This window comes from Pinus tabuliformis, chromosome 8 (genome assembly GCF_031772625.1).
Source record: "Pinus tabuliformis cultivar Carrire ecotype Pingquan chromosome 8, CPIR1, whole genome shotgun sequence".
In the NCBI taxonomy this organism is placed as follows: Eukaryota; Viridiplantae; Streptophyta; class Pinopsida; order Pinales; family Pinaceae; genus Pinus; species Pinus tabuliformis.
Window position 1 is genome coordinate 1,912,551,819 of NC_142294.1, and position 1,100,289 is coordinate 1,913,652,107.

The following is a 1,100,289-nucleotide window of genomic DNA, read 5'->3' on the forward strand; positions in this document are numbered from 1 at the left end:
GGGAAAATCTCAGTGTATATATGTTTTATTTTTTATGCTCTCATTCATTTTTTGTTTCTAGGATTTGTATGCAAGTAATTTATGTACGGGGTTAAAACCTACATCCTTAAGTACCCTAATGAGTTCTTCTTCCAAAATGTCATAAAATCTTGGATAGAACTCTACCATCTAACCAGTAGGACCTAAACTTTTTGACTTTTAAAAGGAATTTAAAACATCTTTTGGCTTCTCCTTGGTGACTTCCATTTCAAAATCAGTATTCATATTCTCCATGATCAACCTCGAGGACAACCTTTCCCTTCATCAAATCATTAATATTTAATTTTGAAATATCCTTAAAAGCTCCTTGAAAGTGATGATTCCCTACATCTAATAGTTTAATTAAAAGGCTTAAGCCTTCTCATTGGATGTCAATGCTAACTCCCAAATAGAAGTGTGAGATTTCCTATAGTTAGCATATCTCTAAAAGAAATTTGTATAGTTATCACCTTTTACAAGCCATATGGCATGAATCTCGAGCTTCCATTTAGTTTCTTCTTTCTCTAACTGAGCATTTTTCTTCCCCCTTGAAGACTTTGATGGTTTGAGCCTCATCATTCAAAAATACCCCAAAAGGAATTTGGATAAATAACTCTTAGTTGCCTCCTCCACCTCCTTGAATTCTAATTTATCCTCTTTTGTTTTTTTATAGCCCATTTTGTTACCACTTTCTTAACCATTTTAAGGTTATCCACAATATGCTTCATAGACAAGACACCCAAGGCTTCATTGTATTTTATCCAATTATTTATAACTAAGGATTGAAACCCCTCTTTTGCTAGCTAGTGGTGATTGAATTTAGAGGGAGCTAATGGTTCCATTTCATTCCCTTCAAACTATAACAAGATGGTAAGGTGGTCAAATCCCTCCACTGCCCTACCCCGAATCTGCGATTTGACTAACAGAATATGGCCTGCAATGCGATGAAAGTTTCACTCGGTTAGCGGATTTGAGAGCAGAATTGTAGTTTTCTGTCAGATTTTGAGCATTTTGTGCAATGAATAGTGGGGGAACTGGGAGAAGTCATAACTCCTTCAGTTCTTAACCAAATTTGATGCAAAATAGTGAATTCTAGTAGTTTTGGGTACTCTGAACTCATTGGGACGGGGTTCAGAGGTATATGAGCATTGTAAACACACTTTTGATGTATTTTGAGCATAATAGGGAGGCCCAAGCCACTGGAAGCTGGACCAAGGAGACGCAACCCATGAGAGGTGAACTCCTTTATCATGTGCTCGTTGTGTGTTGTATTTTGATGTTCTTTGTTGTTATATTGCTACTATTCAACATATGCTTTTATGTTAAAACTGTTTATAACATTTACATAATAAACTCTCATGGGAATTTGTTAATTATGCAAAAGTTTTGAATCCTTAAGCACTTGCAAAAGCAAATGATAAGCATCTTGGGTTTATTTCTGAATGGGGAATTAACACAACATTACTAATATGCTCCAATTCAGATCAAATTTCCTTAGCCATAAACAACCAAATGAACACCCCCTAGGATGTCTTGTCCAACATTCAACTTGGAATAAGTGTCCCATCATCCGTGGTTATTATTTTTGCCTTTTATTAACTTTTATTACATGGAATTTTCACCAGGGCTATTACATAACCCTCCCCCTTGGTCGACACCGTCCTCAGTGTTCAATCACACATATACCTCAACAACCTATTGAAAGAAGACATACTGCTCATGGAGCTTTATAACACAACTTGATGCAGTGTTTACAATGAAAGATTTGCTCAAGGGAAAAGCATCATGACAACATACCGCATAGTGGAGCTTTATAACACAACTCGTTACGGTATTTACGATGATCATAGTACTTAGTGCCAATCCACATGACATCATAACATCATGATAACATAACCATATGATAACATAGTAACATGACAACATAATCATAATAACGTGACATCCATACTGCATAATGGAGCTTTATAACACAGCTTGTTATGGTATTTACATCCAGTCATACATGTACATATAGTAACATCATAAAAATATATGTATACCAGAACATATGCCAAATCATATATCAAAACATATACTAAACACCATGTTTAAGAATATATCAAAACATCATATAGCATATACTAAACCATAATAAAGCATATATCAACCACCATAAAGCATATATCAAACCACCATAAAGAAAATACCAAACCATCATAAGCAAATACTAAAGCAACATAAGCAAATACTAAACCACCATAAGGCATATACCACACCACCATATCAAGCTGCTTCGCCTCAACTGGCAAACAAGGATGGATACATAGCCTGCATCTGATCCACCATCTTCCATGTAACTTCATCGGGCCCAAAGTGCTTCCATTGCACTTTAACTTGCTCTATTGCTCGATTCCGAAGCATGGGCACCTTTTCCTGTAATATACACTGAGGCTTCGGCTGTAATTCTCCATCTGGTTCCACCTGCATTACAGACAAGTCAATTACATTATCAACATCTTAGACTTTCATTTTTAGAGGCAGTGCAAGTTGATAGGCTACTGACCCAATCCTCTCAATAATGTTGAAGATTCCACAAAGTCGTGGTGCCATCTTAGCACATGATCCAATCCACAAGGAGCTCTTCTTCGGTTTGATACGCAAGTACACCTGTTCCCCAACCTGGAACTCCTTAAACAACCTGTTCCTATCTGCATAACTCTTATGCCTATCCTATGCTTCCTTTATATTCTTCTTGATTACCTGCATTTCATGTTCCATGTCTACCAATATATCTGGTCCAATCAATACTCTACTAACCGGATCACTCCAACTGATAGAAGTGTTACAAATCCGCCCATACAGTGCCTCAAAAGGACTCATCCTCAATGATTCTTGATAACTGTTGTTGTATGCGAACTCTACCAAGGGGAGATACTCTTCCCACTTCCACTACTGATGCATCACATACATCCTCAACATGTCCTCTAATATCCTGTTGACCCTCTCTATCTGTCCATATGTCTGCAGACAATAAGTTGTGTTAAAGGCAAACTCTATGCCCAAACCTGCAAATAACTCCTTCAAAAATATGGAAGTGAACTTCGCATCCCTGTATGACACAATCTTCTTCGGGACACCGTGTAGTCTAACCACATCTGTGATGAACACCTGTTCCACATCACTAGCTAAGAATGTAGACTTCACTGGAATGAAGTGTGCAACCTTTGTTAACCTGTCCACAATGACCATGATCGAATCATGTTGTCTCATTGTCTTTGGCAACCCTGTGATGAAGTCCATGGAAATGACCTCCCATTTCCATTTTGGAATCGCAATCAGCTGTAGTAGTCCACCTGAATGTTTACATTACACTTTCACTCGCTGACAGTCGAAACATCTAGCCACAAACTCTGCTACATCCCTCTTCAAGTTCGGGAAATAGTAAGATCTCTTCACTATTGTCAATGTCTTCTAGTAACCTGGGTGACTTGAATATGGTTTTGCATGAAACTCCCTCAAGATCACCTTCTTGAGGTCACTGTCATCTGGCACATATATCCCGTCTTAGAACCTGACCAATCCATCTCTTGCAAGACAATAGTCCAAATCTTGTGCACCTACACTTGTACCTGTACCTACACATGTACCACCACTTGTACTTGTACTACCACCTGTACCTGTACCTACACATGTACCACCACTTGTACTTGTACTACCACCTGTACCTGTACATGTGCCTGTATTTTGTTGCAACCTGTGCACAATCTTCATATGTCTGACATCTTGTTGTCATGCCTGCAAGATCTTGTCCTATAAATCTATCCCATAAGAGCTCATAGCTGCTAAGTGATTAATCTGCACCCACCTGCTAAGAGCATCTGCCACTCTGTTCTCTTTACCTTTGATGTATCTGATTTCAAATTTGAACTCACTGATCGTGGCCAACCACCAAGTCTGCCTACCATTCAAATTCGATTGATCAAATAGATACCGCAAACCACTGTGATCACTCATCAATGTGAACCTCCTGCCTAGAAGATAGTGTCTCCACATCTTCAATGCATGTATAATCGCTTCCAACTCGAGATCATGCGTGGGATAGTTCTGCTCTGTTAGGTTATTCCGACACATAGGATATAGTTAAGTTCAACTTGGTCTAGTATAGAGTTAGGTATAGAGTTAGGTAAAGTGTCTTTCTTTACCGTTGTACATTTTGTAACTTACAATCCGACGGTCACGATATGTAGTGATCCGACGGTTCACTCTCACCTCGGTATTACCGACACTTGATCCGTGGCTTGACACCCGATTGGTCCATGAGTTCTATTTAAAGCGCATGGAGGGTCATTGTTCGGGTAATCCGTGCATGAGAGAAGCTTATGTAAATTTTCATTCTTTGATTAATAAATTGCCTGTAGTACCCACGTTGGGACAGGCCGTGGACTGTTTCCCTCCTTGCACTTTGAGGGTTTTAACCACGTCAAAAATACTGGTGTATTGATTTGAGATCTGGTTGTGAGCGGTGTCCTTTTGGTGTTCTTTCTGAGGAACTTACCCTGTAAATTCCTACATGGTATCAGAGCTATTTGAGGGCCGCGTCTGTTGGTGATCCAAATCTGAAGCCGGTAGAACTGCATGCGGCTGTCGTTTCCTAGATCTGTTGTTTCTGACTGCTTTCGGGCCGAGAGGACTGCTCTGTTGCGTTTGGAGCATCTGTTCCAGTGAGGAACCCCTTTCGTTTCACGCGAAAAGGTTTCCGGTAGCCCTAGCTGCGTCATTTTTCAGATCGGGAGGTATACAGTGTTTTTTGCAGTTTACTGTTATTTTCTCTCTGCTTATTTCGGTTTCGGTTTATTTAGCCCTTTTTTTTAACCGGATCTATACCTTTCATTTCTGTGTATGCTCTTTGCCCTGCGACTCTGTGCGATCTGGGCAAATCAGAAACAGAAAGGAAGGATTTTTCTCATGCGTATGCTCTTTTCCCTGCACCTTAGTGTGATCTCGGAAAATCAGAAACATTGAGAAAAATACTTAGTTTTTCGGCTAAAGCTAACTTTGAGATTTTTTAAAAAAATTCTAGTTTTTTGGCTAAAGCTAACTTCGAGCCGCAAGGTTCGTTTTTCTTTGCATATTCGTGTTGGGTTTTGTGTTTTGTGTTTTGTAGGGAAAAAGAGCTTTCTCAAGGCAAGCACGCAAACCAAGGCCCCCCCCCCCCCCCCCCCCCCCCCTCTCTCTCTCTCTCTCTCTCTCTCTCTCTCAAATTTTTTGTATAGATCAATTGGTTCAAAGCTATTTTTAGAGAGTAGAGGTCTTGGGTTCAAGTCTCCATTTTGTGGGGGCGGATTTTTTCATTCTCGCACATTCGCGCACTTTGCCGGCAACATCAACAATTTTTTTTCAAAAAGCCATAACTTCTTCATCCGGAAGCCTTTTTCAGAGCCGTTTTTTTTAAAACCGCCTATTTTTTCGAGATCTATCCATTGGAACACTTACTTTCAGCATCTTCAGCTTCAGTTTTTTTAAAAAAATGGAAAGTCCATGCCAAGTCATTCTTGACAGCACTAACTACTTCCAATGGGTAGCCTACATGGAAGATTTACTTAGAAGTAAAGGTCTCTTCAGAATAGCCACAGACCAAGAGAAGAAACCAAAAGATGAAGACAAGGCTGCAAAATGGGAAAATAGACAAGATCAAGCACATGGTTTGATAGGGATGTCTATTTCTCCTGATCTTAGATTCCACATTGCAGAACTTGAGACTCCTCATGAAGCATTAGAAAAACTCGCTAAAGTTTTTGGGATTAAAAATGAAATTAGAGCCCATCAACTTGAAAATGAGTTGCTTACTTTGGATCCTAATAATTTTTCTTGCATTGAAGATTTCTTGTCCAAATTCAAGACCCTTAGATATCTCTTGGAAGGTGTTAAAGTTAAGAAAGAAGATGGTAACCTTATTTATTCCATCCTTACTAAGTTGGGACCAGCCTACTCTGTATTTGTTTCCACTTTCCATTCTACAAGGGAAGCTTTCATTTGTCAAGGAAAAGACTACAAGGCCCCTTCCTTTGACTCCTTTTGTGATTCCTTAATAAGAGAACAAGAAAAACTCTTACACCTTGGTCTTCTTAATCTTGGAAACTCTTCCACGAAAGCGTTAGCCGCCCAGCAGCAACCAAATTCAAAGAATCCTAAGAAGTCATATCCTCAAAAGAATGGTCCTAAACCAACTCAGCCTCAAAATGAAAGATCATTTCAGCAAAATGATAAGACCAATAAAAACAAATGGAAGAAGACTGATAGACATTGTAACTTTTGTAATCGAGATGGCCACTTAGAATCTAAATGCTTTAAGAAGATGGAAGCCTTGGAAGCCGCAATGAAGAAACATAACATCCATGTGGAGCCTACTTCAATTTCAACTTCCGGAATGGCACTGTTTGCATGTCGTTGTCAATCATCTCAGTCTGGTTTTGCATTAAATGTATCTTCTTCTTCTTCTCATTCTCATGAGTGGCTCATTGATTCTGGAGCCTCTTATCACATGGCCAAAAACCAAGCCATGTTTTCTTCTTTAAATGATTGTAACACCAAAAATATATATGTTGGTGATGATAGATCTCTTAATGTTGTAGGGACTGGAACTGTTCATCTAGACAATGGTCAGTTTAATGATGTATTATGTGTTCCAACCTTATCCTGCAACCTTCTATCTGTCTATCAGATAACTCATTCAGGTGAAGGTAAAATTGTTGAATTTTCACCTCATGATGTTGTAATCAAGGATCTAAAAGATCCTAAATAGATTCTAGCTACTGGTCTTGCTGATGATTCCACAAGGTTGTATAAGTTTCACAACTTTGGGTCATCAAATCTTCCCTCAGTATTTGTTGCTCATAATGATGAAGTGAGCAAACTTTGGCATGAGCGATTTGGTCACTTAAACTATCGCTCCCTTCAGCATCTATGTAAAGAAAATATGGTGACAAGTCTTCCTATGGTATCTTGCAGAGATGGTGTTTGTTCCGGATGTGTACTCGGAAAACATCATCGGGACAGTTTTGACAAACGTGCCTCTTGGCACGCCTCAGCCCCTTTACAGCTTGTGCACAGTGATTTATGTGGTCCTCTTCCTGTTGCTTCATTCTCTGGCTGCAAGTACTTCTTAACTTTCATTGATGATTTCTCCAGACGCACTTGGGTATACTTCTTAAAACTCAAGAGCGAAGTATTTAACACATTTTTGGCCTTCAAAGCCTTTGTTGAAAAACAATCTGGACATCAAATTCTTAAGCTAAGAACTGATAATGGTGGAGAATATGTTAAAAACACATTCATCAACTTTTGCACCGAAAATGGAATTCAAATGCAACATACTGTTCCATACACTCCACAACAAAATGGTGTAGCTGAAAGGAAAAATCGCACCTTAAAGGAAATGGCTAATTGTATGCTGCAATCTAAAGGACTCAGTCTTAGTTTTTGGGCCGAAGCAATTAATTGTGCAAATTATATAATCAATCGCACTCCTACTAAGGTTCTAGAGAATATCACTCCAGAAGAAGCTTGGAGTTCCATTAAACCAGATGTAAGTCACTTTCGTGTGTTTGGAAGTGAAGCATGGGCCCATATTCCAGATGAAAAGCATAAAGCTTTAGAACCTAAGAGTGAGAAATGTACTTTTGTTGGATATTCTGAAGATGTAAAAGGTTATAGACTTATTCCATTTAAGTCCAAAAATGTTATCATTAGAAGAGATGTAAAATTTGATGAAAATAAATCGGCCTGCGAGCCTAGTCCGGCGGATGTGCCACCTCTTCCTATCTCTTCTACTTTTGGCAACATTTCTTCTTCAGATGATGAAAGTGAGGATGATAATCCTCCCCCACCTTCTCAGGATCCTCAACTTCCAAGATGGGTCCGTGCTACTCGGGATGCAGCAGGTGATCTTGCCGGTGATCCTACAGATCAGCGACGTACACGTTCTCAGTTTGAAAGAGCCTCTTCTTTACTGGCTCAAGCTCCAGTAAATCATGATCCTGACACTTTTGCAGAAGCTTCAGGCCATCCACATTGGGAAGCAGCTATGAATGAAGAATATCATTCATTGTTGACAAATGATACATGGGATCTTGTTCCTCTACCAAAGGGACGCAAACTTGTAAGATGTAAATGGGTTTACAGAACCAAGTATGGACCAGATGGGAAAATTGATAAACATAAAGCTCATCTTGTTGCTAAGGGCTTTTCACAGGTTGAAGGCATTGACTACACTGAAACCTTCTCCCCTGTTGCCAAAATGAACTCTATCCGCCTTGTTCTTTCCCTTGCTGCCTCTTTAAAATGGGAAGTCCATCAGATGGATGTTAAATCTGCCTTCTTGCATGGGGACTTGCAGGAAGAAATCTATATGGAACAACCCATTGGCTTCATACAAACAGACTCCAGCCTTGTTTGTCGACTCAAGAAATCCCTTTATGGTCTCAAGCAAGCTCCTCGGCCTTGGTATGCCAAAATGGATAGCTTTCTTTTAGAATCTGGCTTTTCTAGGTGTCATTCTGACAATACTGTCTACACCAAGAAAGTGGGCAACTCTCTTATCATCCTTGTTCTTTATGTTGATGATCTTATCCTTACTGGTAGTGATCCCAACCTTATAAACCATGTGAAGTCTAGCCTCAAAAAGAAATTTGAAATGACAGACTTAGGACACTTACACTATTTTCTCGGTCTTCAAGTCTTGCAATCCAAGGAGGGTATTTCCCTTTCCCAGTCCAAGTATGCTTGTGATATTCTTCGTCATTTTCACATGGAAGACTTTAAGCCAGCCCCTTCTCCCTTTCAGTCTGGCGTCAAACTTTCAGTCTCTTATACTTCTCCTGAAGTTGATGCTACCTTATATCGTCAACTTGTAGGAAAACTCTTGTACTTAACCCATACTCGTCCTGATCTTTCCTTTGCTGTTGGCCTTGTTGCTCGTTTTATGCAAAACCCCCGTGAAAGTCATTGGAAAGCAGCTAAAAGAATACTTCGTTATGTTCGAGGTACAGTACAGTTTGGGATTCATTACAGTGCCAAAGCAGCTCCTCTATTAGTTGGTTTCACTGATTCTGATTGGGCTGGTGACCCTGATGATTGGAAGTCTACTGCCGGTTATGTCTTCACTCTTGGTTCAGGACCTATTACATGGGCTTGTAAGAAACAGGCTGCCATTTCTCTTTCGTCAGCAGAAGCAGAGTATCGTGGTGCCGTGGAAGCTAGTAAGGAAGCCTTGTGGCTTCGTCAGATCCTATCAGAGTTTGGCTTTGAGCAGCAGCATCCTACCACACTTTGGTGTGATAATCAAAGTGCCATTCAGCTATGCAAAGATCCAGTCCAGCATCAGCGCAGCAAACACATTGAACTACACATGCACTTCATCAGAAAGCTCATTCATGACCATGTTCTTGAAATGCAATATTGTTCAACATATGATCAGGTTGCAGACATCTTCACAAAGGCTCTCACAGAGGCGAAGTTCACTAAACTTCGATATATGCTTGGAGTTCAGGAAGTTGTCACTAAGGGGGGATAGGCTCTAGTGCCTCCTTCCTTCTCCTATTGTGTCATATTTGTAAATCCTTCAATCCTATCCCAAGTTGTTCTTAAGGGGGGATGTTAGGATATTCCGACACATAGGATATAGTTAAGTTCAACTTGGTCTAGTATAGAGTTAGGTAAAGTGTCTTTCTTTACCGTTGTACATTTTGTAACTTACAATCCGACGGTCACGATATGTAGTGATCCGACGGTTCACTCTCACCTCGGTATTACCGACACTTGATCCGTGGCTTGACACCCGATTGGTCCATGAGTTCTATTTAAAGCGCATGGAGGGTCATTGTTCGGGTAATCCGTGCATGAGAGAAGCTTATGTAAATTTTCATTCTTTGATTAATAAATTGCCTGTAGTACCCACGTTGGGACAGGCCGTGGACTGTTTCCCTCCTTGCACTTTGAGGGTTTTAACCACGTCAAAAATATTGGTGTATTGATTTGAGATCTGGTTGTGAGCGGTGTCCTTTTGGTGTTCTTTCTAAGGAACTTACCCTGTAAATTCCTACATGCTCGTGCTCATTTAGTTTCCGCGACTCATAGCATAATATCGGTCCATCCTGCATAAGGACTCCACCAAGTCCTCTCTTGGATGCATCTGTGCACACAACAAACTCTCTATTTGGACCTGCAATCTTTAATACTGGTGCATGTGTCAACAACTGCTTGAGCTTCTCAAAACTAGCCTCACACTTCTCTGTCCATTCAAACTTCTTACCTTTTCTTTGCAAAGATGTGATAGGATAAGCAATCTGTGAGAAGTTCCTATTGAACCTCCTTTAGTAGCCTGTGAAACCTATGAAGGATCTCACCTCTTCCACATTCTTAGGAGCTACCCACTCCATGGTGGCTCTTATATTTTATAGATCTACTGCAATGCCCTCCTTGGAGACAACATGCCCCAAGTAGTGTACCTCAGTCTAAAAGAAACTTCACTTGCTAAGCTTAGCATACAACTGATGCTCTCTCAACAATTTCAACACTACTGCTAAATGCTCGACATGCTCTTTTTTGTTTTTAGAATATACCAATATATCATCAATGAACACAATGACGGACTTATCCAAATATGGACACAATACAATATTCATCAAGCACATGATTGTTGTTGGAGCATTAGTTAAGCCAAATGGAACTACAACAAACTCATAATGCCCATACTTGGTCCTGAACGCAGTCATGTAAATGTCTTGTTCCTTGATGCGTACTTGATGATATTCAGATCTCAAGTCAATATTTAAGAACATTGATGCTCCCTTCAGCTGATCTAACAAGTCACCAATCCTCAGCAACGGATACTTATTCTTGATGATCACTTTGTTCAACTGCCTGTAGTCAATGCATAAGTTGAGAGTGTTATATTTCTTCCTTACAAACAAGACAGGTGCACCCCACGGTGATACACTTGGACTAATGTATCCTTTTTCCAACATTTCCTTCAATTGTAGCTTTAACTCAACCAACTCATGTGTGCTCATCCTGTAAGGCGCTTTCGATGTTGGAGTTGTCCCTCGTACCAACTCAATAGAAAGGTCTACTTCCCTGTGAGGTGGAAAGTCTGTAATGTCCTCAGTAAATACATCCCTGAATTGCTGTAAAACCAAGTACTTGATCAACACATCTACATCCTCAGCCTTGTTACCCTTATCACTAGAAATGTGTACTACAAATATCTTGCACCCTTTCCTGCAGCTACGCTTTGCTTGCATAGTTGTCACCATCCTAACTGATGTAGCTTTCTTCTTACCCTGTAATACTCTTGGTTCTCCATTGTCATCAACACACTCAATAGCTTTATCATAGCAATCTACCTTAGTTCTATGTTGATACAACCAATCGATGCCCAATAACATACTGTATGAACCCAACGGTAATACATTTAAATGTGTTGCAGTAGGCATACCATTCAAATCAAATGCACAAGATTTTACCCAATGATGAACTCACTTCTTTGTACCTGTATCCAACTACACTAACCAGGATTTTGCGTGCAATTCCTTACTCAAATCGCACTTATCCACCAAGTCAGGACTAACATAGCTATAACTAGATCCAGGGTCAATCAAAAAAGAAATAAATTGATCACAAATCTTACCATCCATCTCAATGATAGATGTCTAGTGTTCTTCTTGTTGGTTGTCCACTGCTGCATAGATATGTGGAATACTCTGACCGACTTCCCAACGGTTTGTGCCTCTTGTGCACTATATATCTTGGGTCTACCACTCTAAAACTATGGAAAATATTTCCTACGATGGTCCCCTCCACAAGTCCAACACCATACAAGTTCCTTACTCTGCTCCTCAGGCCAATGTCCCTGCCCTCTCTCTGATGCATTGAACCGCTTAGGTGGTGCAACATTTTCCTTGTTACCTGTGTCCTATGGTCTTGCTCACTTCTTGTCCCATTTTCCTTTGTTCTTAGCATTACCTCTCCAGTCTAGCTTAGTCTCAGTTCGGTGCTTCGATTTTTCATAGCAATGCTTTAACTTCTGAATGGCCTCCTCCAAATATCTAGGCTCATCGAACTCAATCTTGTCCTTGAATGCAACCGGTAACCAACTAATGAACCTCTCAATCCGAGCCTTCTCCTCCTTGAGGTTTGGCACATACCTCAATAGTTCCAAGAACTTACTAGTGTACTCATCATCTGTCATAGAACCCATATTTAGCTCATAGAATTCTTTTGCCCTGTCATCAAAGTATCTCTCCGATATATACTTCTTCTTGAATATCCGCTCAAATTCACTCCAAGTCAGACATTCCTCATTTATGTCCTTGACATTCTTGACATCTTCCCACTAGTTGTCTGCTTTACCTTTAGGACTGAAAGTAACCACTCTAGCTTTCATGTTCTCTTAGTAGTCATGCAACCTCAAGAACTTATTCATATTGAGTAACCAAACCTCCGCATCATGTGATCTCTTTACCTCTCCATCAAAAGTAGGTGGCTTTGCTTTCTTAAACTCATCTGACAAGTATCCCGTATCACTCCTCTTGTAAGGATGATAACAGTGACAATCATAGTGCTTATCTAAATCAAAACTAGAGTCATACCTATGTCTATCCCTTCTCCTCTCTAGAGTGTCCAACAACCTACCATCTCGAATTGTGCCCTCTCTATCTGATTGGTGACCGCCATGAGATCTACTACCATATGCCCCATTAGTTTTGTCCTCCTGCTCATGACTGATCTGAAGTGGTCCTTGCCGCTGCAAATCTGACAATTACCTAATGGTACGTTAGATTTTCTTGAAGGTACCTTCAAGCAAATCTGATGTAGTTGCTGATGCCGATACCTTCTTGCGCTTTCCTGCTTTTCTCTTTGCCTTCTTGCTCCAAGAATCTAAGTATGCCACACCCTCCAAGAGTGCTCCAAAAAAACTCTAAGTATCCAAGAGTATGAGAGAGAGAGAATAATGATAGAGTGCTCCAACACTGAACTGACAAAAGGTTACCAACTGATCCTTAGAAGCCTTTTTATGAATGAGGCCTCTATTTTCTTTATTTTCCATTATTTCCCTTCATTTTCCTCCTCACATGCAACCTGTGACCTTTCACATCCTTTTTCTCCTAATTTCCATTATTTTCATAAATAAATGTGCCAAAAATGTCATTTTGTCTTCCCAAAGCTTTAGTCAATGCCTTTACCAGTTTCCTTAGTCATAAATAACCAAATGAACACCCCCTAGGATGTCTTGCCCAACATTCAACTTGTAATAAATGTCCCATCTTCCATGGTTATTATTTTTGCCTTTTATTAACTTTTATTACATGGAATTTTCACCAGGGCTGTTACAGTTTTCTCTCTATCTATCTACTCTCAACTACTTTCCTCATTTATGGAACCAAATGCGCTCGAATAGAATGAAACTCATTTTCCTCATAGTGGTTCGATTATAACACAACCCATTAGACTACTAGTGGTTAAGTTTGAATCTTTCAACTCTTCACTATAGTTAAAATATAGATTCTTATAGAGTATTTTTCATTGTGATCACGTGTCTAGCCCCTTTTCTATGAATAATGGGGCTAACGTGGTATCCTCTCAAATCATGGTGGTCAAAACAGGAAAGCAACTTTTAGGTGGCATAGATTTTGCATATGAATTCTGATTGAGGTGACTCTTGCGCGGTTGGAAAGGTATTTCTGTGTAGAGTATCCCTAGGGGGTGGGGTGCTTAAGCAACAAAGTTTTACCTCCCAATAAACATTGTTTGATGCCTCAAACTACTTCTGAAATGTTTCAAACCCTAATTTTCCAAACTAGGACTTGCCGGTAAAAATGGTCCTATGAGTTGATTCTTCCACTTTTTCCACTCTGAAAGCATCAAGATGGATAATAAATAATATAATTATCCAATCGAGATCACATCCAATGTCCACATTTTTTATAGATCTAAGAAATAAACTGTAGTTATTCAACCAATGGATAGTTGTAGTAATAATGAAAGAGTTAACGATTAATCCTAAGGAGCTTTATAACACCTTTCCACCATTAATGATATCCAATACCACAATGTAAAAGTTTTTTTCCATTCAACTAAGCACCCCACTCTCTAGATTTTGGGCAAGGGTAAGATATTCTTCAAGGCTTAATGTTAAATGGTGTTGTCATTGATGCCAACATTTGTTAATGAACGCTCTTAATATTTTTCTAGATTTCATTAGTTGGAATCTCCAATGGAGTGATGGATGGAAACCCTAGCTCTAAGGTTTGGATTCCTTGGACGATGGACATACCCCGCACTTATTGAATTTTTTTGAAGAAGCATATCATTGAATTTACCTCGGAAACCCTTGCCATTAGATTCTCCTCATTAAACCTATTACAGGATTATGTGGTATCCCGAGAGTCCTCACAATTGAGGAGATGCACCACTTTAAAGATCTACGTCCCACTTTTGGTTTGGAAGCCCTAAAGGAGATTAGTTTAATCATATTTTAATTAAATTAAATTATAATGGGCCAATACACCCAATGCTAAGTACATTTTAAAATTATGTTCCTCAACCAAGACGTGACTCTCCAATAACATAAAAAAATTAAAATGCAAAGGAGGTCCATGGTGCCACTAAGACATGTCAAACTAACCTATTCCAATGACTTGGTTTATCAAAGAACATATTGATAATGTGAAATCAAAAATCTTGTTCAAGGCATGTCAAACCCTCAAAACAATTAAAACCAAATAATAATAACTTTATCAGTTAGTTTTGTTGTCGGCTCTGGTTTTATAAAAATTGCATCCTCTGCGTTTCACGATCTTATGATCCGGTTGGGTACATAAAAAAATCTATATATACTAAACCACCAGGAGCTCAAGAAATATGATTGTTGAATTAATTAGCATCTTGTCTCTGTGATATACTTAATGTCTCACCTTTGTGACATGATCGAAAAATTTATTAACGTCTCGTCTCTGCAATATGATTGAAGAATGACTTAGCATCTTGTCTTTGAAACATGATCAAAGAATTACTTAGCATCTTGCCTCTGCGATAAAAGCCATTATTTAGTTTCGTTCTGTGCTGAAGAGTTTTTTCTTTTTGTTAATGAATTCCAATTTCAGTTCCGTTGAAATAATATGTTGATACAAACAACATGAGATCTGGTGTTAACTCCAATGTGCAATTTGATACATCAAAATATTATATCTCCAATCTAATGTATGGGTAACGTAGTGCAGAGAAGTTTGTGTTGGCATTATGATTCTGGTATGGCTTTATGATACATATGTTGTACTTGATGGCAACCCACTCATCTCAGATGATAAATTATAGTGCAGAAAAGTTCACGCACTTATATGCAGAGAAAAGCTTATTCTATGTAGAGAAAAGTTCACGCACTTATATGCAGAGAAAAGTTTATTTCATGTAGAGAAAAGTTCACGCACTTTTATGCAGAGAAAAGTTTATTTCATGTAGAGAAAAGTTTATTTCATGTAGAGAAAAAGTTCACGCACTTTCATGTTGGAGAACTTACCTTTGGTCCATGGTAGTTAGTCCTTGGTATTTGAACCTATGGTTTTGGACCATGGTACCTCGTCAAAAGTGTGTATATGTTGGAGAACTTACCTTTGGTCCATGGTGGTTAGTCCTTGGTATTATTGAGCCCCATGTTTTTGGGCCCCTTGTATTGGTTATTTATGGTATTGATCCATGATTTTAGGAAGAAGCTTGCCTATATAAAGCAAAGGAGATCGCTTGGCTAATTCATCCTTGCAATTGAATATCTTAAGATCTGAAATATTAGGTTATTGTTTTGAAAGTTTGATCTATGAAAGTGAAGTTGAAAGCAAATCTGTGAAGGGTGATCTCTCGAGCGCTGCAGCTGCGGAAGTGCGAAGGCGCCACAGAAGGCGCAGTGCGGAGACGCCACAGAAGGCGCAGTGCGGAGGCGCCACAGAAGGCGCAGTGCGGAGACGCCACAGAAGGCGCAGTGCACAGAAGGCGCAGTGCGAAGACGCCACAGAGGCGCCATAGAAGGCGCAGTGCGGAGGCGCCACAGAAGGCGCAGTGCGGAGGCGCCACAGAAGACGCAGTGCGGAGACGCCACAGAGGTGCCACAGAAGACGCAGTGCGGAGACGCCACGGAGGCGCCACAGAAGGCGCAGTGCGGAGACGCCACAGAGGCGCCACAGAAGGCGCAGTGCGGAGGCGCCACAGAAGGCGCAGTGCGGAGGCGCCACAGAAGGCGCAGTGCAGAGGCGCCACAGAAGGCGCAATGCGAAGGCGCCACAGAAGGCGCAGGTGCGGTGGTCGCGGCGCCACAGGAGGCGCAGGTGCGGAGGTAGTACAGATATCCACAGATCTATACCAGTGAAGTTGCGAGCCCTGCTTAAAATTTGTTTTAACTGCCTTTGACTATTCTGCAGGGTTTTGGGTGCATAACTGATGTTTGGTTACTGGTATTGAGTTCAGATAACAGCATGTTTAATGACTTATCTTTATGTACTAGATCTGGTTGATAACTCTCATAATATCATTATGGATCTGGTGATTGGGTGATTCAGAAGGTTGTTTGATTACGAGCTTCAATGTTGTTGTTGGATCCAGTTTGAAAAGTAGTACTTGAAAGAAAAAAATAGGGGGTTGTAGCTCCCTTCCAGGAGAGACTGGAAAACGAGAGAGAGTTGTAGCTCTCTGCAGGTTGCAGCCTGCGTACTGGTAAAGGACTGCACCAGTACAAAATCATTGTAACAGGAGTTTCTAATTTGAAAGAAGATAGAGACATATTGCAGCAGGTGGTTTTCACCCACATTGGGTTTCCACCTTATATCTGGTGTTCTTTGGTGTGACTATCTGTTTTTCTTGTTCATGCTCATTATTTTATGGTACTGATATGCAAAAATAATTCAAAGTGTAAATAAGGAAGATTTGTTAAAAGAACTTGATAATACTGATTCACCCCCCCTCTCAGTATTATTTTCAACAGTTTGTGTGCTACTGAAGATATGATATAATATGGTGTTGATTAATGTTTCTCTGCGATTGATTTGTTTTTTGACTTGGATGATTGTATTTGCGTTCACCGTCAAATATACTTGCAATCTTAATAAACTGAGAGGTACTGACGTTTGCACTGATCTAACCAAGGAACTCACTAGAATTAAAAGTATACCTGTAAGTATAGGTCACTCAAATTGTTGACTATATATGTATGTATGTATTGTTGAAAATGCAACAAGATGATGGAACTTAGTGGAAAGGAGTCGCCTTCACTAAGTGGGCCCGCAGGCTATTTTTGGCGCAATGTCTATTTTTAGACATATGGATCATGGTCTATGAGTTGCAGGACGCTATTTATGGATGATTGGTCATATTGGGAAAAATAGATGGATTTCTATTTTTGGTTCACAGTGGAGTGATCAGAGTCTATTTTTAGACTGCCAGGCTAAAAATAGAAACAATCAAATATTATTAGCCCTTAGTAATATTTGGACTCTAAACATTATCTTATTCTCTTGGAGCACTTCAGTTCGAGCTACGGATGTGGCACATGCAGCTGACAGAAGGAATCACGTGGTTTCTTATGTGTTAGTTGAGCTATTGCATGGAGGACTTCAGTTATAACTCATGCATGTGAGTTCTGTGGAGTTGGATGTGTAGTTGATGGAGTTGTGTTCAGTTTGACTTAGTTGAACTAGTTGTATTTAATCTAACTAAAGAATACACTAGTGATGAGTTGTGTGAATTAATTATTAATTAATTCACTAATTATTAACTCATAAAGAAACTAAAGAATACATTAGTTAACTCAGTGCATGGACAGTTCAACGGAGACAGGTGTTAGAGGTAAGTGAAAGGGTGAGTTGTGACTATCAGTTGTGCATGAGATTTGCACATGCATGGATTGAGTTATGCCAATGAGGACTGCGCAGTGTGGGCCAATATCAAGGCAATTGTAGCTTGTGCTCACATGATTCTATTGCAGGATTGTGCAGTGGAGGCAGGCAAAGCAGCGGAGGAAATTTGAACCTGTGACTTGTTCGGATCTGAGCTAGTTTTGTGTGTAACAGGTGGAGATAGTACTGAGTACTTGTGAGGAGTATTGTACTATGTATTGTTACATGTTCTCAATCATTATAATATACAGATAGTGTGGGGTTTTCAGCTGTATGCTTTCCTCGGGTTACATACTGTGTTAATGTGTGCATGCGATTGATGTTTCATTGTTTTTGATGCTGCTAAATTGATGATCAACATAGAGGAGATTATGTATTGTGCATGTATTCCGCAATAGTGTATAATCGGGATAATCTTTGTGAATAAGTGTTTATTATTCAAAATTTCTACATGGTATCAGAGCTGTTGATCATCAAATCTATTATTCAGAAAGTGTTTACATCTTATTTCTTCAGGTAGAGTCCGTAATCGGGCCAGGTAGCCTCTGGATTCATCCTTCCTTTGGAAGGTGAGATATCCGGTAAAAGCCCATACAGTCAATCTCTGTACGAGAAATACTTTGTTCTCACGAATTTTAGATCAGAAGCGGTTGAGTTTTGAGTTGGTGGAATTCGAATTTGCAGCAGTGTTTTCTTGGTGTCAAAGTTGAAATGTCTTTCAACGGATTGTGATTGGAGTATGCTCTTGAAGGCAGCTCGAATTATATTGCATGGAAAGACAGGATGGAGGCGGTGTTAGATGACAATGGGTTGAAGGATTTCATAGAGGCTGAAGTCACAAAACCTACTGATGTTGCTGAAGCTGTGGTTTGGAAAAAGAAGACAGCAAAGTGTCGAAGGATTCTGTTGGAGGGCGTGAAGGATCACATTGTATCCAGCCTGCATGGAAAGGCTTCTCCATACTTGATGTGGAAAGCGTTGACAGATTTATTCCAAAGCAAGAGCGACCAGAAGAAGTTGGCACTCAAGGATAAACTCAGAAACATTAAATGTGAGAATGGAGACAATATGCCCAGGTATCTCATGAATTTCACCCAATGCCAGGATGAGCTGGGAAGTGTGGGGGTGATTGTCAATGATGAGGACTTGGTGAGCTTGGCTCTCCTTGGTCTTCCGAAGAGTTGGCATTCCTATCAGGACTCTGTCAATGGTCGGGAGAAATTTCCAGGATGGGAGAGACTTTGGTCGGATCTTGTACAAGAGGAGATCAGACGGAGCACCAGAGACAGTTCTTCATCCATGCATGATGAGGAGAACTGTGCCTTAGCAAGGCGAAGAAGGGGAAGGAGAAGGGTTCTCTTTCCGAATCCAGTTCTTCCAATAATGGGAAGAAGGTTGACAAGTCGAAGGTGAGATGCTTTCGTTATCATGAGTTGGGCCATTATGCTACTAATTGCCCAAAGAAGAAATCCAAGAAGGGATCTGGGGAAGGATCTGAAGGTGAGGCACTTGCTTCACAGTTTGAGTTGGATTTCACACTCTTCGCATGCATGGTTTCATCCATGGTGGGAAGTGGTTGGTTTCTTGACAGTGGAGCTTCTTTCCACATGACCGGTGACAAAAGTTTGTTCAGTACTTTGGAGGAGAAAGATCTCCAGATACTCATAGGGATGGGTAATGATGAGAAGTATAGTGTCTTAGGTGTAGGCATGGTTATTTTTCAGAGGGAGCATGGAGCTCGCCTTACCTTGACCGATGTCAAGTATGTACCAGGACTGAAGAGAAACTTGGTGTCGATCGCAATGCTGGAAGACATAGGCTATGATGTAGTCTTCAGTAAGGGAAAGGTTTTCCTTAGACACATCATCACTAGACAGGTGAAGCAGATTGGTTCACGGGTCAAGAACCTGTATACTCTTGAGGTTCAAGATGCATGCAAAGCCTTGAGCAGCGAGGCAACTGATGGAGACTTGGTGGTTGAGAGGGAGCGTATATTACCGCTCAACATGCAGAGCCAGAAGAAGTCTCAGACGATTGTGGAGGAGCCACGACTGGTGCAACAGCTTTAGGAGGTTGTGGAGCAACCACAACAAGGGAAGCTGAGAGGAGATCTAGTAGAGACATCTACTCATGCAGAGACCTCCAGTAGGGGGAAACTTCGAGCCAGGTGGTCTGAGGGATCACATGCAGCCATACCTCCAGGTAGAAGGTGGGGTGATGTGGATTGATTGTCCCAAGGAGGAGGGGCAGGATCCTTGAGGTACCCAACCTCTTGGATGAGACCTTGCTATAGGAGCCCCAATGTGGAGTAGCAGGAACTAATTGATTGGGTAGAGACAGATGCAGATGGAGTGGCAGAGAGAGCGACAGTGTAGGGAATCCCAGGACAACACATAGCTAGCAGGCTGCAGCAATGCGAGAGGCACAAGTGTTTTGCACAGTGCTAGGTGGCACAGAGAAGTGTGCAATGGTGCGAGATGCATGGAGATGTTGCAGTAGCGCAGATGTCATAGAGGGAGCACTTGTCAGCAACAGGTAGAGCTTCAGCATCAGAGTATGTTCCTAGCCCAACAAAGTGGTCAGTTGGGAGTGTTTTTGTTCCAAGTGTTGTTGGAGCAAGTGGACCGGGCAAATGTGTTGCATGCAGAACATTCCAGAGTTTCAAGATAGGGGTTGCACATAATCCATATCTTGTTGAGAGGGAGCGTTGAAAATGCAACAAGATGATGGAGCTTAGTGGAAAGGAGTCGCCTTCACTAAGTGGGCCGCATGCTATGTTTGGCGCAATGTCTATTTTTAGACATATGGATCATGGTCTATGAGTTGCAGGACGCTATTTATGGATGATTGGTCATGTTGGGAAAAATAGATGGATTTCTATTTTTGGTTCACAGCGGAGTGATCAGAGTCTATTTTTAGACTGCCAGGCTAAAAATAGAAACAGTCAAATATTATTAGCCCTTAGTAATATTTGGACTCTAAACATTATCTTATTCTCTTGGAGCACTTCAGTTCGAGCTACGGATGTGGCACATGCAGCTGACAGAAGGAATCACATGGTTTCTTATGTGTTAGTTGAGCTATTGCATGGAGGACTTCAGTTAGAACTCATGCATGTGAGTTTTGTGGAGTTGGATGTGGAGTTGATGGAGTTGTGTTCAGTTTGACTTAGTTGAACTAGTTGTATTTAGTCTAACTAAAGAATGCACTAGTGATGAGTTATGTAAATTAATTATTAATTAATTCACTAATTATTAATTCATAAAGAAACTAAAGAATACATCAGTTAACTCAGTGCATGGACAGTTCAACAGAGACAGGTGTTAGAGGTAAGTGAAAGGGTGAGTTGTGACTATCAGTTGTGCATGAGATTTGCACATGCATGGATTGAGTTATGCCAATGAGGACTGCGCAGTGTGGGCCAATATCAAGGCAATTGTAGCTTGTGCTCATGTGATTCTCTTGCAGGATTGTGCAGTGGAGGCAGGCAAAGCAGCGGAGGAGATTTGAACCTGTGACTTGTTCGGATCTGAGCTAGTTTTGTGTGTAACAGGTGGAGATAGTACTGAGTACTTGTGAGGAGTATTGTACTATGTATTGTTACATGTTCTCAAATATTATAATATACAGATAGTGTGGGGTTTTCAACTGTATGCTTTCCCCGGGTTACATACTGTGTTAATGTGTGCATGCGATTGATGTTTCATTGTTTTTGATGCTGCTAAATTGATGATCAACGTAGAGGAGATTATGTATTGTGCATGTATTCCGCAATAGTGTATAATCGGGATAATCTCTGTGAATAAGTGTTTATTATTCAAAATTTCTACATGTATGCTACCCTAATAAATTATATCTCCCCAATTAGGTGTGTTCACTGTGATACAAATTTGAGCTACTTCCATGTATACATGAAGTCTATTGAGCCTAAGAGTGAGGGGTTTGTATTGATTATGAAATTCTCATCATTTTTTGAGTATTCTAGAGCATTGGTTAGATTGAAAAAATCAATAGTTGAATTTGGCCTGCATTATCAGCCTTGACATTATCAAAGATACATGTCTTGAACCAAGCATCTGAGCATCTTCATCATGCATAATTAAGTCATATATTTGTTCATAATCATTCTATTCTCTACAAGGAATTTGGTAGGTAAAATTTCAATATTGAAGTTTTCCATAGAAAGGGACTTTGTTACCATCTTCAGTAAGAGTGTCATCATCAAATGCTTCAATGAAAAAGTTGGCTTATCTGACTATACTTCTGAAGCAGGGTTTCATCTTTCAAGTACAATTGTAGTAGGGTTTTGTTCTTAAGGGAACATCTGAAATTTATCAATCTTGTTGTCATTATTGAAGAAGTCACCAGTAAGGAATTAGTGATGCATTTTGCAATAGTCTCTTCACTGTCAGTAGCCCCGAGGGTTTTATGTTTGCAGCAGATAAGATCAAGGTTCATCATCATTGTCTTATAGCAGCAGAGTTTTCAAGAATTATCTGGTTATTGTTCTGTTGAAGAAGTTTTGCATCAATCTACAACACTTGAAGAAGTCTAGCAATAGAAGGGTTTCGTTATTGTTTTGCTTTAAGGATTAATTGTCAAGATGTTTTCATTGTCATATAATTAGCAACAATTTGTTTTAGATTCATATGAATGTTTGATGACATTTTCATGTTGACAACAAGCTCTAGGGTTGATGGTTGATATGTGTTTGGTCAATTTAGTGATGTCTAAATTGCAACTTTTAAATGTCAACCCGGGGCTCGTAAGCTGATGAAGTGAAGTGTACTATATGTACTCAGGCAACTGTTTTCTTAATCTTTTGTCGTTTTTAGCTTTTTAAGTTTGTTTTCAAATGTATCTTTCCTACTGTGATGTGATGGAAATGAAATAAAGCAAGTGAAATGTGGGTGATTGTGGTGAGCTCTAAATGATTTCTCAAAACTTAAAAAGTATTCTACAAGAAAGCTTGAACAACAACTGCAATAAAATCAAAGCTTAAAATCAAATAAAGGACTAATGGCATCGGCCCAGTATCTCTGTTGCTGATGAAAATGAAAATGAAATCTATATTAACTCAATTAAAAGCAAGAACAACTACTTTACACTACTATACACTATTTTAACTCTTCATTTAAATCTAATCAATGTGAAATTTAAGTGAGACAAATCACACTATTTTAACCTTTTCTTAATCATGTGAGAACAATTATGAACATGTCAGTAATGTGAGTCTTAAAGCAAAATAAACCAAGCTGCACTAAGTGATATTTTGGCTCCAATAAAGTTAGTTGATTATAGAAAAAGAACCATCAATAAATGAACAACTTGATAACTACTGAGCAGAAAGTAAAGTGCAAGTTAAAGAAATGATACTAATGAAAATCAAACTGCAGAAAAATAAAGGTCAGCAGCCTAGACAAGATGATCACACATGCCACTAGTTATGAAAAGAAAAGAAAGAAAACTGCCCCGGGCTTGCCTAAGAAACCTGCATAACACACTGATCAGTCATGAACAAAAGTGCAGAAATGTAAATCAGCAGAATTCAAAGTTTATGTACAGCTAATATACATATTGAAAAGAAATAAAAATACAGCAATTAAAAGACATCTGTACAGCTATTATACATGAAACAAGAAAGAGAAATGCAGGAAATTAAAGATTACTATACAGGGCTTCAGGAAACAGGGGCCCTCTACCTACTTCAGCCGGTTCAAGGAGCAGTTATACGCTTAAGTGTAAAACAGTCTTCTCATGTATTGACAGCAAATGTAAAAGTACAGTGGGGAGTTCAAACAAAATGATTACAACAACGACTAACTATCCAGCGCTCAAAGACGCTTTATTTATAACAGAGGAAAGCAAACTAACTTAACGAAAACTAAGTTATTCAAGCAGCTGTGTAAAAACACGTAATCTTGCTGCGTCCTCGGATTTAGGCAACGGTCGTTGTGGGCATTCAATCTGCTGTTGGATTCATGTTTCCCACTGTCTTCGTGGCTAAGGAAGATGCCACCTATTCTTCACGTGCTCCAAAACAGAACACGCAGAGCCGTGCCACCGCCAATGACTTCTGTTGACCGTATTTGCCTCCTCGTTGACCACGGGTTTTTATGACCGGTTTGGGTGAGCTGGAAGGACACACACCATGTCCTTGGTTCCACGAACTTGCCCATGTGGCTCTTCTTCCCGGAGGACACCTGGAACATATCATTTAATAAAACAGCTGCGGAATCCGGGGTTGGCTGCGGAAACCGGGATCAGCTGCGGAAACGCAGCACTTTGAACCAAAATTCTAAACCAACAACAGTCATTAGCATAATTAGCAAACCATGTAAAAAGTCCTAAAATACAATGATTTGAGCAATTTGATGGAGGGAATGAGTGGCAAAAGAAGGAAATGAATAGGAAAAGGAGGCTGAGAGGATGTGTAAAGAAGTGCAGGTTTGAGGCTCAACATACCCCCACTGTGAAGGTGTTGCATGTCCTCATGCAACCAAAAATTTGTCATTGTTTTTCAATCCATGTGTTCAGATGCTTCTGCCAAAACATCTAGCCTTCTTCTCTTTCTCCTTGCTGCCAAAATTGTCCTTGGTTTTCTGATTAAACACCTGAATTTCAAATTGATCAATGCCCTGCTCAGCTTCTTACATTTTCTCTTCAATTTTCTGTTCTTCTTCTGCCAGAGTCCTAAGTGAAGCATGGTATTGTCATGGACAATTTTGTCCACCTTGCTTTGTTCTTTCAATGCTTCGTTTTCTTGTTTAATATGCCGGTTCAGGACTTCTAGCTCAAACACCTCTTGTTTTAAAGATTGGACCTGTTCATCAAGAGGCAATATAGTGCTTGGACCTGCAACTGATTGCTCCAAGGTCTCCAAATAATTGTATACCTCCTGCTGGTCAGGGTTAATTTCAGGTGTTCTTCTTGGGCTATGTTCAAAATCAAATTCTGTTTGAGGTTCTGGCTGAAAGGGACTCTCTTCACATGGAGGAGTGGACTCAACACGTGGAGGACTCGACTCAAGGTCAAGCTGAGTTGGAGCCTTTTCAGGTGTACCTTCTCCCAAATCAATGAAATGTGATTGTTTTTCTTTAGTCACACTCATTTTTTCTTTAAGTCTATTGCTTCTTCTCACTTGTGCACTAGTGCTTTTTTGCTGGGCACTCTGTTTTTCTTTCTGTTTCTTCTTTGAGAGGGCAGTAGCTTGAAGTTGTGCTAGTCTATCAGCCAAGGTTTGAGAGTCTTCTTCTACTGAAGGTTCAGGTGATGGATATGATTCTTGAACAATTGTTTTCCCTTTATCCTTTTTCTGTTTCTTGGTTTTATCTCCCTCTTCCTCTTCTTCTTGAGCAATTTCTTGAGTTTCTACTGTAGGAGGATCTTGGGCTGCAACATCTCTTTCTCTTCTCCTACTTCTTTTTGGGATTCTAGGGGAACTGCTAGAGGCTTCAGTCACCTCTTGGAAATGGTTTCTGATTAGAAACTTTTCCCATGTATCCTTGTTATTCTTCAATTGCTCTTCTATGAGAATTCTAATGAACCCGTGATGACACAAGTGGGATTCAATATGGCCTACATGATTTTGGACAGTGGAACTCATTTTCTTTAGGCTTGCTAACAGAAAGTAGGGTAAATTGAGGGCATGGCCTTCCATGAAATTCATCATAATCCTTGCATGGTACATATACATAGTGCCAAAGCGGCCCTCACATGTGATAAACTTTTGAACAAGTAATAACAATGCAGTCCATTCTTCCTTAATTACATGCACAGGAATCCCTTTAGTGAATATTGAAGTGTCCATACCTGGGTTCTTAAGCATGTCTTTCCATCCTGATCTTCTAGCCCTCTGTTCTTAAACCATCTTTCTCCCTCCTGAGGTAGACTGGTTGCTGTTGCTATGGTGTTCTCTGTTATTGTGAATTTCAGGTCCCCTACTTCCACGGTGTGTCCATTGAAGGATCGAGAAAATGCTTTCGTTACCTCCTTATTATACCCTCTGAATTTTTGAATAAACTTCAACCACTTTGCTTTCTTTAATGCTTCCTTCGTCTGTGGATACCCTTCTAAATACTTCGGACCCTCAGGTTCAGCTCTAAGCAGCTTCCCCATCTTCGGCTCTCAACTTCGGCTGAAGCTTTGACTGTGTGTGGATGCTCAAGGAGGATGCTCACGGGAAAAAAACAGGTGGATTACGGCTGTAAGTGGAGTAGCCGTAACGTAATGCAAGGCGTATTGCAGAACTGTAATCGGGGTTTGAAACAGAATTGTAGAGTTTGCAGCGGAAATGAGAGTGGAAATGGTGTGAGTACGAGGGAGTAGAAGACAAACACGAGAAATGAGTTCAATGCATGCGGAAATGGAGTGATAAGTGGATGGAATAACGGCCGAATCCTTTAGAGTCGGGTGGCTTACGCACACGTTTCAGCGTTGGCTGCGGAAGTTATGGTGGAGGAGAGCCGTAGTACAGTAGGTCACTTCTTCTACGTACGGCCAATAAATGAAAGAGCAGCCCCATTTCGAGTTTGAATTAATAGTGATTATGGAACCGTTAGAAAGGGATGAGGTGGATGGAGCATTATCGTGGAGGAGGAGTGGGATGATCTTGCCGAATCATTGCATTTAGTGGCTCTTTCCACGATTTAATAACTATGCATAAAATGACATTAAATTGTTGTTTGGAAAAGATTTTGATCATACCTTCATAAGTTTGCCATTTGTTGATTAAGGTTGTTGATCCATTATTGCTTTCTGATCTTGTAGATGCCTCATATCCTTGCTGCCCTTGGTGATGATGATACCTCTGACTGTGATTTTTGAAAACAGAGTAATCCTGGTTGTAGAGACAGAGTGTGCTGGCTGCGGAATCATTTCGAGCTGCGGAAACTGGTGCGAGCTGCGGAAACGGTTCCCATCTGCGGAAACTGAAACAACACCCCTTTAACTGCACAAATATAGTTAGAAAAATAACTAACTGAATGAAATAGTCCTAAGAAGGACTTTTATTGATGGAATGGAGTGAAGTGGAATGGAGATGAAGATGAGATGGAGGTGAGGATGGAAATGACAAGTGAGGTGGAGTGAAGATGGAAAGGAAGAGAGATTTTTTTTTTTTGGAAAATATAGAGTGTCAGGTGTCCCTGATTTTCACTCCATATTTTTTGTATAAGACCGCCAATCTGAGATTGGATTTCAGGCTTATACACATTTTTTTTTTTTTTTTTTTTTAACTGAAAGAAACAAAGATTAGGCTGATGGAGGAGAAGAATTCTTCTCCACCAGCCTCATTGCAGAATTTTCTTGAAACATTTTGACAAAGTCCTCTTTTGAGAGTGGCTTATGATAAATTTTCAATTGGTGGCCATTCACAATGAGAGGAGTTTGAAACTCGTCAATAGTCTTGATTCAAACTGCTCCATTGCTAAAGACTTCATCAATCTCATATGGTCCAAGCCAATGAGTCTAAAATTTTCCTTTGAAGTCTTTAAACTTGGAATCAAATAGTAACGCCCAATCTCCCTTTTGAAACTTTCTCTCTTTGATATATCTGTCATGCCATTTAGTTCTTTGGTGTTGAACTAGATCAGTCCTTAAAATTGCATCTTGTCTTATTTCATCTAGCTCATTCAACTGCTCCATTCTGTGCTTTTGGGCTTCTGATAGACTCATCCCCAACTGAACTGCCATCTTGAAGGTCTTGACTTGGAACTCAATGGGGAGCAAGACTTCTTTCCCATAAACAAGTTCATAGGGAGAATGTCCTGTTGTGTTCCTCCATGTAGTTCTATAGGCCCATAAGGCTTCAGGAAGCCTTTCTGCCCAATCTCTTCTGTGGAGATGAACAGTTTTGGTTATGATGCTCTCAAGAACTTTGTTTGTAGATTCCACTTGACCATTTGCTTGCGGATGGTATGGAGTAGATTTTCTGTGCTTGATTTTGTATTCTTCCATCAGCTTCTCCATCAAGTTAGATGTAAATTGACTTCCCTGATCTGTCACAATTTCTCTTGGGACACCAAAACGAGTAAAAATATCCTCAAAAAGAAATTGAACAACTGAATTTTCAGTGGCAGAAGGCAATGCCTTGGCTTCTACCCATTTAGTAACATAATCAGTGCAAACCAATATATACTTCTTTTGCTTAGATGGTGGATTAATAGGTCCAACGAAATCTAAAGCCCATTTTTCAAAGGGTTCGATGAGTACCTGTGGTTGTAATGGCATTTCATTTGAAAGAGTTGGTCTCCCAACTCTTTGGCAGCTGTCACACCTTCTAACATATTGTTTTGCATCTTTGAAGAGAGAAGGCCAATAATATCCTAAAGAAAGGATTTTATAGGCAGTCCTCTTGTCAGCAAAGTGTCCACCGCATGGTTCATCATGACATGCCTTAAGGATGTCAAGCATTTCATCTTCCCGAACACATCTTCTAATCACACAATCTAGCCCTGTTTTGAACAATTCATTAGAAATCCATGAATACTTTGAACTCTCCTGAATGATTTTCCTTTTCTCATTAGGAAATAAGTGTGGAGGTAGCTTCCCTGTAACCAAATAGTTAGCAATATCTGCATACCAAGGAGTTTTAGTAGTTACTGCAAACAGATATTCATCTGGAAACTTATCCTCTACGGGAGAATCTTCGTTAGTATTTTGGATTCTAGACAAGAAATCAGCTACTGTATTTTGTTTTCCTGGTCTATCTAACATAGTAATATTGAATTATTGTAAAAGTAAAAGCCATCTTGTAACTCTGCCATTAGTAACAGGTTTGTTCATGAGATATCTAATTGCAGAAGGATCAGTATGGACAAAAGTTTCATAGCCTGTTATATAGTGTCTAAACTTGTTAATTGCATGAACAACGGCTAAGAACTCTTTTTCAGTCACAGTATAATTTAACTCAGTGGGAGTCAAATTTTTACTGGTGTAATAAATGGCATAAGGAACTAAATCCTTTTGACCCAATACAACTCCTAAAGCTGTATTTGAAGCATCTGTAGAAATATGGAAAGGAAGTTTCCAATTTGGCCCTCTCAAAATGGGTGCTTCAGAAATTCTTGTTTTTAAAGTTTCAAATGCAGATTGACAGTCAGGATCCCAATTGAATTCACAGTCTTTTGTAAGTAATTTGAAGAGCGGAGATGCTATCTTGGTGAAGTTTTCAATAAATCCCCTATAATATCCAGTAAACCCAAGAAAACTTCTAACATCTTTTTGACAATTTGGAATAGGTAACTTGGAGATGACTTCAACTTTTGATCTATCAACTTTAATTCCATCTCCTGAAATATGATGTCCTAAAACAATCCCCTCAGTAAACATCATAAAACATTTTTCATGACTTAATGAAAGATTTGTTTCTTTACATCTTGTAAGGACTTTTTCCAAATTTTCTAATGCCTCTTCAAATGAATTACCATAAACTGTAAAATCATCCATATAGACCTCTACACAATCATGAATTAGATCAGAAAAGATTCCTAGTACTGCCCTTTGAAATGTTGCGGGTGCATTACATAATCCAAAAGGAAGTACTCGGTAAGCAAAAGTTCCCCAAGGACAGGTAAATGTGGTCTTGTCCTGGTCTTCAGGTGCTACCTGAATTTGATTGTAACCACTAAAACCATCCAAAAATGAGAAATACTTTTTGCCTGCTAAAGTATCTAATACTTGATCAATAAAGGGTAAAGGAAAGTGATCCTTCAAAGTTGCTTTGTTCAATTCCCTGTAATCAATGCAAACCCTCCATTTACCATTCTTTTTAGGTACTATAACCAAAGGGGAAACCCACCGGCTATCTGAAATGGGGTAAATGAAGTTTACATTAAGTAACTTTTGGAGCTCTTCTTTCACTATCTCCCTAAGGTTTGGATTCATCCTTCTTTGAGGTTTTCTGATTGGTCTACTGTTTTCCTCAATGTAGATGTGATGAATGCAAGTCTTAGGATCAATACCTTTCATATCAGTATACTCCCATGCAAATGCAGTAGAATGTTTTTGCAAGATTTTGGTTAGCTCTTCCTGTTGTGATTTTTCCAAGTTTTTGTTGATATTCAATGTTTTTCCTGGAAAAATCTCAATGGCAGAACTACCAAACTCTTCCATAGAGAAAAGAGACATTTGTCTAGATGATAGACACTCAATGTCAGAATCCAAATGAAATTGTGTGTGGTCATATTCTGAAGATGGTTCAAAATTTTCTAATGTGTTCAGAATTTGACTATCTTCACTAATCTCAGAAATGGTAAAGACAGGTTGTATAGTATCTTCATCATCAACCCACTCATTATCTCCTATTTCTGTAATTGCTTTTGCTGGAGGATACAGATTGAACTTCTTTGTCGAATTACCATCAGAAATATACATATCCCCAGACCTACAACTTATGAAAGCATCAGCTGTGGCTAGCCAAGGTCTTCCTAAAATAAGAGGATGTCCTCCTAGATTACTCTTGGGAGTTAAAATCATGAAATCCACTGGATATTCCCAAGAGTCTAGGGAGACTGGAATGTCTTCTAATACACCATCTGGTTTAATAATTGATCGATCTGCCAGTTGCAATAAAGTAGGTGTAAAAAGAAGATTAGGAAGTTTTAGCTGTTCCATAGTCTGTCTACTCATGATGTTGATAGCAGCCCCTAAATCAATCAAAGTATTTGGTATTTCTACCCCATTGATATGTGTTTTGACAATTGGACTACCGGGATCTACATATTTCTGCATAGTAATTTTTCCCATCGTGATATCTGCAATTTTCCCTACCAGGTGGATCCTTCTGGTATCTCTTGGTTTCCTTCCTGGTCTTTTAAAGCTCAACTCCTTTATTGTTTTTGCTAGAATAGGAATCTCTTTAATGGCTTGTAACAAGGGAATCTTGATACAGACATTTTTCAATTCATCTAGAAAATTATAGTCAGGCAACCAAATTTGTTTTTCCACTCCTTTGTCAATTTGTAATCTTTCAGGAAAAGGAGGTGTGGATAAAGATGCAGGTTGCTCAGCTATGGGAGTTGTGGGGGTTAATTCTTTTTCTTTTTCTTTTTGAGTGTTTGGGTTTTGAAGAGATGCTTCAGAACCCTTATTGGCTTCAAGAGACTCTTCCTCAAAAATGCTTTGCTTTTGAGTATTTATAGAAGGTTTATCTAGAATTCTACCTGATCTGAGTTGTACTTCATTGAGAGGAACAATCATATAGGTAGGAAATTGTTGACCTTCCATCATGTAAGCATTTTGAGGGTTTTTATTATTGGGGTTTGGCAATGGCTGAGAAGGAAGTTGATTTGACTTTTGTTGGAATGGAAGCAAGAGTTGAGAGTTTGGATTCTGTTGGGAAGGTTGTTGTTGTTGTTGAAATGGCAATGATAGTTGTGGATTTTGATTTGGAAGTTGTGGAGCTTGTTGGTTTTGAAAAGATGGAGGATATTGGTAAAATTGAGCAAATCTTCCATAAGGATTTTGCATACCTTGTACCCATGATTGAAAAGGATTTTGAGGTTGGGACCAAGGTTGTTGCCAAGGATTCCAATTTGGTTGGGGTTGAAAATTCATAGAGTTGTTAAACCCTTGATTTTGTTGCCCCTGCCAAGGTCTCCTTGCGACAAAACAGAGAGATTCGAGTGTATTTGGATCTTCTTGAAAGACAGCTTTGAGCCCAGGGATTGAAGGACAATCCTTGGTCTCATGATTCTCTGAACAAATTACACATGTCTCTACAACTTTTGCATCCAAGGGACATTCCCTTAGAGCATGTTTCTTCCTACACTTTGGGCAAAAGATGGCCAAAGCCTCAGCTTCTGCTTTCTGCTTATTGTGAATCTTAAGGGTGTCTAGTTGCTCACTAAGACTCCCTAAGATATCAGTTTTGAATTCATCAAGCATGTTGCCAATCTCAGCCCTACTTACCGATCCAATTGCAGATTTGTTTGCTCTGATGAGAGAAGGATCTCTAGGCCCTTTTTGAGTTTTAGATTTCCCCCTTGAGAGATGGACACATAGTTCTGCTATATCATTGAGTGAAAGTTGAGATATATCTCCCTTCCCCATCATGTTCAAAATATCTATCCATTCATCTCTAATGGCTTTCAATAGAAGGGCTTTTAAGGTCTCCTCATCTAAGTTGTTCATTTTTGCTCTTTTCAAGTTGTATTGAAATCTTTCAAGCATATCCTCCAAATTTTCATCTTCTTTTTGCATCATTTTGAATACCTCATCCTTGTGATTGGTGGGCATACAATAGTCCAGGTACCTATCCAAAAATGCTTGTTTCATATCATTCCAAGACCTAATGGATTGAGTGAGTAATCCCATGAACCATTTCAAGGCTGCTCCTTTCAATGTTGAAGGAAACAGTTTGAGTTTTTGAGAGTCATCCAGATAATCATAAGTTCGACACACTACCTCAAACTCAAATAGAAATGTTTCAGGGTCCTCATTCCTCATCCCATGGAAGTTTGGGAGGACAGATGGTGAGATGTTTTTCATGGTGGCTCGGGAGTCCTCATCGACTATAGGAAATCCGAATGAGTTATCTCCATCCCTATTTCCCCCAATGTTACCTCGACCTCCTCCATTGTTTCCTCCTCCTCCTCCTCCTCTACCCCTACCTCTACCAAATCCAGGTGCTCCTTCCTCTATCATGGTAGTCTCCCCGGAGACTTCAGAGTTTTCCGGTTCCTCTACTAAGGGTGAACGAGAAGGAATTTCTCCCTCTTCTTCAGATGATTCTACTTCTTCAATTACAATTTGTCCTCCTATGGAAGGAAGAAAAGGGTCCCTTTCTGATTCAGATTCGATGGATGGTGTGGGAGAGTCAACTATTACCTCTTGAATTCCAGGAATCCTAGGGCTAGGAGTGTAAGTTGGAGATGATGGAGGTGTCTCTTGTCTATTCCTTGAAGTAGATGGACTTGTAAAAATCGAACTCTTGGCTCTAGCTAAAAACCTTCCCCTAGAATCTCTTGCTCTATGCATGTCATTTTTTATTTTCCTTCAAGTCGGGCTAATAATTCCCTTTCTGATCTTCCAGGTCACTCTAGGTGCAAGAAGAGAGCATACTCAAGAAACTATTAAACCAATAACTCTCTCTTTTCTGATCCTCCAGATCACATTAAGTGTAAGAGGAGAGCATACTTTGAGATGTTATCAATTTTCCTTCCTTGAAATTTTCTTGTTTTTTTTTTTAAGAATTGGCTACCTAATTTCACTTCCCCGGCAACAGCGCCAAAATGTTTGGTCAATTTAGTGATGTCTAAATTGCAACTTTTAAATGTCAACCCGGGGCTCGTAAGCTGATGAAGTGAAGTGTACTATATGTACTCAGGCAACTGTTTTCTTAATCTTTTGTCGTTTTTAGCTTTTTAAGTTTGTTTTCAAATGTATCTTTCATACTGTGATGTGATGGAAATGAAATAAAGCAAGTGAAATGTGGGTGATTGTGGTGAGCTCTAAATGATTTCTCAAAACTTAAAAAGTATTCTACAAGAAAGCTTGAACAACAACTGCAATAAAATCAAAGCTTAAAATCAAATAAAGGACTAATGGCATCGGCCCAGTATCTCTGCTGCTGATGAAAATGAAAATGAAATCTATATTAACTCAATTAAAAGCAAGAACAACTACTTTACACTACTTTACACTATTTTAACTCTTCATTTAAATCTAATCAATGTGAAATTTAAGTGAGACAAATCACACTATTTTAACCTTTTCTTAATCATGTGAGAACAATTATGAACAGGTCAGTAATGTGAGTCTTAAAGCAAAATAAACCAAGCTGCACTAAGTGATATTTTGGCTCCAATAAAGTTAGTTGATTATAGAAAAAGAACCATCAATAAATGAACAACTTGATAACTACTGAGCAGAAAGTAAAGTGCAAGTTAAAGAAATGATACTAATGAAAATCAAACTGCAGAAAAATAACGGTCAGCAGCCTAGACAAGATGATCACACATGCCACTAGTTATGAAAAGAAAAGAAAGAAAACTGCCCCGGGCTTGCCTAAGAAACCTGCATAACACACTGATCAGTCATGAACAAAAGTGCAGAAATGTAAATCAGCAGAATTCAAAGTTTATGTACAGCTAATATACATATTGAAAAGAAATAAAAACGCAGCAATTAAAAGACATCTGTACAGCTATTATACATGAAACAAGAAAGAGAAATGCAGGAAATTAAAGATTACTATACAGGGCTTCAGCAAACAGGGGCCCTCTGCCTACTTTAGCCGGTTCAAGGAGCAGTTATACGCTTAAGTGTAAAACAGTCTTCTCATGTATTGACAGCAAATGTAAAAGTACAGTGGGGAGTTCAAACAAAATGATTACAACAACGACTAACTATCCAGCGCTCAAAGACGCTTTATTTATAACAGAGGAAAGCAAACTAACTTAACGAAAACTAAGCTATTCAAGCAGCTGTGTAAAAACACGTAATCTTGCTGCGTCCTCGGATTTAGGCAACGGTCGTTGTGGGCATTCAATCTGTTGTTGGATTCATGTTTCCCACTATCTTCGTGGCTGAGGAAGATGCCACCTGTTCTTCATGTGCTCCAAAACAGAACACGCAGAGCCGTGCCACCGCCAATGACTTCTGTTGACCGTATTTGCCTCCTCGTTGACCACGGGTTTTTATGACCGGTTTGGGTGAGCTGGAAGGACACACACCATGTCCTTGGTTCCACGAACTTGCCCATGTGGCTCTTCTTCCCGGAGGACACCTGGAACATATCATTTAATAAAACAGCTGCGGAATCCGGGGTTGGCTGCGGAAACCGGGATCAGCTGCGGAAACCCTGTGTGAGTTGCGGAAACGCAGCACTTTGAACCAAAATTCTAAACCAACAACAGTCATTAGCATAATTAGCAAACCATGTAAAAAGTCCTAAAATACAATGATTTGAGCAATTTGATGGAGGGAATGAGTGGCAAAAGAAGGAAATGAATAGGAAAAGGAGGCTGAGAGGATGTGTAAAGAAGTGCAGGTTTGAGGCTCAACAATATGTTAACATGAAACAATACATTACTACTTGGCTACAAAGCACATCTCAAAAGTTGATGATTGTATAAGCAGTTAAGTTTCTGTTGTAGCTTAGTGGTTCACCATCCTATGATCCCAAGCTCATCAAGGACACAATCTACAATTTGGCCTAGGTCTGATTGGTGGCATCTAGGGTTGTGCTCGTGGGCATAAGTTAACAATGTTGGCAGTGGTTTTATTACATGATTGTGATGCTAGAGCAGATATAGTCCAGGTCATTGTGTTAGTGGATTTGACATACTTTTGCAAGAGTTATTGATAGATATATATATACAACAAGTAGATTTGGTTACATTTGTGAAGCTAGGGTTTCAACCATAGATTTTGAAGTATTGTATTAACATTGACAACAAAGGTTTGATGTGCATATTGAGCAGAGGTAGGATTGATTGACAATTTCTTGTATTACAGTATTGATATTGAGCACAAGCGGATCCAGTCTGAAAAATTGTGAAATGTGGTCCTCTGCCTGATTAGGGTGGCAAGGTGGTGCAAGGCAAGAGAGTGGAGTCTCCTTTAAGTTGGATCTTGAGAACACTTTAGGGCGACAGGGTGGTGCTAGGGTAGGTTGGAGCCTGCACAGGTCATTGGAGCGTTCGTCCAGTTGCAGTTAGTAAACAAGGCGTTGGAGCATACTCTAGGTTGGAGCTTGTAAACCAAGGCAACATAGCGTCCTCACAGTTGCAGTTGGTAAACATGGCGTTGGAGTGTCCTACAGGTTGGAGCCTATAAATAAGGGGGTTGGGGCCTCCTTCAGTTGGATATGAAAACTTGATGTAAATCTTTTAAAGACAGACATTAAGAAGTGTTTGGTGGTTTTTGTCCCAGAGGGGTTTCCACCTAAAATTCTCTATGTTTACTATCTCTATTATTATGCATTGTTTAACGGTGTTTATGAATGTTTATGTTTATCTGTTGCTAATAATAATTAATTCTCTGTGAAGTTAAAAATATACTGATTCATAAGAACTGAGATTCACCCACAATGTTATAATGAATTCTACCTTAAAGCTAGCTAGTTCAAATTGATTGGGCTAATAGTCTAGATTAAATATTCAATTGTATTACTTGATATTGTATTTTTTGTTTTAATTAGATCATTCAAATTTGGTTTTAAGAAACTTTTATCTCTCTCTCTCTACACACACACACACACATATAATTAATATAATATATATTTAATTTTACCTCATATAGTATAAATTTATTTTTATCTCATTTTTATTAAGCATGCTGAAGAATTAAATTTTTCAAAATTATTTTTACATTTTCAAAGAACATTTTATCACATTGACATTTGTATTATGAGATTTGTTTCCCTTTATGCTTAATAAATTGGTAATTAAAAAATTTTATACCATAAATGTCATTTCTGTATGACTATGTTAAAATTAATTTGACAATATATATTAAATTATATTTATGTTTAGATTGTTAAGAAATAACATGGCACTAACTATTTGATTGATTGCCATCTCTCGTAATTTCTTTTTTCTTGTATATTACAATTTTTTTTATTCATATTTGTTTTTTTTATTTGTTAGGTAATGTGAATCCTAAGATGACTTACACGCCTAATTTGTGGCTTGGGTAGTCATCACTCAGGGGCATCTAAGCCATTAAAATCACTTGGGGATCGCATCCGGCTTGGGCCACACCAACCCTTAGCATGAATGGATTTTTACCCATAGGGTTTCGAACTGGTGACCTTTTCACCACAAGGTACCTTAACATAACACCACTGGCAATCTATTCTACACCCCGTGGGATTTTTTATCAACATTATTATCAAGGTGAATTCAACATGTACTTTTACAGTTCAAACTTATATCACATCTTAAAAGTACAAAATTGCTTTTTTATTTTACACATACTTTATTGTGTATTGGATTTTATTTGAATAGAAGATTATCCTATCATTAATTGTAATAAAACTATTAATTTTTATGGGAGGGTTAAAAAGTTCAAATCTCTCTGCTTATGCTTATATTAAAGTTGGTATTTATACTATGTTAATATGAATTTGATTGGTTTACTGTTGGGACAAGATTGGTTTATTGTGTATTTAGTCTTTTTGTTGAAGTGTGGTTTCCTTTGTATAGAATATGTATGTAACCTTTGATTACCAAAGGTTATCAAAGGTGTATTGAGGTGCACATCGTGGTTGGCTATTGAGGAGATTGTTATTGTTGGAGACTCTAATTCAGTCATTCAGTGGGCATAAGATCTATTCACATTTGGGATTCCTTCTCTTTTCCATTGGATGCAATAGATATGATCCTTGTGAGAGTCCTTCAAGCACATCTCTTTCACCCATATTTACAGAGAACATAATTTAGTGGCAGATCTCCTTTCAAAAAGTGGTAGATATGGTCTGTCGGGCGGAATCTCTTTCAAATCTTTCGTTAATGATACCTTATGTAGTTCTAGATGATTCTAGAGGTTGGGTTGGAATCTTTACATTCACAGTTTCAACCACCTCTTAATCAAAATATCTTCGCTTCAGGTCCTTTAAGAGTTTGTTTTTGGGCTCACAGCGTGCTCTTCTAGAACGCTAATAGTTCGTTAAATTTTTGGTTTTGACAAATTGACAGTTGGCATTTCATTTTTTTTATTAGCAATGTAATTTAGTGTCTCAAGTCATATTCAATAACATCTCCAGCAGATATTTAACATCACTCTATTTTTTCTTACATTACAAGTTCTCTATCTCCTCTGAGAGTTTTTGTGTTGATTTCAGGATATTGGGGACAACACAAAGTCACATACGTAACTACTTTTGTTTTCTTAATGAAAGTTGTTTTTTTCTCTTGAAAAAAATATATGTAACCTTTGATTCTCTCTCAATGAATAACAAGGTACACCAATCTTCAAATGAAAAAAATATGAGGTTGATTCATATCTCCTTGCTATTCAAACAAAAAACATTCACACATTTTAAAAGGGAGTTATAAATACGCAATACAAATTTAGCCACATATTTTTGTTTGTTTTTTTCAAATGCACATAGTACAATTTAGTATACTATTTAAAATTTTGGGTTAATCCTTTCTCCCTACCTCCCTTAACAACACACAAAAGTGAGTTTATGGAATTTTAACATCTATCACACACACTCTCTATTTGATCATGTTATATGGAATTCTTCTCGAAAGTGTACGAAAAGAAATCACTTTAGACTGTGGATGACAAACATCCCTAACAATAAAAATGGTTATTAAATAGTGTGGATCTGCAGCAAATGATAGAAACAAAACCTGCCAAAGACCTGATCTATGCAACATAAGTACTTAAACAACAAAAAGAAATAAGCGCAAGTAACTCCAATAATCCAATGGAAACCAGATATATAAAGAATATATTTTATTAAACAATACCTGTGAAGGGAACAAATATTGTTACCAGTCCCCCTCTATGGGATGGGTTCTTGGATATCCTCAATATCTTCAGCTTTTGTAGAGCCTCTCTCCTCTATAATGTGTAAAACCCAACAAACAAAATGTTTGAGGTCAATGAGAACTCAAATGGAAAAGAAAAATGGTGTGCGATAATGATAATAATCAAAATTACGACAGTGAGTGCAACAATGAAAATAATCGAAAGTGAATAATGAATGTAAAACCCTCCTATTTATAACAAAATATTAGGTTATTCTCGAATAATGGGAAATAATAAAATATTATTAACCAAATTCTAGAATTAACCACTTGGAATATTTTATTATATTTGGTTGGAGGGAAAAAGTATTTGAATTGGTCAAATACGTTTATTTAGAAATAATAAATAAATAAATGATTTATTTATCATCTCAAGGATTATGGTTAAGGAATAATAAACAAATAATGATTTATTTAATTATTCCTAGGGGATTTAGTCAAACTTGACAAGGAATAGTAATTAATTAATTGTTCCTAGAGAAAATAAGATAATTAATGATTTATCTATTTATTTCTCATATCTAAGTTAAATATGACAAGGAATATTAGTTAAAAAATGGTTTAATTAATTATTCCTAGAATATAATTAAATAAATAGGGATTTATTTAATTATTCTTCATGGGTTTAATGAGAAATAACTTAACAAATGTGGTTTATTAAGTAATTTCTTACAGTGAAAACAATTTTACTATGGTAAAATTGGCCCTGCATGGTGTACTCCAATCCATATAGTAAATTATGGCTAGATGATCAATTTTTGGTGATAACATATCATATTCTAAGAAATATTGTTATTTGGAGCTTGATACAATAAAGTGGTCTTCGTATATCAAGGTGAAAACATGGATGCCTAATAAGCATTTGGTTATACTAAGACTTAAACCTATGCATCCAAAAGAAAAAAATGTGATCACAAATATCATTATTTGAAACTACATATTAATACATTTATGTATTTGGCTTATATATGGATTGGTAAAAAAATGAGTCAAGGATATGTTTAATCTCTTTTTTGTAATTCCAAATGTTAGTGTAATTTAGAGATCTAAACTAGGACATAATTTTTATATCAATCAGGTGTTTGTAAACTTTGAAGCACACTACAATATGTAATGAGTTAAGTTAGATTGGTTGTCACTTCTAAGTCAAAACTAAGAACTAAGTTAAGGAAGCATGAAACAAAACTTTTAATCTAATCACACAAGCTTGGAATGGAAAATACACTGACTTGACTTATGAACACTTTGAATTAGGCATATACTAAGATTTCTCACACAAATCAAAGTTCTCTACACAATCATGTTCAAAATATCAAACTTTCACTCAAATGTTGGGAAATGAAAATGGTCAAGGGGTTTTTAATCCAAAGGGTTGATTAATACACTAGGGCCTTTCTTGTCGATGGAGGCAAGTAGACACTCCAATAGTATTTTTGTCAATGCAATCAATTTTGACCCAATGCTAGTTAAAAGGTTGAGAATGCACTACGACCTTCCCCATTTGTTTGAGTGAAAATGGGTGGTCATTCATAGTCTTCTACTCATCCATTTTAGCTAATATGTTCTCAAACCATAAATCTATCCTAAGAAAAGCAATAGATAGAAAGTAGGGAACTATGGTGTTTGATAAATTCAAGGCTAAATGGAAAAAGTTCTCAAGAAGTTGGGGCCTTCTTCACCTAGAATGTTGGCAAATGACACTCTATGTGTCTTGGTTACTTTTTCCAATATGATTGATCCTTTAAGCAACGATTAATCTATGATAAATAAGACTTGTAAACACACTTAAACCTACAACAAAAGATGTATTCTATTAATGTTGTATGGAATGAATATGACTGCTATGCAATATAGCGATATGTAGCTTATAATGGCTAGTTAACTTATACTAAGAATCAACTGATATAGCTACACTAAAACAACATTGAAAGCTTTAGAAAATAGATAATACAACCATGAAATAATCAGTAAAGAACACATACGAACAAAGGTTTTAAAACTAACTTTAAAACACATATACACAATGACCAAGAAACTAGTTTCATAAACAACTTTAAATCTGGATGTATAAGATGCAGTCAAAGCATATAAACACAAAAAATGTGATAATAAACAACATGGAAAAGTAAATATTTACCAAGTTAATGCGCAACAATGAAAGAGTGTACTGGCTTGAGAGGTGGAGGCCCTTCCATTGCTCAACATGTACATTTAACTCAAAATCATAGGTTGAAACTTCAAAATAACTCTATAATTTGATCAAAATGACTAAGAACAAGTTTGCAACTTAAATCTAAGCTTTCAAGTTGAAATTTCTATTTTAAAAAACAATAACACCCTTTGTCAAGCTACACTTTCTTACATTTATAAGCAAAATTTCAATAAGATACCAAAAAATATTGTTCTAAATTAATTACAACTATTATAGGGATGAGATTAGATCCAATTGACCTTGTTGGGCACTCAAATCATGGATCTAATCTCTAAAAATCAGATCTGGGTGAATTTAGCAATTTGTTATGCGTTTTAGCTGCCAGAGTGCCAACGTTGACCAAGGGTCTCATAACTGTTTTGGGATAGGTGAGCAATAAACTCACCATCTCTGGATACCCACGATAAAATTGCAAGTTCTAGATTTTACCTAGACATCCTCCAAATATAACAACGAAGGATACTTTACGAAATCTACTAAAATATGCAATTTTCTTTTACAGTGCAATTAATTACATGAAATTTTAGCCCTGAGGGTTAGCTCAATTAGTTGAGTTTTTGTTGCTAAGTACCTCACCAAATTGGGAGGTCATGGGGTCAATTTTCCTCAATGCCCTCGGGGTTAGGCGCTACTAGTTTCCCTGACAACATGTGATCCCTTCGGGTTGATCTGCCTGATTTTCCACATGAAAAAAAATACGTGAAATTTTAAAAATAAAAAATTCAATAAAAATACCCGAGGAAAGTGTTAATATAGGCAAAATATGGGAAATATCATCATGAATGACTAAAAAAGGTATTTTTAGAGCTAAAGAAGTAAAAAACAATAGCAAAATTCTTGATAAAAAAGAGGACTGACACAAACCATTGAGTCCCAAGGGTTAGCTTGATTAATAGATGTTCACGTGGCAAAACTCATATAGGTCTTATGAACAAATTTCGTCAAATCACTTATAGTTACCCACAAAAGGTACATGGCAGGGTTTAATAGAATTTCCATCCGCAAATGTGGGGAAGAATACCTCATTTCCATACGAAGTTTTGCTTGAAAAAATATCCAACTACTCATTCGTATATAAATGAATTAAAAATTGATAAATAACTTGACATGATATTTTATTGTTGCACTATGACTTCATTAACCTTAGGTTACATTTTCATAAAATTAATAAATTAATGAGAACAATTATTTTCTTGTAATTTTTCACATTTTATGCAGAGCATTTCCCTTTCAAATAACTTCTCACATGAGATACCAATAAACTTTTTTGTGTTAAATAAGACAAAAATAATAAAATCGATTATATAATTAAAGCTCGATAAACTATTGTGAATAAAATTTAGAAGCTTCATTTCTTAAACAACCTAATCTAACTGAGGTAAAATTCACAACCTAGCCAAATATAAAACTGTGCATGAGATCCCCTTGTCTATAAGAGTAAGACCCAACCATTACAACATCGTCCCTGGGATGACATGGGCGTTTATAAAAATGGAATAAACATGAGCGTTTATAAAAATGGAATAATTTGTTTCAACATAATAATAAATTGGTTAAAATATATGTTGATATACCACTAAGTTTAAGGTGGTTACAATTATTTTAAAACTTATAAATTACGTGCTTCTTATGAAAATATGATACAAGTCTTTTAAGGTGTGGATAATAATAATTCAAGTTTCAACATTGACTTCGTGATAATAAGTCTCTAAAAGAGAGGTGTAAAATTGGTAAAAGCTTATCCTATAAAGATGTGCAAAGTTTAAATCTCTTCATGTTAAAGTGGCTTTGTATTGTGTTAAGATAACACGTTTCATCATTACATCTAAAATTTCATTATTAAAAACTATTTTTTTTTCAAAAAAAAAATCACATCTCAATACAACTTATTATTTACTAAAAATAATGAACTATAATAAAATAATATATATTTATTTGAATGTACTATTTTTTAAAATAGATTAACATGAATATTAAGATGAAACAAATTCTCTGGGATATATTTTAGGAATCTCCCATGAATATGCTATTGCATAATAATAGCTATATAAATGTAGGGTAAAATAGAAGAGAGTGAATATTAATATGAGACAAATTATCATTTGAAAATATGTCATTTTAGAAATTTATCATGAATATGCTATTATGTAATAGCCATGTTAGTATGAGAAATTTGATGGGAAGCAAGCGGATTATTGATCTCAAAGAGAATTTGGGTATATATTAGTAAAATAAGATGATATGTTTTTGTAATCTATTAAATAGATAGAAAATCAACTATAGTTAAGAGAGCTCTCATAATATAAGATATTGAGATTGTTTATAATGTTTTTGTTTTTTTAAGTGAGCATCAATTAAAAAAAAACTTGCACTTTTAGAGTTGGAAAAACTTTTGCTACAAGTCATGTTTCATAAACTATTAGATTTTTTTTTTCTACAAGCTTGCACTTTTAGAGTTGGAAAAACTTTTGCTACAAGTCATGTTTCATAAACTATTAGATTTTTTTTTTCTACAAGTCATGTTTCATAAACTATTTTTATATTGCATGGATTAGATATGACCATTTTGAATGAAATTATAAGAAAAAATAAATTTGACAAAATGGACACAACTTGATTGGTGCTATAATAATGAGATAGAATCATTGACTTTAGGATTGGGAAAATTTTACAAGCAAGTCAACTTTAGTGTTGGGACAATTTTTTTTCCAAGTAATGTTTCATAAACCAGTTTTATCTTGCATGGAATACTTATAACAACTTTGAATTAAGTTTAACAAATAAATAAATTTGGCATCATAAACCACTTTTATCTTATATGGAATAGATATCACAACTTTAAATTAAGCTACAAAAATAAATAAATTTAACAAAATAAACACACCTTCACAAATTTTGAAATATTTTTTTCCACGGTTTATAATGTTTATAAAAAAATACCCCGGATGCGGGTGACCTGTAGAGCAATAACCACGATGGGACGGAGGAAGGCGGAGCATGGCTGGCACCTGTCCAGCATGCTCGCCGGATAGAACTTCAGTTGGGAAGACATAAATGCGAGGTTGATTAACACTACGGGAGTTCGGATGTTTGGTCTTGGAATTACAACACTGTCCATTCACGCCTGCTCAGGAGGATATCGGTCTGCAACGAACTTAATTGCCATAGTAATGGCGGGTGAGGATCGAGGGAATGGCACTTGCGTTTTAAGTGACCTCACTGCCAGTAATCTGCATCTATGCTTCATTCAGTTTGGTAAGATTCGGAGCTGTGAGAATGAATGGGTCTGGGGAAGGTCTGACGTTGGAGGCTGGTTTCGATTTGAGCCTGAGGCTACGCTCTGGCGGTGTAATTCTCTCACAGAGACAAGCAACAACCCCTGTGGTGTCACTACTGGTCAAGGCAGCTCAGCTTTTGGAGACTTTCTTGCTGCTGTTCGTGTTCGTCATTGCGTGATGCCGAGACCCCGCCAGCGTATGCTGAGTCGCAGAGGCTCTGGAAGAGGAACCCCCTCACGGCCCCCTGCTGATTCAGGTTCCTTGGGGATTCCTTCTCATCATCGGGGAATAGAGCGCATTCTGACCCCTAGCAACTACCTGGACCCAAATTCTCCAGACTCAGCCAATTCGTCTTCATTTGGTTTAGCCACTTTCTCGTTCAACTGCTCTCTAACGCGCCCTCGAATAACGGCTCATGTCTCTGTTCTCTTCATCGAGGAAGCTCAACACGAGGGAGAATCCAACACTCCAATTCCTCATTCTGAGGAAGTCCATAATCCCAGCTCTCCAAAGCCCACCTCAGAAATGAAAAAGGAGCAGCCCCAGCTAGCCAGCGCCATCAGCTCCATGATGGAGGCCCATGCGCAGCCAGACATGCAGGAACCGGAAATGGGTTGGTGTAGGATCGTAGAGGAGGAGCGCGATGAGTAATCCAGGTTCCAGCTCTCACCTTTTTTGGATGCCCAACGAAAAGGAGGACAGGTTATCTATGGTTCTGTCTGTCAATCTTTCTTCATGTTTTCTGTACCGTTTTCTACTGTCGAGTGTCTGATGTGGCGATGTTACTTGTGCCTGTATACCCTTCACAGGGAATGTCTAGTGTCGGTTATGTGTATCACTCTGTGTCCCCTGAGCGGGAAGTAAGGTTCAGTCTCTCTGTTTCTGAAACTGTCATGAACAAACGGCCTAATCCACAGACTTGATGGCTCTCTGTTATCCAAGGATGTAATTGTTCTCTTTTTTGTATATAATAGATTAAATTTACTTAGCAAAAAAAAATGTTTATAAAAAAATAATCTAACAAAATAATTTTTTTAACTTTTTTCTAAAAATTAATCACACACTTTAAAACACGATCATAATATTTTGTTATTTAAATTATATTTATAAATGCAAAATTAAATTTAACACCCTAAAAATCTCATACAATACTCCAATACTTAATTATTTTACCCAACAACTTAAAATTGCCATATTCCTAAATTTGAAGAAAAAACATCTGGTTAAAATATATCTCACCAAAGTTGTCAAAACACTAAGTCATACGCACCAAATAACATTTTCGTAAAAGTACAACGACAAAAGCGCAAACGTATCACTCCGCATATCCAAACCTCGTTGGGTGAAAACCTTCCTAGGGTTTTTGCTAAATACTACCTACATAGTTATATATATGAGCGAAAAAAACCCAACAAGAAATCTGGCATATATCTACATCTATATATTTACTCCACACTCTGAGTTTTCCTGTCCACATTCTTGTTCTGTGATTGAACGTTGTTCAAGCGTTACTAATTTCTCCCTCGTCGTTGTACTTGCAATCATGGCTCGTCGCGGTGGAGGTTCGAACTCCCTACCTACTGAATATTTGATTATTTGGTTACCAAAATTTCTCTGTTTTTGTTCTTTTATGTTTTTCTTTTCTTTCGTCCGATATGCTTTGGGATAGGCTCTGAAACGTCGATTCTCTTACTATGCGTTTTACAGTAAACCATACAAGCATCTGATTTCTTTTGGAATAAATTCTGAAAATTTGAGCTGCTTGGTCGTCAATAACAATGCTTTCCTTGTAACACAATCGAGAAATGTTCAGCGGCATGGGGTTTGGCCCTATCTTGCAAATCTAGAGCCGAGTCCATTGTTTTTTTGGTCTAAGTCTCTCTAAACCCCTTATTTTCAGGAGATCCCAAAAATATCAAAACCCTAGAAACCCTCAGTGTCCCGTTGACCATAGCATTCAGCAAAAGGGAGTATCTCCAAAACTAGAGACATACTTCTTTGATAAGTCGCAGGTTCATAAATATGTTTATGATTATTATTATTAATTTTAAATCTTGTTTGTCAAAGTTGCTTTGAGAAACATGATCCTGGTTGGGGGATTCAGTGCAGCCTACCTTTGGTTCCAGGTCGGAGGGGGTACCTATTCTACCAATACTCCCTAGCACTTATATATGACATTCTCCTTTTTTGACATGTTATTCAGTAGAGCAAACCACGGTAAAAATGGAAATCTGGTGGACACCTTAGCGCTCTCGCGTTAGTAGGTAAAGAGGAACCTCTTTATTTGGCGGGTAAAGAGAACTTATATGTTGCCTTAGAAAAGAATTTACAGCACTGAGCCCTCATAGGCTTATGCTATGGACCTTTTCAGTCTAGTTCTGAGATCTCAGATCTACAAGAAAGGATTTACAGTCATATGCTTCGCTGGACTTTCGAATAAATTGTGGCTGTTCAACATTAAAGTTCTAGCTAGATAAGTGCTATATATCCCTGATTGGCAATAATCACTGTATAATGGTTAGACTTTTTGGCCCATCTTAAGAAAAACATGGGGTATGCTTGGATTCACATACCTGTGTGCGTAGATGGTTTGCTATATGTGCCATATGTTTATCTGCTAGCTCTGGATGCCCCCCATGGCCACCTTAAAATGCCAAAGAAACCATCAAAATCACGTTTTCCATTTAGCCTGTTTCAAAGTAAGGCCAATTAGGTGTTTGTTTGGTTCAGCGGTGAGATTGATGATTAATGGCTTGCTACACTTGCATCAGGGCTTCAAACTAGGGATGGTCCCTCCACTACTAATGGTGTTACTTCAGGTCTTGAGTGATTTTATAAATTAGATACATGTATATACCATAAATAATATCTATTTTTCTTTAACAATTTATCGATTTGTTATTGACAAATATTATTAGTATTTATTCCCCCCTTCAATACGATATCCTAATGATCTTTCAAGTTCTTTCAAGTATTGGAATTGGGAAATGGCAGGAAATGTTGTTCGAGTAAGGGGAAGCTGGGTCCATGGTGTATGCTTTTAGTATTTAGGACAACATAGAAATGGAGGAAACACCAGGAAACAGTTTATAGCTATGTTGTACTAGTTTTCGGGATGGGGGATGCATCCCTAGGATGGCTAGAGCACATCTCCAAATTTTTCAGGGGACGACAATATGTGTGTGCATGTGAAAAGAATTCACTATAAACATTTGCAGTTGCTTAAAGCTTGTAAACATAACAAGCTATACTATATGGTATTATGCATGCTAGTTCCAAAAAAGCTTGAGCAATTCAAAAAAGAGTTGAGTGGCATTCTATTATTGGCCATTAGACATGAGCAAACGAAGCCCAGCTTTAGGAAACTTAAGTGTAACTATTTTCAATTTGCATTAAGGTCCTTGAAGGGTCTATGAAACAGAAATTTCTATATTGTTGCTATTCTTCCTCATATTTCTTGTTATTGATGATTATGTTAAAACACAAAAGGAATTCCCTTCTCAATAGGTTTTGTAGACATTTACAGCTGTGTTGAAAACCACTATAAAATTCTTTGGTTCTGTGAAGAGGTTAAATTCATATATCAAAATAAGAAGACAATGAATAGGAATTTATTCAAACATTGACATGTTGTACATGGTTTTCCAGGAGTCATTCAAAGTCTAGTGCTCCCACCATCCCAACCTCAAGCATTGAGAAAACAATCAGATAGTAGTGACTTGGATTGGGTACTAAACGAAGCTTAGCTTTGGGAAACTCAGTAACTATTTTCAATCTGCAATAAGGTCCATGAAGGGTCTATGAGACAGAGACTAGTCTCTATTGTAGCTATTCTTCTTCGTATTTCTTGTTATTGATGATTATGTCAAAACACAAAGGAATTTCCTTCTCAATAGGTTTTGTAGACTTTTACAGCTGTGCTGAAAACCTCTATAAAATACTTTGGTTCTGTAAAGAGATTAAATTCATATATCAGTTTAAGAAGACACTTGAATAGGAATTTATTCAAACGTTTAGTACCACTACCCAATCCAAGTCACTACTATTTGATTGTTTTCTCAATGCTTGATGTTGGGATGGTGGAAGCACCGGACTTTGAATGAATCTTGGAAACCCATGTACAACATGGAAAAGCTGAAAAGACTCCAAAAAGTGAAAAACAAGAGCAATGACACAAGGATCATCCCTTTGAAATGTTGCATTTTCTGTCTTCTTAATACGGAGGCTTTGTTTGTTGTGAAGTTGTTGCTGAAAAATATAATATTTAAATCACCAGAAACTCAAATTGAAACCCATCACACAAAACTCATCTTTTGTGCTGTAACTTGTACAACAAATTTAGATTCACTGCAATACAAAAATACTTAATGGGAAAAATGATCATATTGTCCAATCATCAATGTCTCTTGATTATTAAAATGGAAGATATATGCTCAAAAGATTCCTGAAATCTGCCAGAAACATCCCCGAAATCTGTCTAGAATGCTGCTGAAATCTGCTTGGAATGTTTTGGGGATGGCCAGCAAGTACCCTAGCCCCCGATGAAGTCCCCAACAGTTTGGGGACGTTTCCCAAGGGTCCCTAAGTCCCCAAAACGTGGGAATGCAAGGATATGTGGGCTTTTTTTTGTTGGGGGGGGGGGGAAGGGTTCCTGTGCAGCATTGGTTTATAGAGACATGAAGAATATTTCGAAGAAAAACAGGCGGATTGAGTTTTTTTACGCATTGGAAATGTTGCCTTAGGGTTAATGGATTTGCTTTAGGGTTAATGGATTTGTTTTAGGGTTAGGGAACTCTTTCTTTCACGTTTTAATATTTTTGCTACCTGTAAATATTATTAGCGTTTACTGTTTACTTCACACTGCTTAGGAAAACACAAATAAAGGAAACACCAGAAAATAGTTTCCTTTCCAGGGATGTGAATAATATTTTAACGTAAGAATTGAGTAGACTGTTCTGAAAGTTGCTTTAGGGTTGGCGAGGGTTAGGAAAGTCCTCTTTCACTGTTCTTTTAGATTTTATCTCAAAAAATAGCAAAAATTGAAAATCCTATATTTTGCTTTCTGGAAACTTCTGGTTCCTGAAATTGCTGAGAATAGGCCTCAATAGTTTACAGAAATGGTTTCTGACATTGCAGAAATGTATCGTAACGAAATCTGTATACTTTCCGGACATGAATCTGGAACTAATTCATCAATAGTGGTTTGTGGAGTTAGTCCATTCATAGTAGTTACAAAAGAGTGCCCGAAAAGCTATGTTGCACAGGGACCTGCTCCCCCAAAAAACCCATGTACCTGGGTTCTTGCGTTTTGGAGTCTTAGGAAACGTCCCCAACTTGATGGGGATTTCATTGGGGACTCAAGGACTTGCTGGCCATTCCCAAGACGTTCCAGATAGATTTGAGGGACATTCAGAACAGATTTTGGGGATGTTTTGGGCATATTTCAGGGATCTTTTGTGCAGATTTCAAGGATATTCTGGGCATATATTCAGTTTTGACAATCATGGACATTGATTAGAATATTTGTATTTTGCTGAATCTAAAGTATTTGTATTTGTACATGTTGCAACTTAAAGCATGGGTATTGTATGATAGGTTTTAAATTGGGTTTTTGGTGATTAAATATTGTATTTTTTGCAACAACATTATAACAAGCAAAGCCTCCATGTCAAGAAAAAAGGAAATGCAACATTCCAAAGGGCTGATCTTTGTGGTTATTGCTCTTGTACTTCTCATTTTTTGGGTCATCTCAGCTTTTACATGTTTCCGGGAGTCATTCAAGTCCAGTGCTTCCACCATCCCAACCTTAAGAATTGTGAAAACAATTACACAGTAGTGATTTGGATCAGGTACTAAATATTTGAATAAGTTACTGTTCAATTACCTGCTATTCTGAAATGTGATAGTGATCTCTTTATAGAACCAACGTGTTTTATAGTGTTTTTTAACCTATTGAGAAGTGATATGTTTTAACATAATCATTATTAACAAGAAAGAATAGATGCTATAGAGGCAGTTCTTTGTCTCATAAATGCTTCATGGATCTTATTGCAAATTGCAAACAATTGCACTTAAGTTTCCTTAAGCTAAACTACATTTTGCTCATGTCTAGTGATCAATAGTGAAATGTTGCTATGACTTTTTTTAAATAGTTCATTCTTTTTTAGAATTGACAAGTGTAAGGACTTTGCATAGTAATATATACTATAGCTTCTTGAAGCAACTGCAAATATTTATGGTGAATTCGAAATTTTTAATATTTTTTACTTTTATTATTGTCATAATTGCTGTCCCCAGCCCGTTGTCCCCCGAAAAAATTAGGGTGCACTCTGGCCATGCCAGGGACGTGTCCCCTTGTCCCTGCTGTTCCCTCTCCTTTAAACCAAGGCCTGAAGAATGCATTTGGAATATGAACTTATTGAAGCGGCATTTGCAGCATGAATGTAAAAAAGGACCTCAATAGTTTACAGAAACAGTTTATGAGTACACGTAAGTTTCCTAAAGCTAAACTGCATTTTGCTCATGTCTAGTGACCACTAACTGAATGTTTCTTGGCCCTTTTTTAAGTTGTTCAATCTTTTTAAGAATTGGCAAGTGCAAGGGCTGTGCATAATATTATATGCTATATCAAGCTTGAAGCAACTGCAAATGTTTATGGTGAATTCTATTTTTTTAATATTTTTGTAATATTATTATTATCATAATTGCTGTCCCCAACCCGTCGTCCCCTTAAAGATTTAGGGGTGCACTCTAGTTGTCCTGGGGATGTGCCCCCTGTCCTTGTGGTCCCTGTCTTGAAAAACAGTGCAACATAGCTGAAAAGTGGCATTTGCAGCATGAATGTAAAAATGGACCTCAATAGTTTACGGAAACAGTTTCTATCTACACTTGAGTTTTCTAAAGCTAAACTACATTTTGCTCGTGTCTAGCAACCAATAATGGAATGTTACTATGCAACCAATAATGGAATGTTACTATGCCTTTTTTAAAATTGTTAATACTTTTTAACAATTGGCAAGTGTAAGGGATGTGCATAATAATATATAATATATCTCTTTATGATTACAAGCTTGAAGCAACTGCAAATGTTTATGATGAATTCTAAATTTTTAATATTATTTTATCATAATTGCTGTCCGCAACTTGTCGTTCCGTCTTGAAAACCAGTGCAATGTAGCTGAAATGTAATGTTCGAGGAATGCATTTGGAATCTGGACTTATTGAAGTGGCATTTGCAGCATGAATGTAAAAAATGACCTCAATAGTTTACAGAAACAGTTTCCTACCTTCCAAAATGTCTTGGAAGTAGTTTCCAGCACTTGGCATGTTAAATTTCCATAAAACTCTGCAACTACTTAGATGAATAACTGAATACTGAACCTAGTTAACTTTCATCAAGATGCAGAGTTTCTTAACAATTCATATGCAGCAGAATTAAAACACAGATAAAGACACATGCACAAATTGACACACTTTTCTCAGGAACCCAACAGGGAAAACATGCTTGCTTGATGTGCTATTTTATTGATTGTTCTTAGAGCAATTGAATCTATTCCAAAGCAATCTGTCTCTCTTGAGAAAGCGTTATGCTTCTCACACCAAATCTCAGCTGATACAATTGATCTTGGCCTGCCTTGATCACTACTTGATCTCGGTTCCTACACGCAATTCTTCCTCTGTTGCCTCCTTGACTTGCTCTGCAAACCTTGCTGTCTTGCTTCAATTCTGCACCTCATTCCTTTCGCACTTGGCCTCCTTATTCCTTTCGCTGATCTCCTATTTCCTAGCGCACTTCTAGCCCTGTTTCTTAGTGCACTTGAGCTCCTATTATTTTAGGACCCCCAAATCCACACAACTTGTGCACAACCAATTCTCCTAAATTTTAGTGCACTTGTGCTCCTATTCTTTAGAACACAATTCTTGCGCTCCACAATCAAGGCTCTCTCACACTAGCTCATGAGCTCTATCTTGTCACAATATTTCATGCACAAAACAATGTAATTTACTTGTGCCTTCATCCTTACTTTATAGATTTGATCCATGCTAAATTAGGCTAGTTCAAATATAGAACTTGAGCTCTGATAGCGAGTTAATTAAGAGTGTTATATGCTCTCCTTCCAGTCATCATTGGAGTTGCTAATTTGTGCTTTCTCCAATAAACACTGGAGATATAACTCGCTCTTCTTTCAATCCAAACTGGAGACCCAACTCATTCTAACTGAACTCGATCTGCCAACCAATCTTGTAGTCAAACTGATGAAGACTTCCATTTAACTGAAGCTCCAACTCTATGCATGAACTCGTGATGATTATTCTAGTGTTCCATGGGGGCGCGTCCCCCAGGGTCAGGTGCACGCACCCCATGCCCCCGGGACAGGGGGACGTCTAGGGAAATGTTTCCCTAGTGTGGGGGACGCGACTCCCCAAAAGGGGCTATGCATTCCCTCTCAAAATGGGCTATGAATCCCCCCTAAATATACTTGTAAACAATGATTTATGACAGGGGAAATCTAGTATTAGACCATATTGCTCTACTAATGCTATGCAATTCATGGTAATGTTAAGTTCTTAATGTAAAAGGATGAAAAAAGAGTGACATTCTCCTTTATCTTTCATTTTCATTCTTTTACTTAAATTTTTAACGTTACCATGAAATCACTCAGGATGCTTGAGAATGGTTTCAACCTCATATGGAGAAATTAGAATTTTAGATCTCACTCAAAATCCAGCAGACTTAACAGTTTTCCATGAATTCAGGATTCTATGGATTGCAGTGTTCCCATTGCATTTTGTCGTGTACAAGGGTATGGAATTAGTATTTAACCAAGAGCACCAAGCCCTTTGTGTACTTTAGAGTGACTTTTAGACTCATCACTCCACTGTTTTTGAGTCTTAGTTATATCAATTTACTATTTCAGTCTTCAGATTTCAGTATCTATTATAGTCTATTTTGCTTGGTACTAATTAGATTCTAGAATGATGAATGATGAATTTTAATTTTAAATCAATTTAGAATCTAGAATGATGAATGATGAATTTAATTTTTAAATCAATGTAGATTCTAGAATGGTGAATAATGAATGATGAATATGGATCAGAGTATGGATGAATCTTGTATGTATTAGTAAGGATGATGAGTATGGATCAATGTATTTCATTATTTAATTCAATTATGTATGTATCATTGTATTTATGCTTTCATTATTGAATATGAATTTGAAATATATATATATATATATATATATAAAAAAAGAAAAAAAATTATATACCCCGACGCCCCCCTAAATTTCCCTAAAATTTGAGGGTACTCCCACACGTCCCCCTTGTGCGTCTCCCCGCACCCGTGTATCCCCATCCTGGAGTCTTGGTGGAACATTGGATTATTCCCATAAACTGGAAATTAACTCACCACAACTGAATTCTATCTTCTGAGGACATCTCAAAGTCTTCACTGGCTAAGGCACAAGCCAGAAGACCTTTCTCGCTACTTTTTCAAGATGCAGTGTTTTAAAAGGTGAAATGATTCCTTGGATGTTAATAGAAATGGTTTCTGGAAATGTTTCGCGATTCATCAACTATGGTTTCTGGAATTAATCCTGTCACAGTAGCTCCATATCAATGCCTGAGAAGAAATGTCTGAGAAAAAAATAGATAATTGTGTGGTTGGATTCTGAATTTTTATTGAATAGAAATTTCTATGAATCTAAAGTAGGTTAAGTTGCTAACAAATTTGTGTTAGCTATTAGTTTAAGCTTTAGACAACTGAAGAGTCTATCTTGTCACTGTTAATATTTTGTTAAATTTCTCTGGACTCATTTTTCAAAACATGGGTCTTTTAGATAGCAATTTTGTTGGTACTGCATAAAAGGTTGTCTTGAAACAAATATTATAAGAGGATTTGAAAAGAGAACATTTTTTCAGAGTACTTGAAAAAACAATTGATAATTGCCATATTTGTTTGAATTGTATGAGACCATTTAAAAAAAATAAATATATACAGAAAACTGTCCTTTTATGGAAACCTGGAAATAAGTTTGATCCAATCTGACTACACTTTAGTGTAGAATAATAGGGTTTGCTGTTACCTTGCCAGTGCCATAATAATATGTCTGAAGGCTATATTAACAGTATTCATATAATCATTAGCCACATCTGGAGAACCCCATGCAAGGAAGTAGCATGCTCAACAGGATTTGAAATTGGGTCATTGTCACAACAACAATCCCGACTTGCTGCTAGACCATAGCCAGGTGGAATTATTAAAGGAGAAACATAGGGGCAGGCTTTGATCAACTTATGTGTGTAGGGTTCGCAAGATCATTTATATGACCAAAATATTTGCTACCCCTTGAGAGTGATGAGTTCTGCTGATTGGATGACTTATTTTTTTAATTATTTTGAAGGGTTTGTAGAAGTACGTAATGTATGTAGAATACGACATGTAAAAGACAAGTTTATATATTCCAGACTAAAGATATCATACATGGTGAAAATGTTATATGCCACTTTGACCATGTAATATGTTATTTGATTACTTGTTCTTCTGCCTAAATTTTAAAATTTTGGTTGCAGGAGGAAGGCCCGCTCCTCGTGCAGCACCTCGTGCACCAGTTCGTAGTCCTCCTCAGCCAGGTAAGTATTTGTGTTTTATAGTCTACTAAATGCTGAATCGGAATGAGACTGTTTAAAATTAGAATATGCTTCAAACTGATACCAGATGTGTACTCCACTGCCTTTCAGATGCAATTATTTATTTCTATATTTTTTCTTTTATATCTTTTTTTTGAAACCTTGTAATTTTTTCTGTTTCTTTCATTCACCTTTTTGTTTTGTTTTGTTTTTGAAACTCAATTAACTTGAGATTCCGTCTTTTCTAGAAAAGGAGGAATTTTATATCTATATAATAGATCCAAAGATGTTACAAATGCTGGGCTGTCAAGAAAACCGAAATCAAAATTCAAAATGAAACCTCGAATCTCTAATAACATGGAAAAAATTAATCAAAGATATATTTAAAGTTTGCGCTCAAATTAAAATATATTAGAAGCTGGCAATTGAGTTTTTCAGGATTTGAAGAAGAAATCCATGCTTTGTAAACTATTGTCATCCTTTTTAAATCCATTAAACAGCAGCTTTACACTGGGATGCATTCTGCAGGGTCAAGGGTGGGCCCCTCTTGCTTGCACTCCCTGGAACAATGAAGGCACTTGGTGAAATGTTTCACCACCCCACCGTTTTGTAAAACTCCACAAAACACATCCCAAAGTGTTCTGCTGAGTTGCAGGACAGTTTTTTGTCCCATTTTTCCCTTTTCAGAATGCATAAGAATTTAAAAAAAAAACTTAGTAAATTAATAAACTTTAATTCACCTTTACCTATACTGAGCCATGATTTGCCTTGGTTACTGATGAGAGTGGCTCTGACTCGGATAGTGACACTCCCATTGTTGATGGTCCTGATGCTTTTGTACAACAGATGGATGTAAACGACCAATCAAAGATATTGGCTTCTTGATGCTAATTTGATGTTCATTTCCTTTAGCTCCTTTTTAGTTCTCCCATTGTTAATTTTCAGTTGCAATTTTTGACTTTAGATTTTGATGCATCTTTGAATTGCCACGTGTGTTTTCTCAGTAATTTTAATTTACTACGCCAGACTTGAGTATGTAATATTTAGTATATACTTACTACTATTTGGAATTTCAATGAGTGTATTTCATTTTGTTATAAATTTTAACTTGAACTTGTGATTTGCATGCATCGTTGATTTACCATGAAATTTGATAATGACAATGGTGATTGATGAATCATGTTTCTATCATTTACAAATTTGAATTTAGTATTTACATTGCACAATTATAAATTTACATGGGATGAATTGTTATTGTTGGGATTTTTTGTTTTAACTATAAACAATTTTAGAGATGGCCCCCGTATTACATGGGACCCCAATGTACCTCCATCTCCCATGAATTTCCTTCAAATTTGGGGGGTGTCTCCACATGTGCCTAATGTGTGTTTTCCCACTTCTGTGCTTTGGAAACTTGTGGGGACATTGTTAAAAAGCATTGACCAAAGTTCTTGTGTTTTGTTCAGTTCAAACTGATCTTCACTAAAATTTCTTATACAGTGAACTTGCTCATACAGCGATGCTGTTTGTCACTGAACTTGCCCATACAGTGATGCTTTTTTTGTCATGTCCTAAACAACTGGTTCTGAAATTATCTTCCTGTTTGGATGAAATTTTCATAAGCCTCCCTTTGTGTTATTTAAGCAGTACAATTTTTTTTTCCTCTTCAAGGATCCCTTTTTTTCGTCTCAAACTGCTTAGGTTTGCTGGGTTTTGCCCCAGAGATATTTTTTCTCTTCAAGGATACCATTTTTTTAGTCTTAAACTGCTTACTTTTGTGGGGTTCCCCCCACCATTCTGCCACATTTAGTCTTGTCTAATTCAAAGGTCTATGGCTTTCCATTGATCTTTTCATCCTATGTAAATCATCAACATGATATCCTTCAAATCGGAATTCATAATCATCAATGCGTATACTTTAATGATTTATATTCTTTCTCTGTCCACTTTGCTCCTCGGTACTAATTACCCTCTATCACTTTCTTTGCTTCGTTGGTGAAAAGAGATCATTCCAACAATAATTGAGCCAAGTTGATTCCTTTGTTTGGCCATTCATCACCCCAGCTGCTGAAATCTATTCTTACATGAATAAATCGATTCTTAAGGCCAATTTGTAACAATTCAGCTAATTTTCAATTCCTACTTGAACATCTTGTATTGGTTAGCGGTATGTCCCTGAAAGTTGATATACTGCTGGGTCCAGATAATGTGGCTAGGGCATGCTCATGATATGTGCTGTATGTGTCTGCATGTATCTTGATCTTTGTCTCCAAAAAACATAACACAATGAAAAACTCAAATTATAAAAAAAGCTTTACTTTGGATTCAAACTCTATTTGGTGGATCCACCTCTTCTTTTTGTGTGGTGTCTCAGCCCCTCTATATATACACGCACAACATACTATACCCATTTCACTTCCAAAAAAATCTCATTTACACACACTATACCCATTTCCCCTGAAAAAAATCTCATAATAGATGTTTTTCAATCTCTACCTATTTTCAGAAGCCTTCTTATTTCAAGAAACTTATATTTTAACAGAACAAAGATGGATACGGCTGGGCCAACTAGCTGCTTCTCAACCTTAACTGGTTGTGTGTTTTTGTGCAAGAATATCCGGTAATGGATGTGACTGAACATGGAACCTGATTATCTATCATTCCAGGGATGTTAAAACAATTCCAATATGGGATATTAATGATGTAGGGCTGTAGTACTTTGGACTTTGAAGACATTATTGGGGAGATGTAATTTGTAATTGGTCGAACTTTATTTCTGATATTTTTTATTGTCTCGTTTATTTATATATAAATTAGTACTGTGTTGTAGCTGTATCGTATCCAAATGTTTTATAAATTTATTTTATCATTACTGGATACTGTACGCATATCCATGCCTATGTATGTATTTCTGCAACATAGGCTCTCAACATAGTGCTGCTGGTTGACTGCCTGTTGCCACCCAAATAGCCCAGCAGTATATTTCCATTACTGTTCATCACCACATCTCTGCCAACCTTTTTAAGGTTTTGTACAAGGTGTTTTAGTATTTACGAAATATTTTAATCCAGGCACAGATAACAATATAGGAGTTCTCACCTGTCAAGTGGATTTACGTGTTATATATTTGAAATCGTAACAGATGTGATCAGTTCCATTTTTTCTATTGCTATATAGTAAAGTTTGTTTTAATATTTGATAGAAGTTTTTCTCTAATCATTTTACTAATTTTCGGATTCCAGTTGCCCATGCTCCTCCTCCAGCACCTGTTCAACCTAGTGGTGGTGGGTCTATGCTTAGTGGCATCGGTTCTACCATAGCTCAAGGTATTTTCTGAAAATTTAAAATTGGTTGAAGCATAAACATATGCATGCATTTGTATCATCTGCTATGGAGCAGAAGCTTCAGTAACTTCATTGATGAATGGTTACAGGTGTGGCCTTTGGAACTGGAAGTGCTATAGCACACAGAGCTGTTGATGCAGTTGTTGGACCACGGACAGTGCAACATGAGTATGCCCCTGCTGAAACTCCTGCTGCACAAAATGGCTCCCTTTCTGTCGCAAATATGGGTGGAATGGATACCTGTGCAAATCAAGCCAAGGCATTCCAAGACGTATGCTTCTCAATCTTTCAATACAAATTTAAATGGTCATCAGCTGGTACTATTAGATGGTAGTTACATTTATTGACTGGACGTGTTGCAATAAATTTTGCAGTGCATTAGCAATTATGGGAGTGACATTAGCAAATGCCAGTTCTATGTTGACATGCTTAATGAATGCCGCAGAGGCCCTGCACCAGGTATTAGTTAACGTAGAAGCAGTATATTAAAATGACAAATCATGTATGTTCGTTAAATTAGTTTTGCCTAAATTTTTCATCTAATCAATTATATTTCTCTGTTTTATGCAGGGAACTTTTAAGTGTATGGCGGGAGCTAGTGATATGTAGCTTCACCGTAATAATAATCAATATAAAGAAACTTTATTTGGATTTTATTTAAATGCTTTTAGAATTTCATGTCGTGAACAGTGAATAATGATTTCTAATTCATGATCTTTTGATTCTTTTAACACTTTCCATATTGTAAGTGTATCTTGGTGCTTTTAAGACATTCATAATAGTAAATCTTATGAAAGATGTCTCGCATGTGATATTTGTATGGTTCTCATTACTTTCAGCCTTCATTCTTCTGCAAAAATATTTTTATTGGTTGAAAGATGTCTCGCACGTGATATTTGTGTGGTTTTCATTACTTTCAGTCTCCAAAAATATTTTTATTGGTTGAAAGATGTCTCGCATGCCATATTTGTATGGTTCTCATTACTTTCAGCCTGCATTCTTCTGCAAAAATATTTTTATTGGTTTAGTTGTTTTGTATGCCACATCAATGTACATGGAAAGGATTTCATAATGATGAATCCGAAAGATGAAATATTGGTATTATTTTAAATTGTTGATAAGTAGCATTTCTTTCTCCTTATATGTTTGATTCAATTGGAATGTACACTGGATACTTGCTGCATTTCCAAACAACAACAAATCAGAGTTAGTTTTCACCTTCTGCAGTATTTTTATGTTTATTATATAGCATGTTGATCACACCTGGTGTTTATGTTTTTCGCTATCAAACTTCTGATATATAGCATGGTCATCACAGCTAGTGCTGTAGTAATCAAACTTTATTGCAGCGCAGTTTTGGTGTATTTAGTCCTTTTCTTAAAGTTATGCAATCAGCTTCGTAGATTGTAAGGAGCCATTTTTTAGAGAACATACGTGGGAGCTTGTCGATGTGCTGAGCTCTTTGGACTTTTTAGACTCAATTTCTGATCTTTAAAAGCATTGCTAAATGAGAGTGCCTTGATAAAATTGATTTTATTGAGTGTTCATTAATGGGTGACGGATGTGTTTGCTTCCTTCAGGGAGATTCTGAAGGGTGGTGGTTAGTGGATATTTGCTATTATATGCCAAAATAAGTGGGTTTTAAGTCATTATGTGTTAAGTTGTGCTTTTCAAAGGCCTGCCAGGCATGTTTGTAAAGATTGTGTGGTATATGTCAGTTTAAAAAATAATACCCTTAACAAATAAATTGAATAGGCTAAATTAGTAAAGGACGAATTTCCTTCCTTTAAGGAGATTCTGAAGGGTGGTTATTATATGCCAAAAATAAATTGTGGGTTTTAGATCATTGTCTTGAGTTGTGCTTTTCACGGGCCAGCCAGGTGGATGCGTTATATTTGTAATAGTTGTGGTATATGTCCATTTCAAAAAAGAAATTGTTAAAAAAAACTAAATATATTAAACTAGTAGAGGATAGCAACATGATTTATCAACATGGATGAAATCCCTGAAAGCATAAATCTTTTTTCAAAAAGGTAGGAAAAGTTTGCACTTTCAGGGGTTTGGTTTCATTTCTACTTTTAGAGATTCGGTCACCTGTTTCCACTTTTAGGATTTGGTGCATTCGTAAATATGGGATTAAGTTAAATCTAAAAAAATCTAAATTGATATAAAAAGTAGTTTATTATAATACTATTCTACTTTAGTCTCTTTTTGAATTTTTGAATGTGCACGTGATCCTTTGCTCAGTGATGTCTGGATGAATAAGAGTACTTTGCACACTAATTGAATTCGGTGTTTATGTAGCTTCCTATCGTTTTTTTCGATTGACGTATATCATTACACCTTTGGGTAATGTTCAAATTGGTGTATACGTGGGATGATTCAAATGTTACCAGCTTCGGATCTATTTAATTTCTTATTTATCAAGTGTTGATGCTTTGCATTTCCATGGATTTGGCCCGTGATGGTGTTTGATTAAGTTTAGGGTTATAGTGAAGCTAAGCTGATATAAAAAGGTGGTCTGTTTATGAATAGATGACTATCATCCTATATTTGGTGTTCTTTGTATGAGATTATGAATAATTTGTACACTAATTGAATTGGGTGTGTATGTGTAGTAGTTTCTTAAGATATCTGTTTTGGTTGATGCTTTCCACTTGGTATACATGTTTGGAAGCCCTGGAATAACTCTTGAATTCATTATTAAATGCAACAGTATTTCCTTTCATTCAAACATCTATTGAATCACAACATTAGAGATGTCTGAGAGAATAAATCCCAACCTTGCTCAAATGAATTTAAAAAACACCTCTATTGGTCCTCTAATATTAAAATTCTCTAAGTAGAGCATATTAAAATTCTCTAAGTAGAGCATTTGTAGGGGGATTGTCATCAAAATTTTGAGTTATTCTGCAATCCTGACAGAATATGCTATGACAACAATAATCTCTTCCATATTGTCACATGCTAGCTTAAAATAGATATGTTTATAGTGATCTCTTGTTGAGTTGTTGATATCCATGTAGTTTGTATATATGTTTTCTTCCCTGTATTCCCTGTCTAATAACCATTTAGTATTTTGACATTTTTCTGTTTCCATTTACTTCTTTCCAGGTTAGGATTTCACAATTGTCTTCCTCTTCAATTACTTATTCAGAGGTTTTGTAATATACCTCTTTTAACCTCTTAATATTTCCTTTCCAAAGATTCTAGTTCTCTTTACCTCTGTTATATTTCCTTTCCAGAGGTTCTAGTTTCCTTTACCCCTGTTATATTTCCTTTTTCAGGTTTTCTTGGAACATTGCATGTTCATCATCAAAACTCTCACATTGTGGCCACGAGTTTTCTAGTGCTTTGTAATTCTCATAATTTCATTAGTGAAGATAGTACTTGAGGGGGGTTGGTGTTGGGGCCTTGGGGCCTTTGAGTACTCTTCATCTATCCAGGGTAAATGGTTTTAAAAATTACGAACAATGACCCAAGTGCAATTTTTTTTTTTTTGCCTTGCTGAAGCAAGAGTGGGTCCTTCTTTACCATTAATAAAATACAGAATTTACAAAAAGCCACCCCGAAAAGTGGCGAAGGAGAACTGCCCCCCAAAGGAGCCAAGAACGGGCCGAGGCAAAGACTCGGCACAAAGACCTTACCTTTCAAAACATCAAAGCTGAACCGGAAAAATCCAAAATGTACCTAAAAAGTGGATGGACCTGAGCAAAAGGAAAAAAGGCCCTACCAGTCTACCAAGATCAGAAGAGCAACATGCCCCAACGAAACCTGACAACAAGGAGGGGCCCGTACAAACCTCGCTGAAAAACCGAATCTCTTACTAGAAACTGCAGTGAAGATCTATCGGGTCCTAATCAACGGCTCAGAACTAAATCACCAAGGAGAGAAGCACGCCTCTTAACTGGCAATGCCTCCAAGCTGCTCGACCCATCGCCACCGTTGCTTAAACAGAAAAGGATCCAACGGTAAAGGACCAAACACCCCCACCAAGAAAGCCGGCACATAGCGTGCGATGAGGGCCCCACTAACTCGCACGATCGATCCCGATCGTTGATTATCCTCGCACCATCGGACGGCTGAGCTGCATATCGTGCGTCCGAGGTGATCGGTTTATAAGCAGCGGGGAAAGTGGTATTACGAGCGGGCCCAACACCACGTGTCACGCTCTCAGTGGTATCGCTGCCAAACATGGAAAACCACTTATGACTTATAAGCGGTGTGACGCTATGAACCCGCTCCGGAGGCGGTATTACCTTCAGCCAATGAAAAAGGAGGTTGATGCGAACGGTCAGGAAACTCTGACGCTGGTCGCGGGGAATAATCTTGATCGTGGTCGTCTCTGCTGCAAACCTTGTCATACCTTTCACCATGAACCTTTTTGACCTACCTTGAGAAGCCCTCTGACCGCTAACCATTAGTGGTTGGATTCTATTCTTTTGCTTCTATACACTTCTTTGTCTTCCTCCGCCTGGTTATGACAGAGCTTTTGCAGATTGCTCCGCTCCATAGTGCTCCACTTCCTTGAAATTGACCTATCCTCGCAGCTGACACCTTGATTGGCTAGAATGTCCGCCAATTTGTTGGCCTTTCTCCTCACATGGATAAATTTGAGAGTACGAAGTTCTTGAAGATGTGCTTGGATCTTGTGAAGAACCTAAGTTAACCTCCAGTGTTTTGTGACCTTCTCCGGCCTTGTACCATTACAGATTCTCTTGGTTGCGTTTATGACCAACTTTGAATCCGTTTCTATTATGACATATTGACAATTGTTCTGAATAAAAAATTCTAAGCATTGTTCCAAGGCCATTAGTTCGGGCATATTGTTAGTAGCTTTTCCTAAGTGACCATGGAAGAGGGAGATTATGCTTCCTGTATCATCCCTTAGAACTCCCCCAAAGCCAGCCATCCCGGGGTTACCTTTGGAAGCTCCATCGATGTTGTACTTTAAGAAACCTTCAAGGGGAGGATGCCAGTATTCCTCCTCCTTTTCTCTCGTGCTTGCTTCCTTGTCTAGACCTTGTGGGATGAGCTCCTGCATGTCTACAGCGGAAGGATTTTTAACTTTTCTGCTGTGGGAGGATTTTTGGGGAGATTCCTGACTGTGGTGCTAATTGTCTCTTTAAGTTGTTTTACTATTAGCTTCACCAGGCTAAGAGAGTCAGTCTTTACCTCTTTGAATATTCTTTTGTTCCTTTCTTTCCACACATTCCATATAATGAAACTCGGCAAGAGATCCCAGGCTGAATTGAGAATGTCATTATTAGAATAATTATTCCTCCAATTGTTGAGAGTGTTAGCAATACTTTCTTTGTTTCTATCAGACTGTTTGAAAATGTTGGTAAAAAAATCCCATATCTTGTTGGTGTAGATACAGCTGCTGAGAAGATGCTCAATAGTCTCCTCATGGTTCTCACAGAGATGACATCTGGAGGGTCCCAGCATGCCCCTCTTTTTAAGGTTCTACTAGGTTAATATTTTCCTGTGGTGAACTAACCACATGAAGAGTTTGATTTTCATCTACCTTTTGTGTCTCCAAAGCTTCTGCCAAGTTTTATCCGGAGCTTGTGGTTCCTGATCTAGGAGAAAACCTTTAACTTCCTTAATATTAAAGTTGCCCTCTTTGTTGTTACCCCATCTTCGCTGGTCCTGCCCTTCTGTGACTAAAATTATTCTTTGATCCAGCATTTTTTTAAGGGACTCTGCTTGACTGTTGAGGGTCCTATCCTCTCTGCCCTCAATTTTTTTCCAAATTCTCCATTTGCCAGCATTTTGTGGATGCTCCCAAAAGTCTTTCACCTTTACTAAACCTTGAATGTCAGTGTCATGTTTGAGGCTTAGAAATTCTTCCTTCAGTAGATTAAGTTCTTGTTGCCATTTGTCCTCCCAGAAAAGTGCCAGATCTCCCTCTCTGATTTCCCAGAAACTATTTTTTTGAACCACTTCTTTGTTCTCCCAGGCCTTGTTCCATATGGGGGAGCCTTTCATTGTACCTGTCATACGTATGATATCAGACGCCGGCCAATCATTGGCATATTTTTCCTTCCATACGCTTGCCCATTGAGCTTTAGGATCTTTAACCTGCCTCCACCAGAGTTTGGCTCCAAGAGCCTTGTTGAGAATATCAGGATCGTCCTAACTCAGTCCTATTTGGTTCTTGGGTTTGCAGATCTTTTTCCACGAGGCTAAGGCCCATTTTTTCCTTGTATCTTCTTTGCCCCAAAGAAAATCTCGTTGAATATTCCGAAATCGCTGCAAGACTCCAATGGGAGCTGGGAGGGCTGATAGCATAAAGCTTGGGATCGCATGGAGAACTGCTTTAGTAAGAACCAGTCTACCAGCTAAATTTAAAGATCTGTTTGTCCATTTCCTGACCTTGTCTTGCATTTTAGTTACTAGAGGATCCCATATACTCTTGTGACAGGGTTTAGCTGTGAGAGGAACTCCCAAATACTTAGAGGGAAGGGATTTTCTTTGAAAGCCTAAGATTCTGGAGACATTTTTCTGTATGGCAATATGTGTGTTAAAGAAAAAGACTTTTGATTTAGAAAGGTTTACTTCCATGCCTGTGGGAATTCTCTGTAACATGGTGTCATCTACAAACTGCTGATGAGTCAGAACTTGCCCATTCTCCGAAAGTTGGAGTCCTTGAATTTTTCCCATTACTCTTGCATTCTTGATGGACTGCTCCAGCCCTTCCATCATGAGGATGAAGAGAAAAGGAGAAAGCGGATCTCCTTGTCTAAGACCTTTGGAAGGGAGAAAAAGTTCAGAAGGAGAGCGCCATTCACTAAAATTGAAAAGCTGGACGTAGTCACAAGGGCCATGACCCATCTGACCTAATTATGATCAAAACCAAATGCAGCGAGCACTTTTTTGATGTAAAGCCAGTTTACTTTGTCATAAGCTTTCGCTATGTCCAGTTGCATGATCATGCCCGCTCTCTTGTTGCAAGTTAACGAGTGAACCACCTCGTGAGCTTGAATGATGTTGTCCAGAATCTGTCTTCCTTCTACATACCCAGTTTGTTCCCCAGAGATGAGCGTGGGCAGCAAGGGTTTAAGTCTGTTAGCCACAACCTTGGAAATTATCTTGTAGACCACATTGCATAAGGCAATGGGCCTGTATCTTTCAGGAGTTTGAGCATTTTCCTGTTTTGGAATAAGGGCAATGAAGGAGGTATTGAGAGCTTTCAAAATGGTCTTGTTCCGCCTGGAGTCTTCGACAATCTCCACAATATCCCTTTTAACAATATTCCAACAGGCTTTGAAGAAACCCACATTAAATCCGTCTGGACCTGGTGCCTTGCTGTTTTGCATTTCCTTAAGGACCTCACTAATCTCCTTTGCAGTTACCGGTCTGTTGAGATTACAATTATCCTCTCTGGATACTAGTTTACGTATATGTTCAATTAAGTTCTTAATGAAAGGTTCTCTTCCTGAAAAGTTTTCCTTGGCAATGTCCCGAAAATGCTTTACTAACACTGCATCTATCTCCTCATGGGATTGAAGAATTTGGCCATTCTCGTCCTTGATCGAAGAGATTTTGTTGTGAGTTCTGTTTGAAATGGTAGATCTGTGAAAAAATTTAGTGTTTCGTTCTCATTCTTTTAGCCACAGAACCCTAGATTTTTGTTTCCAAAAATTTTCTTCTTGATTACACAGCCTTTCCCATTCTTGGTGATATTTCTCCGCTTGTTCATTTTTGTCTTTATCAAAGCCGTTCTTGATAAGAGCTTGGTTGAGTTCTAGGATTTTGAGTTCTACAATTTCTTTTCTTGTGAAAATATTGCCAAATTCCTTTTGGTTCCATTCCTTTAGCTTTTTCTTAATGTGTTTTAATCTCTTATGTAGCAGGAACATGGATGATCCCTGAATCTGAAGATCTTCAGCCCACCATTTTTCAATGTTGCTGACAAAGTCCGGGTGTGAAAGCCAAATGTTTTCAAACCTAAATGGTTTGTTTCTTGGGGTCCCAATGCCCTTGATCTCCATTTGAATCGGCCAGTGATCTGAGCCTCCAAAAGGAAGGATATTTGCTGTTATTTCCTTGTCTAGAAGCATGAGGTCTTCAGAGATCATGAATCTGTCAAGCTTGGAAGCTACTTGAGAATCCCCTCCTCTTTTGTTGTTCCAAGTGCAAAGACCATTATTTGTCTCAATATCCACCAGCTTCATGTTTTCTGAAAAACCTTGGAAAGCTGAGGAATCTTTGTTTAGTACTCTTGTGCCCCCTTTTTTCTCCGAGAGAGATCTAATCATGTTGAAATCTCTTCCTATAACCCACGGTAGCCTTGAAAATCTGTTTAGAAGGTCTACTAAGGACTCAATAAACTTGATTTTGTCATCTAATCTTTGTGGGCCGTAGACATTCGTTACTAGATAAGTATCCCTATCTCCTACAGGCTGTATGACAACTGATAAATAATTCCTTGATGCTTCCGCATCAATGATCCCTATTTTTTGGGGATTCCATAAGATGAGGATACCCCCTGTTGTATTTTTTGCTTTAACTTCTATAAACTCATATTTGCTGAGCCACTTGCTATGGATTTGTCTTATTTTTTGGACTGAGATTTTCGTTTCTTGGACAAAAATTATATCCGGAGCTACCTGTTTCATTCTATTATTGAGAATTCTCTGTTTTCTTTTACTACCTAGACCTCTGATGTTCCAAGTTGTAAACTTCATAATTACAGATTGGTAAAGGAGTAACTGGTTAGGTCTTTCATCTTACCTGAGTCTATCATAAGCTTTCCACATTCCATTAATAGCTCGTTCTGCTTTTTCCTGCCCCTTTTTTTCCCCGGGTTTCTTGGAGCTAATCCTGGAGTTGATTTTACCGCTTTCACTCCCTGCTTCCCCTGTCTTTCACTGTTGTGATCTTCTGCCAAGCCTTTTGTTTGAGATTTCCATAAGAATAGTTGCTTTATTCGATTGCATTCTTCTTGTGGTAGAGATTCTACTCCATTTGTTGTTCCCTTACTCAAGAACCCTTCTAGGTCTAGGTTTTCTCTGTCGAGAATCTCTTGTAACTCATTGTCTTCCATTTCCATCTCGCTCTGGGTCATTTCCTGATCCATATCCATCTCTGGTTCATTCATCATGATCTCTTTCTGTTTTCCTTTTACCTGTTCCTGAACTTGTACTTCTTCCTTTTCCTGTTTATCATCTTCATCCTCCATAACTTGATTTTCAACTGTTGCATCTTCCTCCTCTTCAAGAACCTGGAACTGATTTGGCCTCATTTTTTGGTCTCCACTTTGGTGCTGTTTCAACCCTTTTTTGCCCTTTTTACCTTTGTGAGCTACTTTGTGAAAGCCATCTGTTTCTTTCATTGTGTTAGGTTTGCCTTTGTGTTCTGCCTTACTGAGAGGACAGTCTCTCAGAAGGTGTCCATGTTCATGACATTTTCGACATCTAAATGGAATATGCTCGTAGTCAACCGTCTGCACCCATTCCTCATCATGAACCTCCAGTATGACCTCGTCCGGAAGAGCTCCAGATATGTCCATTTCTACACAAATCCTAGCAAAGGAGGTATATTTTCCTTTTCTTGTGGCTTCAGAAGATTTAACATATCTCCCTAATTTATTTCCTATGGCTGTTAGTGATTTTATTTGCCAATAATCCAGAGGTAGCGAATAGAGTCTTACCCAAACCGGCACTGAGGTAAAGGTTCCTCGCTCCGGCACGAAGTTCATCATCCACCGCCGCATGTAGAGTCGTGCTGCTGCATAGAAGTAGGGCCCACCTTCAAACACTCTTTGTCCTCAATGTTTGTGAACAACACAATGAAAAAACCCTTGGATCCTAAATGAAGATCAATGGTTCCTTTAGGCTTCCAGTGGTATTTGATCCATGATTGTAAAGCCTTTTCGGTGGGCCATAGTCCCATGAATTTGCATATGATTGCATAAGTTTGCATGTGCTCCCTGTGGGCCTGCAGCTTAGGGTTATTTAAGATTACTCTGGGAGTGACTTTAGCTTTGGGCTTACATGGTCCTTTTTGTTCCCTGTCTTTTGTATCATTTTTTTTTGTCATTCTCCTCTTTGTCTTTTGTGCCAACATTCGCCTTCTCCTTGTTGCTTTTTGTTTCCTATTCCCTGTTTTTTCCTCCATCCATTGTTTTACTTTTGCTTGAATCTGGAGGGGCCTTGCTCTTGTTAACCACTACCTCGCTGTAAGAGGGAGTGGAGCTCCCTCCTCTGCCCCCGTCCATGGCGGAAATCCCGCGGAGAAACCCTTAGCCTTACTCTTCCGCTCTTCCCGCTTCCTCGCCGTTCGATCCTTGATAGTTTGAATGCGTATATCCCAAGTGCAATTATTTTAACAATAGCTTCTCAAGTTCAATTATTTTAACAATAGCTTCTCTTCTAGTTCTATTAATTTGACAAGTAGCCATGGTTTATATGGGTTCCAAGGGAATTAGATATATTTTGTCTAAACGATGAATTGGAAGAGGTTCTCTTCTAATTCTATTTGTTTTCCAAGTAGCCATGGTTTGTGTGGGATTCATGTGAATTAGATCTTCTCTTAAAGTGTCCACCTTGTTTGATTAACCTGATATATTATCTGATAGGATTTTGTTTAGTTTTAAAATCATCATCCTGAAAAAAAGGCTTCTCTAGTGCCGATAAATATTTTGTTCCACTTTTATTCCACATTTTTCATGTACATGTAAGTCACACAAGGGTGAAAGTTGAGATTTTTTTTTTAACCACCTTGGGTCCACTTTACACATGCTGAGAGAGGTGGTGAAGTGTTTCATTTTCTGTGAGATCTTCAATGCTAATTTTGGAAAGGGAGTTTATGAGACGATCACTCATTGAAGATTTTGTTGGACACCTAATCCTCTAGGAGTTATGGTGTGGAAGATAAACAGTGAAAGGGAGTCCAAGAGTCCAAGAGACCTTGGAATATGGAATCCAATGGGCATTCCCATATATTATATATGTGTATCATTGTTAATAATAAATGCATTCACGCTTTACCTTATTTGGTTGTCCACATTTCATGTGCATTTGACATGGTATCAGAGCGCAGGCCATGCTTGGGCATTTTCAGATTCTGTTAGCTTTGCATCATTTTCAAAATTTGTTTGTGATTTCTCCATTTGTAGATATTCTAATATTGCTCCGCTGCACCTAGACGCTCTAGCAGACAATTTCATTACTCTTTGTGAATGTGTATGCATTGAGTGTCGGTTGGAATCTTGAAAATTGTGCATTGAGATTGTTACACTGGAAGTCGCTGGAGGTTGCGTTAATTATTTTATCGAGTGATTGTGTGTTTTCTGCACATCAAGAGCTTGCTTATAACAAGTTTTACGGGGATGGCTGCGTCTATATTGCTGCTTGTTGAAATTTGGTATCGGAGGACAGGTGGTTCCTTAAGGCTTTGATTTTTGGCCTAGGGAAAAGTGTCCAAAATAATTTAATTTTTCTCCTAAAGTAACTTTATAATTTTTATAAAGTTAAATCTAATTTAAAAGTGACTTTAAGTGATAAAGTTATTAAGTCTAATTTTAAAGTGACTTTTATAAAGTCAATGAAAAAATTAGAAAGGAAAAGTGACTTTGGAAATAAATGACTAAGTAGGCTTTATTAAAGTGGGGTGAATTAAAAAATAAAAAGTGAGATTTAAACGAACATTTAATTTCAGCCTTAGATCTCAATCTATTTCAGCCATTGGATTTAGGGATCACCCAAAAGTCACTTGGGGTTAGATTAAAGGAGGAAAAGGAGGAAAAGGTCATTCATTCTTTTATGAACAGATTGGGAGAAGGAGAGCAAGAGAGCAAGAGAGATTTCCGAGCAGGGAGGAGAAGGAGACAACAGCTTGGCACACATTCCAAGGCAGCGTTTGAGCAGATTTGTACAGCTGATTCAGCACAGTGAAAGACAGATTTTGACACGATTTTCGAGGAGTGGTTTGCACAAAAATCAAGGAGAAGTTTGCTGATTTTTCTGCACGCAAAACGAGGGCCATACAACACATTTATTGCAGTCTGTACAATGCATTTAATGCTGGCCGTACAACAACATTTAATGCTGAAAGTGGGCACGAAAATCGAGGAGTCTGTACAACATTTATTGCTGTCCTGTTTGCTGTAATTTCCAGTTTGCTGTGAGGCATGGGAAAAGAGATAAATTGTATATTTGCTTGCTGATTTTTTTGCTGAATATTTCTCACTGTGAAAAAGACATTTTCAGAAATAAAGAAGAGCTCTCGGACTGGTTTTCCCTAAGAGTTGTAGGGGGTTTTTCCAGATTCACATTGACCAAAAATCTCAGTGTTTAAATGTGTTTTAATGGTTGTTTATTACTGCTGATTTTTATTTCTGCAATTTCCAGCGTTCTGTAAAATTTCCAGAATTTGTGTTTTCAGCAAATTTATTTTTTCCAGCTTGTTAAATGTATGGTTATGGGAAAGGGCATTTAACTATATGAGAGAAATAAGGAGAAACTGAAAACCGGGGTGGAAAACAAAAATTTCTACATGGTATCGGAGCTTGAGTGCTAAAGGACAGTTTGGGACAACAAAAGGGAAAATTACAGCTGCTGATTTTTCACTCAGAAAATTCCAGCAAGCTGATTTTTTCATAAACAACAGCTTTATCTTTACTACAACAGTGCTATTTTTCAGTTTTAGGACAGCAGGATGTCATTGGGATTGAGGGTGGAGGATAGGCTGGATGGGCATACAAATTACAGCGTTTGGAAGGAGAGAATGCAGAGTATCTTTGAGGAGGCAGAAGTCTGGGATATCATGGTGCATACCACACAGAACCCTGTTGTTGTGCCTACTGATGCGACTCAATTGACAGCTTATAATAAAAAGAACAACAAGGGTAAGAGGTTGATTCTAGACGGAATCAAAGACCATTGCATTCCTCATGTGAGAGGAAAGAGCAATGCCCATGAGATGTTGACAACATTGTCCAATCTCTACCAGAGTACCAATGAGAACCGGAAGATGGTCTTGAAGGAGAAGCTGAAGAACATTAAGATGGGTAATGATAGTGTAGCTGGATATCTCACAAAGATTACTAATGTGAGAGATGAGTTGGCAGCGATTGGAGAGGCCATTCCACCCACTGAGTTGGTGCGGATTGCAGTGAATGGCCTCCCCCGTTCATGGTTGAACTTTGCTGATGGGGTTTGTGCACGTGAGACCCTTCCCACATGGGAGAGGTTTTGGGATGATTGCATTCAGACAGAGATCAGGAAAGGTCAGCTTGGGGCAGCCAAGCCAGTTGAGCAGGATGAGGATGTAGCACTGGTGGCAGGAGGCAAGAAAGGCAAAGTGAAGAAGCAGGCTTCCACAAGCAGTGGTGGGGGCAAAGGCAAAGGTAAAAGTAAATAGGGGAACACATAGAAGGACTATTCCAAGGTGAAGTGTTGGAATTGTCAAAAGATGGGACACTATGCAGTTGTGTGTCCGGAGAAGAAGAAGAATGGGAAGAACCAGGACGTGGCAGCTTCAGCAGAGATTGAGGACTTTGCAGGTTGTTTTGACCGGGAGTTTGCGTTCATTACGTGTGAGTCCTCTAGTGCAGGATCACCTACCACACAGGTTCAAAGGGAGCATGCTTTTCCCTCGATTAGCGGAGCATCTTCAGGTATTTGGTATGTGGACAGTGGGGCTTCACGTCACATGACGGGAGTCTGTGAGTACTTTTCAGAGCTTTCAGAGAGTGGCACTGATATAGAGGTAGTACTCGCTGATGACAGAGTTGTTAGAGCAGTCGGGGTGGGGACACTGATATTTCAGAGGGAGTCCAAACCTCCCTTGAAAGTGTCAGATGTTCTTTATGTCCCAGGGATGAGGAAGAACCTCATATCCGTCTCAGCGTTGGAGGACAGAGGATATGAGGTACGGTTCAGGGGAGGACAGGTGTTGATGTATCCCAGGGGCACTCCAGCTGATTCAGTTAGAGTGATAGGTGTACACCATGCAAATGTGTACAAGTTTGCATTCCAGCCCCTTTTGGCATTGAGCAGTAGTACCGACAACAGAGCTAGCAGTTCTGAGCTGTGTGAGATTTGGCACCGCAGGATGGGACATATGTATCATGGAGCCTTGAGGACATTGCGGGAGATCACTACAGTGTGCCAGATTTCAGTACTGATCACTTTGATACTTGCAGAGGTTGTGCGATGGGCAAGTTTGCCAAATCCCCTTTTCCCAGCAGTGACAGCAGAGCGACTGGGATACTTGATTTGATTCATTCTGATGTGAGCAGTCAGATGTCTCATGTTTCTTTGAGTGGATATGAGTACTATGTTTTATTCATTGATGATCACTCCAGGAGGACCTGGATTTATTTCTTGAAGACCAAGAGTGAGGTCTTCAAGCGGTTTCAGGAGTTCAGAGCTCTTGTGGAGACACAGACAGGTCAGAAGATCAAGTCCCTGAGGTCGGACAATGGAGGAGAGTACACCCTTGGAGAATTTGTTGATTATTGTGCGGAGGCAGGCATTAGGAGGGAGTTCACTGTTCCTTACAACCCCCTGCAGAACGGAGTTGTGGAGAGGAAGAACAGATCCATCATAGGGGATGTCAAAGCCATGTTACATGATCAGGGGTTGCCATTGTTATTGTGGGCAGAGGCCTGCAACACAACTGTTTACTTGCAGAACAGGAGTCCACATCGTGCCTTGGGGCACATGACTCCGGAGGAGGCTTTCTCTGGGAAGAAGCCTGATATTGGTCATCTTCATATCTTTGGATGCATTACATAATCCTATATACCCAAGGAGAAGAGGACCAAACTAGAGCCCACCACAGAGAAGGGTATCTTTGTGGGCTACAGTGAGACCTCAAAGGCCTTTCGGATTTACATTCCTGCACAGAGGAGAGTTGTTGTCAGACGGGATGTGAAGTTCGAGGAGGACAGGGCCTTTAGGAGGTCACGGGAGTTAGAGTATCTGGATCAGCCAGACCCTCAGCAGCAGTTGAGTTAGTCGCAGGGATCCAGAGGTACATCTATGAGGATGTCAGGTCCGTCAGTGAGCAGTGGCTCACTGAGCCAGAGGGGTGGTGCTTCGGGCAGCGTGCAGAGCAGTTCACAAAGCAGTTCACTAGGGAGTCCACTGATGGACAGTTCACACGGTACCTCAGCTTCTACAGGTTCAGGTGCAGGTAGGAGGACAACAGACAGACAGTCAGGAGTTCAGGCTACTGATGGTGATGAGGAGGAGGAGTTTCATTCTCCTATGGGAGAAGCATGCTCAGGGAAGAGAAAGCCCAAGTGGCTTCAGGACACCTTGAGAGATGCCACAACTGTTGCTGAGCCGAAGAGGCCGGTAAGAGAGAGTAGACCACCTGAGAGGTTTTGTAGCTATATGGCGATGGTTACCAACATCCTTGACTCTGAGCCTTCTAGCTATGAGGAGGCAGCTAGCCAGCAGGCCTGGAGAGAGGCCATGCAGGAGGAATATTCTTCTATCATGAAGAATGATGTTTGGGAGGTGGTTCCGAGGCCTGAGGGCAAATCCGTGGTTACATCCAGATGGCTTTACAAGGTAAAGCATGTTGCAGATGGTAGCATTGAGAAATTCAAAGCGAGGTTTGTGGCTAGAGGGTTCTCCCAGGTAGAGGGAGTTGATTATGAGGAGACCTTCGCTCCCGTGGCTCGATATACTTCGATCCACTCCATTATATCGATAACAGCAGAGATGGGTTGGAAGATCCACCAGATGGATGTGAAGACTGCATGTCTCAATGGCTTCATACAGGAGGAGGTGTACATTGAGCAGCCACAGGGCTTTGAGGTGCGTGGGAAGGAGTCCCATGTGTGCAGACTGAAGAAGGCCCTTTATGGCCTGAAGCAAGCTCCCAGAGCTTGGTACTCCAGGATAGATACATATTTGCAGGGGATGGGTTTCACAAAGAGTGAGGCAGATCCAAACCTTTACTTTATTTTGATTGGTGAGGAGCCTCTCATTCTGGTGCTGTATGTGGATGACTTGGTCATTACAGGTGCAGAGAGACTCATAGAGCACTGCAAGAGAGATCTTGCGACGGAGTTTGAGATGAAGGACATCGGCTTGATGCATTACTTTTTGGGTTTGGAGGTGTGGCAAGAGGAGGGGCATTTCTTCTTGAGGCAGGGGAAGTATATTGTGGACATCCTCAGTAGATTCCACATGGAGGATTGTAGATCCATGTCGACACCGATGATCACCAACTGGAAGAAGCTTCATGCTTCGGATTCCGAGTTGGTGGATCCCACATTGTACAGGCAGCTGATTGGTTCCTTGATGTATTTGGTCAACACTAGACCAGATATCTGTTTTGCAGTCAACAAGATGAGTCAGTTTATGTGTGAGCCTAGGAAGGTTCACTGGGTGGCTGCAAAACACATTTTGCGATACTTGCAGGGGACAGTGGATTATGGTCTGGACTACAAGCAGGGAGATGGAGTGAGATTGGCAGGATACACTGATTCTGATTGGGCAGGTTGTGCTTCTGATAGGAAGAGCACTTCAGAGTGTTGTTTTGGGTTGGGTTCAGCAGTAGTGTCATGGTTCAGCCGAAAGCAGCAGTCAGTAGCACTGAGTTCAACGGAAGCAGAGTATATGGCAGCCAGTCTAGCTAGTTGTGAGGCTATCTGGCTTCGCAAGATGTTGTTTGGATTATTTGGTCAGCCGTTGAGACTTTCAGTGATTTACTGTGATAATCAGAGTTGCATTAAACTCACGGAGAATCCAGTTTTTCATGACAGGTCAAAGCATATCGGGATCAGATATCATTTCATCAGAGACTATGTTCAGAAGGGAGCTGTGAAGCTTGAGTATATTTCCACTGATGAGCAGGTTGCAGATCTTCTTACCAAAGCCTTACCACGGGGCAAGCATGTCTACTTCAGAGACAAGATGGGTGTGGTGAGGAACACCTTCTTCGGTAAGAGGGAGTGTTGAAATTTGGTACCGGAGGACAGGGGGTTCCTTAAGGCTTTGATCTTTGGCCTAGGGAAAAGTGTTCAAAAGAATTTAATTTTTCTCATAAAGTAACTTTATAATTTTTATAAAGTTAAATCTAATTTAAAAGTGACATTAAGTGATAAAGTTATTAATTCTAATTTTAAAGTGACTTTTATAAAGTCAATGAAAAAATTAGAAATGAAAAGTGACTTTGGAAATAAATGAGTAAGTGGGTCTTTATTAAAGTGGGGTGAATTAAAAAATAAAAAGTGAGATTTAAATGAGCATTTAATCTCAGGCTTAGATCTTAATCTATTTCAGCCATTGGATTTAGGGATCACCCAAAAGTCACTTGGGGTTAGATTAAAGGAGGAAAATGTCATTCATTCTTTCATGAGCAGATTGGGAGAAGGAGAGCAAGAGAGCAAGAGAGCAAGAGAGATTTCTGAGCAGGGAGGAGAAGGAGATAGCAGCTTGGCACACATTCCAAGGCAGCAGTTGAGCATATTTGTACAGCTGATTCAACACACAGTGAAAGGCAGATTTTGGCATGATTTTCGAGGAGTGGTTTACACAAAAATCGAGGAGCAGTTTGCTGATTTTTCTGCACGCAAAATGAAGGCCGTAAAACGCATTTATTGCAGTCCATACAGAGCATTTAATGCTGGCCGTACAACAGCATTTAATGCTGAAAGTGGGCACGAAAATCGAGGAGGCCGTACAACATTTATTGCTGTCATGTTTGCTGTAATTTCCAGTTTGCTGTGAGGCATGGGAAAAGAGATAAGTTGTAAATTTGCTCGCTGATTTTTTTGCTGAATATTTCTCACTGTGAAAAAGACATTTTCAGAAATAAAGAAGAGCTCTCGAACTGGTTTTCCCCAAGAGTTGTAGGGGGTTTTTCTAGGGTCACATTGACCAAAAATCTCAGTGTTTAAATATGCTTTAATGGCTGTTTATTACTGCTGATTTTTATTTCTGCAATTTCCAGCATTCTGTAAAATTTCCAGAATTTGTGTTTTCAACAAATTTATTTTTTCTAGCTTGTTAAATGTATGGTTATGGGAAAGGGCATTTAACTATATGGAAGAAATAAGGAGAAACTGAAAACCGGGGTGGAAAATGAGAAATTTCTACACTGCTTTCTCTGTCTCTTTCCTGGAAGGCATTGTCACAATACTCAGACATTCTCTCTGTTCTTGGGACTATCTTGTACATTGTTTCATTTTTCTTTGGAGCTGGCCCTATACCAGCTTTACTTCTACGTGAGATTTTTGCGTCACGCATTCGTGCCAAGGCCGTTTCTCTATCTCTTGGAATGCACTAGGTTTCAAACTTCATTATTGGTATTATTTCCTCAGTGTTTGTAATAAGTTTGGAATCAACAAAGTTTATTTAGGATTTGCTATCTCTGTCTAACCCCGAAATGAGCGGCGTGCATGCCTTTGCCATGCCTTGCTAACACTGTGAACTAGAATTGTTCTGCAATGCAACAATATGCTGCATCTGAGAAGCAACTAGTGAATTTGTGTTCAATCCACAATTATAACCCTTCTGCTCCACATTTTCGTCTCTATATTCCTCAACCTATTCAGTGCATTTGTTGAAACCTATAGATTTTGACGTGTTATAATATGCCTCACGCCCTCCGCTAGGATGACTTATATGTTCAAACTGATTTGTAGTATCCTTCTCAAAATAACAGGTCCAGAAACATGTGCTTTGAACATTTTATCCCTTGAAGGGCTTCTTTTAGCAACTACACATGACCATAATTCACTCCCAGTGTTGTTGGACACCCCTTCAATATGAACTATTTGAGGTCATTCACATTACTCAGATTTGAATGTGTGATCTTCCGCCACTTGCCCAAGGGCCTGCTATCCACACAACATTTCCTCCCAACTCCTCATAACTTATTACATATACCGCTTTGGCATCGCTCCTCCCTCACATACCGTCAGTCCTCCAAACTGCCATACTACATTATATTCCCAACTCCGTCTTCACTCCCATGGAAACATTTGAATGAACTTCAAACTTTAAGGCTCCCACATTATTGAGTGTTTGAGAGCCCATCCATTACGGTAATCACAAAGGGAGAGCCCTAATACTTTAGGGTACAAACCAATCGAATCTTGACCCAAGTTTTTGCCACTGGGGTCCAACTCAAGAAGAGGAGAGCCGCAACGAGCTACAATTAAGGCGTGGGAATGATACTCACTGTGTACTGAGACTATCAGATGGACGAGATCATGGGAGTATGCCTTCGACATGCAATCTGTTCATAAGTTATTAGACACATGTTTTTGCAGGTTATCAGACTTGGTGCAGATTGGAACTGGATCAAACTCTAATTTAAGTTAAATAGATTGGAGGACAAAAACTCCATAACTCCATTAGTATCTTCTATAGGAATTAACATAAAAAATAATAGTGACAAGGTTCGAAGGTGCCTTCACACAGGAATTAATATTTTGTGTACTACTTAAAGTGGAATTGATAGCTTGCATGCTTTCCTCGCTCGATACGTTGTGTGCTTTCACAAGTAAGTTAATGGTACAATGATTGTTGCTGAAATCATTTCAATTTGGTAAAGAATTCATGAATTCAAGTACTTAAATTTACTTAAAAGAATTAGTTTTTCTACTCAGCGAAATTTCAGAGAGCAGTAAGGCAGACACCCTCCATTGGCTACACCGTATTTCCTATTCCACTGCCATTGGCTTATATGCTCAGATTGAAGTATTGACATGGTATAGTGAAGTTGGTATTGAAGTTTTTTATCTAATCAAGAAGGTAGAAAGTTGAAAATTAAAAGCAATGTTTTATGGAGGAGAGTTCAGTGATTTCTTGCCATTATAACTATTACACGTTGATTGTAATATTGGTGCACTTGTTATGGCTCTAATTGGTGGTGTATTAGAGTTTCTCAAAACTCTGATACAATCTACAGTCAAAGGCAGTTAAAATCAACAACAACACTCTTTGTGATATTAAAACATGTCTGCAGAATACACAGGAAAAAATAGACTTTTTGGAGCTTGAATCTCAGCTTCAGCGAGCAAAATTACAGCAGTGGAGTCATCATTCTCAACTTGTCTCTTTTCAGAGCATTGAAACAGACTCCCTTAAGCAGCGAATCAATAATTTTGCAGTTGATTTAGATCCAATGCCCAATGAAACAACAAAGTTGCATGTAGATGCAGAAACTCAACATATGCTTCACAAGCTCATCATCAGAACTTGGGAAAAGCTTGTCCATAATAAGCACAAAATAGGTCTTGGATATGACAAGGATGTGTCCTTTCATATTCCAGATTACTCAAAGCCCATGCAGTTTCAGAGTGCTGGATTCCTTCATGATAGTTCACCTTCCCCAGTTCCAGATTCTGCTCCACATTCGCAGCCAAAAGTTGTTAAATGCCAACACATGACCGAGTTGGTCATATGAAAGATCACTATTTTGATCTTCATCCATGTGAGCACTGTCATAAAACCACTCATCCTTCAAACAAATGCTTCAAAAACAAGCCTCCTGCAAGAACAAATATTCATCATGGATGGATCGCTTCTTGGCAATGGGCTTCAACAACCAAGAAGATATTTCAGTCATATGTCAGAACTTGTTCTAGAGTATTGAACAATCTTGCAGTGGAGTTTTCTCCATCATCTCACCTTGTATCTAACAGGGGGGAAGTGATGGTCATCTACAAGCTTCAAAGCCACAACAAGCGAGCTTGAGCCATAACCTGTCATATCAGATCCAGAGTTGTAGCCAGAGACAAAGAAGCCCCTGGGCATGCCTTCGGTTGAGATCAACCTTAAACCATCTATGCGGGGTTGAGGCATCTCTTCAAAGAATTGGGGACACTTCCTCTAGCAGAAGACTTCAACTTCTTGCGAGTTGGAATTGCATTAAGCATTCTAGAGTTGGTGGTAATCCTTAAACCACCACAGGTTGAGACCTCCCTTTTTAGGTTGAGGTTCTCCTTTTTTATGCGGGGTGAGACCTCCCTTTCAAGGTTGAAGGTTTCCCTCTTCAAAACATCAAAAGCATTTCCTCTAGCAGAAGACCTCAATTTCATGTCAGACTTGGAATAGTTCTAGGAATTGCACTAAGCGTTCTAGTGTTGGTGGTCATCCTTAAACCACCTCCCTTATACCAACATTTTAGAGAGCACATTCAACCTAGTGGTGCCATGCATTTTCGCACATTTTGTATTACAACTCTATTCTTGGATTCACACATACCCCTTCGGATTAAGGGGGGGGGGGAATGTTGGACACCTAATCTTCTAAGGTTATGGTGTGGAAGATAAACAATAAAAGGGAGTCCAAAAGACCTTGGAATATGGAATCCAATGATCACGTATTATAAATGTGTATCATTGTTAATAATAAATGCATTCACTCTTTACCTTATTTGGCTCTCCACATTCCATGTGCATTTGACAAATTTATTAGTATTTTATGAATGAAGATCTTGTCAAAGTGGTCCTAGGATTTCGTACACCTCTCATTGCATCAAATGAGCAATGATAGAAGGGTTTATTGATATTAATGTACCCTTATTGTGCAAATATCGGGGGCACACTATCTCGAAGGGTTTTAATACATGTGATGTGGGATGTTGTATAGTTTATTGCCATTAGTTGAGGAATCGAGCTATTTCACGAGGGTGTCTTATGTATAGGGTTACATGAACATTTTCCAAGGTCACTGCATTTTGTAAAACACTTCGCCAATAATTTAATTGGTGGTTAATGATGGAAAATGATTGTTGATGTTGGCATTAAACTTGTACTTGTAGACTAGACTATTTTTCCAAGGTCACATTATTTGGTAAAGCACTTCATTAAAATATTAATGGGTGGTTAATGATGGAAAACACTGTTGATCTTGGTATGAAACTTGTAGTTGTAGACTCTTTTAACATGTGGCACAAAAGGAGAAGTTGGTTTAGATGATGACATCTTTGAAATTGATATTGATTGTTGCTATTCTCTTTGCTCTATTGTTTATTGGTTGCATCATGTGTTGGTTGGTTTTAACATAGTTAAATTGTAATGTTCCCAAATTTCGAATTACTAGGCAAGGAGGTTAGGAGGATTTTCTAGAGTTTGTGTTAACCTAGTCATAGTAGTAGGATTACTCCTTTGGTGGGCCCAGAGGGTTTTCGAGGAGTTTTATGGGTTCGACTGGGATTGCTTACCATATTTCATCATTGAGATCAATTCCGCATGGTTTGCTCTTGGTTTTGTTGCATTCCGACGATTTTCGTAAAATGGCATTAATAATAGCGATTTTAATTATTTATGCTTAAGGGGTTGTTCCAAGTAATTACTTGGAGTAATAGCTCATTGGAATCAGGGTGAAAAGATCTACAAGGCAGAATGATAAAAATGGGCTTTGGGTGGCTAGTGTGACCATAAAGGTGAATTAAGCATTTTCCAACTTTAATAACTTAGATTTCACCGCGGAGCTTCAATGGAGAACAAGATTTTCAAGGGATATTGAGGTATCTTTGTGATATTAGTTGATTTTATGATCTTAGGTTGAAGAAGGCTCACTAGCACAACGATTTCCCTAGTCATTGAGGAATCAATTCGCTGGAGGAAAGGGTGCAAAAAGGGATTGAGCTACACTCCATACTGTTACTGGTCCCATGGGTTGAATTTTTGAAGAATGGTGGACAAGATTTGAAGGGTGAGCTGAGCCGTGTTTCCCTTTACAATTGTTGGACATTTCCACACTGCTAACATGAGATTCCTTGAAGGCAAAGGAGACAAGTTTGGTTGCTAGTCAAGTTATCATCATTCTGGGTCGAGTTTAAATTCTTTGGTAGTAGAGTTTGAGTGTTGACTGAGAGGACGAGATTTTGGTTACACTCACTGTATGGGCATATATATAAATCAAAGGCTCAGTTTTGAGTTGATTGTGACCAGATCTGCTCCCAAAGAGACTGATTCCTCATCCCTGTGTTAATTACGAGTATTGGAAGAGACACAAAGGAAGAAAATTCCTCCCTAGGCATATTCAAGATGCTATAAACTTACTCTAGACAGTGTGTGGCATTTCAAGACCAAGTCTTGGTGATATTGCTGGTATATAAAGGCTGCATTTATAAAAGGAAGCATTGAAGAACTGAGCTAATAGACCAAGTTCCAATTTTCTATTTTCCTTGTATCTTTGTCTGCTATTAAATAATAAGGGACTGTATTTCCCAAAACTTATTTTCTGTAGTGTTGTGTGGTAATTATGGCAAAAATTATATGTATATCAGTTGTATGCAAATTTCTAGGTATTAAAATATCAGATTGAATTCCTTGGAGGCTTCACTTGGGTGCATTTTACTTACTGTGTGTATTTATTGAGGTGGCAATTGTGAGAAATCATCAACAATAGTGTGTAGTTTAACTGTTTGACAAAAGACACCACTGAAAACTTTAGTACAAACTCAGAAAGTTATCAAACTTTTTGAATATTTTCCAAAAAGGAATCTTACAGTGATATCAGAGCATTGATTTTGGCTCAACCGTGGGTTATCTTTGAAAAGCCAAGTTCGAAGACTTTATTTTGAAGGTGTCAAGATACAATTGTTGGGTTTAAAGGGTAGATTATAACAAGGGAACAATGCTTTTAAGTTGAGAAGAATTATTTGCCAAAATTTTGAAAATTATAACAAAACCTTTGCAAAGCCAATAGTTTACATGGAAGCATGGGTGTCATCAATTGGAGTAAATAGAAAAAAGAATAGCAAATCCAAAGATGAAAATGTAATCAAGGACTAGGAAACAAGGATTGAAGGTGAAAACCATGACCAAACCTTCCAGGACAAATTGGGAAAAGTCACACCTGTTGAAAATGAAACTATCACAGATTCACTCCAATAGGTTGGAATGAGAGTTTGGGATGGAGGGGAATAAAAAGTTGCTATAGACTGCTTATCGTCACTTGGTGAGATTGTTGAATTAGACTTTCGGTACAAAGAAAATCATGAGGCTACAACAGTTGATGAGGATTCCCAAGAGGTGTGCAAAGATGATAACACACAACTGGTTGACGGTGCAAACTCAATCCCATCAGTTGATGAGGTAAATGTTGCTCACAAGCCTACTTATGCCTATAACTTAGAAACTCAATTGAAGATTAATGAAGACAAGATTAGGGCAACCACGAGGCAATATGATGATGCACTGGTATTGGTGACATATTATTGTTGTAGTGCAGTGACACATGACACTTTGGGAGAGAGTTTCATGACACACCTTCTGTAGGAAATTCGAGGCATTGTACGAGCATGGGGCATAGTGGATGGCAGGGCTCTTTTACAGGAAGGCATGTGGGCTCCAGGGAATAATTGGGTACATCATCAAGAGACATGATAACATAGTCTGATGTTTAGTTAGTTATGATCAGAGTGGCACAACAACAACATGGCAGTTTCCTTTTTGGATTAGCGTGGGATCCTGGCATTACAACACTTGACAGCTCAACCACCATTATGGGTGAGTTGGTCTTTACAGGGGAAGATCACTTAGATCTTCCATTGGACTTCAATTTGGAGGAGGGTGTTTCACTTCCTAGTGATTCATTAAGGGTATCAGAGGTGATAGTAGCAGGTTTTGGAAGCTACATTCAGGAATTCACTCGTGAGGTGCACAAGATTGGTTTTCTAGTAGAGCAACTTCTTGAGGAGTTGGTTAGACTTTCACATTATCAAGACGCTCTACTTATTGACAGTGTGCAAAGGGCTTCTAGTGTCTATTCCTTGTTGGCGAGTGAGTGGAGCGAGAGATGCTTCACGATGACTAGGATGGTTTGGGACCTTGTTATTCACTTGGATCAACATGTGGAACGACAACATGTGATGGCATTGTTTGAGGGCAAACAATTTTGGGGAGAGGAGATTGTAATGTCCCCAATTTTTGGATTAATAGGTGAGGTGGTTAGGAGGGTTTTCCAAAGCTTGTGTCACCCTGGTCATAGGAGCAAGATTACTCCATTGGTGGGCCCAAAGGGTTTTAGAGGGGTTTTATGGGTCCAACTGAAATCGCTTATCATATTTCATCATTGAGATCAATTCCTCAATGGTTTGCTCTTGGTTCCGTTGCATTCTGATGATTTTTGTTAAATGGCGTTAATAACAAACATATTTTAATTATTTATGCATAAGGTGTTGTTCCACGCTGATTACTTGGAATAACACCTTAGTGAATAGCTCGTTGGAATCAGGGTGAAAAGATCTACAGGGTAAAATGATAAAAAATGGGTTTTGGGTGGCCAATGTGACCATGGAGGTGATTTAAGCATTTTCCAACATTAAAAGTGACTTTAATTAGTTTATAAAAGTCATTTTATTAAATAAAGAAAGGAAAAACGCTTCAAATATTTAATTGGAGGGAAAAGGTAAGTGAGTTATATAAAAACAAAAAGAAAAGAGAAACTGGGAAGGTGAAAGTGAAAAGACAACCCTAAACTCATTAATAAGGAAAATGAGGAGACTCTTATTTGTGCATTATGTAAGAATTTGGAGAAAGAGTTCTTGGAGAGAGTTTGAAGAAGTTGAGGGTTTAAAACCTTAGCTGCCATAACAAACTTCGATGTTGCAACGAGACACTTAGTTTAGGATTTTTGAGTGAAATTTCTTAGATTTCACCTATGAGCTTCAATGGAGAACAATATTTCTAAGAGATATTAATGTATCTTTGTGTTATAAGTTGATTTTATCTTCTTATTTATCTTATTTTTGCAGGTTGAAGATTTTTTTTTTTTTCAGAAGGAAAAGCTGTATGTATTATATTATGATGATATAAAGATCGTGGATACATAGGGCAAGATGCCGCAGGCAAGATGAAGTATTGATCCAGATATACAATGGAGGCAAAGCCTCAGCCAGGAACCAAAGCATTTTGGACAAAACCAAAATATGAAAATTGGAAGCATATATAGTCGACCAAAACTGTTGAACCAAAGGTGCAAGCAGAGGAAAATAGTGCCCCGAAGAGGTCCGATAGCACTAATAGAACTGCCCAGGATGAGGCAGAGAAAATTCAAAAACAAACAGATATATATATAGAAAAGGCTGTATGAGAAATATAGCAGAAAAGGACGCCAAATAGAGCCATCCTAGGACGGATCAGGCAAAGACCCCCGAATAATAGGAAGAATGGAGAAAAGTGGAAGGGGGCAGTCCTGAAAGATGCGCCGGCATCGCCACTTCCAGATATTCCAACAAGTTGTAATGTAAAGAGCCTGCCAGATTGGGCATTGTGTGCCCCACCAGGAGAAAGCATCCTGTACAGAAGAAAACAGCTTGTGAGGAAAACCGAAGATGCAGGAGAGTTCATACCAGAGAGCTGTGGATGCTGAGCACTGAAAGAACATGTGGAAGTTTGATTCCAAAGCCACTTGACAAAGATGACATCTACCGGGCCCAGACCATCCTTTATTTTGTAGAACATCCTAGGAGAGATTCTTGTTGGAGAAGAGGAGCCAAGAAAAGAGAATGGATTTGAGAGGGCAGGGGGCTTTCCAGAGAATGATAGGAAAGACAGAAGGAAGAGAAGGTAAAGCAGCAGAAAAAACAGAGTAAATGTTCCGGACAGTGATGGGGTGAATAGAGTTGCTGGTGGACCAGATTAGTTCATCCTTGGTGCCAATTTGGAGAACCCCCCGGTGAGTGAATCTGGATATGAAGGAGAGCCATAATTGACGGAGGGGGGGGGGGAATGTCAAGCTGAAGGTCAGATTTCCAGATTGGCTCAAGAGAGGACCAAGAGTGAATGAGATGGTTCTAGGTAAAGAGGCACCTAGAGTGAAAAAAGGAGAGTAAAGGTGGAGGGATCATAGACTCAAGGTTGTGTAGGGTAGGATCGATACCAATGAAGACAGCCGAGCCAGAAGAAAGAGTCCATTTTAAGTTGGAAAGGAAGAAGGGAAGGATCTTTTTGAAGCTATGCCAGATAGGGGAACCACTCCTGATTCCGAGAGAGGACCTTCTGTGCCAGAACGCCAGATTCCTTCCTTTCAGGTACTTTTTGTTGATCAAGGTACTCCACGGGCTGTTCCCAAAAATGCCCCTGTGCAGAGATTTGCAGATGAGCGCTTCTCTAAAAAGATACAAATTTAGAAGTCCCCAGCCGCCCTTTTCTTTTGGACGAGTAATGGTGTCCATCCTGACAAGGTGTAGCTTTGAGTGGAAGGATCGTCCACCCCACAGAAAATTTGAAGCTATGGTTTTCATTTTCTTGATAACAGAAGCAGGGAGGATAAAAAGGTGGCACCAATATACCGCAAGTTGGGAGAGAACCGCTCGGACCAAAATATAACGACCAGCAAGGGACAAAAAGCGAAATTCCCATGATGAGATCTTGCTATAGAAGCGGTCAACTAACCAGGCCCAGTCCTGGCATCTATATCTCGTGGGTTTTAATCGGAACCCCAGATAAGAGAAACCTTGCTTTATCTGACGAAGATTGACCTGGAAACGTTCAACGATCCAGAGAGCCAAAGCCGGGTTTGAGTCGTTGTGGTATAAAACAGATTTGCCACAGTTGATCTTGAGTCCAGTAGCGCCTTGAAACCTCTTGAAAAGCATATAGAGGCAGATCCAAGAAGATTTACACAGAATTGCAAAAATTAAGATGTCATCGACGAAGAGGTTGTGGGAGAGGAGGACTTCTCTGCAGATTTTAACAGGCTTACATCTACCGTCCGCTACAGCAAGGTTGATGTGAGCGCTGAGACAGTTCATCACCAAAATAAAAAGGAGGGGAGAGAGAGGGCATCCCTGACGGAGCCCTCTCTCTGCTTGAAAGAAAGAGGATGGGATCCCATTTATAATCACTGAGAAGTGGGCAGATTCGACGCATGACATGATCCAGCTGACAGCCAAGGGCCTCAATCCAATTTTGGCAAGGAGAATTCTGAGGAAGCTCCAGTCGACGCAATCAAAAGCCTTTTTAAGATCAATTTTAAGTGCTGCAGCGTCGATGTTCTTCGAGTATATGGAGTAGAGGCATTCCTGAGCAATGACGACTGCATCCATAATGAGTCGGTCCTTTAGAAAAGCATGTTGATCCTTTGTAATGAAGGAGTTGAGAACTTTCTTCAGTCTTTCAGCAATAATTTTAGTAATGATCTTGTATAGCGAGTTGCACAAAGCAATTGGCCTGTAGTCACCAAAGGATGTGGACTTTGATTGTTTCGGGATCAGTGCAATGAACGTGGCCGAGAGAGCACTATTAATACTTCCGGAGAGGCGAGAGGCATCGACCATATCCAGCGGACCGATTTTAAATAGATCATAAAAGTGGGAAAAAAATTCCACCGGCAGACCATCAGGACCGGGGCTCTTTTCTTTTTTAAAACCCCTGATGGTTTCAGATAGCTCCTCCTCCGTAACCGGTTTGAAGAAGTCGACGTTGGCAGCATCGTCGAACATGATCGGCAGAGGGTCTACAGCCCATAGCGAGTCAGATATATCACTGTGTTGCCTCTGGTATTGCTCCTTGAAGAATCTAGTTGCTTCTGCTGAAATTTCCTGGTGGGAGAAGATACATTCTCCGTCATCCTTCTGTATTTTCCATATGGCGTTTTTTGATCTACGGCCATTTGCATAATTATGGAAAAATCTGGTATTCCTGTCCCCCTCCCTGAGCCAAGTAGCGCGACTTTTTAACCTCCAAGTAGCTTCCTCTTTTAATAGAAGTTGTCTTTTCTTTCTTTCGAGGGTACAGATGAGGGAGGCCATATCTAGAGACCTGCCATTTTGCTGGATGGATGATGCAAGCCGGCTAAGTTGAAGGTTGGTGTCGAGCAGGTCCTGTGAGTCTCTGCGCTTTTTTTCAATCTGCCATACTTTTGTTTTATCCTTGAGCAGCTGAATTTTGTCGCGAAAGGTGAGAAGAAATGCATCGGCGGCCTGATTGATATCCTTCCAGCTGGATTTTATGAATTCATTGAAAGATGCGTCCAGTAAATGAATAGAATTGAACTTGAAGGAATAACCCATTCGTCGATCAGTAAGTCCCAAGTCGAGGAGGATAGGCTTGTGGTCAGATGTGAAAGCCCCTCCCGTGTTTGCGGACGGCATTCCCCATTGCCGGATTAGACTGGAGTGTAGAAGAAAGCGATCAATTCTCTTTCCAATGTAGGCAGAGCCTAGCCGGCCATTTTCCCATGTAGGAGACATATTTTCTGGGATGATATCGACTAGGTCCCGTTTTAAAAACTCAGATCTCATCCTGTCTGCCAATCTGTCAACAGGTCGACATTGACCCCAGCATTCATCCGATGAGAGAGTGAGATTTAAGTCACCTGCAATGAGCAAGGAATTAATGTCTAAAATGTGTGAATTAAACAAAGAATCCCAGAATGAGATTCTGTGACTGTAAGGCGCATATATATTCAACATATTGAGAGTGTTTGGACGTCCTCTGATTGAAGCCGTGATGAGAATGCCAGCCGAACACTTGAAAGCTTTTGCTTTGATCATGTGAGGATCCCACAATGTGACCAGGCCCCCTGATTGCCCATTTGCATTGGTGGCAGCCATATGCCATTGTGGAAACATTTTCCTGAAAAAAGCCAAAGACACCGAACTGGGATGCATAGTTTCCTGGATGAAGATAATGTGGGCCCGAGCAGAAAGAAGGGTATCCCTTAGAGCCAAAAATTTTGGGCCAGCTCCAAGGCCCCTGATATTGTAGGAAATGAGGAAGGTCATTTAGAAGGCTGACCAGCCAAGTATGCTCTAAGGGGCTGTGGAGAGGAAGACTCGAAAATAGGAACATCTATCAGCGGGAGGTTTGTGATTCCCAAATCGGTGGCAATGGAACGGCCTCTGAAGTGTCGGCTCCCCCCTCTTTGTTTCTTCCTGACAGTGATGTTCTTTGCAGAGTTAGGGCTGATGGAGGGGAAGGACGGCTTGTGAATGGTTAGGGGTTCCAGGATCGAGGGGTGGCAATTTAGAAGCTGTTCAATATCACTGTCACATTTGTTGATCGGGGAATCCGATGGAGAGTAAGGCTCACTAGAGAAACGATTTCCCTAGTCATTGAGAAATCGATTTGCTGGAGGAAAGGGTAAAAAAGGGACTGAGCTACACTCCATACTGTTACTGGTTCCATGGGTCGAATTTATGAAGAATGGTGGACAAGATTTGAAGGGTGAGCTGAGCCGTGTTTCCCTTTACAATCGCTGGACATTTCCACACTGCTAACACGAGTTTCCCTGAAGGCAAAGGAGACGAATCTGGTTGCTGGTCAAGTTATCATCATTCTGGGTCGAGTTTCCTTGTTGAAAGAAGGTCGTGCCATCACTCATTCACCTTGGGCAAGTTCTGTGGCAGTGGAGTTGAGTGTTGACTGAGAGGACGAGATTCTGGTTACACTTGCTGTGTGGGCATGTATATAAATCAAAGGCTGAGTTCTGAGTTGAATGTGACCAGATATGTTCCCAAAGAGACTGATTCCTCATCCCTGTGTTAATTACGAGTATTGGAAGAGACATAAAGGAAGTAGATTCCTCCTGGGCATATTCAAGTTGCTGTAAACTTACTCTAGACAATGTGCCATTTCAAGACCAAGTATGGGTGATATTGCTGGTGTATAAAGGCTGCATTTGTAAAAGGAAGCATTGAAGAACTGGGCTAATAGACCAGGTTCCAATTTTATATTTTCCTTGTACCTTTGTCTACTATTAAATAGTAAGGGACTGTGTATTTCGCAGAACTTGTTTTCTGTAGTGTTGTGTGGTCATTGTGGTAAAAATTATATGTATATCAACTGTATACAAATTTCTGGGTATTAAAATATTAGATTGAATTCCTTGGAGGCTTCATTTGGGTGCATTTTATTCACTGTGTGTATTTATTGAGGTGGCAATTATGAGACTCATCAACAACAATGTGTAGTTTAACTGTTTGACAAAAGACACCTCTAAAAACTCTAGCACAAACTCAGAAATTTATTGAACTTTTTGAATATTTTTCGAAAAGAAATCCGACATAAAGGATTTGATGGGAATTGTGATCTCAATGAGCTCTCTATTCTTCAAAAGTTGTATTTTTTGCGTCAAAAACACCAAAACCATCTCCCAAAGTGTTACCAATTTTTTTTTTTTTTTTTTTTTTCTAAGTTAAAATTGTAATCTTTTGCCACCATCGTTTAAATCCTTGTAAGTTCGCAATAAAAAAACTTCAAATTCAACTTTAGAATGGAAATGAATCATTATTTTATTATTATTTAATTTTTGGGTTAAAACTACATCTTGTTTGAAAATATGGCTTTCACTAGTATGGTTGATAACCTTAAAAATTGATCTTTAAAATAGGGGGTGTTATGATAACATCTCTTTTTTTGGGGGTTAAATTACAATTTGTTTGAAATTGTGGCTTTGACATTGCAAACAAAAATATTAAAATTGTCTGTGAATTAAAAAGTGACATGCTAGTACACTGTTTAATTCACTTAACATAGTTGAATCCCAAAATGATATCTAATATAATGCACTGCGTAAACCCCCTAATACTTAAATGTTGTACACCGTTTTTTGTTTTTGTTTTTGTATGTTTCTTTTGTGGCAAATTTTAAAGTTTAAATGATAACATTTTTGATATATTGCCCCTGAAATTGTGACCCTCGAATCAAAACATAGTGTTACCTTCAACATAAGTTTCTGTTGTGGACAGAATTGCAAAGCAAAAAGAATAAATTTTAAAAGTAAATTGAAAAACATGACATGGATTAGATTCCGACTACCATCACTATAGCCTCTAATTGAATCCATATGTGATCCCATGCCCGTCCACATGGTAAATCAAGGAATTTGAACTTCGAAAAAAATCATTAACAATCAAACATTAAAATATCATTTTACGAAACCTAAAAAATCAAACAACATTATTAAAACACACACTGACACATAGTTATAAAAAAATGAACCTTTTTGTATTTTGGGAGGGGAGTGTGGGAGTAGGGTGGTTGATTCTTGGAATCGACCTTTCCCAACTCCTGACCCCCACACATCTCCTACACCCCCACATCACCCACTTCCTCTACCTTGTCCCTTCCACCCATGAACAACCTTTCAAGCAATGGGTTAGCCCTTCCCTCCACTCATGCACAACTTTCAATTAGTGGGTTAGCCCCTCCCCTCTGCCCATGCGTGATCGTCAAGCGGTTATGTATTGCCACATTTTCATTCAATTGTTGAATTTGATATTTTGGTTTATAGTGGTATCAATTGTTAATGCTACCATATCAAATAGGTTGTAATTTTCAATCTTGAATTACAAAGCATGTGTTACTTGCAACACCACATTTTGGTTTGGGAATTGATTTCAAGGTTTTATTTTGCAATGGTATCATTCTTTAAGGTCACAATTTCAAAAGAGTTGTAATTTTAACATCGAAAAAATGGGGTGCTATTGAAACACATTTTATTCTACAAGGCGATTTTAAGTTTTTGTAATTTTAATTTTAATTTTTTTTTTGGAAATTGGGGTAAAAACAACCACTAAATGCAATTTTAAAAAATAAAAAGAAAATTCTATAGAGTGATTGTATAACTATGTTTCTTGAGTTATAAATAAAATGCTATCTTGATGAGCTTATCATACAATCCCATGTATCAATATGGTTGATTTGATTGATCTTGTTCATATACGAGATAACTTATAGATTTCGCCTTTGCATTACAAGCTTCTTCATCAAGTATGCTTTACTCAATTTCCCTAAAAGGCCAGGAACTTAGTCTTGAGTGCCTTCTTATCCTCATAGCTAAAAATGATTAAAACACATCAAATCATGAATATGAATTTCAAATGTGTTGATAGGATATATTAGTGATTTGATTTAGGAAATTCCACCTTGTGCCAAAGGATAATTACCTTAAATTGAGGAGGATGACCATCAAGGTGAAAGTGGGTGGTGTCCCCAAGGTCTTCTAAGGTTTGTACTTAGACAATTGGACTTATATTTTGTGTAGATCTTGGAGGTAAAAGGTATGATCAATTTTTAATCTCCTATTTGATGCATTTCTTGTTTGAAGGGCCCATTTTATGGTTAGTTTCTCACCACTTCCAACCTCATTATCTCCTTGTTCTTTCACTTTTTGAATGCTTTAATTTCTCCCTCCAGTCTTTATAATTGTAGTACTCATTTCAATATGTATCCTATGTAACAAACAAGAAAATAAAATAAAATTTATTATTGTTAATGCATGGGTTTCATGCTCATTATTGATGGTCTTCTAGGTAAAAGCACGTTCTTCGTGCTTCTAGGGTTTGTTAGGTCTTAGGATTTATTGTCATGAGTCAAAGGAATCAGCATCATGTTTATAAGACAATTCCAGACAAAACTATATTTGTAAAAAGTATTATTTTTGAGTCGAGAAAGTCCTGGAAGCTCTAGAAGTACAAGTTGGCCCTAGGATCATCAAGTTGGCCTAAAGGAGGGAATTCGACCACTTGAGAAGGCTATATAAGGAAGCAATTCGACCTCATTTGGATATACACACTCACAAGTTATATCTATCAAGAAAGAGTTCAATTTGAAGTTGGGAGGAGCAAAAAAGAAGAGCGAAGGTCTTGGAGAAGGAAGGACACATTTTCTTGTTTTTCAGATTTATCTCTCACACGAGCAAAGATCTAGGGTTCCTGGTGTTGCAGAAGGAGGCTGAAATTGCAGGCCCGAGTTGTAGTAGGACGAAGTGAAAAATCTTGTAGATGAAAGGAAGAAAACCCTATATTGTTCTCGTTGACCTTGGGAAAGCTGTCTTGCTCTAGGAAGGTGTAAGGAGGAGGATGGATTAGGGTTTCCAGAGAATCCCAGTAAACATCTTTCAAAGGCATTAGTGAAGACTCTTCAAGGATCTTGAAGGCATCAAGAAGATTGAAGACATCATCAAGGGGAATCTTGATCTCAAATAAGTAATCATATTATTACATCATGTATGAATCTTCAAGTCATATGGGTTCTGTCTACAAGGAGAGAAATAAGCTCATTGGGGCATTAAATTATGTAGCATGGAAGAAAAAAATTTACTTGATACTCACAAACAGGAAGTAATGGAATATGTTACTCGGGAAATTGTTGAATTAGAGAAAGATAAGACACAAGAACTAGAAAAATACAAGAAAGGGGAAGTAAGGGCACATAGGATCTTAGTGGAATCCATTAAATATTCTCTTGTTCCATTTGTTGCAAACTTCCAAGGCTATGTATGAAAAGCTAGTGAATCTATACTCAGTAAGTACAATAGGACAAAAGATGTCTTTGAGGAACACGTTGTATACAATGAAGAAATCAAAGAATGAGGATGTAGCATCCTTTCTCGTGAGAGTCTCTCAACTAAGAGACCATATGCAAGGACTTGGGGAACCAATCATTGATTCTGAAGTAACCATCTGTGTACTAAATGCATTGTCACCAGAATGGAGCATCTTTGCAATAAGCATCTAGTCCAAGAAGGATTCAACTCCCTTTGATGAGTTTTGGGCGCAATGCATATTGGAAGAATCAATGATCAAAGTCAAGGATGACATTGGATTAGATGAGCAATCTCAAGCCTTTCTAGCTCGAGTCAAGAAGCTGAAAAGGAAAATTTTGGTAAGTCCAAGAATAAAGACATGTCCAAGGTTCAATGCTTCAAGTGCAATGAATTTGGACACTTTAAAAGGGACTGTCCAAATCAACAAAATAACAAGAAAAAAGAAAGGAGTGAAGCTCATGTAGCCGAAGCAGTAGGAGAACCTGAGAAGAAGGAAAAGAAGGAAGAAGTGAAGGATCTTTACTACTAAAGAAGGTTCACTGACTCTCAGGTTCTTTATAAAGATTAATCTTTCTTTGAATAGTATGTTTTTTTTTTAAGCTGTGGTTCACGGTCACTGAGTGGCCGCTACATCCACGGTAAATATCGGGGCAGTTCCACCTGAAGGGATCTGCCCGTTGGCTAATCTTAACAGGCCTAACCCCGAGGGCATCGAGGAGATTTGACCCCGTGACCTCCCAACTCGGAAAGTGCTTAGCAACGGGAACTCGACCATTTGAGCTATCCCTTGGGGCTAAAATTTTTGGGAGTTCCGTGGTTTGAACCTAAGACCTCTGGTCTAACACTACAGCGCCTTACCAATGCACCAAGTGGATCAGACTTTTTTTGAATAGTATGTTTTACATAACATCATAAGAAAGAATATGATAGGATCATGTCTAGAACTTACATGATTAATTTTTTTTCATAGAGATCATTTAGATAGATGGATAGCTAGACCATTTTTCATGTTGATCATCCAAGCATTATTCAACATTATGTTATAAGAAGTCATCTTGCTTAGGTGGATCATCTTGATCCTAGAGGAACCATAATTATGAAAGGTTCTTAGGAGAAGCACTACGACAAAGGTTAGTAGACATTCCATGTAAGGTTGAATGAATACTAGTAAAATGATGGAAGAATGCAATGGGTTAGAATGTAGGCTCTTTGTAAGATATATGAATAACGAGATGATCAGATGAAAGCATAAGAATGCATGTTGAATATAAAACTTTCGATAAGATTGATATGTATAATCTTGTGGAAAATAGTGGGTCATAAAGTATGCTTAGGTATATGGATATATGATTCTTGAAAGGAATAGGATTTGACTTACTTAAGGATGTATAAAAGATTAAGACTTTCTCTAGAATATATCTAATAATTATTAACATCCACTACAGTCTCCAAAAGTTGTAACTTGGCAATCAAGTTCGACCTTTGGGCACTTCGATGCATGAAGGAAGATTCATATGGAGATGGACCAAGAGGATGTTACGAGAAGGTCACCATGGTAAGGTAATTCTTTTTTTCATTATTGTTGGTTATCTGGTTAACATATTATTTTGCCACCTAGAAGATTGTTGCAGGAATATATGATGGTAATTGAGTCTAGTTCAATTGTATGGATGAAGAATATTGAGGGAAGCTCAATATCTGGTACTTGACAACTCTAAAGTAAAGATGTGGACATATTGGGATTAAAAGGCAGCAGTTCGAGAAGATAACCTGAATGTCAAAGGAAGATCACTTTCAAGAAGAAGCTATGATCAACTTGAAGTTTTGAAATACTCAATGTAATCTAAAAATAAAGTGATGAGCAAGCAGATTGGCTTGGAGCTTGTCACAAGATTGAAGAGAGGTGATGGCTCCATGATACCTTGAAATAAATAAAGCTTGATGATGTAGAAGAAAGAAGGAGCCAACAACTATGAAGAATTGGTAGCTGATACTCTTGTGAAAACAAGTTGTAAGTCTTGTGATTATGACTTCCCATATAGAAAGGAAGTCTAGATCTCCTCTGATTTTGAGAGGGAGTAATGAGCCTGCTTGTATAGGAGAAAGTTTCTATTCTCAAGATTAAAGGAGAATATGGATGTCCTCTTTGGTTGAGAGGGAGTGATGTTGGACATCACATGTGCATTCTCCTATTCAGGCGATGAAGAGAGAATGACAGAGGATTGGATAAGCATTTGTGGTTTCCTTGAGGATGAAACATCCAAGAAAGGAAATGTATCAATACTCTTTGAAGATGTGACAAATATCCAAGAGAATAATGGTCAAAGAGGACCAATATTCTTCAAGGACTTAGGTATGGAGATCCAAGATAAGAATAGTCCTAAAAATACATACCTTGTGGGGTATGTACCTTGTAGAGGTAGTGCAATATCACACGTAAAACCTCCCAACATAATGCTCTTGATTACAGAAGAGTTTGCCTAGTTAGGCCTCAGAGACAGTGCTGGTCACGATGAAGATGCTTATAGTATGGCTTATCAATCCAACTCTATTTGCGAGAACTCTTTAGTTTGAGATATGATGTTGTACTAGTTGTGCAATTATGAATACCTCCCTAGTTAAGAGGGAGTGCTGAGATATGTAACTAGTTTCGATCTTCATAATTGTTGTACTCATTTCAATATGTATTCTATGTAACAAACAAGAAAATAAAAGAAAAGTTATTATTGTTGAAGCATGGGTTTCATGCTCATTATTGATGGTCTTCTAGGTAAAAGCATGTTCTTTGTGCTTCTAGGGTTTGTTAGGTATTAGGATTTATTGTCATGAGCCAAAGGAGTCAACATCATGTTTATAAGACCTTTCGGGAAAAAAAATTATTTGTAAAAAGAATTATTTTTGAGTCTAGAAAGTCCTGGAATCTCCAAAACTGCAAGTTCGCCTTGGGATCATCAAGTCAGTCTAAAGGAGGGAATTCGACCCCTTGAGAAGGATATATAAAGAAGCAATTTGATCTCATTTGGATATTTATGCTCACAAGTTCGATCTATCAAGAAATAGTTAAATCTGAAGCTGGGAGGAGTAGAAAAGAAGAACAAAGGTATTGGAGAAGGAAGAAGGACAAAGTTTCTTGTTTTTGGGCTCTATTTCTCTCACACGAGCGAAGATCTAGGGTTTCTGGGGCTATAGAAGGAGGTCGAAATTGCAGGTCCAAGTTGCAGTAGGACGAAGCACAAAATCTTGTAGATGAAAGGAATAAAACCCTATATTGGCCTTGTTGATGTTGGGAGAGTTGTGTTTCTCTATTAAGGTCTAAGGAGGAGGCTAGATTAGGGTTTCCAGAGAAGCTGCAAAACCGAAATTGCAAGGTTGAAGTTGCTGGACAAATTACAGTATTGAAGCTGGCATGTCGAAGTTGCAGTATTGAAGCTGGTTGGTGCATAATCAAGGAAGGACTTGAGGAAGTGCTAACTTGGTACTAGGAGAAGGACTTGGTCTAGGGTTTGGATCCTTGTATCTCTTTTGAAGTAGATTCTAAGAAGAGAAGACTTTACAACTTTTCCCCTTGGAGGGATTTTTCCCTAGCTGAGAGCCTAATATATGTGTCCTCTATTATTTTTATTACTATTTTTTATATTGTTTGATGAAAAGATCTAACTAAATAACATAAAGAACATGAATAAGATTCACAAACAAATATCAAGGTTAAGGTAAATAAGATTAATAACTGCCACTATCCATTTTCCAACACCACTTAGGTGATTTTTTGTTTATCTTGATCTAAAGTTGTTACAATTTTTCTCCTTTCCCCTACCTTCATTTGTTAGAGATTTTACCTTTGCAAGTGTTCTTATCTAAGGTGCACTTTCTAGTTAAGCAAGTATCTCTTAAGTTGTCAAAGACTAGGGTGCACAAAAATGTAGGGTGGTATAATAATAGGTTTGTACAACGCTCTTCCTAGGTTCTTGGCCCAACAGTGTGAGGGAGGTTCAATTAAGTAGGGAAGTAGAATATGCATGCAAGTTTAAGGCTTGCATGCACTAGCTTTAGTTTATTTTCAGTTTTGGTCACCTTCAATGCATTGTTGTTCCAAATTTATAAATTTCTATGCAGTTTAGTTTGCTGTTATTTTTGAGTTTCTTTTGCATTTACAATTTATTTTTAGTTTTAGGATAACATCCTAAGATAGGTTTTAGAGAGAGAGAGTACTAATCCCAAGGATAGGGTGAACATGAGGTGCATGTGTAGTGTACTCCAATATAGGCATTGTTCCCTAGAAGGCCAATCAATGCATGTATGCATTCATGCTAAGCACTTTAACTTAAGTGCTTAAGGTTGTGTCAATTTGTTTTTAAACCCTAGCCTTCTCTATAAAAAGAGGTAGGGTCTCTATTATTCTTAATTTGATTTAGTCAAGAGCAATGAGTGAATATATTTTGGATTTGGAGCTTTCAATGTTTCATGTTTTTCGTATAATAAAACAATGAAGTAAGTTAAGTTTCATATTTGTTGTCCTCGTTATTATAAATTTCAATTTGATGCGTTTCACTTTCTGATAAAAAATATCGTAGTTTTCATAGTACTTTTAATTCTATGTTGATCTAAATTAGGTAGATTAGGTTAGATTGCTATCACTATTAACATGCCTTCAAAATTGCAACATGGTGTTAGAGTCATGTATTTGAAATATTCCAAAATCCATGTGTGGAGAGACTTTTTATTTGGGGTAGAAAGTTATTAGAGTATTTGAGACAGTATGAAGCTTGAGTAGCCTCAGGGGTCAAAGTAGATTTGTGCCAGTAATTGGCACATGTAGAATTGATAAGGGTTGAGAGGATGTTGATATCAAGGTTCTTCTAGTGAATAGGAACTTAATTTTGAATGGAGATAGGCAATTCACCCTTGATGCAAGTTGTGGATATAATTTTGTGCCTATTAATTTGTTTACTAAGCTTGCTTTTGTAGCATTGAGGAAATGGCCACTCCTTTTATGTGTGTGTGCGTGTGATCATCTAAAGTGTGTTTCCAAACTTTGTACTATGGAAGTGTCAGTTGCAAAAAACTCCCTCCCTAAAGCAACAAATTTATAGTACTTTTGGGAGATGAAGGTCACACTAATTATATATCCCAAATATTTAGTTGAGTACAACAAGAATGCAATGAATGTCAACTGAGTATTGTTGGAATTGGTGAATCATACTTTGATCCCTCATATTCCTAGGAAGAACAGTACTAGGAAGATGCTTATTAGGAACAAGTTCACCACTACCTACATGAGAAAGACATATATGATGACAAGTTATTTGATAAAATTAGTAAAGTTAAAGTCATGTTGGTGTGATTGGTGACAAAGTCAAAGATGATGAGCTAGTTCAAATTGTTCTAAATGGACTTAGTTCATCCTGGGAGCACCTTTTTCAGGGTATCTATGGCGAGGAAAAGTTATATGACTTGCGAGGAATTGAGCCTACAAGTCCTAAACAATTTTGAGGATAAAGTACTAGACCTAACGATCATAGAAAGGGTAAGAGGAAAGAAAGGAGGACATATGGAGGATCAAAAAAACAAGGAGGAAGAATCATGTTAGGGGGAGAAACACTTGAGTCATATTCAGTGCTTCAAGTGTGACAAGATGGATTGTGCATCTCAATATCACGTGATGAAGAAGGTCCATACAAAAAAACATGTGTTTTCAATTAATGTAGAAGTTTCATGTGTGGATGAGTTGATCACTAGTGTGGATGCTACCTTCACCATGGTGTTGTATCTTTCCACAAAAATAGTTTTTGGTGTTGTGTGGTATGTTGATAATGGAGCTTTAAGATACATGAATTACAACGAGGAGATTTTTAGCTGGTTTCAAGAACATGAGGGAGGAATCCATATGGAGTTGGGGGATGATGACATAGCTTGTGAAAGGATTGGGATCCATATAGTTCTAGATTCGTTTAAGGTATATTCTTGATTCAGACTTTGTCTTGTATGTTCTTAATTTTACAAAGAGCATGCATTGAGATTTTTGCATGAAACATTTACAATGTTTCAATGTTTGATGGTGAGTAAGTCACCATTAAATATGATGGGCATGGATTTGGTTGAGTTCTGGCCAGAAGAGTGTGAGAAAGTGGCCTTTATAGGATACTCTGGTATCTAGTTTAGTAGGTATGGTAGGATTCCATGACGACAAACAATTCATCCAACCTTGGGAAGGGTTACAAAAGGATTCTCTCAATGAAAGGAGAAAACCTTGATGAGACTCTCATTCTATTGGTTAGAATATTCTCATAGGAAGTGGGAGTTACATTGGATGGCTTCATGCACGCACCACTAACTTTGGATTTCAATATCAATAAATTTGTACTAATGTTGGGATTTTATGAGTTTAGTGTGCACAAATGAGTTCATTATTGCAGGAAATTCATAATAGTTCATGTTATAATGTAAGGAGTTTTCCAAATGAAGTTAATATGAAGGACAAATGATGTTAAAAAATAGTTGATGTATTTTTCCTTTTAGAAACATTTTCACCTCGAAGATTCCAAAATGGAGTTCAAATTACAAAAGGATTAGGGATCTAATGTCATGTTTCATAGAGTTTCTAGGAGGTTAACAATTTGGCCAAGTCCCTAGTAGAGGCGAGGTTTGAGATGTAGAGGAGGCATCTTACTTTTGCAGAGAATACTTTCCTTGGTAAGAGGGATTGTTACAACTTATCTTTGCAAGTGTTTCCATCTTGAGTGCACTTATTAGTGCAACGAGCACATTTGAAAGTGTCAAAGACATGGGTGCACACAACCATATGTATATAAAATACTAGGTTCATACAATAATGTGCTTGGGTTCTTGTGCACAACATAGTGTGAGGGAGGCTGAATTAAATAGGGGAGTAGAGGGAGCATCATCATTCTCTAGTCTTGGCTTATTTCTAGTTTTCCACATTCATTACATTTTTGTTTTGGATTTTAAAGTTCTAGTTTTCTACTATTTCAGTGTAATGTTATTTTTAATTTTCCACCCTCACTATATTTTTTTAATGGAATTTAAGGTTCTAGTTTGGTTCTATTTCAATGAAGTGTTATTCTAGCATTAGGAAAAGGGCACTAAATAGGCTTTATAAAAATCAGGTGTTGAGCCCAAGGAGAGGGTGAATATGAGGTGCATGTGTAGCCTACTCCACCCTAGACACATTTGTTTAGGAGTCCAATACATGCATGCACACTGGGAACTCTAATTTGAGGGCCTAGGGATATGTTATTTATTTTTAAAACCCTAGCCTTATCATGTTTAGGGAGAATATTATTATTGCTTGAAAATGCAAGTCCAACTTTTGAATTGTAGATGCATTCTTTTTAGCAACATTTCTCTAGAATTTATGAAATTTGGATGTACTAGCCAATTTTTCACCCATAATATAAAGGTGGTGTTGAATATCCATGTGGTAGCCTTTAGCTTCACATGTTGAGGTATACTCATGTATCGAGGCATGCTATGTAATCCAATTCACATATGGAAGACACTCACCTTTTGGTGCACTTATCTACACATTTTAATGCATATTTCTTATAAGAGGGTGCAATTGGAAGGTTTTCAGAATGTTTGAGTCACAAGCCACATATTTTCAAGCATTCTACACTATTGAAGGAGGGTGCTTTGCACTCCATGAAGATAGATATCATGTGTATCTAGGAATATTCCTTGGTCACAATAACATTCTTTATTTGAGGAACACATTTTAAGAGGGCCTTTTAATTTTAAGTGGGATAAATATTATCTCAATCCACCTTTTGCACATATATCTAGGGAGCACCACCTTGGAAGTGGAGAATTGGTTATATTGACCACCACGAGGCCACTTTGCACATATGCCAAGAAAGGTGATTGAGTGCTCCATTTTCCCTGAGATTTTTAATGATGTTTTTTGAAAGGGAGGTTATAAGAGGATTCGACCTTGAAGATTTATTAATATTTTATGGATGAAGACATGGTCAAAATGGTCCCAATACCTCCTCCTCACACTTCTCATGGCATCAAATGCACAAGGTTGGAGGGGTTTCCACATTCTTAAGGGTTGGTTTCTATTTATGAGACCTTAACAAATTCCATTATAATTATCGAGGGCACACTATTCCCTTAAGGATTTTAGTGCATGAGATGGGTCAAAGGCACACTCTTTGAGAAGAACCCCACTAGGATGTTTTGTATTTTATATTTTTCTGTGAAAAGAAACATGCCATTTTATTCATCCAAAGGAGGAACAAAATTACATTTTGCATATGATGAACGCATTCAAGAATTTACCACCTCACGACTAATCATAAAAAGGACCGAAAGGCCAAGCAAGTAAGCTGGGCATGCAGACTTGCCAAGAAGCCCCAAAGGGTGCAACGAAAATAATCAGAAAACAAAACCCCAAAGGGTGCAGAATATGCAAGTGATAGAAATTGACAAAATGAAATGATGGCCAAATAACTAGCCAAAATGCTAGGCACAGACCACCCAGATAGCCCTAAAAAAACTTGCCCGGAGTAGGCCTTCATAAAAAACCTGTAGATGCTCCACAAAAAACCACGAAAAACCATTGGAAGTTGACGACACTAGCGGAAATGTTGATGAACGAGCAACAACATTTGTAATCCACAACATGAAAGAGGCATGAACCAAGGTCCATAATTGCATGGAAGATGCCATGAACCTGCTCCCTCAACCCTCCACACATATCCAAACGAATTATGCACTAAACCATCATAGCCACAAAAACTTTATAACGAACTACAAAAAACACCAAGATGCAACAGTAGGAAAACAAAGAGAGACTCCCCAGTGAAGACAACATCATGCAACAAATATCAACAACAACTAGGGAGGCACTATCGAACCAGAGTGGTAGGAGATAGTATGGAAGAGGGGGCTATGATGGCTAGTGTTCCAGCCACCAAGCCCCCTTATTGTTGAGACCAAAATAGAACTAGGCTCTAGGGTTTCTTATATCCAAATTTTCTCTCCTCCCACTCCTACATAGTGATATAGTTAATCAAGGTGTTCTATATTTTATTGATACATTGGTTGAGCAATAAAGCTATATAATGAGGGAATACTGTAACTAAGGGGATCCATGAAGACCCCAACCACCATTTACACATTCTCTAATATTGCACCATCTTTTGAAGCACTTTATTTATATTTTACTTAGTTAAAGGGTTAAGGATGGAAAATACCCTTGATGTTGGCATGAAACTTGGCCCTTGTAGACTCCCTTTAACATGTGGCATAAGAGACGTAGGGTGCTACCTTAAAAATATCTAGAATAAATCTCTGATCAAAGAATAACCAACTCTAAAGAGGAGGTTCTAGTTTAGAAAATGATAGGTGACATGACATGGTCAAAACCTAGGGCCTTAAGGTTTCTTGAGGTTCTATTATTATTTTATTCCTAGTGTTGTTAAGAGAGAAGCTATAAAAGGAGAATAACTTATTATTTAGAAAATTAGAAATCAAATGGACAAAATCCTTGTAAGAAGGCCAAGGACAACGTCATTTGCAACTTAAAGGGAACAAAGACTTTGATGAAGTGCGTTATATTTGGCTTAAGTGTAAATCATATTAATACTCGGGCTATACCATATCAAATTTTGAGCTATATCTTTATTTTCAAGTTTATTCATACATGATTTTGGTGGACTAAGTGTATGCTATAGAAGTGTGTTTCGGAGAAACATTCATTCCCTTTTCCTCCCTAATCAAAATCATTCATTCTTATTTGATGACTATTGATATTCTCTTTGCTTTATTGGTTGCATCATATGCTGGTTGGTTTTGACATGTTGGTGAAGAAATAACATCTCAGTGAGGTTATAACATACTTATTGATTTGATGAGAATTATGACCTTAAAAATGAGAATTCTACCCTTAAAAACTATTTTTTTGGGTCAAACACTAAAATCAACCCCTGAGTTGAAAAGTGGTGGTAGTGGTAGCACTTTTTTTTTGTAAGTTTAAAATTACCACCTTTTGCAACCATGGCATTGAAAACCTCATAATATTGTCAAGAAAAATATTAAATCCAATCACCGAATTCAAAAGTGGATGTAACAACATTTGTTTAAAGTTAAAATTACAACTTTGAAACAATGGATTTAAAAAACAATATTGTTGCAGATAAATATTAAGAGATCATTTCCCTAATTTGAAAAGTGGCACCCCAATTATAACCCATTTTTTTGAAGCTAAAATTATAACATTTTAGAAATCATAACCTTGAAAACATATTTCTCTAAACAAAAATATTAAAACCAAATTTCAAATCAAAATGTGGTGTTACTAGTAACATGGTCCTTTTTTCCTTATAATTAAAACATTTTTCAAATCGTTGCATAAAAGCCTAGTACAATTCCAAAATGAAAAAAACATTGAAAAAAGATTAAAAATAAAATAAAATAAGAGGAAAAACACTCAAAAATGGGAAAATTCCGTGTCTTTTATTAAAAAAAGAACATTTCAATTTTAAAAACAATAAAACAAATCACAATTAAGCAAAAAAAAGGGGGAAATATGAGATTAAAATATATTATTGTTTTTTAAAGTTTAAAAAAATGACAAAATTGTTTTTTTTTTACACCACATAAAAATTGTGTGTGCGTGTCTAATCTAGTTTTAAAAAAAGTTGAATTGGAGGGTCATTCTCAGAATTTCCCCCTTCCCTGTCTACCTCCCTTTTGAGCATGACCCATCCTTGTTGCTCTACCAAAGTTTCCAATCAAATGAGTGCTGACTTTGGTAGTGCCCTGAGGAGAAGGGGTTCTCCCCCTCTTTAAATCATTGTTGCTCTTTTTAACAACATCATGGGGTGGGGTAGGAGCCCTACCAAAGGCATGAGGGTGAGGATTGTATGGAGGGCTGGTGTCACGCCCCTAAATACTTCACAAGGTTTTAGGTGCCCCGTAATCTCTAGTCATGTGGCATCAACGTGTGTCTCACCAATGGCCCTGCCACTTTGGCGATACTCACCCGGGCTACACCACAAAAATTAACACTTATTCTAAAATGTCTTAGACAAGTTATACAAAATAATAAAAATCAATCTAAAACTTAGGTGTATCTTTATCCACTACTTCACTTCACAATCACATGTGCAACCACAAGTTTATTTACAAAAATAAGTCTCTAGAATGTTAGCCAAACAACATTTTTTAAACATTCAACAAGTATGCACATGTTCACACATAAAATTTACACCAAAATATACAAAAGGAGTGTCTTGTGGCCTTACGCGAAAGTACTTTTTATATATAAAAACAATTTTTACATCAAATGTTGGCTCAAATCAAGAACCCACTCGAGTCCACTTAGTCGATAAAACAAACACACAAAATAACCTTCCTCATGGGTTGTTGTCACTCATTCCCCCCTATCACAAGGTTTTGTCGTAGCTTGGGCTTATAAGTCAACTGTTGGTCTACCTTCCAATTGAGTGGTTGCTAGTGAATATTTCTTCTACTTGTCTCTCTCTGTCTCACCCTGTAGTTCAATTGGTTATGTCTTGCAACATGTTGTTTTTGGTGTTGTGCTATTCGGTTTTCTCCACCTAATGTGTGTATGTGTGTGTGTCAAGGGGTATGCCCCTTAGCATATGTTGCATCTCTTCATGTTTTTTCCATAGGTTGCGTCTCTTCATGTTAAGTCAACCCCACAATCATTTTACCCTTCTTGATTTGATTGAGCTAACTCATTTCAACTCACCTCACCTCAACTTGTTCGGTATAGTTTGTCTCATTGGTTGTCTCTCCCATTGGCCCATCACATGGTTGGGGCGTGCATTCCACCATGCTTCCCATTCAATTATGTCATCATGGCCATATGCACACCTAACCGTTCTCCCACACACACAAATCCCATTGCCTTGGTTGGTCGTCCTATGTGCTCATGTTATCGAGTTTACAGGTAAACCATAAGTTTCATCTAAAACGTCACAAGTATCATCACCCTTCTTGCGATGTCCATGTTGTTACACTCAAACACCTTTGGTTATGTGCATGCTCAACTTGAGGGCCTAACATCCTCCCTCACTCAAAATAATTGCCGTCCTCGATAATTCTCCAATCCATTCCCTAGTCACTAAAAAAAAATTCACATCATGAAATGTTATTCCTCCCTGGACGATGTCTTTGAATGCATTTACTAAAATTTCTCCTGCATGTCCCCCATGTGTTGGATCCCCCTGTGTTTCTCGGCTAGTTAGGTAGCTAATCTGATCATTGCACCAATCTCCATAAAAACTCATGTGGCCCACACAATTGTTATGCATCTTTGATTGTGGCAGCCCATCGAACAAAGGAGAACAAGAATTGTTGTTGACATGTCCAAGGAAGAATTTCAAGAAGTAAGTTGGTGCCTACAAATTGTTGAGTAGGTGCTTAGTTGAGGATATTGGGGTCTCCTATAAGTTGGTGCTTGCAAAGATTAATGAGTTGGAGCTCAACTAGGGGACCGAAATCTCTTGTAGGTTGGTGCCTACAAAAGTTATAAGCTGGTGTTTACTAAGGGTTGGTGTCCTAAAAAATGTTGTAACAAATTGAAGATTGTTTTCAAGCGTTTCTTCTTCAAGTTTTGAATTGCACTTTGATCTCTGTGTTCATACATTGTGAATGAGTGATCATGTGATGTGAATTCAATTTCAAGGCCAAGTGAAACATGGGTAAATGTGACGAAATACTAATTCAACCCACTCCCCCCAACACAATATTTCCAACAAGTAAATCCCATTGCTAGTTTGCAGGAAGAAAGAAATATTTCTAATTGTGGAAAATGAAGGTTGTAAAAATAGAAAGGCCTATTCTACCTTACAAGAACATAAATCCCAACACTACTTTTTTAGGAATGAAAGCACTATCACTTATTGTAAAAGAAATATAATATTAAAATGCAGGAAATAAAAAACAATTTTAATGAGAAAATTACTCATTTCCTTGATTCTCTTGTTCACCAAACTACATTGACAAGTGCCATTTTATGCATTTTGATATATGAAACTTTTATTAACTTGAAGAAAAATGCCAAAGGAAAATGTTTTGATATTGTTCCATAGGAAAACCTATATTCCTACAAGATGTTTGGGAAAACAAGGTATTCCATACTAGAACACCTTAGTAACCACTCTTAGAACCAAATAAAAGATCACAAAACCTGTATTTTTACATGGTTAAAACCCTCTAAGAGGGAAACAATGCATGGCCTCAGTCAATGTGACCACTTGAGGCCATTTTATGAATGCAAAAGAAAATATTTTACATAAGAGTGTTCTAACAATCGATCATCAACCATGACTCTCCATGCTCCATACATAAAGATCATGGATCAATCGAGTGTTAACTCATGGATCAATAGCTAGTAGTATTAAGGAGAATATGAGCCGTCAGATCACTCTATGTCTAGAACATATCATGACTATTGGATTACAATGCAACTATTGCATAATGAAGAAACACACTTTTACCTACACATTAGACCAAGTTGAACTTAACTAACTCCTAAGTGTCTAAATATCCTAACACGACGAAGTTTGCAATTCTATAGGAAAGTTTGCCAAAAGAAATTCATATTTGAAATTAAAGAAGAAACTCAATGTTTGGAAGTTAAAGACTCAAAAAGAAACATGTTTCCTGCATGTATAATTCATAAGAACAACTCAGAAAATCAGAAATACTAAATTACCAATCTTCTACAAGAACATCTAAAATATATCATCCACTAAACTACTAGAACATGAAAAGAATGTTATGAACAACAAGTAAAATGCACATGTAAATGAAGAAGCAAATGTTACTACTCTACTCGTGGAATATTCAACTTGAGAATGGTAGACCAATTTTTTTTTCTCACGCTGACCACTTTGGTGAAGATATTCTCTAACTCTTTATTTGTCACTTCATCCTTCCCATTAGCTTGGGGATGATATGGAGTGGATTATGTATGAAGAATTTGATGTTGCTTCATGATTCTTTCAATGAATTGATTGGAAGTGAGCTAAATGCCTTGATTTATAACCACCTGATTGCACACCAACTCACTCCCTTCATTTTTCTTAAAAAAAATAAAAATAGAGGGCCCCTCCTAAATTTTCATTATTTTTTTCTTGTTATAATGGTTTAAATCCTGCATTTATTTTTTATTACCATTTTTGTTTTTGTGTCATGATGATTAACTACAGATCTATTCCTACACTCATTGGATATAAGGATTATTTTCTTCCAATCACTATGATTGATCTCAAATGATATTGCCCCTAATAACAAGCACCTATTGCATTTTAAGGGCCACTTCAAAATCTTAGATTCTAAAGCAACCCTAAGCTATGATTAAATGCTAATTGGGTAATTTTTTCCTAAAACTATCATATACATTCCTATCTTCATCCTTATGTTAATGTGGTGCTTGATTTTAAATATGTCATTTTTGAATCAATGATTCTAAACCTAAAGTTTATAACCTATATGGTGGCGATGTATATGTCTCATCATATCCTTTATTTATGCCATATCCAACTTCGATTTGCATTCAAGAATGTTCCATTGATTTCAAATATGATATATCATTTTTGCTGATCTATTTATGGATTTTCATTTATGGTAGGTATTGATTTCGGTTGATATTTTATCCATCGTGCCTAGTCACCTACAGATTTGGGAGCCTAAGAATTAAGTGTTAAAATGTAGTCATGACAACTATTATATGGCTGATGATTTCATAGCCATCATTCATTTCTCATACTCCAAGGCCATTATGGCTCTATCCCAACCTGACACTTGAATCTTCTTGATTTGGTCCTCCGATCATTCTCGAGAGGGTTTCATCAAACTACCTCATTTTTCCATTTTTTTTTTTTTAATCTTGAGGGTTTTGTGACTTAGGGTTTTGTATCAGGTTTTGATTTCCTAGGACTTGTTTAACCTTGACCTGTGAATTTTCCTCTGTAACATCCATCCAGTAGTCCGAATGAAGTTTGTTCGAGCAAAAAATTCAGAGGAAGATGAAGAGTGTTTATCTCTGTTTCGTCAAGTAGGATGATAACAATTCTTGCAACTGTTTCAAGGCCATAATAATGAAGTAATCAAGGAATTTGTTGCTTCTTTCAGTGGAAGAAGAGCTTACATTGGTGACCTTGAAATTAAAATCGATTTGTATCTTGTAGGAACAACCACCCAATTACCCTTGGAAGGTGAATGTTGGTCCAAAAATGTTGCAATAAAAAACATTCCATGGAGGAACTTTCTAGCGAATAAGGGTTGTGAATACACCGTTAAAGGTATGCCTATATCGTTTCTCAAACCAAAATGGCATAACCTATTAAATTTAATTCGTAGATATATAACCTCTGAGGGTCGTTACAATCTTGTTTTCATGTATAACATTCGACTTTTGATGGCCTTTCTAGGCCTTTGAGCTTAATTTTCCATACTTTATCCTGAAGAGTTTGACAATAATGAAAAAGGATTACTAGGCCTAGTACAAAAACCATGAAAGGTATCTTTTCCATCATGGGTTAATATGTATATTGGTTAGATATCACTTAGCTCAGATTAGTGATGATTGGGATTTGTTTCTTACTCGAAATGGCTATGGTAAACCACCACCATTTAATCCTGTTTAGTCTTCTCATGACCTCTCACCCGTTGATTCCACTTCATCCATGGCTGAGGAGGTACAACAGGATGAATGCAAGGGGTCTTCTCAAATGTTAGGGTAACCCTCTTCAGAGAACACTCAAATTAAAACTTCCAAAATCCTAACTTCCTTGTGAGTTACTAGGAGTGCAGATGAAGCTTATATGTTCAATTCTACTACAGAATCTCCTCGATAAGAAACACAACCTATTAAGCCTGCAAAAAACATGAAACTAGTCAGATACAAGACATGACAAAAATAAAACAAATTCAAAGAAGAATTGCTAGGGTTTGAAGAACCAAGACTAAGGGTCCCCCAGAAACCATTCCTTTAAGACTTGGAGAACAATCTTGAGCCATCTTTGAAAAAGAATAAGTCACATTCTCAAGTTCTTTCTCTGGTGTCATGACAATACTGTCAAATGCGGTGATGTATTCTATGGAAATCCTCACTCAAATGATTTAATTGTAAATATATATTGGAAGCAACCATATTTTCTTACTATTCCTCTACTCGAACATAGAATTAGCGAACTATTTTATGAAAATAAACGGTTAAGGGTTGTGTTCCAGATAAGGGATAAAGAAAATGAACAAAAATTGTCTTTTGTTGAAGGTAAAGCCAGGTGTAAATACACTCACAATGTCATCAATTCTTCAAACCTTAAGGTTACTATCTCCTCAGAATTAGAGGGACTTAGTGCAATAAAATAGTCAATTTGTTTGAAAAGTCATGCAGTTAATATTTGTTTTATTTAGTTTCTTATCTTAATAAAAAGACCACTATAGAATCGTAGATTCTGTAGTAAATCAATTTCAATTTTATTGTTATGTTATCTAATTTTAGTTTATTTCCTTGACATATTTCTGGAAATGTCAAGGTAGTTCTCTTGGACAACAGGGATGCCCTTACTCACTTTATGTCCGCTTTTGACCTTGCATGGGAATCATATCTATCATATGTCTTATGTTAATTTACTCAATAGGCAAAGAAGGCTTGACCATGAAACATTTTTCTTTATTTTATGTAACCGAATGATACAAAGACAATTTTATTTTTATTTTGGATTGTAAGGCTAAGGGTGTGGGTTATATAAACTCGATTCAATTGTAGAACATGAGAGAGGAAAATGATCCTAAAGGGGAAACTCTGTGCAAGGGAATGCTATTAAATTTATGATTGTGGAATATATGAATATATATATATATATATATTTTATGATACAGTTAATTGATTTGGTTGGATTCAGTATATTGCTTGTATATTTATGTTCCATAGTCTTACCGATATCTTCTTATGTCTCTGTAATTTAATTTCTGAGCTTTAGAAGATAGAAACACCCTTTGTTTAATGATTTTATCTCTTGAACATAAAGTTGTTTATTATTGAATTTCTTTGTTGTACTATGTATTATTTCAATTTGTGATTGTTTAACAAGATTGATACACTTCTCCATTGACTTGTATAATGAGAGCATTATCCATCTTGACATTTAAAAGATTTGAATGTCTGTGGGCTGGTCCTAGATGTTCAAATATGCATAATGTATTTCTTTTGTTTACAGGTTGAACTAATACTTTAACTGCAACTAATTGGTAAATTATATCATCTCTTCTTTCTAATGGTTTATTGGTTGTATCCATAGATCAAGAGATTGGAAGCATATGAATTTGATAGATAGTCGATTACAATTTCTCTCCTATTTACCTATCTTGGCCAAGTATTACATAGTATATATTTACTAGTTTGTCTTTTATATACATTTTGAATGTGAAACGTTCAAATAAGCATTGCTATGTTCTGTTTATTAATGAAAATAAGTAACTTGTGTGATTATAGTTATTGGTTCATTCTTTATTCACATTGAAAATTACTTAATAGTTAGTTGCAAGTAGAAACAACAATTTATCTCATTCCTTTAAATATTTTTATGAATTTATTTACAAATCATTCTTATTTAGACCAATTCCATTATTATTTGGCCTTTGTTATTTCTTGTAATATAGTTGTATTGTAGTATGATTTTGAAATTTAGATTTCATATTATATTTTCTAAATGCAATCTATAAATTAGAATTATTTCGCATATCACATTTAGACTCTCAACTTTCTACTTGTAATATATTCTAATTTAGTAAATAGTAGGATTTTAGTTTATTACTTAATTATAGTTTAGTGTAGAATAATATAACATAATCATAGTTTAGTTTAAGTTTACTTTAGATTACAATCACTTTTTAGGATTCCATATTTCACAAGAAGAAAGGATCCTATGCTAACAAAGCCTATAAACCTGTGAGGGGTGACTACTCCAAATGACTTGGGCTATTAAGGAGCCTTAGTCTAGGTTACTCCTTCTTGACTTAGGTGTATAATGCCTGCATCAACAAAATGGTTCTAGAAGGAGGGCCACTCCGATTGTAAATGGAAAAATGAGGCCATCATACCATTAGGTCACCTATCTAAACTAGGAGTCACACTGACTTCCCTCAGACTGAAAATCCAACAAGTTCTTAGCCACAACTTGAGTAGACCTACAGTGAGTCCACACACCAATTCAACCTTACACGTAAGAAGAGATTGATTAGGTCCTGCAGACATCCATGGGAATTATTTCTCGAAATAAGTCTGCCCTCACATTTAGTCACTCCTCTTTACTTGAATGTACAAGAACCTTCAGTGCTTGAACAACCTCAGTAAGTTATAAAAAAACTTTCATAATAAATGATCAGTTACACAAAATCCTTATTAGTATAATTATCAGCCTATTTGAAATATCTGAAAGAGAATTTGGTCAATTGACTTTGTTTGGTGGATTTGACTCTCCACCTTCTCCACCTAGTTCACCTTCATCTTCGGGAAATTCTTCCGGAGAAGAAAACTACTTTGACTTATCTGAATCTAAAGGATCTCCAAGGATGACAAACAATCAAGGTGATAATATTGAAAATAATCAAAATGACCCTACCACTCTTTGACTAGATTGGGATGTTGCAGCGTGTTACACAATAATTTGTCACTGCCTTCACTCCAGTCCCTCTACTGTGTCATGTGTTCAGTAAAACATGCTCATATTGAACAAATGCTCTCGTATGTTGCTAATTGGCCCACTTTTCCTAAGTTTTCTGCCTCGTCGCGAGAATCCACTTAATATACGCGACGAACCTCTGTCATAAACAATCCAATCGCGCCCCCGTTGCAGGAGTACATCTGTTTCCCGTGACGGTCAGATTTCATGCCCCGGCGCGAGGCTGTTTGCTATCTTTAGCGATGATTTGATTGACTACATTGCTTCCTAGCGATGTCGGCACTTAAGCTTAGTTATCGACCAACGACGAACCAGATTGAGCGAATTCGTTCCAACAGTCGGCCTTCTGGATGTCTCTGGACCTGGTTGTTGGGTCAATTTGGGTTGCCCTATCCCCTCTGGCATGGTAGTTCCGTCTTTTGTGTTGCTTACCCTCAGGATAAGCTCCCTCTCCCTCATTTGATGGAGACTCCTTCTCCTATAAAAGCACTCACCATTGCTATCATCTGCTAGTTCTTTTGGTTGTATAGTGCTGCTGCTGCTTTTGAGTTTGATAGATAGTTGGTGTGAGTGTGACAAGTGTGGGATTGCTTTGTAGTTTGTAAGGTGTGGAGTGCCCTTAACCTTGTGTAAAATCTTATGAATGAGAGAGAGATATATATTTCTATTTGGGAGACCCACCTTTGAGAGTGAATGCTTGAAGAAACACACTGGTTGGACCCTCTGAGAATTCTTGCGACGTCAAGACTTGGTTGTAAGATTTGCTCTTGATTTATTATTAATACAATCAATGATGATTTCCTATGTCTTGTATGTAATTTACTTGATAGCTCATGACTTCTTGACTTTATGAGTAAATAGATCATTGTTGTTTCTCGGTTACGTGCTCTGTTGTTTCTTTGTGGTGATTCAGGTTGATCGCTTATTAAGGAGAAGGAAACGGAAGTTGGAGCAATGCAATGGAACTTCATTGACCACCAGTTTGAGGTAGGCGTCCAATGATGACTATTTAAGGGAATTAATAGTTGAAAGAATAACTTCGGCGTAAATCACATGTAGACAAACATTTGTCGACACGTTTCGAACCAACTAGTGTGGTTCATCGTCAACTTGTCCTGACGATGAACCACACTAGTTGGTTCGAAACGCGTCGACAAATGTTTGTCTACATGTGATTTACGCCGAAGTTATTCTTTCAAATATTATGGATCACAGAAGCCTCAATTCAACTAGGAATTAATAGTTGTTTTGTCCTTGCTGTGACTAGACCCACTCTAGGGCTAGAGGGGTTGCCTCTGCCCGTAGAGGGGAACACTTTCCTGCATCACAAGTTGGCGACTCCACTGGGGAGTCCTTTGTATGTTTCTTCTCTTGTTTGCTCTTGTTTTAGTTTTGATTTAGTGTCTCTTGAATTTTGGGGATAAACTATCAGTCTTTTGGGTTATCTAGGTTGATTTGGAAAATCCCTCTATTGTCTATAGGATTGACTGGTTTTCGTTTGGGGGGTTTCTTGTTCATCTGTCATTATTTTTAAGATCGTCACTAAAAATAGTTTAATAGTTGCGCCGATGTCGCTTTGTCTCTTTTGCAAAGTCCTGTGCGTCGCTGAAACCCATCGTACAGTTGTGATGACTCCTGAAATCGGCCCGTCGCGGAAGAGACGTGTACTCTTGTGATGATGTCGCTCTATTGCTACAACTAGTGGCTGATCGTCCCTAGTTGCTGGTGTTATGCCTGCGATGATTCCTGTAGAATTGTTTTTTTCAATTCTACCTCCTGAATCCACCAGTCCTATTGATCCCTTGCTTTCTTTCTCTTGCTCAGTAGCTTGTTTTTGATTGCTTATGGTTAAGGTACTCTTTCTTTGGCTTTATTGAATGAATCTTGCATTTTTGGCTGTGTGACCTAGTTTGTTCTTTCAAGTTCTTGAATTAATTGGCTTGGTTGCTGGTTTGCCCAAGGTTCATTTGCAACCTTCTTGTCGATTTGTTTGAGCCTTCTCCATTGCTTGTTTCTGGTTGATTTTTAGTGACAATTATTGAACCAATCTTTGGTATTGATTCGATTTCTTTTCACTACCGAACATAGATCACAATTGTTTGGATCGACCGATTTTTTCACACTTGCTTGTTTGTTTCTTTTAAATTTAAAACAATCAAAATCAAAAGACTGCATTCATTTAGTATACAAAAGTGAAAGTGTATTTGCATTTCAAGTTTGCATATCGGAAAGAAAATGATAAAATCTATCATCAGTAGTATTCGTGCACTGTAGGGTTGATGTGTTCTTGCATTGTATCTCTTAGCTTATCTTGGTTTTCTTGTTTTGGGAATGATCTCTCTACCCTCCTGTAGGTAGGTGTTCATTGAAGTAAAATATGTTTCACTCATTCTAGCTGCATCCTAGGTTTTTTGTTGTATACATACGGTAAGGCTTGAAAACTGAAACATAATTCAAGATCAACTCTAAAATGAATTGAATGAACTTAACAACACATTGGAACATAACACACACTACTTAGAATTTTAGGCTAGAGACGTGCTCCAGCGTCATTATACCTAGTCACTATTGCTTTCACTCAAGGTTGGGTGATTCCTCCTTTTGTGACCCAATAGCGGTCTAGTACGGAATCATGCTCCCAGTACCGTCGAGTATGTGTTGGGAGACCCTACTAGGTTATCATCCTATATCGCTAGGAATATGTGTCTGCCGGCTTGCAAACTGTAACGCACCGAACATAGCATTCGAGAAGATTGACTGTCGTATGGAAAGTCCTTGGTTGTCATATGATCGCCAAAGTGTATATGCAGTTTTACGGGATGTTTGGTAAACCTTTTGCCTAGTTTCTCCAGAGCAGTCACTTTCATTCCTTTTCAGACTCCTTAAAAGAAAAGGTCCATCTGAGCACTTGTCCTTTCAGGCTCATTAAATATTCGAAGGCGACTAGAGTCATCTTTTCGTCCTTTTCTCGACTCTTTAAAGATGAAAAGGTCAAGTTCTGTTCCTGTGTCTTAAAATTTATTCGGCCACGTTCACACTTACCCTATTAGATCTTGTTGCGTTTTAGTTTGCGTAGGGTTATTTCTCCTTACTCGATTAGTTATCCCTAGGGCTTTTGAGTTAAATCATCCTGGCGGAATCATCGATCCCGTCTCCCGTTCCAAGCGACCAAGGATCCCCATCTTCTGTCGCTCCTAAGGTACCAGTTGCTAGTGATACTCTTCCTGTTATTCCGAGTATCCAACTGCTTAACTCTCATGCTCTGGAAGACGAGTCTTACGATATTCGTTGGAACCCCATTTGGGAGCCTTCCGAAGAAGATTTTCCCCTTACTCCTCCTGGTGTTTCGGTCCCAATGTCTTCTTCTGACATGGATGAGACGAACCCCGTCACGAGTGAAGAGTCCTTTATGGCAAGTGGTGAAATTCCTATACTTACGGAAACTTCACCCTTCCGTGTCACCTCTCTTGGTATCACACTGCCTTTACGCTATAATTCTCTGGTTGATATCATAGGTTCTAGGTCTCGCCTTACAAGTTCCATGTGGTCTCGTATTGTCACTCCGACTTCAGGATCTTTCACTCCCCAGATTCACAATGTGACATCTGCCTCGACTATTCCAACCGTTTGTGTGGCTTCCTCAGCCCTCGTTGTTAGTGCCGTCACTACATCTTCAGTTGTAACCACTGTTGCCGGGCCTTCAGCAAGTCCTTCACACATTGGCCCTTTGGCATCCATATCCGGGGTTGTTGACCCTAGCCTTAGTGCCCCACCTTCTTCTGGTTCCATTCTGTCAGGGGGGGCATATGATCAATATTTTCAAATTCCTTAGAATCAAGATCCTCAAAATCCATTTAATTATTATGATTCTCGAGGAGCCCATATTTACCACCCTGGACCCATAACATCTCAACCTTTTGTTGAGGTCTCGGTTCCGTTGTTTGTTGCTTGGGGTACCACAACTTACCATGGTGGCCAAGTACAATCTTTAAATTTTCAAGGACCACCCTATCAAGGTCAACTGTCTTATGGACAACAGTCTTACGGACATCCGTACTATAGACAACCTTATTCAGGGCAAATTGTCGGCCCACAGGGACAACCCATTCAGGGAACACCTTCGACCTTCAGTGGGTCTTCTTTCACATACTTTGGGCAACCTTCTGGTAACCCAGGACAACCTTACATTCAACAAGGCCAACCTGGTACCCAGCAAGGCCACCTTTCTGGACAAGTTGGTCAGCCTCAAATTCAACAAGGCCAACCAATTGTCCAGCCTACTCAACCATCTGGTTAGTCTGGACAGCCTTCGGTTCCGCAAGGTCAACCCAATTCCCAACAAGTCCAAACTTCTGGGCAAATGGGCCAACCTCAACCTCAACCGGGCCAACCTTCTAGCCAGATGGCTCAACCTCTATCTTCTCAAGGACATCCGTCTGGGCCTGCTCAACTGGGCACTCAAATGATCGTTGCTTCTCAAGCTCCACCCGGTTTTCAGCCCCAGTCTGGGCTCCAGACCCAATCCGGTCTTCAAATTCAGGTTGGATCCCAATCCCAACTTGCTTATCAAATGCAGTTTGGTCCCCAGGCTCAGTTTGGAGCCCAACTGCCTTATGGTTTTTAGCAATCCCAAGGGCAAAGCCAATTTTCCCCATACCAAAATTATCAACAACTGCAGGTTATTCCTTATCAGAATTTCCAGCAACCATATGTTGCTCCTGCAGGCCAAGTTGGTAATCAGTGGAATGCTGGGGGTCAAATCTAGGGTCAACTGTCCAGTTACAGTTATAACCCCTATGGACAAAATCCCTACGGACAAAACCCTTATGGGCCGAATCCGTCCGGACAAAATCAATGGGGGAAACAAGCAACCGGTGGAACTCTGGTGCTACTTCCTACCCGCGGCCTCAGATGTCCTTTAACCCTCAATTACCCTTTTTAGCAACGTTGGAATTACCGGATGTGTCCAAACTGACAAATGATCCCATTCTTCATAATCCGTGTTGGCCACTGGTTCCAACTAAGATTCCTGGTGATTGTCCCAAGTTTGACGTTAAAGCTGGAGAAGATCCCCAAGCCCATGTCATGACTTATCATCTATGGTGTTCGTCTAACTCATGGCTTGATGATTCAATCCGGCTCCGCCTTTTTCAACGGACTCTCACTGGCTCTGCTGCTAAATGGTATATTGAGTTAGCTCGCGGATCCTTTCAGGACTTTAACTCGTTGGCTATGGCATTTTTAACTCATTTTCAGTTGCTGATTCGATATGAAATGGGCACACATCTCCTGACATCCTTAAAACAGACCACGGCCACGCATATCTCCGATCATATCCATGAATGGAGGAGACGTCACTGTTTGATTAAGTTTTGGATTCTCGATCAGCTTCTGACTGACTGGTTCACAACCTCATTTGTCGGTCCAATAGCCCGGGACATTGCTATGGGGGCATGTGTAACTGAAGAGCAAGCTATTGCGCGTGCTCAGTACCTTGACTTGGTTTACTCCCAATCCGGTACACTATATGATTATTTTCCTGATGCTCCGAGGCCCGGAACTTCCAAAGCCCCATCAACACCATTTGTTGACGGTGTCATCGGTTCTGTCAATACGTCCTCTAAGAAATCTTTCGTGAACCCTGGGAAGAAAAATTAGAACACTTAGAATGAAAACACTTCTCAGGCCGTATCCAATTTTGGTAATACTTCCGAGGTTAACACCGTTCAGTCCACCACGGCGGACAAAGCTTCGAAAGGAAAAAAGAAGGGAAAAGGGAAGAATAAAGTCAATCAACTGAAGCAGGATTCCCCTAAACCTCCACCAGAGGAAGGTGCCAAACGCAAGCCTAAATATCCTTGCCTTATTTGTGACGAGGATCACTATACCAAAGACTGCTCGAGGTAATCTGAAGTTAGTCGTTTGTTAAAAGGTGCTCCTGGGACTCCTGCCGTGCTCAAAGAACCTTTTCCCTCGCAGCAAACTCAAATGGTGGTTGATCCATCTCAATCCTCTTCTCCCTTTGGTTCTCAGGTATTTATCACTGGGATGATTCCCGTCCACATTAGTACTCGGTCAAAAGAGTATCCGTTGCCTGCCGGGAAGGAAACTGAGGTCCCCTCTAGTGCTCCTCCGTCCAGTTTGGGTCCCCTCCATATCGAGCGACCTAGCACTGAAGCGATCATCCGACCTCCTCCTAAAGGGGTGCTCCGGAAGTCTTCTTACAACCCTAATGCTCGTGCTGCTTAGCACTATAGCATCATTGAGGACTTAGCCCAGGCTCCGTCAGCTATGTCCGCATTAGAAGTCCTCCAGAGCTGCCCCTCTCAGAGGAAGTCCTTGCTATCGGCCATCGGTGGCATTGACCCGACTGACTAAGATTTGATCACTTTTGACCTAGACAGTCATATACTAAGACTGCCTCACCAAATTGCCTTCCTTATTTAGGTCATCATCAATTCTAAAACTATTCACCGCACCGTCATTGTTGAAGGCGCTTCTACTTTCATTATGTCTGTTGCTTGTTGGAAGGCTATCAGTTCTCCGACTCTGAGCCAGTCTCCCACGACCTTAGAAGCCTTTGATGGGAGAGAGTCTCGTCCTTATGGGATCCTCCAACGCTTGTCTATTAGTCTAGAGGGGAAGATGGTTGAAGTGGAGGTCGAAGTTACTGATGCCAATTTAACTTACAACCTCCTTTTAGGACGAAGCTGGACATATGCCATGTGAGCCATGGCTTCATCTCTATTTCGTGTTATTCGTTTTCCTCATCAGGGGAAAATCATCACGGTAGACTAGTTGTCCTTCTTTGCCTCTTCCTCCTTTGATGGAAATGTGCCTTTCGTGGAGCATACCTCCATTCCATGTGAGAGTGTGGGTGTTGGACTCTTTAAAGATCCTGCCCTTATGGGTGTTTTTTCACTCCCACCTCCCAACATCGCTCCCGTTAATATGATTTCTATTCGCTATGATCCTTGGGTTCTTCCTCCTATTAATCAGATAGAATCCTAGGGCAATGAGATGCCGTTGAGTCCTGTCGAGCTCAACTACGTCGAAATTGTTTCTGTATTGGCTCCATCCTCTGAACCTGCTCCTTCGAGTAGAGCTCTCGACTCGTACGTTCAATCCCCTTGGCTTGGAGATGGCACTCCTTCAGACCCTTTAAAGGAAATTTTTCCTTCTGATGAAGCGATTATTGAGACCATGTCTTTCGAGAAACCCCTTTGGTCTGATCATCACCATCGTTCCTCGTTTCTCCCTACCCATCAGGAAATGCTTACTTGTCTCGAGCGGTTTGCTCCTTGTCTCCCCTCCCAACCCCTTCAAACACCCATCCAAATTCATCAGGTGTCTTCTGAAGGGAATATGGGAAACATTACGCAAACTCAACCAATCGACATCTCTGTTAAACCAGGGATTGTCGAGCACATCCATGTTGGAGTAACTTGTGCTCCGGAGGAGATTCAACTTTATACTGATCTTTTTCATGAATTTTGTGATGTTTTCGCTTGGTCTTATAAAGAGATGCCTAGCATCGATCCTAGCATTGTGGTGCATGAAATACCTACATATCCGGGTGCCAAACCTGTCCGACAGCGTCTACGCCCCATGCACCCCCGAAAGGCTGCAACTATTAAAGCAGAAGTTGAAAAGCTTCTTAAGGCTGGCTTCATTTACCCTATCCCGCTCACAGATTGGGTTTCTAATATTGTCCCTGTGACTAAAAAACAGGGCACTATTAGGGTATGTGTTGATTATCGTGACATTAATTGTGCCTGTCCCAAAGACAACTACCCTACACCTTTCATTGACCAGCTCATTGATGAGTGTGTCGGGAGTGATATATATTTATTCATGGACGGCTTTTCCGGTTATAACCAGATTAATATCTCGCCTATGGATCAACACAAGACCACCTTTATCTGTCCATGAGGCACTTTCGCTTATAAAAAGCTCCCCTTTGGTTTAAAAAATGCAGGTACCACCTTCTAGCATGCAATGTCTTATGCATTTCATGATATTCGACACATTGTGTAGCCTTACTTGGATGACCTTCCGTCTTATTCAGCGAAATGCCAAGACCATCCAACCCACCTTCGCGAAATTTTTCTTCGCTGTTGACACTATCGTATCCGTCTTAATCCGCATAAGTGTGTCTTCTGCGTGGAATCAGGCAGACTTCTCGGGTTCATCGTCTCCCGGGAGGGTATCCGTCTAGATCCCCTTAAAGTCGAAGCCATCCTGAATCTCCCTCCCCCTGCTTCTTTGTAGCAATTGCAGAGTTTGCAGGGTAAAGCAAATTTTTTATGACGATTTATTCCAAATTATGCTGAAGTGGCCAAAGGCTATACGCGGTTATTAAAGCGAGACACCCCTTTTCTTTGGGATACCGCTGCACAAGAGTCATTCGAGTACCTCAAGGCCCTCCTTGTTTCTGCTCCATTGTTACGTCCCCCTGATTATCACCGTGACTACACTCTTTATTTAGCCGCTGCCAATACCACCATCGGCATGGTTCTAGTTCAAGACGATGATGATGGTACTGAGCATGTCGTTTACTATCTCAGCCGCAATTTACTTGATACAGAAACTTGATATGCCTATGTTGAGAAGTTGGCATTGGCCGCCGTTTGCGCCGTCCAACGTTTCCGCCACTATATATTATTGCACACCACGACAGTGATTTCTGATTGCAACCCAATGACGTACATCTTGTCACATCAATTACTGGGGGGAAAATACTCAAAGTGGATTGTCATCCTTCAAGAGTTCGACTTGGAGTTCACTACCGCCAAGTCTAAGAAGTCCCTCGTCTTCGCTGAGTTGCTTTGCTCCCTACCATTTGTTACCACGCCCTCTCAGTTAGAGGACCATATTCCGGATGAATCTCTGTTCTTGATTAGTACCCTCGATCCTTGGTACAAGGATATTATTGTCTATCTTTAGATGTCCTCTTTTCATCCAGATTTGTCCAAGGATGCTCGGCGACGGATTCGCCATCATTCTCAACCTTATCGCATTATTGGGGACACCCTGTACCATCTTGGCGTCAACTCTGTTCTCCGCCGATGTTTAACATTCAAGGAAGCCGAATGAGTTCTAAATGACTGCCATTCCGGCGCCTGTGGTGGTCATATGTCCGGGTATGCTACTGCTCAGAAGATCCTCCGTGCTGGTTATTTTTGGCCTTCTATTTTCAAGGATTGCATTCTTGCCGTCCGCTCTTGTCATGAGTGCCAAATCTACCAACGGAAGATGCGCGCGCCTCCTGCTCCTTTGCACCCTGTCGTTACCGTCGGCCCTTTTGCCAAATGGGGCATTGATTATATGACCTGTAACCCTCGCTCGGCCAGGGGGCATGGGTATATCATCGTTGCCGTTGATTATTTCACGAAATGGGCCGAGGCGATGCCTACACTATCCGAGGACAGTCACACAGCGGCACAATTTTTATTCAATCATGTCATTTCACGATTTGGAGTCCCTTAGGCTATCGTCACTGATCACGACAAACATTTCTGTAATCATATGATGACTGAGTTAACAACCCAGCTGGGCTTGTGGCATGATAGCTCAACACTGTACTATCCTCAGGCCAATGGCCAAGTGGAAGCCGTCAACAAAGTTTTAGTCACGATGCTTCAACGCACCATCAACATGCACAAGTCCAACTGGCATTTGATGTTGTTCTCTGCCTTATGGGCCTACCGAACTTTAGTGAAGGATGCCACCGGGTTCACCCCGTTCCAATTGGTTTACGGTCTGGAGGCTACCCTTCCGATTGAGTGTGAGATCCCTTCTCTTAAATTAGCCGTCGAATTACTCCCCAACACTACTCTGGTAGAAGAACGTCTTCTCTACCTAGAGCGGTTAGACGAGACTCGTCGACTAGCCTCTCTAGCCATTGAAGCACAGAAGAAGAGAGTGAAAACTCACTTCGACCAAGTTGTCCATCCTCGTTCTTTCATTGAGGGAGATTTAGTCCTGCTCTACGATCAAGAAAATGATAAGCTGGGGGCAGGAAAATTTGAGCCTATGTGGCATGGGCCTTACATTGTGAAACAAGTTTTGCAAAAAGGGGCCTATGAGCTGATCGATTATGAAGGGAACCCTCTAGATAAGCCCCGAAATGGGCTTTATCTGAAAAAATATTATGCATGAATCTCGTGCATTTGATTTGTACATACATGTGTTTTCAACAGGTGTGTTGTGTGTGTGTTTTCATGTCTGGCTTGGTGTGTAGGCATAATTGTTGCTTATTGTGTCCTTTTTCTTCTTGTGCAGATGTCTGGTACACCTTACGTTGGTTTCGCTAATGGTGCCTGCCGCAGTACCCGAAACCTTTCTTCTGCGGTGTGGGTGATCTACGATCCTCATGGTGAGTTAGTAGACCTTCAAGGTGTTTGTCTGGGTTGCACCACAAGCAATGTCGCTGAATATAGTGCTGTCATTGAATTACTGACCGAGGCTATCAACCTCGATGTTCGTACATTGGTTGTGAATCTGGGTTCTCAGCTTGTTGTCCACCAGCTTAACGAGCATTATTCCGTCAGAGATCATCGAATTTTATGGTTGTATTTATGTGTTAAATTGTTGGAAAGAAATTTTGATTTTATTACATATCAACACATTCCGAGAAGATTAAACACATTAACTGATGCATTAGCAAATCATGTATTAGACAAACATTTACGCAACATGTAATCAAAACAGTATATAGAAGCATTCAAAACACAATAATGAACCATAGGAATATGTGTGTATATATATATATATATATATATATATATATATATATATATATATATCGTGTGGCGCACTGAGGCGCTCAAAAAATAAAGTGTATATGTCCAAATAGGGTCTGTGCTCTCCATACATCCGAGACACATGTCTCCCAAAAAATTAGCAGAAAATAAAACCTAGGCGTCTATTGCGGTGGGTTATGCTCCCTGTAGCACACCACTAATCGTGTGACTCGCCTCAAGAGTCTATGCACCCTAGGTATTACCCCTACTGTATGTATCTGATACTCTTTGGGGACCTCCTCGATCCCCCTGTAATCAGGGATCCCCTCTGTCAGACCCTCAAGATTGTGGGCCACTTTCTCCATTGAATTGCTAGCTGGGGGAAGCAAGGCTAGCTCCCTAATGCCTTGTGGATCCCTCCATGCCTCTGGAGCTAGTCCCACAGGCCTCTCTGGTCCCACATATGCAAGTAACATAGAGTACATCATTTAAACATATGCATGAAAAAATCCAAAAAATATCATAAAAGACAAAATACAAAATAGTATGATCAGGTGTTTTACCTCCATTGTCCCACTTCTCGCTAGCGAGCAGCTGCATGTCGGGGTCTCCATGGAAATCCATATCAGTGTATGGCCAGTCCTCTACGAAGATTGTCTGGCGATCAAGGCACTCTCAGAATAGTGTCCCCCATGACACTGGTCATCCGCCACCCCCTCGTGGCATGACATGCGCCCAATGAGTGATCTGGGTCTCCCGCGGTCTAGGCCTGTCCAAGTCCATGTCCTATAACTGAAGTGCCGGCACTCACTCCAGCATGAGCGGGATCAAGATAGACCCGTAACCAAATTGCTTCGCCTCCCCACGATGACATTTGGTGAGTTGTCTCTTCATGTTAATGGTCACCGCTTCCGCCTAGTTGTACATGGTCAGGTTGAGGCAATCAAGAGCCAACCGGAGGTGGGTCTTTGTTGCCTCGTGTTGGGCTTGGGAGCCTGCTGCCCTTGTCACCATAAATAGAACTGAGCGAAGAACCAAGTCTTCTACTGTGGGAATTTCCACTTTCCTGCTAGTGTTTGATTTACGTGCCCCTGGGCACACTCGTGCTATCAACATGTCCAGTGATTCGCCCCCGCCCCCGATTTGTTGGCCCTCTAGAATCGGCCTCTCGTCGCGACGGGACAATCTGGTCAAGAAATATATATTCGTAGCATCGAACTCAATGTCTCTGCCCCGGATAATGAACTTTCCGTCTGTTGGGTTCCAAGCACGAATTAGCAACTCTAACAAGTCGGGTTGGGCCCGAAGATGCGGAGTGAGAAATTTTTTTAGTAATCCACAAGCACGTAAAGCATTTCGGCACCCAGCATCATTGAACGCTTGCTCATCGTTGATATCATGAGTTCGTTCCTACCAAACAAATGCCATGTTGCCTTGCATTAAAAGAAAAATGAATTAGAACTCTTTTCATAAATTTAAATCCATAATTTATACAAAAATTCAACTTCACGTCACCGTCGCGACTGTTTTCCAAACAACGGCGATGACGCAGGGTCAATAGTTCATTTTTCCCACGATCGTCGTGAGAGTACATCTGTTTCTCGTGACGATCACGGAGGTGGTGATTTTCACCACGCTCGGTCATTGTGAACCCGAGCGGTTTTTCCGCGACGACAAAGAGGCGGACTCGGATTTGAAAATCGGCCTAAAACCACCTACCTAACACTAAATTGCATAAAAAAAACCACTCAAATGCAGCGCAAGGAAGAATGTACTTACTTGGAGAAGGTTTCAAGAGGAACTGTGGATGGATGGTGCCAGAATCGACTTGAGAAGTTCGCTCAGGTTGGTGCTCCAAATGCCCAAAGGTAAAAATGCACAATGTAAATGGTAAAAAATGAATTACCACACCCCTTTTTATAGTAATTTTTTGAAAAAATTAGAAATTACACTTTAGGGTGTGGGTTTTTTTTTTCATTTTTATTGCATTTTTTAGGGTTTTTTGGGTTTTTGACCATATTTATGTCGAATGGGTCTTATGTTTGACTTGTTTTGTGCAGAGCTACAGGTGGTGGGGTTATGTCATACTTTGTATACACTTGGTTTGTATTTTCCAAAAGTCTTCTTTAATGCTCTTTTTCGACTTAAAAGACGAGAAGATTGCTGAGTTATTCCTTTTGACTTGTTAAACGAAATAAGAGGTGGTCCACTTTGAGCTCTTTTCCGACCGTATAAACACGAAAAGATTGCCAGGCTTTTGTCATTTTGGGTCCGTGATTGGTTACGAAACGATGTGTCTTCGATCGCTTTTCTACTCTTTCAGATCGAGGTCACTAATGACGAAAAGTAATCCTTGATCATAACGGTCAAGCGGTTCTCTCAAGTATTGTTTTATACTTTTTCGGGCTCGAGAGACACAAATCTATGAAAAAGGACCCCCCCTGAAGTTTTCTTTTCCGTGTCTTTTTCAAACTCCCTAAACATGAAAAAGTGTCAGAGTTTTACCTATGTCGGACTCGTTAAACCTTGACAACATTGGACTCGTCACCATGACGAGACTCGAGCTTCTCCTCCCTAGGACTCGTTAAATTATTACTAGGTTGGATTTGACCAAAGGTCGAATTTATATTACAAGCATATGCTATCCCCTTCAAGCTTGTTTCCAAAAATAATTGGGGTACTTGCCATCAATGGTGGGGAAAATTTAGAAGTTGTCATTGGTTACCTGCGACAGCTAGTCACTCTTGAACATCGACACTTTTGCTTCTTGTCGGGTTGGGATATCCATACATCATCATTTGGCTTTCCGGGGTTTTTGGGTTGCCATCTAGCCTTATTCCATCTGGTCCATGCTGTCTCCATCAAGCCTCTGATCCCTTGGTACCTGAGTGCTGCCACCCTCTGGAGATGTGTCACCGACATGTTCAAGAGTATAATCCTTCTGTAGTTCACATCCTTACCTTCTCCTCTGATACTTTGTTTCACCATCTACCACTTGTTCCTTATCTCGTGTCATTGATGGGGGAAACATTATGACCCTCCTGCAACAGATCGTCTTTTGTCGACGTCAGCTCATTATCCAGGAGACTAATCTAGAGATCTCCTTTGGCACCTTGGAGCTTGCATGCCTCAATGGAAAGTTATTCGCGCCTGATGATCGGCTTTCATCATTGGTCATCGATTGGTGATTCCACAAGTGTTCGACTTCAGCTCATTCTTCACACTTCGTGGATTGTACTAGACAATACCTTGAGAGCCATTGGCATTATTGGTGGTTTCTCTCGCGCTTGTTAATGGTTTTCATCACTGACCGGTACTCAAGCGACTTTCTATCATACTCGACCTTAGCACATTTGTTCGCATGCTAGAATTTGTACTATGATCCGTTGGGTTTCAAGATCCGGAACTAAGATTACACATGTTCGGGCTGCGTGGAGTGGTTCGTGACTACATGACTCTTTGATGGATGGCTGCGACCATACCTGAGTCTTCATGGATGGCTGTGACCATACCTTTATCATTATCATGGTATTACTAGCTGGGTGGCTGCATCCATACCACAGACCTAGTTTGTATGTATTTTGGATGGCTGTGCCCATGCCTCAACTACATGTATTTCACTATCAGAGATATCAGTTGTACTTGCGCCTGCAGGTTCTTCTAGGTGGTGTTCCAGTTCAAAAATTTTCGTAAAGCATTTCACCCCTCCCACTCTCTCGGGCTTAATACTTTAGGGGGCATCTGTTATACAATAATTTGTCACTGCCTTCACCCAGGTCCTTCTACTTTGTCATGTGTTCATTAAAACATGCTCATATTAAACAAACACTCTCTTATGTTGCTAATTGACCCACTTTTCCTAAGTTTTCTGCCTCGTCACGAGAATCCACTTAATATACGCGACAGACCTCTGTCATAAACAGTCCAGTCGCGCCGTCGTCGCAGGAGTACATCTGTTTCCCGCGACGTCAGATTTCATGCCTTGGCACGAGGCTATTTGCTATCTTTAGCGACGGTTTGACTAAATACATTGCTTCCCAGTGATGTCGGCGCTAAAGCTTAGTTATCAACTAGCAACGATCCAGATTGAGTGAATTTGTTCCAACAGTTGGCCTTCTGGATGTCTCTGGACTTGGTTGTTGGGTCAGTTTGGGTTGCCCTACCCCCTCTGGCATGGTAGTTTTGTCTTTTGTATTGCTTGCCCTCAGGATAAGCTCCCTCTCCCTCATTTCATGGTGACTCCTTCTCCTATAAAAGCACTCACCATTGCTATCATTTGCTAGTTATTTTGGTTGTATAGTGCTGCTGCTGCTCTTGAGTTTGATAGATAGTTGGTGTGAGTGTGACAAGTGTGGGATTGCTTTGTAGTTTGCAGTGCCCTTAGCCTTGTGTACAAGCTTATGAATGAGAGAGAGAGATATATTGCGATTTGGGAGACCCATATTTGAGAGTGAATGCTCGAAGAAACACACTGGCTGGACCCTCTGAGAAGGCTTGCGACGTCAAGACTTGGTTGTAAGCTTTGCTCTTGATTTATTATTAATACAATCAATGATGATTTCCTATGTCTTGTATGCGATTTACTTGATAGCTCATGACTTCTTGACTTTATGAGTAAATAGATCATTGTTGTTTCTCGGTTACGTGCTTTGTTGTTTCTTTGTGGTGTTTCAGGTTGATCGCTTGTTAAGGAGAAGGAAATGGAAGCTGGAGCAACACAACGGAACTTCATCGACCACCGGTTTGAGGTAGGCCTCCAACGATGACTATTTAAGGGAATTAATAGTTGTTTTGTCCTTGCTGTGACTAGACCCACTCTAGGGCTAGAGGGGTTGCCTTTGTCCGCAGAGGGAACACTTTCCTGCATCACATGGCTGTCCTAGGAGTGCAACATCCTCTCTCAATGAATTCCCATAAATTTTTACCAAAATTTTATCCTAATTCAAAACATCCTACTAAATATCATGTGAAAGAATTCATGGTTGCCATAAGACAGAAAATTGTTTGTCATGAGGATGTAGTATGCAGACTATTCCCATATACATTTGAGGGAAAATCCACCACATGGTACTTTTCTCAACCTCCTCAGAGGATAACCTCATGGGCACAATTTGAGTCCAAATTCCTCGAGTAATTTAGGGATGATAAACCACCTGAAGTTTTGGTCGATGAGCTGTCTCACATGAAAATGTAGAACAAAGAGAAAGTGAAAGACTTTAACGTTAGATTTTTGTCTTTAAAAAAAAATTCCTGTTGAGTCCTTGCCTCCTCCAAATTTAATTACTACTTATTATGTGAGGGCTTTGCACCATGACATAGTTGTATGGGTAAAGAGGGCTTAGAATCCCACTTTGCAGGAAGCCTTGACACTGGAGAAATTATCAACCTTAAACCAAGTACCAATAAATAATTCGATGCTACTTCTTCCTCTGGTAAGAAAGCAGAAACATTAAGACAACTAACTATTTAAAAAGACCATTCAACCTTTGATCTAGAAAGCCTTTAAATGGTCATAAATAAATTGTCAAATGAAATTATTGACCTGAAGAAAGGAAAATCAGAACAACCATTTGATAGGGGGGATATAAAAAAATCACTTAAGAGACCACCATCTCATAAACTACCTCCCCTTAATGAGGGCATGAATATTGAGGATTTGGAAAACGTTTTGCAAGCTTTGACAACAAATCATGAACCTACCTCTAATAACAGTCATTAAATAACTTTTGAGGTCTAAAATGGGCCTCCTAAGGAATATTAAAAAATAATAGTAGATTACATCATCAAATTTTAGAGGGAAAAGAAGAAAAAAAAACTATTTTTTCAACTCGTATTTTAAACTTATCTCCATATGGTTTTACTCAAATTTCAAGCGAGAGCACTCGTTGGATGCATAATTTAATTCCTCATCCAAGGAATACCCACGTTTAATACTTTCGAAGGACCCTGCAACATGGAAAATCAGAAATACATGGAAAAATGTCATTGCAATCACGTTTTTCCATGTATTTCTCATTTTTTCATGTAACAGGGTCCATCAAAATTATGAAACATGGATACTCCTTGGATGAGGAATTAAATTTTGCATCCAAAAAGTGATCCCACTTGAAATTCAAATAAAACCATAAGGAGATAAGTTGAAAATAAAAATTGAAAAAATATATATATTTTTAATCTTTTTACTTTTTCACTCCAAAAATGACGAATCATCCCCCATGGTTGACATCATCATAATGAATCCAATTACTTCTAGTAAAGTTGATTTTGGTTGTACATTTTTGTTTTTAGGACCATTCATGACCTCAAAATTTCTCTAATGTAATAGAAAGAAACTGAACCTGATTTCAGAAATCAATAAGAAGTTCAACCTCCTGATTTTTCACTAAATATTTTTGAAGAAGATTTTAGTTCTGTTTGTGCGTACACTAGTAGTAAAGCTTTATCTGATAGCCAAACTCAAATTGCCTAAGATAAAAACATAGACAAACATTCACCAAACGCTCAAAAATCTACATTTGCAGATATAGAATATGACCCAATAGATGATCTTAAGAAAATTAAGGCTAATATCTCCTTGTATGAGCTTTGGAAAATTCCTGTAATTCAAAAAAAAGTGCAACAACACATTGCTAACTTAAAAGCTCCTACAAGTAAAGATGTAGCTACCTTTGATAAATCTATTTTGGAAGATGTTCAAATCCTGAAACGTAAGAACACTGCTATTCATAATAAGAAGTCCCCACTGTTTTTGTTAACTTTGCAAATTTTCAATGGAAATGTCCACAACCGTATGATTAATACATGTGCATATTCTAATGTAATGCCTCTTTCCATCTGTAAAAATATTAATGCACAAATGAAACCTTATGATGTAAAAATTGTACAAATGGACATATCTTTTGTTAAGGTAGTAGGGAGAGTTCAATTATGTTCTAATTAGATTTTCAAAAGATCAGAGTCCATCACGTCATAGATATTATGATTATGACATTCCTGAAGTTTATGGCTTGTTTTTGAGTAGGGATTGGCTGCAACACCTTAAGGGATTCATGGACACTGATTTGACTCAATTATGGCTGCACTTGAAAGGGGAACCAAATAAAATAAGAATAAATAGGGAGGCATAAATAAGACATAAATATTGATTTAAATGATCCAAATGAACCAGTTAAATAAAATGATTTGTTGGCTATTGACTCTTTCCTTGGAAAATTTATTGCTGATTTATCCCCTATTTCGAATTTGGAACAACAATCTCATTAGAAATAATCAATGTTTTATTAACAACAAATCATAGGGTTTTTGATATTAGTGATATGTTAAATTTTGATAAAACTGAAATCTAGTCGCTTTATTTTGATGGTTCCAAGTCTAAAGATGGGGCTTGTGTTGGTTGTATAATTTTGGATCCTAGAGGAAATAAAGTTTTTATTGCATGCATATTGGAATTTCAATGTACTAACAATGTTGCAGTGTATGAAGTCTTAATTCAAGGGATCCACAAGGCTTTTGATCTTGGAGTTGAATGTATGAAAGCTTATGGTGACTCTGAAATAATTGTCAAAAAGGTAAATAATTCAATTCATTGTCTTTCAAATCATTTGAAGACCTATCAATATGAGGTATGGGATTTGATATCGAAATTTTTAGCTTTCAATATTGACTTTGTTCCTAGAACTACAAATCGGGAAGCAAAATTATTAGCTAATGTAGATTCAAGGTTGATTCCAACTAAATTTTTTGTTCCTAACTCTTTTACAATAGAATTATTTTTTAAAGCATCTGTACCTAACAACATAACTAATTGGCGTGTCTTTGATGATGAAAAACATATGATTGACTTCCTACATATGGAGGGCACATTCAACAATGTAGTCATTGATGAAGTCTCCCTCGAACAAAATTTATGGGATTCTTCTCAAATTTATTCAACATAATTTATGGGAATTTATTCAGCAGATGTACTCTCCAAAACTGTAAAACCATTCCCTAAGTATGTTGTTATATTAGAGCATATTTATGATTTGCATGATAGATTTAATAAGACAAGAAACTGAAAAACTAATAGTTCTGTCACGGGAATCGAAGCCATTAGCTTGGGGAGAAGGGATAATTGACAGTGCATTAATTTAGGGATAGACTGTACCCGCAAAGAAAATTCTAATTTCATTAGTTTGTTCAAGTGATATAGATATGTATTTGCTTGGACTTATAATGACCTCAAAAATTTCGACCCTAACACCATGCAACATGGAATCCCTATGAAACCCTAACTAAACATTTTCAACAAAAACTTAGGAAAATTCATCCCAATATCGAATCTACAGTTGAAGATGAATTGAATAAACTCTTGGCTACTAAGATTATTTTTCCCGTGCGACACACCTTGTGGGTTGCAAACCTTGTACATGTCCGAAAGAATAATAATGATATTCATTTATGTGTTGACTTTAGGAATGTAAATCAAGCCTAAGAAAAAGACCATTACCCTATGCCTCCCATGGAGCAGATACTTCAATGTGTCTATGGCTCTGAAATGTTGTCCTTTTTGGATGATTTTTCAGGCTATAATAAGATTATCATAGCATCTACTGACTAAATGAAGACCACATTCCGAACTCCTTGGGGTACCTTTTCCTACAGGAAATTTCCCTTTGGATTAATAAACTCATGGGCGACTTCCAATGGGCGATGGATATTACTTTTAGAGGCCTCATTAATGAATTTGTGATTAAATACCTGGACAATGTAACCATTTTATTAAAATAAATATCCGACCATCTATTCCATTTGTAAAATGTGTTTCAAAGGTGTAGAAAATTTGGAATTTCCCTCAACCCAAAAAAGTCAATCTTTGCAGTAACTCAAGGAAATTACTGGGTTGTATTGTCAAATATGGAATTAGGATAGATCCTGAGAGATCACAGGCCATTAACTCTTTAACTCCAAATTCTAAAATGGCTATGCAGTCCTTCATGGGAAAGAACAATTTCTTCAGGTGCTTTATTCCTAGTTTTTCTGAAATCGTGAAACCTTTGTAAGACTTAGTGAAAAACATTGTTGTTTTTAAATGGGGAGAAGGTCCACCAAAAATAGCCTTTAACACCATTAAACATGCCATCACAAATGATCCTACATTGATAAGTCCTACTTTTTACAAAGATTTTATTTTGTACACTTTTGCTTCAAAGTCTACCTATATAGTCGCACTCACACAGAAAGCTAAACTTAATACTAAAATCCCTATTGCTTTTATGAGTTCTACCTTTAAAAGAGAAGAAATTAACTATTCACTAGTGGGAAAACAAGAATTTTCTATATACAAAGATATAAATAATTTTCGTTTATATCTGCTTAAGTCTAAAACTAAAGTGATTGTCCCATATCCAACAATTACGAACTTATTGATACAAAAGGAACTTCGAGAAAAAATGGCTCATTAGATGACTACACTCCAAGAGTTTGACCTAGAAATTAAACCAACACAAATTGTTAGAGGTCAAGGTCTTTATAAATTGGTTGCATAATCAACTTCTTTCCTAGTGACCATTCCACTACATCATATGATTCCTCTTTGAACAACGAATTATCCTTATTTCATAAAGAAATCTCTTGTCAGGATTAGAATTCCCATTTGCAGTATTCAGACATCGGATTATATTTGGAAAATTGTACAACTCCCTCCCATTTAAATATAGCTCATAGAAGAGCATTAAGATTAAAATCAACCCCTTATCAACTTGTTAAAAATGTTCTTTACATAACAAATTATGATGGAGTGTTACTTGGTTGTTTAGAATAGGAAGATGCCTAAAAAATTCTTCATGAACTCCAATTTGGCCCTGCTGGTGGGAATTTTGGTGGTAATACCACTATGCATAAAATTTTGAGGGAAGACTATTATTGGCCCACTTTGTTTAAAGACTCTCATGCCTTTGTGAGAAAATGCGAAACTTGCCAAAAGGCCACCGACAGACTTAAAAAATTTGCTTTCCCTCTTCAACCCGTTACTGTTGAAGCTCCATTTCAGCAATGGGGCTTGGACATAATTGGATCGTTCAATCCTCCCTCATCTCAACAACATAAGTTTATTATTACAGCCACTGATTATTTTACTAGATGGGTGGAGGCAACACCTTTGTGTGTGGTAAATCCTAATCAGGTTATTGATTTTCTGCAATCACACATAATCACTCGTTTTGGTGTTCTTGAGTCTCTGGTTTTTTATAATGCACCCTACTTTTCATCTCGTGAACTGGATGCATATGCAATGGAAAAAGGGAATAAAGTAAAATATTCAACAAACTATTATCCATATGGAAATGGTCCTACTGAATCATCAAACAAAAACTTGTTAAAAATCCTTAAAATAGTAGTCTAAAAAAATCATAAGAATTGGCACACTGCACTTTTCAATGCATTATGGGATGATAGGATTACACCTAAAGATGCTATAGGAAACTCACCCTTTTTTCTGGTTTATAGTAGAGAGGCCATTTTACCCCCTCATGTTTTTCTGCCTTCTCTCCAGTTATCTTAAAGTGTCCAAGAAGTCATGTCATCAACTATGGAAAATAGAATTAATACCTTACGAAAGGTGGAGGAAGAGAGACAAAATAAAACCAAGTTGAATCAACATCAACAGTTGGTAAAATAATGGTTTGATAATAAGTCTTCTTTTGACTATGACCTTGAAGTTGGTGATCTTCTTTTAAAATGGGATAAAGCCCATGAGGGCAAGGGTGAACATGCTAAGTTTCAGAGATTGTGGTTGGGACCTTTCATTATCACAGAAAGTATTGGACTCAACACTGTCCGATTACAGAATCTGGATGTTCAATTCCAGTCCCTCCCGGTAAATGGGAAGCTTTTAAAGATATATTTTGTGTGTTCTCCTTTGGGAGACTTCTATACGTATTTTTTTATATACTTTTGTTTTTGCTTTCTGATTTTCTTTTGCTTTTCGTGTGAATGCAATTTTTTGTTTAAGTGTGTTTTGTTACTATCTTTTTCTTCCCATTCCATGGTATAATATGCTTGAACATAATTTTTTTAAGGGAAATGAAATCAAATGATTTTTTGATCCATGCGTTTGTTGTTGAATAATTATTTTAGTTTAGTTCAAATGAACACGATTCCTTTTCATATTTTCTTTAAGTCTGGTCTTGACTGCAAAAATTACCCAAATCCATTTCATTTCAGGAAAATCCTCATCATAAATTAACAAATTATCTTAAATAACAACACTTCTGTTAAGTTGGAAACTTCAATTTGTTACGCCATCACAAGCTTCTAAGGAGCAAATTTTCTTCCCTGTGCAAGTAGGATCAATATTTATCAGTGTATTAAAAAATATGAAAAGATAAAAATACAACTAAAATAATTTATTTATTGCTACTAAATAATTAACTGAGGGATAACAAATCTCATTACGAGGCAACCTACCATGATCATGAGTATTACGAACGTGACGTTACCATATCTAGTACCCAATTCAGGGTGATGGCTTTCAATTGAAAACTTAAAAGACAAGGGGTCTCATCACAAGCCAAATTGTTCACTTTCATTAGTACTTGTGAATGGAATTGCCATCTTCTGGTTACCAAGCCAAGATAGTGACCTTCAACTAATATTTAATAAACTTATTGCCTAATGCACTCTAAATCTGAATCTGATAGATGAGATACTGGAAAATCATTGGGTTAAAAGGTGACCTTGCCAAGGCTATGTATGCCTGCTAACAATAGTGGGAGTCCACCAATGGTATTAAAGTCATGTTTTAGCCAACTTTATTTGTTGTCTATCTTTATAATCTATTGTTTATAAGGATTCTTCTGAGATATGGTGGATTTTATCTTCATTTTTGTATGTTGCGGACTCTTCTATCTTAAATAATGAATACGCACTTGTAAATGTTTAATAAACTGAACTAAAGGAAATTGATTTTCAACATTTTATACATGATTATATTACATTTGACTTTCATTCCCTATTTTTTTATTTCAAGTAGAGAAAACTCGTTCACCTAGTCAATCGCCAATGTTGGCACGCCAACTCACTCCCTTCATTTTTCTTTAAAAAAATAAAAAAAAAGACCTCCTAAAACTTCATTATGTTTTTTGTTGTTTATAATGGTTTAAATCCTGCATTTCTTTTCTGAATATCATTTTTCTTTTTTGTGTCATGATGATTCGCTACAGATCTATTCCTACACTCATTGGGATATAAGTATTATTTTCTTCCAATCACTATGATTGGTCCCAATTGATATTGCCCCTAATAACAATATTGGAGTTTAAGGGCCACTACAAAATCTTAGATTTTGTAGCAGCCCTAAGTTATGTTTAAATGCTAATGGGATAATTTTTTTCTAAAACCATCATATACATTACTATCTTCATCCTTATGTTAATGTGGTGATTGATTTTAAATATTTCATTTTCGAATCAATGATTCCAAACCTAAAGTTTATAACCTATATGGTGGCATTGTATATGTCTCATCATATCCTTTATTTATGACATATCTAGTTTCGATTTATATTCATGAATGTTACATTGATTTCGAAGGCGATATATCATTTTTGGTGATCTATTTACAAATTTTCATTTATGGTAGGTGTTGGTTTTGATTGATATTTTATCTATCGTGCCTAGTCACCTGCTGATTTGGGAGCTTGAGCCTTAAGTGCCAAAATGTAGTCATGACAATTGTTATATGGCTCGTGATTTCATAGCCATCATTTAATGCTCATATTCCAAGGCCATTATGGATTTGTCCCAACCCAATACTTGACCTCTTGATTTGATCCTCTGATTATTTTACAAGAGGGTTTCATCAAACTATCTCATTTAGCCATTTTTGTTTTGATTCTTAGGGTTCTGTAACTTGGGGTTTCATGTCTGGTTTTGATTTCCCAAGCCCTGTCATACCTTGCTCTATGAATTTTCCTATCCAACATGCCTCCAATAGTCTGAGCGGAGCTTGTTGGAGCAGAAAATGTAGAGGTAGATGAAGAGAGTTTAGCTATGTTTCATTGAGTAGGATGGTGTCAATTCTTGCAACATTTTCAAGGCCACAATAATGAAGTAGTTAAGGACTTTGTTGCTACTTTCAATGGAATAAGAGATTACATTGGTGACCTTGAAATTAAAATCTATTTGTAGCTTGTAGCAACAATCACCCAATTACCTTTTTTTTTAACATAGTCGGTTGCTATTTATATTCCAAAAAATATTGGGAGACTGAGCTCCTGAGATACAAGACTTTAAGGCCCATAGGCGAAGCTAGGAGATGATTAGAAGGACAACATTCTCCTTTGCTTCTATCATTTCTGACTTGTGGAAAAAACGAGCAAGTGAAAATTCTAACAAATTGAGACAATAGTAAGCAATATCTGCAATACATCTCAATCTATGTTAATATGGCTGATCTGGCGTGTTGTTGAATCGTCTGGCTTGATGTCAACTTTAGCATTCCTAAGACTTGAAGAATTGGTGCTGGGCGCATTTCATTTCTTCATCATGTATTTCAGGATGTTAATTGATTCCTGAGCGTAGTTGCATCTGTTGGCCAGATCATTAAACTGTTCCTGGAGCGAGGAGACTCTATGAAGGAAGAGGTTGAGGTCTGCTTCGTATTTCTCACTGGTCATTTTGGCATGGGAATCGATTTTAGCGTCCAGGATTCTTTGATGCACGTGAATTTGCTCCAGTTCCGCCTGAAGGTCTGCGCAGTGTAGGCAGTCTTCACTTTTTGCCATTTCTTGGATGTTGAATGCTGTCTTGCTATTCTGATTGGAGTGAGAGGGGCCAGTTGTATGTAAAGTAATTTGCCTTGCCGCTAAGAACAGAGATGGACAGAGTCTAAGAATGCCCTGAAGGTCAGAACAGGAGAGGGAGCCGCCCTTCGGGGTCGAGGGAAGGGAGCGTGAAGAGCTTACGCCACAGAGGAGGGGGGAGGACGGAGCGAAGGGGAATGAAAGCAAGGGTGGAATGGGAAGCAGTAATAAGCTGGGGAGAAAGCGGAGATCCCAGCCAAGCAGGGGATCGTGGAAAAAACGAAAAGAGATGCAGAGGGGACCAGAGCGACTGTGCGCTGGAATGAGGGAGGGAAATCGAAACAAGCACCCAATTACCCTTAGAAGGTGAATGTTGGGAAAAAAACTTTGCAATAAAAAACATTCCATGAAGGAAATTGCTAGAGAATAAGGACTGTGAATACATCGTTAAAGGTATGCCTATATCATTTCTCAAACCAAAATGGCATAACATGTTTCATTTAATTCGTAGATATCTATCCTTTGAGGGTCATTACAATGTTGTTTTTATGTATCACATTCGGATTTTGATGGTCTTTCTAGGCCAAAAGCTTAATTTTCCATACTTTCTCATGAAGTCTAGTTTGACAAGAATGTCAAAGGATTACTAGGCTGAGCAGAAAAACCCCGAAAGGTCTCTTTTCAATCACAAGTTAATCTATATATTGGTTAGATATCACTTGTCTTAGATTGGTGATGATTGGGATTTGTTTCTTACTAGAAATGGTTATGGTAAATCACCACCATTTGATCTTGTTCAGTCTTCTCCTGACCTTTTGCCTATTGATTCCACTCCATCGATGGACGAGGAGTTAAAATAGGATGAATGTGAGGGTTCTCCTCAAATTCCAGTGTCACCCTCTTTAGAGAACAATTAGATTGAAATTACCAAATCCTAACCTCTCTCCAAGTTACTAGGATTGCAACCAAAGCTTATAGGTTCAATTCTACTGATGAACATGAAACTAATTAGATATAGGAAATGACAAAAGAAAAAAAAATGCAAAGAATAATTGTCAAGGCTTGAAGAGCCAGACCCAAGGGTCCTCTTAAAACCATTCCTTTGGAAGACTTGGAAAACAATCCCGAGCCATCTCTGAAAAATAATAAGTCGCATTCTCAAGATCTTTTTCTGGGTCATGACAATACTGTCAATTTTGGTGATGTCTCCTTTGGAAACCCTCACTCATATGAATTAATTTCAAATATGTATTGGAAACAAAAATATTTTCTTATTAAATTTTAATATGGCACAAGTAATTATTTTTCGCTCTGCAAGAGATGAAGTACAACTAGGTTTTGAAAACCTGCACAGACCCTAACAATTTTGGAGGCGCTACCAGATATGACAGGTAATCGACAGAAGGAAGAGACATGCAAGCTCAAGCCAGGGGGGGAGAGAGATTACCTCCTACCGAAATGTAACAACTGGCGAGGCAAGCAGGAAAGCCAAAAACCAACGAAGCTCCCCAGAAGCTGCAGGCCCTAACAATGGTCCTGTCCTTGGAGCTAGATGACAATCAAGAAGTAGAGGGCAATGTTTGCCATGTGCAACTGAGAAACCCAGATTCGTAATACCCCTGAACAAACTAGAGAAATATCACAGCTACATGAAGGATCATGTGATGATATGCAAATTCATTGGCATCTGTTTTACGGAGAAGGACCTGATAAAGTGGATCCAACATAAATGGAAATCAAAAGGCCATGTAGAACTCAAGCTGGGAGCCAAAGTATTTTTCACGGTAATTTTCTCAAACCTGCAAGATAAGGAAAGAGTTTTTGAAAACAGTCCATATTTTCATTATAATGCAGGACTGTTCATGAGATATTGGGAAGAAAGCTATAACCCAGATAAGGAGCAATTCCTGGGAGCCCCTGTCCGGGTGTGAATCTTTGGTCTCCCAATGAATTTTTGGGAATCAAAAATTCTGGAAGGAATAGGTAATGCAATAGGAAGATTTTTCAAAATAGCAGAAACCACACGAAGGGGCCGATACACCTCATATGCTAGGATCTGCATGTATATGAATATTTCAAAGCCCATCCTTGAATCGATAGAACTGGAATATCATGATAAAATTTGGCAACATACCTTTGATTATGAGCATATCCCGTTCTGCTGCCGCTGGTGTCTTGAGTATGGCCACTTATTCAAAGAATGTTTTTTGAACCAAGAAGAACGTATGGATCTAAAGTAGAAACAAATGAAACCCTCACAAGAGGCCAGTGAGCAGATTAAAGAAGTCACACACAAGAGAAAGACCACGAGAGTGTAGCAAAATCCAGGAAACCATAACTAAAAGCAAAAGGCCAGTAAAAATAGATATGAGGTATTGCAAGTAGAAGAAGAAACAAAAAATGAGACAAAACCAATGGATTATCAGGACAAATAACATGAGAGAAGTCAAGGTAAATAAAAAACAATCCCAAAGAGGAAAGCCCAAATAGATCTGACAGAAAAAGAAGAGCAGGAGTGAATAGATCTCACCGTAATGGTAGTAGATGCAGGCAGGGAGGAGCTGAGCATGGAAGATGAAGTTTTGAAAATACTTTTAAATGAGTGGAGACATCTAGACAAAAGATTCATTCCAGAGGATCAAAATAAATTGTACAAGGAAACTTTCCAGCAATATAAGGATAACCAAGGACAAGGACAAGTAGACATAACAGAGTAGCTTGGCATGCAACAAGAAAACTCCCAGGAACATCATAGCAGAAGTAAAGGAGGCAAGAAAAGAGGGAGAATAAATCTACAAGAGTCAATCCAAATAATGGGAGAGATGCTGGTAAACACTGGAAGGGTAGTACCACTATCAGCGATATTCCAACAACTTAATAGAGTTAACCAATGATAGTGATATCATGGAATATAAGGGGCCTTAACAACTGTGGAAAACAGAGGTACCTACAAGATCGATTGAGAAAGGAAAAGCCTCAAATAGTTCTCCTACAGGAAACAAAGGTAACAAGAGAAAAATTAGAGGAGATCTTACGAAAAATGAAACCGAGATACGAAGTAGTAGCACTGGATACAAAAGGAAGTGTAGGAGGAATAACCATCCTATGGAACCCGGAAGAGGTAATGGTAGACCATTGGATAACAATATCGTGAATCCTGACTAGCCGCTTTCAGAATATAGGGACTAAAGAGTGGATCATAATTTCAGCAGTATATGGGCCGCATACTCCTGGTGAAAAGGAAAACTTTATACAAAGCAATAGGAAACTAAGCCAAATGCATGCAAAAAAACTTTGGTTAATAGCAAGGGATTTCAATCTGATAACCTCACTGGAGGAAGAAAAAGGAGGGACAAGAAGGGAAGAACCTAAAATGGAACAATTTAGGGATATTCAAGAAGAGCTCCATCTAGTAGATATTCCCACCAATAATGGAACTTATACATGGAACAACCGAAGAGGAGGAACCCACCAAATCGCGTCAAGGTTAGATAGGTTCTTGGCAATAGAGAATTTAATAAGTAGAGATGTATATTATGAAGTGTCAATCCTTCCATGTATGGGATCTGATCACTGGCCGATTAGGCTGGAAGTAGACATAAAACAAGAGTAGAGCAAGAGGCCATTCCGGTTCAAAGCTTTCTAGCCGTGCAACCCCACCTTCTTAAAAAAATGAATGAAAGGTGGAGTTCAACTACAAAACAAGGGAGGAATAAAATTCATACATTCCAACTACGACGGAAAGAACTCAAACTTAAAATAAAGAAATGGAACAAAGAAGAATTTTGGAATCTTCAACAAGACCAGGAATTGTTATAGGCTAGGATGAAAAGAGTGCAACAACAGATGATAACAAATGGTCGCATAGAATCCTTAGTGGAGGAAGAAGGAAAAATTTTGACTAGGATGGAGGAAAGGAGGAAGCAAGAAGAGATCTTGTGTAAACAAAAATTGACTCAGAGTCCAGTGGCTCACGGAGGGAGAAAAGAACACTATATTTTTCCATAAAGCAATGATCCAACATAGATAGCGTAACAAAATATTTTCATTATTAGACTAGGAAGGAAACTGGTTAGTGCAAAATGATGAGATGGAGAACCTGTTGGTCAATCACTTCCATAATATCATGACAAACTGAATCCTGATAGGGTATAAGCAACAAACAAGATAACTAGGCATATCTCACAACTGGTTAGCAGGGACCAGAACCTAGCACTAATGAGGGCTATTACCTTGGAAGAAGTGGAGAAGGTAGTCAAAGGACTAGCAAAGAATAAAGCGTCAGGTCCGGATGGATTCACGACATAATTTTTTCAGGCAACATGGCCAATTAGAGGAGATGACATCCTGGGAGTAGTGGAAGAATCCAGAAGAACAAAAAAGGTACATCCTACCCTAAACTCAACTTTTATAGCTCTTATTCCAAAATATGACCACTCTAAAGAGCCGTAGGGGTTTAAACCTATAGCTTTATGCAACATAACCTACAAAATTCTCTCAACCATAATGGTAAATCGGCTCAAACTGATCCTCCCAATACCAATCTCCCAAGAGAAAATTGGTTTTGTCAAAGGAAGGCAAATTGTGGATGGGATAGTAACTGCTCAAGAGGAAATCCACTCCCTTAAGAACCTAAAAGCCAAAGGAATGATGATCAAACAAGACCTATCAAAAGCATACAACCGGTTGAGCTAGACCTCCCTCCAAAGTATCCTGAAAGCCTTTGGCTTTGACCCCCATTGGATAAATTGGATCTATTCCTTCATATCGACCCCTGTGTTCTAAATCCTCCTGAATGGAGCACCGACTGAGGCCTTCAATGCAACAAGGGGGCTAAGACAAGGAGATCCGATCTCCCCATTCTTGTTCATATTAGCAGCTGAAGGGCTAGGAAGATATGTTAAGGAAAAGGTGCAAGCAGGACAATTTAAAGGCCTGCATATGTGGGGAAATGACCTTCCTTTAACTCATCAACAGTTCATTGATGACATCATGATGTTCTGTCAAGATACTCTCAAGGAAGCCAGGTCCATCCTAGAAATTTTGCAACATTTCATGAATGCCTCGGGAATGCAGATCAACAAAAGAGAATTCAAATATCTTCTTTTTTAACACAACAACTCAATCCCAAGCCTTCCTGGCAAGAATAATGGGCTTCCGCATAGGAACCCTACCATCGAAATATCTGGGGATCCCGCTAAGTCTTAACCCGCTCAGAGTGGAAAATTGGAAGGTTCTTTTGGCTAAGATCCAAGGTCGCCTTCAGAACTAGACTTTCCGGGCATTAAACATGGCGAGTAGAGTTATCCTGCTAAAGGCGGTGTTGCAATCAATTCCGATCTACCAGCTCTCAAGCTTAGCAGTACCTAAAATAGTATGTAATGAGATGACAAATATATTCAAGAAATTCCTGTGGCAAGGGCCACAAACAACAAAGAAATGGGATTTATTATCTTGGAACTGGCTAATTAAGCCAAGAAAAGTAGGGGGGCTGGGCCTTCGTGACCCATATACTCTGAACCAGGTTATGGGAGCCAAGCTCTTGTGGAGATGGATACAGGGAGGAACATACTTATGGAAAGAAATATGGGGAAGAAAATATGGGATGCCTAGATCGACCGAAGGAAGATTGAGAACCCAGGAAACTATAAAGGGGTTGACTATATGGAACCTAGCAACAAAAAATAAGGAATTGATAAGAAACCATAGCTTCTAGGAGATTAGGGAGGAGACAAAGCTAGGTTCTAGCAAGAGGCATGGCAGCAAAGAGAAAAAATATTCAGCAGATAGGACATAACGGAAATATTCTTAAATACAAATTTCCCAGCAAATCAGACGGTGAATAAATTTTGGGAAGCAGAGACATGATTACTATGGAGAAGATGGAAGAGGAGACAACATGGCCATATGCACCAGATTCTATATAGTGGGCAACCTACGATAAGGAGATGGACTCAAGAAGAATAGCAATAGAGGAAGGATCAGATATTATAAGGTGGGGATATAGAATAAAAGGAATGTTTACTATCCAAGAAGGATATTACCTGAAAGCAGAACATCAAAAACAACAAGGGTTACCCATATGGGAATGGATATGGAAGGATAAACTATGGTCGAAAGTAGATTTCTTCCTATGGGTGGTCCTCCATGGCCACGCCCTAACATGGGACCAATTACAGATAAGGGGGATGCAGGGACCATCGGTTTGCTACATATGTGAAGGCCAAATGGAAACGATGGAACACCTCTTGAATATCTGCATTTATAATAATGTCCTATGGTAGAATCATGAAATTCTCTTTGGACATACCGACAGGGATCAATCAAGTACAAAAAACAATGGAAAACTGGAGAAAGAAAATTTACCAGAGTCCCATCCTGAACCGAGCTTGGAACATCTCCTTAGGATTTCTCCTATGGGCGGTGTGGAAAGAGAGGAATCAAAGAATTTCTAAAGGGGAAAAAAAGACAACAATGGAGGTATGGGTAACGATAGTACAAAATATCTATGAGATGATTCTAGCTGAGAAATGGCACCCAGAAGACTGGGAAACCACATCACAGGAGAGCCGAATAATGGAAATGTTAAATATGAGCTCGCAAATGCTGATGCTGAACTCCTGGAAGATGAAATCTACACCTCGAAAATCCTTAGCGTACTTCGCGTTTCCCGTGGAGGATTTTATAAAACTAAACTTTGACGGTCTAGCCAAAGGAAACCCAGGAGAAGCAGGCCTCATAGGAGTGTTCAAAGACCATCAGGGCGAAACAATCCGACTGTTTGCAATGGATTGTGGAATAGCGAGCAACAAAGAAGCGGAACTCTATGTGCTCAAACAAGGCCTAGAAATTGCTCGAAGGGAAAAGTTCCAGAAGATGGAGGTGGAAGGGGACTCTACTTTGGTGATTGATAGAGTGAGAAAAATACAACAGGGAACTCAATGGGAAAAGATAAGCAAAAGTTGGAGAATGACAAGACTCATCCAGGAAATAGGAATCCTAGTACAAGGAATAAAAAACCTCATCCCGACACATGTCCGTCGATCAAGGAATGTTGCAACGGACTTCTTAGCAAACTGTGGATGTGGCAAACCGGGAGGAAACCTAGACATTCGGGGTGAAGAGATAAATCAAATTGAAGGAATGAATAGCCTTAAATAAATTCCGAGAAAAGAGAGGGAGGAAGGAAAAAACCCTCGATCGGGGTGCATCGGGCCATTAACACCAAAAGGAATATGGGAAGGACAGTTAAAAGGTACGCAGGATAGCTGGATGGGGATAACGGAGAGGGAATACAAGTTATGGTTAGGGCAGACAGAAATCAAACGGTCATGATGAAAGGCATTAAATGGAGGGGATGTGGGCGCCTCATTCGAGGACCTCACATGAAGGAAGGGGAGGAGGACAGGGAAAAGAGGCAAGTGGAGGATGCATTGGTAATGAGAATAGGCAGGTGGGTGAGTAGCCGGGTAAGAAAGGTGGTAAGGCAGCTGGGGGAATGCATGCAAAGGATAGAGGGAGAACGATCGAAGGGAGCAGTGTGTGATTGTCGAGCGCAGTGTTGGGGAGGGCGCGACGGCCAACATCTGGAATTCGTCTGCAACATCCGGTATGCAAACAAATCTCCCCTCCGTGTAGATTTGGCAAAAATGCTGCACAATTTGAGGAGAGTCTGGAAAATAAGGAGAGAGGTGTTGAATGAAATAGGAAATTGCTGGTCCTAGTTTAAGAAGATAATGTTTGGTTTCGTAACTGTGGAAAGAAATGAAAAATTTCGTGAATTCATGTATAATTGCCTGTTGATATTTCCTGGGTATGAATTTATTGTATTCCATGAAGGGCGGGGGGGGGAGGGAGTACGAAACCTGTGAAGGGATGGGCGGGTAGTTAGAACTCGGGGGAAGATAATGCTTCTTGCCACAAAGAATTTCTGCTGACCTGAGCCGAGAAACAATTATGATACCTCTGTTAGCTTTCGGGGGCCCTGTTGCCTCCAGAAACAATGGGGGAGAGAGGAGGGAACCAGAATTGGAAAATAGGCATTGCTAGCATAGTCTAGCTTTGGGGGGGATACTTACACCAATGGGGAAGAAAAAAGGATCAGGGGGCTAGGGAGGGGAAAATTCTAGACCTGAAGGACATTGCATGGACGGAGGAAAAACAAACCTCTATGATTCTATTAAGGAATGGTTTTCAAAGGTATACGCAACCTCAAAAATACAAGAGGTGGGGGGTGAAGTGAAGCAAGCTAAGAGGGTTCGTCCCTATGACAGAATATCTGCAAAAACCTAGCGCCCTTGTAGTCGGAAAGTTAACCCCTAGCCGACGATATCAAAAGAGACGTGGGGGACCTCTTTGGAGACCTTGGGGGATGGGAACTAGGGGGGTATAGAGCAGAGGCGAGAAGGGATAATTGAATGGCTGCGAATTATGGGCAATTGGGCAGCTGAGAATAAAACTAGAAGTTCTAATGTTGAAAAATAGACTAAATGTTATGGAAAATTTAGTACTGGTTATAATGAGTACATTCATGTTAACATTACAGGTAGTAGTAATTCAGGTATTCTTCCGTCTTCAAAGCTCTGACGCTAGAAACAGGTGAGGTTGCGGGAGGGGAGGGGACAGAGGAAGCTGTAGCAGGAAAAGATGGTAAAAGAAGGAGGGAAACACGAAAGAAAAGGAGGCAAACAGGCATGGAAGAAGGCATATCAGAAGATGAAGAGATCGGAGGCATTGGTGAGAAAAATGCAGAGGAAAAGGGGTCAAAGAACGAGAGAGGAAAGCATGTAGAATTTTGCATGCCTACCATGCAGGCACCCCAACACAGGTAAATGTAGTAATTGCATCGTGGGAAGCAGATTTAAATGACAATGTGGAAAATGAATAGCTCCCAATGGCAGAATGGGAGCCATTCCTTAGCGACCTAGGCCATACTAGAGACCGCGAAACTCTGTTCAGGTAGATCATACAACAATACTGGGTGATGAAAAACCTACTGGCCAGGGAAATGATAACATTCAGTGACAAAGAAGAACCAGAGAGGGACAAGCAAGACGAACCAAGTTTAAAAGATATTCATAAGGAAATAAAATCGGTACAAGTGCAACAATATCACCAAAACCTTTGTTTAAAGAGGATGGAAAAGCAGATCTAGACCCTGTTGCAAAGCCCAGGTCAAGTGCTAAAGACTCGGCTCCAGACGAATCATCTGATGACAGAAGCAGAGAGACAACTAGTTAGTTTTGATTGTTACATCAAATAATATTTATTTTACAAGCATTAAGTATATAGTAGATATAGTAGCAAACTTAGCATGGATGATAAGGATTAGACTATTTAAATTTTGGACAACTTTTGAAGCTGATCGATGGCCAAAAAACCTGGCTTCCTTCAGTTAGGTTGGGGTCACCAGACATATATTTTGTTACCTGCTTATAGATAACTAATAGAAAAGGGAAGTACTACCAAGCTTACACAAAAAAAACAATATTTTCTTATTGTTCCTCGACTATGACATAGAATTAGCCAACTAGTTTATAAAAATAACCAGTTAAGGGTTGCATTCCAAAGAAGGAATAAAGAAAATGAAAAAAGATCGTCTTCTGTTGAAGGTAAAACCGAGTCTAAAGACACTCACATTATCATCAATTCTTCGAACATCAAGGTTACTATCTCCTCAGAATTAGGGGAACCTAGTGTTGGAAAATAGCCAATTTGTTTGGAAAGTCATGCAAGTAATATTTGTTTTATTTAGTTTCCTATATTAATAAAAAGGGCACTACATAATCGTAGATTCTATATCAGCCCCATTTTAGTTTTATTGTTACGTTATCTAATTTTAGTATATTTCCTTAACATATTTCTAGCAATGGAAAAGCAGTTATTTTATTGTTACGTTATCTAATTTTAGTATATTTCCTTAACATATTTCTAGCAATGGCAAAGCAGTTATCTTGGGCAATACGATTCAAGATGCATTTACTCACTTTATGTCCGCTCTTGACCCTGTATGGGAATCCTGTCTGTCATATGTCTTATGCTAATTTACTTATAGGCCGAGAAGGCATAATCATCAAACATTTTTCTTATTTTTTGTAACCGAATGATACAAAGATATTTTTATTTTGATTTTGGATTGTAAGGCTAAGGCCATGTGTTATATAAACTCCTCGATTCGATTGTAGAAGGGGAGAGAGGAAAAGGGTCCTAAAGGGGAAACTCTGTGCAAGGGAATGCTGTTGAATTTATGACTATGGAATACTATTTCTTTTATACAGTTATTGCTTGTATCTTATGTTCCATAGTCTTACCAATATTTTCTTGTTTCTGTAATTTAATTTCTAAGCTTTAGAAGATAGAAATACCCTCTATTTAATAATTTGATCTCTTGAACATAAGTTTGTTTATTATTGCATTTCTTTGTTGAACTAAGTATTATCTCAATTTGTGATTGTTTAACCAGATTGATACACTACTCTAGTGCCTTGTGTCCTGAGAGTGTTATCCATCTTGACGTTTAAAGCATTTGAGTGTCTGTGGGTGGGTCCCATAAGTTTAGATCCGCATAGCGTCCTTCTTTGCTTAAAGGTTGAATTAATACTTTAATTGTAATTGATTGGTAAATTATATCTTCTTTATAATGGTTTATTGGTTGTATCCATAGATCAAGAGATTGGAAGTATATGAATTTGATAAACAATTGATTACAATTTTTCTCCTATTTACTTATCTTGGCCAAGTAATACATAGTATACATTTACTAGTTAGTCTTTCATATACATTCTAAATGTGAAATGCTCAAATAAGGATTGCTATGATCTATTTATTAATCAAAGCATGTAACTTGTATGACTACAATTATTGGTTCATTCTTTATTAACATTGACAGTGATTTAATAGATAGTTACAAGTAGAAATAACATTTTATCTCATTCAATAGAAATAACATTTTTATCTCATTCCTTTAAATATTTTTATGAATTTATTTACAAATCATTCTTATTTAGAACCAATTTCATTATGATTTGGTCTTTGTTATTTCTTGTAATATAGTTGTACATGTTGTATTATAGTATAATCCTATAATTTAGTTTTTGTACTATATTTTAATTCAAATTTCTAAATGCAATCTATAAATTATGATTATTTCGTATATCACATTTAGACTCTCAACTTTTTGCTTGTAATCTGTTCTAATTTAGCAAATAGTAGGATTTTAGTTTATTACTTAATTATAGTTTCGTGTAGAATAATATAACATAACCATAGTTTAGTTTAAGTTTAGTTAGGATTAGGTATCACTTTTCAGGATTCAATCCTTCACAAGAAGAAATGATCCTAGGCTAACAAAACCTATAAACCCATCAAGGGTGACTACTCCAAACGACTTGGGCTATTAAAGAGCCTTGGTCTAGGTTACTCCTCCTTGTTGACTTAGGTGTATAACACCTGCGTGAACTCCACCTTTGTTGGAAATCCAAACTTGTAAAATATGTTATCTCTAAGAAATTTCACGACTTTCTTCTCTATGTCTCTCTTAGTTGTTTTTACTTTAATGCATTTGGTCAAATAATTAGTACACAAAATGATGTACTTCTCTTTCTTGATGGGGGATCAATAGATCCAATGAATTCCATACCCCATTTTTCAAAGGGGTCCAATGATACTTGTGGTTGTAATTGCATTTCATTTCCCTTGGTGAGTTTCCCTTTCCTCTAGCATTCATCACATTGGGAGATACATCGATGAGCATCTTTGTGAAGGGTAGGCCAAAAATAACTAGCTTACAAGATCTTGTAAGCCATGCTCTTGTATGCAAATGTCCTCCCATGGCCCATCATGGTAAGCTTCTAATATATCATGTAATTCATCCTCTCTCACATATCTTCTCAGTATTTGATTAGGTCCCAACTTGAACAAGCAAACTATAACCCATGTGCAAGAGGTGCTCTACCTAATAATCTTGCACCGCTCCCTATAGGATAGGTGAGGAGGTACATCGATGAACGTCTTTGTGAAGGGTAGGCCAAAAATAACTAGCTTACAAGATTTTGTAAGCCATGCTCTGGTATGCAAAATGTCCTCCCATGACCCATCACGATAAGCTTCAATATATCATGTAATTCATCCTCTCACACATCTTCTTAATATTTGATCAGGTCCCAACTTGAACAAGAAAACTATAACCCATGTGCAAGAGGTGCTCTACCTAATAATCTTGCACCTCTCCCTATAGGATAGATGAGGAGGAAGCTTCCTAGTGGTCCAAGAATTGGTATGTCAACAAGTAAAGGAGTGTATGCTAAGATGGAAAAGAGATGCTCATATGGGAAATGATCATTAACCATGCCTTCATTTGAAGAACTAATCTTGACAATAAATCTACAACAACAATTTTCTTCCTAGGCTTGTCAACTATTGTTATAACATAATATTGTAACAATACTAGCCATATAATAATCCTAGTATTAACATTAGGTTTATTCATTAAATACTTGATAACACCATGATCAATGTGCACAAAAACTTGGTATCTAGTAAAATAATGCCTAAATTTATTGAGCATGAAAAACATTAAGAAATTCCTTCTTAGTTACTGTATAGTTCAATTTTGCATTTGAAAAATTCTTGTTGATAAAATAAATTGCATAAGGGATCTTATCTTGTTGTTTACCAAAAACTGGGCCTTTTTCCCTATTTGAAGCATTTTTGTGAATATGGAAAGATAGGGTCCAATTAGGACCTTGCAGGATAGGTGTCAATGTGAGTTTTTCATTTATGCAATCAAAGGATTTTTGACATTTAGGTGACCAACAATAACTTGGATCGTTAACCAACAAGGATGTTAAGCCCTATACAAGTCCCATGTTAAACCTAAAACCCATTATTAAGCCCTATATATCTATGACGTCTAGGAGATGAGATCTATGGTTGGAAAGCTCCTTAATGAAAAAGGATAACCATCATTGATCCTAGTACTGGAAGACAGTAGAAAGGGAGCTGACTTAGAACTTCCCCGAAGGGTCTTAAGTAAGTGTATCCAAAGTTTGCATGTATAAGTGGGGCGAATGATCATACAAATTTCAACATCAATATATCTAATCCTTAAGATATATCTCTTTTTCAGGTACCAAGGAGAATTTTTTTTCAAATAACAATGATTTTTCTTTCATTATTTCCTCTCCTAACACTCCCTTCCCAAAGGTCAATTTCCTTGATTCACATACGAGCACTTAGTGCAGGTCTTTATTAGTTTGTCTCGTGTAAGAATTTAATTTTGGTCTTACTTCGCAAGTGTTATTATGTCTTAGAATTTAGAGTTTTGGTTTTAGTTTCCATTGTTATTTTGTATAAAAGGGTGTTCACGTGGCCTTTAAAAGAAATAAAGCATAAATCAGCTCATGATATGCTCCAATAAATCTCATGCATCTGTGTTTGTATGATTTTATTTCATTCTACAAAGTAGTAATTATATTGAAAGAAATTGCTTACATTTGAATATTTTTTCCTTTATGCTCAAGAAAACTTCATTAAAAACATGAAATAATATTATAAAAATTAGAGGTAGTCTTTACAGAAGATTAATAAAATCCCACTTAATCGTAAAGCAAAGCTCAAAACCTAATAATTTGACACATCCATATCACTAATCACCTTGAATGAAAAGATGGTTTTTACTAAACATCATTCTTCCTGCAGATTCCCAACGGATGATAAGTTTACGCCCATTTTCAGGTAATAATTATTAAAAGTCTGCATGGTGCTTAAAGATTGCCAGTCTTCTATATAGCGATAAGAACATGCCTGAGAAATAGAACCTTAACATATATAAAGTTAGAGCTGTTTTGTTAGAATGCATTTTTTTTATTTGGCAAAAATTTCTTAGAAAATCACTCACATTAAAGTGTAATCAAGAATAGTCCAGGAAAGAAACATGTACTCTCATCATCTAGAACACTAATAAAAGAAAATGACAGAAAATATCTCCCAATCCAGATAGTTGTCTCCAGTGTTCTCTGTGTCATCCAGTCAAACTCATGTTCGTGGTGGTCTACCTCTTGGTCAGTGTTACTGGTTGGATCTGTAAAGCATGTATTCATACAAATGCGAATTTGCAATTCAAGGTCCCTTATATCTACTTGGTTTTATCATATTTAAATTGGGTAGCACAGGGTTCATAATATGACATGAGTTTTGCTTCTGGGTAGTGAAGAAACAGAACTTTCATTGTAACTGATTTTAAGGAAAAGAGCTTGAGAAGAAAAATGCAGTAAACTATCAATAATGAAGACCCCATGCAAATTATAGAAAACGTGCATATACTGCAATGCCAAGAAACGATTATAGACAGGGCTAAAGCTTAGAAAAGATAGCTTACAAAGATGAAGCACAGAGGCCTTCACTCTAGATTAATTCTATTGGAATATCCAGTTATATTTAGAATTTCTAACACCATCTTTTCTCTGAAAAGTGGAATATGTCTCTGTTGACAGGTGATGGCAGTCAATCAATTGTCTTGAAAAATAGCAAACTTCCAAAATAAAAAATCCATGTGAAATTTAAATTAGAGGAACTTAAACATTCACCTGCTGGAAATTCATAGGCAGGCCGCGACTAAGGAAATCAATATACTTGAGCATAAAGACTCCACAATCATTACTGTCCAGTAGAATGATTATCCCACTTGTGTTAGGATTTTAACTTGTTTTTTTTTTTTTTTATTGAAGAGGATAAGAGATATTGGTAATTTAGTACAAAGAGAATGCATGGATGGATTTGTTATGATATCTTACTTATTTCTTTGTCTAGGAATATTCTTTGGAAATTCCATTTTCCAAGATTTAGTATCCAAATCTATTTTACTTTCACTTTTATCCTTGGCTTCTTCCTTAATGTACCATGCCTGCAACAACGGAACTCGTCTTTATGAATATTATTATATATTAAATATTATCACCCATGGAAAAGCTTGATTTTTCACAGTATTTAACCCATCTTTTACTTGAGATTTAGCATTGTGATTAGATCTAGGGAAGCTTCAAAATGCACTTACTATTACTTCCATAGCTTGGCGATTTTCTCCTAACAAGGAGTCGAGATACTGGATCTTCTTCTTTTGAATATCAATGACAACAACTACCCAGTGTCTCCCTTTCTCATTAATGGGGACAAAGATCTGCATGAATTGCAAAATGAATACTTAATTGCAAGCTATGTTATTATAGTAACATATCCATAAGATGAGGTTCTGCTACACATCAATACTCCTATTTCTTGTAAAAAACAGAGGAATGTTGTATTTAGTGGAAGGCAAATGTTACTAAAATACCCTTTAAATTTGATATAACAGTCTTAAAACCCTGGAATATCTGAAGTACTTTGGTACTGTAATGCTTATCAAATCAGAAATAAAAAAAATGCATTTTTTATCCACATCCCCATCCCACAGCTGATAATACTTAATAAATTTGGAGTTCTGAGCACCTTGACTATCTTAGCAGAATGAGTGGGAACTCAATTCGATTCAATATATTCAATCACAATTTGCAATGACTTACTTCATACGTATATATTACCTTATCACAGTTAACTAATTGGTAATCCAGCTTTCGAGTCTTTCTCATAATTGATGTTATGCTTTCTGATTTCAGATCCCTATCCAGCTACACAAATGGAAGTTATAATTATTTTGATAAAATGTCTGGTTAAGTGATCTTATTTATGTTACTTGAATTATAGTACATTCATTACATACCGAGGTATAGAAAAATGTATTGAAAAAGTGACATTTCAGGAAACTTTTGGGGTCATTCTTTTCTCTTTCTTTCAGAGCCACAAGATATACATTTATTATCTGCAACCATTACAGTATATATCATGCTTTTTTCAATTGAACAGAGAGATATCTGCTGAGTCATGCAATTTGGTATCGTAAGGAGATATCTGCAATTCTGATATGTGAAATTAATACTGAAGAACTTTTTCAGAAGCATGTATTTAAGACTAGAAACATGCATTATACAAAAAATGAAATAAATGAATCATAATACACTGTTTGAATCTTTTCTATTGTTTTTTCTATTCTGCTTACATCACTTGACAACCACCGATTTGGCTTAAGGTACTGCAATAGACCTCCTGTAATTCTTTCACTAATATTGGGATGATTTACAAGCACCACATGTCTGTTCAGCCCAAAATTGCACAGGCTTAAGAACACGTTAGATCTATCAAAACTAATTAGTATAACAAAAAATTCATATTTTTCTGGGTCAATCTGTAATCGAAATACTTATATGAATCTGATTGACTGATATTATAAATATATGGGTTAGAAAACTAAGTATTACATTCTGATTAAACAAACAATGGGGATTCTCTATTCCACAAATTTACATATAGTATCCAAGCTTTACTAAAATCTGAAATGTATGGTTGTGTCTGGTATTTATAAAAAATTACAGGTATAAGTACAATTACATTGTACCTGTACTTCTCGCTGAGAGCCAATTTAACTATAGATTGTTCCTCATCAGCCAGTGGATCAAGTTTGCCAAATTCATTTAAGCGCTGCAAACAAATACAAGTCAGACATTCATGTTACATTTGTAGATACTTAAGAATATATACATTGTGTATATTTTTTCTTATTTGACAGCTAAAAACTGTAATTAATATATAATCTTCTTGTTATAATCCATTTAATGTAAAAATAGCATTGTCTCTACGAGAGTGGTCATAGTCGCTGGAATCCAGCAAAACAAATGTGATCCAACATTTACAATATAAATAAAGATGGTTCAAGCATTTTATGGAATTCATACAAATTAATGAACAGTTGTAATTGACTTTACTACTTACATCATTCAGCCCATCTTCAAATGTTTCAAGGTCATCTTCATTCTCATCATAATCTGAAACTGCATGCACAAGGAGTTCAAAGGGTTATAATGGATATCTAGAAAGATTTTCAATGGACAAATTCTACATATATACAAACAAGAGTATTCAGGCATCCTACACACACATGTTTTTGGAAGACTAAGTAGATCAGTGAATCTGGAAAGTACCAAACTGAGAGATGTGCCATGGTTTGTCATTATATATGAAGAACATATCTGTGTCAGCCTTGCAATGGGTCATTGGTGGCAGCAAGGACAGGCAATATCCCATGATTCTACTTGGAGCCCTTAGCAAGGAATCACGAAGTTTTGGGCCACTGTGGGGTAACTGGGCTGAGAAGAGGTCACTATTAGGGTTTGTATTTAAAATCTCTGACTTAGAACACTTAGATCTCTTAGTATTGTTGAAACTATTAAACCACAATATTGCAGGTAGTGCATGGCTCTTGGTTTCTATCTATGTTGGTATTGCCAGCTATTGTAATTTAGAATATGAGGCCAGCGCATGGCCCTTTATGTCTGTTAGCATCGGCTCTTGTTAGTTGTTGGAATCCCTTGAAAAGCCTTCTAATTTTTCATTCTTTCTTGGTCAGATAAACCCTTTTTGATATCTTCTTATGGGTAGTGATGGCCTTTCGTTCTCTGCCCCTCTGCATTGTATACAGAACTTAATACAATATCAGCTCTATAACCAGAAAAAGCTTTGGCGAGAAGAGCCGTTTATTCTATCGTAGTAAACCAGGAAATGCAACCTTTTAAGACAAGAATAGGGACATCATATTTTGAACTTATCACCATTGTGGAAAGCACTCTAACTTGTCCCTAGACCCCATAAAAAAAAAAAAAAAAGAAGACAAAATCCTTTGCAGTCATAAATGCTATCTCTCTAATTTCTTTGCTTCTCAAAAGATCTTCTAACTTCAGATGGGATATTGCTTAACAAATTGACAGAAGAGTAAAATATCATCAAACTTACTTGACATAACATTTTCCTGATCTTCTGCAGAATGTAGTGATTCTTCACCAATACTTTCTATAGATTCATCTTCTTCCTCCATGATTTCATCCTGCGCTGTCATATAGCCACTTTCATTAGCAGTCCTATTTTCCATTGCAGTGAGCTTGTCCTGTTCCTCAGCATCGTCCCGCTTTACTTCATTATCATAATTTTCTGCAGAATGTTGTAATTCTTCTCCAGTGTTCTGCATAAATCCATTCCTTTCTTCCATGATTTCATCCTCAGCTACCATAAATCCACTTTGATTATCAGTCTCATTTTCCTTTGCAGTAGGATTTCGCTCTTCCTCAGCTTCCTCCTTAACTTTGTTATTATGTTCTTCTGCCAAATGCAGCGACTCTTCATCAATATTTTGCCTAAATTCATCTTTTTCCTCCATGATTTCATCCTCAACCGCCTTACATCCACTTTCATTACCAGTCCTATCGTTCACTGTGGGAGTCTTTTCCTCCCCTTCAGCATCATCCCTCTTAACTTCATTATCACGGTCTTCGGCAGAATGTCTCGATTTTTCATCAATACTCTGGCCGAATTCATTTCTTTCCTCTATGATTTCATCGTTAGCTGCCATACACTCACTTTGATCATCAGTCCTAATTTTCTTTGCAGCGGGCCTTTTTCCTTCCTCAGCATCCTCCTCCTCAAGTTCATTATCATCTATGGGCAAAGCTCTTTTCTTGTTTCTACCCGAGGAAAAACATTCAGGCGAGGAAATTGCATGTTTCAAGGCCAGGGGTTCGTCTGTTGGTGTATGCAATTTATTTTCACTGTTACAAAATGACCCACTTGTGAAATCGCCCTTGGGCTCCTCTACTTCCACAGCTAAATTGTTATCCATATCACTAGAAGTTTCCAATTCAGAACATATTGATAAACTTATTCTTTCCTGAAATTGTCCAGAGGTATTCTCAGTTGAGTGCATGCGAACCTTTGCTTCATCAGAATCTTTAGCAAAAATATTTTCGTTGCTAACTTGACCAGAGGTATCATCGGCCGAATCCATGGCCGTTGGTTTTGAATCTTTGCCTATATTAAGCTTGGTTTTCTGACGAAATGAGAAAACACCAATATGGGTTTTGCAGAGGATAGAAGGTATCTGAAAATATGGTTTGCATCCGCGGCCATTCGTCTCTTGATATTTGGAGGATTTGTGTTTTGATTCATTTCGTTTGGAGACACCCGTTGGAATCACGCGGACATGTATTTAACTTCAAATTCTAGTTAAATATAAAATGGATCATATTGCAATAAAGAGCGTTTGCACCCGTAATTATCATTTTTGGGATTTAGTTTCCCATTTTCTATCCACCTGATATTTTTAGCCCATATAACTAATTACAATTTAATGTTTTAGTTTTAAATTACATATATCTAATTACAGTTTAATGTTTAATTTACATTATGTTAATGTTAAAATTGTACTTTATTTTATTTTATTATTTTGAACTATAATTTAATGTTGTTAAGTTGACATTTTTAAAAGGAAGAATTTATAATTTTTTTAATATTTTTTTAAATAAATGATATGTAGTGGTTTTTTTCCCGAGTCTAGGTCAAGGCCAACTTATTTATTGGTTAGAAGAAGATCCATCCATCATTAAGATTATATCACCGCAGGAAATTTAATTCCGTCAAAATTTTATTCCCTGGAAATTTTCAAATTCAATTTTTTTTTGATCTTATTTAAGGATATCAATGATAATAACTTGATTGGATAAAGGAATTAGGATATTTGTGAAGGTTAGCTTTATACTATTTTCAAATTCAAAATATATTTTTTCATCCCCTTGAGGGTATCAATGATAATAACTTGCTTTGGATGAAAGAATTAGGATATTGGTTAGCTTTATACTGTTTACATTTTTGTAATTACTCTTTATGGATTTCTTTAATAGTGATTTTAGTCTTTGGATTTATGTTTTTTAATCAAAAAAATATTTTAGCTTTTACTTAAACATCTTTTAAATTTTTTGTTTTCAAATAATTTTTTTTGTCTTTAAAAATGGTATTTTATAATTCAATTTTTGAATTCAACACGAATCAACTACTCTAAAATTATAATACTTGACATATCTAGACTAGGAACAAGTTATACATTGATTTAAGTATAAGTAATGATTCACTTTTAAACTTGGCTTATCTCAAACTAAAAAAATAATTCTAGATTATTTTCATTTCTTTCATAAACTTGCAAAATTCATATAAAGATGAAATTTTTGACAATGCCACCAACATTAGTTGTGATAGACATAGAAACTACAATGTATTAAACAAAATATTGCCCACATTATAAACCAATTTGCCAACAAAATGGTGCATTTTTTTTTTTATAAGTTTATCCTTTTGATTCCTTTTTTCACATGCAACCCTAGATCCCTACAAAATAAATTCAAAAGATTATTCATGCTAAAATTTTAATAAAACCATAGTAAGTTAATTTTAGTTATGAATTTATTAAGTACAAAGGAATACAAAATAAGTGAAATACTAACATCTTAACATTTAAAAGGTCACGACTTAACATGGATATCTACTCACAAATGTGTGTTTGTTTATTTTGATATCATCCAACTAGTTTCCTAATCTCTCTCTCTCTCTCTCTATATATATATATATAAGGTTTTGTGAATGATTATTACATAGTCTATATAGATATATTATTTTTAGTTTCATATGCCATATTATATGGGAAGATAAAAAACAACTAGAAATGATCTCAAATAAAAGTGCCTCATTCTTTTCATCTTCCCATACCTCATTCTCTTCATCTTCCCATAGTTCATCTTGTTTGATTTTTTATAGCGTTATTTTTATATTTTTTTAACATGTAATTTCTTACTGACACTCAGACCCATAAACAAGAAAAACATATTCATCATTATTCATGAAGACTCTCAATTAACAATTGACTCATGAAAACTAAAGTATCTCACAAGCGGAATTTAAATGCGGGTGGGGAGAATAACTATTTCCCCTCTTAGTGGCCCAAGTTAGACTCAAATTGACAAGTATATTGTGTATATGTGTGTCTAAGGCATTATTATTTAGCCCAAATTAGAATTATTAGTGTTATTATATTTTTATTTTTGCATCACATATTATATTAGCTACATATGTTGACATCAATATATTTTTTGATGTAATTCAAGTTATTTCATGTGATAAGTGTTCCCATAAGCTGCCCAAGCATTTCTCCTTGCTACAAGTAATGGAAGCCATTGAAGAAATCAGTTCAATCCAAACATCATCCACCTGAAAGAGACAAAGAGAGAAAAGTATTAAATAGAGATTTGGAGGAAAGTAAAAATTCCAAAAAACATTATAAAGTGGGTTTTTTTTAAAGAAAAATCAAAATCACCCTCTATATAAGATTTCAAAATCCTTTTTCAAATTCATCATATTCATTCGACAAAGAGAAAGAAGAGAGTTGAAGGAGAGAAGGGAGTTGAAGCTAATTGGTGGCTGAGCAAAGAGGGAGCGCTGCGCATAGGTCCAACAAACACCAAAACCACCCTATCAATCATCTAAATTGCTCTTTTGTTATCTAGAGCCTCTAAACAAGTAAATACCCTCCTTGAACTATCCTCCCGGTACTCATTTCATGATTTTGAAGTTTGTCTGCTATTTAATTTTTCAAACTCTAGGGTGCCTAAAAAACCCTCCTTGCTTATCATGTCCTTTATTCCCACATTCTGTTAACAAAATCTCCCCACCTATCCTCTATACCCTAATCCCCAAAACAAAATCCCTACACCTATTCCCTATACCCTAAATCCCCAAAACAAAATCCTTAAACCCCTATTCACTAAACAGTCCCTACCAAAAAACGCCCTCCTTCTCACTCTCACATCATATATATCTCATCCTACATCGCACAAACTCCTCTCTCCTTCCCCGATCCCTATTCACCATAACTCACTTCTTGATTACCTTCTTTAGGGTTTCAAAGCTTCAAATTCAAAAGACATGGACAAAGAGGATAGAGATTATGAGGAGGAGGAAAACAATGGCAATGAAAGCATGGGAGATGAATCTCAACATCAGAGAAAACCACATAAGGGAGGCAGAATCATCAAAGAGGTACGATCAAACATTAGAGAGTTACAGGATTCTCATATGACTGTCTCTTGTTTCAGGCATCTAGGGTGTTATGAGTTTTGTGAGCAGGTAGAAAGAGTTCAACATCATCCTGAGCTGACTAGGCTTTTTGTAGCCAATCTTCGTGATAACAAGGTAACTCTTGCTGGGGTGACATTTATAGTTTCATCCTCCATCATTGCTGATGCTACAAGGATTCCAAATGTGGGGGAAAAATGGTATAAAGTATAAGACTTGGATGAGCACTACTATGAGCCATACATTAAATCCAGGTACAGGAATGAAAAGAAGACGACCTTTCCTTTCAGGTTCCTTGAAGACAAGGCTAAAACAAGCACTCAAAGGCAAAAAGGAGGGTGATAGGCTTAGGTTGCTTGCTGAAGCTTCCTTGTCTAACCCAGACACATGATGGTGGTGTTCTCCACAAATTTTGAGTAAGTTTTGAGAATTTTTGCCTTTTTGGAGAATTTTGCAATTTTTGACTTAGAAAAATTGGCTTTACACGCAGTGCCACTGGCACTGCGCTTTTCCTAGGGGCACCTAAACAGGAAATGATTAGCATTTTTGGATTCACAATGATGAGTACATGCACCCTGTGCATTTGCTAAGCTTTTGGAGCAGAACTGGTCAACCAAAAGGTCCAAAAACACCCAAAAAATGACCTTTCTGCCTTCTTTTTGAGCCACAGAAGCAATCTTGGGAGAATCCATTTTTGAGGGGTCAAATCAACTCCAAATGGGAAACTAAAGGCAGATTTGAAAAGTAGACAAGATAGGATTTCCAATGAGCTATCATGAGCTCAATTTGGACACCAGGAAGACCTCCAAAATGATCCTGCAAAAAGCATTGAATATAGAGCTTGGGCGCTGTGCATAGGGCAATTTTATGCTGAATTTTCACTTCACTGTGCCATGACTGTAATTTTGAGTTTTCTCTCATGGATGATGTTTTTATTGATGTAAATGGTAACTAGGCATGTAAATAGGATGGATAATAGTTACTAGAAGGTAGATTCATTAGATCAAAAGTTATCTTGAGGACAAATGAATCGGTTTCCTCCCTTTTAGAGGCAAGTTGTTAGGTTGCCTAGATTCTAGTTTCTTGTTAAGTTTTTGATGGATTAGTTCCTAATCCTAGGGATTCGATCCCTGAGGATGGGAGGAGGTTGAATTAATGTCTATATCTTCTTATTCTTTCTCATTGTAAAGGGTTGGACTCAGTTGGATGCTTATGCTTTGAGTAGACATAATTTTGTATCAGTTTTCAACAGGAAATTAATGAAAAGTTGTAGCTATTTCTTTGGGATCCATGTGGTATGATGCTCAGTTCAGTTTTTCTTATGTTTTCATGTGTTAAAATGTATTGTTGACTCCATTTCATCATTTCATACTCTTTATGTGAATGTATACAAGTCTGAAAGGCAGAATCCATAACTTTTATGCTCTGTTTTGGGTAGACATTTCACAATCTGTGTTTTCTTTAGTTTAGGAAGAATCCATGAGGTTTACATGCTCTTCCTAGCTCCTCACCTATCTTTTCACCTCATCCATCAAACCCTAAGGTTTTGATCGTTGTGCCTACCTTGCCCCATCAAACACCCTGCAGTTTTGACCTAATTTCCTTGCCCTAACTGTTTGGCTCCTCCTGATCCAGTAAAACCCCTTCAAAATCAAATCAAACATTGTGCTACTATACCTAGCCTAATATTAGTTTCTAGATCCAATCAATTTGGCTGATATCCTTACAAAGAGAGCCCTCTCTTGACCTAGTAGGGCTAGCTACTTGGTTAAGTGTGGTTTGTGGTTACCTTGGCATTGCCTTCCTTCAGCCCGAGGTTCAATCCAGGTGATAACACAACGTTTATGATACAATGTATGAAACACAACATATATGGTATGGAAAACCAAAAATCAACACCACAGTCCTCAAAACACATTCAACGCATATAACACACGACCCTAAAAAATATATCAATGCAACATACAAACTTATATAGCATACTTTTTACATGCCTCGGGTCATGACCTTCAAAAAACATTCAACTCATAATTCACAATTTAGGTTCATGGTAATCAGAAGATGAATCCGTCTTTATATCCCTGCAACTAGCCAACACATTAACCGATCTTTACAAGAGCTCAACACATAATGTTTTGTAGTCAATAGACATGGTCATCATATATACCAAATTCAATGCTCAAGAAGGGACACAAGTTTTCATTAATGAATGGATAGAGGATACAAAGAATAATGACAGAGTTCTGTAGGAGTTACAATGCAAAAAAATAAATTTGGGACTTGTGCTTTGATACCATGTCAGACCGGGAGAGTAACTCCATGAATGAATTGTGTTTTTGCATTAAGAGAAAACATGGATATATACAAGGAGAGAGAGACTATTGTGATTCATCTTCTAATGTCTCTTCATCTTTCAATTTCCTTTATTTTCCTATTTACAATATTTACATGGATTTTCCTAATACCAAAGATTAGGTGTCAACAAGATTAACCAATCTATATCCCCTGCAATGTAATGACCAAAAGTCGTATACGCAGCGAAAATATTTAAAATAATTCAAAGACATAAATGTCCATTGTAAGACAGGTAATTGTATATTGAATTGCTGTAAGATATGAGATGATTACAAATGAGAATGAGGGCCTACTTATATACCATGGGAAGGTGCCTTTTCACAAATGGTCATGTCTCAGACAAGCCTCTTCATTACTAACTAACTAACCATTAGTTAGTTAATTATTATTTATATTTATATTTATTTTTATATGAATTATATTCATAACATTTTATGTCTCTTCAAGAAGCTTTGTCTTCAAAGCTTACTGAGAATATCTTCTCATCTCTGAACTTTCATCATCGTTGACACAAGATGATATAATGTTTTGAGTGATAAACGAAGTGTCGTACTGAGAACAAATCAGAGCATCCTAGATTAATCTTCTGTGGAATCTTCTGATCTATGAAAATTTGTGATGAATAGTTATTGTAGGATTGGATTCTATAAACTTCAGTATTCATGGGAACATAAATTTGTCGTTTATATGCTGAGTGATACTGGTACATAGATTGATTGGAAATTCAACTCTTGTGATTCAAATGTCGATACATAGTTCTTCTAGTTGGAATTTCCCTTATCATGTTAGTGGTTATTTCCTGATTTCCTTCAGGCATTGTTATTGTTGAGTTGGCTATTGAATCATCATCTGGAATGTCCATCATTTGAACTACAACTTTTGCATGTGTCTTCACTTCAGTAGGTTTATCCTTTGTTTGAGTTACGATTTTAACTAGATTGATATTTATTTCTTTATCTTCAACTTGGACTGAAATGACTGGAGACTTCGATACTACTTCTTGAAGTTGTTCTAACTTGTCATTTAGTGATTTCTTGTCACTTTTAAGATTCTTTATTTGTGTAAGTAAGGCTTGGTTATGATTCATTAGATGTGAAAGTTCACCATTTTCTGAATTGTTGAATTTGTCCTTAGTATCTTTCTCTTTATCTTTTAAATTTTTTATTTTCTCTAATAATTTTTGATTAAAGGTTTTTAGGCGCAATTTATTATATATATCTTCTTATTATTATTTTGATAGATTCTCCTTTAGTCGCTTATCAAAACTTTCATTTTCTTGCTTTAGTCTTTGTTTCTTAACCTTGGACTTTTTTATCTGTAAAAGTAAATTCTCATTGTGGTCCCTCAGACGCCAAATTTCTTCGTTGCTTTTTGTTGATTTTTCATGAAACCGATCTTCGAGATCTTTATATTTATTCTCTGATGCTTCGTTGTTTTGTTGACGTTTTGCGATTTCTTCCTTTAATCTTTTTATTTGCGTCTTCTCACCGTATTGGTGTTCTTTTGTACTAAATAATCGTCCACACCTTGGACAACGTAAATTGCACTTTTTTGAATATATGTATATCCAATTTCATCTAGACAACTTGGACATTTAGTCCAAAATAGTGATTGTTGCGTGGGACTCATCTTCACTACGTCCTTCATTATTTTCGAATTAGGCTCCATTTTTATTGACTTGATAACCTTCCTTGGTTATATATATATATATATATATATCTCAACAATTGTTTTTCCTTTTCTTTCTCTTAAACTCCCTTTTTTATAAACTTTTTTTTTTCTATATATATTTATAATAATTTTTTTTTTTTCTTTTTCTTTTTGAAAAGTCACAACCCTAGTGAAACGTGGTTATTCACCTCTTTTGGGTATAATATAAAATGTATTTCCACTTCTGTGCCTTTGACTCGATTGATTTTCTCTACGTAAAAGTAAAACTTTTTTTTTTTTTTTTTTTTAAGCTGTGGTTCACGGTCACTGAGTGGCCGCTACATCCACGGTAAATATTGGGGCAGTTCCACCCGAAGGGATTTGCCCGTCGGCCAATCTTAACAGGCCTAACCCCGAGGGCGTCGAGGAGATTTGACCCCGTGACCTCCCAACTGGGAAAGTGCTTAGCAACGGGAACTCGACCATTTGAGCTATCCCTTGGGGCTTCCGTAAAAGTAAAACTTGCCATTCACATAAAGAGATTTTGTATTCCTTTTGTTCTTCTTTTACCTTTAAGATACCATGGGCAATTACCATGGGTTTCTAAAACCACGAACTTGCAAACTACTTAATGAAGAATCAAGATAATCTCATTTACTCTTCCTTCTCTTACGTATAGTTTTAAAGATTGCTTATATACCCTAGGTAGGTGCCCTTTCATGAATGATCATGTATCTAAGACATGCCTCTTCATTACTAACTAACTAACCATTAGTTAATTAATTATTATTATATTTATATTTATATTTATTATTTTCATATGAATTTAATTCATAACATAAAACTCCCCACAATATACCCAAAGAAACCCTCTTTGATACCAATATGATCCGTAAAATATCGAGGATATTCCACTAGATAGTTCATCACAATAAATTTGATAAAATTAAGCTTAAAATCAGAAATCTACACTATGAAGGTTTATTTCTCCTTAGACAATTTATTGCATATGCATGCAAATTATAATTATGCAAAAGATAGAGAGCAATGAATAAAACTCATAAACCACAAATTTATACAAGATATAACTTGGGAAACCATCTCGAGAGAAAACCCAACCCGAAGGTGAGGCTATTTTTCTCCCTTCTCTAAATGGGAAATGGATGCAAGTATAAATAAGTGAGGCCTTTGGCCCATGGGATGATATAGTGCACAAATCCTCTTTGGCTTCTCTTTCCCTATCTACTCATGACTACTTTTATCATCTATGGAACAAAATATACTCAAATAGAATGAAACCCATTTTCCACCTAGTAGCCTGGTTATAACACAACAAGATAGCCTACTAGTAGTTAAGTTTGAATATTTCAAATCTTAACTATAATTACAATATAGACTCTTCTAGAGTCTTCCTCATCGAGACCATGTGGCTAACCCCTTTTCCTTGGATAATGGGGTTAACATGCCTTCCTCTCAAATTATGGTGGTCAAAATAGGAAGGTCAACTTTTGAGTGGCATGAATTTTGTATATAGACTTAGATTAAGGTTATTCTTGCACTTTTGGAAAGTTATCTCTATGTAGAATAACACAAAAAGGTGCATACTTATGCGATAAATTTTAACCCCCAAAAAATTTTGTTTAATGCCTCAAAATACTCCTAAAAGGTTTCATACCCAAATTTGCCAAAATGGGTCCCATTGATAAATATGGTCATATGTGAGCCAATTCCTCCATTTTTTCCACTCTAACCATTGAGATGGATGACAAATAATATAATGATCCAATCCAGATCAATTGATGTCTATTTGTAGCAATCATCTAGGTTGATACACTGATAATTAACGAATTCACACAGTCAAATCTCAACAATAACCTTCTAAAGAAAAGATAGCTTAATTAAGCTCTCATCTTAAACCTATATAGGAAAAAACCCCAGAGAAATTTGATTATTAAAAGATCCAAGATCTAATCAGATGACGAAGAAAAATTCTAAAACATAGTGGTTACAATCTACAATAGTGTTAAATAATAAAACTTCTCAAAACAAAATCAAATGTGATACTAAAATCTATGAAACCTAAATAATATAACAATAGATATCTTATGGAGGGGGATCTTCCTCCTTGGACAAGGCATTGATAAAAACTACAATTTTTAGTTTACCAAATTCACATTCACATAAACAACAACAATTGCATCACACTCGCATGGGTATTTGAATTAAATGGAATCAAAATACAAAGAAAAAGAGTAGCAACATAAATTCTCTATCTCCCCCTTAAAGAAAGTGTATTTCTTCTTATATAGTGATCCTCCTCGATCTAAACTAAGAGCACTTACAATTAGAGAAGTGATCTTACTACAAACTATTTGTCTTTTCTTACAATCAATGCAACTAGTTTTAGACCTATTGACCCATGACTCTATTATTGAACAATATTACACCTAAGCATACCCACTACTTGTCTAGATTCAAGGTATTTTCTCCCATGATTCTCTAACATACCCCTTAGTCCTATCTATCTTGATTTTGGTTCCACAGGCCCAAGTTGGAGGTGTTTAGATTCATGGTTTTCTAGCAATGGTTTTCTCAAGGGTTCATGTTAAGGATCAGGTTATGGATTTGTTGTAGGTTTCCTGTCTCTAAGTAATAGTTTTGTTATGGGATTTTTGTATATAGTTGACAAGTCTCCTACAAGAATATTGTAGATTTCTTGCAACTGGTTCATAGTTCAGTTGCAAAATCCTTATAACTTGCCTACTACATAGAAAACCATAACATATTTCCAATTGTTGTAAGTACATAATTTACTCTAATTACCACCTAATAGTTAATGAAAGATGGAAAACTATAAAATAATAGATACCTTCTGCTAAAAGGCCATTTTAATCACAAAAGGGTGGAAATCACTTAAAAGGTAGGTAAAGGGTGTGTGGAAGAGTGTCAAAATTATGCAAAAAGGATTCCCAAATTATGGCTCAACAATATGATGTATGTTGGGCACTTGATGATAGGAATTAAGCTCGATGATGACTTGGCTCACACTTCTATAAACACTCCTCCATCCTTCAGACCTTGGTTGTTTCCTTTTTGAGCTAAGACATTGCACATATGAGATGATGTGGTACCTTGTGCATGACGTGAGGCCTTGGATGAATGACATTGGGCTTGATGAGGCACTTTTTTTATGATGAAACATGACCTTTGGATGAGGAGACAAGCCCCTTTGATGATTCATTACACCTTTTGGGGTGAGACATGTCCTTTGTAGATAATGTCACCCTTTTGATGCCTTTACACACATGCATGATCTTTCAAAGGGATTTTTTCATTATATTTTTATATTTGAGGTTATTTTGGGGGTTATCTTAAGATCTATCCACCTTATATAATGATTTTTTATGTTTCTAGAGCTTTTAATCCTAGATTAGGCTAATTTCTTGGTTTCCCTAGTATAAATAAGGGGGCACTATACTTCATTTGATCATTGCACACTTGAGAGATAACACTTCTTTTGGATTACATTTCTTCTCTGATTCACCATGGAGCACTAGTTGAGTGACTTTCTTGGGGACTTGTGGGTTTTCCACTCCTTTTAGGGATGGATTATCGTGAATATTTGGTCAATCATTAATAAACCTAGTAATTAGACTTCTTATATCTTGATTATGGTTTATGGATAATGGGGATTAAGTATAGAGCAAGTGGTCATAGTATTTTACTTTCATTATCCCTTGTAGAAAAACCCTTCTTCCAAGAATTTGAGGAAGTAACAAGTGGGATCCTTCCCATATATCACCTTTGAAGATTGAGAGCCTTGATTTAAACTCTAGGTATAAGTGAATGGATTTACCTTAGGTTTTTGATACTTGAATATACTCCAATATTTTTACATTTGATGATCCTAGACTTCGTTAACCCTAGATTGAAAAAGGAACTAGTCGTAATTTCTTTTTGTCAATCCCTTAATCTATTAAAAAACATTTTCTTTACTTGTTTTAGGGTAAATTAGGATTTAGTCACAACAAAATAATATATTTTTAGCATTTCTTTTATTAGATGTTATTGTGCTAAGGTCATAAATCGTTTGAAATATATTAAGTAGAAAATTTTTGAGGTCTAAAATGGGACTTCTAAGGAATATTATAAAATAATAGAGGAAATAATAAAATGGATTAGATTACCTCATCATGTTTTGGAGGGAAAAAAGAAAAAACTACTTTTTCAACTTGTATTTTCAACTTATATCCCTATGATTTTACTCAAATTTTAATCGGGAACACTCATTAGATGCAGAATTTAATTATGCATCCAAGGAGTACCCGTGTTGCATACTTTTGATAGAAACAATGTAAACTTTGAAATGGGAACTATAAACTCAAAATGGAAACTCTGGCCAAAAAACCCTGAAAAAACATCAAAAACAGTGCTACAAACGAAAAGTGTGTATATTGGAACGATGGTTTTTTTTTTAGGGTCAATTTTGAACATGTTTTAAAAATGGCAGTGAAAACGAAATTTTCGTGCAAAATACAGCTTGAAAACGAAAAAGTGATGATACTAGAACGATGATTTTTTTTAGGGTCAATCTTCAAATTTTTAAAAAATGCTAGTAAAACCAAATTTTTATGTGCTAAAAAAAGTTGTTTATGAGGAAAAAACACACTAATGTTTTTGGTATGTTTTTGGCAGAATATCATTTTTCTTTCCTAAGTATAATTCAACATGTTCTCAACCATAACATGCTAGCTACAAAAGAAATTGAAAATTTTTCAACTATAAAATTAAAAAACCATGACATTATGAACGAATTATATCACTAAATGAATTCAAAAGTCATTATTTGTATATTGAATAAAACATACATTATATCTCTAATTTAATGTTGCATTGTAGATATTTTAAACAATAAAAATTATCTCAATTAAGACATATAATCCAACAACATAAAAATGCCTCATAACTTCTCATTTAACACCATATGGAAATCAAAAATTTTATTTCAAGATACGATGCATACATCAATTATATAAACTGTCTTAAACAATTATTCAAAATCACTCATATTTTCTTGCACAACATCAAAATTCACATCTTCAGATGAGTGACTGGATGATGACGAAGATGTTCCATATTCTTCTCTTTCATCACCTAGTGCCCCATCTGAGTCCACATGCATGCCCACCATTTCAGGTTTCAAAATTCTTCTAGATCTACAACTGGTTTCAGCAGACTCTCATCTCAACACCATTCCTTCTGGTAACAACCTTTTTAGAATCTCTATCGTCTTGAATCGAAGAGTTCTTCTCTTTGTTAAATTGAAGTCATAAACAAGTATGTCAACATCCTCCAATTTTAATATGTCTGTGCGGCGACGATTTATATTTGTATCCTTTCTTTTTCTCTTTCCGCCATTGTTTTTGTCAACTACCATCTCTGGATTATACACACCATTGAATGGGTGTGTATTTGTGGCATACCAATGTACTTCAACACTTGTAACATCCTCATTTTCTGTAAAGATCTTTATAACTTTAGCAACCCAGAATGGATAGCCATTGGGATCTCCATCTGCTAGCACTGCGATCATGTAACCCTCCTTAATATCTTGTACTGAACCCCTGTAAAGGTCTTCCATGGCTTCACGTTGTGCACGAGATCTTCTGGAACCAATATACATCTCTCTTTCCTCTGCCTGTGAAGAATTAATAATACCTTGAGATTGTTGCTGTTCAACAATGTTTATTTCCTCATGTTCATTCGACACATTTTGTGGCCAAATAAATTGATTTTTCAAAGGTATATCTTCATTTGTTGTTGTTGAAATGATATCATTTTGATTATTGAAAAATGACTCCCACCAAACTGAATTAGCAATGTCAAAGTACTCATATGTATATCTAATACATTTTTTAATTTCTTCTAGGCAATCAGAATAATTTATATCTCTATTTTGTCTGCGTGCATTATGAACTTCACCAACTGATTGTAATAACAATATTTTTGATGCAAATATTGGATGATCTGGAATGAAATTCAAAAATTGCCAACCCGATGACGGTGCCCATTCTGCAGTAGTTGAATACTTCTTGCCCCATATTAGTGTTTTCCCATCAATCTTTTCGATACGAAATTGATGTTGGAAGCTAATGTCATTAAGTTGTTAAATTCATTTCCCCTCACCATATGATCCTAGAATAAACCTTCACATGTCAACAGTTTCTTCCAACACATCAAAAGTAGGCTCTGGCATGTATGATTTCTTAATACTTTCAATTAATGATGGCAAGCTCCCAACTTCCTTCCTCCTCAATGTGACTGAAAAACGACTAAACATTTGATCAATATGGTCATGAGTGTGCCCAACAAGAAGGAAACCAACCTTTACCTTTTGAAAAATTCTCAATTCAACAAGAATGTTTAGATATCCAAAAACAACCTGATTTTTGTTTTCACGGCAAGTGTTGTCCAATTGTAGATACAAAACTTCAGGAAGATTACCAGACCAATGAGAAAGCACATCATGAATTATGGTTATGGTTAGATTTGCATCATTATGAATATTTGGAGCTATGAAGTACACCCTTGGCAACATTTTCCCATTGAAGACCATATAACCGACCAAGTGATACTGAATAAAATTTTCCTCCTGTAAATTTTTGGGTGTGCGAAAAAAATGTGGTAAAAGTGTTTTCTTCTGGTCCATACCATCAATTATCAAACCCAAATATTTATTCAGATTATCATAACACTTCTTTCGATTCTTGTACAACTTTTTCCTTTCGTTTGTTTGTTGTTTGCAATGCTCCTGAAGTTCTTTGACAATTGAATCTACACAACATAAAAGAAAGCCATTAAGAAATATGTTTTCATAGTTGATGACTATACAATTTTAAAAGTTAAAGTTATGAATGCTTACCTCTTTCTGACCCTTCACATTTGTCCCTTTTTTATTTAAGAGAAGCACATGTACTGCAAATCCCCATCCTTGTCTTCTTAGGAATATGGACATTGTTGAATTCTTTCTTCCATACCTTCACAAAATATTGATATGTAATAAATCGGCCATGTCCCTCAGCACCTTCTGCATATTCTTTGTATAAGTTGTAGATTTATCATCTTGAAAAATTATCTGGAATATGTATTGTCTCTCTATTTGGCATACACTCTCCATGCTTTGAAAAGAAATCTTTCATCCATGACATTGCAGTATTTGATAATGGCCCAAACTGTCTTTTATGACGTACTTCTGAATAAAATGTGGGATCTTTTTCCAAATTTTCTTGAATTCTCGAGAGACGAAGATTCCTAATCGAATGAAACATTTTGAAAGCTTTTCTACAGATAAATAAAGTCCTAATATGATAATCATAACCTGACAATGTAGATTGCATGCACCCAACTAAATATGAATTTTGCATGCTTTTATTCATTGACAAATATCTCTTCTTGCTCTCTAATGCAAATTTGAAATCCATATGTTTCAAGCAATCTTTTTGGCAACATTCACTTGAAATGAGAGTGCTAATAGAACTTCTTCTCGTCAGATATTCTGCTCTACCCCTTGTATAACTAGAACATCTTGCATTGATACGAAAAGGTCTGCTCCTACTCCTCGATACAATATTGCTTGGCAACATCTCCATCATTGGATCATCATTTGTATAAGGATTTTCATCATCATTAAGAGGAATGTTATCCACACTATGATCAGCTGTACTTTTCAAATACTGACTTGGAGGATATTCTTCATCTTCCCCTTCTTCAGTGCTATTGTCATAGTCCTTAGAATTCGGACTGAATGGAAAATTTGACTCGATGTTTAATGGATATTCTTCCTCATGTGCATTGTCACTGCTGCTTTCATAGTCCATAGAATTAGGACTACGTCGAAAATGTGACTGTTTACTTATTAAAGATGCTACATCCTGTCCTTTATCACTGCTACCTTTATACTCATTAGAATTAGGACTTAATGCATCATCCTGTCCTTCGTCACTGCTGCTCTCATAGTCCTTAGAATTAGGACTAAGAGGACACTGTGACACTCCATTCTTTTGAAATTCATCATAACACTCTTTATCTCTATTGCTCTCATAGTCCTTAGAATCAGGACTAAGTGGATACCGTGACACTCCAATCTTTTGAAATTCATCATCCTGCTCTTCATCATTGCTGCGTTCATAGTCCGTAGAATTATGACTAACTGGACACCATGACACTCCATACTTTTGAAATTCATCATCATGCTCTTCATCACCACTACTCTCATAGTCCTTAGAATTAGGACTAAGTGGACACTTTGACACTCCATTCTTTTGAAATTCGTTATCACGCTCTTCATCACTGCTGCTCTCATAGTCCTTAGAATTAGGACTAAGTGGACACCGTGACACTCCATTCTTTTGAAATTCGTCATCATGCTCTTCAACACTGTTGCTCTCATAGTCCTCAGAATTAGGACTAAGTGGACACCGTGACACTCCATTCTTTTGAACTTCACCATCATGCTCTTCATCACTGTTGCTCTCATAGTCCTTAGAATTAGGACTAAGTGGACACCGTGACACTCCATTCTTTTGAAATTTGTCATCAAGCTCATCATCACTGCTGCTTTCATAGTCCTTAGAATTAGGACTAAGTGGAATCTGTGACTCTTTATTTATTTGAAATTCTCCATCCCCTCTTTCATCAGTGCTACTCTCATAGTCCTTAGGATCAAGACTAAGTGGAAGAATTGACTTTCTATTCATAGTGGAAGAATTCCCGCTATATTCATCAATATGAATAGAGTTGTTACGCGATGAAGATGTTGATGCTGTATAAATCGAAACTTCACTATCAGGACAATCCATCCCTTTCAAATAGAAGATGTTGAATGATACAAATGGAGAGTCTCCTAAAGATATTATATAGCTTAGAGAATGAAATTTTCCCTCCAAAATGTTTCGCGAAAATATTTCCCTCCAAAAAGTTTGTTAGATTTATTTCCCTTCATTATTTTATTCTACAATTTATTGAAAAATGTAAACTGAATTTTTTCTATGAAATAAATCATCAAAGTTAAAATTGTAAACTACAACTTCTACATTAATTATTTTAATAGTTAAAGTATATAATATTTACTAAACAATTGAATGCTTTTTTTTAATTTTTATAATACATTCTAAAACAAATTAATCCCACATTCACCCCACTGTAAAACAATTCCATAATATTCACTTTATCATATTTTCCTTCGTCGCCATAAAAAAATTAACATGTTAAATTTTTTTAAAACAAATTATCTCACATTAACCGTACGGTAAAACATCTCCGTAATTTCACCTATATACTAAATTCCATTATCACTATTACTCACATCACATCAAGGTTTTCTGAAGTTCGTTGAAAGACTTACGAATTTGTGGAGCAGCTACACTTGCAATTGAAAGGTTAGTTAAATTTTTTTCCTTGAAAATTTTCATATTAAATTAGTTTAACGAAGTAGATTTTTATTTATTTTTATTTTATTTTATTTATTATTTATTTTTAAATTAATACTTTTTGTGAGCCAAATTAACCAATACGTCCGTCGTGAGCATGGTGGGCCCAACAAAACTCACGATGGCAGCCCACCCCGTGGCACCACGGCGGCCCGCCCGCCCGCCCGGTGGGCTGTTGGGCGATTCCGGGAATCGCCCAACAGCCACCCCGGGCGAGCGGGCGGGCGGGCCGCCGGGCGGTGCGAAGTGGGCGCCGGGCGGGCGGGCGAGTGGGCGCCGGGTGGGAGGGTGGGTGAGCGAGCTGGAGGGCGTGTGGGTGGGAGGGCGGGTGAGTGGACGGGTGGGAGGGCGAGTGGACGGGAGGCGCGCGCGGGAGGGCAGGCGGGCAGGAGGGTGGGTGGGAGGGCACGCGGGCGAGAGGGCGGGTTGGTGGGTGCCGGGTGGGCCGGCGGGAGGGCGAGCGGGTGGGCGCCTGGTGGGAGGGTGGGCGGGTGAGTGAGCAGGAGGGCGGCTAGACGGGAGGGCGCCCGGCCGGCGGGTGGAAGGGCGCTGGGCGGGAGGGCGGGTGGTTGCCGGGCGGGAGGGTGGGTGGTTGCCGGGCGGGAGGTTGGGTGGGTAGGAGGGCAGACGGGTGGGCGTCGGGTGGGAGGGTGGGTGGACGGGAGGGCATGCGGGCGGGCAGGAGGGCGCGCGAGTGGGTAGGTGGGTGGGAGGGCGGGTAGGTGTCGAGTGGGCGGACATGCAGGCGGGTGGGCGGGAGGGTGTGCGGGCATGCAGGAGGGCGCGCGAGCAAGCGGGAGGGTGGGTGGGCGGGCGGGAGGACGGGTGGGCGCCGAGCGGGCGAGTGGGCGGGTGGGTAGGCGGGTAGGTGGGGCTGCGGCGCCCACCCCGTGCCACCCCAGCGGCCCGCCCGCCTGCCCGTTGCGGGGGTTGGGCGATCCTCGGAATCGCCCAACCCTCGCGGCAGTCGGGCGGGCTGCCGGGGTGGCGCTGCGCCATCCCGGTGATCCGCCAGCCTAACCACAGGGGTTGGGTGATTCCGGTGGGTGCTACAGCCCCACCCCGCACCACCTCGGTGGCCCGGTTGCCCAGCCGCGGGGGTTGGGTGATTCCGACCGTTCCCCAGCAGGCGGGCCATCAGGGTGGTGTAGGGTGGGTGTTGCAGCCCCACCCGGCCGCCCACCCACCCGCCCGCTCGCCCGCTCGGCGCCCACCCACCCTCTCGCCCACCTGCTCACCCACGCGCCCTCCCGCCCACTCGCTCTCTCTCTCGTCCAACCGCCCTCCCACTCAGTGCCAACCTGCCCGCCCTCCCTCCCGCACGCCCTCCCGCCCTCACCTGCCCTCCCACCCTTCCACCCTCGCTCGACCTCCCGCCCGCCCACTCGCCCTCACTCGCCCGCCCACCCACCCGCCCGACGCCCATGCACCCTCCCGCCTACGCGCCCTCCCGCTCACTCACTCGCCCACCCACCCGCCCGCGCGCCCCTCCCACCCACCCACCCGGCCACCCGCCTGTTCGCCCTCTTGCCCACCCACCAACTTGCCTTCCCGCCCACCCGCCCTCCTACCCACTTGCCTGCCCACTCGCCCTCCCGCCCGACGCCCACCTGCGGGGTTGCTTGCCCGCCCAACCACCCACCTGCCCACCCGACGCCCACCCGCCTTCTTGCTCGCCTCGTGCCCACCCGCCCACCCGTCTGCCCACCCACTCGCCTGGCGCCCACCCACCCACCCGCCCGCCCACCCGCCCACCCGACATCCACCCGCCCACCCAGTGCCCACCCACTCGCCCGACGCCCACCCACTCGCCCACCCGACGCCCACCCACCCGCCCACCCGGCGACCACTTGCTTGCCCGCCCACTAGGGGTGGCTGGGAAATTCTGAGAATCACCCAGCCACCCTCGGGGGGTGGGCGGGCCACCGGGGTGGCGCGGTGTGGAGCTGCCACAACCCCACCCTGTGCCACCATGGCGGCCCGCCCGTCCGCCCACGGAGGTTGGGCGATTCTCGGAATCGCCCGCCACTCCGTGAACGGATGGGGTGGTGTCAGGGGGCTTCTACCATTTCTCCTGATATTGATCTCCTTCTCCGTCTTCAATCTACCCCTCAAGGGGGACGCTGAGGGGTAGATTGAAGACGGAGAAGGAGATCAATATTAGGAGAAATGGTAGAAGTTGTTGCCGCAGCCCCCCTCATGCCACCCCGCCTGGCAGGCTGCCTGGGTGGTGCAGGGGGAAGGCTGTGGCAGCCCCCCGTACCACCCTAGCGGCCTCCACGCAGGCGGGTGGGCCACTGGGGTGGCGCGGGGGGAGGCTGTGGCAACAACTCCTACCATTTCTCGCCCCATTGATCTCCTTCTCCGTCTTCAATCTACCCCTCAACCTCCCCCTTGAGGGGTAGATTGAAGACAGAGAAGGAGATCAATGTGGGGAGAAATGGTAGGAGTTGTTGCCATAGCCTCCCCCCGTGCCACCCCCGGTGGCCTGCCTGCCCGCGGGATGGCGGGCGATTTTCTTAGTGTTAATATTTTTTTAATTTCAATTATCTGATTATACAAATTAAAAATTTATGATATATTTTCGTTGTTAATTTAAGTTAATATGTTTTCATTATTTACTGATTTATGTGTTTCTATTTTTCAGGAAAATGGCATCAAAGAAGATTTTTGTGAATCTTTCTGGACCAAAGACTCTTAAAGGTGCATCTTCAAAAAACATTGGTGAATGAACTCCACCTGAGCTCATGGCTACAAATCTTTCAAGTGCCTCAAATGATAAGAAGATGATTTCATACTAGAAGAATTCAAAAGAGGTGAAATTTCCATCAAGAATCTGATATGTGAAAGAAAAAGAAAGCCAAAATGTGAATATATATCTATATATTGATATACCGAATGATAATGGAATTTATGAGGTGATGGGAAGAGTCATAGATATGTGTTCGGTACCGGACACTGAAGTTGTTTACATACTTACAAAAGCTCCCAAGTCACATGAAAGGATTAAATACCGACTATCATATTCATTGTATGACACGAGAGAGGTATCTACAAAGTTGTGTAAACAAATCGTAAATGAGATGAAACAAAACATCGTAAGTATTGTTATTTATATTTGTATTTTGCGTTCTTGAAAGTGTCTCACTATATTTTTTTAACTTTGTTTTTATTGACATATGATATTTTGTTTGACAAAATTTTGTTGAAAGTTGTTCAATTAGGTTGGGAGGCATTCATTTCATAGGGCATGATATCATGAAAGTTGTCAGCAGTTTTTAATCAGTGTCAGAAGAATATATGGAAAACAAGCAAAATGTAGTAATTGATGATGCTACAAAACTACATCCAAAGGATCAGAAAAAAAGGCCTCTAGTGGATAAATCTAGCAAGGGTAGACAAGTTACTTTTGAGGACGATGAAGTTGAAACTGACAGTGAAGCATATGTCGCCATTACTGAAGATAACATTGGAACTGAGAAGAGCCGTAAAATACCAAAAGTAACAATGCCCAAGAATAAATCTGTTGAGAATGTTATGACGAAGAAAAGTAAAGTTGAAGATTTTGAAGTAGTCATTACCAGCAGTCAAGAACCTAGTGAAACTTCAAAAGAAAGCAGAGAAAACATTACACTAGGAGATGATTTAGAGGATGGCATTATCAAAACAAAACAAAATGCCATTCAACAGAATTTGACAAAGAGAAACTTAATTGATGGTGGTCGTACATTTTAGCTTAATGTTAGACAAACCTATAAGGCAAGTGAAGGACAATGTCAATATCAAGTCCAAAAGCCACATCATCTACATATTCACAACTTGAAGACATTGATGAAGTACAATCCATATGCTCATGTGGTTAGTTATGTGCTTCTTGTTGATCCACTTCAAGTTCCAAACAAAGAAGCATTTGATAAGTCAAAATGTTTTGAATACAATTATTATGTGCTTAGGGGGAACCATTCTGTAGAAGCTCAAAGACAATTGATGGAGGAATATCCTAATAACCCACGTTTTGAAATAATGAAATGTATCATTTATGTTGGTTTATCAAATACAGAAGCAAAGTTAGTGGCATGGGATCATAATTCAGATAATGAATATAGGATGTCTATGACTTTCATCGAAAGGGTTAGATTTATTCATAGTGAATTTCAAGAAAAATGTGGTGGGGATAGGATAAATGTTACTGCAGATTTCCGAAAGGAATGTTGTATGGAAATAGGCTATAAAATTGAAGAGAAAACCAATTCAAAAGGTGGAAAAGGCAACATGATTAATGATTTATTTAGAGGTGTTGATAACATTTTCCAATTGACATTTAGAACTAGAGATGTTTGGAAGTTGATTGATGAGATTTTTAGCATGTGGGAAAACATTGGCATTAAAAACCAGAAGGTCAAAAAGTCTAAGCCATTGATATGTAGCAGCAGTAAATCAGCTCCTGAAATGAAGCAACTTTTAGAAGATATGACTATCACACCTTGGAGAGAAATGCAAGGAGTGAAAGATGAAAACATTGTCAAAACAATATTATCTCATGTGAGGTCAGGGGAATTATCATTGGAGGAAATGTCTGAGGAATTTCAAAAGTAAGTTTGTTGAATTATTTTTATTTATTTCTAGATTATAATTTTCTTTTAAATAAAACATGTTGGTTTTGGTAGTATTTGTTATACATATCATTATATTAACTTTTTGTTACTTTATCTATGCAGTCACAAAGTTTACATGAAAATTCAAGAACAAATGGTTAAATTGTTGAATGAAGATAGTTGGGATGATGTTGTACGCAACTATCCAGATTCAAGTTCTATATCAACATTAAAAGCTTTTTATCTTGCATTTAAAAAGGTATATTGATTTATACATTCATTTTTATTCATCTGTGTACTATATTTATAACTTACACATATATTTGTTTATTTTATAAAAGATGAAGAAGGATGATAATGGAGCACCAGATAGTTTCAGAACCTTTATTGAAAAAATAAAGATCGAAAGACTTAGGAAGCAACGTATTAAGAATGTTGAACTTGATCCAACTCTTACTCATTTCGTTTGGAATGGGCTAGACAATATTCAATATCAAGTAATACAAGGCGACTATGAAGACATTGCTAAACCATACCTAAAAGGGATTATGCCCTAGTTATTGCAGATATTCCCCATGGTTTCAATATTCCAAATATTGACTATGATAGTGACCCTTATACTTATCAAGCTCTTAGTAAAGTGGTTGTGGGATTTGTAGAAGTCATGTCATCACCATTATGGAGATTTGTGACATTTCATTCAGACACACAATTGACAATGATATTGTCAAGCTTCAAGGGGAAAGCAAATTCAAGGATGCAGCTTATATGGTAAGATGTTTAAAATGTATATTTGATTAATATTGAAAAATTCATTTATGTACAAGTTAATTGAACTTTTACTATTTCATGTTACAGGAAAAAGTCAAATCTTCTTAACCGTGAAGATCAACAATTTATAAATAATTGTGAGTTCATTCATATTGATAGTTGGGCAAAAGATGATAGCTATATGCTTATGATTTTTAATCGGGTAGACGGAAAGAGTCATAGCCAAACACTGACTTATGATGCTGTTGTGAGAAAACTAACATATGAAAACAAAGAAGCAAAAGAAGAGATAGTTAACATTTATAAAAAACCACAATTATTGATTAACTATCTTATAGACATATATTCAAATGAAGGAGATTAGGTTCTGGATTTACTTTTTGGCTTAGGTAAGTTTTATTATATGGAATTGAATTTCAATATGTTATTTTTTAATTAATATGTCATTATACTAATTTACTTAATTATTTCTTTTGTGCTTGATAATTAGGTACAACACTAGCATGTTGCCTTCAAAAAGGAAGAAATTGCATTGCAATTGAAAAAGATCCAATACAGTGCAATTTCATTCAGCAAAGAATTAATGCTCTTCAATTTCTTCCAGATGCAATACAAGAAATTGGGTTGAAAAAAGGGGACTTTAGTGAATCACGTGCGACAAAAAAGGCAAAGGAATCCCAACCACCATTATATGGAATGTTTGGAAAGACATATAATGGGAGATTCGCAGACATCAAAGATCCATTAGAAGAGGAAAATGAGCAAAAGGAAGTAGAAAATATTGTGGAAGAAGACAATGATGAAACTCTAGAGGACGAAGAGTTTGGATTACGTGACATTGTTGATTAAATTTAAGTTATGCTTGGAATTCAAGCTCATTTTTTGTAACTATTAAGTAGTTATACTTGTAATGTTTTGATTTTGACATTTTATGAGAAGAATAAACAGTCAATTAAGGTTGTTATGCATTTAATATTTGTAATATGTGATTTTCGCATTAATTTTTAAGTTAATCATTATTTTTTGAAAAAGAAGAAGTGATTATTATTATTTTTTTGACATGAAATTCATAAAAAAACTATTATTTAACCATTTTTAGTTAAAATTTTCGTATAAAAATTGTGATTTTGACATGTCAATTCTAGCAAAAAATTATCAAAACATATAGTTTTTTAGTTATATTTATGTTAAAAATGGTTATTTTTTGGTCCATTGTTAAAAAATATTGTTTTTTAGAAACAATTATTTCATGTGGATTGAAAAATTAATTAACGATGTATAAATATGTAGAATATTGAAAATTCAAAATATCGACCTTCTAATTTAAAAATGCAAAACAATAAAAACCTCACTACAAAAAAATTAAAATTAAAATAAAAACAAGAAAATATGAAGAAAACGACCACTTCAAAAATTATTAAATTTACAAAATAATTATTTACATTTCATACATTAGAAAAAAAAAGAAGCCTTTTAAAAAAAGGGCTTGGTGTAGAATTACCACTTTTTAAAATCAACATCAAAAACAATGTACATAAAAAATTTATAGTGCCAAAAACTATGCTCTAAAAAACATGTGTTCTGCATCACCACTTTTCAAAATCGGGTCACTTTTTGCTATCTCTACAAAACGGGTAATAGTATGAGTTCCTGTTTCAAAGTTTACCTAAGACCATACTACACAAAAAATGTGAAATACATGAAAAACGCGACTGCAAAATTATGCAACATGGGTTCTTCTTGGATGAAAAATTAAGTTCCGCATCCAACAAGTGCTCCCACTCGAAATTTGAGTAAAATCATAGAGAGATAAGTTGAAAATATGAGTTGAAAAAGTAGTTTTTATTTATCTTTTTACTCAAAAAATGGTGAATCATCCCCCATGGTTGATATCATAATATTGAATCCCATTGGTTCTTATAAAGTTTATTTTTGTTGTATGTTTTTGTTTTGAGGCCCATTTTTGACCTCAAAATTTTTTAATGGAAAAAGGAAAAAATGTCATTTTAAGTATATTCTCCACCCATAAATTAGGTCCGACATCTAGGGTTTCAATAATTATTATATGCATTTTAACCATACAAATAGCAATTAATTCTCCTATTTACTCTTATTTAGCCCTCAATTTTCACTTTATTATCATAGTGTTTGAGACTATATTTCCAAATGTTATAAACTAGTTGATCGCTGCAATTTTTTATTTCACATGTTAGTTTACTTTAGCTAAAGTTGATTTCTTGATTATGTGTGTTTTTGAACCTTAGTTGAACCTTTATTGGTTGATCTAAGGCTCTAGAAGAGCCATATAACCCTTTGAACTCAAATCTAGAAATTACATTCAAAATCTACCATAAACCCTAACTACTTGATCTCCTATATTGGTAGTATTTGAAGTAGAACCCTTAGAGGACTATTAACATGGTTTTATTGAGTCATTTGATCCATAAGATATATTAGGGAAGCTTCCCTTATGTTGCATATCCACCTTACAATAAAACAAAGAGAGTATTTACTAAAGTGACAATGGTGACACTCCATTGTTGGTCATTGTCTAGGTCATCTAGTGACAAATTGCACTATGGTGCTAGATTTTGTTGTACCATGCATCATTGGAGGTTTGTAGTAAAGAGTAGAAAAACCAATTGGAAGAGATTTGCAGAGTGTAAAAAGAAGTGTTACAAGAACCTAAAGGGTTAATTTTAAAGAAAGATGTGGACCATGAGATATAGTTTTTTCTTGACTCTACATGTCCAAACATTGATTTATATCAACAATCCATCCTAAAAGAAAATGGAGTGAAGAAAAAATGGCATTAGAAATTGGATTAGGGTGTACTAGGAACAAACACCCCACCTTCTATGGCACATATCTTCATAGTACCTGTTAGTACTCCATAGTTTTCCTAGGCTGAAAAGGAAACTACATAGGTAACCACAAACCACTTTTAAAGCTGGGATCTAGCCCTTCCAGCTTTAGAGAGGGCTCTCTCTGTATGATTTTAATTTTATAGTTTAGATCTTAGGCTAGATATGAAAGGTCAAGATAGGGTTTTTAAAGTTTTGGTTGTAGAATGAAAGAAAAGTCCATTGGGCATGGAGTCATAAAAAATCTTCAATAATCAATCACAAATAAATAGAGTAGTTGAAACAGGGCGAGGTAGGAAAACTCCTAGATCTCGTGAAGTATGTGTGGTATGAATAAGATGAATATAAGGTAAGAATCAATTAAATATAAAGCATACTTAAATGAATTTTATATTTAATCTTAGAAGGAAAACATTAAGATTGTTTAACAAGCCAGAGAAAAGTACTGTAAGTAAATTCAACTCTTAATCTTCTTGCAACAACCAGGAAAGAACACAAGAATCATGAAACAATATTGCCTTTGTATTTCTGAATTGATTACTTCAAAATAAAGTTCACAACTTACAATCAAAGAAAGATATTCTCTTTTACATAATCCAACCCTTTCTAAATATTTTTACAAAATACTTATAGAGTTTGTCTTGAACTAAATTCAAACTTCAAAATAAAATTATTTACAAAATAATATCTATCAAAAGATGTAGATATTTCAAAAATAGAACAAAATAATAGCAATGTTGGACTAATTCAGATGTTCTGTTCACACTTTGAGGAGTGTTGTTGTTGACTGTAGCTACATTTCTACTTCTTCTGTTTGACCGCTCCCAATCTGTAGGATTTCTGTTTGATTTCACTCAACAAGCTCCAAAATTTTATCCCATCGTTCTTCACTAGGAATAGAGAAATTCACCATGCTTCGAAATATTTCATCTACTTCTGTGTATGTTTGAAAAGTTGGCTTATTGAGAAACAAATGATGGACTTCATGCTGAATGTAGAGGTCATATTGTAGGCCTTCCAGGAAATCTTCTCCAGTTATTGTTCCTCTAACTTTGGTGAATTTAGAAGTATCTACAACTATGTTGCACAACTGGTCTTGATAGTTCTCTAATGGAATCAATTTTCCATTAGAGGCTTTCAAATTTGGAAGCCCTCTCTCATGCAATAAATTAAAATTTCTATTAAATATTTTCACCTGAAGTTCTAACTCTTTGCATTTGTTTTCTAACTGTATTATAAGATTCTTCTTTGTTATAAGTCTCTTTACTTCCATGACTATGCCTGTTCTGTCTTGAATTTGGAGTTCTTCGAGCTCATCCTTAGTATTGGAGTTCAACATCTTGATAATTCTGTGTGCTTCTGTTGGTCTATGTTCAATTTCAACTTTTGTTTGTTCAACTGCTACTTTAACATTTTGTACTAGTTCCTCCTGCTCAAATATAATATTTGCATTAATGTTATGCTATATACTCTATTTGGCCTCTGCAGACGTCTAGGTTGTCAAACATTGATTTTCATACTTTGCAATCTGTTGATTCAACTTGAAATTTTTCTACACTTTGCTAAATATGCATTGTCAGCCTTGATTTTATTCTCCTCCATTTTTCTCAATGATGCTAACAATCTCTCATTTTCTTGGTTAGTTAATGATAAATATCCTAAAGCTTTTACTAAATTTTTAGAAGAATCTATAGTGGATGTTTCTACCCTTTCTGTTGAAGTCGCTGCTACTATTTTCTATGTTGGTGTACTTATAGTTGCTAACATTTCCTTTTCTTTCAGAAGTGCCTCCATGTTTGTCTCCATCTTTTGAATTTGAACATTCTGTTCAACTATCAATCTGAACAAATTTTCCTTCTTTGTCTCCAGCTGAGTGATTTCTTTGGTTTGTGGATGCTCTGTAGTTGGGAGCTTGAGCTGCTTTCTTAGAGCTTGAATATCTGCATTTTTATTTTTGATCATCTCCTCAGCTGCTTTGATGTCACTAGGATCATATCCTAGTTTAATTACCAAATCCTCAAGAGCTTTGGTTCTAGTGTCTTTGGCCAAGGATGACATTCACTCTATCTTTAGCTGTGAATGCATGTTGTTTAGAGAGGCCTACAGCTTGGAGGCTGCCATGGCTGAACTTGTTAAAGTTGAGTATATCATTTCACTGACCTATTTGTGCAAATAAATCTAGTCGATTGCATGAATCTTCTTGGTATCAAAAGAAAAGACTGAGGCTTTGTAGTCTTCTGCACCTTTAGGGACTGGAATTGTAGGTTCCAAGAATGCTAATTGGAACTATCCCTTCTCTATGTCAAGTGCAGACAATAACTTGTGTTGAGCAGTAGAAGTCTGCTTCTGAAATTCTATGTATGTAGTAGCCTTAAATGCTTCATTCTTCTTCTTAATCTCCCTGTACCAGGCAAAAAAGTTTTGTTGTGTTGCAATTTGGGATGTAGAAGACATAGGTGACTCTATTGTCTCCTCAACATATGGGAATGAAGTGGTGGGAAGACCTATTAAAACAACTATGGCTTTCTCCTGTGAGCCCTTTTCTTCTAATGATTCCTCTTGAATATTTATTACCTGAGTATCACTTTTAGTATCAGTCTTAGTATTTGTCTTTGGATCTTTCTTTCTCCTCTTGAAAACACGAAAGTCTACAGCTTGAGACCTTGAATCTGTAGGAGACATACTTTCCCTTGATCTCTTGACTTCTTTGTCCTTTGAAATAGGAGTTTGTAGAGATGTTTGACTGAAAATTTTCTCTTCAGCCTCTTGCAGTGTATTCTCTGTCCACTCCTCTTGATTGGCATACTACTCTATTTCTGGTCTAGGTGTATGTGCATATGGTGTGGTCTTCTGCTCAACTCTCAGTTTTGAAATTATCCCTAATGGATCATAAGACCATGTAAAACTCAACTTGAAATTCATCTTCTTTAGTAATTCATCTACTTCCTTTTCTATTGCTCTGGTGTTGACAATGTAAGGACCAATATGTGCCTTTAGTTTAAACTGTGTTTTCTGCTTTCTTGACACAAAATGCAGGTCATCCATATTTAACATTTTCCTGATATACTCCAAGGCAAAAATCCTAACCGGTAAAAAAACTGGAAACCTGTAGTAAGGGAGTTCACATCCATAAATTCGAATTTCTGTATAATTCTGGTAAAGATACCAGTCTCCAACCTTGGCTTGTTTTGTGAGATGCAAAACTCTTTTGATTTCTGGTGAAATCCTTGGTATAATATCGCTGCTAAGAAGACACAAGGATACATGCAAAAACTGATCTACAAAATTGCTAAATGAATATTCTTTTGAATTCTTTCTGACTAAGGAAGTCCAGTGAATAACTGATAGTGGTATTCCCTGTTCATCCATCTTATGCAACTAAAATTTGAACCTATCTGCTTGATAGAACAACATCAAATATACGAGCATTGACTGGTGTTTGAATGCACCTTCAACTTTAAACTTCAGAAATTGATCATGAATAACACTTGATAGGTATTGACTATAGTTAAAAATGACTGATGGCTTCTAACCAATTGAAAACACTAACAAAAATCCTAACACTACTTCATCTACCCATTGATCTGTGGGATAACCTAATAGGCAAGTAACCATAGAAATAATCTGCCTTGACATTTCAGGGAAAATAGAAGCATAATATGGGGGATTATGTCTGGGAAATTCAGAATTCTCAGGCAGAAAAGACTCAAATATATGGGTTCATTGAGAGAAGGTAAGCTTCTGGTATATTTCCATGAGTGAATTAGTGGAAAAAGGATGTAAGGGAGCTTGGGGATTAATCTGAAGAGCTCGACAAATGGCTTCTAGTGCAATTGAGAATAAAATTTCATTATTTTTGGTGATTACAACTTGCTGGCTAGGGAGATACCTAAGATGACACCATGTAACGAATTCTTGGAAAACATGAGTCTGGGGAAAAATAAACTGAGGTAAGAATGACTCCCAGATACTCAATTCATCACTATTGTCTAAATATTTTTTATTTGCCTAGTTATGAAGCTCATACAAGTCGAACTCACACTGGGTTTCTATTAATTTTTACTGTGTGTCGACCAAAGGGAATTCATCTAAATTATGAACAGGAGGAAAAACAAGACTCTCAACAACCATTTTTCCCTTTCCTTTATGAGAAGACATATTCAACTGTAATGGAGGCTCGGGAAAACAATATTACCAGGCTGCAATTGATCGATTATAAGAGAGGAATGCTACTGCAGAGAGCACTGGTGGACTTGGAAACCTTCGGGTCTTAACCTGCATGGATCAAACAAATGGTGAAAGGAAATAATGCAGGGTGATACAATATTTTTAAAGTGAGAAATGGGGGTGATTAACAAAAATATTACCGTTTTGGAGCATGGAATTAAAGGCATTATATGTTGGCGGGAGAATTTAATGGCTAATGTCCATATGACTGTTAGCGAGAGATTTTAATAACTAATGGTCATATGATGTGGATGATGGGTGGCGTGCCATGGATGGAGCGGGAGTAAGCGGGCGCAGGAGGTAGTGTGTGGTGGTTTTTAGGGGGTGGGGGGAGGGTATAGGCAGTAAGTGGTAAAGGGGGGGATGCCCCTAAAATCGCTATGGAGCTACCACGTAGCTTTCTACAGTTTTTAATAAAACATTTTTTAGACCCCCTCCGCTCATTAAGTCTCGAAAGCTTGGGGGGGGGGGGGCAGCGGGCGAACATTGTTCCCCGTGGTTGATCCGGGCGGGGATGACCTAAACCTTTCAAGGTGCTAATGCTTTATCAGAAGCGACAAAACATCATATCTTGTCTTATTTATAACTTTAAACATATTCCATTGATAATTAATCAATATTAACCATAATAAAAAAAATTAAGGCGACATTTTAATTAGCGTGCTCCTTTAGGGATTTTATTTTTATTCATTTTTTATATATTTTCTTTTATTCCCCTTTATTTTTTCTATATTTTTATTTCTTTTTGTATTTTCATAATTTCTTTTTCTTTCTACTTTTCTTTTTCTTTTTCTATTTTTCTTATTTTTTCTTTTCTTTTCTTTTCAAAAGCTAAAACAACTTAAAATGAAAAAATAATTTACAACATCCCATTGAGATAAATATATATGTAATCGTACCTTGATCACTATATTTATAGGACCCTAACAATGGTCTAATGGGGATGACATCCTCTGTTATGAAACCAGCTCACAAAAAGATAGAAAAGATAGATCAACGACTTAGAAATAAGCCTCTTCGAGGGGGAAACCTCCTTTACATTACACAAATGAACAATTCTTGGATGATACAAATGACAAAACCTCCTTTCTATATATAAGGGTCTAATGGATCACAATATAACCAAAGCCGACATAACAATAATAATATAAGGGCACAAAAATAACAATAGTGGGCTTTTATGGAGCACAATAATAACAATATGGGGACAATAGGGGCACAACAATAACAATAAGAGCTGCAATGACAATAGTAGTGGGGGCATCACTAGTATTATAGGGACCTAACATGCCTCTCTCCTTCAAAAAAGTGTTGTCCTCAATGCTTGAGTAGTTCTGAATGTTTTTGTATAAAATTCTCATCCTCCCATGTAGAATCTTCAGCAGGTAAGTTCTTCCACTTGATGAGATACTCTGAAATTGATCGATTTCGTAGTTGCCAAGTTCTTGTTTTTGTGACTGCTTCAGGTTCCAATATGATTTTTCCTTCCTCATCAAGTTCTGACAATATTGTTTGAACTGAGAGCATGAAACATGGAAAACTGGGTGCACTTGGGAGGCTGTAGGAAGCTCCAATTTGTATTCCATAGTACCTATCTTTTGCAACACCTTGTATGGACCATAATAATTTGGTGATAATTTATTATCCTTCTTAGCTTGCTTGAGGGACATTTGTTTATATGGTTGTAGCCGTAGGAATACCCAATCACTTACATCAAAACTTCTTTCGCTGCGATGTTGATCTGAATGTTGTTTCATTCTATTCTGCTCCAAGGTGAGGTTATCCTTTAAGAGTTGGAGAACTTGTTGTTGATTCTCGATGTGATCTTCCACTGCTTGAACCTTCGAATTTTCTCTTAAATATGATGTGATGGGAGGTGGATGATATCCATAAAGTGCCATAAATGGGGTCATTTTTGTTGCAGTATGGAAGGAAGTGTTATACCACCATTCAGTCAGAGGCAACCATTTGACCCATTGTGTCTGTTTATCAGATACAAAGCAATGAAGATATCCTTCCAAACATTTGTTTAGTATCTCAGTTTTCCCATCAGATTGAGGATGATAAGATGAGCTATGAGCTGACTGAGTACCAAAACAAGAAAATAATTCTTTCCAAAAATTTCTAGTGAAAATGGGATCTCTGTCGCTTACAATAATATTTGGGTTTCCATGTAGCTTTTGAATTGTCTCCATAAATGCAGTAGAAACTGTGTTAGGTCCCTATACTACTAATGTAACCCCTTATTGTTATTAGTGCAACCCCCTTATTTTTATTAGTGAAACCCCCTTATTATATTTTTGTACCCATGTAATCCCCATATTGTTACTATTGTGCATCATAGAAGCCCACTATTGTTATTATTGTGCCCTTACATTATTATTGTTATGTCTGCTCTGATTATGTTATGACCCCTTAGACTCCTATATATAGAAAGGAGGTATTGTCATTTGTATCATCCAAGAATTGTTCATTTGTGTAATGTAAAGGAGGTTTCCCTCTCGAAGAGGCTTATTTCTAAGGCGTTGATCTATATTTTCTATCTTTTTGTGAGACGGTTTCATAACATTTGATATTAGAGCTTTGGATTCTAGGGTTTCGCTGCTTCAAAGAGGTCTTTGTGGAATTTTCACTATAACCTTTTTTCTGCGATGTTTCAGAATATACAAAAAAAGCCATTTGAAACGAAATCGTTTTGAACCTCGGGTTCGAATTTCAGATCTTGTGTTGCTATATTTTAGGAGATATTATCTGAGGAAGTTAAGGTTTTTGCAACCTCCAGTATTCCATCGCAAATAGGTCACCGTGAAAATTTTTCTCTAATGTGTTTTCTACACAGTTGTAGATTCTAAAATTAAAACCCATTTGAGTAGAAATTTGGGTCAAGATCGGGTTCAGATTTTAGATTTTTATTCACTATATTTTCGGATATACGGTCCAAGACATTTAGGGTTTTTGAAGGCCCCCGAATTACATCCCAAATAGGTGACCTTGGGAAAATAGTCATAACTCTCTCTTGGAGAATCTGATTCAAATTTCATAAAACGTGACAGAAAGAAGACAGAGTGTAGTTTGTTTGGTTTCAGTTTCAGAACCTAAGATTGAAACAGTGACACGTGGCACCTCATACAAATTCGCTCTACTGAACCAGTCTATAATTAGGTCATCGCAGAAGGTTGCACATAACTCTCTCTTCGGGAATCCAATTGCGATCAGACTTGCGAGGTTAGAAAGAGGACTAAGAGGGTTATCACAGGCCGATATTTCAGAACTAAAAGATTCGAAATTACAGAGTTACAAGCGTTTCAATATTGAGCTCCTAAAATAAAGAAAAGACGATATGAGGAAGTTTGATGGCAAAGATCTGGTAAATTGGATATTACAAATGGAGCAATATTTTGATCTACATGAGGTGAAATTGTTAGAAAAGGTACATATTGTATCTTTATATTTAGAACCAGAGCAATTTTTATGGTATAAAGGGCTTTGTTCTCGTAAACCACTTGTCACGTGGTCAATTTTCATGGAGGAAATGATAACACATTATGAGGATACAAAGAGCAACACCTTCTTTAGCCAATTGATAAACCTTAAACAAAAGGGTTCAATGACAGAGCACATTGAGGATTTTCAAAAATTGAATATAAGGGTAAATGATATTCTAGAGAAGCATAGGATTGATGTCTTCATAGGGACTTTAAAAGATAACATCCAACATGAGGTTCGGCTTTGGGAACCTGATTCATTGGAGAAGGCATATAGGTTGGCAAGAAAAGTGGAAAGAAAAATTATGGAAACAAGGAAGTCTACCCCTCACAACTATAAAGATGAAAGTTTTGTTTCTCCTAGCCTTCCACAACCTACAAGGTTGACACCACAATAATTGGAAGAAAAAAGCGCAAAAGGGCTTTGTTACAATTGTGATAGAAAATACATTAAAGGTCATAAGTGTGCTAAGAAGAAATTATTTTACATAGATTGTGAAGAGGAGGAAGAAAATGATCAAGAAATGTCAAAAGAAGAGGATATACACCAGGAACCAACCCTAGAGGAAGAACAAATGAATCCAAACATATCTTGTACTACATTGGAAAGAATTGCCACTCCTCAAGATCTCAAGATAGAAGGACATATCAAGAAGAAGAAGGTTCATGCAGTGAAATATTAGTAAGAAAAGGATAAAGAAACGTCAAAAGAAAAGGATACTCACCAGGAACCAACCCAAGAGAAAGAAGAAATAAATCCAACCATATCTTGTAATGCATTGGCTAGAATTACCACTACTCAAACTATAAAGATAGAAGGACATATCAAGAAATAAAAGGTAATAGTGTTGATTGATTTGGGTAGTATCCATAATTTTATTCATTGTAAGAGCCAAGGAATTGAATTGCTTCCTATATCCAACACCAGAGTGTCAAGTGATGATTGCAAGTGGAGGAACCATAAATTGCTCTGGAAAGTGCCATAATATCAAGCTATCCATGGGAGAATATGTATTGAATAGCCCAATGCTTTCCATTCCAATGGGTGGTGCCGATGTTGTATTAGGAGTCCAATGGCTATAATCATTGGGTACAATAGCTTTTAATTTTCAAGAACTTTTCATGAATTTTTATTTTTTTCAAAAGGAAAGGAAGTTGAATTAAGGGGTATTGCATGGAAACCGGGAAAGATAATCAGCTCTAACGGAATGACAAAGCTTCTAAAGAAATAACAACGAGGTGTAATTGGACAATTATGTTTGCTAGAGGTTCCCACATCGAAATCATTTATTTCTCCAGATCTCCAAAAAGTCTTGGATAATCATTCCAAGGTATTTGAGATTCCCAAAGGCCTCCCACGTATTTGTGAATGATTAAGCTATTGATTTAATTCCAGTAAGTGTTCCTCCAAACATCAGACCTTACCTAATGAGAAGACACTTAAAGGTAAAAACGGATCATGATATTCTTAAATACTTTTTAGAACAAAGATTATCTTCAGAAGAACAACAAAAATGGGTCACAAAGATGTTGGATTATGACTTTGAAATGATTTACAAAAAAGGGGAGAAAAATGTTGTTACAAATGCACTCTCAAGAAAGGATGAGGATGTGGAAGCATTTTTTTGTGCCATTTCTATTATCCAACTAGATTGGATAAACAGAGCAAAGGATGAAGATAAAAATGACGAAGAAGTGTGGGTACTCATTCAAAAGTTGCAGAAGATCCCAGTTCAAAAAATATTGCCAGAACTTGACGAATAAAAAATCATATTGCAACCCGAAGCAGTCACAGAAACAAGAAATCGACAACTATGAAATCGATCAATTTTAGAGTATCTCATCAAGAGGAAGAATTTACCTGCTGAAGATTCCACATGGGAGGAAGAGAATTTTATACAGAATCATCTAGCACTACTCAAGCATGAGGACAACACTTTTTGAAGGAGAGGGGCATGTTAGGTCCCTATGCTACTAGTGTAACCCCCTTATTATATTGTTGTGCCCATGTAGTCCCCATATTGTTACTATTATTCCCCATAGAAGCCCACTATTGTTATTGTTGTGCCCTTACATTATTATTGTTATGTCGGCTCTGATTATATTGTAACCCCTTAGACTCCTATATATAGAAAGGAGCTATTGTCATTTGTATCACCCAAGAATTTTTCATTTGTGTAATGTAAAGGAGGTTGCCCCCTCGAAGAGGCTTATTTCTAAGAAGTTGATCTATCTTTTCTATCTTTTTGTGAGCTGGTTTCATAACAAACTGTACTCGCTTTAAATGGATGAGATAATGCACAAAAATGTGCATACTTGGTAAGTCTTTCAACTACCACCATGATAACACTTTTTCCTTCGGACTTGGGTAAACCTGTGATAAAATCCATTGAAACCTCCTCTCAATGTTGGCTTGGAATGGATAAAGGTTGTAATAGACCCGGGGTCTTAATTGTTTCAACTGTATTTATTGGCAAACCAAACATTTCGCCACAAAATTTTGAATATCCGATTTAAGGCCATCCCAAAAAAATTCTTTCTTAACCTTGTGGTAATTTTTTAGAAATTCTGAGTGCCCTCCTAGGGGAGAGGTGTGCAATTCCATAAGAATATTTTGTTTGAGTTGGGAATTCTTACATAGGTATAACCGATCTTTGTACCATAACAAATCATTTTTCCAGGTAAATGTATAAGATGTACTGGGATCTTGTTGTAACTTTTGAATGAGTGCCCACACTTCTTCGTCATTCTTCCATTCATCCCTTGATTCATTTATCCAATCTAGTTGGATAATAGAAATGGCGCAAAAAAAAGCTTCCACATCCTCATCCTTTCTTGAGAGTGCATCCGCCACAACATTTTGCTTCCCTTTTTTGTAGATGATTTCAAAGTCATAATCCAACATCTTTGTGACCCATTTTTGCTGCTCTTCTGAAGATAATCTTTGTTTTAAAAAGTATTTAAGACTATCATGATCCATTTTTACCTTGAAGTGTCTTCCTATTAGGTAGGGTTGCCATTTCTTAAGTGCATGTAGTATTGCCAACATTTCCTTCTCATAATGCTGAAAATGCAACAAGATTATGGAGCTTAGTGAAAAGAAGTCGCCTTCACTAAGTGGGCCCGCAGGCTATTTTTGGCACAAAGTCTATTTTTAGACATATGGATCATGGTCTATGAGTTGCAGGATGCTATTTGTGGATGATTGGTCATGTTGGTAAAAATAGATGGACTTCTATTTTTAGACATATGGGCAGAGTCTATTTTTAGACTGCCAGGCTAAAAATAGAACAATCGAATATTATTAGCTCTTAATAATATTTGGACTATAAACATTATCTTATCCTCTTGGAGCACTTCAGTTCGAGCTACGGATGTGGCACATGCAACTGCAAGAAGGAAATACGCTTTTCTTATGGGTTAGTTGAGCTATTGCATGATGGACTTCAGTTAGAACTCAAGTGATTGAGTTTGGTGGAGTTGATGGAGTTGTGTTCAGTTTGACTTAGTTGAACTAGTTGTATTTAGTCTAACTGCAAAATACACTAGTGATGAGTGATGTGAATTAATTATTAATTAATTCACTAATTATTAACTCATAAATCAACTAAAGAATACATCAGTTAACTCAGTGCATGGATAGTTCAATGGAGACAAGTGTTAGACGTGAGTGAAAGGGCAAGACAGCTGTCAGTTGTGACTATAGTTGTGCATGAGATTTGCACAATCAATGGATTGAGTATTGCCAATGAGGCTTGTGTGGTTCAGCCAAGGGAAATACAAGTTTGGATAAGCCATTCTCATCCATTCTCATGCAGGATTCCGCAGTGGAGGCAGGCAAGCAATGGAGGAGATTGGAACCTGTGATTGATTCAGATCTGAGCTAGTTTGTGTGTAATAGGTGGAGATAGTACTGAGTACTTGTGAGGAGTATTGTACTATGTATTGTTACATGTTCTCAATCAATATAATATACAAATAGTTGGGGGTTTTCAGCTGTATGCTTTCCCCGTGATATACTGTGTTGATATGTGTGATTGATGCTTCAATGTGCGCATGCGATTGTTTCTGAATATTGCGAATTGATGATCAATAGTAGAGGAGGTTATGTATTATGCATGCATTCCGCAAATAGTGTATAATCAGGATAATCTCTGTGAATAAGTGTCATATTATTCAAAATTTCTACACATAAATAGCTTTGTGTAAATACTTTCCTTTGATTGGATGACTTTCGAAAGAAATGGGTCTTTCTTCTTGCATTAAAACAACACCAATTCCATTTCCTGAGGCATCACATTCCACAATAAAGGCTTTTGTGAAGTTCGATGTAGCTAAGACCGATTCTTGGCACATTGCTTCTTTAAGATGTTAAAAGGCCTTCGTTGCTTCTAGAGTCCATGAAAATGCATCTTTCTTCAATAATGTTGTTAAAGGTGCTGCTATTCTCCCATATTTCTCAACAAAATTGCGATAATACCTTGTCAACCTAAGAAATCCTCGCAAATTCTTTATGGATGTGGGGATTTTCCATTCCTTAATGTTTTTAATTTTGCTAGGGTCTACCTTAACACCTTCATGAGATACAATATGACCCATATATTCCACCTCTTGTACTCCAAAGAAAAATTTGGAGACTTTTGCATATAATTCTTTCTCCTCCAATAGTTTGAGCACCATGTCAACATGTTGAACATGATCCTTCCAAGACTTGTTGTAAATTAGTATATCATCAAAAAATACTAACACAATTTTTCTAAGGAAGGGTTTGAAAATGGAATTCATCAAACCTTGAAATGTAAAAGGTGCATTGGTAAGGCAAAAAGGCATGACAAAAAATTCATAATGACCCTCATGAGTTCTAAATGATGTTTTCGGAATGTCTTCAGTCTTCATTTTGATTTGATGATATCATGAACGAAGATCCAACTTGGTGAAGTAAATTGATCCATGTAATTCATCCAATAATTCATCAATGATAGGAAAGGTAAATTTATCTTTAATAACAAGCTTGTTGAGCTCCCTATAATATAGACACATGCGCCATGATCCATCCTTCTTGTAAACCAATATTGCTGGAGCTGAGAAAGAACTTTGACTAGGTTGAATTATACCAGCCTCTAGCATTTCTGCAACCATATGTTCATTTTCACTCTTTTGGGCATAGGGATATCTGTAAGGTTTGATGTTTGGAGGAACACTTCCTGGAATCAAATGAATAGCATGATCATGATCACGAATAGGTGGGAGGCCTTTGGGAGTCTCAAATAACTTGGAATGATTGTCCAAGACTTTTTGGAGATACAGAGAAATAGATTATTTCGATGTGGGAACCTCTAGTGAAAATAATTGTGCAATTATGCCTTGTTGTTCTTTCTTTAGAAGCTTTGTCATTTCATTAGAGATGATTATATTTCCCATATTCCCTGCGATACCCATTAATTCAACTTCCTTTCCTTTTGAAGAAAATTAAAAGCTATTGTACCCAAGGATTGTAGCCATTGGACTCCTAGTACAACATCAACACCACCCATTGAAATGGAAAGAATTGGGCTATTCAATACATATTTTCCCATGGATAGCTCGATATTATGGCACTTTCCAGAGAAATTTATGGTTCCTCCTCTTGCAACCATCACTTGACACTCTGGTGCTGGATATAGGAAGCAATTCAATTCCTTGGCTATCTTACAATGAATACAATTATGGGTACTGCCCGAATCAATCAACACTATTACCTTTTTCTTCTTGATATGCCCTTTTATCTTGATAGTTTGAGGAGTCGTAATTCTAGCCGATGCATTACAAGATATGGTCAGATTCATTTCTTCTTTCTCTAGGGTTTGTTCCTGGTGTATATCCTCTTCTTTTGACATTTCTTGTTCCTTTTCTTACTCCTCTTCACAATCTATGTAAAATAATTTCTTCTCAACACACTTATGACTAGTGTATTTTCTATCACAACTGTAACAAAGCCTTTTTGCTCTTTTTTCTTCCTATTTTTGTGGTGTCAACCTTGTAGGTTGTGGAAGGCTAGGGGCAACAACACTTCCATCTTTATAATTGTGAGTGGTAGGCTTCCTTATTGCCATAATTTTGCTTTCTATTTTTCTTGCCAACCTGAATGCCTTTTCCAATGAATCAGGTTCCCAAAGGCGAACCTCATGTTGGTTGTTATCCTTTAAAGTCCCTATGAACACATAAATCCTATGCTCCTCTGGAATATCTTTTACCATTATATTCAATTTTTGGAAGTCCTCAATGTGCTCTGCCATTGAACCCTTTTTGTTTGAGATTTATCAATTGGATAAAAAAAGTGTTTCTTTTTGTATCCTCATAATGTGCTATCATTTTATCCGTAAAAATTGCCCAAGTGACAATTTGTTTACAAGAGAAAAGCCATCAATACCCTTACAAACTGATTTGGTTCCAAATATAAAGTTGCAATGCGTACCTTTTGTGTGTTTTGCACATTATGGAGATCAAAATATTGCTCCATCTGTAGTATCCATGTTACGGGATCGTTGCCATCAAAATTTCTCATATCGATCTTTGGAACATGGTGGGTCTTCGATCCAACATTAGAGTCTATGAAATCATGATTACATTTATTTTGTTCCCACCATGAGTTTCCTTTACTGCCCTTTCACCATTAGTAAGCATTTGTTGTAGAAAGTTTGTCAAATATGTCTTCAAATATTCCATCTTAGCTTCCACGTCATTAATCTTAGCTTCTACGCCTTTCTTTAAACCATCCATCTTAGCTTCCATGCCCCTTTTTAAACTGTCCATCTTAGCTTCCACGCCATCCATCTTAGATTCTACGTCTTTCTTTAAACCATCCGTCTTAGCTTCAGTTACTTTTTGTGAGAGTGAATTTTGTTGCACTTGGTCTCGTAATTTTGATATATCATGTTGCATTTCTTCTTCTTCTTTATGAGTCATGCTAGAGATTTCAGGTTGCTTACTAGGTGTTTCCATTTTCTTTCTTCGGGGCATCAATTAATGATAATAATGATTCACTATTCCCTTTGAATTCCTTCAAACTATTTTTTCAAACCAAACTTATGCAAAATTTAAAAAACACTACACACCTTTTTTCACTTTGTAGGAGATCGATATTGAATCCATTGTATCTCTTAATTTTGGATCTCCAAGATCTGAAATTGCTTCTTGCGGTAGCCCTCTGAGTCCTCTTTCTAACCCCACAAGTCTGATCAATATTGAATTTTCCAAGGAAAAGTTCTCCCACGATGACCTAATTATAGATTGTTTCAGTAGAGAAAACCTATACGAAGTGCCCCGTGTCACTGTTTCGACCTTACGACTTAAAACAGATAAAAAGAAAACAAAAGGCCGTCCTCTTTCTGTAACTTCTTACTAAAGTTCAATCTGATGCTCACAAAAAATGTTATGACGATTTTCCCCAGGTTAGTTGTTTGAGATATAATTCAGGATCCTGAAAAAATCCTAACTTCCTTGGATCATATCTCCGAAAATATACCGAGAAAAGATCAGAAATTCAGACCCGAGGTTCAAAGGGATTTCAGATCAAATGGGTTTTTTTTAGCTTCTGAAACATCGAAGAAAATTTTTTATAGCGAAAATTCCACGATGACCTATTTGGAGTATCGAAACCCTAGAATCCAAAGCTTTGATACCAAATGTTATGAAACTAGCTCACAAAAAGATAGAAAAGATATATCAATGACTTAGAAATAAGTCTCTTTGAGGGGGCAACCTCCTTTACATTACACAGATGAACAATTCTTGGATGATACAAATGAAAAAACCTCCTTTCTATATATAGGGGTTTAAGGGGTCACAATATAACTAAAGCCGACATAACAATAATAATATAAGGACACAAAAATAACAATAGTGGGCTTCTATGGGGCACAATAATAACAATATGGGGACAATAGGGGCACAACAATAACAATAAGGGATACAATGACAATATTAATGGGGGCATCACTAGTATTATTGAGACGTAACATCCTTTTTCTTTCTACTTTTCTTTTTCTTTTTCTATTTTTCTTATTTTTTCTTTTCTTTTCTTTTCAAAAGCTAAAACAACTTAAAATGAAAAAAATAATTTACAACATCCCATTGAGATAAATATATAGATAATCATATCTTGATCACTGTATTTATAGGACCCTAAAAATGGCTCCAATGGGGATGACATCCTCCCTGTGAGGTGCCGAGAACACCATATACTAGTAGCCTTCTCCATTGGGCATTTATTTGACCTTCAATCAACTGAAACTGACTTGAGTAATTGAAAATTCATTACATATGCTAGAAACTCATTTCAAAACTTAGGGCCTTCACTCTGGGATTTAATGTCTGAAAACAACCATCCACACCTACAATACTTGAAACAATAAAATGGTATATACAATGATATTATTTTAAACCAGTTGAATTTAGGTAAAGTAATGGTTGAGTAACCTGCCATTAACATGGCCTCTAACAAGTGATTCTCTTGTTAGATCCATTAACAAAAAAACCATTGGTTCCACGAAAAGATCCAATCTTGTAAGGCCCCTTCCACAAACTATCAAATTTTCCATTCTTTCCCTTTTCCTTGTTTCTGGCATCCCATTTTAACACAAGGTCATCAAGCTGAAAATCATTAGCTTTCACCCTCCTATCATGAATCCTTTTGATCTTGTCTTGAATTATCTTAGTGTTGTTGTATACTTCTTCTCTAATCTACTATAATTGTACCATTTGATTTGTTCTCCTCTGCACATCATTTGTTTCAACCTCTAGTTCCTGCAATAATTTCAATATTGGAATTCCTTAGGAGGCAGGGAAAACTGCATCAACTCCATAAACTAATTGGAAATGTGACATTTCAATTGATTTCTTAGTGTTTACCCTATTAGCCCATAGAGCATTTATCAAATTTTTAGACTTTAAACAACTGATCAACAACATTATCCTAGCATATATGATACATAAAATTTTGATTTAAATGCAACAACATTATCAATCATAATTTTGTGAGGACAACTAAACCTAGAAAGAATATTACCTTCCATGAATTAGATAATTACTGAGTCTGTGGCCTGCCTAGTTGGAACTGCTTCTATCCATTTGGTGAAGTAATATGTGGCTATCAAAATCCACTTGTGTTGGGCCAAAGAACTTGGATGAATCTCCCCAATAAAATCCAAACCCCACTGCTGAAAAGGTACTTCTACTGAAATAGGCTTCAAAGGAAAAGGTAAGAGTTTCTTCTTTCCTTCAAAAATCTGACACTAATGACAAGTAGAAACCATTTGTGCACATCAAAAAACAATGTAGGCTAGTAGAAACTAGGTCTCAAGATTTTATTTGCTATAGTCTTCCATAAAAGATGCCCTCCATAATCACCTTTATGAAATTCTTCCATTATCTTATCTTCCTCATCCTCTAACAAACAATTCAATAAAATTCCTCCAACGTCCTTCCAATATAAAGCTTGATCCAAAATGAAGAATTTGACAGCCTTTAATTTGATAAATATTGATTTAGTCATTGTTAAACCCGGTGGAGCTTGTAAATGTTGCAAAACATAAACAATATCTGTATACCAGGGGGAAGTAACAAAGTTTTCTGATACCTGTTGGACAAACTCTTCTTCACCATCTAGAAAAGCAATAAAATTGATATCCAATGCATGAAAATTTGATTTAGCCATCAATTTGGCCAATCCCTGACCCTTAATAAGCTTTGTGGGCTTAATATCAATATCATATTCTAAAATAATAGCTATCCACTTACCTCTCTTTCCTTCTGGATCATTTTGAGTAAGGATGTCTTTTACTACTGCATTGGGAACAAAAGCAATTATATGAGAATGTAGTATATACACTCTGAAATCTTTCAAGGCTTTTACCAAGGCAAAATATTGCTTTTCCATAATATTATATTTCAAAGAAGCATCTCTTAACCCCCTACTAAAAAAGGCTATGGGCTGCTCATATCCCTCCTTATTTTTCTGCATTAGTATTGCTGCAATAATATGCTCTGAAGCAAAGGAAAAAATAATGAAATCCTTAGTGTAATCAGGACTGGCTAAAACAGGAGCATGAGTCAAGCTTGAATTTACCTCACTGAATGAACTTTTTGCTTCAACATTCCATTTTATTTCACTGTCCTTTCTCAACATGTTGGTGATAGCTCTTAAAATTTCAACTAAATTCAGAATAAATCTTCTCAGAAAATTTATCCTGCCAATGAAAGACTGTACTTCCTTTTTGTTTCTTGGGGGATCAATTTTCATGATAACTTCAATTCTACTTGGGTCAATTCTGATACCATCTTTGGAAATTATATGACCTAGCAGTTTACCTTCTTCTAGACCAAAAAGAGACTTTTTAGGATTCAAGGAAATACCAAATTTTCTACATTTCTCAAAGACAATTTTCAAATGAAACAAATGATCTTCATCAGTTTTAGAAAACATAGTGATGTCATCAAGATATATCACAATAAATTTGTCCTTTTCATCTGCAAAAGCAATATCCATTGCTCTCTAAAAATTTTCCCCTGCATTCATAAGCCCAAAAGGCATCTGCACATACACAGAAGTTCCCCATGGTGTTGTGAAGGCTGTTTTGTCTTAATCATCCGTATGAGCTAAAATCTGGTTGTACCTACAAATCCATCAAGCAATGAAATTCTACTAGAACGAAATACCCTCGGCAATATATGAACCATCTTCGGTAAGGGGTAATTGTCTTTAAGGTAAACTTTATTGAGGTTCCGAAAATCTATACATAACCTTATTTCTCAAGTGTTTTTTCTTACTGGTACTAAAATTGATAACTATTTAGAAAATATCAAAGGTACAATAATCTTGGCATCAGAAAGCTTCCTTACCTCTTTTTCATTTAAGGGAAATAGAATAGGGTTCACTCTCCTTAGCTTCTACTTGAAAGGTTTCTGATCTTCTTTGATAGGAATAGTATGCTGAATAATGCTTATGTCATAGGCCTTCAAGTCTTCGTATCCCCATGCAAAAACATCAAAGTATTCTCTCAATAAATCAATGTATTTATGCTTCTCTTCCGAAGTTAAGGACTTACAAAGCTTCAAAATATTTTTATTTTCCTTGGTCCCTATGTTACAATCCTCCACTTTGGTTCCAACAAGTTTCATTTTGGGCTTTTGAGCCACATCATTGAAATCAAATAATTCTTCAAGTGGTACCAAAACTCTTGGTATCACATTGTCCTTCAAGTGCAAGATTTCAAGCTCCGCTTCATGTTCATCAAAGTTCTCACTGATCCGATTCAAAATAGTTTATTGTATATCATCATCATCACTATTTTCTACATCAATATGCAATTTTTCAAACTCCCCCTTTAATTGCAAAAAAATTTCTAATTGTTTGTCATTTTCAAACACTTTCCAGTACCTTATGTTATCCAGGAGAGAAAGTGTATGTTTTACCTCAATCTCATATTTCTTATTTGGGAGGAAAGTAATCTTACATGTACTTGCTGAGGTAGCCAATGCATCAGCAAACACATTTTGATTTCTAGGAATCAGAGACAACTGATACTCTGGAAAGCACTGCAAAAAATCTAAAACAACATTTTTGTATGCCCTCAACCTGGGGTGTTTGGTTGAATACTCACCTTTGATTTGATTTATGATGAGTTCTGAATCTCCATGGATTGAAATTATTTTGGCTCCTGATCTCTTCAATAGTTGCAACCCCAAAATAAGTGCCTCATATTCGGCCACATTGTTGGTGCATTGGAAATCAAGCTTGTAGGAATACTTCTTTGACTTGCCTGATTTTGTGTCTAAAATCCATACACCAGCCTTGACTCCTTCCTTGCTGACTACCCCATCAAAATCCATATTCCAAAGGCCTTCATCATTATCATCTTCTGTTTTAGTCTTTAACTTCACATCCCCTATTTTTTCTGATTGACTTTCCATGTCTTGAATTTCTTCTTCTAAACATATGTCATTATATAAAATGAAAGAATCCATGTCTGAATGTACAGAATAAAGTGGGTAATTACTAGTTTTTGTCCTGAATGCTTACCATATATTTCATAAGAGTCTCCCTGTACAACCTCCTTTGCTGCCCGAAAAAATTAATAGTTGCATATGTCATATCCATCTACAATGTGCCCTGCAACTCTGCTCCCCAAGGCCTGGATAAGAGCATTCCATATTTTGGAGGGATATCAGCCACAACAATATCCATCACTATAATTTTTGTTGGGATTTGGGTGAGGGTTACACACAAATCCTTGATCAAACCTAAACATCTTACTCTACTTGAATCAAAAGAGAAAAGGTCTTTATATGGTCTAGTTATATCTAATCTGAGTTTCTCCATAATCACTTTTGGCATGAGATTATGTGAAGCACTTGAATCTAGCATGACATTGTGCAAAATGAAATCATGAATGTTAAGACTAACATAAAATGGTGGCACATTACCATCTTGTGATTTTCCCTCAACTTCTGGTCCAAACAAAAATTTAGGCTAGTCATCACTTATATTTACAATATTTGTTCCCTAGGATCTATCTCTAGTGCTTTTATAACTTTACTTCTATATACATCCTTTTTCATTAATTCAGTCAGAGGAATATAAATTTTAACCTTTGACAACTCATTTTCAATGTTAAAAGAAGGTTGAGGATTTTCTACCTCTTTCACATTTGTATCTTGTTTTTGAGGGGCTTCCTTTGGAGGATCAACCTTTGTTTGACTTGTAGAAGGTGTATCAATTTGGATCTTTTTAGGAGGATTTGCTGCAACTTTCTTATTTCTCAGATTATATTGTTTATGCACTTCCATAATGGCATTTTGATAGCCCTTTTTGTAATCCTCTGATTTTGTAGGCATCACATCTTGTTGTGCTAATAAGAACAAATCTTGTTCCTCTTTGGTCAAGAAAACATTATCTATTTCTCCTTCACCAAAGAGATTGATTTGATTCTCTTCTGGATCATTTCTGTGTCATTTTCTTCCTTAGCATAATTTTTCTGAAAAGGAGGTCTAATTTGTTGTTGATCTGCTGAGTTTCTTGGCTCTCTTTTCTTAATTTGGGGCTGTTGCCTTATGAAATTTGGATTCTTGATCTGAGGACCCCCTTGTGGTTCTTTTGGTGCAACTCTATCTTTCAAAGTCATTCTTTCCATAGTTTTAACCAAAGTGTCCAGCTTTACATCTGATGACGAAGAAGGTTCTTCTTTAATGGTCACTCTCTTCTCAGACCTCAACTTGGATTTCTTGGCCAGAAGATTAGCCTCTACACTAACAAAATTATTTTTCATCTCTTCTAAAGTAGATGGATTTCTTTCTATCAACTAATAAGCCATGTTGGCATCAAAACCACCTGAATATCAAAGTAAAGCCAATCTTGGTGGGGGCTTTATTTATGTTGAATAGAATTACAAAGGTTGTTGAATGTATCTGAATAATCTTGATCTGAATCTCCTGGATCTCTTCTTAAACTTTCACATTATGAAAGAATCTGAAGTGGATTATTTTTAACCTCTCAACGAGAAAGAAAAACTTGATGAAATTGTTGTAAATTGGCAATACTGCCTGCTGCCAATCCCCTATACCATTTTCTCACTTCACCAGTAAAACTTTGAGCAAACAACCTTATTCGAACATCATCATCATCAACCTCTTCTAGGTCTGCAAAATCATTCATCTTATCGATGTGTTGTTGAGCTGTAGTGGGCCCAGTGCCATCGAATTGGGGTATACATTGTGAATAATTCAGTGGCATAGAATTTAGTGGTTGTTGCAGAACCAAAGGGGCATAATAGGCTGCCATGATTGGAATATGAGAGGAAGATGAAATTGTAGTTGTGCTTGATGTTAGAGGTGGCAAAGGTGGTGGGACTGTGATCTGTTGAGTTTCTATAAAAGGAGTATGAATGAGAGATGTAATGGGGACAATAGAAAAAGGAGAAATCAAAGGGGAGGTCAATGATGGAGTAGAAGAAGAAATGACATTTTGCTAAACTATGAATGGTTTTTGAGCAGCCTGATTCAACTAATTTACCATATCTTCAAGATTTTCAAACTATTGTAAAACATCTTTATCAGAATCTGAAATAACAGGCTTTTGTGCTGAGATGTATGGTTTCAAAATGGATTCATCAAAGACTGTTTCTGGGACAAAACTTTTTGATTTGGTTCTAAAAAGACTATATTCAAAAGACAGATCAGAATCAATATCCTCGAGTGTTGGAAAGCTTTCAGGGAGTGAGTGAGACCTAAGCAGAGGACTATTTCTCGCTTGACTTTCTTCAAGGTTCTTTTTCCTAATCAATCTCTCAGGATCATTCACAACTTTAGGAGGATCAAGATCTGGATGTGATCTTGTATAAATATTTCTAGGAGCTAGATTTCCAAGGGAACTTGTCACAACTGGGTAAAAACACAACTTCTGGGTGAATAATTTAGCCTAAAGATTTCCTAACTCACTATCACCCACAGGAAATAGGTTTAAGATTTTGAAATCAAAGTTTACCAGGGAATAGTTCCCCAGTATGGTTGCCATAATGTTAGCACTCCATAGTTTTCCTAGGCTGAAAATGAAACTGTCGAGGTAGCCACAAACCACTTTTAAAGCTGGGATCTATCCCTTCTAGCTTCAAAAAGGGCTCTCTTTGTATGATTTTAATTTTACAGTTTAGATCTTAGGCTATATGTGAAATGTCAAGATAGGGTTTTTTAAAGTTTTGGTTGTAGAATGAAAGAAAAGTCCATTGGGCACAAAGTCATTAAAAATCTTCAGTAATCAATAAAAAATAAACAGAGAAGCTAAAACAGGGCGAGGTAGGAAAACTCCTGAATCTTGTGAAGTATGTGTGGTATGAATAAGATGAATATAAAGTAAGAATCAATTAAATATAAATCATACTTAAATGAATTTTATATTTAATCTCAGAAGGAAAACATTAAGATTGTTTAACAAGCCAGAGCAAAGTACTGTGAGTAAATTCATCTCTTAATCTTCTAGCAACGACCAGGAAAGAACATCCATATGAAAACTTAGGAGGAAAAATAAATTTATAGAGAGGAAAACATCACCATTTATTTGACTCAAGAATCCTAAAACAATACTATCTCTGTATTTCTGAATTGATTACTTCAAAATAAAGTTCACAAATTATAATCAAATAAAGATCTTCTCTTTTATATAATCCAACCCTTTCTCAATCTTTTTACAAAATATTTATAGAGTCTGTCTTGAACTAAATTCAAGCTTCAAAATAAAATTATTTACAAAATAAAATATATCATAATATGTAGATATTTAAAAAATAGAAAAAAATAATAGTAATGATGGACTAATTTAGATGTTATATTCACACTTTGAGGAGTGTTGTTGTTGACTGTAGCTACATTTCTTCTTCTTCTGTTTGACCGCTCCCAATCTGTAGGATTTCTGTTTGATTTCACTCAATAAGCTCCAAAATTTTATCCCATCGTTCTTCACTAGGAATATAAAAATTCACCATGCTTCAAAATCTTTCATCTACTTCTGTGTATGTTTGAAAATTTGGCTTATTGAGAAACAAATGGTGGAATTCATGCTGAATGTAGATGTCATATTGTAGGCCTTCCAGGAAATCTTCTCCAGTTATTGTTCCTCTAACTTTGGTGAATTTAGAAGTATCTGTAATTATATTGTACAATTGGTCTTGATAGTTCTCTAATGGAATCAATTTTCCATTAGAGGCTTTCAAAGCTGGAAGCCCTCTCTCCTACAATAAATTAAACTTTTTATTAAATCTTTTCACCTAAATTTCTAACTCTTTACATTTGTTTTCTAACTGTATCATAAGATTCTTCTTTGTCAGAACTCTCTTTACTTTCACCACTGTGCTTGTTCTGTCTTAAATCTGGAGTTCTTCGAGCTCATCCTTAGTCTTGGAGTTCAACATCTTGATAATTCTATGTGCTTCTGCTGGTCTATGTTCAATTTCAAATTTTGTTTGTTCGACTTCTGCTTTAACATTCTATACTAGTTCCTCGTACTCAAATATAATCTTAAATGAGGGCCATAACTTGTAATATTTGCATTAATGTTATGCCATATACTTTGTTTGGCCTTTGGCAACATCTGGGCTGTCAAAGATTGATTTTCATACTTGCAATCTTTTGATTCAACTTGAAATTTTTTCTGCACTTCTGCTAAATATGCATTGTCAGCCTTGATTTTATTCTCCTCCATTTTTCTCAATGATGCTAACAATCTATCATTTTCTTGGTTAGTTAATGATAAATCTCCTAAATCTTTTACTAAATTTTCAGAAGAATTTTCAGTGGATGTTTTTTACCTTTCTGTTGAAGTTGTTGCTGTTGTTTACTATGCTGGTGTACCTATAGCTTTTAACATTTCCTTTTCTTTCAGAAGTGCCTCCATGTCTATCTCCATCTTCTGAATTTGAACGTTTTGTTCAACTATTAACCTGAACAAATTTTCCTTCTTTGTCTCCAACTGAGTGATTTCTTTGGTATGTGGATGCTCTGTAGTCGGGGGCTTTAGCTACTTTCTTAGAGCTTGAATATCTACGATTTTATTTTTGATCATATCCTTAGCTACTTTGATGTCAGTAGGATCATATCCTAGTTTAATTACCAAATCCTCAAGAAGTTTTGTGTTGGTGTCATTGGCCAAGGATGAAATTCACTCTATTTTTAGCTGTGAATGCATGTTGTTTAGATAGGCCTACAACTTGGAAGTTGCCAAGGATGAACTTGTTAAAGTTGAGTATATCATTTCACCGACCTGTTTGTGCAAATAAATCTGGTCGATTGCATGAATCTTCTTGGTATCAAAAGAAAAGACTAAGGCCTTGTAGTCTTCTGCACCTTTAGGGATTGGAACTGTAGGTTCCAAGAATGCTAATTGGAATTGTCCCTTCTTTGTGTCAAGTGCAGACAATAACCTGTGCTGAGTAGTAGAAGTCTGCTTCCAAAATTCTGTGTATGTAGTAGCCTTCAATGCTTCATTATTCTTCTTAATCTCCCTGTACTTGGAAAAAATGTTATGTTGTGTTGCAATTTGGGATGTAGAAGACACAGGTGACTCTGTTGTCTCCTCAACATATGGGAATGAAGTGGTGGGAAGACCTGTTAAAACAACTATGGCTTGCTGCTATGAGCCCTTTTATTCTAATGATTCCTCTTGAATATTTATTACCTGAGTATCTCTTTTAGTATTAGTCTTAGTATTTGTCTTTGGATATTTATTTCCCCTCTTGAAAACATGAAAGTCTATAGCTTGAGAGCCCTAAATCTGTAGGAGACATGATTTCCCTTGATCTCTTGACTTCTTTATCCTTTGAAATAGGAGTTTGTAGAGATGTTTGACTGACAATTTTCTCTTCAGCCTCTTGCAGTGTATTCTCTGTCCACTCCTCTTGATTAGAATACTACTCTATTTCTGGTCTAGGTGTATGTGCATATAGTGTGGTCTTCTGCTCAACTCTCAGTTTTGAAATTATCCCTAATGGATCATAAGACCATGTAAAACTCAGCTTGAAATTCATCTTCTTTAGTAATTCATCTGCTTCCTTTACTGCTGCTCTGGTGTTGACAATGTAAGGACCAATATGTGCCTTCAATTTAAATTGTGCTTTCTACTTTCTTGACACAAAATGCAGGTCATCCATATTTAACATTTTCCTGATATACTCCAAGGCAAAAATTATAACTGGTACAAAAACTGGCAACCTGTAGGGAGGGAGTTCACATCCATAAATTCGAATTTTTGTATAATTCTGGTAAAGATACCAGTCTCCAACCTTGGCTTGTTCTGTGAGATGCAAACATCTTTTGGATTTTGGTGAAATCCTTGGTATAATATCGCTGCTAAGAAGACACAAGGATACATGCAAAAACTGATCTACAAAATTGCTAAATGAATATTCTTCTGAATTTTTTCTGACTAAGGAAGTCCAGTGAATAATTGATAGTGGTCTTCCCTATTCATCCATCTTCTGCAACTAAAATTTGAACCTATCTGCTTGATAGAACAACATCAAATATACGAGGACTGACTGGTGTTTGAATGCACCTTCAACTTTAAACTTCAGAAATTGATCATGAATAACACTTTATAGGTATTGACTGTAGTTAAAAATGTTTGATGGATTCTGACCATTGGAAACACTAAAAAAAATCCTAACACTACTTCATCTACCGATTGATCTGTGGGATAACTTAATAGGCAAGTAACCATAGAAATAACTTGCCTTGACATTTCAGGGAAAATAGAAGCAGAATATGGGGGATTATGTCTGGGAAATTCAGAATTCTTAGGTAGAAAAGACTCAAAGATATGGGCTCGTTGAGAAAAATCAAGCTTCTGGCATATTTCCATGAGTGAATCAGTGGAAAAAGGATGTAAGGGAGCTTAGGGATTAATTTGAAGAGCTCGACAGATGGCTTTTGGTGCAATTGAGAATAGAATTTCGTTATTTTGGGTGATTACAACTTGTTGGCTAGGGAGATACCTAAGATGACACCATGTAACGAATTCCTGGAAAACATGAGTCTGGGGAAAAATAAACTAAGGTAAGAATGACTCCCAGATACTCAATTCATCACTATTGTCTAAATATTTTTGATTTGCCCAGTTATGAAGCTCATACAAGTCGAACTCACACTGGGTTTTTGCTATTTTGTACTGTGTGTCGACCAAAGGGAATTCATCTAAATTATGGACAAGAGGCAAAATAAGACTCTCGATAACCATTTTTCCCTTTCCTTTATGAGAAGACATCTTCAACTGTAATGGAGGCTCGGGAAAACAATATTACTAGGCTGCAATTGACTAGTTATAGGAGAGGAATGCTACTGCAGAGAGCGTTGGTGGACTTGGAAACCTTCGGGTCTTAACCTGCATGGATTAAACAAATAATGAAAGGATATAATGCATGACGATACATGATTTTTAAAGCAAGAAATGGGGGTGATTAATAAAAATATAACCATTTTGGAGTGTGGAATTATATGTTGGTGGGAGAATTTAGTGGCCAACGTCTATATGACTTTTGGCAGGAGAATTTAGTGGCCAACGTCTATATGACTTTTTGTGGGAGATTCTAATAATTAATGATTGTATGACGTGGATGATGGGTGTCATGTTGTGGCAAAGCGTGATAAGACGAGCATGGGAGGTAGCAGGCTGTGGTTTTCAAAGGGGGGGGTAGTGTTGGTCAAGTTGTCATTGATGTCAATATGGAATTGTTGGAGATGGCAAATATTCTTGTGATACATGCCTTAAACCCTTTCATGATGTTTCCCTAACTACATGAAAAAACCCTAAGTACATTTATGCCCTCGATTGGTGATGCATGATCTAAATGTCCATGATACTCTATAATATGCCTTAGCCCTAACACATTCATGCAAGTCATAAAACTTATGATGCCCTTAAGATACATGAATGGAAGCCTATGTGTATGAAGCCCTAATCCTAATGAAGAAGCCCTTGCCCTAATGTCCATGAAAAGCCTTACATCACTGATGATGAAGCCTTAAATGAAGATGACCATGAATACATATTGAAAAGGCACCCTAACCTTGTTGATGACATAATCTACAAAGAAGGAGTCCTAAACATTGGATGCCTAAAACTAAAATCCTAATGGTTGCCATAAATAAAATAATAATGATAGTCTCACAAAAATAATTTTATTGGTGGTAAAATGACCCTATTTAAGGATGGGATTGTCTTATTTATAACTTTAAACATATTGTATTGATAATTAATCAATCTTAAACATAATAAAAAAAATTAAGGCGAAATTTTAATTAGCGCGCCCCTTTTGGGATTTTATTTTTATTAATTTTTTATATAGTTTCTTTTATTCCCCTTTATTTTTTCTATATTTTTCTTTCTTTTTGTATTTTCATAATTTTTTTTTTTAAATCATTATTATTATTTTTTCAAAAGCTAAAACAACTTAAAATGAAAAAATAATTTACAACATCCCATTGGGATAAATAGCTAGATAATCATACCTTGATCACTATATTTATAGGACCCTAGCAGTGCCTAGGAAGAATGGGACTTATGTGAATAAGATCACCCTTAAAAATTGATACACTCTACCCAAGATCAATGACTTAGATAAATCGTAGCATACCAAGTACGTCATGAATCTAGATCTCAAATTGATCACCAAGATAGATCTCGAATTGGGATACCATAAGATTTGAATTAAAGAACAAGACACTTAAAATACTATCTTCAAAACAAGGCAAGGTTTATATGAATAAATGGTAATGCCCTTTGATTTATGTAATGTGCTAGTTACATTTATGCATTTGATGAATGACATATTGCGTCCTCTTCTAGATTTATTTGTAATAGTATACTTAGATGATATATTGGTTTTTATCTCTACCAAGGAAGAACATATCTCACATCTCATGCAGGTGTAGAGACTAAGAAAAATAATGAAATGCTAGAAAACCTTAAGAAATGTGAGTTTTCTTAACAACCATTAATATTTAGGGTACATGATTAGTGGAGGGGTACTCAAGACAAATACCTCAAAGGTGGAGGATATCTTGAAGTGGCCAACTCCTACTAATGTTACTAAAGTTAGGAACTTTTTTAGGGAAACACATTACCTATCAATTTTTTTTTAACACCCTTTCTAATGTTCATTGCACCACTCCATGCCATATGTTGTTGCTGCTACAACACCCTCCAAAATTTTTATATATTCAAATTTTGGAGCCTACCTTTTGTCATGTGAAGTGTCGCTTTGGGTTTTCTAGTATTGTTTTATAATCGAGTTAGGCTTATGTGATCCATATCAATATTATAAAAAAAAAATCGGAATGAATCACATCAAGCAATATTTGCCGATGCGTTTCAAACCAACTAGTGTGGTTCATCATCACGACAAGATGAAGAATCAAATCATGACAACAGGTTAAATAGATAGACATGTCATTCCAACGGCTATAAAGAAACGAATATAAGGAAAGAGATACTTTTGAATAGGTCAAAAAATAGGAAAATAATTAATTTTACATAATTTAATTTAAGTCAAACAAATTAAATATTAATATTATTTTTCTTTTTGACTAAATTAAGAAAAAAATATACAAATTGATATATATATAATCATGGATTTAAAATTAACTTTAAACTAGACTAGGAATTAAGAGAAAATTAATTCTCTATAATGATTTAATTTGAATAAGTGTATATATATATATATATATATATATATATATATATATATATATATATATATATATAGATATATATATATATATATATATATATATATATATATATATATATATATATAAATAAAAATCTGAAATATAGAAAGCCCTTCCATAAAATGAGGTTAAGGAAGCACTATTAAAATATCGGGAAATAATAATCTTATTATAAAGGATTAATAAATAAGAGATTATACACTACCAAAGTCAAAAGTAGAAAAAATAAATATCAAAAATTAAGAAAGGAATAAAATATAAAAAAAGGGGGAAATAAATCAAAAAAGGGAAATAAAGAGGAATAAAAAAACTTAAGAGGGAGAATCAAAAGAAACAAAAAAACACGTAAATAAAAAGGGAAATCAAGAAAATTGACACAACAACTAGACCAAGAAGGAAAACTAAGAGGAAAGGGCAGGGATCCAACAACTACTAATTTTCCATCTATCATCCCTGTTTAAACTACTTGATCTCCTTTCAATTTCAATGGCTTCCCTAAACTTACGGTGATGAAAATGAGAAATATTCGCAACAACTTTAGCCTCCTCAATGCATATATGATGTTTTGTCTTCTGAGCATGTTCAACTATAGTTGAAGAGAAGGTCCTTCCATGCTTAATGTTGGTTGGGTGTTCTTTAATTCTCTGATTTATGGACCGACCAGTTTCCCCAATGTATGAGGTTCCACATGAACACAGGATAACATTAACACCTTTCATGTCCATGGGGTCCACAGGGTCTTTAAAAGATTTCAAGGAACTTCTAATGGTGTTGAGGGGTCTAAAGGTTGAGGGAACATTATGCTTTCTTAGGATTCTCGCAATCCTATCTATGGTCCCTTGGATGAAAGGTAGATGAACCCCTGAAATACGATCATTGGGGTCTTTATTAGCCTTGGGACTGTTGGGTTGTGTTATATTCTTTCCATGACTAGTCTATGTAGTTAACCGGGGGGTTGGAGGGGGGGCGGAGCCCCCCCTTTGTTGTGCCGATTATGTAGCGGGGGGGCGGCATCCCCCGTTGTTCGGGGGGTGGGTAGCCTCCCTCTATGGGGTTCAGGGCAGTGCCCCGGGAAAATTGTTTTTGGACCCTATATTAGGTTGGGCGGACCTACCTATGGTTTCTCGGTCCATGGTTTTGGATGCGATGGTTTTTCGGTCCATGGTATTGGATGCTTCGGCATGTATAAATATGTATTGTAACATTGAAAGGAATATAATGAAAAATCAAGATGGTAGTCCCAGTTTTGGGATCCAGGGGAAAATCTCTGTGTATATGTGTTTTATGTGTTACGCTCTCGCATTGTTTCTTTTCTGTGTTTTAGAATTTGTATGCAGGTAATTTCTGTACGGGGTTCAAACCTACATTTGGTATCAGAGTTGTTTTGGCTTCAAGGGGACACCTTTGTTACTAAGGGGTTTCTCTTGGACCTGTGGTAGACCCTGTCAAGTGGGAGATCTGCAAGATCGATTCTGGTGGTGAAAGAAGATGGCGAGTAGTGGAAAGATAGAGATTGAGAAATTTAATGGTCAAAGTTTTGAGTTATGGAAACTCAAGATGGAGGATTTGTTGGTGGATAAAGATCAGTGGATTGCGGTAGATCCATGTACTAAACCAACGGGAGTGTCCGATGAAGAATGGAAGAAGTTGGATCGAAAGGCAAAGAGCACAATACGATTGTGTGTCTCAGATTTAGTATTGTTGAATGTATCAGGGGAAGCTATGGCAAAGGCTTTGTGGGACAAGTTAGGGACTTTTTACCAATCTAAGTCTGTGGTGAATAAACTGTTCCTACGGAAAAAGCTGTATAACCTGAGGATGAAAGATGGAGACTCGGTGACATAGCATCTGAATGCATTTAATACTGTGGTAAGTCAGTTATTATCTGTTGATATTAAAATTTCAGATGAAGATAAGTGCATCAGTTTGTTGTGCTCTCTACCAAATTCGTGGGATAGTCTGGTTATTGCAATAGGTAGCAATGCAATTGCCTTGCAGTTTGATGAAATAGTCTCATCCTTGCTAACGAAGGAGATGAGATGGAAAAATATGGAGAGATAGAATGGTGATGCCTTGTTTGTACGAGGATGGTCCCAGAACAGAAACAAAAATAAGTCATCGAGTGGGAGATCTAAATCAAGAGGGAGATCTAAATCTCTAGGAAAGCCTGTAAAGGTGGTGTGCTGGAAATGCGGAAAGGAAGGGCACTACAAAAGGGACTGTAAATCTAAAGCTCCTGACAAAGGAACGGGATTTGATGATGCTTCTTTTGCAGAGGCGAAAACCACCTTCAGATGAAGGTGGGGATGTGTACTTGGCTTCTTCAAGTACACATGTATATCATGAGGCATGGTTGATTGACTCAGGTGCATCCTTTCACTTCACTCCCCATAGAGAGTGGTTCTACGACTATGATAAATACGATGGTGGTGATGTCTTCTTAGGGGATGATAGGAAGGCTAGAATCATTGGTCGCGAAAAAGTAAAGTTGAAGTTGCAAGGTGGAAGGGTTAGAACACTTCTAGGTGTTTTGCATATTCCTGCATTAGCTAGAAATCGGATTTATGTAAGCAAGCTGGATGATGCAGGTGTAAAAATAGTGTTCGAGAAGGATGCCTGCAAGATGATTTGAGGAGCATTGGTATTGATGCAGGGAGTTCGGACTGGAACTCTGTACAAGCTGCAAGGTAGCACAGTTGTTGATGGGTGCAACAGTTCTGTGGTTCCTGAAAGTGGAGCAAAAAATCTAGTGGTCTCTAGAGAGAAGACCATGCTGTGGCATCAAAGGCTTGAACATACTAGAAAGAAGGGCCTTCGAATACTTCATGGTAAAGGTATGGTAGAAAGTATGAGTAATAGCTCTCTGGATTTTGATTTCTGTGAAAATTGTGTATATGGGAAGCAGAATCGGGTGAGTTTCCCCTCTGGTGGTAAGAGGGCGAAACATATATTAGAGCTTATGCACAATGATGTGTTTGGACCTGTGAAGGTTCCATCACTGGGTAAGTCTGTGTACTATGTATCATTTATAGATGACTTCTCAAGGAATACATGGATATATTTCCTTAAGGAGAAATTTGAAGTCGTTGACAGGTTTAAAGAATTTAAGGCTCTGGTGGAAAACTAGACAGAGAAGAAGATAAAGGTGCTGAGGACAGATAATGGTGGAGAGTTTTGCAGTAAGGAATTTGAAGAATTTTGTAAGAAGTGTGGTATAGCAAGGCAGAAGACTACTCCATATACACCTCAGCAAAATGGAGTTGTAGAAAGAATGAACAAGACGTTGATGGAAAGGGCAAGAAGCATGCTCATTGGTGTTGGGTTAGGGTAGGAATTCTAGGCAGAGGCAGTGGAGACAACATGTTACCTGGTCAAAAAATCATGCTCAGTGGTGCCGGGTTAGGACAAGAATTCTAGGTAGAGGCGGTGGAGAAAACATGTTACTTGGTCAACAGATCACCTTCATCAGCGTTGGAGGATAAGACTCCACAAGAGGTATGGACTGGTAAGAAAACCTCTCTTTCACATCTGAGGGTATTTGGATGTGATGCATATGTACATGTTCTAAAGGAGAAACGAACCAAGTTGGATAGTAAATCTGAAAAGTGCATCTTTATTGGGTATAAGGACGGTTTAAAGGGTTATAAGCTTTGGAACTCAGCAACAAGGAAGGTTGTGTATAGCCGAGATGTGGTGTTCAGAGAGGTGATAGATGTTATTAAACATGAAGTCCAACCAAAGGAACTTGAGAATTGAGCTAAAGGAGGAAGAATTAGACTCTATAGCAGAGCAGGAATCAAAAGATGAAGAGCCACAAACTCCGGGTGTAAGAAGATTAGTTCGAGAAAGAAGGCAACCAGAAAGGTATAATCCATCTACTTTTTATTCAAATTTTGCTTTATCTATTACTGATGATGATCCCATAACTGTGAAGGAAGCAGTAGATTAAGAGGATGGAAAACTCTGGAAAGAGGCCACAGTTGATGAAATGGCATCTTTGCATAAAAATGAGGCTTGGGATCTGGTGGAGTTGTCGGCTGGAAGGAAATCCATTGGCAGCAAATGGGTGTTCAAGAAGAAGACAAATGCAGAAGGAAAGGTGGAGAAATACAAAACTCGGTTGGTAGCAAAAGGTTATTCCCAGGTGTCGGGAATTGATTTTGGTGATATTTGTTCTCCTGTTGCCAAGGTAACTTCTATTAGATTACTTTTATCTGTTGCTGCTGCTTTTGATTTTGAAGTAGAACAAATGGATGTGAAGACAACATTTCTTCACGAGGATCTGGAGGAGGAGATCTACATGAAGCAACCTGAAGGCTTTGCGGTGAAGGGTAAGAAAGAACTGGTATGCAAGTTAAAGAAGTCTCTGTATGGGTTAAAATAGTCACCAAGGATGTGGTATCAGAAATTTGATACATTTATATGGGGACTTGGCTTCACCAAAAGCAAAGAAGATCACAATGTGTATTTTAAATTAATTGGTGACCGTGTTATTTATCTGGTCTTGTATGTGGATGATATGTTGTTGGTTGGAAATGACAAAGAAATTATCCAGGATTTGAAGACCCAATTTTCCTCCAAATTTGACATGAAAGGTCTTGGTGCTGCAAGCTATATTTTGGGCATGGAAATTAAAAGAGATCGGGCAAAGAGGAAGCTTTGGTTAAACGAGAGGAAGTATGTCGAAACAATATTGCAGAGGTTTAATATGTAGGATAGTAAACTGGTGAAGGTTCCTATTCCTGTAGGTGTAAAGTTATCTGCTGAACAGTGTCCTAAGACACAAGAAGAGGAAGAGGATATGTCCCGTGTTCCATATGCAAGTGCAGTCGGTAACCTGATGTATGCAATGGTCTGTACTAGACCAGGCATTGCACATGCAGTGGGAGTATTGAGCAAGTTTATGTCAAAACCAAGGAAGGAACATTGGACAACAGTGAAGTAGGTTTTCAGGTATTTGCGTGGCACTAGTGATTATGGTTTGTGCTACCAAGGAAGACCAGGATTGGACACAGTGTTGGATATACGTGGCTTTGTTGATGCAGACTGGGCTGGAGATCTGGATCATACAAGATCTACAAGTGGGTATGTGTTTAACCTATTTGGAGGTGCAGTCAGTTGGATGAGTAAGAAACATATTGTAGTGGCACTATCAACTACAGAGGCAGAATACATGACAACCACTCATGCAAGCAAGGAAGCAATTTGGTTGCAAAGATTGTGTTCAAGTATGGGGTTTGTACAGGGAGCTATAAGGATAGACTGTGACAACCAAAGTGCAATTTTCTTGGCAAAGAACCCTGCTTGTCATTCAAAGACAAAGCACATTGATGTTCAGTATCACTTTGTGAGGGATGTGATAGAAGACAAAAGGGTATTGCTGGTAAAGGTGGACACTTTGAAGAATACAGCAGATGCATGGACAAAATCTGTGAGATCTGAGAAGTTCTCCTAGTGTAGAGAAACAATGGGCATTTCAGGGCTGGAAAAATGACTAAGCTCTCCTGTGGCCCCCTATGGAAAGAAAACAACAAGTGGGAGAATGCCGGGTTGTGTTATATTGTTTCCATTACTAACCTATGTAGTTAACTGGAGGGTTAGAGTGGGGGCGGAGCCCCTGCTTCGTTGCGTCGATTGCGCAGTGGGGGGGCGGGTAGCCCCCATCTACGGGGTCCGGGGTAGCGCCCTGGGAATTTTTTTTTGGACCCTATATTAGGTTGGGCGGACCTACCTATGGCTTTTCGGTCCATGGTTTTGGACGCGATGGTTTTTCGGTCCATGGTATTGGATGCTTCGGCATGTATAAATATGTATTGTAACATTGAAAGGAATATAATGAAAAATCAAGCTGGTAGTCCCGCATTTGGGATCCAGGGGAAAATATCTGTGTATATGTGTTTTATGTGTTATTCTCTCGCATTGTTTATTTTCTGTGTTTTAGAATTCGTATGCAGGTAATTTCTGTACAGGGTTCAAACCTACAGGGACCTTTGCTATATTTGAAAAAAAAATTAAGACCTTGTTGCCTACTATATCCATTATTAATGAAAACTTTAAGAAGATTGGATTTATCTTTAGAGAGGTGGTCTTCATTAGAAATGATCTGATTCTTCATCTTGCCCTGATGATGAACCACACAGGTTGGTTCAAAACACAACGACAAATATTTTTTGATGTTGTTTTATGTTTTTACAGACATTTCAATGTCCATATCCCTTCCTAAGTGTCATTGTATCATCAAGAGTAACACCGACACACTTTGGAGTCATAGTACACCTCCTAGTCACAAAACGACACTTATTGGTCGCAATCGCACATTCTTTGTTTAATGCACTTGGTGATTGTTTGTGAATTTGAATTTTAAAGCATATTTCTTAGTCTTGGGTATTTTCTAAGTTTTACTGATGCATTGAGATGTGTTATGCTTGATCCCCCCTCCCCAACTCATTGTGTTTTTCTATTTATCACCTTTTAGACATAGACATTTTTATGACTTCACAACTTGCCCTCAGGGCTAGGAAGAGCACACTACGCACTTCTATGGCCTGGGGGAGATCCTCCTTGTCAACTAGAACTATGACCTGCTTCAGCCTGAACCCTCCCTCTCTCTTGTGCATTACAAAATTCTAGCCAGCAGACCCTCCTCCTTGTTGCTTGTCATCCCTCAGTGCCAGTCTTGCCTCTGCCTCCTAGTGTGGTGCATTATGTACTTCCAATGGGTAGTTATGCCTTCCATTGTGCCTTCCAAGTGTTCTCTACACCCTTCTTGTGGCCCTAGCCTTCCTCCCTAGTGCATGGCGTAATTTTAGTAGACAGTCTTGATGCCTTACCTCTTTCAAGTTCGCCCTATGCCCACCATGCCTCCTCCTCCTTCAAAGTTGTGCATTGGCACAATCTCAGGGAGCATTGATGCCCTTCCTTGTCTCCTGCAAGTGTGCTCAGTGCCCAAAAGACCCCTCTCTCTTCCCCTTGTGAACTATTGATTCACAATTACAAAATTTGAATGAAACATGATAAAATAAAATATTTTTGAGCTAATGTTTGCTTTCCATGAGCGATCTATACTTGTAGGTCTTGAATATAGCATGGAAAATATCTGTGAGGAGATTTTTCAAGAAAGGTTTTCCATGGAAGCATCTCGAAGACAAAAGGCACAAAGGTACCTTGTTGTGATAGTTGAAGGAATGATGGATCCAGATGAACAAAGTGACTCATGAAGTCTCCATAATTTCTCAAGACCCATTGGAGGGTAGAAAACAACAATAATGCAAGATTCGTTACAAGTATTGAAGATATAGTTGTTGGAAATAATACTGAGAAGGGGGGGGGGGGGGGGGGGTGAATCAGTGTTATTAGATCAATAATTTAATTTTCAAAACTGATTTGTATACGCTACTTCAGCTCAGTGAACTAGCGTGTATATGCTACTATACTTAATGCAACTAGCATATATGCAGAGATCTTTTGATTTACCCAAATTATCATGTATTGAACTTTAATAAGTGTATTAGGAATTCATTAGACAGTGCATTAAAAACAGATTAAAGCATGACACATAAGCAACACACATGAACACCAAGATATAAGGTGGAAACCCAATGTGGGTGAAAACCACCTGCTACTGTCGTCCCTGTCTTCTTTTAATAATAAGAAAATTCTATTTACAATTTTTGTACTGGTGCTGTCTTATACCAGTACGTAGGCTTCTACTTGCAGAAGGCTACAACCTTCTCTCATTCTCCAGCTTCTACTGGAAGGGAGCTACAACCCCCTAGCTCTTGTACTAGCTGTTATGTTTGCATAGTACATAGGCATCGACCTACAGAAGGCTATGACCTTCTCCTTTTCTTCCAAGGACCACGTTTCATAAATTTTCAGATTGGATCCATCAACAACATCATAAGTGTAATTCAATCAAAATATATCTGCAACAACCAATCACCTTTTGAAGTAACCACAACCGAATCAATCAATCACTTTGACAACCCATCATTTTGATCATTCAGAATACTGTCACCAGAATATAGTAACCAGAACCCAGAACTCTGCAACAACGAACAACAGTAACTAAAACATATTTTATAAGGTAAACGCTACTTTCATGTGCCAAACTTGCGTGTATACGCACTTTCCTCAAAGACAACGAGCGTATACATATGCAAATATTAATTCATAATTCTGCAGCTGAACCAGACTTCAGTTATACCCAGATCATATCATTTACAGAATAATATATGTGTCTGTATTCAGATCTAGAATATTCATGAGAAAAAACACATAATGATAGTTCATTTTACGCCTTAAGATCCTGATCCATCATTAGATCTTATCCTCCATCAATAGCTAAGATTCCTCCTTGGTTCAGATCCAACAATGCACCATAACCCAGTAACCTGCATACTAGATCTCACACTTCATCAGATATTTAATGCTTATGTGTCTTGGCCTAATGATCTTCTCCTCCTTTTATAGTTTTAGGCCTTTCTCAATACCATGGACCAAAACCACTTAGGACCAATACCTTGGATCAAATACCTAGGGTCAATACCTCGGACCAAATACCATGGACCAATACCATGGATCAAAATACCATGGACCAAATACTTCAGACCAAAACTTAGTTTTCCAAGGTATACGTGCTTTTCTTTCTATGAAAGTGCGTGTGTACGTTATATGCTTCTTTTGTTCTGTTAACCCGCGTGTATACACGACTTGGTCAATGGTGAACCTGTGTATACCTCTCTTTCTTCATTCTATGAAGACTGATGTGTAATTCTTTGCTTTTCGCCTGCTATACTCTGATTCCTTGAAGCTACCCTGCATTTCATTCTGTCACATCTGATATCTCTTCTGTAGATTCATCTAGTTACCATATATAAGTGAGTTGTTTTGCTACAAGTGAGTTTCCATCAAGTACAACACATACATCATAATGCCAACAATCTCCCCCTTTGGACTTGATGGCAACAACAACCACACCAAGTCACTCTCCCCCTTTGACATCAAGGGCAAAGGGTCATGCTCCCCCTGAGTGCGTGCTGAATTCTCTGATATGTTGAAGTGTGCTGAATGAGCTCCCATGATCGAGTCCATGCTCCCCCTGAGCATAAGCAAAGTCCGCAAAAAGATGTTCTAAAAGAAGAACATGGCTCTATACATACATCACAAATGATCTTCCTATCACCAAAGACTCATACATACATCCATCTCCCAACCAAGTGGGGATATTTCAATTGTTTATACATGTCAAAAACAAGAAACACATCATCCATCCCATGCATAGTAGGCTTACAAATTAGGTCTTTTCATGACCTTTACAAACAAAGACCAAATTTTTCAACAAGACCACGAACACCATCAACAACATCATCCAGACTAGCAACCTGTATATGTCCATCATTAGTTCTCAAAATATCATCAACCATGTTCTCCCCCTGAACCTATTCCACCTGTTCACTGTTAGATTTGATCATTGCATATGTCAGAAAGAGATATCAAAGCATCATCATCAATTAGATATACATCAAGTTATCAACAACTTTATGAGGACCAATATATTTCCACATGTTATCAACAGATTGAAACCATCATCAAACAGAGAAGATAATTGACAGAACCATAGCAGGCCCCTTTTCTTGAGTCTGGCCCACTTCTTTTCTTCAAACCAACATATACGTGACTGTGCCCACAGAAAACCACGTATGTACGCGACTACGCTTTATGAAACTCACGTATAACCACATTTCTTTGAAGAAAATATGATTTAACAACAGGATGATGTAGAAACTACTCCCAGCTTTTGTCTGAGATATTCAAATGTCTCTCTGGGCAGTGGTTTAGTGAATATATCAACAACCTGTTCTTTGGAGGGAACATACTCCAGTTTGACCTTTTGTTCAAGCACTTGTTCTCGTAGAAAATGATATTTGATGGGTATGTGCTTAGTCTTGGAGTGCATGACTGGATTCTTTGAAATATTGATGGCACTTGTATTATCACATAGAATGGAGATAGGTGGAGTACATGTGATTTGAATGTCCTACAAGGTTTGCATCATCCAAAGTAGTTGTGTGCAGCAAGATGCAACAGCCACGTATTCTGTTTCAGCTGTAGATAATGAAATTGAACTTTGTTTCTTGCTGAACCAAGACACTAACCTGGAACCCATATAGAATGCATCACCACTAGTGCTTTTTCTGTCATCAACACTTCCTGCCCAATCTGCATCTGCATATGCATGAAGTGTAAGATCGGTATCTCTAGGATACCATAAACCAAAGTTCTGTGTTCCTTGAAGATATTTGAAAATCCTTTTGATTGCCTGAAGGTGTGTTTCCTTAGGATTTTCTTGGAATCTTCCAACTATTCCCACTGCATGCATGACGTCCGGTCGGGTACATGTTAGATAAATAAGACTGCCAATCATGGATCTGTACGTTGGTTGATGTACTGCTGCTGATTCATCATTTGAGCTAAGACTGCATCCTATTACCATTGGGGTACATACTGGTTTAGAATCTTCCATGCCGTACTTTTTCAGGATCTGTTTGAGATATTTGGTTTGTGAGAGAAAAATACCATCTTTATTTTGTTGAACTTGTAGACCAAGAAAATAGGTAAGCTCACCAAGCAAGGACATTTCAAATTCTTGCTGCATTACTGAGGCAAAATTCTGACTCATGGATTCTTCATTGCTACCAAAAATGATATCATCAACATACACAACAATTATTAGCAATTTATCAGTGTCCATCTTTGTATATAGATTGCTATTTGCTGACCCCTTTGAAAAACCCTGTTGGTGGAGATATTTGTCAAGACGGTAATACCAGGCCCTTGGAGCCTGTTTTAGACCATAGAGAGCCTTTCTGAGTTTGCATACAAGTTTTGCATCATTTCCAAGAATGAATCCTTCTGGTTGTTCAATATAGACTTCTTCTTCTAAGTCTCCATTAAGAAAGGAAGATTTTACATCCATTTGGTATACTTTGAATTTCTGAAAAATAGAAAGAGCAAGAAACATTCTTATGGCTTCAAGTCTAGCAATAGGTGCAAAAGTTTCTTCAAAATCTATACCTTCTTGTTGAGCATATCCTTTGCAAACAAGTCTGGCCTTGTTTCTAATAACTTCTCCATTTTCGTTCAGCTTGTTTTTGAATATCCATTTGGTTCCTATAATATTCTTATCATGAGGTCTAGGAACTAATTCCCAAGTATTATTCTTTTCAATTTGCTCAAGTTCTTCATTCATGGCTTTGACCCAAAAGTCATCTCTGCATGCTTCATTTACATTTTGAGGTTCAATGGAAGATAATAATGCTAGATAGGTTGAGGCTTCGACAATAGTTCTTCTTGTCTACACACCTGCCCCTTTTCCCCCTAAAATTTGAGTTTCTGGATGATTTTTCTGAACATACCTGGATGGAGTCTTTTCTTCTATCATTATCTCTTCTTCTGGTGCTTCATTGGTTTCTTCTTCAGAATCAGTTTGATTTGATGTGGGAAAATGATCCTCATCTTCTACATTGTCATAATCTTCGGTTTTTATCTATTTTGGATTTTTGCATGCTTCATCAACTACACCATCAGTACTTTCAAAAATTTTCCCAAGTCTCTTATTATAACATTTATATCCTTTACTTCGGGAAGAGTAGCCAAGAAGAATACCTTCATTTGCTCTGGGTTAAAACTTACCAAGTTTTTCATCAGCCCTTTTGATGTAACATTTGCTTCCAAAAACATTGAAGTATTTTACAGTAGGAGTCTTACCATACCAAATTTCATGTGGAGTTTGAGTGCTGTTTACCCTAACATTTTCTTAGTTGAGAATAGTGATGGCGGCGAATGCAGCTTCACCCCAGAAGGTTGCAGGAGTTCCAAATTCATCTAGCATAGCACGAGCCATTTGTTGAACAGCTCTGTTCATCCTTTCTACCACTCCATTTTGCTGAGGAGTCATTGCAGTGGAGAACTGCTGTTTTATTCCATGTTGTTCACAAAAGTCAAAGAATTAATCCGAGGTAAATTCCCCTCGATCAGATCTGAGGCATTTGATTTTGCGATCTGATTCATTTTCAACCAAAGCTTTGAAGGCTTCGAACTTTTCAAATGCTTCATCTTTATGCTTTAGAAGACCTGTCCAACACATTCTGGAAAAATCATCAATGAACAATATAAAGTATTCTTCTCCACCAGGTGACTTTTTCCCTGATGGTCCACATAAATCAGTATGAACAAGTTTAAGAGGCTTACTAGCTGACCCTTCCATTTCGATGAATTGAGATCTGGTTTACTTACCAAATTGACATGATTTGCATATAGTATTTTCAGGAATGTTGATATCTGGAAGATCATGAACAACCTAGAATTTGCATGCTTTTATTATTTGAGAAAATCTTAGATGTCCCAATCTTCTGTTCCATAGCCAGTTTTCATCATTTTTGCTTAGATAGCAGTGTTGTTTTCCTCCCTTGAGTATGTATAGGTTGTTTGGAGTTCTTGTACCTTTAATCACGGTTTCTCCTGTATCAAGCTCATGAACAACACATCCATTTGATCGAAAAACTACTTCATTTCCTTGATCACACATTTGACTCACACTTAACAGGTTATGCTTTAAGCCATCAACATACATAACATTCCCAACTTTAACTTTTTCTTTCAAGAAAACAGAGCCTTTACCATTTATGATAGCAGGGGTGTCGTTTCCAAATGAGACACTCTTTTGCTTTTGTAAGGAATTATATGTGTGTAGTTTTTCTTTGTCACCTGTCATATGTTTTGAGCATCCACTGTCGCTGTAACACTGGTTTTCTTGTCCTTCTGCATACAAGGCTATACCACATCTTTCTGTTTGTGGTTCTTTCTTTCTCCATATTTTGGGATTTAATGGAGTTTTCTCCTGTTGAGATATTTGCCGAAATTTACTCCTGCATTTAGATTCTTCATGGCCAAAGTTGTTACAAATTGAGCATTCTATTTCATTTTCAAGAAGAGAAAAGTTATTATAGGAACTTTTCTATATCCCTGTCACATTCCTTTGATTTCATGCTTCTCTAGTCATGATGGTTTTGTAAGCAACACATTGAGCAACTTTGTGTCCAAAATTATGACATGAGAAACATTGACCATTAAAGAAGTTCCTGCGATTATCAAATCTACTGACCTGGTGATTGTAGTTTCTATTGATATTCATCTTTGAAGCAAATTGAGTACGATTTACTTGAGGCTGGTTGTGGCTCCTGTTCATCCTTGAAGTAAATTGAGCCTGATTTACCTGGTGATCTGCTTTATGCCTTTACTGACGATTGTCAAACTATTCACTGCTCTTTATTGCACCAAGATAGATTTTAGTGGAGGTTGACAGCTTCTGTGTTTGAGATGCTTCTTCAGTATATCCAAGGCCTGTCTTCATCAGAGGAGATCGCTGCACTTTGATAATTTCATTTAAGGTTTCTGATCCTTTAGCAAATCTAAGTTTGAGAGCTTTTTTTTTCTCAAGATCCTTTCTTAGACCCACAATTTCACATTCTAGTTTTTCATTGTGTTTTTCTCTTTCAGCAAGTTGGTATGTCAAGGTATCTATAATCATATTATTTTATTCTAAACAGATTTTGAGTTTAGAGATTTCTTCATAAAGGTCATCTTCATCTAAAGCATCCAAAAAATCATCATCTTCATAAGCCATCAAAAGTCTATAGTCATTACTATTTTCATCTTCATCACTATTTGGTAAACCATTGCTATCTTCATGAGTATAGTAGCTCTTTTTACTTACACTTTGTTTTTTATTCCAATTTGAAATTTCCTTCCCTTTTTCATATTTATTTTTATGAGGGCATTTGGCAGCATAATGACCAACTCTACCACAGGCAAAACATTTGAAAGGTAGTTTACCTATGAATCTTCCGGAACCTTGTTGAAGCTTTTGACAAAGTTTACTTCCTCTTCTTCTTTTGAAAGATGTCCTGATTCATTGAGTTCTTCTTTTCCTTTTGCTGAAGCTTTAAATGTGGCTTCTCTCATATCTTATGGACCTCCTTTTCTCATCTCAAAGGCAGTTAAGATTCTGTGAAGCTGAGTCATAGTAATAGTCTGTAGATCTTGCTTTTCTTCTATGGCAGATACTTTTGATTCAAACTTAGTAGACAAGGATCTTAAAACTTTTTCAACTAAGGTAACTTCCTTTATCTCTTCACCCAGATTCTTCATGCAATTAACAATGTCATCTATACGTAAGAAGTAACTAGCTATAATTTCATCATTGTGCATCTTGAGAGTTTCATATTGAATTCTGAGAGTTTACAGTTTAGCACATTTTACCTGAGAGTCTCCTTCGTAGCTTAGAACGATTTTGTCCCATATTTCTTTGGTGGATTTGAGCTGCATAACTTTGACAAACTCTGATTGTGACAAACTTCCCAATAATGTATTGACAGCCTTGGCATTGGTTTCATATCGCTTTTTACTTGTTGTATATGTAGGAATTGCTGATGGAAATGTATATCCTCCTTCCACGATTTCCCAGACATCTATTCCAAGTGATTGAAGATAGGTTGTGGTTCTTACCTTCCAATAAACAAAGTTGCTCCCATCAAAGATTAGTAATCTGAAGGATCCCTCGCTTTCTTGATTACTCATGATGATGGATCTTCGTTCAAGCGATCAAGCTTCTTCTGAAGGACCAACTCTAATACCAATTGTTGGAAATAATACTGAGAGGGGGGGTGAATCAGTATTATCAGATCAATAATTTAATTTTCAAAACTGATTTGTATACACTACTTCAGCTCAGTGAACTAGCGTGTATACGCAACTGTACTTAATGCAACCGGTGTATATGTAGAGATCTTTTGATTTACCCAAATTATCATGTATTGAACTTTAATTAGTATATCAAGGATTCATTAGACAGTGCAGTAAAAACAGATTAAATCATCACACATAAGCAACACACATGAACACCAAGATATAAGGTGGAAACCCAATGAGGGTGAAAACCACTTGCTACTGTTGTCTCTATCTTCTTTTAATAATAAGAAATTTCTGTTTACAATTTTTGTACTGGTGCAGTCTTATACCACTACGCAGGCTTCTACCTGCAGAAGGCTACAACATTCTCTCATTCTCCAGCTTCTACTGGAAGGGAGCTACAACCCCCTAGCTCTTGTACTAGCCGTTATGTTTGCTTAGTACGTAGGCGCCGACCTACAGAAGGCTACGACCTTCTCTTTTTCTTCCAGGGACCACGTTTCATAAATTTTCAGACTGGATCCATCAACAACATCATAAGTGTAATTCAATCAAAATATATTTGTATCAACCAATCACCTTTTGACCACAACTGAATCAATCAATCACTTTGACAACCCATCAATCTGATCATTTAGAATACTGTCACCAGAATACAGTAACCAGAACCTAGACCAGAACCCAGAACTCTGCAACAACAAACAGAAGCAACTAAAACATATTTTATAAGGTATACGCTACTTTCATGTGCCAAACTTGCGTGTATATGCACTTTCCTCAAAGCCAACCAACGTATACATCTGCAAATATTAATTCATAATTCTGCAGCTGAACCAGACTTTAGTTATACCTAGATCATATCATTTACAGAATAATATATGCATCATTATTGAGATCTATAATATTCATGAGCAAAAACACATAATGATAGTTCATTTTACGCCTTAAGATCCTGATCCATCATTAGAGCTTATCCTCCATCAACAACTAAGGTTCCTCCTTGGTTCATATCCAACAATGCACCATAACCCAATAACCTGCATACTAGATCTCGCACTTCATCAGATATTCAATGCTTGTGTGCCTTGGCCTAATGATCTTCTCCTCCTTTTATAGTTTTAGGCCTTTCTCAATAGCATGGACCAAAACCACTTAGGACCAATACCTTGGATCAAATACCAAGGGTCAATACCTCAGATCAAATACCATGGACCAATACCATGGATCAAAATACCATGGACCAAATACTTCGGACCAAAACTTAGTTTTCCAAGGTATACGTGCTTTTCTTTTTGTGAAAGTGCGTGTGTACGTTATACGCTCCTTTTGTTATGTTAACCCATGTGTATATGCGGCTTGGTCAATTGTGAACCTGCGTATACCTCTCTTTCTTCATTCTGTGAAGATTGATCTATAATTCTTTGCTATTTTCCTGCTACACTCTAATTCCTTGAAGATGCCCTGCATTGCATTCTGTCACATCTGATATCTCTTCTGTAGATTGATCTAGTTACCATATACAAGTGAGTTGTTCTACTACAAGTGGGTTGCCATCAAGTACAACACATACATCATAATGCCAACAATAGTGGAAGTGTCGTCACTTCTTAAATAACTCCATGTTACAAGTCACTATGAGTCCATGTCATCAATGTCTATGACTTGTCATGTTGTCGTCACATGATGATGTGGAAAATGGTGATGTAATTTTGGAAAATATTGTAAATACTAGTATGTGGAAGTTCAAGAGTCATATATGGACAAACAAGTCATTAGGAAAAGTCCAAAAGTCTCATGGAAGTCAAAAGTTCACATTAGAAGTCCAAGAGTCATGAGGAATATGAAAGGTCATTCCTCTTGTTATAAAAGAAGCCTCATTACTCAAGCAAAAGGACTTTTCACATTGGCTTCTCCAACCAGGAATTAGAGAGAAATATTTTTCTTTTGGGGAGCAAGTAGTGGCTTAATGCTCCACTATTAGAGATAGTGGTGTCTCATTGTATTAATGTATCTCAAAACTTTCTCTTAACATTTGAAGCTCATTGAGCCAACACACTTTCATACATATATCATGAATATAATAAGACTATTCTTTATATGTTTGCGGTATGTGTTTTGTGTTTCCATGTACTAAAGAAATTGAACTATTTCATTAGCTTTAGTGCTCACCTTGTTAAGTGTGTGTTGTAATTGTTTTAATGATCGTTATGTCCATGTGAACTATTTCACTAGACAATATGTGTGTGTGGATTTATTATCATAGTACTAATAATTTTCTTTAAAAGACTCACTTCAAACTCTCTTCGAGTGAAATAACCTTGGTACGTATTGTAATTTAACAATTCACAAGGCATACTCACTTTCTCATTCAAAAGTACATGCACATTTCTATGTTAAGCTAACTATTGTAGCCAAGTCAAATCATTAAGAAAATGGTAGTTGGGCCACATTTTGGGATGGGGCTCATATACCAAATGATGTGAGGTCTAATTGGGACTTCATATCGGGGAGACCCCTGTATGTTGGCAGGATCTAGCACTGTAAACATTTTGGCGCTAGGAGGGAAACATTTTTATGGATGACAGTTCACCACATCATAGCAACCAACCATCTATGCAAGGCAGTAGCAGTTGGAGTTTAACTCCAACTCACATTCTTGAGAAAGGGGAGTCCTCTCATCTAAGTATGGAACAATATTTTGAAGTTATTTATGACCAACTCCTGACAATCCGACCTATTACTCGTTAGTTTGCAAGAGATCTTGGCTTGCTTTTGGTCACTGATATCCTTCCTCATAAGCTAATAAAGAATGAAACAACTCGCAGTGGTGTATTGGTTTCTTCAATGGAAGATTTGGTTATTGCAACCCTTGAAGAGTTAGCTTATTCTACGAAAAGAACAAACCAACAAGGGGACATTCCACTTATTTAGGAGAATCTAGATGGTGATGGGGACTATTTTCCTTTTTTTGACGAAGAACAATCGATGGGAGAAGAACCACCTGATTATAACAAAGATTTTAACAGTGAAAGGGAAGATTATTCAAAATCAGAAGGTGAAGAGGAGGAAGAAGAGGACATGGTTGATGAACAATTGGATTGGATGGCCCAAGATCCACTTTTTGTTCTAGGAAGTCTTCATCACATTCCTAAACACCCGGAAAAGATGCTCTCAAAGTTTAATCCTGATAAGAAGACAAAAGTTGAAGACCATATTGATGACTTCTACATGCATTTGTGAATGTTTGAGGTATGTTTTGATGATGTTACTCGTAGATTTTTTCCATGCACTCTAGAAGGCAGGGCATTAATCTAGTATCACAATCTTATGCCTAATTCAATTCATAGTTGGAGGGAATTCAAAAACCTGTTCTTAGATAAATTTTCTGATGACAAAACCCCTGCCATGTTGTTGAAAGAAATCAAGAATCTTTAAATGGTAGAAAAGGAAAAAGTGATGGATTTCAATTAAAGGTTTATACGTTTGTTGAATAAATTCCGCGTAGATGTTCAATCACATGATACTATAACTAAATATTATTACACGGTTTCCTTGCCTACTAATATTTTTGTGTTTTTTAAAAGAGTTGTAAAGGATACATTGGATTTGAACTTTGCAGAAGTGATTGTTGTTGAAAAGGACTTGCATTCTATTGAGGCTATCGATGATCATGAAGATTCTAAATACTCCAAAGATATTGTTATGAAAACTCAAGCCTCTTCCACTAAAGCCAAAGAGAAAGATTCATTTGATATGGAAAGCTTGGCCAAATATTTGAAGTTTCTTACTAATGAAGTATTTGAACTTAGTAGATGGTCAAGTGAGGAAAATACCAATAGTAAGTCTTTCAAACCACCTTTATTTAAGAAGAATAATAATAATCAACTGGCTAAATATGCTCATAGTTCTAATGTGGTGTTTAATGTTGAAATCTTAGGCATGGATAATTTATGTACTTTCCATCAGGAGAAGCATTCAGAGAAGACATGTCCACAATGGAATCATAACATGGATGCTATGATGAACAACTTTGTAGATACTTTATTAGTATAAGAGTAGTCTGAGCACACTAAAGAAGCAAATGAATCTATTGTGACCAAAGAAATTTCAGGTGCTGGGAATTTAGTTAATACATTTGGTATCATATATAACATTGATAAACAAAGTGTTGATGAACCACCAATGAGTGAAGCTCCTCCTCAACAAATAGTTGACCGATATAACTTGAGGAGAAAAATATCGATTTCTAAGCAAGAGCTTAAAATAAAATTGTTGAGAAGGATTTTACCACCTACCAATCCTCAGAATAAGTATGGAAGTCCTCCTCCTCCTAATATTGCTTCTAGGAACAACAAAAACAATTCCATTACTCCCAACGCTTCAAATAGAGATACACCACCTAATACTTCAACACAACCTATTAGGAATGAAAGTATTGATTATAATATTGTTGAGGATATGAAAAGAGCTAATGCCAACATTTCAATCTTTGATCTCACAAAGATAACATGACAACATGCACTGATTATCCAAACACTTGCATCACAACCTCCGTTATGTAATGAAGTTTCTACTGCTCAAGTTATGTCTAGTAAGTCTTGTGGAATTCTCGAGTTGGTAGTTAATGATATTATTTTAAATACTAACACTCTCTGACCCGCTTTTCTCTTAATGTTTGAAACATTTAACCATAATGTCCATATTGTCTTGTTGATTTTGGTGCATCTATAAATGTCATGCCATTATTTGTTGCTAAGAAAATTAATGCTAAATGGGAAAAGACCAATGCATAGATAATACAACTGGACATATTATTATTTCAATCAATTAGTGAACTTAATAATGTCATCATCCATTTTTCATCATACCATAGAGTTCACCAATGCATTAATATTGTTATTGTGGACATTCTTGAAGTCTATGGTTTGCTTCTAAGTAGAGATTGGTCCAACAAGCTACAAGGATATTTCTCAACAAACTAAACACATTTATGGCTTCCTTACAAGGAATAAATAATCATATTTGAGTAGAAAGTGATCCTTACTGTTGGAAATACTGAGAGGGGGGTGAATCAATATTTCTTTTCAATTGTTATTTTTACCAGTTAAATTATTTATATTTAGAACACAAAATTAGCAAAAGGAATAAATTCTTTTATTAATATAATCTTTACAATAAATCAGGTACAATATATATAGGGCTCCAATCTGTTGCCAAGCACCAACTTGATCATTTGCGAGGCTCCAACCTCTAGGGCTCCAACCCTATCTTCTCAAGGCACCGACTATGAGATCGACGACTAAGATTGAGTGCAGGAATTCAGCCACGACCAATGAAGTCTGTACTTTCCTACCCCCGTTCTTCCGATAGTTGTTGCTCCTGTGAGTTCTCTTCACTCTTCTGCTCTTCCGATAGTTTTCTTCTTTCCTCCTCTGTTAGGAATAAATGCTTTTATTAATATAATCTTTACAATAAATCAGGTACAATATATATAGGGCTCCAATCTGTTGCCAAGCACCAACTTGATCATTTGCGAGGCTCCAACCTCTAGGGCTCCAAACCTATCTTCTCAAGGCACCGACCTTGTGTTTAGGAGCACCAACTCCAAGGACACCAATCCTTCCAATTCTGAGGAACCAACCCTAAGGGCTCTGACCCTATAGTTTTGCTTCGCCAAGAAATGTTTTGATTGTATTACACTACTCTTAAAATCTTCTTCACTGTGTTCTATCAATCTACAGCTTCACTGCAATATCAATGACAACCTGTCTTCATATGAAGGAGTCTTCACAATTCTTCATATTGCCCACACAGAGTTTGCAAAGTTACCTTATGATGATTTCAAATAGCCATCATGATCTCCAATAATGCTTCCAAGATCTGTGTTGTGGTAACTGTTTCAGGAGTGACCGCTTCTTATTGTCGCGATATCTTACTTCCAAGAAACAAACTCACAATCACTTCAATGCTAGTGTTGTTTACTGCTCCCTTCAAACGACGACAGATGAAACTTTATTTCCTTTGACAAAATTGTTCTTCAAAATTTCATTCCATACTTCTTCCATCAATAAATTTATCATAGGTTTGAGCCTTTTTAAAGATTAACCCAATCAACATAATGTTTTTACCTTCGTCTTCCACTGGCCCTTCGGCTTCCTTTGCGCTCACTCGACCTTCAGATTTCTTTCTACCATTCGCTCGACCTTTGGCTTCCTTTCTTATGCTAATTCACGTTCACGAGTTGTGAACTATCCTTCTTCTCCACATGGAGGTCCCACATGCCACGTCATCACCTTTAATCCCGCAATCACAATTTCATAAAAAATCGGAGGTTTTACAAGTGTGCACATGCTCTGTCTTTTGATGGAGCGGATGCGATATTCAATGAACTGTTTTTAATGAATCCATCGGGTCCACAACTCTATCGCAATCAGAGGTTTTAACATCCTTTGAAACTTGCAATACTGTGGATGTGATATTACATTAAACAGTTGTTAATAAATCCGTCGGGTCCACAGCCTTATCACAATTGACGGTTTGCGGGACTTCGACTGGCACATGGATTGAAAACGGCCTTAACCCCCGCAGTTGATCGTGATCTAAAGGCTGACTATGAGATCGACGACTAAGATTGAGTGCAGGAATTCAGCCACGACCAATGAAGTCTGTACTTTCCTACCCCCGTTCTTCCGATAGTTGTTGCTCCTGTGACTTCTCTTCACTCTTCCGATAGTTTTCTTCTTTCCTCCTCTGTTATCGTTGTTGCTCTTTGTTCTTTCGATAACACTTACCCTTGGGCATATGCGATAACCTACTTCTTTTGCTCCGATGACTTGTTTCTTTGATGGATTTTTATAAACTCTTCATCTTACTCTTTGGCTTCTTGCTCCTGTTGCTTTACTAGATCTACTGCGTCATTTGCTGTTCAATTTCTGTTCAATTGACCTCCCACGTCATTTGTTGTTCAATTGACCTCTTGCGTCATTTTCTATTCAATTGACCTCTTGCTATTCAATCCAATTGGGTCCTCCATCTCATCATATCATCATATATCAAATTTTCATCACTATGAGCATTATGAATAATGGGCATCAATGGGCAATCATGTATCAAAGAATTTGCCATCACAAACACTGCTATATTGACATCAATGACAACCTAGATTAACAATCTCCCCCTTTGTCATTGATGACAATATTATTCTTCTCTCCCCCTTTGACATCAATGGCAAAGGAGTGCACAAGGACTCCCCCTGTCAAACTGCTCCCCCTATCATGCAACATCTTTATGAATCAACTTAATGTGATGCTAGAGAAATAACCCCCATCTTTTGGCGAAGATATTCAAATGCTTCTCGAGGAAGAGGTTTTGTGAAAATATCAACTATCTGCTCCTTAGTATTGATATATTCCAAGATGATGTTTTTTTCAGCTACTTGTTCACGAAGGAAATGATACTTGATTGGTATATGTTTGGTCTTTGAGTGCATCACTGGATTTTTGCTGAGACTGATAGCACTTGTGTTATCACAATAGATGGTGATTGGTTGATTTGTATGTATGTTGACATCTTTCAGAGCTTCCTTCATCCATAATATTTGAGTACAACAATCTGTAACAGCTATATACTCGGCTTCAACTGTAGATAGTGATATGGATGTTTGTTTTTTGCTAAGCCATGATACTAGACAATATCCCAGGAAGAATGCATTTCCACTAGTACTTTTTCGATCATCGACACTTCTGGCCCAATCAGTATCGGTGTATGCAGTCACAATAAGAGTTGAGCTCTTAGGGTACCAAAGACTAAAATCAAGAGTTCCTTTCAAGTATCTGAGAATTCTTTTCACAACCAACAAATGGGATTGTTTAGGAGTTGATTGAAATCTTCCCACCATTCCTACTGCTTGCATAATGTCAGGTCTCATAGCAGTTAAGTATAGGAGGGCTCCAATTATTGAATTGTAATGAGTTGCATCTACCAGAGGAGAGTCATCATCTTTGTTTAATTTGCAATTTGTGGTCATAGGTGTGCTCATGGGTGCACAATCTTCCATTCCATATCTTTTAAGCATGTATTTAAGATATTTTTCTTGAGATATGAACATGCCTGCCATGGTTTGAGATACTTGTAGTCCAAGGAAGTAAGATAACTCTCCTATCATCGACATCTCAAACTCTTTTGACATATTTTGAGCAAACTCATGGCTCATCTCATCATTATTACTAGAAAAAATCAGATCATCAACATAGACAAGAGTGACTAGTAACTTATCCTCATCTATCTTTATGTAGACATTACTTCCTGCCACCCCCTTCTTGAAGCCTTGTTGTTGTAGATAGTGATCCAATCTTGCGTACCAAGCTCGAGGAGCTTGTTTCAACTCATATAATGCCTTTTTCAACCTACAAACAAAGTCTTTTCCTTCTGCTAGATTAAACCCTTATGGTTGCTCCATGTAGACTTCTTGCTTGAGTTCCCCATTTAGAAATGTTGATTTTACGTCCATTTGATATATTTTAAATCCTTTTAAGCAAGAAAATGCCAAGAACATCCTTATAGCTTCCACACGAGCTACTGGTGCAAAGGTTTCTTCAAAGTCAATTCCTTCAATTTGTGAATAACCTTTACAAACAAGCCTTGCCTTATTTATGATGATTTGTCCATCTTCATTCATTTTGTTTTTGAACACCCACTTGGTTCCAATTATATTTTTATCCTTTGGATGAGGTACCAACTCCCATGTCTCATTCTTCTCGATTTGAGACATTTCTTCTTCCATGGCTTTTACCCAATGAGGATCCTTGCTTGAGTAAATGTTTCTGGTTCTATCATAGATAGGAGAGCAACATCGTTTTTCTTTGTTGTACTTGTCACCCTTCTTCGGGTTTGTATCCCTTCATCTATATTGCCAATAATTTTCTCTTCTGGGTGATGTTTTTGGAGAAACTTCATCTTTGAAGGGGTTTGAGATGGTTTTTTTTCCTTGTGTTTTTCTTGATCTTTTTCCTCTTTTTTCAGGTTCTTCTTCAATGAGAGGGTCAACTTCATGATCTTCAATTTCTTTTTTTGGAAGGTCTTCATGAATCTTCACATCAATGCTTTCCACTATTTTCCGTAGTCAATTATTGTAGCACTTGTAGGCTTTGCTCCTTGTAGAATATCTAAGGAATACCCCTTCGTCAACCTGAGAATCAAATTTTCCTGGTGAGCCATCATTGATTTTTATGAAGCACTTGCTTCCAAAAATCTTGAAGTATTTTACTGAAGCAGGTCTTCCTTTCCGTAATTCATAAGGAGTCTTCTCATTATTTGGTCTTAATTGAGTTCGATTCAAGGTATAAACAACTGTCCCAACTGCTTCTCTCCAGAATTTTGGCTGCAAGTCAACTGCTATTAACATTGTTCTTGCCATCTCTTGAACTATTCGGTTTCTTCTTTCAACTACCCCATTTTGCTTGGGTGTTTTGGCAGTAGAGAGTTCTCTTTTGATTCCATGTACTTTACAAAATTCATCAAATTCTTTTGATGTGAATTCTCCCCCTCTATCCATTCTAAGACATTTAATCTTAGAATCCTTTTCATTTTCTACAAGAGCTTTAAGATGCTTAAAACACTCAAATGCTTCGGATTTATATTTAATGAAATATACCCACATCATTCTAGTATAGTCATCAACAAATAAAGAAAAGTACCTTTCTCCTTGGAGTGTCGGAGTTCTAGTTGGTCCACATAAATTAGCATGGATGATCTCCAAAGGTTTTGAATTAGAAAACTCCTTGGTCTTGTGGCTGGTTCTAGTTTGCTTTCCATGTTGACATGGACCACATACTCCTTGGTTTGGCTTGAATAACTTTGGGATGTCTCGTATTGCATTAATCTTGCTGATATTGATCAAGTTATCTAAACTTGTATGTCCAAGTCGCTTGTGCCACAACCAAATTTCATCTGTTTGACTTAAGTAACATTTATCTTCTTGAATTTTGTTTAGATTGTAGATGTTATCTGATGTTCTAACTCCTTTCGCCACAAGTTCCCCTGAGGAAGAGTTTCTTATTTCACAATCTTTAGTGCTAAAAAGAACATTATGTCCTTGGTCACAGGTTTGGCTAACACTCAGGAAGTTGTGTTTGAGCCTGTTTACCAACAAAGCATTTTGATCCTTTCCTTTTCCATTAATAAGGGTAACAGTTCCTTTCCCAGCAATTTTGGCAGATCCACTTCCAAAGGATGCATTTCATTCCTTTTTTGTTCAATGAGACAAACTTCCTTTTGTCCCCTGTCATATGTATGGAGCACCCACTATCCACAAACCAATGATTTTCATCACTGTGAGCACATAGAGCTAGGCCACATTTATCCATGTTGGGATTCTCATTTTTTGCTTTTCTTCTTTTGAGGGGGAAATTTTGTTCATTATGTCCATTATCATTACATAATGAGAAAATTGGATCAAATTTGGCCAAGGGATCAAAAGAGTTGTAGGTCTTGATTTGTCCTTGCCCTTTGAGGCCATATGGTTTGTTTGTTTGATCCTTCAATTTTGGTGTTTCATTCTTATGGGCCATGCAATGTTTAGCTTGATGACCAAAATTTTTACAATAAAAACAATGCCCAAAAAATATAGTTTTGTACCTGTTGTAATAGCCATGATTTGAATCAACATTCTTCCTTGGAGTTACTCTCTCTTCATTCTTTGGATTTGAGATGGGCCTTTGATGAAATAATCTTTCTTCTTTTGGGTTGCTGGAAAGTATGTCGGCATAGCTTTTCACATTATTCTTAGTACTTGATGATTCTCCTTTAAAACCTATCCCATATTTGTCATGTTGAGGTTTTTGATTATTTAGGATAATGTCAAGTATTTGAGAGCTTTCCCAACCCTTTTTGACTTGCTCCAATTCCTTCCTCAGAGATACTATTTTGGCTTCACGTTCTTCACAAATTTCTTCTTTTTCTTTTAGTTTATTTTTCAAGAGGTCTTCCCTTATTTTTGTTTTCTCGTTTTATACCTTGAGAGAGATGATTTTATTTTGTAATTTCTCATTTTCTTCAATGACACTCATTAACAATTCATCTACATTTCCTTCTAGACCTGAAACATCATCATTTGTGAATGCCATGAATAATACTTCTTGGCTTCGAGCATGGTCATTTTCTTCATATGATTCATCATTACCTCCTTTATGGTGAGAGAACTAATTAGTTGATTTATTTTTGATGACTACAAATTCACCTTCATCAAACTCATCTTGCTTAGAGAATAAATTATTCTTATTGAACCATTTTTTTTATATACCATCCTTTTAGAATTTTCCTCACCATCACTATCATGCTTAAGAGGACATTTTGCAGCATAATGACATATTCTTCCACATTTGAAACAAATAAGAGGGTACTTACCTTTTAGCTTAGATCCTTTCTTTAGTCTTCGTACAAATTGAGCCAATTCGGATTCAACCTTAGAGTCATCACTACTGGTATTCCATTCTTTCCCCTTTTTTGATTTTGAGGCCTTGAATGCTGCATCTTTGGAACTTGGGCTTCCTTTTCTCATCTCATAGGCAATGAGGATTCCATGAAGTTCATCCATCTTGAGAGTATCTAGGTCCTTCATTTCTTCTATAGCACTTACTTTGGAGTCAAATCTGTCTGGAAGAGATCTTAAGACCTTTTTAACAATAATGCTTTCTTCATTGTTTTCTCCCAATCCTTTAAGAGAGTTGACCACTTCAGCTACTCGGAGAAAGTATGATGCAATATCTTCTTCATCATCCATTTTCAGACTTTCAAATTGCCTTCTATGAGTTTGAAGCTTTGCCTTCTTAACTTTCGAGTCTCCATCGTATAAGCTAACTAGCTTATCCCATACTTCTTTGGCCAAGTCACAATTCATGACTTTTGTAAATTCAGAATTAGTGATTCCACTATGATGGAATTTAAGGCTTTTGCATTTGCAATGTAAGCTTTCCTTTCGTCTTGATCTGTTGAATAGTGGAAGGAGCTGTGTACTCATTTAAAATCAAATGCCAAACTTTAGGTCCAAGTGACATTAAGTAGTAGGACATTCTTTTTTTCCAAAAACCAAAATTTGTGCCATCGAATAGAGGAGGTCTTCCTGACACTTCTTGAATTCTCATTGTGACTAAGAATCCTTCTTCTAGCTGTTAGGCTGATATGAAGAAGCTGGCTCTGATACCAATTGTTGGAAATACTGGGGGGGGGTGAATCAATATTTCTTTTCAATTGTTATTTTTACCATTTAAATTATTTATATTTAGAACACAAAATGATCAATAGGAATAAATGATTTTATTAATATAATCTTTACAATAAATCAGGTACAATATATATAAGGCTCCAATCTGTTGCCAAGCACGAACCTGGTCATTTGTGAGGCTCTAACCTCTAGGGCTCCAACCCTATCTTCTCAAGGCACCAACCTTGTGTTTAGGAGCACCAACTCCAAGGACACCAATCCTTCCAATTCTGAGGCACCAACCCTAAGGGCTCCGACCCTATAGTTTTTCTTTGTCAAGAAATGTTTTGATTGTATTACACTGCTCTCAAAATCTTCTTCACTATGTTCTGTCAATCTACAACTTCACTACTACATCAATGACAACTTGTCTTCATATGAAGGATTCTTCACAATTCTTGATATTGCCCACACAGAGTCTGCAAAGTTACCTTATGATGATTTCAAATAGCCATCATGATCTCCAATAATGTCTCCAAGATCTGTGTTGCGGGAACTGTCTCGGGAGTGACAACTTCTTATTGTCGCGATATCTTACTTCCAAGAAACAAACTCACAATCACTTCAATGTTGGTGCTGTCTATTGCTCACTTCAAATGATGACAGATGAAACTTTATTTCCTTTCACATAATTGTTCTTCAAATTTGCATTATGTACTTCTTCCACCAATAAATTTATCACAGGTCTGAGCCATTTTAAAGATTAACCCAATCAACAGAATGTTTTTACCTTCGTCTTCCATTGGCCCTTCAGCTTCCTCTGTGCTCACTCGACCTTCGGCTTTCTTTCTACCGTTTGCTCGACCTTTGGCTTCCTTTCTTATGCTAATTCACGTTCACAAGTTGTGAACTATCCTTCTTCTCCACATGGAGGTCCCACATGCCACGTCATCACCTTTAATCCCACAATCACAATTTCATAAATATCGGAGGTTTTACAAGTGTGAACATGCTCTATCTTCCGATGGAGCAGATACAATATTCAATGAACTGTTTTTAATGAATCCATCAATTCCACAACTCTATTGTAATTAGAGGTTTTAACATCCCTTTGAAACTTGCGATATTGCGGATGCGATATTACATTAAACAATTGTTAATAAATCCGTTGGGTCCACAACCTTATTACAATCGACGGTTTGTGGGACTTCGACTGGCACATGGATTAAAAACGGCCTTAACCCTCGCAGTTGACTGTGATCTAAGGGTTGACTATGAGATCAATGGCTAGGATTGAGTGAGGGACTTCATCCACGATCAAGGAAGTCCATACTTTCCTACCCCCACTCTTCCGATAGTTGTTGCTCCTGTGACTTCTCTTCACTCTTCTGCTCTTCCTATAGTTTTCTTCTTTACTCCTCTATTATCGTTGTTGCTCTTTGTTCTTTCGATAACACTTACCCTTGGGCATATGTGATAACATGCTTCTCTTGCTCTGATGACTTGTTTCTTTGATGGCTTTTGATAAACTCTTCATCTTATTCTTTGGATTCTTGCTCCTGTTGCTTTACTGGATCTACTGTGTCATTCGTTGTTCAATTGACCTCCTGCATCATTTGCTGTTCAATTATTGTTCAATTTCCATTCAATTGACCTCTTGCGTCATTTGCTGTTCAATTGAACTCCTGCTGTTCAATCCACTTGGGTCCTCCATCTCATCATATCATCATATATCAAAATTTCATCACTATGAGCATTATGATCAATGGGCATCAAAGGGCAATCATGTATCAAAGAATTTTCCATCACAAACACTGCTATATTGACATCAATGACAACCTAGATTAACACTGACATGAAATATACTGTGACACCAATTGAGGGACACAATCAACCAATTGAATCTGCAAATATCATCTTTGGAAATTATTTTCTAGAAGCTGGTCATGGGTGTTATCAAGCGCAACAACATCTAATACACAGTTGGACTCCTTCCTTGCATTCCAATTGGTGCAAATGAAACTTTTAATATAGATGTACATATTACTAGTATAAGAACTATCTCAATAGCTACTGATATTTGGACCTTATACTTTGATGGTTCTAAAACTTAGGACGATTCTAGAGCTAGTTGTATTCTTATTGAATGTCAGAATAAAAGGTATATTTTATAATGCTACTTGGAGTTTGATTGCAAAAATAACACTACTGAATATGAAGCACAAAGAAAACCATAGATCTCAAGGTGGAAGCACTTAAGGTAATTGGTGATTCAAATATTGTTACCCATCAGGTACGAAATACCATTCACTGTGTTTCACCTGACTTGAAAAACTACCAATAAGAGGTATGAGTAATTGTTTAATTCTTTAAATCATTTAATATTAGTTCTGTTCCTATAGTTTGTAATGCTGCTGTAGATACATTAGCCAATGCAGTTACTAGAATGTCACCATTAAAAGATGGTGTTTCTATGTAAATTATTTATAAGCCATTTATGCCTGACAACGTCACTAAATTTCACATGTTTAATGATGAAAAACAAATACTACACCCCATATCCAATGCGGATGTGTTCAAAGATGCTTCTATTGAAGAAGACAAGCACGAGAAGGCTTTGTAGGAAGCAATTCAAGCATCAAAAGGGAATACTATGCCCAAAGGCGTGGTATCTATTAAGAAACTCTATGACCTTCAAAACCGCTTTAGAGGACTAGTGAATACAAAGACTCAGAGTTCAACTTTGTCACATGAACAAGTCAATTTGGGACCAAATACGATGCAAAGTATGTGAACCTCGGTACATGTTGTTCTCCTCAAGAAAGATAGGATTTTATTCATCTCTTTAAACAATATCAATATGTATTTGCATAGACTTATGAGGATTTAAAGACATGATACACATATTATTCAACATGTAATTCCTATTAAAGAAGGGGTAAATCCGTTTCAACATAAGTTAATTCCTTAATTCAAAAGGAATTAAGGAAATTGCTAGATGCTTAGATCATCCTCAAAGTTAAAAATTCTACATGGGTTTCCAACCTGGTCCCTATTAGAAAAATGTTTGGTGAGATAGGCCTATGTGTTTATTTTCTCAACCTCAACTAGGATTTAGACAAATATAATTAACTCGTGCCATCTATGGAGCATATACTCTAGACGATATTTGGGTCGAAGATGTTCTTGCTACTGTTGGGAAACACAATTGCCATTAGACCAAAACCCGTAGGTCTTAGTCAACGATCACATCGCCAGAGATAAGGATCCACGAGAGGTACTTAGTCCATGTTGCGAAACACACAGGGAGCGTTGGTTTATCCAATATCCAACATTCTCCCCCCCAACACGAGCCGGGTGTGTATCGAACTCATGACTTACGCTCTGATACCACTTGTTGGGAATCACAATTGCCATTAAACCAAAACCTGTAGGTCTTAGTCAACAATTGCATTGCCATAGAAAAGGATCAATGAGAGGCGGTTAGCCCATGTCACGAAATACACAAGGAGCATTGCTTTATCCAATGTCCAACAACTACTAGATGGATTCTTTGGATATAATCAAGTTCTATTAGAGGGACCAAATCAATTAAATACCACTTTTAGGATGAAGTGGGAAACTTTTTCTTTGAAGCGCATGCGATTTGGAATTATAAATGTTGGCACTATGTTTCAACGGGACATGGACATCACATTTCATGGATGGATTGGACAACGTGTAGTTTTCTACTTAGATGACATTATAATGTTTTCTAAGAAGAGATATGATATATATGTCATCTAAAGCAAATTTTTGAGCGATGTCGCAAATATGGAATATCATTGAATCTAAAAAAGGGCATCTTTGTTGTGTCTAAAGGTAATCTCTTAGTGTTGAACTAGGTTGTCATTGATGTCAATATGGCAATATTCTGGATACTAGAGGGTGACATGAAGCCAAGGGGATGCAGAGTAGATTCATGAAGAGACAGGAGCAAGGCCATCAGGATAGCCGAGCCATATCTATATATATATATATATATATATATATATATATATATATATATATATATATATATATATATATATCTATATATATATATATATATATATATATATATATATATATAGATATATATATCATATCATATATATATGCGGAAACAGACATATATGCAAGGAGGTCTTTGAAAGACACTGCCAGGCCAGAAGAGCAGATGGAGACGAGAGGAGCAGACAGAGTCACCAGAGGAGCAAATGGAGCCAAGAGGAGCAGACCAAGCCATCGGAGAGCCAGGTCAAAGCAAGAGGAACGTTGCCTGTAATATATATGCCAAAACAGGCATATTAGAGCAAGGAGGCATATCAGAGCCAAAGAAGAGGAGCAAATGGAGCAGACAGACTTATCGGACCGAGAGGAGCAGATGGAACAAGAGGAGCCAAGAGGAGCCAAGAGGAGCCACATATATATATGCCATACATATGCCATAGAAGAGGAGCAAACAGGGGCAGATGGAGACAAGAGAAGCTAACAGAGCTTGAAGCACCACAAGAGGAGCCATATATATGTATATGTCACATATATATGCCAACGAAGAGGAGCACACAGAGACTGATCAAAGGAGCATAGAGAAAGAACAGCCATCGGAGCAACAAAGGAGTAAACAGAGCTATCGGAGCCATAAAGGAAGCAGACAGAGTTATCAGGAGCCTATCAGGAGCAGAACTCATATACAACCATCGGGAGCAGAACAGCTATCGGGAGCCATCGGAGGAGAAAACCCAAAGAAGAGGAGCTATTGGAGCATATCGGAGCAAGAGGAGCCATCGGAGGAGCAAATGCAGCAAACAGAGCCATATATGCCATAAACTCATATATCGGAGGCCAAAACTCATAAAATTCATATATAGAGAGAGCTATATACACTATCATTGCAACAGGGCCAAAGGATACTCTATCGGAGGAGTAGAGCTATCGCATATTGCATATGGCAATAGTAAGGTTCATAAGCGGAGCAATATATATATATATATATATATATATATATATATATATATATATATATATATATATATATATATATATATATATATATATATATATATATATATATATATATATATATATATAGCGGAGGAGTATATATAGAGAGAGGCGATATAATAACACGGACCCGCGGCTCCATTATAAACTGCCTAAATGTAATATCGCATCCGCTATGTCACTGGTCTCAAAGGGCTGTCACTCCCGAAACCTCCGATTGCGATATACGGTTGTGGACCCGATGGAGGCATTAAAACCAGTCTTATGATATATCGCATCCATCAGTTCGGAGCGGGTATCGCAAGTGGTTTAGGCTTGCCACATTAAAAACACCGATTGCGATAATAACATGGACCCGACATGGGATTGTGTTATGGTTAAATGTTTTATCGCATCCGCCCATCGCACATGTTATGAAGCCCTGCCACATGAAAGCGCCGATTGCGATAGGAGCAGTGGACCCGACAGACTTATTATAAACAGTTGAATGCTATATCGCATCCGTGGTAATCACGATGTATAAAAGGGCTGTCAACCACAAAACGCCGATTACGATATGGGTGTGGACCCGCTGCGGAATTATGTTATGGTGTAATACCATATCGCATCCACCCATCGCCTGTTTGACTAGAAGGGACGATTGCGATTACACACGGACCCAAAGGGGTTATCAACTGCTATTTAATTCAATATCGCATCCGATCCATCGGAGCAATGGAGGATCGACCATCGGCCATCGGTGAAGTCATGGTTGCGATATATAAAGGATCCCCGGGAGTCACGAATCGCCGATTGCGATTTAAGCGCGGACCCGATGCAGAAATAAATATGAGTGTGATATTTTCTGAAGTCCACCCTTTAGTGTTTGCCTGTGTTTTTATCATATTCCTGTGTAATTTGATATTTGACCTGCGCGGGGTTTGGAAGTAGAAATGCAATACAATAACGCTCCCAATAGTTCAGGAGGCCTGAACTAAAGTTCAAGAGGCTGACTCATGGTGATACAAATTGCCATTGGACGTGGCTGTCCGTTAAATAATGCCATCCTTGTGTATGCCCACAATCATTGGCAAAGTAGCGCTGTTACAGTTTTAGCCGAGAAGATATTTTCTCTGGTGGATTGTTTTGGACCTGGCCATTGATTCAACGTGTCCCGTGAGCATGAATAGACAAAGGAAACGGAAATTCAGGAAGTGGAAGAAGCAAGCAAGTGAAGAGGAAATGACAGCGAGCGTTGAGGAAGTCTAAGAGGCCGTGTAAGAGGAAACGAATGGACAGAGGCACGGGAATGCATAAAAACAGCAAAAACACAGGACTGTGGGTGGCTGTTGGCATTGTGAAGAACCAGAGTGTGAGATAGCAGAAGCAGCAACAGTAAATGTTGTTGAAGGCTGTTGAACACTGTGGAAATAAGCTGGAGGAGACAAAGGCAGCGAGAGGATCCAACAGAATAGAAAGAGGGCAGCAGGGCTAACAAGACAACAGACAATCGAAGGGGAGAAGCAACCAGTTGAGATTATAAGCTTCAATAAGAAGTTGTTCTTTATGCAGAGCTTAGTTTAGCTAACAGTAGACTGACTAAAGCTGCGTGAAGACATTATCAGAAGTCATGAAGGGTACTGGACACTCTATGTGGGCAGTATGAAGAATTGGGAAGACTACTTCAAGAGAAGATTGGTTGTCATTGATACTGTAGTTTGGAGACTACAGTGAAGCTGTAAATAGACAGAACTCAGCAGAGAAGAGTTCTGAGAGCAGAACTGAACAGGATTGGAGTCCTTGGGGCTGGTGCCTCAAAAGCAAGAAGGATAGGAGTCCTTGGGGTTGGTGCCTCAGAAGTAAGTAGGATTGGAGTCCTTGGGGTTGGTGCCTCAGAAGCAAGAAGGATTGGAGTCCTTGGGGTTGATGCTCAGAAGCAGGAAGGATTGAAGTCCTTGGGAGTTGGTGCTCCTAAGTCCAAGATTGGCGTCTTGGCAAAATAGAGTTGGTGCTTTGGAGGTTGGAGCCTCACCAAAGTCCAAGTTGGAGCTTGGCAACTGATTGTGACCATCTATATATTGTATTTATTTCACTGCATAGTTATATTAATAAAAGCATTTATTCTTGCTGTTCATTTTGTGTTCTGAATATATATGTTTTAATTGGTAAAAAAATAGTGGGAAAAAAAATACTGATTCACCCCCCCTCTCAGTATTTCCAACAATTCGTATCAGAGCAGGTTCCTTCATTCAAAGCTTAACAACTTGAAGGTTGACTCTTAGAACACAAATGGTGAGGTCAAGGAAGAAAGTCTCCAATCCTCCTAAGGATGTGTCTCCCTCTACTACTAAAATAGAAGACAATGAATTTGAGGAGGCTCCAAGGCTCAATGGGAACTTTAATATATGGGAAGCAAGAATGAGGAATTTCTTATAGACTCAAGGCATTGAAGTCTGGAAATCAGTGATTGCTAATAGCAGGATGGATAGAGAATCCAAGGAGTACAATGCAAAAGCAGTAAAGGAAATCTTGAATGGGCTCCCTAATTCTGTAAAGAACAATCTAGGAAAAGGTTCATCAGCAAAGGGCATATGGGACAAACTTCATGATCTTCACTCAAAAGGAGCATTGACCATTAGTCAAGAAGGTGATGGAAATCTAGAAAGAAATCAAGAACCCATCATAGAAGCTGAAAATGAGAATGATGACATCAAGGCTGAAGCAGACCTAGAAGATGAAGAGAATGAAAAAGACTTTGTAGAAGAACTCCTCGCTCAACTTATGACTGCCATTGAAGAGTTTAAAAAATTGAAAAAGGAAAATGAGGCACTTAAGAAGATAGCTCCAGTTGGTGACCAAGATCAAACAAGAAAGAAAGTCGACCTCATCAAGCTTCAAGTACAAGAAAGGGATGAAGAGCTTGCCAAGCTTAAGAAGGAATTTCATCAATGCAAAAGGAAGCATCATGAAGAAGTCATATCCATGAAAAATCAATTGAATAAAGAAAAGAAGTAGGAAAATACCTTGTCAAGTCAACTCGAACAAAGGCACAAGAGCGTGAACAAACTTGAAGAAGAGATTGGTCAGTACAAGGTAGATGTCTCCTCCCTTAAGTCTCAATTACAGGAAGCCAGGAAACAGGCACAAGGAGCTGAGAAGAGAATGGAGAGCAGTCAAGAAAAGAATGAAGAATTCTTCAAAATGAAGTCAAATATCATCTCCCTTAAAATAGTAGCAGCTGAAGCTACTCGTAGCAAGGAAGAAACTGAGGAACAACTTGCAAAGAAGAATAGTGAGTGTGAAAGATTGGAAGAAGAGATTGTCCTCCTCAGGAAAAAGGTTGAAGGGATGAACAAAATCTTGATGAGCTCTCAGGCTTTGGATGACATGCTCAGCTATCATAGAAGTCCATCTGATAAATCAGGTCTCGGATATGTAGGAGAATCCTCAAACAAGAATGAAAATGCTTCAAACAAAAGAGATATAAAGAAGACAGAAAGAAATGGTGATGCTCCCAGTTCCAACAAAGGCAAGGAGAAAAATCAAGGCTACAATAGAACAAATCCTGCTCCAAGAAGAAAACCAACTCCAAGAAGAAATGTAGATGATGTCAAAGAGGCGAGAGGCAATGGTTATCATCAAAGGATCTCAAGGCAGAAAAGCTTCAGAAGTAGATCAAGGAAACCTCCATCTCCCAGGTACCAAAGTTCATTTTTTGGTTATTGTTATTCCTGTTCAAACTTTGGTCATATGGCAAAAGACTGTAAAGCATATCATAAAGATAGATGTTATCGTTCCCATCCATCTCATAGAGATAGATGTTATAGTCTCCGACAACCTCCAAGAAACAACTTTGCAGGAAGAAATCATGAATTTTTATTCATGAACAATGTAGAATGCTTCAAGTGTCATAACATTGGTCATATGGCACGTGATTGTAACTTAACATGGGCTCTTACACAAGATAGAACCATGCAAAAGAAGAAAGTTACACAAGTATGGAGAAGGAAGGAAATACAATCCGAAAGTCCCTTGAGCTCTCCGGCCAACAGCATATTTCATTGGCCTAAATTTTGAGAATCTAAGCATCTTATGAGAAGACTCTGCCAAATGAGATGATGCATACAGTTAGGGGGAGCCTGTAATTCTTGATCATTATTGCTGAAGCTATTAGTGAAAGAGTCCCTATGAAATCCTTGTTGAGCTATATTAGCAATCATTCTTTGATGAAGATCATTTCTCAAGAATACTCCATTGAAGAACATGATTCTGTAATAGGACAAATAATTATGGTGCTGATATTACAGATACTGAATGTATTGACTCAGGAATTTAAATGTGAGAACAGATAAATTCTGGACACTGATAGAGGCAGTCTTCAAACAATAGATACATCTGGAATGGAGTTTGAAGTAAGAGCAGCTGGCAGCACATAACAAACTGAAGCATTGCAAAAAGATGCAGATTAGCAATTGTATTTAAAAGACAGTCACAGATTGGATATCTGAATCTGCAGAGATATGTACAAGAACACAACGAAAAGATGGCTCATAGGAAGGAGAATGTTGTGCAGTCAAGCATAACTTAAGCTGATACAGATCACTTAAGAAATATAGCAACAGTAAGGAACAACCCCTCACATTTTTGTCCAAATGCAATGATGATTGAATACTAGATGGCAGTAACTTAAGAAGAAGCACAGAGACACAAAGGAACTCAGATCTGAAGAAAGACAATCTCAGTAGCAATCTCTTTCTTGATTCGGACTATGTAGGTCTCTCAATTCTGCCTATGGAGACATCAAAATGGATTGAGCATGAAAGCCTGGACTTGGACACTTGGTGCATGGCCATTTGCAATCTGAATGAAAGCATTAAAGTAGAGCATCCTTAAGCATTGTTGAAGCCATGATAAAGCAGTTCTGAGACATGAAGATGATAAAGCATCAATCCTTATATCTTGAAGAAGAAGAGCACTATGACAGGGGGAGTCACAGACCCATGAAGATCTACCATTCATGAAGAACAAAATCAGTTTGATGGGGGGAGTCCCATACCACTCCTTTGCCATTGATGTCAAAGGGGAGAGAAGAAGAATATTGCCATCAATAGCAAAGGGGGAGATTGTTGAACTAGGTTGTCATTGATGTCAATATGGCAATATTCTGGATACTAGAGGATGACATGAAGCCAAGGATATGCAAAGCAGATTCATGAAGAGACAGGAGCAAGGCCATCAGGATAGCCGAGCCATATATATATATATATATATATATATATATATATATATATATATATATGCGGAAACATACATATATGCAAGGAGGTCTTTGAAAGACACTGCCAGGCCAAAAGAGCAGATGGAGACGAGAGGAGCAGACATAGTCACTAGAGGAGCAAATGGAGCCAAGAGCAGCAGACCAAGCCATCGGAGAGCCATGTCAAAGCAAGAGGAATGCTGCCTGTAATATATATGCCAAAACAGGCATATTAGAGCAAGGAGGCATATCGGAGCCAAAGAAGAGGAGCAAATGGAGCAGACGGACCGAGAGGAGCAGATGGAACAAGAGGAGCCAAGAGGAGCCAAGAGGAGCCAAGAGGAGCCACATATATATATGCCATACATATGCCATAGAAGAGGAGCAAACAGGGGCAGATGGAGACGAGAGAAGCTAACAGAGCATGAAGCACCACCAGAGGAGCCATATATATGTATATGTCACATATATATGCCAACGAAGAGGAGCACACAGAGACCGATCAAAGGAGCATAGAGAAAGAGCGGAGGACACAGCCATCGGAGCAACAGAGGAGTAAACAGAGCTATCGGAGCCATAAAGGAAGCAGACAGAGTTATCAGGAGCCTATCGGGAGCAGAACTCATATACAGCCATCGGGAGCAGAACAACTATCGGGAGCCATCGGAGGAGAAAACCCAAAGAAGAGGAGCTATCGGAGCAAGAGGAGCCATCGGAGGAGAAAATGCAGCAAACAGAGCCATATATGCCATAAACTCATATATCGGAGGCCAAAACTCATAAAATTCATATATAGAGAGAGCTATATACACTATCGTCGCAACAGGGCCAAAGGATACTCTATCGGAGGAGTAGAGCTATCGCATATTGCGTATGGCAATAGTAAGGTTCATAAGCGGAGCAATATGTATATCTATATCTATATATATATATATATATATATATATATATATATATATATATATATATATATATATTATAAACAAAGTATAACGGAGGCGTACAAAGAGCGGAGGAGTATATATATAGAGAGGCGATATAATAACACGAACCCGCGGCTCCATTATAAACTGCCTAAATGTAATATCGCATCCGCTATGTCGCTGGTCTCAAAGGGTTGTCACTCCCGAAACCTCCGATTGCGATATACGGTTGTGGACCTGACGGAGGCATTAAAACCAGTCTTATGATATATCACATCCATCAGTTCGGAGCGGGTATCGCAAGTGGTTTAGGCCTGCCACATTAAAAACGCCAATTGCGATAATAACATGGACCCGACGTGGGATTGTGTTATGGTTAAATGTTTTATCGCATTTGCCCATCCCACATGTTATGAAGCCCTGCCACATGAAAGCGCCGATTGCGATAGGAGCAGTGGACTCGACAGACTTATTATAAACAGTTGAATACTATATCGCATCCATGGTAATCGCGATGTATAAAAGGGCTGTCAACCACAAAACGCCGATTGCGATATGGGTGTGGACCCGCTGCGGAATTATGTTATGGTGTAATACCATATCGCATCTGCCCATCGCCTGTCTGACTAGAAGGGCCGATTGCGATTACACACGGACCCGAAGGGGTTATCAACTGCTATTTAATTCAATATCGCATCCGATCCATCGGAGCAGTGGAGGATCGGCCATCGGCCATCGACGAAGTCATGGTTGCGATATATAAAGGATCCCCGGGAGTCACGAATCGCCGATTGCGATTTAAGCACGGACCCGATGCAAGAAATAAATATGAGTGTGATATTTTCTGAAGTCCACCCTTTAGTGTTTGCCTGTGTTTTTATCATATTCCTGTGTAATTTGATATTTGACCTGCACGGGGTTTGGAAGTATAAATGAAATACAATAACGCTCCCGATAGTTCAGGAGGCCTGAACTAAAGTTCAAGAGGCTGATTCATGGCGATACAAATTGCCATTGGACGTGGCTGTCCGTTAAATAATGCCATCCCTGTGTATGCCCGCTGTTAGCGCTTGAAATTTCACCTCAGGCTGAGAAAGGTAAACTTCAAGGCAACATCAAACCACTTAGCCTCGTAGCTAGCCCTACGGGGCAGGAGAGGGCTCTCTCCGGTCTATCTCAGTAAAGATCTTCAACGGGCGAGATAACCAATGAGGAAACACTGATTTTAGGCTAGTAAACTGATAAAAGGTTTGATTTGAGATTTTTAGGATTTCGGTGGAAAATCGGGGAAAGGCAATTTTGGGTGCGGGGATTGGACACAGTTTTTGCAGGGGGTTCTTTGGGGCAAGATAGGAGACTGTATTGATGCCTTTGAAAGATTTGGATGGATGAGAATGACTGGTGAGGAGCTAAGGAGAGCAAGCAATTCACCTTGAGTTCTCCTTAAACAGATGAAAACATTGATATTAAGCAAACTTAAAAGCAGAGCATGGCAATCATGAATTCTACTTTAACACTTCATTTGCCTAATTTGCAGAAGGAAAAGTAAGAAGATGATTCACATAACAAACTTACAAGTACAAAGAGAAACACACCATCAATACATGTAACCACATGAATCCCAAAAAGGACTGCAAAACCCTGGTCTTTCTTCCTTTGCCAAAATTGCAGAGATACAATGAGTAATACAATAGAAGCTTCTCCCTCAAGAGTCCAACCATGAAAATGACCAAGAAAGTACATAATATAGGCAATCTAACATCTTTCCTTGCCTCTAGGGGTCGAGCTCACTATCCTAGGAGCTGTTTCAACCAATTCTAAACTGAGCACTGAAAACTAGGCAGTCAAAACAACTTGCCTCTATAAGCTAGGAAACCAATTCATTCATTAAATTTTTTCCTATCTCATGAATGAATCTTCTAGAAGAGATAAATGAGTGTCAAAATATCATAAAATTACATCATTTACAACAAGGAGGATCAAAATCCACTCCAAAAAGTCAAATCCAGTCAAAACTGCGTTTTGCTGAGCTGTAGGTGCATTTCTGTGAAAATTGCCCAACACGTAGCGCCCTGATTCTGAACGCATAGCGCGCCTTTGGAGCAACTTTTGAGGCACTTTCAGGTGTCCAAATGAGGCAAAAGTGGGCTTGTTGGAAAGGTCTAGATGTCTACTTTCTAGCCCAAGTGGAATTTCTGAATTTGGTGTCCATTGGCCCCTCCAAAATTGCAATCTCCCAAGATTGCTTCCTGTGTGTCAAAAACGGGGCAGAAAGTCATTTTTTGCTTGTTTTTTGACCTTCTGGAGGCTCAAAACTTGATGAAATCTCTTGGTAATTGCTGAGCAGGTGTATTTTTGCATGAAAAATCCAAAAATGCTGAGTTTTCCTGAAATGGAGTTGCCCATCTAAAGGGTCGCGCGCGGCGCGCTACGCGTTGGTGAAGAAAACCTGTTTTTAGCCCAAAAATTCACAAGTGACCAAAAATGCTCAATTTTTTTTAAATTTGTGCTGGAGTTGAGTCATTTAGCACCATGCTCCTTCAAGGAAGCCTCAGCCAAGATGTGGAGGGGATCGGGCCCTTTTCTTCGTTTTAGTGCCTTGGCCAACCGTCTTTTGAGCACCTTCATTCTCGCCTTGCATACGTGCATTCGGGCCCAATAGTGGTTCTTCATGTTCCGGAGCAGGTCCTTATCTTTGTTGGCCTTGGCCAGCAGCCTCTCCAAATGAGCATTGACCTGGAGGAGCATAGCCTCTCGCTCAACGGGTACCAAATCACCGGGTCTCTTGCGCGCCAAGTTGCGGTCTTCATGGATCCTCCGCAACTCATCAAGAGTGTGCTCATCTTCCAATTGCTTGTTGCGCTGCTCTAAGTAGGTGATTGTCCAATTTGCCATTTCCAACCTTTGTTGCAACGAGTCATTTTCAGCCCTCAGTTGCTGGATGATCTCCTTTGGCTCTAAGCTAGGAGAACTGATATCGAGGTCAACAACATCTATGCCTGGATCACCTGATGGCCCCTCATCAATTTTGGGCTGCTTGCCTCTCTCTTGTACCTGTGCTGCTGTCGAAAACGAGGCCCCTTCCACCTGGTGTGGAGATAACACTCGCGGTGCTGATGAAGAAGGCGAGACCCCTTCCACCTGATGTGGAGAAAATACTCGCCGAGCTGATGCAAATAAGGCCCTGTGGCCTTTCTGATATGTGACCAATGGAGGGGAGCTGACATGTCTGGCCTCGGGGATATCATGCTGCTGTGAAGGTCCTCCCTCCTCATGAACAACCTCAGGAGGTGGTGGTGTTGTGAAAAAATCTCGAGAGATAAAATCCTCCCATGGGATACCCTGCTGAGCCAACTGATGCATGACCACAAGCTTGATCAAACCATAATGAAAGATGCTCCGGTGCTGCTATGCTGGGCTCTTTCTCTGCACCAAGGGCACCATCCTCTCAATATTCCGGCACATGAAAAATGGTATGTTCATCATCCGTACCCGTGTGAAATGCATCAACAAGCGAATATGATACGAATACAAACGTGAAAATCTTCCCTCACAGGTGAAATAGCGAATGATGAGCCTCATCAAGGGAGCATACTCATCCCTCAAAAATTTGAAAGGAAATACACCAGTCATGTACCTCATGTACACAGGTTTAATGTAGGGCTCATACTGAAATCTGTCCAATAGTTTGCGCTTGTTCCACTCTTCTCCAACATTGGGTATCCCTGTTGCTTGAGCAACAATCTCAGGTGACAATATAAAATCCACCCCTGCAAGATTTACATGCCCGTCATGCAAATGCAAAACAAACAAGCGGACCAATTCCCTATGGTGCTGAATTTGAGAAATCCTCTCGCAAAATTCATAACATGACTGATGGCGGAAACATGTGACTGCAAGTGGACAAGCCTGCAAATAGGTCAAAGAGGTGGGCTCCTCTCTCACATGGTGACCACCCTTACCACCCCTGTGAGGCCTCCTTTGTACCTCAACCTCTGGTGTTGACTCACGGTCATCACTTTGCTCATAGTCGGTTTCGGTTTCTGACATGGTTTCAAGAGCAAAGTGGCTGAAATGTACTGCTGCTTCTGCTCAAATGACCTGCTGTTTTTACTGTTGAAATGCTGCTTCAAGGGGACAAATAACACAAGGGAGATGTTAGGGAAGGGAGACTTTTAAGGGGAATTAGGGAAAATATATGAAAAAGGGAATTAAGGGAAGGAATCATGACATATACAACATGATACAATTATAATTTGCCAGGGTTTTATGGGAAGTAGGGTTTAGGGTTATGTTATTGAATTTTAGGGATAGGGGTAGGGTTTTGGGCCTTTGATATTTTTGGTAGGGAGATTAGGTAAAAATGATAAGGGAGGTGGCTGGGATGTGGGGAAAAAATGGGAGTGAAAGAGATGACCTTGAGAGCAGCAAAACAAAACCCTAGCTTTACTTGCACTTTGACATTTTTAAGCAAATACACATGAACTTCTCATTTCAAATTGATGGCATTAAAACACATTTCCCATGCTCATTTTTCTTTATCAAGCAAAATACTTTGATGATCAGAGGCCTACCTGCAACCTTGAAGAAATTTGGGGTCGTTTGAAGCTTGTAGGCAAATTTTTTGTGTGTTATACCCCAACGCGTAGCGCGCGGGTCCTGACGCGTAGCGCGCGCCCAACGCGTAGCGCCCGTGTCTTTTTCCCACTGTGCTGACTGCCCCGACGCGTAGCGCCTGCCCAACGCGTAGCGCGCAGGTCCTGATGCGTAGCGCGCGGGCTCTGTCCACCAACTTGCACAGTTTTCACACTAAATCGCCTTTTGCTCTTGCTTTTGGAGTCTTGGAAGCAAATAATGATAAAATGAAGGGAGGGGAGCTTTTATAAACTTGATTTGAATTAATTTCCCCTCAAACCCACTTTCTAATGTTTATAAAATGACACTTTTCAAAATTTAAATGCTGCTGACTTATGGTTTCCTTTTTGTCCTGAAATTGGTTGAAATGATGCTTTTTCTTGAAAATTTTTGCAGAGGTAGCTTCTGAAGAGTCTTGGCAAAGGAGACCAGGGCTGCATGCCAACTTCTTGAGAGTTTGAATTTTTACAAATTTTTACAAAACATGAGAAAATGACCTTGCCTTCAAAAATAGGGTTTTTGAACTCAAGGTAGAAAAAATAGCTGTACAATATGAAATCCTTTGAAGTGATGCTTAGATAGACATCCCTCTGGCCTGCTGGGCATTTATTGACCTTTAAAGACATGACCTCAAAGACAAATTGGACCTAAACCCTAGACCTAGGACCTTGACTTAAAAAAAAGACCAATGACCCTGTAAAGAATTTTATTGACTGAAACAACTTGAACCAGTAGTGCCAAGAGGGGAACATAAAGACACAAGCTCCTCCATCAGGGTTATGGCATGCCTAATGGAATGCAATAAGATGACACTGATGAGACACCTACTAATGAAATGCAAAGAGCTTTGATCGCTGATGGAGGGCTACTAGACCGACTGTAACACCCACAATCATTGGCAAAGCAGCGCTATTACAGTTTTAGCCGAGAAGATATGTTCTCTGGTGGATTGTTTTGGACATGGCCATTGATTCAACGTGTCCCGTGAGCATGAATAGACAAAGGAAACGGAAATTCGGGAAGCCGAAGAAGCAAGCAAGCAAAGAGGAAATGCCAGCGAGCGTTGAGGAAGTCTAAGAGGCCGTGTAAGAGGAAATGAATGGACAGAGGCATGGGAATGCATAAAAACAGCAAAAGCACAGGACTGTGGGTGGCTGTTGGCATTGTGAAGAACCAGAGTGTGAGATAGCAGAAGCAGCAGCAGTAAATGTTGTTGAAGGCTATTGAACACCGTGGAAATAAGCTGGAGGAGACAAGGGCAGCGAGAGGATCCAACAGAACAGAAAGAGGGCAGCAGGGCTAACAAGACAACAGACAGTCGAAGGGGAGAAGCAACCAGTTGAGATTATAAGCTTCAATAAGAAGTTGTTCTTTATGCAGAGCTTAGTTTAGCTAACAGTAGACTGACTAAAGCTGCGTGAAGACACTATCAGAAGTCATGAAGGGTACTGGACACTCTGTGTGGGCAGTATGAAGAATTGGGAAGACTACTTCAAGAGAAGATTGGTTTTCATTGATACTGTAGTTTGGAGACTACAGTGAAGCTGTAAATAGACAGAACTCAGCAGAGAAGAGTTCTGAGAGCAGAATTGAACAGGATTGGAGTCCTTGGGGCTGGTGCCTCAAAAGCAAGAAGGATAGGAGTCCTTGGGGTTGGTGCCTCAGAAGTAAGTAGGATTGGAGTCCTTGGGGTTGGTGCCTCAGAAGCAAGAAGGATTGGAGTCCTTGGGGTTGATGCCTTAGAAGCAGGAAGGATTGAAGTCCTTGGGAGTTGGTGCTCCTAAGTCCAAGATTGGCGTCTAGGCAAAATAGAGTTGGTGCTCTGGAGGTTGGAGCCTCACCAAAGTCCAAGTTGGAGCTTGGCAACTGATTGTGACCATCTATTTATTGTATTTATTTCACTGCACAGTTATATTAATAAAATCATTTATTCTTGCTGTTCATTTTATGTTCTGAATATATATGTTTTAACTGGTAAAACAATAGTGGGAAAAAAAATACTGATTCACCCCCCCTCTCAGTATTTCCAACAATTGGTATCAGAGCAGGTTCCTTCATTCAAAGCTTAACAGCTTGAAGGTTGACTCTTAGAACACAAATGGCGAGGTCAAGGAAGAAAGTCTCCAATCCTCCTAAGGATGTGTCTCCCTCTACTACTAAAATAGAAGACAATGAATTTGAGGAGGCTCCAAGGCTCAATGGGAACTTTAATATATGGGAAGCAAGAATGAGGAATTTCTTACAGACTCAAGGCATTGAAGTCTGGAAATCAGTGATTGCTGATAGCAGGATGGATAGAGAATCCAAGGAGTACAATGCAAAAGCAGTAAAGGAAATCTTGAATGGGCTCCCTAATTCTGTAAAGAACAATCTAGGAAAAGGTTCATCAGCAAAGGGCATATGGGACAAACTTCATGATCTTCACTCAAAAGGAGCATTGACCATCAGTCAAGAAGATGATGGAAATCTAGAAAGAAATCCAGAACCCATCATAGAAGCTGAAAATGAGAATGATGACATCAAGGCTGAAGCAGACCTAGAAGATGAAGAGAATGAAAAAGACTTTGTGGAAGAACTCCTCGCTCAACTTATGACTGCCATGGAAGAGTTTAACAATTTGAAAAAGGAAAATGAGGCACTTAAGAAGATAGCTCCAGTTGGTGACCAAGATCAAACAAGAAAGAAAGTCGACCTCATCAACTTCAAGTACAAGAAAGGGATGAAGAGCTTGCCAAGCTTAAGAAGGAATTTCATCAATGCAAAAGGAAGCATCATGAAGAAGTCAAATCCATGACAAATCAATTGAATAAAGAAAAGAAGCAGGAAAATACCTTGTCAAGTCAACTCGAACAAAGGCACAAGAGCGTGAACAAACTTGATGAAGAGATTGGTCAGTACAAGGTAGATGCCTCCTCCCTTAAGTCTCAATTACAAGAAGCCAGGAAACAGGCACAATGAGCTGAGAAGAGAATGGAGAGCAGTCAAGCAAAGAATGAAGAATTCTTCAAAATGAAGTCAGATATCATCTCCCTTAAAATAGTAGCATCTGAAGCTACTCGTAGCAAGGAAGAAACTAAGGAACAACTTGCAAAGAAGAATAGTGAGTGTGAAAGATTGGAAGAAGATATTTTCCTCCTCAGGAAAAAGGTTGAAGGGATGAACAAAATCTTGAAGAGCTCTCAGGCTTTGGATGACATGCTCAGCTATCATAGAAGTCCATCTGATAAATCAGGTCTCGGATATGTAGGAGAATCCTCAAACAAGAATGAAAATGCTTCAAACAAAAGAGATATAAAGAAGACAGAAAGAAATGGTGATGCTCCTAGTTCCAACAAAGGCAAGGAGAAAAATCAAGGCTACAATAGAACAAATCCTGCTCCAAGAAGAAAACCAGCTCCAAGAAGAAATGTAGATGATGACAAAGAGGCGAGAGGCAATGGTTATCATCAAAGGATCTCAAGGCAGAAAGGATTCAGAAGTACATCAAGGAAACCTCCATCTCCCAGGTACCAAAGTTCATTTTTTGGTTATTGTTATTCTTGTTCAAACTTTGGTCATATGGCAAAAGACTGTAAAGCATATCATAAAGATAGATGTTATCGTTCCCATCCATCTCATAGAGATAGATGTTATAGTCTCCGACAACCTCCAAGAAACAACTTTGCAGGAAGAAATCATGAATTCTTATTCATGAACAATGTAGAATGCTTCAAGTGTCATAACATTGGTCATATGGCACGTGATTGTAACTTAACATGGGCTCTTACACAAGATAGAACCATGCAAAAGAAGAAAGTTACACAAGTATGGAGAAGGAAGGAAATACAATCCGAAAGTCCCTTGAGCTCTCCGGCCAACAGCATATGTCATTGGCCTAAATTTTGAGAATCTAAGCATCTTATGAGAAGACTCTGCCAAATGAGATGATGCATACGGTTAGGGGGAGCCTGTAATTCTTGATCATTATTGCTGAAGCTATTAGTGAAAGAGTCCCTATGAAATCCTTGTTAAGCTATATTAGCAATCATTCTCTGATGAAGATCATTTCTCAAGAATACTCCATTGAAGAACTTGATTCTGTAATAGGACAAATAATTATGGTACTGATATTACAGATACTGAATGTATTGACTCAGGAATTTAAATGTGAGAACAGATAAATTCTGGACACTGATAGAGGCAGTCTTCAAACAATAGATACATCTGGAATGGAGTTTGAAGTAAGAGCAGCTGGCAGCACATAACAAACTAAAGCATTACAAAAATATGCAGATTAGCAATTGTATTTAAAAGATAGTCACAGATTGGATATATGAATCTGCAGAGCTATGTACAAGAACGCAACAAAAAGATGGCTCATAGGAAGGAGAATGTTTTGCAGTCAAGCATAACTTAAGCTGATACAGATCACTTAAGAAATATAGCAACAGTAAGGAACAACCCCTCACATTTTTGTCCAAATGCAATGATGATTGAATACTAGATGGCAGTAACTTAAGAAGAAGCACAGAGACACAAAGGAACTCAGATCTGAAGAAAGACAACAAGAAAGACAATCTCAGTAGCAGTCTCTTTCTTGATTCGGACTATGAAGGTCTCTCAATTCTGCCTATGGAGACATCAATATGGATTGAGCATGAAAGCCTGGACTTGGACACTTGGTGCATGGCCATTTGCAATCTGAATGAAAGCATTAAAGTAGAGCATCCTTAAGCATTGTTGAAGCCATGATAAAGCAGTTCTGAGACATGAAGATGATAAAGCATCAATCCTTCTATCTTGAAGAAGAAGAGCACTATGACAGGGGGAGTCACAGACCCGTGAAGATCTACCATTCATGAAGAACAAAAGCAGTTTGATGGGGGGAGTCCTAGACCACTCCTTTGCCATTGATGTCAAAGGAGGAGAGAAGAAGAATATTGCCATCAATAACAAAGGGGGAGATTGTTGAACTAGGTTGTCATTGATGTCAATATGGCAATATTCTGGATACTAGAGGATGACATGAAGCCAAGGGGATGCAGAGCAGATTCATGAAGAGACAGGAGCAAGGCCATCAGGATAGCCGAGCCATATATATATATATATATATATATATATATATATATATATATATATATATATATATATATATATATATATATATATATATATATATATATATATAGATGCGGAAACAGACATATATGCAAGGAGGTCTTTGAAAGACACTGCCAGGCTAGAAAAGCAGATGGAGACGAGAGGAGCAGACAGAGTCACCAGAGGAGCAAATGGAGCCAAGAGGAGCAGACCAAGCCATCGGAGAGCCATGTCAAAGCAAGAGGAACGCTGCCTGTAATATATATGCCAAAACAGGCATATCAGAGCAAGGAGGCATATCGGAGCCAAAGAAGAGGAGCAAATGGAGCAGATGAACCGAGAGGAGCAGATGGAACAAGAGGAGCCAAGAGGAGCCACATATATATATGCCATACATATGCCATAGAAGAGGAGCAAACAGGGGCAGATGGAGACGAGAGAAGCTAACAGAGCATGAAGCACCACCAGAGGAGCCATATATATGTATATGTCACATATATATGCCAACGAAGAGGAGCACATAGAGACCGATCAAAGGAGCATAGAGAAAGAGCGGAGGACACAACCATCGGAGCAAAAAAGGAGTAAACAGAGATATTAGAGCCATAAAGGAAGAAGACAGAGTTATCAGGAGCCTATCGGGAGCAGAACAGCTATCGGGAGCCATCGGAGGAGAAAACCCAAAGAAGAGAAGCTATCGGAGCATATCGGAGCAAGAGGAGCCATCGAAGGAGCAAATGCAGCAAATAGAGCCATATATGCCATAAACTCATATATCGGAGGCCAAAACTCATAAAATTCATATATAGAGAGAGCTATATACACTATCGTCGCAACAGGGCCAAAGGATACTCTATCGGAGGAGTAGAGCTATCGCATATTGCGTATGGCAATAGTAAGGTTCATAAGCGGAGCAATATATATATATATATATATATATAAACAAAGTATAATGGAGGCGTACAAAGAGCGGAGGAGTATATATATAGAGAGGCGATATAATAACACGGACTCGCGGCTCCATTATAAATTGCCTAAATGTAATATCGCATTCGCTATGTTGCTGGTCTCAAAGGGCTGTCACTCCCGAAACCTCCGATATACGGTTGTGGACCCGACGGAGGCATTAAAACTAGTCTTATGATATATCACATCCATCAGTTCGGAGCGGGTATCGCAAGTGGTTTAGGCCTGCCACATTAAAAACGCCGATTGCGATAATAACACGGACCTGACGTGGGATTGTGTTATGGTTAAACGTTTTATTGCATCCGCCCATCACACATGTTATGAAGCCTTGCCACATGAAAGCGCCGACTGTGATAGGAGCAGTGGACCCGACAGACTTATTATAAATAGTTGAATACTATATCGCATCCATGGTAATCGCAATGTATAAAAGGGATGTCAACCACAAAACGCCGATTGCGATATGGGTGTGGACCCGCTGCGGAATTATGTTATGGTGTAATACCATATCGCATCCGCCCATCGCCTGTCTGACTAGAAGGGCCGATTGTGATTACACACGGACCCGAAGGGGTTATCAACTGCTATTTAATTCAATATCGCCTCCGATCCATCGAAGCAGTGGAGGATCGGCCATCGGCCATCGGCGAAGTCATGGTTGCGATATATAAAGGATCCCTGGGAGTCACGAATCGCCGATTGCGATTTAAGCGCGGACCCGATGCAGAAATAAATATGAGTGTGATATTTTCTGAAGTCCACCCTTTAGTGTTTGCCTGTGTTTTTATCATATTCCTATGTAATTTGATATTTGACCTGCACGGGGTTTGGAAGTAGAAATGAAATACAATAACGCTCCCGATAGTTCAGGAGGCCTGAACTAAAGTTCAAGAGGTTGATTCATGGCGATACAAATTGCCATTGCACGTGGTTGTCCGTTAAATAATGCCATCCCTGTGTATGCCCACAATCATTGGCAAAGCAGCGCTGTTACAGTTTTAGCCGAGAAGATATGTTCTCCGGTGGATTGTTTTGGACCTGGACATTGATTCAACGTGTCCCGTGAGCATGAATAGACAAAGGAAATGGAAATTCGGGAAGCCAAAGAAGCAAGCAAGCGAAGAGGAAATGACAGCGAGCGTTGAGGAAGTCTAAGAGGCCGTGTAAGAGGAAACGAATGGACAGAGGAACGGGAATGCATAAAAACAACAAAAACACAGGACTGTGGGTGGCTGTTGGCATTGTGAAGAACCAGAGTGTGAGATAGCAGAAGCAGCAGCAGTAAATGTTGTTGAAGGCTGTTGAACACTGTGAAAATAAGCTGGAGGAGACAGAGGCAGTGAGAGGATCCAACATAACAGAAAGAGGGCAGCAGGGCTAACAAGACAACAGACAGTCGAAGGGGAGAAGCAACCAGTTGAGATTATAAGCTTCAATAAGAAGTTGTTCTTTATGCAGAGCTTAGTTTAGCTAACAGTAGAATTACTAAAGCTGCGTGAAGACATTATCAGAAGTCATGAAGGGTACTGGACACTCTGTGTGGGCAGTATGAAGAATTGGGAAGACTACTTCAAGAGAAGATTGGTTGTCATTGATACTGTAGTTTGGAGACTACAGTGAAGCTGTAAATAGAAAGAACTCAGCAGAGAAGCGTTTTGAGAGCAGAATTGAACAGGATTGGAGTCCTTGGGGCTGGTGCCTCAAAAGTAAGAAGGATAGGAGTCCTTGGGGTTGGTGCCTCAGAAGTAAGTAGGATTGGAGTCCTTGGGGTTGGTGCCTCATAAGCAAGAAGGATTGGAGTCGTTGGGGTTGATGCCTCAGAAGCAGGAAGGATTGAAGTCCTTGGGAGTTGGTGCTCCTAAGTCCAAGATTGGCGTCTTGGAAAAATAGAGTTGGTGCTCTGGAGGTTGGAGCGTCACCAAAGTCCAAGTTGGAGCTTGGCAACTGATTGTGACCATCTATATATTGTATTTATTTCACTGCACAGTTATATTAATAAAAGCATTTATTCTTGCTGTTCATTTTGTGTTCTGAATATATATGTTTTAACTGGTAAAACAATAGTGGGAAAAAGAAATACTGATTCACCCCCCCTCTCAGTATTTCCAACACTTAGGACATATTATTGCTAAGAGTGGAATTAAGGTTGATCTGGAAAGGGTCAACACTATTTCTCAAATCCCTTTTCCCATGAGCAAGAAAGAAATGCAATCTTTCTTGGGAAAGATTAACTTATTGCACAAGTTCATCTTTGACTATGCACATATTGTCAATACATTGCAAGGGACGATAAAGAAAGATGCTATATACAAATGGGATAAGAGGGAGAAACATGCATTCACCTGAATTAAGCAAGCCATTGTTGATGCTCCGACCTTACACAATCCAAATTTGGCAAAACTTTCCTGTTATTTACATTCACTTCTGACATGTCTATTTTGGCCATATTAACACAAAAAGACGATCAAGGAAATGAATAACCTATATATTTCATGAGTACTGGCTTGCATGGATTAGAAACAAACTATCCTTCCATTGATAAGCAAACATACATGTGAAAATTGCTTGAAATGTAGCAACTGGAAATAATTCTTCTAACTGAAAAATTTAATTATGCAGTTTATTTTGTTTACAAAATAATATCGAATTATTCACACTGCAGTTTATCCACCAAATAAAATAAATGTCGTGGAAACAAAAATATTGGAAACTGAGAAATGCTGGCACAAAAAAATAAAATTACGACACCGTTATTTTTGGACAAAAGTTCGAGGAAAACCCAATGTGGGAAAACCGGTGCAACAGTGAGGGTTTTTATTATTATGCAGTAGTAGAAATTCATAGTACAATAAAAATGTCGCCAAACGAGTGATTCTATCTTAAAGAAGTATTGAAAAAAATATATGAAGGAATTTTACCCTTGTTCAAAGAAATCTCGGCTTAGTCTGACCTCTAAAAAGTAAGATGTCTAAACCCCCTGCGCAAGTTCTACGTCACCTTTGTGCATACCCACACATGCTTGGCTCATAACTGATGCTAATCAAGTTGTCTTGCCTACTACTAACTGGGAAAATCTCTCTTTGAAACAATGGAAAATCCTCCTAGCCTCTAGAAACTGAAGCGACATTCCCTTCTGCCAAATCAAACTACCTATCTTGAGGCTTTGTGCATCCCCTACACTTCCTCCCAGAGATAAATTTTGGCCTCCTCTTTCTGACTCTCCAGAGGAAGTGACAAGACTTATAATTGTTGTGCTTTTAAAATGTAAAATACCCAATGTATTGTAAGTAATATTTTTATTAATGCGATAAAATTTACAAGTATGATTGAATGTTACAATGAGGGCCCACTTATATACCTAGGAAGGTGCCCCTTCATGACTGGACATGTCTTTTTAGACATGCCTTTCCATTTTAACTAATGACTATTTAAAATATAACTATGATTATTTATTATTTATTTGAATTTATTTAATTTTATCTAAATTATATTCATAACATTTCCCCTCTCTTCAAAGAGCTTTGTCCTCAAAGCTTAATCGCTGAAAATTTCTTCATGTGCCCACATCATTTCGGCATGTGTAAGTCATCATTATCTCAAAATCGAAGTTTATCCATCTTTCCTTCGAATATATATATATATATATATATATATATATATATATATATATATATATATATATATATATATATATATATACTTTATGATTTATTATAATTCCTTTTTGTTTATTTATATTTATGAACAATAGGTAAGTCTAAGTTGGCACAACACTTCGACTAGAGTCGTTTCCACATGACGCTTCGATAGGGCTCTTGTTCAATCAGATCATAACTTCCCATAATGGATTCACCAATGTCATAATATTTGATGCACATCTGGCAAAAAATGGTTGCATTATGTTTCCTCATGGATTTGGAACAAGTATGAATAAAATTATACACGGCTTTATATTTTTCCAGTGCCACCAACGATTCAATTTTGAGAACAATAGAGATTTTGTTCGAAGGCTCCAACTCCCAACATTTCTTTGCATCTTGCAATGCTTCTATGTATCTTTGTAGTTCAATGTATGCACGACATCTATTGGAGAGCATCTTGAATGCATGATTTAACCTCTGTTCATGGCTAGTATTTTTGGAAGGGTTGCAGAGTAGGGCTTTGGAGTAATTTCGAACACATTCGTTCCATTATTTCTCTTTGTGAGCGCGATCCCCATCGACTAAGCACTGCTTGAATTTTTCATTAATCATACGTGAAGGTGAAGGAGATTTCTCTACCCTTTCAATGGACGAAGGATTGCCCACATCAACAAATATGAAACCATTCTTGTTTTTAACCAGGCAAGACTCGAGAACAATCTTCGTTTCCTTGGGATAAGTTTTTCTAGAGAAAGTTTGATTAATCGATAAGTGATTTGAAGAAACAATAACAAGAGTGACAACATCCTCAGTATTGGCCTCGTTCATTACACTCTGGATTTTCCCAAATTTGAAAGGAATGACACAGGGTTCTCCGTAATAAACCACACATTCGTTGAGCTTCCCAACAATCAAATCTCTTAGATGCATTGGAACAAGTTCTTCAGCGTATTCTAAACGTCTATATTCATTTTGAATAGGGTGGGATTCTTCTTCAACACCGCAATGCATACAAAAATATTCTCCCATGGCAACTTGTGTGAAATACCTGAGACCTTTGTTGTGGATTGCAATTAAGGCCTGTTTGTCAAATGCCGTAGTTACAACAGATCCAAAATAGTCTGAGAATGCCAACAAGATTTTGGAAATATGGCGGGAGATTTCCTTTGCAATTTTTTTTGGTGATTTTCTACCCTTCACATTGTTTGAAACCCTAGGAACACCCGCTTGTGAGTCGAGATTTAATGGAGAAAACAAGAGGTAGAATAATTTTTTTATATCCTTGATTTTCTGGGTTGATGCCTTAGGTGTCCTAGTGATTCAGATTCTTTATTGTCCACAACTTTCCCCAACCTTTCAAATACATTTTTTCTTACAAGGTTTGTATTGTTGTCTTTAATTTATTTTCTACCATTGTCCTCAAAATTACATTTTCTTAACACAGAAGATTTATGCTTTGTGTGCATGTGAGATTTTATATTGGTTCAATGGTAATTAATTCCATCGATATGTTGTTCATCTGTAAAATATTGTGGCCTGGGTTGATAGTCCCTTTCTTCTTCTTCATACTCCTCTTCTATATGCTAGCCTGTTTCATTAAGGTGATACGTAGGGTCTTTTACACTCTCAAAATGTTTAAAGTGACTCGTGTCATGACAACTACTGCTAGATAAGTCATGCACCTTTTCCTCCTTTGTCTATTACAAATCAACTGTATTGGAAATTGACTTATCTAGATTAGAATCCACAATTTCTTGGCTTATAACATCAACTTTGTCATCTTCTTCAATAGTCTTATCTATGTATCTTGCATATTCGGATCATTAAACACAATAGCCATTTTTGTGTCGACGTTTCAAGTCTATGTCACCTTGAGGATTTTCTAATCCAACATGTTCAAAATCAATTTCCTGATTAGAGCATTCATTATTGTTAGTCCCTTTCATGTCAATGTCCTCTTCCATTGTAGGTGTTTAATCTGGTGTTTTGAAAGCCTTTAATGATTCAGCAAATGATTTTTTTTTATTTATTGTATTTGTTGTAATTCTTCTCCAATTTAATTTAACCACTTAGATTTATAACATTCACTTAATTCCATGATTTTAGGAGCTAAACTTGATGGAAAATTGTGTAGTGAATAACATCCAAAGGATCAAATGGCTCTGATACCATTGAAGCGACAAGACTTATAGTTGTTGTGATTTTAAAATGTAAAATACACAGTGTATTGAAAGTAATATTTTTATTAATAAGATGAAATGTACAATTATGATTGAATGTTACAATGAGGGCCTGCTTATAATGTAGGCAGGTACCCCTTCATGACTGGACATGTATTTTTAGACATGCCTTTCCATTTCAAATAATGACTATTTAAAATATAACTAATATTATTTATTATTTATTATTTATTTGCATTTATTTAATTTTATCTAAATTATATTCATAACACCAGAACTGGAAACTCCTCTGGAATACTGCTATGTTTCCCCTCTGCCACCTACTACTCACTCATTGGCTCATTCTCGCTGTTGAATCACTTTCTACTGCAAAATTGAACCGCCTTAATCACTAAGTATTTGCATTGGTGTGTCCTCAATCTACCCATCGACCACTTCTTATAATCTCCAGTTGAGACTCCAATGGACAAGATTAAAATTTAATATGTTAGGATATTCCGACACATAGGAAATGGTTAAGTATAATTTGGTCTAGTGTATAGTTAGGTAAAGTGTGTTTCTTTACTATGTACTTTTTGTAACTTACAATCCGATGGTCACGATATGTAGTGATCCGACGATTCATTCTCTCCTCGGTATTACCAACACTTGATCCGTGGCTTAACACCCGATTGGTCCATGATCTCTATTTAAAGAGCATGGAGGGTCATTTGTAGGGTAACCGTTCATGAGAGAAGCTTATGTAAATTTTCATTCTTTTATTAATAAATTGCTTGAAGTGGCCGCATTGGCTCAGGTCGTGGACTGTTTCCCTCTTTGAGGGTTTTAACCACGTCAACAATATTGGTGTATTGATCTGTGATTTGTTTGTGAGCGGTGTCCTTTGGTATTCTGTCTGAGGAACTTACCCTGTAAATTCCTACATGGTATCAGAGCTATTTGAGGGCCGCATCCGTTAGTGATCCAAATCTGAAGCCGGTAGAACTGCATCCGACTGTCGTTTCCTAGATCTACCGTTTCTGACTGCTTTCGGGCTAAAAGGACTGCTCTATTGTGTTAGGAGCATCTGTTCCAGTGAGGAACCCCTTTCGTTTCACTCTGAGCATCACATTTGAATTTCATAAAAAGTGACTAAAAGTACATAGAATTTAGTTTTTTGAGTATTATTTTTAGACCCAAAGGTCAAAACAACGACACATGGCATTCTGTACAAGTTCGCTCTATGAAACTAGTCTATAATTAGATCATCGTGGGAGATTAGGCATAACTCCTTCTTGAAGACTCCAATCTCACTCTAACTTGTGAAGTTGGAAAGAAGACTCAGAGAGATACACCAAGACAAACGCTTAGACCTTGAAGATCCTAAATTAAAGAGCTACAACAGATTCAATACCGAGCTCCTACAAAATAAGAAAAATGTGTGTATTTTTTAAAAAAATTGCATAAGTTTTGTTTGAAAAATTAGTTTGAAGTGATTCAAGGGGCATAATGAAGCATAAATATCATCATTTGATTCAAAAATGACTCGAAGCAAGAAAATGGAAACAACTAGTAAGAAACCAAAAAGGTCCACTATGAAGCATGAAGAAGAGGAAGAAATGCAACATGACATATCAAAATTACAAGACCAAGTGAAACAAATTTCGCTCTCGTAAAGAGTAACCAAAAATGAAATGGAAGCTAAGATGGATGGTTTGAATAATGGTTTAAACTCAGACATGGAACGTTTGAAGGATGGATTAAAGGCATACATGGAAGGTTTGAATGATGGATTAAAAGCGGATATGGAAGCTAATATCGAAGGTTTCATAAAGTTGCTACAATAAATTCTTCCTAATGGCGAGAAGGTATTAAATGAAACTCATGATGAGAAAAAAAGGAATGTTAATGATGATTTCAGAGACTCTAACTTTGGATTGAAGACCCACCATATTCCAAAGATCGATATGAGGAAGTTTGATGGCAAGGATCTGGTAAACATGGATACTACAAATTGAGCAATATTTTGATCTCCATAATGTGCAACACACAAAAAAGCTACACATTGCATCTTTATATTTATAACCCAATCAATTTATATGGTATTGATGGCTTTGTTCTCGTAAACCATTTGTCACTGGTCAATTTTTACAGAGGAAATGATAGCACATTGTGAGGATACAAAGAGAAAAAACTTCTTTAGCGAATTAATAAATCTCAAACAAAATGGTTCAATGGAAGAGAAAATTGAGGACTTCCAAAAATTGAATATATGGGTAAATGATATTCCGGATGAGCATAAAATTGGTGTATTCATAGAAAATTAAAAGGATAACATCCAACATGAGGTTCACTTTTGGGAACGTGATTCATTGGATAAGACATTTAGGGTGGCAAGAAAATTTGAAAGCAAAATTATGGGAACACGGAAGTCTACCACTCACAAATATAAAGATCGAAATGTTGCTTATCTTAGCCTTCCACAACCTACAAGGTTGACACCACAACAATTGGAGAAAAAAAGAACAAAAGAGATTTCTTAAAGTTGTGATAGAAAATACACTAAAGGTCATAAGTGTGATGAGAAGAAATTATTTTACATAGATTGTGAAGAGGAGAAAGAAAAGGAACAAGAATCGCTAAAAGAAGAGGATATACACCAGGAACCAACCCCAAAGAAAGAATAAATTAATCCTACCATATCTTGTAATGCATTGGCAGGAATTACCACTCCTCAAACTCTCAAGATAGAATGGAATATCAAGAAGAAAAAGGTGATTGTCCTGATTGATTCAGGTAATACCCATAATTTATTCATTGTAAGATAGCCAAGGAATTGAATTTCTTCCTATATGCAACAATGGAGTGTCAAGTTATGGTTGAAAACTGAAGAACTATAAATTTCTCTAGAAAGTTCCATAATATCAAGCTAACCATGGGGGAACATGTATTGAATAGTCCAATGCTTTCCATTCCAATGAGTGGTGCTGATGTTATACTAGAAGTCCAATGGTTACAATCTTTAGGGACGATAACTCTTAATTTTCAAGAACTTTTTTTGAAATTTTTTAAAGAAGGAAAGGAAGTTGAATTAAGGGGAATTATAGGGAAACCAAGAAAGATAATAAACTCAAATGGCATGACAAAACTTCTAAAGAAATAACAACGTGGCATAATTGCACAATTATGCTCACTAGAGGTTCAAACATCGAAATAATCTATTTCTCCATATCTCCAAAAATATTTGGACAATCATTCCAAGGTATTTGAGACTTCCAAAGGCCTACCACCTATTCATGATCATGATCATGCTATTCATTTGATTCCAGGAAGTGTTCCTCCAAGCATCAGGCCTGACAGATATCCCTATGCCCAAAAGAGTAAAATTGAACGTATGGTTGCAGAAATGCTAGATGCCGATATAATTCAAACTTGTCAAAGTTTTTTCTCTTCTCCATTAGTATTGATGCACATGAAGGATCTATCGTGGCTCATGTGTCCGGATTATAGGGAGCTGAACAAGCTCACTATTAAATATAAACTTCCCATTGCTAGCATTGATGAATTGTTGGATGAATTACATTGAGCAATTTACTTCACCAAGTTGGATCTTCGTTCAGGGTATCATCAAATTAGAATGAAGACTGAAGACATTCCAGAAACATCATTTAGAACTCATGAGGGTCATTATGAATTTTTGGTCATGCCTTTTGGCCTTACCAATGCACCTTCTACATTTCAAGGTTTGATGAATTCCATTTTCAAACCCTTCCTTAGAAGGACCATGTTCAACATGTTGACATGGTGCTCAAACTATTGGAGGGGAAATAATTATATATAAAACCTCCAAATGTTTCTTTGGAGTACAAGAGGTGGAATATCTGGGTCCTATTGTATCTCATGAGGGTGTTAAGGTAGACCCTAACAAAATTAAAGCCATTAAGGAAGGGAAAATCCCCACAACCATAAATCATATTCGAGGATTTCTCGGGTTGACAGGTTATTATCGCAAACACTAAAGCAATGATGACCTTACCTAATGGGAAAACACTTCAAGATAAAAATAGATCATGATAGTATTAAATACTTTTTGGAGCAAAGATTATCTTCAAAAGAGTAGTAAAAATGGGTCACAAAGATGTTGGGTTATGACTTTGAAATCATATACAAAAAACAGAAGCAAAAGTTTGTTGTAGATGCACTCTCAAAAAAGGACGAGGATGTGGAAGCATTGCTTTGTTCCATTTATATTATCCAACCAGATTGGATAATCGAAGCAAGGGATGGATGGAAGAATGATGATGAAGTGTGGACACTCATTCAAATGTTGCGGCAAGATCCCAGTACATCTGATACATTTAGCTTGGAAAACAATTCATTATGGTACAAAGATCACTTATATATTGTAATAATTCCCAACTCAAACAAAAGATTCTTTTGGAATTGCACACCTCCCCATTAGGAGGGCACTCAGGATTTTTAAAAACATACCACAGGGTCAAGAAGGATTTTTTTTGGGATGACCTTGAATATGATATTCAGAAGTTTGTCATAGAATGTTTGGTTTGCCAACAAAATAAAGTTGAGACAATTAAGACCCGAGTCTGTTACATCCTTTAGCCATTCCAAGTCAGCGTTGGGAGGAGGTATCAATGGATTTTATCACAAGTTTACCCAAGTATGAAGGAAAGTGTGTCATCATTGTGGTAGTTGATAGACTTACCAAGTATGCACACTTTTGTGCATTATCTCATCATTTTAAAGCCAATACAGTTTCCACTGCATTTATGGAAAAAATTCAAAAGCTACATGAAACCCAAATATTATTGTAAGTAACAAAGATCTCATTTTCACTGAAAATTTTGTGTGGAACTATTTTATTGTCTTGGTACTCAATTAACTCATAGCTCATCTTATCATCCTCAATCTAACGAGAAAACTGAGATAGTGAACAAATGTTTGGAAGGATATCTTCGTTTCTTTGTATCTGATAAACAAACATAATGGGTCAAGTGGTTACCTCTAGCTGAATGGTGTTATAACACTTCCTTCCATACTACAACAAAAATGACCCCATCTATGACACTTTATGGATATCATCCACCATCCATCACATCATCTTTAACAAAAAATTCTAAGGTTCAAGCAGTGGAAGATCAAATCGAGAATAAAAAAAAAGTTTTCCGACTCTTAAAGGATAACTTGACTCTAGCGCATACTCGAATGAAACAACAGGCAGATCCACATCATAGTGAAATAAGATTTGATGTAGGTGATTGGGTATTTTATGGCTACAACCATACAAACAAATGTCCCTCAAACAAGCTAAGAAGGATAATAAATTATCACACAATTACTATGGTTCCTATAAGGTGTTGCAAAAAATTGGTAGTATGACATACAAATTGGAGCTGCCTGCATCTTCCCGAGTACACCTAGTTTTCCATGTTTCATGCTTAAAGAAGGTTATCGGTGACAAGCTCCTAGTTCAAACAGTGTTGCCAGAACTTGACGAAGAAGGAAAAATCATATTTTAGCCTGAAGTAGTCACGGAAACCAGAGCCCGAAAGTTACAAAATCGATAAATTTCAGAGTATCTCATTAAGTGGAAGAACATAGCCGCTGAAAATTCCACATGGGAGGATGAGAATTTTATACATAAGCATCCAGAACTCCTCAAGCATTGAGGATAACACTTTTTTGAAGGAGAGGGGAATGTTAGGTCCCTATAATACTAGTGTATCCACTTTATTGTTATTGGTAGTATAGTCCCCTATTGTTATTGTTATGTTCCTGTATCCCTCATATTATTATTGTTGTGCCCCATAGAAGCCCACTATTGTTATTGTTGTGCCCTTCCATTATTATTGTTATGTAGGCTTTAATTATATTGTGACCCCTTAGACTCACACATATAACAAGGAGATATTATCATTTGTATCATCCAATAATTGTTCATTTATGTGATGTACAAGAGGTTTCCCCCTCGAAGGGGCTATTTCTAAAGTTGTTGATCTACATTTTCTTCTATTTTGTGAGTTGGTTGCATAACACACATTGCTCTCTTATGCTAACTATTGCAGCCAAGGAAAATATTTAATAAAATGGTAGTTAGACCACATTTTTAGATGGGGCTCCTATACCAAATGGTGTAAGGTCTAATTGGGACTTCATATCGGGGAGACCCCTTGTATGTTGGCGGGATCCAATACTATCAACACCATATTAGCCAAAAAAATATATTTTCTAGTGGTGAAAGAACTAAGTTTTTAATGAGTTGAAATTGAAGATTAGCATTAGGGGAATTTTGAGGTCTACTATGGAATTTTGAAAGAGATAAGCCAATACAATTAAAAAAAGCAATTTTCTTCTTTTCCCTCCAAAAATATTTACTTCAGAAAACGATATCATCACCTTCAATATTATTAGTTCTTATAATGTTGATTTTGTTAGTACATTTTTTGTTTTGAGGCCCATTATTGACCTCAAAATCCCCTTATTGTTAAGCTTTAATTCTTGCATTCCCTACTTTGCACAAGAATTTCAAAGTAGTGATGGATGTAAGTGGATATGCTATGGGAATGGTTTTGATGAAGAGACATGCGCTAATTTGCTATCATTTTGAAATGTTCCATGGTAGAGTCCTGGAATAACTTACATATAACAAGGAAAACTATGTTATGGTTCAAATATTGAAGAAGTGGAAGCTTTATCTTATGGACATGAAGACCATCATTTAAATTGATCACTAGCCACTATATTATTTGTAGGCCTAGAGTAAGTTTCAATGAACTAGAAAATACAATTGGATGGGTTGTTTACAACAATATCATCTAATCATAAAATATGAGAAGGGGAACATAATAAGTTGGAAAACATGCCTTTAAGGTCACTCACTTCTAAGATCACAACTTTGAGAACTCTTATGTACATGGAGCCTTTCACTAATGATGCATATAAAGAGCATAGATAGAAGATGATGACTTTAAAGAGGTGTTAAAATAGTTACAAGGTGAAGTTTGTGTAGAAAAAGGTGGTGTTGAGGATGGATGCCATCTTTAAGATGGATTTCTCTATAAGCTAGACAAGCTCTATGTTCCTAAAGTTAAAGATTGTGTCTTATTAGAGAGGCTCATACCGCTAATTTATAGGGAATTTTGGTATTGGGAGGACAATTACAACTTACCAAGTTATGTGTACTGACTTAGAATGCAAGATGTAGCACAAAGTATTAGACGATGCATAATTTTTTGTATTAGCAAGCTGATGCGGGAGCATCTACATCAATAAATTCATTTTCACTGTGATGGTCAAAAAATCATTTACTACAGGAAGTGGGCTACCTGAATTTATTTTAATAGTTTGAAATAATTAGTACTTAGTTAGAATTGTTATGTATTTGCATAAAATAGAAAATTGTTATAGCTGATTCCGAGAGATATTGTAAACATTTTGTTATTCGAATATTTTCTAGAATTAGGATTTTGATCCAAAATTGGTGGATCTGAACTGATTATTCCTTTGTATTAAAATCAGGCTCTGTAGCTCAAGGAAAGGGTTTTGAGAATGTGAGTGTGTGAGTTGCAAGTGTGGTTTTCTGTGTGTTATTTGAAGAGATACATTAATTTAATTGAAGATGTTTTTCCCTTCTGTGATATGGTTATTCGTGCTTTGTTTAATTCATTTTTTCATCCAAGTTTATGTTATCCATATTTTCTTCAAATTTCTGTCTAAGTTTCAATTCCAAGTATAATAGAGCCACTACATATTTAGATTTGCTATTAAGTTTCAGTCTTAGGCTCAGATTGAAGATCAAATTCCTTCGCAATATAGTCATTGTTGCATTGGATTCATTCGTAAATAGTTCCATGGGTAACTTTCCAAACCTTTATAATTAATGACCAAAGTAATTCTGTATTTAAATTACATCTACAACCATTCTTGGGTTGTATGAATGGCTTGTGATGCCCTTTGGTTTGACCAATGCGCCCAACACTTTCATGAGATTAATGAACGAAGTTTTAAAGGATTTCACAGGCAAATTTGTCATCGTTTATTTGGATGATATTTTAGTGTACAAAAAAACCAGGGAAGAGCATCTACAACATTTAAAATTAGTTCTAGGCATGTTGCAAAAAGAAAAATTATTGATAAATTTAAAGAATTGCAATTTTATGAAAGAGGAGTTAGTTTATCTAGGTTTTGTAATTTCTAAAGATGGACTAAAGATGGATCCAATTAAAGTGCAGGTAGTTATGAATTGGTTAGTTCCATGAAATGTGTATGAGGTAAGAATTTTTCATGGACTTGCTAGTTTTTATCAAAAATTTATTAAAAACTTCAACAGTTTGTGTGCACCAATTATTGAAACTATTAAGGAAATTAATCAGGCATTTAAGTGGACTATAAAAACATATATTTTTTTAAAAATTAGTGTAGCAAAAGATCATGGAGTAGTCAATTTTAGCGCTACCTAATTTTCAAAAATCATTTCAACTGGAGACATATGCCAATGGTAGTGCTAATGGAGCAGTTTTGAGCCAAGAGGGACACCTAAACACTTATTTCTGTGAGAAATTAAATGAAGCCAAGAGAAAATGCTCCTCATGTGATAAGGAATTTAATATTGTTGTGCAAGCTTTGAAGAAGCGGCGACATTATTTAATGCCAAAGGAGTTTATTTTATTCACTGACAATCAATTTATAAACAATTAGCTAAAACTTGGCCAAAGGCATGCTAAATGGGTGGAGATTTTACAAAAGTTTTCTTTTGTAATCAAGCACACCAGTGGTTCTTCAAATAAAGTGGCAGACACATTAAGTAGAATTAATTTATTTCTATAGGAATTTCAGTTTCATGTTATAGGATTTGATAAACTCAGAGAAATGTACAAGAAAGATGTTGATTTCAAGGAAGTATATGCAACATGTAAAAATCCCATGAACACAAATACAACACAGTGGTCCAATTATATGATCCAAAATGGTTTATTATTTAAAAAAAACCAACTTTGTATTCCAAAATTCTCCATGAGAAATAATTTAATACAAGAGAAACATAGTGGAGAATTTTCAAAGCTGATAAAACATTTACCGCATTAAATTTATTTTATTATTGGCTAGACATGCAAGCTAATGTGAAAATATTTATGTAAAGGTGCAATATTTGTCAGTGGGAAAAATATTAGGTTACATCGGTCATTACCCATTCCCAAGAGGCCTTGGGATTCAATCAACATGGACTTTATTTTAGGATTGCTTCAAACTTAGCAAGATAATGACTCTATTTTTGTTATTGTAGACAAATTTTAAAAAATGGCACATTTTATTCCTTGTACCAAAACCACTGATGCAACTAATGTGGAATTTTTCTTTTTCAAAGAAATTATGAGACTACATGGATTGCCTCGTAGTATTGTGTCAGACAGGGATACCAAATTTGTGGGCCATTTTTGGAGGACATTATGGAAGAAGCTAGACACCAATTTAAATTTTAGTTCAACATATCACCCGTAGATCGATGGTAAAAAAGAAGTGGCAAATCAAAGTTTGGGAAATTTTCTAAGGAGTTTGGTAAGTGATCATCCTAAACAATAGGATCAAATGCTCACCCAAGCTGCATTCGCTTATAATTATTCATGCAATAGGAGTACAAGTATGAGCCCATTTCAAATTTTATATGGAATGCATCCTAGAGGTGTATATGAATTAAGAAATTTGGGTAATCAAGAATTTAAAAGTGCAGCAGGAGAAGATTTTGCAATTAGTATGCAGGAGTTACAAGAAAGGGTGAAGCGACAAATACAAGAAAGTAGCAACAAATATAAACAAGTGGACATGAAGAGGAGACAACAAGAATTTCAGATTGGCAACTTAGTCATGGTACGTTTGAGAAAGGGAACATTTTCAGAAAAAAACATAAAATAAACTCAAAATGAAAAAGATTGGTCCTTGTAAAATCTTAAAGAGATTTTCCTCCAATGCATATGAAATAGAACTCCCTCAATATATTGGCATTTCATGTATCTAAATGTAGCTAATTTATATCCTTTCAAAGGAGAAGACAATACTCCGAATGATGCCACTATTAGTTTTGAAAATCAAACTCGTGGATGGGAAATCCAACTGCCAAAAGCAATCCCAAAGGAGATTGAAGTAGTGTTGGATCAAAAATTGATGAAAAGAACCAGAGGCAAGGAATATTACCAATATTTAGTCAAATGGAAAAATCAACCAATTGAATATTCTACTTGGATGACACAGACATAGATTTCAAGTTATGATATTACTATGGAAACAATTATGAAGAAATTTCCCCCCCCGAGTCTGATGTAGTAGCATCACCATCAATAAATTCATTTTAATCGTGATGATCAAAAATTCATTTACAACAGGAAGTGGGTTTCTTGAATTTATTTTAATTGTTTTAAATAATTAAGAGAATTAGTATTTAGTTAGAAATGTTATGCATTTGCATAAAACATAAAATTGTTGTAGCTGATTCCGAGAGATATTGTACACATTTTGTTATTTGGATATTTTCTAGATTTAGGATTTATATCCAAAATTAGTGGATCTAAACTGATTATTCCTTTGTATTAAAAAAAATATTTGTAGCTCAAGGAAAGCGTTTTGAGAATGTGAATGTGTGAGTTTTGCAAATGTGGTTTTCTGTGTGTTCTCTAAAGAGAGACATTAATTTAATGAAGATATTTTTCCCTTCTGGGATATGGTTATTCATGCTCTGTTTAATTCAATTTTTATTCCAAGTTTATGCTATCCATATTTGCTTCAAATCTCCATCTAAGTTTGAGTTCCATGTATAACATGCTGGAAATACTAAGAAGGGGGGTGAATTGGTATTTCTTTTACAATTGTTATTTTATTCCATTTAAGATCACTTAATAAACCCAAAACACAAAATGTACATTAAAAAAACAATTTATATTATAAAAAATAACAAGGACTCCAATCCTCTTTTACAATAATAATTTGTACAAATACTCTTATAATTTCTTTAGGGCTCCAACCCTGGATGAAGGCTCCAATCTTCAGGGTCCAACCTAATCTTCACCAAAGCTCTAACCTTGTGAGGACTCCAATCATCTAGGGCTCCAACCCTATCTTCCACAAGTCTCCCACCTTATATTTTCGAGGCTCCAACCTCTAGGGCTCCAACCCTCTGCTTCAATTCTTCAACATGGGTATGACTATTACTTCACGACTTCCATTATATTATGCAACAAGTCCTGATAATATCTTCAATATTACCTTCAACAATGCCCTTAAATAATCTCCAAAATACTTAATTCATCAATGATAACTTTAGTCTTCTCCAATGTTACACAGAGGCAACATAGAGCTACGTTGTGGCAACGCAGAGCTTCAGAGGGATTCTGTATTTCTGCTGCGGAACAATCGAGATCTAGTATCAGAGATGGGGTGTGAGATTGGGAGGCCAGAGGGCCGAAGTTTCCAACGAGCAGAGGATCGAGAGGAGGTGTAGCGCAATCCCAACAATAGTGATGCAGTAACAACGTGGGTGTGACATAGCACTGCGCATAGACTGCATAGAGACAACGCAGATCAGTGCCAGATTTCCTAGTGACAGGGTGAGATCATCTCAATATATTTTTGTCCAGTTAGATCTTTGTATAGTATTGCCAGTTTGGGCATCTGAAGAATTGTACTCAGAAATTACTTCATAATAATTCAAACGCTTAGCTGCTGCACCAATTTTCTCACATTGGGTTTTTTCAGGGGGCATTTGTCCAAAAACAATGGTGTCACTTGTGTGCGTTATTTCTTCTTGCTCAGTTCTTGTTTCCGTATATTATTTATATTGTGAAGGCTGTAGTTGTGTTTATTTCGATATTTACTGTGTAATACTGTAAATAACTTGAAAGAAAATTAGCAACTAGGAGAAATAACATCAGATTGCTGCAGTAGGGGATTTGGGTCACTAGATTTTCACATGGTATCAAAGCACAGGTGAAGCAAGAGAGCAGACCGAAAGAGCCAGGCATAGACGAGAAGGAGGGGGATCGAAGTGTTTCATAGGAAACAGATCAAATCCCCAACAGGATTGCGTAGTCCAAGCCAGGAGGGCAAGATTCTCGAGGAAAATCTCTCTCTGAATGAGTTGACAAAGAGGTAAGATTTCCAGTTTGTGATTTGTCAGTGTCAGAGGGAGCAGTGCAACAAAAGATCCAACACTGAGCAGGCTTCAAGTGAGACACATTTTTTTGCAGCAGTTGCTAGGGCACAAAAACGCCAAAAGAAGGAAGAAGACACCTTTTTAGGGAATTTCTTCCTCAGTGAATTTTGAGCCAAGGAATTCTATTTCTCTATCGCTGAGTAGTAGAAGCAAGGAGCTGATCTACTAACTCCAGCAGGGAGTGCGTAGACCAACCTAAAAAATGAGCAGAGGAGCGAAGGAGCAATTCGACTTTTTGTTGGCAGAGATGGTGGCTAATGGGATGAGAGATCAAGATTGATTGGACCAAGCATCCAACTATGTGATTTGGAAGGCTAGGATCTCCCGCCTTCTAGATGAGCATGATCTCAAAGCCTATGTCGACAGTTTGGTGGCTGAACCTGCCAATGCATATCTGCTCAAGAAGTATAAGGCTGAGATGGAGAAGGCCAAGCAATTGATCCTCGATGGAGTGAGGGATCATGTTGTATGTCACATTTCTGGCAAAGGGAAAACCAAAGCGATGTAGGATGTCTTGGCTACGTTGTATCAAGGATCTTCTGAGCAGCAAAAAATGTATTTGGAGGAGAAAATGAGATTTGTGAGAATGCAGAAGGGGGAATGCATTGATCCATTCCTATCGAAGCTTCAGCATGTCTGAGATTAGTTGGCAGGTGTAGGGTCATCACCTCAACCTACAGAGATGGCGAGGTTGGTCCTGAATTCAGTCTCAGAAGAAATGGCAAGTATTTTTCCAGAGTATCTCGGGCAGAGAGAAATTTCCGGATTGGGAAGGGATGTGGGTTTCTCTTCAACATGAAGAGATGAAGCAAGACTTAGCCAAGTGAAAACTTGATGGCAACAACAGTAGTGGGACGAAGCCTAAGGAGGAGGAGGAGAATGCAACCCTTGCATCAAAGGGGCAGCAGGAGCAGCGGAGGCAAAAGAAGGACATTTCGAAGATAAAATGTTTCCGATGTGGTGAATTTGGTCACTATGCTACACAATGTCCTCGCAAGAAGAAGACAAGGATGAGAAACATGATCCGTAGGTTGCAACCACAAAGATCGAGGAGGAGGAGTTTGCCATGATTACCCAGATATCTCCAGGGGAGAGGTGGGGTGATCTAGTACTGTAGTTCGAAAGAACCACAGATGGGCAAGATTCTTGAGGAGTCCACCTCTTAGATCAAGACCTTGCTACAGGAGCCCATAATTAGCAGTATAAGAATGGACCAGTGTCAAGTGGTGTAGTCAGGTGCCAGAGTGACAGATGCAGTGGCTAGTAGCAATCAGATACTGAGCAACCCAAATCTAGTGTTGACAGTAGTGTAGTTGGCATAGAGCAGAGTTAGCAGCAACGTAGAGACTTTAGTGACAACGCAGAGGCTAGCAACAATCCGAACTCAGACGACAGATGCATCATACTCAGCACAGTTGGTTCAACATTTTGAATGTTTTTCCATTGTAGTTGTTGCAGAAGGTAGCAGCAACAGTTGGAGTAGAGTTGTAGTGCAGATGCAGTTGGCAGTAGCATGCAAAGTCAACAACTACATAGATGCAACATTTGCGCAGTAGTTGGTGGGTAGTGATGTTAGACATCGGCAATGCAGAGGTAGATGTTACAGAGTCAGGGTGACACTTCAACATGTTGCATTACTAGAGCACATTCCTCACTAATAGGGAGTGCTTATTTTTGGCAGCATCGGATGCGATCTAAGCCTCAAAATTTGCAGGGAGGCTAGGACACATATATTACAAAATACCCAAAAATCGTTTTGGGAAATTCCACTCGGAGACAATTTTATTAAAATAATTATTTATTTTTAATCGATATCTAAGTCTAAACTTAGGAAATTAAAATAATTAAAGGGTATTAATTAAACTAGGGGTGAAAATTTCTAGAAGAAGACGAGGATCAAGTCAAAATGATCTAAGCCATTGATTAGAATCTAATCTGGGCCATTGATTGATCAACGAGAAGATTATAAGAAGAGGCTTAATGGACATTTGGAAAACACATCAGGTGAGAGATCAGAGATCGATTTCTCAAGAGAGAAGCGCAACAATTGCCAGAGAAGGTGATCGAGGAGATTTCTTGTAGTGAGGCGCAGGGATAATTTTCCGGAGGAAGTTTTCTTGATCCAGAGAGTGCAAGGCAGAGAGGGAAGAGAGTAGTCCGGAGAGGCAACACTGAGCCATGTAGAGTCAATGTAGAGCTACTTTGTGGTATCATAGAGCTTAAGAGGGAGTTCATATTTCTACTGGGGAACAATCGGGATCTACTGCCGAAGCCGAGGTATGAGACCAGGAGGCCAGCGGGCTAAAGTTTCCAGCAAGCAGAGGATCAAGAGGAGGTGTAGTGCAGTCCTAGTAGTAGTGATGCAGTGGCTGTGTGGGTGTGACACAGTATCGCGCAGAGACTGCGTAGAGACAATGCAAAGGCTCATATCCAACGCAAACCAGTGCCAAATTTCCCATTGACAGGGTGAGATCATCTCACTATCTTTTTGTCTAGTTAGATCTTTGTATAAGATTTCTAGTTTGGGCATCCGAAGAATTGTACTAAAAAATTACTGCATAATAATTCAAACCCTCAGCTGCTGCATTGATTTTCCCACATTGGGTTTTTCCGGGGACATTTTTCCAAAAAAAACGGTGTCACTTGTGTGTGTTATTTCTTCTTGCTTAGTTCTTGTTTCCACATATTATTTATGTTGTGAAGGCTGTAGTTGCATTTATTTCAATGTTTATAGTGTAATACTATAAATAACTTGTAAGAGAATTAGCAAGTAGGAGAAATAACATTAGATTGTTGTAGTAGGGGATTTGGGTCACTATATTTTCACATGGTATCAGAGTGCAGGTGAAGCAAGAGGGCATACCAGAAGAGCCCAACTTTGAGGAGAAGGAGGGAGATCGAAGTGCTGCGTAGGCAGCATATCGAATCCCCAGAGGGATTGCGCAGTCCAAGCCAGGAGAGAAAGATTCTCGAGGAAAATCTCTCTCTAAGTGAGTTGACAAAGAGGTAATATTTCTAGTTTGTGATTTGTCAGTGATTGAGGGAGCAGCGCAGGAGCAGATCCAGCAGTAAGCAGTCTTCAGGTGAGACGCAATTTTCTGCAGCAGTTGTTGGGGCAGAAAAATGCTAGAAGAAGGAATAAGACACCTTTTGAGGGAATTTCTTCCTCAGTGAATTCTGAGCCAAGGAATTCTATTTCTCAGTTGCTGAGAAACATTAGCGAGGAGTAGATCTACTAACTCCAGCAGGGAGTGCGTAGACCAACCTAACAACTACGCAGAGGAGAGACGGAGAAATTCGACTTTTTTTTGGAAGAGATGGTAGCTAAGGGGTTGAGAGATCAAGATCGATTGGACATAGTATCCAACTATGCGATTTGGAAGGCTAGGATCTCCTGCCTTCTAGATGAGCATGATCTCAAATCCTATGTCGACAGTGTGGTAGCTGAACCTACCGATGCAAATCTGCTCAAGAAGTACAAGGCTGAGATGGCAAAGGCCAAGCGGTTGATCCTCGATGGAGTGAGGGATCACGTTGTATGTCACATTGCTGGAAAAGGGACGACCAAAGAGATGTGGGATGCCTTGGATACGTTGTATCAAGGATCTTCTGAGCAACAGAAGATGTACTTGGAGGAGAAAATGAGATCTGCGAGGATGCAGAAGGGGGAACACATTGATCTGTTCCTATCGAAGCTTCAGGAAGTCCAAGATCAGTTGGCAGTTGTAGGGTCATCACCTCAGCCTATAGAGATGGTGAGGTTGGCCCTGAATTTAGTCTCAGAAGAATGGAAAGTATTTGTCTAGAGTATTCTAGGGAGAGAAAAATTGCTGGATTGGGAAGGGATGTGGGCCACTCTTCAACATGAAGAGATGAGGCAAGACTTAGTCAAGTGCAAACTTGATGGCAGTAGCAGCAGTGTGACGAAGCCCAAGGAGGAGGAGGAGAATGCAACCCTTGCATCAAGGGGGCAGTAGGAGTAGCGAAGGCGGAAGAAGGACGTTTCAAAGATCAAATGTTTCCGGTGTGGTGAATTTGGTCACTATGCTACACAATGTCCTCTCAAGAAGAAGGACAAGGACAAGAAACATGATTCACAGGCCGCAACCACAAAGATCGACGAGGAGGAGTTTTCCATGATTTCCCAGATACCTCTAGGGGAGAGGTGAGGTGATCTAGTACTGTAGTTTGAAAGAACCACAAATGGGCAAGATTCTTGAGGAGTTCACCTCTTGGATCAAGACCTTGCTATGGTAGTCCATAGTCAATAGTAGTAGAATGGACCAATGTCAAGTGGTGCAGTCAGGTGCTAGAGTGACAGATGCAGTGGTTAGTACTAGTCAGATATTGAGCATCACAAAGCTAGTGTTGGCAGCAGTGCAATTGGCATAGAGCAGAGTCAACAACAACGTAGAGATTTCAGTGATAGCGCAAAGGCTAGCAACAATCAAAACTTGGAGGACGGATGCATCATACTGAACACAGTTGGTTCAATTTTTTGGATCTTTTTCCATTGCAGTTGTTGCAGAAGGCAACAACAATAGTTGGAGTAGAGTTATAGTGTAGATGCAGTTGGCAGCAGCATGTAGAGTCAACAACAACACAGATGCAACATTTATGTAGTAGTGGGTGGGAAATGATGTCAGACATCAACAAGACAGAGGGAGATGTTATAGAGTCAGGGTGATGCTTCAGCAGGTTGCATTACTAGAGAACATTCCTTGCTAAGAGGGAGTGTTTATTTCTGGTAGCATCAGATGTGCTCTAAGCCTTAAAATTTGTAGGGAGGCTAGGACACATGTATTCTAGAATACCTAGAAATCATTTTGGGAAATTCCACCTAGAGATAGTTTTATTAAAATAATTAATTATTTTTAATGGATTCCTAAGACTAAACTTCGGAAATTTAAAAAAATCAAAGGGTATTAATTAAACTGGGGGTGAAAAATTCTAGAAGAAGACGAGGATCAAGTCAAAATGATTTGAGCCATTGATTAGAATCTAATCTGAGCCATTTATTGATCAACGAGAGGATTATAAGAAGAGGCTTGATGGGCATTTGGAAAACACATCGGGTGAGAGATCGGAGATCGATTTTCTTAAGAGAGTAGTGCAACAGTTGTCGGAGAAGGTGATTGAGGAGATTTCGTGTAGTGAGGGGTAGGGATAATTTTTCGGAGCAAGTTTTCCTGATCCAGAGAATGCAAGGCAGAGAGGACAGAGAGTAATCTCGAGAGGCAGTGTTGGGCCACGCAGAGGCATCATAGAGCTATGTTGTGGGAGCGTAGAGCTTCAAAGGGAGTCTGTATTTCTGCTGGGGAATAGTCGAGATCTAGTGCCAGAGCTGGGGTGTGAGACCGAGAGGCCAGAGGGCTGAAGTTTCTAGCGAGCAGAGGATCGAGAGGAGGTGTGATGCAGTCCCAACAATAGTGACAGAGTAACTGCGTGGGTGTGATGCAGTATGGCGTAGAGACTGCATAGAGACAAAACAAAGGCTCATCTCCAACGTAGATCAATGTCAGATTTCCCAGTGACAGGGTGAGATCATCTCACTATCTTTTTGTCTAGTTAGATCTTTGTATAGGATTGCCAGTTTGGGCATCCAAAGAATTGTACTCAGAAATTACTACATAATAATTCAAGACCTCAGTTGTTGCACAGGTTTTCCCACATTGGGTTTTTCCGGGAATATTTGTCCAAAAAGAACAATGTCACTTGTGTGTTATTTCTTCTTGCTCAGTTCTTGTTTCCGCATATTATTTATGTTGTGAAGGCTACAATTGTATTTATTTCGATGTTTTCTGTGTAATATTATAAATAACTTGTAAGAGAATTAGCAAGTAGGAGAAATAACATCAGATTGCTACAGTAGGGGATTTGGGTCTCCAAATTTTCACAATTTCTAGAGAGAAATTTGGTTTTTAAGTGACTGCCAGATACATAATGCAATTGCTTTGGCACTAGAGAGAATCCACACTATCCACTCGAAGAAGAAAGAGGCAATGGTGATGAAAATAGATCTACATAAGGCATATGACTATGTGGATTGGTCATATATCTGCCTAATTCTCCACAAGGTTGGACAACATGCACAAAATGTGGAATGGATCATGGCTTGCATCACTACTCTTTGCTATGATGTTCTGATAAATAGCACCCCCACTTCCTTCTTCTGGGTTGGAAAAGGACTTAGACAGGGCTATTCTTTATCACCTTTAACTTTTATTCTTGTAATGGGTGGCCTCAACATGAGAATCAAGGATGTATAAGCCCGTGTAATTTTTCAGAGGTTTTACATTTCTAGATAGGTAAATATAATGCATTTGTTATTTGTTGATGACATTTTAACTTTTGGCATCATATCCAGATCCTAGAGGTCCACTCTACATCAGATATTTATCAGGTATGGTGCGACAACGAGGTTGATCACAAATGGCAGCAAATTGTTACTCTACTATTCTGCTGGAAACAAGATGAATATCGATTTCATAGTAGATATATTTGGTGTTCAGAAAGCACCACTGGAGGCGTGTTTTTCCTATCTGGGCTTCATGTTCAAGCCTAATTTCTATGGGGTAAGAGACTAGATGTGGCTAGTTGACAAATATAAGAAGAAACACTGAGAGGGGAGGTGAATCAATATTTCTTAGCTATTAGCACTTTATTAATATTTTCAAGGCATTATTTAATCTTCAATTATTATTATTATTGTTCATTAAGAGCAATGAACAACAATACAAAAATAGAGACAATAGGCACAATATTGTTAGGTGGAAAACCCCCTCTGGGTCAAAAACCATTGAACACTTTTCTAATCAGTTCTTTAATCTTCAGCCCCAATTGAAAAGAAAGCAATGAAATCCTAGAACTCTAGAAAAGCATTATTCTCCAGTTCCCACTAGAAGGATGCCCCAACGCCCTGGTTTTATCAGCAGTCAGCTGAATGGATGCCCCAACACCCTAGCGAGCCACAACTCGCCCTAGCACCACCCTACCACCCTGAAGTGTTTATATGCCCCAACCTGAAGGTGACTTCATTCACCAGCCTAGCACCACCCTACCACCCTATAAAGATCAAAATAAAATAAAAGTGCGGACTCCCATACTAGGGACAATGATCCATGTTACAATGATGTTTTTCAATGAGTTTTCTTTGATTGACCAATAAATCTAGCAGCGAAACCCTTGTCCCGACAAAACAAAAACCTTTGTCAATAGCAACACAAGCCCTTATCCCAAAAAAATTTTGCCTTCTTCAACTCCAGGCAATGACACAAATTCCTTACAAATGTGGGCTCCCTTACAAGGGATACTGACCCATTTACAATGACGCATAATGGTTGACAAATAACACTAACTCGTGGACAAACTACTTACAAGACTTACAATGTTTATATAATGACTTGTTTAATGCCCTATCTCTTCTGCCTTGTTGCTGATTTTAAACTTGGTGTTGAAACTGATGTATCTGATGTACTACAACACTGAGAGATGCCAATATTTTTCACTATCCCACAACAATATGTCCTTCAATAATGCTTCTACCTCAATAATATGTCTACCCTGTTCTTGATGATTAGGCTGTACTGAACTGAAGAAAGTCTTACTGCTTTGATATTTTTGATCTTATTGTCACTGCCTTCTTGTCTTGAATTCCTCTTCAGTACTTCACTGCTTGTTGTTCTTGTCTTCAGTGTAATGGTCAATCCTACAAGAGAAGGTGCCCATACATCCCAACCCAAAAGAAAAATTCAAAATAAATCCCAACCTTAATTACTTACCTTTGCCTGCAATCACAAGTCAGTTTAATAATAACAATAATGACTGTAATAATTCTGCAATGAATACAATAACAAACCTGGGTTTCCTTGATGTGATGAAGTGCCACCTTTTCACAATACCTCAGTATACAAAAACACAGTCCTAAATAACAACCCCTAACCAACCTTAACATATCATAATAAACCTATTAAGCCCTCAACTTGACTTGTTTCAATCCTAACTATTATATAGACCTTGAACTTTGAACATAATACAAGACTCAAAAGACTTGTAACTATACTTAATACCAAACCAAAATGGGATACCAGACAACCTTAGTTTCAAATCATGTCTAATACTACTTACAGGAATTCGAGACTAAGATTCTTTGATTGTAGAGGTTCATATGTTGAAAATAGTTACAACTCAGTACTTCCACTTATGCCATTCCTAATCGGTTCACATAACAGATTGTTTGATGTATCTTTTTGCAACAGGCCCTTGGTTACATGTATGACTTTATATGATGTTCCTCAAATGTGGTGAAGGTTAGACTTCTGCATTGTATTGCTTAATCTACAATCTGAAAGGTAGATGTAACCTTTATCATTCCTTCGCTCTTCTGAAGATCGGATCCTGTACTTAAGGAACTGCAATAGACCGAAGCTGTGAACACTCCAAAACAGACCCTATCCTCACAATTGTACTGCGTTAGTAGCCCAAGGATACCCAAGAATTTCAGAGCAGCTTTTTTTTTTAGAATGTTCGTTCAAGTCAACTTAGGAAGGAGATAAGTACTCCTTATATAGACTATGGAAGGGCTTTCTTAATGGTGACCGTTTGAAGTTTCTTAAGGCCTTGAATCAATTAAAAATTTAAATAATAAATACCTTACATACTAAGGAAAGAGAGCCGCTGGCCATGAGGGAATTAATAAGGTTCTTAATTAGACGTTGGATAGGGCTCCTTGTTTGTAGGAGACATAACTTCCTTATGTGACAATAAACAATGATCATTTGACTGTTGGGTGTTAAGAAGGGCTTCTTAATGTACGTTGGAGGAGTAATTCATAATATTTTAGAATGTTAAATATTTTAAAATATGTATCTTTTTATTGTAAGGTAAGTGAATCATTTTAATATTCTTCCTAATATTTGTATTAATACTTATTGACTTAAATTATTTCTTATTAGTGACATACCCTTAATAACTCTTAATAAATTTGATGTTAATTGCAAGCAAAATAATTATTGGCTTAGTGCATATGATCCTACCCGAGTGTGAAGTCAATGATTGGTTTACTATCTTTGGATTTTCAAGTTATTCAACTTATATGTGGTGAGATTACAGTGAGAATCCCTGTCATATATTGAAAACCGTTGGTGAATAAGGTTTCATGTCTCTACCCCTGGGGTTTTAGCCCACAAAACTGGGTCTTCACCTTTAACCTCAATTTTCTCTCAAACCAGGAGGAACCGCGAGGCGTACCATATATCAACGGAAACATCTCGTCAAGGAGAATCTATTTAGAAGGATATTGATACAAGATTCCATGAATTGCCATTTAAAATTTTCCATGGAAGATCAGGGTAGCTCCTAGTGCTGCTTGGGTTGACATCAATGATAAACACCTATCAACAATCCCCCACTTTGGCATTGATGGCAACGCGCATACTCCCCCTGTAATCCTAACTCCCCCTGACATCATGCTTATAACCTTCCTAACACTTTCTCTTCCCCTTTGCATCAATGGAAAAGGGTAACTCCCCTTAATGAGTTGCCTCTCCTGCAGACCTATAACCTGCCTTAACTCCCCCTTTCGACTTGACTAGATAAAAGAATAGTCTAATGGGAACGTGGGAGAATCCCAAGCTTTTGGCAAAAATACTCAAATGCCTCACATGGTAAAGGTTTGGTAAAGATGTCAACGATTTGTTCTTTCATCCCAATGTATTCAACCTTGATAGTTTTCTCGGCAACCTATTCTCTAACAAAATGGTACTTGATTAGAATCCCTGTCAACTTCAACCTCAAATTTCTCTCAAAACAGGAGGAACCACGAGGTGTACCATATATCAACGGAAACATCTTGTCGAGGAGAATCTATTTAAAAGGATATTGACACAAGATTCCATGAATTTCTATGTCAAATTTTCCATGGAAGATCGGGGTAGCTCCTAGTGCTGCTTGGGTTGACATCAATGACAACCACCTATTAATAATCTCCCCCTTTGGCATTGATGGCAACACACGTACTCCCCCCATGATCATAACTCCCCCTGACATCATGCTTCTAACCTTCCTAACACTTTCTCTCCCCCTTTGACATCAATGGCAAAGGGTAACTCCCCTTGACAAGTTGCCTCTCCTGCGGACCTGTAACTTGCCTTAACTCCCCCTTTCGACTTGACTGGATAAAAGAATAGTCTAATGGGAACGTGGGAGAATCCCAAGGTTTTGGCGAAAATAATCAAATGCCTCATGCGGTAAAGGTTTGGTAAAGATGTCAGCGATTTGTTCTTTCATCCCAATGTATTTAACCTTGATAGTTTTCTCGACAACCTATTCTCTAACAAAATGGTACTTGATCAGAATGTGTTTTCTTTTTGAATGCATCACAAGATTCTTGGAGATACTAATGGCGCTAGTGTTAGCACATAAGATTGGAATGGGCTCATCAAACTTCACTTGAAGATCATGCAAAGTTTGTTTCATTCAGAGGACTTGGGTACAACAAGCTGCTACTGCTATGTATTCTGCGTCTGCTGTGGATAATGAGATTGGAGATTGTTTCATGCTCAACCACGAAACAAGAAAACCACCTAGGTATAAGGATGATCCACTAGTGCTCTTACGATCATTAACACTTCCTGCCCAATTTGCATCGGTATAAGCTTCGATGGTTAGCTCATTTCCTTTAGGATACCATAGTCCATATTTTGTTGTCCCCTTAAGATATCGAAAAATCCTTTTTACCGCAATGACATTGTTGATTTGGGGTAGCATCGAATGTGCTCTAGCCATGAAAATTGGTGGAGAGGCTAAAACACATGAGATCTCCAAGACCCATAAATGGTTTGGGTAGATTCTACCCAGTTTAGGAATATTAAAATAATTAATATTTTTAATAGAGTTCATAAGTCTAAACTTAGGAGAAATAAAATATTAATGGGTATTAATATAAAACTGGGTTAGAAGGTTCCAAAAGACATGGATCAAGCCAAAACTAATTTTAGCTGTTGATTAGAGATGTAATCTCGGTTGTTGAAGGACCAACATGAAAAGTATAAGAGGAGGCTTGAGGGTCAGTTGGAGAATACACTAGAGTGATCAGCCATTCGATTTTCTAGAGTGGGGTTTGTTAAGAGAAATTGAATCAGTGATCAGTTTGCAGCAAGGGGCAGTGAGTACGAGGCAGAGATAGTGCCAAGAGACCAGTGCAGAGGCACAAAGGCAGATGCAGAAGCCAGAGGGAGCCACACAGAGGCTAGAAGAGACGACGCAAAGGCCAGGAGGGCCTGCGTCATCAACGTAGAGGCTACAGGAGTGACACAGAGAGCCAGAGAGGTTGCACAGAGCCTCAGAGAGCTGACCCAGAGGCGAGGAGAGCTGACGCAGTGCCTCAGTTGTGCTGGAGAGGGTTTCGTGGGGCATATTTTCTGAATATCTGCGTTCGAATAGAGGGGTATTACTGCTAGATTATTTTCTTTGTCAAGTGAGCCGTTTTGGCACCCAGTTGTACTCAGATAAACTACATAATAAAATAACCCTCAGAATTGTTGCACTGGTTTTCCCAAGTTGGGTTTTTCCGGGGACGAGTTGTCCAAAAATAACGGTGTCATTTGTATGTTTGGTATTTCTTTCAGCTGTTGATCTGTAGATAGTTGAGACTGTATTGTGTTTATTTTAGTATTTATATGGTTAAATAACTTGTTCATAAATAACAAGTAGGCGAAATAAACCAGAGAATATAGATAAAATTTCTAACGGGTTAGACTTAGAAATTTCAACATGGTATCAGAGGGTTGCAGATCACAGGAGAGCTAAAGGTACCAACCGAATCAGAGCATTTGCAGCAGAAACACTGTCCTGAGTGACAGAAGTTGTTCCTAGCATAAAGTAGCAGAGAAGGGTTGACGCAGAGGGACTGCGTCATTAGTTCGAGCCAGAGAGAGGCCAACGTAGAGGCTGAGGAGGGAAGAAAAGGCTCATGAAGAGCCACACAGAGACCAGGAGGGTTGACGCAGTTGGCTAGGGGAGTATTTCAGCCAATGTCGGGATTGACAGAGCCTAGAGGCTCATTCCTTCAGTTGCTAGGGCATAGGATGCTGTGGGCAGATTGCGGGGAATGAAGCTGGTGGGTTGTTGTTGCTGCTAAGACAAAACAATACCTAACGAGGCAAACCAAGGTAGAGGGAGTTGCTACCTAGGTGGATTTCTAGCCAAGAAGTCCAGATCAATGTTTTAAGTGCATAGGAGATCGGAGAGGTGCCACTCGACGATTGGCAGGCAGATTTCCAGGAGGGAAATCGGGACTCAGAGGGAGTCTAACAGAGAAATTCCAGAGGGAAGTAGCGACTCAGAAGGAGTCAAAGAGAGAATTTCCAGAGGGAAGTAGAGACTTGGAGGAGTTGAAAGGAAGAGCAGAGAGATGTCCATGAATGGACTGAGGGATCAAGACAGGCTGGATGGGGCGTCCAACTTTGTGGTCTAGAAGGCCAGGATCCTGTCCATTCTAGATAGTCATCGCATCAAGGCCTTCGCCTTGAGAACAGTGGCTATATCCCAGTTGACCCAGTTGAAAATGAAAGGTATGAGGATGTGATGGCCAAGGCGAAATGCATAATCCTTGATGGGGTCAAGAATCATGTGGTCTAGCATATTGCCGAGAAGGAGACGATAAAGGAAATGTGGGACACCTTGAAGACATTGTATCAGCACACTTAGGTGCAGAGGAAGATGTTACTGGAGAATCAGCTGTGGTCATACCAGATGCAAAAGGGGGAGCAGATAGATCACTTCCTCGGTAGGTTGAAGGAGATCCGGGACCAACTGACTTCCAGAGGGACTATGCCGGATTAGGAGTTGATGGCGAGGACCGCTCTAAATGCAGTTTCCAAGGAGTGGGAGACATTTGTCCAAAGTATTCTGGGCAAAGCGAATCTTCCAGATTGGGAAGAGTTGTGGGTGACTCTTCACCAAGAAGAGATCAGACAGCTGACCAAGATGGGAAGTAGCGGCAAAGGAGCTTGGGTCAAGATAAAGGAGGAAGAGGATGCAGCTCTGGCATCTGCGGGGAAGCAAGAGAAGAGGAAGAAAAATGACCTCTCCAAGATTAAGTGCTTCAACTGTGGGGAACTGGGCCATTATGTGAACCAGTGTCTGAGAAAGAAGAATAAGGGAGAGGCGTCTGACTCCAAGGCAACGCCAACGAAGGCGGAGAAGGAGGTAGAAGAGGATGACGATTGTGCCATGAGTGGTCATGTACCTCTAGAGAATAGGCGGGGAGACATCAAGCTGTAGTTAGAAAGACTACATGCGATGAGGGGAAGGCTCCTTTTGGTACCCAAAATCTTGGATCAAATCCTTGCTACAGGAGCCCCGAAGTGAGAAGTAGTAGGACAGGAGGATGTCGGTAGAAATAGATGCAGATGAAGCAACGGAGAGCGGTACAGTTCAGGAGTCCCGGGCAAGGCAGAGATAGCAGGGTGCAACAGTGCGAGAGGCACAAAGAGGGTTGCAATAGTGCATGATGGCACATAGAGGTTTGCAGCGATGCGAGAGGCAGGGAGTTGTTGTAGCAACACAGAGGCAGTAGAGGGAGCACTTGATAGCGGCAAAGAGAGATTCAACATCCGAAGTGTTTCTAGCCTGACAGGGATGTCAGTAGTTGGGTGGATCAATTACTTACTTCTCAGTAACTGAGTTGCATTGTAGTAGCGGTAGCAGTAGCACGATGTAGCATGATGAGAGGGGGTCGTAGTGCACATGCAGTGTTGGGAGAAAGAACTAGCAACAACATGGATGCAAAGGGAGCTGCTGTACGGACGCAACAATGGTAGTGGCAAAGCCATGGGCAATAGTACATGATGCAATAGTGCAAAGGATGTTGGGCGAGGAGGCCTAGCATCAGCACAGGTATCGGTGCCATATAATTAAGGTGATGCTCAGTGTGGAGTATTACTATAGCATAGTCCTCACTAAGAGGGAGTGTTAATTTGGGATAACATCGGATGTGCTCTAGCCATGAAAATTGGTGGAGAGGCTAAAGCACATGAGATCTCCAAGACCCAGAAATGGTTTGGGCATATTCTACTAGGTTTAGGAGATATTAAATTAATTAATATTTTTAATGGAGTTCCTAAGTCTAAACTTAGGAAAAATAAAATATTAACGGGTATTAATATAAAACTGGGTTAGAAGGCTCCAAAAGACATGGATCAAGCCAAATCTAATCTTAGCCATTGATTAGAGATGTAATCTTAACCGTTGAAGGACCAACAAGAAAAGTTTAAGAGGAGGCTTGAGGATCAGTTGGAGAATACACCAAAGTGATCAGTCATTTGATTTTCTAGAGCGGGGTTTGCTAAAAGAAATTGAATCAGTGATTAGTTTTCAGCGAGGGGCAGTGAGTACGAGGCAGAGAGGCAGAGATAGTGCCGAGAGACCAACGTAGAGGCATATAGGATGACGCAGAAGCCAAAGGGAGCCATGCAAAGGCCAGGAGGGCCTGCGTCATCAACGCAGAGACTACAGGAGTGACACAAAGAGCCAAAGAGGCTGCGCAGAGCCTCAGAGAGATGACGCAGGGGGCTTTCAGGTTGACCTAGAGGCCAGGAGGGCTAACGCAGTGCCTCAGTTGTGCTGGAGAGGGTTTCATGGGGCAGATTTTCTGAATATCTACTTCCAAATAGAGGGGTATTACTGCCAGATTATTTTCTCTGTCGAGTGAGCTGGTTTGGCACCTAGTTGTACTCAAATAGACTGCGTAATAAACTAACCCTCAGAATTGTTGCACCGGTTTTCCCAAGTTGGGTTTTTCCGGGGACGAGTTGCCCAAAAATAACAATGTCACTTGTGTGTTTACTATTTCTTTCAGCTGTTGATCTGTAGATGGTTGAGACTGTATTGTCTTTATTTCAGTATTTATATGGTTAAATAACTTGTTTGTAATTAACAAGTAGGCGAAATAAACAAGAGAATACAGATACAATTTCTAACAGGTTAGACTTAGAAATTTCAACAGACATGGGATTCCTTTGGTGATGCTTGGAATCTTGCAACTTGGCCAACTACCTGCATCACATCTGGCCTAGAAGATGTTACATATAGAAGACTACCAATCAAAGATCTATACATCCTCTGATCCACATCTTTGGATGAGTCATCTATGCTCAACTTGCAACCTGTCACCATTGGGGTGAGAACTGGCTTGCAATCTTCCATTTGAAAATCTCTTCAACATTTCCTTGATATGTTTGGTTTGATAAGTAAATATTCCCTTGTCTTGTCGAGACATCTGAAGTCCCAAAAAGTATGTCAACTCACCAGATAGTGACATCTCAGACTCACTCTGCATATTTGTAGAAAACATTTTAGTTAACCTATAATTTTTTGATTTAGGGTAGAGTCAGATGTGCTCTAAGCCTCAAATTTTGCAGGGAGGCTTGGGAACATGCATTCAAAAGAATCCAGATTTTGTTTTGGGAAATTCCACCCAGAAGTGATTTTATTAAAATAATTAACATTTTTAATGATGTTCCTAAGTCTAAACTTACAAAAATTAAAATATTAATGGGTATTAATCTAATCAGGGGTGAACCTTCTAGAAAAAGACACAGATCAAGCCAAAACGATCTGAGCCTTTGATTAAGATTTAATCTAGGCTGTTCGTTGTCCAACAGGAAGATATAAGAAGGGGCTTGAGGGTCATTTAGAAAACACACAGAGAGATCAAGGAAATCAATTTTTTGAAGTGAGAAGTTCTCAGGAGGAAAATCGATTGAGGAGATTTCTTGCAGCAGAGGGGCAGGGATAGCTTCTGGAGAGAAAGTGAGATTCTCAGCTGGAGAATCATCAGCAGAGAGAGGCAGAAAGTGATCCAGTAGCCTTGATGCAGGGCCAAAAGGGCCACATAGAAGCAACGTAGAGGGAGAGAGAGAAAGTCGAAAATCAGATCAGAGGGAGAGAGAGAAAGTCGAAAATTAGAGCAGAGGGTAAGTTTCAGTAGCTGGAAGCTGGGGTGTGAGACCGAAAGGCTGAGAGCAGTGACTCTGAGCTACTAATCGATTCCCCAGTTTGGTGACACTGTGCCTGAGAGGGTTGACATTGGGACAAAATAGAGGCAATGCAGAGCCTGATAGCGGCAACTCATCCAACAATCGGAACAACCAGGACTTTTTCTCAGTGATTGTGTGAGGTAAACTCGTAAAGGTTTTGCCAGTATTTCTCTCTGTAACTGAATAACCCTGTGAGGAATTCAAAGATGTATTCATAATTTTCTACTGCTTAATAATAAAACCCTCAGAGTCGCTGCACCAGGTTTCCCGCATTGGGTTTTTTTGGGGACATTTGTCCAAAAATAACGGTGTCCTTTGTGTTTCTATTTTCCTTGCTCAGTTTCTATGTTTCAAAATCATATTTAAATTGGTGTAGGTTGCTTCAGTAATTTACTTCAATGTTTCATGAAGAAATCTGAAATAAGCTTGTAGTGTAATTTACATTCTAGGAGAAGTAGGTTCAGCTGGTTGCAATAGGATTCCTGAGATTGTTAGATCTAGGAATTTTCACATGGTATCAAAGTTGTTGATGTGAAACAAGTAGAGCATATCTAGCACTGAAGCAAGGGCCAACTTGTTGCCATAAGCAGCGGTTCGAATCCCCTGAGGGATAGCGTAGTTCTAGCCAGAAGGGCTATAGTTTCATGGGTGTCTCTCTCTGAGTGAGCCGACAGAGAGGTAAGATTGTCGGATCGAAAACTTGACAAGGCAGAGGGAGCTACACAGAGCCACACAAAGCTAGAGGGACACAATTTCTGTAACCTAAGTGTTGGGAAGAAAAGCCATTAGAAGGAAGACGCAGATCACATAGTGAGGGAATACTTCCTCAATGATTTCTTGTTGAGGAAATCAATATTTCTCATTTTCTGAGCATCAAAGGAAAAACAACTTACCAGCTCCATCAGGGAGTGCATAAGTCAACCTAGGAGCTACACAGTAGGGAGAAAGAGGGAGTTGTTCGACATTTTTCAGAGGATATGGCAACCAGTGGCTTGAGGGATCAGGACAAGTTGGATTGGGCTTCCAACTATGTCATCTAGATGAGCATGCCCTCAAGATGTATGTTGATAATGTGGTAGCTGAACCTGTGGATGCAGATCCATTAAAGAAGTACAAGGCTGAGATGTCAAAAGCCAAGAGGATGATCTTGGATGGAGTTAAGGATCATGTGGTATGCCACGTTGCTAGCAGAGAAACCACTAAGGAGATGTGGGATGCCTTGGCCACTTTGTATCAGGGATCTTTCGAGTAGCGGAAGATGTACTTGGAACAGAAGTTGAGATCTACACAGATGTAGAAGGGAGAACGTGTGGATCCATTCCTCACGAAACTGAAGGAGACCCATGATGAGTTGTCAACTGCAAGACATACACCTCAGGTTTCAGAGTTAGTGAGACTGGATCTAAATTCCGTCTCAGATGAATGGCAAGTCTTTGTGTAGATTATCCTTGGAAGAGCAACATTTCCAAATTGGGATGAGATGTGGGCAACTTTGAAACAAGGTGAGTTGAAGAGAGACCTGCTCAAGGTCAAACTTGATGGGAGCAACAACAGTAGTGGGTCAAACCCCAAAAATAGAGGATGAGGATAACACAACCCTTGCATCAAAGGGACAATAGGGGCAATAGAGACAAAAGAAGGAAGTCTCCAAGGTGAAATGTTTCAGATGTGGCAAGATGGGCCATTATGCATCCCAGTGTCCCTTGAAGAAAAATGACAAGGATGAGAAGCATGATCCTAAGGTTGCAACCACAAATATCGAACAGGAGGACGAGTTCGCCATGACAACCAAATTACATCCAGGCGAGAGGTGGGCTGATATAGAGCTGTAATTCGAAAGAGTTATAGATGGGTAGGATCCTTGAGGAGCCCACCTCTTGGCTCATCACCTTACTATGAGAGCCCATGTTCAATAGTAGCGGGATGGAGGAGTTTTCAGGAAGTGCCATTGAGTTAGTAGTGCTAGAACTTGAGCATTGCAGAGCAGAGAGGCAATGGTGTGAGGAGGCACATTCCAGAGCTTCAAAAACGCAGTAACTTTAGAAAGCAGTTTGGGACTAGCAGCAGTCAGGATTTCAACACCGAGGTGTATCCACTGGATACTTGTCCAGTTTTGGGTGTTTTCAGTTGCTTCTCTCAGCATCTGAGTTGTAGTACCGATGCAGAGTTAGCAGTGGCAGTGCTAACAACATAGGAGATGCAACATTTTGAGAGCGATCTGTAGTATAAATGTAGCATTGGCAGTGTCAAAGGTAGCAGTGCAATAGCAGCAACGACACTGTAGTTGGTGGACAACATGGACATCAACAACACAAAGGACAATGCTTCAGAGTCATAGCAGTATGCAGTAGAAGTGTATTGCTAGAGCACATTCCTCGCTAAGAGGGAGTGTTGGTTTGGGGTGGCATCGGATGTGCTCTAAGCTCAAATTTTGCAGGGCGACTTGGGTGCATGCATTCCAAAGTACCCGGAAAGCATTTTGGGAAATTCCACCCAAAAGTGATTTTATTAAAATAATTAGTACTTTTAATGAGGTTCCTAAGTCTAAACTTAGGAAAATTAAAATATTAATGGGTATTAATCTAATCACGGGTGAAACTTCTAGAAAAAGACACAGATCAACCCAAAACATTTTGAGCCTTTGATTAAGATTTAATCTAGGCCATTGGTTGTCCAACAAGAAGATATAAGAAGGGGCTTGAGGGTCATTTGGAAAATACATAAAGAGATAAGGAAAATCGATTTTCTGAAGTGAGAAGTTCTCAGGAGGAAAATCGATGGAGGAGATTTCTTGCAACAGAGGGGTATGGATAGCTTTAGGAGAGAAAGTGAGATTATCAGTCGGAGAATCATCAGCACAGAGAGGCAAAAAGTGATCCAGTAGCGTTTACGCAGAGGCTGACGCAAGGCCAGAAGTGACACGTAGAAGTAGCGCAGAGGGAGAGGGAGAAAGACGAAAATCATAGCAGAGGGTCAGTTTCAGTAGTTTCAGTTGGGTGACACTGTGCCTGAGAGAGTTGATGCTGGGATAGTGTAGAGGTAGCACAATGATAGCGCAGATCCTGCCAAGGGCACCTCATCCAGCAGCCAGAACAACCGTGACTTTTTCTCAGTGATTGTGTGAGGTAAACTCACAAAGTTTCTGCCAATATTTCTCTCTGTAATTGAATAACCCTATGAGGTATTCAAAATTTTCTACTGCTTAATAATAAAACCCTCAGAGCTGTTGCACCAATTTTCTGACATTGGGTTTTTCCAGGGGCATTTGTCCAAAAATAACGGTGTCCTATGTGTTTTTATTTTTCTTGCTCAGTTTCTATGTTTCAAAATCATATTTAAATTGGTGTAGACTGCTTTAGTATTTTACTTCAGTGTTTCATGAAGAAATTTGAAATAAGCTTGTAATGTAATTTACAATCTAGGAGAAGTAGATTCAGCTGGTTGCAGTAGGATTCATGGGATTGTTAGATCTAGGAATTTTCACATGGTATCAAAGCTATTGATGTGAAATGGGAAGAGCAGATCTAGCACTGAAGTAAGGGCCAACTTGCTGCAACAAGCAATAGTTCAAATCCCCTGAGGGATAACAAAGTTTTATCCAGGAGGGCTATATTTTCGTGGGTGTCTCTCTTTGAGCAAGCCAACAGAGAGGTAAGACTGCCGGATTGAAAAATTCCCAAGGCAGAGGGAGCTAAGTAGAGCCACACAAAGCTAGAGGGATGCAGTTTCTGCAAGCTGAGTGCTAGGCAGAAAAGTTGTCAGAAGGAAGAAGCATATCGCATAGTGAGGAAATACTTCCTCATTGATTTCTTGCCGAGGAAATCACTATTTCTCATTTACTGAGCAACAAAGGAGTAGAAACTTACCAGCTCCACTAGGGAGTGCATAAGTCAGCCTAGGAGCTATGCAGTAGGGAGAAAGAGGGAGCTCTTCGATAATTTTCAGAGGATATGGCAACCAATGGCTTGAGGGACCAGGACAGGTTGGATGGGGCTTCCAACTATGTCATTTGGAAGACTAGAATGTCTTTCCTTCTAGATGAGCATGCCCTCAAGACATATGTTGATAATGTGGTAGCTGAACCTGCAGATGCAGATCCGCTAAAGAAGTACAAGGCTGAGATGCCAAAAGGTAAGAGGATGATCCTGGATGGAGTCAAGGATCACGTGGTATGCCACATTGCTAGCATAGCAACCACTAAGGAGATGTGGGATGCCTTGACCACTTTGTATCAGGGATCTTTCGAGCAGTGAAATATGTACTTGGAACAAAAGTTGAGATCTGCATAGATGCAGAAGGGAGAACGTGTGGATCCATTCCTCACGAAACTAAAGGAGACCCATGATGAGTTGTTAGCTACGGGACATACACCTCAAGATTCAGAGTTAGTGAGACTGGATCTAAATTCCGTCTTAGATGAATGGAAAGTCTTTGTGTAGAGTAACCTGGGCAGAGCAACATTTCCAAATTGGGACAATATGTGGGCAACTCTGAAACAAGAAGAGCTGACGAGATACCTACTCAAGGTCAAACTTGACGGAAGCAGCAACAACAGTGGGTTGAAGCCCAAAGTAGAGGAGGAGGATAACGCAACCCTTGCATCAAAGGGACAATAGGGGAAACAGAGACGAGAGAAGGACATCTCCAAGGTGAAATGTTTCAGATGTGGCGAGATGGGCCACTGTGCATCCCAGTGTCCCTTGAAGAAAACGGACAAGGATGAGAGGCATGATCCTAAGGTTGGAGCCGCAAAGATCGAACAAGAGGATGCGTTCGCCATGAAAACCAAATTACCTCCAGGTAGGAGCTAGGCTGATATAGAGTTGTAGTTTGAAAGAGCTACAAATGGGCAAGATCCTTGAGGAGACCACCTCTTGGATCATCACCTTGCTACGGGAGCCCATGTTCAGTAGTAGCAGGATGGAGGAGTTTTGAGGAGGTGCCATGGAGTGTTGGAGTGACAGATGCAGTAGTTAGCAACACCAAAAGTTGAGCAACAAAGAGCAAAGAGGCAACAGTACGAGGAGGCACAATCTAGAGTTTCAGCAATGCAATAGCTTCAGAAGGCAATGTGGGACTAGCAACAGTTAGGATTTTAGCACCAAGGTGTATGCACTAGATACTTGTCCAGTTTTGGGTGTTTTCAGTTGCTTCTCTCAGCAACTGAGTTGCAGTACGGATGTAGAGTTAGCAGTGGCAGTGCTAGCAACATAATATATGCAACATTTGAGAGGGAGCTGTGGTACAAATGTAGCATTGGCAGTGGCAGTGTCAAAGCCAACATTACAGTAGTAGCAACAATGTTGTAGTTGGTGGACAACATGTTAGACATCACCAACACAGAGGACAATGCTTCAGAGTCAGAGTAGTGTGTAGTATCAGTGTATTGCTCGAGCACATTCCTCGCTAGGAGGGAGTGTTTATTTGGGGTAGCATCAAATGTGCATTAAGCCTCAAATTTTGCATGGAGGCTTGGGAAGATGCATTCCAAAGAACCCATAAAGCGTTTTGGGAAATTCCACCCAGAAGTGATTTTATTAAAATAATTAATATTTTTAATGAGATTCCTAAGTTTAAACTTAGGAAAATTAAAATATTAATGGGTATTAATCTAATCAGGGGTGAAACTTCTAGAAAAAGACACAGATCAAGCCAAAATGATCCGTGCCTTTGATTAAGATTTAATTTAGGCCGTTGGTTGTCTAACATGAAGATATAAGAAGGGGCTTGAGGGTCATTTGGAAAATACACAAAGAGATCAAGGAAATCGATTTTCTGAAGTGACAAGTTCTCAGGAGGAAAAACGATTGAGGATATTTCTTGCAGCAGAGGGGCAGGGATAGCTTCCGGAGAGAAATTGAGATTCTTAGTCGAAAAATCATCAGTAGAGAGAGGCAAAAAGTGATCCAGTAGCCTTGACGCAGAGGTTGACGCAGGGCCAAAAGGGCCACGCAGAAGCAGCGCAGAGGGAGAGAGAGAGTTGAAAATCAGAGCAAAGGGACAGTTTCAGCAGTCGGAAGCCGAGGTGTGAGACCGAGAGGCTGAGAGTAGTGACTCTGGGCTAATGATCGATTCTGTTATCACAAAATCAAGCACTGAAAGGCTGTTGATCAGTTAGACTCTGTGTAACTATTTCAAACTAGACTTTTGACTAAGGCTTAGCCTCCTTATCCTGAGAGGGCTCTCTCAAAGGTTATAGATTTTGAATATTGATAAGATGGCTAACTCTTGCAAAGTAAATTTAACACATAAGTTGGCTGGACAGACATTACAAAGACTTCCATTGGGCTCATGGAGTTAATCATCATTTCAGCAAACTATAAAACTACTCATTCATAGAAGTCAGGGCATGTAATGTTTAAACACTCAAAATACCTCTCATAGAAACCTCAACTTACAAATACACACAGGAAATCAGAGCAGCAAAGTGAATTCTGAGTGATTGTGTATCTATACAGTTGTAAAACATAAAAGATAAAACAAAACCACATATATCTTGAGCATTTGAAACACTGTATGAATCCTGAGAAGAAAAAGCAGTCATTTGTATTACTGAAAATAAGTTTGTACACAAGCCAAAATAACACTCTGTTTTCTCAAATATCCAACCCTCATTACATAGATGATTCCTCTATATATAGAAACATACTTCTAACTACTTATAGCTTCCTCCTCCAGCATGAGGGGAGCTCGATGACTGCTACTAATTACCCCTATCTACTACTTAACTAACTCATTAAATACATTAAGTGCTGAACTGGAATTACAAAGAGTCCTAATCAAACTACATCTCTAATTCTATCTTCCTCGTATCATGATTCCTCCTTGTAGCTTTGACACCTGGCTTCCTTTCTGTTTGGCTGAGATGGCTGAAATGAGCAATTAATGCTTCATGTTGGTTTTGGATACTGAAGGCTTTAATCTGCTCCGTGTTGGCTGAGAATATCCCTAAATTTTTGGTTCTGGTCCCCCATCACTTCGAATATGCAGCAGCATGAACTTTAAGTTTTTAATGAGCCAAGAATATAGGGCATCACCATGCTTCTGATATGATGGAAGCTTCTTTGATGAACAGGTGTGCCAACCAAAACTTCTCGTATGCAGCTCCCTCAAAACCCTAATCACCGAGAATAAAGTGGCTTCATAACCAAAAATCTTAAACTTAGGTTAAAAGATTTCACCTTTTGTTAAAGGTACACCTGGCATATGTTGAATGGCTGTAGCAGCTTCCTTTGATCCCTTTCATGTCACTGAGGTGTTCCCTTTGCAAATTTTTGATTCTTCTTTCAAACTGTTTGCCTGCATTTTAAAAACAACACCTACAACAATTTCGCAATTTCGTAGCGCGCTACGAAACTGTAAATGAGCATGGTTAATAGCCTCAACTTTTTAATGCAAGTAACAATAATGAGCCGGACATCTTCATCTTGGTGCCTTAGAATCTCTGGCTTTACCAACACACTTATGGATGGAATCACTGCATCCTGCAATATAATACATAACCTGTTGATCTTTGAGAAGACTTTCGTCTTTGTGCAGTGATATAACCTTGTGACTTGCAGTGAATGTGGCAAAGTTCTAGCAATGCAGTAGCATTCCCAAAAATAAAATCGCAATTGCCTTCAATGTAACAGTCTCTTAGGTAGTGCTTCCCATAATGTAGATATGCAATGTTCTGCTGCGTGGAAAGCAATACACTGCCCAAAGAGTATGAATGGTTTCCATTTGACTGTGTACAGGCGTTGCACTTTCCCTTCGGAAATACCTTCCTCTTCGGGATGTTTAGGACTCACACCCAGCATTTAAATAAATATCATCTGCCTATGCCATGTTACTTCTCGTACTGTACCTGCAAGTTGTGATGAAAAATTGAACAATCTTGAGACAAAAGATAACAAGGCTGCCAATAATGCTTTGGGGCATTCTTCATGTGGTAAATGCCCACATCCAGAGATTGGTACTAATCTAGAATTAGGAAGTTTGAGATTATTTAAGTGGAACAAAAATATCTTCCGCACCAGAAACTATCAGCACAGGCAAGTTCTGCAATCTGACGACCCTCTCACTAAAAAAATCACTGTGCACTTTCCCACAGGAATGCTTGGCAGGCATATTGCGCAGGACATCATCCTCTTCCATCCTCATCTTGAACATAAGAGTTTCCCACCAATAGTTTTATCAAGCACTAACATAGAGTTCCCTGAAGCTCAAACATCTACCAACATTCTATTTCTCATACAACTAAGACCACAATCTTGAACGACCACGATCGCTATTGTAGCTTCGCTTGGAATGATGTTTCTTGTCATTTTTATTGCTTCCCTCCACCATACCTTTGAGATAAATCACATCTTCTATCCTTCTCATAACATTCATTACAAATCTGGAAATCCCGCAAGCATATCTTGCAGACCCAGTATTTGGAATTCACCAAGGCATGGAAACAGTGAGAACAACGAGGATGCAAATTAATCGACATATGATGTCGTTTAATCCCCTCGATGAGCATCTTAAGCTGCTTCATTACAAGATTATCCTTCTGAGAAACAGTCAAACACGTTCCTCTTCTGCAATTCCAGTTCTCTTCTTCCATCTTCATTTTAAATTCCTCCATCTTATCTGGAAGGAAATTTCCCTTACAGTATGGCAAACGAGCAGCTGTGGTGTTGCTCTTTCCCCAAAACTGGTTATAGATGTTTGTCAACTTCAGAACGATTCTCTCATTAATGGCCTTCATACAATAAGATATACCTGTTGAGAGCTGGATCCGTCGATATCACCGTCGGGCATCCTCAATTTAAAGTGCCATGTGTTCATTACCCTGCTCTGATGCATGCCATGTGTGCACGTTGCTGTCGTTCAATCATCACTGCAGAAACTTGACTTTCCTACGCATATATCATATTCCCCAAATCAAGAATCCATGCAGCCTTACTCTGTTCAACATCAAAATCTAGTATATGAACGTTCTGCTCATCCTTGAAGGCTTCACAAATCTCACCATTGTTTGAAGTAGGCACTAAACTCAGACCCTCGCTAGCAAGTGGCACTCGTCCTTGTACAGTGGTTACAACAGACCAGACAAGTGTAGACATATTCAAAACCATGGTCTCTGAGACACCACTTTTGTTATCACCTCCACCTACGATATACCAATTTTCCCCAATTGAGACACCTGCATGCCCAGCTCGAGGGGTGGGCAAAGTGCCTTGGATTTTTTGGCCGTGACCATTCCATACTCCACAACTTCTACAGCATCCCAAGTCATCATTTCCAAGTCGAGAATATTCAGATCATTCAGAAGACTCTTCCTTGAATCTTCACCGCCAAACATAATTAAATGGACCCTACGAGAGTGACAGATTGACCACCGCGTGCAATCGTAGGTTTTCCATATGACTTTAGTACACACCATGTACAGGACTCTGTGTCAAAGGATCGAACTGTTACAACGTCAGAAGGATCCTTTGTATGTCCAGCAACAGCTAGAATCTTGTTGCCCCATTGAATCAGGCAATGGCCAGCACAAGGAGATAAAAGTTCTTGAGAAGAGTCAGATGCCATCTTTGTATTCAGTTTGGACCATGTCAAAGATTTCAAATCGAACACATGCATATCATTTAGGTAGCGTCCATTGTGATTTCCACCAAAGACATACATTTTCTCTTGCACTACTGCTGCTGCATGCTCATAGCGGGCTTTCGGTTGCCGACCAGTTACTGACAGTGAAACCCACTGGTCATAAACAACAACTGATCCCAGGCCTTCCAATATAACATCCTTATCTTGTGTCTCTACAAAACTTCCGTTGTCAATGGCAGTATCTTTAGGAACAGAAACAGAATTGTCGTGATGGGAAGCTGATTCCTTGGATGGTTTTTTCCACTTCTACCATTTGCTAGGGTACTAAGAACCTTATAAGCTGACAACTGTTGATGCAAACCAAATGGATTTTGATAAACATGACAGCTGGGTAAGGTCTGCTATGGATTAGGACAAATCCCCGATTTCGCAGCGTAGCTAGTGCAAAATATGAATTATGCGCTACGAAATCACTTAAAACCTGCTGCGCTGCGAAACTGATAGACAGGATTTATATGCCTTTGACAAACAATTGAACTGATGTGAAAAATTTAAAAATTTTTCTTGAGTGATAACAGTGGCTCCACTTGGGATAGTGTGCCCTTGTTGTACACTAAGAACCTACAGTTCCAGTGCCTTATCCTCTTATCATGAACAAAAATTTATTTGACAAACATCTTCTTTAAGTTCCTTGGGCCTTCACCTCAGGCTTAAGCTTGATGATCACTGTAGGAGAAAGAAGTCTATATCTACTGACAAAAAAAAAAATGCTCAGTCACCTTGAGCTTATTTGCACTTTCCTACCTACCTACCCTATCAGCTGCATTCTCCAATTGTAGCTCAAGGAACATGAAACTTCCAATGAAGCCAATCATCAATCTGATCTAAAACTTGGATCTCCTTATTGTGCTTGAAGCATATACAAACCAGATACTGAAATAGCCAAGGAAGCATGAGGTGTAACTGTTCTTCAAGATGAACATATAATTGGAAAGCTGAACAATAAATTTTTTCCATGTAGTCAGCTATAGGGTCAAAAAACACACGGTTAGCTTGCTGATTCTCATAACATTCTATATCTTCAAACAACTTATCCTCAGTCACACCAAATTTATTTGATATGCTATCCAACTGCCTTTCTGAATGATGCTCACAAACAATGTAATTTTCCTCACTATTATGATTATTATTTGAAGTAAGCTGCTGCAAGGAATTACAAAATTGAACAAGCTTTTCCTCTGCCTGAGGGTCGTAAAAGCTATCTTCCAGTACTTCTTCTTGCTGATTGCAATCGATTTCATACTCATGATGATCTGAAGCCTGACAAATCTGCTGTATCTCTACATCAATATCAAAGGATGAAACCTGGTTTTCACAAGTAAACCCCTGCTGCTCTTCATGCTGCGTTTCATGGGATGTTATACCTTCTCCTTGGTGCTGGAATGCATTGTTATGAAGAGCCTCAAAAATTTCTTCATCCATAAATTCATCATCATCATAACAATCTTCCAAGTACTGAATAAGACTTAAAGAATGCCTACAGCAATCTTTAAGCAGCAATAAGGAAGGATAACCTTCTTTATACATCTCACAGAATTCATCATGAAAACTAGCAAGCGAATATATTGAACCATTTTCCAGACTTTTATACCATGACCATGCTTTTCCTTCTAAAGTGGTCATAAACATTTTCATGAGACAATCTTTAGGGAAATGAACCTTAAGACTGCGTACATGCATATGGAATTTAACCAAATGAAGAGCAGCATTGTCCTTCTTTTCATCTTTGAATATTGGAAGATCATCTAACCAATCAACCTTTGGCATAGGATTTGGAAAACCAGGGATATGAGACCGATTCATAGGAGCATACCTGGCATTCATTCTTGCAGTGGAATTCATCTTGAAACTTCATCAAGCTACTGATCTTCTACCAGTGGAGTCACCTTCCAATTTCTTATTCGATGTGTGGAGTCGCCAAGGTAGTTTTGCAGCCTCAAAAAGATGTTTGAGCTCCTGCTACCTTCAGAAGTTCAGTCTCTTAATTTCGGGAATGAATAGACTTCAGGCTCCCGGCAGACGCACCAAAATGTTATCACAAAATCAAGCACTGAAAGGCTGTTGATTAGTTAGACTCTGTGTAACTATTTCAAACCAGACTTTTGACTAAGGCTTAGCCTCCTTAGCCTGAGAGGGCTCTCTCAAAGGTTATAGATTTTGAATATTGATAAGATGGCTAACTCTTGCAAAGTAAATTTAACACATAAGTTGGCTGGACAGACATTACAAAGACTTCCATTGGGCTCATGGAGTTAATCATCATTTCAGCAAACTATAAAACTACTCATTCATAGAAGTCAGGGCATGTAATGTTTAAACACTCAAAATACCTCTCATAGAAACCTCAACTTACAAATACACACAGGAAATCAGAGCAACAAAGTGAATTCTGAGTGATTGTGTATCTATACAGTTGTAAAACATAAAAGATAAAACAAAACCACATATATCTTGAGCATTTGAAACACTGTATGAATCCTGAGAAGAAAAAGCAGTCATTTGTATTACTGAAAATAAGTTTGTACACAAGCCAAAATAACACTCTGTTTTCTCAAATATCCAACCCTCATTACATAGATGATTCCTCTATATATAGAAACATACTTCTAACTACTTATAGCTTCCTCCTCCAGCATGAGGGGAGCTCGATGACTGCTACTAATTACCCCTATCTACTACTTAACTAACTCATTAAATACATTAAGTGCTGAACTGGAATTACAAAGAGTCCTAATCAAACTACATCTCTAATTCTATCTTCCTCGTATCATGATTCCTCCTTGTAGCTTTGACACCTGGCTTCCTTTCCGTTTGGCTGAGATGGCTGAAATGAGCAATTAATGCTTCATGCTGGTTTTGGATACTTAAGGCTTTAATCTGCTCCGTGTTGGCTGAGAATATCCCTAAATTTTTGGTTCTGGTCCCCCATCACTTCGAATATGCAGCAGCATGAACTTTAAGTCTTTAATGAGCCAAGAATATAGGGCATCACCATGCTTCTGATATGATGGAAGCTTCTTTGATGAACAGGTGTGCCAACCAAAACTTCTCGTATGCAGCTCCCTCAAAACCCTAATCACCGAGAATAAAGTGGCTTCATAACCAAAAATCTTAAACTTAGGTTAAAAGATTTCACCTTTTGTTAAAGGTACACCTGGCATATGTTGAATGGCTGTAGCAGCTTCCTTTGATCCCTTTCATGTCACTGAGGTGTTCCCTTTGCAAATTTTTGATTCTTCTTTCAAACTGTTTTCCTGCGTTTTAAAAACAATACCTACAACAATTTCGCAATTTCGTAGCGCGCTACGAAACTGTAAATGAGCATGGTTAATAGCCTCAACTTTTTAATGCAACAATAATGAGCCGGACATCTTCATCTTGGTGCCTTAGAATCTCTGGCTTTACCAACACACTTATGGATGGAATCACTGCATCCTGCAATATAATACATAACCTGTTGATCTTTGAGCAGACTTTCGTCTTTGTGCAGTGATATAACCTTGTGACTTGCAGTGAATGTGGCAAAGTTCTAGCAATGCAGTAGCATTCCCAAAAATAAAATCGCAATTGCCTTCAATGTAACAGTCTCTTAGGTAGTGCTTCCCATAATGTAGATATGCAATGTTCTGCTGCGTGGAAAGCAATACGCTGCCCAAAGAGTATGAATGGTTTCCATTTGACTGTGTACAGGCGTTGCACTTTCCCTTCGGAAATACCTTCCTCTTCGGGATGTTTAGGACTCACACCCAGCATTTAAATAAATATCATCTGCCTATGCCATGTTACTTCTCGTACTGTACCTGCAAGTTGTGATGAAAAATTGAACAATCTTGAGACAAAAGATAACAAGGCTGCCAATAATGCTTTGGGGCATTCTTCATGTGGTAAATGCCCACATCCAGAGATTGGTACTAATCTAGAATTAGGAAGTTTGAGATTATTTAAGTGGAACAAAAATATCTTCTGCACCAGAAACTATCAGCACAGGCAAGTTCTGCAATCTGACGACCCTCTCACTAAAAAAATCACTGTGCACTTTCCCACAGGAATGCTTGGCAGGCATATTGCGCAGGACATCATCCTCTTCCATCCTCATCTTGAACATAAGAGTTTCCCACCAATAGTTTTATCAAGCACTAACATAGAGTTCCCTGAAGCTCAAACATCTACCAACATTCTATTTCTCATACAACTAAGACCACAATCTTGAACGACCACGATCGCTATTGTAGCTTCGCTTGGAATGATGTTTCTTGTCATTTTTATTGCTTCCCTCCACCATACCTTTGAGATAAATCACATCTTCTATCCTTCTCATAACATTCATTACAAATCTGGAAATCCCGCAAGCATATCTTGCAGACCCAGTATTTGGAATTCACCAAGGCATGGAAACAGTGAGAACAACGAGGATGCAAATTAATCGACATATGATGTCGTTTAATCCCCTCGATGAGCATCTTAAGCTGCTTCATTACAAGATTATCCTTCTGAGAAACAGTCAAACACGTTCCTCTTCTGCAATTCCAGTTCTCTTCTTCCATCTTCATTTTAAATTCCTCCATCTTATCTGGAAGGAAATTTCCCTTACAGTATGGCAAACGAGCAGCTGTGGTGTTGCTCTTTCCCCAAAACTGGTTATAGATGTTTGTCAACTTCAGAACGATTCTCTCATTAATGGCCTTCATTCAATAAGATATACCTATTGAGAGCTGGATCCGTCGATATCACCGTCGGGCATCCTCAATTTAAAGTGCCATGTGTTCATTACCCTGCTCTGATGCATGCCATGTGTGCACGTTGCTGTCGTTCAATCATCACTGCAGAAACTTGACTTTCCTACGCATATATCATATTCCCCAAATCAAGAATCCATGCAGCCTTACTCTGTTCAACATCAAAATCTAGTATATGAACGTTCTGCTCATCCTTGAAGGCTTCACAAATCTCACCATTGTTTGAAGTAGGCACTAAACTCAGACCCTCGCTAGCAAGTGGCACTCGTCCTTGTATAGTGGTTACAACAGACCAGACAAGTGTAGACATATTCAAAACCATGGTCTCTGAGACACCACTTTTGTTATCACCTCCACCTACGATATACAAATTTTCCCCAATTGAGACACCTGCATGCCCAGCTCGAGGGGTGGGCAAAGTGCCTTGGATTTTTTGGCCGTGACCATTCCATACTCCACAACTTCTACAGCATCCCAAGTCATCATTTCCAAGTCGAGAATATTCAGATCATTCAGAAGACTCTTCCTTGAATCTTCACCGCCAAACATATATAAATGGACCCTACGAGAGTGACAGATTGACCACCGCGTGCAATCGGAGGTTTTCCATATGACTTTAGTACACACCATGTACAGGACTCTGTGTCAAAGGATCGAACTGTTACAATGTCATAAGGATCCTTTGTATGTCCAGCAACAGCTAGAATCTTGTTGCCCCATTGAATCAGGCAATGGCCAGCACAAGGAGATAAAAGTTCTTGAGAAGAGTCAGATGCCATCTTTGTATTCAGTTTGGACCATGTCAAAGATTTCAAATCGAACACCTGCATATCATTTAGGTAGCGTCCATTGTGATTTCCACCAAAGACATACATTTTCTCTTGCACTACTGCTGCTGCATGCTCATAGCGGGCTTTCGGTTGCCGACCAGTTACTGACAGTGAAACCCACTGGTCATAAACAGCAACTGATCCCAGGCCTTCCAATATAACATCCTTATCTTGTGTCTCTACAAAACTTCCGTTGTCAATGGCAGTATCTTTAGGAATAGAAACAGAATTGTCGTGATGGGAAGCTGATTCCTTGGATGGTTTTTTCCACTTCTACCATTTGCTAGGGTACTAAGAACCTTATAAGCTGACAACTGTTGATGCAAACCAAATGGATTTTGATAAACATGACAGCTGGGTAAGGTCTGCTATGGATTAGGAAAAATCCCCGATTTCGCAGCGTAGCTAGTGCAAAATATGAATTATGCGCTACGAAATCACTTAAAACCTGCTGCGCTGCGAAACTGATAGACAGGATTTATATGCCTTTGACAAACAATTGAACTGATGTGAAAAATTTAAAAATTTTTCTTGAGTGATAACAGATTCCCCAGTTGGGTGATAGTGTGCCTGAGAGGGTTGACGCCGGGACAACGTAGAGGCAACGCAGAGCTTGCCAGGGGCACCTTATCCAGTAGCTGGAACATGCGAGACTTTTTGTCAGTGATTATGTGAGGTAAAGTCACAAAACTTCTTCCAATATTCCTCTCTGTAACTTAATGACCCTATGAGGTATTCAGAATTTGCTACTGCTTAATAATAAAACCCTCAGAGTTGCTGCACCAGTTTTCCCGCATTGGGTTGTTCCAGGGACATTTGTCCAAAAATAACGGTGTCCTTTGTGTTTCCATTTTCCTTGCTCAATTTCTATGTTTTAGAATCATATTTAAAGTGGTGTAGGCTACTTCAGTTATTTACTTCAATGTTTCATGAAGAATCTGAAATGAGCTTGTAATGTAATTTACAATCTAGGAGAAGTAGATTCAGTTGGTTGCGGTAGGATTCCTGAGATTGTTAGATCTAGGATTTTTCACATCATCATTACTCCCAAAGATTATATAATCAACATATACTTCAATAGTTGTTAGACTATCATGTTCAATCCTTACATAAAGGTTGCTATCCGCACTTCCCTTCTTGAATCCTTGTTGTTGCAAATACTTGTCAAGACAAGCATACCATGCTCTAGGTGCTTGTTTGAGACCATACAACGCCTTTTTTAACCTACAAACATAATATTTCTTGTTAGTGAGAAAAAAACCCTCAAGTTGTTCTATATATACTTCTTCTTATTCTCCATTTAGAAATGCTGATTTCACGCGCATTTGATAAACTTTGATCTTTCTCAAACATGCATAAGCCAAGAACATCCTGATAGCTTCCATTCTAGAAACGAGAGCAAATGTTACTTCAAAATCAATTCCTTCAACCTGTGCATATCCTTTGCAAACCAACCTTGCCTTGTTCCTAGTAACCTGTCCATCCTTATTTAACTTGTACCTGAAAACCCATTTTGTCCCAATGACATATTTATTTTTGGTCGTGGGACCAATTCCTAAGTGTCATTCTTCTCAATTTGAACCAATTCTTCATTCATAGCAACTACCCAATGTTCATCTTGACTGTGTTCTTCAAAATTGTTTGGCTCAAATGTAGCTAAGAGAGCAATATGGGCCTATTGTGGTACATGAAGTTGGTGATTTCTTCTAGTTCCTATTCCTTCATTGAGATCCCTAATGATTTGATTTAATGGATGATTCTTTTGATACCATTCTTTGGGGGCCTTTGGGGGTGTTTCTTGTTCAACCTGTTGTCTGTCTCTTATCTCTTCCTGGTTGGTAGTTGTTTCCTTATTCAATTGTGCTTGCTCTGGGACTTCTTCTTTGACCTTTTCTGGTTCTGACTCATGTGTCTTTGGTTTGCTTGAAGAGGAGCTTTCCTCATTAACCTTTGAGCCATAATCTTCATTAAATGTTACATTGATGCTTTCAACTATTTGTTTAAGTCTTTGATTGTAACATTTATAAGCTTTTCTTTTGCATGAATAACCAACAAAAATATCTTCGTCTACTCGAGAATCAAACTCTCCTATTTCCTGAACTTCTCTTTTAAAGTAGCATTTGCTTCCAAATACCCTAAAATATTTGACATTTGTTGGTCTTCCTTTCCAAAGTTCGTATGGAGTCATATCACAATTGTTTCTAAGAAAACTTCTGTTCAAAATAAATACAGTTGTATCAACTGCTTGAACCCAAAATTTTTCATCTAATTTTGAATCATTTATCATTGTTTTGGCCATTTCTTGTACAATTCTATTCTTCCTTTCAACAACTCCATTTTGTTGTGGTGTTCTGGCTGTTGAGAACTGCCTTTTTATTCCATTTTCTTCACAAAAATGTTGAAATGCTTTGGAGGTAAATTCGTCGCCGTTATCAGATCTCAAACATTTAATCTTTAAATCAATTTCATTTTCAACCATTTCCTTGTAGATCTTGAAACATTCAAATGCCTCAGACTTTTTCTTCAAGAAACTAACAACCGTCATCCTGGTATAATCATCTATCATTAGCATAAAATATAATTCACCATTCAATCCTTTAGTCCTCATTGGTCCACATAGATCAGTATGTATTAATTCCAATGGTTGTGATGTGAAGTGTTCTTTTGTCTTGAATTTGACTTTTGTCTGCTTGCCATGCTGACAATGTTCACATACAACGTTGGTTGGTTTTGAAATCAATGGCATTTCTCTCACAACTTCCTTTTTGCTAATTCTAACAAGGTTGTCAAAGTTTATATGTCCCATTCGTCTATGCCATAGCCAACTCTCATCTTCTTTTGCCAAGAAACATCCTTTAACAACCTCATCTAAGGTGTATATGTCATTTAGAGCTCTACTTGTAGTAGCCACAAGTTGGCCATATTTTTCTTTTCTTATTTCACATTTCTTTGAGTCAAACAACATGGTGTGTTCTTGATCACACATTTGACCTACACTTAGCAAATTGTGATTCATATTTTCAAAAAGAAGCACATCTTTTGCTATAGATCCTTACTTCCAAGCTTGACAGTACCTGTTCCTATGACATTTGAAGATCCATCATTTCCAAAGGATATTGTTCCATCTTTTTCTTCCTTTAAAGATATAAATTTATTCCTATCTCCATTCATATCTGTAGAACAATCGCTATCGGCATACCAAACATTATTTTTATTTTGAGCCTTTAATGCAAGGGAACACCTTTCAGTTTTCTTCTTCCAGACCTGTTCATTCCGATTTTGTTGTGATTCCCTTGAGGGGAGCATAAACCTGCAATCCTTAGCCAAATGTCCAAAGTTGTTGCATTTATAGCATTCTACTTCATTTCTTAACCAATCAAATATGTTATCATTTTTCCTAAAGTTTGCTTGCGGATTTTTGGAATTGATATTCCTAAAAGGCCTTCCAAAGTTGCTTTCATAAGTACGACAATCTATATCTTTATGCCCAAACTTTCTACACGAATAACAAAAACCATAAAAGGTGGGTTGATACCTGGGAGGAAACCTTCTTTGTGGAATCGTTTTTCAAGAGCCTTCTTGTCTATCTTGAACCTTTGTTTTGGATGGGAAACATCCTTGCTTGGTTGGTCCTTCAGCATGTGCATTTTCCCTTTCGGAGTTTGAACCCTTTCCAAGGATTTCTTTATAGCCTAGACCAGTGTTTTCATTCTATGACCTTTGGTTGTTGATGAGCTCATCCAAAATTTTAACACTGTTAACAAAATTTTGCAGAACATTTCCCTTTTTTAATTCCTTTCAAAGAGATACTATTTGGGCTTCTAGTTCTCCCTTGCCTCATTGCTTTATTTTAACTCATCCCTGAGTGATTCTTCAATTCTTTTTGCTTCTTCTAATTTTACTCTGAGATTGATGATTTCTTCTTCATTCCTTTTGTTGAGATTCTTTACCTCCTTCAATTCGGTTTCCAGTGAATTAACATTTTTCCTTTTTGCTTAGAGTTCTTTTATAATTCTGACAACTTCGTTTTGAAATTCAATTTCAATCATTTCTTCTTCTTCATCTTCTTCTTTGTCAGATGCTTCCATCTTGTTATGCTTAGCCATAAATAATATTGTTTCTTTGTTTTCTTCATCATTGTCACTTTCTTCTTCATATGAGGAACTATCTTCCTTGGGGAGAGAGTTTTTCTTAAATCATTTCTTCTTACCTTGGTTGTTGAAATTTATTTGACCTTTCTTTCCTTTTGTAAATGTTTTATTCTTATGAGGGCACTTAGCAAAAAAATGATCTATCTCACCATAGTCAAAACATACTAATGGAAGTTTTCCTTTATACTTACCTATTCCTCTTTTCATCTTCCTTGTAATGTACGCAAATTCTTCATATGAAAGTCCTAATTCTTCTTCTTCTTCTTCCTCTTTGCAACAATTATATCTAGGTTTCGATACCTGTTTGCCCTTCCTGGTTTTCTTGGATGTTGTGAATGCAATTTCTATATTAGATGAGCCATCTTCTTCTTCAATCCTCATTTCATAAGCTGTAAGTATCCCATGTAGTTCGTCCATACTCAAGTTGCTTAAATCTGATCTATCTTCTAATACCGAAACCTTAGGATTAAATCTTGATGGAAGAGTTCTGAGGACTTTCTGAACAATGACCTTATCAACTGGTTCTCCTAATCCTTCCAAGCTATTTGTTATTTCATTTACACATTGAAAGTAAGATGCGATGTTCTCATCTTATTTCATACTTAGTTTTTCAAATTGAGCTCTGTAAATTTGAAGTTTTTCTTCCTTGACCTTCGAGCCTCCTGCACATATATTATGAAGCTTGTCCCATACATCCTTCACTGTTTTACAGCCCAATACCTTAACATAGACAGATTGAGTGAGTCCACTTATAATAAGATCCTTTGCTTTAGCATCATTTACGATATTTTTCTTACCTTGTTCATCTTTTGTTGTTGTGTAGCCTTGCTTGACAATTTCCCAAACTTCATATCCTTGCGCAAGTAAATGAACTTGCATCCTTCCGCTCCAAAGTGCATAGTTATCTCCATTAAATAGATGAACTCTATTCTTGGTGTATTCCATGATCTCCTTCTAGTTGTTAAACTGCTACTGAAGGAACCAAGCTCTGATTCCAATTGTTGGAAATACTGAAGAGGGGCGCGGGGGGGGGGGGGGGGGGGGGGGGGGGGGGGGTGTGAATCGGTATTTCTTAGCAATTAGCACTTTATTAATCTTTTCAGATCATTAGTTAATCTTAAGTTATTATTATTATTGTTCAGTGAGAGCAATAAACAACAATGCAAAAATAAAGATAGTAGCCACAAGATTTTTAGGTGGAAAACCCCCTTCGGATAAAAAACAACTGAACACTTTTGTAATAAGTTATTTAATCTTCAGCCCCAACTGAAAAGAAAGCAACGAATTCTTAGAAATTTAGAAAAACATTCTTCTCCAGTTCCCACTAGAAGGACACCCCAACGCCTTGGTTTTACCAGCTGTCAGCTGAATGGATGCCCCAACACCCTAGCGAGCCACAACTCGCCCTAGCACCACCCTACCACCCTGAAGTGTTTACATGCCCCAACCTGGAGGTGAATTCATTCATCAACCTAGCACCACCATACCACCCTATAAAGACCAAAATAAAATAAAAGTGTGGACTCCCGTACTAGGGACAATGATCCACATTACAATGATGTTTTTCAATGAATTTTCTTTGACTAACCAACAACTCTAGGACCTAAAGCCTTGTCCCAACAAAACAAAAAACCTTGTCCAATAACAACACAAGCCCTTATCCCAAAACAAATATGCCTTCTTCAACTCCAGACAATGACACAAATTCCTTACACATGTGGGCTCCCTTACAAAGGATAATGACCCATTTACAATGACATATAATGCTTGAAAAATAACACTGACTCTTGGACAAACTACTTACAAGACTTACAATGTTTGGCAATGGACAAAATATTCTTATAGGGACAAATAAAATAAAAGGTACAAATGTTGGGACATATATTGGTGGACATACAATGGCACTTCTACATCGCAGAGGGTATATCTATTTGAACCAGACGATCAAAAAATGGCAAGCAGGATGCACGATTTGGAAAGATGCGGCAGATTTGAACTTGGATGGTTCAAGTGCTAAAGAATGGCAAGCATATATAAAGAACCTGAGCCTTGCAGGTTTGTGTTACTGCGAAAGTGGTGATTAGATAAATTGGGCTGGGAGAATAGTCAAGAATGCGCCCATCGTGGCGGAAACATATAATATTTGTCGGCACAGATTTACAATCCATAGGAACTGTCATGGTTCTCCAAAATTTGGAAGTGGCAAGTTCCCATCAAAATCATCCTATTCTCATGGCTAGTGTGGAGAAACAAGATCCTTACATGGGACAACTTGCTAAAAAGGGGCCACTCGGGTCCGGGTTATTGTTTATTCTGCAAGGCATCGTCTGAATCTGCCAATCACATATTCTTTATATGTCCAATCACCAATATGATTTGGGAAAACATATCATCTGATCTCCAGATCCCATATAGGAGAGCTCACAACCTTGAAGATTGCATATTGAATTGGAAACACAGATAAAAATAATTACAAAGAGCTACCCCTATACATCATTTGAGAAATTTGGAGGGCATGCAACCATCAATTGTTCGAAGAAAAGCAATATAACATCAACTAGATTTGTCATAAGGTAATAACATGGATTTTTTTCTATCACACAGGAGATTGTTTACACATCTGATCTTTCCCATAGAATGAGTCCATTGATCAGTCTCCCATTTGGAATTTTCGATGGAGCTACACAACTAGGCAGATGTGGATGTGGCGCGGTGCTTCAGATAGACAAAAACACACAGTATAATCTTCATTGGAACGGAGGCACAGACACCAACACAAGAGTTGAAGCAATTGCTTTATGGGGATCACTTTGGTTTGCATACAAAAGAAACTAAACTGTCTACATATCTATGGTGATTCCAAATCTCTCATAGATGGAATTATGGGACACTCATATTTTGATCCCCTCACACTATCGGGTTGGATAAAGAGGATCAAACGAATATTGGGATCACTCACAACATACACTATCACTCACATCTATAGAGAAGCCAACATGGAAGCAAACAAATTGTCAAAGGATGACATTAGAGAGCCCTATGAAATCATGAAATTCAGATACACGGTTGACAACAATACATGGGACGAGGAACTGCTCAACCTTCCGTGACACTTTTGGTGACACCAACATACCCTTTCGGTTTTTTAGTATTTTCCAGACAACATAAATCAATGTTGCACGACTCGTACTCTTATAAGACTCGTCGACTCGTATAAGACTCGGGAACAACCCATATAAGACTCGTCAAAATACAAAAAACCTTAAAATATGGTAAATTTTAAACACAAAAAAGAAACTAATAACAATTCCAATCCTTATAAGTTATAAAAACCACAATATATGCAATAATTCGTAACATCGTCTCATATCTATAAAAGTACAACATAGCATATTCGATTTTTATAAGAAAAACATTTAGATGCTGGATAAGAAAAGGACTCATGATTCCATAATTAAAATAAAAAATGTCAGCAAGTTCAAAATTCAAATACATATGTCATAAATGATAAATTATTGTCTCATAAAAATCTTGAGTCTCATCACTCATGGACAACTACGCCTACAATAAGCCCTCATGGAGCTAGTGTTAACATTGGAACACTGAAGCAACTATGAGGTAGGTGTATTTGGAGTCTCCATTCGAGATGGCAAACTAGAGAGATCCTCAGTCTCTTCATCAAACAAACTCAAATCAGGGGACTCCTCCTCCATTCACTTTCTTTGTGAGCATTCGAAGGTTGTAGTAGATAAAAACCAACTTCTCCAACCTCTCATGCTCAAACATGTTTCTCTTTTTGATGTGGATGTGCTCAAACACAGACCAATTGTGCTCACAAGAAGAAGCACTGCAGGGTTGACTTAAAGCTCTGATGGCGAATTCTTGTAATTGTGGTGCCTCAGTGCCACAATTTATCCACCAATGAACTGTAAATAAATAACAACAAAGATTATCAGTTTGCAATGCTAAACATATAAAAAATAACAAGAAAAATTACAAGCTAAGTTCTAACAATTTGCACTTACAAGGCATTTTCTTGTCCTTGAGACGTTGGCTTGAGCTGAATCCAAACATGCTAGATGCTTCCTTGTACGCATCTTGTTGTATGTTGATTTTGTCTTGAATATCTTGATTCAGGAACATCTTCTCAATGCATATCATGACACCTCTAATCACCTCAAGATCTCTTTGAATGCTAGACCCCTCATTATAGAATAAGCTCAGATTGAGATATGCTCTTGTTGCATGCAACGGTGAATGTAGTTTCCTGTCCCACCTGGAATCAATAATTTTCCATATAGGGAGATATTTAGATTCATTTCCCTTATAAAAAGTCTTGATGGCCTCTTTAGCCCTGTCCATGCCCTCATAAATATATCCCATTGTTGGTTTCTCTCCATCCATCAATCTCAAGAGTTTTACAAGGGGCTCAGTGAAGCTGACAATCTTAGTGACTTTGTCCCACAAACTACCACCAAAGACAATGACCCCGTGTGGCTAAGAAACTCAGCCATAGAACCCTGCTGCCTCCTTAGCGCAAAAAAATTGCAAATTAAAACAAAATTGAAAACCCAAAAAAATTTAAACTAAATAGAAAAAATTACATGGAAAACATTCAAATAAAGTTTCATGAAGCGTACCTGAAGCTGGGTCTGATCTGATGAAGCCTCCTTTAGCCTCCTCCAAGAGCTCCTTCACTGTGCACTAGAGTCACTCAACACTCGTAGAAATGAGCCAAACATGCAAATGACAAGTGAATGACAAATAGAAGGGAGAGAGGTGCTTATAAAGCATTTTCTTGCCTCCAATTTCCCTTTTCCTCCACCTCATTTCCAAAAAAGAAAAGAAAAAAAATACAAAATTGCAATTTGAGATTCGACGGATCTTATAGGGGTTCGATGTGCGTCTTATGCAAAACCCGTGGGACTTATAGGAGTACATGGGTTTAATGCGAGCTTTGCCGAGCAAGGGTCTTAAGCACGGGTTCTATGCGAGTGACTCGGCTCGCTATAGAACCCGCCAAGACTTGCGGGTACTCGCAGGTCTTATGTGGGTGGTGCTTCATTGACATAAATATATGTTAATGAAAGTATATGGATAGATCTTAAAGAAATTTTATGCATATAAGAAGATAGATTATAAGAATGACTGATATTTTAAAGGGGATTGCTGTTTCATAGTTTTGACATATATGGCAATTTTTACAAACTGAACCAATTTCTGCAAAATGCAAGAAGATACAATGCAAATGTATTGGTTTTATCTTTATAATAAAATCAACGTTTTTTCCTTTGAAAAAAGCTAATCACATTTAAATATTTACTTACGATTTCATAACAATCATTATACATCTAGGGGATTACCCTTTGACCTCTTAAGAGTTGACCGAAACTGTAGATGAAGTTGCATTGAAATGCTAATGAAGTTTAGCTTAGGCTAAAGCCAAATGCAAGTCATGAATCATACTACAAATTATATATAGCCATAGTGACTAGTCCTCCCATCATAGGCAGTGATGTTATCATGCTAGTCTATCATCTTTTCATGCAAATCATTAGTTTAATAGAACCAAAAATTAGTAATTGGGAACATGTCTTTGTAAGCTATTCAGTTTTAATAAAAAATGAAAGAAATCATAAGAAGGAAACAACAACTGCTGACATGTTCATGCTTTTCATTATTCGGCATAAGATTGGAATTCTGAGGGATGGCCGATATCCATTCCTCTAATATAAGCTTAGCCTTGGAAATTACTTCATTTCTGTGACAGGCTGTAGTTTAAGCTTTAGCTGATGGTCATCATTTCTATTGGTCTGCAATTTTTAACAGCTCATAGTAAAAAGTCATTCTTAAAAGAAGAAGTTGCATCAATTTTGATCTTTCTACCCTAACTATCTTCACTGGACATGTGAATGGGGGAATATATAGTGGAAAATGAAATCTCAGAACCATATGTGCAGTGTTTTTCCATTGATAAGGATGATAAAAAAGTTAATAATTTTGAATATTTTCCAATGCAGAAAAATTCGAAGTCGGGATTAAATCGGTAAGGGTTAAAAAATTGAAAAAGTCGTTAAAATCGAGAGGTTTTTGAAAAAATCTGCAAAATTAAAAATACAAAAAATATTCATTTTTAATTTTTTTTTTTAGCATCTAAAGTATCCACAACATCAAAAAAATCCTTTTCCACGTAAACATGAAAATAAAGCTAATATATAATATGTATATGAAGTCTAGTGCTACATCACATATCAAAATAGTGAATCAAGTCCTGAATCTTCAGTGTTGACTCAATATCAACTCTCAAGAGTCAAAATATCAACAAAAAATATAATAAATGTATATCATTAGTCATCCACATGTCATAAAGTAATCAGTGACTGAGGTCCTCTGCCCCTTTTACGGGAATAGGGAAGGGCTTTTCCTTTTCCTTTGCCTTTTCCTATGCCCTGTTGTCTTTGGCATCCTCTTTATCATGCAGTCATTTAATGACCCTCTAGATGATTTCTGGAGTTACTTTTTGGCAAATTTCTATATTTTTCCCTGAAATTTTCCCTAGATGGAATTTTATCTGTTGACACCACCTGACATATGCTTGCCACACAACTTGCAAGACAAATATTGTCTATTGAATTCCCCACTGTCAGGCATAGGATCAGGTTCACCATATTCCCACATAGGGTCCAAATTCCTCGACATTTTGTTTGAAACTTTGAACTTGAATTTGAACCTAGGGCACAAAAAAATAAAAACTGCCCATCACATAAGAAGCAGACACAAATGTAACTTTTGATTTTAAATTTTAAATGCATCTTCCCACTCACTTGAACACACTCAGATTCACTAAACAAGGGTTTGAATTTTTGTCATTTGATTCTTGAAAGTTGAAAGTTGAAGTTTTGATTCAATCTAGATTTTGAACAATGTTTTGATTCAAAATTCTAAGAAAAAATAAGATAAAAACAAACTAATAGAATTATAGAAAGATTTAAAAAGCCATTTGTGTAACAAAGGCTAAGAGAAATTAAAATACATACATGGCAGCAGCAAATTAGTATCTTGAATCTCTCAAGTTGAGCAGTGGACCAATCTCCAAATCCACACCACAAAACTAGCAAATATCCTCTTCTTGGCAATGGCAAACACCTCCTCTTTCCATAGGGACAAATGGCAGAAAGAAGAGTGAAAAGTGAGGGTTTTTTTGCCTTTCCCCCACTTATCAGTACCCTGGGCAGGCTCCGCGACTTTTTGGGTCGACACCTGATTAAATCACGACTTCTACGATTTAATCCTGACTTTTTCAACAGAGAAAAAGTCGCCAAAATTTGGCCGATTAAATCGGCCATCCCAAAAAATTGGAATTTGACGATTTAATCGGGACTTTTTGCCGACTTTTTATGGAGATATTTTCTTTCCATGAACTTCTGCAAGCTAGTTACTGCAGTGTTCCATGGGGACTCGCCCCCCCCAGGGGTCTAGTTTCCTAGCTCCCCCATGCTCCAGGGACTTGGGGACGAGAAGGGGTCGTTTCCCCATGCTCCCAAAAATCAGGGTACGCATGGGGACGTGCCACGGGGTCGTTTCCCTGTCCTGAGGATTCATTTCCGAAAAGGGGGATGAGGGGGGTCGAGGGGGGACGAGGGGGGACGAGAGGCACGATTTAAAAAAAAAATGGTTTAACTTCTTTTTTTTAATGTAAATAATTAAATAACTAAGGTTTAATTAATTTAATTAATTGTTAAACTTAGGGTTTTAAGTTTTATGTTTTAAGGTTTATTAGTTTTAAACCCTCACACCATTCGGCGTTCGCTCATCACTCCTCCCGTCCTTCGTCGAGCAACATCCAACAAGCAGTAGTCCACGTCCTGACTCCTCCGTCGAGCAGCAGTCCACGCCCTGACTTCTCCGTCGAGCAACAGTACACCAGCGAGCAGCGTTCCTCATCATCATTCCTCCAGTCCAACATCGTTCCTCCAGTGAGCAGCACTCCCCTCTGTCGAGCAGCAGACTGCAGTCCACCGTTCTGTCGCAGGCAGCACCTCTCCCCGTCGAGTAGCAGTCCACCATTGCTGTCCAGTGTCACTTGCAAGTTGCATCCCTGCCTGAACGCTCACTGCTACAGGTAAGTATCGAACTGTTTGTGAATTTTTTTCATTTTAATTTTTTTTTGTAATTCTGTAGTTGCGTTTCTTATTTTTTTTCATTTTTTTTTAAATTTACTGTATTTCTAAAAAAATTAGAAACTTCACTGTTTTTTAATTTTTCAATTTTTTTTCGTAAATTTTAATTTGTTTTTAATTTTTTAGGTTGCATTTTTTTTCATTTCTTGAATCTTTTTTTAGTTTCGAGTCTTGACTGTGTTTTAAAAAAAAAATGAAACTGTTTTTGTAAATTTTAATTTTTTAAAATTGTTTATAACTTTTGACTGTGTATTAATTTTAATTTTTTTCTTGTAAATTAAAAAAAAAATAAGTGTTCAAAACTTCAATGCGTGCGCTGTAGCTACTAGCTTGTGTAATGTTTTTTATTTTTATTTTTAGTTTTTTTTACAGGCAACTCACAATTTGAAAGAGTCAAACTTCTTCTGGGAACAGTGAGAACCAATGTTCCACGGGGACTTGGCCCCCCAACCCTAGGGGTCTAGTTTCCTAGCTCCCCCACGCTTAGGGGACTTGGGGATGAGAAGGGGTCATTTACCCACGCTCCCAAAAATCGGGTTACGCATGGGGACGTGCCAAGGGGCCGTTTCCCTGTCCTGAGGAGTCGTTTCTGAAAAAGGGGACGAGGGGGGTCGTGGAGGGCGAGAGGGGACGAGAGGCACGATTTAAAAAAAAATGGTTTAAAACTAAAATTTAAGGTAAATAATTAAATAACTAAGGTTTAATTAATTTAATTAATATTTAAACGTAGGGTTTTAAGTTTTATGTTTTAAAGTTTATTAGTTTTAAACCCTCACACCATTCGGCGTTTGCTCATCACTCCACCCGTCCTCCGTCGAGCAGCATCTGTCAAGCAACAGTCCACATCCTAACTCATCCGTCGAGCAGCATCCGTTGAGCAGCAGTCCACATCCTGATTCCTCTCGAGCAGCAGTCCACCAGTGAGCAGTGTTCCTCAGCATCGTTCCTCCAGTCCAGCATCGTTCCTCCAGTGAGCAGCACTCCCCTCTATCGAGCAGCAGACTACAGTCCATCGTTCCGTCGCAAGCAGCACCCCTCCCCTTCGAGCAACAATCCACCGTTGCTGTCTAGTGTCATTTGCGAGTTGCGTCCCTACTTGAACGCTGACTGCTGCAAGTAAGTACCAAAACTATTTGTAGATTTTTTCATTTTTTTTTTTTTTTTGTAATTCTATAGCTGCATTTCTTATTTTTTTTTTTCATTTTCTTAATTTTTTTTTTAAATTTATTGTATTTCTAAAAAAATTAGAAACTTCACTGTTTTTTAATTTTTCAATTTTTTTTTGTAAATTTTAATTTGTTTTTAATTTTTTAGGTTGCGTTTTTTTTCATTTTTTCCATTTCTTGAATCTTTTTTCAGTTTTGAGTCTTCACTGTGTATTCAAAAAAAAATTGAAACTGTTTTTGTAAATTTTAATTTTTTTAAAATTGTTTATAACTTTTGACTGTGTATTAATTTTAATTTTATTTTTGTAAAAAAAAAAAAAATCAGTGTTCAAAACTTCAATGTGTGTGCTGTAGCTACTAGCTTGTGTAATGTTTTTAATTTTTTTTTTTTTTTTTTTCCATTACAGTGTGCAACCTACAGGGTGCAACTTACATTTTGATTTGTCATTCAACTTATAAAGTTACAACTTACAACTTACAACTTACAACTATGAGTCAGAGTCAAACTTCTTCTGGGAACAGTGACAGTAGCTACAGTGGTAGTGAGCCACAAGATGCATAAGAAGAAGTTGAAAGCGGTCACAAGGGGGCACGATACCAGAATAGGCATGGTGTGGATTTTGGAGGCCCACCAAGAGAGCTGGAAAAATTTACAAAGGGGACATTTAATCCTCTAAAACCACTTCTAATCTATGCAACTAGACTACCGAAAAAGAATCCAAAAGTTGGTGGTGGCTCACATGATTGGGTCTGCAATATTTGTGGGCATCACTTTGTTGGCAGCTATACCAGGGTGAAGCAACACATTTTGGCTATTATAAGTAAAGAAGTCAATATGTGTCTCTCAAAGAACCTGAATTCAGCTCAAAGAGAGCAACTTTGGAGACTAGAAATGGCAACCACTGGAAAAGGATTGTTCTAGTAGACATGTTGATCCATCCACAAATATTTCTCCATCCAGTGCTTCACCAAAAAAAACAAAGGTTTCTACTAGTGCATCTCGTTCTTGTGCAATGGGTGGTACAATGTCTGGGATGTACAACTAGATCGAGATGACACAAATGATGCAATTGGAAAATTTCTTTTTGCCAATGGAATTCCCTTCCATGTTGTTTGTTCTCCTTATTACAAGGAAATGGTCCAAGCAATTGCAAAAATAAGGCCTTCATATGTACCACCCGAAGAACATAAACTACGAACAACAATTTTAGATAGTCAAGTGTCCATAATTAATGTGCAGAAAGAGAGAATGAGACAACATGGTTGAGGTTTGGTTGCTCTATTGTTATGGATGGATGGACTGACATCTGAAAATGCCCACTAATCAACATCATAGTGACATCTTCAAAAGGTCCATTCTTTCTTAAAGTTGTTGACTGTTCCGGAAAGCGCAAGGATGCATCTTTCCAATTTGAGCTTCTTCGACAAGCTATAGAGGATGTTGGGCCTGATAGTGTGGTGCAGGTTGTGACAGATGCAATAACAGTTTGTAGATTAGCTGGGTTATTGATTCAAAACAAGTATCAACATATTTTTTGGACTCCTTGTTGTGTGCATGCACTCAATAATGCACTAAAGGACATTGGCAAGATTCAGTGGATATCAGACTTTGTTGGGTCCCTATAATACTAGTGATTACCCCATTACTATTGTAGTTATACCCCTTATTAATATTGTTGTGCCCCTATTGCCCCCATATTGTTATTACTGTGCCCCATAAAATCCCTCTATTGTTATTTTTGTGGCTTTATATTATTATTGTTAGGTCGGCTGGATTATATTGTGACTCCTTAGACTCCTATATATAGAAAGGAGGTTTTGTCATTTGAATCATCCAAGAATTGTTCATTTATGTAATGTAAAGAAGGTTGCCCCCTCGAAGAGGCTGAATTCTAAGGTGTTGATATATCTTTTCTTGAGCTGGTTTCATAACAGACTTGGTGTCAGCGGCAAGAGATGTGCAGATGTTTATCTGCAACCACCACACCTCCTTGGCTATGTACAGGGCTCACACGAGGAAGAAATTCCTCAAGCCCACTGATACTAGATATGCTAGCTATTTTCTCTTATTGGATAGGATGATAGAGGTACAAACACTTCTACAATCCTTGGTTGTGAGTTTAAAGTGGGGAAGGTGGTCAGAATCAAAGACAGACCCTAGGAAGAAGGTTAGGCTTCAGGTGTTGGACAATGATTGGTGGGCATATTGTTCTTATTTGGTGTCATTCTTGGGTCCTATTATGGAGGTCATTCATTACACTGATTCAGATGCTCCTAGTCTTGGAGAAATCTATGAGACCTTTGATAGCATGTTGGGTTGTGTGAAGATAGCCATTCAACAGAGGGAGCCCTCATTAGAGTTCTATACTTCCCAGATTTGACCCATCATTCAGCGTAGGTGGGATCACATGAACACACCTTTGCACATGGTAGCATATGCATTAAACCTAAAATGGTATGTTGAGAGACCTGGGAGGGTGCCTCCTATTGATGATCTAGAGGTAAAGAATGGCTTTCTAGATGCAATTGCAAAGATGTACAGTGAGGAGGGGTCAAGATTTCGAAGACAGTTTGTTCAGTTTGCATCTCTTAGTGGCCCCTTCAACACACGTGGTGCTCGGGCAGATCGCATAGATCTAACCCAAGATGACCCGATTGGTTGGTGGAGGATGCATGGGGATGGTGCTCTAGAGCTCAAAGATCCAGCTATGCGTTTGTTGTTTCAGATTGCTAGTTCCTCTGCAGCAGAGAGGAATTGGTCCACATATAGCTTCATCCACTCTCTCAAGAGGAACAAGATTACCTCTAAAAGAGCGGAGAAGTTAGTTGTTGTGCACAGTGCCCTACGTCTTGAGCATAGGAAGACACCTGAGTATTTGAAGGGACCAGCAACATGATGGGATGTTGATCCAGAGGATGATGCACAGGTAGATATGGAGGAGAGACTTAATGAGAGACAGATGGGGTTGGTTGGTGTGCCACTTAGCATGTTTGAGAATGCTAGTGATTCAGATTCAGATGGTGAGATGGTTGATCCTGATTTATTCATGCAACAGCTGGATGCAAAGATTAGTGGGGCATTACCTTGAGGCTTGAGCAAAATTATGCTCGTTTATCTTTTGATATGTTGATGATCTTATGTTATTCTGACTCTATAAAATTTTGACTCTTGATGTATTAGACTTGACTTTTATAATTTTATGTCAATATTCACTGTTCAGTATTCAATGTTCATAGTCGGAAGTGGAACATCAATATGGTTTAAAGTTTAAAATTTAATCATAATGTATGATGTATGACTATAAATTAGAATTTTAAATTTTTATGATATTAGATAATGATATTCATATCAATGATCATGCTTTGCAGCTTTTCAATTCAAACCCAATTGTCATAATGGACTCAATTAATAAATTATATTTTATATTTATAAGTTTTTAAGACCCTGACACCCCCCCACGTTTCCTAAAAATTGGTGGGGAGCTTTCGCATAGGTTGCTCCCGCGTATCCTCGCTCCCTCGCCCCCTCGTACTGGAACATTGGTGAGAACAGTGATAGTAGCTATAGTGGTAGTGAGCCACAAGATGCACAAGAAGAAGTTGAAAGCGGTCACAAGGGGGCAAGATACCAAAATAGGCATGGTGTAGATTCTGGAGGCCCACCAAGAGAGTTGGAAAAATTTGCAAAGGGAACATTTAATCCTCTAAAATCACTTCTAATCTACGCAACTAGACTGCCGAAAAAGAATCCAAAAGTTGGTGGTGGCTCACGTGATTGGGTCTGCAATATTTGTGGGCATCACTTTGTTGGCAGCTATACCAGGGTGAAGCAACACATTTTGGCTATTATAGGTAAAGGAGTCAATATGTGTCCCTCAAAGAACTTGAATTTAGCTCAAAGAGAGCAACTTTAGAGGCTAGAAAGGGCAGCCACTGGAAAATGATTGTTTTCTAGTAGACATGTTGATCCATCCATAAATATTCCTCCATCCAGTGTTTCATCAAGAAAGACAAAGGTTTCTACTAGTGCATCTCATTCTTGTGCAATGGGTGGTACAGTGTTTGGGATGTACAACACTCTAGATCGAGATGACACAGATGATGCAATTGGAAAATTTCTTTTTGCTAATAGAATTCCCTTCCATGTTGTTCGTTCTCCTTATTACAAGGAAATGGTCCAAGCAATTGCAAAAATAGGGCCTTCATATGTACCACCCAGAGAACATAAACTACGAACAACAATTCTAGATAGACAAGTGTCCAAAATTAATGTGCAGAAAGAGAGAATGAGACAAACATGGTTGAGATTTGGTTGCTCTATTATTATGGATGGATGGAATGACATCCAAAAACGTCCATTAATCAACATCATAGTGACATCTTCAGAAGGTCCATTCTTTCTTAAAGCTGTTCACTGTTCTAGAAAGTGCAAGGATGCATCTTTCCAATTTGAGTTTTTTCAAGAACGTATAGAAGATGTTAGGCCTGATAGTGTGGTGCAGGTTGTGACAAATGCAGCAGTAGTTTGTAGATCAGCTGGGTTATTGATTCAAAATAGGTATCAACATATTTTTTGGACTTCTTGTTGTGTGCATGCACTCAATAATGCACTTAAGGACATTGGCAAAATTCAGTGGATATCAGACTTGGTGTCAGCGGCAAGAGATGTGCAGATGTTTATCTGCAACCACCACACCTCCTTGGCTATGTACAAGGCTCACAGAAGGAAGGAATTCCTCAAGCCCACTGATACTAGATATGCTAGCTATTTTCTCTTATTGGAGAGGATGATAGAGGTACAAGCACCTCTACAATCCTTGATTGTGAGTTCAGAGTGGGGAAGGTGGTTAGAATCGAAGACAAACACTGGGAAAAAAGTCAGGCTTCAGGTGTTGGACAATGATTGGCGGGCAGATTGTTCTTATTTGGTGTCATTCTTGGGCCCTATTGTGGAGGTAATTCGTTACACTGATTCAGATGCTCCTAGTCTTGGAGAAATCTATGAGACCTTTGATAGCATGTTGGGTCGTGTGAAGGTAGCCATTCAACAAAGGGAGCCCTAATTAGAGTTCTATACTTCCCAGATTCGACCCATCATTCAACGTAGGTGGGATCACATGAACACACCTTTGCACATGGCAGCATATGCAATAAACCCAAAATGGTATGTTGAGAGACCTAGGAGGGTGCCTCCTATTGATGATCTAGAGGTAAAGAATGGCTTCCTAGATGCAACTGCAAAGATGTACAGTGAGGAGGAGGGGTCAAGATTTTGAAGAAAGTTTGTTCAGTTTGTATCTCTTAGTGGCCCCTTCAACACACGTGGTGCTTGGGCAGATTGCATGGATTCAACCCAAGATGCCCTGATTGGTTGGTGGAGGATGCATGGGGATGGTGCTCTAGAGCTCAAAGATCTAGCTATGCGTTTGTTGTCTCAGATTGCTAGTTCCTCTGCAGCAGAGAGGAATTGGTCCACATATAGCTTCATCCACTCTATCAAGAGGAACAAACTTACCTCTAAAAGAGCGGAGAAGTTAGTTGCTATGCACAGTGCCCTAAGTCTTGAGCATAGGAAGACACCTGAGTATTTGAAGGGACTAGCAACACGATGGGATGTTGATCCAGAGGATGATGCACAGGTAGATATGGAGGAGAGACTTGATGAGAGACAGATGGGGTTGGTTGGCGTGCCACTTAGCATGTTTGAGAATGCTAGTGATTCAGATTCAGATGGTGATATGGTTGATCCTGATTTATTCATGCAACAGTTGAATGCAGAGACTAGTGGGGCATTACCTTGAGGCTTGAGCAAAATTATGCTCATTTATCTTTTGATATGTTGATGTTATTATGTTATTTCGAATCTATAAAATTTTGACTCTTGATGTATCAGACTTGACTTTAATCTTTTATAATTCTATAAAATTTTGACTCTTGATGTATGATGTATCAGACTTGACTTTTATAATTTTATGTCAATATTCACGGTTCAGTATTCAATGTTCATAGTAGGAAGTGGAACATCAATATGCTTTAAAGTTTAAAGTTTAATAATAATGTATGATGTATGATTATAAATTAGAATTTTAAATTTATATGATATTAGATAATAATATTCATATCAATGATCATGCTTTGCAGCTTTTCAATTCAAACCCAATTGTAATAGTGGACTCAATTAATAAATTATATTTTATATTTATAAGTTTTTAAAACCCTGACGCCCCCCTCACGTTTCCTAAAAATTGGTGGGGAGCTTTTGCATAGGCCGCTCCCGCGTATCCTCGCTCCCTCGCCCCCTAGTCCTGGAACCTTGGTGGAACATTGAGTTATTGAACTTAAAATTTTCACACAGCCAGCTTTAATTTTGATCGTGTCCACAGCTACACGGACACAAATTATGAATGCCCTATAATGTTAGCGATAGCATTTTACCTTAGGAGAACGTATTATACTACAACCATGCACTTGCATTATTCTAATGGCTGTATCAATGTACCATGCACTTGTATCATTCCTGCAGATTATCTAGCAACCATGCACTTACCAGGAGAGCATAGTTCAAGCTTTAGCTAGCGGTCATCATTTCTATTGATCACCAATATTTAAAAATTCTTAGCAATGGTCATTCTTAGAATAAGAAATGATACTATTCACAGAATAAAAAATTGTGATATCTTTTTAGCCCCACCAATCACTGAACAAATGAACAAGGGTATGCTGTGGAAAATGAAATCTCGGTACTATACATGCAATCTCTTTCCATTGACATGGAAGCTCAACAAATTAGTAACTTTGAATATTTTCTTTCTAGTATTAGACATAAAATAATGTAAGTTAGTTACCGAAATTTTTCACACAACCTGCTTCAATTTTGATAGACAGAAATGTGTTCATCAATAAACCAACACAAAAATTATAAATGCTCTATAATGTTCGTGATGGTATTTTACTTCAGGAGAACAGAATATCCTGCAACCATGCACTTCTTTATTGCATATCAGATAACATGACAATTAGATGTTGAAGACAACTTCTGTAACCAAGCAATATGAAGGCAATGCAGTGAGCTATACATTATATCAGACACATCATTTGTTTATTCATTATAACTGGACAGATGTGACCTCAGAGGTCATGTTTCATACAATGACTTCAATAATCAATGTTATAAGGATATGGCATTATCGTTGCTGGCTTAGTAATTGATTGATGATAGTGAATGAAGGAGCTATGTCTACAGGTACCTGTCAAATGTGAAAAGAGATATAGATCAATGAATTTCCTTGTATAAAGAAACACTACCCTTTGTATGTAAAAGCAGAAAATGAAAATTAGCTGAAGATTTCAATGACATTACAAAGATATACAAGATAATTCAGGTAATTAAATCACACATATCCATGTCTAAATTCAAAATATAATGATGACGAACCAAAAAGTTACAAAAACTACATTCCCTACAAAGTTACAAAGCTGTTTATGTAAGTTACACTTTATGTCCTTGTTACTGCAAATCTAGCTGGCCTGGTGCAAAGCCTCACTAGGTAACCTAGGTTTATTAGCAACAAGAGATTAGCCACCATTGTCACTTCAGTCGCTTCTCTCCAGCAATTTAGTGGTGAAATTAATCCCACAAGGGAAGCTTCCCTACAGAAGATCACTGTTATGCAACCAGCTCACAAAATAGAAGAAAAGATAGGTCAACGACTTCAAAATCAGCTTGTTCGAGGGGGCAACCTCCTTTACATTACACAAATGAACAATTCTTCGATGATTCAAATGAAAAAGCCTATTTGCTATATATAGGAGTCTAAGGGGTCACAATATAATCAAAGCCGACATAACAATAATAATATAAGAGCACAACAATAACAATAGTGGGCTTCTATGGGACGCAATAATAACAATATGGAGACAATAGGGGCACAACAATAACAATAAGGGCTACAATGCCAATAGTAATGGGGGAATCACTAGTATTATAGGGACCTAACATGCCCCTCCTTCAAAAAAGTGTTGTCCTCAATGCTTGAGTAGTTTTGGATGCTTTTGTATAAAATTCTCATCCTCCCATGTGGAATCTTCAACGGGTAAGTTCTTCCACTTGATGAGATACTCTAAAATTGATCGATTTCGTAGCTATCGAGTTCTTGTTTTTGTGACTACTTCAGGTTCCAATATGATTTTTCCTTCCTCGTCAAGTTCTGACAATATTGTTTGAATTGGGAGCTTGTCACTTATAACCTTCTTTAAGCATGAAACATGGAAAATAGGGTGCACTCGGAAAACTGTAGGAAGCTCCAATTTGTATGTCATAGTACCAATCTTTTGTAACACCTTGTATGAAACATAATACTTTGGTGATAATTTATTATCCTTCTTAGCTTGCTTGAAGGACATTTATTTATATGGTTGTAGCCATAGAAATGTCTAGTCACCTACATCAAAACTTCTTTCACTGCGATGTTGATCTGCTTGTTGTTTCATTCTATTCTGCGCCAAAGTGAGGTTATCCTTTAAGAGTTGGAGAACTTGTTGTTGATGCCTGATGTGATCTTCCACTGCTTGAACCTTAGAATTTTCTCTTGTTGATTTGGAGTAGCATCGGATGTGCCCTAGCCACGAAATTTGGTGGAGAGGTTGGGGGACATGAGATCTCCAATACCCAGAAAGGGTTTGGGCAGATTCTAAACAAATCAGAAGATATTAAAATAATTAATATTTTTAATGGAGTCCTTAAGTCTAAACTTCGGGAAAACAAAATATTAATGTGTATTAATATGAATCTCTGTTAGAATGGTCCAAAAGACATGGATCAAGCCAGATCTAATCTTAGTCGTTGATTAGGGACTTAATCTTGGCCGTTGATTTATCAACGAGAAAATTATAAGAGGAGGCTTAAGGGTCACTTGGAGGATTACTGAGGGAGACCAGTGAGTTCAATTTTTGGAGCGGAGTTTGTTGAGAAAATGAACCAGTGATCTGGAGAGCAGTTAGGAGGCAACAATTATGGAATAGAGAGACGAGAGATCAGCGCAGAAGAGGCAGATACAGAGGCAAAGGAAGCCACGCAGAGGCAACAGAGACTGCGCAGAGCCAGAAGGGCCTGCGTCATCCATGCAGAGGCTACAGGAGTGACGCAGAAGCCCAGAGAGGCTGCGCAGAGCCTTAGTAGGTTGACACAGAGGGTTTCAGGCTATAGCAGAGGTCAATAGGGCCTACGTTGGGTTTAGGAAAGTGCTGGAAGTTTGTCTATCTATGGATAAGCCAGTTTGGCACCTTGTTGTACAAAAAAATTGTTGAATAATAAAATCCTCCCTTGCTGCAACGGTTTTCCCACATTGGGTTTTTCCGGGGACATTAGTCCAAAATAACTGTGTCAATGTGTGCATATTTTTTTTCCTTTCTGTATTACGATGTGATATCTACAACAGTATTTATTTTAATGTTTGTTGAAGTAATTTCATGAATAACTTATGACGAAATAAGTAGGAAAAGTAAATCAGTTGCTGCAGTGATAGAACTTTCACATGGTATCAGAGCAAATAATCAGAGACAGAAAGGGAAAATCAGTTATGGGTCGAGAACACAATGCAGAGGCATCCACCTCAGGGGACTCACGCAGATTTTCAGAAGATTGCACAAGAGAGAGAGATTTTGATTTCTCTGTGTTGGCTTCCAGGTTGGAAGAAGAAGTGGCGTGCATGACTAGTGTTGCGTCATCAGAAGTATGGTATATGGATAGTGGAGCCTCGTGGCATATGACGGGAATCAGCGAGTGTTTCTTAGAATATCGAGAAGAGAAGATGAACTTTCAGATCACCATGGGGAACAAGGAAAAGTGTACTCTAGTAGGAAAGGGTACCATAGTTTTTCAGACAGAATCAGAAGAGCGGTTCCATGCCACAAATGTGCTGCATGTGCCAAGATTGGGGATGAATTTACTTTCCGTGTCACAACTACAAGGCAAGGGATATGACGTCTACTTCATCAAGGAAAAGGTATACGTCAAACACCTGAGCTAGAAAAAGAAACTGCAGATCAGGATCAAAAGTAATCAGTTGTACAAATTACAACTAGAATCTCCAATGGCACTAATAGGTAGTCATGGGGACAAAGACTTGAACGAACTATGGCACAGAAGGATGGGTCACTTACACCATGAAGCCCTGAGAATTCTCAGGAGCATTGTAACAGGAGCTTCGGATCTGAGTACGGATCGAGATGATGTATGCAGGGGATGCGCTCTAGGAAAGTATGCCAAGGCGACATTTCCTAAGAGCAACCACAGGGCCAAGAGTGTACTAGGATTGATACACTCAGATATCTGAGAACCTATGTCCATCAAAGCTCTCAGCGGTGCCGAGTATTTCCTTCCTTTCATTGATGACCACTCGAGGAAAACTTGGATCTATTTTTTGAAAACCAAGGATGAGGTTTTCTGTCGATTCAAGGAGTTCAAGGCTCTAGTGGAGAATCTGACAGGTAAGAAAATAAAACTCTTGCACTCAGATAATGGTGGAGAATATGTCGATAAGGACTTCATTGATTTTTGCGCTAAGAAGGGCATTAGAAGAGAGTGGACAACTCCCTACAATCTGGAGCAGAATGGGGTGGCAAAAAGGAAAAACAAGACTATTGTAGAAGCAACTAGGGCCACACTGTATGATCAGGATATGCCAAAATTCCTGTGGGCAAAAACATGCAACACAGCTGTCTACGTTCAAAACAGGACTCCTCATCGGGAATTGGGCAAGATTACTCCAGAGAAAGTCTTCACTGGGAAGACCCCTGAAGTCAGTCATTTCAGGATATTTGGGAGTTTGGCATATTGTCGCATACCCGAAGAAAAGAGGAAGAAGCTGGATCAGACTGTAGAAAAGGGGTATCTGGCAGGATATAGCAAGAACGCTAAGGCATATAGGATCTATATTCCAGGGAGTAGGAAGGTAGTAGTACGACGAGATGTAAAGTTCATGGAGGATAGAGCTTTCAAAAGATCTTGTGAAATGCCTTCCAAGGAGTAGTCGAAAGAGGATACATTGGTCATGCCTCTCCAACCAACGGAAGTGAAGAATCCTTCCTCAGATCAGGAAGATTCTCAGGATGAGGAAGAGGAGCAAACAAAAGCACCTATTGGCAGAGGAAGAACCAGCAGGGAACTTCGTCAGATTCTGCGTGATGCAGAGAACTTCATCGAAGAGCCAAGGAACAGTAAAAGGGAGCGAAAACAACCAAACAGGTATCAGGCGTTAGTAGCTCAGGATGGAGAGCTTGCCAACTTCAAGGAGGCAGCTCAGCATCAGGTCTGGCTAGATGCGATGGTGGAGTATAACTCCATAATGGTAAACGATGTCTGGGAGGTGGTGTCAAGGCCTCAAGACAGATCTGTGGTAGGTTCAAGATGGATCTACAAGATCAAATATGCTGCGGATGGTAGTATTGAAAAATACAAGGCTAGGTTTGTGGCTAAGGGGTATGCTCAAAAGGAAGGAATTGACTATGAGGAAACCTTCACCCCGGTAGGTAGGTATACATCTATTAGGACCGTGATATCTCTTGTAGCCTAGATGGGATGGGAGATCCATTAGATGGATGTCAAGATGACATTTCTGAACGAGGTAATAGAAGAAGAAATATACATTAAACAACCAGAGGGCTTTGAAACTCATGAGAAGAAGTCTCATGTATGCAGACTGAAGAAAGCCTTGTATGGGCTGAAGCAGGCCCCAAGAGCGCGGTATGGTTGAATAGATAGCTACTTGCAGAAGATGGGGTTTGTTAAGAGTGACGCGGATTTGAATCTCTACTATCTGGTCGTAGAGAGCGAGCCACTTATCTTAGTATTATATGTGGATGATCTCTTCCTGACAAGATCATCCAGACTCATTGAAGACCGCAAGAAGAATCTAGCCACAGAGTTCAATATGAAGGATCTGGGACGAATGCACTATTTTCTAGGGTTGGAAGTTTGGCAGTAGAAAGGAGAAATCTTCCTTGGGCAAGGAAGGCATGCTACAAAAATTCTGAAAAGGTTCGGTATGGGAGACTGTAGAACTATGGCTACGTCAATGATCACCAACTGGAAGAAGATTGATGCATCAAAAGACAAGGATGTCAATCCCACCCTATACCGACAACTCATAGGGTCCCTGATGTATCTAGTCAATACTAGGCCAGATATTTGCTACATTGTCAACACCCTCAGTTAGTTCATGGTGGAACCAAAGAGGGCTCACTGGGGAGCAGCCAAGCACGTTCTCAGGTATTTATAGGGCACAGTTGATTATGGGCTCTTGTACAACAAGGGGAAGGATATCAGGTTGAGTGGATTTACTGATGTAGATTGGGCAGGAAGTTCAGTGGATCAGAAAAGTACCTCTGGGTACAGTTTCAACATTGGATCAGGAATAACCTCCTGGTGTAGTAGAAAACAAAAGTTCGTGGCTCTGAGCTCGTTTGAGGAAGAATATATGGCAGCAAGCACAACTTCGTGTGAGGCCATATGGCTTAGAAAATTGCTGGTAAACCTATTCAGAAGAAATATGGAGGCGACCAGGATCATGTGTGATAATCAAAGTTGCATCAAACTCTTTGAGAATCTAGTATTTCATGATATATCAAAGCATATTGATATCCTAAGTCACCTGACACGGGGATTCGGGATTCGTAGGATTCGGGATTCGTGGTGTCGGATTCGGACACGTTGACCCCCTGGAACAGGACACGTAGGATTCGTTATATATTATTTTATTAAATATATATATATATATATATTAAAAATTAGATATTTCTTACACAAATTTTAATTAGTGATACAGATTTATTGATTTCAAATATAGATCTTCATCTATAGCTAGTAGCATGCATAGTACATACAAAATTCAAATACATGTCAATCTATTATCTATTTCTTATGCTTGGCCCTCTTGCCACCACGAGAAATGTCTAATTTTTTAGTCTTGTTGGAAAATCAGGATCTTTGTCATTAATATCACCCTCTAAGCATTAATATCCAGAGGTATCTTTGTCATTACCTCTATATTTGTATAGGGATCTTTGTCATTGATATCACCCTTTAAGCATTAACATAAGATAGAACAAGCATAACATGTCAAGTCAAGATTTTGTTTGAGTGATGCGTACATTTTTAGGAGGGTCACGATACAGGAGTTCGACAACCAATGTCACTAACATCAAGGTACATACAGGTATTGGTGCTCTTGATTAAATACGAGTTCCATACCCTAATACATGACAAAATTCAATGGAAACATTGCAATCCCCCAATCCTAAAATCCTGAAAAACTGATAAGTCTGCTAGATTTTAATGAATTCTAAAATTCTACTTTCTCCATATGAAATCCAATGAGGCCGGAACCACTCTCAAACAGCGTGAGTCATTTCATGGTAATGTTAAAAATTTAAGTAAAAGGATGAAAATGAAGATTAAGGAGAATGTCACTTTTACTTTAAGAATTTAACATTACCATGAATAACATATCAATACTAGGGCCTAGACTTGATCATTAAGCTACCAAAACGCTTACCAAATGAAAATATGCGTGGTTGTAATGACCAAATGCGGCCTTTTCATACCCATGCAGGTCACTTTTGCCGCCTAACGAGTCCTGGAAAACAGGACATGCTGCCAAAATCGTGACACACAGTCGGATTCGACATGTCAAAATAAGACACGACGTGTCATGGTTTTTGGACACAAATCTCGAGAGAATCGTGTCAGACACGATGGATTCGGGATTCGTGGGGCCTATACGACGAATCCGGTTATCTAGTTGATATTCGGTGTCACTTTGTCAGAGCTTGTGTCCAACGTGGAGCTATTGTTGAAGTTTCTAAGTTTACTTACTTAGAATCCCTCCATGCACTTATCTGATTTATTCCTACCTACATTTTATTTTTCTTAACAAGTTATTTACAATGTAAATACTGAAAATAAACACTAGTGCATGCTCAACATATTACAGATCAACAACTAAAAGAAACAGAAACAAACACACCATATGACACCATTATTTTTGGACCAATGTCCCTAGAAAAACCCAATGCGGGAAAACTGGTGCAGTTATCTGAGGGTTTTCTTATTAAGCAATTTCAAAGTACAATCTGGATGCCAAATCCGGCTTACTAAATAGAGAATTTCCTTGGCAGTAGTACCTCTCAGTCTGAGACAAATAACCTGATTGAAACCTTGGATAAACCTTCCGGCAACTCCTCAGCTCCAGTCTACCCCAAAAACCCTAACATTTGCCTTTCTGGACTGCGTCAGCCTCTCTTTGCCCAGCGCTGGCCCTACGTCACTATAAATGGGCTTGCGTCAGCCTTCTGGCCCTCTGTGTCAGCAATGCTAGCCTCTTTGAAGCATTGCACAGCTCACGACTACCTCTGCGTGAGCCCTGACTGCTACTGCATCACTCTCTCTGACTCTTGCGCTACTCTCCCGGCACTATCTCTGCCTCTCTATCTCTCTGTACTCAATGCCCCTCAGCTGCAACTCCGATCACTGATTCTATCTCTCTTAGCAAACCCCGCTCTAGAGAATAGAATGACTGATCATCTGGTGTCTTCTCCAAGTGACCCTCAAGCCTCCTCTTATACTTTTCTTGTTGACATATCAACGACCGAGATTAAGTCCCTAATCAATGGCTAAGATTAGATCTGGCTTGATCCATGTCTTTTGGACCATTCTAACACAGTTTCATATTAATCCACATTAATATTTTATTTTCCCTAAGTTTAGACTTAGGGACTCCATTAAAAATATTAATTATTTTAATATCTCCTGAACTGTTTAGAATCTGCCCAAACCCCTTCTGGGCATTGGAGATCTCATTTGCCCCAGCCTCTCCACCAAATTTCATGGCTAGAGCACATCCGATGCTACCCCAAATCAACACTCCCTCTTAGCGAGGACTATGCTCTAGCAATACTCCTCACTGAGTATTACTCTGATCATCCGGCATCGGTCCCTGTGCTGATGCTAGGCCTGCTGCCCACCATCCTCTGCACTGCTGTATCCTGTACTGCTGCCCATGGTTTTGCCACTGCCACTGCTGCATCTGTACGACAACTCCCTTTGCATCCATGCTGCTGCTAGTCCTTTCTCCCAGCACTGCATCCACACTGCACCTCCTCTCATCATGTTGCATCGTGCTGCCCACTGCTGCACTGCAACTCAGTTACTGAGAAGTAAGTAACTGATCTCCCAAACTGACCTCGTTGGGCTAGAGACACCCACTGATGTTGAAACTCCCTCTGCCGCTGACAAGTGCTCCCTCTCTGACCTCTGCACTGCTGCAACAACTCCCTGCATCTCGCATCGTTGCACACCTCTCTGTGCCATCTTGCACCGGTGCAACATTCCTGTGCCTCTCGCATTGCTGCAGCCTGCAAGCCTTGCACTGTCTCGGGACTTCTGCACTGTAGCTCTCTCTACAGCTCCATCCGCATCCATCTCTACCCGACTTTGCCAGTCCTGCTACTCCTCTTCAGGGCTCTCGTAGCAAGGTCTAATCTAAGAGGCTGGGTACCTCGAGGATCCTGCCCCTCATCAGCTGTACTCCGCCTGACTACAGTTCGATGTCTCCCCACTTCTGCTCAAGTGGTGCATGTGTACTCATGGCACAGTCATCGTCTGTCAAAACTTCCTTCTCTGCCCTTGCTGGCGCTGCCTTAGTCTCGGAAGACTCTTCCTTACTCTTCTTTCTCGGACACTGGGTTGCATAATGACCCAGTTCCCCACAGTGGAAGCACTTGATCTTGGAGAGATCTTTCTTCTTCCGCTTTTCCTGCTTTCCCTCAAATGCTAGGGCAACATTTTCCTCCTCCTGCTTGACTTTGGTCCCCTTGTTGCTGCTACCCGTCTTCGACTGCCGTCTAATCTCTTCCTGGCGAAGAGCTATCCACATCTCGTCCCAAGATGGGAGAGTCCCTCTGCCCAATATACTCTGGACAAATACCTCCCAGTCTTCTGAGACAACATTCAGGGCTGTCCTCACTATCAGCTCCTGATCCAGTGTCGCCTTTGTAGCAGTCAACTGATCTCGGATCTCATTCAGTCCTTCGAAGAAGATGCCAATCGGTTCTCCCTTCTTCATCTGATACAAACTCAACTGACTCTCAAGCAACATTCTTCTCTGCACAGAAGTATGCTAGTACAACTTCTTGAGAGCCTCCCACATCTCAAATGTCGTTTCCTTCTCGGCTATGTGTGGTACTACATGATCCTTGACCCTGTTAAGGATAATGCTCTTGGCCCTCGCCATTGCCTCCTTGTACTTGTCATTATCATTGGGATCCACTGGGATAGCTATTACTTTCAAGGCGAAGTTCTTGACACGATTCCTGTCAAGTACGGATAAGATTTTGGCCTTCCAGACTGCGAAGTTCGACGCTTCGTCCAGTCTATCCTGGTCTCTTACTCCGTGTAGTGCCATGATGCTCCTCTACTTCCCTCTTGGAAGTTCTCTGTTCGACTCCTCTGAGTCTCTACTTCCCATCTGGAAGTTCTCTTCTGGACTCCCTCTGAGTCCTGATTTCCCTCTTGGAAATCCTTCTGCTGCTGTCGAGATGCTCCCTACTTTGATCGTCTTGTGCAACCGCACCACTGATCCGGATTCCTCGACTAGAAACCCTTGGTAGCAACTCCTCTGGCCTTGCTCTGTCAGGTACTGTTCTGACTACAGTACCTCACTAGCTCCACTCTGCAATATTCCCACAGCCTTCTAAACCCCAACAACCTAAAGGTGAGAGCTCCTAGGCTCTGCATAATCCCGGCACCAGCAATCCAGCCTCCTCAGCCAACTGCGTCAGCGTTCCCAGCTACTGCATGGCTTTACGTGGGTCTCCCTTTGCTTCCTTAGCTTCTGCGCTGCCTCTTCTCGGCTCACCCTTGATGATGCAGGCATTGCGTCACCCTTCCCTTGTTGCTGCTCTGCTAAAAACAACTTCTGTCACCTCGAGACAACTATTTTCTGCTGCTATTGCTTCGCTTGGTTGATGTCCTTAGTCCTCCTGTGATCTACAATCATGCTCTAATACCATGTTGAAGTTTCTAAGTTTACTTAGTTAGAATCCCTCCATGCACTTTATCTGATTTATTCCTACCTACTTGTTATTTTTCTTAACAAGTTACTTACAATGTAAAAACTGAAAATAAACACTAGTGCATGCTCAACATATTACAGATCAACAACTAAAAGAAACAGAAACAAACATACCATATGACACCATTAATTTTGGACCAATGTCCTCAGAAAAACCCAAGGCGGGAAAACCGGTGTAGCTATCTGAGGGTTTTCTTATTAAGCAATTTCAGAGTATAATCTAAGTCCCAAATCCAGCTTAACCAACAGAGAATTTCCTTGGTAGTAGTACCTCTAAGTCTGAAACAAATGTCTCGTTTGAAACCCCGGATAAACCTTCCGACAACTCCTCAGCTCCAATCTGCCCCAGAAACCCTAGCGTCTGCCTTTCTGGACTGCGTCAACCTCTCTCTATCCAACGCTGGCCCTACGTCACGCTGAATGGGCCTGTGTCAGCCTTCTGGCCCTCTGTGTCAGCGACGCTGGCCTCTCTGAAGCACTGCGCAGCTCCCGGCTACCTCTGTGTGGCCCTGGCTGCTACTGCGTCACTTTTTCTTGGCTCCTGCGCTGCTCTCCCGGCACTATCTCTGCCTCTCTGTCTCTCTGTACTCAATGCCCCTCAGCTGCAACTGCGATCACTGATTCTATCTCTCTTAGCAAACCCCGCTCTAGCGAATAGAATGACAGATCATCTGGTGTCTTCTCCAAGTGACCCTCAAGCCTCCTCTTATACTTTTCCTGTTGACATATCAACGGTCGAGATTAAGTCCCTAATCAACGACTAAGATTAGATCTGGCTTGATCCATGTCTTTTGGACCATTCTAACACAGTTTCATATTAATCCACATTAATATTTTATTTTCCCCAAGTTTAAACTTAGGGACTCCATTAAAAATATTAATTATTTTAATGTCTCCTGAACTGTTTAGAATCTGCCCAAACCCTTTCTGGGTATTGGAGATCTCATGTGCCCCAAGCTCTCCACCAAATTTCGTGGCTAGAGCACATCCGATGCTACCCCAAATCAACAGTTGTACAGTTGAGCTACACTCCTACAGGGGAACAAGTGGCAGATATCCTTACCAAGGCCCTTGGAAAGTCAAAATTTGACTACATCAGGGAAAAGATGGGGATGGTAAAGAACCCCTTTCAGAAGTAGTGTATTAGCAACACGAATGCAGAGGGAGTTGCAGTGCAGATGCAGTGTTGGGAGAAAGGACCAACAACACAGATGTAGAGGAAGGTGCAATGCGGATGTAGTGCTGGGAGAAAGGACCAACAACAGCATAGATGCAGAGGGAGCTGGAATGCAATAATGGTAGTGGCAGAACCATGGGCAGTAGTATAGGATGCAACAGTGCAGAGGATGTTGGGCAGGGAGGCCTAGCATCAGCATAGGTACTGATGCCGAATGATCAGAGTAATACTCAATGAGGAGTATTGCTAGAGCACAGTCCTTGCTAAGAGGAGTGCTGATTTGGGGTAACATCGGATGTGCCCTAGCCACGAAATTTGGTGGAGAGGTTGGGGCACATGAGATCTCCAATACCCAGAAAGGGTTTGGGCAAATTCTAAACAGATCATGAGATATTAAAATAATTAATATTTTTAATGGAGTCCCTAAGTCTAAACTTAGGGAAAATAAAATATTAATGTGTATTAATATGAATCTGTGTTAGAATGGTCCAAAAGACACGGATCAAGCCAGATCTAATCTTAGCCGTTGATTAGGGACTTAAACTCGACCGTTGATTTATCAACGAGAAAAGTATAAGAGGAAGCTTGAGGGTCACTCAGAGGATATACTGAGGGAGACCAGTCAATTCAATTTCTAGAGCGGAGTTTGTTGAGAAATTGAACCAGTGGTCTGGAGAGCAGTCAGGAGGCAACAAGTATGGAACAGAGAGATGGGAGATTAGCGCAGAAGAGGCAGATGCAAAGCCAGAGGAAGCCACACAGAGGCAGCAGAGATTGCGCAAAGCTAGAAGGGCCTGTGTCATCCATGCAGAGGCTGTAGGAGTGACGTAGAAGCCCAAGGAGGCTGCGCAGAGCCTCAGTAGGCTGACGCAAAGGGTTTCAGGCTGACACAGAGGGTTTCAGGCTATAGTAGAGGTCAATAGGGCCTACGCTGGGTTTAGGAAAGTGTTAGAAGTTTGTCTATCCGTGGGTAAGCCAGTTTGGGACCCTATTGTACAAGAAAATTGCTGAATAATAAAATCCTCCCTTGCTGCACCGGTTTTCCCACATCGGGTTTTTCTGGGGACATTAGTCCAAAATAACTGTGTCAATGTGTGCATATTTTTGTTTTTGTATTACGATGTGATATTTGCAGCAATATTTATTTTAATGTTTGTTGAAGTAATTTCATGAATAACTTATGATGAAATAAGTAGGAAAAGTAAATCAGTCGCTGCAGTGATAGAATTTTCACATCTCTTAAATATGATATGATGGACGGTGGATGATATCCATAAAGTGCCATAAATGGGGTCATTTTTGCTGCAGTATGGAAGGAAGTGTTATACCACCATTCAGCTAGGGGCAACCATTTGACCCATTGTGTCTGTTTATCAGATACAAAGCAACGAAGATATCCTTCCATACATTTTTTTACTATCTCAGTTTGCCCATCAGATTGAGGATGATAAGATGAGCTATGAGCTAACTGAGTACCCAAACAAGAAAATGATTTTGTCCAAAAATTTCTAGTGAAAATGGGATCTCTATTGCTTACAATAATCTCTGGGTTTCCATGTAGCTTTTGAATTGTTCACATAAATGCAGTAGAACCTGTACTAGCTTTAAATGGATGTGATAATGCACAAAAGTGTGCATACTTGGTAAGTTTGTCAACTAACACCATGATGACACTCTTTTCCTCGGACTTGGGTAAACTTGTGATAAAATCCATTGAAACCTCCTCCCAACGTTGACTTGGAATGGATAAAGGTTGTAATATACCTGGGGTCTTAATTGTTTCAACTTTATTTTTTTGGCAAACCAAACATTCCCCCACAAACTTTTGAATATCAGATTTAAGGCCACCCCAAAAAAATTCCTTCTTAACCCTGTGGTAAGTTTTTAAAAATTCTGAGTGCCCTCCTAAGAGAGAAGTGTGCAATTCCATAAGAATCTTTTGTTTGAGTTGGGAATTCTTAGAGAGGTATAAGTGATCTTTGTACCATAACGAATCATTTTTCCAACTAAATGTATCAGATGTACTGGGATCTTGTTGTATCTTTTGAATGAGTGCCCACACTTCTTCATCATTTTTCCATTCATCCCTTGCTTTGTTTATCCAATCTAGTTGGATAATAGAAATGGCGCAAAGCAATGCTTCCACATCCTCATCCTTTCTTAAGAGTGCATCTGCAACAACATTTTGCTACCCTTTTTTGCAGATGATTTCAAAGTCATAACCCAACATCTTTGTGACCCATTTTTGCTGCTCTTCTGAAGATAATCTTTGTTCTAAAAAGAATTTAAGACTATCATGATCCATTTTTACCTTGAAGTGTCTTCCCATTAGGTGGGGTCGCCATTTCTTAAGTGCATGTAGTATTGCCAACATTTCCTTCTCATAAATAGCTTTATGTAAATACTTTCCTTTGATTGGATGACTTTCGAAAGCAATGGGTCTTTTTTCTTGCATTAAAACAACACCAATTCCATTTCTTGAGGCATCACATTCCACAATAAAGGTTTTTGTGAAGTTCGGCGTAGCTAAGACCAGTGCTTGGCACATTACCTCTTTAAGATGTTCAAAGGCCTTCGTTGCTTTTGGAGTCCATGAAAATGCATCTTTCTTCAATAATGTTGTTAGAGGTGTTTCTATTCTCTCATAATTCTTAACAAACTTGCGATAATACCCTGTCAACCTGAGAAATCCTCGTAGATGCCGTATGGATGTGGGGATTTTCCATTCCTTAATGGCTTTAATTTTGCTAGGGTCTACCTTAACACCTTCATGAGATACAATATGACCCAGATATTCCACCTCTTGTACTCCAAAGAAACATTTGGGGCTTTTTGCATATAATTGTTTCTCCTCCAATAGTTTGATCACCCTGTCAACATGTTGAACATGATCCTTCCAAGACTTGCTGTAGATTATTATATCATCAAAAAATATTAACACAAATTTTCTAAGGAAAGATTTGAAAATGGAATTCATCAAACCTTGAAATGTAGAATGTGCATTGGTAAGGCCAAAAGGCATGACCAAAAATCATAATGACCCTCATGAGTTCTAAATGCTGTTTTCAGAATGTCTTCAGTCTTCATTTTGATTCGATGATATCTTGAACGAAGATCCAACTTGGTGAAGTAAATTGATCCATGCAATTCATCCAATAATTCATCAATGACAAGAATGGGAAATTTATCTTTAATGGTGAGCTTGTTGAGCTCCTTATAATCCGGACACATTCACCATGATCCATCCTTCTTGTGCACCAATACTACTAGAGCAGAGAAAGAACTTTGACTAGGTTGAATTATACCAACCTCTAGCATTTCTGCAACCATACGTTCAATTTCACTCTTTCGGGAATAGGGATATCTGTAAGGTCTGATGTTTGGAGGAACACTTCCTGGAATCAAATGAATAGCATGATCATGATCACGAATAGGTGGGAGGCCTTTGGGAGTCTCAAATACCTTGGAATGATTGTCCAAGACTTTTTGGAGATCTGGAGAAATAGATGATTTCAATGTGGGAACCTCTAGCGAACATAATTGTGCAATTACGCCTCGTTGTTCTTTCTTTAGAAGCTTTGTCATGCCGTTAGAGCTGATTATCTTTCTCGGTTTCCCTATGATACCCCTTAATTCAACTTCCTTTCCTTCCGAAAAAAAATCAAGAAAAGTTCTTGAAAATTAAAAGCTATCGTACCCAAAGATTGTAGCCATTGGACTCCTAGTACAACATCAACACCACCCATTGGAATGGAAAACATTGGGCTATTCAATACATATTCTCCCCTGGATAGCTTGATATTATGGCACTTTGCAGAGTAATTTATGGTTTCTCCATTTGCAACCATCACTTGACACTCTAGTGCTGGATATAGGAAACAATTCAATTCCTTGGCTATCTTACGATGAATAAAATTATGGGTACTTCCCGAATCAATCAACACCATTATCTTTTTTTTCTTGATATGTCCTTCTATCTTGAGAGTTTGAAGAGTTGTAATTCCAGCCAATGCATTACAAGATATGGTCGGATTCATTTCTTCATTCTCTAGGGTTTGTTCCTGGTGTATATCCTCTTTTTGACGTTTCTTATTCTTTTTCTTCCTCCTCTTCACAATCTATGTAAAATAATTTCTTCTCAGCACACTTATGACCTTTAGTGTATTTGCTATCACAACTGTAACAAAGCCTTTTTGCTCTTTTTTCTTCAAATTGTTGTGGTGTCAACCTTGTAGGTTGTGGAAGGCTAGGGGCAACAACACTTCCATCTTTATAATTGTGAGTGGTAGGCTTCCTTGTTGCCATAATTTTGCTTTCAATTTTTCTTGCCAACCTGAATGCCTTCTCCAATGAATCAGGTTCCCAAAGGTGAACCTCATGTTGGATGTTATCCTTTAAAGTCCCTATGAACACATCAATTCTATGCTCTTTTGGAATATCTTTTACCCTTATATTCAATTTTTGGAAGTCCTCAATGTGCTCTAACATTGAACCGTTTTGTTTGAGATTTATTAAATGGCTAAAAAAGGTGTTGTTTTTTGTATCCTCATAATGTGTTATCATTTCTTTTGTAAAAATTGCCCAAGTGACAATTTGTTTACGAGAGCAAAGCCATCGATACCATACAAAATGATTTGGTTCCAAATATAAAGTTGCAATGTCTACCTTTTGCGTGTTTTACACATTATGGAGATCAAAATATTGCTCCATCTGAAGTATCCATGTTACCAGATCCTTGCCATCAAACTTCCTCATATCGATCTTTGGAACATGACAGGCCTTCAATCCAAAGTTAGAGTCTATGAAATCATGATTAACATTTCTTTTGTTCTCATCATGAGTTTCCTTTACTACCCTTTCGCCATTAGTAAGCATTTGTTGTAGCAACTTTGTCAAATCTATCTTCAAATCTTCCATGTTTCCTTTAAGATTTGCTTCTATACCATCCATCTTAGCTTCCATGCCATTCATCTTAGCTTCCACGCCATCCATCTTAGCTTCCGTGCCTTGCTTTAATCCATCCATCTTAGCTTCTGTTACTTTTTGTGAGAGTGAAAATTGTTGCACTTGGTCTCGTAATTTTAATATATCATGTTGCATTTCTTCCTCTTCTTCATGAGTCATGGTAGAGCTTTCAGATTGCTTACTAGGTGTTTCCATTTTCTTTCTTCGGGGCATCAATTAATGATAATTATGCCTCACTATGCCCTTTGAATCACTTCAAACTAATTTTTCAAACCAAACTTATGCAAATTAAAAAAAAACTACACACCTTTTTTTGCTTTGTAGGAGATCGATATTGAATATGTTGTATCTCTATAATTTCGGATGTCCAAGGTCTAAAATTGCGTCTTGTGGTAGCCCTCTGAGTCTGCTTTCTAACCCCACCAGTCTTATCAATATTGAATTCTTCAAGAAAGACTTATGCCAAATCTCTCACGATGACCTAATTATAGACTAGTTCAGTAGAGCAGAATTGTACGACCTGCCACGTGTCACTGTTTTGACTTTCAGACCTGCAAACGATACACAAAAAACTACAGTCCATCCTTTTTCTGTAACTTCTTACGAAATCTCAATTCGATGCTCGGAGAGAAAGTTATGACGATTTTGCCAAGGTCATCTGTTTGGGATGTAATTCGGGAGCCTGCAAAAACCCTAACTTCCTTGGATCATATCTCTGAAAATATCGCGAGAAAAGATCTGAAATTCGAACCCGAGGTTCATCAAGATTTCAGCTCAAATGGGTTTTAATTTCAGCTTCTAAAACGTCGTAGAAAAAAGTTATAGCGAAAATGCCACGATGACTTGTTTGGAGCAGCGAAACCCTATAATCCAAAGCCTTGATACCAAATGTTATGGATCAGCTCACAATATAGAAGAAAAGATAGGTCAACGACTTCAAAATCAGCCTCTTCAAGGGGCAACCTCCGTTACATTACAAAAATGAACAATTCTTCGATGATTCAAATGACAAACCTCCTTTCTATATATAGGAGTCTAAGGTGTCACAATATAATCAAAGCCAACATAACAATAATAATGTAAGGGCACAACAATAACAATAGTGGGCTTTTATGGGGCACAATAGTAACAATATGGGGACAATAGGGGCACAACAATAACAATAAGGGCTACAATGAAAATAGTAATGGGGGAATCACTAGTATTATAGGACCTAACAATCACCAAAAAGCTATTCAATAAAGGGGGGCTCAATGGTGATGCAAGGTCTAACGATTGAAGGAAAAGGACAGACAAAACCTTGAAATGCTAAGATCAGAGTTGTCTAAAGTTCAAGTATGCTCCCTAAGACCTACGCAATTTAGAAGATAGCTGTTATAAGTTAGGGCTGGTAAGATATACAGATTTAGGGAACACAATGGCATATAGTAGCTCTAGAAAATAGCCTATAAAGGATAAGATCAACAAAGGATCAATAGACTATGAGGAAGGAAAACTAGGGTTAAGTAAACAATAGTTTTAGATGGTTGAAAATGCATATAACAACAAATACTAAGATGTTAGCCCTAATTTTAGGGTTAAAGCATGCAATTTTCCCTTTTATTATTTATTAAATGCAATCCCTTCCAATAGGACAATAAATATATGGACATAAAATTGCTATAAAATGCAAATTTTAAGCTAACCCTAACCCTTGTTGGATGGTGTTGTCATTGATGTCAACCTTGAGGTTTGACTTTGATTGAAACACCAGTTATTGATGTCAAAATAATAATGAACGCTTCTTACTAATTGTCTGGATTACATCAAGTTGGAAACTCCACTGTTGGATGGTGGAAAACCCAAGTCCTAGGGTTTGGGTTCCCTGCACTGAGGACATACCTTGACCTTGTCGAGAGTTTTTAGTGAAAAATCGGTGGCCCGATTCCTATTGTAGCAAACTGATGATATTTCTCCTATTTGTTAAATTCCTTTAAACAAATTACTTGCAGTTTTCTACAACAAATATCGAAATACATACACTATAGCCTACACAAAATAAATACTACAGAAACTAAATATTGCACAGAACAGAAATAAACACACACACATATATACAATTGTTTTTGGACAATGTCCCCGGAAAAACCCAACTTGGGAAAACTGGTGCAACAACTGAGGGTTTATTATTATGCAATAGTTTTTTAGTACAAATCGTTAGATGCCCAAATTGGAAATCTGATACAAAGAATAAACTGCCAAAGAGATAGTGAGAAAAATCTCACACTGTCATTAGCGATCCGATTTTGATCCAGGTTCTGGATGGCTAGCCCCATGCTGCCTCTACGTCACAATATCTGGGCTCTGCGTCACCTCCTCTGATCTCCTGCTATATGGAAATTCGACCCTTTGGCCCTCCGGTCTCACACCCCGGCTTCTAGCACTAGATCTCGACTCTCCCAGCTGAATTTCGAACTCCCTCTGAAGCTCTGCGCTGCCTCTGCGTGGCACTGCACTACCTCTCTAAACATCTCTATGCCTTCTTTGCCTTGTACTCTCTAGATCTAGAAAACTCTCCTCCGAACTACTATCCCTGCCCCTCACTGCAAGAAGATCACTCGATCTCACTCCGGCAACTCAACGCTGCTACTCTTGAGAAATTCGATCTCTTGATCTCTCTCACTCGATATGTTCTCCAAGTGCCCATCAAGCTCCTTATAATCTCTCGTTGGAGCACCAACGACCAAGATTAAAACATAATCAAAGGCTAAGATTAACTGGGAGTTGATCCTCGTCTTCTTCTAGAAGATTCACACTAGATTTAATTAATACCCTTTAATTAACCAGATTTCCTAAGTTTAGACTTAGGGAACCATTTAAAAAAGTTAATTATTTTAATTAAATCATCTCTAGGTGGAATTTTCCCAAACGATTTCTGGGTATTGGAGAATGCATGTGTCTTAGCCTCTGCAAAATCTCGAGGCTAGAGCACATCCGATGCTACAGAAATCAACATTTTTAAAGTGGCAATTCTGAGTTTGGCTTGGAGATCCATGTCATTGGATTCTCCTTGGAAAGATGTTTCTGTTGGTATGTGGCATGCCTTGAGAGGCCTCTTGGTTTGAGAAATGTGTAACTAGGTTCAGTGTTCAGAAATATGAAATGTACTTTTGATTCTTGTATATTGTAAAATGAAAGAAAAATTATTATTGTTATTTTTGAAACACGAGTTTCATGCTCAAGGTCTTTTATTTTAGAGGTCAAGCACCCATTGATGTTGATTTCTGTAGCATCGGATGTGCTCTAGCCTCAAGATTTTGCAGAGAGGCTAAGACACATGCATTCTCCAAGACCCATAAATCGCTTGGGAAAATTCCACCTAGAGATGGTATAATTAAAATAATTAATCATTTTTTAATGTATTCCTAAGTCTAAACTTAGGAAATGTGATTAATTAGAGGGTATTAATTAAATTTGGTGCGAATCTTCTAGAAGAAGACTAGGATCAACTCTTAGTTAATCTTAGCCTTTGATTATGTTTTAATTTTGGCCGTTGGTGCTCCAACGAGAGATTGTAAGAAGGAGCTTGATAGACACTTGGAGGACACACCAAGAGGGTGAGATCTAGAGATCGTATTTCTCAAGAGTAGCAACGCTGAGTTGCTAGAGAGAGATCAAGCGATCTTCTTGCAGTGAGGGGTAGGGATAGTAGACGGAGCATTTTCTAGTTCCGGAGAGTGCAAGGCAAAGAAGACAATGAAGGGTCAAAGAGGCAGCGTAGGGCTTCAAATGGAGTCCGTATTTTTAGTAACAAGTACAACAGAGATCTAGAGCCGGAAACAGGGGTGTCAGACCAGAGGGCTAGAGGGTCGAAGTTCCAGTCAACAGAATATCAGCTGGAAGGGTGACGCAGATCTACGTAAGCTAACACATGGGGCTAGCCATTCAAAGCCTGGATCAGATTTGGATTGCCAGTGACAGTGTGAGAATATTTCTCACTACCTTTTTGCTAGTTTATTCTCTATATCAGATTGGCAGTTTGGGCATCTAATGATTCGTACTCATATTACTACTGCATATAAAACCCTTAGCTGCTGCACTGGTTTTCCCAAGTTGGGTTTTTTCGGAGACATTGGCCCAAAAACAAGAGTGTATTTGCGTGTGTGTTTATTTCTCTCCTATACAGTATTTTCTTTCCGCAGTACTTCATGTTGTGAAGGCTGTAGTAGATTTGATTTCGATGTTTACTGTGTAACACTGTAAATAACTTGATTCAGAAATTAACAAGTAGGAGAAATCTAATAAGTTGCTGCAGTAGGGATTTGGGTCACCGAATTTTCACATGGTATCAGAGCACAAATCATAAGCTGGAGAGCTCAGCGCAAAAGGAAGGAGGTAATTCGAATTTCTGCGTAGGCAACAAATCGAAACCCTCAAGGGAAATGTATTTCCTTAGCCAGAAGGGTTAGTTTTTTGTGGGAATGTTACTTCTTTGAGTGAGTCGACAAAGAATAAAATTTTCCAGATCGAAGAGTACCAGAGGCAAAGAGAGTAGTAATAGTTTCCTTGCAAAGCAAATCTTCAGCTAGGACACAGATTTTGCAGCAGTTTGCTAGTGCAAATAGCGCTAGGAGGAAGGAAGAGCACACACTAAGGGAATTCTTTCCTAAGGGGACTTCTAGCCAAGATGTTCAAATTTTCCTAGCAGAGCAGCAGCCGCTGTGTGGGGGATTTCTCACTCCAGAAGGGAGTGAGAATAGCTGGGCAGCAGCTGCGCAGAGGAGAAGAGAAGGGATTCAACTTTTTGTAGGGAGGCTTGGACACATGTATTCCACAATATCCAGAAATTGTTTTGAGAAATTTCACCCGGAGACAATTTTATTAAAATAATTAATTATTTTTAATGAGACCCTAAGTCTAAACTTAGGAAATTAAAATAATTAAAGGGTATTAATCTAACTGTGGGTGAAACTTCTAGAAGAAGATGAAGATCGAGTCCAAATGATCTGAGCCATTGATTAGAATCTAATCTGGGTCATTGGTTCTCAACTAGAGGATTATAAGAAGGACTTCGATGGGCATTTGGAAGATACACCAGGCAGATACTCAATTACCCAAGTAAAATCAATTTTCTCAATGGTCGAAGTTCGGCAAGAGGAAATCGATTCAGAGGGAGAGTTGCAGGTGAGGAGGAGAGAGAGGGTAGCAACATCAGTCGGGAGTGCAAGAGTAGAAGATGCAGAGCAGAGAAGAGACAACGCAGACACTGTGACGCAGAGGGACAACGTAGAGGCTGATGTTGGGACTGCGTGGTCCTCATGCAGAAGCTGACACAGTGAGACACAAAGGGGGCAACAGGTCCTCTCCTGGATCATAATCTCGTCGGGAAGTGTGAGAGAGCTGTCAGTAAATTTCTCATAGAGATTCGTCTTCTATTTTGCTGGTTGTATCTTGTACATGAGATTTTTGTTGAAGATTAATAAACAAACCCTCATCTGCTGCACCGGTTTTCTCGCATTGGGTTTTTCCAGGGACAATTGTCCAAAAATAACTATCATTATGATTACACTTGTGCTAGTATTTTTCCTTGCATTTACTTTCCGCAGTGTTTTAATTGTGAAGGCTACAGTAGAATTTATTTCGATATTTGTCGTAGAAACACTGTGAATAACTTATTTATGAATTAATAAGTAGAAGAAATAATTTCAGTCACTGCAGTTGGATTTCTATCTAGAAATTTTCACATATTGCTGACAGGGCGTGTCATCTGTTTATTTGTCTTATAAATGTTGGAATTTCTAAGTCTAACTGTTAGAAATCCTTCATGTACTTTCTGATTTATTTTTGCCTACTTGTACTGTTTAATTAACAAGTTATTTACCATATAAATACTAAAAATAGATACAAGTACATGCTCAACACATTATAGATCATCAACTGAAGGAAAAACAAGAACACAAGTGACACTGTTATTTTTGGACTAATGTCCCCAGAAAAACCCAATGCGGGAAAACTGGTGCAGCTATTTGAGGGTTTTATTATTAAGCAATTTTAGAATACAATCTGGGTGCCAAAACGACTCACCCAATAGAGAATGATCTCGGCAGTGGTACCTCTTAGTTGGAGACAAATATTCCGGCTAAAACCCCGAATGAACAATCCCACAACTCTCAGCTCCAATCTGCCCCACGAAATCCCCAACGTCTGCCTCTAGGGACTGCGTCAGCCTCTCTGGCCTAGCGTCACCCCAACTCACCCTGCGTCAGCCTCTGGAGGCACTGTGTCAGCCTCTGCGTCACCCACGCTAGCTCTCTCTGGCACTACGCAGTGCCTGGCTGCCTCTGTGTGGGCCCTGACTGGCTCTGCGTCCCTCTCTCCCGGCTTTTGCGCTGATGCTCCTGGTACCTTCTCTGCCTCTCTGCTTCTGTATTCACTGCCCTCAGCTACAACTCTGATCACTCATTCGATTTCCTCAACAAGCCCTGCCCCACAGAATCGAATTTTTGATCAACTCGGTGTATTCTCCAAGTGACCCTCAAGCCTCCTCTTATACTTTTCTCGTTGACAATTCAACGGCCGCGATTAAGTCCCTAATCAATGGCTAAGATTAACTCTGGCTTGATCCATGACTTTTGGACCCTTCTAACACAGTTTTATATTAATTCACATTAATATTTTATTTTCCCTAAGTTTAGACTTAGGGACTCCATTAAAAATATTAATTATTTTAATATCTCCCAAATTGTTTAGAATCTGCCCACACCATTTATGGGTATTGGAGATCTCATGTGTTTTAGCCTCTCCACCAATTTTCGTGGCTTGAGCACATTCGATGCTACCCCAAATCAATAATAAACTACTTGCATCTTTCGGTATTCTTTGAGTTGTCATCTTTGTTGACACAAGATGATAAGATCTCTAGAGTGATAAATAAAATTGTAAAGCTGAGAAGGGATCTGACCATCCTAAATTTATCTTCTATGGAATTTTTCAATTACTGGAAACTTGTGAGGAATTGTTATCAGTAGATTGAATTGTGAAAACTTCAGTTTTCTTGGAACATAAGTTTGTCGTTTATGTTCTGAGTGATACAATTACGCAGATTGATTGAGATGTCTGCTCTTGTAATTTGGATGTCAACAAGGAGTTTTTCTGGTTCGATTTTCTCTTATCACGTGTGTAGTAATATCTTGATTTACTTTAGGCACTAATGTTGTTGAGTTGATTACAAAATCTTCACTTGGAATTTTCATTGTCTGAACTGCAACATCTAAATATGCCTTCAGTTTAATTGGATTTGGATTTGTCTGAACTGTGAAATTAATGGAGTTTGTGTTTGTTCCCTTTTCTTCAACTTGGACTGCTATGTCTAGAGATTTTGATGCTTCTTTTGCAACAAGTTCTTTGAATTTATTCTTCAATGATTTCTTATCATCCTTAAGTTTCTTAATTTGATTAAGAAAATTTTGGTTATGATTTTTTAAACGTGAAAGTTCTTCATTTTTTGGATTGTTGACTTTATTCTTAGTGTTTTTCTCATCTTTAAATTTTTTTATTTGTTCTAATAACCTTTGATTAAGGGTTTTTAAGAACAAATTTTCTTCTTCTTTCTCTGATAGACTTTAGTTGAGTTTCTTCTTAGAACTTTTGTTTTTTTGCTTTAATTTTTGCTTCTTAACCTTGGACTTCTTGATCTGTTTAAGTGATTTTTTATTATGATCCCTTAGACGCAAAATTTCCTCCCCTTTTTCTTTTGACTCCTTGTAAAACATATCTTCAAGATCTTTATGGTTCCTTTTAGTTACTTTGTTCTTTTGTTCAAGTTTTGTGAGCTTTTCCTCTAATTTTTTTATTTGTGTTTGTGTAATTCCTTGATGTTCTTCGGTACTAAATAATATTCTACATGTTGGAAAACATAATTTGCAATTCTTTTGAATAGCTATATACCCAATTTCTATTAAACAAAATGGACATTTAGTCCAAAATGTTGAATTGTTTACATGACTCGTCTTTCCGTCTTTCATCTCCAAATTAGACTATGTTTTTCTTTGTCGATATTTTTATGTCAACGATAACTAACTATTTTAATATCTATATTTTTTTTATAATTCTTTTTGTACTTCAAACTTTTTTCTTTTTATCTAATATCCCTTTTTACTTTTGAGCTCTGAAACTGGATTCGTTTAAACAGGCCGACATGTCTTGAATCCGGCGAATTGGACACGATTCGTGCCAATCCGTGTTCAGAAATTAGGACACGTCGTGTCCGATTGGGACACGATCGAATCCGAATCATGTCCCAATCGGACACATCGTGTCTCGATTTCCGAAGACGAATCCGGGAAAAAGGGATCCACGTGGCCATAAAAAGGTGAAAATTGCTGTGTTTTTCATCATTTTCACTCATCTCTTTTGCAATAGGTGGCTGTGGGTTTGCTGTGAAGAGTTTGGAGAAAGGAGCAAAGGGTGTCGAAGTGTTTTCAAGGAGATTCAAGCAACATGTAAGTGCATTTCCTCTTTTTTTTTTTTGCATTTGTCTTACAACAGTTTGCATATGCATTTCTTTTACAAATTTGTGCATTTTTTATTTTTTTATTTTTACAGTATTCATGGCTCAATCAAGGGCAATAGGTAAGGGGCAAAGGAAGGGGAAGAATGTTCCCATTGGAGATGCCCCTCCTCCCCCAATTTCATCAGAGTTTGTTGCAAGTATTCCCTCTATTGCAAGTAATGTTGAGGGGAGACTTCATCTTAAAGGTAACATTGAGAAATATCCCTTGTGGAAATATGTCACAGCAGAGGAAGAGCCAAGCAGCAAGGTGAAGGGAGGAGGCAATGTGAATTGGAGATGCAACTTTTGCCACAATACTTTCACAAGCACATATTTCCGTGTGAAAGGCCATTTGTTGGCTTTACTAGGTTGTCGAGTTGGAGCTTGTACAAAAGTTCCTTTACACAATGTTGAAGTTTCTAAATTTACTTAGTTTAGAAACCCTTCATGCACTTTTTCTGATTTATTCCTACCTACTTGTTATTTTTCTTTAACAAGTTATTTACAAAGTAAATACTGAAAATAAACACCAGTGCATGCTCAACATATTACAGATTAGCAACTAAAAGAAACAAGAACAAACACACCACATGACACCATTATTTTTGGACCAATGTCCTTGGAAAACCCAATGGGGGAAAACCGATGTAGCTATCTAAGGGTTTTCTTATTAAGCAATATCAGAGTACAATCTGGGTGCCGAAACTGGTACAGAGAATTTCCTTAGCAATTATACCTCACAGTTTGAGAGAAATCCCCTGGCTAAAACCTTGGAAAACACTTCCGGCAGCTCCTCAGCACAAAACTGCTCTGCAACCATAGCGTTTGCCCAACTTGACTGCGTCAGCCCCTCTCTGTCTCACGCTGGCCCTGCGTCAGCCCCAGGAGGCCCTGCGTCAGCTGTGCTGGCCCCTCTGGTGCTCTACGCAGCACTTGGCTGCCTCTACGTGGCCCTGCGTGAGCCCTTGCTGGCTCTGCGTCACCCTCCTTGGCTGCTGCGTTGCTCTCCCGGCACAATCTCTGCCTTCTCTGTTTCTCTGTACTCAATGCCCCTCAGCTGCTCTCCCGATCACTGATTCTATCTCTCTTAGCAAACCCCACTCTAGAGAATAAAATCACTGATCATCTGGTGTACTCTCCAAGTGACCCTCAAGCCTCCTCTTATACTTTTCCTGTTGACATCTCAACGGCCGAGATTAAGTCCCTAATCAACGGCTAAGATTAGATCTGGCTTGATCGATGTCTTTTGGACCACTCCAACACAGATTCATATTAATACACATTAATATTTTATTTTCCCTAAGTTTAGACTTAGGGACTCCATTAAAAATATTAATTATTTTAATATCTCATGATCTGTTTAGAATATTCCCAAACCCTTTCTTGGTATTGGAGATCTCATGTGCCCCAACCTCTCCACCAAATTTCGTGGCTAGAGCACATCCGATGCTACCCCGAATAAACACTCCCTCTTAACGAGGATTGTGCTCTAGCAATACTCCTCACTGAGTACTACTCTGATCATCCGACATTGGTACTTGTGCTGATGTTAGGCCTTCCTGCCCAACATCCTCTGCATTGCTACCTCCTGTACTGCTGCCCATGGTTCTGCCACTGCCACTACTGCATCTGTACGAAAACTCCCTCTGCATCCGTGCTGCTGCTGGTCCTTTCTCACAGCACTGCATCCACATTGCACCTCCTCTCATCATGTTGCATCGTGCTGCCCACTGCTGCACTGCAACTCAGTTACTGAGAAGTAAGTAACTGATCTCCCAACTGACCTCCCTGTTGGGCTAAAGACACCCACTGATGTTGAAGATCCCTCTGCCGCTGACAAGTGCTCCCTCTCTCTGACCTCTGCGCTGCTGCAACAACTCCCTACATCTCGCACTGTTGCACACCTTTTTGTGCCATCCTGCACTGGTGCAACACTCCTATGCCTCTCGCACTGCTGCAGCCTGCTAGCTCTGCGTTGTCTCAGGACTCTTGTACTGTAGCTCTCTCTGCCGCTCCATCCGCATCCGTCTGTACCTACTCAGCTAGTCCTGCTACTCCTCGTCAGGGATCCTGTAGCAAGGTCTAATCCAAGAGGTTGGGTACCTCCAAGATCCCGCCCCTCATCGCCTGTAGTCCGCCTGACTACAACTCGATGTCTCCCACTTCCGTTCAAGTGGCATGTGTGCACTCATGGCACAGTCATCGTCTGTCAAAACTTCCTTCTCTGCCTGTGCTGGCACTGCCTTAGTCTCTGAAGACTCTCGCTTACTCTTCTTCCTTGGGCACTGGGTCGCATAATGACCCATCTCCCCACAGTGGAAGCACTTGATCTTGGAGAGATCTTTCTTCTTCTGCTTCTTTTGCTTTCTCTCAGATGCTAGGGCCACATCCTTCTCCTTCTCCTTGACCTTGATCCCTTTGCTGCTGCTACCTGTCTTCGACTGCCGTCTGATCTCTTCTTGGCAAAGAGCTGCCCACATCTTGTCCCAAGGTAGGAGAGTCCCTCTGCCTAGGATACTCTGGACAAACACTTCCCAATCTTCTAAGACAACATTTAGGGCTGTCCTCACCATAAGCTCCTGAACCGGTGTCGCTCCTATAGTAGTCAACTAGTCTCGGATCTCATTCAGACCTCCGAGGAAGGCGTCAATCGATTGACCCTTCTTCATCTGATACAACCTCATCTGGTTCTCAAGCAACATTCTTCTCTGCATAGAAGTATGCTGGTACAAGTTCTTGAGAGCCTCCCACATCTCAACTGCCGTTTCCTTTTTGCTATATGTGGTATCACATGATCCTTGACCCCGTCAAGGATAATGCACTTGGCCCTCGCCATCGCCTCTTTGTACTTGTCATTATCATTTGGGTTGACTGGGATAGCTATCATCTTCAAGGCGAAGTTCTTGACATGATTCTTGTCAAGCACTCATAAGATTCTAGCCTTCCAGACTGCGAAGTTCGATGCTCCGTCCAGTCTATCCTGGTCCCTTACCCCGTGTAGTGCCATGGCGCTCCTCTACTTCCCTCCTAAAAGTTCTCTGTTCGACTCCTCTGAGTCTCTACTTCTCGTCTGGACTCCCTCTGAGTCCTGATTTCCCTCCTGGAAATCCTTCTGCTGCTTGTCGAGATGCCCCCTACTCTGATCGTCATGTGCAACTGCACTGCTGATCCAGGTTCCTCAGCTAGAAACTCTCGGTAACAACTCCTTTGGCCATGTTCTGTCAAGTATTGTTCAAACTACAGTACCTCAACAGCTCCACTCTGCAATATGTTTGCAGCCTTCTAGATTCCAGCAACTGCCTCTCTGTGAACTGCGTCAGCCCCTCTCTGCCTCACGCTGGCTCTGCGTCACCTCAGATGGGTCTGTGTTAGCCCTGGGATGCCTTGCGTCAGCCCTCTGGCCCTCTCTGTCAGCAATGCTGGCCTCTCTGAGGCTCTGTGCAGCTCTCGGCTTCTTCTACGTGGCTCTGGCTGGCTCTGCATCACACTTCTTGGCTTCTGCACTGTTAGAAACAACTTCTGTCACCTCGGAACAATTGTTTTCTGCTGCTGTTGCTCTGCTCAACTGATGTCTTTTAGTCCTCCTGTGATCTGCAATCACGCTCTGATACCATGTTGAAGTTTCTAAATTTACTTAGTTTAGAAACCCTTCATGCAGTTTTTTTGATTTATACCTAGCTACTTGTTATTTTTCTTTAACAAGTTATTTACAAAGTAAATACTGAAAATAAACACCAGTGCATGCTCAACATATTACAGATCAACAACTAAAAGAAACAAGAACAAACACACCACATGACACCATTATTTTTGGACCAATGTCCTCGGAAAAACCCAATGCGGGAAAACCGGTGCAGCTATCTGAGGGTTTTCTTATTAAGCAATATTAGAGTACAATCTGGGTGCCGAAACTGGCATACCCAACAAAGAATTTCCTTAGTAGCTATACCTCACAGTTTGAGAGAAATCCCCTGGCTAAAACCCCGGAAAACCCTTCCGGCAGCTCAGCACAAAACTGCTCTGCAACCCCAGCGTCTGCCCAAACTGCACTGCATCAGCCCCTCTCTGTCTCACACTGGCCCTGCGTCAACCTTTCTAGGCTTGCGTCAGCCCGAGGAGGCCATGTGTTAGCTTTGGAAGCCTCTGCGTCAGTTGCATTGGCCCCTTCGGTGCTTTGCGCAACACTTCGCTGCCTCTGCGTGGCCCTGCATGAGCCCTTGCTGGCTCTGCGTCACCCTCCTTGGCTGCTGCGCTGCTCTCCCACAACAATCTCTGCCTTCTCTGTTTCTCTGTACTCAATGCCCCTCAGCTGCTCTCCTGATCACTGATTCTATTTCTCTTAACAAACCTCGCTCTAGAGAATAGAATGACTGATCATCTGGTGTACTCTCCAAGTGACCCTCAAGCCTCCTCTTATACTTTTCCTATTGACATCTCAACGGCCAAGATTAAGTCCCTAATCAACGGCTAAGATTAGATCTGGCTTGATCCATGTCTTTTGGACCACTCTAACACAGATTCATATTAATACACATTAATATTTTATTTTCCTTAAGTTTAGACTTAGGGACTCCATTAAAAATATTAATTATTTTAATATCTCTTGATCTGCTTAGAATCTGCCCAAACCCTTTCTTGGTATTGGAGATCTCGTGTGCCCGAACCTCTCCACCAAATTTCGTGGCTAGAGCACATCCGATGTTACCCCAAATCAACACACAAGATGAAAGAAATGGAAAGAAAGTTCAATGTTGGCATGGCACATGTAGCTGCAAAATAAAAATAAAAAAACCAAGAATGATGACCCCCTTCCATTTTTGAGGAAAGGCAGCAACAAATTCCCATTTGAGAGTTCTAGTAGGGGACAAGCAGCAAAAACAAAGGCAATTTCACTTGGTACAATGGGCAAGTTTTTTCAAAAGGAGAAACAGGGAGAGTTTGATCTCACCATTGCCTTTTTTTCTATCAAAACTTCATATCCTTTAATGTTGCACACTCACCTCTATTTATTGAGATGTGCTGAGCTCTAACTCAAGGGGCTCCATCATGGTATGTGCCTCCTAGTTCAAAAAAGCTTAGAACCACATTATTGACGAAGACAAAAAAAGATGTGCAAAAAATGCTTGAGCCTATTAAAACATCATGGCCAACATCTGGGGTTAGCATTGTTTCTGATGGATGGACAGATCCAACACGACACCCACTCATCAACTTCATGGTGTCTTCCTTGAATGGTCCAGTTTTCTTGAAAGCAGTGGATACAATTGCAGAATACAAGGATGCACAATATATGGATGAGTTGTTTATTAAAGTTATTGAAGATGTAGGTGTTGATTCTTGTGTGAAAATCATTACAGATAATGCACCTGTTTGCAACGCTGCTGGCATGATTGTGGACGCTAAATATCCACAAGTGTTTTGGACACCTTGCATTGTCCATTCATTGAACTTAACATTGAAATGCATTTCTTTTGATGTGGTTTGGATTGGTAACATTATTGAGGAAGCACGACATATATGTAACTGTGTACAAAATCATACAAATGCCCTCACTATCTACAAGGAATACAACAATCTATCATTGTTGAAGATTGCGGATACACGGTTTGCCTCTTCATTCATCATGTTGAAGAGGTTGAGGGTGGTCAAGACTGCTCTTAGGGCCATGGTTATTTCAGAGTTTTGGTCTTTTTGGAGAAAGATAGATCAAGTAGCCTTTAAAAGTGTGAAGGACACAGTGCTAGATGATGCTTGGTGGGAGAGGGTAGATCTATTTATTCAGATCATGGACTGTCAGGCCAGGCATTAACTCTCCAATAGGCACTAAAACTGATTCGATTTATTTCATTAGGTAGCTATTGTTATATACAAAGAATGTGACTGCTCAGTTCATCTTCTGATGATTGTTCACATTCCAAATTCTCCCAATCGCAGAGGATTAGGTGTCAACATTCCCCCCCTTAATCTGAAGGGATGTTGGTGAGTCCAAGCATCGTTCTGAATCTTTCAAGCTTTTCTCTTCCAAGCGCTTTGGTGAAGATGTCTGCAATTTGCTCATTTGTGGAACAATGACGGAGACGGATTGTTTTGGCCTCAACATGATGTCGGATCAGATGATATTTAGTATTGATGTGCTTTGTACGATCATAGAACTTTGGGTTCTTGGCCAACTTTATTGCAGAGGTGTTGTCAATCATGAGTGGAGTTGATTGTACTTGTTTTACCTGCAAATCTTCAAGAATTTTCCTGAGCCACACAATTTCTTTCATTGCTTCAGCTGCTGCCACGTATTCTGCTTCTGTTGTGGAATCTGCTGGAACTGATTGTTTGCGTGATCTCCAAGAGACGGCTCCTGATCCAAGACTCATAGCATATCCTGAAGTAGATACCCGAGTTTCTTTGTCTCCATCGAAGTCTGAATCAGAGTATCCAATCAAGCTGAAGTCGTCCACTTGTGTATACTTGATTCCAAGGTCTTGAGTTCCCTTCAAGTACCTTAGAACTCTTTTTGCAACAAACCAATGTCCCTCACAAGGCTTTTGCATAAACCTAGAGAGGATTCCAACAACAAATGAAATGTCTGGTCTGGTAGTAGTGAGGTAGATGAGACTTCCTACAAGCTGTCTATACTTTGTTGCATCCTCAAATTCCTTTCCTTCAATAGATGTGAGCTTTAAGTTTTGTTCCATTGGAGTAGAAAGAGGATTGCACTCTGTCATGCCAAATCTGTTTAACAAATCTCCAATGTATTTCTTTTGAGAAAGAAATATGGATTTTGGATGTTGGGTTACTTCAATGCCAAGATAGTAATGAACATAGCCCAAATCAGTCATTTCAAAACTTTTCCCCAATTCCTTCTTTATGGATGCAATGTAGCTTTCATTGTTCCCTGTCATTAAAAGATCATCTACATATACCACAAGATATACAACTGTTTTGCCAACTTTCTTGACAAATAAAGTTGCATCATCAAGATCAAAATGATTGAAGTTGAGTTTCAGAAGATGCTCAGTTAGTTTTTCATACCAGGCTCGCGGTGCTTGTTTGAAGCCATACAAGGACTTCACAAGTTTGCATACTTTATGTTCATGTCCTTTCACAGCAAATCCTTCAGGCTGGGACATAAAAACATTCTCTTTTAGATCTCCATTCAAGAAGGCAGTTTTTACATCCATTTGATGGACTTTCCAACCGTTCTGAGCTGCTAGTGCAAAGAGTGTCCAGATGGTGGCCCATTTTGCTGTGGGGGCAAAAGTTTCCTCATAATCGACCCCTTCCTTCTGTGCAAAACCTTTTGCCACAAGCCTAGCTTTGTGCTTGTCAAGTGAGCCATCAGCTTTGTACTTGTTCTTGTAGACCCACTTGCAGCCAATTGGTTTGGTTCCAAATGGAGGATCAACCAGCTTCCAAGTGCCGTTCTTTATGAGGGCATCATACTCCTTTTGCATTGCTTCTTTCCATTTATCATAAGAAGCAGCTTCTTTGAAGGAAGTTGGTTCAAAATCTGTAGACAAGTTTAATTCACAATCATAAGAAACATCCATATCAACAGGTGAATTAGAGTTATCTACATCACCTCCATTTTGTCGGTTTGAATTTCTGGTTCCTGTTTCTCCAATTTCATCAGGATGAACACTTTCAAGTGTCTTTGTCAGCCACTTTGGGGGACCTTTCTGAGATGGTCCAGGCTGCTCTGTTGATTGAGTTGGCACTGAATCAAGATTGAGTCTCCCAATTCTATCAATTACATCACTTAAAGCATCATCCGTTGTTGGAGTTTCATTCGGGGGAGAGTGTTCTTTAGAAGAAGATTCCACATGTTGATCTAGTATAGGAATCCCCCCTTCAAGATGTGGAATTTGATTATCAAATTCTTGAAATGATTTCGTTTTTGCGAATCTATCCAAGCGATCAAGTTGCTGCTCAACAACATTGTCAGATTTGGATGATTCAAGAAAAATTACATCTCTAGATACAACAAACTTTTTATTTACTTCATCATAGAGGCGGTATGCTTTGGAGGTGTTTGAATACCCCAGGAAGATACACTTACGACTTCTAGCACCAAGTTTGTTTCTATGTACCTTTGGTATCAAAGCATAACAGGTGGAACCAAAGATCCTGAGATGTTTTACCGAAGGAATATGTCCATACCACAATTCATAAGGAGTCTTGTTTCTTATAGCATTAGATGGACATCTATTCTTTATATATGCAGCACATAGAATAGCATCAGCCCAAAACATTATCTTTACATTTTTGAAGAAAAGCATGGATTGTACCATATTCAAGATTGTTCTATTCATTCTTTCAGCTACACCATTCTGTTAGGGATTATAAGGCACAGTTGTTTGATGTTTGATCCCATGTTGGCGAAGATAGTTTTCAAATTCATTTGATGTATATTCTTTTCCATTATCAGTGCGAATAGACCCAATATGAGATTGTGCATCATTTTCAATCCATTTATGAAAATTATTGAATGTTTGAAAAGCATCAGATTTGTTCTTCAATAAATAAACCCAACACATTCTGGTGTAATCATCAATAAATGTCATGATATATTTATTTCCATTTGCAGAAGGAACAGGCATTGGACCACATAAATCTGAATGAATGAGTTCAAGCTTCCTATGTGTTCTTGAATGTGAATCATGAAAAGACTGTTTGCTATGCTTTCCTAGAATGCAAGCATCACATTGCTTATGTTTCCTAGGAATTGTAGGCAAACCAACAACACCATTTTTCTTCAATAAGCGGAGACTGTCATAGTTTAAATGTCCAAATCTAGCATGCCATAATAAACTTGATGGAAGTGTACCTTCTTCATGATGAGAAATATATGAGAAATGTTGTGCATGAGCAGAGGTTCCTTGCAGTTTGAGAAGCCTTTCTTCTTCTATTCCCTTCATGACAAGTGAGTGGTCAGATGCTTTTCTTACCTCAAGCTTGCCATCAAACATATGAATGGAGTGACCTTGCTGGCGGATGTGAACCAAGGACAACAAGTTTCTTTTGAGCTGTGGGAGATATAGAACATGATCCAGAAGAAAGTCTGGAAGACCAGGTAGTTTAAGCCTGATTGTGCCAAGCCCTAATGGCTTGATTTTTGACTCATCTGCAAAGTATACTGCTCCATCAACATTGTCAGTGAAATCTTCAAAAAAATCTTTTCTATGAGTCATATGACAGGTTGCTCCTGAATCAAGCAACCAATAATTTTTCGAAGAAGCAAGTGAAGCATTAAACAAATCTTCAGTTACTCCAATGTTACATTGTGCCTTAATATAGTGAGCTGATTCAGGTGCTTTACCTTTGTCTGTATCATCAGTTTTACCTTTTTGTTGGTTTCTTTTTTGCTCAATTTTGTCCCATGGTAGCTTGCATGTAGAGGCATCATGTGATCCATTTCTTTTGCAGCGAATGCAATGTAAGTCTGCCTTTTCTCCTTGAGAATGTCTGCCCCCCCTGCCTCTGAAGTATCTTCCTCTTCCTCTTCGTCCACCTCTTCCTCTTGTAGAATCTTGAGCAGGATGCTTTTCTTTATGAGCAAGGCACACAGTCTCTTCAGAAGATTCAGGGGCTGTCTTCTTTCCAAAGGCTTTCTCTCTTTCAACAAACTTTTTCACAAGAGAGTCAAAGGTTATATCTTTAAGATTTCCATTTGCTTGTAAAGACTCAAGATAATTGGAGTAGGTAGGATAGAGTGCCTTGAGAAAAGCAATAAGAGGGATATCCAGCTCAACTTTAGTGGATTTGATATCATGCATTATAGACTTTACTTCAGATGCAAGAGCAAGAGGATCATTATTTTTCAGTTCAAGAGTGAAGAGTTTAATCATGAGCTGAACAACTTCAAGTGCAGAATGTGAGTCATAGAGTTCTTTCAGCTTTTGTAAAGCTTCAAAGGCAGTTGAATATGATGAAATATGGCGACTTACTTCTTCATTTACAGATGCTGCGATTAATGCATAGGCTTTGCTGTTTTTGTTTTCCCAAATGACAAGCTCTTTGTCTGATGTAGGCTGCACTGGGTCATTGTCTGCTTCTCCGACACACACTCCTTTCCACAACTCATTGAAGATGAGGGTGTGTTTTATCATCCAGGACCATTCATGATAGTTCTCCTTGCCAGTGAGAACTATTCCTACCATAGAGATGATTGAATGCATTCTGTAAAAAAAACTTTTGCTGATAGAAAAGAATACTTCTGCCAGTGTACTCAAAAAAGCATTCTCAAAGGATTTCAAATCCACAATGTGACTCATATAAATCCATCATTGCATAATTCACCTCACATAAACCTCATATAAGTTTTATATAAGTTCATCATATAAATCTCATAAAACTTTGCCTTATAAATCTTAAAAAACTCCACCTTATAAATCTTATATATCTCATATGAATCCACCATATGAATCTCATATAAACTTCATATAAGTTTTATATAAATCCATATAAATCCACTATTATATATGCATATGGCATACGTCTCCTTTTAAAAACTCAATTACCATGTGACAACCACAAAAAAGGATCATACGACTTATATTCAGCTCGTACGATGAAGATGAATAAATAACCAGCTCTCACCGTAAATTTCGAATCTGTGAAATGCTCAGAAATGTGATCAGTTAATAGATGATTGCATCGATTCTTCAATGTCCACGGATTACTACTTAGTTTACCTTTCACGTGATTACAAATTCAATCTTGGAATTTATATAAAGCAGCGTTTAACATAGCGTTTCTGGAATTTATATAAAGCAGCGTTTAACACAGCGTTTCTGGAATTTATATAAAGCAGCGTTTAACACAACGTTTCTGGAATTTATATAAAGCAGCGTTTATATAAAGCAGTGTTTAACACAACGTTTCAAAACAGCATGACAGCATATAGCCAAAACACATTCAACATATATATACCAGTGTTCTTTAGAACGGAGCAGCATTCCAGAGTGCATTCAAATCAGGAGCAGCGTATTCAATATAGGGTTACCATTCAACTCAGGAGCAGCGTATTCAATATAGGGTTACCATTCAACTTAGGAGCAGCGTTCAAATCAGGAGCAGCGTTCATACATTCCTTTGGCATGTAGATAGACTCATTCCAATGCGTGCTCGCTTCTGCGTGCCTCCAACGCCTACGATTGTCAAATCCTCTAACGCCTTTGACAACGTCTAGAATGTATTTCAGAGGATGAGCAGCGCAGCTTACAGTGAATATGAAAAAAATGGTCAGAGAAGAGGGCACAGGCAATGTCAGGCAGCAGTGTTCAGGTGATAGTGTGGAGCAGGCTACCATATTTATGAACAGGCAGCATTTTTGAATGGAAAGCAGAGGAGCAGAATAGGGAGTTACAACAGCTAAAAAAAAGGGCTGGCTCTGATACCATGTCAGGCCAGGCAGTAACTCTCCAATAGGCACTAAAACTGATTCGATTTATTTCATTAGGTAGCTATTGTTATATACAAAGAATGTGACTGCTCAGTTCATCTTCTGATGACTGTTCATCTTCTTTGCTTCAATTTGTAGATGCATACCAACCCATCCTAGGAGAGGTTTATGAGAGATGGGATTCCATGATTGAGTCTCTGAGGAGCCTTATTTTATAGAGTGAATGCCCCAAGTATGAGACATCATCAGAGGCCTTCTGTGGTGCTATACAGGGTATTCTTATCAACAGATTGGACAAGAATTGCACACCTTTATATTGTTTGGCTCACTCATTGAACCCAAAATACTACAACCACGAGTGGCTGAATGGTGGACCTTCCTACATATTCCCTCACATGGATGGTGAAATCTCACAGGGGAGGAAAGATGCATTCAGGCGGGTTTTTCAAGATAGAGCATTGCTTGATGAGGTGGAGGATGCCTTTACGGAGTTTTCCACTAGCACTGGTCGATTTACAGGATATGATGTGATTAGAGACGGGGGCTAAGAAGCCCTATTCTTGGTGGGAAAATCATGGGGCAACAAGCCCTCCTCTACAGCAGTTAGCCATGAGGCTCCTCTCTTAGATGACTTCATCCTCTTGTTGCAAGAGGAATTGGAGCACATATGGGAATTTGTATAGTGTTAAGACGAGCAGGCTTGAGCAATCTAGGGCAGAGACAATGGTGTATGTGCACACCAACCTTCGTCTTATTTACAAGCAGAGGGAAGAGTGGTTGAAGGGAAAGACAAAGATGTGGGATGTCTTTCCTGATGATATGGGTTTGGCCAACAGTGTTGAGTTGGCGTTGGCCAACATGGATCTCAATGATCCAGTGCTAGAGCCTGTTAGATTTGATGATGGTGATACTGTAGAGGGTTCATCCTCCACACTAGCAGATGCAAAGACGACTTTGGATACAGGGGAGAAGGATGCAGTAGAGGAGAGCAGTGGTGACCATGATGATGAGGACAGTGATACTAATTTTGATGATGACTATGAGGATTGATGACTCATGAGTCATGAGCTACCTACTGCCTTGAGGCTTGTATACTTGTAGTTGTTTTGTATTTTCTATTTCTATTTGCCATTGGAATTGCACTACCTATGTAATACATTTTGATTTTGATGACTTAATGAGAAAACTACAGCTGCTAGTGTCTTTATCTTACTATCTTGTGACTTGTCTTTCTCCTATTGGATCATTGATGAATTGAATATGTATTATGATTTATCATTTATGAATTTAGAATTTACGATTCAATGATTTATCATTTATGTGACATGTCACAAATTACAATTGTGTTTGAATTTTGTATGTACCATGCACACTATAATGTTACTAACTTACTTTGTAAATAGTGAAACTTACATCTAGATGAAGATCTATGTTTGAAATCAATGAATTTGTATCATGAATGAGAATTTGTGTAAGAAAAATCTAATTTTTAATATATATATATATATAACGTATCCGAACGTGTCCTGTTCCGGGAGGTCAATGTGTCTGAATCCGACACTCGAATCCCCGTATCAGACGAGTCCCGAATCCACGTGTCAGGTTACTTAGCTTTTGAGTTGAACTTAGATTATTTCAAATTACTCTTTTTCTTCTTTTAATTTTTCCAAATAATGCTAGAAATTTTTGATAAACTCAAAAAAAAAATCTCGACTTCACACATAATTCTCTTCAATAATCCACTTCTTAAAATTTCTGATAAACCCTTTTGTCGTAAGTTGTAAGAATTAAATTATTACACTGATATATTTTTAATTTTTTTTTGTGTACCCTTCACTTGTAATAATAACGCCCACTTATATTCTCTTATCCACGGTCTTTATCCACAGTGTTATTTTTCAGGAAAATGATAGCTAACCCAGGAAAATGACGGTTATCACTGTGTTCAATTAAGAAGGTCATGACCTATTGAGTTTGAAAAGGAATGGCATTACTGTCTTGCCCTTCGCTATTAGCAATAACAAGTAGTTCTCCCATGGATTTAGTATGTGGTTTAAAGCTGCTATGACTGATTATCAACTAGACAAAACGGTGGCTCGAGCAAGGGATTGGCGGTTGCTAGACAACAGGTATGACGATGGTATAGAAGGGGCAAGCTAACGACATCCACATCGGGTTTCAAGGGTTTGTTGGAGTCCCTGTTTTTTCTTTCGATGAGATAATGGCTTTGGATGCTCTCAGGACGAATGTTGGTTATGCTGCGACTGCTAAAAGTATCATGAGGAAAGAGATTGTTGCGTATACAAATCCAATGATTTCTTTTCTGTCTACCAATTTTTTTTCTAGCATCTGGAGTGGTCGCATCTTCTCTCTATGTTTTTTTCCTTTTTTTTGAATAATTTTTTTAACATTTTTTTATAGTTTTTTTAAATATGTTTTTACATAACTTTTTTTTAATTGTTTTATTTATTGATTTATTTATATATATATTTTTTTGAATGTGTATATATATATTTTTAATAAGTTCTTTTCTTCTCTTTTATTTTCTAATTTTTTTAATATATTTTCTTTAAATCAATTTTTTTAAATCTTTGTTTTTTTTTCTAATGGCCAAGGACCTGACGACGAAAAATGGAGAACCTCCAAAAGCTTGTATAGCAAAATGCTTAAATCACGACGACAACAAAGTTGACAACAAGTTGAGGGCCAAATGCCGGATTGGACTAACTTTGTGCAATGGTTGAACGGCTAGATGATCAAACATCTCTGATATTGTTAAGTTTAGGTATGTTCTATGCTAGAGCAATTTATTTAATTTCTTTTCCATATTAGCAATCACATCAGCATAAAGTAAACTACAGATAGAACATAAATATAAATTGCAGAAGACACGCCAAGACAAGAGGACACAAGATGTGGCGCGAGCCAGGGACAAACCCCACAATGTGTGGGGAAACTCTTTGATCAAATCTTCTTTTATCTTCAAAGTTCAGTAGAGAAAGGGAGAGAGAGATAGTACATTTACAACAGAAGTCAACACTTTGACTTGTCTAGATCTAATCATAGATCATCTCCTATAATGATGAGATCAGTTGAAGACATTCTACTTCAATTGATACCTATCATCGTGCTGCATCTGGTCCTCTAGTTGCACCATTGCATACTGCACCATGTTGCACTAAACATGATAATCATCATGCTGCCCATACTAATATTGCATCATCATCATGTAGCCGTCCTCACAGATGTGTATCTAGAGAGTAGGCCGAGAGAAGGAGTGTCCCTTCAAGACTCTTGTCTTCACAAGTATACATGAGACAGTGTATCTCCATCACTGTGCATAAGGTGTCTACATGACAATGTATAGATGTATCCATGACCTGCATATAAATGTTGCCATGGCCTGCATATAAATGATTCCATGACCTGCATATAAATGTTGCCATGGCCTGCATATAAATGATTCCATGTCCTGTATATAATTTCCATGGCCTATATATAAATTCCATCGTTGCGTATATGTATATCAATGCCTTGCGTATAAGTCTTCTCCTTTACAGTGTTAAGGGCATCACGTGGCTGTAATTTAGGGTTACATAATGATGTAATCTTCACACTGAGATTGGCAGTTACAGGTCTCTCATGAGTGCGGCTTCCTTCTATGACTACATTGATATGTCTCCCATGACAGCTTGAAGATGCCACTGTCTTCATTTGCCTGCGGATCTTTATGTCCTGCGAACGTGTCTCCATTGCATGCAGAGACTGCATTTATTCCTTCCTTATTGCGGCTTGATGGCATATATATTCCTGCGGTTAGGCTCCACTACAGTATATAAGCTAGGGCTGCATATAAGTGTCAACATGTACATCGTGAGCATTGACTGTGGACAGTGTGAACATTGACTGCATACAACTATCTCTCATGACTGTATGAAACCAGCGTGAACATTGAGTACAACTATCTCTCATGACTGTATGAAACCAGCGTGAACATTGAGACTGCGTGGTAGTGCTGTGCGCTGTATGGACTGGGTATAGCGTGGTTCCATATTGCGTATATATACGTGGTTTCATATAACGTGGTTCCATATTCATATGACTGTGTATAAAAGAACGTGAACAGCTTATAGATATATAACATGAACAACGTTTGCATACATATGATTCCATGCACAGCGTATAGGTCTTACCACGAACAGGCCTACACTATCTGCGGCATTTACATCACGTTAACTGCTGCTTCAATCTAGACATTGCTAGGATTGCGTTTCATCATAATGCCACAGCGTTCAATATAACTGCGTTTCACCATAATACCATGGCTGCCTAGATTACACACTGCCTGTTGTTCTACGCTCCCAGATCTGTAAGGCAACGTAGGTTTCTTCTTGGACTGCGTTATGAGATCTTGAGCCTTCCTGTTGCTGCGTATTTAGTGATAGCTTCTAGGGTTTCTTCCATAGCAGTGTTTAGATCTAGATCATTATGCTACTGCGGCTAGGGCATCATAGCAAATACTCTTAGCGTTTTCTCCTTCTCCAAAAACCCAGACATGGAGAAGAGATCACATGAAGAGTGTCTAAATGACTTCAAATCCTCTTCTATTTATACCAAAACGTATAGGTTCAATAGACATGACCTTTGTGCTTCTTGAGCCTACATAAGTTGCTGGTCGGCTAAATAATAAATCCATAATCAAAATAAATTCATATCTCCATGAATACTTATCAGAATCGGATGATCTTTGGATCAATCCTACACCTCTCGAGGAGAGGGATTCAATAAAAATAGCAGTGGCCATAATTAAGCTGACCCACATGGAGTTTGGCCCTAGTTGCCAATTTAACACTCCCTCTCAACTAGGGAGAACTCCATCCACTGATCCATAAGTCCGACTGTACTACCTTTGCCATCAGTGCCCTGCACTGCTCTGCTTAGCTCTGCTTGCTCTTCTCTACTCTGCTCAGCTCTGCTGGCTATGTTCTGCTCTGCTCAACTTTGCTGGCTATTTTCTGCTTTGCTCAGCTCTACTGGCTCTGCTCTGCTTTGCTCAGCTCTGCTGGCTCTGTTCTGCTCTGCTCAACTTAGCTCTGCTGAACTATGAAGAAGAAGAATTGATTGAGAATGTCTCATGCCATTCTCCATTGACTCGAAGTTAGTCTCAAAGTGCGTACCACTCCTACCACTAGTCCCAGACCAGTTATCGTAGTCTTAGAGAGTGTACCACTAGTCCCAGACCAGTCTCAACCGACTCGAAGTCAGCGTCATAGTATGTACCACTCTCACTGGTCCCAGACCAGTACTGCACTGACACGAAGTCAGTCTCAGAGTATGTACCACTGGTCCTAAACCAGTCTCAACCGACCCGAAGTCAGCGTCATAGTATGGTACAACTCCTACCACTGGTCCCAGACTAGTATCGCAGTCTCAGAGAGTGTACCACTGGTCCCAAACCAGTCTCAACCGACCTGAAGTCAGCGTCATAGTATGTACCACTCTCACTGGTCCCAGACCAGTACTGCACTGACACGAAGTCAGTCTCAGAGTATGTACCACTGGTCCCAGACCAGTCTCAACTGACTCGAAGTCAACGTCATAGTATGGTACAACTCCTACCACTGGTCCCAGACCAGTATCGCAGTCTCAGAGAGTGTACCATTGGTCCTAGACCAGTATCGCAGTCTCAGAGAGTGTACCACTGGTCCCAGACCAGTCTCAACTGACCTGAAGTCAGCGCCATAGTATGTACCACTCTCACTGGTCCCAGACCAATACTGCACTGACACGAAGTCAGTCTCAGAGTATGTACCATTGGTCCCAGACCAGTATCACTGATCCCAGATCAATGGAGGTCATCCTAGCGTAGGGAGTACATAGATACAACGATGCGTCCATTGGTACTACTATGGTCCCTAACTTCATTCCCCTGCTCATTGATCAGATGAGCGGTACTTGCCATGAGTCCCAGACTACATGGGTAGGATGTCTCGACAGGAGAACTTAATCAATCCCGTCCTCACAGGAGAAAACATTAATCCTGCTACAATCTCCATGGAGAACACATCAATCCAGGCCTCACAGGAGATCACATCAACCCTGCTACAATCGCCATGGAGAACACATCAATCCAGGCCTCACAGGAGAACACATCAATCTTGCTACAATCGCCATGGAGAACACATCAATCCAGGCCTCACAGGAGAACACATCAATCCTACTACAATCGCCATGGAGAACACATCAATCCACGACTCAAAAGAGGGCAAATCATCTTGTTCCAGTGCGCACCACCAGGGGAGGGTGAGTCAGCCTGTGGTCGTATGTTGCTCCAGTAAGAACCGCAAGCCCCCAGAGCTCCCAGAGCTCAATTTATGCAACATGCAAGACCCTTGTACAAGGGTTTCTTGACGACTCCAAGTAGTTCGGGAAAATCACAGATTTGATCTTTCCCACAGGGCTTTGACAAAGTGTATCGACCTGTACATCATATTAATGCGATGGAGCCTCCTTGCTCATCGACTTGCCATATCACAGATAAGGTAGTATCTGATGTCTATCTGCTGGAGCAATCGTCGAATACGGGATTCCTCAATAATCGAATCCCACCTCTGGTTGTTACAGAGAATCACAGTGGTATTCATCATGTGTACAACTCACTGATGAGCTTCCCCAACCAGGCAACTTCATACGAGATCATACTCGTAGATATGTATCCGGTCTCGGTGGTGCTTATAACAATCGACTTCTGCTTTCTACTTAGAAGCAGAATCCAAAGAGGAACAACACTAAGAAGTGCTCTAGTGATCCTTCACACTGCCTGCCCAATTAGCATTCAAATAATCATATATTTCCAGCAGTGTATCTCAATCCATGAGAGATTGTGCCCTGAAGACATCTCAGAAGATTCTTGGCACAATCTAGTGAGGCTCATCCAAATATGAGCTCCCCATGCTAACTGCAAAACATATGTTCGGACGGAAGTTCACCAAGAACTTTCCCAAGTCTGGTCCGACATCACTACCATATAACTTTCTCGAGGTAGTCACAGGCTTGCAGTTTATCATTTCATATCCGGAATCCAACTCCCTCTTACTTCTGCAAATGAGAGGGTCTGCAACTGTCAGAAATAGTTCATCCGCATAAGGTGCCGATATGAGAGGTCTATCATCCATAACCTTCGGATAATGGTTTGGATTGGTTTCACTCCTAATGAATCTCAGCTTCATCAAACGGCTATCAATCCTCTCATACTACGCCCGGGGTGTTTTGCTTCAAGCCATAGAGGGCTTTCTTCCACCTATATACATGAGATTCTCGTTTATGAATCTCAAACTCCACGGGTTGTTTCAAACCTGTGGACCTGCTACATGAGGGGAATGGTCCCCTTGTAAGATTTTCCTTTGGTACATCTCAGACATGTACTTTCATGCTCTTTTTGAATTCAGGCTTCCCTGTCACCATCTGACCCACAGACCTCCGGTGCTATGTGTCAATGGACATGGTCCTTAATGGACTTCCTGTAACTTAATACAACCCTGAACTCAAAAGCATCTTTGAAAATTCTATTTTCAAACACATACCTTTCCATTGATGAATGCCACCTTAAAAACTTCGACTTCCATTCATGGGGTTCCTTGCTTCCTTGAAGAGTCGGCCATGTCCTTGATGAGCTGCATCTCTGCCATTCGGACACTCCTTTGCATAAGGGAGAACTTATAACCAAGACATCTGCCTTTCCTTCCACTCTTAGATCCAAACTTCCCAAAGAAGTGATCTTTAGGTAGGCCAACATAAGTTCCGCTGCGCCATTCTGATAATATGCTATGCTTCGACTTCACCCTGTGTGAATAATGAGGAACCCATTGATCCTTCCATCTTGTCCCAACTGTCTTTGGTGATTGCTCTTTTACTCTTGCTTGGGCATTGTCTTCACCTCAGCTCTGATACCATGTTAAGTTTAGGTATGTTCTATGCTAGTGCAATTTATTTAATTTCTTTTCCATATTAGCAATCACATCAACATAAAGTAAACTGCAAATAAAACATAAATATAAATTGCAGAAGACAAGCCAAGACAAGAGGACACAAGATGTGGCGCGAGCCAGGGACAAACCCCACAATGTGTGGGGAAACCCTTTGATCAAATCTTCTTTTATCTTCAAAGTTTAGCAGATAAAGGGAGAGAGAGATAGTATATTTACAACAGAAGTCAACACTTTGACTTGTCTAGATGTAATCATGGATCATCTCCTATAACGATGAGATCAGTTGAAGATATTCTACTTCAACTGATACCTATCATCGTGCTGCATCTGGTCCTCTAGTTGCACCATTGCATACTACACCATGCTGCACTAAACATGATAATCATCATGCTGCCCATACTAATATTGCATCATCATCATGCAACTGTCCTTACAGATGTGTATCTAGAGAGTAGGCCGAGAGGAGTGTCCCTTCAAGACTCTTGTCTTCACAAGTATACATGAGACACGTATCTCCATGACTGTGCATAAGGTGTCTACATGACAATGTATAGATGTATCCATGACCTGCATATAAATGTTGCCATGGCCTACATATAAATGATTCCATGTCCTATATATAATTTCCATGGCCTATATATAAATTCCATGGCTGCGTATATGTATCTCAATGCCTTGTGTATAAGTCTTCTCCTTTACAATGTTAAGGGCATCACGTGGCTGTAATTTAGGGTTACGTAATGATGTCATCTTCACACTCAGATTGGCAGTTACAAGTCTCTCATGAGTGTGGCTTCCTTCTATGACTACGTTGATATGTCTCCCATGACAGCGTGAAGATGCCACTGTCTTCATTTGCCTACGGATCTTTATGTCCTGCGAATGTGTCTCCATTGCATGCGGAGACTGCATTTATTCCTTCCTTATTGCAGCTTGATGGCATATATATTCCTGCGGTTAGGCTCCACTACAGTATATAAGCTAGGGCTGCGTATAAGTGTCAACATGTACATCGTGAGCATTGACTGCGGATAGCCTGAACATTGACTGCATACAACTATCTCTCATGACTGTATGAAACCAGCGTGAACATTGAGACTGCGTACAGCTATCTCTCATGACTGTATGAAACCAGCGTGAACATTGAGACTGCGTGGTAGTGCTGTGCGCTGTATGGACTAGGTATAGCGTGGTTCCATATTGCGTATATATACGTGGTTTCATATAACGTGGTTCCATATTCATATGACTATGTATAAATGAACGTGAACAACTTATAGATATATAACATGAACAACGTTTGATATATAACATGAACAGCGTTTGCATACATATGATTCCATGCACAATGTATAGGTCTTACCATGAACATGCCTACACTATCTGCGGCATTTACATCACGTTGACTGCTGCTTCAATCTAGACATTGCTAGGACTGCGTTTCATCATAATGCCACAATGTTCAATATGACTGCGTTTCACCATAATACCATGGCTGCCCAGATTACACACTGCCTGTTGTTCTACGCTCCCAGATCTATAAGGCAACGTAGGTTTCTTATTGGACTGCATTATGAGATCTTGAGCCTTCCTGTTGCTGCGTATTTAGTGATAGCTTCTAGGGTTTCTTCCATAGCAGTGTTTAGATCTAGATCATTATGCTACTGCGGCTAGGGCATCATAGCAAATACTCTTAGCGTTTTCTCCTTCTCCAAAACCCCAGACGTGGAGAAGAGATCACATGAAGAGTGTCTAAATGACTTCAAATCCTCTTCTATTTATACCAAAATGTATAGGTTCAATAGACATGATGTTTGGGCTTCTTGAGCCTACATAAGTTGCTGGTTGGCTAAATAATAAATCCATAATCAAAATAAATTCATATCTCCATGAATACTTATTAGAATCGGATGATCTTTGGATCAATCCTACACCTCTCGACGAGAGGGATCCAATAAAAATAGCAGCTGCCATAATTAAGCTGACCCACATGGAGTTTGGCCCTAGTTGCCAATTTAACAGAATCAATGTAACAAACAAAGTTCGTATACTTAGAGCCTAGAGGAATGCTTTGATACCAATGTAACGAACAATGTTTGTATACACAATGAAATTACTCAGAATATCTGGTATATAAAAATGTCCATCATGAGACAAATAATATATTATATAAGAATATTGAATATAAGTGAGATGATTACAAAATGAGGGTGAGGGCCTGCTTACATACCTAGGCAGGTACCCGCTCACAAATAGTCATATCCTTAGAGACATGCCTTCTCAGTAAATAGTCATTGTTTAATTAACTATTATTATATTTATTATTTAATTATATATTTATATTATTTATATATATTTTATTCATAACAATTTCATTTCTATTCCTTCTACAAAGATTCTTGCAAAGCTGTGTTTCTCCTCTGCGTTCATGTTTTTTACACTTCCATTCCATTTTGTCAGGCATAGTTTTACAATATGTGAAACATCTAGGCATGGACAGACAAGTTCTGCCTATGCTGTTATAATTTAATTTCTACATTTACTGTTGTTTTTGCAATGTCATTCTTGTGCTTAGTGTGATTGTATATGGGGGTTGGAACCTGGAAGCAAATGCCACTACTTGCCTGAGATATTTGACATGATCTCTATCCACTTTTATCTCCTACAATGGATGAATATGTGTGGTTTACTATATGAGAGATATTTACAATAGTAGGGACTTCCTTCACAGCAATAAACACAAGAATGTAAAGTATGGTTTAAGATGTTCTCCAGGATCACACAATACTCAGCACACATCTAGATACTGTCTAGACACTCAAGACAGTAGATGACACTGCTTGCAACCTCTTCAACACAAGAGTTTCCTTTTGAAAGCCATCATAGCTAGATCAAGAGGTCAACAGATGCTTCAAGCCCCATGCTTCATAGCCTACTTTTCAATTAGATAGGATGCACACCGTATAGCTGAAATGATATTTAGGATATATTTTGAAGAAGCATAAGGAATGAAATGTTACATTTGTTAGATTTCTCAAGAGTCGATATATAATCTCCAATAATCAGTCCTTTTCTCTAAAAAAGCTTGAACCCTCAATGTCCTTACCTGGATTGTTTCCAGTTTCGAAAGTGCCTGCTGTAATGGATGGGTAGTTGTAGCATACTTATCCAAAAATAATTTGGCAGCAGGTTTGTCACCCTTTGCTTGTATTGTCATTACTTCCCTGCTCAAACTCTCAACTGCTCCTTGCACCTGTACAGTGAAATTAGACTTTGTTAGGACCATAAAAATCATCTTATACAGTCAGCACTACTCCTGGCAATAGTTTCATAATAATCAGGAAAATATTAAATGAGTACCTTTGTAAAATCAACAGAAAATGACCCATTTGAATGCATTACAAACCCTCCATTTTCATATATCCAATTAAATTGTAGAGCTTGTCCTTTCCTGCAATTTGTCAAACAATTCAAGTCAAAGACAATCTAGTTAAGCTAATATAGATAAAAGACCTACCAAATGATGCAATGAATGCTTTTAAAGCACTGAAGAAAAGATAAAGATGCATACCCGTGAGCCTCTTGCAGTCCAAATCTGATTGAGCGAAAGCACCCAGCAAGGAAAGAGACATACATTGATTTTGATAAACTTTTAGAAAGAAATCCCTGTCATTGAGAAAATAACCAATGAACTTGTAGGATCCCCAAAGTACCATCTCCCGTAGGCTTCTTGAAGGAAACATGAATGGAAATCTATTTGCGCAAGTAATTATTTCCAATGTAAAGTTCAAAATCTGAAATCTAGCACGGAAAATGGAAGTACAAGTCACTCTGACTCTGTGTGTTGATTTGGTGTCTGGTAACTGCAGAATGAAGATAATTTTCAGATCCTCTCTTCCAGATAACTTTGAGCATTGGCAGATTTTCCATGATGATGCTCAGGTTATCAAATCAATTAGCAAAGTGAATCTAGTGAAGAGGTTGAAGTGATTGAACTAAAGGATAGCAAATTCCCAAAAGGTGTTCTTCCTTTCAAAATAGGCTTGATATGTGTAAGCAAAAGAAAGAAGAAAAGAAAACCTGAGGATGCAATTGAAATAAATGTTAAATCAGCTGAGAGCCCAAGATTCATCTAGATAGGAAAGAACACTTGGAGGGAGGATGTATAGAAGCTCTTCTCAGATGTTCTCCTTTGTTGGTTTGGGGCAAGTTTAACCCTCCTTGCTAGGCCACACTCCAAAGTTTCTTAGTAACAGTTTTTCAATCTCTTCCATGCCATAGTTGATTTTGTGGTTGAAGGCTTTCTCCTTATAGGGATCCTTTTGTAATATTCTAACTAGAGAAATACAGTGAATATCAAAAAAAAGAACTAGGCTACAGCAGATAAATTTAACATGCAAGCTGAAACTCAACACATGCAAATAAAATCAGAACACCATTGAACAGTAACAATAATTCTGAGCCATTTTATTATAAATTGCAAGCCAATCCTTGTACAAAAAGAAGTGGAATGAGTGCACCTGGGCTTGCTAGAGCAGGCATGCAAAACCCAGGTGAACAAGAGAGAAACAACACGCTAAAACTGGCTCACTGGCTGTATGCTATGCTCTGCTCAGAAGTTTCTGCTACTTTTTCCTAAGGCAAACTGTGATTTGGGGCCTCAAATCTGCTCCAAAAGTTATGCGCAATTAGAGACAAGCTCCTCAACCCCTGACCAAGCAGACCCAAAAATATTTTGGGCTAACTCTTACTGCCCGGAAATGCCCAAAATTAGTGTGAATTTCTCCAACTGCTGGCTCTGCATCCAATGCAGAAATACTGCTGCAATTCTGCTCCAAATCCTCCGTCAAATGGCTGGACATTCTCTGCAAAATTATCTCCGGAAATATGAGTGAAATTCCAGCTCCAATCCAGTTCAGAATCCTGATCCAACTCATGCGCTGCAATTATGCCCAGAAAGACCCCTGCCGAGGCCCTAGAGGTGACAAATTCAACTCTCTCAAAAGCAGTGATTTCCGGTGCTGCAATTCACCCAAGAAATTCATCCTCCCTCAAGGAAAATCTCTGCAATTTCTCCAAGTGCTACTCCCCCAGAAGCCCCTCTTCCAAGCTCTGTGAATCTCTGCCTCTGCGTTCTCCAGGAAACTCGCATTGGCTGAAAGAAGTGATGAAATGGCTCACAATAGTTGGAAATCAATACTCCAATCAGCTCCAAATTCTCTCCTAGGATGACACTCATGGTTCACTGAAAGAGAGTTGGGATCTTCTGCTTGGAATCCCTTGTGCTAAGCAGCACTGGTTGACTTGGCTAAACAGCTCAAGCAAAGTCTAAATATGAAATTACACAATCAAGGAACCCCAAAAATGAGTCCTCCTCCTATTTATAATCACTGCCCTTCACTTCCTTGTGGGCCCACTAGTTTGACCTCCCCTTTTTGGCTCCCTTCTCTCTTGGTTCGAATCTCTCCAAGGGGTTCGATTTCCTTTTTTGGGTGGCCCGCACAAGCCACCAACATTTTAATTTACATTTCTCCAAGATGGTCTTCTTCCCTTTTTCAAAAGTAATTTATGCGTCCATACCCCTTTTCCTAAGTTCAAATGTCAAAACATTTATCAATTACCAAAATTGCAAAATTGTGAATTCTTCCTAGCAAAATTATTTGTTGGGGACATGACACCTTTCTAGTGGGGCCATGAATTCATTAGCTGAGGGGTTAATTTAGCTATCGGGTTCTAACCTCTTGTCCTAATCCATAAATCACCAGATAGCTGACTTAAGAGCGGTTTCTTCTCAATCTTATCTTGCCATTTGATTCCTCATGACTCCATAGCCCTAGAAGGATATTGGCACTGATCTTCACATCCCCCTCCATTTGTCATATCCCCATTTTTATTTTCCTCTATAGTACGGCCAAGATGGATTTACAGGGCACGGGATGGCCAGGTCATGGGAGCAACTCTACGTCATCAAGGGTTTTGAAGGAATTTTGAGGAGTTTCTATGGGATCTGATGGCATTTGCTTGGCATATTCCATCATCCGCACAACTTGTCTTTCGTTCTGTTGCATTCTGACAACTTTCGAAAAACAGGGTTATGATTAGGCCTAACTCAATTAATTATGCTTAAGGTGGCATTTCGGGCGGAATAATTGACAAAACACCTTAGTGTAATAGCTTGTTGGAACTAGAACAGGAATATCTATACAATGGGATGGTTAGAAGTGTTTTTTCACTGGCCTGAGGAGGCATGGTGGCCAATTTACCATTTTCCCACATTAAAAAGATATTTTAATTGAACTAAAAAGAGGGCAATGTGCTCAATGATTAAAATAATAATAAAATAGGAGCTTCTAGAGGGGTCCATCAGATCTATAAAACGAGGAGGAGGCCATTAGAGGACATCTTAGATTTGATCTTTCTTCTTGTATGAAAGGTTTGAGAACCTAGTTCTCTAGTTTATTTGTAGCCCTAGGACGGAAACACTCGGGTGATTCAGTGAGATTGGACGAGGTACCATCTACCCTTGGTGAATTCATCCAGAATTCAGAAGAGATCTTGTTGAAGAATCTGAGGCAAGATGACATTAATGATTCTCCTAACTATGATAACTGCTTGTGATGTCTTTTTACTTATTAGGATTATCTTCTTCTTCTTATTTTTATAGTGTGTTCTTCAATCATCAAACAACTACCAAAACAAGAAGATCAACAAGATACAAGTACACAACAAGATGTAGGCTCCAAGCCAGGGCAAAACCTCTCTTCTTGAGAGAAAAACCCTTCAATCTCTTCTTATAGATTCTTTATTGACAAATACCAAGAACCTTGACCAACAATGAAGCCATTCCAAGACCAAGATCAACTTCTCAAGAATGTGTTTGCTTCACTGCTTTCCAAACCTAGCAGAATCTCTTTCGGAAACTCTACTTTGATCTCCAGCCACAACTTTTCGGCCCTAACCGCAAATCTGCAACTTCGACCCCCCGGTAGCAAAAACTACTTCGCACGTGTGAGCTAGAATTGCTTCTTCTTAGCCTCGATCTACCTGGCTTGACCTAATTTGACTTTTGGATCTAGAAGGGGACTTTATTGTCCCTTCTTCAGCGCTTTTTCACCAAATTGAACCTCCACAACGAAACCCTAGCCCGGTAGCAGAAACCCTAGTGAAAAACTGCAAAATTTCAGCCCTCTACTTCGCACATGTGGAGAGAAAGAGAGAGAGAGGAACCTAGAACACTTCTTCTCCTTCTTCTGCCTTCTTCGCTCGCCCTTTTTTTATTCTTCCTTCGCATGAGAGAGAGAGGAATGAGTGTGTCCAAATCAGGTCGAACTGTCTTCTATATATAGGTCTTCCAGGGCTACGAATTTCAGCTTCTAGGCCGACTTGGTTTTGGAAGGCTCAGTAAAATACAAAAATATTTTTTTTACAATTTAGAAGATGCCCGATGGGGTGTTCACATGATGACAATGTCCATATTTGTCTTCTTGACCTAGGACAATCCTAGAAGCACTTTCAATTAGTGCTTGACCTATAAAACAAATTTCTTAGGCAATAAACCCAAGCTCAATAATAATTGTTGGAACACTGAGAGGGGGCTGAAGCAATGTTTCTTTTCAATTGTTATTTTTACTAGTTAGATCACTTATATTTAGAACACAAAATGAACAATGAGAATAAATGCTTTTATTAATTTCTTCTTTATAATGAACCAAGTACAATCTATGTAGGGCTCCAACCCTAGATGAAGACACTGATCTTCAATCTCCTAGGCTCCAACTTGTATTTGCCAAGCATCGACTTGGACTTCCAAGGCTCCAACCTTGTCAACCTCAAGGGCTCTAACCCTATATTTGGTTCAGGCTCCGACCTGGTTTCTTGAGGACTTCGATCCTCTAGGGCTCCAACCCACGACTGAAATTTGTCAAGATAAGTTTAATAGTTCTTCAAGGCTCCCAATATCTTCTGCAACCAGCCCTGACAATAATCTTCACCTTCAACAATGCCCTTGATCTCCAAAGAACTTAGCTCATCAATGACAACTTTGTCTTCTCAGAAGGTGTCTCCACAACTCTTCATGTTACCCAAACAAAACTTCTTCAAGGTCACCTCATGATGGCTTCAATGCATCATGGTCTTCAATGATCTCCACAAATCTTCAATATGTTGCTTCACAAAGTACTCCATGATAGATATGTTTCTCTCTCTGTCATGGTGCTCCTTCCTGTTATGTTGCTCTTTGCAACTCCCTTTGTCATTATGCCTTTCTTTAATTGACATGCTCCCCCTAAGCCTTTGCATGCTTTCATGGAAATGGACAAGGTAGATGATGTTTGCATTTCTTCATGTGATCAACCAACTCTCCTTGCCTGCATAAACTCCTTTAGCTCTTCTTTTTGCTCAAGACAAGAAAGATTGTTGCCTTGCGATCAAGTGGAAGACATCTTTAGCAATGGATGTGACACAATATCATGATTTTCTTCAATGAAATTACTCCTGAGAGATGATCTATCAAGAGATAATTATCCATGTGTTTCTCATCAAGGGTTTCATAGGGCTCTTCACGGATAGCTTCTGCAGGAATAGTCAAGAATCACAAGCTCCCCCTATTAGTATCCTTTTTGGTAGAATTTTATCATCAAGACTTGGAATATCATATTTGCCAAAGATGTACTCATTAGATCAACAACATGAGTTGATGTCTTGAGTGTTCAAGAGGCTTTCTGATCCAATTTTCTTTCTTTTCCAAACTTGTGTGACCTTCTTCTCTTGCTTGGTATTCATGTTTTTAGCTTGGTTAGGAACCCAAGTCAAGTTACAATCACGAGCCATATGACCAATATTATGACATTTGTAGCATTCAATTTTGTACATAAATGAGGAAGCATAATTTCCTCCTACAAAGTTGCTTCTGGGAGACTGATGGGGACCATTATATTTGTCTTTGTGATATTCCCTACAATCTTTTGCCATGTGCCAAAATTTTGTACAAGAATAGCAATAACCAAGAAATATACTTTGGTACTTGGGAGATGAAGATTTCCTTGATGTACTTCTGAAGTATTTTTGCCTTGGGATTCTTTGATGATATTCATTGCCTTTTGTATTCTTGACACCATCTGCAAGTCTCCTTGGAGTAGGATTTATTCCATTGTTGTCTTGATTCTTGCCCTTGTTGGAACTGGGAGGATCAACATTTTTTCCAGACTTCCTAACATCCTTGTTGTTAGAAGCATTAGGGTTTGCATCATTCTTGCTTAAGGATTCACCTACATAGCTAAGACCTAATTTATCAAGGGGAGACCTTTGATGACTTAGGATGTCATCTAGGGTTTGAGAACTTTTCAAGTTCTTATTAAGCAAGTCAACTTCCTTTCTAAGAAAGACAGTTTCTTCCTTCATTTTCTTGCATTCTTCATCCCTCTTTGATCGAATGATCTCCATTTCTTCCTTCATCTTGGTTGCTTCTCATGATTGGGCCTTAAGAGAAGTGATTTTTGATCTTAACTTGGTGATGTCATCATTCTTTTCTTCTCGTTGGCACGCCATGGTGTTTCTCTCCTTTTCTACTTCATCAACTTGTCCTTTTATGAATGCCAAAGCTTCCGTCACCTTCTCAGCTCCTTGTGCTTGTTTCCTTGCTTCTTCTAGTTGAGATCTAAGGGAGGAGACCTCTTCCTTGTATTGACCAATCTCTACTTCAAGTTTTTCAGGCTCTCGAGTCTTTGTTCAAGGTGGCTTGACAAAGTTTATGTAGGAATATACAGGGTAAGTTCCTCAGACAGAACACCAAAGGACACCGCTCACAAACAGATCACAGATCAATACACCAGTACTTTTGACGTGGTTAAAACCCTCAAAGAGGGAAACAGTCCACGGCCTGAGCCAACGCGGCCACTTTAGGCAATTTATTAATAAAAGAATGAAAATTTACATAAGCTTCTCTCATGAACGGTTAACCTACAAATGACCCTCCATGCTCTTTAAATAGAGATCATGGAGTCTGGACCAATCGGGTGTTAAGCCACGGATCAAGTGTCGGTAATACCGAGGAGAGAATGAACTGTTGGCTCACTACATATCGTGACCGTCGTATTGTAAGTTACAAAATGTACATAGTAAAGAAACACACTTTACCTAACTCTATACTAGACCAAGTTATACTTAACTATTTCCTATGTGTCGGAATATCCTAACATCCCCCCTTAAGAACAACTTGGGATAGGATTGAAGGATTTACAAATATGACACAATAGGAGAAGGAAGGAGGCACTAGAGCCTATCCCCCCCTAGTGACAACTTCCTGAACTCCAACCATAAATCGAAGTTTAGTGAACTTCGCCTCTGTGAGAGCCTTTGTAAAGATGTCTGCAACTTGATCATCTGTTGAACAATATTGCACTTCAAGAACATCGTCGTGAATGAGCTTTCTGATGAAGTGCATGTGCAGTTCAATGTGTTTGCTGCGCTGATGTTGGACTGGATCTTTGCATAGTTGAATGGCACTTTGATTATCACACCAAAGTGCAGTTGGATGTTGCTGCTGAAAGCCAAACTCTGACAGGATCTGACGAAGCCACAAGGCTTCCTTACTAGCTTCTACGGCACCACGATACTCTGCTTCTGCTAAAGAAAGAGAAATGGCACCTTGTTTCTTGCAAGCCCATGTAATAGGTCCTGAACCAAGAGTGAACACATAACCTGCAGTAGACTTTCGATCATCAGGGTCACCAGCCCAATCGGAATCAGTGAAACCAACCAATAGAGGAGATGCTTCGGCACTGTAATGAATCCCAAATTGAACTGTACCTCGAACATAACGAAGTATTCTTTTAGCCGCTTTCCAATGACTTTCACGTGGGTTTTGCATAAACCGAGCAACAAGGCCAACGACAAAGGAAAGGTCAGGACGAGTATGGGTTAGATACAAAAGTTTTCCTACAAGTTGACGGTATAAGGTAGCATCAACTTCAGGAGAAGTACAAGTGACTAAAAGTTTGACTCCAGACTGAAAGGGAGAAGGGGCTGGCTTACAGTCTTCCATGTGAAAATGGCGTAGAATATCACAGGCATACTTGCACTGGGAAAGGGAAATACCTTCCTTGGATTGCAAGACTTGAAGACCAAGAAAATAATGTAAGTGTCCTAAGTCTGTCATTTCAAACTTCCTTTTAAGGCTAGACTTCACATGGTTTATAAGGTTGGAATCACTACCAGTCAGGATAAGATCATCAACATAAAGAACAAGAATGATAAGAGACTTGCCCACTTTCTTGGTGTAGACAGTATTGTCAGAATGACACCTAGAAAAGCCATTTTCTAAAAGAAAGTTATCCATTTTGGCATACCAAGCTCGAGGATCTTGCTTGAGACCATAAAGGGATTTCTTAAGCCGACATACAAGGCTGGAGTCTGTTTGTATAAAGCCAATAGGTTGTTCCATATAGATTTCTTCATGCAAGTCCCCATGCAAGAAGGCAGATTTAACATCCATCTGATGGGCTTCCCATTTGAAAGAGGCAGCAAGGGAAAGAACAAGGCGGATAGAGTTCATTTTGGCAATAGGGGAGAAGGTTTCAGTATAGTCAATGCCTTCAACTTGTGAAAAACCCTTAGCAACAAGACGAGCTTTATGTTTATCAACTTTCCCATCTGGTCCATACTTTGTTCTGTAAACCCATTTGAATCTAACAAGTTTTTGTCCCTTTGGTAGAGGAACAAGATCCCATGTATCATTTGCCAATAATGAATGATATTCTTCATTCATAGCCGCTTCCCAATCTGGATGGCCTGAAGCTTCTGCAAAGGTGTCAGGATCATAATTCACTAAAGCTTGAGCCAGTAAAGAAGAGGCTCTATCAAACTGAGAACGTGTACGTCGCTGATCTGTAGGATCACCGGCAAGATCACCTGCTGCATCCCGAGTAGCATGGACCCATTTTGGAAGCTGAGGAGCTGAAGGAGGATCCTGAGAAGGTGGGGGAGGATTTTCATCCTCGCTTTCATCATCTGAAGAAGAAATATTTTCAAAAGTAGAAGAGATAGGGAGAGGTGGCACATCCGCCGAACTAGGCTCGCAGGCCGATATATTTTCAGCAACTTTACATCTCTTCTAATGATAACATTTTTGGACTTAAGTGGAATAAGTCTATATCCTTTGACATCTTCAGAATATCCAACAAAAATACATTTTTCACTCTTAGGTTCTAAAGCTTTATGTTTCTCATCTGGAATATGGGCCCATGCTTCACTTCCAAAAACACGAAAGTGACTTACATCTAGTTTGATTGAGCTCCAGGCTTCTTCTGGAGTGATATTATTTAAAACCTTAGTAGGAGTGCGATTTATTATGTAATTTGCACAGTTAATTGCTTCTGTCCAATAATTAAGACTAAGTCCTTTAGATTGAAGCATACAATTAGCCATTTCCTTTAAGGTGTGATTCTTCCTTTCAGCTACACCATTTTGTTGTGGAGTATATGGAATAGTATGTTGCATTTGAATTCCATTCTCAGTGCAAAAGTTGATGAATTTGTTGTTAACATATTCTCCGCCATTATCAGATCTTAGCTTAAGAATTTGATGTCCAGATTGTTTTTCAACAAAGGCCTTAAAGGCCAAGAACATGTTAAATACTTCACTCTTGAGTTTTAAGAAGTATACCCAAGTGCGTTTGGAGAAATCATCAATGAAAGTTAAGAAATACTTGTAGCCAGAGAAGGAAACAACTGGAAGTGGACCACATAAATCACTATGCACGAGCTGTAAAGGGGCTGAGGTGTGCCAAGAGGCACGTTTTTCAAAACTGTCCCGATGATGTTTTCCAAGTACACATCCGGAACAAACACCATCTCTGCAAGAAACCATTGGAAGACTTGTCACCATATTTTCTTTACATAGATTCTGAAGAGAGTGATAGTTTAAGTGACCAAATCGCTCATGCCAAAGTTTGCTCACTTCATCATTATGAGCAACAAATACCGAGGGAAGATTTGATGATCCAAAGTTGTGAAACTTATACAACCTTGTAGAATCATCAGCAATGCCAGTAGCTAAAATCTATCTAGGATCTCTTAGGTCCTTAATTACAACATCGTGAGGTGAAAATTCAACGATTTTACCTTCACCTGAATGAGTTATCTGATATACAGATAGAAGGTTGCAGGATAAGGTTGGAACACATAATACATCATTAAATTGACCATTGTCTATATGAACAGTTCCAGTCCCTACAACACTAAGAGATCTATCATAACCAACATATATATTTTTGGTGTTACAATCATTTAAATAAGAAAACATGGCTTTGTTTTTGGCCATGTGATAAGAAGTTCTAGAATCAATGAGCCACTCATGAGAATGAGAAGAAGAAGATACATTTAGTGCATAGCCAGACCGAGATGCTTGACAACCACATGCAGAAAGTGCCATTCCTGAAGATGAAGTTGAAGTTGAAGAGTGCTCCAAATGGATGTTATGCTTCTTCATTGCTGCTTCCAAGGCTTCCATCTTCTTAAAGCATTTGGATTCTAAGTGGCCATCTCGATTACAAAAGTTGCAATGTCTATCAGTCTTCTTCCCTTTGTTTTTATTTGTCTTATCATTTTGTTGAAATGATTTTTCATTTTGAAGCTGAAATTGCTTAAGACCCTTGTTTGGTTTAGGACCATTCTTTTTAGGATACAGCTTCTTAGGATTCTTTGGATTTGGTTGCTGCTGGGCGGCTAACGCCTTCTTAGAAGAGTTTCCAAGATTAAGAAGACCAAGGTGTAAGAGTTTTTCTTGTTCTCTTATTAAAGAATCACAAAAAGAATCAAAGGAAGGGGACTTGTAGTCTTGTCCTTGAGAAATGAAGGCTTCTCTTGTAGAATGGAAGGTGGAAACAAACACAGAGTAGGTTGGTCCCAACTTAGTAAGAATGGAATAGATAAGGTTACTATCTTCTTTCTTAACCTTAACACCTTCCAAGAGAAGTCTAAGGGTCTTGAACTTGGACAGAAAATCTTCAATGCAAGAAAAATTATTGGGGTCCAATGTAAGCAACTCATTTTCAAGTTGATGGGCTCTAAGTTCATTTTTAATTCCAAAGACTTTAGTAATCTGTTTCATTGCTTCATTAGGAGCATCAAGTTCTGCAATATGGAATCTAAGATCTGGAGAAATAGACATCCCTATCAACCCACGTGCTTGATCTTGCCTATTTTCCCATTTAGCTGCCTTATCTTCATCTTTCGGTTTGGTTTCTTGGCCTGTGGCTATTTTGTAGAGACCTTTACTTCTAAGTAAATCCACAATGTAGGACCACCATTGGAAGTAGTTGGTGCTATCAAGAATAACTTGGCATGGACTTTCCATTTTAACAGAAACTGAAGCTATAGATGCTGAAACTAAGTGTTTCAATGGAAAGATCTCAAAAAATTAGGCTGTTTCAAAAAAAAACGGTTCTGAAAACAGCTTCCGGATGAAGAAGTTATGGCTTTTTGAAGAAAATTTGATGAAGTCGCCGACGAAGTGCGAGAATGTGCAGAAATGAAAAATCCGCCCCCACAAAAAGGAGATTTGAACTCAAGACCTCTACTCTCATAAATTAGCTTTGGACCAAGTGAGCTATACAAAAAGTTTGAGAGAGAGAGAGAAGGGGGGGGAAGCTTTGGGTTGCGTGCTTGCTTTGAGAAAGCTCTTTTTCCCTACAAAACAAAAAACACAAAACCCAACACGGACATACAAAAAAAACGAACATTGCGGCTCGAAGTTAGCTTTAGCCGGAAACTAAATATTTTCCTCAATGTTTCTGATTTTCCGAGATCACACTAAGGCGCAGCGGAAAAGAGCATATGCATGAGAAAAAATCCTTCATTTCTGTTTCTGATTTGCCTAGATCGCACAGAGTTGCGGGGCAAAGAGCATACGCAGAAATGAAAGGTATAGATCCGGTAATAAAAAAGGCTAAATAAACCGAAACCGAAATAAACAGAGAGAAAATAACTGTAAACTGCAAATAAACACTGTATATCTCCAGATCTTAAAAATGACGCAGCTAGGGCTACTGGAAACCTTTTCGCATGAAACGAAAGGGGTTCCTCACTGGAACAGACGCTCCCAACACAACAGAGCAGTCCTCTCGGCCCGAAAGTAGTCAGAAACAGTAGATCTAGGAAACGGCAGTCGGATGCAGTTCTACCGGCTTCAGATTTGGATCACCAACGAACGCGGCCCTCAAATAGCTCTGATACCATGTAGGAATATACAGGGTAAGTTCCTCAGACAGAACACCAAAGGACACCGCTCACAAACAGATCACAGATCAATACACCAGTACTTTTGACGTGGTTAAAACCCTCAAAGAGGAAAACAGTCCACGGCCTGAGCCAATGCGGCCACTTCAGGCAATTTATTAATAAAAGAATGAAAATTTACATAAGCTTCTCTCATGAACGGTTAACCTACAAATGACCCTCCATGCTCTTTAAATAGAGATCATGGACCAATCGGGTGTTAAGCCACGGATCAAGTGTCGGTAATACCGAGGAGAGAATGAACCATCGGATCACTACATATTGTGACCGTCGGATTGTAAGTTACAAAATGTACATAGTAAAGAAACACACTTTACCACTCTATACTAGACCAAGTTATACTTAACTATTTCCTATGTGTCGGAATATCCTAACAATTTCTTCCTTTTTCTTTGCCTTATCCAATTGATTTGTCATGGATATGACTTCTTCATGATGCTTTCTTTTGTTTTGGTGAAATTCCTCCTTAAGTTTGGCGAGCTCCTCATCTCTTTCTTGTACTTAAAGCTTGAAAAGGTCAACTTCCTTCCTTGTCTTGTCCTGTGTTGGAATTTCTAAGTCTAACCCGTTAGAAACCCTTCTTGTACTTTCTGATTTATTCCCACCTACTTGTTCTATTAATTAACAAGTTATTTGCCATGTAAATACTGGAAATAAATACAAGTAAATGCTCAAAACATTACAGATCATCAACTGAAGGAAACAAAACAAGCACACAAGTGACACTGTTGTTTTTGGACCAATGTTCTTGGAAAATCCTAATGTGGGAAAACAGGTGCAACTATTTGAGGGTTTTATTATTATGCAGTTTCTAAATACAATTTGAGTGCGAAAACCGGCTCACCCAATAGAGAAAAATCTCGGTAGTAGTACCTCTCCTTCAGAGACAGATGCTCTGGCTAAAACCCCGGATAAACACTCTAGTAGCTCCTCATCTCCAATCTGCCCCACGAAAAACCCCAGCATCAGCCTCTAGGGACTACGTCAACCTCTTCTGCCCTCTACGTCAACTTTCCCAGCAGTTCCAACTGTTCCCAGCAGTTCCGACATCTACCCTCTGCGTTAACTTTCCTGGCTGTTCCGGCAGTTCCCGGCAATTGCGGCTGTTCCTGGCAGTTCCGACTTCTACGCTGATCCTCCCGGTGCTATCTCTGCCTCTCTGCTTCTATATTCACTACCCCTCAGCTGCAACTCTGATCACTCTCTCAACTTTCTTAGCAAACCCAGCCCTAGAAAGTCGAAATCCTGATCTCTTTGGTGTGTCCTCTAGGTGACCGTCAAGCCTCCTCTTATACTTTTCTCATTGACAAATCAACGACCGAGATTAAGTCCCTAATCAACGACTAAGATTAGATCTGGCTTGATCCATGTCTTTTGGACCATTCTAACACAGTTTTATATTAATTCACATTAATATTTTATTTTCCCTAAGTTTAGACTTAGGGACTCCATTAAAAATATTAATTATTTTAATATCTCCCAAACTATTTAGAATCTGCCCAAACCCTTCCTGGGTATTGGAGATCTTATGTGCCTTAGCCTCTCCACCAAATTTCGTGGCTAAAGCACATCTGATGCTACCCCAAATAAACACTCCCTCTTAGCGAGGATTGTGCTCTAGCAATACTCCTCATTGAGTATTACTCTGATCATCTGGCATCGGTTATTGATGCTAGGCCTGCTGCTCATCATCTGCACTGTTGTACCTCGTACTGCCACCAATGGCTCTGCCATTGCCACTGCTGCATATGTACGACAACTCCCTCTGCATCCGTGTTGCTGCCCATGGCCCTGCCACTGCCACTGCTGTGTCTGCACTGCATCTCCTCTCATCATGCTGCCCATAGCACCGCCACTGCTAACTGCTGCATTGCAACTCAGTTACTAAGAAGTAAGTAACTGATCTCCCAACTTTGACATCTCTGTCAGGCTAGAGACACTCTCGATGCTGAAGCTCCCTTTGTCACTGACAAGTGCTCCCTCTCTGACCTCTGCGCTGCTGCAACAACTCCTTGCATCTCGCACCATTGCACACCTCTCTATGCCATCCTGCACTGGTGCAACACTCCTGTGGCTCTCGCACTGTTGTAGCCTGCTAGCCTTGCGCTGTCCTGCGAATCCTGCACTGTCGCTCCCTCTGCTGCTCCATCATCATTTTTCTCTACCGACATCTACCAGTACTGCTACTCCTCATCGGGGCTCCCGTAGCAAGGTATAATCCAAGAGGTTGGGTACCTCGAGGATCCTGACCCTCATCGCCTGTAGTTCGCCTGACTACAACTCGATGTCTCCCCACTTCTCAAGTGGCACATGAGTTCTCATGGCACAATCGTCATCCCTCAAGGTGAAGGCCTTGATACGATGTTTATCTAGAATGGATAGGATCTTGGCCTTCCAGACCACAAAGTTGGACACTCCATCCAGCCTATCCTAATTCCTCATCCCATTCATGGCCATCTCTCTACTCTTCTCTGTCGACTCCTCTGGGTCTCTCTACTTCCCGCTTAGAAGTTCTTGGTTCGACTCCTGCTAAGTCTCTCTACTTCCCATCTGGAAGTTCTCTGTTCGACTCCTCCGAGTCTCTCTACTTCCCATCTGGAAGTTCTCTTCTGGACTCCCTCTGAGCCCCGATTTCCCTCCTGGAAATCCTTCTGCCAATCGTCCAATTGCCCCTCTCCAATCATTTGTGCAACTGCACCACTAATCTGGATTCCTTGGCTAGAAATCCGCCTCGGCAGCAACTCCCGCCCCTTGGTCTTGCCCTGTTAGGTACTATTGACTACAGTACCTCACTAGCTTCATTTTGCAACTTACCCACAGCCTCTATACCCTAGAAATTGAAGGATTGAGCCACTTGGCTCTGTGCAATCTCGACACCGACAAATCAGCCCTCCTGGCCTCTGCGTGAGCCTGATTTTGCCCCCCTTAGCCTCTGCGTTGTCTTTCTCTGGCCCAGAATGATGACGCAGTCCCTTTGCGTCACTCTTTCCTCTGTCGCCTTCTGCAAGGATCAGCTCTGTCACTCGGGACAACTGATTTCTGCTATTGCTGCTCTGCTCGGCTGATGTCCTCAGTTCTCCTGTGATCTCCAACCACCCTCTGATACCTGTTGGAAATACTGGGGGGGTGAATCAGTGTTTCTTTTCAATTGTTATTTTTACCAGTTAGATCACTTATATTTAGAACACAAAAAAGAACAATGATAAGAATAAATGCTTTTATTAATTGAATCAAGTATAAATGAATGAGTACAATAATTGTTGCCAAGCTCCAACTTCGACTTTAGTGAGGCTCCAAGGCACCGACCTTGAGTTTAGGAGCACCGACTCCAAGGACACCAATCCTATATCTGCTTCAGGCACCGACTTAGTTTCTTGAGGACTCCGATCCTCTAGGGCTCCAACCCTATCCTTCAAGGCACCAACCCTGTCAGTTTTGGGGCACCGACCCTAAGGACTCCAATCCTTTATCTTCTTTAGGCACCAACCTGGATTCTTGATGACTTCGATCCTCTAGGGCTCCAACCCTATTCTCCAAGGCACTGACCTTCTTGTTCGAGGCTCCAACCTCCGGGCATGAACCCTATGGGCTCCAACCGACTCTCGTACTTCGTCTAGATGTGTTTGATAGTATTTCATTGCTCCCAATATCTCCTTCACCGAGCCCTGCCAGTGTTCAACTTCATTAGTGTCTCCACGTCATGTCATCAATGACAACCTTGTTCTTCACGTGAAGGTGTCTCCATTGTTCTTCATATTACCCAATCAATTTCTCCAAGTCACCTCATGATGACATCAATGATGCATCATGGTCTTAAATGTTATCTCCAAGATCACTTAAGGCTTCTCAACAAAATATCTTCAATTTTCTTCAAGATCACTCCTTAAAGGCTTCAGTCAAAGTCTCTAAAACCCTTCACTAACTTCAATGAGTGATGTACTTACTTGTATGTCCTCAATTGGAATCTTCACCCGTTCAATTCTTCATATGTGCAATTTAACGCTTCACTGTATTTTGTGCTTAACTTTGCTAGTGATTGACTTATGCTTGACTTGTGCTTGACTTCACTTGAGGTTGACTTCAAATAGCTCCAGCACTAGACTTCACTGTTGCTATGTTGCAATCATGATTTCAAACTAAATCTGGAAGTGTATTTCAACAGGCAACTCCATAATGTCTCCTCAATCTGTCCAATGGCCTTCAAGTCTACTTCAATGCTTTCCTTTTCTACTATACTTTTGCTTCACTGATGTAACAAGGTAATTCAATAATCTTCCTTGATCCCAAAACGTTGTCCTCCAAATATGAGTTACCTCAGATTACTGCGAGCTTATCAAAACTGTCACTACATTTCAATAAGCCATTACAGGTATAAGCCTTAACAGGTTTGTGGGTCTACAATAGTAATACACATTGCAAATTTATAAAAACTGAAGTTTGGGGCTTCTTCTACAATAGAGCCGAGGTTTGGTGCTTAACATAGCTTAAGTATGGTGCTCGTTTTGTAGTAGGACCGATGATCAACAGGGCCACAATCTGGTGCTCTTTTATGTAGTAGGGCCGAGATATGTTGCTTCGACAAAGTTGTGGTCTGTTGCTTCAATAGGGCTAAAAGGATGTGCTGAGGTTCCACAAGTTGAGGTCTTTTGCCACAAGTTAACCAATCTGCAACTGTGCCACTAAAGGTCTACAACAGGAGTCTCAAAGCTGCAAAAGAAAATGTCTACAATAAATGATTTACACAGGTCCGAAGTGTACAAAAGATAACCCAATTTTGAAACAAGTCTTCAATGGAGAGCCACCAAATAGTCTCGGTCTTCATAACCCAAAACAAGTCTTCAATTCTGCCTCCTTCAGTTCATGAGTTGTGAACATCTAATAGACTTCTGCCTTTTTGATCTGCGAAAATTGATGATACAAACAAGAGCTCGAACCTCCTATTAATCTAAGTTACTAGAAAACGGATACGGGTACCGGGTTTGAAATGGATACGGCAAATTTTCAAAAGATCTGGATACGATACGGCAGGAAACAACACATAATATATATATATATATATATATATATATATATATATATATTAAAAAAAAATTCATATTACCATTCATATTTCAGAATCTAGATTATCATCTATGATCTATCATGATTCATCATCATCAATTCAACATATGCCATAAACATTTAACATTGCCATCATCATTAACGATTATTATAACATTCATGATTCAAGTTTCAAGTTTCAACATATCATCAAGTTTTTGTTTCAAATTTCAAACATCAAGTTATCAACATGACAAGTTACACGAACACCATCATTACCAAGATTGATAATGCATACTAATTACTACATAGTACAAAGTACAAAATGAACTATGACTGGCAGTCTACTATCATTACTCATAATTAATATGGTTGTTCAAATGTTTAAAAGTTAAAAGTTAAAGCACCATCATAAATTACATTTACATATCATCAAATATGTCTTCATTCATGCCACTATAATGTTCCACTTCCACATCCTCTCTAGAAGTGGCACTGGGAACATTGTTGCCATGTCCACTTGAAGATCCACCTATTGCCATTGGTGACTCTGAATCAAACAAATTCATATGAGACATGGCATTCAATGTCATATCCAAGTCAGGCAACTCTGGTTCCACGTCCCATAATTTGGTGGGCCCAAATTTGTATTCATCTCTCTTGTGTGACAGAAGGCGAAGGTTTGAATGAACACACACTAATTCCTCAGCCTTCTTAGAGCCCAATCTGTTTCGCCTCACTGAATGGATGAAGCCGTATGTACTCCAGTTCCTTTCTGCTAAAGAAGAATTAGCAACCTGTGGATGGCCAATTTTTGGATATGTGGAAGTGCCTCACCATAGAAGTTCCACCACTCAATTGGACTTAATCTGCTCTTGTCCCGCATACACTCAATATCACAACCCCAACCCTCTGATCCCACAAAATGAGAAAACTGTGCACGAATTCGAAGCCCAATTTCAGGATCTACAAAAAGCTTTCTAAAAGCATTTTTAAATCCTTCTGTGACTTCTGGGTCTTTGTTTGGTGCGCTTCTTTTTGGATCACATAGCAACTCTGCAGCATAATATTTTGGATTCACTGCATAGGCTAAAAGGTGCAATGGGGTAGTCATCTTGTTCCACCTTTTGGTCAATATATCTTTTGCTTCTCTGTAAAAGATTTCTTCTAGGTCATTCTCTTTGGCATTTATAACCAACCTTATCTTCTCTATCATGGAATCAATGCCCTCATACACCTCTCCTAGATTAGGCATATCTTTGTCAAACATACGGAGCAAATCCACAATTGGCTTAGTAAATGCCAAGAGGTACTCCACCTTATCCCACCCTTCATCATCAACAACCAACCGTTTCATTGCTTGTGCTCTATCAGATTGGGATTGCCTCCATTGATTCCAAAGAGAATTGCATACCATTGATTGTAATGCATCTTTCACCTGCATGAGCCTTGTTAAGACTATGATGTGAGAAGCAAAATGAGTCTCGGCAACCTGCAGGTGTCAAATTGCCAAGGTTTCAAATTTCAATCAATTTGAAAAATCATAATTTGATTGAATAACCTATTATGATTCACGAATCATGACATTTGAGAATCCAATTTAGATATTTGAATTTAGAGTCAGAAATTAGAATTTATGAAATATTTAATAAACTTTAAACTTTAAAGTATAGGTACCTTAAGGAGCTCCAACTTAGCAAATTCCCTGTAGATGCCTTGGGACATGTGGTGGTTTGTGATAAAGGCTTGAATTTATTTTGCCTCTTCAAAAATAACTCGAATCCACTCAATTTGCTTCCCCAACTTGCTCAACATGAGGTTCAATGAATGTACAACACAAGGGGTCCAAAAAATGTGTTGATATTTGCCTTCAATAATTAGGCCTGCTGCTCTACACACCGTTGCATTGTCAGTTATTACCTGGACAACATTTTCAGGCCCCACCAATTCAATTGCTTCAATCAAGATGTTAGCAATGAATTGAGAATCTTTCATCTGCCCCTCACAATCCACTGCCTTCAAAAACATTGCCCCATGTGGGCTTTGAGTAATCACATTGATCAAAGGCTTATTTCTTTGATCTTTCCATCCATTAGAAATGATGGACACCCCTGAAATGAGCCATGAATCACGAATGGGGGCTAATTTAGCCTCCAAATCTAACTTTTGAGCACTCAACAATGTGGTGCATATCTTCTCATATCCAGGGCTCTTGTACCCTCTTGGGGCTTCATTCAAACTTTTTACCATCTTTGCCCAGTAAGGAGATTACACAAGGTTAAAGGAAAGGCCATTTGCATAAATGCATTGGGCTACAGCTGCATCTGCTATCTCTCGAGCATCATTATTAAAACTCTTCTCAAGCAGTCCCAAATTTCATTGCTTTGAATCAACAATTCCATGAGAATGAAGTGGAGGCTTTGATGAAGATGCTCCCAATCTTGTTGGGTGTTTTAAATGGGAGGCAGGATTTGCTTCATTTGCTTTAGCATCTGCCTCGTCTTGTTCTCTCTGATATTTTTCAATTTTTACCTTGCTTAAACCATTTCTATCTGTCCCATTCTCTTTAGGTGGGCCACTACATATTCGAACCCCATTGTTTCTTAACGCAAGCAAATGTGCTTTAACCCGATTGTATGACCCCTTAAACTCCTTTTTACACTCACTGCAAACCCATGCCATTGGATCTTCCCAACAGTGGTTACATATTTCCAAAGTGGTGACTTTGGATCAACTTTATGGGTTGATTCAATTTCCTGTGCCACTTGCTCTGCCTCATGAATGGCTGAACTTGAAGTTGCCATGAATGATGATGATGTAAATGAAACTGAAAAAAGAAAATTGACAAATATCAAATATGTATTTAAAAAAATTTATTTGGTCATTTTTGGATGTTACTAAAATTATCTCATCATTTATTTATATGCCTTTCTCTTTACTCTGTTCCATCATTATTAGTTATTATTCCAATAACTACAAAAATGAGTGAAATCTGTGATAAACAGTTTGCAATTTCTAAGTCTTGAACGCAGTGATTCTGATTTTTTATGCCATTCTAACAACTGAAAAGTTATAAATCGTGATGACTCTGGAGGCAATGCAACAGTCACTTTCCCTAGGAGGAACCAGCAGACAAAGATTCTGATCTCAAGCATGTTAAAAAAGAAGAAAGGCACTGGATCAAGGTTCCATGATAGTTGCATCAAACAGTGACGATAACTGAGTCATGATAACAGGGCAGAACTTTCCCATGACAATCGGTTTTGGAATGGATTCAAACAAATCAAACAGGCACCTAAGTTGACTAACATTTAAAGCATGCAAACAATCAGAATGAAGCTGATGCTTGTCCTGGACATTTGAATTCCAATGCTGGTTCATACTTTGTTATATTGTGCCACATTCTTCAATTGACCCTGATCAGATAGCTATTCAGTAAAGGGTGGTTAAATTTGCTTTGACTAACTGTGATTTGTTCTACATGAAAGTTTGAAACAGATTTAAAAATTAAACTTCAAGTCTTCAACAAGTGATTAGAACAATATTCTTTTTTGAAAACAGAAAATGTAAGACCCTTGTACTTTGCTAATACAAAGTTTGCAAGTTTAGAACCTGTGCCTAACCAACTTGCCCATCCTTTTCACTGGGTTTATATCTTAATTCTTTGTTTCCATGTGGGTTTCTAGCCTTTTCAGTCATGGTTGAATACATTGCTTAATAACATGTTTTACTGCCATTGCTGATAACATTGCCTTGGTATTTTGTAGTTTCCTGAACCTGCTTGATTTGATTTGGGGTCTCATCTGGACACTCGTAGATATGGAGACAGGTATGGTACTATGGAACGTTTAACAAAACAGAATTGAACCAAATTCAACCTCCAATAATACCATTATTTCTGCAATTCTTCTGGCTTCCTGCTAGGGCTTTGAACAACTATGTTATCATCTTAACAAGTGTTTGCTTACAGAACCTTGTTGGGCCAAGTTCATGTCATAAGAGGGGCGTATTTGTGGCTGAAAAGGGATGGCAGTCTCTCTATACAGTGCTGGAGTGTACGCACAACAAGAAACTTCAAAGAGAAATCGATAACGGTAATAGTATAACTATAAACACACAGAAATCGATAACATAAAAGTTTAAAACACTAAGTTTAACTAAATGATAACGTAAAACGGTAAATACCAGGAGTCCAGGACCAACGATGTCAGCAACGGACGGCGTTCAAGTTTCAACGGTTTAGGAATTAGAAGTTAGAATGCTGCACTGTGCAGCTATGTCTCTCCGACGTCCGTGATGATGGCACTGGAGTCTGGACAGTGGAGAGTCGACAGTGAACCTTTGTCAGCGAGCAGTGAACCTCTTAGTGGCGGCAGTGAACCCCTCAACACTCTTGTCGTTTAGGTTAGGGTAAAATGAAATTGTAAACCATGGCCCGTAAAGTTAAAACTTAAAAACTTAAAAGTTAAATTCTTAAAATCTGAAGTGAATCGTGATGTTCCCAGCGGACAAGGTATGAGCTACCAAAAACGTTTTGAAATTTTGCAAAAATGTATCACGATTTGCTGAAACGTATTTTTTTTTAAAACGGGAGGGTTTTTTCAGCAAAACCCTTGAAAAATGGCTAGGAAAAAAACGTTAAGTTTCCGAATCAAAAAACGACACCCAAAACGTTTTTCCCGCGTTTTTTTGCCGTTTCTACTGTGCATAGGTATCCAAAACGGAAAACGGCATTTTGGATGTTCAGGTAGCCGTTTCCGGTAACTTAGCTATTAATAGGCTTCTTGAACGTGAACCTTGAACAGACACGTCTCTTTTGTTGGCTGACAAGGTAGGTTTGCTCAAGTCGGCTCCATGTCCAGAATGTTACTTTAAACTTAAAAAATTAATAACTTTCAAACTGCTTGGAGATTTGGGCTGAGTAATAGCTCGTTGGAAAGATAAAAATATGCTTTATAAGATGGTATAGGAATCACATTGAGATGCTGCCTCCAAGGTAGTGAAAATTAATTTTCTTTGTGACTGTACTTAAATTTCTGTGTATAAAATATTTGGAACAGTATGAGGAATGTTTTGGGACAGCGTGGCTTCTCCATTGCTTTGTCATAGGATCATAGAGTCATCATGATATGCTTCATCCATGTCATCTTGATATGTATATTTTATGTGAAGTTAGCTTCCTTGTATTTGCTGTTTTTTTATTGCTGACAGAATGTAGTGTTTTTACTCTTGAATTTACCTTCACACAGTTTTAGTTTATGTTAATCTAAAGATTTGATAAGTGCACACTAAACTTCCAGTTTTAGGGCCAAGCTTTCTTCAACTTATCACCAAGAGCATATTAGAGCATGCTTTATCTACTAGGTTTTGCTTCAACAAAATCTAGAGCATCTTATCAACAATTCTAGGCCTTCATCAACAATGCTTAGAGTTTTATCATCTTCAACACTGCAAGGATTTCATTAATGCACTTGGCAATGTCACAGTTAGTTCCAGGACTTCTTTAGTGGGTTGACATATTAATGGCATCATTAATAGCTTGACATCTTCATTAATGGTATTCTTATCAAACAAGAGGGGCTTGTCATCATGAGCAAGGTCATCATCGTATTATGCATCACAAGAACATTTGCCATCCTAATAATGCCATATTGACATCAATGACAACGTTGATTAACAATAACATGTTGGAATTTCTAAGTCTAACCTGTTAGAAACCCTTCATGTACTTTCTAATTTATTCCTACTTACTTGTTCTGTTAATTAACAAGTTATTTACCATGTAAACACTGTAAATAAATACAAGTACATGTTCAACACATCACAGATCATCAACTGAAGGAAACAAAACAAGCACACAAGTGACACCATTGTTTTTGAACCAATGTCCTCGGAAAAACCCAATGCGGGAAAACCGGTGCAACTATCTGAGGGTTTTATTATTATGCAGTTTCTAAATACAATCTGGGTGCGAAAACCGGCTCACCCAACAGAGAATAATCTTGGTAGTAGTACCTCTCATTCAGAGACAGATGCTCCGGTTGAAACCCCGAATAAACACTCCGATAGCTCCTCATCTCCAATCTGCCCCATGAAAAACCCCAACGTCAGCCTCTAGGGACTGCGTTAGCCTCTTTTGCCCTCTGTGTCAGCTTTCCCAGCAGTTCCAGTGTTTTCCCTCTGTGTCAGCTTTCTTGGCAGTTCCGGCTATTCCGGCTTCTGCCCTCTGCATCAGCTTTCCCGGCTGTTTTCGCTGTTCTCAGCAGTTCCGGCTTCTGTGTTGATCCTCCCGGTACTATCTCTGCCTCTCTGCTTCTATATTCACTTCCCCTCAGCTGCAACTCTGATCACTCTCTCAACTTTCTCAGCAAACCCAGCTCCAGAAAGTCAAAATCTTGATCTCTTTGGTGTGTGTGTCCTCCAAGGGACCCTCAAGCTTCCTCTTATACTTTTTTCGTTGACAAATCAACGACCGAAATTAAATCCCTAATCAATGGCTAAGATTAGATTTGGCTTGATCCATGTCTTTTGGACCATTCTAACATAGTTTTATATTAATTCACATTAATATTTTATTTTCCTAAGTTTAGACTTAGGGAATCCATTAAAAATATTAATTATTTTAATATCTCCCAAACTGTTTAGAATCTACCCAAACCCTTTCTGGGTATTGGAGATCTCATGTGCCTTAGCCTCTCCACCAAATTTCGTGGCTAGAGCACATCTGATGCTACCCCAAATCAACAGGTCACCATCTTGCGCTTTCTTCTTAAGTTCCTCATTTTCCTTTTTCAAACTGTTAATATCTTCCATGGTAGCTATAAGTTTAGTCAAGAGATCTTCTTCAAAGTCTTCTTTGCTTTCTTCTTCTTGTAGGTCTTCTTTGGCCTTGATGTCATCATTCTTAGTTTTATTTTCCTTGATGGGTTTTGGATTTCCTTCTTGCTTTCCATCATCTTCTTGACTAGTGGTCATGGTCAATGCTCCTTTTGAGTGAAGGTCATGAAGTTTGTCCCATATACCCTTTGCTGATGAACATTTTTCCAAATTGGCCTTTATAGAATCTGGTAGCCCATTCAAGATTGCCTTCATCACTTTTGCATTGTACTCCTTGGATTCTCCGTTCATCATGTTATCAATAATCACTAATTCCCATACTTCAACACCTTGAGTCATTAAGAAATTTCTCATTCTTACCTTCCATACATCAAAATTTCCATTGAACAATGGAACCTTCCAATTTGATTATCTTTAGTTTTCACGATTGAGGAAGAGATATCTTTAGGAGGATTGGAGGCTTTCTTCCTTGGCTTTGAAATTTGTGTTCTAAGGATGAACCTTCAAGTTGTTAGGCTTTGAGTGAAGGTACTGGCTCTGATACCAATTATTGGAAATACTAAGAGGGGGGGTGAATCAATATTTCTTTTCAATTGTTATTTTTACCAGTTAGATCATTTATATTTAGAACACAAAATGAACAATGAGAATAAATGCTTTTATTAATTTCTTCTTTATAATAAATCAAGTACAATATATGTAGGGCTCCAACCCTAGATGAAGACACTGATCTTCAATCTCCCAGGCTCCAACCTGTATTTGCCAAGCACCGACTTGGACTTCCAAGGCTCCAACCTTGTCAACCTCAAGGGCTCCGACCTGGTTTCTTGAGGACTGCGATCCTCTAGAGCTCCAACCCACAACTTCAATTCGTCAAGATAAGTTTAATAGTTCTTCAAGGCTCCTAATATCTTCTACAACCAACCCTGACAATAATCTTCACCTTCAACAATGCCCTCGATCTCCAAAGCACTTAACTCATCAATGACAACTTTGTCTTCTCAGAAGATGTCTCCACAACTCTTCATGTTACCCAAACAAAACTTCTTCAAGGTCACGTCATTATGGCTTCAATCCATCATGGTATTCAATGATCTCCACAAATCTTCAATATGCTGCTTCACAAAGTTCTCCAACTCTACCCTATTCTGTTCTCAAGAGAAGACTTCAACAAGCTCTATTTGTCCAATCCCAATAAATCAACACTTTGACCATGACAACTTCAACAATGACAACTACGACAGCTTCGATCATGACAACTACTGTAGCTTCGACCACGACAACTACGGCAACTTCGACCACTATAGCTTCAACCATGGCAACTATAGCAGCGGTGACAACTTTGACCATGACAACTTCGACCACGGTAGTTTCAACAACGACAACTTTAACTACGGTAGTTGCGACCGTGGAAACTTCTTTGCTCCTAGCTCGAACCTGTGGGAGACTATTTAACCCAAGAATAATTCCACAAACTTGTCTTCCTTGCTTTTCTAGGTTGCGACTGCTTCTCTACCTCTTGTCTTGTCTCCACCGAAAAATATGAGCTTGAATGGACGAATTTAGGTTTATATTTATAGTGGTTTTTCCATATTTTGAAGGGACACGTCTCTTTGCCAAGGGTTATGAGCCTACTCAAGTCGGCTTGGACAATTTGACAATTTTTGACATATGCTAATTTCAAAAATTGATTTCTCTTCAACGGTAAGGAATTAGGAGGCAAGTGAGTACTCATTGGAAAGCTTATGACCTCCTCTATAAGATGATATAGTATTCCCTTCAAGATATGACCTCTAATGATGGAAATTTAATTTTTCTTTCATCATATGCATATTTTTTCATAACAACCCTATTAAAGAATTTCTTTTATGGAATTAGAGCATCAAGTGGATTAGAATTTTTTCACTATTTTGACATGCTAGTGCATGTGATCTTCATGCATTAGGATTGCATACAAGGACTAGGGTTTCTTTGACATATTCATACATCTAGGGTTACTAGATTAGGGCTTCATCACATGGGAATTATGAGCATCATTCAACAAGGCTAGGGTGCCTTTTCAATATGTCTTCATGGGCATCTTCAACAAGGTAACTTCTTTCTTAGGGCATCTCCAACAAAGCTTGGGCAATGCATATAAGGGCAAGTTATTGGCTTGCCATCATTAATGACCGACATGGCTAGCTTCAACAATGCAAACATGATATCATAATGACATCATTGCTAGCGCTTCGTTATGGCAAGTGCATCTAGAATTTCATTAATATACACATGCACCTAGGGTCTAGTCAAGTAGTTAGGGTTTAGGTCTCCTAGGGTTTGCACAATATCTAGGGTTTGTTTCAACAATTCAACTATGATGCCATCAATGACAACTTTATTCAACAATAATAATAATCATTTTTCTTTCTTTTTCAAAATACGAGAATCAAAAGTACATTTCATATTTATGAAGACCGAACCTAGTTACACTTTCTTCAACACTCCCTCTTAACTAGGGAGGTATTCATAAAGGGTACATGGCTATTCTCAATTCTGAAGAGATCTCATAAGAAGAGTTAGACTAGTAATCCATCTCTATAACATCATTATAACCAACATTGTCACATAGCAAGGCCTTGACTAACAATTCTATCTCTCAATAGATCAGAGCACAATGTTGGCGAGACCAATGATTATAGACACCCTCATCATTGTCTCTCAAGGTACATACCCACCCGAGTGTTCACCAAGTATGACCTTCTAGGACTATTCTTATCTTGGGTCCCCAACCCTCAAAGAATCTCTTACCTACTCTTATCTTGGATGTCCTACCACATTGTCAAAGATTATTAGATGCCAGATGCTTACTTAATCCTCCATTCTTTCTTCCAAAATGAAGACAAGAATGATGTGTCTATCTCTCCCTCTCAACTAGGGAAGATATGTCAACCAATCCAAGCTTGTTTCTAAAATACACAAGCTTCTTATTGGGAAGAGATTTTGTCAAAATATCAGCAGTTTGATCATCTATGGAGATATACTCCAGCTTTAGTACACCATCTTGTACCAACTTTCGAATGTAGTGGTACTTGTTGTTTATGTGCTTGGTCTTTCCATGAAATACCGGGTCCTCAGACAACCTAATACAACTGGTATTATCACAATGTATTATGGTAGGATCCAACAGTCATGCAAATAGATCAAATAACATCTTTCTTAACCAAACTGTTTCCCTGGTCACTTCACAGGCTGCAATGTACTCGACCTCAACACTACTTAAAGCCACTGTCTCTTGCTTTCTGCTCATCCAAGAGACCATGGAGGATCCCAAGCTAAAACATCCTCCTGTAGTGCTTCTTCCATCCTTCTCGCTGCCTCCCCAATTGGAATCAGTAAATCCTTCAAGATGAACATCTTTTCCTTTTTCATACTTTAGGTAGTAATGGACGATTCCCCGCAGATACCTCAGTACATGCTTGGAAGCTATCCAATGATCATGTCTCAACTCCATTTGAAATTGGCTGAGAACATTTACTTCAAAACATATGTCTGGCTGAGTATTCACCGGATACATCAAGGAGCCAATCAGTTGTCTGTACTTAGAAGGATCCATTGCACTAGATTTAGAATTCTTTAACATTTTCAAGTTTGTGATCATCAGAGTTGTCATGGGTTTGCATTCCATCATATCAAACCTTTTCAATAGCTCGATCACATACTTTCCTTGTCCTAGGAAGATTTCATTCGGTTCCTGCTAGACTTCCAGTCCCAGACATAAGTCCTAGATCCTTCATATCGAATTCGGCTGCCAACATTTTCTTACACTCTTGGATTCTTTCTTCATTACCAATTAATAGAATATCATCTACATATAGAAGAATGATGACCGGTTCATCATTCTCTACTTTGATGTCGAGATTGGGATATGTCGTGCTTTTCCTGAAACCCAATGTTACGAACATAAATTGGATAAAATAAAATAAACATAAATAATTATAAATAAATGTAAATACTAAATAATCAAGTAATGATTATGTTCAATAGTCATTAGTTAAGTGAAAAGGCATGTCTAAAAGACATGCCTAATCATGAAAGGGCACCTGCCCAGGTATATAAGCAGGGCCTCATTGTAACATTGAAGATCACTTGTACATTTTAATATTTTATATATAATAAATTATTATTACAAATACCTTGAGTATTTTAAAATTTTAAGTCAACAAACTATAGGTTTTGTTGCTTCAGTGGTATCAGAGCCATGTCGCACAATATAATCATGCGAGTCTTTGAATGTTGTTCGCCGCACAATATGCCATTACGTTCACGTCCTCAATTCATGGAGCATTTTAGTAAAATTCAAGAAGCATTTCAGTGTTTAGAAAAATCATTTGCAAAAGTTAAAGCATGTCGAATGGAAATCAATAATAAAGGAGATTATAGCGACAGTGACGGAACAAAACAAGGTGAAGCATTAGATAATTATAATGTTGAAGATGAAGATGTTGCAGAAAATGATCAAGATGATGATTCCGATGAAGCTAATGTAGATCAAGATGATGATTCCAATGAAGATGGTCTTGATATGGATGAGAATGACATATATCAAGATGATGATCCAAATGAAGATGATGTGGATGAGGATTATCTTGAGAAACAAGGAGATGTGCAATATCATAAAAACGAAGAAGATGTTGTCAACGAAAAACTACCATCAGTGGCTCTAGAGAAAGAGCAGGTTGCTGTAGATATTGACAATGAAAGGATATTAGATTTATCCTTGTTGAAAGAAGATGTCAATGAAAAACTGCCATCGATGGCTCTTGAGAAAAATCCAGTTATAATAATTCCAAATTATGACGAGAATATAGGTGTTCTTAAAGATAAAAATGACCCTGCTAGCTAGAAGACTGTTGAAGAAGCTGAAAAATATGATGAACGTGAAATTAATGACAGGTCTTTCCCCTTAAAGGATGGGAAGGAACAAACGCAATTTGAAATTTTTGTAAGTGATCTTGATAAAGAAGTTGATGAAAAAGATTTGAAGAAACTTTTGGGTACAGTTGGTGAAATTAATTTAATACAAATGTCTAGGAACCCTCCATCTCCAAATAATAATAATAACACAATACTGAGCCCCAAGTTCAGTCTCAAAGTTATTTCTGACGACATTAAAGTGTTCAGCACTAGAGATATGACAGATCTCTCGAATGAATTGGCTTTTAATTACCAAAACCTTTTAGATTATTACAACACAATTTGGAACTTTGAGGAAGGGAACAAGTATTGGAAAGGTATGTGGCAGAAATTGAATTTGCTCTGCCAGTACAGTGAAAAAAACAGAGAAAGGAATAATTCATTGATAAATTGTTTGGAGAGTCAACAAGTTTTTGACACCAAAAATGACACGGCCATGCAACTTATGGAGTCTATTGTTGATTGTTTGGTTTCACAGAGATGGCTAACATTTGAAGATTGTAACAATTGGGCTAGAGCAAAGTTTGAGGATTACTTTTCAAATCATGTAAAACAACTTATTTTCAACTCCCTTGAGAATGCAGCCACAAGCACAGGTGCACCATTCTGGTTTGATCCCAAGCGTTTCCCAAAATCCCTGAACTTTACTTCCCATGATCCCAGTAACATGTCCCTAATTCTTGCAGCCTCAATCTTAAGAGCTAATACCTATGGCATTCCCATTCCTGACTGGGCTTCAAATTCAAGGAGATTAGAAGAGGTGGTAGAAAGAGTGTATCTTCCAGTTTTCAAGCCAAAGGAAGGGGTGAAAATTGTGACAGATGAGAAAGCTACAGATGTGAACCCTTCTACATCTGTTGATGATGCCTCTTTTCCTCCTCGCATTTCATTGACAAACCAAATTCCAATTGAAACAACCTTTGCCCAATACATTGTTAAACAATATATTACTGCAATTGGTTGCATAGAGCTCTACACTTCATTGAAGAACTCATATACCATGGGAAAACTGAAAATGCTAACCACAGAATGTGAAACTCCCTCCACAATTTATCGAAATTTATCCAGGTCTGCTGAAATTGGGTGCTTTGTATTATGGCAATTTATGCCAGATATGTGTTCTGTGGAATATAAATTATATAAAATAATTATTTTGTATAATTATACAAAAGTGTTTTGTGATACATGTTTGAATAATCGGTTTCCGGAAAATGGCTACTTTGTATCCGGAGCTTCAATAGCGATGGAATGCGCTCTCAACAAGAAAACGATGACCCTCTCTATAGGAGAAACAGACGAAAATGGAGAATTCATGGTGGAACTTCGTTCCAGTTTTCTTTGATCTTCTGATCAAGTGAACAAGTGTTGGGTGACTCCACCTAACAACGCTCTCGTCTCCTGCAATATTCCCTCGACAGTCGCACCCTCAAAGCTTACGTTACAGTCGACTTCCAAGGGAGTTGTCACGTATAGTGCAGGCCTGTTCAACAATCGCCATGAAACTATCCCTGATAGAAGCCGCAAGAATATTTATATTATTAAAGATAAATGTTATATCAAATGAATTGTGGAAATTGGTTCTTATCGACAGTCTGCAAACCCTGCTCGACATACCCTGTCCAATGTCCTGTTTGTTGTTCACGCCAATCGAAACCACTAGATTATTCCACTGCAAGAAAACAAAAAAATGGCGTTCTATTCAGGTAGTCGACAAACACTTTTTTGTTCTCTCTGCAACCGGGATCTTTTCATTGCTGTTCGGCCTGGTCCCTCTTCTGTCGGCAACTCGTCTTCTGGGTACTCCTCTGTCGGCAACCCGTCTTCCGGCAAGCCCCATACCGTTAACCACATTCGCCGTTGAGGATCACTGTCACAGTCGGACATTGCAAGATGGTTGAATTGCTACGGCCTAAGTATTGCCGTGTCCACATTGCTGTCCGACACCAGCACCAACACTCCTATTGTGATTTTCTTTGCGGTAAATTCCTTGCTTGCGGGGTGTGACCTGGGGTGTGTGATATGTCACACTTTTTGGAAAAAAACAGATCCCCATATTATACGTCGATACCAGTTAAGGGTGTGTCATTTCGTGGCTCAATATTAATTGTGTCATACAACGAAACTTCATGGTCAACGCATATATTATGTTAATACACAAAAACTATAACTACAAACAATTATAATTATAACTACCTCCCCTATAATTATAATACAAACAAAATTTAATTAATTAATCTTATAAAAAAACTATATATATATTATTAAAAAAAAGAGGGAGGTCAATAAAAAAAACCCTAGTTCCAAAATAATATCAGCAAAGAGTTATTTGAGGTTATAAAAAATGACGTCAGCCAAGCAAAGACAATTAATCAAGGTTAAAGTGACAGAAACTGCCAACAATAAGCTTTGAGAACAAAGCTTTTCAAGGGGCGGGCAATGTTACGAACATAAATAGGATAAAATAAAATAAACATAAATAATTATAAATAAATGTAAATACTAAATAATCAAGTAATGATTATGTTAGGTAATCATTAGTTAAGTGAAAAGGTATGTCTAAAAGACATGCCTAATCATGAAAGGGCACCTGCCTAGGTATATAAGCAGGGTCTCATTGTAACATTGAAGATCACTTGTACATTTTATATATAATAAATTATTATTACAAATACCTTTGAGTATTTTAAAATTTTAAGTCAACAAGCTATAGGTTTTGTTGCTTCACCCAACCTTTGCAAGTATGCATCCATTCTAGCATACCATGCCCTGGGAGCTTGCTTGAGGTCATAAAGCGCCTTCTTCAATCTGCAAACATGAGTTTCTCTATCCTTTACTTCGAATCCCAATGGGTGCTCTATGTAGACTTCTTCATCTATGGTACCATTCAAGAATGTTGTTTTGACATCCATTTGATGTACCTTCCATCCCATTGATGTTGCCAGAGATTTCAAAGACCGGATCGTGGTATACCTTGCTATCGGAGAAAAGGTCTCTTCATAATCAATGCCTTCTTCCTGAGAGAAGCCTCGAGCCACGAATCTAGCCTTGAATTTATCTATGCTTCCATCTGCAGCATGCTTGATCTTATATAGCCACTTAGAGGTTACCACTGATTTGTTTTCCGGTCTTGGGACAATTTCCCAGACTCCATTCTTCATAATAGATTGGTATTCCTCATTCATTGCATTCTTCCATTCTTGGTGTTTGGCTGCTTCTTCGAAAGTGGAAGGTTCATCTTCAATGAGCTTCGACATGTATGCTGCATATCCTGAGTATCTTTTTGGTTTCTTGCTCTCCCTGAATCTTCCTCTTGCAATGTGACCTTCTGCTTCTTGAAGTGTAGAAGTTAACTAGTTAGGTCTCTTTCTTCTTTCAAGGAGAGAGATTGGTTCACTGGGACCTTCTTTTTCATGCTGAGAGACCTCTTCTTCCTTATTAACTTCTTCCTCAAACATAGGAAGATCCTCCTCACCAGAATCGGATGGGAGATCTTTGGATTTCTTGAGGGAAATACTCTCATCAAAAATTACATCTTTGCTTACTTCTATTTGATGTCCTTCCTTTATGTAGATCATGTAAGCCTTGGAAGAGTTGCTATATCCAACAAATATTCCTTTCTTGCTTGTGGGATCTAGCTTCTTTCTTTTGTCCTTGGGAATGTGAATATATACATGACACCCAAATATCCAGAGATGATCAATATTTGGTTTCTTCCCAGTGAAGACTTCTTCTGTAGTTATATTGCCAAGTGATCTGTGAGGACTTCTATTTTGAATGTATACTGCAGTCTTCGTTGCTTCTCCCCATAGGAATTTTGGTAGATCTTGATCATGGAGCATAGCCTTGACACTTTCTTCTATAGCTCTATTCTTTCGTTCAACTACTCCATTCTGCTTGCGATTGTATGGAACTATAAGCTCCCTCTTAATCCCAACCTCCTTATAGAAAGCAATGAGTTCTTTGGAGGTATACTCGCCTCCATTATCTGACCTTAGAATCTTTATCTTTCTTTCTGTAAGATTTTCTACCTCTGCCTTGAATTCTTGAAATTTTATGAATACTTCGTCCTTGGATTTAAGTAAATAAACCCAAGTTTTCCTTGAATGATCATCAATGAAAGTAACATAATATAGATGACCTCCAAGTGATTTAGACATGGGACCACATACATCAGAGTGGATGAGATCTAGAATCTCTTGAGCTCTAGATGTACTATTTGCAAATGGTTTCTTTGCATTCTTTCCTAGAGCACAACCTTTGCAGACTCCTTCATGGTCTTCTTTGAGATTTGGTATCCCATTTACAATGGAGTTTAGAGTTGGCAAGATCTTGTAATGAAGATGGCCCAATCTTCTATGCCAAAGTTCACACAGACTTATCTCAATGTGGACAAGTGCTTGATTTAGAGGAGATGAGAGTTTGTAGAGTCTTCCTTCTCGAACTCCAATGGTTCTAGCTTTTTCAATGCTAGAATCTTTAGCCCAAACCACTACTTTACCATCTATAAAAGAAACTCTATCTCCTTTTTCTTCTAATGATGAAACAAAAATAAGATTTTTGCACAAACCTGAAACATATAGAATGTTGATTAGATGGATGTTACCTCCTCCTTCCAGCTAAAATCTCCAAACTTCCTCCTCCTCTGCCCTAATAAACGCCTTCCAGGGTTCCTCATCCACACATCTTTTGGTCTGGGTGCCTGGTTCACACATTGAACCTTTTGATGCATGATATTGTGAAACACAAAGATTGTGGGTGGATTGCTGAGGTTTACAGGAAAGGGAAGCAGCTCATTAAATTCATCACAGGGCATACAAGGGTAAACTACTTCTATGGCACTTACTCCAAGTTGCAATTGCTTAAAATTGCAAAGACAAGATTTGCTAGTTATTACCTCACCTTTAGGCGGCTAGTGAGGGTGAGACAAGCTTTAACTAATCTGGTGTGTGCTGAAACATGGGATGAAATTAACACTGACACAGATGGTGCTAATGAAGTCAAGGACACTGTTCTTGACAGTTACTTTTGGTCACAGGTTAAATATGTTTTGCAATTCACCAAACCAATTTATTACATGATCAAGTTTGCAGATTCAGATCGACCAGTAATTGGGGAGGTGTATGAGCAAATGGATAGCATGTTGGGGCAGATTAAAGACATTGTTGAGCCTAGAGATACCACCTTGTACAATTATATTCGTGAAGAGGTGGAAAAACGATGGGATATGCTAAATGTTCCATTGCATGCATTAGCATATGTTTTGACACCTAAATACTATCATCCATCATGGCTTTCAAAACCAGCACCTGGGGGGGGAGTCAGGAAAAAACCACACCAAGATAAAGAGGTTCACGAAAAATATATGGCTGCATTGAGTAGATTAATCCCTGATAATGAGGAGGCTGCATTGGTACGGAGACAGGTGAGCAACTATACGAGCAACACTGGTCCATTTGGGAGCATGCATGCAATTCAAGATCGAGAGCATTTTTCTGCTCTTGAGTGGTGGAACATGCATGGAGGGCCTACTCCACTTCTACAGAGTTTGGCATTGCGGGTGCTATCACAGGTGGTAAACACTTCTTCTGCAGAGAGGTGTTGGAGCTCTTATTCTTTCATCCACAGTGTTAAAAGGAACAGGTTGAATTTAGACCGGGCAGAGAGCTTGGTTTATGTTCATTACAACTTGCGATTGTTGTCCCATTACTGTGAAGATGCAAAGTCTAATAAAGACTTGTTGACTTGGGACAAGAATCCAGAGGAGCCCAATTTGGAGGATGGAGTGTTGCGACTAGAGCAATTAGAGGATTCTCTTATCCAGGTATGTCCATTGTGGTATTAATTTTCCAATTTTCCCTTATAAAGCATTTCTCTAATTCATGTTTTTAATTTTTTTGTTAACTAGTGTTTTTTTTTTTGCATGAATTTTTGAGCGATTCTAGGATGATGACACGGGTGTTGATATGCCACAACCCCCACCCCCATCTGGTCCCTTGGTTTCTAGGTTCCATGGTTCAACACCAACGGCAGGGGGTTCTTCTTCATCAGTTCCAGTGCCACGACTTACACAGGGACCATCTTCTTCATTGCCACCACGTGGAGGCCCGCCATCACATTCTATTCGTGGTGGAAGGAGGAGAGATTAGTAGATATATTCACAATCTACTTCTTTTTGTCATAGATTACTCATTAGACTTGTAGACTTGTGAATTTGAATTTTGAACCTTTTTGGCTTGGCGGTGACCAAGTGACATATTTTGTAAACATTATTATTTGAATTTTGGACATGACAAATGTTGACAGTTGCTCACTTGCTAGATAAATCATAATATGCTCTATGTTTTATGTTTTATAATATGCTTAAATGTTTTATGTTTTATAATATGCTTAAAAATTTGATGTATGTTTGTAATAGCTAGAATATAGATGATTGTTGTACATACTAGTAACTACAATGGAATCATGGATGCCATATCTATCTTGATTTATGCAAAAATATGCATGTTTTCATGTCTTCTACAATTAATTTGGTATTTGGGATGTTTGTTTTGAGTATAAATGCAAAAAAATATAAAAATATATATATATATAGCAGACGCTTCCGCAGACGCTTCACTTCCTAGATTTTTGGAAAATGACGCTTCCGCGCTCCGCGCTTCCGCTTCGCGCTTCCGCTTCGCTCCCGCTTCGTGCAACATTGTCCCAAACAAGAGAACTTCGTCTTTAGATCAAATTTCTCTGGCAAACTGTGGTTTCCAGGTATGGGCACCAAATTTGGTCATTTTGTTTTGGTTTTTTTCTTGTTTTTTCTTGGGTTTCTATAACCTATTGTTTATCAAAGATTTTTGAGTGGATTTGATGTTGTTTTTTTTTTCATTTTTGTTGCATAGAGTGGAGAGAGTTCATTTTGGATTGAGTTGAGGTTTTTCTGTTTGTTAAATCGTCAAAAATTCAATGTGTTGTGTCATGTATGTAATTTTTCTATGTTGCCAGGAAACGTGGGTTCGGGGACGGGGAAACAGGGTGCGTGGGTTCGTCAGGTAATATAATAATATTAAATTTTAATAATTATATTTTATAAATTATAATTAATAATATATATGAAATTTGAATTTGTATATTTTTTCAACTTTAAACAAGAAAACTTTAATCATTTAAACATGCACATCATTGAATATTCAACATTGACATTGAAATTTCAAAATTTATCACCAAAAAACTGTTCATTGTTTACATATTCATAAGAATCATGAATCATGATATATGTCCATTGTCATACTACATTCAAAATTTGCCTTAAGGCATCTTCAAACATGAACTAGGAAATTTTAAAATACTAAATAGCTAAAGCCTAAGGAACAATGGCTTCCTCAAAGACCAAAAAATTGGAAAATACAAGTTATTTGACCTCCAATATTATTGCATCCCTTTTTATTAAAAAAGAACTAATAGGTATAAGAACCAAGGCTGCTTGGAAGTGGGAGCCAGAGTGGGGGACACAATTTTTAGAAGCTTTCAGATCGAGAGCGTTTTTTATACTATATATATTTTGAATCATTACATATAAATTTTGTGGTTTTTTTTTTCAGGCTTGTGGCTACATTAAAGTATAAATTATGACTGCTGGCAGCATATATTTAACTGCGGTCCCACCAAACACACAAGGCAACCCAATAAAATAAAGTTTAAAATGTTGAGTCTTTGAGAACTCAGAATACTTTAGGATTTTTGAGCGTACCCCTGAGTTTGTAGGAAACTTGGCTAGTGTATCTTCACCAAAATAGCTGAGTCTGGCATTTACTTAAGTAAATGTTGGATTTGCTGCTTTGGCATTAGACTTCTTAGTATCTTACAATGTTACATGTAAATTCTTATTTTATGTTTGAATTTTTGAAATAACTTATAAAGTTATAAGTAGCATAAACATGTCATTCATGCATACCGTATTCTAGTATGTATTTTCAAAATATAGTTTTTTTTATGAAGAACCCAAAGAACCCAAAGAACCCGAAGAACCCAAGAACCCATTAAAGGAAAAGAACCCGAAGAACGCGAAGAACCCAAAGAACCCAACCCAAAGAACCCGAAGAACCTAAGAACCCATTAAAGGAAAAGAACCCAATTTTTTTTTTGAAGAACCTGGTTCTTCATGTAAGAACCCGGTTCTTCTGGGAAGAACCCGTACCCGAATCCGGTACTTAGGTGCAGGAACCCGGGACGGGTTCGAGAACCCCACCCCCGAGTGCGGAAACTCGTGCAACATAGTAATTTTTTTTAATTTTTGTAACTTGCAATTCTTATTGTGCCATAGGTTCAACTTCAAAGTTCAAAGTTCATCTTACATTAAAATTCAAGAGTTCAACCAAGTTACAAACATGCCAAGGAAATTGGACTCTCTGTGGGAATTTGGTGAACCTGATGGAGGGTTTGATAGAATAAACTTGAGTTGCAAGTTGTGTGGGCATCATATGTCAGGGGGGGTTTATAGATTGAAGTATCACCTTGCACAAATCCTTGGATTTGATGTAGGGCCTTGCACAAATTCAAATCCGGAAATCATCCAAAGAGCCATGAGATCATTGGAAGAATTAGAGCACGAGAGAGAGGCCAAAGTAGAAATGAAGAAGCAACTAGCAAAGAGGGTGTTAGGCTCAGGTGAACAAAGAAGTGGCACTGGTTCTACTTTAGCATCAATATCTATAACCAACCCGGTAGCTGCCTCATCATCTTTTGTTCCTAGAACCACGTCTGGTTCACAACCATCTATCACTTCAATGCTTAAAAAAACTGAGAAAGAACAAGCTGACAAGTTGTTGGCCAAATTTTTCCTTTGGAGTGATATTTCCTTCAACGTTGCAAGGAATAATCCATTTTTCCAGCCTGTTGTTGATATTATTGCAACTGTCGGCCCAGGGTACAAAATCCCTTTTTATGATGACTTTAGACGTTGGATTCTTCAAGATGAAAAGGTTGACTGCACCAAAAGATTGGAGGAGTTTAGAGCTTCATGGGCACAAACAGGATGCACTGTGATGTTAGATGGTTGGACCGACCAAAAGGGGAGAACCCTTATAAACTTCTTGGTTAGTTGTCCCAAGGAGACAATGTTTATGAAATCTGTTGATGCATCTTCACATATCAAAGATGCAAAAACTTTATGTGATTTGTTGGATGTGTGTATTTTGGAGGTGGGTGCAGAACATGTTGTCCAAGTCATAACGGACAATGCTACAAATTATGTTGTTGCTGGCAGGATGCTTATGGAGAGGCATCCTACTTTATTTTGGACACCTTGTGCTGCACATTGTATTGATTTGATGTTGGAGGACATAGGAAAAATTTCCTTTGTCAAAGATATTGTTGACTCATCAAAAAGCATTACAAAATTTATATATAATCATACATCTGTGCTTAGCCTACTGAGAAAATTTACCAACAACAAGGAGTTGGTGCACCCCGCCATTACACGGTTTGCCACCAGTTTCATATCTCTTCAATCCCTCTTGAATTCTATGTGGGATGTGAAGAGAATGTTTCTTTCAGAGGAGTGGCGTGCTTTGACAATGAGCCACAAACCAGAGGGAGAGGCCATATGCAGATTAGTTTCACACCAGGAAGACTTCTGGGCGGGAGTGCAGGAGGTGTGCACTGTTACTGAACTTTTGGTAAAGGTTCTTTGATTAGTTGATGGTGAGAAGCCTGAAATGGGCTATTTGAATGAGGCCATGGACAAGGCCAAATAATCCAGTCGGGCATACTATGATGATAAGGGAGATGAGGGGTTTCAGAAACAACTCGGGAAGTGATTGATGAACGATGGAACAACACACTCCATCGTCCCATTCATGTTGCAGGGATCTACCTGAACCTCGCATTTTCTTACCCATGTGGGTTCGTATTTGATGCTGAGATCATGGATGGATTCTTAACCTGTGTTAGAGGATGGTGCGATTTCCAGTAGAACGTGAAGAAATCTCCAAAGAAATGGGGTCATACAGGATGGCAAGTGGCACATTTGGCTTTGAGATGGCTGTCACTGATAGGACGACTAAAATGGCAAGTATTTTTTAGTTTGTTTTGAATTTCATTGTCTCTTCAAGTTCATAACTTCATACTTTGCTTCAACTTTCAAATTTCATTTTTTTTCTTATGTTTATTTAAAATTTTATTTGTAATTTTGTTGTAGATGCATGGTGGAGAATCTATGGTGTTAGGGTACCCCATCTGCAAAAGCTTGCCATTTGAATCCTCAGCCAAACATGTAGCTCCTCAGGATGCGAGTGCAACTGGAGTGTATTTGAAAAAATACACAACAGGTTAAACTTAAAACTTAAAATATTGCAAATTTTCAATTAATTTTTTGAATTCATTAAACAATATTTTTTTTATAATTATTATTTTATGATCTTTGTATAGGTTGGAGTTCCAGCGACTTAATGACATGGTCTACGTCTACTACAATCTTCGATTGTGGGTGAGGCAACTTGAGAGGAAAATTGATATGGAGGCCATCTCATTGGATGGGATTGACACCACTGCTGCATGGAAGGTTGAGGCTGAGAGGCCTCTCATGGAGTGTGCCAATGATTGGTTAGAGTAGGAGGTAGTGGAAGGTGTAGAGGGAGAGGAGGAGGAGGAGGAGGAGCAACAGGAGGAGGAGGTGACACCACCTACTCAGGCTACCCTTGCCACCAGTAGAGGACGTGGTCTACCTCCTGTAGCTCCTAGTTTTTCAGCTTCTAGAGCACAACAGAGTCCATTGCCAACTCCATTGGCATCTACATCTAGAGGGAAAGAGAAAGCTATTGCGTTTTCTCGCAAGAGCGGTAGAGGAAATCAGTAGTATTAGTTATTTGGTTCATTTCATTGTATATGACATTATGACTCATGATATGAGATACATTATTATATTTTTTGTTGATATTTTGAAAATGAGTTGGGACTCAGGAGTCAAGACTTACTATTCAGGACATGATTCACTGTTATGTGTGATGTAGCACTAGAAATGATATTACACATCTTATATATTAGTTCTTTTATCGATTTTTTCCCGATTTTTACGATTTTTCCGATTTTTCCCCTCGCCGAATTAATCCCGATAACGATTTTCGCAACATTCACCCAAAACAATTCTTCTTCTTCTTCTGCCTTCTTCGCTTTCCCTTTTCTGATTCTTCCTTCACATGAGAGAGAGGAATGAGTGTGTCCAAATGAGGTCGAAATGTCTTCTATATATAGGTCTTCTAGGGGTACGAATTTCAGCTTCTAGACCGACTTGGTCTTGGAAGGCTCAGTAAAATACAAAATTTTTTCTTTTTACAATTTACAAGATGCCCGATGTGGTCTTCACATTATGACAATATCCCTATTTGACTACTTGACCTAGGACAATCCTCGAAGCACTTTCAATTAGTGCTTGACCTATAAAATAAATTTCTTGGGCAAGAAACCCAAGTTCAATAATAATAATAATAATAATCATTTTTCTTTTTTTTTTCAAAATACAAGAATCAAAAGTACATTTCATATTTATGAAGACCAAACCTAGTTACACTTTCTTCAATAGAGCTTAGCAGTCGCAGTTCAATTTAGTTTTGGTGGAGGTCCAGTGAACATTGTGGCAGATCTTTTGATGGCCATCATTGCAACTATCATCTACAAAGGGTTTATATGTAAATTTCTCAGTAAATAAATAAAGTTGCGTTATTCTCATTTCTTGTGTCTTTGCAATTGTCACATTTCTGGGTTTCTCTGCAAATCTTAATTGTTGTGCTTTTGATTTCACTAGGAAAATTTGTGGAAGTAATTTTTGTAAGCAATATCTAGCGAAATTTGCATTTGGGATATTACAGTGGTATCAGAGCTGACGTTCCTGCCATCTTGAGGGTTTCTTATTATAGATTTACTGTGAGCTAGGTTCATATTGTTGAAGACATCTATTTTCCAGAGATCGAGTAGTTGCCAGAGTTATCTATTGAAGAAACCATTTTATACTCTAGAAGGTTGAGGTTGTATTTAGTAATTTCTTAAGGGACGAGTTTGTGGTATACTTCGAGCTTGAGAGGACCACTTGGATCAAGTGAGAAACAAGGACGCTGAGGATTAGAAGTCAAGATCGCTGACTACGGAAGATAGAATTGGCATTGTGTTTCGAGGAGCCGAGTTCCAACTGATCCGTTGCTTCCATAATGTGGCATCGACGTGGTGCTAGGAACCACTGTGGGAGGAAACATCATCGAAGGACTTGTTGGATGAGTGGAGCAACAGAGATACTGGTTCCAAATCAATTATCCATGTTTGTTAAGTTGGCAGGCTTCGTTAAATGCTTCCGCCATGTCAAATTTCCATTGAGAGATGGCCAAAATATCTTCCGGCGGTAGTATTCTCCATCCTTGTGCAAATGGTGATTTGATTAATTGGAGAAAATCCTCCATCTTCAGGTTACATTCAACATGCGAAGGGAGTTTTGGGTACCTAGCAATTGAATATTGAAATCATCGAAGTTCATTTGACTAGATCTGATTGGCTGTGTGTGGGACTGATTGACCAGGCTCGATGTAACAAATAAAGTTTGTATACGTAGTGGAGTAATCTTCAGAATACTTTAAAAGTTCGAAGACAAAGACATCCATTGTAGGACAAGTAATTGTATATTGATTATATAAAAGAATTGATGAGATGATTACAATGAGGGTGAGAGTCTGTTTATATACCTAGGCAGGTACCTCTTCACAACGGTCATGTCCTTAGAGACATGAATCTTCATTACTAACTATTAGTTAATTAAACATTAATCAATATTATTGTCATTTACATTATTTGTGTTATTTTTATATATATTTTATTCCTAACATTGCCTTCCTCTTCAAAAAGCTTTGTCCTCACAACTTATTGATCAAAAGCCTTGATCTCTTTTTTAGCTCGTCACAGAACTGTCATCTTCGTTGTTTCAACTCGATACTCTCCTTGGAGCGATAAATAAAATTGTTGAACCGAAAATGGATCTGACCATCCTAGATTAATCCTCTATGAAATCTTCCAATCAATGGAAATTTACAATGAATTGTTATCATCAAACTAGATTTTGGAAACTTCAGTATTCTTTGGAACATAAATTTGTTGTTTTCGTTCTGGGTGATACTGGTACATAGATTGATTGGAAATTCTGCTCTTGTGATTCTACTAATTTTTGGCATGTTATATGCTTAAGAACAATTTACTTCAATTTCTTAATTAGCCCAATATCAATATCCAGTTTAGAAATCACATCAGCATGCTAGTAAAATGCAGATGAACATAAACATAAACAGTAGAAAACAAGCCAAGACAAGAGAACACAAGATGTGGCACCAGCCAGGGACAAACCCCAATGTGGGGAAACTCTTGATCAATTCTTCTTATATTCTTCAATAGTTTAGAGAGAGAGAGAGAGAGATAGAGTACAATAATTTGAAGTCAATACCGACTTGTCAAAATAGGAGATCTGACATCAAGGATCTTCACCATGAAGATGACACAATGAAGTTGCAATTCTGGCACCAAGGACTACAGTTCTGAATATTGGTTAGGGCATACTTATCAGCCCTCAATCTTCAACTGATTTCAGCATATCAAGCCTCTAGAGCTATGGTCCTCCAAGGTGAGACCCTTCCACCAACACGATGCTCCTTGCTGGCTCAATAACCCTTGTCGCAACACTTATAACAGCCTCATGTTGCTGGCTATTGCCTGCGGCCTAGCTCAGCGAGTCTAGGCCTAATTAAGGCATAAAACACAGTCTCCTAACAACCTCAAAATCTGCGCAGACTTGCCTTTAATTAATACGGTTTTCCTCTAAGGGAAGGTTGTCCCCTTTGCTATAATTCTGGGCAACCTTCAATCCCTTAAAAATGGCTTTGCCCTCCTCTCATTACAACGACATCCTACAACCCTTAGAACAGGCCTCCGACAACCTTTCTAGAGGACTGTTCCACCCTCTACGAGCCCTCAAACAACTCCCTTTCTCCTCGGCCTTCTAGCAAGATACTCCGCCTCCTTTCAGCCCTTCAGTCTTCCTGAAATGACTTCAGAACAACCCTATTTCACCCACGTTGAATTGCCTCTTCTTGCTACGAAACTAAGCTTCCAACTTCGGCCTTTCTCCCTGCAAGAGCACCCAAGAACAACACCGAAACAGCCACCGAAACAACCTCTCTTTCCCACGCTATACCAATAGTAAAACATAAAACTTCCACGCTGCTTCTAGGGCTTCTTTCATGCTCTCTTATGGCTCCTTCTTGTTGCGGCTAGGGCTTGAGACCCTTCTCTCCACCAAGTCCTCCTTTTGAGAAGACATACCCAAACAAGTGGAGAGAGAGATCATGAGATGATGTGCTCCTAAAATGACTTGAGGTCTCCTCTATTTATATGCAACGTTGAGGATGAGTTGGGGTTAAAGTGCTTGTTTTGTTTGCAGGCCAACCTTGACAATTTGTCAATAAGACAAATAAATTCATATCTTTATTTTTACATGTTGGAATTGGATGATCTTTAGATCAATCCTACAACCCTCGGAGAGAGGAATCCAAGAAAAATATCAACTGTCATAAATAAGGTGACCCACATGGATTTTTGCCCTAGTTGCCAATTTTAACACTCCCTCTCAACTAGGGAGAACTCCATCTGCTAATCCATCTGCCAATCGATACTATCTCTGCCATCAATGCATTGCTCTTCTCTGCTCTGCTAAACCATTAAGAATAATAAGTGATCGAGAATGTATCATACCATTCTCTATTGACCCAAAGTTAATTCCAGATAAAAGAGAGTGTTTCATACCACTCTTACTGACCTGAAGTCAGTTCCAATGAAGAGAGTGTGTCATACCACTCTTACTAACCCGAAGTCAGTTCCATATAAAAGAGTGTCTCATACCACTCTTACTGACCCGAAGTTAGTTCCAATGGAGAGAGTGTGTCATACCACTCTTACTGACCCGAAGTCAGTTCCAATGAAGAGAGTGTGTTATACCACTCTTATTGACCCGAAGTCAATTACAATTGATCCCAGATCAATATCATCCTAGCATAGGGAGTACGGTAATACATGATGCGTCCATCGGTAGTACTATGGTCCCTATACTCATTTCCCTACTCATTGGCCATATGAGAGGTACTTCCCATGAGTCCTAGACTGCATGGGTAGGATGTCTTAGCAGGAAAAGGATGAACCACTCATCCTACCTACATGTCGCCATGGGGTATCATAGGGGAAGGCTGAACCACTCAACCTGTACACAACAAATCACTAGGGGAAGGCTGGACTACTCACCCTATGATTGTGTCTCAGCAGGAGAAGGATGAACTACTCATCTTGTCTACATAGCAAACCACTAGGGGAAGGTTGAACCACTCACCCTATGTTTGCTTATTGCTCCAAGAAGTACCCCAAGCCCCTCGGAGCTCCTAGAGCTCTATATCCAAATCATACAGGACCATCAGGAGAGGGTCTCTCCACGACTCCTAATTGTTCTCGAAAAGTCAAGAATTTGACCTCTCCCAGGGGCTTTGTCAGAATATCGACTACCTGCCCATTAGTCCCAATGTGATGGAGTCTTATTGCTCCTCGTTGTACCATATCCCAGATAAAGTGGTACCTGATATCTATGTGCTTGGAGAAATCATGAAATACGAGATTCTTTGATAATCAAATCCCACTTTGGTTGTCACAGAGGATCAAGGTGGTATCCAACACATGTCCAAACAGCTCACTGAAGAGCTTCCTCAACTAGACAACTTCACAAGGGGCCATAGCTGCAGCTATGTATTCGGCCTCAACGGTGCTCAAAGCAACCGACTTCTATTTCCTGCTCATCCAGGATATCGAAGCAGAACCCAAAGAGAAACAACACCCAAAAGTGCTCTTGCGATCCACCACACTGCCTACCCAATCAACATTAGAATAACCATGCAGCCTCACATCTCCGACAGTGTATCTCAGTTCATGAGCATCAGATGTGCTCTAGCCATGAAATTTGGTGGAGAGTTTGAGGCACATGAGATCTCCAATACCCAAAAAGGGTTTGGGCAGATTCTAAACAGATCAAGAGATATTAAAATAATTAATAATTTTAATGGAGTCCCTAAGTCTAAACTTAGGAAAAATAAAATATTAATGTGTATTAATATGAATCTGTGTTAGAATGGTCCAAAAGACATGGATCAAGTTAGATCTAATCTTAGCCGTTGATTAGGGACTTAATCTCGGCAGTTGAGATGTCAACATAAAAAGTATAAGAGGAGGCTTGAGGGTCACTTGGAGAGCACACCAGATGATCAATCATTCTATTCTCTAGAGCAGGGTTTGCTAAGAGATAGAATCAGTGATCGGGAGAGAAGTTGAGGGGCATTGAGTACAAAGAAGCAGAGAAGGCAAAGATTGTACTGGGAGAGCAGCGCAACAGCCAAGGAGAGTGACGCAGAGCCAGAAAAGGCTCATGCAAGGCCACACAGAGGCAGCCAAGTGCTGCGCAGAGCACCAGAGAGACCAGCGTGTTGACGCAGGGCCTCTTGGGGATGACGCAAGCCAAGAAAGGTTGACGTAGGGCCAACGTGAGACAGAGAGGGGCTGACGCAGTCCAGATTGGGCAGACGTTGGGGTTGCAGGAGCAGTTTTGTGCTAAGAAGCTGCGGAAGGGTTTTTCGGGGTTTCAGCCACAAGATTTCTCTCAAACTGTGAGGTATAGCTGCTAAGGAAATTCTCTGTTGGGTAGGCTAGTTTTGGCACCCAGATTGTACTCTGATATTGCTTAATAAGAAAACTCTCAGATAGCTGCATCGGTTTTCCCACATTGGGTTTTTTCGGGGACATTAATCTAAAAATAATGGTGTCATGTGGTGTGTTTGTTCTTGTTTCTTTTAGTTTCTTAACTGTAATATGTTGAGCATGCATTGGTGTTTATTTTTAGTATTTACTCTGTAAATAACTTGTTAAGGAAAAATAACAACTAGGTAGGAATAAATCAGATAAAGTGCATGGAGGGTTTCTAAGCTAAGTAAACTTAGAAACTTCAAAAATTGTGCCCCGAAGATATTTCAAAAGATTCTTGGCACCAATCCAGTGTATGTGGTGAGGCTCAACCATATTGGCTCAATGTGTTGACTGCAAAACATATATCCGGACGGGAGTTCACTAAGAACATCAATGCTCCTATGAGTTGATGATGCTGAGAAGCGTTTCCCAATTTAGATCTGGCAGCACTAGCGCATAACTTCTTAAAGTTAAGCTCCATCTGGGTAGTCACAGGCTTGCAGTCCACCATCCCAAACCTTTCCAATATCTTCACAACATATTTTCCTTAAGATAGGAAAATTTCTCCTGGCTTTTGCCAAACTTCCAACCCTAGGAAGTAGTGCATCAGTCCTAGGTCCGTCATCTCAAGTTCGGAAGCCAATTCCCTCTTACATTTGTGAATGAGAGGGTCTGCACCTGTCAGAAAGAGGTCGTCCACATAAAGTACCAGTATGAGATGTTTATCATCCACAAACTTAAAGTAAAGGTTTGGATTGGCTTCACTCCTAGTGAATCTCAGCTTCATCAGATAGCTATCAATCCTCTCATACCAAGCCCGTGATGCTTGCTTCAAGCCATAAAGAGCCTTCTTCAAATTGCATACATGAGATTCTCGGTCATGAACCTCAAACCCCTCGGGTTGTTCCACATAGATGACAGAACCAGGTGAATACTTCATCCTTCCAAGTTTTGCAAGAATAGTCATCCAAAAAGGTGAGATAATATAAGTATCCTCCCAGAGAGTTTACAGGCATCATACCAAACATGTCAGAGTGGACCAACTGCAATACATCTGTGGTTTTGCTATTACTTCATGGGAATGTTCCCCTTGTAAGTTTCCCTCGACACATACTACACACATACCTTCATGCTTTACTTTGAACTCGGGCATACCTGTCACCATCTGTCTCACATCGGGAAGAGCCTTATGACGAAGATGGGAAAACCTTCGGTGCCATAGTTCGGATTGTAGAAATGTGTCGCAAGACATGGCCCCCAATGGACTTCCTCCAACTTGATACAAAGTGTCAACCTGGAACCCAAGAGTAAAAGCATCTTTAAAATTCCTTTTCCAAACATGTACCTTTCCATCGATAAATGCCACCTTGTATCCTTTGTCTTCCATTGCTGAAATGGACACCAGATTTTTCTTGAGATCAGGTACATAAAGAACTTCTTGTAAATGAATTGTGTTATCCTGATTCAATTGAAGGGTAACATTTCCTACTCCCTTTATGGGATAGGTGGCATTGTCTCCAAGAATAATCTCCAAGTTTGTATCCTTTATCAGATTAGAGATAGCTTCCTTATATCCTGTGAAGTGCCTTGAGGTACCACTATCAATAAGCCAATTCCCCAAAGTGTCCGGAGGAGAGGTAATGGAGAGGGCTGATATAAGATAATAATCCTTTTGTTAATTGTTAACAACATTTGATTCTTCATATCGGGAGTTCCTTGTTTTCTTGGAGGGTTGACCATTTCCTTGATGTCCCGCATTCCTTTTTCTCATTTGCCATTGAACCTACCATTCCTTTGATTGTTGTTGTTGAATTTGCCCCTGGAGTGATTATGATCATCATCATGTGATGTGTCCCTTCTATTTGGACACTCCCTCGCATAATGGCCAAACTTATTGCAAACAAAGCACCTGCCCTTGCTTCCACCCTTAAATCTGGTCTTTCCATTGAAATGACCTTTAGACCCTACATTATTTCTCCTTTTGGCATGAGCAGAGAAAGTAGTGGGGTTGCCTCTATTTGAAGGTATTTCTTGCTCCACCATTCTTGTCTCTTCTTGAATGCATCTCAACATCAATTCTTTAAATCCCAGAATTCGATCATTATTGAGAATAGTGGTTCTAAATATATACCACTTGGGTGGGAGTCCTCCAAGGGTAGTGATAGTAAGTTCCCTATCAAGAATGACCTCTCCAATCGATAAAAGATCATTCTTGATTTTAGTGATCCTTAAGAAGTGGGATTGAATATCCTCATCCTTGCCCTTCTTAATGTCCTTCAATTTATTTTGATAAATAAAATTTCATTTGCATCACCAACCTGTCATAGATCTCCTTGGAGGTGTTTAGATCGGAGATGTAGGCCACCAGATGCTTTTCAATGGAATCTCTGATAATCTTCTTTGCTTTGACTTCAGCCTTGGTGTACTTGTTATTTATAGCATCCAATGCATTTGAAGGAGGCTTAGGGATTTTACCCTTCACATAGTCCAACACTTCTTGTTCTTCCAATGTCAGATCAAGAGACATCTTCCATCCATGATAGTCAAACTTTTCATGGAGCTTGTCTTCAGCCGGGAATTGGGATGAGGAACCCATTGAGCCTTTGTCCTTGTCCAACTGTCTTCGCGATTGCTCTTTCACTCTTGCTTGGGCTTTGTCTTCACCTCAGCTCTGATACCATGTTAATTGTTGGTATGTTCTATGCTTAAGAACAATTTACTTCAATTTTTTTAATTAGCCCAATATCAATATCCAGTTTAGCAATCACATCAGCATGCTAGTAAAATGCAGATAGAACATAAACATTAACAGTAGAAGAAAAGCCAAGACAAGATAACACAAGATGTGGCACTAGCCAGGGACAAACTGCAATGTGGGGAAGCCCTTGATCAATTCTTCTTATATTCTTCAATAGTTTAGCAGAGAGAGATAGAGTACAATGATTTGAAGTCAATACTGACTTGTCAAAATAGGAGATCTGACATCAAGGATCTTCACCATGAAGATGACACAATGAAGATGCAATTCTGGCACCAAGGACTGCAGTTCTGAATACTGGTTAGGGCATACTTATTAGCCCTCAATCTTCAACTGATTCATCATATCAAACCTCTAGAGCTATGGTCCTCCAAGGTGAGACCCTTCCACCACCATGCTGCTCCTTGCTGGCTGAATAACCCTCAACATAACGCTTATAACAACCTCATGTTGTTGGCTATGGCCTATGACCTAGCTCAGCAAGTCTGGGCCTGATTAGGGCACAAAACACAGTCTCCTAACAGCCCCAAAATCTGCCCAGATTTTCCTTTAATTAATGTAGTTGTCCTTGTTGACCTCTACCGGTCAACTACCCATGCAGTACACCCCCTTTTTCTTTGCAAAAAGGGGCAGCACCTGATCAGCGTGTTCGTGCCATCCTGCAGTCATCAGCAGCTTAATCATTTTGATTGTAAACCCAGTCTGCATGTATGAATTGTAAATAATCTTAGCAGACATGAGTCGTGTATGTGAATTGCCTAGGTGGACCTAACTTTCTAGTGGTAATCTATGTCCTGGAAGGTTTTTCGTCTCACCGATCCATGGATCGGCAGAGTTTTCCTTCAAACCTGACCCCAAAGCCGGGATGCATTTTATCATTAGAACTTTAGGAGAATCCTAGTGTGTTAATCTGCTAGATTATAGTTGTGTCGCAGAACTGGGTGATTTATGAGGGTCTGTATTAAGTGGGCTTGTCCCCTTAAGATGTAAATTGTAAAAGTCATGATGTAATGTGTCCTGAGGGTCGAAAAATGTTTTAAATCCCCTCATGAGTCCTAAGTCCTAGGTCCTAGGTGATGTTTCCGAAGGCTTAGTTCGATGATCCATTTTAAAATGAATTTAAAAAAAATTAAAAAATGAATAAAAATAATAAAATAATAAAATAAATAAAAATTAAAAAATGAAATAAATAAAAAATAATAAAAAATTAAAAAAATAAAGCAAAAACCCTAACTAATAAAATAATAATATTTTAAGTGAATAAATCGACGGATGAGATCAAGAGATGTCTTGATCCTCATCAACGGTCGAGATCATTTCTACATGGATCACTCAAACTAGCCGTTGGGATCATTTCCTTTAAATAGGGTGCTAGGGGTCATTTCAGATCATTCGATCTGTGAGTCTGATACTGAAGAAGCTCTCTTGTAAATCTGTTTCTGGTTAATACAAGAAGACTTTGGGGTCCATATCTTGCTGGTGTTACTCTCTTGAAATGCTGTGAGATTGTTCAATTTTCTGCATATGTTATTTTCAGCCATTAAGAATAGCTTTTTAGAGTAGTGTGGGCACAGGTATCTTGTCCACTTGCTAGGGTTTGAGTGTTGTTAGGGTTTCTGAAGTAATGGCAGGTATCTCCATTACTGTTTGAGATCTAGCAGCATTTTTGCCCTCTTTATTGACGGTTGTTTTGAGCTGTGCAGAAAACATTTTCTGAAGGAATTTTGTGGGCGTTCGGGGAAGTTCTCGGCTGAACCAGCCAACTCCCGCAAGCATTTTTTGCTGAGCCCAGTTGGATTTGATCCTGGGTCTATCATTCGATTTATTTATCTGATTTGCATGAGATATTTTTTCTGAAGTTCTTCAAAGTGAAAGCCTCAAATTTTTATTCTTAAAATATTTTCTGTGCTTATTGATGAATCTGGTTGCTAAGGGGCCAAATCTGTACATTAAATTAGCTGATCTAGGGTTTCAAATTTTTGCTTTATGCAATTTTCATTAGGGTTTTGTTTTCTTGTACAGGGTTTTCAGTCTTTTTTGGTTTTAGGCATAAATTTTCATTGGGTGATCTTGTCCTTTCAGGTTTGCAGGATTATATAAAAAAAAAAAAAAATATTTTAGGCCCTCACCCACACCATATTTCGTCAGGCAAATCGAAACATTTCAACGCAGCATCCTCAGTTATCAAAGCTGATTTACAGTTTGGCGATTTACAGTTTGGACGTAGGCGTGAAACCATTCAGCGATTTCATGAAACGCTGCTCTCTCTGCCGTCAAGCCAGCTCTCTGTCACGCAGATGTTGTCACGGGAGATGCATTACAGTAATGTTTGCTGAGTAAAATTTTTTTAGCACCTGCGGATGAGCGTCATTCTGTCTGCCGTCAAGAGCTGAGTCACGCTGAAGGTTCTCATCATGTGACTATCGCCATTGACTGAAACGAATTTTACGCCCATCATATTTTCTGAGCCCGAGTATAGTCAGCACGTCCAGGGCCATCATGCCAGAGTTTGTGCACAAATGAAAATCAAGCAACTGTCACCCTCCGGTTCCCTGCATATGATCGATTTCTGAGAGGTAATATCAGATATATGACGCTGAAAAATCGCAGTAAGGGCACGGTTAAGGTCCAGCCATCGTCTTCACATGTTATTGGTAAGATCGATTTGTTTTTCTCTGTCGCCGTCTTATGCTCAGGTTATTCTCATAAGCCTCCGCTGTTATTCTTTTCACGCATCCATGCTCATTTCGATTTTTCTCATACACGATTTGGAGATTAAAAGTGGTTTTGACAGGCGTAAACTTTCAGTTTTTCCAAGTCGATTCTAATACGCGGAGCTCTGGCGTATATCTGGAAGGGTCAAGCGGTAGTTCTGTTTCATGTTTAATATAGATTTTAGTTTCATCGATTAGATTTTAGGCTTAAAATTATATAGTCTCATTTATATTTTTATTTTTTAGGTTTTAATAAATATAAAAAGAAAAATAAAAATTAAAAAAGGGCCCAGACATAGTTCTAGTTAGACTTTGATTTTTATTTTAAATTTTCATAATTTTTAGATTTTTTAATTTGTATAATATAAAAAAAAATCAAAAAAAAGATTTATTTATGAATTTTTTTTAGTTTTGTAATAGTTCTAATTAGTTTTCATTTTGATTTTATATTTTTAGATTTTAATATATATTTAGTTTAGGTTTTGTTTTTCATAGATTTTAATATTTAGTCTTTAGATTTTTGTTAGATTTTAAAGCTTAGATTTTAATCTTTTGTAATACATCATTTTTTTTTAGGAATTTTTTATATTGAAAAATAAAAAAATTGAAAAAAGATTTAAAAACTTTGAAAAAATATTAAAATTTTGTGGAAAATTAGTTTTGCCAGTTTCAGTGGTTTTTCATGTTATATCTTTCATGCTGAATTTTCAAGTCGAGATACAAAATTGATATCTAGTTAATGATTTACGATTCTCGCGGTGTTTTAAGGCATTCATCTTTTCAAAATTTTCAGTTGCTGGATATCGTTTTGGTCATTTTAAGAGCATTGTGATTTAGCTGATGACAAATGATTGCTGTTCACGGTTTATGTTTCTATATCATCTAACAAGTAATCGTTCTAATCATAATCTCTTAAGGCACTGGTCTGCTAATTTAATCAAATCATTTTAGTGCTTATCTTAATCGTGTCTCGTGTCTCCCAACCAACTGGTCGACAGTTGGTCTCATCATCTCACAGGGACTACCCCCCTTAGCCGCGGGAGACAGGCTTAAACGGAGGGATCGGGGATCAGAGTGACAGCCCCCGGTCTGAGCGTTGTCGTGTCAATCTGCGCGACAACATTTTTTGGCGCCGTTGCCGGGGAAATTGTTTTCTCGGCATTTCAACGACTTTTCATCATTCATCTTCTCATCTCTCACCTCTCAATTGAGCTGGCAGATTCAATATTTTTGGCATCTTTTCATCCCATATCAGCAACATCTCTTGGGTTTGTTTCTTGTTTGGGTGGCGACTCCACTTTCTCATTTTTCCCAGACAAGAAGCTTTCCTCATATCTGCTTGTGGTTACTTTTTGGATCCTAAAATCAGATTCATTGTTCAAGTGGCGACTCCACTTCTTTCATCTCTTAATTTTCTTGAGCAGAAATCGCTTTCTATCATCCATTTGATCCCTTACTGTTCATCATGGATTATTCATGTAAACCATGTCATTTTACTGATAATCTCCATAATCTTCCGAAAGAGGCCATTTCTAAATTATTTAAGTTCTCGGGTGGTGATTCGGTCACTGTTGGACAACATTTAAACATGTTTACTTGTGTAATGATCTTATATTGTAGATTTCCTCAATATAATCATGAAGATTTCAAGATGCGTCTGTTTGTCCATTCTTTAGAGGGTGATGCCTTGAATTGGTTTAATAACTTTCCTAATGATTTTTTCACTTCTTTACAAGACATTCTCAATGCTTTTAAAGATAGATATGATAGTCCAAACAGCTTGCCTTCTACCTCTAAAATTGTGCAAAAGAAAGAAAGTAATCTTATAAAAAATCCAGCTGTTGAAGAAAGTTTTCAAGATCAGAATGTGTCATCAACCGAAAATATTGCAGATCAAGTTCATGATAGTGAAAAATCAGGGACAAATGACAATGAAAGGGAAGAGCAAAAGCAAATTTTACGAGATCTAATGATGCTGGTAAGAAATATGGAAATCAACCAAACTAATTATGTCAATGATGTGAAAACTTTATGCACCCACCTGGAAAAACGTAATAGGGAGATTGAAGTCACGCAAAATCAGCATGCTAAAGAAATTGAGGCCATGAAAACTAAATATGAAACAGAAATTAGAAGCATGCAAAGCAAGATGTCAGTCTTAGACGAAAATATGGTGACTATGAAAGTTGATCATGATAGGGAAATTGACTCTATGCAAAACAAGTATTAACTATGGATGAGGAAATGACTATCATGACGTTCAATCATAATAATCAATTGGCCACCATGCAAGCAAATCATGAAGAAGAAATAAACTCCATGCAGCATTGCTTGAGGGACATAAAGGAAGAGAATGTTAAAATAATAAAAGATATGGAAGAGCATCATGCCAGACAAATCAGTGCTATTAAGGTTGAACACTCTAGTCAGATGGATGCCATTAGAATACAAGTTCAAGGGTTTCAGCAATTGGAAGATGAAAGAAACCAGGTGACATCAATAGATCAGGAGCCTTCTCATTTGCTGCGACAAGCTCCATCTTATTATGAGGAGGTCATTAGTTCAATTGAAAGATGGTTAATTGAAGGTGATCCGGATAGATTTAAGAATGATAAAGATCAGATGCAGGATAAAGAAAGACATATCACGCATACTTCATCTGATAGTTTTGAAACAGAAAGTTCCAGGTCATCAGTAATTCCACCTGCCAGAAAGAAAAAACGTAAGAGAAAAAAGATGAGACGAAGATTTGATACATCAGACGGCCGTGAGCAGCTTGATTTTCGGATAGGAAAAAGTCCTACCATATGCAAAATTGGACATGGCACATCCGACAAGCAGCCGACAGATTTGCCTGAAAGCAGGCAAATGCTCAGTATGCACTTTATTGAACACATCTGATGCCATGGGGCATCTTTTGTATCGTATTTCTAACCCTACTCCTTGTTTTTTCCGCATTTTTATTTCTGTTTTAGGATTAGATTTGCTTTTCTAGATTACTTAATAAATGAAGAGCTTTTATCTTTCTTGTGCTTAATGTATATGATGATTTTTGGATGGACGCTACTTATTTTTGTGTTGTATGGATGCAGATTCTGGATTCTCACATTCCTGCAAGCAGCAACGTGTCCCCAAGTAGAGCCAGATGTTGACCTCTACCGGTCAACTACCCATGCAGTACACCCCCTTTTTCTTTGCAAAAAGGGGCAGCACCTGATCAACGTGTTCGTGCCATCCTGCAGTCATCAGCAGCTTAATCATTTTGATTGTAAACCCAGTCTGCATGTATGAATTGTAAATAATCTTAGCAGACATGAGTCGTGTATGTGAATTGCCTAGGTGGACCTAACTTTCTAGTGGTAATCTATGTCCCGGAAGGTTTTTCGTCTCACCGATCCATGGATCGGCAGAGTTTTCCTTCAAACCTGACCCCAAAGCCGGGATGCATTTTATCATTAGAACTTTAGGAGAATCCTAGTGTGTTAATCTGCTAGATTATAGTTGTGTCGCAGAACTGGGTGATTTATGAGGGTCTGTATTAAGTGGGCTTGTCCCCTTAAGATGTAAATTGTAAAAGTCATGATGTAATGTGTCCTGAGGGTCGAAAAATGTTTTAAATCCTCTCATGAGTCCTAAGTCCTAGGTCCTAGGTGATGTTTCTGAAGGCTTAGTTCGATGATCCATTTTAAAATGAATTTAAAAAAAATTAAAAAATGAATAAAAATAATAAAATAATAAAATAAATAAAAATTAAAAAATGAAATAAATAAAAAATAATAAAAAATTAAAAAAATAAAGCAAAAACCCTAACTAATAAAATAATAATATTTTAAGTGAATAAATCGACGGATGAGATCAAGAGATGTCTTGATCCTCATCAACGGTCGAGATCATTTCTACATGGATCACTCGAACTAGCTGTTGGGATCATTTCCTTTAAATAGGGTGCTAGGGGTCATTTCAGATCATTCGATCTGTGAGTCTGATACTGAAGAAGCTCTCTTGTAAATCTGTTTCTGGTTAATAAAAGAAGACTTTGGGGTCCATATCTTGCTGGTGTTACTCTCTTGAAATGCTGTGAGATTGTTCAATTTTCTGCATATGTTATTTTCAGCCATTAATAATAGCTTTTTAGAGTAGTGTGGGCACAGGTATCTTGTCCACTTGCTAGGGTTTGAGTGTTGTTAGGGTTTCTGAAGTAATGGCAGGTATCTCCATTACTGTTTGAGATCTAGCAGCATTTTTGCCCTCTTTATTGACGGTTGTTTTGAGCTGTGCAGAAAACATTTTCTGAAGGAATTTTGTGGGCGTTCGGGGAAGTTCTCGGCTGAACCAGCCAACTCCCGCAAGCATTTTTTGCTGAGCCCAGTTGGATTTGATCCTGGGTCTATCATTCGGTTTATTTATTTGATTTGCATGAGATATTTTTTTTGAAGTTCTTCACAGTGAAAGCCTCAAATTTTTATTCTTAAAATATTTTCTGTGCTTATTGATGAATCTGGCTGCTAAGGGGCCAAATCTGTACATTAAATTAGCTGATCTAGGGTTTCAAATTTTTGCTTTATGCAATTTTCATTAGGGTTTTGTTTTCTTGTACAGGGTTTTCAGTCTTTTTTGGTTTTAGGCATAAATTTTCATTGGGTGATCTTGTCCTTTCAGGTTTGCAGGATTATATAAAAAAAAAATAATATTTTAGGCCCTCACCCACACCATATTTCGTCAGGCAAATCGAAACATTTCAACGCAGCATCCTCAGTTATCAAAGCTGATTTACAGTTTGGCGATTTACAGTTTGGACGTAGGCGTGAAACCATTCAGCGATTTCATGAAACGCTGCTCTCTCTGCCGTCAAGCCAGCTCTCTGTCACGCAGATGTTGTCACTGGAGATGCATTACAGTAATGTTTGCTGAGTAAAATTTTTTTAGCACCTGCGGATGAGCGTCATTCTGTCTGCCGTCAAGAGCTGAGTCACGCTGAAGGTTCTCATCATGTGACTATTGCCATTGACTGAAACGAATTTTACGCCCATCATATTTTCTGAGCCCGAGTATAGTCAGCACGTCCAGGGCCATCACGCCAGAGTTTGTGCACAAATGAAAATCAAGCAACTGTCGTCCTCCGTCGAGCTCGTTCCCTGCATATAATCGATTCCTGAGAGGTAATATCAGATATATGACGCTGAAAAATCGCAGTAAGGGTTCAGGTCCAAGCCATCGTCTTCACGTCTTATTGGTAAGATCGATTTGTTTTTCTCTGTCGCCGTCTTATGCTCAGGTTATTCTCATAAGCCTCCGCTGTTATTCTTTTCACGCATCCATGCTCATTTCGATTTTTCTCATACACGATTTGGAGATTAAAAGTGGTTTTGACAGGCGTAAACTTTCAGTGTTTCCAAGTCGATTCTAATACGCGGAGCTCTAGCGTATATCTGGAAGGGTCAAGCGGTAGTTCTGTTTCATGTTTAATATAGATTTTAGTTTCATCGATTAGATTTTAGGCTTAAAATTATATAGTCTCATTTATATTTTTATTTTTTAGGTTTTAATAAATATAAAAAGAAAAATAAAAATTAAAAAAGGGACCAGACATAGTTCTAGTTAGACTTTGATTTTTATTTTAAATTTTCATAATTTTTAGATTTTTTAATTTGTATAATATAAAAAAAAATCAAAAAAAAGATTTATTTATGAATTTTTTTTAGTTTTGTAATAGTTCTAATTAGTTTTCATTTTGATTTTATATTTTTAGATTTTAATATATATTTAGTTTAGGTTTTGTTTTTCATAGATTTTAATATTTAGTCTTTAGATTTTTGTTAGATTTTAAAGCTTAGATTTTAATCTTTTGTAATACATCATTTTTTTTTAGGAATTTTTTATATTGAAAAATAAAAAAATTGAAAAAAGATTTAAAAACTTTGAAAAAATATTAAAATTTTGTGGAAAATTAGTTTTGCCAGTTTCAGTGGTTTTTCATGTTATATCTTTCATGCTGAATTTTCAAGTCGAGATACGAAATTGATATCTAGTTAATGATTTACGATTCTCGCGGTGTTTTAAGGCATTCATCTTTTCAAAATTTTCAGTTGCTGGATATCGTTTTGGTCATTTTAAGAGCATTGTGATTTAGTTGATGACAAATGATTGCTGTTCACGGTTTATGTTTCTATATCATCTAACAAGTAATCGTTCTAATCATAATCTCTTAAGGCACTGGTCTGCTAATTTAATCAAATCATTTTAGTGCTTATCTTAATCGTGTCTCGTGTCTCCCAACCAACTGGTCGACAGTTGGTCTCATCATCTCACAGGGACTACCCCCCTTAGCCGCGGGAGACAGGCTTAAACGGAGGGATCGGGGATCAGAGTGACAGCCCCCAGTCTGAGCGTTGTCGTGTCAATCTGCGCGACAACAGTCCTCCAAGGGAAGGTTGTCCCCTTTGCTATAATTCTGGGCAGCCTTCAAGCCCTTAACCATGGATCTGCCCTCCTCTCATTACAACGGCATCCTACAAGCCTTAGAATAGGCCTGCGACAACCTTTCTAGAGGATTGTTCCACCCTCTACGAGCCCTCAAACAACTCTCTTTCTCCTCGACCTTCCAGCATGATACTCGACCTCCTTTCAGCCCTTTAGTCTTCCTGAAATGACTTTAGAACAACCCTATTTCACCCACGTTGAATTGCCTCTTCTTGTTGCGGCCTGTTGTCGCGCAGATTGTCTAGGCACCGCGACAACGCTCAGATTGGGGGCTGTCACCCTGATCCCCGATCTCTTCGTTTAAGCTGTCTCCCTACAACAAGCTAAGGGGGGTAGACCCTATGGAGAAATGGGATGAAGGAGAACCAGCTGGGAATCAACCGGTTCGGGAGACACAGCGAGGCAATCAAATACTTGATTAAGGCTTAACAAGATTTAGAATTTGATTAGATTTTAAATGATTAATACCAGTGCTTTATGGAGCAATGATCCAAGTAATTGATTATCAACAGTTGCTTAGGAAACAGAGATATGAAATCTGTTTATAATTCCACGATAAAATTATTCAACAATCGCTTGAAAACATTTGCAAAATGTCTAACATGTAACGAGCATTAAATGATTCAAGCAATGACGATCGATTTCACTAGATGCACAATACCTTAGCAATTAAATTTCAACAGATACAAATACCTTAATCAACCATGAAATTTAAAAGCTAACTAGTTCAGATCCTAGAATTTAAATAATTATGCTTAAATTCCCAAATTTAGGAAATTTACCACTTTCAAATAGTTAATCTTCAGATATAAAAATTTAAGCATATTTAACTATAGAGAAATGACAAATACCACAAAAATTTACCTTTAGATCTTACCTTAGCACAAAAGACACCAAGAAGAAATTTTAGATCGACAACTTAATTATTCCTTAGGTGAATTTCTTGATATGTTAAGCAAGACTAAATGTGACCGAAATAAATCGAAAAAAGATTTAATAATTTTTTAAATTTTTTAATGGGCCAGAGGCCACATAAAAAATTTAAAACCCTTAAATATGAAACTTATTTCGATTTAATACTTTAGGATTTCTTAAATTGACAAAATGTGAAGTCCCTTTCAGCCGCTTTTTTTAGGAATTTTTTTAGTTTTTTAATGTTTTTGGATTTTAAATATTTTAAATCAAAATCAAAAACAAAAAAAAAAATGAAATTCAAAAATGAAAAGAGTCAAAGTCAAAGAATTAAAATCTTTTTACTTTTCAAAATTGTTTTTAAAGAAAAATCAAAACAAACAAAATAAAAATGAAAATCGAATTGTCAAAGGAAAATGACAAACTAAGCCTAACGTAAATAAAAAAAAATAAAATAAAAACAAACAAGACCATTACAAAAATGAAACAATGAATGAAAAATAACTTAACGCTAACTAAATAAAATGTGAACTAGCCTGAGAAAATAAGGTATATACATAAGAAAAATCGAAAAATTTGTATGCTATGCAGGTCTACGAGAGAAAGATCTGCGAGAAACAAAGGCTAGACGGAGCTTCTCGCGGAGGAGGGTTCGATGGCTTGGATATGGAGCTACGCGGAATGGCAGTGAGGACAGAAATGCGTGGATAGGAGCCATGGGAGCAGAGGACACAGGCAAAGAGGGGATGAGGAGCTGCGGGGTGCGTATAAGGAGGGATGGAGGAGGGTTTGTGTGAAAGTGGCAGCAAGGGGTATGAATAAGCCGTAGAGAGATGGGAGAGCAACGTGGGTGCCACGGGAATGAAAGTGGAAGGGAGCAAGCTCGATGATAGTGTGGGATGGATTGTGGATCTGCTAAATGGAGCTGCGAATAGAGAGAGCAAGGAGCGGGGAGAGAGCATAGAGGAAGATAGCTTGATGGGTGAGTTGATGGCATGGACTGTAAGAAATCCGGGAGCAAGGAAGCAAGTTGAGGGTTATTGCAGGTGTGAGGCAGCACGAAGGGAAGGTTGCGTGGTCGCTGAGGATGCCAGAGGGAACCACAGGTTGAGGACAGCGTGGAGTTGCGTGAGGGTTTATGCAGCAATGACGAGGAAAGGGATCTAAGGATAACGGAATGGAGCAGAAGATGATTGCCAGAGATTGGTAGCGATTGAAGACAATGAGCAAGCAACGCAGATATGAGGGTTTTAAAAAAAATCAAAATTTGAACAGCAAACCCTGAAACCAGGCAGCAAATAAATCTGCAAAAATGATAGCCCAAAACTCGGGAATCTCACTTAAAATGTTGAATTCTTCTGCTTTAATAATGAAACCCTTAAAAATTTTCCAGATTTAATTAAAATATCAAATCCATCTGCTTCAAATTTGACCCTGAAACCCTCACCGAAATTCTAGATCTGGAAACTAAATTTAAACCTTTGGATTGCAAAACCTGCACATAATCCCTGCCAAAATGATGTTGATGAAAACCAGAAACCCAGATCTTACCCTCCAGGGCCTAGATTTGGACTCTACACAACTTTCAGCTTCAGATCTGTAGCTGCAATACAACAAAAAACACCCAAACAATATACACAATGACACAAAAAAAACACTAAAACCTTGAAAACCAAAGTCAGAAAACTACAGATCTATGTACATAAATGGCAAATCTATCAAATCTAGGGAGTGTGAGTCCGACTTCGCTCCCAGATCTGATGATCTGAGGCTCTCAACAACTAGATCCAATGATTTAGCACAGAAAAAATAAAATTTTTTGAATTTTAGAGGAGGTACTGAGCTCAAAACCCTTCATGGATCACCCATAAAAATATCTTATGATAAGCCCGGGATCAAATTCGAACTGGGCTCTTCAAAAAACACGGATCGGGAGTTGGCTGGTTCAACCGAGAACTTCCCTGAACGCCTGATGATCTAATAATCAAGGATTTTCCTGCAAATCTCGATTCAACTATCAACATAGAGCGAGAAAACAATAATAAAATTCAGATCTAATAGAGATACCTACTATTATATTCAAAACTTAAATTATCATTCAAACCCCAGCAACTGAGCAAGATACCTGTACTCAGATCACTCTTCAGAAGCTATTATTAATGGCAAAAAAGAAATTATGCACGAAAATAATACATCTCACAGCATTTCCATGAAGAGTAACACTAGCAGAAATTTAACCCCAAAGTCTTTTTTTATTGCTCATAAAAAGATTACAAGAAAGATCTTTTCGCTTAGTACACGATCAAAAGATTGGATGATACTGACTAACAAATGACCTCCTATTTAAAGATAAATCCTCCAACGGCTAGTTCGAGTGATCCTTGTCAAAGTGATCTCGACCGTTGATGAGGATCAAAATTTCTTTTAATCTCATCCGTCAAAATTTTAAATATTGAGGAAATTTCGAATTTTTCAATTAAATGCATTTTAATAAATTCAAAAATTAAAATTTTGCATTTATTTCCTCAAAATTTTGACTTTGACTTAACCCCAGAGACCCAAGGCATCAAATTTAGCAAAATAATCAATTAACCTTAGTCCCTGGACCTGTTAAGATTTAATTTTTTAAAGGATCCATGAATTTTACCTCTGGAAAATTTAAATTTACCTAGGACCTAGGACCTATGAGGGGATAATCATGATTATTACATTTTTTACATCTCAAGGGGGAAAACCCATTTGCAAAAGACCCTCATAGACTACCCAGTTCTGCGACACAAATATAATCTAGCAGATCAAACAATCTGTAATAAAATAACCTAACCAAATAGTTAGGATTATTCCCAAATCACTTTTACATAGACTCAATCTAGAACACTAGGACTCCCCTAAGATCCCAGTGACAAAATCCACTCCAACTTTGGGGTAAGGCTGAAGGAAAACTCTGTCGACCATCCGAGAATGGATCGGTGAGACAAAAAACCTCCCGGAATGTAGATCGTCACCAGAAAAGTAGGTTTACCTAGGTGATTACATACACAGCACGGATCTGCTAAAGTTATTTACATTATACACATGCAGACTGGGTTTAAATTATAAGATGATCCTCAAGCTAATGATGATAGCTGGATGGCAGGAACACATCAATCAGACGCTATCCCTTTTGCGAAAAAGGGGGTGTACTGCTATGGGTCATTGACACGTAGTGGTCAACACAGTTGTAAGCTTCAAACTTCGGCCTTTCTCCCTACAAGTGTACCCAAGAACAACACCCAATCAGCCACCCAAACAGGCTCTCTTTCCCACACTGTACCTACAACAAAACATAAAACTTCCACGCTGCTTATAGGGCTTTTTCACGCTGTCTTATGGCTCCTTCTTGCTGCGGCTAGGGCTTGAGACCCTTCTCTCCACTAAGTCCTCCTTTTGAGAAGACATACCCAAACAGGTGTTGAGAGAGATCATGAGATGATGCGCTCCTAAAATGACTTGAGGTATCCTCTATTTATATGCAACGTTGAGGATGAGCTGGGGGTTAAAGTGCTTGTTTTGCTTGCTGGCCGACCTTGACAATTTGTCAATAATATAAATAAATTCATATCTTTATTTTTACGTGTCGGAATCAGATGATATTTAAATCAATCCTACACCTCTCGGAGAGTGGAATCCAAGAAAAATATCAACTGCCATAAATAAGGTGACCCACATGGAGTTTGGCCCTAGTTTCCAATTTTAACAGATTTAGATGTCGCTAAGGAGTTCTTCTGGTTGGACTTTCCCTTATCATGTTAGTGGCAGTTCCCTGATTTCCTTCAGGTGATGTTGTTGATTTGTCATCATTATTTGGAATGTCCATCATTTGAACTGCAACTTCTAAATATGTTTTAACTTCTTTTCGTTTTTCATCCTCTTAAGTTGTGATATTAACTTGATCGACATTTATTCCTTTATCTTCAACTTGGACTGAAATGATTGGATCCTTCAATACTTCTTCTTGAAGTTGTTCTAACTTGTCATTTAGTGACTTCTTGTCACTTTTAAGTTTTAAGCTTCTTAATTTGCTTAAGTGGGGCTTGGTTATGATTCCTTAGATGTGAAAGTTCGTCATTTTCTGAATCGTCAACTTTGTCCTTAGTATCCTTCTCTTTGTTTTTGATTTGTTTTAATAAGCTTTGATTCAGAGATTTTAAATGCAAATTTTCCTCTTCCTTCTTTGACAGATTCTCGTTGAATTTCTCTTTAGAACTTTCGTTCTCTTGCTTTAATTTTTGCTTCTTAATCTTGGAGTTGTTGATCTGTTCAGGTAATTTTTTTTTTTATGGTCTCTTAGGCGCAAAATCTCCTCATTACTTTCTATTGATTTGTCATCAAACCGATCTTCGAGATCTTTATATTTCTTCTCGATGCTTCGTTCTTTTGATGAAGTATTGCGATTTCTTCCTTTAATCGTGTTATTTGCCTCTGTTCATTGTCTTGATAATCTTATGTACTAAATAATATTCCACACCTTGGACATCTTAAATTGCATTTTTTTTTAATATAAGTATATCCAATTTCGTTTAAACAAAATGGACATTTAGTCCAAAATAGTGATTGTTGTGTGGAACTCATCTTGACTTCCTTCGTCATTTTCAAATTATGCTCCATTTTTCTTGGTAATTTTTTTCGTCAAATGATACTTTGAAAAAAAAAATTGTATACCTCTTTCTTTTCCTCTCTTTTGTTTTGTTTATTGCTTCCCCCTTTCTTTTTAAATCAATATCTTTTTTTTAATATTATTGTTTTATTTTTATTTTTTTAACTATATGGCTAAAGGCTTGATGGCAAAACAGAGAAACTCCAAATTTGTAGCGAAATGCTTGACCGTGAAAACAACTATGTTGACGAAAATTTTAATGGCTCATGGCCAGGATCAGAGAACGTGGCTCTGATACCAATGTAACGAACAAAGTTCGTATACACAATAGAGTAATATTTAGAATAGTTCGAAGATGAAGACATCCATTGTAGGACAAGTAATTGTATGTTGATTATATAAAAGAATTGATGAGATGATTACAATGAGGGTGAGGGCCTGCTTATATACCTAGGCAGGTACCTCTTCACAACTGTCATGTCCTTACAGACATGACTCTTCATTACTAACTATTAGTTAATTAAACATTAATCATTATCATTGCCATTTACATTATTTGTGTTAGTTTTATATATATTTTATTCATAACACTCGAGTCGCATTTTGAGCCGCCATTCAGGACATAGGAGCAACTGCGTCGAGCAACATTCACAACAATAACAAGATCGAGCCAAATTTGATCAAAACCCCGAGCAGATCGAACTGTGGTTGAATTCACGTGTTTGATTGTCTTGTAGACGAGAAGTTTGCAAGCCTGTGTGCATTGGTTGAACACTGTGAACCTGAAATCAAACCGCATAAGCCATTATTTAGTTTCAACGCAGAGGCCAAATTATTATTTCATGTAGTGGGTCAGAAGCTATGTTGCACGAGTTTCTGGTACGTGGGTACTTCGGGTACGGGGGAACAAGTATCCGACACGGCTAGAAGCTTTGTCCAAATTTAGCGGAAATGTGAAGTTGGGAGCGAAAAAAATATGATATATTAAAATTTAATATATATTAAAAATAAAAATAAATAATCAATTAATTTTCACCCAAAACTTGCCAATCAAATTCCATCCTGCAAATTCCATCTTGGAAAGAAATATGTAAAAATTGAACTTTGAAACACTGCGAAAAAAATCAAAATATTAATCCATGATTAATTTGCCAATCAAATTCCTTCCCAACAAAGAAACATGCGGAACTCCCAAACGGGAAAAAAGGCTGTTATTACTCTATTATTATGTGATTTCATGCAATGCTATATTGTATTCAACTTCAAAATTCAAGTTTGGAAATTTATAAAATGAAACTGACTAACACACTACTTTTTCTCTTTTTGACCATCATTGTAATTCATTGAATATTATCATTAAAGCTTCAAGATAGGCTTCAAGAGAGTAGACTTATTTGCAATTGTTGCTACATCTCCACATCTCTGTCACTTTACAGAGCTCATGCAGCCCAACCCCCTGAACTAGCATGTATCACTTAGAAAATAATCAAAGGGTAATTTCCTTGCTCAAAATAAGCACCCAAAAAGTCAAAACCTGCTTAAAATAAGTACCCGAAACGTCAAAATTTGTTGCAGTGAAGCTCCCTGTTATGAATAAATATATAGGAATAATGTAAAATGAAGCTCTGATACCAAATGAAGTGAACAAAGTTCCTTCTACAAATTAATTACTCCAGAAGACTTGGAATATAAAGATATCTATGAGGATACAAATATTATATATTAAAATGTGTGATAAGAATTAATTAAAATGAGAATGAGAGGCTTGCTTATATACCAAGCAGGTGTCTCTTCATGGGGAGTCATGTCTCATTTAGACATGCCTCTTCAACCTAATTACTAATTAACTAATAATTATTTATGCTTATTATCATTTACATTATTTTACATTATTTCCTATATATTTATTCATAACATTGTCTTCCTCCTCAAAAAGCTTTGTCCTCAAAGCTTGTTAATGAAAAAGGCTTGATCTCTTTTTCAGCTTCGAATGTCTTTCTGTCTCAGAATAGTCATCTTCCTCGATACAAGATGATATGATCTTCTAAGTGATAAACAAAACTGTTGCATTGAGAAGGGATCAGACCATCCTAGATTAATCTTCTGTGGAATATTCTGATCACTGGAATTTTGTAACGACTTGTCATCATAGGACTCGATTGAGGTTACATCACTCTTCTCTAGAACATCAATTTGTTGTTTCTGTTCTGAATGGTCCCAATATGTAGCATGGTTGAGTTGTCTACTTTCATGATTCGGATGTTGATAGGGAACCTTTTTGGTTTGACTTCCCCTTATTAAGTGTGTGGAAATTTTTGATTTCCTGCTGGTACTACGGTTTTTGAGTTAGGTACATAATCTTTGTTTCGAATTTTCATCATCTGGATTGTAACATGTGAATGTGTTTTTCCTTCCATTGATTGATCCTCTTTTTGAGTTCTGCTACTGACTGGTTCAATATTAATTCCCTCATCTTCAACCTGGACTATTACCCCTAGAGAGTTCGATACTTCTTAATTAAGTTGCTCTAACTTGTTTGTTAATGACTTTTTGTCCCTTTTAAGTTTTTTAATTTGTGTTAGTAATTTTTCACTATGATCCTTAAGTTGCAAGACTTCTTCATTTCTATCAGCAGTGATTTTGTCAATTTCATTTTGCATATTTTGTAATACTTTTTTACCTTTTTGAGAAATTACTTTTGAAATATCTGATATATCTTCTAGCGTTACTGAATTTGGTTTCAGTGTAACATCTTGAAGTGTTATTTTCTTCTTCTTGTAAGAAAATGTTAGAAACTTTTTCTTTGTATTTAAGATGATAGATCCTACCGTGTCTATCCAGGGTGATCCCAAAATCATGTCACCTTGATTGTTCCATAGGGTGCGAACTGAGAATTGCGATACAAATGTATAATCTTCAATGTTTAACTGTATTTTGGCTATGTCATATTTTTTATTGCCAAAAAAGTCTAATTTTTCAGTTATATTTGACTCCGGGATCAGTAATTGGTTTGTGATTTTAGGTGTTATATAACTTGTATCTTCTGCCGGAGAAATAGAAATAATAACATCTTTTCCTGCGAGAGTTCTTTTAATGTTAAATAGTGCTTTACCATCTTTGGGTAAGGTTTCTGGGAACCTTTTGACCTTCATTTCTGTAATAGGCTCCGTTTTGCTTCTTGAATATTAAATACTTTTTAAATCACTTTCTTTTTTTTAAACAAATCTCTTTTTTCTCTATATATTTTTCAAATATTCTCCTTTTTTTTTAAATAGCCTTAACTCTATTAATTTCTTCTTAATTTTTTTTAATAAATTAAATCCATTGTATTAAAATGTGTGAATAAGAATTAATTACAATGAGAACGAGAGGCTTGCTTATATACCAAGCAGGTGTCTCTTCATGGAGAGTCATGTCTCATTTAGACATGCCTCTTCAACCTAATTACTAATTAACTAATAATTATTTATGCTTATTATCATTTACATTATTTTAAATTATTTCCTATATATTTATTCATAACACTCCCGAAGAGCTCCAAAGTACCCGTTAAATATCCCAACGATTTTGGACCGTTTCCTACTAGCTTCCAAGCTCCCAGGAGCGCAGGAGTGTGGGGTACGTGCTCTTCAATGCCTAGGAGCGGTACCGGTGTAACTATGATCGGAAGCCAAATGGGCAATTGAAATCGTGTCGTCTGATTTACCTTTGTTGAAATTTCTAAGTCCAACACGTCAGAAATTCTTCCTGCATTATCTGGTTTATTTCACCTACTTGTTTTATTTCTTAACAAGTTATTTAACCATATAAATACTGAATATAAACACAAATGCAGTCTCAACTCATCTATAGATTATCAACTGAAATAACAGACAAACACACAAGGGACACCGTTATTTTTGGACAATCATCCCCGGAAAAACCCAACTTGGGAAAACCAGTGCAACCGTTCTGAGGGTTTTATTATTAAGCAACATTCTTGAATACAACTAGGGTGCCAAACTGGGTCACCCAACAGAGATATCTATTTAACAGTGATAACTCTCTTTGGAAGCAGATATTCAGCAAGTCTGCTTCATGAAAATCCTTCCAACGCTTCTCTGAGGCTCTGCAACAACCCTCCTAGCCTCTGCATAGCTCTGGAACCCCTTGCGTCAACCCTTTGATGTTCTGCGCTGGCTCTTTGACCTTCTGCGTCACCCACACAGGCCCTGCTAGCCTCTGCGCAGTCTCTCTGGCCCTCTGCGTGGCTTTTGCTAGCTCTGCGTAGCCTCCTCAATCATTATGCTGGTCCTTCGGCACTATCTCTGCCTCTCTACTATGAACTCACTGCCCCTCGTTGCAACTCAGATCACTTGTTCAAATTTTCTCAACAAACCCCGTTGCAGAAAATCGAATTAACTGATCAATCTTGGTGGATCTCCAACTGACTCTCAAGCCTCCTCTGATACTTTTCTTGTTGACTCTTCAATGGCCAAGATTAAGTTTCTAATCAACGGCTAAGATTAGATTTGGCTTGATCCATGTCATTTAGAACTTTCTCACCCAGTTTTATATTAATACCCATTAATATTTTAATTTTCCTAAGTTTAGACTTAGGAACTCCATTAAAAATATTAATTATTTTAATATCTCTCTAACCGGGTGGAATTTCTGCAAACCATTTCTGGGTTTTGGAGATCTCATGTGCTTTAGCCTCTCCACCAATTTTCATGGCTAGAGCACATCCGATGCTACCACAAATCAACAACCTTGATGCAACAATTGGAGACCGAGCCCGTGGAACTCAAGTCGTCCACAAATTTTCACAGTGGAGTGTCGATTTGGTCATTGTGGTCGAATTTCCACCAGATCTCCACGACAATCCAAGCATCTGGAACATTACAGTGTGTAGATGCCAGCATACTCGTTCTGAGGCCATGGTGACAGCGATCAAGGATGTTTTGATCGTTGGCTGATGAAGGAGCAGTGAATTGATCCAGATTTCCATGGAGGTCATAAACAAAGCCTGCAAACTTGAAATCAGCCACAAATGTTTTTGTCTGGGACCGTTCCAGCAAGCTCGTAGCCAGAGATCGTGCAAATTGAATATCCCAGTGGTCTGTCTTCTTTGGAAGCAACGTTGAGCATGTACACATAGATTAGTGTGTGGTGCAATGAAGGAAAGTATGTAGTTCTATGGCTCGTGCAACTGAGAGATTCACGTGCATGACAACTGTAATGAATTTAATTGTTTGCTGGAGTGATGGTGAAAAGACAAAACTTGGGTCACTGTATATATTAATGGCTGTGGGCACCCTTGTGATCTAAGCATCTGAGATGCTGGCATTTGATGAAGGCAGAGTGATTTGTCTGTAGCAACATAATACCTGTAGTTGTATGGTGCAGTAATTTGTGCTCATGGTGAGCAGGGTAGGCTGCGCAAGGACAGCCTTAGTGAAGGTCATGTTTGGAGTGCATACTTGGAAGCTAATCACTACGCAGGAGCAGGAAGAGGTGTACTTCATCTATAATGAATTGGCATCCATTTTCTAGACAGTGACCCAACAGAGGTAACTGCTGCAACAAATAGTCGACAATATAAGGTCAGATTGCCTATTACTGTCTATGCTTGAGTGCGCGTCATATGGGTATTTCTTCTTTTCATTATACGCAGGGACACTACAACTATATAGTTTATCGACATACCACTAATCTGCTGCTAGAGATTGAGTAGCAAATATATCACTGCTGCTAGGATTTGTGAGAAAGTTGCTGCCAGTATATAGTATTACCGCCTGTGACTGAGAATTGAATATTTGGTTGCTGACATTGGTATCTCATTATGAATATATGCTGCAGATTGAGAGGGACTGTAGGTCAGTGTAATGTTGTTGGTGTCTAGGGCATGATGAGTTGAGTGTGAAATACAGATTCCAGAGGGTTTTGCCATTGAGTGTAATTGTTGAGTTGAATACTTGTATTTGTCAAATATCTCATGTATTATTGCTGCAGTAAAATTTTGAGTAAGTTGTTGGGTTATTGGCTCTGCATGCCTATGTAGCAGCCTTATATTGTATGGGTGAATGATTTTATGGGTATGCTATAGAAGCCCTACATTGATTGGTGCGTGGTGCAGTCATAGTATGATTGTTAGATTGATTATTGATGCCATGTCAAGTAGAGGTTGAGTATGTGGTTTTTATGCTGGTGTTTATGAGCATGTACTTGCCACCATTGGACTGAAATATGGATCAAACCTTCATAAACTCCCTTTACAAACTAGCAGCAATGATTAACAGATCCCTTTTCAAGGGGATACTTACTTTGCTACAGCAAGAGCAGCCACAGAAAGAACACCCAAAATTTATGCACTTGGGATAGATTTGAGTTTCATGGGGGTTACAACAAAAGCCCTTCTCAAGCTGGAAAAACTTGCTTCACTCCTTTCTGAGGTGCAATAGTCAGATGTTAAAAACTTAATTTGGGCTCTCAAACCAACCATGCTTGCCTTAGTACAAACAAGTATTTGGAGCACCCTTGTGTAGGAGTCCAACTCCCAGTTGCCTCTTGTCTCAATAGTATCACGATGTTGACGCACCTATACCCCCTTACAGTGATAACAATATGAGGAGAGTCTTCAGGCTGATAGTGGGGACCTTTTAGGATTTGGATAACAGTGAGGGCCCTACCTTTGGGAAGAAGCTTGAGATTCTAGAAGTCATGGCCTTGGTTAGATCTTATGACCTCATGTTTGAGCTGGAGTGTGATGACTTGACACTGTAGAAGTTCCAATTGTTGCTTTGGGGTAGCATCCGATATGCTCTAGCCACAAAAATTGGTGGAGAGACTAAGGCACATGAGATCTCCAATACCCAGAAAGGGTTTGGGCAGATTCTAAACAGTTTGGGAAATATTAAAATAATTAATATTTTTAATGGAGTTCCTAAGTTTAAACTTAGGGAAAAATAAATATTAATGTGAATTAATATAAAACTGTGTTAGAATAGTCCAAAAGTCATGGATCAAGCCAGATCTAATCTTAGCCATTGATTAGGGACTTAATCTCGGCCATTGATTTGTCAATGAGAAAAGTATAAGAGGAGGCTTGAGAGTCACTTGGAGAACACACCAAGATATCAAGATTTTGACTTTTTGGGGCTGGGTTTGCTGAGAAATTTGAGAGAGTATCTGGAGTTGCAGCTGAGGGGCAGTGAATACAGAAGCAAAGAGGCAGAGATAGTGCCGGGAGGATCAGTGCAACAGCCAGGAACAATCAAAACTGACGGGAAAGCTGACACAGAGGGCAGAAGCCGAAATTGCCGGGAACAACCGGAACTGCCGGGAACTGTCGAAACTGTTGGGCAAGCTGACGCAAAGGGCAGAAGCCGGAATTGTCGGGAACTGCCGGGAAAGCTGACACAGAGGGCAGAAGCTATAACTGTCGAGAACTGCCAGGAAAGCTGACACAGAGGGCAGAAGAGGCTGACACAGTCCCTAGAGGCTGACGCTGGGGTTTTTCGTGGGGCAGATTGGATCTGAGGAACTGCCGGAGTGTTTATCTGGGGTTTCAGCTGGAGCATCTGTCTCTGAAGGAGGGTACTACTACCGAGATTTTTCTCTGTTGGATGAGCCGGATTCGACACCCAGATTGTATTTTGAAACTGCTTAATAAATCAAACCTTCATATAGCTGCACCAGTTTTCCCGCATTGGGTTTTTTCGGGGACATTAGTCCAAAAATAACGGTGTCATTTGTGTGCTTGTTTCTGTTTCCTTCAGTTGATGATTTGTAATGTGTTGAGCATGTACTTGTGTTTATTTTCAGTATTCACATGGTAAATAACTTGTTAATTAATTAGAACAAGTAGGAAGGAATAAATCAGAAAGTACATGGAGGGTTTCTAGTTGTTAGACTTAGAAACTTTAACACCAATGCTTCTTCAGCATTAGGAAACATCATCTTGACACAGTCATGACTCATAACACACATGCAATCCACTTTGTCTTTATGTATGGGAGGTTGTGATGCCATTTGTAGGGAGTTGCAGTCTAGATTGTTGGCCATTTGTAGGAGAGAGCAATTGGTCTCACCTGTTGCTTATGACCTAGCCGAAAGGTTGGTTGAGTAAAACATTGGGCTATTCAGAAGACAATTTACTAGGGAGGAGCTGCTCAGATTTGGTGGACCATGCAGCAAGAATGAGCTGAGCCGGAAGGGTCTTTGCTTCATCTGCAAGGAACCTTGGGAACTTGACCACTCATGCTTGAGTGACACATGTGAGATGGAAGAGGTAGAGCAGGAGAAGGTTCCTTCTGACTTTCAGGATGAGGATTCTTCTTTGGGTGAGTCCATGGGTTCATATGAGGATGCCTTTGAGGAGCATGAACAATCATGTGGAGTAGTTGAGAACATGCTAGATATATATTCCAGTGTGTATGGTAAGCAACCAATGGACCCTATGGGAGACATTCAGGGTGATGAGTCATCAGTGACGACTCAACATGAGTAGCATATGGTGGAGCATGAGTTAGTTGAAGAGGATGATATGCATAGTATGCATGATGAGCCTTTTGTGGAGAACCAGTTGGTGGCATGTTGAGCCCATGATGGAGGAGGATGTGAAACCATCCTTCGGACTAGCCATTAATGAGAAGAAGAAAAATGTACAAACAACTAGTAGGGTGGCAGTATTTGCAGGCACTTGTCGTCTGGAGGTGCTAGAGCCTGACAGGATAGATTTGCAGGAGGTTGGTAGACTGGAGGAGCATGGAGTTTCCAATCGTATGAGGGAGGAACATTTTGAGATAGTGGTGCATCCATCTTTGGGCCAACCCACTAATGAGGTGCAAGTAGATGCACAGGCAGCTGACAAAGCTATAGTACTTTCAGGGAGCAACCCTCTCTAGGAGTACATAGACAGGGCTTGCAGCACAACTTGCCCATTATAAGGAGAGGAGAAAAATTTCTTGTATAGATCTTGTTGATGGACCGGACAGAGCAGCATGAGTTGAGAATGGACCAACAACAGTGTAATAGAGCTGTTCCATACATAAGTGTCCATGCATTCGATTCTTTCCATGGGATAGATTAGCAGGAGATCATGAGTTGGTATCCCATTGATGGGGCGTCATTTTTAGTCAGGATCATAGCACTATAGGAGCCCTTAGATGTGAGGGATGCTACATGCTCCAATTGGCAACGAGATGTAGGCTGGCCACTCATCAACATTTCAGCACAACATAAGCATAGTGGGATTGACCTTGGTCTATGCCAAGGGCTAGATTGGAGAGAGGTGATGAGTTGGTATTCTATTGGTGGAGCAACATTTATGGCCAGAGACAGAGTAGAGATAGAGCCATGGGGTATGGGTGATGGCAATTGGTCATGGTGGCTTTAGGATCTAGGTGGATGCATGGATGACAGATTGAGTCAGCGACTTGTTTGAGATCCAGGTATTGAGGGATCCGTTCATGTCTGGTTAGCGTGGAGACATGGCATGGCATAGTGGTTCATATGGGATCCTGGTATCAGTTTGTAGATGCCTCTGTAGTGGACAGATATGGCTTGCTCGAGGGCAAGCAATCTTGGGACGGGAGAATTTGTCATATCCCCATTTATATTTTTCTCTATAGTACGACCAGGATGGATTTCTAGGGCACGGGATGGCTAGGTCATGGGAGTAGGTTTATGCCATTAAGGGTCTTAGAGGAGTTTTGAGAAGTTTCTATGGGATCTGATGGCATTCCCTTGGCATATTCCATCATCCGCACAACTTGCCTTTCATTCTATTGCATTTCGACAACTTTTGAGAAACATGGTTATTATTGGGCCTAACTTAATTAATTATGCTTAAGGTGGCATTCCGGGAGGAGTACTTGACGAAACACCTTAGTGCAATAGCTCATTGGAACCAGAACAAGAAGATCTATATGATGGGATGGTTAGAAGTGATTTTTCACTGGCTTGAGGAGGCATGGTGGCCAATTTACCATTTTCCCACATTAAAAAGATATTTTAATTGAACTAAAAAGGGGGCAATGTGCTCAATGATTAAAATAATAATAAAATAGGAGCTTTTAGAGGGGTCCATCAAATCTATAAAAAGAGGAGGCCATTAGAGGACATCTTGGATTTGATCTTTCTTCTTGTATGAGAGGTTTGAGAACCTAGTTCTCTACTTTATTTGTAGCCCCAACACAAAAACCCTCGAGTGATTCAATGAGATTGGACGAGTACCCATCTTCGCTTGCTGAATTCATTCAAAATTCACAGGAGAGCTTAGCAGTGGCGGTTCAGTTTAGTTTTGGTGGAGAGCCAGTGTAGCACTATGGCAGATCTTTTGATGGCCATCATTGCAACTATCATCTACAGAGGGTTTATATGTAAATTTCTCAGTAAATAAATAAAGCTGCATTACTCTCATTTCTTGTGTCTTTGCAATTGTCACATTTCTAGGTTTCTCTACAAATCTTATTTGTTGTGCTTTTGATTTCACTGGAAAATTTGTGTATGTAATTTTTGTAAGCAATATTTGGCGAAAATTTGCATTTGGGATATTACACCATCACCCTTTTTTCTCTTTCACAAAATCTAAAAAAATATCCAAAAATATGTTTCATTAAATCTACCATTGACATCACCTTGTGCCTATTTGACTAATCCTTAGTGATCCTAGTAGGGAACCCCCCCTAAGTCAGAGGGGAACCAACCCAAAGCAAGTGGACAAGCTGTTGAGGTGACAATGGGTGACCATCATGAAAGTTCCTGTCATATTATGCATTGTGGACTACGGATTTTATCTCACATGTACAATTTGGGCAATAACATGTCTTTTATCATCACTTTTAAATCAATCTTATCTTATAATTTTATATTGTGTCTTATGACAGCTACTTTTTCATTCTTCGTACTCTTCTCAATGGATACAACAGTTAATGAAGCATTTGGTCCATTATAACTATTAACTTACTAAGCCACTCTCTCAAAGTACACTAACTCCAAACATAATCTTTATTCAAGAACATAATCTAAACCCATTGTAGTGGTCTAACTACCTACCATTAACATTAGTAGAAGTGCTCACATAAAGGCCACATAACACTATCGCTAGTAATAATATGAATGATGATCAAAGAATGCAAATATTCAAATGCTAATATTATGTGTTGGATCCTGTTGTTTGCTTCTCAGACATACTACATCCTCTTCAAAGTTAATTCTGTCTTTTCCAGCTATTGAAACATAACTATGAAAAATCAAATCACAAACGGAGAAGTAAACCTGATCAACAAGATGCTGAAGAGCCCACAATCCCACAATATCAGCTTTTGCTTCTTCTAATGCTGAATGAAGTTCTTGAAGCTCCTGCATTTTTGGTACACAGACAGAATTATAAGTACAATCCACAAAATTTAACATCGTAAAATACTTGCCAATAATTCCAATTTTGTTCAGTATAGCGTCTAAATTTCAAAGCGAAGACAATTCACTTCATATCCACCAGGTTTTGAACTGTGAAAACAGAACGAATGTTTAGCATGGTGGAGGAGATTTACAGCACTGTTCTCATTTGTCAGAGGTAATCTGAAATGAATAGCTTGAAGGAAATTCTTTGTTAAGGGTATTATTTCTGTATTTCTCACCCTAAAAATCTTTGCCTCAATTTTTTCAACTGTTTCATGCCAATTGGAAGGCTCCTTGCTGAAAGCAGCACTTTCTTCAATCAATCATAATTGCAGCAGCCATAGCTGGATTCATGGTCATATTAAAGAAAAGCATGTGAACTTGCAATTATAAAAATATGTGAAATGGTAACTCTAAATATGAAGAATATGGGTATATTTTTAGGTTTTATTTGTTTTATTCTTTTAATATTTTTTAATTAACGCTTTGTCAATTTTTTTTTTTAAATTCATTACATTTTTAAAAATTATGTTAAATCTTTTGTTTTGATCAATATATCTATATATCTATATCTATCTATCCATATATATATATATATTATTTTTTTTGGTTTGGAAAATACATTTTTTAGTTGTTTAAAGTTTTAAACTTTAATTTGTTTTAAAAGAATATAATTTTTTTTTTTTTTAATTAAAAAAATTTGTATTAGGCCATTTTTTTAAAGGGCATTTACATAATTTTGAGTACAAATTAATGATGATTTTATAAACCATAGTTAAAAAATATTGCAATTTTAGTGCCACATTGAAAATAGATCAAATTTTCTTAGGCTAAGATCTCAAAAGATATATTTTTAGTCTTTAAAAAAAATTGCTCCTGGTAGAATTACTCTTTGATTTAAATGTTGATTTTTAAGGTTTTTTTAGTCATGATATTTGGTTTATAATGTCATGGATGAAAAACATTGAAATTTTAAGGTTTTTTGTACTCGTGATATTTGGTTTTGATTCCATGGTTGAAAATGTAAAAAATTTAAAGCTTTTTGGAGTCGTGCTATTTGATCTTTAACGCTATAATATCATTTTTTTATTTAATTAAAATTTTAAGAAATTTTAGAATAACATTTTTTCATGCCATAATTTGCCGAAAGAATTTAACAAGAAATTCATAAGGCTTGTGGACAATATAACTACAAAATACAACTACTTTGTTTATTTAATATTGAGAAGGAAACTACATCAAATTTATTAGGAAACTTGACAAATAGATAAACAAAAATAAATCAGTCTTCTTTAGAATCCTTTTCAGGCTAGGCTCCCTTATCAGCGAGTATGTTGCTTCAACCTTCAAAATCTCACCTCTCCTCCTTAAGCACCATTGAAGTGTGAAATTTCTAGGATTGCAATTACTGGATATTATTCTCCTAACTTGTGTAGTTTATTTGTCTTTTGTAAATTAATCTTATGACAAATAGCGAATAATTCACAATTGCAATCTTCACAATTAAAATACACTTCGGAAGATAAAATAAGGAACTGAGAAAATAATGCATACACACACAAAATTATGACACCGTTATTTTTGTTGAATTTGTTACTATGGTCGGTCTTCATTATGTACTTTTGGTCACTTGATGTATTATATTTGACATTATAAAGCATATTTATAAATGCTTGAGTCATAGAAAAATTTATTTTGAGTCAAAGTCCCATTGTGACTATTAAATGATGTAAATTCAAATTTTTTGGCTCAAAAAGTTACAAGTCGGCTTCCCTGGCCAAGAGACACGTCCATTCACCCTAGATAGACTACCATATAAAGGGGGCTCCTCATTTGGAAAGTAAGCAAAGGACAAAGAAGAAGGTTGAATTTTCTCTCTCCTATCTCTCTCTAGAAACTCACACGAGTGAAGGAATCTCTTTCTCTGCGATTCACAGTTTTTGGGGCAACTATTGCAGGGAGGCAAAAATTTCTGGGCTACTCGGGCAACTACTACAAGGCCGCAATTTTGCGTAATTGGCCATTTCAGGAGGGCTGAAATTCTGGAAGTGCAGGATCAGTTTGGGTTACTTGAAATGGAGGAGAATACCAGGTTTGATCATATTGTGAAAATTCCAAAACCAAAAATCCTACTGTAGCAACTGATAACATTTCTTCTATTTGTTAAATTAATTAAACAAACTATTTGCAGTTTCCTACGGAAAATATTGAAATATATATGTTGCAGCCTTCACAAAACAAATACTACGAAAAATAAATGCTGCAAAATTAGAGAAATTCTAGCACACACATAAAAATATTGACACAATTATTTTTGGACAATTGTCCTCGGAAAAACCAAACTTGGGAAAACTGGTGCAGCAAATGAGGGTTTCTTTATTAATTTTTCCACAAAAATTCAAGTACAAGAATTCGGACACCAGAACAGAGGAAAAAATACTAAGAGAAATTTAGTGACAAATTTCCCACTCTCCACAACGATTCCCTGACCTCGAGATGAACCCTCTGTCCATACGTTGGGTTTCTGCATCACCCTCTACGCAGTAACTGCACAGAGCTCTAGTGGACTGCACCACTCCTCCTCCTGTCTCTTCTGGAACTCGATCTGCACTTCCCGGATCACTGCTGATACCTTCTCTCTCTCCCCTGCAACTCACCCTTTGGCTCTATCTCCTCTGCTGAACTTCAACCACTGAGAAAATCGATCTGCCTGGGAAACTAAGTAGTTGCTGCCTGCTGGTGTGTGTTCTCCAAGCCCCATCGAGTTTCTTCTTATAATCTCTCGTTGACACATCAACGACCAACATTAAAAAATAATAGATGGCTAAGATTAACTAGAACTCGATCCATGTCTTCTTCTAGAAGATTCTCACCATGACTTAATTAATACCCTTTAATTAATCATATTTCCTAAGTGTAGGGTTAGGAAACATTAGAAAAATGATTAATTATTTTAATTTAGTCGTCTATAGGTTGAATTTTAAGAAACGATTTATGGGTTTTGGAGATCTCATGTATTCTAGCCTTTCCACAAAATTTTAAGGCTAGAACACATCCAATGCTACAAAATCTAACACTCCCTCTTAGCGAGAAATGTGTCTAGCGCTGGCAGTTGCAACCCACTGAAGCAACACCCTGTCTCTGCACCACCTACTGTCACGTTGTTGATGCTGGCTGCTCTACCCATCAACTATTGCGCAACTTTGATATGCACTATATCTGTGCTGTTGCTGACCCTGCTGTACTCTTGCCAACTATTTCATCTGCACTGCAACTGCCTCTCATCTGTTGTTGCTGCAACTGAGAATCCATTTGTTTTTGCTACTGAAACGGATTCTCCAACATAACCATCTGTTCCCTAAACTGGATGAACTTAGCTCTCCCTAGAGCTTTCGTGAGTATGTCTGCTACCTGATCTCCTATGGGAACATACTGCAGCTGGACTGCCCTACACTAAACGCAGTCTCTGATGAAATGGCATCTGATATCAATGTGCTTTGACCTATCATGAAATACTGGATTTTTAGAGAGTTTTATGCAACTCTAATTATCATAATAAACACTGGTCACTCCTGTCTTCTTCCTGAACAAACTCACCAGCTGTTTCCTAAGCCATATAGCTTCACACATAGCTGTGTTGACTGCCATATATTCAGCTTCTGCTGAGCTCAGTGCTACTGACTTCTGCTTCTTGCTGCACCAAGAGACCATCTCTGATCCAGCATTGAAGCAGTACCTAGAGGTACTTTAACTGTCCAGTGAACTACCTGCCCAATCTGCATATGTGAATCTGCGTAATCTAACATCATCTCCTCGAGTGTATTTCAACCCAAATCTGCTTGTTCCACGCACATATCTAAGAATGTGTCTAGCTGCTACCCAATGTACCCTTTTCAGTTCTACCATGAACTGACTAAGGGTATTGACAACGAAACAAATGTCTAGCCTAGTGTTAACCAGATACATGAGCGACCCAATGAGTTGTCTGTACAAGGTGGGGTCGACTTCCTTGTCCCCTGATGCATCTATCTTCTTCCAATTGGTGATCATGGGCATCGTCATGGGTTGACAATCCTACATTTTGAACCTCTTCAGAATATCTGTAGCATATCTCCCTTGCCCAAGGAAGATCTCCCCATTCTTCTGCCATACTTCCAATCCTAGAAAATAGTGCATCAACCCCATATCCTTCATGTCGAATTCTGCTTCAAGGTTCCTTTTGCAGTCCTTTATGAGCCTTGATGATCTTGTCAGAAACAAGTCATCTACATACAAAACTAGAATGAGAGGCTCATTCTCCACCATCAAATAGTAGAGATTGGGATCTGCATCACTCTTGATGAATCTCAACTGCTGCAAGTAACTATCAATCTAGCCATACCACGCCCTGAGTGCCTATTTGAGCCCATATAGGGCTTTCTTCAACCTGCATACATGAGTGTGCTTCTCATGAGTTTCAAAGCCTTCAGGCTGCTCTATATACACCTCTTCTTCTATCACCCCTTTCAAGAATATTGTCTTGACGTCTATCTGGTGAATATCCCATCCTAACTGCGTTGCTAGGGATATAAGTTTATAACAGATCTGATAGAGGTATATTTGGCAACTGGGGCAAAGGTCTCCTCATAGTCTATCCCTTCCTTCTATGCATAACTTTTTGCCACGAATCTGGCCTTGTACTTCTCTACATTGCCATCTGCAACATACTTGATCTTGTAGATCCATCTGGAACCTACAACTGATTTGCCTTCTGGTCTAGGCACTGCCTCCCAAACACCATTTGTCATGATAGAACTGTATTCTTCTACCATGGCATCCACCCACACCTGATATTGTGTGGCTTCCTGAAAGCTAGAGGGTTCTATACCCTGAGCCACCAAAGCTTGATATCTGTCAGGGTGCCTGCACTGTCTCTTGTCTGTCCTAGGTGTTGATTTTGGGTAGCATCGGATGTGCTCTAGCCATGAAATTTGGTGGAGAGGCTAAGGCACATGAAATCTCCAAGACCCAGAAATCGTTTGGAGAAATTCCACCCGGATGAATAGATATTAAAATAGTTAATATTTTTAATGAGTTCCTAAGTCTAAACTTAGGAAAATTAAAATATTAAAGTGTATTAATATAATATGGGTGAGAAAGTTGTAAGAGACGAGGATCAAGCTAGTTCTAATCTTAGCCGTTGATTAGGGACTTCATTTCGGTCATTGATTCATCAACAAGAAAAGTATAAGAGGAGGCTTGAGGGTCAGTTGGAGATACACCGAGAGAGATCAAGAATTCGATTTTCTGGGGTGAGGTTTGCTAAGGAAATCGAGTGAGTGATCAGTTGCAGCGAGGGGCAGTTCAATATGGGATCTCGATCCAAGGCTGAAGAATGCATATCAGAGAGGCAACAAAGTTCCAAATGTTGGAAACACTGGGGGGTGAATCAATATTCCTTAGCAATTAGCAATTTTTAAATCTTTCAGAGCATTAGTTAATCTTCAATTATTATTAATGTTTATGCAGTAAAAACAGTAAACAATAGAACACATTAGGCACAAGAATTTTAGGTGGAAAACCCCCTCCAAGTTAAAAACCACTGAACGCTTTTCTAATAAATTTTTTAATCTCTAGCCCCAACTAAAATGAAAGTTACAACTTCCTAGAATTCTAGAAAAGCATTCTTCTCTAGCTCCCACTGGAAGGATGCCCCAACGCCCTAGTTTTATTAGCAGTGAGCTGAATGGATGCCCCAACACCCAAGTGAGCCACAACTCACCCTAGCTCCACCCTACCACCCTAAAGTATTTACTGGTCCCAACCTGAGGGTGACTTCATTCACCAGCCTAACACCACCCTACCACCCTATAGAGAAAAAATATAATAAAAGTGTGGACTCCCATACCAGGGACAATGATCCATGTTACAATGATATATTTTTAATGAATTTTCTTTGACTAACCGAGACACTAGGACCTATACCCTTGTCCCAACAAACTAAGAACCCTTGTCTCAACTTCAAACCAAAGCCCCTTTCCCAAAATAAATTTGCCTTCTTCAACTCTAGGCAATGACACTTGTTACTAATGATGTAACTTGTTGTAGTGAATGATGAAGGAACTTTCCACTATTGCCTGAGATGCTCTGCCTGCCTTGCCCTTGGAGATAAGCAATCTTGCTGCACAAAACAATGATATAGACTGCTGCTTAATGCTTGGAGGACCTTTATTGACTGCTATCAAACCTCAACAACTTGTGAATGTATCCTTTGCATAAGTCAACTTAGATCACTGTGAGCTGTAATAGCTCTTCACTTCTTTGCTGCATAAACTTGAATTCTGGGTTACACAACTGATATTATAGGAAGCATTGAGAAACCGAGCCTTTTAGAAGCCTCAAAGGGATTTTGTGCTATGATGATAGGTTCGATGTTCATGTAGATCTTGTTGCCACTGTTCTGAATATTTGCACCTGCAATGGAAGAAATACCCAAGCGAATCCCAACTTCCAAAACAAAAAAAAATGACCCTGAACTGTATGCAAATTGGCCTACGACATATTTCTTAAGCAAATCTTGTGAAACGAAAGCAAGAGATTATAAGCGACAAGCCCTCCAAAGTTTAGACAATCAAATCGAAATTCCGAACTTGAGAACTAAGTCTACTTGTACCTATAGTTATGCCAAATAAAAATCAATGAGAATTATAAATAGACTGACATGTGGATGCATTTTCACGTAATCTCCTCTATCCGCAGCAATAAACTCAAGATAATTTCACAATAAAAGAAGAATTATACCAATCAAAACATACCTTGACTTCTACTACAAGTCTAAACTAAAAGAAAATGTACATAGGCTCAAAACTTCCATAGATCCGAGCACTAGAGAGGTGGTTCTGAAATTTTCGTTCCCTTTGCAAAGTCCTAAAAGATGTACAGGATAAAAATTAGATGAACAGCCCTGTTAATTCATTTCTTCTTGAAAGCCCTGAACCCGCTCTATCTTATCAGGTAATAGTCAATGAATGCCGAAGCTCTGTGGCAGATTTTCAAGCCTAAAATTACAGGTCTGAATCCTAAGAATACTCCTGTAACTTTGCTCCAATTATCTGCAATTGATTAACCTCAAAAATGTCCTAAATATGCCAACGAAAGTCCAGAAAAGAGCCCTGATACTTTGCTTCCCTTGAAACAAGATGCCTGTACCAAAACAATAACTGATACCAGTCCTAATCCTTCTGTGATTTCTGCATTAGATGCTCAGAGGTGACTGAAAATTACAGCGTTCAACTCACAAGGTTATTCCTTGAAAGTACATGTCTTTAGAGATGGGGAAGGGCTCTATATTTATAGATATAAGAGGGGTTCATAAGGTGAACGTTGGAGAGAAACTATGGGCTCCATAATTATTGGATAGGGCTTCGTTTTAATTTTCTATTTCCTTTTTTTTTAATAAAAGTAATTTAATTTAATAGTTTTTGATAAATTGTTTGTTTAAGCTCTAAGGAATTTGTACACTAACTGTTTTTGGTGTGGTTGTAAGTGACACGAGTGTATTAAGTCAATGATTGGTTCATTGCCTTTGGATTTTCAATATATTCAACTTATATGAGGTGAGATTATGGTGAGAATCCCTGTCATATATTGACAATCATTGGGGAATAAGGTGATGTCTCAACCCTTGGGGTTTTAGCCCACTAATGGGGGTTTCCGACTTCAAATGCAAATAACTCTCAAACCGTGAAGAACTGGGAGGCGTACCATATATCAACGGAAACATCTCAACAAGTAGAAACCATTGAGAATCCTTGATGCAAAATAATATGAGTTGTCAAGTCAAAATGCCCATGCAAGATCAGCGTAGCCCTTGGTGCTACTTGGGTTGACATCAATGACAACTACTGATCAACAGTGTCCCCCTTTGGCATTGATGGAAACACAAGTACTCCCCCTGCGATCATGACACCTCTTCCTACTGCCTTCTCTCCCCCTTTGTCATCAATGGCAAAGGGTAACTCCCCTTGACAAACAACCATCCTGCAGACCTGTACACACCTCCACTCCCCCTTTCTACTTGAGTAGATAAGAGAAAGAGTCTAATGAGAACTTGGGAGAATCCCAAGCTTTTGGCGAAGATACTCAAATGCTTCACGAGGTAATGGTTTAGTAAAGATGTCAGCAATTTGTTCCTTTGTGCCAACATATTCAAGCTTGATATTCTTTTCGGCGACCTGCTCTCTAACGAAATGATATTTAATCAGAATGTGCTTCGTTTTGGAATGCATCACAGGATTCTTGGAGATACTGATGGCGCTGGTGTTATCACAAAAGATGGGAATAGGCTCATCAAACTTGACTTGAAGATCTTGCAAAGTTTGCTTCATCTAGAGAACTTGAGTACAACAAGTTGCTGTCGCGACATATTCTGCGTCTGCTGTGGACAACGAGATTGAAGACTATTTTTTACTTAACCATGAAACAAGACCACCTAGATAGAACGCTGCTCCACTGGTACTCTTACAATCATTAACACTTCCTGCCTAATTTGCATCTATATAAGCTTGGATAACCAAATCATTTCCTTTGGGATAACATAGACCATATTCCATTGTGCCCTTAAGATACTGAAGAATTCTTTTGATGACAATAATATGAGATTCTTTTAGTGCTGCTTGGAATCTTTCTACTTGTCCAACTGCCTGCATCACATCAGGCCGGGAGGTTGTCACATATAGGAGACTACCAATCATGGATGTATACAACCTTTGGTCCACATCCCTTGAGGATTCTTCTAAAGCTTAACTTGCAACCTATTATCATGGGGGTAAGGACTGGCTTGCAATCTTCCATCTGGAATTTTTTTAGCATTTCCTTGATGTACTTGGTTTGATATATGAATATTCCTTTATCCTGCTAAGAAATCTGAAGCCCCAAAAAGTATGCCAGCACGCCAAGCATAGACATTTCAAACTCACTTTGCATTTTTGTGGCAAAGTCTTTACTTAATCTGTCATCATTGCTTCTAAAGATTATATCATCCACATATACCTCGATAATCGTTAGGTTATCTTGATCCACTTTCACATAGAGATTGTTGTTAGCGCTTACTTTCTTGAATGCTTGTTGATGTAGATACCTATTAAGACGAGCATACCAAGCCCTAGGAGCTTGCTTGAGACCATATAGTGCCTTCTTTAATCTGCAAACATAGTTTTCTTTGTCAGTGAGCAGAAAACCTTCAGGTTGTTCAATATAAACTCCTTCCAATTCACCATTTAGAAAGGCTGACTTAACATCCATTTGGTAGACCTTGTTTTTTTTCAAGCATGCATAAGCGAGAAACATCCTGATAGCTTCCATTTTGGCAACGGGAGCAAATGTTTCTTCAAAATCGATTCCTTCAACTTGTGCAGTTCCTTTGCAAACTAATGTTGCTTTATTCCTGGTAACCCGTCCGTTCTCATTCAATTTGTTTCTGAAGACCCATTTAGTTCCAATAACATATTTATCCTTTGGTTGTGGAACAAATTCCCAAGTGTCGTTCTTCTCAATTTGATCCAGTTCTTCATTCATAGCTGCTACCCAGTGTTCATTTTGACTAGCTTCCTCAAAATTGCTAGGCTCAAAAGTCGCTAAAAGGGCAAGATGGGCTTGCTGTGATGAACGAAGCTGTTGACTTCTTCTGGTTCCAATTCCTTCATTTATGTTGCCGATGATTTGATTTGACGGATTATTCTTTTGATACCATTCTTTTGAACCTTTTGGAGAAACTTCTTGTACATCCCGCTGATCATTTCTTATTTCTTCTTGGTTGACTGGTGTTTCCTTATTTGATTGGTCTTGTTGTGGAACTTCTTCTTCATCCTTCATAGATTCTACCTCAAGCCCCTCAGATTTGCTTGAAGAGACAATCTCATTGTTATCCTTTAGAACACAATCTTTGTTAAAAGCAACATTTATACTTTGAACTATTTGTTTTTGCCTCAGATTGTAGCATCTATAAGCCTTTCTTTTGCGCGAATAACCAACAAAAATACCTTCATCAACACGGGAATCGAACTTGCCCAATTTTTGGTCTTGTCTTTTGATGTAGCATTTACTTCCAACTATTTCGAAGTATTTAACCTTAGCTGGTCTTCCTTTCCATAGTTCGTATAGAGTCATGTTACAATTGTTCCTGAGTAGACCTCTGTTTATAATGAATATGGCAGTATCAATTGCTTGAACCCAGAATTTATCGTCTAAGTTTGAGTCTTTTAACATGATTCTAGCCATTTCCTGTACAATTTTGTTTTTTCTTCCAGCTACTACATTCTACTGTGGTGTTCTAGCTGTTGAGAATTACCTTTTTATTCCATGTTCATCACAGTGTTGCTGAAAAGCTTTGGACGTGAATTCTCCGCCATTATCTGATCTTAGACATCTGATCTTCAAATTAGTTTCAATTTCGACCAATTCCTTGTAGATTTTGAAACATTCGAATACCTCAGAGTTTTTCTTCAGGAAACTGACGACTGTCATTCTAATGTAATCATCTATCATTAACATAAAGTATAATTCAATGTCTAAACCTTTTGTTCTCATAGGACCACATAGATCAATATGTATTAATTCCAATGAACGTGACGCAAAGTGTTCCTTTGTCTTGAACTCGACTTTTGTGTGTTTGTCGTGCCGACAAGATTCACATATCGTATCGGTAGGTTTTGAGATTTTCGACATTTCTCTAACTACTTCCTTTTTGCTGATCTTGACCAAATTGTCGAAATTTATATGTCCCATTTGTTTGTGCCATAACCAGATCTCATCTTCTTTTGCCAAGAAACACCCTTTAGGTGTCTCCAAAATATATATGTTGTTTGCAGCTCTGCTTGCTGTAGCCACAATTTTGACAAACTCGCCTTTCCTGATTTCACATTTCTAGTTGAATAACATCGTGTGTCCTTGATCACACATATGTCCAACATTGAGCAGATTGTGATTCATATTTCCAAGAGTGACCGTACCTGCTCCTATGATGTTTGAAGACCCGTCATTTCCAAAAGACATTGTTCCATCCTTCTTTTCTTTCAAGGATATGAACTTATTTCTATCTCCAGTCATATGCGTTGAGAAACCACTGTCAACATACCATACGTTTATGTTGCTTTGAGCCTTGAGAGCGAGAGCACACCTTTCAGTCTTCCTTTTCCATACTTGTTCATTTTGATTTTGCGAGAATTCCTTTGAAGAACTTCCAAGTCTGCAATCTTTGGCCAAGTGTCCAAAATTGTTACATTTGTAACATTCGACATCATCTCTCAAATGATCAAATCTGTTGATATTCTGCTGAGTTCTGGAATATCCATTTCTGAGAGATCTCCTGGAATTATATTCATTCCAAACATACATGCGACATTCTGTAGCTCTATGTCCAAACCTTCCACATGAATAACAATGACCATAAAAGATAGGTTGATACCTGGGAGGAAATCTTCTTCGAGGAATTGTCTTCCAAGGTTCTTCCTGCGAGTCTTGATCTCTTGATCTAGCTAGGAGATCTACTTGCTTGGTAGATTTTGCATATCCATCTTCTTTAGTTGTCATAGAAGGACTCGACTCCTTTTCGATTTTTTCTTTGCAACCAAGACTAGTCTTGTCACTGCATGATTGCTGGTCGCTGATGAGTTTGTCCAAAGTCTTTAAGCTATTGGCATAGTTTTGAAGAGTTTTTCCATTTTTTACTTCCTTTCGTAAAGAAACGATTTCAGCTTCCAATGCTTCTCTTTCCTTGTTGCTTTCCTTTAATTCTTTCCTGAGCAATTCTTCAATTCGTTTGTATTCTTCAACCTTGATTTTAAGATTTAGGACCTGTTCCCTTTCCGTCTTTAATTCGTCTTCAAGAGTGTTGATGTGCTTCTTCTTGGCCTTGAGCTCTTTGATAACCCTGATCACTTCATTTTGAAATTCAACCTCAGTCATTTCTTCTTCTTCGTCAGGTTCCTCTTGCTTATTGTGCTTGGCCATAAACAATACTCTTTCATTGAATTCTTCTTCGTTATCACTGTCTTCTTCGGATGAGGATCTATCTTCTTTGGAGAAGAAACTTTTCTTAAATCATTTCTTCTTGCCTTGCTTGTTGAACTTCCTAGGAATTTTCTTTCCTTTCGTAACGACATCATTTTTGTGAGGACATTTGGCTGCAAAATGCCCAACCTCACCACAATCAAAACATATTAATGGAAGTTTACCTTTGAATTTTCCAGTACCTGTTCTCATTTTCCGCGTGAAGTAGGCAAACTCTTAATCTAAGAATTATTCTTCAACTTCTTCCGTTTCCTCATCCTTACAATTGCAAGTTTTTTCTTTCAGAGTGTGCTTGTCCTTACTATTTGTCTTGGATGCGGAAAATGTTGTTTCTAAGTGAGATGTGTCGTCCTCTTCTTCAATCCTCATTTCATATGCCGTAAGAATTCCATGCAATTCAACTATGTTGAGATTGGTCAGATTCGATATATCTTCCAAGGCAGATACCATAGGGTTAAATCTTGCTGGCAAGCTTCTGAGGATCTTTTAGACAATAATTTTTGTTTCAAGAGGTTCGCCCAAACCTTCCAATGTATTTGTTGTTTCATCAACACGCTGAAAATATGCAGCAATATTTTCATCTTCCTTCATTTTGAGTTGCTCAAATTTTGCCCTAAAAATTTGAAGCTTTGCTTCTTTCACCTTTAAGTCACCTGCATATATATTTTCAAGCTTGCCCCATACCTCTTTAGCAGTTTTGTAACTCAATACCTTAAGATAAATAGATTTGATAAGCCCACTGATAATAAGATCTTTAGCCTTTGCATCATATACCATATTTTTCTTACCTTGTTCATCCTGGGTCAGTGTGAAGCGTTTGTCAACGATTTCCCATACTTCATATCCTTGCTTCAACAAATGAACCTGCATTCTTCCACTCCAAAGTGCATAGTTATTTCCATTGAACAAAGGAAATTTATTCTTAGTATACTCCATGATCTCCTTCCAGTTGTTAGACTGCTATTGAAGGAACCAAGCTCTGAAACCAATTGTTGGAAATACTGAGAGGAGTTGGGGGGGTGGGGGTTGGGGTGAGGGGGGGGGGGGGGGTGTATTCCTTAGCAATTAGCACTTTTTAAATCTTTCAGAGCATTAGTTAATCTTCAATTATTATTAATGTTTATGCAGTAAAAACAGTAAACAATAGAACACAGTAGGCACAAGAATTTTAGGTGGAAAACCCCCTTCGAGTCAAAAACCACCGAATGCTTTTCTAATAAATTCTTTAATCTCCAGAGTCCAACCCCAACTGAAATGAAAGTTACAACTTGTTGGAAATATTGAGAGGGGGGAGGGGGTGAATCAATATTCCTTAGCAATTAACACTTTTTAAATCTTTTAGAGCATTAGTTAATATTCAATTATTATTAATGTTTATGCAGTAAAAACAGTAAACAATAGAACACCGTAGGCACAAGAATTTTAGGTGGAAAACCCCCTCCGAGTCAAAAACCACTGAACGTTTTTCTAATAAATTCTTTAATCTCCAACCCCAACTAAAATGAAAGTTACTACTTCCTAGAATTCTAGAAAAGCATTCTTCTCCAACTCCCACTGGAAGGACACCCCAATGCCCTGGTTTTATCAGCAGCCAACTAAATGGATGCCCCAACACCCAAGTGAGCCACGCCTCACCCTAGCTCTACCTACCACTCTAAAGTATTTACAAGCCCCAACTTGAGGGTGACTTCATTCACCAGCCTAACACCACCCTACCACCCTATAAAGACAAAATAGAATAAAAGTGTGGACTCCCGTACTAAGGACAATGATCCACATTACAATGATATATTTTTAATGAATTTTCTTTCACTCACTGAGACACTAGGACCTACAACCTTGTCTCGACAAACTAAGAACCCTTGTCTCAACTTCAAACCAAAGCCCCTTTCCCAAAATAAATTTGCCTTCTTCAACTCTAGGCAATGACACAGACTCTTTACAATTTTTGCAAAACTTGATAATTGCTGTACAAACTGGCACTTGATGCTAATGATGTAACTTGCTGTAGTGAATGATGAAGGAACTTTCTGCTAATGCCTATTGAGATGCTCTGCCTGCCTTGCCCTTGTAGATAAGCAATCTTGTTGCACGAAACAATGAGATACACTACTGCTTAATGCTTGGAGGACCTTTATTGATTGCTATCAAACCTCAACAACTTATGACTGTATCCTTTGCATAAGTCAACTTAGATCATTGTGAGCTGTAATAGCTCTTCACTTCTTTGCTGCATAAACTTCAATTCTGAGTTACACCACTGATATTATAGGAAGCATTGAGAAACCAAGCCTTTTAGAAGCCTCAAAGGGATTTTGTGCTATGATGTCAGGTTTGATGCTCATGTAGACCTTGTTGCCACTGTTCTGAATATTTGCACCTGCGATGGAAGAAATACCCAAGTGAATCCGAACGTCCAAAACAAAAGAAAATGACCCTGAACTGTATGCAAATTGGCCTACGACATATTTCTTAAGCAAATCTTATGAAACGAAAGCAAGAGATTATAAGCGACAAGCCCTCCAAAGTTTAGACAATCAAATCGAAATTCCGAACTTGAGCACTAAGTCTACCTGTACCTATAGTTATGCCAAATAAAAATCAATGAGAATTATAAATAGACTGACATGTGGATGCATCTTCACGTAATCTCCTCTATCTGCCGCAATAAACTCAAGATAATTTCAAAATAAAAGAAGAATTATACCAATCAAAACATACCTTGACTTCTACTACAAGTCCAATGAAACAAACAAAGTTCCTTCTTCAGATTAATTACTCCAGAAGACTTATAATTTAAAGATATCCATGAGAATACAAATATTATATATTAAATGTATGAATAAGAATGATGATACAATGAGAGTGAGAGGCTTGCTTATATACCAAGCAGATGCCTCTTCATGGAGAGTCATGTCTTATTTAGACATGACTCTTCAGCCTAATTACTAATTAACTAATCATTATTAGTTATTATTATTTACATTATTTCCTATATATTTATTCATAACATTGCCTTCCTCCTCAAAAAGCTATCCTCAAAGCTTGTTGATGAAAAGGCTTGATCTCTTTTTCGGTTCCTAATGTCTTTTCGTCTCAGAAAAGTCATCTTCATCAATACAAGTTGATATGATCTTCTAAGTGACAAACAAAATTGCCGCACTAAGAAGGGATCAGACCGTCCTAGATTAATCTTCTGTGGAATATTCTGATCGCTGGAATTTTGTAACGACTTGTCATCGCAGGACTGGACTGAGTTTATTTCAATATTCTTCGGAACATCAGCTTCTTGTTTCTGTTTTGAATGGTACATATACGTAACTTGATTGAGTTGTCTACTCTCATGATTCAGATGTCGATATGGAACCTTTTTGGTTTGACTTTCCCTTATTGGGCGTGTGGCAATTTTTTGATTTTCTTCTAGCAAAGATATTGTTGAGTTGGTTACGAAACATTCACTTGGGATGTTCATTGTTTGAACTGCAACATCTAAGTTTGTATTTTCTTCAACTTGCTTGTCTTCTTCCTGAGTTGTGACATTCACTGGATCAGTATCTGTTGTTTTTTCGTGAACTTGAATTCCTACATTTCATATTTCCTTCTAGATAAGTTGTTGTACCTTGTTTTCTAATGACTTCTTATCCTTTTTAATTTTCTTAATTTGTGTCAGTAATTTTTCACTATGGTTTTTAAGCTGAGAAACTTCTTCATTTTTGTCAGCAATGATCTTGTCAACTTCTCCTTGCATATTTTGTAGAACTTTTTTAACTGTAAATCAATTATTTTGCATTGTTTTTTTTTTAAAAGTCTAATTTTTTTATTATATTTGACTCCGGAACTAGTAATTGACTTGCAATCTTAGGCGTTATATAATTTTTATCTTCAACGGGAGAGATAGCAATAGTGATATCTTTTCCTGTGAGAGTTCCTTTAATTTTAAATATTACTTTAGCATAACCGATTAAGGTTTTTGGAAATCTTTCCTCTTTTATCTCTGATTTAAACTCCGTTTTGTGTTGATATTTTTACGTCAACAATATTTCAACTTGAACTTTTAAAATTATCCCTTTATTACCTTTTCACCCTCTTTTTTCCCTTACTATTCCTTTGATATATATATATATATATATATATATATATATATATATATATATAATTTATTTCTTCCTTTTTATCTATATTTTAAGTTTTTCCTTGTATTTAAAATACCCTTTCCTTTTATATGTAACTATATAAAGCTTATATAGTATCCTTTCTCCTCAAATAGGCAATTGATTTTATACCCCGCTTTTTTTAGCTGTAACATAAATATGTATGCCTTTAATTTTTAGCAAAATCCACATCCAATAATATCACACTTTATATATATATATATATATGCATCTACTACAAGTTAGGTAGGGATTTTGTTAAATTATGGTATGTTCTATGCTTAGAGCAGTTTACTTCTTTTTCTTATTACTATCCACAGATTAGCAATCACATGTACATTAACAAATGATTTAGGGCAAGTGAAAATTGCCTCATCCGCCAAAGCTGGGAAGTGGGTTTGGGTCAATGCCAAACAATATTGGGGCATTTTAAAACGAAGAATAGCCCGTCTAAAATGGGAGCAAGCAAGGAAGAAACAGTCTAAAAAGAAAAGTAACCGAGTCCTTCGCAAAAAGCACTCAAACAAGTCTCCTCCACAAGCACATGGCAACAAGAAGTCCAAAGGAAAAACCATTGATGATTTTGCCTTATATAGTCCCACATCCACACCTCTCACCTGGTCATCTGATCTTTATGTGAAAGAATTGTTAAATGCAAAACAAAGGTTGGAGGTTTTAGAAGCTAAAGGGCAGGAAAGAGATCATAAAATTCATATAATAACGGCTGAGAACAAGGCGTTAGCAGAAAGCAATAAAATTTTAGAAGAACAAGTGGCATTGCTACAGGAAGCTCTCCTGATAGGGAAGACAGAATGGCAACGCATGAAGGCGGATGTGCAAAACATAAAGAAATCTGTAGTGGAAAGTACAGAGTTAGTGAATGTGAAATCATCCTAGGATAAAGGGAAAATGATTGTCCAAATAAACAACCATGAAGAGAACGCAAAAGAAGAAATGAAAGAAGATTCCACCAAAGTTTCCAAAACTTGGGCTCAAGTTATTAGCAATTCTGCTAATAAGGAAGGAGAAACACATATTCAGGTTGACAACATGCAAGATAGTGAAGGCAAGGAAAGACAAAATAGGGCAGCAAACATAATTATTAAAGGGTGAAAGACTATGGAAAAAATGAATGTACTCTTCACCTTGCAAGAGACTTCTTGAAAGACAAGTTGCTATGGAAAGGACAAATATGCCAAGCATGGAGGGTGGGTAAGTTTAACGGGGAGAGAGCCAGGCCCATAAAAGTCATTATGCCTAGCTTGCGTGATAAATATATTATTCTAAACAAGAAACATCTCTTGAGGGGTTCTCGTTTTTTCCTAGAAGAAGATTTAACTGTAAAACAACAGGTGGAAAGAAGAGAGGAAATTTTAAAGGTTAGGGCAGCGAGAGATGAAGGAAAGAGAGCATGGATTTATAAAGGCAAAGCTGTGATAGCGCAATTTGGACCTCCTTCCAGAACAGAGCAGCAATATGGTAATAAAGAAGAGGCAACAAACTCTTCAACAGGAAATCAGAAAGCAAGGTCAGTATGGGAAAACAGGGACAAAGACTCAAATGTGAGTCTTACATGTCAAAATAAATAGCAGTCAAGTCATACCCAGGTTTCCTTAAGATTAGTTTGTTGGCACTGCAGAGGTTACCCATGGAGACGACGACCTGGGTTAGGGCCTATTGCGGAAAACAGAGACATAATTTGCCTCATAGAAACACATGAGCATGAAGGGTGCAAGACACCTTCGTTTGAAGGATACTGGAAGATGGCAGTGTGGAACAAGGCAGCAGGGAATGGCAAAGGGCACGGGGGTATCATGGTTTTAGTAAGGGAGAAAGAAGGTCGTCTCATTTAGTTAGAAAAAGAAGACTCAAATAAGCAATTCATTTGGTTTAAAATATCAAAAAATGGAAACCACATCAGAATTGCAGCATGCTATTTTGCGCCACAGGTTCCAAAAATCTACAAAGGTAGAGGGCTTGACCACAAAAATCCATTTGCAGCTTTAAAAGTGGATATTGCAACATATTCTCAGCTAGGTGAAGTCCTTATAGTGGGTGATTTCAATGCTAGGACTGCAAGTGAGCAAGCTAGCATTCTTTGTTGTAAAGATGATTGTGACCCTATTTGGCTTACAGAAGAAAATAATCATCAGTGGGAAAGAATTTCAGAGGACAAGGGCTGCAATCTCTTCGGTGAACAATTGCTTACTCTATGTGGGGCCTTTGATTTAGTCATTTGTAATGGCTTGACTAGATGGGCAAAGTCTGGTAATTTCACTTGCAATACTTACAATGGAGCAAGTGTGGTAGATTATGTAATTTGCTCGCATGGTTTGTGTGAGAAAATGGAAGAAGTTTTGGTTGGAGATCAGCTGTGGGATTTGAAATCAGATCACAAGCCAATTTATTTATGTTTCTCTTGGATTGGAAAGAAACAATTAGAGTCAAAAATTCAGCATGTCCAACAAAATCTCCCACAGGGCAGAATTCTTTTGACCCCAGAAAATTGTAATACCTTCAAAATGACGCTAGAGAGGCTCTTTGAGAAGGAGAAAATTACAATTCACAGCCTTCATAGTCACGAATTAACACATTTAATTCAATGCGCACTTGCAAAGTGCAAAAGAACAAAAATTAATAAGTCTGAAACAAATTGCTTTCCGGTTAATGCTTGGTTTGACGAGGAATGCAAAAAGGCAAGGAGAATGTGGAAAGAGTCAAACAAGGATAACATAAAGCTCAAATCTTACAAGCATTTACTAAGCAAGAAAAACACTGATTTCATGGTTTCAAGGAGGGAAGAACTAATTTTCCTTGGGAAAAATAATCCCAAATTATTTTGGAAGGAGCTCCAACCGAAAAAGATACAAATTGGAAATAATATTACAGCTTCTAAATGGTTTGACTATGCAAGACAACTTTACGAGCAGGTTCCCAAGGTTGACCCTCCCCCCTTGGTCAACACGGATACTAAACTCTTCATGGTACAAGAGGTAGAGATGGGTATCAAGAAGTTGGGTGTTGGAAAAGCAAAAGACTTAGCTGAACTCCAAGCAGAATATCTAAAGTGGGGCTCAAAGATTCTTGCACCTCACATTACAAAAATCTTCAACAACATCATACAACAAGGGCTCCCCACAGATTGGACAACTAGTCTGGCAATACCTCTTTTCAAGAGCGGCGACGTCAATAATCCCTCCAATTATAGGACCATCATGATAAACCCTTTGTTTGCAAAGCTATTTGGAAGCATGCTAGAAAACAAAATTAGCACGTGGGCAGAAGAAAGAGATAAGCGTGCTAAAGGGCGAGCAGGTTTTAGACCTAAGCATTCCACAGTTGATCATTGCATAACTTTAAGGCACATCATTGAAAAAGTTAGGGAGAAAAAGGAAGAAGTCCTTTATTGCTTTGTTGATTTCAGAAAAGCGTTTGACTCGGTTCCTAGGGATAAACTTTGGCAAAGAATGGAGGAACTTGGGGTTCCTAAACATTTGAGAGCAGCTATGCATAGGCTGTATGAAGAGGTGAAAGTCAAAATTAGAACTTCAGCAGGCATTTCTGAAAGTTTTAGAAGCGATATCGGGGTCAAGCAAGGTTGCCCACTATCTCCTACCCTTTTTGGTTTATATATTGACAAGCTTGAGGAGTGGTTAAATTCGCAAGGGGGTGATGGTATCTATTTGTGCAAGTCTGTTATAAGGCTTCTTTTGTATGCATATGACCTTACTCTGATTGCTAAATCGGCTCTTGGTTTGCAAGGGTACTTACTATCCCTTGAGCATTTTTGTAGAAGTGTGGGGATGCAAGTCAATATCAGCAAAACGAAAGTAGTGGTCTTCTCTAAGAAAAGAAAACATAACCAACATAAGTTCTACTTTGAAGGCAACATTCTGGAAGAAGTTGCAGATTACAAATACCTCGGAATTGACTTCAACAAAAATCTAAGCTGGAATGGTTGTAGAAAGAAAAGAACTTTGGGGGGTTGGAAAGCATTTTATGCTTTTCAAAATAGGTGTAGAGAGGCAGAGTTATGGGACTGGAAGACCACTCAAACTCTTTTTGGGCTTCTAGTGATTCCGGTGATTCTCTATGGTTGTGAACTGTGGGCTAGCAGTACCTCCGACATGCAGTGGAAACAAATTGAGAAAATTCAAAAGCGTTTGATTACAAACAAATTTAAGATTAAAAGTGCAATTCCTTATGATATCTTGTTAAGTGAAACAGGGACTGCTCCTATTGAAGCAATTGCTATGGTGCGAGTCATAAGGTATTTAAAAAAAATTGAGCAAATGGAAGAGGGTAGATGGCCTAAGGTTGTCTTTAATGATAGATTGTGCAAGAGCAAAAAAACTTGGATGCAGCAAAATAACAAATGGTTTAGTAAATGGGGTATTTGCTTGAATGCGTGTCCCATAAACAGCAAAGAGATAAAAGCTTTTGTTATGGAAAAGTTCCACAAACGTACTTGAGATAAGGAGCTAGGAAGAAAGAAAAATTACTATATTGAAGTGTTTAATCCCACTCATAATCATCAACCAAAAGCATACATAGAGGCCAATATCTCTTGGAGAGCCAAAATTCTTATTGCTCAATTAAGGACTAATTCTCATCAACTCCATTGTGAAACAGGGCGCTGGAAAAGGCCAAAGGAGGTGTGGGAGGAAAGGGTATGCATTTTTTGTTCTTCCGAAAAAGTGGAAACAGAAAAACATTTCATTTTAGAATGTGACGCCTTCAAAGACAACAGGGAAAGTTATGCAGATACGCTTGCAGCTAGCTCTTGGGATAATCTATTTAACGAGGGGTTTGTTGGGAAGACGAGAGCATTTATTGTGAAGATCATAGTTGCAGGAATCGCCCCCCCCGGATCCTAAGCCGGAATCGCGTCCCGTACGGAAGCGTTCCGGAACCTCCAGGCGAAGCGCGATTCTGGTTTTTCTGAAGCGCGATTCCTATTTTTTGAAACGATTCCTGGAATATCCGCTTACCATCCGCTATGAGTTTATTTTATTTATGGTGACGCACAAGTCTTATTTAAAGTTTTGTTGTAATGCTAATGGGGGTAAGGATTGGTGGAGCCCCGCCAACCTAGCAGCCCCGCTAAACCATTAGACAATGTTATCAATGCTTGAAACTCATGGATAGCAGCAACTCAGCGCGAAGTCAATATGGCGGAGTATGTCTAAACTTTGGTTTATATGTCTGCTGGTTCATTATATTTGGCATTCCGGAGTTGGTTAGCAACACTCCAAATATCACAGGAATCTCCACCAAACTCGACGTGGAGAAATTTTACGGCAACACCATATTCCAAAGTCAAATCGTATATCACGAATATTCCGCAGGGAGCTATGTCAAACTTTGGTTATATTTGATATATGCCACGGGTCGGAGTAATATTACACCGTCAATGTTTGCCACACCACTGAGGGGAGTTACATAACTATCGGAGTTCATGCGCTCATATGCCAAGGTTACATTTTTTATAATTGTCATATCCAATCACGGATGGCGCACCGTCGGACTTTGGTTATAATGCATATGCCAAAGTTATCAAATATATGCCATGCGGAACTCAAACATATCATCTGTCGGTTCAATTGAGCTTATGTTTATCATATGGTTACGACTATATCATATCCGATGCCACAAGGCCTTGTCACTGTCGGGTCTTTGTTATACCATATGTAGTATATGGTTGCACCAAAGCGAAGTGTTAAGTGCAAACTTCGGTTTTTTAACCAAAATGTGCCACAGAGATTCGTATATCCGCTTAAAAATTTGATGTATGTTTGTAATAGCTAGAATATAGATGATTGTTGTACATACTAGTAACTACAATGGAATCATGGATGCCATATCTATCTTGATTTATGCAAAAATATGCATGTTTTCATGTCTTCTACAATTAATTTGGTATTTGGGATGTTTGTTTTGAGTATAAATGCAAAAAAATATAAAAAATATATATATATATATAGCAGACGCTTCCGCGGACGCTTCGCTTCCTAGATTTTTGGAAAATGACGCTTCCGCGCTCCGCGCTTCCGCTTCGCTCCCGCTTCGTGCAACATTGGTGAAGATTCACAAAAAAGGGCCGAATACATCAAGCAGATGAAGAAGCAATCTGTCCCATAGGCTATCTTTAGCCTCGTGGACGTTAAAATAATTTCTTTCTTTCTTCTTTCTTAAGTAAAGTGCAGATAGAACATTAAACGATCGACAGAAAAACAAGCCAAGACAAGAGACACAAGATGTGGTGGCTAGCCAGGGACAAACCCCAATATGGGGAAACCCTATATCAGCCCTCAACTAGGGTAGACAATATCTTGTAAACCGACTGTCGGATCGGCTTGATTCCTTCACCAAAAAATGTGGCCTTCTGAGGAGAGTCAGTTCCACCTACAGCGCAGTTATGAGAGAGAGAAATATGGTCAACACTTGTCAAACTTCCGATCTACAGTTGCAGCCCTAAATTCCGCGTCCGTCCTTCCACACGTGTGAGAGAAGAGTCCCTTTCTGAGCACTAGGAGAAGAGCCTCTTTTCTGCGCAGGAGAGAGAGAGATGTGATGAGAGTGTGTGTCCAAATGAGGAAAAGACCTCCTGTATTTATATACAAATGTTGATGATGAATAGATGCGTCTGTTGGGCTTCTGAGCCTACATGAGTTACTGGTCGGCTTGATAATTATTCCATAATCAAAATAAATTCATATCTCCATAAATACTTATCGGAATCGAATGATCTTTAGATCAATCCTACACCTCTCGACGAGAGGAATCTAATAAAAATATTATCAGCCATGAATAAAATGACCCACATGGAGTTTGGCCCTAGTTTCCAATTTTAACACTCCCTCTCAACTAGGGAGAACTCCATCTGCAATTCGTCTATCGGTCGCTAATATTCATCCATCAAATGCACTGCCCTGTACAGCTTGAGCCCTACTCTGCTCTGCTCTATTTTGCCTTCTCTGCTCTGTTCTGTTCTGCCCTGTTCTAATCTACTCTGCTCTGCTTTGTCTGAATTATGAAGAAGAAGAAATGATCGAGGATGTATCATACCATCCTCTGCTGACTCAAAGTCAGTCTCAAAGTGTGTACCACTGGTCCTAGACCAGTCCTCAACCGACCCAAAGTCAGTGTCATAGTGGGTACAACTCCTACCACTGGTCCCAGACCAGTGTCATTGATCCCAGATCAATGAAGGTCATCCTAGCATAGGGAGTACAGTAGATATAGTGATGCGTCCATTAGTACTACTATGGTCCCTATCCTCATTTCCTTGCTCATTGATCAGATGAGAGGTACTTCCCATGAGTCCCAGACTGCATGGGTAGGATGCCTCGACAGGAGAACTAATCATCCTGTCCACAAGAGAGCGAATCATCCTATCCCACAAGAGAGCGAAACATCTTGTCCACAGGGGAGCAAATCATCCTGTGCAGTGGATGCCACAGAGAACTAATCATCCTGGCCCACAGGAGAGCGAATCATTCTGTTCCACAATCGCCATGGAGAACACATCATCCAGGCCTCACAGGAGAACTAATCATCCTGCTACACAATTGTCATGGAGAACACATCATCCAGACCTCACAGGAGAACTAATCATCTTGCTACATAGTTGCCACGGGGTGTCACAGGGAAATTTTGATCCTTTTACCCTGTACAAGGTGCACCACCAGGGGATGGTGAGTCACCCTGTGGTCATATGTCGCTCCAAGAAGTACCCCACGCCCCCCGGAGATCCCAGAGCTCAATACATCATACAGGACCCTCATTAGAGGGTCTTTGAACGACACCAAGTCGTTCTCGGAAAGCCAGGAATTTGACCTTCCCTAGGGGCTTTGTCAGGATGTCGGCAACTTGTTTATCTGTACCGATGTGTTGGAGCCTTATTGCTCCTCGCTGCACCATATCTTGAATATAGTGGTACCTGATATCGATATGCTTGGAGCGATCATGAAATACGAGATTCTCTGACAAACGAATCCCACTATGGTTGTCACATAGGATCACGGTGGTATCCAATGTAAATCCAAACAACGCACTAAAGAGCTTTCGTAGCCAGACTGCCTCACAGGAGGCCATGCTAGCAGCAATATACTCTGCCTCGACGATGCTCAAAGCCACCGATTTCTGCTTCCTGCTCATCCAGGATATCGAAGCAGATCCCAAGGAGAAACAGCACCTGGAAGTTCTCTTACGATCCACCACACTGCCTGCCCAATCAGCGTCAGTGTATCCAAGTAGTCTCACATCTCCAGCATTGTATCTTAACCCATATGTAATTGTGCCATGAAGATATCTTAACAGATTCTTGGCACTAATCCAATGTATGTGGTGAGGTTCAACCATATGTTGACTTAATGTGTTGATTGCAAAGCATATATCTAGACGGGAGCTCATTAAGAACATTAATGCTCCGACAAGTTGCCGATATTCGGTAGCATTTCGTAAAACAGGTCCAACAGCGCTACCGCTTAACTTTTTGAAGTCAAGCTCCATTGGGGTAGTTACAGGCTTGCAGTCTACCATATCGAATCTTTCCAATATCTTCACCATATATTTTCCTTGAGATAGGAAAATTTCCCTTGGCTTCTGCCAGACTTCAAGTCCTAGGAATAGTGCATCAGTCCTAGGTCCTTCATTTCAAACTCAAAAGCCAACTCCCTCTTACATTTGTAAATGAGAGGGTCTGCACCTGTTAGAAAGAGGTCATCCACATATAGCACCAGTATGAGAGGTTTGTCATCTTCAACCTTAAAGTAAAGGTTAGGATCGACTTCACTCCTAGTGAATCCCAGTTTCATCAAGTAGCTATTGATCCTCTCATACCATGCTCAGGGTGCTTGCTTCAGCACATAGAGAGCCTTCTTCAACCTACATACATGAGATTTTCGATCATAAATCGCAAAGCCTTCGGGTTGCTCCACGTAGACCTCTTCTTTGATTGAACCATGCAAGAACGCGATCTTGACATCCATCTGATGTAAGTTCCATCCTTGGGAAGCCGCAAGGACTATGATCGAGCGAATGGTGGTATATTTGGCAATATGTGCAAATATTTCGTCATAGTCTATACCTTCCTTCTAGGAGAAGCCACGTGCGACAAAACAAGCCTTATACTTTTCCGTACTTCCATCTGCTACATGCTTTATCTTGTAAAGCCATTTAGAAGTGACAATTGTCTTGTCCTGGGGCCTGGGAAGTTGGAACTACTTCCCAGACATCATTCTTCATAATCGACTCATATTCTTCGGTCATAGCATCCTTCCATACTTGATGCTTGACGGCATCTGAGAATGATGAAGGCTCATTTTGTATGATCGTGCTCATGATGGTCAGGTATCCCTGATACCTGTTAGGTTTCTTACTTTCACGAAAGGTTCCTCGGGGTGCAGTGTGTCCTTCAGCATAATCGAGTAGCCCCCTAAGCCAAGAGGGCCTCTTCTTAGAAGAGGAAGGCTCAGGTGGATCAATAGGATCCATGGGTTCTTCCACATCAGGCATTGTTTCATCATCCTTTTCTTTCAATTCCCTGGTGTCGGCTTCTTGAGAGCTCCTCAAAGTCAGAAGATTGTCCACCTTGCTAAGAGCCATATCTTCGTCAAAGGTGACATCATGACTAATCACGACTTCCTTTTGACCAGCTACATAGATTCTATAGCCCTTAGTATTTTCACTATAGCCCATGAAGATTCCTTTCTTTCCAGATGCACCCAATTTGTTCCTTTTCTCTTTCGGCACATGAAAATATATAGGGCTTCCAAAAATTCTAAAATAAGATACGTCATGTTTCTTACCGGTGAACATTTCTTCAGGAGTCTTGGAACCCAATGCTTGATGAGGGCATCAGTTTTGTACATATACGGCAGTGTTTGCAGCTTCGGCCCATAGAAACTTCGAAAGACTTTGATTATGGAGCATAGTACAGACAACTTCCACAATCATGCGGTTCTTCCTTTCTGCCACACCATTCTGTTCAGGAGTATATGGTGTAGTAGTCTCCCTCTTAATGCTAGCCTCTTTACAAAAGTCATGAAAATTGTTAGATTCACATTCAGTCCCATTATCAGTGCTTAAGATCTTGACCTTGTTTTCGGTTTGATTCTCGATCAAGGCTTTGAAGTGTCGAAACCAAGAGAACACTTCATCCTTCTTTTTCAAGAAGTATATCCAAGTCTTTCGAGAATAGTCAACTGTAAAAGTAAGATAATATGAATATCCTCCCAAGGAGTTCACAGGCATCATACCAGATATGTCTGAGTGAACCAACTGTAATATATCGGAGGTCTTGCTTTGGCTTGAGGGGAATGGTCCCCTTTTGAGGTTTCCTTCGACACATCCCGGACATACACCTTCTTTCTCTACTTGGAATTCAGGCATCCCTATCACCATTTGTCTTACATCGGGTAGAGCTTTATAATGAAGGTGGGAAAACCTCTGATGCCAAAGTTCGGATTGAAGAGATGTGTCACAAGACATGACACCTAACGGACTTCCACCGACCTAATATAATGAATCATCTTGAAACCCAAGAGTGAAGGATACACGTATCTTGCCATCGTTGAAGGTCACCTTGTAGCCTTTGTCTTCCATTGCCCAAATGGACACCAGGTTCTTTTTGAGGTCAGGTACATATAATACATCCTGTAAGTGGATCGTATTACCTTGATTCAATTTAAGAGAGACATTGCCTACACCTTTCACGGGATATTTCATATTATCTCCAAGGACAATTTCCAGGTTAGTTTCTTTCTCTATCAGATTATGGAGAACTTCTTTGTAACCAGTGAAGTGCCTTGAGGCACCACTATCAATAAGCCAATTTCCCAGCGAGTTTGGAGGAGCAGAGGTAGATAGAGCAGCTGGTAGATAATATTCATCCTGTTTATTGTTAACAGTGTTAGATTCATACCTAGAATTTCTAGCCTTCTTGAATGGTTGTCCTCTTCCTTGATTTCTAGCACTCCTTTTACCTCTGCTATTAGATTTGCCATTCCTTTGATTGCCATGAGAGGCATTTTGATCATCATCTTGGTGAGAGTTCCTTCTATCAAGGCATTCCCTTGCATAGTGACCTGCTTTATCACAAATGTAACATCATCCTTTTCTTCCACCCTTAGATCTAGCCTTTCTTTTTGATTTAATCCCGAAATTATTTCTTTTCTTAGCATCAGAAGAAAAGGCAGCAGGAGGACCTTTAGGCATGGGCATTTCTTGCTCTTCTATCCTTGTTTCTTCTTGAATGCATCTTGCCATTAATTCCTCGAAACCAGGAATTATGTTATTGTTGAGAAGAGTAGTCCTGAACACGTACCATTCGGATGGTAATCCTCCAAGAGTCGTGAGTGCCATTTCCCTATCAGTAATAATCTCCCAATAGATAGGAGATCGTTCTTGATCTCGATGATTCTTAAGAAGTATGCTTGCATACTCTCATCTTTGCACTTCTTAATTTCCTTCAACTTATTTCTAAGAAACAAGATTTGATTTGCATCATTAACTTTAAATAAACTCACCAATCTATCGTAGATTTCCTTGGAGGTGTTCAGGTCGGAGATGTAGGCGACCAAGCACTTGTTGATAGAGTCACAGATGATCTTCTTTGTTTTGACACCACTGGTTTTCCATTTGTTCTTGGCAGCAGCGGGTGCATTTGATGAAGGCTCGACAATATTGCCTCTCACATGGTCCAACACTCCTTGATCTTCTAAGGTTAGATCGAGAGACATCTTCCATTCGTGATAGTCAGACTTCTCACGGAGCTTGTCTTCGGCAGGGAAGAGTGTTGAGGACCCCATAGCTCTTTTAGGATAGCCTTGCCAATCTTCTCTTCGGTGATTGCTCTTGCTCTTACTCGAGCTTTGTCTTCACCTCAGCGTTTGTACCATGTTAAAATATGGTATGTTCTATGCTTAGAGCAGTTTACTTATTTTTCTTATTATTATCCATAGATTAGCAATCACATGTACAATAAGTAAAGTGCAGATAAAACATTAAAATATCGACAGAAAAACAAGCCAAGACAAGAGACACAAGATGTGGCGGCTAGCCAGGGACAAACCCCAATATGGGGAAACCCTTTGATCAAATCTTCTTTTATCTTCAATAATTCAGCAGAGAGAAATAGTACATAAATCTAATTTACATTAGCAGCAGCAAACCCTAGATCAGCCCTCAACTAGGGCAGACAATATCTTGCAAACCGATCATCGGATCGACTTGATTCCTTCACCAAAAAATGCGGCCTTCTGAGGAGAGTCAGTTCCACCTACAGTGCAGTTCTGAGAGAGAGAAAGATGGTCAACACTGGTCAAACTTCCGATCTGCAGTTGCAGCCCTAAATTCTGCGTCCTTCCTTCCACACGTGTGAGAGAAGAGTCCCTTTCTGCGCAATAGGAGAAGAGCCTCTTTTCTGCACAGGAGAGAGAGAGAGATGTGATGAGAGTGTGTGTCCAAATGAGGAAAAGACCTCCTGTATTTATATACAAATGTTGATGATGAATAGATGCATCTGTTGGGCTTCTAAGCCTACATGAGTTGCTGGTCGGCTTGATAATTATTCCATAATCAAAATAAATTCATATCTCCATAAATACTTATCGGAATCGGATGATCTTTAGATCAATCCTACACCTCTCGACGAGAGGAATCTAATAAAAATATTATCAGCCATGAATAAGATAACCCACATGGAGTTTGGCCCTAGTTGCCAATTTTAACAGATTTTTTTTTTTTTTTTTTTATAAAATTATAATTATAACCATTATATAATTATATAGTTATAGTTATACATTAATATAACTATATTATTATATTACTATGATATAGTATGTTTGTAATGGTATCAACCTAACCCAATTCGACGTGATTGTGAGACGAAAATATGTGACGGCTGGAACTATGAAATAGCTGAATGGAGAATTGGCAGGGCAGAATGGTGTTAATCTCCGATGGAGTTACAATGGAGGTGAATGCGGCTAGTCGTTTTGTGGGCAGATGAATATGCCTGGGTTTGATTACACGTTGAGGCGTGATATCGAAGCAGGGGTACGCAAGTCTACAATGTTAGCGCAGGGCCGGTTGGATGCACAGGACAACAAAAAACTTCAGCGCAGAGCAGGGAGGAGATTGTGTGGCGGGCAACGAGTTGGTGGAAGGGACGACAGCAGGGAGCATGGGGAATACAGGTGTGTGAGACGAAGGGCTGGGGACACAGGCAGCAGTGGAGCGAAGCTGTAGGTTATGGCGGTGGCTAGGGGCCTGTCGGAAACCTGTTGAACAACATCGGTACATGAGTTAGCAACAACAGAGAATAGTAGCAGCACAGGTTGGCTGCTACAACAACTGTCTTGCAGCTCTGCGACGAAGGTTCTGGTGGTGGTTAGGTGTTGCAGAGCTGTGGTGGTTCTAGTGCTGACGATCTCCCTATTTTTTATTTTTCGACATCATCTTTTATTTTTGTTTTATTACAATTTAAATTAACTTTATATATATATATATATATATATATATATATATATATATTCAACTTTATTTTTTATTAAATATTTACAGCCCCTATTTTTTTCCAATATATATCGACCTTTTTTTCCTTTTTTTTAATCAACAAATTTTTTTTTTATTTTTTATTTTTTAAAATGGCTAATGGCCTTTGACGAAATCAGTCATGGAGAACTCCAAGCTTGCTGAATGCTTCAGTCACAACGACAACAAGGTTGACGATTTTGATGGCCAAAGGACTGGATCGAGGAACGAGCTTTGTACAGCGGTGAAGCAACCATAGGGTCGAACTACTATGATACCAAATGAAGCGAACAAAGTTCCTTCTTCAGATTAATTACTCCAAAAGACTTGGAATATAAAGATATCCACAAGGATACAAATATTATATATTAAATGTATGAATAAGAATGATGATACAATGAGAGTGAGAGGATTGCTTAAATACCAAGCAAGTGCCTCTTCATGGAGAGTCATGTCTCATTTAGACATGACTCTTAAGCCTAATTACTAATTAACTAATCATTATTAATTATTATTATTTATATTATTTCCTATATATTTGTTCATAACATCCAAACTAAAAGATGTACACAGGCTCAAAACTTCCACAGATCCGAGCACTAGAAAGGTGGTTTTGAAATTTTCGTTCCCTTTGCAAAGTGCTAAAAGATGTATAGGCTAAAAATTAGATGAACAACCCTGTTAATTCATTTCTTCTTGAAAGCCCTGAACCCGCTCTATCTTATCAGGTAATAGTCAATGAATGCCAAAGCTCTGTGGCAGCTTTTCAAGCCTAAAATTATAGGTCTGAACATTAAGAATATTCTTGTAACTTCACTCCAATTATCTGCAATCTATTAACCTCAAAATTGTCCTAAAGATGCCAACGAAAGTCTAGAAAAGAGCCCTGATCCTTCGCTGGCCTTGAAATAAGATGCCTGTACCAAAACAATAACTAATACCCAGTCCTAATCCTTTTGTGGATTCTACGTTAGATGCTTAGAGGTGACCGAAAATTACAGCGTTCAACTCACAAGATAATTCGTTGAAAGTACATGTCTTTAGAGATGAGGAAGGGCTCTATATTTATAGATATAAGAGGGGTCCATAAGGTGAATGTTGGAGAGCAAATATGGGCTCCATAATTATTAGATAGGGCTTCATTTTAATTTTCTATTTGTTTTTTTTTTAATAAAAGTAATTTAATTTAATAGTTTTTGATAAATTGTTTGTCTAAGCTCCAAGGAATTTGTACACTAACCCTTTTTAGTGTGGTTGTAGGTGACACATGAGTGTATTAAGTCAATGATTGGTTCACTGCCTTTGGATTTTCAATATATTCAACTTATACGAGGTGAGATTATGGTGAGAATCCTTGTCATATATTGACAATCGTTGGGGAATAAGGTGATGTCTCAACCCATGGGGTTTTAGCCCACTAATGGGGGTTTTCGACTTCAAATGCAAATAACTCTCAAACTGTGAAGAACTGGTAGGTGTACCATATATCAACGTAAACATCTCAATGAGTAGAAACCATCGAGAAGATCTTTGACACAAAATAATATGAGTTATCAAGTCAAAATGCCCACGCAAGATCGGGGTAACCCCTGGTGCTGCTTGGGTTGACATCAATGACAACTACTGATCAACACCGGAAGGGGCAATGCAAAGCCTAGGAGAGCTAACACAGAGGCAGCAAGGACTGATGCAGAGGCTAAGGAGGCCAGCACAGAGGACGTAGAGGGCCATAGAGGCTGACTGTAGAAGGCTTCAGAGGCAGCGTTGGGTGATTCTGTGGAGTAGCTTTCGTTGTCCAGCACAAGGAACAGTCAGAGTCACTATGGGATTGTTCATCTGGTTGTTGATTAGCCGGAATATCTATCTCTGGATAGAGGTAATGTTGTCGAGGGTATTCTCTAAAGGGTGAGCCATTTCTGGAATCCTAGTTGTATTAAGAAATCCACTTAATAATAAAACCCTCATATATGCTGCATTGGTTTTCCCGAATTGGATTTTTTCGGGGCCAATTGTCCAAAAATAACGGTGTCCCTTGTGTTGTCTCAGTTTGTTTTAGTTGTTGATCTATATATTTGTGAAGGCTGTAATTGTGTTTACTTCGATGTTTATATTATTAAAGAACTTGTTAATGTAAAAAACAAGTAGGAGATAGTAAACCAGATATTGCAGTAGGGGTTTCTGATGTGTTAGATTCAGAAATTTTCACACTAGGAGCTCCGACAAACTCCTCTGCATCCCTCAAGGTCTGATGCACTTCCCTACTGGCTCTACCATTGGTGGTGGAAGGTTCAATCAGTTCCTCCTCTTGTTTCTACTGCTCCGTCTACTAATAACTCCCTAGATCTCCTACGCCTGAGGAGATACTGGTACTGGTCACCGTACTCGATCGCTGTGACTGTTCTCCTGCTTGTCCCACTTGCTGTTGGACTAATGGAACTTTTGCTGACCGATCACCTGCAAGAATTTCTCAAGATCTTCTGAAAGCTTTGTCTTCCATGAACTTTACATCTTGCCTCGCTACAACCTTCCTGCTACTAGGAATGTAGATCTTGTATGCCTTTGATGTCTCGCTATTATGAAAATTTCTAGATCTAACAATCTCAGGAATCCTACTGCAACCAGCTGAATCTACTTCACGTAGATATTAAATTACATTACAAGCTTATCTCAGACTTCTTCATGAACCATTGAAGTAAATTACTGAAGCAACCTACACTAATTAAATATGATTCTGAAACATAGAAACTGAGCAAGGAAAATAGAAACACATAGGACACAGTTATTTTTGGACAAAAGTGTTGATTTGGGGTAGCATTGGATGTGCTCTAGCCATGAAAATTGGTGGAGAGGCTAAAGCACATGAGATCTCCAATACCCAGAAATGGTTTGGACAGAATCTAACCAGTTTGGGAGATATTAAAATAATTACTATTTTTAATGGAGTCCCTAAGTCTGAACTTAGGGAAAATAAAATATTAATTTGAATTAATATAAAACTGAGTTAGAATGGTCCAAAAGTCATGGATCAAGCCAAATCTAATATTAGCCGTTGATTAGGGACTTAATCTCAGCCGTTGAATTGTCAACGAGAAAAGTATAAGAGGAGGCTCGAGGGTCACTTGGAGAACACACTGAGTTGATCAAGAATTCGATTTTCTTGGGCAAGGCTTGTTGAGGAAATTGAAGGAGTGATTAAAATTGCAGCTGAGGGGCAGTGAATACAGAAGCAGAGAGGCAGAGAAGGTACCGAGAGCATCAGTGCAAAAGCCGGAGAGAGAGGGACGCAGAGCCAGCTAGAGGCTACGCAAAGGCAGCCAAAAGCCACGCAAAGGCAGCCAAAAGCCATGCAGAGGCAGCGAGGAGCTGCACAGTGCTTCAGGAGAGCCAACGTGGGTGACACAGAGGCTCCAGAGGCTGATGCAGAGCCTCCAAAGGCTAACGCTGTGCCAGAGAGGCTGATGCAGTCCCTAAAGGCAGATATTGGGAGATTTCGTGGGGCAGATTGGAGCTGAGAGTTGTGGGATTGTTCATTCGGGTTTTTTAGCCAGAATATCTGTCTCCGACTAAGAGGTACTACTGTCGAGAGCATTCTCTGTTGGGTAAGCCATTTTTGGCACCCAGATTGTATTCTGAAACTGCTTAATAATAAAACCCTCAGATAGCTGCACTGGTTTTCCTCATTGGGTTTTTCTGGGGACATTAGTCCAAAAATAACGGTGTCACTTGTGTGCTTGTTTTTCCTTCAGTCGATGATCTGTATGTGTTGAGCAAGTATTTGTATTTATTTTCAGTATTTACATGGTAAATAACTTGTTAATTAACAAAACAAGTAGGAAGAAATAAATCAGAAAGTACATGAAGGATTTCTAACAGATAGACTTAGAAATTCCAACATGGTATCAGAGCATGGTTGCAGATCATAGCAGAATTGAGGGCATCAACCAAGCAGAGCAGCAGCAACAGAAACAACTGTCCCAAGTGACATAAGCTGTTCCTAGCGAAAAAGAAACAAGGGGTGACACAATGCCTGCATCATCAAGTTTGAGCCGGGAGAAGGATCAGCGTAGTGGCAGAAAGGAGCAAACTTGACTACATAGTGCCCGATCATTTTTCCCAGTCAGGAAGGATTGACACCCGTGGCCAAGAGGTGCGGATTTCGCTGGTGTCGGGATTGTTCAGTGTCTTGCAGGCTCTAACCTTCAATTTGTTGGGGCATAGGAGGTTGTGGAGAAGTTGCGGAGTGAAGTTGGTGGGGTACTGTGGTCAGAACAGTACCTAATAGGGCAAGACCAAGGGGGAGGGAGTTGCTACCGAGGATTTCTAACCAAGAAATCCGGATCAGTGGTGTAGTTGCACTAACGATCAGAGTGGGGGCATCTCGACATTGGCAGAGGGATTTCCAGGGGGGAAATCGAGGCTTAGAGGGAGTCACACCGAGAAATTCTAGGAGGGAAGTAGAGAGACTCGAAAGATTCGAAAGAGGAGCAGCAAGATGGCAGTGAACGGGGAAATAGATCAGGATAGACTAGATGGAGCCTCAAACTTCGTACTCTGGAAGGCCAGGATCTTGTCCATTCTAAACAGGAATTGTCTCAAGGACTTCGCCTTGAAAACGATAGCAATCCCAGTTGACCCGACTGAGAACGATAAGTACGAGGAGGTAATGGCGAGGGCCAAGAGCATCATCCTTGACAGGGTCAAGGACCATGTAGTACCACATATTTTCGAAAAGGACACGGCAAATGCAATGTGGGAGGCCCTGACGAAATTGTATCAGCATACTTCCGTGCAGAGGAAGATGCTACTAGAAAATCAGCTGCGGTCATATCAGATGCAGAAAGGAGAACAGATCGACATCTTCCTCGGTCGATTGAAGGAGATCCGGGATCAACTGACTTCCATAGGGGCCACGCCGGATCAGGAATTAATGGTGAGGACCGCATTGAACGCAGTCTCAGAGGACTAGGAGGTATTTGTCCAGAGCATACTGGGCAGATCAACCATTCCAGATTGGGAGGAACTGTGGGTGGCCCTTCGTCAGTAAGAGATCAAAAGGCTAACCAAGGTAGGAAGCAGCAGCAAGGGGGTCAGAATCAAGGGGGAAGAGGAGGATGTTGCCCTAGCATCTGAGGGAAAACAGGAGAAACGAAAGAAGAAGGACCTTTCTAAGGTCAAATGCTTCCATTGTGGGGAACTGGGTCATTATGCGAGCCAGTGTCTGAGGAAGAAGAGCAAGGGAGAGGCTTCTGAGACCAAGGCTGCGCCAGCAAGGGTGGGGAAAGAAGTGGAGACAGATGATGATTGTGCCATGAGTGCTCATGCACCTCCTGAGAGGAAGTGGGGAGACATCGAGCTGTAGTCAGACGGACTACAGGCGATGGGTAGGATCCTCGAGGTACCCAACCTCTTGGATTATACCTTGCTATGGGAGCACCGAAGAAGAGTAGCAAAAATGACAGAGATGTCAGAGCTGGGAGATCAGTTACTTACTTCTCAGTAATTGAGTTACAATGGAGTAGTTACCAGTGGCAGTGCTATGGGCAGCACGATAAAGCATGATGAGAGGGATTATAGTGCAGATGCAGCAGTGGCAGTGGCAGGGCCATGGGCAGTAGCACAGATGCAGAGGGAGTTTTGTACAGATGCAACAGTGGCAGTGGCAGGGCCATGGGTAGCAATACATGATGCAACAGTGTAGAGGATGTTGGGCAGCAGGCGTAGCATCAGCACAAGGACCGATGTCAGATGATCAGGGTGATGCTCAGTGAAGAGTATTAATAGAGCACAGTCCTCACTAAGAGGGAGTGTTGATTTGGGGAAGCATCGGATGTGCTTTAGCCACGAAAATTGGTGGAGAGGCTAAAGCACATGAGATCTCCATTATCCAGAAATGGTTTGGGCAGACTCTAACCAGTTTGGGAGATATTAAAATAATTAATATTTTTAATGGAGTCCCTAAGTCTAAACTTAGGGAAAATAAAATATTAATGTGAATTAATATAACACTTAGTTAGAATGGTCCAAAAGTCATGGATCACGCCAGATCTAATCTTAGCTGTTGATTAGGGACTTAATCTCGACTGTTGAATTGTCAATGAGAAAAGTATAAGAGGAGGCTTGAGGGTCATTTGGAAAACACACCGAGTTGATCAAGAATTCGATTTTCTAGGGCAAGGTTTGCTGAGGAAATCGAAGGAGTGATCAGAGTTGCAGCTGAGGGGCAGTGAATACAGAAGCAAAGAGGTAGAGAGGGTATCGGGAGCATCAGCGCAGAAGCCGGAGCGAAAGGGACACAAAGCCATCTAGAGGCCATGCAGAGGTAGCCAGAAGCCATGCAGAGGCAGCCAGGAGCTGCACAGTGCCTGAGGAGAGCCAACGTGGGTGATGCAGAGGCTCCAGAGGCTGATGCAGAGCCTCCAAAGGCTAACACTGTGCCAGAGAGGCTGATGCAGTCCCTAAAGGCAGATACTGGGAGATTTCGTGGGGCAGATTGGAGCTGAGAGTTGTGTGATTGTTCATCCGAGGATTTTAGCCAGAATAACTGTCTCCGACTAAGAAGTACTATTGCCGAGAGAATTCTCTGTTGGGTGAGCCACTTCTAGCACCTAGATTGTATTCTGAAATTGCTTAATAATAAAACCCTCAAATAGTTGCACCAGTTTTCTCACATTGTGCTTTTCCGGGGACATTAGTCCAGAAAAAATGGTGTCACTTGTGTGCTTGTTTTTCCATCAGTTAATTATTTGTATGTGTTGAGCATGTACTTGTATTATTTTTTCAATATTTACATGGTAAATAACTTGTTAATTAACAGGACAAGTAGGAAGAAGTAAATCAGAAAGTACATGAAGGATTTCTAATAGATAGACTTAGAAATTCCAACAAAAAGTCCCTGGAAAAACCCAATGCAAGAAAACCGGTGCAACAACTCTGAGGGTTTATTATTATTAAGCAATAGCAAAATCTGAATACATCACTGAATACCTCAAAGGGTTATTCAGTTACAGAGAGAAATACTAGCAGAATCTTTGTGAGTTTACCTCACACAATCACTGAGAAAAGTCCTAGTTGTTCCGGCTGCTGGATGAGATGCCCCTGGCAGGCCCTGCACTAGCTCTGCGCTGCCTCTATGTTGTCCCAACGTCAACCCTTTTAGGCACTGTGTCACCCAACTGGGGAATCGATCAGTAGCCCAGAATCACTGCTCTCAGCTTCCCGGTCTCACACACCGGCTTCCGACTGCTGAAACTGACCCTCTACATTGCTTTTCAACTTTCTCTCTCTTCCTCTGTGTCACTTTTGTGTGGCCCTTTTGGCCTTGCGTCAAGGCTTTTGGATCACTTATTGCCTTTCTCTGCTGATGTATCTCCGACTAAGAATCTCTCTCTCCAAAACCTGCTATCCCTGCCCTCAACTGCAAGAGATTTCCCCAATCGATTTTTCCTCCTAAGAACTTCTCACTTCAGAAAATAGATTTTCTCTCTCTCTGTGTTTTCCAAATGACCCTCAAGCCCCTTCTTATATCTTCCTGTTGGACAACCAATGGCCTAAATTAAATCATAATGAAAGGCTCATATCGTTTTGGCTCGATCCGTGTCTTTTTTTAGAAGTTTCACCCATGATTAGATTAATACCCATTAATATTTTATTTTTCCTAAGTTTAGACTTAGGAACCCCATTAAAAATATTAATTATTTTAATTAAATCACTCATGGGTGGAATTTCCCAAAACGCTTTCTGGGTTCTTTGGAATACCCGTGCCCAAGCCTCCCTACAAAATTTGAGGCTTAGAGCACATCCGATGCTACTCCAAATCAACACTCCCTCTTAGCGAGGAATGTGCTCTAGCAATACACTACTACTACATACTGCTCTGACTCTGAAGCATCGTCCCTGTGCTGCTGATGCCTGACATGCTGTCTATCAACCATTGCGCTGCTAGTACTACTGTACTATTGCCTTTGACACTGCCACTGCCACTGCCAATGCTACATTTGTACTGCAGTTCCCTCTCAAATGCTGCATCTATTATGCTGCTAGCACTGCCACTGCTAACACTGCATCCGTACTGCAACTCAGTTGCTGAGAGAAGCAATTGAAAAACATCCAAAATTACTAAACTAATTGTGTTTAGTATGATACCACTGAATGTTGAAACCTGACTGTTGCTAGTTTCTGCGCTGACCCTCCGAATCTCTGCATCGTGCCTCCGTAAACTGTTGGCTCTCTGCTTTGCTCTGCTCACATTCTAGCTCTACTAACCACTGCATCTGTCGAATCAACACTCCATCGCACCAACTGAAAACTCCACCATCCCGCTACTACTGATCATGGGCTCCTGTAGCAATGTGGCGATCCAAGAGGTAGGCTCCTCAAGGATCCTGTCCATCTGTAGCTTTATCAAACTACAGTTCTATATCAACCCAACTTCCTCCTGGAGGTATCTTGGCTATCATGGCGAACCTTAGGATCATGCTTCTCATCTTTGTCCTTTTTCTTCAAAGGACATTGGGATGCATAATGGCCCATCTCGTCACATTGAAGCACTTCACCTTGGAGACGTCCTTCTTTCGTCTATGTTGCCCCTGATATCCCTTCGATGCAAGGGTTGCATTATCCTCCTCCTCTACTTTGGACTTCGAACCACTGTTGCTATTGCTCCCGTCAAGTTTGACCTTCAGCAAATCTCTCCTCAACTCCTCATGTTTCAAAGCTACCCACATCTCATCCTAATTTGGCAATGTTACTCTGCCCAGGATACTCTAGACAAAGATTTGCCACTCATCCGAGACGGAATTTAGAGCCAGTATCACTAACTTTGAATCCTGAGGTGTATGTGTCGCAACTAACAGCTCATCACCGGTCTCCTTCAGCATTGTGAGGAACGGATCCTCACATTCTCCCTTCTGCATCTGAGCAGATCTCAACTTCTGCTCTAAGTACATTTTCCGCTGCTCAGAAGATCCCTGATACAATGTGGCCAAGGCATCCCACATCTCCTTAGCAGTCCTTTTGCTTGTAACGTGGCACACTACGTGATCCTTGACTCCATCCAGGATCATTCTCTTCGCCTTAGCCATCTCAGCTTTGTACTTTTTCAGCAAATCTGCATCACCTAGGACAGCTACCACATTATCAACATAAGTCTTCAGGGCATGCTCATCTAGAAGGAAGGTCATTCTAGCCTTCTAGACGGCATAGTTGGAAGTCTCATCCAACTTGTCCTGATCCCTCAATCCATTGGTTACCATATCTTCGAGAACTATTGAACAACTCCCTCTTTCTCCCTACTGCGTAGCTCCTAGGCTGACTTACGCACTCCCTGATGGAGCTGGTAAGTTGTTGCTCCTATGTTGCTCTGCAAATGAGAAATGTTGATTTCCTCGACAAGAAATCATTGAGGAAGTATTCCCTCACTATGTGATATGCTTCTTCCTTCTGACGACTTTTCTGCCCAGCAGCTTTGTAGAAAACTACGCCCCTCTAGCTCTGCGTGGCTCTGCGTAGCTCCCTCTGCCTTGGCAAGTTTTTGATCTAGAGTCTTACCTCTCCGTCGACTCACTCAGAGAGAGACACCCACGAAAATATAGCCCTCCTGGCTAGAACTGCACTATCCCTCAGGGGATTCAAATTGTTGCTTGCTGCAGCGAGTTGGCCCTTGCTTCAGTGCTAGATTCAGTGCTAGATCCACTCTTCCTGTTTCACATTAGCAACTCCAGAAAATTCCTAGATCTAACAATCTCAGGAATCCTGCTACAACCAGCTGAAACTACTTCACCTAGATTGTAAATTACATTACAAGCTTATTTCAGATTTCTTCATGAAACATTGAAGTAAATTACTGAAGCAGCCTACAACAATTAAATATGATTCTGAAGCATAGAAACTGAGCAAGGAAAATAGAAACACATAGGACAGTTATTTTTGGACAAAAGTCCCTGAAAAAATCCAATGCAGGAAAACCGGTGCAGTAGCTCTGAGGGTTTATTATTATTAAGCAGTGGAAAAATCTAAATACATCACTGAATACCTCAAAGGGATATTCAGTTACAGAGACAAATACTGGTAGAAGTTTTTTGAGTTTACCTCACACAGTCACTGAGAAAAGTCCCGGTTGTTCCGGCTGCTGGATGAGATGCCCCTTGCAGGGACCGCACTAGCTTTGCACTGCCTCTACGATGTCCCAGTGTCAACCCATTCAAGCACTGCATCACCCAACTGGGGAATCGATTAGTAGCCCAAAATCACTGCTCTCAGCCTCTCGGTTTCACACCCTAACTTCCGACTGCTGAAACTGACCCTTTGCACTAATTTTCGACTCTCTCTCTCCCTCTGAGTCACTTCTGCGTTGCCCTGCGTCAAGGCTTTTGGATCACTTATTGCCTCTCTCTGTTGATGTATCTCTAGCTAAGAATCTCTCTCCAGAAGCTGCTATCCCTGCCCCTCAACTGCAAGAGATTTCCCCAATCGATTTTTCCTCCTGAGAACTTCTCACTTCAAAAAATCGATTTTCTCTATCTCTTTGTGTGTTTTCATAATGACCCTCAAGCCCCTTCTTATATCTTCCTGTTGGACAACCAACGGCCTAGATTAAATCATAATCAAAGGCTCAGATCGTTTTGGCTTGATTCGTGTCTTTTTCTAGAAGTTTCACCCATAATTAGATTAATACCCATTAATATTTTAATTTTTCTAAGTTTAGACTTAGAAACCCCATTAAAAGTATTAATTATTTTAATAAAATCACTTCTGGGTAGAATTTCCCAAAATGATTTCTGGGTTCTTTGGAATACCTGTGCCCAAGCCTCCTTGTAAAATATGAGGCTTAGAGCACATCCGATGCTACCCCAAATCAACAGCTATACTCTACGAGGAACCCCTTCTCTGTAGTCTGATCCAATTTACTACGTTTTTCATTTGGTATGTAACAGTAAGCCATATTGATTTGGGGTAGCATCGGATGTGCTCTAGGCTTCAAATTTTGTAGGGAGGCATGGGCACATGCATTCCAAATAATCCAGAAACCGTTTTGGGAAATTCCACCCAGAGATGATTATTAAAATATTTAATATTTTTAATAGAGATGTGGGCAGCTCTAAAACAAGAGTTGAGGAGAGACTTGGTCAAGGTCAAACTTGACGGAAGTAGCAACAGCAATGGGTCAAAGCCCAAGGAGGAGGATAATGCAACCCTTGCATCGAAGGGGCAGCAGGGGCAATAGAGACGAAAGAAGGACGTCTCCAAGGTGAAGTGTTTTAGATGTGGCGAGATGGGCCACTATGCATCCCAATGTCCTTTGAAGAAAAAGGACAAGGATGAGAAGCACAATCCTAAGGTTGCAGCCGTGAAGATCGAACAGGAGGAGTTCACCATCACAGCCGAGATACCTCCAGGAGGGAGGTGGGTTGATTTGGAGTTGTAGTTCGAAAAAGCTACGGATGGGCAGGATCCTTAAGGAGTCCACCTCTTGGATCAATACCTTACTACAAGAGCCAAGTTTTGCAATAGTAGGATGGACTAGTGACGGATGGTGCCAAGGAGTGTCGGGGAGACAGTTGCAGAGGCTATAAGCGCCAGAGACTGAACAACGTGGAGCGAAGTTGGCAACAATGCAAATGGCACAAAGCAGAGTTTAGCAACAGTGCAGAGATTCAGAGGGTCAACGCAGGAACTAGCAGCAGTCAGGTTCCAGCATTCACGTGGTATCATACTAAACACAGTTAGTTCAGTAATTTTGGATGTTTTTCAGTTGCTTCTCTCAACAACTGAGTTGCAGTACGGATGCGATGTTAGCAGTGGCAGTGCTAACAGCATAGCAGATGCAACATTTGAGAGGGAGTTGTAGTACAGATGTAGCATTGGCAGTGGTTGTGTCAAAGGCAGCAATACAGTTGCAGCAGTAAAGCAGTAGTTGGTGGACAACATGTCAGAGATCAGCAACGCAGAAGACAATGCTTCAGATGTGCTCTAGGCCTCAAATTTTGCAAGGAGGCTTGGGCACATGCATTCCAAAGAACCCATAAACCGTTTTGGGAAATTCCACCCAGAGATGATTACATTTAAATAATTAATATTTTTAATGGAGTTCCTAAGTCTAAACTTAGGAAAATTAAAATATTAATGGGTATTAATCTAATTGTGTGTGTAACTTCTAGAAGAAGACAAAGATCAAGTCAAAATGATCTGAGCCTTTGATTAGAAGTTAATCTAGGCCATTGGTTGTCCAATAGGAAGATATAAGAAGGGGCTTGAGGGTCATTCGGAAAATACACCAACAGAGATCAAGAAATCGATTTTTTGAAGTGAGAAGTTCTCAAAAGGAAAATTCGATTGAGGAGATTTCTTGCAGTAGAGGGGCAGGGATAGTTGGGGTTGGAGTATCTTCTCCGGGACTCCCAATCTTCAGCAGAGAGGCATAGAAACACCAGTGGAGGCAGCGCAAACCCAGGGAAGACTGACACTGGGCCACGAGGGCCCAAGCAGTGCTTGATGCAGAGCCAGAAGGGCCAGCACAGAGGCAAAGCTGCCTTCCAGCAGAAATCCAAAATTGCCAAGGAGCTGCCGGATCAGCCAGGAAGGGTTGACATCAACGCTCTAGGAGGAAAGGAGACCCAGTGTAGCGCTGACGCAAAGCATCAAAGAGCTCCACGCAAACCCACACAGTTACTGCGAAGGGGCAACGCAGTTGTAGCCGGGATAGTCAGTTTAGTTGTCGGATCAAAGGGATTTGCTGGGTGAAGTGAGGTAATCTCACAAAGTTTTCTGCCAATGTCTTTTTCCCTATAACTGGATTGCCAGGAGGGCATCCATAGTTGTATTCAAAACTACTGCTTAATAATAATAAACCCTTAGAGTTGCTGCACCAGTTTTCCCGCACTGGGTTTTTCCGAGGACATTTGTCCAAAAATAACGTGTCCATTGTGTTGTATTTTCTTTCTTGCTCAGTGTCTTGTTTCCGCATAATATTTAGTTAAGTGAACGCTGCAATGTATGTATTACGATTTTTGTTGTAGTAAACTGCAAGTAATTTGTTTAAAGGAATTTAAAAAATAGGAGTAATATCATCAGTTGCGGTAGTAGGGGTTCCTGTTAAGGAACTTTCACATGGTATTGGAGTTGTAGGTGGAGTAAGAGCAGAGCTGGTAGATCCAACACTAAGCAGAATAAGGGAATTCAAGAAAGCTACAGGAGGCAGTGGTCCGAAACTCCCAGAGAGCTGACGCAGTTCTAAGTCGAGATTGCAGATTTTCAAGGTAGTCTCTCTCTAAGTGAGTCGACAAAGAGGACTTCCAGTTTGAATTTTTGCAAGGTCAGAGGGAGCAGTGCTGAAGCCTCATATTGCGAGACCTGGTGGGACACAGATTTTCAGCAGGCCGTTTGTTGGGTTGAAAAACATCAGAAGAAGGAAGAGAAGCACCTTGAGGGAACTTTTCCTCAGCAAACTTCTCGTCGAGAAGTTAGTTTTTTCATTGGCTGAGCAGCAACAGTGAGAAGCAGACAGGGAATTTTCGACATTTTTGGCAGATATGACAACCAGTGGCTTGCGGGATTAGGACAAGTTGGACAAAGGATCCAACTACGTCATCTGGTAGGCTAGAATGTCTTCCCTTCTAGATGAGCATGCCCTCAAGACGTATGTTGATAGCGTGGTGGCTGAACCTGCGGATGTAGATCCACTGAAAAAGTACAAGGCTAAGATGGCAAAGGCCAAGAGGATGATCTTGGATGGAGTCAAGGATCATGTGGTGTGCCACGTTGCTAGCAAAGCGAATGCTAAGGAGATGTGGGATTTCTTGGACACGTTATATCAGGGATCTTCCGAGCAATGGAAGATGTACTTGGAGCAGAAGCTAAGATCTGCTTAGATGCAAAAGGGAGAGCGTGTGGATCCATTCCTCACGAAGTTGAACAAAACCCGTGATGAGTTGTTTGTTGCGGGGCATACACCTCAAAATTTAGAGTTAGTTATACTGGCCCTCAATTCTGTCTCAGATGAGTGGCAAGTCTTTGTCTAGAGTATCCTAGGCAAAGCAGCATTGCCGAATTGGGATGAGATATGGGCAACTCTAAAACAAGAGTTGAGGAGAGACCTGGTCAAGGTCAAACTTGATGGAAGCAGCAACAACAGTGGGTCAAAGCCCAAGGAGGAGGATAATGCAACCCTTGCATCGAAGGGGCAGTAGGGGCAATAGAGACGAAAGGAGGACGTCTCCAAGGTGAAGTGTTTTAGATGTGGCGAGATGGGCCACTATGCATCCCAATGTCCTTTGAAGGAAAAGGACAAGGATGAGAAGCACAATCCTAAGGTTGCAGTCGTGAAGATCGAATAGGAGGAGTTCACCTTCACAGCCGAGATACCTCCAGGAGGGAGGTGGGCTGATTTGGAGTTGTAGTTTGAAAGAGCTACGGATGGGCAAGATCCTTGAGGAGTCCACCTCTTGGATCAATACCTTACTACAAGAGCCAAGTTTTTCATTACTAGGATGGACTAGTGACAGATGGTGCCAAGGAGTGTCGGGGAGACAGTTGCAGTGGCTAGAAGCGCTAGAGACTAAACAACGCAGAGCGAAGTTGGTAGCAGTGCAAATGGCACAAAGCAGAGTTTAGCAGCAGTGCAGAGATTTAGACGGTCAGCGCAGGAACTAGCAGCAGTCAGGTTCCAGCATTCACGTGGTATCATACTAAACATAGTTAGTTCAGTAATTTTGGATGTTTTTCAATTTCTTCTCTCAACAACTGAGTTGCAGTACAGATGCAGTGTTAGCAGTGGCAGTGCTAGCAGCATAGCAGATGCAACATTTGAGAGCGAGTTGTAGTACAGATGTAGCATTGGCAGTGGTGTTGGCATTATGATACATATGTTGTACTTGATGGCAACCCACTCATCTCAGATAATAAATTATAGTGTAGAGAAAAGTTCACGCACTTATATGCAGAGAAAAGTTTATTTCATGTAGAGAAAAGTTCACGCACTTTTATGCAGAGAAAAGTTTATTTCATGTAGAGAAAAGTTCACGCACTTTTATGCAGAGAAAATTTTATTTCATGTAGAGAAAAAGTTCACGCACTTTCATGCAAGGAAAAGCACGTATATGTTGGAGAACTTACCTTTGGTCCATGGTAGTTAGTCCTTGGTATTTGAACCTGAGGAAAAGCGCGTATATGTTGGAGAACTTACCTTTGGTCCATGGTAGTTAGTCCTTGGTATTTGAACCTATGAGGAAAAGCGCGTATATGTTGGAGAACTTACCTTTGGTCCATGGTAGTTAGTCCTTAGTATTTGAACCTATGGTTTTGGACCATGGTACACACTTTCATGCAAGGAAAAGCGCGTATATGTTGGAGAACTTACCTTTGGTCCATGGTAGTTAGTCTTAGGTATTTGAACCTATGGTTTTGGACCATGGTACTTCGTCAAAAGTGTTGATCTCACGCAATTTCATGGTTGGTTCATGGTATTAGTCCGACAGTTTTTGATCCTATGGTTTTGGCCCATGGTATTGCATCCAAAAGTGTTGATCTCACGTACTTTCATGGTTGGTTCATGGTATTAGTCCAACAGTTTTTTGATCCTATGGTTTTGGCCCGTGGTATTGTGAAAGGCCTAAGACTATAAAAGAGGAAGGAGATCATTTGGCAAAGCATCTTCTGAATTATCGAATATCTGATAAAGTGCTAGATCTGGAATATTGTGATTGGGTTTTGGTGCAGATCTGGATCTGAATGAAGAAGGAACCTGAGCGTAAGGAGAAGGATAAGTTCTATTGATGGGTCAAAATCTTAAGGCTGGAATAGTGGTATCTCTATATGATTTTGATCTGTGATATGTGGCATACGCTTGATCTATAAATCTAATAATCTGGGTCTGAATTATTGATGCATGTTTTATTTTACACATGTTATGATCTGGGTATGTCTGATGTAACAACTGCAAAGTTATAAGGAAATATTTGCAGATCTGTATGCGGGTTGGCTTTGGTGAAATCAGAGATTGATGATGCAAGTGTAGTTGATGGGTTTTTGATGTTCTTGGATCCAATTTGAAAATTTATGAAAAGTGGTCCTTGAAAGAAAAGAAGTAGGGGGTTGTAGCTCCCTTCCAGGAGAGACTGGAAAACGAAAGAGAGTTGTAGCTCTCTGCAGGTTGCAGCCTGCGTACTGGTAAAGGACTGCACCAGTACAAAACCATTGTAAAAGGAGTTTCTAATTTGAAAGAAGATAGAGACATATTGCAGCAGGTGGTTTTCACCCACATTGGGTTTCCACCTTACATCTTGTGTTCTTTGGTGTGACTATCTGTTTTCTTTGTTCATGCTCATTATTTTATGGTACTGACATGCAAAAATAATTCAAAGAATAAATAAGGAAGATTTATTAAAAGAACTTGATAATACTGATTCACCCCCCCTCTCAGTATTATTTCCAACAATTGGTATCAGAGCAAGTCCTTCAGAGAAGCTTGATCGCTTGAAGGAAGATCATTCATCATGAGCAACTACGAGAGGGAAGCATCAATCAGGCCACCAATTTTTGATGGGACAAACTTCAATTATTGGAAGGTAAGAGTTACTGCCTATCTTCAATCTCTTGGTACAGAAGTTTGGGATATCATAGATACAGGCTACACTTTTCCTTCAGCTACTCCTACAGATACGGCCGAAAAGAAGAAATATGAAACAAATGCTAAAGCAGTCAACACTCTGCTAGGATGTTTATCTCAAACAGAATTCGTGAAGGTTATGCAATATAAATCCGCAAAAGAAATATGGGACAAGATTGTCTTGAGCTACGAAGGAGATGAACAGGTAAAGCGTGCTAAACTTCAAACCCTCAGGATTCAGTATGAAAATCTCAGAATGTATAATGATGAAAGTGTGGCTAACTATTTCCTTTGGGTAGATGAGATTGTTAATTGCATGAAAAACTTGGGTGAAGAAATAAAAGAGGCTATTGTGGTTGAAAAAGTTCTAAGATCATTGTCCCCCAAGTTTGAATCTAAAGTGTCTGCAATAGAAGAAAAGGAAAATCTACGAATTCTTGCTATGTCTCAGCTACACGGAATTCTAACTGCTTATGAAATGAGAAAGGGAGGTCCATCAGACAGAAGAGAAGCTGCTTTCAAGGCTTCAGGCAAAGGAGACTATTATGAAGCAAGTCACGTGCCAGAAGAAGAAGAAGAAGAATCAAATTTTGTCAGAAATCTTCAAAGGGGAACTGGAAGGTTCAGAGGTAAGTTACATTTTAAATGCTTTGCTTGTGGAAGAGTAGGTCATTATGCTGCAAAATGTCCTCATAAGGATAAACGAAAGGAACCTGCTAGATGGAACAAGAAACAGATTGCAAATAAGAAAAGCTACTACACTCATGAAGATAGTGATGGTCTATCAAATAGTGACGAAGATGAACAAGGTAATGACTATAAACTCTTAATGGCATTTGAAGATGATGATTACATGGATGCTATAGATGTGGATAGCTTTTGTGAAGAAATTTCTAGACTCAAGACATGTATAGAAGAAAAGAATAGGATCATTGATACTCTACAACTTCAAATTGATGAAAAAGAAAAATATCTTGAAAAGTTAGAAGGCGAAATTGTTGGTCTTAGAAAAGAGATTGAAAAAACAAAGGCTATTAATCTTAAGTTTGTCAAAGGATCTGAAACTCTGGATGAGATCATCAATGTATAGCGCTCTCCTCTAAACAAGACAGGTCTGGGCTATAATGGAGAAACTTCTCAAGCATCCACCTCAAAGAGTTATCTTGATGCAGCAAGAACGAATGAGCAAAAGCACAATGGAGATCACCAAGTAAAGCAGGGACCAATTACAAACAAAGACTATCAGGCAAATCAGGGGCAATCTGTCTTAAGGATGAACAAAAGCTACAACCAGCCACAGGTAAAATCCTCTCAATTTGCTTCAAGAATGAATGACAATAGAAATTACAATTGTTTGGCTGGAAGATTTGATAACCGCAGAAATTTCTTCAATGGACAATGCTTTTCTTGCCATAACTTTGGTCACAAAGCAGCTCAATGTGTTGCATATAAAACGATCATGACTAGAGAAGCTCAAAAACAAAGAAGTATGACCGGATTACAAAAAGGACCTATAACAACCTTTCGGTTCTTGAAAATGAAGTTGAATGTTCTATTTGCAATAACTTTGGTCATGAAGATTCTGAATGCAGGAGCAGGTTTCAGCAGACAAAGGAACAAGCCTCAAGCACCAAAACATGGAGAATAAAGGAACCACAAACAGAAAGATGTGGGATAGCATTTTATGCAGAGGGACAGAAAAATCTATGGTACATTGACAGTGGATGTTCGAAGCATATGACAGGTGATAAAGAAAAACTCGAATCATATTCTGCTCTAGAAAAGGGAAAGAAAGTTTCTTTTGGAAATGATACTCCTGCAACTATAAAAGGAAAAGGCACTGCTCAGTTAAAAGAAAAGGTCAAAGCTGAAAATGTTTTGTATGTTGATGGATTGAAACATAATCTTCTAAGTGTCAGCCAGATGTGTGATCAAAGAACCGAGGTGATATTCAGATCAAATGGATGTCTTGTTCGTGATCTTGATACAGGTAAAACAGTGATCAAAGGTAAAAGAACTCCAAATAATCTATACATATTTGAAGAAGGACAACAACAATGCTATCTGAGCAAGGATGATGAGCACTGGTTATGGCACCGGAGGTTGGGGCATCTAAGCTTTTCACAAATAAGGAAAGCATGCAAATATCAGGCAGTTCGTGGTCTTCCAGATATCAAAGTTCCAGACAACACCATATGCAAGTCATGTCAGTTTGGAAAGCAAACCAGAACTACCTTTTCGGAAAAGGAAGGATCAGCTAGCATGCCTCTTGAGCTAGTACATACAGATACATGTGGTCCATTCAGGAAAAGGACACCTCGAGGAGAAGAATACTTGATATTATTCATTGACGATTTCTCCAGGTTTGTCTGGTTAGGACTTATGAAGCACAAAGATGAAGCATTCGAAAAACTCAAATCCTTTAAAGCCTTGGTTGAAAATGAATCAGGATACAAAATTAAGTGTCTTAGATCCGACAGAGGTGGGGAGTTTACCTCAAATGAATTTTTCGATTTCTATGAAGAACATGGGATAAGAAGAGAATTCTCTACAGCTAGAACTCCTCAGCAAAATGGAGTGGTGGAAAGAATGAACAGAACTGTCCAACAAATGGCTCGTGCTATGCTTGATGAATCTGGAACTCCCGCAACTTTCTGGGGTGAAGTAGCACATGTTGCGGTTATTATTCTCAACAAAACAAATGTCCGAGTGAACAGCACTCAAACCCCTCATGAGCTCTGGTATGGTGAGACTCCTTCGGTAAAGCACTTCAAAATCTTTGGGAGCAAATGCTATATTAAAAATACTGATGAGCAACTTGGCAAACTTGAACCTAGAGCGGATGAAGGCATCCTTCTTGGTTATTCTCCACACAGCAAAGCATACAAGTGCTATAATAAAAGACTTGGAAGAATTGTTGACAGCATTGATGTAGTGGTTGATGAGAAGGGATACATTCCTAGGCAAGTAAATCATGAAGATATCGAAGAAGATGAAGACCATCCTCAAAGACAGAATGATGAAGAAGAAGAACCTCAAGAAGAACCAGAGGAGCAGATAAGGATAGAAGAGAAGACTCCATCCAGATATCTTCAGAAGAATCATCCAAAATCTCAGATTTTGGGACAGAAAAAAGCAGGTGTACAAACAAGAAGAACAATTGCAGAAGCTTCAAGCTATTTGGCATTACTCTCTTCCACTGAACCACAAAATGTGAAAGAGGCATGCAAAGATGAATGTTGGGTCAAAGAAATGGATGAAGAACTTGAGCAGATCGAAAAGAACAACACTTGGGAGCTGGTTCCTAGACCAAAGGATAAGAATGTTATAGGAACAAAATGGGTCTTCAAAAATAAATTGAATGAAAATGGAGAAGTAATTAGAAACAAGGCCAGACTTGTTTGTAAAGGGTATGCGCAACAAGAAGGAATAGATTTTGAAGAAACTTTTGCTCCTGTTGCAAGACTTGAGGCCATTCGAATGTTCCTTGCTCTCTCAAGCTTTCAAAACTTCAAAGTATTTCAAATGGACGTGAAATCAGCCTTTCTGAATGGAGACTTGGAAGAAGAAGTATACATTGAGCAGCCAGATGGTTTCATTCTTGGAAATGATCCAAATCTTGTATGCAGATTGAAAAAGGCTCTCTATGGCCTCAAACAAGCTCCAAGGGCTTGGTACTATCGTTTGGACAAATATCTTTATCAACAAGGTTTTTCAAAAGGATCAACAGACAGCAATCTTTATATAAAAGTTGAAAATGACAAATTGTTGATACTTGTTATGTATGTAGATGACATTATCTTTGGCAGCAATGAAGAAGCTATGAGTCAAAGCTTTGCCTTGGTGATGCAGAAAGAATTCGAAATGTCTTTGCTGGGAGAACTAACATATTTTCTTGGTTTGCAAATCCAACAAAATGAAGGAGGGATCTTCTTGTCTCAAACCAAGTATCTCAAGCAGATTTTGAAGAAATATGGTATGGAAGAAGCAAAACCAGTATGTACACCCATGGTCACAGGATGTAACCTCAGTGCAAATGATGAATCAGCAGCAGTGTATCAACCAACTTACAGATCTATGATTGGAAGTCTACTTTATTTGACAGGTACCCGACCAGACATCATGCATGCAGTGGGAATAGTTGGAAGATTTCAGGCAAATCCAAAGGAAACTCATCTTCAGGCAGTAAAGAGAATCTTCAAATATCTTCAAGGGACTCAAAACTATGGCTTATGGTATCCTAGAGATACAGATCTCACACTTCATGCTTATACAGATGCAGATTGGGCCGGAAGCGTGGATGACAGGAAAAGCACAAGTGGTGGTGCATTCTTTATGGGTTCCAGATTAGTATCTTGGTTCAGCAAGAAACAGAGTTCGATTGCCTTGTCTACAGCTGAAGCAGAATATGTTGCTGTTGCATCTTGCTGCACTCAACTCCTTTGGATGATGCAGACCTTGCAGGATTTTCAAATCACTTGTACACCACCCATCTCCATCTTATGTGATAATACAAGTGCAATCAGCATTTCAAAGAACCCAGTCATGCATTCAAAAACCAAGCACATACCAATCAAGTATCACTTTCTCCGGGAACAAGTGCTTGAACAAAAGGTCAAGTTGGAGTATGTTCCTTCTAAGGAACAGGTTGCTGATATACTCACCAAACCATTGCCTAGGGAGACCTTTGAATACCTCAGGCAAAAGCTGGGGGTTGTTGATGCATCATCTTGTTGTTGAATCTCTTCTGATTGTTGGTTGTACGCAAGGTTCATCTGAAGTATATGCGTACATGTGTTGGGTTGCGGATTGGTCAAAGATCGAATGGCACAGGTTCAGGGGGAGCATATCATGCATTGTTGGCATTATGGAGGAAGTACAGAAGGAGATTATGGATGCTAGTCTGAATATTGCTGCAATACGTCTCTATCTCTTTCATGGTCATGGATTATGGTTCTTCTTTGCAGATCTGGTTTATAGTCAGGGGGAGCATGTTCTTAGGGCGAGCATAACCCTTTGCCCTTGATGTCAAAGGGGGAGAGTGATTGGTTGTTGTTGCCATCAAGTCCAAAGGGGGAGATTGTTGGCATTATGATACATATGTTGTACTTGATGGCAACCCACTCATCTCAGATAATAAATTATAGTGTAGAGAAAAGTTCACGCACTTATATGCAGAGAAAAGTTTATTTCATGTAGAGAAAAGTTCATGCACTTTTATGCAGAGAAAAGTTTATTTCATGTAGAGAAAAGTTCACGCACTTTTATGCAGAGAAAAGTTTATTTCATGTAGAGAAAAAGTTCACGCACTTTCATGCAAGGAAAAGCGCGTATATGTTGGAGAACTTACCTTTGGTCCATGGTAGTTAGTCCTTGGTATTTGAACCTATGAGGAAAAGCGCGTATATGTTGGAGAACTTACTTTTCGTCCATGGTAGTTAGTCCTTGGTATTTGAACCTATGAGGAAAAGCGCGTATATGTTGGAGAACTTACCTTTGGTCCATGGTAGTTAGTCCTTGGTATTTGAACCTATGGTTTTGGACCATGGTACGCACTTTCATGCAAGGAAAAGCGCGTATATGTTGGAGAACTTACCTTTGGTCCATGGTAGTTAGTCCTTGGTATTTGAACCTATGGTTTTGGACCATGGTACCTCGTCAAAAGTGTTGATCTCACGCAATTTCATGGTCGGTTCATGGTATTAGTCCGACAGTTTTTGATCCTATGGTTTTGGCCCGTGGTATTGCATCCAAAAGTGTTGATCTCACGTACTTTCATGGTTGGTTCATGGTATTAGTCCAACAGTTTTTTGATCCTATGGTTTTGGCCCGTGGTATTGTGAAAGGCCTAAGACTATAAAAGAGGAAGGAGATCATTTGGCAAAGCATCTTCTGAATTATCGAATATCTGATAAAGTGCTAGATCTGGAATATTGTGATTGGGTTTTGGTGCAGATCTGGATCTGAATGAAGAAGGAACCTGAGCGTAAGGAGAAGGATAAGTTCTATTGATGGGTCAAAATCTTAAGGCTGGAATAGTGGTATCTCTATATATGATTTTGATCTGTGATATGTGGCATACGCTTGATCTATAAATCTGATAATCTGGGTCTGAATTATTGATGCATGTTTTATTTTACACATGTTATGATCTGGGTATGTCTGATGTAACAACTGCAAAGTTATAAGGAAATATTTGCAGATCTGTATGCGGGTTGGCTTTGGTGAAATCAAAGATTGATGATGCAAGTGTAGTTGATGGGTTTTTGATGTTCTTGGATCCAATTTGAAAATTTATGAAAAGTGGTCCTTGAAAGAAAAGAAGTAGGGGGTTGTAGCTCCCTTCCAGGAGAGACTGGAAAACGAGAGAGAGTTGTAGCTCTCTGCAGGTTGCAGCCTGCGTACTGGTAAAGGACTGCACCAGTACAAAACCATTGTAAAAGGAGTTTCTAATTTGAAAGAAGATAGAGACATATTGCAGCAGGTGGTTTTCACCCACATTGGGTTTCCACCTTACATCTTGTGTTCTTTGGTGTGACTATCTGTTTTCTTTGTTCATGCTCATTATTTTATGGTACAGACATGCAAAAATAATTCAAAGAATAAATAAGGAAGATTTATTAAAAGAACTTGATAATACTGATTCACCCCCCCTCTCAATATTATTTCCAACAAGTGGTTGTGTCAAAGGCAGCAATACAGTTGTAGCAATAGCGCAGTAGTTGGTGGACAACATGTCAGAGATCAGCAACGCAGAGGACGATGCTTCAGATGTGCTCTAGGCCTCAAGTTTTGCAGGGAGACTTGGGCACATGCATTCTAAAGAACCCATAAACTGTTTTGGGAAGTTCCACCCAAAGATGATTATATTTAAATAATTAGTATTTTTAACGGAGTTCCTAAGTCTAAACTTAGGAAAATTAAAATATTAATGGGTATTAATCTAATTGTGGGTGTAACTTCTAGAAGAAGACAAAGATCAAGCCAAAAAGATCTGAGCCTTTGATTAGGAGTTAATCTAGGCCGTTGGTTGTCCAACAGGAAGATATAAGAAGGGGCTTGAGGGTCATTTGGAAAATACACCAAGAGAGATCAATAAATCGATTTTCCGAAGTGAGAAGTTCTCAAAAGGAAAATTCGATTGAGGAGTGTTGACCACTACATGTCAACTTCCCAGCAGTACACCCCCTTTTCTTCGCAAAAAAGGGATAGCGCTTGATCGACATTTCCGTGCCATTCGACAGTCATCGTCAGCTTGATCAATTTATGTTGTAAACCCAGTCTGCATATTTAATTGTAAATAATCTTAGCAGAGTTGAGTCATGTATGTAAATTGCCTAAGTGGACCTAATTTTCTAAGTGATAATCTACGTTCCGGAAGGTTTTTCGTCTCACCGATCCTTGATCGGCAGAGTTTTCCTTCAGCCTAACCCCAAAGCCGGAATGGATTTTGTCATTAGAATCTTAGGAGAATCCTAGTGTGTTAATCTGCTAGATTATAGTTGTGTCGCAGAACTGGGTGGTTTATGAGGGTCTATGTCAAATGGGTTTTCCCCCCTTGGGATGTAAAGTTGTAAAAGTCATGATGTAAAGTGTCTTGAGGGTTAAGAAATGTTTTAATCCCCTCATAAGTCCTAAGTCCTAGGTCCTAGGTGATTTTCCCAAAAGCTAAGTTCGAGGATCCATTTAAAAATAAATTAAAAATTAAAAAATTAAGAAAAAAAAATATAAATAATAATAAAATAAAGTAAAAAACCTAAAAATAATAAAATAATAATATTTTGAGTAAATAAATGCAGAATTTCAATTTTTTAATACATTAAAAATTCGACGGATGAGATCAAGAGATATCTTAATCCTCATCGACGGTCGAGATCATTTTGACGTGGATCACTCGACCTAGCTGTTGGGAATTTTTCCTTTAAATAGGGTGCTAGGGGTCATTTGAGATCATTGGATCTGGGAGTCTTGTGCTGAAGAAGCTCTCTTGTAAACTTTTTCTGGTGCTAATAAAGAAAGACTTTGGGATTGAAATCTAGCTGGTGTTACTCTCTGGAAGTGCTGTGAGCTATTTTATTTTATGCATATTTTAATTTTCAGCCATTAGTAACAGCTTATTGAAGAGTATTGTTGAGCACAGGTATCTTGTTCACTTGCTAGGGTTTGAATGGTATTAGGTTTTCTGAAGTAATGGCAGGTATCTCCATTGTTGTTGAGATCTAGTATTGTTTTTTCTCTCTTTATTGACGGTTGAAATGAGCTGTGCAGGAAACCCTTATTGAAGAAGACCAGTGGACGTTTGGGGAAGTTCTCAGCTGAACCAGCCAACTCCCGCAAGCATTTCTTGCAGAGCCCAGCTAGTTTTGATCCGGGGTTAATCATTTAGTTTGTTTTCTGATTTGCATGAGAGATTTCTAAAGCATTTCATAAAAATCTGAAGTTCTAAAAATATTATGGAGGGTTACTGACAAATCTGGCTGTTGTAGAGTCACAAAACAGTAAATAATTTTTCTGGCTCTTAGGGTTTTATTTATTTTTATTGTTTTCAGGTTCTGATTGCTTGTTTCATTGTTTTCAGGTCACAGGTGCAGGTTTTGTGGAGAGCTTCAGTGGTTTTTCTGAGCAATCCGTTCCATCTCCGCGTTGCTGGTTATTCAGAATCAAACTCGCAGCTGCAAACTCCTCCATGCAAAACGACAATAAGTAAATCTGCTTTTTCTAACCTGTGTTTTCCATTTTCTGCCCCTCAGATCTTCCCTTCCTCCATCACCGTTTGCAGTCCCTCCTTATCACACACAAAAAAAAAAGATTCTCCATGTTTTCACTTTGCTGCCATCATCCTCGCCAGTCCATTTTTTCAGACCTCTTGATGCTGCACAAATCCACTCGTCGCCCACCCAGCGTGCAACACGCACAGCCATAGCTCAAAATACTCGAGCTTCTCTTCCGTTGCTGCATCAACCTGCTAATCCTCCTTTCAGTTTCCCTCACATACCCATCTCTTTCCGCCATCCGAGCTCCACGCGTCCTTGGAAACCTATGAGAAACTACAAGCACACAAAAAAAAGGGGAGAGGAAAGAAAACGCGCAGTTACAAAACGTGGCCCTCGCGCGTACATTTTTCTCTGCGGTCATCAAAGCAACGCTGTTACACACAATATTCCCAAGCATTGTCGTTCTTTCCCTCGTTCCTGCTGAGCCAGCTGTGGAGCTTTCTTCCTCCCGTGCGTGGTTCAATCCGTCGGCGCTGTTTTCCTGTGCACAAGCCTGCAGCCGCATAACCAGTTCGAATTTTTTTATGAGTCGTAAGTTTTGGGTTTAGAAATTTAGCGTTAGTTCTCTTACTGCTGTAGTTTAAGTCACGTTTTTGCTCACTTAGATTTCAGTTTTCATGTTCTAGGATTTGATAAAGTCGACAATCAATTTTACTTCATGGTTTTGATTTATTTCAGGATTTCATTAGAGCTTTAAATTTGTTTTCTTTTTTTTTTAAATAGATTTAAAAACTTAGATTATTTTTAGTTTTAAATTTTAAAGTTAGTTAGATTTTTTTTAGTTTAAAATTCAAATTAGCTTTGTTTATTTTAAGCTTCAGTTTCATATTAGTTTAGATTTGATTTTTATTAGATTAGATTAGATTTTCCTTTTTTTTTCTTTAAAAGCTTCGTTTTATTTTGAGTTAAAAAATTAAAATTCATAAAAAATTATAAAGTTTTAAAAATCATAAAAATTTTAAAATCATAAAAAATTATAAAAAAAATAAAAAAGAAATTTCGATTCCCCTTTTTTTTGTTTAGTTTTAAAATTTTACAAAAGTTATATTTAGATTTAGTTTTAAATTTTATTTAGAGCTTTAGACATTTTTTGTAAAAAGTCAAAAAAAAAAAAAAAAAAAAAAAAATCCGTTTGGTTTTAGTTTCATTTCTTAATAAGTTGAAAAATTCACAAAAATAAATATGTTATTAGATTTTGATTTTTAGTTTTGACTTAAGACCATTGGATATAGATTATGTTAGTTTAGTTTTGAAATTAGATTTATTTTTGTTTAAAGTTAGACTTTAGCAGTTTTAAAAAAATATATATATATATATAGATATTTGAAAATCAATAAAAAAAAAGATATAAAATATAAAAAGATATAAAAAGTTCCTTTTTCCTAGAGTTTGGATTTTTTTTTATTTAGTCTTTAGTTTTCTTTGAAAAAATCATAAAATCATTTTTGGAAATATTTTGCCAGATACAGTCTTAGCTCGGGGATTTGTCACGTTTTTTTTTTTTTCTTCTTTCTGCTGAGGCTAAAATTTTGATGTGGAATTAATGTTTATCATATTTTATGCTTGAATGATCCTGAATGTAATATCTGGTTAGCACTTGATGTGGTTGTTTAAAGCATTTATCTTTCGAAATTTTAATTGCTGAAATATCGTTATTGAGTTTTAATCGCTGGATCACTATAAAAGCATTGTGCGTTTATCGGATGTCTTGCATTTGCTTGAGTTATCTAATGGTAAATGATTTTTGATGGGTTCATCTTTCCACAACATCTGATAATTAATCGTTTAAACATTAAACTCCACAAGGCACTGGTCTGTTAACTCAATAAAATCTATTTAGTGCTTGCTCCTTCGTGTCTCCCAACCCAACTGGTTCACAGTTGGTTTTCATCATCTCATAGGGTCTACCCCCCTTAGCCGCGGGAGACAGGCTTAAACGGAGAGATCGGGGATCAGGGTGACAGCCCCGGTCTGAGCATTGTCGTGACAATCTGTGCGACAACATTTTTTGGCACCGTTGCCGGGGACAGAGTTTTTTCTGTCCTTGGTTTATTCGACATTCATCTTCTCATTTCTCATCATTCTCTCATCTTTCTCATCTCACGTTTGAGCTGGCAGATTCAACATTTTTTGGCGTCATCTCATCTTTTATGCCATTCATTAGCCTGTCAAACGGCCAACATTCTTTGGCGTGTTTTGATCTTTTCATCACCTTATCTTTCATCATATCAGCAACTTCTCTTCGATTCATTTCTTGTTTGGGTGGCGACTCCACTCCATTTTCTTATTTTTCCCAGACAAGAAGCCTCCCTCATATCTACTTGTTGGTTGCTTTTTGGATCTTAGAATTAGATTCATTGTTCAAGTGGCGACTCCACTTCTTTCATCTCTTAATTTTCTTGAGCAGAAATCTCTTTCTATCATCCATTTGATCCCTTATTATTCATCATGGATTATTCATTTAAAACAGTGTTGAAAATATCGCCGATATTTCGGCGAAAATCGTAAATATCGCGAGATTTTGACCAAAACGATATTTCGGCGATAATTTCTCGCGATTTTTTCCAGTTTTTAATTTCTCGCGATATATCCGAAATCTCGGCGATTTTTTGACAAATATCGCGCGACGACCCTAAAAATCGCCGGCAGCATTTATAAATTGGGGTTTTGCCTCGTAAATGAACCATTTCTGTTTCGAGTTTTTGTTAGACCTGGAGACGCTGCGGAGGGTTTTGGCTGCGGAGGGTTTTGGCTGCGGAGGGTTCCAAATTCCAGGTATGCGTGCAGCGTAATACGTATTCCCCATTGCCCAACCGTTAAACTTAAAACTTAATACTTTGGCTGCGCAGTGCGGAGGGTTTAATATTTGACCATAATTTCAAGTTTCAACACTGTGTTCCATAGTAAATCCATACCACGTATGATCTCATGATTCATCATTGTGTATGACTGCGTGGTATATTATTATTATATGAATGCCCAGCGTATAACTATATACAGTTACACAATGCCCAACATATATACATAATGCATTGTAAATTTGTATGGATTGCGTGGTAGTGTTGTGCGTTATATGGAGTCCAGAGTATTTGGATTTCTTCTAGACATACAAGAGTTCATAATAGAGCTCTTCAAGTTACATGTTTTCATACAGGGATTATATGAATCTTCTATAACTGAGGATCTTTCTTTGCAAGCTCTCAGCTTTATTACTAACCAGAACACCCAAGATTTTTCTTTTGAAGCTCAGATATCAATGAGAATGACGACCCATTCAAACACTCTTATCAGGTCGGCTTACTTAGCAGATAGGGATAGAATATATATGTATATATTGTGTGTGAGTTGACCACGTCACTGTAGAAGTTACAAACTGTAGATCTTATATCACAGAGACTTAAGTCTTATACTACAGGTCAATGAACATTCTTATTACAGCAGGATGAAATTTGGACTGTGTATAGCATGGTTCCATATTCATATGTTTGTGTATAAAATTTAAATGAATGTGAACAGCTTATAGATATATAGCATGAATAGCTTTTGATATATGAAGTTCATTGCTTGTGTTGATAAACAAATTATAAGAAATGCCACAGTATAATGCAGAGTGAAGTGACACCAGTTTTTTACCGTAATATGCATCATTTTTAAGGCAAAAATTATCACAGTTTATGCACAGTCTTTTGAAAAAGCTGAGTGACATTGCATTATTGGCCTCTAGACATGAGCAAAATGCAGTTTAGCTTTAGGAAAATGCAGTGAAACTACTTTCTATTTGCTATGAGGTCCATAAAGGGTCTTTGAGACATGAACTTTTCTCCCTCATATTTATTGTTAGCGATGATTACATTAAAAGACATTCCCAAATTGTTACAGCTGTATTGAAGACCACTCCAAAACACTTCGGAATATACCTGCATGCATTCTGTAAATAATATCACTGTAATGAAGTATCGAAAAGGCACAAATCTCTGAAATTGACGCAGCCCAAGTCACTCAGTGAGTCAGTCTATTCTCAAGCAGCCACAGACCACCGTCATGACTATTAACTTCTGGCAACTGATAATGTATTTGCAGCAATGCATTCATGGTTTGCTTTGAAGTTTGCATCATCTTCCACCTTCCGTTATAGAGGTAAAAGGAGTACATCAATTTGACTGGTTGACAAATTACAATACAGCAGCCAGCTAACCAGACCTCCAGTGACAGCATGACCTCCTGGGGTCATAACTTATAACTTTATAAGTACTAGAGGAAGCCAATGTTATCCAGTGAGCTTTGGGTAGAGCCCATACGTGTGTGTTTGTGTTTGTATGTGCTGGCACAGATTGTCTTAAGTTTTAACCCTGGATTTATGGAGGAGGGATTTGAACCTAGAGCTTTTAAGTTTTTGATTGCTGTCAGAGCTTTTCTTCAGAATTTTATAAATTTATATATTAAAAAAACAAGGGTTATATATTACTTAATAAGTTATTAAGTTACTAATTCCAAATTTGTTTTGGTGCTGTAGGTTTCCTTTTGAGTTAGCGGCTAACAGCAATACAAAAATACAAATATGCCAAAAAACTTGGACCCATTTTGGGAGTATGGGATCCCTGATGGTGGGACAAATCGTGCATATCTTTCATGCAAATTGTGTGGGGACAAGATGACAGGTGGGGTTACACGACTGAAATACCATCTTGCTAGACTCCCTGGACATGATGTTGGCATTTGTAGAGTTTCTAGTCCGGAGCTTATACGAAAAGCTCTTGAGGCAATTGAAGAAAAGGACAGAAAGAAGGAAGAGGCGGAAAGAAACAAAGCTGAACGTGCAGGTAGATCCTTTGGGATATCTTCTCATGATTTTGATGTTCAGGGTAGTGGCCCTACTGGCGCTAGTGGGAGGGGCTCCACAACTGGCACACCATCACATGCTAGTGTGAATGCGAGGTCATCATTTTTTGTTCCACGAACAGGAGCTGGAGCACAACCTGGCATAAAATCGCTTGTCAAAAAAAAGGAGAAGGAAGAAGCAGATAGAGTCATGGGGAGGTGTATTTATTGGAGCGACTTACCTCTCAGCATCACAAAAACCAATCCATTTTGGCAACCAATGTGTGATGCTATTGCTGTTGTGGGCCCAGGGTACAAAAGTGCCACATATGAGGAGTTGCGGGGGCCAATTCTTCAAGCAGAAAAAGAGGACATCAACTCTAGATTGGCGGAGTTGAAACAGACATGGGAAGTCACTGGATGCACAGTGATGTCTGATGGTTGGACAGATAGGAAGGGTAGGACCCTTCTAAATTTCTTGGTACATTGTCCTAAAGGTACCATGTTTATTAAATCGTTGGATGCATCAGAACATATCAAAGATGCAGCAACGATATGTGAGTTGTTAGATGGGTTCATTCAGGAGATTGGTGTGCAGAATGTGGTGCAAGTCGTAACAGACAATGCAGCTAATTATGTGTCTGCCGGCAGAATGCTTATGGAGAGGCATCCCACATTGTTCTGGACTCCATGTGCAGCGCATTGTCTTGATTTGTTGCTTGAGGATATGGGGGAAACTCTCCTTCATCAAGGAGGCAGTTCATATGGCTAGGAGCATCCCCAAGTTTATTTATAACCATGCTATTGTTCTTAGCCTTATGAGGAGGTTCACAGGAAACAAGGAGTTGCGGCGTCCTGCCATCACACGTTTTGCCACAACCTTTATTACTCTTCAGTCTTTGCTTCGATGTCAGTACGAGTTGAAGCAAATGTTTGTGTCTAATGATTGGCGTGGTTGTAGATACAGCAGGAGACCTGATGGGAAAGCCATTGAAAAAATGGTGTACTCTGAGACATTTTGGCGTGGAGTAGAAGAAGCATGTGCAGTTAGCGAACCTATAGTAAAGGTTCTTAGATTGGTGGATGGAGAGAAGCCTGCAATGCCTTATTTGTATGAGGCCATGGATAGGGCCAAGGAGGCCATTCGTTCCTATTATGCAGACAAGGGTTCTGCTGGCCTTAATAGGCAGATGATGTTATGGGATGTGATCGATAGTCGGTGGACAGGGATGCTTCATCGACCCATTCATGCAGCAGCACTCTTCCTCAACCCTGCATTTGCATACAAATGCAATTTTCGTTTTGATGGCGAGGTGATTGAAGGGCTCCATTCCTGTATTGAGAGGATGGTACCTGATTCTGAGGTTCGTCTCAAAATCAACCGCGAGATACATAATTATCAGGATTGTGTTGGCCTATTTGGCTTTGATCATGCCATTAAGGAAAGGGCCCTCTTCATGCCACGTAAGTGACAAGTCATCACTCATTAGAAATTATAAATTTGAATTTAATTATGTTTTAACTTTTAAGTTTTTGAATTTTTTATTTCATTATTTTGTTGTAGATCTTTGGTGGCGAAGCTATGGTGCAAGGGTACCAAATTTGCAAAATTTGGCTATGCGAATCTTGAGTCAAACATGTAGCTCTTCAGGGTGTGAGCGCAATTGGAGTGTATTTGAGAAAATACACGCCAAAAAGCGCAACAGGTATAACTTTGAACTCAAGCCTTCAGTTGAGCAATTACACTTATTGTAATTTTTAATTTTTAATTTATGACCTTCAAGTGTCAAGACTCAAGAGTCAAGAGTCAAGACTCATTACTTTTTTTGACACTCTTACAGGTTGGAGTTCGCACGCCTCAACGATTTGGTGTATGTGCATTACAACATCCGACTTCGAGTGAGGCAAATAGAATCACCAATGGATCCAGATGCCATTTCCTTAGACAATATTGATGTATTGTCTCCGTGGAGGGTGGAGTCTCAGGAGCCCATATTGGAGGAGTCACCTTCATGGTTGGAGGAGCCAGTGGCAGATGATCCATTAGAGCAGGGGCAGCAAGAGGAGGACTCGGAGTCAGAGGAGCAGCAGCACTTAGAGGAGGAGCAGGAGGAGCTGGAGGAGGACACTGCGGAGCATCAGCATCAACACCATCTGCTATAGATATAGGAGAGCATAGCTCCATGCCTATCACTCATTATTTGACATTAGGTGCAGAGGCAGTGTCAGGGCCTTCTACTACTAGGGGCAGGCCTGACAAACAGCCCATCATGTTTTCCCGTAAAAGGGGGAGAGGGCAGTAGATAGATAGCTGCTAGTTTATTTGTTATGCTACATGTAACTCATGATGATGAGATACTTTTATTATTATATGTGATGTTATTTTGTATTGGTTCTCCACATTTGAGTCCTTGAATGGACAATTATCAGGGATTAGCACGATTTGGTATCGCCTTTGATATATCATTTCTATTTGACATCATATATATCAGTGTTTTCTTCATATTTATGTGCCAATGTGTTTATTTCATGTTGTTATTGCTTTATATGTTTAAAAATCTGAAAAAAATGAATATAGTATGCATTTTCTATGCTTGCTTTTGTTGTTTAAATTCTGAACATGAAGATGTTGCTTTAAAAATTAAAATAGTTTCTTGAGTGTTTGTTGGGCACTGTATAGTTATACTCATTTAATGCCAATTTTTTGTTTTTTTTGTGCCCTAGGTTTGAATTAGTTCACTACAAGTACAAATGTCAAATATGCCAAAAGCTTTGGACCCATTTTGGGAGTATGGGGAGGCTGTTGGTGGGGCAAATCAGGCACTTATATCATGCAACTTGTGTGGGACCAAGATGTCAGGAGGGATTACACGATTGAAATACCATCTGGCTAAACTCTCTGCATATGATGCACCAGATGTGATGCCTTGTATGGTTTCTAGTGCAGAGGTTATACAAAAAGCTCGTGAAGCAATTGCTGAACAAGACAGAAAGAAAGCTGCTAGGGAGAGGCCAATGGTCTCAGATAGATAGCTGCTAGTTTTATTTGTTTTGCAACTTTTGCTACATATAAGTTTATAACTGATGATGATGAAATACTTTTAAACTTTTATATATGTGATGTTGTTTTGTTTGAGTCCTTGATTGGACAATTATCACTATCAGGGATCAGCAGGATATGTGATGTTATTTTAATTTTGTTTGAGTCCTTGATTGGACAATTATCAATTTATCACTATCAGGGATCAGCAGGATTTGGTATCGCCTTTGAAGTTTGATGTATCATTTCTATTTGACATCATATATATCAGTGTTTTCTTCATATTTATGTGCCAATGTGTTTATTTCATGTTGTTATTGCTTTATATGTTTAGAAATCTGAAAAAAATGAATATATTATGCATTTTTTATGCTTGCCGATATTTGCCGATATTTTGCCGATATTTTCGCCGATATTTCCGATAAGATATTTTCCGGACCCTCGCCGATATTTTCCCGATACCGATATTATCAACACTGATTTAAACCATGTCATTTTATTGATAATCTCCATGATTTTCCGAAAGAGGCCATTTCTAAATTATTTAAGTTCTCAGGTGGTGATTCGGTCATTGTTAGACAACATTTAAACAGGTTTACTTGTGTAATGATCATATATTGTAGACTTCCTCAATATAATCATGAAGATGTCAAGATGCGTCTATTTGTCCATTCTTTAAAGGGTGATGCTTTGAACTGGTTTAATAGTTGTTCTGAAGATTCCTTCATTTCTTTGCAAGACATTGTCGATGCTTTTAAAGATAGATATGGTGATCCAGATAGCTCGCCTTGTGCCCCTAAAATTGTGCAACAAAATGAAAGTAATCTTGTAAAAGGTCCAGCTGTCCAAGACAATTCTTCATATCAGAATGTGCCATCCACTTGTACCATCGCAGATCATAGTAGTGTTGACAATGAAAAGGAAGATCATAAGCAAATTATACAAGATCTATTGCTACTGGTAAGAAATATGGAGATAAATCAAACTAATTATGCCAATGATGTGAGAACTTTATGCACTCACCTGGAAAAGCGTAATAGGGAGATGGAGATCATGCAAAATCAACATAGTAAGGAAATTGAAGCCATGAAGATTAATCATGACATAGAAATTAGTTTTATGCAAAGCAAGATGTCAGGCTTAGAGGAAAATATGACGACCATGCAAGCAAATCATAAGAAAGAGATAAACTCTATGCAGCATTGCTTGATGACCATGGAAGAAGACCATGCCAGGGAAATCAGTGCTATAAGGGTTGAACACTCTAGTCAGATAGACGCCATTAAAATACAATTTCAGAAATTTCAACAGCAGTCAGAAGATGAAGGAAACCAGGAAGAATCAATAGATCAAGAGCCTTCTCATCCGCTGCAACAAGCTCCATCTTACTATGAGGAGGTCATTGGTTCGATTGAAAGGTGGTTAATTGAAGGTGATCCAGATAGAATTAAAAATGATAAAGATCAGATGCAGGATAAAGAAAGACATGTCACGCATATCTTACATACTTCATCTGATAACTTTGAAGCAGAAAGTTCCATGTCATCAGTGATGCAACCTGCCAGGAAGAAAAAGTGCAAAAGAAAGAGAATGAGAAAAAGATTTGATGCATCAGACGGCCGCGAGCAGCTTGATTTTCGGATAGGAAAAAGTCCTACCATATGTAGAATTGGACATGGCACATCCGACAAGCAGCCAACAGATTTGCCTGAAAGCAGGCAAATGCTCAGTATACACTATATTGAACACATCTGATGCCATGGGGCATCACCTGTATTTCTAACCTTACTCCTTGTTTTTTCAGCATTTTCATTTCTGTTTTAGGATTAAGATTTACTTTTCATGTTACTAGATAGTTAATAAATGAAGAGCTTATATTTTTCCTGTGCTTAACGTTATATGATGATTTTTTGGATGGACGCTACTTATGTTTTGTTGTGTGTTGCATGGGTGCAGATTCTGGATTCTCACATTCCTACAGTGCAGCAACGTGTCCCCAAGTGGAGCTAGATGTTGACCACTACGTGTCAACTTCCCAGCAGTACACCCCCTTTTCTTCGCAAAAAAGGGATAGCGCTTGATCGACATGTCCGTGCCATTCGACAGTCATCGACAGCTTGATCAATTTATGTTGTAAACCCAGTCTGCATATTTAATTGTAAATAATCTTAGCAGAGTTGAGTCATGTATGTAAATTGCCTAGGTGGACCTAATTTTCTAAGTGATAATCTATGTTCCAGAAGGTTTTTCGTCTCATCGATCCTTGATCGGCAGAGTTTTCCTTCAGCCTAACCCCAAAGCCGGAATGGATTTTGTCATTAGAAACTTAGGAGAATCCTAGTGTGTTAATCTACTAGATTATAGTTGTGTCGCAGAACTGGGTGGTTTATGAGGGTCTATGTCAAATGGGTTTTCCCCCCTTGGGATGTAAAGTTGTAAAAGTCATGATGTAAAGTGTCTTGAGGGTTAAGAAATGTTTTAATCCCCCCATAAGTCCTAAGTTCTAGGTCCTAGGTGATTTTCCCAAAAGCTAAGTTCGAGGATGCATTTAAAAATAAATTAAAAAAAATAATAATAAAATAAAGTAAAAAACCTAAAAATAATAAAATAATAATATTTTGAGTAAATAAATGCAGAATTTCAATTTTTTAATACATTAAAAATTCGACGGATGAGATCAAGAGATATCTTGATCCTCATCGACGGTCGAGATCATTTTGACGTGGATCACTCGAACTAGCTGTTGGGAATTTTTCCTTTAAATAGGGTGCTAGGGGTCATTTGAGATCATTGGATCTGTGAGTCTTGTGCTGAAGAAGCTCTCTTGTAAACTTTTTCTGGTGCTAATAAAGAAAGACTTTGGGGTTGAAATCTTGCTGGTGTTACTCTCTGGAAGTGTTGTGAGCTATTTTATTTTCTGCATATTTTAATTTTCAGCCATTAGTAACAGCTTATTGAAGAGTATTGTTGAGCACAGGTATCTTGTTCACTTGCTAGGGTTTGAATGGTATTAGGTTTTCTGAAGTAATGGCAGGTATCTCCATTGCTGTTGAGATCTAGTATTGTTTTTTCTCTCTTTATTGACGGTTGAAATGAGCTGTGTAGGAAACCCTTATTGAAGAAGACTAGTGGGCATTTGGGGAAGTTCTCGGCTGAACCAGCCAACTCCCGCAAGCATTTCTTACAAAGCCCAACTAGTTTTGATGCGGGGTTAATCATTTAGTTTGTTTTCTGATTTGCATGAGAGATTTCTAAAGCATTTCATAAAAATCTGAAGTTCTAAAAATATTATGGAGAGTTACTGACAAATCTCGCTGTTGCAGAGTCACAAAACTGTAAATAATTTTTCTGGCTCTTAGGGTTTTATTTATTTTTATTGTTTTCAGGTTCTGGTTGCTTGTTTCATTGTTTTCAGGTCACAGGTGCAGGTTTTGTGGAGAGATTCAGTGGTTTTTCTGAGCAATCCGTTCCATCTCCACTTTGTTGGTTATTCAGAATCAAACCCGCAGCTGCAAACTCCTCCATGCAAAACGATAGCATGTAAATCTGCTTTTTCTAACCTGTGTTTTCCATTTTCTGCTGCAGTTTTCCGCCCCTCAGATCTTCCCTTCCTCCATCACCGTTTGCAGTCCCTCCTTATCACAAAAAAAAAAAGATTCTCCACGTTTTCACTTTGCTGCCATCATCCTCGCCAGTCCATTTTTTCAAACCTCTTGACGTTGCCCAAATCCACTACGTTTCTCTTCCCCAGCGTGCATTTTCTTCTAACCCATAGCTCGAATACTCGAGCTTCTCTTCCGCTGCTGCATCAACCTACTAATCCTCCTTTTAGTTTCCCTCACATACCCATCTCTTTCTGCCATCCGAGCTCCACGCATCCTTGGAAACCTGTGAGAAACTGCAAGCACACAAAAAAAAAGGGGAGAGGAAAGAAAACGCGCAGTTACAAAACGTGGCCCTCACGCATACATTTTTCTCTGCGGTCATCAAAGCAACGCTGTTACACACAATATTCCCAAGCATTGTCGTTCTGTCCCTCGTTCCTGCTCAGCCAGCTGTGGAGCTTTCTTCCTCCCATGCGTGGTTCAATCCGTCGGCACGTTTTCCTGTGTACAAACTTGCAGCCGCTGTAACCAGTTCGAATTTTTTTATGAGTCGTAAGTTTTGGGGTTTAGAAATTTAGCGTTAGTTCTCTTACTGCTGTAGTTTAAGTCACGTTTTTGCTCACTTAGATTTCAGTTTTCATGTTCTAGGATTTGATAAAGTCGACAATCAATTTTACTTCATGGTTTTGATTTATTTCAGGATTTCATTAGAGCTTTAAATTTGTTTTTCTTTTTTTTTTAAATAGATTTAAAATCTTAGATTATTTTTAGTTTTAAATTTTAAAGTTAATTAGATTTTTTTTAGCTTAAAATTCAAATTAGCTTTGTTTATTTTAAGCTTCAGTTTCATGTTAGTTTAGATTTGATTTTTATTAGATTAGATTAGATTTTCATTTTTTTTCTTTAAAAGCTTTGTTTTATTTTGAGTTAAAAAATTAAAATTCATAAAAAATTATAAAAAAAATAAAAAAGAAATTTCAATTCCCCTTTCTTTTTCTTTAGTTTTAAAATTTTACAAAAGTTACATTTAGATTTAGTTTTAAATTTTATTTAGAGCTTTAGACATTTTTTGTAAAAAAAAAAAAAAAAAAAAAAAAAAAAAAAAAATCCGTTTGGTTTTAGTTTCATTTCTTAATAAGTTAAAAAATTCACAAAAATAAATATGTTATTAGATTTTGATTTTTAGTTTTGACTTAGGACCATTGGATATAGATGATGTTAGTTTAGTTTTGAATTTAGATTTATTTTTGTTTAAAGTTAGACTTTAGCAGTTTTAAAAATATATATATATATATATATATATTTGAAAATCAATAAAAAAATATATATATATAAAATATAAAAAGATATAAAAAGTTCCTTTTTCCTAGAGTTTGGATTTTTTATTTAGTCTTTAGTTTTCTTTGAAAAAATCATAAAATCATTTTTGGAAATATTTTGCCAGATACAGTCTTGGCTCGGGGATTTATCACGTTTTTTTATCTTTTATTTATTTTTTTTTTCTTCTTTCTGCTGAGGCTAAAATTTTGATGTGGAATTAATGTTTATCATCTTTTATGCTTGAATGATCCTGAATGTAATATCTGGTTAGCACTTGATGTGGTTGTTTAAAGCATTTATCTTTCGAAATTTTAATTGCTGAAATATCGTTATTGAGTTTTAATCGCTGGATCACTATAAAAGCATTGTGTGTTTATCAGATGTCTTGCATTTGCTTGAGTTATCTAATGGTAAATGATTTTTGATGGGTTCATCTTTCCTCAACATCTGATAATTAATCGTTTAAACATTAAACACCACAAGGCACTGGTCTGTTAACTCAATAAAATCTATTTAGTGCTTACTCCTTCGTGTCTCGCAAACCAACTGGTTCACAGTTGGATTTCATCATCTCATAGGGTCTACCCCCCTTAGCCGCGGGAGACAGGCTTAAACGGAGAGATCGGGGATCAGGGTGACAGCCCCCGGTCTGAGCGTTGTCGTGACAATCTGTGCGACAACAAGGAGATTTCTTGCAATAGAGGGGCAAGGATAGTTGGGGTTGGAGTATCTTCTCCAAGACCCTCAATCCTCAACAGAGAGGCAGAGAAACACCAGTGGAGGCAGTGCAGACCCAGGGAGGACTAGCGCTGGGCCAGGAGGGTCGACGCAATGCTTAACATAGAGCCAGAAGGGCAAGCGCAGATGCAGAGCTGCCTTCTAGCAGAAATCCAAAATTGCCAGGGAGCTGCCGAATCAGTCGGGAAGGGTTGACGTCAGAGCTCCAGGAGGTAGGGAGACCCAGCGGAGAGCTGACGCAGAGCGTTAGAGAGCTCAATGCCGGCCCACACAGTTACTACAAAGGGGCAGCGCAGTTGTAGTCGGGGATAGTCAGTTCAACTGCCAGATATGAGTGATTTGCCAAATGAAGTGAGGTAATCTCACTAAGTTTTCTACTAGTGTCTTTTTCTCTGTAATTGGATTGCCAGAAGGGCATCCAGAGTTGTATTCAGAACTACTGCTTAATAATAATAAACCCTCAGAGTTGTTGTACTGGTTTTCTCTCATTGGGTTTTCCGGGGACATTTGTCCATTGTGTTATATTTTCTTTCTTGCTCGGTATCTTGTTTCCACATAATATTTAATTAAGTGAAGGCTGCAGTGTATGTATTACGATATTTATCGTAGGAAACCGCAAGTAATTTGTTTAAAGGAATTTAACAAATAGGAGTAATATCATTTGCTGCAGTAGGGGTTCCTGTTGAGGAATTTTCACAAGCCACACTCCGGAATATCCTCAAATGACTTACTTCGGGCTTCTTTTCTGTGAAGACCCCCTCTGGCGTTTTCTTCCCCAATGCCCTATGAGGTGTTTTGTTTTGAATGTACACCATTGTGTTGCATGCCTCTGCCCATAAAAATCTATGCAAATCCTGGTCATACATCATAGCATTTACAGCCCCAACTATTGTTCTGTTCTTTCGCTTCACTACTCCATTCTGCTAAGGATTATATGGAGCTATCCATTCTCTTTTGATGCCTTCTTTTGTGCAGAAGTATGTGAAGTCTTTATTTGTGTATTCTCCACCATTATCTAAACGTAGAACCTTGATCTTTTTCCCTGTCGCATTCTGTACGAGAGCCTTGAACTCTCTGAACCGATCAAAGACCTCATCTTTGGTCTTTAAGAAATAGATCTAGGTCTTCCTGGAATGATCATCAATAAAGATGTCAAAATATTTGCCACTGCTAAGAGCTCTAGTGGGACATAGGACCACAAATATCTGAGAGTATCAATCCCAATGCGCCATTTGCTCTACTGTCACTTCTAGGAAATGTTGCCTTTGCGTACTTCCCAAGTACGCATCCTCTACACACATCACCGTGCTTTGTGCTAAGCACTAGAACTCTTGTTACAATTTCTATGAGCATCCTAAGTACTCCATGGTGTAAATGTCCCATCCTCTTGTGCCATAGTTCATTCTGCTCCTTCCCACTGCTATTATCATTGCCTATCAGTGACATTGGAGAATCGAGTTGCATCCCATATAACTTGTTGCTCCGAGCTCCAATCTGTCTCGCCTTCTTCCAGCTAGAGTGTTTGACATACACTTTCTTCCCCACGAAGTGTACATCGTACCCCTTGTCCTGCAACTGGGACACTGAAATTAGGTTCATACCCAATCCTGGCACATGCAGTACATTAGTAGCACTGGTGCTAGTTCCTGTTTCTGTTTGAAATTCTATGGTGCCTCTCCCTACCAGAGTACATTTAGTTTTGTTCAGTGATGCAGGAATCGCCCCCCCCCCCGCCGGATCCAAACCCGGAACCGCGGATCGGAGCGAAGCGTCCCGGAATCCAAGTTGGAAGCGCGGATCGGAGGAGGAGGTGGCGCGGATCCGTTTAAAAAATGCGATTCCTGGCATTTTGGGTTGCGGCCGCCCGGAACCGCGGATCGGAGGGCGGTTCGGGCACGGGGTGGCGCCACGCTTCCGGCCCGGAACCGCACGCCACCCGCACGCCACCCAGGCGCTTCCGGATGCAACCCCGCGGCAGCGGATTTTTAATTTATTTTTTTTAAATTTGTTTTAACATGTAACTTAACTAGCATGAGGGGGTGGGTTAGGTGAGTTTAGGGTGAGTCTAGGGTGACTTTAGAAAAGAATAAAGCCCCCATTCTCTTCTCATTTTCTCACTTTGAGTTTATGAGAGTTGGAGAAGAGAAGAGAGGAGAGGAGAAGAGAAGAGAGGAAAGGAGAGGAGAAGAGAGGAGAGCTTGGAGGAGTGAAGAAGGAGGAGCTAGGAGAAGGAGGAGGAGCTTGGAGCAAGAGCTTGGAGGACTTCATCTACAAGAGCTAAAGAGGTAAGTTCAAACCCCAAACTCCCTTGTTTTTTTGAAAAAAAAATTGTATTTTTCTCCTCCCTCTCCTACTCTTTCCCATTGTTTCTACTTGCTCCTTTATTTACAGGTTGTCCACCACCTATATCCATATTCCAAGATGGTGTTCTTTTGGCTTCTATGTATCATTCCACTCTTGGTTTTAATGATGGCAAGGGTGAGGAATAGAGGGGAAGAGGAAGGGGATGAACTTGGTCCTAATAGTAGTGACCCAATGTATGATGAGGAGGAAGGGTTTGAAGAGGAAGGGGATGAACTTGAAGAGGACACTGAAGCACAAGATGGGAAAGGTACATCAAATCCCTTGTGGACCTTTGTGACCAAACTTGAAGGGGGAAAGGGTGGTGGATCTTACAAATGGATGTGCCCTCATGGTTGTCATGGAGGAAAACCATATACGGGTTCATATACCCGTCTGAGGAGGCATCTTTGTGGGGTGCTAGACAGTGATGAAAAAAAGGGTTCCGTGGGGGTAACCATTTGCCCAAACATTTCAAGTGAACAAAGACAAAAATACATCAAATTAGAGATGGCTGCACAAGGAAAAAACAAGAAACAAAAAACTCATTCTGAATCAAGTGCAACCTCTAAATTTGGTAGTTGCCCATCTCCTCATGGTACTTTTGCAACCTCTGGAGGTAGAAAAACAATAGGGGATTTCCTTAATGTTACTGGGAGGGATGATGTGGATGGAAAGATAGTCCGTTTTCTTTGTGCTTGCGGTGTACCATTCAATGTGCTTCGCTCTCCCTATTGGCATGAAATGGTAAAGGCCATCAATGAAGCCCCAAAAGGATACAAGGCCCCCAACTATGAGAAAGCTAGAACAGTGTTATTAGAAAGAGAAAAAGCTAAGGTTCAAAGAGCTTTGACACGTTTTACACATGAGTGGGTGGATTCTGGGGTATCCATTGTATCAGATGGGTGGACAAATATTAGAAACCAACATTTGATAAATGTTCTTGGTGTTTCTTCTAGTGGTGCAGTATTTATTGCATCTCATGACTCCTCCTCCATCAGTGCAACTGCACCAAACATTGCAGATCTCCTATTGAAATCAATCAAAGATGTTGGTCCGAATAATGTGGTTCAAGTGATCACAGATAATGCAGCAAATTGTAAGTTAGCAGGAAAAATTATTGAGCGTACTCATCCACACATCTTTTGGTCTGGGTGCCTGGTTCACACATTGAACCTTTTGATGCATGATATTGTGAAACACAAAGAATGTGGGTGGATTGCTGAGGTTTACAGGAAAGGGAAGCAGCTCATTAAATTCATCACAGGGCATACAAGGGTAAACTACTTCTATGGCACTTACTCCAAGTTGCAATTGCTTAAAATTGCAAAGACAAGATTTGCTAGTTATTACCTCACCTTTAGGCGGCTAGTGAAGGTGAGACAAGCTTTAACTAATCTGGTGTGTGCTGAAACATGGGATGAAATTAACAATGACACAGATGGTGCTAATGAAGTCAAGGACACTGTTCTTGACAGTTACTTTTGGTCACAGGTTAAATATGTTTTGCAATTCACCAAACCAATTTATTACATGATCAAGTTTGCAGATTCAGATCGACCAGTAATTGGGGAGGTGTATGAGCAAATGGATAGCATGTTGGGGCAGATTAAAGACATTGTTGAGCCTAGAGATACCACCTTGTACAATTATATTCGTGAAGAGGTGGTAAAACGATGGGATATGCTAAATGTTCCATTGCATGCATTAGCATATGTTTTGACACCTAAATACTATCATCCATCATGGCTTTCAAAACCAGCACCTGGGGGGGAGTCAGGAGAAAACCACACCAAGATAAAGAGGTTCACGAAAAATATATGGCTGCATTGAGTAGATTAATCCCTGATGAGGAGGAGGCTGCATTGGTACGGAGACACGTGAGCAACTATACGAGCAGCACTGGTCCATTTTCGAGCATGCATGCAATTCAAGATCGAGAGAATTTTTCTGCTCTTGAGTGGTGGAACATGCATGGAGGGCCTACTCCACTTCTACAGAGTTTGGCATTGCGGGTGCTATCACAGGTGGTAAACACTTCTTCTGCAGAGAGGTGTTGGAGCTCTTATTCTTTCATCCACAGTGTTAAAAGGAACAGGTTGAATTTAGACCGGGCAGAGAGCTTGGTTTATGTTCATTACAACTTGCGATTGTTGTCCCATTACTGTGAAGATGCAAAGTCTAATAAAGACTTGTTGACTTGGGACAAGAATCCAGAGGAGCCCAATTTGGAGGATGGAGTGTTGCGACTAGAGCAATTAGAGGATTCTCTTATCCAGGTATGTCCATTGTGGTATGAATTTTCCAATTTTCCCTTATAAAGAATTCATGTTTTTAATTTTTTTGTTAACTAGTGTTTTTTTTTTGCATGAATTTTTTGAGCGATTCTAGGATGATGACACGGGTGTTGATATGCCACCACCCCCACCCCCATCTGGTCCCTTGGTTTCTACTAGAGGAGGTTCTTCTTCATCAGTTCCAGTGCCACGACTTACACAGGGACCATCTTCTTCATTGCCACCACGTGGAGGCCCGCCATCACGTTCTATTCGTGGTGGAAGGAGGAGAGATTAGTAGATATATTCACAATCTACTTCTTTTTGTCATAGATTACTCATTAGACTTGTAGACTTGTGAATTTGAATTTTGAACCTTTTTGGCTTGGCGGTGACCAAGTGACATATTTTGTAAACATTATTATTTGAATTTTGGACATGACAAATGTTGACAGTTGCTCACTTGCTAGATAAATCATAATATGCTCTATGTTTTATGTTTTATAATATGCTTAAATGTTTTATGTTTTATAATATGCTTAAAAATTTGATGTATGTTTGTAATAGCTAGAATATAGATGATTGTTGTACATACTAGTAACTACAATGGAATCATGGATGCCATATCTATCTTGATTTATGCAAAAATATGCATGTTTTCATGTCTTCTACAATTAATTTGGTATTTGGGATGTTTGTTTTGAGTATAAATGCAAAAAAATATAAAAAAATATATATATATAGCAGACGCTTCCGCGGACGCTTCGCTCCCTAGATTTTTGGAAAATGACGCTTCCGCGCTCCGCGCTTCCGCTTCGCGCTTCCGCTTCGCTCCCGCTTCGTGCAACATTGGTTTTGTTATCCATAGTGATCTGGAAGTCCATCTGCTCCTCCTGATAGCTAGAGAAATATTCTCTAACGCCTGTCATATGAGTTGAAGCTCCACTATCAATATACCAGACACCAGATGACACTAAACTTGACAAGTACGCAAACTCATCCTCCAACCTGGAAGATAATTCTGAGGCTTCCTGACAGTTGATTCTCTCCATGATTTTATTTCTTCTTTCCTTCCTGATGTTATTCTGTACCAGCAAACTACTGCAAAATAACTGCGTCCCAGCTGAAGATCTGCTCTGCAAGGAAAATACTTTATAATTTTTAATGTTTTATAATTTTTAATTTTAATTTATTTTTATTTACTTGTTTTATTTTGATTAATTTTAACTAACCTTCCCCCTTTTGACCTTTGTTAGATCTTTTATTATCTTATAATTTTAATATTTTAAATAATATTATGTTATATATATTGCTTTTAGGGTCCATTATTTAACTAATTTTTATTAAAATTTGTAAACTAAATTACCCTTCAATTTATATTTTGGTCCTAATTCTAATAAAATATTTTTTAACCCGATCCTTGAGTCAAACTAGCCGTTAGTCAAAAGTCTCTGCTCTGCCTATTTAACTTGCTCAGCTGGATCTATTTCTTCAACTTGTCCTGATGATGAACCACACTTGTTGGTTCGAAACGCGTCGACAAATGATTTTCCATGTGATTTTCGCCGAAGATTCTCTCTCTAAATTGATATGGATCACAGAAGCCTAAACTCTATTAAGGAAAATACTATGTCTCCCTTTGCCTATGGTAATCTTTGATCTGTAAAATTTATTCTCTGTCAACTCTCTAAGAGAAATAAATTTTCCTAAAAAAAAATGACCTTCCTGGCTAAAGGAACTGCACTGCCTTAAAGGATTTCAAACTGCTGTCTATGCAGAGCTTTGAAATTCCTTTTCCCTTCTACTACTGAGCTCTTTGGCTTCCAAGCTAAGCTCTGATACCATGTGAAACTTCTAAAACCTGGAATCCTACTGCGGCAACTGATGATATTTCTTCTATTTGTTAAATTAATTAAACAAACTATTTACAGTGTCCTACGACAAATATTGAAATATATACGCTGCAACCTTCACAAAACAAATACTGTGAAAAATGAATGTTGGAAAATTAGAGAAATTCTAGCACACACATAAAAATATTGACACAGTTATTTTTGGACAATTGTCCCCGGAAAAACCCAACTTTGGAAAACCGGTGCAGCAGATGAGGGTTTCTTTATTAATTCTTCAACAGAAAGTCAAGTACAAGAATTTGAACATCAGAACAAAGGAAAAATGCTAGGAGAAATTTAGTGACAAATTTGTTACTCTCCACAAAGACTCCCTGACCCCGAGATGAACCCTCTATCCATATGCTGGGTTTCTGCGTCACCCTCTGCGCAGAGCTCTAGTAGAATGTGTCTCTCTTCCTCTTGTCTCTTCCAGAACTCGATCTTCACTTCCCGGATCATTGTTGATACCCTCTCTCTCTCCCCTACAACTCACCCTCTAAATCTATCTCCTCTGTTGAACTTCAACCACTGAGAAAATCGATCTGCCTAGGCAACTGAGTAGCTCCTGGTGTGTGTTCTCCAAGCCCCATCGAGTTTCTTCTTATAATCTCTCATTGACACATCAACAGCCAATATTAAAACATAATTGATGGCTAAGAGTAACTATAACTCGATCCATGTCTTCTTCTAAAAGATCCTCACCATGACTTAATTAGTACCCTTTAATTAATCATATTTCCTAAGTTTAGACTTAGGAAGCATTAAAAAAATGATTAATTATTTTAATTAAATCATCTCTAGGTGGAATTTCCAAAAACGATTTATGGGTTTTGGAGATATCATGTATTCTAGCGTCTCCACAAAATTTTAAGACTAGAACACATATTATGCTACAAAAAAATACACATAGGTCTAGGTGTGTCTCTCATTGAACAAGAAGAATTTCTCTATTGAAAAGGTTGTTGGGTTTTTTTTGCCATAGTGGGTTTTCCCAGGGCAAATCTTGTCTCTCTTTCATGCATTGTGATCTCTATTGTTCTATTGTTCTTTATTATGGAATTTCTGAAGCATAATTGTTGAATGATATATTGGAACAAGTTAAAAGAAGATCTACATCAAAAGTAACTATCATAATTTCGTAAATATTGTGCTAACCCTAATTACACTAGAAAATCAACATGGTATCAGAGCTTTGGTGACGAGAGAGCATTTTATTAAAATCTTTCTTTTACATTGGTATCTATGGCTTCATCCATGAAATCTAAAAACAAGCTAGAGGGAGCATCAAACTTCAGAGCTTGGAAAGTCAGAATAGATTTATTCTTGACGAAATCAAAGTGTTAGATATTGTGACGGGAAAGACTATTGAACTGTCTGATGCACCTGGAAAAGAAAAGTTTGAGGATGACATAACTGCCATGAGTCTAATAGTGGACTCCAGTAGAGATCATATCATTCCCTACATTGCAAAGCATGATACCTCCAAGAAGATGTATGATGCCCTAATAAATCTCTACACTATCAAGAATGTTGATCAGTCCATGAGTTTAAAGAATGAGCTCTGAAATACAAAGATGACTGATGATGACACAGTAGCTTCATACTTCGTGATGATTTCACAAATCAGAGATCAAATTCAAGATATTGTAGAATCAATTCTCGATCAAGAACTTGTGAGTACAATGCTCAATGGTCTCCCTAGATCATGGATGCATTGGCATTAGTAGTTGGAAAGAAGCTCCTTCATTTGAGCAATTATGAACATCATGTGCTCAAGAAGAAGCAAGATTGATGACTAGACATCGTCAAGATGAAGAAGTTCAAGCCCTTGCAGCGCGCTTCAAGAGCAAGGGAAAGAAGATGTTTGGACCTCAAAATAAAAAGTCAAGAAAGGTATCTTCTTCTTTGAAGAAGAAAGGCTTATCAAAGATACAATGTTATGGTTGTCAAGAATATGGGCATTTCAAGAGAGATTGTCCTAATATGATTAACAAGAAAAGGAAAGGGAAACAACATGTTTCTGCAACAAAAGTTGAAGAAAATGAAAATCTAAAGAAGTCCAAAGGTGAAAAAGATTTCTTCTACTATTCTACTTTGACAGGTTCCTTTGCAGATGATGATGACATGTGGCTGGTAGATAGTGGAGCATCAAGACACATGACTGGAGAGCGTGTGAATCCTTCAAGCATGACAAAATACAAGTTGTCTTAAAGAGTTGAATTGGGAGACAATAACAACTATGTAGTCGAAGGAGATGGAAAGGCATCTATAAAGTTGGAATATGGTAGCAATGTTCATCTCAACAATGTACCAAATTTGAAAAAGAATCTTGCCTTTGTTTCTTGTTTAGATGATAAACGAGATAGGGTTTCTTTTGTGGATGGCAAAGTACTTGTGTGGTCAAAGGGCTCTAGTATAGATGATGCTAGGGTTATTGGGATTTGTGATGGAAGACTATATAGAATTGTAAGTCAAGCAGATCAAGCGTTAGTACATGACGAAATAGATCCAAGTGAGCTATGGCACTGAAGGTATGGACGTCTTCATGTTACAGCATTGCTTGAATTAAGTGAAATAGTGTTAGGGGTTCCTCAAATACAGATAAAGAAGGATGGTGTATGCAAAGGTTGTGCTCTTGGGAAGAACATTAAGGAACCATTTCCAAACAATGACAACAAATCTAAGGAAGCTTTGAACTTGCTTCATTCTAAGTCAAGCAGAATTGTAAGTCAAGCAGATCAAGCGTTAGTACATGACGAAATAGATCCAAGTGAGCTATGGCACTGAAGGTATGGACGTCTTCATGTTACAGCATTGCCTGAATTAAGTGAAATAGTGTTAGGGGTTCCTCAAATACAGATAAAGAAGGATGGTGTATGCAAAGGTTGTGCTCTTGGGAAGAACATTAAGGAACCATTTCCAAACAATGACAACAAATCTAAGGAAGCTTTGAACTTGCTTCATTCTAATGTATGTGGTCCAATGCCTGTAAAATCGCTTAGTTTTTCATTGTACTACATGACATTTATTGATGAATTCTCCCATAAGACACGGATATATCTCTTGAAGACAAAAGACGAGGTATTCAACAAGTTCCAAGAATTCAAAACTGAAGTAGAAAACTTGATAGGTAAAAAGATCAAAATACTGAGATTTGACAATGGAGGAGAATACACCTCAAAGGAGCTTGTTGCTTGCACAAGCAGGATGGGATGAAGAGGGGACTAATCATTCCCTATAATCCACAACAAAAAGGTGTAGCAGAATGAAAGCACAAATCCATTGAACAATTTGTCAAGGCCATGATGCATGATTTGCACTTGCCATTTTTCTTATGGGGCGATGCATCACAGACAACTATGTACATTCAAAATCGAAGTCCTCATTGAGTTCTAGAAGGTATGACTCCTGAAGAAACCTTTGCTGAAATTTCTAAGTATTACCCGTTAGAAATTTTATTTGTATTCTCTAGTTTATTTCGCCTACTTGTTTAATTACTAACAAGCAATTTAACCATATAAACACTGAAATAAACACAATACAGTCTCACCCATCTACAGATCAACATTTGAAAGAAATAGACAAACACACAAGTGACACCGTTATTTTTGAACAATCGTCCCCAGAAAAACCCAACTTGGGAAAACCGGTGCAACAATCCTGAGAGTTATATTATTATGCAATCTTTCTAAGTTCAATTTGGTGCCAAACTGACTCACCCGACAGAGAAAATAATCTGGCAGTAATTCCTCTCTATTCGGAAGCAGATATTTGGAAAGTCTGCCCCACGAAACCCTCTCCAGCGTAATCTGAAGCTCAGCATCCGCCCTCCTGGCTTCTACGCCAGCCTGAAACCCTCTGCGTCAGCCTTCTAAGGCTCTGCGCAGCCTCTCTGACCCTCTGGGTCACTCCTGTAGCCTCTGCATGGATGACGCAGGCCCTTTTGGCCTCTGCGCAGTCCCTGCTAGCCTCTGCATGGCTCCCTCTAGCTCTGTGTCTACCTGTTTGCCTCTGTGCTGGTCTTCCGACACTATCTCTACCTCGTACTCATTGCCCCTCGCTCCAAAATGATCACTGATTCAATTTCTCTTAGCAAACCGCACTCTAGAAAATCGAATGACTGATCACTCTGGTGTATTCTCCAACTGACCCTCAAGCCTCCTCTTATACTTTTCCTATTGGTCCTTCAAAGGCCAAGATTACATCTCTAATCAATGTCTAAGATTAGATTTGGCTTTATCCATGTCATTTAGAACCTTCTAACCAAGTTTTATATTAATACCCATTAATATTTTATTTTTCCTAAGTTTAGACTTAGGAACTCCATTAAAAATATTAATTATTTTAAATCTCCTTAACCGGGTAAAATATGCCCAAACCATTTCTGGGTCTTGGAGACCTCATGTGCTTTAGTCTCTCTACCAATTTTCATGGCTAAAGCACATCCGATGCTACCCCAAATCAACACTCTCTCTTAGCAAGGACTGTGCTCTAGTAATACTCCACACTGAGCGTCACTCTGATTATACTACACCAGTACCTGTGTTGATGCTAGGCCTCCCCACCCAACATCCTATGCACTGCTGCATCCTGTACTGCTGCCCATGGCTTTGTCACTACCATTGCTACATCCGTACGGAAACTCCTCTACATTTGTGCTGCTGCTAGTCTTTTCTCCCAACATTGCATCTGCACTGCAACCCCCTCTCATCGTGCTGCATTGTGCTACTGCTACTGCTATTGCACTGGAACTCAGTTACTGAGAAGTAAGTAATTGATCCACCCAACTACTGACATCCCTGTCAGGTTAGAAACACTCCTGATGCTGAAGCTCTCTCTGCTGCTATATTGTGCTCCCTCTACTTCCTCTGCACTGCTGCAACAACTCCTTGCCTCTTGGACCGCTGCAAACCTCTATGTGCCATTATGCACTGCTGCAACCTCCTCTGTGCCTCTCCCACTGCTGCAAGCCACTCTGCACTGCCAAGGACATCTGCAGTTCTAGCACTCTCTACCGCTTCATCTGCATCTGTTTCTATCGACATCCACCATCCTTCTACTCTCACTTCGGGGCTCCTGTAGCCAAGTATAATCCAAGAGTTTGGGTACCTCAAGGATCATGCCCCTCATCGCCTGTACTCTTTCTGACTACACCTCGATGTCTCCCCACCTCTTCTCTAGAGCTACATGAGCACTCATGGCACAATCGTCATCTTCCTCTACCTCCTTTTCCGCCTTCGTTGGCGCTGCCTTAGAGTCAGGCGCCTCTCCCTTACTCTTCTTCCTCGGACACTGGTTCGCATAATGGCCCAGTTCCCCACAGTTGAAGCACTTTATCTTGGAGAGCTCCTTTTTCTTCGTCTTCTCCTGCTTCCCCACAGATGCCAGAGTTGCATCCTCTTCCTCCTTTGTCTTGACCTAGCTCCTTTGCTGCTACTTCTCGTCTTGGTCATCCGTCTGATCTTTTCTTGGCGAAGAGCCGCCCACAATTCTTCCCAATCTAGAAGATTCGTTGTGCCAGAATACTCTGGACAAATATCTCCCACTCCTCGGAGACTACGTTTACAGCGGTCCTCACCATCAACTCCTGAAACGGCGTGGCCTCTATGGAAGTCAATTGGTCCCGGAGCTCCTTCAACCTACTGTGGAAGTGATCTATCTACTCCCCCTTCTGCATCTGGTATGACCGCAGCTGATTCTCCACTAACATCTTCCTCTGCACAGAAGTGTGCTGATACAATGTCTTCAAGGTGTCCCACATTTCCTTTGTCGTCTCCTTCTCGGCAATATGCTAGACCACATGATCCTTGACCCCATCAAGGATTATGCATTTCGCCTTGGCTATTGCATCTCCATACCTTTCATTTTCAGTTGGGTCAACTAGGATAACCACGGTTCTCAAGGCGAAGGCCTTGATGCGATGTCTATCTAGAACAAATAGGATCCTGGCTTTCCAGATGACAAAGTTGGATGCCCCGTCCAACCTGTCCTGATCCCTCAGTCCATTCATGGCCATCTCTCTGCTCTTCTTTTCGACTCCTCCAAGTCTCTACTTCCCTCTGGAAGTTCTCTCTTCGACTCCCTCTGAGTCTCTACTTCCCGCCTGGAAGTTCTCTGCTAGACTCCCTCTGAGTCTCGATTTCCCTCCTGGAAATCCTCCTGCCAACCAATGAATCGCACCTCTTTGATCTCCTATGCTCCTGCAACACTGATATGGATTCCTTGGCTAGAAATCCACCTAGGTAGCGACTCCCTCTACCTTGGTTTTGCCCCGTTAGGTACTGTTCTGTCTCAGCAACAACAACACCCCACCAGCTTCACTCCCCGCAATCTACCCACAGCTTCCTATGCCCTAGCAACTGAAGGACTAAGCCTCTAGGCTCTGTGCAATCCCAGCACTGGCTGAATTGCTCCACTAGCCAACTGCGTCAACCCTCCTAGTCTCTGTGTGGCTCTTCGTGAGCCTCTTCTGCCCTCCTCAGCCTTTGCGTTGGCCTCTCTCTGGCTCGAACTAATGACGCAGTCCCTCTGTGTCAACCCTTCTTTGTTGCAAATGCTCTGATTCAACTGGTGCCTTCAGCTCTCCTGTGATCTGCAATGCTCTGATACAATGTTGAAATTTCTAAGTATTACTCGTTAGAAATTTATCTGTATTCTCTGGTTTATTTCGCCTACTTGTTTAATTACTAACAAGTTGTTTAACCATATAAACACTGAAATAAACACAATACAGTCTCAACCATCTACAGATCACCGTTGAAAGAAATAGACAAACACACAAGCGACACCATTATTTTTGGACAATCGTCCCCGAAAAAACCGACCTTGGGAAAACCGGTGCAGCAATTCTGAGGGTTATATTATTATGTAGTCTTTCTGAGTACAACTGGGTGCCAAACTGGCTCACCCAACAGAGAAAATAATCCGGCAGTAATACCTCTCTATTCGGAAGCAGATATTCAGAAAGTCTGCCTTACGAAACCCTCTCTAGCACAATCTGAAGCTCAGCGTCAGCCCTCTTGGCCTCTGCGTCAGCCTTCTGAGGCTCAGTGCAGCCTCTCTGACCCTCTGGGTCACTCCTGCAGCCTCTGCATGGATGACACAGGCCCTTCTGGCCTCTGTGCAGTCCCTGCTAGCCTCTGCGTTTGTCTCTCTGCCTCTGCGCTGGTCTTCTGACATTATCTCTGCCTCATACTCACTGCCCCTCACTGCAAACTGATCATTGATTCGATTTCTCTTAGCACACCCTGTTCTAGAAAATCGAATCACTGATCACTATAGTGTATTCTCCAACTGACCATCAAGCCTCCTCTTATACTTTTCCTATTGGTCCTTCAACGACTAAGATTACATCTCTAATCAACAACTAAGATTAGATTTGGCTTGATCCATGTCATTTAGAACCTTCTAACCCAATTTTATATTAATACCCATTAATATTTTATTTTTCCTAAGTTTAGACTTAGGAACTCCATTAAAAATATTAATTATTTTAATATCTCCTTAACTGGGTAGAATGTGCCCAAACCATTCTGGGTCTTCGAGATCTCATGTGCTTTAGCCTCTCCACCAATTTTCATGGCTAGAGCACATCCGATGCTACCCCAAATCAACAACCTTCTCCAAAAGGAAGCGAGAGGTTGGACACATGAGAATCTTTGGTTGCCTTGTATATATTCCTGTTCCCAAGGATAAGAGGAACAAGCTTGAACCATTAGGAAAGAAAGATATATTTGTTGGATATAGTGAATCTTCAAAAGCCTACAGGATTTACATTCCAAAACAACGACGAATTAAGGTCAATTGAGAGGTCACCTTCGATGAGAAAGTGGCATATTGGAGGTCTAAGGAAGTCTTCCTAGATTCCTTGGATGAAGTAAAGTGGGAGGCCTCAAGAGAGGAACATTCAAGTTCTACTGAATGTACCAGAAGGCCAGAAAGACCTCAAGATCCAATAGAACCAATTATAGTTCTAGAGATCAATAAAAGACCAACATGGCTTAGATCCACATTAGAAGAGGTTCTCTAGCTATGTAACTCTTAAGACAAAACTCATTGATGAAAAACCTTCCACGTATGAAAAAGAAGCTAGTCAGCAGGTGTGGAAGGAAGCAGTAAAAAAACATCACAAGTAGTCATCAAAGTAAGAGAAATCACCTACACTTGTTGCCCCCTAAATTTCTCAACACATTTTCATTTCAATCAACAACTTGTTGAATATAGAGAAACTGAACTGAAATATTTTCCAACTTAGGATTAGATTGTAGAAATCTTACAAAGTCTCTTACACTAACTTAATTTGTAAGATTTAGAGATAACCTGGTGTAGATTTTAGAAAAATCATTAAGGAAAGATGTTAAAGAGTTATTTAATTTATAATGGTCATTTAGACTTGTTACCCACCACCTGTGGGTACTATGCAAAGGAGAAATCTTACAAAGTCTCTTACACTAACTTAATTTGTAAGATTTAGAGATAACCTGGTGTAGATTTTAGAAAAATCATTAAGGAAAGATGTTAAAGAGTTATTTAATTTATAATGGTCATTTAGACTTGTTACCCACCACCTGTGGGTACTATGCAAAGGAGAAATTTTTTCTCCTAGATGGTCCTCAGCCGGTAGCCAGCAATGCCTTGCAGCCTCCAGATAGCTTGATGTGCCATTTTCTCTACCACCCGAGCCAACCATGTGGTTCCTCGCCCAGCTATTATGAATGCATGTTTGAAGGTGGGCCTCTTGACTCCAAAAGATATGAATTTTCATTGGTTTGGTTGAGTAATTTTGTTTACTTTTCATGGGTACTTTTGGGCCTAGAATGGTGGGAGGATTCAGCGGAAAGAGTGGGTTAGCACTGTATTCTTGTCTCCATTGCCCGATTTCGTGGTTACCCTTGTATCCTAGTCCCATGGGATCTCTTTACTGGCCATTAGCGTTAGGGATGGCACTACATGGGAAATCCAAATTTTGGTTGCGTGGCCCCGCTTCCCAATACCACCTACATTACTCCCCTTCCACTCATTTTAACCCCATTCATCTCTTTCCCCATCTAGGTCCACATAGGGTTAGCCTCCCCCTCCTGTTGTCCACATCTTAGGTTGGCCCTAGAATGATACCTTAGAGGTTGATGCAACTAAAAAGAAAATAAAAAGTATAATTTGGCCACTCTCAATAGGAAATGTACCACAAAATGTAAAAGATGGCCAGACACACAAATTTAGCACATGGGCAAAAGTCGAACATGAGCTATACCCCTTATCCATGGCCATCACCCTGGTTCCTATGGGCCCTAGATGAATCCTCTCCATCATTAAGGAACCCATGATTGTCCCAACCCCTGGCGGGCGATGAGATGCCCCACCTTAAGGGGGTATCCACTGCTACATATTACACATCATGCTCTCCATCCCTTGGAGCCCTGAGCAGTTATGAAGAAAAATCAATCAAAGGCAAAAGGAATATGAAGAAAGGTGGAAAAACAAAGGTTGGGGTAACTCATGTACCACGATTTGCTCCCTCCTACACTCATACCCAGGTGTGGGCTACCCTCATTATAGCTACCCTTGCACCATGACATGTGCTCTGGATGTTTCCCCTGATCTCCATTTTGTTCCATTACTATATAATCTGCCACCTACCACTTGCAGGATGTACCATGGACATGTCACCCTTTTTAGAGGTTGAAGCCACCTAATAGGGTCCTTGGTTAACCCCCTTATTTAGCTTGGAGACACTTGTGCATGGCAAAGCCCACTATGGAAGGGCGTGCCACCATGAAGTGCCCCATTAATCCCATGATTTCTAAGCTTTATTACCTGATTATTCTAATGAATTGTTGTATTGGAGGGCAACGGGGTGCGTTGGATCTTATGCAGGATTGCAAGTGGTTCTTCATTTGGGGCTTGGTCTCCCTATACAGGGTCCTATCCCTCCAGAGGGCCACATTGGCACTTGTAGGGTGAGCGTTGAGAGCGAGGGCCTCCACCATAGCAGATATTACTTCATGAATCCCTAGTAGCACTCATTGATTGCTCGTGTTCCACCCTTGGGATGAAGATGATGCACTTGGTTCACCATGCCCAGTCAGCCCCACAGTTGCACCATACACTTAGCAGATGTTCCAAGGTCCAGAGGATGTCTCCCGCTGCAGAGTGAGGGCTTATATCATTACTCCAACCATTACAAATGGTCCACAAGCATGTTTGATCTATTTGGAGACCCATGAGGATGTCCTTGTGCCCCCACACCCACTTGGGAGCACCAGGGGTTCTTGTTAGAAAACAAGGGGCCAACCCTTTGTCCACTATGTTTGGAGTCCATTTCTACACCATGGCACCCCTTTGGACTTCATTAGGCCTCCTCAAAGGCCCAATGACTCACGTTTTTTATCATTTGACCCTCTTAAGAAGCTTATCTTTATATTATTGAGCTATTTGGTGGGCTTGTCACCAAAAGTATTGTTATTATGCACATTATTTTATTTTAGGGGCTCAATTAGGCCAATTTAGCTAAATCAAATTCATTAGAGTCTAAATACAAGTGATATGATTCATTTTCATCATCATCACTTGGATTGGGTTGTCTTCTCTTGTGCGATTCTCGCTATCCTTCTTAGAGGACAAGTTTGGATGAATGGATCAATTTTGATGTTTGGATCTCTTTCATTTTGCCTTAGAGCTTCACTATTGGCATATGTTGATGATTGGATATACTCTTTCTTACATGTAAGTGCTCTTTTAATATTATTCTTGTTATTTACTTTTGTCACATGCATGTTGTTGGGATTTTTCATTATACTAGGCTGAAATTTACTGCTTTTCTTATGCGAAATTGTGGAAATTTTATCTCTTATAGCATTGCATCATGTCATGTGCCATGTATGAATGAGTGAATATTCCTAGACATAATGTGTCAAAATTTATCTTGATAAATCATCAAATATTGCAAATCAAAGAGTAAACACCTTGAAGTTGCTTCTCTCATGCCATAATGCCATGTGAAGTTGTTTTCAAGGCCTCCTTGACCAAGTGAATCTATTCCAAACTATAAATTCTCCTTGACCCCATCTCTCCCAAAGGACAAGGCACTAATCCTCCATTGTGATCATTTTCAACGCTTAGTCTTTTCACATCCCTCTTTTTCTAGGCCTAACCTACATAGGTCACCTAGGGCATCAATTATCTCACAATCCAACCATCCAAACACTTCAATTTTTGGTTCATAACTACGTTGAGGTTTGCTCTAGAGGCCCTCCAAATTTGAAGCAAACCAGACAGTGGGATCTCAAGATATAGCAAGCCCTAAGTCAAGGACCATTTCTTGCCCTAGTTTTCCCTTGGCTAGTGTCCTCATTAGGATCATTGAATTCAAATCTCAAATAAAATTTGTCCTTTGATCCTCTTCTCCTACCTAATTATTTCAAGCCCCTCATTGGGTAATCAACTCCATACCCTTGACCTATTTTTGGGTTTGATTGGTCCCGTGTGGTCCCACAACCTATTGACGCCAATTCCACAAAGATCATACAAAGACCAATTCTCCATAAGGATTTTCAAGCCTAGGAATCATCTTTGCAAGATATATTCCCAAACCCTAGCCTCGAGAATCCTCTTAGCCCTTCCTAGAGATCATATCACCTTGCTTCCCGAGCAAAAAAACCATATAATTGAGCTCCCTTGTGAATAGGCCTTAGGAATCACTCGCTGTCCTCTCATTGTTCCATTCATCTAGTGATTCCCCTTTATACTGGGTCTCCTCCCATCAGTGAAAGTCTGTATGAAGTAGGGAGCTTTAGCTGAGGTGACAGTGGGCTATTGCTCCATTGTTGCCCTTGACCTAGTAGTTGCTCTATCAGATTCCCTCGTAGGACCCCTGCTAGTTTGAGTGGTAACAAGACTATCAACTTAGGCAATTTATAGAGTCACTTTATGAAATAGTCTAGTTCATGCTTTAATGACATAATGTACATTTAAGTCGTTTTAGGATTTTTTCCCTTAGAGTTTATGGCATTCCTTTATTATAAAAGAACATGTTCTCCCTCCATTTTATGATTCAATACGTATTTTCTCTATTCCAAGTTCTCATGTTCTTGGTTTTCTAGTGCGTTTGGTTTTTGTAAGAACAAGTGCCTAGATGCCTAACAATAGGGAAATAATGATGAATTAAGTCTAAAATAATTCTAATTTTCAATTATTTTATGAAAATTTAAAAGATAATGACCTATTTCTAAAACAAATTGTATTTTATAAATACCAGATTTAAGAAACTCATACCCATTTGCACGATGCATGTAACTCTACAATGAACATATTAGCTAATTGGATTATCTAAAATGCAGAGATTTTAAAACTGCCTATTTTACAAAATTACATTATGAATGTCAAATAACACGCTTCCTACTTCCTTTTCATATTTGTTAAATCTTCTAATACCAGCCTGGATTTATTTTCTCGCAACAATTATTTATTCCCAAAATATATATATATATATATATATATATATATATATATATATATATGTCAAGTTGTCTATGATCATCCAAGCTTGACCTATGGCTTGAGAAACAGCAATCCAGGAGCATCTAATCCATTAGAGTCACTCAGGGATTGCACTCGGCCTGGGCCACACCAACCCTAAGCTAACTGGATTTTCTAGCATGTCTCCTCCCCCTAGCACAAGCACAACCACCCTTGTGAGGTTTGATCCTAGGTCGCCTTGCTAACGAGGCCCATCCTCAATTGGTTGTACTAGTGGGACTTGACCCCATAATTTATTTTATCATCTAAATAAATTCTGAATTGTTGACAAATAAAATCATGGGTATTTAACCTTCATATGTAGCAGAAAATAAGAAAAAAAGATTAAAAAGAAAAGTGGTCAATCACACAATGCAAAAGATAAACACCCACAACAATTCCCCTTCATTAATTAATCTTAGGAAAACCAGGGTTTTGACCCACAGAGAAATTACAAGGAAATATGCATTGACATTGACTGGAACCTATAACTCAGCGCCACTTGAAGAATTCGGCCCTAGGAATTTTGATCCTCTAGAAATTAGCCTCTAAAAAAATTTGGGTTAGAGAATTTTGGCCAACATCTCACTACCAACTCGGTCTTGTGCCTTCCCATTGAATAGCCTATTGTACGAACCTTAAATTCAACAAAAAATCAGAATATGTAATTTAACACAGAATTTAAATAATTAAACTAATGAAAACCAACCTGTCTACTCTGCTGCTGTAATTTTGTCCTGGCTGCAATTTTTATAAAGCCCTGGCTGAAGATGCTTCTGATTTGCTCCAATCCCTGCTCCCATTACCAAAAGACCAAAACCTCCCAGATAAACTGGGTACAACCTAGGTACTTAGTCCAGATTGCTTCTCAATTGATGCAAAATGTTCCCCCGTGCCCAAAAACTTCAGAAACAAACAAGGCTCAGTCCTTACTGTCTGTAATCTCTTGTTACAGATTTTCCTCCTCTCAACTGTGCTTCCCCCAACAGCCAAAAGATTTTCCCCCTTTCGAAACCCTTCTTCCTCTCTTAAATAGTAGAGGTCCCTCCACCTCTACGCATTCGATCACCGTCTTTATAAAAGAATATTATTTTCTGTTAAACGGTGGTTGCCTCATCATGCTTCTTGCATTTAATTGAATCAGATGACTTTACAACATAGAGTGGAATCACTTTTAACTATGACGGTTGGTGTTTTGATTTACTAAAATAGTATATAGCCATAATGATTTAAATATTATTTTATTTTTATAACATATCAGGTTTAATAATAAAGTTTATGGATTTAATTTATTTAATATACATTTTGGGTTATATACGAGCTGGTAAACCTATGAACAAACTCAACATTTTCACTATATTTCTTACTAAATGTATATTCACTCTATTTACGAGAATTAGGTATTTAATTAACACTTTTGATAATTAATTCATTTATCTTATATTTAGACATTCTTCATGAGTAGTTGATATATATACTAGTGCAATGTATATGATGCATGCATATGTAGCTATCATATGCATACCTCACATGCATGTTAATATTGCTATGCTGCTCGTGATTCGAGATAGGTTGTTACACCTATGTACCTAAAGATATTCGGCCCAGGGAAATCGACCTCTACAACAATTCGACTTCCTCTTCGATTCAGCGATTCTGTCCTGCAATCTCCAATTATTCAGCCTCGTGGAAATGCTCCCAAATCAACCTGCAATCTTCCTCTTGCTCCTTAGCCTAGATGAGCCTCCCGAATAAACTGCTCTCCCTCTTTGAGAAAATCGCTGTCCCAAAACTGCAGTATCTACTTCTCTCTCTTGTTTTTGTGTCCTTGCCTCTCCCTTAGGCTTTAATTTATAATCTTCAACAAGCCCAAATCCCGAAACCTAATCTCCCTTCTAGGAGATCGATGGTTGAGATCATTTCTAAGTCACTTAAATAATTTTATTATTTATCTTTAGAAAATGACTTAATAGCCCACAATAATTAATTGACTTTATTATTGTACTTCTCCTAAGTTAGAATTAGGAAAAAAGACAAATCACTTACTCCATCAAGCAAGCACCTAACGAGGCAATAAATCATCTCACACATGCTAAGACACCAAGCCTATGCTGAAAACGTTCCAAAGCTACCACAAGCTTCAACAATATTTGCATCTAGCAGTTTTTCTAAATGTTAAAAACAGCTTTTGAATATCTCATTGCAATGAAAATTTTAGTTTTTTGACAAAGCTACACGGCAATGAAAACCTGCTACCATTAATAGTTTAGCAAGCTTTTATGAAGCTAGAACCATCTTTAAGATATTCCTGTAGATTTACTATAACATAACCGAGAAGCAAATGAAGTAGCAACATGCAAAGAAGAACGCCTGAAGGAAAGCAATTATTTCAGTAAATATTAGCAATTTAACAACCTGTGTTGCAGAATGATCTACTCCAAATTTGAAAATGGGAAACAAATCAAAAGTGTATTTCCTATTTTCTGCACAATAAGTGTGCCTATTAACATGAGAGATATAAGATTGGGATAAAAAAAATAATTGAGATCAAAATAATGCCTTCATGTCAAAGCACATCATACCATCCGAACTGTTGACTGCTTGCCATTGGGAAGCTCAATGGTGTGAGGCCCAATCCCATGGCAACATTCATGGCAAACTGTATGTGTGAACATGGACTCAAAATCCACATATTGCTTTTGTTCCTCAGAAATGCACGTATCCGTAATGGGTAGGAGTATAGACCTAAATCTGCAAAATAGAGGATAAAAGTCAACAAATTTCTTCGTTCACATTGAAAAGTTATAACAAACTGAATGAATTGGAAGACAGACTGAAAATCAGAAACCATTTCTCTCTTTTCCCTGACTACAATAAATGTATATTAAACAAATGTAAAACAGAGGAATGAGTGCAGTTGTATTATGTACTTAGCCTCTGCAACATTTTTGAGCATGACCATGGCAGTCCCCCTCTCTTTCACTATTCTCTCATCATTTGGCAAATTGAAGGCAACTGTTTGAGGTCCTTTGACATCCTGACATTAATATCCAATCAGTATGTGTCTATTTCATAATTGAAGATCAGAAATGATATTTAGATTATTAAACGAAAAGCTATTTAATTCAAACTTCTAACTATAGGTTCGTTTCAATATAAAAAACATTCCAATTCATAGTATAGATAAATAAATGAGAAACTTCTCAGAAAACATTTCCTAAGAGTTTCATGTATGGAAATGTCTGGGAAACATTTCCTAAACACTTCCTAGCACATAAGGTTATAAAAGTGCCATATCCCTACTACAATTTTTGGAAACTGAGGCATGGGTGAGACCCACAACCTAAAAGCTAACACAAATGCAATAATCAATAAAACAGTAACGAAAGAATAGAAGTTCATTCCCATACATCTACATACACACAATATGTATAAAAAAATTCTTCCTACTCATATATCTGTCTATAGAATGTTCTTCCTTGAGTTGCAAATTTATGAAAGTGGTCTCTACAACCAGAACCTTTTCTGAGAATTGTACATGTCCCCAAGCAACACCGTTCAAAAGTAATATGGAACGTGATTTTCTTAATGGAGACAGAATACTCTATTAAAACTTTTGTTTGAATTTACATCAATGTTACATGATATGACACACTGGTTGAAATTTCAACTTTCCTATCTTGAAAAGTTTTTGAGATGGGAAACAATCTTGAAATGCATTGGCTACGGAAGGAAATTCCATCCAGCCATATCCGCGGCCTGGCGTTTGTTACCCCTTGTCGCCTAAAATGTACACCTCAATGTGGGAAAAATCCCAATCCCACCAAGTGTAATCTTAGAGGCGCAATGCTCAGAGCAGGGGTTGTCACCTATTCCCTACTCACTCTGTTTAAGCTCTCCCTTATGCAAGCTAAGGGGGGTAGTCCTTAAGGATGATTAATGAAGGAAAACTTGTTGTACCAACAAGTCTAAGAGATCTAAGGGCAAGGCAATTATTCTTAATGTAACTTGATTATTTAGAGCAAGTGTAAATATTTATGAGCAATGTGAAGGATAGATTTGATTAAGATCAATATGGTACTAAGCAAGATGAAATGTGATAGACCAGTGCCTTATAAACAATGTTCAAATACAAATCAAGGTACTTGCAAAAGAGAATGATATTTCAAGTCATAATAACAACAAAGCTGCAAGACAGACATTAGTATAAGAGATTACAGTAACTGGAAATATGAGCAATGAAATTTGAGACAAAACTTGCAAGAAAATATAGACATGTACTTCAAGTAAAAGAGATGCTTAACAATGATATAGCAATTCAAGATACAATAAGCATGAAATTGACAAGTACAAGGATGTAAAAGTAAATCTTGCAAGTGAAATAACTAGCCCACAATTCTAGGTACAATAACCAAATGAGTGATGAATGAAATGCAAGACTAAACTAGGTGTGATGCAAGATCTGCAGTTGTCTGATGAATTGTTAAAGGATAAGGTTAAAATGGAAATTATTTTTAAACCTTTTGTACCTGATAATATGCAACATTGGCATGTCTTTGATGATGAGAAATAGGTGATTCGCTTTCTTAATAATATGGATGAATTTGAAAATTAGTTGTAAGGAGGCTGGATCTGATAACCATGAAGATATAACAAATCCTACTCCCAGGAGCATTGTAGCTTTGGAGCAACATTTTGATCGAAAAGCAAGCATATGCCTTGGTCAAGTCTCTTAAGCACTTTAGGACTTATGTGGGTTATTCCAGAATCATTGCTTTTGTCCCACATTCCGTTATTAAAGACATATTAACTCAGACTTATGGTTTAGGGACTCGTGCTAGGTGGGTTACTAAGATCCAAGAGTATGACTTGGAAATTAGACCCACTATGTTGGTCAAAGGTCAAGGATTGCCTAAGATGTTCACTGAAGGTAATGAAAAAGATCTTGGTTTGATTTGTCTTAATGATTCATCTTCACCTGAGCTGCAAAGATTAGGAGAGCATGTTTGGTACAAGAACATCATTTATTATTTGTTAAATCTTACATGTCCTGGAAATTTAGTTTCTCATAAAAGAAGGGCTCTTAGATTGAATGCAACTAAGTATTGTCTCATGAAGGATGGCCTCGGATGGAGGAATCTTGAATCTAGAAAACTAATTTCTGAGTTTCATTCAGGATTTTGTGGTAGCCATTATGCTCCAAAAACTAGCGCCCACAAAATTCTTAGAGTTGGTTATTACTAGCCTTCAATCTTTTCTGATGTGCATGAGTTTGTTAGGAGTTGCCAAGCCTGTCAACTATTCATTGGGAAACAGAAGCTAGCTGCCCTGCCTTTGCAACCTGTGGTTGTTGAGGCACCTTTTTAGCAATGGGGTTTGGATTTCATTGGGAAATTTCATGAAAATTCTAGCAATGGCTACTCATAGATTTTAACTACTACTAATTGTTTTACTAAATGGGTAGAAGCCATTCCTACTAAGAATGTCACTGAAAAGGTTATTATCGACTTCATTGAAAATCAAATCCTTACTAGATTTGGCATCCCAGCTAAGATCACCACTGATAATGCCAAAGCTTTTAGTTCTACATAGTTTTCATCTTTTTGCTTTAAGTATGGCATTATTTTATCTCATTCATCTAACTACTATGCTCAAGGTAATGGCCTTGCAGAATCAAGTAATAAAAATCTTATAACCATTATCAAGAAGATAGTAGGAGACAATAAATGGTCCTGGGATAGCAAAATCAAGTATGCATTATGGGCAGATAGGATTACAAAGAAAAAAGCTACTAGTAAAAGTCCTTTTGAATTGGTTTATCGATTGGATGTTACTCTACTTGTGCACCTTAAATTGCCAGTTTATCAACTCCTTCAGCATTTCTTCATTTATTATAAAGATGTCCAAAACAGAATTGATCAAATTATGGAGTTAGATTAAACTTGAAGAAAATATTTTCATAATATGTGTAAAAATCAACCTAATGTGAAGAAAAGTTTGATAAATCTTCATGAGCTAGACCTCTGTAGGTTGGAGACATGGTGCTTCTTTGGGATCGCAGAAATGAGAAACCAGGAAGTCACAAGAAATTTGATTGTTTGTGGTTGGGACCTTACATCATCAGAGGCATCATTGGACCAAAGTCATTTCACTTGAGCACATTGGATGGTGAACCACCTGACTTACCTACAAACGGCCAAATGCTCAAGTTGTTCTTCAAAGATGACATCTGACACCATAGGGCATCCTCTGTATTGTATGTTTAACCCTATTCTTTTCTTTTTCAACATTTTGTTTCATAGATAAAATTTCATTTATGTCTCTAGATTAGATTTATGTTTCATGTTAGTAGAATAGTTATTGGTCACAGAGCTTTTATTTCATGTACTTAATGTTATATGATGATTTTTGGATTATATTTGGATGGATGCTACTTATATGAAAATGTGTGTTGCTTGGGTGCAGATTCTGGATTCTCGTATTCCTTCAGTGAAGAAATGTGTTCCCAAGTAGAGCTAGATGTTGACCACTTCATGTCAACTACCCTATAACAATACACTTCTTCACAAAAGGGATTCCATCATGTTCGAGCGTTCAGATCATCTTGGATTCATCATCATCAGTGATTAGTTTGTTAGAGTGGTAAACTCATTCTGCAAAATGTTAATGTAAATGATGCTAGTAAGAGCGTGTATGTATGTATTAACCTAGGTAAGCCTATTATCTTGGTGACGAATTTCATCCTAGGGGATTTTTTGTCTCACTGATTCATTTGTGTTTCTAAACACGGATGATCAGCAAAGTTTTTTCATCCAGCCTCACCCCAAAGCGAGGGTGGAATTTATTGTCAAGGTCTTAGGTGAGTCCTAGTGTTTTAGTCCAGTCTTTTGTAAAAGTGATTAGGGAATAATTTAAGCTAATTAGTTAAATTATTTTATTACAAATCACTTGGTCTACTAGATTATATTGAGTCGCAAAATTGAGTAATAAATTGAGGGTTTATAATGAATGGGCATTTCCCCTTTGAGGGTTGAAATTGTAATATCTTGATGTAAAAAATATGTTGGTGCATGGTCCCTCATATTTAGACACCATGGCTAAAATATTAGAGGGCGGAACAAAAATTATTAATTCCTTCAAGTGTCAATGAATTAAATTTCCTGGCGAAAATAAATTAAAATCCTAAGCCAAAAATTTAATTAATTAGAGTCAAAATTAAAAGTCCCAGAGAAATTAAATTCTCCAAGTGGAAAAATTCGTGGGTCTTAAAAAAATTAATTTTTGGATGTCCCCTACCAAAGAAATATTGGAAATTTCGAGAAACATTGGACCCTTGGGCCTTGGTAGTTAAGTCAAAGTCAATTTTTTGAGGAAATTAGCTCAAAATAATTATTTTTGAACTAATAAAAAATTGTTTTTATGACAAATTCTAATTGATACAAGAGCCTTGGCATAATTCTCATTTTGATTTCATTACTAATACATATTGTTGAAAAATAACTTTACATTAGCACTTTAAGGGATTTATGAATCTTCTTGTTTAAATTGAACATCTCTTAAATTGAATGGTCATTGGCATTTTCTTATTTGACTAAGGAACATTGGTTTCATTGTCTAATAATTATTGGCTAAGTGTTATAATAGAAAGGTGCTCTAATTGTTGTTATTGCTATCTTGAGCATATTGATAGATAGTTTATTTTGTTGGGCACTTGTTTCCTTGATTCAATATCAAATACTAATTAAACTTAACTCAAGAATCACACTCATCATCCTTGCATCACATCCTAAGTTAATTTGCATTAATAACTTATCTCCAAGCATAAGCTTGGTTGAAAGACCTCTAGGGCCACCCTTCTCATCTAGCTTGAGGGGCTTAGCAACTTTTCGGTTGTTAACACAGTGACTTTGCAGTCGTCAGAGCCATAGTGTCTGCAGCGCCGAAGGCATCGGGGGATAGGAGCCTAACAAAAGGTATCGTTAATCAAGCCCTTGCTTGCTTCCTATTAGCCTCCTTCCCACAACCTACATTAGAGCCTGGCCTCAAAACAGTTAAGGGAAGGTCAAACTTAGATTAAGCATTTAACTAAAACTAACCAAGATCTTTGCATCATATCTAGGATCTAGGATTTGCATTTCATTTAAGTTAGTGAAACATCAAAGCAGCAGTTATCCATCCAGCACTTGGTCTCAATTTTATAAAGCAAGAGTATTGACTCCATAAGACACTAGTCTCAAATATAAATTCAATCTAATCCTTAAAATCTTGCTAAATTTAACCAAGTGCTAGGCCACGCAATTGTGTCTCCTGGACTTGTTGGTTCCCAACTTGTCCTTCATCATCTCATTTCCATAGGGTCTACCACCAAGCAACTTAGACTCATCCCGCCCTCCTGAACTGCGCATTGCGCAGTCTCAACAAGATGGAACCCCGCCTCTTGACACTGCGCAATGCACAGTTCCTACCTTCTAGGACTGCGCACTGCACAATTTCAGTGCTCAAGCCCTGAACTTGTCCTCCAAAATTGCGCAATTTAGCCCTCCAGTCTGGCCTCAACTGTGCATTGTGCAGTCTCTAACCTCAAGCCTATTAAAAATTTTGCTAACTCAAGATGACGGTTGTCCTAGATCTTGAATTACTTCTCAATATGACGGTTGTCCTAGATCTTGAATTACTTCTCAAGATGACTGTTGTCCCAAATCTTGGATTAGATCGCTGTTGTCCCAGATCTTGAATTACATAAATAACAGAATTAAATTCTGAACTTGTAATAGTCACATATATAGCTGGAAAATATAAACAACAGAAACAAACCAACTTTCCAAGTACACATAAAATTTTGTTCTTTAAATCAGCATATTGTAAATGATCAAAAACTTATAAGGACACCTCAAAACCGAGTTTTTCAACCTTCTACACACTCAGATTTGTTTTCAGCATTCTAGATCTGCTTGTTGTTCACTTAGATCTGCTAGATATGCCTGCTTATCACTCAGATTTTCTAGCTCTAACTGTTGGATATGAATGCGAGTACTTTAAATTCTTTTTCAACCTTTAGATATGAATATCAACATGCATAAGTAACTAAAATAAACTATAAAATACTCAAACACATCAGTACACAAGATTTACCTTGGGGAACCCAATAAGGGAGAAAACCCCAACAAAGACCACCTTACTTTATTTCTCTTGAACGAATTTGCAAGTACAAAACCCTCCTTGAGGGTGCTACAGTACAGTTCGTTGGGAGAGAGGACAACTGGAGACAAATGTACCCTTAACTGACTTGAAACTTCTTGTGTGTAGGTGCAAATGACTTAGATCAACTTGCCTTGAGCCAAAGATGCCAGTTTTGAAGCAATCCAGACTAGATCTGAGTTTGTATGAAATAGATCTGAAGATTACTTGAGCGCACTGCAGAAATTTGACAGAATTAGTTTGTGTCAATTTAGCAGTGTAGATGTCTGCCTTAAAGCTTGAATCTGACTGAATGTTCTATGGATCTAGAAACGCCCTTGTCTTAGCTTCCAAATCCAACTAGAATCACCTTGATTGGACTTTTGTAGCTCAAGTTATGATCACTTTTGTAACTCGCCCCAGAAAACCTATGTGCTAATGAAAAACTGCAGAAAATGAACTTGTCTAGTGAATTGTTTTCTCTTGGTCCTTTTATCATTTCTCTTGGCTAGAATGGAGCACCCATATCTAATCGTGAAGACATTGGATAAGCTTAATGATCCTTCTAGGAAGACTCCATGGGAGAGGGGTTATCAACTTAAGTTGTTCTCCCTAGACACAAGTGCACCCCCCTCTCTTCGAATTTTACATTGACATCTTTAATATAATAATGCCTTTATAAACTTAGGCAAACTTAGGCTTTTAGCCTTTACATCATAACATTACATTATAACATCTCAGCTAGTCACTAGGACTAGGAGTTTACATGACTCAAGGCTTTTACATAGACATTTTATTGTTCAAATTTCTGAATCTAACACATCAGAAATTCCTACTGCATTATCTAGTTTATTTCACCTACTTGTTTATTCCTTAACAAGTTATTTAACCATATAAATACTGAAAATAAAAACAAATGCAGCCTCAACTCATATACAAATCGTCCACTGAAATAATAGACAAACACACAACGGACATCGTTATTTTTGGACAATACGTCCCCAGAAAAACCCAATGGGGGAAAACCGGTGCAGCAGTTTTGAGGGTTTTATTATTAAGTAGATTTATTGAGTACAACTAGGGTGTCGAACTGGCTCACCCAATAGAGATTGTTACACGGCAGTGATACCTCTTTTCAGACACAGATATTCAGTTAGTCTGCCCCACGAAAATCCTTCTGGCGCTTCTCCTAGACTCTGCGTTAGCCCTGCTAGCCTCAGCGTAGCTCCTGAACCCTTTGCATTAGCCTTCTGCCTCTTTACGTCAGCTTTTTGGCCTTCTACGTCACCCACGCATGCCTCTCAGCCTCTGCGCAATCTCTAGTTGCCTCTGTGTGGCTCCTGCTGCCTTTGCGTAGCTCTAGCTGCCTCTGCGTCAACCTCTTCAGTCACTGCGCTGAGTCGCTGACCCTCAGGCACTATCTCTGCCTCTTTGCTATGTACTCATTGCCCCTCACTGCAATAGATCACTTGTTCGAATTTTCTCAGCAAACCTCGTTCCAGAAAATCGAACTGACTGATCAATCTTGGTGTATCTCGAACTAACCCTCAAGCCTCCTCATATACTTTTCTTGTTGAGACTTCAATGGTCAAGATTAAGTCTCTAATTAATGGCTAAGATTAGATTTTGCTTGATCCATGTCATTTAGAGTATTCTCAACCAGTTTTATATTAATACCCATTAATATTTTAATTTTCCTAAGTTTAGACTTAGGAACCCCATTAAAAATATTAATTTATTTTAATATCTCTCCAACCAGGTGGAATTTCCCCAAACCGTTTCTAGGTCTTGGAGATCTTATGTGCCTTAGCCTCTCCACCAGTTTTCATGGCTAGAGCACATCTGATGCTACCACAAATCAACACTCCCTCTTGGCGAGGAATGTGCTCTAGTAATGCTTCACCATAGAAACATCACACTGATCTTCCGCACCGATACCTGTGTTGATGCTTGGCCTGCTGCCTCACATCCCCTGCATTGCTACTTCCTGTACTACTGCCCATGACACTGCCACTGCCATTGCTACATCTGTACCGTAGCACCCTCTCAACATGCTGCCCATAGCACTGCCACTGCTAACTCTTGCACTGCAACTCAATTACCGAGAAGTAAGTAACTGATCTACCCAAATACTGACATCCTTGTCAGTTTGGAAGGCTCCAAATGCTGAAGCTACCTCTACCGCTATCCTGTGCTCCCTCTACTACCTTTGCACTGTTGCAAACACCTTTGTGCCTCTCGCACTAGTGCAACTGCCTATGTGCCTCTCGCACTGCTGCAACCCCCACCGCGCTGCTACAGACCTCTGCACTTTAGCACTGTCTTGTCACTCCATTGCATCTTGCTTCTACTCGACATCCGTCATCCTGCTACTGTCGTTAAGGGCTCCTATAGCCATATGTGATCCAAGACTTTGGGCACCTCAAGGATCCTGCCCCTCATATTCTGTAGTCCTCCTGACTACAGCTCGATGTCACCCCACCTCTTCTCTAGAGGTGCATGGGCACTCATGGCACAGTCGTCATCTGTCTCGACTTCTTTCTTCGCCTTAGTTGGATTTGCCATGGAGTCAGAAGTCTCTCCCTTATTCTTCTTCCTCGGACACTGGGTTGCATAATGGCCCAGCTCCCCACAATGGAAGCACTTCACCTTGGAGATGTCTTTCTTCTTCCTCTTCCCTTGTTGTCCCGCAGATGCTAGAGCCGCATCCTCCTCCTCCTCTTTCTTGATTCGACCTCCTTTGTTGCTACTCCCCACCTTAGTCAACTGTCTGATCTCTTCTTGGCGAAGACCTCCCCACATTTCTTCACATCTTGGAAGATCAGCTCTGCCCAAAATGCTTTGCACAAATGTCTCCCAATCCTCGGAGACTGCATTCAGGGCGGTCCTCACCATGAACTTCCGATCTGGCGTGGCTCCTATGGAAGTAAGTTGGTCCCGAATCTCTTGCAACCTGCTGAGGTATGGATCTATCTGCTCCCCCTTCTGCATTTGATACGACCACAACTGATTCTCTAACAAAATCTTCCACTGCACGGAAATACCCTAATACAATGTCGTCAAGGTATCCCACATCTCCTTTGTCGTGTTCTTCTCGGCAATATGCAGTACTACATGATCCTTGACCCCATCAAGGATTATGCACTTTTCCTTCGTCATTGCATCCTCATACCTTTCATTATCGGGGTCAACTAGGATAGCCACGGCTCTCAAGGCGAAGCCCTTGATGCGATGTTTATCCAGAACAGACAAGATCCTGGCCTTCCAAATGACAAAGTTGGAGGCCCCGTCCAACCTGTCTCGATCCCTCAGTCTGTTCATTGCCATCTCCGCTCCTCTTCTGGATTCCCTCTGAGTCTCAATTTCCCTCATAGAGGTTCTCTCCTAGACTCCCTTTGAGTCTCGACTTCCCTCTTGGAAGTTCTCTCCTAGACTCCCTCTGAGTCTCGACTTCCCTCCTGGAAGTTCTCTTCCGCCAACTGTCAATCTGCTCCTCTCCGATCCTCTTTGCAACTACAACTCGGATCTGGATTTCTTAGCTAGAAATACGCCAAGGCAGCGACTCCCTCTACCTTGGTTTTGTCCCGTTAGGTACTGCTCTACTCCAACAAAAACAACACCCCACCAGCTTCCCAATCCACAATCTGCCCACTTTTCCCTAGGCCCTGACAACTGAAGAACTGAGCTTCTCAGCTTTGCGCAATCTCCGCAAAGGCTGAGTCACTCCTATGGCCAACTACGTCAAGCCTACCTGACTGAGTAGGATGACGTGGCTCTTCGTGAGCCTCTTCTACCTCTCTCTACCTTTGTGCTGGCCCTCTCTTTGGCTCGAAATGATGACACAGGCCCTTCGCGTCACTCCTTCTCTGTTGCTTTCTGCTTAGGAGCAGCTCTATCTCTTGGGAAAGTCGCTATTGCTGCAAATACTTCTGATTAAGTTGGTGCCTTCAGTCCTCCTGTGATCTGCAATCCTCTAATACCATGTTCAAATTTCTGAATCTAACACATCAGAAATTCCTACTGCATTATCTGGTTTATTTCACCTACTTGTCTCTACCTTAACAAGTTATTTAACCATATAAATGCTGAAAATAAACACAAACGCAACCTCAACTCATATACAAATCATCAACTGAAATAATAGACAAACACACAAGGGACATCGTTATATTTGGACAACACATCCTCAGAAAAACCCAATGCGGGAAAACTGGTGCAACAGTTCTGAGGGTTTTATTATTAAGCAGATTTCTTGAGTACAACTAGGGTGTCGAACTGGTTCACCCAACAGAGATTGTTACATGGTAGTAATACCTCTTCTCGGAGACAAATATTTAGCTAGTCTGCCCCACAAAAATCCTCCTGACGCTTCTCTTAGGCTCTGTGTCAGCCCTACTAGGCTCTGCATAGCTCCTGAACCCTCTGCGTCAGCCCTGCTAGCCTCAGCGTAGCTCCTGAACCCTCTGCGTCAGCCCTGCTAGCCTCAGCATAGCTCCTGAACCCTCTGCGTCAGCCTTCTGCCTCTCTGCGTCAACTCTTTGGCCTTCTGCGTCACCCACGCAGGTCCCTCTGCCTCTACGTCAGCCTCTTCAGTCACTGCGTTGACCCTAAGGCACTATCTCTGCCTCTCTGCTATGTACTCACTGCCCCTCGTTGCAACAGAGCACTTGTTTCGAATTTTCTCAGCAAACCTCGTTCCAGAAAATCGAACTGACTGATCAATCTTGGTGTATCTCCAACTGACCCTCAAGCCTCCTCTTATACTTTTCCTGTTGAATCTTCAACGGTCGAGACTAAGTCTCTAATCAATGGCTAAGATTAGATTTGTCTTGATCCATGTCATCTAGAACATTCTCACCCAGTTTTATATTAATACCCACTAATATTTTAATTTTCCTAAGTTTAGACTTAGGAGCCCCATTAAAAATATTAATTTATTTTAATATCTCTCCAACTGGGTGGAATTTCCCCAAACCATTTCTGGGTCTTGGAGATCTTATGGGCCTTAGCCTCTCCACCAATTTTCATGGCTAGAGCACATCTGATGCTATCACAAATCAACATTTATCACTCTCTCGACCAGCATGGTCCATTCACCTACAATTACATTTAAATACTTATATTCAAGATAACAATAAGGAGAAGGTCTTTTCCATGTGATCATTTAGTACTACAACTTGGACACTTGTTGGAGTAGGCTTAGGAGGGGCCAGGTTCTAGGTAGTCACATCACAACAAGCCAAGGAGTCCATCACACATGCCAGTACTAGCTCACAGGACTTCTTCATTCGTCTTGACTCTTGCTAGACTAAGTCTTGACTGTTGCTCAAAAAGCTCACAAGACATTGCCTTGGATTTTGCACATTGCTCACTAGACATCCACTAGCAGCTCCTTCATCCTGGCTCTTGTCAAAGATCACAAGGCTTCTACCTTTGCCTTGACTTTTATAGTGATTCACAGGATTTATTGATTCTCCAAACCTTCCTTGGCTAGCCTCAGGGTGGCCATTTAAGGCCTCTCATTGGAGCATGACTTTCGATGTTGCTATTTTTAACAAAGCCTAGCCCTTGAGCTCCTGAGTTGTGCAATTACACAATCACCTGACCTACTTTGCCTTCTAAAACTGCACAGTGGGCAGAAACAGTGCTCAACCCTTCAACCTGGCTCACTGAGCTCCAAAACTGCGCAATCTGCTTGCTCAACCCAGCCTGAACTGCGCATTGTGCAATCTCAAGGCTCAAGATTCACCCCTGACTACCTAATCTACACAATTGCGCATCACTGAGCCTCTTCCTTAGCCTGCCCCCTAGTTCCGGCTCAGTTAGTGGATCAACATGCAACATCTTAGACTAGGGGTTTATTAGACTGATGTCGTCTTGTCATGAGTGAATTGTAGATGCAGGTACTCTATCATACCATGACAGGATGATGAAGAAGGAGATGGAGAAGGGAAACATGTTGAAAGACATCTTTGTAGCTAATTATGCAAGCCGATCAATCAAGAGAAAGCAAAAGGACACCAGTTTGCAACCGCAGCTCAAGACCTAATATCATTGAAGACTCCTTACCTCTAAGCCATATGGAGGTGGACAAAAGAGCATTCCCAAGAAGACACATAGCAAGGAGTAGCAAGAGTGGCTTGACATTTCCATGGCATCAAGAAGTCCATGTCAGCAGTGTCATGTCATGTCTTAATCGAAAATGTATTCTAAAGTGGAAGTCCAAAGGACATGTACAGAAGATGAAGAGTCATGTAAAGTCGAAAAGTCATAAGAAGTCAAACAGTCATGAGGGTAGTCAAAGAGTCACAAGGGAGGTGAAGCATCACCCCATTGGTTATATATACACCCTCATTGTATGAGAAAAGGACTTTTCACCTTGGCTCCTCCCGCAAGGCATTAGAGAGACAAGCTAGTTCTTTTGAGGAGCAAGTGGTGGCTCCAACGCTCCACTATTGGAGCTAGTGGTGTTCGATGTATACATGTGTCTTGGGACTTTTACTTAATATATGAAGCCTGATGGCCAACACGTTCTTCATGCATGGATTATGAATATTTATAAGACTATTCTGTGAATGTTTATGATTCATGCTTTCTTTCACCTCTACTAAAGTAGTTGAACTATTAAAGTTATTTTAGTGCTTATCATATTGGGAATGTGTTGTAAAGGTTGCAAAGCCCATCGCATCTTTTTCGACTATTCTGCTAGATGTCAGACAGATATCTCTTGATTATGTGTGTTTCTACCAGAGTGGTACTATTACCTCTCTCATAGAGGCTCACTTTCTTTTCCCTCCACAATAGAAGAACCTTGACACACCTACAACCAAATGCTCACCAGACACACTTACTTTTTTTTCGAAGGCACACACACATTCCTCTCTCTTGCTGACAATTAGAGCCAAGGAAAATCTATAAGAATACATGGCAATCGGGCTGATACTCCGGATGGGGCTCCTATTGCAAACAGTGTGAGGTCTAATTGGGACTTCACATCGGGGAGACCCCCTTGGTTGACGGATTTCCAGCACCATCAACTAAACACTACTGTAGCGGATCAGTGATCAAGTGCATGAGTTGGATCAGTGGTGTGATGAGATGGCTATTAACAACAGCTGTGTAGGCTGGCAAATGAAAAGTCCAAGCAACCTAAATCAAATAGCAGAGAGCCATAGCATGTACAATTTGGAGTGACTTGTGCGTGGCAGAGCAGTTTATTGGGTGTGACAAAGAGTATATGGTTGTGCAACTACATAATCAAATCATGACTGTGTGTTGGGATTCAAATGTAGTTGTTGCAATACTTGTTCCAGAAGTAAATTCAAATGCATGGTGCATTATGCTGGCAAAGTATTCACAATGTGAATATTCTCCAAATGTTGGTGCATATGGAATGTGTGACTGTCTACACATTGAGAAGAGATGAAGTACAAGAATGCAATGTGATTGAGCACAAGAAGGCAGTGCGACTGAGCAATGTGTTGAACAATAAGGCAAAGTAGTATATTAAATCAATATAAGCCTGAATTGTGAGATGTGTTAAGACAAAGTATGTGTGGAAAGAAAAAACTAGACATGTAGATCGCGCGATAGCAGTGTGACTAGAGCTAAATATATATGCCAACAAATGAATGATATGAGCTCTTGTGCAAAGATAGATCAAGCTAACAAAGAGAATGGAAGTGTGATCTAAGGCTTGTTAACTTGCTAGTTTAATGAAGCATTATTACAGTGACCAAGCATTGTTGGATGTGAAATTTCCACGATTGCAGCTATTGTTCTCCTAACTTATGCAATTTATTTGTCTTCTGTAAATTAATTTACAGCAAACGGCCAACAATCCATTACTGCAATCTTAACAAATAAAAACACTATGGAAAATAAAATATTGGCACTGAAAAAATAATGCATGCACACACAATAAATCTGACACCAATATTTTTGGACAATCATCCCTGGAAAAACCTCGAAGGGAAAACTAGCGCAGCGGATGAGGGTTTTATTATTATTGATCTTCAACAATTTGAGAGTACAATGATCTGCTTGCCTGATACTAGCAAAGCTATGGCAAATAATAATCTCACTAGAAAAATAATTTAGAGACACAAAAGTCTCCTCTACAACTCAATTTGGCCTCTCCTAAGCCACTCACACTCCTCTCTAGCACTCGCACAGCCTACCATATATGTGCACTGCAGCTCTGAGATAATTCGTAGAGCCTCTAAGAATGCCTCTTTGCAAGTCGTTCTACCTCCAACACTGCTCTTGGCCCACTCGCTCTGCCTCCGGCTCACTGAAACGAGGTCCTCTTCCACTCGCACTGTCAAACTGGCTACTCACACTAGCTGCATACGGCCTCCTCTGCAGATAAATTCAGCCTCCTCTTCTTGTTAATCAGACATTGGAAAATCTAAGGAAATCCTCTCCGGAATCCTGCTCCCCAATCTCTGCTCAAAACCCTCTATCGATGTCTACCTCTGCTTCAACTGTATCCTTGTTGAATCACTACAACTGGGCAAGTCGAACTGCTCAACTCTCTTGTGTGTCTACTATCTTCTCCAAACCCCATCAACTTGCTCTTATAATCTTTTGTTGAGCAACCAATGGCCATGATCACATCTAAATCGATGGCTAAGATCATCTTGACTCCATCAAATGACTTTTCTGGAAGTCTCTAGAGAAAAATCAATTTCCCTCAATTAATTTAAATTAATTAACAAGTTTTCCTAAGTTAAACTTAGGAAATATTTAATTACTGCCCAATTAATCTAATTGAGCTGTTCCTAAGCCTTTTCTCGGTGAACCTTTTATGGGTTTTAGAGATCTCATTTTCCTTAGGCTCTTAGACACCATAATATGCCAATCAATGACAGAAAAAGAGTGAGTTATGTATGTTGTTATTGGCAATGTGTTACTAATGTTTGTAGCTAAGTGAGGATGGAACTGATGTCATAGTTGAGTGTATGCCAATTTTGTGAGTGAATGTTGTATGTTGCAGCAAGAGTTGACAGAGACGTGTATTGTTGTTGTTAGAGTTTGATGTCATCTCAGCAGAGGCAAGATAGCATGGTTATAGTATTTATCAGTTGTTGGTTGCAGCGGTATCAAGTCCAATTTTGTATTGCTACATCCTGAGTATTGAAGACTTGTGGATCATCATAAGATTACACTGATATTTGAGTTTTAATGCTTCCTTAAATGCTTGAGAAAGATTGATCAGTCATCATAAACCCAGGGCGGTAGGGTGGTGCTTTGGCGCGGGTTGTAGCCTGTCTAAGGGGATCAAAGCCTACATCTAGTTGTCGCTAGTAAATTGAATCTCCATTCAGTTGCAACCAATAATTTTTTGTGAGTTCTAGCGTGCTAGTTGGGCAGAGCCTCCTTCCAGTTGTTGTTGGTAAATCAAGCCTCCTTATATCTTGGGGAGTTTGGGGCTTCCTTGTGTTGTAGCACAAAAGTGACGTACTGAATCATATCATAAGAAAAAGCATTTCGTGGTTTTCTCCCATTTGGGTTTCCACATAAAATCTGTGTATTGATGTGATGTGCTATTGTGCTTTATCAATGTTATGTTGATATAGATTAATGTGCTCTGGTAGTTAATGATTGATTGAAGATTAATTAATTGAAGTTAAAAGCATTGTTGAAGGATTAACTGATTCACCCCCCCAAGTTAATTCCAACAGATTTAGCTTGGGATCAGCAATGATTCCCTGATTCAACAGGAAGTAGATTTTTGTGGCACTCAGTTTAGCAGAGGTAGAGTATATGGCAGCGAGTTTGGCGAGTTGTGAATCTATTTGGCTTTGCAAATTGCTGACAAGATTATTTGGTCAAGAGTTGGATCCTACTGTCATACACTGTGATAATCAGAGTTGCATTAAGCTCTCAGAGAATCCTTTGTTCCATGATAGGTCCAAGCATACTGAGATCACATATCACTTCATCAAAGACAGGGTCTTGAGGGGAGTAGTGAAGCTTTAATATATCTCCACCGGAAGATATTCTTGCCAAGCCATTGGTGAAAAGAATCTTTGTCTTTTACAAAGATAAGCTAGGGGTGGTGCAGAATGCCTTCCTCACTAGGAGTGTTGATGATTGTAGTAGCAAATAGGTACTACTTTTGCATTGGCTAGGTGTCTAAGCATGTAGAAGTTGTCCAAAGTCTCCTTAGATGCTCAATTTATTGATTAATTTGCTTTTATGATTTAGCCTAACTTAGGAAAAGCACATAATTAATTATGTTGGCTAATGAGCTAAAGAAACTAAGAAAAAATAAATTATTTATTTTAGTGAAATTGTTTTCATCTCAACAGTTGATATCAGGTGGAACAGAATTTGCAACAGTGACAGGAAATTCCAGAAGCAAGATCAACTGGAGGCTAAGGCACAATTGATTTTCTAAGAAACAAAAATTGTTAAATGTTCCACATGTGAGTAAATTGAGATGCAAAGAGGTTGTGTGTGTGAGGAGAATATTGTACGGGATGCACCTGTGGAGGGTTCATGTGAGACAGGCCACATGTGCGAGTGTTTCAGGAGTTGTAGAGGTCACACAAGTGGAGGAAAAATCAGCTAGGTGTAGATTACAAATTTCAGGGATAGACTTGCCAAGTTCTAATTTTGCTATAAAATTCTATATTTTCTCTGTGGGCCATTTTCCTGGTAAGGGAGCCCTGATTATTCAGATAATAAAAGTGAAGAGTAATTGGAGGGTTATTTGTTGTGTAAAAGATTCCCTCTTTGTGTGCTTCCACTATTTAATTTTCTATTAAAAATTCCATTGAGTTTCACATTTAGTGGTTGTAGAAATATTTTTCTACACATAAAAATTGCTAGGAAATTAAAACCAAATCTGGAATTAAGAAATTAACAATAGTCTTATGCCAATGGTTTTAGATTTGAACCCAAGGTTATGGATGGATTTTTCCAATGTGTTCAAAGAACGGTGTTAATTCTTGCTAAACACTTGGAGATTCCTAAAAAGCAATAAATAGATTGCACCTGACCTTCACCCTCTCTATCTGACTCACACATCTCTCATTGAGTATGTTTGAGCACTTGAGGTTTTGGAGCAGCATTGAAGAGCAATGACTTGTCCCAGGAATGTCAACAGTTAAATAATAAAGCTATACCTATTCTTTCTCTCATTAACTTACAGACATGAATCTGTCTTCAAAGTTTTGTACTTTTAGCCTTCTACTAGTTTGAACTTTGAACTTTGAAACACGAACTTTGTATATTTGAATTTGCAGATTGGAATTTTACCATGGCCCAAAGAGTCAAAGACCCTGCATGGATCAATGTTGATCTTGTCGATAATTAGATTTATTGCAAGAAATGCATAAAGGGGGTGGGGCAGGGATGGGGTTGATTCATAGGCTGAAACAAAACTTTGTTGGTATAAGAGGCCAAGTCGCTCCATGCATGGCCCCAATAGACGAGATTGAATAGATAAGATTGGAATTATAAAATCAGTTTGTGAAATTTGAAGACAAAACTAAGCAAAGGCAATGCTTATAGCATGTTTTTCAGAATCTAGAGTCTGAAGGCCATTTAGAGACTCACTGATTATGTATTTTAATATTGATATATATTGTACTTGGTGCCATTTTGATATATTCATCCTTACATCGTATACGCAAGAAGACTATCTGGTCTCAAATGGTTTTGAATTTTTAAAATGTGTTTTTTCACTGAAATTTAAAAATTTTATGTACTTTTTAGGAAACAGAGTCATCGAAATCAGTTCTCTGAAAAAAAGAGTCATCGAAATCAGATCAGTTCAAGCCATTCCAAGTCCGACACCGAGTTGACCCTCGATTATGAGTGCAAATCTGAGCTTTAAAACCTTCATCAAAATTACTTCTCGAATAGATTAAAATGAAAAGTAAGAGAGAAAAAGAAGAAAATGGGAAAAAATTGCAATTGTGCATATGCAAGGAATTTATGTCTCTAACTTCATAATCATTTCAAAGTTTCCCTTACATGCTACAAACATCATAGCTGGCACTTAAGATTTTAAATATAGCATTTATGCACGCAACTTTTGTAAAAATAATAATACATCTCTGAAAAAATAAATATTCTTTACAAAACTAAAGAGACAACATGTCATAAAAGATGGAAATTTTAAACAAAACATACCCCTGAATTATATATCAGTTGAATAACACGAATAGGAGCAGCAGCCACATATTTTGATTTGTACTTGTCATCCAAAGGAAGATTATTTTCCAACTCCTGACATATGGTAGTAAATCATATGAAAAAAAATGAAAAATTAACTCAAATATATAAAGACAAATTTTCTCAATCCAATATTCTAGTCAGGATCAGAATAGACATGTACCTGTAAATGATCACTGAAAAGTTTGATTTGAGATGTTGCCACCTCGTCTCGGATTCCAACAAACGCTTCAAATGTAGCCTATATAAGATAAAATCAGAGGAAAATCTGTAAGTATTTTATAATGCTTTTGTGCTTAACAAGCCAATGAAATGTCTACTATTTTAGTATTTTTGTGTATGTTACCGGATCCGGCAGCAGGGGTTCCAAGATTGTTATCAATAAATATATAGGAAATAATGTAAAATAATGTAAATGATAATAATCATAAATAATGATTAGTTAATTAGTAATTAGGCTGAAGAGGCATGTCTAAATGAGACATGACTCTCCATAAAGAGACACCTGCTTAGTATATAAGCAAGCCTCTCACTCTCATTGTAAAATCATTCTTATTCACACATTTAATATATAATATTTGTATCCTCGTGGATATCTTTAAATTCCAAGTTTTTTGGCGTAATTAATCTCTAGAAGGAACTTTGATCACTTCATTTGGTATAAGAGCCACGTTGGCTGATCACCAAGCCTTTGGCCATCAACTTTGTCATCGTCAAAATTCGAGCGTTGCGCTACAACTTGGAGCTTTCTCCATTCAGCGAGTTTCACTACTAGGCCCTTGGCCATTTCAAAAAAAAAAAAAAAATCGAAAAAAAATAAATAAATATTATACATATGAAAAAAATAGAAAAATATATAAAGAAATAGTTAAAAAAAACTACATAAAAATTAATATAGAAAAAAAAGAGAACTCGCAGTCATCCAGCCACATAGTTCCCCGCTCATCACTGCCACCTGCTACCACAGCAACCCTGCCCGCCCGACCGACTACCACTGCACATTCAAAACAACCACGTACAAGTATTCAACCAATGTTCAAACAACAACCTCTGCCGCCACCAAAAGTTTGTTGCCAACGTCACTGCGAACTAAACATCGAACTGACCAACATTATTTCCCCTATTTCAAAATGAAAATCGGGTAACTCTACCTCTGCCACCACTAACATATTCTCCTGTTGTCGTCGTCACTACTTCGACAGGCCACCACCCATAACTGTCCGCTACCACAACGCTCAACAAACATAGTCGTCTACCCACCGAATCCCTAACCAGTCAACGTTGCTCGGTTTCGTCCCTTCCGCCGCTCCGTCACTTCCGGTCCATATTAAAACCGCACCGTACTGAAAGCCAGAACGTTGTGTCAAGGGTCAGACGAACGCCGGGTCAAACGGTGCGACAGTCAAACAGAAGTTACGGGTTATATTAATGTGGATACACCCTTGACCAATAGTTGTTACCCTCCGAACGTGATAACGCCATCAACTCAGTCAGAACAATGTAGACGTATCAGAGATAAGGCCTTGACGAGATCAAAATTATATATATATATATATATATATATATATATATATATATATATATATATAATTTTATTAATTTGATTATATATATATATATATATATATAATAATAATAATAATAATAATAATTAATTAAAGTTATTTAAATAAAAAATAATAATTTAATTAATTAAAATATATATATATATATATATTATATAGATATGAATTCATATATAAAAAAAATTGGAAGAAAACAAAATTTGAGAAAAAAAAAGTCACATAAAAAGAATTAAAAAGATTATTATAAAAACAAAACAAAAACCAAAAAAAAAAAATTGAAAAAAAATGAGGAATAACAACAAAAATTAATAAAAAAAAAAGAGGGAGATAAAATAAGTGAAAAAGAAATATGGAATCTCTAAGTAATGAACAAAAACAATCATTCGAAAGAGATATAGAACAATTAATGACAATACTTGAGCGACAACATGTTGATTTTAATGAGGAGAGAAAGAAAATGGAATCCATATTCCAAGTTCCACATCCATCATCACTCCCACAAAACAATGTAATCCAGCATACCGAGAAAGTGCAGCTAAAAGATCAAGAGAATGGCAAAATTGCCAAACTTCAGCAAAACAAAAAAACATTAGAACATGAACATAAAAATCTTGTGGATATGCATTACAAAGAAATAATGGAAAAAGACAGAAATTTCTCGCCTCAAGGACCATGTCGAAAAATTACTGGCACAAGTGAAGAAGACTAAGGCCACAAAGAAAGAGCTCAAGAAGCACTTATCAAAACAAAAAGAGGAAACCTCACGTTTAAAGAACCTTAATAAAAATTTATTAGAACAAATCAGAGATCTAAAAGATGAAAAGCTTAAAATTCAAAGCATTGAAAATAAGGTTGATAAGTCAGAAATCAAAGAACTTTTACGTCTGAGAAACCATAATCAAAGTCTACTCACTCAAATTAATAAACTTAAGGATGATAAGAAAGCATTAAAAGACAAGTTAGAACAATTCACTCAAGAAGAAGTGTCGAAATCTCCAGTCGTAACAATCCAAGTTGAAAATAAAGGAACGAATACCGATCCAATGAATATGACAACTCAAGAAGACAAGTCAGTTGAAGAAACGACACACTTAGATGTTGCAGTTTAGACAATGAACATCCCAAGTGAGTGTTCCATAACAAACTCAACAACATCTTCGCCAGAAGAAAATCTAAAAATTGCCACATGCCCAATAATGGAAAGTCAAACCAAAAAAGTTCCATATCAACATCCGAATCACATGAGTAGACAACTCAATCAAGCTACGTATATGTACCATTCAAAACAAAAACAACATGTATTGACGAAGATGACTATTCCGAGACAGAAAGACATTCGAAGTCGAAAAATAGATCAAGCCTTTTTCATTAACAAGCTTTGAAGACAAAGCTTTTTGAGGAGGAAGGCAATGTTATGAATAAATATATAGGAAATAATGTAAAATAATGTAAATGATAATAATCATAAATAATGATTAGTTAATTAGTAATTAGGTTGAAAAGGCATGTCTAAATGAGACATGACTCTCCACGAAGAGACACCTGCTTAGTATATAAGCAAGCCTCTCACTCTCATTGTAAAATCATTCTTATTCACACATTTGATATATAATATTTGTATCCTCATGGATATCGTTATATTCCAAATTTTTTGGTGTAATTAATCTCTAGAAGGAACTTTGTTCGCTTCAAAAATCCACGGATCCTCAGATCTGATCCGGATCCAAATCTAGATACGGAGAAATACGGTTGAAATACGCATGTGGCAGATCTATTTTCTTGGGAAACAGATCATGCTCGCCAGAAAGGCATCCCGGTTCATTTGCCAGAACCTGCAAATTTTTTTGCCAAAAGTCGGAACCCGCAAACGTTAAAAATTTAAAGCATGTAAGGAGTTTAGGGTTTGCGTTTTCTACTTTAGTTAAAGGTGTGGTCCCTCTTTGTCGACAGTGCACCGAACATTCAACAGGCGAAGTTGGAACAACAACGGCGTTCAGCGTTTGGTTTGGCGTTATTCATTGTATTTGTCGTTCATTGTTTAGGGATTTCCACAGCATTTGTCATTTGTTGGACAAAGTCACACAGCCTGCAAGCTATTTGTTCACGCATTCAGCATTCATCGTTGCGAGCAAGGTATTTGTTCCGCCGCCCGAAAATTCCTCTGATTATTTCCTCCGCCCAAAATTTTTTATACACATATTAATATACAAAGTCGCCGCCCGAAATTTTTTATACATTATATACAAAGCCCGAAAGTGATAATTTTCTATACAAAGCTTGAAAGTGATAATTCATATTACATACATTATATATAAAGCCAATCTCATAAATTTTTAATTTTTTATATACATATATTATATATACAAAAGAGAATGCGTGATTGATCATTAGAAGCTAAATAGTAAAAAAAAAAAAAAGTTTTAAAAGTATTTTAAATGTTTTATAAGTTTAAACTTTAGGTTAAAAGAATATCAGTAAAGTATGTATATTTTTATTTTAATAGAATGCATATTCAGTAATTTAATTTGGTATCATATATTAATATGGGAAAGAATATATATGGATGCAAAACATGGTATCTATATGCCCTATTATCTTATTATTAGAAACATTAATAATAATTGCAATATTGCACCGAGAAGTGTTCTACCATTCAGGAAGGTATTCATATTGTAGTGGTGTGTTAAAACTTAAATGAAGTGTATTTTACTTTTTATTATTTAATTGTGTATTGATAATTATTAATATATTATAATTTGAACTTTATATGTTGTACTAAGCAAGGTAACTTATAGACCATTATCAATATGGAACCTAAACCATCACAGCATGAGCAGAGTGAAGGGGAAATCATCAAAATAGACCCTAAATCTCCTCTTTGGCAGTATGTGGAGATTGTTGGAAAAAATTCTGGAGGTGGTTCATTTAAATGGAAGTGCAATGAATGCCAAGATATCAAAAATGGCTAATATACTAGAGTGAAGGCCCATCTCACTAGTCAAATTAACATAGGGGTGCAAATATGCCCCGGGCCAAAAGATCCAAATGGCAAACCTGGCAAAGGTTTGAGTACTGGAAAAATGAAATTCTATGCATCTTTTCAAGAAGTTGCTGATAGGAAGCTTGCTAAGGGAAAACACCCTATGCAAAGCTCTACAACTAGGCCTACATTGCCATCTAGGCCTGCTGCCACAACTAATAAAAGGCCCACTCTAGGCCCGCTTGAAGCAACTTTCAATAATCAAGGTAGAGACATAGCCGATGAAAATGTAGCTCGTTGCATCTATGTAAATGGGCTAGCATTCAATTTGGTGTATTCCCCTTATTGGCAAAAAATGATTAAGGCAATTAATGAAGTGCCAAAAGGGTACAAAAGCCCCGGATATGAAAAGGTTCACACTACTTTGTTGGCATCAGAGAGACAATCCGTGGATAGACAACTACAAGCAATCCGGGATACATGGGCATAAACAGGGGTGTCTATCATTTCTGATAGATGGAGAGACCAAAGAAACCGTCCATTAATTAATGTTGTTGCAGTATGCCCCCAAGGGCCAATGTTTTTTAACGCTATTGATTGCAGTGGAATAGAGAAAGATGCATCTTTCATATCCACAATTCTTATTGATGCAATAGAAAGTGTGGGGCCACATAATGTTGTCCAAGTCTTTACGGACAACGCACAGGTTTGTAAAGTTGCAAGTTTGATTATGGAGGGTCGATATGATCACATCTTTTGGACTCCATGTTCAGTACATTCATTGAACCTTATGCTTGCCAAGATTGGTGAGATTGAATGGATTAATGAAATATATGTAGCATCAAAAGAAATCCAAATGTTCATAAAAAATCATTCAATGTCCCAAGCCATTTATCAGGGGTTTGCAAAGTTGGAACCACTGAAGGTACTTTTTTTTAATCAATATTATTTGTATTGGAAATACTTATTTTTAATTACAAATTTATATATGGTTTATCATTTGAGATTTGACTTTTTGAAACTTGTAGGTTGTTGAAACTCATTTTGCCTCCCACACTCTTGTCATAAAGAGACTTGTGGAGGTGAGACAAGCACTACAAGCAATGGTCATTGACCCTCTTTGGGAATCATGGAGGATGTCCACTTCTGATAGAGGGCAAAAAATCAAGTCTATCATTCTTGATGATGCATGGTGGGACAAGGTCCAATACCTTCTACGGTTCACTGAACCAATCCTGACCTTGATCAGGGCATTTGATACAGATACACCTTGTTTGGGAGAAATTTATGAAAACATTGATAGTATGTTGGAGAGGATAAGGGAAATTATCAAGGCAAGTGAAAATGACCCTTATGAAACATTCTATTATTTAGTGAAGGACATACTTACAAAAAGGTGGAACAAAATGGCCATACCATTACACCTTTTGGCATATGCATTGCACCCTAAATACTATCATTCTAATTTTGTCTTTACCGGGTAGAACAACACCAAACAAAGATTCTAAAGTGGTACAAGGATACAAGGCAGCTTTGAGGAAAATTTATAGAGATATGGGAGTTGCAATAGAAGTCCCCCAAGAATTTGGAGGGTTTGTACAGTCTACTAGTAGCTTTTTAGATCCAATAGGGATGGATGATTGAGGGCATCTTGATCCTATTACTTGGTGGGGCTTCCAAGTTGGGGATAGCATTTATCTCTCTACTCTAGCCACTAGGTTGTTATCACAGATTGCTAGTTCTTCATCAGCTGAGAAAAATTGGAGTACATATGGCTTCATCCATTTAGTGAAGCGAAACAGGCTAGGAGTGGCAAAGGTTGAGGATCTTGTTTATGTTCATTCCAACCTTCGTCTTTGTTAAAATTGGCAACTAGGGCCAAACTCCATGTGGGTCATCTTATTTATGGCAGCTAATAGTTTTCTTGGATTCCTCTCATCGAGAGGTGTAGGATTGGTCTAAAAATCATCTGATTCCAATAAGTATTCATGGAGTTATGAATTTATTTGTGTTATAAGACAATTCGTCAAGGTTGGCCAACAACTAAATAACACCCACATGTGCTCAACGTTTTAGTATAAAAGGAGGTGACTTGATTGTCATTTCAACGCACTTCTCTCTTGATTTCTCTCCACTTGTCTTGGGTTTTAGTGTGAGAGAAATCTAGGAGGAAGAAGCCCTAGACGTTGGAGGAAAGGAGGCTGCCCTAGCTGCAACAAAGAAGACAGACCAGCGAAGCTATGGAATGGATCTACGTTGACCTAAAGGAGCTCATGGAAGAAGTTTAACACAGCTATGGAGGAGGCCTTAACAAGCGCTAGCCACAGTCCTAAAGCAGCGCTAACACTATCCTAAATCTGCCATAACTGCAGGTCTGTTCAAGCCCTAGACGGAGGTCTATTGAGGTGTCTTGGGTGCAAGAAAGGGCAGCATATGATCCTACAAGAAGAGGCCAAGGTAGCAAGGGAGTTAAGGTCTGGTTCAAGGCTAACCGAGCTGCTATTAGAGGACCGAGGAGCTGAGCTTGGAGGCCGAGTTGAAGAAGGGTGAACACAGGACTATTTGGCGCAGTGAAAAGGTAAGGGAAGTCTATTTTGAGTGGGTTGTAGGTGACAACATGGGACCACCTCAAAACAGGGACAGCGTGGAGAGGTTTTGGGTCAGATTTGTGCCCAGAACAGCAGCACGTATGTGGAGGACTCTTCCTTAGTAGGGTCGCAGAGATAAGAGCCGTTTTGGTGAATGGTTAAGGGTTGTCGCAGCTGTTGGGTTGTGTTATATTCTTTCCATGTAGTTAACAGGGTGTTTGAAGGGCACCTGTAACCCCACTTTATGGGGTCAAAATTTTGGTTTTGGACCCTATGTTAGGTTGGGCGGACCCACCTATGGTTTTGTGTATGATTTTCGCACATGTTTTTTGGACGCGATGGTTTTTGGTCTCCATCATATTGGATGCTTCAGCATGTATAAATATGTATTATAACATTGAAAGGAACATAATGAAAAATCAAGCTGATAGTCCTAGTTTTGGGATCCAGGGGAAAATCTTTGTGTATATGTGTTTTATGTGTTTTGCTCTCGCATTATTTATTTTCTGTGTTTTAGAATTCATATGCAGGTAATTTATGTACGGGGTTAAAACCTAAATTTGGTATCAGAGCAGATTTGGCTTCAAGGGGATGCCTTTGCTGCTGAGGGGTTTCGCTCGAGCCTGTGGTAGACCCTATTCAGTGGGAGATCTGCGAGATCGATTCTGGTGGTGAAAGAAGATGGTGAGCAGTGGAAAGATAGAAATCGAGAAATTTAATGGTCAGAGTTTTAATTGTGGAAACTCAAGATGGAGGATCTGTTGGTGGATAAAGATCAGTGGATCGTGGTAGATCCGGGTACTAAACCAATGGGAGTGTCCGATGAAGAATGGAAGAAGTTGGATCGGAAGGCAAAGAGCACAATAATATTGTGTGTCTCAGATTCAGTATTGCTAAATGTATCATGGGAAGCTACAGCAAAGGCTTTGTGGGACAAGTTAGGGACTTTGTACCAATCTAAGTCTCTGGTGAATAAACTGTTCCTATGGAAAAAGCTGTATAACCTGAGGATGAAAGATGGAGACTCGGTGACAAAGCATCTAAATGCATTTAATACTGTGGTAAGTCAGTTAGCATCTGTTGATATTAAAATTTCAGGTGAAGATAAGTGCATCAGTTTGTTGTGTTCTCTACCAAATTCGTGAGATAGTCTGGTTATTGCAATAGGTAGCAATGCCACTGCCTTGCAGTTTGATGAAATAGTCTCAGCCTTGCTGACGAAGGAGATGAGACGGAAAAATATGGAGAGCCAAAATGGTGATGCCTTGTCTGTACGAGGACGGTCCCAGAACAGAAACAAAAATAAGTCATTGAGTGGGAGATCTAAATCTAGAGGGAGATCTAAATCTTCAAGAAAACCTGTAAAGGTGGTGTGCTGAAAATGCGGAAAGAAAGGCCACTTCAAAAGGGACTGTAAATCTAAAGCTCCTAACAAAGGAAAGGGATCTGATGAGGCTCCTTCTGCAGAGGCGAAAACCATCTCAGATGAAGGTGGGGATGTGTACTTGGCTTCTTCAAGTACACATGTAGATCATGAGGCATGGTTGATTGACTCAGGTGCATCTTTTCACTTCACTCCCCATAGAGAGTGGTTCTGTGAGTATGAGAAATATGATGGTGGTGATGTCTTCTTAGGGGATGATAGGAAGGCTAGAATCATTGGTCGTGGAAAAGTAAAGTTGAAGCTGCAAGGTGGAAGGGTTAGAACACTTCCGGGTGTTCTGCATATTCCTGCATTAGCCAAAAATATGATTTCTGTTAGTAAGCTAGATGATGCAGGTGTAAAAACAGTGTTCGAGAAGGATACCTGCAAGATGGTTCGGGGAGCACTAGTATTGATGCGGGGAGTTCGGATTGGAACTCTGTACAAGCTGCAAGGTAGCACTGTTGTTGATGGATGCAACAGTTCCGTGGTTCCTGAAAGTGGAGCAGAAAATCTAGTGGTCTCTGGAGAAAAGACCATGTTGTGGCATCAAAAGCTTGGACATATTGGAGAGAAGGGCCTTCGAATACTTCATGGTAAAGGTATGGTAGAAGGTATGAGTAATAGCTCTGTGGATTTTGATTTCTGTGAAAATTGTGTATACGGGAAGCCGAATCGGGTGAGTTTCCCCTCTGGTGGTAAGAGGGCGAAACATATATTAGAGCTTGTGCACAGTGATGTGTTTGGACCTGTGAAGGTTCCATCACTAGGTAAGTTTGTGTACTATGTATCATTTATAGATAACTTCTCAAGGAATACATGGATATATTTCCTTAAGAATAAATCTAAAGTCTTTGATAGGTTTAAAGAATTTAAGGCTCTAGTGGAAAACCAGACAGAGAAGAAGATAAAGGTGCTAAGGACAGATAATGGTGGAGAATTTTGCAGTAAGGAATTTGAAGAATTCTGCAAGAAGTGTGGTATAGCACGGCAGAAGACTACTCCATATACAACTCGGCAAAATGGAGTTGCAGAAAGAATGAACAAGACGTTGATGGAAAGGGCAAGAAGCATGCTCAGTGGTGCCAGGTTAGGACAGGAATTCTGGGTAGAGGCGGTGGATACTGCATGTTACCTGGTCAACAGGTCACCTTCATCAGTGTTGGAGGATAAGACTCCACAAGAGGTATGGACTGGTAAGAAACTCTCTCTTTCACATCTGAGGGTATTTGGATGTGATGCATATGTACATGTTCCAAAGGAGAAAAGAACAAAGTTGGATAGTAAATCTGAAAAGTGCATCTTTATTGGGTATAAGGATGGTTTAAAAGGTTATAAGCTTTGGAACCCAGTAACAAGGAAGGTTATGTATAGCCGAGATGTGGTGTTCAGAGAGGTGAAAGATGTTATTAGACATGAAGTCCAACCAAAAGAACTTGAGAAGATAGAGTTTGAGCTAAAGGAGGAAGAATCAGACTCTACAACAGAGGAGGAATCAGAAGATGAAGAGCCACAAACTTTGGCTGTGAGAAGATCAGTTCGAGAAAGAAGGCAGCAAGAAAGGTCTAGTCCATTTGCTTTCTATTCAAATTTTGCTTTGTCTGTTACTAATGATGATCCCAGAACTGTGAAGGAAGCAATGGATTCAGAGGATGGAAAACTCTGGAAAGAGGCCATGGTTGATGAAATGGCATCTTTGCACAAAAATGAGGCTTGGGATCTGGTGGAGTTGCTGGCTGGAAGGAAACCCATTGGCAGCAAATGGGTGTTCAAAAAGAAGACAAATGCAGAAGGAAAAGTGGAGAAATACAAAGCTCGGTTGGTAGCAAAAGGTTATTCCCAGGTGCCGGGAATTGATTTTGGTGATATTTTTTCTCCTGTTGCCAAGGTAACTTCTATTAGATTACTTTTATCTATTGCTGCTACTTTTGATTTTGAGGTAGAACAAATGGATGTGAAGACAACATTTCTTCACAGGGATTTGGAAGAGGAGATCTACATGAAGCAACCTAAAGGCTTTGTGGTGAAGGGTAAGAAAGAACTGGTATGTAAGTTAAAGAAGTCTCTATATGCGTTAAAACAGTCACCAAGGATGTGGCATCAAAAATTTGATACATTTATACGGGTACTTGGCTTCACCAGAAGCAAAGCAGATCACTGTGTGTATTTTAAATTAATTGGTGACCGTGTTATTTATTTGGTCTTGTATGTGGATAATATGTTGTTGGTTGGAAATGACAAAGAAGTTATCCAGGATTTGAAGACCCAATTGTCCTCCAAATTCGACATAAAAGATTTTGGTGCTGCAAACTATATTTTGGGCATGGAAATTAAAAGAGATCAGGCAAAGAGGAAGCTCTGGTTAAACCAGAGGAAGTATGTCGAGACAATATTGTAGAGATTTAATATGCAGGATAGTAAACCGGTGAAGGTTCCTATTCCTGTAGGGGTGAGGTTATCTGCTGAACAGTGTTCCAAGACACAAGAAGAGGAAGAGGACATGTCCCGTGTTCCATATCCAAGTGCAGTCGGTAGCCTGATGTATGCAATGGTCTGTACTAGGCCAGACATTGCACATGCAGTGGGAGTATTGAACAGGTTTATGTCAAAACTAGGGAAGGAGCAATGGACAGCAGTGAAGCGAGTTTTCAGGTATTTGCGTGGCACTAGTGATTATGGTTTGTGCTACCAAAGAAGACCAGGATTGGACAGAGTGTTAGATATTCATGGCTTTGTTGATGCAGACTGGGCTGGAGATCTGGATCAAAGAAGATTTACAAGTGGGTATGTGTTTAACCTATTTGGAGGTGCAGTTAGTTGGATGAGTAAGAAATAATCCGTAGTAACACTGTCAACTACAGAGGCAAAATACATGGTAGCCACTCATGCAAGCAAGGAAGCAGTTTGGTTGCAAAGATTGTGTTCAAGTATGGGGTTAGTACACGAAGCTATAAGGATAGACTGTGACAGCCAAAGTGCAATTTTCTTGGCAAAGAACCCTGCATATCATTCAAAGATAAAGCACATTGATGTTCAGTATCACTTTGTGAGGGATATGATAGAAGACAAAAAGGTGTTGTTGGTAAAGGTGGACACTTTGAAGAATACTGCAGATGCATTGACAAAATCTGTGAGCTCTGAGAAATTCTCTTGGTGTAGAGAGACAATGGGCATTTCAAGGCTGGAAAAATGACTAAGCTCTCTTGTGGCCCCCTGTGGAAAGAAAACAACAAGTGGGATAATGTTGGGTTGTGTTATATTCTTTCCACGTAGTTAACAGGGGGTTTGAGGGGCACCCGTAACCCCACTTTATGGGGTCTGGGGCAGCACCCCAGAAAATTTTGGTTTTGGACCCTATGTTAGGTTGGGCAGACCCACCTATGGTTTTGTGCATGATTTTCGCACATGTTTTTTGGACGTGATGGTTTTTGGTCCATGGTATTGGACGCGATGGTTTTCGGTCCATGGTATTGGATGCTTCGGCATGTATAAATATGTATTATAACATTGAAAGGAACATAATGAAAAATCAAGCTGGTAGTCCCAGTTTTGGGATCCGGGGGAAAATCTCTGTGTATATGTGTTTTATGTGTTCTGCTCTCGCATTATTTATTTTCTGTGTTTTAGAATTCGTATGCAGGTAATTTCTGTACAGGGTTAAAACCTATAGCAGCATGACCAGATGCCCTAACCAGTCACAGTATAAACCGTAGTTATGACATGGCACAATTGATGGGACAACAGCAATACAATTGGGACAGCAACTATGTCATTGCACAATTGGATAGCAGCTATGATGGGACAGCAGCAATACAATTGGGACAGCAATTATGTCATGGCACAATTGGATAGCAGCTGTGATGGGACAGCAGCAATAGCCAATTGGGATAGCAGTTATGGCATGGCACAAATGATGGGACAACAGCAATACAGTTGGGACAACAACTATGTCATCGTACAATTGGATAGTAGCTGTGATGGGATAGCAGTACGATAAGTAGGATGCATGGGCAGCATGTTACAATGACAGCATGATAGCAGCAATGTTACAATGACAGCATGATAGCAGCAATATTACAATGATGGCATGGGACAACAATGTAACAATGGGACAGCAGCAAAGGCATGCTTACAATGAAACAACAGTATGGTAAGCCAAGTGCAGTAAGCACATGATGGCAAGCATGATGTAGCAAGCACACGGGACAGTATGGCAAACATGGTGCAGCAATGGCACATGATGGTACATGATGCAGTACAGCGACGGGTACAGTCATGAATGATGAAGCATGATGAGATGCAGCATAGTGATGATGGGTGCAGCATGATGACGAGGTGCAGCACAATGATAGGGGAAGGAGTCACCTTGGAGAATCAGTTGAAGCAGCATGTCTTCAACTGAGGTTCAGCTATCTCATGTATCATCTTCTTAGAGATGATCTATGCTCTTATTTAGATAAGTCAAAGAGTTGACTTCTGTTGTAAATGTATTATCTCTCTCTCTCTGCTGAACTATTGAAGAACATATAAGAAGAATTGATCAATGGTTTCCCCACATTGGGGTTTGTCCTTGGCTAGTGCCACATCTTGTGTCCTCTTGTCTTGGCTTGTCTTCTACAATCTATGTTTATGTTTTATCTGCAATTTACTTTAATGCTGATGTGATTGCTAATCTGAAAAAAATATTGAGCTAACTGTGAAAATTGAAATAAATTTCTCTAAGCATAGAACATATCTAAAATTAACATGGTATCAAAGCTGAGGTGAAGACAAAGCCCAAGCAAGAGTGAAAGAGCAATCACCGAAGACAGTTGGGAAAGGACAAAAGGCGCAATGGGTTCCTCATCCCTTTTCAAATTCACCAAGGTAAAGTTGAAGCAGAGAACATTATCAGAATGGCGTAGCAGAAGCTTTTGATGGCCTACCTAAAGATCACTTCAATGGGATGTCCGGATCTAAGGGTGGAAGGAAAGGCAGATGCCTTGGTTGTAATAAATCCGGCCATTATGCGAAGGAGTGTCCAAATAGCAAGGACACATCACTTGATGAAGATGGCAATCATTCCAAGGACATCTTCAATGATCGAAGGAATGACAGGTAATGCAGGTCATCAAGGAAATAGCCGACTCTTCAAAGAAAGCAAGGAACCCTAGGTATGAAGAATCAAATATTGCTTCTGATAAGATAAAGAAGCATTATCTTGTATTGGCCCTCTCCTTCAAACTCTTTGGAAATCTGGCTTATTGATTGTAGTGCTTCAAGGCACTTCATCAGATAGAAGGGTGCTCTCTCTAATTTGGTAGAGATGGAAACAATCGTGGGATTATACTTGGAGTCAATGCCACCTATCCCGAAAAGGGTGTAGGGAATGTTACACCTCAATTGAATAAAGGTAACTCGATTCATTTACAAGAATCTCTTTTATGTACCTAATTGCAAGAAGAACCTGGTGTCCATTTCGGTAATGGAAATCAAAGGTTTTTCGGTGGCATTCATTGATGGAAAGGTACGTGTTTGAAAACAAAATATTCAAAGATGTTTTTACTCATGGGTTCAGGGTTGGCAATTTGTATCAAGTTGCAGGAAATCCATTGGGGACCATGTTAGTTGACACATCTCATCTATAGCACCGGAGGTCTACTTTATAGGACCCTACCCGATGAGAGTCAAATGAATTCAAAAGGAGCATGAAGGTACATGTCCGAGATGTACTAGAGGAAAATCCTACAAGGGAACCATTCCCCTCATGTAGCAGGTCCACAGGTTTGGAACAACCTGAGGGGTTTGAGATTCATGATCGGGAATCTCATGTGTGCAAGTGGAAGAAAGCCCTGTATGGCTTGAAGCAAAGCACCCCCGGCTTAGTATGAGAGGATTGATCGTTGTCTGATGAAGCTACGATTCACTAGGAGTGAAGCCAATCCAAACCATTGCTCTAAGGTTGTGGATGATAGACCTCTCATACCGGCACCTTCTAAGGACAACCTATTTCTGATAAGTGCAGACCCTCTCATTTGCAGAAGTAAGAGGGAGTTGGATTCCGGATTTGGAATGGTAAACTGTAAGCCTGTGACTACCTCAAGGATCTTAGCTTTCAGAAGTTATATGGTAGTGATGCCGGACCAGATTTGGGAAATGCCTCTGAGTTTCATAAACTCATTCACATTGATATTCATGGTGAACTTTCGTTCGGATATATGTTTTGCAATTAGCATGTTGAGCTCATTTATGATTGAGCGTCACTGGTTGGTGCCAAGAATCTTCTGAGATATCTTCAGGGCACAATCTCTCATGGATTGAGATACACTACCGGAAATGTGAAGCTGCATGATGATTCAAATGCTGACTGGGCAGGTAGTGTGGAGGATCGCAAGATCACTTCTGAGTGTTGGTTCTCTTTGGGTTCTGCTTCGATATCCTGGATGAGCAGGAAGTAGAAGTCGGTTGCTATAAGCACCGCTGAGACTGAATACATAGCTACGAGTATGACCTTGTGTGAAGCTGCCTGGTTGCGGAAGCTCTTCAGTGAGTTGTTTGTACACATGATGGATACCACTTTGATCTTCTGTGTCAACCAGGGGGGATTCAATTGTTGAGGAATCCCATATTCTATGATTGCTCCAGCATAAAGACATCAAATACTACCTTATCTAGGACATGGTACATCAATGAGCAAGGAGGCTCCATCGCATTGACACTGATGTACAAGTCCCAGACATTCTGTTGAAGCCTCGGGGAAAGGTCAAATTTGTGACTTTCCTGAACGACTTGGAGTCGTTGAAGACCCTCTTATGAGGGTCCTGCATGATGCATTCATCTGGGAGCTCCGGGGGGCTTGGGGTACTTCTTGGAGCAACAAGCGACCATAGGGCGACTCACCCTCCCCTAATGGTGCGGTGTGTACAGAGTGAATGGCTCAGCCTTCCCCTGTGATACCCCGTGGCGACTTAGGGACAAGATGAGTGGTTCTCCTATCAAGACATCCTACCCATGCAGTTTATGACTCATGAGAAGTACCTCTCATCTAGCCAATGAGCAAGGAAATGGGGTTAGGGACCATAGTAGTACTATCGATGGACACATCGTTGTATCTACCGTACTCCCTATGCTAGGATGACCATCAATGTGATCTGGGATCAGTATGAGTGGTTTGAGACACTCTCCTTTGATATTGATCTAGGATCAATTGGAACTGACTTCGGGTCAGTAAGAGTGATATGACTCCCTCTCTTGGAACTAATCTGGGATCAATAAGAGTGGTATGACACACTCTAATCATATGGAACTGACTTCCGGTCAGTAGAGAATGGTATGAGACATTCTCGATCATTTCTTCTTCTTCATGATTCAGCAAAGCAGAGCAGAGCAGTGCAGGGCACTGATGGCAGAGATAGTACAGTGGAACAGATGGGTTAGCGGATGGAGTTCTCCCTAGTTGAGAGGGAGTGTTAAAATTGGCAACTAGGGCCAAACTCCATGTAGGCAATCTTATTCATGGCAGCTGATATTTTTCTTGGATCTCTCTCATCGAGAGGTGTAGGATTGATCTAAAGATCATCCAATTCCGATAAGTATTCATGGAGTTATGAATTTATTTGTGTATAAGACAATTCGTCAAGGTTGGCCAGCGACTAAATAACACCCACATGTGCTCAACGTTTTAGTATAAAAAGAGGTGACTTGATTGTCATTTCAACACACTTCTCTCTTGATTTCTCTCCACTTGTCTTGGGTTTTAGTGTGAGAGAAATCTAGGAGGAAGAAGTGCTAGACGTTGGAGGAAAGGAGGCTGCCCTAGCCGCAGCAAAGCAGACAGACCAGCGAAGCTATGGAAGGGATATATGTTGACCTAAAGGAGCTCATAGAAGAAGTTTAACGCAACTATGGAAGAGACCTTAACAAGCCCTAGATGCAGTCCTAAAGCAACCCTAATGCTGTCCTAAATATGCCCTAACTGCAGGTCTGGTCAAGCCCTAGACAAGTCTATTGAGGTGTCTTGGGTGCAAGAAAGGGCAATGTATGATGCTACAAGAAGAGGCCAAGGCAGCGAGAGATTTAAGGTCTAGTTCAAGGCTAGCCGAGCTGCTGTTAGAGGACCAAGGAGCTGAGCTTGGAGGCCGAGTTGAAGAAGGGTAAACACAAGACTGTTTGGGGCAATGAAAAGGTAAGGGAAGTCTGTTTTGAGTGGGTTGTAGGTGACAACGTGGGACCACTTCAAAACAGGGACAGTGTGGAGAGGTTTTGGGTCAGATTTGTGCCCAGAACAGCAGCACGTATGTGGAGGACTCTTCCTTAGTAGGGCCGCAGAGATTAACAGCCGTTTTGGTGGATGGTTAAGGGTTGTTGCAGCATGACCAGATGCCCTAACCAGTCACAATATAAACAACAGTTATGGCATGGCACAATTGATGGGACAGCAACAATACAATTGGGACAGCAGCTATGTCATGGCATAATTGGATAGCAGCTGTGATGGGACAGCAGTTATGGCATGGCACAAATGATGGGACAGCAGCGATATATTCGGGACAGCAGCTATGTCATGGCACAATTGGATAGCAGCTTTGATGGGACAGCAGCAATAGCCAATTGGGACAGCAGTTATGGCATGGCAAAATTGATGGGACAGCAGCTATGTCATGGCACAATTGGATAGCAACTGTGATGGGAAATGAGCAATAGCCAATTGGGACAGCAATACAGTAAGCAAGACGCATAGGCAGCATGTTATAATGACAGCATGATAGCAGCAATGTTACAATGATGGCATGGGACAGCAATGTAACAATGGGACAGCAGCAAAGGCATGCTTACAATGAAACAGCAATATGGTAAGCCAGGTGCAGTAAGCACATGATGGCAAGCATGGTGCAGCAAACACATGGGAGTCTGGGACAGTATGGCAAACATGGTGCAGCAATGGCACATGATGGTACATGATGTAGTACAATGATGGGTACAGTCATGATTGATGAACCATGATGAGACGCAGCATAGTGATGATGGGTGCAGCACGGTGAGGTGCAACATGATGACGAGGTGTAGCACTATGTTAGGTGAAGGAGTTAGCTTGGAGAATCACTTGAAGCAATATGTCTTCAACTGAGTTCAGCTATCTCATGTATCATCTTCTTAGAGATGATTTATGCTCTTATTTAGATAAGTCAAAGAGTTGACTTCTATTGTAAATGTACTATCTCTCTCTCTCTGCTAAACTATTGAAGAACATATAAGAAGAATTGATCAAGGGTTTCCCCACATTGGGGTTTGTCCCTGGCTAGAGCCACATCTTGTGTTCTCTTGTCTTGGCTTGTCTTCTACGATCTATAATTATGTTCTATCTGCAATTTACTTTAATGTTGATATGATTGCTAATCTGGAAAAGATATTGAGCTAACTGTGAAAATTGAAATAAATTGCTCTAAGCATAGAACATACCTAAAATTAACAGTCTTCTATCAATGTTGAACCAGAGTATAAAAAAGGTCCGAGCAGGATGTGGGATGCGGAACTTGAGATCTCTGACTTGAACCTGACACTGAATGCCATGACTCACCTCAACCTACTTCAAGATATTGTTTCACCACCAATCCATCCTACTGATGCAACTTCCTATATTCCAGCACCCCCATCATCTATTCATGATGTAGAGTTGCAATATGCAAAAGATATAGATCCATTTGAGGATATGTAAATGTATTTACTATTATCATTTATGATATTATGATCCTTTTTGTTACTTTGTATGAGGGAGGATGCATCATTTCAATGTTTCAATCTTCATATTTATCATTCAGTGTTCTAAAAGAGTTTGATGGTTTCATGGAGTATTTGATTCTTTAACTCTAAAGTGTTTTTTAAATTTTAAAAATATTATTATATTTTATTTGTTTTTTGTACATGACATATACTTGGATTTTCAAAAAACTAGCAAATCCGGATCCGGATCTGTATCCGTATCCGTATCCTGGTAAAATAGATTTTTGTTAATTTGATATTTTCACTAGCAGAAAGGTGAATTTGAAACCTTCAATTTTCGCATGTATTTAAGAAACCATTGTTTGCATTATACACAACAAGCAACTTCAATAGTATATACCAACAAGCAACTTCAATAGTATATGTATAACTAGTGTTTCTGTGATATTTAGCAACCACCAACATGGTCAATGCATTCACTTAAAACCAAAGCATGTGTACAGTTCGCGCTACAAATTGAACCTTGAAAAACCAACCAATCTAAAAACCAAAAAAACATGCCATTAGCAACATAACGACCAAGCTTAATATTTGAAAAGGAGGAGATAAGTAGATCAGCTAGTCTTCTATGAATAGAGAGGAAGAGAAGACCATGATTGTATATTTGGATCATAACACATTGGTTTGCAATCGAGTTCTAGATTTGGGATAAATTATTTGAGTAGCCTACAAGGCTCTTGGTTTATCCTTATTGCTTGTCGCTCCTATTGTCATCTAAATCCACACCTAGGATTATCGTCGAGAAAGTGTCTAACTCCACTTGGTGTGACCTTGGGGGCAAGATGCAAGATGGGGTTGTCACCCAATTCCCAACTCCTTCATTTGGGTGAACTCATTGCAAAGCCAAGGGGGGGTAGTCCCTAAAGGAGAAAACTAAGGCTTGATTAGTGTTATTAATAAATTGCCTGAAGTGGCCACATTGGCTCAGGCCGTGGACTGTTTCCCTCTTTGAGGGTTTTAACCACGTCAAGAATATTGGTGTATTGATCTGTGATTTGTTTGTGAGCGGTGTCCTTTGGTTTTCTATCTGAAGAACTTACCCTGTAAATTCCTACATGGTATCGAAGCTATTTGAGGGTTGCATCTATTGGTGATCCAAATCGGAAGCCGATACAACTGCATCCGACTCTCGTTTCCTAGATCTACTGTTTCTAACCGCTTTCGGACCGAGATGATTGCCCTATTTTGTTAGGAGCATCTGTTCCAGTGAGGAACCCCTTTCGTTTCACGCAAAAAGGTTTCCGGTAGCCCTAGCTACGTCATTTTTAAGATCTGAAGGTATACAGTCCTTGTTTGCAGTTTTAGTTATTTATCTCTCTATTTATTTCGGTTCATTTATCTCTCTGTCTTATATTACCAGATCTATACCTTTCATTTCTGCATATGCTCTTTGCCCCGCAACTCTATGCGATCTGGGCAAATCAGAAACAGAAAGGAAGGATTTTTCTCATGCGTATGCTCTTTTCTGCTGCGCCTTAGTGTGATCTCAGAAAATCAGAAACATTCAGGAAAATATTTAGATACTGGCGAAAGCGAACTTCAAGCCATAAGGTTTGGTTGTTTTTGTATGTCCATGTTGGGTTGTGTGGTTTCTTGTTTTGTAGGCAAAAAGGGATTTTTGAAGTAAGCACGCACTCTAAAGCTTTAGTGACCAAAATAAAATAAAATAAAAAATAAAAAACCCCCTTCCTCTTTTCCAAAAATTACTAACCTTTTAAACTAGCTCACTTGGTCAAAAGTTACTTTATGAGAATAGAGGTCTTGAGTTCAAGTCTTTCTTTTTGTTGAATTACTTTTTCAAAAAGCACATATAACTTATGTTTTAAAGTTATTTTATGTAAAAGTGTTCTCACCCATTATAAAAAGTGAGTCACTTATAATTCTAAAGTCTCTTTATCTTTTATTTTAGTTACAATTTAGTAGGTAGCTCATAAAGTACCATTCTAAAAGTGATTTTCACTTATTTATAAAAGTGGGTCACATAAAATCTTTTTTTTAAAGTGAGCTAATTAGATTAAGTTTTGAAATGAGGGTGGATATTTTTTAAAAATCTAACATTATCATTCACTTCCGAACATTTACGCACTTCATCGACATCTTCAACAACTTTTCTTCGAAAAGCCATAACTTCTTCATCCGAAAGTCATTTTCAGAGCCGTTTTTTTTAATCGGCCTAATTTTTTGAGATCTTTCCATTGGAACAAACACTTAGTTTCAGCGTCTACAGCTTCAATTTCTGTTAAAATGTAAAGTTCATGCCAAGTTATTCTTGACAACATCAACTACTTCCAATGGTGGTCCTACATTGTGGATTTACTTAGAAGTAAAGGTCTTTATAGAATAGTCTTAGGCCAAGAAACTAAACCTAAAGATGAATATAAGGTAGCCAAATGGGAAAATAGGCAAGATCAAGCACGTGGGTTGATAGGGATGTTTATTTCTCCAAACCTTAGATTCCATATCGCAGAACTTGATACCTCTAATGAAGCAATGAAACAGCTCACCAAATTTTTTGGAATTAAAAATAAAATTAGAGCCCATCAACTCGAAAATGAGTTGCTTACGTTGGACCCCAATAATTTTTCTTCCATTGAATATTTTTTGTCCAAATTCAAGACCCTTAGACTTCTCTTGGAAGTGTTGGAATTTCTAAGTCTGACATGTTAGAAACCCTTCATGCACTTTACTGGTTTATTCCTACCTACTTGTTCTGTTAATTAACAAGTTATTTACCATGTAAATATTGGAAATAAATACAAGTACATGATCAACACATTACAAATCATCAACTAAAGGAAATAGAAACAAGCACACAAGTGACACCGTTGTTTTTGGACTAATGTCCTCGGAAAAACCCAATGTGGGAAAATCGGTGTAGCCATCTGACGGTTTGATTTATTAAGCAATTTCAAAATACAATCTGGGTGCCAAATCCGACTCACCCAACAGAGAAAAATCTCGGCAATAGTACATCTCTACTCGGAAGCAGACATTTCGACTAAAACCTTGGATAAACACTCCGACAGCTCCACAGCTCCAATCTGCCCCCGAAACCCTAGCGTCAACCTCTCTCTGGCCCAGCGTTAGCCCAGCGTCACTCTGGCTTGGCCTGTGTCAACCTCTGGAGGCACTACGTCAGCACTCTAGCCCTCTGCATCACCCACGCTGGCCCTCTAAGGCACTGTGCAGCTCCTGGATGCCTTTGCGAGAGCCCTGGCTAGCTTTGCATCCCTCTTTTCGGCTACTGCGTTGATCCTCTCTGCTTCTGTATTCACTGCCCCTCAGTTGCAACTCTGATCACTCTCTCAACTTTCTCAACAAACCCATCCCCAGAAAGTCGAAATCTTGATATCTTGGTGTGTTCTCCAAGTGACCCTCAAGCCTCTTCTTATACTTTTCTCGTTGACAAATCAACGACCGAGATTAAGTCCCTAATCAAGGGCTAAGATTAAATCTGGCTTGATCCATGCCTTTTGGACCATTCTAACAAGTTTTATATTAATTCACATTAATATTTTAATTTCCCTAAATTTAGACTTAGGGACTCCATTAAAAATATTAATTATTTTAATATCTTCCAAACTATTTAGTATCTGCCCAAACCCTTTCTAGGTATTAGAGATCTCATGTGCCTTAGCCTCTCGACAAATTTTCGTAGCTAGAGCACATCCGATGCTACCCCAAATCAACACTCCCTCTTAGCGAGCACTGTTCTCTAGTAATACTCCTCACTGAGCATCACTTTGATCATCCGGCATCGGTCCCTGTGCTAATGCTAGGCCAGTGCCTAATATCCTTTGCACTGTTGCATTCTATATTGCTACCCATGGCCCTGCCACTGCCACTGTTGCATCCGTACTACAACTCCCTCTGCATCCGTGTTGCTACCCATGGCCCTGCCACTACCACTGCTGCATCTGCACTGCAACCCCTCTCATCATGCTGCATCGTGCTACCCATAGCACTACCACTATTAACTATTTCACTGCAACTCAGTTACTGAGAAGTAAGTAATTGATCTCCCAACTCTGACATCTCCATCAGGCTAGAAACACTCCTGATGCTGAAACTCCCTTTGTCGCTGACAAGTGCTCCCTCTATGACCTCTGCGCTGCTACAACAACTCCATGCATCTCGCACCGTTGCACACCTCTTTGCGCCATCCTGCACTGGTGCAACACTCTCGTGCCTCTCGCACTGTTGCAACTTGCTAGCCTCGCACTGTCCTGGGAATCCTACACTGTAGCTCCCTCTGTCGCTCCATTTGCATCCGTCTCGACTGACATCGCCAGTACTTCTACTCCTCTTCGAGACTCCCGTAGCAAGGTCTAATCCAAGAGGCTGGGTACCTCAAGGATCCTGCCCTCATCGCCTATAGTCCGCCTGACTACAGCTCGATGTCTCCCCACTTCCTTCTCTGCCCTTCCTGGCGCTGCCTTTGTCTTGGAGGCCTCTCCCTTACTTTTTCTCCTTGGACATTGGGTCTCATAATGACCTAGCTCCCCACAATGGAAGCATTTAACCTTGGAGAGGTCCTTCTTCTTCCGTTTCTCCTGCTTTCCCTCAAATGCTAGGGCAACATCTTCCTCCTCATTTTTTATTATGATCCCCTTGTCGTTGCTTCCTACCTTGCTCAGCCTTCTGATCTCTTCTTGGCGAAGAGCAGCCCACATTTCCTCCCAATCTAGAAGGGTCGCCTTGCCCAGTATGCTCTGGACAAACACCTCCCACTCTTCTGAGACTGTGTTCAGGGTTGTTCTCACCATCAATTCTTGATCTGTCGCGGCCCCTATGGAAGTCAGCTGATCTCGGATCTCCTTCAATCAACCGAGGAAGGGGTTGATCTGTTCTCCATTTTGCATCTGGTATGATCGCGACTGATTTTCTAGGAACATCCTTCTCTGCACAGAAGTATGCTTGTACAATTTCTTTAAGGCCTCCCATATCTCATTTGTCGTTTCCTTTTTAGCAATATGTGGTACTACATGGTCCTTGAGCCCATCAAGGATGATGCTCTTGGGGCTCGCCATTGCTTCCTCGTACTTGTCGTTATCAGTTGGGTCAACTGGAATAGCTATCGTCCTCAAGGCGAAGTGCTTGACATGATTCCTGTATAGAACGGATAGGATTCTGACCTTCCAGACTACGAAGTTTGAGGCTTCGTCCAGTCTGTCCTAGTCTCTTACCTCGTTCACCGCCAACTCGCTGCTCCTCTACTTCCCTCCTAGAAGTTCTCGGTATGACTCCCTCTGAGCCTCGATTTCCCTCAAAACCCTTCTACCAATGTCGCGATGCTCCCACTCTGATCCTTAGTACCGATGCACCATTGATCCAGATTTCCTGGCTAGAAACCCTCAGTAGCAACTCCCTCCTCCTTGGTCTTGCCTTGTTAGGTACGTCTAACTACATTACCCCACCAGCTCCACTCTGCAACTTACCCACAGCCTCCTAAACCCCAGCGAAACTGAAGGTTAGAGCTCCTAAGCTCTGCGCAATCCCGGCACCGGCAAATCAGCCTCCTCAGCCAACTACATTAGCCCTCCTCGCCTCTGTGTGGCTCTACACGAGCCTACCTTTGCCTCCCTCAGCCTCTGTGCTGCCTCTTCCTGGCTCAATCTTGATGATGCAAGCACTATCTCACCCCTTCCTTGTTGCTACTTTGCTAGGAACAGCTTTTGTCACTCGGGATAGTTGTTTTCTACTGTTGTTGCTCTGTTCAGCTGATGTCCTCAGCCCTCCTGTGATCTACAACCTCGCTCTGATACCATGTTGGAATTTCTAAGTCTGACACATTAGAAACCCTTCATGCACTTTACTGATTTATTCCTACCTACTTGTTCTGTTAATTAACAAGTTATTTACCATGTAAATACTGGAAATAAATACAAGTACATGCTCAACACATTACAGATCATCAACTGAAGGAAATAGAAACAAGCACACAAGTGACATCGTTGTTTTTGGACTAATATACCCGGAGAAACCCAATGCGGGAAAACTGGTGCAACTATCTGAGGGTTTGATTTATTAAGCAGTTTCATAATACAATCTGGGTGCCAAATCCGGCTCACCCAATAGAGAAAAATCCCGGCAGTGGTACCTCTCTACTCGAAAGCAGATATTCCCGCTGAAACCCCGGATAAACACTCCGGCAACTCCACAGCTCCAATCTGCCCCACGAAACCCCAGCGTCAGCCTCTAGGGATTGCATCAGCCTCTCTCTGGTCCAGCATTAGCCCATCATCACTCCGGCTTGGCCTACGTCAGCCTCTAGAGGCACTGTGTCAGCCCCCTGGCCCTATGCGTCACCCACGTTGGCCTTCTGAGGCACTGCGCAACTCCTAGCTGCCTCTGTGTGAGCCCTAGCTGGCTCTGCATCCCTATCTCCGGCTACTGCGCTGATCCTCTCGGTGCTATCGCTGCCTCTCTTCTTCTGTATTCATTGCCCCTCAGCTGCAACTATGATCACTCTCAACTTTCTCAGCAAACCCAGCCCCAGAAAGTCAAAATCTTGATCTCTTGGTGTATTCTCCAAGTGACCCTCAAGCCTCCTCTTATACTTTTCTCGTTGACAAATCAACGACCGAGATTAATTCCCTAATCAACAGCTAAGATTAGATCTGGCTTGATCCATGCCTTTTGGACCATTCTAACACAGTTTTATATTTATTCACATTAATATTTTAATTTCCCTAAGTCTAAACTTAGGGACTCCATTAAAAATATTAATTATTTTAATATCTCCCAAACTGTTTAGAATCTGCGCAAACCCTTCATGAGTATTGGAGATCTCATGTGTCTTAGCCTCCCCACCACTTTTCGTGGCTAGAGCACATCTGATGCTACCCCAAATCAACAGGAAGGTGTTAAGGTTATGAAAGAAGATGGTAGCCTTATCTATTCCATTCTTACTAAGTTGGGACCAGCCTACTCTATGTTTGTTTCCACCTTCCATTCTACTAGAGAAGCATTTATTTCTCAAGGACAAGACTACAAGTCCCCGTCTTTTGATGCCTTTTGTGATTCTTTAATAAGAGAATAAGAAAAACTCTTACATCTTGGTCTTCTTAATCTTGGAAACTCTTCTAAGAAAGCCTTAGCTGCCCAGCAGCAACCAAATTCAAAGAATCCTAAGAAGCAGTATCCTAAAAAGAATGGTCCTAAACCAAACAATGGTCCTAAGCAATTTCAGTCTCAAAATGAAAAATCAATTTAACAAAATGATAAGGCAAATAAAAACAATGGGAAGAAAGACTGATAGACATTGCAACTTTTATAATCGAGATGGCCACTTAGAATCCAAATGCTTTAAGAAAATGGAAGCCTTGGAAGCAACAATGAAGAAGCATAACATCCATTTGGAGCACTCTTCAACTTCAATTTCATCTTCAGGAATTGCACTTTTTGCATGTGGTTGTCAAGCATCTTGGTCTAGTTATGCACTAAATGTATCTTCTTCTTCTCATTCTCATGAGTGGCTCATTGATTCTAGAGCTTCTTATCACATTGCCAAAAACAAAGCCATGTTTTCTTCTTTAAATGATTATAACACCAAAAATATATATGTTGGTGATGATAGATCTCTTAGATGTTGTAGGCACTGGAACTATTCATCTAGACAATGGTCAATTTAATGATGTATTATGTGTTCCAACCTTATCCTGCAACCTTCTATCTGTATATCAGATAACTCATTCAAGTGAAGGTACAATCATTGAATTCTCACCTCATGATGTTGTAATTAAGGACCTAAGAGATCCTAGACAGATTTTAGCTACTGGCATTACTGATGATTCTATAAGGCTATATAAGTTTAACAACTTTGGGCCATCAACTCTTCCCTTGGTATTTGTTGCTCATAATGATGAAATGAGCAAACTTTGGCATGAGCGATTTGGTCACCTAAACTATCGCTCCCTTCAAAATCTATGTAAAGAAAATATGTTGACAGATCTTCCTATGATATCTTGCAAAGATGGTGTTTGTTATGGATGTGTACTCGGAAAACATCATCGGGATAGTTTTGAAAAACGTGCTTCTTGGCACGCCTCAGCCCCCTTACAGCTTGTGCATAGTGATTTATGTGGTCCACTTCCAGTTGTTTCATTCTCTAGCTACAAGTATTTCTTAACTTTCATTGATGGTTTCTCCAAACGCACTTGGGTATACTTCTTAAAACTCAAGAGTGAAGTATTTAACATGTTCTTGGCCTTTAAGGCCTTTGTTGAGAAACAATCTAGACATCAAATTCCTGAGCTAAGATCTGATAATGGCGGAGAATATATTAACAACAAACTCATCAACTTTTGCACAAAGCATGGAATTCAAATGCAACATACTGTTCCATATACTACACAACAAAATAGTGTAGCTGAAAGGAAGAATCGCACCTTAAAGGAAATGGCTAATTGTATGCTTCAATCTAAAGGACTTGGTCTTAATTTTGGGGCAGAAGCAATTAACTGTGCAAATTACATAGTAAATCGCACTCCTACTAAGGTTTTCACGAATATCACTCCAGAAGAAGCATGGAGCTCAATTAAACCAGATGTAAGTCACTTTCGTGTTTTTGGAAGTGAAGCATGGGCCCATATTCCAGATGAGAAACATAAAGCTTTAGAACCTAAGAGTGAAAAATGTATTTTTGTTGGATATTCTAAAGATTTCAAAGGATATAGACTTATTCCACTTAAGTCAAAAAATATTATCATTAGAAAAGATGTAAATTTTGCTGAAAATATATCGGCCTACGAGCCTAGTTCGGCGGATGTGCCACCTCTCTCTATCCCCTCTACTTCTGAAAATATTTCTTCTTCAGATGATGACAGCGAGGATGAAAATCCTCCCCCACCTTCTCAAGATCCTCCTTCAGCTCCTTAGCTTCCAAAGTGGGTCTATGCAACTCAGGATGTAGCAAGTTCTCTTGCAGGTGATCTTACAGATCAATGATGTCACGTTCTCAGTTCAATAGAGTCTCTTCTTTACTAGCTCAAGCTTTAGCGAATTATGGTCCTGACACCTTTGCAGAAGCTTTAGGCCATCCAAATTGGGACGTAGCTATGAATGAAGAATATCGTTCATTATTGGCAAATGATACATGGGATCTTGTTCCTCTTCCAAAGGGACAAAAACTTGTTAGATGCAAATGAGTTTACAGAACCAAGTTTGGACCAAATGGAAAAGTTGATAAACATAAAGCTCGTCTTGTTGCTAAGGGTTTTTCACAAGTTGAAGGCATTGCCTATACTGAAACCTTCTCCCTTGTTGCCAAAATGAACTCTACCCGCCTTGTTCTTTCCCTTGTTGCCTCTTTCAAATGGGAAGTCTATCAGATGGATGTTAAATCTGCCTTCTTGCATGGGGACTTGCATGAAGAAATCTATATGGAACAACCTCCTAGATTTATACAAACAGAATCCATCCTTGTATGTCGGCTTAAGAAATCCTTTTATGGTCTCAAGCAAGCCCATCGGGCTTGGTATGCCAAAATGGATAGCTTTCTTTTAGATACTGGCTTTTCTAGGTGTCATTCTGACAATACTGTCTACACCAAGAAAGTGGGTAAGTCTCTTATCATTCTTGTTCTTTATGTTGATGATCTTATCCTTACTGGTAATGATCCCAACCTTATAAACCATGTGAAGTCTAGCCTTAAAAAGCAGTCTGAAATGACAGACTTAGGACACTTGCATTATTTTCTTGGTCTTCAAGTCTTGCAATCTAAGGAAGGTATTTCCCTTTCCCAATCCAAGTATGCATGTGATCTTCTACGCCACTTTCACATGGAAGATTGTACGCTAGCCCCTTCTCCCTTTCAGTTTGGAGCCAAACTTTCAGCCACTTGTACTTCCCCTGAAGTTGATGCTACCTTATACTGTCAACTTGTAGGAAAACTTTTGTATCTGACCCATACCCGTCCTGACCTTTCCTTTGTTGTTGGCCTTATTGCCCAGTTTATGCAAGACCCACATGAAAGTCATTAGAAAGCAGCTAAAAGAATATTTCATTATGTTCGAGGTACAGTTCAGTTTGAGATTCATTACAGTGTAGAAGCATCTCCTCTATTGGTTGGTTTCACTGATTCCGATTGGGCTGGTCACCCTGATGATCAGAAGTCTACTGCAGGTTATGTGTTTACTCTTGGTTCTGGACCTATTACATGGGCTTGCAAGAAACAAAGTGCCATTTCTCTTTCTTCAACAAAAGCATAGTATCGTGGCACCGTAGAAACTAGTAAGCAAGCCCTGTGGCTTCGTCAGATCCTGTCAGAGTTTGGCCTTCAGCAGAAGCATCCGACTACAGTTTGGTGTGATAATCAAAGTGCCATTCAACTATCCAAAGATCCATTGAATTGTACATGCACTTCATCAGAAAGCCATGTGGCTTCGTCAAATCCTGTCAGAGTTTGGCTTTCAGCAGCAGCATTCGACTACTGTTTGGTGTGATAATCAAAGTGCCATTCAACTATCCAAAGATCCATTGAACTACACATGCACTTCATCAGAAAGTTCATTCATGACTATGTTCTTGAAGTGCAATATTTGTTCAACCGATGATCAAGTTGCAGACATCTTTACAAAGGCTCTCACAGAGGTGAAGTTTACTAAACTTTGATTTATGGTTGGAGTTCAGGAAGTTGTCACTAAGGGGGGATAGGCTCTAATGCCTCCTTCCTTATCCTATTGTGTCATATTTGTACATCCTTCAATCCTATCCCAAGTTGTTCTTAAGGGGGGATTTTAGGATATTCCGACACATAGGAAATAGTTAAGTATAACTTGGTCTAGTGTAGAGTTCGATAAACTGTGTTTCTTTACTATGTACTTTTGTAACTCGAAATCCGACGGTCACGATATGTTGTAGACATGAAGTGATCCGGCGATTCATTCTCTCCTCGGTATTACCGACACTTGATCCATGGCTTAACACCTGATTGGTCCATGATCTCTATTTAAAGAGCATGGAGGGTCATTTGTAGGGTGACCATTCATGAGATAAGCTTATGTAAATTTTCTTCCTTTTATTAATAAATTGCCTGAAGTGGTCGTGTTGGCTCAGGCTGTGGACAGTTTCCCTCTTTGAGGGTTTTAACCACGTCAAGAATACTCATGTATTGATCTATGATCTGTTTGTGAGCGGTGTCCTTTGGTGTTCTATCTGAGGAACTTACCCTGTAAATTCCTACAAATATGAGTTAAACCAATTTACAATTCACCACTAACAATATAAAACATCACATGTGCTTCAAAATAAGAAATGATTTCGCAAATACATAAGCATCACATATCATTCGTGACAAAACATATATAAGAGTTCCAAAGCAATGAGTGAAATATTTGAGCACTGTAAAGATATTATGATTATTTATTATCCAATTTTAAGGTCAAGGCCAAGCCAGACACCAAATTGGTGTATGAGACCCCATTGTTTGTGGGACAAGGGACCCACCTCCGCGCAGTGATTTGACTGCTAAGTCTATGAAGGCATACATACTCTACCCCCCTCTAGTTTTGAACCTCTGACCTCTTAGGAGGAAACACATGCTCTTAACCATTAGGCCCACTCAAGTCATCTTCCATGATCGTATGTTTAAAAGTGGGCCTCTTGAATCTAAAGGTATGTCTTGTCATTTAGACATTGAGTATTGTACTTTGCTTATCATGGACACTTTTGGGTATGGATTAATGGGGGGATTCGCCGGAAAGAATCAGCTAGGTCTGTGTTTCTATCCCCTAGACCTCTTTTAGGAACTAACCTTGGATTCTAGTCCCATGGCATCTCTTTTACTAACCATTTGGTTCCAGGGTGTTGAGAAATCTAGGGCATCAATAGATACTTGATCTCTCTACTTATGATAATTGCTTGTGATAGACTTTTGCTTCTTAATTATGATTCTCTTCTTGAGTTATTAATGTGCACTTTTCATCAAGGCAATTACCAAATCATGAACAATAAAGAGACAAGAGACACAGTATATAGGCTTGTTAGCCAGGGCCAAACCTCCCACTCTTTGAGAGGAAAACCCAAATGAAATTCTTCTTATAGATCTTCAATTGATGAACACCAAGACCATGACAACGACCCTTGACACTAGAGTCCTCCCAAGACCAAGTCACTAGCTTCCTCTCCAACGTTGCTCTTCCATTTCTACTTCTCGGCTTCCTTCAGAATCACAGTCTCTTCTTGTAGGTCTGCAACACTACCATAGAAACCCTAGATCAGATTTGTTCCTTAAATGGTCTCTTCAAGAGGCAGACTCCTTCTCTATCTTACTCTGCTTGCTTCAACGAAGATTTCTACCCAAACAAGAATACTTCTAGGTGGTCACAATCTTCGTTCTTCCTTTGCCTATTTCAGACCTACAACCTTCGGATGTGTGGGGATATACTATGCCCAAAACAGTCCTTAATGATGTCTCTTTCCTTCACTAGACTTCCTTTGATTTTCGCTAGCTTAGAGACTTCTTCTAAGATGTATTACGCACTTCTTTATGGAGACTTCATTCACTGAATTTCTTGCTTCCAAATTAGGTCGATCACTGCTATATATACTTGTTTGCACATGTCCTTTAGGCTGACTTGACCTTTCTAAACTTCTCCCTTCGTTGTAGGTCAACTTGATGAGGGCTAGTGATGAGGTCTTGGAGGATGACTTTACATAGACAAGTAGGACTCTTTACAATGTGTAACATGTCTTCATTACATGACAATGACTCTTTAGACTTTTATGACTAGATGACAATATTCCTAAGGGCTCTCAATGGGAGCCAAATCTCTTCCTCATGAAACGCATGATGCAAGCATTACAATTTATTTTTCTTCTTTACATCTCTTCACATAAAATCACAATTACATATCATTATGAAGACCGAACCTAGTCACACTTTTCAACATCCCTCTTAACTACGGAGGTATTCATAATGGTACTTGGTCATTCTCAATCTGAAGAATTTCTCATAAGATGCATTGGATTGGTAACCCATTTGTTTAGCATCATATCAACCAACATTGTCACATAGCAAGGCCTTGACTGACAGCTCTATCTCTCCACAAGATCTGAGCTCAATGCTGGCGAGACCAATGATTTATAGACACTCTTATCATTGTCTCTCTCGAAACATACCCCACCTAGGTTCTCAGGGTGTGTTCCATCGGAACTATTCTTATCCTTGACTCCTCAATCCTCAAAGAATATCGGTCCTCTAGACTACTCTTATCTTGGATGCCCTATCTCATTGTCAAAGAGTATTGGATGCTGTTATGAAATCAGCTCACAAAAAGATAGAAAAAATAGATCAACGCCTTAGAATTCAGCCTCTTCGAGGGGGCAACCTCCTTTACATTACATAAATGAACAATTCTTCGATTATACAAATGACAAGGCCTCCTTTTTATATATAGGAGTCTAAGGGGTCATAATATAATCAGAGCCGACATAACAATAATAATGTAAGGGCACAATAATAACAATAGTGGGCTTCTATGGGGCACAATAATAACAATATGGGCACTACATGGGTACATCAATATAATAAGGGGGTTGTACTAATAACAATAAGGGGTTACACTAGTAGTATAGGGGCCTAACATGCCCCTCTCCTTCAAAAAGTGTTGTCCTCAATGCTTGAGTAGTTCTTGATGCTTCTATATAAAATTCTTGTCCTCCCATGTGGAATCTTCAGCGGGTAAGTTCTTCCACTTGATGAGATACTCTGAAATTAATCAATTTCGTAGCTGTTGGGTTCTTGTTTCTATGATTGCTCCAAGTTCCAATATGATTTTTCCTTCTTCTTCAATTTCTGGCAATATTGTTTGAATTGGGATCTTTTGCAACTTTTGAATAAGTGGCCATACTTCTTCGTCCTTCTTCCATTCATCCCTTGCTTCGTTTATCCAATCTGGTTGGATAATAGAAATAGCACAAAACAATGCTTCCACATCCTCATCCTTTCTTGAGAGTGCATCTGCAACAAAATTTTGCTTCCATTTTCTATAGATGATGTCAAAGTCATAACCCAACATATTTGTGACACATTTTTTCTGTTCTTCTAAAGATAATAGTTGTTCTAAAAAGTATTGAAGACTATCATGATCCATTTTTACCTTGAAGTGTCTTCCCATTCGGTAAGGTCGCCATTTCTTAAGTGCATGTAGTATTGCCAACATTTCCCTCTCATAAATAGCTTGCTTGAGATGTAGCAGTAAAAATACCCAATCACCTACATCAAAACATCTTTCACTACGATGTTGATCTACCTGTTGTTTCATTCGATTTTGCACCAAAGTGGCGTTATCCTTTAAAAGTTGGAGAACTTGTTGTTGATGCTCGATGTGATCTTTCACTGCTTGAACCTTTTTCTTCTTGATATGTCCTTCTATCTTTAGAGTTTGAGGAGTGGTAATTTCTTTCAATCCTTTACAAGATATGGTCGGATTCATTTCTTGATGCTCAATGTGATCTTTCACTTCTTCAACATTTTTCTTCTTGATATGTCCTTCTATCTTGATAGTTTGAGGAGTGGTAATTCCGACCAATGAATTACAAGATATGGTTGGATTCATTTCTTCTTTCTCGATGTGATCTTTCACTTCTTGCACCTTTTTCTTCTTGATAGGTCCTTCTATCTTAAGAGTTTGAGGAGTGGTAATTCCTGCCAATGGTTTACAAGATATGGTCTGATTCATTTCTTCATTCTCTAGGGTTGGGCTCTGGCGTATATCCTCTTCTTTTGATGTTTCTTAATCCTTTTCTTCCTCCTCTTCATAGTCTATGTAAAATAATTTCTTCTCAGCACACTTATGACCTTTAGTGCATTTGCTATCACAATTGTAACAAAGCCCATTTTCTCTTTTTTCTTCCAATTGCTGTGGTGTAACCCTTGTAGGTTGTGGAAGGCTAGGAGAAACAACACTTCCATCTTTATAGTTGTGAGGGGTAGACTTCCTTGTTGCCATAATTTCACTTTCCACTATGTAACAAAGCCATTTTACTCTTTCCAATTGTTGTGGTGTTGCTCTAAAAAAGGTGTTTCTCCTTGTATCCTCATAATGTGCTATCATTTCCTCTATGAAAATTGACCACGTAACAAGTTGTTTACGAGAACAAAGCCCTTTATACCATAAAAATTGATCCGGTTCTAAATATGAAGATGCAATACATACCTTTTGTAACAGTGGTACACCATGTAGATCAAAATATTGCTCCATCTGAAGTATCCAATTTACCAAATCCTTGCCATCAAACTTCCTCATATCGCCTTTTCTTGATTTTAGGAGCTCGATATTGAAATGACTATAACTCTGTAATTTCGGCTCTTCCAGTTCTGAAATTGCGACCTGCAGTAGCCCTCTGTGTCCTCTTTCCAATGCCACCAGTCTGATCGAATTTAGATTCTCCAAGAAAGAGTTATGCACAATCTCCCAAGATGACCTGATTATATACCTTTTCAGAAGAGCGAACTTGTAGGAAGTGCCATGTGTCACTGTTTCGACCTTAGGATCTAAAAAATATATACAGGAAACTACAGTCTGTCCTCTTTCTGTAACTTCTTACGAAATTTCAATCTGATACTCAAAACAAAAGTTATGACTATTTTCCCCAGGTCACCTGTTTGGAATGTAATTCGGGAGTCTGCAAAAATGCCAACTTCCTCAGATCATATCTCCGCAAATATAGCGCAAAAAGCTCTGGAATTCGACCCTGCGGTTCAGAACGATTTCGACCCAAATGGGTTTTTTCGTTAGCGTTTGAAACATCACAGATAAAAAGTTATAGCGCAAATGCCACGATGACTTGTTTGGAGCAGCGAAACCCTAGAATTCAAAGCTCTGATACCAAATGTTATGAACCCAGCTCACAAAAAGATAGAAAAGATAGATGAACACCTTAGAATTTAGCCTCTTTGAAGGGGCAACCTCCTTTACATTACATAAATGAACAATTCTTCGATTATACAAATGAAAAGACCTCCTTTCTATATATAGGAGTCTAAGGGGTCATAATATAATCAGAGCTGACATAACAATAATAATGTAAGGGCACAATAATAACAATAGTGGGCTTCTATGGGGCACAATAGTAACAATATGGGCACTACATGGGTACATCAATATAATAAGGGGATTGTACTAATAACAATAAGGGGTTACACTAGTAGTATAGGGGCCTAACAGAATGCTAAATGATTACCCAATCCTCCACTCTGTCTTCCTAGGTGAAGACTAGAATGATGTGTCTATCTCTCCCTCTCAATTAGGGAGGACATATCTATTCCAATAAAAGAATGTACTCATTCCTACAGAAGGAATGTACCTAAGCTCCCTCTTGGCTTAGGAATTTCCAAGTTTCTTATTAGTAAGAAACTTCTTTCCAGGCTCCCTCTTAATTGGGGACCTACAGCAACTCCTCAAGTGGAGATGATGGGACAACCAACTACTTGAAAAACTCCTTCCTTCGATGTCATGAATTTCTTTGTCACAGAGTCTTCATCTTTTGGGACTTCTTCATAGGGAACAGACCATCCATCACTTTTATCCATGAGTCAGTCATGTCATCATTCCTTTCATTAGAGAGTGATCTATCAGTCTACATTTGGCATCGCTTCAAGTTATGCTACCTTCATCATGCTTTCTTCTTCGGAAGGATCTTGCATCCTTCTACATGGTTTTCTTGGAAAACATCCACAGTTCTTCCCTTTGGTAGCCCTGCTTAAGCCCATCTAGATACTAGTTCATAAATAAGAAATGAACACTTAAATCATAATTACCTTTGTGATGGTATTTTAAAAAGGACATCTTCCTGTAGGCATCAACATCCAGCGTACATGTTGACACATCTCCTAAATATATGTATTGTCAAGGGTCTCCATCTTTTCAATACTTTCATCAGAGTCCTCATATCTTTCTGGGAGATAACATAGTCAAATCTTCTTGGTATTTGGATGTTGATTGCCTTTACCATTGTTGCTTATTCCACGATCTCTTCCTTCCTTTCTCTACATATTTCATTCTCAGGAACTTCCAATTAGAGTTCCTCAATTGTAGTCAGTCAGCTCATACTCCATATGAGGACATATTATGTTGATTTCATCTAGTCATCTCATACTCCATATGAGGACATATTATGTTGATTTCATCTAGTAAATATGTGACACATGCATTCCCGCATCATTTGTGGGAGGAGATCCTTTCTTTGATCATGCTTCTCAAGATAGAACATTGATCCATGTTCTCTGCAACCATATGACATGACTTCCATAAAATCACATGTAAGCATACATACCTCATCTTTCCTTTGGGTCATCCAAACTTCCTACAGCAGCTTCCTCTGAATGAAGTAGCTTCATTCCATTGACGTGCTTCCCTGTTATGTCATAATACCATCATCCCATGAATTCCACAAGTTTGGAATTCTTGATGAAAAACTTGTCTCTCCTTATGATCAGTGAACCTTACGATGAAGATTCTATTAGAGAATCTGGAATGTGAAAATTTGGAAGACCCAAATTTCTATTGTAGCAACTAATTAAGTATCTTATATTTGTTAAATTACTTACTGCATCCTACAGCAAATACCGAAACTAATACACTGCAGTCTTCACCAATTAAATTAAATGTAGAAGCAAGAAACTGAGCAAGAAAGAAATACACAACATATGACATCGTTATTTTTGGAGAAATGTCCCCGGAAAAACCCAATGCGGGAAAACCGGTGCAGCGGCTAAGGGTTTGTATTATTAAGCAACATTTTTCTAAATACAATCTTTCGACGCCTTACTAGCTATTCAATACAAAGAATCTGATTGGCAGATGATTAGTGAGAAATACCTCATACTATCGTTGGCGAACCAACATTGATGCAAGCCCTGGATGGCTAGCCCCACACTGCCTCTACGTCATCCTACGCAGTTCTGCGTCAACCTCTCTTGGGATCTGCGTCACCTCTTCCCAGATCTCCTAATGTTTGGAGATTCATTCCTCTGGCTCTCTAATCTCTCACCCCGGCTTCTGGCTCTAGAACTCAACTTCCCAGCTGAATTTCGAACTCCCTTTAAAGCTCTACATTGCCTCTGCGTGGCCCTATGCTGCGCAGCGTGGCCTCTGCACTGCCTCTTCTAGATCTCTCTTTGCCTCCTCTGCAATGTATTATGGAATCAAGAAACTCTCCAACCAGAACTATCCCTGCCCCTCACTACAAGAAATCACTTTGATCTTCTCTCTAGCAATTGTTGCACTGCCCTCTCTGAGAAATTCGATCTCTTGATCTCTCTCCGATGTATTTTCCTAATGGCCATCGAAGTCTTTCTTATAATCCTCCACTTGAGTAATCAACGGCCCTGATTAGATTCTAACCAATGGCTCAAATCGTTTGGACTCGATCTTCATCTTCTTTTAGAAGTTTCACCCTCTGTTTGATTAATACCCTTTAATTATTTTAATTTCCTAAGTTTAGACTTAGGCACCCATTAAAAATAATTAATTATTTTAATAAAACTATCTTCGAGTGGAATTTCCCAGAACGACTTATGGGCATTGTGGAATGCATGTGTCCTAGCCTCCCTATAAATTTTGAGGCTTAGAGCACATCCGATGCTAACAAAAATCAACATTCCCTCAATGTGCTATAATAATGCAACCTACTAAAGCATAACCCTTCTTTGTAACATCTACCTTTGTGTTGTTGATGTCTGACATCACTGCCCACCAACTACTGCGCATATGTTGCATCTATACTGTTGCTGACCCTACCACTGCCAACACTATATTTGTACTACAACCCTCGTAAAGGTTGCATCCGTGCTGCTGTTGGCCCTACCACTACCAATGCTGCATTTGCATTGCAACCTTCTCCAACTATTGTTGCTACTGCATCAACAATGGAAAAGCATCCAAAATCACTGAACAGGTGAGCAGCATGATGCATCTGTTGTTGGAGTTCTGATTGTTGCTAGTCTCTGTGTTGACCCTCGGAAGCCTCTGCGCTGCTACTGACTCTGCACTGTGCCAATTGCACTGTCGCCAATTCTGCTCTGCACTGCTTAGTCTCTGGCGCTCCTAGACACTGCAACTATCACTCCAACACTCCTCTGCACGAACTAACACTGGTCCATCCTGATACTTCTGATCTGGGCTCCCATAGCAATGTATTGATCCGAGAGGTGGACTCCTCAAGGATCCTGCCCAACTGCAGTTTTTTCGAATTACAGTACTAGATCACCCCAGCTCTCCCCTGGAGGTATCTGGGCAACCATGGAAAACTCCTCCTCGCTCTTTGCAGATGCAGCCTTCGGATCATTCTTCTCGTCCTTGTCCTTCTTCTTGAGAGGACACTGTGTAGTGTAGTGTCCAAATTCACCACACTGGAAACACTTGATCTTCGAGACATCCTTTGTCCGCCTCTGCTGTGTTGAAGAATCTAGAGCATCTAGGTGAGGATGAGATTCTTCTAACAAAGATAACTATTTGTGAGGTACTTTTCACTTTTTCTTTTTGGCACAATCTTCTCTTATTATTATTAGAGTGTGTTTTCTTACTTCATCAAACAGTTACCAAAAACAAAAGAGACAAGAACACAAGATGTTGGCTCTCAGCAAGGGCAAAGCCTCTCTCTCCTAGAGAGGAAAACCCTTCTACAAATTTCTGTTATCGAAGCTCAATTGACAAATGCCAAACCCTAGACCCTTGACCTGTAGATCCTCCAAGAACAAGACACGGTTTCTCTTTTGCAAATGCCTCCTTCTGCACTGCATCTTGATCTTTTCCTTTGCACTTCTTCCGGCAACTTTCCTTCGCACTTTTTCTAGCAACTGCAGAAACCCTAGGTCCCATTAGAGACCTCTTCTTTGGTGTCTTCCTTTCCTTCTCTACCTCGCTTGGCAGTCTTCCTTCTCCTTGGTACTTAGGCTAGATAATGAGGCTCTTCTTCTGGTGAATCTCTGAGGTAGAGGTTGATCCTCTTAACCCTACTGCAGATCTGATTTCTTCACATGTGTGACTAATCTAGGGCTTGAAATAAACCCTTTTACTTGCTTCCTTACTTCGCTTTAGGTGAGAATTACTTTGCTTGAGATGGAGGCCTATTTAGAGCCTCCTTTTCACCCAAAACACTTCTTCTTAAGTTGTTGCACTTAGGGTTCTGTTATGACAGCAGAATGACCCTTTTTTCTTCACACGTGCTGCAAAAATTAGCCCAAAACAGCCCTCCCAAACTCGGTTTCTCTTCCTTCTTCTTCATTGCCCTAGAATCACCTTTATGCTCCTTTTTCGCACTTTTTTTTCGACCTTTCTTCTTCTCTGATTCCATAGACGATTGATGATCTAATTGTGAGGTCAAATGGCCCTATATAGAGGAGTTTGTCCCTCCTATTACGCCGACTTGAGCTAGTGAGGCCGACTTGACTTTAAGTGCACCAAAAATTCATTTCTTTCAGCCGACTTGAAGAAGAGACTTTTCTTTGCTTTAGAGGATCTCCTTTGACATATTTCTTTGACTCTAATACATAGGTTTACATACTGTAGCATGCCCACATGGGTCTTCAATAATTACATTGACTCTTTGACTTTCCTAGAAGCACTTAAACATGTGCTTGACCTATCCAATGCGCAAGAAACCCATTCTTGATAATGACAAAAATAATAAATCTTTTCTTTTACAAGTACAAAGATCAAAATTACATTTATGGAGACCGAGCCTAGTTACACTTTCTTCAACACTCCCTCTTAACTAGGGAGGTATTCATACATCACTTTACAAGGTGTTTGGACATTTTCAATCTAAAGAATTCACATAAGAGAAATTGGATTAGAAATCCATCTGTTATAGCATCATAGTAACCAACATTGTTTCCACAGCAAGGCCTTGACTGACAACTCTATCTCTCAATAGATCAAAGCACAATGTTGGCAAGACCAATGACTATAGACACCTTCATCATTGTCTCTCAAGGTACATACCCACCCGGGTGTTCACTGAGTATGACCTTCTAGTACTATTCTTATCTTGGGTTCCCAGCGCTCAAAGAATATCGGTCCTCTTGCCTACTCTTATCTTGGATGCCCTACACATCCTCAAAGAGTATCGGATGCCAGATGATTACCCAATCCTCCATTCTTTCTTCCCAAGTGAAGACAAGAATGTTGTGTCTATCTCTCCCTCTCAACTAGGGAAGATATGCCCATTCCTGTAAAGGAATGTACCCAAGCTCCCTCTGACCAGGGACTTGCCCAAGCTCCCTCTTAATCAGGGACTTGTCAGAGCTCCCTCTCAACTAGGGACTCTCCTTTTTCATCAACAACTTCTTTTTGTGGGTCCTTCAGCTGCTTGATCAATTTCTTTCCTTGATGTCATGAAATTCAGTTGAGCTTCTTCCTTGTAGGGCATCAGCCATCGATCACTTTCCTTCTTAGTTCGTCATGTCATTCCTTTCTTCATGGAAAGTGGCCTTCTTGATACATATCTGGAACCTTCTTCATATGGCTACTTCTTTCTCATCATGCTTCTTTTCGGAATTTCTATCCTTCACATGAATGCTAGTTGTACTTTTACTTACAACTCTTGTTCCAGTAGCCATGCATGACTCATCCAGATATTATTCAAGAAATCAAAACATAATATTAAATCAAATAGTACCTTTCGAGATGGGTCTTCATCATGACATCTTGTTGGCTTGGGTCATCAGCATCCCGCATGTTTCGCACCTCCAAGGCCTTTTCCAGGTGTCAAGGGTCCTTTGATCTTTTTCTTCCTTTGTCAAAATTCTCGTGCCTTCTTCTAGGAGATGTCTTCAACAAATTTGTCGGATGTTGATTCCTAGTGTCCATGGTGTCCTTTTATTCCTGATCTCTTTTCCCATATGCTTCTTTATAGGTTCTCTTGTCAATCACCTCATACTTCATATGAGGATATTTCTCATGTTGACCTTTTTCAGTGTGTGAACCATGCCTTCATGAATATCTTAATGAAAGAGATCTTATCTTATTCTTGACCATGCTTCTAGAGAAATTCATAGATGCTTGTTGTTAGCGCTTGAGATTTCACCCTAGGCTGAGGAAGGTAAACCTTCAAGGCAACATCAAACCATTTCACCTCGTAGCTAGCCCTACGGGGTATGAGAAGGCTCTCTCCGGTCAATCTCAGTAAAATATTCAATGGGGCGAGATGACCAATGCAGTGACACTGATATTAGGCTAGTAAACTGATAAGGAGGGTTGATTTAAAGTTTTTGGGGTTTTTGGTGGCAATTGGAGGGAGTGCAATTCAGGGTGCGGGGATTGAGCTCAGTTTTTGCAGGTGGGTCTTTGGGGCAAGGTAGGAGTTTGTGCTGATGCCTTTAGCTGAGATGGATGATCAAAGAAGAAAAAAGAGAAGCTAAAGAGGGCAAACAATGACTTTGAATCCTCTCTAGACAGTGGAAAACATAAACATTAAACAAATTTGAAAGCTGAGCATGGCAAGCATGAATTCAAACTTTATCACTTCATTTGTTTAATAAGCTGCAGTAAAGAAAGAGATGGAACACATAAACACACTTACAATTACAATAAGAGAACACACCATCAACACAATAGTCCACAAGAATCCCAATGATGTCTGCAAAACCCTGGTCTTCCCTTTCCTCAAATTGCAGAGATACAAGTAAAATATACAATAGGAGCTTCTCCCTCAAGAGTCCAACCATGAAAATGAGCAAGAGAAGGCATAATATAGATCATCTAACTCCTTTCCCCACCTCTAGGGGTCGAGCCCAGCTTCCTAGGAGCAGTTTGAACTAATTCTAAACTGAGCACTAGATAATAGGCAGTCAAAACAACTTGCCTCTAAAACTTAGGTAACCCATTCATGCATTTAATATTCACTATTTACATCAAGGAAACTTCTAGAAGTGTTAAAGGAGAGTAAATGTATCCATGTGCCATGAAAATTACCCAACAATCCATCATTTACATGCATTAAGAGTCAACCAAAGTAAAAACAGTGTTTTGCAGGCCGAAATAGTCAAAATGGTGAAATTTCCCTGAGTGGTCGCGCCCCTCCCTTGGAGTGGTCGCGCACATTGGCAGCTGTGTTTGAGGGCCTTCCTGGTATCCAAATCAGGTGCAAGATAGCTTGTTGGAAAGGTCTATGAGTCTACTTTCCAACCCCACTGGAATTTCTGAATTTGGAGTTGATTTGACCCCTCAAAAGTCATTTCTCCCAAGGCAGCTTTCTGCAACTCAAAAAAGGGATAGAAAGTCAAAAATTGCATGTATTTTGAGCTTTTGGAAGCCCAAATCTTCATAAAATCTGAAACCCATCCATAGGCAAGTGTATTTTTGCATGACAATTCCAAAAATGTAGAGTTTTCCCCGTTCTGAGCTGTCCCCACGAGTGGTCGCGCGCGGGGTGAGACCACTCCAATGGCCAAAACCTGTAAAATTCTCAAAAATGCCCAAAATGCCTCAAAACTCTCAAAATTTCTTGAGTTTGCTGCTAGGAGGAGGCTAATGAGTATCATGGTGAGTAAGAGAGGCCTCAGCCAAGATACGGATCGGGTTGGTCTTCTTCCTCCTCTTACGGGCCTCGGACAACCTCCTTTGGAACATCTTCATTTTCGCCTTGCAAACATGCATCCTTCCTCTCTTTTATGATGACCACCTTTGCCTCCCCTACGAGGCCTCCGCTGTACCTCAACCTCTGTGGAAGAAGACCGGTCATCGCCTTGCTCATAGGTTTCAGTGGTTGACATGGTGCTTTTGAGCAAGGTGGAGAAAATAGACAAAGTTGACTGCTGCCCTTGCCTGCAAAAATGCTGAGAAGTATGCTGTTTTCAAGGGGAAAAAATCATAAGGGAAATGTTAGGGGAGGGACTTTTTCATAAGGAATGGGAAAATTTATAAAAACAGGGAACTTTTAAGGAAAAATTCACAAAATGTCAAACATGTTATCTCATCTCTCATCATCGGGAAATCATTTGCAAAGAAATATCTTTATTAGAGAAGACATGTAATAGGGTCACCAAGGGAAAGGACAATACATTTTACAACAGGGGGTAAGGGATAGCATGTAATACAGGAGATGGGGCAGCACTGATTACTAGCATCAACAGATAGCTCTTAGATTTTGTCCTTTGACTGTACATTATTAGGCATACTCTGTTTTTCCAAGGGATTGATGTACTTTTGATGCTAAGGGGAAATAAGGAATTAATTTACATTTGTCATAAGGGGAGGAGGGCTTTACTTAACAAATTCAAAAGAGAAAGGAGATGCATTGCATCAAGGGTATTAGAGGGATAGAAGGGAAAAGGATGCCTAGGGTTAGGTTTGGAGACACAGCAACATTCTTTTGCAAACAGTATTTCAGAGCAGCATGTCCTTTAATAAATATGTACAGCTGTATTTGCTTTGTTTTTGTTATGAATAACACAGCCTTCTTTTCACTGTATTTGTGAGGACTATGCACAGCAATAAGTTTCTTTTGTTCTTGCAATGGCTTGGCTATACATAGTAATCTTTTCCTCTGTTTTTTTTGTCTTTTTGTTTTATTATTTTTACCATTGCAATTGCTCTTTCCTTTTACACATCACTATTTTGATTCTCGCTGTGTTTTTTATATATTTTTTTTATAATATTGCTGTGGGGAAGGAATTAGGGTTTTAGGTATAGGGAATGGGGAATTGATATTCACTGCAAATGTGATGAGATAGAGACACATTATGACAATTGTAAATCTAATAGGAGTAATGGAGGGAATAAAGAGGAATTAAAAACCTTGAAAGCAAACACCAACCTTAGCAAAATTGCCTACATGAACAAACAATCACTAAACCTATTTCTCTTCATATTTTTGATGGTAAAAATGCATGAACACAAGCTCATCATCCATGTTTCAAACATTCAATACATTAGAGAGGCCTACCTCGAGCAATTAGCAAACCAAAACGCAATTTTGAGTGGATTTAGGAAGGTTCTGTGAGTGGGAGCCCGAGTGGTCGCGCGCAAGCTCCGAGTGGTCGCGCACACCCCGAGTGGTCGCGCACGTTAGAAATTTGAACTGTGGAGGAGGCGCCGAGTGGTCGCGCACCGCCCAGGTGGTCGCGCACACTGCCCGAGTGGTCGCGCACCAGAAATCTCCTTAATTTTTCTGCAATTCGCCCTCTTTCTCTCTTTCCGCCCTCTTACTCTTCTTTGCTAGCTCATAGAGGCATAATGAAGATGTTTAGAGGGAAATTTACCTCTTGTAGGTTCAATTTGAAAAAATTAATTTACAAAACCCACTCTCTAATGTTCTATTTTGACATTCACTTTTAACATTGCTTTTGGAGTTGCTTTGTCCTGAATTTAGCTTTTGAGGCGCTTTAACTTCATTCTTTTTGCAGGTTGACCATCTGATGGACTCTGGCGAGGAGACCAGGGTTATTGCCGGCATTTTGAAGACTTTTGAAATTTTCCTTATTTTTTACAAATATTACATGACCTTGGGTTTAAAAACATGGTTTTTAAATCCAAGGTATAAATGAGCTGTACCTGATGAAAATATCCATGAAACATATTTACATACCTCCTTCCGGCTTGCTGGGGACCCATGGACCTCTGACTCATGATCTTGCAATGACATTTGACTGAAACCCTAGACCTAAGACTTTGGACTTCAAGACAAAAATAAAACAAGTGTAACACAAGCTCATTAAATGATATGTCCTGATCCAGCAAAGCCAAGAAGGGAACAAGGACCAGCTCCTCCATCAGTTTTATGGCATGCCTAATGGAATGCAAAACTGACATCGATGAGACACCTACTTATGCATATGCAAAGAGTTTTTTGATCACTGATGGAGGGCATCATGACCGACACTAACACTTGTCATCATATTAATGCAAATGATGACATGACTCTAACTGAAAAACATAGATGCATACATACCTCATCATAGCTCTTTTACTTAATCATTCCAGCTTCCTTGATTGAGATTATCTCAATTTCATATGACAGTTTCCTTGATTATCTCAATCTTCTTCATTTTGCTACATCTTTCTCTGCCTACATATCATCCTTTCTTGAATCATCTCTCTGTCGGACATAACTTCTCCTAGTTCTTGCAGCTGATCTCTCATCTCAGAGACCTTCACGAAGTACAGAGCTATTCCTTCTTCCTTAGATATCTTCATTTTATATAATTCATTACGCAATGATATCACTTCTCCAGTTGTACTAAATGAGAATAGCTCCACCAGCTTATCATAGATTTCTTTAGATGTTTCAAGTTTGGAAACATAAGGAACAAGAGGGTCCTTGATGGATTCTATTAGAATCCTTTGAGCCCTTGTTTCATCCTTATTATACTTTGCTAGGGCTTGAGTTTGTTCCTTAGCAGGAACAATGACACTTCCTTTGATGTAGTCCATAAGTTCATTTTCTTTAAGAAGTAGATCAGTCCTCTTTTTCCATGCAAGTAAATTAGCAATCCCAACCAACATTGCATGAAGCATTGATCCAGGAGGATTCTGTTGATTCAATGCACAAGTGTTCAAGTGTCGTCATCAGTGTTCAGTGTTATCGTTGATTCAGTTCAGCTTCGCCAGTTCGACAGTGTTGGTTATGGATCAGGTTGTTCAAGTAATGTTATGTTTTCATGGCGTTCAGTTGAGATGGTTTAGCGCCTGGTTGTCGACATGAGTTCAACGACAGTTCCGCTAGGATTGGTCGACGACATATGTCGTGTCGTTGCCTTGCAGGATTTGAGTGTCGACAAAGGGATATCGTCACAAAGGCAGTTGGTGTCGACGATATGTATATGGTTTATGTCACATTGCGACAAAAGAGTGGTAAAAGGGTGCTTTTACACCTAATGTAAAACCTAAACCCTAGTCTACATTTAAACACCTAATCCTAAATCTATGCATCATGCATTGATAAAAAAATACAAACCTATTGCTATGTGCTAAAAACTTACACATAAACTTAAGACTATTATAAAAACATTGCATTAATGCTAAACCAAAGTCTAAAAGCCCTAAACCTAATGCTCAAGCCTAAAGACCTAACCACAACACTCTCGGCATATATTAATGTGTTAAAAACATTATAAAACATTAACACAGTCTGAAACCACAGTGGTTAACCGCATTTGGAACTATGTGCTATGTGAACAAGGTTCACCGGGCAGAGATAAGCTTTAACCACAACAAATGAGCAAACCGCATCGGAACCTTAGCATCATTCACATGTGATCAAAGCAGTCCTAACCGCCGGGGAGAAAGCCACAGCGGAAATGTTAAGATAACCGCGAGGTTAGACCACGTCAAAACCTGGCATGTGAACGCAATGTATTCACCCCGCAGTTTAGGTGGACAGTCACGGTGAACGATCAGCGGAACCACCGCGCGATAACCGTGGTCAGTTAATGACAATCACATGAACTGTCTCCCCTCCGCCCGGTCAACCAAACTGTTTGCGATTTCGGGGTTATAATATGATATTTTTGGGTATTTTTAAATAGTTTATCAACAAACTTAATTCGATGACCATGCACCTAGCCTATGTGTCCCTAGGCTACAAGACCGAGCTTTTAATCCCATCCAAACTCAACCAATTCATCCTACAATCAGCCCAAAGTGGTTATGATGCATCTAATCACTGTATAAATGAGCATTTGCAGATTTGTGAAGAGTTAGTGAGGTTTTTGAGTGTTTTTGGAGCTTGTCATTCAAAGGCTGAGACAGAGAGGCAGTCGGTGTTTTGATCATATCTTGGGCATGCAGAGTCAGTTTTGGAAACCATAAGAAGCGTTGGAAAGATGGTTCAGAGAGCTTCATGGTTACAAAGGTCAGAATTGCCAGTGTGCAAGTTCAGTCTGACTAAATCACTGTGTAATCGAATCCTTTCTTTTCATTCCTAATAAAAATGGTTGCCCATCTTGAAAGCGGACCCGGAGACGTAGTCCATCAAGGACGAACTCCGTCATCAATCTCGTTGTCTGGTATAACTGTGTTTTTACTGTTTTCACTTCTGTTATGCATCGATTTTATGTTTAATCAGCTGTCGTAAAGTGTTCTTCTCAAGCAAGTTTTCCTCGATTTCCGCACTTTCAGTTAACCTTCAAATCATTAATGGTTAATCAATTCTACATCAATTTTTAGTTTATGATCATTTCAGATCATATAATTTGGTATTAGAGCAGGTTGCGTTTGTAGAGTTTGCATTGAATGTTAACCAAGTCAAAGTCGCAACGAAGAGAAGGAATCCTTGAGCAGATCAATCTAGAGATTGTAAAGCAACGAGTCGTTCATAAATCGACCATGTCAGGACCTGATGCAGGTGAAAACATTGAAACTAAGATGAGTGAAGAACGGTTTCAACAAGCGTTCTTAGCCATGCAGCGGATGTTAGGAGAATTGTACGAAGACAAGAAGGCGAGAGATGCAGCTTCTTCTTCAAAGCCATTGGAGAAGGACAAAGGTAAAGGGAAGACTGATAAACCACCTTCACCTCCATCATCTCCATCACCGTCTTCTTCTTCTTCTTCTTCTTCTTCCAGTGCAGAATCTGAAACGGAAAAGAAAACTAAGAAAACATCTCGTTTGAAACTTGATGTTAAATTTGAGTTACCTGTTTATGATGGCGAAATGAATCCTGAAAAGTTAGATAACTGGATTACGCAGTTAGAAATGTATTGTCGCATTCAGAACATTTCTAGCGATAAAACTAAAATTCAGTTAACTACACTTAGAATGGGGGGAACAACTTTAATCTGGTGGGAAAGAAAAACTCAGCTAGATGTAAAGCGTAAAGGAAAAGTCATCTCTTCATGGTCTAAGTTTTTAAAAGCTCTTAAGAAACAGTTCTATCCTTTAGGATACATGCAACAAGTTGTTATTGATTGGCAGCATCTGAGGCAAGGTAAAGGGCAGAGTGTTCAGGAGTTCAGAAAGAAAGCATTGGCGCTTGGTATTTCATTAGATACACGTGAAACTTTGTTAAAATACATCGGCAATTTACATTCATATTTGCAGCATACTTTATTGATGTTTAATCCTGATGATTTTGATGAGGTGTGTGTTCAGGCCATACATATTGAATCAGGTGGCAAACCATTCAAGTTTTCATCGCAGTCATCCAAAGAGTTGGAAACCAAAGATTCCAATGACAGTAAGGGGAAGAACAATTTGAAGAGAAAGAAATCAGTGATCGTTCAGAAGGAAAGACCTACTTGTTCTCATTGCCAGAGAATCGGTCATGATGAATCGAAGTGCTGGAAACTTCATCCAGAACTTAAGCCCAAAAAGTTCCTTAAGGAGAAGGATGAAAAGAAGGCCATTGCAACAATCCAACAGGATCTAGGTTCAGATTCAGGTGATGAAAGGAGGATAACCGCCATGGTTACGACAAGTAAAACTTCTAACACTGGTTCAAGTTCGAAAACTATTGCATCTTCTTCAAACATAAATCCTTCACATGAGGATAAAAGAGTTGAACTCTTCCACATAAGGATAACTTCTAAGCATACAAAGATTGACACAATGATTGACAGTGGATCACAAGCAAATTTAATATCTGAACATATAGTTAATCAATTGGGATTGGAGACACAGAATCATCCAAGACCATACCCATTAGGTTGGATTAATAAATCAACTCAGATACATGTCACAAAGCAGTGTCGGTTAAAATTTGCAATTACATCTAAGTACATTGATGAAGTGGAGTTAGATGTGGTCCCAGTAGACATATGTGGAGTTGTCTTAGGAATTCCTTATCTTTATGATAGAGATGTAGTGTTTTACAAAAGAGAACATAAATATCACCTAAAGAAAGAAGGGGTTGAATTTATTGCTAGGGCACATAAAGTCAAAACAAACTTGGATTTAATTGTTACAAAACAAGTTAAGCAGTTAATAAGTTCAAGTAAATATGTACTCATGTTTATTAAGGAACAACATAAGGATGATTGTTCGGAATGCGAGATTCAGTTTATAGATCAATTGGTCAAGGTGGTTAATTCTTTTCCAAGAAATCTTATTCATAAACAGGATAAGCAACATGAGATACATTTGATGTCCTATGAACATCTTCTTAAAGAAAAAATGACTCTCAACTCATTCATTCAACTGAATTCTAGAAACTATCATCATCAACAGTGTATTGTAGGGAATGGTACATGTGAGTCTAATTAGAGACTTGTTTCAGATGGTATGTTTATTTTCAGTTTCAGGGGTGCAGGTCAATATTGGGGAAAGTCAGTGTTCAATTTCTCTTGTATTGTGTCGCCATGTCATGTCTTGAACAGTTTGGAAACCTCTTTTCAAGTGGAGAGGAAACCTCTTTGTTTTCATATCCAAGCCTTTTCTAAAGCAGTGTCAAAGTGTCTAATGGGAACTTATGCATCAGAGGAAAGTGCTAATCAATGGAAACATCATTTAATAAATGAAGGAAAAGTGATTCAAACAAATCAACAGCTAATTCAATACTTTCAAAATGAAACTAAGTTGCAGCAAATTTCACCTTACAGTTGGATAGGTTCAGTATAGCAAGTTCGCTTAGTAAACAGGAAGCAAGAAAGTATGTTTAATCAAATAGCTGGTTTGATGTCAAAAGTATCTTTGATTGTCTCTTTCATTCCGCAAAATAGATTGTTTATACATGTTGATGGTATTAAACAACATCCAGTAGAGACTGTTTTCAAAGATTGTGAATCACTAACTCATGGTTCTTCGTGGAAAGAATTCAATTGCCATGTTTTTAGCAGATTGTTTGCCCATCATAGCAAGTTGTTCATATTGCAAATGGATGAAACAGGTCATCGAATCAAAAAGTGCCATGGTCAGCATCATCAGGGTCATCAATTGCAAGTGATTGATCAAATGTATTGCTACATCATCAGGTCAAGGTGGAAAGGGAGGGAGTTCTACCCTCATTGACTAATTGTTTAGTCAAACTTTTGTGGTCCGAAAGCTTTCAACTGGAGAGGAATGATCCAAGAGGATTTCGTTGATCCAATGCACAGGTGTTCAAGTGTCGTCATCATTGTTCAGTGTCGTCGTTAATTCAGTTCAGCTTCGCAAGTTCGACAGTATTGGTTATGGATCAAGTTGTTCAGGTAATGTTATGGTTTCATGGCGTTCAGTTGAGATGGTTTAGCGCCTGGTTGTCGACATGAGTTCATCGACAGTTCCGCTAGGATTGGTAGACAACATCTGTCGTGTCGTTGCCTCGAAGGATTTGGGTGTCGACAAAGGGATATCGTCACAAAGGCAGCTGGTGTTGACGATATGTATATGGTTTATGTCACATTGCGACAAAAGCATGGTAAAAGGGTGTTTTTACACCTAATGTAAAACCTAAACCATAGTCTACATTTAAATACCTAATCAAAATCCTAATCCTAAAACTATGCATCATGCATTGATAAACAAATACAAACCTATTGCTATGTGTTAAAATCTTACACATAAACCTAAGACTATTATAAAAACATTGCTTTAATGCTAAACCAAAGTCTAAAAGCCCTAAACCTAATGCTCAAGCCTAAAGACCTAACCACAACACTCTCGGCATATATTAATGTGTTAAAAACATTATAAAACATTAACACAGTCTGAAACCACAGCGGTTAACCATGTCGAAAACTGCGTGCTATGTGAACAAGGTTCACTAGGTGAAGATAAGATTTAACCACAGTGGATAAGAAAACCGCATCGAAACCTTAGCATCATTCACATGTGATCAGAGCAGTCCTAACCGCCAGGGAGAAAGCCACAGCAAAAATGTTAAGATAACCACGAGGTTAGACCACGTCGAAACCTAGCATGTGAACGCAATGTATTCAGCCTGCAGTTTAGGTGGATAGTCACGGTGAACGATCAGCGGAACCACCGCGCGATAACCGCGATCAGTTAACGACAATCACATGAACTGTCTCCCCTCCGCCCGGTCAGCCAAACTGTTTGCGGTTTCAGGGTTATAATATGATATTTTTGGGTTTTTTTAAACAGTTTATCAACAAACTTAATTCGATGACCATGCACCTAGCCTATGTGTCCCTATGCTACAAGACCGAGCTTTTAATCCCATCCAAACTGAACCAATTCATCCTGTAATCAGCCCAAAGTGGTTAAGATTCATCTAATCGCCGTATAAATGAGCATTTGCGAATTTGTGAAGAGTTAGTGAGGTTTTGTGAGGGTTTTTGGAGCTTGTCATTCAGAGGCTGAGACAGAGAGGCGGTCAGTGTTTTGATCATATCTTGGGCATCTGGAGTCGGTTTTGGAAACCGTCAGAAGCGTTGGAAAGATGGTTCAGAGAGCTTCCTGGTTACAGAGGTCAGAATTGCCTGTGTACAAGTCCAGTCTGACTAAATCACTATGTAATCGACTCCTTTCTTTTCATTCCTAATAAAAACGGTTGCCCATCTTGAAAGCGGACTCGGAGATGTAGTCCATCAAGGACGAACTCCGTCATCAATCTCGCTGTCTGGTATAACTATGTTTTTGCTATTTGCACTTCTGTTATGCATCGATTTTATGTTTAATCAACTGTCGTAAAGTGTTCTTCTCAAGCAAGTTTTCCTCGATTCCTGCACTTTCAGTTAACCTTCAAATCATTAATGGTTAATCAATTCCACATCAGTTTTTAGTTTATGATGATTTCATATCAAGCGTGGACCAAGTAGGGACGTTTTTTGGAAGCGGGGATGGGGAAGCGTCATTTCCCAAAGATCTAGGAAGCAAAGCGTCTCGAAAGCATCTACTATATATATATATATATATATATATATATATATATTTTTTTGCATTTATATTAAAAAAAACATCCAAATACCAAATTCGTTATAGAAAACAAGAAAACATGCATTTTTTTACATAAATCAAGATAGATATGGCATCCATTGTATATCAATGATTAATTATTCTAGCATCAACCATCTATAATCTAGATTCCTCTTCTCTTGTCTAGACTTTGCCTCTACTTCAATTCTATAGGGATTTTAGTCAACATTGCCCAACTTTGATCAAACATCTTAATCTAAGCCTTATAATATGGTAGAGAAAGCTTAACATGCATGATCAATGATTTTGACTTGAGTGAAGGGTACATAATTCCTAAGTCCATGACAAAGGAGTTCAACAATCAATAACACCAACACTGGGGTACATATAGAGCTTGGTGCTCATGATTAAATGTCAATCACATGCCCTCATACATGATATAATCCAATGAAACGCCACAATCCCATTGATCCTGAAAACTATTAAGTCTGCTGAATTTTGAATGGGATATGAAATTATATTTTCTCCATATGAAGTTTGATAAGGTTGGAACCACTCTCAAACATCCCAAGTCATTTCATGGTAATGTTAAAAATTTAAGTAAAAGCATGGAAATGAAAGATAAAGGAGAATGTCACTTTTACTTTAAGAATTTAACATTAGCATTAGGGAGCATCTATGAAGCATCTAGGGAGCATCATGGGGAACCTTGGGAGTATTCAGAAAGTGTAGTTCCTCACATAAAAATTCAAACTTTCTAAAGAAAGAAACAGAAAAAAGCCCCATGGAACTGTTCACCCTCTCTCGGATCCACTCGCGATCTGTGGTGGATACACGCCCGAACAATCAACCAGCTGAATCTACTTCTCCTAGATTGTAAATAACATTACAAGCTTATTTCATATTTCTTCATGAAACATTGAAGTAAATTACTGAAGTAGCCTACACCAATTAAATATGATTCTAAAACATAGAAATTGAGCAAGAAAAATAGAAACACATTGGACACAGTTATTTTTGGACAAAAAGTCCCCGGAAAAAGCCAATGCGGGAAAACCGGTGCAACGGCTCTGAGGGTTTATTATTATTAAGCAGTAGCAAAATCTGAATACATCATTCAATACCTCACAGGGTTATTCAGTTACAGAGAGAAATACTGGCAGAAGCTTTGTGAGTTTTACCTCACACAATCACTGAGAAATCCTCGTTGATCCAGCTGCTGGATGAAGTGCCCCTGACAGGCACTGCGCTATCTCTACACTGCCTCTACATTGTCCCAGCATCAACCCTTCCAGGCACTGTGTCACCCAGCTAGGGAATCAATCAGTAGCCCAGAGTCACTGCTCTTAGCCTACTGGTCTCAGACCCCGACTTCCGGCTACTGAAACTGACCCTTTGCTCTGATTTTCGACTTTCTCTCCCAGCCTCTGCGTCACTTCTGTGTGGCCCTTCTGGCCCTACATCAACCTTTGTGTAAAGGCTTTTGGATCACTTACTGCCTCTCTCTCTTGAAGTATCTCCGACTGAGAATCTCTCTCTCCGAAAGATGCTATCCGTACCCCTCAACTGCAAGAGATCTCCTTAATCGATTTTTCCTCCTGAGAACTTCTCTCTTCAAAAAATCGATTTTCTCTATCTCTCTATGTGTTCTCCAAATGACCCTCAAGCCCCTTCTTATATCTCCCTGTTGGACAACCAAAGGCCTAGATTAAAACATAATCAAAGGCTCAGATCGTTTTGGCTTGATCTGTGGCTTTTTCTAGAAGTTCCACCCCTGATTAGATTAATACCCATTAATATTTTAATTTTCCTAAGTTTAGACATAGGAACCCCGTTAAAAATATTAATTATTTTAATAAAATCACTTCTAGGTGGAATTTCCCAAAACGCTTTGTTGACCACTACCAGTCAACTACCCATAGTAGTACACCCCCTTTTCTTCGCAAAAAAGGGGTAGCGCTTGATCGACATGTCCGTGCCATTCGACAGTCATCGTCGACTTGATCATACTATGTTGTAAACCCAAATGCATGTGTGAATTGTAAATAATCTTAGCAGATATGAGTCATGTATGTAAATTGCCTAGGTGGACCTAATTTTCTAGTGATAATCTACGTTCCGGAAGGTTTTTCGTCTCACCGATCCATGATCGGCAGAGTTTTCCTTCAACCTAACCCCAAAGCCGGAATGAATTTTGTCATTAGAATCTTAGAGGAATCTTAGTGTGTTAATCTGCTAGATTATAGTTGTGTCGCAGAACTGGGTAGTTTATGAGGGTCTATGTCAAATGGGTTTTCCCCCTTGGGATGTAAGGTTGTAAGAGTCATGATGTAAAGTGTCTTGAGGGTTAGGAAATTTTTTAATCCCCTCATAAGTCCTAAGTCCTAGGTCCTAGGTGATTTTTCTAAAGGCTAAGTTCGAGGATCCATTTAAAAATAAATTAAAAATTAAAAAAAAAATAATAATAATAATAATAATAAAAAATTAAAGATATAAATATAAAAAAAAAAAATAATAATAATAATAATAATAAAAAAAAATAAAAATAAAAAAATTAGAAATAATAAAATAATAATATTTTGAGTAAATAAATGCAGAATTTCAATTTTTTAATACATTAAAAATTCGACAGATGAGATTAAGAGATATCTTGATCCTCATCGACGGTCGAGATCATTTTGACGTGGATCACTCGAACTAGCTATTGGGAATTTTTCCTTTAAATAGGGTGCTAGGGGTCATTTGAGATCATTCGATCTGTGAGTCTTGTGCTGAAGAAGCTCTCTTGTAAACTTTTTCCGGTGCTAACAAAGAAAGACTTTGGGGTTGAAATCTTGCTGGTGTTACTCTCTGGAAGTGCTATGAGCTATTTTATTTTCTGCATATTTTAATTTTCAGCCATTAGTAACAGCTTATTATGGAGTATTGTTGAGCACAGGTATCTTGTTCACTTGCTAGGGTTTGAAATGGTATTAGAATTTCTGAAGTAATGGCAGGTATCTCCATTGCATTTGAGATCTAGTACTGTTTTTTCTCTCCTTATTGATGGTTGAAGTGAGCTGTGCAGGAAACCCTTATTGATGAGGATCAGTGGGCGTTTGGGGAAGTTCTCGGCTAAACCAGCCAACTCCTGCAAGCATTTTCTTACAGAGCCCAGCCAGTTTCGATCTTGGGTTTATTATTTTTGTGTTCTGATTTGCATGAGAGATTTCTAAAGCATTTCATAGAAAATCTAAAATTCTGAAAATATTATTGATGATAACTGACAAATCTGGCTGTTGTAGAGCTATAATTTTGTAATTTTGGACCAGTTTGCAGGGTTTTTAGTTTTTAATATTTGCATATATTCTCCGGGTGCTTCTTTTCCATTTGCAGGTTGCAGGTCTAAGAAGAAATTTTTTTTGTGTGAAGTCAGATCTGGCCCCAGAAAATAGCTTTTGCAAGGGTTGCAATTTCAATTGTTTTCAGACCTGGAAGGAATTTTGCATCGATTTCATTGATATCAGCTTCTGGGGTTTGGAACATTTTTTTTAAAGGACTGCAAAATCGTTAAGTTTTTTTTTCTCTTCTCAGCCATTCTCATTGGGCATCTCTGCCATCCTCACACGATATTTCTGCCCCACAACTTCAACATTCTCATCCGTCTGACCTCCACCCTGCGGCAGCCCCATTTATTCGTGCGATTTCCTCCACGCTGCATCTCCTCAGGCTACCCACGCAGCTCCTTCTACGCCTTCATCCACAACTCCTATCATACTTCACTATGCATTCCTTTACGCCTTCTCTACAGCAATAACCTATCCACGCATTGAGATAACCTACACACAGTTAGATAGCCTGCAGCCTTACGTTGTTGCCAAGCTTCACATGCGTGCCACCAATCCTTCAACGCATTCCCTTCTCTGCCGTCACCTGCAATAAACCTGCGTGCTGCGTCCTCTTCCACCCGCAACCTTTTCCATAGTCGTTCGCCCCTTGCCCGTCAAGGTTTTCGCTCCGTCGCTTCACCTGCACACACAACACAGCTTTCGATTTTTTATGCGATTTTGGACAAATGCGTATGGCGTTGGAGTCTTACGACAGGTTAAGTTTCATATGCGTTTAGTTTCATATGTATATTTTCATGTGCTAAGCATTGCGTATTTAAGTTTTGATTTTTAATCTACGGCTAGGTTTAGGATTAATTTTGTTCTGATTTTCTTTAAGATCTTTTAAGATTTAGAATTAATTTTCAGGTTAGTTATAAATAAGGTGTTCATTCTTTAAACTCTAACGTAGCTTTTTTGGTTTTTTATTGTATATATTTATTTAGTTCAGAGTTTTAAAAGGTTCCATTTTCTTTTTTTTGAGTTTGGATATTTGATTTGTCATTTAAGTTTAGTTTTGATATTTAGAAGGTTCAACTTTGTTTTAATTTTAAGGTAAATCCAAAAAAATCATAAAAAAAAATATATTTAAAATAAATTTGACTTTCATTTAAATTTTTTATCTTAGGTGCTTCCAATGTATATTTTAGATTTTAAATTTTAAATTTAAATTGTTATTTCTTATTTAGATATATTTGCCTTTCAGTTATGTTTTAAAATAAAAATTTTAAAATTTTTGTTTTCACATTAAGGTTTAAGCTTTAGATTTTAATTTAGATTTTGATTTAATTTTGTTACAAGTAAATAAAATAAAAAATGATAAAAGGTTTCTTTTTAGATTTTAATATTTAAGAGTTTCATTTAGTTTTAAGTTTTGTTCTATCTGAAAAATATAAAAATATTTTGGGAAAGTTTTTGCCAATTTCAGTCTTGGTTCGGGAATTTCTTAGGTTTCATCTTTTATGCTGAGGCTAGAATTTTGATGTGGGAATTAATGTTTAATATGATTTAATGTTCATCTGAAGATTAACTGCATGAATGTGATCTCTGGTTAGCATTTTACATGGTTGTGTATCGATCTTTATCTTTCGAAGTTTTAAATTGCTGGAATATCATTTAAGCATTTTCTCACATTTGATAAAATTTAATCTTTGTTCGAGCTATTTGATGATAAATGATTGCTCTACATGGTTTACTTTTCTGCAGCATTTAGTAAGTAATCATTTAAACATTAACTTTATAAGGCACTGGTCTATTTATTTAACAAATCAATTTAGTGCTTGTTCCTTCGTGTCTCCCAACCCAACTGGTTCACAGTTGGTCATCCATTTCCCTACAGGGTCTACCCCCCTTAGCCGCGGGAGACAGGCTTAAACGGAGAGATCGGGGATCAGAGTGACAGCCCCCGGTCTGAGTGTTGTCGTGACAATCTGTGCGACAACATTTTTTGGCGCCGTTGCCGGGGATAGAGTTTTTCTGTCCTTGGTTCTTTCATTTCGAGCTTTTCCGTGTTTCACTTCTTGTCCAGGTGGCGACTCCACTTCATATATTATCTTCAAGAGTGTATACTAGAAGACATCCAAGCAGTCTGTGCAATCCTACTCCTGATCCTGAAAGGGTCCTCAGGGTACGATTACACAAACTCTCTTCTCGTACACTTCTTGTTAACCTCGGACAAGAAGCCCTCTCTAATATCCATTTGCTTTTTACTAGTCAAGTTAGGCACAGCATCATGGATATGTATGCCCCTTGCAATTTTTCTAACATTCCAGGGTATCCCAATGCTCTTCCATCAGTTGGGATAGATAAGTTGCCTAACTTTCAGGGAGATAATGCGATTAGTGCAAATTCACATCTAAGGGATTTTAGCATATGGATGGCTAAGTACGCAAGGTCTCTTGATTTCGATCATGAAGATGTTAGAATGACTCTTTTCATTTTAACCTTGGGGGGCGATGCTCATGAATGGTTTACTGAAAAGCCTCAGAATTCATTTGATTCCTTAGAATCGATCATTAATGCATTTAAAGAAAAATATGGAGATAAGAGAGAAGGAAGACACCTTGTAAAAGCTATTAGCATAATAAAAAAGAGAGAATGAAACTGTTGAAGAATTTAATAAAAGGTTTAATGGTATTATTAGAGAATTACCTCAAGACTATAAACCTACAGACAAATCTCTCCAAGACTTTTACAGTGATGCTTTTAGTCCTGAGCCATCTTATGAATTAAGGCGTGCTAAACTTAATGATTATAGAGATTGCCAAGCCTTAGCTATAGAGCTTGAAAAGGACAAGGCAGCATCTGGGAAGTCTGAGATCCCAGGTTTTGATAGGGCTGCTACAAAACTAAGAGAACCTAAAGGAAAAGCAATTCAAGAACCTGAAAGCGAACTTGTTCTCAAATTGCTTCAAAAGATTGAAACCATGGAAATCAATCATAATAAGGAGATAGCTACTTTGCAGAATAGGTTGATCCAAATGGAAAGAACGCAAACGCAGGATTTTCAACCTCGAAATAATAATAATAGAAATAACAATTGGCAAAAGAAGGGTCAATCTAGTGAGCAGAGACCTCCTAATCCGCTAGCTAATTTGGTTGATAATGCTCCTCCTTACTGTCGGGTTTGTGATGCTCTTCATGAAGAGGCCACTTGTCCCATCGTTAGAAGAATTTTAGATAATGGAATGTTTGGAACATGTGATCAAATAAATGTAGTAGGTAGCAAGTTTCCTTTGTCTATGGATGATTGGATAGAGGTCAAGGAAAAGAGTCGTGACGTTATGAATCCTTCATCAGCTTTTAGTATAAATAACCTTGAAAATGAAGATGACATTTTGGCTAGGTTATATGGTGAAAAACCCTCTCCCGAGCAAATCTTGGAAATTGCTAGAGATAAGGGTTTGACCTATCAGAGAAGGGATAAAGATCAAAGCGGGAATCAAATTCCCCCTCGAACTTTTAACCCTGGTGTAAACTCTGGATTAGATGTCGATTTGGGAAGTTGGTTTAACAATGCAAAAATCTGGGTTCCTGTCTCCGAGATTGCTAAAATCCCTTCCCAAAGAGACAAGTTACTAAAAGCTATTCAAGGTCCTCAAGTAAATACTTCTCAACAGAAGACTCGGGAAGTTGACTATCATGATGCTCCCATATATTTGCAAAGCTTAGATGCTGATAACAAAGATCACCAGCCTTTCTTTATCACCTTGTTAGTTAATGGATATAAATTGAATAATTGCATGTTGGATTCTGGTGCATCAGCTTGTGTAATGACTAAAAGGGTCATGGAACAGCTTAACTTAAGAGTTTCTAGACCCTACTATAACATATGTGCCATGGATTCTAAGAAAATTGAAGTGCATGGTTTAATCAAAGATTTGCAAGTTCATCTATCAGTTTACCCAGACATCATGATTGTCATGGATATTGTTGTTGTGGATGTGCCTGATGCCTGGGGTATGCTGTTATCCAGAAAATGGGCCTCTGATCTAGGAGGAAATATCCAAATGAATTGGTCATATGCTATGATTCCTTCTCCTAGGGGTGATGGTTTTGTAAGACTAAATAGAGAGCCCGAAAGAAAATTTCATGTCGAAGATCCTAAGAGACCTCACAACGAGATAATCAAAGAGCAATCTGACATTGGGAACTATGCCATCATGTCTAATTTCATAATTCCTCCCAATGATAAGATTAAGGATCTCAAGGATAAAGTTTGGTATATGTACTTCGATGGTGCATCGTCTAGGCATGGTAAAGGTGCTGGAATAGTTCTTAAATCTCCCCTTGATCACGTTTTCAAATTTGCCTATCGATTAGAATTTGAAGCAACCAACAATGTCGCTGAGTATGAGGCTATATTGTTAGGGCTTGAATTGGCAAAATCTTTGAAGGTTAAGTTGCTTAGCATTAGGGGGGATTCTGATTTAGTTATCATGCAGCTTAAAAATAAATTCACATGCAAAAATCAAAGACTAAGGAATTATCGAAACGCTGTGTGGGATACTATGGAGCATTTTGATACTCTTGACCTCAAAGCTATCCCAAGAGAGCAAAACAGTTTGGCAGATGAACTTGCCGTGGCCGCTACTACTTTCCAGTTATCTAATGAGCTAATTATTGATAAGATCAAAATGGAAGTAATATTTAGACCATCTGTTCCAGATAACTCAGAGCATTGGCAGGTTTTCAATGATGAAAAGCAAGTCATTCGTTTTCTTAATAGTTTGGATGAATTTGAAGATTTTCGGATAGATTCCGAGGAGGATGGATCTTTAAATCATGAGCATATCATAAATCCTACTCCTAGGAATGTGGTTGCCTTAGAGCAACATTTTGATCGGCATGATGCCACAAAGTTGAGAGAAGAAAATAAGATGGACCCAGGCGAATATCTCGAGATAAACATTGGTACTTCTGAAAACCCAAAGATAGTTAAAATTGGTAGAGGTACTAGTGTGGAGGAAAGAAAGAAGTTAACTGATTTACTTCGCGAATATCGTGATGTTTTAGCTTTTTCTTATGATGAATTAAAAGGTTATAGGGAAGATGTCATGGAACATACTATCCCCTTAAAAGATGAAAATGATAAACCCTTTCGCCAAAAACTTAGGCAAATTAATCCTAAATTAGCCCCTTTAGTTCAGAAAGAACTTGTGAAAATGCTTGCAGCAGGAATTATCGCTCAAACAAGGCATTCGACATGGAGTTCAAATCTGGTGATTGTTAGGAAAAAGAATGGTATGATAAGGCTGTGTGTCGATTTTCGAAACCTTAATCTAGCATGCAAGAAAGATAATTACCCTTTGCCAAACATGGAGACTTTGTTGCAAAGAGTAACCGGTTCTGGAATGATGTCGATGCTAGATGGTTTTTCTGGGTACAATCAGGTATGGGTTAAAAAGGAAGATCATCATAAAACCACATTCACCACACCATGGGGTACCTTTGAATACATTAGAACGCCATTTGGATTAACAAATGTTGGGGCTACATTCCAAAGGGCTATGGATTATGCCTTCAAAGGGTTAATCAAGAAATTCATTGAGATTTATCAAGATGATCTTACTGTATTTTCTAAAGATGGTATCAGTCATGTAAATCATCTTAGGCAGGTTTTCGATAGATGTAGAGAATACGGGATTTCTTTGAATCCAGCTAAGTCTGTTTTTGGAGTAACAGAAGGGAAATTATTTGGCCATATCATTTCTAAGGAAGGAATCAAGATTGATCCTGAAAGAATTGAAGCAATCCAAAAGATTCCTCTCCCTCATAATCTTAAATCCCTTCAGTCTTTCCTTGGAAAGATAAATTTTATTAGAAGGTTTATTCCAAATTACACAGAAATAGTTAAGCCTATTCAAAGTCTTCTAAAGAAAGATGCAAAATTTGTTTGGCAAGAAGACAGCAAAAAGGCTTTTCAAGAAATCAAATGCGCTATTGCAAGAGCTCTCGTCTTAGTTAGTCCCGATTATTCCAAGGATTTCATGATTTTTTCTTTCGCTTCCGAAGATACCATTGCTGGTGTCCTGCTACAAAAGAATAAAGATGGTCAAGAGTAGCCTATCACTTTCATGAGTAGAGCGCTTCAAAATTCCGAATTGAAGTACAATACCATGGAAAAGCAAGCTTATGCCTTGGTCAAGTCTCTTAAGCATTTCAAAACATATGTGGGTTATTCTAAAATCATTGCTTTCATCCCACATTCTGTTGTTAAAGATATATTAACTCAAACCAATTGCTTAGGGACTCGTGCTAGGTGGGTTACTAAAATACAAGAATATGATTTAGAGATTAGACCCACCAAGCTAGTCAAAGGCCAAGGTTTGGCTCAGATCTTGACTGAAGGTAACGAAAAGACTCTTGGTTTGTTTTGTCTTAGCAATCTATCTTCGCCGGAGTTGCAAAGATTAGGAGAGCATGAGTGGTACAAAGGCATAGTTTATTACTTGATGAATCTTGCATGTCCTAACCATTTAGTTGCTCATAAGAGAAGGGCTCTTAGACTGAAAGCCACTAAGTATTGCCTTATGAAGGATGGCCTTGGATGGAGAAATCCTGAGGGCATAGTGCTTAGGTGTGTTGATGACGTTGAGTCCAAGAAATTAATCTCTGAGTTTCATTCAGGATTTTGTGGTGGTCATTATGCTAGAACTACCGCCCACAAAATCCTGAGAGCTGGCTATTATTGGCCTTCAATTTTTTCTGATGTGCACAAGTTTGTTAGAGCTTGTCAAGCTTGTCAACTATTCACTGGGAAACAGAAGCTTGCTGCCCTGCCCCTACAACCTGTCATTGTAGAGGCACCTTTTCAGCATTGGGGTCTGGACTTCATAGGGAAGTTCCATGAAAATTCTAGCAATGGCTACTCATGGATTTTGACTGCTACGGGTTATTTCACTAAATGGGTTGAAGCCATTCCTGCAAAGAATGCCACTGAAAAGGTTATTATGGATTTCATTGAAAATAATATCATTACTAGATTTGGTGTCCCTGCTAAGATCACTACTGACAATGCCAAAGCTTTTAGTTCCTCAGAGTTTTCATCTTTTTGTTTCAAGTATGGCATTGTTTTATCTCATTCATCAAATTACTATCCTCAGGGTAATGGTCTAGCCGAATCAAGTAACAAGAATCTTATAACCATTATCAAGAAGATAGTAGGAGATAATAAGAGATCATGGGATAGCAAAATCAAGTATGCTTTATGGGCAGATAGAATCACTAAGAAGAAAGCTACTGGTAAATCTCCCTTTGAATTAGTTTATGGCTTGGATGTGACTTTACCTGTGCACCTAAAATTGCCAGCTTATCAGCTCCTACAGAGTTTTTCTACTAATAAAGATGTTGTTCAGAATAGAATAGATCAGATTGTAGAGTTAGATGAAGCTCGTAGGACAGCTTTTGATGCTATATGTAAAAATCAATCTAACATTAAGAAAAGCTTTGATAAATTCTCTCGATCTAGATCTTTGCAGGTGGGAGATATGGTACTTCTTTGGGATCGCAAGAATGAGAAACCAGGAAAACATAAGAAGTTTGACAGTTTGTGGCTGGGACCGTACATCATTCGAGACATAGCTGGACCAAACTCATTCCACTTGAGCAGATTGGATGGCGAACCACTTGATCTACCTGCGAATGGCCAAATGCTCAAGTTGTTCTTCAAAGATGATATCTGATGCCATAGGGCATCCTTTGTATTGTATTTCTATCCCTACTCCTTGTTATTTCAGCATTTTATTTCGGATTTAGGATCAGATTTACTTTCCTTGTTAATAAATGAAGAGCTTCTATCTTTTATGTGCTTAAATGTTATATGATGATTTTTGAATGGACGCTACTTATTTCTGTTGTGTGTTGCGTGGATGTAGATTCTGGATTCTCACATTCCTATAGTGCAGCAACGAGTCCCCAAGTAGAGCCAGATGTTGACCACTACTGGTCAACTACCCATAGCAGTACACCCCCTTTTCTTCGCAAAAAAGGGGTAGCGCTTGATCGACATGTCCGTGCCATTTGACAATCATCGTCGACTTGATCATACTATGTTGTAAACCCAGTCTGCATGTGTGAATTGTAAATAATCTTAGCAGATATTAGTCATGTATGTAAATTGCCTAGGTGGACCTAATTTTCTAGTGATAATCTACGTTCCGGAAAGTTTTTCATCTCACCGATCCATGATCGGTAGAGTTTTCCTTCAACCTAACCCCAAAGCCGGAATGAATTTTGTCATTAGAATCTTAGAGGAATCCTAGTGTGTTAATCTGCTAGATTATAGTTGTGTTGCAGAACTGGGTGGTTTATGAGGGTCTATGTCAAATGGGTTTTCCCCCTTGGGATGTAAAGTGGTAAGAGTCATGATGTAAAGTGTCTTGAGGGTTAGGAAATATTTTAATCCCCTCATAAGTCCTAAGTCCTAGGTCCTAGGTGATTTTTCCAAAGGCTAAGTTCGAGGATCCATTTAAAAATAAATTAAAAATTAAAAAAATTAAAAAAATAATAATAATAATAATAATAAACAATAATAATAATAAAAAACAATAAAAAATTAAAGATATAAATAAAATAAAATAAAAATTAAAAAATAATAATAATAATAATAATAAAAATAAAAAAACTTAGAAATAATAAAATAATAATATTTTGAGTAAATAAATGCAGAATTTCAATTTTTTAATACATTAAAAATTCGACGGATGAGATTAAGAGATATCTTGATCCTCATCGACGGTCAAGATCATTTTGACGTGGATCACTCGAACTAGCTGTTGGGAATTTTTCCTTTAAATAGGGTGCTAGGGGTCATTTGAGATCATTCGATCTGTGAGTCTTGTGCTGAAGAAGCTCTCTTGTAAACTTTTTCTGGTGCTAATAAAGAAAGACTTTGGGGTTGAAATCTTGCTGGTGTTACTCTCTGGAAGTGCTGTGAGCTATTTTATTTTCTGCATATTTTAATTTTCAGCCATTAGTAACAGCTTATTGTAGAGTATTGTTGAGCACAGGTATCTTGTTCACTTGCTAGGGTTTGAATGGTATTAGAATTTCTGAAGTAATGGCAGGTATCTCCATTGCATTTGAGATCTAGTACTGTTTTTTCTCTCTTTATTGATGGTTGAAGTGAGCTGTGCAGGAAACCCTTATTGAAGAGGATCAGTGGGCGTTTGGGGAAGTTCTCGGCTGAACCAGCCAACTCCTGCAAGCATTTTCTTGCAGAGCCCAGCCAGTTTCGATCCTGGGTTTATTATTTTTGTGTTCTGATTTGCATGAGAGATTTCTAAAGCATTTCATAGAAAATCTAAAGTTCTGAAAATGTTATTGATAACTGACAAATCTGGCTATTGTAAAGCTATAATTTTGTAATTTTGGACCAGTTTGCAGGGTTTTTAGTTTTTAATATTTGCATATATTCACCGGGTGCTTCTTTTCCGTTTGCAGGTTGCAGGTCTAAGAAGAAAAAAATTTGTGTGAAGTCAGATCTGGCCCCAGAAAATAGCTTTTACAAGGGTTGCAATTTCAATTGTTTACAGATCTGGAACGAATTTTGCATCGGTTTCATTGATATCAGCTTCTGGGGTTTGGAACATTTTTTTTAAAGGACTGCAAAATCGTTCAGTTTTCTCTTCTCAGCCATTCTCATTGTGCGTCTCTGCCATCCTCGCACGATATTTCTGCCCCACAACTTCAACGTTCTCATCCGTCTGACCTCCACCCTGCGGCAGCCCCATTTATTCGTGCGATTTCCTCCACGGTGCATCTCCTCAAGCTGCCCATGCAGCTCCTTCTCCGCCTTCATCCACAACTCCTATCATACTTCACTACGCATTCCTTTACGCCTTCTCTGCAGCAATAACCTATCCACGCATTGAGATAACCTGCACGCAGTTAGATAGCCTGCAGCCTTGCGTTGTTGCCAAGCTTCACCTGCGTGCCACCAATCCTTCAACGCATTCCCTTCTCTGCCGTCACCTGCAATAAACCTGCGTGCTGCGTCCTCTTCCACCCGCAACCTTTTCCATAGTCGTTCGCCCCTTGCCCGTCAAGGTTTCCGCTCCGTCACTTCACCTGCACACACAACACAGCTTTCGATTTTTTATGCAATTTTGGACAAATGCGTTATGGTGTTGGAGTCTTACGACAGGTTAAGTTTCATATGCGTTTAGTTTCATATGTATAATTTCATGTGTTAAGCATTGCGTATTTAAGTTTTGATTTTTAATCTATGGCTAGGTTTAGGATTAATTTTGTTCTGATTTTCTTTAAGATTTTTTAAGATTTAGAATTAATTTTCAGGTTAGTTATAAATAAGGTGCTCATTCTTTAAACTCTAACGTAGCTTTTTTGGTTTTTTATTGTATATATTTATTTAGTTCAGAGTTTTAAAAGGTTCCATTTTCTTTTTTTTGAGTTTGGATATTTGATTTGTCATTTAAGTTTAGTTTTGATATTTAGAAGGTTCAACTTTGTTTTAATTTTAAAGTAAATCCAAAAAAATCATAAAAAAATAAAAAATATTTAAAATAAATTTGACTTTCATTTAAATTTTTTATCTTAGGTGCTTCCAATGTATATTTTAGATTTTAGATTTTAATTTAAATTGTTATTTCTTATTTAGATATATTTGCCTTTCAGTTATGTTTTAAAAGAAAAAATTTTAAATTTTTGTTTTCACATTAAGGTTTAAGCTTTAGATTTTAATTTAGATTTTGATTTAATTTTGTTAGAAGTAAATAACATAAAAAATGATAAAAGGTTTCTTTTTAGATTTTAATATTTAAGAGTTTCATTTAGTTTTAAGTTTTGTTCTATCTGAAAAATATAAAAATATTTTGGGGAAATTTTTTGCCAATTTCAGTCTTGGTTCGGGAATTTCTTAGGTTTCATCTTTTATGCTGAGGCTAGAATTTGATGTGGGAATTAATGTTTAATATGATTTAACGTTCATCTGAAGATTAACTGCATGAATGTGATCTCTGGTTAGCATTTTACGTGGTTGTGTATCGATCTTTATCTTTCAAAGTTTTAAATTGCTGGAATATCATTTAAGCATTTTCTCGCATCTGATAAAATTTAATCTTTGTTCGAGCTATTTGATGATAAATGATTGCTCTACATGGTTTACTTTTCTGCAGCGTTTAGTAAGTAATCATTTAAACATTAACTTTATAAGGCACAAGTCTATTTATTTAACAAATCAATTTAGTGCTTGTTCCTTCGTGTCTCCCAACCCAACTGGTTCACAGTTGGTCATCCATTTCCCTACAGGGTCTACCCCCCCTAGCAGCGGGAGACAGGCTTAAACGGAGAGATCGGGGATCAGAGTGACAGCCCAAAGTCTGAGCGTTGTCTTGACAATCTGTGCGACAACACGCTTTATGGGTCCTTTGAAATACCTGTGCCCAATCCTCCCTGCAAAATTTGAGGCTTAGAGCACATCCGATGCTACCCCAAATCAGCACTCCCTCTTAGCGAGGAATGTGCTCTTGTAATACACTACTACTGCATACTGCTCTGACTCTGAAGCATCGTCCTCTGCGCTACTAATGTCTGACATGCTGTCCACCAACTACTGCGTTGTTGTTGCTACTGTACTATTGCCTTTGACACTGCCACTGTCAATGCTACATATGTACTGCAGCTCCCTCTCAAATGTTGCATCCGCTATGTTGCTAGCACTTCCACTGCTAACATTGCATCTATACTGCAACTCAGTTGCTGAGAGAAGCAACTGAAAACACCCAAAACTAGACAAGTATCCAATGGATACACCTTGATGCTAAAATCTTGATTGTTGCTAGTCCCATGCTCTCTTCTAAAGCCACTGCGATTCTAAAGCTCTGCATTGTGCCTCCTCGCGCTACTCCCTCTCTACTCTGCGTTGCTCTCATTCTGGTGCTACTAACCACTGTATCTGTCGAATCAACACTCCATGGCACCAACTAAAACTCCACCATCCTGCTACTCCTGAACATGGGCTCCTATAGCAAGGTGATGATCCAAGAGGTGGGCTCCTCAAGGATCCTACCCATCTACAGTCCTCCTGACTACAGCTCCAAATCAGCCCACCTCCCTCCTGGAGGTATCTCGGTTGTCATGGTGAACTCCTCGTCGATCTTCGCAGCTACAACCTTCGGATCATGCTTCTCATCCTTGTCCTTTTTCTTCAAAGGACACTAGGATGCATAGTGGCCCATCTTGCCACATCTGAAGCACTTCACCCTGGAGACGTCCTTCTTTTGTCTATGTTGCCCTTGTTGTCCCTTCGATGCAAGGGTTGCGTTATCCTCCTCCTCTACTTTGGGCTTCGACCCGCTACTATTGCTACTCCCGTCAAGTTTGACCTTGAGCAAGTCTCTCCTCAACCCTTCTTGTTTCAGCACTGCCCACATCTCAACCCAATTTGGCAATGTTGCTCTGCCCGGGATACTCTGGACAAAGATTTGCCACTCATCTGAGACAGAATTTAGAGCCAATCTCACTAACTCCGAATCTTGAGGTGTATGTCCCGCAGCTAACAGCTCATCACGGGTCTCCTTCAGTTTCGTGAGGAACGGGTCCACACGTTCTCCCTTCTACATCTGAGCAGATCTCATCTTCTGCTCTAAGTACATCTTTCGTTGCTCAGAGGATCCCTAATACAACGTGGCCAAGGCATCCCACATCTCCTTAGCAGTACTTTTGGTAGCAACGTGGCACACCACGTGATCCTTTGCTCCTTCAAGGATCATCCTTTTCACCTTAGCCATCTCATCTTTGTACTTCTTCAGCGAATCTGCATCCGCTGGGACAGCTACCACATTATCAACATACATCTTGAGGGCATGCTCACCTAGAAGGAAGGTCATCTAGCCTTCCAGATGCCATAGCTGGAAGCCTCGTCCAACCTGTCCTAATCCCTCAAGCCATTGATTTCCATATCCTCCAAAAAATGTCGAACAACTCCCTCTTTCTCCCTATTGCGTAGCTCCTACGCTGCCTTATGCACTCCCTGATGGAGCTGGTAAGTTTGCTACTCCTCTACTGCTCGATAACTGAGAAATATTGATTTCCTCGACAAGAAATCACTGAGGAAGCATTCCCTCACTATGCAATCTGCTTCTCCCTCAGGGGATTTGAATCGCTGCTTGCTGCAACAAGTTGGCCCTTGCTTCAGTGCTAGATCTTCTCTTCCCTGTTTCACATCAATACCTCTAATACCATGTGAAAATTCCTAGATCTAACAATCTCAGCAATCCTACTGCAACCAATTGAACCTACTTCTCCAAGATTGTAAATAACATTACAAGCTTATTTCATATTTCTTCATGAAACATTGAAGTAAATAATAGAAGCAGCCTACACCAATTAAATATGATTCTAAAACATAGAAACTGAGCAAGGAAAATAGAAACACATAGGACATAGTTATTTTTGGACAAAAAGTCCCCGAAAAAACCCAATGCGGGAAAACCGGTGCAGCAGCTCTAAGGGTTTATTATTATTAAGCAGTAGAAAAATCTGAATACATCACTGAATACCTCACAGGGTTATTCAGTTACAGAGAGAAAAAATGGCAGAAGCTTTGTGAGTTTTACCTCACATAATCACTGAGAAATCCTGGCTGATCCAGTTGCTGGATGAAGTGCCCCTAGCAGGCACTATGCTATCTCTGTGCTACCTCTACATTGTCCTAGTGTCAACCCTTCCAGGCACTGCATCACCCAGCTAAGGATTCGATCAGTAGCCCAGAGTCACTGCTCTCAACCTCCGGTCTTAAACCTCGGCTTTCGGTTGTTGAAACTAACCCTCTGCTTTGATTTTCGACTTTCTCTCTTAGCGTCTGCATCACTTCTGCGTGGCCCTTCTGGCCATACATCAACCTCTACGTCAAGGCTTTTGGATCACTTACTGCCTCTCTCTGTTGATGTATCTTCCGTTGAGAATCTCTCTCTCCGGAAGTTGTTATCCCTGCCCCTCAACTGCAAGAGATCTCCTTAATCGATTTTTCCTCATCAGAACTTCTCACTTCAGAAAATCGATTTTCTCTATCTCTCGTTGTGTTTTCCAAATGACCCTCAAGTCCCTTCTTATATCTCCCTGTTGGACAACCAACGGCCTAGATTAAAACATAATCAAAGGCTCAGAGCGTTTTGGCTTGATCCGTGGCTTTTTCTAGAAGTTTCACCCCTGATTAGATCAATTCCCATTAATATTTTAATTTTCCTAAGTTTAGACTTAGGAACCCCATTAAAAATAATAATTATTTTAATAAAATCACATCTAGGTGGAGTTTCCCAAAACGCTTTCTGGGTCCTTTGGAATACCTATGCCCAAGCCTCCCTGCAACATTTGAGGCTTAGAGCACATCTGATGCTACCCCAAATCAACACGAACCTCCACAAATCCGCACCCAATCCTTTTCGGATCCGCGGATCAGGCAGTAGGAACACCAAATCGTGCCCCCATGGATCCAATTTTCCAAGAATCACCAAAAAGAGGCGGAACCGCAGATCTGATTTTCTGATCCGCAGTTCCACCAAAGGATCTGTGGCGAATCCGTATGGGACGCGGATCTGCCTCTGGATCCTTGGGGGGCGACGGTTCCTGCAACACTAGTCCCAACCAATTTGTTTCTCTCCTTGCAAAAAGACATTTTGATATGTTCAAAAGAGGACATAAAAAATACTTACTTGAGAGTGTTAGTGATGAAGAGATCTTGTTGCTTCCTTGGTGATTGAAGCTTCGGCTTCTTGGATCTTGGAGTTCTTCAAGATGCTTCCTTCAAGGTGCCTTGTGCAAGATTTTGATGATGAAAACTTCTCAATGTGTAGATTTGGAGATCTTCAATGATGGGCTTGGATCTGAGTACCTTCTTTTGAAGATGATGAGTCTTTGATGTAAACCCTTCTTGGATGAACCTTGTTGTAGATGCCTTTAGATGGAAGGCTTTCCTCTTTCTTTTGTTCAAGGGATGGTAGTCCTTCTTGATGGATCTAGGAGAGGAGATAGTAATCCTCCTTGTCTTTGATGGATCTGGACCCTTCCTTGTGGATCTGATGCTTCAATGTGTTCTTGTGATGCCCTTCCTTGATGTGTCACCTTTGCTCTAATACCATGTTGAAGAATCTAGGGCATCTAAGTGAGGATGAGATTCTTCTAACAATGATAACTATTTGTGAGGTACTTTTCACTTTTTTTTATTGGCACAGTCTTCTCTTATTATTATTAGAGTGTTTTTTCTTACCTCATTAAACAGTTACCAAAAACAAAAGAGACAAGAACATAAGATGTTGGCTCTCAGCCAGGGACAAACCTCTCTCTCCTAGAGAGGAAAACCCTTCTGCAAATTTCTGTTATTGAAGCTTCAATTGACAAATGCCAAACCCTAGACCCTTGACCTATAGATCCTCCAAGCACAAGACACAGTCTCTATTTTGCAAATGCCTCCTTCTGCATTGCACCTTGATCGTTTCCTTCGCACTTCTTCCGCCAACTTTCCTTCGCTCTTTTTCCGGCAACTGCAGAAACCCTAGGTCCCCTTAGAGACCTCTTCTTTGGTGTCTTCCTTTCCTTCTCTACCTCGCTTGGTAGTCTTCCTTCTCCTTGATACTTAGGCTAGATAATGAGCCTCTTCTTCTGGTGAATCTCTGAGTTAGAGATTGATCCTCTTAACCCTACTACAGATCTGATTTCTTCGCACGTGTGACTGATCTAGGGCTTGAAATAAACCCTTTTACTTGCTTCCTTCCTTCATTTTAGGTAACACTTACTTCGCTTGAGATGGAGGACTATTTGGAGCCTCTTTTTCACCCAAAACACTTCCTCTTATGTTGTTGCACTTAGGGTTCTATTATGACAGCAGAATGACCGTTTTTCCTTCACACATGTGTGAGAGATTAGCCCAAAATGTCCCTCCCAAACTCGATTGCTCTTCCTTCTTTTTCACTGCCCTAGAATCACCTTTATGCTCCTTTTTCGCACTTCTTTTTCGACCTTTCTTCTTCATTGATTTCAGAAATGATTGATGATGTAATTGTGAGGTTGAATGGCCCTATATATAGGAGTTGGTCCCTCCTATTCGGCTGACTTGAGCTAGTGAGGCCGACTTGACTTTAAGTGCACCAAAAATTCATTTCTTTGAGCCGACTTGAAGAGGAGACTTGTCTTTGCTTTGGAGGATCTCTTTTGACATATTTCTTTGACTCTAATACTTAGGTTTACATAGTGTAACATGCCCACATGGGCCTTCAATAATTACATTAACTCTTTGACTTTCCTAGAAGCACTTAAACATGTGCTTGACCTATCCAATGGGCAAGAAACCCATTCTTGATAATGACAAAAGTAATAATTCCTTTCTTTTACAAGTACAAAGATCAAAATTACATTTATGAAGACCGAACCTAGTTACATTTTCTTCAACGCGTTGCTCCTGCTGCCCCTTGGATGCAAGGGTTGCATTCTCTTCCTCCTCCCTGGGCTTCGTCCCACTGTTGCTGTTGCTATCAAGTTTGCACTTGACTAAGTTTGTCCTCATCTCTTCCTGCTGAAGAGCGGCCCACATTCCTTCCCAATCCGGCAATCTCTCTCTGCCCAGGATACTCTAGACCTAGGTTGTACGAAGCGTCGAAACATTTCGGAGTTTCCGAAACAGGTATGTTTAGAAACGTCACCTCCCAAAAATGGAAACGTCGACCGAAACGTCATCCAAAACGTAATATATGTTTATATATATATATATATATATATATATGTATGTATGTATATATAAATTTATAAATAAGTGAATAACACATTATCTTGCAAGAGAAAAGGGAATAAGACCTGTATATGACAATTCGAAACGAAAATGAAGTCTATATTAACTCTCATAGATGATTACATGATGGTTGATTTTCGTTCAACTTTCGATTGAGTTTCGAAGTTTTGGGTACGGGTACGTCCCAAAACATCGAGTTCCTAGAAGTTTCATGCAACATAGCTTTGGACAAACACTTGCCATTCTTCTGAGACTAAATTTAGGGCCAGCGTCACCATCTCGGTAGGTTGAGGTGTTGACCCCACAGTTGCCAACGAGTCTTGGATTTCCTGAAGCTTTGTTAGGAACGGATCAACGCATTCCCTCTTCTGCATCTGCGTGGATCTCATCTTCTGCTCCAAGTATATCTTCTGCCGCTCGGAAGATCCTCCATATAGTGTAGCCAATGCTTCCCACATCCGTTGGGCAGTATCCTTGCCGGCAATGTGACACACTACATGATCCCTCACTCCGTCAAGGATCAATTGCTTGGCCGTTGCCATCTCACCCTTGTACTTCTTGAGTGGATCTAGATCTGCGGGTACAGCTACCACACTGTCGACATAGGTTTTGAGACTGTGCTCATCCCGAAGGCATGAGATCCTTGCCTTCCAAATCACATAGTTGGATGCACCATCCAGCCGATCCTGGTCTCACAACCCATTAGCTGCCATCTCTGCCAACGAAATGTCGAATTGCCTCCTCTCTCCTCTGCACAACACTAGGCTAGCCAACGCACTCCCTGCTAGAGTTAGTAGATCTGCTCCTCTCTGTTGCTGTTCAACAATACAGAAATCGAATTCCCTAGCTAGGAATTCTCTAAGGAAGAAATTCCCTCAATAGTGTCTCCTTCTTCCTTCTGATGCTTTCCTGCCCCAACAATCGTTGTAGAAAACTGTCTCACTAGCAAAATGCTCTGCGCTGCTCCCTCTTACACTAGCAAACTTCGATCTGGAAATCTCTCTCTGTCGACTCACTCAGAGAGATTTTCCGACGAAAACTCTCCCTCTGGCCTGGACTACGCAATCCCTCAAGGGATTCGATTTGTTGCCTACGCAGCAATACGACTTCTCTCCTTCTTTTAAACACTGGGCTTTTTCGGTTCTGCTCTCTTGCTTCACATGCAACTCTAATACCATGTGAAAATTAGGATGACCCAAATTTCTACTGCAGCAACTGATTAAGTATCTTCTATTTGTTACATTACTGAACAAATTACTTACTGCATCCTATAGCAAATACTAAAACTAATACACTGCAATCTTCACTAATTAAATTAAATGCGAAAGAAAGAACCTGAGCAAGAAAGAAATACACAACACATGACACCGTTATTTTTGGACAAATGTCCCCAAAAAAACCCAATGCGAGAAAATCAGTGCAGCAACTGAGGGTTTGTATTATTAAGCAATAGTTTTCTAAATACATTCTTTGGATGCCTTATTAGCTATCCAATACAGAGAATCTTACTGGTAGAAGATTAGTGAGAAATACCTCACACTATCACTGGCGATCCGACACTGATCCAGGCCCTGGATGGCTAGCCCCACGCTGGCTCTGCATAACTACTACATCAGCCTACGTAGTTCTGCGTCAACCTCTCTAGGGATCTGTGTCACCTCTTCCCAGATCTCCTGTTGTCTAGAGCTTTGTTCCCTTGGCTCTTTGATCTCTCACCCCAGCTTCTGGCTCTAGAACTCGACTTCCCAGCTAAATTTCGAACTCCCTTTGAAGCTCTACACTGCCCAACGTGGCCTCTGCACTCCCTCTTCTGGATCTCTCTCTGCCTCCTCTACGATGTATTCCCAGATCAGGTAACTCTCCAACAAGAACTATCCCTACCCCTCACTGCAAGAAAGCACTTTGATCTTCTCTCCAGCAACTGTTGTGCTGCCCTCTTTGAGAAATTCAATCTCTTGATCTCTCTCTGATGTATTTTCCAAATGCCCATCGAAGTCCTTCTTATAATCCTCCACTTGAGTAATCAACGGCCCAGATTGGATTCTAATCAAAGGCTCAGATCATTTGGACTCGATCTTCATCTTCTTCTAGAAGTTTCACCTTCTGTTTGATTAATACCCTTTAATTATTTTAATTTCCTAAGTTTAGACTTAGGCACCCATTAAAAATAATTAATTATTTTAATACAACAGTCTCCGGGTGGAATTTCCCAAAACGATTTTTGGGTATTGTGGAATGCATGTGTCCTAGCCCCCCTGCAAATTTTGAGGCTTAGAGCACATCTGATGCTACTAGAGATCAACATGGAGAATCTTGCATATCATATCCTACAGATGTTTTCTTATTGACTAATGTACGATCAGCCTTATCCTAGATGACTTCTTCCTTTTTCCATAAGTATCCTTTGAGCTTTCAATGAGGTTTCCAAGAGCTATATCCTACATAACTATAGATTTATCCTAAACATCCTTCATGTTACTTATGTCATGAGCTCTTATTTCTAATGCTTCTACCATGATGCCATTCTCTTATGATGCATCCTATCTTATTTACCAAGCTTCCTATCTATAATTTACATAGCAGAAGAGTACCTCTTATTGAAGGAGATTATCTCAATCATGGTAGAGATCTCTCACTTCCTCCTTCTTAGGCTTCTTTGTTTTAGGTTCTTCCACTTCTTCAATAATATGGGCTTCTTCCTTATTTCCCTTGTTATTGACCCTTTGAGGACAGTCTCTTCTATAGTGCCCATATTCTTGACATCTATAGCACTGAACCTTAGCCATGTTCTTTTTCTTCTGAGGACCAAATTTACCTAAATTTCCTTTTCTTTTAGTAATTGTTTGACCCCTTTTACTAGGTTCTTCATCACATTTTCCCTTCAACCTGTTTTCTTTTGTCTTGCATAGAGACCACAAGTTGTTGAATGGGATAGCTTCCTCTTCCTCATTAGACATGAGGTTACCTTGTTCATCAGTCAGTGCATTTAGAATAATGGAGATCATTTCCTTATCAGATATCATCTCTCCTAGATCTTGCAGTTGAGTTTTTATTTGAGATGCTTTTGAGAGACATGAAGATATCCATTCATGCTTTGATACCTTGAATTTATACAGATCAGATCTAAGTGATATGATCTTTCTTATTGTACTTTCAAAGAATAGTTCTACCAGCTCATCATATAACTCTTTTGATGTCTCTAGCTCGGCTATATAGGGAATGAGGGGATCTTTGATGGATTCCTTAAGAATATTTTGAGCCTTTAGATTCCTTTCCATGTATTTAGATAGTGCTTGATCTTCGGATGGCATGGAGACCTTTCCATGGACATGATCAATGACTTCATTTACTTCGAGGACTATGTCTATTCTTCTTTTACAAGCAAGGAAGTTTGGTATCCCCACAAGCTTATAGTTCTCCATTTTACTAGATTGGATTATAGCAAAAAGGTACTTACTTTTTAAGTGAAGATGAGATCTTCACCTTGATTTCTTTGTTGATGATGATCGATGAAGATGACTTGATGCTTCTCAGATGATCCTTTTAAGGATAAGGAAGTCCTTGCTTCAATAAAGAGAAGGTTGCCCTTTTTATGACAACGCCTTTTGATCTAGCCTTCTTTAGTCTTTGAAAAACTTCCACTCCTTAGATGGTGGACGAATGATGATCTCGGAAATCCTTCTAGGGTCTGCTTCGTGAAAAATCCTGAATCTACACATCAGAAATCCTACTGCAATCACAGGTTTACCATCTCCTACTTGTTTTTACATTCAACAAGTTATTTAATTATTTAAATAGCGATGAAAACACTATTGCAGACTACACATACATATAGATCATGAACTGAAATAAAATGTGACAAATACACAAAGGACAATGTTATTTTTGGACAACCGTCCCTGGAAAAACCCAATGCTAGAAAATCGGTGCAGCGTATAGAGGGTTTGTATTATTAAGCAGATTTTTGAATAAACTACAGTGCCAACTCTGGCTCACCCAACGGAGAATAAACCTGGTCAACACCTGGATGAACAAACCCCACATGTGACTGCATTGTTCTTAGTGTTCGGCAGCGATGGCTGCTACAAGCTCTACGCTGGAACTGTGTCACCTCCTCTAGGACCTGCGTCACTCAGAGCTCTTAGCCTCCATTGCGTCACTGCGTCATTGTGACAATGAGACCCCTTAGCCTCCATTGCATCACTACGACACTGCGTCAGAGCTCTCCCTCTGCGATGTCTCTCGTGGTGTTGTTTTGCCTCTCTGCTATGTATTCTCAGCCTTGGACTGAAGTCCCTCTCCCGAACTTCCCCTCTCACTGCAACTCAGATCACCTATTCGATTTTCTCAGCAAACCACGCCCCAAAAAAATTGAACTAACTGATCTCTGCAATGTATCTCCAACTGACCCTCAAGCCTCCTCTTATACTTTTCATGTTGATGAATCAACGCCGAGATTAAGTCCCTAATCAACAGCTAAGATTAAAACAGACTTGATCCATTAATACCCATTAATAATTTTTATTTTCCCAAGTTTAAACTTAGGAACCCATTAAAAATATTAATTATTTTAATAACTCATCATCCAGGTGGAATTTCTCCAAACGATTTCTGGGTCTTGGAGATCTCATGTGTTCTAGCCCTTCCACAAAATTTTAGAGCTAAAGCATATCCGATGCTACCCAAAATCAACACTCCCCCTCAGCTAGGAATGTGCTCTAGTAATACTTCCCCATAGAAACATCACACTGATCCACTGCATCGGTCCTCTGTGCTACTGATGCTCGGTTGGCTGCCCTTCATCCACTGCATTGCTGCTTCATGTACTGTTGCCCATGACTCTGCCATTGTCACTACTTCATTTGTACTACAACTCCCTCTCAAAATGCTGCATCATGCTGCCCATAGCACTACCACTGCTAAGTGTAGCACTGCAACTCAGTTGCTGAAAAGTAAGCAACTGAAACTTCACCCAACACTAACATGTTGGTTAGTATGGATGCCTCGTGATGTTGAAGCTACCTCTGCTACTACTCTAGGTTGATCCTCTGTTGCTATTGCGTTGCTACAAACTGCTCTGTGCCTCTCACACTGCTACAACATCCACTGCGTTGCTTCAGACTTTGGCACTCTAGCTCTGCCACTATTGTTCCATCACACCTCGCTCCAACCGACACCCGTCATTTTTCTATTGTCGTTGAGGGCTCCCGTAGCCGTATGTGATCCAAGATTTTGGGCACCTCAAGGATCCCGGCCCCGTCATGTAGTCCTCTCAACTACAATTCCATGTCGCCCCACCTCTTCTCCATAGGCGCATGAGCACTCATGGCACAATCCTCATCCTCACCTTCCCTGTCAGCTTTCGTTGGAGTAGCCTTCGAGTCAGAAGCCTCCTCCTTACCCTTCTCGGGGGCACTGAGTGACATAGTGTCCAAGTTCCCCACACTTTGTTGAATTTTCTAAGTCTATCCGTTAGAAAATTAATCTGTATTTTGTTGGTTTATTTCTTCTACTTGTAAATTTTGAACAAGTTATAACTTATTTAAAACATTTAAATACCGAAATAAACACAATACAGTCACAACATCTACAGATCATCAGCTGAAAGAAAACAAACACACAAGTGAGACCGTTATTTTTGGACAAATGTCCCCAAAAAAACCCAATGCGGGAAAACCGGTGCAGCGATTTTGAGGGTATATTATTATGCATTATTTCCTTGAGTACAACTGGGTGCCTAACCGGCTCACCCGACAGAGAAAAATACACAGCAGCAATACCTCTATATTCGAAAACAGGTATTCAGAAAACCTGTCCCACGAAACCCTCTTTGGTGACTCTGAAGCTCAGCATTGGCCCTTCCAGCCTTTGCATCAACCCCAGGACCCTCTGCGTCAGCCCTCTTAGACACTGTGCAACATCTAGGACCCTCTGCGTCACTCCCTTTGCCTTCTGCGTGGATGACGCAGTCCCTCTAGGCTCTGTGATATCTCTGCTCGGCTCTACGTGGCCTGCTCTCGTTGTTGCTCTTGCTCTCTGCTTCTGCGCTGGTCTCTCGACACTATCTCTACCTCTCTGTCCAATACTCACTACCCCTCATTGTTGATCACTAATTAAACTTCGCTTAGCAACCCTGCTCTAGCAAAATGAATGACTGATCACTCTGGTGTATCTTCCAATTGACCCTCAAGCCTCCTCTTGTACTTTTCTCGTTGGTCCTTCAACGTCCGAGATTCAATCTCTAATCAACAGCTAAGATTAGATTTGGCTTGATCCATGACCTTTGAAACCTTCTAACCAAGTTTTATATTAATACCCATTAATATTTTATTTTTCCTAAGTTTAGACTTAGGAACTCCATTAAAAATATTAATTATTTTAATATCTCCCAAACCGAGTACAATTTGTCCAAACCATTTCTGGGTCTTGGAGATCTCATGTGTTTTTGCCTCTCCACCAATTTTCATGGCTAGAGCGCATTTGATCCTACCCCAAATCAACACACTTGAAGTATCTAAACTTGGGAATATCCTTGTTCTTTCTCTTCTGCTACCCTTGATGTCCCGATGATGCGAGAGTTGCATCCTCCTCCTCCTTCTTGACCCAGGCTCCCTTGCCGCTACTCCCTGCCTTGGTCAACCTCGTGATCTCTTCTTATCGAAGAGCTGCCCACATCTCTCAACTAGGGAGAGTCGTTCTGCCCAAGATACTTTGGAAAAATGTCTCCCAATCCTCGGTGACTGCATTCAGGGCAGTCCTGACCGTGAACTCAGGATCTGGTGTAGAAGCCACAGAAGTGAACTGATCGTGAATCCCTTGCAACCTGAGAAGGAAGGGATGGATCTCTTCTCCCTTTTGCATCTGGTATTGTCTCAGCTGATTTTCTAATAGCATCTTCCATTGGACAGAGTTGCCTGATACAAGGTGGTTAGCACCTCCCACATCTCCCTTGTTGTTTCCTTCTCAGCAATGTGTGGTACTACATGATGTTTGACCCCGTCTAGGATCATGCACATGGCCTTCACCTGGGCCTCCTCATACATCTTTAACGAATCAGCGTCGACCAAAACAGTAATTACTTTCAAGCCATAGTCCTTGATGCGATTCTTGTATAGGACTGCCAGGATCCTAGCCTTCCAAATGACAAAATTGGAAGCTCCATTCAATCTGTCCTAATCCCTCAATCCATTGACCGCCATCTCTGCTCAAAAATAGGATTGGTTCTCTTCTCCCTCTCTTGTTGTTAATCTAGCAAGACTCAAATCTGGATTACTTTGGTGCTAGAAATCCTCTAAGGAACAAGTTCCTCTAGACTCCCTCTGAATCCTGAATTCCTTCATGGAAATTCTCCGGCCAAATGTCGAATCACTCCTCTCCAATCCTCCTTTGTTGCTGCAACCTGGATCTAGATTTCTTTGGCTAGAAATCTGTCAAGGCAGTGACTTCCCCTACCTCAGTTCTATCTCCATAGACATTGTTTTACACCAATAGCAACAGTGTCCCACTGGCTCCTCAGATCGAATCTGCTTCTCAGCCTCGGTAACGAACTGTTTCGAGCCTCTCAAGCTCTGCGCTGGCCCATAGAGCTGACACAGTCACTGCGTGAGGTCCTCTCAGGTTCTGCGTCACCCTCTGCAGGCTCGAAATGCTGACACAGGCACTGCGTGAGCCTCTACGTCACTTTTCTGGCCCTGCGTCACACCTGCAGCTACTCCTTTACCTCTGAAACTGCGCTGTCACTCGGGACAGTTGCTTCTCTGCAGCAAATTCTTTCAATCTCCCGGCTAGTGTCTTCAGTCTCCTATGATCTGCAATCCTCTTATACCATCTGAAAATTTCTGAATCTACACATCAAAAATCCTACTGCAATCACTGGTTTACCATCTCCTACTTGTTTTTACATTCAACAAGTTATTTAATTATTTAAATGACGATGAAAACACTATTACAGACTACAGATACATACAGATCATGAACTGAAATAAAATGAGACAAATACACAAGGGGCACCGTTATTTTTGGACAATCGTCCCCGAAAAAACCCAATGCGGGAAAACTGGTGCAGCATATAGAGGTTTTGTATTCTTAAGCAGATTTTTGAATACAACTACGGTGCCAAATCTGTCTCACTCAACAGAGAATAAACTTGGACAACACCTTGATTAACAAACCCCACAGGTGACTGCGTTGTTCCTAGCTGGGCAACAATGGTTGGTCCAAGCTCTGCGCTAGAACTACGTCACCTCCTCTAGGATTTGCGTCACTGAGAGATCTTAGCCTCCACTGCAACACTGCAACATTGAGACCCCTTAGCCTCCACTATGTCACTCTGTCACTGCATCACTGCGACACTACGTCGGAGCTCTCCCTCTACGTTGTCTCTCCTGGTGTTGCTCTGCCTCTGCGCTATGTATTCTCAGCCTTGGACTAAAGTCCCTCTGTCGAACTGCCCCTCACTGCAACTCAAATCACCTATTCGATTTTCTCAGCAAAGCACGCCCCCAAAAAATTGAACTGAGTGATCTCTCTAGTGTATCTCCAACTGACCCTCAAGCCTCCACTTATACTTTTCTTGTTGATGAATCAACAGTCGAGATTGAGTCCCTAATTAACAGCTAAGACTAAAACAAACTTGATCATCGTCACTTAGGACTTTGTCGCCCATATTCTTATTAACAACCATTAATATTTTTATTTTCCTAAGTTTAGACTTAGGAACCCATTAAAAATATTAATTATTTTAATAATTCATCATCTGGGTGGAATTTCTCCAAACAATTTCTAGGTCTTGGAAAACTCATGTGTTCTAGACCCCTCCACAAAATTTCGGAGCTAGAGCACATCCAATGCTACCCAAAATCAACATGCTTCCTCTTAGATGATGATTTCAAGACTCTTGCTAAAGTAGATTTCTTCGATCTAAGGTTTCAGTGTGATGAAGATCTTGAGCTCTTGTTTGGTATCCTTTGTCTCGCTTTGATCCCTTTGAAACTTGATACTTGTGTATCTCCTTGATTGCATGCCCCTTCTTGACTTTGGCACCTTCGCTTGGATACCATGTTGAGAAATCTAGGGCATCAATATATACTTGATTTCTCTACATATGATAATTGCTTGTGATAGACTTTTTGCTTCTTAATTATGATCTTCTCTTCTTGAGTTATTAATGTGTACTTTTTATCGGGACAATTACCAAATCATGAACAATAAAGAAACAAGAGACACAGTATATAGGCTTGTCATCTAGGGATAAAACCTCTCACTCTCTAAGAGGAAAACCCAAATGAAATTCTTCTTATGGGTCTTCAATTCACGAATACCAAGACCATGACAATGACCCTTGACACTAGAGTCCTCCCAAGACCAAGTCACTAGCTTCCTCTCCAACGCTGCTCTTCCTCTTCTTCTTCTCGGCTTCCTTCAGAATCTCAGTCTCTTCTTGTAGATCTGCAACCCTACCACATAAAACCTAGATCTGGTTTGTTCCTTAAATGGTCTCTTCAAGAGGGAGACTCCTCTATCTTACTCGGCTTGCTTCAGCAAAGATTTCTACCGAAACAAGAATACTTCTAGGTGACTGCAATATTTGTTCTTCCCTTGCCCATTTCGGACCTGCAACCTTCGCACGTGTCGGGATATACTATGCCCAAAACAATCCTTAGTGATGTCCCTTTCCTTCGCTAGACTTCCTTTGCTTTTCGTTGGCTTAGAGACTTCTTTTAACATGTATTGCGCACTTCTTTATGGAGACTTGATTCACTGAGTTGCGTGCTTCCAAATGAGGTCGAGCACTACTATATATACTTCTTTTCCCATGTCCTTTAGGCCAACATGATCTCATGAGTAGGCCGACTTTACCTTTTTAGAATTCTCCCTTCATTGTAGGCCAGCTTGATGAGGGGTAGTGACAAGGTCTTGGAGGATGAATTTACATAGATAACTAGGACTCTTTACAATGTGTAACATGTCCTCATTACATGACAATGAATCTTTAGACTTTTATGTCCGGTGCTTCCCCTAGGCTCTGCGTCAGCCCTGCTAGCCTCAGTGCAGCTCTTGAACCCTCTACATCAGCCTTCTGCCTCTCTACGTTGGCTCTCTAGCCTTCTATGTCACCCACACAGGTCCCTCAACCTCTGCGCAGTCTCTAGTTGCCTCTGTGTGGCTCCTGCTGCCTCTGCGTCAGCCTCTTCAGTCACTGTGCTAACCCTCGGGCACTATCTCTGCCTCTCTGCTATGTACTCATTGCCCCTCGCTACAACAGATCACTTGTTCGAATTTTCTCAGCGAACCCCGCTCCAGAAAATCGAACTAACTGATCAATCTTGGTGTATCTCCAACTAACTCTCAAGCCTCCTCCTATACTTTTCCTGATGAGTCTTCTACAGCCGAGATTAAGTCTCTAATCAATGGCTAAGATTAGATTTGGCTTGATCCATGTCATTTAGAACATTCTCACCCAGTTTTATATTAATACCCATTAATATTTTAATTTTCCTAAGTTTAGACTTAGAAACTCCATTAAAAATATTAATTATTTTAATATCTCTCTAACCAGACAGAATTTCCCGAAACCATTTCTGGGTCTTGGAGATCTCATGTGCTTTAGCCTCTCCACCAATTTTCATGGCTAGAGCACATCTGATGTTACCCCAAATCAACATTCTCCTCACCAAAACCTGGCCTACTCAAGCTCCGAAGACACCTATACTCAACCCTCGAAAACAAACCTCAAACAAACCAGAAACCCTTCCCCAGAACAATGCCAAAAACCCTTCCAAAAAAAGCTACTTCAACATGGATTCACTTCAATTCTTGGCTCATTAGGTATGAACTTCATACCTGCTCCTTCGCTCTCCTCAACATAGAACCGAATGCTTGAGTCGAGTGGTTATAAATGCTCCTTCTCATGCCTATTTATAGTGCATTTGGACATTGGGTTAGAGCTGACTTATCCATTGGCCAAGCCAAATAGTGCACCTAGCCGAATGTAAATTGAATATTCAAAAAATCATTTCTCCTCAATTGTGAAGAGTTAGAAGGTGTGTCATATATCGTTGGAAAGGTCTCAGAATAAGCTTTCCAACCATATATCCTATGCTCCCATTTGAGCTAGGTAATTGGAGTAAAAATGCCTTCAAAGATAGGGTATCCAAATGGGACCTGCTTGTACTTTGGTTGGGTCATCTTGACAAAATATTTCATATCTCCTAATTCCTATGGAATTAGAGGGAGTGCCATATACCATTGGAAAGGTCTTGGAATATGCTATTTGAATATGTAACTTCCTCTTTCATTTGGACAGCCTTTGACATCAATAACAACCATTTTCAACAGACCGTCCTAGTAGTTCCCTCTTGGGTTGTCCCTGTGGATCAGGGATTTTATCGTTAAGTACAATTTTGGAGGTAACAAACAATTTTGGAGGTAACAAACGGCACAACTTCACTTCCCTTTCTTAATAAAACCTTTCCACTTGCAACCATTGTGATAAACATTTTACAATGTTTGAGATAAGTTTAAAAAAAAAATATTCACTTCCCTTTCAAATCCTTAATTCATTCTCTTTTGCTTCCCTCTACAACAGAGACATGAACTTTACCATCGATCAAGCACTCCAAGATTTACGGGGGTGAAAGTATTTAATATCGTGTTAAAATTTAAGTACAGAAGAAAGACAAAGACATAATTAAAAACAGACTTACATAAAATATGTGCTTTTATTATAATGAAATCATTTGATACAACGGGGTTGATCCCCTCTTATGTCATTTGTTAGACAGTTTGCTACCAGTACAACCTCACTACCTTCTTTAATAATATCAGATTCTCAAATTATAAGTCACCTATAAGAACACGACTTTCACATCCGATTTTGCATACTTGGAGCATTATACTCCAAGGACCAATACTAATATGGCAAGTATAAAAATATAAAGAATTATATATTTTGGGGGCTTTATAGAACCTTTGCGAGGTTCATTCTGTAAATGTAAGTTTTACCCACGATTAATTATAAGTCAAAGTTTGAATCATGATTAATTGTGAGTCCAACTCACCCAACGTAATTGAAATGCAGTGACTCAGCCCAAGTTAGAACACTCTTTGGGTGGAAAATCCAAGTCAAAGTCACGAGTTGGAGAGTATAACACGTGATTCCCCTTGCTATGCAAATAATAATAATTGATTATAAGTTGAATGATGAATTAATGTAGGTACAATGTGATATTCTTAAAATGATGAAGGGGTGGCTCACAATCAAAAATCATAAAACTTAGAGAAAAGGTAATTAGAAGAATAATCATATATTATATATAACGAGGGGTATAAATATAAGGATATAACTAGGTTATGGGTACTTAGGATATAGGTGTATTGCAGATTATAGAAAAACTAGTTCTATAAAATTTTCATTAGTAGGTTGATCTTTTGTGTGTGTGTGAATGATGATACTAACAAAATACATATAAAAGGTGGTAGAAATCTTTATGACCTTGACAAATGAAGATTTCTACTCTAAATATTCAACTACCTTAACTATACTTTGTTTTCTTAGAAGATTTAGTTCACATACACTAGACTCTGGATTTTAAAACCAAAATACATCATTTTTATCCCCTCTATATTCAATAATAACTTTTTATAAGGCCCTACATAAATCACACTTCAAAAATGTAGAAATAAATTGCTTAAAAGATACCTTGTATCCATAAAGAGTGTCTTCATATGTCTCGTAAGGTCCAATCGTAACATCAATATCAGAATCCTATTAGCAATTGTAAAACGACAAATATTAATCCACCCAAAAATTGCATACTAAATGAACATAATAGACAATCCAAACATCCAACCAAGATGAGATATAAAGTAATTAATATATGCATATTTTCAATATTTTGCATTATCCAATGCTAATTAGATTGCAAACATCGTATAGAGTTAGAATTAATGATAAAGTTTAGTTTGACAATATATCATGTGCAACGGAAGTACAAATAAATGAGCCTTGAGCCACCAAGTATATAACAAATCAAGGCAAACCACCTTTTTTATTATAACTTACAGGTACTGTTATCCCCTAACATGTAGGGGTAACTAGAGGAGATTTTTTTCACTTGCTATTTTTACCAGTCAGCAAGTCCAGACAGATGAGGACTATTGTTATGCATGGATGTTTGCTAGAGATGTTCCTTGCATTTGCTCAATAGACACTCATGATGATATGTATCTGATGGAGATTGTACCAGGCAGCGTTGTATGATATGCTTTTCCTCTCATACATGATGATGTTTCCTTTTGAATGTCGGTCATGGGACATGGTGATTATTGGTGTATTCTGTAATGTCTCATTAACACTCTAAATTGTTGTCTCTTACTAGGTCGTACTATGGTGTGATCAAAATTTGCCTCTATATAAGTGTGTTACCTTATGAGTCAATTTGTAGCGACCAAGGTAGGTGTTTCATGTCATTTTCCCAGGCCATTTTTTACGCCCCGCCATTCCACTACCATCTCGCTGTATGTTCATCATTTTCCCTTTCATGATTGACTTATCACATGTCAATGTAACAAGGTCCAAAACACAATCCCATGTATGAAAAGACTTAATGTTTCATAAAAAATGAAGCAAAGAGGAAAGAAATGGTTGAGGTTGAAGCAGTTAAAGTTATATATTGCATGCATTAGTTATGCCACCATGATATAAAGCCCAATTTTACCAAGTCCCATTCTCAAATTTAAAAAATAATAATAAATAAAAAGAGGAAAAAAGTGTTGAAAAGGCAACTAGTGTCAGTCTTCATAATGTAATAAAATGAAATTTTTATAATTGATTTATTATATTTATATTTCTTTTTGGTCAAAGCATGTTCTTCATGCTTATAGAGTCAAAGAGTTAAAAAGAATTTATTATAAGTCAAAAAGAAAAATGTATTTAAGTCCCATTTGGACTTCTGTAAAGAAAACAAAAAGAATTTTATATTGAGTCAAAGTCCACCAAAATTGTCAAGTCGGCCCTGTGAAAATTTCTAACACGAAATTCTACTGCAGTAACTAATTTATTTCTCCTACTTATTTCTCACAATAAGTTGTTTACAAAACCCTTCAGCAAACATTAAAATAAATTCTACTGCAGTTATCGCATAATAGCATAGAGAAAAATAACAGTGATATACAAGCACAAGAATCAATCACATCAACACAGTTATTTTTGCACAATTGTTCTCGAAAAAACCCAATGCAGGAAAACCGGTGCAACAAATGAGGGTTTGTTTATTATTCTTCAACAACAATCTCTTTACAAAGAATAATTTTGCAGTACATAGAGAAACCTTCAAGAAAACACCTGAGATAATTTTCCTCCTCAGTTAGGAGAAATTCTGACACCCCAGAGACCCTTTAGCCTCCACTGCGTCACCCCTACATCATCTGTGTGAGGATTGTGTCATCCCTGCGTCATATGCGTGAAGGCTACATGAAAACTCGTCCCTGTCTGCGTTGTCTTTCAGAGCTCTCCCTCTGCGTTGTCTCGCTGAGGCACTGCGTCACCTCCTCCTCAGTCCCTTACTGACGCTGAAACCCTCCTCTTCCTTCACCCTACAACTCTCCCTCTGAAATCAAAATCTTTCTCCTTGAGAATCGATTTCCCTCGAGATACTGAGTATTTGCCCGACGTGCCTCCAAATGACTCTCAAGTCTTCTCTTATGCGTTTCCTGTTGATGAATCAACGACCGACATTAAGTCTCTAATCAATGGCTAAGATTAAAATAGACTTGATCCTCGTCTCTTAGAAACTTCTCACCCATATATTTATTAATACCCATTAATATTTTTATTTTCCCAAGTTTAAACTTAGGAACCCATTAAAAATATTAATTATTTTAATAACTCCTCATCCGGGTGGAATTTCTCCAAACGATTTATCAGTCGTGTAGATCTCATGTGTTCTAGCCCCTCCACAAAATTTTAGAGCTAGAGCACATCTGATGCTACCCAAAATCAACACTCCCTCTTACTGAGGAATGTGCTCTAGCAATACTTCCCAATAGAAGTACCACACTAATCCACGGCATTGGTCCTCTGCATTGTTGATGCTCGGCCTACTGCCCCTCATCTACTACGATGTTGCAACCTATATTGTTGCCCATGACACTCCAACTATCACTACTACATCTGCCTCTGAATATGCTGCATCATGTTGCCCATAGCACTGCCACTGCTAACTACTACACTGCAACTCCCTATACTATCCGCTTCTGCTACTGAAACGGATTCTTCACCATCCCCATCCTCTCCCTGAAATAAAGAAACTTTGTTCTTCCTAGAGCCTTGGTGAGAATGTCTGCCACCTGTTCTCCTGTTGGGGTGTACTTCAACTGTACTATCCCTCGTTGGACACAGTCTCTGACGAAGTGACCCCTGATATCAATGTGCTTCGACCAATCATGAAATACTGGATTCTCAAAGAGCTTGATGCAACTCTGATTATCACACAAAACATTGGTCGCTTCCATCTTTCTCCTGAATAGATTCACAAGCAATTTCCTAAGCCATATGGCTTCGCACGGAGTTGTGCTAGCTGTCATATATTCAGCTGTAGCTGAGCTCAAAGCCACGGATTTATGTTTCCTACTACACCAGGAGGTCATTCCTGATCCAATGTTGAAACAGTACCAAGTGGTACTTTTCCGATCTACTGGACTTCCAGCCCAATCTACGTCAATGAACCCACTCAGCCTGATATCATTAACTTGGGTGTACATTAGTCCATGCTTGACTGTTCCTCGTATATATCTGAGAACATGCTTGGCTGCTACCCAGTGCACCCTCTTTGGTTCCACCATGAACTAACTGAGGGTGTTGACAACATAACAAATGTTTGGCCTGGTATTGACCAGATACATCAGGGACCTTATGAGTTGCCTATACAAGGTGGGATCAACTTCTTTATCTTCAGATGCATCAATCTTCTTCCAACTGGTGATCATTGGAGTAGCCATAGGTCTACAGTCCTGCAATCTGAACCTTTTCAAAATCTCTGTAGCGTATCTCCCTTGTCCAAGGAAAATTTCACCTTTCTACTGTCAAACTTCCAACTTCAGAAAATAATGCATCCGTCCCAAATCCTTCATGTCGAATTATGTGGCTAGGTTCTCCTTGCAATCTTTGATAAGCCTGGATGAGCCTATCAAGAAAAGATCATCCACATATAACACCAGGATTAGAGGCTCATTCTCTACAAGATAGTAGAGATTAGGATCTGCGTCACTTTTGACAAATCCCATCTTCTGCAAGTAGCCATCAATTCGACAGTACCATGCTCTAGGTACCTGGTTAAGCTCATACAAGGCTTTCTTCAACTTGCATACATGAGATTTCTTCTCATGTGTCTCAAAGCCCACTGGTTGTTCAATGTATACTTCTTCTTCTATCACCCCATTCAAGAACGTCACCTTGACATCCATCTAGTGAATCTCCCACCCCATCTAATAGAAGTATACTCGGCTACTAGGGCGAAGGTTTCTTCGTAGTTTATCCCTTCCTTCTGAGCATACCCCTTAGCCACAAACCTGGCTTTGTATTTTTCCACACTGCCATCTGCAGCGTATTTGACTTTGTAGAGCCATCTCGAACCTACAACTAACCTGCCCTGAGACCTAGGTACCACTTCCCAAACATCATTGACCATTATGGAATTGTATTCCTCCACCATAGCATCTACCCGTACTTGATGCTGAACAACCTCCTGAAAACTAGAGGTTTCTCCAACTTGAGCTACTAAGGCTTGGTATCTATCTGGTTGTCTCTACTCCCTTTTCTCATTCTTGGGCGCACCGACGAAATCCTCTACATCTCGTAGTATTTGTTGAAGTTCCCGACTTGTTCTCCCACTGGTAGTGGGTATATCTATCTACTCCTCTTCCTAAGGCTCCACCTGTTGTGATATCTTTGGATTTTTTCCCTTAGGAGAAATACTGGTGCTACTTTCTACTGGTCAAAGTGGTTGGACCAACAAATCATCCTTTGACTGCTCTTCAGAAAGAATTTCTCGGGATTTCCTGAAAGCTCTGTCCTCCATGAACTTTACATCCCATTGAATTACGATCTTCCTATTTCTCGGAAGATAGACTCTATATGCCTTAGCATTCTCGCTATATCCCACAAGATATCCTTTCTCCATAGTCTGATCCAATTTCTTCCTCTTTTCTTCAGGTATATGGCAATATGCCAAACTCCCAAATATCTTGAAATGACTCACTTCGGGCTTCTTACCGGTGAAGACACTCTCCGGAGTAATCTTACCTAATGCCCTGTGAGGAGTCCTATTCTGGACATAAATGGTTGTGTTGCATGCTTCTGCCCATAGAAACTTGGGCATATCCTAATCATACAACATTGCCCTGGCTGCTTCAACAATAGTCCTGTTCTTCCTTTCTACTACTCCATTCTGCTCCGGATTATAGGGAGTTGTCCACTCTCTTCTGATGCCTTCCCTTGCACAAAAATCAGTTAAGTCCTTGTCGATGTATTCTCCACCATTGCCTGAGCGCAATATCTTTATTTTCTTTCCTGTCAGATTCTCAACTAGAGCCTTGAACTATTTGAATCGGCCAAAAATCTCATCCTTGGTTTTTAGAAAGTAGATCTAAGTCTTTCTGGAATGGTCATCAATGAAGGTGACGAAGTATTCGGCACCACTAAGAGATCTTGTGGACATGGGTCCACAGATATCTGAGTGTATCAATCCCAGAACACTCTTAGCCCTATTGTTGCTTCTGGAAAATGCAGCTTTGGCGTACTTGCCTAGTACACATCCTCTGCATATATCATCTCATTTGATACTCAATTTTGGAACTCTTGATACTGTTCTCCAGAGAATTCTTGGAGCCCCATGGTGTAAGTGTCCCATCCTCCTGTGTCATAGTTCATTCAAATATTTTTCCCCACTATTGTTTATCAGTGCCATTGGAGATTCTAGTTGTAATCTATACAGTCTATTACTTCTGACTCCAATCTGGGCCTTCTTTTTCCAACTCGGGTGTTTGACATATAATTTCTCCTTAATAAAGAAAACATCATAGCCTTTGTTTTGAAGCTAAGATACAAAGAGTAAGTTCATCCCTAATCCCAACACATGCAGCGCATTGGTTGCTCGAAGCCGATCCCCTACTTTTGTTTGAAATACTACAGTACCTCTTCCTATCTAGGTACATTTTGACTTATTTCCCATGGTGATCTGGAAGTTCATCCTTTCTTCCTGATAATTCAAAAAAAACATTCTTGTATTCCTATCATGTGCCAGGAAGCTCCACTATCTATATACCTGTAGTGTCCCTTCTTGGTGAGATAGCTTTGATGACACTTAGAGAGGGTGATTTTGATATAATAATATAATTTTATGCATGAGAAACTTATGTACATGCTTATATGCTATAGACCTGGTTTTGGTCACCTAGTTGTTGTGTTCTTGGGATAATATCTATAGTTGTGTGTATAAGAATTGATTTTGGTTAAGAGCATATTATCGATCTTTTCTCTTTTGGTATCTTAGTTTGGCAATATATGTATAACATGGATGTTGATTCAAGATTGAGACACATAGATCCATGGATGATCATGGTTATGCGAAACATATGGTTAATTATGATTTATGGATGATGCATGATTTATATGATTATATATGTTTAATCTTGTAATGAGCAAGATGTGGCAGGGGACATAGTTATTTGCAAACAAGGATACACAAATTATAAATAACTGTGGAAGTCATGATACGTGATTTTTATTATTTTATATGCTTAATATTGTATTGAGCAGGATGTGATATAGAACGTGGTTTTTTTCAAACAAGGATGTTCAAATTTTAAATGGTTACGGAAATCATTTCTCTAAAACCAAAATGGTTGTGGAAGTCATGCACAATCTTTGGTAAAATGTAAATAAGTTAATTATGAAATTCATTGATTCGTATGATCTATGAGATTGTGATGTGTGCAAGTCTTGGAATAAGGCCTTACCAAAGAACCATTAGATGGGTATGAGCTCATAATCAATACCTTAAGGTGAAATGTGGAGTTTCAAAGCAGAGTAGATGAGAAGCCATGGAAATTAGGGCACGAAGTTCTAAAGCCATGAAAGATAAAGATGTGGAGTCTTGTATCTATAATAAAATGTTTAGGGCGCGAAATCCTGAATATTTAAAAAAATCAAGGTGTGGAATCTTATATATCTAGAGTAGATCAAGGCGTGAAGTCCTCAATCTATTAAGGCACGAAGATGCATGCAATAGGGGTGCGGAATCGCTATTCTCCAGAAGAAAAATACCACTCATGGGAAGCTTAGAGATGAATTTCCTATATAAACCTCTTTTCTAACAATCCTAGAGTGACTTTGTAAAAAAAGTAATGTCTAGCATCTCAAGCATGACTTTCCAAAAATAGTATATCACCTTGCATAAATTGGCAATCAAGTAAAGTTGAAGGAAAATCACTTAACTTATCATTAATCAATCTTAATAGTTCAATCTCGACATAATCCTTAATATTATTAATATTATTAATATTATTATTATCTTTTATGAGACTATGATATTATTATTTAAACGGAATTACAAGTCACTTTCATCTCCTCAATCACTTCACACTTCTCTCCTGGATGACTCTCATGGCTCTATATAAATCTCTCTCTTTTAATAATACATTACACTCTATTTTATGCACTCATCAAAGAATGGCATATTCCTCTTACACTCATTAAAGACATGTCATAAAAGATTCCTCTTACGCTCTCTTTAATGCATAAGTTACACTCTCCTTAACTAAGGCATGCATACATCTCCTTAATGGCATGAGTTACACTCCTCTAAATATGTGTCTCATGTATTCTCACTTAGGGGGAGAGGGAGGTGCATTGTGATACCAAGAGTTGGAGAGATTTGAAAAATATTATGAGAGTGAGAGACTTGGAGAGTAGCCAATTGCTTTCGAAATGATTTTGAAATTCCTAAACTAAATTACTATGTAGCTCTACCTGGTGGAGCTGACCATGAGTGGTGTTGGGAGGAAGTGAAACTTATCTTCCTCAGCTTGCCTTGGATATCTCTCTACTGCTATATTTTGGTACTGTTTGTGAGCTCTTACAGCTCAGGGGTTCCAGGGGGAGAAGTTCTCCCTGGATATGGTTGGGTGGAAAACCGGATGGTTCAAATGAGTTGGTTAAAAGATCAATGATGGATCATATTCTTAGCGATTAGAATTGAATATCTCTTCAGGTATAATTTTTATTGTCCTAAAATTATAGTATAGATTTAGCATAAAATAAAAGTAGAAATTTAAATTATTGTAAGTATCTAATTTTTGTTTAAGCTTATGTTATTTGGAATTTTATTGGATAGTTGAAAATGAAGACTAAGAGTGGTCTATATCAATGGATGTTTAGATCTCAATATGTTATGGAATTATTATTGATGTAGTCTATTGTACTAACATTGGTATTGTAGCATTTGAGAAAGGAAAGACAAATATCGCTGAAGGTAATGGCAATAAAGAAATTCCAAAGGACTTGGGTAAGAGTTCACGAGTTATGGTTTTGTTTCATGTAATTGGAGACATGTTTTAGAAAGGGTTTCAAGATATTTTGCAAAGTGTTTGAAAAAATCCATGAATGAGAAATGCTATTATTATTTTTATCATTATGCATGAATAAGTGTTAACTTGAAGCCTACCAGAACAAGAAATGGATGCACACCTAAAATATACCAGGAGGATTCACTAGATCAGTTGAAATAGAAACGTTAAAAAAACAAGATGGAAGACAAGAATTTTAAAGAGAATCATTGAGGTAATTTTCAATCATTATGTATTGCAATAGTTCAAGATACTTGCCATGGATTTGTAGGAATGATTGAATGAAAATAATGTTTGATGAATCTCAAAGCCCTTCAATTCACTTATAGTGAATGAAATGATTTTGAAAGGCATTTAGACAATACATAAGTAATTATAATTTAATTATAGGTTGTTATTTGTTTTTCATAGTTGTAGATTCAAGCTTGCATGTCATCTGTTTAACAAAAATTGAAAATGAAATTCCTAGAGTCAACATATTTGCTAGGTTTTAAAAATGCATCTATGCATGGTTTCGTACCGATTCCGGACAACATCAGGGGGTATCCGTGCCAAAAGGCCCAGTAACCCCCAATTTGATTCCAAAAAACACTTTTCAAAACCCAGATCATAAATCTGGGCGATTTTGCAGAATGTTGTTGCCAACTTTGTGCGCCTGTTGTCAAGTTTTGGGTGAAAGAATAAGATGATTTAGTCATTGTTTTAAAATTTTGTCATTTGAAGAATTAATATATAAATTTTATGAGCTAAATAGGTTGAGAGAGAATCTTATATTCATGTCAAATTTCCTTAAGAGATTGTGGCTTCCAAGTGATTGACAAAATGCCTCAATGGCAGTAGATTGCATGTTTGCAAAGTTTTTGTTAAAAGGCCTCAATGGTTGTAGTTTGCATGCTTGCAAAGTGTATGTCAAAAGGCCTCAATGGTTGTAGGTTGTAAATTGCATGCTTGCCAAGTGTTTGTCAAAACTTCAATGGATGTAGTTTTTCTGCATACAAATTGTTAGAGTAAATCTCCTACTTATTGTAGCTTTTATGCACTAGAAAATTTATGAATAGATTATTTAATGGATGTAGCTTCCTATGTCTGCAAATTTTTGTATGAATGTGAAACTAAATTTAATAAGTTGTTGAAGTGTGAATAGAGAATAAGGCAGGGGTTACTTTTATTATCCAAAGTTTCATTTAAAAAAATGGTTGTTGTTGGAAACAATTTTACAGTGACTAATTTTGTAGGAATTTGTGCAAATGAGCATAATAAGTTTCATATGAGCTGCATGTATTCATGGGTGCATTCTTGTGCTTCAATCACTGTATAAAACAACTATTTGTGCCCAATTTATGCAGGTCCATTGTTTTACTTGACACATTTTGAAGAATAATATGCTTTTGAATTGGTAACATTAATTTCTCTTGCTGCAACATTCATTATACAATTCTCACGATTGAAGCATTAGCTTAATAATTGGGATTGGGAATTTTAATTGATGAATTTGGAAATTTTGTTGGGTTAATATATTTTGTGATATTAAGGGAAAGTTATGCCCGACTTCTTATGTTATATTCTTACATTGAAATAGTTGAAGGAACATGATTACAAGATAGCTAAGTTAGTCATATATGAGTAAAACAAACAAAACAAATTGAGTAATAGTATTCAATGTTACCTTTACTTCTCTATACTATTGATGATTGGTAAGGTGGGACCTTGCAATACCAAACCTTAGAGGAGGCATAACTCGCTAAGCAAGCGACTTCTTCTTCCAGTCTGAAAGCTAACATAGAATAATCATGATCCATGTTCCTCGTGCTCTCTTCTCCCTCTGGAGATCTGCGTGGGTCTTTCTAAGTTGTGTTGAAGTTTCTAAGCTTACTTAGTTTAGAAACCCTTCATGCACTTTTTTTGATTTATTCCTACCTAATTGTTAATTTTTTCTTTAACAAGTTATTTACAAAGTAAATACTGAAAATAAACACCAGTGCATGCTCAACATATTACAGATCAGCAACTAAGAGAAACAAGAACAGTGTTGCGGGGGAGCGCTCCCCCCCCCCTCGCTCCCGCTCCCAATCCGTGCTCTGGACAGGAGCGGCTTGGGAGTGGGTCAGGAGCGTGCTCCCGATAAAAAAATTTGCGCTCCCTACCAATTTCGGGAGCGACATCAGGAGCATCGCTCCCGGAGCGAATCAACCGACGCCAGGAGCGATCCGGGTGGAAAAAAAGCCACGGACGCGAAAAAAATACAATTTAAAAAATAAATAAATAAAATAAAATAAAATAAAAATTGTTTTAAAAACTCAATGGGGCAAACAAACATTTCATTATCATTTGAATGAGAGCAAGAGCAAAGGAGAGCAAGAGCAAAGGAGCGAGGAGAAGCGAGGAGCAAGTGCCGAGGAGCGAGGAACAAGCCTGCAAAGAGGTAAGTAACTTAGTAATTTAGTTAGTTTAGTTAGTTTAATTTAGTTAGGTAGTAATTTAGGTAGTTTAATTTAGTTTATTAACTATATTTAGTAAAAAAATCATGAATCTAAATTAAATTAATAGATTAAATTTATTAAATTAATTAATCTAAATTAATTAAATTAATTTGCAGATTCAAAAGCCTACAAATATCAAACATCATGGACCTGGCTATATTTCTTGGGATTTTCCTCTTCTTGGTCCCTTTTATGGTTATTATGGTGCTGCAGAGTAGGAAACGAAGGGGCCAAAATGAAGAGGGGGATGAAGAAGCTGAAGAAAGTGGATTTGATGAAAACCCCAGTGAGGAGGAGCTGGAGGAGGGCGAACATGACTCTCAAAAAACTAAACAAGACCAAACCCCATTGTGGAATTATGTTAACAGGCCTAAAGCAGGGAAAGGGGGTGTAACCACTAAATTTCATTGTCCCCATTGCAACAATGATAACACAAGTTCATACACTCGTGCCAGAAAACACCTCTGCTAGAAAAGGCCATGGGATGGAGACAAACAAATAGGAATCAAAACTTGTCCAGCGGTGTCAGCAGCGAATAGAGCCAAATACATAAGGGAAGAGGAGGAAGCCCAATACAAATCAAAAAAATCAAGGGGTTTCTTTGAACCAAGCTCACAATCACAAGCACAAAGAACTCCTTCAGCATCCTCCCAAGGCAGTGGATATGGAGGCACTGGGTTATCAGGTTTAAGGCGTAGAACCATATCAGATTTCCTTGATGAGGGATGTAGGAATGATGTGGATTCAAAGGTTTACAGGTTTCTCTATGCATGTGGGATACCATTCAATGTTCTTCGCTCACCTTATTGGCGCGAAATGGTTTCTGCCATAAATGATGCCCCTAAAGGATACAAGAGCCCTGGGTATGACAAGGCAAGAACCGTTGGACTTGATCATGAAAAAGCAAAAATATCACATTCTTTGAATAGAATGACAAGTTCTTGGACTGACCATGGGGTGTCCATTGTATCTGATGGATGGACAAATGTAAAAGGCAAGCCATTGATAAGTGTTCTTGTTGTGTCTGTTAGTGGTGCCATCTTTCTAACTGCACATGATTACTCAAACAAGTTCAGGACTGGCATCAACATTGCAAAAGCATTACTCGAAACAATTGACCGTATTGGGCCATCCAAGTCATCACTAATAATGCTCCTAATTGTAAGGCAGTGGGAGCAATTATTGAGGATAAATACCCCAACATATTTTGGTCTGGATGTTCGGTTCACACATTGAACCTTCTAATGCATGATGTTGTCAAGAACAAAAATGCACAATACCAATGGATTGGTGATTTGTACAAAAAAGGCAAACAAATGATAAAATTTATTACAAATCATAGCAATACCCATGTCCTTTTCTGCAATCACTCGAGATTGGAGTTGTTGAAGATTGCGAAGACCAGATTTGGTAGCTATTACCTCACCTTCAGGCGCCTTTTGAAGGTAAGAGAGTCATTGTCTAGCATGGTATAAGTCCACATTGGCAGGTATTAAAGGAAAGGGCTACAAATGCAGCTGACATGGAAGGTTTTGAACTGGTGGAGGAGGCCGCTCTTGATGGTCAGTTTTGGACAAGTGTGAGGCAAGTATTGGATTTCACCAAGCCCATTTATCACATGATTCGGTTTGCAGATACAGATAAACCAGTGATTGGCGAGGTGTATGAGCAAATGGATACCATGTTGGGGCAAATAAAAGATATTGTTCATAACAGAGATCCCAACTTGTACAAACTGATTCATGATTGTGTGTGTGAAGGGTGGAATAGACTTAATCTTCCACTACATTGCTTGGCATATATCCTTACGCCAAAATACTACTCTACATCTTGGTTGGGACAACCTGCACGGGGGGTGGGATTAGGACCAAACCCCATTTAGATGCAGAGGTAACTAGTGGATATTTGCAAGCATTAGAAAAGTTGATACCTGATAGGGAGGAATGTGCAGTTGTGCGCCTTGAAATAGGCAAATACTTCAGTGGCACTAATTTGTTTGGTACCTTCCATGCAATGGAAGACAGAGACAGATTTGATGCTCTCACATGGTGGGAAACATATGGCGGCCATGGAATTTTGCCAAAATTGGCAAAAAAAGTTCTATCACAGGTCGTGAATACTTCTTCTGCAGAGAGGTGTTGGAGCACCTACAGCTTCATACACAATGTGAAAAGAAACAGACTCAATGAAAACCGAGCAAAAAGCTTGGATTATGTAAACTACAACTTGAGGTTGTTGAGTCATTACTGTGATCGGGCTTATGAGGATCCCACATATAAAATTTGGGACAATCACCCACAGGATGACAATTTGGAGAATGGTATAGTGCATCTTGAAGAACTGGAAGAGGAACTTATAAGGGATGAAGATGAAGCAGCTGCAGCTGCAGCAGCCATGCCACCACCACCTCCACCATCCAGTAGCAGTGCTCGAGGTCCGAGTCTTGTTCCTTTGCTATCAGCACCTCCATCTACACCCTCACGTGGAGGGCATCTGCCTTCTAGTTTTGGTCGTCGGTCTGTGCGGGAGACTCCTAGAAGACCACCACGACCTACTTATACTCCTGGAGACTCTCGTCGCAAGGGCCACATGTAGATTTACAGTTTACTTGTCTTTTCTAGTTTCTATTAGTTTTCATAACTGTTAAGTCTTGAGTCCTTGACTCTTGACTCTTGACTCTTTCATATTGTTGTCGCGCGGATTGACACGACAACGCTCAGACCGGGGGCTGTCACTCTGATCCCCGGTCTCTCCGTTTAAGCCTGTCTCCCACGGCTAAGGGGGGTAGACCCTGAGGAAAGATGAAGGCCAACTGCCAGACAGTTGGGCCAGGAGACGAAAAGCACTAAAATGACTTGACGAATTGAGCAGACCAGTGCCTTAAAAGATCTAAATGATTACTAGCTAGATGATCGAAGAACATGAACCACGACCAGCAATCATCAGGAAAAGAGAGCAATGCTTTAAATATTCAGTAAAACCACAACGCTTTTCAAGCAACGATATCCAGCAAACCTAAAGACACAAATTGCTTCAAGCGACAGGGAAACCAGATATCAATTTCGTGCTCAAATCTCAGCGTGAAAGATATAGCATGCATAAAAAGGGCTGAAACTTGGCAAAAGAAATTTTCCAAAATTTTTTTTTTTTTTTTTTTTTTTTTTTAAAAGGAAAATTTCTAACTAAAAAATATAAAAAAAATAAAAAATTTAAATCTAAATCTAAATTTTTTTTTTTTTTTTTTTTTTAAAGCTCTAACTTAAAAAAAAAAAAAAAAGAAGAAAGTTTTAAACTAAAATTTAAAAAAAAAAAAATGTGAACAAACTAACCTATGTTTTTTTTTTTGTTTTCTTTTTATATGCAATAAAATGAAACTATATAAAGAAAAAAAAATCAAAATCTAAATACGAAAATTTTAAACTACATGAAAATTTAAATAAATAAAAAAAAAAAAAAAAAATCTAAACTACACTAACATAACAACTACAAACTATACGTAAATTAAAAAAATTAAACTAACCTAAAACTAACCTACGCTAACCCTACGACTGTGCTAAAGACAGCACCCAAACACATTCGGAAACACAACGAGAACTGAACCGACCAAAACGCAATGGCAGAGATACGACTCTCGGTCTTTCGACGGCAAAGGAAAACGCGCAGGGGAAAAACGCTGTGATATCGTACTGGCCCGGGCAGCACTAGACCGAATCAACGCCACTATACACGCATTTGCTGAGAGATATCAAGACGCAGATGGAGGCTAGATGGTTTGCAGGTACGCGGGACGGAGGAGAAGCAACAGCAGTTGAAATGCTGAGCGCGTGAACCAGAATCGTGACCCCAGCAAACAAATCGTAACCCAGGCAAACACGTTTAAATGAAGACAGGCCGCAAAGGAAATTTTCAGTTTATCTGTGCAGGTCGAATGAAGCAAGGCTCGATGGAGGTGCTACCACATGCGTGAGGGGATACCTGGGCCAGCTACAGCAAACTAAAGAAATCGAAAAGGGATTGCAGGCACGTGAGCGGCTTTTCTTTTGTTTTTGAACCGATGCTGGAGAGCGGCTATGCCCACACGACAAGCTTAACCAACAGACTATGCAGAGGGATACGCTAACACTGATAGACACCGACGGCGATTGAAAGAAAGGTCGATTTCAGTTTGTGAAGATGGCAGCAATGCCCAACAGAGAGAAATGGCGTGAAATCTGAAACGATGGGGACGAAATCACTATGCTGGGGCAAAAAGAAAGATCACACAGCTGACAGGAAGGCGTTTTGATGGCATGCACAGGATTTTGATGCCCACATATGCACAGATAATGGCGGCAATGGAAATATAATGCATTAACATCAAGCTGGAACTCACACAATCATTCTATATTCATTGACAGAGGCTACAGCAGTAAAGAAACGATGGAACCTGGCATACAAGACAGCGCAGTAGACTTCAATACAATGACCAGCTCCTTGTACGATATCCGTAGTGTGGTTTACTGGTGTTGTCCCCTTCAAAATTCAGTGTTTAACCCCTGCTACAGCCACACAACGATATATGCGAGAGTTAAAGTGAGACCCTTCAAAACTAACCTCAAATCAAAATTTTAAAGCTCTGGAACAGCCAGATTTAACCATAATGACAGTAATGTTCTTGAAATATCAGAAGTAAATTCACTGTGAACTTCACTGTAAATCAGAAAAATTTCTCAATGTAAAACATGCAATAAACTTTAACAGATTAACCCGGGGCACAATCAGCTGGGCTCTGCACAGAACAGCCTGTGGGAGTCGGCTGGTTCAGCCCAGAACTTCCCCAAACGCCCACAAATAACCTTCACCCTAAAGTTTCCTGCACACCTCAAGAAAACATCAGCAAACAAGGGCAAGAGATGCTGCTAGATTTCAGAAGAAAATGGAGATACCTGCCATTTTCCAGAAACCCTACAGCATTCAGACCCTAGCACGTGAGCAAGATACCTGTGCTCACAATGCTCTAAAAAAAATCAGCTATTTTAACTGTTGAAAAACTGAAATATGCAGAAATTCAAACACCTCACAGCAGTTCCAGAGAGTAACACCAGCCAGTTTGAAACCCCAAAGTCTTTTTATTAATCAGAAATCAGTTTACAAGAGAGCTTTCAGTACAGACTCACAGATCAGATAAACCTGAAAATGACCTCCTAAGACCCTACATAAAGGAAATGATCCCAACGGCTAGTTTTGGGTGATCCACAAAAATATTATTATTTTATTGCTTAGGGTTTTTGCTTCATGCTTTTTTATTTTTTTATTATTTTTTATTTTTCAAAATTTTTTTTTAAATTTTTTAAATTTTTTATTTTTTTTATTTTTTATTATATATGAGTTTATTATTTTTATTCATTAAAAAAAAAAAATATTTTAAATTTGTTTTAAGAGGGATCATCAAACCCAGCCGTTGGAACCATCACCTAGCACCTAGGACCTAGGACTCATGAGGGGATTTACAACATTTTCAACCCTCAAGGCACATTTCATCATGATTTTTACAATTTTTACAATTTACATCTCAAAGGGATGAATCCACTTTAACATAGACCCTCATAGACCACCCAGATCTGCGACACAACTATAATCTAGCAGAGTAACACGCTAGGATTCTCCTAAAGTCCTAATAACGAAATGCATCCCGGCTTTGGGGTTGGGTTTGAAGGAAAACTCTGCCGATCCATGGATCGGTGAGACTAAAAACCTCCCGGGACGCAGATCGTCATTAGAAAGTTAGGTCCACCTAGGCAACTTTACATACATGACTCTGATCTGCTTAGATTATTTACATTTCAAACATGCAGACTGGGTTTACAACAAAAAAGATCAAGCTGTCGATGACTGTAGGCTGGCACGGCCATGTCGCTCAGGAGCTATCCTTCTCTGCCAACAGGAAGGAGGTGTACTGCAGGGGTAGTTGACCAGTAGTGGTCAACATCTGGCTCTACTTGGGGACACGTTGCTGCACTGGTAGGAATGTGAGAATCCAGAATCTGCATCCATACAATACACAAATAAAAATAAGTAGCGTCCATTCCCAGATCATCATATGCATTAAGTACAGGAAAAATAAAAGCTCTTCATTTATTGACTAACTAATAACATGAAAAGTAAATCTAATCCTAAAAAACAGAAATAAAATGCTGAAAAGACAAGGAGTAGGGATAGAAATACAATACAAAAGATGCCCCATGGCATCAGATATCATCTCTGAAGAACAGCTTGAGCATTTGGCCGTTCGCTGGTAGGTGAAGTGGTTCACCATCCAATCTGCTCAAGTGGAATGAGTTTGGTCCAGCTATGTCTCTAATGACGTACGGTCCCAACCACAAGCTGTCAAATTTTTTATGCTTTCCTGGTTTTTCATTTTTGCGATCCCAAAGTAAAACCATATCTCCAACCTGCAAAGATCTAGATCTAGAGCATTTATCAAAGCTTTTCTTAATGTTAGATTGATTTTTGCATATATTTTCAAAAGCTGTCCGACGTGTCTCATCTAATTCCACAATCTGATCTATCCTATTTTGAACAACATCTTTATCAGTGGAAAAATTTTGGAGGAGCTGATAGGCTGGCAATTTTAGGTGCACAGGTAAGGTAACATCCAAGCCATAAACCAATTCAAAGGGAGATTTACCAGTAGACTTCTTCTTAGTAATTCTGTCTGCCCACAAAGCATACTTGATTTTGCTGTCCCAAGACTTCTTGTTATCTCCTACTATTTTCTTGATAATGGTTATTAGATTTTTATTACTTGATTCAGCCAAACCATTACCCTGAGGATAGTAATTCGACGAATGAGATAAGACAATGCCATATTTGAAACAGAAAGATGCAAACTCTGAGGAACTAAAAGCCTTGGCATTGTCCGTAGTGATTTTAGCGGGGACACCAAATCTAGTAATGATGTTATTCTCAATGAAATCCATAATCACCTTTTCAGTGGCATTCTTAGCAGGAATGGCTTCTACCCATTTAGTGAAGTAGTCAGTAGCAGTCAAAATCCAAGAGTAGCCATTGCTAGAATTTTCATGGAACTTCCCTATGAAGTCCAGACCCCAATGCTGAAAAGGTGCCTCTACAATAACAGGCTGCAGAGGAAGGGCAGCAAGCTTCTGTTTCCCAGTGAACAGTTGACAGGCTTGACAAGATCTAACAAACTTGTGAACATCAGAAAAAATCGAAGGCCAATAATAGCCAGCTCTCAGGATTTTGTGGGCAGTAGTTCTAGCGGCATAATGACCACCACAAAATCCTGAATGAAATTCGGAGATTAATCTTTTGGACTCAACATCGTCAACACACCTAAGCACTATGCCCTCTGGATTTCTCCATCCGAGGCCATCCTTCATAAGGCAGTACTTAGTGGCTTTTAGTCTAAGAGCCCTTCTTCTATGAGCGACTAAGTGGTTAGGACAAGCAAGATTTGTTAAGTAGTAAATTATGTCCTGATACCATTCATGCTCAGCTAACCTTCTTAATTCTGGTGAAGAAAGATCGTCAAGGCAGAACAAACCAAGAGTCTTTTCATTACTTTCAGTTAACATTTGAGCTAATCCTTGGCCTTTGATCAGCTTGGTGGGTTTAATTTCTAAATCATACTCCTGTATCTTAGTAACCCACCTAGCACGAGTCCCTAAGCAATCAGTTTGAGTTAATATGTCCTTAACAGCTGAATGTGGGATGAAAGCAACGATCTTAGAATAACCCACATAAGTTTTAAAATGCTTGAGAGACTTGACCAGGGCATAGGCCTGCTTCTCCATGGTATTGTACTTCAACTCAGAGTTTTGAAGTGCTCTACTCATGAAAGCAATAGGCTGCTCGTGACCCTCTCTATTCTTTTGAAGTAAGACACCGGCAATGGTGTCCTCAGAAGCGAAAGAAAAAATCATGAAATCTTTGGAGTAATCAGGACTAACAAGGACAGGGGCCTTCGCGATAGCAGACTTGATTTCTTGGAAAGCCCTTTTGCCCTCTTCTTGCCAGACAAATTTAACATCCTTCTTCAGAAGACTTTGAATGGGCTTAGCTATTTCTGCATAATTCGGGATAAATCTTCTAATAAAATTTATCTTTCCAAGGAAAGACTGAAGGGACTTGAGGTTATGCGGGAGAGGAATCTTTTGAATTGCTTCAACTCGTTCAGGATCGACCCTGACTCCTTCCTTAGAGATGATATGACCCAGAAGTTTCCCTTCAGTTACCCCAAAGACAGATTTAGCCGGATTCAAAGAAATTCCATATTCTCTACATCTATCGAAAACTTGCCTAAGATGATCTATATGACTGATACCATCTTTAGAGAAAACAGTAAGATCATCTTGATATATTTCGATAATTTTCCCGATCAATCCTTTGAAGGCATAGTCCATGGCCCTCTGGAAAGTAGCTCCAGCGTTTGTTAACCCAAATGGCATTCTGATGTATTCAAAAGTGCCCCATGGTGTTGTGAACGTGGTCTTGTGTCGATCTTCCTTTTTAACCCAAACTTGATTATACCCAGAAAAACCGTCTAGCAATGACATCATTCCAGACCCAGTTACTCTTTGCAACAAAGTTTCCATTTTCGGCAAAGGGTAATTATCCTTCTTGCACGCTAGATTAAGGTTTCTAAAATCGACACAAAGTCTTATTGTACCGTTCTTCTTCCTGACAATCACCAAATTCGAACACCATGTCGAATGCCTAGTTTGAGCGATGATTCCTGCTGCAAGCATCTTCGCAAGTTCTTTTTGGACCAGGGGGGCTAACTTAGGATTAATCTGCCTAAGTTTCTGCCGAAAAGGTTTAGCATTTTCGTCCTTTAAGGGAATAGTATGCTCCATAATATCTTCCCTGTAGCCCTTCAACTCATCATAGGAAAAAGCCAAAACATCTCGATATTCACGAAGTAAACCAATTAACTTTTTCCTTTCCTCCAGACTAGTACCTTTACCGATTTTAACCATTTTCGGACTTTCAAAAGTACCAATGTTAACTTCAAGGTACTCGCCTGTGTCCAACTTGTCTTCTTCTCTCAGCTTCGTGGCATCATGCCGATCAAAATATTGCTCTAAGGCAACTACATTTCTGGGAGTGGGATTTATGATATGTCCTTGATCCAAAGACCCATCCTCGCCAGAAACTAGCCGGAAATCCTCAAACTCGTCTAAACTATTGAGAAAACGAACGACTTGCTTTTCATCATTAAAAACTTGCCAATGCTCTGAGTTGTCTGGGACAGATGGTCTGAATATTATCTCCATTTTAATTTTATCGTTGATTAACTCATCAGACAACTGGAAAGTGCTAGCAGCTACGGCAAGTTCATCTGCCAAACTATTTAGCTCTCTAGGAATTGCTTCAAGGTTAAGGGCATCGAAATGCTCCATAGTATCCCACACAGCATTTCGATAGTTTCTTAATCTCTGATTTCTACATGTGAATTTGTTCTTAAGCTGCATGATAACCAGATCGGAATCCCCCTTTATGTTAAGCAATTTAATCTTCAAAGCTTTGGCCAATTCAAGGCCCAACAATATGGCTTCATACTCAGCGGCATTGTTGGTTGCTTCAAATTCTAGACGATAGGCAAACTTGAATACGTGGCCAAGGGGAGACTTAAGCACAATCCCAGCACCCTTACCATGACTAGAGAACGCACCATCGAAATACATATACCAGACTTCATCCTTAAGATCTTTAATCTCATCATCGGGAGGAATTATGAAATTGGACATGATAGCATAGTTCCCGATGTCAGATTTTTCTTTAATTATCTCGTTATGAGGCTTTTTAGGATTTTCAACATGAAATTTCCTCTCAGGCTCTCTATTTAGTCTAACAAAACCGTCACCGCTAGGAGAAGGAATCATAGCATATGACCAATTCATCTGAATGCTTCCCCCTAGATCAGAGGCCCACTTCCTAGATAACAGCATACCCCAAGCATCGGGTACATCAACGACAACAATATCCATAACAACCATGATGTCTGGGTAGACTGAAAGATGAACTTGCAAATCCTTGATTAAACCATGTACCTCGATCTTCTTAGAATCCATGGCGCATATATTATAGTAGGGTCTGGAAACTCTTAAGTTAAGCTGTTCCATAACCCTTTTAGTCATAACACAAGCAGATGCGCCTGAATCCAACATGCAGTTATTCAATTTATACCCATTGACTAATAAGGTGATAAAGAAGGGTTGATGATCCTTGTTATCAGCATCTACGCTTTGCAGATAAATAGGAGCATCATGATAGTCAACCTCACGAATCTTCTGCTGAGAAGCGTTGACTTGAGGACCCTGAATTGCTTTTAGTAACTTGTCCCTTTGGGAAGGGATCTTAGCGATCTCAGACACGGGAACCCAGATTTTAGCATTATTAAACCAATTCCCCAAATCGACATCTATTCCAGAGTTCATACCAGGGCTTAGAGTTCGAGGAGGAATTTGATTTCCGCTCTGATCTTTATCCCTTCTCTGGTATGTTAAACCCTTATCTCTAGCAATTTCCAGAATTTTCTCAGGAGAGGGTTTCTCACCATATAACCTGGCCAAAATGTCATCTTCGTTTTCAAGGTTATTTATACCAAAAGCAGATCGAGGATTCACAACATCATAGCTCCTTTCCTTAACCTCTATCCAATCATTCATGGGCAAAGGGAACTTGCTCCCTACTACGTTTATTTGCTCACCTGTCCCAAGCATTCCATTATCGAGAAGTCTTCTGATAATGGGACAAGAGGACTCTTCGTGAAAATCAGCACAAGCACGACAGTAGGGAGGAGCATCATCCACCAGATTGGTAAGCGGATTAGGAGGCCTCTGCTCACTAGTTTGACCCTTTCTTTGCCAGTTATTATTTCTGTTATTATTATTTCGAGGCTGAAAATTTTGTGGTTGCGCTCTTTCCATTTGAATTAACCTATTCTGCAAAGTGTTTATCTCCTTGTTATGATTAATTTCCATGGTTTCAATTTTCTGAAGCAATTTGAGAACAAGTTCATTTTCAGGCTCTTGGGCTGCTTTTCCCTTAGTTTCCTTCAGTTTTGTAGCAGCCCTGTCATAACCTGGGATTTCAGACTTCCCAGAAGCTGCCTTGTCCTTCTCAAGTTCTACAGCTAAGGTTTGGCAAGCTCGATAATCAGTAAGTTTAGCACGCCTTAACTCATAAGATGGCTCAGGACCAAAGGCATCAATATAAAAATCTTGGAGAGTTTTATCTGAAGGTTTATAATCTTGAGGTAGTTCTTTAATAATGCTATTAAACCTTCTATTAAATTCCTCAACAGTTTCGTCTTCTCTCTTTCTCATCAGAGTAAGAGCTCTTACAAGATGTCGTCCCTCTCTTTTATCTCCATATTTTTCTCTAAATGAATTAATGATTGATTGTAAAGAGTCAAAAGAATTAGGAGGTTTTTCTGTAAACCAGTCATGAGCATCACCTCCTAGAGTCAAGATAAAAAGGGTCATCCTGACATCCTCATGATCAAAATCAGGAGATCTAGCGTACTTAGCCATCCATATGTTGAAATCTCGCAAATGGGAATTAACAGTAATGGCATTATCTCCATGAAAGCTAGGCAATTTGTCTATCCCAACAGATGGAATATCATTGGGGGCTCCAGGAATGTTAGAGAAATCACAAGGACCCAACAGACTCATGGTGTTGTGCCTAACCTGACCCCTAAAGAGCAGATGAACGTCAGAAAGGGCTTCTTGTCCAAGATTTGTAAGGAGTGCACGAGAAGCGAGTTTGTGTGATCGCACCCTGTAAACCTTTTCAGGATCCGGAGTGGGGTTGCACAGACTGCCTGGATGTCTTCTAGTGTACACTCTCGCAGATAATAATGGAAGTGGAGTCGCCACTTGAACAAGAAGTTAAGCACAGCAGAGCTTGAAAAACAAGGACCAAGGACAGAAAAACTCTATCCCCGGCAGCGGCGCCAAAAAATGTTGTCGCGCGGATTGACACGACAACGCTCAGACCGGGGGCTGTCACTCTGATCCCCGGTCTCTCCGTTTAAGCCTGTCTCCCACGGCTAAGGGGGGTAGACCCTGAGGAAAGATGAAGGCCAACTGCCAGACAGTTGGGCCAGGAGACGAAAAGCACTAAAATGACTTGACGAATTGAGCAGACCAGTGCCTTAAAAGATCTAAATGATTACTAGCTAGATGATCGAAGAACATGAACCACGACCAGCAATCATCAGGAAAAGAGAGCAATGCTTTAAATATTCAGTAAAACCACAACGCTCTTCAAGCAACGATATCCAGCAAACCTAAAGACACAAATTGCTTCAAGCGACAGGGAAACCAGATATCAATTTCGTGCTCAAATCTCAGCGTGAAAGATATAGCATGCATAAAAAGGGCTGAAACTTGGCAAAAGAAATTTTCCAAAATTTTTTTTTTTTTTTTTTTTTTTTTTTAAAAGGAAAATTTCTAACTAAAAAATATAAAAAAAATAAAAAATTTAAATCTAAATCTAAATTTTTTTTTTTTTTTTTTTTTTAAAGCTCTAACTTAAAAAAAAAAAAAAAAGAAGAAAGTTTTAAACTAAAATTTAAAAAAAAAAAAATGTGAACAAACTAACCTATGTTTTTTTTTTTGTTTTCTTTTTATATGCAATAAAATGAAACTATATAAAGAAAAAAAAATCAAAATCTAAATACGAAAATTTTAAACTACATGAAAATTTAAATAAATAAAAAAAAAAAAAAAAAATCTAAACTACACTAACATAACAACTACAAACTATACGTAAATTAAAAAAATTAAACTAACCTAAAACTAACCTACGCTAACCCTACGACTGTGCTAAAGACAGCACCCAAACACATTCGGAAACACAACGAGAACTGAACCGACCAAAACGCAATGGCAGAGATACGACTCTCGGTCTTTCGACGGCAAAGGAAAACGCGCAGGGGAAAAACGCTGTGATATCGTACTGGCCCGGGCAGCACTAGACCGAATCAACGCCACTATACACGCATTTGCTGAGAGATATCAAGACGCAGATGGAGGCTAGATGGTTTGCAGGTACGCGGGACGGAGGAGAAGCAACAGCAGTTGAAATGCTGAGCGCGTGAACCAGAATCGTGACCCCAGCAAACAAATCGTAACCCAGGCAAACACGTTTAAATGAAGACAGGCCGCAAAGGAAATTTTCAGTTTATCTGTGCAGGTCGAATGAAGCAAGGCTCGATGGAGGTGCTACCACATGCGTGAGGGGATACCTGGGCCAGCTACAGCAAACTAAAGAAATCGAAAAGGGATTGCAGGCACGTGAGCGGCTTTTCTTTTGTTTTTGAACCGATGCTGGAGAGCGGCTATGCCCACACGACAAGCTTAACCAACAGACTATGCAGAGGGATACGCTAACACTGATAGACACCGACGGCGATTGAAAGAAAGGTCGATTTCAGTTTGTGAAGATGGCAGCAATGCCCAACAGAGAGAAATGGCGTGAAATCTGAAACGATGGGGACGAAATCACTATGCTGGGGCAAAAAGAAAGATCACACAGCTGACAGGAAGGCGTTTTGATGGCATGCACAGGATTTTGATGCCCACATATGCACAGATAATGGCGGCAATGGAAATATAATGCATTAACATCAAGCTGGAACTCACACAATCATTCTATATTCATTGACAGAGGCTACAGCAGTAAAGAAACGATGGAACCTGGCATACAAGACAGCGCAGTAGACTTCAATACAATGACCAGCTCCTTGTACGATATCCGTAGTGTGGTTTACTGGTGTTGTCCCCTTCAAAATTCAGTGTTTAACCCCTGCTACAGCCACACAACGATATATGCGAGAGTTAAAGTGAGACCCTTCAAAACTAACCTCAAATCAAAATTTTAAAGCTCTGGAACAGCCAGATTTAACCATAATGACAGTAATGTTCTTGAAATATCAGAAGTAAATTCACTGTGAACTTCACTGTAAATCAGAAAAATTTCTCAATGTAAAACATGCAATAAACTTTAACAGATTAACCCGGGGCACAATCAGCTGGGCTCTGCACAGAACAGCCTGTGGGAGTCGGCTGGTTCAGCCCAGAACTTCCCCAAACGCCCACAAATAACCTTCACCCTAAAGTTTCCTGCACACCTCAAGAAAACATCAGCAAACAAGGGCAAGAGATGCTGCTAGATTTCAGAAGAAAATGGAGATACCTGCCATTTTCCAGAAACCCTACAGCATTCAGACCCTAGCACGTGAGCAAGATACCTGTGCTCACAATGCTCTAAAAAAAATCAGCTATTTTAACTGTTGAAAAACTGAAATATGCAGAAATTCAAACACCTCACAGCAGTTCCAGAGAGTAACACCAGCCAGTTTGAAACCCCAAAGTCTTTTTATTAATCAGAAATCAGTTTACAAGAGAGCTTTCAGTACAGACTCACAGATCAGATAAACCTGAAAATGACCTCCTAAGACCCTACATAAAGGAAATGATCCCAACGGCTAGTTTTGGGTGATCCACAAAAATATTATTATTTTATTGCTTAGGGTTTTTGCTTCATGCTTTTTTATTTTTTTATTATTTTTTATTTTTCAAAATTTTTTTTTAAATTTTTTAAATTTTTTATTTTTTTTATTTTTTATTATATATGAGTTTATTATTTTTATTCATTAAAAAAAAAAAATATTTTAAATTTGTTTTAAGAGGGATCATCAAACCCAGCCGTTGGAACCATCACCTAGCACCTAGGACCTAGGACTCATGAGGGGATTTACAACATTTTCAACCCTCAAGGCACATTTCATCATGATTTTTACAATTTTTACAATTTACATCTCAAAGGGATGAATCCACTTTAACATAGACCCTCATAGACCACCCAGATCTGCGACACAACTATAATCTAGCAGAGTAACACGCTAGGATTCTCCTAAAGTCCTAATAACGAAATGCATCCCGGCTTTGGGGTTGGGTTTGAAGGAAAACTCTGCCGATCCATGGATCGGTGAGACTAAAAACCTCCCGGGACGCAGATCGTCATTAGAAAGTTAGGTCCACCTAGGCAACTTTACATACATGACTCTGATCTGCTTAGATTATTTACATTTCAAACATGCAGACTGGGTTTACAACAAAAAAGATCAAGCTGTCGATGACTGTAGGCTGGCACGGCCATGTCGCTCAGGAGCTATCCTTCTCTGCCAACAGGAAGGAGGTGTACTGCAGGGGTAGTTGACCAGTAGTGGTCAACACATATCATAATGATATTTTTTGTAAACAATATATGACTGTGACAATGAAAATTTGAAGTTTGAAGTTGGCAATTATAACTCATTGGTAATGATTGTGAATTATGAATATGATGCTTCGTGAAAGACTAAAGTTGTTTCATTTCATTTCATTATTCATGTTTCATTTTATAACATTTCATTTCATGTTAACAGTTAGAAGTTAGGACTTAGAAATATCTAAGATATTACTTCTTGTAATGGTTAAACTTAGCTTACAAGTACAACTTTGGTGATCAATGATGATAAATGTTATATATTGAATTTTCAATTTTGAAAGCTTGAAGTTGAAACTTTAAGATTGAATTTGATGAATCATGATTCACGAGACTCAATATGTTGTAGTTGTAATATGTATTTTACTAACTTGTGGACATGGTTGATGAAGATTATAATTTCTAGAATCTAGATGATTGATGTGATATGGTTCAATGATCAATCTATGTTTTTTTATGTTTTTTATATCTAATTCATCATTCTACATGTTTTTGTTGACATATATGTATCAAAAATTAAAAAATATAAAAAATATATATATTTTTAAAAATTTGCTCTCGGATTCGCTCCCAAACCGGGAGCTTCTGAAAATGGTCGCTCCCGCTCCCGTTTTCGCTCCCGCTCCCAAGTAACATTGAACAAGAACAAACACACCACATGACACCATTATTTTTGGACCAATGTCCCCGGAAAAACCCAATGCGAGAAAAGGGTGCAGCTATCTGAGGGTTTTCTTATTAAGAAATATTAGAGTACAATCTGGGTGCCGAAACTGGCCTACCCAACAGAGAATTTCCTTAGCAGCTATACCTCACAGTTTGAGAGAAATCTCTTGCCTGGAACCCCGAAAAATCCTTCCGGCAGCTCCTCAGCACAAAATTGCTCTTCAACCCAAGCGTCTGCCCAAACTGGAGTGCGTCAGCCCCTCTCTGTCTCAAGTTGGCCCCGCGTCAGCCCCAGGAGGCCCTGCATTAGCCACGCTGGCCCCTCTAGTGCTCTACGCAGCACTTGGCTGCCTCTGCATGGCCCTGCGTGAGCCCTTGCTAGCTCTGCGTCACTCTCCTCGGTTGCTACGCTGCTCTCCCGACACAATCTCTGCCTTCTCTATTTCTCTGTACTCAATAACCCTCAGTTGCTCTCCCGATCACTGATTCTATCTCTCTTAGCAAACCCCACTCTAGAGAATAGAATGACTGATCATCTAGTGTACCTCTCCAAGTGACCCTCAAGTCTCTTCTTATACTTTTCCTGTTGATATCTCAACGGCCAAGATTAAGTCCCTAATCAACGGCTAAGATTAGATCTGGCTTGATCAATGTCTTTTGAACCACTCTAACACAGATTCATATTAATACACATTAATATTTTATTTTCCCTAAGTTTAGACTTAGGTACTCCATTAAAAATATTAATTATTTTAACATCTCTTGATCTGTTTAGAATCTACCCAAACCCTTTCTGGGTATTGGAGATCTCATGTGCCCTAAACTCTCCACCAAATTTCGTGGCTAGAGCACATCCGATGCTACCCCAAATCAACACTCCCTCTTAACGAGGACTATGCTCTAGCAATACTCCTCACTGAGTATTACTCTAATCATCCGGCATCAGTACATGTGTTGATGCTAGGCCTTCCTGCCCAACATCCTCTGCGCTGCTGCCTCCTATACTGCTACCCATGGTTCTGCCACTGCTATTGCTGCATTTGTACGACAGCTCCCTCTACATCTGTGTTGCTGTTGGTCCTTTCTCCCAGCACTGCATCTGCACTGCACCTCCTCTCATCAAGCTGCATCGTGCAGCCCACTACTGCAGTCCAACTCAGTTACCGAGAAGTAAGTAACTAATCTCCCAACTGATCTTCCTGTTGGTCTAGAAATACCCACTGATGCTGACGCTCCCTCTGTCGCTGACAAGTGCTCCCTCTCTCTGACCTCTGCACTGCTGCAACAACTCCCTACATCTCGCACCGTTACACACCTCACTGTGCCTTCCTGCACTGGTGCAACACTCCTATGCCTCTCGCACAACTGCAACCTGCTAGCTCTGCGTTGTCTCGGGACTCTTGCACTGTAGCTCTCTAAGTCGCTCCATCCGCATCCGTCTCTACCCACCCAGCCAGTCCTGCTACTCCTCTTCGGGGCTCCCATGGCAAGGTCTAATCCAAGAGGTTGGGTACCTCGAGGATCCTGCCCCTCATCGCCTGTAGTCTGCCTGACTACAACACGATGTCTCCCCACTTTCGCTCAAGTGGTGCATGTGCACTCATGGCAGAGTCATCATCTATCAAAACTTCCTTCTCGCCCTGTGCTAGTGCTGGCTTAGTCTCGGAAGACTCTCCCTTACTCTTCTTCCTTGCGCACTAGGTCGCATAATGACCCATCTTGCCACAGTGGAAGCACCTGATCTTAGAGAAATCTTTCTTCTTCTGCTTCTCCTGCTTTCCCTTAGATGCGAGGGCCACATCCTCCTCCTCCTGCTTGACCTTGATTCCCTTGCTGCCGCTACCTGTCTTCAACTTGATCTCTTCCTGGCAAAGAGTTGCCCACATCTCGTCCCAAGGTAGGAGAGTCCCTCTGCCCAGGATACTCTAGACAAACACTTCCCAATCTTCTAAGACAGCATTCAAGGTTGCCCTCACCATAAGCTCCTGATCCAGTGTCGCACCTATAGCAGTCAACTGGTCTCGGATCTCATTCAGTCCTCCGAGGAAGGTGTCAATCGATTGACCCTTCTTCATATGATACGACCTCATGTGGTTCTTGAGCAACATTCTTCTCTGCACAGAAGTATGCTAGTACAGGTTCTTGACAGGCTCCCACATCTCAACTGTCGTTTCCTTCTCGGCTATATGTGGTACCACATGATCCTTGACCCCATCGAGGATAATGCACTTGGCCCTCGCTATCGCCTCATCGTACCTTTCATTCATTGGGGTCAACTGGGACAGCTATAACCTTCAAGGTGAAGTTCTTGACATGATTCCTGTCAAGCACTGATAAGATTCTAGCCTTCCAGACTGCGAAGTTTGATGCTTCGTCCAGTCTATCTTGGTCTCTTACTTCATGTAGTGCCATGATGCTCCTTTACTTCTCTCCTGGAAGTTCTCTGTTCGACTCCTCTGAGTCTCTACTTCCTGTCTGGAAGTTCTCTTCTGGACTCCCTCTGAGTCCTGATCTGTTTAGAATCTGCCCAAACTCTTTCTGGGTATTGGAGATCTCATGTGCCCTAACCTCTCCACCAAATTTTGTGGCTAGAGCACATCTAATGCTACCCCAAATCAACAAGTTGGTGCCTAACATCATGCTCCTGACTCATAGCAGATTCTTTACTCCTATTGCACGATCTCTGCCCTGATACCATGTGAAAATTTCTAACACGAAATTCTACTGCTGTAACTGATTTATTTCTCCTACTTATTTCTCACAATAAGTTGTTTACAAAACCCTTCAGCAAACATTAAAATAAATACTACTGCAGTTATCACATAATAGCATAAAGAAAAATAGCAGTGATATACAAGCACAAGAATCAATCACATCAACACAATTCTTTTTTGACAATTATCACCGGAAAAACCCAATGTAGGAAAACCGGTGCAGCAGATGAGGGTTTATTTATTATTCTTCAGCAACAATCTCTTTACAAGGAATAATTTTGCAGTACATAGAGAAACCTTCAAGAAAACACCTGAGATAATTTTCCACCTCAGCTAGGAGAAATTCTAACACCCTAGAGACCCTTTAGCCTCCACAGCATCACCTCTACATCATCTACGTGAGGACTACATGAAAACTAGTCCCTGCCTACATTGTCTCTCAAAGCTTTCCCTCTGTGTTGTCTCTTAGAGCTCTCCCTCTATGCTGTCTCTTTGAGGCACTGCGTCGCCTCCTCCTCGGTCCATGACTGATGTTAAAACCCTCCTCTTCCTTCACCCTGCAACTCTCCCTCTGAAATCGAAATCTTTCTCCTTGAGAATCGATTTCCCTCAGGATACTGAGTATTTGCCCGGTGTGTCTCCCAATGACACTCAAATTTTCTCTTATACTTTTCATGTTGATGAATAAACGACCAAGATTAAGTCTCTAATCAATGGCTAATATTAAAACAGACTCGATCGTCATCTCTTAGAAGTTTCTCACCCGTATCTTTACTAATACCCATTAATATTCTTATTTTCTTAAGTTTAGACTTAGGAATCCATTAAAAATATTAATTATTTTAATAACTCATCATCCGAGTGGAATTTCTCCAAACGATTTCTAGGTATTGGAGATCTCATGTGTTCTAGCCCCTCCAAAAAATTTTGGAGCTAGAGCACATCTAATGCTACCCAAAATCAACAGGCCTTGTTACCCAACACTTCGTGGGTGATATCTCCAGTAGAAATTTTTCTCCATGATGAGCCTCAACCAGTAGCCCCTTGATGCCTCCTACTAGCTCGTTGTGCCATTTCTCTGCCACCTGAGCCAGCCATGTTGTCCCTCACCCACCAGTATTGATCGTATGTTTGAAGGTGGGCCTCGTGAATCTAAAGGTATGTCTTGTAATTTGGTAATTGAGTATTGAGTTTATTTATCATGGATACTTTTGGGTATAGATTGATGGGGGGATTTGGCGGAAAGAGTGAGCTTAGTTTCTGCTCTTGTCCCCTTGATCTTTTTTGGTTGTTACCCTTGGATCTTAGTCCCGTGAGATCTCCTTTATTGATCATTTGGTTCTAGGATGGTACTGCTTGGGAAACACCGATTTTGGGTGTGTGGTCCTGCTCCTTCATCCACACATATCACTCCCTTTCCACTCACTATACCCCCATTTATCTTTTCTCCAACCTAGGTCCACATTCCCATTCTAGGTCCACATAGGGCTAGCCTCCCTATTCCCTTGCCCCCACCTTGGGTTAGGCCTAAAATGATGCCCCGGAGGTTGAAGCAATTAAAAGAAAAAGTAAAAAGCATAATTGTCCACATTTAACAAGAAATTGTACCACAAAATACGAAAGATGGTCTAGGCAAAAATAATTAACACATGGGCAAAAGTCGACACATGAGGTCTACCCCATCCATGGCCATCACCCTGGCTCCATGGGCCTTAGATGAGCCTCCTCTATTATTCAGGAACCCATGATTTTCCCAACCCCTAGAGAGCAATGAACCACCGTACCTCAAAAGTTGTAATCATTTTTATATTATATACATCATGCTCTTGTCCTTTGAGCACCAAGCAGTTGTTTAGAGAAAATTCATAAAAGGCAAAAGGCATATAAAGAAGAGTGAAAAAATCAAGGTCGAGGCTCCTCATGTACCGCGACTGCTCCCTCCTATACATTATATACCCGGGTGTGGGCTTCCCTTTATTTAGCTACCAATATGCCCCATTATGTGGCCTAGGGCTGCCCTCTCATTCCCTATTCCATCTCACTTATTTGTCACTTGCCACCCCAATTAGAACGGTGTACCTTGGACATACTATCCCCTCTAAGGGTTGAAACCACCTAATAAGGTACTTGGCTAACCCCCTTTGGAGTTTGGAGACACTAACACATGCCAAAGTCCACTACAGAAGGGCATGCCATTATGAAGTGCCCACTTTGTTATCCATGGTTTGTAAGCTCCTTTACCCGATTATTCTAATGATTAATTGTATATGAAACCTAGGGGACGCATTGGATCTTATGCAAGATTGCAGGTAGTTTCCATTTGGGTTTGGCTTCCCCATATGGGATCCTAACCCCTAGAGGTCCACATTCGCACATGTAGAGTGTGCATAGAGAGCCATGGGCCTCCACAGCAGCAGACAACACTCCACAAATACTCATGGATGGTCAGAAACTATTAGCGATCCACTTTTGGGAGGATGGTGACATGATTGGTACACTATGCCCAGCAGGCCTGCACAGGAGCCCCACACTCTTGGCAGGTGTCCCAACACTTATACGATGTCATGGCAGCATTGATTCCACCACCTGGATATCTTGATTCATATGGAGACCCATGGGGTCATTGATGTGCCCTCAAACCCACTGAGAGAACCACAGGTCTACTACTTGGAGAACAAGGAGACACCCCCTTGTCCATCATATTCTGAGGAATTTATTCCTCAATATGGCAAATGAAGATGTTATTGATCAGTAGATGGCTGAGATTGTATTGTGTTTATTTCAGTGTTTATATGGTTAAATAACTTGTTAATGTTTAAACAAGTAGGCGAAATAAACCAGAGAATACAAATAAAATTTCTAACGGGTTAGACTTAGAAATTTCAACACCAACCCATTTTACAAGTTTGCATGTGTTTGTTTAGGCCCAACCCACTTGTTTTGTCATGCTAAAATAATTTTCAGTATGCATTCATTGTAAACAGTAAAGAGTACTTCTACTATTTTTCACTTTCCTATCAGCTGAAAATTAATACAAAATTTAGGCAAGCATTCACACAATGAGACACTTATTTTTGGTCATGTTGCCCACAGAAAAACCCCATAGCCTCTTGAGGAAAACTACTCTTCAAAGGAGGATTTTATTGCTTAAGAAATTATAAATTAAGTATAAACATTCACTGTGCTTATCTCCATTTTTCTGCTATAGCATTAATTGCAATTTCTGGAAATTTATGCCCACTGAAATTTCAGATTTCCACAAAATTTACATGTCCAGAAATTTAGCAAATTATCTCTACCCAGCTCCTCAAAAATTGTGCCCAGAATCTGCGTCGAAAGCAGAGATGAAGTCTGCCTCGATTTCTATGCAAAAGGCTAACTGTACCTCCACAAAATTCGTACCAAACAGCTGTTGAAACCTGCCTCGACAATCATGCTACCTATAGGTAACAGTCCCAAAATTTGTGCCTTGGATTTCGGGCTAAACCAACACTGTTCCTCCTCAAAATTCGTGTTGGTCTACTCCTTGATTTCTGTGCCTCCTCAATTACTGCCTTGTTCTCCTCCTCGAAATTTGTGCAACCTCTCTCCTCGATTTTTGTGCCTCCTTGAAAATCGTACTACGAGTACAACTCCCTCCTAGAAATTTGAGTCCTCTTTTCTCTGCTGCAATTTCTCCTCCATGAAGTTTCTCCTCTCATGTCTTCTCCTCATGCTCTCTCTCAACTCTGAAGTGAAGAATGAGATCTCTTCCCTCTTTTGTCTACTTCAAAAAGATTGAATCCCTAAACTCAAGATCGAATGGTTGAGATTTAATCTCCAAATTTCAAGATGTGTGGTTAAGATCAATTCTCCCAAATGAACCCCCTCATACATTGGCCCCATTACTTAAAAATCTCCTAGTACCTTTTTCAAGTTGTGTACCTTTTTTATTTTTCTCATAAAGTGATTTTTCAACTCACTTTAATATTAGAAAAGTACACTGTACTTTACACATAAAGTCACCTTATAAAATACAAGTTAGTTTAATATTAGAAAAAGTACCTTGTTCAACACTTTTAAGTACATTTTCCATCCATGACATTAATATAACTCATAAATGTCACAAACACAAAAGTAATTAATGTGTTCATTAGGCTAAAAGGGATAAAAGCATAGTAACATCTCTCTTTGGTACTATTTCCAACAATAAAGGGGGCTGAGGCTGCCTATACTAGAGGGCTGAGTTCACTATTTCCTTCCTAGCTGAGTTTGAGACCTCAGTGGGACGAGTTCTGAGCAGACCTGGGTCACGTTCCTTCCTCTCTTCACTGGTCGTGTTCCTTATGCTATCGGGGTTTTCTGTGGCCAAAGATGATGTGGGAAAGAAAGCCAAATGCTGTCCTGAGGAACAGAACGAGTTATCTTCTGCTGTGACCATTGCATTCTGGTCTGGAGACCTATCTGTCGGCTGTAACGTCCATACCAAAGGGCTGAACGTGACTTACCTATATCAGTCACCATGGCTGAATGTGACTTACCTATATCAGTCACCATTCTGGTTTGGGTGCAACTTGGTGGGAGCAGAGTTAAGTGTTATATCAGTGCTGGGTGATTGCTGGACGTAACTATCAAAGCTAGAGGCAGAGGAGTGTCATCATTGTTGCTGGAAGGGGTCATTGTCATCTTATCTCATCTTATCTCAGAGATATAATCAGGTACTTTGCTTTATCATGTTGTATCAACTATCTTATCAGTCCATTAATTAATGGTATATCAAATTCTGAGCTCTGTAATTCTGAGATGATTTTAAAGGTATAAATCTATGTTATCGGATCCGTGGGTCTGGGTAGTTGGATCTGCGGATGCCTGGATCAGATACGGATTCACTTTAGAGTCCTGTTAAAAAAAGGTGTGTCAGAACATTTCAAGTATTATTGAAAAGTCTGTTGTTGGATCCCCTGTGTCAGAACATTCCAAATATTATTGAAAAAATTATTGTTGAATCCCCGATTATTTAGTGGCTTGTGTGGACTTTTGAAATATTATTGAAAAATCAATTGCTGAATCCCGTGATTATTTAGTAGCCGACCAGGTCTGACATCAGCTTATTATGCTGCCATTTTTAAATTGCCAGCTCTCATAGGTTTAGTCCGGGATGGTTTTTAATAAATTCCTATTAAATTAATAAATCCAATTCACTTTATAATCCAATCTAAATAGTTTGTGTCCCTTTAATTTAATTTGTGTTTATAATTTTATAATAGTTGCTGTTATGTTTTACTTTAATTGTAAACTAATTAATTTGAACGCATACTTAATATTAATATTTATAAATAATATATTAATTTTAAAGTTATTAATAAAATATATTAATTGTTTTATATAAGTATTAAATTTTACAAATGTATATAAATTATAAAATATAAAAATTATAATTTTTATTTATTTTTTTAAATATAAAAAATATATATAAATTATTTGTACTAGCCGTTTCTTTGGCGTATCCGGATCCTGGATTTTAAAAAAACTAGTGGATCTGTATCCGGATCCTGATCCGAATCAGTATCCATATCCTGGTAACTTAGGTATAAAATGCCCATTTTGCTATTGTGTGGTGCACATGGGTTAATGTATTCCTTGCTGACTTTAATTTGACGTATATCTTGCATTTGGGAAAGCCTGGGGTGTTTTACCAGCATTGTGTTTATGCATTTGAAACTAAATTGAAGAGAAATGAACCTACAGCCATATGCTCCTACACTGTTTGACAAAACTCATCAAAGACAAACTCAGTGAAACTCGGAGATTTTAGTGGCAAAAAAATTGGGTATTCCAAGCGGGAATCTTAAAGCAATGAGTAAATGCAGTAAGACACATCCAAGGTATTTTCATCTTTCTACGAATTTAGTAGAAAGCCAATAAGTCAAACTATCAAAATTGCTATTTCATGTTAAGATCCAACCGTTTTCTTTTCCCTGAGTGGCTTCAAATGGATGAAAATTCCAGTGGAGCAACTTGTGCAACTACAGGCATAACTTGGCACACTTTGAAGAAGATAGCTTAGCTTGTTATAAGCAATCTTTTATGGAGTTGTCTTTAGTGCGACTTATGGACTTTTCGGTGCCGGAATCCGGTGGAAAAATTTGAGGTGAAATCTTGATTTGTGTTATTTAAACTAGTTTTTTTATTGTATATATGGATTCAGCACCCTGGAAAACCCCTAGGGTACTTCGATTGCACAGGATTACCCATCAAGCTTGTGATTTCAATAAATTCCTGCCGGATTTTAAAGAAATTACACCGGAAAAACCCACCATAAAAACTTCCAAAAAGTCGCACTAAAGACAACTCCATTTTTTATGATTCCCATTCAGTAAATACCTAATAAAATAAATTTCCAATACTTAAGCTGTGCATGTGTATTAAAACATATTATAAATTGCTTGTAATATATATTATCAAACGATGAAAACGGTCTATAAAATAATAAACAGAAATAAAGTGGAGCCAACATATTTCAGCCATCTTTCAAACCGTGAACAAATTGATTCATACATGAAAAAAGTTATGCTCACCAGTTCCATCCACGCTATATCTGACTCATAGTAGTCATTTGAAAGGAATGCATCACCCTTAGCTTTCAGCAACCTCTTCAAACTGTAAGCAGAAAACAATGCATTCCCATTCTTCCGATCATATCACAAGATATAGTTAATTACACAGAAAAAGTGAATATTATGCAAGTATAAAAAGCACCCCATACCTTGGTGTGTCGGCAACATTTCCAGCTTTATGTAACAAGCCGGCTGCATCTTTCAAATAACTTTCATACTCTATCGAGTATGGCACAATCAAAAGATTGTGGGCATTGAAAGACTTGACATTGCAGAGCTGATTAACTGTTGATAACTCCATATGTGATGGCATATTATTAAAGAATGAGTCTTTTGGCCTTCGAATTACAGTGAAATAACCAACAGCGGAATCCTGCTGGTCCTTGGGTAAAGTGCTCTTCCATAAATCAAATTCCTGGTTTGTCAAATCACAGGAACGATTTTTTAAAAACCCATCAATTAGTAAAAAAATCTGAATTTCCTCCCATGTAATGACGCATAGGATGGTTTAGGGTGGTGGATACAACATAAGATAGAAAAAATATAGACAAGTTCATCGCTGAATACCGTACTTATTGAAAAATACATTCAACAGTTAGCCAGGGGAAGATACTGCTGATCCTAACTTAACAAACTCACTATCCATGATATAGATCTCTTATTCTCTTTCTCCACTAACTTCCATTATGCATTCATGAAAGAAAAAAGGAAAGAACTTATACTAATGTCTGCTACTGCCTAAATTAGTTCAACGGGTGTAAAAAATACAGCAAATAATAACAGAAAAATAAGGGATGCAGTGTGATTCATTTCAGTAATTTCAATCCCACTTCTTCACCCCTGTGAGCATAACTCGATGTAATGACTGCTAAGTGGGATATTTAAAATCATGAGAAATTGGTCAGTTTCGACTCAGACTCAGACTCATGGACACAAATCATAGATTAATGACTTAGTCTACATGGACAATCCTGAAAATAATTCCCATATGTCGGAAATAGTAAATTTAAACTACTCCAAAACAGTAAACAGTGGAGTCATACTCAATCATCAACATCTGAAGTCCAAAGTTACAACTGAAAATTAACAATGGACCGTAAAAAAAGAGATCAACATCAAATGAGCATCAAGGAGTCAATGCCATTGATTGGTTTTCTACATCCATCTCCTATAAAAAGGCATCCGGACCATCAATGGGAGTGTCACTATTTAAGCCAATGTCACTCTCACGGGTAACAAAGGCAAACCATATCTCACTCTAATCTCAAAGTCAAATGTCAAATAATTTGTAAACACTGTTTTAAACTCAAAGTCAGAGACCGAATCGGTCCAGGGTCAACTTTGAACTCAGATTGATCTAATTTCAATGACTCGGTTTACTAAAAAATAGATAAATTATTTAAATTTTAATGAAGAAATAATATTTTAAGGATTCCAAACCTTGATTCAAAAAAACTATAGAAATTTTAAAAGAAAGCATTATGAATAAATGACCAAGAGCATTTAAATGACAAGCAACACTCCACCATTACTTCTATCGGGATCCTTGTCATTAGTATCACACTTTGCCTCTTGTCGTTCACTTGCCTCTACGTTAGAAGTATCCTTGTCATTAGTATCACACTTTGCCTCTTGTCGTTCACTTGCCTCTACGTTGATCCTCTAGGAACATCAATCAACACAACCCAATTTTGATAGAACTACCTAAATTCAACCCTGATAATATGGTAGAAAAAGCTTTGAATACCTAACCAATAGTTTTGGTTTGAGTGAAGGGTGCATTTTTGCTAAGGCCATGATAGAGGAGTTCAACTATCAATACCAACAACATCACGACACATAAAGGGCTTGGTACTCTTGATTAAATGTCAATCACATACCCTCATGCATGATAGAAACCAAGGAAAATGTTGCAATCCTACCCATCCAAAAATCCTAAAACCTATCAAGTCTACTAAATTTTGAATGGGATATGAAATTCTACTTTCTTCGTATAAGTCTGATGAGGTTGAAACGACTCTCAAACATCCTAAAACAATTAATGGTAATGTTAAAATTTATGTAAACGTTGACATTTTCTTTATCTTTCCTTTTTGTCCCATTTTTCCTCAACCTATGTGAGACTGTTATATAAAAATTAGTTAATTGTAATTATTAGTTAATAAGCAAAGGGCAAGATCAAGATCATCCCCATTCACTAAGAGGCACCCAAGGTTGTATTTAAGCCAGGGCCTCTCACTCTATAATTCACCATTCAACAATTAATAAAATATATATATATATATAAATATGGATTTCTAAGTTTTTATGTTCCATTTGGTATCAGAGCGGGTTCATCTTCGACTAGTAGTGATACAGTTGCAGTTTTACTATTCTTGTTGATCAATTCATCGCATCCCGTTGACGTTGTCTAACGCCACTGACCACTCTGCAGTCACACTCCAATTCCACATCCCTGCCACCGCCCTGTCTCACTCACGGTCTAGCCCTTGCCGCCATTCGCATTGACTATTCCCCCGCATTCCACGTCAGTGATCAATCTCTGTCCAACCCCATCATCGCTCCCATTTCTTGTCAACGGCCTTCAACCATTTGTTGAAATTTGATGACTAAAAAAAGTTTCCAACAATCCCAACCTAGTTTTAATTTCACCTTATCACTCTCATTCAGTTAAATGCCCTTTCCCATAAACATACATTCAACATATAGAATTCTGGAAATGAAATTTTCAAATTAAAACACATGGGACTATCAATACAAGCTGAAAATAAATATGGACATAACCAGACTAGCAACACACATAAAAAATACACACAAATTTTTGGTCAACTTAGACCCAAGCAAAACCCCTTCAATCTTCTCCAGGGAAAACCTGTTAGAGAGCTCTTCAAATTTATTTATCTTTCAAGTTCAGGAAAAATGCATTTGCAGACAAAACAAAATAGCAAAATACAACTTATCTCTTCAGCGCAAAACTCCTTGAAAACAGTGCCCACTTTGCCTCGATTTTCGTGCCCACTTGAAGCTAAAAATATGTACTATACAGATACGACTATATGAACTGTCCTGTACGGATTTTTTTTCAAAAAAAAAAAATTCTCAAAAACTTTTCTCAAACGGCATGCAACTCACAGCATTCAATGTTGTTCATATTGTGCCTTCTTTTGTCTTCTAAACCTTGATTTCCATGCCCAACTTTGTCCAGAAATCACTCCTTCAGCTTGCTACAACAAATTTCTCCTTCAGAACTTTTCTCCAGCTCTCAGCCTCCTTTCTCCAATTTGCTCATGAAGAATGAATGCAATCTCTCCTTTCTTTTCCCCCTTTTGTTTCCCTAAATGACTTTTGGGCAACCCTAAGATCTAATGGCTCAGATTCACTTACTTAGATCAAGGGATGAGAATAAATGTGCATTTAATTCTCACTTTCTATTTTTTAACTCACCCATTAAATAAAGTACCCACATTGTACTTTATATCTAAAGTCACTTTTCACTTTGTAATTTAATATTGACTTTACCACTTATAAAGTCACTTTCACTTTATAAAGTCACACTTAGGAAAATAATTATTTTGGACACTTTTCCCTAGGTAGAGACTAACCCATGGAAACCCACTTGTCCAAGGTACATTAAAATCAACACTCCCTCTTCTCGAGGAAAGTGTTCTCACCACACCCATTTTGTCCCTAAAATGGACATGCTTGCCTCTTGGCAAGGACTTTGTGAGAACATCGGCCACTTGCTCATCTGTTGATATATACTCCAGCTTCACTGCCCCCTTCTGAACATAGTCCCTGATGAAATGATAGATGATGTCAATGTGCTTTGACCTATCATGAAACACAGGATTCTCCGTGAGTTTAATGCAACTCTGATTATCACAGTGAATAACCATTGAAGTCAACTCCTAATCAAATAGGCCATACAACAACTTGCGAAGCCAAATGGCCTCACAACTAGTCTGGCTAGCAGCCATATACTCAGCCTCAAAAGAGCTCAAAGCCACTGACTTTTGCTTTCGACTGAACCACGACACAACTATTGAACCCAATCCAAAGCAACACCCTGAAGTGCTTTACCTGTCAGAAGCACAGCCTACCTAATCTGAATCTGTGTACCCTGCCAACCTCACTCCATCTCCCTGCCTATAGTCCAGACCATAATCAATAGTCCCCTGCACGTAGCGAAGAAAGTGCTTTGAAGCTACCCAGTGCACCTTCCTAGGCTCAACCATGAACTGCCTAAGTGTGTTCACTGCAAAGCATATATCTGGCCTAGGGTTGACCAGATACATCAAGGACCCAATAAGCTACCTGTTGGAATTTCTAAGTCTGACACGTTGAAACCCTCCATGCACTTTACTGATTTATTCCTACCTACTTGTTCTGTTAATTAACAAGTTATTTACCATGTAAATATGAAAATAAATACAAGTGCATGCTCAACACATTACAGATCATGAACTGAAGGAAACAGAAACAAGCACACAAATGACACCATTATTTTTGGACTAATGTACATAGAAAAACCCAATGCGGGACAATCGGTGCAGCTATCTGACGGTTTTATTATTAAGCAGTTCTTTTCTGAGTACACTAGGTGCCAAACTGGCTAACCCAATAGAGATAAAAAATCTGGCAACAATACCTCTCTTTAGAAACAGATATTCGGAAAGCCTAATCCATGAAAATCCCTCTCCAGCACAATCTGAAGCTCAGTGTCAACCCTGCTTGCCTCTACGTCAGCCCGAAACCCTCTGCGTCAAACTAATGAGGCTCTGCACAGCCTCTTTGGCTCTCTGTGTCACTCCTGCAACCTCTGCGTGGATGACGCAGGCCCTTCTGGCTATGCGCAATCTTTGCTGCCTTTGTGTAGCTCCCTCTGGCTCTGCATCTGCCTCTCTCTACTTCTGCGCTAGTCTCTCAGCACTATCCCTGCCTTTCTGCCTCGTACTCACTGCCCCTCGCTACAACTAATCACTAATTCTATCTCTCTTAGCAAACCCCACTCCAAAGAATAGAATGACTGATCACTCTGGTGTATTCTCCAATTGACCCTCAAGTCTCCTCTTATACTTTCCTCGTTGACAAATCAACGGCTGAGATTAAGTCCCTAATCGACGGCTAAGATTAGATATGGCTTGATCCATGTCTTTTGGACCATTATAACACAGTTTTATATTAATTCATATTAATATTTTAATTTCCTTAAGTTTAGACTTAGGGACTGCATTAAAAATATTAATTATTTTCATATCTCCCAAACTGTTTAGAATCTGCCCAAACCTTCTATGGGTATTGGAGATCTCATGTGCCCTAACCTCTCCACCAAATTTCGTGGCTAGAGCACATCTGATGCTACCCCAAATCAACACTCCTTCTTAGCGAGCACTGTGCTCTAGCAATACTCCTCACTGAGTATTACCCTGATCATCCGGCATCGGTCCCTGTGTTGATATTAGGCCTACTGCCCAACATCATGTGCACTGTTGCATCCTGTACTGCTGCCCATAGCTCTGCCACTGCCATTGTTGCATCTGTACGACAACTCCCTCTACATCCGTGCTGCTACCCATGGCCCTGCCACTGCCACTATTGTGTCTGCACTACATCTCTCATCATGCTGCATCATGCTGCCCATAGCACTACCACTGCTAACTGTTGCACTGCAACTCAGTTACTGAGAAGTAAGTAACTGATCTCCCAACTCTAACCTCTCTGTCAGGCTAGAGTACTCCTGATGCTGAAGCTCCCTCTGTCGTTGACAAGTTTTCCCTCTCTGACCTCTGCATTGCTGCAACAACTCCCTACATCTCGCACCGTTGCACACCTCTCTGTGCCATCCTGCAAGAGTGCAACACTCGCGTGCCTCTCGCACTGTTGCAGCCTACTAGCATCGCGCTGCCTTGGGAATTCTGCATTGTAGCTCTCTCTGTCGCTTCATCTGCATCCGTCTCTACCCACATCCGCTAGTCCTGCTACTCCTCTTCGGGGCTCCTGTAGCATGGTCTAATCCAAGAGGCTGGGTACCTCGAGGATTTTGCCCCTCATCGCCTATAGTCCGTCTGACTACAGCTTGATATCTCCCCACTTCCGCTCAAGTAGTATGTGCGCACTCATGGCACAGTCATCGCCTCTCTCCACTTCTTTCTCTGCCCTTGTTGGTGCTGTCTTGGTCTCGAAGGCCTCTCCCTTGTTCTTCTTCCTTGAACACTGGGTCGCATAATGACACAGCTCCCCACAGTGGAAGCATTTGATCTTGGAGAGGTCCTTCTTCTTTCGTTTCTCTTGCTTTCCCTCAGATGCTGGGGCAACATCCTCCTCCTCCTCCTTCTTGACTCTGATCCCCTTGCCGCTGCTTCCCGCCTTGCTTAGCCTTCTGATCTCTTCTTGGCGAAGAGCCGCCCACATTTCCTCCCAATGTGGAAGGGTAGCTCTGCCCAGTATACTCTAGACAAATACCTCCCAGTCTTCTGACACTGTGTTCAGGGTTGTTCTCACCATCAATTCTTGATCCGAAGTGGCCCCTATGGCAGTGAGTTGATCCCGGATCTCATTCAATCGACTGAGGAAGGTGTCGATCGATTCTCCCTTCTTCATCTGGTATGACCGCAACTGATTTTCTAGTAACATCCTTCTCTGCACAGAAGTATGCTGGTATAATTTCTTTACGGCCTCCCACATGTCATTTGTTGTTTCCTTCTCGGCAATGTGTGGTACTACATGGTCCTTGACCCCATCAAGGATGATGCTCTTGGCCCTCGCCATTGCCTCCTCGTACTTGTCGTTATCAGCTGGGTCAACTGGGATCGCTATCGTCCTCAAGGCGAAGTGCTTGACACGATTTCTGTCAATTACGGATAAGATTCTGGTCTTCAAGATTGCGAAGTTTGAGGCTCCGTCCTGGTCTCTTACTCCATGTAGTGCCATGATGCTCTTCTACTTCCCTCCTGGAAGTTCTCGATGTGACTCCCTCTGAGCCTTGATTTCCCTCCTGGAAATCCTTCTATCAATGTCGAGATGCCCCCTACTCTAATCGTCTATGCAACTGCACCACTGATCCGGATTTCTCGGCTAGAAACCCTCAGTAGCACCTCCCTCCTTGGCCTTGCCCTATTAGGTATTGTTCTGACTACAGTACCCCACCACCTCTACTCTGCAACTTACCAACAGCCTCCTAAACCCCAACAACCTGAAAATGAGAGCTCCTAGGCTCTGTGCAGTCCAGGCACCGGCAAACTAGCTCCCTCAGCCAACTACGTCAGCCCTCCTAGCCTTTGCGTGGCTCTGCGTGAGCCTATCGTTGCCTCCTTCAGCCTCTACGCAGCCTCTTCTTGGCTCGAACTTGATGACACAGGCACTACGTCACCCCTTCCTTACTGCTTCACTGCTAGGAACAGCTTCTGTCACTCGAGACAGTTGTTTTCTGTTGCTACTGCTCTGCTCTACTGATGTCCTCAGTTCTCCTGTGATCTACAACCACCCTCTGATACCATGTTGGAATTTCTAAGTCTGACACATTAGAAACCCTCCATGCACTTTACTGATTTATTCCTACCTACTTGTTCTGTTAATTAACAAGTTATTTACCATGTAAATACTGAAAATAAATACAAGTGCATGCTCAACACATTACAAATCATCAACTGAAGCAAACCGAAACAAGCACACAAATGACACCGTTATTTTTGGACTAATGTCCCCAGAAAAAACCCAATGCGGGAAAACTGGCGTAGTTATCTGAGGATTTTATTATTAAGCAGTTCTTTTTTGAGTACACTGGGTGCCAAACTGGCTAACCCGACAAAGATAAAAAATCTGGCAGCAATACCTCTCTTTGGAAACAGGTATTCGGAAAGCCTGCTCCACGAAATCCCTCTCTAGCACAATCTGAAGCTCAGCGTCAGCATTGCTGGCCTCTACATCAGCCTGAAACCCTCTACGTCAGCCTATTGAGGCTCTACACAACCTCTCTGGCTCTCTGCATCACTCCTGCAGCGTCTGCATGGATGACGCAGGCCCTTTTGGCTCTGCGTAGTCTCTGTTGCCTCTACATCGCTCCCTCTGGCTCTACATCTGCCTCTCTCTGCTTCTACGCTGGTCTCTCGGCACTGTCCCTGCCTCTCTGCCTCGTACTCACTGCCCCTCATTGCAACTGATCACTAATTCTATCTCTCTTAGCAAACCCCGCTCTAGAGAATAGAATGACTGATCACTCTGGTGTATTCTCCAACTGACCCTCAAGCCTCCTCTTATACTTTCCTCGTTGACAAATCAACGGCCGAGATTAAGTCCCTAATCGACGGCTAAGATTAGATCTGGCTTGATCCATGTCTTTTGGACCATTCTAACACAGTTTTATATTAATTCACATTAATATTTTAATTTCCCTAAGTTTACACTTAGGGACTCCATTAAAAATATTAATTATTTTAATATCTCCCAAACTGTTTAGAATCTGCGCAAACCCTTTCTAGGTAATGGAGATCTCATGTGCCCTAACCTCTCCACCAAATTTCGTGGCTAGAGCACAATCAACACTACCTATACAATGTGGGATCCACCAAAATAGAATCTAAAGCATGAAACTTCTTCCAGTTGGTGATCATAGGTATAGACATGGGTCTACAATCTGCCATGTGAAATCTGCTCAACACATCCACAGCATACTGCCCCTTCCCCAGAAAGATATGCCCCTCCTCCTGCCACACTTCAAGCCCCAAAAAGTAATGCATCAGCCCAATGTCCTTCATCTCGAACTCCATAGCAAGATCCTCCTTGCAACCACTAATCAGTCTCTCTACCCCACTAATGAACAAGTCATCAACATACAACACAAGAATGAGCGGATCATCCCCTACAACAATGTAGTACAGGTTCGGATCTACATCAATCTTCGTGAAACCCATCTGCTGCAAGTATCAATTCTCGAATACCAAGCTCTCAGAGCTTGCTTAAGTCCGTAGAGTGCTCGCCTCAACCGACATACATGGGTCTCCCGCCCAAGTACCTCAAACAAGAGGTAGTGAGTACGGAACAAAGAGGCAGGAACAACACTAGAATATCAGTGCGGAGATTAGAGAGGTAGATGCAGAGGCAGCAGGACTGCGCAGTCACTAGAGGGCCTGTGTGGGTGAGGCAGAGAGGCCCAGTGCTAACGCAAAGCGACAGGAGCTTACGCAGAGGGTTTGGGAGCTACGCAGAGGCCAGCAAGTCTGACGCTGAGTCTGGGGAAGGGTGCTGTAGAATTTATCTCTGTTGGGTAAGCCAGTTTGGCACCCAATTGTACTCAAGAATAGCTGATTAATAAATTCCACCTCTGTTGCACCGGTTTTCCCACATTGGGTGTTTTCGGGGACATTTGTCCAAAATATTTGTGTTGATGCATTTGATTCTTGTGCATGTATTTGTTTCTGTATTATGGTGTGATGTTTGCAGCAGAATTTATTTTAATGTTTACTGAAGGGTTTTCGTAAATAACTTATTGTAAAATAAGTAGATAAAATAAATCAGTTGTCGCAGTGATAGAATTTTCACTGCAAATCACACCTTGAAGGAATTTTCAGTGATGCATCTGTACCAAACCCTTCATGTCAAATTTTGTGGCTAGATTCTTCTTGCAGTCCCTGATGAGCCTGGATGATCCTGTTAGGAAGAGATCATCCACGTATAATGCTAGGATTAGAGGCTCATTCTCTAACACTAGATAATACAGATTTGGATCTGCGTCACTCTTGGCAAATCCCACCTTCTACCACATGTTCTCCTGTAGGAGTGTAGCTCAATTGTACAACACCTCGTTGGACACAGTCTTTGACAAAGTGACACTAAATATCAATATGCTTTGACCAATCGTGAAATACTGGATTCTCAGAGCTTGATGCAACTCTGATTATCACATATGATCCTAGTAGCCTCCATCTTTCTTCTAAATAGGTTCACAAGCAGTTTCTAAGCCATATGGCCTCGCACGAAGCTGTGCTTGCAGCCATATATTCTGCCTCAGCTAAGCTCAGAGCTACGGATTTATGTTTCCTACTACACCACGAGGTCATTCCTCATCCAATGTTGAAATAGTACCCAAAGGTACTTTTCCGATCCACTGAACTTTCAGCCCAATCTACATCAGTAAATCCACTCAACCTGATATCCTTACTCCTGGTGTACAAGAGTTCATAATCAATTGTTCCCTGTATATATCTGAGAACATTTTTGGTTGCTGCCCAGTGCGCCCTCTTTGGTTCCACCATGAACTGACTGAGGGTGTTGAGAGCGTAACAAATGCATGGCCTGGGATTGACCAGATACATCAGGGACCCTATGAGCTACCTGTATAAGGTGGGATCAACATCTTTGTCTTCTGATGCATCAATTTTCTTCCAGTTGGTGATCATTGGTGTAGCCATGGGTCTACAATCCTGCATCCTAAATCTCTTCAGTATTTCTGTAGCATACCTCCCTTCTCCAAGGAAGATCTCCCCCTTTTGCTGCCAAACTTCCAACCCCACGAAATAATGCATCTGTCCCAAATCCTTCATGTCAAATTCTGTGGCTAGATTCTTCTTGCAGTCCCCGATGCCCCTGGATGATCTTGTTAGGAAGAGATCATCCACGTATAATACTAGGATTAGAGGCTCATTCTCTACAACCAAATACTAGAGATTTGGATCTGCGTTACTCTTGACAAATCCCATCTTCTGCAAGTAGCCATCAATTCGACCATACCATGCTCTAGGTTCCTGTTTCAGCCCATACAAGGCTTTCTTCAATCTGCATACATGAGACTTCTTCTCATGTGTCTCAAAGCCTTCTGGATGTTCAATGTTTACCTCCTCTTCTATCACCCCGTTCAGGAATGTCATTTTGACATCCATCTGATGAATCTCCCATCCCATCTGTGCTGCAAGAGATATTACGGTTCTGATAGATGTATACCTGGCTACTAGGGAGAAGGTCTCTTCGTATTCAATTCCTTCCTTCTCAGCATACCCCTTAGCCACAAACTTGGCTTCGTATTTTTCCACACTGTCATTTGCAACGTATTTAATCTTGTAGATCCATCTCGAACCTACCACCCATCTTTCTTGAGGCCTCAGCACTACCTCCCAAACATCATTCACCATTATGGAATTGTATTCCTCTACCATCGCATCAAACCAAACCTGATGTTGAGCAACCTCCTGAAAACTGGCAGGCTCTGTTGAGTTGTGTTATATTCTTTCCACGACTAGCGAGGGGATCATAGGGGGTGGCATGGATTTCGCACATGGTTTTGGGTGCGATGGTTTTTGGTCCATGGTATTATGTAGATCCGGTCAATGGAATTACGGTTATGTTCTAATCCAGGGTTATTGGATTAGGATTTATGGATGCTACGGCATGTATACATATGTATTGTAACATTGAAAGGAATATAATGAAAAATCAATTTGATAGTCCCCGTTTTGGGATCCAAGGTAAAATCTCTGCGTATATGTGTTTTATGTGTTATGCTCTCGCCATTATTTATTTTCTGTTTTAGAATTCATATGCGTGTAATTTTTGTACGGGGTTAAAACCTACAAGCTCCCCATCCTGAGCTACTAATGCTTGATATCTATCTAGTTTTTTTCGCTCCCTTTTATTGTTCCTTGGTGCACCGATGAAATCCTCTACATCCCGCAAAATCTGACAATGTTCCCTGCTCATTTTTCCTCTAATAGTAGGTGCTTTTGTTGGCTCCTCCTCCTCCTGTGATTCTTCCTAATCCAAGAAAGAATTCTTTACTTCCATTGGTTGAAGTGGTTTGACCAACAGCTCCTCTTTTGACTGCTTCTCGACAGGCATTTCTCGAGATTTCCTAAAGGCCCTATCCTCCATGAACTTCACATCTCGTCGAACTACTACCTTCCTGCTCCCTGGAAGATAGATTCGGTATGCCTTAGCGTTCTTGCTATATCCCACTAGATATCCTTTCTCTGCAGTTTCATCCAGCTTCTTCCTCTTTTCCTCGGGTATGCGACAATATTCTAAACTCCCAAATATCCTGAAATGATTGACTTCTGGTGTCTTCCTTGTGAAGACTTTCTCTGGAGTAATCTTTCCCAATTTCCGATGAGGAGTTCTATTTTGAACATAGACTGGCGTGTTGCATGCTTTTGCCCACAGGAATTTTGGCATATCCTGATCATACATCATAGCCCTAGCTGCTTTCACGATAGCCCTGTTCTTTCTTTCTGCTACTCCATTCTGCTCCGGATTGTAAGGAGTTGTCCACTCTCTTCTGATGCCCTCCTTAGCGCAAAAATCAGTGAAGTCCTTATCGACATACTCTACAACATTATTTGAGCGCAAAACTTTTATTTTCTTCTCTGTCAGGTTCTCCAAGAGAGCCTTGAACTCTTTGAATCGACCAAAAACCTCGTCCTTGGTTTTCAGAAAATAAATCCAAGTTTTCTTTGAGTGGTCATCAATGAAGGTGACGAAGTACTCAACACCACTAAGAGATTTAGTGGACACAGGTCCACAGATATCTAAGTGTATCAATCCTAGTACACCCTTGGCCCTGTTTTTACTTCTAGGAAATGACACTTTGGCATACTTTCCTAGAGCACATCCTTTGCATACATCATCTCGTTCTGTACTCAGATCCGAAACTCTTGTTACAGTTTTCCTGAGAATTCTTAGAACCCCATGGTGCAAATGTCTCATTCTTCTGCGCCATAGTTCGTTCAAATCCTTGTCTCCATGACTGCCTATCAGTGCCATTGGTGATTCTAGTTGTAATCTGTACAACCTATTACTTATAATCCCGATCTGCACTTTCTTTTTCCAGCTTGGGTGTTTGACATATACGTTCTCCTTGATGAAGAAAACGTCATAGCCCTTGCCTTGAAGTTGCGATACGGACAGTAAGTTCATCCCTAGTCCTAGTACATGCAACACGGAACCGCTCTTCCATTTCTGTTAGAAAAACTATGGTACCCTTCCCTACTGGAGTACACTTTGCTTTATTCCCCATGGTGATCTGAAAATTCATCCTTTCTCCTGATAATCTAAGAAACATTCCCGAATTCCCATCATATGCTAGGAGGCTCCACTGTCTATATACCATACCTCAGATGATACAGAGCTTGTCACACAAGCAACTTCTTCTTCCAATCTGGAAGCCAACATAGAGAAATCGAAATTGCTATCTCTTGTGCAATTTTCTGAAAATATGTGCGAGTCTCCTGAGCCCTGATGTAGATGCCTCTACATCATGGTCTCGACCCATAATTGATTTTCCCTTCCTATCTCTGATTACTTGCTCTGATACCATGTGAAAATTCTATCAGTGCAACAACTGATTTATTTTATCTACTTATTTTCTGTAGAGATCAAAACTGGAAAACAAGAAAACAGAAACCGTAAAATTTTTGATTTTGTACTTACCTGCACTGCTATCTGATCCGGTGAAGTTGATGATGCTGCAACTGCTCTGCTCCAATTACCCGGGAGACCAATTCCACCCAGCCAGACTGAGCAGAGACTGGCTGCTCAATCCAGTAAGCTTCTCACAGAAGCTCACTGTCCCCCGTGCCCAGAACCTCAGACGGATTAAAGCTCTTCCAATGGCAGACCTCTCTCACTGCTGAATCCTTCCCCCTGGTTTCTAACTCCGTTCTTCCAGCCCCCTTTCTCGGTTCAGACCTCCGGTTTTATCTGCTGGCCTAGCGGTGGCCACCCTCCCACTTGCAGCGACCGCCTTTCCTCCTTCCGACATGCCTTCCATGCAATTTTGCGGCTCTCAGATATTTTCCCCTGCTGTCTTATGACTTTGCTTACGTATCCCATTTGGTTTATGCGCCCCTTATATAAGGGTGTTTGCTTTTCTCTTTTGATTTTATTTTTATCATAAGGTTTGATTTTATAAAGTTCAATATATATATTTTATAAAGTTTAAAATTTATATTTATAAAGTTAAATCATATTTATTTTAAACTTTGATTCATATTTGTTTTAAGGTTTATTATATCTGTTTTTAATATAAAGTTTAAAACTTTATATTAGAGGATTAGTTTAGGTGGGTTGTTACATACACTCCCCCTTCAGAAAACTTCGTCCCGAAGTTAGAGTTTTAGGTTTAAGATTTTAATGGTCACGTCTTTCCCTATCCAGGTCCCCAAGCTATTCTAAAATCCTCCTATCCTTCCTAATCTCTTCTGCTCCCATCCTATCCGTCCTCTACTGGAGTATGCCATGGCGTCAGTTTTACTGACCTAACCATTCATAAACTCTAAGGTGACAGCGTCGGTTATACCGACCTGATTCCCAGTAGGCATCCGGCAGTCATCATCACACGTCTAGGGGAGCGTGATTCACACAGTCCTCCCATGACTCCAGGATTCGGAGGATAAACGGTGGGCAACACCTCCACCCCTCCTAGTAGAATTAGGGCTAATACCCTATCATAGAATCACTTTGAGCTTTAATTGTTCTGAGGTTCTGTCATCACGTGGTCATCCCGGTAACTGTCTATTACCTGCAATCATACACTTATCTATGCATTCGTAAAATGTGTATCAGCATATTCAAAATAACTCACGTATTATTCACTTATGAATTCATCTATGATACTACAGTACAACATATTTTGCCATATTCCATGCATGTCTTTTGACCTTCATTTAGAATGCACTCACTTCCTGATTTCTATCCCATTGGTCATATTGACATGTATAAATAAATCAAATATATAATATCTTAATTTCTTTCAGAAGTAAAATCATTCAACGATTTCTATTCCATTGGTCGTATTGACATGTATAAATAAATCAGATCTATAATATCTTAATTTCTTTCAGAAGTAAAATCATTCAACGATTTCTATTCCATTGGTCATATTCACAGGTATAAATAAATCAGATCTATAATATCTTAATTTCTTTCAGAAGTAAAATCATTCAACGTTTTTTTTTTTTTTTTTTTTTTTTTTTTTTTTTTTTTACCTTACTTTACCTTGACAACTATAATTTAGTAAAACGAACCACATATATCGTTTTGGTATCCATGTACCAGCAGAAATTAAACCTATATTATGTCACAAAATGTCACGTTTATCTATAATCATTCAAAAATGTTTCTGAGTCTCTGATTGCAGTGAAGTAAATATATACTAAACATAGTTTAAAGTTCTTCAAAATTGACATAGATTAGGGTATCTTTGACATATGTCCTCTGTATTTTCCCAAGTTGCTGATCCAGGACTATACTTGTCCCATTGGACCTTAACTTGGTCCACCAGGTGGTTTCTCAGCTGACGAACTCTACGTTCCAGTATACGTAACGGTTCGACCGTTATGACTCCCTCGTCTGATACCTGCAATTCCTTCCACTGGAGGTTATGAGATAGATCAGCTATATAATGTCTTAATACAGAAACATGAAATACATTATGAATTCTATGCAGGTGAGGTGGCAGGGCAAGACGATAGGCAACAGGTCCCACTCTTTCCACGACTTTAAATGGCCCAATAAATCGGGGTGACAACTTTGTCCCTTTTCCGAATCGAATAGTACTTTTATTTGGTTTGATGCGGATGAAAACCTGATCCCCTACTTCATACTTCCTATCAATTCTGTGAGCATCAGCATAACTCTTTTGTCTATCCTGGGCTTCCTTTAATCGTTGTCTAATCTGTCTTACCTGTGCTTCCATTTCATGGATTAATTTAGGTCCTATAATCACTCGATCTTCTAACCTGTCCCAACTTAACGGTGTTCTGCAAGGTCGACCGTATAAAGCTTCAAATGGAGGCATTCCAATCGAGCTGTGGTAACTGTTGTTGTATGCGAATTCAACCAAGGGTAAGTACTTTTCCCAGTGTGACTGCTGATCCATCACATACATTCGCAACATGTCTTCAAGAACTTGATTTACTCTTTCAGTTTGCCCATCAGTCTCAGGATGGTAAGCAGTGCTTAAATTTAGCTGAGTACCTAAGGCTGTCTGCATGCACGTCCAGAATCTAGAAGTGAATCGCGAATCTCTATCGGATATAATCTTTTTAGGTACTCCATGAAATCTGATAATTTCATTTATGAATACTCGAGCTACGTCAGCAACATCGTAAGTATCTCTTACGGGAATGAAATGGGCGCTTTTTGTTAATTTATCCACCACTACTAAAATGGCATTGTGTCTTTGAGAAGTAAGAGGTAGTCCAGTGATAAAATCCATAGAAATGGTCTCCCATTTAGACATAGGAATGTCGTGGGGTTGTAAGAGACCCGCTAGGTGACAATGATCTGCCTTTACTTGCTGACATTCCAAACATTTTGCAACAAATTGAGTGATACCGTGCTTCATACCTGACCAAAAGAAGAGTTTCTTGGTGTCTGCATACATTTTCCCTACTCAACGGTGAGCACAATATACTGCTCTGTGGGCTTCCCCAATGATGGTATCTCGAAGATTTTTATCATCAGGAATATACATCCTTCCATGGAATCGTAAGATTCCATCGTTTTCTAATTCATAACCCTCAAATTTAGGTTCTTTTGCCCTTTTACCCTCAAGACTTGCTCTCACTTTTAAATACCAGTTGTCTTTTATAAGATGATCCAGTACTCGTTGTCTTAAGTCCACTTTAATGGGTATGAGAGAAAATACCCGAGGTCTCCTGCTTAAAGCATCGGCTACTACATTTTCTTTTCCCTTAATGTATGATATTCCGAAGTCATATTCACTTAGGAATTCACTCCATCGCCTTTGCCTGGCATTTAAGTCTCTTTGGGTGAACAAATATTGTAGACTTTGATGGTCGCTTTTAAGTGTAAAACTTCGTCCCACTAGATAGTGTCTCCAAATCTTTAAAGCTAGCACTACAACGGCTAATTCTAAATCGTGAGTAGCATAGAGTTCTTCATGAGGTTTTAACTTTCTGGAAGCATATGCTATCACTCCCCTATCCTGCATCAACACTGCACCCAGCCCTTGCTTGGATGCATTAGTACATACCGTAAAGTCTTCGCCCATATCAGGGACTCTTACGATTGGTGCACTGGTGAGTAGTCTTTTGAGTTCAGAGAATGCTTTATTACATTCCTCGGTCCATTCATACTTAACACCTTTACGCTGAAGGGTTGTGATTGGCTTTGCGATTTTGGAGAATCCCTCCACAAATCTCCGGTAATAACCGGCTAAACCCATAAAGTTTCGTATCTCATGTGCATTTTTCGGTATTAGCCATTCCATGATCGCTTTTACCTTCTCAGGATCTACTGAAATCCCTTCACCTGATATGATGTGACCCAAATAATGAATCCTTTCCTGAAAGAAGGAACACTTGGATAGTTTTCCATATAACTGACGTTCTCTAAGGCAGGACAATACTATCCGCAAATGATCTTCATGCTCTTTCTCATTCTTGGAATAGATGAGAATATCATCTAAAAAGACTTGCACAAATTGATCAAGATATTCACGGAAAACACTGTTCATAAGATTCATGAACACGGCTGGCGCATTTGTTAATCCAAATGGTACCACAGTAAATTCATAATGTCCAAAACGTGTCCGGAATGCAGTCTTAGAAATATCATTTTCAGAAATCCTTAGCTGATGATATCCTGATCGAAGATCAATTTTTGAAAAGACAGCAGCTCCTTTCATTTGATCGAAAAGATCATCGATTCGAGGCATAGGGTATTGATTCTTTACTGTAGCTCGATTCAAGTCTCGATAATCTATGCATAATCTTAAGGATCCATCTTTCTTCTTCACAAAAATTACAGGAGCGCCCCAAGGTGATGTACTGGGCCGAATATGCCCTATATCGAGTAGTTCCTTCAATTGGATTTGCAATTCCTGAAGTTCTGGAGCTGTCATTCTATAAGGCGTTTTAGAGATCGGTTGGGTACCTGGTTTTAATTCAATAGTGAGATCCAATTCTCTTACCGGGGGTAATCCAGGTAGTTCCTTTGGAAATACATCCGGGAATTCGGCTAACACCGGATATTGTTCTAAGGATGGCCCTTTTTCCTGGCTTACTTCTTGAATTGCATAAGCCTGACAACCTTTTCTTAAACAACGCTTCATCTGCATTGCTGAAATGTAGCGTAAAGAAACTTCCCTCTTGATTCCTTGAATTTGGATTACTTCTCCCTCATCATTTATGCCCAGAATCCTTTTCCCATAACAGTCTACCCAAGCTTGGTGAGCTTCTAGCCAATCCATACCTATGATAAGATCATACGTTCCTAAGGCTGTGACATAAACTTTCAGTTTAGTCGAACAGACCCCTAGGTCAATTTCGCATTGATCCACACTCAAGCCCACGGTTTGGAGTTCTCCTGAGGCCATTTCCACTTGGTGGAAATCATTTTGTCTACGAGCTGCCAACCCACATTTGTTTAATGCATATGACGAAATGAAACTATCTGTGGCACCTGTATCAAATAAAATTTTGAGTTTTATACCATTGATAATACCTGAAGATTCCACTACAGTGGATTGATGGGCTGCTTGGTCATGGTTGACTACTGCATGAATTCTATGATTACCTCGATTGGTTGATATCGGCGCCTTTCCAGTCCTATGCAATATATTCGATGAAGCTTCTGGGCAGTCACGTTGAAAATGCGGTCCCCCACATCCCCAACAATTGAGCTGCGTTGATCCTCTTGAATCAAGGTGTGAATTTCTAGAGAACGAGCTTCGTCCTCTCATGTTGATTCCCCTCGCACTTCTCCTCCTCGAAATTCACATCCCTCCTAATCACCACTCTCCGTTTAGAAGGAATGAAGATCCAATAGGCCTTCGAAGTCTTACTGTAACCCATAAAGATACCCTTCTCTGCCATGGGTTCCAGCTTCGTCCTCTGCTCCTTGGGGATATAAGAATATGTGAGACATCCAAAGATACGAAGATGTGCCACATGAGGCTTCTCTCCAGTGAAAGCCTCCTCCGGAGTCATATTCCCCAATACTCTGTGAGGACTCCTGTTCTGAAGATAAACAGCAGTATTGCAGGCCTCCGCCCACAAAAACAAAGGCAAACCTTGATCATGAATCATCGCTCTAGCAGCCCGAACAATAGCTCTGTTCTTCCTTTCAAACAGCCCATTCTGCTAGGGGTTGTAAGGAACCATGAGCTCTCTCCTAATGCACCATGTGCACAGAAGTCAAAAAACCCACCATTGGTGTACTCACCACCATTTTCTGACCTCAAGACCTGAATCTTCTACCTATCTCCTTTTCCACAAGAGCTTTGAACTCTTTAAAGCGACTGAAGACCTCACCCTTGGTCTTCAGGAAATATATCCAAGTCCTCCTAGAGTAGTCATCAATGAATATAACATAATACTCATAACCACCCAAAGACACATGAGACATACAGCCACTAACATCAGTATGAATCAAATCTAGTATACCTGTAGCTTTGTTGACGCTCGCTAGGAATGGTAACTTGGTGTACTTGCCCAAAGCACACCCTATGCAGACCTCATAATGCTCAACATTGAAATCAGGAACTCCAGTAGTGATCTCCCTCAGTACTCTCAAAGCTCCATGATGCATATGCACCATTCTCTGGTGCCATAACTCGCACAAGTATCTACTGTTGGTGGTACTAGTGTGAGTGCTACCAGATGTGCTACTCACCAATGCTCCTACCGACTGGAAACTGAACCTATATAGTTTCCCAGAGCGGACTCCAATCACTTTGGCCGAAGGGATGGAAGCTCCCCTGGGATGCATCAATACCTGCCCTCCTAAGAAAGTGAGGTCAAACCCCTTCTCCTCCATAGCAGACACTAAAATCAAGTTCTTCTTCATCCTCAGAACATACAAAACATCCATGACCTTCAAAGGAGGCAAAGACTCCCTCTCAAAGGTCACAGTCCACACACCAACAACTCTCACAGTGCGGTCATCTCCTAGTACAATCTCAATATCAAGTGCCCTCTCTGCAAGCTCTAAAAAGAACTCCTGTGCACATGTCATATGGCGAGAAGCCCCGCTATCTATGTACCACACATCGGATGATGTACTCCTACTAGATGTAGAAATAATAAATGCAAAGTCATGATCAAACTATGAAGCAAACTACTCCACCTCTGTTGAAGTTGCAGTACCCTTCTTCCCCTTGTTCTTCCTCTCAGGACACGTAGCAGCATAGTGTCCCACCTTCTAACATGCCCAACATTTGACTTTGGACATATCCATATCTTTCTTTTTTTTCTTCTCCTTTCCCTTAGCCCCATCTGATGAGGCCCCTTTCTTGGCCTTCCTTTTGTTCTTCCCCCTGGCTATCAAGGCTACAACCTCCCCATCTACTATCTTCACCCCACCACTGTCAGCCTTCTGTATCTCATGCTGCACACAATCATCCCAAAATTTGTCCCAATTGGGAAGATTCTCCCTAGAGGTAACATCATCTCCAAAGACCTCCCAAGACTTAGGAAGTCTCGCTATAGCTATCCTGACTAACTTTGTGGGTGCAACTGTCTCACCAATAGCAGTCAAATCATCACATACCTATTTGACCCTGTCAAGATAATGAACTACACTTTCAGCCTTTGTCATCCCGATGTTCTTCAATTGTTCTTTGAGTACCATCTTCCTGCACTCATTGGTACTCTGATAGAGAGTGGTTAGAGTTGTCTACATCTGATATGCATATGTGTTTCCTCTCACTTGATGAACCACATGATCCTTCAGACTGTCCATCAAAATCCTTTTTGCCTTTGCATTATTTTTGTGAATTCAGCAAGTTCATCTATCGCAGTAGGAGGTACAACCACTTGCCACACTATGTCCCAAATTGTTTCCTCCTCAAACACTATTTGAATTATGTCCTTCTAAACGGCATAGTTGGATATCCCATCCAGACTGTCCTCTATCCTTAAGAACATGGCCATGACTTTTGTCCAAAATTTACAAAACCAAGAAAATGGAGAAATGAACTTTCCAGCACACCTTGTTGTCCCAAAAGTTCAATCTGTGTCGAATTTCACCTTACTGTCCCAAAATATCAGTTTGTTGTCCAAAGTGAGTTTGTTGCCCAAAAATTCAGTTTGTTGTCCGAACCACTATTTGTTGTCCCAAACTATTGTCTGTTGTTCAAACTGTGATTTTCAGCCTGTAGCTCCGATACCATGTTGAAATTTGATGACTAAAAAAAGTTTCCAACAATCCCAACCCAGTTTTAATTTCACCTTATCACTCCCATTCAGTTAAATGCCCTTTCCCATAAACATACATTCAACATATAGAATTCTGGAAATGAAATTTTCAAATTAAAACACATGGGACTATCAACACATGTTGAAAACAAATATGGACATAACCAGACCAGCAACACACATAAAAAGTACATAGATTTTTGGTCAACTTAGACCCAAGCAAAACCCCTTCAATCTTCTCTGGGGAAAACCTATTAGAAAGCTCTTCAAATTTATTTATCTTTCAAGTTCAGGAAAAATACATTTGCAAACAAAACAAAACAGCAAAATACAACTTATCTCTTCAGCTCAAAACTCCTTGAAAACCGTGCCCACTTTGCCTCGATTTTTGTGCCCACTTGAAGCTAAAAATATGTATTGTACGGATACGATTATATGGACTGTATGGATTTTTTCAAAAAAAATCTCAAATACTTCTCTCGAACAACGTGCAACTCACAGCATTCAATGTTGTTTGTATTGTACCTTCTGTTGTCTTCTAAACCTTGATTTCCATGCCCAGAAATCACTTCTTCAGCTTGCTACAACAAATTTCTCCTTCAGAACTTTTCTCCAGCTCTTAGCCTCCCTCCTCCAATCTACTCATGAAGAATGAATGTAGTCTCTTTTTTCTTTTCCTCCTTTTGTTTCCCTAAATGATTTTTGGGCAACCCTAAGTGTTGATTTTTTGGTAGCATCGGATGTGCTCTAGACATGAAAATTGGTGGAGAGGCTAAGGCACATGAGATCTCCAATACCCATAAATTGTTTGGGGAAATTCCACCTGTTTGGAGAGATATTAAAATAATTAATATTTTTATTAGGGTTCCCAAGTCTAAACATAGGAAAATTCAAATATTAATGGGTATTAATATAAAACTAGGGGAGAATGTTATAAATGACGAAGATCAAGACAAATCTAATCTTAGCCATTGATTAGAGACTTAATCTCGGTCGTTGAAGACTCAACAGGAAAAGTATAAGAGGAGGCTTGAGGGTCAGTTGGAGACACCAAATTGATCAGTCAGTTCGATTTTCTGGAGCGGGGTTTGCTGAGAAAATCGAACCAGTGATCTGTTGCAGCGAGGGGAAATTCGGCAGAAGGTCGAGAATACATAGCAGAGAGGCAAAGATAGTGCCAGAGAAGCAGCACAAAGCCTGGGAAGGCTGACATTGAGGCAGTTGGGACTGACGGAGAGGATGAGGAGGCTAGCCTGGGTGACGCAAAGGGCCAGAGAGCTGACACAGAGAGCCAAGAGGCTATTGGAGAATCAGCTGCGGTCGTATCAAATGCAGAAGGGAGAGCAGATAGATCCGTTCCTCAGATTGCAGGAGATTCGGGACCAACTTACTTCCATGGGGTCTACACCAAATTCGGAGTTCATGGTGAGGATTGCCTGAATGCAGTCTCCGAGGAGTGGGAGATATTTGTCGAAAGTATTTGAGTCAGGGCTACTCTTCCCGGTCGGGAGGAGATGTGGGCACCTCTTCGACAGGAAGAGCTCAAGAGGATGACCAAGGCGGGGAGTAGTGGTAAGGGAGCTCGAGTCAAGAAAGAAGGAGGAGGATGCGGCTCTAGCAACTGTGGGATAGCAAGGCAAGAGGAAGAAGAAGGATATCTCCAAGGTTAAATGCTTCCATTGTGGGGAGCTGGGACATTTTGCATCTCAGTGTCTGAGGAAGAAAAACAAGGGGGAGGCTTCCGATTCGAAGGCAGCTCCAGCTAAGGCGGAGCAAGAGGTCGAGACTGATGACAGTTGTGCCATGAGTGCTCATGCACCTCTAGATAAGAGGTTGGGGAACATCGAGTTGTAGTCAGAAGGACTACATACTAGGGGCAGGATCCTTGAGGTGCCCAAACTCTTGGATCATATCCGGCTATGGGAGCCCTTAACGATAGTAGCAGGATGACGGAGGTCGGATGGGGCAAAGTGTAGTTGAGCAGCAGAGGTAGCTTCAACATCATGAGGCTTCCAGACTGACCGAGATGTCAATTTTCGGGTAGATCAGTTACTTACTTCTCAGTAACTGAGTTGCAGTGCAACAGTTAGCAGTGGAAGTGCTAGGGGCAACATGGGCAGCATGTTGAGAGGGAGTTGCAGTACAGATGTAACAGTGGCAGTGCCAGTGTCATGGGCAGCAGTACAAGAAGCAGCAATGCAATGGATGTAGGGCAGCAAGCCCAGCATCAGCACAGGTACCAGTGCGGAGGATCAGTGTGATGTTTCCATGGCAAAGCATTACTATAACACATTCCTCGCTAAGAGAGAGTGTTGATTTGTGGTAGCATCGGATGTGCTCTAGCCATGAAAATTGGTGGAGAGGCAAGGCACATGAGATCTCCAAAACCTAGAAATCGTTTGGGGAAATTCCATCCGATTGGAGAGATATTAAAATAATTAATATTTTTAATAGGCTTCCTAAGTTTAAACTTAGGAAAAATAAAATATTAATGGGTATTAATATAAAACTGGGTGAAAATGTTCTAAATGACGAAGATCAAGCCAAATCTAATCTTAGCCATTGATTATAGACTTAATCTCGGCGGTTGAAGACTCAACAGGAAAAGTATAAGAGGAGGCTTGAGGGTCAGTTCGAGACACACCAAATTGATCAACCAGTTTGATTTTCTGGAGCGGGGTTTGCTAAGAAAATCGAATCAGTGATCTTTTGCAATGAGGGCAGTTCAGCAAAAGGCTGAGAATACATAGCAGAGAGGCAGAGATAGTGCCAGAGAAGCAGCGCAGAGCTTGGGAACGCTGACGCAAAGGCTGTTGAAACTGACGCAGAGACTGAGGAGGCCAGCGTGGGTGACGCAGAGGGCAAGAGAGTTGATGCAAATAGCCAAGAGGCTGACGCAGCGGCATCCGTAGCTGCGCAGAGGCTAGCAGAGCTGACGCAGGACCAAGAGGCAGTGTTGGGTGATTTTCGTGGGACAGACTGAGTGCTGGTGAGTTGGGAAGGGTGACGCAGTCCCTGCAAAGTGACACAGAGCAGTATAGAAGCTCGGAGCAACTTTCGTTGTCCCCATTGTTGTTGTGGGATTGTTCATCCAGTGACTGATCAGACGGAATATCTGTCTCCAAGGAGAGGTAATACTGCTGAGGGCATTCTCTGTTGGGTGAGCCATTTCTGACACCCTAGTTGTATTCAGAAAACTGCATAGCAATAAAACTATCATATCTGTTGTACCGGTTTTCTCGCATTGGGTTTTTCCAGGGACGATTGTCCAAAAATAACGGTGTCCCTTGTGTGTTTGTCTCAGTTATTTCAGTTGTTGATTTGTATAGGTGTGAAGGTTGCATTTGTGTTTATCTTGGGTATTTATATTTATAAATAACTTGTTAATGGAATAAACATGTAGGAGAAATTAAACTAGATAATGCAGTAGGGATTTCTAATGTGTCAGACTTAGAAATTTCCACACTAAGATCTAATGGCTCAAATTCATTTAGATCAAGGGATGAGAATAAATGTGCATTTAATTCTCACTTTTTGTTTCTTAACTCACCCATTAAATAAAGTACCCACATTGTACTTTATGTCTAAAGTCAGTTTTCACTTTATAATTTAACATTGACTTTACCACTTATAATGTCACTTTCACTTTATAAAGTCACACTTCGGAAAAGAATTATTTTGGACACTTTTCCCTAGGTAGAGACTAACCCATAGGAAACCACTTGTCCAAGGTACATTAAAAATCAACACCGTTGTTCCGACGTCCATGTTGTGTACCCCTAACTCCCTGTCAACATTCGTTTCATGTCCCCTGTCTGTTCGTCATTTCGCTGGTCACCTCCCAACAACCCTAACACCTCCCGACAGCCTCTGCCCACAGCTTCTATCCATGCACGATTCTGCTATTTTCACCAGTCGACAGCGTCCACCCTCCACTGCTTTTTTCCAGTCGGCCTACGAATTCGTGACCCTCATTACGCCTTTTAATGACCTTCGTGCCTTTTAATTCTATCTTTAAGAATTATAACTATATAGTATAAAAATAAAAACCTTATAATTTAAATTTATATATATATATATATATATATATATATATATATATATTAGAAAAAATCAATAGAAAAAAAATTAGGATCAAGTTAAGAAAAAGAGTTAAGCTGGATAGATATACTCCACCTCAGACCCGCTCAATGGCTTCATCAATGTCGATGGCCGATTTCAATAAGAGACTAGTAGACCTTGAGACTAAGGTGACTGGACAAGGCGATAAAATCGAGGAGCTCTAGAACACAACAAAGGGAATAAAGAGTCAGCTTGAGGAGAACAAGAATGAATTTAAAAAGGATCAGGTAGACCTTTCAGTTAAGGTGGATCAAGCTATGGTGATGTTGGGTTGTATTTGTACCAGCCTGAAGATTACACCCGATCAAATACTCCAGAATAATGAGGCTACTCAACATCTCAATTCTCCAGATTCGTCAAAATCATCAGACGCACATGAGAAACCCGAGTCCCCAAAGACATCTTCCACACCTAATCAAGGAAATAGTAACACGAATTTTGAAAATAGGCAGCTTTGGAATCCATACACCAATATGTCGTTCTCAAATCAATACCCCTTCTTCACCCAGCAACTGCCTGCAGAAAAACTGCATCCCACCAGCAGCCCTTCCTCTCTGTCGACTCACTTAGAGAGAGACTTTCCTCGAAAATTCAGCCCTCCTGTCTTGGACTGTGCAATCCCTCGGGGATTCTAACCACTGCCTCCTGCAGCGATTCGACCTCCTTCTTTGCTCAGCACTGGGTTCTTTGGCTCTTCTCTTCTTGATTCAGCTGCAGCTCTGATACCATGTGAGAATTCCTAAACCGGAATCCCTACTGCAGCAAACTGATGTTAATTCTCCTACTTGTTTAATCCATACAAGTTATTTACTATGTTCTATGGTAAATATCGAAGTAAATACAACTGCAGCATTCACTATTTAAAATAATATGCTAAAACGAGAAAATTGAGCATAAGAGAAAAACATCACACAGCATCACACACAACACCGTTATTTTTGGACAAATGTCCCTGCAAAAACCCAATGCGAGAAAACGGGTGCAACGGATCTGAGGGTTTTATTATTATGCAGTAGTAATTCTCAGTACAATTACTTGGATGCTCAACTAGCAATCTGATATAGAGAGAAATTGGACAAAACTAATAGTAAGATGCTCTCACCCTATCACTGGAAGAATCTGAGATTGATCACCCTGCACTGGAGCCTTTGCGTCCCCACTGCGTGGCCTCTGCGCAGAACTGTGTAAGCCTGACGTAGTCTCTGCATCACCCTTGCTGGGAATCACGATGCTCCTCCATTGGACCCTCTACTGGTTGGAAATTTCGAATTTCTACCTCCCGGTCTCACACCCCGACTCCGGTTTTTGAAACTCAATTTCCTCAACAGGAATTCGATCTCCCTCTAAGGCATGCGCTACCACTGCGTTGGCTAGCGTCTGCCTCTCTTTAGACGTTGTTCTGCCCTCTCTTCCTTGTACTCTCCGACCCAGGAAAAATTCCCTCTTTCGAATACTATCTCTGCCCCTCACTGCAAAAGATCACTTCGATCACTCCTCTAGCAACTGCTGCGCTACCCTCTCTGAGAAATTCGATCTTCTTGATCTCTCTCCATGTGTTTTCCAAATGACCTTCAAGCCTCCTTAAATAATCTTCTCGTTGACGTTCAACAACCCAGATTAGAAGCTAGCCAATGGCTAAGATCATTTTTGATTGACCTTCATCTTCTTCTAGAAGATACACCCACAGTTAGATTAATACCCATTAATTATTTTAATTTCCTAAGTTTAAACTTAGGGACCCATTAAAAATAATTAATTATTTTAATTTCCTAAGTTTAGACTTAGGGACCCATTAAAAATAATTAATTATTTTAATAAAATTGTCTCCTAGTGGAATTTCCCATAACACTTTCTGAGTTCTTTGGAATACATGTGCCCAAGCCTCCCTGCAAAATTTGAGACTTAGAGCACATCCGATGCTACCAGAAATCAACAAGTCGCAGCTCAGAAACAAGGCTGCAAGCCAAGTGAGAGGCCAGACCACAGACCTTGAAGGAGCATAGGCCGAGACCTATAGGGGGCTAGCCACACCTCTATTCATGGAAAGAAGGGTTGTGAATAGCCCTAAATAGTTGGTTGTAGAGTGCTAAAGTAGGTTGAGGGCCTAAGAAGACTACAGAAGGTTGGCAGCTGGTTTGTTGTGGGAGACTGAAACTATGGCAAGGAAGATAGGCTTGGCTGAAGGTTGAAATGGCTGCCAAGAAAACTAAGCAGGAGTAGACAACAGGCTAGGAAAGCCAAAAAGAGTTGCAGAAAGCTCAAGAGGATCGTGGGCTAAAGGGACAAGCCCGCGTAAGTACAGTTATTTAAGTGTTATAGGTTTTGTATTTTGGGCAGATGAAAGCCAAAGGGACTTAGCCTCAGCCCTAAGTGTATTGGTCAAAAGGTAGCCCTGATATTGGCATTGTACAGGGATTGTAAAGACCAGTATCCCCAGTATGACAGGCTTAGGTTTTCTTATTGAAGGACTAACAAGAAATAAGTTTTGGACCATAAACTTGTGTCTTGTTCATTTGATCTAATTGCTGATATATATTCCGCTGTGTAAAAGTTGTTTAAAGTCAGGCAGTGCTAGTGTGTTTACATTTTCTAGTTAAGAGCATAGACAAGACTTGGGGTACGTCGATTTCTAACTCTCAGGGAAGCAAAAGAATCCACAACAATGAAATACAACTAGCTTTAAGCAGTCAAAGAGTTGCAAATAAATGTACTTCAAACTTGAGCAGAGAAAGTTCAATAGCATGTCACGAGATCTAGAACCAAAGTCACCAGCTCAGAATCAGCAAAATCTAAGCGAGGAAAAGGACCCAAGAGCTTGAATCAGATCAAGAAAAACTTGAAAAAAAATCGACAAGCACAAAAAAAAATGATACACACATTCTATTATGTGTCAGCAGAGATTGAATTGAGCTGATCTAACTTGTGAAACCGAGTTTGACTCACAATGATTCACGAGTCAAATTTTGACTCATGATTAATGGCGAGTCAATTTCACATTGACGAAGTCAAACTCAATCAAATTTGACTCTGGATTATCCTAAAAAGTTCATTTAGGATCCAATTAGAGATAAACTCGGCAATCCTAGAAACTATATCTATTACTTCCTCAAAATTCAAATCAAGCCAAGAGATATGGAATCAAAAGCATATGTTCCATGCCTAAAAAATGCTATGAGAAATATTCTCTTTTAAACAATTGTGTTTGTCCTCCATACAGATTTCACAAGGAAAGTTCTAAGTGATGGCCAAAAGGAGCCAGATCATCCTAGCCATCTTCCTAGAGTGAAAACATAGATCATTATTTATGGTTAAGAGCTCCATCTGTTTGTCCTAGTTAGAGAAAGAGCTAATTTCAAAAGTTGCTTACACAACACATATATTATATAATTTGTATCCTGAGTGCTTGAAGAAATTTACTTGCACACAAGGATTATTGCACAGTGTACTATCTATTCCACGCTGTAACTTTGTTTCTTACAAAAATCAATTATCCGAAACAACTATTGATGAAATGTAGATAATTGCAGAAGTAAAAAATTTCCAACAGATATCTATGAGAAATTTCCAAAGATTGCTACCTGTCTGTCCATATCTGGAGGATAGAAGTTTGCACCCTGTGGCTTGGATTGAGGAAAGGCTGTTCTAAATTTCAAACCCTCCCACCCGGAGACTGGCTTCATAGCTTCTTTAGCCAATTTGATTGCTGAATCTGCGGTGCTCAAAAATGCCTCATTATCATCAAGACATGACCTGCATATATCACATCAAGACATGCTGCAGTTAAGGTTTAACCATAGCATGAGATTGTCATTAGCAAATTAAATCACATGATATAAGGAATAACCCTCTCCTAAATTGCAAATTAAATCCCTGAACAATCCATGTTATTAGCATTTTCACATGGATGCACTGATGTACCTCCATATATAATGCAGCATAAAGCAGTGAAAAAGATTATGCAGTTGTACTTATTTCTATGTAACAAACAATGTGCAATATCCAGAATATAAGTTTATATTGATAATAGACAGACTTTTCCTCAATACATGTATACTTAATAATAAATATCTGAAAGATAAAGGAGAGAAAATAGATGAACTATAATTGTATCAAACTTGACACAGACTTTAAAACTTAAAATGATTACTAAATGATCAACTGTTTGTCAATGAAAAATTTTGCATTGCATTTTGTCATCAGTATAATGTTGTTGAAATGAAAGTACTTGGGATCAGCGTTGATAATATCGCCTATATTTCGCGAAATATCGGAGGCATCTTTTGCAGCAAGGGAAATCCCAGTCAATTGATTATAAACGGGCTCCCTTGCTTCCCAAGTTCAGGTAGTCCCACTTGACCATCACACAAGATTCCTCATCCACCCATCATCTCCGCAAAGCCTATCACCAACTTCTTCGTCATAAAAAGTGTGCATTTCTTTCCAAAAGAAGACGCGAACTTTGTGTCGCCCTCTACCACTCCCAAAAAGCGTTTTGGTGTGCCCTTTTTCCTAGATGCCATGATACCCCATCTGACCTTGACCCTTAGGCCATGTTTTCCCACACCACCTCCCTTTATGACATTCCCGGACAAACCCCAACACACATCCCCTCCCCTCCCTCCTCTTGTCACCTTTTCTCGGAGTGGGATATTTGGAGAGCAGATAGAGCTATGAGCACCAACAGGGCAGTGGACGAGGAATGCTTTTGGGCCGAATTCTTAAATCATGGTATCCAGTCTCTAGAGTCTTACATTGTTGATCTATTTAACCATGTGGTCTGTTCCAATTTTCCCCACAAATGGACACGACGCATTATCCATCCAAACCACAAATCAAGGAGTAGTTGCAATCCCAACAACTACAAGACTATTATGGTAAGCCATACTTTCTCTAAGTTGTAGGCCACAGTCTTACATCAGTGGCTTTCCGACGAGCAACAGAGACAGCATCTCAAAGTGAGAGGACAAGCGGGCTTCCGCACGGGATACCAAAAAATTGATCTCATTTTCACACTTTGAGAAATTATTGAGGAGGCTTGTCATCGCTCTACGAAAGTCTATCGCTGCTTTGTAGACTTCTGGAAAGCATGTGACATTGTTCCTAGGGGGGATTGTTCCAGAGGCTTCATGAAATTGGCATATTTGCAACCCTCTTAGTAGCCATCATGAGATTATACAAGTCAGCCTTGGGTCACCTCAGGCTGGCGCATGGCCTTTCTGACTTTATTCAGAGTACCATCGAGGTAAAACAAGGGTGCCCCCTCTCACCAACCCTCTTCGAAATTTATATTGACGAGTTGGAATCTTTCCTCCATGAACACATATAGGAGGAACACGATTTCCTTCTGAATGAGGTATTGATCTCCCTGCTCCTCTCTTTTGATCACTTGATCTTGTTGGCCTCTACTCCAGAGGGTCTACAGAGAAAAATCAATGCCCTGGCCAGCTTTTGTGACCTTCAACAGTTGAAAGTCAACCTTGGTAAAACTAAGGTTATGATCTCCAATGCTTCGAAGAAACCTCTCACAAACGGACATTTCTACTATCAGAGGGAAAAGCTTTAGATCACCACATCGTTCCTCTACCTGGGAGTGCATTTCAAGAGACCTCATTTTGGTATGCAACAAGCCCTCCAGCCTCAGCTCAGCAAAGGGTATGGTTCCCTAGCCCTCATAGAGAGACAGTGTTTCCAAAGACAATTTCAGGACATCTCATCCAAACTCTACCTCATGGAGGCGATTATTAGACCAACAGTCCTTTACAGATCTGACATTTGGGGGTCGAGCATGGTACAGACAGATTGGGTCCAGATAGAGCAAGCCCAGACCTTACTTCCCAGGCGCATCATCCAATGCAAGCATACAGTCCCACATCCCATTATTCAACCAGAGTTTGGTGTCCACCCCTTCTACCTCAAGGTCATATTTTGCTTGTTTTTCTTCCTTCACTAAGGCAGGTCTTTGCAAATCTCTAACTCTACATACACTGCATCTCGTAGGGGTGACCCGAACAATCACATCATACTTTCAAGCTGATTCGATTGATCAAAGCAATAAGCAGTGAATTGAGTTCCAAAATACTTCAGATAGTACAGTAGTGAGACGTCGGGTCTCCCCTAGCCCCCCAACTAGAGAAGACCGACCAATATCCTCAAGATCAATTCAGAGTTGTTGAATAGCACATCAGTCTATGCATGTCCAGAAAACAAGAGGGATTAGTTTTAGACAGATTCAAAGCAACAGCACCCCCCTCCCCCCACGATAGATTCCTTCCTAGCCGTAATCAAGCAGTCAAAGACTTATCTAGAGTTTTTTTCATTCGGTCTCTAATGTTAGGAGTATCCTTCACTCCTTCCTTCCCTCAGGATCGTGCAACCAAATTCCCAAATAGCTCCAAAGGACTCGAACATTGAGCCAGCATCCTGGTCACCCTCCTCATTGTTGGTTATCAGACTTGGGCATTCTTGACATCATGGACCTCATGTTCAGATTTCTCTCTCCATGGGCACTTCACCAAGCCACTAATATAGTTTTATACATGTTCATCTTCATGAGGATGTCCTATTGTTTGTATTTACTATTTTTCATTACCTCAATTTGCATATATATATTTTGTATTAGATTTAGCTTTTCTAGGAATACCATTTGGACTCCCACATTGTACTATTACTGCATGTATACTCTAGTCCCATTGACCTACTTTTGTGGTCATTCATTGGACATTAATAAAATTATCTTATCTTATCTCGTCTTGGGATAATGGCTCAACTAAGAAAATATAGAATACAAATAAACCTAGATCTAATCCAACATATCTGCCCTAAATCGATGCTAAATCTCCTTGACAGATCTAGATCTCCAATCTCCTACACTCCCTCGAACTCAAAACACTTGCTCAATGAGATGCCTCTCTCAATCTTGTGTTGTTGTAGTGTGTGTTTCCCTTCTCCTTACCCTTGATTTCATAACTTTACATTGAGCTAAATACCTAACCCTAACCCTAATCTCAAAGTGATTAATGGCCAAGACTAGATCTTGCCTCGCTTGAGATCAAAAGCTAAAATTAAAACATAACCACTTTAATGCCCTACTTAGTCTTATCATGCAAATTTTTATTAGTGTTTAATTTACTTGAAAATATTGACTTATAATTATCAAGAAATATTGGTATATACCTACATTTGTGAAACTGTAATTTTATTTTATTAATATAAATTTTATTATTGTTATTATTCAATTCCCAACTTGTCTTCTCAAATTTAATTTGGATAGGATATGGTCTCCTCCCATTTATTCCAAATTAGATATCCATATCCCAAAGTGTCTTTTCAAATCTAGTTTTGAGAAGATGTGGTCTTCTCCAATTAATTTCCAAATTAAATATCTATATCCCAAAGTGTCTTCTCAAATCTACTTGGGAGAAAATATGGCCTTCTCCAATTGAATTCTAAATTAAATTTCCATATTTTATTCCCAAAATGTCTTCTCAAATTACTTTGAACAAGATATGGTAAGAAAAGTCAAGGATATTAAATGAAAGGATGACGGGGTATTCATGACATTAATGATAGGTGGTTGAGGTGGATGGGAGGAAGAGACATAAAAGGGAAAGGATGATGAGAGGAGAGGGGGAGAATCCTTGGTCTTGGCTTTGGTTTGGAGGATTTTGTTTTAGGGGGGAATGTGGAGAAAGAGAAGGGAGAAAATGGAGAGATAAATGAGGGAATACAAACTTGGATCTGGAGAGTGTTTGTTTAACTTGGACACACTACATTTGGTTAGACTTGGGCTCGGATGGCTAGGGACCCTGTGGAGGTTCCCTAGGCTAGGAAATCATTCCTAGTTGGCTAGGAGGTAAATTCAGTCCGGTAGTCAAGAGGAGCATACCAATAGAGTCAGGAGCATCTCAACCAAGTTACTGGAGCAGGTATTCTTCCATTTATAGATTACTTATATAAATGGTTGCGATGAAATTCTTACTTGTTTAATATGTTGTAAATAAATTTTAATTGTATATTGTCATCCAATAAATGTTGAGTTATAAATAAGTTATTACCCTTCTTATTGTGTTTAAATTAAATAAATTTAGTTTTTAGTTAGAGGACTCTAGGATGGATTCTCACATATGGTATGAGAGCCAAGTTTCAAAATCTAAGGCCTAAATCCCACTAACCCAACAAAGCCCTAGATCAAAATATAAATCCCGAGGCAACTAAGAACAACTCCAAAAAAAAAAAAAATGATTCCAAATATATTTGAATTATAATCTTAATACAATCATCATGAAGCTAAAATTTTATATGCGGGATAGTTTTTAAACAATTTGGTTTTTTTTTTTCAACCTAGTTTGTCTAGGCCTTGGAGAAACACACATCCCTTTCCACTGTCAATAGGATGCATACTCAGAATAACCTGTGATGAAAATAAATCGGTTTAAATTATGTACACAAATTCTGACAGTTTTCAGAGTTGATGAGATTGAACAAGTTAACTTGGAACTTATAAGCCCTCGAAGAACTCAAATAGCTTAGCTGCAACAGAAATCCTCAAAGCTCCTTCTCAAGCCTCTACAGCCCCAACAACATGGATTCTCCGACACTGCAAAGCGTATATCTTTACTTACAGTTTTTGAAACAGGAACTGCATTTTTTGACGAAACGGATAATCTTCTATTGGGCTTTATAGGCTTATCTTTTGCAGGCAAGTCCAAAGTGTTTACACTCTTACTTATGATTAAAATGTGCTTCTGTCTTTCGGGGCGGCAGTCACCAGATCATTTGTCTCAGGCAACGTCTTGTTTTCTTGCTCTTTAATAGATTGTCGGATGGACCTTCTTTGCCTAGTTTTACCTGCGTGAATGGCAAAATAAGAAAAAAAAAATTAGAAACCAGGAATGTGGACACGGGGTAAAAAAACATAATACAAGTTAGTCTTACAGGAAGGTGGATTTTGGAAATAAAAAGAAAAAAAACACCATAGAAACCAAGAATGTGGACACGGGGTAAAAAAAAAAATACATACAGAGCATTTTAAAATTTCTAAAGTTTGTAAAAAGGGAAAATTGTTTTTTTTCACTGAGAAGGTTCAAAAGCCAACCATTTTACTGTCTGTTGAGAACAAATCGACATTTATTACCTTTAAAAAAAAACTCCTCCAAATTTTGCAATCTTTAAATGAGTGGAATTGTCATTTTCAACTGTTGAAGTTTCTAAGTTTACTTAGTTTAGAAACCCTTCATGCACTTTTTTTGATTTATTCCTACCTACTTGTTATTTTTCTTTAACAAGTTATTTACATGGTAAATACTGAAAATAAACACCAGTGCATGCTCAACATATTACAGATCAGCAACTAAAAGAAACAAAAAAAACAAACACACCACATGACACCATTATTTTTGGACCGATATCCCCAGGAAAACCCAATGCGGGAAAACTGGTGTAGCTATCTAGGGGTTTTCTTATTAAGCAATATCAGAGTACAATCTAGGTGTTGAAACTGGCCTACCCAACAAAGAATTTCCTTAGCAGCTATACCTCACAGTTTGAGAGAAATTTCTTGGCTGAAACCTCGGAAAAACCCTTCCTGCAGCTCCTCAGCACAAAATTACTCTGCAACCCCAGCGTCTGCCCAATCTGGACTACATCAGCCCCTCTTTGTCTCACGTTGGCCCTGCATCAGCTTTTCTTGGCCTGCGTCAGCCCCAGGAGGCCCTACGTCAGCTTTCTGGGCCTCTGCGTCAGACACGCTGGCCTCTTTGGTGCTCTGCGCATCACTTGGCTGCCTCTGCGTGGCCCTGCGTGAGCCCTTGCTGGCACTACGTCACTCTCCTTGGCTATTGTGTTGCTCTCCCGACACAATCTCTGCCTTCTCTATTTTTTTGTTCTCAATGCCCCTCAGTTTCTCTCCCGATCACTGATTCTATTTCTCTTAGCAAACCCCACTCTAGAGAATAGAATGACTGAACACTCTGGTGTGCTCTCCATGTGACCCTCAAGCCTCCTCTTATACTTTTCCTGTTGAGATATCAACGACCGAGATTAAGTCCCTAATCAACAACTAAGATTAGATCTGGCTTGATCCATGTCTTTTGGACCATTCTAACACAGATTCATATTAATACACATTAATATTTTATTTTTCCTAAGTTTAGACTTAGGGACTCCATTAAAAATATTAATTGTTTTAATATTTCCTTATCTGTTTAGAATCTTCCCAAACCCTTTCTGGGTATTCGAGATCTCATGTGCCCCAACCTCTCCACCAAATTTCATGGCTAGAGCACATCCGATGCTACCCCAAATCAACATCAACTTTTTGACTACATTCTTTACCAATAGCAATAGCATCATCATCACCAATTGGAAACAAATCTTCTTAAGTTTCTTCTTGAAATTCAAAGTTTTCTTGAGAATACCTTTCAATTTCATCATTGTTGTCATAAGGCTACCTTTTATGTAATTCAATTTCATCTAAAGACTCTCCAAGTCCTACCTCTCGGAACCCTTCTTATTAACTTATATGCATCAATGGCATAAAAGTATTACACTCTGAGATATGTTGTAGATAATGCATAAAACGGAGAGAGCAGGCTCAGAAAAGGGACCATACACAATTGGAAATCTGTGTATCTTTTAGGTCTTATATGAAATGTTTGATGTAAATTATAAATTTAGGTCTCTTCATACTCATACACAGTTCTCATAGCTTTACAGTTATTAAACTTAGTCAAATTTATTAATTCTGGGTTTTACATTCTGGTATAGTTGAGATACTTTTCTTTAGGACATTTTTTACACTTAGATAACCAAATATGTTTACCAAGAGTTACTGCCCACCATAAATTATGCAATTCACTACATAAATTTATATAGAAGTTTACTGAGGTTAGTGCCCACCAAAATTACACTTAGATAGCTAATTATGTTTACCAAGAGTTACTACCCACCATAAATTATGCAATTCACTACATAAATTTATATAGAAGTTCACTGAGGTTAGTGCCCACCAAAATTACACTTAGATAGCTAATTATGTTTACCAAGAGTCATTGCCCACCATAAATTACGCAATTCACTACATAAATTTACATAGGAGTTTACCGAGGTTAGTGCCCACCAAAATTTATGCAAATTGTGGCAGAACCTTTAGATAGAAGAATTATTGACTTAGTAAACAAGGATAACCTATCTATGTATACAAGAAGGTTGTAATTTCCTATAGAGTTAAGTCCCTTTAATAAAATCAAGATTATTTCTTAAAAATTGAGATTAACATTAATACAAGGAAATATTATTTTGCAGAAAATATATTTTCTTACAACCATATTAATTCATATAATGACAAGATTTAGTGAGAATGTTGACCTTTTAAGTTGCATTAAAACAAGTTGTTTATTTATTAATAATATTCAATAATATAAATGAACTTAAGTGAAATTTTTGCAAGCTGCTCACATTATGCTTGATGCCATGCATAATTCTTAACATTTTCTTGATGCAACTTCTTGAAAATTTTTAGAGACACAATAGAGTTATATTAGATATTGTCATAGTATTAATATGCACATGTTTACAAAATGGAAATCCAACATATTCAGATCAAAGTGTTAAAGGTGAATACCAATTGATTAGCACATTAGAACCTCCTTTAAGACAATATATAATAACGAAATATTAAAACATGTAGCACTAGTCATTCTATATATATCATTGGGATAGTAAATACCTAACAATAATGTCAGCGTTGAGTTGATTGAGGCCATTAGACACCTAATTTGAAAACACAAGGATAATAGACATATACATAAAAATAAAAATGACAATCTAGCATTATTGATAGAATTTCAAGAGGACACCTAGTTATAATAATGTGATTAAAATGGTAAGTTAATGTTTATGTGAATGCTCAAAATATATAAGATGGATTTAGGATTATTGTTTAAGGATATCTAAAGATATTTGAGGGTGACTAGCAATGCGTCGTAGCACTTTCTTAGATAGCAATGGGAGAGGATTTGGTAGATCCATAGTTATCTTCTCAATATTAGAAATACTCATTTACAAGCATAACAAAAGGAAAACTTACACCTATCATTATGCAAAACATGTGTGAGCCGAGTAAGAATTGACAAGGCCCTAAGTTGTGCTAATAAGTCTTGCATATCATACAGATATTTGAACAATTCAAAATGGTGAGGACGCGAAGAAATCAAGGTCAAGGAGGGTCATCACAAGGACCTCCTACAAATAACCCATTACCTTCACCGGAGTTGGCTCTCATCTTGTGTTCCCTAGAAGCAATTAATGAGACTTTAAGAGGGTGCCAAACAATTGAAGTGGAAGTCGAGCACTCTCCATCGGGGTTGGGAAAACTCGAGGGATCAAGAGACTCTGATAGAGGACTTCCAATCGAAGACATTACTAGGGAGCTCCAAAAGATTAAGCTCCCAGAGTTTGTTGGAGGTCGTGCAAGCGAACGTTCAAAAGCCTAGTTAGAAGGAATGAGAAGGTGCTTCGCACTAAGAAATTATACTTCCAATTCAAAAGCTAAAATAGCGGTATTCGAACTCAGAGATAGTGCTCTGAATTGGTGGGGTAACTTAGAGCGTCAACTACACCTCACTCCGGACACAGTTACTTGGGAGTTATTTGAGGAGAGATAAAGCAAAAAGTACCTACTAGCACATTATGAAAAACAACAGGTAGAAGCCTTCCATGCTTTGGTACAAGGAAATTGTATGGTAGAAGAATATGAGATTAGATTCATGGAATTGGTCAAGTATGTCTCCTACATGGATATTGATAGAATTGGTCAAGTATGTCTCTTACATGGATACTGATCAGCACCAAGCAGATCGTTTCATTTATGGATTGAACCCTAAGATTAGGACAATGGTGTGGATGTGGAAACCATCCTCAGTTGCAAAAGCTATGGAACATGCTCGTTATGTTGAAGAGCACTTAGACTTAAAGGGTGGAAACAAAACCATTTTTTCACAACAACCAAGGTTTATGGGGAAGGCCCCTCGTACCTTCCCTACGAGGGGAGTTTGAGGCCACCGCCATATGGAAACAGGGTTGTACCTAGAGCACTGACAGTGGGGATTTCAAAGGTTACTAATGCAGCTTCAAGGATTCGTGCAAATCAAGGTCATACACGAGGAGCAGCAAGTAGGGGCAGGGGTCCCAAGGGAAGGAACTCTTTCCAAAGAACTCCACAACATTATGTTCAAAGTCTACCACGCATCACTTGTTGGGGATGCGGGGGACCTCATTACCAGCATGACTGTCCTGAGTTACAAACTGGTAACAACCGTAGAGAAGGAAAAGCACCAATGGGGGGAGCAAGTAGCCACCATCGAATCTATGCAGCAATTGATAACCAACAAGTTGAACACCAATCTGCCGTGGTAGAAACCTCAGGTATGATAAACAAAGTAAAAGTTAAAATTTTGTTTGATTCAGGTGCTACAGATAGTTTCATTTCACCAGTTGCATTAGAAAAATGTGGGTTGGCAGCCTATGAGCACAATGACTTTAAGCAAGTTGAGATGGCTTCTGGGATAAAACAAGTAGTAGGACCTAGTGTTGACCAATGTTAGGTAAACCTCGGGGTGTGTATAACTAAGTTGAAGGCATACGTCACAGCATTGGGGACGTACGATGTAATTATTGGAATGGACTAGCTAGAAGCTCATCGAGCTTTGGTAGACTGTTTCAAGAAGAAGGTGATTTGTTTAGATGATGAAGGTAGGTCAATTGAGATTTGTGGAATCAAGAGAGGAGTGTCGCTACGATTCATATCCATGATGAAGGTAAAACATTGTCTCTGACAAGGTTGCAAACTATATGTGGTCGAGGTTGTAAGTGACTAGAAAGGACCCTCCCTAGATCAACACCCAATTTTGTCAGAATTCAAGGATGTTTTTCCTAAGGAATTGCCTGGATTACCTCCTGTAAGGGAGATTGATTTCACAATCGACCTAAAACCTAGTGCAGAAACCATATTTAAGACACCCTATAGGATGACAACTCCAGAACTTTGTGAGTTGCAGATGCAGTTAAAAGAGCTTTTAGACTTGGGATTTATTAGACCTAGTATTTCACCTTGGGGTGCACCAGTGATTTTTGTCAAGAAGAAGGATGGTTCCTTAAGGCTATGCATAAATTATAGGGACTTGAATAGAGCCACAATAAAGAATAGGTACTCGATACCTAGAATAGATGACTTATTTGATCAAATGAAGGGAGCAACAGTTTTCTCAAAGATCGATCTACGATCCGAATACCACCAATTGAGGATTAAGGAAGGTGACATCTCAAAAACTGCATTTCGAACTCAGTTTGGGCACTACGAGTTCGTAGTTGTTCCATTTGGTTTGACCAATGCACTAGCAGTATTCATGAGCCTCATGAATGGTGTGTTCAGGAAGTATTTGGACCAATTTGTGCAAGTCTTTCTGGACGACATTCTTGTGTATTCCAAGAATGAAAAAGAGCATGAAAAGCACCTAAGGGTTGTATTGACTTGCTTAAGGGAAAATCAATTGTATGGAAAATTGTCAAAATGTTCCTTCTTTCAGAAGAAAGTTCATTATCTTGGGCACATCATTTCAGGAGAAGGGATTTCAGTTGACTCGGAAAAGGTAAAGGCCATAATGGATTGGCCAGTACTGAAAAATGCTCATGAGGTGCGTAGTTTTATGGGGCTAGCAGGTTATTATCGTAGGTTTGTGGAAGGGTTTTCAAGGATTGCAAAACCCATCACCACATTACAGCGAAAGGGGTCAGGTATGAATGGACATATGAATGTGACACTACATTCGCTGAACTAAAGAGGTTACTAACTAGTGCACCGATCCTTCAAGTACCGGACATGGAAAAAGACTTTGTTGTCTACACCGATGCTTCGAAGCAAGAATTGGGAGCAGTATTGATGCAAAAAGGCAGAGTAATAGCTTATGCATCTAGAAAATTGAAGAAACATGAAGAGTTGTATGCTACCCATGACTTAGAGTTAGCAACAGTGATGTTAGCTTTGAAACTATGGAGACACTACCTCGTTGGGAGAAGATTTGAGTTAAAAACAGATCATCAAACCCTGAACCACCTCTTCACTCAAAGGGATTTGAATGCCAAACAAAGGCGGTGGAGTGAATTCATGAGTGAGTATGATTTTGAGATCTCATACATTAAAGGAAAGGAGAATGTGGTGGCCGATGCACTAAGCAGGAAGCCACGAACCTTCTCCCTAGTAGCCTTGAGGGTAAATTTGAGGGAACATGTGTTGGAGAAACTCTTTGAAAATAGTTGGTATCTAAAGGTTATATCAGCTTTCCAAAGTGGGACGCAGATAGAACCAAAGTTTGAGGGATATGTCCTTGAACCAAATGGACTATTGAGATTTCAAGGGAGAATGTACATACCTAAGGAAGGGGGTATAAGAAGGACCATCCTCGAAGAGTCACATAGAGCACTCTATTGTGCACATCCTAGAGTGAAGAAGATGTACGCAGACACAAAGAAACTCTTCTTTTGGGCAGGCATGAAGCACGACATAGTCCAGTTTGTCGCCAAATGTCTTGAATGTCAACGAGTGAAGGTTGATCATCGCCATCCAGCAGGACTCCTACAACCACATGACATCCCTATGTCTAAATGGGAGGTAATTTCTATGGATTTTGTTGTGGGTTTGCCACTCACGTCACAGAGGCACAATGCTATATTGGTTATAGTTGATAAATTGACCAAAAGTGCCCATTTCATCCCAGTAAGAGACACTTACGATGTTACTGATGTGGCACGAGTTTTTATAAGTGAAGTTATTCGACTACATGGGTTACCCACAAAGATCATTTATGATAGAGACTCTCGATTTACATCTAGGTTTTGGACAAGTTTGCAGTCAGCACTAGGGACTCAGTTAAACCTGAGCACTGCATATCATCCAGAAACAGATGGGCCAAACAAAGGTCGTGGAGTGAATTCATGAGAGTATGATTTTGAGATCTCATACATTAAGGGAAAGGGGAATGTGGTGGCCGATGCACTAAGGAGGAGGCCACGAACCTTCTCCCTAGTAGCCTTGAGGGTAAATTTGAGGGAACGTGTTGGAGAAACTCTTTGAAAATAGTTGGTATCTAAAGGTTATATCAGCTTTCCAAAGTGGGAAGCAGATAGAACCAAAGTTTGAGGGATATGTCCTTGAACCAAATGGACTATTGAGATTTCAAGGGAGAATGTACATACCTAAGGAAGGGGATATAAGAAGGACCATCCTCAAAGAGTCACATAGAGCACTCTATTGTGCACATCCTGGAGTGAAGAAGATGTACGCAGACACGAAGAAAATCTTCTTTTGGGCAGGCATGAAGCACGACATAGTCCAGTTTGTCGCCAAATGTCTTGAATGTCAACAAGTCAAGGATGATCATCGCCATCCAGTAGGACTCCTACAACCACATGACATCCCTATGTCTAAATGGGAGGTAATTTCTATGGATTTTGTTGTGGATTTGCCACTTGTTAGCGCTTGAAATTTCACCTCAGGCTGAAAAAGGTAAACTCCAAGGCAACATCAAACCACTTAGCCTCGTAGCTAGCCCTACGGGGCAGGAGAGGGCTCTCTCCGGTCTATCTCGGCAAAGATCTTCAACAGGCAGAGATAACCAATAAGGAACACTGATTTTAGGCTAGTAAACTGATAAAAAGGTTTGATTTGGGATTTTTAGGGTTTTGGTGGAAAATTGGGGAAAGGCAATTTTGGGTGCGGGGATTGGACACAGTTTTCACAGGGGGTTCTTTGGGGCAAGGTAGGAGACTGTATTGATGCCTTTGAAAGATTTGGATGGATGAGAATGACTGGTGAGGAGCTAAGGAGAGCAAGCAATCACCTTGAATTCTCCTTAAACAGCTGAAAACATTGATATTAAGCAAACTTAAAGGCAGAGCATAGCAACCATGAATTCTACCTTAACACTTCATTTGCCTAATTTGCAGAAGAAAAAGTAAGAAGATGATTCACATAACAAACTTACAAGTACAAAGAGAAACACACCATCAATACATGTAACCACAGGAATCCCAAAAAGGACTGCAAAACCCTGGTCTTCCTTTGCCAAAAATTGCAGAGATACAATGAGTAATACAATAGAAGCTTTCTCCCTCAAGAGTCCAACCATGAAAATGACCAAGAAAGTACATAATATAGGCAATCTAACATCTTTCCTTGCCTCTAGGGGTCGAGCTCACTATCCTAGGAGCTGTTTCAACCAATTCCAAACTGAGCACTAAAATCTAGGCAGTCAAAACAACTTGCCTCTATAAGCTAGGAAACCAATTCATTCATTTAATTTTTGCCTATTTCATGAATGAATCTTCTAGAAGAGATAAATAAGTGTCAAAGTATCATAAAATTACATCTTTTACATCAAGGAGGATCAAAACCCACTCCAAAAAGTCAAACCTAGTCAAAACTGCGTTTTGCTGAGCTGTAGGTGCATTTCTGGAAAAATAGCCTGATGCGTAGCGCCCTGATTCTCAACGCGTAGCGCGCCTTTGGGCCTGCTTTTGAGGCACTTCCCGGAGTCCAAATGAGGCAAAAGTGGGCTTGTTGGAAAGGTCTGGATGTCTACTTTCCAACCCAAGTGGAATTTCTAAATTTGGTGACCATTTGCCCCTCCAAAATTGCAACCTCCCAAGACTGCTTCCTGTGTGTCAAAAAAGTGGCAGAAAGTCATTTTTTGCTTGTTTTTTGACCTTCTGGAGGCTCAAAACTTGATGGAATCTCTTGGCAATTGCTGAGCAAGTGTATTTTTGCATGACAAATCCAAAAATGTTGAGTTTTCATGAAAAGGAGTTGCCCATCTTCAGGGTAGCGCGCGGCGCGCTACGCGTTGGGGAAGAAAGCCTGTTTTTTGCCCAAAAAATTCACAAATGACCAAAAATGCTCAAAAATTTTTGAAATTTGTGCAGAAGGTAAGTCATTTAGCACCATGCTCCTTCAAGGAAGCCTCAGCCAAGATGTGGAGGGGATCAGGCCTTTTTCTTCGTTTTAGTGCCTTGGCCAACCGTCCTTTGAGCACCTTCATTTTTGCCTTACATACGTGCATTCGAGCCCAATAATGGTTTTTCATGTTCCGGAGCATGTCCTTATCTTTGTTAGCCTTGGCCAGCAACCTCTCCAAATGAGCATTGACCAGAAGAAGCATAGCCTCTCGCTCAATGGGTACCAAATCACCGGGTCTCTTACGAGCCAAGTCGCGGTCTTCATGGATCCTCCGCAACTCATCGAGAGTGTGCTCATCCTCTAATTGCTTGTTGCGCTGCTCTAAATATGTGATTGTCCATTGTGCCATCTCTAATTTTTCTTGCAACAAGCGATTTTCATCCTCCCGTTGCTGAATGATCTCCTTAAGCTCCGAGCTAGGAAAACGGGTGTCAAGATCAATGATGTCAATATCTGGATCACCTGACAATCCCTCCTCAATCATGGGCTGCTTGCCCCTCTCTCATACCTGTGCTGCTGTCGGAAACGAGGCCCCTTCCACCTGGTGTGGAGATAACACTCGCGGTGCTGATGAAGAAAGTGAGACCCCTTCCACCTGATGTGGAGAAAATACTCGCCGAGCTGATGCAAATAAGGCCCTGTGGCCTCTCTGATATGTGACCAATGGAGGGGAGCTGACATGTCTAGGCTCAGGGATGTTATACTGCTGTGAAGGTCCTCCCTCCTCATGAACAACCTCAGAGGGTGGTGGCGCTGTGAAGAAATCTCGAGAGATGAAATCCTCCCATGGAATACCCTGCTGGGCCAACTGATGCATGACCACAATCTTGATCAAAGGATAATGGTAGATGCTCCTGTGTTGCTGTGCTGGGCTCTTTCTCTGCACCAAGGGCACCATCCTCTCAATATTCCGGCACATGAAAAATGGTATGTTCATCATCCGTACCCGTGTGAAATGCATCAACAAGCGGATATGGTACGAATACAAACGTGAAAATCTGCCCTCACAGGTGAAATAGCGAATGATGAGCCTCATCAAGGGTGCATACTCATCCCTCAAGAATCTGAAAGGAAATACACCAGTTAGGTGCCTCATATATACAGGTTTAATGTAGGGCTCATACTGGAATCTGTCCAACAGCTGGCGCTTGTTCCACTCTTCTCCAACATTGGGTATCCCTGTTGCTTGAGCAACAACCTCAGGTGACAATGTAAAATCCACCCCTGCAAGATTCACATGCCCGTTGTGCAAATGCAAAACAAACAAGCGGACCAATTCCCTGTGGTGCTAAATTTGGGAAATTCTCTCGCAATATTCATAGCATGATTGATGACGGAAACATGTGACTGCAAGTGGACAAGCTTGCAAATAGGCCAAAGAGGTGGGCTCCTCTCTCACATGCTGACCACCCTTACCACCCCTGTGAGGCCTCCTTGGCACCTCAACCTCCGGTGTTGACTCACGGTCATCACTTTGCTCATAATCTGTTTCGGTTTCTGACATGGTTTCAAGAGAAAAATGGCTGAAATGTACTGCTGCTTCTGCTCAAATGACCTGCTGTTTTGACTGTTTGAATGTTGCTCCAAGGGGACAAAAAACACAAGGGAGATGTTAGGGAGGGGGACTTTTGAGGGGATTTAGGGAATATATATATATATATATAAAAGGGAATTTAGGGAAAGAATTGTGACATATACATCATCACATAATCATAATTTGCAGGGGTTTGATAGGAGGTAGGGTTTAGGGAGATTTTATTGAATTTTAGGGATAGGTAGGGTTTTAGGGCTTTTGATTTTTTATTTTTTTTGTTAGGGAGATTAGGTGAAAATGACAAGGGAGGGGATAATGGGAATGTGGGGAAATGAGGGAGTGAAAAAGGATGACCTTGGGCAGCAAATGTAAAACCCTAGCTCACATGCATTTGAATTTTTTAAACATAATACATATGAATTTTCTATTTCAACTTGATGGCATTTGACCCATTTTCACGCTCATGTTATCTTTACAAAGCAAAAACTTCAATGATTTGAGGCCTACCTGAAGAAATTGAGGAGGAAGAAGTCGATTTGTGGCTCACTGGCAAATTTCTGAAGGTGGAAACCCAACGCGTAGCGCGCACCCAACGCGTAGCGCCCGACCAATTTTTGCACTGCAGAGACTGCCCTGACACGTAGCGCGCGCCCAACGCATAGCGTGCAGGCCCTGATGCGTAGCGCGCAGGTGCAGTCACCAAATTCGCCCAGTTTCACACTAAATCGCCTTTCACACTTGCTCTTGGAGTCTTGGAGACAAAAGAATTACAAAATGAGGAGAGAGGGGCTTTTATAAGCTTGATTTAAATTTATTTCCCCTCAAACCCACTTTATAATGTTTATGCAATGACACTTTTTAAAACTAATTGCTGCTGACTTGTGGTTTTCTTTTGTTATGAAATTGGTTGAAATGATGCATTTCTTGAAAATTTTTGCAGGGATAGCTTCTGAGAAGTCTTGGCAAAAGAGACCAAGGCTGCATGCCAACTTCTGGAGAGTTTGAATTTTTTACAATTTCTTACAAAAAAAAGAGAAAATGACCTTGCCTTCAAAAAACAGGGTTTTTGAACTCAAGGTAAAAATTAGCTATACAATATGAAATCATTTGAAGTGATGCTTTGCTGGACATCCCTCTGGCCTGCTGGGCATTTATTGACCTTAAAAGACATGACCTCAAAAGACAAAATTGGACTAAACCCTAAACCTAGGACCTTGACTTCAAGACAAGACCAATGACCCTGTAAAGAATTTTATTGACTGAAACAAACTGGATCCAGCAATGCCAAGAGGGGAATAAAGACACAAGCTCCTCCATCAGGGTTATGGCATGCCTAATGGAATGCAATAAGATGACACTGATGAGACACCTACTTATGCAAATGCAAAGAGCTTTGATCGCTGATGGAGGGCTACTAGACCGACTCTAACACCACTCACGTCAGAGAGGCACAATGCTATATTGGTTATAGTTGATAAATTGACCAAAAGTGCCCATTTCATCCTAGTAAGAGACACTTACGATGTTACTGATGTGGCACAAGTTTTTATAAGTGAAGTTATTCGACTACATGGGTTACCCACAAAGATCATTTCTGATAGAGACTCTCGATTTACATCTAGGTTTTGGACAAGTTTGCAGTCAGCACTAGGGACTCAATTAAACCTGAGCACTACATATCATCCAGAAACAGATGGGCAGACTGAAAGAGTAAATTAGGTTATGGAAGACATGCTTAGAATGTACGTCATGGATAATCAAACTCAGTGGGAAAGGTACTTACCATTGGTAGAGTTTGCCTATAATAACAATTACCACAGTTCAATCGGGATGCCTCCTTATCAAGCTCTATATGGGAGGCCATGTAGGACGCCATTGAGTTGGGAAAAGTTGGAGGACCGAGTAATAGTTGGGCCAGAATTAGTTCAAGAAATGGAAAAACAAGTTATGAATATTCGACGAAGGTTAAAGGAAGCACAAGATAGATAGAAGAGTTATGCTTATTCACATAGGACTGATCGAAGTTATGAAGTAGGAGACCAAGTTTTTATTCGTATCCGACCCAACAAAAGCACCATTCGATTTGGGAAAGGGACAAAGTTGTCACCTCGGTTTATAGGACCTTTTAGGATCAAGGAGAAGATTGGACCAGTTGCCTATCGTCTTGCACTGCCACCCCATTCTCATAAAACTCATGATGTTTTTCATGTATCTATTTTACGACATTATGTTTCTGATGAATCTCACAAACCGGATTGGATGATAGGGTTCGACAACTCAGACGCCGCATGGTGGACCAGGTTAAGGTCTAGTGGGACAAGTATAGCCCAAGATCTGCTACCTGGGAGGATGTAGAGACTATACGTCGTGACTACCCCTCACTTTTTGAGCATCTATGATGCCCATTTTGACTTAGATAGCTACCTATGCTAAGGCTCTATTTGCAGTTCCATGTTATTTATTTATGAACGCTATGTAATATTGATGCATTTAGTTGGACAGGTGAAACTACTTATATAAATCATTAGATGGATTAGGTATTGATGATGGAAATGTTTGATGTATGACCTAATGTACGACTTACTTGGTTATGATTTATCTAGTGCATGACTTATCAGAGTTATTGTTGTTTCATGTATGGCTTAAGTGGATATGATTTATCTAATGAATGACTTAGTGAAATTATGATTTATCTAATGTAAGATGTATTTCCAGTATGAACTACAAAATTGACATGTGGATACTAGATTTAATAACATAATGTTTAAGATCACTTATTTATATATATTTTGTTGTTATATATATGCATGAATGAGAACTAACTTGCAGATTGGAAAGAACTATATAATAACCAAGATCTACTCTTCCATTGGGGAAGGTCGAGACATCTAATAAGGAAATGTATGATGTACATTGTTCTATTACATTTTGTATCTACTTGATATGCACTCTTATGACATAGGTAAAATGTAAATGGTAGGTGAAAAGACTACCTGACTAGATTATTCAATGACAAGTATCCAACCAGCGTTGTAGTGTGGTTCATATTAGGGTGTTGACCCTAGTTGTGAGGAGGGGTGGAGGTATTTATCACTGTGTAACCTCCAAACCTGGAATCATGGGAGGGTAGTGATGGACATGCTCCCCTAGACGTGTGATGACGATTGCCAGTTGCTCGCTGGGGAAGTTAGGTCGATATAGTTGACGCTTCCGCCATATTGGTTTTATCAATGGTTAGATTGATATAGCCAATGCCATAGTATATAGCAACAGAGGATGGACAAGGTGGGAGCGAAAGTAGGTTAGGAAGGATAGGAGGATATAGATTAGTTGGAGACTCTTGATGGGAAGTGGTATCATTGTCTGACTTACTTAATTTTACTACTATAACTCTCTCTCTATTTTGTTATGCCTTATTGTCAAACTTCTTTCGAACTCCTTGTATCTTTTTCACTCTAACTTCGGGACGAAGTTTTTTGAAGGAGGGGTGTATGTAATGCCCTACTTAATCTTATCATGCAAATTTTTATTAGTGTTTAATTTACCTGAAAATATTGACTTATAATTATCAAGAAATATTGGTATATACCTACATTTGTAAAACTGTAATTGTATTTTACTGATATAAATTTTGTTATTGTTATTATTTAATTCCCAACTTGTCTTCTCAAATTTAATTTTGGATAGGATATGGTCTTCTCCCATTTATTCCAAATTAGATATCCATATCCCAAGGTGTCTTTTCAAATCTAGTTTTGAGAAGATATGGTCTTTTCCAATTAATTTCCAAATTAAATATCCATATCACAAGGTGTCTTCTCAAATCTATTTGGGAGAAGATATGGTCTTCTCCAATTTAATTATAAATTAAATTTCCATATTTTATTCCCAAAATGTCTTCTCAAATCTACTTTGAACAATATATTGTAAGAAAAATCAAGGATACTAAATGAAAGGATGAGGGGGTAGTCATGACATTAATGATAGGTGGTTGAGGTGGATGGGAGGAAGAGACATAAGAGGGGAAGGATGATGAGAGGAGAGGGGGAGAATCCTTGGTCTTGGCTTTGGTTTGGAGGATTTTGTTTTGGAGGAGGAATGTGGAGAAAGAGAAAGGAGAGAATGGAGAGATAAATGAGGGAATACAAACTTGGATCTGAAGAGTGTTTGTTTAACATGGACACATTACATCTGGTTGGACTTGGTCTCGAAGGGTTAGGGAACCTTTGGAGATTCCTTGGGCTAGGAAATCATCCCTAGTTGGCTAGGAGGTAAAGTCAGTTGGGTAGTCGAGAGGAGCATCCCAACAAAGTCAGAAGAATCTCAACCAAGCTACTGGAACAAGTATTCTTCCATTTATTGATTACTTATGTAAATGGTTGCAATGAAATACTTACTTGTTTAATATGTTGTAAATAAATTTTAATTGTATATTGTCATCCAATAAATGTTGAGTTATAAATAAGTTATTTCCCTTCTTATTGTCTTTAAATTAAATAAATTTAGTTTTTAGTTAGAGGACCCTAGGATGGATTCTCACAGCACTAATGTAAATTATTTACTTTTCCTAAGTTTCTTTTAGCCCAATAAGCCAACATAATAAAATGTGTTTTTTCTTATGTTAGTCTTAGGCTCAATTACATTAGCAACTTGCTCACACTTGAGCAAGTGTTCTAAGGAGAATGTGGCTGACTTCTGCATGCCTAGGACCTACACGCAAGGCCTGTGCAGAAGTACCTGCCCGAGCTACAAACATCAACAAGAGTTGTGTCCAACAGTTAGGGTTCTGAATTATTTGCAAAAAGATAGCCTGTTGGTATTTTCATCTATTGAATCTCACAGAGTTGTGCATAAGACTGTCTCTTATGCACAGACATATGGTTTCCCTATTAAATGGCAAACAGCCCTTCAACTATTCCACTCCTCAAAGATAACCGAAATTCAGTGAACAGTAATTATCGGACGTAAGTAAATAGTAAATACAACTCAAGTCCATCAAAACCTGCAAGAAGCATACAAATGATAAAAGAAGATATGCTTACTATTAACCTGGGCATAAGTGCACAAGCTGCCAGATACGTTACAATAACACAAATAGAAGACTCTTGCTATTCTTTGTCATCAAAATGTGAAACAACACATAAGATTCAAATAGAGACATTTTGCTTCTATTTGAACATGGTTAGATTCAGGATTCAAGCATAAAACAAAACTTATTAGGTAACCACTTATTATATTGTAGCTTACAGGATCTGCAAGAGCTGCTTCAATGTCTCTATTCTGCTCAAGTGTTACCAGAGACCCAAGTATTCTCAAGATCATTCTGTTAGCCCCTTGAACAGTAAAAACATAGAATTCCAACTGACCAATATGTGCACTTTATTTATCACCCCTCGCTTTTAAAAGCAGTAAAATAGAGGTCAAATATTCATGCAGAGATGTTTTTTGCTGCAAAAATCATAACCATGGGTACACAACAAAAGGGTGGACAACAATCAATGGAAATGATGCAATTCTACAAATTATCCAATAACAAAAGAAATATATGAGGCATTCCTCATACCATGGGCTCTTGTTAATTAAATAGTAGTTAAACTTGACTTTATCAAGCTCAGAATCCTCTGAATGCTGTTCCAGCCAGTTCTTCAATTCTAGGTTACTAGACCACACCTGAACATATATGCTCATATCTCAGAAACAATTCACATTTAGATATTAACCGAAGAAACGATGAAAGAGATATTATGACAAACAGTAACTTAAATTTCCAAGCTAGGCAAAAGGTTAGCAAGCATAAGAGAAACAAGGAAGAAAATAAAGAATCAATAAATAAAACAGCAGCATCTAAAGATTGTTAAGTAGGCCAACCTGCTCATAAAAAATGCAATCCAAAATTTTGGCAGCTTTAACAGTAAGAATTAGAGCCTCTCTGTCTCCAGGGCGAAGTCCACTTAACTGATTTCAAATGAACATCATTAGAGACAGCTTTTTGTTGGGATAATAAACCAAAACTATCCCTCACAGTAAACAACAAATTTTGAAAGAGCAACTTTTATCAAAAGAAACAAAACATGTCAAATGTAACAAGCACATTAAAATTTGGGCCCACTACCATTTGTATTAACTATTTAGTTTAAAATTGTAAAAGTCAAGTGTACAAACTAGGTGATTTGCCATGTCTTCAACTAAATTTCAAAATTCTATGGGAATAAATCCACTGATCGACTCATTCAACAAAAGAAGTTATCAATATGCTAGGCGCAAGTACCATACAATTCTCCAAATGTTCTCTCAACATCAAGACAGTTGTTCTATCTTGTTTATCTTCCTATGTGTTAACCCTCATTTTGCATGAGGCCTATAGTAGTGAATGTTTTGACTACCCTTATGATTTCCATCACAAAGAGCTTTGGATGGTTAGGGTGCTCATTTGGTTCCTTGGATTGTTGATGACATTGTAAGATACCCCCTACTATCCCTAGCCCCTACTAAGGGTAGAAGGAGGCAGTTACTATCCTGAGCTGACCTCCAAAGTCCAATTGTAGAAATGGGATCTAAATTTTTCGATCTTTTACAAATTCTTCAAAACTTCAAATGGAAACTTCATTGTATTTGTCTCGTCGAGACCTTTCCAACGATATAAAATTTGATTCAATCCAACTTCCGGATCGAAAGATGTGGCCATTAAAAAAATGGCCTATCAGCTAGTGCCACGTCATTTAACCTTCCCTGTGGCAGTCACATGGTTGTCCAGTCATGAACCATATCATACCACGTGGCAGCTGCTGACCTGCTCATACCAAGTCACGAATTAACTTCTCAATGGATCACAAGGCCCCAAACTCTAGCATAATATATGATATGATGTGCGCGAGTACGAGCCCTCTATGACCACGTCACCCTGGGAATGAGATCCCAGCTGGTTCCAATACTGTCCCCTGTTGAAACTGTCGGGGACAACCTTCCAGGCTACGTTGCATTATAGCCTTACAATAAGGTTAGCAACCCTAGACTTATACATGAACGCATTCACACCACGCAGTGCTTGTCCCCACTAAATGGCCCCACGCGCCAAGTCACCCCGGGACCTAAATCCCAAGAGTTCTACCACGCCCTCAGTCCAAAATCTTCAAGGTCCGGGGTGACGACACCGGTCCTAAGCGTCAAGGTGACATCAACCTTCATCATGCCCTCCACGTCATATGCCATGTGACTGTCAGTTCCACTGAAGGCTCTAGGCCCCTTGCGAATTGCATAATTCTCATTGTATGGGAAATGTGCCATTTTCCATAGTCTTTCTTTGAGCATTGACAGCATCCCCACTGCTACATCAACTCGAGCATTTGATCCCGGCGAGACTTGCTCAGCCTTCCATCAAAATCTCTGGGGTACCAAACCTCTGAGACATGTGGGTGGCTATAAGCGTTCAGCTCTCAACGGCACTTAGTCAAAAGATCAAAGAGGGTTTATGCCATTTCCTTCTGAAGTCATGTGCTTCAAACTTAAGAATTTCAACCCATACGTAGTAACTATTAATGCACGTATAAGGGCCTTCGCCAAGGCCATTGACACATGGTCTATAGATATTCAATGGTATAAGAAGGTCCTTCCAAGGTTATCCCTCCTGAGCATATGGGAAAATGTCGGCCTGATAGCGAAAACATGTTGATGCAAGTATTCGTTGATTAACATAGATTGATTCATCTCTTCATACACAGTCCATTTAGACCAATTTGCAGGCTCAAGATGGAAACAAGGATAAACCCATTCCCAGGAAAATATTCAATAAGTGCTCTTAAACAGGAGATCACATTCCTTATTGTTAACATGAACAATTTATCAACACAATGACTAGTTATCCAAACATGCCAGTGCAGTTATTTAATCATTAACAGAGATCCCCATCTCTTCATGCTCATGTATTCCTAGGTTAATTTCTAGCTCATAAATATCCACAAGAATTGAACCATTCCTTAAATCCTTACACAAGATATTAATATTCCTTACTCATACAGAAAAACAGCACTCAACATTATCATGACATATTTCAGCACAATAAACATAGACATGATAATCATATGCACAGAGACCTAGAGAATATTTATCTTATAAGATATTTTGCAACTAAGATTGGGACTCTAACTATCCACCCAACCTTAGACAAGCTACAAACCTATAGCCCAAACCTACACAATATTTGGAAGTTCAAATTGAATGCATATTGCCACATTGGAACATGCACAATGTTAGAGATTGGAGAATCAAAAGTAAGTCAACGACTCAACACAACAACTTGCATGCAGACAAAGATATCTAACAAAGCTCACACAAGGACAAAATTAGGTTACTTCCATACTCCAAGCCCATACCTCGCTTATTTGATGCTTGCAACGAGTGGTAAGTTCCTCTTCATGTTAATCCCTTGAACACATACTGAAATCAAAAAGAAGTTTGTCGAATTTCAAACCAAGTTTTCAGATTCAACTAGATCTTAATTTCAAGCTTCAATGTGGTAAACCAAGTGACTATGGCACTAGCTACTCACAATGGTTGACAGGTCCTATCCCTTCATTAGGTCATGTCATTTAGTTAGGGTATGTCACTTTTATTATTATTATTATTGTTTGATGTTTGAATATATATCTTCATTACATATGTGGTGGAGCCGAAGGAGCACATGACGTTGGAGATATTTTTGGAGGGCTCACCTTTGGATACTTGTTTAATGGTTGTGATTACCATGAAGCTTGACATGTGTCACTATAGAGTGTGAAAAATTGGTTACCCAATTCCTACTGCAGCAACTAATGTTAATTCTTCTAATTGTTAAATCGATTAACCAATTTACTTGTTGTGTGCTACAACAAATATTGAATTAAATACACTGCAGCCTACACAAATAAAAATTGCGGAAACTAAATACAGCAAAAGAGAGAAATAAACATCACACACATCTACACAGTTATTTTTGGACAAATTTCCCCGGAAAAACCCAATGCGGGAAAACCGATGCAGCAGCTGAGGGTTTGTATTATTAAGAAGTAGTTTTTTCTAAATTTAGTCTTTGGGTGCCTTGTTGGCTATCCAATACAGAGAATATGGCTGACAGAGAGATGAGTGAGATATACCTCACACTATCACTGGAGATCCTGACTAATCCAGCCACGAAATGGCTAGCCCCTAGATGTCTCTGCACAACCTTTGCGTAGTCACTGTGTAGGCCTTGCGTCACAGCTTCTAGGGACTGCGTCACTCCCCCTACTGATTGATTTGCTTCTGGACTTCAATTTCTTCCCTCCCGGTCTCACACCCGGCTCCTGACTCCAAAACTCGACCTCTCCAACAAAATATGGATCTCCTCACAGGCTTTGCGCTGCTACCACGTCAGCTTATGTTGCCCAGTGTAGCCTCTATGCTACCTCTTCCAAATCTCTCTCTGCCTCCTCTGCAATGTATTCCCGGATCAAGAAATTCTCCAACCGGAACTATCCCTGCCCCTCACTGCAAGAAATCACTTTGAATCTCTCTCTGGCAATTATTGCACTGCTCTCTTTAGAAATTCGATCTCTGATCTCTCACTCGATGTGTTTTCCAAATGCTCATCAAGCCTCCTCTTATAATCCTTCTGTTGAGAACCAACAACCCAGATTAGATTCTAATCAATGGCTCAGATCATTTTGGCTTGATCCTCGTTTTCTTCTAAAAGTTTCACCCACAGTTAGATTGGTACCCTTTAATTATTTTAATTCCCTAACTTTAGACTTAGGCACCCATTAAAAATAATTAATTATTTTAATAAAACTGAATCCGGGTGGAATTTCCCAAAGCGATTTCTGGGTATTGCCGAATACATGCGTCCAAGACTCCCTGCAAATTTTGAGGCTTAGAGCACATCCGATGCTACCAGAAATCAACACTCCCTCTTAGCGAGGAATGTGCTCTAGTAATGCAACCGGCTAAAGCATCACCCTTCTCTGTAACATCTCCCTCTGTGCTGTTGATGTCTGACATCATTGCCCATCAACTGCTGCGCAAATCCTACATCTATACTGCTATTGACACTGCCACTGCCAACACTGCATCTGTACTGTGTGAAAATTCCTAAGTCGGAATACCTACTACAGCAAACTAGTGTTACTTCTCCTACTTGATTAAATCATACAAGTTATTTACTATCTTCTATGGTAAATTTCGAAGTGAATACATCTACAGACTTTACTTAATTTACACATATGCAGAAACAAAATACTGAGCAAGAAAGAAAAATACAACACATAGGACACGATTATTTTTGGACAAATAGTCCCTGGAAAAACTCAATGCAGGAAAACCGATGCAGCAGCTCTGAGGGTTTACTCTTATTAAGCGGTAGCAAAATCTGAATACATCACTGAATACCTCATTGGGTTATTCAGTTACAGAGAGAAATATTGGCAGAAGCTTTGTGAGTTTACCTCACACAATCACTGAGAAAAGTCTCGGTTGTTCTGGCTACTGGATGAGATGCCCCTAGCAGGCACTGCGCTACCTCTGTGCTGCCTCCACATTGTCCCAGTGTCAACCCTTTCAGGCACTGCGTCACCCAGCGGGGAATTCGATAAGAAGCCTAGAGTCACTACTCTTAGCCTCCCGGTCTCACACCCCAGCTTCCGGCTATTGAAATTGACCCACTGCTCTGATTTTCGACTTTCTCTCTTTACCTCTGTGTGGCCCTTCTCGCCCTACGTCAGCCTCTGTGTGAAGGCTTCTGGATCACTTACTGCCTCTCTCTGCTAATGCATCTCCGGATGAGAATCTCTCTCTCCAAAAGCTGCTATCCCTACCCCTCAACTGCAAGAGATTTCCTTAATCGATTTTTCTTCCTAAGTACTTCTCACTTCAGAAAATCGATTTTCTCTATCTCTCTCTGTGTTTTCCAAATGACCCTCAAGCCCCTTCTTATATCTTTCTGTTGGACAACCAATAGCCTATATTAAATCATAATCAAAGGCTCAGATCGTTTTGGCTTGATCCGTGGCTTTTTCTAGAAGTTTCACCCTTGATTAGATTATGAAACAAAAAACTTCTGATACGCAGAAATAGATATATAAATATTTTATTAAAATGATGAATTACAGATGATGATGATTACAATTGGGGTTCCTGGCTTATATACCGCCATGGACACCCTTTGGGGAAAGGGCATGATCTTATGATCGTGCCCTTTCGTCTAATTTAACTGAAAATTAAATAATAAACCTAATCTAACTAATTTTTACATAACATTGCCTTCCTCTCGAAAGAATGCTTTGTCCTCAAAGCATACGTAACGACGGATGTTGTTGACAAAATGCTTCATTCTCCCAAGAAGCTTCTTCTTCGGGTAAGTCCTTCCACTTGATCAGATATTCCTTGATAGTACGATATCGAAGCTTTCTTTCTCTAGTAGACAAAATACCTTCTGGTTCTAAAACGACTCTTCCCTCATCATATAGGGATGGAAGTGTTGTTTGCGTTGTTTGATTGTTACCTAGTGCCCTTTTAAGGCAAGATACGTGGAAGACGTTGTGAACACGACTTGTCTCTGGAAGGCTTAAACCATACGCAACTTGGCTTAATCTTTTTGTTGATCTGATAAGGTACGTAAAACTTTGGTGCCAATTTGTTTTTTCCTTTCTGTTTTAAGGATAATTGTTTGTATGGTTGGAGCTTAACAAATACCCATTCTCCAACTTCAAACTCTCTTTCGGTTCTGTTATGGTCTGCTTATTGCTTCATACGATTCCTTGCATTATTCAGGTTTTCTTTTAATATTTGGACGATTTTTTGGGTTTCTTCTAGTTGATCTTTAACAGCGAGTAGATTTGTCTGGACAATAGCTAGATCCTTCCATTTCGGGGGTTCATACCCATATAGAGCTTGAAATGGCGTCATTTTTGTTGATGTATGATAAATGGAATTATACCACCACTCAGCAAGATGTAACCATTGAGCCCACTTATTTTGTTTTTCTGTAGTGTAGCAACGTAGGTAGGCCTCCAAACATTTATTGACAACCTCTGTTTGGCCATTTGTTTGAGGGTGATAAGCGGAACTCATATTTAGGTAGGTTCCTATATGGCTGAACAATTCCTTCCAGAAATTACCTTTGAACTTGGCATCTCTATCACTCACAATGACTTTCGGAAAACCGTGTAACTTATATATATTTTTGCAAAATATTTCAGCGATTTCTTTTGCTGAGTATGACTTCTTTATTGCCATAAAGTGAGCATATTTGGTGAGTCTGTCGACTACTACAAAAATCTTGTCCTTGCCTTCAGATACTGGTAATCCTTCGATAAAGTCCATCGAGATTTCTTCCCATTTCTGATTTGGAATGTTTAAAGGGTGAAGTAATCCTGGTGTCGTAATATTTTCACTTTTATTCCTTTGACATGTGTCACATTCTGCTACATACTTCTGAATATCACGATTCATTCCCTTCCAAAAGAAGGATTGACGTGCATTGTAGTAAGTCTTAAAGAATCCTACATGTCCAGCTGATGGTGAGTCATGTAATTCCTTGAGTATCTTAAACTTAAACTTGGAATTTGTATTTAGATAGATTCTTCCCTTATACCATAGGATATCATTCTTCCACTCAAATTTTGAGTTGTTGGGAAGGTTATTGATTATTGTCGTTATTTCCGGATCCTTGGCATACCAGAGATACAAGATCTAATTCGGAAGCATGAAAAAGTATTTCAAGACCTACCTATGAAGATGCCGCCTAATAGGGAAATCGAGCACACAATAGTAGTCAAGGCAGGATCACCCCTATCAACATCAAGCCATACCGATATCCACATACCAAATGAAGCGAACATAGTTCCTTCTAAAAATTAATTACTCCAGAAAACTTGGAATATAAAGATATCCATGAGGATACAAATATTATATATTAAATATATGAATAAGAATATTAATGAATGATTTACAAATGAGAACAAGAGGCTTGTTTATATACCAAGCAAAGTGTCTCTTCATGAAGAGTCATGTCCTATTAGACATGCCTCTTCAACCTAATTACTAATTTAACTAACTATTATTTATGATTATTATCTTTTACATTATATTTATATTATTTATATATTTTATATATAATTATAAATTATATATTATATAATTTTAATTTATATATAAAATTTATATATACTTTTTTGAGACCCACTTTTCTTTTTTTATGAGATTTTGTATCCTTTTTGTTTTTTTGTTTTATTTTTTTTTCTTCTTCTTTTTTTAATTTATTTACTTATATATATATATATATATATATATATATGGCCAAAGGCCTAGAAAAACGGAGGAGAAAAGGAGAAACTCCCAAATATTGAGCAAAATGCTTCAATTATACGACAACAAGGTTGACGAATTTCGATAGTCAAAGACTTGGATAGGAGAACGAGCTCTGTGCACCGGTTAAGCAACCTAGAGGACCGAACTGCTCTGATACCAAATGAAGCGAAAAACTTATGATATGCAAAAATAGATATATAAATATTTTATTAAAATGATGAATTACAGATGATGATGATTACAGTTGGGGTTCCTGGCTTATATACCGCCATGGACACCTCTTTGGGAAAGATCATGCCCTTTCGTCTAATTTAACTGAAAATTAACTAATAAACCTAATCTAACTAATTTTTACATAACAGATTAATACCCATTAATATTTTAATTTTTCTAAGTTTAGACTTAGGAACCCCATTAAAAATATTAATTATTTTAATAAAATCACTTCTGGGTGGAATTTCCTAAAACACTTTATGGGTTCTTTGGAAGACTTGGGACCAAGCCTCCTTGCAAAATTTGAGGCATAGAGCACATCCGATGCTACCCCAAATCAACATACTGCAACCCTCATAAGTTTTGCATCTGTGTTGTTCCTTGCACTACCATTGCCAACATTGTATATGCACTGCAAACGAAAAAAAATTCAAAATTACTAAACAAGTGTTCAGTATGATGCATCTGTTGCTGGAGTTTTAACTACTGCTAGTCTCTGCGCTAACCCTTCGAAGCCTCTGCATTGCTGCTGACCCTGCTCTATGTCAACTGCACTGCTGCCAACTCTAGCTTTGCGTTGTTCAGTCTTTGGTGCTCTTAGCCACTGCAACTGTCACTCCGACACTTCTCTGCATCAACTAACACTGGTTCATCCTGCTACTCCTAATCTGGGCTCCCGTAGCAAGGTATTGATCCAAGAGGTGGACTCCTCAAGGATCATGTCCATCTGTAGTTCTTTTGAACTACAGTTCTATATCACCCCACCTTTGGGCAATCATGGCAAACTCCTCCTCGATCTGTGCGGATGCAACCTTCAGATCATGCTTCTCATCTTTGTTCTTCTTCTTGAGAAGATATTGTGTAGTGTAGTGATCAAGTTCACCACACCGGAAGCACTTGATCTTCGAAACATCTTTCTTCTTCTTCCGCTGCTCCTGCTGCCCCTTAGATGTGAGGGTTGCATTCTCATCCTCCTCCTTTGGCTTCGTCCCACTGCTGCTGCTACTACTATCAAGTTTGCACTTGACTAAGTCTCTCCTCATCTCTTTCTGCTGAAGAGCAGCCCACATCCCTTCCCAATCTAACAATCTCTCTCTGCCCAGGATGCTCTGGACAAACACTTGCCATTCTTCTAAGACTGAATTTAGGGTCAGCCTCACCATCGCAGTACGCTGAGGTGTTGACCCCATAGCTGCCAACGAGTCTTGGCTCTCCTGATGCTTCATTAGCAATGGATCAATGTGTTCCCCCTTCTGCATCTGCGTGGATCTCATCTTCTGCTCCAAGCACATCTTTCGCTGCTCGAAAGATCCTTCGTATAGCATGGCCAATGCTTCCCACATCTGTCGGGTTGTATCCTTGTCGGCAATGTGAGACTACGTGATCCCTCACCCAGTCGAGGATTAATCGTTTGGCCTTTGCCATCTCAGCCTTGTACTTCTTAAGCGGATCTGAATCCGCGGGTACAGCTACCACACTGTCGACGTAGGATTTGAGATCGTGCTCATCCAGAAGGCATGAGATCCTAGCTTTCCAGATCACATAATTGGATGCACCCTCCAACTCATCCTGATCTCGCAACCCATTAGCTGCCATCTTTGCCAACGAACTATCGAACTACCTCCTCTCTCCTCTGCGCAGCGCCAGGCTAGCCTACGCATTTGTTGTTGGAGTTAGTAGATCAGCTCCTCTCTGTTGTTGCTCAGCACTTGAGAAATCAGACTTCTAGGTTGGAAGTCCTCTGAGGAAGAATTCCCTCAACAGTGTGTCTCTCTCTCCTACTGACGTTATTCTGCCAGCAACTGCTGCAAAATATTTGTGTCCTAGTTGAAGATCTGTTATGCAAGGAAAAATATATGTTGCTCCCTTCTGCTTCTCGAAAGCTTCGATCTGGGGATCGAATTTCTGTGTCAACTCACTCAGAGAAATCGGTTCCTCCTCAAAATTTTGACCTTCTGGCACAAGGATTGTGCTGCCTGCTAGGGTTTCAAATTGTTGCCTCTACAGTAATTTCGAACTCCTCTTCCTTTCTGCTTCTGAGCTCTTCTGCTCACGATTTGTGCTCAGATACCATGTGAAAAATCGGTTATCTGATTCCTACTGCAGCAACTGATGTTAATTCTTCTAATTGTTAATTCGATTAACCAATTTACTTGTGTGCTACGGCAAATATCGAATAAAATACACTGCATCCTACACAAATAAAAACTGCAGAAACTAAATACAGCACGGGAGAGAAATAAACATCACACACATCTACACAGTTATTTTTGGACAAATGTCCCCAGAAAAACCCAATGCGAGAAAACCGGTGCAACAGCTGGGGGTTTGTATTATTAAGTAGTAGTTTTTTTCTAAATACAATCTTTGGATGCTTTGCTAGCTATCCAATACAGAGAATATGACTGACAAAGAGATGAGTGAGATATACCTCACACTATCACTGGAGATCCTGAGTGATCCAGCCACAAAATGGCCAGCCCCTAGTTGTCTCTGTGTAGGCCCTCCGTCACAGCTTCTGCGGACTGTGTCACTCCTGCTGATCGATTTTCTTTTGGACTTCGATTTTTTCCCTCCCGATCTCACACCCCGGCTCTCATCTCCAAAACTCAACCTCTCCAACAAAATACAGATCTCCTCACAGGCTCTGCGTTGCTACTACGTCAGCCTACGTTGCCTAGCGTAGCCTCTTGGCTAGCTATTCCAGAGCTCTCTCTGCCTCCTCTACAATGTATTCCCGGAACAGGAAATTCTCCAACCGGAACTATCTCTGCCCCTCACTGCAAGAAATCACTTTGAATCTCTCTGGCAACTGTTGCATTGCTCTCTTTAGAAATTCGATCTCTAATCTCTCACTCAATGTGTTTTCGAAATGCCCATCAAGCCTCCTCTTATACTCCTTCTATTGAGAACCAACGTCCCAAATTAGATTCTAACCAATGGCTCAGATCATTTTGGCTTGATCCTCATCTTCTTCTAGAAGTTTCACCCACAGTTAGATTAATATCCTTTAATTATTTTAATTCTCTAAGTTTAGACTTAGGCACCCATAAAAATAATTAATTATTTTAATAAAATTAATTCCTGGTGGAATTTCCTAAAACAATTTCTGGGTATTGTGGAATACATGTGTCCAAGCCTCCCTGCAAATTTTGTGTCTTAGAGCACATCCGATGCTATTAGAAATCAACATAGAGTTGAGTGCTTCACATGTGGACCTATCTAGTGATTGCTTAGGTTCCTTGAGATGACTCTAGACCAAACGTACAAACTCAACCCCCTTTTCAAGGGAAATTCTTCCCCATACACAACACAACCCTAACCTCTCACTTCTAGCCCGAGAAAGGGAACTCTATGAGAGCAAGTGCACTCAAGCATGATAACTTCCTAACCAGAAGCCCTATCCCTCCTTGCTGTATCCCAGTACCCTCTCTCCTATCTCCTTTCCTTCTTCTTGATTGACCAAATATCCCTACTAATGGAACCTTCTCCCCACTTGGATCTCTCCCACTAATGACAGGATCTCTTCAGCTAATGAAATACAAACCTCCTTTCTTTCTTGAACTCGAAGAGACAAAGGATCCATTCTATACCCTTCGGGGGCCGGCTCCATAAGGATCAGCTTATCGAGCCTTTCTTTCTTGAACTCGAAGAGACAAAGGATCCATTCTATACCCTCTGGGTTCGGTTCGGGTAACGGGTCCTTTCCTAGATAAATGGTCTGGTCTTCCTCTTCCAGTGTAGTTGGTGCTTGAACTAGTAAGACTTTTTTCCAAAAGCTATAACTCCACTTGATGAATGGGAGTTTTAATTTTTTACCATGGAACTTTGCCCTCCAAGGTTTTTTCCCATTTTAAGATGACCCAAATCATTGTAATTTGGAAAAAGAGAGTGGACCTAAATTAAAATTTACCACGCCATGAAAAAATGGACTCGCATGAAAGGTTGAGTTTGACCACTTAATAATTCACTTGGTTATGTTTGGCGGGCTTAGTAACATTAATTTCTTGTATGATTTTTTCCAACACATTTTAATGGAGACGTGAAAGAATAAGCTCATGTAGTGGTATCATTATTTGAACAATAATATGCAAGACAATCAGTACATGACAAGTGTTGAGCAACAAATCAACAGGGGACACTTCCATTCTAGTAGTAATATATTTTTGTTCAACTCAAGCAGCAACATATCCACACATAGTTGAGTATCCTAGTGTTGCAAATAGGATCATCAACTCGCAAAAAAATGGAAAAACTCCTTGGTGTTGCAAAAGGGATCATCAACTTGAAAATACTCAATAAGCATAAACATGGACATGAAAAATATGGAAAATATCAGCAACCTAAAAAAACTCCAAACAATTTGAAATCACTCAAGATATCAAATATTTTGGTAACATTGTTCAATGAATTTCTAGTGATATAGATAGTTATAGTATGTCGACACCATCAAACTTGCAACCTATACAATGATAGAGTTCCCTTTTACTGGTCCAAGTAGCTTTTAAGAGCTAGGAATCTCCATTATATGATTATACTAGCATTTAAGAGAGAGTTGAGCTTGGATTTACCACCTTGACGTTTTATTTATTTCCCATTTTACCTTTTTTTCTTTGATTCAAGTCCCTTCTACTTAGATATTCATAAATAAACATGGCACATATGGGTGCATAAATTTTTATGGCACCTTTAGTAAGAGATTTTATGGATGAAACTCAAGTGGATGCCCACCAAACTTGGAGCATAGGTAGCCTAGACCCCAAGCTTGATGTTTAGGCTCTCGAATTCCCGAAAAATCACCTCCCTAAAATTTCGCTGCAAGCCCTAGATTTTCGCCCTAGCCTTAAAAGGGCCGACTTTTACGAGGCAAAATTAAGGATGAAAACTAGAGATGACCACCAAGGACTTGGAGACTTAGGATATTCAAGATGAGATAAAACGTCCCTAAGGAGGCCCGAAATTGATGCCCTAGGTACCAATTTCAAACATTTACCTACTTCAAGAGATAATAGAGTTTCATGGAGAATTCAAAGTTATTCATCCACTAGGAATATTCATTACATGCCATACATTGGATAAAATATACAATACTCTAGTAGAAACCATTCCAAAATCAACCTTCAACAATTATGGCACAAATTTAGCATATTCTAGAGCAGCAATTCCATACTTTAAACAAATTCAAGAGAAAAATTCCATCAATATTAAGCACTTACAAGATGACATGCAATATATCCATCCAAGATCCAAGAAATAGCTCCAAAGAAAGATGTGAATTAGCTCCAAATGTCAAAGTGCATTCCAAAAGATCTCCAATAGCCAAAGAAACAAATGTGAGTTCTTTACAAGAGAAAGAATCCAAGTGTGATGATGATCCAATACAAATGAAGTTGAGTTCTATTTATATGAGACCTAGTAGGTCAAATTATTAGCCTAAGAGCCCCCTAACATTATAAAAATGTGCAAAATACATGCCTTGGTCACAAGTCGACCAAGTAGCTTTTACAAATTATGAATTAGCCATCCAAATGCTAGCCGAATTGATGACGTCATGCTGATGTAGGGCCATTGGAGGGCCACGTTGAGTCCTCTTGGTGCCAAAATGTGTGAGAGGGCTCCATAAATCATGAACTAGGGGATAGCCCCTAACTCTCCATGCAAGTCATCATGTGGGGCCCCAAATTGAGTTTGGGGCACAGAAACTGGTCTCGTCGGTCTCCTGATAATAGAATACCCTGTAATGCTCTAATACTGAGCGATTTGATGATATAGCTTTCCCTCCCATGTCCCTAGGGGTGAGACAAACCTCCTCGGGGACTTGGATCAGCGACCAAACCATGTGATCACTACTAAGTTGTTTGGGGCACAATGGTCCAAGTGCATCATCTCGTGAATAAAGTGGGGCAATGAGCAAACTGTTGAAGGTGTTGAGGATGCCCATGGCATGAAATGATGCTCTACACATGATGGGAATCCCATGGCTCTCAATGCTTCCCCTAGGGGTCATAATATGATCCTCTGGTGGACTTGGGCCCCAATTAAGTTGCCCAGCCCATGATGAAACCACCTTCCAATTACATACAATGTCCAATGCGCATCCTCACCATCAAATACAATAATTCATCAGTGCATCTAAATGAGCCAAGCTTGTTTATCAAGGGCACATTGAGACTTCATAGTGGGCTTCCTTTCCAAATTTAGTGTTACCTCCCTAGGTAGGAGTGGGTAATAAACAACCCTATTAGGTGTTCCCAACCCCTAAAGGAAAACACAGTTCCCTAGTACATCCTTCATTTGATTGGTGCCATGTGAATGATGATGAATGGATGGGGACACCAGGGTCTCAAGGCCAAATTCCATGGGTGCAAGGATGGCAATGATGAGGAATGTCCACATACTTAGGTGTATAGATGTAGGAGGGAGCAATCGTGGATAGATGAGTTACCCCGACCTTTGTTTTATCACCCCTTTTTATTTTCCTTTCGCCCTTGCTTGATTTTTCTTTGTATTACTGCTCGAGGCTCTAGGACACGAGAACATGATGTGTATGATGGATGCAAAGGCTGCTTGGAAGTGGGAAGCAGAAGTGGGGAGCGGCATTTTCTAAATCTCCCAGGTAAGGAGTGAATTTGGAAGTGAATTTTATATAATATATATTTTTATATATTTTGATGCATATATGTCAACAAAAGCATGTAGAATGATAAATAGTGATAGAAAAACATAAGAACGTGGATTAAACCATATAAAATCATTCATCTAGTAGTTATAATCTTCATCAACCACAGGTCCACAAATTAGAAGTTCTCATTTATATAGCACGTAAGGTTGCACATAACCAAATTAGCATCGAATGCAATCCATCTTTGAACCGAAAATACATCAACAAATACGCTCTAGATGACCTCTAGCATCCAAAAAAAATCATGCTACAACAAATATGAAGCGAACAAAGTTCCTTCTACAGATTAATTACTCCAAAAAACTTGGAATATAAAGATATCCATGAGGATACAAATATTATATATTAAATATGAAATAGAATGAGAATAAGAATGATAATGAATGATTACAATGAGAACAAGAGGCTTGCTTATATACCAAGCAAGTGTCTCTTCATGGAGTCATGTCCTATTTAGACATGCCTCTTCAACCTAATTACTAATTAACTAATAATTATTTATGCTTATTATCATTTACATTATTTTACATTATTTATATATTTTATTCGTAACATTGCCTTCTTCTTCAAAAAGCTTTGTCCTCAAAGCTTGTCAATGAAAAAGGCTTGATCTCTTTTTCAGCTTCAAACATCTTTCTCTCTCGGAATAGTCATCCTCGTCGATACAAGCTGATATGATCTTCTAAGTGACAAACAAAATTGTCGCACTGAGAAGGGATCAGACCATCCGAGATTAATCTTCTTTGTAGTATTGTGATCACTGGAATTTTGTAACAACTTGTTAGCATAAGATTGGATTGATGTTACGTCATTATTCTTTGAAACACCAATTTGTTGTTTCTGGTCTGAATGGTCCCGATACGTAGCTTGGTTGAGTTGTCTAATCTCGTGATTCGGATGTCGATAGGGAACTTTTTTGGTTTGACTTTCCCTTATTGGGCATGTGGCAATTTTTATATTTTCTTCTGGCAAAGATGTTGTTGAGTTGGTTATGGAACATTCACTTGGGATGTTCATTGTTTGAACTGCAGCATCTAAGCGTGTCGTTTCTTCAATTGACTTGTCTTCTTGAGTAGTCATATTCACAGGATCGATATTTGTTCCCTTATTTTCCACTTGAACTGTTGCAACTGTAGATTTCGATACTTCTTCTTGAGTGAATTGTTCTAACTTATCTTTTAATGCCTTCTTATCATCCTTAAGTTTCTTAATTTGCGTCAGTAATTTTTCACTATGGTTATTAAATCGAAAAACTTCTTCATTTTGTCAACAATGATTTTGTCAATTTCATTTTGCATATTTTGTAATACTTTTTTACCTTCTTCAGAAATTACTTTTGAAATCTCTGATATATCTTCTGAAGTTACTGGATTTGGTTTTAGTGTAACATCTTGGAGCATTATTTTCTTCTTCTTGTGGGAAAATGTCAAAAACTTCTTTTTTGTATTTAGAATAAAGGACCCTAGAGTTTCCATCCAGGGTGAGCCCAAAACAATGTCACTATCGTCAAAAAATAAGGTTTTCACAGTGAATTGCAAGGTAAAAGTATAATCTCCAATACTTAGGTGTAGATTGCTTATGTCGTATTGTTTGTCACATGTGTCAACAAAAATTGTTTCAACTATATTTGATTCAGGAATCACCAATTGGTTAGCACATATAGGACTAACATAATTACTTTTTTCAGTGGGATTGATAGAGATTATGATATCTCTTCCTGCGAGCAATCTTTTGGTTTTAGGAAATCTTCCCTCACTAATTTCCATTTTGTGTTGATGTTTTTACGTCAACAATATGTCAACTTGAGCTTCTTCTTTTTTTTTCTTTTTTTTTATATAATAAATCCTTTGTATTTTGGTATATATATATATATATATATATATAGATACCAATTGAATTTATTAAAACTATATTAAGGTTTTTATAATATAGTTTAAAAAAAAATGACAAACGCATAAAACAAAATGCTTGATTTTCGTTTAAGCTTAAATTCTTTTGAATGGTCCCCGACAGTCGCGCTGGTTCATACGGTTGACTACGTCGATTAAAGTGGACCGGTGTTACAATGTTATCGAACAAGGGCAAGGTGCAGCAGCGGAGGTTGTTGCGGGGTGGTCTACTAGCGGCAAAGTGGAACGAGGTGCAGCAGCGGAGGAGTAGTGGCAGATGGCGGATGCGGGGAGAATGTGGACCAGTGCAGATGAATTCGTCGTGGGGTAAGAGGTGGATGCAGATGTACACGGCGGTGGTTGCACTGTGTAATGGCGGCATAGGAGCAGCGGAGTAGTGACACGGGGGCAGTGGGGAGATGGCAGTCAACAGAACAGGAGCGGAGGGAGGTGATGGAAGGCGGCAGCGGACGAGGGAGGTCGGTCAGGGTAGAGAATCGATGACTATTGAATTGAGGCAGAGAAAAATATTGTGAAAGTCATCTGTGGCTTGGCTCAGGAGTGATGCAACTACAGTGAATGACAAGTGCGGCTGTGTGGTTTTCCAACTATTTTTTTTTTTTAATAACCTTTACTCTTTTTTTTTGTAGTTTCTATTTTTTTTGGTAGTGTAATTTTTTTTAATAATATTTTATAATATATATATATTTTAATGTAATTTTTTTTTATTTAAATATCTTTGACCCCCTTTTTATTTTTTTTAAATATATATCGACCTTTTTAATTCTATATTTTTTTTCTTGTTTTTTGAATAATTCCTCTATATATTTTTTTAACTCTTTTAAATGGCCAAAGGCCTGGCGAAAAATCTAGTGAATTGGAGAAACTCCAAAACTAGTAGCGAAACGCTGGAATAATGACGACAACACAGTTGACGACAAGTTGATGGCCAAAGGCCTGGTAGGTTGATGGCCAAAGGCCCAGTGATCAACGAAACGTGGCTCTGATACCAATGAAATGAACAAAATTCCTTCTACAGATTAATTACTCCAAAAGACTTGGAATATAAAGATATCCATGAGGATACAAATATTATATATTAAATATGAAATAGAATGAGAATAAGAATGATAATGAATGATTACAATGAGAACAAGAGGCTTGCCTATATACCAAGCGTCTCTTCATGGAGAGTCATGTCCTATTTAGACATGCCTCTTCAACCTAATTACTAATTAACTAATAATTATTTATGCTTATTATCATTTACATTATTTTACATTATTTATATATCTTATTCGGAACAAAATACCTACATATCATCAAAATCATTCCCTATCTTGGGATCTTTCTCATTTATATCACCCTCTAAGCATTAACATAAGATAGAAAAAAACATAGCATGTCAAGCCAAGATTTTGTTTGAGTGATGAGTACATTTTTAGTAGGGTTTGTGGAGAAATCTAGGGCATCATGAATTAGGTGATTTCTCTTAATTAGTAACTGCTTGTGAGTGCCTTTTGCATCATTAGATTAGGATCTTCTTGTTGCTTAAGTTATTAGTGTTCTTCTTCATCAAACAACTACCAATGCATGAACATATATAGACAAGAGACATAGAATGTAGGCTATCAGCCAAGGCCAAAACCTCTCACTCTTTGAGAGGAAAACCCGCACAAATTCTTCTTATAGAGATTCCAATTAACCAATACTAAGACCAAGACCCTTGACCTATTAGCCACTCCAAGACCAAGACACAAGTTCTCTTTGACAATCAACCTTCTTCTTGACTCCTCTTCCACTTTGACCTTCTTAGCATCGAGACATTGTTACCACCGAGATATTATCATTGTCTTCACATTGAGATCTCTTTACAGTGAGACCTCCTCATTGTCATATAACCTAGACATTACTTCTGTGATGGCATCGAGTCCTTCTTGAGATAGCACTAATATCTTTCCTTTAAGGTAGCACTGAGACCCTTACTAAGATTCTGCCGAGATTGTATCACTATGGTGAGACTTCATTACTGTGTATACTGCAAAATTCTTGTTCTAGTAGAACCTAAACTCAGTCTTCTCAAATCACCAAACTGTAGCCTCCTTTTAGCACCAAACTATTGCCTTCTCACCGAACTGTGTCACTACAATTTCCTATATGAATCACAGAGGTATACCGAACTCCTTGATTGTGAGATAACACTGAATCTTATCCCTACAATCTTGTACCTTAACCGAGCTTCTTCACTGAATTGATATCTGAACTTGTCACTGGACTGTTCACCCGAAATTTCGGAGAGATCTGAAATTTTGTCTCTATGGAATAGGTTGAGGTCCCTACATATAGTAGTCTATCCTTCATATTAGCCGACATGATCTTATGAAGGGTTGGGTCTCTGAATTAGGTGAGCCGAGATGATTTCTTGAGGCCGACTTAAAGAGAAGAACTTGTGCTTGTCTTTGGAGGGCTTCTAGACAATCATATTGACTTATATAAATTTGTAACATGCCCAAGAAGGGTTCCTCATACATGACATTGACACTTTTGACAAATCCTAAAGGCTCACAATGGGAGCCATCTAAAAATAAAATCCTTTGCTCATGAAACCCATGAAGCAAGCATAATAATAATTTATTTTTCTTCTTTTCATCATTTACAAAATTCGCAATTACATGTCATTATGAAGACCGAACCTAGTTACACTTTTCAACACTCCCTTTTAACTAGGGAGGTATTCATAAAGGTACTTGGTCATTCTCAATCTGAAGAATTTCTCATAAGAAGAATCAAATTGGTAATCCATTTGTGTAACATCATATCAACCAACATTTTCACAGAATGAGGCATTGACTAACAGCTCTATCTCTCCACAAGATCTGAGCTCAAAGTTGACGAGACCAATGATTTATAGACACTCTCATCATTGTCTCTCCTGGAACATACCCCACCTGGGTTCTCAGGGTGTGTTCCATTAGGACTATTCTTATCTTGGGTTCCTGATCCTCAAAGAATATCGGTCCTCTACGACTACTCTTTTCTTGGATGCCCTATCTCATCCTCAAAGAGCATCGAATGCCAAATGATTACCCAATCCTCCATTCTATCTTCCCAGGTGAAGACCAGAATGATGTGTCTATCTCTCTCTCTCAATTAGGGAGGACATATCTATTCCAATTAAGGAATGTACTCATTCCTACAGAAGGAATGTACCTAAGCTCCCTCTTGGCTTAGGAATTTCCAAGTTTCTTCCAAGTAAGAAACTTGTTTCCAAGCTCCCTCTTAATTAGGGACCTACAACAACTTCTTAGGTGGAGATGATGGGACAACCAACTACTTGAAGAACACCTCCTCATGATGTCATGAACTTCTTTTTGTTATCTAGGAGTCTTCATGTTTGGGACTTCTACATAGGTCACTGACCATCGATCACTTTCATCTATGAGTCGGCCATGTCATCATCGGAAAGTGATCTATTAGTCCATATCCAGCCTTCCTTCATGCCATGTCGCTTTCTTCATGCCATGTTTACTTAAGGATCTTTCATGCTACTACATGTGCATCGGTGGTGGAAGACATCCATAGATCTTCCCCTGGCAACCCTACATAAACCCATCTAGGTATTTGTTCAAAAATAAGGGAATGAACATCAAAATCAACATTACCTTTTTGATGGTCTTTTATAATGACATCTACAAGTTTGCATCAGCATCCTGCATACATATTGACACATCTCCCAAAGATATATATTGTCAAGGGTCTCTTTCTTTTTCAGACTCCATTAGAGTCTTCATATCTTTCATGGAGATATCCTAGTCAAATCGTCTTGGTCTTCCAGATGTTGGTTACCTTTAAAATGGTTGAATATCTCACGATCTCTTCCTTCCTTTCTTCACACATTTCATTCCCAGGAGCTTCCAGTCAGAGTTCCTCAACCACCTCATACTTCATATGAGGACATATTATGTTGATTTCATCTATGTTGAAATTTCTAAGTCTATCCGTTAGAAATTTAATCTGTATTCTTCTAGTTTATTTCTTCTACTTGTTAAATTTGAACAAGTTATTTAAAACATATAAATAACAAAATAAACACAATACAGTCTCAACATCTACAGATCATCAGCTGAAAGAAAACAAACACACAAGTGACACTGTTATTTTTGGACAAATGTCCCCAGAAAAACCCAATGCAAGAAAACCGTGCAGCTATTCTGAGGGTTTATTATTATGCAGTATTTAGGATTTCCTTGAGTACAACTGGGTGCCAAACTGGCTCACCCAACAGAGAAAACTAATTGGCAACAATACCTCTCTATTCGAAAACAGGTATTCAGAAAACCTGTCCCACGATACCCTCACCAGCCTCTCTGAAGCACTGTGCTGGCCCTTCTAGCCTCTGCGTCAACCCCAAACCCCTCTGCATCAGCCCTCTGATGCACTGCGCAGCCTCTAGGACCCTCTGCGTCACTCCAGCTGCTCTCTATGTGGATGACACAATCCCTCTGGGCAATGCGATGTCTCTGCGTGGCCTGCTTTGGTTGCTGCTTCTCGCTCTCTGCCTCTGCGCTAGTCTCTCGGCACTGTCTCTGCCTCTCTGCCTCTTACTCATTGCCCTCCGCTGTTGATCACTGATTCAACTTTGCTTAGCAACCCCGCTCTAGCAAAACAAATGACTGATCACTCTGGTTTATTCTCCAACTGACCCTCAAGCCTCCTCTTACTTTTCCTGTTGGTCCTTCAAAGACTGAGATTAAATCTCTAATCAACGGCTAAGATTAGATTTGGCTTGATCCATGACTTTTGGAATCTTCTAACCCAATTTTATATTAATACCCATTAATATTTTATTTTTCCTAAGTTTAAACTTAGGAACTCCATTAAAAATATTAATTATTTTAATATCTCCCAAACCAGGTACAATTTGTCCAAACCATTTCTGGGTCTTCGAGATCTCATGTGCTTTAGCCTCTCCGCCAATTTTCATGGCTAGAGCACATCCGATGCTATCCTAAATCAACAATCTAGTGTGACCCATGCCTTCCGACATCATGTCATAGGAGGAGAGCCCTTTCCTTTCATCATGCTTCTCAAGATAGAGTAGTGATCCATGTTACCTGCAACCATACAACATGACTTTATAATATTGAATACAAGCATACATACCTCATTTACCTTTAGGTCATCTAGGCTTCTTTCAGCAGCTTCCTTGATTGAAAAGAGCTTCAACCCCTTGATCTGCTTCATCTCTTATGTCATCATAACATCATCCCATGAATTCCACAAGTTGGAGTTCTTGATGAAACACTTGCTTCCTCTCTAGATTAGTGAACCTTTCGATGAAGATTCCATCAGAGAATCTTGAGGATCTTGCATATCCCTATCCAGCAGATGTTTCCTTTTGACTGATGTATGATGAGACTTGTCCTGGATGACTTCTTCCTTTTTCCCATAAGTACTTGAGCTTTCAATGAGGTTCTCAAGAGCTATATCCTTCATAGTTGACTGCCATAGATTTTGTTCCAGACATCCTTCATTTTTCCTATGATGATGTCACGAGCTCTTACTTCTAATGCTTTTCCCTTTTTCGTTATTGTCTCTTTTGAGCTTAGGACAATCTTTCCTGTAATGTCCATAATTTTTAACATCCATAGCATTGAATCTTAGCTATGTTCTTCTTTCCTTTCTAAGGACCAACTTTTTCAAACTTCCCTTTCCTTCCTGCAAATGTTTGAATCGTTTCATTGAACCTATCATCTCCTATCTTGCATAGAAATCACAAGTTGTTGAATGGAATATGTTTCAGACATTTGTTACCTTGTTCATCAGTTAGTGTGTTTAGAACAAAGGAGATTATTTCCTTATTTGAAATCATCTCTCCCAAATCTTGCAGTTGAGATCTTATGAAGATATCCCTTCATCCTTTGATACCTTCAATTTGCGTAGATCAGATCTAAGTGATTTGACCTTTCTTATCACATATTTAGAGAATAGTTTTACCATCTTATCATATATCTCTTTGATGTCTCCAATTCTGCTATATAGGGAATGAGAGGACCTTTGACTGATTTCATAAGAATCCCTTGAGCCCTTTGATCCCTTTCCATGTATTCAGATGATGCTTGACCTTCGGATGGTTTGGAGACTTTTCTATTTACTTCATTTTCTTCGAGGATTATCTCTATCCTCCTTTTCCATGCAAGGAAGTTCAATGACCCAACTAGCTTATAGATCTAGTTGCAAAACGAAGTCATTTTACCAGAATAGATTATAGAATAAAAGATACAAACTTGACAAGTGAAGATGAAATCTTCAACTTGATCCCTTTGATGGTGGTTGATGAAGATGTATTAGTGCCCTTTTGGATGATCTTCTTCCAAATGAAATCCCTTCTACAATAAAAGGAGATTGCCCCTTTTATGATGACAATGCCTTTGAACTAGCTCCCTTTGATGATGATGATTGATGGGGATGTCTTGATGTTTCCTTCAATGAACTTCTTCAAGGATAAGGAGGTCCATGCTTCAATTGGAGGGAACTTGCCTTATAGCCTTCTTTGTCTTCAAGATACTTCGACTTCTCGGTGGTGAATGAGTGCAAATCATAAATGCTTCTAGAGTTTCGACTCTCTCCAAGATGATGTGATCTTAGTCCTAGAAATGCTTCTCTTGGACGCCTATACTTTGGGCTGCCTTGCTTTGTAGATCTCTTCAACCCGATGAGGGTCTTCATGGTCTTTTTAGTGGATGACTTAGAGGATCCAAAACTTTTGCTAGTGTAGACTTCTTCTTCGATCTAGATCTCGAATTTACTTTGATATCCTTCAAATTGCTTTCATGCCTTTCTCGAGATTTGATTCTTGAGTGTCCTTTGATAAGATGCCCTTCCTTAACTTTGTCACCTTAGCTCTGACACCATGTTGAGAAATCTAGGGCATCATGAATTAGGTGATTTCTCTTAATTAGTAACTGCTTGTGAGTGCCTTTTGCTTCATTAGATTAGGATCTTCTTGTTGCTTAAGTTATTAGTGTTCTTCTTCATCAAACAGCTACCAATGCATGAACATAAATAGACAAGAGACACAAAATGTAGGCTATCAGCCAGGGCCAAAACCTCTCACTCTTTGAGAGGAAAACCCACACAAATTCTTCTTATAGAGATTCCAATTCATGAATACCAAGACCAAGACCCTTGACCTATTAGCAAATCCAAGACCAAGACACAAGTTCTCTTTGACACTTAACCTTCTTCTTGACTCCTCTTCCACTTTGACCTTCTTAGCATCGAGACATTGTCACTACCGGGATATTATCATTGTCTTCACATTGAGATCTCTTAACTATGAGACCTCCTCGCTATCATATAAGCTAGACCTTACTTATGTGATGGCACCGAGTCCTTCTTGAGATAGCACTGATATCTTTCCTTTAAGGTAGCACTGAGACCCTTACTGAGATTCCACCGAGATTGTATCACTATGGTGAGACTTCATTACTGTGTGTATACTGCAAACTCTTGTTGTAGTAGCACCTAAACTCAGTCTTCTCAAATCACCAAACTATAGTGTCCTTTTAGCATCAAGTTGTTGCCTTCTCACCAAACTGTGTCACTGCAATTTCCTATATGAATCACAGAGGTATACCGAACTCCTTGACAATGAGATAACACTGAATCTTATCTCTACATCTTGTACCTTAACCGAGCTTCTTCACTAAACAGATATCCGAACTTTCACTGGACAGTTCACCCGAAATTTCAGAGAGATGTCCGAAATTCTGTCTCTGTGGAATAGGCTGAGGTCCCTATATATAGTAGTATGTCCGCCATATTAGCCGACATGATCTTATGAAGGGTTGTGTCTACGAATTAGGTGAGTCGACATGATTTCTTAAGGTCGGCTTGAAGAGGAGAACTTGTGCTTGTCTTTGGATGGCTTCTAGACAATCCTATTGACTTATATATATTTGTAACATGCCCAAGAAGGGTTCCTCATACATAACATTGACACTTTTAACAAATCCTAAAGGCTCACAATGGAGCCATCTAAAAATAAAATCCCTTGCTCATGAAACCCATGAAGCAAGCATAATAATAATTTTATTTTTCTTCTTTTCATCATTTACAAAAATCACAATTACATGTCATTATGAAGACCAAACCTAGTTACTCTTTTCAACAGGGTCATCATAGAGGAGTTTGACAACCAATGTCACTAACATCAAGGTACATAAGGGGCTCGGTGCTCTTGATTAAATACGAGTTCCATAACCTAGTACATGACAAAATCCAATGGAAACATTGCAATCCCCTCAATCCTAAAATCTTGAAAAACTGATAAGTCTGCTGGATTTTGAGTGAGATCTAAAATTCTACTTTCTCCATATGAAATCTAATGAGATCGGAACCACTCTCAAACATCCTGAGTCATTTCATGGTAATGTTAAAAAATTTAAGTAAAAGGATGAAAATGAAAGATAAAGGTGAATTGCATATCAATACTAGGGCCATAGGCTTGAATATTAGGCTGCCCCACTCAACCATTCTTCTTACTTTGAAAAAGAATTGAGTTTGGAAAGTCTTTGCAATTTTTTTTTGCAAAGAAAGCTAGGGAGAGAAAAAAAATTTGAGTGAGCGCGCTCCTGCTCAAAGCGTGCTTCGAGAATGGATTCGGGGGGGGGGGGCACTCCCAAGGAACCTTGATGTAAGCAATTATTATCCCCTTAAGGTGGGGCATTTCATCACCCACCAAGGGTTGGGACGTGCATGGGTTCTTCAATGATGTGGGGGCACTCATAGGGCCTAGGAACCAGGGTGATGGCCATAATAAGGGGTAGACCTCATGCTTGGCTTTTGCCCACATGCTATATTAATGTCCCAGCCATCTTTTGCGTTTTAAAATATTCTTTTCTTTTGTTTCTTATTTTTGGCCATGATATGCTTTTAATGTTCTTTTAGCTACATCAACCTCCGGGGCAACATTTTTGGGCCCAACCCAAAATGTTGACAAGGGGAGGTGGACTATCTGTTCCTTGTGGACCCAATGGTCATGTGGACCGAGAGAAGGAAAATGATGAAATAGGACTTGTAATGTGCGAAGAGGAGTGAAAAATGTGGATCGCCAAAATGGGGCCACGCTACCAAAATTGGGGTTTCCCAAGTAGTGTCCTTCCTAAAGCCATAAGCCAATAGGAGAGATCCCATGGGACAAAAATTGAGGATTAACCCCCCATTTAAGGTGAAGGAACAAAACCACGGTCAAAGCCCTTCCTTCTTCCACGTCACCCAATAATCCCTTCCCAAAATGCTCAAGAAAAACAAGCATAAGCACCCAACTACACAATGAAAAACATACTTTTTGCGTTGGATTGCCCACCTTGTAACATATGCTCTCGACAGATGGGCAAGGGGGCATATGATTGATGGAGGGAGCGGAGATCAAATGGCACAATATATCGGCTACATTGGTTGTTATCAGGGGTTGCTAGCTGCCAACTAAAGAGATATCTAAGAGAATAAATTCTCCTATGGGGTCACCCACTTTTGGCGGATAATGGGTGGCATACCACATAACCCTTCACAGTTGAGGAGATATGTCCAGTCAAAGTTGAAGCCCCATTGTATGGTTAAAGTGACCCAATAAGAGATGTTAAGGGCAGCTTGGTGATAGGTTTATTATTGGCATTTATTTTCAAGAAGATTCACTTAAATTAGGTTGATTAACCCCTTAAAATAAAAATTTCCGTAGCCCATATCGGCTGGCCAGGAAAGATTATTTCTTGAGGAAATTAATTAAAAGTTTTGGAGGTCGCCTCGGCTGCAAAGGGGGTTAAGTTTTCGCTCCAATTACTTATTTTGAAAATTAAAATGCAAAATTTTTGTAAGGTTGCCTCCATGACAGTTAGGCTAGATCAGCCCCTCTAGAAATCTCTTCATCCTGTATAAATATAGGGCTTGTCTGCCCTCCAAAGGCAAGAACCCATGCACATCTTTTGAGATTACTGAGGAATTGTTTTGTCACGCTTAACTGGAGGAGCAGGCCGAGTTGTGGAGATAGATTGAGATTACTTTCTTTCTTTGGTTAATGGTTTTCGTTGGGATCATGGAGTAAACCTGAGCAAGGGTTTCTGTGCATTAGTTTGGCCCTATTTTTTGGTAGAGATTTGGCCCTCTAAAGCAGCTCCCTGAAGCCTCCTCGACACAGATTTTTGTGGTTACATGTGGCCATAATTCGCTGACTTCAACTGTCCCTTTTATGAGGCTTAAGTTTGTGACTTCTTCGACCCTCTTTCAGAAGCTATCCTAAGGTTAGATTCTGCGCTACATCTACGACTCTAAGGCCAAATTTCAGCCCCATCTGAGGCCATACCTCTGAGATAAGGGTGCAATCTCAGGTATAATTACAACCTGAGGAAATGGTTGATATTCGTTGTTCATTCTGAGGTTGATTTGGGTTGTTTTCTCTCAGGTCCAGTAGCATTCTGGTGGTATGTTTTAGTCCTCTTTGCATCTGATCCTGAGGCCAGTCAAGGCAGATTAAGGCCATTCCCTGTGGGCCTATTTAGAGCTTTCTGTGGGTTAATCAATCTGAACCAAGGATCATCTCTGCCTCCATTTCTAAAGATAAAATTCGGATTAGGACAGAGCTGTTAGATCGTCTTCTTTTGAGGTCTGAAGTTGCTTTAGAAGCTGAGTTAAAGTGGTTTCAAGGCTTTGTTTCTTCACCCCTAAGGCCAAACCTTGATGCATGGTATTGAAGTTTCTAAGAGCAGTGGAGTAGAAGTCTAAGGCAGACCTCTGTGGCACTTGTCTTAAGGCCAAATTAGGCCTCCTCCAATATAGTTATCTGCACCATACACTTCCTAACTTTGGCAGGCTTCTATCTGAGGATCTCTTCGCTACAGGAAGCAAAGTGAACATGCATATTCTAGAATGAAGTTAGGTGTGACATTTTAAAACCGTATGTTTCATCTGATCAAATGAAAGACACATATCTTCGTCACATGAGATATTGGAATGTGATAAAATTATATAATTGTAACAATGAGCTAGCTAACTCAATGCTTCTGGGCTATGTCACAAGGTTCGTCAAACTTTAACCTTGAGGTTCGAATTTTGGCGAACCTTAAAAAATTTTGAGGTTCAGTGAACCTCATCGAAGCTCATAGCCATTGACCAAGTCAATGTTTTAAGACTCCGACTCCGACTCCGACTCGGCCGAGGATCGACTCCGACTCCGACTCGGCCGAGGATCGACTCCGACTCCGACTCCGAAACGGTAATGACTCGGCCAGCTCGATTTCAATGACTCGGTCGTTGTAAAAAATACATTAAATATTTATTTTTTTTATTAAAAAAAATAATTTTAAATATTTTAAACATAATTTTAAAGATTTTTATTCATGTTTCCAAACACACAGCATTATAATATAGATGGAAGACAACATATGATCAAAGTAGGCTCATGAACCAATCCACTATATCAAAATGGTACCCAATGGCAATACATAGTCAACTGTCATACATGATCAAAGACTCAAAACAAAATACAAATAACCAAGGAGGCTAGAAATGGCCTCTACAACAAAAGTAAACTGTGATGGTGACCAGACTGCAATACTAGTTCTACTGGCTAGTAGCTACTGCTAGAGGAGCCAAGATCATCTCGACCAATCTCTGGATCATCATCATCAGAGTCAGACAAGGGGCCCCATGGCTCCTCATCATCGTCATCGTCTCCAACTGCAACTGTAGAAGTGGTACCAGTACCACTAGCAGGCTGTGCAGTAGATGCAAGCTGAGATAGAGTAGATATGCGGCTGCGCTTCTGTCGTGGCTGAGCAAAGGAAGCACCTACAACTGGAGTCCTTGCTGGCTGTGAGACTGAGGCTAGTGGATTGGGATCTGCATTCAACTGAACAGGCTGAAGTTGAACAACATGTTCAAGTTCATCAAGATCCTCATCAGGATCAAACTCTGGTGGACGACTCTCCACTACCCAATCTGATGTTGGATCAATGTCTTCCAACACAATGGGATCTGAATCAGGTCTTTTGTTCAGCAATTGGTTTCGTCTGAGCCGAAGGTTGTATTGGACAAAAACTAGATCATTCAACCGTTTTTGATCCAAACGGTTTCTCTTCTTTGTGTGAATCCTCTCAAAGACAGACCAATTGCGCTCACACCCAGATGCACTGCAAGTTTGACTCAAAATACGAATTGCAAACCTTTGCAATTGAGGGCACTGGCCACCAAAGGCCTCCCACCATTGTGTTGCAAAAAACATAGGAGTGTAATGAATTATGAGTTAGATGAAGGCTGAAGCTCAACAAAATTACAAATTATATCTAACTTTCAAATTATAAATGATTTAACAAACTTTAATAAAAAAAGTAAAACTGTAAAACCATTAAGAAATTGAAAATTGAAACTTTTGTTTACCTGGCTCATCTGCTTCTCTTGCAATCTTTGCTAGGTTCTTCCCAAAGGTACCTGTTGCATTGCTGAAGGATGTGACCTGTTGATGTATCTCCAGCTGATCAGACTCCGATGGGATCATGCGTTCAATGCAATCAACCAGTCCATCTCTGACCTCCCCCCTCAAAGCTCCTGACTCCTTAGCTTTATAATGATACCGTGGGTTCAAAAAATACCCAGCTGCATGTATAGGGCGATGGAGTTGATTGTTCCATCTTTGATCAATGATTCCCCAAATGGGCCCATACTTTGCCACTCTATCCTTGTATGTTGTCTTTATTTGCTCCTTTGCTTGATCCATAGCCTCATAAATGAAGCCCATAGCCAACCTTTCCCCATCCACCAACCGCAACACCTTAACTAGTGGCTCAGCAAGCTTCACAATCTCTGCTGCCTTTCTCCAAAAAGTTTCTTCATGGACTTTCCTTTTCAATTCTTTGCCTTCTGGTTTGTTAGACCAATTGCTTTGATTCCATTCATCACTGGAAAACATCTTTTGCAAGTTTCTATGTTGGGAAAGCATAGATTGCAATGTCAAAAAATGTGTAGCAAATCTAGTGATGGCAGGCCTAATAATATCCTTGCCTCCAGTGTGTTTCCTCATGAGACTCAAAACCAGTGTATGATTGTAGATAAATTTTGTTATGCTTTTGGCATGATCTACAGTGTTTCTGACCCAATCTAATTTTCCAATATCCTCAAGCATGAGGTCTATGCAATGTGCAGCACATGGGGTCCAAAAGATGGTCTTGTGTTTTTCCTCTAACAGTTTACCAGCAAGAACATAGTTAGAGGCATTATCTGTGATGATTTGAACAACATTAGCCACCCCCACCTCCTCAATAACCTGATCCAATAGCTGAAACAACAAGTGGCCATCTTTTACCTTATCAGATGCATCAACTGATTTTAAAAACATGGTTCCCTGTGGGCAGAAGACAAGAAAGTTTATGATGGTACGGTTTCTTTGATCAGTCCATCCATCTGACATGATGTACACCCTGTTCTTGCCCATGAGTCCCTGAACTCTTGCAAATACTCATTAATGGATTGAATTTCTTTCTGCAAACGAAACCCCCTTAGCTCTTGCATAGTAGGGCCTTTGAAGCCTTTTCCAGCAGCATGTATGGCATCAAACATAGGCTCATAATATGGTGAACGAGCAGCATTAAAGGGGATATCAGCATCATACCACCATCTAGCTATGTAGTCACAAGCAGTCTCCCTCAATTCTTTCTTCCAATGGTCATCTAAAGTGGGCTGAATTTGACCTTTACTAACTTCAGGACCATGTGCATCTGATGGAGAGGAGGGAGTGAAATAACTTTTGATAGTCACATCACCCTTTGTCAAATTCATTCTACCCTTTCCCTTATCTTGAACAGAACCAAAAGAGGGAGGAACATAACAGAAAGGGTTGGATGCCTCAGTTTGAGGGATAGAGGAAGAACCCTCAAAATCATAGTGGGGGTTGGTAGCCATCATTTTTTGTATCTCCCTCTTCCTCCCAATTTCAGCCTGTATCTCTTTTTGCCTAGCCTTATCTTCTTTAAATTTCTCAAAGCTGGCCAACAAATTCTTTCTAATCTCCCCAATTTCTGATGAGGTACATGGGGTAATTTGGCCTCTAATCCCTGCCAAGTGTTGTTTCAGCCTATTAATGCCCCCAAGACCTTCCTTAATTTTCCTATGGCAAAATTTGCAATGCATCTGACTATCAACCATTTCAACATATGCCCAAGCAAGATCTTTTGCTCTAGGTGCCATTTTTTGACTAGGAAAACAATCTGAAAATGAAAAAAAAAAAAAATTGATTCAATGTTCATTTATTTGACAAAAAACACTCTCTAAGCTTTCTTGATATGCACCTAAAATTTACTAAGCAAAAACAGATTTATAGAGGTGGAAAAAAATACCTCCAGGCACAAACTGCCTCCTCAAGCTTGCTCCAAGAATCAGCTCCTCAATGCTACTCCAAATGGCTGCCCAAGAAGCTCCTCACTCCAGCTACAATGCTCCACCAAGACTCCTCACTGCTGCTCCAAAACAAGCTCAAGAACTGCTCACTAATTCTCAAAGAAGACTCTCACTCAAATGCATAAGACTGCTGTGAGTGAATGAGAGCATTTGGGTGTCTTAAATAGGGTTTGGGAGGGGGAAATGGACCCCAAAAGCATTTAACAAATTACTATTACCCTTTGGAATCCATAAACTGCATTTAACTTTGTCAAAAATTACCAAAAAAGTGAAATTTTTTTATCATTTACGCTGCCCAGCCGTCCCAACAGTGACTCGGCCGAGTCATATGTGACTCGGTCAACCGTACCGGTTAGCTCGCCGAGTCACTCCCCAGGCCATTGACTCGGTTCGACTCGGCCGAGTCGGAGTCGATTCGGCCGTTTTGTAAAACAGTGGACCAAGTCCATAGATCAAAACTCATAGCTTCATGTCACAACTCAAGCTTGTAATTTATCCTTGCAGTTTCCATGTCCGTGATAACATTTTTATGCTTACTGATGTTGACTTCTTAGTATTTTATCCTATATATATATATATATATATATATATATAGATATATGAACCTAATGGCGAACCTCATCAAAAAATTCGAACTCAAATCAGACCTAATCATTGCCGAACCCGAACTCGAACCCGAACCATGTGACATTGCTTCTGGGTGTCTAGGATGTAACAGGTGAAACTGAGCAGCTTGAATATATCCCAAGAAGAAAAGATATTGATCACCCAAGAGAGGTATGGTTATTTTTTTAATTCACCGATGTATTAAACAAAGTCAAAGTTGTTGACCCCAAAGAAAGTAACATATAACACACACACACATATAGCCCCAAGGGTTAGCTCAAGTGGTCTAGAGCCAGACGTGAAGTTCTTTGATATTTTTGCTAGTTTTATTGCTGATCACGGGTTCGACTCACTTTGATTCTCTTAGGGCGATGCCCCAAAAATCAGGGCGGACAGTTTGCTGGTTTACCATCCACGAAATGTGGGAAGTACTCTGGGGTTTCCCATGCTTTCATTCCAAGTTTTTATATATATATATGATCCAACTGTTCATGAAACTAAAGAAGTTGATTCTAACAAAGAAACCAAAGAAGCAGGATAAGCAGTGAGACAAATGAGACTAGAAATAGCATCAAAAATTGATGACACATATCCAAGTAACTATCCTAGATAACTGGCAAGCATTGTGACTGGTTACCCAGGTGACACTCTGGAGGGGAATTGACCCATACAGAATCTTCAGAACAAATGTCAGACCATAAATTGGAGGGACTCTCGAGTTTAGTAAAATTTTTATCTAGGTATACAGTCAAAGGCAATCTCACTACAAGGGCCAGGGTTTATGCCAACCTAGGGGCATTCTAGTTGTCCTTTAGGTAGAAATGAGTCCTTGCTCCATTCTATTATGCTTTATCTTGTATTAATAAGTGCATTTTCTCAAAAAGAAATCAATTTATTAAATTATTGAAAAAATAATGTTCTATGGATAAGCAATGGTAATTGTCCCATCTTTCTAGCCCGGTTGAGGACAACTATTGGTACAGAAAATATTTTACCATTGTGGATGTAATTGTAGGACCTCTAAATTTGCAGTTTTAACTGCCATTTTACTCAATTTGGCCGAAACAAAACCAAAAACAGAGATTTTTCCACATTCTGTGAATCACAACTAATACATTAAACTTCTTTCTGGATAAGCAAAGGAAATGAACTCATTTATAGACAGTTTTAGCCCATTCTAATATTGTCAATAAAACAATTGATCTTTTTCTCCTAACCTCTGCCATGAGAGTCACAGGGACATATCGGTCAAGCTTTTTGTGAATGTTCAAACATCTTGCTTCCCTGTTTTCTTTGTATCTGCATTTGAAAATATTCATAACTTGTAAAATATGAAAAAGAATTAACAATCAATACACAATTTTAAATTACATAAGACAAATCATAGAAAGAAACGTCTGATTCACAATTAAACAAATATAAGTACGGCTGTTTATGGTACACATCAAATAATGTGCTCTGTATCTAAAGACAATTTAATTTAAACAAAATCTAATACAAATGAGAATCAACTCCACTCTGTTATTTCAATAGCCTTTATTTCCTTTTGCTTCCTTGTGTGCTACTAAGAAACTAAATGACTTGAATATTAGTCATTACCGAAGGATTATTCTAACACTTAGAGAGAACACTGTCAATTCGCTAAGAGAGAAAACCATGAATTATTATATAGAGAGGGGCTGTTTTAGTGCATTATATTGCCACTTCATTATACCTGTGACTCATTGCCTTCCCTGTGACTCACGCTCTGGCTTTTAAATAAATAAAATATATTTTTTATCCCCGTCTGAATCTACCCTCACCTAAGCCTGCTTCACCAGGGTCTGCCTGACCTAAATCTACCTCACCTAACCCTGTCTTACATGAGTCTGCCTCCTCTAAAAATTAGTATAAAGACTTTAAACAAAAATGGTTTTGCATGCAAAGTTGTATTCAAATATTTGTGAGTAGTGTCTACCTTTATCAAATGTTCCCAGTTAAGAATTTATATTTTATTTGGAAAGACTTCAAATTTCAAAATTTGCGTTGGCCAAGGTTGCAAAAGCAGTTAAATAATTAATTCTAAAGCCTGAAAAGTAATAAAGCAAACCCAAAATAAATAATTAAATGAACCAGAAGATTCTTTCAAGTTATTTTTACCTTTCTAAATGTGGAAAGAGACGTATTCCTTCCTTCTAACTTTTTTAACTTTTTATTACAAGGAACTTAGGAATTGTCCTTTGACTTTGAGTCCTGTTTTTCCCTTCCATATTTTTTGAGTTAAGCTTCATATATTACATCCTAGAACAAATAATTATGTTGAAAAATGCAGCAAGAAATTCTCAATTTGATTTTGCCTTGATTAAATTGAGAAAATTCGAATTTCCACATTAGCAGACAACTTGGATGCAGTTAACTTGTGTGACATGGCTTGTGTCACCCAGTTTACTCAGTAAATTCAAGTTGGAAGAGTTAGAGTTCAGTTAAGCATGTGTGATTGCTAATTTGTAGCAATCAAGGTCAGTTATCTCAAGTTGTTTTCAGTTAAACTAGTTCCAACTGTTGGAGGAACTAGTGGAAGGTCAGTTGTGCAGTGGTACTTCAGTCAAACTCAGTGATCATCCAGTTAACTGATCAATCAGCCCAAAATAGCTAGTGCATGTAGAGAATTCGAGTTCCCCAGCTATGGTGGAGATTCCAAGGCAGTGTAACATTAGTTGTAGACTAGTCTTGAGTGTACAGGTGTTGCATGCAGTCAAATGATCAACCTTGGGAATTGCACAATCAATTTGAGGAATTTCATAAATAATAGGGGCCTAATTTCTCAAGGAATTGTGCAAGGAAATAGGGGCTCAAGCAGAGGCAGAAATTGACTAAGTCTAGGTCAGAGCTTCTCAGTGAGCAGAGAGATAGGTTATTCACTTGCAGGTTGTGCTCAGTTGAGCAAAGCAATTGTAATACATCTCTATTCATCATATTAATGCAAGCAGGCATTGGGGTTTTTAGCAGATTGCTTTCCCCAGGAAAAATATTGTGTGCATGTGTTATTTCTTATTGCATGTCTGAAATTTTTGTTCTAAATTATGAATTAACTTTCGCAGAGTAGTAGAGTAGGTTTGTGTCTTGTGATTTTGATTAAAACTTCATGAGCAATTGCAAATCTACACCATAATTTCTACATGGTATCAGAGCAGGATTCACATTAGAGCAGGAATTTCAAAGTTGTTTCTCAGGAGGTTCGAATTTGTAGTTCAATGTAGCAAGATCTCTTCAGAGCTGAGAAGATGACCTTCAACGGGCTAAGGCTAGAGTATGCCTTGGAAGGCACCTCTAATTTCATCGCATGGAGGCGGTATTGGATGACAATGGATTGCTAGAATACATCAAGATAGATGTTGCAAAACCACAAGCATTTGATGCCCAGAACCTTGCTCAGTGGAAGAAAGATGTAGCCAAGGCGAGGAGAATAATCTTGGAGGGAGTACAGGACCACATTGTCACCAATCTCCATGGGAAAGAAACTCCTTATGCAATGTGGCAGGCACTGACAGATCTGTTCCAGAATAGTAGTGACCACAGGAAGTTGGCACTCAAGGATAAACTTCGAAATATCAAGATGCAGAAGAATGACACTATCCCACAGTATCTGAGCAGGTTCACACAAGTTCGTGATGAGCTTGCAAGAGTTGGTGTTACTGTTTCAGATGATGATTTGGTAAGCCTAGTCCCCCTAGGCCTTCCCAAGAGCTAGCAAAGCTACCAAGATTCGGTGAACGGGAGGGAAAAACTTCCAAATTGGGAACACCTATGGTCTGATTTGGTGCAGGAGGAAATAAGGTGGAATACTAGGATGGAACTTCATCCAAGGGCAAGTATGAAAAAAACTTTGTATTGGTTGGAAAGGGAAAGAAGGGAAAAGGGAAGAAATCTCAAACCAAACCAGAATCTAAGCAAGGGGGCAAGAAGAAAGATTTGTCAAAAATTAAATGCTTCCATTGTCATGAATTTGGGCACTATGCCACGAAGTGTCCACACAAAAAGGAAAGCAATCAGACCTCAGGAGGAGCAGCAGGTGAAGCCTTGGCTTCATAGTTCAAGCCTAACTTTACCCTTATGGCATGCATGGCCAGCACAGTCATGGGGAGCGTGTGGTACTTGGACTCAGGTGTATTGGTCCTGTTGATTTTGGGTAGCATTGGATGTGCTCTAGCTCTGAAATTTGGAGGAGGGGCTAGAACACATGAGATCTCCAAGACCCAAAAATCGGCTAGAGAAATTCCACCTGGATGGAGAGCTATTAAAATAATTAATATTTTAATAGGTTCCTAACTCTAAACTTAGTAAAATAAAAATATTAATGTGTATTAATAAAATATGGGTGAGAAGTTCTAAGTGACAAGGATCAATCTAGTTCTAATCTTAGCCGTTGATTAAAGACTTAATCTCAGTCGTTGAAGACTCAACAGGAAAAGTATAAGAGGAGGCTTGAGGGTCAGTTGGAGATACACCAAGAGATCATAGAGTTCAATTTTCTGGGACAAGGTTTGCTGAGGAAATCAAGCTAGTAATCAGAGTTGCAGTGGGGTAGTTCGGCAAAGGGATTTTCATCTGAGGCCAAAGAATACCAACGGAGAGGCAGAGCAACGTCGGGAGAGACAGCGCAGGCCCCAAAAGGGCTGACGTAGAGGTCGTAGAAGCTGACGCAGAGGACGCAGAGGGTTGACGCAGGTGACGCAAAAGTTGTAGAGGCTGACGCAGGCCCTTAGAGGCAGCGCTGGGGAGATTCTGTGGGGCAGAGAAGGAGCAAATCAGTAGTATCAAATTTCTAGGCAAGGGAGGCTCACTGTCGGGGTGACACAATTCCAGCACAGTGCTTGGAGCAGCCATTGCTATCCAGCACAGGTAACAGTCAGAGTCGCAGTGGGGTTTGATCATCCGTTTGTTGAATTTGCCAAAATATTTGTCTCCGGATAGAGGTACTACTTCCAAAGATATTCTTTGTTGGGTTAGCCATTTCTGGCACCCTAGTTGTATTCATGAATCTACTTAATAATACAAACCCTTTATATGTTGCACCAGTTTTTCTGAATTGGGTTTTTGCGAGGACGATTGTCCAAAAATAATGGTGCCCCTTGTGTTATTGTCTCAGTTTATTTCAATTCATGATCTGCATATTTGTGTAGGCTACAATAATGTTTACATCCATGTTTATGCAATTAAATAACTTGTTAATGCAAAGAACAAGTAGGAGATTGTAAACCAGTAATTGCAGTAGGGGTTTCTGATGAGTAGATTCACAAATTTTCACAATTCCACATGACAAGATGTAGAGAGTTTTTCAGTGACCTGGAGGAAAAAGATTTGCAGATGCACATCGAGCTAGGGGACGATGGAAGGTACAACACGACCGAGGTTGGTACAGTCACCTATCAGAGGGAGGGGAGATACCCTCTCAGACTCAAGGATGTCATGTTCGTTCCGGGCCAAAAGAAAAATCTCATCTCCATTGCGGTTTTGGAAGACCATGGTTATGATCTGATTTTCAGCAAAGGTAAAGCATTCCTGAGACACATAACCACGGGACAAGTGAAGCAAATGGGGGTTCATGCACAGAACCCTTATAAGTTAGATGTGGAAGATTGTGTTGCATTAAGCACTAAGGCAGAGAAAGTGCAAGGCCGCGATGTCGGTGAACTTTGGCAAAGAAGACTTGGCCATTTGCATCATGGCACCTTGAATATTATGCAGCAAATAACCACTGGCCTCCCTAAAGGAGCACTTGAGCAACATGATGTATGCAAAGGATGTACTTTGGGGAAGTACACAAAATCCACATTCCATGATCGGGACAGCAAAGCACATGCAGTCCTAGAAAGAATCCACTCTGATGTTTGTGGACCTTTCTTGACAACCTCCACTACCAGACACAAATATTTTGTTATTTTTATTGATGACTTCTCACGGAAGTGTTGGATCTTCTTCATGCAGAAGAAAGATGAGACATTCTCCAAGTTCGTAGAATTCAAGGCACTAGTTGAGAAAGAAACTAGCAAGAAGGTGAAGGCTCTTAGGAGCGATAATGGAGGTGAGTACGTATCGAATGAATTTAAAAATTTATGTGCGAAAGAAGGCATTCGACGAGAGTTGACAGCACCCCACAACCCACAACAGAATGGGGTGGCTGAAAGAAAGAACCGTAGCATTGTGGGAGCAGCAAGGGCGATGCTGCATGACCAAGACCTACCTTTGCATCTGTGGGCTGAAGTATGGAACACAGTAGTCTGTTTGCAGAATCGGAGTCCTCATCGGATTCTGGGCATGATTACACCGAAGGAGGATTTCTCAGTTAGAAAGTCAGATATGTCGCACTTCAGGATTTTTAGAGCCTCTGTTTACTGCCATGTCTCCAAAGAATCAAGGAAGAAGCTAGAGCCGACAGCAGAATTGGGGGTATTTGTGGGTTACACAGAAACTCCCCACAACTACAGTATGTACTTGTCATCCCTTAGAATGATAGTTGTGCAAAGGGATGTAAAATTTGATGAGGAGAAGCAATGCGGTGCTCTCTTGAGAGGGAGGTTCATATCCCATCAATGGAGGAGCCTCAGGAAGTTGTCGAGCAACCACAAGTTAAGGAGCAGAGAGTGGAGACATCCACTCAAGCAGAACCATCCAGAGAACGCAAGAAAAGAACCAAGGAAGTTGATAGACTTCTGCAGGATGCGAGGGAGAATATGGGAGCTCTTTCAAATTTGCGCAGACAAAGGAGCTCACATGATTGGTACCAATGTTACTTGGGAGGGGGAGCGAAAGCGGGGAGTGGGAGCGAAAACAGGTGCAGGAGCGACATTTTCAGAAGCTCCCGGTTTGGGAACGAATCCTGGAGCATTTTTATATATATATATATATATATATTACATTTTGATACATATATGTCAACAAAAACATGTAGAATAATGAATTAGATATAAAAAAGATAAAAAAAAAAACATAGATTGAACCATATAACAACAATCATCTAGAAGTTATAATCTTCATCAACCATGTCCACAATTTAGTAACATACTAAACATACAACATATTGAGTCTCACGATTCATCAATCTTAAAGTTTCAAGCTTTCAAAATTCAATAAATAACATTTATCATCATTGATCACCAAAGTTGTACTTGTAAGCTAAGTGTAACCATTACAACAAATAATATCTAACATGAAATGAAATGTTATAAAATGAAATGAAATGAAACAACTTTCAACTTTCATGAAGCATCATATTCATAATTCATTACTAATGAGTTATAATTGCCAACTTCAAACTTAAATTGTCATATATTGTTTAAAAAAATATCATAGTAAATATGAAAGACTCAATATTTATAAAAACTACTAGAAACTAGAAAAGACAAGTAAATCTATTATCTATTTCTTATGGTTGGGCCTCTTGCCACCACGAGAAATGTCTAATTTTTTAGTCTTGTTGGAAAATCAGGATCTTTGTCATTAATATCACCCTCTAAGCATTAACATCCAGAGGTATCTTTGTCATTACCTTTGTATCTGCATAGGGAACATTGTCATTAATATCACCCTCTAAGCATTAACATAAGATAGAAAAAGCATAGCATGTCAAGTCAAGATTTTGTTTGAGTGATGCGTACATTTTTAGGAGGGTCATGATAGAGGAGTTCGACAACCAATGTCACTAACATCAAGGTACATAAAGGGATTGGTGCTCTTGATTAAATACGAGTTCCATACCCTAATACATGACAAAATTCAATGGAAACATTGCAATCCCCCAATCCTGAAACCCTGAAAAACTAATAAGTCCGCTGGATTTTGAATGAAATCTAAAATTCTACTTTCTCCATATGAAATTCAGTGAGGTTGGAACCACTCTCAAACATCCCAAGTCATTTCATGGTAATGTTAAAAATTTAAGTAAAAGGTTGAAAATGAAGATTAAGGAGAAATGTCACTTTTACTTTAAGAATTTAACATTACCATGAATAGCATATCAATACTAGGGCCATAGGCTTGATCATTAAGCTGCCCCACTCAAAACTTATTTGTTCCTTTGAAAAAAATTGCATTTCGAACATTACTGCAAAAAAAAATTTGCAAAAAAGGCTAAACGCTCCCGAAAAGGCAGGGAGCGAAATTTTATTTAGGGAGCGCGCTCCTAAAATTGCTCCCTTTTCGGGAGCAATTTCGAGAGCGCGCTCCCGAGTCGCTCCCGCCTGGAGCGCGAATTGGGAGCGGGATCGAAGGCGGGGGGGGCGCTCCTCGCAACACTGACTGGTACACTAGCTACATGGCTCTAATGACTGAGCTTGTAGAGACTGAGCCATCCTCTTTCGAGGAAGCAGTAGAGCAACCTGTATGGGTTGATGCAATGGTGGAGGAATACGAATCCATTGTAAAGAATAGTGTTTGGGAAGTGGTCCCAAGACCAGCGATAAATCAATTGTGGGTTCAAGATGGATCTTCAAGGTTAAGCATGCAGTAGACGAAAGCATAGAGAAGTATAAGGCCAAATTTGTGGCCAAGGGGTACTCTCAAGTTGAGGGAATTGACTATGAGGAGACCTTTGCTCCTGTAGCAAGGTACTCATCCATTAGATCAATTCTTGCTCTGGTTGCACAGATGGGGTGGAAGATCCACTAGATGGATGTAAAAACAGCATTTCTCAATGGGGTTATTGAGGAGGAGGTGTACATCGAGCAACCAAAAGGTTTTGAGACATTTGATCGAGAGTCTCATGTGTGCAAACTCATGTGAGCATTATACAGTCTCAAACAAGCACTTCGTGTTTGGTACACCAAGATCGATAGCTATCTCACTAGTTTGGGCTTCACCAAGAGTGAAGCGCGTGCAAACCTCTATCATATCTTGGTAGAAGGTAAATTGCTTATTATTGTCTTATATGTTGATGATTCGAATTTAACTGGTGATGAGTACTTGATTAGATCTTGCAAGGAGGACCTTACAAGGGAATTTGAAATGAAGGACACAGGTCTCATGCACTACTTACTCGAGTCGGAAGTATGGCAAGGTGATGGGGAATTGTTTGTCTCTCAAAGCAAGTATGCAAATGAGATACTACAGAAGTTACGCATGGAGAGTTGTAAAACCCATGGAGACACCTCTAATGACCAACTGAAGGAAGGAAGATGCGACAAAGACTCCACAAATTGTTATCAAGTCAAGAAGAATCACACTACACCTATTTGCCCTTGATTCTTCAACAGGGTCCGCAGTGGCTTCCTGGTATAACATGAAGAAAAGATCTGTGGCGCTCAGCTCGGCAAAAGCAGAATACATGCTTGCAAATCAAGCAGCATGTGAGGCGATCTGGATAAGAAAGATACTTGTGGGATTGTTTGCTCAGATGATGGATCCAACTATGATCTATTGTGATAATCAGAGTTGCATTAAGCTATCTGAGAATCCTGTATTCCACGATCGATCCAAGCATATAGATATTTGGTGCCACCATTAACAGAACTGTGTGCAGAGGCAGATAATGGTGCTACAATACATTTCGACAGAGGAACAAGATGTTAACATTTTGACAAAGGCCTTGTCAAGAGGGAAGTTCGAGTTCCACAGGTGCAGGATAGGGGTGATTGATAATCCCTTTCTTGCTGAGACGAAGTGTTGAAAAATTCAACAAGAAATTCTCAATTTGATTTTGCCTTTGATTAAATTGAGAAAATTCGAATTTCCACATCAGCAAACAACTTAGATGCACTTAACTTGTGTGACATGGCTTGTGTCACCGAGTTTACTCAGTGAATTCGAGTTGAAGGAGTTACAATTTGATGTTGCCTTGATTAAATTGAGAAAATTCGAATTTCCACATCAGCAGACAACTTAGATGCAGTTAACTTGTGTGACATGGCTTGTGTCACCAAGTTTACTCAGTAAATTCGATTTGAAGGAGTTAGAGTTTAGTTAAGCATGTGTGATTGCTAATTTGCAGCAATGAAGGTTAGTTATCTCAAGTTGTTTTTAGTTAAACTAGTTCCAACTGTTGGAGGAACTACTGGAAGGTCAGTTATGCAGTGGGACTTCAGTCAAACTCAGTAATCATCTAGTTAACTGATCAATCCGCCCAAAATAGCTAGTGCATGCAGAGAATTCAAGTTCCCCAGTTGTGGTGGTGACGAACTAATTGGAATGACATTTCTTGGCTGTAGATAATACGACACAGGGTGGTCGTCAACAAATATAATGTTTTTCAGATCCCTCCCTAGTACAAACAGGTCTTTCACGTAGTCTAAATCTCCAACTTTGCGGCAATGACTACTCGACAGGCAAAGAATGGGCGAAATTAAATTCAACTTTGTATTTTTATGTTCATCACTGTTCTCAATGGCAGGCCGTGAATCCAACAACTCATCCACCACAACGTCTTAATAGACTCTAGATGCTACAATGAACAATATGATTTCGTACAATGCTGTGGCGCCCAGTCGTAGTAACAATTCATTAACCCCTGGCCTTTTCAACACGTAAAATGGTTGACGGTAACCGTGAATCCTAATGGTAAAATGATAGCCAGTAGGCATGAGCTTCGCAGACGTATGCACCAGCGTTGCGTATAAATCAAAGACGAGTGTTTCTCTATTTGGGTTTCCACCTGCCATGGGGCTAAAACCCCATTTGGTAAAACTACTCCATTTTCATTACAGCCTGACTGTTGCATTCCCATTTCTGTTAAATTATCATTACATATTGAATGCGTAATTACCATGTCTATTAGGTAATGAAGAGAGGCCCCACGACAATGAGTAATATCTGGTGAAGTATTTCTAGTACTTTCATATTTGGATGAGATGGGAAAAGTTGTTGTGTTATATTGGGTATCCTGCAATTTCTTGGACATATCTTCAATGCAATTTGGTCGCTGATTCATATCGAATTTACTCCTCCGATTCAAATACACAATGTAAGCCTTCAAAATAATAAGTAGAAAGTCACCCAAAACAGAGTGTTCATGTACTTCATCAACAATTACGTGTGAGATATTCTGAAGATCAAAGTCATCAGCTAGCCTCTGAAGAAGAATACTAGTAGTACAAAACAGAAGTTTGGTTCTAGGATTCCAACCTTTATCAAGGCGAACTTTATAACCAACCAAAGATCCATAAGATCCTGGTGGCAGCTCACATCGCTCATCTGCCACTCTTTCTGCAACAGAATTTGCTGCAATTATCTGTGGTTGTGTACATATGATGTTACAGAAACCCCCTTGCCCTGATAAAATCAGGTTATCTAATATATACTGAGGAACCTGAGTTGTTTTCCCACACCCAGTCTCGCCACTAATAACAACAACATCATTATTTCTCATCAATTCAAGCAATTGCGTCTTTGATTCTGCCATAGGAAGGGCTGCCCTAGATTCCAGCATCATCTTGAACTTTTTCATTTTCATTTTTTCCTTAAATTCTTGCTTCAAAGAGTAGCTTTCAACCTTTTTGTCTGACCTGGATCTCTCCTCTCTTAGTGTGTTTGATACCAAAGTGAAAGGCCAAGGCTTCTGCCGCCTAGCAGACCCAACTCCATTCGTACCAGCAACAGTATGCATAGCAGCCCACTGAATAGCTGCAAGTTGTGAAGTATTAAATGTCCTATGAAGATGTTTTGTAAAATTTGATGTAAAACATTCAGGCATTGCTGGAGGCTACTCCTCATACTTAGGAAAATGCTTCGGGCTAGGATCAAAAATTGCTCTTTGCATCTAGGTATTAAGATGTTGAAAAGCATGCAAAGCCACATATTCACCTTCACTATCATAATCCATATTTGACATAACCTCTTCTTCAAAATTTTCCATATTCATATCAGTTTCTTCATCAAAAGTATTTTCTTCTTCTTTTTCTTCTTACACATTTTCCTCTTCATCATCATCAATGTCTTCTTGAGCATCTTCCTCATTGTTATGATATTTTTCATCTTCTTGTTTCTCAAGATAGTATGCATCCACTTTGTTGACCACTGCGTGTCAATGACCCATAGCAGTACACTCGCTTTTTTCGCAAAAGGGATAGCACCTGATCGATGTTTCTGTGTCGTCCAGCTATCATCATCAGCTTGACTTCTAAGATGTTATGTAAACCCTTTCTGCATGTGTATAATGTAAATAATCTCAGCAGATCCGTGTCATGTATGTAACAACCTAGGTGAACCTACTTTCTAGTGACGATCACCATTCTGGGAGGATTTTTGTCTCACCGATCCATTCTCGGATCGTCGGCAGAGTTTTCCTCCAATCTTACCCCAAAGCTAGAATGGATTTTGTTGCTAGGATCTTAGGCGAGTCCTAGTGTTTTAGATTGAGTCTATGTAAAAGTGATTTGGAAATAATCCTAACTATTTGGTTAGGTCATTTTATTACAAATTGCTTCGTCTGCTGGATTATATTTGTGTCGCAGAAATGGGTGGTCTGTGAAGGTCTATTACAAATAGATTTCCCCCCTTATAATGTAAAAAATATGAAAATCACGACGTAAAGTGTCTTGAAGGTTAGAAAAATAATTTATCCCCTCATAGGTTAATTAATTAAATTTTCTGGCGAAAAATTAATTAAAATCTTAAGTCAGAAATTTAATTAATTCTAGGTCCTGGGTAAATTTAAATTCTCTAAAGGCAAAATTCGCCGGTCCTAAAAAATTAAACTTTAAAAGGTCTCGGGACTAAGGTAAATTAATTATTTTGCTAAATTTTAAACCTTTGATCCCTGGAGATTCAGTGTTGGATGCTCAAGTATGCGCTCGCCCTCCCAAGTACCATCCACATCCGGCAAGCTCATAGTTGCGGGGGAGCGCCCCCCCCCCCCACCTCGAACCCGCTCCCGAATCGCACTCCGGACCGGAGCGGCTCGGGAGCGCGCTCCCAAAATCGCTCCCGGACGGGAGCGATTTTCGGGAGCGCGCTCCCTGAAAAAAATTTACGCTCCCTGCCCTGTTCGGGAGCGTTTAAGGGAGCGATCGCTCCGTCGCTCCCGGAGCGATTTTTAACGCCCGAGAGCGATCGGGAGCGATCGCTCCCGGGCATAAAAAAACGCTCCGGGAGCGTTTCGACCCAGGCCGGGAGCGATCTGGCGGAAAAAATTTCCGCGGACGCGAAAAAAAAACTAATTTAAAAAAAAAAAAAATTGGTTTTAAAAGCCCAATGGGCTTAAAAAAATTTCATTGTGACTTCATTGAGCAAGAGTTAAGAGCAAGAGCAAGAGCAAAGGAGCGAGGAGCAAGAGCTGAGGAGCGAGGAGCAACTGCCAAGGAGCGAGGAGCAAGCCTGCAGAGGTAAGTAACTTAGTAATTTAGTTAGTTTAGTTAGTTAGGTAGTGATTTAGTTAATTTAATTTAGTTTATTGAGTTTAAAAATCATAAATTTAAATTAAATTAATTAATCCTAATAAATTAAATTAATTTGCAGATTCAGGAATCAAAACCCTACAAACATCAAACACCATGGACCTAGCTATATTTCTTGGCATTTTCCTCTTCCTGGTCCCTTTTATGGTTATTATGGTGCTGGAGAGTAGGAAACGGAGGGGCCAACCTGAAGAGGGGGATGAAGAAGCTGGAGAAAGTCAAATTGGTGAAAACCCTGGTGAGGAGGAGCTGGAGGAGGGTGAACATGACCCTCAAAAAACTAAACAAGACCAAACTCCATTGTGGAAATATGTTAACAGAGCTAAAACAGGGAAAGGGGGTGGAACCACTAAATTTCATTGCCCCCATTGCAACACTGATTACACAGGTTCATACACCCGTGCTAGAAGACACCTCTGCGGGAAAAGGCCATGGGATGGAGACAAACGAATAGGAATCAAAACTTGTACAGCGGTGTCAGCAGCGGATAGAGCCAAATACATAAGAGAAGAGGAGGAAGCGCAACACAGATCAAAAAAATCAAGGGGTTTCTTTGAACCAAGCTCACAATCACAAACAACTCCTTCAGCATCCTCCCAAGGCAGTGGATATGGAGGCACAGGGTCATCATCTTTAAGGCGTAGAACCATATCAGATTTCCTTGATGAGGGGTGTAGGAATGATGTGGATTCAAAGGTTTACAGGTTTCTCTATGCATGTGGGATACCATTCAATGTTCTTCGCTCACCTTATTGGCACGAAATGGTTTCTGCCATAAATGATGCCCCTAAAGGATACAAGAGCCCTGGGTATGACAAGGCAAGAACCGTTGGCCTTGATCATGAAAAAGCCAAAATATCACATTCTTTGAATAGAATGACAAGTTCTTGGACTGACCATGGGGTGTCCATTGTATCTGATGGATGGACAAATGTAAAAGGCAAGCCATTGATAAGTGTTCTTGTTGTGTCTGTTAGTGGTCCCATCTTTCTAACTGCACATGATTACTCAGACAAGTTCAAGACCGCTATCAACATTGCAGAAGCATTACTTGAAGCAATTGAGCGTATTGGCCCTTACAATGTCATCCAAGTCATCACTGATAATGCTCCTAATTGTAAGGCAGCGGGAGCAATTATTGAGGATAAATACCCCAACATATTTTGGTCTGGATGTTTGGTTCACACATTGAACCTTCTGTTGCATGATATTGTCAAGAACAAAAATGCACAATACCAATGGATTGGTGATTTGTACAAGAAAGGCAAAAAAATGATAAAATTTATTACAAATCATAGCAATACCCATGGCCTTTTCCGCAGTCACTCGAGATTGGAGTTGTTGAAGATTGCGAAGACTAGATTTGGTAGCTATTACCTCACCTTCAAGCGCCTTTTGAAGGTAAGAGAGGCATTAGCTAGCATGGTATCAAGTCCACATTGGCAGGTATTAAAGGAAAGGGCTACAAATGCAGCTGACATGGCAGGTTTTGAAATGGTGGAGGAGGCCGCTCTTGATGGGCAGTTTTGGACAAGTGTGAGGCAGGTATTGGATTTCACCAAGCCAATTTATCACATGATTCGGTTTGCAGATACAGACAAACCAGTGATTGGCGAGGTGTATGAGCAAATGGATACCATGTTGGAGGAAATAAAAGATATTGTTCATAATAAAGATCCCAACTTGTACAAAGTGATTCATGATTGTGTGTGTGAACAGTGGAATAGGCTCAATCTTCCACTACATTGCTTGGCGTATATCCTTACGCCAAAATACTACTCTACATCCTGGTTGGGCCAACCTGCAGCAAGGGGTGGGGTTAGGACCAAACCCCATTTAGATCCAGAGGTAACTAGAGGATATTTGGAAGCATTAGAAAAGTTGGTACCTGACAGGGAGGAATGTGCAGCTGTGCGCTTTGAGATAGGCAGATACTTCAGTGGCACTGGTTTGTATGGTAACTTCCATGCAATGGACGACAGAGATAGATTTGATACTCTCACATGGTGGGAAACATATGGCGGCCACGGACTTTTGCCAAAATTGGCAAAAAAAGTTCTTTCACAGGTTGTAAATACTTCTTCTGCAGAGAGGTGTTGGAGCACCTACAGCTACATACATAATGTGAAAAGAAACAGACTCAATGAAAACCGAGCAGAAAGCTTGGTTTATGTGCACTACAACTTGAGATTGTTGAGTCATTACTGTGATCGGGCTTATGAGGATCCCACATATAAAATTTGGGACAATCATCCAGAGGATGACAATTTGGAGGATGGCATTGTACATATTGAAGAACTGGAAGAGGAACTTGTAAGGGATGAAGATGAAGCAGCCATGCCACGTCCACCTCCACCTCCACCATCCAGTAGCAATGCTCGAGGTCCGAGTCTTGTTCCTTTGCTGTCGCCACCTCCATCTACACCCTCACGTGGAGGTTCTAGTTCTGGTCGTCGGCCTGTGCGGGAGACTCCTAGAAGACCACCACGACCTGCTTATACTCCTGGAGACTCTCGTGGCAAGGGCCACATGTAGATTTACAGTTTATTTGTCTTTTTTAGTTTCTATTAGACTTTAGTTTTCATAACTGTTGAGTTTTGAGTCCTTGACTCTTGACTCTTGACTCTTGACTCTTTCATATCATAATGATATTTTTTGACATTTGTAAACAATATATCACTGTGACAATGAAAATTTGAAGTTTGAAGTTGGGCCTTGGCAATTATAACTCATTGGTAATGATTGTGAATTATGAATATGATGCTTCGTGAAAGACTAAAGTTGTTTCATTTCATTTCATTATTCATGTTTCATTTTATAAATTTATAACATTTCATATCATGTTAACAGTTAGAAGTTAGGACTTAGAAATATCTTAGATATTACTTCTTGTAATGGTTAAAGTTTAAACTTAGCTTACAAGTACAACTTTGGTGATCAATGATGATAAATGTTATTGAATTTTCAATTTTGAAAGCTTGAAGTTGAAACTTTAAGATTGAATTTGATGAATCATGATTCATGAGACTCAATATGTTGCAGTTGTAATATGTATTTTACTAACTTGTGGACATGGTTGATGACGATTATAATTTCTAGAATCTAGATGATTGATGTGATATGGTTCAATGATCAATCTATGTTTTTTAATGTTTTTTATGTCTAATTCATCATTCTACATGTTTTTGTTGACATATATGTATCAAAAATTAAAAAATATAAAAAATATATATATTTTTAAAAAATCGCTCCCGGATTCGCTCCCAAACCGGGAGCTTCTAAAAATGGTCGCTCCCGCTCCCGTTTTCGCTCCCGCTCCCACTCCCAAGCAACATTGGGCAAGCTCCTCCAATGCACCAAAAATCGCTTGTCCTCAAGCAAAGCCAAAGCAAGCATCCTCTCTAACTGTTGCTCCCCACTGTCACTACAAAATGTGCCAGGGTCTTCTGCACTATCCTGATATGAAAGAATCCTTCAATACGAGGATCCCACTCCATTGTGTCCAACATGAAGCGCCCCTCGCTCCACCCATTATCCTGCCCGATGCAAGTACCAGAAGTCCCCTGCTCCATTAGTGACTCGCTAAACCCCAATGGAAGATTTGTATGATCTCCCCCTATAGTAGCCAGTGCATCCCTAAAGGTTATTGAGCTGTGAAGAGCTGTGATGCCTCAATTCCCTACTAGTCCCAGAGTGGTGCCACTATGCTGACAATGCGCTACTTTGACTATGACATACTCCCCACTGTGCACAGATAGTATCCTCCCCTCCTAAGACCTAGGGGCAAAAAACTTGTGAGTCAAGTTCATCCTGGCCTGGCATCTCCATGATGCCAATATCTACCCCTCCACTGCCAATCTCAACTCTGAGCCATAACAGGATAAGTTTGCCTCGCCATGCAGTGGAGGTTTCAGTGATCCCCCATGTGTCAAACACAAAGTGAACTGGATCATCCTCTGCCATGAACCTGCTCATCACAAAGTGGAGTGATTTGCCCACTAACCAAATCCCCAGATTCCCCAAACATATGGGGAGCTCATAACTCCCACTTCTCACATGATGTCGTTGCATAACATCATTACCAGCTAGAACCCATCTGGCCATCATCTCTGATCCCTGTATGTATTCCCTGGGTGGACCCTGTAGTATACCTAAGGGGGATAATATGGGGTACAAAGGGAGGTACCCAAGGGAATAATGTAATAATGGAATGGGCCATAGTAATAAATAAGGTGGTTAACCCATATCATGCAAGGGACCACAAGTAGTTAGAAATAATGTAATAAGCCCATGGTATTAGATAGATGGTATTGAGGGAACCATGGTAATGACCCATGGTATTGTATGTATGAGGCCTATATAGAGGCTAGAGACTCTCCATTGAGTGATGTCAAGGATTATTGTATGAACAAGCATATGGCTTGTGGAGTGTTCTCCTTCCTTAAGGAGTGAATGTATGGTGTTGTCCTACCTTAAAGGTTTGATATCAATAAAGAAGCATTTCTATCTATTTCTATCTTCTTATTTCTGGGTATATTTGTATTATCTTATACTTTCATATCAAATCTATAACAAGTGGTATGAAAGCACTTTCTTGGGGAAAGTGGAGAATATTTTTTTTTATTTTTGCAGGAATTTTTTGGGGCGACGAGTTTGTAGATCAGATCTATACATTTTGGTGCAAAATCTACAAAATCTAATTGCAGATCTGGATTGTTTGTGAAAAATACCCGAGTTCAAAAAAAAGGCCGAATCGGAGTCTAGATGAGGGAGATATTGCTGATTTAAAAATCAGTTGGGTTGCAGACATTTTTCAGGGCGGCGAGTTTGCGGAGTAGATCTGTATGTTCTGGTGCAAAATCTGCAAAATCTAATTGCAGATCTGGATTGTTTGTGGAAAAATACCCAATTTCAAAAAAAAATCAGTCGAATCAGAGTCCAGATGAGGGAGATATCGCTGATTTAAAATCAACTATTTTTTCAGAAATTTTTTGTGACGGCGGAACAAGTGCAGCGCGAATCGGAAATTCCAGTACCTAGATCGGGATTTCTATCACATGGGCAGATGCAAAATGGTTGTTCCATTTCCGAAAAGAAGTCATAATAGAGATTCTGAGCAATATTGACTAAATTGTGGCCATTTCAAATTTTCGCCAAGTAAGTGAAATTTTTTTCAAAACATCCTTCATAGCGATTCTATATTTTACAGGAAAAAATGATGGTCCTACTATTGAAGAATACATAAAAGAAATAAAGTCAGTATGGGGAAAAAATTGAAAATTTTGGGTAGTGGACCAATTTAAAGATGAGGCGGCCACATGGTGGAAATTGCTTAACAAAAAGAAGTGTTCCAACCTACCCGATGAAGAATTTGAAAAACTCATTTTAGACCGATGGTCTCATGCTAGAAAACAAAATAATGAGAAACATGTGGGGTTATTTTCTACTGGTATCTGCTTATTACATGTTCATGGATATATTCAGAAGGAGAAGATCATTGTGTCTATAAATCCTGGTTGCAAGCAAAATCTCATAAATGTCAATTTGGCAAAAAAATTGCAAGTTCCAGCAAAACACATTGAAACCGCACAGATTGATAATGAGGATGTTCAAGTTTATAAAGATTTGAAGATTTCTATGGACAAGTATGTATTGCATTCTGATTTTTATGCTTCAGATATGGCTAATGAGGATGTTGTTTTGGGATACCCTTGGGTGGAATCGGTGGGTACTATAAATATTAATGTGCAGAAGAAATTCCTGAAGCTTTGGTATAAAAAAAAATTACATTACAGGATATTTCCATCAATAAATAGGTAGAGTCCAAGGAAGCTGAAGCAGAAGATGTTCCAGGAACTGACATATCAGATGATGAGCCATTGATGGTCGACAACCAAACACAAATGTCAAACTAGGTACCAGAAAAACAGGTAGAGTCCAAGGAGGCTGAAGCAGAAAATGTTACATCAAATGAGGATTCAGTGGTTGAAGTAATATTGGAAGATAAGAAACAACATCAGGCACCACAATATGTACCAGATACCAATCAGGCTCCATTAGGTGGTAAATTAAAGAAAGATACACTGTTGGTTAAAATTTCAACATATCACCACCCACATCACCCAGCAAGAAAACAACCAAACATGTTTCGGGGACGAAACATGTTAAGGGGGGTGGAATGTAGTATACCTAAGGGGGATAATATAGGGTACAAAGGGAGGTACCCAAGGGAATAATGTAATAATGAAATGGGCCATAGTAACAAATAAGGTGGTTAACCCGTATCATGTAAGGGACCACAAGTAGTTAGCAATAATGTAATAAGCCCATGGTATTAGATAGATGGTATTGAGGGAACCATGGTAATGACCCATGGTATTGTATGTATGAGACCTATATAGAGGCTAAAGACTCCCCATTGAGTGATGTCAAGGATTATTGTATGAACAGGCATATGGCTTGTGGAGTGTTCTCCTTCCTTAAAGAGTGAATATATGGTGTTGCCCTACCTTAAGGGTTTGATATTAATAAAGAAGCATTTCTTTCTATATTCAGATCTTGTTATTCTTGGGTATATTTGTATTATCATATATTTCTGGGTTAGATCTATAACAGACCCCAAGCATAAGGAGTAGGTCTCAAGCCTGTGAACCTGCCCTACTCCTGCCAGACCACGTAGTGAAATCTGTTATCCCAAACTCCTGATGATACACCTCGAAACTACTCGGATTCTGGGTACCCTCATGTAGACGAAGTCTACCATCCACCATCCCTCAAGTGTGAGCTCAAGGGTGGAATATATGCTACCTCGGCTATCAACCACGCCATCCCTAAGCATGTATCTGACAACTCGTACACCTACCAAGGGTCTCAACTGAAGAGTCTCCTCCCGGCTCATGGCACGTGATGTCTCATCCAACTGTCTAAGGTGAGCCTCCCCTAGCCTACTACCTGAATGGAGTGTCAAGGGGAGGATGATCAAAATTCTGCCCAAATGCCCAAGAGTGATCCTACAGACGACACTCTCTCCGCCTCGGATCTGCTGATAACTCCTCGAAGCCCTATCTCCACTAAGCATGGTGTCCCAAGATGCTCAACAATGTGCTCATTGATCCTAGGTGAGCTGCATCCAACGGTACACCTAATGCCCCTGTCCATATACCTCGTTCGAGGTAACGCTCCCAGAGACTATTGCGCCGCACCATGCGTCACTGCACACCACCAAGCAACACCGCATTCCTCAACATGCCACTGTATGTCACAACCTGTCCCTGTACACCACGGGATACCCCTGGCTACGGCTATACCATCCAGTGTCCCGCCTGTGTCACTGCACCGGTCACTCCTTGCATCTATTCAATGCAATGTGAGGCACTCCCCCATGCGGCTCCATGCCCATCTGCAGACCAATGCTCCATGCTAGATGCTCCTACCCATCCCCGAATGAGACGGCCTAAAGTTGTGTCCCTATGTGTCGGCCCACACCCGACCGATATCACCACCTCCATAATCGCATCATCATACCCTCCGATGAATGGATCTCACTCCAAATCCTCCTTGAGGGATCCGAGAAGTGAATCTCCCTATGTGTCAACAGTGATACTACCCCTGCGTTGCTCCTCTGTGTCCTCTGTGCCCCACACAAAAGTGAAGAATCCCCAACTCCATACAAGGCGCCATCTGGTGCCCTGCCAATGCCACCTCCTCCGACAAACACCTACCAGAGTGTGTTAATCACCACGTGATCCCGTGTACAAACATTGTACCAAGTCAACCCAAGAAGCCTGTCCATAAACTGGTTGGCCACTGGTGCTGACCGAAACTCTCCTAGTGGAGGTGCACGCTCGACTGTTAGGTCAACTATACCCTCTAGGTCGTAGTCAACCAGTATACCTAGGAAAACATAAGTGGTCCCTTCGAGATCCCAATGCCAGTCGAGGCTTCCAGCATCCCCAGTGCCTGGGAACTCCTACTGAGCTCCACCTGGGTCCACTACCATCTCCATAGCCCACTCCACCGGGTACCAACTGAGAATCTCTCGCCACCCAAATTCAAGAGAGGGATCGGATGCATGAACTCCCACACATAGAACAACCCCAGCATGTGGGTTTTGCACCCTGTGCAAACTCAGGTCGTCTCATCTCGCTATCATGGTCAATACATAAAATCTGACTAGGTAGCTTTGTCTCTCTCTGTCCAATGGGCCAAGGTAACCTAAAAGTGTTGCCAGCCCCTTCTATGTATGCCCGAAGAGGGTTGCTCTTATGCTCCAATGTGCACTCTAGCTGCACCAGTAGGGAATCCAACCACTCCCCAACGTGAGTCAATTTGGCCATGGACTCGGCACAAACCACTCTCATGCCCACCAACTCCTCGTTCTACTGCATAATAGCTTCACGCACTAATGAGACCTTCCTTTTAAATGCTAGAAGGTTGGCCTGAAACTAGTGGAACTGTCGTGGGCATCTATCACCTGTAAACTCGGTCACAGCTCCAAATACCTCAGCAATTGTTGGCATCTCGTCCATGGGTGGCTCCTCCTCAACAGATGGCTCTATGTGTGTAGGCTCTATCTTCTCCACCAAGGTGTCAACTGGGGATATCAAAGAGGTCTCTAATAAAGGTGACTCTTATGCCACACCGAGTATATCGATGTGCTCCTCACCATCCTGTGGGCTCTCAACATCATGCTCAATCTCCTCCTCAGGCTCCTGATATCTAAAGCCAGGTCTCCACCAGCAAAAGCGCTCCCTGGCCTCACCCTCTAACAGTCTTTGTCCTACCTACTCTTTTTCAAGAGATTTGGTGCCCTCATCTGGTCGACTTTCCCCACATGATGTAGATGGTTGCACCCCCACGGCCTACTCACCTCTAATGTCTCTGTGACAAGGGTGAGGATGGGTTTGGTCTGTCACCCTCCTCAACTGAGTCAACCTCTCATCGTCCCAATGAATTCTACCCCAGAATTTTTGCACACTGGATTTCCCTTGAGCCATGGGTTTGTCTCTGGTTTCACCAGTGACTGTGTACTCATATCCAAAGCTTCCATGATCTTCTGGCTAGTTTCCCATAGTTCGGCCAAGATCATGCTCTGATACCACTGTAATGTTCCTAGGGAAAATAGTGCTATGCAAAGCAAACAATAAAAATAACACCATAAAATGCCATCAGACCACAAAATTGGCAACCAAACTGCGTAGTCTACTCATTTTATTAAATGGGAAGAGGTGTACAACAAGGTGCTGGAATGTGTGCACCTAGGCTTGCTCTAGGCAAGCTAGCAAAAGCCCAAAATGAACAATGGAACACCCTCCTCAAATTTGTTGGTAATCCGGCCCAAGAGCTTCGTTGTTACTGCCTGGAAAAGTGTTTTTGGCTGAAATGATCTGTTGTTAGAGCCTTCCCTGTTGCTTAGAAAATTCTAGGAAATTAATCATAGCCTCTACGCAAGAAACCCAAACATACGAAGGAATTGGCCAAATGTTGACCTCGAAATTTTTGCCCAAATTCCCCTTAGCTCCTCTAGCTGTTGGCTGAGTTGGGACCCCTGTTTGACCCCTCATATCTACGCAAAAAATTCTATAAAACTAGCAGTGTGATCCTTGCCCGAAACCCAGAAAAACCCAAAAAGGGTTTCCCTTGGTTCCAACCTTTAAAATTTGACCCTTCACAACTTGGCCCTCCTACAATTTCGAATTTTGTTGCTATGACTGATCCTGTCAATCTCTCTTCTCCCAACTCCAGCAATCCTCCTCAAATGGCCCTCCAAATGATCTCCCAGCACCCCAGCTCCAAACTCCCCGGGATGGTGTTGCCCAAAAGAGTCTCACTCCAATGACTACGTAGTCATGGAGGAGATGATGCAGTCCTGCGTGTGATGAAATGAGAGTTGTGTGTAGGATGGCCCTCTTGTCTGTAGCTGCCCCCTATACTCCTGAAAATGATGAAAGGATGCTCCTATCTCCCCAACTTCCCGGAGTGCCTCACATTGTGACAACACAATCCCCGCACTGTTGTAACTCCCCCTGCTGTTGATACTCAACTTACAGCTACTGTAACTCGTCCCCCTGCTGCTGGTACTCGACTTACAGCTGTTGTAACTCATCCCCCTACTGCTGGTACTCGACTTACAGCTGTTGTAACTCGTCCCCCTGCTGCTGCTATCAACTGAAATGAAGAACTCCCTCCTAGGGCTAGCACTCGAAGTCCACCGAAGCAAGGGTTGAGATCTCCGCTTGGAGACAATCGTGTGCTAAACAGCACAGTAACCCGGCTAAGCAGCTCGAGCAACTAAGATTGAGTTCAATATGTCAAAAGATAAGACGTTGAAATGAGGAGAGTTGCCTTCCTTATATAGATTTCATGGGGCACTTTTCCCTCCATTTTCCCTCCATCGTGGGTCCCTCACTTAACCATCGATCTCCCCTCCATGCAAATTGAACTAGGGAATGAGTATTCTCCTAGTGTGGGTGGCCCCCATGTACAAATTAACCACATCAAAATAACTTCTACTAAGCCTAGCCTCCTAATAAAATCGAATGGGCCCCATCACCTCCAAAATCGGCCCCAAAATGTAGAGATTAATCCTATTCCAAAATAATTTAGGAATGGACATTACAGTTATTTCGAGTATATGCATCCTTACTTGTGTCTAATGGTTTGGATTCACAAGGATGTCCATGAATATATTTTTTTAATCAAAATTTGAAAGTTTTATGTGTTAATTTTGAGTTAACATGTTTTTTGCTTAGGTCAGTTACTTCATTAATCGATTAGCCCATTATCAATTCCATTAATCCATTAGCAGTCACATTAACCATTATCATATAACAGTAATTGATGAAAGAACATCAAACATAAATGCAGAAGACAAGCCAAGAGGCAAGAGACTATGGGGAAAACCCTTGCAAATCTTCTTATTATTAGATTGTCTTCAAATGTTCAGCAGAGAGAGTACATCAAATATCCAACTAACGTAAATATGCCAAGCAACTATCCAAGAGAGATGGAGTCAACTATAGTCAAATCTGAACTTCCTAAAATTTGTTCAAGTCAAAGGCAGTCAACTGTTGTCAAAGTGTGCCCTAATCAGAGATAGGACAGAAGTCAAATATGGTCTTCAAGAAGCTCAGTTTTGGAGCAATAAATGCGGCCTCCTTAGCAGATTGAAATGAGCCCAAAATAGATCAATTTGGTGTAGTCAAACCTGGTCAATGTGAAGATGGAGTCTGGGGTCAAACTCTGCAATTAGGGCTTCGGTCAAGTAGCACAGAATACCTTGAATTAAGCACCAACAGCTACGGCCTACTAGAATAGAATTTATTCACCCAAAAACAAAGTCAAAATATGTCAAAATATTCCCAAGTCAAAGCTGGTCAACGCCCTGCAACAATCATGTAATTCAACCCAATCAAAACAGCCACCTGTCCTTCGCACGTGTGAGAGAAACCTTCCTTTTCTGAGTTGTACAAACCAATAGGAAGAGGAGAGAGAAGATATGTTGTGTGTTGATGAAGTGCCAAATGAGGTGTGAGGTCTCTTATATTTATATGAATCCATGTGGGTGAAAAGACATGACTTTTGGGCTTCATGAGCCTACATGATGGTGTAGCCGACCTTGACAATTTGCACATGTGTGGGCTTTAATTCAAAAATACACTTCTCCTTGTCTGATTTGAGTGATCTTTAGGTCAATTTTGGTCCTCTCGAAAAGAGGAATTCAATGCAATAATTATCTCCATCAAATGAGTTGTCCAAAGTGGAAATTGACCCTAGTTGCATAATTTAACATTATGAACTTTTTCATCACCCAGATTTATCCTAATTTTTTGCCAATCTCGATCTAGTTTTCACTGATTTCCAATTTTACGAGTCCATCAGTCCAATTCTGATAACATTTCTTAGATGGTCCTAACGAGCAGTGAACAGTGAGCAGTGAGAGCAGCGAGCAGTGAGAGCAGCGAACAGTGAACAGTGAGCAGTGAGAGCAGCGAGCAATGAACAATGAGCAGTGTGAGAGCAGGGAGCTTTTATGCAGCAGAAGTATCAAGCAGCGAGCAAGGAGCAGCGATAACCTGAACAGCAAGGAGCAGTGCGAAGTAATCTTGGCATTTTATAGACCTACATATTTCTCGAAACAGGTTGGACAACAAATGCATTCAAACATGACAAAGGAACAAGAAATTTCAAAACATGTGGAGACAAATGATTTAGGACAAGTGAAAATTGCCTCATCCGCCAAAGCTGGGAAGTGGGTTTGGGTCAATGCCAAACAATATCAGGGCATTTTAAAATAAAGAATAGCCCGTCTAAAATGGGAGCAAACAAGGAAGAAACGGTCTAAAAAGAAAAGTACTCGAGCCCTTCACAAAAAGCACTCAAACAAGTCTCCTCTACAAGCACGTGGCAACAAGAAGTCCAGAGGAAAAGTCATTGATGATTCTGCCTTATATAGTCCCACATCCACACCTCTCACTTGGTCATCTGATTTTTATGTGAAAGAATTGTTAAATGCAAAACAAAGGTTGGAGGTTTTGGAAGCTAAAGGGTAGGAAAGAGATCATAAAATTCATATAATAACAGCTAAGAACAAGGCTTTAGCAGAAAGAAATAAAGTTTTAAAAGAACAAGTGGCATTTCTACAGGAAGCTCTCTTGAATGGTAAGACAAAATGGCAACGCATGAAGGCGGATGTGCAAAACATAAAGAAATCTATAGTGGAAAGTATAGAGGTGGTGAAGGTGAAATCATCACAGGGTAAAGGGAAAATGATTGCCCAAATAAACACCATGAAGAGAACGCACGAGAAGAAATGAAAGGAGATTCCACCAAAGTTTCCAAAACTTGGGCTCAAGTTATTAGCAATTCTGCTAATGAGGAAGTAGAACCAAATATTCAGGTTGACAACATGCAAGATAGTGAAGGGAAGGAAAGACAAAATAGGGCAGCAAACATAATTAATAAAGGGGTGAAAGACTATGGGAAAAATGAATGTACTCTTGACCTTGCAAGGGACTTCTTGAAAGACAAGTTGCTATCGCAAGGACAAATATGCCAAGCATGGAGGGTGAGTAAGTTTAACGGGGAAAGAGCCAGGCCCATAAAAGTCATTATGCCTAGCTTGCGTGATAAATATATCATTCTAAGCAAGAAACATCTTTTGAGGGGTTCTCGTTTTTTCCTAGAAGAAGATTTAACTGTAAAACAACAGGAGGAAAGAAGGGGGGAAATTTTAAAGGTTAGGGCAACAAGAGATCAAGGCAAGAAAGCATGGATTTATAAAGGCAAAGCTGTGATAGCGCGATTTGGACCTCCTTCCAAAACAAAGCAGCAAAAGAGTAATAAAGAAGATGCAACAAACTCTTCAACAGGAAATCAGAAAGCAAGGTTAGTATGGGAAAGCAGCGACAAAGACTCAAATGTGAGTCTTGCATGTCAAAATAAATAGCAATCAAGTCATACCCAAGTTTCCCTAAGATTAGTTTATTGGAAGTTGGAACTGTTGAACCTGTCGCTTACACCTACCTACAAGTCAGTGAGAAAAACCTTCAACCCCACAAGATGTGGTTGGTGGTAGGGAACTCAGAGAAGGGGATGTCACACTAATCTCGACTCTCTCCGTTTGAGCTATCTCCTAGGTTAGCTAAAGGGAGGGTCCCTAATGAAAAGTTAATTTAAAAAGGATGTGAGTTTCTAGGAGAATTGTTAGAGTTAAATAGATTATCTCTTTAAGATTTATAAGCAAAAAATTGATATGAGCAATAACCATCATAAGATAAGCATCAAATACATAAACAACCAGTGCCTTCCAAGTATTTGCTCTTTAAGAAATGAAATTGTATTTTGCTTAAAATGAAGTGAAATGCTTTCAAATGGAAAGCCAAAATAAACCTGAAAAGTGAAACACTAAATTGTTAGCACAAGATATTATAAATGCTTTCAAGATGAATAAGTCTACAAATCAAAGCATGGAAACTATCTTGCTCAAAAGGATACAAAAATAACTCAAATGTTAGACCAAGATGACAACAAAGTATGTTACAAAAATAATCTACAAGAGGCTAGGCCAAAGAGTATGAACAAGCTCTCCTCTTTGACTAGCCATGACTTAACTCTTTGAAATAGTCAAATATTGATAAACGAAGTACAATACGTAAAAAATATTTTTTTTCCAAATTTGATATTTTGATGCAAGAAATAAAAGCTTTAAGAAACTTGAAAGAATCCCTGCCAGACACATATAAGATATAGATGAGACTTTGGAATTCAAAACATGCGGGTTCTCCTTGAATATTTTTCAAAAATGGGTTGATTCCTCCGAGAATTTCCCCCCACGCTTGAAAAACTTGACCAAATAATGATTCATCTACAAAACCTCACCACAAATTATTAAATGGACATGAAATTAAATAAATGCAGTGGAAAGAATTCTTAGAGATACATCTATTATCCACTAGAAGATTTCTTTTCCTAAAGCAAACAATTAATTCTTATGCTAATATGAGATCGCTGCATACTAACATAACTTGAAACAAACATGATAGAAATAATGACATGAGGAAATAAATAGAAGCATAACAACAAGTCAAGAATTTACCACACATGCAAGGAGAAGAACACCATCACGCTTTACCCCAAAGACTGTTGTATTATATTGCAAGTAGTGAATACAATCCCACAGAGTCTCCTCGAGCACAATAGCTCGTATTACATGATACAATCTGAAAGCCCATGGCTCTATTATATAGAGAGTTGGGAGCAAATCCCAATGAAGAATGACAATGACAAATAGCATTGGAGCCAATCCCAATGTAGAAGTGATTAAACAAGTGGCATGAAGTGACAATCCAAAAAAAAATTCAAATTTGTTGAATGGAGCTCCAATGCCAAGTGTAAAAATCGAATTTTGGCAAGTGGACATCATTTCTTCTTCCCTTATGTGCCATATTCGAATTCTATGATAGAATGACAAGCGTATATGGGTGGTAACCCATGTAGGGACAATTTCCCATAAAAATTTCCACCAAATATTTTCCCAAATCCTCCCAGATGTGCATTAACTTCACAAATTCGAATTTCCAAGTAAGCAGCTTTCTCATTTAATGCCAGAAATTCGATTTTATTTGAGCACATGTCCTTTCTTTGATTTTAGGAGTTCACATCACCTTGAGACTTCACTTTAACTCCCCCATAAATTTCCACCTCATTTCCACAATATTTAGAATGTGTGGATATTTATTTTTCTCCATTTATTTAATTTTTGGCTTAATTAATTGCTAGATTTCCCACTAAACTTAGGAAACATGGGTTTTGAGGGTCCAAAACACATTTTTAACCCATCAAAGTGTGTCATAATAGAAAGTTGAGGGTGAGAGGTGTAAATTTCATTACTCATACCTCATACAACTTCTATAGGCATCACTTATTATATTACAAGTACAATTTTATTTGCAATTTTCTCCCTACGAGAAATCTAAAAAATTTTAAAATGACTACCTAAACTTAACCAAATTCCACGAAAAAAATTTTGTGATCTAGTATGGTAATATACATCGACTCTAAACACTAAGATGTATTAGGGGCTCAACCTTCAAACCGTCATCACCCCAGCTCTAGGGTAAAAAGTGAGTGAAAAAACCCAGAAAATTATCTGCCTTTGAAAAAGAAGGGATAATTAACAAGATAAAAAAAAAAACACTCCAAGGTGTACTCATTTGCTGATCGAGTCCCAATATCCTAGTCCTGTTATAGACTCAAAACTCATCATTACTAGTATCACTTATTACAATCCCCCGTTGGGTGTGGAATCTAGGTACAAGAAAGATGATGAGAAATAGAAGTAGAGTTTAAAAAACTCTGTTAACTGATGATATCTGATGGTACAAGTGTTCTCTAGATCATCTTTGGCATGGAGTCTATCATATAATCATCAAGCGTCACTCCTATGGTCAACATTTGGCTCCATATGGGGATGCATGCTAGATACAACGTGATAGTGTGCAAGAACCTGGAATCTGCATCCATTGACAAGAGACATATATTAGCAGTATCCATTCAAAATAACATCAAATGACATCAAGTACAAAAATGAAGAAATGAAAATTTATTCTAAGAGCATAAATGACAATTTATTCTTGAAATAAAACTAATTAAACAAAAATGACAAGGGATGAGGTTAGAAATATGATACAAAAAGATGGCCCATGGCATCTGATGTCCTCAATGAAGTTCGCGCTGAGAACCTGCTTACTTTCGGGCAGATCCATGGGTGGTTTTTCTAATGTGCCCTATCCAATTCTGAATATCTTAGGACTTTGATCTGTCCCAACACTGTGTTGTATATGGTCATCAGATTTACCAAATCCTTTCTGCTTTTTTCTGTTCTTCTTAATAGATTGTGATGTTGATGTTGATGTGATCAAAGTAAACCTTTCTGCCCGATTTTGAAGATGCTCGTATGGAAAATTCAAAGTATCCAAGACTTCTTTGACCTTCTTTTGTCCATTCTGCTTCTGCTCTAACATGGGTGATAGATCAATCTCATAAGTATAAACCTGATTCCCCTCAGTTTCCTTGCTATCCAAGTCTCCATCAATTAGCCATTTTTCAATGGAGTAAATGATCTCCTCATAATGAGAAGAAGATTTCTTCAGTGAACTGGGAGGCTTATGATTTGTTTCTTTGTTTTCTTCCCATTCGTCATTTAACCTAAGTTGGAATTTTTGTACCTGTAATCTTTCAATTTCATCCAACCTATTCTGAAAAAGTGACTTGATTAGCCTTAATAACACTTATTTCCTTGGCATGATTCGTTTCCATGGTGTTGATTAATTGCACTTGTTTTCTTCCATGGCAACCAACCTGTTTTGAATAGAGGTCATCTGATTAGAATGATTGACTTCCATGGACTTTATTGCTTGTGCAAGATTTACCTCCATGGTCTTAATGAGTTGAACTTGGTTGAGTTGCATATCCATAATCATTTGATTCAACCCCTTGATGAGATCCTTATCATTCTCATTTGTTTTCGCTTTGATCTTTCTTTCATCTCCATATTTTTCTTCAAAGGCGCCAATGATTGATTCTAGAGAATCAAAATTGTTAGCAGGTAATTCTAGGAACCAATCCATTGCATTTCCATCTAATGAAAAGATGAAAAGTCTCATTTTAACATCCTCATGATTAATATCATGGCACCATTTGCTCACACAAAGGTGGCAATTCCTAAGGTGAGTTTCAGTACTGATGGCACTGTCACCTAGAAAAATTGGCAACTCTTACAATAGCCTAAATGGCTTCATCCATAATGAAATTCGAATAGCTTGAAATGTTAGTAAAATTACATGGGGCGAACAAATCATTCATGATGTCATGCTCACTTGACCCTAAAAGAGCAAATGGATACCAGAGAGAGGTTCATGTCCAAGATTAGCAAGAAATATACAAGAAGCAAGCTTCAAACAGAAATCCTTGCAGAAAATGAAATAAGTGGAGTCGTCATTTGAACAAGAATCTAACTCTAAAATCCAACATGCAAAAACCAAAAGTTAGTCGATTTCCTAGGTACAAGAAGACTTGTCCCCAGCAACGGCGCCAAAAATGTTGACCCTACCGCCTATACCTACCTACAAGTCAGTGAGAAAATCCTTCAATCCCACAAGGTGTGGTTGGTGGCAGGGAACTCAGAGAAGGGGTTGTCACACTAATCCCGACTCTTTCCATTTGAGCTATCTCCTAGGTTAGCTAGGGGGGGGGAGGGGTCCCTAAGGAAAAGTTAATTTAAAAAGGATGTGAGTTTCTAGGAGAATTGTTAGAGTTAAATAGATTATCACTTTAAGATTTATAAGCAAAAAATTGATATGAGCAATAACCATCATAAGATAAGCATCAAATAATAAACAACCTGTGCCTTCCAAGTATTTGCTCTTTAAGAAATGAAATTGTATTTTGCTTAAAATTAAGTGAAATGCTTTCAAATGGAAAGCCAAAATAAAGCTGAAAGGTGAAACACTAAATTGTTAGCACAAAATATTATAAATGCTTTCAAGATGAATAAGTCTACAAATCAAAGCATGGAAACTATCTTGCTCAAAAGGATACAAAAATAACTCAAATGTTAAACCAAGATGACAACAAAGTATGTTACAAAAATAAGCAAGCTCTCCTCCTTGACTAGCCATGACTTAGCTCTTTCACAGAGTCAAATATTGATAAATGAAGTACAATACGCAAAAAATAATTTTTTCCAAGTTTGATATTTTGATGCAAGAAATAAAAGCTTTAAAAAACTTGAAGAATCCCTACAAGACACAAATAAGATATAGATGAGACTTTGGAATTCAAAACATGCAGGTTCTCCTTAAATATTTTTCAAGAATGGGTTGATTCTTCCGATAATTTCCCCTCATGCTTGAAAAACTTGACCAAATAATGATTTATCTACAAAACTTCACCACAAATCATTAAATCGACATGAAATTAAATAAGTGCAGTGGAAAGAATTCCTAGAGATACATCTATTATCCACTAAAAGATTTATTTTCCTAAAGAAAATAATTAATTCTTATGCTAATATGAGATCGATGCATACTAACATAACTTGAAACAAGCATGAAAGAAATAATGACATGAGGAAATAAATAGAAGCATAACAACAAGTCAAGAATTTGCCACACATGCAAAGAGAAGAACACCATTACGCTTTACCCCAAAGACTATTGTTTTATATTACAAGTAGTGAATACAATCCTGCATAGTCTCCTCAAGCACAATAGCTCGTATTACATGATACAATATGAGAGCCCATGACTCTATTATATAGAGAGTTGAGAGCAAATCCCAATGAAGAATGACAATGACAAATGGCATTGGAGCCAATCTTAATGTAGAAGTGACTAAACAAGTAGCATGAGGTGACAATCCCAAAGAGAAATTCGAATTTGTTGAATGAAGCTCCAATGCCAAGTGTAAAAATCGAATTCTGGCAAGTGGACATCATTTTCTTCTTCCCTTATGAGCCAAATTCGAATTTTATGATAGAATGACAAGTGTATATGGGTGGTAATCCATGTGCGGACAATTTCCCACAAAAATCTTCACCAAATATTCTCCCAGATCCTCCGAAATGTGCATTAACTTTACAAATGCAAATTTTCAAGTAAGCAGCTTTCTCATTTAATGCTAGAAATTCGATTTTATTTGAGCACGTCCTTTCCTTGATTTTAGGAATCTACGTCAACTTGGGACTTCACTTTAACTCCCCCATAATTTTCCACCTCATTTCCACAACATTTAACATGTGTGGATATTTATTTTTCTCCATTTATTTAATTTTTGGTTTAATTCAATGTTGCATTAATCGTTATCGGGATTAAATCGGCGTGGGGAAAAAATCGGAAAAAATCGGAATTATCGGGAAATTATCGGAAAAAATCGGGAAATAATCGTTTGGTACAAAAATATTCATTTTTTTTAATATCTAAACCATCTACAACATAAAATAAATACATTGACACATAAATATGATAAAAAAACTAATATATAAGATGTTTAATATCATTTCTAGTGCTAAAATCACACATAACATTGAATCATGTCCTTAATAGTAAGTCCTGACTCCTGAGTCCCAACTCAGCCTCAAAATATCAACAAAAAATATGATAATGTATCTCATCATGTCATAATGTCATATACAATAAAATGAAAGTCTAATCCTATTGATTTCCTCTGCCCCTTTTGCGACAAAATGCCACAGCTTGCCCTTTCCCTCTAGATGTAGATGCCGGTGCCCGTGCTGGTGGAGATGGCAGTGGAGTCTAATGTGCTCTAGAAGCTAAAGAACTAGAAGTAGGAGCTATAAGAGGTAGACCACGTCCTCTACTGGTGGCAGTGGTAGCCCAGGCAGGCGGTGTCACCTCCTCCTCCTGTTCCTCCTCCTCCTCCTCCTCCTCCTCCTGCTCCTCCTCCTCGTCCCCCTCCACTACATCCTGCACTAACCAATCATCAGCAGACTCCATGAGAGGCCTCTCGGCCTCAACCCTCCATGCAGCAGTAGTGTCAATCCCATCCAATGAGATGGCATCCACATCAGGTGTCCTCTCAAGTTGCCTCACCCACAATCGAAGATTGTAGTAGACGTAGACCATGTCATTAAGTCGTTGGGACTCCAACCTGTACAAAGATCATGAAATAATAATTAATAATTATAAAAAAAATATTGTTTAATGAATTCAAAAATTTATTTGGAAATTTGCAATATTTTAAATGTTTAAGTGTTAACCTGTTGCGCTTTTTTCAAATATACTCCAGTTGCGCTCACATCCTGAGGAGCTGCATGTTTGGCTGAGGATGCGAATGGCAAGCTTTTGCAGAAGGGGTACCCTACCACCATGCATCTACAACAAAATTACAAATAAAATTTTAAATAAACATAAGAAAAAAAATGGAATTTGAAGAGACAATGAAATTTGAAACAAAGTTACAAACTAAAAAATACCTGGCATTTTAATCGTCCTATCAGTGATAGCCATCTCAAAGCCAAATGTGCCACCTGCCATCCTATATGTCTCAATTTGTTTAGAGATCTCTATAAGTTGTTCTGGAGATCGCACCATCTTCTGGACACAGGATAAGAATCCATCCATGATCTCAGCATCAAAATCAAACCCACATGCATAAGAAAATGCAGGGTTCAGGAAAAGCCCAGCAGCATAAATGGGATGATGGAGTGTGTTGTTCCATCGCTCATCAATCACTCCCCATAGAAGGAGTTGTTTTTGAAACCCATCATCGCCCTTATCATCATAGTAGGCCCGAATGGCTTCTTTGGCCCTGTCCATGGCTTCATACAAATAGCCCATTGCGGGCTTCTCACCATCAACCAATCGAAGAACCTTTACCAAAGGTTCAGTAACGGCGCACACCTCCTGCACTCCAGCCCAGAAGTCTTCCTGGTACGAAACTAGTCTGCATACGACCTCTCCTTCTGGTTTGCGGCTCATTGGCAAAGCATGCCACTCCTCTGAAAGAAACATTCTCTTCACATCCCACATAGAAATCAAGAGGGATTGAAGAGATATGAAACTGGTGGCAAACCGTGTAATGGCGGGGCGCACCAACTCTTTGTTGTTGGTGAATCTTCTCATCAAGCTAAGCACAGATGTATGATTATATATAAATTTTGTAATGCTTTTTGATGAGTCAACAATATCTTTGACAAAGGGAATTTTCCCTATGTCCTCTAACATCAAATCAATACAATGGGCAGCACAAGGTGTCTAAAATAAAGTAGGATGCCTATCCATAAGCATCCTACCAGCAGGAACATAATTTGCAGCATTGTTTGTTATGACTTGGACAACATGTTGTTCACCCACCTCCAAAATAAACACATCCAGCAAATCACATAAAGTTCTTGCATCTTTGATTTGTGCAGATGCATCAACAGATTTGATAAACATAGTCCCCTTGGGACAACTAACCAATAAGTTTATAAGGGTTCTCCCCTTTTGGTCAGTCCAACCATCTGACATAACAGTGCATCCTGTTTGTGCCCATGATGCCCTAAAATCCTCCAATCTTTGGGTGCAGTCACGCTTTTCATTTTGAAGAATCCGGGCTCTGAAATCATGATAAGAAGGGATTTTGTACCCCGGGCCAACACTGGCAATAGCATCAACAATAGGTTGGAAAAATGGATTATTCCTTACAATGCTGAAAGGAATATCACTCCAGAGGAGAAATTTTGCTAGCAACTTGTCAGCTTGTTCTTTCTCAGTTCTTTTTAGCATTGAACTGATAGATGGCTGTGAACCAGGTGTGGTTCGAAGAACAAAAAATGATGATGCAGCTACCGGATTGGCTGATGTTGTAGTAGAACCAGTGCCACTTGGCCCACTTCCTTCAGCTGACCTTTTTAGTTGCCTTTTGAGTTCTTCTTCAGCCACTCTAGTCTGCTCTAAAGTTTCCAATGCTCTCATGGCTCTTTGGATAAGTTCAGGAGTTGTATTTGTACAAGGCTCCACATCATGTCCAGGGATTTTTGCAAGGTGAAACTTCAACCTGTACACCCCCCCGGACATAGGGTGGCCACACAACTTGCAACTCAAGTTTACTCTATCATTCGGAGAATCAGGTACACCATATTCCCAGAAAGGATCCAATTTCCTTGGCATGTTTGTTTTTGAACTTTGAAGTTGCAAACTTGAAGTCTTGAATGGTGTTTTGGTGCAATTGTGAACCTATGGGAAAATAAGGATTAGGATTACAATTTAGCATTTACAAAATTACAAGTTACAAATTTACAAATTACAATTTAGTATTTTAATTTTTAATTTTTAAGTTTTACATTGATGATTGTACAATGAAAATCCAAATTACCCGTAACCCAACCTAAAACAACCATTCTAAAGTTCTAAGTTTCAATTTTCAAACACAAATTACCCAACCATTCCAAACCCAAATTACCCAACCAAATGGCAAAAACAATGAAAAAAAATAAACAATGTTTAAAAAAAATGAAAACAAAAAAAAAATTGGTTCCCATAGTCATACCAAGTAACCCAACCCAAAACAATGAAGAAATACAAAAAAATCTTTAAAAACAATGAAAACAAAATAAAAATGTTGCCCATACCAAGTTTCCCAACCAAAAACAATGAAAAACATATAAAAACAATGTTTTTAAACAATGAAAACAAAAAAAATTAATCCACATATCGTTTCTATGGAGAAATCGGTGGTCTCCTCTTGATTTTCTCCTCTAAGCACCTAAATTTAGCAAAAAACCCTCTTCAGCTTGGTCTCTAAGAGCTCCTCCTCCCTCCGCGCGCGACTGTCCAAATGAGCTCATGAAAAAACCCAAAAAACATTATAAAACTACGCTGTCGCGACCTCCGACGATTTTTTAAGTTTTTATCGCAATTTTTTCATAAAATCACGATTTTTTCAATAAAAATCGACAAAAAAAAAATCCAGCAATTTTTTCGTTTAATTATCGCGATTTTATCGGAAGAGGGAAAAATCGCGATTTTTTCATTTTATCGCGATTTTCACAACACTGGTTTAATTAATTCCTAGATTTCCCACTAAACTTAGGAAAAATGGGTTTTGAGGGTCTAAAAAACATTTTTAACCCATCAAAGTGTGTCATAGTAGAAAGTTGAGGGTGTGAGGTGCAAATTTCATTACTCATAACTCATACAACTTCTCTTGACATCACTTATTACATTACAAGTACAATTTTATTTGCGATTTTTGACCTGCGGGAAATCTAAAAATTTTTAAAATGACTACCTAGACTTAACCAAATTCCACAAAAAATTTTGTGTGATCTAGTATCGTAATATACATCAACTCTAGAAACTAATATGTATTAGGGGCTCAACTTTCAGATCATCACCCTAGTTTTGGGGTAAAAAGTGAGTGAAAAAACCCAAAAAATTATCCGTCTTTGAAAAAGAAGGGATAATTAACGAGATAAAAAAAGCACTCCAAGGTGTACTCGTTTGTTGATCGAGTCCCAATATCCTAGCCCTGTTACAGACTCAAAACTCATCATTACTGGTATCACTTATTACAATTCCCCGCAAGGTGTGGAATCTGGGTACAAGAAAGATGATGAGAAATAGAAGTAGAGATTAAAAAACTCTGTTGACTGATGATATCTGATGGTACAAGTGTCCTCTGGATCATCCTTGGACATGGGGTCTTTCATATAATCATCAGGTGCCACTCCAGTGGTCAACAGGAACTGCAGAGGTTACCCATGGAAACGAGGCCCTGGATTAGGGCCTATTGCAGAAGATAGAGACATAGTTTGCCTCATAGAAACACATGAGCATGAAGGGTGCAAGACACCTCTGTTTAAAGGATACTGGAAGATGGCAGTGTGGAACAAGGCAACAGAGAATGGCAAAGGGCATGGGGGTATCATGGTTTTAGTAGGGGAGAAACAAGGTCGTCTCATTCAGTTAGAAAAAGAAGACTCAAATAAGCTATTCATTTGGTTTAAGATATTAGAAAATGGAAACCACATCAGAATTGCAGCATGCTATTTTGCGTCGCAGGTTTCAAAAATCTACAAAGGTAGAGGGCTTGACCACAAAGATCGATTTGCAGCCTTAAAAGCAAATATTGCAACATATTCGCAGCTACGTGAAGTCCTTATAGTGGGTGGTTTCAATGCTAGCACTGCAAGTGAGCAAGCTAGTATTCTTTGTTGTAAAGATGATTGTGACCCTATTTCGCTTACAGAAGGAAGCAATCATCAATGGGAAATAATTTCAAAGGGCAAAGGATGCAATCTCTTTGGTGAAGAATTGTTTACTCTATGTGGGGCCTTTGATTTAGTCATTTGTAATGGCTTGACTAGATGGGCAAAATCCGGTAATTTCACTTGCAATACTTACAATGGAGCAAGTGTGGTAGATTATGTAATTTGCTCGCATGGTTTGTGTGTGAAAATGGAGGAAGATTTGATTGGAGATCAGTTGTGGGACTTGAAATCAGAACACAAGCCAATTTATTTATGTTTCTCTTGGATTGGAAAGAAACAATTAGAGTCAAAAATTCAGCATGTCCAACAAAATCCCCCACAGGGCAGAATTCTTTTGACCCCAGAAAATTGTAGTACCTTCAAGCTCTTCGAGAAGGAGAAAATTACAATTCACAGCATTCATAGTCATGAATTAACACATTTAATTCAATGCGCACTTGCAAATGCAAAAGAGCAAAAATTAAGAAGTCTGAAACAAATTGCTTTCTAGTTAATGTTTGGTTTGACGAGGAATGCAAAAAGCAAGGAGAATGTGGAAAGAGTCAAACAAAGATAACATAAAGCTCAAAGCTTACAAGCAGTTATTAAGCAAGAAAGAGGTTGATTTCATGGTTTCAAGGAGGGAAGAACTAATCTTCTTTGGGAAAAATAATCCCAAATTATTTTGGAAGGAGCTCCAACTGAAAAAGATACAAATTGGAAATAATATTACAGCTTCTAAATGGTTTCACTATGCAAGACAACTCTATGAGCAGGTTCCCAAGGTTGACTCTCCCCCCTTGGTCAACACTAATACTGAATTCTTCACTGTACAAGAGGTAGAGATGGGTATCAAGAATTTGGGTGTTGGAAAAGCAAAAGACCTAGCTAAACGCCAAGCAGAATATCTAAAGTGGGGCTCAAAGATTCTTGCACCTCACATTACAAAAATCTTCAACAACATCATACAACGAGGGCTCCCCACAGATTGGACAACTACTCTAGCAATACCTCTTTTCAAGAGCGGTGACGTCAATAATCCCTCCAATTATAGGACCATCATGATAAACCCTTTGTTTGCAAAGCTATTTGGAAGCATGCTAGAAAACAAAATTAGCAAGTGGGCAGAAGAAAGAGATAAGCGTGCTAAAGGGCAAGCAGGTTTTAGACCTAAACATTCCACAATTGATCATTGTATAACTTTAAGGAACATCATTGAAAAAGTTTGGGAGAAAAAGGAAGAAGTCTTTCGTTGCTTTGTTGATTTCAGAAAAGCGTTTGACTCGATTCCTAAGGATAAGCTTTGGCACAGAATGGAGGAACTTGGGGTTCCTAAACATTTGAGAGCAGTTGTGCATAGGCTGTATGAAGAGGTGAAAGTCAAAATTAGAACTTCAGTAGGCATTTCTGAAAGTTTTAGAAGCGATATTTGAGTCAAGCAAGGTTGCCCACTGTCTCCTACCCTTTTTGGTTTATATATCGACAAGCTTGAGGAGTGACTAAATTCGCAAGGGGGTGATGGTATCTATTTGGGCAAGTTTGTTATAAAGCTTCTTTTGTATGCAAATGACCTTATTCTGATCGCTAAATCGGCTCTTGGTTTGCAAGAGCACTTACAATCCCTTGAGCATTTGTGTAGAAGTGTGGGGATGCAAGTCAATATCAGCAAAACGAAAGTGGTCTTCTCTAAGAAAAGAAAACATAAGCAGCATAAGTTCTATTTTGAAGGCAACATTTTGGAAGAAGTTGTGGATTACAAATACCTCATAATTGACTTCAACAAAAATCTAAGTTGGAATGGTTATAGAAAGATAAGAACTTTGGGGGGTTGGAAAGCATTTGATGCTTTTCAAAATAGGTGTAGAGAGACAGAGTTATGGGACTGGAAAACCACTCAAACTCTTTTTGGGCTTCTAGTGATTCTGGTGATTCTCTATGGTTGTGAACTATGGGCCAGCAGTACATCCAACATGCAGTGGAGACAAATTGAGCCAATTCAGAAGCGTTTGATCACAAACAAATTTAAGATTAAAAGTGCAGTTCCTTATGATATCTTGTTAAGTGAAACAGGGACTACTCCTATTGAAGCAATTACTATGGTGGGAGTCATAAGGTATTTTAAAAAAATTGAGCAAATGGAAGAGGGTAGATGGCCTAAGGTTGTCTTTAATGATAGATTGTGCAAGAGCAAAAAAACTTGGATGCAGCAAAATAACAAATGGTTTAGTAAATGCGGTATTTGCTTGAACACATGCCTCATAAACAGCAAAGAGATAAAAGCTTTTGTTATGGAAAATTTCCACAAGCGTACTTGGGATAAGGAGCTAGGAAGAAAGAAAATTTACTATATTGAAGTCTTTAATCCCACTCATAGTCATCAACCAAAAGCATACATAGAGGCCAATATCTCTTGGAGAGTCAAAATTCTTATTGCTCAATTAAGGACTAATTCTCATCAACTCCGTTGTGAAACAGGGCACTGGAAAAAGCCAAAGGAAGTGTGGGAAAAGAGTATGCATTTTTTGCTCTTCTGGAAAAGTGGAAATAGAAAAACATTTCATTTTAGAATGTGAGGCCTTCAAAGACAACAGGGAAAGTTATGCAGATATGTTGGCAGCTAGCTCTTGGGATAATCTATGTAGCGAGGGGTTTGTCAAGAGCTTGGAGCATTTATTTTGAAGCTTCACAGAAAAAAGCTGAATACATCAAGCAAATGAAGAAACAATCTGTCCCATAGGCTATCTTTAGCCTCGTGGACATTAAAATAATTTCTTTCTTTTTTTCTATATAAGATAACATAAAAATAATTAATTAATTGTCAATGAAGAAACATTTGAAAGGACAAAATCTCTATGAAAAGACGTAACTTCTCATGAAAGGGCACTCCTGCCTAGTATTTATAATGATCAATGTTACAAACATCGTAATCAAGGTAAAATTGGCAAGGGTTTGGAAAACCAAAAAAACATAGAAATTGGGAAAATATCAGTAAAAAACGGCAAATATCGGCTAGGCCAGAAAATTGCAATTTTGTGATAAAATTGGGATGTCATCGGGATGTTTGCAACAGTAATAATTATACCCTCATTTGCAATATCATATATCATTTTCTTATACATTTATATATTATTGCTTTATCCTAATGGATATCTTTATATACCAAATATTTTGGATATTTTATTGGTTAACCATATTTGATTATCACATAGTAAATCACCAACCATGCAAACACCCAAAGCTTATAAGACGCCCACACCAACCACACATTGCGTAACCTTCGAATCCATTGGATATAAGCACCAACAGACACCCACTGCACATTGAGGACAAGACTAAGATCATGACACTGCTACAAAATGGATCAAGCTTATAAGACGCCCACACCAACCACACATTGTGGAACCTTCGAATCCATTGGATATAAGCACCAAAAGACACCCACTGCACATTGAGGACAAGACTAAGATCATGACACTGCTACAAAATGGATCAAGCCCTTCCACTTCTGTTTACCCTGAATGTAAATTTTTTATGTGAATGTAAGAAGTATTTTTACAAATTAAAAAAAATATTAAAAAAACAAAAAAAACAAGGTTTCCTAAACTAAAAGTTTGTTATATCTTGAATGACAAAAATCCAATAGAGTAAACTCAACGATTAAAGCAAATTAAGACTATATTATTACTAAATCTTGTTTAGGAATACTGTAATCATGAGAAGACTAATACGCAACACAACCCTCTAATTAAAAGTAAAATATTCCACAAATACAATTGAATAAATACTTGCAATATATCTATGTAAGCACCTCACCTGTCCTCCAATATTCTAAAAAGTTGGCCATACTGCCCATCTACGTCATATGGGACATAGGCTGCATCTTCCTTCTGTAAAACCTCCCTATATTGTTTCCATGAAATGTATTTAACTGCTGAAACTTCTGTCTCCTACAAAGAACAAATGACATAAATTATTCAAAGAAGATATTATAAGTTGAATTACATAACAGTTTACACATTAGCATACTTATGAAAATCAAGAAATCTCTTAATAATGAGTGAAATTTTATACTTTCGACTATTGCAGCTGATTATGAGCTTTTCAACAACTCGAAAAAATTACATTTCAACATCTTTTAAAGACTTGTACCAAAATGAAGCCATACAAGACACAATCATATAATTCATTTTAAAAGCAAACAAAGCAATGATACTTGATTGGGATGTCATTTCAACTTTTGTAAATATTACTCCCTGGGAATTGTCATTGCCTTCAAAATTATTTTCAATGCATTTCCATTTGCAAGCCAAAAAATACGAAAGAAATGGTCTCCATGTAGAAATTTTTTGAACAGGGTAATCTTCACCAAGAAATCTGCAGTTTACCCAATTCAGAAGTTTCACCTCAAATCAATGAGGTCATAAATTTATCACATTGAACTTTCAGTCTTGGAGCTTGTTCCTTTCAAGTTTCAACACTTGACAATATTGATTTGGCTTGGTATGGCTTGACAGTGTTATGGCTTGGATGACTTGGTATAGAGTCTAGACAGTGTTGTTGAGAGGGTTTTCTTTGGTATATTGGTTTAATTAATGATATGGTTGCAAAGGTGTAATTGGTATTCAGTGATTCAATGATTCATATATTGGCATCGGTATTCAGTTATTCAGCTTGATCAGTGTTTGGTATCTTGGTAGTCAGTTTGGTATATGGTTAGTGTGGGTCATGGTCTGCATGTTTTTGAAGATTGATTGAGACAGGTGGATCCAGTATGAAAATTTTGAAACGTGGTACACGAAGGTGCGAAGGGTTGTAGCCTTCAGTAAGGGAGTCGAAGCTTCCTTCCTGTAGGATCCGGTAAACTAGATCGGCGAGTAGTAGCTCCCTTCCAGTAGGAGCTGGAGAACTTGTGGTTGAAATATGTAACAAGGTTCGGTCTTCATAATGTCTATTGTAATCATGATTTTATGTAGTTGATGAAAAGAGAAAAAGAAATTTATTATTCTCATTATTGATGCATGGGTTACATGCTCAAGGTAAATTTATTTGTAGGTCAAGCACCCATTGAGAGCTTCTAGGTTTGTCATAGAATTATGAAGTCAAAAGAGTCATTGTCACACATGTAAGATCCCTTTGGGCATGTCGTATCTTGTAAAGAAATTTTTTGTAGAGTCAAAAATGTCATAAAGACCCTCCAAGACCTTGTCAAGCAAGTCAGCCTACATGAAATATCAAGTCGACCTCATGGAAGCAATTCATACCCCTGGAAAGCCTATATATAAAGAGGAACTCGACCTCATTTGGACACACAAGAAGCAAGTTTGATCTCCTCAAGAAAGAAGCTAGAAAATGACCAAAATCAAGGATAGGGAGAAGAAAAGCAAGATCGAAGTTTTTGGGCCTCTCTCTCTCTTGTGTTAGGGTTTCTAAAGTTGTTGGGCAAGTCGAAGTTGCTAGAAAGTTGTTGGGCAAGTCAAAGTACTGGAAAGTCATTGGGTGAGTTGAAGTTGATGGGAAGTTGTTGGGCAAGTCCAAGTTGTTGGCAAGTTGTTGGGGGTCGAAGTTGTTGGGAGTTGCTGAGTCGAAGTAGCTGGAAATCGTTGAAGTTGTTGGAAGTTGCTAGGTCAAAAGTAGCTGAAAGAAAAGTTCATTAAGAAGAAGTTTGACTTAATCTTAGAGGGGTTTTTGACAAGGGTCTTAGGTCTTGGAATCCGTCACTTGAACATTCTATAAAAGAAGAATTCTGGTGGCTTTTCCTCTCAATAGGAGAGGTTTTGGCCCTGGCTAATAGCCTATATCTTGTGTCCTCTTGTCTCATTGTTCTGTATCGTTTGGTAGTTGTTTGATGATAAGAACACTAATTATAATCAAGTGAAAGTAGCTAATCAAGTTAAGTAAAAATACATCACAAGCAATTATCAAAGTAAGAGAAATCACCTAATCTAGCTGCCCCTAGGTTTCTCAACATGGAATCAGTGCTAAGGTGGCAAGACAAGAAGAGGCAGCTTGAAGATCATCAATTAAAGAAGGATACATAAGAGCCAAGCACAAGGAGATCATCAAGAAGGAATCAAGTGTAAGATATCATCGTCAAAAGAAGCATCTTCACTTGAGAAGTAAGTATCTTTATATTTATGTCTGAATTTACTATCAAAATGACTTCATTCTACAACGAAAGCAACAAACTAGTTGGGTCATCAAATTTCCTTGCATGGAAGAAGAAGATAGATTTGATCCTCATCGTGAATGAAGTTTTTGGGCATGTTAAGGGTTCAATCTCCAAACCATCACAAGAGGAAACTCAAGCACTATCGGAATATATGAAAGGGGAAATAAGGGCTCAAAGAATCCTCATAGAATCAATCAAGGATTCTCTCATCCCTTATGTAGCATAGTTGGAGAAATCGAAAGAAATCTATGATAAGTTGGTAGAATTGTTTTTCGTAAGTACTGCATGAGAAGTTATATCTTTGAGAACCAAGTTATACAAGATGAAGGCATCAAAGGAATAAGGGATAGCCTCATACCTTATGAGGGTATCACAAATAAGAGACCGACTACAAGAGTTAGGGGAAATAATGTCTGATAAAGAAATGACCATCGTTGTGCTCAATGCACTACCTGATGAATGGGGCAACTTTGCATCAAGTATCTATGGTAAGAAGGAAGCCACTCCATTGAGTGAACTTTGGTCATTATGTAAGATTGAAGAAACTAGGTTGAAATCAAAGAGCGATGTTGGGTCAAATGAGCAAGTTCAAGCATATGCTGCCATGGTGTTAAAATTGGCAACTAGGGCCAAACTCCACATGGGTCATCTTATTATGACAATTGATATTTTTCTTGGATTCATCTCTCCGAGAGATGTAGGATTGATCTAGAGTTCATCTGATTCTGACATGTACAAATGAAGTTATGAATTTATTTTGATTATGGTCAAATTGTCAAGGTTGGCCAGCAAACTTATGTAGGCCCAGAAGCCCAACAGTCACGTCTATTCATCGTCAACGTTGCATATAAATAGAAGGTGACTTAGCCTCATTTGGACACACTCATCTTCACACTTTTCTCTCTCTCTCCTCATTGATTGGGTACCGATTTATGGGCCTCTCTCTCTCTCCTCATTGATTGGTTACGAATTTATAGGCCTCTCTCTCTTTCAACACGTCCGAAATTCCAGGAGAGCGAAATTTCAGGAGGTCGAAATTTCAGGAGAGCAAAATTTCAGGAGGCCAAAATTTTAGGAGACCGAATTTCTGGACAGTTTGACCAGCATGCGTTGACCTCCTTTGACTGTGTTTTTGTGAGGGTTATCTGAGTTTGGGCAAGCCGCATTTTTGGGCACAGAAATCGAGGCTAAACTTTGACTGTTGACCAGTGTTGACTTTTCTAATTAGGGCTCTTTTGTTGCATTTATAAATTTTCAGATTTGTAAATTGTACTATCTCTCTCTGTTGAACTATTAAAAACTAAAAGAAGATTTGATCAAGGGTTTCCCCACATTGGGGTTTGTCCCTGACTGGTGCCACATCTTGTGTCCTCTTGTCTTGGCTTGTCTTCTACTGTTTATGTTTATGTTCTATCTGCATTTTACTATCATGTTGATGTGATTGCTAAATTGGATATTGATATTGGGCTAGTAAAGAAATTGAAGTAAAATTGCTCTAAAGCATAGAACATACCATTGTTGCCTAAAATTAACATGGTATCAGAGCTGAGGTGAAGACAAAGCCCAAGCAAGAGTGAAAGAGCAATCACCAAAGATAGTTGGACAAGGACAAAAGGTTCAATGGGTTCCTCATCCTACTTCCCGGCTGAAGACAAGCTCCATGATAAATCTGACTATCATGGATGGAAGATGTCTCTTGATTTGACCTTGGAAGAAAAAGAAGTGATGGACTATGTGCAAGGTAAAATCCCTGAACCTCCTTCAAATGCACCGCCAACTAGGAAGACCAAGTACAATAGGGCTGAAGTCAAAGCAAAGAAGATTATTAGGGATTCCATTGACAAGCATTTGGTGGCCTACATCTCCGAATTGAAGACCTCCAAGGAGATCTACGTAGGTTAGTCAATATGTTTAAGGTTAGTAATGCTAATCAAATTCTATTTCTCAAGAATAAGTTGAAGGATATTAAGAAGGGCAAGGACGAGGATATTCAATCCTATTTCTTCAGGATTACTAAGATCAAGAATGATCTACTCTTGATTGCAGAAGTCATTCCTGACAGGGAACTTACTCTCACCACCCTTGGAGGAATCCCACCTGAGTGGTCTGTATTTAGAACCACCGTCCTCAACAGTGATCGAATTGATGTCAAGATGTATTCAAGAAGAAACAAGAATGGTGGAGCAAGAAACGCCTTCTAATAGAAATAACCCCACTGCATTCTCCGCTCATGCCAAAAGGAGAAATAATGCAGGGTATAAAGGTCATTTCCATGGAAAGCCTGGATCTAAGAGAGGAAGGAAGGACATGTGCTTTGTTTGCAATAAGTTTGACCACTATGCAAGGGAGTCTCCAAATAGAAGGGACACATCGCATGATGATGATCATAATCATTCCGGGGGCAACTTCAACAACAACGATCAAAGGAATAGCAGGTCCAATGGCAAAGGAAAATAGGAATGCGGGACAACAAGGAAATGGTCGACCCTCCAAGAAATCAAGAAACTCCATGTATGAAGAATCCAATGTTGTTAACAATAAGCAAAAACAGTACTATCTTATATCAGCCCTCTCCACTGCCTCTCCTCCAGAGACTTCGGGAAATTGGTTGATTGATACTGGTGCCTCAAGGCACTTCACCAGATACAAGGAAGCCCTCTCTAATCTGATAGAAAAGGAGACAAACTTGGAGATCATCCTTGGAGACAATGCCACCTATCCCGTGAAGGGAGTAGGGAATGTTACCCTTCAATTGAATCAAGGTAACACTATTCATTTGCAAGAAGTACTATATGTACCCGATCTCAAGAAGAACCTGGTGTCCATTTCGGCAATGGAAGATAAAGGATTCAAGGTGGCTTTTATCGATGGAAAGGTACGTGTTTGGAAAAGAAATTTTAAAGATGCTTTTACTCTTGGGTTCAGGGTTGACACTTTGTATCAAGTTGGAGGAAGTCCATTGGGAGCCATGTCTTGCGACACCTCTCTACAATCTGAACTATGGCACCACAGGCTTGCCCATCTTCATTATAAGGCCCTACCCGATGTGAGACAGATGGTGACAGTTATGCCCTAGTTCAAAGTAGAGCATGAAGGTGTATGTCTGAGATGTGCCAAAGGAAAACTTACAAGGGGACCATTCCCCTCAAGCAATAGCAAGACCACAGACATATTGCAATTGATCCACTCCGACATATCCGGTATGATGCCCGTAAACTCCTTGGGAGGATACTTATATTATCTCACCTTTGTGGATGATTATTCTCGCAAGACTTGGATCTACTTCTTGAAGAAGAAGGATGAAGTGTTCACCTGGTTCTGACACTTCAAAGCCTTGATTGAAAACCAATTCGAGAAGAAAATCAAGATATTGAGGACTGATAATGGGACCGAGTACGAATCCAATGAATTCCAATATTATTGTAGAGAAGCTGGCATTAAGAGGGAGACTACAATGCCATACACTCCTGAGTAGAATGATGTGGCTGAAAGGAAGAATCACTCTATTGTAGAAGCAGTCCGTGCCATGCTTCATGATCAAGGCCTTCAGAAGTTCCTATGGGTTGAAGCTACAAATACCGCTATGTATGTTCAAAACTGATGCCCTCATCAAGCATTGGACTCCAAGACTCCCGAAGACATGTTCACTGGTAAAAAACCGATGTATCTGTTGATTTGGGGTAGCATCGAATGTGCTCTAGCCACGAAAATTGGTGGGGAGGCTAAGGCACATGAGATCTCCAATACCCAGAAAGGGTTTGGGCAGATACTAAACAGTTTGGGAGATATGAAAATAAAATTAAAATATTAATGTGAATTAATATAAAATTGTGTTAGAATGGTCCAAAAGTCATGGATCAAGCCAGATCTAATCTTAGCCGTTGATTAGGGACTTAATCTCAGTCGTTGATTTGTCAACGAGAAAAGTATAAGAGGAGGTTTGAGGGTCACTTAGAGAATACACCGAGTTGATCAAGATTTCGACTTTCAAGGGCAGGGTTTGTTGAGGAAGTTGAGAGAATGATCAAAGTTGCAGCTAAGGGGCAGTGAATACAGAAGCAAAGAGGCAGAGATTGTACCGGGAGGATCAGCGCAGTAGCAGGGAGAGAGGGACACAGAGTCAGCCAGAGGTTCACGCAGAGCCAACCAGGGCTCACGCAGAGCCAACCAGGAGCTGCACAGTGCCTCAGAGAGCCAGCGTGGGTGACACAGAGGCTCTAAGGGCTAACGCATGCCAAGCCAGGGTGATGCTGGGCAAATGTTGGGCCAGAAAGGGTTGACGCAGTCCCTAGAGGCTGATGTTGGGGTTTTCGTGGGGCAAATTAGCGCTGAGTAGCTGTCGGAGTGTTTATCCGAGGTTTCAGCCAAAGCGTCTGTCTCCGAAGGAGAGGTACTACTGCCAAGATTTTTCTTTGTTGGGTGAGCTGGTTTTGGCACCTAGATTGTATTCTGAAACTGCTTAATAATTAAAACCCTCAAATAGCTGCACCGATTTTCCCGCATTGGGTTTTTCCGGGGACATTAGTCCCAAAACAACGGTGTCACTTGTGTGCTTGTTTTGTTTCCTTCAGTTGATGATCTGTAATGTGTTGAGCATGTACTTGTATTTATTTTTAGTATTTACATGGTAAATAACTTGTTAAATAATCAGAACAAGTAGGCACAAATAAATCAGAAAGTACATGAAGGATTTCTAACAGTTAGACTTAGAAATTCCAACATGGTATCAGAGGCAGGTTGCAGATCACAGGAGAACTAAGGACATCAGCCGAGCAGAGCAGCAGTAACAGAAAATAGTTGTCCCGAGTGGCAGAAGTTGTTCCTAGCAGAGTAGCAGCAAGGAAGGGGTGACGCAGTGCTTGTGTCTATGACAAGCACAACATTTTCCAATAAAGGTATGTGATCATCACTTTAAACTTTCATTCCATTGTGTCAACTAGATCAGTGATGATTGTATATTAGGTTCAGAGTTCCTTGAACTAGTTGATCCAGTGACAATAAATAAGAAGGGAAAAGTTTTTGAATTCTATGCTGATGGTATGAAAATAAAGACCCCATTATTTCTGGAAGGGAGAAGTAAGAGCAAGGAAAGGGAAGAGAAGCAGCCCCATAAGGCTAGTCCTAAAATCACTTCCAATGATCTGAAGATGGCGCACAATATTTGTTATGCTCAAATTCATGGCAAATAAATGCTAGCTTAAATTGCTGAAAAACCATAAGGCTAGTCCTAAAATCACTTCCAATGATCTGAACAAGATGGAGCACAATATTTGTTATGCTCAAATTCATGGCAAATAAATGCTAGCTTCAATTGCTGAAAAAAATTATGAAGGAATGTACTTCAGAAGCACCAAACACTTTTTTGTATAGAGAAAAATATTATGTCTCCTTGCAATATAATCCCCTGGTAAAGATAAACCCTCAAAAGGCTTCTGCAGCATTAATGAGTCTTGAAATCAAGACTTGCAAAGAAGAGATAAATGATCTCTTAAAGAAAGGTTTCATAGAACCCTCTAGGAGTGCTTGGGCTTGTAGAAGCTTCTATGAAAATAAACATTCTGAGCAAGAGAGAGGTAAACCAAGGTTGGTTGTTAACTATAAACCTCTGAACAAAGTTTTGCAAGACATTCAGCGCCCTTTATCAAACATGAGCTCATTGTTACAGAAATAAAAGGAAAGACTATATTCAACAAGTTTGACTTAAAATCTGGTTTTTAGCAGCTTGGAATAACCCCAGAAGATAGAAAGCTCTGTATGGGGCTTGCTGCTGTTGATAAGGATGGGAAGTCCTATTGACCATGATGAACTATAGAACAATAAGTGCGTTCACTACTTATATACTAATATACTACACCATGGTTTATTACATCTTTCTATTAATCATCTCTATTGCTCCTATATCTAGTTCAATGACCCTTATGGACTAGCTGCATGTATATACACATTCAATTTTCAATCTCAATGATAGTTTGAACATTTGCTTACATTAACGTATTTTCTTCTTTCCCTTCTTTCTCACTTTGAAAATTGTGTACTTCATATGTTGCCCAAGAAAAATAGTGGGAATATTCACTCAACTTGGAAGGCATGGATGTACTAACTATTATGACATTAAGCTTTCAAACATTCATGGAAAATGAAATTATTTCTTCTATATTTATTTCCTACTAGATAAACATTGGACCAACTAGTGTTTCCTCACAAAATTTAGATATGTCTTTTACTATTTGCATAGTCTTTATAAGTAGCACATGATTGAAATTGTTATACATGTTTTACAATTTATAAATTGTAAAAGTTGATGACATGTATAGTACCTTCCTTGCAAAGTGAATAAATTAAAGGTAAATCGAACAAAATCTCTCCCCTCTGCCGTTTCTAGCCATAAATTTGTGTTCCAATATACTACTGAATAAGTGAGAATAAATGTCTTTTACCTGGAGTGTAAAGGCTTCCAACGGAATTGGATCCAATGTTGTCACCAAATAAACATCATTAAACTCGTTGTTAATATATGTCCCATCATTTATAACACTGCATTCACCACAAAACAAAAAACAAATATACTAAGTAAATCAAGGTTATGAAGAAACCTCATTTTATATTGACTACCATATAGAATGCATGTTTCAACGATCATGGCCAAAGCCAAACCATATTGTCTTACAAAGATGAATAACTTCAAAAAATCACAAGACAATTCATACCAATTAAGGATTCGAGAAGCATTCTCTTCATCTCCAAATTACAGCTTACAATTGAAAATAAACGATAACAATGTTATCAAGAATAATAAGAGAATTTTTATAATTCCTTAGTAATAGGCTTTTGTCAGTTATGATCATACATTAACAATGACTAATATTAAACCTCATAGTATTGCTTTCCTCATGCCTACTCCATTTAAGTAACCTCCAAAATCAATAAATGCTATCTTTAAATCTCTTCTCATCTGTATTTAGAAGATGATTCCCAGCTTTTGGAGGAACTATGATCGCTATCCCTACAGAATTCTAGGTTCAAAAGAAAGGTCAATACAAGAGATTTTGAAAGCTTATAGATTTTCCACTCCTAAAAAGGAATCAATTTTGATTGCTCAATCAGTTGCCATGCCCATGATATAAATCAAAAGCAACATGATGCCAACTTCCTGTACCCTAACTAAACTAAACATTTTAAACTCTTGAACAATTGTAGGGTTTAATGCTAATATATTAAATCTTGCCATGGTGTCAGCTCCCTCTACCCTTACTAAAGTAAACATATTAAAGCCTGTTATCATAGCATGCAACTCTATACCCGCATGATAGTTTATGAACATTAGCATTGGACAGGTGCTTTAAGCAAGAGTCATCCCAAGTCTCACTTTAACCTCAACTAATTGACCAGGTCATTTTTTATAATTTCCTAAGTCTAACTTAGGGAAAGTGTATTAATTAAAGTCAGTTAATTAATGTTGTCTATTGAGGTAGGGAAGTCTAGGGAAATGTAAGTTAATTACATTATCTAGAAATTTTCTGAGTTTTGTAGCCCTCCTAGTTTCAATGTTTTTGCATATTGTTTAATGCCCTCAATGTAAAAATTCGAGAATCCCACCCGAATCACCTACTGCAGCAACTGATTAAACTTCTCCTATCTATTAAATACTGAAACAAATTATTTATTGTTTCCTACAGCAAATATCAAAGCTAACACACTGCAGCCTTCACTTAATTAATTAATTTGCCCAAAACAAGAACAAAACAAATAGAGAAAGAGACACACAAGTGACACGGTATTTTTTTGGAAAATGTCCCCGGAAAAATCCAATGCAAGTAAACGGGTGCAGCAGATCTGAGGGTTTTATTATTATGCAGTAGTAAATCTGAATACAATTCCTTGGATGCTCAACTAGCATTCCGATACAGAGAGAAACTGGACAAAACAAATGGTGAAATGCTCTCACCTTGTCACTGGGAGAATCTAAGTCTGATCACGTTGAACTCGAGCCTCTGTGTACCCTTTGCGATAAATTGCATCACTCCCACGCAGTTCCTGTATCACCCCTGTTGGGTATCACGCTGCTCCTCCTTCGGACACTTTGCTGGCTGGAAAATCCGAATCTCTGCGTCCCGGTCTGTTGGACACCTAATCCTAAATGGGTTAGTGTGGAAGCTGAATGGACAAAAGGAGTCCAAGAGACCTTGGGATGTGAAACCCAACGGTCACCACATGTACTATAAATGTATATCTCTTGTTAATAAAAATTGTACTTGCATGTTTTATCTTTCATATTTCTGGTTGCCCATGTGTGTTTAACATGGTATCAGAGCGGGCGATTGCTGGTCCTACTCCAATTTGAGCCACTTGTTTTGTGGTCTCTATATATATGTCAGTTCTGCGTTACCTGACCTCTGACTCTGCCTTATTCCCCTCAGACCTGAAATAACCTACCTCTACCAGCACTGCACATCTGTCCATACTGTCATTTCCTGTTTTAATGCTGAGGCCTGACGGTGCCACTGCAGAGATACGCCACCAGCTCCTGGTATGCGTTGTTAAATGGTATGTGTATGATTCAAGTTTGAATGCGTTATGAAGTTGAATGTGGCTGTTTGAATATGTTATGAAGTTGAATGCGTTTTGGTATGAATGCGAATCCTGCATCTCTGCCCATCCTCCCGAAATATTAAAAAAATGGGCGTTCTCCCTCATATTCGGATCTGTCACCCGTCTCTGCACCTCATTATAACCTGTTAGTGAGCAGAGTGACGGTTATTTCTCAGATTCTGAGTCGCATAACTGGAACTATCCGCTGGAATTGCACATTCGTTTGTGAAGTCATCAAGGTAGGGTCGTTCATGTGGATCCTGAATATAAAAAAAAAACGCTTTTGTATGAGGGTTGCAGACCCTGCCATCGAAAGAATCGCTTCTGCTAACCAAGATATCTCCACATACTTTGTTTTGTGCTCAATAACTCCTGTCTACTACCATTTTTATCCTCCCGCTCAAGCCTATCCTTGCAAAAGAATAGGATCTGTCAATTATTTCACTCTGTGTTGCGACTATTTCTAACATTTTTTTGATATCATAGTTGTGGGTGTCAACTGTTACATCCTCTCCATTCTCATCGCACTTTTCGAGCACAGAATTAATCTCGAGGCTCTCATTACCGGTGTCAAGGAATCACCTATAGCTATCATACCCAAACCTATATTCCAACATGTGTTACTCTTCTCCATGCTCGACAAGAACCCACATCACTGTAAACACCTCTGGTTTGAATATGCTGCGTTTGGCTCTCAATACGCTGTGTTTGGCGTTCTGCTGATTAATTTTCCTGGATAGAGGTTATGGAGTCACGCCAAATGGATCTCTTTTCCGGGATCTGTTAGCTGGTGGTGGCAGCAGAGTGCCTTGAGCCACTAAAATTCCTGCCGTTTAAGCGGTTGAGTGCGTAAATGCTCCTTACCTACTTCAAGTTTAGTCATCGTGTCACTGCCGTGTGTTGAATATCCAGTGTATCTCGAGGATATATACATTGTATATCGATATTCTGAAACCCACACTGCTGTATCTTTGCTGCTGCTTGCCGCTCAAAATAGAGTCTCTTGGCGCTGCTGGTGAAGCCTAACATTCTTGCGAAGCAAGAAACGACGCTGTCTTTCAGAACTGGTGCGGAAATAGCGTGCGGAACTTTTCATATGCGTTGGTGAATTGAAATACTACGTTAATTCTGGTTGGTTTCGGCTTGTTTTGTTTAGAGACGCTATTAAGTATTTGGGTTCTTCAGCAAGTTTATGGGTATTTCAGATCGGGAAAATCAACGGAAGTGAAGCAGGAAGCTGCACGAACTGCTGCAAGGACTGCTCTTTAAAAACAACTCAACATGAAAGCTATGCCTGTTCTAGAGTTTGTCCACGGTACCTTAAGTTCTAATGAGCAGTGACTGTTGCATGGACTAAGGGATATGGGGTCAATATCTGGTTACTTGCTATAATCTATGTTATTGCGGGTTGCCCTGGGTCCTATGTTTTGTGGTACAAACCTCTATACCGTGCCATGAGTAATGAAAGTGCTTTGAGGTTTAGCTGGTTTTTCCTATGTTACCTGTTTCATATTAGCTTCTGCATATTCGCTGTTGTTGCCCCTCCAATTTTCTTCAATGGGAAGTCGTTGGCGGGCATCTTGCCAGCTATCAATGCCTTTTCTGGAGCAAGTTTCGGATTGTTGAAGAGAATTCCACTGCGGAGAGGCTGGATGAGATAAATGAATGATATTCAATTATTCGAGATAAAATGGGAATTTTCCCTGGTTTTTAAAAGCTACAGTTGCTTGTAGTCATCTGAATGTTATCATCAACCAGAGTTATCGACCGAGAAGACTACCTGAACAAGAAACAATCAAGAGAAAATGGGCGTTGATGAGTAATAGTATATTTTGAAGGAGTCAAAAACACTATTGGGCAGAAGTCTGGTTGGGAGATCCTTCACTGTGCATTCAAATCCTACTTTAATTTATGGTGATGTGTTAATTGATTTCCATGTAAAATGCATTAAAATAATTCTGTTGTGCGTTCTCTTTTGGAGGTTGAGCGTTGGAGTCACTGATCATAATATATGTGCATCTATTGAATATTGTGCATACACATTCGTTGCAATGAAATTATATGTAATATGGAATATAGTTAGTGCAGCTTTATGACTTGTGATGGGTATGCGTTGATATTAAATGCCCATGACATGGTGTTCTGATAGCCATCATTTCTGAAGGAGTACTTGAAGGATCCAAGCAAGTTTGCAGTTGCTGATGCCCCAATTGTGGCATTATCCATTATAGTTTCTGTCTACATATATATGCATTGATTCCCTAATTCATTTGCTGCACATTTATACAAAATATTGCTGTGTATTGTGAGTGGATATTACTTTTCTGCATTAAGTAATAATTGTGATCAGTTTTTAAGGTGTAAATCTGACATTGAAGAAAAATGGCCAGAATCAGTCAAGTATTAGAGTTTATGAAAACTCTTATACAATCTACTGTTGATGACACATTACAAATCAGCATAGGATCTCTCTCAGAAATTCAGACATGTCTACAAAATGCACAGGAAAAGATTGATTTTTTGCAGCTTGAATCTCAGCTACAACAAGAAGAATTAAAACAGAGGAATCATCATTTTGGACATGTTTCTGTTCAGAACATTGAGACTACAATCCATCAGCAGCAAGTCAATAATGTTACCGTTCATTCAAATAAAGCAGCAGTTGTACATGCAGATGCAGAAACTCAGTGTGCACTTCCCAAGCCCATCATCAGACCTTGGGAACAGCTTGTCCACAACAAGCACAGAACTGGTCTTGGATATGACAAGGACTTGTCCTTTCATATTCCAGACTATGCCAAGCCCATTCAGTTTCAGACTGCTGGATTCATTCATGACAGTTCACCTGCTCCTCATGACAGTTCACCTCCAGCTGTTCCAGATTCTGCCCCTCTTCCACAGCAACAACAACAACAAAAGATCGTGAAATGCCAACACTGTGACCGAGTTGGCCATTTGAAAGATCACTGTTTTGATCTTCATCCATGTAAGCACTGTCATAAAACCAGTCATTCTTCACACAGATGCTTCAGAAACAAACGTCCTGCAAGAACAAAGATTCATCTTGGATGGATCGCTTCTTGGCAATGGGCATCAACAGCCAAGAAGACATTCCAAACACATGTCAGAACTTGTTCCAGAGTATTAAACAATCTTGCAGTTGAGTTTTCTCCATCATCTCACCTTGTATCTGACAGGGGGGGAAATGATGGTCATCTACAAGCTTCAAAGTCACATCAAGCGAGCCTGAGCCACAACCTGCCACACCAGTTTCAGAGTTGTAGCCAGAGACAAAGATGCCCATGAACATGCCTTCAGTTGGCAATCTGGGACACTTCCTCTAGCAGAAGACTTCAGCTTCTTGCCAGTTTTGGAAGAATTCCAGGAACAAAATTGAGAACACTTCCTCTAGCAGAAGACTCCAGCTTCTTGCCAGTTTTGGAAGAGTTCCAGGAATTGCATTAAGCATTCCAGAGTTGTTGGTCATCCTTAAACCATCACAGGTTGAGACTTCCCTTTTCAGGTTGAAGTTCTCCCTTTTATGCAGGGTGAGACCTCCCTTTCATGGTTGAAGGTTTCCCTCTTCAAAACAATAGGAGCACTTCCTCTAGCAGAAGACTTCAGCTTCTTGCTAGTTTTGGAAGAGTTCCGGGAACTGCACTGAGTGTTCCAGTGTTGGTGGTCATCCTTAAACCACCGCCCTTTATACCAACATTTCATAAAGCACATTCAGCCTAGTGCTGCCATGCATTTTTGCACATTTTGTATTACAGCTCTCTTCTTGGACTCATACATAACCCTTCGGATTAAGGGGGGGAATGTTGGACACCTAATCCTAAATGGGTTAGTGTGAAAGCTGAATGGACAAAAGGAGTCCAAGAGACCTTGGGATGTGAAACCCAACGGTCACCACATGTACTATAAATGTATATATCTTGTTAATAAAAATTGTACTTGCATGTTTTATCTTTCATATTTCTGGTTGCCCATGTGTGTTTAACACGGTCTCACACCCCGGCTCTCGGCTACTGAAACTCAATTTCCTCAGCATGAATTTGATCTCCCTATAAGGCTTGCGCTGCCATTGCGTCAGCTCTGTGTGGGTCAGCCTCTGCCTCTCTCTGGACGTCGTTCTGTCCTCTCTGCCTCGTACTCTCCGACCCTGGAAAGCTTCCTTCTTCCGGATACTATCTCTGCCCCTCACTGCAAAATCTCACTATCAAAATTCTCTCGGCAGCTGCTCTGCTTTAGAAAATCGATTCTTTGAACTCTCTCTGTGTGTCCTTCCAAATGACCCTCAAGCCTCCTTAAATAATCTCCTCGTTGACATTCAACGGCCCAGTTGAGAAGCTGATCAATGGCTAAGATCATTTTTGCTTAATCCTTGTCTTCTTTTAGAAGTTACACCCACAGTTTATATTAGTACCCTTTAATTATTTTATTTTCCTAAGTTGAGAAATTAGTCAGTTACGACTACCTCTCATGGAAATGGTTATACGTGAATGACTTACTCAACGCAGTTGAATCCCAAAATGATATCGAATATTTTAATACAACCATTTCTAGGTGGAATTTCCCAAAACGATTTTTGGGTTCTTTGGAATACATGTGACTAAGTCTCCCTGCAAAATTTGAGACTTAGAGCACATCCGATGCTACCAGAAATCAACACTCCCTCTTAGCGAGGAATGTGCTCTAGTAATGCCACCAACTGAAGCATCACATTGTTCTATAACATCTCCCTTTGCGTTGTGGATGTCTGACATGCTATCCACCAAACTCTGCGCAAATGTTGCATCTGTACTGTTGCTGACCCTACCACTGTCAACACTGCATCCGTACTGCAACTCCCTCTAAATTTTTGCATCTGTGCTGCTACTGGCACTGCCACTACCACTACCAACTGCCACTGCACTGTAAATTGTTGTTGCTACTCTATCAGCAACAGAAGTGTTGATTTGGGTTAGCATCAGATGTGCTCTAGCCATGAAAATTGGTGGAGAGGCTAAAGCACATGAGATCTCCAAGACCCAAAAATGGTTTGGGGAAATTCTACCCAGTGAAGGAGAAATTAAAATAATTAATATTTTTAATGGGTTCCTAAGTCTAAACTTAGGAAAATAAAAATATTAATGGGTATTAATATAAAACTGGGTTAGAATGTTCTAAATGACATAGATCAAGCCAAATCTAATCTTAGCTGTTGATTAGAGATGTAATCTCGACCGTTGAAGACTCAACAAAAAAAGTATAAGAGGAGGCTTGAGTGTCAGTTGGAGATACACCAGAGTAATCAATCAATTCGATTTTCTAGAGCGGGGTTTGCTAAGAGAAATTGAACCAGTGATCCAAGTTGCAGCCAGGGCCAGTGAGTACGAGGCAAAGAGGCAGAGATAGTTTTGGAAGACCAGCGCAGAGGCAGAGAAGCATACGCAGAGCCAAAGGAAGCCACGCAGAGGCCAATACTGACTGCGCAGAGGCCAGCAGTGACTACGCCATCCACGCAGAAGGCCAGAGAGGCTACGCAGAGCTTCAGAGGGCTGACGCAGAGGAAAGAAGGGCTGACGCAGTGCTTCAGATTGTGCTGGAGAGGGTTTCGTGGGGCAGACTTCCAAAATATTTGTTCCGAAGAGACGTATTACTGCCAGATTTTGTATCTCTGTCGAGTGAGCCAGTTTGGCACCCAGTGTACTCAAGAAAAGCCGCTTAATAATAAAAGCCTCAGAACTGTTGCACCAGTTTTCCCAAGTTGGGTTTTTCTGCGGACGATTGTCCAAAAATAATAGTGTCCCTTGTGTGTTTGTTCATTTCTTTCAGCTGTTGATCTGTAGATGGTTGAGACTGTATTGTGTTTATTTCAATATGATTAAATAACTTGTTAGTAATTAAACAAGTAGGCTTTCAACGGGTAATACTTAGAAATTTCAACATGGTATTAGAGGGTTGTAGATCACAGGAGAGCTGAAGGCGCCGGCTGAATCAGAGAATTTGCAGCAGAAACAGTTGTCCCGAGTGACAGACGTTGTTCCTAGGCAGAAAGCAGCAGAGGAGGGTTGACGCAAAATGCCTGCGTCCTCAGAGAGGCCAGCTCAGAGGCAGAAGAAGGCAGAAGAGGCTCACAAAAAGCCACGCAGAGACCAAGAGGGTTGACGCAATTAGCCAAGGGAGCAAATCAGCATTCCCAGGATTGCACAAAGCCTAAAGGCTCAGTTCTTCAGTTGCTAGGGCATAGGAAGCTGTGTGCAGATTGCGGAGAGTGAAGTTGGTGGGGTGTTGTTGCCGTTGAGGCAAAACGGTACCTAATGGGACAGAACCAAGGTAGAGGGAGTCGCTACCTAGGCGGATTTCTAGCCAAGAAATCCAAATCAGTGGTTGCAGGAGCATAGGAGATCGGAGAGGTGCAACTCAACGGTTGGCAGGCGAATTTCCAGGAGGGAAATCGAGACTCAGAGGGAGTCTAGCAGACAACTTTCAGGAGGGAAGTAGAGACTCAGAGGAGTCGAAAAGAAGAGCAGATAGATGGCCATGAATGGACTGAGGGATCAGGACAGGCTGGACGGGGCATCCAACTTTGTCATCTGGAAGGCCAAGATCCTGTCCATTCCAGACAGACATCGCATGAAGGCCTTCACCTTGAGAACCATGGCTATCCCAGTCGACCCAACTGATAACGAAAAGTATGAGGATGCAATGGCCAAGGCGAAATGCAAAATCTTTGATGGGGTCAAGGATCATGTGGTCCAACATATTGCCAACAAGGAGACGGCAAAGGAAATGTGGGATACCTTGAAGACATTGTATCAAGGCACTTTCGTGCAGAGGAAGATGCTACTGGAGAATCAACTACGGTCGTACCAGATGCAGAAGGGGGAGTAGATAAATCACTTCCTCGGCAAGTTGCAAGAGATCTGGGACCAAATGACTTCCATAGGGGCCATGCCGGATCAAGAGTTAATGGTGAGGACCGCCCGAACACAGTCTCCGAGGAGTGGGAGACGTTCATCCCAAGCATTTTGGGCAGAGCGAATCTTCCAAGATGGGAAGAATTGTGGGCAGCTCTTTGCGAAGAAGAGATCAGACGGTTGACCAAGACGAGAAGTAGCAACAAAGGAGCTCAGGTCAAGAAAGAGGAGGAAGAGGATGCAACTCTGGCATCTGCAGGGCAGCAGGGGAAGAGGAAGAAAAAGGACCTCTCCAAGATTAAGTGCTTCAACTATGGGGAGTTGGGCCATTATGCAAACCAGTGTCCCAAGAAGAAGAATAAGGGAGAGGTGTCTGACTCCAAGGCAGTGCCAGTGAATGCAGAAAAGGAGGTAGAGGATGATGACGATTGTGCCATGAGTGCTCATGTACCTCTAGAGAAGAGGTGGGGAGACATCAACCTGTAGTCAGGAAGACTACAAGCGATGAGGGGCAGGATCCTTGAGGTACCAAACTCTTGGATCATACCTAGCTACGAGAGCCCCAAAGTGACAATAGCAGGATGGCGGATGTTGGTAGAAGCGGATGCATTTGAAGCAGCAGAGAGTGCTAGAGTGCAGTAGTCCCAGGCAGCGCAGAGAGGGTTGCAGCAGTGTGAGATGCACAGAGGAGGTTGCAGCAATGCAGGATGGCACAGAGAGGTTTGCAGTAGTGCGACAGGCACAGAGTTGTTGCAGCAGTGCAGAAGCAGCAACGGGAGCACGGGATAGCGGCAAAGAGAGCTTTAGCATCAGGAGGGTTTCTAGCCTTAGAGGGCTGACGCAAAGGGTTTCAGGCTAAGGCACAAGCAAGAAGAGCTGACGCAGTGCTTCAGATTGTGCTATAAAGGGTTTCGTGGGGCAGAGTTTCAGAATATTTGTTTCCGAAGAGAGGTATTACTGCCAGATTTTTTATCTCTATCGGGTTACCCAGTTTGGCACCCAATGTACTCAAGAAAAGCTGCTTAATAATAAAACCCTCAGAACTGTTGCATCGGTTTTCCCATGTTGGGTTTTTCCGAGGACGATTACCCAAAAAAAACGATGTCCCTTGTGTGTTTGTTCATTTCTTTCAGTTGCTAATCTGTAGATGGTTGAGACTGTATTGTGTTTATTTCAATGTTTATATGATTAAATAACTCGTTAGTAATTAAACAAGTAGGCGAAATAAACAAGAGAATACAGATAAAATTTGAGACTTAGAGCACATCCGATGCTACCAGAAATCAACACTCCCTCTTAGCGAGGAATGTGCTCTAGTAATGCCTCCAACTAAAGCATCACATTGTTCTGTAACATCTCCCTCTGCACTGCTAATGTCTGGCATGTTGTCCACCAACCTCTGTGGAAATGTTGCATCTGTACTGTTGTTGACCCTGCCACTGTCAACACTGCATCTGTACTGCAACTCCCTCTAAATTTTTGCATCCGTGTCGCTGCTGGCACTGCCACTGCCACTGCACTGCAAATTTTTGTTGCTACTCTATCAACAACGGAAGAACATCCCAAATTACTGAACTAACTGTGTTCAGTATGTTACCATGTGAATGTTGGAATCTGACTGTTGCTAGTCTCTGCGCTGACCCTCTGAATCTACTGCATTGTTATTGACCTCTGCTCTGTGCCATCTGCACTACTGCCAACTCTGCTCTGCGTTGCTCAAACTTTGGCGCTCCTAGCCACTGCAATTGTCTCTCCGACACTACTCGGCATCATCCAACATTTGTCCATCCTGCAACTTCTGATTTGGGCTCCCGTAGCAAGGAATTGATCCAAGAGGTGGGCTCCTCAAGGATCCTGCCCATCTGTAGCTCTTTCGAACTACAGCTCCAAATCATCCCACCTCCCTCCTGGAGGTATCTCGACTGTCATGGCGAACTCCTCCTCCTCGATCTTCGCGGGCGCAGCCTTCAGATTGTGTTTCTCATCTTTGTCCTTCTTCCTAAGAGGACACTGTGTAGTGTAGTGACCCATCTCACCACACCTAAAACACTTGATCTTCGAGACGTCCTTCTTACATCTTTGTTGCTCCTGTTGTCCCTTCGATGCAAGGGTTGCATTCTCCTCCTCCTCCTTGGGCTTCGACCCACTGTTGTTGCTTCCGTCAAGTTTAACCTTGACTAAGTCTCTCCTCAGCTCCTCTTGTTTTAGAGCTGCCCACATCTCATCCCAATTCGGCAAAGCTGCTCTGCCCAGGATACTCTGGACAAAGACTTGCCACTCATCTGAAACAGAATTGAGGACCAGTCTAACCAACTCTGAATCTTGAGGTGTATGCCCCACAGCAAACAATTCATCACGGGTCTCCTAAAGCTTCGTGAAGAATGGATCCACACACTCCCCCTTCTACATCTAAGCAGATCTCAGCTTTTGTTCAAGGTACATCTTCCGCTGCTCGGAAGATCCCTGATATAATGTAGACAATGCGTCCCACATCTCCTTAACAGTCCCTCTGCTAGCGATGTGACAAACAACAAGATCCTTCACTCCTTCGAGGATCATCCTTTTTGCCTTCGCCATTTCAGCCTTGTATTTCTTCAACGGACCTGCCACCACGTTGTCCATGTATGTCTTGAGGGCATGCTCATCTAGAAGGAATGACATCCTTGCCTTCCAAATGACGTAGTTGGATGTCCCATCCAACCTATCCTGAATCCTGATCCCTCAAGCCACTAGTTGCCATTTATGCCACAAGAACTGTCGAATGACCTCCTCTTTCCTCTGCGCAACACTAAACTGGCCTACGCACTCCCTGTTGGAGCTTGTAGATCTGCCTCTCTCCACTGTTGCTCAGCAAGTGAGAATTCAGATTCCTTGGTTGGAAGTCCTCTGAGGAGAAATTCCCTCAACCGTGCTCCTTCCTTCTCCTTTGGCGTCTTTTTGCCCAGTGAAACGACTTGCAGAAAAAACTGCGTCCCACTAGTTCTCCTGATGCTGAGGCTTCTACGTTGCTTCCTTTACCCTAGCAAAAACTCAATCTAGAAGCCCTTCTCTCCATCGACTCACTCAGAGAGAGACTGCCTCAAAATTTCAGCCCTCCGGCTAGAACTGCGCAAACCCTTTAGGGTTTTCGAACTACTGCCTCCTGCAACTTTTTCGAACTCCCTCTTCTGCTCAACAGTGGGTCTCTGGTACTGTTCTTTCTTGCTTCACTTGCAATGCTCTGATACCATGTGAAAATTCAAGAATCTCACCTGAATCACCTACTGCAGCAACTGATTAAACTTCTCCTATCTATTAAACACTAAAACAAATTATTTACTGTTTCCTACAGCAAATATCGAAGCTAACACACTGCAGCCTTCACTTAATTAATTAATTTGCCCAAAACAAGAACAGAACAAATAGAGAAAGATACACACAAGTGACACAGTATTTTTTGGACAAATGTCCCCGGAAAAACCCAATGCGAGAAATTCGGTGCAGCAAATCTGAGGGTTTTATTATTATGCGGTTGTAAATCTGAGTACAATTCCTTGTATGCTCAACTAGCAATCTGATACAGAGAGAAACTGGAAAAAAGAATGGTGAAATGCTCTCACCCTCTCACTGGGAGAATCTGAGTCTGATCACGATGAACTGGAGCCTCTGCGTACCCTCTACGCAGAACTGCGTCGCTCCCACGCAGTTCTCGAGGCACCCCTACTGGGTATCACGTTGCTCCTTTTTCAGACCCTCTGCTGGCTGGAAAATATGAATCTCTGCCTCCCTGTCTCACACCCCGACTACTGAAACTCGATTTCCTCAGCAGGAATTCGATCTCCCTCTAAGGCCTGCGCTGCAACTGCGTCAACTCTGTATGGCCTAGCGTCTGCCTCTCTCTGGACATCGTTTTGTCCTCTCTGCCTCGTACTCTCTAGCCCAGGAAAACTTCCTTCTTCTAGATACTATCTCTACCCCTCACTGCAAAGCTCACTATCGAAATTCTCCCTATAGCTACTCTGCTTCAGAAAATCGATTCTTTGAACTCTCTCTCTGTGTCTTTCCAAATGACCCTCAAGCCTCCTTAAATAATCTCCTCGTTGACATTCAACAGCCCAGATTAGAAGGTAATCAATGGCTAAGATCATTTCTGCTTGATCCTCGTCTTCTTCTAGTAGTTACACCCACAATTTATATTAATACCCTTTAATTATTTTATTTTCCTAAGTTTAGACTTAGGGTCCCATTAAAAATAATTAATTATTTTAATACAACTGTTTTTGGGTGGAATTTCCCAAAACAATTTATGGGTTCTTTGGAATACATGTGTCTAAGCCTCCCTGCAAAATTTAAGACTTAAAGCACATCCGATGTTACCAGAAATCTACACTCAACCACAAAGTGTTCGCTGATATAAAACTTAATGCAAATTTAGTTTAAACATTCAGGACTACTCTAGTCTCTACACTTTTCATTTTCTTTTCAGCTGATAAGTAAACAATGACAAACGCACACAGAATTTCAAACACTTTTACACAATGATTTTTGGTCAACAATGATGCTGGAAAAACTCCACAATCAGGAAAATCAGTGCTAAGGAGCAATTGATTATTAGCTTGTCAGGAAAAAATATTACAGAGATAATAACAACAAATTTACGTATCTCTCCCTTGGAAGGAGTGCAGTCCTCTTTAATCACTGGACCACAGACTGTTCTCCTTTCCTGGAATTTCAAGGCACAGAACTATGATTTCACTGCCTTAAAAGTTAAAACACAGGCCAATCAACCATGAATTTAATGCACTGACCTCCTAAAAATCAGCGCTGACAGCCTGCAAGCTTCACCTTGTTATGTGTGCTACCTGTGATCTCTGTTCTGTCCCCAAATTTACACTGGCAACTACAGGAATGCCTCGAACTGTGTGGAGTGGGTAGACTAGCTACCTGGAAATATGTGTAGCCTTTTTCACTACCTCTGCCACAAAAAATCCTTCACAAGTAGTCCCTCCTTCAACCTAGAACTGAGTGTTGAAGTCTCTCTTCTTATATCCTAGATTTTCCCGCTTCCTCCCCAAGGCTTAAACACGGCCTCCTAGAAATTCCGGCATGTTGTAGCTTCTAGTTTTTCTGCTATAAACTTTTCCCCTTCAACTGATTTCTCTTCTTCCTTGGCTCTCCTCCTTTCTCCAAAATTCTCATATGAACAAATTAATGAGATCTCTTGCTTTTTCTCCGTTTTTCTCTTTCATTAGATAGAAGAAACCTGGTCCCTAACCCTATTGATCAAGGGCTAAGATCTAATCTTAGCCCATGAGATCAATGGTGGAGATCATTCCCTCACTTGACCCACTTTTAATGTGGTCCCCGTCCCCCTCATTAATGACTGCTAATCACTTTATAACTTTAGTTTTGTACCTTGTACTTTTTCTCCACATAAAGTCAACTTTAAAATATAAAGATAATTTAATATTAGAAAGTACTTTAGTACTTTTTCTTATAAAGTCACTTTAAGACATAAAGTGACTAATATAAAGAACCCAGTACATGTACCACATAAAGTGATTTTTTCCTCATGACTTTAATATAACCCATAAGTCACATACCAAAAAAGTAATTAAAGTGTCTTCCTAGGCAAAAAGGCTAATGCACGAGAAAACACTTCATTGGTACCAGTGATGCGAAAATTGTGATATTATCAAATTATCGTGATTTTTAAAATTTAACGATATTATCGACCGATCTTTAAACGTATTTTTTTCGCGATTTTTTCAGAAAAAATCACGATAATTTCAAAAAATCGCGATAAAAACGAAAAAATTGTGATTCGATAGGGTTGTTATCGCTAGGCCGGCGGAAATTGGATTTATAACACCAAAAAACAACTTTTTTTATTCATTTGGACAGACAGCGGCAGCGACGTGGATTGGGAGTGACCTAGGAGAAAAACCTTGGTCGATTGGGAGCTGATTGGAGGAGAAAAACGACTCAAAAACCCTGGTGGATTGAGAGCTGAGGAGGAGAGGATCAATTTTCTCCGGCAAACCGGTATGGGCACCAAATTTATGTGTTTTGTTTTGGTTTTTTTTTGTTTTTGGTTGGGTTTGGATAACCCATTGTTTATCAAATATTTTTGAGTTGATTTGATGGTGTTTTTGTTTGTTAAATTGTCAAAAATTCAATGTGTTTTGTCATGTTACTCATGTATGTAATTTTTTTTAATTTTTGTAACTTGCAATCCTTATTTTGCCATAGGTTCACCGTTCAACTTCAAAGTTCAAAGTTCAAACTTCATCTTACAAATTTAAAACTCAAGAGTCAAAAGTTCAACCAAGTTACAAACATGCCAAGGAAATTGGACCCTCTGTGGGAATTTGGTGAACCTGATGGAGGGTTTGACAGAATAAACTTGAGTTGCAAATTGTGTGGGCATCATATGTTGGGGGGGTTTATAGATTGAAGTATCACCTTGCACAAATCCTTGGATTTGATGTAAGGCCTTGCCCAAATTCAAATCTGGAAATCATCCGAAGAGCCATGAGATCATTGGAAGAATTAGAGCACGAGAGAGAGGCCAAAGTAGAAATGAAGAAGCAACTAGCAAAGAGGGTGTTAGGCTCAGGTGAACAAAGAAGTGGCACTGGTTCTACTTCAGCATCAATATCTACAACCAACCCGGTAGCTGCCTCATCATTTTTTGTTCCTAGAACCACGCCTGGTTCACAACCATCTATCACTTCAATGCTTAAAAAAACTGAGAAAGAACAAGCTGACAAGTTGTTGGCCAAATTTCTCCTTTGGAGTGATATTTCCTTCAACGTTGCAAGGAATAATCCATTTTTCCAGCCTCTTGTTGATGTTATTGCAACTGTTGGCCCAGAGTACAAAATCCCTTCTTATGATGACTTTAGACGTCGGATTCTTCAAAATGAAAAGGTTGACTGCACCAAAAGATTGGAGGAGTTTAGAGCATCATGGGCACAAACAAGATGCACTGTGATGTCAGATGGTTGGACCGACCAAAAGGGGAGAACCCTTATAAACTTCTTGGTTAGTTGTCCCAAGGGGACAATGTTTATGAAATCTGTTGATGCATCTTCACATATCAAAGATGCAAAAACTTTATGTGATTTGTTGGATGTGTTTATTTTGGAGGTGGGTGCAGAACATGTTGTCCAAGTCATAACGGGCAATGCTGCAAATTATGTTGCTACTAGCAGGATGCTTATGGAGAGGCATCCTACTTTATTTTGGACACCTTGTGCTGCACATTGTATTGATTTGATGTTGGAGGACATAGGAAAATTTTCCTTTGTCAAAAATATTGTTGACTCATCAAAAAGCATTACAAAATTTATATATAATCATACATCTGTGCTTAGCTTGATGAGAAAATTCACCAACAACAAGGAGTTGGTGCGCCCCGCCATTACACGGTTTGCCACCAGTTTCATATCTCTTCAATCCCTCTTGAATTCTATGTGGGATGTGAAGAGAATGTTTCTTTCAGAGGAGTGGCGTGCTTTGACAATGAACCGCAAACCAGAGCGAGAGGCCATATGCAGATTAGTTTCATACCAGGAAGACTTCTGGGCGGAAGTGCAGGAGGTGTGCACCGTTACTGAACCTTTGGTAAAGGTTCTTCGATTAGTTGATGGTGAGAAGCTCGCAATGGGCTATTTGTATAAGGCCATGGACAGGGCCAAAGAATCCATTCGGGCCTACTATGATGATAAGGGAGATTAGGGGTTTCAGAAACAACTCCTCCTATGGGAAGTGATTGATGAACGATGGAACAACACACTCCATCGTCCCATTCATGTTGCAGGGATCTACCTGAACCCCGCATTTTCTTACCCATGTGGGTTTGTATTTGATGCTGAGATCATGGATGGATTCTTAACCTATGTTCAGAGGATGGTGCGATCTCCAGCAGAACGTACAGAAATCTCCAAAGAAATGGAGACATACAGGATGGCAGGTGGCACATTTGGATTTGAGATGGCTGTGACTAATAGGACGACTAAAATGCCAAGTATTTTTTAGTTTGTTTCAAATTTGTCTCTTCAAGTTCATAACTTCATACTTTGCTTCAACTTTCAAATTTCATTTTTTTCTTATGTTTATTTAAAATTTTATTTGTAATTTTGTTGTAGATGCATGGTGGAGAATGTATGGTGCTAGGGTACCCCATCTGTAAAAGCTTGCCATTCGAATCCTCAACCAAACATGTAGCTCCTCAGGATGTGAACGCAACTGGAGTGTATTTGAAAAAATACACAACAAGAAGCGCAACAGGTTAAACTTAAAACTTAAAATATTTCAAATTTCCAATTAATTTTTTGAATTCATTAAACAATACTTTTTTTATAATTATTATTTCATGATCTTTGTACAGGTTAGAGTCCTAGCGACCTAATGACATGGTCTACGTCTACTACAATCTTCGATTGTGGGTGAGGCAACTTGAGAGGATACCTGATATGGAGGCCATCTCATTGGATGGGATTGACACCACTGCTACATGGAGGGTTGAGGCCGAGAGGCCTCTCATGCAGTCTACCAATGATTGGTTAAAGCAGGAGGTAGTGGAAGGCGTAGAGGAGGAGGAGGAGCAACAAGAGGAGGTGACACCACCTACCCGGGCTACCCTTGCCACCAGTAAAGGACGTGGTCTACCTCCTGTAGCTCCTAGTTCTTCAACTTCTAGAGCACTGCAAAGTCCACTGCCAACTCCACCAGCATCTGCATCTAGAGGGAAAGGGAAAGCTATTGCATTTTCTCGCAAGAGGGGCAGAGGAAATCAGTAGTATTAGACTTTAGTTATTTGGTTCATTTCATTGTATATGACATTATGATTCATGATATGAGATATATTATTATATTTTTTGTTAATATTTTGAGGATGAGCTGGGACTTAAGGGTCAGGACTTACTATTCAGGACATGATTCACTGTTATGTGTGATGTAGGACTAGAAATGATATTACACATCTTATATATTAGTTCTTTTATCATATCTACGTGTCAATGTATTTATTTTATGTTGTAGATGCTTTAGATATTAAAAAAATTGAAAAAAAATGAATAAGGGTATGAAATAGCCCTTTGACTTATATTTTAATAAGAATATAACCAGCTATTTATATATTAATATTTATATATTTAATGACTTTTATAACTAATACTCTAATTTTTAGATATAATAACTTTATTAACTAACTATTAAATTAAATTAATTTTGTAATTTTATTTTTAATACATATTTATAATTGTAAGTATATAAAAAGGGTCCATTTTAAAACTAACCAGGGTAACTTATCTAATTAATAATGGTTATTATCCTGTCCTAACTAACCGGTCAAATCTAGTCGTTATCAATATAGCCGTTACCTGAATATAGTTGTTGGAGGTTTTGCTCTATCTATTTAACATGCTATGCCTGATCTGTTCATTCAACTTGTCCTGACGATGAACCACACTGGTTGGTTCAAAATGCGTCAACAAATGAAATATCATGTGATTTACGCCGAAAAATCTCTCATAAACTTGATATGGATCACAGAAGCCTCAATACAACAAAAAATGAATATTTTTGTATTTTACGATTTTTTCCCGATTTTTACGATTTTTTCCTATTTTTACCCGATTTTTTCCCTTGCCGATAATATCCCAATAACAATAATTGCAACATTGCTTGGTACCCCTATTATTTTTAACACTCCCACTTACCAAGGAAGGTGTTTCTCACCACTCCCATCTTATCTCTGAAATACACATGCTTGCCCCTTGGCAATGACTTCGTGAGAATATTTGCAACCTATTCATCAATCGATATATATTGAAGCCTCACTACTCCTCTTTGAACCCAATCTCTAATGAAGTGGTACTTGATCTCTACGTGCTTTGACCGGTCATGAAAAACTGGATTCTCCGTGAGTTTAATACAACTTTGATTATCACAGTCTATCGTAGTTGGTCTCAGCCTCTGACCAAATATGGATCCCCTGCAACTACCCACAATATACCCAAAGAAACCTACTTTGATACCAATATGATCTGTAAACTACCACGAATATTCCACTGGACAATTCATCACAACATATCTAATAAAATTATGCTTAAAATCTGAACCCTACACTATGAGGGTTGATTTCTCCTTGATTTCTAGATTCGTTAATTACTATGTTATGCTTATTCATGCAATAGATAAAATATGCAGAAAATAGAGAACAATGAACTAAAACTCACAAACCACAATTTACACAAGATATAAACTAGGAAACCATATCGACAAAAGAACCCAACTAAAAGGTGAGGTTGTTCTGCTCTCTTTCTCTAAATGGAAAATGGATGCAAGTACAAAGAAGTGAGACCTATGGCCCGTGGGCTACTACAGTGCACAAACACTCTCTATTTGCTCTCTCCCTATCCACTCTTGGCTACTCTTCTCATCTATGGAACAAAATGAACTCGAATAGAATGGGACCCTTTTCTTCCTAGTGGCCCATTTATAACACAGCCCCATAGCCTGCTAATGTTTTAAGTTTAGCTCCTTCAACTCTTAACTAGAGTTAAAATATTCACTCTTCTAGAGTAATTCTTCACCATGATTTTGTGGATAGCCCATTTGCAATGAATAATGGGGGCTCACGTGACATCCTTCCTGTTGGAAGAATATTTGTTATTGATGTCAAAGGAATGTCCATCTCAAGAAGAAAAATTACATAGGCTTATAGAGGACTTTAAGCCCTTTCCAACAAGCATTTCCATGCCTCCTAATTCCTCCTCATTAAAGAGAAATGAATTTTTCGAGGAGAAACCAGATTTTGCCTCCCAAGGACGAGTCAGCCCTCTCCCCAACAAACATGTTCATTCGGTGTATGTTTGAACTAGTATAAATAAGAGTCCATTCGACCTCATTTGACCATTCATTCAAGCAAGTAGAGAAGAAGAAACAGAGAGGCAATTCAGTTCATATCTCATGAACCCTAGGACAAGTTGAAGAAGATTTTTGGCTGGTTACAATTCTTGGTTTATGGTTTTCTTAGCAATTATTTGATTAAGACTTTGAACAAAACGTTGGAGCAAAACTCATCCTCTTGTTTGAAGAAACTCGACCTATTCACTGCCTACAATTCAACATGTGCAAGAGGGAAAAATTCGGCCTACTCTCCACCTACAATTCGGCCTGTAGAAGAGGAAAAAATTCAACCTATTCTCTGCCTACAATTTGGCCTATGGAAGAGGAGGAAACTCGATCTGAGGTAGCAACAAACCTTGGCCTACCACTAGTGAAAAATTAGCCCTATCCGACTAAATTTTGGCCCCCATTGTGGTACTTATAACTTCTGAAATTCGGCCTAAAACCTCAGTTTGAACCTATGGTTCTTTTGCCCTGTGCTATATAAGTTTTGAAGCTTGAGAAGGGCTACTTTGGAGCAGGCTTGAAGCAGTGTTTTGGAGGACTTATTAAAGCATTATTGAGGCCATCTGTAGCAGACTTGAGTTGGTTTGGGAATAGTCACTTTTGGAGCATTCTTGTGAACTCTTAGAGCAGCCTTTTTGAAGACATTTTGTAGCAGACTTTCAAGATCCTTTAAAGCATCTTCTTTGTGAAAACTCGGCTAACCCTGAATCCTATTGCAGCAACTAATGTTAATTCTTCTAATTGTTAATTTAATTAAACAATTTACTTGATGTGTGCTACGGCAAATATCGAATTAAATACACTACAACCTTCACAAATAAAATACTGCGGAAGAAATAAAAATGTTGAAAGAAATAGATGCACACACACAATATGACACCGTTATGTTTGGACTAAGTCCCTAGAAAAACCCAACTTGGCAAAACCGGTGCAGCAGCTGAGGGTTTTAATTTTATGCAGTAGTGAAAATTCGAGTACAAACTATGGATGTGTAAACTAGCAATCCAAACAGAGAAATAACTAGCAATAATAACTAGTGAGACAAATTTATCAATCCACAGGCGATCCCACATTGACCTCAACTCGAATTGAGTTGTTATTTTCTCCCTTTGTGCAGTCACTGCGTCAGCGTACACGGTTACTGCATCCCACAAGCTCAGAACTGAGGCTTCTCTCACTGTCTCGTCAGCAGTTGTTTGGGAAACGGATACTCTTTGCCTCCAGACCCTCTGCCCAACTTCTGGCTCAGAATCTCGACTTCTCCCCAACAAAACAGAAAACTCCCCAAGAGGGCTTTGCACTGCCTCTTTGTGGCAATCACTGCCTCTCTGCAATGTACTCACCAGAACTGGAAAAGCTTCCTCCGGCCTCACTATCTCTGCCCCTCTCTCACTGCTTCGAGCTCACTGAATCACTTCCAGCAACACAAAGCTGCTACTCTAGAAATCAATTTCTCAACAAAGTCAAACTCTGCAAGTATGTTCTCCAAGCCCCATCGACTTTCTTCTTATAACCCTCTGTTGAGATTTCAATGGCCAAGATTAGATCTCAATCAATGGTTAGGATTAACTAGAAGTGGATCCGTGTGAGTTTCTAGAAGATGCACACCATAACTTAATTAATTATGATTAATTAGTCATATTCCCTAAGTTTAAACTTACGAAATATTTAAAAAACGACTAATAATCTAATCAAATCATCTCTAGGTGGAATTCCCATAAACGATTTATGGGTTTTGGAGATTTCATGTATTCTAGCCTCTCCACAAAAATTTTCGTGTCTAGAACACATCCTACGATACAAAAACTAACACTCCCTCTTAGCAAGGAATGTGTTCTAGTGTTGCAACCCACTGAAACAACACCTTGTTTCTGCATCATCTCTTGTCACGTTGTTGATGTTTGGCTGTTGCTGCCCACCAACCACTGCGCAACTCTGATATGTGTTGCATCTGTGCTGCTACTGACTCTGGAAAAATGTGGCCGACACTGCATCTACACTACAACTCCCTCTCCATCTATTGTTGCTACAACTGCAACATTTTGCGACTGAAAAGCATCCAAAAGATTGAATCAACCGTGATCAGTATGATACATCTATCACCCGAGTCTCTGACTGTTGCTAGTATCTACATTGTCACTGAGGCATCTGCGCTGCTAGTGACTCTGCACTTTGCCAACTACATTGCTGCCAACTCTGCACTGCGCTCCCCAACATTTGACAGGGAACTAGACTTTGCAAATGTCATTGTGGCATCTGACTACATCTATTACCACTGATCCATCCTGCTACTAAAATATTGTGACTCTCGTAGCAAGGTTCTGATTCAAGAGGTGGACCTCCTCAAGAATCTTGCCCATCTGTAGCACTCTGGGGCTACAACACCACATCACCCCACTTGACTCTTGGGCGTATGTTAGCAAACATGGCGAAGTCTTCCTCCAACCTGGAGGACAACCTATCGATCTCTGTTGATGCTACCTGTTGGTCCTACTTCTCCTCTTTGTCCTTCTTCCTGAGAGGACACTGGGTGTTGTAGTGGCCAAGCTCACCACATCTGAAGCACTTGACCTTCGATAGGTCCTTCTTCTTCCTTCACTGCTCCCCCTGTCCCTGACTGGGACCCTTTGATGCGAAGGCCAAATTCTACTCCTCCTTCACCTGTTGTGACCCGCTACTACTGCCACTGATGGAGCTCTTCACTAAGTCTCACGTCAATTCATCCTGCTGCAAATCGGCCCACATCCTGTCCCACCTTGGCAAGGTTTCTCTGCCCAAAATGCTTTGGACGAATACCTGCCACTCCTTGGAGACATTGTTGAGTGCCAATCGTACTAGCTCTGTGGCTTGAGGTGTTGCTCCAACAGCTGACAACTGATCCCGAATCTCCTAAATCCTGGTGAGGTAGGGGTCTATGCGTTCCCCCTTCTGCATCCTGGTGCATCTCAACTTTTCCTCCAAATACATCTTCCGCTACTCGGAAGTGCCTTGATATAGCGTGGAAAGTGTATCCCACATCTCCTTGGTCATTCCCTGGCTCGCTATGTGTGATACAATGTGATCTCAAACACCATCAAGAATCAACCTCTTTGCCCTTGCCATCTCCTTTCGGTATTCCTTCAACTGATCTGCATCTATGGGGATAGCTACCATTGCATCTATAAACGACTTCAGGCCATATTCATCCAGAAGGAAAGACATCCTTGCCTTCCAAATACATAGTTGGAAGCATCGTCCAACCTATCCTAATCTCGTAGTCCGGCAGTGGCCATCTCAGCAAAATAAGTTGAAATCCTCTTCTCCTCTACTCAGCTGCTACTAGGCTCTACGCACAACTTGCTGAAGTGAGTAAATCTGCTCACAACGACTGTTGATCTGCAAGAGAAAATCAAACTTCTGAAGCTAGAAGTCCTTTGAGGAAAATTTCCCTCAGTGTGTGCTCTTTCTTCCTCCTAACGCTATTTTGCACTAGCAACTGTTGCAAAACACTATGTCCAGCTAGAGATCTTCTCTACAAGGAAAATATTGGTTGCTCCCTCTGCCTCTAGTAATCCTCGAACTAGAGGAATCCAATTTCTCGTCGCTCTCTCAGAGAAATCGATTTTTCCTAAAGAAATCGACCCTTCTGGCCAAGAAACTGAGCTGCCTCTTAGGGTTTCTAACTCCTGCTTGCGTAGAGCTACAAAATTCCTCTTCCCTTCTGCTACTAAGCTCTCTACCTTACAATTTGCAGTTTGATACCATGTGAAAATTCAGCTAACCCTGAACCCTATTGCAACAACTAATGTTAATTCTTCTAGTTGTTAATATAATTAAACAATTTACTTGTTGTGTGTTACGGAAAATATCGAATTAAATACACTGCAACCTTCACAAATAAAATACTGCAGAAGAAATTAAAAAGTTGGAAGAAATAGACGCAAACACACAATATGACACCGTTATTTTTGGACTAGGTCCCCGAGAAAACCCAACTCGAGAAAACCAGTGCAACAGCTAAGGGTTTTAATATTATGCAGTAGTGAAAATCTGAGTACAAACTAAGGATGCTTAAAATAGCAATCCAAACAGATAAATAATTGGCAATAATAGCTAGTGAGACAAATTTCTCACTCCACAAGTGATCCCACACTAACCTCAGCTCGAATTGAGTTGCTCCTTGCTCCCTCTGCGCAGTCGCTACGTCAGTGTACACAGTTATTGCGTCCCACAAGCTCGAAACTGCGTCTCCTCTCACTGCCTCGTCAGCTGCTGTCTGGGAAAATGATACTCTTTTGTTGATTTGGGCTAGCATCGGATGTGCTCTAGCCATGAAATTTGGTGGAGAGGTTGGGGCACATGAGATCCCCAATACCCAGAAAGGGTTTGGGCAAATTCTAAAGAGTTCAAGAGATATTAAAATAATTAATATTTTTAATGTGGATTAATATGAAATTGTGTTAGAATGGTCCAAAAGTCATGGATCAAGCTAGATCTAATCTTAGCCGTTGATTAGGGACTTAATCTAGGCCGTTGATATGTCAACAAGAAAAGTATAAGAGGAGGCTTGAGGGTCACTTGGAGAAATACACTAGAGTGATCAGTCATTCTATTCTCTAGAGTGGGGTTTGCTAAGAGAGATAGAATTAGTGATCGGGAGATGCAACTGAGGGGCATTTTAGTACAGAAAGACAGAGACGCAGAGATAGTGTCGGGAGAGCAGTGCAGTAGCTGGGGAGAGTGACGCAGAGCCAACCAGGGCTCACGCAAGGACACGCAGAGGCAGTCGGGAGCTACGCAGAGCCTCAGAGAGGCCAACGTTGCTGACACAAAGGGTCAAAGGGCTAACGCAGGGCCTCCTAAGGTTGACACAGACCCATCCGAGGTGATGCAGGGCCTCCTAAGGCTGACGCAGGCCCATTCGATCTGGGGTGACATAGGGCCAACGTTGGGCAGAGGGGCTGACGCAGTCCAGAGAGAGGCTGACGCTGGGGTTTCTGGGGCAGATTGGTGCTGAGTAGCTGTCGGAAGGATTATCTGGGGTTTCAGCGAGGAGATTTGTCAGAAACTGAGAGGTATTACTGTCAAGGAAATTCTCTGTTGGGTAGGCTAGTTTCAGCACCCAGATTGTACTTTGATATTGCTTAATAAGAAAACCCTCAGATAGCTGCATTGGTTTTCCCACATTGGGTTTTTCCGAGGAAATTAGTCCAAAAATAATGGTGTCATATGGTGTGTTTGTTTCTATTTCCTTTAGTTGTTGATCTGTAATATTTTGAGCATGCACTAGTGTTTATTTTCAGTATTTACATTGTAAATAACTTGTTAAGTAAAATAACAAGTAGATAGGAATAAATCAGATAAAGTGCATGGAGGGTTTCTAACTAAGTAAACTTAGAAACTTCAACATCTTTGCCTTCAGACCCTCTACCCAGCGATTGGCTCAAAATCTCAACTTCTCCCCAGCAAAACGGAAATCTCCCCAAGAGGGCTTTGCGCTGCCTAGCTATGGCAATCACTGCCTCTCTGCAATGTACTCACCAGAACTGGAAAAGCTTCCTCCAGCCTCACTATCTCTGCCCCTCTCTCACTGCTTCGACCTCACTGAATCACTTCCAGCAACACACAGTTGCTACTCTGGAAATCGATTTCTCAACAAAATCAAACTCTGCAAGTGTGTTCTCCAAGCCCCATCAACTTTCTTCTTATAACCCTCTGTTGAGACTTCAACGGCCAATATTAGATCTTAATCTATGGCTAGGATTAACTAGAAGTCGATCTGTGTGAGTTTCTAGAAGATTCACACCATAACTTAATTAATTCGGATTAATTAGTCATGTTCCCTAAGTTTAGACTTGGGAAATATTTAAAAAAGAACTAATAATCTAATTAAGTCGTCTCTTGGTGGAATTTCCATAAATGATTTCTGGGTTTTGGAGATCTCATGTATTCTAGCCTCTCCACAAAATTTTGTGGCTAGAACACATTAGATGCTGCAAAAACTAGTATTCATGAATTAAAAGATTTGAACGGTTGAACCATACTTTCAAAATCCTTTGGAGCATCTTCTTGAGGTATTGGAATAGATTTGAACGGTCGAACCAGACTTTGAAGGCTTCTTGGAATATTTTGGAGATCATTTGTTATAGCCTTGGAAGCCTTTGTTGGGTCGATTGGGGAAAAAATCCAAAACTGGGTGTTGCACCCACAACCCCTCACATTTTGGAGCCCTTGGAGAAATCTATAAATAGAGAAGAGTTGAGATCAAATCAATCATCATTGAATTGGAATTGAATTGTCTTTGTTTTCTTCAGCCTGAGGCTCTGAGGCTTTTTCGGTGGTGAAAGACTCCACCCCAGTTAGTAAATCTTTTCTATCTTCTATTCTCTTTGTTTTGGATGCAAGGACTTTATTTTATCTGAAGTATTAGCAAATTTTTGGTGGAAGTCTAAGGCAGGTTAACCGAAAATCTCCTCAGCCTGTACTGGTATGTTTTGTGGCAAGCAGTGTATCTTCCTAAGGCTAAAACAGAGATTATCTAAAAAGGAATCGAGCCTTCTTGAGGTTATTCCAAGGGTTAGTTAATATATGTCGCAAACCCAAGAGTTCTTGAGGTAGCACGAGCTCTTGGGACAAAATTTCATACGGTTTCCTAAGGAATTCAAAGGCAAATTTAAGGTCTTTCACCAAGACAGAGCTTCGATCCTCATCCTAAGCAATTAAAGTCCTGAGATTCCCAATATTCCTGAGGCCAAAATTCAGAAGGATTTCTTGTGACAATTCGATGGCAGTGTTAGGGTAATTTTTATTGATTTTCTAGTGCAATCAAGACTGGTGCAATTTTTCAAACTGATAACTACTTCCAATGATACAATATTAGTTCTTTAAATCATTCCAATCATCAAGCAGTTATACATGAAAAATTTTAACCATTCACTTCTACAGTAGACAATAGAGATCATAGTAAGCAAATGAGACAGGAGACAAGAGACACGAAAATTTAGGCCAGTGGCCAGGGGAAAACCCAACAATCTTTCCTTATGAAAGAGATTTCAATTCATCAATTGTATATCAATCAAAATAACATATCTTTGATAAGATCATATGGACAAAACTTCGTCCTCTTCCTCAGTCACAGAGATAAGGAGTCGTAGAATTTCCCTTTACCACAGACATAAGGAACCACATAGAAGCTCGCATACCACGGAGAATAGTGCCACAGGGAAGTTCGCATACCACAGAGAATAGTGCCATAGTGAAGCTCACATACCACAGAGAATAGTGACGCAGAGAAGCTCGCACGCCACAGGAAATAGTGCCACAAAGGAGCTCACATGCCACAGGAAATAGTGCCACAAAGAGGCACGCATGCCACAAGAAATAGTGCCACAGAACTCGGCCTACATAGGTCTTCAAGAGCGAGTAGTAAGAGATAGAATACTTGCTTCTAATTTCGGCCTCCAAACTACTTGACCGGTTACATTTGATCGGGCATAGCCCTTAAACTTTCTTCCACTAACTGATCAAAGGCCCCAAAACTTGGGAAACCGCAAGATTTACTCGAGACTATCGAGTCTATCTCCGTTATTTTCCATATCTTAAATAGACGAACAAACTGATTCAATAAAATGCAGAAAAACATGACAATCTTTATGGAGTGGAGTCCCAGTTCTCAATTCCGTCTGCCAAGAGACAGCCAGCGGGAAGTGGAACTGCCCTATTGGCTTCCAAATCAGCAGCTTTATTATTGTCCCTCAAAACGTGGAGGAAGGTTGTAGTCCGGAAAGATTTCACCAAGGTTCTGATTCTTGAAATCACTCTTGCCAGTCTAATGTCTGCAGGAGAGGAATCCTCCACTAAGACTTTGATAATGGATTGAGAATCTCCTATAATACTGACATCTGAGAGACCAATAGCCTTTGCTTGCTTAAGACCTTGCAGAAGTGCCAAGGCTTCAGCTTGCATGCTGGTAGACTGCCCTAATCCCCAAGCGAACTTTGCCACAGTTATGCCCTCTTTATTTTTTATAATTCCTCCTGCCCCAGCCAATCCAGGATTGCCTTTCGCTGCTCCATCGAAGAACAAAGAGAATCTGGATTGCCTGAGGAGCAAATCCGATAGATCATTCTCCTTCCCTCTGAATTGCCACTCTTTTATGACCTTGTGATGCCTTGTTTCGCCAGAGAAATGGAGGTCCATCGAGGCACCCCATTCTAAGTCTTGCTGGATCAAATTCAAATCCAGCAAATGTTCCCCCAGACTTTCTTTCCAAAGGCATTTTGTTTTGGTGATGATGAACTGTGAATTTAGACTTTCATCTCTGAAAACTCTTCTATTACGCTTGAGCCAGATTTGCCAGCAAGCAAATTTCGGCAAGGAGAGCCATGCAGCTATGAAACTTTCATTTTTTGGGAGCGTTTCTGGGTTGTAATTCCACTAGTTTGCAAAAAGATCTAATATAGACATGGGTAAAATGAATTCAGAATTCCAGTAGCTCAAAAGGCCATGCCAGATTTCTCTTGAAAATCTGCAGTCCAGTATGATATGCTGGGCGTTCTCCTCACTGTCACAGCATAAGTGGCATCGAGAGGGACCATGAAATCCTTTCTTCTTCAATCTATCTGCTATTAAAATCCCTCTGTGGCATAACAGCCAACAAAATGAATCGACCTTAGGCATGGATTTGAAATTCCAGATCCCATTCCAAACAGCAGGATTAGGAGGGAGGTTAGAACTTAGGACGATCATGAAGGCATTTATATCCCTGCACAACCATGTAAAGCCCTGGGGCGGCTCCCCAACCACGGGCATCCTTCTTACCTACGCGCAGAGGCGCCATACCGTTTAACAAAGAAAGGAGAAGATCACGTGCTTGAGACAGCTCAGGAAGGACGGGAGGGAGTCTCCAACGCAGCCAATTTCTGCCTTCCCATTGTGAAATGTCCCAAAGAGTAATGCAACCTGCGTTGTCCAACCACAAACGCAGCGCATGTAGAGAGCAATGGGACGATAAAGGAAGGTGCATCATAATGCTGTCGTCCCATATCTTAATTTCTTTGTCGTTTCCTGGAATCCAATACGCTCTGTCTCTGATTAAAGGGGCTGCTTTGTGACAGAGTTTGATCAGCTGCAAGCCTGTGGTGGGTAGTAGGGCGTCCAGACATCTCTTCCTCTTTCCCATGAAATATTTCCTCCATAGAGCTCTTTGCGCCCAACCTGGATGTGGTCCAATGATTCTCCAGAAGATCTTGGCTCCCATGGCTATGTTTTGGAGGCTGAGATCTTTGAAGTTAAGGCCTCCTTCGCTCTGGGGCTTGCAGATTTTCTCCCAACTTACCAAAGGGATTTTCCTGTCATTGTGATTGCCCCCTTTCCAGAAGAACTTGCGAATGAAGGCTTCCATTTTTTTTATGATGCCTGAAGGGGCTAGAATTACAGAGAATTGAAAAATGGGGAGGCTACTGAGAACGGGTTTGATGAGGATAGTTTTGCCAGCAAGGTTTAACCATGAGAATCCCCAAGCATGGACTTTGGCCTTAAATTTGTCCAACAGAGGAATCCAATCTCTGTTTTATGCCAATTTGCGGAAGATGGGGAGGCCCAAATAAGTAAAGGAGGACCAGTTGAGGGAGGCAGTAAAGCCCAAAATTCTTGAAATGGCAGAAAGGGTGGAAGCCGAGATATTCCAGCAAAAAGCTTTGCACTTACCATTGTTTAAACTGCTACCTGTGGCTTCACTGTAGTCGTCCAAGACCTCCTTGAATCTTAAAGCAGATCTGGCAGAGGCAGCCCCTAACAAGAGGGTATCATCCGCAAACAGGGTGTGGTTAACATTTTTAACCCCTCTGGCTATATTGAGCCCCAAGATCTCTTGGTCAACCAGTTTCTGATCCAGGTAGAAACTCAGGACAGAAACATGAAGGACGAAGAGGAGCGGAGAGAGGGGGCAACCCTGCCTAAGCCCTCTTGAAGCTTTAAAAAAACCAGCTGCTCTCCCATTCACCAGGGGGTCGATCCAAGGATCAGCAATACAAGCAAGGATCCATTTTAAAAAGCCCATTCCAAAGCCAATTTTTTTCAAGACTTCCCAAAGAAAGCTAAGTCTGACCCGATCAAAAGCATTAGCCAAATCTAATTTAATTACGATACCTTTCTCTTTGCGAAGCTGAGTGAATCGCCTCTTGCACGAGGATGAAGTTGTCAACAAGCTGTCTCCCCTAAACAAATCCGCCTTGGTTCTCCGGGATGATGGCTAGAAGAATACCTTTTAGTCTGTTGGCAATAACCTTTGTGATTAATTTGTATCCAATATTACAAAGAGAGATGGGGCAGAACCGATTAAATTCTTTAGCACCCTTTTCCTTGGGAATGAGGGCAAGAAAAGTTGAATTGGTGCTGCCCCCAATTTTCTGGCAATTTTGAGATTTCAAAATCATTTTGTAGAGGTCTTTCTCCACAATTTGCCAGCAGGTTTGAAGAAATCTTGCAGTGAAGCCCTCCGGGCCTGGGGCTTTGTCAGGCTCCATGTCGGAGAGAGCATCTTTTATTTCTTGTATAGAGATCTTCGCTTCAAGTTGTTGATTCATTGAAGGTGAGATCCTAGGGGGAACCGACTCCAAAAATTTAGAGTTTGGGTCCGTCACGCCCTCTTCTCTATACAGGTTTTGAAAGTGATTGAAAGCTGCTCTCTTTATGCTATCAAAGTCTTTGTGTGTCGAGTTGCCATCTTTGATTTCTGCGATAGAATTGAAGCTCTTTCTGGCTTGAGCTTGTTTATGGAAGAAGGCAGAATTTCTGTCTCCTGCTTTAAGCCATAAACTCCTAGACTTTTGTCTCCAATGCTCTTCCTCTGAAAGGCAAGCTTTATGGAAGATTTGCTGGAGCTCAGCTTCCTTATCTAATACTTCTTTAGTGATTTCTACATCTTCACTTTGGGCATGGTGCTAGGCGAGATTTTCTTGGGCGTGCTTTCTCTCTTTTGCAGGGGAGGGAAGAGATTTGGCCCAAGTTTTAAGAACCGCTTTCAGTCTTCTAAGTTTTTCTTCCCAAATGAAGAAAGAAGAACCTTTCACTGGCGTATTCCAGCAGTCTTGAACCAAATTCAGAAACTCTGGTTCCTTGACCCAAAGAGGGTTGAATCTGAAGGGGATGGGGCCAAGATCTTTGTGGCCCAACATCTCAAGCAAAATGGGCTTATGATCTGAAACATTGCATGGGAGGATATGCAATCTGAATTCTAAGCCCAGCAAAAGGAAGGAACTCTGCACCAAACATCTATCAAGTCTAGCAACAATGTGACCAGGACCTATTCTTTTGTTAGACCAAGTGTACTTACCATTTTCTGGGGGGATGTCAAGTAGATCCCAGTCCTGCATGAGGTCTTCCACCCATTCCCTTGCAGGGTCCCTTATGATTGTGCCTCCTCGCTTTTCCTCCATGCGCAAGGTAAGGTTTAGATCCCCTGCAACAATGATGTTTTCCAAATTTTCTGACTCCGACAGATGTTTGATGGAGTCCCAGCACTCCCTTTTCTCCCCTATATTTGTTGGAACATAGACATTGAAAAGACTGACTGCCTCCCTCGAGTCCAAAGGCTGGAGCTTCAAAAACAGCCAATGGGTGTTGTGCAACTCGGTGACCAGCCTATACTTGAGAGGGTTCCAGAGGGAGCCCAGACCCCCAGAGGCTCCCCGTGCTGAAACTACATGTCCGTTGCTTCCTTTCCAAAATTTTGTACTGATTTGGAGAAACTCCTTGTCCTCCATTTTGGTCTCCTGAATCAGAAGAATGTCTGGGGCTTCTCTTCTTATAAGGCTTCTCGTTGCTTCTTCTTTCACTTTGCTCCCCATTCCTCTGCAGTTCCAGGAGACAATCTTCATCATTTATTTTTATGATGATGGGCTCCCTTGGAGCCCTGCGCTTGGTTTTTGATCATCTTCGGATTTTTGCCAAGGAGTTTCTCCAGAGTGGGCTGACTACCCTGAAGCTTGTCTTTGTAAGTTTCTTGATCTCTCTTTTCTCTAGCAAATTTGCGGCCCCTTGCAGATCTTCTGACCGATGTCTGCGTATCTCCTATTTCTCCATCCTCCTCAGACTCCTCTGAGTCATGTTCCTCCTCGGAGGCTTCTGTTTGCTTATCCTTGTTTCTTGTCGTGGCGCTTTCTTCAGGTCTTGCTTCTGCTGAAGTCATTTTTTCTAATGGTTTATCTTGCCTATCTTCTTCCTAAGGAGTCTCTTCAGCAGAGCTTAAGACCTCATACCTATTTTCTTGGCTTTTTGGCGGGGGAACATTCTGGGTGGAGGCAGGCTGGGGGCCATGAACCCCAGATTTCTTGTGAGATGTCTTTGGCCTCTTGACCTGGTTCCAGCCCTCTTCCTTTCCTTTCTCTGCTTCCCCTTTGTTCGGGCACCCTCTTGCAAAATGGCCATAGATGTGACATTTACGACATTTGAAAGGGAGTTGCTCATAGTCCAACACTTGCACATGCGTCCAACTGCCAACCTTTAATTTGATGGCCTCCGAAAGCCCCACCTCTAAGTCCACCTCGACACAGATTCGGGCGCAATCGTACTGATCGTTGTTGTTTACTCTATCAATGAATTTTCCCAAAGTATTTCCTATGTGCTTGAGGGACTCCCAGTTCCAACAATGCACTGGAAGATTAGGGAGCCGAACCCAAACAGGGACTGTCGTTGGGACATCCACGGCCGAATCGAAGTCAGGGGTCCATTTGTTGAGGTAGAGGCCCTGAGGTCCCATGAAATAGGGCCCATTCCTGAAGATCAGGTCTTTGTCCTCCTTTGTGTTGAACTCGAACAAGAAGAACCCTCTACCTAGAAAATAAGAGGTGACTTTGTTTTTGATCAGCGGAACCCAGTTCTTAACGACCCAGTTTTTCGTCGATTTTGGAGAGGGCCAAAGGCCCGTGAATTGACCCACCAGGGCACGATCTGCCAGGGATAAAGCGACTTGGATCGGGCCCTCAGGAGGGAGGTTTACCTCTGGAACATCGTCGAGCCTTTTGACGAACTTAGCGACTTCGGACTTCTTCTTTTTGGGCAGCGAAGCAAGTAGAGAGGAGAAGGCTGCTTCAACTTCCGGGGATGGAGCTTGCGAGGGACCGATGGGCGAGCCTTGGGCCTCCATGGCAAAGAAGATCAAATCAGCAAAACCGATCTGCACCAAGCAAATACAGGAAGCGAGGCATCTCAAGACCGGGATGAAGAAGAAGAGGATCCGATCAGACCCTGCAGGAAGAATCTTCGAGGGCGCAGATCCAAGCAGTTCTGACAAGAGATCAAGTGGCTCAGCGAGATCTTGAAGAAGAACAGGAGAAAAAAGAAGGATCCTAGCAGATCCGAGAGACCCAAAGGTCAGGAGGACCAGGGTCAGAGGCGGAAACGGCCGAGAGGGCAGAGCCCAGTCTCAGGCCGCGCAGAGCAGGTCACAGCAGGAGGCAGCAGCGCTCGGCCAATTCCTCAACAAGGTCAGGAGTATTGAATGTTAACAGATAGTTATGTGACAAGATATTATCAAGGATCGACAACAACAAAAAATTGGCTAAGTTACAACAACGAAAGGAATGAAAACAAAAGAACCTATGCGACACCAAGTTATACAGAATTGATGCTGAAAAAACAAATATGGATGGATAATCAAAAGTGCCTGTTACCACCATTTTAGCAAGCGTACCTATAAAATTTGTCACCTTCACAGGTATTTTTGTGAGCAGGGCAACCTGACTATATTTTGATTTTTGGGTCATACAATTGATAAGAAGATTCAGATTTGGCTCATGCTATTGCAAACAAGGTTCCTGAAGTTGTTAAATTTCTCACACTTATGGCGATTTGTAATACAGTTGCGCCTTTTAAAAGTGCTAGAGGTTCAATATCCTATAAATCAGTCCCAGGATGAGGAAACCCTTGTCAATGCAGCTCCTTGCCTGCATATGTTTCTTACGAGTCAAACAGGAAATTTTCTTGATATAAATTTTAAACGCTTGGTTCTACGGTATGAGATTTTAGATACACTCGTCATGTTAGTGGTTGTTAAGGATTGTCAGAATGGAAGGATAAGTCCTCAGTCCAAAGGAATAGATGGAGCAATCTTACCAAGCATTTTTAGCAAACAACAAGCGAGGCCTGTGGTGGAGACAGTTGAACATTTCACACAGTTGGGATTGAGAACATTATGACTTGAAGGAAGATAAATACAGGGATTGGTCTAGCATTCACTACTGGAGCTAAAGGGTTATAAACTTATCCTGACTATGCCAGCATCTATGAGTCTGGAATGCCGAGTCCGGCTAAGAGCTTTTGGAGCAGAGTTCGTTCTCACAGAAGCTGCTAAGGGCATGAAAAGAGAAGCTCGTAAAGCTTATAAAATTTTGGACAAAACACCTAATGCATACATGCTTCAACAGTTTGACAATCCTGCAAATCCAAAATTGGTGGCTAGCAAGATTCGAACTTGTGTAAGGAGAATAATCTCTGTGACTCTCAACAGGCCTAACTTATCCTTGTGTTCTGGGAACTTTTTCCACCATCTGACATAAGATTTTCATTTTGAACCTGCATGGGGCAAGAGTTCCCTTAGTTGGCTCAATTGTTCGCTGAGGTTTGAATAAAGCAGTGGGCACTTAACTCTGGGTTTTTTTTTCAACATCAGCGACGAAGTGGTCTTCTGGAAACCATGGCGTTGGCTCTCAAAAGCCATCTCTGTCAATCAATGTCTCTGTCTATGGCCATCTTGAAAAAAATAAAAAACCAGATATCAGTTTGAGGAATTATATGGCCAATTAAATTGCAATATAGAAAAGTGCCAGCAGCAAAATTACTCATTAGATAACCATCAATCCGAGAATGTCATGCCCAAGGTCCATTTAAAGCTTTCTTCAGTTTGGAGACATGAGATTTCCTCTCATGTACCTCAAAGCTCTGAGGTAGCTCTATGCATTTTTCTTCTTCCTCAATTGCTCCATTGAGTAAAGCGGCCTCCACATCCGCCTAATGTAATTTCCAACCCATAATAGAAGCAACATAAATATTCATTTTAATAAAAGTGTACCTGACAACTGGAGCAAATGTCTCCTCATAGTCCTTTCCCTCTTCTTGGGAGAATCCTCGCTTTGTAGTTCTCTATGTTGCCATTTACCAAATGCTTGATCTTGTAAATCCACCTTGAAGTCATCACTGACTTTTCACAGATCTTGGCACAATGACATCCTTCAAACTCGATGGTATGCCTACTCCCTCAAAACTAGGATCTCTTCCAGTCATCAGGTACGATTATAGATGTCAGTACAATTTCTCCCTCCACAAGTCACTGACCCTGGGAGAATTCTCTTGCTACAAATTTTGCTTTGTTTTTCTAATACTTCCACTTGCTGCCAGATCCTTGGCAGTGTTCACAATGTTCCTGCAATCCTCACTAGGAGGCCATCGAAAAAATGATTTTGACCCAGCAAAAGAAACAAAGACAAGAGGCTAACTAATAGTAAAACAATAATAAACAAGGAAGAGAGATATTAAGTACTTATCCTTTGAGACTTGCGAGGAATTATCAACTCCCTCTGAATCTTTGCCTTCTTACAGAAATCATTGAAATCCATCTGCAACCTCAACATCCTCGTCCCCATCATCAGTGTGTTGCTTTTCTTTATGTCATTAGCTAGGGTTTCGTTATTCAGCAGAAACATTGATCTATGTCTAGTTCTATGATTTTAGCCACAAACCCTAGGACTTTCCAAAGACTTCTAGTCTTCTAGGATTTACAAACCCTAATACTTCCAAGTTCCATCAATACCCTTTGTAAGTCCAACAAATTTTGTTATGAAGAAACAACTATGTTAAATTATCCTGGCATAGTCATGTAACCAATCTTTGATCCTTGACAAGGAAAAAAAAGATTAATCCTTGAGAATTATAGACCACTTGTGAACCTCATCACTGGAAAACTCGCTCCATCAAACAATCTACAATTGATACTTGAAATGGTCACTCCATTTATCAACCATAAAATGTCATTGTCAAAAGAATTTATTCCCAAACAATATTTCAAAACTGTAAGCAATGGTATGACTGCAGAATCAAATTTAATAGAATTTATGAATATCCTGGCATGCTCAAAGCTACAGTAGTAATAGGACAACTCTCAGATGACTACTTTCGATCCTTCCAAACCAAGTTGCTCAGCCTCCTCGAAACCATTGCAGCAGTAGCAATAATTTGTCCTTTACAAGGACAACTCCAGTCCTGAAGGTGCCTCAATCTTTGCAATGAAAAATTTCGGTCTCCAAAAAACTGATGAGGAACTCTTATCCACTGTAAATTTATAAATACCCCTTTAATTTCACAAAACTGAATTTGTCCCTGTATATGATCATCATGGTACAGTGAATTCTTCACTTTCAAATTCAAATCATCAATATGCCTTAACAGTTCATGACACTTGAAACAAATATATCCAAAGTACATTCTGCCTCAACAAGAGACCTCAAAAAGGTCTAGTTCAGATTTAGCAATGTTTATAGTCAATACTCAAAGTTTTTCCGTCTTCAAACAATGGTTGAATATTTGCAACTTTTGTCCATCATTTCTAAGGCATCATTGTTTTGTATTGTCAAGGTAACAATCTTTTCTTACTCTGACATAAAGGAGCCTTCCTCCTCAGTTCCCTCTGGCCCTGAAGAAACTTCCTAGGTGGATCAATTGAGATGTAGTTTTTGATTAAATCAAGAATGTATCAAGATCGTGAAGTAAGAGAGATGCCCTTAATACCAAAAAGAGTTACACAAAGCATGTCCATATTTGCTATATGACTTGAAGACAGAGATTGCAGTACTTAAAAAAAAAAAATCTTGACACCTCAGGTAGCCTCAGGGCTTTAGACTTCTTAAAATTTGGTTCAGCTTCAAGGAAAGACCCCTATAACAGACTTCAACTTGAACTAGGCTTGAAATAGGTCTTAATCGATTCCTTTGACCACCATCTCAGGCCTAGATTTGTTGCTAAAATCCTCGTATAGTTCATAATTCGTTCTTCAACCATGTTGATTTTTCTTATAAAAGATTGATCTTCTAATCTTGATAATTACTTCTAATAATTTATAATTATGTCACGTGAATCATTAAGAAATTATAGATATAAAATCTCAACAGTAGAACAATGATAACAGTAGCATCATTAAGAGACAGCCAAACACAAGAAACACAAATTTACCCTGGAAAAACCCAACCTTGGGAAAAGCCCAGCAATCTTTTCTTCCAAGGAGAATTCAATCTTTAGCAAAGTTTCCAATATAAATTGTCTAGAAATCTGTGCCAATTTCCAAGCCCTAATACCAGTCAAATTTGGTCAAAGGAGAGAAGAAATTTGACTTTGGTTTAGTTTAGTCAACTCTGGTCAACAGGCTGATTTTCAGTATGTTCTGCTTCTGGTCAATTGTAGACAAAGGGGGCCGAATTTCGGCCCTGCAGCTTTCTCAGTCAATTTGGCCAAACAGCATCAATTGACCTGCAGTCAACGCTGGTCAAAAGTGCACAGAACTGTGGTCAAACTTCTGAGATTATGTGGTCAAAAACAGTCCTTCCACAGTCATACTTGTCAAAGTTCAGTCAAATGGCAGCCTGAAAATTCGGTCAAACTATGCAAGAACAGACTTGGTCAACGTTAGTCAATGGCAGCATCAGATCTGGTCAAACTTGCTTCTCCTTTTTCTGTTGACTTTGCATGTGTGGATCAGATGTTGTTGTTGTTGTTGTTGGATTGGATGAATTGGATGTCTCCTTTGTGTATTTATCACTGTTGATAATATCGGCGATATTCGAAAATATCGCGATATTTTCGGCAAAACGATATATCGCCGAGAAAATATCGCGATATTCTCTGTTTTGAAAATATCACGATATTTTCAAAATATCGGCAAAATATCGCGATATTTTGAAAATATTGGCTACGTTAAAAAATTTGAAAAAAAATATTTTTTATGCTTGCGGATATTTGCCGATATTTTCAACACTGGTATTTATAGTGGACAAATGGATGCCCTTTTGACCAAGGGTCACCTCTAACGCTGGGGCCGACTTAGTTTAGGCTATTAAAAATTAAATTTTTCTTTTAATAATTATAATCTCTTTTTTTCTGATTTTAGGGCCTCCTTAGCATGCGGGAATACCTCCCGATGCTACAAAAAATCAACAAACGAGTCCTTGACCCTTGTCATATCGAGCTTCAATACGTTCTTTAATAAACTTATTACCCTTCTGCAATAGACCAAGATCATCAACAACCTATGTCCATGAGGCCTCTCAGGTCTTTCTAAGCTTCCTGTCCTTGGTCCTGAGGACATTTCGGTCTCCTAATGGTTAAGCAAAACAACCGCCAGGAGAATTGGCCTCAAGATCTGATGCTTAAGCAATATACTCAAACTTTTGATGACATTAATCCGGCTTCCTTATAGAGATAAATTCGGCCTCCACTAAATATGAATTCGGTCCTGAGAATGAGCAATAAACTTGGCCTCTCTGATGTCATACCAAGGCCTCTTATATATTCATCTTGTAGTCCTGAACCGAAGGCAAGGGCAGCCTGCGGCCAGCCCTAATCGTGTCACAGAATAGATTATTGATCAGGAATTGCCATGAATAGGATTCAAATCAACTTAATCTGTTCATATTCAGAATTTCGAGCTTAGGGTTTCAGTCCTTACAAAACTCGGATGAGGGTTTCATTTCTAATTACAAACAGAGTTTGGACTCTCAGAAATACTTGACATCATGAGGGCTTCGGTCCTCCTTAAACCATGACAAGACTTCGGATGAGGGCCTCTATTTAGAGTTTGGATTAGGGCAACAATCCTCCCTTCTTCCATACACAAGTACAGGACAGAGATACTTATTAGACAAAGATTTTCCTTCATTGTTTGAGCAAGTAACTTTGGCTTTCTTCAAGTCTCTTTAGTGGCTGCTCTTTGACCCCACTTTGATACCATGTTGATTTTTCATGATTCCCTAGACTGATAATTATTTCCAATGACTTCTCCATTAGTTTATCACGTGCCACATTCATCATTAAGCAATTATACATAGAAAATCTTCAACAGTAAAAAATTAATGACAATAGAAACAAGAAGAGACAGCCAAACACAAGAGACACAAAATTTATCCTGGGAAAACCCTAACCAGGGAAAATCCCAGCAACCTTTTCTTAGAAAATTGCCCAATTCAACAAGACATACAATCTGAAATTTCCAGTCAAATAAAGTCAAACTGACCAGTAACCAAACCCAAGTCAAACCTAGTCAAACTGCCCACAGAAAACTGCCCAGAAAAGTCTGGTCTGCTGCCTAAAAGAGCTCTCACATCATGCCTCAGATTCATCCTTCATAAAGCCTCAGAGTCGTCCTTGTTGTGCCTCCACTTGTGAACAGAAGTGATCCGAAATGGTGCCCCGTGGAGGAAGTCGAAGAGCCCAAATTGGTGTGTATATTGGGCTGACCCAACTTGATCTTCTTAGAGGGCCGACTTAACTTTTGGAGGCATAAAATTTAGATTTCAAAAATTGAAATTCCCTTTTTTGAAGCTGACATGATGCTTACATTTTTACCTATCATTTCTCATATATTTGGAGGGCTAGAACAAATTATGAAGACCGACCATAACTACATAAATTTAACACAAGAAAGCAAAAATTTGAAGAAATCTTATTACTTGATTTCATCATACTATAAAGTATAAAACTCTTAACTACAAAGCTTTGAAGACAAGGTTTTTGAAGGGGGCTCAAATGTATATGTGAATAGTCGTTTGTTGTAGTAGTGGACCTATATAGGCAATGAGTGAGAACTAATATATATTAGAAGTAAAAAAATCATTACTGCACACAACTGACTTATAATTATTATATTGGGATTTATTTGAGTTACTTGGTGTTCTTCTCCTATAAGGATTTATTGTGTAACTCATCATAATAATACTTTTCGGAGTTGTACTCCAGGTGCACATTGGGCATGCAATGTGCATGTACAGGTTTATAATGTTTTTGTATGTATTATATTCATGACAAGAAGACCAGGACAAGAGAGCTTCAACAAAGATGCACCTTAGAGACAAGCTGCTAAAAGCCAATCCAGCTTGTTTAGAGCCCTATCCATGAAGAGAAGGCCAAATCCAAATTAGTCCAAACTTTAGTTTTACCACTTCACGCATTTGCTTCCATCTTAAAGTATATTGTAATTTTTTCATCGAATGTAAGCTTTTTGATTCCATAGCCCAGTAGGCCTCATGGATGTTTTAACAGAATTCAATTAGATTAATTTATCTGTTTCAAATGTACATTGTCTATCTTCAAATGAAAACATTACAATCTGTATGGGATCAATAATCATGGAACATTTGGTTCAAGAAAGAGAAGAAACTTACCATTCTTGAAGATACTCTATCTTCAAATGAAAACATTACAATCTGTATGCGATCAATAATCATGGAACATTTGGTTCAAGAAAGAGAAGAAACTTACCATTCTTGAAGATACACAAAAAGTAATTCAAATGCTTCCTCTGGAAGTGTTATTCCTAACTCTTCTTGTAGCTCTCTCCTGCAAACATAACGTATTTTGATATCAATATAAAGAAATGGCAAAAGCAAAGGAAAATATGAACATATGTGGAAAACAAAGATACATTTTAAACATGAGAAATATATTAGAACAGGCAGATAAACAACTCGTCTCTTTTAACTGTTAAGATAAGCCAAATAGAATCATTGCACAAATTCAAGCTCAATCATTATCTTCTAACGTTTCATATTATAAAGTATACACAATGCACCACTCATTGCTTTACCAATCATTTGATATATCATAATGCTTTCATAAATACAATCAAAAACCCAATACCAGTGAAAAGGTGAGCATTTCTAATGTACCTAGATTAGATATTTTATACTAACTGTTGTCTCCACATTATATGACAATCTTCTTGACTGCATATCAATCATCATTGTATCATATGACCTTTGGACATTATGGGATTGTCCCTATTCTTACAAATGCTTACGCATTTTGTGACTACTGCAAGGTACATCACAAGTGGTATCAGAGCAAGTTTGAACTTAGTTGGCCCCACTAAGAAGTACAGGCACAATCCCTCTGCACTTCAGGCTAGTGCTTGCTAAACTTGGGGGGAATCCCTAGGGATTTGAAGTGTAAAAATCTGTTTAATCCACAAAAGACACTTCAAGTCCACAAATTACTTTTTTGTAACTATAAATTAGACCTGATTTCTGCTAAGAAAATTGATGAGACAGCTAGCTAAAAATCAAATCAGCACTTAGTTTTATCAATCTGCCTCACTTTTTGTGACAATATGTTTTAAAACACCTCAAATCTGTGCTTAAAAAGTGCTGATCTGCATGGAAAAATTCACAAAACAGCAATTAAATTCTTCTCAAACTTGTGTATCATTAGTGTCTCATTCCAGTGGGTATAGAAAGAGAAGTTGACTGAGTAGCGCAAATACCCAACGCCACTCAATTTAGAAATTTTCATACCAATGAATCAAGCTCTTAAACAAATAATAGTTGACCACCAACCGAGTGTTATGTTTATTTCTAGAATTGTTACAACAAAGTCTAATTACAATAGCTCCATATGAAAAGCACCAAAGGGGATGAACTATGCTTCCTTAATGCTTTGTGTTGTCGCACAGATTGTCACGACAACGCTTAGACCGGGGGCTGTCACCCTGATCCCCGATCTCTCCGTTTAAGCCTGTCTCCCGCAGCTAAGGGGGGTAGACCCTATAGGAAAATGGATGACCAACTATGAATCAATTGGTTTGGGAGACACGAAAGGAAACCAGCGCTAAATAGATTTTATCAGATTAATAGACCAGTGCCTTGTGGAGTTAATGATTAAATGATTAGATGTACAAACATTTATCATCAAATGACCCAAGCAATGCAAGATATCCAGTAGATTCACGATGATCCAGCAATTAAACTTAAAGAAAAATTAAATGCTTTAAAAGATCACAGAATTTAAATGCTGATCAGTTGCCACTTTCGCACAGCTAACTTTAACTAAACCTTTAAGTGCATTTAGCCATAGAGAAATGAAACATAAACACTGCAAAATTCGCCAAAATGAAATTTCCAAGATTTTGTTAAGCCTTCTCAAAATATTTTAATTTTTTGAATAAAACAAAACTGAAGAATAAATAAATGGAACTTTTAAATCAAAAAAACTGAACTAAACTAAAAGGAAACCTTTTATCAAAAAATTTTAATTATTTACTTCTAAAATTAAATCTAAACTAAAAAAATTCAAAACCTAAACTATAAGAAAGAAAATTTTTATGTCTTTGATAATTTTATAATTTTTATGATTTTTAATTTTTATATTTTTTATGATTTTCTTTTTTTTTAAACTTTAAACTCAAAATGAAACAAACCCTAAAAAATGAAAAATAAAATCTAATCTAATCTAATCTAAAACTATATATAAAAAAAAAAATCAAATCTAAATTAAAATCTAAAGCTTTAAATCTAAAAAATTAAACAAAATATAAAACCTAAACCCTAACTAAAGCCTAAATCTAAAGTCAAAATCGAACACAACTAAAATCTAAGTAAATATAAAAAATGAAAATCGAAATTTATTTTTTGATTTTTTTTTTAAATATATATCAAAACTTACAACGAAGTGAAATAAACCTAAAACAAAACTTAAACAAAGCTTGAAAATCGTATTTACGCTGCATCAATCTAATCTTACCTATGCATATACCCAAACGCAAATACAAACCAGCCCGTAAAAATAAAAAAAACGTGGTCTTACTGTCTTTGCAGGTGACGGCGGAGAGGGGAACGCTTGCAGGTTGAAGATTCAGGCGGATGGTGGCTCGACGGGCAGAGGACAGCAATGCTGGTTCGGCAAGGGTGCAGAGAGATGAGGCTATATGAGGACGCGAAGAAGGTTGCAAGTTGAGCAGCAACGATGAACGCAGGAATGCTGGTTATCTCACTGCGTGGAGGAGAAAGGAGCTAGGGCCGCACTGGAATGAAGTCGCGGCAGCTAAAAAAAAAAATTTTGATTTTCACTGCAGGTTGGTGGAATGGCGTGAAGGGAAGAATGCATAAAGGGTAGCAAAACACGCCAATGGATAGCAGCAATGGACGCAGGGATTTCGGGCTGCCAGTGGATGGACACACGAAGTGGCGGGCAGCGCTGGATGTGAAGGCAGAAGCAGCGTGTAGCTGATATTATGAGAGGAGCAGCGTAAGGGATTAGGAAACGAAGGTCTAAGGTTAGCAGATTGATGCAACAGCGGAAGGAAAGCTCGAGTTTTTAAGCTATGGGTTAAAGGAAAATGCACGCTGGAGAAGAGAAACGTAGTGGATTTGGGCAGCGTTAAGAGGTCTGAGAAATGGACTGGTGGGGATGATGCGTGAGGATTCGATTCTGAGTAGGCAGCAACGTGGAGATGGAACGGATTGCCCAGATTGCCCAGAAAAACCACTGAAGCTCTCCACAAAATCAATATTTGAAATTCCCTACTCCAAATTTGCCTGATAAAACCCTGAAAATTTCTCAAAACCTGCACCTGTAACCTGCAAAAGAAAAGAAAACCTAAAATAATATGTGCAAGAAACGAAACTGAAAACCTTAAACCCAGCAAAAAAAAATTTACAGTATTTACAATTTTTCGACTCTTAAACAGCCAAATTTATCAATAATCAACAGTGATATTATCAGAATTTGATTTTAATGTGAGATACTTCAGAAAACCCTGCATGCATTCATAAAAATATTTCGAATGATAAGCCCGGGATCAAGAACTGGTTGGGCTCTTTCAGAAAACACAATCTGGGAGTTGGTTGGTTCAGCCGAGAACTTCCCCTAACGCCCGGTAATCTGAAAAAAGCATTTCTTGCACAGCTTAAAATCAACCATTAACATAGAGGGAGAAAACAATAGTGAAACCCAGATCAAATGGAGATACCTACCACTATATTTCAGAATCTAAACTAGCATTCAAACCCCAAAGATCAGACAAGATACCAGTGCCTAGATCAATCTTCATTAAGCTACCATCAATGGCTGAAAATAAAATTATGCAGAAAAATAAAACAATCTTACAGCATTTCCAAAAGAGTAACACCAGCAAGATTTTTAACCCCAAAGTCTTTCTTTATTGCACAAAAATGACTATAAGAGAGCTTTCTTTAGCACCAGATTCTCATATCTAATCTCCTCTCAAATGACCCCTAACACCCTATTTAAAGGAAAAATTCCCAACGGCTAGTTCGAGTGATCCATGTCAAAACGATCTCGACCGTCGATGAGGATCAAGATATCTCTTAATCTCATCCGTCGAATTTTTAATGCATTAAAAAATTGAAATTCTGCATTTATTTACTCAAAAATATTATTTTATTATTTTTAAGTTTTTATTTTATTTTATTATCTTTTATTAATTTTATTTATTTATTTATTTATTTATTTTTATTATTTTTTTTATATTTATATATATATATATATATATATATATATATTCCTTTTTTAACTTTTTTATCTTTTCGATTTTTCAATTTTTAATTTTTTAATTTATTCTTTAAATGGATCCTCGAACTTAGCCTTCGGAAAAATCACCTAGGACCTAGGACTTAGGACTTATGAGGGGATTAAAACATTTTCTAACCCTCAAGACACTTTACATCATGACTTTTACAATTTTACATCTAAAGGGGGAAAACCCATTTGACATAGACCCTCATAGACCACCCAGTTCTGCGACACAACTATAATCTAGCAGATCAACATACTAGGATTCTCCTAAGATTCTAATGACAAAATCCATTCCGACTTTGGCGTTAGGCTGAAGGAAAACTCTGCCGATCATGGATCAGTGAGACAAAAAACCTTCCGGAACGTAGATTATCACTAGAAAATTAGGTCCACCTAGGCAATTTACATACATGACTCAACTTTGCTAAGGTTATTTACAATTCACACATGCAGACTGGGTTTACAACATAAATTGATCAAGTCGACGATGACTGTCGAATGGCACGGACACGTCAATCAAGTGCTATCCCTTTTGCGAAGAAAAGGGGGTGTACTGCTATGGGAAGTTGACAAGTAGTGGTCAACACTTTGTTTACACCAAATTTGGGGTCAAGGTCACATGAACTTGATGAAAGAGACCTCCAACTCTCACTCACCGAAACGAACAAAGTTCGTATATGCAGCAGAATAATTCAGAACAACTAAAATATGTAAGTATCCATCGTAGGACTAGTAATTGTATATAAAAATTGTTGAATGTACAAAATATCTGTGAAATGATTACAATGAGGGCCCGCTTATATACCTAGGCAAGTGCCCTTTCATGAATGGTCATGTCTCTAAGACATGCCTCTTCATTGCTAACTAACTATTAGTTAATTAATTATTATTATTATATTTATATTTACATTTATTATTTTTATATGAATTATATTCATAACACTCACCAACTTGCTCAATTACATCAACATGAAAGGACTCTGAATGTATGGAAAAAGAAGAGGACTCAAGCCAACAACCAATGATGAACCCTTGCTACTTTTCCAACTGTTATAGACTTAGCTTGGGAGGATACATAAAATATCTCTCTAAAGTGGAACAAACAAAAAAAGTGGAAGAATTTTCAAGTAAAGCACAAGAAATAGATGAGAAAGATGCCCAAAATAAGTAAGAATCAAGCTCAAAATAGAGTGAAATGCTCCATCTCAAGAGGGGAAGTCTGTCCACGGACACACTAGAAACAACTCAAAAAGGTGCACCCTTCTCCTCGGAATAGAACACTAATAAAGATAAAACATGTCCCTGCCTAAAACTAGATGAAGTAGGTGCCAAGAAACCTCCCAAAATAGATGATTATATATCAAGAACAGATCCTAGTAAACATAGAATAATAATTTCCTCAAAATAGAGCAAGTGAGGAACCTCCATGCATGAGTCAAAGGCAAAACCTTATGTGTAAGGTGGGGTGCACCTTATGTGTAAGGTGGGGTGCACTTCTCTAGGTGAAATTTAGGCATCATAAAGCCTAAACATGTGTCAACATGTGTTTAGAAGACTTTCTCATAGATCATTTCCAACCCAAGAAAACTCCAAAATAATAATGAATATGAACTAGAAGCAGAGTTGCAGGGGAGAATTCCCCCCCTCGAATCCGCTCTCGAAGCGTGCTTTGAGCACGAGCGCATCGGGAGTGACCCCGAGAGTGTTGAGAAATCTAGGGCATCGATAGATAGTTGATTTCTCTACTTAATAATTGCTTGTGATAGACATTTTATTTCTTAATTACGATCTTCATTTCTTGAGTTATTATTGTATTATTTTCATCAAGACAATTACCAAATTATGAACAATAAAGAGACAAGAGACACAATATATAGGCTTGTCAGCAAGGGCCAAAACCTCTCACTCTTTGAGAGGAAAACCCAAACGAATTCTTTTTATAAATCTTCAATTGACGAATACCAAGACCATGACAAAGACCCTTGACACTAGAGTCCTCCCAAGACCAAGTCATTAGCCTCCTCTCTAACGTTGCTCTTCCTCTTCTCCTTCTCGGCTTCCTTTAGAATTTCGGCCTCTTCTTGTAGGTCTATAGTCCCTCTTCTTGATAACATAAACCCTAGATCAGATTTGTTCCTTGAATAGTCTCTTCAAGAGGGAGACTCTTTCTCTATCTTACTCGGCTTGCTCAAGCAAAGATTTCTATCCAAACAAGAATACTTCTAGGTGACTGCAATCTTCGATCCTCCCTTGCCAACTTTGGACCTGCAACCTTCGCACGTGTGAGGATATACTATGCCCAAAACAATCCTTAATGATGCATCTCTCCTTCGCTAACCTTCCTTCGTTCCTCAGATGTATTGCGCACTTCTTATTAGAGACTTGCTTCACCGAATTTCTTGTCTCCAAATGAGGCCGAGTATGGATATATATACTTGTTTTTCCATGTCCGTTAGGCCGACACGATCTTTCTCGAATCATCCTTACATTGTAAGCCAACTTGAGATGAGGGCTAGTGACAAGGCCTTGGAGGGTTCCTTACAAAGACAAATATCACTCTTTACAATGTGTAACATGCCTTCATTACATAACAATGACTCTTTAGACTTTTATGACTAGATGACAATATCTCTAAGGGCTCTCATTGGGAGCCTTTACTAAAAATAAAATCTCTTGCTCATGAAACCCATGATGCAAGCATTACAATAATTTTATTTTTCTTTTTTACATCTCTTACATAAAAATCACAATTACCTGTCATTATAAAGACCGAACCTAGTTACACTTTTCAATAGAGAGCACGCTCCCTAAAAAAATTTGTGCTCCCTGCCAATTCGTGAGCGATAGAAGGAGCTATTGCAAATTGGAAACAAGATTTTTTTAGTGGGGCAGCCTAATATTCAAAGCCTATGGCCCTAGTATTGATATGCAATTCATGGTAATGTTAAATTCTTAAACTAAAAGGACGAAAATGAAAGATAAAGGAGAATGTAAAGTGACATTCTCCTTTATCTTTCATTTTCATTCTTTTACTTAAATTTTTAACATTACCATGAAATGACTCAAGATGTTTGAGAGCAGTTCTGACCTCATTGGATTTCATATGGAGAAAGTAGAATTTTAGATCTCACTCAAAATCCGGCAGACTTATCAATTTTTTAGGATTTCACGATTGGGGGGTTGCAATGTTTCCATTGGATTTTGGATTTTTGTCATTGGATTAAATATCGAGACTCGTATTTAATCAAGAGCACCAAACTCTCTATGTACTTTGATGTTAGTGACATTAATTGTTGAAAATTGAACTCTTCTATATGACCCTACTAAAAATGTACCCATCACTCAAACAAAATCTTGACTTGACATGCTATGTTTTTTCTATCTTATGTTAATGCTTAGAGCGTGATATTAGTGACAAAGATCCCAGGATAGGCAATGATTTTGATGATATGTAGGTATTTGTTGTAGAATGATTTTTTTGGATGTTAGAGGCCATCTAGAGCCTATTTTTTGATATATTTTTGGTACAGAGATGGATTGCACTTGATGCTCTTTTGGTTATGTGCACCCTTACATGCTATATAAATGAGAACTTGAAATTTGTGGACCTGTGGTTGATGAAGATTATAACTACTAGATGAAAAATGTTATATGGTTTAATCCATGTTTTTATGTTTTTTATCACTAATTCATCATTCTACATGCTTTTGTTGACATATATGCATCAAAATATACAAAAATATATATTATATAAAATTTTCTCCCAAAATTGCTCTCGACCTGGGAGCTTTTGAAAATGTCGCTCCCTTCTCCCACTCCCAAGCAGCGTTGACTAGAAGTCAACTCACAAACATTGGTGTGGAACTGAAGTGAATTGCATGTACAAGAATATCAAATCAAGCCAATGGTAGTACTTCTCTATGCACATGTATCTTACACATGTATCTTAACTGAGGTATGTTTGCATCCTTCCTTTAAAGATTCGTGTTACTTTCTTTGGTTGTTGTTATGTCTTTTGTATAATACTTGTATAGTATTTCATAGAGCTATTTTAACTTGTGTTTTGTCAGAAGTTATATTGGTTTTCTCACACATCACTCATTCTGTCCAAAACAAACTTCAAAACAACATAGTGGCAACCAAGCCCACATATCGGATAGGAATCCTATCCCAAACAGTGTAAGGTCTAATCGAAACTTTGCATCGAGAGACCCCCTTACCGTTGGCGGAACATTTTGACCCGTCAATAAGTGCTTAGTGAAGCTTTGCACTAAGGTGCTAGATTTTCCAATTAAAACAGTGCGAAACACGCATGTAAAAGAATATCGAATGAATTGATTAACCTGGAGCAAACAGCTCAATGATAATACAAAGATATTTACAATAATAGAAACATCAGGTTTCTATGTAGAATATAGAACAAACAGTTTCATCTAAGAAACTGCTAAAAGAATAAAAATAGAAACAGCTAAAAGACTGAGCATTACTAATTAGAGATATATTCTAATACCCTCCCTTAATGCTCAATCTATTTACAACACCAATAGACCCGCGGAATTTTACAAATTTATCAGGACCAAGAGGCTTGGTGAAAATGTCGGCGGGCTGCTCTGTTGTGGGAACATAGTGCAACTGAACTGAGCCGTCTTCAACCAGCTGTCGAATGTAGTGGCAGTGAGTTTCCACATGCTTTGTTCGTTCATGAAAGACTGGATTCTTGGCAAGTTTGAGCACTCCCTGATTATCACAAAACAAAGAAGTAGGCCCTGTCTGGAAAACATGCATATCTGCAAGCATACGACGGAGCCAAACTGCCTCACAGGCTGCCTTAACTGCTCCCCGATACTCTGCTTCTGTTGAGGAGAGAGCCACTGCCTGTTGCTTCTTACTAGTCCAAGTAACAGCACCAGATCCTAGACTAAACACATACCCAGTTGTAGATTTACGGTCATCAACCGAACCGGCCCAGTCAGAGTCAGTGTAGCCACTGAGAATAGGATTGGAGCTGCGAGTATATAAGAGGCCATAATCAGAAGTACCACGCACATATCGTAGCACCCGCTTTGCTGCTATCCAATGATCAGCTTTAGGAGCTGACATAAAGCGAGAAATGTAGCTTACTGCAAAACTGATGTCAGGTCTGGTAGCAGTAAGATAGATGAGACTGCCCACTAATTGCCTGAATAAAGTTTCATCCACAAGAGGAGAGGATGACTGTGTTGAAAGTTTGAGCCCTGGTTCCATAGGAGTCGTGGCCGGTTTGCAATCCTGCATTCTGAACCTTTCCACAAGATTTTTGGCATACTTGGACTGAGAAAGAAAGATCTGATTTTCAGTCTGCCACACTTCAACCCCCAGACAGTAATGAAGAAGTCCCAAGTCTGTCATCTCAAAAGTTCTGCATAGATCTTGTTTGATCCCATGGATCAAATGTGCAGAGCTGCCAGTAATGATAAGATCATCCACATAGACAACTACAAACAAGATATCATCACCAGTATGCTTGATATACAGGTTTGCATCAGATGGACTCCGCTGAAAACCCTGATCTGTCAGGTACTGATCAATTTTCATGTACCAAGCCCGAGGAGCTTGTTTCAATCCATAGATTGCTTTAACTAACCGACACACTTTCTGTTCTTGACCAACAACCTTGAATCCTGGAGGCTGCGTCATGTAGACTTCTTCTTGGAGATCACCATTTAGGAAAGCACTCTTTACATCCATCTGATGAACTTTCCAATTGAACTGAGCTGCTAGGGCAAGCACAAGCCTTATGGTACTCATCTTGGCTGTAGGAGCAAAAGTCTCCTCATAGTCAATGCCTTCCTTCTGTGAGAACCCTCGAGCCACAAGACGAGCTTTATACTTGTCTATGGTTCCATCAGCTTTGTATTTCACTTTATACACCCATTTGCAGCCTATGGGTTTTTTCTCTGCAGGAAGATCAGAAAGTGTCCATGTATGATTCTTCTGAAGACTTTGGAATTCGGCTTCCATAGCCTGTTCCCACTCAGATGTACCCTTAGCCTCTGAATAGGTTTGAGGCTCAACAATACTGTGTATGTTAGCCATAAGAGCAAAATTGACTGTAGACTGTTGTCTGTTCTTATGTCTAGAAGTTCTACCTTCAAGGAGCTCATCATCCCGGAGATCACCAATGGTTTTAGCCCACCATTTTGGCCGAAGAGTAGAGGAACCAATGTCAGGAGTAGAGGAACCAATATCAGGAGGAGGTGGAGAAGACTCAAGAGCAATAGGGGCCGCAAGAGGAGGGTTATTTTCTGGAGGAAGTTCAGATAGAGTATTATCAAATACTGATGCTACATCATCCCTCCCATCAGGTGGACCGACCGGAAGAAGAACACTGTGAGGCTGATCCTCAGAACACTGCTGAAAGAATCCTCTGTCCTCATCAAAGACTACATCCCGACTGAAGCTAAGACGACCAGTGGCTATATCTATCAGCCTATAGGCCTTGTGATGATCACTGTACCCTGTCATCATGAGTTTCTGGCTTTTGGAATCCAACTTAGAGCGCTTAGCAGCTGGAATCCAAACATATGCAACTGAGCCAAATACTTTGAGATGACTGATCTTAGGCTTACGGCCAGACCAAACCTCTTCAGGAGTCTTCCCTGTAACAGCCTGAGTGGGTGATCGGTTAAGAAGGTAAACAGCAGTAAATACTGCTTCAGCCCAGAATCTGTTTGGAACACTCCTGTGTTGTAACATGGAACGAGCCATTTCAACAACCGTGCGGTTGCGGCGCTCGACAACACTGTTCTGCTGAGGAGTGTAGGGTGCGGTTAACTGATGTTTGATGCCATGAATATCACAGAAATTGGCAAAAGCTGATGAACAAAATTCCCCCCCATTGTCGGTCCTAAGAGTCATGATGTTACAGCCAGACTCTTTTTCAACTAAGGTTTTAAACTTCTGAAAGGTACTAAGTGCATCAAATTTATTTTTTAGAAAATACACCCACATCTTTCTACTGAAGTCATCTACAATAAGTAAAAAATATTTGCAAGCAGTGATAGAAGCTATATTCATAGGACCACAAATATCAGCATGAAGTAACTGGAGTACCTTAGATGCTCGCCAAGATTCTCCATTCTTGAATGAAGATCGATGTTGCTTTCCCGCTTGACAGGCGCCGCATACCCCCAACTGCTGAGTCTGAATGTCAGGTAATCCTGACACAAGTCCCTCCCGGGAGAGCTGAGAGAGATACTGCATATTTAGATGCCCATATCGCTGATGCCAAAGAGTACTGATGGGAGAGACACGTGCTGCTAGAGCCACTTCTGGAGAGTCACCGGTGTCAAGTAGCCTATATAGACCATGGTCCTCTAGGCCAACAGCAATTGTTAGACTAGTCTCCCTGTCAATAATAGAGCACTTGTGTGCACTGAACACAACATCAAGCTGAGGAGAATTCCTCATAATCTGGCTGACAGACAGCAGATTAATTTCCATACCAGGAACATAGTATACATTCATAAATATGAGTGTGCGCCCACCAGACTGAATTTGAACTGTACCTCTGCCAGCGACTGTGTACTTTTCACCTCCGCCAAATACCACGGAATCACTGAAAGGTGAGAAGTCAATAAACCAGTCACGCATGTGAGAGAAATGGCGTGATGCACCAGAATCAATGTACCATGCAGAAGAAGGAACATGATCTGAAGACCTTTTAGCCATAAAGGCGTAAAAGGCTTGATTTCCTTCTAACATCAGATTGGTGAGCGTGGCCATTTTCCCAAAGGCAATACAGAAGTCCAGAAAAATATATCTCCACAGTCTAAAAAAAATAGTAATAGAGCAGATTCCACCGCTGTAGCTGTACCCTTCTTTCACAAGTCTTACTGTAGCAAATCTTAACAAATTCTGTTGTGAAAAATAAATGCTGTTGTGAAAGAAATAGACTTGCCCCAGAAAAATTTACTCAGATCTGATCACTCCACTTTTTTAAAAAAAATGACTGTGATGCTGGATTGATCACGCTGTAATACTTACTTAAAAATGACTGTGATACTTTATTCTGGTCCCACCGCTTCAAATCATATCATAATAATTTTTAATCCACTTTCTAAACACAAAACGTGGATCTGGAAAATACCTTTGTCACTGCCGTCACGCGATTTGAAGAATTTCGCTGCCGTCACTCTGATCTGAATGTATATATACGACTGGACAGTGTTGACCACGGGTATAGTCTCGCTCTGTTTTTTTTTTTTTTTTTTTTTTTAAAAAACATGCATTTCATAAATCGGATCTCAGCAAACACGTGACTGATTCTTATCACGTCGGGTTCTGTTGACGGGCTATCTGTTGACGGGCTAGCTATCTGTTGACGATGATATCTGTTGACGGATCGACGGGCTATATTTACTGCTGACGGGCTTGCAGGTTAACGGGCTTGCTGACCGAGCGTGCCTCTGTTGACGGGGTCTCCCTGTCGGATGACGATAACGATCTTATTTTGATAGACAAGCTGCAGCTAGGACAGTTCTTCTACGTGGACCGGCTTGAGTCGGGTTCCCCTGTTCCACGTCTGCACTGCGTTCGGCCTCTGCCAGGTAGGCACCCCTGTATAGGTAACCCGGAGGATCTGGTGGCCAGGGCTGTGCCTTCGGTGCAGAACGGTTTTGTTATACAGTCCGTGGAGTCGAACTCGAATTCAAAGGCGAATCCGAGCGGCACGGGTTTGAATGCAATGGATTTGAAGCACTCGAAGCCGAGAACGCAGATACCAAAATGCTGGAAGCCGTGAGGGTTTTAAAAATCAATATACGAGAGCTTGATTGAATATCCGAAGTGTATTCACAGGTTCCACAACTTCGAAGCAATGTAACCGGATTCGCCAGCCAAAACAAAATCCCGCTCCGACGAAGAAATTAACCGGATATGCGTGCTATTCCAGATATCGTGACAGAAAAAAATACTGAGATGCTACGTTCCCGTGGTTATCGATTCACCTTGAAAACGCTGGTACGAGACTAGGGTTGAATACTTCACTGACTGAAAACGCTGAGACTGAGAATTCACGGGCCACAAAAATAAACAAGACTTCAACACAGATAAACTGTTCAACCGACAAATCGACTGCTGCCCCCAGATTCAAAATGCCGGATTTAATTTCAAGAGAATTTCACGATCCCGAGTATCGCCACAAAGTTAATTCCTCATAATAAAGATAATGCAGGAGCAGAATCTCTTTCTATATCGAGATTGACGACTGTAAGATTTTATCACAATGAGCAAAGTCGAAGCTAAGACTCAGTGAAGGCTACCTGGCTTACAGAGGGCTCGACCTTAGAAAGAAATGAAGAGGATAGCTGATCAAGAAATCTACAAACCCTGAGAGCAGTTTCGAAATGAACTCCTGAATTTTTCAAACTATGAAAAATTATTTCGAAAAAAATCCCTGTGCTCTGATACCATAAAACAGTGCGAAACACGCATGTAAAAGAATATCGAATGAATTGATTAACCTGGAGCAAACAGCTCAATGATAATACAAAGATATTTACAATAATAGAAACATCAGGTTTCTATGTAGAATATAGAACAAACAGTTTCATCTAAGAAACTGCTAAAAGAATAAAAATAGAAACAGCTAAAAGACTGAGCATTACTAATTAGAGATATATTCTAATACCAATAACATTCAACTCATCAACATGTTGAAATGTAACTAGTGTCGGCCTTCATAATTTGTACTTGAGCTATGACTTGATGTAATTATTGATGTACTTGTCAAAAGAAAAAGAAAAGAAAAATTAATTGTAAAATAAAATTATTATTATTATTGAAATGGGTTTCTTGCCTGTCATGTTGTGGTCAGAGGTCAAAGCACCCATTGAGTGCTCTAGGGGTCTTATTGACAAGACAAAAGATCAAGGTCGTGATGTACTAGACCTTGGAGGGCTCATGTAACAAGAAAGAAAAATAATAAATGTAAATTGTATTGTCTAGAAGCCTCCAAGTGATGAGTCGGCCAACCCTCTTCAAGTCGACCCAAGGTGGCCCAATTCATCCTCAAGCAAAGCCTATATAAAGGAACTCGCTCTCCTCATTTGTACACACATCCATCAAGTAATATATCTCTGATCCAGTGAGAGAATTAGAGGAGATTTGATCCAGCGAAGAAGGGAAGGAAGGGTGAATTTATGTTCACATGTGCGAGTTTTGAAGGAGGAACTAGGGTTTCCTCAGTCTTGTTGTGCAGTGATATTCTTTGGGATTTGGTTGGCTCATCACTTGGGGTTTTGGTCTTGGGTCATGGTCTTGGAAGTCTTCATTGAACAGATTCTATAAGAAGAGATATTCATGGGTTTTCCTCTCTAGGAGAGGTTTTGGCCCTGGCTAGCAGCCTACATATGGTGTTCCTATGTTTGCATTGTCATCTTCTTATTGCATTTGCTCTGATGATGAATAGAACTAAATAATGATGATAATGTCCTAATATAAATCATAAGAAAATGTCAAGGATGAAAGAGAAATCAAATTAAATAAATACCCTAAGTGTCTACCTTAGATTTCTCAACACAACACTCCTCTCACTTCTAGCCAACTCTCCTCCAGCTCAAGGGGGGTTCTCCTTAAGATAGGATTGTTAGAGTTTTAGGACTTTGAGGTTAATCTCAAGATTTGAGTTCAAACGAAAGATTCCCAAACACACAATCACGAAATTACAAGGTGATTTTCAAAATTAAACCACAACAAAACGTAAAAGGATTTAGAAAAAGATAGAGTGATAGGAGGATAGAAGATCGGTGTCTTAGCTAAACAATATATTTTTGGGGCATATGGGGTCAAGGATCAACATAGTGGAAGAGGAATGCAGTAGATCTAAATTTAAAAGACTTGGGTAATCCCACTAGCTATCCCTAGAAATTTGACCCAAGGTTTCTCAATCTTCAAAGAAGGAACCCACTTGCTCCTTTCTCGAAGACTTGGAAGAAGGGTTTCTCTAAGAGGGATAATGAAAATAAAATACCATGCCCACTTGCTTAATATTTAATTGCCATCATCCATAAACATAACCAAGACAAAAAAGTCCACTTACTTAGATTATCATGCATTCATCCAAGCTTCACCAATATCCATCCAAGAAAAGAGTGCAATCCACATCAACAAGGCTTCTTGAAGAGGCCATTCAACTCATCCATCCATATCCAAATTATAAGAAGAACAAAATCACAGAAATTTCAGACTTACTAAGGGATTTTTCCCCCAATTCCACCACGAGATAATGAGCAGAAGTGTACCTCTATTTATAGAGGAGGTGCTCAACTTCCTTTACATCAAAATATTAATTTCCTAAGCTAAAAGCCCCAAATCTAACCTATGTAGGGGCAAAACGCCCTCTTCTTTAATAAATCAATCTAAATTAAAATAACGGCTCCTTAAGCCACATGTACCAAAATCCAAGGGGTATGAGCCCTCAAAAGTGACCCATCTCCATAAATGAGGGATACAGGGGGGCCCAATGCGCAGCATCCATCCTCCAAAGGCCCTTCAAGTTTGTTTGTTCTATAAGTCATGTGAACCATGTTAATTTTTACGGCTAGATTGTTCTTTGTTGTAAATAATTGCATTTTTAAACTTTTTCAACAACTTATACATTACATTCACCCTTTAAGATAATATCACCATTAGCAATTATGTAGAGAGAACAATAACATCAACAATGCAGCGGAACAGTAAGGAACAATAGAAGAAAAGCATACACAATAGAGACACCAAGATTTTGATCGGAGACCAAGGCAAAACCCCACAAGGGGGTAAACCCATAATCAATTCTTCTTCTTCTATTAGAAATTCATCAAATGTTCAGCTGAGATACAATGTACAATAAGAATGAGACACATGTCTTTCATCATCAATGAAAGCAGGTCACCAAGGGCCAATCTTGGATCATACAGGATTCTCATAAGATGGCAATTCACAATTTTGTCAAGGAATCCTCTGATAGGGCAGCTTCCATAATACTGAAGGTAGCATATATCTCTGTCACGATCATATCATTGGCATCACAATTACAAGTATCACTGCCATACTGCCATACATCTTTGTCACAAGGAAAGGAACAAGTATCACATCATGTAGGAACATAATTGTCTCAAGGGCAAGTGTGTCATTTATCACTGTCATACATAAGCATAAATATCCCTGCCATATGTCACTGTCATAAGCATAGGAAATACCGTCATACATCATAAGAGTCACTGCCATCCAATACTGTTATAAGCAAATATATCACTGCCCCGGACATCATTGTCATAGGAACATGAATCACTGTCACACAGCACTTCCTTAAGCATAGGTATCACTGTTATTTGTCATTGTCATAAACAGAGGAAACACTGCCAAGTATCATAGTCAAGTATCACTGTCATATGGGGACAAGTAACACTGCTATATAGAAACAAGTATCTCTGCCAACAGTCAGAAGATCACAGCCATACATTCTGGTCATACCGTATATGTCACTAGTATCTTAACCTTTCATTACTTTCATAAGCACAGAGCATAGGACACGTAAACCCTTATTATAGGGCTTCTCAAGTAGGCCACAATAGATCTCATAAAGGCTGCATAAGAATAGGCCTTGGAGGCCACATATACAACACTCTATCCTAGCATAACACTTACAGTTCTGAACATACCTTTTAGGTCACGGTTCTGTGTCTCTTTTCTGAGGAATCTCAGCCCTGGTTAGGGCACCAGAACAGCCTCAAAACTGCCTTATTTTCTGCGCTATCCTTTTGGGAATACACGACCTCACTCTAGCTACATACCTGTTGTTTCGGTCCTACAAACAAGGCACCACAGGGGCTCGGCCCTACTTCCAAAGACACATATTTCGACTTTCAAAACAGAATATCCTTCCAAAAACAAATGCACAGGAGTGTCTCCAAACTCGGCCAGGAGTAAAGAGAATTAGTCCTATAAAACTAACACAGAACTGCCCTCCAAACTTGCATAGAAATTTGCCTTTTTATCCTAGATAATTGTGGCTACGATAGACCTGCCATGCGAGCTGCCTCAGAGAATATGCGAGCTCTTGTTTGACAAATGGAGGAGCAAATTACCCTTTTATATGGTTACTCCTCCACGTGAAGGTTCATGACTATTTGGGGCAGGCCAACTTGAATATTTCATGAGGCTGACTTGAAGATTACCTTCTTAAATTGCTCTTAATAATATTTAAATATACTTAACAATTGCCATGATGAATGCTCATCCAAATAAAGTTGTCACATCAAAGAAAATGGGAGGAGTGTCAAACTCATCAACAGCAATAATAACTCTTTTATCTAATTTGAATTCTCCTTTAGGGGCAAGATGGGTTTTTTTTGGGTAGTTGGGTTTCTCATTAGAAATTCATCCCATAGCTGCCCCAAATTTCAACAAACCAAATCCAAGTCTTCTTTTAATGGTGAGAGTGGGGGCTTCAAAGTGGGACACATTCAGTTTCACATGCCTCCAAAAGGCTTGACTCATCAGCAAAGCTCCAAAGGGTACATGTGGTTATTCAAGGTTAATGTTCAGCCTCCATGAGCCCCATATGGTGGGTCTCTCCTACCAATCATGCAAAAATAGATCCCAAGTATTTCTTCAACAGCAGAGATAGAAGCTCCAATAGGACATAGGAGTGATATAATCCTCCAAACATGTCATATAAGGTTTGAAAGACCCTTCTAATGTTGAGACATCAGCCCCCAAATCGTGGTAACCAACATTATTGATAAGTAAAACCCTTTTTTGTTGATTTGAGGTAGCATCGGATGTGCTCTAGCCATGAAAATTGGTGGAGAAGCTAAAGCACATGAGATCTCCAAGACCCAGGAATGGTTTGGGCAGATTCTCACTGGTTTGGGAGATATTAAAATAATTAATATTTTTAATGGAGTTCCTAAGTCTAAATTTAGGAAAAATAAAATATTAATGCGTATTAATATAAAATTGGGTTAGAAGGGTCCAAGAGTCATGGATCAAGCCAAATCTAATCTTAGCCATTGATTAGAGATTTAATCTCGGTCGTTGATGGACCAACAAGAAAAGTATAAGAAGAGGGCTGAGGGTCAGTTGGGGAATACACTGAGGGAGACCAGTCAGTTTGATTTCTGGAGCGGAGTTAGTTGACAAATTCGAACTAGTGGTCTAGAGAATAGTAGAAGGCAGCAAGTACGGAATAGAGTGTCGAGAACAGCACCAGAAGACCAGCGCAGAGGTTGGAGAGGCAGACGCAGAGGCAACAGCAGACTACGCAGTCACTGGAGGGCCTGCGTGGGTGACGCAGAGAGGCCCAGTGCTGACGCAGGGAGGTACGAGCTGACGCAGAGTGTATAGGAGCTACGCAGAGGTCAGCCAAGCTGACGCTGAGACTGGGAGAAGTGCTGGAGAATTTTCTCTCTGTTGGGTAAGCCAGTTTGGCACCCTGTTGTACTGAAGAATTGCTGAATAATAAAATCCTCCCTTGCTGCACCGGTTTTCCCACATTGGGTTTTTCCGGGGACCATTGTCCAAAATATCTATGTCGATGTGTTGATTCTTGTGCATGTGTTTGTTTCTGTATTATGGTGTGATATCTGCAGCAGAATTTATTTTAATGTTTATTGAAGGAATTTCATAAATAACTTATTAGAAAATAAGTAGGTAAAGTAAATCAGTTGTTGCAGTGATAGAATTTTCTAGTGTTGCGCTAATCGCGATAAAATCACAAAATCGCGATTTTTTAAAAATCACGATATAATCGCGCGATAAAAACAATAATTTTTTTTTGGCCGATTTTTATTAAAAAAATTGTGGCTATGTCGGGCAGCGCGATTTATAACTAGAAAAACACAATTTTTTTTCTCCTTTGGACAGCAGACAGGCGCACGACGGGGGTTTGGAGTCTTGGAGTGAGCTCTTGGTCATTTGGGAGCTAATCCGCTAACTAGAGGAGAAAAACGAAATGTGAGCTAAGGAGGAGACGAATTTTCTCCATAAAACCAGTATGGGCACCAACGTTTTGTGTTTTGTAACTTTGTTTTGGTTTTTTTTCTATGTTTTTGGTTCGGTTTGGAATCTGGATAACCCATTGTTTATCAAAAGAATTCAATGGGTTATCAAATATTTTTGAATCTTGATTCTTGATGGGGTTTTTGACATTTGTCCAATGTCATTTGATTTTTCATTTTGTTTGTTAAAACTTAAAATTTCTTAAATTGTATGTAATTTTCTTTTAGTTTTTGTACAATGTAAATTGTAAGTTTGTAACTTGTAAATTGTAATCCTTATTTTGCCATAGGTTCACCAAATCACCATTCAAGTTTTCAACTTCAAAGTTCAAAGTCAAACATGCCAAGGAAATTGGACCCTCTATGGGAATTTGGTGAACCTGATGGAGGGAATGATAGAATAAACTTGTCTTGCAAGTTGTGTGGGCACCATATGTCCGAGGGGGTGTACAGATTGAAGTATCACCTTGCACAAATCCCTGGATTTGATGTAGGGCCTTGCACAAATACAAATCCTGAAATCATCCGAAAAGCCATGAGATCATTGGAAAATTTAGACCACACTAGAGAGGCCAAAGCAAAAATGAAGAGGCAACTAACAAAGTCAGCTGAACAAGGAAGTGGCAGTGGTTCTACTGCAGCATCAACCAACCCGGTAGCTGCCTCATCATTTTTTGTTCCTCGAACCACACCTGGTTCACAACCATCTATCACTTCAATGCTTAAAAAAACTGAGAAAGAACAAGCTGACAAGTTGCTGGCCAAATTTCTCCTTTGGAGTGATATTCCTTTCAGCATTGTAAGGAATAATCCATTTTTCCAGCCTGTTGTTGATGCTATTGCAACTGTTGGCCCAAGGTACAAAATCCCTTCTTATCATGACATTAGAGGCTGGATTCTTCAAAATGAAAAGCTTGACTGCACCAAAAGATTGGAGGATTTTAGGGAATCATGGGCACAAATAGGATGCACTGTGATGTCAGATGGTTGGACTGACCAAAAGGGGAGAACCCTTGTAAACTTCTTGGTTAGTTGTCCCAAGGGGACTATGTTTATCAAATTTGTTGATGCATCTGCACAAATCAAAGATGCAAAAACTTTATGTGATTTGTTGGATGTGTTTATTTTGGAGGTGGGTGCAGAAAATGTTGTCCAAGTCATAACGGGCAATGCTGCAAATTATGTTGCTGCTAGCAGAATGCTTATAGACAGGCATCCTACTTTATTTTGGACACCTTGTGCTGCACATTGTATTGATTTGATGTTGGAGGACATAGGGAAAATTTCCTTTGTCAAAGATATTGTTGAGTCATCCAAAAGCATTACAAAATTTATATATAATCATACATCTGTGCTTAGCTTGATGAGAAAATTCACCAACAACAAAGAGTTGGTGCACCCCGCCATTACACAGTTTGCCACCAGTTTCATATCTCTTCAATCCCTCTTGAATTCTATGTGGGATGTGAAGAGATTGTTTCTTTCAGAGGAGTGGCGTGCTTTCACAATGAGTCGCAAACCAAAGGGAGAGGCCATATGCAGACTAGTTTCATACCAGGAAGACTTCTGAGTGGGAGTGCAAGAGATGTGTGCCGAAACTGAATCTTTGGTAAAGGTTCATCGATTAGTTGCTGGTGAGAAGCCCGCAATGGGCTATTTGTATGAGGCCATGGACATGGCGAAAGAATCCATTCGGGCCTACTATGATGATAAGGGAGATGAGGGGTTTCAAAGACAACTCCTCCTATGGGGAGTGATTGATGAACGATGGAACAACAGACTCCATCGTCCCATTCATGCCGCAGGGATCTACCTGAACCCCGCATTTTCTTACGCATGTGGGTTCGTATTTGATGCTGAGATCATGGATGGATTCTTAACCTGTGTCCAAAGGATGGTGCAATTAAACAATATTTTTTTTTATAATTATTATTTCATGATCTTTGTATAGGTTGGAGTCCCAGCGACTTAATGACGTGGTCTACGTCTACTACAATCTTCGATTGTGGGTGAGGCAACTTGAGAGGACACCTAATATGGAGGCCATCTCATTGGATGGGATTGACACCACTGCTGCATGGAGGGTTGAGGCCGAGAGGCCTCTCATGGAATTTGCTGATGATTGGTTAGTGCAGGATGTAGTGGAGGGTGAGGAGGAGCAGGAGGAGGCGGAGTAACAGGAGGAGGAGGTGACACCACATGCCCGGGCTACCCCTACTACCAGTAGAGGACGTGGTCTACCTCCTATAGGTCCTACTCCTAGTTCTTCAGCTTCTAGAGCACAGTAGAGTCCACTGGGAACTTTATCTTAGCCGCAACAAAGAAGAGTTGAAAAGTGTGGTTATAGAGGCCTGTTTCATGATCTTTTGGAGGGTCGAGTTTGCTGTAAGGGAGGCCGAGATTACTCCCTAAAGGACCGAGACTAGGAAAGGTTGTTGCAGCCTGTGTGGAGGAGTTCTTAGGTGTCTAACTCATGGTGACGGACTGTGTAGGTTGTTGTGGGTAAGCCGCAAGCCCTACGAGTAGTTTAGAGGGCAACGTAAGGTGTTTTGAATGGACCGTAGGTGGCAGCGGAGGTCTATGGTAGGTCGCAGGCCTAGCCACTTCAAAACAGGGCAGCGTGGAAGTGTTAGGGGCTGCCATATGCCCAGAACAGCAGCATGTGGAGGCAACTATCTACCTTGACTAGGCCGCAGTTTATTAAGGTTGTTCAAGGTATGTTTTGGGAATTATTGTTGGGTTGTTGTAGGTTACAATGGGACAGCAGCAATGGCATGGTGCAATGGGACAACAACAATGGCATGGTGCAATGGGACAGCAGCAATGACATGGTGCAGCAATGGCACAATGGGACAGCAGCAATAGCAAGGTGCAGCAAGCACATCGTGGAAAGCATGGTGCTGCAAGCACATGGTGGCAAGCATGGTGCTGCAAGCACATGGTGGCAAGCATGGTGCAGCAAGCACATGGGACAGCAGTGGAAAGCATGGTGCTACAAGCACATGGGACAGCAGTATGGCAACATGGTACAGCATGCCACATGGGACAGCAATGTGGCAACATGGTGCAACAATGGCACATGGGACAACAATGGTACATGATGCAGTACAGTGATGGGTACAGTCATGATTAGTGAAGCATGATGAGATGCAGCATAGTGATGATGGGTGCAGCATGGTGTAGCACAGTGAGGTGCAACACGATGATGAGGAGCACACAATGATAAGTGCAACATGGTGATGGAGTCACCTAGAAGAATTAGTTGAAGCAGCATGTCTTCAACTGAGTTCAGCTACCTCATGTATCATCTACTTAGAGATGATCTATGCTCTTATTTAGATAAGTCAAAGTGTTGACTTCTGTTGTATATGTACTATCTCTCTCTCTCTCTGTGCTGAACTATTGAAGAACATATAAGAAGAATTGATCAAGGGTTTCCCCACATTGGGGTTTGTCCCTGGCTAGCACCACATCTTGTGTCCTCTTGTCTTGGCTTGTCTTCTACGATTTATGTTTATGTTCTATCTGCAATTTACTATTATGCTGATGTGATTGCTAATCTGGAAAAGATATTGAGCTAACTGTGAAAATTGAAATAAATTGCTCTAAGCATAGAACATACCTAAAATTAACACTTGCAGGCAATGTTTTACAACTCGGACTCGGACTCGGACTCGGCCGAGGATCGACTCCGACTCGGACTCCGACTCGGTAATGACTCGGCCGGCTCGATTTCAATGACTCGGTCGTTGTAAAAAATACATTAAATATTTATTTTTTTTATAAAAAAACATAATTTTAAATATTTTAAACATAATTTTAAAGATTTTCATTCAAGTTTCCAAACACACAACATTATAATATACATGGAAGACAACATATGATCAAAGTAGGCTCATGAACCAATCCATTATATCAAAATGGTACGGTGGTACCCAATGGCAATAGTAAATACATAGTCAACTGTAGTCTGTCATACATGATCAAAGACTCAAGAGTCAAAACAAAATACAAATAACCAAGGAGGCTAGTAGCTACTGCCAGAGGAGCCAAGATCATCTCGACCAATCTCTGGATCATCATCATCAGAGTCAGACAAGGGGCCCCATGGCTCCTCGTCATCATCATCGTCTCCAACTGCAACTGTAGAAGTGGTGCCAGTACCACTAGGCTGTGCAGCAGATGCAAGCTGAGATAGAGTACAAATGCGGCTGCGCTTCTGTCGTGGCTGAGCAGAGGAAGGCGAAGCACCTACAACTGGAGTCCTACTAGCTGGTTGTGAGACTGAGGCTGGTGGATTGGGATCTGCATTCAACTGAACATGCTGCAGTGGATCTCCAACATCAAGTTCATCAAGATCCTCATCAGGATCAAACTCTGGTAGACGACTCTCCACTACCCAATCTGATGTTGGATCAATGTCTTCCAACACAATGGGATCTGAATCAGGTCTTTTGTTCAGCAATTGGTTCCGTCTGAGCCGAAGGTTGTATTGGACAAAAACTAGATCATTCAACTGTTTTTGCTCCAAACGGTTTCTCTTCTTTGTGTGAATCCTCTCAAAGACAGACCAATTGCGCTCACACCCAGATGCACTGCAAGTTTGACTCAAAATACGAATTGCAAACCTTTGCAATTCAGGGCACTGGCCACCAAAGGCCTCCCACCATTGTGCTGCAAAAAACATAGGAGTGTAATGAATTATGAGTTAGATGAAGGCTGAAGCTCAACAAAATTACAAATTATATCTAACTTTCAAATTATAAATGATTTAACAAACTTTAATAAAAAAAGTAAAACCATTAAGAAATTGAAAATTGAAATTTTTGTTTACCTGGCTCATCTGCTTCTCTTGCAATCTTTGCTAGGTTCTTCCCAAAGGTACCTGTTGCATTGCTGAAGGATGTGACCTGCTGATGTATCAGCAGCTGATCAGACTCCGATGGGACCATGCGCTCAATGCAATCAACCAGTCCATCTCTGACCTCCCCCCTCAAAGCTCCTGACTCCTTAGCTTTATAATGATACCGTGGGTTCAAAAAATACCCAGCTGCATGTATAGGGCGATGGAGTTGATTGTTCCATCTTTCATCAATGATTGCCCAAATGGGCCCATACTTTGCCACTCTATCCTTGTATGCTGTCTTTATTTGCTCCTTTGCTTGATCCATAGCCTCATAAATGAAGCCCATAGCCAACCTTTCCCCATCCACCAACCGCAACACCTTAACTAGTGGCTCAGCAAGCTTCACAATCTCTACTGCCTTTCTCCAAAAAGTTTCATCATGGACTTTCCTTTTCAATTCTCTGCCTTCTGGTTTGTTAGACCAACTGCTTTGATTCCATTCATCACTGGAAAACATCTTTTGCAAGTTTCTATGTTGGGAAAGCATAGATTGCAATGTCAAAAAATGTGTAGCAAATCTAGTGATGGCAGGCCTAATAATATCCTTGCCTCCAGTGTGTTTCCTCATGAGACTCAAAACCAGTGTATGATTGTAGATAAATTTTGTTATGCTTTTGGCATTATCTACAGTGTTTCTGACCCAGTCTAATTTTCCAATATCCTCAAGCATGAGGTCTATGCAATGTGCAGCGCATGGGGTCCAAAAGATGGTCTTGTGTTTTTCCTCTAACAGTCTACCAGCAAGAACATAGTTAGAGGCATTGTCTGTGATGATTTGAACAACATTAGCCACCCCCACATCCTGAATAACCTCATCCAATAGCTGAAACAACAAGTGGCCATCTTTTACCTTATCAGATGCATCAACTGATTTTAAAAACATGGTTCCCTGTGGGCAGAAGACAAGAAAGTTTATGATGGTACGGTTTCTTTGATCAGTCCATCCATCTGACATGATGGTACACCCTGTTTTTGCCCATGATTCCTTGAAATCTTGCAAATACTCATTAATTGATTGAATTTCTTTCTGCAAACGAAACCCCCTTAGCTCTTGCATAGTAGGGCCTTTGAAGCCTTTTCCAGCAGCATGTATGGCCTCAAACATAGGCTCATAATATGGTGAACGAGCAGCATTAAAGGGGATATCAGCATCATACCACCATCTAGCTATGTAGTCACAAGCAGTCTCCCTCAATTCTTTCTTCCAATGGTCATCTAAAGTGGGCTGAGCAAGACCTTTACTAATACTAACTTCAGGACCATGTGCATCTGATGGAGAGGAGCCTGAGTGAGTGAAAAAACTTTTGATAGTCCCATCACCCTTCATTCTACCCTTTCCCTTATCTTGAACAGAAGCAAAAGAGGGAGGAACATAACGGAAAGGGTTTGATGCATCAGTTTGAGGGATAGAGGAAGAACCCTCAAACTCATAGTGGGGGTTGGCAGCCATCATTCTTTGTATCTCCCTCTTCCTCCCAATTTCAGCCTGTATCTCTTTTTGCCTAGTCTTTTCTTCTTTAAATTTTTCAAAGCTTTCCAGCAAATTCTTTCTAATCTCCCCAATTTGATCAGAGGGACATGCAGTAATATTGCCTTTAATCCCTGCCAAGTGTTGTTTCAGCCTATGAATCCCCCCAGGACCTGACTTAATTTTCCTATGGCAAAACTTGCAACACATCTCACTATCAACCATTTCAACATATGCCCAAGCAGGATCTTTTGCTCTAGGTGCCATTTTTTGACTAGGAAAACAATCTGAAAATGAAAAAAAAAAAAAAAATTGATTCAATGTTCATTTATTTGACTAAAAACACTCTCTAAGCTATCTTGATATGCACCTAAAATTTACTAAGTAAAAACAGATTTATAGAGGTGGAAAAAAATACCTCCAGGCACAAACTGCCTCCTCAAGCTTGCTCCAAGAATCAGCTCCTCAATGCTGCTCCAAATGGCTGCCCAAGAAGCTCCTCACTCCAGCTACAATGCTCCTCCAAGACTCCTCACTGCTGCTCCAAAACAAGCTCAAGAACTGCTCACTAACTCTCAAAGAAGACTCTCACTCAAATGCATAAGACTGCTGTGAGTGAAATGAGAGCATTTGGCTGTCTTAAATAGAGTTTGGGAGGGGGAAATGGACCCCAAAAGCATTTAACAATCTACCATTACCCTTTGGAATCCACAAACCCTACTTAACTTTACCAAATATCAGCAAAAAAGTGAATTTATTTGATAAAATACGTTGCCCAGCCGTCCTTTTAATGACTCGGCCGAGTCAATACGGACCCGGCCGGGTTGACCGATGAAGCAGAAAATGCCAGAACGCAGAATAGATATATAAATATTTATTAAAAGATATGAAAAATGACAGATGATGTCTGATTACAATGGGGCTCCTGGCTTAAATACCGCCATGGACACCCTTTGGGAAAGGGCATGATCTTATGATCGTGCCCTTTCGCCTAACTAAACCTAAATTAAATTATAAACCTAAAATTAACTATTTTTTACATAACATTGCCTTCCTCTCGAAAGAATGCTTTGTCCTCAAAGCATATGTAACGACGGATGTTGTTGACAAAATACTTCATTCTCCCAAGAAGCTTCTTCTTCGGGCAAGTCCTTCCACTTGATCAGATATTCCTTGATAGTACGATAACGAAGCTTTCTTTCTCTAGTAGACAAAATACCTTCTGGTTCTAAAATGACTCTTCCCTCATCATCTAGGGATGGAAGTGTTGTTTGCGCTGTTTGATTGTTACCTAGGGCCCTTTTAAGGCAAGATACGTGGAAGACGTTGTGAACACGACTTGTCTCTGGAAGGCTTAAACCATATGCAACTTGGCTAATCTTTTTGTTGATCTGATAAGGTCCATAAAACTTTGGTGCCAATTTGTTTTTTCCTTTCTGTTTTAAGGATAATTGTTTGTATGGTTGGAGCTTAACAAATACCCATTCTCCAACTTCAAACTCTCTTTCGGTTCTGTTACGGTCTGCTTGTTGCTTCATACGATTCCTTGCATTATTTAGATTTTCTTTTAATATTTGGACGATTTTCTGGGTTTCTTCTAGTTGATCTTTAACAGCAGGTAGATTTGTTTGGACCATAGCTAGATCTTTCCATTTCGGGGGTTCATATCCATATAGGGCTTGAAATGGCGTCATTTTCGCTGATGTATGATAGGTGGAGTTATACCACCATTCAGCAAGGTGTAACCATTGAGCCCATTTATTTTGTTTTTCTGTAGCGTAGCAACGTAGGTAGGCCTCCAAACATTTATTGACAACTTCTGTTTGGCCATCTGTTTGCGGGTGATAAGCGGAACTCATATTTAAGTAAGTTCCTACGTGGTTGAACAATTCCTTCCAGAAATTACCTTTGAACTTGGCATCTCTATCACTTACAATGACTTTTGGAAAACCGTGCAACTTATATATATTTTTGCAAAATATTTCAGCGATTTCTTTTGCTGAGTATGACTTCTTTATTGCCATAAAGTGAGCATATTTGGTGAGTCTGTCGACTACTACGAAAATCTTGTCCTTGCCTTCAGATACTGGTAATCCTTCAATAAAGTCCATCGAGATTTCCTCCCACTTCTGATTTGAAATGTTTAAGGGGTGAAGTAATCCTGGTGTCATAATATTTTCGCTTTTATTCCTTTGACATGTGTCACATTCTGCTACATACTTCTGAATATCACGATTCATTCCCTTCCAAAAGAAGGATTGACGTGCATTGTAGTAAGTCTTAAAGAATCCTACGTGTCCAGCTGACGGTGAGTCATGTAATTCTTTGAGTATCTTGAACTTAAACTTGGAATTTGTACTTAGATATATTCTTCCTTTATACCATAGGATATCATTCTTCCACTCAAATTTTGAGTTATTGGGAAGGTTATTGATTATTGTTGTTACTTCCGGATCCTTGGCATACTCACTTCGAATTTCGTTAAGCCACTCAGGAACAACAACCGACATTGCAAGTAATGTTGGTTCTTCATCTTTCCTGGATAAGGCATCGGCTACTACATTGTCTTTACCTCTTTTATGTAGTATCTCCAAGTCAAAAGCGGCAATTTTTTCAATCCATTTTTGTTGTTCTTCGGAAAGCGTTTTTTGTTGAAGGAGATGTTGGAGACTGTTATGGTCTGTTCGAATCGAAAACTTACTTCCCAAAAGATATTGCCTCCACTTAGCTAGTGCGTGCATGATAGCTAGCATTTCTTTGTTGTATGTGGATTTGAGGCGCTCTCTTTTATTGAGCTTCCTACTTTCAAAAGCTATGGGATGTCCTTGTTGCATTAGTACTGCACCTATACCGAATCCAGAAGCATCACACTCAATGATAAATGGTTTAGAAAAATCTGGTGTTGCTAATACGGGAGCATTAGACATAATTTCTTTTAATTTTTCAAAACACCTTCCTGCTTCCTCATCCCATAGAAACGAATTCTTCTTTAAAAGATTTGTTAGAGGTGCAGTTATATGTGCATAGTTTTTAATAAACCTTCGGTAATATCCTGTCAAACCTAAGAACCCTCTTAGCTTGGATATATTAACGGGTTTGGTCCATTCTTTTATGGCTTTGATTTTGTTAGGGTCCACCTTTACACCTTCATGGGATATAATGTGTCCAAGGTATTCTACTTCTTCCTTTCCAAAGGTACATTTGGACTTTTTTGCGTAAAATTGGTGTTCTTTAAGTAGTGTAAGAACCTTATCCAAATGTTGCAAGTGCTCCTTCCAAGTTTTACTGTAAATTAGAATATCATCAAAGAATACTAATACAAACTTTCTGAGGTGTGGGCGAAATAATTCATTCATAGTTGCTTGAAACGTTGCTGGTGCATTGGTTAATCCAAATGGCATTACTTTAAATTCATAATGACCTTCATGTGTTCGGAATGCGGTTTTTGGTATGTCTTCTAATCTTATTCTAATTTGGTAGTAACCTGATCTTAGATCCAATTTTGAGAAATACCTTGCGCCATGTAACTCATCCAACATTTCGTCGATAAAGGGAATTGGAAACTTATTTTTAATTGTTATTTTGTTTAATCCCCTATAGTCAATACATAGCCTGAATGACCCATCTTTCTTCCTTACCAACACCACTGGAGCAGCGTAAGGACTTTTACTTTTCGAGATGATTCCACACCTTAAGAGGTCTTGGATTAATCTCTCGATTTCTGTTTTTTGGTGATGTGGATATCGGTATGGCTTGATGTTAACCGGGTCTGATCCTGCCTTGACTTCTATTGTATGCTCAATTTCCCTATTAGGCGGCATCTTTAGAGGTAGATCTTGAAATACTTCTTCATGTTTCTTAATTAAATCTTGTATCTCTGGTGACTCTTCACTCGTCATATTTGCAGATAACATTTCTAACTGATGACATTGTACTACATAAGCAGGTGCTCCTTTTCGAATCATCTTCATCATCTGAGCTGATGATACAATTTGATTTTCTGGTGCTTGGAACCCATGTAATTTGTACTTTTGACCTCCCCATTTGAATTTTATAAATTGTACTTGGTGGTTAGCGGCATAAGTACCTAAGGTTCGCAACCATTGGACACCTAAAACTACATCTACTCCTCCTAATGGTACTGTGAAAAATGACGATTCTAAACTGAAGTCTTGAATTTGTAATTTAACCTTATGGCATTTTCCCACCTTTTCAATCTTTTTACCGTTAGCTATCATCACTTTCATGTTTGGTAAGGGAAATGAAAATATATTGAGTCTCTTTGCCACGGTTGCATCTAGAAAATTGTGTGTGCTTCCAGAGTCGATGAGAACCACTACGTTGTTCTTCTTTATGTGTCCTTTTAACTTTAAGGTCTGAGGTTGTGATATACCTGTCATAGCTGATAATGATACTTGTGGAATACTTTCGTCATCTAGTTCTGGTGAGAATTCTGGGGCATCTTCTGTTTCTTCAATATCAGACTCTTCACTGTTTGAATCATTGGTTGCTTCACAATTATATAGGTTCTTTGGTTCCTTTCCTTTAACACATCTATGTTTGGGGTCCCACTTCTCACCACAACGCTTGCATTTACCCTCCTTTATCCTTTGCGCTTCCACATTAGATTTTTCATCTTCACGACGATGTGGTGGAACATATCTTGTATTATTTGAGTTCACATACTGGGGTATCCTTCGTCTTGCATAAGCTTTTTCCACTGTTGACCAAAATATTGGTTCGGATTTCTTTTCGGCTGTTTTTGCTTTTCGTCTTGCTTCTTCTATAGATGTAATATCATGCATCTCAAGTTCTGCTTGTAAATGGGTTTTGAGTCCCGAGATGTATGACTGAATTAGACGAGATTCTGATAACCCAGGTACTCGAGTTACTAAGGTCTCCCATTCTTGAGTGTATTCATCCACACTTCCTTTTTGTCGTAATTTAATGAGTTTTGAAAAGAACTCTTCTTCCTTCACACCTTGGAATCTTTTGAAGAATGCATCTTTAAATCTCCTCCAGCTAATGACGTGTGTTGTCTTTTTCCACCACATATACCAGTTATATGCTTCTCCCTCCATTTTCATGGATGCATGTCTGAGCTTTTCGTCATCGTCAGTGATGTCATATATCTCAAAGTATTCTTCTGCTTTATTTATCCATGCCACATTGTTTTTTTCGTTCCCATCGAATTTAGGCATCTCAACCTTTACCCTCTTCTGGTATGTGGCTAATGGTTGAGCAAAAAGAGGGTGTTGATTAGTAAGGGTATCCCAAAGTTGCTTGTTTGTAAAGGCAGTGTTACTTGCTTCTTGGTGGTGTGTCGCTGATTTTTTTGGGGATTCAACCTTGTCATGAGAGTCTGTGGACTTAGTTGACTCTGGCGAAATGTGTTCTTGATTCTCTTCACCTTCTTTTAATAGCTCTTCGGGTGTACAATTCGACTTTTTACACAGACTTTTCAGCATTGTTAAGACTTCTCTGAAGTTTACTCCTGTTTGGACATGTTGACTTTCCATCTTTATCTCTATTCGATTTGTCGTATCTTCAAGATTTTTGATTTTGTCTGCTTGCTCCCCAAGCTTGCTCTCGACGTCATTTAATCTCTTACTGACCTCGTCGTGGTTGTTATTTATCTTTTGCTCTGCATCCAACAACCTTTTCTGGAAATCCGCCATTGTCATTGTCGACATTGAGCGGGTCTGCGGAGGCGTGTATTTATTTGCCAGCTAAAATATTTTTCCTTCCCCTTCTCTCTTTTTTTTTTTTTTTTTTTTTTTAAATAATTAAATTAAATTAATTTAATAATTTAATTTAATTAATATATATATTTTTTAATTATAAATTATAATAATTATAATTTATAATTATTAATTATTATATATATATATATATATATAAAATTTAAAGTTATAAATTATATAACTTTTTAATTAAATTATATATATAACATATATAATTAAAATATGACGTATATACCCAGTCACGTTATAACTTTTTATATATATAACCTTTTATATATATATCATAACCCAGTCACGTTATAACGTTTCAGATTTCTTGAACCGTTTCAGATCTCTTTGAACCGTCTTTCTATATATATTAACTTTGAATCGTTCCCAAAAAAAATCGAATGTTTTACTGTAACCCAAACCTGGCAGCACGTTGGTAACCTTTTTGATTTTTTAAAAAAAATTATATCGGCTATCACCGTAACACCGAGCAGGCAGTCGTCCGAAATCGTTAGGGTGAGTCGAGTGTCGAAGACGGATAGCGGAGGATAGGGTCAACGGTTGGTCAAGAACGAGGCCCGCTGTGGTAGGGAATTAGTAACGGTGAATGGAGTGCGGGTAGATGCAGAGGACCGACGATTTTGGCAGAACAGCAAAACAATACGGACGGCAGCCAGGGACAGAGAATGGCAAGTGCGGAGGAATGAAAATAATGGTGGTTAACCGGTGTTGCAGGCGGCAGGATCGTTGCTCTGATACCAGATGAAGCAGAAAATGCCAGAACGCAGAATAGATATATAAATATTTATTAAAAGATATGAAAAATGACAGATGATGTCTGATTACAATGGGGCTCCTGGCTTAAATACCGCCATGGACACCCTTTGGGAAAGGGCATGATCTTATGATCGTGCCCTTTCGCCTAACTAAACCTAAATTAAATTATAAACCTAAAATTAACTATTTTTTACATAACAACCGAGTCAGCTATGACTCGGCCGAGTCATTGGATGACTCGGCCGAGTCATAGCTGACTCGGTCAGTCGAGCCGGGTTGCTGGCCGGGTCAATGTTTTGGCTAGTGACTCGGTCCGAAACGGCCGTTTCGGTTTCAACTCGGCCGAGTTGTAAAACACTGCTTGCAGGTGATCTACAAGCATCTTCGATTTGTTTGGAGACCCATGAGGACACTTGTGTGCCCCCACATGTCATTTGGAGCACCACAGGTTATTACAAGGGGCCAACCCCTTGTCCATTGCTTTTGAGGGTCTTATTCTTCATTGTGGCACCCATGGACCTCATTAGGCCTCTTAGAGGGCCCTACAACATGCATAGATTATTATTTGACCTCTTGAGAGGCTTACTCTTTCATTTATGAGCTAGTTTGGTGGGCTTGTCACCAAAAGTTGAATTATTAGAACATTATTTTATTTTTAGGGCTTATGTAGGCCAAGGAGGCTAATTCGAACTCCTAAGTTGTGTATGAGGTGAGCTCATTTGCTCATCATCACTTTGGATTGGATCTCTCTCTTCTTTAGAGAATTTCGCACTTTTTCTAGAGGATGAATTGGAGCTTTATGGATGAATTTTGATGTGTGGATATTGGTCTATCTTCTCTTGGAGCTTCTCTCTTGTCAATTGTGAATGGTTGGATATATTTTGTTACATGTAAGTACATGCTTTTAATGTTATTCTTGTTTTACTTTGTCATATACATTGGATTGGGATTTTCGTTGTTCTAGGGCTAATCGCTGCATGCATTTGCTGCTTAAAATTGTGGAATTTCATCTCTATTATAGCATCTCTCAATGTATGGGCCATGTAATATGAACGAAATCTCCTAGGGGTAATTCTACCAAAGAATTTGACCTTGATAAGCTATTTCCTTTGCACATTGAAGTATAAAAGTTGCAAGGTTGCTTCTTCTTGACCTAGAAGGCAAGCGAAGTGATCATGAGGCCTCCTTGACTGGGGAACCAAGAAAACCTACTCATATTCATCATAGACTCCATTCTCCCAAAGATTAAAGCACTGATCTACCAAGGGTGGTCACTAAAAATCATATTCTTTCACCTCCTTCCAGGTCTAGCCAAGTTGGGGTACCTAGGGCATCAATTTCCTGACAAGCTAGCCATCAAAAAAATTTGATCTCCTAAGGTCTTCTGCACTGGCCTTTCCTCTAGCTTTCCTCCAATTTTGAAGCCATTCCGACGGTGGAGTTGGGAGAAAATCCAAGCCTTAGATCCGAGATCAAAACTTGCCCTGCCATCCCCAAAGCTAGTACCTCATAGGGTCAAAACATCTGCAAGTGAAAATACTTTCTTTGATCTTTTCCCCATTTTTTTCTAGGGTAAGATTATCATTGGTTGCTACATTCTTTCCTCATACCCTAGACTGGGTCCACTTGGCCCCATGTGGTCCCGCTCCTTTGAAAGACCATTCTTCAAGAACCATCCGGGATACCAATTCTAACAAGGATTTTAGGGATTGGGGAACTCCTTCACAAGTATTATCCTATAAAACTAACCCTCAATCCTCTCTTCCTTTACCTAGAACACATAGTACCTTGCTTAGAAAGCAAGCAAGCTCCATCCTTCAAACTCTTCTGGGAAAGGGTTTATTTGAGTCACTCATATCCATTGACTTATCCTTCATTGGTGACTCCATACATACCGGGTCTCCTCCCATCGGTGAAAGTCTGTAAATAGAAGGGAGCCTTAGCTGAGGTGACAGTGAGCTAAGTCTCCATTTGTTTCCCTTGGCCTAGCATTTTCCCTTTAGGGATCCCCCTTAGGTCCCCTGATAGTTTGAGCTGTAACACTGCCTTCTTGTGAGGTCTGCTGTGGCAATCCATCTGTTCCCATGAATGCTGATACTGTATTGTTTTTCATCATTTTCTGAACTATCCATCTCTAAAAGCTTGAATTCTGAACCATACTGGTCTACACCTGACATGCCCTTAGATTTTACTCCACAGTGCTGTTATCCTTGCTTCTTGTTTGCTTGTTTGGGACTAAGTTTGAATTCAATCATCTATCTGAGCTTGGTATCCAATGACAGCCTCCGATAAACAACTTCCTATGTCTACATTTCAACTGTCACCATTTGGACTGTCCACATATCCATCTTTAACTATGAGAGGATCCTCATTCACCAACTCCGTAATCCACAAGTGTCAAGGACCTACCAGAAACCCCTGATCTCCCTGTATACTAGTAATTTGAGCCAATGTACCAACTTCCATTACATATGTTAGATTAAGTAGAATATCTCCACAGGGTGCATTATATCCAAATGCCTTCAACTTTGATGATAAGTGCCTTTTCTCTGCTCAGTCCTTTTCTGAAAGGAACTTTGCATTACGGCATTACAACTTTATGAGTTAAGTCAGTTGGCTTGGTTATCATAAATAACTGGCCACAGCAAGAACTTTACACCCCATTTTAGTATTCAACTCATCATTATTATCTCAGTCCAACTCCTCACATTCAAATACACAGAATACCAAGGAAGAATTTTTACAAATTTAAAATGAGCAACTTCTTTTTGGATTTCTTGGACGAATTCTACAGTAGATATGTGGCTCGTAACTTCACTGCAATCATATGTGTCTTCTAATAACATCCAAGACATTGCACGACTCCTCAAGGCTGCAAGTTCATCCTCTGCGTCAGCCTTCAGGTCTCGCCCATGTACAAACTTGTTTAACGTGGTTGACATTTGCAATTTGGGAAGTCCATGGATCCAACTAATGAGTTCCATCAAGCTTACTTTGCTTCACACCACCCTTTTCTTCATAAAGGCACCTTCAGGCCCCCTTTTTAGTCCAGAAAAAAGAGTGCGTAACAAGGCCAATGGGCAAGCCTTCATCTTCACACGCTGCCCTTGGGCAGTGGGCCTTCTAATAGAGGCCTCTATAGTAGTTAAAGCCTAAAAGAGAAGAGTGCATTTTCAAGGGCTAACACAATGGAAACATATACACTTACAAGGGGTGGACACATTCTGTCATTCCCATAAGGAAGAGCTCATGTTTTATTACATCATAATCACTTTATTATAATATTATGCTAACATGTCATTAACTTGTCTTAACATGACATTACACTTATCATATAACATATTTTATAGCTTAATATCAGTGACCCCCTAAGAACTAAGACTTAATAAAGCAAGCATTAAATTCTCAGATATGCCTATTTTGTGGTGTCTTGGAATAGCTTCTATGACTATAACATCTCCTCTCCCATGATTATAGCAGGTTTCTTTCCTTGTGTCATTTTCAGCAATCTCTTGGAGCTGTGCTTGCACTCCCACATTGCATTCATACTGATTGTATTCTTCAATCCCACTGACCTACTTTTGTGGTCATTAGTTGGACATTAATAAAAATATCTTATCTCCTACACATCTAACATAATCATTGTACTTTTGCAATTTGATTGACCATATTTGGCCACCAGTAGGCATCAATATTTAATTAAATTGAATATTGCATAAATTTTGGACAAATTTAGTATTTCTAAACCTTGATCAAAATCTAGAAAAAATGGACCTACTACTAAATAAACTCCACAACGTGGTAATACACAAAAGCTCCGTGGAATGATACATGACATTATTTTTATATTCAAAATATTCCTGTATTGGATCTACTAATGGTGTAAACCTAAAAGAATAGAACTCGTGACCATCAGTGTTATTGCCAACCACTAAGTAGACCGGGCTACTTTATTTGTATTTGAGATGAAATAAAAAATATTCTAAAGAAACTAAACAAACAAAACGCATGTTAGGACTAATGAAATAATGGTTGATAAAGGCTTCAAACTCCCATAATCCAGCTTGTGAAGACGAGTTTAAGGCAATGGCAGATTTGAATATATACAGAAGTAAAAACCATGGTCTTCTCCTACCTGGCACTTATAAGGGATGTATCACCAGCAGAGATATGACCTGCACTGGAGATATCCCATTGTCCTGGCCATGAGTCTTTACAATCTGCCCGACGCTGCAGTAGTAACTCCCCAGTGCTTTCCACATAAATCCAAATGTGAACTGCTCGATGGTAATCACCATTCTTGTGAATTAAGCTCCTACACTCAAAACAAAAAACTGTTAAATGGATATCTTTCATTCAAAATGAAAGCTTTCAAGATCAGAAATTGGGCATTCACTGAAACAACTTGTTAGCAACATACACAGAGCAAACTTCAAAGTTCAAAGCTATCCAAATTTTAGTATTCTTCGGTATGCTCTTCGCAAAAAGGAAAATTTTAATTTAATTCAAGTAAACTCCATAAGAATTGACTCTCAAGGACATAAGGTCTTTAACTGACCCATAATAGATTCATACTTGAACTTTCAACATTCTTGAAGATACAAAGCTGACTCGAGTCTGTTAAAGGAACAACCTAAGTTCTACATTTTAGATGAATCTAAATCAGTAAGGATGTTTGAAACTTAGATGTACAATTTTTTTTGTTGATGCAAAATCTCTATGGTAATTAGCTCCACATAAAATTTATACTTTAGCTAATTGTAATACAACTTCTAAAACTAAAATGTGATTACAGCAAGCTATAGAAAATAATGGCAACTTAAGAATGGAATTCAGCTAGTGAAGCATCTATACCGACCAAAGTTTCTATCAATGGCAATAGTCCCCCACAAGATTCAACCATTAGAGTAGTGTTATAGCAAATATCGCACTTCTCGAGATAAAGCACTAAAGCTCAAGTGTGAAACCCACTGTACTCAAAAAAGGGCCACTGTCACCTTACCAACCCTCTTATTGGTTCTGGAAAACTCTCCTCCAGCTCAAGGGGGCTACTTCCCAGGAGGGGATTTCTAGGGTTTGGTAATTCCAGGATTTGAGTTCAAAGGGAAGCTCCCAAACATAAAATCTAGGGATTACCAAGTGACCTTGGAGAGAAAATCTCAGCAAAACAGTTTAAAAGACTTTAAAGGAAATAAGGTGATGGGGGATAGAAGATCAATGCCTTAGCTTGCATATGGGGGTCAATGTCCTCGATGCCCCGAGTCTCCTCCTACAAGATAGGTAATAATTGAATTGAATACTCCTGGAGAACATTTTCAGACAAAACATCCAAGGCACAAAGATAAACTTTTACATAGAGAAATATATATTGAAAAAACTTTCTAGTTTTCCCAGTTTGGGTTTCCAAGGTAAAATCTTTGTGTTAATGCATGTTTGTCATTGCATATTTTCTCTTTTATTAAAAATCTATTTGCAGCAAGGGGTGGCAGGAGGGGGGGGGATATTACTCAATCCCGATGGAATAATTGAAACCAAATTTGCATGGGGCTTGGGAAGGAAAACAAATAATCAGGCAGAAACGTATGGCCTCCTACAAGGTTTACGTATTGTTAAAGACAAAGGAATCAAAGACATTGTTATTCTAGGAGACTCGCTAATCACAATTCATTATCTTATTAAGGATGGCAGCCCAAAGGATAATTCTCTTGCATAGGTGCTTCAAAGAATTAGAGGATTGGTTGATTACTTCCATTCCAAAGAATTCTATCATATTCTCAGAATTAATAATGTGGATGTTGACTCACAAGCAAATAAAGCTTGCTCCATGGAAGAGACCAAGCTCGAAATCAACGACTCAAATGGTTTTTGCCCCATCCCCTAAGGCTTCATGACTCTTGGCTCTTGGTATTCCCCTTGGTCTATTCCTTTATTGAAATTTTGTTTTGAATTTATCCCTAATTTCCCTTTCCCTCCTTTCCACCCCCTACTCCTCCCTAACCCCCTTCCTCCCCCTTATACCCTCCATATTCCCCATCGCACCCTTTTCTATTTCCTCTCCAGGCTCCCCGCAGAGCATATACGTCCACTCCAATTTATTATATATTCCTTTATGCAACCACTTCTATGTGATGGCGTATATCCCTTCATCAGACTTTCTAAAGGCTCAGATATATGGTTAATGGATCAAATTTGGAATTCTCTTGACATGGCAACTCATGCGATCTTCTGCCATGCATATGATGTTCTCTCTTTCTTGCATGCTTGCAATTACGGTTTTTATCTGCCAGAATCTTGGAATCAACATCCATTCAGATCCATGATGAATTTCTTTGGTGGCTACCCTGGTGAAATTAATGATAAAATGATGATAATCGTGTGGAATGACAGGTGAATTGGCGATAAATTTGTCTCAAACCTGGCTTGGGCTTCATTCATGAATGAGTCTGTTATGTGCATTCCCTCACCATCTTTGTGGCTTGAGAATCTGACAACAATTCTATCTTTGAAATTAGTTGTGACGTCCAAGCGCGCATCCTTCAGGCAGCTCTGCGAAGAGCTTCGTCATAGGTTCCAGGCTCTCATCATTTGGGATCGCCACACGTCGAACATGCTGATCAAATCTTGGCCCTCCATCATCAAATCTCAAGATTGGAAGATGAGGTAAACACGCTCAAGGTAATTATTTTAGACCTCAAGCTCAGCAGAGACTCATCCACAGGCCAGGACCAACTTTGGAGCCTGCAAGCAAGCGGGACATAGACCTCAACAAGCCAATGACTAAATATGATTGATCTACATGCAATGTGTCTTTGGGTGTTTTTAGTTTTTTGTAAGTTTTCGATAGGAAGTCTCTCTATGTAATGGGTTTAAAATTAAGGTGCCAATGGGTCAGTATCAAATATGTAATGGGTTTATGGTTAATAGGTATATGAAATTGTACTGAAATAGAACGATGTATTCACCCGTGTATTTGTTGTGACTAGGTGTAGATTTAATCTAAATATTACTCATTTTTGTTTAAAAAAAGAATCTATTTGCAGAAATTAACTGTATGGGGTTAAAGCCTACATTTGGTATCAAAGCAATTTTGGTTTCAACAAGACGCTTTTTTGGCTAAGAAGTTTTGTTCAGACCTATGGTAGACATTATTACAATTGGAGATCTACCAAATTGATTCTTGTGATGAAAGGAAATGGCAAATAGTTCAAAGATAGAGATCAAGAAATTCAATGGACAGGGTTTTGAGTTGTGGAAGCTCAAAATAAAAGATTTGTTGGTGGACAAAGATAAGTGTATCATTGTGGATTTGAGTATTGCACCAACAAGGATGTCGACAAAAGACTGCACCAAGTTCAATCGAAAGGCAAAGAGAGCAATAATATTGTGTCTCTCAGATTCAATGTTATTTAATGTTTCAAAAGAAGCTTCAACGAAGGCATTGTGGAACAAGATAGAACTTTGTATTAGTCTAAGTCCTTGGTGAGCAAATTGTTCCTACGGAAAAAGTTGTATAACCTAAGGATGGAGACTTCGTGACAGAGCATCTAAATGCCTTCAATACTATGGTAAGTCAGCTATTATTTGTTGATATTAAGATTTCAAATGAAGATAAATGTATCAATTTGTTGTGCTTTTAACTAGACTCATGTGATGGTTTGGTTGTTGCCATAAGCAGTAATGCAACTACTTTAAGTTTCTAAGATATAGCCTCATCCCTGTTATTAGACGAAAGGAAATGAAAGAATATGGAAAGTCAAAACACAGATGCCTTGTTTGTAAGAGGATGCTCCCAAAATAGAAATAAAAATAAATTCTCAAGTGGGAGATCTAAATCTTGAGGAAGATCTAAATCTCCAAGAAAATTTGTAAAAGTATTTTGGAGATGTGGAAAAGAAGGGCATTACAAGAAAGACTGTAAATCCAAAATTGCTAAGAAAGGGAAGGGATATGATGATGCTCCTTCTTCAGAAGCAAAAATCTCCTCCAATGAAGGAGGGAATGTATATTTGGCTTCTTCAAATATGCATGTAAATCATGAGGCATGGGCTGATCGGCTTCTTCAAATATGCATGTAAATCATGAGGCATGGTTGATCAACCCATGCGCATCATTTCATATCACATCTCACGAGGAGTGATTCTGCAAGTATGAAAGATATGATGGTGGTGATGTTTCCTTAAGAAATGACTTGACAACCATAATCATAGGACAAGAAAAAGTCAAGTTGAAGCTCGTGGATGGAAGGAGTAGAACACTCCCTGGTGTTTTGCACACCCTAGAATTGGCCAGAAATTTGATTTCTATAAGCTTTTATTCACCAAGGATTTAGGCACGAAGATAATCTTTTACTGTAAAGAAATATATATTGAAAAATCTTTCTAGTTTTCCCGGTTTGGGTTTCCAAGGTAAAATCTTTGTGTTAATGTGTGTTTTTCATTGCATATTATCGCTTCTATTAAGAATCTATTTGCAGCAATTAATTGTATGGATTTAAAACCTACATTTGGTATCAGAGCAATTTTGGTTTTAACGGGGCACTTTTTTGGCTAGGGAGTTTTGCTTGGGCACGTGGTACATCTTGTTACAATGGGAGATCTACCGAATCAATTATTGTGATGAAAGGAAATGGAAAGTAGTTGAAATATAGAGATCAAGAAATTCAATGGGTAGAGTTTTGAGTTGTGGAAGCTTAAAATATAAGATTTGTTGGTGGACAAAGATAAGTGTATCACTATGGATCTGAGTACTGCACCAATAGAGATGTCAACAAAAGACTGGACTAAGTTTGATCAAAAGGCAAAGAATGCAATACAATTGTGTCTCTCAAATTCAGTACTATTGAATTTTTGAAGAAGCTACAGTGAAGGCATTGTGGAACAAGTTAGGAACTTTATATTAGTCTAAGTCCCTGGTGAACAAATTGTTCCTACGAAAAAAGTCGTATAACCTAAGGATGAAGGATGGAAACTTGGTGACAGAGCATCTAAACGCCTTCAATACTATGGTAAGTCGGCGATTATTTGTTGATATTATGATTTCAAATGAAGATAAATGTATCAATTTGTTGTGCTTTTAACTAGACTCATGGAATAGTTTGGTTGTTGCCATAAGTAGTAATGCAACTACTTTAAGTTTCAAAGATATAGTCTCATCCTTGTTATTAGAGGAGATGAGAAGAAAAAAGATGGAAAGTCAAAACACAAATGTGTTGATTTTCTAGTGCTACTATAGACAAGCACAATTTTCTGCTATTGATAATTACTTCCAATGATATACAGTCTTACTTTAGCACTTTTCAGAACATCATTAAGCAATTACACTCAGAAAATTCAATAGTAGATGCAACAAAAACAGTAAAGATCATAGTAAAAAAACCATGCACAGTAGACACCAAAATTTTTCACCTGGGAAACCCAAACTTGGGAGAATACCCAGCAATCTTTTCTAAGAGAAATAATTCAGTTCAGCAAAAGTACAATCTAATTTTTCCAAGTTAAATTTGGCCAAACTAGCACTGGTCAAACTAGCCTAAATGCAGCCTCCTAAAACTACTCATAAATTCTATCAACCCTAAGCCAAACAGGCTGAATTTTGGAATCCTACTATTGCCCAGAAGTTTGGTAAAACCACCCAAAAACTTGGCCAATTTTCTAGTCAAACTGCACTCAAAGTTGCTCAGAACAGGGTTGCGGGGGAGCACACCCCCCCTCAAATTCGCTCCCGAAGCGTACTCCCTTTGGGAACGCATCAGGAGTGACCATGGCAGCGCACTCCCTAAAAAAAAAAATTCTCCCTAGTTTTTTTCACATTTATTTTTGCAAACACATTTCAAACGCAATTCTTTTCAAAGAAACAAGAATTTTTTAGTGGGGCAACATAATGATCACGCCTATGGCCCTAATATTGATATGCAATTCATGGTAATGTTAAATTCTTAAAGTAAAAGGAATCATTTTACTTAAATTTTTAACATTACCATGAAATGACTCTGGATGTTTGAGAGTGGTTCCGGCCTCATTGAATTTCAAGGGAGAAAGTAGAATTTTAGATCTCACTCAAAATCCAGCAGACTTATTAGTTTTTCAGGATTTCCGGATTGGGGGGATTGCAATGTTTCCATTGGATTTTGTCATGTACTAGGGCATGGAACTTGTATTTAATCAAGAGCACCAATCCCTCTATGTACCTTGATGTTAGTGACATTGGTTGTCGAAATCCTCTATCATTACCCTACTAAAAATGTACCCATCACTCAAACAAAAACTTGACTTGACATGCTACACTTTTTCTATCTTATGTTAATGCTTAGAGGGTGATATTAATGACAAAGATCCCAAAATAGGTAATGATTTTGAAGAGATGTAGGTATTTGTCGTAGCGTGATTTTTTTTGGATACTAAAGGCCATCTGGAGCCTGTTTGTTGACGTATTTTCGGTTCAGAGATGGATTGCACTTGGTGTTATTTTGGTTATGTGCACCCTTACATGTTATATAAATCAAAACTTGTAACTTGTGGACCTGTAGTTGATGAAGATTGTGTTAATTTTAGGTATGCTCTATGCTTAGAGCAATTTATTTCAATTTTCACAGTTAGCTCAATATCTTTTCCAGATTAGCAATCACATCAGCATAATAGTAAATTGCAGATAGAACATAAACATAAATCGCAGAAGACAAGCCAAGACAAGAGGACACAAGATGCGGTGCTAGCCAGGGATAAACCCCAGTGTGGGGAAACCCTTGATCAATTCTTCTTATATGTTCTTCAATAGTTCAGCATAGAGAGAGAGAGAGATAGTACATATACAACAAAAGTCAACACTTTGACTTATCTAAATAAGAGCATAGATCATCTCTAAGAAGATGATACATGAGGTAGTTGAACTCAGTTGAAGACATGCTGCTTCAACTGATTCTCTTAGCTGACTCCATCACCATGCTGCACCTATCATTGTGTTGCTCCTCATCATCATGCTACGCCTCACTGTGCTGCACCATGCTACACCCATCATCACTATGCTGCATCTCATCATGCTTCACTAATCATGACTGTACCCATCATTGTACTATTGTACTATGCTGAGCTATGCTATGCATTGTTGCTCCTATGTGCACTATGTTGCATTATACATGTACTCTTTGCAGCTCCCATTGTTGTACCAATGCTACACCATGTACCATTGCTCCACCAAGAATCATTGTTGCACCATGTACTCGCTGCACCAAGTACCATTGTTGTCCCAAGTACCATTGTTGCACTATGTACTTGCTGTCATGAACCATTGTTGCACCATATACTTGTTGTCCCACATATCCACCATGAACCATTGCAACACCATGTAGTTGTTGTCCCATGTATCCACCATGAACCATTGCAGCACCATGGTTGTTGTCCCATGTATCCACCATGAACCATTGCAACACCATGTAGTTGTTGTCCCATATATCCATCATGAAACATATGACACCACCTATCCGCTGTAAGTCAACAATTTTGAGAATGCATTTGTTGTTGTTATGACTGTGACTGGTTAGGGTATATATGACAGCCTCTAATCAGTCACCAAGACAGCCCACCTTAGTTGTTGCTTACCCTTGGAGAAGTGGTGGCTCCCTTCACTGTTGTTCTGGGCATAGACAACCCTCAATACACCTCCACGTTGCCCAGTTTTAGAGTGGCTAGGCCTATGGCCTACCACAGACCTTCGTTGCCTCCTACAGCCCTCTCTATACATCTTACGTTGCCCTCCAAACTACTCATAGGCTTGCGGCTTACCCACAGCAGCCTACATTGCCCTTCACCAAGAGTTAGGCACCCAAGAACACCTCTACGCAGCCCTGAAACAATCTGCCCTTATCTCGGCCCTCTAGGGAGTTACCTCGGCCTCCCTTACAGCAACTCGGCCCTCCAAAAGACCCATGAAACAGACCTTCCTTTGCTGCAGCTAAGACCTTCTGTTGACTGTGGTTAGGGCATCCTATAGACAGCTTAGGATCACCCTTGGGACAGCGTATAGATGAGGGCAGTCTTCCTTGATAGCGTAGAGGATTAGGGCATCCCTTCTTCACAACATGACTGCGTCTTCCTTGCTAGGGCATCATCTCTAGGGCAGCTCCCTTAGTCTCCTTTCCTCCTGTGTCTAGGGCTTCATCATCTAGATTTCTCTTGCCACTAAAACCCATAACAAGTGGAGAGAATCAAGAGTGAAGTGTGTGCAGAAATGACTATCAAGTCACCTCCTTTTATACTAAAACATTAAGCACATGTGGGGATTATTTGGTTGCTCGCCGACCTTGAGGAATTGTCCCATAACACAAATAAATTCATATCTCCATGAATACTTATCGGAATCAAATGATCTTTAGATCAATCCTACACCTCTCGGCAAGAGGGATCCAAGAAAAATACCAGTTGCCATAAATAGGATGACCCACATGGAGTTTGGCCCTAGTTGCCAATTTTAACACTCCCTCTCAACTAGGGAGAACTCCATCCGTTGATCCATCTACCAGACTGTACTATCTCTACCATCAATGCCCTGCACTGCTATGCTCTGCTGAACCATGAAGAAGAAGAATTGATAGAGAATGTCTCATACCATTCTCTACTAACCCGGAGTCAGTCCCATATGAAGAGAGTGTGTCATACCACTCTTATTGATCCCAGATCAGTTCCAAAAGAGAGTGATTTATATCACTCTTACTGATCCTAGATCAGTGAAAAAAGAGAGTGAGCTATATCACTCTTACTGACCCGAAATCAGTTCCAATTGATCCCAGATCAATGTCGGTCATCCTAGCATAGGGAGTACGGTAGATACACAATGCGTCCATTGGTACTACTATGGTCCCTAACCCCATTTCCCTACTCATTGGCCAAATGAGAGGTACTTCCCATGAGTCCCAGACTGCATGGGTAGGATGCCTCGACAGAAGAACCACTCATCCTGTCCATAAGTCACCATAGGGTATCACAGAGGAAGGTTGAACCATTCACCCTATACACAGCGCACCATTAGGGGAGCGTGAGTTGCCCTATGGTCGCTTGTTGCTCCAAGAAGTACCCTAGGCCCCCCGGAGCTCCCAGAGCTCAATGCATGCATCATACAAGACCCTCATAAGAGGGTCTCTCAACGACTCCAAGTCGTTCTCGGAAAGTCACAAATTTGACCTATCCCCGGGGCTTTGACAAAATGTTTGCGACCTGCACATCAGTCTCAATGCGATGGCGCCTTCTTGCTCATCGATGTACCATATCCAATGTTTTAAAACTCCGACTCGGTATCGACTCGGCCGGCTCAATTTTAATGACTTGGTCGTTGTAAAAAATACAATAAATATTTATTTTTTATAAAAACACATAATTTTAAAGATTTTCATTCATGTTTCCAAACACATAGCATTAGAATAGAGATAGAAGACAACATATGATCAAAGTAAGCTCATGAATATATCCATTATATCAAAATGGCACCCAGTGCACTGTCCAATACATACACGATGATGATATAGAGATCAAAACAAAAACACATAACCAAGGAGGCTATAAATGGCCTCTACAACAAAAGTCTGTGACTAGTACTACTGGCTACTGCTAGAGTTGCCAACATCATCTGGCTCAGTGTTACTTGGGAGCGGGAGCGAAAGTGGGGAGCGAGAGCGAAAACGGGAGCGGGAGCGACATTTTCAGAAGCTCCCGGTTTGGGAGCAAATCCCGGAGGAGTTCAACAACCAATGTCACTAACATCAAGGTACATAGAGGGATTGGTGCTCTTGATTAAATACGAGTTCCATACCCTAATACATGACAAAATTCAATGGAAACATTACAATCCCCCAATCCTGAAATCCTGAAAAACTGATAAGTCTGCTGGATTTTGAATGAAATCTAAAATTCTACTTTCTCCATATGAAATCCAATGAGGCCGGAACCACTCTCAAACATCCTGAGTCATTTCATGGTAATGTTAAAAATTTAAGTAAACAGATGAAAATGAAGATTAAGGAGAATGTCACTTTTACTTTAAGAAGTTAACATTACCATGAAATTTGAATAGCATATCAATACTAGGAGAGGGGAATGGACCCCAAAGACCAAAAAACCAATTAATAAAACCATTTGGAGTCCCCCCAAACTCAGAAAAAAAAAAAAAAAAAAAAAAAGTAAAAAAAAAAAAAAAAAATTGTGTTTTTGGGATTTATTGGCCGCATGAAGTGACCCAGCCGAGTTGATACGGACTCGGTCGACCGAACCAGTTCGACGGCCGAGTCGCAAATTTTTTTACCGGCTCGGACCAACTCGGCCGAGTCGGTTCCGAGCCGGCCGGCTTTTAAAACACTGACCATATCCCAGATAAAGTGGTACCTGATGTCTATATGTTGGAGCAATCATAGAATATGTGATTCCTCAATAATCAAATCCCCCTCTGGTTGACACAGAAGATCACAGTGGTATCCATCATGTGTACAAACAGCTCACTAAAGAGCTTCCACAACCAAGCAGCTTCACACAAGGTCATACTCGTAGCTATGTATTTGTTCTCAGTGGTGCTCAGACTTCCCATTGAAGTGATCTTTAGGTAGGCCATCAGAAGCTTCCGCTGCGCCATTCTGATAATATTCTCTGCTTCGACTTCACCCTTGGTGAATTTGAAGAGGGATAAGGAATCCATTGAGCCTTTTATCATTTCCCAACTGTCTTCGGTGATTGCTCTTTCACTCTTGCTTGGGCTTTGTCTTCACCTCAGCTCTGATACCATGTTAAGTTTAGGTATGTTCTACACTTAGAGCAATTTATTTCAATTTTCACAGTTAGCTCAATATCTTTTCCAAATTAGCAATCACATTAGCATAATACTAAATTGTAGATAGAACATAAACATAAATCACAGAAGACAAGCCAAGACAAGAGGACACAAGATGTGGCGCTAGCCAGGGACAAACCCCAATGTGGGGAAACCCTTGATCAATTCTTCTTATATGTTCTTCAATAGTTCAGCAGAGAGAGAGAGAGATAGTACATATACAACAGAAGTCAACACTTTGACTTATCTAAATAAGAGCATATATCATCTCTAAGAAGATGATACATGAGGTAGCTGAACTCAGTTGAAGACATGCTACTTCAACTGATTCTCCGAGGTGACTCCATCACCATGTTGCACCTATCATTGTGTTGCTCCTCATCATCATGTTGCGCCTCACTGTGCTGCACCATGCTGCACCCATCATCACTATGCTGCATCTCATCATGCTTCACTAATCATGATTGTACCCATCATTGTATTGTTGTACTATGCTGAGCTATGCTATGCATTGTTGCTCCTATGTGCACTATGTTGCACCGTACAACATGTACTCTTTGCAACTCCCATTGTTGTACCAATGATGCACCATCTACCATTGCTCCACCAAGAATCATTGTTGGACCATGTACTCGATGCACCAAGTACCATTGTGTCCCAAGTACCATTGTTGCACTATGTATTCGCTGTCATGAACCATCGTTGTACCATGTACTTGATGTCCCATGTATCCACCATGAACCATTGCAACACCATGTAGTTGTTGTCCCATGTATCCACCATGAACCATTGAAGCACCATGGTTGTTGTCCCATGTATCCACCATGAACCATTGCAGCACCATGTAGTTGTTGTCCCATATAGCCATCATGAAACATCTGATACCACCTATCCGTTGTAAGTCAACAGTTCTGAGAATGCATTTGTTGTTGTTATGACTGTGACTAGTTAGGGTATATATGACAACCTCTAATCAATCACCAAGACAGCCCTCCTTAGCTGCGGCTTACTCTTGGAGAAGTGGTGGCTCCCTTCACTGTTGTTCTGGGCATAAACAGCCCTCAATACACCTCCACGCTGCCCGGTTTTAGAGTGGCTAGGCCTACGGCCTACCACAGAGCTCCGCTACCTCCTACAGTGAATTTTGAGACGTTCATGATCTCCCTGCGTGGAGAATACAGTTTATTGTTTTTGTTGTTGCTGTTTTGACAAACAGTCTGGCGAGGCAACAGCCTCAATAAGCATATGCTACGGCATCAACAGAATGTAATTTCTCTTCACTAATAGAAATTACGACTTTTTCCAAGGGAAAAAAAAAAGACATCCATCGTAGGATTGTAATTGTAAATTGTATAGCGTATAAAGAATTGATGTAGCATGATTACAAATGAGAATGAGAGTCCTGTATATATAGCCAGGTAAGTGCCCTTTCATAAACAAGCATGTCTCTAAGACATGCCTTTTCATTATTAACTAACTAAACATTAGTTAATTTACTTATTATTTATTATTATATTTATATTATTATGATTATTATTTATTATCTATTTTTACATAATTTATGTTCATAACAAAATTATATATATATATATTGTGTTATTGTGTGATTGTGTTTTTATCATTATTTCTATTCACTGCTTATTTAGAGTAGAGAAATTATGTGTCTTGGTGAATCGAAGTTAGTTTCAGTTTTTTCATCATAGCAGTTGCAAAATTTCAAGGAAAATCTACATGGTAGCAGAGCAGAGATCAGCGTAAAGACCAACACAGATATTAGTTTGTGAAGAACGGGGATTAGTTTGTAAAAAAAGAGAGATCAATTTGTGAGGTTTTGAAGAGTAGAGCAGAACAAACTGTAGTTCCTTGAATAGCAGTATAGCATTCCTAAGACTGAGGTCAAATCACAGTCTAGAGGGAGCCTCGAATTTCTATGCATGGAAGGAGTGAATCACAATAGTGTTGGAAAATAACAGGGTGGGAGAGTTTGTCAAGAATGCCATGCCACCACCACAAAATCCCTAACAATTGGCCCAACATACTAAGAATGATACCAAGGCGAAGAGGATCATTCTAGAGCGGGTCAAAGACCATATTATTCATCATCTCTATGAGAAAAATGTTAAAATTTGGGTACCAGAGGACAAGTGGTTCCCTAAGGCTTTGATCTTTGGCCTAGGGAAAAGTGCCCAAAATTATTTTTTACTTTTCTCCTAAAGTGACTTTATAAGTGGTAAAGTCAATTTAATTTAAAAGTGACTTTAGAAGTTGTAAAGTTACATTCTAATTTAAAAGTGACTTTAGAAGTGGTAAAGTTACATTCTAATTTAAAGGTGACTTTATTAAAGTGAACGAAGAATTAGAAAGTGAAAAAGTGACTATGGAAATAAAAGGCTAAGTGGGTCTTTATTTATGTGGGTGAGTCAAAAAATAGAAAGTGAGAATTAAATGCACATTTATTCTCATCCCTAGATCTAAATGAATCTCAGCCATTAGATCTTAAGGTAACCCAAAAGGTCATTTAGAGAATAAAAGGAGAAGAGAAGAGGAAAAAATCATTAATTCTTTCATGAGCATTTGAGAGAAAGAGAAGAGAGAGCAAGGAGAAAATTTCTGAGCAGTGAGGAAGTGAATGAGAGTAGCAAGAAGACATTTCAGCGAATCTGGGCAGCAGCATTTATTGGCACACATCCCAAGGGAAAACCGTACAGCAGGAGAAAGGCACAGAAATCGAAGAAGAGGGACAGCGAGTTTTGGGCACATTTTTCGAGGCTGGTCGTACAGCATTTAATGTTGTTTTATTGCTGTAAAAAATTCTATTTTGGCTGTGTGTTGATTGGCATGATTTTCAAGGCAGAGTTCAAGCATGGAAATTGAGATAAGTTGTAATTTGTGGTTGCTGGAATTTTTACTGTGTATTTCAGTTTCTCTGTAAAAGCATTTTCAAAAATAAAGAAGAGATCTCAAACTGGTTTTCCTCAAGAGTTGTAGGGGTTTTTCCAGGGTCACATTGACCAAAAATCACTGTGTTATTTTCTGTGTGTCGCTGTCATAATTTTGTTGTGTTTTATTTCTGCAATTTCAACAATTGTAAAATCTCTAAATTTGTGTTTTCAGAAAAATATTATCATTTCCAGATTTTAGAATTTTTATCATGCTTGGATTTAAAACTAAATGCATGGAGTGATAAGGAAAACTGATAACCGGAGTGGGGGTTGAAATTTCTTCATGATATCAAAGATTGGTTGGCTGAAAAGTGCAGTTTGGAATAGCAAAGTGAAAATTACAAGAAGCTGATTTTTACAAAGAAAACAGAAACCTTTACCACAGATTTGAAAATTTCAGTTTGATAGAATAGTGAAACATGTCTTTGGGTTTGAGAGTTGAAGACAGGTTGGATGGGCAGAACAACTACAATGCATGGAAGGAGAGAATCCAGAGCATCTTTGAAGAAGCAACAATCTTGGGCATTATGGTAAATACCACACAGAACCTAGTAGCAGTACCTGCTGACCCTGTACATTTGGCAAAGTTGAACAAAAAGAATGCTAAGGCAAAAAGATTGATTCTGGAAGGAATCGAAGACCATGTCATTCCTCATGTGAGAGGAAAGACTTATGCACATGAGATGTGGACAGCGTTGACCAGTGTTTACCAGAGCTCAAATGAAAACAGAAAAATGGTCCTAAAGGAGAAACTGAAGGCCATTAAAATGGCTAAGACTGACAGTGCTATAGCATACCTCACAAAGATCACTTCAGTGAGAGATGAGTTGGCAGTCGTAGGTGAGATCATTGCACCCACTAAGTTGGTGAGAATTGCTTTGAATGGTCTTCCCAAGACTTGGGAGAATTTTGTGGATGGCATTGTTGCACGGGAAAACCTTCCCGATTGGGAGAGGTTGTGGGATGATTGCATTCAAAATGAGATAAGAAAGAACCATCTTGGGGCAGCCAAACAAGTGGAGGAGGATGACAATGTGGCATTGTTAGCAAGAGGCAAGAAGGGCAGAGCAAAGAAGCAAGCTTCCAACAATGGAGGCAAAAGCAAAGGTAAAGGCAAGCAGCAGAACAAGGAGAAGGACTATTCCAAAGTCAAATGTTGGAATTGTCAAAAGTTGGGGCACTATGTTGTTGTGTGTCCGGAGAAGAAAAACAAGAAAGGGAAAGACAAACCCATGGCAGCTTCTGCAGAGATAGAGAGCTTCTCAGAGAGATTTGATCAGGAGTTTGGGTTCATAGCTTCTGAGGCCACTAGTGCAAGATCACCTACCATACAAGTTCAGAGGGAATGTGCCTTTCCCGCTACTAGCAGAGCATCTTCTAGCATTTGGTATGTTGACAGTGGCGCTTCCCGCCACATGACAGGAGTCAGAGAGTACTTCTCAAAGCTTTCAAAGGGTGACACTGATATGGAGGTAGTACTTGGTGATGACAGCATTATTAAAGCAGTCGATGTGGGGACATTGACATTTGATAGGGGACCCAAACCTCCCTTGAAAGTGTCAGATGTTTTATATGTGCCTGGAATGAAGAAGAACCTAATATCCGTCTCAACGCTTGAGGATAGAGGGTATGATGTGTTGTTCAAGAGAGGGCAGGTGCTTATATATCCTAGGGGAACTCCAGCTTCTTCAGCTAGAGAGATTGGTGTGCGCCATGCCAAGGTGTACAAGTTCTCATTCCAGCCCCTGATGGCATTGAGTAGCAGCACCCGGGACAGGACCGACAGCAGATCTAGCAGTTCAGAGTTGTGTGAGATTTGGCACCGCAGGATGGGGCACATGTATCATGGGGCCTTGAGTACATTGCGGGAGATCACCACTGGTGTGCCAGATTTCAGTTCTGATCACCTTGATGTATGTAGAGGATGTGCTATGGGGAAGTTTGCCAGATCCCCTTTTCCCAGCAGTGACAGCAGAGCGACCGGGATCCTTGACTTGATTCATACCGATGTGAGTGGTCGGATGTCTCATGTATCCTTGAGTGGCTATGAGTACTATGTTTTATTCATTGATGACCACTCCAGGAAGACCTGGATTTATTTCTTGAAGACCAAGAGTGAGGTCTTCAAGCAGTTTCAAGAGTTCAAAGCTCTTGTGGAGACCCAGACAGGTAGGAAAATCAAGGTCCTCAGGTCGAACAATGGAGGGGAGTATACCCTTGGTGAGTTTGTTGATTTTTGTGCTGAGGCAGGCATTAGGAGGGAGTTCACAGTTCCTTGCTACCCCTAGCAGAATGGGGTTGCAGAGAGGAAGAACAAATCCATTGCAGGGGCTGCCAAAGCCATGCTTCATGATCAGGGGTTACCTTTATTTTTGTGGGCAGAGGCCTACAACACTGCTGTGTACTTGCAGAACAAGAGTCCACATCGTGCCTTGGGGAATGTGACTCCAGAGAAGGTTTTTTCTAGGAAGAAGCCTGATGTTGGGCACTTTCATATCTTTGGGTGCCTTACATATTCCTATGTCCCCAAGGAGAACAGGACCAAGCTAGAGCCCACTGCAGACAAGGGCATCTTTGTGGGTTATAGCGAGACCTCGAAAGCTTATCGGATTTATATTCCTGCGCAGAGGAAAGTGGTTGTCAGGCGGGATGTGAAGTTCGAGGAGGAGAGAGCTTTCTAGAGGTCATGGGAGTTAGAGTATCCAGAGTCACCAGACCCTCAAGAGCAGCTGAACCAGTCACAGGGATCCAGTGATCAGGGATCAGGAGGTACGTCGATTACAGTGTCAGGGCCATCAGTGAGCACTGGCTCTCAGAGTCAGGTGGGTGGTTCTTCGGGCGGCATGCAGGGCAGTCTGCAGAGCAGTTCACAGGGTAGTCCACTAATGGACAGTTCGCACGATACTTACAACATCTACAGGCACAGGTTCATGCATGAGGTCAGTTGACAAGCCTTAAGGAGTTCAAGCTTCTGATGATGATGAGGATTCTTTCACTCCAGTGGGAGAAGTATGCTCAAGGAAGAGGAAGCCCAAGTGGCTTCAAGATACCTTACGCGAGGCCACATCAGTTGCCAAGCCAAAGAGACAGGTTAGAGAGAGTAAACCACCTGAGCGGTTTTGTAGTTACATGGCATTGGTAACAAGCATTGTTGACTCTGAGCCTTCTAGTTATGAGGCAGCGAGCCAGCAGGTCTGGAGAGAGGCCATGATGGAGGAGTATTCTTCTATTATGAAGAACGATGTTTGGGAGGTAGTGCCGAGCACTGAAGGTAAATCAGTTGTTACTTCCAGATGGCTCTACAAGATAAAGCATGTTGCAGATGGCAGCATCGAGAAGTTCAAGGCTCGATTTGTGGCGAGAGGGTTCTCACAGGCAGAGGGAGTTGACTATGAGGAGACCTCCACTCCCATAGCTCAGTATACATCTATTCGCTCCATTATATCGATTGCAACAGAGATGGGTTGGAAGATCCACCAGATGGATGTGAAGACTGCATTTCTCAATGGCTTCATTCAGGAGGAGGTTTATATTGAGCAGCCGCAGGGCTTTGAGGTGCATGGGAAGAAGTCCCATGTATGCAGATTGAAAAAGGCACTCTATGGCCTGAAGCAAGCTCCTAAAGCTTGGTACTCGAGGATTGATACATACTTGCAGCAGTTGGGTTTCACAAAAAGTGAGGCTGATCTGAATCTATACTTCATTGTGGTGGGTGAGGAGCCTCTCATTCTGGTGTTGTATGTTGATGACTTGATCATCACTGGTGCAGAGACTCATTGAGGGCTGCAAGAGAGATCTTGCTTTAGAGTTTGAGATGAAGGATATCGACTTGATGCATTATTTTCTGGGATTGGAGGTGTGGCAAGAGGAGGGGCATTTCTTCCTGGGACAAGGGAAGTACATTGTGGATATTCTTAGCAGATTTCACATGGAGGACTGCAAACCCATGTCTACACCTATGATCACCAACTGGAAGAAGCTTCACACTTCTGATTCCGAGTTGGTGGATCCTACTCTATACAGACAGTTGATTGGTTGTTTGATGTATTTGGTCAACACTCGACCAGATATATGTTTTGCAATTAACACCATGAGTCAGTTCATGTGTGAGCCCAAGAGAGTGCAGTGGGTAGCTGCAAAACACATTCTTTGTTACTTGCAGGGGGCAGTGGATTTTGGTCTGGATTATAGACAGGGTGATGGAGTGAAACTGGTAGGGTACACGGATTCAGATTGGGCAGGTTGTGCTTCAGATAGGAAGAGTACTTCCAGGTGTTGTTTTGGGTTGGGTTCGGCAGTTGTGTCGTGGATCAACCGGAAACAACAGTCAGTTGCATTGAGTTTAGCTGAGGCAAAGTATATGGCTGCTAGTTTGGCTAGTTGTGAGGCCATATGGCTTCGCAAGATGTTGTTTGGTCTATTTGGTCAGGCATTGAGACCTTTAGTAATTTACTGTGATAATCAGAGTTGCATAAAATTCACGGAGAATCCAGTTTTTCATGACAGGTCAAAGCATATTGAGATCAAGTATCACTTCATTAGAGACTATGTCCAAAAGGGAGCTGTCAAGCTTGAGTACATTTCCACAAATGATCAGGTAGCGGACATTTTCACCAAAGCTTTACCACACGGCAAGCATGAATACTTCAGAGACAAGATGGGAGTGGTGAAGAACACTTTCCTCGGTAAGAGGGAGTATTAAAATTTGGGTACCAGAGGACAAGTGGTTCCCTAAGGCTTTGATCTTTGGCCTAGGGAAAAGTGTCCAAATTTATTTTTTACTTTTCTCCTAAAGTGACTTTATAAGTGGTAAAGTCAATTTAATTTAAAAGTGACTTTATAAGTGGTAAAGTTACATTCTAATTTAAAGGTGACTTTATTAAAGTGAATGAAGAATTAGAAAGTGAAAAAGTGACTATGGAAATAAAAGGCTAAGTGGGTCTTTATTTAAGTGGGTGAGTTAAAAAATAGAAAGTAAGAATTAAATGCACATTTATTTTCATCCCTAGATCTAAATGAATCTCAGCCATTAGATCTTAGGGTAACCCAAAAGATCATTTAATGAATATAAGGAGAAGAGAAGAGGAAAAGATCATTCATTCTTTCATGAGCATTTGTGAGAAAGAGAAGAGAGAGCAAGGAGAAAATTTATGAGCAGTAAGGAAGTGAAGGAGAGCAGCAAGAAGACATTTCAGTGAATCTGGGCAGTAGCATTTATTGGCACGCATCCCAAGGAAAAATCGTACAGTAAGAGAAAGGCACAAAAATCGAGAAAGAGGGACAGCAAGTCCTAGGCACATTTTTCGAGGCCGACCGTACAACATTTAATGTTGTTTTATTGCTGTAAAAATTTCTGTTTTGGCTGTTTGTTGATTGGCACAATTTTCGAGGCAGAGTTCAAGCACGGAAATCGAGATAAGTTGTAATCTGTGATTGCTGGAATTTTTACTGTGTATTTCAGTTTCTTTATAAAAGCATTTTCAGAAATAAATAAGAGCTCTCAAACTGGTTTTCCCCAAGAGTTGTAGGGGGTTTTTCCAGGGTCACATTGACCAAAAATCACTGTGTTATTTTCTCTGTATGGCTGTCATAATTTTATTGTGTTTTATTTCTGCAATTTCAGCAGTTGTAAAATCTCTAAATTTGTGTTTTCAGAAAAATATTATCACTTCCAGATTTTAGAATTTTTATCATGCTTGGATTTAAAACTAGATGCATGGAGTGATAAGGAAAACTAATAACCGGAGTGGGGGTTGAAATTTCTTCAAAGAAGACAACATATGAGATGTTAAAAGCCATCTTGGATCTGTTTCAAGCTACGTGATGTCAGAAAGCTTGCTCTCAAAGAGAAGCTAAGAAGTATCTGGATGAGCAAAGATGAGCCCATCATCACATATCTTTCAAAGTTCACTCAGGTTTGAGATGAGCTAGGTGGTGTGGGTGTGACTGTACCAAAGAGTGACCTGGTGAGTTTTGCATTACTAGGACTTCATAAGTCTTGGTATAGCTTCCAAGATGCAGTAAGTGGCAGAGAAAAATTTCCAGGTTGAAAAGGTTATGGACTGACTACATTCATGAAAAAATCCGGAGAGGGCTGAGAGATGCTAGATCAACTCCGACATAGAATGAGGAGAACTTTGCCCTGGAAGGCAAAGGTCGCAAGGCCAAGGGCAAGAAGGGCCAAGGAGAGGTCAAATCCAGTCAGAAGGGCAAGAAGAAGGATCTGAGCAAGATCAAGTGCTTCCATTGTCATGTGTTCGGACACTATGCCACTAAGTGTCTTAATCAGAAGGAGTTCAGTAAGGGTCATTTTGCTGCATCACCAAAGGTAGATGCGTTTTCTGCCCAGTTTGAGAAAGATTTCTCGTTGACAACTTACATGGCAAGCTCAGCATACAGCAGCGTATGGTATATTGATTCGGGAGCATTCTTCCACATGACTGGGAAAAAGAAGATTTTTAGCCACCTAAAGGATAAGGACATGCAGTTTCAGATTGACTTAGGAGATGATGTCATGTATACAGCTAAAGGAGCTGGTACTATCAGTTTTCAGAGGGAGTCAAGTAATCCTCTTCATCCCGGAGATGTCCTCTATGTTCCAGGCCTAAAGAAGAACCTTGTTTCAGTAGTCACCCTTGAGGACAAGGGTTATGATGTCATCTTCAGTAGAGGTAAGGCTTACCTCTAGCACTTAGCTTCTGGATATAAGAAGCAAATATGTGTCTAGGTGAAGAATCTTTACAAGTTTCAGGTAGAGACAGGCACAATCTTGAGCAGCAAAGCAAGAAGTTTTTAGAATAAAGAAGTCATGGTTGAGCAAGAGAGGGATAGAGCTCTCAAGATGGAGCCTCAGCAAGTATCTTAGTTTGAGTCTCAACTAGTTGGCAGTTGGGCCGACCAGTAGGATGATGAGGACCATAGCCTAGGGCAAGTGGAGCCAACCACTCAGTCAGTGAATCCCAGTATAAGAGAGTTCGAGCCCACTTGGAGGGAGATTTGTTTAAGGGAGATCAAGAGAGAATTAAATCTTCTAGTATTACCTTCAGCCACAGGAGGCAACCAAAGAGGTGCACAGGATACATGGCACTTATGACTTAAGTGATAAACTCACAGAGCATGGTTGGAAAGAACATGTCTTCAAATCAGATTCCGCAGAAGAAAGTAGAGAAGTCTTCTAGTTCAGAGGGAGCAGCGGCAACAACGAAGAATGTGGTAGTATTGGAGAGATTCAGGTGGATGAGATTCTTCTAGAAGCACCTTCCTCGCTAAGAGAGAGTGTTGAAAATGGTAGCGAAGAAGGTCTTTTGGAATTGTGCCTTAGTCAAGTAAGACCACAAGGTGTCTTCCTTTTCTCAAGTACAAGTTCATGAATGATCTGGATCTCTTCAGCTACCGGAATTAACCAAGATCTTTTACTTCTGTGATGTTAGCAAAATTGCATATGAAAGAGTATGAAAAGCCACATGTACATACTTTAAAGAAGATGAAACATAATGACAACCATCAAATCAAAGAACACACACACATTGATAACGGAGTTCACCCAATGTGGGTTACGTCTTCGGGTCCGGTGTCAAAAGTGGGGAGGCTGCTTCATTAAATGTTGCAAGATGATGATGAGTACATGGTACATTCTTTGTCATTACAAGGATAAACTCTGAAGAGTCCTATCCTCAAGGAACCCCTACTGTAAAAAAACTGAATTTACTTCACCTACTTGATTTTAATATTCATTGATCAAGTTATTCTCTGAATATTGAAGCAAATTACTTCTGCAGCTTACACTACTTTAAATTTGATTACATGAAACAAAAAACTGAGCAGAGAACAAGATACATAGGACACAGTTATTTTTGGACAAAATAGTCCCCAGAAAAACCCAATGCGGGAAAACCGCACAAAATCCTTGTCATCGAAGTCCATTTCCTAGGCCGCACACTGTTAGGATGACAATTGGTCATAAGCATTACAAGGTATCTCTATCCTCGGATCTTCGTTTGTCATGGTTATGGGTCATCCACAAACCCACACTTCATCGAAGTCCATTTGCTAGGCCGCACACTGTCAGTATCACAATTGGTCACAAGCATTATAGGGTATCCCTATCCTCAGATTTTTGTTCATCATGGTTATGGGTTAACCACATAAAACCCTTCTCTTCAGTGGCTCTTCATATTCAACAAAGGCTTCGCATGAGAGAAATTCACGCAATGGGGACCACTGCTTCTTAAGAAGGGAGGAATGATCTGAATACAAAATGGCATCAACCCATGGTATTCATCCACCCATGTTATTCATCCACCCATGGAATTTACCCATGGTATTGTAAGTGGCATCCACCCATGGTATTGTAAGTGACATCCGCGCATGGTATTCATTCACCCATGGTATTTGCCCGTGGTATTGAGACATCCACCCATGGAATTGACCCGTGGTATTGTGACATCCACCCATAGTATTCATTCACCCATGGAATTGACCCGTGGTATTCTAACTGAAAAAGACTATAAGTAACAAGTCACATTTTGTAAAAGGACAGATTGTCCACCACAATGTAGTCCTTACAATTATTATCTGTTTTAATAAAAAGTTTCTTTGTGGTTTTGTTTATTGGGCATTCTCCTCTTTTTCTTCTCGCAATTTCAATTTTTTAGATCTTGGGCGCCTCCCCGCCCAAGATCCATTTCAATTTTTATTAGTCCTTAATAATCTTTATACTTCAATCATGAAAAACTTCAACCATTCATTCCATCAATAGAGCAATATAGAGATCGTAGTAAACAATAAACAATAGACAGGAAACACCAAGAATTAGGCTCACAGCAGGGAAAAACTCACAAGGGGCAAACCCAACCAAATTCTTTCCTTATGAGAGAGAGATTTTTTTTCATCAATAATACATCAAAGAATATTCCAACAAGATTCAAATCTGACCTCAATATTGTTTTAGTCAAAACCAGTAAACTAAGAGAGAGAAAAGTCAACGTTGTTCAAAAACTATAGTCTACATAGAGAGGCCAAATTGTGGCCCTGAGGTCGTTGAACAGAGGGCCAAATTTGTAAAGACCAAACACAATTTAAATCACTAATTCCTATAGAATTTACCAATTATAATCTAGGAATAATTTATCAATTTAATTCACATATACATACTTGGTTTCCGAGTTTGACGTCGATTTCGTGCTAATGTAGCCCCAATTGCTCCTGATACCAAATGACCAAATCCTCCTAGCCAAGCTGAGCACAGCCTTGGTACCCAGCTCCAAAATACTTCCCAATTGGAGTATTTTGGCCCTCATGCCCAAAAGCTTCAAGAATAATTGCTCAAATCTCAAGTTTTGATTCGAATATCCAGCTCTGAATCGAATCTCCAGCTCTAATTCAGATCTCCCATTCTCCTTCCAGTCTTTCTTAACATTTTTAAACTTAATAATTTTAACTTTTATAAAGTTTAATTATAATAAAAAAATCAATAGTTATACATATATATCAAATGTTTGTTATATTAATTTAGGAACTTTAACTTATAAATATATATTTATATACATATATATATTAACAATAGTTAACTTATAACTTTAACTCTATAGTGATCAATATTTACATTAAGAGGATTGGAATTGTAAATTTTATTTAACAACCTCTTGAATGGGCCTAATGGTTAAGAGCATGTGTTTCCTCCTCAAAGGTCACAGGTTCAAAACCAAAGGGGGTAGAGTATGTATGTCTTCGTAGACTTAGCAATCAAATCACTGTGTGGAGGTGGGTCCCTTGTCCCACAAACAAGGGAGTCTCAAACACCAATGTGGTGTTTGGCTTGGCCATGACCTTAAAATTGGATAATAATAATTTAATATGTATATTTTGAGTGTTGGATTTTAGGTAATATCCAATGTGGTGTCTGGCTTGGCCATGACCTTAAAATTGGATAACAATAATTTAATATGTATATTTTTGAGTGTTGGATTTTAGGTAACCTAAAATCCAACGTGGTGTCTGGCTTGGCCATGACCTTAAAATTGGATAATAATAATTTAATATGTATATTTTTGAGTGTTGGATTTTAGGTAGTATCTCTCTTCTCAATAATTTAGGTATTTAGCCCATTTTCTGTGAAAATTTATGAATCTAACACATCAAAAACCCCTACTGCAATGTCTGGTTTACTATCTCCTATTTGTTTTTTATATTAACAAGTTATTTAATAACATAAACATCGAAGTAAGCACAATTGCATCCTTCACAAATATACAGATCAACAACTGAAATAAATTGAGACAACACAAGCGACACCATTATTTTTGGACAATCGCCCCCGGAAAAACCCAATTCGGGAAAACCAGTGCAACATATATGAGGGTTTTATTATTTAGCAGATTTCTGAATACAACTAGGGTGCCAGAAATGGCTCACCCTTTAGAGAATATCCTCCGCGGCAGTACCTCTATCCGGAGACAAATATTCCGACAAATCAACAACCGGATGAACAATCCCACAATGACTCTGGTTGTTCCTTATGCTGGACAGCGAAAGTTGCTCCACACACTCCTCTGGAACTGCGTCACCCTCTCTCGGCTCTGCGTCAACTGATCAGCTCTCAATCTTCCCCACAGACTCTCCCAGCGCTGCCTCTGAAACCCTCTTCGACTTCTGCGTCAGCCTCTATGGCTCGTTGCATCCTCTGTGCTGGCCTCCTTAGCCTCTGTGTCAGCGCTCCTAAGCTCTGCGCTGCCTCTCGGATATGTATTCTTCAACCTTTGATCGAAATCCCTCGCTGAACTGCCCCTCGCTGCAACTAATCACTCCCTCGATTTCCTCAGCAAACCTCACCCCAGAAAATTGAATTCTTGATCTCTCTTGTTGTATCTCCAACTGACCCTCAAGCCTCCTCTTATACTTTTCTTGTTGATGAATCAACGGCCAAGATTAAGTCCCTAATCAACAGCTAAGATTAGAACTGGCTTGATCCTCGTCTCTTAGAACTTTCTCACCCATATTATATTTTAATTTTCCTAAGTTTAGATTTAGGAACTCATTAAAAATATTAATTATTTTAATATCTCTTCATCCGGGTGGAATTTCTCCAAACAATTTCTGGGTTTTGAAGATCTCATGTGCCTTAGCCTCTCCACCAAATTTCATGGCTAGAGCACATCCGATGCTACCCAAAATCAACATTTCCATTCATTTAAACATTTTTCCTCATTATTTAATAAGTATACTAGTGCAAGGCATGTGATGTATGGATATATAGCTATCATATGCATACATCATATGCATGCTAATGCTCTTTTGATTATAGATCAAAATGGGTCATTACAAAAACTTGGTCCTGAAGTAGCCTCAAAAAAGAGTCAACAAACCAGTCAAAGTCTTCGGTCAAACCTCCAGTCAATGCATGCTGTCAACACTAGTCAACGAGCCAAAACAAGGATGAAATATCAATCTAACGAAGTAGTATTTCTGAAGTCTTCGGCCCTCCAACACAGTCAAAACCTCAGACAAATAGATGCCTAATTGCCCAAGTCAAAGAAAGTCAAAGCAGCTCCAAAGACAAATAGTCAATGCAGATCAGAAATGCTTCCTCTCTCCTTCACAAGTGTGGAGTCTCTCTGAAATTGCAGATCAAATGATTGTGTGTGATAACGCTCCAAATGAATCCCAACGATACCCTATTTATATGTGTGTAAGGGCTAATTAGCACATGTGGGGCCGACTTGAAGAACATGAGGCCAACTTGGTCAAACTTCAATTTTGAATTTTCTCCTTTCTTTGCCAATGAAAAATACCGACCGCAGCTACTCAAATTTTCAACACAACTGTAGTTCCAAATTTGTAATTGTCTAATTATATCATGGATCGAATTGTTAATAGGAGGACGAAGGCACGGAATTCAACAATTGTTTTGTGTTAAAGGTTGTGAAACAAGACAATAGCTCACGAGTTTGTGAGAGGATGCACCAGTTTGTGTGTGAGAGAGATTCTTGTTGTGGATGCGTACTTTGGAGGAGCCAATACACAGAGCATAGAGAGAATTCCTTGCTGCCAGATTGCACTAGGTGTTAGGGGCTGCACCCTAAAGTATAGGAGGCCCTTAGCGCTAGAGAATAGGAGGCTGTGTGCAGAGAATTCAGGCCAGCCAAAGAAGGCCTGTGCATAGAGAATTCAGGCCAGCCAAAGGAGGCCTGTGTGCAGTGAATTCGGGCCAGCAGTGCAGACCTGTGCACAAGGAAAGTGGGCCAGGCAGGTTGCTAGCAAGGAGGAGCTGGGTCAAGGTTGTTACAGGGTGTTTCAAGCTATTGTAAGCAGTGAGAACAGTGAGTTTTCTAGTGAAACAAATTGCCTTGTAAAGAGATCTAATTGCTCTAACTCTATCAATAAAATCTACAGCAAGTAGAGGGTTTTCCCAGTTGGGTTACATAGAAAAAAAAATATAGTGTTATTGTGTGACTGTGTTTTACTTTTTATCACTGTTTCTATTATGCTGCTTATTTAGAGTAGAGAAATTCTGTATCTTGGTGAATCGAAGTTAGTTTCAGTTTGTTCATCATAGCAGTTGCAGAATTTCAATGAAAATCTACAAAGCACGGGTCCTCTTGAAAAAGAGGAGACCTGAACCAAGTTCTGTAAAAATGGCTAGACTCAACCAAAAATTGAGATGGAGCCCTTGCTCTTTAGGTAATCTGGTTGATATGGCTGGCCAGAAATAACAATCCATCAAAGGTCCTTTTGAGGCTCAAAGTTAGTGGGATTATACGATCCACAGTGCCCAAATTTAAGCTCTCAAAGGTTCTCTCTCCCCCCATCAGAGATCTGTCCAGAATCCAGATCTCAAGGATACTTTGACTGAGCCTCCTGGGACAATGCGGGAAATAATGAAGCAGGAGGATGGCTTATTCTTCAAAACAATCAAAAAATATCCTTTAAAGAAGGTCTCAGAAGGGGATCAAATAACAGGGCAGAGCTCTTGGCAGCCAGCACTCTCTTATATTGTTCTGGAGAGAGGGGCCATGGAATTGGATGTTTTGTGAGATTGCAAATCATCATTGAATGTCTCCAGGACACTCTGAGCACAAGCAGCACTCTTCATCAGGTGAGCATGAGGAATACAAAGGACAAGATCACAAGACTCGGCAACATTTCCTTCACACGTATTTTCAGGGAATTGAGCATGCAGGCCAACAATTTGGCAAAGGATGAGATCCAACTGGAACCAGGCAACTTGCACATTGGGATCTCCTCTGGAGAGATTAAAACCATAACCAAAAAACCATCTTTAGATCAGAATTCTCAGATTCTGTTTTAACTTTTGATAAATAAAATATCATAGAAGATCATAGAATATCTCCGATTTTCTTCTGATACACTCTGCAAACTGGTATGTAGTATCCTCAGAAAATGGCAGTATGCCCAACTTTTGTTGTCACTTGTTGGACATTAAATAGAATTAAATTATCTTATATTATCAAAGGGCTTTCGGCCAGTACAAATGTACTTATTTTCACATACTGAAAGGAGCCCACATTTTTCCATAAAAAGCTGCAAAGGCAACCAGCAAAATTGATAGAAATTTCAGTGTTGGTGCAAAGCAGACCAAAATGAATGAAACAAGTCTCAGGTGACTAGTTCTCTAGTGATGATAATGGCTGTTACAGGGTACACCATACATCAGGTTCCAGTCTAGGGGAGGTTCAACCCGCGTTGTGGCCAGGTGCAAGTCCTGAGCGACGTTGATGGAACCCAAAAAAAAATCCCTGACATTGCATCTTATTAGATCACCCTTAGTGAGCCACTAAGTCTGCGGATGCAGACTGTTGGTAATGATAAAAGGATAAAACTTTTCAATCGGCATACAAAATATAGGGATCAAATATACACTTGGAAATGGCTAATGAACCAGAAACCTCCGGGACTCGGACCAATCAACAAATCAGTTTTTTTTTTTTTGTCTGAATAAAAGCAATGCCCTGACGGGCTGTCGATGACGGCCTTCAGAACAGCTGTGTAAACAAAATATACAAATCGAGGGCGGCATCGCAGAATAATTATATACCGATTCAGATAATATAATGGTGGACCGTTTTCTCATTTTCGCTGATGAGTTTATGTTTAATAACTGGGCTTTTTGTGCGTTTGGGTTTTTATTTTATTTTGATAGAAATGAATAGCGAAATATGTACCTCGGCTTGGAGATGCCTGTATGCTGACCAGTATTGGTGAGCACGTCCAGAAATTCCTCGACAGGAGCTTCGGCCATGGTTACAACCTTCCTGCGACGAGTAGAAATTGAAATCCAGCCAACTTTAGTGGAAGCAGTGGCTCGATGGATGTCAACGTCACCGACAGTATCAATATAAATCGTAAGAACGCATTCACGAATCAAACGCAAAGAATCTGAGCCATCAGAATACACCGGCCGTGGAAAAAATAAATTGTAAGAACGTATTCCCAAATTAAACGCATCTGAATGAATGCTGGGAATGGAAGGAAAAAAACACAATTTATATATTGTCCATATATACAGTGAAGCATCTATATTCTCCCAACCGTGTTGTTCTAAGCCCATCAAAATACAAATTAATTGGGTGCTCCAATTTCCGGATATGATATACAGGCTAGTAGCAATCTCTTTTTCCCCAGCTTAGTGGAGCTTGCATGGGGTGCGGTTTTTGTGCATGTCCTGAGATAGCTTAAGTCCAGATCTATAATTTATTGAAAAAGTATATATCACTTTGGTATTTTATGAGCGATTTTTATTAGAAGCTGTGATTAAAGCTTGGGATACAGGGTTAGGATATTAATTTGTAACTTCACTTATATTTTTATTTAAATGATTAAGGAAATGTAGACATTGTTATGAAGTTAATTTATTTTGGTTTTGGGATGAGTTGAAATATTTGTTTAGATTTTGTTTAATGATTAAAAAAAAAATTAGTTTAAAGGGTTATAAATGGATTATATGAATGAATGAGTGATATTTTAATGTCTACGAGATTAAAAATAGTCTATGAGACTATCAGCTTTTTTGTTTTTCGTCTTTTACAATTCAATCTTTTTCTTACTCAAATTAATGATGAGCGGACTTAATTTTCTAATAATCCTCTCACTGAAAAGACAATGCAGCATTGATGCTAACATATTGCCACAATTGTCTCTGATGTTTCAGAAGCATCACATTCTAAAATGAAATGTTTTTCCGATTCCACTGCCTCATAAGTGCAAAAAGTATACACTTGTTCTTCCCAAGCTTCTTTAGGTCTTTTCCACCATTCCATTTCACACCGAATTTGATACGAATTAGTTCTTGATTGAATAATAAGAATCTTTGCTCTCCACGGAATGTTAGCTCCAATGTACTCTTTTTGTTGAAGATCACAAGTGGGGTTGAATTCCTGCACATGGTACTTCTTCTTTCTACCCAACTCTTTTCCTCATATATGCTTATGGAACTTCTCCATAACATAATTCTCTAACCCCTTGTTATTTGTGGGACAAGCATTGAGGTAAATATTCTATTTTTGCATCCATTTGTTGTTTTGTCTCATCCATGATTTTTTTCTTTCACTCATGTCTTCATTGAAGGTAACTTTAGGCCATTTGCCTACTCTCATTTGTTCAATTCTTTTTAGGTACCTTATGAGATGCACCATAGCAATTGCTTTGATGTGAGTTGCTCATGTTTCACTTAACATTATCTCATAAGGAACTAAACTTTTTATTTTGAACTTGTTGATCAAGTGTTTTTTGATTTTCTCATTTGTTTCCATTTTGAGAAAGGGATGCTACTAGCCCATAATTCACACCCATATAATATCATTGGACAAACTAGGAGTCCAAAAAACACTTTAATTGTTTTCCAATCTCATAATGGTGCCTCTCTACATCTGCTTTGAAGAGCATATAATGTTTTCCACCCTCCTAGAATTCTCTTCTTTCTATAGTCCTCCCAATTAAGCTTGTTGTTGAAAACATTCTTGAGGTACTTGTATTCATTTACTTCTTCAAGAATGGTGCCTTCAAAGAAGAATGTATGATGGCTCTACTTCCTTTTATTAGAGAAAATCTGTATTTCCGCCTTGTTGGTATTGACTTGCATCCCCACTACTTTACAAAAATGCTCAAGGGCATATAGGTGCATCTATAATCCACGGGCCAATTTAGCAATCAATACAACGTCATCAACATGTAAAAGAAGCTTTATCACAAACTCCCCCAACTGAACACCATCCCAACCTTGCAAATTTAGCCACTCTTCCAGTTTATCAATATATAAACCAACAAGAGTAGGGAATAAAGGGCAGTCTTGCTTGACTCAGGTGTCACTTCTAAAGCTTTTTGAAATGCCTGTTGAAGTTCTAGACTCGGGTGTCACTTCTAAAGCTTTTTGAAATGCCTGTTGAAGTTCTAGACTCGGGTGTCACTTCTAAAGCTTTTTGAAATGCCTGTTGAAGTTCTATTTTTAACTTTCATATCTTCATAAAGCCTATGGACAACAACTCTATAATGCAAAGGAATTTCAAGTTCTTCCATTCTATGCCACAGCTTATCTCTAAGGATTGTGTCAAATGCCTTTTTGAAGTTAATAAAGTAGCAAAATACTTCTCCTTTGTCCCCCCAAACCTTTTCAATAATATGTCTCAATGTGATACCATTATCTACTATAGAATGTTTTGGCCTAAAACTTGCTTGCCCTTTTGCCCTCTTTTCTTTTACTCCCACTCACTTACTGATTCTATTTTCTACCATGCTGCCAAAAAGCCTTGCAAACAAAGGATTTATCATAATGGTTCGATAGTTGGAAGGATTATTAATGTCTCCACTTTTAAAAAGGGGTATTGCTAGGCCAGTTGTCCAATCTCTTGGGAATCCTTGTCGAATGATGTTGTTGAATATTTCCATGATGTGCAATGCAATAGTGTTCATTCCCCACTTTAGATATTCTGCTTGAAGTTCACCCAAGTCCTTTGCCTTTATTTTGTTCAACTCCTTAATTCCTGCTTCCACCTCCTATAATGTGAAAAGCTTTGTAATTGTGTTGATCTTGGGAGGAGGCTCAACCTTTGATTCTTTCTCATAGAATTGGCTTGCATATTCAAACCATTGATTGGCTGCAATTTTATTTTCAATTTGCTTCTTCCTTGGTTGAAGTTCCTGCCAAAAAAACTTTGGGTTATTCTTGCCTAGATATATTAACTCTTCTTGCCTTGTTTGCATGAACTCATCTTTTTTCCTTTTCAAAATCTGCTTATATAACTTTACATTCATCTTCTCCTCGCCTCCCTTTTTCAAGCTCCTCCTTTCCATTTTGCATTCCTCATTAAACCAAGCATTTACAGGAAAACAATTTGATTCTGATTTCCTATTTTTTGCTCTTATGCACTTCTCAAGTCCACCCTCGATTATACTTGTTAACTCGTGATTGTTGAGGCTTTGGGAACTAGTTTTTTCTTTCTGAATTGATCTCTCCAAATTTGTTTTGAAGATAGTACAAATTTATTGTGTTAGAAGATTTTTTCCCCTTGATATCAATTGTCGGGAACATGGGGTTTTCCTCCTATGTTGCATTTCTTGTAGCCAGGATAGATTTATACAAATTGGGTTATGGTTTGATTTTAAGTCCCAACTATGTGCTCCAATCTTAACTTCGTTTATCTTTTTTATTAATATTTGTGAACAAATAACATAGTCAACGACACTTGCCCCATTGTATGTGTTGCAAGTGAAGTTCCAAGACCTTTTCCATCTATCTAGACCATTGCAAATGATTAAGTTAAAAGCACCACACAATGTAAGCAACTCCTCTCCAAAATTATTGTTAACTTTGTCATCTTCTGAACATCTCAACCATTGGGGGTTCTCCTCTTCAATGAGTGAGATAGGATTGTGCTCCTCTTTGCAACAAAGAATACTAGCTTGTTGATTTGTTGCTCTAGCATTGAAATCTCCCACTAAAAGAAATTCTTCGTGCTGAGATATGCGACAATATTTTTCTTTAAAGTTGCATACGAATCTTTGTTGTCTAGTCCCTTATTTTTGTAATTTTTTAAGACTTGAGGTGCAAAAGAACATGCTGTAATTCTTATGTGGTTCCCATTCTCTAATATTTTGAACCATAAAGACCATTTATTTGTATCTTCTTTCACTAACTGAACGTGACAACCTTCTTTTTCTTTCACTAAAACCAATGTTCATTCGTACCCTTTGTCATTTTTTGTTGCCTCTTCCCACACTGCTAACTTCAAATAACCATCAAACATAGGAGTTTTGCAACCATCATGTTCATGAGTTTTTGTGAGACAAATTTTGTCTCCATCGTCCGCAATAGGCCTTATCTCAGGTCCCCTCCTCCGAGGGTAACCTCTACAATTCTAACAAACTAGACTTAGGTAGACCTGGGTAGATTTTTTTGAAGTTTTTTAATGTAATTTTGGATGTTGTTGTAACATATCTATAAGTTGATCATAAATTTGACTTGCCGTTATCTGGAAAGACCTTTTAACATGTGCCCATAAAAAAAGGTTTTTATTAGTGTTTACAACTCCCAGGATTTAAAACAATTAATAACCATTTGGGCAGGAGAGTGTCTTATTTGACAACCAATGAAATATATTAAATCTCCAAAACCATGTTTGAAGTGTCCAAGTCCTCATTACAAAATAAAACATTATCGTTTGTTGGTGAAATTTGGACCCCTTACACCTTTAATGTCTAGCCCTACTAGATAATGTGCACACATCTAGTGGCATGTGGACAAGGATGGATGGACGTAAGTGGTGAAAAGGGAAGACCCATGAAACCTAGCAATCATTTTATAAATCCTAAAAGATTAACTTAATTGTGTGTCCTATCAAGCTTCTTTTGGTGAAACAGGGAAGACCCACTAAACCCAATAATCCCAAACCATTGATGAACCCCAGAAGATTAACCTAGTTACGTGTCCTTCAATGGGTCCAATCCAAAAGAAGTTTGATAGCCTCATTGTAGCTAGGAACTAGCCTAGCAATTCCCAACCCACTACACAATGTGAGAGGGGGTGGTGGGCCCAATCGTTGCCCTCGTGTTTGGTTACTTCTTGAAAAAAGGTGTCCAACAACTGTCATAAAAACAAACAAAAAAAACCAAGGCATATAATTTTTTTATTATTATATCTTGCACCGTAATTGAATTTTGAATTCTCCATCCCCTTTTAGTGCTATATTCAAGTGAGAAGATGAGGAGAGGAATTTTATTTTTGAAGGTACCTAATAAAGATAGTGTCATAAACATTCAGGGTTCTCTCGCTCCTATTACAAATCCATGATTCAAAGAATAAGAGATAGTATTTATGGGATGGGTATTTTATGTTTACAATAAGTTAAAGTCACAAGGTTTTTACTTAATTCAACCCTTTAGATAATTTGGCTAGATTATATTTTTCTTTTTACTAACCACGAAGAAGGTGGTGGGGGAATTGCAACTCTTATGTCACCTAAATGTGCACAAGCCATTATCCAATACAAGGAAAACCCTACCAATCATGTTGTATGAATCTTATTTGATTTCGAAGGCGATGTGATAGGCCTCACCAATATATATGCATCAAATGATGTGGCAAATGGCATTTTTTTAGGACTAGTATGTCTAAGGACATCTTAAAGCTTATTGATTGTTGTATGGTGATTTCAACAATGTGGAACCCCGATATCACATGGAAGGTCTTCTCTCTATATGAATGCCCTCAAGGAATAATTGGCTTGGAAAGGACTCAAAGATGGACTTGTTTATACAACCTAACAAGTTTTGTTGAAAAGGCTCATTGAAGCTTTGGTTCACTTGGTCTAATTTCCGGAAAGGAAATAAGTGAGACCTAAAGAGGTCGGATATAGTGATATTGTAGGAGAAAAAAAAATTATTCTTCACCCGTGAGGAAAAAACAATTCGTTCAAGTAGTGGGAAATTTCACCTTCTCTTATCATAAACCAATAAATTTCTCCATTTCTTGGGATTTTGAAAAAGTACAGGTTGTTGGACTCTCAATTCATGTTGAATAACTCTCATCTAATGCATAAATTACGCGTTGAAATTATCAAATGAGTTTGAACCTAATTCTAAGACCTAAAGTGATCAGAACTTAAACAGGAACGCAACAAAATACAAATATGACCACAAATACAGAGATGCAATGGAAATAACACTTCTTTTCATTAATATCAAAGAACTTAAATATGCTTACAAACAGAATGGAAATAAACTAGCTCGGGCGATGGTGGCTTATCTTTGAGAAGAGATGTGGTGGCTACATGCCTTTGAACTGTGTTACAATGAGGCTTGAAGGCCTATTTATTATTGAGAAACAATGGAAAAATATAAACATCCAAAAACCTAACCCTATGAGATGAAGCGCCAAAACTATGGGCCCCGCTTGGGTAAATTGGTACATCAACTTCCTGGGATCATAACTTTGGCATACGATCTTCATTTGACTTGCACCATACCTCGTTATAAAGATCTATTCAAGGACTACAACTTTTAGCTGCAAAAATCAATAACGAAGTCGTGTTTTCCTGTTTTCCAAAAAAAAAAACGTCGTTTAGGACCTCAAAACGACTGCAGAAGTTCAGGACCCAAAAAACTGCCAAAAATAGTAAATTGTGCTACAATTAAGGAAAATGAAAAACTGGAAGAAATAGTGGTGGGGGTCCAAGTGGAATTGGAGGGTGTCCACCAATATCCACTTGGATCAATCCTCCCCTTTAGGAAGTAATGGTCCCCATTGAGTTGAGTGCCTCCATGAAATGGGGAAACTTTTGTTGAACTTGGTCCCTAGTGAGCCACTTCCCTTGGTGCAGGAGTTGGTCAACTTTGACAACTCGATACAGTTGGATCTTCTATTGGTAAGTATTTTTTATCTGTGTGTCCATGATCTGATTAGTTGTGGCCTATTCCATGCAGTTTGGGTTTAATTATGTTGGTGTGAGTTGTTCTGCAATGTTGGATGTGTCCAGTAATGGTGGAAAGTATGGTTGAAGGCAATCCAAATTGAACATTGGGTGCAGGCCAAGGAATGGTGGAATGTTGAGCTTGAAAGCATTATCCCCTAGAGCCTTGGTGATGGTGTATGGCCCATATTCGAGTGGTCGAAGCTTACGGTAGGGCCCAGTGAGGCGCTCCTTTTGCAAATGTAGCCAAACTTTGTTGCCCACCTGGAACTTGTGTGGCACCCGATGTTGATCATGTCGTTGCTTGTACTTGGCATTGGCTTTGTCCAATATGTCATGGACCTACTGGAGGATGTTCTAGATGCACTCAATGAAATTGTTAGCCCTGTCAGCTTTGGACTAGATATGGGCCAAAGTTGCTTGAATAATTGCAAATGGTGTGGCCACATCAATGGGACATAGTGGTTGGAATCCCAACCCCACCTGAAAGGGGATGTGGCTAGTTGAGCTATGGAGAGCTTTGTTGTAGTTGTGCTAGACATAAGGAGGTTTTCATCCCATGTGCGTGGATGCTTGAAGTTGTACATGCGCAAAATGTGTATGATCATCCTGTTGACAACCTTTGTTTGGCCATCAGTTTGGGGGCGGAAAGTCATGGACTTAGTGAGCTTGGTATCCAACATCGACCAGAGACTTAAATAAAATGTACTTAGGAACCTGTTATCCCAATTTGAGATAATGGACAGTGGGATCCCAAAGTGTACCCATACTTGTTCAAAGAAGAGCTTAACAGTGGATTTTGTTGTGATAGTCTTCTCGCAAGCCGCCAAAATGGGCATCTTAGAGAATTTGTTGATGACCACGAAAATACAGTTGTTACCATGCTTAGTAGAAGGGATGCCTGACATGTAATCCATGGATATGGATTCCCAAGGTTGACTAGGAGTAGGCAGAGAAGTATATAGGCCTTGCTTATTGATGGTCAGTTTGGAAATGGCACATGCAGTGTAGGATCTGATGTATTTCACAACATCTTGCCAAAGGTTCGGCCAATAAAAATACCTCTACAACACTGCCATTGTTTTCTCTACTCTGAAATGTCTAGCGACCCGACTATAGTGCGCCTCTCAAATCATCCTGGCACACTTGTTTGAAGTAACATAGAGGTGTCCTAGGTGACATAACATTATATCTTGGAGGTGAAAATTTGGCACTCGCTTGCCTTCCAGGAGTGTCTGGTATTTGTTGTTGAATTTTGGATCGTTTTTGTATACATGCGGCCACCCCGAAGTCTCATGCCCACAAGAGTCAAGCATAGTGGTCATCGCCATGACCGACGGTTGGCTAAGGCAGTCTGTGACATTATTGGTGTTGCCCTTCTTGTACTTAATGTTCAAATGGAATTGTTGCAGGCATGTGGATCATTTCTGATGGCAATCGTTCTACAACTTCCCTTCAATTTGTATGAACTGCAGGGGTCGGTGGTCTGTGTGGATGATTGTTTCCTTCCCCGTAATGTAATGCTTCCATTGTCGTCAGGCCTGCACCATGGAATGCATCTCTTTGTCATAAGTGAGATACTTTCAGACTGTGTCTGAAAGTGTCTCATTGTGATATGCCATTGGATGCCCCCACTGAGTAAGAACTGCACCAATAGCAAAGTCGAAGACATCCGTCTCAATCTCAAATGGTTGTTGTTGAGTAAGAACTGCACCAAGAGCACTAGTGTAGAGTAGAGGTGATGCTTCAACTCGGAAAATGCCTTATGTTTGGATTCAAACCAAAAGAATTTTTCTTTCGCTCTACCCTTGGTGACTTGACTTAAAGGCCAAGTGATATGAGAATACCCCAACACGAAACTATGGTAGAAATTGGCAAGACTCAGAAAGTTGTGGAGCTCTGTTAGATTGGTTGGGGCTGGCGAATCCCGAATGACTTGTATCTTGGATGGGTCCACATCCACACCCCACTCATCAATGATGTACCCCATATATTGAACCTGGGTCATACCAAAAGTGCATTCCTCCAAATTGGCACACAACTTGTGTTATCGTAGAGTTTGGAGGACATGTTGAATATGGCGGAGGTTCTCTTTCCAAATTTGGCTGAAGATCAGGATGTCATCCAAATACACCACCACGAATGAGTTGATGAAGGGTCACAAGATGCCGTCCATCAACCTTATGAAGGTTGTGGTGGCATTTGTCAACCCAAAAGGCATGACCAACCATTCAAAAAGGCCCTCCTTGGGGGGAGGACTGATCTAGGTGGATATTGGTGGCCACCCACCAATTCCACTTGGACCCCCACCACTATTTCTTTCATTCTTTTTCAGTTTCCTTAATTGTAGCACAATTTACTATTTTTAGCAGTTTTTCGGGTCCTGAACTTACGGAGCCATTTTGAGGCCCTAAACTACGTTTTTTTTCTGTTTTTTTTTGAATGGGAAAAAATGAGTTTTTTAATAATGTTTAGAGGTGAAAGTTGTAGTCCTCAGACAGAGCTTTCTGATGAGGTATGGTGTGCGTCAAATGGAGATTGTATGCCAAAGTTACGCCTCCGAGAAGTTGATGTACCAATTTACCCAAATAGGGCCCATAATTTTGGGGCTTCATCTCCTAGGGTTAGGTTTTTGGATATTTAGGGTTTTCTATTGTTTCTCAATAATAAATAGTCCTTCGAGCCTCATTGTAACATAGTTTAGAGGCATGTAGCCGCCACATCTCTTCTCAAAGATAAGCTACGATCGTTCAAGCTAGTTTATTTCTATTCTGTTTGTAAGCATATTTTAGTTCTTTGATATTAATGAAATGAAGTGTTATTTCTGCTGCATCTTTGTATTTGTGGTTATATCTGTATTTTTCTACGTTCTTCTTTAAGTTCAGATCAGTGAAAACAAAAGATCCCATCCTTCTTCCGTACCAACACGATTAGGCTTCGATAAGGTGATGAACTCGGCCTCATGTGCCCTTTCTACAACAACTCATGAATCTGCCTCTTGATTTCATTGTTCTCCAGCACAGGGTGTCGATAGATTGGTCCATTGGGTAGTGATGCACCTGGGGTCAAATTAATTGTGTGCATGACCTAACAATGTAGATGTACCCTTATGGGTGAGGCGAAGATGTCCCTGTACTCCTCCATGACCTTGTCCATTTGTTGTTTCCATGCGGAGGAGCCCTATTTGGATGTCATGGCCACAATCTTCTTCTTGCCCTAAGGGCGAATCATAAGGAAAACAAATTTCCCAGTCTGCGAAACGATCTTACTGTAGTCTGGGAATTGATCTTATTGCCCAAAGTAATAATAACAGTGCAGGGCCTAGACTCATACACAACATGTCACTTCCACAAGTATGGTTGTCCTAATAATACATCACAAACTTCAAGAGGAGCAACATCACACAGTACCTCATCTGCAAAGGGCTTGATGTTGTAGGGAAGGCGAAACCGTTGGCTGACATGAAGATCTTGCCCTTGCTGAAGCCACCCAATGGTGTACAAATACGGGTGTTTTTTGGTCGGTAGGCTCAGCTGCTTCACGACCTCTGCTGAAATGAGGTTCTTTTGGCTTTTGCTGTTAACGATGAATTGTAGCGGAAAAGCCTTCACCCACATCTGGGAGTGGAAGAGGCACTCCCCCTCCTCTGAATCATCGGGCTCATTCTTCTTGACCTTGGTGGTGGCAATGGTGGCACTGGGCTCAGTGTCAATAATCTTCTTCCCTTTGTCATTCCCCTTGTTGGATTCTGACTCAGAGTCGAAATGTAGATCTAATTCAGAAGCCTTTAGCTTGGCCACTAGTGACTAATTGGCCTGACACTCACTTGTGTTGTGAGTTGGGCTCTTATGGAACACACACCATTTCCCTATGTCCTTCTTTGTATTAGTGGTGTTGTTATTTGCTTTTGGCTTCGGCAGGTCATCTTAGGTCACCCCGCCTTGGCTTTATCGTTTATTATACAGCTTGAGGGCATCTTTCCCTTGCTTCAGATTCACAAATCCAAAGTCTCGCTTATTCTATTTTAATTTCTGCTCGATCTTGACAGCGTATCGATAGGCAACGCCGAGCGAGGAGATGTCCAAGAATTCCATCTCATCTTGGATGTACTTATGTAGACAACCACAGAACTTGAGTACCAAATGCCACTCATAATCCTTAATACTCAACTTTGTGCGAAGGGTATGAAAAATATTTGTGAACTCTGACACATCTTGGTCCCTTCCCTACCGCAGCGTGGTCCTCTTTATGTATTTATCTTCATATCTCCTGACAGTATAATACTACTCCTTAATGGCGTCTCGAGAAGAATTCCAAGTGGGTGCGGCTGAGAATAGTGAGGGTTCACTCTTGTCCCTCTTCTCATAGTAGGTTTCCCACCAGTCCTTAACATGGGGGGTGACTTTGAGGAGTGCACAAGTAATCTTTTCCCGATTGGAAAATTCATGAATCAATAAATATCCTTCTAGCATATTTAACCATTTATCTATGGCATCCACATCTATCTGAACTTCAAATATGGGGATGTCAAAGTTAACTTGTACCTTAAAGGGAATGGTGCTCCTAGAGTGGCTACTGGAAGAAGATGCGTCGCTTGTGGGTAGTCACCAAAGGATTTGGGCAACATTATCTATCATCGCGTTCCTCTGTCACTCGAGGGCTTCTTCGAGCAATATTTGAAAGGATCTCTTTCTCCCTCGTCTTTATTTTCTTCCGCCACGAAAGGTCGTTAGGGTTTGCGAGGCTAGTCTTGTAAGGGTTCAAACAGTTCGAGCCCTAACTCTTTATACCCAGACCTCGTTAGGGACATGCAAAGAAAAACAAAGAAAGAGTAGACCGCTCTGATACCACTGATCTGAACTTCAACAGGAACACAACAAAATATAGATATAACCACAAATACATAAATGCAACAGAAATAACACTTCATTTCATTAATATCAAAGAACTAAAATATGCTTACAAACAAGATGGAAATAAACTAGCTTGGCGATGGTAGCTTATCTCTAAGAAGAGATGTGGCGGATACATGCTTTTGAAATGTGTTACAATGAGGCTCGAAGACCTATTTATTAACGAGAAACAATGGAAAACTGTAAACATCCAAAAACCTGACCCCAAGAGATGAAGCGCCATAACTATGGGCCCTGTTTGGGTAAATTGGTACATCAACTTCCCAGAGTCATAACCTTGGCATACGATCTTTGTTTGACATGCACCATACCTCGTTAGAAATATTGATCCAAGAACTACAACTTTTGGCTACAAACATAATGAAAGACACACGTTTTCCAAAAAAAGGTCGTTTAGTGCCTCAAAATTGCTTCGAAAGTTTAGGACACAAAAATAGTAAATTATGCTAAAAAAAGAAGAAGTGGTGGGGGTCTAAGTGGAATTGGTGGGTGGCCACCAATCCACCTAGATCATAAAGGAGACATATGTCAAATTCTCTAGTGGCAAGATTTCATTAGCAAATTCATTGCCTTTTTTAGCAGTTATGGTAGATAGCTTATGGTTTTCAAAAGAAGGAAACACAAAGTAATGATCGATGAACCTAATAAAATCTTAAGAATGCTTCAACTTAGCCCCTTCAATTAATAATGTGTTAGAGCAATTGATTTGAAGCATATGTTAATGGTTCATGACACTTAGAAAGTAGTGAGGGGGGGCACAAATCAAACCTAGACTTCATTGGATTAAGACATGAGATAGGGCCTACTAAGGCATTTTTCAAAGCCCTCACTTCTGAGGAAGTTGTGGATCTATCAAGGCCCTTAAATACAACACATCACTAACCATGTGAACATTGAAAAATATTATGTTCATCATTAAAAAAAGAGATTTCAATCACTAGGAGTTACGAAGGAAAGTGTTAGGACATTTTGACACTAGGATTTAGTTAAGGTCATGATCCAAGAGGATCCTAAAAGGCCAAATTTTTTAAGTCCTTAAAATTTAACACAACCTATCTCAAATCAAAGAGCTCATCATTCTAAATACAACGGCGTGAACAACACCTCAATCTGACACTGTATGTGAAAGTTATGTTTTGTTGAAGTTTTTTAGAAACAACTATAAATTTTGTAGGCAGGACCCATAGGGATGACAGGTGGCGCTAACATCAACAGTATGGATGTTGACATCATCTGTATGATTGATGACGCCATCAGGGTGATGTGGTAGTATGGTCAGCAAGGAGCCAATAAAATATGGCACGTGGTAGGTGACGTCAATAACCTAGTTAGTAGTACGAGCCAATCAAGTGGTGCCCAGTCAACAACCTGCTAATTTCCTTAACGAGGCAACGTTTTTCACTATTGCGATAGTCAGCAGAGACCAAATTGTCGCCTTATTAATTTGTATAGTGACCTCCAAAAATATCGATGGGAATTTTTTCCCATTAGGGTTATATCATATAAAATAAAATAAAACGTCAGCTAGCGGGCAGTCAAACCTTATCGGACTACCCGTCGTCAGTTTCAACATAGTGTGTGTGTGTGTGTGTATAATCATCGGCAGTAGTTGAATCACCCGGCGAGACAACCGACAACGGTGGAATGACAACCATTTTAAACAATAAAACAATGCCCAAGAAAAAATGTCATAGGACTCGACCCCGGGTCTCCCGAGTGTTATTTGGGGTACCACCCAATGTGCCAAGTGGTGGACCTGCCACTTAACACTATTTAAATGCTCAATTGTACACCACCGGGGCGAGTGGGACATACAGCCAAGCATAGAGGCCAAGTCGAAACCTCGAATTGTCGGAACCGCGTGCTAGCGTGATTTTCGAGAGGGATTTGCAGGGGAATATTCTATAGGAATATTCCTAGAATATTCTATAGGAATATTCCTAGAATATTCTATAGGAATATTCCTAGAATATTCTTGTAAGGAATCTATAGGGAATCTAAAAGATTCCCTAAAGCTCCAGAGGTCACCAACACAGAACAGGGTCAAGTTTATACTCATCGGAACTGTAATTTCGCAAGATTTCAGCCATGCAGTCCATTTCTTCATCTGAGCAGCAGATGTTTCCCCATCTCTATAAGAGAATCTTGCAGGAATCTAAAAGATTCCCAGGGAGCCCAGATTTTCGCATGGACGAAAGAGGTCGTGTTAATACTTAGATTTTTCAATTTTTCTCCAAGATTATGATGGTGCAAATGTTTTTATGATCTGAGTAGCCCATTTCTAGTTCATCCCTAAATTTGGAGGTATAAGGTGTATTTTTCCATGTATTCATTTTTTATTTTGTTGTTGATGAATGAAGAGGCCTTCCCACTTTGAGTAGGGCCTGGAGACGTAACCCACACTGGGTGAACTTCGTTATCAACTTGTTTGTGTCCTTGTTTCTCATGGTTGTCTTTTATTTATGCTTCTTTTATGTGTGTGCATATTATGGTTATAATCTCTTTTAAATGCAAATATGTATGCATCCTTGAAGTAAAAATATCTGGATCAAGTTTGGTATTAGAGCGGGTATTTTGTTGATGTGAATTGCAAGTATATGATAACCAAGGAAAATATCCAAAGAGGTGAAGGAAAACTGAAGTCCTCTGATCCAAAAGCAGGGCGTGTAGCATGAAGACCGAAAATGGCAGATGAGGAAGCTCGATTGGAGGAAGACTGAAACTTTCGCAAAGCCTTTTACGACATGGTTGACAAAGTTGACAAAATGTTTGCAGAGTATGAGAAGACAATGGCGAAGCAATAGAAGAAAGAACCAAATGATCATGCCTCAATAAATCAAGGAGGAGGAGGACAAGATCCTCTTTAACCCCCATCTCCATCTGCTAGTGAATTCTCCACTTCTTCCTCATATTCTCATTGTTCTAAAAGTAGAAAACTCATAAAAATATTTTTTCCAAGTTGGATGTCGAGTTTGATTTTCTTGTGCCTAATGGAGAATCTAATGCAGAAAAGATAGATAATTTGATCAGATAGGTTGAAGTAGATTTCTGCATACAACAAATCAAAGGGAATGAGGCCAAGATCCAGTTAGCATCCCTTTGTCTAAGTGGCATTGCTCTCATATGGTGGGAAAGCAAGTTGCAGAAAGGTGGTAAGAGTAATTGTAAACTTCTTTCATCTTGGACTGAGTTTGTTTCTACTTTAAGGTTTCAATTTTACCCATTAAGCTACAAACATAAGGCCATGATCGAATGACAACATTTGAAATAATGTTCAGAATTTTACAGAGGAGTTTAGAAAACATGCATCAACATTGAATGTTCTATTAGAATCTCTAGAGACATTGATGAAAAAATTGGCTCTTTGCATAGTTATTTGTGTCATTCATTGTTATTATTGAACCTAAAACTATTGATGAAGCTGGTGTGAAGGTCGTACATCTTGAAAGCAGGGGGAAGCATGAGCAAGATGACTGCCTAAAAAGTGTTATCTAGGCAATCCCTTCTACGGATAGAAGTGATCCCTCTAGTCCAATGAGTGGATCTAGTAACAACTGAAACAAATACATGCAAAACTCTCCTAGTTTAAATCATAATGACATGAGAAAGGAAATATGGCCTACCTCACTCCTATGCAGTTACTTTTTGATGTTGATCTCGATCTCCTCACTTCCAAGCTCGATCCTCGCTATCCTGTTGCGAATGAATACCTGCAAGAGAGATCAAACAAATACAACAAAGGAAAAACATAACATATGCATTCTAATGTAAACCATATGACAGATCAAGGAGCATCATACTAAGCAAGTAATCATTTACACACTTATGGAAAGTAAACATGCATTGTATTGATAATAAACACAAGGGGGAAGCATACAACCATTTCCTTGATGTTGGAAGCCTCCTTCGAGATGGGTTTCCAAGTCCAAGCCAAGATTTCTCAAGATCTCCTTTATCTTTCACAAATTGGAAGCAATTAGGCACAATTTAGCAGCACCATGACCATTCTAGTCTAACTAACCATTTGAGGGTATAAGGGAATGTATTTATAGGGCAGGAGAGGGAGTTAGGGATCCACAAATGGGGAAGAAGGTCCAAATATTAAGGGGAATATCCCTAAAGTTAGGATCAAGGACTCAAAATGGAAGATCCCGACCATATCCTTACTCAACAATAACCAGCTCACCGTTCTCGAGGCTTCTAGTAAGAGAAGCTTCTACTCCATTTTTGGAGAAACTGCCTAAAGAGGATCAAGGCATATTTTCTTATCCAAAGTCGTGCTGCTAGTGCTAGTCACTAGTTATACCAAAGGGTACCAGCACAAGTTTTCCTGATAAAAGTAACACTGGGCTTGCAAATAGGGTTTTTTGACAAGCTCTTCCAGAATTACTTCTAAGCATTTATTATTCTTTTCTTCAATGATGGTCTGATCAATTTTTTTCATGGTGAATTCATTGACAAATTTTGTCGCTTTGCGACATTTTGGGCAAGTTCGACAGCTCGGGGTATGAGACAGGGAGTGCGACAAATTATTGTATAACATATTCCCCCTAAAGCATGAACTCAGAACAAAAAGTGATGGTTGAAGTTCTTTACAATTCAAGGCAAGGACTTTGGAGAACTACCGTAAGGAAACATGTAAATCAAACATAATAGAACATATTTGAAATCTCTGAGTAGGAATTTAACAATACACGAATCCACGGCATGGGTGCAACCATCCTACTAGAAAGGATCATGTGTATGGATCCATGGCATGGACGCAACCACCCGATTAGAAAGGATCATATATACAATCATGAATATTAAATAACTCCACACAACCTGGATTTATTAGATGAAATCCAGAGTCTTCATCTTTGTCCCGATCCAACCAAAGTACAAATATAACCATGTGAATCAACGTGTTAGATTCGAACATGGTAGAAACCACTTGATTACCGGTCAATGATGTAAACCATTAATAGGTACGAGAGAAACCACCAATAATGAGAATGGATCTCAAGGTACAACAGCACAATCCACGAGTGTGAATAAGGAAGTTGAAGTCAAACACTCGTAGAATCGTATGATTGAAGGCCAATGATGTGAGCCTATCATCGAAAGCGAAGAACTTGTCATTGAGGCATGCAAGCTACAAAGTACTGAAAGGGAGTTTCTAGATCATATTCCTGGATAATGAGATGAAGTCGACAAGAAGTGATTTGTCGAAGGAGGGCCATAATGTTTCCCACATCATCGACATAAAAGAAGGACTTTGTAAATTTGGTGAGAGTGATTCAGGATTGTAGCAGAGAAGGTCAAATGGGGTATAATAAGTTTCAATTTGGAGATAAAACTTCTCTTGAACATATCAATGATGCGACTCCAGAGTTTGGCATCATTTGACTCAAAAATAGGATCAAAGGTCATGGTGATAATGTAATCAAATGAGAGGTAAACGAATTTCCCAAAACCCAGTGAGACAAGTGATGAAGTGAGGATAACCCAAACCCGACACGACATACAAATAAGTTTCATATTCAAAAGCGACATGTTGCCTTTATACAAAATACAAGATATATGTTTACTTCCATTTTTCCCCACTATTTCTAGCGAGTACCTCTTTATTTTTAATCCCAAGCTTGAAGAGGATACCATATGCTTGTCGTATAAGTTCATCCTTTGGATGAATCCATCCTAGTAAGTTTAATGAGCTATAGGAAGGAGTAACTCAATCTCGTCATGGTGATAAGTCCTGCATTGTTTAAGTTTTACGAGTCCGATGGAGGGGTAACTCAACATCTTTTTCATGTTTAGAGAGTTTGAAAAAGAGGTGGAAAAGAAAACTCCAAATGTCCCTTTTCGTAGATAGTCTCTCAAACCCAAAAGGTAGAAAACAATATTCAAGAGAACCTCTTAGCCATGTGTGACCAAGGTATTCCTTTTTCGTACAATAGTCTATCTCAGTCCGAAAAAGGGTTAAACTTATACTGAGTAGACGTCTTTTCATTTACTTTTACGAGTTCGAAAAGGCAAGTGCTCGACAATATTTTCATATTTTTGGAGTCTGAAAAGAGTTGAAAGAGGACTCCTCCTGGAGGAACGAGTGGTATAAAAAGATATTAACTGGTTCTAGTTATGGTGGAACTACTCAAAACACATAAGGGTCAAGAGGCTGGCTAATAAGACCACTCATCACAGATGTTCCTCAGGCAGGGGTAAAATAACCAAGTGAAAGTGTATGATCAACCAAATAGATGGTGACGATGGAATGAAAAAACCAAGGCCCGTCTAGCAAAAACAGGTTGATAAAAATGGCAATCATGAGAGGTAAAGTAGGAATGGTTTCATTTTTACACAAGCTTGAAACATGGGAAACTATGCTTGAGGATACTTGAAGATGGTTTCATTTTTTCACAAGCTTGAAACATGGGAAAAAACTATGCTTGGATTTGGTTTCATTTTACACAAGCTTGAAACAAAGATAAACTATGCTTGAGTTTGGTTTCATTTTTACATAAGCTTAAAACAAAGTTAAACTATGTTTGAGATTAGTTTGCATGCCCTCAGCGTAATGACTCAATTTGAGGAACATGCCCCCCAAGCTTCATTTCATTCACCTAAGTAGACTACTGGTTACTAACAAGTGGATGGAATGAAGGTTCACTTACGAGATCAAGTGAAAGACTTTACTGGGAATTTATGAGATCTAATCAAAGACTCAAATTGAAAAGGGATTTGTTTCATTTTTTAACGAGCCTGACATAGGAAAAGAACCATGCTCATGACGCCTTGTTTCATTTTTTATCGAGCTTGACACGAGTAAAGGAACCATGCTCATAGGGACATAATTCATTTTTTAACGAGGTTGACATAGTAAAAGAATTATCCTCATGGGAATCTATTTCATCTTTTAACGAGGTTGACATGGTAAAAGAACTATCCTCATGACACCTATTTCATTTTTTAATGAGGTTGACATAGTAAAAGAACAATCGTCATGGGAACCTATTTCATTTTTTAACTTGGTGGTCATGGTAAAAGAACTATCCTCATGACACCAATTTCATTTTTTAACAAGGTTGACATAGTAAAAGAACTATCCTCATGGGGACCTATTTCATTTTTTAACGAGGTTGACATAGTAAAAGAACTATCCTCATGACCTTGATTATGGACTATAAGTGACCATGGCTTCCAAAAGGTTCTCATCATATCGGAGAACAACGCTTCTGAAGGGATACCTATCAAGGGATCTAATGGAAAGGTCAGTTTCCAATGCCCCCAGTACATGACGCATTATATCACTGACTAGATCATTAGTAGACACCGGCACAGAACAGGTGGCCACATAATTAACCTGTGGCGGGGATGATGCCACTTGTATACAAGGACCATTTAGGGAATATGGTTGATTGAGAGTCAAATTAGGACCAACGAATGAAAGTTGATCAATGGCCACAATTATTCCTTCACGGGGGAAACATATGACACGAAAGAGAGAAGAGACAAGATCTCCCATGACATAAACATAGTAACAATCGAGGAGTAAATTAAAATCCAAAGGGCCTTGGACAACCATCACGTCAAGATAGACGATTTTGCCTCCCAAAGTAATAGGCAACTTCAGAAGGATCCCTAAGGGTTGATGTAACAACCCTTCCCAGGTCTACTCAAAATAAACATGCCAACTAGCGTAAACATGAGGAGAGATGCAACTACAGTAAGATTTGACCTCCTATGTCACCTTAAGGAAGTGGAATTGATGGAAAATCACATACCATCATCCAAAATCATCAACATAACCCTAAGGAGACAAGTAAGCCACTTAGACAACATGTCCTTGAGTCCCACTGCTATTCTGCAACTTTTAGGCCATAGTCGCTCTCATGCTATGGGCAAGGTAGTGGCTAGAAACCCAAAGTCACTCTCATAGGCCTGCCTGCCAACGACTATGGACCAAAATTGCTAGTTTTGTGCTAGAAACCTCGGGATTTAAGCCACTTTTCTAGCCCAGAATCCTGGCCTCTGGCCATAACTTGTTGTAACTTCCATAATTCATTAGAAACATAATAACAATGTTGATCAATAAAAAATCACCCTCAGGACTAGGCGTGAGCATGCCTAACCGGGACTTACATTCTGTCAAACACTTGGCATCAATGCAACCTACAGGTCTAGGATACAAGACAAAGCATAAATGATTGAAACAACTTGTAAAACATAACCAAAAGGATCACCTCCTCCTCCATTTAACTACTACCTCATCAATTAGGTCTTGCATCCATCCATTTAATTCAACCATGCTTATAACCAACATAAAACCATATAAATATCAGAGATATGACAGCCATTAAATCCACATATAAATTAGTGCAAAAGTAAGAGAACTTAACTTTTATTAATCACAGGCAAATTCGACCAGGTTAGGGACTTCCACGTACCACCCGACTATAGACATGGCTGAATCAAATCTCTCTTTCATCTAGTCACTCTCATGCCAAATTCCAAGCATGAATGTCGGATGTCACAATCCAAGAACAACCAAGGGAATCCAGAGGTTAAACCACTTCCACCCTCATCAAACCGTGATCACACCAAAACCGGTGCTCCAATCACAACCGAATAGAACTTAGAATGCCATCCAGAATCCATCACTATCCTTAAGGAATTTTCTGTCTCCTTGTCTCTCAGGCTTTACCACAATCTAAACCTGGATCACTAGGCCCTAAATTGAGACTTCCCCCTCAGGCTTTACCATGTATCCCGCCAAAACCGGTCAAGGGATTCCTAAGCCTTTGGGAATGAACCTTGAGACCACCTCTGCCTTGGATTTCAAGATCCATCCGGTAATTCCAAAGCTCAAAAACCAAGATCAACATCCCAACACACCATGGCATCCGAAAAAAGGCTAGGCTAGGTTGAATTCCACTGTTGTAACCCGGAAAAACCATGCCACCGACAACAAGAGAACCATGCACCAACATGCAAATCCATGCATGTCCAACCATCTAAGAAATCACACATGCAAAAGGTTACCTACAAGTATTCCTGCTGAATTTGCTTGATCCTACTTACCTTTCCTTGATCCTTGCTTGCTTTTCCTTTCCTTTACTCCAAACTAGAGTGCTCCAAGAAAACTCTAAGTGACCAAGAGAGTGTGAGAGAGAGAATAATGAGAGTGTTCCAAACTTAAACTTGACAAAAGCCATGAACTAGTCCTCATAAGCCTTTTTATGCCTGAGGCTTCTAATTTCTTCATTTTCCATTATTTTCCTTCAATTTCCTCCTCACATGTAACCCGTGACCTTTCACCTTACTTTTCTCCTAATTTCCTTTATTTTCATAAATAAATGTGCCAAAATGCCTTTTTGCCTTTTAATGCCTTCGCCTTAGGCTTTGCCAATTTTCCTTAGCCAAAACACACATCCAGTGATGCCCACTAGGATATCTTTGTCCAACATTCAGCTTGGAATATGTGTCCCTTACCCATGGTCTTATTTTGCCTTTATTAATTTTTATTACATGAACTTTTCACCAGGGTTGTTACAGTTGATTGGTTCCTCTGTTAAAAGCTAACAGATTCTGGGTAATGGGCACAAGTTGAGGAGAACCTAAAGCTTTCCATGTAGTTGAAGACAGAATACTAACAAACGTGCCTTCATCTATGATTGTGCTAGGAACGGGTATATTATAAGCCTGTATTGTGATCTAAAAAGGCACATAAGAAGGAAGACGATATCCCATCAATCGACTCCAATCAAAGAAAATGACTAAACTACTTGGAGAGGGTTCCATCGGAATGGGAAGACTTCCCTCTTGCATTATGAGAACAGGAGGATCACCCCATGTATCGTGGGAATAGGAGGATCGCCCCCCTGTACTGTGAGAACAGGAGGATTCCCCCCTAATTCTTTGGAATTTGAAGAAACCAGAAGAACTTGAGCGATATGAACTTCACTCTGTACAGGATAGATATGATCAATCGAAAGCAGAATCGGGACAACCACTTTCTCAACCAATGGTTGGTTGGGAACAAACTCATTGGATTCAATTTTAGAGAGAGTGGGATTGACCAGAGATGAGCTTTGATCAATCACTTGATTAACTAGTGGAGGGTGAAGGGAAAGCTTCTGATAACTAGTCGAAAGACAATGTTGTGAAGCAATAAGGTTATCCAATACTTTAGAGGCTTCATCCATATAAGGAAAAAGGTGAATATGATGATATCTTCACATAACCTACAGGTAAATTTAGCTTTTCCCTTTTTTTCCCATGGGTTTTACTATCACTAGTTTAAAGTTTATCACCAGCATGATCTCTAGAGGCTCATGACGAAGGTTGATGGGAACTTGTGAACCACACTTCTAAGACCTTGGGAATGATAGGACAATCTCTAAGGAGGTGGTCACCCTTACATAGCATGTAAGGGAATTTCACTTTCCGAGACTGATGGGAAGGTTTCTCAACATCATTTACATTGGTAGCAATGGTTGTTGGGTTGCCCCTTTGCTTATTTTTCTTCTTCTTAATCTTCATTTTCTTCTTCTTCTTGTCCACCTGGTTACTATCCTGTAGGATTTCACCAGACGAATAGGGAGAAGAGGAAGAATACCGAACAAGCGAAGAAGGCAAAGTGTCAACTTAGAATCAACCTAAGGTTGATTCTATTCAGGTGGAGGAGAGCCTGGTTGAGGAGAATTTTGGACACTTAAAACCATAGGGGTCAAAAATAGCCAAACTGGAAAACCAATGGTAAACCCAGGAAGGGACAACATTTCCATATAGGGAGCACCATTATTTCCAAAAGAAGGAAAAGGACTAGGATTCCCATGAGAGGGGTTTCCTTGGTTGGTGACCTCGGGAACTGTTGCCATTAGTCTCAACTTAAGATCTACTAAGGAGTATTTCCGTATGAAGGATGTTTTTCCGAGGTCAATTAATTGATTTTAGAACTTAACAAAAATATATACAAAAGGGGTAACTAGCCATCAATATTTACCAAGCAACCATGGACTACAATATACACCTTGGCGGAGCAAGGACTTAACTTATGACAGCTAATCTCCCTGAATGCTATGTTCGGTGTATCACGGTATACAAGGCGGTAGACTCAGTTACCTATGGATGGATAACAACCTATTGGGGACTCCCAAAATATACGTGACGGTACATGGGAGTGCATTCCGTAGTAGTGTTGTCTAATGCATAACTGTTCGATGAGAGTGTTCCCATATACTTACCATGCGTGGAGCACCTCCGATATACTCGAAAGTACTGGAGAATGGTCCTATACACTTTCATACGTGGAATGAGATTTCACCCCTGGGATACAACGCTGGAAAATAACGACAACTCCTACGTTTAATGACGTCAGAACACATCTCTAGCCTAGACCTCTAAATGTTTTCGTTATTGTTCCAAATGCTCCTTAGGTTAAATGGGGTAAATTTTAAGTTGATCTTGGATTAAGTTTCAGTTTTAAGGCTCAAAACGATGTCACCTTAACACCTATGATGCAACTATCATGAGAAAATGATTCTTTATGTTTCGATGAAAGCTAATCTAGTAAGGGAAGAGATACAAACAATGATGCAACAACAAAGAATGCAACAAACAAAGATTTCCTAACTAGATATTTCACTTTCATTTTCCAAATACAACCACGAAAAATGAAATGATTTCAATTTTTATTTCAATGAATGAGAATGCACTCAATGCACTTTTAGTTTTCAATCACTGAACAATGTAATCTATGTCTAATGATAAATCTCAAAAAATCACTTTTCAATGCAATGTGATCTAATGCACTTTACGAAAAGTTAATTATGAAATGAAAATTAAATGAATGCAAAATCAATTTGTTTATGGTCTCAAAAGAACTAATAATGCTCAAACAACAACAAATCAATATTCCTTCCAAACATACAAGCAACAAACAACAATTTTAATTGACTCAAAAAGAATCAAAAACTCAACCAAGATTTACTTTCACCACTTCGAACAATGGGAGGGACTTCTACACACCACAAAGGAACTAACACAAATCAAAGAAAATTCAATGCACACAAAGTACGAAGATGACCTAAGAGATCAGGACACACTAGGATTTTTAGCAGAAATCCTAAAAATTCTTAATTTTAAGGATCAACACTACTTTACATAGAAAAATTCGCGCTGACAGGGTCATCAACGCTACTTTACATAGCAAAACTTGTGCTGGTAGCACTACTTTACACAACAAAATCTGTGCTGGATGAGAAATTGGACCAGTGGGAGGAGACAGTGGAAGATAAGGTTTCCTGCGTGACTATACGGGGAAATATTAGCATGACTGTGTCTGAGAAAAGGGTCGTTGGGCGAGAAAAATTTAGGAAAAACAAGTAGATCTTGAGCAAAACCCTAGACCTGATACCCTAAATGACCGACTACTTAGAGTACAGACTCAAAGGCAATGAAAACCAAGGATCATTGAAATGTGGCCAAACTAATCAAAAAGACCAAATCTAAAAAGAGGGTTGAAAGGGCTATAGACTCCCCAGCGAAGTCGCCAATTTGTTATCTAGGCAATCCCTTCTATGGATAGAAGTGATCCCTCTAGTCCAATGAGTTGATCTAGTAACAAATGAAACAAATACATGCAAAACTCTCCTAGTTTAAATCAGAATGACATGAGAGAGAAAATATGGCCTACCTCACTCCTATGTGGTTGCTTTTCAATGTCGATGTTGATCTCCTCACTTCCAAGCTCAATCCTCGCTATCCTGTTGCGAATGAATACCTGCAAGAGAGATCAAACAAAGACAACAAAGAAAAAACATAGCATATGCATTCTAATGTAAACCATATGACAGATCAAGGAGCATCATACTAAGAAAGTAATCAGTTACACGCTTATGGAAAGTAAACATACATTGTATTAATAATAAACACAAGAGGGAATTATACAACCACTGCCTTGATGTTGGAAGCCTCCTTCAGGATGGGTTTCCAAGTCCAAGCCAAGACTTCTCAAGATCTCCCTTCTCCTTCACAAATTGGCAACAATTAGGCACAATTTAGTAACAGCATGACCAATCTAGTTTGATTAACCATTTGAGGGTATAAGCGAATGTATTTATAGGGAAGGAGAGGGAGATAGGGATCCACAAAAGGGAGAATATGGTCCACATCTTAATGGGAATATTCCTAAACGTAGGATCAAGGACTCAAAATGGGAGAACTTGGCCATCTCCTTACTCAACAATAACCAGCTTGCCATTCTCGAGGCTTCTAGTAACAAAAGCTTCTACTCCATTTTTGGAGAAACTGTCTGAAGAGGATCAACATGAATTTTCCTATCGAAAGTCGTGCTGCCAGCGCTAGTAATTAGTTACACCAAAGGGTACCAGCACAGGTTTTCCTGATAAAATTAGTGTTGGGCTTTCAAATAGGGTTTTTTCACAACCTCTTCCAGAATTACTTCAAATAATTTCTTTGTCTTTTCTTTAGGGATGCTCTGATCAATGTTTTTCATGGTGAATTCATTGAAAAAATTTGTCGCTTTGCGACATTTTGGTAAATTTTTAGTAGCTAAGGGTATGAGACAGGAGTGTGACAAATTACTGTATAACAAAGAGGACAATAATAGCTAAGAGAAAGGAAGCAAAACCCTCTTGTACTAATTTTGAGAAAGAAGGGCATGATGAGGAGAATCGCTGGAAATTGCATTCGAAATTGATGCCAAAGAGGAATGGTAGAAAGGAGAACTAAAAGATGGTTGCTATCGTGCAACAAGACCAAGAATCTGAATTAGAGGATGACGAGAATATCACAACTACAAGATTTGCAGGTGTTGGACCAATTGACTTGGGCTCTAACTCAGGTGATGAGAGGAAGATTGCAACTCTCGGAATTGTCGGTGATGGACCTATTGACTTGGGTCCCGATTCAAGCAATGAGACAAATATTTCACCAGATGTTGCACCAAAAATGAGAAGGGCACCAAAGATTGCATGGCTCCAAGAACTTGAGGAGATCAACCAAAGCATTCAAGCGGATAATGTTGAACTAAGGAGACTCCTATTAGAAGCAGAGGAGGAGAAACAGAGGTTATAACATCAGTTACAAACCAAGGAGGAGGCCTTGGAAAAGTTGCAACATAACAAGCCTGAGATAAAAAGTGATTCTTCAATTTCATGTTCTTTTTATGATGATTATTACGTTTCTTTTGAGAAACATAATATAGGAATTCGATCAAAACTGATGAAGAAATTGGGGTATCAAGGGAAGGTCCTCAACATTAATGGCCATGGCATTGTGAATCCCATCAAAGTGGAGGAATTGCCTCGCTATGCAGGACTTGGTTATGTCAAAAAGTTGGAGAATGCTCCAAGACAACTAGTGACCAACCAACAACGGATAATGGGACTGTATCACCACATTCCAGGATAGTGAGGATTCCACAGGAAGTTCTTCTCATCGGGGACGCACCAGGAGCAAGCATTCTAAGGTGGTCCAGAAGGTTTAGAGGGGAAAGAATCATTACAGTGACTACAACAAGGAGGGACATAAGAGAGCCACATGTCAGGTACGCCATGAACAAAAAGCACCTATGAAGGAACCAATTAGTGAAGTTGTTCAATAAGCGATTCATCCACAAGGAGATGACCCATTCACTTTTGTTAAGTAAGAGATGGTTTTATTAGATATAATAACTGGTCATGGCTGCATTTTTTAAATAACATGTTGTGAGATGATTGTAAAAGTGATGAAGTGTTTGCCATCACTTATGAATGCAACATAGTGATCTTTTGGGCCTTTTTTTATAGTTGGGGTATTGGTTTTTGTTGTGATTCTAATGTAAACTTGACCAAAAAGTGTGTTATAAAATCCTGGCAAGTATGGGGTTGTTTTGGTCATGATTGGACTTGTATTAAGAACATTTATTTTGCAAAGAATGTACTACAAGTTTGCATAGAATGTAGGTGTTGGTTCATCACTTATGGCTCCAAAGTACAAAGGTGAAGGAGAATAAAGTGTGGCTTAATAGGGCACTTGTTGTGCAAATGAGGGATTATTGTAGATTATAGATTGTGTTCATGCTTTTGGAGGACCAAAAGCTCCTCAGTGGGGAGGAATTTGTAAGATTCCCGGGGAGTGAAAATTTGACCGTGGCAGAAAGGGGTTGAGTTTATACTCAGATTTCTTGATTTTTCACTAGGATTCTGATGGTGTAGATAGTTTTTTGATCCGAGTAGCCCATTCTCAGGTCATCCCAAAATTTGGAGGTATAAGGTGTATTTTGCCATGTATTCATTTTGGTTTTGTCGCTGATGAATGAAGAGGCCTCCCTAATTTAAGCAAGGCCCGAAGACGTAACACACATTGGGTGAACTCCATTATCAACTTGTTTGTGTCATTGTTTCTCATGGTTGTGTTTTATTTCCACTTCTTTTATGTGTATGCATCTTATGGTTACAAGCTCTTTTAATTGCAATTTTGTATGCATCATTGAAGTAAAAAGATCCAGATCATGTCAACTTTAGGTTAAAGTGTGTTTCTTTAGTGTGCTTTTGTACTTTATTAATCTATAGGCACAATTATAAGCAACACATGAGATCCAACAGCTCAAACATCACTTTAATATTAATAACACTTGATCAATCTATGATATACATTTAAAGAGCATGGAAGGTGATTTGTCAATGATTAATCGTGAGACGTGTCCATGTAAAGTATTCTTTTTGCATCAATTAATTATCTAACATGGTTAAGTTAGTTAGGGTTTTGGATTATTTCCCTCTTTGAGGGTTTTAATAACATAAACAATAGTGTGGTGATCTATTATCTATACATGAATGTCCATCTTAAGGTGTTTGACCTATGTGGATATACTAATTTTTTTCTAACATGGCTTCAAAGAACTTTGAAGATTCACTTCCTTTCTTAATTGAAATCTTGATATTGCATCATTACATGTAATAATGGCCTTCTACTTATTGTGGTTTCTATTTTTATTTTATTTAACTACTCTATTACATTTGGAGCACCATTTTTATCTAGAATGTCTTTTGTTTCCTACACAAGATATTGTGTTGCCAAAAATATGGCCATTTCTCTTTAATGATTTGATAAAATCATAATAATAACAATATTAATTTATAAAGCTTATTTCCTAATTATTTTATGCCATTGTTCTTAGTTTATTTGGTTTGTCCAACATCCTTTTGGTGCACTAATTAAATACTAATACTCAGATTTGAAGAAAAGTTTCCTTTGAAATTATTCTTGGTTTGAACCATAACTGGTAGACCTATTGAATGTCAATTTCACCAACAAAGATCACTATGGAAAATAGGTCATTACTCTTTGTTCTTGATGTGATTCTAAGCACAATCTCAACTTCAACAAGCAAACAAAAGTCTGGCAATGCCCAATTCATGCGTAGACCTCTAAATACAAATGTTGAAATAAAAATTCTTACTAAAAAATCATCCCCAATATTAAGTTTTTTCATTACACCAAAACCTGTAAGCATTAGTATAATTGCAAACCCTTACCATTACCTTGAGTGGGAGGTTAGCCCATGTTCCCAGGGTGACAATTAATCCACATGATCGCTGCCCAAAGTTGCAATGGTTAGTCAACCACCCCCCCTCCGACTTAACTATGGGGAATCGAAGCTGGGCCAAGGCTACGATACCATGTTGAGGTTTTCCATTACACCAAACCTGGCATGCATTAGTAAACTTCCAAACCCTTACTATTACCTTGAGTGGCTGGTTAGTCCCATGTTCCCAAGGTGGCGGTTAGTCGACATGATGTGGGGTCGTTAGTCCAACACCCAAGATTGAATGACTATGTGGTAATGTACGCAGATTTACACTATATTTTTCAAATCTAGTTAACAATTATATTTGTGAACAATAATATGTTCAAAAATTGTAACTATGGCAATGTTGAGCTCTAAAGCTTGTGGCCAATTGAATAAGAACTTTGCCACTTTAAATGCCCATTCTCCATCCTTTACAAAATACACTATACAACAATAAAATCAAACATCCATCAAACATGCTAAAGGATGTTTTCATTGATTGAATGAATAGGATAAATGATTGTAAGTATCACTCCATGACATTGGCACTTGTGGGATTTAAACCAAACACGATGGAATGAAATTGTTCACCCAAGAGGCTTATTTCATATGATTAATTAATAAAATTCCGAGGTATTGTAGCGACTACAACCGCCCTCAAAATTCTTGCATGTGCCTCGATTTTGGAGCCTCCCTTTGAAACCACAACAACTCATCTTGCACTGATCTAGGTACTTGTGCTTTGACTGAGCCTTATTAGTTTCATCTTTTCTTGTGTTTGCTTACTCAGTTAATTTTCTAACCCAGAAGTTGACCTCTTGACTTGGTCTCTTGATAGTTCCAGGCTTGCCTTAGAGAACTGCGCAATTATTGAGGGAAATTGGCCTTACTCTCAGGAATGGTGCAATCCTAACTGCCAGTGAGCCTTGGGCTCAAAAAATGCGCAATACTGAATGGAATCCAGCCTTGAGCTCGAAAATTGTAGGTGGGAGAGGCAACCCAAAGCCATTAAGTCTAGAAATTGCTCATTGTGCTAAGAAATTGTGGAGTCATGAGCTAGAGAGTTGCCTAGTCCTTCCCAGAATAGCGCAATCTTTCCGGGCAATGCACGGAAGCTTTCATGAAAAAAGAAAAAGGATATATTTTTAGTAACTCGAACGAGGCACTTTAGTTATTTTTAGAAAGTACTACCAAGTGTCGCTTTTTCCTTGATTTTAGGCATGCGCGTCATAAACCCTAACTTGACCAAATCTATTTAATCGATGCTGTTAGAGCTCATTTGCACACTCGATCTTTGAGCTCTAGCATTCTTGAGGAGATCAACGAGCCTTCAGTGCGATCGTCGTCGCTTTTCTAGGTGAGTTTTGCTTTTCTCGTCTTTTGCTGCTTGTTTCTGTCGCTTTTTGTTGTTTAGATTATGAGAGTGTTGTTTCACTTGTTTCTTTGAATGAATGCTTCCTTTTTAAGTTATTTTAGCTTGTAGAAGTGTTGTTTCAAGTTTTATATTACCTTTCCCAAGTGTCGCATAAGTTTCTCGTTTTTGCAGCAACGGTTGCCATTGTGGTGACACTCTTCACATGCTTCATTTTCCTTCAGTCTAATCAATTCCTGCACTTGTTTCACATGCATGCATCAACACTTAGTCGGATCTGCACTCAACATCACATCATCCTTCAAGTCTGCTTTATTTTCGCACCCCTCGTGGGAAGATCTGGGTCCTCTTACCCAGATCTCACACTTCATTGTTGGCACTGCGCAATCTGGGAGCTCACGACCTCTGCCTTGGCTTCTGGAATTGCGCAGAGCTTTCCCTGGACTGGCTCCAACTGTGCACTGCATAGTTCTAGGAGCCATCCTCCCAACTTGGCCACTAAGACTGCGCAATGCGTAGTCTTTGCCAATCTTGACCCAAACTAAACTAAGTATTGCACAATTCGAATCATCAAGCTTCCCGACTGACTAATGGGACTGCGCAGTGCGCAGTTCCCACAGTCAGCCAATGACCTATATTAGCCAATACTGTGTAATCCTTCCCATCATGAGCTTGGTTTGTTGTTTGATCTTGTCTTGAATTTTATTTTGTTTTTAAGACAACATTTTTTTGTTATTAGTGTCCTCTCTGTCCCATAGATATAGTAGTTGTTAAGAAACTCCCTAGCAGTTATAGGTAACATGGCATCCAAGAGAGCTACATCAAAGGAAACCGTCGAGAGCATTATTGGGGAGCAATTGAACATATATTAGTGGATTTTCTAGTATGTGCAGATACTCAATTGTTCATTATGAAGGGCACAACACTGACATGGCAACAAATAAAAGACACTTTTGCAGAGGACTTCAAGGTAGACTTAGAGGACTGACATGTTTATATTAGCATCCAACGGTCAAGTTTATACAAGGTTTCATGCAGGTACCCCTTTCTTCCCATGTGAAGACATCATCAACTGGATTGTCTCACACATAGATGAAAATACATTAACATTGAGCAGTGCCAACGGGAGAGAGCTTGCCACTTTCAGGGCATAGAACTTTCATTAGATGTATCACTTTCCCGAGTTGGTGAAGCGCATGAACTCACTCTTCTATGCCACCCATAGATATAGGAACACGAGATATATTATCAAGCGCTGGGTGAAAGAGTCGTCGAAGTTTAGACATACACCTACCCATGTTTAAAAGACAAAGTCTCTTAGGAAGGCTTACCAGTTCTTGATCATCTTTTCCTGTAGAATATATGGTCAAGAGAAAACAAAAACCTTTCCTGAAGGGTGGGTGGTCTTACTAGACCAGTTGGTGAATGATGGGAGGCCATTCAACTGGTTAGATTTGTTGGCTCATCAGTTGAAGACCCATGTGGCTAAGGCTTGGAATCTTCCCAAGAATGAGCAAGCAAGGTTTTACATGTTTGCATACTTAATGGATGCAATTTGTGCCCAACAACGATTCCCTAGCATGAGCTGGACATGGACACCAAAAGATATTGTTCTCAACATTTATTACAAGTTTCTTTCTGACTACAACTATCGAGGAGTGATGGCAAGGCTAATTGAACATTTTATCATCTTGTTGTACAACCTTATCTTTGAGAAAGATCCACCTTGCATGTCTCCAGAAGCAATGGAGGTGATAGTAAACATTGCAGATTGGTATGCCTCACGAGGTGGCACCTTCATTAGAGTGTTTGGCAGAAAGAAGCCTCCACATGTTCTACCAAGGTATGCCATTGACAAGCTAATCATGCAAGAAGTTTCATACCACCTCGCCACTTCATAGGAAGAAGAAAGCTCCATGGCCCACTCTTCCTTTGTGGATCGGATTATATGAGATTAAGAGCTTGAAATATGTAGATGACGAGGCTAAGGACATAGTGAAAATCAAGATTGGCACTAGGGACTTTAATCTATATGATCCCCACGGTATTTGCAAGGATCACTGTGTGAGAGTTTGATTTCCATGGATCCACAACGCATGTCATTGGCCAGAGGATGACCCTTGGAGGTATTGTTATAATGCCTCCAAACTCTGTGAGGCGGTCAGTATAGAAACAACTTGGAAGGTTGCTCTACAGACAACATCATCTTCGGAAGCAACAAAAACAACAGCAGAAGGCAACAATCCAACGAAGGACAAGGGAAAGAGGAAGGTTGTTGAGGACCCATAGGGAGACAAAATTTGCCAGATGAAGGCAAATCATATCTTGGAGAAGGCATCTTTGGAAATAGAATAAAATACAGAGTAGTGGATGAAGAGAGCAAAGTGAAGGAAAAAAGAAAAGCAGAGGTTGTAGGAAGCAGAACTGAAGTTGCAGAAGACAGAGAAGAAGTTGAAGGAAGAACAAGAGCTGGGGAGGAGAGAAAGAGAAGAGAACCAGAAGCAAGAAGATGAACAAAGGCAAGGCATGATGCCAGAGGAAACAACACCAATATAGGGTGATGAGCTGGAACATCCAGCAGATGAGCAGGGTAAACAAATGCAGGATTGGGAGCTTGCTCAGCAGATTGAGCAATTAATTGAAGTGATAAACATGGAGTTGGAACAAGAACCACATAATGAAGACACTGACCTTATGCCGATACCACCAAAGGTCATCTCTAAATCTCTACCACCTCCAGTGTCAGAACGTGTCCCGAATGAGCAAGGAGATAGTGTTCTCCTTGATGATGATCCGGTAATGGATGTGTACAATCTATCATTTGACGAGTTGTATAAAAATATTATATAGGTGCAGAGGAAGCACTTTTCCGATGATCACACATCACCTGAATTCATCAAGGAAAGGGTGATAATGTCAGACACCAGGAAGCATCAAACTACCCTTGTCAAAGCTAGCTTGACCTATGCAGAAGCAACATGCTCAAATGTTAAGTACTTGACAACCGAGAATGAACAATTGGCAAAGAACTTGCAGGCTGCCAAGAAAGAGGCAGAACAACTCTGGGCATCAACGAAGAATGCAGTTTTCGCATTGGGGGTAATGAGGACAATGATACTTGCTGAAGTATTAACACTTAAGGCTACCATGTAGAATCTCTATGATGAATTTGTCATCGTGAATAAAGTAGTTTTCTGTGTGCATGACTTGAAGGAGCAGAGCAAAGAGTTTCTTCAAACTCTCAAGAACATGCATGCTACCATCTCCCATGTACAAGAGTGGACAATGCGGTACAAAGGCACCTCGCTTGACTTAATAAAGAAGATGAAGCCACAAGCAGAGCTGGAGAAACTGAAAGTTCGAATGTTGATCTAGAACTACGAGCAGCTCACCCCATTCATCAACATCATACAAGCCTCATATGTGCAATTGTATAATAGTTTATATGTCATGGCGAGAAAGCACATGATCCCATCAATTGGTTCCCTCACAATGCTAAACCTAAGAACCAAGTCCAGCTAGTGATTGTTGAGTACATGGAGCAACTAACGTGAGAGGCCACCAGGGAATAATTGGAATTGAATGCACACAACATGCAAAATTACATCAGTGGTCCCTTAAAGGTAAACACCATGTTGTTCATGCTTCAAAATGAGTTGGACACAGGTTCCAAGACCATATACCTGAATGCCATGGAGGCAAGGGTCCACTTCCAAAAAGACACCATCAAACAATTTGGGGACACCATCACACAGTACAGAGCTTGGCACCAATATGTGACTGAGAAGCATCAAGTGGATGTTTATGAGATGGACTTCCCACAAACACCAGAGTCGTAGTGTTGTGTCTTGTCAGATTGTCTCTAGCCTATTTTGTCTTATATGGGTACATGTGGAAAATATAATATTATTTGTAAATATGTTGTATGTGAAATTCGAAGTGTCATTAGTGGAATGTGAAAAGTCATCATGTTAGATAATGAGTTACTTGTAGAGAAGTTGAAGAGTCATGAGGGGAGTCAGAGAGTCACAAAGGGGAATGTCAAGGGTCACCCCACCCTTCGTTATAAATAGAACCTCATAACTCATAGAAGGAGCCTTTGGGAGCCAATCTTTTGGCTAGTCTTAGGCTTAGAGAAGTCTTGGGAGTATTACGAAGAGCCTTGGCTTCTCCACAGCGTAGAGCGAGTATACTTCTTTGGACGAGCATGTGTTCTTGACTATAATGTTCCACTATTGGGGCTAGTGATCGTCAATGGTGTATGTATAGATGGAACTTTCACTTATAACAATAATATCAGAGCTAACACACTTTCATGCATATGTTTTTAATGTAGTTGGACTATTATGGTTCCGTTGGCAATGTATGTTATTTAACTTATGCATATGATTATGAACTACTTTGTATGCATTTGTATGAATCATTTTGAATGCGTGTCGTTGGATTAACTCATCACTTTAATTTGTGGACTATTCAACATTTTAGCTTGTGATGTCATTCAACTTGTGTGTTCCTTTCAAGCAACATACTATTGCAAGTTTATAAGGGGTGAATTTCCTTTTCCCCTTCGTGTGTTAGAACCTTCATGCATCGCACTTGACTCTCCGTAGGGTCACACACTTGTTATCACCCAAAGTTATCATACTTTCTTTTGCGCACTACCGCGGTCAAGCCATTACACTACCACCCACTGTTGGGACTCCTACTCCAAACAGTGTGAGGTCTAGTCGGGATTTCACATCAGGGAGATCCCCTAAATGTTGGCAAGTCCAACACTGTCAACATTTATGGTACTAGAAGGAGGGCTAGATGGCAAGCTGAGCCCTTGAAGTCTATTTTGAATTTTTGCACATATTTCATGACTTCTGTCCAAATCAACACGCCGACATGTTTTTCTAACTATGCTGATTTTGAAGTGCCCACGAGCATTTTAGATGACTTGTCCAGAGATAAGTTCCATGGCGAGGACGAAACAACCTTGTTCAGGCACATAGTTTCTTTTGCTTGCTTCTGTGACAGATGTGATGTGTCATGTGATGATATTGCCTATGGGTTGTTCACTTTTACATTCGAAGGGCGCGCAAAGAAATGGTGTCACACATTTCTCACAGCCTCTATACACTCATTTGATCACCTTTTCAGAGAATTATGTCATGCTTTCATTTTGTATGATTGTAAATCCCTTAGTACCAAAATTCTAAAATTGCGAAAATCACTTGATGAATCTCTTCAAGATTTTCATGATCGTTTTCTTCACTATTGTTATGAATTTCCTGAAGATGAAGTTGATTGGAAATTCTTGGATGAAAGATTTCAACATCTTGTTCACGTTTTTGAGAATCCACATGAGTTAGAATCTTTCAAACCTCTCCCAACATTCCTCGGTGTTAGAGCTTCTAAATTTGCGACGGACAAGTTTGTTTTCCCAAGTGGCCCTCCGCCCCCTTCCCATCAAACAACTCTAGCTCCACAGGTTGAGGTGAGAGAAGTTGAGAATCCACATGTTGATCTATCACCATCCCTTAATACCCCACATGCTAAGGATTTATATGCAGATTTGGGTTGTCACGTGGTCTTATCTCCTCATCCTTTATCCTTTGGTCCCTTTGATCCTTCAAAGTTTGGTGTGTTGTGTTCATCCATCTCAGATCCCACATGTGATGTTCATGAGGATCAAGTTTTGGACGGAGTTGGTGTTGAACATCCAACTTGCGATATCATTCTTAATGAGTATGTGTGCGAGTCTAAAAAAGAACCTACAGTGAAGGATGACCTCCTTATGTCCACCTCGTCCGCTCTATCCTGACATCTTCCACGATTCTATCAGTTTTGTTCCATCTAGAGAATCTATTTTTTATCATTTGGAGAACACATGGAATGCCAGTTTTTCATTTGAATGCGAAGAGGTCAAATCTATCTTCCATGATCTGCCCAATCTCTCATCTTACCTTTATGGAAACATAGAGGGTGAAATTCTAATTTTTCATCATCCCCTTTGTACGATTCGTCAGACCATGAGGACGCCAGTCTTTGATGGTCGATCTTCTAATGAGTTGGAAACTCCTCAAGCTGTCGAGGCACTTCAGCCCAAGCTGATGGTTATGTCAGGTTCTCGTAGCTTTGAGGTTAGTTCCACTTCGGATCAGAAATCTGTTGAATATTTCTAGGCTCCTCATCACTCTGTTGTTCACATTGAAAATCAATCTATCTCACAGTTTTTGCATCCTTCACCGGAATCACACCATCCTATTGCTCAAGCATTGGAGGACTTGCACGTAGCAAGCACTGTTGCGAAACATAAGTTTTCTTATTTCTTTATGTTTTCTCATTTTTTAAAGTTCAAAGGTGTGTACATGCTTTTCTTCCATGTGCAATGTGATAGGACACCATGATACATCCACATAGTTCCTTTCATGTGCTTTCCATTTTTTATTTTCTATGGATGCATTAAATCTTCGAACGTATTGGTTTACATCGTTTCATCTTTCTTGTTGGTTGGTTTGCTCGTATATCTTTCTTGTCAACTATGCTCTCTCCTACATGGGCCAACCAATGCAACGATGGTTGGATTGGAAGTATCACTTCACGTGAGTTGGCCTATGTTCTGCTTAGGTTAGGAGTAGGAGTAGTTTTGCTTTTCTTGTTTGTTTCTGGATTTGTTTACGTTGTCTTGCTTCTTTCCTTTGTTTGTTTGCTTTTGCACTTGTAGGTTAGTTTCTGCATGAAACCATGTTTGGCTTCTTAGACAAGCAAGGTGAAATCCAAGAGGAACTTGTACAACTATCAACACTTGGTTATCTGTCTATTGCCTCCCTTTGTGTGAGTCTTGCATTTATTCTAGTCAATGATGCCCTGATGGAAAATACGTTCCTTTCGGAGATAGTTATGGTGAAATCATGATGCTTGCACTCTTATCTGGTATCGCCTACTCTAATCAATTTTTTTTTTTTTGGTTAACCCTTTTCAAATCATTCAAGTAGAGTAAGGAGAGGGGGAAAACATTAACAAGTATGTCTGAGACATATATAAATATCCTTCTCTAAAGGGCCAACCTCTTATGCTTCAATAAGTCGGGATCCCTCTTCCGCCTCATGAAATAAATAAGTGCCCATGCACAGATCTTTAAACAAATGAAACAAATGAAAAAATAAAATAAAGGGCAAAAGAAGAGAAAGGCTTCCTCGGTAGAGAGGTGAAGCAAGTAACAAAAAAATCCAGTATAATTTGTCCTTGAATTAAACTGAGAATTAAAATCGAATTCTATTCTCATAGAAATTTGTAAATAGTTAATTAAGTTTAATTAACTTAATTAGCTTAGGAATTTCAAGTTGGAAGTCTTCATGTAGTCATGTATATGTTCTCCCTAAATTTTAGGGCTCCACTATGAGTTTAAATTGAGTTGGAAATTAGATCACTAAGTTTACTAAGTTAAGTTAAGTTAAATTAGTTCCAAATTATTTGTGGAACTAATAGAGAGTTAACAATCAGTTGGTGCACTAATGCATCCACAAGTGTCACTCTAGTTAACTGAAGATTCCCTGATCAGAAACTCATGCATGTCGATTATGAGAAAGACCCAGTTCAGACTAGAGTGCAGGGATAGTGTACTATTAATTGTATTATTTACTAGAGTGTAAATATCATGCATGCATCAAAGATTGATCCTATGTTTGGATTGCGTAGTTTTTGAAGCATGAATTCCCTTTAAGTACAAGCTATTCATCCTAGGAATTACGCAAGAGATTAAGGCCTTGGAGAGCTGCTGAATAGGCTAAGGATTTGGCTTGAGCTAGCTTGTGAGCTTAGAGAGTTGAGCATACTTGTGCGGAATTGTTCTAGTGAGAAAAGCTTTGTATCTTCACTCATATTTTTGATATATGCAATACAGATAGCGGGGTTTTGAGTAGTGGCTTTCCCTAGATACTTCTTGTGTTATGTGCCATTGATTTGTCTTCTTCTTGTTCATAGTGTTTTCATCGATCTATTGGTTTCCACTGGTTGAAATTAGAAGTAGATTCTCGTCCTGTGCTTTATTACATTGCATGAGCTTGTGAATCTACAAGATTTTCTACATGGTATCGGAGATGAAGACAATATAATAGAGGATATTTGGAAGTTTTGATTTTTGGGTTACAAGTGAAATTCAAATTTGCAATACATACTTCAAGATCGGAAAATGGCGTTCTATGGTTTGTGGCTCGAGTATGCCTTGGAAGGCAACTCGAATTTTATATCCTGGAGGGATAGAATGGAGGTTGTGCTAGAGGATAATGGCTTGAAGGAATTCATTGATCAAAAAATTCCTAAGCCAGCAGCATCAGATGCACACAATTTGGCTGAATGGAAGAAGTGTGTGGCAAAGGCGAGGTAGATAATCTTTGAGGGAGTTCGAGACCACATTATCTCGAGTCTCCATGGCAAGGAAACTTCGTATGCTATGTGGAAAACATTGATGAACGTTTATCAAAATAACATTGACCAAAGGAAATTGGCACTGAAGGACAAACTTCGTAAAATCAAAATGGAGAAAGGTGAGAAGATTCCAAAATACTTGACCAAGTTCACTCAGTGTCATGATGAACTTGGAAGTGTTGGAATCACGGTTGTTGAGGATGATATGGTATCTCTTGCTCTTCTAGGACTCCCAAAGAGTTGGCATAGTTATCAAGACTATGTCAATGGTTGGAAGAAGCTACTAGATTGGGAACGACTGTGGTCGTATTTGATGCTGGAGGAGATCAGGAGGAACACCAGGGATGGCTATTCATCAAAGGCTGATGATGAAGAGAACTGTACCTTAGGAATTAAGGCGAAGAAGGGGAAAGGGAAATATTCCCATTCCAAATGAGATTATTATCATGGAGGTAAGAAGAAAGACATGACAACTGTTAAGTTCTTTTATTGTCTCGAGCTAGGCCATTTTGCTACAAATTGTCCACTCAAGAAGTCCAAGAAGAAGTCCTTAGGAGGAGCAGCGGGTGAGGCTTTGGCCTCTAAATTAGAATTGGAATTTTCCCTTATTGCATGCATGGTGTCATCAATGATGGGAAGTGTATGGTACTTAAACAATGGAGCTCCATTCCACATGATTGACGACAAAGAGCTATTCACTAACCTGGAGGAGAAATATCTCCAGATGCATATCGAGATGGGTGACGACAGGAAGTATAGTGTTACTGGATTGGGCACGATTACTTTTCAAAGGGAGCATGGGGCTCCACCCACCTTGAAGAATTTTATGTATGTGCACGGGCTGAAGCAGAACCTGGTATCTATTGCCATGCTTGAGGATAGAGGCTATGATGTGATCTTCTCGAAAGGAAAGGCGTTCCTTCGACACATAGCTATGGGTCAAGTAAAGAAGATAGCGATTTGGGTGAAGAATCTCTATAAGCTAGAGGTAGAGGAGTGTGCTGCTTTGTGCACAAAAGCAGAAAGGGTGCATAGTCGAGATGTTGGCGAGTTATGGCATAGGTGATTGGGCCAGTTGCATCATGCGGCTTTGAAGATATTACAACATATCTCTATTGGTATTCCCAAAGGTACACTTGAGCAAGTTGATACATGTAAGGGGTGTACTTTGGGAAAATACACCAATTCTTACTTTCACAATAGAGACAGTCGAGCAGAGGCTATTCTAGAGCGAGTCCATTCAGATGTGTGTGGACCATTCTCAATAGCATCCACGGCCAAACACATGTATTATGTTATATTTGTTGATGACTATTCTTATAAATGTTGAATATTTTTCATGCAAAAAAAGATCAAACTTTCACAAAGTTTTGTGAGTTTAAATCTATGTTGCACGGATTTGCGAACCCAGGGGTGGGGTTCTCGAACCCAAGTACCAGATTCGGGTATGGGTGCTTTTGAGAAGAACCCATAAGAACTGGGTTCTTCTATGAAGAACTGAGTTCTCCATTAAAAAAAATTGGGTTATTTTGTCTTGATGGATACGAAGAACCCTGATGATGGGTACTTGGAACCCCAAAATTAGGTTCTTTGGGTTCATTTTAGTTTTTATTTTTTAAATTTTAATTAATTTAATGGGATTCCCATAATATTATAGGTAGCTAGTTCATCTGGCGAGAGGAATTGGAGTACTTATGCTTTATCCATTCAATAAAGAGAAATTGGTTGGGCTCAAAGAAGGCAAAGAACTTAGTGTACATTCATAGCACACTTCGTCTCATATCTCAAAAAGACCCTGGGTACAAGGAGAGTCCTTTCAAGAGATGGGACCTATTATCACCCCAAGAAACTCTCCTAGGTTGTAGCTCGGAGATGCTCGGGAACATTACAAACTCAACCCAATGTTGGAAATGGATGAATGGAAGGAATGATGCTTGTTCAAGCCAGATAACCACTTCTACTTTGCTTGACCCCAGACATGCTCGAACACCCCTAGACTACAAGGCTTTAGACCACCAATTACTCACAGTTTAAGGATTTGGTGAATATGGAGAATACTGACCACACCAGCAGATGCACAGGACCCTGTGATGGCCGGCTGCAACCAGTAAAGAGGTCTGCAAATCTAATTCCCTAGTGAACAAACAGGATGACAGCTCTCTGTTACTAAGTGAAAAGAAACCTGATTAACACATTCACTGATACATGCAATATTTAAACACAGAGGTAGGATGACAACTCCTCTAATGCTACACATCAAGAGTTCAGGAAAACTGCAATATCAAGCACAACCTAGAACAGAATAGAAATGGAAAGTGAGAAATTAACAACAAAAGAAGCTTGTATTAGCTGAAAATGAAGACGAGACGCTGCAAGTATCAAAGCAGTTACAGTCTCCAGAAGTTGAACCTTACATCAAAACAACAACCATCAACCCTGATTACATCTGTTTTTTGGGTATATATAGAGTTTCATTAAAAAACCTTCTCCTATTCTAGGCGTGGAGGGGTCATAATTGACCACCAACCACTTTAACTGCCTGATGGAGTCTCTGGTGCAATTTGCCTGCTTCAGTGAATGATTTGATCTTCTCTTGTGCTCTGTTGTCCTTCTTAGGCAGGTGGACTGTTATATGGGATGAAATTCCATAACTATTGAATGCATTTACTTGCTTGGCTCTGTACCTTTCCTTCACGACCATACTGCCTCTTGAATATGGTGGTTGAGGATCTATTATAAGCGGTACCGAGAACTGGTTACATCCATCCTCTGGGTGCACGGAACGATTGGAGGTCGCAAACTGCATGGTAAACAGGCGGGTTGGATGACGGAGGAAGATCAACTGTAGGATCTAGAAAACGGATGGCTGGGATTGTTTGGAAATACGGGAGTGGGATGAATGCAAGCCTTTGGATCTCGGGCGGACAGATCCAACGGTCGTCAGGTGGAGGAGATGCACGGAGGTTAACAGGCGGGGATGAGCGATTTCGGCGGTGGGCAATATTGATCGCACCACCGTGGAGGGTCGGGCGGTAATCATACGTGGGGGAGTGATACCACTCGGAAGGCAACGCGTGGCAGCAGCTGGGTGGGAAAACCACTTTTTATCGCGTGTTATCGCGCGATTGCTTTGCGGGCGCGGGGGAAGCGATCGAACGGTGGGTATTAATTGTGGGGATCGGTTCGATTGACGTAACAGGAGGACCTTTGGATCGGTGGGAAGAGCGAGCAGCCACGGCTTAAAGGTGAGAAAGGGTCACGAGAGTGTGGAGTCACATGGACAGGGTCACATGACGGTTTGAGCTCCGCACTCGGGGGCCTGAGGGAGCATGAGCTTATACAGGGCTTTAGAGGCAAAACAGAGGTAGCAGGGGTTATGAGAGTGTAAGCGGGGTGAAGGAGAATGAGAAGGATGATTGATGTGAGTCCTCTTTGAGCATGAACAACACGGCCAGGCCTGCATTTTACCCTCAAAATGTCAAAGTATGTAGCAGAGCTAACACTGGCTCCTTCTGGGGATGAGATCCTCCCTGTGAGGTCTCAAGAACTGCGGGTCATTGCCTTTCCTGTGAAAACAAAATAGCAAAATTTCCTAGTGTTCCATTGGGCATGGAGTCTAACTGAGCTTACACTAAAACTGATAAAGCAACATATTTACAATTTTAAGGCCAAAAGACCTTAAATAACATAAATTTTCAGAGAACGCCCATCAACCGGGCCATCAAAAACTGTCTCCCCTCCCATATTTTACAGTATGAAGGTATTGTTCCCTTGGATCTGAGAAATAATAAAAGGCCCTATCCAGAAGGCATCAACCATGGTTGCCTTTCTTCTCTTTCAGTGCATCCCACTTTAGAACCAAGTCTCCAACCTGAAAATTATCTTTTTTTATCCTTCTATCAAAAGCTTCCTTGATATTCTTCTAATGTGTTGCTGACTTCTCAACTAGTTGTTCTCTGATCTGATGTACCTCTGCTAAGTCAGTGATCCTTTTTTCCATGTTCTCTTCCTCATTCTGCTCTTCTTGTAGGAACCTTGCCACAGGGAGAGTTAACTGAATTGAAAACACAGCCTCAGTGCCATATACCAGCTTGAATGGAGATTTCCCTGTGGATTTCTTGGTGGTTACTCTGTCAACCCACAGTGCATATTTGAGCTTAGAATCCGAGTTCTTTTTATTGTCTTCCAGCAGCTTTTTAATTATCCTTATCATGCTTTTGTTGGAAGATTCTGCTAGACCATTGCCTTGAGGGTAATATGAGGTGGAATGAACCAGCTTAATGCCCATTGAATCACACATGTCCACCAATTCTTTTGCCTTGAAGGCTGCGACATTGTCTGTGACTAATTTATGTGGACAACCAAATCTGTTGAAGATATTCTCTGTCAAGAACCTCATGACCACATGATGATCAACCTTTTTGGTAGGGATGGCCTCAATCCACTTAGTGAAGTAATCAGTGGCTACTAAGATCTATCTGTGTTGGCCACTGGAATGTGGATTGATTTCTCTAATTAAATCCAAGCCCCATTGCTAAAAAGGGCCATTTGCATGTATTGGTTTTAAGGGCAAGGACTTCAATTGTTGTTTTCCTTCAAATCTTTGGCACCTGTCACAAGATTTAACGAATGAAAAGACATTAGAAAATAAGGTGGGCCAATAGTACCCAGCTTTGAGGATCTTATGGGTTGTAGTTTTCCAATAATGGTGTCCTCCACACATGCTGGAATGAAACTGCTACATAACCTCCATTGATTGTTCTTCATCCGGACACCTCAAAATCATTCCAGATGGGTCCCTCCAGTATAACAGATTTTTATGAATGCAATATTTAGCTGCCCTGAGCTTAACAGTTCTGGCTTGTCTTGAACTAAGGCCTGGAGGAATTTCTAGCTTCAACAAGAATTTAGCTATTGCAGAGTACCAATCACAAGAAGCTAGATTTTTTGCTAATGACTGTTCTTTCCCTGGTTTAGCTGCTTCCTCTTCTTCTATTTGACCATTTTCTGCAATTGTGCCCATGAAATCTATGTCCAATGTTCTGCAATTTTCTTCAGCCATTAACTTGGCAAGGCCCTGACCTCTGACCAGCTTAGTGGGCTTCAATTCTATGTTAAATACAATCAGCTTTGCAATCCATTTAGCCCTTCTTCCATCAACATCGGGTTGCGTTAGGACATCCTTTATTGAAGCATAGGGCACATATGCGATTATCTTGGAATGCAGAATGTAAATTCTGAAAGCTTTCAAAGACTTTATAAGAGCATATGTCTGTTTTTCAATGATATCATACCTCAGCTTAGCATCCCTTAAGGTTTTGCTGAAGAATGCCACTGGATGTTCTGAGCCTTCTTCATTTGCTTGCAATAAAACTGCTGCAAGGGTGTCTTCAGAGGAAAATGAAAATATATGGAACTCCTTGCTGTAATCTAGACTTCTTAAAGCGGGAGCTTCCATGATAGCTTTTTTAATGGACTCAAAGGATTTTCTTGCTGAATCCTTCCACTTGATCTATGACCCCTTTCTCAACATGGAGGTAATATGCTTTACCAGCTCTGCAAAATTTGGGATGAACCTCCTTACAAAATTTATTCTGCCCAGAAAGGATTGGATGTCTTTCTTTGATCTCGAGACAGACAAAGTCTGTATTGCTTTTACTCTTTCTGGGTCAATTCGGAAACCTGCAGCGGAAACAACATGTCCTAACAGCTCGCCCTCCCCTAAAGCGAACTGTGACTTTTTAGGATTGACTGAAACTCCAAACCTTCTGCACTTCAGGAACACCATTTTCAAATGCTGCAAATGGTCATGATGGCTGCTGGAGTATACTGTTATATCGTCAAGGTAGACAAGGACAAACTTATTGTTCTCTCTCACAAATGCTATATCCATAGCTCTCAGAAAGGTGGCTCCAGCATTCATTAGTCCAAAAGGCATCTTAGAATACATAAAATTGCCCCAAGGAGTGGTGAATGAGTCTTCTCTTGGTCATCTAGATGTACAACAACTTGGTTATAGCATGAAAATCCATCCAGGAAAGACATTACTTTGGCTCCTGATGCAGCAAATGCTCCATCTTGGGTAGAGGATAGTTGTCTTTTTTGGAGCATTTGTTCAAGTTTTTGAAATCAACGCAAAGCCTAATTTCTCCACTTTTCTTCCTCACTACCACTACGTTGGCTACCCATTTGGAATATCTGAGAGGAACTATGATTTTGGCAGCCAATAACTTATTTATTTCTTTTTCAATCAGGGGGAGGAGCAAAGGATTTATTGGTCTCAGCTTCTGCTTAAAAGGGATGGTGTCTTTCTCTAGAGGAATTTTATGCTGGATGATCTTTTTGTCATATGTTTTCAGGTCACTATATTCCCAGGCAAAGACATCAGCAAATTGCTTCATTAAATGGCAGTATTCAGCACTCTGGGCAGCAGACAGATGAGTTGACAGATTTATGTATCTGGGCTGATCTTGACTCCCTATATTATGCTTACAGACTGCAGATTGGTCTTCTTTTTGGGCAGCCTTATAAGGCACATCATTCTGGTCAAACAACTTTTCTAATGGAACCAGAACCTTAGGTATATGATTACTGGGCAGTTGGACAATGTTATCTTTACCAATTCTATTTCTAAGTTGGGATTGGGGACTTTCTTCCAAGGCTTCATTTTCTTGGTCAATTTGCATTTCGGAAAATTCATCAATAACTTGTAGGAATCTATTCACTTCATCATCATCTTCAAAAACTTTCCAATGCTGGACATTATCAGGCAAGGATGGTCTATATTTCATTTGGACTTCATAAACTAGTCTGGGAGGCATGGGAGGAATAAACATGCTAGCAAACATAGCAAGGGAATCAACCAGCTGATTTTTGGCTCTAGGGATATATGAGATACAAAAATTATCAAAGGAATCTTTGAGTCTCCATACCTCATCTCTGTATGCTTTCAACCTTGGGTGCTTTGCTTGAAATGTTTTATTCACTTGCTGAATGATAAGATCAGCATCTCCAAACACCTTTATGTTCCTGATTCCTCTGTCTTTAGCTGCATTAAGGCCCAATAGCAGAGCCTCATACTCTGCTATATTGTTTGTGACTTGAAAAGCCAGCTTGAAAGATAGATGGGTGTTTTCTTGTTTTGGAGATATCAACACCACCCCTGCTCCTGCGGTATCCCTGGAACATGCTCCATCAAAGAACATCTCCCAAACATGACTTCCTTGCTCTCCCTTGACCTGGATTATTGGTTTCCTAATCTGTATTTATGCCTTCTGGGATTCTTCAATTTGGAGAATACAAGCTCCAAAGTCAGTGTCCACAGCATAAATGGGATGATTGGAAGGATTCTTCTCATCACTGATGATGTAGGCCATTTGTGCTTCTCTGTACAATATCCTGCTTTCTCCTCCAAAAACTGGGACAATGGCATAAGATAAGTCATTCTGTAATGTCCCACCTAGTCTCTTAATCCACCCTCTAGACAGCAGCATGCCAAACTTGGGAGGGACATCTGCTACCACAATATCCATCATCATACTCTTCATGGGTAGCTGAGTTAGGGTAATGGCCAGGTCTTTGATTAATCCTAGGCATTTTACCTTTCTTGAATCAAATGAGAATAAGTCATGATATGGTCTAGTGATATCAAGGCCTAACTCTTCCATGACAGCGTTAGGCATCAAATTATGGCTGGCCCCCGTGTCTAGCAGGCAATTGTGGAGGATTTTGTCATGAATGGTCAAGGAGACATAAAATGATGGAGAATTATTATCAGCAGGTTCGATCATGGGGCTAAGCATAACTGTAGGCTCATCATCTTGCAAATTGACGTAGTCAGTGGGGGTTTGTGTGGCTTTCAGCTCAAGAGTATTAAGGATAGGCTTTCTAAAAACTTCACTCTTCACCAGTTCTATCAGAGGCACATATATTTTTAACTTTTGGACTTCTGACTCAAAGCTGAAAGGGGGAGGGAACTTATTAGGACCTCTTACCTCTTGAGCTGGTGCTTTGAGGATGATTGGATCAGCTGTTGGTCTTTTCTATCCGATATTCGGTTGCTCTGTTTGAGCAGCACCTCTTTGGGCAGGGTTCTCCTTGACATTGTTTGCTTTTGACCTCAGATTATATCTTTGCTGCTCACCAGTCTGCAAAACAGCCTCTCTGTCCCACTCTTGACTGGTTTGGTCCTGTAGTAATGATTCTTCATATGCAGCCAATGTAAAAAAGGTAGCACTACCTTTATCTTCCATGCAATGAATTTCATCCTCCTCTTCAAACTATTCCTCCTCCATGACTACATTTTGGAAAGGAGCCTTAACTCTTTGTTCTTCATTTGCTTCTTTACCCCTTTGAATGATTTGTAATTGTTCATTTGCTCTTCTGAATGGAGTTGGATTTCTTGGAGCAAATGTGTTTTGAAACCTTGCTTTCCCAGAACTCTGCTCAAGCTTCATCTTGGATATCTCAGCAGCCAATGACTCTATCATCTTAGTCATTTTATCTAGTTTAGGTTCTGAAGATGAAGCAGAGGAAGAAGAAGCCTCACCTCTCTGCCTCCTTCTATCAGCATGACTTTTAAGCTTTTCTGCAGCCATAATATTTGATTCCACTTCCAGTGCTGCATCTTGCATATCAGCTAGAGTGGCACATCTTCTTTCTCTCAAAAGCAGGCAGAAATCTGAGTCAAAAGCATTGGCATAAGTGAGCTTGGCAGAGGTGGGGGTAGGCTTTACTTCAGCTGGTATCTTACTATACATACGGTTAAATATTTTATTAAAATCAGGCAATGATTCCCCATTTTCCCTCTTTAGGTTTCCAAACTCTATATGGTAATAGAGCAGATCTTTCCTATCTCCCCATTGCTTTAGGAATGCATCATCCAATGCCTCAATGTCTACTATGGACCTATGGGGCAATTCTCTGAACCACTTCCTAGCCTCTCCATCAAGGCTCTGGACAAATACTCTCATCCACACATCATCTTCACTGATATCTAAGTTATCAGCATAACTATAAAAAGACTCAAGGTGTTCTTCAACTGTTACTCCCTCTGTACCAGTGAATTTGGGCATATATTTATGATATTCTCCTGCAGGCATGGCATTCAAAGGAATAGGCAACACCAGGGGTCCATACCTAGCAGCTATAATTCTTTCCATCTTCGTGAGAGCTTGCTGACCTGCCATGACTGGGCTAGGTGGAAGGATACTGGCAGATTGAATGGTAGGAAGTAATGAAATAGATGACAGAACTGAAGGAAAATGATGGACTGTATGGGAGGCTTTCTTTGGACTGAGATCCAAAGGGGAACTGACTGAACAAGGAGCTTTATGAATCTCTGAAGGTATTTCTTCACTAACGAAGCTAGGCTCTAAATCTTCAAACTGTATATTTTCAGCTATAACCTTCTCTTTTAGAGATGCATAAGATTTCTTAAACTTACCTGATCCTGATGCTCCTTTCTGTGAAGTTTTCTTTTGCTTAGCAATCTTCTCAGGGTCAGGCACTGGGTCAGCTGGTGATTTCTGAGGATTTCTCCGGGTATGCCTCACAAACTGAGCCAGAACTGAAATGTGGAGTTGCCACCAGGTAGGTTCTCCAGTAGAGTCGCCAGATAGATGATTACAACTAGAAATGTGTCCAGACTTTGTCTATCATCAAAGCTGGAACTGTGTCATTCTCCCAGGGAAGCTGAGCTTCAATCTCCTCTCCCCAGCAACGGTGCCAATCAATGTTATCATCCCAAGAAACTCTCCTAGGCTGTAGCTCGGAGATGCTTGGGAACATTACAAACTCAACTCAATGTTGGAAATGGATGAATGGAAGGAATGATGCTTGTTCAAGCCAGATAACCACTTCTACTTTGCTTGACTCTAGACATGCGTGAACACCCCCAGACTACAAGGCTTTAGACCACCAATTACTCACAGTTTAAGGATTTGGTGAATATGGAGAATACTGACCACACCAACAGATGCACAAGACCCTGTGATGGCCGGCTGCAACCAGTAAAGAGGTCTGCAAATCTAATTCCCTAGTGAACAGACAAGATGACAGCTCTTTGTTACTAAGTGAAAAGAAACCTAATTAACACATTTACTGATACATGCAAGATTTAAACACAGAGGTAGGATGACAGCTCCTCTAATGCTACACATCAAGAGTTCAGGAAAACTACAATATCAAGCACAGCCTAGAACATAATAGAACAGAAATGGAAAGTGAGCAATTAACAGCAAAAGAATCTTGTATTAGCTGAAAATGAAGACGAGACGCTACAAGTATCAAAGCAGTTACAATCTCCAGAAGTTGAACCTTACATCAAAACAATAACCATCAACCCTGATTACCTCTATTTTTGGGGTATATATAGAGTTTCATTACAAAACCTTCTTCTATTCTAGGCGTGGAGGGGTCATAATTGACCACCAACCGCTTTAACTGCTTGATGGAGTCTTTGGTGCAATTTGCCTGCTTTAGTGAATGATTTGATCTTCTCTGGTGCTCCGTTGTCCTTCTCGGGCAGGTGGACTGTTATATGGGATGAAATTCCATAACTATTGAATGCATTTACCTGCTCGGCTCTGTACCTTTCCTTCACGGCCATACTACCTCTTGAATATGGTGGTTGAGGATCTATTACAGGCGGTACCGAGAACTAGTTACATCCATCCTTTGTGTGCATGGAACGATCGAAGGTTGTGTACTGCATGGTAAACAGGCGGGTTAGATGACGGAGGAAGATCAGCCGTAGGATCTAGAAAACGGACGGCTGGGATTGTTTGGTGGAGGGTATCAGGAAATACGGGAGCAGGATGAATGCAAGCCGTTGGATCTCGGGCGGATAGATCCAACAGTCATCGGGCGGAGGAGATGCGCGGGGGTTAACAGGTGGGGACGAGCAGTTTCGGTGGTGGGCGGTATTGATCGCACCATCGTGGAGGGTCGAGCGGTAATCGTACGCGGGGGAGCGATACCACTCAGAAGGCGACGCGTAGCAGCAGTAGGGCGGGAAAACCACTTTTTATCGCGCGTTATCGCACGATTGCTTTGTGGGCGCGAGGGAAGCGATCGCCATTCGTTTGCGGCGGATGTGATCGAACGGTGGGTATTAATTGCGAGGATCAGTTCGATTGATGTGACAGGAGGGCCTTTGGATCGGCGGGAAGAGCGAGCGGCCACGACTTAAAGGTGAGGAAGGGTCACAGGAGCGTGGAGTCATGTGGACGGGGTCACATGACGGTTTGAGCTCCGCGCTAGGGGGCCTGAGGGAGCATGAGCTTATACAGGGCTTTAGAGGCAAAACGGAGGTAGCAGGGGTTATGAGAGTGTAAGCAGGGTGAAGGAGAATGAGAAGGATGACTGATCTGAGTCCTCTTTGAGCATGAACAACACGGCTAGGCCTGTATGTTACGCTCAAAATGTCAAAGTATGTAGCAGAGCTAATAGGACCAATACACAGGTGATGTTATGTGTGTGTATGAGGAGATACAACCAGATTGACTTATTGAACTACCTCTAGTTGCTATGGATTAGCAAGAGCCTCAAGATGAGAGTGATTCCTACCTGGAGAGCATGCTAACTGAAGATTTGAGTGATGCTGATGACATGGATGTTGATGACATGGCTTGAGGAAGCCATTGTTCACTATTAGCTATTTCTATTTTAGTATTTTAAAATTTCCTAGTTCTTGTTTGGAGATGCCTTAAGGAAAATTTTGAATGTAGTATGACAATGGACGCATACCATGATTCTTATTAATATATAAACCCCAATTTGCACTTGATATCAAACTAGAAATTTTGAAATTTCATTGTGAATGTTGAATGTTCAATGATGTGCATGTTTAAATATTTAAAGTTTAAATCATAAATATTTTAGTTTTCTTGTTTAAAGTTGAAAATTATACAAATTCACATATATTACAATTTATATATTATATATATAAATTATAATGTCCCCTCGATGAACCCACACATCATGTTTCAAAAAATGATGTATCCATCCCCGTACTCGTCCCCGAAGCCATGTTTCCTGGAAAGATAGGTTTAAAGCATTGGTGGAGAAAGAGTCGGGTAAGAAGGTTAAAGCTCTATGGAGTGATAACAGTGGTGAGTATGTCTCAAACGAGTTTAAGAACTTTTGTGCAACGAAAGGGATTAAACGGGAGTTGACGACACCCCATAACCCTCAGCAGAATGGGGTGGCCGAGAGGAAGAACAAAAGCATAGTAGGGGTAGCAAGGGCGATGTTGCATGATCAAGGCCTACCACTACACTTGTGGGCTGAGGCATGCAACACAATGGTTTATGTTCAAAACCATAGCCCACATCGGATACTTGAGATGAAGACACCAGAGGAGGCTTATTCTGGTAAGAGGCCAGATGTTGGTCACTTCAGGATTTTTGGGTCATCGGTATATTTCCATGTGACCAAAGATGCACGGAAGAAGCTTGAGCCTACAACAAAGTTGGGGATATTTTTGGGGTACACTGATACACCTCACAACTATCGGGTGTATTTGCCGACTAGCAGGATGACAGTGGTTCGCAGGGATGTCAGATTCGATGAGGAGAAGGCCATGCGAGTTTACCTTGAGAGGGAGCTTGAGCTACATGCGGATGAGGAGATTTTAGCTTCTACGGTTGAGGAACCTCATATTGATGTGGAATAGCCACATGCAGAGGATTCAGGAGTGGAGACATCCACTTAGGTAGAGTCTTCCAGAGAGGGAAGAAAGCGTACCAGAAAGGCTGATAGATTGTTGGATGATGCACGGGAGAATGTGGGAGCACCCACTTCTCAGCGCAGGCAAAGGAGGTCACCTGAGAGGTACATTAGATACATGGATCTTATGGGTGAATGTGTTGTGACGTAACCAACTTCCTTTAAGGAAGCAATGCAACAATTGGTTTCGGTTGATACCATGGTGGAGGAGTATGACTCCATAGTTCGTAACAATGTTTGGGATGTGGTTCTGAGATCGGAGGACAGGTCAGTGGTGAGCACTTGTTGGATTTACAAGGTAAATCAAGTTGCAGATGGTAGTGTGGAGAAGCATAAGGCTATATTTGTGGCTCGTAGATTTTCACAGGGAGAGGGGATTAATATGATGAGACCTTTGCTGCTGTTGCAAAGTACTTGTCGATCAGATCTATATTGGCATTATCAGCACATATGGGTTGGAAGATACATCAAATGGATGTGAAGACAACCTTTCTTAATGGAATGACTGAGGAAGAGGTGTACATAGATCAGCCTAAAGGTTTTGAGACCTTTGACCGTGAGTCGCATGTGTGCCGACTCAAGAGAGTGTTGTATGGGCTAAAGCAAGCACTCCGTGCTTTGTACACCAGGATAGATAGCTACTTCACCAGGTTGGGCTTCACGAAGAGTGAAGCAGATGCGATGATCAGTTGATAAAGTCTTGCAAGGAGGACCTTGCAAGAGAGTTTGAGATGAAGGACATGGGACTCATGCATTAATTTCTTGGCATGGAGGTATGGTAGGGAGATGGGGAGTTGTTTGTGTCTCAGGGTAAGTATGCCAATGAGATACTCAAGAGATTCCACTTGAAGAAAAACAAACCCATGGAGACTCCTCTAGTAGGTAACTGGAGGAAGGAGGATGCTACTTCAGGGGAAGTAGTGGAAGCTACTATTTACCGATAGCTTGTGGGTTCACTTATGTACTTGGTGAACACACGATCGGATATGTGCTATGTAGTTAACCAACTTAGTTAAGCGATGGTTAGGCCTACCAAGCTATATTGGAAGGTGGGAAATCATGTGTCAAGATACCTCAGGGGCACTTCTCAGTATGGATTATGCTACAGACGGACAAAGGGAGTGAAGCTTCAAGGCTTCACCAATGCAGATTGGGTCGAGAGTTCATCCGAAAGGAAGAGCACATCAGGAGGGATCTTCAGTATTGGGTCAATGAAATTTTCTTGGTACAACAGGAAACAAAGATCAGTTGCACTTAGTTTGACAGACGCAGAGTACATGGCTGCGAGTCAGGAAGCATGTGAGGCCATCTAGATGAGGAAGATCTTGGTTAGTTTGTTTGTTCAGTAGATGGATCCAACTGTGATCTACTGTGATAATCAGAGTTGTATCAAACTCTCTGAAAATCCATCTTTTCATGATCAGTCCAAGCATATTGATATCTGATATCATCATCTCAGAGATTGTGTATTGAGGCGGATTATGTTGTTAGAGTACACTCCCACGGAGGAGCAATATGTTGACATTTTGACAAAGGCATGGTCAAGATGTAAATTTGAGTTTCACATAGACAAGATCAGGGTAGTTGATAATCCCTTGTTGAGAGAGAGTGTTGACAAATGGCAACAAGAAATTCGAAATAATTTGTCCTTGAATTAAACTAAGAATTAAAATCGAATTCTATTCTCATAGCAACCTGTAAATAGTTAATTAAGTTTAATTAACTTAATTACCATATTAATTTCAAGTTGGAAGTCTTTTTGTAGTCATGTATATGTTCTCCCTAAATTTTAGGGGTCCGATATGAGTTTAAATTGAGTTGGAAATTAGATCACTCAGTTTATTGAGTTAAGTTAAGTTAAATTAGTTCCAAACTATTTGTGGAACTAATAGAGAGTTAACAGTCAGTTAGTGCACTAGTGCATCCAAAAGTGTCACTCTAGTTAATTGAGGGTTCCCTCATCAAAAACTCATGCATGTCGATTCTTAGAAAGACCCAATTGAAACTAGAGTGTAGGGACAATGTACTATCAGTTGTATTATTTACTGGAGTATAAATATCATGCATGCATCATATATTGATCCTATGTTTGGATTGGGCAGTTTTGGAAGCATGAATTCCCTTTAAATATGGGTTATTCATCCTAGGAATTACGCAAGAGATTAGGGGCTTAGAGAGATGATGAATAGGCTAAGGATTTGGCTTGAGCTAGCTTGTGACATGAGAGAGTTGAGCATACTTGTGCGGAATTATTCTAGTGAGAATAAGCTTTGTATCTTCACTCATATTTCTTATATATGCAATACAGATAGCGGGGTTTTGAGCATTGTCTTTCCCTAGATACATCTAGTGTTAAGTTCCTTTGATTTGTATTCTTCTTGTTCATATTGTTTTCATCGATCTATTGGCTTCCACTGGTTGAAAGTACAAGTAGATTCTTGTCCTGTACTTTAGTACATTGCATGAGCTTATGAATATATTGGATTTTCTACATGCTAGCGATGGAGCAATGCTTGTGTTCCTAAAGTGACTCCGCCAGGGTACTATTGAGGTCTGCTAGCAGCAGAGTAACACTAGAGATGAAACTAAAACTATGATAGTCTATTTTACTTATGCATCTATATACCCCTCATCCCCAATCGAAACAACTCAGTTTGACTTCTTGGTATGTGTGTTGCCAATAAAGAGAATGGTAGGGACTACATCTTTAACTCAAGCTAAGTGAAGAAGCTATGATAATCGAACAAATGAACAATACTTCCTGAAGAGTTAGAATCGCTTTGCACGAAACACATTCCATACAAAGAGCTGGAGTTCTACGAGTTTGTCGCTAATGTTGTAGCGACTACAACCACCCTCCAAAATTTTTCCTATGCTTCGATTTTGGAGCCTCCCTTTTAAACCACAAAAACTCATCTTGCACTGATCCAGGTACTTATTCTTCGATTGAGCCTTATTATTTTCATCTTGGCTTGTGTTTTCTTACTTAGTTCATTTTCTAACCCACAAGTTGATCTCTTGACAGTTCCTGGCTTTCCTTAGAGAATTGCGTAATTCTTGAGGGCAATTGGCCTTTCTATTAGGAATTGCGTAGTCCTGATAGCTAGTGAGCCTTGGGCTCAGAAAATGTGTAGTACTGAATGGAAACCATCCTTGAGCTGGTAAATTAGGCAGATAGGAGAGGAAAACCATAGTCATTAAGCCCAAAAATTGTGTAAACCTCACTGTGCTCATAAAGCGCATAGTGCATGAGCTGGAGAGTTGTTGAGTCCTTCCCAAAACTGCGCATTATTTATGGGCAATGTTGTTGTGAAGGCGAATCCCCTCTGCGGACAAAGGTGTTCCCTCTAGCCCAATGAGTGGGTCTAGCAACAAACTAAACAAACTAACATACACTTTCCTAGCTTATGTTTGACAAATGTAAAGATAAGGAGAAACCTACCTCACTTTGATGCTAATTGCTTGATCCTTGGTGATGGATTTGAATCTTTTGCTCCAGGCCTCATTCCTTAGTTGTTCTTCACTTCCGGGTACCTGAAAGGAAGATCAAAGTAATATGCAACATACAAGAGCATGTATGGTATACATCAAACATAAACTACTTAATAGATCAAGGAACATTAAGCTAATAGCATAAACAATTACAAAATTATGGAAAGTGAACATCAAATGTATGTATTAATAAGCTAGAAAGGGAAGCACACAACCTATGCCTTGATGTTGGAGACCTCCTTTTGGTGGATGTCCAAATCCAAGCAAAGACTCTTCAAGCACTCCTTCTCCAAGCTAGAATGGGTAGCATGTAAGCATAATTTCATCATAGGGATGCAGCAATCAATAACCAACCATTTGGGTATGGAAGGGTGTGAATTTATAGGAAGGGAGAGGGAGTTAGGGATCCACAAAAGAGGGAGGATGGTCCACATCTCAAGGGGAAAACCCATAATGATAAGATCAAGAGGCCCAAATGAGAGAGCTCGACCATATCAACAATAACCAATATCCCGCTTGTTGTTCCCGAAGGTTCTAGTGAGTGAAGATTCTCCTCCAGTTTGGGAAAACCTGCAAGAAAAGGTTCAACACGAAAACCCGTGTTGGCAGCGCGAGTGTATAACTGAGAAACCTGCCATTAGCACAGGCATGGAGTGGAGCAAAGCACGCTGATGCAAAAAATTAGGTTTTTAGGCAACCTTCTCCAGAATGGATTCAGGGCAATTTTCTTTGATTCTCCAGGGAGGTTTCGGTTTGTATATCATGATGGATATGCTGTACACTAGTCAATGTTTTGGAACTTCAGGATATGGTAAGGGAAGTGAACAAGAGATATGACAAAATATTGTGTAAAAAATGCGTGGCAGTTTTCCTGAAAAAGGCAAAAAAACAAAAAGAAAAAAACATCCCTAAATAATAGGGATCTATTTTTAGTAACATGAAGGAGGCACTTGAGTTATTTTTAGAAATTGTCGTCAAATGTCGCTTTTTCCTTGATTTTAGGCATGTGCGTCATAAAACCTAACTTGACCAAATCTATTTAATCAATTCTCCTATAGCTCATTTGCACACTCGATCTTGGAGCTCTAGCATTCTTAAGGAGATAAAGGAGCCTTTGGTGCAATCTTCCTCACTTTTCCAGGTGAGTTTTGCTTTTCTTATTTTTTGCCACTTTTTTTGTCGCTTTTTGTTGTTTAGCTTGTGAGAGTGTTGTTTCACTTGTTTCTTTGAACTAATATTGACATTTTAAGTTGTTTTAGTTTGTAGAAGTTTTGTTTCAAGTTTTAGATTGGCTTTCCTAAGTGTCGCATGAGTTTTCCCGTTTTTGCACCAACGATTGCTGTTATGATGACACTCTTCACATGCTTCATTTTCCTTCAGTTTAATCGATTTCTACACTTGTTTCACATGCATGCATCAACAATTAGTCAGGTCCGCACTCAACATCAAACCATCCTTCAGATCTGCTTTATTTTCACACTCCCCATGGGTAGATATGGGTCCCCTTACCTGGATCTCACACTTCACTATTGGCACTGCGCAATCTAGGAGCTTAAGGCCTTTGCCTTGGCTTTTGGAATTCCATAGATCTTGGCCTGGGCTGGTTCCAACTGTGCACTGTGCAGTTCCAGGAACCAGCCTCCTGTCTTGGCCACTAAGACTACGCAATGCACAGTCTCTCTCGGCCTTGGCCCAAACTGAACTGCACATTGTGCAGTTCCAGTCATCAACCTTCCCAACTGAATGTTCAGAATGCACACTGCACAATTCCCATAGTCAGCTAGTGACCTCTGTCAGCCAAAACTGCGCAATCCTTCCCATCATGAGCCCGATTTTCTGCTTTATCTTGTCTTGAATTTGCTTTGGTTTTTAAGCTGACATTTGCTTGCTATCAATGTCCCTTGTGTCCCACAGGTACAGTAGTTGTTGAGCACCTCTCTAGCAGTTACAGTTAACATGGCATTAAAGAGAGTTGCATCAAAGGAAACTGCCAAGAGAAGTACCGGGGAAGCAATTGAGTAGATATGAGTGGATTTTCCAGTATATGTAGATACTCAGCTATTCATTAAGAAGGGAACAACACTGATATGGTAGCAGATCGAAGACACTTTTGTAGAGGACTTCAAGGAAGACTTAGAAGACCGACAGGTTTATCTTAGCATCCAGTGGTCAGGGTTATACAAGGTTGCATGTAGGTACCTTGTCTTCAGATGTGCGGACATCATCATTTGGATTCTCACACACGAATGAATAGACGATGACATTGAGCAATGCAATTGGGAGAGAGATTTCCACCTTCAGGGAAGAGAACATTCAACAAATGTATCACTTGCCCAAGTCGGTGAAGCGCATGGACTCACTCTTCTATGCCACCCATATCTATGTGAACACAAGAGATATTGTCAAGTGCTGGGTGTGTTGTCGCTTCCAGAGACAGCGTCAGATTGCTTACAAGACCAATGCCTAGAACATCTAGATTTTGTGTGTCTCATATGATTCTCAGGAATTTGGAAACATCACGTACATTTTTGTACACACACACACACACACACACACACACATATATATAGATATATTAAACAACATGGGTTGGTTCTTTGATCTAAATGCATAAGCCATGTATTTCTGGTATTCCTTCACATATACAAATCACATAAAAAAAATTGTATAAACTACTGCAGGTCGAGTAGTTCAAGGACCTATAGTTTAATCAGCTTTGGCGGAGCAATGAAAGAAGATGAGGTGATAGAATAACTCATCACATAGGGCTTGAAGCGTCAAGAATTCTACACTCATAACATAGAGCTCAAAGCATCAATGATTCTACACTTATCTGAGTTAAAGATAGAAATAATGGATGAAAGAGGATTGGGTGCGATGATTCATGGATCACAAATTTAAATATATAATCTTAAAGATCCATACAGGCATGTGCATTAACAAGACAATACAAATCAATCTATAAGAACATATGAAACATTTCTAATAGCTACAATAACATGAAATCGAAGAGGAAACATGAACATAAAGGAATTTAAACATAGGGGTAAAATAGTATAGTACTCGAAGGAGGAATCACCACCATTTCATTGATATTCTAAAAGATGCATATCATAAATTCATATAGTCTCGAAAATAACATGTAGTTCTTTCTTTAGGATTCTGAACCCTTGTGAGATGTTTCTTCCCACTATTTTCCAGGAGAGGGGAGCATTGAACAGTAATTACAACAAAATATCTCAACCGAGCCTTAGCTGTCAGATCGACTAGCTATCTCGGCCTGGGATGGTTCTGTGGCCCAAAAATGACTACAAAGGATTAATTGCTTCTAACTAAACTACGACACATTACATGATAAAAAAACAAGTGAACAATTAGATGAAAACATCAACAAAATACCTCCATGCACATCCTTGGGATCACCTTTGATTGGGCAACTGATTTGTCATGATCTTCCTTCTGTGGTACTCGACTCGTTCCAGTCGCTTCTACCTTTATTGCTTGAATCGCTAATTCTCTAGAGCTGGGAGTGGTTCGATTATGAGTTTCATGTCATAGTACAACAATAGAGGTCATCTGGGTAATACTTCATCTTCCCTTTGTATGGACCTCCATGCTAAATCATCAAGTCCTCCTGAGCTTCTATACATTCATTTACTCACAACAGGCCTGGGCGTGATACAATCGAGTTCATTTACCCTGTCTATGTTGACCCTGTTTTCTTGTCATGAGGGGATTCATGAAATCAGCCCATTTCGACTTTTGAATGCTCCATGTCCTTCTTAAATGTCTCAGCTGCCAACCCATTGCATCTTTAAAGCCCCGTGTTCCATTATCGGGTAGTTATTATCGGGCTGTTATTACCTTAGGACTTTTGTATTAAAAGACCTCACAGAACGGTGCATTCTGATCCACTTTAGCCCCTTTTTCTTTGAGCCCCTTTTCCTTCATATGACCAGGGGCTATGAGCAGTTCTTAGTCCTCGGGCGCTAGGGACTTTGGACTCCCCTCTAGGGGTCTTTTTCCTTTATTACATTTTCCAAGGCATTCCCGATGCTTTAACACTAGAGGCCTGAATCTCGACGATTTTAATGTTATCGGCGTTCGGCGGTTTCATGACGTTGTATTTGTTTACACCCTTTGATACTTGCGATCGCCGATATGCGGGATCGCCTATCCTACTTAGCTCTTAGTTCTTCACTCTTTCAGTGTCCATTGGCTAGCCCCCATTATCGGAGCCCCCAACCAGAGGCTCGCTATCGGCAAATTCCTTGTGATGCACAATGTGCTGCTACCCCCGATCGCTGATTATCTATTGATGACGTCATAAGTGCCACATGTCACTTCCTAAGGGGTGACATGTGTCACCTGGATATGCCCCCATTGGCCCCTGAAAGTGTCAGATCAACATGCCACGTGTCCTTCGTATTGCTATGTCATGGTGATGTCAGCGCCAGAGTGCCTTTACCGAATCCAATAATACTTTGCCACACACCCCCTAGAAGAGAGAGAAAAGGCTTGCCTGCACTTGGTTTTGCATTGAATTTCCTTGTTAATTTTAATTGGCCCTCCCTGGCACTTTAACACTAACATATCGAAACTCACAATATCACAACATTTTAGAGTTGTCACCGTGTCGATTATAGATTTGTGACATGCCTAGCACTGTTGCGATCACCGATTTCACTCTGTCAATATGCCTGATCGCTAATTGGATAAATGCTTCTACTCTTGCAATGTACTTTGAAACCCCCGATCACCAATTTTCTATATCGGCGATCGTTGATCGCTAATTTTACTCCAAGCCTCCGATCGCCGATATACGAAGTGCCATGGACCTTACCCTTGGTTGTTTTCTCTTTGTTTTCTGGATTTTAAAGGAGAGCCCTGATCTGCTCTATTTTTTTATTATTCTGAGGTCCATATGGGGAGTTCTATATACTGTTGGAAAGTTGCTTTAGAGCACTTTCCAATGAAGAGGGTCTGATATAATTTTGAATGTTTGTGTGGCATTTGGAGGCTAAATCCAAACATCTCTGTCCTTTTTCCCTCTTTGTGCAACTGGAACTTTGAATGCAGAAGGTGACAACAGTTGGCTCCACCTGGGGATGGGGCATTGGATTGCAATGCATCGAGAACCCACAGTCTGTGAACTTCTCTTTTTGGGCATCGAGTCTTTTCTAAACAAATGATAATTTTGTGAAAGTGGAATTTTTAATAGAAAAATGGAAATTTCATATGATAATTACAATGCACACACTGATATTTACAATGAGTGCAAGACAAGTACCTTTAATTCTGGAAATAGAGTTTGAGGAACTGACCATTCACTGGCAGCTCCAACAATTCACCTTCCAGATTTTCGAGTAGGTACGTATTATTTCCTTTCCCTTGTGAAATTTTGAAAAGGTCGAACCAAAGTGAATCAAATTTTCCGTGTTTACCTTTTTCTTCCCGTCGAACGTCCTATCGGAGAACTAAATCTCTTGGTTGAAGAGGTTGATCCTTGGCCTTTTTGTCAAACATGGATTCCATATTCTGTTCATAATTTGACAATTTAACCCCCACCTGTTCCCTGTTTTCATGAAGTTCAACCAGTTGGTTTATCATTCATGTTAAAGCACTTGGCTCTTCCTTTGCTTGATGCAGTAACTTTGCCACTGGCATTTCCAATTGGATTGGGAAGATCGCAGCCTTACCATACACTATTTTGAAAGGCGATTTTCCAGTGGATCGTTTAGGAGTCACTCAGTTGGCCTAGAGGTCAAACTTCAATTGGGTGTTCGAGTTCCTCTGATTCTCGGTGATGGTCTTCTTCAGCACTCTCACCAAGGTTTTGTTTGAGGACTTAACTAAACCATTTCCTTGAGGATAGTAGGTAGTGGAGTGCCCGATGATGATATTGAATTTCTGACAGAAGCTAATGAATTTTGCAGACTTGAATACTTGAGCATTGTCAATGATGATTTTGGTAGGGAAACCAAAATGAGATAATATGTTCTCCTCCATAAATTTGATTACCACTGAATTGGTAATGTTTCTGGATGGGATGGCCTCTACCCACTTGGTGAAATAATCTGTGGCCATTAATATCCACTTGTGTTGGCCACTGGAAGGTGGGCTTATCTCACCTATGGAGTTTAGTCCCCACTGTCTCAAGGGTTCTTCCACGTGCACCCGGATCAGGGGGAGAGGAGAAAGTTTTTGTCTCTCAGCAAAGACTTGACACTTATGACATGACATGACTTGTGAATGAACATTTCCAAACATTGTAGGGCAGTAGAATCTTACCTTGAGGACTTTGTGAGTTGTGGTCTTCCAGCTATAATGACCTCCACAAACTCCTATGTGAAATTCCTCGATCACTTTATGAGTTTCTCCTTCTACCATACATAAAAAAAAACTCATATCGGGTCCTTCAAGTAGAGTTGACCATTGGATATGATATAATTTTGAGCTTGTAGCCTCAAAGTCCCGTAGTTGGATTTATCCAGCCCTAGTGGGAACCTCAGGGATAAGAGATAATGGATGATATTCTTATACCAGGGTGATCTCTCATATTTAGCATAGATCTTTTTCTCTGATGTTTTAATCCCATTCTGCTGAGTTTTTATTCCACCTTCCTCCATTATCAGGTTTATTCCCAAATCTTAACAATTAGATTATGATAAAACCTTGGCCAACCCTTGGCCTTTTATGAGCTTAGTAGGATTTATATCTAACTCATATTCTTGTATCTTTGCTATCCACGTACCCATTTTTCCTTCACAGTCTCCTTGCGCAAGAATGTCCTTGACCGTTGTCATTGGGACAAATGCTGTGATTTTTGATTGTAGCACATACACTCGAAATGCCTTCGAAGCTTTGACTAGTGCATAGGATTGTTTCTCCAATAAGTTATATTTCAGCTTAGCATCCCTTAGGACTTGGCTGAAGAAGACGATGGGATGTTCATAACAATCTTTATTTTCCTGTAGCAGAATTGCAGAAATAGTATGTGGAGAAGCAAAAGAAAAGATATAGAAAGGCTTTGCGTAGTTAGGGCTGACTAGTACTGGTGCTTTAGTCAAAGCTTCTTTAATTCTAGTAAAAGAATATCGGGAGACAGGGCTCCATTTGACTTCATTTTCCCTTTTTAGTATATCTGTAACACCCTTCACTATTTCTGGATAGTTGGGTATGAACCTTCTCAAGAATTTGATTCTCCCCAAAAGGGCTTGGACCTCTTTCCTATTTCTGGGTATAGGAATGTGACCACGGGGGCTTCACTGGGGGAGCAATACCATACCACGTGCATTCATATTGGGGGATATATATTGAGGAAAAAATGACATAATATATTGAGCATATAATAGGGGGTAAAGGGTTTTTATATTGGCATATATAAAAAATCAGGCTCAAAGTTAATGAGAAATTATAGAGGGGTATAAAAATGTTAATGAAAAAATGGATACCTACAATATCTAATGAAAGTAAGGGTTTCTTAAATTGGCAAGCTATATTGGGTTCATATTGGTAGCGGGTTAAATAATGTGATTTTTAGAGGTATTTTCCAATATGTATTCAAATTAAGGGTATTGTTTAGTATGCCATAAACGCACATGCTATGTCAGAGGTTCATTGAGTGAAGCCGTCGTGAATGTGACTGATAGATTCGACTCGCTTAGGGTCAATTTTCACTCCTTCTTGTGCTACTATGTGTCCTAGTAGCTTCCCCTTAGTCAGGGAAAATAAATATTTCTTGGGATTCAAAGATAGTCCATACTTCCTGCATTTCTCAAAGGTGAGATTCAAGTGGAGGATGTGTTCTTCATCGGTCTTAGAGAAGAATGTGGTATCGTCCAAATATACCACTATGAACTTGTCTTCCTCCCCTACAAAATCTATATCCATAGCAATATGAAACGCGACCCTTGCATTAATAAGACCGAAAGGCATGTGAGCATACATGAAAGTTCCCCATGGGGTGGTGAAAGCGGTCTTCTTCTGATCATCAGGGTGGACTGCCACTTGGTTGTAACCAAAGAACCCGTCCATCATGGACATTCTAACTAACCCAACCACCTTTTGCAATATGTGATCTATCTTAGGAAGCGGGTAGTTGTCTTTTAACGATGCCCTGTTAAGGTTCCGAAAATCTACACATAGCCTTATTTCTCCACTCTTTTTCTGGGCTGGGACTAAGTTTTCCACCCACTCCGAGTATCTTAAAGGCACTATGATTTTAGCTTGTAGAATTTTCCTCACTTCTTTTTCAATAGAGGGGAGTAAGGGTGGGTTAATCTGTCGGAGATTATGCTTGCATGGTTTTATCCCACTATTTAAAGGAATCTTATGCTATATGATGTTCGTATCAAATGATTTTAAATCCTCATAAGACCAAGCAAAAACATCCTTATAGATTTTTAAGATATTTAAATACCTTTTTTTATATTGTGAGGGGATTCCTTTTGATAGTCTGACCATCTGGGGTTCATCCTCAGAGTGATATTGCAATCTTCTACTTGTTCATCCATCTCCAGAGCCATTGGTTTGGAGGCTACATTATCCATGTTAAATAATATTTCTAGTGGGACTAGCCCATGAGGAATGGTATTCCCTTTCAGTTGTATAATTTTATGTCCATCCACTGTGTCTTCCCACAAAGTAGGTTCTTGATCTAACTCTTTTTCCTATCCTTGATCAATAGTTGAGTTAGTGAACTCCCCAACTACTTCTATGAATCGTTTGATCTATTCATCGTCCTCGAATACCTGCCAGTGCTTCACAATATTAGGTATAAAGGGTCTATATCTGGCCTCCACCTTGTACCTGAGAAGTGGATTTTGAGCAGATTTGAAATTGCTTGCTGCTACAGCAAGGGAATCAACCATTATGTTTCCTTCTATGGGCATAAATTGGATATTAAAGGCCAGGAAGAAGTTATCAATTAAATCCCATACTTCATTCTAGTAAGTCCTCAATTTGGGGTGTTTAGCCTCACACTGATTTCTGATCTGCTTTACAATCAATTTGGAGTCACCATGCATAGTTAAGCATTCAATATTACTTGTTGTTTGTAGCCCAAGGAGCAGTGCTTCATACTCTGCCACGTTGTTGGTTGCCTCAAACTCCAACTTGAATGAGAGGGGTATCAAGCTGCCCTCAGGAGATACCAACAATACTCCTGCTCCATTTCCCTCTTTGGAATTTGCTCCGTCAAAGTATAATTTCCACACTTTGTTTTCATCAGTGTGTTGGTGATCTAATTGCATCATTAGATGTATTGGTGTTTGTTTTAAGATGGTCTTATCTTCTTTTAGGAATAGGCAGGAGAGGTCACTTTCTTGTCCATACACTGGAGAATTCTTAGAACCTTCAGTTGGGGTCACAATTTTTATGAATATGGACTCTCTGTACAACCTCCTTTCTTCACCTCCAAAAATGGTAATGGTGGCATAAGTTAGATATAATTTGATAGATCCCCCCACCTTGGAATCCCAAGGCCTATATAGGAGCAAGCCGAATCGAGGGGGGATATCTGCCACTACTGTGTCCATTACTACGCTCTTCATAGGGATCCAAGCCAAGTTTACTACGAGATATTTTATCATTCCCAAGAATTTCACCGTCTTAGAGTCAAAGGAGTATAGGACCTTGTAGGGTTTGGTAACCTGCAAGCCAAGTTGTTCCATCACAGCTAAGGGCATGAGGTTATGGGAGGCTCCAAAATCCAACATACAGTTGTGCAATAAAAGGTCATGAATTATCAGGGTCACGTAAAAGGGTGCAGTAGAAGGATCAAGTTATTCAACACGGGGCCCAAAGACGACCATTGGTATTTCTTCTTGAAGGTTTAGATAGTCATGAGTTGGTGCTGAAGTGGATGGGAGCATGAACTAAGAGATTTGGGCTTTATAGGTGGGCTGCTTTAGAAGTTCGATTAGAGGAACTTCTAAAGATTAAATGTAGATTCACCCTTTTCTACACCTCCTAGCTCTACTTCTCTTTCTTTATCACTGGTAGTTTTTATCAGAACAGGTGCCTTCTCTTCTGTGTGTTCCTCGAAGCTATTGCATTCTTTATCTGAGGAGACTTTTACCTTGGATGAATCAGGATTCAACTTACCTTTCCCTTTATCTAGCACTGGGGGGATATCTTGGGGATTAGTTCCCTCATGTTGTTCCGGTTCCCTCGACCCGTTTCTTGAATATCTGAGATCATACCTTTGATGTAGCTGTGCTTGCATGAAATCCAAAAATTGTTTATAATAATCACCTATTTCCTCCTTATTTAATGCTTCTTCTCTATCATGACACATCTCTTGGTGAGCCGTGTTTTCCTATTCCTCTTCAGAGAAGGAGGAATACAAGTTTCCCTGCATCTCATGTTTACCTATTGGTTGTTCATCAAGATCATCTTCTAAATATAAAGGAGGAGGGATCTGATCAAGTTGATCTTTTCTTTCCCTTTGAAGCATCTGCAATGGTTGTCTTCTGTATTGTGGGTTATAACCTTGGTTGTTACCTTGAGCATTCTATTTCGTGAGACTCTTGTTCTCAAGCTCAAGCTTCACCACCTTATGTGATAAAATATTAATGAGCTTATCCATTTCTTCCCACTTTAGATTTGGTAATTCTTTAGCTTGACCAGAGGAGGATGCTTCTTATTTTCCCCTTTTCTTCTCAGTAGGTTCATTTCTTACTCTTGAATTCCCTGTCGAGGTGAAATTTGCTTCCACCTTAAGAGCATCAACTTGGAGTTGATCCAAAGTGCGAGACTTCCTCTCCCTTAGGGTAAAACCAAATTTAGATTCAAAGCCTCCCACAAATGCTACGCAGGCAGTAGCTTGAGGAGGCTTTATCTCAACAAGAAGGTTATTATATTTCTTGTTGAACCTTTTTATGAATTCTGAAATATATTCTTCTCTCTTCTTCCCTATAGCATTGAACTCTGTGAGGATATATTCATGATCTCTCTTTTCACCCCATTTTTGTGTGAAAGAGTTTTCGAGTTCTTCCTAAGTGGTAATGGACGCATTAGGTAGGGATTTAAATCACTTTCTAGCTTCCCCATCAAGGGATTGCACAAAGAGTCTGAGAACAACATCCAGTTGTTCTAGATTTTGATTCTCAGCAAAAGCACAAAAGGTTTCAATGTGTCTCTGTGTAGTGTTTTCGTCCTCCCCATTGAACCTAGGCAAAATATTTAGGTAGTCCTGAGGCATAACACTTAGGGGTTGAGGTAAATCAAGAAGGGCATATTTATTCAGTAAGAAACATGGAACAACCATCTAGATTAATGGAGGAGGATTGAGATTTGTCGGAATAACTTGGGAAAAAACCACAGTGGTTGGAGTGGCTAGACTGAGAGAAGGGTATGTAAGGATCTTAGGAGTAAAGTCTAAGCAGTGAATGATAGTGTGTTGGGAGTTGGATGAGGAAGCTTCAAAGAATGATGAGACAATAACATAGGTAGTAGGAGTTTTCTCCTTCCAGAATCTCCTGAAAATTAATTTCTCTGGGTCAGATACAGATGGGGTTTTCTGGTAAGAGGTATCTGAGTGAGTGTGAGGCTTTCTAAAAGCCAAGATGATAAATGATAATGAGATTTGTGGAGTCGCTAAGGTGACGAGGATGCAATCAGAACATATTTGCTCACATATACAAAGAGTGCTTAACTTGTCATATCCCAGGGGAAAAATCCTTCAATAAGTTCCCTGGAAATAACACCAAAAGATGTTGTCACTTCGAGAGACAACCTTAGATTGCTTACAAGACCAGTGCCTGAAACATCTAGGTTTTGTGTGTCTCATATGATTCTCAGCAAACTAGAAACATCACATACATTTTTGTACATATATATTCATATATATATTAAACAACATGGGCTGGTTCATTCATAAAGTCATAAGCCATGTATTTATTGTACTCCTTCACATATACAACTCACAAAAATATATGTATAAGCTAGTGGATGCCAAGTAGTTCAAGGACCTATAGTTTAATCAGCTTTGGTGGAGCAATGAAAGAAGATGAGGAGATATAATAACTCATCACATTGGGCCTGAAGCGTAAAGAGTTCTACACTCATCGCATAGAGCTCGAAGCATCAAGAATTCTACACTTATCTGAGTTAATGATAGACATAATGGATGAAAGAGAATTGGGTGCGATGATTCATGGAGCGCAAATTTAACGACATAATCTCAAAGATCCATACATGCATGTGCATTAACGAGACAATACAAATGAATCTGTAAGAACATATGAAACATTTCTAGTAGCTACAATTACATGAAATTGAAGAGGAAACATGAACATAATGGAATTTAAACAGAGGGGTAACATACTATAGTACTGGAAGGAGGAATCACCACCATTTCATTGATATTCTAAAAGATGGATATCATAAAGTCATACAGTCTCGAAAATAACATGTAGTTCTTTATTTGGGGTTTTGAACCCTTGTGAGGTGTTTGTTCCCACTATTTACCAGGAGAGGGGAGCATTGAATAGTAATTACAAAAAAATATCTCAACCGAGCCTTAGCTGTCAGATGGACTAGCTGTCTCGGCCTGGGATGGCTCTGTGGCCCAAAAATGACTACAAAATATTAATTGCTTATAACTAAACTATGACACATTACATGATAACAAAAAAAGTCAACAATTAGATGAAAACATTAGCAAAATATCTCCATGCCCATCTCTGGGATCACCTTTGATTAGGTAACTGATTTTTCATGATCTTCCTTCTCTGGTACTCGACTGATTCCAGTCGCTTCTACCTTTATTGCTTGAATCGCTCATTCTCCAGAGTTGGGAGTGCTTCGACTGTGAGTTTCATGTCACGGTACAACAACATAGGTCATCTGGGCAGTACTTCGTCTTCCTTCTGTATGGACCTCCATGATAAATCATCAAGTCCTCCTGAGCTTCTATACATTCATTTACTCACAACAGGCCTAGGTGTGGTACAATCGAGTTCATTTACCCTGTCTATATTGACCCCATTTTCTTGTCACGAGGGGATTCATGAGGTCAGCCCATGTCAACTTCTGAATGCTCCATGTCCTTCTTAAATGTCTCAGCCACCAAACCATTGCATCTTTAAAGCCCTGTATTCCATTATCGGGCAGTTATTACTGGGCAGTTATTACCTTAGGACTTTTGTATTAAAAGACCTCACAGAACGGTGCATTCCGATCCACTTTAGCCCCTTTTTCTTTGAGCACCTTTTCCTTCATATGACCAGGGGCTATGACCATGCGCTTAGTCCTCGGGTGCTAGGGCCTTTGGACTCCCCTCTGGGGGTCTTTTCCTTTATTACATTTTCCAAGGCACTCTTGATGCTTTAATACTAGAGGCCTAAACCTCGACGATTTTAATGTTATCGGCGTTCGGCAGTTTCATGATGTTGTATTGGTTTGCACCCTTTGATACTTGTGATCCCTGATATCTGGATCACCTATCCTGCTTAGCTCTTGGTTCTTCGCTCTTTCAATGTCCATTAGCTAGTCCCCTTATCGGAGCCCCCAATTGGAGGCTTGCTATTGGCGAATTCCTTGTGATGCACAACGCGTTGCTACCCTCGATTGTCGATTATCTATTGATGACGTCATCAGTGCCACGTGTCGCTTCCTAATGGGTGACACGTGTCACCTAGATATGCCCCCATAGGCCCCTGAAAGTGTGAGATCATCCTGCCAAGTGTATTCGTATTGCTATGTCATGGTGATGTCAGCACCACCGTGTCTTTACCAGAACCAACAGTACTTTGCCACGCGGCCCCCTGGAAGAGAGAGAAAAGTCTTGCCTGCACCTGGTTTTGCGTTGAATTTCCTTGTTAATTTTAATCAACCCTCCTTGATGCTTTAACACTAAATATCGCAACTCGCGATATCGCAACATTTTAGAGTTTTCACCCCGCGAATTATAGATTTGCGGCATGGTCAGCACTATTGCGATCGTCGATCAGCGATTTCACTCTGTCGATATGCTTGTTCGCTAATCGCTAATTGACGAAATGCTTCTTCTCTTGCACTGTACTTTGAAACCCTTGATTGCCGATTTGTGATATCGGTGATCATTGATTTCACTCCAAGCCTCTGATCACTGTTATACGATGTGTCGTGGACCTTACTCTTGGTCATTTTCTCTTTGTTTTCTGGCTTTTAAAGGAGAGCCTTGATCTGCTCTAATTTTTTTTGATTCTGAGGTCCATATGGGGAGTTCTGTATACCTTTAGAAAGCTGCTTCAAAGGACTTTCCAATGGAGGGGGTTTGATTTAGTTTTGAATGTTTCTGTGGCATTTGGAGGTTAGCTCCAAACATCTATGTCATTTTTACCTGTTTGTGCAACTGGAACTCTAAATGTAGAAGGTGACAACAAGATGAAAGTGTCTTCAAAGTTTAGAAAGACACCTACCCATTTTAAGACAAAGTCCCTTAGGAAGGGTTACCAATTCTTGATCATATTTTCCTGTAGAATATATGGTCAAGAGAAAAGAGAAACCTTTCAGGAAGGGTGGGTGGTCTTACTGGACTAGTTGATGAATGATGGGAGGCCATTCAATTGGTCAGTTTTGTTGGCTCATCACTTACAGACCCATGTGGCTAAGGCTCAAAATCCACCCAAGAATGAGCAAGCAAGGTTTTACATGTTCGCATACTTACTGGATGCAATCTGTGCCTAGCAGCAGTTCCTTAGCATGAGCAGGACATCGACACCAAAAGAGATTGTCATCAACATCTATTGCAAGTTACTTTCTGGCTGCAACTATTAAGGAGTGATGGAAAGGCTACTGACCTTTTTTTCATCTTGTTGTACAAGCTTATCTTTGAGCAAGATCCACCTTGCATGTCCTGAGAAGCAATGGAGGCGATAGTAAAAATTGCAGATTGGTATGCCTCACCAAGTGGCACCTTCATCAGATTGTTTGGCGGAAAGAATCCTCCACATGTTCTACCAAGGTATGCCATTGCCAAGTTGATCATGCAAGAAGTTTCATACCACCTCGCTACAGGTTTGTTAGCAGGACTGCATAGGAAGAAGAAAGTGCCATGGCTCACTCTTCCTTTGCAGATCAGATTATACGAGATTAAGAGAATGAAATATGCATATGCTAAGGCTAAGGACATAATGAAATTCGATTTCGACACTAGGAACTTTAATTTGTATGATCACCACATTATTTGCAAGGACCATTGTGCGAGATTTTATTTTCCATGGATCCACAGGGCATGTCATTGGATAGAGGAGGACCGTTGGAGGTAGTATCTATTACAATGCCTCCAAACTTTGTGAGCCGATCAATATAGCAACAACTTGGAAGGCTACTCTATAGACAACAACAGCTTCGGAAGCAACAACAACAACAACAAAAGGCATCAATCCAGTTATGGACAAGGGAAAGAAGAAGGTTGCTGAGGACCCAGAGGGAGCGAAAAGTTGCAAGATGAAGGAAGATCCTAACTTGGAGAAGGCAACTTTGGTAGTGGAAGAAAAGAGGGAGCAATGAATGAAGAGAGAAAAGCAAAGGAAGAAAGAAAAGTAGAGGTTGTAGGAAGCAGAACTGAAGCCGCAGAAGATGGAGAACAATTTGAAGGAAGAACAAGAGTTGAGGAGGAGAGAAAGAGAAGAGAAGCAGAAGTAGGAAGAAGAACAAAGACAAGGCGTGATGACAAAGGAAACAATGCGAATACAGGGTGATGAGCTGGAACATCCAACAACTAAGGAGTAGGGTGAACAGATGCAGGATCGAGAGCTTGTTCAATAGACTGAGCAGTTAATTGAAGTGATAGACATGGAGTTGGAGCATGAACCACATAATGAAGGCACTGACCTTATGCCAAGAGCACTAGAGGTCATCTCTTAGTCTCCACCACCTCTTGTGTTAGAACTAATCTCAAGCGAGCAAGGAGATATTGTTCTCCTTGATGATGATTCGGTCATGGATGTGTACAATATATCATTTGACGAGTTGCAAAAGAATATTGTACAGGCACAAAGGAAGCACTTTTTGTATGATCACACATCACTTGCATTCATTAAGGAAAGGGTGATAGTGTTAGAGACCACGAAGCATCCAACTACCCTTGTTGAAGCCATCTTAGCCTAGGTAGGAGAAAATAGCTCAAATGTTAAGTACCTCAAGGCCGAGAATGAAAAACTGGAAAAGAATTTGCAGGCTGGCAGGCAAGAGGAAAAATAGCTCCGAGCATCAACGCAGAATGTAGTTTCTACATTGGGGGAAATGATGACAGTGATACTTGCCGAAGTATTGATGAGGACATGGAGCATCTAAGGTGAGCGACCACTGGGGAAGACTTCGAAAGGAATGCACATCATGCAGAAGTACATCGGTGGCCCCCTCAAGGTCAACACCATGTTGCTCATGCTTCAAAATGAGTTGGATATAGGTTCCAAGACCATATAATCGGCTGCTATGGAGGTAAGAGTATGCTTCCAGAAAGACACCATAAAATAGTATGGGGACACCATCACATAGTACCAAGGTTGGCACTAACATGTGGCCGAGAAGCATCAAGTCGATGTTGTTGAGATGGACTTCCCAAAAACTCCAGAGTCATAGTGTTGTGTCTTTTGATTCAGTTTCCGGAGAATCCACAGTATGAACATTTTTATTCCAACGTTTCAAATCCCAACTGGGATCCATCATCAGGGCTTATGAATGATGTTGTGTCTTATCAGACTATCTCTAGCCTATTTTGTCTTATATGGGTATATGTGGAAAATGTAATATTATTTGTAAATATATTGTAAGTGAAATTCCAAGTGTCATCAGCGGAATGTGAAAAGTCATCATGTTATGTAATGAATTACTTGTAAAGAAGTTGAAGAGTCATGGGGGGAGTGAAAGAGTCATAAAGGGAATGTCAAGGGCCACCCCACCCTTTGTTATAAATAAAACCTCATAACTCATAGAACGGGCTTTTGGAGCCAAGATTTTGGCTATGCTTAGGCTTAGAGAAGGCTTGGGAGTATTGTGAAGAGCCTTAGCTTACCCATGGTGTAGAGTGAGTATACTTCTTTGGAGGATCAGGTGTTCATGACTGTAATGTTCCACTATTGGGGCTAGTGGTCGTCAATGGTGTATGTATGTATGGAACTTTCACTTATAATAATAATATCAGAGCCAACATGCTTTCATGCATATGTTTTTAATGTAGTTGGACTATTCTGGTTGCATTGGCAATCTAGGTTATTTAACTTACGCATATGCTTATCAACTAATTTGTATGCATTTGTACAAATCCTGTTGAAGGTGTGTTGTTGGATTAACTCATCACTTTAATTTATGGCCTATTCTACATTTTAGCTTGTGATGTCATTCTTCTCATGTGTTCCTTTCAAGATGTGTATTATTACAAGCTTCTAAGGGGTGCACTTCCTTTTCCCCTTCGTGTGTTAGAACCTTCATGTATCGCACTTGACTCTCCGTAGGGTCACACACTTGATCTCACCCAAAATTATCATACTTTCCTCTGCATGCTACTGCAGTTAAGGCATTACACTACCACCCACTGCTGGGACTTCTACTCCAAAGGGTGTGAGGTCTAGTTGGGATTTCATATCGGGGAGATCCCCTGAATGTTGGCGGGGCCAGCACCATCAACATTTCTGGCGCTAGATGGAGGGCCAGATGACAAGCTGAGCCATTTAAATCTATTTTGAATTTCTACACATATTTCATGACTTCTATCCAAATCAAAAACCCGACATGTTCTTTTAACTTTTCTGATTTTGAAGTGTCAGCGAGCATTTTAGATGACTAGTCTAGATATAATGTCAATGGCGAGGATGGAACAACCTTGTTCAAGCACATAGTTTCTTTTACTGGAATCTGTGACAAGCATGATGTACCGTCTGATGCTATTGCCTGTGGGTTGTTTGCTTTCATGTTCGAAGGGTGAGAAAAGCAATGGTGCCACATATTGCCCACAACCTTTATACACTCTTTTGATCACCTTTTTAGAGAATTATGTCATGCTTTTGTTTTGTATGACCTTAAAATCCTTAATACCAAAATTTTAAAATTGTGAAAATCACCCGACGAATCTCTTCAAGATTTTCAAGATCATTTTCTTCACTGCTATTATGAATTTCCTGAAGATGAAGATCACTGGGAATTCTTGGATGAAATATTTCAATATCTTGTTCATGTTTATGAGAATCCACATGAGTTATAATTTTTCGAACCTCTCCCAACATACCTCAATGTTAGAGCTTCTAAATCTGAGACAGACAAGGTTGTTGTCCCAAGTGGCCCTCTATCCCTTCCCATCAAACAACTCTAGCTCCACAAGTTGAGGTGGGAGAAGTTGAGAATCCACCTGTTGATCTATCACCATCCCCTCCTACCTCACCTGCTTAAGATTTCTGCGTAGATTTGGGTTGTCACTTTGATGGTTGTCACATTTTCTTATATCCTCATCCTCCATCCTTCGATCCCTTTGTTCCTCTAGATTTTGGTGTGTTGTATTCATCCATCTCGGATCTCATATGTGATGTTCATGAGGATCAAGTTCTGGATGAAGTTAGTGTTGAACAACTAACCTGTGATATCATTCTTGATAAGTATGTGTGGGAGTCTGAACAAGGACCTGTGGTGAATGATGACCTCCTACTGTCCACACCTCATCTGCTTTATCCTGACATCTTCCACGATTCCGTCAGTTCTGTTCTATCTAGCGAAAATTCATTTCTGGATGTTTCTATTTCTGATCATTCACAGAACACGTGGAACCAATTTTTCATTTGATTGTTGAGAGGAAAAATCTATCTTCCCTGATCCGCCCAATCTCTCATCTTACCTTTCCGGAAACATAGAGGGTGAAATTTCTCATTTTTTATCATCCCCTCTGTACTTTTTGTCAGATCATGAGGATGCCTCTATCCATCATCTTGAACTTTCTGATCGTGGTTGTCATGATCCTTTCATTTGTTCATTTGATCATGATTCTGATTTGTCCACTGTTGATCTTTCTAAGCCACCGGTCTTTGATGGTCCATCTTATGATGAGTTGGAAACTCCTCAAGCTGTCGAGGCACTTCAGCCCGAGCTGATGGTTATGCTAGCTTCTCGTAGCCTTGAGGTTAGTTCCACATCAGATCAAAAATCTATTGAATCTTTCCAAGCTCCTCAGCACTCTGTTGTTCACATTGAAAATCAATCTATTTCACATTTTTCGCATCCTCCACCAGAATCACACGATCCTATTGCTAAAGCATTGAAGGACTCATATACAACAAACACTATTGCGAAACATAAGTTTTTTTGTTTCTTTATGTTTGCTCGTTTTTTAAGTTCAAAGGTATGTACATGCTTGTCTTCCATGTGTAATGTGATAGGACAACGTGATACATCCTCAGAGTTCCTTTCATGTGCTTTCCATTTTTTCTTTTATGTGGATGCATTCAAACTTCGAACATATTGGTTTACATTATTTCATCTTTCTTGTTGTTTGGTTTGCTTGTATATCTTTCTTGCCGACCATGCTCTGTTAGGTCCCTATAATACTAGTGTATTCCCCCATTATGATTGTCATTGTAGCCATTATTTTTATTGTTGTGCCTATGTTGTCCCCATGTTGTTGTTATTGTGCCCCATAGAATCCTACTATTGTTATTGTTGTACCCTCGCATTATTATTGTTATGTTGGCTCTGATTATATTGTGACCCCTTAGACTCCTATATATGGAAATGAGGTTTTGTCATTTGAATCATCAAATAATTATTCATTTGGGTAATGCAAAAGAGGTTTTCCCCTCGAAGAGGCCATTTTGAAGTCGTTGTTCTATCTTTTCTTCTATTTTGTGAGCTAGTTGCATAACATTTGGTATCAGAGCTTTGGATTCTGGGGCTTTGCTGCTTCAAACAGGTCATCATGGAGTTTTCACTATAATTTTTTTTTCTCTGAAGCTTTAGAAGCTAAAAGAAAAACTTATTTGAGGGGAAATTGTGATGAACGCCATTACCAAATTTCAGACCTTTTCGCGCTATATATTCGAAGATACGATCCGAGGAAGTTAGGGTTTTTGTAGGCTTCATAATTCCATCTCAAATAAGCGACCTTGGGAAAATCGTCATAAATTTCTCTCTGAGCATCGGATTTGAACTTTATAAAAAGTGATAGAAATAGGATGGACTGTAGTTTGTTGGCTATCGTTTTCTGGGCCGAAGGTCGAAACAATGACACGTGGCACTTTGTACAAGTTCACTCTACTGAACCAGTCTATAATCAGGTTATTGTGGGAGATTGGGCATAACTCTTTCTTGGAGAATCCAATCGTGATCAAACTTAACGGGATGGAAAGAAGACTCATAGGAATACCACAACAATAAATTTCAAACCTTGGAGATCTACAATTACATAGATACATCAGATGAAATATCGAGATCCTACAAAGCAAAAAAAAAGGTGTGTAGTTTTTTTAAATTTGCATAAGTTTTGTTTAAGAAAGTATTTTGAAGTGATTCAAAGGGAATTGTGAAGCATAATTATCATTAATTGGTGACGAAAAGAAAGAAAATGGAAACACCTAGTAAGCAACCTGAAATATCTACTATGACACATGAAGAAGAGGAAGAAATGAAACATGATATATCAAAATTACAAGACCAAGTGCAGCAAGCTTCACTCTCACAAAAAGTAACTGAAGCTAAGATGGATGGTTTAAAGAATGGAATGGAAGCTAATATGGATGGCATGGACGCTAAGATAGATGGCATGGAAACTAATATGGATGGCATGGACGCTAAGATAGATGGCATGGAAACTAATATGGATGGCATGGACGCTAAAATAGATGGCATGGAAACTAATATGGATGGCATGGACGCTAAGATAGATGTGTTGGAAATAATACTGAGAGGGGGGGGGGGGGGGGTGAATCAGTATTATCAGATCATTAAAACTTTTTCAATGCTCAAAAACATATACGCTACTTCAGTTAAGTGAACCCGCGTGTACACGCTTCTGTGTCTAAAGTAACTAGCGTATATCCAGAAATATTATGATTCAGTTAGCTTATCTTCAGTAAATGCATCAGAACATTATTAACCATATTAACAGTAAACAGGTGCAGTATAACAGAACAGATCATCACACAAAAGCCACACACATGAACACAAAGATATAAGGTGGAAACCCAATGTGGGTGAAAACCACCTGCTGCAAGTCATCTCAATCTTCTTCTTAATAAGAAAATCCTTTTACAATATTTGTACTGGTGCAGTCTTATACCAGTACGGGAGCTACAACCCCCTTTGCTCTTGTACTAGCCGATCCATTTACTAGTACACAGGCTGCTACCTGCTACAATGCTCCAAAGATCTCCCTTAGCTTTTGTACTAGCTTAGATACTAGTACGTAGGTGCTTGCCTACAATCTTCTCTCCTCCAGGTACCACGTTTCATCAATTTTCAGACTGGATACACTGAAGCACAACACATAATCTGAAAGGCCACTTTTCATCCAATTTTCATACTGGACCCATAACTCTCATTGAAGCTCAAAACAATCATCAAACTCTGAATCACTGAAACCCTGTTAACAACACCGTCACCAGAACCCAGAGCAGACACAGAACTCTGTAATAACCATTAGACCCATCTGCAACTTCAAATATCAAGCTTTACAATGTATACGCTACTTCGATGAATCAAACCCGCGTGTATACGCGCTTTTGCCAAAGACAACCCGCGTACAGATCTAAAAATAATTTCTCATAACTGGCAGCTGTACCAGACATCAGTTATACTCATAACACTTATAGAAAAATACATGCGTCAGTATGTAGATCTAGAATAAGCATCATAAAGATAGTTCATTTCAAACCATTTGATCCCGATCTCTCCTTAGATCTTGTTCTCCATCAACCGGTGAGATCTCTCCTTAGCTCAGATCAAGCAATGCATCATCAACCCATAACCTGCATACTGGATCTAATACTTCATCAGATATTCAAGACGTTTCAGATACACTTGCCTAATGATTTCCTTCTCCTTATATAGCCTTAGGCCTTGTTCAATACCAAGAGCCAAAACCATAGAAATCCAATACCATCAACTTCAAAAACTAGGGATCAACACGTCTGCCGAGATACCAAGGTCCAAAACCATAGGCACAACTTCCAAGGAATAACCGCCGTGGACCAAAGATAAGTTTTCCACATACACGCGCTTTTACTGAAGCCAACCAGCGTGTACACGCGACTTGGTATATAGCGAACCTGCGTATACGCGACTTGGTATATAGTGAACCTGCTTGTATACGCGACTTGGTATATAGTGAACCAGCGTGTATATATTTTTCTTCATACTTATAGTCTGATCATCAATTCCTTGCTGCTGACCTTCTGCACTATGATTTGTCATCATTTTGGTTTGCCATCAAGGACAACACTTGTATCATAATGCCAACAATCTCCCCCTTTGGACTTGATGGCAACAACACCAAATCACTCTCCCCCTTTGACATCAAGGGCAAAGGGTGGACCAAGATGTTCTCTTCCTTTGCTGAACATTTCGCTGTCCATACTCCCCCTGAGTATCTGTTAAAATTTCTGAATGATCTCCCCCTTTGTATATGCCAAAGTGTACCAATCTGTCAATGCTCCCCCTGAGTACATGCCAAGTCTCTGTATTGCTGAAGTGTGCTGTTCATGCTCTTCCTGACTGTAGGCAAGATCTGCAAAAGATGTTCTTCAAGAAGAACACGACTCTATACATCATAAAAGACCTTCCTATCACCAAAGACTCATACATACATCCATCTCTCAACTAAGTGAGGATATACAAAAATTGACTCATCCACCCAACCAAGTGGGGATACATCAAAAGTTTACATATGACAACCAATCATATTGCATCAATCATCCCAGGCATAGTGGGGAAACCAAAACAGGCCGTTACATGACCTTGACACCATGAAAGAGATACCACAAAAGAGATATATGACATAGAGACGAAAGAACTAGACCAAGACTTATGAAAGTCACCAGCAGCATCTGATAATCACCATTCAGATCAGCAACCAAGAGATCCTTTTGTTCTCCTTTCGCCTTTGTTCCACCTGAAACCAACAACAAATGTGAACCAGAACCAAAAGCTTTAAGATAATGCCAACAATGCATCATTGGAAGATTATCTGCTCCCCCTGAACCTGTGCCAGATGATCTCTGTCAGACCCATATCAGACTTTCTGCAACCAACATCTGTCCTTGCTGATTTCCTTCAAAACTCCATATACGCGTCTGCATCCACATAAACAAGCGTATATACGCGGATAGGCCTTATGAAACTCGCGTACAGCTATTTTCATATCAGCAACCTGTAAATGTCCTGCAGCAAGGTATGTCTGAACATAGATGTCAACTCCTCCTTTTAAACATCATCATGAAATCATTCACATTACATGTGAAACCACCATAGCCATTTCATCAACGTCAAGATCTACATGATTCAAGTATCATTACTTGGGAACATCTACATCAACCAACATATGTAAGTATAAACCTATCATCATATAGACACGAACTCATCATCATGTCTCCAACAAAGTGACTTTGAGGAGTCATCTATGTATCTTGAGCTCAAACTCTTTTGACCAAGCTTCTTGATATCATCATCAGCAACAATCCTTATCCACATGAGTGCCTGCATCATAACTGTATGATCTTTATGCATATGACAACAGCAGTATATAAGTGACTCATCATCAAGTGAGGAAGATGTGTATTCAAGCTTTGTACTTCTCCTTGTCCTTATGAAGATCACCATGTAAGCACCATATATGCATCATCAAAGAATCAACCATAAATCTGATCTGAACATCTTCTATGTAACTTCAAGAATCATATGAGAGTTTAACATAGACAACTCACAACCACATCATAGCAAGATATATCATTTAGCCATATAAGAATCATTACCAAGGATTATTAACCATAATGCCAACAATGAATTACTAAAGGCATATGCTCCCCCTCAACCAGTGCCATCTGTTAGATCTGATCATGCATATATCAGCAATAAGTATCAAAACATCATCATCCTCAAGTTAGGATCAAAACACTTCTAGACATCATACAAGTAACAAAACATTTCCACACATCCTCAGCAGACTGTAACCAATAGAGCAAATAATAGACTGAATCATATCAGATCCTTTTTCTGATCCTGTCCCCACTGCTTTTCCTGAGACTGACATATACGCGACTTTGTAGTGTTTAACTCGCGTATGTACGCGACTTCCCTTTAAGGAACTTGCGTATGAGATTCAGAACACTGAAGTTTTATACTTTCAGCTCCCCCTGAGTCTGATATGTCTGTGCTGTGCTGTGTCTCAGTACATTGTGCTGACTGTACTTCCTTCTTCCTCCATATCTTCGAGTGTGATGAGGTTTTCTCCTTTTGGTGTGATGTCCATCCTTTGTTCCTGCATTCCTTCGCTATATGTCCAAGCTTGTTACATGCATAACATCTTACATGTTTCATATTCCTCCTATAGCAATCAGCAGCTTTGTGACCAAACATATTGCAAGAAAAACAGTATCCATTAAAGTACCTTGAATGTGATGATCTTTCTACATGATGGTCTTGAACCCTTCTTCTTCCACATCTAGCTGCAACATGTCCAAGATTATGACATACATAACATTCAACATTATTCATAGGAGGAGTAAAAGATTTTCTTTGAGGAGTCTTTTTCCTTGATTGTTGATGGGGTTGACCTTTCATCTCCTTGTTGATCATTTTAGTTTTCTCTTTAGAGTTCCTTGCCTCACCTTGTGAGCTAGATTCACCTTCAACAGATTCATGAAAACCAAGACCAGTCTTGATAGCAGGAGACCTTTGACTACTAAGAATATCATCCAAGACTTTAGAACTATCTTGAAATCGTAAAAGCTTATCCTTTTCTTCTAGTTTACCTTTCAAGATATTTACCTCAACCTGAAGCTGTTCTTCCTTTTCAAGAGATTGCTTTTTCAAATCTTCTTCACCTTTCCTTCCTTCTTCCATTTGTTCCCTTAGTTTGAGAATCTCCTTTTCTTGTTCTTCATTCAGATCCTGCTGCATTTGACGAACTCGGAAGGCACATTCTAGTTGAGATTTTAAGCTGGTGGCTTCGTTTTCTTGTTTTGCAATAGCTTGGAGTAGATTTGTATTCTGCTTCTTTGATTCTTCAAGATCTCCTTTTAGTGAGAGGATTGTAGCTTCAAGATTTTCATAGTAGCTGGATCTATCTTTGAGTTTCTTGATGGTTGTGCTTCTTTCGTTGACTTCTTTTCTTAATGATGTCACTTCATGCTGCAATTTTTGACATTGGTCTTCCTTGTCCTTGAGTAGCTTTCTTACCTTGTTTCCTTCTTCTAGTTGGGCCTTTAGTTTGGTAACTTCTTCTTTGAAAGCACATTCCCTTTTGTTCAATAGATCTTGTTGATCTTTAACTTTGTCTGTAAGCCTTCTAAATACTGCCTCTATTTGATACTTTTCTTGCTCACCCATAAAAGCATGTTCAGTAGTTTCACTATCACTTCCATCACTTTCACAAGGAAATATAGCTGGAACATCAGAGGATAACACATTCATACCTGATAATGATTCTGAATCTGAAGAGCTTCTTATACCTAATCCCCAATCGATTCTCCCACTGTCATAGTCCTTCTGAGATGTCTTCTTCTTCTTATGAGCTTTCTTCTTAAGCTTCTTTCCCATTGTTCCACGGATCTCCTTCAAGCGATCAAGCTTCTACCAAAGGACCTGCTTTGATACCAATTGTTGGAAATAATACTGAGAGGGGGGGGGGGTGAATCAGTATTATCAGATCATTAAAACTTTTTCAATGCTCAAAAACATATACGCTACTTCAGTTAAGTGAACCCGCGTGTACACGCTTCTGTGTCTAAAGCAACTAGCGTATATCCAGAAATATTATGATTCAGTTAGCTTATCTTCAGTAAATGCATCAGAACATTATTAACCATATTAACAGTAAACAGGTGCAGTATAACAGAACAGATCATCACACAAAAGCCACACACATGAACACAAAGATATAAGGTGGAAACCCAATGTGGGTGAAAACCACCTGCTGCAAGTCATCTCAATCTTCTTCTTAATAAGAAAATCCTTTTACAATATTTGTACTGGTGCAGTCTTATACCAGTACGGGAGCTACAACCCCCTTTGCTCTTGTACTAGCCGATCCATTTACTAGTACACAGGCTGCTACCTGCTACAATGCTCCAAAGATCTCCCTTAGCTTTTGTACTAGCTTAGATACTAGTACGTAGGTGCTTGCCTACAATCTTCTCTCCTCCAGGTACCACGTTTCATCAATTTTCAGACTGGATACACTGAAGCACAACACATAATCTGAAAGGCCACTTTTCATCCAATTTTCATACTGGACCCATAACTCTCATTGAAGCTCAAAACAATCATCAAACTCTGAATCACTGAAACCCTGTTAACAACACCGTCACCAGAACCCAGAGCAGACACAGAACTCTGTAATAACCATTAGACCCATCTGCAACTTCAAATATCAAGCTTTACAATGTATACGCTACTTCGATGAATCAAACCCGCGTGTATACGCGCTTTTGCCAAAGACAACCCGCGTACAGATCTAAAAATAATTTCTCATAACTGGCAGCTGTACCAGACATCAGTTATACTCATAACACTTATAGAACAATACATGCGTCAGTATGTAGATCTAGAATAAGCATCATAAAGATAGTTCATTTCAAACCATTTGATCCCGATCTCTCCTTAGATCTTTTTCTCCATCAACCGGTGAGATCTCTCCTTAGCTCAGATCAAGCAATGCATCATCAACCCATAACCTGCATACTGGATCTAATACTTCATCAGATATTCAAGACGTTTCAGATACACTTGCCTAATGATTTCCTTCTCCTTATATAGCCTTAGGCCTTGTTCAATACCAAGAGCCAAAACCATAGAAATCCAATACCATCAACTTCAAAAACTAGGGATCAACACGTCCGCCGAGATACCAAGGTCCAAAACCATAGGCACAACTTCCAAGGAATAACCGCCGTGGACCAAAGATAAGTTTTCCACATACACGCGCTTTTACTGAAGCCAACCAGCGTGTACACGCGACTTGGTATATAGCGAACCTGCGTATACGCGACTTGGTATATAGTGAACCTGCTTGTATACGCGACTTGGTATATAGTGAACCAACGTGTATATATTTTTCTTCATACTTATAGTCTGATCATCAATTCCTTGCTGCTGACCTTCTGCACTATGATTTGTCATCATTTTGGTTTTCCATCAAGGACAACACTTGTATCATAATGCCAACAATCTCCCCCTTTGGACTTGATGGCAACAACACCAAATCACTCTCCCCCTTTGACATCAAGGGCAAAGGGTGGACCAAGATGTTCTCTTCCTTTGCTGAACATTTCGCTGTCCATACTCCCCCTGAGTATCTGTTAAAATTTCTGAATGATCTCCCCCTTTGTATATGCCAAAGTGTACCAATCTGTCAATGCTCCCCCTGAGTACATGCCAAGTCTCTGTATTGCTGAAGTGTGCTGTTCATGCTCTTCCTGACTGTAGGCAAGATCTGCAAAAGATGTTCTTCAAGAAGAACACGACTCTATACATCATAAAAGACCTTCCTATCACCAAAGACTCATACATACATCCATCTCTCAACTAAGTGAGGATATACAAAAATTGACTCATCCACCCAACCAAGTGGGGATACATCAAAAGTTTACATATGACAACCAATCATATTGCATCAATCATCCCAGGCATAGTGGGGAAACCAAAACAGGCCGTTACATGACCTTGACACCATGAAAGAGATACCACAAAAGAGATATATGACATAGAGACGAAAGAATTAGACCAAGACTTATGAAAGTCACCAGCAGCATCTGATAATCACTATTCAGATCAGCAACCAAGAGATCCTTTTGTTCTCCTTTCTCCTTTGTTCCACCTGAAACCAACAACAAATGTGAACCAGAACCAAAAGCTTTAAGATAATGCCAACAATGCATCATTGGAAGATTATCTGCTCCCCCTGAACCTGTGCCAGATGATCTCTGTCAGACCCATATCAGACTTTCTGCAACCAACATCTGTCCTTGCTGATTTCCTTCAAAACTCCATATACGCGTCTGCATCCACATAAACAAGCGTATATACGCGGATAGGCCTTATGAAACTCGCGTACAGCTATTTTCATATCAGCAACCTGTAAATGTCCTGCAGCAAGGTATGTCTGAACATAGATGTCAACTCCTCCTTTTAAACATCATCATGAAATCATTCACATTACATGTGAAACCACCATAGCCATTTCATCAACGTTAAGATCTACATGATTCAAGTATCATTACTTGGGAACATCTACATCAACCAACATATGTAAGTATAAACCTATCATCATATAGACACGAACTCATCATCATGTCTCCAACAAAGTGACTTTGAGGAGTCATCTATGTATCTTGAGCTCAAACTCTTTTGACCAAGCTTCTTGATATCATCATCAGCAACAATCCTTATCCACATGAGTGCCTGCATCATAACTGTATGATCTTTATGCATATGACAACAGAAGTATATAAGTGACTCAACATCAAGTGAGGAAGATGTGTATTCAAGCTTTGTACTTCTCCTTGTCCTTATGAAGATCACCATGTAAGCACCATATATGCATCATCAAAGAATCAACCATAAATCTGATCTGAACATCTTCTATGTAACTTCAAGAATCATATGAGAGTTTAACATAGACAACTCACAACCACATCATAGCAAGATATATCATTTAGCCATATAAGAATCATTACCAAGGATTATTAACCATAATGCCAACAATGAATTACTAAAGGCATATGCTCCCCCTCAACCAGTGCCATCTGTTAGATCTGATCATGCATATATCAGCAATAAGTATCAAAACATCATCATCCTCAAGTTAGGATCAAAACACTTCTAGACATCATACAAGTAACAAAACATTTCCACACATCCTCAGCAGACTGTAACCAATAGAGCAAATAATAGACTGAATCATATCAGATCCTTTTTCTGATCCTGTCCCCACTGCTTTTCCTGAGACTGACATATACGCGACTTTGTAGTGTTTAACTCGCGTATGTACGCGACTTCCCTTTAAGGAACTTGCGTATGAGATTCAGAACACTGAAGTTTTATACTTTCAGCTCCCCCTGAGTCTGATATGTCTGTGCTGTGCTGTGTCTCAGTACATTGTGCTGACTGTACTTCCTTCTTCCTCCATATCTTCGAGTGTGATGAGGTTTTCTCCTTTTGGTGTGATGTCCATCCTTTGTTCCTGCATTCCTTTGCTATATGTCCAAGCTTGTTACATGCATAACATCTTACATGTTTCATATTCCTCCTATAGCAATCAGCAGCTTTGTGACCAAACATATTGCAAGAAAAACAGTATCCATTAAAGTACCTTGAATGTGATGATCTTTCTACATGATGGTCTTGAACCCTTCTTCTTCCACATCTAGCTGCAACATGTCCAAGATTATGACATACATAACATTCAACATTATTCATAGGAGGAGTAAAAGATTTTCTTTGAGGAGTCTTTTTCCTTGATTGTTGATGGGGTTGACCTTTCATCTCCTTGTTGATCATTTTAGTTTTCTCTTTAGAGTTCCTTGCCTCACCTTGTGAGCTAGATTCACCTTCAACAGATTCATGAAAACCAAGACCAGTCTTGATAGCAGGAGACCTTTGACTACTAAGAATATCATCCAAGACTTTAGAACTATCTTGAAATCGTAAAAGCTTATCCTTTTCTTCTAGTTTACCTTTCAAGATATTTACCTCAACCTGAAGCTGTTCTTCCTTTTCAAGAGATTGCTTTTTCAAATCTTCTTCACCTTTCCTTCCTTCTTCCATTTGTTCCCTTAGTTTGAGAATCTCCTTTTCTTGTTCTTCATTCAGATCCTGCTGCATTTGACGAACTCGGAAGGCACATTCTAGTTGAGATTTTAAGCTGGTGGCTTCGTTTTCTTGTTTTGCAATAGCTTGGAGTAGATTTGTATTCTGCTTCTTTGATTCTTCAAGATCTCCTTTTAGTGAGAGGATTGTAGCTTCAAGATTTTCATAGTAGCTGGATCTATCTTTGAGTTTCTTGATGGTTGTGCTTCTTTCGTTGACTTCTTTTCTTAATGATGTCACTTCATGCTGCAATTTTTGACATTGGTCTTCCTTGTCCTTGAGTAGCTTTCTTACCTTGTTTCCTTCTTCTAGTTGGGCCTTTAGTTTGGTAACTTCTTCTTTGAAAGCACATTCCCTTTTGTTCAATAGATCTTGTTGATCTTTAACTTTGTCTGTAAGCCTTCTAAATACTGCCTCTATTTGATACTTTTCTTGCTCACCCATAAAAGCATGTTCAGTAGTTTCACTATCACTTCCATCACTTTCACAAGGAAATATAGCTGGAACATCAGAGGATAACACATTCATACCTGATAATGATTCTGAATCTGAAGAGCTTCTTATACCTAATCCCCAATCGATTCTCCCACTGTCATAGTCCTTCTGAGATGTCTTCTTCTTCTTATGAGCTTTCTTCTTAAGCTTCTTTCCCATTGTTCCACGGATCTCCTTCAAGCGATCAAGCTTCTACCAAAGGACCTGCTCTGATACCAATTGTTGGAAATAATACTGAGAGGGGGGGGGGGGTGAATCAGTATTATCAGATCATTAAAACTTTTTCAATGCTCAAAAACATATACGCTACTTCAGTTAAGTGAACCCGCGTGTACACGCTTCTGTGTCTAAAGCAACTAGCGTATATCCAGAAATATTATGATTCAGTTAGCTTATCTTCAGTAAATGCATCAGAACATTATTAACCATATTAACAGTAAACAGGTGCAGTATAACAGAACAGATCATCACACAAAAGCCACACACATGAACACAAAGATATAAGGTGGAAACCCAATGTGGGTGAAAACCACCTGCTGCAAGTCATCTCAATCTTCTTCTTAATAAGAAAATCCTTTTACAATATTTGTACTGGTGCAGTCTTATACCAGTACGGGAGCTACAACCCCCTTTGCTCTTGTACTAGCCGATCCATTTACTAGTACACAGGCTGCTACCTGCTACAATGCTCCAAAGATCTCCCTTAGCTTTTGTACTAGCTTAGATACTAGTACGTAGGTGCTTGCCTACAATCTTCTCTCCTCCAGGTACCACGTTTCATCAATTTTCAGACTGGATACACTGAAGCACAACACATAATCTGAAAGGCCACTTTTCATCCAATTTTCATACTGGACCCATAACTCTCATTGAAGCTCAAAACAATCATCAAACTCTGAATCACTGAAACCCTGTTAACAACACCATCACCAGAACCCAGAGCAGACACAGAACTCTGTAATAACCATTAGACCCATCTGCAACTTCAAATATCAAGCTTTACAATGTATACGCTACTTCGATGAATCAAACCCGCGTGTATACGCGCTTTTGCCAAAGACAACCCGCGTACAGATCTAAAAATAATTTCTCATAACTGGCAGCTGTACCAGACATCAGTTATACTCATAACACTTATAGAACAATACATGCGTCAGTATGTAGATCTAGAATAAGCATCATAAAGATAGTTCATTTCAAACCATTTGATCCCGATCTCTCCTTAGATCTTGTTCTCCATCAACCGGTGAGATCTCTCCTTAGCTCAGATCAAGCAATGCATCATCAACCCATAACCTGCATACTGGATCTAATACTTCATCAGATATTCAAGACGTTTCAGATACACTTGCCTAATGATTTCCTTCTCCTTATATAGCCTTAGGCCTTGTTCAATACCAAGAGCCAAAACCATAGAAATCCAATACCATCAACTTCAAAAACTAGGGATCAACACGTCCGCCGAGATACCAAGGTCCAAAACCATAGGCACAACTTCCAAGGAATAACCGCCGTGGACCAAAGATAAGTTTTCCACATACACGCGCTTTTACTGAAGCCAACCAACGTGTACACGCGACTTGGTATATAGCGAACCTGCGTATACGCGACTTGGTATATAGTGAACCTGCTTGTATACGCGACTTGGTATATAGTGAACCAGCGTGTATATATTTTTCTTCATACTTATAGTCTGATCATCAATTCCTTGCTGCTGACCTTCTGCACTATGATTTGTCATCATTGTGGTTTGCCATCAAGGACAACACTTGTATCATAATGCCAACAAGATGGCATGGAAACTAATATGGATGGCATGGAAGCAAAGCTTAAAGGCAACATGGAAGATTTGAAGATAGATTTGACAAAGTTTCTATGAGAAATGTTTCTTAATGGCAAAAGGGCAGTAAAGGAAACTCATGATGAGAACAAAAGAAATCAGGACCAATCTGAATGATGATAGAAGAAGAGCTTTGTGAAAGGATAAATAGTTAAAGAAATATTTTTATTGAAAGTCGGCAAATAACTTTACTTTAATTTTAATTTATCATTTTTATTATTAATAGTAATAATCAATATTCTAAATAGTAAATAAATTATTATTGTTCTTGTTCTTATTCTTATTATTATTATTTATAGATTTAATTGTTAAATAATACTAGTTTTAAATTTTTATTTAGTTTTCAATTATGAAAATAATTCATAATAATAATTATTAGTTTATTAAGAATAATAATTATTTTATTCTATTTTATTTTAATTTTTAATATAATAAAATAACATAAGTAGACTTCTATTCTTAGCTAAAAACTGGTTCTGATTATGATTGGTTTGTTAATATTATTATTTCTATAATTATAAGTATAAATGAAATAATCCTTAAATTTAAATGATAATAATTATTATCATAATTAAAACATTCTTATTTATAGATTTAATTGTTAAATAATACTAGTTTAATTTTTTTTTTTTAGTTTTTTAATTATGACAATAATTCATAATAATAATTATTAATTTATTAAGAATAATAATTATTTAATTCTATTTTATTATAATTTTTATAATATAATAGAAATTTTATTCTTTAGTTAAAAACTGATTACTATTATGATTAATTTGTTAATATTATTATTATTATTATAAGTATAAATTGTTCAAACTGCTGTCAGGAGGGCCAGCGTTCTCTAATTTCTCAGTTGTGCTATCTACCGGGTTGTTAGCGCTCATGCTTTCAGTTTTTCTGGGTTCGCTGGAGCTTAAAGCTTATTAGTCGACTTTTAATAAAAATATTTCTTTAACTATTTATCCTTTCACAAAGCTCTTCTTCTATCATCATTCAGATTGGTCCTGATGATGGATCCCTGTTGGGATTTGAAACGTTGACAGAAATATGGTTTCTACTATGGATACTCCGAGACTAAGTCCAAAAGAACTGAACCACAGATGCCTAAAATCTAGGAACAAAAGAAATGTTAATCATGATTTTATAGACTCTAACCTTGGATTGAATACCCTCCACATTCCAAAGATCGATATGAGGAAGTTTGATGGCAAGGATCCCGTAACATGGATACTACAGATGGAACAATATTTCAATCTCCATAATGTGCAAAACACACAAAAGGTATGCATTGCAACTATATATTTGGAACCCAATCAGTTTGTATGGTATCGATGACTTTGCTCTCATAAAAAAATTGTCACTTGGTCAATTTTTATGTAGGAAATGATAGCATATTATGAGGATACGAAGAATAATTCCTTCTTTAGTAAATTGATGAATCTCATACAAAAGGGTTCAGTGGTGGAGCACATTGAGGACTTCCAAAAATTGAATGTAAGGGTAAATGATATTCCAGAGGAGCAGAGGATAGATGTGTTCATAGGGACTTTAGAGGATAACATCCAACATGAGGTTCACCTTTGGGAACCTGATTCATTAGAGAATGCATTCAGGTTGGTAAGAAAAATTTAAAGCAAAATTATGGCCACAAGGAAGCCTACCACTCACAACTATAAATATGGAAGTGTTGCTACCCCTAGCCTTCCACAACCTACAAAGTTGACACCGCAACAATTGGAAGAAAAAAGAGCAAAAGGACTTTGTTATAGTTGTGATAGCAAATACACTAAAGGTCATAAGTGTGTTGAGAATACATTATTTTACATAGATTGTGAAGAGGAGGAAGAAAAGGAACAAGAAACGTCAAAAGAAGAGGATATACACCAAGAACCAACCCTAGAGAAAGAAGAAATGAATCCAACCATATATTGTAATGTATTGGCAGGAATTACCACTCAAACTCTCAAGATAGAAGAACATATCAAGAAGAAAAAGGTAATAGTGTTGATTAATTCAGGTAGTACCCATAATTTTATTCATTGTAATATAGCCAAGGAATTGATTTTCTTCCTATATCTAGCACCAAAGTGTCAAGTGATGGTTGCAAATGGAGGAACCATAAATTGCTCTGGAAAATGTCATAATATCAAGCTATCCATGGGAGAATATGTATCGAATAGTCCAATGCTTTCCATTCCCATGAGTGGTGTTGATGTTGTACTAGGAGTCCAATGGCTATAATCTTTGGGTACAATAACTTTTAATTTTCAAGAACTTTTCTTGAATTTTTTTTGGGAAGGAAAGGAAGTGGAATTAAGGGGTATCGTAGTGAAACCAAGAAAGATAATAAACTCTAACAACATGAAAAAGCTTCTAAAGAAAGAACAACATGGCGTAATTTCACAATTATGTTCACTAGAGGTTCCCCATAAAAATCATCTATTTCTCCAGATCTCCAAAAGGTCTTTGATAACCATTCCAAGGTATTTGAGACTCCCAAAGGCCTCCCACCTATTCGTGATCATGACCATGCTATTCATTTGATTCCAAGAAGTGTTCCTCCAAACATCAGGACTTACAAATATCCCTATGCCCAAAAGAGTGAAATTGAACGCATGGTTGTAGAAATGCTAGAGGTTGGTATAATTCGACTTAGTCAAAGTTATTTATCTGCTACAGCAGTATTGGTGCACAAGAAGGATGGATCATGGCACATGTGTCCGAATTATAGGGAGCTCAACAAGCTCACTATTAAAGATAAATTTACCATTGCTGTCATTGATTAATTATTAGATGAATTACATGGAGAAATTTACTTCACTAAGTTAAATCTTCATTTAGGATATCATCAAATCGGAATGAAGATTGAAGACATTCTGAAAACAACATTTAGAACTCATGAGGGTCATTATGAATTCTTGGTCATGCCTTTTGGCCTTACCAATGCACTTTCTACATTTCAAGGTTTGATGAATTCCATTTTCAAACCCACCCTTAGAAAATTTGTGTTAGTATTTTTTGATGATATACTAATCTACAACAAGTCTTCGAAGGATCATGTTCAACATGTTGACAGGGTGCTCAAACTATTTGTGGAGAAACAATTATGCAAAAACTTCCAAATGTTTTTTTGGAATACAAGAGGTGGAATATCTAGGTCATATTGTATCTCATGAAGGTGTTAAGGTAGACCTTAGAAAAATTAAAGCCATTAAGGAATGGAAAATTTCCACATCCATAAAGCACATGCGAGGATTTCTTGGGTTGACAAGGTATTATTTTAAATTTGTTAAGAATTATGGGAGAATAGTAGCAGCTATAACAACATTACTGAAGAAAGATGCATTTTCTTGGACTCCAGAAGCAACAAATGCCTTTGAACATTTTAAAGAGGCAATGTGCCAAGCACCGGTATTAGCTACGCCAAACTTCAAAAAAACCTTTATTATGGAATGTGATGCCTCAGGAAATGGAATTGGTGTTGTTTTAATGAAAGAAGGAAAACCCATTTTTTTTGAAAGTCATCCAATTAAAGGAAATTATTTACACAAAGCTATTTATGAGAAGGAAATGTTGGCAATACTACATGCACTTAAGAAATGGTGAACTTACCTAATGGGAAGACACTTCAAGGTAAAAATGGATCATGATAGTCTTAAATGATTTTTAGAACAAATATTATCTTCAGAAGAGCAACAAAAATGGGTCATTAAGATGTTGGGTTATGACTTTGAAATCATCTACAAAAAAGGGAAGGAAAATGTTGTTGCAGATGCACTCTTAAGAAAGGATAAGGATGTGGAAGCATTGCTTTGTGCCATTTCTATTATCCAATTGTAGGTTTTAACCCCTTACAGAAATTACCTGCGTACGAATTCTAAAATAGAAAATAAACAAAGGCGAGAGCATAACACATAAAACAAATATACACAGAGATTTTCCCCTGGATCCCAAAACTGGGACTACCATATTGATTTTTCATTATGTTTCTTTCAATGTTACAATACATATATATACATGCCGAAGCATCCAATACCATGGATTGAAAACCATCACGCCCAAAACCATGTGCGAAAACCATGCACAAAACCATAGGTAGGTCCGCCCACCTATAACACAACCCAACATTCATGGAAAGAATATAACACAACCCAACATTCTCCCACTTGTTGTTTTGTTTCCACAGGGGGCCACATGAGAGCTTAGTCATTGATCCAACACTGCAATGCCCATTGTTTCTCTACACAAAGAGAACTTCTCAGAGCTCACAGATTTTGTCAATGCATCTAAAGTATTCTTCAAATTGTCCACCTTTACCAGCAACACCATTTTGTCTTCTATCATATCCCTCACAAAGTTATACTGAACATTAATGTGCTTTGTCTTTGAATGGTAAGCAGGGTTCTTTGCCAAGAAAATTGCAATTTGGATGTCACATTCTATTCTTATAGCTCCCTGTACTAACCCCATACTTGAACACAATCTCTATAACCAAATTGCTTCCTTGCTTGCATGAGTGGCTGCCATGTATTCTGCCTCTATAGTTGATAGTGCCACTACAAATTGTTTCTTACTTATCTAACTGACTGCACCTCCAAATAGGTTAAACACATACCCACTTGTAGATATTCTTTGATCCAGATCTCCAGCCCAGTTTGTATCTACAAAGCCACGGATATCCAAAACTCTGTCCAATCCTGGTCTTCCTTGGTAGCACAAACCATAATCGCTAGTGCCACGCAAATACCTGAAAACCCGCTTCACTGCTGTCCAATGCTCCTTCCTTGGTTTTGACATAAACCTGCTCAATACTCCCACCACATGTGCAATGTCTGGTCTAGTATGTACCATCACATACAACAGGCTACCAACTGCACTTGCATATGGAACATGAGACATGTCCTCTTCCTCTTCTTATGTCTTGGGACACTGTCCAGCAGATAACTTTACACCTATAGGAATAGGAACCTTCACCGATTTACTATCATGCATATTAAACCTTTGCAGTAATGTCTCGACATACTTCCTCTGGTTTAACCAGATCTTCCTCTTTGCCCAATCTCTTTTAGTTTCCACGCCCAAAATATAGTTTGCAGCACCAAGATCTTTCATGTCGAATTTGGAGGACAATTGGGTCTTCAAATCCTGGATAATTTCTTTGTTATTTCCAACCAGTAACATATCATCCACATATAAGACTAGATAAATAACACGGTCACCAATTAATTTAAAGTACACACAATGATCTGCGTTGCTTCTTGTAAATTCAAGTCCCCGTATAAAGGTATTAAATTTCTAATACCACATCCTTGGTGACTGTTTTAACCCATATAGAGACTTTTTTAACTTGCATACCAGTTCTTTCTTACTCTTCACCGCAAAGCCTTCAGGTTGCTTCATGTAAATATCTTCTTCTAGATCCCCGTGAAGAAATGTTGTCTTCACATCCATCTGTTCTACCTAAAAATCAAAAGCAGCAACAACAAATAAAAGTAATCTAATAGAAGCTACCTTGGCAATAGGAGAAAAAATATCACCAAAATAAATTCCCGACACCTGGGAATAACCTTTTGCTACCAACCTAGCTTTGCATTCCTCCACCTTTCCTTCTGCATTTGTCTTCTTCTTGAACACCCATTTGCTACCAATGGTTTCCTTCCAGCTGACAACTCCACTAGATCCCAAGCCTCATTTTTGTGCAAAGATGCCATTACCATGGCCTCTTTCCAGAGTTTGCCATCCTATGAACCCATTACTTCCTTCACAATTCTAGGATCATCATCAGTAATAGATAAAGAAAATTTTGAACAGAAAGCAGATGGAATACACCTTTCTGGCTACCTTCTTCTCGAACTGATCTTCTCACAACCGGAGTTTGTTCCTCTTCATCTTCTGATTCCTCTTCTGCTGTAGAGTCTGATTCTTCCTCCTTTAGCTCAAACTCTATCTTCTCAGGTTCCTTTGAAGGGACTTCATGTTTAATAACATCTTTCACTTCTCTGAGCACCACATCTCGACTGTACACAACCTTCCTTGTTACTGGGTTCCAGAGCTTATAACCCTTTAAACCATTCTTATACCCAATACAGATGCACTTTTCAGATTTACTATCCAACTTTGTTCTTTTCTCCGTTGGAACATGTACATATGCATCACATCCAAATACCCTCAGATGTGAAAGAGAGGGTTTCTTACTAGTCCATACCTCTTGTGGAGTCTTATCCTCCAATGCTGATGAAGGTGATCTGTTGACCAGGTAACATGCAGCCTCCATCGCCTCTGCCCAGAATTCCTATCCTAACCCAGCACCAATGAGCATGCTTCTTGCCCTTTGCATCAACGTCTTGTTCATTATTTCTGCAACTCCATTTTGCTCAAGTGTGTATGGAGTAGTCTTTTGTCGTGCTATACCACACTTACAGAATTCTTCAAATTCCTTCTTGCAAAACTCTCCACCATTATCTGTCCTCACCACCTTTATCTTTTTCTCTGTTTGGTTTTCCACCAGAGCCTTAAATTCTTTAAACCTGTCAAAGATTCCAGATTTCTTCTTGAGGAAATATATCCATGTATTCCTTGAGAAGTAATCTATAAATGATACATAGTACACAAACTTACCCAATGATGAAACCTTCACAAGTCCAAACACATCACTGTGCACAAGGTCTAATCTCTGTTTCGCCCTCTTACCACCAGAGGGGAAATGCACCCGATTATGCTTCCCATATACACAATTTTCACAGAAATGAAAATCCAGAGAGCTATTAGTCATACCTTCTACCATACCTTTTCCATGAAGTATTCGAAGGCCCTTCTCTCCAATATATCCAAGCCTTTGATGCCACAACATAGTCTTTTCTCCAGAGACCACTAGATTTTCTGCTCCACTTTCAGGAACCACAAAATTGTTTCACCCATCAATAACAGTGCTACCTTGCAACTTGTAGAGAGTTCCAATCCGAACTCGCATCAATACTAGTGCTCCTCGAACCATCTTGCAGGTATCTTTTTCGAACACTGTTTTTACACCTGCATCACCCAGCTTGCTTACAGAAATCATATTTCTGGCTAACGCAGGAATATGAAAAACACCCAAGAGTGTTCTAATCCTTTCACCTTACAACTTCAACTTAACTTTTCCGCGACCAACGATTCTAGCCTTCCTGTCATCCGCCAAGAAGACATCACCACCATCATATTTCTCATACTCGCATAACCACTCTCTATGGGGAGTGAAGTGAAAGGATGCACTTGAGTCAATCAACCATGCCTCATGATCTACATGTGTACTTGAAGAAGCCAAGTACACATCCCCACCTTCATCTGAGGTGATTTTTGCCTTTGCAAAAGGAGCATCATCAGATCCCTTTCCTTTTTTAGGAGCTTTAGATTGACAATCCCTTTTGTAGTGCCCTTCCTTTCCACATTTCCAGCACACCTTTACAGGTTTTCCTGGAGATTTAGGTCTCCCTCTAGATTTAGATCTCCCACTCGATGACTTATTTTTGTTTCTGTTCTGGGACTGTCCTCGTACAGAAAAGGAATCACCATTCTAGCACTCCATATTTTCCCATCTCATCTTCTCCATCAGCAACGATGAGATTATTTCATCAAACTGCAAGGCAGTTGCATTGCTACCTATTGCAATAACCAAACTATCCCATGAATATGTTAGAGAACACAACAAACTGATGCACTTATCTTCATATGAAATTTTAATATCAATAGATAATAATTGACTTACCGCAATATTAAATGCTTTTAGATGCTTTGTCACTGAGTCTCCATCTTTCACCCTCAGGTTATACAACTTTTTCCGTAGGAACAGTTTATTTTCCAGAGACTTAGATTGGTACAAAGTCCCTAACTTGTCCCACAAAGCCTTCGCCGCAGCTTCCCCTGATACATTCAACAATACTGAATCTGAGACACACAATCGTATTGTTCTCTTTTCCTTCTGATCCAACTTCTTCCATTATTCATTGGACACTCCCGTTGGTTTAGTACCCAAATATACCGCGATCCACTAATCTTTATCCATCAACAGGTCCTCCATCTTGAGTTTTCACAACTCAAAACTCTGACCATTAAATTTCTCGATCTCTATCTTTCTACTGCTCGTCATATTCATTCACCACTAGAATCGATCCTGCAGATCTCCCACTGAACAAGGTCTACCACAGGCCCGAGCGAAACCCCTCAGCAACAAAGGCGTCCCCTTGAAGCCAAAACAACTCCGATACCAAATGTAGGTTTTAACCCCGTACAAAAATTACTTGCATACGAATTCTAAAACATAAAATAAACAATGGTGAGAGCATAACACATAAAACAAATATACATAGATATTTTTCCCTAGATCCCAAAATTGGGACTACCATATTGATTTTTCATTATGTTGCTTTCAATGTTACAATACATATATATACATGCCAAAGCATCCAATACCATGGACCGAAAACCATCGCACCCAAATCCATGTGCGAAAACCATGCACAAAACCATAGGTTGGTTCGCCCACCTATAACACAACCCAACATTCATGGAAAGAATATAATACAACCCAACACCAATCAGATTGGATAAACAAAGCAACGGATGAATGGAAGAATGACGAAGAAGTGTAGGCACTCATTCAAAAGTTGCAACAAAATCCCAATACATATGACACATTTAGCTGGAAAAATGATTCATTATGGTACAAATATAGCTTATACCTCTGTAAAAATTCCCAACTCAAACAAAATATTCTTCTAGAATTGCACACCTCTCCGTTAGGAGGGCACTCAGGATTTTTAAAACATACCACAGGGTTAAGAAGGAATTTTTTTGGGATGGCCTTAAATCTGATATTCAAAAATTTGTGGCAGAATGTTGGGTTTGCCAACAAAATAAAGTTGATACAATTAAGACCCCGGGTCTATTACAACCTTTATCCATTCCAAGTCAACGTTGGGAGGAGGTTTCAATGGATTTTATCACAGGTTTACCCAAGTTTGAAGGAAAGAGTGTCATCATGGTGGTAATTGATAGACTTACCAAGTATTCACAATTTTGTGCATTATCTCATCCATTTAAAGCAAGTACAATTGCTACTACATTTATGGAAATAATACAAAAGCTACATGGAAACCCAAATATTATTGTAAGTGACAGAGATCCAATTTTCACTGGAATTTTTTGGACGGACTTATTTTCTTATCTGGGTACTCAGTTAGCTCATAGCTTATCTTATCATCCTCACTCTGATGGGAAAACTCAGATAGTGAACAAATGTTTGGAAGGATATCTTCGTTGCTTTGTATCTGATAAATAAACACAATGGGTCAAGTGGTTGCCTCTGGCTGAATGGTGGTATAACATTTCCTTCCATACTACAACAAAAATGACCCCATTTATGGGAATTTATCGATATCATCCACCATCCATCACATCATCTTTAAGGGAGAATTCTAAGGTCCAAGCAATGGGCAATCACATCGAGCATCAACAACAAGTTCTTCAAATCTTAAAGGATAACCTCACTTTGGCGCATTGTAGGTGACTAGGTATTTCTACAACTACAACCATACAAACAAATGTCCCTCAAGTAAGATAAGAAGGATAATAAATTATCACCAAAGTATTATGGTTCGTACAAGGTGTTGCAAAAGATTGGTACTATGGCATACAAATTGGAGCTTCCCGCATCTTCCTGAGTGCACCCAGTTTTCCCTGTTTCATGCTTAAAGACGGTTATAGGTGACAAGCTCCTAGTTCAAATAATATTGCCAGAACTTGACGAGGAAGGAAAAATCATATTGGAACCTGAAGTACTCATAGAAACAAGAACTCGAAAACTATGAAATCGATCAATTTTAGAGTATCTCATCAAGTGGAAGAACTTACCCACTATAGATTCCACATAGGAGGATGATAATTTTATACAGAAGCATCCAGAACTACTCAAGCGTTGAGGACAACACTTTTTTGAAGGAGAGGGGCCTGTTAGGTCCCTATAATACTAGTGTATTCCCCCATTATTATTGTCATTGTAGGCCTTATTGTTATTGTTGTGCCCATATTGTTATTATTGTGCCCCATAGAAGCCCACTATTTTTATTGTTGTTCTCTCACATTATTACTGTTATGTCGGCTCTGATTATATTGTGACCCCTTAGACTCCTATATATAGAAAGGAGGTTTTCTCATTTGAAACATCAAAGAATTATTCATTTGTGTAATGTAAAGAAGGTTTCCCCCTCGAAGAGGCTAATTTTGAAGTTGTTGATCTATCTTTTCTTCTATTTTGTGAGCTGGTTGCATAACATGTTATTACCTACATCCGCAAACCAATGTGTCGATGGCCACATTGGAAGTATCACTTCACGTGAGTTGGCCTATGTTATGCTTAGGTTAGGAGTAGCAGTAGTTTTAATTTTCTTGTTTGTTTCTTTATTTGTTTACTTTGTCTTGCTTCTTTCCTTTGTTTGTTTACTTTCACACTTGTAGGTTAGCTTCCGCACGAAACCGTGTTTGGCTTCTAATATAAGCAAGGTGAAATCCAAGATGAACTTTTACAACTATCAACAATTGGTTATCTGTCTATTCCCTCTCTTTGTGTGAGTCTTGTGTTTCTTCTAGTTGATGATACCCTGTTGGAAAATACGTTCCTTTCAAAGAGAGTCATGGTGAAATCACAATGCTTGCACTCTTAACTAGTACTGCCAACTGTAGTCGGTTTTTTATTTTTGGTTAGCCCTTGCCAACTCAGTCAAGTAGAGTAAGGAGATGGGGAAAACCTTAACAAGTATGTCAAAGGTGTATATAAATTTCCTTCTCTGAAGGGACAACCTCTTCTGCTCTCAATAAGTCGGGATCCCTCTTCTGCCTCATGAAATAAATAAGTGTCTATGCACAATTCTTTAAACAAATTAAGAATGAAAAAATAAAATAATGGGTGAAAGAAGAGAAAGGCTTCCTGGGCAAAGAGGTGAAGCAAGTAACTTTGCCGAGGTATTGTTCAAGCTCGCTGGAAGCGGAGCAATGCTTATGTTCCTGAAGTGACTCCATCGGGGTACTGTCTAGGCCTGCTGGCAGCAAAGAAACACCTGAGATGAAACTAAAACTCTGACAATATATTTTACTTGTGCATCTATATACCCCTCATACCAAATTGAAACAACGCAGTTTGACTTGTCTTGGTATGTGTGTTGCAGATAAAGAGAATGGTAGGGACTACATCTTTAACTCAAGCTAAATGAAGAAGCTACGATAATCGAAGAACTGAACAATACTTCTGGAAGAGTTAGAATCGCTTTGCATGAGACAAGGTGCATATTGAGAGTTGGAGTTCTACTAATGTGTTTCCAATGTTGTAGCGTCTACAACCACCCTCCAAATTTTTTCCAATGCTTCGATTTTGGACCCTCCCTTCTAAACCACAATAGCTCATCTCGCACTGATTCAGGTACTTGTGCTTCAAATGAGCCTTATTATTTTCATATTGGTTCATGCTTGCTTACTTAGTTCACTTTCTAACCCACAAACCGATCTCTTGACTTGGTCTCTTGACAGTTCTGGGCTTGCCTTAGAGAACTGCACAATTCTTGAGGGCAACTGGCCTTGCTCTTAGAAACTGCGCAGTATTGACTGCTAGTGAGCCTTAGGCTCAAGAAATGCGCAATATTGAATGGAAGGCAACCTTGAGCTGGGAAATTGCGCAGATTGAAGAGGCATCCCAGAGCCACTAAGCCCAAAAATTGCGCAGACCTCACTTTTCTTTGAACGAATACTATTGTTTTATCTTGTAGAAGTTTTGTTTCAAGTTTTAGATTGCCTTTCCCAAGTGTCGCATGAGTTTTCTCGTTTTTGCACCAATGGTCGTCGTTGCAGCGACACTCTTCACATGCTTCGTTGTCCTGTAGTTTAATTGATTCCTACACTTATTTCAAATGCATGCATCAACAATTAGTTAGATATGCACTCAACATCATATCATCCTTCAGATATGCTTTATTTTCATACTCCCGATGGGCAGATTTGGGTCCCCTTACCCAAATCTCAAACTTCACTGTTGGAATTACGCAATCTGCGAGCTCAAGGCCTTTGCCTTAGCTTCTAGAATTGCACAGAGCTTGGCCTGGCTGGCTCCAACTGCACACTGCGTAGTTCTAGGAGCCAGCCTCCCAGATTGGCTACTGAGATTGCGCAATGTGCAGTCTCTCCTAGCCTTGGCCCAGACTGAACTGCGCATTGTGCAGTTCTAGTGATCAAGCTTCCTGACGGGAATGCATAGTGCGTAGTTCCCACAGTCAGCGAGTGACCTATGTCAGCAAAAGTTGTGCAATCCTTCCCATCATGAGCTTGGTTTGCTGCTTGATCTTTTCTTGAGGTTACTTTGGCTTTTAATCTGACATTTGGTTGCTATCAGTGTCCTCTGTGTCCCATAGGTACAATAGTTGTTGAGCACCTCTCTAGTAGTTATAGTTAACATGGCATCCAAGAGATTTGTATCAAAGGAAGCCGTCGAGAGTAGTACTCGAGAAGCAGTTGAGCAAATATCAGTGGATTTGCTAGTATATGTAGATACTCAGTTGTTCATTGAGAAGGGAACAACACTAACATGGCAGTAGATCAAAGACACTTTTGCATAGGACTTCAAGGCAGACTTAGAGGACTGACATGTTTATCTTAGCATGCATTGTTCATGGTTATACAAGGTAGCATGCAGGTACCCTATCTTCCCATGTGTGGACATCATCAACTAGATTGTCTCACACACGAATGAACAAATGGTGACATTAAGCAGTGGCAACAGGAGAGAGCTTGCCACCCTTAGGGCAAATTTTTTTTAGTAGATGTATCACTTGCCTGAGCCAATGATGCACATGGACTGACTCTTCTATGCCACCCATAGCTATGTGAACACGAGAGATATTTTCAAGCATTGTGTGAAAGAGTCGTCAAATTTTAGGCAGACACCTACCCATGTTTACAAGATGAAGTCCCTTAGGAAGGCTTACCAATTCTTGATCATATTTTCCTACAGAATATATGGTCAAGAGAAAACATAAACCTTTCCTGAAGGGTGGGGGTATTACTAGACCAGTTGGTTAATGATGGGAGGCCATTCAACTAGTTAGATTTATTGGCTCATCAGTTGAATACCCATGTGATTTAGGCTCATAATCCACCCAGGAATGAGCAAGAAAGGTTTTACATGTCCGAATACTTACTGGATGCAATTTGTGCTCAACAACAGTTCCTTGGCATGAGCTGGATATGGACACGAAAAGAGATTTCCGTCAACATCTATTGCAAGTTGCTTTCCGATGACAACTATCGAGGAGCGATGGCAAGGCTAACTGACCATATTATCATCTCGTTGTATAAGCTTATATTTGAGCAGGATCCACCTTACATGTCTCGAGAAGCAATGGAGGTGATAGTAAAAATTGCAGATTGGTATGCCTCACCAGGTGGAACCTTCATCAGAGTGTTTAGCCGAGAGAAGCCTCCACGTGTTCTACCAAGGTATGCCATTAACAAGCTGATCATGCAAGAAGTTTCATACCACCTTGCTAGATGGTTGTCAGCAGGACTGCATAGGAAGATTAAAACGCCATGGCCTGCTCTTCCTTTGTGGATCAAATATACGAGATTAAGAGCTTGAAAGATGCAGATTCTGAGGCTAGGGACATAATGAAATTCGAGTTCGGCATTAGGGAATTTAATCTGTATGATCCCCACGGTATTTGCAAGGCCCATTGTGCGAGAGTTTACTTTTCATGGATCCACGAGGCATGTCATTGGCCATAGGAGGACCCTTGAAGGCACTGTTACAATGCCTCCAAACTCCGTGAGTCAGTCAGTATAGCAACATCTTGGAAAGCTGCTCTACAAACAACAACAACTCTGGAAGCAACAACAACAACAGTAGAAGACAAAAATCCAGCGAAGGAAAATTGAAAGAGGAAGGTTACTGAGGACCCAGAGGGAGAGAAAAGCTAGAAAAATGAAGGCAAATCCTATTTTGGAGAAGGAAGTTATGGCAATGTAAACAAAGAGGGGGCGATGGATGAAGAGAGAAGAGAGAAGGAAGAAATAAAAGCAGAGGTTGTAGGAAGCAAAACTGATGCTGCAAGAGATGGAGAAGAAGCTGAAGGAAGAATAAGAGTTGAGGAGGAGAGAAAGAGAAGAGAAACAGAAGCAAGAAGAAGAACGAAGGCAAGGTGTGAGGACAGAGGAAGCAACATCAATACATGGTGATGAGTTGGAACATCCAATAGCTGAGGGGAAGGGTGAACAGAAGCAGGATCGGGAACTTTCTTAGTAGATTGAGCAATTTATTGAAGTGACAGACATGGAGGTTGAACATGAACCACAAAATGAAGACACCGAACTTATGCTGAGAGCACCAGAGGTCATCTCTCAATCTCCACCACCTCTAGTGTCAAAACTAGTCCTGAGCGAGTAATGAGATATATTTCTCCTTGGTGATGACCCGATAAGAGATGTATATAATCTATCATTTTACGAGTTGCAAAAAATATTGTACAAGCGTGGAGGAAGCACTTTTTGGATGATCACGCATCACCTGCATTCATCAAGCTAATGGTGATAGTGTCAGACATTTGGAAGCATCCAACCGCCCTTGCCAAAGCCAGCTTGGCCTATGCAGGGGCAATAAGCTCAAATGTTAAGTACCCGACGTCCGAGAATGAACAACTGGAAATAACTTGCAAGCTGCCAGGAAAGAGGCATAACAACTCCAATCATCAATGCAGAATGTAGTTTCCACATTGGGTGAAATGAGGACAATGATACTTGCTGAAGTATCAACACTTGAGGGTACCATGCAAAAGCTTTATGATGGATTTGTCACCATGAATAAAGGAGTTGTATATGTTCATGGCCTGCAACAATGGAGCAAAGAGTTTCTTCAAACTCTCAAGAACATACATGCTGCCACCGCCCATGTATAAGAGTGGACAATGCGGTACAAAGAGGCCCCACTTGAATAAGTAAAGAAGATGAAACCATAGGTAGAGCTGGAGAAAGCGAAGGTTCGAATGTTGATCCAAAACTACGAGTAGCTCACCCCATTCATCAACAACATACAAGACTCATATGTGCGGTTGTACAATAGTTTGGATGTCACGGTGAGAAAGCACAAGATCCCATTAATCGGTTCCCTCACCGATGCTAAACCCAAGAACCAAGTCCGGCTAATTGAGTACATGGAGCAGATAAGGTGAGAGGCCATCAGGGAAGACTTGGAACTGAATGCACACAACATGCATAAGTACATCGGTGGTCCCATAAAGGTCAACACCATGCTGCTAAATGCTTCAGAACGAGTTGGATATAGGTTCCAAGACCATATACCCAGATGCCATGAGGAAAGGGTCTGCTTCCAAAAAGACACCATCACACAATACCAACCTTGGCACCAATATGTGATTGAGAAGCATCAAGTGGATTTTGCTGAGATGGACTCCCCCAAACTCTAGAGTCATAATGTTGTGTCTTGTCAAGATGTTTCTAGCCTATTTGTCTTATATGGGTACATGTGGAAAATGTAATATTAATTGTAAATATGTTGTAAGTGAAATTCCAAGTGTCATTAGTGAAATGTGAAAAGTCATCATGTTATGTAATGAGTTACTTGTAAAGAAGTTGAAAAGTCATGAGGGGAGTCAAAGAGTCACAAATGGGAATGTCATGGGTCACCCCACCCTTTGTTATAAATAGAACCTCATAACTCATGGAAAGAGCTTTTGGGAGCCAAGATTTTGGCTAGGCTTAGGCTTAGAGAAAGCTTGGGAGTATTGTGAAGAGCCCTGGCTTCTCCATAACGTAGAGCGAGTATACTTCTTTGGAGGAGCAGGTGTTCTTGACTATAATGTTACACTATAATTTGGGGTTAGTGGTCATCAACGATGTATGTATGAATGGAACTTTCACTTATAATAATAATATAAGAGCCAACACACTTTCATGCATATGTTGTTAATGTAGTTGGACTATTCTAGTTGCATTGGCAATGTATGTTATTTAAGTTACGCATATTCTTATGAACTACTTTGTATGCATTTGTACGAATCCTGTTAAATGCGTGTTGTTGGATTAGCTCATTACTTTAATTTGTGGACTATTCTACTTTTTATCTTGTGATGTCATTCCACTCATGTGTTACTTTCAAGCCGCGTACTATTACAAGATTCTAAGGGGTGCACTTCCTTTTCCCCTTCATGTGTTAGAACCTTCATGCATCGCACTTGAATCTCTGTAGGGTCACACACTTGCTCTCACCCAAAGTTATCATACTTGCCTCTGCGCGTTACCGCGGTCAAGGCATTACACTACCACCCACTGCTGGGACTCCTACTCCAAATGGTGTGAGGTCTAGTTGGGGTTTCATATTGAGGATATCCCCTGAATGTTGACCGGTCCAGCACCATCAACACAAGGCTTATTTCATATGATTAATTAATAAAATTCCATTGGAGCTTTCTTGTACATCATTGATTTCCTCAATGGTTTGGTTGTAGGTTACATATGGATTGTGAGACACTACAAGACTAAACACCCCTTGATTAGAATGAGAACTCCTATAGGTTTAATAGTCCAAAGGATACATAAGTAAGAGATCCTTGGAATGACTGATGTATTAATTAGCCAATAAACCAATTGTTTTGAATGTTGTAAGAATTATAATGCCATGGTCTGTCATGTTTGGGTGCTATAGCATGGTATAAGAATTAATAAATTATAAATACCCAACAAACAAGCAATTGTAAGGATAATTATAGAATGCAATCAAATAGTGAACTAGCATCAATTCCAAAGCTCAAGCAAATGGAGAATATGCTAGTATTATAGCAAAATGGTAATATGCCAATATTGGAAGTTATCGCACAGCACGAGACAATATGTTAATGACTAGAGCCCAACATAGAAACATAGAAACATTGTAAGGAATGTAGGACAACATTATCATGGGCGTATTAAATAATCCACATGCATAAATGTAAACCCAACAATTCAACTATATGATAGCAAAAATAATAAACAAAAGATCCACAGAGAAAAGTACTCAACCACACACTAGGACATCATTTTTGTTGTTGTTTGGAAACCCAAAATAGGAAAACCATTGTTATTTAGGGATTTGATTATTGTTTAGGAGATTTTAATGAGGGGGAGTTATGCACTTTCAAATAATATCCTAGTACATTCTCACTTATTAATAGTGTCTTGCAAATGAGTTGGCTCATGGGTAATCTTTTGCTCATGTGCTTAATGACTATCATTTAATCTTCAAACAAGTAACCTCTTTTAACCTTCTTCTTCTACCATTTCCTTCTTCTTTCCAAGATTTAATTCTCCATCTAGATGGCTATCCTTATAATCAAGCAAGCATTCTCTTTAATAGAATTGCCTCAAGATACCAACCATTGAGGTGATTCACCTTCTTAAGGCCTTTTAGCCTTTTGTCTCCAAACTAAATTCTAATTCAAAATTTGCAAAAATTGATATTGCAAAGTTTAGACGAGGAATTAATTTCGATCCATTTTGGATCATGGAATTCACGGCCTTCATTTTATGTGATTTGTGGTGCTTCATGCATCTTCTCTACATTAACAACACTTCATATTTGACTTAACACCTAATTGGTTAATGATATATATTTAACACCTAATTGGTTAATGCTATAGACATAATTGACATAAAGGGTCATTTGTTAATGGTGAATTATGAGAGATGTTCATGTAAACTATAATTTTTGCATTAGTCAATTGTAGTCAATGGTTAGGTCATGGATTGTTTCCCTCTTTAAGGGTTTTAACCATGTAAACATTGGTGTACCAATGTTTGATATGTGTGAGAGAATTTGTGTTAATGTGTTTAACCAATGTGGATATACCACATTTTTTGAACTAGAAGAAAGGTAGTCATGCGTACTTTTATTGATGTAGTCCCAAGAATATTGACATAGGAACATCATCATGTGTGTGATCAATTTCTAATGTTGGATAATCTAATAATTCGTCTCCAAAATATTGTTGATGACAAATTTGTTATAGAGGATGAATTTTCTAAGGACCCTCAGGACTCTATGGACCCCAATATTCTCTAGGTGTGAAAAGAATTTGTTCAAATTGGTACCCATGACAATGGTAACAACGAAGGGCTTATAAATTTCATTCCATTGTTGAAGACCCAAAGGTACTTATCACAAGTGAGAGATTGATAAATATTTTGAATGCCCCACACAAATTCTTGGCAAAAGCACTAGCCTCACGGGTAAAGAACATTCTACCGAAAATATTTAACACAAATCATACAAGGTTTATCAAAGGCCACAACATTCTAGATAATGTCATTGTAGTTTGGAATGGTATGGAATGTGCTTCCAGCTAAACTTTAGGTCCTTTTGTCAAGATTGATTTTGAAAAATCTCATGACAAGGTGGAGCGATATTTCATCCTTTCCATGTTGAAGACACTTAAATTTGTTCCTCTATTTAGCAAAGTGGTTGAAACCCTATATTTGAAGCAACAAGATGGCTTCCTATTGATAAATTAAAATATAAGAAAATAGGCTTCTTCCACTCCATCCACCAGGGTTTCCTTCTCATTCCATCCCTCTACGTGACGATTTGTTAATTCCTTAGCCACTTAATCAACAATAAAAATTCTTAATTGTGTATCTAGATGGATATTTAAACATATGATTTTTTTGTTGGCTCTCCCTGAAGAGAAGCAATCCCTTGATAATACCGTGGATTTCTTGTGAATATTTTGCAAAGCCTCGGTATCAAAATTATAGTTGGAAAAGACTCAATGTTACCATTATACACATCAATTAACAATTCTTGTGGGTTCTAGGAAATGCGAGATCCATAAACCTATGGGATGATTGAATCATAGGGAGAGGTCCTCTTTCCACATGTCTTGAATATGTTGTCGAAGAATGACTTAATTTATGTGGCATGAATACTTTGTTTGATTTAGTTGAGTGGGATTTTAATGCTTAGAAAATTGGTAGGATTGGAAATATTTGAACCTGTTAGCTCTGTTGTGCAATGCTGACTTTCTAAAGTCAGAAAGTATCATGGTCTGATTCATTACGCTCAAACAGAATCTCACATTGGTCACTTTCTCCTTTTTCCTCCACCCCGCTTATTCTCCTCTATCCCCGTTTCCCTATTTGCTTCCTAAACCCTGCAAAATAGCCCCTTTTGACTTTAGTCCCGAGCGTAAAACCCCAAACCTACCATAAGACCCTACCATACATCTACGTGCTTTCATAACTCATTGCGCCTAATCCCCATCGTTGATCACCCCACCGATCTAACGACCCACATCACACCCGATAAAGTAACCCATTCGACCCTTCCCCACCATCAGATGCATCTCCGCCCAATCTGACGGTCTTCACTTTTATCGTGCCAGCAACTTAATCGAACGATAACGTGTGATGAGAGTAGTTTTTCTCTCTCATTTGCCGCTAAGTGTCGATCGTTGAGTGGAATCGCGCAACCCTGGGCATTTACCACTTTACGACTGAAAATGGTGCAATAAAAGCCATTACCGCCCAACCAATCCGCCCCACTTGATAATAACCATGCAACTTCGCTTCCCGATGATCGTCTGATATGTACGTTGAAGATCTAACAGCCCTAACTCACCCCGCTGTCACCTCGGCTGATAGCCTCCGCTGAGTCATCTCTGTCGTCTGTTTCCTCGATCCGACGGCCATTCTTCCTGCTCATCCAAATCATCCACTTGCCCATGCATTCCACGTCCTCAATCATTTCGTTTGCCCAAATGGGGAGATGACCAGCTTGCCAGCATCAGTCGCAGTCAGACTCCCAACCACCATATTTAAAAGAAAGTATGGCCGAAGGGAGAAAACGACAAGCACGACTTTGTAACTGAATTTATTAGTCATGGATTCCACTGGTACGAGCACTCCAACAGCCTAAAAGGATAGCACAACACCTAAACAAATCGGATTCACCCACTGAAGCAAGCAAACACATTCAGAGACTCCATCAGGCGGTTAAATGCAGTTGGTGGTCAATTATGACCCCTCCATACCTAAACGGCCCAGTGCCCTTGTAATGTAAATCTATAAATATCCAGAAGCAAGATGTAATCAAGGTTGGCATTTGATGTAAAGCTCAACTTCTGGAGACTGTAGATATTTTGTCACTCGCAGCGTCTCGTCTTCATTTTTAGCTAATACAAGCTTCTTGTGCTGTTAACTGCTCACTTTCCATTTTCCTTTGTTCTAAGCTTGTGCCTGATATGCTGTGTTCTTGATCTTTCGAGGTTTAGCACTAGATAACTGTCATCTTATCTCTGTGTTAGATGGTTGAATGTATCACTGAATAGGTTACTCCGGTTTCTTTCTATCTGATGCAAGAGAGCTTTCATCCTGTCTTTGCATTAGTGGATTAGATTTATAGGTTTCTTTACTAGTTGCAGCTGGCCATCACATGGTCTTGTGCATCTGCTGGTGTAGTTAGTATTATCCATATTCACCTACTATCTAAAACTGTGAGCATTGGTGGTCTAAAGCCTTATAGTCTGAGGGTATTCACACATGTCTGGAGTGAAACAAAATAGAAGTGGTTATCTGGCTTGAACCAAACCATCATTCCTTCCATTAAACCTGCAACAATAGTTGAATTTATATGTTACCAGGCATCTTTGAGCTACAACCTAGGAGAGTTTCTTGGAATCCTAACATAACTGGCGCCGTTGCCGGGGAGAGGAGATTGAAGCTCAGCTTCCCTAGGAGAACGACATAGATCCAACTTTGATGATAGACAAAGTCTGGACACATTTTTGGTTGTAATCATCTATCTAGCGACTCTACTGGAGGACTGACCTTTTGGCGACTCCACATCACAGTTCTGGCTCAGTTTGTGAGACATACTCGGAGAAATCCTCAAAAATCACCAGCTGACCCAGTGCTTGACCCTGAGAAGATTGTCAAGCAAAGCAAGATATCACGAAAAGGAGCATCAGGATCAGGTAAGCCTAAACAATCTTATGTATCTCTGCAAGAAAGGCTTGTAGCTGAGCATGCACATGTTGAAAATATAGAGCCTAGCATTATCAGTGAAGAAATATTCTCAGAGATTAATAAAGCTCCTCGTTCACTAAGTTCCCCTTTGGATCTCAGTCCAAAGAAAACCTCTCCTAGAGGTCATCATATTCCTTTATCCTTGTCAGTTATTTCTCAGCTCGCTACCTTTCAAACTGCCAGTACCCTTCCATCTACCCCAGTCATGGCAGACCCACAAGCACCCACTAAAATGGAAAGAATCATAGCTGCTAGGTATGGACCCCTGGTTCTGCCTATTCCTTTGAATGCCATGCCTGCAGGAAAATACCAAAAATACATGCCTAAGTTCACTGGTACTGAGGGAGTAACAACTGAAGAACACCTTGAGTCTTTTTATAGCTATGCTGATAACCTAGACATCAGTGAAGATGATGTGTGGATGAGAGTATTTGTCCAAAGCCTTGATGGAGAGGCTAGAAAGTGGTTCAGAGAGCTGACCCCTAGGTCTATAACAGACATTGAAGCATTAGATGACGTGTTTTTAAAGCATTGGGGAGATAAGAAAGACCTGCTATATTACCATATTGAGTTTGGCAACCTCAAGAGGGAAAATGAGGAGTCATTGTCAGACTTTAATAAAAGATTCAATCGTATGTATAGCAAGATACTAGCTGAAGTGAAGCCTACCCCTACCTCTGCCAAGCTCACCTATGCCAATGCCTTTGATTCCGATTTCTGCCTGCTATTAAGAGAGAGAAGATGTGCTTCCGTAGCTAAAATGCAAGATGCAGCCTTGGAGGTTGAATCCAACATCATGGCTGCAGAGAAAATCAAAGGCCATGCTGATAGAAGAAGGCAGAGAGGTGAGTCATCTTCTTCTTCTTATTCATCTTCAGAACCCAAAATAGACAAAATGACTAAAATGATAGAGTCATTGGCTGCTGAAATATCCAAACTGAAGGTTGAGCAGAGTTATGGGAAAGCAAGGCTTCCTAATATATTTGCTCCTATAAATCCAAATCCATTCAGAAGAGCAAATGAACAATTGTAGATCATTCAGAGGGGCAAAGAGGCCAGTGAAGAGCAAAGGGTTAAGGCTCCTTTCCAGAACGTAGTCATGGAGGAGGAATAGTTTGATGAAGAGGATGAGATTCACTGCATGGAAGACAAGGGAAGTGCTGCCTTTTTGACATTAGCTGCCTATGAAGAATCATTACTCAAGGACCAGACCAGTCAAGAGTGGGACAGAGAAGCTGTTCTACAGACTGAAGACTAGCAAAGATATAATTTGAGGTCAAGAATGAGTAATGTCAAAGAGAATCTTGCCCAAAGAGCTGTTGTCCCCATAGAACAACAAATCAACAAACAGAAGAGACTAGTAGCTGATCCCATCATCCTCAAAGCACCAGCTCAAGAGGTAAGAGGCCCTGACAAGTTCCCTTCCCCTTTCAGCTTTGAATTAGAAGTCCAGAAGTTGAAAATATCTATACCTTTGATAGAACTTGTAAAGAGTGAGGTCTTTAGGAAGCCTATTCTTGATGCCCTTGAGCTGAAAGCCACACAAGCATCCAATGACTATGTGAATTTACAAGATGATAAACCTGCAGTCGTGCTTAGCCCAATGACTGAACCCTCTGATAATAGCTCCCCATCATTTTATGTCTCCTTGACCATTCATGACAAAACCCTCCACAACTGTCTGCTGGACACAGAGGCCAGCCATAATCTGATGCCCAAAGGTGTCATGGAAGAGTTAGGCCTTGACATTACTAGACCTTATCATGATTTATTCTCCTTTGATTCGAGGAAGGTGAAGTGTCTGCGGTTAATCAAAGACTTAGCCAGTTGCCCATGAAAAGCATGATGATGGATATTGTGGTAGCAGATGTCCCCCCTAAGTTTGGTATGCTACTTTCCAGAGGATGGATTAAGAGGTTGGGTGGGACATTAAAAAATGACTTATCTTATGCCATTGTCCTAGTTTTTGGAGGAGAAAGCAGAAGATTGTATAGGGAAGCTCAACTGGCCTATATCATCAGTGATGAGAAGAATCCCACTAATCATCCTATTTACGCTGTGGACACTGATTTTGGGGCCTGCATTCTCCAAATTGAAGAATTCCATAAGGCCCTGATGTAGCTCAAGAAACCAGTAGGCCAGGCCATGGAAGAAGAAGGGACAAAGGCTTGGGAGATGTTCTTTGATGGAGCCTTTTCAAAGGAAACTGCAGGAGTAGGAGTGGTGCTGGTGTCTCCCAAGCAAGAAAGCACCCATATGTCTTTTAAGTTGACTTTTCAGGTCACCAACAATATAGCAGAGTATGAGGCTTTGATATTAGGCTTAAATGCTGCCAAAGACATGGGAATCAAAGACATAAAGGTGTTTGGAGATGCTGATCTCATCATTCAGCAAATGAACAAAATGTTCCAAGCAAGGCACCCAAGGCTGAAAGCCTACAGAGATGAGGTATGGAGACTCAAAGATTCTTTTAATAGTTTTTATATCTCATATATCCCTAGAGTCAAAAATCAGCTTGCTGATTCCCTTGTTGTGTCTGCTAGCATGTTCATCGCTCCCATGCCCCCTAAATTGGTTTATGCAGTTAAGATAAAATATAGACCATCCTTGCCTGATAATGTCCAGCATTGGAAAGTTTTTGAGGATGATGATGAAGTAAATAGGTTTCTGCAAGTCATTGATGAATTCTCCGAAATGCAAATTGATCAAGAAAATGAAGCCTTGGAGGAATGTCCCCAACCCCAGCTAAGGAACAGAATTGGCTAAGACAACATTGTACAACTGCCTAGCAATCATATACCTAAAGGGCTAGTGCCCCTAGAAAAGTTGTTAGACCATAATGACGTGCCTCTTAAGGTTGTCCAAAAAGAAGACCAGTCTGCAGTCCATAGGCATAACATAGGGAGTCCAGATCATCCAAAGTATATAAATCTGTCCACCCATTTGTCTGCTGCCCAAAGTTCTGAGTACTGCACCTTAATGAAACAATTTGTTGATGTCTTTGCCTAGGAATACAGTGACCTAAAAACTTATGAAAAAGAGATCATCCAACATAAGATCCCATTGGAGAAAGACACCATGGAGAAATCAGGTTGTGCGTTGATTTCAGGAACCTGAACAAATGCTCTAAGAAAGACAATTATCCTCTGCCCAAGATGGAGCATTTGCTACAGAAAGTCTCAGGAGCCAAAGTCATGTCTTTCATGGATGGATTTTCAGCATATAACCAAGTTGCTATACATCTAGATGACCAAGAAAAGACTGCTTTCACCACTCCTTGGGGTACTTTTATGTATTCTAATATGCATTTTGGGCTGATGAATGCTGGAGCCACCTTTCAGAGAGCTATGGATATAACATTTATAGGAGAGAAGGATAAGTTTGTCCTTGTCTACCTGGATGATATAACAATATACTCCAACAGCCATCAGGATCATTTGCAGCAATTATAGAAAGTGTTTCTGAAGTGCAGGAGGTTTGGGATATCAGTCAATCCTAAAAAATCACAATTTGCTTTAGAAGAGGGCAAGCTTTTAGGACACGTTGTTTCTTCTGTAGGTGTCAAGATCGACCCAGAAAGAGTGAAAGCAATACAAACCTTGTCTGTCCCAAGATTAGAAAAGGACATCCAATCCTTTCTGGGCAAAATAAATTTTGTAAGGAGGTTTATTCCTAATTTTGCAGAACTGGTAAAACACATCACCTCCATGCTGAAAAAGGGATCATAGATCAAGTGGACTGATGCAGCAAGAAGATCTTTTGAAGCCATCAGAAGAGATATCATGGAAGTCCCCACATTGATCAGCCCAGACTATAGCAAGGAGTTCCATATCTTCTCCTTTGCCTCAGGTGACACCCTTGCAGTAGTCTTACTACAGAAAGATGATGAGGGTTCATAACATCTAGTGGCTTTCTCAGCAAAACCTTAAGGAATGCAGAACTAAGGTATGATATTATAGAAAAACAGGCTTACGCTCCTGATCAAATCCTTGAAAGCTTTCAGAATATACATTCTGCACTCCAAGGTGATTGCAAATGTGCCCTCTGCTTCAGTAAAAGATGTCCTAACGCAGCCAGATGTTGATGGAAGAAGGGCTAAATGGATTGCAAAGCTTATAGAATTCAACACAGAATTAAAGCCCACCAAGCTTGTCAGAGGTCAGGGCCTTGCCACGTTGATGGTTGAAGAAAATTGTAGGATGCTGGACATGAATTGGATAAGTACAAATTTAGAGGATGGACAGACTGAAGAACCAAAAGCAGGACCTGACCAGGCATTGACTGAAAATCTAGCTTCTTGTGAATGGTATTCTACAACAGCTCAATTTTTGTTGAAGCTAGAAGTTCCTCTAGACCTTAGTTCAATCCAAGCCAGAACTATTAAGCTCAGAGCAGCCAAGTTCTATATTCATGAAGGCTTGCTCTATTGGAGGGATCCATCTGGAATCCTTTTGAGATGTCTGGACAAAGAACAATCCGTAGAGGTCATGCATCAGTTTCATTCCAGCATATGTGGAGGACATCACTATTGGAAAACCACAGCTCACAAGATCCTCAGAGCTGGGTATTATTGGTCCACTTTGTTTTTTGATGTCTTTTCATTTGTAAAATCTTGTGACAGGTGCCAGAGGTTTGAAGGAAAACAGCAGTTGAAGTCTTTACCTTTGAAGCCAATACATGCCAGGGGCCTTTTACAGCAGTGGGGCTTGAATTTCATAGGAGAAATTAATCCACATTCCAGTGGCCAGCACAGATGGATCTTAATAGCTACTGACCACTTCAGTAAATGGATTGAGGCCATCCTTACTAGGAAAGCTGATCACCAGGTGGTCATGAAGTTCTTGACAGAGAATATTTTCACCAGGTTTGGTTGCCCACACAAATTAGTTACAGACAATGCGGCAGCTTTCAGAGCAAAAGAGTTGGTGGACATGTGTGACTCAATGGGCATTTTGCTAGTGCATTCCACCTCATATTACCCCCAATATAATGGTCTAGCAGAATCATCCAATAAGAGCCTGATAAAGATAATTAAAAAGATGTTGGAGGACAACAAAAGGAACTGGGATTCCAAACTGAAATTTGCATTATGGGTTGACAGGGTAACCACCAAGAAATCCACAGGGAATTCTCCGTTCAAGCTAGTGTATGGCACTGAGGCTGTATTCCCAATCCAGTTAACCCTCCCTGTGGCAAGATTCTTGCAGGAAGAACAGAATGAGGAAAATGACATGGCAAAGAGGATTAGTGACTTTGCTGAAGTAAATCAGATCAGGGATTAACTGTTTGAAAAGTCTGCAGCACATCAAAAGAGAATCAAGGAAGCCTTTGACAGAAAGGCAAAGATGGACAATTTTCAAGTTGGAGACTTGGTGCTCAAATGGGATGCACTGAAGGAAAAGAAAGGAAATCATGGGAAGTTCGATGCTCTGTGGACTAGACCTTTCGTCATTGCTAAGATCCAGGGGAACAACACTTTCATGCTGCAAAGTATGAAAGGAGAAACAATTTTTGATGGCCCAGTAAATGGGCAGTTTTTGAAAATTTATACTGTTTAAGGCCTTCAGGCCTCAACATTGTAAATATGTTCTTTTTACAAGTTTTAGTGTAGGCTTAATTAGACTCCATGCCCAATGGAACACTAGGAAATATTGCTGATCTTGTTTTTGTGTGAAAGGCAGTGGTCTACGGTTCTTGAAACCTCACAGGGAGGATTTCATCCCCAGAAGGAGCCAGTGTTAGCTCTACTGTGCAATGTTGATTTTCTAAAGTCAAAAAGTATCATGGTCTGATTGGTTACGCTCAAAGAGAAGCTCACATTGGTCACTTTCTCCTTTTTCCTCCACCCCGCTTATTCTCCTCTATCCCCATTTCCCTATTTGCCTCCTAAAACCCTGTAAAATAGCCCCTTTTGACTTTAGCCCCGAGCGCAAAACCCCAAACCTACCATAAGACCCTACCATACGTCTACGCGCTTTCATAACTCATCGCGCCTAATCCCCACCATTGATCACCCCGCCGATCTAACGGCCCACATCACACTCGATAAAGTAACCTGTTCGACCCTTCCCCACCATCAGATGCATCTCTGCCCAATCTGACAGTCTTCGCTTTTATCGCGCCAGCAACTTAATCAAACGATAGCACATGATGAGAGTGTTTTTTCTCTCTCATCTGCCGCTACGTGTCAATCACTGAGTGGAATCGCGTGACCCTGGGCATTTACCGCTTTACGCCCGAAAGCAGTGCGATAAAAACTATTACCGCCCAACTAATCCGCCCCGCCCGATAACAACGGTGCAACTTCACTTCCGATGACCATCCGATCTGTCCGCTGAAGATCTAATGGCCCTAACTTGGCCCTAACTCAACCCACTCTCACCTCGGCCGATAGCCTCCGCCGAGTCATCTCCGCCGTCTGTTTCCTCGATCTGACGGCCATTCTTCCCGCTCATCCAAATCATCCACTCGCCTATGCATTCCACGTCCTCAATCATTCCATTTGCCCAAAGAGGGAGATGACCAACTTGCCAACATCAATCACAGTCAGACTCCCAACCACCATATTTAACAGAAAGCATGGCCGAAGGGAGAAAAGGACAAGCACGACTCTGTAACTGAATTTATCAGTCATGGACTCCACTGGTACGAGCACTCCAACCACCTAAAAGGACAACACAACACCTGAACAGATCGGATTCACCCACTGAAGCAAGCAAACACGTTCAAAGACTCCATCAGGCGGTTAAATGCAGTTGGTGGTCAATTATGACCCCTCCATACCTAAACGGCCAAGTGCCCTTGTAATGTAAATCTATAAATATCTAGAAGCAAGATGTAATCAAGGTTGGCATTTGATGTAAGGTTCAACTTCTGGAGACTGTAGATATTTTGTCACTTGCAGCGTCTCATCTTCATTTTCAGCTAATACAAGCTTCTTTTGCTGTTAACTGCTCACTTTCCATTTTCCTCTGTTCTAAGCTTGTGCCTAATATGCTGTGTTCTTGATCTTTTGAGGTTTAACACTAGATAACTGTCATCTTATCTCTGTGTTAGATGGTTGAATGTATCACTGAATAGGTTACTCAGGTTTCTTTCTATCTGATGCAAGAGAGCTGTCATCCTGTCTTTGCATTAGTAGATTAGATTTACAGGTTTCTTTACTAGTTGCAGCCGACCATCACATGGTCTTGTGCATCTGCTAGTGTGGTTAGTATTCTCCATATTCACCTAATATCTAAAACTGTGAACATTGGTGGTCTAAAGCCTTATAGTCTGAGGGTGTTCACGCATGTCTGGAGTGAAACAAAATAGAAATGGTTATCTGGCTTGAACCAAACCATCATTCCTTCCATTAAACCTGCAACAATAGTTGAATTTATATGTTACCAGGCATCTCCGAGCTACAACCTAGGAGAGTTTCTTGGAAACCTAACATAACCCACCCCTAACTATCTCATGTCAAGTTAGTGGATTTTTCTCTCTTTTACAAGGATCTACACCAATCAACCTTCTAATAAATTATAAAAGGAGTGGGGATGCTAGGTGGATGTTATTCGGTGAAGGAATGGTATAAACCCAGAATACCCTCTCAAATAATGGATATGGAGATATATATGGCATTCTAGTGTTTTGCATAAGATTACTTTTGTTGTTGTTGGAGGGGTGGCAAGTGCAAGGGGTGTTATCCCTGTTCCCAAAGGAAATCAAGAATACACCCTTGAATGGGGTATAGGTAGAACATCAAACAATGAAGTGGAGGCATTAGATCTATTATAGGGATGAGGTTTATCATTGAAACTTATAGAAAAATACTTATTGTAATCAACAATTTGACATTAATTATATTTTTAACTCTCAAATGCTTCTCTCCAAGTGATGGAAATATTATAAGAACCATTGAGAGAATATGAAAGGAAAACTCTACATTTGAAAAGGTTGAATACTATCATATTCCAAGGGAGCTTAAAAAAAAAACAGACCAACTACTGAATAGTGTTTTTCAATTGGATTGTGGCACATAAAGAACAAAAAATGAAATTTCATTCTCCCCCATGCCTTGAGTTAAAACCTAAATCCATAAATTAGAGTTGCAAGAGATGAAAACGACAAAATTTTTAAAAAACTTGGGTTAAATATGAAACAAAATGACCAAGGAGAAATACATTCATGACCCTCAACACAACATTTAATGTAGAAGTAGGCTCATCAATTACCTTTGGAATTGAGTTTTATTGCAAGTGGGATAATGGATCTAGTTCCATGTTTGAAATTTGGGGATTCTAGTGGTTTTTAGCCCTTTGGTTCATCATGTTGTTCCATATTGTCCAAATTGTGGCTCTGAATTAAGTTTTGGTTCTCCTTTACAGGTTTTTGGATTGTCTGTGTGGCATATTTGTTTTGGTTCATTTGGATCTAGTTCACATGGTTTTGTTTGGAGGTTTCATGGGTTTGGTTGGCTTTGCCTTGGTCTGTCATCCAAACTTGAAGGTGATGGAAAAATTAAAAGTAAAATTTTAAGTCTTTTAGGCAATGGATCACTTTGCAAAATAACTTAAAATAAATGGTTTTAACTTAGTTAACAGCATAAAAAAGACAAATATACCATATTAGAAACACATAGCAACAAAAATGATAAAGGAGTTCACCCATCTCCTAGGCTACATCTCCTGGTCCAACTTCCAATGTTGGGCCTCTTTCATTAAGTGCTCAAATTTGTGTTTACATGGATATATAGTGCCCAAAATGTAAATATTATGTCTCCAATGACTTCAGAACAATGAAAAACCCTAGTTGGGCTTTTGTTAGGCTCAATTTGGCCAAAAACTGAAGAAGTTATGATATCTCCAAGTTTTCCTTGCTAACTGATCTGCAAATTGGATTGAGCTGCTATCCATCCTACGAATCTGCCTTTTCCAGAACTACCAAGCTACAATTTCGCCCGAAACTAGCAAGATTCGCGTCAAACTGGGTGCATTTTGTTGCCTCATTTAAATTCCCAATGACCCTCGTGAGCAAAAAAATTTGGCCATGTGACCAAGGGCCCGCCCCCGCTGTCGAAGCCCCCGCTCTTACCGTGCTGGTCACATGTGGCGCCATATAACCTGGGCTTATCCCCAAATTTTTGCGCCCACCTGCTTAATACCCGCTCTGCCCGCACACTCGGTCACATGAGGGTGTCGTGACCGTGGGCTGGCCCTTAAAGTTCCGCTGCCACCTTCACCTTTCCGCCAAAGCCATGGTCCTATGTCGTTGTTATATGGCCAAGGGCTAGCGATCTAAGACATCCCCCCTCCACTAGCGGTCCATTTAACTTTGGCACGTGGGCATATGGTAGGCCATGGGGCCTCGGCCTAATGCCTTGTCCCAAGCCCCCCGACTGTTAGCTCCCAACTCCGTCGACTATGGTTATATGGTGGTGTCAAGACCTAGGGCCGCTAAACCACTAGCCCCCTATTTGTTGGTTCTTTGGTGTATGCAGTGGTCTGGTCGGTATAACATGTGGTGTCAGAACCTTGGGTCGAGGCTAAGACTGAGCCCTTGGCTTCCCTTCCTGTGATCTTGTGGGTGTGGGGTGACCGGGGGCTAGGGCTTAGCCCTGACCCCATCCCCGAACTCCTCAATACATAAATTTTAAATACGTATTCAAAACTATAGTAGTTAAGAACCACCATGTGCCCTAATGGTAAGGTGCTGTAGTGCTGCTCCATAGGTCACACGTTCGATTCCCTCTAGTGGTAGTTCAACCATAACCAAATTTTTGTTGACCCTGGGGTGCCATGTGGAAACCCATGATTGGGCCATGTGGCAGCCCATGATTGGGCCATGTGGCATCCCCCCATTGGTCCACATACAAATTCAACCACCAATTAAAACATGTAGATTCAAACCAACATGGAGAGGCCAAGTGGCAGCCTGCATTAGCCCAAATTGTATAGTCAACATACCTAGTCACCTTGCCCAGGCATCGTACAGACTGCCTAGTCAACAGTCCTGTAACCAACCTGCTAAATTTTTACCTATTTGGGAAAATGACCAGAATGTGATATCGGGGGAATATGATATTGATTTTGAGCGATTCAAGTTGCGTTGGATTCAGGTCGTTGAGATCTACACTTTGGTACATGTTTCAAGCACTTTTGAACACTTTGAATTTTGAGCACTTTACTGATCCCCTAGATCTCTCCTCCTAACTGGAAGCTTTTGGACGTCCAAAATACTACTTTCAGTCAACAAACAGATGAAGGTGCAGCGCCCTCACCCTTCCAATCTCAATCCATTTGTATTTTCTTGGTTTTGTACCTTTGAGTCCCATATGAAGGTGCTTCCCGTTCCTTCTTCTTGAAGTTCTTGTTTCTCTAACAAGGATAGGATCTTATTGTAATTCTTCAAGATTTTCAGAAAAGAAGGCTTCTCTTGAAATAATCTGAACATTCTCTCCTAGGTCTTCAATAAAAGGAGTCTTACCCAATTTCAAGTTCTTTTCATCTTGAACCTTTTCTTTGTTGATGCAAAGCCTTACTTCATCTCCAACCTGAAAATTGTGGTCAACACGATGCTTATCATGTCTAGCCTTGTATTTGGCTTGACTCTTCACCAAATGTGATCGCCATCGCCATGCACCATCCTTCTTCAAATCCAAAACATTAGGAGACCCACAAGAAGATGTATTAGAACTAATGTTCCCTTTGTCAAGCATCGCTTTAATATGCTTCTTGATTCCCACATTCTCTAACATTGGCATCTTGTTCAAACCAATGTTTAAAAGTGATGCATCCTGCTGCAATTGAAATTCATGTTGTTTTCCTCTTTTGGGAAGAAACACATTAGACTCCTGAAACATCTTATCACAAGGGTTAACAACTTCAATTAAATCAGATTTTAATCTTGCATCACATCCTTGGAAGGCTTCAGATTAACCAACATATTTATCTTTAATCATCAACAATGCAAAATTTTGACTAGCATTTACAAACCTCTCCATTTGTCTAGCATTCACAAGAGACAAATTCAACTTCTTGCGATGTGCTCTAACAATATACTCAATCCCATTTTTAAACAAATGATACTTGTTCTCATGGCAATGAAAGATGGATTTCCCGTCATACAAGTATGGGCTTCCAAAAACAATCCCACAAATGTCAAGTGGCACCACTTCAAGTTCTACCTCATCAATAAAATTTGCACTGATGGAAAATTTAAGTATACATTTTCTTGTCACTTGAAATTTGGTTCATACAAGTATGGGCTTCCCAAAACAATCCCACAAATGTCAAGTGGCACCACTTCAAGTTCTACCTCATCAATAAAATTTGCACTGATGGCAAATTTAAGTATACATTTTCTTGTCACTTGAAATTTGGCATTGTCACATACCTAGCCCAAAGGATAAGGTTTAGGATGAGGAATGGTTTCCAAATTTAGTTTCTTGACAATGTCTTATGAAATGATGTTTGCTTGTGATCCACTATCAAATAAAGTATCTACTTTGTTATGTTTTTTGATGACTCTAATATGGAAAATCTCTATTCTTTCTCTTTCATTTTTAGTTTCAATGGGTTTTCTAGAAGAACTAGTACTTGCAATAGAATCCTTACCTTTCAATCCCATGGGTATGATTTTTGTTTCATCTCCAGAATCATATCCTAGATCTTGTTGTGTAGTTGCAACAATCTTTTCTTTCTCCTTGTTATTAAATTTTTTGGGTCTCATCTCATGATGAAATTTCCAACAATGGCCTTCATCATGGCCTTCTTTGGAACAATGTTTACATGTGAGTTTTTCTCCCTCTTTCTTGACTGGAGCATTATTTTTATCCTTGCCTTTGAACTTCCGTTTTCATTTGTTTGCATACTTAAATGACTTCTCACTGGTTTCTTCATAAACATTCTTCCCTCTTGCTTCTAAATGAGTTTCCTGTACACAAACTTCATCTACTTTTGTATGGTTAAACGTGAGAATTGTGTGTCTTAAGTAACTATGCAAACCTTCAATGTATTTGAGTAGAGTGTCTTGGGAGGACAAATCTATACCCAAAATCAAAGCTCTTTTCATAAATTCTTGAGTATATCTTTGAACATTTTTACTCTTAGCTTGCCTAAAGTTTTTCCAATCCATTATAGCTTTTTGCATTTATGCTAATGGATAAAATTGTCTTCTTATTGCAACAACAAAATCATTCCAAGAGGATAAAAGCTTACCATGTTTCTTCATGTCCTCTTGAGTTTTTTCCTTCCACCAAATAAGTGTTGCACTTTCCAACCTAAGAGAAGCAAGTTTAATTTTTGTCTCATCATGCTTGATTCTTTGTATCCAACAATAAACTTAAATTTGACGAATCCAATTATCTAATTTCTCAGCATCTACCTCTCCATCATACATAGGAAATTCAAACTTTATGTCAAAATTTAACAAAGGATTTTTACCATGTCCCTTTGGAGAATTTGGAGGTATTTGTGAAAGGGTAGAAGAAGTGGAAGAAGATGAGGATGAAGATGACAATGAGGATGGAGGTGAAAGTGGTGTCTTGTCACCATTCCCTCCATTCCTTTTGGAGGTTTGTCTCCTTTTCCACCATCTCCTTTTGGAGGCTTTGAGCTCTCCCCTTACAACCTTGAGTTCCTCTCCTCATAAATAACCTTTACCATTTCAAACATTTCAGAGAAGGCTTTTCTGAAAGTTCTTTCATCTTCAGACATCCGTTCAGGACCTTCTTCATGTGCCATGACTAGTGAAGCTTGAGGTATGAGTGTTCTCCTTGAAAGAATTTGAGAGCTTGGCTCGATAGTTCTCCTTCTCCTATTTTAAGCTTCAAAATTTTAATAATTATAAAACACTTGCAAACAAAATCAAACCTTCATAATAACCTATGCTTTGATACCAAATTGGTTTGTAATGCAAACTTGAAGGTGATGGAAAAATTACAAGTAAAATTTTAAGTCTTTTAGGCAAGGGATCACTTTGCAAGAGCAATTAAAATAAATGGTTTTAACTTAGTTAATAGCATAAACAGATACAAATAAACCATATCAGAAACACATAACAACAAAAATGATAAAGGATTTCACCCCTCTCCTACGCTACATCTTTTGGTCTAGCTTCCAATGTTGGGCCTCTTTCATTAAGTGATAAAATTTATGTTTACATGGATTTGTAGTGCTCAGAATGTAAATATTATGTCTCCAATGACTTTGGAATAGTAAAAAACCCCTAATTGGGCTTTTGTTGGGCTCAATTTGGTAAAAATCTCAAGAAGTTATGATGTCTCCAAGTTTTACCTTCTAACGGATTTACACACTGGACTGATATGCTATCCACCCTATGAATCTGCTTTTCCCGGAACCGCCAAGTTACAATTTTGCTCGGTGCTAGTGAGATTCACATTGAATTGGGTGCTTTTTTTCCCCTGTTTAAATGCCCAATGACCCCCCTGAGTGGAAAAATTGGGCCACATAGGATAGGGCCAACGGTTCGCCGCCGCTGTTGGAGCCCCTGCTCTTACTGCGATGGGTCACATGTGGTGCCATATAACTCAGGCTTATCCCTAAAGTTTCATGCCCGCCTGCTTAACACCCCACTCTGCCCACGCACTGGGTTACATTAGGGTGTTGCGATCGTGGGCTGGCCCTAAAGTTTCACTATGACCTGCACCTTTCTGCCTTAGCCATGGTCCTGTGTCGTTGTTATATGGCCAAGGGCTAGGGCTCCGACACAGCCCCCATCCACTGACGATCCGTTTAACTTTGGCGTGTGGGCATATGGTAGGCTATGGGATCTCGACCTGGTGCCTTGTCCCAAACCCCTCGACTGTTAGCTCCCAACTCCACCGACTGTGGTTATATGGTGGTGTCGAGACTTGAGGCCGGGTGAAACTGCTAGCCCCCTGTCTATTGGCGCTTTGGTGTATGCGATGGTCCAATGGATATAACATGTGGTGCTAGAACCTTGGGCTGGGGCTAAGCCTGAGACCTTGACTCCCCTTCCTATGGTGTCGTGGGCACGGGGTGACCAGGGCCCAGGGCTTAGCCTTGTATGCCAACTCCTCAATACATAAACTTTAAATACATATTCAGAACTATAGTAGTTAAGAACCACCATGCACCCTAACGGTAAGGCATTCCAACGCTGCTCCATAGGTCATACATTTGATTCCCTCCGGTGGCAGTTTGACCATAATTTTTTTTTGGTTGAACCTGGGGTGCCACGTGGCATCCCCCCATTGGACCACATACAAATTTAACCACCAATCAAAACACGCAGATTTGAACCAATATGGAGAGGCCAAGTGACATCAACCAATATGGAGAGGCAAAGTAGTAGCTTGCCATTGGCCCAAATTATACAGTCAACCTTCCCAATCACCTTGCCCAGTCATCGTACGAACTTCCCAGTAAGAAGTCTTGCAACTAACCTACAAGCTTTTTACTTGCTTGGGAAAACGATCAGAACACGATATCGGGAGCATACGATATCAGTTTTGAGCGATTCAAGTTGCATTGGATTCATATAATTGAGATATGCACTTTTGTACATGTTTCGAGAACTTTTGAACACTTTGAATTTTGAGCTCTTTACTAAGCCCCTAGATCAAGCCCCATTTGGTTCTTTAGTTCTAGTGCAAGTCTTTTTTAGTTTGGAAACCCAAAAGTCATTTGCCCCTCTTTAAGTCTTCTGGGTCCTTCGTTTTTTATGGAAAATAAAATATTAGTAGCTCATTCTCAAGTATTCTATTGTTTTCTCAATTCCTCAAGGGAATGGTGGAGAGAGGACAAAATTCTAGTTATGTTAGAGTGTTAGTTGTGGGAAAACATAAGGTGTTTTTACAAATGTTATGTAGTACCAAAATGGACCACAAGCATGTTGGGAGATGCTCATTGTGTGAGACCACCAACATTCACATAGCTCTGAGAAGATAGGAAGATTACATTATTGATAGTAGAAACTCAATTTTCTTTATTACTAGAATGATGCATTCCTAGGAAGAAGCCCAAAACTTTAAATGTTCTTTCATATTGGAAACCTTACATAGTCAAAAGAGGTAAATAGAAGAACTTCAAGCACAGTGGAGGAGGTAAAATAAAACAATGTTTTGTAACAACAATAGGAGGATGTAGAAATGTTGAATGTAGATTAGAACTATCATGACAATAGAAAGAACCACAAAGAATATCACAATCATCATATCTTCATTAAACAATAATGTTTAATGATTTTCCAAATGCACCTAATATTAGAAGTTTTTATATAATTTATACTGGTAGTAGCTATCCAAAACCTCTACGAAAGATTGTTTGTTTTTGTGGTTAGTAAACTTATAATTTTGAACAATTTCTAAGAATATTTTTTGCACAATAATCGTGTGTGTTTGTGTGTGTGTCTATATATATATAAACCTATCACTTGTCATTGAGGAGACCTGAGATCGAGTTAGTGGGACTCTAGCTATACTCTTGAGCCTAACGCAACCGCCCATTAGCCACTCTAGATAGGTAAACCGAGTTTCAAACCTAGGCAAGGCTCCTATATTGGTTTATAAATGCCTTCTAGTGCGGGACTTCCATCATTTGGCCTAGCCCGATGGGCTACCCATGGAAAATTGTTAACCACTAGGAATTTTAAAAAGCAAGGGATTGAACTATTATCCCCAAATCCTAAGCCTTCCTTGAAAAATCTTTTGTTTCCCTTCGCCAAATATCATGAATTTAAAATTTACCATTTGATCCTATCTTGTATTCCTTATACTTCCACCCTTCTATTATGTGCTCCTAAATAGTGAAAATTTCTCTTTCCATGCTGTCCAATAAATTTTCAAAGTAATCACGTTAATCATCTTCAATCATCTAACGTCATATATGTACAATCACAGACACAACACCAAGTTGTATTGTGCCGAAAGGCGCTCTACAGTATAGGGTTGCACCAGATACAACTATTTCATAAATGCCACAAATGGGCTAGTTACAACATGTCTCGAGAGACTTGAACCCATGCAATAGGTAAAAATAATTGTTCACCAAACCACTTGAGCCAAGATCTTTCAACATATCAATTATATATATAAAGGGATAAAGTAATTGAAATGAAATAAAATCTTATATTTCACTTTCCATTTTGAGGGAGATATGTAATTTATTCAATTTTTAATATGCAGTTTAAAAAATATTAATAACAAAAGAGATATCAATGTGGGTTATAAATAAGATATTTCTAATTCAAGGTACAAGGGGGATTTTGTAAGCCCTTGAACGTTTAATATGGAGTTGGCACGTAACATTTAAAAAAATTATTAACTAGCATAGCCATATAAATTAAATGGTTGGTAAACGTGGATAGGCATCAATCTATTTTAAACATCAATATACTTACTTCATAATACACTTTAAGTTGTTAAAGTTTAAAAAACATAAAACTAACTAAATTATAAATTTATTTCAAATTATTATTGTTATTTACAAAAAAATAATATATAAGTTAAACATATATTCTTCTTCTTTTATTTTCTTTTTCTTTTTTTCCACGAGCAAATGTAGGCAAATCCACCCGAAGGGTTTACACCCTGTTGGCTGCTTATTAGTAGAGCCTAACCCTAAGGGTGTATACATTTCAAGCTGTTAAAGTTAAAAAAAACATAAAACTAACTAACTTATAATTTTATTTCAAATTATTATTATTATTATTTACAAAAAAATAATATATAAGTTAAACATATATTCTTCTTCTTTTCTTTTCTTTTTCTTTTTTACCCGAGGAAATGTCTAGGTAAATAAACGCGAAAGGATCACACCCTATCGTCGAGCATTGAGGAGAATTGACCCTATGACCTCCCATTAGCGAGGTGTTTTAGTGATGGGAACTGGACTAGTTGAGCTCACCCTGGGGCTATAAGTTAAACATATATTCATTAAAAAAAACATGGAACAAGATTTTTGTGCATGGAGATTTATCCCCACTTTACCATGGAGATTTACCCTTAATCTATAAATATACTTGTTACAATACCTTGGCTTATGAATATCACATGACTAAAAAACCTATAACTAATTTCTTATGACACTATTTTTTTTTAATTAATCAATTTAATCAAAAGAGAAAAAAAAAACATAATTGCTTTGGAGATAAATCTTAACCTTTGATTTCTGTATACTATTAAGAATATTTTAAAATATTTCATGGAGGTTAAATCCCTATCATTGGCCTAATAAAATTATTGAGCCTAGAGGCACATTCCCCTAAAAGCACATTCTACAACCTAGTGCGTGTGCGATGTGTAAGTATGTCCAGTGTGTTTGTACTCAACATAGAATTTACATGTGTCCAATAAAATAAATTAAATAACTATATAAATAAAAAAATAGAAATCAATAGATCGATCAACGCATTCGCTTTCTGTACTCCTTAGCGCTGACTGGATTTTCATGGGAGTTCTGGAAGTTCAAATACTTCTATACGACTAGAGGTTGCAAATATTAATCCTTTCTTTTCAACTCTATGATGTAAACTATTTTGAGTTCAATACATAATCTTGGCAATGTTAAGTCGATTTTATGGATGCAATCATATAGAATAAACTAAAGCTTATTAATGATAATTTTCATAGATAATTTACTTACTCCAAAGTGAAAGTGTGAGAAGCTAACATTTTCTTTATAACACCCGAAACAAGTAGTATTTAAAATTTTCATATTTTATTATTTTATACCATTTTTACAAAACGATAGTTACATTTATTTTTTATTTTTTTTTAAGAGTGGTTTTTTACTTTTTTTAAGGGTAGTTTACGGACATTGAGTGACTGTTACATCCACGAGAAAATCCAGGTAGATCAACTCTTTAAGGGTGGTTTTTTACCCTTTTTTTAAGGGTGGTTCACAAAGGTAGATCAACCCTTTAAGGGTGGTTCACGAAGGTAGATCAACCCTTTAAGGGTGGTTTTTTACCCTTTTTTAAAGGGTGGTTTACGAACGGTGAGTGACTGCTACATCCACTACATCCACGGGAAAATCCAAGTAGATCAACCCTTTAAGGGTGGTTTTTAACCTTTTTTTTAAGGTAAAATCCAGGTAGATCAACCCTTTAAGGGTGGTTTTTAACCTTTCTTTTAAGGGAAATCCACGAGAAAATCCAGGTAGATCAACTCTTTAAGGGTGGTTTTTACCCTTTTTTTAAGGGTGGTTCACGAAGGTAGATCAACCCTTTAAGGGTGGTTTTTTACCATTTTTTTAAGGGTGGTTCACGAAGGTAGATCAACCCTTTAAGGGTGGTTTTTTACCCTTTACCCTTTAAGGGTGGTTTTTTACCCTTTTTTAAAGGGTGGTTTACGAACAGTGAGTGACCGCTACATCCACTACATCCACGGGAAAATCCAAGTAGATCAACCCTTTAAGGGTGGTTTTTAACCTTTTTTTTTAAGGGAAAATCTAGGTAGATCAACCCTTTAAGGGTGGTTTTTAACCTTTTTTTTAAGGGAAAATCCAGGTAGATCAACCCTTTAAGGGTGGTTTTTAACCTTTTTTTTAAGGGAAAATCCAGGTAGATCAACCCTTTAAGGGTGGTTCACCAACAGTGAGTGACCGCTACATCCACGAGAAAATCTAGATAGATCAAGATCAACCCTTTAAGGGTGGTTTTTAACCTTTTTTTTAAGGGAAAATCCAGGTAGATCAACCCTTTAAGGGTGGTTCACCAACAGTGAGTGACCGCTACATCCACGAGAAAATCTAGATAGATCAACGCGAAGGGATACACTGGTTGGCCTAGCAAGGCCTAACCCTAATGATGTTGAGGAGATTTGACCCCCTAATGATGTTGAGGAGATTTGAGGATCAAGATCAACCCTTTAAGGGTGGTTTTTAACCTTTTTTTTAAGGGAAAATCCAGGTAGATCAACCCTTTAAGGGTGGTTCACCAACAGTGAGTGACCGCTACATCCACGAGAAAATCTAGATAGATCAACCCGGAGGGATACACTGGTTGGCCTAGCAAGGCCTAACCCTAATGATGTTGAGGAGATTTGACCCCCTAATGATGTTGAGGAGATTTGACCTCGTGACCTCCCGATAGATGAGGTACTTAGCAACAAGAACTCGACCAACTGATCTATCCCTTGGGGCTAGTTACATTTTTTAGCTAACTTATTCAATATTATTTTCCAATTTCAAAGAAATAAAATTACTTTGCCAAATACCTTATAAGTGAAGCACAAAAATCCATCAAATATACCATTTGCACTGCTTTGTAACGAGATCATGATGCATTGATGAGCATTATCAAGTAGTTTCATAGTAAAAATTAAATATATAGAAAACCTTTAATTAAATGATTTCCTATATATTAAAAAATCTTAAATCTTTATTCTCTATTTCATATATATATATATATATTATCAATTTAGATTTATCTAATTTTGGATTTCTTTAAGTTCTAGATTTCAAAAAGAAGGTTTGTATCTAGAAAGATTTGATCCCTCTCAAGGCATAATAGATCCGAAGTTAGATAGATCTAAGCTGGTTAATAATTAAATTAAAATTATGGAAGCCTTACTCCAAAATAGACATGCCTATTTACATAATTAAAAATAAATAAATTTAATGTAATATCTATTTAGAGATAAAGAGAAAGAAAGAGAGAGACTCAAATATATATTATATAAATCAAATGAAAATATTTTTTTTTCTTATGGTTAAAACATTTTATTAGTATCTTCATGAAGGAGATGTGTAATTCCCTCCATGTTTAATATGGTGTTGAAAAATGACATATTTATATACAAGGATAGATTCATGTTAACTGTAGATTGATTAAGTGTCGAGAGGGATCAAATCTCTCAAGGTGCAAACCTTTTTACAAATTTAATACTCTAAAAGAGGTTTTCACCTCAAAAGATTTGATCCCTCATGACCCTTAATAGATCTAGAGTTAACATGGATATATGCTAGTTAAATTAAAAAGACACATATGTCAATTAATACAAGCTAAATTTTATTTAATTGTTTTTATAAAAAATTATATTCATATATTCAAATAATAATTATGCAAATATTTTGGAATAGGGCTTCTAGAATTTTAATTTAATTATCAATAATTATTACATGGATGGTAGTCTCCTCGTGGGAAAACCGAGTGGTTGGAACAATGGGATGTTATACCCTCTACTCGACTTCAAATCCCATTGGGGGACATCTTTGACATATTGTGATAAGGCTCAAGGACTAGGCTCCCCCACGTGGTTGGAACAATGGGATGTTATACCCTCCACTCGACTTCAAATCCCACTGGGGGACATCTTTGGCATATTGTGATAAGGGTCAAGGAGTAGGCTCCCCCACCCTCGTGGAGCCTCAGCTCTTGCTAAGTCATAAATTCCTGATATATGTGGTATTGTGGAGCTGCTAGTTTTGATCTTCGGCCTCACCTGAATTACTCCAACAAGTTACCTATGCACCATGGTTAGAAATAAAAAAATATGTTAGGTAAATGGTAGGGATTTAATTTCCACCGAATATTCTAGAATATTCTTCGTAGTATACACAAATCAAAGGTTCAGATTTATCTCGAGAGTCGTTATTGCTTTTTTACCCTTTTAGTTAAATCAATTAATTGGAAAAAAATGTGATATAAACAAGTGTTATATGAAATGAGTTATGATTTATTGAGTATGTGATATTGATAAGTCGTGGTATTAGCCCATGATATTATAACAAAGTCTCTTTACAAATTAAGAGTCTCCATGGTATAGTGGGTGTATGTCTAAATTAATTCCTTTTTTTTATTATAAATAATAATAACTAGCATGCCCCCAAAGTGAGGGGAAAGGAACGTGAAAGTGAATCCAAATAACAAAGAGAAGAGGTGTTTTTTTGGATGGTTTATGAATAAATAGAGAATCCATTTACTAAGAAATATGAGGAGAGAGGTAGAGTCAACAATGGCAATAAAAGCAACAAGAGTAGAGGACTATATGGGTAGGTGCGAGTACATGGATTTCAATCCGCCATTTTCTTGTAATCTTAGACTAATAAACTAAATATGAGGATGACTTATATTGTTCGTCTTATAACATGTTAATTTAATTTACTAGCATTAAAAATATATTCAGAATTGAATGAATGGAACTTGGACCATAGTAGAATTATAAAACTATAATGAAGAATGCTTTTCATACCAAATTTATATGGAATATTTGCCAAAAAGATTTTTTTTAGGGGCATTTATTTTACATCACACCTAAGTGCATGAAACATAATTAATTTTTTTTAGGGGTATTTATCCTACAATCACTTTCTTTTCACCAAAGCTAATTGCTGCTCTCAATGGTCAAATGACCTTTAATCTAATGTCTCTTGTGGTTCATAGGTGAATTACTTGATATGTTGTGGATTTTAGATTGATGTGATTGAATATTTGTTAGTGCTACAAGGGTTCACAAACTTTGACAATAAATCATGATAGACATCGATCCTTCCATAAAGCCTCCCTTGATAATCTTTTATATAGCAACTATGGTCATCCCTACTATAAATTTGTTGGGGCATAGAGGCAGTCCCTCTTGCCATTGTCTTGTTTATGGACTATTCAATGGACCTACCATCAATGTATGTTGTGGATAATATTGATGTTTCTCATGAGATATAACATCTGCACAATTATAGGTCCATGGTTAATGGTGTTTGTGACTATTGGAAAAGACAACTCCTAAAAAGGGTTATTTTTTAACCCATTTACATTGCATTAAGTATGAACAAGAAGGAAGCCCTTCATTTCCTTCACCTAGAGCAACTTGAACGACCAACATGAGATGGATGACGTATGAAAGGAAAGTAAAATTGCAAGATCACATAGAATTTTATCTGTTGAATATTAATCAATACTTGGGGTTATAGTCAAATGTGTTATTTTGGTATTTTGATTAATGACTTGTATCAAAAAATACATGTTGAGTTTGATTTCTTCATGATGTTTGTATTGTTACAATTCTACAAGTGATTCCATAGGTTGAATTTTCATGTCATTACCCTGTTAAACATCCTAGTTTTATGTTCTGGTTAAGCACCCATATCTATATGTAAGTATAGTTAACAAGTGGATCTCATTCTCATTGGGAAACTTCAAAGGACTAAAGTTGCCTAAAATATCATTGATACTATCTCTCCAGAGATTTAAAGTCTTCGCTTCCCATTTCTTTCACTTAATTCAAAATCATAATATATATTCCATAATGAAAATGCATGACTTGATCTAATAAAGGTTCAATCTTTCTCCTGTGAGGGTTTGAAGCACGTCTCAATCTGTGACTATGATTCAGCCTCCATGGCAAGGAGGAGGTGACCCATCATTCAGAAATGTGGTTGCCAACCACTCTTCTCAGTGGCTAGTGCATAGATCTACCTCCACAACCGAAAATCAACCAACTAATGCATCTGCAACTGCAAGCCCCAACAATATGCAACCCTCATATTTTCCTCAAGAACTCGCCGGTAAATTAGTGTAGACGGCTAGATTGTGCCTCCCAAAGACCCAAGAAACTCCTCTATTGGAAACACCACCTGAAAAAGTGGGTGCAACAAAAGAGCATGCAATTATTTGTAAATTTGTGGGACCTTGGCCCGTAGAGCATCTTCTTATTAACTGGATGTGCAAAAATTAGAGAATCAAGGGAGACATAGATCTCAAGTTGGGATATAGGGGATTATTTATGGTAATCTTTACCAACGTTGAAGACAAGGATCACATCTTTCAAGGAGACCCAAGCTTCATGAATTCGACTGGTCTCTTCATGAAACCTTGGGTTCCTAAATTCAATCCAGAGAAGGAGGATTTCTCCTTCCTTCCAGTTTGGATAAGGTTATACTCCCTTCCTCATGTATTATGGGATCCATATATCTTAGTTCACATTTGTAATAAACTAGGGAAATTTGTTATGATGTCATATATCACAAAGAAAGGGTGATATACCTCCTATGCTAGGCTTTGCGTGTAGTTAGATCTCTCAAAACCCCAGTTGGAAAGTATCCTTTTAAGTTGTAAAGACATTGTATGGGAGTATCTAATTGATTACGAGAAAATCCCTTTCTGATGTTTCCATTTTCATGCATATGGCCACTTGTTCATAGACTACCCTATAAAGTCGCCCCAACAACCCGAATCAGGTAGCATGCCTGCTCATCCGGTTCCCCTTGAAAAATAGTTTACCATAGTGTCAGGTAGAAGAAAAGCTACTAGAATATGAGGAGATGGCTCTGCTACACAAAGTGACCAAGGGAAAAATCAGTATACAATTCTTCAAAACATGGTAGAGGAGAATGTGCTTAACAAGGAAGTACCATCATCAGGTCATCCTCTGGAACCTTCTTCTCAAGGAGACCCTTCCAATGTCAAAGAAACTCAAGTCTCCTTGCCTCAAGAGCGAAGACTAGAGAGCAATTTTAATAATCAAGATATCATGACCCAATTAAGGAAGAAGATCTAGAAGATTCAAACTTGTAGAACATGGATCTTTAGAAAATTGTGAAGGAATGTGAAAGCAAATACCCGCTTCTATACCAAAAAAACAAATTCACTGATTTTCAGAGTGTATATTTTCCATCAGGATCTGCTCCTCCACCGATTTCATACACCAGGTACCACTTATTCATATTACCCACCCTTTTATTTGCAAGGGATCAAATTCCATGCTCCCTAAGATCATCTAATATTAGCTAATGAACCCAAGAAAAAAGGTCGCAAATCCAACAACCAACTTCTTCAATAGCTAGGTGAATTCCTTGTTAATTCAGGTATATTTTCTCCCATGAATACTCTCTTCCCTCCCCTCTCCAAATCTTAATGATGAAATTCATATCATGGAATGCCAAGGGTCATAAAGGCAAATCTAAGCGTCACATCCTAAAGAAAAAAATTTCCAAAGAAAAGCCTGATATATTGGTGCTTCAAGAGACTAAGTGTAATCACCATAGTCAAAGTCAACTTGTCAACTCATTCCAAAGAAATTACAATATTATATCCCAATGTGCCATGGGTGCGTCAAGAGGTCTAGCAATTTTGTGGAACTCGTTAATTGTAATCCTCAAAGATTAATTCTCTCTTCTTCGAATCTTAATGACTTGCTTTCAACCCATTGGATTCTCCTAAGCCGTTTTCATCTCCAATGTATATGGGACCACATCCCCTCCTGATAAAATATTTTTTATCTCCAATATCTCAGTTGCTACTCTCCTTTTCGGCCCTAGTCACTGGATCTTGGGGGGGACTTCAAATCATCCGATCTCTGCAAGAAAAAAAGGGAGGAGTGAGAAGATTAGAAGAAGAGGTGTCTCTCTTCAACTTTTTTATTGTTGAATCCAAAATGGTAGAAATTCAAATATCTAATGGAATCCATACATGGAATAATAAGAGGGGAGGAACGCATCAGGTTGCATCAAGGTTGGATCACTTTCTAGTAACATATCAATCCCTTTTCTCAGTGGAGATTAGCCCGGGCACATAAATTCTTCCAAGCCATGGTTCAGATCATTGTTGGGTTGCTCTTCACATGGTTTGGTATTTTTCTCCACACAACAAGCCTTTATGATTCAAGGCTTCCTAGCTTTCCATCCAGACTTCATTTCCAACATAGAAACCTGGTGGCAAGAATCAACATCCATTCCATGCCGTGTAATGTTCCACTTTAGCAAGGGTTAAAATATATTAAGCATAAATTGAAGGAATGGAACATTAAGGTCTTTGGAAACATCTTCAAAGAGAAGCCTAAATTAGAGGAGAATATGAGGGAGGTTTAGCAGTCTATTTGTAACACTAAATTTTTTCCCCATGACTGTCGATTCAGATCTCTTGCTATCTAATGAGTGTCTTAAGTGAATCCCCTATGAAGCTTGAAGTAAAACAATACCAGGGACAAAAGGAATTTTGGGTGGCACTACTTAAAAATCATTTTTGAGCATCTGCGAATTTTTCCTAGCCATTACCTGTGCATGTGCAGTTTTTACCATTGTGGCCTGCGTAGTTTTGCGCACTGTCTTTCACTATAAACTACACAATCTTGTTCATGCAAGTAAAAATAAAAAAGGAAATTATAGAAGCTTTGATGGAGGAATATTATCCAAATTAGAAACCTCGAACTACTACATACGTGTGCCTCATCCATTGGTTCATGGAACTAATCTCCTCCTCTTAAGCATTATATCCCGTGAGAAGAGGAACTAGAAACCTCCTCCTCTTGCTTATAAATTGAGTACAAGACTAGAGGATGAGAGATACTTGGATTTGTAAACTTATGTTGTTGATTTTGGGTCTGAAGAGCTTGTCATCAAGGGAAGGAATGAAGACCATTGGAAGAGGCTTGTGACATTAAGGAAACCAGGTTGTAAGCTTGTTCTCCTTTGAATTCAATACAAAGCAATTGTTCTTTCCTAATTGCATCTATTTTGATGTTATTTGTGAGATTCCTTGATCACTCACATGGTTTATAACTGATTATTGATTCAACTATATGTTGTATGTTAAGTTAAGGATTTCATTTACCTTTGATTTTATATGCAAGATTCTTTGATCCCTTTGAATGTTTTTGTCTATGCAGATCTATTTTGGAGCATCATGGAGAAGCTGTGGAAGCCATTGCGAAAGCCTCTAAGGCATTGAGAAAAATATGGCTATGGAAAGCACTGAAAGGAATTCTACAAGCACATCGCTAATAGGCAAGTGATTCTTTGCGTACTACATGTTTCATGTTTCAGCTATAGGCTAAGAAATACAACAATTCTTTTCATGTTTGTTACTAGGTTTTGTTGGAAATCTAGGGAGATACTTCTTTTACGCAAGAAGTGATTAGTTCGCTATAGCAAATTGGCAACCATACTGCAGAACGAGAGTGCTCATTGTGTCCTACTGTGACCCTTGACACCTTTATACCCTTTTAAGAATTGAAAGATTTGGTTTGATACCTTTGATTTTTTTTTCTTAAGTTTTTAGGACTACACATTTTATCTTTAGCAACAGAGCACATATTTGCGCACTTAGCCCTTAGCACCAGTGCGTAGCCACACTGAATTGAACTAGTGACTTGCGCAACCCTATAATTTTTTTGAAAAAGCTAGGGTTTCTTTGATTTAAGTCCATATTTTTTGTTTTTATGATTTCTTAAGCTTGTTTACAGTCTTATAGAGTCTCTGTCAATTTGATTGGGTGTTTTGAATTTTCTTTTTGAGAAATTCTTAATTTGATTTCCTTTGGTCATTACTTAGAGGTTTGTCTTAGTTTCTTAACAATTTTTGCATGTTTTTTCTTTCATTTTTGCAAAAAAAAAATCCCCCTCAATCGTCGGGGGTGGGGTTGGGGTGTGGCTGAATTGTGTCTGAGTGTTAATCGCCTTTGAGTGTCATCACTTTTGATCTTTGGAATTTTCACCCAATTTCATTTACTTACACTTGATTGGTTCTTTAGTTACATTGGTGAAGGAAAATAGTCTTGTTGTTCTTTCATTGATTTGGAATCATCTTGTGTTTGTTTTGAAGAATTCTCTTACATAGATTACATTTGCATAGTTATAATTCTCATTTTCATAACATGAACGGAAATTGTGCATATATTAAATTTGCATAGTTTTCAAGCAAATTGTGCATAGCTTACATCGAATGGTTTGACACTTAGGGTTTTGAATTGCATTGGAAAATTAGAAGTGGTGCATTATGGAGTTAATATTTTAAAGAAGAACCTCTCTCCTTACTTTAGCTAGAATTCATCGAAATGAAAAGATCACAATATCATGTTCAACTTCATTAAAGTTTTGAGTCAGGTCATAACACCATCAGTTTCACATCCATTTACCCATTGACGAAGCAACAACTTAAAAAAAAATAGCGCTAATAAAATCAATTATAATTTTTATTATTTAGGGCTCTTTCCAATTACATTAGATCAGGTTGTAGGGCTTTGGAATTGGGAAGTGAGTTAACTTTCCAAAGTTACAAACAAACATTAGAATCTTGCGATATGGAGTAAATCTATTTATTACAGAATGGCTTTGGGAAGCTCCTATAACAATGGAGTTAAGCCCAAGATCATATCGGACCCAGTGGAGTGATCACCCCCACTTCATTGGTTACGGTAGAGTGATTTACACGTATTAAAAATGGTGTCAGAAGGTGCTTGGGAGTCACTTGAAGGTAAACCTTAGATTAACCATGTTGAGGAACTTTCAAGGGGATTGAGCTTTGTTACTCTTCCCTTGCGTGTACGTCTGATTTGTGACTGTCCCCGTAAGTTAATTTGTCGTAAGTGGTAACCTTAGATACCATAATACTAGGGCTATTACCCAAGGTGACAACGGAGGGGAAGCCTCTACTGTACTTGGAACAAATGTTGGCTAGACTCATTTGGACCTTTTTGGAGGGTATTCTTCACTCAAGATGGCATAAGTGAAGTTACTTGCACTAGATCATGTTTATTAAATGGGTTGTTAGCGTAATTGGTTCCACCCACTCTATCTTTATTCACTTTTCACATTGATCTCTGCGATATTGGATTTCATCACCAACTAGTGATTTCGCTGTGAAAAGTTTGTTTGCATGGTTTGACTCCTTAGATTTACTAGCATGTGTTATTTGCTTGTTTTTACTTTTTACAGACCTTAGGTGTGGATTGTGAATATTATTTAAATTCTTAATAAAACTTATTTGAGTTGAATCTAATGGAAACAATTCTGGAAGTTACCGATCAAGGAATCCCCGTTAACGAGAATCCTAGTCCTTTTCCTAACTTTGGAAATGTCAGTCCTCCTTATATGGTTACGTTGTCACTTCCTGGATTCACGATAGGTTTACCAATGTGGTTGTTTTCAACTTATTTAGTCCCAAACACTCAAACTGTACCACCTCAACCAAGTTTTTCACCTTAACCAAGTTCTTTGTCTCAACAACACCAACCGTTGGTTTACCCTTTACCTTGTTCATCCGAATGTCTTCCTCCCTTTCATCTTCTTCGCTTGGTAAAACCCTTGATGCTAGTAACTAGGTGGTTAAGAAGAAAAAGAAAGGGAAGAAAAAGGAAAAGAAGCAAGGTAAGAGAGAAGTCAACCAACCAACTTTGACTATTGAAAATGTTGAGGAACCGTCGAAAAGAAACCACAAGCTCAAATTCCCTTGCAAAATTTGTAAGGGTGAGCACCTTATTATTGATAGTCTTGGTATTCCAAAGGTGTTAGAAGTGTGGTCTAAGAATTATTATCAACTTACTATCGATCCATCGACCAATGATCGTCAGGTTCCTGGGAAAAAGGGTAAATTTAGGTTTCCTTGTAGGTTATGCAAAGGGATTCATCATAGTCACCTTTTCCCTCATATGGATGAAGCCTCAAAATTATTGGAAAAACTTAATATTTCATAGCAACAACTTCCTAATAGTTACTGTAAACTTTCTCCCAACCTACTGTCAGTTGATGAAGTGATTGATCAAATTCAAAGTGCAGTCAATCCCACTCTTCCATTGGAGAGCGAAACACATATCACTCAGGTTTATGAACCATTGGTTGATCAAGTGGTTGAATCAATTCCACATTCAGTCGGTCCCATTCTCCCTTTAGAGATTGAAATTAATACAGCTCAGGTTCTTCTTGTTACCTCAAATTCTTCTACCATGGGGGCATTTCACCTATTTCCATTGAACCCCCTCCAAGTAATGAGACTATTACCTATGATTGGAGTAGACTGACGGAACCTCATCTTCCTTCTTCAACCCTTTTCCAAATCATTGTGAAAGTTTATGGTAAGAATGTGCGTTGCACAAACGTCAACGAAGGTGCTTCTGTTAGTATTTATTGTCAACCGCTTGGCAAGCTTTGGGTTCCCCTCAACTTGTGCATGTTACACAGAATTTGTTAGCTTTTAACAAAACCATTACTGAACCTTTTGTGATCCTTCCTAAGTTACCTATTACTCTAGAAGGAAATATTTTCTGTATTGATCTTATGGTAGTCCAAGGCCCCTTGTATTTGAATTTTCTCCTTGGGCGAGAATATGTCTATGGCATGAAAGTTGTCATGTCCACACTCTTTCAAGTGATGTATTTCCCTCATAATGGAGACATTGTGAATATTGACCAACTTTCGTTCGTTGGTCTTGATTCGACTACCAACCAGTTGACATCCCTTAATGTTCCTTATATGGAAGTGGTACCTACCCCACTACGGGTTAATTATGTGGAAACTTGTCCCATGTTTCTGGTTACTGATGCAAGCAAGCCTCTCATTGTTTGCTTGACTTATTTTGATTTAGATCCGGTAGGTGACATGGTGAACCCTTCAATGGGGACATTTGAACCCAATTTTATTACCCCTATTGATTCCCTTGACATGTGTTCATTCTAGAGAACTGTTCTTCCTTCTGATGAAGACCTCTTAGAAGCCATGATCGAGGTTTGTCCCTTAGCATGTGTTCCGTCCAGTTGGAATCCATGATTAAGGTGCTCATGAGGATGGTTCTTTTACTGTGTCAAACTCGTTAAAAAATGAAACAGGTCCCTATGAGGATAGTTCTTTCACTGTGTCAAACTCGTTAAAAAATGAAACAGGTCCCTATGAGGATAATTCTTTTACTGTGTCCATCTCGTTAAAAAATGAAATAAGTTCTTACGAGCATATTTTCCTCTATATTTCAAGCTTGCATAAACATGAAACAACCCCTGAGTAGAGTTCCTTTCCTTGTGTCAAGCTCGTTAAAAAATGAAACAAGGTGATATGAGCATAGTACTTTTCGTATGTCGAGTCTTTAATCTAATCTTGTAAATAAACCTTCATTCCACTCACCTGTTAGTAACTAGTCGTCTACTTAGGAGAATGAAATGAAGCTGGGGGGGGCATGTTCCTAGAATTTAGTCATTATGTTGGGGGCATGAAAGCTACTCTCAAGCATAGTTTTTCTCTGTTTCAAGCTTGTGTAAAAATGAAACCACTCTCAAGTACAATTTTTTTGTTTTTGTTTCAAGATTGTGTAAAAATGAAACTACTCTTAAGCACAAATTTTCTCTGTTTCAAGCTTGTATAAAAATGAAAACTATTTTGATCCATTTTGGTTATTATTTTCAAGACTCGTTAAACTCATGAAAATCCTAAGCTTATTTTGCTATCTTTTCATGCTTGTAAAACATACATGAAAATGTCGAGTTATTTCCGTATTTTCTTGCTTGTTAATTAAATTGAAATTCGGTGATATGGTTACACTTTTATCACTTTTTTGGACTTGTTAAAACTTACGAAAAAGTGAAACACCAGAGTTACCTTTAAGCTCTTTTTTGACTCTCGAAATATGGAAAGATTGTTGAGTATGATTGTTTGTTTCAAACTCGTTAAAGAAAACAAAAAACGTCTACTTGATATAAGTTTACCCCTTTTACGAATCATGTGGACTATTTATGAAAAAGGTACAATTTGACTAATCATAGTCAAAAGAGTTCTCTCTTGCATTATTTTACCCTTTTCTGGGCTTGAGAGACTAAATTTAAGAAAAAGGACCTTTCAGAGTCTACTTATGTTTTTCTTCCGACTCTCTAAAAATTAAAAAAACCTAGCTTTACTTTCTCCAGGCTCGTTAAAATTTACGTTAAAAGAGGTGAATGCATTTCCTTTTTGTGTATTTTCAAACTCTTTAAATATGAAAACCACATCAAGTTACCCCTTCGCTGGACTCGTTAAACATAAACAATGTAGGACTCATTAATCATGACGAGACCAAACCACTCCTTCCTAAGGTTCGTTAAAAATATTCTGAAGGACTCATCCAAAGGATGAGCTTACAGGACAAGCACATGTTATCCTTCTCAAGATTGCGTAAAATAAAGAGGTACTTGCCAATAATGGTGGGTGAAAATTGGGAAAAAAAATTGTTTTTTTATTGTAAGAAGGCGGTATATCGCTCTTGAACATGACCTTCCATCACCTTTGAGTTTGGGTTTGGAAATAAATTTTCCTCCTAATTGGTCATACCTCATTGAAAGTTTTCAAACTGGGTTTTAATCCTATTTTTGAGTCAAATGCTGCCAAATTGAAATGTCGTGTCGCCAATATGTTCAAGAGAAGACCAACCTCAGCCAAAATTACCTTGAAAATCATAACCTTGAATTGTATCGGTCATCCCTAAGTCAATCCTGAATCACTCAATTTTTTCTTCTTCAAAACTTAACACCCGTTTCATGTTGTTGATGGGGGGTACATCAAGGACCTCTTGCGACGGGTCGCTTCTTGTTGACATCAACTCATTATTTAGGAAGTTCAATTAAAAACCCCTTTCAGTACCTTCGAGTTTGCATGCCTCAATGGAAAAATTCTTGATTTCGATGACGGGTTCTCATCATTGGCCTTCAATTGAATGATTCTATGAGTTTTCGAACTCAAAAGATTTATCACACTTCATAGATTGTACTAGAGTACCTTGAGATCCATTTTAATTATTAGTGGTTTCTCTCACACTTGTTAACGATTTACATCATTAACCAGTAATCAGGTGGTTTCTACCATGTTCGACTTCAAGACATTTACTCACATGGTTAGATTCATACATCGAGAGATGGAGATTACGGCCCTGGATCTAGTTTCATCCATCCATGCTACATGGAGTTATTAAATATTCATGATTGTAAACATAGATCCATTTATGGATGCATCCATTATGTGTCTTCTGTTGACATGGATCTTCAGATGTATTTCCATACTGATTCTTTGAGATACTTGTAATATAAGTACGGGAATGCCTACCTCAGTGATGTTTATATGAAAACATGATATGGTAAACCTTGATTGTTTGTTTCAGGTCTTCAACCAATTGGTCTTTGATCCGAGCCTTTGACATGATAAAGCGCTTCAGTCATCAAACATATTTTCTAACTTTGCACTTTAGGGGGGAATCTGTTACACTATATTTTTTCACCATGATTGTCGATTTAGATCTCTTGCCATTCGATGAGTGTCTCAAGTGAATCCTCTATGAAGCTTGAAGTAAAACAATACCAAAGACAAAAGGAATTTTGGGTGGAATTGCTTGAAACCCATTTTTGAGCATCTGCATAGTTTTCATAGCAATTACCTGCGCATGTGTAGTTTTTACCATTGTGGCATGTGCAATTCTGCACAGTGACTTCCACTATAAATTGCGCAATCCTGTTCATGTAAGTAAAAAAAAAAAAAAATCTAGAAGCTTTGATGGAGGAATATTATCCAAACTAGAAACATTGAACTACTACATAACTGCATGTCATCCCTTGGTTCATGGAACTAATCTCCTCCTCTTAAGAATCATATCCCTTGAGGAGAGGAACTAGAAACCTCATCCTCTTGCCTATAAATTGAGTACAAGACTAGAGGATGAGAGAGACTTGGATTTGTAAAATTATGTTGTTGGTTTTGGGTCTGAAGAGCTTTTAATCAAGGTAAGGAACGAAGACCATTGGAAGAGGATTGTGACATTAAGGCAACTAGGTTGTAAGCTTCTTCTTCTTTGAATTCAATACAAAGCAATTGTTCTTTCCTAAGTGCGTCTATTTTGATGTTGTTTGCAAGATTCCTTGATCACTCGAATGGTTTATAACTGATTATTATTCAACTATACGCTGTATGTTAAGTTAGGGATTTCATTTACCTTTGATTTTATATGCGATATGATTTGATCCCTTTGAGTGTTTTTGTCTATGCAGATCTCTTTTGGAGCATCATGGAGAATTTGTGGAAAGCATTGGGAAAGCCTCTAAGGCATTGAGGAAGAGATGGATGTGGAAAGTGCTGATAGGAATTATACAAGCACATCGTTAATAGGTAAGTGGTTCTTCTCATACTACATGTTTCATGTTTCAGTTATAGGCTAAGGAAGGGTAGAAAATCTTTTGATGTTTGTTACTAGGTTTTGTTGGAAATCTAGGGAGATCCTTCTTGTCCGCAAGAAGTTATTAGTATGCTATAACACTATTATAAAGTAGGGCAGGAAAAAAGAATTTACAACATCCAAAGAATCTCTAAGGCAGTAATTAGATGAACAATTAACATAGGAATAAATTCTCTATAAGAAAAAATCTAGGGTGAAGTGGTTGAAAGAGAGGGAACGTAATTCAAAATTATTACACAAATCAATGATCAACTAAAAGTATCAAAACTACATAAATCGAATACACAATGAGCACAATCAACATGTGGAGGATCATGAGGATATTGCTCGAGTTTTTTCTCAGTATTTTGGTTCTCTTATAATAGAGCCAATCCCTGATAGGAGAATTGACATACAAAAGGTAACTCAACATATCCCTAAGCTGGTATCAATGGAACATAATGCTTTAATTCTGAAATAAATATCATTCCAAAAGGTGGAAGAGGTGGTTATGGGTATGCTAAGAGACAAAGCCCTCGGGTCGGATCGCTTCACAACTGAGTTTTTTCAAGCTTGTTGGGTTATTTTGGAAAGTGGTAGAAGACTCACATTTTTCCACTTCACTTCTCTCTTCCTTTGATGCCGCCTTCATCTCCCTTCCAAAGTCCTCAATGGCCTCTTATCTTGTATATTTTTGACCCATTTCCTTTGCAATGTCATGTATAAAATTGTCTCAAAAACCATTGCCAATCGACTCAAGCTTCTCCTTCCTTCTCTTATATCCCCTGAGTGGATTGGTATGTAGAGAGAAGGAAAATCTTTGATAGCATCATTTTTTCTCAAGAGAATATCTAGTCCCTTCGTACCTCCTAGCAACCGGGGATGATTTTGAAACTTGACATGTCAAAAGCCTTTGATAAGGTTAGCTAGAAATTCATCTATCATACCCTCATGGCCTATGGTTTTCATGAAAAATGGATCTCTTGGGTGATAGCACTCCTAAAGCATTTTTTTTCCATCTTAGTCAATGGTTTTACGTCCCCAACCTTTATTCCCTCAAGGGGTATAAGGAGAGTGGATCCTATCTCCCCCTATATCTTCATGTTGTAGTTGAATGTCTAAGCCACTCCATCAGGTATGCTCTCTCACATTGGTGTCGTAGAAGTCTTCCCCTTGGCTCTAATCAATAGTTCTTCACACATCAACAATTTGTAGATGAAACCCTACTTTTGGGGCACCGTTCTATTCAAGAGGATTTGGAATTCAAAAAAATTCTTGATGTCTTCGTGGCGGCCTCTGACATGGATATTAAAAAAAGTAAGTCTCAAATTATCTTCTTTAATACCCCTCAAGCAATCCAAATCCATATTTCCCATCTCTTGGGTTTTAAGAAGAGCTCCCTTTTGTAAAAATATTTAGGCCCCCCTGACATCCAATCCCCTTTGCCAATCACTTTGAGAAGGCCTATTACTTAAAATAGAAGCATAACTCTCAAGCTGGATCTTTAGAGCTTTCAACCTTACATGAAAATATAGCAAAAGAAGCTTGGGATTTTCATGAGATTAACGAGTCTTGAAAATAATAACCAAAATTGACTCAAAATAGTTTTCATTTTTATACAAGATTGAAACAGAGAAAAACTATGCTTGAGAGTAGTTTCATTTTTACACAAGCTTGAAATAGAGAAAAATTGTGCTCGAGACTAGTTCCATTTTTACACAAGCTTGAAATAGAGAAAAACTATGCTTGAAAGTAGTTTTCATGCCCCCAACATAATGACTAAATTCTAGGAACATGCCCCCCCCAGCTTCATTTCATTCTCCTAAGAAGAAGGCTGGTTACTAACAGGTAAGTGGAATGAAGGTTCATTTACGAGATTAGATTAAAGACTCGACTCAATTAGAGGGTGATTTGTTTCATTTTTTAATGAGCTTGACACAATAAAAGGAACTCTTCTCATGGGTCATTTCATGTTTATGTGAGCTTGAAACATAGGGGAAACTATGCTCATAAGAACTTATTTCATTTTTTAACAAGGTTGACACTATAAATGAATTATCCTCATAGGGACCTCTTTCATTTTTTAACAAGGTTGACACAAAAAAGAACTATCCTCATAGGGACCTATTTCATTTTTTAACGAGGTTGACAGAGTAAAAGAACCATTCTCATGAGCACCATGATCATGGATTCCAATTGGAAGCAACACATGCTAAGGGACACACCTAGATCATGGCTTCCAAGAGGTCTTTATTAGAAGGAAGAAAAATTATCTGGAATGAACACATGTCAAGGGAATCAATATGGATAATAAAATCAGGTTCAAATGTCCCCATTGAATGGTTCACCGCGTCACCTACTAGATCTAAATCAAAAGAATTTGAGAAAATAGTGAGAGGCTCGCTTGCATCCATAACCGGAAACATGGGACAAGTTGCCACATAATAAACCTGTCGTGGGGTGGGTACCACTTCCATATAAGGAACATTTAGGGATGTCAGATGGTTGGTAGTCAAATCAAGACCAACAAACGAAAGTTGGTCAATAGTCACAATGTTTCCATTGTGAGGGAAATACATCACTCGAAAGAGTGTAGACACAACAACTTTCATGGCATAGACATAGTCTTGCCCAAGGAGCAAATTGAAATCCAAGGGGCATTGGACTACCATAATATCAATACCAACAATTTTTCCTTCAAGAGTAATAGGTAACTTAGGAAGGATCCCTAAATTTTTAATAATGGTTATGTTAAAAGCTAGCAGATTCTGTGTAACAGGCATAAGCCGAGGGGAACCCAAAGCTTTCCAAGTAGTTGAGGATAAAATACTAACAGAAGCACCTTCGTCGACGTTTGTGCGACACACATTCTTACCATATGCTTTCACAATGATTTGGAAAGGGGTGGAAGAATAAAGACGAGGTTCTGACAGTCTAGTCAAATCAAAGGAAATAACCTCATTACTTGGAGGGGGTTCAATGGAAACAAGTGAAATTCCCCCATGTGTAGAATAATCTGAGGTAACAAGAAGAACCTGAGTGGTATTAATTTCACTCTCTAAAGGGAGAATGGGATCGACTGAATGTGGAATCGAGTCGACCACTTGATCAACCAATGGTTCATCAACCTGAGTGATATGTGTTTCACTCTCCAATGGAAGAGTGGGATTGACTGTACTTGGAATTAGATCAATCACTTCATCAACTGACGGTAGGTTGGGAGAAAGTTTATGGTAACTAGTTGGAAGTTGTTGTTGTGAAACAATAAGTTTTTCCAACAATTTTGAGGCTTCATCCATATGAGGGAAAAGGTGACTATGATGAATCCCTTTGCATAACCTACAAGGAAACCTAACTTTACCCTTTTTCCCAGGAACCTGAAAATCACTGGTCGATGGATCAATAGTAAGTTGATAAGAATTTTTAGACCACACTTCTAACACCTTTGGAATACCAGGACAATCAATAAGAAGGTGGTCACCCTTACAAAGTTTGCAAGGGAATTTGAGCTTGTGGTTTCTTTTGGATGGTTCCTCAACATTTTCCATACTCAAAGCTGGTTGGTTGACTTCTCTCTTACCTTGCTTCTTTTCCTTCTTCTTCCCTTTCTTCTTCTTCTTAGCCACCTAGTTACTAGCATCAAGGCTTTTACCAAGCGAAGAAGAAGAAAGGGAGGAATACATTCCGGGTGAAGAAGGTAAAGGGTTAACCAACGGTTGGTGTTGTTGAGACAGAGAACTTAGTTGAGGTGAAAAATTTGGTTGGAGCAGTACAATTTGAGTATTTTGTCACCATGACTGTCAATTCAGATCTCTTGCCATCCGATGAGTGTCTCAAGTGAATCTCCTATGAAGATTTAAGTAAAAAAATACCAGGGACAAAAGGAATTTTGTGTGGCACTACTTAAAAACCATTTTTGAGCATCTGCATAGTTTTCCTAGCCATTACCTATGCATGTGCAGTTTTTACCATTGTGGCCTACAAAATTCTGCGCACTGTGTTCCACTATAAACTGCGTAATCTTGTTCATGCAAGTTAAAATAAAAAGGAAAATTCTAGAAGCTTTGATGGAGGAATCTTATCCAAATTAGAAACCTTGAACTACTACATAACTGCGCCTCATCCTTTGGTTCATGGAACTAATTTCCTGCTCTTAAGCATCATATCGCTTGAGAAGAGGAACTAGAAACCTCCTCCTCTTGCCTATAAATTGAGTACAAGACTAGAGGATGAGAGAGACTTTGATTTTCAAACTTATGCTACTGATTTTGGGTCTAAAGAGCTTGTCATCAAGGGAAGGAATGAAGACCATTGGAAGAGGCTTGTGACATCAAGGCAACCAAGTTGTAAGCTCGTTCTCCTTTGAATTCAATACAAAGCAATTGTTCTTTCCTAATTACATCTATTTTAATGTTATTTGCGAGACTCCTTGATCACTCGCATGGTTTATAATTGATTATTGATTCAAATATATGTTGTATGTTAAGTTAGGGATTTCATTTACCTTTGATTTTATATGCGAGATGCTTTGATCCCTTTGAATGTTTTTGTCCATGCATATCTCTTTTGGAGCATCATGATGCAGCTATGGAAAGCATTGGGAGAGCCTCTAAGGAATTGACGAAAAGATGGTTGTGGAAAGCACTGAAAGGACTTTTACAAGCATATCGCAATAGGTAAGTGATTCTTCACATACTACATGTTTCATGTTTCAGTTAGAGGCTATGGAAAGGTAGTAATTCTTTTGATGTTTGTTACTAGGTTTTGTTGGAAATATAGGGAGATCCTTCTTGTCCGCAAGAAGTGATAGTCCACTATAACACTATCATAAAGGAAGGAAGGACAAAAGAATTGACAACATCCGAAGAATCTCTATGGCAGCAATTAGGTGAACAATTAACATAGGAAGAAATTATCTACAAACACAAATCTACGGTGAAGTGGTTGAAAGAGTGGGAACATAATTCAAAGTTATTACTCATATCAATGATGAACTACAAGTATCAAAACTGCATAAATCAAATACATAATGAGCACAATAAACATGTGGAGGATCATGAGGATATAGCTTGAGTTTTTTCTCAGTATTTTGGTTCTCTTCTAATAGAGCCAATCCCTGACAGGAGAACTGACATACAAAAGGTAGCTCAACATATACCTAAGCTCGTCTCAGTAGAACATAATGCTTTAATTCTCAAAGAAATATAATTCCATGAACTGAATGTGGAATATCAGTTTTCTATGCTAAGATCCTCATCCTAATACAAAAATGTGCTTGAGGTTTGTATTCCAAAATAGCAAGTAAAAACATGAGTTTTTTATGTGTGTTTTCTTAAGTTAATTTCATGAAAACTTTAAACATGAAATCAAAACATTGAATGGAAGCATGCATCAATCATAATACAACATCCATTGTTAAAGGAGTTCACCCCTCCTAGGCTACATCTCCTTGGATAAGCTCTAATGGCATGACCCCTACTCATTATGCTTAATGTTTAGAAAAGGAAGAGTACATAACGTGATGAAATGGAATGGTTAGTTTATCCTTAAAAGAAACAACTTATACAAGAGTTATCACTCCATACACAGGTTAACCTACAGTCAAACATCTAAACTTTCACCAAACATAGGCATCTTACACCAAGACCCCATACTCCAACTTTAAAGAGCATCAACAATATCACAATCCACTTGAAGTACATAAACAAGTCTCTTCTCCAAAACACATATAGAGAAAAGAGGAATAAAAGCTACAACACTGATGTAATAGCTATTGCAGAAAGCACATGGAGGCTGGAAAACCCCTACAAGGTTATCTCCATATTCAAACTCCTCCATAAACTCAATCAACACTCTGGTTGACCATGGCACCCGTAGGATTCAATTTGAAAAAATTCTATCTAGAAGTGCTCCTTTTATTTTGAAACCTACTCCAATGAGTCCAAAATGTCCAAAAATGATTACCTAGCCTCTTTTTTTACCCAATTTGGTTGAAAACTGGAGAAGTTATGACCTCTCATAGTTTCTCCACTATTCGCTCTACAATTTGCACAAAATCTGACATCATCCTACAATTTCCCCTGCCAAGCGCTTTAACTGAGCGATATTTTTGCTAAAAACCAAGCGGATTTGTAGGACCGTTAATTTTGCTACTGAGGCCTAAAAACCAAAATATCGGTCATACAGGGGTCATGTGCCCAGGGGCTAGCCCCCGACGCTGGCCCCTTACCTCCAACGGTCGCATAAATGTTTGCAGGAAGTGTTCACATGTGGATGCTTGGTTTGGCAGTTAGGCGGTGGTGGTGACCTTGGCGGTCACGTTAACCATTTGATGCTGGTGGATGGTGTTCACATGCAGGGTGGTTAAGTCCGTCCGAGCCCCCAACCTTGGCGACTTTAAACATTAAATACAACCCGCCTCCATAAACTGTTAAGAAACAAGCTTGTGGGCGAGTTGGTAATTCTTGGCGATGTGCTACGAGAGGTCGCAGGGTTGAGCCCGGCCTCCGCCCTATCTGCCATACCAAAATTTTAAATGCCATTAGGAGGACACATGGCGGCCTACGGCTTAGCCACGTGTCACCTCCTCATTGGTCCAAACAAAAAAACATGGACCAATAAGACGATGCCAATGAAACAAAATATTTTGAGAATATTCCAATAATATTCCAAGAATATTCCCCTTGCCACCTAGGCGGTACGGATGCCCAGTCAACATCCCTGTCAGCCACCTGCAATTTTTTTACCTATTTGACAAAGTGAATAGATCACATTTCTGGGAGCATATAGTGTCTATTTTGCGCAAAAACGAGTTGCATAAGATTAAGGAAAACGAGATCTACCGGTCATTTGGGTTCCAAACCATTCTAACAACTTTGAATTTTTGGTAAATTTTGAGCTCCTGATCACTCTTCCCACTGAAAACTTTTTGTCTCCAAAAGTTCACTTTCAATTGTTCAGCCTATGAAGGTAGAATTCCTTTACTTTTCCAATCTCAATCCAATCGATGATTGTAGTGCCTTGAATTGTACTTGTCTTGGCTCTTTCTCAAGCTGAACTTGAAATATAACGTGACCAAATAATTCAAATTCAATGTTCTTCTCGGCTTGTCCATGTAGCTATGGCCATCCTCACCAACATCCTTCTCAAGAAGAATTCCCATGGCTCTCTTTTGCAAAATCCTTATTAAGGATAAGATCCCAAAAAGACTTTGATAAATGAACCAAACAAGTTTCACATAGTGAATACTCGTATCACTGAGTGCTTAATGCATTTGTAGTATACTGAATGTGCTGCAACTACTCATACAACAATTTTAAAATGCTTTCTTAAACTACAAATAGAAATTCATTTTACAAGATGGAATAAAGTTGACTCCCAAATTTTTCCATTCAAATTAACTATCAACAGGCCAAACTAGCATAAAATTGCCAAAGAAAACACTGTTGCATATAAGTGATTTATTTATGAACATTACTTTTACAAATTGCCAACTATGGGGATATGCAACTAGTACAAAACAAAGATTTAGAAACTTCAGTTGGACAAATAGTCAGCCCATTTCTTACCCAACTAGGTAAATGAACCCTCTATTTGAACTTTTTCTTCTTCTGAAGTTGCTTTAGGGATGGTTGCATCTTGCGCCACTTTTTTTTGACACTTCCTCTTCTGGTGCTTGCATAATTTGCTTTCCCTTGTCAGGATGAATTTGTGGAAACAATTTCCAACACTTCTCGACCCAATGCCCACTGATATTGCAGTGAGTGCAAAAAGTTCTTTTGAGCTTCTTTTGGCTCACATGTATTTAACCTTGGATGCGATTTTCTCTTTTCGGTATCAATTCCATTAGACATGAACATCTTCTTAATGATTACTTTCCTTTTATAACACTTATATACGCAATGGTTAGATGAAAGGCAAAAGGTGCTTGGAAACACATTCCTCAACATGTTATTCAAATCATCATGTTGTTTTCAATTATGAAAAGCATTTGAATTAACAGGACGATTATACCTCTTTTTGTTGTCCTTTGGCATACGATTCTTGCATGAGGAACTTGCATGGAAAGAAGAACTTAGCTTCATTTCTTCTTCAACTTGTTCACCTCTCTTTGGAGATGTTTTTCCTTTCAAGTCCTCTTTATACTTGAGAAACCAAGCGGGTACCAATTCTGGATGCAAATCCAACATCTTGCCTCCTCATGTCCTCTTTTATGGAAAAAGGAACACGATACCCATGAGATATCACTAGAATACCATTCTTCTTTTGAAACATATCCTAAGCCTTCATATTTAGGCCTCTCTTTTGCCTCAATTGGATTTTTAATGCCTTAATGGTTCACTCCAAGGTCTCCTCCCTTGTAACCCATCTTGGTCAAGAGCTTGGATCCAATGCCTTTACTATGTTTTCAAAGGCTACAAATGAATTTACATCAATACTTTCATGTAAATAAGAAGCATGCAAATGCTTACCATTTGCCTCATCTTTTGATTGAGATACAAAGATGTTTTCAAACTTTCTTTTGATTCTGGATTGTCCTCTTGGACTCTTTGTCTCTCTTCTTTCAGCTCCTTGAGTTTGGGTGTTGATAGAACCTCATCCTCCAGATCACGTGGACAAAAGGTACAAACTTGTCCATATACCTTCTCTTAGGGACTTTCTACACTAGCATCTTGCATAAGAGTTGTAGAAAAACATGAAGATTGTGGAGAAGATGATGGTTTATCACCATTCTTGTTACCTTCTTCCCTTGGAGAACATTCTCCTCTCAGAGGTCTAGAGCTTTCACCTTGCAATTTGGTATTCCTCTCTTCACAAAGAACTTTCACCATTTTTGCCATGTCTAAGAAAGCCTTTTTAAAAGACTTCACATCCTCTGACATTCTTGTAGGCTCTCCTCCTTGGGACATGCTTTGCTTGAATCTTATACTACAACTTGAGGTAGGATTGGTGGTAGAGATTGTAATAATCTTGCTCTCTTTTCCAAAACCTTCTCCTCACTTGAGCTTCAAAACACATTCACTTGCAAACAACAATCAACAACAATCAATTCCTCCTTGCACAAAGAAAACGTGTCACCTCCTCATTGGCCCAAACAAAAACACATGGACCAATAGGACGATGCTAATGAAACAAAATATTTTGAGAATATTCGAAGAATATTCCCCTTGCCACCTAGGTGGTACAGATGCCCAGTCAACATCCCTGTCATCCACCTGCAAATTTTTTACCTATTTGATAAAGTGAATAGATCACATTTCTGGGAACATACAATGTCTGTTTTGCATGAAACGAGTTGCGCCGAATTCAGGATGATGAGATTTATGCAACCGTTTAGGTTCCAAAACATTCTGACAACTTTGAATTTTTGGTAAATTTTGAGCTCCTGATCATTCCAAAAGGTGGAAGAGGGGGTTATGGGTATGCCAAGAGACAAAGCCCTAGGGATGGATGGCTTCACAACTGAGTTTTTTCAAGCTTGTTTGGTTATTTTGGAAAGTGGTAGATGACTCACATTTTTCCACTTCACTGCTCTCTGCGTTTGATGCCACCTTCATCTCCCTTATGCCAAAGTCCTCAAAGGCCTGTTATCCTGTAGATTTTGACCCCTTTCCTTGTGTAGTGTCATCTATAAAATTATCTCAAAAACCATTGCCAATCGACTCAAGCTTCTCCTTCCTTCTCTTATATCCCCTGAGCAGACTAGTTATGTAGAGGGAAGGAAAATCCTTGATAGCATAATCCTTGTTCAAGATCATATCTAGTCCCTTCGTACCTCCTAGCAACCAGGGGTGATTTTAAAACTTGACATGTCAAAAGCCTTTGATAAGGTTAGCTAGAAATTCATCTATCATACCCTCATGGCCTATGGTTTTCATGAAAAATGGATCTCTTGGGTGATGGCACCCACTTCTAAAGCATTTTTTTTCCATCTTAATCAATGTTTCTAATTCCCCAACCTTTATTCCCTCAAGGGGTATAAGGCAAGGGGATCCTATCTCTCCCTATATCTTTTTGATAGTAGTTGATGGACTAAGCCTCCATCAGGTATGCATTCTCACATCAGTGTTGTAGAGGCCTTCCCCTTGGCTCTAATAAATATTTCTTTGCACATCAACAATTTGTAGATGAAACCCCACTTCTGGGGGACCCTTCTATTCAAGAGGTTTTGGAATTCCAAACAAATTCTTGATGTCTTTGCAGTGGCCTCTAACATGGATATTAAAAAAAGTAAGTCTAAAATTTTATTCTATAATACCCCTCAAGCAATCCAAATCCATATTTCCCATCTCCTAGGTTTTAAGAGGAGCTCCCTTTTGTCCAAATATTTAGGGCCCCCCTTGACATCCAATCCCCTTTGCCAATCAGTTTCAAAAGGCATATTGCTTAAAATGGAAGAAAAACTCTAACGCTGGACCTTTAGAGCATTTAACCTTGCTGGTCAGTTCACCCTCTTAAAATATGTGTTGCAATCCATGCCCACCTACCTTCTTTTTGCTCTTACTACTCCTAAAGCCATTCTTAAAAAGCTTTGAAACCTTCAGTGATACTTTATTTTGGGGGGGTGCAAATTAGATTGAAAATGGGCATTAGTAGCTTGGACCAAACTATGTCTTCCCAAGTCTGCAGGGGGTCCGGGCTTAAGAGACCCCGAGGTTCTAAGACAAGCTTTGAGTGCTAAAACCTAGTGGAGATGGTTAAAAAACACTTCAGCTTTGTGGTGTCAAATGTGGGCTAACAAATATACGTGGGGCATCCACTCTCCTTAGCCAATTAGAATGTTGGGAAGCACTTCTGGATCTCACATATGGAATGCAACCTAGAAGAATAAATATTTAATTCAGGATAATCGCTTATGGGAAGTACACAATGGTATGACAACCCTGCTCTTGGAGGACTCCTAGAATCAATGGCCTAAAATTTCTTCTCTGGCCAACCTTCATCAAATTAGAGACAATATTCATCAAAAAGGGGTTTTGTTAGTTGCTCACTACTAAGACTCCCATTTTTCTAATTCACCTTAGTTCCCATGAAAATCCAATCACCAGATTATGCAAATACTCATGTGGAGGAGCAACAACTCTTAACACCCTTCCTAGCCACTCACAATATAGTAGTGCAGACTGATAATGACGTTTTGTGATGGGGTTATGGTCTGTTAGGGGGTTTAAATATCAAGGAAGATTGTAGAATTTTGCTACAAGCTCAGCAGATTGAACTAAATCAAACTTGGAAACACCTTTGGAAGCTAAATCACTTTCCTAAAATCACTCTCTTCCTCTAACTACTCCTAAAAACAAGACTCTCACTTGGGATAAGCTTCAAAAACATGGATTCTCGGGTCCCTCTATTTACAAAATGTGCCTTGCTCAATAAGAGGACCACAACCATATGTTTCTCACTTTATCCTTCTCCTCTTCACTTTGGCAGCAGTTGGCCTCCTTCTTCAAAAGATCCAACCTCGTGTCTCATTCCATCATCGCCTTGCTGGAAAATCATAATGACTCCCCTTTTCATAGTCCCATTCTCAATCGAGCTTTGGATTTTGATTCCGGGCTTTATAACCTAGAACATATGGAAATAGAGGAACTATCACATTTTAAATAACCCATCATATCCATTGGAAGAGGTCTAGCATATTATCCTCTCCCAACTTAAACATACCATCACATCTATGCATTGGGCCTCTCAGGTTTGGAAGTGGCCTCCTAATGAGAAAAGAATTTTATGCCTTCTTGGTATTGGTCCTCAAAATTCTCTCTCCCTTGGTCCATATTTATTTGCCCACCTTACTAGCCCTTCAACTTGGTCCGCCCTTCACCCAAAATTCATAAAGCTAAATTTTGATGGGGCTTCAGGAGGCAATCTAGGGCTAGCTAGTTATGGTGGAATCTTCAGAGATAGTTTAGGATACATTCTTAACATTTTTGTAGGAAAACTTATATTTACTACCAACAATGAAGCAAAGCTTTGGGGACTTGAGCATGGCCTGATCATTACTTTAAGCCATAATTAGCATCAACTACTTATTTAAGGGGACTCATTTCTTATTATCTCCATCCTAAAGAAGATTCAATGCGGCTCGCCTCTCTCCAAAATCTCGGGCAATTGACGCATTGAATCTCACATCTTCAAAGTTGCTTCTTTGATTAAACACATACAAGTTCCCATGCTCTCTCACATTCATCACTTAGGCAAAATGTTAGTAGATTCCCTAGCCAATTATGCACTGGATTTAGAAGGTTCCTCACTTAGGATGAAAGATGGTCTAAATCACTTCCAGTTCGTCTCAAAAATGCTTGTCTCTCCATCACACAACAAGATAACTCCCCCACGAAGGGTGAAGGATCCCACTACCTTTTGCAATTATGAACACGACATCTGGAATGAAAGGAGAAGAAACTTTTATTTCCCAATATGTATGACCACACTTGTTTAAATGCTCATGCGATGAGGGCCTTCATGCACCCTTGATCATCATATTACTTGGCTCACTGGCTAATGATTTTCTTTAATTCTTGTCTAAACAAGAATATCTTTGCCATGACAGGGAGGTTCCTCATGGCACACATGTTTCATCCTTTAGGTGCCTCTCTCATCTTTGCAAGCAACTATGCAATTCTCTCTATGTCATCAATGCCCATTTGTGGTTGTCATGGCTGCATTTCTTTTAATTGTGACATATTCTCTAGTTGGGCTGACCTTGGGTCTTTACTGGTTTTCCCATATATGGATAATTTGTGTCTTCATACATGTCTCATAGGGCATTATTCAGTCCCCTATCTTTGCCTGGTGGCTTCCTTTGGCCTTCAAGACTCACGTTAATGGTTCACCTCTCCCATCAGGGTCTCTGCTTTTTTTCTATTTGCAAGCTTCTCTGATTGGGTTTTAAGTTTGCATCTACTCTCTCATGAATCATCAATGGTTTCTCTCTTTGTATTTTGAAATGAGATCCATAAATGAGCTAATGGGTATCACTCAAATTATCAGTCCATGGCTTGCAATATACAAGGGCTTATCTGTAGGGTTTCTAAGTGCCAGTTGACCCTAGTTACACCTCCTAAGGCCCCTACAATGGTAAGCTCCTCCCAATCAGACTTTTGTTTGCTCCGAGATGGCAAGGGATATTTCATTGGTCATGGGCACAGGGAGGTGGTGGAAGACTTAGACTAATGAGTGTGGGATAACATCCTATGATTGGCATAATCATGAAGTTCATATCTTGCAGATTACCGATGCTCGTGGTCCATCTATGCTCGTGGCTCGTCGATGCTCGTGGCTTGTCGATGCTCGTGGTCCTTCGCTACTGCCTGAGGTTCGTCGATGCTGCTCATGGTCTGATGAAGTTGCTTGTGGTCCATTGGCGCTGCCACTCTGGGTGGCTCAATACATGGAATATTTAGGTCATTATGCAGTGAAAGTTCCAGTTTTAATTGTGTTGAGGTGGTTTCTTTTTGTGTATCTAAAGATGGGAGATTTCTTTTTAAGTTGGCATAGATTTTTAGATCAAAGTCTTTGTATTTTCAATTACATGTAACTCTTTGTGGACTTGGTCTTTGTTTTCTTTCTATTGTTTGAATTGATCAAGCATAGTACATGTAATCTGAAGCTTCTCAATTTGTGCTACTGGGCTGGTTTCCCGGCGGGTAGGCCAATAGATAGAGAGCTATCACTTTGTAATGTTGCTTTTTCTGGTGTTCCTTATGGCATGTTTAGCATGGAATTTCAGGGTTGGAGGAAGACATGTCACATGTGTAGGTTTACATCATCAGTGGGCCGAGGGGCTTTTGAAGACGTTTCATGGGGTTTTGAGGAGTTTCTATGGGATCCGACTGCATAAATTTCCTTTCGTTCTGTTGCAAGCTGACAACTTTCGAAAAACAGGGTTATTATTGGGCCTAACTCAATTAATTACACTTAAGGTGGTGTTCCGAGGGGAATAGTTGACAAAACACCTTAGCGTAATAGTTCGTTGGAACAAGAATGAGAAGATCTACAAGATGGGATGGTTAGAAGTGATTTTCAGTGACCTTAGGAGAGGCCAATTTACTATTTTCCCACATTAAAAAGAATATTTTAATTGAAGCAAAAGAGGGAAATGAACTCAATGATAAAAATAATAATAAAATAGGAGGTTCTATAGAGGTTCATCAGATTTATAAAAAGGAGGAGGAGGCCATTGGAGGGACATCTTGGATTTGATATTTCTTCATGTATGAGAGGTTGAGAAGCTAGTTCTCTACTCGATTGGTAGCCCCACGACGGAAACCGTTGGGTGATTCAACGAGATTGAGCGAGTACCCATCTCCCCTTGGTGAATTTGTCCCGAATTCACGAGAGAGCTCAACAGTGACATTTCAGTTCAGTTTTGGAGGGCTAGCACAAAATTGGAGCAAATTCTTGAGACTAGTTTTCCATCCTAGAAATTTTATTGTATTAGCATGTAAACCTCGATTTCTATTATAATAAAAGCTGAGATTATTTCTGGTTATTGTGTTACTAAATTGTGTGCACTCTATTTGTTCTATTTTACATGACAATCTTCTGTTAATTGAATGGTTATTTTATGGAGAAATTTTAGTTGAGCTAGATTTATGCAAAATTAGCAAAATACCTCGTTTGGGATATTACACACTTGTATTTCTCCTCTTCGATAATAAAATTTCGAACTTTACATCAAAAAAAAAAAAAAAATCAGAATCGTAATATTAATTCAATCGGAGTGAAACACATTGCTCTCTCTATTGTGAATCTAGATTTGAATATAAGGATTTACATCTTTGTTATGGTACAATTTTCATATCCCTTTGAACCTTTGTGTCTTCTAAAGTAATACAAAACTATTATAAGCCCATGTATCATCTCATTATTTGTTAATAATTAATGCTCTTAAAATAAATAAGTTCAGGTAATTTCTTAACAACATTAACACAAATTGGGAGATAGGAGTAGGAGGGGTTATCTATTACACTAATGAAAAAATAGAGTCTTGGGGCTTGGGTATTTCCACTAATAATCAAGCAGAATATTTGGTTATATGGCAAAGGCTTGAATTAGCTATAGCAAAGAGAATGCATTTACTGTTGGCCTTCAGTGACTCGATGATAATTATTCAACAAGTAGATAAACTCAAAAGTAACAACAACCCTATAGGCCCAACCCTATAGACCCCCAATTTGTAGAGGATAACAATGCAAATAAGGTGAAACCCATGAGATGGAGGTTCAAATCTCATTGAGTATATGGCCTATTGTGTCTTGGCTAGAAGAGTAGGCGACCCCCAAGCGGACATCTCGGCTCTTATTGAGGCATAAGTTAATTGCTATTGTGTGCAGCTTGTAGGCTGTTGCACTTAGCCTAAGTTTATAGTGGCAGCCAGTTAGATTTGATCCTGGGCCTATTCAGGATAACTCTCACCAGTTACCGATTATCATAAATTAAAAAAAAAAAAAATGCAAAAAAAAAAAATTGAGATCACTGAGTTACACCATATAAAACAACACTTGAATAGCAGATGCGTTGGCTAATAAAGGAACTCTCGTTGAACAAGGGATCATGATTATAGATGGAGTTTGCAGCATAATAAAGCCATCGTCAAGCTGAGGATAACATGCTTAAACTGCAATGCTTTGATGGCGATAACTCAGAATAATTGCAAGGAGGTAATGGATAGAGAATGTATGGGCAGTGATTTGAATGGGGGAGGACAATATTTTAAAGACACTGAATGGTCGCATTAGTTGAAGGGAGCGAGAACTAAAGGAAAATGTTATATTGGAGGAGACTGTGATCGGAAGAAAGGAAATTTAGGCGTGAAAGCAACCTGAAGGGTAGGTGGGGCAATGGAGTGTGACTCGCAGGCAACTCTCAACAAAGGGAAAGAGTAAATAAGTCAACAAGTTGACCATATAACCGTGAGTATGGATCGCATCTTGACCTTGCTCAATTGATAGGGTGAAATGGTAGCAATGAAGAAGCAAGCCCATCCATCACTTCTAAATAAAAAATATGAGTTGTTGCAAAGAAATACTGATAAGCTTCAGACAATAATGGAAGCAGAGGTTGCAATCTTAGATCTTTGACTGAAAAGGTTGGAGCCAGAAGGACAATGGGGAGCTGAAGGACCATATGTAGGCATGGAATTCAAGGCAAGTAGTAAGTATAGGCCAAGGAAAGGCATCTTTTGGACATGTAAAAACTTTGAAGTAGATGAAACAACTGAACGTGTAATGGTACTGGTCTCGTAACCAGTTTGATTATTAATACAAAATCTTACTTGTTTGGTTAAAAATAAACAACATTAATTAAAATATATATTTTAATTTATATTTAAAAACAAAATGTCATTTTCTAAAGATTCAGAGTATTTTTTCATCTAAATTGATATGTTTCTCAGATAATGATGAGATATTTGTATTTTAAGCATTTACCTACAGGGTTTAGACATTGTAACATGGAAAAGATCACATCTAAACGATCCATGTAGATACATATATTTTAAGTATTTACCTACTTATCTTATAGTAACACGATTATGCTCACATCTTACATGATTTGAAAATAAGTCTATTGAATATAACAAAGTTCATTTTTGGGTTTATGTATTCCCTATGTGCTAAATACTAACAAAAATATAAGGCTTACTTATTTAAAAAATAAACCTTGTAGCACATGCCTCAAGCTAGTGAACACCTTTCATTGACAGACTTGGACATGGTAACCCACATGGCAACAATGTCGTTGGAAGTGCAAGAGATGCATTGAAATTTTGCTTCACTTCTTGCAAAGAGATCACATTTTTTTTGTTTACTAAAGAGTTCAAAAGGAATGCACTTACTTCCCTTAGAGGTGAGCCATATCCAACTCTATGTGTTTGTTAAAACCTCTATATTGTATTATCTTTTCCAAATGTAGAAGGAGAGGACCAACTTCAAATATTTCTCAGACTTTGATTTTGAAAGAGAGGATGCTTGGAAAAGAATATGGATGCATTCCCCTAAAGTTGAACTAATAAGTGTCAACATAATCATAATGAAATGAAAAATACATAAGTGACTCAAGGCCTAGTCATTATATTTGCATGTAATTTATGAATCTTTAGGAATTTAAAAACACAACCTCAAGACTTGGTTAATGCACTTGCATGTAATTGTAATTTTTGAATCTCCAAGCTTTAAAAAATACATACTAATTATAGAAATCAAAGTCATATATGAATTCCATGGATTATGTCTACATATTTCCTACTTCGAAGCATTTGAGTTGAAATCACATATTTCTTGCTTTAGGGCATTTGAATTGACTGATTATGAGCATAAATTCCATGGATATATAGCAATAAAAAGAATTCACTGGTGCCTCTTGAAGATCCAAGATCCCCAAATATTGGCATGGAGCAAACAGTTAAAGGGGATAAATCAGGTACAAATGGGTCAAAACCAATCCCATGGAGAGAAGAAGGCACATAATAGTCCAAAGGAGTATATTTGTAAATTTATGTAGATTAGTCAGCTCCATTCCACATATCCTCTACATGAATGAAGGACTAAGACACCTTGGATGCTATGGGGATTTGGTAGTTTTGATATGAGGTCATTACAGGAAAGCGATTTTTCCTAAGACTAAAGTTTAAGAAAGATAGGCTAATGCCATGTGGAAGTACCATGGAGGAGAAATCTCATCCCATTTATTCATAGAATATCATATAGAGCATGGAAAAATGACTCTTCTAATATTAATTCCTTATATAACTCTATGTGTCTTTTTCTTCAAACAAGTCGAGAAAGTCTCTATATAATTATGCATTGTGATTTCAACTTTTGTATATAACCACATCCACCTATGATGAATATAAAGTATGAATTTTGGATTTTCTCTTTGGTTTCATTTGCCATTTAGATTTTAGGAATATAAGGTACGAAGGTATCTTTTTTTTTTTTTTTTTTTTCAATACCTATTTGTGATTGGTTTTATTATAAGTTTGTATCAAGATATTTTATTAGGAATTCCATGGCAAGGTTTTTCCAACATCTCCATATTTACTTATTAAAAGTTAGGAATTTTCTAACCTCTTCATATTGATTTATCAAAATTTGCAACACATGAAGCAACCATGACTACTACCACTAGAATTATGAGGAAAAGCTACAACGATTAGAGCTCAATGTACAAGGGATATCTAATGGCTAGAGTTCCTTGTTGTTAGAAATATGTTGTCATTAATCATGGAAAAGGTGAAGAAGGTGATGAAAAATGAAAAACAGATGATGACAAAGGCATATGTGGTTGCAACGAGATTGGTCAAGGAACAAATAATTTGGAACCATTTCTGGTACAATAGATAATTTTAAGAGTTTTGGCAATGACTCAAATGGATAGAGCTCTTAAATAGATTTCCAGTGGTATATAAAAGTTTTCAAATGGCCTCTGGGATCAAAAGTTATTTCCAGTCAAAGATTAGTACCCTAAAAGTTAAAGGTTTTAGAGCTATAGTTGGTGGAGCTTGCCAAAATGGCATTAGTTTTGGCAACTAGGAAAAGTCGACAGAATTGCTGATAGACTAGAGAAGTGTTAAATCTCATGCAAGTACACAAGTAGATTTGCACCACATGTCCCCTTAACTACATCTATGAAATTGTGAAGGTCCAAGCCCACTGGTGGTTTAACTGCAAGGGGAGCCCGACTTTGGGTAGTATTGACCGAATAAACAGTTAGAGATCAACAATCTGGATTTCAATAGGACCTCCTCCACCTTTACCACCAAACCATACTTTGGGGGCCTACGTAAAAACATAAGTGGGAAATGGTTTATTGTCAGTGAGGCACAATTGTTATAGACATATTTGGGCACTGCAACCCCAATCACATATGTCCATAAACCAAGGGCTTCTAAACCCCTAAAAGTGTTGTTTCATACCCTAAAGGAACAAGGTCAACTGATTACATCATCTCCTAGAAGTTCTCCATGAAAAACTACTCAGAATTGGTCAAAACTGGACCATACAGATTGCTCCATGCATAGGGTGCGATGCATCTCACCTATTACACATGGGAGGTGCGATGCATACTGGAATGCCCTTCTGTAGGGTGCAATGAGCGAGAGCAGACAAATGGTAGAAGCAGTTTGCTAGGTGGAAACTCAAAGAATCTTCTAGAAACTGCTCATATGACACTTGCTTCTCTGAATTCGCCCAGGGATGAGTAAGAGATCTAAAATCTCCAAGTGGAACCAAGAACTATTAGTGAAATGACACTAATCAAAATTCCAGAAGCTGACTCACTCTCCTGTAAACATCTATATATGGATCCCTCATCCTAGAGATCCAGGAGGCCGGAATTTTGTAATTTGCAAGGAATTGCTATTGGTTTCTCTTTAAAGACATTGTTGGGTGATCTTGCTTTGTATGAGGAGAAGAGGGCTTTCATGCTGGGAGGATGATGCTGGATCAGATAGCTTAGTTGTAATCCTCTCTTCTACTACTTCTATCAATAAATCTATTTGAGTTTTCCTCCATATGCTTGTATATCTCTGAATCTTGTATTTGTATATGCATTTATATGGTTAATGTACATCTGATCCTACATTATTTATGGTTATAGATCGCTATGATTTGATGGTATTTTGCTGCCTTGACTCTACAGGTGTTCTTTGAAGTGGGACAAGCGAGAAAGGAGTGGCGAAAGATCTATCAAGGGAGGAAGGAAATGAGCAAGGAGACTAGCGAAAGACTGAGGTTGGTACTCTCTGCTTCTCTCTCATCTATCTCTCATAAAGGAAAAAACAGGCGACTTTAGTTTGTTTGTTTCTAAGATAGCTACCCATCTTAGTGGGACTAGCAGTTATGAATGGACACTAGTTTTCCCGATAACAACAATGAAAGTATGTTGATTGACAGGAGTCGAGTTCTATTAAGGTTTCCGTCCCAGAGGTGAGCTATCATTGAGATCTACCTGAGACCATCCTTATGCCGTGATGGTGACGTGTACTTGACAACATGGAAAAAATGGCACAATTTCATTGGCTCATAGAGATGACATAAGAGACACCGTGGCACGATGACATCAACAATGATGTGGCATCAATGAGAAGGTGACACATGGCATGCACATTCGACATTTTTGGGTGGCTAAGTGGGCCAAAAATGGGTGACACATGGCACCACTGAGCGAGTGACACATGGAATCCTTGTAGATGTGGTAGGCAATTGACAACACATGGTGGTCAGATGATGTGATCTCAGAAGAAACTCAAACCTGGAAGAAACAAGAGAGTACACAGGTGGAAAGTTCCAAAAAATAAGCTCCAAGACATGGTGCCGTTGAGGTGACAAACAAATTATCCCAAGAAAAATATATTGGTCCAAGTGTTAGGCAAGTGGTCCCCATGACACATCATCCTGGAAAAATCTTCCCTGGAAGAAATAAATGTCAGAAGTGATTATGAGAGTCACTAGCAGTAAATTCCTAGGAATATATTTCGAGATGACGTGGCAAATAGGAAATCCCAGCTAGAATTTCATTGGTTGTAGTGTCAGGTAGGTGGACCTATAGGAACAAAGCCTCACAGGAAACGATCTCGACAATAATGCAAGGATGCTTCGTTGAGTTTTTACTGAGAAGTGTTTATGCCATGAAAATAAGTGACAAGAGCAATAGTTTGGGACTTGGACGAGGTCTTATGTCAACATTGTGACCACAGGCATGAAAGTTTTATGAATGGTGGATAAGTCCTTAGGGATTAGAGCAGTGGGCCCAATAGGTCATTGTATGCATGGTTTTTGTGTTAATTGCTCGGGCACCAAAAATATCTATAGTCTTGATTAAATCCCTTTGGGGTCTAGAACAAAGCACTTTGGGCATATGGGTCAGTAGCTTGGAAATTTAGTTAAGGCCTTCAGGCTTATGGATGAATGAGTCAACAATGTGTAAATTTGTCATTTTACACCAAACAGGAAGTGCACTAAAGTTTGGAAATCAAGCATGAATGAGTTGGTAGCTAAGATAGTAGAATGGACACATTTGGAGGCAGATTTGGCAAAATTGCTAAATTTGGAGGTCATCCAAATTTAGAAAACCTCTGCTAAATACTGTAAAAATTCCAGAATTGTAGAATTGAGCAATTTAATTGAGGTTTTCTTGTAGAGATGGGGAACAAGAGTTATAAGACTTAAAGAACACATTTAGAAGACGTGCCTAAAGCAGGACAAAGGCAAAAATAAAGATTTATGTATGATATTGAGTTGAACTTAGCTACAAGTTCAACATCTAAAATTATCAGCTCAAATTTCTTTATAAGCATAATCAATTTGCAAGATCAAGGTTGTTGGTTGAATTGGTGTGCTGGTTGTGATTATTCATAGGTGGATAATGGTGGTTTGATCAACGTTCAAGAAATTTTTGAAGGTGATTTCATGGTGTTTATGGTGAGTGATTGACGAGAGATTTTTTTTTTTTGTTTATGTAAGGAAGTGGCCTTCATTATTTGAGTTTGAAAATGGAATGAAAGATGAATGAAGGAGTTCAACCAAGTAGTAGCTTGTAGATCAGGGGTTGTAGCTCCTTCCAGTAGTTGCTAGTAAATAGTTAGGGGTTGGATCTCATTTCAGTGGTAGCTGATAAACTATGGGTTGTAGCTCCTTTCAGTTGTAGCTAATAAATTTGGGAATAATAGCTTCCTTTTGGTTGTATCTAGAGAAATTTGTAACAACAAGTAGAAGATTGCTTTAGTGAAGTAAATTGAAGAAAAGTTTAAAGAATCCATGTGTGATATTTTGTGCTTTTTGTGTTGCTCCTTGTGATGTTGATATGAATTGTTGCTAAATTATTTATTGGTGTCCTAGAATTTACATTAGTAAAAGAAATTTTTAGAATTCCTACAACAATGGTTCACCCCCCTCTTAGTATTATCCTAGTTTCTAACAATTAGTATCAAAGCTAAACCAGGTTACTTTAGATCAGTTTAAAATATGGAATAAATATCAAGGACCATGGAAAATTATGAAGGAAGATACACCAATAGGGCACCTATGTTCAATGGAATAAACTATGTGTTTTGGAAAGTAAATATGAAGACATATATTCAATCACTTGGTGTTGATGTATGGGATGTCTTGGAAGAATAATATGAAAAGTCTCCAACCTTGATTACTAGAGATAAGAAAATGGAGTTTACATGTAATGCTAAAGCTATGAATCCCTTGCTTGTTGGCCTACCTGAATCAGAACTAGATAAGGCCATGCATTTCTCTACTGCAAAAGTTATTTGGGATAAGATGAGCAATTTCTATGAAGGTGACAACAAGGTAAAGCAAGCCAAACTTCAAGGTTTTAGAATGCAGTTTGAGTCTTTGAAGATGCACGATGATGAATATATTTCTAAATATGTTTTAAGAGTTGATGAAGTTATTAACACTATAAGAGGCCTTGATGAAAAGCTAGAAGAGCCTCTCATAGTTCAAAAGGCATTGAGATTTCTCCCTGAGAGATTTAATCCCAAGGTTCAAAGCATTGAGGAGATGAAAAAGTTGAAGACTCTCACTTTGGATCAACTACTTGGCACTCTTACTACTTATGAGATGAGAATTTCTAATGGAAATCCTACAACAAAGGAGTCAACCTTCAAAGCAGATAAGAATCCCAAGGAAGAACATGATGATTCATGTTGTGAATCAGATGAAGAGGAAGCCATGTTTGTGAGGAAGTGTTAGGCCCCTATACTAATAGTGTAACCCCTTATTGTTATTAGTACAACCCACTTATTATATTGATGTACCCATGTAGTGCCCATATTGTTACTATTGTGCCCCATAGAAGCCCACTATTGTTATTATTGTGCCCTTACATTATTATTGTTATGTCGGCTCTGCTTATGTTATAACCCCTTAGACTCCTATATAGAAAGGAGGTCTTTTGATTTGTATCATCCAAGAATTGTTCATTTATGTAATGTAAAGGAGGTTGCCCCCTCGAAGAGGCTGAATTCTAAGGCGTTGATCTATCATTTCTATCTTTTCTTGAGCTGGTTTCATAACAGGAAGCTCAAGAGAGGATCAAGCAAGTACAAAGGTAAGCTATATTTTAAGTAATTTAACTATGGCAAAGTTGGTCACTATGCTTCCAAGTGTCCTGAAAAGAAGAAGAAGGAATATGATCCTAGAGAGAAGTTCAGGAAAGTGAAAAAGGAAATAAAGAAGGCTAAGAAGAAGAGTCTTTACATCCACGATTCTAGCTCTTTCTAGAGTAAAGGTGACCAATCTTAAGATAAGGACATAGATGATGAAGGTCCAAAACAATATGGAAGTAGAAGCTATTAATTATAATGAAGATGAGACTGAAGTTAGCTTAGAAGGAGATATAGTCAGTGCTCTTAAAGAGATTCAAAGGATGAGAAAGAAAAATAAAACAAAAATAATTGTTGATCAAGGATAAAGTTGGATATATCAAACCTCTTCTCCTGCAAATTGAAGAAGGAAAGAAGATTCAAGAAACCCTGAATCAACAACTCAGTGAGAAAAATCAATCATGTGAAAGGCTTGAGGGAGAAATTGTTTTGCTAAGGAAAGATATTAAGAAGGAAAAAACCCAATTGAGCTTCAATGAGAAATTTGGAATGGGCACTGCATGTTTAAATGAGCTCCTTAATGCTCAAAGGGTCTCTAATAACAGAACACATCTTGATTTTGAGGCCGAGTCAAGCTCAACAACTGATTTGAAGGGAAAGAAATCAATTAATTTTGTGTGAGCAGCCAAAAATGGAGACAACGTAGCGGAAAAAGGAATTCCAACGCATCAACAAAGAGATAAAGAAAACATACAACCCAATATGCAGTCAAAGATTAATCAACAACAACAAATCAAAAGGAGGAATTTGACTCAACAAAAGTCAAACAACATTGGAGAGGCAAATCGGAATAAACAGAGGGAGACTCAACAAATTTTCAAAAAACAATTTTCTCCGAGGCATGAAGGATTTTTTTGAGACTGCTGTTTTACATGAATAAATTATGCACAAAGCAACAAATTACAGGGTGAATTTTTCATATAGACAACTCATACCATAAAGAAGAAATTATCAACCAATTAACAACAACAACAATGACTATCATCTCATAAAAACAAACGATCATCACTACAAATCAACGAGAACATAAGCCCGGCTAATCAATCTGTTAGGAAAAGGATGAGCAAGCCCAGGTACAACAATCCATTCACTCGTTTGAATAATTTGATTTAATGCTATAACTGTTATAATTTTGGTCACAGAGCAATTGATTGTAGATTTACAAATAAAAAGCCTGATCCAACTATCAAGCAAACAAAGGCCTCATCCAACTATCAGGCAAACAGCCAGGAACCCAAATTTTGGAAAGAAACGAAGAATGTATAGAACTATAATATTGTCCTATATGCTTGGAATGAAGTCATTGGTATGTGGATAGTGGTTGTTCCAGACACATGTCATGAGATAAAAGTAAGCTTTTGTCATGGAAACTAGTCGAGAAAGACAATGTGAACTTTGGAAATAATGCACCGGGTAAGATTGTTAGTAAAGGAGTTGTCATTCTAGCTAATGGCAGATGTAAAGCCAAGAATGTGATTTTTTTTGATGATATGAAGCATAGTTTACTCAGTGTGTCTCATATGTGTGACCGAGGTTATGATGTGTTGTTCAAAGCTAAAAATTGAAATAAAGTCTGCAGACACTGGTGAAATAGTATATGAAGTTGTAATAACATATAAAATGTCTATGTACTAAAATAAAAACAAAAAGGCACTGCATGTTAAAGATTGATTAGAGTTGGTTGTGGCATCAAAGACTTGGACATCTGAATTTTGATCAAATTGTCAATTTGGGCAAGAAAAATGCTATTAAAGATATGCCAAAGCTTTCAAAGCCAAAGAATACTATCTGCAAGTCCTGTTAGACTGGTAAGAAAGTTTTAGTACCATTCAAGTCCAAGGAGAACTCATCAACCAAATTATTGCAATTAGTACATATGGACTTATGTGGTCCTTCAAGAACTTAGACACCCACAAGTAAATTGTATTTCATGCTTATCATTGATGATTTTAGCAGAATGATGTGGGTTGAATTTTTAAGAGAAAAATCAAAGGCCTTTGAGAAGTTTAAATACTTTAAGGCCATGGCTAAAAATGAGACAAATTGTAAAATCAAGTGTATAATATCTAATAATAGAGGAGAGTTTACTTCAAAAGAATTTTATGGCTTTTGCAAGCAACATGTAATCAAAAGGCAATTTACCATAGTTGAAACTCCATGGCAGTATAGTATAGTAGAGAGAGCCAATAGATCAATTCAACAGTTGGCCATAGCCATGATGGGAGAAAGAAATATTCAACAAAGGATTTGGGCTAAAGTCATTCACACAACAATGGTGATTTTAAACAAAGCACATTTTATACCAAACAATGATTAAAGTCCCTACGAGCTTTGGTATGGCATACCTGCAATAGTCAAGCATTTTAAAGTGTTCAAAAGCACATGTTATATCAAAAGAAATGATGAAAATCTTGGTAAGTTTGATGTAAGAGATGATGAAGGTATTTTTCTTGGATATTCTCAAAATATCAAGGGCTATAGATGCTACAACAAGAATAAAAAGAGGATAGTTGATTGCATTGATGTCAAAATTGATGAGCACATTGAATATGATTAAAATATGTCAGTACATATCAGCTCAAATGTTCTAGTCGACAATGATGAGAAGGTTGATAAGCCATTTTTAGATGAAGATAATGAAGAACCTCTCAGTTCTCAATCCAAAGAACCCACAAGGTATGTGTGAAAACATCACCCAGCTAACCAAATTGTTGGTGATTTAAATACAGGGTTACAGATAAGAAGAAGACTATTAAATCCCCTGACTCAAGTGCATGTATCTCTGTTGTCGATGATGGAACCAAAGGAATTTTCTCAAGCGAGCCAATATAATAATTGGTTAAAAGATTTGCATGAATAACTTGACCAGATTGAGAAAAATTAGACTTGGGAACTTGTTCTTAGACCAACAAATAAAAATGTTATCTACATGAAGTGGGTCTTCACAAACAAATTGAATGAACATGGTGAAGTGGTAAGAAACAAGGAAATATTATTTTGCAAAGGCTATGCAAACATTGATGGTCTAGAATTTGATGAAACATTTTCTCTTGATGCTCGATTAGGGGCAATTCAAATGTTCTTGGCCTTTGCTATCTACAAGAAATTCAAGATATATCAGATGGATGTCAAATATGCTTTCTTGAATGGAGAATTGTAGGAAGAATTCTATATTGAGCATCCATATGGTTTTCAATTATTGGATAAGCCTGATTATGTTTGCAAGTTGAAAAAATCCTTGTATGGTCTCAAGGAAGCCACACAAGATTGTTATTCCAAGTTGGACAATTATTTGCTCAAGTGTGGTTATAAAAGAGGCATAACTGATAGAAATTTGTATGTTGAATCTAATGATGATAAATTGTTAGTGGTGGTTGTCTATGTTGATGATATTATGTTTGCCAGTGGTTTAGATCAACCAACTTGCGAGTTTACAGTTGATATGAAGGCCGAATTTAAGATGTCTATGCTTGGAGAACTTTCTTATTTCCTTGGTTTATATATTTGTACAATCTTAAAAAAAATAAAATTATCTCACAAAGCAAGTATCTCAAGGGAGTGTTGAACAAGTTTGGCATGGAGGAATGTTCTTTGGTGAGCACTCCAATGATTACAGGTTGCAAGCTTAGAAAGGCTAATGATCCACCAAAGGTGGATAAGATTTTATACAGATCTTTTATTGGCAGCCTCCTATATTTGATAACCTTAAGACCAGATATCATGTAGACAATTCATATTTTTGGAAGATTTCAAGCGTCCCCCAGACAAAGTCATCTTCTTGCAGCAAATAGGATTCTCAGATATCTTCAATCCATAATGGACTATGGACTTTGGTACCCCATTGGTAAATATGTTTCACTAACTGTTTTTCTTGATGTTTATTGGGAAGGTGATGTAGATGATCGAAAGAGCACTAGTGGTGGTGATTTCTTTCTTGGTGCATGTCTTGTTTCATGGTTGAGCAAGAAGAAAGATTTAATATCTCCCTCTTTCTCTCTCTATTGCTGAAGCATAATACATAGCAATGTCTTCTTGTTGCACTCAACTCTTATGGATGATACAAACTTTACAGGATGTACAAGTATTCTATGATCAACCTATTCCAAACATCTGTGATAGTACAAATTCCATCAACATGTCCAAGAACATTATTTTCCATTCAAAGACAAAGCATATTCAAGTCAAGTACCATTTCTTAAGGGAGCAAGTTGCAAATCATATTGTCAAGTTGGAGTATGCACCTACAAAAGTGTAGGTAGCTGATACATTCACCAAACCTCTCCCAAGAGATCAATTTGAGTATTTAAGGCAAATATTGAGAGTAGTTCCTCTTGACTTTATCCAATATATCTTCCTTAAGAGAAGAAAGGCAACTAGCAAGCACTCAACATATTAGATGAAAACTTTCAGGTCCACAAGCCAACCAGATAGGGGGAGATTGTTGACAGGGGGAGCACATTGCCATTGATGTCAAAGGGGGAGAAGGATTTGAAACAACAAAAAACAAAGGGAGAAGTACCTCAAACAAAGAAAAGGGGAGACAAAACACCAAAAAAGGAGATGTAAACTAGAGAAGAAGTACACAAAGGAGAAGTGCATCATAGAGGGAGAAACATCCAAAAGAGGAGAAGAAGAAAAGAGAGAAGGAAGGAAAAGTAAGAAGTACACTTGCCTTTTTCTTAGTAGTGTTGTTTTATTTGTTTCGTTATGGTGTTGCCATCAATGCCAAAGGGGGAGAATGTTAGAAATATGTTGTCATTGATGGAAAAGATGAAGAAGATGTTGTCAAAATCAAAGCGAGTGATGTTAAAGGCATAGGTGGTTGCAAGGAGAATGGTCAAGGAACAAATACTTTGGAGCCATTTCTAGTGCAATAACTTAAAAAAAAAAAGTGTTATTGAAAACTATGTAGATGGATAGAGGTCCAAAAGAGATTTCCATTGGTACATATAAGTTTCAAATGGCCTCTAGGATCATAAGTTATTTCCAGTCAAAGATAAATACCCCCAAAGTCAAAGGTTGCAGAGTTGTAGTTGTGGGCCAAAATAGCACTAGTTTTGGTAACTGGAAAAGTCAGCAGAACTATTGGTAGACTAGAGTAGTGTTAAATCCTATGCAAGTACAAAAGTGGATGTGCACCACGCATCCCCTTAAATACATTGAAAAAATTGCAAGTGTCCAAGCCCACTAGTGGTTTAACTGGAAGGGGAGTCCCTTGTTGGGCAGTATTAACCAAACAATTGATTATAGATCGATGATCCAAATTTCAACGACACCTCCTCCACCTTTTCAACAAAAACCAGACTTGGGGCATCTGCGTAGAACCATAAGAGGGAAATGGTTTAATGTCAGTGAGGCACAATGAAGGTAAGGTTTCTATCCTGTAATAGAGATCTCAAAAGAAACTCCTTTGTAATTTTCTCCAAGAAGACACCTTGAGTTATCGCCAAGAACTATAGAGGCTAGTTATCATCTAGATCTGCCCGAGACCCTCCTTCACCCACAAGGTGACGTGTACTTGAAAACATGGAAGACACATGGCATAATTTCATTAGCTCATAGAGAAGACATAAGATACATAATGGCATGATGACATTAGCAATTATGTAGCACCAATGAGAAGGTGACACGTGGCATGGATATTCAACATTTTTGGGTGGCCAAGTGGGAAAAAAATGGGTGACACATGACACAATTCAAAGAGTGACATGTGGCATCCTCACAGATGTGGAAAACAACCGACAAAACACAGTGGCAAGATGACGTAATCTTGGAAGAAGCTCAGACCCTAGAAGAAACCTCCTTGGAAGAAACAAGAGAGTGCACAAGAAGAGAGTTTCGAGAAATAAGCTCAGGGATGTGGTGGTGCTAAGGTGGCAATCATATCATCTCAGGAAAATTATGATTGGTCTAAGTGTCAGGTAGGTGGTCCTTAAGACACATCACCCCAAAAGAAACTTCCCAAGTAGAAATAAATCTTGAAAGTTATTCTGAGAGCCACTAGGAATAAATTCTGAGATGAAGTGGCAAACAGAAAATCTCGATTGAAATTTCATTGGTTTCAACATCAGGAAGGTGGACTTGCAGGAACATGACATCAAAGGAAACAATCTCGATGATAATGCAAGTATGCTCCACCAAGTTTTTGCCAATAAGTGTTTCTTTCGAGAAAATAAGCACCAGGAGCTATAGTTCAGGACCAGTACGAGGTTCTCTATCGACATTGTGACCATAAGCATGCAAGTTTTATGAATGATGGATAAGTCCTCAGAGCTTAGAAAAGTGGGTCCAATAAGTGGTTGTATGTGTGGCTTTTGTGTTAAGCTCTCAGGCAACAATACATATCTATAGTCTTGATTAAATCCCTTTGGGGGCTCAAACAAGGCGCTTTGGGCGTATGGGTCAACAACTTAGAAATTTGGTTAAGGCCTTCGGGCTTATGGATGAATGATTTGACAACGTGTAAATTTGGCATCTTATGCCAAACAAGATGTGCACTAAAGTTTGGAAATCAAGCATGAATGAGTTGGCAGCTAAGATAGCAGAATGGAAAAATTTGGAGGCATATCTGGCAGAATTGATAAATTTGGAGGTTAGCCAAATTTAGAAAACCTCTGCTAAATTCTGTAAAAATTCCCAAATTGTAGAATTGAGCAATTTAACTCAGACAAGGAAGAAGAATTATAAGACTTAAAGAACACAGTATGAAGACATGTTTGAAGCAAGGCAAAGGAAAGAATAAAGATTATACATGATATTGAGTTGAACTTACCTACAAGTTCAATAATTAAAATTATCAACTCAAATTTCCTTATAAGCAAAATTTAATTTTGTAAGATCAAGGTTGTTGGTTGAGTTGGTTTATTGGTTGTGATTATTCAAAGGTGATAATGGTGGTTTGATCAGTGATCAAGAGTTTGTTGAAGGTGATTTCATGGTGTTTATGGTCAGTGATTGACAAGAGAAATTTACTTGATTATATAAGGAGTTGGATTTCATGATTTCAGTTTGAAAATGGAATGAATGATAAATCAAGGAGGTCAAGCAAGTTGCGACTTGCAGATTAGGGGTTGTAGCTCTTTCCAGTAGTTTTTGGTAAATAGTTAGGGGTTGAAGCTACTTTCAATCGTTATCAATAAATGAGGGGTTGTAGCTCCTTTCAGTTGTAGCTGAAAAAATAGGGAGTTACAACTTCCTTCTAGTTATAGCGAGAGAACTCTGTAACAACAAGTAGAAGTTTTCCTTGGTGAAGTTAATTGAAGAATCCATGTGTGATATTTTATGTTTTTTGCGTTGCTCCTTGTGATGTTCATATGAATTGATGATAAAGCATTTATTGATGTCTTAGTAATATGCATAAAGGAAGTTTTTAAAATTCCTACAATACTGATTCACCCCCTCTCAGTATTGTATCGGTTTCTAACAATTGTACTAACCAATTGGCTATAAATACTAATCTAATGATTAAAGGTATATTATTATTATGCAATAATACATTTTTCTTCAAAAATTCTATGATGATGGGAATAAATCACACTTCTTTGAATTATATGAAAGTTGTTTTTATTTGTTACTTTGTAATAAGTGTAAACAGATGGCAAACAATATGAGTTTACAAGGGAAGTTTGTTGTTTATTTTTATAAGTATTTCATATTGGTAAAACATCCACTTGTTTTCTATATTTAAAAAAATGAACTTTTATCAAATAAAAAATATATTAATTTGATAAAATTGTTATAAAATTATTTAATAACTATATATGTTAAATATTATATTTAAATTAGATTTTATCATTAAAGTATTGAATTTTTATATTAATTTTATTCTTAAAGCTACAAGATTATAGATTCTTTAGTAGAGGAAGAATGACCTGTTATAGAGTTTTGAGAACCCAACGTTTCGGACTACTTAAGTGAGTCCATCATCAGGGGATGCGTCAATAGATAATTTCAGATCTTAATGATGTATCCAAGAGCTAGAATTTAGGTTATATATATAGGATATTAAAGAAAATATGTAAGAAAATAGGTCGGCTATTATTTTACAGGTTTCTACTTTATTTATTTAATTAATTAATTTAATTATTATTATCATTGTTAATTAATTAATTAATTATTATTTATTATTTAAAGGATAAATTAATTGATTACTAGGTTAAAGGGATAACTTAATTAATTTTATTATTTATATAATTCCTAATTATATTTATTAATTTGCTTTAATGTTTTAATTAATTTTTTATTTTTATTTTTATTTTTTTTAATTGATTTATTACTTATTATAAATTAATTAGTTTAATTAATTAATTAAAAGAATATTGGTAAATTAATTAATTTTACTAATTATTCTTTATTGATATGTTTATTAATTTATTTTAATAATTTGTTTATTTGATTTTATTGGTAGGTTTTTTTTTTTAATTGTTATTTATTTATTTTTATTTTTTTAACAATGTGAAATTAGTTATAGTTACTTTTATTAATATTTTTAACTAATTATCTAATTTGTTTGATTAAATTAAATTTATTAATTTATTATTTATTATTTGTTAATATGTCTATAATTAATTTTTAATTTTCTTTTTGTTTTTATTTTATGTTTAATTATTTATTAATTTTAATTAATTGATTAATTTATTCAATTTTTAATTAATTAATAAATCCTTATAGGTTTGTTATAATGTTATCTATCAATCCTAGAAATAATTTAATTTGTTTAATGTTATCAACTGATTGTGTGAAGAAACACTTACTAATTTATGATTATGATGTTGAATGTTTAAGGAGGATGTTATATGAATGATGTTAATGTTAAATATTATAATGATGCTTTTAAGAGAGAATAGATAATTTCAGATCTTAATGATGTATCCAAGAGCTAGAATTTAGGTTATATATATAAGATATTAAAGAAAATATGTAAGAAAATAGGTCGGCTATTATTTTACAGGTTTCTACTTTATTTAATTAATTAATTAATTTAATTATTATGATCATTGTTAATTAATTAATTATTATTATTTATTATTTAAAGGATAAATTAATTGATTACTAGGTTAAAGGGATAACTTAATTAATTTTATTATTTATATAATTCCTAATTATATTTATTAATTTGCTTTAATGTTTTAATTAATTTTTTATTTTTATTTTTATTTTTTATTTTTTATTTTTATTTTTTTTTAATTGATTTATTACTTATTATAAATTAATTAGTTTAATTAATTAATTAAAAGAATATTGATAAATTAATTAATTTTACTAATTATTCTTTATTGATATGTTTATTAATTTATTTTAATAATTTGTTTATTTGATTAATTATTTGATTTTATTGGTAGTTTTTTTTTTAATTGTTATTTATTTATTTATTTTAATAATGTGAAATTAGTTATAGTTACTTTTATTAATATTTTTAACTAATTATCTAATTTGTTTGATTAAATTAAATTTATTAATTTATTATTTATTATTTGTTAATATGTCTATAATTAATTTTTAATTTTCTTTTTGTTTTTATTTTATGTTTAATTATTTATTAATTTTAATTAATTGATTAATTTATTCAATTTTTAATTAATTAATAAATCCTTATAGTGATTGTGTGAAGAAACACTTACTAATTTATGATTATGATGTTGAATGTTTAAGGAGGATGTTATATGATTGATGTTAATGTTAAATATTATAATGATGCTTTTAAGAGAGAATAGATAATTTCAGTTCTTAATGATGTATCCAAGAGCTAGAATTTAGGTTATATATATAAGATATTAAAGAAAATATGTAAGAAAATAGGTCGGCTATTATTTTACAAGTTTCTACTTTATTTATTTATTTAATTAATTTAATTATTATTATCATTGTTAATTAATTAATTATAATTATTTATTATTTAAAGGATAAATTAATTGATTACTAGGTTAAAGGATAACTTAATTAATTTTATTATTTATATAATTCCTAATTATATTTATTAATTTGCTTTAATGTTTTAATTAATTTTTTATTTTTATTTTTTTTTTTATTTTTTTTTTAAATTGATTTATTACTTATTATAAATTAATTAGTTTAATTAATTAATTAAAAGAATATTGATAAATTAATTAATTTTACTAATTATTCTTTATTGATATGTTTATTAATTTATTTTAATAATTTGTTTATTTGATTTTATTGGTAGTTTTTTTTTTTTTTTTAATTGTTATTTATTTTTTTTTTTTTTTTTTTTTTAAATAATGTGAAATTAGTTATAGTTACTTTTATTAATATTTTTAACTAATTATCTAATTTGTTTGATTAAATTAAATTTATTAATTTATTATTTATTATTTGTTAATATGTCTATAATTAATTTTTAATTTTCTTTTTGTTTTTATTTTATGTTTAATTATTTATTAATTTTAATTAATTGATTAATTTATTCAATTTTTAATTAATTAATAAATCCTTATAGTGATTGTGTGAAGAAACACTTACTAATTTATGATTATGATGTTGAATGTTTAAGGAGGATGGTATATGAATGATGTTAATGTTAAATATTATAATGATGCTTTTAAGAGAGAATAGATAATTTCAGATCTTAATGATGTATCCAAGAGCTAGAATTTAGGTTATATATATAAGATATTAAAGAAAATATGTAAGAAAATAGGTCGGCTATTATTTTACAGGTTTCTACTTTATTTATTTATTTAATTAATTTAATTATTATTATCATTGTTAATTAATTAATTATTATTATTTATTATTTAAAGGATAAATTAATTGATTACTAGGTTAAAGGGATAACTTAATTAATTTTATTATTTATATAATTCCCGTCGTTAAAAGCACCTTAGTAATGGGAGGTCATGTGGTCAATTCTCGTTGATGCTCTCAGGGTTAGGCTCTATTAATGAGTCGACGAGAAGTGACCCCTTCGAGTGAATCCACTTGTATATTTTTTTGTATGTAGTGGCCACCAATCTCCGATGTACGTGAACAATTTTTTTTTATTTGTTTGATTGTTTTTAAAACAAACAAATCTACATTTTTGTTAAAATAATTGACTTCTTTTATATATACTATTTCAATTTAAATATGTCTAAATCTACCATATGCTATATAGAGTGGAATTGAAAACACACATGGTTTTCCACATTCACCAAACTTCAAATTACATAAACATCTTAATTATAAGGGTCACACCACTTTTTATTTTATTATTATCAATTGTTTCATGCACCAATTTTCTTATACTCTTCTTAGTTTCTTACAACCAAAAGCTCCCCTCAACTGCTCCAAATATCTCAATGTCACAAGACCAAGCAATGCTTCTAATTTGTTGCACCCATTGATGCCCAATAGTCAAAGTTTTACAAGACCAAAAAGGCCCCTTACTTCCCTCAATAGGAACATTCTTCCAAATGCAAATATTAGTATTGTCGAAATTGTTCCAACTACTACCATTCATTTTTAAACATTGAAGATTAACAAAAAAAACCTTGAGAAAATGATCATTCTTCAATCCTCTTCCCATGAAGGTCCAAGTCTTTAAATCAAAACATACAAAAGAGAAAAATGTTGGGTCTTGAAAATGTCATTCATTTCCATTACACTTTCACTATTATGTCCGTTAAATCACCTCCATTTCACCTACATTTCACTACTATGTCACTACATTCATCCCACTTTCATTATCATTGGGCCACATTTATGTTTTTCCAAACTTTATTAATTCTTAGCCTTTTTAAGTGAATTTGTGGTTAAAAATTAGAAAATAATGTGCATATGCTTATACCTAACAAGTGGGTTGAGATTGTTGACATGTGTAGGTCAAAAGGAGGCTTCTAGAAGACCCTTATGTGGCACTCTAAGGCCAAATTCGAATTTGAGTGGAGAGAATCATGAGATCATGAGGATATGTGTCACATCTCCTAATTGTATTGTAACTCTAAGAAGACATGTGTCTTTTCAGTTCCTATTTTGATTAGGACTCTAGAGGTAGAGGGAGAGATTCACGGACTCTCATTAATGAGATGGCTTCTCATCTTTTTGTATAAATAGGATATCTCTCTCCTTCATTTGTTAGTTTAGAGCTTGTTAGTCTTAGCTTAGCTTGGCTTTGTATTTCTTCCTTGATGGCTTTGGAAAGCTTTGGAGAGCTTTGTTATACTTTGTAATTTTGAAGAATTTGAATAAAGCTTTGATGTTCTCAACATGGAAGGAGATGTGAAGTAGATTTCATGGAGCACATTAGAATGTAAGGTATAGTAGATTTTATTTAGTAATTTTGTTTTGATTTCATTCATATATGTCATTTTATTGCTTTCAAGTTTGATAGTTTAGATTTTCCATTCATTCAATTTTAATTGATGCAAGTGTGTTCAACCGGTTGATTGTAGATTAGTTTTTCTTTACATGTTTTTGCATCAAATATTGACATGAGATTTGCCTCTCTACTGAACTTTTTCTTAATCTTTTCAATTTCAGTTATGCTTTGATTTCAGTCTTATTTATTTGTTGTTGTTAGTTAGTTTAGATATCAAATTCTTCATGTCATTTGACGTTATCTCCAGAGCCATGGCTTAACCCCGAAAAGCTACTTGGCGAGCTATCAGATTATGAGTGAAGTGATTTGATTTTACTTTCATCTCTGCAATTAGATATCAGGTTCTTCATGTTATTGACGTTATCTCCAGAGCCATGGCTTAACCCCGAAAAGCTACTTGGCGAGCTATTGGATTATAAGTGAAGTGACTTGATTTTACTTTCATTTGCAAGTAGGTAATTTAGATATCAATTCTTCATGTTATTGACGTTATCTCCGGAGCCATGGCTTAACCCGGAAAAGCTACTTGGTGAGTTATTGGATTATAAGTGAAGTAAATTGATCTTGCTTTCATTAGTCTGCAATTTTTGGTTTGTTTGAGTGTAATAGTTTAGATTTTATTTCTGTAATTAGATGGGCAGCAAAGACAGTGATGTCATGATCAGTATTTCATCTTTTGTTTGATTTAAGTAGCTGCATATTTACATTCCTGTTCAAGTATTAATAGCATGTTTTGAGATCTTTTGAAGTGCTAAGTTTTGGAAGTTACCATAAGGGACATAAACCTTGTCTTGAAATCTACATCCATAATTGACCTTTAAAAGTATTCTTAATACCTTAGAATAGGATTTCCATTTGCATTAGACACTTGAGGAGATTAACAAGAACAAAACCCCAAAACAAGATAAAAACTATAAAACAACAAAGTAAGAAAAATGTTAACTAAGCACATATGGTGCACCACACTTCATCAATTTACGATACTCGGATTGATAATTTATGTAGAGCAATTTAAAATGTTAAATTGACTAGACAAAAAATCTAGCATTTTTTGTCTTCTCAATTATATTAATGATATGTGGAATAACATTTCAATTAGCGCATAACATTCTACACTCAAAATTTCAAGATTGTTCAACTTTGTGACACCTATTTTTGCACCATGTACCATTAACTTTTTCAACTATTCAATTTCTTAACTAAACATAGAAAGCATTTCAAATTGTTACAATAATGTAGTGGAAATTCCTTTATGTTCAATAGTTTACTAAGAAAATAGAAACAACTTTCAAAATTCTCATAGGAAATACAATTTAGGGAGAAAATACCTCTAAATTTTCATAAAGTGAAAAATCTAAACTTTCGAACATGTTAAATATCTTCAAATGTTTCTCTTGATATTATCAAGTTATCAAACCTTCTTACAAAATATTTTTAAATCAAATTAAATTCTCGAGTATCAAATCTTGCAAATGATTTTTAAATCAAGTATTAATATGTTGAAATTTTCTTCAGTTTCCTAACAAAAACAACACTTACAAATAGACAAATCAAAATACTACACATTCTCCAATCCATACTATGAAATAACATCGTCTAAGGAAGAAAAGACGTGAAAATGCTATGGAAGAACACATTGTAAGTAAAATTGTTAGAAGGGCTTCTATTATGTGTATTTGATGACCATATGAACTCCATATAAAATTGTGAAAATCACTCAAGTCTCTCACATAAATTTTATAATTTTTTATTGTTTTCTTTTTTGCAACTTCATCACACCACTATACCCACTTTGAAACATATACAATATTTACTTTCACACAATTTAAGAAATTAAGAATTAAAATATAGTAAGCTCTACCATCTTAAAAACCATTTAAATATTTATTATTTTATATAAAAATAAATTAATAAAATACAATAAATTAAATTGATCTTATATCATAAAACATAGTATGGACAATAGCTCCTATTAAAGCATCAAATTTAGATTTGCTAAGGTCACGACATATCAACAATGTAGTTATAAAAAAATCATTGAGATTAAGGTGAGCGGGAGAGGAGCGGTGAAGAAACCCTAGCAATAGGTGAGATTATGGCTGCAACAAAAGAACAGTGGGCGAAGATCTATTACAGGCGTTGACTGCTCAAGCGGTTCCTGCATAAAAAGATGCACGAAGGAGGACGGGTTTAGGGCGCGCGTGAGGAGCTACCGACACAGGGATCCACTGCACACAACAACAATGCCATGGCCCCAGGAGGGGGCCCCGATCATGACCCTCCCCCTCCTCTTGAACTATCCGTGTTCCAGAAACTAGTAGCAACATGCAATAAACGACCAACAAATGAAAACCAGCAGAAGTTCGTCAAAAGAATGGAAACCATTCCCATAGTAGCTCTGCTGACTGAAGAACCCTGCAGATCGGCCTTGAACTTAGCAGAACAAGGACTTATTGGGTAGTTCATCGGGCTATGGCCCTCGCCTAAAGTTGTAGATGCCTGGGTGCAAAGGAACTGGTGACCTCTTGTCAAGGAAGGAATCAAAAGCCATTTCGTCGGCAAAGGCTTCTTTGTCTTCGTATTTGAATCGATAGAGGACAGGAATCTCATATTCAGAAATGGCCCGTATTTCATGGGCCCTCAGGGTTTGTACCTGAATAAATGGACATCGGACTTCGATCTGACTCAGGATGTGCCCTCGGCTGTTCCTGTCTGGGTGCACTTGCCTCATTTACCATTGCACTGCTGGAATCCCAAATCTCTAGAAACCATAGGCAATAAACTCAGCAAATACATCGATCGAGCATAAAGGAGGGATCAATACTCCTGCGCGAGAATCTGTGTAGAAGTTGACTTGGAGGAAGGCCTCCCTGAAGCTATAAAGCTCATGGTGGTTGATTGGTCTCACATTCAAGTATTAGATTACGAGCAACTCCCATTTAAATGCCAACATTGCCATGGCTATGGGAACTTTTCCAGGCATTGTAAAAAGAAATTAGAGGAGGAGGTAGAGAACTTGAAAGGAGAACAATGGACACAGGTTCAGAAACCAGCATCAGCTAAGCAAAACAACAGAACCAAAGGGAAAGGAGTGTCCACGGGGAGTGGTGCCCCACCCTCAGCACAAGGGGAGGGGAGCTTAGTCCCTCCAAGAGTAGACATTTCCACCAATCCCTTTGAAATACTCAGTACACCAGAAAAAATCCCAGATCCAGTAGATGAAGAGGACGAACAATAGGCCACTACTATGGAATAAGATAAAAGACAGGAGGAAACATGCCCTCTCCAAACCAGAATCCCAAGAGGTGCCCCTAGCCCCCCATCCTATGCAGATATGACAAGGAAGAAGACTACAAAGATCTCTGGATCCTTGGAAGATGAGAAGACTGAGAGGCCTTCAAAAAGAGTTGGGAGGAAATCTCACAAAGAGGCAAGAGAAGAAGAGGTGGAGAGAAAAAAAATGCAAGGCAGCCAGCCCACGATTGAGATGTCCATCGGTAGAAATACTAGAACCAGGCCTCCCAAGGGAGGGACCCCCCCCTGCTAGTAAATAATGTGATTAGTCTCTTGGAACTGCAGAGGTCTGGGGAATCCCTTAAAAGCTGAAGCAGTGAAGAACCTTTTGAAATCAGAATTTCCAGAGATCCTCATGCTCTAAGAGACTAAAATAGAAGAGGATGCCCTTCTTGATTTTAGCAAAGAAAAATGGAAAACAAAATCCGGCAAAGCAGTAAGTGCAAGGGGTACATGCGGTGGGCTTGCCACCCTCTGGGAGGAAGACAAATTCCAACTTGAGAGCTCCTTCCAAACGCAACACTAGATTTACACTGAACTCTGACACCTTGCTAGCAAGATTACCTTCGCCCTCTTCAACCTTTACGTCCTTGTCCTCTACGCAGAAAAGAAAGACTGCTGGCAAACCCTGTCCGATTTCCTTGACGCTTATTCCCCCAAGAATATAATTCTAGCAGGAGACTTCAATCTCATCTTCGATCCAAAGGAAAAAAGAGGAGGTACCAGTAGCAGGACCACTGCCTTCCCTTTGTGGAAGATCTAATTTAGCAATGGGATTTATTGGACTTTAAGCCAAAAACAGGGCTATATACTTGGTCAAACAACAGAACTGGGGCAGAGCACATATCTACTCGGTTGGACAGATTTCTACTTCATAGCACCTTCCTCTCTGAAGAGATGATCATCTCCACCAAAATTCTGACAAAGTTGACTTCATATCATAAGCCTATTCTTTTGTTGTTTGAAGAAGAAGAAAAATTGGGGCCCATCCCCTTCCGGTTCAGCCCTCTCTGGTCAGACAGGGAAGGGTTTATGGACACAGTCAAGAAGGCATGGTCCACCCATGTTCTTGGTTCACCCAGCTATGTGTGGGAACAAAAGTTAAAGGCCACCAAAACAACCTTGAAATAATGGATAAAAAATCCCTCTGACTCCCCCACTATGCATAGAAAGCAGAACATCAAGCAGTTGCACAACTTGCAAATGGACATGGAGCAGCAAGACATTACCTGCTCAGAAATTCAGAAAGAGCAAGAACTCCAAATCAACACTCTACGCTCATTCAGAAAGGAGGAAGAATCCTTGAGGCTCAAATCGCGTAATCTTTGTCGTGCATCTGGAGACAAAAACTCAGCCTTCTTCCACAAGCAAATCTGATCTCGTCTTTCTAGAAACCACATTGCTGAAATTACCTCATCACTCTGTTAAAAGAGGTTGCAACCTCTCATTTCCAGCAGCTGTACAAGGAAAAAGGTGTGGATATTGATGAGGAATCTCAAGACTTCCTCTCTCACATTCCAAGACTGGTTAACGAGGAGGATAACTCAAGACTCCTGAAGCCCTTCACTCAAGATGAAATCAGCAATGTCATCTGGAAGATGGAACTAGACAAAGCCCCAGGACCCGATGGGTTCTCCATTCATTTTTATAGAATATGTTGGGACATCATCAAGGCCGATCTATTTTGAATGATCAAAGGCTTCCTCCAAAAAGCCAAAGTCGGAGGAAGCACAAACTCCACTTTCCTAGCGCTAATCCCTAAAGAAGCAAACTCGGTGGCATTTGATTGTTTTAGGCCAATATCGCTATGCAATGTGTCCTCCAAAATCCTCACCAAGTTACTGGCAAATAGAATAAAGCTGTTGTTGGAAAAATTCATATCTCCCAACCAAGGTGGGTTTGTTAAAGGTAGGCATATCCTAGATAATGTGATTCTGGTGCAGGAAATCATTCATTCCAGCCAACAATGTCAAGAGAAAGGCAAGCTCATTAAGCTGAACATGGCAAACACCTTTAACCGAGTAAGGCATTCTTTCCTCCTCCAAGTTATTTCTTCTTTTGGTTTCAGTTATGATTTTATAAAATTGATTAAAGCATGTATAGGAGAGCCTTGGATAGCTCCTTTAGTAAATGGCAGGCCAACTAATTACTTCAAAGCCTCGAGGGGCATAAGGCAAGGCTGCCCTCTATCCCCCTTCCTGTACATTTTGATGGCAGATTCATTGAGTCGAAAGCTGACAACAAAGAAGTTAAAGGGGACACTCCCAAGCATCAGGGCGATAAAAGGAACAATCCCAATCAACCACACCTTATTCGTTGATGACTCTCTCCTTATGGGAGGTGCCTCCATTAAAATAGCAAGGGCTTTCAACGAAGTTATCCAAAGTTTCTGCAGAGTATCTGGAGCTCTGGTCAATAGGAGGAAAAGTGTTATGTATGGCTGGTCAGTAGACCAACAAACTATTCACCGGATTTCTCAAGCCCTGGGCTTCACAGGCTACGCCTCTTGGGACAAACTCAAGTACCTAGGTCTGCCTTTAACATTGGGAACCAGCAAGGCCCTTCACTGGATGGAAATTATCAGCAAAATCAAGGCAAAAATGACTGCGTGGGGCAGCCAGTGGCTTACCTCAGCCGGGAAGCTTATCCTTGTAAAATATGTTCTCTCCTCCCTTCCAATATATTAGGCTTCGTTTCTTTTAGCTCCAAAAATGATCACCGAACAACTATCTAAGTTGATTCGAAACTTCCTATGGCAAGGAGGAAAGGGGAATAAAAAAAAATCATCTAGTAAGTTGGGACATTGTGAAAAGGCCTCTATCAGAAGGTGGGCTTCAAGTAAGAGATCCCGGGTTGGCCAATCTGGCTATGGGAGGAAAGATTCTCTGGAAAATCTTCTCAAATCAACGACATCCGATAAGTCAAGTTCTAATTAAAAAATATCTGCATAGGCTCTCTATAAATAATATGGATGAAGGAGTTGCCTGCAAAGGAACTACTCTATGGAAGCTATGCAATCGAGGCTAGGAGTTCTTTAAAGACTATCTCTACAGAATCCTTGGAAACGGAAAAAGAATTGGGTTGTGGGAAGACAAGATAATGGGCCTTCAACCTCTAAAATCTGCCCCTGAAATTGCAGATTTGCGTGACTGGCTTATTCAGAATGGCATCCACAAGCTGGCTGATATTTCCTCTTGGGATTCTCGGGGGAATTGGAGCGACTGGGCTTTCCAATGCCTCCCTAATAGGCTGATTCCTCAACTTCACCTCTTTCTAATAGCTATCTCAGGTCTGGCACTAGTGCACCTTCATTCAAGGGACAAGTGGGGTTGGGGTAAGAATGGATCTTACTCAATAGCTCAAAGCTTTGCATCTCTCCAAGAACACCATCCATAGATCCACTCCCCTTCGCTTTGACAACATGTATGGGACCCCTTTAGCCTCCCTAATATTAACTTCTTTAGCTGGATTCTCATGCACAGAAGGGTCCTCACTAGAGATAACTTAGAGAAGCATGGAATTATAGGACCCCATAAATGCCCTCTCTGTTGTTCGGCTCAAGAAACAATTGACCACCTATTCATTGACTACCCCTTTACTAAAGAAGTATGGTCTCAAGAAATGTTGGGGCTCAAGGCTCAAATACCAGTGCAGCTCTCAGTGGTTAGTCTATTCGCTTCCTGGAAAGAGCGCTCCCCTCACGCATTGAAGAGAAAATCAATGTGGGCCAAAATATGGTATGCAATCCCAAAATACATCTGCTGGGAAGTGTGGTTAGCTAGGAATGAAGCCATCTTCAACAACAGATTACAAACTCCCAATGTAGTGGTTGCCAAAGCCAAAGCACTATTGTTGGAAACTTATGAGAATCGTCCTCACAAGCAAGACAATGTGCTCCTCCCTGAAGAGATCAGCTAGCTCGGTGAGTCCCTGAGGCGTGTCAGCAATAAAAAGAATCCCTCCTTGCCCTACCCCAATCCAGAGTGGAGGCTTCGAACCTTTGAATTGGATTTCCAAAAGTGGTGGAAAAATCAGGGCAAAGTTACGATATTCTTCGACAGAGCCTCCAAAGGAAACTCGAGGATATCAGGAGCAGGGGGAGTAATCTACTCCCCAGATGGGCACAAAAGAGACAGCTTCAGCTGGGGCTTAGGACTGAGCACTAATAACCAGGCAGAGATTCTTGGACTGCTCAAAGCTTGCCAGCTAGCCTAGGGAAACAGAGGAATAAACCTACAAGTCTTTGGGGATTCGGAAATCCTGATAAAAATCCTCAACTCAGGTGATCATCTTAATAACCCAGTGCTCAACAAAACTCTTGAAAGACTAAGGAAAGTGTTGCAGAGCTTCACTACCACTTCATTCTACCACATCCTCCGAAGCCTGAACAAGGAAGCCGACATAAGGGAAAACATGGGTTGCCTCTTAGCCCAAGGTGCCCTATCAAAGAACAATGAAGCACCAGAATGGCACCCAATACCTTAACATATAATTCTTCCCTGAGCAAGAACAGTCACTGGTGGCAATGACTCCTGGTTCTGTTGTTACCACGATTGCCCAAAATCTGGCGCAGGCTTCACTCTATACTCCTATAGCTCACACTTAGTGGCAACTGTAGTGACCAATCCAGGGGTCTAGATTAGACTAAATTTAATGTCAACCAAGGTAGGTAAACATAGAGGCACGTGTCTAAAGTTTATAGACCTAAAAGGATCTCATCTATCTAAATGAGTGTCTATTGTGACAGGCTACAACACTCTTTTACAAGAGATTGAAATATGTTTCCTTTCACAATTTAAACACATATCATCTAATTTAATTAACTGTTCTAAAAACAAAGTGTTACTCGTCTGAGTTCTCAATCCTCTTACAAGGACATAATTCACAAAAAATCTTTCAAGACAACACACTAAGCATACCAAAGATCAAATTCGTGAAAACAGAGTCCATAGAAATACCTTGAAATTCAATGTTCAATTAAACCTTTTACAAAGTTTGATTCAATAATTTTGCAATTGAATTTCCAAGGTACTACTACGAATCATAAAATAACAATCGCAAGAACTTCTAATCAAACTAATCAACTCACAAGCAATGAAATAACATCAAACGCTATTCAGATCTAAAGACTAAATCCTATGAAACAGAAACGAAAGTGTACCAATCTTCACGTAGGGCCCTTCCACATTTTGATGGCACACTTAGAAAACTTCAGATGATAAGAACGCTAAGTCATAAACACCATATGAAATTCTGCCTTTTGATTAAGTTCTGAGAATCGATTAAATTCAAAACAGAGTTCTGGAATACGCTTACAGTCTCAAGTCTGCTCTTGTCTAATCTCCTTTCCTTACCAGCGTTCCTCTTATTTATTAAAATTTACAACCAAATGTACATTCATTATCACTTCAGATGTTTCTGCTTTTACAATCAAAAAGGCTATTTTCGTTTTTCCTAATCCTAACTGATTTCTAAAACAAAACGAAATCAGTTTAGGTAACTTCAGATTTTTGCTGCTTTTACAACCAAAAAGGTTGGGTTTGACCAGCATTGACCATGTATTCAGGAGCTCCAAATTCGATGCTAAATAGATTTTCCACCATGTATGTACATCCTAGATCACGTCCTTATCTTCTATTCCGATTTTCCTGCCATGCCACGTGTCACAACATAAACCAATTACAGGAAGTCATGACATCCTGTAACTTTGTTGAAAATTTCCAATTTTTAACGTAAAAATCCATAAATTAAATTTAATGTAAAATAACAATTATAATGCTTCATTAATCAATTTCAATGGACTATGAGGGGTTTATGGAAGAAAATGATAGATAAATGATGGATTTTTAGAAGAAAAGAATGGCAATAAAATAGTACCAACATCTCCCCCAAACTCAATGATTTAGCATGTCCTCATGCTAATCCTGATGTGCTCCCTTTATATTCTGTTCTTGCTTGTGCCTCTGCCGCTTGTAGCAATACATCTATATTCTTCTGAACTTGGGCATTCTTCTGAACTTGGAACTCATGTTTCATATTCTTATATTTTTCTTTGAGAACTTTTTTCTGAGTGTACCATTTGGTCGCCCATTTGTACATTTTAGTTTGATCAGTCCTAAGTTCTTTGATTTTCTTCTTCAGTTTCTCATTTTTCTGCTGAATCTTCTTGCTCTGAGCTCTCAACATTTCATTTTCCTTCTTTATGACCTTCTCTAACATGTTTGCTTCCATCAATTCCTCTTTTAGCTCTTCAATTTTTTTCTCTAACCTTCTCTGTTTCTTGTTTGTAGGTGTTGGCTCTTTCCTTTCTCCCTTGTTACTCTCAATTTCCATTTCTGCTTCTTGTTCTAGCTGTGAATTAGTACTGCTTTCAATTTCCATTGGTGCATTTGCATTCGGCTCTGGTTGATCATCTTGTGTTTGATTCCTTTTTATTCTCCTTGATCTTCTCTTATAAGTAGTGAAGATTTTATCTTTTTCAATTTTCTTGGCAGTTTCTTGCCTCATCCTTCTTGTCCTTACACCACTGCTGGGTTGAGGAACATTGCTTGACTTATGCTCAGGGATTTCCTCATCAATATCAATCATAAACTCTGTGCGTTCTTACTGTTCCTGTTCATCTTCTCTAATTTTAATTTGATTGTCAATTAAAAACTCTTTCCATGTTTTTCCTCTCCTCTGCAACTCAAATTCAATTAGAATTTTGGTCAACCCAAAATGTTACAAACTCCTATATTCATTACCTTTTTGTTTCTGAATGGTCTTCGACATTTTAGTCAAACTCTGTAAGAGAAAATAGGGCAGACTGATGGTGGATTGACCTTTTAAGTGCAACAGAATTTTTGTGTGATATAGGTATACTATAATATAACGTCCTTCACATGTAACAAATTTCTGAATAATGTATACCATTTTGTCCCACGGGTGAATTAGCCAACTTCTGGGAACACCCTTTTTCCAATTGACAGAGGGTCCATGATTTTTCCCTAAATTGTTTGATTTTGAAATACTTTCTCCTTCTGGACTGATTCCTAATTTTGTGCTATGGTATCCTCTGAAATTCTAAAATAGAAGTTTCCTATTAAAGCTTTCTCTCCATTGAAGGAAAATGCAAATTGCTTCGTAACTTCTTCATTGTTTCCATTGAATTTCTCTAGAAAAGACAACGAGTGTTTTTCCCTTAAAATCGTGACACAGTCTTCATGATATTGTGAACTATCAAAGTTTTCGGGCTCTGCTCTATTGGTCATTTTAAAAATCTCTGTTCTAACCCTTTTTTTTTATGCTCAAAAATTCAATCAGGGTTTTTAACTTGTTACCTCTTTTCCTGCATTCCACTGAGCTAACCTGGTAACGTCCTCGATTCTCTGAGTTTACTTCTTCAATTGCTTGAGCTAACCTGGTTAACGTCCTCAAATTCTGG

The 1,100,289-nt window shown here is 39.0% G+C and overlaps 8 protein-coding genes and 1 pseudogene across 8 annotated transcripts; 3 read left to right on the forward strand and 6 right to left on the reverse strand.

Annotated features, from left to right (window-relative positions):
• The first annotated feature begins 45,276 nt into the window (after nt 1-45,276).
• Nucleotides 45,277-58,681, forward strand: LOC149244107 (uncharacterized). Its single transcript, XM_089374740.1, has 6 exons — nt 45,277-45,474; nt 54,485-54,544; nt 57,784-57,867; nt 57,975-58,156; nt 58,260-58,344; nt 58,456-58,681. Exons 1-6 carry the CDS (start codon nt 45,306-45,308, stop codon nt 58,464-58,466), a joined length of 591 nt encoding a protein of 196 aa, XP_089230866.1. The 5' UTR covers nt 45,277-45,305; the 3' UTR covers nt 58,467-58,681.
• A 91,131-nt stretch (nt 58,682-149,812) lies between these two features.
• LOC149244108 (ubiquitin-like-specific protease 1A) lies at nt 149,813-150,962 on the reverse strand. The gene is made up of 3 exons (XM_089367924.1): nt 150,886-150,962; nt 150,363-150,485; nt 149,813-150,212 (listed from the first exon to the last, which is right to left on the reverse strand). The coding sequence occupies exons 1-3, from the start codon at nt 150,931-150,933 to the stop codon at nt 150,099-150,101; spliced, it is 285 nt and encodes a 94-aa protein (XP_089224050.1). The 5' UTR covers nt 150,934-150,962; the 3' UTR covers nt 149,813-150,098.
• Nucleotides 150,963-151,110: 148 nt separating this feature from the next.
• On the reverse strand, nt 151,111-154,411 carry LOC149244109 (uncharacterized). Its single transcript, XM_089367925.1, has 4 exons — nt 153,188-154,411; nt 152,171-152,229; nt 151,797-151,879; nt 151,111-151,494 (listed from the first exon to the last, which is right to left on the reverse strand). The coding sequence occupies exons 1-4, from the start codon at nt 154,230-154,232 to the stop codon at nt 151,326-151,328; spliced, it is 1,356 nt and encodes a 451-aa protein (XP_089224051.1). The 5' UTR covers nt 154,233-154,411; the 3' UTR covers nt 151,111-151,325.
• Nucleotides 154,412-299,791: 145,380 nt separating this feature from the next.
• LOC149244110 (acyl-CoA-binding domain-containing protein 6-like) lies at nt 299,792-308,410 on the reverse strand (annotated as a pseudogene).
• A 15,244-nt stretch (nt 308,411-323,654) lies between these two features.
• LOC149244111 (uncharacterized) lies at nt 323,655-324,671 on the forward strand. The gene has a single exon (XM_089371426.1). It carries the CDS (start codon nt 323,655-323,657, stop codon nt 324,669-324,671), a length of 1,017 nt encoding a protein of 338 aa, XP_089227552.1.
• Nucleotides 324,672-326,576: 1,905 nt separating this feature from the next.
• On the reverse strand, nt 326,577-914,096 carry NUDT3 (nudix hydrolase homolog 3). The gene is made up of 21 exons (XM_089374741.1): nt 913,674-914,096; nt 885,882-886,061; nt 849,791-849,868; nt 809,333-809,429; nt 800,540-800,673; nt 760,327-760,408; nt 727,823-727,909; nt 727,518-727,624; nt 705,992-706,163; nt 677,295-677,560; nt 677,107-677,188; nt 641,480-641,545; nt 557,778-557,855; nt 557,573-557,668; nt 539,179-539,285; nt 538,831-538,999; nt 448,472-448,555; nt 374,367-374,461; nt 374,156-374,246; nt 373,902-374,048; nt 326,577-326,855 (listed from the first exon to the last, which is right to left on the reverse strand). Exons 1-21 carry the CDS (start codon nt 914,057-914,059, stop codon nt 326,793-326,795), a joined length of 2,667 nt encoding a protein of 888 aa, XP_089230867.1. The 5' UTR covers nt 914,060-914,096; the 3' UTR covers nt 326,577-326,792.
• Nucleotides 509,261-510,687, forward strand: LOC149244113 (uncharacterized). Its single transcript, XM_089461046.1, has 3 exons — nt 509,261-509,988; nt 510,089-510,230; nt 510,366-510,687. The coding sequence occupies exons 1-3, from the start codon at nt 509,289-509,291 to the stop codon at nt 510,685-510,687; spliced, it is 1,164 nt and encodes a 387-aa protein (XP_089317172.1). The 5' UTR covers nt 509,261-509,288.
• Nucleotides 792,052-792,868, reverse strand: LOC149244114 (uncharacterized). Its single transcript, XM_089367926.1, has 2 exons — nt 792,752-792,868; nt 792,052-792,642 (listed from the first exon to the last, which is right to left on the reverse strand). The coding sequence occupies exon 2, from the start codon at nt 792,615-792,617 to the stop codon at nt 792,288-792,290; it is 330 nt and encodes a 109-aa protein (XP_089224052.1). The 5' UTR covers nt 792,618-792,642; nt 792,752-792,868; the 3' UTR covers nt 792,052-792,287.
• On the reverse strand, nt 872,566-874,753 carry LOC149244115 (uncharacterized). Its single transcript, XM_089374742.1, has 2 exons — nt 873,698-874,753; nt 872,566-873,537 (listed from the first exon to the last, which is right to left on the reverse strand). Exons 1-2 carry the CDS (start codon nt 874,722-874,724, stop codon nt 872,891-872,893), a joined length of 1,674 nt encoding a protein of 557 aa, XP_089230868.1. The 5' UTR covers nt 874,725-874,753; the 3' UTR covers nt 872,566-872,890.
• Nucleotides 914,097-1,100,289: the final 186,193 nt, after the last annotated feature.

What these genes read in the sequence shown, in the direction of transcription:
- LOC149244107 (XM_089374740.1), top strand. Translation starts at nt 45,306, where the DNA reads ATGAGCGAAAAAAACCCAACAAGAAATCTGGCATATATCTACATCTAT. An exon ending in TCGTAGTCCTCCTCAGCCAG is followed by an intron (nt 54,545 to 57,783) that starts GTAAGTATTTGT and finishes TTCGGATTCCAG; the next exon opens with TTGCCCATGCTCCTCCTCCA. An exon ending in AAGCCAAGGCATTCCAAGAC is followed by an intron (nt 58,157 to 58,259) that starts GTATGCTTCTCA and finishes TAAATTTTGCAG; the next exon opens with TGCATTAGCAATTATGGGAG.
- LOC149244108 (XM_089367924.1), bottom strand. Translation starts at nt 150,933, where the DNA reads ATGAGAAAGACTCGAAAGCTGGATTACCAATTAGTTAACTGTGATAAG. An exon ending in AATTAGTTAACTGTGATAAG is followed by an intron (nt 150,486 to 150,885) that starts GTAATATATACG and finishes CAATTCATGCAG; the next exon opens with ATCTTTGTCCCCATTAATGA. An exon ending in GCCAAGCTATGGAAGTAATA is followed by an intron (nt 150,213 to 150,362) that starts GTAAGTGCATTT and finishes CCGTTGTTGCAG; the next exon opens with GCATGGTACATTAAGGAAGA.
- LOC149244109 (XM_089367925.1), bottom strand. Translation starts at nt 154,232, where the DNA reads ATGGATTCGGCCGATGATACCTCTGGTCAAGTTAGCAACGAAAATATT. An exon ending in TTGAAGATGGGCTGAATGAT is followed by an intron (nt 151,880 to 152,170) that starts GTAAGTAGTAAA and finishes ATTTGTTTGCAG; the next exon opens with CGCTTAAATGAATTTGGCAA. An exon ending in GCTCTCAGCGAGAAGTACAG is followed by an intron (nt 151,495 to 151,796) that starts GTACAATGTAAT and finishes TGGGCTGAACAG; the next exon opens with ACATGTGGTGCTTGTAAATC.
- LOC149244111 (XM_089371426.1), top strand. Translation starts at nt 323,655, where the DNA reads ATGGGTGGTACAGTGTTTGGGATGTACAACACTCTAGATCGAGATGAC.
- LOC149244113 (XM_089461046.1), top strand. Translation starts at nt 509,289, where the DNA reads ATGGCTAGGAGCATCCCCAAGTTTATTTATAACCATGCTATTGTTCTT. An exon ending in AAGGGCCCTCTTCATGCCAC is followed by an intron (nt 509,989 to 510,088) that starts GTAAGTGACAAG and finishes ATTTTGTTGTAG; the next exon opens with ATCTTTGGTGGCGAAGCTAT. An exon ending in CACGCCAAAAAGCGCAACAG is followed by an intron (nt 510,231 to 510,365) that starts GTATAACTTTGA and finishes ACACTCTTACAG; the next exon opens with GTTGGAGTTCGCACGCCTCA.
- LOC149244114 (XM_089367926.1), bottom strand. Translation starts at nt 792,617, where the DNA reads ATGGTCTACGTCTACTACAATCTTCGATTGTGGGTGAGGCAACTTGAG.
- LOC149244115 (XM_089374742.1), bottom strand. Translation starts at nt 874,724, where the DNA reads ATGTCAGATGGATGGACTGATCAAAGAAACCGTACCATCATAAACTTT. An exon ending in AAGAGAAGCAGATGAGCCAG is followed by an intron (nt 873,538 to 873,697) that starts GTAAACAAAAAT and finishes TGTTTTTTGCAG; the next exon opens with CACAATGGTGGGAGGCCTTT.
- NUDT3 (XM_089374741.1), bottom strand. Translation starts at nt 914,059, where the DNA reads ATGGGCTTAGAACAACACGGTTGGGAGAATATAGATGCTTCACTGTAT. An exon ending in TTAATTAACAAGAGCCCATG is followed by an intron (nt 706,164 to 727,517) that starts GTATGAGGAATG and finishes TGATATATGCAG; the next exon opens with GTCATGTCTTGATGATAATG. An exon ending in ATATAGCGTGGATGGAACTG is followed by an intron (nt 641,546 to 677,106) that starts GTGAGCATAACT and finishes AATTGCTAATAG; the next exon opens with GATTCTGATATTGATGTTAC.